The following is a 1153433-nucleotide window of genomic DNA, read 5'->3' as shown; positions in this document are numbered from 1 at the left end:
GTGAGCGCCGACCACAGGGTGGCGCTCACAGCGACGGGCTATCAGTAACCATAGAGGTCTCAAGGACCTCTATGGCTACAATGGAGACGCATCGCCGACCCCCGGACATGTGACGGGGGTCGGCGATGACGTCATTTCCGGCCGCCCGGCCGGAAGCGGTAGTTAAATGCCGCTGTCTGCGTTTGACAGCGGCATTTAACTAGTTAATAGGTGCGGGCAGATCGCGATTCTGCCCGCGCCTATTACGGGCACATGTCAGCTGTTCAAAACAGCTGACATGTCCCGGCTTTGGTGAGGGCTCACCGCGGAGCCCTGCATCAAAGCAGGGGAGCCGGCATCGGACGGTATAGTACGTACGATGCCGGTAAGGGGTTAAAATTGGTTCCAGGGGTACACGGGCAGCAGTGGTGTGGTCAGTGGAGGCCTAGTGGAAGGAGTGACCGCAGACAGGCATCGAAGGCCTAAAATAATAACACATGGCTGTAGGCAATTTTAAATTGGTTCCAGGGGTACACGGGCAGCAGTGGTGTGGTCAGTGGAGGCCTAGTGGAAGGAGTGACCGCAGACAGGCATCGAAGGCCTAAAATAATAACACATGGCTGTAGGCAATTTTAAATTGATTCCAGGGGTACACGGGCAGCAGTGGTGTGGTCAGTGGAGGCCTAGTGGAAGGAGTGACCGCAGACAGGCATCGAAGGCCTAAAATAATAACACATGGCTGTAGGCAATTTTAAATTGGTTCCAGGGGTACACGGGCAGCAGTGGTGTGGTCAGTGGAGGCCTAGTGGAAGGAGTGACCGCAGACAGGCATCGAAGGCCTAAAATAATAACACATGGCTGTAGGCAATTTTAAATTGGTTCCAGGGGTACACGGGCAGCAGTGGTGTGGTCAGTGGAGGCCTAGTGGAAGGAGTGACCGCAGACAGGCATCGAAGGCCTAAAATAATAACACATGGCTGTAGGCAATTTTAAATTGGTTCCAGGGGTACACGGGCAGCAGTGGTGTGGTCAGTGGAGGCCTAGTGGAAGGAGTGACCGCAGACAGGCATCGAAGGCCTAAAATAAAAAAATTGGGCTGGCTGTAGGCAATTTTAAATTGGTTCCAGGGGTACACGGGCAGCAGTGGTGTGGTCAGTGGAGGCCTAGTGGAAGGAGTGACCGCAGACAGGCATCGAAGGCCTAAAATAATAACACATGGCTGTAGGCAATTTTAAATTGGTTCCAGGGGTACACGGGCAGCAGTGGTGTGGTCAGTGGAGGCCTAGTGGAAGGAGTGACCGCAGACAGGCATCGAAGGCCTAAAATAAAAAAATTGGGCTGGCTGTAGGCAATTTTAAATTGGTTCCAGGGGTACACGGGCAGCAGTGGTGTGGTCAGTGGAGGCCTAGTTGAAGGAGTGACCGCAGACAGGCATCGAAGGCCTAAAATAATAACACATGGCTGTAGGCAATTTTAAATTGGTTCCAGGGGTACACGGGCAGCAGTGGTGTGGTCAGTGGAGGCATAGTGGAAGGAGTGACCGCAGACAGGCTTCGAAGGCCTAACATAACAAAAATGTCAATACAATGGTATTGTCAGTGGCAGGCATTGAAGGATGTCAGCGCATACACTAAACATTGGTGGAGCTGTGAGATAATTTTGCAAGTGGTAAAGCACTGTTTGAGCTGGGGGGGGGGGGAACTGTCTTGTGGCCGGCGGTACAGGCCCAGGGCCCCTCATATTACAACGGTGTGACTGACGTTGGGTGCGCACCACCACCGCCAGAGACACTTTATTGTACTAGGAGGGACCCAGTGGCAATGCCGTTGACCAAAAGCGGGCACACCCACCTCTTCAGACAAACAGCACTCTCACGGGTGCTGTCGCCAAGTGTCGATACCACGGCCCCGTGTGGGGAGTTTGGCCATTTAGTGAGGTGTAAACATGTCGTATGCTGGACAATCAGGTGCAGAAAATTACGAGATTGGAAAAGGCATTCAGAATAGTCCACAGGCAAGACCTTTTCATAGGAAAGCTAGGTGTCAGCCGGGCAAGGTGGGGCAAAAGATTTCGAAATCCAGTTGTGGTTCATTTTAATGTAGGTTAGATCATCTACATTTTGGGTAGCCAGACGAGTCCTTTTTTCTGTTAGTATTGAACCTGCAGCACTGAATACTCTTTCTGATAGGACACTAGCTGCCGGGCAAGCAAGCTCCTGCAATGCATATTCTGCCAATTCTGGCCAGGTGTCTAATTTTGATGCCCAGTAATCAAATGGGAATGACGGTTGAGGGAGAACATCGATAAGGGATGAAAAATAGTTTGTAACCATACTGGACAAATGTTGTCTCCTGTCACTTTGAATTGATGCTGCAGTACCTGTCCTGTCTGCGGTCATAGCAAAATCACTCCACAACCTGGTCAGAAAACCCCTCTGGCCAGCGCCACTTCTGATTTCTGCCCCTCTAACTCCTCTGGTCTGCTGGCCCCTGCAGCTCGTGTGAGAACGATCACGGGCGCTGTGTGCAGGGAATGCCAGAAGCAAACGGTCAACAAGAGTTGATTGTTTGGTAGCTAATATTAGTTCCAAGTTCTCATGTGGCATTATATTTTGCAATTTGCCTTTATAGCGAGGATCAAGGAGGCAGGCCAACCAATAATCGTCATCGTTCATCATTTTAGTTATGCATGTGTCCCTTTTGAGGATACGTAAGGCATAATCCGCCATGTGGGCCAAAGTTCCAGTTCTCAAATCTGCGGCTGTGCTTGGTTGAGGGGCAGTTTCAGGCAAATCCACGTCACTTGTGTCCCTCCAAAAACCAGAACCCGGCCTTGCCGCGCCACCAATTTCCAGTGGCCCCGGAAAAGCTTCCTCATTAAAAATATAATCATCCCCATCATCCTCCTCGTCCTCCTCCTCCTCTTTGCCCGCTAACTCGTCCTGTACACTGCCCTGGCCAGACAATGGCTGACTGTCATCAAGGCTTTCCTCTTCCTCAGCTGCAGACGCCTGATCCTTTATGTGCGTCAAACTTTGCATCAGCAGACGCATTAGGGGGATGTTCATGCTTATTATGGCGTTGTCTGCACTAACCAGCCGTGTGCATTCCTCAAAACACTGAAGGACTTGACACATGTCTTGAATCTTCGACCACTGCACACCTGACAACTCCATGTCTGCCATCCTACTGCCTGCCCGTGTATGTGTATCCTCCCACAAAAACATAACAGCCCGCCTCTGTTCGCACAGTCTCTGAAGCATGTGCAGTGTTGAGTTCCACCTTGTTGCAACGTCTATGATTAGGCGATGCTGGGGAAGGTTCAAAGAACGCTGATAGGTCTGCATACGGCTGGAGTGTACGGGCGAACGGCGGATATGTGAGCAAAGTTCACGCACTTTGAGGAGCAGGTCGGATAACCCCGGATAACTTTTCAGGAAGCACTGCACCACCAGGTTTAAGGTGTGAGCCAGGCAAGGAATGTGTTTCAGTTGGGAAAGGGAGATGGCAGCCATGAAATTCCTTCCGTTATCACTCACTACCTTGCCTGCCTCAAGATCTACAGTGCCCAGCCACGACTGCGTTTCTTTCTGCAAGAACTCGGACAGAACTTCCGCGGTGTGTCTGTTGTCGCCCAAACACTTCATAGCCAATACAGCCTGCTGACGTTTGCCAGTAGCTGCCCCATAATGGGAGACCTGGTGTGCAACAGTGGCAGCTGCGGATGGAGTGGTTGTGCGACTGCGGTCTGTGGACGAGCTCTCGCTTCTGCAGGAGGACGAAGAGGAGGAGGAGGGGGTGCGAACGGCTACAGCCAATTGTTTCCTAGACCGTGGGCTAGGCAGAACTGTCCCAAACTTGCTGTCCCCTGTGGACCCTGCATCCACAACATTCACCCAGTGTGCCGTGATGGACACGTAACGTCCCTGGCCATGCCTACTGGTCCATGCATCTGTTGTCAGGTGCACCTTTGTGCTCACAGATTGCCTGAGTGCATGGACGATGCGCTCTTTAACATGCTGGTGGAGGGCTGGGATGGCTTTTCTGGAAAAAAAGTGTCGACTGGGTAGCTCGTAGCGTGGTACAGCGTAGTCCATCAGGGCTTTGAAAGCTTCGCTTTCAACTAACCGGTAGGGCATCATCTCTAACGAGATTAGTCTAGCTATGTGGGCGTTCAAACCCTGTGTACGCGGATGCGAGGCTAAGTACTTCCTTTTTCTAACCATAGTCTAATGTAGGGTGAGCTGGACTGGAGAGCTGGAGATCGTGGAACTAGCGGGGGTGCCGGTGGACATGGCAGACTGAGAGACGGTGGGAGATGGTATTGTTGCCGCCGGTGCCCTAGATGCAGTGTTTCCTACTACAAAACTGGTGATTCCCTGACCGTGACTGCTTTGGCCTGGCAAAGAAACCTGCACAGATACTGCAGGTGGTGCGGAAAATGGTGGCCCTACACTGCCGGAAGGGATGTTGCGTTGCTGACTAGCTTCATTGGCCGAGGGTGCTACAACCTTAAGGGACGTTTGGTAGTTAGTCCAGGCTTGCAAATGCATGGTGGTTAAATGTCTATGCATGCAACTTGTATTGAGACTTTTCAGATTCTGTCCTCTGCTTAAGGTAGTTGAACATTTTTGACAGATGACTTTGCGCTGATCAATTGGATGTTGTTTAAAAAAATGCCAGACTGCACTCTTTCTAGCATCGGATACCTTTTCAGGCATTGCAGACTGAGCTTTAACCGGATGGCCACGCTGTCCTCCAACAGGTTTTGGCTTTGCCACGCGTTTTGGGCAAGATACGGGCCCGGCAGATGGAACCTGTTGCGATGTTGATGCCTGCTGCAGCCCCTCCTCCTCCGCTTCAGAACTGCTGCCGCCTGCATCCTGTTCCCCCAATGGCTGCCAATCGGGGTCAAGAACTGGGTCATCTATTACCTCTTCTTGTAGCTCGTGTGCAACTTCGTCTGTGTCACCGTGTCGGTCGGTGGTTTAGCGTTCGTGATGGGGCAACATAGTCTCATCAGGGTCTGATTCTTGATCATTACCCTGCGAGGGCAATGTTGTGGTCTGAGTCAAAGGACCAGCATAGTAGTCTGGCTGTGGCTGTGCATCAGTGCACTCCATGTCAGATTCAACTTGTAATGGGCATGGACTGTTAACTGCTTCACTTTCTAAGCCAGGGACGGTATGTGTAAAGAGCTCCATGGAGTAACCCGTTGTGTCGCCTGCTGCATTCTTCTCTGTTGTTGTTTTTGCTGAAGAGGACAAGGAAGCTACTTGTCCCTGACCGTGAACATCCACTAACGACGCGCTGCTTTGACATTTACCAGTTTCACGAGAGGAGGCAAAAGAGCTAGAGGCTGAGTCAGCAAGATAAGCCAAAACTTGCTCTTGCTGCTCCGGCTTTAAAAGCGGTTTTCCTACTCCCAGAAAAGGGAGCGTTCGAGGCCTTGTGTAGCCAGACGACGAACCTGGCTCCACAGCTCCAGACTTAGGTGCAATATTTTTTTTCCCACGACCAGCTGATGCTCCACCACTACCACTACCCTCATTACCAGCTGACAATGAACGCCCCCGGCCACGACCTCTTCCACCAGACTTCCTCATTGTTTTAAAAACGTAAACAAACTAACGGTATTTGTTGCTGTCACACAACTTACACGGTGAGCTATAACTTCAGTATGATTTAGCTACCCCTTTACAGGTGAGTGAGACCACAACGAAAATCAGGCACAATGTTACACACTCAGTTGTTGGTGGCAACAAATGAGAGAGATGCCACACACGCAGGACTGTCACTGAAGCACAAATGTAAATATTAATCTCCCACTGATTTGATTTTTTTTTTTTTTCAGGGAGACTTTAGGAAAAAAAAATAATAGAATAAAATGATTTTTTCTGGGAGAATTTAGAAAACAAATAAAACAAAAAAAGGCTTTCTATGGCCCACTGAGTGAGAGATGACGCACACAGGAGTCAGGAGTGGCACACAAGCCCAGAGGCCAATATTTATCTCCCACTGATTGATGTAGTGATTTTTTCAGGTAGATTTTGGAACCCAAATCAAGCAAAAAAAATAATAGGCTTTCTATGGCCCACAATTGGAGAGAGAGAGAGAGATGGCACACCCAGGAGTCAAGACTGGCACAGAAGCAGAAAGGGCAATATTAATCTCCCACTGATTAGTTTTTTTTTTTTTTTTCAGGGAGACTTTAGGCAAAAAAAATAATAGAATAAAATGATTTTTTCAGGAAGAATTTAGAAACCAAATAAAATAAAATGATTTTTTCAGGGAGAATTTAGAAAACAAATAAAACAAAAAAAGGCTTTCTATGGCCCACTGAGTGAGAGATGACACACACAGGAGTCAGGAGTGGCACACAAGCCCAGAGGCCAATATTTATCTCCCACTGATTGATGTAGTGATTTTTTCAGGTAGATTTTGGAACCCAAATCAAGCAAAAAAAATAATAGGCTTTCTATGGCCCACAATTGGAGAGAGAGAGAGAGATGGCACACCCAGGAGTCAAGACTGGCACACAAGCAGAAAGGGCAATATTAATCTCCCACTGATTAGTTTTTGTTTGTTTTTTCAGGGAGACTTTAGGAAAAAAAAATAATAGAATAAAATGATTTTTTCAGGAAGAATTTAGAAACCAAATAAAATAAAATGATTTTTTCAGGGAGAATTTAGAAAACAAATAAAACAAAAAAAGGCTTTCTATGGCCCACTGAGTGAGAGATGACGCACACAGGAGTCAGGAGTGGCACACAAGCCCAGAGGCCAATATTTATCTCCCACTGATTGATGTAGTGATTTTTTCAGGTAGATTTTGGAACCCAAATCAAGCTAAAAAAATAATAGGCTTACTATGGCCCACAATTGGAGAGAGAGAGAGAGAGATGGCACACCCAGGAGTCAAGACTGGCACACAAGCAGAAAGGGCAATATTAATCTCCCACTGATTTGATTTTTTTTTTTTTTTCAGGGAGACTTTAGGAAAAAAAAATAATAGAATAAAATGATTTTTTCAGGAAGAATTTAGAAACCAAATAAAATAAAATGATTTTTTCAGGGAGAATTTAGAAAACAAATAAAACAAAAAAAGGCTTTCTATGGCCCACTGAGTGAGAGATGACGCACACAGGAGTCAGGAGTGGCACACAAGCCCAGAGGCCAATATTTATCTCCCACTGATTGATGTAGTGATTTTTTCAGGTAGATTTTGGAACCCAATTCAAGCTAAAAAAATAATAGGCTTTCTATGGCCCACAATTGGAGAGAGAGAGAGAGATGGCACACCCAGGAGTCAAGACTGGCACACAAGCAGAAAGGGCAATATTAATCTCCCACTGATTTGATTATTTTTTTTTTTCAGGGAGACTTTAGGAAAAAAAAAATAGAATAAAATGATTTTTTCAGGAAGAATTTAGAAACCAAATAAAATAAAATGATTTTTTCAGGGAGAATTTAGAAAACAAATAAAAGAAAAAATAGGCTTTCTATGGCCCACGGAGTGAGAGATGACGCACACAGGAGTCAGGAGTGGCACACAAGCCCAGAGGCCAATATTGTTCTCCCAATGATTGATGTAGTGATTTTTTCAGGTAGATTTTGGAACCCAAATCAAGCTAAAAAAATAATAGGCTTTCTATGGCCCACAATTGGAGAGAGAGAGAGATGGCACACCCAGGAGTCAAGACTGGCACACAAGCAGAAAGGGCAATATTAATCTCCCACTGATTTGATTTTTTTTTTTTCCAGGGAGACTTTAGAAAAAAAAAAAAGAAAAAAAAAAAAGATTTTTTCAGGAAGAATTTAGAAACCAAATAAAATAAAATGATTTTTTCAGGGAGAATTTATAAAACAAATAAAACAAAAAATAGGCTTTCTATGGCCCACTGAGTGAGAGATGACGCACACAGGAGTCAGGAGTGGCACACAAGCCCAGAGGCCAATATTTATCTCCCACTGATTGATTTATTGATTTTTTCAGGTAGAATTTAGAACCCAAATCAACCAAAAACATAAATAGGCTTTCTATGGCCCACTATTTGTGAGAGAGATGGCACGCTCAGGACTGGCACACAAGCCCAGAGGCCAATATTAATCTCCCACTTTTTATTTTTTTTCAGGGAAAATTTATAAACCCAATAAAAAAAATAATAAATAGGCTTTCTATGGCCCACTATCTGAGAGAGAGAGATGGCACGCTTAGGACTGGCACACAAGCCCAAAGGCCAATATTAATCTCCCTTTTTTTTTTCAGGGAGAATTTATAAAACCAAAAAAAAAAAAATAAATAGGCTTTCTATGGCCCACTATTTGTGAGAGAGATGGCACGCTCAGGACTGGCACACAAGCCCAGAGGCCAATATTAATCTCCCACTTTTTTTTTTTTTGTTCCAGGGAAAATTCATAAACCCAATAAAAAAAATAATAAATAGGCTTTCTATGGCCCACTATCTGAGAGAGAGAGATGGCACGCTTAGGACTGGCACACAAGCCCAAAGGCCAATATTAATCTCCCACTGATTGATTTATTGATTTTTTCAGGTAGAATTTAGAACCCAAATAAAGCAAAAAAATAAATAGGCTTTCTATGGCCCACTGAGTGAGTGATGATGCACACAGGAGTCAGGAGTGGCACACAAGCCCTGAGGCCAATATTTTTCTCCCACTGATTGATGTAGTGATTTTTTCAGGTAGATTTTAGAACCCAAATCAAGCAAAAAAATAAATAGGCTTTCTATGGCCCACTGAGTGAGAGATGGCACACACAGGGATGGCACTCTAGCAGAAATGTGAATCTTAATCTCCCACAAAAAAAAAAAAAAAAAAAAAACAACAGGGAGTGTCCAACAATTACTATCTCCCTGCAGTAATCTCAGCCAGGTATGGCAGGCAGCAATAAGGAGTGGACTGATGCACAAATTAAATAAAAAGTGTGGACAAACAAAAAAGATAGCTGTGCAGAAAGGAAGGAACAAGAGGATTTGTGCTTTGAAAAAAGCAGTTGGTTTGCACAGCGGCGTACACACAGCAATGCAGCTATCAGGGAGCCTTCTAGGGCAGCCCAATGAGCTACAGCGCTGAGGGGGAAAAAAAAAAAAATGTAGCTTCCACTGTCCCTGCACACCGAAGGTGGTGTTGGGCAGTGGAAATCGCTACAGCACAAGCGGTTTGGTGGTTAATGGACCCTGCCTAACGCTATCCCTGCTTCTGACGAAGCGGCAGCAACCTCTCCCTAAGCTCAGATCAGCAGCAGTAACATGGCGGTCGGCGGGAACGCCCCTTTATAGCCCCTGTGACGCCGCAGACAGCAAGCCAATCACTGCAATGCCCTTCTCTAAGATGGTGGGGACCAGGACCTATGTCATCACGCTGCCCACACTCTGCGTTTACCTTCATTGGCTGAGAAATGGCGCTTTTCACGTCATTGAAACGCGACTTTGGCGCGAAAGTCGCGTACCGCATGGCCGACCCCGCACAGGGGTCGGATCGGGTTTCATGAAACCCGACTTTGCCAAAAGTCGGCGACTTTTGAAAATGAACGACCCGTTTCGCTCAACCCTAGTCACCACTTCTGGATTATTCACCCACTCCTGTATTGACTTATAAATACTGATATATGATACTTTCCAAGTATTGAACGTGTGAATGTGGTCTGAGATCTAATGTATATGTGGAGTCTCCACCAATATTTTTCTCGGACTAGGTGGTCAGCAAACAAAATCATGGAGACTTGTTGATATTGATCTGAGTGTCGGATCAAACTTGCCAAAGCAAATTTGTGGATCCATGAAAAAAATCGGACGGCATTCGGTTTCTATCCATTTGCTGTCCATGTTGCACCGACTGTTTGATAGGAGAAGAATGAGAAACCTCTGACCAAAATTTGATTGTAAAAATTGCCAAACTCTGATGACACTCTGATAAAAAAAACACTGATGACACCAACTGATTTCTGAACAAGAGAGAACACTGAGGTCTGAATGAGCCTTTAGGGTATCTGGTGATCAGGTATGTTAGAATGACAGCTATCTTACGGAAAACTTTAACCTGTTACTTTCCCACAGTTCAAGAACTGAGTCTTGAGTCAACGTCTTTTAAATGTTTCCCAACTTGGCACTGATGTCATAACCAACAAAAAATAAAAATCCAATGAATTTTGATAGCAGACCAGAAAAATTTGGGGGAATTTATCAAGACTGGTGTTTTATAGGCTAACCCTGAGCCAAAAGTCTGCTGAAGAATAAAACTGCTTGAACATTATTCCCTGAGAATGTCCCACATTAGAAAAAGCCATTTAAACAATACACTAAAGATCTGAACAATCTAGACAACAGGTAAGTACCAGGAAATGTATCAGCATCTGCGTAATCGCATATCACTATTTAAAGATGCATTCATGATGATAGATAAAAAGTACATAACAATAATACCTGTTTAATGACCAAAATGATTGCTGCATGACAAGTGTCTGCTATGCAGGGAACTGATTTACAATCCTCTGATCTGTGAAAGCTTTCACAGATACAGCACATTAAAGGCGACAGATGAAACGCGCTGCTTGCAATTGTGAAAAAAAAGGTCTCTTGGTCTAAAATAAATTCAGAATAAAATAGCTGAATAGGTTAAAAAATGATAGTCATCTACATTGTTGTAATGTAAATGAGCCAAAGTGCTGCTTATAAGACAAGGCGGCCCTGACCTTCCGGGCAACCTCATTACAACTCCATGATAATCTCATAACAACTTTATGACAATGTCCAAGACTGTGCCCGGAGAACAAAAAGATCCGGTAAAAAAAAATAAAATTGCCTGTTCCTCATCTCATATCATTTGTCTGGTTCAAGTAGGAAAGTTCCCATAAACACTAAATCTCCAAAATCGGTGGGTTCGACAAACCTTTACCTCAATTGTTTGGGGGCCCTTAGGTTTCATGAACACTGGGGCATTACAGATCAATGTTATATGGACAAACAGCCTGCTATGGACCCCTTTGTGTGCCTCAAAAGAGTTTTTTCTTCTTAAGAATTCTTGTTGAATATTCTTGAAGATAACATGGAGCCTTAAAGTGTCCACATAACTGCAGAGCACTTTTTTGACTATCAACAATCTCTCTTAATCCCTACATCCAATATAGCAGGTAGGGTAAAGCCCTTGTCAGGCACCACACCATCGGTTGGGAGTCCCCTATAAATATGACATGGTTGACTGGTGCCAATAAAATCAGCAGGACAGCCAACTTTAATGCATATAAGAGACTTTACAAAGACAAAAAATGGCAGCCCAGGTACTATCTATGGGTCCTCGATGCAGACTGTAGAGACTGTGTGCCATTGTTTAGTGTCCTTACATGTGCAGAGACCCTTATATTAAATCATGCATGTCTCCATTTTATGTTCATGAATTCATTGTATTATGACTATGGTCCATGTCTTCTCCTTTTTATCATTATTAATACTATTTATTATTTTCTACATAAAAAATGTAAACATTGCTATTCTAAAAATGTTCAGAGCATTTACTGTACATAATACTGCTTAGCTAATTTTGATAAGACATGCTCTCATCATCCTTTTTTGACAAGTGTCAGATCGACAGACCTTTGTCGTCTTCTTTCTGGTGTCTCCCGTCTTTCCTCTATTCTCGCCCCTCTCCACGGTCAGTGACCACTTTATTTTCCTTTCTATTGGAGTAAATTATTTCATTCTTTCAAATATTTGTCATTGATCAAAATGTTGACAAATGTAGTGGAGTGTCACCTATGGTCACGGAGCAGCGGTACGTAATGATAAATCTTGGCTTTAGCTCCACTTTATATAACTCGTGTCACACTAAATATTCCAATCCCATAATTCTTTTTCCAGTTCACTGAATATTCCCCAAATAATGGAAGTCATCCAAGTTGAAACCTAGCTATCCATTCTGTAGCATTATTCTATTATTCTATTAATCAGTTCAGGCTCCATCTAACCTGGACAGCGTTACAGTATAAGATGAAACAGAAGGGCGCTTATGGTAGGGTTTCCAATCACGCATTTCGATCTAAATGATTCCATAAGAGAGAAACACTTCTTCCTATTGCACATTCCAAAATGACATGAGAAATATTCCAGTAGCCAAAACCACCAATGTTGAAAATATGTCAGTGTCATCACCACATGGAGATACTTCTGAGGAAATGTGAAACTTTTCTCACAGCTAAATGATGAAGAAACAGAATAATGGCATAGAAATCAGAATCCTTCCATCTCCATTTATTTTATCAACAAATGTTCACCATCTGTAGAGTCAGAATAGACGGCAAAAGCGATCACTCACAAATGACCAGAAAAAAATCTATTGTTTTACTTGGTCTGTACATTTTCTTTGCAGATGGGCTTCATAGTTTGCACACGGGTGCAGTCAAACCTAATCAACATATGTTTTTCTACATGAACCGAAAAGACGGAATCCTCAGTCCTCTCTTTTGCTTCGGTATGATCAGACCATGTCCCTGCACGGCCAGACACAGCCATTACACAGTACACAGCAGGGGCACATTTATAGGATTATCTCAGCACAGGAACATTTTTTTTTAAACACATCCAATTGTGGAAATTATTATTATTCCAATATTTATTGATTCATGTTCTTTATTCAATGGAAAACCACTTGATTTTTGTTTGGTTTATTGTTAACAGCAGAAACAATAATTTTGATTGCAATGGTACGTAAGTGCATAATTTTACATAAGTGAAGGCTAGACCTTTCAGTTTGGTGGGTCTTAAAAAAATTCAGGAGATACATGTTCTATTAGCGCTTTAAATTGAGACAAACTGAGTCCACATGGAAATGGCAGGTGTGAAAGGCACCCATCACAATCCAGATATTGATCATGATGTGATCATCAGTAGAGATGAGCAAATCAATTCACGCGACTGCACTCTATTGGCCAGGTGAGTAATATCTGACTGTTGAATGAGGGGCTCGAAAATGTCTTACCTTCTGGTATCCCCAGCATGGCTTTGCATTAGCCGAGCTCACGAGAAGTCATCAGTGCCGCAGTGATGATGTCATGTCAGCCTGGCTAATCAAAAGCTGTGCTGGGTACCCTGGAAGACAAGAAATCCGCAAGCCCCCCTATCCAGACTATTGATGCAGGAACTACAGACCTGGCCAATGTATCGGGGTCCAGCGAATCGAGCCGCCTATGTCTAATCATCAGCCATGTTAACTGTAGTTACACAGCCAGCAAATGGTTTGTGAACTCAGTATCCTGTTTGGCTGATAATTCTTTGAATGTATCAGTTTTAGGTGACATTTTCTAGATAACAGTTGATTCCTTCAAGCAGACAATGCACCACGTCTTCCCTCTAAATTAATTACTTTTACATGCAGACATCTTATCTGTTCCTCTAGTTTTGCACATTAATATCAGCAAAATAACGCCAATTGTTCTAGGTAGTGTACGTTAGTTTAAGAGCGTGTGGAAGAACATGACTCGCGCCAAGGTTTTTGGAGAGTGTCGTAAACATCCTAACACATGACAGATGTAAAACTTCTCGTTATTTAGGATGTCATTTAGGAATAATGAAATATATGTGGAATTGATAACATTGTATTCCATGGTGAAAGCGAACATGCACATTCGTCTTGATGCGTGCAGATTGACAGAAGTTGTGCAACATAACACAACTCTTGGGAAGAAATAATAAGATCCCAAGACTCGGTGAAAATTAGTTTGTGATTGATTACTGTCACAGATGTTCACTGCAATTTTCCACAAAACATTTATTCAAACAGCGTAACCCAAGAGCCCGAATAATAAGCCTGCTGAGCATAGTTGCCGCTTTGTCTTTGCTCCGAAGTCAGTCTATGGTAAAAGATGAGAGGAACGCTGGCTACTCATAGCGGGCGAAGGGGAGCGATCTGTAACACGCCAGTCTGAGCACCTAAAGAGCTTCACTTGCCGCTCACAAGCTCGGCTGCTATTTATTTCGAGTGGTCTTGTGAGTGGCTGTCCCATGCAGTCAGCTTTCCAGCACATTACCTTCTGGATGTATTCCGGGCACTGATTCACATGTCAGAACAGGGGACACAAATTACACTGAGGAAACGGAGGATTTTATTTTCTGGCTCCTGAAGAATTGTAAAACGTTTAATTTCTGTACATATTGATCGATGCAGATCTATACCCTCCTAATAAATAAACCAGTGGACACATGACATGTCTAACTGCAATGTAAATCAAGACTGCGTAGAGGAATTATAGGCAGGGTTACCTTATGTTAATGAGGGTAATGACCACCATAAATAAGTATTGTCTGATGTATCTGCCATTCTACTAGGAGACCATATTGATCACAGGACCAGCAGGTGAATAGATAATCGCCCAGAGATATATAAATACATTTTGTATGACAGAGAGATAGATAGATAATAGATAGATAAATAGATAATAGATAATAGATGATAGATGGATAGATGATATATAGATAATTTATGATAGATAGATAGATAGATACATAGATAGAAATATAGATAGATACAGATAATAGATAGATACACAGACAGATAGTAGATAGATAGATAGATAGATAGATAGATAGATAGATAGATAGATAGATAGATCGATAGATAGACAGACAGAGCTTAGATGTGCAGTTTGAAGGACAGGGCAGAGTCGAAGGTTACTCCGAGGCAGCGGACTTCCGGTATGGGGGAAAGCATGATGTCGTTGATTGCGATAGATAGGTCAGGTAAGGAAGATCTATGGGATGGAGGAAAGATGATGAGTTCAGATTTGTCCACATTGAGTTTGAGGAAGCGAGAGGAGAAGAAGGAGGATATGGCTGATAGACACTCTGGGATTCTGGACAGCAGAGCGGTGACGTCTGGGCCAGAGAGGTAGATCTGAGTGTCATCAGCATAGAGGTGGTACTGGAATCCATGGGACTTTATGAGTTGTCCCAGGCCAAGTGTATAGATTGAGAAGAGTAGGGGTCCTAGAACAGAGCCTTGGGGGACTCCAACAGAGAGAGGGTGGGATGAGGAGGTAGTGTGGGAGTGGGAGACGCTAAATGTGCGGTTGGAAAGGTACGAGGAGATCCAGGATAAGGCAAGGTCTTTGATGCCAAAGGAGGAGAGGATCTGTAGTAGGAGGAAGTGGTCAACTGTGTCAAAAGCAGAGGACAGGTCTAGAAGGAGGAGTACAGAGTACTGTCTGTTAGCTTTGGCGGTAAGTAGGTCGTTAGTGATTTTGGTCAGGGCTGTCTCAGTTGAGTGATGGGGGCGAAAACCAGATTGTAGATTGTCAAAGAGCTAGATGAGATGTGGGAGGAAAGTTCAGAGTGGACATGCTGCTCCAGGAGTTTGGAAGCGAATGAGAGCAGCGATATTGGGCAATAGCTGGACATAGCAGTTGGATCGAGGGGTGGCTTTTTAAGGATAGGTGTGATTGTGGCATGTTTGAAAGCAGAAGGGAAGGTGCCAGAAGTTAGTGATAGGTTGAAGAGGTGGGTTAGGGATGGGATAAGTGTGGTGATGAGGTTGGGGAGGAGGTGGGATGGGATGGGGTCGAGCGCACAGGTGGTGAGGTGCGATTTGGAGAGGAGACAATTAAGCCCCCCTTCAGTGATGATGGATAGGGAGGTTATGGGGTTTGGGCATTGGTCTGGTATGCAAAGGGGTTGTGGTGGCTGAACAATGAAGACTTGCCTTGTCTGGTCGATCTTATTTTTAAAGTGTAAAAAAAAGAAAAAAGTAGGCGCGCACTTACCCTGTTGCGGTGAATATCACTTTATTAGGACATATAAATAAGCGGAAAGCAGGGAGGGATAGAGTCAGCTACGGCTTTCTTCTGCTGGATTCTGTGAATGTTTTTTCTGGCTGCAGAACCCCGTTGCTTCAGGTGTAGAGGATTTATACAGCCAGTATCATCTGTTTTTGGTGCCAGACCGATAATAATACACGGTCACTGAGTTTGACCCTCGAGCAGTGCGGATGTGGGTTTCTTTCACCATTGGACTTATTTTTAAAGTGTGTGGCAAAGTCCTCAGCAGAGATGAGGGAGTTTGGAGGGGGCAGTGGGGGGCGGAGGAGGGAGTTAAAGGTTTTGAATAACTGTTTGGGGTTGTAGGATAGGGAAGATACAAGGGTTGTGAAGTAGGCCTGTTTAGCATAGGTGAGAGCAGATTTAAAAGCGAGTGTTGCTTGTTTGAATACAGTGAAGTCATCTTGCGAGTGTGTTTTCTTCCTATGCCGCTCTGCAACCCTGGACACTTGCCGGAGATTTTTAGTGGTGTTATTGTGCCAAGGTTGTCTATTGATACGTCAGACTCTGCCATGGAGGAGAGGGGCAACTGTGTCAAAAGCTGATGTGAGAGTTGCATTGTAGAAAGCAGTGGCACTGTCTGTGTCGTGGAGTGAGGATATGGATGCCAGTTGTAGGATAGAGTCAGAGAGTGTGTGGGTGTTTAGGTGTGCAAGGTTTCTGCGGGGGTGTGCATGTTGCTCGACATGGGTGACCGGTGAGGAAGACAGGGATGAGAAGGTGAGCAAGTGGTGGTTGGATAGAGGGAGAGGAGAGGTGGTGAAATTAGAGAGCAGAGACGGGTGAAGACGAGGTTTAATGTATATCCGTCTGTGTGGGTGGCTGCGGAGGACCACTGAGTAAGTTCAAAGGATGAAGCAAGGGACAGAAATTTGGAAGCTGTTGGCTGAAGGGTATCAATGGGGATGTTGAAGTCACCGATGATGGTGGGAATGTTAGCAGAGAGAAAGTTAAGAAGCCAGGTGGTGAATTGGTCAATAAAGGCAGTGGCCGGGGCTGGAGATCGGTATACGACTGCCACTTAGATAGATAATAGATGATGGATAGATATAAAGATAATAGATAGATAATAGATAGATAGATAGATAGATGATGATAGATACAGTAGATACATGATAGAAGATAGATAGATAGATAGATAATAGATAGATGATAGATCGATAGATAATAGATAGATCTATAGATATATAAAAGATGGACAGATAAGTATAAGATAAATAGACAGCTAGATAGATTTTATCACCTGGAGATTAACATTGCTGTGATTAGCTGGTGGGCGGGCTCTCGTCCGACTCCACCCTTTCCTGTGATAAGCAGCTCACTGTCTACAGACTATGTACTTACAGACCTAGTGTGGGCAGGGTCACCTGTGGTGTGGGTGGGTCTAGCTTTTCAGCTCTGCTGCATTGCTAAATCCAAAAACTCTGATTGTGTCAGAACTGCTACTCCCAGTAAACTAAGTGATACATGGTTGGATTCAGGGCCTCTTTTCCTACATCGGGCTGCTCTCAGATGAAGAAGAAAAACCTTCAGACAGATTTCCTTTAAATGACAAGTGCTGGACTGTGTAATTGTGCATATAGTTTGCACAATATGTGATTTTTAGATGTTTCTTGCTCAGTGAGTGATTTACAAAAACCCAAAGATTAGACTTCCATAAAGCGCAGCTCATGCATTTCACAGCATTCGGTCACCTACGAGTGTGACAGGCATACAGGTAAATTGGAATATGTATTTCCATGAATGTCCTTCATGTTTGACACAAATATAAACATTTCACACGCTCTCACAAGCCTTGGTACATTCATCTGCTGAAAGAACACATTTCCGAAAACTTTCCAGCATTTATTACCGCTGACACGGAGGACAAATGACAAAACGTTGCTTCTAGAAAGTGCTGCATGATGTACAGCCTGCTTACTGTGTACTAATCCCTGGAGTATGCAAGACGGGCAAAGAAATGAACCCACCACCTTGCATAATGAGCGCCTTAAGTAGATCTCCGCACCTCCTCCATATGGTTTCTCTTCTCCCATTTATAACACAATGCCTTCTTGTATTTTTAAAACAGTGTGATAATTAGCTGTCCTGCCCGGGGCTATTTGCTCAAATGATGTGATGGGTTTTTGCAGGTTTTTTCTGGTAAAGTCTATAGGCCAAGCGTGTAGTATTGGAGACGGTTCCTGGAATGCAGAGAGCACAAATACTTCACTTATCATCTCTGAAAATGAAATAGGACAGCTGTTAGGAGGGATTATGGCGGGGCATTTCCAGCAGAATCCGTGTGCATTAGGCTGGTGTATCTATTAGCGAGATAGTCCTGGCGTGTGACGGCGCACAGCTCACGGTAACAGGAGCCACGCTCAGACGAGAAAGAGATGAAGCAGAGCTGAAATTGTTATGGCAAATAAATCTGTGCACCGTCTGCAGGATCTAACACAGGACTTGGGGTAAATTTGCTGCAGCATCGTCCTTTTACCAACACACTTAGCCTTGCAGCGCTGGGGTCCTGGGTTCAAATCCCACCAAGGACAACATCTGCAAGGAGTTTGTATGTTGTCCCCGTGTATTGCGTGGGTTTCCTCCGGGTTTTCCAGTTTCCTCTCACAATCCTAAGACATACTGATGGGGAATATATATTGTGAGTCCCAATGGGGACAGTGATAATGTATGTACAGCGCTGAGGAATATGGTAGTGCTGTATAAGCAGAACATAGTAAACTAAATTCCTGAACATTACAGAAAAATGAGGGACATTTTCCTGTGTTCATAAAAATTGTTTAAGTCATGGAATCGTGATTGTAGTTTTCAAAGTTCTACAGCTCCCAATAAACACCGTGCATATGTTGCATATTTGCTGCACCTTTTTCCGAAGCTAAATTTGCAGCAGAATCATGGAGAGTTCCATGTGGATTTTATACAGATCTGCGTTGAGGATTGACAGAAGGAAGCAAAAAAACAATTTCAGGCTATATTCCCACAATGAGTGAAAAACTCAGCAAAAACTCACTGTGGGAACTTAGCCTAAAATGACACATTGAGTGTTTGGTACTGATTTTACGTAGACATTTTACACATGAAAAGATCGGTATACTTTAAGGCTATATTCTCACAATGAGCATTTGGTGAGCCTTTGATATTGCAGATTTTTACACCTATTAGCTAAACCAAATTACTCGTGTTTTTGAATGCATTTTTCAGCGTGTTTTTTTTACATGAGTTTTATAGCGCTTTTGACGCACGCTGTGTTTTTAGTTCTTTTACGATATAGTGTGGATTTCAAACACGCACCAGAGGTCAATTTACGCAGCGTAGATAAGAAGCATGGATGGCATGAGATTTGACTTTGCTAGAATTTTAAGGCTTAGGCTTCTTTTACAGATACCATTGTTTTGCGGCCCGTTTTTGCGGCCCCAATAGATTTCTATGGGGCTGCAACAATTTCACGTTGCACCGTACGCCATATGGCCGTGAGGGCCATATTTACGGCCGTGAAAAAAGATCGAGCTTGCTTTGTTGTTGCGGTGCACCTTGACTTCCGATTTTGCGGAACACCATTTTTTTTTCCAATACTATTTCCATAGTATTGGAAACCTGAAAAACGGCAATCCACAAGTTTTTTGCAGTCCGTTATTGCGGCAGACCATGAAAATTGCGGCGATACAGCCCGCAAAAAAGGCCTGCAATAACGGGTCACAAAAAACACGGTATGTGTAAAAGAAGCCTAAGATCCCACAATGAGTTTTTGACACTGCGTGTTTTTGAAAAAATACAGTAAATGTAAGCCTTACTTAATGTAGAAATGGTGCAGAAAATTTGCCACATCAAAAAAGTCACCAAAAGCTCTATGTATTTTGGCTGTGCAAAAAAGCAAAGCATCTCCAGCAAAGTGCATGGGATTTATAAATGTCTCATGCCCACTGTGCTTTTTTTTTTAAACTGCATATGGGTTAGAAATCTGCAAGAAGTAATTTTTTCTTACAGGTATGCTAAGTTACAGTATATGTGCAGATTTTAACCATAAAATTGCTTTGGAACTGGAAAATCTACAGCTAATAAAATGTCAGCATGCGGAAATGCACTGAAAACACATGTGAAAGACAAATATCGAGAAGTATCAAAAACAAAGCTGCTTTAATTAAAGTGTGATATAGAGACAAAAATCACATTAAAAACTCACCAAATACTCATTGTAGGAACCACTGATGGACACAAACATAAATGGAATCCTGGAAAAGTAAAGTATATGGGCACTCAATCAAATAATTCTTCAGAATGTAGGTACCTTGAGTTCTGACTGCTGATGTGACTGCTCTCAAAGTCATCAGGATCGTCATGGGACACTATGGATTATCTCTTCACTTTGGACAGATGAGGAATATTGTTGTTTATTATTTTAATTCTTTTACAGGGGACACTGGCTTCAGTGGATTGAAAAATGTAGTGAATTCAGCTCACCCTTATGAAGGACTTCACATGGTCCATATGTGGAGCACAGGATTCCGTCTCTGCCAGACGTGGAGTAAATGCAGGAATGAAGGTAGAAAATCCAGCTCCAACAAGATCTGATAAAAAGTAAATCTTTAATTGCAATACAATAAAATAAGGGGCATTACTGCGAAGAGATGAAAATTAAGAAGAGAAGTGGGTGTCAATCATGGTAGAACGCGTTTCGAACACAATGTGTGTTCTTAGACTCGGTCTGATCAAATCTAAGAACACACATCGTGTTCGAAACACGTCCGGTTCTACCATGATTGACACCCACTTCTCTTTTTAAATTTCGGCTCTTCACAACAATGTCACTTATTTTATTGTATTGCAATTAAAAATTTACTTTTATCAGATCTTGTTGGAGCTGGATTTTCTACCTTCATTCCTGTAAGGTTTGTATAACTTTTTTTGGTTAATTTAGAGTCAATAAAGGAGTCTGTGTCATTTGTTCAAATAAAGAACTTTATTTGGGTGTTATTTTTTCACAATTTGACTATGGTTTTAGTAATGGGGGCGGCTTATAGATGCCTCTCCATTACTATCCTTTGGGCTTGATGTCACCTAACAATACTAATTAATGCAATCAACCCCAATACTATCATCCCACTTGCTACCGCACCAGGGCAAGTGGGAAGTGGCTAAGTGCCAGATTTGGCACATCTTATGGATGCGCCATTACTGGGGCGGCAGACAGCTGATGTTTTTAGTCTAGGAGGAGGCCAGTTACTGTCGCCCTTTCTAGGCTATTAATATCAGCCCACTGCTGTCTGCCTACCCTTTACTGGTTGCAATTTATAAGGGGACCCTAAGTAAAAAAAATTCTGGGATTCCCCTGTAAACTAGCCAGTAAAGGCTAAGCAAACAGCTGTGAGCTTATATTAGTAGCCTGGGAACTTTTATGGCTATTGGCTCCTTCCAAGAATATTAACATAATCCCTCAGCCGTTGGCTTTCACTCTGCTGGTTATGAAAATTACATGGGAGCCCACACCATTTTTTTCCATTTTTTTAATAAATAAAAAAATAAACAGGAATAATCACATGTGCTTCACCGCTGCCAGGTATCGAGGTGCGCTCTGAGTTCTGCCAGTTGGGCTCTGTGCCCACGGTTCGGAATAGCAGCGGTTTGGATGCAGCTCAACTATGGTGTGTCCAAATCTCTGTGCTCTACGATACAACCACAGTGGATGGGATTTATAGAAATCCTATGCCCATTGTGCTTCTACTTGACATTGTGTGAACTCACTGTGTGAGTTTGCGAGCTGCAACATGTCAATTTCTGTTGCAGAGATGCTACTTTCCGCAACAGAAATGTCCACAACAGAATGTATTGGATGCGGTAAATTCAGATGGTTCAGTGAGCACATGTGTATTTCACTGCGTGATTGAACACAGCGTTTTGGACACAGCGGAAATACGCTGCTTCCAAAGCGCTGCTATTTCCGGATCGTGGGCATGCACACTTGCTGTTTGGTTATAGCCTATGTTCGTTTGTTCTGTGAAAGCTCCCACATAGGCTGGTGGCAAGCGCTTTAACCCTTGGATTACCGTCGGACCTGGGATGAGCATATTGGGTTAATTCAATGATTAAAGAATAAAGCGTTTTATTCTTGGTGTGTGTTATTTAACTCTTTTACTTACAGGTTTAGTAATGAGGGTATCGGGCTGACACCTCTTCATTACTAAACCTAGAGGCCCCTTCACATTAAGCGACGCTGCAGCGATACCGACAACGATCCGGATCGCTGCAGCGTCGCTGTTTGGTCGCTGGAGAGCTGTCACACAGACCGCTCTCCAGCGACCAACTATGCCGGTAACCAGGGTAAACATCGGGTAACTAAGCGCAGGGCCGCGCTTAGTAACCCGATGTTTACCCTGGTTACCATCCTAAAAGTAAAAAAAACAAACGCTACATACTTACCTACCGCTGTCTGTCCCCGGCGCTCTGCTTCTCTGCACTCCTCCTGTACTGGCTGTGAGCACAGCGGCCGGAAAGCAGAGCGGTGACGTCACCGCTCTGCTTTCCGGCTGACCGACGCTCACAGCCAGTACAGGAGGAGAGCAGAGCACAGCGCTGGAGGACAGACAGCGGTAGGTAAGTATGTAATGTTTGTTTTTTTTACTTTTAGGATGGTAACCAGGGTAAACATCGGGTTACTAAGCGCGGCCCTGCGCTTAGTTACCCGATGTTTACCCTGGTTACCAGTGAAGACATCGCTGGATCGGTGTCACACACGCCGATCCAGCGATGTCAGCAGGGAGTCCAGCGACGAAATAAAGTTCTGGACTTTCTTCAGCGACCAACGATCTCCCAGCAGGGGCCTGATCGTTGGTCGCTGTCACACATAACGATTTTATTAACAATATCGTTGCTACGTCACAAAAAGCAACGATATCGTTAACAATATCGTTATGTGTGAAGGTACCTTAGGACTTGGTGTCAGCGACGGCTGCTGACACCAACCCCTAATCCCATTACCCCGATGTGACTGCACCAGCGCATGGGGAACAGCCAGGGGGCTAAGTGCCCAAACTCGTACTCCAAATATGACGTGCCATTTCTGGGGCAGCTGAGGACTGGTATTTTTAGCCTGGGACAGGGAAAATAACCATGAAAACGAGGGGGTTGAACAAGGAAATTATATCACTAAACTTTTTTTTTCATTTCTCAAATATCTCCATAAAGTATTCATTGCTGTACAAAAACTCACCAAAAACGCATAGAAATGCACATATTTTCCGTTTTTGCTGCCAACAAATTCCTAGAGGTGCAGAAATGTCGAAATGTTGCAGAAATTTCTGCAATCAAATACTCAACGTGTGCACAGAGCCTAAATGTAATTTAATTAAGACCTCATGTGTTTTCAGATCATTGTACATTTGCAGACCTGTTTTCACAGATAGCTGCCTAATGCTGTCATTATGTAGTAATCTGTGATGGAGACCCACGTGCTCTTCCTTAAATGAAGGCTGCTTTTTTTCACACTTACTCTTAAAACGCTGGCGCAGTTGCACGTTGCTGATACCGTCTGAGGAGGTGGTGCTGATTTATTCCGACGTGTCATTACAAGCAGACATGCCATCTAACATTCTTATTTATCTACTAATCAGGTCTTTGAAACCGTTTCCCTCTAACATCTACTACTAGAAATAGAAGTGCCAGCATAAGGATGCTAAAATATTATTATCCTCTGTAGCTCCTTAAAGGGATTGCCATCCTGGGGATGCTATTTTACTAAAAATACATTTATTTAGGGCTTAAAATCATTTCTTTAACTGGATTTATGAAAAACGTGCACTGTTTGCCTTCTATAGTCTCTGTGTAGCACCGTTTATTGCTGGCTGGAGGATGAGTTAACTGAGAATATGTTAGTGAGCTTCTTCTAGCGGTTTCACTGTTGAGTTTGGGACTTCTTTTTGCCTTATTTGATCTCTGCTCTGCTGATTCATGATCACAGACCACATCAGAGTTAAATTTACAAGGATACAAGAAGCCTGCAAAGGCCAAAAGGCGCAAAATATTTAGTAGAACCTTATGGAACCTTGTTGCAAAAAGTATTTTGAGCACCAAGTCCATGCATTTAGGCAAAAAAGCTAATTAATAGTTAACATCTTGGTTGGTGGTGCATTGAATTACCAAGTTGGAGAAACCTCTGAAATCACTGGACATCTAGTTTCCTATGGATCCTTATACAACTCTAAAGTTGACAGACATGCAGCTATAGAACAAAAACTTTCTGATTAAGGGGTTATGCAGATGAGTGTAAAAATCTGACGTGTGCTATCCGGACAGCTCATTGACCCATGTTGTTATTCAACAGGGCCAGTGTCCCACTAGGGTGCCATGGGCCCACCAGTAAAAAATTCCAGGACCCCACTTTTCAACTACATGCAAATGTGACATTATCCTCAATCACAAATTTATATAACAATGACCTGGGCAGATTGATAAATGAATAAGATGTTGCCTTTATCTGTACATAGTGATTCAAGTATAGTGTGCCAAGTACTGCTCACGTAAGAGGGTGGTGGCCCACCGGAGGATTCTCCTGTTCTCCAGTGGGCCAGTCCAACCCTGAATAGAGCTGTTCATATCAACTATTTTAGTCTTCTGCCCAACCGTCCATAACAACATTTCAGCATGCACTTTGGTTTAATTTATGAACCAGAATAGTGCATGTAAATGGCTGCCAGCTCCTGCACTGGTCCAATATGTAGAAGAGAACATGGAGCTGCACTCAGAGCCAGTCATATCTGCGATTTTCCCAGGTGACTGGCCCAAGCTTTCATTTGCTCATCTGCAGCCGGCTTTAACTTAATAAAAAGTGAATTTTTCGTCAGAAATAGTATGAAGTTAATCTTGAAACTCCTCATGTTTGTCAAGAATGTTCTTTCTTTGGGTCAGGTGTCTCTGACATGTTCACAATGTTTTTACATTAGCCATCCATTGCCATCATACTCTTCATTTTGTCTCCTAAGAATAATTGTTAGAATTCGAAGATTGCTAATTGTAATTGGAAAATAGTTATTATTTAAACAGTTAATATTAAAACAATTGTGCCCATACCCGTTTCACTGCATTTACTGTACTACATGTGGATGATATTTAATGTGGCTAGTTTGAGGCATTGACTATCAGTCTTGATTACAAGCTTACAGTGAACTATGTAGTGATGGAAGGTGTCTGCCCCATCATCACAGCCGAATGTGTAACATCTATGGTTCTAAAAAGCAGATGAAATAAATACTGATTCAGCTTATCTTCCTGCTTTTCTACATACACTGCAGTATTACTGTAGCTGGTATAACTGTAGTTATAATTTTACCTAAGGAAACACTGAACACAAAACATGTATAAGGAATTAAAAAAAAATACTCCAGGAATTCTCCCTTAATATCTTATTTTTCTTTGAACTTAATGTGTCTCATATCACTTTAGAAAAAAATGTGGGGCTCCACAATGTCCTCCTCACCATCCTCACAGTCCTGTATCTGGCTGTAAGACAACTGACTGCAGCAGAAGCTCAAAGCTCTGCCCATTCAACATAGAGGGGGAAGTTAGCAGGCCATCATACAAAGATGCAACTGACCAGCAAGTGATTAACCTGTCTTCTCTGCAGTATTTATGTGAGACTGAGTGTTTCTGGATCATGCAATAATGGGTTTGGCCAACATTCTAATGTGTATAGGGGCGCCTCCCAACTGATTGCATGGGGAGATTTCAATTCTTCATGTCCTTTGGATTGCCAATTTTCTCAGAGATAAACTTTTGGTAGAGAAGTCTGAGGGTAGTTTTCTCAAAGAGAACACGTAAGAGAGATCAACAGAACAAGCGCTCATGTATATGGGAGAGATGGCTATATGATGAATGATCAGTCAAGGCATCGTTCGGCCAAAAGCCATGTAATGTGCATGGAGGAATTAAAGGGAATCTGTCACCCCAAAAATCGTATATGAGCTAAGGCCACCGGCATCAGGGGCTTATCTACAGCACTCTGTAATGCTGTAAATAAGCCCCTGATGTAACCTGAAAGGTAAGAAAAACAGGATATATTATACTCACCCAGGGGCAGTCCGGGTCCGTTGGGCGTCGCGATCCGGGTCCGGCACCTCCTATCTTCATACGATGACGTCCTCTTCTTGTCTTCCTGCCACCGCTCCGGCGCAGGCGTACTTTGTCTGCCAACATGCCGACAAAGTACGCCTGCGCCGGAGCCGCAGCAGGAAGACAAGAAGGGGACGTCATCGTATGAAGATAGGAGGTGCCGGACCCCGACCACGACGCCCATCGGACCGGACCGAATCGGGACCGCCCCTGGGTGAGTATAATATAACCTGTTTTTCTTACCTTTCAGGTTACATCAGGGAATTATTTACAGCATTACAGAATGCTGTAGATAAGCCCCTGATGCCGGTGGCCTTAGCTCATATACGATTTTTGGGGTGACAGATTCCCTTTAACAAACAGCCTGTAATGAAAGCATTGTTCATGGTCACTTGGCAGCGCTAAAGAGGCTACCATGAACAAGCTTGTCGCTAGCTACTCCATTTTCCAGATCCCCGAGGTATCCCTGGCCTTCACCTTGAAACCCTTATACATAGATCTGGACCTAACTTGGACCCTCTAGGTTGGGGCAATGGAGTTAGTTGCTGTTAAGTGGTGTGAGCTATCAAGTAGAATAATTCAGTAGCCAGGTCTGAACCAAGAGGTCAGCAGAGTAGTTAAAAAAACAAGCTACAGTGAAAATCAGCAAAGTCTACAGGTACTGAGAAGTTCTCTTGGAGCAAGTGAAATATGAACCGGCAGTGGATTGCAGGCTTTCAGGAGCTTAGATTGTCTGCAGACCCACCAGGGACACTCAAAAGGAAGCAAACACAGAAAAGTCAACTCCTGATCTACCAGTAAGGACAAAACTACAAGTACCAGAAGACATGGCACTAGAGTTGTCACCTCACTATGCCCACAACAAGAGCGCAGTGCCATCAGCTGACAGAAGCAGAACAGGAAGGGCAGGCACCAACACAGATGTCACACGTGAGGACAATGAAAATGCTTACTTGATTTACACATTCATTTATAGATTTAATATTACTTTAACTCTCTTTTCAAAAGAACAACTTGTCAATAAACCTAAAATTAGGCAAGGTCAATCATTTTCCAGATCTATCCATGTGCATGAGGCCTTACAGCTAGAAACCTGCTTGTATGAATTTCTAGCACGTCACTTACTTGTACTGTTTGCCACCAATTTGTGACAATTCTACCACAACTACTGCAGGTGGGAAATGTCTGAGGGCAGACAGAGGTGAAATGTAATAAGATAATTATTAACTGCATGTAAAATTCATCAAACCACATGTACGTGGATGCTTCATTATTAGTGCTGGGGGACAAGACCTTTCAAATATAATGTCACTGCCTCGGTGCCTGTAGTTTTAATTATACACAATTTCATTATGTTTTCTAAGGGATGGAAAAATATTCCACATACATTAAAAGGCGGACGTAATGCGATTACCATATATAATAGGAGAGCTTTCTAGGGATTCCCTTTGGGCTTCTTCCTCTCCCACAGATTACAAACTTGACGAAAAAGTGCAGGTAAGAGTGGTAAATTTATATGGCGATCTATGCCAGAATCAGCGGAAAACTGAAGTAAGAAATCTGATACTCCGAGTCCTAACTGATAATGATATATTACATTTCTTCAGCCGAAACATTACACAGAATTTATTGCTTAAATTCAGTCACGAACCGGCCAAGCACATTGGCACATTTTGTCATGTCTTGGCATCTATTCTGAGGTGAGGCATTAAACTAGAAAAGTCACCTCACATTAACACCGACATGCATCTCTTTGCAGAGATTTGTACCAAAGCTGACGACAGTCTCTGCTTCCAATATTCACAAAAGTTGGATATCAAAGCACGCACGCACTCACATATATGTGTCCACGTACACAGAGCTTCGTGATATCCTGCCATTCCTTACACCAGACGGGCTATTCATCACAGTGTGATAGTGCCAAATCTGAGGAGAAACCTAGAAAGGCTCCTTCAATCACAATTTACTGAAGAACTCCCTCAGGATGATTTCATATTGTGCACACGAATTGTCTGACCGCTCTACCAAGATGACAAGGCCCCAAACACTAAGAACATTGTTTCCACATTCCATTAGTGTCATTTTACCTGATATGATACAGCATTCCTGAGCGGGGACTTTAACCCTTAGTAGTCAGGTATATCTTTGCCAGCTACACAGTAGTGTAGCTACAGGGGTGGCGGGGGAGTGGGGGCAGAGGGTTGCACGCTCTGAGGGGCCTACCCGGAGCTACGTTACTGTTAACTGTATCGGTGCTCTGTGCATGCCCATACACCTGCACAGCCACCTGGCCGCTATGGTGTATTATGCTGTATGAAGGCCTATGGGGAGTGCATTATACTATAAAGGCCTATGAGGAGTGCATTATACTGTATGGATGCCTATGAGAAGTTCATTATACTATAGAGGCCTATGGGGGTGCATTATACTATATAGAGTCTGCCTATGATTAGTGCCTTATACTATATATAGGCATATGTGGAGTGCATTATACTGTATGAAGGCCTATGGGGAGTGCATTATACTATAAAGGCCTATGAGGAGTGCATTATACTGTATTGAGGCCTATGTGGAGTTCATTATACTATAGAGGCCTATGGGGGTGAATTATACTATATAGAGTCTGCCTATGATTAGTGCCTTATACTATATATAGGCATATGTGGAGTGCATTATACTATAAAGAGGCATATCAGGAGTGCATTATACTATATAGATTCTGTCTATGGGGAGTGCATTGTAATATATAGAGGCCTATGGTGAGTGTATTATACTATATAGAGGCCCATGAGGAGTGCATTATACTGTATAGAATCTGCCTATGGGGAGTGCATAATACCATGCACAGGCATATGGGGAGTGCATTATACCACATAGAGGCCTATGGGGAGGGCATTATACTACATGGAGGCCTATAGGAAGTGCATTATACTATATATAGGTATATATGGAGTGCATTATACTATATAGATGCCTATGAAAAGTGCATTATACTATATGGAGGCTTATGGGGAATGCATTATACTATATTGAGGACTATTTTGTGCATTGTAATATATTGAGGCTATTTAAGGGGCCATTATAGAGTGTGGGGATTACAATGTGGGGTCCATCATAAGGTGTTGGATCCATCAGACAGTTTGGGGGCTACTAAGGGGTCAATATACTATGTGGGGGTACTATACGGTGAGAGGACATTATACTATGTATAACAGAGCATCATACTGTATGGGGGAGCAATATAGGGGAGACTTGGGACATTATTAAATGTTAAGTGGCCACTTATTGTTTTAGGGGAACTCAGGTTATTGTGACTGTCAAAGGGGCACACGGGATTATTACTTTCTAGGGGGCAAAATGTGGGCACTGTTTTCTAGGGCACTTGCACCCAGCATTACTATATTTCAGAGGGTTGCTTTAGAATTTAGAGGGCACAGAGAACCACACAGCTGGTGCAGTAATAAGGGCACATATGGCAGCAGTGGCTCAGCATTGGGGTATCAGCAGTATAAGGAGTATGTGCAGGTTAGGAATAGTCCCATTGGGGACAGTGAGTGAAATATAAGAAGTGAAATGTGTCTTTGTTGTAATCTCTTCATCCGAGTCCTGGCTGGAGAAGATGTCATGTCGGTCTGGGCAGATGGAAAAGATGTGAAAAGTTAACGACTCCATCAGAAAGAACATAAGCTATAAGCCACCATCCATAACTGTGCTGTAATCTCTTATATGTTCTGCAGGACTGGTATCTACCACTATATGGTCACCATATGGCGGTAATATCAGTGTTGGTCTTTGTATAGAGATTCTTTTCAGTAACAGCCTGGTTCTCCTACATCCACTATTAGGATGTGCTACCATAGTTGAATTCAGAATTACCTGGTTAGGAGCCCACTCAGAAGTTTTGCCCACCCTGAACCAAAACTCTATTTATACCTCAGGAAACAGGAACCAAACAGGACTCCCACTGCAGTAAACCATCCCAGTCTATGTGCACTGAGAGATCTATTACCGATTGTTCAGTAGTAGTGATGAGCGAATATACTCGTTACTCGAGTTTTCCCGAGCATGCTCGGGTGTCCTCTGAGTATTTTTTAGTGCTCGGAGATTTAGTTTTCATATCCTCAGCTGAATGATTTACAGCTATTAGCCAGGCTAAGTACATGTGGGGGTTGCCTGGTTGCTAGGGAATCCCCACATGTAATCAAGCTGGCTAGTAGCTGTAAATCATCCAGCTGAGGTGATGAAAACTAAATCTCCGAGCACTAAAAAAATACTCGGAGGACACTCGAGCGTGCTCGGGAAATCTTGAGTAACGAGTAATAGCTCGAGTAATAGCTCTGGCTGTGTAAACAGGACCTGCACTGCCCAGAACCATGACAGCATATGTGCACTGAGTGATCTATTTGCGATTGTTCAGTTTGCATCATTTACTCTGGTCTGGCTGTGCAAACAGGACTCGCACTGCAGAGATCCGTGACAGCTTATGTGCACTGAGTAATCCATTACCGATTGTTCAGTATGCATTCTTTATTGTGGCCTAGCTGTGTAAACAGGACTCGCCCTGCGCAGAACAATGGCAGCCTACATTCACTGAGCGATCTATTATTGATCGCTCTGTATGCATCGTTTATTGTGATCCTGCTGTGTTAACAGGACTCACAGTGCCAAGAACTATGGCAGCCTGTGTGCACTGAGAAATCTATTAATCCATTAATGATAGTTCAGTTCACATTGTATATTGTGGTCTGCATGTGTAAACAGGACTCGCACTGCCAAGAACCATTGCATCCTATGAGTGCTGAGTACTTCTATAGGTCCAATAAATCATACGATCACTGCGTGCATCTACAACATAGTAAAAAAAGTCCCAACAACAAAAAATTTGTAAAAATCTCATTATGCATAATATAAAATACATTTTATCACATTCATATAATAATAAAAACAAACACAAACAACCTACATATATAAGGTATCCAAACGACCACAATAAGCTGAGTAATTTATTCGACAAGTTACGGTATTTGCTTTGGACTGTGAAAAATAAAGCATGAACAATAAAATGTGAATAATACAACATCTAAACAGAAAAAAAAACTAAATCAAAAATTGCTTTATTCTCTAACATGTTGTAAAAAATACATATAAATTACATAGTGATATAAAGTGTATGTAGCCAAAAACAATGCTAGAAAAATAATTGTCCCACATAAATCAAAGCCTCAAAGAGCCTCAACATGCTCGTAACTGTTGAAAAGAGGGGAGGACATAACAAATAATATGGACAGCCTTAAACGGGTTAAAGGAAAAACAAAACAACCCAAAAGGATGTTAGGGGATGACATTTTCATAGAGCTCAATGGTTACTAACAATTTTGCATCCATATAAACTGTGCACCCAATTGGTCGTTTCCACCATGGGTATCTACTTTGGGCGAGGGTGGCGGAAGACAATACAACAGCCACCAAGGACCAAAAACAGACGTAATAATCCTACGGTGAAGTCAAATAACTGCACATTCCATCTAGGAGGTGTACTGCGTTTATTATGGGGTTGTTTAGTGCAAGTAATATATTTCGTAATATCGATATTTTTAATTAGATGGACCCATACAGGGGTTAGACGCAGACTATTAATTTTAGATATGGAAACTTATACAAGAGCAGTAACGCTTTTTTTTGGGATGTTATTTGTTGATCTGTGATGATTTGGCTCGGTAATTCTTTGTGACCGAAAGTTCAATTTAAAAGAGGATATTAACAGATGAGAATAATACATTAAGCTCTCTTTAGCCACATTAATTATACAATGTTATACAGCGGAACTTTAATAAAATGAAATGAAGTTTGATTATATAGTTTAATTAAGAACAATATTATTTTTTTCTTTAATTTCGAGTTTTGAATATTTTTCAAACTAATATAGAATTTTAAGATTAATGCCAATTTTAGACAGCTAGAGTGCGACCACATATTATTGACACTATCAAACCCAAACCAAACTTAGATCCTCATAACACACCAGGAGAATCTAGGTTACTTTTTTTTTCGATTTTTTCGAACCAGTGGAGTTTTGGGTATTCTGTTTATAATGAAGAAAATAGAGCATGGCAGCCTTGCCATTGCCACATGACCGTGGCCATTTTCCAGCAAAGGTCATAGAAGGAACGCCGATAGAGATATATAGGGCCTTTACTTCACATCTGTAAACCTCAGATTCTATACATAGGCAAAAGAAGACTTTTTAATTGTTGGATTCCACATTAATCCAACAGATCCAAAATGATGGCATGCTGCCTCTATGGAGGTATTCTCCCGTTAGTAGCACAGCTTCTCAAGGTCACCATACACATCATTATCTCTGGTGGTGGCTTATCTCTACTGGGAACAAGACCATCTGGTGCTGAAATTCAACAGGTCAAATTCTTATGTCCCACAACATTATCTATTGAGGGAAAGTCATGATGACTCCATTAGATGGTGGGCCAGTACTGTCGAAACCAGTGAGTTTAGCTGACATTGTTCTAATATGTATAACTTGGTACGGGGAGTATATCATAAAATATCTGGCACCTGATGAAGCCTGTACTGCAGGACTTAAAGGGAACCTGTCACCTGACTCATGCTTCCCAAACCACAGGCAACATGAATGAGATGGTATATTTTTCTTTGAGACGCTCCAGCATTTCAGAGAAAATATACTTTTTTTTGTGATGGAGGACACCAGTCAATCAAATGGAACGACGATGGAAAAGGCAAATGGGGAAGCACTGAACTAGTCTATATCTATGGTCCGCAGAAGGATTTTTAAAGTATATTTTCTATGAAATCCCAGTGTGCAGCCAGGATCTGATTCATGATGCTTCAGTTTGGGAAGCATGAATCAGGTGACAATTTCCCTTTAAGGACTGTATGAGGCATCATACTAGGGAGCCATACGGCCGGTCTTCTTACACCAGAGAATGCCTGCACATCACTGAATTATATCTTATTGTTCCTACACATTGCTCTATTATAATCTAGTATGTTTTTATTTTAGAGAAACATTTAATCAGAGGCAAATTTTAACAGAAGCAAAGAGATGTAACAAAGAAGGTTCTCCAACAGATATAAGCTTACATATAAATGTGCTAAAATTATTTTACGACTAAGGGGTTATACTTCCCTGTTGAATTTTTTATACATTTTCTTGTAATTTATTTTTTATTATTATTTTTATTTGTCTAGATATTACAGTAACATGTTTGGTAAGGCTTCTCTTAATTTTCTCCATATTCCCTCCCCACTTTGCTTTAAAAATCCTTTACTATATGAGTGGCATAGTCAATTATCATTCTTCCTATAAAACACTATTATAGATCTACAATCGAAATAAAATGATCCATATTTTGGATTTTTCAACTACTCATCTACTTGACATGAATGCTTATGGTATGTCACTCTCCACAAGGCGACATCTTACCCCTTAGACATCTATTCCTAGTCAATGGTGTAAAATAGAGATCCATGTCTTAAAGGGGATTTCTAGGACAGATAATAATTTTGCTTTGAGTAGGGAATGTAGTAATTTAAAAAAAACCTATACCTATAGTTCCCTGTTTTTTCACTGTCAATGTCCGTACCGTTCATTGCTTACTTCCTGCAGTGATCCTGTGTTATACTTCACTCATGTGACAGCTGCAGCCAATCACTGGCCTCAACGGTGATGCTGACATGTATGGAGTGTAACCGCTAACAGTAGTGATTGGCTGCCACAGTAATACGATTAGTATTGTCCATATAAAAGTCATGACAGTTTAGAGTTGGAAGGACCTCAAAGATCATCGTGTCCAACCCACAGTGCAACGCAATGCAGGAATCACTAAACCATCCCAGACAGATGTCTGTCCAGCCTCTGTTTGAAGACTTCCATTGAAAGAGAACTAATCACCTCTCGTGGCAGTCTGTTCCACTCATTGATCACCCTCACTGTCAAAAAGTTTTTTCTAATATCTAATCTGTATCTTCTCCCATTCAGTTTCATTCCATTGCTTCTCGTGTGCAAATGAGAATAAGGATTATCCCTCTACAATGTGACAGCCCTTGAGATATTTGTAGACAGCTATTAAGTCTCCTCTCAATCTTCTTTTTTGCATGCTAAATATTCTCAGATCCTTTAACTCGTAGGACATACTTTGCAGTCCGCTCACCTTCTTGGTAGCTCTTCTCTGTACTTGCTCCAGTTTTTCAATGTCATTTTTAAAATGTGGTGCCCAGAACTGGACACAATATTCCAGATGAGGCCTGATCAAGGAGGAGTATAGGGGGATAATTACTTCACGTGATCTAGACTTTATGCTTCTCTTAATACATCCTAGACCTGTGATTGCGTTTTTGCTGCTGCATCAGACTATTGACCCATGCTCAGTCTGTGATCTATTGATATACCCAAGTCTTTTTCACACGTGCCGTTGCTGAGTTCAATTCTTCCCATTCTGTAGATGTAATTTTCATTTTTCTTGCCCAGATGTTGAATCTTGAGTGGACAGGTATTTGGCTGCAGTATCTCATGGCAATAAAGGGCAATCACTGTGGTTTTCTAAAATAAGACTCATAAGACTCAGCTAATTGCAGAGATGGCTTCATTTGCAAAATGGGATTTCATTATGAGTCAATTTATTTTAAAACTAGTTTGCAGAAATTAATATTAAACCACTAGAGCACCAAATATTGACAATAACCAACAGTATAACAAGAGCTGGGCATGCCTGGATAACCAGAGTCTAGGACAGCACAAGAGGAATGATAGACATCACTGGGTACCTTCCTTGGATTTTAAGCTGGAGGGCTAAATCAAAAGTGTTGCCTTCATTGCCTTCATTCATTCATTCATTAGTCTACCAATTATGTCAACCAGTTTCTCAACTGAAAGTCTATGTATCTACAGTATCTATTATCTATCTATTATATCTCTATCTATCTTCTATCTATATAATCTTTCTATCTATCTTCTATCTATCTATCTATCTGTCTATCATCTATTATCTATCTATCATCTATCTATCATCTATGATCTATCATCTATCTATCTATCATCTATCTATCTATCTATCTATCTATCTATCTATCTATCTATCTATCTATCTATCTATCTATCTATCTATCTATCTATCATCTATCCATCTATCTAATATCTATCTGTCTATCTATTTAAGTATCTATCTATCTATCTATCTATCTATCTATCTTTGATCATTACATACCTGGGCTTTATGATAAGACTTGTGAGATGAGACATATTTTTATTTTTATATTATCAACGTAAGAATGTATGTTTGCACTTTTTTTTAAATTGATGAATTTATTATCTGCACTTTAGTACACATAGCACTTTATAAAATTAGATAATGTATTTTTGATGCATTTATGGATTTTTCATATTTATTAGTCTAACTGATTGTAATTGAGGACGTCTTATTATTGTGTTAGCAGCTGAAAGGGTGGGTTTACACTATGGGTTAATGAAAGAATCCTTTTCTTCATTTAAATGGATTTGAGAGCTGCTTTCTTCATTCTGGAATATAATTTTCGGACATTTTGGTAATTGTCATTGGTGTTTGTACCTTCATCTGTAGTGCATCAATGCTGCGTTAAAGGAAATCTGTCAGAAGGATTTACAATACCCCAAACTATTTATATGCACATGTAGCTCTTTCGATCTATTAAAGACAAATTTATCAATACTTGTACATAGCCATTCCGTGCATCAGTTACTGAGAAATCAGTGTTTGAATTTATATGTAAATGTACCTGAAGAGCTAATTGTAGATCTCAAACCTCTGTCACTCCAGCTCTATTCCCCATCCAGCGACGCCTCCTCTTGCTTGACTGACGACTCTTTTGCCTGAACTTACGCAGCATAGAGGCTGTCAGAAAAATAGCAAAAAGCGGTGCTTGATAGCTATAGAGCTGGAGTGACAGAGACTTCAGACCTACTGCCTCATTTGCATATAGATTAAAACGCTGAACGAACTGGACATGTAAAGGTTATGTTGGACTTGTCTTTGAAAGCGCCACATCTATCTATCTTCTATCTAATAAGACAACCTACAGTGGCGCTGATTTTGGCTCAGTAAAGTTACGACTGTGTAGTAGTGAAATTTTATAAATTAAAAAAAAAATATCTAAAAGTGAAATCAACTTTTCTTCCATTAAGGCTTTATAGCCTTTGTATCCATTGCACACCACGCTTTATCTTGTATCTACGTTTAATTGTCTAGACCAGACCACTTACCACAACTTTTTCTTTTCTTAATGCAGACATTTCCGACTTTCTACACCTGACTTAAGCCAGTGATATTATAACATTACTTTCCAGTGCACAATCTTGACAGGTTCACTACATTTAAAAAGGGCAGAGACATTTCATTTTTCGCTTCCACCACACGTCTGACTGCAAATAAAGCTAAAATAGCTCAGGTCACAGCACTGATAAAAGAAATTTACAAGAGCGTCTAATGTATTTAGCGAGCACTCCTGCGAATGAGTGGCAGTCGCACAGGATGTTCTCCTACACCACCAGCCTCGTTTGGAAAAAAAAAGGCATCTTTATGTGTTCTCGTGTGACGTCTTTGTGATTCTCAGCTGTGGCAATGTATCTGTCGCGGAATGACCACCTGGCTCATATCTGAGTTTATGCTGTGCAATCTGTGTCACTCCATTTTTTTCTCCCCCTTTTAACAACACCGTTAAAATTATAGGTGACTGATGTAAAACCTTCTGCAAGAAGGAAGAAAGGATTTTGGTGCACATTTCAATTATGCTGTGTTTAATGTAGGAGAGAAAACTCCATGAGTTATCGAGCCCACACAGCAGAAAGTCAGCAACGTAAACCACATTAACTAAAAATGGAACTTGTACGACTGGCGGAAAAATACATAAATAAATGTAGAGGGGAAAGAGAGAAATTCATCTGAAATCTACTTAGCACAACCCACTTGTAAGATCACCAAGGAATTGTGTTCATTTACCGCCAGCGCAGCAGACATTGCTTATATTACTGCTTAGATTGTTCGGCAAAAATAATGCAATGGAGGGTAAAGAAATTGCTTGTGAATAGAAGACGGGAGGAAGAAAGTTAGGTCTAGTCATCTGCTTTACTATTAATTGCTTATTGAACTTATGCACTTAATATTTGACCCAACTATTTTGTTGTCTTGTCCATGCTCCACTTGGAAGAAATAGACCAAAGCGACAACTAGGAGGACATTCTTAAATGTCCATCTACATTTTTCCAGTGTTATTAACATTGTATACTTTTCTATGTATTGTATTCTAGATAACGCAAGTTAAGGGCATCTCAGTAAAGTCCATCAAATGTATGAGGGTTACAAAAGGGTAAATAAAGAAGTATTCCATTTGTGTTCATTTATAGGATATTAATTAGGGTATTAAATAAATGTATAGAAGATGCAAGTTCCATCAATGGGGCCTACATTTATTTTCATAATGGGAACTTGATACACTGTGGTTTCAGTGGAGAGGTGGTTGAAATTCCCCTAAATTTGTATGGCAATGGCAACACTTCATCTATTATACGGTAAGTTTATGCTCAAAACACATAACTCTGGGCCCATCTCTCCAAACAAGCTTACTTCACCACCTTGATCAACTTAATATTCAACACACTTTCTTCTAGGTCATTAAGTGCAGGCCCTTATCGCTAACTTCATCAATGACAATTTATCTACTTATTTCAAAGAAAAAAAATGACAATATCTGACTGGTCATTTTCTCCCAACCCCCTAATATAATGGATCCTTTCTTCTTGCACTTCATCAAGAGCACTTTCCGTTTGGGAATTGGTCCCAGAATAAGAAGTTAACAGGATCCTTGCATCTTCTTGCCCTACTACCTGCACCAGCAAACCTATTCCCTTACACCTTCTCCAATCCCTTTCTCTGGCTGTCAATACCCACATAACTAAAGTATCTAACCTCTCTCTTTCATCCATTATCTTTCCCTTCTACTTCAAAAATGCCATGATAACCCCTTGACTAAAAAAATCCCTTGACCAGAACTGTTCTGCTAGCAATAAACCTGTTTCTAACCTCCACTTCATCTCAAAACTCGGAGCAGTTGGTCCTCTCTTTGTCTCATCTGCTATCTTTCAGATAATTCCCTTCTTGACCATTTAAAATCTAGTTTCGACTCTCTACCACAACTGCCTTTATAAAAGGCTTTAATGATCTACTAACAGCAAACTCTAATGGTCACTACTCTTTTCTGCTTCTCCTGTATCTCTTGGCAATATTTGACACTGTGGATCATCAGCAACTTCTCACTATGATCAATTCTATCGGTCTAAAGGATACTGTTCTCTCTTGGTTCTCCAGAGACCTCTCTGACCACTCATTCACTGTATCATTTGCTGGCTGTTCTTCACCTTACTATTAGGGTTCCTGAGGGTTCAGTCCTAGGTCCTCTCATATTTTCTCTATACAACGTCTGTATTTAAGAAATTATCAGCAGATTTGTTTTTTCAGTACCATCTATACGCTGATGACACCCTATTATACACATTGTTTTTGATGTCACCCCTACATTACTGGAAAATACCAGGATTGTCCCGTATCTCTAACATGATGTCCTCCATATATCTAAAACTGAATCTTTACAAAACTTAACTCCTTGTGTATCCCTGCCATACTAAACTACCTAAACACAATATTGCCATTTCCATCAAAGGTTCTGCTTTAACTACCAAGCGGCATGCTTACTGTTTTGGGGTTATACTGTACTTGACTCTTATCTTTTCTTCACTCATATTATATGATCACTTGCTCGCTCATGTCACCGACACCTCAAAAACGTCTGAAGAATTTGAACTTTTCTAATCTTTGTCTCTGCAAAGATAATTACTGTTGCTCTGATTCATTTCTGTTTGGACTACTGCAACTCTGTACTAATTGGTCTCCTTATTAACTCTCTACTCTCCAATCTATTCTGAATGCAGCAGCCATAGTCATGTTTCTGTCCAGCTACTACACTGGTGCCTTCAATTTGTGCCAATCATTGCACTGGTTTCCAATCCGCTGCATAGACTGATTATTCTCACCCACAAAGCGCTCCATAGTTTTCTACCACACTACAACTCCTCCACCATCTCTATTCACTACTCTACCCATGCTCTCTGTTCCCCTAATAACCTAAAACTAATCTTTTATAATCCAAATTTCCCAATCCTGTATCCAAGACTTCTCATGTGCAGCTCTCTGGAATGCACTAGTTCACACAATCTGGATAAATCCCAGTATCCATGTTTTAATCTTTCTCTAGAAATACATTACTTTAGACTGGCCCATCACCTCACATCACTAATCTGACAATTCTCTGCTCACCTTTCCTAACTTTTCCTCACAATCTTGTCTCTCCTATCATCTCCACATCCTCCATGGAGGGTTTCCACACTCTCCTTGCACTCAATACCACACTGAATCTAAAATTATACAGAGATTGGCTGATAACTGGTTCATGCAATGATATTTGAATGGCCTTCTTTATTATATTAATAACAGGTCAATGCAATACAACATTTTTTTTACCCATTTTCTCAACAGATTATAAGCTTTTAAGCAGAGCCTTATCATCTTAGTGTTTGCTGAATTGTGTGCTACTTTGTAATGTCTTACTTTGTTTGTCCCCTTTGAATTGTAAAGTGCTGCAGAATATATTGGCGCTAGAAAAAATATGAGTATTATTATTATGGGAAGAGACAGGGCTGCTTCTGCAATAAGGCAAAATGAGGATCTTGGTTTGGGCTGCGATCTAAGGTTTGTATTAGGGGGCTTAAAAAATGCTTCCCTTTGATATCCCCACCTAAAAACTAAGGGTACCGTCACACTATACGATTTACCTACGAACACGACCAGCGATACGACCTGGCCGTGATCGTAGGTAAATTGTAGTGTGGTCGCTGGGGAGCTGTCACACAGACAGCTCTCCAGCGACCAACGATGCCGAAGTCCCCGGGTAACCAGGGTAAACATCGGGTTACTAAGCGCTGGACCGCGCTTAGTAACCCGATGTTTACCCTGGTTACCAGCGTAAAAACAAACAAACAGCACATACTTACATTCCGGTGTCTGTCCCTTGCCGTCTGCTTCCCGCACTCAGTGACTGCCGGCCGTAAAGTGAAAGCACAGCACAGCGGTGACGTCACCGCTGTGCTCGGCTTTCACTTTACGGCCGGCAGTCACTGAATGCGGGAAGCAGACGGCAAGGGACATGACGGACACTGGAATGTAAGTATGTGCTGTTTTTTTTTTTTTACATTTACGCTGGTAACCAGGGTAAACATCGGGTTACTAAGCGCGGTCCTGCGCTTAGTAACCCGATGTTTATGTGGCACCCCTAGAGGTATTTGCCACAAATATAGTTACTGACACTGAATACAAATACTAAAATAGCAAGACTGCACTACCTCCTCCGGCCAGAAGGGGGAGCTCCAGAGACTTCCCTTGATCCATTCTGGTCTGAGAGAAGAACTGGCAGTTGGGCAGTTGGGCTAAGGAGCTGAAAGTGAGAGGTCATACAGCTGAATTTCTAACAGCCCTATGACGGTTTCCAGGCCCAAATCACCAGCCTGAGGAGAAGAGAGATAGAGAAAAAGGACATTGTGAGAACCGGGTAGCATTAATCACTACCCAGAACAGGCGCAAAGACGGATACCGGATCCGTGGCTGTATTCATTACATATAATACAGCAACCGGAAAAACGTGAGGTGATATCAGCTTCACTAGGGTCGGACGCAGCAACAGACACAGAGTTTAGCGGTACTCCCGGAAGGGGTAAGCCGATAAAAGGACTCGGGTTGCCCGTCGAACCAGGACCCGGAGGGGACAGATTGGGCCGGCAGCCAGTTCACATACAGCAGCAGGGCCACACAGATATTGCGTACAATAAGAGGCGAAGACCCCGGCAGGGTCAAAGTAACTCAGAGTTCCCATACAGACTCCGGTGACAGGACTGGTTGTAAATCCTTTTTTGTTAAAGTAAACTGGTTAAACGTTTCAGTGCCTCAGTCTTTCATTTGGACAATAGCCATCTATCCAGGATTGGGATCATCACCGCTGGGAGAACCTGCTGCTGATCAAGTAAGTGCCTGTTCCCTCACGATACCCTTTACACTGTGCATTGCCTGAGGCCACAGCACCGGGTCAAGCCACCCGTGACATCCCCCTCAAGAGACAGACCCCATTGGTCCGGTGCTGGGTACCCCGGTCTCTCGGGCGTCACAATTGGCGTCACAAACAGGATAGAGCCAGCCCATATACCGGGTATTGTGTGCCGTGATTGGAGCCCAAAACTTTGAAAACTTGGATGAAAAATCGTGAAAATTGACTTTATTAAAGAAAATTCCATTTCCCATTAAAAACTATTGAAAGTGACTTTTCCCCATTGGTTATAATGGAGTAAAGATGGCCGCCATCCCCTGAGGTAATCACCTCATAACCGTTAGGCGCGAGACTGTTAATTGAGCTACGCCATTACCTGAGCCCCAGTCTAACTGAAAAACTTCAGAATCCGCCATTACAGAGCGCGCGGCGGGCGGGAGCAGCAGGGGGCGTGTCATTGTGGGTGGCACCAAGCTGAGCGCTCTGACGTCAGAGCAAGGGGAAAACCAATCCTGCTGCACAGCAGAACGAATCTACACTATCCCGACGGAAGCGGAGGACCGGAAGGGTCCGGATTAACTAAGGGGGCACAGTATGTCGCAGCACGGAGACGCCGCAGCACCCGGCGGCGCTAATGCAGCTGAAAGACAGAGTGTCGATAGAGCATCTGGTAGCGCAGCGGTGCAAGGAGTGGCGCCCATCATGCCGGTGCTGATGCCATATACCCCAGGTGGCCCGTGGCTTCCAATGTATGAAGGTGAGCCTAATACCCTTGACGATTTCAGAGAAAAGATGCTGGCCCATTTTAATATGTTCCCCGTGGGTGAAGTTCAGTGTGTTAGTCTCCTGATGATGCAGTTAAGTGGCCATGCTAAGCGAGAAGTCACAGCATGGGCAGCTGATCTAAAAGGCACTGTTGAACGCATATTTGCTGGATTAAAAGCTACATTTGAAACCACTGCCAGCAGCAAAGCTAAAATACGATTCTTTAATTGCAAACAAAAAGTTAATGAGGGCGTGAGAGACTTTGCCTTAAACCTGCAGGAAGCCCTTAAATCACTTACACTGGCTGAACCCATTTTTAACACCGGAGCGGATAAACTGCTAAGAGATCAATTTATGGAGGGACTCTACACCCCTTCTCACCGGGGGCATGTGAGCATGCTTGTTTTTAAGAACCCTGAATTGACATTTGCTCAATTAAAGGAGAGCGCTATACGTCTCCAGCTGGCAGAGGCACCTCGGGATCAGGATCCTGCGCAACCTATGGCAGAGGCACCTCAACAACAGGGAGTGCCAGTGACATCAGCTATGTCCGGGGTCATTGCTAAGCCCCTGGGGCCCAGTACTAATGAGGCTCTTCAACAAAAGCTTGACTCTTTAACTGATGTTTTTGCTTCAATGGCTAAAACCATGCAGGAGATGAGAGGACCCAAGATAGAGTTCGCAAACCGTAGAGAGGATGTTCCATGGATGAGACCCCGGAGATACCCGACATGGAGAGGACGACCCCGCGACCGCTACCAACCGGATGGACAGCCCATTTGCCGCCATTGCCAGCAGCCAGGCCACTTTGCACGAGATTGTGATTTAAACGGGAATCCCCTGTGAATGCGGGCCGCTTCGCAGGAATTAACTTTCAAGGCCCAACACCCTGGCACGACAGGTACATCGGAGGACGACCCATTATCCCTATCGTGCTGGACGGAATTCCCCTCAACGCTTTGCTGGACACAGGTTCCCAGATTTCATCTATACCGTATATCATTTATAAGAGGTACTGGGCTGATGCAGATATTGATAAAGGGCCCTCTGATGTTGAACTAGATATATGGGCCAGTAATGGTAAGTTGGTACCGACACTAGGATTCAGGGAGATGACCATAAAGATTGGTAAAGTAGAATTGAAGAAACAGTGTATAATTGTTGTTGATGTTGACTGGCGGAACTGTGAACCAACTGTATTGATAGGAATGAATGTGTTAGAGAACTGCTTTTCCGAAGTTATTTCTGTCTTACAGCAAATTGCTGAAACTGCCCAATCCTGCCAGCAGAGAGTTCTCCAAAGGGAAATAAAAGTATTGATGTTAAGGCAACAGGTAGAAGTTGCAGGTGGAGAAATCGGCAGTGTGAGGGTAAGTGATCCAACATCTATTGTAATCCCACCAAAAACAGAAATGCTGGTATGGTGTAGAGCAGCCATTGGTACTAAGGGACGAGATTATCAAGCCTTAATAGAACCAGTGTACACCGACAGCAGGCCCACTATACTCACAGCACGAGGGGTAGTCGAGGTACACCGGGGACGAGTGCCGGTACGACTTTTGAACTGTGGAGAGGAAGAGGTCACTTTGCCAAGGTATGCTACAGTGGCAAAGCTATATACTGTTGATAACAATGCCATCACAACCATTGAGCCCTTAGAACCAACCTGTCAGGTGGAAGGCAACGGCTCAGACGGAGAATTGGAGGATTGGTGTCAACAGCTACACGTGGGCATAAATTCAACACCTACCCATCAAAAACAAGGGGTGTATAGGCTAGTGACGGAATATGAACAAGTCTTCAGTAAACACCCATTGGACTTCGGACGGATAGAAGGGGTAGAACACACAATCCCCACCAGTGACCATCCCCCAATAAAAGAAAGATATAGACCCATACCGCCCGCTCACTATCAATGTGCAAAAGATATGCTGAGGGAGATGAAACAGGCCGGGGTATTAAGAGACAGCTGTAGCCCCTGGGCGGCCCCTCTAGTGCTTGTCAAAAAAAAGGACGGAACCATGAGAATGTGCGTAGACTACCGGCGGATTAATAACATCACCCATAAAGACGCCTACCCCTTGCCTAGGATAGAAGAGTCCTTGACTGCTTTGAAATCTGCTAATTATTTTTCCACCTTAGACTTAACAAGCGGGTATTGGCAAGTCCCTGTGGCTGAGAGAGATAAAGAAAAGACGGCATTCACCACACCAATGGGTCTATGTGAATTTAATCGCATGCCATTCGGACTCTCCGGTACCTTCCAGCGGCTGATGGAATGCTGCCTCGGACACAAGAACTTCGAGACCGTCCACCTGTACCTAGATGATGTGATCGTCTACTCAAAGACTTACGAACAACACTTAATAGACCTGGCAGAAGTGTTCGAAGCCTTATCCAGGTATGGCATGAAAATCAAGCCATCCAAATGTCACCTTCTCAAGCCAAAGGTACAGTACCTGGGACACATCGTGAGTTCAGAGGGAGTAGCACCGGATCCCGAGAAAATAAGCGCCATAAGGGATTGGCCAAGACCTACCAACGCAAAAGAAGTGAGGCAATTCCTGGGATTGGTGGGTTACTATCACAGATTTATAAAAGGATTTACCAAATTGGCAGCACCCTTGCAAGACGCCTTGGTAGGGCAGACGAAGAAACCTTCAAACCGAAACCCTCCTTTTCAGTGGAACGATGAAAGGGAAGACTCCTTTGAACAACTAAAGAAGGCACTAACCGGAGAAGAGGTTCTGGCATACCCAGATTACCATCAACCTTTCATCCTCTACACCGATGCCAGTAATGTGGGACTAGGAGCGGTGCTGTCACAAAAGCAAGAAGGTCGGGAGAAAGTCATCGCCTTTGCAAGTAGAAAGCTCCGGCCTACTGAAAGAAATCCAGAAAATTATAGCTCCTTCAAATTGGAACTACTGGCAGTAGTTTGGGCTGTGACTGAACGTTTCAAACACTATCTGGCTGCTGCAGAATTTATTGTCTATACTGACAACAATCCGTTGACCCACCTGGACACAGCCAAATTAGGTGCGTTAGAACAGCGATGGATAGCCCGGTTATCTAATTACAACTTCAAGATCAAGTATCGAGCAGGTCGCAAGAATGGAAATGCCGATGCCCTATCCCGGATGCCACACTTGAGAGATGTAGAAGAAGAAACGGGGGAGCTTGAAGAAATTGAACTACCAGCCTTCCATCATCCCAAGGCAAAACATCATCAGTCAAGTACCTATCAGAAACAACAAGAGGTGAATTTTAATCCGTTAGCAGTAGCACACCATAGATGGGCTGACACCCAAGACAGCAATCCGGCTGTGAAGTTGGTGAAGGAACTGTTAACTGAGCAAAGTGCATATCCCGATGAGGATGCCCCAGAAGAGACGCATCAACTCTGGAAAGAGAGAGGCAAAATGTTCCTGTATCAAGGGAAGCTCTGTAGAAGGTACACCAATCCGAAAACACATGAATTGGTTTGGCAGATTATCGTGCCTAAACAAGATGTCAAGATGGTCCTCGAAGCTTACCATAATGGTGCTGGTCACTTCGGTTGGAAAAAGTTAGAAGTACTTCTAAGAGAAAGATTTTATTGGGTCAGGATGAGAAAATCAATCAAACAGTGGTGCAGAAATTGTGGCCCGTGCAACCTCAGAAGAAACGATCAAAAGAACCAAAGAGCACCACTGCAGCCCATAATCACCAAACAACCACTTGAACTTGTAGCCATGGACCACGTGAAGTTGACACCAAGCCGGTCCGGCTATGTCTATGCCTTGACCATCGTGGACCATTATTCACGCTTCTTGGTAGTAGTACCCGTAAAAGATCTGACAGCAAAAACAGCAGCCAAAGCGTTCCAAACGTACTTTTGTAGACCCCATGGATATCCGGAACAGGTTCTCACCGACCAAGGTACAGCCTTTGAATCAGAGATCTTCAGAGAATTCTGTAATATGTATGGTTGCAAAAAGATCCGGACGGCGGCCTATCATCCACAAACAAACGGCTTATGCGAGAAGATGAACCATATTGTAATAGAACTATTAAAGACTTTACCTGAGGCAGAAAGGAATCAATGGCCAGAGAAATTGCCTGACTTGGTGGATCTGTATAATCATGTCCCGGTGAGTTCCACCAATTGCACCCCAGCTTACCTTATGCGTGCAAGACCCGGCCAATTACCAATCGATCTAGAAATGGGAATTCTGAAACCAGACGCAGAAGTCCAAGACTCCAATTGGGATATCATACGGCAAAAGCAGTATCGCCAAGTGCAAGAGAGTGTGGAAAGAAGCCTTCAGCAAACTAGAGAAAGACAAGAGCTAACTTTCAACCAGAATGCTCTAGCGACCCCATTAAGACCGCGTGACCAAGTGCTCAAGAGAAATCGTCGAACCAATAAACTAGACAATCAGTGGGAAGCCGTACCCTACACAGTTTTACCAACAAGAATGGATAATCCTAAAATGTGTCTCATTAGCAAAAACTGGGGCTTATCATCTGTACTAGTGTCAAGAGACAATCTTAAATTATGTCCGGAAGCATTGAAAGAGACAGAAGTTGTCCAGCCAGAATCAGAAGTTATTCAACCCATACAGGTCCAACCAGTAAAGGAAAAAGAAGAGGAAATGTATCACACCTGTATAGGAGACTTTCCCAAAACCCTACTAACATACCATGGTGCAGTAGTGGTTCCCATGGTGGCCTTTTACCCAACACCGAACCCAATACCAGAAGTCCCAAGACAGGAAGAGGCTGACCCCGTACTACAGGAGATTCCAGGCCAGGAAGAACAGATTCCTGATCAGAGTGATCCCATTCACGGTGGACTTGCCAACTCCATAGTCGTGGAATTATCTTTAGCAGAGCGGCCAGATACTACATCCGCAGTAGACAGTAGTACACCACATGGAGAGATACCGCTGTTACGTAGATCACAGCGTAGTACCCAGGGTCAATTACCGGCCAGGTATGCAGATTACCAACTATAAAACTATAGTCATTGTTATCATTCTGCAACGTTTAAGCCCAGTACCTACAGAGACTTGTCTGTATGAACTTCTTGCATATTCTTGAACTTTTTATCAGCCCGGAGGCACTAAATCAAAGCTCCGGAAAGACTGCTTTTTGAACTTTGCTTTTTGCTCTTTTTGAACTTTCTTTAGACGTTATATTGATAACTCCGATGGAAAAATGGAACTAAATTCTTGGACACAAAGTGCAGTGCCTTTCCTAGTACCTTCAAGGATAGAACTGTATTAATGGACGCTATTTGAAGTGACTTTTTACAGAACTCTATTTTTGTTTCCTTGAGTGGTTTTTGTAACTTTTCATTTTTAAGACTCTGTACATATTAATTGTTATTTCAAAATGTTATCGTCCCACAGTCCCGGAGTACTGTTCTTAACTAAGGGGGAATGTGGCACCCCTAGTGGTATTTGCCACAAATATAGTTACTGACACTGAATACAAATACTAAAATAGCAAGACTGCACTACCTCCTCCGGCCAGAAGGGGGAGCTCCAGAGACTTCCCTTGATCCATTCTGGTCTGAGAGAAGAACTGGCAGTTGGGCAGTTGGGCTAAGGAGCTGAAAGTGAGAGGTCATACAGCTGAATTTCTAACAGCCCTATGACGGTTTCCAGGCCCAAATCACCGGCCTGAGGAGAAGAGAGATAGAGAAAAAGGACATTGTGAGAACCGGGTAGCATTAATCACTACCCAGAACAGGCGCAAAGACGGATACCGGATCCGTGGCTGTATTCATTACATATAATACAGCAACCGGAAAAACGTGAGGTGATATCAGCTTCACTAGGATTGGACGCAGCAACAGACACAGAGTTCAGCGGTACTCCCGAAGGGGGTAAGCCGATAAAAGGACTCGGGTTGCCCGTCGAACCAGGACCCGGAGGGGACAGATTGGGCCGGCAGCCAGTTCACATACAGCAGCAGGGCCACACAGATATTGCGTACAATAAGAGGCGAAGACCCCGGCAGGGTCAAAGTAACTCAGAGTTCCCATACAGACTCCGGTGACAGGACTGGTTGTAAATCCTTTTTTGTTAAAGTAAACTGGTTAAACGTTTCAGTGCCTCAGTCTTTCATTTGGACAATAGCCATCTATCCAGGATTGGGATCATCACCGCTGGGAGAACCTGCTGCTGATCAAGTAAGTGCCTGTTCCCTCACGATACCCTTTCCACTGTGCATTGCCTGAGGCCACAGCACCGGGTCAAGCCACCCGTGACATCCCCCTCAAGAGACAGACCCCATTGGTCCGGTGCTGGGTACCCCGGTCTCTCGGGCGTCACAATTACCCTGGTTACAAGCGAACGCATCGCTAGATCGGTGTCACACACACCGATCTAGCGATGACAGCGGGAGATCCAGCGACGAAAGAAAGTTCCAAACGATCTGCTACGACGTACGATTCGCAGCAGGATCCCTGATCGCTGCTTCGTGTCAGACACAGCGATATCGTATGGATATCGCTGGAACGTCACGAATTGTACCGTCGTAGCGATCGAAATGGCACTGTGTGACGGTACCCTAAGACTTGGTTCACAAAATGAAGCCGTTTGGAGTGTGAGGAGCTTATCCCACTCCACATGTGGTAGATGCAACCTCAGAAGAAACGATCAAAAGAACCAAAGAGCACCACTGCAGCCCATAATCACCAAACAACCACTTGAACTTGTAGCCATGGACCACGTGAAGTTGACACCAAGCCGGTCTGGCTATGTCTATGCCTTGACCATCGTGGACCATTATTCACGCTTCTTGGTAGTAGTACCCGTAAAAGATCTGACAGCAAAAACAGCAGCCAAAGCGTTCCAAACGTACTTTTGTAGACCCCATGGATATCCGGAACAGGTTCTCACCGACCAAGGTACAGCCTTTGAATCAGAGATCTTCAGAGAATTCTGTAATATGTATGGTTGCAAAAAGATCCGGACGGCGGCCTATCATCCACAAACAAACGGCTTATGCGAGAAGATGAACCATATTGTAATAGAACTATTAAAGACTTTACCTGAGGCAGAAAGGAATCAATGGCCAGAGAAATTGCCTGACTTGGTGGATCTGTATAATCATGTCCCGGTGAGTTCCACCAATTGCACCCCAGCTTACCTTATGCGTGCAAGACCCGGCCAATTACCAATCGATCTAGAAATGGGAATTCTGAAACCAGACGCAGAAGTCCAAGACTCCAATTGGGATATCATACGGCAAAAGCAGTATCGCCAAGTGCAAGAGAGTGTGGAAAGAAGCCTTCAGCAAACTAGAGAAAGACAAGAGCTAACTTTCAACCAGAATGCTCTAGCGACCCCATTAAGACCGCGTGACCAAGTGCTCAAGAGAAATCGTCGAACCAATAAACTAGACAATCAGTGGGAAGCCGTACCCTACACAGTTTTACCAACAAGAATGGATAATCCTAAAATGTGTCTCATTAGCAAAAACTGGGGCTTATCATCTGTACTAGTGTCAAGAGACAATCTTAAATTATGTCCGGAAGCATTGAAAGAGACAGAAGTTGTCCAGCCAGAATCAGAAGTTATTCAACCCATACAGGTCCAACCAGTAAAGGAAAAAGGAGAGGAAATGTATCACACCTGTATAGGAGACTTTCCCAAAACCCTACTAACATACCATGGTGCAGTAGTGGTTCCCATGGTGGCCTTTTACCCAACACCGAACCCAATACCAGAAGTCCCAAGACAGGAAGAGGCTGACCCCGTACTACAGGAGATTCCAGGCCAGGAAGAACAGATTCCTGATCAGAGTGATCCCATTCACGGTGGACTTGCCAACTCCATAGTCGTGGAATTATCTTTAGCAGAGCGGCCAGATACTACATCCGCAGTAGACAGTAGTACACCACATGGAGAGATACCGCTGTTACGTAGATCACAGCGTAGTACCCAGGGTCAATTACCGGCCAGGTATGCAGATTACCAACTATAAAACTATAGTCATTGTTATCATTCTGCAACGTTTAAGCCCAGTACCTACAGAGACTTGTCTGTATGAACTTCTTGCATATTCTTGAACTTTTTATCAGCCCGGAGGCACTAAATCAAAGCTCCGGAAAGACTGCTTTTTGAACTTTGCTTTTTGCTCTTTTTGAACTTTCTTTAGACGTTATATTGATAACTCCGATGGAAAAATGGAACTAAATTCTTGGACACAAAGTGCAGTGCCTTTCCTAGTACCTTCAAGGATAGAACTGTATTAATGGACGCTATTTGAAGTGACTTTTTACAGAACTCTATTTTTGTTTCCTTGAGTGGTTTTTGTAACTTTTCATTTTTAAGACTCTGTACATATTAATTGTTATTTCAAAATGTTATCGTCCCACAGTCCCGGAGTACTGTTCTTAACTAAGGGGGAATGTGGCACCCCTAGTGGTATTTGCCACAAATATAGTTACTGACACTGAATACAAATACTAAAATAGCAAGACTGCACTACCTCCTCCGGCCAGAAGGGGGAGCTCCAGAGACTTCCCTTGATCCATTCTGGTCTGAGAGAAGAACTGGCAGTTGGGCAGTTGGGCTAAGGAGCTGAAAGTGAGAGGTCATACAGCTGAATTTCTAACAGCCCTATGACGGTTTCCAGGCCCAAATCACCGGCCTGAGGAGAAGAGAGATAGAGAAAAAGGACATTGTGAGAACCGGGTAGCATTAATCACTACCCAGAACAGGCGCAAAGACGGATACCGGATCCGTGGCTGTATTCATTACATATAATACAGCAACCGGAAAAACGTGAGGTGATATCAGCTTCACTAGGATTGGACGCAGCAACAGACACAGAGTTCAGCGGTACTCCCGAAGGGGGTAAGCCGATAAAAGGACTCGGGTTGCCCGTCGAACCAGGACCCGGAGGGGACAGATTGGGCCGGCAGCCAGTTCACATACAGCAGCAGGGCCACACAGATATTGCGTACAATAAGAGGCGAAGACCCCGGCAGGGTCAAAGTAACTCAGAGTTCCCATACAGACTCCGGTGACAGGACTGGTTGTAAATCCTTTTTTGTTAAAGTAAACTGGTTAAACGTTTCAGTGCCTCAGTCTTTCATTTGGACAATAGCCATCTATCCAGGATTGGGATCATCACCGCTGGGAGAACCTGCTGCTGATCAAGTAAGTGCCTGTTCCCTCACGATACCCTTTCCACTGTGCATTGCCTGAGGCCACAGCACCGGGTCAAGCCACCCGTGACATCCCCCTCAAGAGACAGACCCCATTGGTCCGGTGCTGGGTACCCCGGTCTCTCGGGCGTCACAATTACCCTGGTTACAAGCGAACGCATCGCTAGATCGGTGTCACACACACCGATCTAGCGATGACAGCGGGAGATCCAGCGACGAAAGAAAGTTCCAAACGATCTGCTACGACGTACGATTCGCAGCAGGATCCCTGATCGCTGCTTCGTGTCAGACACAGCGATATCGTATGGATATCGCTGGAACGTCACGAATTGTACCGTCGTAGCGATCGAAATGGCACTGTGTGACGGTACCCTAAGACTTGGTTCACAAAATGAAGCCGTTTGGAGTGTGAGGAGCTTATCCCACTCCACATGTGGTAGATGCAACCTCAGAAGAAACGATCAAAAGAACCAAAGAGCACCACTGCAGCCCATAATCACCAAACAACCACTTGAACTTGTAGCCATGGACCACGTGAAGTTGACACCAAGCCGGTCCGGCTATGTCTATGCCTTGACCATCGTGGACCATTATTCACGCTTCTTGGTAGTAGTACCCGTAAAAGATCTGACAGCAAAAACAGCAGCCAAAGCGTTCCAAACGTACTTTTGTAGACCCCATGGATATCCGGAACAGGTTCTCACCGACCAAGGTACAGCCTTTGAATCAGAGATCTTCAGAGAATTCTGTAATATGTATGGTTGCAAAAAGATCCGGACGGCGGCCTATCATCCACAAACAAACGGCTTATGCGAGAAGATGAACCATATTGTAATAGAACTATTAAAGACTTTACCTGAGGCAGAAAGGAATCAATGGCCAGAGAAATTGCCTGACTTGGTGGATCTGTATAATCATGTCCCGGTGAGTTCCACCAATTGCACCCCAGCTTACCTTATGCGTGCAAGACCCGGCCAATTACCAATCGATCTAGAAATGGGAATTCTGAAACCAGACGCAGAAGTCCAAGACTCCAATTGGGATATCATACGGCAAAAGCAGTATCGCCAAGTGCAAGAGAGTGTGGAAAGAAGCCTTCAGCAAACTAGAGAAAGACAAGAGCTAACTTTCAACCAGAATGCTCTAGCGACCCCATTAAGACCGCGTGACCAAGTGCTCAAGAGAAATCGTCGAACCAATAAACTAGACAATCAGTGGGAAGCCGTACCCTACACAGTTTTACCAACAAGAATGGATAATCCTAAAATGTGTCTCATTAGCAAAAACTGGGGCTTATCATCTGTACTAGTGTCAAGAGACAATCTTAAATTATGTCCGGAAGCATTGAAAGAGACAGAAGTTGTCCAGCCAGAATCAGAAGTTATTCAACCCATACAGGTCCAACCAGTAAAGGAAAAAGAAGAGGAAATGTATCACACCTGTATAGGAGACTTTCCCAAAACCCTACTAACATACCATGGTGCAGTAGTGGTTCCCATGGTGGCCTTTTACCCAACACCGAACCCAATACCAGAAGTCCCAAGACAGGAAGAGGCTGACCCCGTACTACAGGAGATTCCAGGCCAGGAAGAACAGATTCCTGATCAGAGTGATCCCATTCACGGTGGACTTGCCAACTCCATAGTCGTGGAATTATCTTTAGCAGAGCGGCCAGATACTACATCCGCAGTAGACAGTAGTACACCACATGGAGAGATACCGCTGTTACGTAGATCACAGCGTAGTACCCAGGGTCAATTACCGGCCAGGTATGCAGATTACCAACTATAAAACTATAGTCATTGTTATCATTCTGCAACGTTTAAGCCCAGTACCTACAGAGACTTGTCTGTATGAACTTCTTGCATATTCTTGAACCTTTTATCAGCCCGGAGGCACTAAATCAAAGCTCCGGAAAGACTGCTTTTTGAACTTTGCTTTTTGCTCTTTTTGAACTTTCTTTAGACGTTATATTGATAACTCCGATGGAAAAATGGAACTAAATTCTTGGACACAAAGTGCAGTGCCTTTCCTAGTACCTTCAAGGATAGAACTGTATTAATGGACGCTATTTGAAGTGACTTTTTACAGAACTCTATTTTTGTTTCCTTGAGTGGTTTTTGTAACTTTTCATTTTTAAGACTCTGTACATATTAATTGTTATTTCAAAATGTTATCGTCCCACAGTCCCGGAGTACTGTTCTTAACTAAGGGGGAATGTGGCACCCCTAGTGGTATTTGCCACAAATATAGTTACTGACACTGAATACAAATACTAAAATAGCAAGACTGCACTACCTCCTCCGGCCAGAAGGGGGAGCTCCAGAGACTTCCCTTGATCCATTCTGGTCTGAGAGAAGAACTGGCAGTTGGGCAGTTGGGCTAAGGAGCTGAAAGTGAGAGGTCATACAGCTGAATTTCTAACAGCCCTATGACGGTTTCCAGGCCCAAATCACCGGCCTGAGGAGAAGAGAGATAGAGAAAAAGGACATTGTGAGAACCGGGTAGCATTAATCACTACCCAGAACAGGCGCAAAGACGGATACCGGATCCGTGGCTGTATTCATTACATATAATACAGCAACCGGAAAAACATGAGGTGATATCAGCTTCACTAGGGTTGGACGCAGCAACAGACACAGAGTTCAGCGGTACTCCCGAAGGGGGTAAGCCGATAAAAGGACTCGGGTTGCCCGTCGAACCAGGACCCGGAGGGGACAGATTGGGCCGGCAGCCAGTTCACATACAGCAGCAGGGCCACACAGATATTGCGTACAATAAGAGGCGAAGACCCCGGCAGGGTCAAAGTAACTCAGAGTTCCCATACAGACTCCGGTGACAGGACTGGTTGTAAATCCTTTTTTGTTAAAGTAAACTGGTTAAACGTTTCAGTGCCTCAGTCTTTCATTTGGACAATAGCCATCTATCCAGGATTGGGATCATCACCGCTGGGAGAACCTGCTGCTGATCAAGTAAGTGCCTGTTCCCTCACGATACCCTTTCCACTGTGCATTGCCTGAGGCCACAGCACCGGGTCAAGCCACCCGTGACATCCCCCTCAAGAGACAGACCCCATTGGTCCGGTGCTGGGTACCCCGGTCTCTCGGGCGTCACAATTACCCTGGTTACAAGCGAACGCATCGCTAGATCGGTGTCACACACACCGATCTAGCGATGACAGCGGGAGATCCAGCGACGAAAGAAAGTTCCAAACGATCTGCTACGACGTACGATTCGCAGCAGGATCCCTGATCGCTGCTTCGTGTCAGACACAGCGATATCGTATGGATATCGCTGGAACGTCACGAATTGTACCGTCGTAGCGATCGAAATGGCACTGTGTGACGGTACCCTAAGACTTGGTTCACAAAATGAAGCCGTTTGGAGTGTGAGGAGCTTATCCCACTCCACATGTGGTAGATGCATCTGGCAATAACTGACCTGTTAACAATGTAGATGTCGCTGGATATGCCATCAATGTATAGGATGGGAATACCACTGTAATGCCTAAGAATCGTTACAGAAATGCTGTCTAACATTGGCATGGATTCAAAGGATTAATGACCTAAGAAGTGTAATGTCAAAATACTTATATTAACCCCTTAGTGACAGAGCCAATTTGGTACTTAATGAACGAGCCAATTTTTACAATTCTGACCACTGTCCCTTTATGAGGTTATAACTCTGGAACGCTTTAACGGATCCCGCTGATTCTGAGATTGTTTTTTTCGTGACATATTGTACTTCATGATAGTGGTAAAAAACTTTTGATATTACTTGCGAATATTTATGAAAAAAACAGAAATATGGCAACAAAATTTAAACTTTTGCAATTGTCAAACTTTGTATTTTTATGCCCATAAATCAAAGAGATATGTCCACAAAAAATAGTTAATAAATAACATTTCCCACATGTCTACTTTACACCAGCACAATTTTGGAAACAAACTTTTTTTTGTTAGGGAGCTATAAGGGTTAAAAGATGACCTGCAATTTCTCATTTTTACAACATCATTTTTTTTTAGGGACCACATCACATTTGAAGTCATTTTGAGGGGTCTATATGATAGAAAATAACCATGTGTGACACCATTCTAAAAACTGCACCCCTCAAGGTGCTCAAAACCACATTCAATAAGTTTATTAACCCTTCACGTGCTTCACAGGAACTGAAACAATGTGGAAGGAAAAAATGAACATTTAACTTTTTTTTGCAAACATTTTACTTCAGAACCATTTTTTTTAATTTTCACAAGTGTAAAAACAGAAATTTAACCATAAATTGCGTTGCTGAATTTCTCCTGAATACGCCGATACCCCATATGTGAGGGTAAACCACTGTTTGGGCGCACCGCAGAGCTTTGAAGTGAAGGAGCGCTGTTTTACTTTTTTAATGTAGAATTGGCTGGAATTGAGATTGGACGCCATGTCACGTTTAGAGAGCCCCTGATGTGCCTAAACAGTGGAAACGCTCCACAAGTGACACCATTTTGGAAACTAAACCCCTTAAGGAACGTATCTAGATGTGTGCTGAGCACTTTGAGCCCCGAAGTGCTTCACAGAAGTTTATAACGTAGAACCGTGAAAATAAAAAATCGCATTTGTGTACACAAAAATGATCTTTTTGCCCACAAATTCTTATTTTCACAAGGGTAACAGGATAAATTAGACCACAAAAGTTGTTGTGCAATTTCTCCTGAGTACATCGATACCCTATATGTGGGGGTAAACCACTGTTTGGGTGCACCGCAGAGCTTGGAAGAGAAGGAGTGCCGTTTTACTTTTTCAATGTAGAATTGGCTGGAATTGAGATCGGACACTATGTCGCGTTTGGAGAGCCCCTGATGTGCCTAAACAGTGAAAACTCCCAACAAGTGACCCCATTTTGGAAACTAGACCCCTTAAGGAATTTATCTAGAAGTGTGGTGAGCACTTTAAACCCCCAAGTGCTTTACAGAAATTTATAAAGTAGGGCCGTGAAAATAAAAAATTCTTTTTTTTCCCTCAAAAATGATTTTTAGCCTGCAATTTTTTTATTTTCTCAAGGGTAACAGGAGACATTGGACCCCAAAATCTGTTGACCAGCTTGTCCTGAGTACGCTGATACCCATATGTCGGGGGGGGGGGGCACTGTTTGGGCACCCATCAGGGCTCGGAAGGGAAGGAGCGCCGCTGGGAATGCAGACTTTGATGGGATGGTCTGCGGGCGTCATGTTGCATTTGCAGAGCTCCTGATGTACCTAAACAGTAGAAACCCTCCACAAGTGACCCAATTTTGGAAACTAGACCCCCCAAAGAGTTTATCTAGATGTGTGGTGAGCAGTATGAACCCCCAACTGCTTCACAGAAGTTTATAATATAAAGCCATGAAAATAAAAAAAAATCATATTTTTTCCGCAAAAATGATCTTTTCACCCCCAAATTTTTACTTTCACAAGGGTAACAAGAGAAATTGGACCCCAAAATTTATTGTGCAATTTATGCTAAGTAGGCTGATACCCCATATGTAGGGGTAAACCACTGTTTGGCAGAGCTCGGAAGGGAAGGAGCGCCGTTTTGGAATGCAGACTTTGATAGAATGGTCTCTGGTCGTTATGTTGCATTTGCAGAACCCCTGATGTACTTGAACAGTAGAAACCCCCCACAAATGACCCCATTTTGGAAACTAGACCCCCACAAGCAACTTATCTAGATGTGTGTTGAGAACTTTGAATGCCCAAGTGCTTCACAGAAGTTTATAATGCAGAGTCGTGAAAATAAAAAATATTTTTTTTCCACAAAAAAGATTTTTAGCCTCAAAGTTTTTATTTTTACAAGGGTAACAAGAGAAATTGGACCCCAAAAGTTGTTGTCCAATTTGTATTGCGTATGCTGTTACCCCATGTGTGGGGGGACCACTGTTTGGGCGCACGGCAGAGCTCGGAAGGGAAGGAGCGCCATTTTGGAATGCAGACTTTGATAGAATGGTCTGCGGGTGTTATGTTGCATTTGCAGAGCCCCTGATGTACCTAAACAGTAGAAACCCCTCACAAGTGACCCCATTTTGGAAAATAGACACCCAAGGAACTTATCTAGATGTGTGGTGAGAACTTTGAATGTCCAAGTGCTTCACAGAAGTTTATAAAGCAGAGTTGTGAAAATAAAAAATATTTTTGTTTCCCACAAAAAAGATTTTTTAGCCCCCAAGTTTTTATTTTCACAAAGGTAACAGGAGAAATTGGACCCCAAAAGTTGTTGTCCAATTTATCCCGAGTACGCTGATGCTCCATATGTGGGGATAAACCACTGTTTGGGCGCACGGCAGAGCTCAGAAGGGAGGGAGTACCATTTGACTTTTTGAGCGCAAAATTGGCTGTCGTGTTTGGAGACCCCCTGATGTACCCAAACAGTGGAAACCCCCCAATTCTAACTCCAAACTCAACCCCAACACACCCCTAACCCTAATCCCAACCCGATCCGTAATCCTAATCACAACCCTAACCCCCAAACAATCCTAATCTCAACACTACCCATAACCCTAATCAAAATCCTAAATCCAACACACCCCTAATCCTAATCTCAACCCTAACCTCAAACCTAACCCTAATCCCAATACACCCCTAACCCTAATCTCAACCCTAACCTTAACCCTAATCTCAAACCTAACCCTAATCCTAAATGTAACCCTAATGCCAACCCTTCTCCAAACCCTAACCCTTATCCCAACTCTAACCCTAACTTAAGTCGCAACCCTAGCCCTAACTTTAGCCCCAACCCTAACCCTAACTTTAGCCCCAACCCTAACCGTAACCCTAGCCCTAACCCTAAATGTAGCCCTAACCCTAACTTTAGCCCCAATCCTAACCCTAGCCCTAACCCTAGCCCTAAGACTACTTTCACACTTGCGTCGTGTGGCATCCGTCGCAATCCATCGTTTTGGACAAAAAAACGGATCCTGCAAATGTGCCCGCAGGATGCGTTTTTTGCCCATAGACTTGTATTGCCGACGGATCGCGATGGATGGCCACACGTTGCGTCCGTCGTGCACTGGATCCGAAGTGTTTTGGCGGACTGTCGTCACAAAAAAGTTCAATGCAACGTTTTTTTGTACGTCGCGTCCGCTATTTCTGTCCGCACATGCGTGGCCATAACTTCACCCCTCCTCCCCAGGACATAGACACAATTTTCACAACGTGCGTTGGTACGTCGGGACAACGCATTGCGACGGCCCCATACCGATGCAAGTGTGAAAGAAGCCTAACCCTAGCCCTAACCCTAACCCTAAATTTAGCCCCAACCCCAACCCTACCCCCAGCAGCCGAGACCCCAAAGATCTTCCGGGTGTCGGCCGGCGGGCGCACTGTGCATGCGGCCGCCATTTTTTGGCCAGAACAAGATGGCGGCGCCCATCAGGAGCCACGAGGAGCACCGAGGAAGACAGGTGAGTATCGGGGGCGATCGGGGACCTCATTTCTCTGTTCTCTGATGTGCAATCACATCGCAGGACAGAGAAATTAAATGGGAAATCGCGGTTTTTTTTTCGACCGCCGATAAACGGTTAATTACCGGCGATCACAACCCGGGGGTCGGTAAATAAACCCCGAATCATGTTCACTGGGGTCTTTGCTACCCCCGGTAACCAAGACCCCAGAGAAAATCTGACTCTGGGGGGCACTATTCACTTTTTCCACAGCGCCGTTAATTAATTGTGGTTTATGTACCCTTAACTGCCACCGTTAAAAGGCGTATCAGCGGACGTTAAGGGGTTAAACCACTACGTTTTAACATTATGATATTTTTAGGTTCTTTGCTGGTGTTGTCTAACTTTTTAATATGAAGTGTCAGTTTATACTGGTCTAAGATCTATTTTCTATGTTCAAGAGGGAATGTATTGTTTACCAAATGTTAATACACTAACTTTTTCCAGGAAAACCCAACTTTGTGATTACAAATTGATATATTTTTGATGAATACTAATAAAACTTAGGACATTTACAAATGACGTGTACCATGAATGTTTTTTTTCCCCCTTCCACGCTTAATGCACTGTCACTGACGAATTTCCAAATTTGCACAAAGCACTTCTGTGCAAAATATCTACTATCTAACATTCCTAAAATGCATACAGGCCTCAAGTTGCAAGTATGACTCCAGATTGCCTTAAATTAATCATCTTATCATCTGTGTATATGAAGAGCTTTTCTGTACTTCTGGTTACAGTGTATGTCTCAAGCTCTGAACCATTTAAAGGGAATCTGTCAGCAGGCTTTTGCGATCTCATCTGAGAGCAGCATGATGTAGGGACAGAGACCCTGAATCCAATGAAGTATCACTTAGATTACTGGGTGCAGCCATTCTTATATAATCAGAGTTTATAGATTTAGCAATGCAGCAGAGCTGAGGAAACTAACCCCGCCCACACCAGACTTTCACTGTGCATAGCTATAGACAGTGAGCTGCTTATCACAAAAGGGGTGGAGTCGGACTTGGAAGCACATGGCCATCTAGACAAAGCACGGTTAATGACAAGATGATTAAAGCTTCAGTCTAAGCAAATAACAGCACACATGAGGCACATCGTTGAGTCCAGTGCTTCACAAACCTGCTGAAAGATTCCCTTTAACGTAAAGGGGTTGTCGCAATATCTTAAATGGGTACAATTGCAAAATGCTTGTAAAAAGAAGCAGCTTTGCAATTTACTTATTAAAGATTAAAGATTCTCTCTATTCCCAAGAAGGGAGTACGTTTTAATTTCAGAATTTACTGCTATTTGCCTAGGTAATTGCTCACCGCTGTCTCTCTACCAGCAGTGGGCGGCCTCCTAAGCAAGAAGTGCAGCGCTTTCACACTATTTCATTTAGAGCTTGTAAGTGCTGCTGGATCTAGTCAGCTTTAATGCCCCTGCACTCCTCTAATGATTCAGCACCAGATACAGGGCACAGCTCGGATTAGTGGCACAACTCTGACGTTGCCCTGAACTATTAATCAGGAGCATGATATTCCCCTGCAAGCTGAAAGCTGGGTGGCTGAGAAATAGAAGATGAGACAATCTGCTAACTGTCACCCAACAGGATTTAGATACTGGCATATGAAAGCATATTACGAGAGTAACTGAAGTTCACCTACAGTATTTAGATAAAACAGACAAAACTCAACACTGGTGTGAAAATGTCAAATGAAGACAAATCATTTTAACCATATGGGTAAAATCTAGCTTCAGAGGTGATTTTATACAGTTCAATAGACAAATGAGGACAAAATAACAAGAACTTATGCAAACTAAGGCCGTGACCATATCCCTCTAGTCATAGTCAAACTAAGGTCCTCCAGCAGGGCCAGTGTCACCACCGGGGCAAGTGCTGGGGCCCTGAAAAAGCATCGCCGTCGGGGCCCTAGCCCTGTGCAGGTCTACTGGAGCTGCTTGATGGCCGTCACTTTAACAGACATGGCCACACACAGTGCACTTTGTGGCTGTGTCTCCTAGTAAGGATGCTGACAAGCAAAATTAAGAGTGCAATGCCCGCCTGGCTGCATAATTACTAGCAGACAGAGCCACAAAATGCACTGTGCACGGCCATGTCAAAATGAAGGCCATCAAGCAGTGCGCCCTCCACAGCCACATGCCAGAGGAGCTGGATGGGAGACAAGCCGGGGGAGGGGAGTGAGGCTTGTTGGCAGCTTCCCCATATTAAAAATATTTCTAATGTGTCTGTATGTCTGTGTGTGCATGCATGATGTGTACAGCTATGTACAGTACATCAGTGTGTATGACTGTGTATATATTTATGTCTGTTTATATGTATTTTGAGACTTTGTCTTCAAATATGAATATGTACGTATGCCTGTATGTATCTTTGGGTATGTGAGTGTCTGCTTGTGCACGTCTGCGTATTGTTTATGTGCATATCTGCATATTCTATGAGTTCATGTCTGCATACTGTGTGCATGCATGTCTGTGTATTGTGTGTGCATGTCTGCGTATTGTGTGTGCATGTCTGTTTATTGGGTATGTGCATGTCTGTGTATTGTATGTATGCATCTCTGCGTATTGTGTGTGTATGTCTGTATATTGTGTGTGTGCATGTCTGCGTATTGCGTGTGTGCATGTCTGTGCATTCTGTGTTCATGTCTCTGTATTGTGTGTGCATTTCATCATATTGTATTTGTGCATGCGTATGTACTGTGTGTGTGCATGTCTGTGTACTGGGTGTGTGCATGTCTCTCTACTGTGTGTGTGCATGTCTGTGTATTGGTTGTGTGCATGTCTAGGTGCTGTGTGTGTGCGTATGTCTTTAAGTGTGTGTCACGATCCATTCCTGGATTTGTGGCAGCTCTGGTTCCACTTTGTTTAAATGTTTAAAGCTTTTTCCTTCCAGTCCATCGGGGGTTAATGTCCGTTTCCACCCCCTGCCAATCTGGAGTGTTGCTGGGTCAGCTGATGTGGTGGTGATCACTCCCACCAATCTTTCAATAGTCACCTGATGCATCAGCTGACTGTTGGTGATAGAGTTAATCTTTGGAGACCAGCCTAGCAGGAGCAGCTCTCTGGTATAAGTCACTTCTGGTGTTTGGAGTCCTGTTTCTGTGATGTATGTGGTGTGGAGCTTGGCAGTGGTGTCAGAAAGCTAAATGCTGTATTTTCACCTTGTCCCTTTGGTGTTTGTCACTGTCCCCTGTGTTGTGTTATCTCATGAGGCTGGTGCTCCTTGCCGGCCAGTGCACTAGCCAGGGCAGTATTAGGTGACAGTGAGGGACATAGGTTCGTGATGGCGGCGAGGGAAAGGACCCGCTTAGGGTGTTAGGTGAGTGCAGGGACAGGCTCAGGTTTGAGCTCAGGTGTTGACCATCCCCCATTTCCATATCTGTAGGGCTTCCTATCCCCATTACCATCGTGTTCTGTTTGTGTTGCGCTGTCTGCTGACCGACCACCCATTGGGTCGCATTAATTATTGTGACATTATCTCCACCACATTTTTCCTGTGAACCATGGCTCAATTGTAGGCCTTCTCCCAACTGATCCAGACCCTCACTGATGAGCTTAAGGAGCTGTGGTCTCAGGTGGTGCAGTAGCTTCAGCAGTTGTCAGGGTTCTGGGTCTCAGCTCATGTGCAGGCTCAACTGAAACCCAAGATATCTCTCCCTGACAGATTCTCTGGACGGAGAGATAAATTTTAGTTTTGTTGGGAGGCCTGTAAATTATATTTCAGGCTCCACCGTAGTTCTTCAGGGAGTGAGGAACAGCGTGTGGGGATAATAGTCTTCCTTCTCAAGGGTGATCCCCAATCCTGCGCCTTCTCCCTGCTGACCGATTCACCATCTTTGTGGTCGGTGGATGAGTTTTTCGCGGCATTGGCGCTGGTGTATGGGGATCCTGATGGCGGCTCACCATCAGTCTCAACTTCACAAAATCAAGCAGGGGGGAGAACCGGCTGAGGAGTACTGCTCAGAGCTCAGGAGGTGGGCCACTGACACCCAGTGGAATGACCCTGCCCTTACGAGCCATTTTTGTCAGGGTCTGTCACCTAGGCTGCAAGATACTCTGGTGCAGTATGATACTCCTGGGTCGCTGGTAGCCACCATGGCCTTTGCCATCTGGGTGGATAGACATCTCAGGGAGAGACATACACCAAATCTGCCCCCTGTTGTCCTTTCTGGGGAGGAGGACACATTGGTGCAGATGGACAAACCTCTGCAGGTGGGAGGAGTCTCATCTCAAACAGGGTTGCCTGTGGTTCACCGTGGTTTCGGGGGCATGTTTTTACTGTCGGCAGACTGGTCATTTCATCAATGTCTGCCCAGCTCGCGCCAAATTACCTTCACCATCTCAAAAGCCGAGTCCCCATGGTCATGTGGAGGGAGGCGACCAGGATGTGTATATTTCCTCCATCTTTTCATCTCAGTGCACCATCCTTGCTGAAGTGATGGTTGGCGGGGTATGTGAGACTATTCCGGTGCTTGTGGACAGTGGAGCTGGAGTCAATTTGGTGGATACTTGCTTTGTCCAGACCCATGATCTGAGGGGCTGGATGCTGGTGAGACCCCTAAGCATTCAGGCAATTGACTCTGTCCCACTCAGCCGGGGGAGGGTGACCCAAATCGTAGATAATATAATTCTGCACATAGGGACTTATCATGAAGAGTCCCTGTCTTGCTACAGTTGGTATGCCAACTCTCATCATCTTAGGCCTCCTTTGGTTAAAGAAACACAACCCGGTCATAGATTGCCTTTCCAGTGAAGTAGTCAGCTGGGGCCAGTCTGTAAGGACTTCTGCCCGGGAGCTACGATCTCTGTCATCCTTCTTCAATTTACCCCTTCTTCTCCGGTGGGGGCAGTGGAGGAGGTGCTGCTAGGGAGTATGGGCAAGACTCAACCCTCACCACCAGTAAACCCTGAGTTTCAGAGTCCTCTTAGGAGGAGGGGTCAGGGGAGGGTGGCGGTTCCCTCTGTATGTAGTGAGCGTAAGAGTTTGGTGACACAGGGGGACACCTCTGTTGTCAGTTCCTCAAAGAGTTCACCATCCATTGGCAAACACATGCGTGGAAATAAACTTTCAGGTCCGGACCTGTGTGTGAGTGTGGGTGTCCACCAAAAAAATCAAGTGGAAGTATGCTACTGGGAACTGGAGTTCTAGGGTGATCGGGCCACATCAGGTGCCAGCCATTCTCAGCCCGGGGACTTTCCAGTTGGAGTTACCCCCAGTAATGCACATACAAAAAACATTCCACAGGTTGACGCTCTGGAGATTTGTGGCGCCACCGGAGCCTACGTCATTGTCATCTCCATCGGGCTGCATTCGCAGTAAACCTGAGGATCAGGTGACTGCAGAGGTGAACTCTGCTAGATTGAGGCATCCTCACCATACATCGTTTTCTGGGGAGTTCCAGTGTTGAGGGTCCAGAGGCCCCTCATTGAAAGGGGGGTACTGTCACGATCCATTTTTGGATTTGTGGCAGCTCTGGTTCCACTTTTTTTAAATGTAACTTTTTTCCTTTCAGTCCATCTGGGTTTAATGTCAATTTCCTCCCCCGCTGGCAATCTGGTGTAACTGCAGTGTTGCTGGGTCAGCTGATATGGTGGTGACCCACTCCCACCATCCTTTCAATGGTCATCTGATGCATCAGCTGACTGTTGGTGGTAGAGTATATCTTTGGAGACCAGCCTAGCAGGAGCAGCTCTCTGGTATAAGTCACTTCTGGTGTTTGGAGTCCTGTTTCTGTGATGTATGTGGTGTGGAGCTTGGCAGTGGTGTCAGAAAGCTAAATGCTGTATTTTCACCTTGTCCCTTTGGTGTTTGTCACTGTCCCCTGTGTTGTATTATTTGCATTGGTGAGGTTGGTGCTCCTTGCCGGCCAGTGCACTAGCCAGGGAAGTGTTAGGTGACAGCGAGGGACTTAAGTTTGTGACAGTGGCGGGGGAAGGACCCGCTTAGGGCGTTGGGGAGTTCAGGGACAGGTTCAGGTTTGAGCTCAGGTGGTGACCATCCCCTATTTCCCTATCTGTAGGGCCTTCCTCTCCCCAATACCATCCCGTGGTGTGTGTGCTGTGCCGTCCGCTGTCCAACCACCCGTTGGGTAGCAATACATATCGTGACAATGTGCATTTCTGCATATTGTGTGTGCATGTATGCGTACTGTGTGTGCATGTCTTTAACCTGTATGAGTTTATATCTGTTTTCTGTATGAGTACATGTCTGTGTACTGTATGTGTGTGCATGTCTGTGTACTATATGAATGTATGTATATGTACTGCATGTCTGTGCATGTCTGTGTACTATATGAGTGCATGTCTGTGTACTGCATGTGTGTTCATGTCTTTGTACTTTATGAGTGCATGTTTGTGTACTGTATGTGTGTGCATGTTTGTGTACTGTATGATTGCATGTCTGTGTACTGTATGTGTGTGCTTGTCTGTGTACTGTATGAGTGCATGTCTGTGTACTGTGTGAGTGCATGTCTGTGTACTGTGTGTGTGCATGTCTGCATATTGTGTGCATGTCTGTGTACTGTATGTGTGTGCATGTCTGCGTACTGTATGATTGCATGTCTGTGTACTGTATGTGTGTGCTTGTCTGTATACTATATGTGTGTGCATGTCTGTGTACTGTGTGAGTGCATGTCTGAATACTGTGTGAGTGCATGTCTGTGTACTGTGTGTGTGCATGTCTGCGTATTGTGTGTGCATGTCTGTGTACTGCATGAGTGCATATCTTTGTACTGTGTATGTGCATGTCTGTGTATTGTATGTGTGTGCATGTCTGCATATTGTGCGTGTGTATGTCTGCATATTGTGTGTGTGCATGTCTGCATATTGTGCGTGTGTATGTATTGTGCGTGTGTATGTCTGTGTACTGTATGAGTGCATGTCTGTGTACTGTTGTGTGCATGTATGTGTACTGTATATATGTGCATGTCTGTGTACTGTTGTGTGCATGTCTGTGTACTGTATGTGTGTGCATGTCTGCACATGTGAACGATGTGTTGAATACCTATGTTTATCTGCTATATCTGTGCATCATGAATTGTGGTATGTCTTAAAGGAACCCACTAAGACTCGATCGCTCAGGGCCCACAAAAACCTGGAGCCGACCCTGTCCTCAGCCATAGTCTTGTCTGAGGTTTGCGGCTTTCGGGTATGTTTGGGTGGCATAATAGTCAGCTAGAAAAGGAAATGTTCACATTAGTATATTTCAAATATTTTGATACAGATTTGGAGCTCCGTGCTCCAGTGGTCTAAGGCACAAGTGCAGTAATCCGCAATTATCACATACTTTAGACATGGAAGGAATTTTTTTGTTCTGTCACCATAAGAATTGTGCAATATAAGATTACCTTGTGTTACTGCGGTACATTTCACTGATCTTCTCATTCTGTAACCAGTCTGAGTATCCAGGTCAGTTTGGGCCATATCATTCCATTTTGTAGTTATCTTGAGGTGTTCTGCCAGTCAGACAAATGGACATGATCAGCCCTCCTTACGTAATGTGGCAATGAATTTTGGGTGAGGTTAACAAGAAACTTCACCTTACACACATTTCACATGAATACATAAATGGGACATTCAATGTGATTCTAAATTAGCTAAAGAGGTTGGCCACTACTTGGACATTCCCTTTCTAAATAAAGCAGTCCCTCTTGAAAAAACAAAACAAGATACTCACCTCCTGCACATTCCAGCTTGTTGGTACTGGGCCTTTGAGGGTTGTTATGCACCATGAGCCCTGCAATCAATCAGTGACCGCTACTGGGCGGCTGAGCCCTCACTTCTTCAAGGTTTATCCAAAGGAAGTGAGAGTGCAGTAGCCCAATAGAGGCCTCTGATTGGTTGCAGGGCTCAAATGGCATAACAAGGTCACGAGTGCCCTGGGTGATCCGGTGCAAGAGTTGAGTGTTATTCGTATGTTACATAGGGGGACTACTTCATTTAAAAAGGGATTATCCAGGTAGTAGACAAACCCTTTAATATTTCTAGCAATGGTATTTTCTTGGACCTTAAGACTGTGCTGCTTTGGTGGATAAAGCAATTGTCAAATAAATATATGAGGGATAAAAAAAACTCTTTATGTTGATCTCATAGTTAAACATATACATACAGTAAAAAATGGAGTTATCCTTTAACCTCGCAAGTCAATTACTGGTATATTGTATTATATGAACTATCACACCTCAAACAGAAGTTTCTTTTTCACATCTACATTTACAGATATTTTGCCTTTCAGTAAAATTTCTTCTAGCAGCTGGCAGCTGCTGCTAGTCCATGACTTTCAGTTGGCATAGCAAGGCGGCAGCAAACAGTTGCTTGCACAACTGATGCCAACTCTACATCCACACTGGAGACTCGATGTCTCTTTCCTATCACATAAAGCGCCTGCGACCTACCCAATCAATGTCTCCTAGATTCCCCTTCATCTATACAGAAATTAACCTTTACACTTCAAGAGATTTGTACAAACTAGCTACCATGTGGATTGTGAAAAGCTAAGAATGTCCAAGCCACAATGGAAAGAGTTTACAGGCAGCATTTTCTACTGGGGCAGCCGACGGGCAGGTTTCGGCAGCAGTTTACTTGTGCTATGATGACACCCTTTTATTGCAGACATACAGGAACAGCAGGTGTTTTCTTTGCCAGTGAATGCCTTTGCTATATTGCACAGATATAAAACATATGTGTGTGTTATACCGACGTTTATATATATATTTTCCTTTCTAATCTTCCAGTTTTATCAGCAACGGCTGCCCCAGTATATCAGGCAGAAATCATCGTAAAGTTGGAGAGGAGCCTGGTTTTCTCGCATTTGTAGCTAAGCTGATTTTTTTTTCCTTTTTAACAAATTGCTAATGTGATTTTTCCAAGGACACAAACGGCTCACACGTAAGTCTCGGAGATGGATGTCTATTGTCTTGCGTGATGTTGTGGAGTGTTTCAGAGATACACAAGGTTAACGTGAAGCATATTTTCTTTTCTTGTAAAAAATGCAATTATTGGGAAAATAATTCTACCTACCATGATATTTATGTAATGATCGAAGAAAAGTGGGAAAGAGATACTGATATGTTCTAAAATATAGTTTATGAAAAATGTAATTGACAAGCTGGGTTTTAATAGCTTAAAGGGACTGGCCACTTCATCTGTATTTTCACAAATGTATTGGGGATGTGATTTATTGGTGCTTATACATACTGGAAGTATTGCAGGTTCTTGTCTAGTACTTTTTAGTACAGTGTTTCTCACATATTGCCCAGTTTTCCTATTCTTAAAATGGCTGCTCATGGAGGAGCATGTGACCAGACGTGTCCATCAGCCTCCTCCAATTGAGAAGCAGCTTTCTCATGTGCTGTGTTTTAATTGGAGGAGGCTGATGGACAGATCTGGTCACATGCTGCCTCATCACCAGCCATTTTGTTAGCAGGAGAACTGTGAAGTTACTGAGGATGGTTCTAATTCTATCTACAGTGCATATTTCAACCTTTTAACATTTAACTTAACGGGTTTATCAACTCAAGAGGAGAACCTGTATGTCATAGGTCCTTCTCTTGTATTCAGAAGGGGTCCTCCTTCTGCACTTTGTTATTTTACCCATTTCAGATGATGAGATAAACCCTTTAAGTTAAATGTTAAAAAATGTATAAACATTTATAGCGCTTGAGTATATTTATGTATATTTATAAGTGCTGTAAACCATATCCCCAACACATGTTAAAATAAAGCAACCCCTTAAACATAAAATATGAGAACTATTATTCATTGCCAGATGAGAACATGGTCCCCATATTCACTATATATTTAAATAATCAAAGCCCATTCCTTCATGCAGACACATATGATAAGTACTGAGAGTCCATGTGTAAATGCAATGGAATTGGAAGAACAGAGTGAACACAAAATTAGTGAAAAAGGGTCAATATTGGATAAAAGACCAGTTAAATCTCAAATCTCCAATGGTCTAGTGCATAAACAGATGTTGGACCTACCACCTACCTCACTACTTATGACACTAGTCACCTTATACACTTGACTAGGGCATTAAAGAACATCTAAGGCATTATCAAATTAGTCATATTCCCGAATATCCCCCATCCTCTAGAACTCCACACCTCAACATGTCCGATTATCCACCACCCTCAGATCCTTCAGATGGAACCTGAAAACCCATCACTTCAGGAAAGCCTACAGACTACAATAACCATTCTGCCACCTCACCACCACCCGAGCTGCCGCCTCACCAACCGTTGGAGCTGTCGCCTCACCACCGCCAGAGCTGCCGCTCCACCGACCTTCTGTCTCCTCCCCATTATCCCATAGAATGTAAGTCCGCAAGGACAGGGTCCTCTCCCCTCTGCACCAGTCTGTCATTGTAAATTTGTTTACTGTAAACGATATCTATAACCCTGTATGTAACCCCTTTTCTCATGTACAGCACCATGGAATTAATGGTGCTATATAAATAAATAATAATAATAATAATAACATAACGCTCTGTGCTGTTGGAAATACAGTATATGCCCACAGAAGCTTTTATTAATTACAACATACACATAAACTAACTTAAATACCATTTTTCCTGAGGAGATCCAGGGTGGCCCATCAACACTGGTGTGACCCCAACCCCATTAATCAAGGCCAACCCCGACCTCCTCACCTCCAGCTGCCATAATATAAATATTGCATAAAACAATAAACCTCCACCCACCACTGTATATTTGTGCATTGTAAACAAGAAAACATAAAAAAGTGGTGGGTGGTCCTGGATCCAGAACAGATCCTCCCCTTCATTACAAGGCACACTAAGAGTTTCCCACTTCCCTACATTGACTTACGAAAGTATTCACACCCCTTGACATTTAATGTGTTTTCTATCTCACAACCCGGAATTTCACGTTTTTTTTTTTTTTATGAGTGTTTGCATCAGTTCATGTAAAATACATGTCTAAAACTGTGAACATTTGTTTTTCTTTTTTTTGAGAGGCAAACAACAAATAGGACAAAATAACTGAAAACTTCAGTGTGTGCATAACTATTAACCCCCCTAAGGAAAGTAATTTGCAGAGCCTCCTTTTTCAGTTATTGCTGCTGCTCGTCGCTTTGGATACGTCTCTATGAACTTTCCACATTTTGCCACTGAGGTTTTTGCCCATTCATCAAGGCAAAATTGCTCCAGCTCCTTCAAGTTAGCTGACTTCCTCTGGTGAACAGCAATCTTCAAGTCTGACCACAGATTCTCAATTGGATTAAACTCTAGTCTTTGATTTAGCCACTCTAAAGCATTCATGTTTCTCCTTAAACCATTCCATTGTTGCTTTAGCAGTATGTTTTGGGCCATTGTCTTGTTGGAAGGTGAACCTCTGTCCCAGTCTCAAATCACAGACTGAAACAGAATTTGCTCAAGAATATCCCTGTATTTCGAACCATCTATCTTTCCCTCGACTTGGACCATTTGGACCATTTTCTCTGTCCCTGCTGCCAAAAAACATCCCCTCAGCATGCTTCACTGTGGACAAACTGTTTTTGGGGTGATGAACTGTGTTGGTTTGGTGCCATAGATAGGGAAAATGGTGTGCACTCAGGTCAGGGACAATGAGGTGCTGGTAAACCGACCATGTGGTCAAGTCAATAACAGAAAAAATTACCGCACACTCAATACTGGTATGATGCAAAAAAGGTATATGCCAATTTTATTCAAGGAAACAAAAAAACAAAAATGATAGTTGCCACATTGGTAAAGGTAGACAATGAACCCGACGTTTCGACCCTCCCGGGTCTTATTCATGGGGTTACTCTAGTCCTTTGATATATATGCATATAGGTGGCAGTAGTAGGGGATGAGCAAGCGATCCCTTTGTTTAGGGCATAACCTGATGGTGAGGCCAGTGAGGGCTGCTGTCCCAGGTAAAAGAAACCTATTTAAGGAGGGCCGTAATGTTCCCAGTGGGCCTGAAAAGGGTCCTGTGAGTGGTCAGCGGCGCATCCGGCGCCTTGCTGCGCTGTCCTGGAAGGAGGCTTGGAGAGCCACTGGGAACATTACGGCCCTCCTTAAATAAGTTTCTTTACCTGGGACAGCAGCCCTCACTGGCCTCACCCCCCCAGCACATGAGACGCAGTCACATGGGAATTCAAGGACAAACAAACCAGTACAAGCTGACAAAGCACCAGCACCACCGGAGGCGACAATGCTGTAAGGCTGTTAATAGCACACACCACCCCCATATTGTCACAATCTATCCCACACTTTGTCTCCCCACTGTCTACATGACTCCATTCAGCATTTTTGGACTGTTGGTATGAGGGTACATTGGCTTGGGGATTGGGTTCTTTTATTTTTCAGTTCCCTCTCCCCTGTCCCTCTCCACATGTCTAGCATATTTTTTTCATGTCTTTGATGCTCTGAATAGCTAAACATTTTTGCGCTAGAATTATGCACCTTATTTGGGGTCTGTATGGTATTGTGATATTGACATCATCATGCATATTGCATAATATGGCATAATATGGCTCTGATTATTTGCACTTTGTAGTAATATCATATTGACATCTCCACTGTGGGTGACATATGTTTTGTGGGTTGTCATTGCCCCCATATTAGGGCATGACATGTGTATAGGTATTCTTTGCATATTTGCAATTTTTAAGTGTTTTTAAATTATTTTTGTGTTTTGTTCTTCATATGCACTTTTTTGAAGTTTGCCAATAAAATATTGAAATTCCTATATGTGGAGGTGTTCCTATGTATGTGGGCATGATCTTTGTCTTGTCTTTTGTAATGTTTAATTTCAAGCCCACGGTGAACCCGCCTCGCTGGTAGTTATTTGCGGTGCCCTCCACCCCTTGCCTATTTATATTGTCACAATTGAAACGCATACGCCTATCCCGAAACTCTTCCTTCCACAAATGAACAGCCACCAAAATCGGAAAAATCTCCAACAAAGCGATATTCTGGACAAGACCTGAAGAAAACCAAGCCTCAGGCCAACGTGCCGCACACCACTGACCCTTTAAATAGGCACCGAAACCAATTCCCCCTGATGCATCAGTAAACAAATCTAAGACTCCATTAGACACAATCTCCTCCATGAGCATTGAACTACCATTGTATTGCTCCCAAAAAGTATTCCAAATCGCCAGATCCTCTCTGAGGTCAGTGGAAAGCCGAATAAAATGATGAGGAGCCGAAACACCAGCGGTAGCGCTAGCTAACCTTCGCGAAAAAACACGCCCCATGGGGATAATTCGACATGCAAATTTCAGTTTTCCTAAAAGCGACTGTAAATCACGAAGGGACAGCTTCTTCAAACGTTGTACGCTAGCAACTTCCTTCCTTAAATCAGTAACTTTTTCCTCAGGTAAACGACATTCCCATTCAACCGTGTCAAAAACAATACCCAAAAAACGCAGACAAGTTGAAGGACCCTCTGTCTTACCCAGGGCCAGTGGCACACCAAAACACCCTGCAACCCACTACAAGGTCCTCAAAAGCATCTGACAGCATAGTGACCCACCCGGGCCAACGAAGAAAAAGTCATCTAGATAATGGATAACAAAATCCAGAACGGAAACATCCCAAACCACCCATTCCAAAAAAGAACTGAAAGCCTCGAAACACGCACAAGACAGTGAACAGCCCATAGGCAAGCACCGATCCACGAAAAATCCCCCTTTCCAATAACAGCCCAACAACTTAGCACTTTCCGGATGCACTGGCAGCAAACGAAAAGCAGACTCAATGTCCGTCTTCACCAACAAAGCTCCTTTATCGCATTTTTTACCAACCAAACTGCTTCATCAAAAGAAGTGTAAACCACTGAACAGAGTTCCGCCATACGGCCTAAAGCAACCTCCTTACTCAATTTTTCCAAAATTCCCTGCCATAGATTTCAGCCGAACGAAGGTTCTTGAGGACCCAGGGGATCACAAAAGGAGGGGCGGGAATCGTAAAACCAACTTCAAAACCTCGCAACAACAACGCCGCTTTCTCCCTATCATGGTATCTATTTAGATAGGGGACCATCCTTTCCAACCTCACTGGAGAGTCCCCTTTGAGAATTACTGCCCCCTGTTCTGGGCTTTCCTTTCTTAAAGCATCTTGCGGCCCCATGTGAGGCACCATTGCAATGGAGCAGAGGTGCTTAAACTTACAATTGGCTCCAAACTTACACTGGCTATCGTTGAAATGCCAGCATAAACCCAATTATTTACTGTCAGCCTGACCCGTCTGTCTGCCAGCCCCTGCATTGCTGGGTTGGATGTTGGCGTGCCCGGCAGAACCAGCCCACCCCTGAAACGAAGTGCTCGATCTATTACCTGCCATAAGCCTCAGCCAAAGGCCTATATCTTTTTGATCCCACCTAATTGTAGGCCTAATCGCCTTCCTCTGATGAAATTGTTCATCATAACGGAGCCAACCTTGGCCCCCATAGGAACTATGTGCCTCCCCAATGGAATCCATGTAACAAAACGGGAGAGCAATTCTCCAGAGCTTTCGCCCCAATTACGCTTGCCAAAATGGCAAAATCCTATAACCAGTTCACAAAAGTATGCGGGATCAACAGCCACACCTCTTCTCTTCCTCCTTCTTCTTGCTGTCATCCTTCTTTCCCTTGTCTAAATTAAATTTCTCCAAAGGAAGCAGGGAAGAAATGTCCACATATTTGTCCTTCCAAATCTTTTCCCTGACTTCCTTTTTAAGGTGGGCCCTCAACGGCCTTTCAAAACACACACAGACTTCTCCGTGCACCATGTCGTCTAAGTGGATTCTACACTCCTTTTCCTTCTCAGTCTGCAATGACACTGACACTGGATCAGAAAGTCTACACACACCCTCAAACGACCTGTTCGGCCAAATGCAATCTCCACGATGCGGACCCACCCAGGCTGCTAAATGGCTGGGTGCCATGACACCCCTTTCTATTCGTGTAAGCAAATCCCTCACATTATCCAAAACCTCCCTTATGCTCCCACTACCAGGATCGACGGATCCCCCTCACCCCTCACAAGAGCCTACACCAACCCCCGAGCTATCCCTTTAACCTGGGCCAATACATTCTGTGGAGACGAACAAAACAGAGTCATACTCACCGGGCTGTGAGGGAGCTGTGATCCCTCCAGCCAGAAAAGGGGAATCCAGATGACTGTCCAATGCACGGTTCCCTCTCGCCGTGCCATCCATAGGCCCCGAATAGGATCCTGGCTTCCCAAGTCCTCCTGTTGTCCCGGGAAGATGATCCGGAAAGGAGGAAGATCCTGCCCGATGCCATGGATCAGCCAACTGAGCCTGCGCCGCCGGACCCTCCATGCACAGCTAGCTGTCTGAACCCCCAAGCAACAGCGAAGAAGGTGACACCCGAGATCCCCTATGTGCAGGAGAGCCCCCTACTGCTGGAACAGAATGAGCTGGCACTTCCAAACCCGAAAGGATGCCGCCCGCTGCGGACCCATCACCACACCACGAGGAGTCTATCCATTCATCAGGAGCAGGCCGTCCAGCACGTATGCGGTCCCTGCGATCCCCTGTGCTGGCACCTCTTCTGGAAGGCCCGGCGCGTGCTAGCTCTACCCCCTGACTGGCGAGTGTTACAGGCCTAGACGCCGCCGCCGGAACCAGTCTGGCATTCGGATTCCTCCCAGGCCGGGGCCTGCTGGCGCGGGATCTCGTCGGTGTACGGTCTGGAGGGTCCCCGGAGGGGCTCTTACGCCGTCGCTGGGACCTGGGAGCAGCATCCAGTGACAGCCTCTCTGGAGGCCTCACCCGATGAGGACGCCACTCAGAAGAGGAGGGTCCCCCCGCAGACCCCAATGTTCCTCCAATTATGTCTGCCACTTGCCTCTCAAGCCAGACGCGGGGCTGTGAAACTGCTACAGCCCTCAGGCTCTCCAGGATCCGTTCCACCTCGGCCATGGTGAGCAGATATTGCAGGGAGTACGATCGCAACCCCAGGAGAGTGGGAAGTGGCAGGCCCCTCCCCAAACCCTGCCATACAAACATTTCCCCCCACCAACCTTTTTAACATATTTGCTCCAGCCTTTAATTTTCAGAAATGGTGTGTATATACTGACAGACCATGTGACAGACTGCACACAGGTGGACTTCCTTTCACTAAGCATGTGACTTATGAAGGCAATTGCTTGCACCAGAAACTTTTAGGGGCTTCATAGGAAAATGAGTGAATACATATGCAGATGTCAATTTTTACTTATTTGCTGGTGTTCTGTTCTGCCACCATGCGGGGACGCGGGCTTACTCACTACCCTGGCCCGAGGCGCGATCCCTGACATGCTCCAGCTCCTGCCTTCTTCCTCCTTTGTGCACGCCACGCTCTGTCTCGGCGGCATTCCTTGGGTGTGGGTGTATACGTTCCCCTGTTCTTAAAGGGTCAGCGTGCGCCCATGGTAAATTCCCCCAGCAACCACTAGGAGGCATTTAGTTAAATGTACATTCACCTGTAAGGTGTCTCACAGTCAATAGCTGGGAGACATCTTGTATAAAAGGCACCCTCCCCTACTGAGAGGTGCCTGAGCAACCCCTATAGTTATGTTAGGTGGTTGGTGGTAACTGTATGATGACAGGTCCCCCTTCCCTACTCTGTTAGTGTCCCATATCACTTATTCTGTGTTCCCGTTAGTCCGCCATAGTTAGTCCTTGTTTCCTGTGACCACTTCAGTGGCGTTCATACCCCGTAGCTGCATTAGCAGTACCTGTCTTCTACCCTGGGAGCTGAACACCCAGGCCAGAACTGTGAACTTATCCCTGTGGCCGCCCTGTCTGCACAGGGAGAACCTGTCTCAGCAGCTGTCCTGTCTGCACAGTGTGAACTTGTCCCAAGTGACTGTCCTGTACGAACTTGTCCCACCTGGATGTCCCGTCCAAAGTTTTCCCAAGAGGCCGGCCTGTCTGAACTTGTTTCAAGTGGCCATCCTGATTTGTCTGAGAATCTGAGTTAATGTCTCTGTCCCTTTGAGGTCAGCAGCTACTGGAGTGGTACCTGCCGCACAAGTCTGACCTCACCACTAGAGGCTCCAGTGAGCATCTAGGTAGCTGCTTTGTCACGCCCCTCCAGTGTAAGTCTGGTCTGTGGCATATTGGGTCCACGAACCACGTGAGCCACCTAGGAGCATAACAGGGGTGAATACTTTCGCAAGCCACCGTATAACCTTCGTACCCAATCCTGAACTAAATCCCACCCCATATGATCTATTCTTCTACTTTTGCCCCTTTACCTTTATTACTCACCTTGTGAATGTACCATATTGTCATTTGACCATTTCCTGAATCCTACTATCAAAACCCCTGTCATGTCCAGGCCTACACTTTAGCTACACTTCTATGATTATGGTGTATTATTTTATATATTAAAATAGCTCCACTGAACTTGCAAAATACATTGTGCAATCAGCATTATCTGACATTGCTCTTCATGTCTCACTAGTAATGCTGCTGCTCTTTTAAACCGTGTGGGGTCTGCAGGACCCTAAAGTATTGTTTTCAGGATTGGAACCTTTGCATCTTATATAAAGTGTTACTGCCTTCATTCTAATCCCTGCATTATACAATTCTTTATATAATGGAATAAATAACTGATATTGACATGATTTCTGCAGGATTCAATATGTATCTTACTATATATTTTCTGTAAGGGATATTAGTTCAGCTTATAAACCATCTGCCTCCAGTCTGAGTATATAACAAAAGGATTAAATCTTGCTCAAAATGACGATCACATTGAAATGCATGAGGAGGTTACAAAAAAAAATTGAATCAAGAAATGAGAGAGTTAACTGCAAGTATAAAATACTACAGGATTTTTGAAGACCTGTCAGATGTCATTAATTCTCTGCGAATCCCACTGATTTGGAGTCTTTGTTTTACTGTCAGCAGTCTCAGACTACAGTGGAGTCTTGCTGATAAGAATCACCACTTTTCCATGACGATATATTTTTTTCTTCATCTGGAATGTTCAACTGCTATAGATTTCTGTCTTTTGGAGGTCATCTATATTTGACAATCAAGTCAATTCCCTAGGTGTAATATAAGACACAAGACACAAGAGAAATTTTGATTTCATGAAAATATTTTAAATATATTGAACGTTTGAGAAGAGTTGATTACGGTTTTGGATTATTGCAATTTTGCCAGATTAGATCTGTTATCCATAACTGTATATATTATATGTACCTTACAAAAAATCGAATTAGTCTTCTTGTATAACTTAAACCCTTCATATATTTTTATTTTTTAATTTAGTACTCATAGGCACGCTCCGAATGGCCAGCAATGGAACAAGGGAACGAACGAGTGAATCTCCTGGTGGGACACTGTGCAGACGTGTGCCTCCCTACATCCTAAATAGGCAGTAGTTGGAACAATACATTTCATTCTCTGTCTAGAGATAAAGGCAGCATGTCATCATTCATGTAACACACTACACAGCTTACTATTATATAGGTAATTTTGTGAATGAGGATAATATAATATTCGCATGAAGCTGAACATTGGCTTCCCCTACAGTCAATATTAATGGGGGACCTTGGCATCGCAGGCTGACAAGGCTCACAGGTGATAGGTAAAGGATTTGGATTAACGAGATAAAAGATATTAGGTCACGTGAACAGCAGTATTTTGGAAAATGCTTCAAAGAACTATATTCCTCCCACTCCAGTAGCACCCTACTGCATCTTCAGATACTGGGGAATCAGTCAATGACATTGATTGGAAAAGATAAATATTAGCCATGGCAACTGGATGTCTTTTACGTCCAAAATACTTTTTAAGCACTCAAGGGCCTCACGATCCCTGCTCGAGTGTTAACTCACACTGCAATTCCTGTTTCTTTCCCATCTAGTCTCAGCTACGTCGACTCTGCTTCAAGCTGCCTTATTACTTGTTCTCAGATTCTTGCTCCATGTTGTTCTTCTAGTCCAAACTTGTTCTTTTCCTATACTTTGTCTGTTTTTCAATGGTTCCTCACTGTACTTTCTGATTGGGTTCAGATGTGGTTTTGCCAGGTCTATCTAGTCTTCAATGACCATGTAGCAGTTCTATTCTTCTGGTTCTGATTTTGCTCCAACTGATTATGCTCCAGATGTGACGACTGAGTTTTTAACTTGTGCTCCTTCACACTCCAGCCCTATGATTTCTATCCCAACCTGGCTCAATGACTAGTCTTGTTGCCAAGTATCAGTTGTGTCTTCTCATTCCAGTATGTGCTCAATGTTTTATTCATGAAAACAACACAGCAAAACTCAGTGAAATAATTGGGACAATTGGTTCCATTTTTTGGAATGTTCAGGTTGTCAAAGGCGAAAGTGCAAATGCTACAGGAGAATTGGAGCTACCCCATAGCTCCCAGACAAAGCTATCCTATAGCCATCAGAAAGGTAGAGCTGCTGTACATTGTAGCATTGAGAGTAAATGTCAACTTGTAGGAACAAAAGATATCCTGTACAGTATAATAGAGAATAGCTATTAAAAGAAGTTCTATCTTGTAGTATGATCTTTTATGCAGCCATCAGAGAAGAGCTAACTTGTAGACACCATATGTACAGTACAGACCAAAAGTTTGGACACACCTTCTCATTTAAAGATTTTTCTGTATTTTCATGACTATGAAAATTGTACATTCACACTAAAGGCATCAAAACTTTGAATTAACACATGTGGAATTATATATTTAACAAAAAAGTGTGAAACAACTGAAAATTTATCTTATATTCTAGGTTCTTCAAAATAGCCACCTTTTGCTTTGATGACTGCTTTGCACACTCTTGGCATTCTCTTGATGAGCTTCAAGGGGTAGTCACCAGGAATGGTCTTTCAAAAATCTTGAAGGAGTTCCCAGAGATGCTTAACACTTGTTGGCCCTTTTGTCTTCACTCTGCGGTCCAGCTCACCCCAAACCATCTCGATTGGGTTCAGGTCTGGTGACTGTGGAGGCCAGGTCATCTGGCGTAGCACCACATCCCTCTCCTTCTTGGTCAAATAGCCCTTAAACAGCCTCGAGGTGTGTTTGGGGCCATTGTCCTGTTGAAAAATAAATGATGGTCCAACTAAACGCAAACCGGATGGAATAGCATGCCGCTGCAAGATGCTGTGGTAGCCATGCTGCTTCAGTATGCCTTCAATTTTGAATAAATCCCCAACAGTATCACTAGTAAAGCACCCCCACACCATCACACCTCCTCCTCCATGCTTCACGGTGGGAACCAGGCATGTAGAGTCCATTCGTTCACCTTTTTTGAATTGCACAAAGACACCGTTGTTGGAACCAAAGAACTCAAATTTGGACCAAAGCACAGATTTACACTGGTCTAATGTTCATTCCTTGTGTTCTTTAGCCCAAACAAGTCTCTTCTGCTTGTTGCCTGTCCTTAGCAGTGGTTTGCTAGCAGCTATTTTACCATGAAGGCCTGCTGCACAAAGTCTCCTCTTAATAGTTGTTGTAGAGATGTGTCTGCAGCTAGAACTCTGTGTGGCATTGACCTGGTCTCTAATCTGAGCTGCTGTTAACCTGCGATTTCTGAGGCTGGTGACTTGTATAAACTTATCCTCAGAAGCAGAGGTGACTCTTGGTCTTCCTTTCCTCGGGCGGTCCTCATGTGAGCCAGTTTCTTTGTAGCGCTTGAAGTTTTTTGCCACTGCACTTCGGGACACTTTCAAAGTTTGCCCAATTTTTCAGACTGACTGACCTTCATTTCTTAAAATAATGATGGCCACTCATTTTTCTTTACTTAGCTGCTTTTTTCTTGCCATAATACAAATTCTAACAGTCTATTCAGTAGAACTATCAGCTGTGTATCCACCAGACTTCTGCACAACACAACTGATGGTCCCAACCCCATTTATAAGGCAAGAAATCCCACTTATTAAACCTGACAGGGCACACCTGTGAAGTGAAAACCATTCCCGGTCACTACCTCTTGAAGCTCATCAAGAGAATGCCAAGAATCAAAGCAAAAGGTGGCTACTTTGAAGAACCTAGAATATAAGACATATTTTCAGTTGTTTCACACTTTATTGTTAAGTACCGTATATAATTCCACATGTGTTAATTCATAGTTGTGATGCATTCAGTGTGAAATTACATAGTCATGAAAATACAGAAAAATCTGTAAATGAGAAGGTGTGTCCAAACTTTTGGACTGTAATATATATATATATATATATATATACTGTGTATATATATATATTTGTCGGATCCTCATTTTCTCATTTTTCTGGCAATCTTTTTGGACCTCATCAATTGCCAGAACAATGGGTTTATATTCCCAGTTCTTACTTCGTTCTCCATGACTGTAAGATGGTGTCCAGAGGGTGTTAAATCAAGTTCCCCATAAGTCTCCAATTTTAGTGATCCATGGGACCCGCATTGATCTAATGATTATTGTCTAACCAGTGAACTGGTGATAATTTTAGAGATTTAAATACCCATTTAAACTTTTTTTCTACCGCTTTTAGGTGCTGGACCGAGTCATAAATGGATGGAGACTTTTCATAAAAGGGGAAGCATTTTTCAATACTTTTGCAGGGTACTAAGTTATTCAGCTACATAAAGCACACATTGCAGCCTTTCTATTGAACGCTACCATGTGTCCATAAGGAGCACCTGCAATACAATAAACCATAAAACAATAAGTAAACAGCATTACAAAAAGGAGAAAAGAATAAAAAAGAATTTAGAGCTAAGAGCCAAGTGTAAAGCTGTCAGGAAACATTTCCATATTGGATGCGTTCACAGTTACTCCTCAGAATAAGATAGTATAGCTGTCATAAGTGTGTGCTGTGGGTATAGTGTAGGAGAGCAAACACATGAATCACTGGAGGGTTAATAAGAACATTTATCATAACTCTACCTGACAAAAGATGTATAATGAAATAGCGATAAAATCCTCTTTACCTTCCCCATGTCTATACTCTAGTTCATGTTCACTGCCTGGTATCTATGCTCTCTTCTTAAGCAAGCTCTCATCCTGTCTCCTGCACTGAGGATAATGAATTACTGTACATAAGCTCAGGGAGCGGTGCTCGGATTCATCCCACCTGCTAATAATGATGACCTTGTCTTGATACTACTACGGGGAGACTCCCAAAAGGAGCAGCTATAAATATTACATTGTCTACTTTGTGCTAGCCCATTGTTGTGACACCAAATGCCCCCCAGCTCGCTGCGGAGAATTTTCTCAGCTGTAGAAATTGCCATTTTGAGCGTGGTTTTGAGGTTGACGGCTTCACACTGGATCTTCAACATTCATACTATTAAAATGCAAAATCAGAAAGGCTTTTTACGGCATTTGCTCCGATGCATCTCAGACAGTATTCTTTAGACTGAACACAATTAAATTCGTAGCTCCAGACGGTTCCGGTCATCTTTTGTAGGAGGCTTTACATAAAGTCATTAGATTCATGACCAATGTCAACGGAAAGGTTCACTACAGTCATATTTATTACATATAACTAAATAATAATGATAGAAAATAATAATATTCATCAGATTCTAATATTTACACAGTTTACACCAGGCTACCACTGCCTTTACGATAGTTCTGAACATTCGCTCCTGATTGCCCAATGTAAGCAAATGATTGACTAATGGATGAAAATTAATATTTCTTGTTGCTCGTTGCATCTTTGCACATCCCATAAAAAGCATTGCTTGAAAACAGCATGACAACAACATGAAGAAAGCAATGTAACTTTTATATGGTGGGGAAGAATGATAATTGCAGCAAAAATCTAAATAAATGAGCAATGATCGACTTGCAATGTGGTCAGTCGGCACTTTTATGGACTATTCATCTGCCTATATAAAAGTATTCTTATAAAGTGATTAGAAGGATTTATGTATTATCATTATTGTTATAAATAATAGTATTCTTATTAGTAATAATTAACTATCTTTCTTTTTTATTGTAATTAAGTACCTTCATTTTTTTTATATCCTCGAGCAATACAAAACTTCACAGAAATGTGTACAGACATTCCTTTTTATGAGACGCCGCAATCAATTTATAAAGGTTGATAATTTTGTTTAAAGTAAGGCTAGCCATAAACAGTGAGATGTCAAAGCAAGTCCTCCACGCCGGAGAGATATCTACCCCGTTCACAGACTCCTGCTGTGTCAGAAGCGCTGCTAGCACAGTGGGGCCGCACATCAATGCAACACGTTGTATTATAGCATTATAGCACTTTTGATCTTCCTCACTCATTGAACTGAAAACTCCTAGGATGTATGCGGAACCTTAATTTATTAAACTAGCTATTGTGGTATCAAAACAAACATGAAAACGTAACTATACTTTATAAAATGCTTCCGCAACTTGTGTCTAATTGTTATTTTGTTATTTGGCCCAAGAGTTATTCTTATAACATACATTTGCAGTTTTCTGATACTGTAACGTCTCTAACACCCGATTGTCCACTTTTCCGTACAGTAGTGTCGACACCTCACAGCACACTTACCGACATCCACCACTGATGTTAATGACATTGTAACAAAATATAAAGATAAAGAAAACATCAGCCTTCGCATGCCATACAAGCGACTAATTCATCGCCTTCGTTTCTCCAATAACCACCATGAAACACAGCGTGACACACCTAACAATTACATCCAGCGAGAAACTAACCACTTCAGACGCGAGAGGAATCCTTGTCCTGCAGAACGTCAGCCGTCACCTCACTAGAACCACACTGAGAAAACAGCAGAATTGTCCTCTTCTATTGCAAAATATTACTGCAATTTTATGTGTCTAGCCTGCAAATCAACCTCTAAAAGGGGCAATAGCGTGGAAATAATACCAAGGCAAAGAGAAATTGGGTCACAGTGATAGCTGGCTACACTATAGATGCATACAGTACTTCATATTGGCGAAGTCTTGGACCACCCATAATTTCATGCATAAAGGGTATATAGAGAGAGAAAAACCCTTTGGTGCCACTCAGAGGTTTTCTTTATCATATTTGAATCTTTTTTCCTTCGGGCACCACATTAGTGATTGAGTGCACCACTCTTGATCTGACTAGTCAGAGATTTCTGTTACTGCAAAATTCTAAGCAAAGGGCCATTTTGTAAATGCATCATTGTAAATACACACCGGTACTTTGTATCTCCCCCACCTCATTGTAGATTGTAAGCTCTCACGAGCAGGGTCGTCTTATTTCGCTTTAATTATTGTATTGTTAACATTGTTACTTAAGACTGTTGTGTTTGAAACTGTAAAGCGCTGCAGAATATGTTGGCGCTCTATAAATAAAGATTATTATTATAATCACCAACATAATGTATAAAGCAAACCTGCCCTTGCTATAAATACTAAAAGCTGCTGTACTCCTGTTTTTATTTTGTTTTAGATTTTTGTTCCTGATCTCACCATTCCAGAGGTCTATCCCTCTAGCCAGGGTTAAAGGGAATCTGTCACCCCAAAATTCGGATCTGAGCTAAGCCCACCGGCATCAGGGGCTTATCTACAGCATTCTGGAATGCTGTTGATAAGCCCCTGATGTAACCTGAAAGAGGAGAAATAAAGGTTAGATTATACTCACCCAGGGGCGGTCCCGCTGCAGTCCAGGTACGATGGGCGTCGCGGTGCGGTCCAGCACCTCCTAGCTTCATTTGATGACATCCTCTTCTTGTCTTCTTGCAGTGGCTCCAGCGCAGGCGTACTTTGTCTGCCCTGATGAAAGTCAGAGAGCCCCGGCGCCGGAGCCGCTGCAAGAAGACAAGAAGAGGACGTCATCGAATGAAGCTAGGAGGCGCTGGACCGGATCGCGACGCCCATTGGACCTGAACCGCAGCGGAACCGCCCCTGGGTGAGTATAATCTAACCTTTATTTCTCATCTTTCAGGTTACATCGGGGGCTTATCTACAGCATTACAGAATGCTGTAGATAAGCCCCTGATGCAGGTGACCTTAGCTCAGATATGATTTTTGGGGTGACAGGTTCCCTTTAACATCATCCTCAAGCTTGTGGGCATCTTCATTAGTATCCCACCCTCTTGGTTAACAAGGCTAAATTTGCATAAAAGGAAAGAGGGGATATATCTCAGTTACAGAGAGACATAGGAACAAAAAAAGAAACAATGTTAGATTCAGGAGAACTGTAGCATTTACACCTGGTAAAAGAGTTACATATGTATGGCAAGTGACAGGTCTGCTTTACAGTTTTCCCATGATACGCTGAAGGAAACAGCTATCCGTAAGTCATACAGACTTTGAAATGACCAGTAGCATACATGCTCGGCTCCTTTAAAGCTGGATACCCTCTTAAAGCCAATAGTGGGGTCTTCCGTGATAATACATTTATCACCTCTCCTGCAGAGAGGATACAAAAGTCTTTTAGGGGAACTTATTTACATAGCTATGGGCAAATCAATAATGAAGTCACTGGACAAGGTCTTTAAATCAAGGAACATTTCACTTGTAATTAAAGGCCCCTTCACATTAAGCGACGCTGCAGCGATACAGACAACGATCCGGATCGCTGCAGCGTCGCTGTTTGGTCGCTGGAGAGCTGTCACACAGACCGCTCTCCAGCGACCAACGATGCCGGTAACCAGGGTAAACATCGGGTAACTAAGCGCAGGGCCGCGCTTAGTAACCCGATGTTTACCCTGGATACCATGCTAAAAGTAAAAAAAAACAAACACTAGATACTTACCTACCGCTGTCTGTCCTCCAGCGCTGCGCTCTGCTTCTCTGCTCTCCTCCTGTACCGTCTGTGAGCCGGAAAGCAGAGCGGTGACGTCACCGCTCTGCTTTCCGGCTCACAGCCAGTGCAGGAGGAGAGCGGAGCACAGCGCTGGAGGACAGACAGCGTTAGGTAAGTATGTAGTGTTTGTTTTTTTTTACTTTTAGCATGGTAACCAGGGTAAACATCGGGTTACTAAGCGCGGCCCTGCGCTTAGTTACCCGATGTTTACCCTGGTTACCAGTGAAGACATCGCTGGATCGGTGTCACACACGCCGATCCAGCGATGTCTCCAGGGAGTCCAGCGACGAAATAAAGTTCTGGACTTTGTTCAGCGACCAACGATCTCCCAGCAGGGGACTGATCGTTGGTCGCTGTCACACATAACGATTTCATTAACGATATCGTTGCTACGTCACAAATAGCAACGATATCGTTAACAATATCGTTATGTGTGAAGGTACCTTAAGACACAGCTTGAACGTAGTTTGGTGTTTTCTCTGGTAACATACGGATGTGAAACCTGGATGATAAAGAAACAAGACAGAAGAAGAATTGATGCCTTCAAAATGTGGTGCTGAGAAGGATGTTATCAATACCATTTCTGCTGAAGACTTCGCCTCTTTCTTTAAACAGAAGATCGATACGATCAGAGAAAGCTTTGGCCCACAGCGCCCACTGCCCCTCTTAGCTGCTCAACCCTGCTCCTCCAAAACCAGCTTCTCCACCATGACAGAAGATCAGCTCTCCACCCTCCTGTCAAGATCACACCTCACCACCTGCACACTTGACCCGCTCCCATCCCACCTCATCCCTAACCTTTCCATGGTCTTCATCCCAACCCTAACGTACCTCTTCAACCTCTCACTCACAACAGGTGTCTTCCCCTCATCCTTCAAGCATGCCAAGATCACACCCATCCTCAAAAAGCCCTTTCTCGACCCATCCTCTGTGTCTAGCTATCGCCCGATATCTCTTCTCCCTTATGCCTCCAAATTGCTGGAGCAACACGTTCATCTTGAACTGTCCTCCCACCTCTCCTCCTGCTCCCTCTTTGATTGGTTACAAGCAGGCTTCCATTCCCATCACTCAACTGAAACTGCCCTAACTAAAGTCACCAATGACCTACTAACTGCCAGGAGCAAGCAACACTACTCTGTCCTCCTTCTCCTGGACCTGTCTTCTGCCTTTGACACTGTGGACCACTCCCTTTTGCTACAAATTCTCTCATCTGTTGGCATCACAGACTTGGCCCTTTCCTGGATCTCGTCATATCTGACAGACCGAACATTCAGTGTCTCCCTCCCCCACACCACGTCCTCACTTCACCCCTTGTCAGTCGGTGTTCCTCAAGGCTCTGTTCTAGGACCCCTACTCTTCTCCATCTACACTTTCAGCCTGGGACAGCTCATAGAATCCCACGGTATGCAGTACCATCTCTACGCTGATGACACGCAGATCTACCTATCCGGACCTGACCTCACCTCCTTACTTACCAAAATCCCGCACTGTCTGTCTGCTATTTCAGCCTTCTTTTCTGCTCGCTTTCTACAACTGAGCATGGACAAAACAGAATTCATCATCTTTCCCCCATCTCCCTCTACCCCTCCACCTGACCTATCCATCAATGTCAATGGCTGCTCACTTTCCCCAGTCCCACACGCCCGGTGCCTCGGGGTGATCCTCGACTCTGCCCTCTTTTTCAAGCCACATATCCATGCCCTTGCCTCCTCCTGCCATCTCAAACTCAAAAATATTTCCCGGATCCGTGCTTTCCTTGACCGCAACACCGCAAAAACGCTAGTGCATGCCCTTATCATCTCCTGCCTCGACTACTGCAACCTCCTACTCTCTGGACTCCCCTCTAGCACTCTGGCACTGCTCCAATCCATCCTACACTCTGCTGCCCGACTAATCTACCTGTCTCCCTGCTATTTCCCAGCCTCTCCCCTATGTCAAGCCCTTCACTGGCTTCCTATCGCCCAGAGACTCCAGTTCAAAACCCTCACAATGACATACAAAGCTATCCACAACCTGTCTCCTCCATACATCTGTGACATGGTCTCCCGGTACCTACCTACACGCAACCTCCGATCCACTCAAGACCTCCTTCTCTACTCCCCTCTCATCTCTTCTTCCCACAATCGCATCCAAGACTTCTCCCGTGCTTGCCCCATACTCTGGAACTCTCTACCCCAACACATCAGACTCTCACCTACCATAGAAACCTTCAAAAAGAACCTGAAGACCCACCTCTTCCGACAAGCCTACAGCCTGCAGTGATCCTGAAGTTACTGAACCGCCACGCAACCTGCCCTACCCTCTCCTAGTGTTTCATCACCCATCCCCTGCAGACTGTGAGCCCTCGCGGGCAAGGTCCTCCCTCCTTATGTACCCGTGTGCCTTGTTATCTGCTCATGTTTAATGTATTTGTCTATATTTGCCTCGTATTCACATGTAAAGCGCCATGGAATAAATGGCGCTATAAAAATGTATAATAATAATAATAATAGTGAGGCTACAACCAAATGCATTATGGTTGCAATGACCATTATTCTTAATTATGCTTAAATCTAGTAGTAACAGACGAACACAATAATGTACATGGAAAGAAGTAATGACAGGCTTGGAGAGCGATTCAAAGACTTTAACACTGTATCGTGCTGTGCTTATGATAATGACTTATTTATATTTATGCAAAGTAAAAGGATTCATGTCTTGAGTATGATGACTGGACCTAAATTGATACACCTGACTTCTAGGTGTTCAGCCCAGGTATTCACCACCATCTGTATCTGTCGTACGTTTGTAGGCTTATGTCCATGTCTATGAACAAGAAAAATGATGCCGAATTTTTAATTTAAAAATTTCAACATCAAAGACAGAATACATATTTAGACATAAAGGTTGCGATTCATCAAAAATTTTTTGCCAGATTTGTGATTAAAAAAACTTCAAAAAATTGCATTTTTTTTGCTCAACGCAAGATTGTGAAAAGAAATGTTGCATCTGGCGTTTTTACACCATTCTCAACTCAGCTCTGACAAAGTGGGTGGAGTTGGTGCGGGACGGGGCATGGAAACCCCCCACTAGTCAAATTCATTACGAACGGCAGCGTTTGCTACTCCACAAATCTTACTCCAACACAGACTGGAGAAAGATTTGTGGTAAGACACACATAGCTGTTGTGAATTCTGTGGTCGGGCTCCCTCCTGTGGTCATGAGTGGTACTTCGGCTGGTTCTGTCCATGAGCTTCCTTTGGTGGATGTGAGTGGGGCTGCGGCTTCTGATTTTCCTTCCTCAGATGATGAGGTTAAGTCATTAGGTGCTGCTCTATTTAACTCCACCTAGTTCTTTGTTCCTGGCCTCCAGTCAATGTTCCAGTATTGGTCTTGCTCTCTCCTGGATCGTTGTTGTGGCCTGTCTGCCCTGCATAAGCTAAGTTCTGCTTGTGTTACTTTTGTTTGCTATATTTTCTGTCCAGCTTGCTATATTGGTTTGTCTTGCTTGCTGGAAGCTCTGGGACGCAGAGGAAGCACCTCCGTACCGTTAGTCGGTGCGGAGGGTCTTTTTGCGCCCTCTGCGTGGTTGTTTGTAGGGTTTTGTGCTGACCGCAAAGCTATCTTTCCTATCCTCGGTCTATTCAGTAAGTCGGGCCTCACTTTGCTAAAATCTATTTCATCTCTGTGTTTGTATTTTCATCTTTACTCACAGTCATTATATGTGGGGGGCTGCCTTTTCCTTTGGGGAATTTCTCTGAGGCAAGGTAGGCTTATTTTTCTATCTTCAGGGCTAGCTAGTTTCTCAGGCTGTGCCCGAGGCGCCTAGGTCTGGTCAGGAGCGCTCCACGGCTACCTCTAGTGTGGTGTGATAGGATTAGGGATTGCGGTCAGCAGAGTTCCCACGTCTCAGAGCTCGTCCTATGTGATTAGCAACTATCAGGTCATTTTCTGTGCTCGTATTCACCAGGTCCATTGTGGTTCTGAATCACCAGTTCATAACAGTACTGGAGGACCCTGACACAACTGTTGTGAATTCTGTGGTCGGGCTCCCTCCTGTGGTCATGAGTGGTACTTCGGCTGGTTCTGTCCATGAGCTTCCTTTGGTGGATGTGAGTGGGGCTGCGGCTTCTGATTTTCCTTCCTCAGGTGACGAGGTTAAGTCGTTAGGTGCTGCTCTATTGGTACGGTACAGTCGAAATTTCTTTTGTCCGTTACTTTGATCTGCTCTTTGTCATCCTATTCTGTCATGGCATTTGTGGATTCAGGCGCTGCCCTGAATTTGATGGACTTGGAGTTTGCTAGGCGCTGTGGGTTTTTCTTGGAGCCCTTGCAGCATCCTATTCCATTGAGAGGAATTGATGCTACGTCGTTGGCCAAGAATAAGCCTCAGTATTGGACCCAACTGACCATGTGCATGGCTCCTGCGCATCAGGAGGATATTCGCTTTTTGGTGTTGCAGAATCTGCATGATGTGGTCGTGTTGGGGTTGCCATGGCTACAAGTCCATAACCCAGTATTGGATTGGAAATCAATGTCTGTGTCCAGCTGGGGTTGTCAGGGGGTACATGGTGATGTTCCATTTCTGTCTATTTCATCATCCACCCCTTCTGAGGTCCCAGAGTTCTTGTCAGATTACCGGGATGTATTTGATGAGCCCAAGTCCAATGCCCTACCTCCGCATAGGGATTGTGATTGTGCTATCGATTTGATTCCTGGTAGTAAGTTTCCTAAAGGTCGACTGTTTAATTTGTCTGTACCTGAGCACGCCGCTATGCGGAGTTACGTAAAGGAATCCTTGGAGAAGGGTCATATTCGCCCGTCGTCGTCGCCTTTGGGGGCAGGGTTCTTTTTTGTGGCCAAGAAGGATGGTTCATTGAGACCTTGTATTGATTACCGCCTTCTAAATAAAATCACAGTCAAATTTCAGTGCCCCTTGCCGCTGCTGTCTAATTTGTTTGCTCGGATTAAGGGGGCTAGTTGGTTCACCAAGATAGATCTTTGTGGTGCGTATAATCTTGTGCGTATTAAACAGGGCGATGAATGGAAAACAGCATTTAATACGCCCGAGGGCCATTTTGAGTACCTGGTTATGCCATTCGGGCTTTCCAATGCTCCATCAGTATTTCAGTCCTTTATGCATGACATCTTCCGAGAGTACCTGGATAAATTCCTGATTGTATACTTGGATGATATTTTGGTCTTCTCGGATGATTGGGAGTCGCACGTGAAGCAGGTTAGAATGGTGTTCCAGGTCCTGCGTGCGAATTCTTTGTTTGTGAAGGGGTCAAAGTGTCTCTTTGGTGTTCAGAAGGTTTCATTTTTGGGTTTCATTTTTTCCCCTTCTACTATCGAGATGGACCCTGTTAAAGTTCAGGCCATTTATGATTGGACTCAGCCGACATCTCTGAAGAGTCTGCAAAAGTTCCTGGGCCTTGCTAATTTTTATCGTCGCTTCATCAATAATTTTTCTAGTATTGCTAAACCGTTGACTGATTTAACCAAGAAGGGTGCTGATGTGGTCAATTGGTCTTCTGCTGTTGTGGAAGCTTTTCAGGAGTTGAAGCGTCGTTTTTCTTCTGCCCCTGTGTTGTGCCAGCCAGATGTTTCGCTCCCGTTCCAGGTCGAGGTGGATGCTTCTGAAATTGGAGCAGGGGCTGTTTTGTCGCAAAGAAGTTCTGATGGCTCGGTGATGAAACCATGTGCCTTCTTTTCCAGGAAGTTTTCGCCTGCTGCGCGTAATTATGATGTTGGCAATCGAGAGTTGCTGGCCATGAAGTGGGCATTCGAGGAGTGGCGTCATTGGCTTGAAGGAGCTAAGCATCGTGTGGTGGTCTTGACTGATCACAAGAACTTGACTTATCTCGAGTCTGCCAAACGGTTGAATCCTAGACAGGCTCGTTGGTCACTGTTTTTCTCCCGTTTTGACTTTGTGGTTTCGTACCTTCCGGGCTCTAAAAATGTGAAGGCGGATGCCCTGTCTAGGAGTTTTGTGCCCGACTCTCCGGGTTTGCCTGAGCCGGCGGGTATTCTCAAAGAGGGGGTAATTTTGTCTGCCATCTCCCCTGATTTGCGGCGGGTGCTGCAAAAATTTCAGGCTAATAGACCTGACCGTTGCCCAACGGAGAAACTGTTTGTCCCTGATAAATGGACGAGTAGAGTTATCTCTGAGGTTCATTGTTCGGTGTTGGCTGGTCATCCTGGAATCTTTGGTACCAGAGATTTGGTGGCTAGATCCTTTTGGTGGTCGTCTCTGTCGCGGGATGTGCGTTCGTTTGTGCAGTCCTGTGGGATTTGTGCTCGGGCTAAGCCCTGCTGTTCTCGTGCCAGTGGGTTGCTTTTGCCCTTGCCGGTCCCTAAGAGGCCTTGGACACATATCTCTATGGATTTTATTTCAGATCTCCCCATCTTTTAAAAGATGTCGGTCATTTGGGTGGTTTGTGATCGCTTCTCTAAGATGGTCCATTTGGTACCCTTGTCTAAATTGCCCTCCTCCTCTGATTTGGTGCCATTGTTTTTCCAGCATGTGGTTCGTTTACATTGCATTCCGGAGAACATCGTTTCTGACAGAGGTTCCCAGTTTGTTTCGAGGTTTTGGCGAGCCTTTTGTGCTAGGATGGGCATTGATTTGTCTTTTTCCTCAGCTTTCCATCCTCAGACAAATGGCCAAACTGAACGAACCAATCAGACCTTGGAAACATATCTGAGATGTTTTGTTTCTGCTGATCAGGATGATTGGGTGTCCTTTTTGCCTTTGGCTGAGTTCGCCCTTAATAATCGGGCCAGCTCGGCTACTTTGGTTTCGCTGTTTTTCTGCAATTCTGGTTTCCATCCTCATTTCTCTTCAGGGCAGGTTGAGTCTTCGGACTGTCCTGGTGTGGATACTGTGGTGGATAGGTTGCAGCAGATTTGGACTCATGGAGCGGACAATTTGACATTGTCCCAGGAGAAGGCTCAACGTTTCGTTAACCGCAGGCGCTGTGTGGGTCCCCGACTTCGTGTTGGGGATTTAGTTTGGTTGTCGTCTCGTTATATTCCTATGAAAGTTTCCTCTCCTAAGTTTAAGCCTCGTTTCATTGGTCCGTATAGGATTTCTGAGGTTCTTAATCCTGTGTCTTTTCGTTTGACCCTTCCAGCTTCTTTTTCCATCCATAATGTATTCCATAGGTCATTGTTGCGGAGATACGTGGCACCTGTGGTTCCATTCGTTGATCCTTCTGCTCCGGTCTTGGTTGAGGGGGAGTTGGAGTATATAGTGGAGAAGATTTTGGATTCTCGTATTTCGAGACGGAAACTCCAGTACCTGGTTAAGTGGAAGGGTTATGGTCAGGAAGATAATTCCTGGGTCTTTGCCTCTGATGTTCATGCTGCCGATCTGGTTCGTGCCTTTCATTTGGCTCATCCTGGTCGGCCTGGGGGCTCTGGTGAGGGTTCGGTGACCCCTCCTCAAGGGGGGGGTACTGTTGTGAATTCTGTGGCCAAGCTCCCTCCTGTGGTCGTGAGTGGTACTGCGGCTGGTTCTGTCTATAAGCTTCCTTTGGTGGATGAGAGTGGTACTGCGGCTTCTAAGTTTCCTTCCTCAGGTGATGAGGTTAAGTCGTTAGGTGCTGCTCTATTTAACTCCACCTGGTGCTTTGATCCTGGCTTCCAGTCAATGTTCTAGTATTGGTCTTGCTTCCTCCTGGATCGTTCCTGTGGCCTCTCTATCCTGCATAAGCTAAGTTCTGCTTGTGTTATTTTTGTTTGCTATATTTTCTGTCCAGCTTGCTATATTGGTTTTTTCTTGCTTGCTGAAAGCTCTGAGACGCAGAGGGAACACCTCCGTACCTTTAGTCGGTGCGGAGGGTCTTTTTGCCCCTCTGCGTGGTTGTTTGTAGGTTTTTGTGTTGACCGCAAAGCTATCTTTCCTATCCTCGGTCTATTCAGTAAGTCGGACCACACTTTGCTAAATCTATTTCATCTCTGTGTTTGTATTTTCATCTTACTCACAGTCATTATATGTGGGGGGCTGCCTTTTCCTTTGGGGAATTTCTCTGAGGCAAGGTAGGCTTATTTTTCTATCTTCAGGGCTAGCTAGTTTCTCAGGCTGTGCCCGAGGCGCCTAGGTCTGGTCAGGAGCGCTCCACGGCTACCTCTAGTGTGGTGTGATAGGATTAGGGATTGCGGTCAGCAGAGTTCCCACGTCTCAGAGCTCGTCCTATGTGATTAGCAACTATCAGGTCATTTTCTGTGCTCGTATTCACCAGGTCCATTGTGGTTCTGAATCACCAGTTCATAACACATAGCGGTGCATACCCCCATCACTACAAATTGCCCTCCTCATCAAGACCACCAGCGAGAGTATCACTGCACATGATGAATCACCTCAAGTTTATCATTTTAGGACATTTCCCAAAGTAGCTAAATTACAAAAAAGATAAACCCTCACTAAACCAGCTTTCGATCTAACTTGAATGTATCTCACCAATTCACGTAGTAGAAATATATGCCATAGGTATTTTTCCTATGGAGGCAGTATCTATAGAGGTTACAGGCTGGTGGAGCACAGGTCATTACACAGTTTGAATTTTTTTCAGTTGGTTGAATGACTATGCAAATACTACCCTTTCCACAAGCTCTACAGGGCAGCACTACAGTGCCACCCCTAAAAGAGGACAATTAAAAATATATTAAAGAGGTTGACCCTACTAGGACATCCCATGCTTAAATAATGTATTCCCCCTTGTGAAATAAAAATTTTCTATACTCACCTCTCATGCTGATGCCATTCCAGAATTGTTGGTGTGAATACTGCAGCCAATCAGTGATTGATATTGAGCTACTGGGTTCTCCCTTATTTCGGCCGACCCTGGAACGTTCGGGCCAGGTGTGATAAGCGGAATGGTGCTGGCATGAGAGGTGAGTATTAAGTTTTTTTTTCCAAGGAGGAATGAATTATTTAAGAAGGAGTGGTCAGAGTAGTGGACAAACCCTTTAACCCATGCTATATTGGGGTGGGTAAAACCTTTTAGATCCCTTTTTTCTATATAAGTCTCATAATTAATAACAGCAGTGAATCCCGGGTCCTATTGTTTTGATGCTTTCAGGTTGCTAGTGTTTTCTGGGTGAGTAATTTTAACCAGATCTTTTGCTGCACAGACCTTTTTTGGATTTATCAATTTCTAATCAAGAAACATAATTAACATTTGTGCACCTATTTTAATGTTGAATTGGAGACATATAATATATAATACATCATTTTGGTAAATTAATTTTGGCGTTGACCTGGACCAAACATGAAGCCATGAAATGCTGATATTCAGTATGTCCGTGAATATTATTCTAAGTTCACTAATCTTAATAAGCAGCTATAGAAAAATACGGTGTGACATCTTCTAATAATCAATACAATGACCCCTTATGTCTTCAATATCTTCTGACAGCAGGGCAGGCTTATCATTAGATTTGATGCTCCCTGCAGGCAGACAGTCGTGGGTCTTGCCTTTAATGAAATGCACATGGATTTGGATTTTACACAAGAGGCATCTTTGTAGATCATCTATGACTGGAGTTGTTTCAAGACGAAACAATTCCAAGGTGTTTGAAGTAAAGGCAACTCCACTCCCCCAGTGCTTCTGTCAATGTGTTCCCCACAGTGTGTCAGATGCATTGACAGCGTGAAAAGACCGCATTGAGCAGGAGGGATCAAGTTCTGTCCAAGACACAATAAGTAGGAATCAAGAATGGAGCTGGGCTGAGAGGTTGGGAAAAGTCAGTTGTTGGTAGCCTTTTGTAATTTCAATAATCACTGCTAATGCCAAAGAAAAATGAATTCTGAGTTTTGGATGCAGTCTGCTTATTGAGCTACTGTAAGGAATGCCTCTAGATTAATGGTAACTGCAGTCACAATATAGAAAATATTTTTTCACATTTTCTTGTGAAAAGAAGTGCTTTGAGGAAGACAATAGTAGGTGGTAATAAGCAGGACTTGAACAAGGCTCTGATCACATCATCATGCTTTTGGAAAGCAAGTTTGGTGTATGTGATAATAGAGCTGCTGATGTCGGCTTTAGGGAGAAAAGCACTGCATACCTTATTCCCTTGAATGTGACTAAGCTGCAAAACCAGACAGAGTCCACAGACAGTGATAAGGAAAGTCTTCTTTCGATTCCTAAACAACAGCTTTAAAAAACATTACTTGCACCAAAATGGGGTCCCGTCAGAGGATGGCCAAATACAACCTGGAGTGAAGAGACCACAAAGTTGTATCCAATGGGGGAAGGAGAAAAGAAAAGGCACAAAGGACCAGAGAGCATAGGGCAGGAACAGCGGGACTATTAGGGCTCATACTCATTTGCGTATAAATGGGACGATTACAATCCGATAAAAAAATCGGATTGCACTCTGACTATTGTTATTCACGAATTCAGTGTTCATCTGTGATTTTTTTCTCAGCACACATCTCATACAAGACCCGACATTTCATCAGCCAAGTAAAGTAAATTCACAACATGAACCGTCAGAATGGACAGATAGAAAGATGCCAGTGAGATATATCATTAGATATACCATTAGTGAAGTGCGTGTGTAGTTTACTGTACATGTATTTAGCTAATGAATATAAAATTAAATGAAAAAATGGCATGGGGTCCCCCTTATCCATATAAATAATTGTCTAAGGGTTTAATTGTCCATCTGTCCTGGAAATCCTGCATCGCTGATTGGTCGAGGCCGCCAGGCCTCGACCAATCAGCGACAGGCACAGTCTCTGATGGGTTGAGGCCAGCCGGCCTCGACCAATCAGTGATGGGCACAGTCTGCCGTGAATTCTGGAATCATCATTGTCCTCCACTGCTGTCAAGTGCCGCCATTGTGTTGTCTAAGGGTCTAGTTGCCTGTCTGTCTCGGAAATCCCGCCTTGCTGATTGGTCTAGGCCAGCCGGCATGGAGCTTTATATGGGCCATCTATGGGGCCATATAACTGCATGGAGCATTATATAGAGCATCTATGGGGCCATAACTGCATGGAGCAATATATGGGGCATCTATGGGGCCATAAAGAACTGCATGGAGCATTATATGGGGCATCTATGGAGCCATAACTGCATGGAGCATTATATGGGGCATCTATGGGGCCATAAAGAACTGCATGGAGCATTATATGGGGCATCTATGGGGCCATAACTGCATGGAGCATTATAATACGTGACTGGGCAAAATACTACGTGACTGGGCAATATACTACGTGGACATGCATATTCTAGAATACCCGATGCGTTAGAATCGGGCCACCATCTAGTCTACTATATAATTGTCTAAGGGTCACTTCTGTCTGTCTGTCTGTCTTTCTGTCTGTCTTTCTGTCTGTCACGGATATTCATTGGTCAAGCCTCTGTCTGTCATGGAAATCCAAGTCGCTGATTGGTCGCAGCAAAACAGCCACGACCAATCAGCGATGGGCACAGTTCGGAAGAAAATGGCCGCTCCTTACTCCTCGCAGTCACTGCCCGGTGCCCGCATACTCCCCTCCAGTACCAGCTCACACAGGGTTAATGCCAGCGGTAACGGACCACGTTATGCCACGGGTAACGCACTCCGTAACCACTGCTATTAACCCTGTGTGTCCCCAACTTTTTACTATTGATGCTGCCTATGCGGCATCAATAGTAAAAAAATGTAATGTTAAAAATAATAAAAAAAACAAAAAACCTGCCGCCTGCCGCCATCTTCCGTTCCCGGCGATGCATTGCAAAATTACCCAGAAGACTTAGCGGTCTCGAGAGACCGCTAAGTCATCTGGGTAATTTTGCAATGCATCCTGGGAAAGGAAGATGGCGGCAGCGGCGTGCGTATCACCGGAGCTTCGGTGCATCCCAGGGGGTGAACATATAACTATTTTTTATTTTAATTATTTTTTTAACATGGATATGGTGCCCACACTGCTGTATACTATGTGGGCTGGGTTAGATACCGCGTGGCTGCTATATACTACATAGGCAGTGTGATATCCTCTGTGGGCTGTGCTATATACTGCGTGGGCTGTGCTATATATTACATGGCCAGTGTTATATACTGCGTGGCCTGTGTTATATACTATGTCGCCTGTGTTATATACTGCGTGGCTGCTATATACTGCGTGGGCTGTGTTATATAGTACGTGGCTGTGTTATATACTGCGTGGCCACTGTTACTGTATATATTGCGTGGCCTGTATTAACACATCGAGTATTCTACAATATGTATGTATATAGCAGCTACATAGTATATAGCACATGCCACGTAGTATTTGTCTGCTATATACTACATGGCTCCTATATACTACGTGGCCTGTGCTATATACTATGTGGCTGCTATATACATACATAAATACATATTCTAGAATACCCAATGCGTTAGAATCGGGCCACCATCTAGTTTTTAATAACCAGCTGAGGAAAAGCAGACAGCTGTTAGCTGGTGTTATTATTCTAGGAAGGGGGTAATAAACTTGGATCTTCCTAGGCTGTGTTACTGGTCATTAAATAGGGGGGACACAAACATTATGTGGCCTCCCCTATTTTTATTGACCAGCAAATGTTAAGTAGACAGCTGCAGGCTGATATTTATAGGCTATAAAGGGGCCATGAATATTGACCCCCACCAAGACTGATAACATCAGATTAGATATGCCAATTATGGCGCTTAGCCACGGCTCTTCCCAATTGCTCTGGTTTGTTGGCAATCGGGGTAAAGATTATGGGGTTGTTGTCAGCTGTGTAGTGTCTGCTGACATCAAAACCAGTGGTTAGTAATGGAGAGGCATCTAACAGACACCCCATTACTAACCCCATAGTCAAAAGAAATAAACAAAAAGTGTAATTTAATTTAATTGTAAAAAGCACTCCCTGACCCTTTTTTTACCCAATAAATACCAATAAAAAATAAAATAGTCCAAAGGGGTCTGCTGTAAATCCATAACAAGGAGGACCCACAATAATCCCAGACTCTGCTATATCCAGAGGCTGTGTTGAGTGATGACATCAGTAATGTGACTGCACAGCATGGCTGCTAGTACACGCTGAGGGTAGAATGTGAATCTGGATGCTGTGATAAGCACTGATGGCAATAAGGTTATTACGGTTCACAGTCGATGAACTGCGGTAACCTTACTGACTTCACCACTTGCAGGGTGGGAAATTACTTCCGGTTCTCACACTGCAGTGTTATTAGTCTGGGAGGGGGCCAATATTCATGGACCCTTTCCAGCCTATTAATATCAGCATGCAGATGTCTGAATAGTCTTTGCTGGTTGTTAAAAATAGGGGAACCTCCTTTTAAAGAATCAGTAAAGGCTATGCAGACAGCTGTCAACTGTCATTAATGGGCTGGGAAGATCCATGGATATTGGCCCCTTCCCAGAAAAATAACACGAGTCCCTAGCTGTGTGCTGTTCCTCAGCTGGTTATTAAAAATAAGAGGGACCCCATGCCATTTTTTTGATAATTTATTTATTTGATTTAAAAAGGCTAAACACCCTTTAGTGCCATATGAAAGGCACTAAAGGGTGCTAGTTTGTTACGTGTGGGGGGCTTGTGACATTAAATATCTATGACATCTTCCATCTATCTACCTATCTATCTATCAAGCTATCTATCTAATCCGCATATAAGATTGCTTTATTACTTAGAAAAGTAACTTTAATGGGAATCTGTCACCACATTTGACCTATCTAAACCATTAATATGGCCATACAGATTATAAACTGCAGAAATAAGTCCTACCTGTAAGCCTCATATCAGATGCCTTGTTGGTGATAAATCATCTTTTATCACTTCACATAAATGACATCTTCAAGGCTTTGGGGAGGATGGTGCCTAGATGATAACTCTGCCCTCAAAGCTTATTTTACTTGTAGAGGGAGTTACCAGTGTGAGACAAGTAACTAACACAGAACAGGAGAAATTAAATTTGCATTCTTGTAAACACATTTTTTGCTTGTCTCTAAGCTGTGCTGTATTGCAACAATATTGCAGCCCTCTCTGCCTGTGAGATGAAAGCTGAAGCTGAGAGGAACCTGCAGACATGTCAGGTATAATCACACACAGCTCTGCAGTAAGATGAGGAGAGTACAGAGCAGCCATTACAAATCACACTGGTGACACTGGTAACAATCACATATCACGTTGGTACCTCCACCTTATATTTGAAACAAGCTCTGGAGGCAGAGTTATCTTCCAGGCAGTGTTCTTACTGGAACTTGGAAGAGGTCATTTATATGAAGTGATTAAGGATGATTTATCAGCAACAACACAATTGATATCACACACACAGGGAGGGCTGTTTTCAGCAGTTTATAACCTGTATGACTATATTAAAAGTTTAGATAGGTCTAATGTGACAGATTCCCTGAATTACTGTACATCATACGGATGTCATACAAATGCTACTTGATAAAAATCTCAAAGTACTCGCATGACACTCATCCTACTTTTCAGGAACAACGTCAACATTTACACAGATGAGTGCGAGCTCTTACTTTATTATGTTTTGTTTTGGAGACAGCACCTAAAAAGTGAGATCTCATAGCATAATAAGGAACATTCAACTTCCATTAAAAACTTTGTTGCAAATTGAATTTTTGTGTAAAATCACCGTGCTTCGCAAAGTGTGAATTCCGCTCAACTCACGTTAGAGCTACATTTGCATTTTTATCAATCAAAATCATTTTAGAGGAAAAAAAATCACAAAATATCATGGATAACGTAGTATAAAGTATAAAAAGAGCAATGCTGCCCTGTTCCATGTGTGCAGAGATTATCTGAATGACCAACGTTCAAAAAAGGATTAGCTGTAATAGAGTCACTTGTCTGTAAGTTGGGCACAAAAGCCATTCTCATCCAGACAGCTGTTTAATAGCACTCTGTCACTGGAGTATCAGCTATTTCTCACACTTTGTGTGGCCTTAAGACACTAAAACACTGCAAAGAGTCAAGTAAGTCATGTTCCAAATATTTGTTGATAGCCGGCCAGCAGCACCTTCCGTCATTCCTCATATCAGGGAATAAAGTGCTCGGTAATGATAGCCTAAGACCAGGGATTTAGAGGGATGCTTTCTAGTCTCAGCGCGGGCTGGCTGTCTAATCTAACCACACAGTGCACATTACATTCTCTCTTTTCCAATTATTAACGGCTGGTAAAAGAGGTGATTTTTCCACCAACATAAATGCATATTATAAACTATATTGATTTGCTCAGATATTAATACCATGCAAAACAATGAAAATATGGGTAAAATATTGACATTCTGGTAATATTAGATACAGAAATTATAAAAAGAAGAGACAGAAAACAGAACATTGCAGACTAATTTACAACTGTCTGGAGTCTAGATGCCACTGACTACAGACAACTATAAACTGCAGCCCGACAGTGTGCTCAAGGTTCCTAGGGCAAGCTCAGAGACACTCCAATCTCTACTGACACTCCTGCACAGTATGCCAATGTCGGACGGATTGGGTTGTGGGCAAAGACGGCAGAAGGCTCCTGTGCAAGAAAAGTACAGTATGTAGGATCTGTGATGCACAACAGTATATATTTCAACAATACCTATCAGAATGGTACCAGCACTTACCTTACAGTAATGACATATTCTAGTGCAGCCGTCAGCACTCTGCATGACTCCATTAGTGAAGCTACAACTTTAACAATGCTGGATGTCGTAGTTTCACACAAGGTGGAGTGCAGCAGACTGCAGACCCCCCTATGCTGTAATGAAGAAAAATGCTTGAAGGGTTAATATTCTGCACACCAGTGGTGGCCACTAGATGGAGTTTACTGCATATGGATTTGTACAGCTTAAATTGAATTTAAAGGGAACAAGTCACCGGAGTGGAGAGGTGAATAGCTAGTTATAGATAGCGCTGGACTAGTCACGTGTCTCCCTATGGTGGCGCTCATAACAGGGGTCTCCTGCAGACCCCAGGATGTCATGCAAACCCACCGGCGACCTGAGTTCATGTGACACGGGCGCCGATGGGCAGGGTTTGTGAAACGTTTCAGGTGCGATCATGTTACATGAGCTGTCAAAGATTGACAGCGGCATATAACATGTTAACAGCTGTGGGTAGATCACCATTCCCTCTGCGGCTGTTAACATGTAAGCAGCTGACCTGTGTCGGAAAAGGTTCAGGCTCATCGTTGGAGTCCACATCAAGCAGGGGGAGGCGACCTTGGACGTACCTATACGTCCAAGGTTGTAAACGGGTTAGAGAACATCAACAAAGGGAATTTATTCACCGACGGTATCAATGTAATCACTGTTACAGCCATGTATTTACTTTACATTACAAAATCGTGCTGACAGCTTCTCTTTAAGACAACTGCCAAGGTAAAGGGTAAAGACGGGGTTTGGCATGGTTTTATGCAGGGACATTGCTTAAACTGAGTAAGGGTATGAATGTACAAATATCTGTATTTGGAATATTGAAAATTTAAACAGATTTCTGTATTATCTTGTGCTAACCTCTGACTATTATATGTGATTCTTGTATGTTTAAAGCACACTATTACATCATGAAAGAGACGACTCAATTTAGTTTAGTTCACTTTAAAGCGGCAAAAAAAATAAAACCCCATTAGAGAGCATCAAGTCACTAATCCCTAATTCACACTTCATTATTGTTTTCTTTCTTCATCAGGATGGTGGATCCAATTTTTAGCCATTTTTGGCCTGTATATCCATTTTTGCCATCAGTGTGCTGGAAGTTTTTTAAAAGACCCATTGATTTAAATGGGGAAGTGTGACTCAGATAGAAAACAGACAACTTGTTTTTATTTGTATTTTTTCCATACACTTAGTCTACAAAAAAAAAAAACCAGAAATGTGAACAGTCCCATAAATTAGAATAGGTACATGTTCTATCCGTAAAAACTACAGATCACATTCAAATGAATAATTTCTTAAAATGACAAATATACCACAATGCAGAAAACTCACTCAGAAAAGTGTAACTCAGCACCAAACTATACAAGGTCAATGACTTTTGTCGTATTAAGAGTTAACATTGGGATTTCTATCTTGTGTATTTTAAGAAATGCGACATTTCTACGTGTCTGCGTGTCGGAATGAAGTCTAAGTAAGAGTAATCGATGGATACATAATAGATTACCTTGTGATATTGAGTAATGACATATAACAAAAGGTATCACACTGAATAAAGTAGATAAAACACTCATCTCCGACATCCTAGAAATAAAGCGCTCTCATTTTTATATTGGAGAGGTACAAAGACTTCTAAAGCCTCGTTTCTCCTCCAGTGTCTACTGCAATTGCACCTTAGGATTATTAAAATGGTAAAGAAGACAGATCACATAAATAAAAGGTTGCACGTAGGCCAGATATGCACAATGCAGAGGAAAATGACTGTTAAAAAAAGATTAGTTATAGTTTAACTGCTGTGCATCTTATGAATCCCGGCATCAGTTCAATGAGAAAATGTGCGAGTAATTTATATACATCCTGCAGGTAAATCAGTTTATGAGATTCTGAACTTTAATTTCCGTTCAATAATTCAAGCAGTCATACATAATGGTTCACATTTATGAAAGCTCCAAGCAATGTAAGGCAGGTAGAAAAAAATATCCAAACATGTATATCAACTTATATGTAAGAAGCATGTATGTAAGCGCCCAGGTGGTATAAAGAGGTATAAAAGCTTCCTCGATTCCAAATAATATGGATCTTGAATAGGACCTTTCACATGGGCTCATAATTGACTGAATGATAATTCACAACCATTCAACACATCTTTTATGCTGGACTAAAAGAATTATCTGTGCCTCGTACTTGTGAAATAGAATATATGAGGTAAGGGCAGACAATTAGTATTTGAAACTTCTAGTAATAATTGAAATATATATATTGGAGCACGTGATTTACAAGATTGATCAACATTGTTCACTGTGGACAATTGATCTGTCCATTGCAAAGGACTAAAGGGCTCTAATAATAACAATATACAGTATATATATATATATATATATATATATATATTCGAAAATAAAAATGTATCACTCTCACCCACAAAGCTCTCCATGGGTCAGCATCACCCTACATCTTCTCCCTCATCTCTGTCAACCACGCTACCCAAGCCCTTCGTTCCACTAACGACCTAAGACTAATGTCTACGATAACTCAAACCTCCCATTCCCGTCTTCAAGACTTCTCGAGAGCTGCACCAATTTTCTGGAATGCATTCCCCTGGCAACTTGAATAATTTCCAATACAGTTTTAAGCATGCCATAAAAATGCACTTCTTTAGACTGGCCTATCACCTCAACTCACTTATGTAACTATTCCAGTTTTCCCTTCCAAACTTTTCTTCTAAATCTGATCCCCCATAGCATCTGTTACATACCCTCCATGCACTTAATAGCACTGTGTATGTGTACTTATTCAGAAACTGGTTGGTGACCTGTTCATGTTGCGTTATGTGAATATGGAGCACCCCCATGGGGCCATGGGGTACTCGGTACCGGGTCCTGCGGTTCACAGGGGGATGTCACGGTGGCTGTCACGGTCCGTGGCCCTGGAAAGTCCGTGTAAAAGGGGAAGGTCTTTAAAGGGATAAAGTTTGTGTTCATGACGCCACCTGTGATATTCGGTTAGGGTGACCGATGCTGCTTTAAAGGGGTTCCGCTGGGGTGATATTATGGCAGCTAGATGGTATACCTTCCCACAGGTGAAGTATGTCCCCAGGGCTTCCCGTTGTGTAGATGGTGGATGGTGAGAGGAAAAGAGAAGAACGAGGACACAAGGTTGCAGTCTCTTTACCTTTACTGAAGACTTCAGCATCCACAGTCCAGAGCACCAGACCACAGGGCAGGCAGAGTGTGGCCGGTTTGGAAGCAAGTCCAGAGTCCGATTGTCCAGGTGAAAATCAGTAGACTTCCCTTGTGCTGCAGTGGTGTAGTTCCTTACTGCCTAAGGCTTCACATAAGGTCCTCACAGATGTAATGTCTCTCTCTCTGTCCCCCATATAGGATAGAACAAACCCGTATGACTGGTGGCTAGAGGCTGTTTATAAGGACTCTAGCACGCCCCGGCCTCCAAAGGTTGCCACCGTGCCTCCTGGGTGTAGGTTGGACAGGTAACTTGCAATTAGCTGTCTTGCCGGTCTCTGGAGCAAAGCATAAAGGTAATTACTCCCTCGGTGTTCCAGCTATCGGGATTCTGCACCTCAGAAGGAGGCAGCCTGTGTATGGCTGGTTCCCTTCTGGTATCCTATCCTTTGCTACGACTTCCTTCACGCTCGCTCCAATACAGTCCTGCTTTCTATTGTCTCTTCCTAGGAACTGCAACTCTGAGGGCATGCACAGCTCAGTGTCCTTCTCCTTCACTCACTGACAGGATCCCACCCCTGTCAGAGACCAACCAACTGAGCTGAGCTCAGCCAGCATCTAACTCACTTTCCCTACAGGCGACCAGTTTTACCTATGTGGGGAGTGACCTAATAAATAGGAGCAAGACCTCCCCCTGGTGGCCTGGAGTGTGAAATGAGTTGCATGTTTCTGATACCTGGATGCAGTTATCCTTCATTGCCTTCAAACGTAGCATCACTTTCCCCGAGAGGAAAGCAATACCACGGCGACGACCAGGACCCTGGGGCGCCGCCAATACCCTATTCATTTTATTGATGGCTGGACCATAAAATAGAAGCACTTTTCACCATTTAGCTTTCATGCCTCCTCTATTTCCTCACAGATTGAAAGCTTGCGAGCAGGGCCCTCACTCCTCTTGGTATCTGTTGAATTATGTGTTTAATCTGTAATGTCTTTGTCTGTACAACCCTCACAATTGGAAAGTACTGCAGAATATGTTGGTGTTATCGAAATAAAATTATTATTATTATAGGAAATAGAAAAAGGGGAGTGCATGCCATAAAGCTGTGAACATATTGTAAGATGAAGAACGATTACCATGCGATTATCCAAAGTCATATATATTTTAGGTCAGTTTGACACTAAGGCTTAAAGATGAATGAATTGATTGGTACAAATTGAATTTGAGTAAAATTTATGCAATTCTCAATTTCCGATGAATTTCAGAGGATTGCATCAGCCACAGACAGCGCACATGACCTTATGCTTCCCCAAAATAACTACCTAACATGTCATTTTTTGGAAGGGGTTGAATTTTGTTAACAAATGTAGGCATTTAACTGTATTTTTTCACATCTGTTTTATACTTTAAATTTGAGAACCATACATGCCACACCTATAATGTGGTTTCCATATTTTGCTTTCTGTACAACCGAGCATTTCTTATTAAGTCCTATTGGCAAGGCTTGAACTATTGAGGTTGAAAAGATTGTCTAAAAATAATTATAGTGTTGCACAAAATTTATGGTAAAATAAAAAGGGGCAATGGGTGGAGTAGTGTAAAATAAGAAAAAAATCTCACACCATGACTAAGACTGTAGAGCAGGTACCATCAGGAGAAGCACCACAAATGCCCCTGACATCAGCTGTCTTGGCACTGGTATTACAAAATACAGGTCACAATTGACCTCCCTTGCCTCTAGTAATCATATTAGTGGGAAGGGAGTGGAGAAATATATGGCGTTATAGAATATATGGCACATCACGTGTCTGAATCAAAGGAGGATTATGTTACCTCTGACAGCAACACGGTTAGTTTGAGTCAATATTCTGAGAGAATGATGTGTATGATCATAGATGACTAACAGGGATAATTTTTGGACCATCAATAAAGAAATAAAATCATGAAAATTCTGTTTGTGCTGCATTCTATTAAATACATCTGTATTGAGCTGTTGGTTACTACCGGCGGATACCACGTTCATTTCTACAGTGACTTCACTTTGACGGTGATGTCACCGTAAGCCTGTGTTTGCAGACTTTGTTTGTGTTTTCTAAGTCTGTGTTTGCATTAAAAAGCTTGAAAGGGATTGAAAGAAGTCCTAGAAGACCTCAGAAAGTTACAAATGTCTTTTCAGAGGAATTGGAGGCTTTGCAATATTACTATTTGCACCCAATTAATTCACTACAGATTAGTGTTGAGTAGTGTTGAGCGATACCGTCCGATACTTGAAAGTATCGGTATCGGATAGTATCAGCCGATACCCAAAATGTATCGGATATCGCCGATACCGATATCCGATACCAATACAAGTCAATGGGACACCAAGTACCGGAAGGTATCCTGATGGTTCCCAGGGTCTGAAGGAGAGAAAACTCTCCTTCAGGCCCTGGGATCCATATTAATGTGTAAAATAAAGAATTAAAATAAAAAATATTGATATGCTCACCTCTCCGGAGGCCCCTGGACATCACCGCTGGTAACCGGCAGCCTTCTTTGCTTAAAATGAGCGCGTTTAGGACCTGAGAATGACGTCGCGGCTTCTGATTGGTCGCGTGCCGCTCATGTGACCGCCACGCGACCAATCAGAAGCCGCGACGTCATTCTCAGGTCCTAAATTCCTAGAATGAGGAGTTTAGGGCCTGAGAATGACGTCGCGGCTTCTGATTGGTCGCGTGGCGGTCACATGAGCGGCACGCGACCAATCAGAAGTCGTGACGTCATGGAAGTCCCTAAACGCTCTCATTTTAAACAAAGAAGGCTGCCGGTTACCAGCGGTGATATCCAGGGGCCTCCGGAGAGGTAAGTATATCAATATTTTTTATTTTAATTCTTTATTTTACACCTTAATATGGATCCAATACCGATTCCCGATATCACAAAAATATCGGAACTCGGTATCTGAATTCCGATACCGCAAGTATCGGCCGATACCCGATACTTGCGGTATCGGAATGCTCAACACTACTACAGATTGATTTTTTGGGGAAAAATTAGACAAACCTGGCAAATTTCAAAAGATTCAATAACCTCTACTAAGGTGCCATGGGTTTTTGTATTGTGCAGCATATAGGCACTGAATACAGTCCTAGGAGACCTCAAAGTGATATACACATCTATTCAGCTAAATCAGGGCACTGGCAATTCTTGGCAACTCCATTTGCTGTGAATCAAGCTTTTTTGAAAAAAAAATAAAAATTGTCATTTCAAAAGATTTGTTCACCTACATTAATGTTGTCAATATATTTTTTTCAGCCTGATCAAATTAAACCTGGCCTTACGTTGTCTTTACAATGCTCTATGATGTGCTACGCTCCAGCCAATAACATATTTTTCTATGCCGAACACTCATTGCTTTTTTAATGTTATGTCAGATGTGACAACCTTGCTAATCAAGTGTCTCCCATATGACAGACATGTCTAACTTGCACATTGATTCTGCTTTAAACATGCCATATTTTTAAAGCTGCAAAAGGATTCAAACAGTGACAAACACTCAGTTTCTTACTATTAAAATGTCCGTGCTATTAAACGTCAGTTGACATTCGGAAGATTGCTACCTGACTAAAATGTCACCAACCCAAACACGCCACTCTTTTGTCTTATGCTCCTGCTCCATGAGTAACCTCAAGCTGAAACCACTAATTTCAGGCACTGCATTCCTCTTACAGCGCGATTTACACGGAGGGCAGAAAGTGTTTACTGTGGGATTCGAACACCTACAAATGCCAAATTATGGGAGAGGAACAGAACTCAGAGTCAATATTATCTGCCTGTCTGTATGATTTGCAGATGGAAAATATTTCAGACTCACTTCTCCAAAACATTTTTATGCTTTGTGCTGATTACCTTTTTTATCCTTTTTGCTTCAGTGGTAGTTTACTAGTGAAACATGGACGAGGGACAGCCACAAGACGAGGGGTAGAGCAGACACGCACAAAGATTAGATAACATAATATGAATATTTATAAACCAGTTTATAAAACAGTGGAAAGGATGGTAGGTAAACAGTGTATAAGTAACAAATACAATGACAGCAGTTACTCTCAATAACACCGACTGAGAGTATACACAGGCACACTTAAACAGAATTAACAGTTATATGTGAGCAAAATACAACACAATTAACCCTTTCTATGCATAAATCAATAAAATGACAGTGTTGAGCCAGTGCTTAGTAATTACCTACTTGGAGCAGTTTTCAAAGAGTCTCTTACAGAAGAGGCCTTTTCTCCTAACTAACTATACCTCTATAAGGCTATTTATATGTGCACATATACATTCAGATGTAAGATAGTACCGGTACATCCTGAAATTGGAGCAGAATGGTCTTTGCTGGGCTGAGTCATGAATAATTAGAAACACCATCTTAAAGCTCTTAGGGAATGCCGATCTCTCCAATGCAGGGCTTCCCTAAGTACTTAGAGATAGAAACGCTGTCTTGAAGCTCTTAGGGAATGCCGAACTCTCATTCACAAGGCTTCCTAAAGTCCATAGAAATAAAGCCTCACGTGACCTAGCCCAAGATGCTGTGCACTTGGTTATCGTCACTGAGTCAGGTCATATCAGATCAAACAATGCGTCCCAGAGTCACCAACAACAGATAGACAGATAAATTCTAAGATAGACCAAAATGTAAGTGCTGTGAACCTGTGAGTCGCCTGTGCTATCTGTGTGACTTTGCATCTCTTTAAGTAGTGGCATGACAGCAAGTCACAGACAAATTGCACACATATTTTGCTTGCATGACCTATTTGTGATATGCTGTCCTGCGACCAGAATCGCTGTGTAGCCCTTCATACTTACACAACTTTTACTTTGGATATCAATCTCTTTTGTATTGTGTAGTTTATTTTTTGTCTATTTTTTATTAATTGTATTTATAATTTATTTTTATTATTTTATATGTATTATAAAATCTCTGTTGGAATGACTTTTGCATTTCTTTTAGCAACAATGAGCTAAAAAAAGTGACATAATTGTCAATTACTGAGGTCTGTAGTGATATGCAATCTATGTCTGGTAAGCATTCCCTATTTTCTATTAAAACAACAACATTTGGAATTTGATGTTTTGTTTTGATAGAAAAGTTTTATTTTTGATCTATGAGACACAGATTGGTCATTTCAGGCATGTCCCCCCTCTGCCACTTCATTTGTGAATACTTAAACCTGTCAGAGAATTGATGATTTGGAACGTAACGGCATCATACCAAATATTGCAGCGGCAACCAAAGAGACTCTTTAACTCGGTTACACTGAGATAACATCACCAGGAGGAGCAATAATTCTTTCCTGTTAAATATTACCGGATGAAAACCGGTTTAATGCCTTTCGCTGGCTCTTTGAGCATCAATACCTTTTTGAAACGCGTGTCTGTTATATCTCCATTCCTCTAATTAAATGTCGCCATGTTTAAGCATTATTAGAAAGAAGAATTGGACACATCTGATTACTGCTGGAAAGGAAGAAGGTCTATGAATGCACCTCATCCGCCAACATCCAATTAGATATAACATTATTCTAGATGAATGTATAAAAAATTCACACTGTCCGTGCTCGACATACATTTTATACAGCGCTTAACATCACATCGGTTAAAGTGCTCTCACAGTGTATAGCGATTAATGTCCATTAAATAAGCATTGCCCAAGTTCGTGGAATATTATTACACATAACGTGCTGACAGGTTGTTATATAATATGTGAAAAAGAAAGTTTAATTGGACAACTAGGACAGCGGGGCCCAACTAACGTATTACAACATCTTCTCTTAACAGGCACTTGTACAAACATGGTGGGATGGGGGAACCACTCCCAAGGGCATAGCCAACAAGAAGAACTGAGACAAAGATATATTTATGTGCCACATGCCATAGTGGGCCTTCATCTAGCTGTCTCTTGGAATATGTGGCTTCTGACAGTCAAAATAAAGAAAATGGATCCAGCTTGTAGGCCAAGCTTCCTCCTTCAATGTAGTCTTGGGAGAAGGTAACTTCTCATTTTTAGTGGAGCCTTCTTGGGTCTCTACTGTATGGCTGGAAGTTTTCTTATCGTTTAGAAGTGTCACTGAAATCAATAGTAGGGTTACGTAACTATCAGGTGCCATTTCTAGCACAGATTCCTGTAATGTAGTAGACCGGCGGTTTGGCTGCTTTAGATAACATCATTTGGGTGCAAATAAAACCTCTACCACCTGGTAAAGTATTGTCCCTAGATAAATGTTTGTGGCATAGCTAAAAAATGACAAAAAGCCTACAATAGGGCATCACCCGGGCAATACATGTTGTTGATAGGATGATATTGCCAATCTGGCGGGTTGGGTCAGGCACAACTCTTATGTTAGTATAGATGTGGTGTAAGAAGGAAAAATATAGGAAATCGTTTGTGCCAACTGCCATGGGAATGTACAATAATAACATTAGGGTTAAACCACCAAGGTGAATGTCTACTTATTTCTCTACATTTCAGTTCACTTGTTGTGTATGTCCTATTCTAATGTATAATGTATAATGTTCTTCTGTCAACTCCACTGTCATGTCAACTATGTAATTCCTTTATGATTTTTATGATTTAAGTTGTGCTGCTGTGATACCATAATTTCCCACAGGATCAATAAAGTGTATCATATCGTATCGTATCGTATCGTAGATACTGGCTGCTGCTGCATATGCTGGAATAAAACCAGCAGTAAATGCCATTGTAAAAAGAGATATATGGATAATTGTGCTGCACTGTTGATCAAGAAGATATCCAACAGGGGTGATGGTGTTGAACACAGAGCAGTTTTATTAATCTATGCTTTTCAGAGTTGAACAAACTCCTTCATCAGGAGTAAAAGACATGCTTGTGTTTTTTTCATGATGGAGTTTCTTCAACTCTTAAATGCATAGATTAATGGAACATCATTTTGTCCAATGGATATCTTCTTAATCAGTAGCACAGCAGAATGATTCTTATACAGTACCACTTTCTACTATTGCCTGGATCAATATTGGCACTAGAGCCATCTTCTCTAAAGTATACCCTGTGAGAATGTAGCTCTGGATTCTAAGCAATGTCTACAGAGTTCTGTATAACTAGGTATTCTCCAGAGTTTTCTCATATTTTGATGTAAACTTGAAGATTTCATAAGAATAAATGAGAAATTAAAATATATACACATCTAACTATTGTATTCCATCTGATCTATTTATAATAACAGTGTCCTACTAGGAAGCTATTGAATAGGAACCTACTGATAGTATGGCCATCCTTTATCAATGAATATCCTCTTGAGAAAAATATAGCTCCACTCAAGTCTTCTGGGTTTAGTATTGCTGGATCTTTTTTTCATGCTATGACTTAAAATGGTTGGCATGATAAAAATCATCATTGGTGATGGGGTCAATCTAAATTGATAAAATCTTTTATTTGCAATATTTCATATAGGCCCTAATAAAGAGTGTATTAAACCTTGATTGCACTTTAAAAAATCACTAAATGATTTATTTTCATTTTGCCAAAGATTATTATTTACTTTTCATCCAGGATAAAGATGAGACAGCACATCCAATTAGAGAAGACAAGATAGTGATCCCATATTCACCCATACAAACTACGTTGCAGCTCTCTTTCTCTATGGAGCCTTTTTTCAAACCCAATAGGCTCCACAGAGAAAGCAGAAAAACAGCAACACATGCAACTTGCAACTCATTAGTATGAGTTGCATCTGAAAGGGGCCTTGATGCTACAAATTTCCATCCTGTGTCCGGGTAGGACCTCTTCTTTTTTGTGTAGCATGTTCTGTATCAGCACATGGCCAGTGCTGTTTGTGAAGGGGGTGGCTGATTGAGTAGCTCATCCTGCCCCCTTCTCTGTCTATGCATCAGCTGTGACAGCGAGGAGCGTGGTTGGTTTAGTTTTTGACGTAAGCAATCAGTCAGCCCCCTTTATACATAGCACTGGTCATGTGCTCACACTGGAAAATTTGTCCTGTGTTGGACATTTACCAAAAGAGAAATTGATAAATTGCAGAGCTGTGCAGTAAAGCAGGCATTCTGAAGTCTGGGCATGAAAACCAAGACTCATACACTAAAGGACCTTAGCTTGTAGCTGAAGATCAGGACACTTTTTAGACATTAAGTACATTGCACATCTTGATAATTTAAGTACTAGTGATGAAGAAATTAATTAGATGCAAATCAAATTCATGACAAATTATTGGTAAGTCGCTGAACCTGACAGATTAAAACAAGTTGCTATTTGCTTCCCGTGAATCGCCAAAAATGACCCCCACTATCTTGCACATTGGAGAAAATTGAATCAGCTGGAAATGGATCATATGATCTCAGGCACACTGGGGTAAGTTTCCTCAAGTTACCTTGCAGCTATCGCATCACATGGTACAGCACAGCTAATCTGGATTGACTGGAATAGCCTGTATAAAATCATAGAATCATAGAACGGTAGAGTTTGGAAGGGACCTCCTGGGTCATCTGGTCCAACCTCCTGCTCACAGCAGGATTCACTAAATCATCCCAGACAGATGTCTGTCCAGCCTCTATTTGAACACTTCCATTGAAGGAGAACTCACCACCTCTTGTGGCAGCCTGTTCCACTCATTGATCACCTAACTGTCAAAAAGTTTTTTTTCTAATATCTAATCTGTATCTTCTCCCATTCAGTTTCATCCCATTGTTCTAGTCTTTCCTTGTGCAAATGATGATAAAGATCATCCTACTACAATGTGACAGCCCTTGAGATATTTGTAGACAGCTATTAAGTCTCCTCTCTTCTTTTTTTGCAAGCTAAACATTCCCAAATCCTGTAACCGTTCCTCATAGGACACGGTTTGCAGACCGGTCAACATTCCAGTCGCTCTTCTCTGAATTTGCTCGTTTGTTGATGTATTTTTAAAAATGTGGTGCCCAAAACTGGACACAGTATTCCAGATGAGGTCTGACCAAAGAGGAGTAGAGGGCAATAGTGACTTCACGTGACCTAGACTGTATGCTTCTGTTAATACATCACAGAATTGCATTTGCCTTTTTTGCTGCTGTATCACACTATTGACTTATGTTCAGTCTGTGATCTACTAGTATACCCAAGTCCTTTTCACATGTGCTGTTGTTTAGCCCTATTCCTCTCATTCTGTATATGATTTTTTTCATTCATATTGTCCAGATGTGGTACTTTGCATTTTTCCAAGTCAAAAAAACATTCTGTTAGTTGCTGCCCACTGCTCCAGTTTATTTATATCTGTTTGAATCCTCTCTCTCTCTTCTCTAGTATTAGCTATCCCTCCTAACTTTGTATTATCAGCAAATTTAATCAGTTTACCCTCAATTCCTTCATCTAAATCATTGATAAAGACGTTGAACAATACAGGGCCCAGGACAGAGCACTGTGGTACCCCACTTGAGACATTCTTCCAACTGGATATGCAGCCATTTGCGACCACTCTTTGGGTCCGATCATTAAGCCAGTTATGAATCCACCTAACAGTTGCCTTTTCCATTCCATACTTAGTCATTTTTTCAATAAGGATTGTGTGAGATACTTTGTCAAATGCTTTGGTGAAGTCAAAATATACTATATCTACAGCATTTCCCTGATCCACCCAGTGAGTGATCCCTATCGTAGAAGGAAATTAAGTTAGTCTGACATTACTTAATAGTTACAAACCCATGCTGACTCTGTTTAATCGCTTCATTATTATCCAGGTACTTACATACATGTTGTTTAATAATTTGTTCAAAGTTCTTTCCTGAAATAGGCATCAGACTCACCAACCTATAGTTCCCTGTGTCCACATTCTTCCCCTTTTTGAAGATTGGAACAACATTTGCTCTTCTCCAGTCCTCTGGGACTTCTCCTGTTCTCCAAGAATTTTCAAAGATTATGGAGAGTGGTTAAAAAATGTTTTTTGCTATCTCCTTCAAGGGAGGGAATGTAGCAGCCATTTTGTGGTGAGTAAACTGCACATCCTGATAATTTAAGTACTAGTGATGATTTGATGCATATAAAGTTTTTCTGACAAATTAATAGTAAGTCGCTGAACATGACAGATTCAAACAATTTACTATTTGCTAAATGTGAATTACCAACAATGGCTACCACCATTTTAAACACTGCAGATTGCAAGTGTAAGGAGGTGGTAGTGATCCTCACGTGTTCCTCTCTCCTGAACACTGAGCACATGTGTCACGTGCGGCATCCTGACAGTTATTCATGTTCACTAATGTAATGTGCGGGTCCCTAATGTTCATTAATGTGTGCCATGTATTGTAATGTGATGTCTTTGTTATATACTGTGTGTAAGCTTAGGGACAGTATAGGAACATAGGGGGATTAGAATAGAGGGCGCACATTAGAGATATAGAATAGGATAGATAAGAGTATTAGTTTAGGCACAGGCAGCAAGGAGTTAAGTAGATGGGAGGGGCACAGAGCAGAGCAGCACAGAGCAGGGAGATATAGGACAGACACTTAGGCAGTCTGCCCAAGAGGCAGAACGCATACAGTGAGACAGTTACAGGCTGTGGGAGATTAGTCTGCAGATGGCAGTAAGGGGTCCCGCGGCTGAAGAATAGTGCAGTCGGGCACCAGCTCAACAGGACCATCCCCAAGAAGGATCCGAAGTCTATGTTCGGGGCAGGAGCAGCTAAGATGGCATTCCCAGCACCTTTCCCTATTGGAACTGGACAAGGGGCTGACAGGGAGCTGGTGATGCTGAAGGTACAGATGGGACACGAACTGTCCAAAGATGCTGCCCAGATGGCAGAGGAAAGAAAAGTGCAGACAGCACAGAGTCTAGCTAGTGGTATGGCCATGAACATCGATTAGTAAAGCAAGAAAAATGACAGAGATACTAGAGTCTGCCCGTATGGCAGAGGAAGGGACAGTACAGGAAATGTTGCCTTGTGTGAACTGTGCTGTTGATGTGAAGAAAGCAGATGAGAAGAACTGTGCTGTCTATTTGATGAATACGCTGCTGTCTAGTAAAGTTAAGCTGTGAGAAAAAGACCTCTTCTCTCAAGTGATTTGCGGAGCTCATGAATGTGGAGCTGACATGACAGCAGCTGAGGGCAGTCTGACAGAGCCTGTGAGTGTGCTGTGGTGCATGCTGCACATGCAGCACAAGGGACTTTATTTATCTTTTTATGTACAAGGTGCCGGGGTGCTCATTGACTGCTGCTTAGTAAACTCACCCACGACTGCCACCCTGTGCCACCTTGTTACACATCAGTCAGAGAAGGATCACAGTACCTCAGGCACAGCTAAGCAGGTTTCTTCATAATGCCTTGCCACTATTGCATCGCATGGTACAGCACAATAAATCTGAAGTGACTATCATAGCCTTTATAAAAGTTAAGGCAGAGAATGCAGCAGCCACTTTGGGGAGGGTCTGGACAGAGAGAGAACATCACAGGTAACAACTAAGGCATAGATTAACCATAAAACACTGAAGAAACTTCATATATTGTGTGTGTGTGTGTGACAGCGTATCAGTGAAGAAGATTAGTGTGTGTTGGTTACCACTGGTAACCATCCGTTAACTTATAGCCATATATGGTGAGGTAATTTTGACATTTATTAAAGTTGTTTTTGCTTTATATATTTTAAAAATGGTTGGATACAGCCTTAGGATGCCTCAAATGGTCCTAAATGTATTTTCAGGGCAATCAAGGATTTTGGAAGACCTATGATGTGCCACAAATTTAATTTCTAGTCAAAAATCATTGACGCTGGTGAATTTGAATTTCAAAAGATTCTCTCATCTCATCTCTATGAAGCATACTTATTTGCTTTCAATGTTGTAGTACATAAGCCTTCTAAGACCATTCTTCCTATGTAATGCCATGCAAATAATGACCCATCAGCTTGACATTACTGACCAGGGGTCACATTTTAACACATTTGATGATTGTATATGAAAAGTGTCATTTGTGTCCAAGTTCATTAAAACATGGCATCATATGTAATAAGTCTTTGCTCGGTCTGTATGGCAAATCTTAGTAATTGGATCACACAGTCATTATACAGGTCAGAGGTGTCACAACTTGATGGAAAACATGACATACTCCGTTAATAAATAGGGTACAGATTTCAATCACTGGCTTTTTCTGATTCCACAATATTTGACCTTTTTTGTAGAAAAAATTCTGAATAGTGATTAAAACATGAACGGCAGCATATATTGGGAAATAAAAGCCTGTCTGGCAGTGTATAATCTCAGCTGTATTTCTATGAAACCATAGAACCTTTCATATAAGAAAGCTCGTCCGCTGTGCACAGAATACAATGCGGCGTTCAGTGGGAGGAGAGGTGCCGCGTCTCCTGATAGACTGTGACATGCGAGCGGTAGGAGCTGAGGGATACTTCTCATATGCGCAGAATTGTTTGTGACAATAGCATAGACTTGAAAACAAACTGTCTTGGGTCAATCCAGGGATTTCTATACACTGTTAAACTGCGCTGTTTATTACAGTGTCTTTAGCCATTGATACAAGTGATTATCTCTGCTGGATGTGAGCATATGAATAACATAATAAAAAATGAGGCTGAAACGCAACAGAGACATTACACCGAACTGAAAGCCTATAATTCATTATTAACTAGAGGAAAGCAACATTTCCCAACATCCAGTTAATTCTTTAATAAACTACTTTGTCTTTTTTTTATTGTACTGCTACATTTACACAGTATGGATGCAAGTAATGGCCTTAGGTTTTTCCCAGTGCAGTTTTAAGAGCGCTCAGACTTCTCAAAAATGCGTTAGTCTTTTACAGTCATTTTTTGTGATGTTCAGCATTTATTGCAGTGAGAACAGGATGCCAACCTTAATTATACAATACAGGGGAAAGTGCGGAAGGTTTTTTAAATGAATTTTCTTGTTTTTTTTATTTTTGTTCTTTTTTGGTTATGGCTGCCTCATTAAGATTTGCTAAATTTTATGACTCTCTGGTGTTAATAAATTGCAATAAAAATTAAATAATAAAAAAGATCTGATACATAAGTAGCTGTTGCTAGTTGTTCAAAGAGTTTCAACCCTACTTTTTCACTGGTGAGCTATCCTTAGGATAGGTTATCAATGTCTGATCCGCCAAAACTGCTTGATTGGGAAGCTGTTCCATCTTCGGATAGTGGTCGCGGAAGGATACTGCACATCTGCCTATTATACAGATCAATATGAGGTGGATGTGCAGTACCCTGCCGCAGCCACTATCAGAAGATGGAGCAGCTCTAAAATCAAGACGTTCTTGCCAGTGACAGGACACCTAGAACAGCTGATAGGTCAGGGTGCAGGGTGTCGGACCCCAAACGATCAGACATTGATGACCTATCATTAGATGAAAAAGTTGTGGAAAATCTTTTTAAATATTTTTGCTACAACTTTTCTTGAAAGGGCTAACAAGAGATACAAATATTTTTAAAATAGTTCAGACTGAGCAAAAATTGTAGGAACGCTACTTTTATGTTCTCCTGCTGCTTCTGTTCGGTCTCTGTCTGGTTCTAGGATGGTCTCTACCTCTCGCTGCAGAGAGCATGTGACAGAGTCAGACACAAGCCACAGTGGTGATCAGCTACAGCCAGTGATTGGCTGCAAGCGTCACATGACTCAGTGTTAGAATGTCACCATTGCAGCAGCATGAAGTAAAGACAGGAGCCATGCAGACAAGGATTTGGATAAGGAGCCATGCAGACAAGGATGGGGATCAGGAGCCATGCAGACAAGGATGGGGATAAGGAGCCATGCAGACAAGGATGGGGATCAGGAGCCATGCAGACAAGGATGGGGATAAGGAGCCATGCAGACAAGGATGGGGATAAGGAGCCATGCAGACAAGGATGGGGATAAGGAGCCATACAGACAGAGGATGGGGATGAAGGGCCTTGGGGCTGAGGAGCCATGCAGACAAGGATGGGGATCAGGAGCCATGCAGACAAGGATGGGGATAAGGAGCCATGCAGACAAGGATGGGGATAAGGAGCCATGCAGACAAGGATGGGGATAAGGAGCCAGCCATACAAGGATGGGGATAAGGAGCCATACAGACAGAGGATGGGGATGAAGGGCCATGGGGCTGAGGAGCCATGCCGACAAGGATGGGGATCAGGAGCCATGCAGACAAGGATGGGGATCAGGAGCCACGCAGACAGGGCCGGACTGGCAATTCTGGCAAATGCCAGAAGGGCCTGTCTGGTTGTGGGCTGCCTTGTCTGCTACGTTGTTAGTAGAATCGGTGTTCTCAAGACGTCCATACTGTTAAGAGCTGTAACAGAGCACAAAGTTGCAGATTCCGTCACTTACCCCAGCAGGCCACAGGTATTGTTAGAAATATTGTTCTGGTGCTTGGGGACGGAGACAACATAGGCCTGTGTGATTTCAAATGCCCGGGCTGAATTTCAGCCCCAGTCCGTACCTGCATGCAGACAAGGATGTTGATGAGCAGCCATGCAGACAAGGAAGGGAATAAGGAGCCATGCATACCAGGATAGGGATGAGGAGGCCATGCATAACAGGATAGGGATGAAGGGACAATGCATACCTGGCTTATACTGGAGTCAATAAGTGTTCCCAGTTTTTTGTGGCAAAATTAGGTGATTCAGCTTATAATCTGGTCAGCTTATACACGAGTATATACTGTAGGTTAAAAAATTAACATACTTAATGCATAAATTGCAATGCACGGGGTAGAAAACAGGTGACCGCACCACCGCTCCACCAGACCTAGAACACGCCAGACTTTCAAACTGCAGCCAGTTAACATAACAGGTAAAAGGAGGAAATGGTTGACTGGAGTACGTTATTATTGACCATAGTAATATTCTGCACATTGGCATTGGGAGCATTGGAAGTTGGAAGAGATATCACAAAAAAAGTTAGGCAGGTGATCTGGAATATAAAGTGGAGCATTTGCATTAATGCACAGCAAAATTATATCTGGTACTTTATTCAACTAATTGGATCTCCTCGGAATCATCTGCTGTAATGTAATAAACCTAATAACAAGTCATGTTGTCAAAATGTGGTTAATTTCTTGTAAATAAACGTGCTTTATGTAGGGCACATAGTCCTGGTATATAAGAGTATAAGGATCCTAAGGTTATGTGCACACAGAGTTTTTTAAGATAATTTTTTAGCAGATTTGCTCCAAGACCACCTAAAAAACTTTTCCTATTTATTTTAATGTTAAGCCACTTTGTTCTTTACAGTATATGTAGTGTTTTATTACGCGCTTTTACCTCTTTCAGTTTTCCAAAAACCCATGGAAAAAAAGAAAGTACTTCCTTGAATCAAATCTTGGTGACATCGCCCCTAAACTAAGCACTGTCCAGTTAAAAGCCTGCAAGATTTGAACTGAATAAACGTTTGTAAAACACTTCAAAACCACTTCTGGAAATGATTCAGGAAAAAAGCAAAGCTCCTTCACAAACTCCACTAAAAAAGATAGCGGTTCCACATGAAAAACTTGGCCGTTTTTGACCTCCCGAAAAAGCATAATGCTGCTGTCTCTCTTCAGAGATGCACAAGCTGGATTTTTATTTTCTACTAATTTTATATATGTAATAGTCAAAGATGAATCATTCACACATTGACAGTGGACATTGCCACTCAAGATAATATACAGTATTGAAAGTATCATGAGTACCCAGCAGTGCTCTAAGCTTTTCTCACAATTACTATATCCTAATGTTCTGTGCTATGTTGTACATAAATATGTGATTCTTCAGAATTTGCTTTAGTCTGTGCCTGATGAAGAGACCTGAGTAGTCTCGAAAGCTTGCAATTTCTTACCATCTTTTCAGTTGGCCATTAAAAGGTATCAACCACTGAGGACTCTCAATTCTAAATATTTTTTTATCCTTATGAATATGAAAATGTTTCTGCTAAACAGATTTCTACCCGAAGAAGGCTGTGGAGGAAATATTAGTGTCCAGAAGTTACCATGCACCTAAGCTGTAACCCACAAGGCCGTGCATTATGACATATACAGAAGAAAATGAAGCACACATGGCACCGAAGAAAAAGAATATGGACTTGTTAATAAAAAAAAGATATGAAGTATGAACTGATTGGACTATGGTTTAGAGGTCGGTAATGGAACCTTGCGGCACTGCAATCTACATGTGGTTTGCATGTTCTCACTACGATTGCTTAGGTTTCCACCCAAACGCCATAAACATATTAACAGACTAATGGGCTTTCTATGAAATTGGTCCTAGTTGTATGTCAGAGATCAAGAAATTAGGTTGTGACCTAGGAACGACGGTTGTCAATCCATAAAAATAGGGCACTTTTTTTTCTGTCTGTAAAAAAAATTTGGCATGTTTGGAATTTTTGGAAACTAGAGAGGCTTGGTCAGGTTTTTAAAACTGTAATTATCATCAGTTTACAGTTCACATTGAGAGCAGCTAATTTCTTCATAACAGTTTTAGACATGGATCACTTATAACAAAAACGATTCACTATGGTTTTCCAATGTGTCCATAAAAATCAAGTTGGCAACCTTGCTGGGGAATGAATGGTGGCCATCTGTGTATTATGCTGTGGAATATGTTGATGCTATTTTTGCAAAGTAAAATGACTAAAAGATGTCCTCATATAGTCTTGCCTGCCATTTTATGTAATTGACAATGTAATATGCAGCATTATCTATACAGACATATTAAATGAAAGCATGCCTCCAATCTGTTGTCTTCTGCTGTGATCATTCCAATGATATTAATACTCTAGGAATTTATATTTCTACCAACTTCAGACCAGAATAGTCCAAGATTTAAGAAATACATTAAAATAATGCAAATAAGATCAGATCTTCTCTAAACTTAAAGCCTAAAATGATCATTAATGTTACTGGCCCATTAATTAACAAGACAAGTCTTCTTAAATTAAACAATGGAGGATAGAAAGTTAATAGACAGAAAAATGCCACTCAGCTCGGCTACATGCCCCATATAGAAAGGGGTGAACATTGATTGCTGTGCAGTAATGATGAGCGAGTATACTCGTTGCTCGGGTTTTCCCGAGTACACTCGGGTGGTCTCCGAGTATTTCTTAGTGTTCAGACATTTAGTTTTTCTCACCTCAGCTGAATGATTTACAGCTACTAGCCAGCCTGTGTACATGTTGCCTGGTTGCTAGGGAATCCCCACATGTGTTCAGCCTGTCTAGCAGCCGTAAATCATTCAGCTGAGGTGACGAAAACTAAATCTCCGATTAGTTACAAATACTCAGAGATCACCCGAGCGTGCTCGGGAAAACCCGAAAAAAAAAACTCGCTCATCACTGCTATGCATGCAAACACCAACCACTTAGAGTGTACTAACTTATTTATGGACATAATTGTCCCCATTTACCCCATCCTACCGGTGAGGAGAAAAACTAGTGTAGAGCCCCCATACACAGAGTAATGTCAGCTGCACTCACCGATATCTGCGGGTTCGATTGACACCCTAATTTGTATGGGTGTATCCACCAAATAATTGTCAGGGAAGAAGTCTATTTGGCACATCCAATTTCGTATTGCCGATCACTTTAATCTCCTGGAGATCAGCCACCATCAGAGATGTCTGTTGGTGACTTTCTCACAGAAAACACACAAGCACTTATTTGGGCTGAGCGCTCATATGTTTTCTATGAGAAAGTTATTGCCAGACATCGTTGCCAATAGCTGATCTCCGGGAAAACAAAGAGATAACCAAGATGGCTGTCGGCTGAACAACCGGTGAAAGCACTGTTCATCTGACAGCCATCTAAAGTGCATGGGGGTCTTTAAAGTCATGTAGTGCCTATTGTTACAATTGCCATCAAGATTTTTAAATTCCTATTCTATTTTTTCACTACATACATATAGTACATGTGATACGTGTGGCTTTCAGTGCACAGGGTGTGTAATTCCTGTATCTTTAGCAATAGAAAGCCCTGACAAATAATTTTCATTGGTTTATATGAACTCATTTTAGTAGTAGCGACCTTTAAAGCATGACACTTCTTACGGTGAAATAGGCAGATTTTGTGCATTAATATTTAGTAAGCGGCAACAAAACTCTTCAAGAAATGATATCCCAGTGCCTAGCATGTATTTACCACTAATTGGAGTAAAGTTCCTCCCATTCCTCATTGCTGGGATTTATGTGTTCAATTCGCACTACCTAGGTGACAAAGTAACACGTTTTGATGAAAGCAGCGCACTCCAGCGATAAATCAGCAATCAATAATTTGATTGCAGCTAATCATCTTTGCCATCTCCAAGAACAAAGATTGCTGCATCCATCTTTTATTAGAACATTTAGAAAATGCAGTTCTTGTCACAATGGATTAACTCTTTCCAGCGCTGCTCATTTTATGATATGTCAGTTGTGTGACAGAGTGTATTATATGTCTAAACAATTCTCCAATTTCTCTTACTGACCTGCCATCAGCAAGATTCAGAACAGACAAGCTGAACACAAATAAAAAGGTTCTCTCACGCTAGAAGTAAGCGAGCCTTGTAAACAGGAATCTCCATCCTTACACTGCTACCTGGGTGAAGTTTCCACACAGGGTTACAGTATGCACTTAACTCATGGGTTAATTCCCCTTTATTCTCCATAGGCGATAAGAAAGGGTTGTAAAGTGAACACCTAAATGTCTCACTTTCAACGCCTTTATGCCCATTGCTGGATCAGTCGTAGACATTCTTTTTCCTTGAGCATCCATTACTGCTTTGTTTCTACATTCTATCCTTAACACTAAAGATATATATCTTGGTACCGTGTTAGCCAGTAGATAGAAAAATATTTAGAATTGAGAGTCCTCAGTGGTAGATTCAACCACTGAGGACTCTCAATTCTAAATATTTTTCTATCCTTAACACTAGTGACCTTAATTCCATGTCCCGGCTTTGATGCGGTCTCACCGCTGGAGCCAACATCAAAGCAAGGGATTTGACCTCGGACGTACTATCCCGTCCGAGGTCAGAAAGCGGTTAAGGGACATGAGGAACAGAACACTGAGATTTGGTGAACAAGGCATGGAGAAGCAGTGAATGGTCATTCAGAAGACGTGGCATATTCATGAATGGAGCTGGTCAGAAATTTGCTTATGAAATTTGCCTCTTGCGCTCTTCCAATGAATACACCACCTGGATGTCTATCAAAATTTATTAAAGAACAGTGTATGGACCTCTTACTCTTAGCACCGTCATCATGGAGCAACCCTTCATGATTCAATGAACCAATTCATTTTTTCACCACTCACATTTAAACTGAATGACAGAAGGAAGATCATATTAAGATGTCAGTCGGTCCACCTACCTACTGGGTTCCTAGGCAAACGCACTAGTTTCACATATGGCACTTTTGCTTCTGGGGCTAGAATATGTTCTAAATTACAATCATATTTATGTTCCATATGGCTGTCCGTGTAAGAAAATTGAGAAATGTAATGAATATCCTAATCCTACTACTGTCTTTTGTATATTTTTGTTCATTTTTAATCTGAGACTTGACTATACTGTGTTCAGAGGCGCCTTTGTAGACATAGTTTCACTGCTGCCAATGCTTAGTGGTTTTGGAGCTGCATGGGACCTGGAAAGTATTACAATATTTCTTTCAGAAAGAGACTTTAGTTTTCTCAACAATGAACAGCCTGTGGACTTACAATGAACATGCAAAAATCTTCAGCTAAATGTCAATGCCCTGAATTATCTGCCAGTGAGAAATACCCAACAATATAAAATGTGTCAGGAGAGCATATGCTAGCGTTCTACACAGATGTAGACAATCCTGTTCCTCTGCAAAATGTTTAAGGAATGACTGTAACAAAAAATTAAGAAAAGGTTTTTTCACGTTCTGCCAATGCTTAGAATACTGAAATCTTCAGGATTATGTAATACCTAATTCGGGGAGAAATTATTCATACAGACAATAGGGTGAATCATTGCAATCTACATTCAGGCACTGGGGGTGTCAAGATCCAAAGCTAGTAAATGAAAAAGAAGAAGAAATGTTGATTTTCTCATCATTAAACTTAGGTCAGATTCACACATCTGGGTTTCATAGACTGTGTACAAACCGAAATGCATGAACTAAGGGTTTTCTGACCCGAATTCAACAGCCTAAAACATGTTTATTAGGCCAGGTTGATGTTATGAGACCTGTCGTTTAACAGACAGCAAAACAAGCATGTGTGAATTTGGCCTAAAGGAAAGACATGAGTGGGATTGTGACTAAAGGCAGCCTCAGAAATTACATAGTTGTATGTAGGTTAAATAACTGTTAAAAGAACATTCACCTGGTGGATATGATGTTGATTAAAGAAAGACTAAAGACCTTTTAAGCCAAGTTTATTCGTGCATTGAATAGGGATTTTTAACATGGCCAAGATTTTTCCTGATGATGACGATGTGTCATTGGTCGGCTAACATGATTGTTCTTGTTGCCTTTCACTCAACGAATGTACGAGTTATGGTTGATATTGTCCATTTTGATCAATTTAAGCTTAATTTAAGCTTAATTGTATGGGCACCTCAAGTCTTATAGAACAGGGGTGATTAAAAGATTATGTCTTCAATGTTCTACTTTAAAAAGTCTTCACAGTTAGAGGCATGCTCATCACTTCTGATTGGATAGTAGGTTTATATCTTCTTCATATTTTCACAGTGAACGCAGAAGGGCAAGACCAGTCTAAAAAAATATATTGAAGCTTGGGTTAAATTTATGAAGAAGGTTATTGCTTTCTCAATGAATCTAAGACTGACAGAAAGTCAGAAAATCAACTTTATATTGTGGCCACAATAACATTTTAATATGTTGATTGCGGCATAAAAAGTGAAATTTGGCACCAAAAATTGGCACCAATAAATATTGGCCACAACCTTTTGGTTGCTTGTAGGGTTGGGGGGTTGCTTGGGTCATACGTCGGTTACCCTTATATAACCATCATTCTTGTCTGAAGGCATCCTGTTACTCATTTTCTAGCTCCTAGATCTTATATAGCCTAGCTTGAAAGAAGATATAACAAAGCAGAAGGAAGACCAGCCAAGATGGACAGAACATTTACTCCAACTCAAACTCTTACCATGCAGTTCTGTCATTTTAGTTGATATTTTTACCCTAGGCGTAAGGCCATTTATTCAAATCATAAGGCTACCTTCATTTGTTGGCGCATATAGAGTCCAAACGTTTCTCAAAGAGGCAAATGTCATCTATTAGTTCAGTTTTACAAGCTAGTTGCTGATTTCATTAACATGAGGATATGCTATGACTAGTGATTTTCAAGCATTCCATTTGCCAGAGGCTTAGCTTGCAGCTCCTGAGCCCCTGTGCATAAGCTATACTGCCTAATTGCCAATTACATGATGCAGCATTATACATTTATAATGTCCTGCTGTATAGAAGCCATATACACCATAACATGGGTACTATTATGGGTAGTGTCGGATAGCTACTTCTGGTGCGATTACATCAATTATTTCATTGTATCCTTGCACTAACTACTTACAACATTGTTCTCTTATGTTGCAGGGGAGCCTGTGGGACCCCAGGTGTACTGTAGGTACACATGTATGATTACAACCTTTCTGCCCCCTATTGTTACTCTGCTGTCATTAGCAATGTGACATGCTGGGACTAGATTTATTGGCAGCTGGCAAGCTGGTGGTCTAAACCTGCTCTTTAAAGGAGCATCAAGGGGTAGAGTTTTCCTATGAAGTTGTGGAGAAAGCACTTTGGGCTATGTTGAACATAAAACACTTCATTTTGGCTCTTAGCTTTATTCTTTAAAAATGTTGACTTGCATATGAATCCAACACCATTTAATGCACCTTGGAACAAAAACAATCTGAGCAAGAGATATTTCTTTATTTCCCAAGAAAGACCCCAGTGCAAAAAAAATATGTAGTTACTGTATATCACCAAACCACATAATTGTAAGCCCTGGAATAAAAAAAAAGGGTTAACAAAAAAACACAGAAGAAAAAAGTAAAAAAGAAATGTAAAAGTATACCAATTGTGGAAATGTTAGTGGAGCTCCTACCTCTTGAGCTCTACATATACTTTATATACCACCTGGAAAGATCAATCGCTTACATTTCCCAGTGTATTCTCCTAAAACAGATTATAAACTAACTTATAAATAGTTAAATGCGTTCTCTGAATGAGCCCTAGCTGAAGCCGGGCTGCCAAGTTGGTTACCTAGAAATCAAAGTGCTGTTTGTGACAGAAGCACAGAATGTGGCAGGGTCCCGGAGGACGCATCATGTAAACTTGGGTTGTCGCAGATACACGCTTCAATATGCCGTTTTCTGTACGTCAAGTGACCCGTAAACAGCAATGAAGTGTAAGGGTTGCAATTCCTCTCACCTACTCTTTTAACTGGAGGATTGATAAGAAAAAGATACAGCGTTAAACCCAATCTACACCCTTATGGTTTACATAATTTTACGGAAAAATACGAAGGTCAGAGGAAGTGAGATGAACATCCTCTCTCTTTTCCAGCCTCCGAAATGAATCATCGCCTGTAACCTTATTTTCTATTCATAGCTTTCATTTTAAGAGACCCTTTTTTTATTTGATTTTAGAATAAAGATGTCTGACAACTAAAGGAAACATGGGCAGATTTGATGCAGTCAGGCATGTAAAACATACCGGAGCAAATATTGAAAGCTTTATTTATCTACAGGATTTTCACTTCTATTTCCATATGTTTTTCTTTTTGTTTTAGCACATGAATGCTTTTATAAATGGAAACCGGGAGAAAAAAAAAAAGTACATTGTTCTGGGTCATTGATAACTCCAACAATAATAGAACTTAGCTAGATAAGATGTGAAACGGGAATGTAGGATTCATGTTTAATGTATTCGACTGCGAGCAAAGGAGCTCTGTGTGCAAAGTAAGCATATTTATCCATGATATTCTTGAGGGCCATCTCAGAAAAACAAACGGGGGAATGAAAAGAAAAAAAAAAGATCTCTGTGTACCTTGTGGCTCTTTTTAGGCCATGGTAACAATTGCAAATATAGTTGCATCCACTGAGCTGATAATAGCAAAATGAATGTAGTAGAATTATGACTATAGCCCGGGATGCTAAGTCTTTTGAACACAAATTTATTATCATTTTCTATTCTGTACTCACCTTGAGAAACAAGCAAGTGCCTGCAAACAGCAAGGAGGAACTAATTATGTATGGCAAGGCTCTAGGCAACTACTGAGCTCAAATATTGAAGGAGACAGCTGGTTGGATGTTCCGAAATGTTGCAACAGGGTATCAAAGATCCATTACAAGCTCCATAAGACGAATGTTGCTCTTTTTTGTCTACAACAGATATGTTTAAGTCTGATATACTTCTATTATCATGGAAGCACTCTGGGAAGCAAATCTAAAAAATGCAAATCTACCAATCTGCATCGTTCCGGTTACAATGCCAACGGATCTGAAAGCTTTACATCCTGTATCTAGCACAAATGTTCAAATGTAAGAGGCTTTCTGTTGAATATTCACTGTCTACAATTGTGAACAAATTAAAGATGAGATAGATCAAATGTATAGGCTTGCACAAAAACACTACTTGTGTAGCTCAGGCTATGTTCACTTGCCCAGTAATCATCAGTTAGGACGGATCCAGCAGCAATCAGTTGGTAAGAAAGGTGTGCAGACACAACTTTTTCATCCGGCTGAAAAAAAAAAAAAAAATTAACTGGATCTGATTTTTGAAGTCTATGGAAATTAGATTGGATAAATAGCCATCTGTTTTCTTCCATTTCAAACTGAGCCAGTGAGCAAAAACTCTTCCTTTTCAAATGGGAGAAAAACTGGTGGCTAATTTAATGGATTCATTTTCCATAGACTTAGATATTAAAAAAACGGATCCAGTTGAAATCAGTATATTTTAGCTGGACAAAAACGTTGTGTCTGCACAACCTTTTAGTCAACGGATTGCTGCTGGATCCACTCTAATGGATGACTAGTGGACATGTGATCATAGCCTTACCTGTTAAAGATGTGGCTTACAGCATTCTGTACTCACATAGCCGAAGGCACAATAACTGGTCTGCAAAACCCATATCTGGAGACAGGTAACTGCATTCACAAAGCATTCATATATCAGTTTGGTCAGGTACATCAACAAAGTAGTGATATGTTTACCTGGTCCCTACTGATCTCTGCTTACTGGTACCATCTTGACACACTGGAAATGGCCGAAATGTCCACTTAGCCAATCTTTGATTATAGAGTCCCCAGCAATGGCTGAATAGGCATGTTGAGCCACTTCTTGTATGTTGACAAGTGAAAGGTAGTACAGTCCAGCAGGCATTGGGTAGACGTTAGCACAAAACCTGCAGGGCATCAGCGAGTATTACATGTTTCATTTTTGTATTCCATGAAAGTAATTTTTAATAACTAACAGGAGGAGTATCAACCTACAGATTTGATGCATCTCCCCTGCAAGGGAAAAAGGCAAAAAAATAATGAAAGATAAAAAAGGATAGTACCATGTGTAATAATTTTATAATGAGGACTAGTGATGAGCCAGTGTGCTCGTTACTCGAGAATTCCGAGCATGCTCGGGTGTTCTCCAAGTATCTTGGACGTGCTCATAGATTATGTTTGTGTCCCAACGGCTGCATGTTTTGCGGCTGTTAGACAACTGGAACACATGCAGGGATAGCCTGTTTGTTTGGGAATCCCCACATGTATTCAGGCTGTCTAGCAGCCGCAAATCATGCAGCTGCGAGGACATAAACATAATCTACGAGCACGCCCAAGATAGTTGGAGAACACCCGAGCATGCTTGGAAATCTGCAGTAACGAACACACTCGCTCATCACTAATGAGGACCCTTTACCTCACCAGTGTCAGCAATTAAAGTAGTCTCATGGCACAAATCCTACATATCTAGAACCAGTGGGGGGTTCCATTGCTTCTACCCAGTGTCCAAGTGTGAGATCACTAGTTGGAGATTTCTTGGACCATAAAATTATGGTTTTGGAGAAGATACACCTATTCGGCATGGCTGGAAAACCCAATGGATTATCAGCATTGTAAAAAATTCATTGTGAAGACATATTTTGTAATGAAAATGTTTTTTTTTGTTAGAATTTCCAGAGAAGTGTTTCAGGGATTTGTTCCCCATCATCACACTCTACATAAGAAGAGAAACCACTCCCTGAATGTACAATCTGAAACACTGTAAATTTAAATAAAGGAAAACTTTTTATTACAAAAGTATCTCCACACTCCACACTTTACAATGCTCATAATCACTTCATCCAGCAGTGCCCAAAAGGTGGCTATACCAGTAATCTTTTTCTCACTTTCAAAAGTTTGTAAGGCAAAGTGTAAGTGCTAGAACATCCTGTCCCAAGATGGTTGGGGGTCTACAATGCTTTTTTAAGCTGTCATTTTGGTCTTTGATATAGAGCTCACTATTCTCCATTACCTAGGCTGTGAACAATGAAATTAATGTTGTAAAATCTCTATATTTTTGTCACATTTTCAGGAATTATTTTTTGCTCTATATGGGCTAAAATTTTGTTCTTATTTAGACTAGTTTGTCCAAGCCTTGCCTCATCCAGGGTTTATGTGAGACATGTGTATAGGTAAAATACTTAAAGAAAGACTCAAATGGTGGAAAAAAAATCCCTTCCAGACATGGATGCTAGATGTTACCTGGGAAATGGAGCTGGCTCTCATCAGTGGTAATAGGCACTGACTCCAGAGAGATTAGAATAACTGCAGGGACTACAGTGCTGATCTTTCCCCAAATGTGCAGTAAACATTCATCTTAACGATAATTGATCACAATTTACATTGAATTATGAAGGAAAAATGAACTACTTGTGTTGATTATGATTTGTAAAACTAGCAAAACTAAGGCTGATTGAAGACAGGAAGGAATTTTATATTTCACCATGATGGGAATATAGTGTGCAACGTTGTGTAAAATTGTAAAAGTATGCCAAATTGTCAAATGTCACATGTTCATTAATTATATACAAATGACATATTTTCTACTATCCTTTTGTGTTATGCATGGTTTTAGATACTATATGTTATTATATGATATTATTATCACTATACGCAGCTGACAAAGCCTGACGGGGTTAAATGATTCCTTCGTTGTACGTCGTTACATAGCGTATTACTCAAGTATAAAGGAACAATAATGAAGAGCTGTGGTTATTTGTATACATCTGGAATACACAGACAAGAGGATGTATAGTAAAACAAGTAAATGAAAATCTCTAGCGGCTGCTGATCACAAGAAATGGCTTCTTGACTTGGTGATTAATCAGACGGCGGAATTTGCATCTAGACTTTGAAATCAGGAACAGAATGTAAAGTGATATTGAACCATTTAATTGACAAAAGAAAAATAAATATAAAAATGTTCAAACCTGCCCCCGGCAGTCTCAGATACCAAATTGGTATAAACCCTAAAATATTAAATTACAAAGTAATCCATGATTGGGGGTTGGATACTGGCTGCCATCTTTCTGTATCTAGCAAGGTATCAGGATGATGTATAAATAAATCACAAGTCTAAAACACAAAATGAAACACTCGGTATGAAAACTGGAGTGATCCACAAGATCGTGGATATCCAGCAAACTCCCGGAATTTCCTATTGTTATACATTTTTTTTTTAGATATTATTGGGTTAGACTCAGATGTGCATGAACCATAATAACTAGTTAGTGGGTCTCCTTTGATTGTACTTGTAAAGGGAACCTGACAGTTGGTACATGCTGCCCGATCTACCGGCAGCATGTATCAGGCACTGGCTGTATGATTTGAGCCTGGTACGTTGAAATCTGAAACACTGCACCATTTCAGAGAAAAACATAGTTTAACAGCGGTGGTGGGCTGACCCACATGGGAGACTAGTAGAACAGGAGGATCCTTGCTAGCTCCTCCCTACCCACTGCTAGTGATCGACATCTCTCTCCCTATGTTTGCTTGTAGGGAAGGGTCTGTCACTCCAGAAGACTGGGCACCTGCCTGCCAACTAGTCTCCCATGCAGCTCGGTCTCTGCCGGCTGTTACGCAAAGTTTTTTTGCCGAAGAGCTTCAAAGTCTAATGTACCAGTCTGAAAATTATGCAGACAGTGTCTGATACAAGCTGCCCGTAGATCAGACACCATGTACCAACTGTCCAGCTCCCTTTACAAATACAAATGAAGGACACCCACTAACTGGCCACTATGGTTCATACCACATATGTGTATAACTAAATATAATCTAAATAACAGAAGGAAATTCCAGTGGTGTGCTGGATATCCACCATCTTGTGGATCGCTCCAGTTTCCATTCTGTTGCAGACCAGCTTTAGGATTGTCTTTCATTGTGACCAGTCCAGAAGTTTGTATCTTATCCCAATTTTACTCTCATTTACTCTAATACCCAACCGGTAACTTGTTTAGATGTGAGAGCAGTAGAAAATAAGACCATGGATATGTTCATTGCTGATGACTCAGCTGTCTGTCAATGCCATGCCACTTCAGTAAAACAATATGGTGCCAATATAAAGGTAGGTGTATTAAGCAATTGATAGTCCACCTGTTCCCAGAAAGCAGAGACTAAAGGGCTAAAGAAAACCGGCAATATTAGAATAATAAATATGTCTAATAAAGTTGTTGCATCTCACACTTTTTCTTCCCTAAGCCCCTTCCTTATTGATTTGCTGTACAGTAATATTTTGAACCACAATTGGACCCCCTGTGTTATACATTGGCACTCATGTGGTTCGCACGCTGCCCCCTTTTCTAAGCCACTAGTTCTTTTTAGAACTCTATCTTTAGATGGTAACTGAAACATCATTTTAGCATCCTTCACTTAGTAAATCCCCTCCCAATGGCTAGCTGGTCATCCGTTGGTCCAATGCCCTCGGTTGATCGTTAGGCCAGCTTTAAATAAAAAGAGATTGTCTTAATGAGACATCCCCTTTAACGACTTTGCAGGGAAAGACAAACCAACGACTTATATGTATTGGGGATTTTTACAATTTATTTTCTGGAGAATCGCTATTTATTATGTTATACTATTTGTTACTTTCACCTGAGTATTTCTTATAATATAACTATAATATAACCATATTGGACACATTTAGCATTGATGTCTGTTTATGTACAATATGCAGGAAATGTGCAGAAAAGAGCAATCATGTTCCCTCTACAATGTCATTCTACCACAGCTTTAATTGCTAAAAATACCAGAGAAAACAAGGCTAATTAAAAATCTCATCATCTGTTTCTGGTATTATTATTTTGTGCCGTACAAAGCTCCCCTCACTCCTCATTGTAAAGCCTGTTTTCCACTTTTAATATGAAACCTGTCCTCGCCATTCTTTTCCTGACATGGTTTCAATTCGGGAGTGTTTTGAGGTCCCACAAAATCCTAGGGGGGTTTCTTAAATTGGTTTCCTGGGACTTGTTTTCCTACACAGTGGTGCCCTAATTTACACTTCATAATTTGCAGCACCGCATGTGAGGCATCTTGATCAGCCCGAACAAGAAAATCCGAACCATAATTAATTTCCAAGGCAGCGGGGACTTGGTTATGAAGTTTGCAGGGAGGAACAACAGAGAAAGGAGAAGTCAAGTGACAGCAGGTTAATACGGCTGTACTTTTCCTGCCTCCTTTACCTTGACAAATGGAAAGACAGAAGCAATTTTTTCATTTTTTGGAGACGCTGTTGCATTTTGCGATTTTTAAGAAGCTTGTTTAACTATTCACTCTAAATTTCGAGCTGCAGCCAAATGTGACAATCTCAGCTTATAACAAGTAGAACATGCCAGCTCTATTTTACCCAGACAGACAACAGCTGTTTGAACTGGTTATATTTCTGTCACTGTATACAGAGAGCTGAAAACATACACAGCTCACATGCGTTTTTGAGAGGGATTAGAGTTGTCTGGAATTTCCCCAAAATTACAAATATGGACTGTCATTTTACAAAATCCACCACTGCCATTAAAGCACTACTAGCCAGCAGAAAAGATTGACGCCTGTCATGTTTTCCAAGCCCATTAGATATATGCCGAAGGCAACTAAAGGTGGAAGTCTGCGTTTGCATGTATATGTGTGTGAATGTATGTGTATGTGTGTTTGTGTATGATTGTGCACATTGTGTATCTATAATATAACGCTGGGTGCTTCACTATGTCCGAAGCCTTTATAGACTGCGCAAGCGCAAGCGCCGGCGCAGTCTGGCCCCCACAGAGTGACGCTCCCAGGAGATCGCGGTATGCGTAAACACTGAACGCACACCGCGATCTCCAACAGAGAAGCAGGGACTGCCAGGAGGGTAAGTATATTCACCTGTCCCCCGTTCCAGCGCTGCGTGTGGCTCCGTCTCCGTGTCCCGGTCCTCTGCCTCTGACGTTCAGTTCAGAGGGTTCGATGACGCGCTTAATGCGCGCCAGCACCGCCCTCTGACTGACCAGTCACAGCCAGAGGACCCGGAAGATGGCAGCGCGCAGTGGTGGAACGGGGCCAGGTGAATATAGCAAGAGCTGGGGGGCCTGAGCTGGCGGCGATACCAGCACATGACCCCCACAGCGCACGGTGTCCCCGCCTGCTCAGGCCCCCCAGCACTCGGCGCCCAGCGACGATAGGTGAGTATGGTATTTTTTTTTAATATATTGCAGCAGCATACGGGGCATATATTATGGAGCATCTTATGGGGCCATAAACCATAATGGAGCAGTGTATGGGGGCATATACAATGGAGCATCTTATGGGGGCTATAAATCATAATGGAGCAGTGTATGGGGGCATATAGTATGGAGCATCTTATGGGGGCCAAAAACCATAATGGAGCAGTGTACGGTGGCCATAAACCATAATGGAGCAGTGTATGGGGGCATATACTATGGAGCATCTTATGGGGCCATCAACCATAATGGAGCAGTGTACAGGGGCATATATTATGGAGCATCTTATGGGGGTCATAAACCATAATGGAGCAGTGTACGGGGGCATATACCATGGAGCATCTTAGGGGGCCCATAAACCTTTATGGAGCAGTGTACGGGGGCATATACCATGGAGCATCTTATGGGGGCCATAAACCTTTATGGAGCAGTGTACGGGGGGCATATACCATGGAGCATCTTATGGGGCCATAAACCATAATGGAGCAGTGTACGGGGGCATATACCATGGAGCATCTTATGGGGGCCATAAACCTTTATGGAACAGTGTACGGGGCATACACTATGGAGCATCTTATAGGGGTCATAAACCTTTATGGAGCAGTGTATGGGGGCATATACTATGGAGCATCTTATGGGGGCCATCACCCTTTATGGAGCAGTGTACAGGGCATATACTATGGAGCATCTTATGGGGGCCATAAACCTTTACGGAGCAGCGTATGGGGCATATGGATGGGAGCAGCAAATTAAAGAATGGTGGCACAGGATGGGAGCAGCACATGACAGAACGGGGGCGCAGGATGGGAGCAGCACATGACAGGATGGGGGCGCAGGATGGGAGCAGCACATGACAGAATGGGGGTGCAGGATGGGAGCAGCACATGACAGAACGGGGGTGCAGGATGGAAGCAGCACATGACAGAACGGGGGCGCAGGATGGGAGCAGCACATGACAGGATGGGGGTGCAGGATGGGAGCAGCACATGACAGAACGGTGGCGCAGGATGGGAGCAGCACATGAGAGAACGGGGGCGCAGGATGGGAGCAGCACATGACAGAATAGGGCAGCACATGACAGAACGGGGCGCAGGATGGGAGCAGCACATGACAGAACGGGGCGCAGGATGGGAGCAGCACATGACAGAACGGCGGCGCAGGATGGCAGCAGCACATGACAGAACGGGGGCGCAGAATGGGAGCAGCACATGACAGGATGGGGGTGCAGGATGAGAGCAGCAAATGACAGAATGGAGGCGCAGGATGGGTGCAGCACATGTCAGAATGGAGGCGCAGGATGGGTGCAGCACAAGTCAGAATGGAGGCGCAGGATGGGTGCAGCACATGTCAGAATGGGGGCGCAGGATGGGAGCAGCACATGTCAGAATGGGGGCGCAGGATGGGAGCAGCACATGACAGGATGGGGACGCAGGATGGGTGCAGCACATGACAGGATGGGGCGCAGGATGGGTGCAGCACATGACAGGATGGGGGCACAGGATGGGAGCAGCACATGACAGGATGGGGACGCAGGATGGGTGCAGCACATGACAGGATGGGGCGCAGGATGGAGCAGCACATGACAGGATGGGGACTGTTATGTTTGCTAATGACAGGTGTTATGAAGGCAATCCAGAAACACAGTGTGCTTAGCGATCAGAGCGCACACAGTGATCTGACAAATACCCAAAAATACAAGAACGAGCTCTGAGACGTGGAAACTCTGTAGACTGCACACCTGATCCTATCCTAAACACAACTAAAAGCGGCTGTGGATTGCGCCTAACAACTACCTAGGCAACTCGGCACAGCCTAAGAAACTAGCTAGCCTGAAGATAGAAAAATAGGCCTGACTTGCCCCAGAGAAATTCCCCAAAGGAAAAGGCAGCCCCCCACATATAATGACTGTGAGTAAGATGAAAAGACAAAACGTAGGGATGAAATAGATTCAGCAAAGTGGGGCCCGATATTCTAGGACAGAGCGAGGACAGTAAAGCGAACTTTGCAGTCTACAAAAAACCCTAAAGCAAAACCATGCAAAGGGGGCAAAAAAAACCCACCGTGCCGAACTAACGGCACGGCGGTACACCCTTTGCGTCTCAGAGCTTCCAGCAAAACAAAAGACAAGCTGGACAGAAAAAAAGCAACAAAAAAGCAAAAAGCACTTAGCTATACAGAGCAGCAGGTCACAGGAACAATCAGGAGAAGCTCAGATCCAACACCGAAACATTGACAAGGAGCAAGGATAGCAGCATCAGGCGGAGTTAAGTAATGAAGCAGTTAACGAGCTCACCAGAACACCTGAGGGAGGAAGCTCAGAAGCTGCAGTACCACTTGTGACCACAGGAGTGAATTCAGCCACAGAATTCACAACAGGGGATGCAGGATGGAGCAGCACATATCAGGATGGAGACCATATACCAATATAAATGCTCGCCACCCGGGCGTAGAACGGGTTCAATAGCTAGTATGTATATAATGTGAATATGGGTGTAGAATTTTGCACATGTGTGTATTTAAGTGTGTGTATGAGTGTGCATATAGATTTGTGTGTATACTTGTGCACATGTATGTGTGTAAATGTGTGTATGTATATAAATGTGTACATGTATTTATTTAAGTGTGTATGTGTATATGAGTGTGCATTTATATGCATATAGGTTTGTGTGTATACTTGTGCACATGTATGTGTATAAGTGTGTGTATGTGTATGTATATAATTGTGTACATGTATTTATTTAAGCGTGTATGTGTAGATAAGTGTGTATGTATATGTGTTTGTAAGTGTGCATATGTATGTATGTGTGTTTGTCTGTATATGTATGTGTGTAGGATTTCGCACATGTACAGTATGTATTTAAGTGTGTATGTGTATATAAGTGTATGCATATATTTCTGCACATGTATGTACTTAGGTGTGTATGTATATAAGTATATGTGTATATGTGTGCGTAAGTGTGCATTTGTATGTATGTTTGTGAGTGTATGCGTTTGTGTGTGTATATGTATGTGTGTGTAGGATTGCGCACATGTACCTTATGTATTTAAGTGTGTATGTGTTTGTGTGTATGTGTGTATGAGTATGTGTGTGTATAATTGGGCACAAGTATGTATTTGTGTGTATGTGTATATAAATATGTGTATATGTATGTATGTGTATAATTGTGCACATGCATGTATTTGAGTGTACATGTGTATAAGTGTGTGTACATGTGTTTGTGTGTAATTATGCACATGTATGTACAGTATTTGTGTATATGTATATGTGTGTAAATGTGTTTGTGTGAGTATGTATGTAATTATTCACATGTATGTATTTGTGTGTACATGTATATAAGTGTGTGTATGTGTTTTTGTCTATTTGTGAATGTGTGTTCACCAACTTTTTTTTACAGACAGGTTTTGCCTACTTCACAGTGTCGAAAGTGACTCTATGTTTAATTCTGACTTTAATTTCAGATTGTGACTTGTGGTTGTCTGTGATCGGTTGGCTAAAATTATAATAATAATAATCTTTATATAGCGCTAACATATTACGCAGCACTTTACATTTTGCACACATTATCATCGCTGTCCCCGATGGGGCTCACAATTTAGAATCCCTATCAGTATGTCTTTGGAATGTGGGAGGAAACCGGAGTGCCCAGAGGAAACCCACGCAAACACAGGGAGAACATACAAACTCTTTGCAGATGTTGTCCTGGGTGGGATTAGAACCCAGGACCTCAGCGCTGCAAGGCTGCTGTGCTAACCACTGAGCCACCGTGCTGCCCACAGTTTAGTTTTATCTGATGAATTATCATTTTGTTAAAATCATTCTTTTTTATTAAGAGGAATCTAGCATGTATGGGCTCCTAAACACTAACTACATCAAACAGATTTCAGAACCTTTATGTATGGGGATCACTAGAGCCATAGCTTAGTAACTGGTTCCTCCAGTGTGCCAACGTTCAGATACAATAACAGATCCCTTATGTGAGAATCCAAAATCCTATGGAAGATAGCACATTTGGAGATGACCTTGATACAGTTATCCACCAAGTATATCTAATAAAATATACAAGGGGATCTATAAAATCAGTTTCCTTAACATTTTTTGATAATATTCATAAACCAAAATTTTAAGAGAGGGGGCAATTGTTCAAATATATTTGTCTTGTATGTATAACACATGAATACTGATCTACAGGACGCATGAATAATATTCCAAAATGCAAATTTTGTTAATTAAAAAAAGCCGTTTTGGCTGTTGTCATCAGTATTATAGACTGTGGGGTGACTCTAGGAATTCTGATCTGTGCCTCCATTCTTGTTCCTATTAGCTTCATCCATGGAGAAAAACGATTGACCGGTTCTTACAATTGGTTGGGATCCCAGTGATGTGACGTCTACCAATCTAACATTTTTCACCTATTCAGTGCATAGATGAAAAATTCTTCATGCTAGAATACATCTTCAATTTCCTACTAGACAATAATTTGAAGACAAAACTGATAACATTTCTTTAGGATCCAACACAATATACAATTGTTATATTACTATCTCTATGTTGTGTCTTACCGAATACATATACCCTCCACTCTTAGGTAATTCTTAAAGCCCTACTACACATAAAACAAAATGCAGTCGATTTGTTGGGTAGATAAGGATCAAGGGCTTTGAGTTTATTTGCTTGATCCTTTTGTTCTGAAAGCAGAAAAGCCACCACATTTCTAGACTTGGACAGCAAGGGCCCACCAGTAACACTGACTTGTTGCATTACCTTCTTTCACAAATGTTCTTTTACGTCTATGTAATAATACATTAGATAGTTTGTTGAATGATTGTTGAGATGCTTCTTTTGTCGGCACATAGTGAATCAAATGTATTGGTCCAACAAATACTCATGTTGGGGGTAAGTGGCTTAAGGTACCTTCACACAACGATTTTGTTAACGATATCGTTGCAAAGTCACACTTTTTGTGACGTAGCAACGATCCCACTAACGATCTCGTTATGTGTGACAGCGACCAACGATCAGGTCCCTGCTGGGAGATCGTTGGTCGTTGGGGAATGATCAGGACCTTTTTTTTGGTCGCTGATCACCCGCTGTCATCGCTGGATCGGCGTGTGTGACGCCGATCCAGCGATGTGTTCACTGGTAACCAGGGTAAATATCGGGTTACTAAGCGCAGGGCCGCGCTTAGCAACCCGATATTTACCCTGGTTACCCGGGGACTTCGGCATCGTTGAAGACAGTTTCAACGATGCCAAAGTCTTTCCCCTGATCGTTGGTCGCTGGAGAGAGCTGTCTGTGTGACAGCTCCTCAGCGACCACACAACGACTTACCAACGATCACGGCCAGGTCATATCGCTGGTCGTGATCGTTGGTAAGTCGTTTAGTGTAACGGTACCTTAACTCTTCCTCAAGGGCCCTCCGGGGAATTCACCTGCTCACCTGTGGGCCAGTCCGAGAATAATCCCATACACATCAATGTATTGCATTTCAGAAAAACAGAAAGTTTCTGGAAACAGGTTGATTTCATTTGTAATCTGTTTAATGACGAAGTTCGGCTGTTCCTTCTCATTATTGATGTATTATTCTATTGTCTCAGTTTTTAAACAATACAGGTGGCACCTGATCTGCGAAAAGGTGGCAATTCACCTCCAGCACATTGTGCAGATTGACAAAAGCAAACAAAGAGAAGGGTTAACAAGATTTACATATTTTCACATCAAAACATGTAATTTATATAGATGTCTGCATTATTTACACTGCGGGATATTAATCCCTGGCTAAGTCACATAAGCAAACCTGCTCTCCATGTGTAAGATAATGGCAACACAGCTGCAAGAAGCCTGTGTCCGACACATTGTGAAATATGTGTGGCTCAATGCGGTCACTATGGGAGAAATTTATCATGACGGGAAAGTCAGCAGCGCCAAATAATATAATAGTATATAATATAAAAATTGTGCATATGATATATCAAAATATGTAATATAAAAATCTTAGATTAGTGATAGCAAAAAGTTGCAATTTTTACGTAAGAACGATATGTAGCAAAAGTAAAAAAAAACTGTGCGAAATCTATAATATTATGCTTAAAGTCAATACCCATCCTGTATGCTCCATGATTCTGCTCCATTTATATTCACTGTATCTTGAGTTACTGAGTTTGTGCAAACCTTTTGTGCTGGGAATTAGGCTATATTCACATGTTGCGTTTTTGCTGCATTTTTTTTTGCAGGCAAATATAAAGGAGATTTTGCTGCAAATTTGCTGTTTGTTTTCTGCATTACTGCGGGATTTTTTGGTACTGATTATATGCATCATTTGTTTAAAGTACATCTTTAATAAAGCTAGTTTATTCAACAAAAAAGCAGCAAAAATGCAGAAAAAACGTGTGAACATAGGCTTATGGTGCAGACATCGTTATGTTGCAGGTGCCTGACATGGTTTAATCATAAGCGTTATATGCCCTTAACCCTGCCAGTGCTGAAAGTGCTCATGGTGGAGTCAGGCCCTATTCCAACTATGTTCTGGAGCCATTTAGTTATATGTTATGCCCCTGAGTCGGAGGTTTCTGTATATGTGTCATATAAAATTATAAAGATTATGCCATCCACCAGTTATGGCTTCTAATTATATAAGTGGACTACGCCATTTGATTATGAAAAGTTGCAAAATGTCTTTGCATCGTGAAGTTCCACAGAAATGTTGCTACTTTTGGCATTTTCATGCCAGTCTTGGCGGATATAGGATAGACGGGACAGGGCATAGTGGTGCTACTGCCTACCTTCCTAATTCATCAAAATTTACCCCACTTTCAGGCAAGGGTCACACAAAGCATATAAAAAAGTGGTCCGATTTTCATCCAGAAAAGTGGGATGACTTTTTCCTCACTTGTGCAGCTCGTATATAATCCGTTTTTTTTTTACAGTTTACAGAATTGTAATGTATCCATAAAAAATGGATGCTTTACGCTGGCTGTGTACGGCAGTTGATTTTTTTTTGCACCCATTTGATTTCGGAGCGAAAACGCAGAATTCTATAATTTTTTTGCAGACATTCTATTAGCGAAAAAAAAAACATCAGCAGTGCCCTACTGAATAACATGGGTCAGTGTGCTATCAGAAAGTAGATCAGTCACCCATACACCATTATGTAGTTTGGGATACATTCCCTGTGATTTATCAAACTGAAAAAAGGGTTAAAAATGTATCAGTCTTAAATTTTTCAGCCATACAGTCCAAAAAAGGTTAAAAAAAATGTCCAGACTACAGTTTTCATCCATACACTAATCATTAGTTGGGAGTAAATTTCTGTGATATTATCCAACACTACAAAAAAAAGCATAAAAAAAATTGGCTGGGCTACAGTTCTCATCCATACACTATTTTGTGGCCTGGGGGACATTTCCTGTGATCTATAAAACTCTTGGGTGCTTGTTGCTCGAACCGAGCAATTCCTAATGAACGAATGCTTATTTTGAGCAATAAGAACCTCTGAGCATTTTAGAGCTCACTCATCTTTACTAGTCATACTATAATCAATCCAGTCATTCTACTGTACTGTATATGATCAAATTCACAAGTAAGAAGACTATTTTTTGTAAAATTGCCACATATTACTTACAAATGCAACATTTTTTAGAGCAAAAATATAAATAATATTTCTACATACCGGTAATTGTATTACTGTATTACTGTATTATGTTGGTATATGGTTACCCCTAGAACACATATTGGGGACCTTTTAGGCCTCCATGCTTACATTTTTGCTATTATCTGCAAAATTACTTTAGTTAGAATTTTGAAACTCCAGGTATTCCTCAAGTATGTTGTTGTTGATAATATCCAGTTGTTCATATAATTTTTTTCATCAGCATTATGGTGTAACAATGCTTGTTTGGTGAAAACTACATCTGTACGAATTGGGGGCCTTTTAGGCCCCCGCTATTTTTATCATGTTCTCAGTAGTGTTTGTGTCTCAAGTTACTTTATTTGTACTCAGTAATGCTGGTGGAGGGGCCAGGGTGTGGATAATAACATGTGAGGATGTCATGTGATTTTTGGAGGGAGTGATAAGGCCATGACATCACCTCAGGTCCTTCGGAACACAGTAATGAGCTGTGTATAGAGTACTGAGGACAGTATACACTGTGAGCTAATTGCTGAAGGACCTGTGATAAGATAAGCTGTTGAGAGAAAATCTGATTCATTTTCAGTTTCTGTATCTAAGAAGCTTGCAAAGGCTAGAGCTTGTGAGCCACAAAAATCCAGAGAATTGTACACCACCTAAAAGTATAAAAGGTAAGAGCTGCTGAGGGTGAGAGGAAGAAGGGGGGACATTACACTTACAGTGTGTCACACACAAGCAAAGAGTGGATAACCCTGATTCTGTTCATTGTTTTTTCTTTTAGTTTGTTAATATCTAGTCAGCAATGGCACACTCTTCCTCCAAGTGTCTGACTGACCAAGAGATTGAAGCAATTATGTTTCAAAGCGATGATGAAAGTGAACTATCTTTGTCTGATGCAGAATATCTGCCACCAGCTAATCAAACATCCTCATCCAGTGATTCTTCTGATGATGAAGAAGTGAATCTAGTGGATCCTCAAGAAGTGATAAGCAGAACATCCAAAACAAATGTTTTTTGGGACAGTAATCCTACATTAGTCGGACGTACTCCAACACACAATATTGTGAGACAGGCTCAAGGAGCTGTGGGAACTACCAGTTACTTTACCCCTAAAGATGTATTCTGTACTTATTTTTCTGACAATATTGCAGAAGAGGTCCTATTATGTTCAAACCTAGAATGAAGACGTATCGCTTCTGCAAAAATAAGTCCTGGAAAAATATCTCAAAAGAGGAACTTTATGCATATATTGGACTTTTACTGCTGGCAGGGAGTCAAAAATCATATGATGTCCCAATACGAGAAGTATTTCTGGACCCATTTTCTGATCCACACTATAAGGCGACAATGTCAGTGGGCAGATATGAGGAAATTAGAAGAATCATTCGCTTTGATGATAAACAAACTCATGCAGCGAGGTTTGAAACAGACAAATTAGCCCCTATCAGTTATATCTGGAACATATTTATCAAAAATTGCACAAAACTTCTGAAAAAATAACATGTCAGAATTGTTTGGAAGACTAATATAATAGAAAAGAAAGTTAGAATAAAAATGTAGCTGCAGCTAGTTTGCTATAGATTTCTATGCGTTTTTGTGTGTTTTCATGTCTTTGTGTGAAATTTGGGAAAAAAAAGATTTTTTGGTGTTTTCTGTGAAAAATTATAATTAAAATTTTGTCCACTATTCATATTTTATTGAGCAATTTTGAAATAAACTTGTGAAAGTTATTTAAGTGTGTTTTTCTACATTATGTGCATGGGGGCCTAAAAGGCCCCCAGTACGTTAATATGTATATTTTTAACGTCATGCGTTCTAGGGTTACAGATATCAATATTTGATAAAAATTCTTAGAATGCACATCATGGGGTATTTGTTTTGGTTTTCATATTTTAACATAGTTGAATTCTTTTCTATACTTTTCACAAAAAATCTGCCGTCTGAAAATCGCATTGCACAGATGTTAGAATACATATTATTTCCATTTAGTGTATGGATAGGCGTGTTGGGAAATATTAGTAGTTGGGTAAAAGTGAATGTTGCTATTTTTTTTTTTAATTAGAAAATTGGTAAAATGTTGATATAAAATAAATGAGTTTCTTAAAAATTGATGTAAAAACAACATTACACAAAAGCTAAATTGTTAATTTATGCAATGTTCTTCATCGGATCGGAACGAGTCCCACAGATCACATTACTTTTGTGTATATTGCTGTACATGTGATGTTCTTAAAGACAATTGGGACATTTCATTTAAAATGCTATTACACATAAATATCACGTATAAAGAAAACTAGTTTTGTCGTTCACTGTGACTTCTTTAAATCGTTAAAGGGATAATGGGTGATCACTTTTATTGAAATTTAAACAAAAAATGCTATTAAGAAAAATTACCCAAAAAACTTTGAATAACAATAGAAAGTTATTAACTAATAATTCTATTTAAAGCACCAACCTGTGACCAAGAAGAAAAAATTAAGAATAATAATTTATGTGAATGTCCAGCACATAGTAACTTTCCAGGGTCCTGACTAGTGTTGAGCATTCCGATACCGCAAGTATCGGGTATCGGCCGATACTTGCGGTATCGGAATTCCGATACCGAGATCCGATATTTTTGTGATATCGGGTATCGGTATCGGAAGTGTAAAATAAAGAATTAAAATAAAAAATATTGTTATATTCACCTCTCCGGCGGCCCCTGGACATCAGCGGGAGGATCCGGCGTCCGGCACGGCTTCTTTCTTCAAAATGCGCGCCTTCAGGACCTGTGGAATGACGTCCCGGCTTCTGATTGGTCGCGTGCCGCCCATGTGACCGCCACGCGACCAATCAGAAGCCGCGACGTCATTCCTCAGCTAAAGTCCTAGAATGAGCGCCTTCTAGGACCTGAGGAATGACGTCGCGGCTTCTGATTGGTCGCGTGGCGGTCACATGGGCGGCACGCGACCAATCAGAAGCCGGGACGTCATTCCACAGGTCCTGAAGGCGCGCATTTTGAAGAAAGAAGCCGTGCCGGACGCCGGATCCTCCCGCTGATGTCCAGGGGCCGCCGGAGAGGTGAATATAACAATATTTTTTATTTTAATTCTTTATTTTACACTTTAATATGGATCCCAGGGCCTGAAGGAGAGTTTCCTCTCCTTCAGACCCTGGGATCCATGAGGATACATTCCGATACTTGATGTCCCATTGACTTGTATTGGTATCGGATATCGGTATCGGCGATATCCGATATTTTTCGGGTATCGGCCGATACTATCCGATACCGATACTTTCAAGTATCGGACGGTATCGCTCAACACTAGTCCTGACTGAAGTTCTACTGGGAGTGTTAGATGATTTTGTCAAGTATATCCTGCTGCTGTATTTTTGTTTGAGGCGTTTGTCAGCATCAGTTTTACACTACACCCCAAGGATCTTTAATGATTTGCTGAGTGATTACTGAAAACAAGCAAACCAGGTAGTTGAGCAAAGTTTTTTGCGTGTGATTTGCTTCTACATAGTTACACAGTGCATCCTTTGCCCGGTATGGTGCCTCTGCATAACGCTTTGATATAGCATACCACCGTTTCTTTAATGTCTGATCTATACTATATTCCTCTGTAAGGAAAAAATGAACAAGAAGGATCCAGCATTTCAAGTGGTTGTCCACCACTAGGACAACCCCTTCTCAATCTGAATTTTTCCTCCCGTTAAATTAAAAACACCTATACTCACCTCTGATGCCAGCGGTGTCGGCACTCACGTCCCCGGGGCTCATGTGAGGTTGTTTTGTCAAGTGAGCCCAGTCCCCAATCAGCGTTGGTGTCCCTGTCTCCTCCTTCAGACTCATAAGTAATCAAGAGGAACTTCCTGTTGATAACTTATACGTCTGAAGGAGGAGACAGGGACACCAATGCACCAATGCTCACGTAATGCAACAACCACACATGAGCCGCGTGAACGCAAGTGCCGACACCACCAGAATGGTGCCAGCACCGGAGATAAGTATTGCCGACACCTATCAGTTAAATCTCGGCTGTGATTAAATATTTATACACACTTCAAATTGTGCAAAGGATTGAGATTTTGAAATGTTGGTAGGTATGAATGTGGCTGTGTAAATTAGTCCTTACATACACTGGCAACAATTTTGCAGAAAGAGGTAATTCAGTCCTGGTCTCTGCAGGTGAGCTGGTTGTAATGCATGAAAGTTTTTTTTAGCCAGAAAACTGATATAAATTTTTGGTGCAACTCTGCGTTTGTGACTTTTGTCATTTTCAAAGTTTGAAGAAGCTCTGCCAAAGCAGGCAAGCAGAGGAGGAGCCGGGTGGGACAGTGGGACAGAGCATAGCTATGCCCTCACGTGAAATTCGTTTCTTATACCAGAAATACTACTAAAGTTCCACAGGAGAAGCATTTCTGCCTAGGCGCATGGATGCACACGCCACTGAGAAGATGTGCCGAACTAGTTAATTGGCATGCACATGTAATGAATTAATCGCATCGTACTCCAGTAAGTGCTTCATTAACACTGCTGTGCACAACACCAGTCTTACTGAATCAGCCCCTTTATATTGCGCCTAAATGAGCAGTGAGAAAGGGTTAGTACAGAGGGTATTGTAGGAAGGAGTCCAGTTTATTGTTTTAGCTCTCTCTAAACTATTAATGCCTCTGAAATGAAAGCAAAATTTGCAAAAACACGGAAACAATTCCTAATGCCGGTACTACCAGAGGATTGGAGTTCCACGATTGTATGATTGCAGTGTGCAGACTATTGAAGCCACAATGCAATGTAACTATTTTATAGCAAAGACATTGATATGGTATTTGCATTGACTTTCCGGTTGCAGGTCATTGTATACATATCAAGCTGCTATATGTTCATCTTGTATTAGGCACATCCAGCTCCGGTCTAGACCCCTTACGCATGTTAAAAATATATAATAACACTTATATTTACAATCAAAGTATCTCACTGCTTCTCAGTTGAATTGTAAAGTGCCTCACAAAGTCTATTATCACGTCTGTACACTTCTTTAGGAATTTTAGCCTATCTGCTCCCAAAATCATTTCTTGTTTTTTTTTCTCCTGTGTCAGCTAGAGACTTTGTCCCATTCCTTCTGGTTCAATCAACACTCACAGGTCAGTTCTCTCCAGCAGCAGAGAAAAACAGCGGCAGAACATTGTAGTGACATTGAGGGATGTGATCACCAGCAGTGCAACCGTGTAATGAAATCTGGAGAACCTGAGAGGCGACTTCAGGCCAAAAGAGGTTTAAAATGTTCTTGTGATGAGCACACGAAGAGTAACACTTAAAGACTTCTCGGCAGTCTGAGGTCAATCAGCAAGATGCAGAAAAATGGGGCTTCAAACCCGATGCCCTTGCTTTCACAGGTCACGAAGACTGCTACAATAAAAGAAAAATACAAAGCAAAATAGGACTCTCTAAGATCCCCTACAATCCACAGTCTTTTATAGATTTGCACTTTATTAATTTGCTTATGGAGCTATGTGAAGGAGATAAGTGACCAAAATGAACAAAACGGCTTCAGTTGTACAGAATGTAAGAAGTAACTGATGCCTTTTCACTGTAAAATCAGATTTTTATGTAACCAGTGATTCCATTTATTTATTTTTTTACTTTATTTTGAATTGGAAAAAAAGTATGTGTTTTTTTAGCATTTATGGAAACTTTTTTAATATTTTCTTTTGGGTCTCCCAATGTGGCTTAAAACTGAAATTGTTTGTACTAGAGTACTTCAATATATAATAAAAATCACATTCTCCTATGAAGTCCAGCCACAGGTTGAGTTTTATAGCAATACAAGAATGGCGGTGACGGGGAATCTTCAGTAGAGTTGAGCGAATTTGATTGGGTCAGGGCTTATTTGGCAAGCTGTAGCGCTTACCGAATAAGTTGCAGAGGGAACCTGAATACCTGGATCTCTCCGGCTGATCAGCTGTTCGGCTCCTCAGCTGCATGTGTCGCGGCTGTGTGACAATCACAACACATGCATGGAGAGCCCAACAAACAGGCTATACGGGCATGTGTTGTGACTGTCACATAGCCGTGACACATGCAACTGCGGAGCTGATCAGCTGATCAGCCGGCGCGATCAAGCAGGTCGGGTTCACTCTGCAGCTTATTTGGTAAGCGCTATAGCTGGCCAAATGAGCAGGGACCCGAGCAAATTCACTCAACTCTAGTCTTCCGTAGCCCACTGCTGCCATGGCAACCTGCAATCACATTGCATTGAGACCAGTGGACATTGGAACAGCCAACTCACCAATGTTGCACCACTTATATCCTGCTGTGAGAGACCTCAGCAATTCAGTGGCTAAAGAGCAGCAATAGGAGCTGACTGCTGCTGTTATGAGCAGGTCATGGCATTTGCCTTGTATGAAGTGAGCCCAATCCATGCATCTGCCCGCAATTTAGGATATACTCGTACGCCCAATGTTGCAAAGGGGTCAGTAGACAGGCAAGATAGATGTATTAAAAAAAAATCAGTATAGGAAAGAAGCAGTGCTAGTTCATGATAGCTAGTGAAGATGACAGTACCATGGACACAGACCTCGGAACAACCACATGAGAAAAACCTGAAACAATGAGAAGATTACAAATGGCATATCATGGGGATCTGAAAATGAAGAAAAGAATGAGGATTGCAATAATAGCATGGTGGCTCAATGGTCAGCACTGTAGACTTGCCGAGCTGGGGTCCTGGGTTCAAATCCCACCAAGGACAAAATCTACAAGGAGATTGTATGTTCTCTTCGAGTTTGCGTGGGTTTCCTCCATATTCTCTGGTTACCTCCCACTTGTCAAAGATATACTAATGGGAAACTAGATTGTGAGCCCCAATGGGGACAGCGATGATAATGTAAAGCACTGTGGAATTAATGGGGCTATATAAGTGAGGAAAATAATAATAATAATTTTTATTTATATAGCGCCAACATATTCTGCAGCGCTTTACATGGAAAATAAATATTTTAAACCATTAGCTTGTGTAAAAATCAGTTTGTTGGGATTTTTGTGCATTGCTGGCAAAGGATAAAATCAACATAATTTATCTTTAATCTCTTTTTTTCATAGTTGGAAGTAGAGGAATAACTGCTGAATCTACTACCAATAGTCAAAGGGGTAGAGGATACAAGAAGAATACAGCCTGTCTCTCTAACTAATAAATAAGGGATTTTGAGAAGGTGCTCCCTTTTCCAATCAAAGATTTTATAAAAGGTATTCAAAAGTGGTTTTGTTTAATCAGACTAACCTTTGAAAAAAAAAGTTATAAAGTACTTTTACACCAAGGAAAGGACACATGACAAGTTGCTTTCTGGAAGTCTATGAGAGGGTGAGTTGCCACCTACTGGTGTATAGCGCATTGCGGTTGCACATATGGTGATTGTTAACAAGCCACACATAAAAGTCATATGATGATGAAGCCAAGAAAGCTGATTTTGAATGCCATCCAGATTTTAGAGCAAATCTGTGATTAAAGAGACTACTTATCAAAGCAGAGGAAAGTATGCTTTGATGCACACGAGTTTTTACTTCAACTGTACATTTGCAGAGGTATTAAAATAATGCTAGTTACAATGGCACAAATATTTGGGCGCCGGCATTCCTTCCCACATATCATAGATGAGCCTGATTTAACTCATTCGCATTCGAAAACCACGATTTTGATTATAATGATAATAACTGATTTCATTATAAGAAGTCAGGAGATTTTGAATGTGTATGGGGATTTTTTTTAGCAAATATTATTCTGTGTGAAAAACATCCCGAAGCAGCGTGGTTACAGTCTGAGTCATGGCTCATTGTTCCTAGATCTGTCATTACTGGAAGAACATACCAATTTTAATGTCAAATCCAGTCAGAGTCTCTATACTGAGACCTAATAAACTAACTAAATTACACAGTGGTAGACATGTCTGTGATGTTGTTGGGGCCATTTTGGGTGATACATATGCTCATGCAAATAACTCTATTACAACTCTCTATAGCTCTTACTCTGGGGCTATATTATAGCCCTATAGAAGTCCATTTATTTTCTACTTCGGCCATTGGGCACCGCCATGCCTTTTATTGCGGGTGATGTGTGTCAGCATGGATCCTGTTTAATTCCTGGGACTCTTGGTGCAGCTAGATGAGAAACCTATGGAACTAATCAACCGAGAACCTTGAGTGGCACTGGTTACTATTTAAACACCTGAGTCTCTGACTTCCACTGCCAGTCAATTAGTTTTGCTACCTGACTTGTGCTCTAGTTCTTGCTTCTGCTGGTTTTCTGATTCCTCCTGTTTTCTGAGCTCAGCATCAATTTTGACCATCTTCTTGTATTACAAGTCTGACATGACCTCTTGGCTATGACCTTGCTTGGTGACCCTTCCTGCCTCTAGTTCTCTCTTTCCGATGGCAGCCCTTCTGTGGAACCAATCCACTGGACCCCATTGTTAGACTAGATCCTTATACAGGGTGTAAAGGGTGAAAATCGGAGTACCTCTGAAATCTACAGACGGAGTGGCTTGTGCCAAGTCTGTCCAAGGCAGTCTTTTTGAGCCTCTTAGTTGTGACAAGTGTAAACTAACGGTAGCATGTGAACTGTCTATGACTTCATAGTATTTAGCTGTAGGGGTCCACTGAAAAAAGACTTCATACAGATGCCTTTTTTTCGCATGCTAGGGGAAAAATAGATTGTTTTCATCTGATTTCCATACATTTTAATCCATGTACCATTTTTGCCATCACTGTGACATCTGTTTTTTTCATATGCAAAAGAAAATTAAATCTAAGCTTATCCTACCCATTAAACATCAAAAATTGTACTTCACCAGGATGACACATGGATTGCATCTGATTGTTGTTAACTCTTTCACAGACCCATTCATTTCATGATTTCAGTAAAAAACAGATGATTCCCTTTATATTTTTCTTGGGGGTGGGAAGGCACTCAGTCCACAAAAAAACATCAGCCCCAAAGACTATAAGACAATGTGTAAGTGAAAAACCCATGTCTGAATTGGGCCTAATGTGGATTAAGTTTATACTACCTATTTTTGTTGTGTATTTACCTTGCCCAAAGATGTTCTTGATGACATTTCCTCATTGTGAATATATATATATATATATATATATATATATATATATATATATATATATTGTAAGGATTTCACTCACTCAGCTGCGACGGCTGACACTCAGGAGACGTGTTCCTTTAAAGTTCACTGGGTTTATTGCTTCATAAACCATGTGGCAAATAACAGAAAGCAAAATGGGCCTTTGGTTCAGGCAAAGAAAAGCAAGTGTCCAGTTCATCCGGCTCAGTCCTGAAGCCGTAACACACTCAGGAGGGTTTCACCTCCACACATATCTGCTGTGTAAAGGATTAGCCAGTCTTATAAAGAGCTAACCCCACCCAGTAACCCATCACATGATTAGCCATGTGGTCTGACATTACCACAGGTCCTGAAACACATATACAAGATTATGTGCAAGAAAGGAATACTCCGGGCTACATTACAGCAACCAGGCACTTATGTGGCACATACCTCCCATCGACTACAAACCCTTTAGCCATGCTACATACCTCCCCCCTCTGCCTAAAGCCGTGGGGCTTGGCACTTTCCCCCACTAAACAAGGGATTCTCGATAGGGCATCCGCATTACCGTGCAGCTTTCCGGCCCTATGTTCCACATGGAAACTGAAGTCCTGCAGGGCTAAGAACCAACGGGTGACTCTAGCATTTCTTCCTTTCGTTTCTCTCATCCACCTAAGCGGGGCATGGTCAGATACCAGTCTAAATTTACGTCCCAGCAGATAGTACCGCAATGTGTCCACTGCCCATTTTATGGCCAAGCACTCCTTCTCAACGACTGAGTAGTTCTTTTCAGATGAGGACAGCTTCCTACTCAGATAGAGAACAGGATGCTCCTCCCCATGTAGTTCTTGGGAAAGGACTGCTCCCACCCCAACATCTGAGGCATCTGTCTGAAGAATAAACTCTTTCTTGAAGTTTGGGGCCATCAGAACGGGTTGCTTACACAAAGCGTTTTTCATTTCTTGGAAGGCTGACTCTGTTTCTTCGGACCACTTAACCATTACTGATTTTGTCCCTTTTAGCAGGTCAGTCAGAGGCGCAGCCATCGTGGCGAAGTTTGGGATGAACCTCCTGTAATATCCCACGATTCCCAGGAAGGCTTTAACTTGTTTCTTGGAAACTGGTTTTGGCCATGTTTGGATTGCCTCCACTTTATTGATTTGGGGTTTTATTTCTCCATGACCCACTATGTATCCAAGGTACTTAGCTTCTTCTTTACCCAAGGCGCACTTCTTCGGGTTTATAGTAAATCCGGCCTCTCTTATAGCATCCAACACCGCTTGGACTTTCTCCAGATGACTCTCCCAGTCCGGGCTAAAGATGACGATATCATCTAGGTACGCAGCAGCGTAGGCCTTATGGGGTGCAAGGACTCTATCCATAGCCCTCTGGAAGGTCGCCGGAGCTCCCTGTAGGCCAAACGGCATCCGGGCATATTGGAAGCATCCATCAGGTGTCGAAAAGGCCGTCTTCTCCTTGGCTTCCTGTGCCATGGGGATCTGCCAATACCCCTTTGTCAAATCCAAGGTGGATATATATCTGGCGTGCCCAAGCCTTTCGATGAGCTCATCAATACGGGGCATGGGATAAGCGTCGAACTTGGAGACTTCATTCAACTTCCGATAGTCGTTGCAAAACCTCCACTCTCCATCAGGTTTTGGGACCAGGACAATTGGGCTCGACCAACCGCTCTTGGATTCCTCAATGACCCCAAGCCTCAACATACGCTCCACTTCCTTGGAGATAACTTCTCGACGAGCCTCAGGAATACGATAAGGTTTCACATTCACCCGCACATGTGGCTCTGTTAGGACCTCGTGCTCTATGACCTTCGTGTATCCTGGCAATTCTGAAAACAGGTCCCTGTTTTTCTGGAGTAACTCCCGGCACTGCTGTTTCTGGGCCTTTGATAGCGTCTCTGCTATAGTAACCGCTCCAACCTCACCTTCTGGGTTGCTTAACAATGACGGAGTTGCTGTCGGCTCTCTATCATGCCATGGCTTGATGAGGTTGACATGGTACACTTGGAATGGTTTCCGTCTTCCTGGTTGGTGAATTTTATAATTTACCTCACCAAGTTTCTCGACAACCTCATATGGCCCTTGCCATTTGGCCAAGAACTTGCTTTCCACCGTTGGAACTAACACAAGAACTCGGTCTCCCGGATTGAACTGCCTCACTCTTGCAGACCGGTTGTAGACCCTGGCTTGAGCTTCTTGTGCTTGGAGAAGGTGTTCTTTCACGATAGGCATCACCTTTGCAATCCTCTGCTGCATCAGGGCCACATGCTCAATGACGCTTCTGTGGGGTGTGACTTCGGCCTCCCAGGTTTCCTTGGCTATATCCAGGAGTCCTCGTGGATGTCGGCCATATAGAAGCTCAAACGGTGAGAACCCTGTGGAGGCCTGTGGAACTTCACGAATGGAAAACATCAGATAGGGTAAGAGACAATCCCAGTCTCTACCGTCTTTCTCTATAGCTTTTCTCAGCATGCTCTTTAGTGTCTTGTTAAACCTCTCAACAAGGCCATCTGACTGGGGATGGTACACCGAGGTCCTCAACTGGGAGATCTTCAGGGCTTTGCATAACTCCCTCATCACCTTGCTCATGAAAGGTGTACCCTGGTCAGTCAGGATCTCCTTTGGCAGACCTGTCCGGGAAAAGACATGGACCAACTCGCGGGCTATGCTTTTTGAGGAAGAATTTCTCAAGGGAATTGCCTCAGGATAGCGTGTGGCATAGTCCAGGATGACTAATATATACTGATGGCCCCGAGCTGATTTAACTAAGGGAACGACCAAGTCCATGGCAATTCTATCGAACGGTACCTCAAAAATGGGCAGTGGCACAAGGGGGTTCCGGAAATGAGGAGTAGGAGCAGTTAGCTGACATGTAGGGCAGGACCTGCAATAGTTCACTATTTCCCGGTGACACCCAGGCCAATAGAACCTCTGCACAACCCGTTCCTGCGTTTTTTCCACCCCCAGGTGTCCACCCAAGATGTGTGAATGGGCCATGTCCAACACTTTCCGTCTATACGGACCCGGCACTATCAACTGCTCTACCAACTCCTCCCGTATTTTCGTGACACGGTACAACAACTCCCCCCTCAACAGAAAATGGGGAAATCTTGTGTCTGCCCCCGGCTCCTGTACCACCCCGTCAATAACTGTGACATTATTAAAGGCTTCCCTCAGAGTGGGGTCCCTATGTTGGGCAGTCCCAAAATTTTCACCGGTAACTTCTAACTCCAGAATGTCAGATGTAGGGGATACTTCCTCCTCATCCCCAACCAGAACACAAAAAGGAAAACTGTCTGCCTCTGGGTGTGGCGATACCCTTCCAGGGTTCACTGGTTCCCTGCCAGGGAGCTCAGAACCATTTCCCCACAAATCCCAAAACAAACAGAAATCCCGGCCAATAATTATAGGGTGCAACAAGTCCTGAACCACGCCGACTATGTGGGACTCAGTGCCACATGCCGTTTCAATGTCCACCCTGGCCATGGGGTAGTCCTTTGCATCACCATGTATGCACCGCACTCCGACCTTCTTTCCTGGGAGCAGGTGGAGAGGAAAAGTGGCCCTCACCAGGGTCACTAGGCTCCCCGAGTCTAACAGTGCCGTTACTGCTCGACCGTTCACCTTTACGGGACACGCTTGAGGTCCCTCGTTGGATGGAGAGTTCACACTACAGGCTGGATACGCATAGTATGAACAACGGCGTCCCATGCTGCAGTCCATCTGCTCAGTGGTTTGGGAACAACGGGCAGCTATATGTCCTGGCTTGTGGCACCTCCAACAAATAATATCACCCGTGGGGACCTTGGGCACCACCTCCCCCGCCCTTTGTGACCTTGGACGCACCACCCCTTTTTGGGACTCAGCTGCCTTCTGGGACCCCCAGTACGGCATGGGCTGCCTCCCGAAGGAGCCTTCCAACCCTTGGTATCTCTCAACCAGTCCGATCAGCTCGTCGGCATTCTGGGGATCACCCTGGGCAACCCAAGACTGTATAGGCCTCGGGAGGGAATGGACAAACCGATCCATCATCACCCGTTCTACCATCTGTGCAGGCGCAGAGGATTCTGGCTGCAGCCATATCTGGACCAGGTGCAACAGATCAAACATTTGGGAACGAGGTGGTTTGTCCCGGTGATAGCCCCAGGAGTGAACTCGCTGTGCCCTGACAGTCAGTGTCACCCCCAAACGTGCGAGAATCTCGGCTTTCAATTTGTGATACTCTTTGGCATCCTGCAAGGTCAAATCATAGTACGCCTTCTGGGGTTCTCCCGTCAGGTATGGCGCAAGTACCTCTGCCCACTGCTCTGGCGGAAGTTTTTCCCTCTCAGCGACCCTCTCAAACACCGTCAGGAAGGCCTCAACATCATCCCCGGGAGTCATTTTCTGCAATGCGCGTCTTACCGTCTTCCGGACGTGGGTGTCATCAGCCAAACCTGGGGTTGGGGCGCTCGCCTTGCCCTGGATGGCGGTTGCCAGAAGCTGCATCTGCTGCTGATGCTCCTGCTGGCTCTGCTGCATCTGCTGCCGTTGCTCCTGCTGACTCTGCCGTTGCTCCTGCTGGCTCTGTTGTATCTGCTGCATCAACAGCCTGTTGGTCTCTTGCTGCCTTTGCTCCTGCTGGCTCTGCCTTTTCTCCTGCTGTGACTGCATCTGGACCAAGTGTTTCAGCAGGTCCTCCATTTTCTCCGGCAATGCTTGCTGGCTTGCAACAGCCTTGACCCAGGACATTCAAAAATAAACTCACGTCTCCGCTGGGAATGCTGCCCGCATTCTCCACCAATTGTAAGGATTTCACTCACTCAGCTGCGACGGCTGACACTCAGGAGACGTGTTCCTTTAAAGTTCACTGGGTTTATTGCTTCATAAACCATGTGGCAAATAACAGAAAGCAAAATGGGCCTTTGGTTCAGGCAAAGAAAAGCAAGTGTCCAGTTCATCCGGCTCAGTCCTGAAGCCGTAACACACTCAGGAGGGTTTCACCTCCACACATATCTGCTGTGTAAAGGATTAGCCAGTCTTATAAAGAGCTAACCCCACCCAGTAACCCATCACATGATTAGCCATGTGGTCTGACATTACCACAGGTCCTGAAACACATATACAAGATTATGTGCAAGAAAGGAATACTCCGGGCTACATTACAGCAACCAGGCACTTATGTGGCACATACCTCCCATCGACTACAAACCCTTTAGCCATGCTACAATATATATATATATATATATATATATATATATATATATAAAAACTGTATATATATATATATATAGAGGTTGACTTCTCTGCTCCCCTGGGCCTTTTTAGAATTCTTATCTGTGGCTGAGTTATCCCATGACCTGTATCTCTCTCTTTTGGTTACTGTTCTTACAAGCTCTGGATGGCGATGTTTGCTTATTCAAGCTTCGCTCTACACTCAGCTACAGAAGTCCTTTATCTTACATTTCTCTAACTAGCAGGCCCGTATACTCTTGTAATAATTCTGGCAGAATCTACCAATTTTAGTGCAACTGACCAACCACCTACATCAACAGATAAGTTGAGGAAAAGAACAATCAGGCATATTGATTTCACTATGTGTTGACCAAGTGGTAGGAAGATGAGGGTAGTTGTCAGTGCCGCCGATATTGGATGCAAGACACCAAGGGACAGTGGTAAAATTCACTAAGTCATTTATTCTCTATGTGTTTCCAAGCTGGACCAACTTCTTCATCAGGAGAAACTCAGCTGTGTGTGATTGCTGTGTTTCTCCAAATGAAGAAGTTCATCCAATTACGAAACGGGTAGAGAATGAACCGTATAGTTAATTTCAACACTGTCCCTTGGTTTCTTGCATTCAATATTGGCAGCTGTCGTTCATCCTACTACCACTTGGACAAGACTATGGGAATTCTTAGTCTGAGGGTGCTGCAGCAGCTGATATACCTTGATTCCTTGTCTGGATCAAAACAACTCTGTAAGGTGAGCAGTTCCCTAAGGCTATGTTTCCACTGTCCGGAAAGGCAGCGCTTTGGATGCAGCGGACACCCTCCCCATCCAAAGCGCTGCCGGCTTTTTTATGCCACATTCCACATGTGTTCATTGAACTATGCGGAATCACTGCATCCTATACATAGAACAGTGCTATTAATCTTGCAGAGACTATGCGTCTCCTAAAGATAAATAATGTAAAGAAACTTGGCACACAACTTGCAGTGATATGCTGTGAGGAATTTAATGAAATCCAAAAGAGTACAACAGTACAACAGAACGTTTCGGTCAATCAATGACCTTCCTCAGCGTACTGACTGCTTGGAAAATAAAGTAGTATGACGTCTTAGGTATAAGTTTGTAATGTTCCTGCTCAGGAGATAGTTATCCTGACGGACAGCGGGCTACTCCAGGAGCTTTCCCCACTGCCACCACTGGCTACCTGCAAGATTACAGGTGGATACCGGATCTAGCTATCACATACCCTTGCCCTTAAGGGATCACATTACTTTACACTGGACATCCATATACCTGGTGTATGGTCCACTTAGGGCAGGATAACAATCTCCTGAGCAGGAACATAACAAACTTGTACCTAAGACATCATACTACTTTTTTTTTTCCAAGCAGTCGGTACGCTGAGGAAGGTCAGTGATTGACGGAAACATTCTGTTGTACTGTTGCACTCTTTTGGATTTCACTAAAGTCTTTGCAGCATATCACTGCAAGTTTAGTGCCAAGTTTCTTTACATTACTGTCACTTGTTTCTGACCCTGCTTGAGCACCTCATCAGTTGTGCCACGGTTTTTCTTCATTCCACAAGATAAATAGACATGCTGTGGTCTATAAAGACGCACCGCATGTGCGTATACGCAGGAATGCCGGGGGCGTCTTTGTACACATAGTGGAGATGGGATTTCATAAAATCCCATCCATTATGCTGTAACATCTGGACACTGTGGCTGTATGCAGCGTCCAATCCACAGCAAATATGCCACATGGAAACATACCCTAAGTCTCACCTAGCTAATTCCTCCCTTGTATAAAACCCTATAGCACTTGGTGCATTTGGTTTCCTTTAGCATTCATGTGTTTAAGATGGTTGGGAGGAATAGCTGTCAGCTAATTAAGTGTTCAGTTGACTGTTATAGAAGAAGCCTCTTTAACACGGAGACAATCTGACCTTTAGCATAAGACCTAGGCTACATTCTAAGAAGTACACAACTCAGAACTGTAGCTGTATATTTAGAGAATAAAGAATTGGATGCCATCCAAATAATCTAAAAATGATCTTTATTTTATTACAGTGTACTTTCGTGTTATTGTTGGTATAAGAAAGCTTTCTACAAATGAGTGTCCAAGATTCCCAATTGCGACAGGCACTGAAAGTCAATATTAACAATACTCATCATGTAGCAGAATCCCAGTAAATTGAAAAGTACTACCATGGTGTAGGAGACTGTGCACAATAAAAGAAGGAATAAAAATATGGTTCTTCGGTTCAATATCGTTTCTGTACGAGACACAGAGGACTTCAATAACTAGGGTAACTGAGAGGAGCTTCATGTGCAGTCAAGATGTTTGGCCAAGTGTAATATTGTGTGAGCCGGCCAGTGCAGAAAAGAATTCTCAGCTATTCTGTCATCTGGTCTTGATGGGGCCGAAATGCAATATTAAAGCTCAGGGGGCAAAACTCAATGAGATATGAGAAATGTGGACCCAAAAATGGCACCTTAATGAAAAAGCATTGTGTTTTATAAATTAGTCTTTAAGTTCAGCATGAAAGCACGGATGTTGGAAATGAGAGAGTGGTTTCAAAACCATTATAATTTGCTAAAAGTCATTCAGAGTTTATGGCTGTGTTCTCAGGGCCAAAATTGGGCATTTGTTCATGGGATGAGGATATAGAAAAATTACAGCATACAACTGCCTTTCGTCATAGAAAGGTTATTGCTTTTAGTTGTGCTTTTATTAAGTTTTACACATCACTAAATGATGCTGGGATGATTACTATGCACTAAAAGGGCTATCTGGAACTACATGCCTGCTCTTCTTAAAGTGATCACAGACCGCTCCTGCTGGCGATTCTGCTGCTCCATGTCAACAGAGCAGTTCTTGCTCATCCAGGCTGCTCTGTCAACAGGGCATGATTGTGCATGTCATGCAATCATAAAGGGGATTGCAATTCAAATGTTCTTACAAATTTTAATGAGATGTGGATACCAATGATCTGGCACCCCACACTAATTAATAGCAAGAGGCTTCCATGGCAGCTACCAAAGAATTTGTGCTTTTAAACCTCACCACACGTTGATTTCTGCACAGAAGTTTTCAGCAACCTTGATGACAATTGTGAAAATGTTATTTACTTTGCTAGCATTGTATTCAATTACAGATTTTTCCCACACAATTTAACTTAGGAAACCCATAGCATATACACAAGGAGTGAACATAACTGTCTACTGCAGATTTCAACCCTTTCGATGTAAGGGCTGAAGTGGGCCACAAGTCAGAAGTATATCTGCAATACAATGCATGGAGATTTTTGGCAGTTTTTTGGCTCTGGTAACTCTACATGCGATAAGTCTCATTTTAAACTACCCTAAAAATGAAGCAATTGCCTAAATGAACGTCTGACGTGCTACAGATTAGTCAATGCAAGGCAAATATATTTCTAATTAAATTTGTGATCCTGTTTTTAGTTCTTGAAGAAAGTCCACTTGCATAGATTTTTGGTTTTCAATAACTATAGCCCAGATCAGCTTCTCATATAAATAATACAAAATGTTTCTATCAATGAAAATACCAAGCCTAACAAGGGTGCCATAAAATAATCCAGACTAATTTCTCAGCTCTTCATGGAGTGAGCAATGTGCTAAGGACATGTAAGAAAGGGAATAGTCATGCCTTAAAAATATATTCATTACTACATACATTAAAAGACTTGCAGTGCATTGCGGGAATAAAGTCTCCAAAAGTCATATGTTTAGCTATAATAAAGTGCAATTACCATTTTTGCTCCAACCGTGAGCTAAGAAGTCCCGGTGATTCCACTAAATGAAGTAGAATATTTATATAACAGGTTGACATGGACAGTAATGGCAAATTGAGCTGTCAAGACTTTTATACTCTAACCATCATGTCAGGAATTTTACTATGATTCCCTGATTACCCTCAATGTGGTAAATTAGCTTTTTCTTCCAATTATTATTGGTCAGTAGGACAAGTGAAATCCTCCTGCTGAGGCTTAGCGGGTAATATTAAAGAATGGACATTTACTGTATTAACTTGTACAATATCTATTCACTCCTGCCACTTATGCATACCGATATAAGACCCTCTGGCTGAAATAAAGAGAACTCTGCAATTCTAATTAAGAACCAAGACATGAGTTCCAATTAAAGAACATCTTCAATCCTCCTGACTTGTATTGTGTAGTGTCGAATTTGCCTAATAACATTTCAAAATCAGACCTTTGAGCACGGTTTCCAAGAAATTATATATGTACTTTTCAGTAAAGTGAACTTGCTAGGATAACTGTTTTGTTTTTAGAACGTAGATCTACTTTTTGTCTATGTTTCCACTGCCTGAGGAAGACCAGCATTGCTCTTAGCATATACAGTGGGGCAAAAAAGTATTTAGTCAGTCAGCAATAGTGCAAGTTCCACCACTTAAAAAGATGAGAGGCGTCTGTAATTTACATCATAGGTAGACCTCAACTATGGGAGACAAACTGAGAAAAAAAAATCCAGAAAATCACATTGTCTGTTTTTTTATCATTTTATTTGCATATTATGGTGGAAAATAAGTATTTGGTCAGAAACAAAATTTCATCTCAATACTTTGTAATATATCATTTGTTGGCAATGACAGAGGTCAAACGTTTTCTGTAAGTCTTCACAAGGTTGCCACACACTGTTGTTGGTATGTTGGCCCATTCCTCCATGCAGATCTCCTCTAGAGCAGTGATGTTTTTGGCTTTTTGCTTGGCAACACGGACTTTCAACTCCCTCCAAAGGTTTTCTATAGGGTTGAGATCTGGCTAGGCCACTCTAGGACCTTGAAATGCTTCTTACGAAGCCACTCCTTCGTTGCCCTGGCGGTGTGCTTTGGATCATTGTCATGTTGAAAGACCCAGCCACGTTTCATCTTCAATGCTCTTGCTGATGGAAGGAGGTTTGCACTCAAAATCTCACGATACATGGCCCCATTCATTCTTTCATGTACCCGGATCAGTCGTCCTGGCCCCTTTGCAGAGAAACAGCTCCAAAGCATGATGTTTCCACCACCATGCTTTACAGTAGGTATGATGTTTGATGGATGCAACTCAGTATTCTTTTTCCTCCAAACACGACAAGTTGTGTTTCTACCAAACAGTTCCAGTTTAGTTTCATCAGACCATAGGACATTCTCCCAAAACTCCTCTGGATCATCCAAATGCTCTCTAGCAAACTTCAGACGGGCCCGGACATGTACTGGCTTAAGCAGTAGGACACGTCTGGCACTGCAGGATCTGAGTCCATGGTGGCGTAGTGTGTTACTCATGGTAGGCCTTGTTAAATTGGTCCCAGCTCTCTGCAGTTCATTCACTAGGTCCCCCCGCGTGGTTCTGGGATTTTTGCTCACCGTTCTTGTGATCATTCTGACCCCACGGGGTGGGATTTTGCGTGGAGCCCCAGATCGAGGGAGATTATCAGTGGTCTTGTATGTCTTCCATTTTCTAATTATTGCTCCCACTGTTGATTTCTTCACTCCAAGCTGGTTGGCTATTGCAGATTCAGTCTTCCCAGCCTGGTGCAGGGCTACAATTTTGTTTCTGGCGTCCTTTGACAGCTCTTTGGTCTTCACCATAGTGGAGTTTGGAGTCAGACTGTTTGAGGGTGTGCATAGGTGTCTTTTTATACTGATAACAAGTTTAAACAGGTGCCATTACTACAGGTAATGAGTGGAGGAAAGAGGAGACTCTTAAAGAAGAAGTTACAGGTCTGTGAGAGCCAGAAATCTTGATTGTTTGTTTCTGACCAAATACTTATTTTCCACCATAATATGCAAAAAAATGATAAAAAAACAGACAATGTGATTTTCTGGATTTTTTTTTCTCAGTTTGTCTCCCCTAGTTGAGGTCTACCTATGATGTAAATTACAGACGCCTCTCATCTTTTTAAGTGGTGGAACTTGCACTATTGCTGACTGACTAAATACTTTTTTGCCCCACTGTATTGATTTCTCTGTATCTTTTCCCAGGGAGTTTTTATAACAATTATAAAAAATGCGATAGATATTTCTCTCTCTAAATAGTTATAACATACCTCAATCCACTGTGAAACTGCTATGTTGTTGGGAGCGTCTAGTGCTTCTCTTCAATTGACTGCTGATGGAATAGCGGAAGTCACAACTGTATATCCACCAAAATATTGTCTGCTGTCAGGGAAGTATGCTGCTTAGAGGACCTTTCACCAGTTTGAGCATGTTAAATTGGCCACATGATGGAATAGTATCTATGAAGACCTTGGCACTGAGTTGATGTAGAAAAAATAATTATTTGAAATCCACAGTTTAGACCTTCTTCAGATAGAAGGATTGCCATATGCTAACTTCCATGGGTGCCATACCTTTAGTGGTGTTCCCTCTTTTTAGAAGCACTGTATCCTGTATATTGTTTCAGCATTGAGTCCTATATTCTTCTACGGCAATTCATATATATTTGAAGTCTAAAGTGAAATTGAAATGTCATATATGTTCACTGTGGATTGCAAATAAATCATATTTTTTTCTACATCATCTGAATGTCAAGTTATTCATAGATATTATACTATGGTAACTTCTGGGAGTTACTTACTGACATCAGCACGAGCGCCGTGGGAAAAGTTGTAACGGTGCTCGCGCTGATGTCAGTGAGTTGGTTGAACTGAGTTAATTGACTGTGAACTCCCAGGACCTCTCTGATGGCACCGTGAGTGTGAGAACTTTCTCATGCTCGCCGTGACGTCAGCCAGCTCATAGGAGTACACTGCGAGACACGGAGCAGCACTAGCACATGCTGCTCAGTGTCTCTGCTAGATGGCAGGCTGTATAGTCGCATCATGTAACCATGCAGCCTGCCATCTAAATGTAGCAGAGCTAGACCTGTCTCAGGACAAAAGAATTATTATCTTCTCTGCATACAGGTGAGAAATATTGTTTACTATTTTAATTCTGTTACAGGAGACATTGGCTTCTGTGGACTGGGCAATGACGTGAGCATGGTTTAATTTAGATTCACTAAAGGAATATATGTCATTTTTTCAATTAAAATACTTTATTTTGGGTGTGTATTTACAATATAACTATAATAATTAGTAATGGAGAGGTGTCTTATAAACACCTCTCCATTATTAACCCGTGGGCTTGATGTCACCGGACAATACAAAGGTGACATCAACCCCACAAATATGTACCCCACTGCCACAGGGCAAGTGGGCAGAGCTGGGTAAAGCACTAGAATTGGTACATCTAATAGATGCACGCTTTTTGGTGCTGCTATGGGTTGCTATTTTTAGGTTGGGGGGCCAATATCCATGGCCCCGTGCCAGCCTGGAAATACCAGCCCCCAGCTGTCTGCATTACCTTGGCTGGTTGTCAAAAATGGGGGGACCCCACGCCATTTTTATTAAAATTATTTACTTAAATAAAAATACGATGTGGGGACCCCTGTATTCTTGATAACCAGCCTTGCTCAAGCTGACAGTTGAGGGTTGCTGGCGGCTGAAGAACTTTACCATCAGCCGCCGATTGCTCTTTCTGTTAACAGTTGAATACAACTCTCAACATTGTTCCTTGCTAGCATTGATCGCAGCACAAGCAGGGGACCGTGATGTGAGCTGTCTTCACTTCAGAACCCGACACTGGGGAACAGAGCGAACAGTACTGCTGTTTCCCAGGCACCGGTACGTGTCACACTGATGACAAAGGGATTTCATATGTAGGTCATCAGTGTGCATGTGTGAGGGACATTTTGCAGCCTGTGCTGCTCCTGGAAACACTGACATCCGAAAGAGCCCGTAGTGAGTCATTTACCGAACTTTAGATGACTTTTGCCAATTTTTAGGAAAAATGCTAGGGAATCCGAACAAGTTACGCTTGTGCTGAATTTGAGATTGGCGAACATTTTCCGAATAAGTTCGCTCATCTCTATTACTAAGTACCCTATATTATTTTCATGCACTATTGCTGTTTATTTATTTGCTTCTTATGTTTTTATCTTGGGTTTTGTTTAATACATACTGTAATAGAAAAGTGGCTGCAGAGCTGAGCAAATTTAGCTATAGATTTTTTAATTTCTCCTCCGTGTTGCAGAGTTATTAGCTTGTAAAGTTTAGGATATAATTTATGTTGTAGCTCGCCTGGGCATTACAATAGATTTTGTCTCTGGGGTGTGTACTTCTTTCTCTGTATGAAGTTGACAATGATAAGCAGGTAGCATTATGCAAAGAAAGAAAGGACATGCCCCCTCTCCTCATTAATCTTTGCTGCTACTGTGTAGAGATACAACTGAGTTGACTTATGCATCATTATGAACACTTCCAGATCTCATCTCATCGCAGTCGATGTGCAGAGAGGCTAAGAGCTGACAGCACTGTGCGATGAGATCTGGAAGTGTTTATAGTGATACATAACTTTTCAGCTACTCAATGGCAAAACTATGTTTTTTAAGCAGATCTTTGACCAGATTACATAGTATAAAACTGCATAATTATTAATTAAATATCTTAGACCTGATGAAACTGATATACCTATTTTAAAGTGTGTGTGGAATTTGTACTTTGTATTTGGTATATTTTAAAGTGTCCATGACAGAATGACTGTATAATCCTGATATTAAGATGAAAATTTCAGTTATAGAAGCAAATAATTCATGAGTAGTGTTGAGCATTCCGATACCGCAAGTATCGGGTATCGGCCGATATTTGCGGTATCGGAATTCCGATACCGAATTCCGATACTTCCCGCGTATCGGATACCGGAATCGGAAGTTCCCAGAATTCAAACTGAACGCAGCAGCCAATGAGGAATGATTGGAAGTGTGGGCACATCCTGTTTAGCATGGTGGGCATGTAAGTACTGGCAAGGCTTGGATTGGCTGCTGAAATGATGTCACTCTGCACTATAAAAAACGCTGCCGCCATTTTGCGCTCACTCTGCTGTGATTTCAGTTAGGGACAGGACGCTGTGTTCTAACTGAGGGCCAGTCGAGCTAGCTAATTGCTTTATTTTCCTTTCCAAAGGCTAATTTAGCAAAACGCTGTGTGTTCTTCACTGTTCACCTTGCTCTTGCCTTGCAGCGCTGTTTTAACAGCGTTCTGCAAGGTCTCTGTGTGTGTGTGTGTGTGCAGCTCACTCTGTAGTCTGTGTGCAGCCATATACCCGGTTGTATTCAGCTCAGGGGGGGTTCACACTGCCTCACACAGTTGTCCTTTTTTGCTCTTAGTGCAGCCTGCTGCACATTTTTTCTCAAATTTCCTATTAGTGTTTTTCCACCAGTCTCCAGCTCTATTGTGGAAAAACACTACATAGGATAACCTAGAGGGGGTTTTTTGGGCCTTGCAGCGCCATTTACGGCTGTCTGCACGGTCTCCGTGTGAGCCCAGCTCGCCCTGTAGTCTGTGTGCAGCCATAGCCGGTTGGATTCAGCTCAGGGTTCGTTACTGGCTCATACCTTGAGAAAAATTTTCCTTTTTTTCAAATAGTGCAGCCTGTTTAAAATTTGAAAAAAAAAAATTCCTATTAGTGTCTTTCCACTCGTATCCAGCTAAATAGTGGAAAAACACTATATAGGATAACCTAGAGGAGGGTTTTTTGGCCTTGCAGCGCCGTTTACGGCTGTCTGCACGGTCTCCGTGTGAGCCCAGCTCGCCCTGTAGTCTGTGTGCAGCCATAGCCGGTTGGATTCAGCTCAGGGTTCGTTACTGGCTCATACCTAGAGAAAAATTTTACTTTTTTTCAAATAGTGCAGCCTGTTTAAAATTTGAAAAACAAAAATTCCTATTAGTGTCTTTCCACTCGTATCCAGCTAAATAGTGGAAAAACACTATATAGGATAACCTAGAGGAGGGTTTTTTGGCCTTGCAGTGCCGTTTACGGCTGTCTGCACGGTCTCTGTGTGAGCGCAGCTCGCCCTGTAGTCTGTGTGCAGCCATAGCCGGTTGGATTCAGCTCAGGGTGCGTTACTGCCTCATACCTTGAAAAACAATTTCCTTTTTTTCAAATAGTGCAGCCAGTTTAAAATTTGAAAAATAAAATTCCTATTAGTGTCTTTCCACTCGTATCCAGCTAAATAGTGGAAAAACACTATATAGGATAACCTAGAGGAGGTTTTTTTGGCCTTGCAGCGCCGTTTACGGCTGTCTGCACGGTCTCCATGTGAGCCCAGCTCGCCCTGTAGTCTGTGTGCAGCCATAGCCGGTTGGATTCAGCTCAGGGTTCGTTACTGCCTCATACCTTGAGAAAAATTTTACTTTTTTTCAAATAGTGCAGCCTGTTTAAAATTTGAAAAAAAAAATTCCTATTAGTGTCTTTCCACTCGTATCCAGCTAAATAGTGGAAAAACACTATATAGGATAACCTAGAGGAGGGTTTGTTGGCCTTGCAGCGCCGTTTACGGCTGTCTGCACGGTCTCTGTGTGAGCGCAGCTCGCCCTGTAGTCTGTGTGCAGCCATAGCCGGTTGGATTCAGCTCAGGGTGCGTTACTGCCTCATACCTTGAAAAACAATTTCCTTTTTTTCAAATAGTGCAGCCAGTTTAAAATTTGAAAAAAAAAATTCCTATTAGTGTCTTTCCACTCGTATCCAGCTAAATAGTGGAAAAACACTATATAGGATAACTGAGAGGAGGGTTTTTTGGCCTTGCAGCGCCGTTTACGGCTGTCTACACGGTCTCCGTGTGATTTAAACTAGCTCTGTAGCCCGATCTGCACCAAAAAAAAAGTTAAGTTCACCAAACACAACTTAACACTTGTGTAGGCCACATTTGAAAAATAATAAAGTTTAGTCCACAATTTACAACATTAGTGTTTCTTACACCTGTTAGGAGGAGCATTTCAGGAATAAGCACACTAAGGCCTTAGTACTTTTCTGCTTATCTTTATCTGTCAACCAAGATGAAGAGGGCAGGGAGTAAGGCACGTGGGCGTGGGCGCGGAGCAGGGAGAGGAGCAGGGAGAGGACGTGGTGATTCTGTGCCTGCTGCGGGCGCCGGTGACTCGTCGTCACTCAGTTTCAGCAGGGAACAGTCCTTCATGCGCAGCTTTGTCGGAGAGCGCCGTGCACCGCTGCTACGTGAAGACCAAATTGAAGCCGTTGTCGGGTGGATGGCAGCTAACGCCTCGGCATCGACTTCAGTTAGTGCCACATCCTCTCAGGCACAGAGCACTGGAGAGCAGCCATCTGTCTCTTCACCACCTGCCAAATTGGCCAGGCAGTAAGAGAGCCCAGGACAGGAGCCGTCTCTACTTCTGTTCTCTGAATCTCTTGGCTTGGAAACAGGGGGCCAGCCAAGCAGCATTGGAGAAATGGAAGAAGAGGCAGTGTGCAGTGATGCCCAAAAGCTTTATCTCTCTGACTCTGAAGAGGCAGGTGGGCCAGTGCCTCCGGTGACCACAGCGCAGTACGCATCTGATGATGAAACTCAGGTGCCGCTTTCTGATGCGTACTGTGCTGCCGAGACTACCCAGGAGGAGCAGTTGGTGGCAGAGGGTAGTGGAGATGATGAGGTCCTTGACCCATCGTGGCGTGAGGAACAGGAAGGTGGTGGGAGCAGCTCTGAGGAAGAGCTTCCCCTTACGGGCCAAAGAGGGAGAGGGAGGGGGAAGACTGCGGAGCCTGTAGCCTCCACTTTGGCACCCGTTAGGAGCCTGTCTCTTTCCAAAGCCAAAAAGGGCGCTCCCAAGACTTGCAGTGCCTGGTCCTTTTTTGACACAGTTGCAGATGACATTTGTTTTGTCAAATGCAAGCTGTGTCATCAGAAAGTAAAAAGAGGTAAAAGTGTCAGCAACCTCAATACCACAAATATGTGGAAACATGTGCGGAACAGGCACGCGGTGGAGTTACAGAAACACAGTGAAGACGTAGGCCAACCAACAGCGGCAGCTACCACCTCTTCATCTCGTGTTGCCTCTTCCTCCACTGTTGTCCAGAGACCTAGTGTAATTCCACCCACAGCACCACCTTCCCAGTCATCCTCACACTCCCAGTCTACTCTACAGCCATCGGTAGTCCAGGCATGGGAGAAAAGGCGGGCATTCTCGGCCAACCACCCCCGAGCACAGGCTCTGAATGCAGGCATTGCCAAACTGTTGTCCCTGGAAATGCTCTCGTTCAGGCTGGTGGAGACTGACAGCTTCTGTGACTTGATGGCATTGGCAGTCCCACAGTACAAGGTGCCCAGCCGCTTTTACTTCAGCAGGCAGGCTGTCCCTGCCCTGCACAGGCATGTTGAGGCAAACATAAAACATGCGCTACTGAACGCCGTCAGTAGCAAGGTCCACCTCACCACCGATGCGTGGACCAGTCAGCATGGACAGGGGCGATATGTTTCCCTCACTGCCCATTGGGTTAATGTTGTTGAGCCAGGTACAGATCGTGCGAGTGGCGCAGGACGTGTCCTGCCCACTCCAAGGATTGCAGGAATCCAGTCTGTACGCATCGACTCCTCCTCTTACACCAGTTCCTCTGATTCCTCTCTGCAGGATCCGTCACAGTCCACCTCCACATGGACCCGTGAACGTTTACCTATGACCGACATGAGCACAGCCGTGGCCAAACGTCAGCAGGCCGTCTTGAAACTAGTTTCATTGGGGCATCGAAGCCACACAGCGCAGGAGCTCTGGAATGCCATCAAGCAGGAGAGCGATGTGTGGTTACTGCCAGCGAATCTCCAGCCAGGCATGGTAGTGTGTGACAATGGCCGAAATCTGGTGGCAGCTTTGGCCCTTGGCAACCTCACTCACATCCCATGTCTGGCACATGTGCTCAATTTGGTTGTGCAGAGTTTTCTGAGGGACTATCCGGATCTTGATGCCCTGCTGCACAAGGTCCGCCTAGAGTGTGCTCACTTGCGGCGTTCCAGCTTGGCCAGATCCCGCATTGCTGCTCTGCAGCGCCGATTCCGCCTTCCGGAACACCGCATCATATGTGACCTACCTACCCGGTGGAATTCCACGTTACATATGTTGGAGCGGTTGTGTGAGCAGCAGCAAGCAGTTATGGAGTACCAGCTGCATCAGGCGCAAAGAAGTCGCAGTCAGCGCCGATCAGACTTCACAACCACAGAGTGGGCCACTATGAAGGACGTCTGCCAGGTTTTGCGTCCTTTTGATTATTCCACGCGGATGGCAAGTGCAGATGATGCACTAGTCAGCATGACTGTCCCCCTTATCTGCCTTCTTCAGCAAACTTTGCAAGGGTTAAGGGATGATGTGGTGGAAGAGGTGGAGGATGAGGAGTCACCTTTTCCATCAGCTTCTGGAGAGTCAGCGCCACGTGGTTCCTCACAAAGGGGTACGCAGGGGCCAATTTGTGAGGAGGATGAGGAGGAGTCAATGGAGGAGGAAGAGCTCCGTCCAGAGGAGGGAGCGACACAATTGTCCAGTGGTCAGTGTGTACAGCGAGGGTGGGGTGATGACGAGCGGGCAGAGATCATGTCTCAAGCAGGGGACAGCGTTTCTGGGCCAGTTAGCACTCTGCAGCACATGGTGGATTTCATGCTGCAGTGCCTGAGAAACGACCGCCGCATCGACCACATTCTCAACATGCCTGATTATTGGGTGTTCACCCTCCTCGATCCTCGCTACCGGGACAACGTCCAAAACCTCATCCCTGCGTTGACCCGGGAGCGTAAATTGCGGGAGTACCACGACACACTGGTGAATTCCATCATCTTCTCCTGTCCAACTGAGAGGAGTGCTGCTAGTGCTTTACAAAGCAGCTCAGTGCGTCGAGGCAGTGGGGGAGGCTCTGCCCAAAGAGGGAGCAGAAGCAGTGCCTCTGCCCAAGGCAAGCCCAGTATGGCACAACTCTGGCACACTTTTGTGTGCCCGCCCCAAATGTCTACACCATCACCGGCGGCTCCAGTCAGCAGGAGGCAACGGTTCCGTCAGATGGTGACAGACTACATGGCTTGCCCTCTTACTGTACTCCCAGACGGCTCTTCCCCGTTCAAGTTTTGGGTCTCTAAGCTGGATACATGGCCAGAGCTAAGCCAGTATGCATTGGAGGTGCTGGCTTGCCCTGCGGCTAGTGTCTTATCGGAACGTGTCTTTAGTGCCGCATGTGGTGTACTAACAGACCGTCGCATGCGACTATCCTCCGATAACGTTGACCGGCTTACTTTCCTGAAAATGAACCAGGCCTGGATCTCGCAGGAATTTGCCACTCCTCTGCCTGATTAAGTAATTGGGTGTCATCCAGGTCTCCTGCTGTGTTCATCTTTCTACCACCTGAACTGCTATTCCTGGGCTCCAACACCGCCAGTTGCGGCTCAGAAGTGCAGGCTGCACAGTAAAAACATACGACCCAGTGTTATTGGGTTTCAGTAACGTCAGCTGATCCCCAGCTGTGTAGCCGGCAATGTGTCCTGCGACCGCCACGCTGGCACAACAACCTAAATGTAAGGGAACCTGTCCCCCCCCCCCCGTCGTTTGTTACTGAAAGAGCCATCTTGTGCAGCAGTAATGCTGCACAAGGAAAAGGTAGCTCTTTTTTTTTAGCTCTTTGCACACGCAGAACTTAACACTTATAAAATGTGTTCACTGATACCGTTATACCGTCCCGGAGCTGGGACTTTCCTTTGTAATGTGACGCAGCACAGCCGTCATTCCTACCCCCTTGGTGCCATGCGCTGCCTCCTCAGCGTTGTTTTAAGCTGTCACGGAGCCTGCGCTGTTCTGTTATCCCTTGGGCATGCCCTATTTGCGCTGCCTGTCTTCTGACATAATTTGGTGTCAGGCTGGCTGCGCCTGTGCGGCCGCGCTGCCCGAGATCCCGCCTCGCAGTGTCTTCTGATTGAGTCACACTGCGGGCCTGGGATCCATGGGCATGCGCAGTGCATATCTTCCCCTCGGGCTCTCGCTCATTTCCCTCCGCCTTCTTTAGACTGTGCGCCGTCAGCTGATCCCTAGCATGCCACGGCCGTGACACCGCACAGTCTGAAGAAGAGGGAAGGAGGGGAGTGAGAGTCGAGGTTATGCACTGTGCATGCCCATGGTTCCAAGGCCCGCAGTGGGATTACGTTAGACGAGACTGCGAGGTGGGATCTGGAGCAGCGTGGACGCACAGGCACTGACAGCCTGACACCAAATTATGTCAGAAGACAGGCAGCGCTAATTGGGCATGGCCAAGGGCTAACAGAACAGCGCAGGCTCCGTGACAGCTTAAAACAACGCTGAGGAGGCAGCGCACGGCATCAAGGGGATAGGAATGACAGCTGTGCTGTGTCCCATTACAAAGGAAATTCGCACCTCCGGAACGGTTTAACGGTATAAAGGGACACATTTTTAGTGTTTACTTCGGTGTTTGCAAGGAGCATAATTAAAAGAGCAACCTTTTCCTTTTGCATCCTTAGTGCTGCACAAGATGGCTCTTTCAGCTACAAACGTCTTGGGGGGGGGGTTAAAGGTTTCCTTTCAACTTGCTCCAATCAGGCTTCGGCCTACACTCTGTTCCTCTGCTCCTCCTGCTGTCCCTGGGCTCTAACACCGCCAGTTGGTGCCTGGAAGTGCTGTGTGCACAGTCAACAGTCGCTCCTCTGTTATTGGGGTTCAGTAACGTCAGCTGATCCCCAGCTGTGTGTGCGGCAATACCTCCAATCTGCTCCTCCTGCTGTCCCTGGGCTCTAACACCGCCAGTTGGTGCCTGGAAGTGCTGTGTGCACAGTCAACAGTCGCTCCTCTGTTATTGGGGTTCAGTAACGTCAGCTGATCCCCAGCTGTGTGTGCGGCAATACCTCCAATCTGCTCCTCCTGCTGTCCCTGGGCTCTAACACCGCCAGTTGGTGCCTGGAAGTGCTGTGTGCACAGTCAACAGTCGCTCCTCTGTTATTGGGGTTCAGTAACGTCAGCTGATCCCCAGCTGTGTGTGCGGCAATACCTCCAATCTGCTCCTCCTGCTGTCCCTGGGCTCTAACACCGCCAGTTGGTGCCTGGAAGTGCTGTGTGCACAGTCAACAGTCGCTCCTCTGTTATTGGGGTTCAGTAACGTCAGCTGATCCCCAGCTGTGTATCCGGCAACGTGTCATGCGACCGCCACGCTGGCACAACTAAAATGTAAGGGGACCTGTCCCCCCCCCCCCTAGGCGTTTGTTACTGAAAGAGCCACCATGTGCAGCACTAATACTGCACAAGGGAAAGGTCGCTCTTGAAATTATGCTCCTTGCAAACGCTGAACTACACACTCATGTAATGTGTCCCCTCACACGGTCCAACCGTCCCGGAGGTGGGACTTTCCTTTGTAATGTGACGCAGCACAGCCGTCATTGCTACCCCCTTGGCACCGTGCGCTGCCTCCTTAGCGTTGTTTGATTCCGTCATGGACCCTGCGCTGTTATGTTATCCCTTGGCCATGCACAGTTTGCGCTGCCCGTCCTCTGACATCATTTGTTGTCGTCCTGGCTGCGCCTGTGCGTCCACGCTGCCCGAAATCACACCTCGCAGTGTCGTCTAATGTGATCCCACAGTGGGCCTGGTATCCATGGCCATGCGCAGTGCATATACTAGCCTCTCACTCCCCTTCTTCACGCTTCTTCAGACTAGGCGGCGTCAGCTGATCCCTAATAGCATGCCACGGCCGTGACGCCGCACAGTCTGAAGAAGCAGGAAGGAGGTGAGTGAGAGGCGATGATATGCACTGCGCATGCCCATGGATCCCTGGCCCGCAGTGGGACTACATTAGATGACACTGCAAGGTTGGATCTCGGGCAGCTTGGACGCACAGGCACTGCCAGCCTGACACCTACATGATGTCAGAAGACGGGCACCGCTAACTGTGCATGGCCAAGGGATAACATTACAGCGCGGGCTCCGTGACAGAACCAAACAACGTTGAGGAGGTGGCGCCCGGCACCAAGGGGGTTGGAATGATGGCTGTGCTGTGTCACATTACAAAGGAAAGTCCCACTTCCGGGATGATTTGACGGTGTGAGGGGACACATTATATGAGTGTGTACTTCAGCGTTTGCAAGGAGCATAATTTTCGGAGCCACCATTTTCCATGTGCAGTATTACTGCTGTACAAGATGGCTCTTTCAGCAACAAATGCCTGGGGGGGGGGGTTAAAGGTTGCCTTTCAACTTGCTCCACTGCAGGCTTCGGCCTACACTCTGCTCCTCTTTGATTCCCTGGGTTTCAACACTGTCAGTTGCCACCTGGAAGTGTTGTCTACACAGAAAAAACACTAGGTGATGTGTCAGTGGGGTTCAGCACCGCCAGCTGTTCCCCTGCTGTGTAGTCGGCAACGTGTCCAGCACAAGCCACGCTGGCACAACAGAACAAAAGCTGCCACCAGTGCAGGCTTCGGCCTACACTCTGCTCCTCTCCTCCTCCTGCTGACCCTGGGCTCAAACACCGCTAGTTTTTGCCCGGAAGTGCTAGCTGCACAGAGAAAAACACCAGCCAATGTGTTTGTGGGGTTCAGCAACGTCAGCTGTTCCCCTGCTGTGTAGCCGGCAAACGCCACGCAGGCACATGAACTGAAATTAAAGGGAACCTGGCCCCACCCCCCAGGTGTTTCTATGTATAACAGCCACCTAGTACAGCAGTACTGCTGCATTTGTACAAGGTGGCTGACTTTTTCTCCTTGCCCACGTGGAACTCAACACGTACAAAATGTGTCTCATTGAGACCATTCCACTGTCCCTGAGGTGTGACTTTCCTTTCTAATGATACGCAGCACCCCCCTTGGTAGCTTTTCCCGTCTTTTGTCATCATGGTTAGCTGGCTGCGCCTGTGCATCCGCCCTGCTAGAAACAACGCCCCTCGTTGTCATATTTATTTTGTCAGCGAGGGTGTGGTTTATGGGCACGAGCAGTGCATATGTTCGCCTGTCTTAACTCATCTCCTTCCGCCTTCTTCAGACTGTGCGGCCTCCTGGCCGTGGTAGGCGATAAGGGATCAGCTGAGGCCGCCCAGTCTGGAGCAGGTGTAAGGACATGTGTAAGCGGCAAACCTATTTACTGCACAAGGCCACGAATCCCAGCCACGCAGTGTGATTTTTTGAAAACACACTGTGGGTCTGGGATTCATGTCCATCGCTAACCGCAACGGCCGAAATGAAATGAGGTCAGAAGATAGGAAGCGCTCACAGCGCATGGCCAAGGGATCACAATAGCGCAGACTCCTGTACAGCAAATAACAACGCTCAGGAATCTGCGCCCAGTACCTAGGTGCAAATTTTGACACCTGTGCTGCGTCTCCTTAAAAAGACAAGTCACGCCTCCACAACTGTTTGAGAGTATAATGGGCTAAATAGTGTACGTGTTTTAGTCAGCGTGTGCAAGGAGCAAAACAAATAGAGCAACCTTTTACTTGTGCAGCATTAATGCTGCACAAGGTGTGGCTCTTGTACCTTGCAACACCTGAGGGGGGTTAAAGGTAACCTTTGAAATTGGTTCAACTAGGCTTCGGCCTACATTCTGCTCCTCTCCTGCTGACACTGGGCTCAAACACCGCTAGTTTTTGCCCGGAACTGCTAGCTGCACAGAGAAAAACACCAGTCAATGTGTTAGTGAGGTTCAGCACCGCCAGCTGTTCCCCTGCTGTGTAGTCGGCATCGTGTCCAGCACAAGCCACGCTGGCACAACTGACCAAAAGCTGCCACCAGTGCAGGCTTCGGCCTACACTCTGCTCCTCTCCTCCTCCTGCTGACCCTGGGCTCAAACACCGCCAGTTTCTGCCCGGAAGTGCTAGCTGCACAGAGAAAAACACCAGCCAATGTGTTAGTGGGGTTCAGCACCGCCAGCTGTTCCCCCGCTGTGTAGCCGGCATCGTGTCCAGCACAAGCCACGCTGGCACAACTGACCAAAAGCTGCCACCAGTGCAGGCTTCGGCCTACACATTGCTCCTCTCCTCCTCCTGCTGACCCTGGGCTCTAACACCGCCAGTTTTTGCCCGGAAATGCGAGCTGCACAGAGAAAAACACCAGTCAATGTGTCAGTGGGGTTCAGCACCGCCAGCTGTTCCCCTGCTGTGTAGCTGGCAACGTGACCTGCAAACTCCACGCAGGCACATGAACTGAAATTGAAGGGAGCCTGCCCCCCACCCCCAGGTGTTTCTATGTAAAACAGCCACCTTGTACAGCAGTACTGCTGCATTTGTACAAGGTGGCTGACTTTTTCTCCTTGCCCACGTGGAACTCAACACGTACAAAATGTGTCTCATTGAGACCATTCCACTGTCCCTGAGGTGTGACTTTCCTTTCTAATGATACGCAGCACCACCCTTGTTAGCGCTGCCCGTCTTTTGACATCATTGGTTAGCTGGCTGCGCCTGTGCATCTGCCCTGCTCGAAACAACGCCCCTCGGTGTCTTATTTTTTTGAACAGCGAGGGTGTGATTGATGGGCATGTGCAGTGCATATGTTTGCCTGTGTTCACTCATCTCCTTCCGCCTTATTCAGACTGGGTGTCCTCATGGCCGCGGCAGGCGATAAGGGATCAGATGAGGCCGCCCAGTCTGAAGCAGGTGTAAGGACATGTGTGAGCGTCAAACATATTTACTGAACAAGGCCACGAATCCCAGCCACGCAGTGTGATTTTTTGAAAACACACTGTGGGTCTGGGATTCATGTCCATCGCTAACCGTAACGGCCGACATTAAATGAGGTCAGAAGACAGGAAGCGCTCACAGCGCATGGCCAAGGGATCCCAATAGCGCAGACTCCTGTACAGCAAATAACAACGCTCAGGAATCTGCGCACAGCAGCTAGGTGTAAATTTTGACACCTGTGCTGCATCTCCTTAAAAAGACTAGTAGTCACGCCTCCACTACTGTTTGACAGTATAATGGGCTAAATAGTGTACGTGTTTTATTCAGCGTGTGCAAGGAGCAAAATTAAATAGAGCAACCTTTGACTTGTGCATCATTAATGCTGTTCAAGGTGTGGCTCTTGTACCTTGCAACACCTGAGGGGGGGGTTAAAGGTAACCTTTGAAATTGGTTCAACTAGGCTTCGGCCTACACTCTGCTCCTCTCCTCCTCCTGCTGACCCTGGGCTCAAACAACGCCAGTTTCTGCCCGGACATGCTAGCTGCACAGAGAAAAACACCAGCCAATGTGTTAGTGGGGTTCAGCACCGCCAGCTGTTCCCCTGCTGTGTAGTCGGCATCGTGTCCAGCACAAGCCACGCTGGCACAACTGACCAAAAGCTGCCACCAGTGCAGGCTTCGGCCTACACTTTGCTCCTCTCCTCCTCCTGCTGACCCTGGGCTCAAACAACGCCAGTTTCTGCCCGGACATGCTAGCTGCACAGAGAAAAACACCAGCCAATGTGTTAGTGGGGTTCAGCACCGCCAGCTGTTCCCCTGCTGTGTAGTCGGCATCGTGTCCAGCACAAGCCACGCTGGCACAACTGACCAAAAGCTGCCACCAGTGCAGGCTTCGGCCTACACTTTGCTCCTCTCCTCCTCCTGCTGACCCTGGGCTCAAACAACGGCAGTTTCTGCCCGGACATGCTAGCTGCACAGAGAAAAACACCAGCCAATGTGTTAGTGGGGTTCAGCACCGCCAGCTGTTCCCCTGCTGTGTAGCTGGCAATGTGTCCTGCAAACGCCACGCAGGCACATGAACTGAAATTGAAGGGAGCCTGCCCCCCACCCCCCCAGGTGTTTCTATGTATAACAGCCACCTTGTACAGCAGTACTGCTGCATTTGTACAAGGTGGCTGACTTTTTCTCCTTGCACACGTGGAACTCAACAAGTACAAAATGTGTCTCATTACAGACCATTACAATGTCCCTGAGGTGTGACTTTCCTTTTTAATGACACGCAGCACCCCCATTGTTAGCGCTGCCCGTCTCCTGACATCATTGGTTGGCTGGCTGTGCCTGTGCGTCCCCCCTGCCCGACACAACGCCCCCCGTTGTCTCATATATTTTGACTGCGAGGGTGTGATTGATGGGCACGAGCAGTGCATATGTTCCCCTGTCTTCACTCCCCTCCTTCCGCCTTCTTCTGACTGTGCGGCCTCATGGCCGCGGCATGCGATAAGGGATCAGCTGAGGCCGCCCAGTCTGAAGCAGGTGTAAGGACATGTGTGAGCGGTGAACATATTTACTGCACAAGGCCACGAATCCCAGCACCGCAGTGTGACTTTAGGAAAAGCCACTGTGGGTCTGGGATTTATGGCCATCGTTAACCGCAACGGCCAACATGAAATGAGGTCATGAGACGGCCTGCACTAACAGGGTATTGCCAAGGGATAACACAAGAGCGCAGTTTCCTGTACTGCAAATAACAACGGTAAGGAATCTGCGCACAGCACCTAGGTGTAAATTTGTACACCTGTGCTGCGTCTCCTTAAAAAGACTAGTAGTCACGCCTCCACTACTGTTTGACAGTATAATGGGCTAAATAGTGTACGTGTTTAATTCAGCGTGTGCAAGGAGCAAAATTAAATAGAGCAACCTTTGACTTGTGCATCATTAATGCTGTTCAAGGTGTGGCTCTTGTACCTTGCAACACCTGAGGGGGGGTTAAAGGTAACCTTTGAAATTGGTTCAACTAGGCATCGGCCTACAATCTGCTCCTCTACTCCTCCTGCTGACCCTGGGCTCAAACACCGCTAGTTTCTGCCCGGAACTGCTAGCTGCACAGAGAAAAACACCAGTCAATGTGTTCGTGGGGTTCAGCACCGCCAACTGTTCCCCTGCTGTGTAGTTGGCATCGTGTCCAGCACAAGCCACGCTGGCACAACCGACCAAAAGCTGCCACCAGTGCAGGCTTCGGCCTACACTATGCTCCTCTCCTCCTCCTGCTGACCCCGGGCTCAAACACCGCCAGTTTCTGCCCGGACATGCTAGCTGCACAGAGAAAAACACCAGTCAATGTGTTAGTGGGGTTCAGCACCGCCAGCTGTTCCCCTGCTGTGTAGTCGGCATCGTGTCCAGCACAAGCCACGCTGGCACAACTGACCAAAAGCTGCCACCAGTGCAGGCTTCGGCCTACACTTTGCTCCTCTCCTCCTCCTGCTGACCCTGGGCTCAAACAACGCCAGTTTCTGCCCGGACATGCTAGCTGCACAGAGAAAAACACCAGCCAATGTGTTAGTGGGGTTCAGCACCGCCAGCTGTTCCCCTGCTGTGTAGCTGGCAACGTTTCCTGCAAACGCCACGCAGGCACATGAACTGAAATTGAAGGGAGCCTGCCCCCCACCCCCCCAGGTGTTTCTATGTATAACAGCCACCTTGTACAGCAGTACTGCTGCATTTGTACAAGGTGGCTGACTTTTTCTCCTTGCACACGTGGAACTCAACAAGTACAAAATGTGTCTCATTACAGACCATTACAATGTCCCTGAGGTGTGACTTTCCTTTTTAATGACACGCAGCACCCCCATTGTTAGCGCTGCCCGTCTCCTGACATCATTGGTTGGCTGGCTGTGCCTGTTCGTCCCCCCTGCCCGACACAACGCCCCCCGTTGTCTCATATATTTTGACTGCGAGGGTGTGATTGATGGGCACGAGCAGTGCATATGTTCCCCTGTCTTCACTCCCCTCCTTCCGCCTTCTTCTGACTGTGCGGCCTCATGGCCGCGGCATGCGATAAGGGATCAGCTGAGGCCGCCCAGTCTGAAGCAGGTGTAAGGACATGTGTGAGCGGCGAACATATTTACTGCACAAGGCCACGAATCCCAGCACCGCAGTGTGACTTTAGGAAAAGCCACTGTGGGTCTGGGATTTATGGCCATCGTTAACCGCAACGGCCAACATGAAATGAGGTCATGAGACGGCCTGCACTAACAGGGTATTGCCAAGGGATAACACAAGAGCGCAGTTTCCTGTACTGCAAATAACAATGGTAAGGAATCTGCGCACAGCACCTAGGTGTAAATTTGTACACCTGTGCTGCGTCTCCTTAAAAAGACTAGTAGACTAGTCACGCCTCCACTTCTGTTTGACAGTATAATGGGCTAAATAGTGTACGTGTTTAATTCAGCGTGTGCAAGGAGCAAAATTAAATAGAGCAACCTTTGACTTGTGCATCATTAATGCTGTTCAAGGTGTGGCTCTTGTACCTTGCAACACCTGAGGGGGGGGGTTAAAGGTAACCTTTGAAATTGGTTCAACTAGGCTTCGGCCTACACTCTGCTCCTCTACTCCTCCTGCTGACCCTGGGCTCAAACACCGCTAGTTTTTGCCCGGACATGCTAGCTGCACAGAGAAAAACACCAGTCAATGTGTTAGTGGGGTTCAGCAACGCCAGCTGTTCCCCTGCTGTGTAGTCGGCAACGTGTCCAGCACAAGCCACGCTGGCACAACAGAACAAAAGCTGCCACCAGTGCAGGCTTCGGCCTACACTTTGCTCCTCTCCTCCTCCTGCTGACCCTGGGCTCAAACAACGCCAGTTTCTGCCCGGACATGCTAGCTGCACAGAGAAAAACACCAGCCAATGTGTTAGTGGGGTTCAGCACCGCCAGCTGTTCCCCTGCTGTGTAGTCGGCATCGTGTCCAGCACAAGCCACGCTGGCACAACTGAACAAAAGCTGCCACCAGTGCAGGCTTCGGCCTACACTTTGCTCCTCTCCTCCTCCTGCTGACCCTGGGCTCAAACAACGCCAGTTTCTGCCCGGACATGCTAGCTGCACAGAGAAAAACACCAACCAATGTGTTAGTGGGGTTCAGCACTGCCAGCTGTTCCCCTGCTGTGTAGCTGGCAACGTGTCCTGCAAACGCCACGCAGGCACATGAACTGAAATTGAAGGGAGCCTGCCCCCCACCCCCAGGTGTTTCTATGTATAACAGCCACCTTGTACAGCAGTACTGCTGCATTTGTACAAGGTGGCTGACTTTTTGTCCTTGCCCATGTGGAACTCAAAACGTACAAAATGTGTCTCATTGAGACCATTCCACTGTCCCTGAGGTGTGACTTTCCTTTCTAATGATACGCAGCACCCCCCTTGGTAGCGCTTCCCGTCTTCTGACATCATTGGTTGGCTTGTTGCGCCTGTGCGTCCGCCCTGCCTGAAACAATGCTCCTCGTTGTCTTATTTTGACTGCGAGGGTATGATTGATGGGCACGAACAGTGCATATCTTCACCTGTCTTAACTCATCTCCTTCCGCCTTCTTCAGACTGTGCAGCCTCATAGCCGCGGCATGCGAGAAGGGATCAGCAGAGGCCGCCCAGTCTGAAGCAGGTGTAAGGACGTGTGTGAGCGGCCAAAATATTTACTGCTCAAGGCCACGAATCACAGCACCACAGTGTGACTTTATGAAAAGGCACTGTGGGTCTGGGATTTATGGCCATCGTTAACCGCACCGGCCAACATGAAATGAGGTCATAAGACGGGCAGCTCTAACAGGGCATTGCCAAGGGATAACACAAGAGCGCAGACTCCTGTACAGCAAATAACAACGCTCAGGAAGCTGCGCCAAGCACCAAGGTGTTATTTGGGACACCTGTGCTGCGTCTCCTTAAAAAGCCAAGTCACGCATCCACTACAGTTTGACTGAAGAATGGGCTAAATTGTGTACGTCTTTCATTCAGCATGTGCAAGTAGACAAATTAATAGAGCAACCTTTCACTTGTGCAGCATTAATACTGCACAAGGTGTGTCTCTTGTACTTTGTAACACCTGAGGGGGGGTTAAAGGTTTCCTTTGAAATTGGTTCAAATAGGCTTCGGCCTACACTCTGCTCCTCTCCTCCTCCTCCTGCTTCAACACAGGCTCTAACATCGCTAGTTTTTGACCGCAAGTGCTAGCTGAACAGAGAAAAACACACGCCATTGTGTTAGTGGGGTTCAGCAACGCCAGCTGTTCCCCCACTGTGTAGCTGGCAAAGTGTCCTGCAAACGCAACGCAGACACAAAGCTGCCTCCAGTGCAGGCTTCGGCCTACACTCTGCTCCCCCTGCTTACCCTTAGCTCCAACACCGCTAGTTGGGGCTCTAGGAAGACAATCTTTAATAGGCCACGCATCTGGGTTCCAGCACCGCCAGCTGGTTCTCGGCAGTGTTCTTGTCACAGGTACTCCCTCGTGCCAAGCCTGGTTTCAGCACCGTCAGCTGTTTCCGGGTTGTGTCAAGCTCACTGAGACGCCTATGCTTGCCCCGTCGTGGTGCGGTCGGGTTAGCCAACTCCAGGGTGCCTCCAGTTTAGGAGCTTCCTATGTGGGCTGCGTGAACTGGTAGTCAAGGCTGGTTCGGTAGTGCCAGTAGGCCCAGCTCCCCCTGTAGGACTGTTGGGGTTCGGTAACTGCGGCTGCCTCGCGGCCTAGCTGTTCTCTCCTCTCCTGTGGGCCTTGGGGTCCACCACCTGGTTCCAGCACCGTCAGCTGGTTCCGGGCCGAGCCTTTGGCTTAGGTGCCTCATCCTGGGTATCCGAGTTCCGCCAACGTCAGGCGGTCCTTGGTAGTGCTTTTAAGCGCAGGCACCTACAGCTTAGTAACCGTGTTCCAGCACCGTCAGCTGGTCCTCGGTCGTGCCATTGGCTCTTGCACACTGGGGCAACGCATCTGGGTTCCAGCACCGCCAGCTGGTTCTCGGCAGTGTTCTTGACACAGGTACTCCCTCGTGCCAAGCCTGGTTTCAGCACCGCCAGCTGTTTCCGGGTTGTGTCAAGCTCACTGAGACGCCTATGCTTGCCCCGTCGTGGTGCGGTCGGGTTAGCCAACTCCAGGGTGCCTCCAGTTTAGGAGCTTCCTATGTGGGCTGCGTGAACTGGTAGTCAAGGCTGGTTCTGTAGTGCCAGTAGGCCCAGCTCCCCCTGTAGGACTGTTGGGGTTCGGTAACTGCGGCTGCCTCGCGGCCTAGCTGTTCTCTCCTCTCCTGTGGGCCTTGGGGTCCACCACCTGGTTCCAGCACCGTCAGCTGGTTCCGGGCCGAGCCTTTGGCTTAGGTGCCTCCTCCTGGGTATCCGAGTTCCGCCAACGTCAGGCGGTCCTTGGTAGTGCTTTTAAGCGCGGGCACCTACAGCTTAGTAACCGTGTTCCAGCACCGTCAGCTGGTCCTCGGTCGTGCCATTGGCTCTTGCACACTGGGGCAACGCATCTGGGTTCCAGCACCGCCAGCTGGTTCTCGGCAGTGTTTTTGTCACAGGTACTCCCTCGTGCCAAACCTGGTTTCAGCACCGTCAGCTGTTTCCGGGGTGTGTCAAACTCGCTGAGACGCCTATGTTTGCCCCGTCGTGTTGCAGTCGGGTTAGCCAACTCCAGGGTGCCTCCAGTTTAGGAGCTTCCTATGTGGGCTGCGTGAACTGGTAGTCAAGGCTGGTTCTGTAGTGCCAGTAGGCCCAGCTCCCCCTGTAGGACTGTTGGGGTTCGGTAACTGCGGCTGCCTCGCGGCCTAGCTGTTCTCTCCTGTGGGCCTTGGGGTCCACCACCTGGTTCCAGCACCGTCAGCTGGTTCCGGGCCGAGCCTTTGGCTTAGGTGCCTCCTCCTGGGTATCCGAGTTCCGCCAACGTCAGGCGGTCCTTGGTAGTGCTTTTAAGCGCGGGCACCTACAGCTTAGTAACCGTGTTCCAGCACCGTCAGCTGGTCCTCGGTCGTGCCATTGGCTCTTGCACACTGGGGCAACGCATCTGGGTTCCAGCACCGCCAGCTGGTTCTCGGCAGTGTTCTTGACACAGGTACTCCCTCGTGCCAAGCCTGGTTTCAGCACCGCCAGCTGTTTCCGGGTTGTGTCAAGCTCACTGAGACGCCTATGCTTGCCCCGTCGTGGTGCGGTCGGGTTAGCCAACTCCAGGGTGCCTCCAGTTTAGGAGCTTCCTATGTGGGCTGCGTGAACTGGTAGTCAAGGCTGGTTCTGTAGTGCCAGTAGGCCCAGCTCCCCCTGTAGGACTGTTGGGGTTCGGTAACTGCGGCTGCCTCGCGGCCTAGCTGTTCTCTCCTCTCCTGTGGGCCTTGGGGTCCACCACCTGGTTCCAGCACCGTCAGCTGGTTCCGGGCCGAGCCTTTGGCTTAGGTGCCTCCTCCTGGGTATCCGAGTTCCGCCAACGTCAGGCGGTCCTTGGTAGTGCTTTTAAGCGCGGGCACCTACAGCTTAGTAACCGTGTTCCTGCACCGTCAGCTGGTCCTCGGTCGTGCCATTGGCTCTTGCACACTGGGGCAACGCATCTGGGTTCCAGCACCGCCAGCTGGTTCTCAGCAGTGTTTTTGTCACAGGTACTCCCTCGTGCCAAACCTGGTTTCAGCACCGTCAGCTGTTTCCGGGGTGTGTCAAACTCGCTGAGACGCCTATGTTTGCCCCGTCGTGTTGCAGTCGGGTTAGCCAACTCCAGGGTGCCTCCAGTTTAGGAGCTTCCTATGTGGGCTGCGTGAACTGGTAGTCAAGGCTGGTTCTGTAGTGCCAGTAGGCCCAGCTCCCCCTGTAGGACTGTTGGGGTTCGGTAACTGCGGCTGCCTCGCGGCTTAGCTGTTCTCTCCTCTCCTGTGGGCCTTGGGGTCCACCACCTGGTTCCAGCACCGTCAGCTGGTTCCGGGCTGAGCCTTTGGCTTAGGTGCCTCCTCCTGGGTATCCGAGTTCCGCCAACGTCAGGCGGTCCTTGGTAGTGCTTTTAAGCGCGGGCACCTACAGCTTAGTAACCGTGTTCCAGCACCGTCAGCTGGTCCTCGGTCGTGCCATTGGCTCTTGCACACTGGGGCAACGCATCTGGGTTCCAGCACCGCCAGCTGGTTCTCGGCAGTGTTCTTGACACAGGTACTCCCTCGTGCCAAGCCTGGTTTCAGCACCGCCAGCTGTTTCCGGGTTGTGTCAAGCTCACTGAGACGCCTATGCTTGCCCCGTCGTGGTGCGGTCGGGTTAGCCAACTCCAGGGTGCCTCCAGTTTAGGAGCTTCCTATGTGGGCTGCGTGAACTGGTAGTCAAGGCTGGTTCTGTAGTGCCAGTAGGCCCAGCTCCCCCTGTAGGACTGTTGGGGTTCGGTAACTGCGGCTGCCTCGCGGCCTAGCTGTTCTCTCCTCTCCTGTGGACCTTCAGGTCCACCACCTGGTTCCAGCACCGTCAGCTGGTTCTCGGCAGTGTCTTTTGCTCTTGTACCTTCTGCTCCCCATCCTGGTTCCAGTACCGTCAGCTGGTTCCGGGCAGAGCCTTTGGCTTAGGTGCCTCCTCCTGGGTATCCGAGTTCCGCCAACGTCAGGCGGTCCTTGGTAGTGCTTTTAAGCGCGGGCACCTACAGCTTAGTAACCGGGTTCCAGCACCGCCAGCTGGTCTTCGGTCGTGCCATTGGCTCTTGCACACTGGGGCAACGCATCTGGGTTCCAGCACCGCCAGCTGGTTCTCGGCAGTGTTCTTGTCACAGGTACTCCCTCGTGCCAAGCCTGGTTTCAGCACCGTCAGCTGTTTCCGGGTTGTGTCAAGCTCACTGAGACGCCTATGCTTGCCCCGTCGTGGTGCGGTCGCGGCCTAGCTGTTCTCTCCTCTCCTGTGGACCTTCAGGTCCACCACCTGGTTCCAGCACCGTCAGCTGGTTCTCGGCAGTGTCTTTTGCTCTTGTACCTTCTGCTCCCCATCCTGGTTCCAGTACCGTCAGCTGGTTCCGGGCAGAGCCTTTGGCTTAGGTGCCTCCTTCTGGGTATTCAAGTTCCACCAACGTCAGGTGGTCCTTCGTAGTGCTTTCGGGCACGGGTACCTCCTGCTTAGTAACCGGGTTCCAGTAACGTCAGCTGGTCCTCGGTAGTTCCATTGGCTCTTGGACCTTCGGCTACCCATCCGGGTTCCAGTACCGTCAGCTGGTTCTCGGCAGTGTCTTTTGCTCTTGTACCTTCTGCTCCCCATCCTGGTTCCAGTACCGTCAGCTGGTTCCGGGCAGAGCCTTTGGCTTAGGTGCCTCCTTCTGGGTATCCGAGTTCCGCCAACGTCAGGCGGTCCTTGGTAGTGCTTTTTAGCACAGGTACCTCCTGCTTAGTAACCGGGTTCCAGTAACGTCAGCTGGTCCTCGGTAGTTCCATAGGCTCTTGAACCTTCGGGTAGCCATCCGAGTTCCAGTTCCATCAGCTGGTTCTTGGCATTTTCTCAGCCTTCTTGTACCTTCTGCTACATTTCCAAGTTGAAGACCCTAAAGTCGACGACCCGGAAGACCACCCCGATGACGACGACGACGACCCGGAAGACCACCCCGATGACGACGACGACGACAGCGGAGACGACGACGGCTGAGACGACGACGGCGGAGATGACGACACTGGAGACGACGACCCTGGAGACGACGACATGGAAGACCGCGAAGCAGAAGAACAAGAGGCTGCAGAACAAAGAGCAGAAGAACATTAAGCATAAGACTTAATATCAGAGCAAAAGATATTATCTAAATTATATGCAGAAGAAGACTAAGCAGTGTATGGGGGTGAGTCCGTTCCTCCTCGTGGTGCCCCTGGATAAAGCCTGATGCTGCAGGCCAAACTGAACGCGGACAAATGTAACTTTTGTGACTGGCAGAACGGAAGGTGTAATCTTCCAACTTTTATAGATAACAACTACGGGAATGCCTGTCACAAATGAGAATATGATGAAGAAGTAGAATAGGAAGAATAATAACAGTGGAATAAAAAGAATATGTAGAATAGGAAGAATAATAATAGTTGAATAAAATGAATATGAAGAATGTAATAAAAAAAAAAAATAGGTAGAAGATGAAGAAAAAGATGAATAAGGTGAAGAAGAAGTTGATGTCAAAGATGCTGATGATGATGAAGATGAAAGTGTGGGAAAAGTAAATAAAAAAAAGAAAAAAAAAGAAGGGGAAGGGCGTGGAATAGTGAAACATCAATATCTGACAAAATAAATAAAAATTTACATACTCAATATCTTTTTCACTCCGAACGTCTTAAAAAAAAAAAAAACATGCTATTCTATTTGATTGGGCTAAACCTCATTGCCTTTAATGTCTCCGCCACCTCCCACAATACATCCTACATTATTCTTAGTTGTTTTCCTTCATGTAGAATGAACCTACAAGGCAAGAAAGGGTTTATTTTAATTCCGATATTTTGGTCCCATTGACTTGCATTGGGATCGGGTATCGGTATCGGCGATATCCGATATTTTTTGAATATCGGCCGATCCTATCCGATACCGATACTTTCCGATATCGGAAGGTATCGCTCAACACTATTCATGAGTCCAAGTGTATTCAATCTACAACCACCCTAACTGACTAACAAATGAAGCTTGTGCTAAGCATTCTGCAATCTCAGCAGGGAGGAGAGACACTGAGGAGTTGTTAATCAGGCTAGGATGGTGGAGAATAAGTTTAACTTTCAGAAAGGATTACATAGCTATACTGACATGAAATATCCAAGTAAATACATCAGTCTCCTCAGGTCTACGAGATCTGTTTGTTAATGTATACAGTTTGTATTTTGAATTGAGGAGACCGAACTGCTTTAAGGGTTGCTGTTTTCTAGGAATAAAGAGTGTGAAATGCAATATTTGATCCAACCACTTTTTCAGAAGGTATAATTTACTGTATTATGCCGCTCTCCACATTACTGTCTTTTATCCTCTTTCTATTATGTAATGCTACATATAATAGCTAATCCACTTGCCACAATGATATGAAGAAAGCTTAAACCTGAAATCAAATTAATGTTTTGTACGTTGAGGTAAAGAAAGTGAACAGAATGTAGAACTTAGGATTTATAGAAATAGATTTTGAAGGCTTCACAATCAAGAACAGCACATTCACACTTCATCTGATGAAAACATGTTTACTGAGGCCTCAGAATCTGTGACCTTCCATTGTATGATTGATGAAAATGTTCTACTTAATGTAATTTTAATAATTCATTCTTTCATTGGCTGATAATTCTATAGTTTGCATTGTTTTGTTATGTATCTTTTTACAAACTAACATACACCAATATTTGGTAAGGTCATCTTCAGTTCTACAGCATATCTGATGTCGACAACTGACAAGCTATAAATTCTACATTTTGTAATCCATTTAAATCCATGTAAAACTAGGCAATTTGAACCAAGGATGTCAGTTGCATAAAAATGTATATCTATTTCTGTCAACATTTGCCTTTGGACCAAGCAACATCATAGTGAATTACTATTTTGGGCTTTGTCGGGACCTGATGACCACCTAATATCTATCGGGGCATTTCCATACATCACCATCACCTCTTCCCCTTTTACAGATGTTGTAGGAAGAACGATTGGGCTCTTCTATCCCAACACAATCAATCTCTCAATTCTCAGAGGAGATCAGTGACTGGAAAATGTGTCTGTCAGCGCCTTGCTCCACTGTTTCTTTTCCGAACACACGTTCAATCAATTGAGTTTCTCTGTGTTAATAGTGACTGGGGTAATTTAGTCGACATCTATCTAAAGTGTGTGGTCAACTTTAAGAGGTTATCCTGGCATCTAATATTGGTAAACTACACTTTGGATAAGTAATCAATGTCAGATCATTGGTGGTCTAACATCCAGCACCCCCATGATCATATGATATTAGCTTTGGTGATGGTCAGATATGAACATTGAGCACAACTCTCTGTTCAATGTGTAGTGGCCACTTTCAAGAACTGCACACCAGCTTCTATTCAAGCGGGTGCCAGGTGTCAGACCCCCACTGACCACCAGCAATATAAGGTGACCAAACTTTGTAGCTGCACACCATTTATGCTACTATAGCATCAGGGTGGTCTACCAGTTTCTTTAGATTTCCTTGCCTATAATATCTTTGGGCAATATAGTCAGCACCATGTATTTGCCATCATGAAGGATTTTAAACATTTTTTTAAACTATAAGACTACGGGCTATGATGGGTTCTATCATTTTTGGAGTTGTATAGCCTTTTCTTCTGTCAGTATCTAACCTCATTGAGAAGTCTGTGTGACTCTGATGTGCACAATTGCTTCATAAGAAGAAATGATTGCTATTTTTTATTTTATGAGGTCAATGCCTGCCCATTACCTCTACATTTGTTCTTGCTTGATCCAAAATTTCCAGAAGGAATAGATGTGTTCATCACTAAATAAATAATTAAATAGGAGCCTGAAGTATAACATTTGGGAAAACATTTCTAGTAATTAAAGGGGTGGTCCAAAACTAATATTTATTTTAATGATAAATGCCTGCCTATTTAATGTCATATTCTAATCTCTTTTCTTATACACCTTAATTAAAAAGTCCCCATAGTTTTCTCACTACGTTATCTAACTTCCTGTTTGATGACACTTTATTTAAGAGCCCCCAGTGCATGATTGGATACTCCAGCGAGTTGTCATCTTGATGTCACTATTGGGGGCAGAGCTGGTCTCTTATTTTGCTGTTCACCGGGGTTATCTTCTTACACTGACAGTGCACCCTCTTACCTCTTCACTTCTCAGCAGAGCAGGTGAGGGAGGGCACTGTCACTGTGCAAAAAAAAAAGAATATTGAACAGTTACAATATTCTATGGGGCATATGCTGGAAATGACAACCGATCCATCCTCAGTAGAGCAGGGACTAGCCCAGCCCCTGAAATGGACGTCATGTTTCACAGTGGGGGCAGAGGTTGCGGCAGTGATCACAGTCTCTGCCCCCTCGTTTCAGTATCCCAGGGTGCATCATCATCAAACGTCATTAAAGTAAGCAAAAATAATAATAATAAAATAAAGAAGCTAGATAGTGTAGTGAGGGAACGATAGGGACTTTTTAATTAAGAGATAATAGAAAAGAAATTAGATTATGACATTAAATATGCAGACATTTAGGATTAAAATAAGTGTTAGTTTTGGACCACCTCCTTAAGTACAGTTGTGTAGTCAAAATGTGAATCCTTTGTATATCATTTTATCTAATAGTCTGAGTGTTTAATATTCCCAAATATCAATCTGTAACATCTGGCATTGACTTATAAGTAAGATGTCTATTTCTGGCTCTCGCACTAACTTGTATAGGAGATACCTACCAGAGCAGAACCATAAAGTACAAAATGCTCCAGTAATGCAGACAGGCCTACAGGCTTTGATTTATTGATGTACAATTAGTTGCACTGAAATTGCTTTAATTTTATGGGCTTGAGAGCAGACTTCCTCTGATCCCCGTAGGAGCTATTGGCAGGGCCACGTGATTTGGAATTGATACTGCATTTTGTTTTTGAAGCAAAAACACGTCCAGTGATTGCTGCCTCACAGACTAATGCAGGGAAGGGAGTGGCGGAGAGATCCTTTATTCCACTTGACCCTGAATGGCTGACTCAATAGAAAGAATTCAAGCTTACAGCATCTTTGTAATATTTTGTTCAGACCTGTCATTTTACCACGAGTTAGCCCGTAATTAATGCTGATTGCCCAAACCCCTACTTTGTCACATGGCTTCAGAACAGTCTGGCCTTTCTACTTCTGTGGCAGCAAAGGGATTTAAAAAGGCCCAAATGGCTGCAGAATAATGCAGAGCGAGATAATAAGAGTGAATTGTGTTCAATCAAGAAAAAAAAACAGGCTCGGAGAACATTTAAAGGCCAGCTTCCTAAAGCTGGGAGAGAATGACATATACGCTCAGAGAAAATGTGCATTAAGTACACGTCTTTTCCTCTAATTATCTGACTTCACTTCTCATTTTTACAGCTGGCCAGCTCACATTACAGATCCTCTCATACTTCTCTACAGCGGAACCTGTTAACAACTGTTTGACAACACATTGGAAAGGCAGCAAACTGGAAATGTAAGGACCTACACGTGATTTACACCTTTCTTATTAGAAGCTAGGCCCTTCATTATAAGGCTTGATCGCAGAAGGACAAAGCTAATGGAACCAATTCATCCTTGATCATTTAAAGCTCTCTGCACCGACATACTGTACATGGGCAAATTCCATTTGCTTTCTTGTTGAATATAAAGATAATATTACTGTACAGATAATGGACAATTGAATGCGCAGATTTAATAAAAAAAGACTTTGCTAAAGAGTCAGTGGCAACAAGAATGCACTTGACATTTTTGGATATGGGAAGGACCTTCCCTTCCCAGTAAACTTACCTTAATGATAAAAAAAATTATAAAGCCCAAATCAAAACACTAATCGGGGTATTTTTCAAGGACATAAAAGCGTTGTACAATTTGGCCAAGCCACATTTGCAAACAAATGTGTAATTTTTGCAAATTTTGCACTTCCCTGACTCCTTTTAAAGGTTCACTCACACAAACGAATGCATTGGATAATACCTAACACCTGCTAAAGAGAAATTAATATTCCCTGCTCTCCAAGCCCATGGGAGTGGAGAGCAGTGAATATTCATCTCTCTTAAACAGCGGACACGCTGTTAGCTATCAAGAACTGCCATCCCACTCAGGTCACCCCTACTTTCTGCACATATAGAAATATACAGGCTATTAACACCCAGAAACTTATGAAGAACTTGCAGTCATCATTGGCCCCTATCTCAAAGTAACATAGTTATTAAGGTTGAAGGGAGACTTTAAGTCCATCTAGTTCAACCCATCGCCTAGCCTAACATGCCCTAACATGTTGATCCAGAGGAAGGCAAAAAAAAAACCCATGTGGCAAAGTGTAAGCTCCACACTGGGGAAAAAAAATTCCTTCCTGACTCCACATACGGCAATCAGACTAGTTCCCTGGATCAACACCCTAACAAGGAATCTAGTATATATACCCTGTAACATTATACTTTTCAAGAAAGGCATTCAGTCCCCTCTTAAATTTAAGTAATTAATCACTCATCTCCTCCCTCTCATGTCTTGATTCTGCCCTGAAGCATTATAATGAAACACTGCAACGTGCCCTGGATGATGCTGCACCTCCTATACATAGAAAAACACGGCACAGATGGCGACAGCCCTGGCACAAACATGTTTCCTGCAGGGATGCTCCAGGTGTGCCGAATGTCTGTGGAGAAAATCCAATCTACCCGAAGATTTAATCCATTATAAATTTATGCTTAAAGCATACAACTCTGCCCTTCACCTCTCCAAACAAACCTATTTCAACACCCTCATCACCTCACTATCCAATAACCCGAAACGTCTCTTTAACACATTTCATTCCCTATTCAACCAAAGAATGCAGGCTCCAATCACGGATCTCCATGCTGACGATCTGGCTAATTATTTCAAGGAAAAAATTGACCATAGCGGACAGGAAATTATCTTCCAATCCCCTCACACCATGCACTATCCTCCCTCCCCCACTGCATCTAGCTCACTCTCTGACTTTGAACACGTCACAGAAGAAGAAGTGATCAGGCTCCTTGCATATTTTCACCTTACCACTTGCACTAGTGACCCCATTCTGTCACATCTCCTCCAGTCCCTTTCCCCTGCTGTCACCACTCACCTAACAAAAATATTCAACCTCTCTCTCTTCTGGTATCTTTCCCTCCTCATTTAAGCATGCCATCATACATCCATTACTTTAAAAACCATCCCAAGACCAAAACTGTGCCACTAACTATAGATCTATCTCTAATCTTCCCTTCATCTCTAAACTCCTGGAATGCCTGGTCCACTCTCGTCTTATCCACTATCTCTCAGCTAACTCTCTTCTCAACCCTCTACAATCCGGTTTCTGCTATTTACACTCTACTGAAACTGCCCATACTAAAATCTCTAATGATCTACTAACAGCTAAATCTAATGGTCACTACTCCCTGCTAATTCTCTTGGATCTCTCTGCAGCATTTTACAATGCAGATCATCAGCTCCTCCTCACTATGCTCCACTCCATCGGCCTCAAGAACACCATTCTCTCCTGGTTCTCCTCCTATCTCTCTAACCACTCATTCACTGTATCTTTTGCTGGCTCCTCCTCCTCTCATCTTCCCCTTAGGGTTGGAGTTCCTCAAGGATCGGTTCTAGGCCCCCTCCTCTTCTCTTTGTTTCCAGTACCATCTCTATGCTGATGACACCCATTTATACACCTCTACTCCTGATATCTCACCTGCCTTTTTAGAAAATACTAGTGATTGTCTTACTGCTGTCTCTAACATCATGTCCTCCCTCTATCTGAAACTGAACCTGTCAAAAACTGAACTCCTTGTGTTTCTTCCCTCTACTAACCTACCTATGCCCAACATTGCCATTTCCATGTGTGGTTCCTCTATTACTCCCCAGCAACATGCCCACTGACTTGGGGTCATACTTGATGCAGAGCTTTCATTCTCCCCCAACATCCGATCACTGGCTCGCTCTTGTTATCTGCACCTCAAAAACATTTCTAGAGTTCGACCCTTTAATTCTTTCGATTCTGCAAAAACTCTTACTGTTTCTCTCATTCATTCTCGTCTGGACTATTGTAACTCTCTACTCATCGGTCTCTCTCTTACCAAACTTTCCCCGCTCCAATCTGTCCTGAATGCTGCAGCCAGGATCATATTCCTCATCAATCGTTACACCGATGCGTCTACCTTGTGCCAGTCATTACACTGGTTACCCATCCACTCCAGAATTCAGTATAAACTTATTACCCTCACCCACAAAGCTCTCCATGGCTCAGCAACACCCTACATCTCCTCCCTTGTCTCAATCTACCACCCTACCTGTGCCCTCCGTTCTGCTAATGACCTGAGGTTAGAATCCTCAATAATCAGAAACTCCCACTCCCGTCTCCAAGACTTTTCATGTGATGCGCCAATTCTTTGGAATGCACTACCCACATTAATATGATTAATCCCCAATCCACATAGTTTTAAGCGTGGCCTAAAAACGCTTTTGTTCAGACTGGCCTACCATCTCAATGCTTTAACCTAACTATTTATGTGTTGCCCATTCAAAATTTTTACTTCAACCAGGTTCCTCGCATCATGTTATCACACGCTTTATGCATTTAATAGCCCTCTGTGTCTGTACTGTTACATACTTAGGCTGATAACCGGTTCATGCAGCATTACATGAACACCCTATTGTTACACTTTGGCTGGTCGGAACAACTAAGCAATTGCTACCATCCACCTTTCGTGTCTCCCCTTTTCCTCATAGATTGTAAGCTTGTGAGTAGGGCCTCATTCCTCTTGGTATCTGTTTTGATTTATGTGCTTATTGTTACGCTGTAATGTCTTTTGTATGTACAAGTCCCCTCTAAAATGTGCTGTGGAATATGTCGGCACTATAGAAATAAAATTATAATTATTATAATTATTAGCCGCTGCAACCGGCTTCCTGCAGTGCTGGGCTCTGAAGTGTGCCTGCTACTTAAGGGAATGAATATTCACTGCTCTCCACTTTTTTTTTTTTTTTCTTCTCTCTCTCTCTCTCTCCCCTCCGTCCCTGAACAGAAAAGCTGGTGTTACACATTTCAAATCGCTACAGCGCACAAGCGACAAGATGACGATAGGCGTCAACGCCCCTAAGACCTATGTCATCACTCTGCCCACGCTCCTTCATTGGCTGACAAAATGGCACCAAGCGCATCATACGAAACGCGACTTTGGCGCGAAAGTCGCTTACCGCATGGCCGACCCCACACAGGGATTGGGTCGGGTTTCATGAAACCCGACTTTGCCAAAAGTCGGCGACTTTTGAAAATGAACGATCCGTTTCGCTCAACCCTACTCGACACCCATGGGAGTGGAGAGCAGTGAATATTCATTCCCTTAAGTAGCAGACACACTTCAGGTATGGTGATCTGTAAGCTCTTGCTCAAAGCAGGAGCTGAAACACATTTCCCTGTCTGCGATTGCAATACAAAAGCATTGCAGAGTGTTAGATCAGCGATCAGGCAGGGAAAGTTGACATCCCATGCTGGGACAAAGTGAAAAAACAAAAAAAGAAAATGTAAAAAAATTGTAAAAATATTAAAATATTTACAAAATCATAAAATAAAAATGAAAAAATATTAATCCGATAAATGCATATATTTAAAAATAAACAAATAATGCACACATATTTGGTATCGCTGCATCCGGAACGACTTGACGCATAAAACTGTCCCTCTGATTAACCGTTAAAAAAAAACTTGGCAAAAAACAATGTTTTTTCATCATACCGCTGAACAAAAAGTAAAATAAAATGCAACCAAAAAGTTGAATATAAAAATGGTAAAGCTGAAACCTCAACTCATTTAGTAAAAATCAAGGCCTCACATGACTTTGTCAGAACAAATATAGAAAAATTATAGCTCTTAAAATATGGCAATGAAAAAACTTTGTTTTGCAAAAAAAGCCTATTTTAGTGTGTGACAGCAGTCAAACTTAAAAAAAACTATTTGAATCTGGCATCACTATAATCGCAACAAACCGAAGAATAAAGTTGTCTAGTCACTTATACTGTATGAGAATATGGCATAAAAAAGAAATAAAACAAATTCTTCACTTGCTGTTGATTTGTTCATTCTTCCTCCCAAAGATCGCAGTAAGACTCAACACCAGGGTTTCCATGTAAATCTCTGAAATACTTGATTCAGATGGAACCTCTCTATAATGAGGCAGATGGTGCATGACCAGGCAGCGTTGGTCTATTTAATCATGCCTAAATGCGCGGTCAGCCACAGGTTTGTGCACCCTTGAAAAGAAGGATACCATTGAAAAGAGGCCAGACAGAGTACAGAATAATTCTGCTGCCTTATTATAGTGAATGGATCCCTGGGAGGTTTCATCTGAATCATGTTATTCAGAGATTTAGATGGAAACCCCAATGTAAATGCTCAGACTAGAGTGCAGAATAAATGTGATCCAAATGTTATGTAAAATGTTCCAATCAAAAGCTTCAACTCAGTCCACAAAAAAGCAAGTCCCCACACAGGTCCATCATCAGTTAATGGAAATATAGGGGAATTCCATGCCACAGGTTGTACAAAGGCTCTGGAAAAGCGCTATGGTTCCTTGCCTCCCAAAAGAGAACCACTGAATTCTGTGCTCCTAACTCCAATTGCCCCCTCCCTTCTGAGCCCCACAGCATGCCTAAACCACAGTTAGCAACCATGTTTGGCATTTGTGTAGCGATTTGAGCTTGCTTAATTTACGGTGTCCATGTCTCCGAGTCTCATAATGTGGCTAAGAAGCACTCTACAGCCACATATGGGGTATAGCCACGTTCAATAGAAAGTGTGCTACAAATTTTGGTGCCATTTTTACCCATTTCCCCATGTAGCAATGCAAAATCTGGGGCTAAAACAATTTTTTTGTGGTAAAAATATAATTATTTTATCTTCACTGCCCAATGGTATAAAATTCAGTGACACACATGTGGTGTCAATATGATCACTGCATCCCTAGATGGATTCATTGAAAGGCGTAGTTTGTAAAATGGGGTCACTTATGGGAAGGTTCTGCTGATCCGGCACCTGAGGGCAGGGGCTCTGCCAATGTGACATGGCCCCCTCAAACCATTCCAGCAAAATGTGCTCTACAATATGGTGCTTCTTCCCTTCTGAGCTTTGCACTGTGCCTCAAAAGTAGTGTTTGGACCACATATAAGGTTTTGGCGTACTCAGAATACATTTTGTAACATATTTTGTGGTCCATTTTCTAGTACTAACACTTTTGAAAATTGAACACTTGGGACAAAAGAAACATTTTAGTGGAAAAACTGTACTTTTCCATTGACTCAGCCCAATGTTATACAATTCTGTGAATCGTATAAGTTTTAGAAATACTCACTACACTCCTATATGAATTCTTCAGGAGGTGAAGTTTCCAAAATGGGGTTACTTGTGGGTGTTTCTGCTGTTTTGGCATGTCAGGGGCTCTTCAAATGTTACAATCTGCTGTCCAGAATTCAATTGGCCCTCCTTCCCTTCTGAGCCCTGCCATGTGCCCAAATAGTAGTTTTCCACCACATACTGTATGGGGTATCGTTCTACCCATGACAAGTTGCACAACCAATTGTAGGGTCCGTTTTGTCCTGTTACCCTTGTCATGTTATAAAATTCTGTGAAGCACCTGTGGGTTTAAGGTGCTCACAACACCTCTAGATTAGGTGTAGTTTTCAAAATAGGGTCACTTGTGGGGGTGTTTACACTGTTTAGGCACATCAGTAACTCCGCAAACGCGACATGTTTTCCGCCATCTTCCAGCCAAATTTGCACTCCAAATGTAAAATTGTGCTCCTTCTCTTCTGAGCCCTGCCGTAAGCCCAAACAGTAGTTTTCCACCACATAGGGAATATCTACGTACTTAGGAGACATTGAACAACAAATTGCATGGTTCCATTTTTCCTGTTACCCTTGTAAAAATGCAAATTTTTTGCCTAAATGAACAATTGCTTTGGGAAAAAATTAAAATGTTCATCTTTTCCTTCCATGTTGCTTTAATTCCTGTGGAATACCTAAAGGGTTAATAAACTTGAATGTGGTTTTTAGCACTTTGAAGGGTGCAGTTTTTAAAATGGTATCAATTTTGGGTATTTTCTGTCATATAGGGCCTTCAAAGCCACTTCAAACTTGATGTGGTCCCTAAAAAAAATGGTTGTGTAAATTTTATTGGTAAAATGACAAATTGCTGGTAAACTTTTAACCTTTTTGACTTTCTAGCAAAAAAAATGCTTCCAAAAGGATGTTAATGCAAAGTAGACATGTGGTAAATGTCATTTACAAATTATTTTGTACAGCATGACTAACTGGTTTAAGAAAAAAAAAAATAAAGTTTGAAAATTGCGAAATTTGCAAAATTTTCTCCAAAATTCCGATATTTTCAGAGATATAAAATTTCTACCTAAATCTACCACTAGCAAAGTACTTTGTGTCACGAGAAAATAATCTCAGGATCACTGGGATTTGTTCAAGCATTCCAGAGTTATTACCACATAAAGTGAGACTGGTCAGAATTGTAAATTTTGGTCTGGTGAGGAAGGGGAAAACAGGCTTCAGCATGAAGAGGTTAAAGCTATAGACTCGTGCACAGTTCCGAAGACAAAATGCATCATATCTGCATATTCTGCATCTGTATGTTAAAGCCTACTATCACCTGCCAAACCGTTTTCTGTAAGCTAAAAACAATAAAATACCTTGCAACGTGTTGTTGTGCGTTTTCCACTCATATCCTCCCTTCTGCATGTTCTGATGGCCTCCTTCTGCCCAGTTGTCAATGACTTCTTGTATCGTGACCACGCTTTCTATATATAACAGAAACAATAGCTGTGGTCATCAGTAAATATGCCATTCAACACTACCCATGAAATAAAGTAGCAAGAAGGTGCCTGGCCATCACATATGCTAGGTAGGTTGGAACCATCAATAGGCATAAAAGGGTCTGGTGGAAATGGTGGACTGATTATAGTGGATGAAGTTTAGGAAATTATTTGCAATGTCAATGCCGATGTATTAAATTTATCTTATTTTGGGAAGGCCTATTAAGGTAAACCACCATTATCTCTATATTTTGTCTTACATCCCAATACCGGGTCCAAAGTTAATTCTAATATTCATAATTGGCACTAACCCAAGGCGAAGAGTTTTAGGATAAATTGCAGCATCTCAACTTAGGGAAAAGTGCACTCTCTTATCGAAAACCTGCTGCAACATCCAGTACTGATTGTCAAAAAGAGAATAATTAATACTATTATCATATCCAAAATGCACCAAATGGGTGTAAATCTGCACACAGTGGAACCTATTAAATTTCTTGCATATCTCTGACTGTTCTAAAACCAACCACTTACCATTTAATTTAGAGAAATGTTGCGTGCCCCAGTTATGCCCTCAGGCTTCCAAACACACGTCCGAAACGTGTTTTTCAGTCCTCAGGAAAGTATTTGTAAATCATGAGTAATGAGTCTGTCTGGATTTGTTGTCAGGATGTTTCCTAATTGCTTCTGGGCTTTAGGCAAAACATTTGGACAGTTATTCGCACTCCCAGCTAAACCAGCAATATCTCTACATTTTCTATTCTCTTTTATCAGCAGACGATCGTGTCCACTAGGTATATCAGGAATAATTATATAAAGGAAATCTAGGAAATAAAATCCCTTTGCTGCCATAGGCAAATTTAAATACTGATTTGGTTCTGGTATTTAGGTAACTGAAGGGGGAGGGGGAGGGGGGAAGAGAACTGTGGGAACTATTTAACAAAATGTTGCGTAAAATACATAAATCACAGTTGTGTCTATAGTCCTTTACCTTCTTATTGAATTTGTCAGCAGGATTTCATACCCCAAAACTATTTATATGAGCATGAAGCTCTTTCAAAGAGAAGTCCAGCAAGACCTTTGCATGGCCAGTCCGTTCCTCTGTTATTGAGAAATCAGCGTTTGAATTGATATGTAGATGAGGGTGTAGATCTGAAGCCTCTGTCACTCCAACTCTACTCCTCACCCAATGTCGCCTCCTCCTGCTTGACTGACAGCCTCTATCCTGTGTGACTTCAGGCAAAGGAGCCATCAGTCAAGCAGGAGGAGGTGGTGCTGGGTGGGAAATAGAACTGAAATGATAGAGGCTTCAGATCTACAGGTTCATTGGTATATCCAATTAAATGCATTACTTTTCAGTAATGAAGGAACATTCTGGCCATGTAAAGGTATTTCTGGACTTCTCTTTGAAAAAGCTACATGCACATATAAATAGTTTTGGGGGGCGAAGTAATACTGACAGTGTCCCTTTAAGCATCACTTTCATTCTCCTCCTGATATGTAAATGCCCTTCTATGCTACAAAGAGTGAAGATCTGGCACGTTATACCTACAGTGTATTTGTACTTAATGTCTAATGAAAAAGTGGGAAACAAGACCATAGTGCATAACCATAAAGGTGGGCAGATTAGATAGACCTTATAGGAAATCAGGTATGGCATGAAGAACTTCCTGTACAATACCATAGTATATCATATTGCTCATTATATTATTAAATTGGGTCATTGATTGGTGGAGGTCTCATCCCATGCACCCCAACTAATGATCTGTTTGAAAGGACGCAAAACTTTATGCTGTGCACTATTGATAGTTTATCGGCACATCTTCACATATTTGGTATTGGCTTCATCAGGTACTTGAGATCTTCACAGCTCAGTCTCAATCAAGTGAATGTAAATGAGCTGAACTACAAGTCACATAACTGAAAATGCATAGAGCTTTCTGGGGTACCAAAGCCTCATCCTTTAGATAATTAAAGATGGTGCCAGAAGTCAGAACCCCAGCAATCTGATAATGAAAACCCATCGTTATCAGTCAAAGAAAAACCCTTTAAACCATTATTAACCCTCCGTCACATACAACTGATCTGACAGGCGCTTCTCTTTTACTTTCATTTCTCCTTCCTCACCAGATTGTGAGGAAACCCCCTCCCTCCAGGTAGTCTCCTGTCTCTTGAAGGTCTGTGAAACCTGATATCACAGTTGGATTTCAGAGCTTCAGGGGAGAGGATATAGCTGCACAGATCTCTCAGGCTCATTGTATGTGAATACGTCACATTCAGTAAGGTTGGTATTTTATGTTTTTATTCATCACAATAGTTTATTTAGCTTGTTTTATGAATGTATAGCACAAAATGTGAGGATATTTCATAGAAATAAGGGAGATTTTATAAAAGAAAGTGTGCTGCTCAGGCATATACAGTAGTTCCCTAACATATTCCTTCTCTTGCTTCAGATTATCTGCTCAAATGGAGAGGAAAATGTACAATTTATCCAAACAACTTGATGTTGAGGAAGTAACAAACATGCTGTTAGATGATAGAGACCTCACACTGAATGAGGATTTAGGAGAGGAAAGTGAGATTGATTCTCATGATGAGGTGGAAGAATGTGTCCTGGATTCTGAAACAGAGCAAGATGGTGACAGTGGTGAGGATGAAGAAGTTGGATCATATTATATTGGAAAAGATAAAAATACTAAATGGAACAAGAAGCCATTCCAGAAAAAACGTAGGGAACCTCTAAACATTATTACTCACCTTCCTGCAGTAATAGGAACTGCACGTAATGCAAAAACTGCAGTTGAATGCTGGAACAGTATATTTACAGATGACATTCTGGACTCTATTGTCACATATACCAACCAATATATAGACATTATAAAGGTTCAAGTTCAGCTCAAAAGGTTCCGCCCAGAAGATGATGGTGAAAAGTCACCAGCTGCACCACCTCACAAAAGAAGAAGATGCACCACCTGCCAAACGGAAAGCGGAACCAGGAGGCTTTCAAATTATGAATGTCTCAAATGTCAAAAAGCAATTTGCCTGACACATGCAAAAATGGTGTGTAATTTTTGCTATTTGCTCTGCAAGTGTGACTTTTCTGGGGAAACCTCAGCATCTACTTCTGATTGAATATGTTTTTAATAGTACTTAAGGTACCTTAAAATTAAGTTTGTGTTCAAAAATTTTCTTTGTACATTTTTTTGAGAGAGTCGAACTGGGGACTATTTGGCGGGAGTTTTGAAAAGTTTGTATTTCATAGTTATTAGTTTTATGTTAAGTAAATGTTTTTTTTTGCAACTGATTATGTGTAGTCTCTTTTATTACATCCCTATGAAGGTCACTGATCACTTTTAGAGCACTGAAATTGCAAACATTAGATATTATAGGTATTTTTCCAGCAGGCGCCTGACAGGCACATTGTATGTGAACTCGTTAGTCCGAATATCGTATGTGACGGAGGGTTAAATGAATATTTCTACTGAAAGAAGACCACAACATTTCCCCTTCCATGTAATAAAGTTAGCTAATGTGAAACGACATCTAGGAATCAATTGCCGCATAGACCAACTTAGGTCCACCAAATTTGTGTGAAGTAAACAAATTCATTAGCATATTCTAATAAATTGTAAAATTGTATGTGGAGATAACCAATAAAATGTATTTGTACTTGGGCATCTAGAAGACACCCTCTATGATCTCCTATATAACACATCATGCTGTTTTTTATAACTTTTAATTGCCCAAAAATATTCATCAATTATGACCAGATAAAGTACAATCAAAATTGTGGGGAACCCAGACTGCTGATTGAAGTCATCGTTAACAGAGCACCTTGTTTCTCTTCCACTGTGCTTTGTTGACTGGTGTAACTTCCGATGTCATGTTGATTGACAGCTGCAAAACCATCCGTAAATCATCATGACATGAGCAGACATGCCTCGCCGACACAGCTGTCCGGAAAAAGAAAAGCTGCTCTGTTGATGTGGAGCCGCTGAATCACCAGCAGGATTGGTCTGTGACTACTCTGAGCCAGCACCACATAGAACAGAAAGTTAGTTGCTAATTACCATAACTACCTGCCGGTTAGATTTTGGGCTCATATTAAAAAAATGTGGTCCTGGATAAACCCTTTAAGGAATAAATAGCAATTATGACAGTGGTTAGAACCCAAGATTCTACATACTGTGAAAGACATTCAATGTTATGGTATTGCTCTGCTTCCCTCATCTGTTGTCCTGCCTATGATACAGTCTTCGTTGAACTTCATTTTATGAACCAAGAAGATCAGGCAGTTATATGATATTGTAAGCAATGTGGATGTGCCCCCTACTAAATCTATGCTGACATAATTACTCACGTTTTATTTCCTGAAATTGGGACATCCAAGCCCCATTCTGGGGGATCACCCAGGAATGGTTGAGGTTTACCTGAACCCTGCCCTCTTTCACTCTGATCACAAGATTGGAACTGTTGGCAACTATGGGATAAGCATTAACAGTCATCCCTCCTTACTTTGGCTATCCACATAAAATTAAAGTCAGTCAATCTGCCAATTTCGACAGAACGAGTCAATAATCTAATATGAATAGGTACCTGATGGTCAGAAAAGGATCAGATAGATGGATTATAACTTGCCAGATCGTATTGTTCTCTTACCCACTTTCCTCACTGATAAAATGCATACGGACATTTGGACGAAATAGCTGTTGGCTGTAATAGTGTATGACTAGTCAAAAATAAATTAAAACTTCATTGCAACAAATTGCGGGGGCAAGAAATTACAGAAGAAGAATAAAAGGTTCTATGAAGCTTACTAAATTATACAGCAGAGATTTGATGGCATTGCAATATATTAAACATATTAGAAACCAGTCAAGGTAATATATTAAATATATGAGAAACCCGTCAAGGTAACGAAACCAAACACAAGGGCAAGGCTATGGAATGTAAATGATGTATTGATATTTCATTTATTCCAAGTGCACATCAATGGGGATTCGATGTGGTTGATTTTCTTTCCATATTTTCAGCACTAGGTAAAAATCCCAAACACCCTCTCGCTGACATGACGTGAGACATGAAGGCTCCCAGCAACCCAAAATACTGTGCTATGACATGTTCATGGCAGGTAACTCTCACACAGGGTAGGAACAAAAAAAATGTGTCTCCTGAAGACTTTTCCTTTATATAGAAATGCCTATAAGCTTGTCAATAAGCTCAGTTTAAGTGAGGTTTAGAAAGATTTATTGTCTGTTCAATAGATCTGTTCGAGCTTCCCAAGTGACCTTGAGAACGTTTAAAGCGCAGCTACTTGGACGCCAAGGATTTTGCTTGAGAAAATTATATTTCCTATGGCTAACACTAAAACATCCATACATCTTTTAAAGAGCAGCTGTGTAGCAATAAATGCCCACATACAAGGGTCATTTCCTGACAGCAGCTCTGTGGTGAGCTGAGTGGAGCACCGTGACTAAACTGTAATAGTATGCTACATACACCATTACCAAGATCACTTTAAAGAGACACCATACCTAGAAATGTATGAGACAAAAGACAAAGGCATTTACCTGTATCTTACTTAGCCCGACAGCCAAAGCAGATGGCCATGTAGACCATGAAGGACTATTGAGGTCTATTTTTTTCCTGTTCATCCCCATATCAGCTGAGAAAAAACTTGGGGGACTGTCCTTAACCCAAAGATTATTAAGGTTCACATTTGCATCAGGGTAACCAATGTGGGATGAATCCAGTTTCCACTTAATCCAAATGGACAGTGTATCATGGAAATTTGATTGGGTTTCCATCGGACTTTCAATTTGTATGACGACAACAACAGTGCTGGATATTGCATTATTCTTTCTACTAAAAATTTCAGAAATCCCATAGAAATCTTGAAAAACAAAAAACAGTGAGAACAGCCCTAACTTGCCACATTTTAGTTTCTGATAAACTTGGGAGAGGTTTCTGCTGTGACCTTGCCATGCACATGTTTGTTCATCAACTATTCTTCCCAAGAATGACCTCATTGGTCAGCGTTGTCATGGTTTGTACTGCAGATGATTTTCCTTTAAGGGGTTGTATCAAGTATTGAAGTTATCAATAGGATTGATATAACTTATTGATCACTGGAATTCCAATAGCTGAGACTCCACTAATCTAGAAAATGTATCTCTGCAGAGAGCTATCTGACTCCAATAGAGGTCGACATTTGCCCCTTTGCCCTATGAGGCTGCCAGATTCGGCTGAATACACACAGCAAATTCTAGCACAGCCATACAGAATGAGTGTAGCGCAGTTTCACAAACTTGACCTCCGCTCCATTCAGACAGAGATTTCAACATAGCCATCCCATTTTCTATGACATCTACTGTGATGACATACCACCAAACACATTAAATGATATCCAGCCCCCTGAACATGAGCATATTTATCCCTTATTATTTTATGGCCATCTATCTTTCTTACCTTTGAAAATCTTTTGGTTCACTATATATTAAGGAAGTATGAGTGTGAAATTAAAAGGGCAGCATGTTGCCTCAGTGACTTTAAGTGCTGGGGTCCAGGGGTTCAAATCCCACCAAGGACAATATACCGTATTTTTTGGATTATAAGATGCACTTTTTTCTCCCAAATTTGGGGGGGAAATGGGAGTGCATCTTATAATTCGTCTGTACCTTACAGGCTGTGGTGGAGCAGGGTCTCAGGGTCACTGCTGGAGGAGGCAAGAGAGGCACGTTGCTGCAGGCTGCAGGCTGTGATGAGGGGGTGTTTGGATGTGTGACACTGCGGGTGTTCGGTGGTGCGGGGGCCCCTTCAACATTTTGTGAAAGCCTCGGACCCCCGCACTTCCATGGTTTACATTGTGGTAGATTCCAGGAAAATGGCTGCAGAGGGCAGTGCATGCGCAGATGGAGATCTCGGCACCAAGATCTCGGGAGATGAGATCTCGGCGCCAAGATCTCCATGTGCACACGCATGGATTGTAAGAAGCGCCACCATTTTATTAAAGAAATGTTTTTTCCTATTTTTCTCCTCAAAATTTGGGGTGCGTCTTATAATGCGGTGCGCCTTATAAACCACAAAATATGGTGTATATATAGGAGTTTGTATTGTATGTTCTCCCTGTGTTTGTGAGGGCTTCCTGCAGGTTCTCCGGTTTCCTCCAAGTACTCACATTTCAGAGACACACTGATAGCGAATTTAGATATTAAGCCCCGGTGGGGACAGTGATGTACGTGAAGTGCTGTGGAATATGATGGCGCTATATAAGAAATGCATAATAAATTAGGATGATTCTTGGAGTAACCCCTAAAAGCTTTTTCTACCTATTAGCAGAATATTGTGTTTTTTTAGATGTTAGTGTCCCTTCCCTTCTTCTGGTGAGAACAGCAATTCCAAGGCAGCACCCGGTTGCCCATGAGGCAGCAATAGGTAATTGTTGTGTAGGGCATTTCTACACCTGTTTCTGCTTGGCTGTGACATCAAAGTACAAAACTGCTTCCCACAGGTTCCTGAAGTAAGCACGCTGGCATGACCTTACTAACATTACTAAATATTTGAAGGCAGTAATATGCCAGCCATGGTGCACTGTAAAGACTGGTGCAGTTGGCAAAAGCAGAATGGTTTCTAAATATTTTATCACGACTGCAAAAAGCTTAGAGTGTTAATGATTTCTGCATCAATGTCATCACCGTAGGAAGTCTAGACGGTTTGATCTTTATTCTTTATGTCAGAACCTGCCGCATCTCGTTTCACATGTAGCAGGACCCAGGCCTTTAAAAGAAATATGTGCTGGGCTATGTGTTAGCGAAATTCATGCTGTGATTTAGTGTGGCAGATTCATCAAAATGACTTTGACTGTGAGCCCTGACGGATGTCAGGCCTTCACTTCAGAACACACTCGCTATGCAATGATATTAGCTCTGCCACTGATTTGTACATTAATATGTTGCCCAAAAAGAGAGTCTGTTAAATAACATCACATTATGCTGCTTTTAAACAGTGACATTGGTGCACGCAGAGATAAAAGGGTACACGTAGCAGAAATATTGGATTTCATGGCCGGAAAAGGAATTTGCCTTGTTTAAAATATGCATTTGACCTATTTTTATGGCAAATGACCTTTTTCAGTTTCCTATTGTGGAACAGATAAATCTTAATGTTTGCTCCCCATTCAAACGCAATCACCAGCAAGTTAAAATGATACTAGGAGGTAGCTTAGGAGCTCCATAAATCCCAGAGCTACAAGATTATGGATTCCAGTAGCAAGAAGTCATTTTATAAGAATTTGTCCTTGTCCTTCCTGAGATACATTATAGGTATGGCACTGGCTTGAATGATAAAATGCGAGCATACAGAACCCCAAGGCTCAGTTATTACAAGCCCCGGAAGACCCATTATCCATTCTCCATTGTATATGTTATTCATATACAATAATATTAATAGATCTCAAAGAAGAAAACAAGGGAAGGTGTTCTCTAATTTTTCTACTGTTACTGGGGGCAATGAAGAACTCACTTTGGTCACCCGGATCACCCACCCTGTATATGTAAGCATAAATGAGTATATCATGATCTCCTCTCATACAGCTCTGAAAAGAGTTAAGAGACCACTGCGAAATGTTGTTTGCCTGTTTTTCTTTTTATAGGTATATTTTTGAGTAAAATTGTTCTTTTATTCTAGAAACTTCTGACAACATGTCCGAAATTCCAAGCAATACTTTTGTGTTTTTTTTCTGACAAAGAAAAATGGTCAAAATTTAAAAAAAAATCCAGTGCTTTCAGACCTCAAATAATGCAAAGAAAACAAGTTCATAATCATTTAGAAACAGCAATACTAATGTTTTAACTCAGGAACAGTTCAGAAATCAATATTTTGTGGAATAGCCATGATTTTTAATTATAGCTTTCATGTGTCTTGGCATGCTTTCCACCAGTGTTCACACAGCTTCTGGTGCAAAAATGTAAGCAGTTCTTCTTTGTTTGATGGCTTGTGACTATCCATCATCCTCTTGATTACATTCCAGAGGTTTTCAATGGGGCTCAGGTCTGGAGACTGGGCTGCCCATGACAGGGTTCGAATGTGGTGGTCTCTTAGCTTTTTCCAGAGCTGTATTTCTCCCTCTTTTCTGAGAAAACAAGGGAAGGTTTTTTGCTAACCTTTCTGCCAGCAGTGGGGACTATGAAGAACTTACATTGGTCATTCAAATCTCAGAGAAGACAGCCAAGTTTACTCCAATCTTTCTACTGTTAGTGGGAACTATGAAGACCTCACATTCATCATCTGAGTCTCAGAGAATAGACCAAAACGGTGTTCTTTAACCTTTCTCCTGATATGTGTGTTAGGGGTCGAGTTCCCGCCTCTGCACAGGGCGAATCTCGTGCCATCTCCGCTGCGATCTCCCATTCTTCTCCTGCCGCAGTGGAGCCTGCTCAGCAGAGACGTCGGTCCCAGCGTCTCGCTCAGTCTGACTCTGTGCAAAGATTTACTGCTGCATTTCCTGCTTCTGCCATTGAGGTCAGTGCTGGACAGCGGCGAGCAGACGCTTCTGGGACTAAGTCCTGCTTTTCAAGTTCTGAGCATGCCCAGAGTAAGATCTCTCAGTGGAGATCGAGGGTCACATGGTCAGATACTGCAGCTAAGTCCATTGGTCCTTTCAGGAAGGTCCTGTAGGTGCTAGGACTAAGTCCTGCTTTGCACACACTGAGCATGCCCAGGGCAAGAGCTCTCAGTGGAGATCTAGGGTCACATGCTCAGGTATGGCAGTCTCTTATTGGTCCTTCTAGGAAGGTCTTTTACTTGCTGCAGCTATTTAAGGCTCGCATGGCCATGCGCTAGTTATGTCTTTTGTTATGTGCTGTGCGCCAGTGTGGTCACATGAGAGTGTGTTCAGGGACCCGGCTGAAATAGCCCCTAGAATGCTGGCAGCTCCGGCGAGGAGTTTGTCTATGAAAGTATTCAGGGACCTGGCTGAAATAAGCCCCTAGAATGCTGACACCTCCGGCGAGGAGTTTTGTGTGCATGCGTGACCACTGACTGCTCTCTGTTTGGGCAGTTAGCCTGTGCCTCTGTGGAGTCTAACAGGGCACAGTGCTTTTCTTTCACAGCTACTCAGTGAATTAACTGATTTAGTCCATACCGCCATATAGTTCTGCCGTTTGCTAGCAGCAGGTACTCCTGCACGGTGGACCCGGGCTGTGAACGCACCAATATCAATAAAAACATCTCTATTTACTCAGTGCGTTCCGCTAGCCCTAACAATGTGGAACATTAAAAAACTTAATTTGGTCAATTGAGTCACCAAACCTATCTAAAATAAATATAAATAAGTATGTATTTACACTTTTTTTGCTCTCTTCTCATACATCTCTCCCTTTTCAGAGAAGAGAGGTTTTCTCAAAACTTTCTACTATCCGTGGGGACTATGAAGAACTCACAATGGTCAACCAAGTCTCAAAGAAGAGAACAAAGGAAGGTTTTCTCTAACTTTTCTACTGTGCGTGGAGACTATGAAGAACTCAAAATGATCATGCAAGTCTTAGAAAAGAGAGCAAAGGAAGGTGTTCTCTACCCTTTCTACTGTCCTTGGAGACAATGAAGAACTCACAATGATCATCGAGTTCTTAGAAAAGAGAGCAAAGGAAGGCATTCTCTAACCTTTCTACTGTCAGTGGGGACTAGAAAGAGCTCACAATGGTCATCTAAGTCTCAGAGAAGAGAGCAAAGAAAGTTGTTCTCTAACCTTTCTACTGTTAGTGGGAACTAAGAAGAACTCACTTTGATCATCCCAGTCACACAACCTGTATATGTAACTATATATATATATATATATATATATATATATATACTTCTCTGTTCTCCTCTCATGTATCTTCCTTTCGTCAGAGAATAGAACAAGGAAACGTTTATTCTACACTTCCTACTGTCAGTGGGGACTTTGGTCATCAAGGTCACATAACCTGTGTAGGTAAGTATAAACAAGAATGGTATGTACATTGTACACTTTTTCATTCCCCACTCATATACTCTATCTCTCTCCTCATTATTCCTGCCATCCTCCATAATCATGTTTGCTGCTTTAATTTGTACAAATGAGTTAAGCATTCCTATACATGCCGGCATATAACTAAAAATGTCCACATGACTGCGCAGTTAGACCCTGTTCATATCATGTTTTTTTCTTGATTATCAGCTGGTACACTGGAAAAACATTTCATTTTTAATTAATTTGTTATATTGAAAAGTGTTTCTTTCATGCGAAACCATACAAAACACCCATGCATATAAGAATAAAGTCCAGCTCCAATTATCAGAAACTCATATAGTCTTGTAACTATTACAATTTCTCCAAAATCTATCACAATTTACATTATAGGATTGCAAGTCTTCCTAGCTATCATTATTTTGATTATTTAGTTATGATTAGAACCCCTATCTCAAGAAGGAAAAACTCCAGATATACACACTAAATATGTCCATAGATTTTCATGTAAAGAGTGTCATTTTGGGCATCCATCTGTAAGTAGGGTGTAACAAAAGTGTTATGGAATAGGGGAGTTGACTATGTTATTTAATTCTGCCGAATACAGGAAATAACATAAAAGTGACGGTTACTTTGTGTGAAGAAAACGTGATGAGCTTCAATAACTTTTCATGATATAGACGTTTGTGACAACTTCTGTTTAATCTATACAGATGTAGCAAGTTCTACGCTAACTGCTGCAATGTGACTGGGATTCGGGAGGTGCTTGGCGTGGCTATACTTTATGCAGAAACTTGCTAGAAACGCATTTTTCACTAATCCCTTTGCATTTTGCTTTAAAAAATCAATGTAAATACTGTGATACTGCATAGCAAACTATATTAGTAGAGCCGTGTGTAAGCGGTCAAGTAAAAGAGAACCTGGCAACTGATACATGCGGACCGATCCACAGGCAGCATGTACCAGACACTGGCTGTTCGACCTCAGGCAGGAATGTTTGATACTCTACATCCGCCTAGGACCAAGACGCTCGGGAGACTAGTCGGACTGGCGAGACCCCGGTGGCTTCTCCCTGCCCACTGTCAGTAACTGATAAGTCTCTCCCAGGATGCTCATACTGGGAGAAATCTGTCGCTCTAAGGGAGCAAGCATGGACAAGTTGCCGGAGACCCACCAGTCTGTCTAGTCTCCTGACCAGCTCAATTCTCAGAACTTTCAAATTATATTTTTCTCTGGAACGCCGAAGCATTTCATAGTCAAACATACCTGGCTGAGATCAGGCAGCCGGTGCCCCTGGATTAGATGGCACGTATCAGCTGTCAGATTCTCTTTAAAGATTGTTACATCTGTAGATCATGAGCTACTTCTGGCCGATACTTTAAATGGAGTAAAAGAAAAAAGTGATGTGAACAGTGATTGAGAACCATGTAAGCTTCTAATAAATATTTTTGAGGATTTCAATAGACAATATATTTTGGAGAAAATGAATAAAAAATATACATTTTTCCTAAACCAAAGAATATAATAATCTTTAAATGAGAACGATCCATGCTATGGGTACACTAGGGCATCCATCCTGCTCAGCCGCGGCTATAGTCTTCTGCATCTGCACTTCTTCCATTGCACTTGAGTTATGATTTATCTTCTGTTTCTCTTCTTCTCCGTATTTCCAAAATTATAGTTTTCTGGAAAAATGTTTTTGAAAGCAACCTTTGAAATGTTATAAGGGCTCATTTAAGAACCTATAAATCTTCTGTCCTCCGAAAGATTTCTACGACACCTTCTCCCCGCTCAGCCTGACCCTCTTTTCCCACAACAGCAGGTGCTTGTTTCCAGCAAATGAAAAAGTTTCTACCTTGACAGTGCAGTAAATAGCAGATGCCTCCCATTCACAGTCAATACACTCTCACTTCCAGTATTCTGAAAGGAGTTAAAGTGTAGCCCTCGAGGAAGCTTTCAATAAAATCATCGCTACATTATACAAACATAAAGGCAGGAAAATAAAGGTTCTTATTATTATCACTCTTATTATCACCCACAGTCCTCCTTCCTCCAGACAGACACTTTCCGCTGCTAATTCAGTTTGGTGGATATAACGCATATTTCAATGTCAAGTATAGCATGGTTCACTTCGTTCTGAGACCTTGGATAATGAATTATTCAGCCTATAACGTGGAAATATTAGCCAAATGTTTATAATTACATCACAATGTATGGGTAATTAAAAAAAAGGATGCATGGTTCGTGTTAACTCATTGTACATGTTCAATGTCATACACAGCTCAATACAACAGCTGGCCAGTGGCCAGAGCTCATACTAGGATCAGCTACTGGGCTGGGCTTTCCCTTTAGATTTCTTTAAAAGTCATATTTTGAGTGAACCTATAATAAGAAACCTTTCCAGGCTTTAACCTAAGTACTACAGGGGCCTCTCATCCTATAATTAACTTTTAGCTTCCATCTTGTTCGCTAACTAAAATTATTATTATGGTATTAATGTCCAGTTAAGGAAATCCATTTTCATATATTCTGTAAGGGAATCTGAGTTAATAGAGGGGGAGGTCATGTGCTGAGGTTCCTCACGTCTTGGATAAAGTGGAGAAAGATTACAAAAAGCATCTCTTTATCTAGAGGACTTTCCTGTTCTGCAGTATACCGTTCTCTGTATAATAACTAATAAGCCCTTTCATGGCGGTGCAGGGAATCTGAACACTTAGGTCTCCCAACGGACTATAGGTCATGCCCACAGCTGTATTCGATATCCACATCCTTCTGAAAGGGAAATTATCATAAAAAATTAGCTTATTGTTTAAATAAGGTTTTTGTGTTACATGTATTTTCTTATATGCGACTAGCCTCTGAAGAAGGAAGAGGACTTTATCTCTGGCACCATCCATGGCAATCCTAAAAGTCAATATCAACCCTTTAATGAGCCTTGCCACATGACAGGATAAAATCCTAAAACACAACGCAAAACCTCCATTTGCAGACACATGTTTCGAGGTCTTGCCCGTCCTCAGTGCAAAGCATGCAATCTAAATTGGGTAGCTGAGAGGCTTCGGATTGGGGGTCTATAAGGGAACGCACCAAACCAGCATAAAGAGTCTTATAGGCCATGCAATGTTCACCCGGGAATTTAAATATGTAGATAACCTCTTCAAAATGAAGAGAATGTTATCTCTGGTGCCACTTATGGGCAACACCCCAAAACACGTGTTGACAAATGTAGTTTCTGGCTTGGCTTCTTATCCTAAGTAATATGGCAAGACTTGTTAGAGGGTTGATAATGACCTTTAGGATTGCTTCATCCAATAGGTGGCACTGAAGTCCTAGTCCTCATCTTCTCTGTAGAGGCAATTTGCATATTTAAATTGCCAGAGGAGCATTGCATGGTCTATAAGTCTCCTTATGCCAGCTTGGATCTCTTCATTAGGAGAAATGCCCCCCCTTTAAAACTCCATGTAGTTTATTACAAATGTTGGCAATGTTTTTTTCTTTAAGTTTTCATTAGACTTCTTATCACCAGAGGCAGGATGACAATGACAAGTAACACCAATATACAAATCTGATAACACATTACACATCATTCACAAAAGGTGATGTGACAGGTGACCCTTCTCCTCTTCTCTTCCCAATGACTTTTGTATACATTCATTAGATGCTTCAATACAAAAGATAGGGTCAGGATGTGACCATTGCGGATATGTACATGTGGATTTCTTGTGGAATGTAAATGGGGAAAACAAGATGTCAAAATCAAAGAAAGCCCCAGTGGACAGTGTTAAAATTGCAAGATTTCTTTTTACTCTGACAAGCAAAACGGTAACAATGTTTTCAGGCTCCAAATCTCTCCATCCACTACAGCTTCCAATGTGAGACTACCATCATTTTATAGACAACCATCTTTGCTTTCTCAACATAAATTTGACATCTCGACATATGCTTCTGGTCGTTGTATTACAGTAACAATACAGTGACATGAGAAGAGTCTGCATAACTAATCATGTGCTAAATATTTGCAAGTCAAATCGATGTATGAGATAGCCAAGATAATTGTCTATAAAGTGATGGCAGTCTCACGTTCAAAGCTGATGGTTAGATATGGAGCCTGAAAGTCAAAAGTAAAAAAAAAGTTATCCTTTTGCTCATCAGTGTACATTTTTAATGCAGACTATGATATGATAAAACATCTACTGCCAATATAAAAAAAAAATTTAACCCAAACCTTAAATTTAACAACCGGTCATTTTGTGATGATAACTTCCATTTAAGGAAGTGCCGGTGATCCCATCACATATATAATCCCGGAATTGTTTCTAAACATGTAATGCAATGTAGTGTAGCTGTAAAAATGCTTACTGATTTACATCTTTCTGGGTTTTCCAGTGCTGCTTCAGTCCTCTTCTGTGTCACGTGACTTTAAAATAGGTCTTAACAGGCATATATGGATTAGAAGTTGCTTTCACAATCTTAAGGTACCTTCACATTAAGCGACGCTGCAGCGATACCGACAACAATCTGGATCGCTGCAGCGTCGCTGTTTGGTCGCTGGAGAGCTGTCACACAGACCGCTCTCCAGCGACCAACGATGCCGGTAACCAGGGTAAACATCGGGTTACTAAGCGCAGGGCCGCGCTTAGTAACCCGATGTTTACCCTGGTTACCATCGTTAAAGTAAAAAAACAAACACTACATACTTACCTACCGCTGTCTGTCCTCGGCGCTCTGTTTCTCTGGTCTGGCTGTGAGCACAGCGGCCGGAAAGCAGAGCGGTGACATCACCGCTCTGCTTTCCAGCTGCCCGGCGCTCACAGCCAGAGCAGAGAAGCAGAGCGCCGAGGACAGACAGCGGTAGGTAAGTATGTAGTGTTTGTTTTTTTACTTTAACGATGGTAACCAGGGTAAACATCGGGTTACTAAGCGCGGCCCTGCGCTTAGTAACCCGATGTTTACCCTGGTTACCAGCGAAGACATCGCTGAATCGGTGTCACACACACCGATTCAGCGATGTCAGCAGGAGAGCCAGCGACGAAATAAAGTTCTGGCCTTTCTTCCCCGACCAGCGACATCACAGCAGGGGCCTGATCGCTGCTGCCTGTCACACTGGACGATATCGCTAGCCAGGACGCTGCAACGTCACGGATCGCTAGCGATATCGTCTAGTGTGACGGTACCTTTAGACTATGGAGCCTCAAAGTGAAGCTCTATAAAAAGGTTTTCTTGATCTCAACGGACAAGTTCCTTGTTGTACTAACAAGGCTTCTTGTACTAATCCTATTTTAACATTTCTCTTTAAAGGGGTTTTCTGCTGCTTAGGATACATCATCAATGTCTGGTCAGTGAGGGCACCCACGATGGTCAGCTTTTCCCAGTGTCAATGGCATTTGTAATTGTTCAGTTGCTGAGATGTACTGTATAGGACTGTCAATGGTATAGTGACCGCTGATATTGCACTTAATGCCCTTACTGAAATCAACAGAGTAGCAGATGTGCAGAACCTGGCCATGGCCACTATATTATTGACAGAGTTGTGCTGAGCACACCCCGCTAATCAGATATTGCTGTCCATTCCTCAAGATAGGCCATCAATTTCACTGTTGCGACCTCTGCCCCCACCCTGAAATGAAGCATCCTGAGCGATGCTCATTTCAGGGGCTGGGCTAGTCCATGCACACTGTGCACTGCACGATGTGCACAATGACATTGCACTCTCTCCGACACAGATCAGTAATAACGAGCTGGCAACAGAGCGCACTGTCACTGCGCGGTGTCAGAATACCTATTGCACAGAGACCAGCTCTTCCCCAACAAGTACAACATAGTGTAGATAGGGAATGATAGGGATTTTTTTATTCACGTATATTAGAAAATAGTTTACATTATTAACTTTAAACAGATAGGGATTTAGGATGAAAATTAATTTGCATTTTAGACAAACCTTCTAATCAAGCCAAATGGGCGTTAAAAAAAGTATATTGAAGGGTAGCTATAATTGAGAAAGATAACCCCAATTTATTGCTAAAAGTAATTATGCCATTAGGGTCTCATGCAAACACATGGAACATTTAGATGTTTCCTAAATATAATGGACATATTTACATTTTCATTTTTGCATTCACATCAGATCTTGGCTTAAAAATCTTTGAACATGTTAAACAATTTATGGGAGTGTGTATGATGCCTAACCCCATTTTTTATTTCTGCTCACTACAATGATTATTATAATTTTAGAATCTCAGTAACACAGGTTTTGAGAAAATCCACTCTACTGTTATAGTAACTGTTATACTATACTGGCTATACTCTGATGAGAATCTTGTTCATGGGTAAAAACACCACAGTATGGAGAATCAGCAGTGCTATAACAGGAAGCTTGTGGGCCCCAAAGCAGAGTATCCATCTAGGGCCTCAATCAGCACAGGTCTTTAATAAAATGATTGTTCTTATATGGGCCAAACCAACCTTTTGGTACTAACTAGGCTCCAAGGTTCGGCCTGCAACCGTGCACCCACTACATTTATGCCCCTGTTTATTAGCTCTCTTGAATGTATTGGAATGTCCATTTGCATAATCCAGAAGTTACTTTTACTAACTTTTTGTGCAAGGGGATTGCTTTTCTTTAGGAGGTAGGTGGTGTCAGGGGAGTGAACTTGTTAGCATTATCTTGGATATAGAGGTCTTACTTTGTATTAATTTGATGAAATGTATTATGTATGAACAGAGTCCAGAGCATTTACTTAAGTATGCATAAGATAAATTAAAAAAATACATATGTATAGAGAAATAAGACTATTACAAATGAACTGAATGTGATTTACAACAAAGTAGGTATCATAAACGGCCTGTCAAGGACTTTCTATGCGCTGAACGCGATGCCAGACCCAGATGGGTGAAGCCGTTTAAGTGTCCCTCTCAGTTTTTATTGATTGCTCTGATATATGAATTAAATCCTTATTCCATTAGAGGGCTCTAAGGCTGTTAAAATGTAAATCAGTACTTCCAAAAGAATATAATATTTTGTTTACATACGCCATAAAAAATGGAAATTGATCAACTCATTTGGAGAGTTCAGCTGGGAACACGGAGACGGAGAGCCTTTTCAAATGTTTAGGAAAATGCATTTTGCTCCTTGTACAGTTAGGACAGACACACAAAGTGTGACCTTGATGGTGTCGGCAGCAAGGACGGATATTAATCACACTGACCAAGTGTCTGGACTTATGAGAGACACCAATAGACATTCTCCTCTCATCTTAATGGAAGTTATTGGGATATGAGGGCATTGCTCACCTGCAAGTACAAATCTGTCACACAGTGCCCACAAATACAATATGGAAGCACGGCATCACTTATTGACTAGAGTACCACGTCCTGGTTTATAGAAACGTTAATAAAGTCTGCATGATTTATCTTCATCAGGAGAAAACTGTTTTGGAAAGTGTCCATTAATAATTTTGCTTTCCCAACAGACTAAGACATGAGCAAAATATTAGTATGCAGGATCAAATAATGCATTAAAGGGGTCATCCCATGCCCAAAATCCTATCCCAATATATAGAAAGTGTAATAATATTAGCAAATACCTCCAATTAGAAATGTAGTATAGTTCTTCTGATTCGCTATGTCACTATCCATAGGTATCCATAGTTACAACCATTAACAACTGGTCATAACCATGGATAACTGAGCTACTGTAATTCCCTGCACATGGGGTAAGTGACTTAGGCTGGTTTCACACTTGCGTTTCAAAACGCATGGTGAAAAAACGCATGTAAACGCGTGAAAACGCATGCGTTTTTGCATGTGGTGAAAAAAACGCGGCGTTTTGACGCGTTTACATGCGGTTTTTCATGCGTTTGCGTTTTTTAAACGCATGCAGATAAATGTGTGACAGCTGCCAATCATCAAAATAAAGTAAAAAACCCACTTTAAACAGAAAGAGCTAGGGTTGGGGTTAGGGGTAGGGATCCTAAGCCTAACCCTACCCCTACCCCTACCCCTAACCCTAACCCTACCCCTACCCCTAACCCTACCCCCAACCCTACCCTTAAAGGGTTTAGGGTTAGGGTTAGGGGTAGGGTTAGGGGTAGGGTCAGGGTTAGCGGTAGGGTTAGGGTTAGGGGTAGGGTTAGGGTTAGGGGTATTATCCCTTTATCAATTTTATGGTGTCGGGTTGTTTATCAGTGTTTTTTTTTTTAACGCATGCGTTTTTAACGCATGCAAATGCATGTGGTTAAAAACGCATGCGTTTACATAGACAGCAATGCATTTTTTTGCGGCAAAAAAAATGCCGCTAAAAATACTACATGTCGCATTTCTGCAACACAACGCATGCAGAAAAAAAAACACATACAAAAAAACGCATGCGTTTTTAATGTTAAATATAGGGAAAAAACGCATGTTTTTTGCGTTTTTTACCGCAAAAGCGCAAAAAAAAAACAAAACCACAAATATGAAACCACCCTTAGTGAATCAGAAGAATTATACAACATTTTTAATTGGAGGTATTTGCTAATATTATTATAAGTACTATATATTGGGATAGGATGATGGAGATAAGAAGACCCCTTTAATGAGGATGACGTCACACTATAAAGGAACTGAAGCCACCATAATGTACATGATAAGCAGTTATTACTATGCCCCTGCACACAAGTATATATAGCTGTGAGATTAAGATTGTAGCAAAAAAAAAACAAACAAGAAAATAACTTTTTATCTTTATCTTGATTTTTAAGGGATAAATGCAAAATTAATAACTACAGAGAATATATGTCAAAGGTCATATTACACCACTGAGGTCCAGAGTTCAAATCTGACAAAAACCAACATTTCCGTGGAGCTTTCTTGTTCCCCTGCACTGGTTTCTTGTATTGTATTTTTTGTATTCCCTCCACACCCAATTATCACACAGATGGGTTACTTGGCTCCTATACACTTGTGTGTGTCACAGATACACTAGATTGCATGTCTCCTTGTGGACAAGGAATGAAGTAAATGACAGTCTCTGTACAGGGCATTGGAATAAGTTAGCGCTATATAAGCTACACAACTAAATAGAGTATGTTAGGCAAAACACTATGGACTGTGCCTTATGCAATATTGTGTGCATGGAGCCATTCGGTGGTGCATGGGCTGTACTGCAGTTACAAAATTTGGGCCTATAGTTCAAGACAATGTGTTCCATTAGAGAACACCACTAATAAAGAATGCTACTATTAATATTAAGGAGAAACAATAATTAATCTGCGAGAAATAGGATTTGTGAATATTCAAAAGGAAGGCAAACATAGGTAAAGAACGGAACCGTAGAATTCTGTAACACCATACTTCAGATCCATGTGACACCAGAACCACAGATCCATATGTCTCAAGGGTTTCTTCTACATACGGCAAAGGTTCAGGGTGCTGTCCTAGCCACAGACGCTGCCCATGGCAAAGTGGCTTGTTGGTGAAGAGTTCTTTGTGGCACTCCTTTCCTGTGGTTTATTCCCCAGTTACTGCCCCGGCTAAACCCTCGATGTCTGAAATAGCTTAGAAGAAAATCTCAATTTGTATAACTGGACCTCAATAAGGGTATGTGCACACGTTCAGGTTTTTCTGAGTTTTTTCGCGATAAAAACGCATTAAAAACGCATACATATGCATCTTACCATGTAGAATGCATTCTGTAATTTTTGTGCACATAATACGTTTTTTTTCCGTGAAAAAAAACGCATCGCGGTAAAAAAAGCAGCATGTTCATTAATTTTGCGGATTTTTTGCGTTTTTCCTGCTATTCTATGCATTTGAAAAACACGCAAAAAAAGCGCACAAAAAAAGTACATAAAACGTGAAAAAAACTCATGCGGATTTCTGGCAGAAATGTCCGTTTTTGTCAGGAGATTTCTGCAAGAAATCCTGACGTGTGCACATACCGTCAAAGTCGTCTTGTAGTGCATTTATTGACCACTGAAACTTTTTGGAATGGTCAGTAAGACATTTTATTAATGTATAGTGCGACATACTTAAGCTATGTTGATACTTTCCCATTATTGAGATTTTAAACTTCATGAACATCTTATCTTAGCCTTATATTACTTTAAAAATATTACATTAAGAAATTAGTAAGAATTAGAGATGAGCGAATTTATTTGAGTGAAATTGAATTCTCTTAGAATTTTACAAAAATTCTTATTCTCCAGGAAACAGATTTTTTTTTTCAATTTTATGCATACCAATTAACCAAAATACTAACCAGCTGGCTGCCATTCTGCTGAATCAGAGAGAGCTTGCAAAAAAATATTTTAAAAAATGAAAAATAATACTCTTCTCAATGTTCACCGGTCCCAGAGGCTCCCCAGTATGCGTTCCGGTCCTCCATGCCTCTTCTTTTCACCTTCCAAGGTCACATTCATCTTCTTTGTCCTGCTTAACTTTGGTCAACGGCTTCCGTCTGACTAGGTTTCTGTAAATTGTGCTCTCACCGATTAGACCATGGGCGACGCACATCAAAACGTCGCAAAGTCACGGCATGTACCAAAATGGCACAACGTGCAGGGACTTCAGAGGCATAGTTGGCCCAGAAGACAGTGCCCAGAATATAGAAGGCCAAAGAAGGTGTGTGTGACAGAGAAAGCGGTATAGAAGAGGCATGAAAGACTGAGAGCCAGGCTGCGGGAATGATGACATAGGTGACTGTTGAGGTGAGTAATCGTTAATTTTTTAATGTTCTACGTTTTTTATGAAAATCATTCAATTTGCACTGAATTTTCTTGATAAATTTGCTTGATTTGCACCTGTTTTTATAGATATAATAAAATTAAATTTCACCTATAACGTACATAGCCACAAAAAAGAGCAACTAAAATCCTTCTCGACTTCTAAAACCTTCTTGTAACCTTGACCTATAACAAGACACAAGGACCCAGACGTCAACTCAAATGCATGCTGATGGAAAGCGTGGCAGACGGCACACCCGGAGGACCAGCTGTCTTTGGACTTTAAACCCTTAGTGACAGAGCCAATTTGGTACTTAATGACCAGGCCAATTTTTGCAATTCTGACCACTGTCACTTTATGAGGTTATAACTCTGCAACGCTTCAACGGATCCCGCTGATTCTGAGAATGTTTTTTCGTGACATATTGTACTTCATGTTAGTGGTAACATTTCTTCGATATTACTTGCGATTATTTATGAAAAAAACGGAAATATGGCGAAAATTTTTAAAATTTTGCAATTTTCAAACTTTGTATTTTTATGCCCTTAAATCAGAGAGATATGTCACGAAAAATAGTTAATAAATAACATTTCCCACATGTCTACTTTACATCAGCACAATTTTGGAAACAAAACTTTTTTTTGTTAGGGAGTTATAAGGGTTAAAAGTTGACCAGCAATTTCTCATTTTTACAACACCATTTTTTTTGAGGGACCACATCACATTTGAAGTCATTTTGAGGGGTCTATATGATAGAAAATAATGAAGTGTGACACCATTCTAAAAACTACACCCCTCAAGGTTCTCAAAACCACATTCAAGAAGTTTATTAACCCTTTACGTGCTTCACAGGAACTGAAACAATGTGGAAGGAAAAAATGAACATTTAACTTTTTTTTGCAAACATCTTAATTCAGAACCATTTTTTTTATTTTCACAAGGGTAAAAACAGAAATGTAACCATAAATTTTGTTATGCAATTTCTCCTGAATACGCCAATACCCCATATGTGGGGGTAAACCACTGTTAGGGCGCACCGCAGAACTTAGAATTGAAGGAGCGCCGTTTGACTTTTTCAATGCAGAATTGGCTGGAATTGAGATTGGACGCCATGTCACGTTTAGAGAGCCCCTGATGTGCCTAAACAGTGGAAACTCCCCACAAGTTACACCATTTTGGAAACTAGACCCCTTAAGGAACTTATCTAGATGTGTGGTGAGCACTTTGAACCCCCAAGTGCTTCACAGAAGTTTATAACGTAGAGCCGTGAAAATAAAAAATCGCTTTTGTTTACACAAAAATGATCTTTTCGCCCACAAATTCTTATTTTCACAAGGGTAACAGGAGAAATTAGACCACAAAAGTTGTTGTGCGATTTTTCCTGAATATGTCGATACCCATATGTGAGGGTAAACCACTGTTTGGGCGCACCGCAGAGCTTGGAAGTGAAGGAGCGCCGTTTTACTTTTTCAATGTAGAATTGGCTGGAATTGAGATTGGACGCCATGTCGCGTTTGGAGAGCCCCTGATGTGCCTAAACAGTGGAAACCCCCCACAAGTGACACCATTTTGGAAACTAGACCCCTTAAGGAACTTATCTAGATGTGTGGCGAGCACTTTGAACCCCCATGTGCTTCACAGAAGTTTATAACGTAGAGCCGTGAAAAAAAAAATCGCATTTTTTCTACAAAAATGATCTTTTTGCCCACAAATTTTTATTTTCACAAGGGTAACAGGAGAAATTAGACCACAAAAGTTGTTGTGCAATTTCTCCTGAGTACGCTGATACCCAATATGTGGGGGTAAACCACTGTTAGGGCGCACCGCAGAGCTTGGAAGAGAAGGAGTGCCGTTTTACTTTTTCAATGTAGAATTGGCTGGAATTGAGATTGGACGCCATGTCGCGTTTGGAGAGCCCCTGATGTCCCTAAACAGTGAAAAACCCCCACAAGTGACACCATTTTGGAAACTAGACCCCTTAAGGAACTTATCTAGATGTGTGGCGAGCACTTTGAACCCCCATGTGCTTCACAGAAGTTAATAACGTGGAGCCGTGAAAAAAAAATTTGCATTTTTTCTACAAAAATGATCTTTTTGCCCACAAATTTTTATTTTCACAAGGGTAACAGGAGAAATTAGACCACTAAAGTTGTTGTGCAATTTCTCCTGAGTACGTCGATACCCAATATGTGGGGGTAAACCACTGTTTGGGCGCACCGCAGAGCTTGGAAGAGAAAGAGTGCCGTTTTACTTTTTCAATATAGAATTGGCTGGAATTGAGATCGGACGCCATGTCGCGTTTGGAGAGCCCCTGATGTGCCTAAACAGTAGAAATCCCCCACAAGTGACCCCATTTTGGAAACTAGACCCCCCATGGAACTTATCTAGATGTGTGGTGAGAACCTTGAATGCCCAAGTGCTTCATAGAAGTTTATAATGCAGAGCCGTGAAAATAAAAAATATTTTTTTTTCCACAAAAAAGATTTTTTAGCCCCCAAGTTTTTATTTTCACAAGGGTAACAAGAGAAACTGGACCCCAAAATTTGTTGTCCAATTTGTCCTGAGTATGCTGGTACCCCATATGTGGGGGTAAACCACTGTTTGGGCGCACGGCAGAGCTCGGAAGGGAAGGAGCGCCTTTTTGGAATGCAGACTTTGATAGAATGGTCTGTGGGCATTATGTTGCGATTGCAGAGCCCCTGATATACCTAAACTGTAGTAACCCCCCACAAGTGACCCCATTTTGGAAACTAGACCCCCCATGGAACTTATCTAGATGTGTGGTGAGAACCTTGAATGCCCAAGTGCTTCATAGAAGTTTATAATGCAGAGCCGTGAAAATAAAAAATATTTTTTTTTCCACAAAAAAGATTTTTAGCCCCCAAGTTTTTATTTTCACAAGGGTAACAAGAGAAACTGGACCCCAAAATTTGTTGTCCAATTTGTCCTGAGTATGCTGGTACCCCATATGTGGGGGTAAACCACTGTTTGGGCGCACGGCAGAGCTCGGAAGGGAAGGAGCGCCTTTTTGGAATGCAGACTTTGATAGAATGGTCTGTGGGCATTATGTTGCGATTGCAGAGCCCCTGATATACCTAAACTGTAGTAACCCCCCACAAGTGACCCCATTTTGGAAACTAGACCCCCCAAGGAACTTATATAGATGTGTGGTGAGAACTTTGAATGCCCAAGTGCTTCACAGAAGTTTAGAATGCAGAGTCGTGAAAATAAAAAATATTTTTTTTTTCACAAAAAAGATTGTGTAGCCCCCAAGTTTTTATTTTCACAAGGGTAACAAGAGAAATTGGACCGCAGAAGTTGTTGTCCAATTTATCCCGAGTACGCTGATGCCCCATATGTGGGGGTAACCCACTGTTTGGGCGCACGGCAGAGCTCAGAAGGGAGGGAGCACCATTTGACTTTTTGAGCGCAAAATTGGCTGTCGTGTTTGGAGACCCCCTGATGTACCTAAACAGTGGAAACCCCCTAATTCTAGCTCCAACCCTAACCCCAACACACCCCTAACCCTAATCCCAACCTGATCCATAATCCTAATCACTAACCCTAACCATAATCACAACCCTTACCCCAAAACAACCCTAATGTCAACCCTAACCATAACCCTAATCAAAACCCTAAATCCAACACTAATCCAATTCTAATCTCAACCCTAACCTCAAACCTAACCCTAATCCCAATACACCCCTAATCACAACCCTAACCTTAACCCTAACCCCAAACCTAACCCTAATCCCAAGCGTAACCCTAATGCCAACCCTAACCCTAATACCAACCCTAATCCAAACCCTAACCCTAATCCCAGCTCTAACCCTAACTTTAGCCCCAACCCTATCCCTAACTTTAGCCCCAACCCTAACTCTAGCCCTAAGGCTACTTTCACACTTGCGTCGTTTGGCATTCCGTCGCAATCCGTCGTTTTGGACAAGAAACGGATCCTGCAAATGTGCCCGCAGGATGCGTTTTTTGCCCATAGACTTGTATTGCCGACGGATCGTAACGGATGGCCACACGTCGCGTCCGTCGTGCACTGGATCAGTTGTGTTTTGGCGGAGCGTCGGCACAAAAAAACGTTCAATGAAACGTTTTTTGTACGTCGCATCCGCCATTTCTGACCGCACATGCGTGGCCGAAACTCCGCCCCCTCCTCCCCAGGACATAGATTGGGCAGCGGATGCGTTGAAAAACTACAGCTGCTGCCCACGTTGTGCACAATTTTCACAACGTGCGTCGGTATGTCGGGCCGACGCATTGTGACGGCCCCGTACCGACGTAAGTGTGAAAGAAGCCTAACCCTAAATTTAGCCCCAACCCTAACCCTAAATTTAGCCCCAACCCTAACCCTAAATTTAGCCCCAACCCTAGCCCTAACCCTAGCCCTAGCCCTAACCCTACCCCTAACCCTAACCCTAACCCTACCCCTACCCCTAAACCCTACCCCTAACCCTACCCCTAACCCTACCCCTAACCCTACCCCTAACCCTAACCCTAACCCTACCCCTACCCCTAACCCTACCCCTAACCCTACCCCTAAGCCTAACCCTACCCCTAACCCTACCCCTAACCCTAACCCTACCCCTAACCCTAATTTTAGCCCCAACTGCTGTTCTCCTGCCGGCCGGCAGATGGAGACAGATGGCGGGAGCACTGGGCATGCGTCCGCCATGTTCTTCTGCCGGCGGCCAGGAGGAGCAGCAAGAGGATCCAGGGACCTATGTGAGTATGCTAGGGTCCCCGAATCCCCCTATTTCTCTGTCCTCTGATGTGCGATCACATCAGAGGACAGAGAATTACACTTTACTTTTTTTTTTTTTTGCGGTCGCCGGTAAACAGTTAATTACCGGCGATCGCAAAACAGGGGTCGGTAATACCGACCCCGATCATGCTCTTTGGGGTCTCGGCTACCCCCGGCAGCCGAGACCCCAAAGATTCTCCCGGTGCTGGCCGGCGGGCGCACTGCGCATACGCCCGCCATTTTGAAGATGGCGGCGCCCACCGGGAGACACGAGGAGCATCGGGGGAGCTAGGTGAGTATTGGGGGGCCACCTGGGACCCCTTTTCTCTGTCCTCCGATGTGCGATCACATCGGAGGACAGAGAAATTAAAAAGAGATCGCTTTTTTTTTTTTGCGGTCGCCGGTAAACGGTTAATTACCGGCGATCGCAAATGCGGGGTGGGTTAAAAACCCCCCGAATCATGTTCTCTGGGGTCTCGGCTACCCTCGGCAGCCGAGACCCCGGAGAAAATCGGCCTCTGGGGGGCGCTATTGACTTTTTCCACAGCTGTTGTTTAAGTACCCTTAGCGGCCGCCGTTAAAAGGCGTATCGGCGGTCGCTAAGGGGTTAAACTTCAAACACCTCTAATCATTTGGAATCCTCTCACTAGCACTCCTTTGCTGACACAATAGTTTTGCTGAGAAGGTTCCAAAAATTCCCCCCATAAACTTAGATCAAGGCATGATATGAGATCATGGGAGCAGATGGAGAGGGTGCGAAATATAAAAATGTGTCGGGAAAACAGTAAACAACGCTGAAAAATAAAAGAGGTAGTAAAGAGCTGTCAGTAGGAGAAAAATGACTTCGCTAGACAGAAAAAATAATGTAAAGCTTTTAGATAAATGGATATTGCATACCCATTTGGCCAATAGAAAGACTGACTGTAGTGCTCATTATATTGTTGTCTTGCTGCTGCCTTAAACAAATGACAAGATTCTCAAGAACAATCCTTTAAAAGTGGCAAATTATGACATGCATAGTTATCTGTGCAAATGTAATCCTTTTATCTCTGATGCCATGTTAAAAATAACAGCTTCAGGAACAAAGTACATTTAGGATTGCAGAAAACTCAAAACAAAGTTAATAGCTAGAGCAGAATCTTAGCACTTGTGATGAGTACAGAAATTCCTCCTTTTTAGTGAGATACAAACCTCCTTTTGTGTACAGGTGCCTATACGCATTAGACCTTATTCTTACAGTGTCCAATTTTCAGTGATAGATTAGTCTCATCAGTGATTTTCTGATATGGAAAAAAAAACATAGATAGCAAAGCTTTTCCCATCCACTGCAATCTTAAAAACAGACAGCAGATGGAAGCCAATCTAATCAATGTGCCATTTCCGGGGGAAGCTGAGGGCTGGTGTTATTAGTCTGGGTAGGGGCCAATATCCATGGTCCCATACCAGCCTATTTATATCAACTTAGCTTTTGCTGGTTAATAAAAAATATGGGGGACCCACATCTTTTTTGGGTCCCCCTTTTTAAGAATCAGTAAATGCTAAGCAGATAGCTCTGAGCTGATATTAATAGGCTGGGAAGATGAATAGATATTTGCCCCTTCCCATATTATTAAGACCAGCTCACAGCTGTTTGCCTCCTCATAACATTGTTTTCATTTATTTTTATATTTATTAGCTAAATACATATACAGTAAACTAAACATGCACTGTATTAAAGATATATCTCATTGACATATTTCCATCTATCAATTATATTCTGTACTTACTGCACTTGGCTGATGAAATGTCAGGTTTCCCTTGAGATGGGTGCATAAAAATCGGACTTGACATGCATGGTCCATGTACAGTGTGATTTTTTACTCACATCCATTGACTTGTATTGAGTCTCACATGTCCACTAAGAAGATAATAATCCATTTGTCCTGCAACACGTCTAGCTCTGCTACATCCTTATAGCAGGCTGCATTGTTGCATAATGCGACTATACAGCCTGCCATCAGGAGAGACACAGAGCTGTTTGTGCTTGCTCAGCTCAGAGCCTCACGGTGAACTCCTTTCACCTCAATGACAGCATGAGAAAGTTCTCATGCTTGCGATGCTGTCAGAAAGGTCCTGGGAGTTCACAGCCAATGAACTAATTTCAACTCACGTCAGCGCGAGCGCCATTAGAACTTTTTATGTTATGATGTGCCATTTCTGGGATAAGTGAAAGCTGATGTTTTTAGCCTGGGAGGGCGTCAATATCTATGAGCCATTTCTAGGTTATTAATATCAGTCCGCAGCGGTCTGCCAAGCCTTTGCTGGTTATTAATTATAGGAGGATCAAATATCATTTTTTAGGGGAGTCCCCCATTTTTATAATCAGTAAAGGCTAAGCATACAGCTGTGAGCTGAGCCTGGGAAGCTCCATTAGTATAACCCCCTTCCCAGGCTATAAACATCTGCCCCCAGCTGTCCACTTTCCCTCTGCTGTTTAACCCCTTCCCGACCTTTGACGCATACGCTGCGTCATGAAAGTCGGTGCCATTCCGACCCATGACGCAGCGTATGCGTCATGGTTTGATCGCGTTCCTGCGGGTCGGGTGACCGGGGTCAATGAAATGTCACCCGACCCGCAGGTACGTGAGGACCTCTAGTTGACCCCAGGGGGGGTGGCTTTGCCCCCCCGTGGCCACGATCGCTCCTGTGCCCTCTGTTTCACCCCCCTCCAGCTCTGATTGGAGAAAGCGTCCATGTGACGCTTTCACTCCAATCAGCGGTGGAGGGGCGGAGTGAAACATGTCTCACATCACTCTCCAGCTTCATCCCTTCCGTGGAAGCTGGAGAGTGAGGTCCCTGTGTGCCGCACCCGCCGCCGCCACTGCCTGATCGCCGCCGCCCGCTGCCAGATCGCCGCCGCCCGCTGCCAGATCGCCGCCGCCGCCGCTGCTAGATCGCCCCCTGCTGCCTGATCTCCGCTGCTGCCGCCTTCCGGTACTCCCCCCTCTGCCTCCCTCTCCCCCCACCATCCGATACCCCCCCGCCATCCGTTAACCCCTGCACTCCCTCCCACGCCCCAGAAATCAGCCCCCTGCCCAGTGATCACCCAGGCTCCTACATCTCCCCTGCCCCCTCCTTCCCCCCCTCCCGCTCCTGACAGCCACCTTCTGACCCCCCCCCCCCGTGATCACCCACCCCAGTGATCACTCTGATCACCCCCTGCCCCCCTGATCACCCCCTGCTGCTGCTGGCTCCTGCATTACCTCAGGCCCCTTCGCTTGACTGCTCCCCCGTGCCCCACTGATCGCCGCCTGTCCGCCTTCCCATCCACTGATCGCCACCTGTCCGCCTTCTGGTACTCCCCCCTCTGCCTCCCGCTCCCCCAACCGTCCGATCCCCCCCTGCCATCCGTTAACCCCTCCACTCCCTCCCACACCCCAGAAATCAGCCCCCTGCCCAGTGATCACCCTTCCTTGCTGCAGGCTCCTACATCTCCCCTGCCCCCTCCTTCCCCCCCGCTCCTGACATCCACCTTCTGCCCCCCCCGTGATCACCCGCCCCAGTGATCACTCTGATCACCCCCTGCCCCCCTGATCACCCCCCCCCCACTGTTGCTGCCGCCTCCTGCATCCCCTCAGGCCCCTTCACCTGACAGCTCTCCCGTGCCCCGCTGATCGTCGCCTGTCCTCCTTCCGGTCGGCTGATCGCCGCCTGTCCGCCTTCCAGTACTCCCCCTCTCTGCCTCCCGCTCCCCCCGCCGTCCGATCCCCCCTCCCGACCGCCACTCCCTCCCACGCCCCGGAAATCACCCCCCTGCCCAGTGATCACCCTTCCCTGCTGCAGGCTCCTACATCTCCCCTGCCCCCACATTTCCTCCGCACCTGACAACCACCTCCTGCCCCCCCCCGGTGATCACCCGCCCCAGTGATCACCCTGATCACCCCCCCTCCCCCCCGCGCTGCTGCTGCCGGCTCCTGCGTCTCCTCAGGCCCCTTCGCCTGACAGCTCCCCCGCGCCCCACTTACCGCTCCCGCGTGATCGCTCCCGCGCCCTGCTGATCGCTCCCGTGCCCTGCTGATCGCTCCCCTTACTGCTGCTGCCGGCTCCTGCATCTCCTCAGCCCCCCACTCCTGAAAGCCCCCTCCTGCAGTAAAGTTTCACTAAACACTCACACATACACACACGCACACTAATAAAGCTTAGTTTTTTTACACGCACGCACACACAATGTCCCGCTCGTCCCAGTCACAAAGGCTGTACTCGGCAGAGGAGGCATATTCTTTTATTGCCTCCGAAGCTGATAGTGAGGGAGAGGACCCTACCTTTCTCTATTCCTCCCACTCTTCCTCCTCCAGTGACACGGACTCGCCACCACCACGAAGTCGCAGGACGAGAAATCGTCCGCAGCCCAGGGAAGAAGAGCCGGAGCCCAGGGAAGAAGAGTCGGAGGCCGGGGGAGAAGACCCACAACCAAGTGTGAGTAACCCCCAACCTAGTGCTAGTCACGCCCAACCTAGCACTAGTACCCCCACCTGGACCCCCGTCCCTGAAAATTTTGCTCCACGGATTCCTGATTTCATTCCCCAATCAGGAATCCAATTTGAGACTGCCAACCTCAGGGAAATAGACTTTTTCAAAGTCTATTTCTCGGAGTCAATCGTCAGTCTCATGGTGGAGCAAACAAACTTATATGCCCTGCAATTTTTTGCCCAAAACCCAGTTTCATCATTTTCTGCTTGGAGTCCCGTTGACTCTGCAGAAATGTTGAAATATTGGGGACTGGTCCTTCACATGGGAATTATGAAGAAACCAGAACTTCGCCAATACTGGAGTACTGATATTTTATATCAAACTCCAGTATTTGGCATGGTTATGATTCGCAAGCGTTTTGAGGCGATTCATAAATTTCTCCACTTTAGGGACAACACGGACATCCTTCCCCGCGATGACCCGAATTTTGATAGACTGTTCAAAATTCGGCCGGTCATCGAACACTTCAGCAACAAGTTTGCTGAAGTGTACATTCCCCAAAGGGAAATTTGTGTGGATGAATCCCTCATCCACTTCAAAGGGAGGCTTCAGTTCCGTCAGTACCTGCCCAGCAAGAGGGCGAGGTACGGGATTAAGCTCTATAAGATCTGCGAGAGTACCTCAGGGTACACTCTCAGCTTTAGAGTTTATCAAGGAAAGGACACCAGGATCCAGCCCCCAGAATGTCCACCTGCTCTGGGGGTGAGTGGGAAAATAGTGTGGGATTTGGTCCACCCACTGCTTGATAAAGGTTACCATCTGTACGTTGATAACTTTTATACAAGCATCCCACTCTTTCAATCCCTCTCTGCCAGAGCTACCGTTGCTTGCGGTACCGTGCGCAGAAACCAGAGGGGTCTCCCTTTGTCACTAATTGAGCAGGTTCTCCCAAAGGGTGAGACCCGGGCCCAATGTAGTGACAACATGCTTGTGGTCAAGTTCAAAGACAAAAGGGACGTCTTTTTCTTGACAACAATCCATGGTCCCGGCACCACGGCCACCACCGTTCGAGGTACCACAGCACAGGTCCACAAACCGGACTGTGTGCTGGGGTACAACAAACACATGGGGGGAGTTGATCTTTCTGATCAAGTCCTCCAGCCCTATAGTGCCATGCGGAAGACAAAGGTGTGGTATAAAAAACTGGCTGTGCACATCGTACAAATGGCATTGTATAACGCATACGTGCTATCACGATGTGCAGGTCAGACCAACAACACCTTCCTTCAGTTCCAGGAGGCGGTGATAAAGGCCCTGATGTTTGGAGACGAGGAAGGAGCGGGCCCCAGCACTGCTGGAACTCAAGGTTCCCGTATGGTACCAGGGCAACATTTTCCCGGTGAGGGGCAAAAAAGAAAAAGGTGCCGGGTATGTTATAAAAGGGGGATAAGAAGGGAAACTCGTTTCCAATGTGAAACGTGTCCCGACAAACCTGGACTGTGTTTGGATGAATGCTTCAGAATTCATCACACGTCCGTGGACTAGCCACATCCTGATATTCCACTACAGAACTCACCCACACCAGGCTGATATACACAATACACCACACACACCAACCTGACGTACACTACACCACACACCAACCTGACATACACTACACCACACACACCAACCTGACCCTACGTCAGGTTGGTATGTGTGGTGTAGTGTATGTCAGGTTGGTGTGTGGTGTGGTGTACGTCAGGTTGGTGTGTAGTGTGGTGTAATATACACCACACACACACCAACCGGACGTACACTACACCACATGTACACTACCCACCAACCTGATGTGCACTACTCCACACTCGCCAACCTGACCCTACGTCAAGTTGGTGTATGTGTGTGTTGTAGTGTATGTCCGGTTGGTGTGTGGTGTGGTGTACGTCAGGTTGGTGTGTGTGTGGTGTATACTACACCACACACACCAACCTGACGTACACTACACCACATCCTGATGTACACGACGTACATTACACACCAACCTGATGTACACTACTCCACACTCGCCAACCTAACCCTACGTCAGGTTGGTGTGTGTGTTGTAATGTATGTCAGGTTAGTGCGTGGTGTAGTGTACGTCAGGTTGGTGTGTGTGGTGTAGTATCCAACACACACACACCAACCTGACGTACACTACACACCAACCTGATGTACACTACTCCACACTCGCCAACCTGACCCTACGTCAAGTTGGTGTATGTGTGTGTTGTAGTGTATGTCCGGTTGGTGTGTGGTGTGGTGTACGTCAGGTTGGTGTGTGTGTGGTGTATACTACACACACACCAACCTGACGTACACTACACCACATCCTGATGTACACGACGTACACTACACACCAACCTGATGTACACTACTCCACACTCGCCAACCTAACCCTACGTCAGGTTGGTGTGTGTGTTGTAATGTATGTCAGGTTAGTGCGTGGTGTAGTGTACGTCAGGTTGGTGTGTGTGGTGTAGTATCCAACACACACACACACCAACCTGACGTACACTACACACCACCCTGATGTACACTACTCCACACTCGCCAACCTGACCCTACGTCAGGTTGGTGTGTGTGTTGTAGTGTATGTCAGGTTGGTGTGTGGTGTACATCAGGTTGGTGTGTGTGGTGCAGTATACACCACACACACCAACCTGACGTACACTACAACACACACACACCAACCTGATGTACACTATGTATGTCAAAAAGTCAAATGGCGCTCCTTCCCTTCTGAGCTCTGCTGTGCGCCCAAACAGTGGTTTACCCCCACATATGAGGTATCAGTGTACTCAGGAGAAATTGCTCAACACATTTTAGGATCCACTTTATCCTGTTACCCATGTGAAAATGAAAAAAATTGAGGCTAAAAGAAAATTTTTGTGAAAAAAAAGTACTTTTTCATTTTTACGGATCAATTTGTGAAGCACCTGGGGGTACAAAATGCTCACTATGCATCTAGATAAGTTCCTTGGGGGGTCTAGTTTCCAAAATGGGGTCACTTGTGGGGGTGCTCCAATGTTTAGGCACACAGAGGCTCTCCAAACGCGACATGGTGTCCACTAAAGATTGGAGCTAATTTTTCATTCAAAAAGTCAAATGGTGCTCCTTCCCTTCTGAGCTCTGCCGTGCGCCCAAACAGTGGTTTACCCCCAAATATGAGGTATCAGTGTACTCAGGAGAAATTGCTCAACACATTTTAGGATCCACTTTATCCTGTTGCCCATGTGAAAATGAAAAAAATTGAGGCTAAAAGAAAATTTTTGTGAAAAAAAAGTACTTTTTCATTTTTACGGATCAATTTGTGAAGCACCTGGGGGTACAAAATGCTCACTATGCATCTAGATAAGTTCCTTGGGGGGTCTAGTTTCCAAAATGGGGTCACTTGTGGGGGTGCTCCAATGTTTAGGCACGCAGAGGCTCTCCAAACGCGACATGGTGTCCACTAAAGATTGGAGCTAATTTTTCATTCAAAAAGTCAAATGGTGCTCCTTCCCTTCTGAGCTCTGCCGTGCGCCCAAACAGTGGTTTATCCCCACATATGAGGTATCAGTGTACTCAGGAGAAATTGCTCAACACATTTTAGGATCCACTTTATCCTGTTGCCCATGTGAAAATGAAAAAAAATTGAGGCTAAAAGAAAATTTTTGTGAAAAAAAAGTACTTTTTCATTTTTACGGATCAATTTGTGAAGCACCTGGGGGTACAAAATGCTCACTATGCATCTAGATAAGTTCCTTGGGGGGTCTAGTTTCCAAAATGGGGTCACTTGTGGGGGTGCTCCAATGTTTAGGCACACAGAGGCTCTCCAAACGCGACATGATGTCCACTAAAGATTGGAGCTAATTTTTCATTCAAAAAGTCAAATGGTGCTCCTTCCCTTCTAAGCTCTGCCGTGCGCCCAAACAGTGGTTTACCCCCACATATGAGGTATCAGTGTACTCAGGAGAAATTGCTCAACACATTTTAGGATCCACTTTATCCTGTTACCCATGTGAAAATGAAAAAAATTGAGGCTAAAAGAAAATTTTTGTGAAAAAAAAGTACTTTTTCATTTTTACGGATCAATTTGTGAAGCACCTGGGGGTACAAAATGCTCACTATGCATCTAGATAAGTTCCTTGGGGGGTCTAGTTTCCAAAATGGGGTCACTTGTGGGGGTGCTCCAATGTTTAGGCACACAGAGGCTCTCCAAACGCGACATGGTGTCCACTAAAGATTGGAGCTAATTTTTCATTCAAAAAGTCAAATGGTGCTCCTTCCCTTCTGAGCTCTGCCGTGCGCCCAAACAGTGGTTTACCCCCAAATATGAGGTATCAGTGTACTCAGGAGAAATTGCTCAACACATTTTAGGATCCACTTTATCCTGTTGCCCATGTGAAAATGAAAAAAATTGAGGCTAAAAGAAAATTTTTGTGAAAAAAAAGTACTTTTTCATTTTTACGGATCAATTTGTGAAGCACCTGGGGGTACAAAATGCTCACTATGCATCTAGATAAGTTCCTTGGGGGGTCTAGTTTCCAAAATGGGGTCACTTGTGGGGGTGCTCCAATGTTTAGGCACGCAGAGGCTCTCCAAACGCGACATGGTGTCCACTAAAGATTGGAGCTAATTTTTCATTCAAAAAGTCAAATGGTGCTCCTTCCCTTCTGAGCTCTGCCGTGCGCCCAAACAGTGGTTTATCCCCACATATGAGGTATCAGTGTACTCAGGAGAAATTGCTCAACACATTTTAGGATCCACTTTATCCTGTTGCCCATGTGAAAATGAAAAAAATTGAGGCTAAAAGAAAATTTTTGTGAAAAAAAAGTACTTTTTCATTTTTACGGATCAATTTGTGAAGCACCTGGGGGTACAAAATGCTCACTATGCATCTAGATAAGTTCCTTGGGGGCTCTAGTTTCCAAAATGGGGTCACTTGTGGGGGTGCTCCAATGTTTAGGCACACAGATGCTCTCCAAACGCGACATGGTGTCCACTAAAGATTGGAGCTAATTTTTCATTCAAAAAGTCAAATGGTGCTCCTTCCCTTCTAAGCTCTGCCGTGCGCCCAAACAGTGGTTTACCCCCACATATGAGGTATCAGTGTACTCAGGAGAAATTGCTCAACACATTTTAGGATCCACTTTATCCTGTTGCCCATGTGAAAATGAAAAAAATTGAGGCTAAAAGAAAATTTTTGTGAAAAAAAAGTACTTTTTCATTTTTACGGATCAATTTGTGAAGCACCTGGGGGTACAAAATGCTCACTATGCATCTAGATAAGTTCCTTGGGGGGGTCTAGTTTCCAAAATGGGGTCACTTGTGGGGGTGCTCCAATGTTTAGGCACGCAGAGGCTCTCCAAACGCGACACGGTGTCCACTAAAGATTGGAGCTAATTTTCATTCAAAAAGTCAAATGGTGCTCCTTCCCTTCTGAGCTCTGCCGTGCGCCCAAACAGTGGTTTACCCCCACATATGAGGTATCAGTGTACTCAGGAGAAATTGCTCAACACATTTTAGGATCCACTTTATCCTGTTGCCCATGTGAAAATGAAAAAAATTGAGGCTAAAAGAAAATTTTTGTGAAAAAAAAGTACTTTTTCATTTTTACGGATCAATTTGTGAAGCACCTGGGGGTACAAAATGCTCACTATGCATCTAGATAAGTTCCTTGGGGGGTCTAGTTTCCAAAATGGGGTCACTTGTGGGGGTGCTCCAATGTTTAGGCACACAGAGGCTCTCCAGACGCGACATGGTGTCCACTAAAGATTGGAGCTAATTTTGTCATTCAAAAAGTCAAATGGCGCTCCTTCCCTTCCGAGCCCTGCCATGCGCCCAAACAGTGGTTCCCCCCCATATATGGGGTATCAGCGTACTCAGGACAAATTGGTCAACAAGTTTTGTGGTGCAGTTTCTCCTTTTACCCTTGGGAAAATAAAAAAAATGTTGCTAAAAAATCATTTTTGTGACTAAAAAGTGAAATGTTCATTTTTTTCTTCTATGTTGCTTCTGCTGCTGTGAAACACCTGAAGGGTTAATAAACTTCGTGAATGTGGTTTTGAGCACCTTGAGGGGTGCAGTTTTTAGAATGGTGTCACTTTTGGGTATATTCAGCCATATAGACCCCTCAAACTGACTTCAAATGTGAGGTGGTCCTTAAAAAAAATGGTTTTGTAAATTTTGTTGTAAAAATGAGAAATCGCTGATCAACTTTTAACCCTTATAACTTCCTAGAAAAAAAAAATTTTTTTTCCAAAATTGTGCTGATGTAAAGTAGACATGTGGGAAATGTTATTTATTAACTATTTTGTGTCACATATCTCTCTGGTTTATCAGAATAAAAATTCAAAATTTGAAAATTGCTAAATTTTCAAAATTTTCGCCAAATTTCCAATTTTTTCACACATAAACGCAAAAATTATCGACCTAAATTTACCACTAACATGAAGCCCAATATGTCACGAGAAAACAATCTCAGAATCGCTAGGATCCGTTGAAGCGTTCCCGAGTTATTACCTCATAAAGGGACACTGGTCAGAATTGCAAAAAATGGCAAGGTCTTTAAGGTCAAAATAGGCTGGGTCATGAAGGGGTTAAAAAAAATGTTGAGGGATCCCACATCATTATTTTTCGGAAAGGAATTTATTTACTAAAAAAATACATGTACAGTAAACTAAACAAACAAAGCACTCATATATCTCACTCACATATTTATATTTATTTTTTGCATCTAATCCCTCTCTCTCTCTGTATATATATCTTGAAGAAAATTTCCTTGCAAAACTAATTCACATGTAAATTAGATGCTAGGTGTTCAAAATGTGATTGTACTTGCATAAAAATCGCATGACACTCGTCCCACTTTTCTGGCCCAAAATCAGACTTTTTTTTCATGGTGATAGGTATGAGACCTAATACTATAGTTCTGCTGCTCTACAGAGCTGCCATTCAAGAAGCAGAACCAACACTGCCAGAAACCATGAAGTAAGGAAGCTAAAGAGACTACAAAGCACTGAACTGCTTGAGAGACAACTTGTCATGGGGTTACCGCAACAGAGAGGAGCCAGAAGACCACAGTGTTTGATTGCTCCTACTCCGGCGCTGAGAAGAAGCACTTCTCTGTCATATTAAATTTGTGTATTTCTTTTGGCAGAACAGGGGTTAATTGGCCATGTTGGTAATCCCTGTGCTAAGCTGTGCTCGGATAACCACTCCTTTCCCCTATATAATCTGGGCTCTGCTACTAAACCTCATCAGAGCTAGCTTTTGCTGCATGGCTAACAGAGGGAAAGGAGTTGGTATGAGAAGGAGAGCTAGAGGCATTATAAGCGACTATTGTTTGGTTTGTACACGTTGTAATTCCTTATCCATCTATTTTTTGTTTTGTCTCCTTCCTGCACACCCCGGTGGATTCCTCTGTAACATCTGAGTGGTTATTTTGTGTGTCTGGAGTTTTCAGTTAAACCTTGTCTGTGTTGCACTGTTTGTAGGGTTGGTGTACTGTGATGCATTGCAGCCCCCTCTTCCCTGGTGGGGGAAGGGAACAGATAGAGGGTTAACTTAGGAGATAAGGCAAGATGGAGGCCTTGGCATCTTTGCCATCTGAAGTATCCAGGGGAGCAGGGCGAGCTAGGGTGTCCCCTAGTGTTAGGGCCAGGAAAGGAGCTCCTGGTCCCGGGTCACCCCACAGCTGTGTCATGATACAACTTGAAAATACCCCTTTATGGCTCAGTTTCCTTGATGGATATTTGCTGTGTTTTTATTGTTGCAGACTTTCTGTAGCACTTCTGCACCAATTGGCTAAATTAGTTTTTTTCATTGCATTTGTGAGTGCCTTTTTTTACATGCTTTTTCACTGTGTTTTTTTCTGCTGCATTTTTGTCTCTTTTTCAAAATATTATGATTTACAGAAAGATGCTTTGTTTTGCATATGTCCTGCTACTGAGTGTTAATAAAACTTTATTGGAGTCATGTGCGGATTTCATGCACTTCCGAAGCGGAAATATTTTCCTAATTTTATTTGAGTCCATGGGAAAAATCCCAAATAAATGAAATGCATATTTAGAGAAATAGAGAAATTAACATGTTGCAAATTTTAAAATTGCACCGTAGGTCCATTTATTGAGAGTAAAATAAATAATAGAGGGCGTGAGATTTCTATAAATCCAATGCACTTTGCTGTAACTGTGATATGCTTTGTTTATTGCACAACAGAACTACAGAGGAAAAAAAGCTACCAAATACTGATGGTGGGAACTTAGCCTACAAGAGACAGAGCTAGGTGAGCCGCTGAACCCAACTTCCCGCAATGTAACACTATGCTTCTTTTCCGCGATATGTGGTAAAGCTCTATTTATGAATGTATTCCCATTATACCTATAGTTAGCAATGAAAAAATGAGGTCATTTGTTTAATATAGTGGATTTGGCAGCCCCAAATCAATATTACAATATACTTGTTTTTTTCTGCCTGAGGCAAAAAATTCAACACTATGCCCCATCACCTCCAGTTAATTAACGATACACGAATTGTGTGGGCTGCCAGGTTGCATTGCAAAAGCAGCTGTAACCACCACATATGTTTTTAATATTTTAACTAATGACTTGATGTTGGTTCCACTTATTCCTTTAAATTCCTCCTGCTATATTCAAGGCATGAAAACAAGATGTTTGTGCAGAAAGCTAATTTCGCTCTGAGCCTCTGCATCCAGCCATATTGTTATATTAATAACAGATACATCAGCTGTTCGGCAGGAATGCCTTGGAACAGGATTATTGATTTATGGCTTGTTACACATCATGGGGTTAAACAGATGCAATAATTCCTTGCCACCATCAGCCTGGAGAAAAGACCTCTCTCGTTTTGATCGAGCCACGGTGTAATTAAAACATGATGAGCCCTGGAATTAAGCACTAAGTATTGAATTCAAGTGATCTGATCTCTAACATATGCCGTGAATACAGTAGAAAAAAGTGAGGTAGGCGTAGATAGCACAAACGGTGTGAAATATTTACATATGGATATGGTTTATTAACCTAGAATATATGCAGAGAATATCTTATTTTTCTAATCCATCTTAAAACAGTAACAGGGGATAAGAAGTTAAAAGATATTCACTTTTTCTTACCTGTTGAATTTTATAAAAGAAGGAAAGGTGGAGAGAATTATTACCATATGAGCAGCTGGCAATATGATTTATGATAACGAAATGTTATTTGGGAAGTGACAAATACTGTAACAGTGGAGGAAAGGTCTAAAAATAATCCGAGGAACATCTAAGGGCGTATTAATGAACATACAAATGGAATTGTAGGACGATTGGACTTGGTTTCAGTTTGGTATGCTTGTCACGAGAAGTCCACAATAAAATGTGTCTACATGGTTGGGTTATCGAGGTCACCTTAAAGAAGTTGTCTAGGACATTACAATTGATGACCTATTCTTATTAATGACCACTGGTCAACTGGTAACTGCTCCAAAAGTGGCCAGACATTACCGGTGCCTGGGACGGAGCGCAGCAGCCTCAAACAAACTTGGATGGACCTAATGCTTGTTTTAATGGAAAAATATTTTAAACTAATCTACCATCCAATAACATTGTGAAGGGATTACGTTAGTTTATTGCATTTTATTAGACCACCAAGAATTAAAATCTATTGACTGACAAAATGTTTGGAAAGTCATTTCTAAATTTTTGCTTATCTGAAGCCTTATAAAACAGGACGTGTATTTGATTTGTTCATCCATGCACATTAGATTAAAAATGGCCAAACCTGCCAGTTTTGACCTGACCACAAGTCATCTAATGTGTTTGGGACTTACCACCTCTTCTCCAAAATAGCGTATGTTGGGTGGAGAGACATTTCAGGCATTTTAGTTTTCAACCCCCCAATCGTTTGTTCTCCCTTGAGTTTATTCACCATCATACACATCTGGCAGGGGTTTATTCTATTTGTATGTAGAAGCATAAGTACACAAAGTGCTATATGTATTGACATAAGTGGAATTATGAGCTTTACAGATAAAAGGCTGGGGCATTGGGCCTGCTCTTCCTGTTGTGAATAGGTAAGTGAGCAGGTTATCTGATGAAAAGCAGACATGAACTCTCATAGATCCAATTCGTAAGATGTATCTGTATTTTATCCCTTATATTTTATACTGGTTTGGCCTGTATGTATGTCTTTTTTGTTATTTCATCTTTTCTCCCCTTTGAGAAAGCAACTTGGCGAAACGCGCGTCAGGGGTTGTGGCAAGGTCACACAGGAGTCCGGACTTATTATGGGTAGGTGATATTTTCCTCTACGTTATGCAGTTATATGACTCCCATGAGGATATGAGGTTGTGGTCCCTTGGGACTGATCCCCTATTGTGGGATTAGGTGTATTTAGGAATATTGCGCTACTTACCTAGGTTGTCTTATGGACATGTGCCTTGCCATTTAGTGTACTGGTTGGTTTTTCCTCCTCTCCACATGTTGGATTTTTATATATTCTGTCATGTGCATATTTATATGTATTTTATTTGTTCCTCTTTTCGAATGTGAAATAAAATATTTATATTTTTTCATATATGCTTTGGTGTCTAAGCTCCCTTTTTCGCTGGTATACTACTTTAAGCTAGGAAGTGACACTTCTTTATGAACATTTTTTGCTCATATTTGGGAGAGCTTTTTCATTGAATATGCTCTCGGCCATTTTTATTGTGTGCTTATCGATTATTGTATTTATTTCACCTTTTGTAACTTTTTAAAGTGTGGTACTTCCTTTTGTCTATTAAATAAAAAATGTAATACGTTTGTCCCTTTGTTGCTCCTTGTTGTGATGCTGTGAACATAGATTGTGAGCCCTCGCGGGCAGGGTTCTCTCTCATCCTGTACCAGTTGTGACTTGTATTGTTCAAGATTATTGTACTTGTTTTTATTACGGTATGTATACCCCTCCTCACATGTAAAGCGCCATGGAATAAATGGCGCTATAATAATAATAATGATAATATAGTCTTCAAGATACAGTAGTGAAAGAAAAGGAAAGACATAGACTTCCTATATTGACCCTAAAAAATATTTGTCTAGTAATCAGTATGTATAGATAGGGCTGGCAGCGGCAGAGGTAGCCAGCAAACAGGTGAAGTGGACGGAAAGCAGAAGGGAGCAAAAAAAAAGAGCATATTTTATCCAGCATGCTATCCTTGTCTATTCATTACCTAGACAGGTTTATGACTGCCATGGATATCACAGCCTAAAAGATTCTTATGATGGATGGAGAGGCGAAGTTCAGAGATTCCATGGAGTAGCACTGAATATCCCAAGCCCCGAACTCAGTCATTCATGCCCATGGCATTTTAGCTGTGATTGATATACAAAGTAAACATCTGAGGAAGCGAGAGACGAGATAATATTTTCCAGAGAAGAACAGAGGGGGTGGGTGGGCTTAGTAAATTACCCGCCACAATTCCCTCTGACTTGTGGTAACAGTAAAAACTAATAAATGGAAACAAACCCAATCCTGCTGTTTTATTGTTGCGGTAGCCTTCTAGAACTGGTATTCTTCTGGCTGCCAGAGGAACAAAGTGATGCAGATCGCATTGCAGCTACCAGTAGTGTTCCCGGGATGTATTATCAAGACATTTTCTTAGGGTACCGTCACACACTGCCATTTCGATCGCTACGACGGTACGATTCATGACGTTCCAGCGATATCGTTACGATATCGCTGTGTCTGACACGCAGCAGCGATCAGGGATCCTGCTGAGAATCGTACGTCATAGCAGATCGTTTGGAACTTTGTTTCATCGCTGGATCTCCCGCTGTCATCGCTAGATCGGTGTGTGTGACACCGATCTAGCGATGCGATCCAGCGATGCGTTCGCTTGTAACCAGGGTAAACATCGGGTTACTAAGCGCAGGGCCGCGCTTAGTAACCCGATGTTTACCCTGGTTGCAAGCGTAAAACTAATAAAAAACAAACAGCACATACTTACATTCTGGTGTCCGTCAGGTCCCTTGCCGTCTGCTTCCTGCACTGTGACTGCTGGCCGTAAAGTGAAAGCAGAGCACAGCGGCTGTGCTTTCACTTTCACTTTACGGCCGGCAGTCAGTCAGTGCGGGAAGCATACGGCAAGGGACCTGACGGACACCAGAAGGTAAGTATGTAGTGTTTTTTTTTTTTTAGTTTTACGCTTGTAACCAGGGTAAACATCGGGTTACTAAGCGCGGCCCTGCGCTTAGTAACCCGATGTTTACCCTGGTTACCCGGGGACCTCGGCATCGTTGGTCGCTGGAGAACTGTCTGTGTGACAGCTCCCAGCGACCACACTACGATTTACCTACGATCACGGCCAGGTCGTATCGCTGGTCGTGATCGTAGGTAAATCGTATAGTGTGACGGTACCCTTAGTCTAGCCCGAAAAAGCTGTTCAATTTAAGCTATGAGGACATTTCAAGACTAAAGCAGGTAAGTGCCCATATAGAATAATGAAAGAAATAGGTTCCCTCTGCAGACACAATGCTTTGTGAGGCAAGGAAAGCACACTGTCTAGGCAGGAGAGAGCTTATACCACACAATGATTGCCTGGATAGTCGGTAACAACAAATGACATAACTAACTTGTATATTGCAGGCTTTATTTTCAGTAAAGAATATAAGAATCAAGGACAAAGGAGGAATTTGACAAATTTGAAAAAAAAAAAAAAGTTATTGAATTGTGAAAACGACAGTGAAGGCCACTGGGTTAAAGAACATATAAACAGTATAGTGAAATAAAAAAGCACTTACTAGAAAGCACAAGAACATATTCCAACTTTTCTGCAAAGAACATTACATAGTCAGCAGAATCATTCATAGCAACAATCCTGGCCAACAAATGTCAAAGAGTTTTGAAGCGTTTAAAAGTATATCAGTCAGCGTTCCCAACATACAAAGGGAGTAGCTGCTTTATAGAATGGCGTGAAGACGATCAACGGAGACAGCTCTCTGATTTCTCTAAACCCTACCATACTGACTCCTGCATCGACATGAAGATTTGCTTAGAAAGGGGCATCATACACCATAAAATGAATTTGACAACAGACACTACGTCCTTTATACTGTGCAAATTGTAGTAGGAAAAAAAAATTGGTATGCTTTCCATTGGCTAGTAAAATGTATTGTCAAACCTCGTCACTGGAAGACGGTGATCTCCGAATCAACTGCTGGTGTAAGGCAAGGTGATCCTGCCCATACCGCTATGTAATTTTAGGTGTCTGTATACTTTTAAAGGGAATCTGTGAGCAGGTTTTTGCTGTTTAATCTAAGGATAGCAGGAAATAGGGGCAGATACACAGATTTCAGGGATGTGTCACTTATTAGGCTGTGTGCTATCGTTTACTTACAATGAAGGTTTTAGCATCAGTGCCTGGACTACAGCTCACATGAGCCATGGTCTGACCACACCCCTTTCCTCTGATAAGCATCTCACTGTCACTAGACAATGCACACAGAAAGCTGTAGTGTGGGCGGGGTCAGCTTTATGAAATCTGCTAAGAACTCTAATTGTGTGACAACTGCTCCACCCAGTGAACGAAGGAAAGCCTTGCTGGAATCAGGGCCTCTTTTCCTACATTATGCTGCTTTCAGATGAGATAGCAAAATCTTTGTCCAGATTCCCTTTAATAACTGTCAGTCAAACACCCATTCAGCTGACAACTCTCCCTTCTGTGCCTTTTATTGGGGAGAGAGAAGTGAGCCCCTGACAACGCTAAAATGCACAGCAATATGCTAAAGAAGGGGAATAAATTATAACAGAAATGTACTCAAGGTTTCGACTGGGGTACATCATTTCTTGTGGTGGTACATGGCAGCTGAAAGAGCACCACATCCATTAAGGAGCACACTCCTCTTAATCTCCTGAAAACTCTTCACTGAGGCTGGCAATGTCAGTTTTGATAAATTTTGGGACTATGTTTTTTGACCTGGTTTTGGGCATGTGTTATCGGTTGCCCGTAGCATATGTGCGGTATAACTGCTTCTTTTCTCTTTTAAGTGTTCTAACCTTGCCATGTTGCAGCATGTGTTCTCTCTGGTATTTACAAACTTTTTTGCTTATTCTTGATGTGCAATTTGATTAGAAAATTGGAAATTCTTGGCAAGGTAGAGAGATTTAACAATTGTTATTCAAAAAATCTATTTTCTTCCTAAGTAGATTAATAGTTATAGAGGGTCTCTGTATTATCGATAAAGAGATCAGTTCAGTGTTATATTCCCATATATCTAGAAGGAAAATACGATTTGAAGCAGTAATATTTATTACCGAGGGCTGTGAGGAGCTCTGATCAAGATACCTATTATATTAATTGTATTTCCCTCACTATCTCTATACAATTAAGATTACAATCTGTACCCTGTGAAACTGGCAGCGTTTTTGCTCCATCAGTTCTTGCTCTAGTAGGACATGGGTGGCGAAGAGGAGGATTTAATACATAGCTGGTTGGGAATATAGTAACATTAGACAGTTTTTGTTAGCTATATTCATTGGACTTTCAAGAATTGATAATAGGCGAATTATGCCAATTCTAGGACTACCTCTGTTCCAAACTTAAAGGGGTTGTCCTCCTTTGGGCACTTGTGTTTCATTGACCATTGTGCACTGTTTCTCTTCTATATCCTATGTGTTGCACTGTTTATTGCTGACTGCAGAATGAGTTAACTGAGAGTCTGTCAGCGAGTTTGTGGCTCTCTTATCTGCCTTTTCCTGAGCTCATCTCAGCTGATTTATTACTACATCAAAGTTGAATGTGCAAGTAAATAAAGAGCCTGTATGAGTCAAAAAGTGCAACATAATTAAGGAAACCCAATTGCAAAAATGCTTTTAGCCCAAAATACTTGCCGTTAAGTAATAAAAAGACAAAGACCTTTTTTTTGCCTTTTCGACGCCTTTGATAAATGAGTCTAACAGAGTTTTTTTTTCCTTAAAACACTTAGTGTGATACCACCCTAGGCATCACTTTTTGTCTATATGGGTGCGTCACATTGCCCCTGATGGCAATCATCCAACTCAATTATCAAGGCATTATTGAATGGAAATTCAAAAGACAAAACCCTAGAGCGATCGCTGTTTTTAGGAAGCTTCAAGTGAATTGCTTGATGATTATCGCGTACAACAATGCCAAAAACATTTCACATCCCTAAAATATGAAGTGCTGGTTCAAGAAACCATATAAAAGAGACTTCTTGAATCGAAGCCGAGGCCGGCTATGAATCACCGGCGAATTAGTGCTATGCAAATCTGAAATAATCACATCATGATCAACTATCTGCTTCCTGAGTTGTTCTGTAAACCTAGCAGAAATGGCTGCAACGAAACTGACCCTGATGTCACCATCAATAAACAAGATAAGTGCAGAAATGGAAGGCACCGCGACGCGTCTGGATTTTAGAACAGGCACAGGACGCGCTTAAAGCTGCACTCTCAATCCACACATCTGTTTACTGCCGGCAAATTACTGCTCCAGCTAAATTGCCAAATACTTTGCTAGTTATCGAGAATCCTTTTTCTATTTCAAATGAATCTCATTGTGACAGATATGGTAGACGCTAAAGACATTTTAGTAGAACTACTCTCAAAATGATCGTGAATCTTACCGTATTCCCAATGTTTGGCTACGGTAACGTGTGAATAATTTGTACAGAAAGAAACATTTTAGGATGTCATGAAAGGCATAATTTAATGAAAACCTCCCAATAAATCTATAGAACAGTGCATTCAGCGTAACCTGTTACAGGTCTACTCGGAGAAAACTCCTTAGTCTGCCCCTCCCGCCCTGACAACACTTCCTGCCCCTTTACCCTGTTAGTTCAATGTTTTTCAAGGGAAACTAGCCAGACAATATCAATCAAAAGCGAGTTTTGTTTTATATACTGTAATTAAGAAATTAAAGGAATAATTTTTTTTGGTTGCCATTATAATCAATGACACTGATCTGCCAGGAGTTGTTGATGGGACTTATTATTAATTTTACTTCCCTTTTATGGCACCACTAATTCCACAGTGATCAACAGATGTCATTACTGTCCCCATTGGGGCACACATTCTAAATTCCCCAAAAGTATGTCTTTGGGGAGTGGGAGGAAACGGGAGAACCCAGAAGAAATCCACACAAAAGTAGATACAGTAGAACATACAAACTCCTTGCAGATGTTGTCCCCGGTGGGATTTGACCCCAGGACGCAAGTGCTGAGAGGCAACAACATTATCCACAGAGCCATCGGGCTGCCCAAAATATTGGGACAAATCATGCATAATGCATGTAATTGAAACCTATTAGAACATAGAAAAAATATTTTACCAAAATTGCATATTAAAGGTGCAAAAAAGAATCTTTGATATTTCTATAATGCATTACCTCCTACTTCCATGCTCACGTGGCTACACTTTCCAGTACTTGTGAATGCCAGGAAAGTGTTGTATGTCCCATTAATTAGAATAGGACAGGTGTGCATGATACCTAGTAAAGAAGCCAACTCCACAGTGACTCTTACTTGTTAGATCACTTGTGCCCTCGACTCAAACCATCACAGATAATTAGTAGGCTCTATACGAATTCTATAAAAGTTACAGGCCCTGCCAAGTTTTAATAAATTGTTCATAGACATACTTGGGCACTTCCTCTGCACCAGTACGGAGTTTGCATGGAGCATTGGTTGAGCAGGAACACTAATGCTTAAGTGAAACTGACCAGTCTCAATACTCTCATAGAGGATTTACAGATGCACGGTGTGCTTAAAGCCAACAGGAGTTGCAGTAAGGCCTCATGCACACATTGAGTATTTGGTGAGTTTTTTACCTCAGTATTTGTAAACCAAAACCAGGAGTGGGTGATAAATCCAGAAGTGGTGATGTGTTTCTATTATAACTTTTCCTCTGATTGTTCCACTCCTGGTTTTGGTTTACAAATACTGATTTGTCGTACCCTGTCCATGACCAACACATGCAACAGTATAAAACTACCTATGTGTAAAGGAAAGTGACCCCAATCCTAATCAATATCCAAATTAATGCTCGGACCACAAGCACACGCTGAGTATTTGGTGAGTGTTTTTACTTCAGTATTTGTAAGCCAAATCCAGGAGTGGAACAATCAGAGGAAAAGTATAATAGAAACACGCCCACTCCTGGTTTTGGCTTACATACTGTATACTGATATCCAGCATGTAAGCATATACTGATATCCAACTGACAGCTGTCAGTTTTGCCATGCTGGTTATCAAAAATACCACAGACCCCACATAATTTTTTTAAATTATTTATTTATTTATTTATTTATAGTGCAGGTGCCAGCTGATAGTAACTCCCATCAGCGGCGCCTGCTATCGCTGTTAATAGGGCAGTAGGCATAAGCTGATGGGAGTAGTACTCTTTGACCAGTGGTAAACATTTTACTGCTGACTCACGCTGTCATTTGAGAGCATGGGGTTTGCAGCTCTTTGGCCACCAGTAATAATCTTACCGCCGATCTGCCGCACTGTCATTCACATGACAGTGTGGCAAACAACGAATGTTCGGGTCCGGTTCAGGTTTGGGTATTATTCTGGTACCCGAACCAAATTTTTAAAAATGTTCAGCCGAACCCGCCAGACCTGAACATCTAGGGGTTCACCCATCACTACTCCTCGTTAGTCCTGACTAGAGATCAGCAAATCAGGCAATAGTCGAATTTGTCTGTTTGCACAGATTTTCAGGGGAAATTCAATTTGAATAAATTATCCTCAAATTTAATGTCCCTTATCATGCTCTGGGGTTTTTCCAGTCCCTAAAGCAAAATAAACGTAATATATAAAAAATAAAGAAAATACATTCACCTCACCTCTCCGGTCCCTCCGCTCCTCAACATCACCTATCCTGTCCTTGTCGCATCATCAGATTGCCAGTGCTCATGTTAAATTTACCCTCCACTTCCCATCATCGCCTGTCACATCTTCAGATCACTGTCACTTCACTGTCACTTGCCTTGAATTTCCCATACTGTGCCTCTCATGTCGGGTGCGATGAGGCCTGGGAGGTTTTTTGGAAGTCCAGAGTGGAGGAGTCGGAAAGGTAAGATGAGTATAAGAATTTGTATTTTACAGTTTTGATGGCCTTTTACAGTTCAGAAAAATGGTGGCTGACAGATACCATTTTGATGAACCCAAAAAGTGAATTACCAAAAAAATCTGTATTTTGGCAAATGCAAAATTTTATAAAGTTTGGATAAAATTCAATTCCACTTGAATTTAGTCCTGACCTCTGCTTTGCATGCATCTCTGCTGCATTTGCATGATTTTTGGAATTGCTTGTCTATTGCTACAGCCATCAGTCTATTCTAATCTTCTGAATCGCGGTAAAGATTTCCTACTAATATTTCATGTTGCACTTCATGCTTTTATCTTGGCTGCCTTCAAAAGAGAAGACATCAGGAATAGTTAGAGTTGGTGTGACCTTATTTCTTGGCGGCTTCTAAGAAACAAAAATCATTGGGTAAACAAGCTGGATAATATCTAGTTAAATATGCAAGAACCTCTGTAGAATTAAACATGATAACTCTATGTTAGACTACATAGAAAACTGTATTTTACCTCTTGTCAAAAACATGAATTTTCCAGTATGTTTTCATTGCAACAAAATGACATTATAATTAAAGATGTCAAAATTTTGAAGTAACTGCCTCTGTTTGAACCCAAAACTCTACCTTAAAAAGGACTGGCTGTTAGGAATCATGAGAAGTGATGCAGAGCGGAATAACTTTTATTTTTTCTCTCCATTGCAGAAATATTAGCAATTAAAATATATTGCACCTAATGAATTAACTTTTTTAATTGTAAGTGGAAGTTAGCAGACAGTTTTCACTTGAGGCTAGCATTTTGCCCCATGTACAATGCTGACCAATCACAAACAGGCACAAACACTCAAAGGAAAGAAAAACATGCATCCACTATAGATTAGAAAAAGTTTCTCAATGTGTAAGATGTAATGATACAGCTTTGATCTCATAGTCTAACCTCCTGCATGATAAGAAATCACAGATAACTAACATCTTTCAAATAAGGGGATAGGGATAGCACAGCTGAGTTCAGCTATGTCACATTACTAACCCTTCTATCTGCTCTCCTAGCATTGTCAACTCTATTATACTGGCCTTCCCACCACATTAATGTCTGTTGTGCTCAACTTGTAATCACTCTGCAGTGAGAGCACAGCAGGGGCTCATTACTTCTCACACAGGGGCAGTACAGAACAAATACATAGTGACAGCCTTGATCTCACTGCAGACCAATCAGAAGTGACCTCCACCCAGCAGACATAAATGCAATTACTGACACACTCAGTAATCATGAGAGCCGGAAGAAGGGTTTGTAATGTGACACAGCTGAGATCAGCTGTACTATCCACCTCTGCCCAACCACACACACACAGACTCATGCACAAAGTTTCACCAGGAGACCAGAGTTGTATCATTACATCTCACAATCTGTGAAATCTGCTATAAGCTATGATAGGGCATATTTTTTGTTCCTTTGCATGTTACTCCCTGCTTATGATTAGTCGGCATCACACAAGGAGAAGTACATGTCTCCAGTAAAGACAAGTTAAGTCATTGTGGTGTCAAATTCTTTGATTGCTAATATCTCTTAGCAGAGAGGCAAAAAAGTTTTATTCCTCTCTGCAGCCACTAGTACCTCCTGTGTCTAGCTCAAAGTGAAAACTTTGGTGAAAGGTCTCTTTAAAAGGACATTTAGCACTTGCTACTTGCTCCATGAACTTATTGATGGCATTCTGTTTGTAAAAGTATCTAAGCCATACCATTACTCTGTTATACCTAGTAAATAGCCAGTGTCATGCATCACACAGTCCGACCTTGCATTAGAATAGTGCATCAGTTTCCACAGAGTACTCTTTCAAAGGGGCAATCTGATCGATGACATTTATGGCCATTCACAGGGTAGGCTATTAATGTCTGATAGATGGGGCTCCATACAGGTCCTTCTCAAAAAATTAGCATATAGTGTTAAATTTCATTATTTACCATAATGTAATGATTACAATTAAACTTTCATATATTATAGATTCATTATCCACCAACTGAAATTTGTCAGGTCTTTTATTGTTTTAATACTGATGATTTTGGCATACAACTCCTGATAACCCAAAAAACCTGTCTCAATAAATTAGCATATCAAGAAAAGGTTCTCTAAACGACCCATTACCCTAATCTTCTGAATCAACTAATTAACTCTAAACACATGCAAAAGATACCTGAGGCTTTTATAAACTCACTGCCTGGTTCATTACTCAAAACCCCCATCATGGGTAAGACTAGCGACCTGACAGATGTCAAGAAGGCCATCATTGACACCCTCAAGCAAGAGGGTAAGACCCAGAAAGAAATTTCTCAACAAATAGGCTGTTCCCAGAGTGCTGTATCAAGGCACCTCAATGGTAAGTCTGTTGGAAGGAAACAATGTGGCAGAAAACGCTGTACAACGAGAAGAGGAGACCGGACCCTGAGGAAGATTGTGGAGAAGGACCGATTCCAGACCTTGGGGAACCTGAGGAAGCAGTGGACTGAGTCTGGTGTGGAAACATCCAGAGCCACCGTGCACAGGCGTGTGCAGGAAATGGGCTACAGGTGCCGCATTCCCCAGGTAAAGCCACTTTTGAACCATAAACAGCGGCAGAGGCGCCTGACCTGGGCTACAGAGAAGCAGCACTGGACTGTTGCTAAGTGGTCCCAAGTACTTTTTTCTGATGAAAGCAAATTTTGCATGTCATTCGGAAATCAAGGTGCCAGAGTCTGGAGGAAGACTGGGGAGAAGGAAATGCCAAAATGCCTGAAGTCCAGTGTCAAGTACCCACAGTCAGTGATGGTGTGGGGTGCCATGTCAGCTGCTGGTGTTGGTCCACTGTGTTTCATCAAGGGCAGGGTCAATGCAGCTAGCTATCAGGAGATTTTGGAGCACTTCATGCTTCCATCGGCTGAAATGCTTTATGGAGATGAAGATTTCATTTTTCAGCACTGACCATGGTATTACTGTGCTCAATTGGCCTGCCAACTCTCCTGACCTGAACCCCATAGAGAATCTGTGGGATATTGTGAAGAGAAAGTTGAGAGACGCAAGACCCAACACTCTGGATGAGCTTAAGGCCGCTATTGAAGCATCCTGGGCCTCCATAACATCTCAGCAGTGTCACAGGCTGATTGCCTCCATGCCACGCCGCATTGAAGCAGTCATTTCTGCCAAAGGATTCCCGACCAAGTATTGAGTGCATAACTGAACATTATTATTTGTTGTTTTTTTTGTTTGTTATTAAAAAACACTTTTATTTGATTGGATGGGTGAAATATGCTAATTTATTGAGACAGGTTTTTTGGGTTATCAAGAGTTGTATGCCAAAATCATCAGTATTAAAACAATAAAAGACCTGACAAATTTCAGTTGGTGGATAATGAATCTATAATATATGAAAGTTTAATTGTAATCATTACATTATGGTAAATAATGAAATTTAACACTATATGCTAATTTTTTGAGAAGGACCTGTATATGAAATTTTCATTCATGGGAGTTGTAAAAAAACATGGCTGTTTACAGAGCTCCTTCAGGTCACAACAGACGGAGAGACGCACAAAATCTATTGACATGTACTCTCAATAAGTTGAGGTCCCAAAAATGGCCCCAGCACATATCATCCATCTTCTAGTTTTATTGCAGCTGTTGGAAGGATCATTTAACGATAAAGTGGTCCTCTGAACAAAAAGAACATGATCCCTTCCAGTCACTCCCATTTTTATTATTGGAAATCTGTACCTCCCAGTGACAGATAGACATTAGAAATAACTTTATCATTTTAATTGCACTGGGAAACATTTATGAAACTGATTAAAAAAAAGAGAAACTTTTTTTCCCATTGCAACCTTTTTGGAAGTGCATTTGAACAGCAAGGTTGATTGCTGTTGAGGGGAACTAGAAAAAAAAAAAAAAATCTATAAATCTTCAGCAGAGCGAGTGTGAGCGAGCTGAGTGTGTCCTGAGCGTAAGTGTGGACGGCGGTAAGTGTGACTTGTGATTCAGTGAAGAGGTATTTGGAAAGCCTTTAACAAATACCTGTGTGAATTGGTGTGAGTTGCTGAATTGGGGGTAGGTATATTCATAAGGGTTAACTTAGGGTGGGGGCTCATAGTTAAGTTAACTTTTCCTCATAGTTTGTAAGCTTACGAGCAGGGCCCTCACTCCTCTTGGTATCTGTTTTGAACTGTATTTCTGTTATGCTGTAATGTCTATTGTATGTACAAGTCCCCTCTATAATTTGTAAAGCGCTGCGGAATATGTTGGCGCTATATAAATAAAAATTATTATTATTATTATATAAGGGTTCATAAGGGGCAGCTGTTTGGGGCTCAAGTCCTTTTTGGAAGTGCATTTGAACAGCAAGGTTGATTGCTGTTGAGGGGAACTAGAAAAAAAAAAAAAAAAATCTATAAATCTTCAGCAGAGCGAGTGTGAGCGAGCTGAGTGTGTCCTGAGTGTAAGTGTGGACGGCGGTAAGTGTGACTTGTGATTCAGTGACTTTGGATTCAGGGAGTTTCCAGGGGAGGAATTGCTGTCTGATTTTTATTAATACTTTGTATTTATTTATTTATTTATTTTTTAATTGAACTGTTCTGTCTGGTGCAATCCCCATTAGGAAATGTGCTCCACGATTGTTAATGCCATCCAGTGCACATCTTGCCACATGTATGCAGTCCTTGAGCAGCCGATCGAGGGTGCATACTGCTGTGCGAGATGTGAGCACGTTGTGCATTTGGAAAACCAGATTCTGACTCTAAATGTGCAGCTGGCAACACTGAGATCCATAGACAATATGGAGAGGAGTCTTCTGCTCACGGAGCAGACGCTCAATGGGACAGATGAGGGGGGTGATGGTGGGATGGAGCTGCAGGACAATGAAGTAGCAAGCTGGGTGACAGTTAGGAAGCGGGGTAGAGGGAAGAGTGCCAGGGAGGCTAGTCCTGATCTGGAACACCCCAATAAGTTTGCTAAGTTGGCAGATGAGGGGGGTGCCAGTACAGGGGTAGCACTGCTGCAGCCAGGCATGTCCTCTGAAAGCCGGAGGAGTGACTGCTCCAGTAAGGAGGGAAATAGGAGAGCAGGGCAGGCCAGACAGGTGCTGGTAGTGGGGGACTCAATTATTAGGGGAACAGATAGGGCAATCTGTCACAAAGACAGGGATCGTCGAACGGTGTGCTGCCTACCTGGCACTCGAGTCCGACACATCGCTGATCGGGTGGACAGATTATTGGGAGGGGCTGGTGAGGACCCAGCGGTCATGGTTCACATTGGCACTAATGACAAAGTTAGAGGTAGGTGGAAGGTCCTTAAAGATGATTTCAGGGAATTAGGCTGCAAGCTGAAAGCAAGGACCTCCAACGTGGTATTTTCCGAAATACTGCCGGTACCACGTGCCACGCCAGAGAGGCAACGGGAGATTAGGGAGGTTAATAAGTGGCTCAAGAATTGGTGTAGGAAAGAGGGGTTTGGGTTCCTGCAGAACTGGGCCGACTTCTCAGTTGGCTACAGGCTCTACGCTAGGGACGGGCTGCACCTCAATGGGGAGGGTGCAGCTGTGCTGGGGGAGAGAATGGCTAGAAGGTTGGAGGAGTGTTTAAACTAGGAATGGGGGGGAGGGTATTCATTTTATAGGAGGGGAAGATAGTGCAGACAGAGACCTGGGCACAAATAAGGAAGTTGGGGGTGGCGGTGGCATGGGGGTTGGGGTTAGAACAGTTAATAATTTAAGAAATAGAAGTACAGAGAGGAACATAAAGTGCATGTATACTAATGCCAGAAGCCTCGCCAACAAAATGGACGAATTAGAACTAATGTTGTTGGAGCATAATTATGACATGGTGGGGATATCTGAAACGTGGCTGGATGAGAGCCATGACTGGGCTGTTAACTTGCAGGGCTATAGCCTGTTCAGAAATCACCGTACAGATAAGCGAGGGGGAGGGGTGTGTCTATATGTAAAATCATCCTTAAAACCCATCCTGCGCGATAATATAGGTGAATTTAATGAAAATGTAGAATCCCTGTGGGTGGAGATAAGGGGAGGGGGAAAAAATAATAAATTACTGATAGGGGTTTGTTATAAATCTCCAAAAATAATGGAAGCAATGGAGAATATCCTCGTAAAGCAAATAGATGAAGCTGCGACTCAAGGAGAAGTCATTATTATGGGGGACTTCAACTACCCTGAAATAGATTGGGGAATAGAAACCTGCAGTTCCAGCAAAGGTAATCGGTTTTTGACAATTATGAGAGACAATTACCTTTCACAACTGGTTCAGGACCCAACAAGAAGGGGGGCACTGCTAGACCTAATATTAACCAACAGGCCAGACCGCATAGCAAATATAAGGGTTGGGGGTCACTTGGGAAATAGCGATCACAAAATAATAAGTTTTCAAGTATCCTTTAAAAAGATGTGTAGTAGAGGGGTTACAAGGACACTAAACTTCAGGAGGGCAAATTTCCAACGGATGAGAGAGGATCTTGGTGCAATTAACTGGGACGATATCCTGAGACACAAAAATACACAAAGAAAATGGGAGACGTTTATTAGCATCCTGGATAGGACCTGTGCACAGTATATACCGTATGGGAATAAACATACTAGAAATAGGAGGAAACCAATATGGCTAAATAGAGCTGTAAGGGGCGCAATAAGTGACAAAAAGAAAGCATTTAGAGAATTAAAGGAAGTAGGTAGTGAGGAGGCATTAAATAAATACAGAAAATTAAATAAATTCTGTAAAAAGCAAATCAAGGCAGCAAAGATTGAGACAGAGAGACTCATTGCCAGAGAGAGTAAAAATAATCCTAAAATATTCTTTAACTACATAAATAGTAAGAAACTAAAAAATGATAGTGTTGGCCCCCTTAAAAATAGTCTGGGTGAGATGGTGGATGAGGATGAGGAAAAAGCCAATATGCTAAATGACTTTTTTTCATCAGTATTTACACAAGAAAATCCCATGGCAGACAAAATGTCTAGTGATAAAAATTCCCAATTAAATGTCACCTGCTTAACCCAGCAGGAAGTGCGGCGGCGTCTAAAAATCACTAAAATTGACAAATCTCCGGGCCCGGATGGGATACACCCTCGAGTACTGCAGGAATTAAGTACAGTCATTGATAGACCATTATTTTTAATCTTTAAAGACTCTATAATAACAGGGTCTGTGCCACAGGACTGGCGTATAGCAAATGTGGTGCCAATATTCAAAAAGGGGACAAAAACTGAACTCGGAAATTATAGGCCAGTAAGCTTAACCTCTACTGTGGGTAAAATACTGGAGGGCATTCTAAGGGATGCTATACTGGAGTATCTGAAGAGGAATAACCTCATGACCCAGTATCAGCACGGGTTTACTAGGGACCGTTCATGTCAGACTAATTTGATCAGTTTCTATGAAGAGGTAAGTTCCAGATTGGACCAAGGGAACCCAGTGGATGTAGTGTATATGGACTTTTCAAAAGCTTTTGATACGGTGCCACACAAAAGGTTGATACATAAAATGAGAATAATGGGGATAGGGGAAAATATGTGCAAGTGGGTTGAGAGCTGGCTCAGGGATAGGAAACAAAGGGTGGTTATTAATGGAGCACACTCGGACTGGGTAGCGGTTAGCAGTGGGGTACCACAGGGGTCAGTATTGGGCCCTCTTCTTTTTAACATATTTATTAATGACCTTGTAGGGGGCATTCAGAGTAGAATTTCAATATTTGCAGATGACACTAAACTCTGCAGGGTAATCAATACAGAGGAGGACAATTTTATATTACAGGATGATTTATGTAAACTAGAAGCTTGGGCTGATAAATGGCAAATGAGCTTTAATGGGGATAAATGTAAGGTCATGCACTTGGGTAGAAGTAATAAGATGTATAATTATGTGCTTAATTCTAAAACTCTGGGCAAAACCGTCAATGAAAAAGACCTGGGTGTATGGGTGGATGACAAACTTAAATTCAGTGGCCAGTGTCAGGCAGCTGCTACAAAGGCAAATAAAATAATGGGATGCATTAAAAGAGGCATAGATGCTCATGAGGAGAACATAATTTTACCTCTATACAAGTCACTAGTTCGACCACACTTAGAATACTGTGCACAGTTCTGGTCTCCGGTGTTTAAGAAAGACATAGCTGAACTAGAGCGGGTGCAGAGAAGAGCGACCAAGGTTATTAGAGGACTGGGGGGTCTGCAATACCAAGATAGGTTATTACACTTGGGGCTATTTAGTTTGGAAAAACGAAGACTAAGGGGTGATCTTATTTTAATGTATAAATATATGAGGGGACAGTACAAAGACCTTTCTGATGATCTTTTTAATCATAGACCTGAAACAGGGACAAGGGGGCATCCTCTGCGGTTGGAGGAAAAAAGGTTTAAGCATAATAACAGACGCGGATTCTTTACTGTAAGAGCAGTGAGACTATGGAACTCTCTGCCGTATGATGTTGTAATGATGGATTCATTACTTAAATTTAAGAGGGGACTGGATACCTTTCTGGAAAAGTATAATGTTACAGGGTATATACACTAGATTCCTTGATAGGGCGTTGATCCAGGGAACTAGTCTGATTGCCGTATGTGGAGTCGGGAAGGAATTTTTTTCCCCAATGTGGAGCTTACTCTTTGCACATGGGTTTTTTTTGCCTTCCTCTGGATCAACATGTTAGGTTAGGCTATGGGTTGAACTAGATGGACATATAGTCTTCCTTCAACCTTAATAACTATGTAACTATGTAACTATGTAACCAGTCACAGTGTAACTTTGTCTTCTAAATCATTTTTGCAAATCTCCCCAGTTGTGTATTGGCAACATCAGCACCATGGGCTTCAGAGGACATTATCATTTTTGAGATTGTGAGCGGTAACGGTCATCGTGAGCTACATTTCTTTTAATGCATCTAAAGCATTAGGTGCACTACCCCTTTATATTAAAGATATCTTAATATATCGACACCATCTGCTGTAAATTCTTAAGACTGCGTACAGTGGTAAAAACAAAGTATCCGCCAGGAAACGTGAGAAGTGATTACAAAAAGAAATGCAGCCATTTCTGGAACAAATCACAACTGTGATATTCAGCATTTAGCGAGTAGCACGCAGACTCGTATATTTTAATTATATGCAGATGTTAAGCAAATAAAAGGAAAAGCAAAAAATCGACAATTTGCAAAGTATAAAACACAGAAATGTTAAGTTCTGTGATCAAGTGTTACATCTTTATTGCGATCTCCAGCATGCTGTTATATCGGCCTTTCGCTCCATGCCCCATTTATGGTTACGGGAATAAGCGCTGGATCTGCATCTTAAATGCTGAAAACAGGCTCACATCTCCGAGCCAAGATCCTACACGGCCAATCATTTCTCTCTGAAGTAAATCAATATCATCCCCAAAATGAAAATAAAACATTGCTTAGAATTCACTGACAAAGCTCGCAGCCAATTCCAATCTTTCATGTAAATTAGACCAATATGGCTCTTGATGATGAGCTCATATATGAAAAAAAAAATCATCTGGAGATAGAAGTGGCAGAGATGGCTCAGACAAGTGGAGTCTTTTATAGAACATAAACAAAGAACGGTTAGTGCCGGAGTGTTCCAGCGGTAAACCTCCATGGCCTTTACTGCTTAGTGAATTACTCCTGCAGTCATTATGAGCTTCCACATAAAGTAAAAAGTGCACAAATAAACCCTTCACTGCCTCCAAGGTGTCTAAACAAATGAGAGGTGAACTAAACTAAGCGATGTACTGGAAATCTGAAAGGACAAGATCTCCATCCAACCGTACGGGTTCGCTGGCAGACACGATACAAGAATTAGACATTGAGCTCCATAAAAATAAAAGGACAAAAGCCACTAACGCCGAGTAACAAAAGGACATGTAGATGCGGAGAACACAGTATGTGGCCGCAGAGAACATATTGTCCAGTGATAAAAATGTCACAAGATGATGAGAGTGCGGATGAAAGGTTGACCGGCCAATTAATCATGTCAGCAAAGCACAATATTAATATGTTGCTGAAAAATTAAAGGGATTTTCCTTTATAAAAGTAGTTCCCAAATGATTGCAGAGTTTTCTAACAACAAACACAGATAATACTCAACCATCTAATGAAGGCTCTCTGCTCCTCCCATCTGTGCATTGGTGACGTCACAACTACAGTGCAGATCATAACTGCAGCCAATCACTGAGAACAGTGGATTTGCAGATGTAGACAGGACAGTTTACTGAGCTCAGTGATTGACTGCAGTCATGAAGTGCAATGTCCTCCTAACGTTGCCGCTGCAGACAATGGACATAGCCCAGAGCAGAGCCAGTGAGCAGATACTGAACCCAAGTAGGGCGAGTACTTATCTGTATTTACTGTTTTAGATGTCTGTAATCATTTGTGGCTCACTTTTTTGAAAATGTAAAATCCCTTTAAATTGTTAGTTGCAGGATTTTAATAAGCACCCTATTGGAACAGAGAGATTAGTCAGGGTAGGTTCACAGAGGCAGATTTTGATTAACAGATTTCTGATTAACAATATGACGAAGCAATTGTCACTTATTTAAACCCCATCTTGAATATTAGATTAAAGAGACCCAGTCATCTCGGAAAATATTTCCTCCTGGGTTCTGCCAGCTTTCAGTCATAGGGGCGGCGCAGGGAGCAATTACAGCCATAACTGACAGCATCTCCCACTACGCTGTGAGTGGTGACTGTAACCGCTCTGTGCACGCCCCTTTCACTAAAGGTCCGCAGCTCCCGGTAGGAAATAAGTTCATATTTACCCAGAAGTCACACTTTTAGTAACGTGCCAAGGCAGCATTGTAACACTATTTACCTCCAGATTGTCCCCCTATTTACAGGTAAACATGTTTTCCAAGGTGAAAGCTTCCCTTTAAAGTTGGCTGAATACCTAGACGTCATCTGGATTGGCTAACCATCTAATGTGCACGGTGGCATCTTGATTCTCTCCACGACAGATAAGATTTAAGATGAGAATTGGGTGGTTTAAGATCAATCTTCAGCCAGATTATTCTCCTACCAGAAGTTCTGACGGGATCTTAAAGGTTTTCTTTTCATGAAAATTTCTGACCACATAGTATCTGTGTGCAGATAGCTGAATCACAACAGTGCGGAACACTGTCAAGATCCCCCTCTATTATCAGCATGGGTGGGCAGTCACGAGACTACAGGTATAACATTTTCTCTCAATATTTTATTGAAAGAGGCTGATGAATATATAGATGTCATGTTACTGCAAGTATGTAAATTAAAATAAATCCAGACAGTGTGCACACTGTCACAACTCAGTAATCTGCAGTCATCGAGTAAGTGCAAGAATGTTATTTGAGCCTGTAAAGCCCCTTTATACTGGCATTACACATTGGAACGATCACGCGAGAGGAGAGAGAATCAGAATCTGCCAGAATTATCCGGCTCAACAAAAGAATAAGGCAGTTGAATTTTGACTTCCCAATTCTTAGGTTCCCAACATAATCTGCCGGGCAGCCATACACATTAGATGTCTGGCCTATGCTGTTGGAATCAAAGGTTTGGACCAACTTTTCATGGGGACCTTTACTCTGCTCTTCATATAAAGAACATGCGCGCACCTAGCTGAGCTTACATGACTTTTACATTGGCTGCTGTGAACTGTATAAGCACAAATGACCAATATTACTGTTGCTTGGTCCTGATTCACATTACCTATTTACACAATATAAATGATCCTTTACTCTGCATAAAAGCTGGTGAATGAGTGTCAGCCTTGTCTCACTGTGGCCAATGTTCGTTAACGACTGTTCTTACGAATGCTCATTGGAGCACAATGCAGTGACGCACCGGTATAGGTGTATCTGTGTGGATCACTATGTATGATGGCTGTCCGGGAGCCGCTGTTGGGTGGTGTGATTGCAGACACCCATTCATGTTTGCATTTGCATTCTGTGCTATTTCTGACAACATCCTACCGGAGACGGCAACAAGACGCTCCTGGTATTTATTCTCTAACAGATTGCAAGTCCATCTGAGCACAGATCTCCTCAGCTGCTATCTTATAATCTTCGCTGCTAATTGTACTATAAATACATTCTTCTAATTTAGCAACGCAAGGAAAAATATCCCGGCAAATACTAATCCTTCAGTAGCTGAAGAGTGATAATTCTGCACACGGCTCTGCAGGATGCAACTCTAGTATTATTTATTATCACTTTACGCTTATTATCATACAAGTGTAATTTAGGAAAATATTTCATGCAGCGAACATCACATAGGCTTAAGTGGAGTAAGTGCGCTGTATTCCTGGTGTTTATCTCACAATACTTACATTACAGCCAATATACAATCATTCCAGATTCAACAAAGATAGATTTTGGCCACCGGCAAGATAGATTTTGGTTGTAACTAGGCATGTTTCTGATAACATAGAGCTTGGTCACATTTTATGATGGTCATTTCTGGCAGCTGCAGTATACATCTGATAGCATGAATTATTATATTCCTACCTAAAAGGATCAGAAGTTTTCTTAAAAGCGATTCTGATACATGCAGCCTAATACATGGTACATAATACATCTAATACATAATATATAATACATCTATCAAGCACTGGTTCTCAGGTATATTTGTCTCTTAAACATTGCAGTATTTAAGAGAAAATATTCTTTAATAGTCACTGGGGACTAAGGCGATGTTGTAGAATCCACCCTGATCAAGCATCAGCGAAACGCGCGTTGAAGTAGGTGGAGGGGTAATGTAGCGTGTTCCTTTGGTTAGTATGTGCAATCCCTGATGAATTAGATACTACATACTTGGGCTTGTTCCTTATATATATTCACCTAATCCTCGTGATTGTATTCTATCAATGCTTTGAGATCTACTTTTCCTCCGCACATTAATTTGGGCTTCTGCAATATTGAATTTTCCATGTGTACCTTCCTTTGGTTTGCATACTTGCATTACCTCTTTTGGGATATTTTATTGAGCACTTGCTGGATTAAAAATTGTCTTTATGCAAGTGTATATGTATTACTCATCATTCATTGCACTTAGCACTTTTTCTTATAATCCTGACATTGTTTTTTCATCATATGACGTTTGATTTCTGTACATTTGTATAAGGATTTTCATAAAATTTCCCGACAAGTCTCCAGTGATTAATAATTGTATTTCCTTAATATTGTTGTCTGGATATATCATATATACGTTTATGGAACATGTTCATGTATTCAAAGGTGAACATCCATCCAGCTCCCTCATTTTAAACTTCCCTATCCCCCTTTTTTCTTAGGCTGCGTGTCCACAATCAGGATGGCCGGCGGTTTAGTCGGAGCGGCAAACCCGCTCTGCGCTAAGCCCCGCCCCCTTCTGGGACGCGATGATGCCGGATGTGTTCATAGCACACATCCGGGATCATCGCACCCCACACATAGGGCCCTGTGCTATATCTTGCGGCGGCGCAGCGTCGCCGCAAGATATACGGACATGCTGCGATCTTAAAAGACGCGCTGCATGTCCGTAGTCGCAGGGCCACCGCGTGCGTGTTACCACGCATGGTGGAGATGGGATTTCATTAAATCCCCTCTACTATGCTGTAACATCTGGACGCTGCGTGTTTGACGCTGCGTCTCTATGCAGCGTCAAACACGCAGCGTTTCCTGCACGTGGACACACAGCCTTACTTTATGGTATTTTGGGCATTGTATTTTGTATATGGTCTATTGAAGTAATTATTCTTACAAAATATTCTTGCCTAATTTTGAATAATGTGTATAGGATTAACATGTTGTTGGCGAGTCAGACTGGCGGGTCCCCGGCAGCTTCTCCCTGCCTGCTGCCCTGGTATTCTGCATATATGCGCACATAGACAGCAGGATCATTTTCCCCGCCCACTACCCTGGATTGACAGGTCTCTGCCTACATGTGAGTGTATGTAACGACCTGTCACTCCAGGGAAGAAGCCACCAGAAACCTGTCCATCCAACTAAGTTGAGAGCACGGAATATATAAATATATTCTTTTTTAGCTTTTAGCCAACTGGAAGTGGTCCAAAAGAAAACTACATAAAAAGTTAAGGACCCCAGCCATTTGGCTAAAGAGACGAGATTTGAAAACAGAGTGCCAAAAGGAACACTGAGGAATACAGTATCTCAGGGATGGAGAGACACTAAAAAAATAAAAAACACACCAGATTCAGGAGAGGCGATATTTATAGTAGGTTTGAAAAAAAAAAAATATATATATATAGTGTTTATGGCGAGTTAAAGATCTTTTTTACTTTCCCATCTAATAATTAGGAAAATCTGCACTTATTTTCAGCACAGAATTACAATATAATGTGGGGTTTAACACCAGAACTATAATGAAAGAAAAAACTTAGCAACTTATTTTTACAGAAGTGTTCTTAAGTTTGAAAGTTATCGCCAAAGGATAGGGGATCATTTTCCAATCACTTGGGGGTTCGACAGCTGTGGCCCCCACCAATCCCAAAAACCAAGGCTCTGAAGAGCCCCGGCTGAAAGAAGCGGAGGTCGCGTGTACACACTGTCTACCCATCCACTGTAATAGGAGCACAGAGGATCAGCAGAACGATGCTCCTGATCACTCCTTTCTCGGGATCGGGTGGAGCCACGGTGGACAGTCTCCCCCATCTTAAAGGATAGGGGATAACATTTAAAGTTGAGAACACCCCTTTATTATATTATTTGTGCTTTCTTTTATTTCTATATTCTTTGGGTACTTGTGGCTGTTGAAACTATGGGGGATGCATAGACAGTAGTCTCACCCATGCCTGGGGGCTGAAAGGAGGGAGAAGGGGGTATACTCTGCGACAAAGGGGAATAATAGATTTATAAATGCCACACTCTGAATGGGAGACTATGGTACAAAGCTTGAATTGGTGCTCAGCAGTTTTTAAAGAGAATTTCACCATTTTTTTGTATTGTAAACTGGTCACAACATAGAATACTGGCTGCAAAACTGAAGAAAACGTCTTTTATTTCTTCATTTACGATCTCCATTCTGGAGATTTTTGCTTATAATGTTTAGGTTATTGTTTGTGCTATTAAAGGACTGCTGCAAAAACTCCCTGAAAACATCTGTAATCCACACCTGATTGTATCAAAAGAGTTACACTCCCTGACAGAAGTTATGTCACTTATCCATGTTATGTAAATAAAAGCTTATAACCTGACTTTAAATTCATCCATTGGTTAAATAAATTATTCATTTGAAAGCTGAAACCCTCCGAAATGTGGTTCAGGTTAGGAAAATAAATTGGCATCAATGCAGAAATATTGATCAGTTAATGGACACAGAAAGGTCAGATTTTGGCAAGACAAAAGTTTTGTTCGCCAACAGAAAGTAATGTGATATTCAAACAAATAATTAACTTAAAATACAAATATATGTTGCATAACATGGGTGAATTAAGTTGTGGTGCTATTAGAGTCATATTTAATATTTTGTGTGAATTCCATGAGCTTGAAGGACTGCATCCATGCGGTTCAACAATGATTCATACAATTTATCAATGAAGTCATCATGAATAGCAAAGAATGCAGTCTTACATGCCTCCCAGAGTTCATCTAGATTCTTTGGTTTTGTCTTCCAACCTTCCTCTTTCATCCTACCCCAAACATGCTCAATGATGTTCATGTCTAGTGACTGGGCTGGCCAGTCCTTGAGCACCTTCATTTTTTTTGCCTGGAGGAACTTTGTTGTAGAGATGGATGTGTGACGCCCAAGAGACCGGGGTACCCAGCACCGGACCAATGGGGTCTGTCTCTTGAGGGGGGTGTCACGGGTGGCTTGACCCGGTGCTGTGGCCTCAGGCAATGCACAGTGTAAAGGGTATCGTGAGGGAACAGGCACTTACTTGATCAGCAGCAGGTTCTCCCAGCGGTGATGATCCCAATCCTGGATAGATGGCTATTGTCCAAATGAAAGACTGAGGCACTGAAACGTTTAACCAGTTTACTTTAACAAAAAAGGATTTACAACCAGTCCTGTCACCGGAGTCTGTATGGGAACTCTGAGTTACTTTGACCCTGCCGGGGTCTTCGCCTCTTATTGTACGCAATATCTGTGTGGCCCTGCTGCTGTATGTGAACTGGCTGCCGGCCCAATCTGTCCCCTCCGGGTCCTGGTTCGACGGGCAACCCGAGTCCTTTTATCGGCTTACCCCCTCCAGGAGTACCGCTGAACTCTGTGTCTGTTGCTGCGTCCGACCCTAGTGAAGCTGATATCACCTCACGTTTTTCCGGTTGCTGTATTATATGTAATGAATACAGCCACGGATCCGGTATCCGTCTTTGCGCCTGTTCTGGGTAGTGATTAATGCTACCCGGTTCTCACAATGTCCTTTTTCTCTATCCCTCTTCTCCTCAGGCCGGTGATTTAGGCCTGGTAACAGTCACAGGGCTGTTAGAGATTCAACTGTATGACCTCTCAATTTCAGCTCCTTAGCCCAACTGCCAGTTCTTCTCTCAGACCAGAATGGATCAAGGGGAGTCTCTGGAGCTCCCCCTTCTGGCCGGAGGTGGTAGTGCAGTCTTGCTATTTTAGTATTTGCATTTACTGTCAGTAACTATTTTTGTGGCAAATACCCCTAGGGGTGCCACATTCCCCCTTAGTTAAGAACAGTACTCCGGGACTGTGGGACAATAACATTTTGAAATAACAATTAATATGTACAGAGTCTTAAAAATGAAAAGTTACAAAAACCACTCGAGGAAACAAAAATATAGTTCTGTACAAAGTCACTTCAAATAGCGTCCATTAATACAGTTCTATCCTTGAAGGTATTAGGAAAGGCACTGTACTTAGTGTCCAGGAATTTAGTTCCATTTTTCCAACGGAGTTATCAATATAAAGTCTAAAGAAAGTTCAAAAAGAGCGAGGAGCAAAGTTCAAAAAGCAGTCTTTCCGGAGCTTTGATTTAGTGCCTCCGGGCTGATAAAAAGTTCAAGAATATGCAAGAAGTTCATACAGACAAGTCTCTGTAGGCACTGGGCTTAAACGTTGCAGACTGATAACAATGACTATACTACATTTTCTGTTTAACTATATACGGCATAACATATATACAATTCACATTATGAGCTTTATAGTTGGTAATCTGCATACCTGGCCGGTAATTGACCCTGGGTACTACGCTGTGATCTACGTAATAGCGGTGTCTCTTCATGTGGTGTACTACTGTCTACTGCGGATGTAGTATCTGCCCGCTCTGCTAAAGATAATTCCACGACTATGGAGTTGGCAAGTCCACCGTGAATGGGATTACTCTGACCAGGAATCTGTTCTTCCTGGCCTGGAACCTCCTGTAGTACGGGGTCAGCCTCTTCCTGTCTTGGGACTTCTGGTATTGGGTTTGGTGTTGGGTAAAAGGCCACCATGGGAACCACTACTGCACCATGGTATGTTAGTAGGGTTTTGGGAAAGTCTCCTATACAGGTGTGATACACTTCCTCTTCTTTTTCCTTTACTGGTTGAACCTGTATGGGTTGAATAACTTCTGGTTCTGGCTGGACAACGTCTGGCTCTTTCAATGCTTCCGGACATAATTTAAGATTGTCTCTTGACACTAGTACAGATGTTAAGCATTTTAGGATTATCCACTCTTGTTGGTAAAACTGTGTAGGGTACGGCTTCCCACTGATTGTCCAGTTTATTGGTTCGACGATTTCTCTTGAGCACTTGGTCACCTGGTCTTAATGGGGTCGCTAGAGCATTCTGGTTGAAAGTTCGCTCTTGTCTTTCTCTAGTTTGCTGAAGGCTTCTTTCCACACTCTCTTGCACTTGGCGATACTGCTTTTGCCGTATGATATCCCAATTGGAGTCTTGGACTTCTGCGTCTGGTTTCAGAATTCCCATTTCTAGATCGATTGGTAATTGGCCGGGTCTTGCACGCATAAGGTAAGCTGGGGTGCAATTGGTGGAACTCACCGGGACATGATTATACAGATCCACCAAGTCAGGCAATTTCTCTGGCCATTGATTCCTTTCTGCCTCAGGTAAAGTCTTTAGTAGTTCTATTACAATATGGTTCATCTTCTCGCATAAGCCGTTTGTTTGTGGATGATAGGCCGTCGTCCGGATCTTTTTGCAACCATACATATTACAGAATTCTCTGAAGATCTCTGATTCAAAGGCTGTACCTTGGTCGGTGAGAACCTGTTCCGGATATCCATGGGGTCTACAAAAGTACGTTTGGAACGCTTTGGCTGCTGTTTTTGCTGTCAGATCTTTTACGGGTACTACTACCAAGAAGCGTGAATAATGGTCCACGATGGTCAAGGCATAGACATAGCCAGACCGGCTTGGTGTCAACTTCACGTGGTCCATGGCTACAAGTTCAAGTGGTTGTTTGGTGATTATGGGCTGCAGTGGTGCTCTTTGGTTCTTTTGATCGTTTCTTCTGAGGTTGCACGGGCCACAATTTCTGCACCACTGTTCGATTTTCTCATCCCGACCCAATAAAATCTTTCTCTTAGAAGTACTTCTAACTTTTTCCAACCGAAGTGACCAGCACCATTATGGTAAGCTTCGAGGACCATCTTGACATCTTGTTTAGGCACGATAATCTGCCAAACCAATTCATGTGTTTTCGGATTGGTGTACCTTCTACAGAGCTTCCCTCGATACAGGAACATTTTGCCTCTCTCTTTCCAGAGTTGATGCGTCTCTTCTGGGGCATCCTCATCGGGATATGCACTTTGCTCAGTTAACAGTTCCTTCACCAACTTCACAGCCGGATTGCTGTCTTGGGTGTCAGCCCATCTATGGTGTGCTAACGGATTTAAATTCACCTCTTGTTGTTTCTGATAGGTACTTGACTGATGATGTTTTGCCTTGGGATGATGGAAGGCTGGTAGTTCAATTTCTTCAAGCTCCCCCATTTCTTCTTCTACATCTCTCAAGTGTGGCATCTGGGATAGGGCATCGGCATTTCCATTCTTGCGACCTGCTCGATACTTGATCTTGAAGTTGTAATTAGATAACCGGGCTATCCATCGCTGTTCTAACGCACCTAATTTGGCTGTGTCCAGGTGGGTCAACGGATTGTTGTCAGTATAGACAATAAATTCTGCAGCGGCCAGATAGTGTTTGAAACGTTCAGTCACAGCCCAAACTACTGCCAGTAGTTCCAATTTGAAGGAGCTGTAATTTTCTGAATTTCTTTCAGTAGGCCGGAGCTTTCTACTTGCAAAGGCGATGACTTTCTCCCGACCTTCTTGCTTTTGTGACAGCACCGCTCCTAGTCCCACATTACTGGCATCGGTGTAGAGGATGAAAGGTTGATGGTAATCTGGGTATGCCGGAACCTCTTCTCCGGTTAGTGCCTTCTTTAGTTGTTCAAAGGAGTCTTCCCTTTCGTCGTTCCACTGAAAAGGAGGGTTTCGGTTTGAAGGTTTCTTCGTCTGCCCTACCAAGGTGTCTTGCAAGGGTGCTGCCAACTTGGTAAATCCTTTTATAAATCTGCGATAGTAACCCACCAATCCCAGGAATTGTCTCACTTCTTTTGCGCTGGTAGGTCTTGGCCAATCCCTTATGGCGCTTATTTTCTCGGGATCTGGTGCTACTCCCTCCGAACTCACGATGTGTCCCAGGTACTGTACCTTTGGCTTGAGAAGGTGACATTTGGATGGCTTGACTTTCATGCCATACCTGGATAAGGCTTCGAACACTTCTGCCAGGTCTATTAAGTGTTGTTCGTAAGTCTTTGAGTAGACGATCACATCATCTAGGTACAGGAGGACGGTCTCGAAGTTCTTGTGTCCGAGGCAGCATTCCATCAGCCGCTGGAAGGTACCGGATGCGTTGCAGAGTCCGAACGGCATGCGATTAAATTCACATAGACCCATTGGTGTGGTGAATGCCGTCTTTTCCTTATCTCGCTCAGCCACAGGGACTTGCCAATACCCGCTTGTTAAGTCTAAGGTGGAAAAATAATTAGCAGATTTCAAAGCAGTTAAGGACTCTTCTATCCTAGGCAAGGGGTAGGCGTCTTTATGGGTGATGTTATTAATCTTCCGGTAGTCTACGCACATTCTCATGGTTCCGTCCTTTTTTTTGACAATCACTAGAGGGGCCGCCCAGGGGCTACAGCTGTCTCTTATTACCCCGGCCTGTTTCATCTCCCTCAGCATATCTTTTGCACATTGATAGTGAGCGGGCGGTATGGGTCTATATCTTTCTTTTATTGGGGGATGGTCACTGGTGGGGATTGTGTGTTCTACCCCTTCTATCCGTCCGAAGTCCAATGGGTGTTTACTGAAGACTTGATCATATTCCGTCACTAGCCTATACACCCCTTGTTTTTGATGGGTAGGTGTTGAATTTATGCCCACGTGTAGCTGTTGGCACCAATCCTCCATTTCTCCATCTGAGCCATTGCCTTCCACCTGACAGGTTGGTTCTAAGGGCTCAATGGTTGTGATGGCATTGTTGTCAACAGTATATAGCTTTGCCATTGTAGCATACCTTGGCAAAGTGACCTCTTCCTCTCCACAGTTCAAAAGTCGTACCGGCACTCGTCCCCGGTGTACCTCGACTATCCCTCGTGCTGTGAGTATAGTGGGCCTGCTGTCGGTGTACACTGGTTCTATTAAGGCTTGATAATCTCGTCCCTTAGTACCAATGGCTGCTCTACACCATACCAGCATTTCTGTTTTTGGTGGGATTACAATAGATGTTGGATCACTTACCCTCACACTGCCGATTTCTCCACCTGCAACTTCTACCTGTTGCCTTAACATCAATACTTTTATTTCCCTCCGGAGAACTCTCTGCTGGCAGGATTGGGCAGTTTCAGCAATTTGCTGTAAGACAGAAATGACTTCGGAAAAGCAGTTCTCTAACACATTCATTCCCATCAATACAGTTGGTTCACAGTTCCGCCGGTCAACATCAACAACAATTATACCCTGTTTCTTCAATTCTACTTTACCAATCTTTATGGTCATCTCCCTGAATCCTAGTTTCGGTACCAACTTACCATTACTGGCCCATATATCTAGTTCAACATCAGAGGGCCCTTTATCAATATCTGCATCAGCCCAGTACCTCTTATAAAGGATATACGGTATAGATGAAATCTGGGAACCTGTGTCCAGCAAAGCGTTGAGGGGCATTCCGTCCAGCACGATAGGGATAATGGGTCGTCCTCCGATGTACCTGTCGTGCCAGGGTGTTGGGCCTTGAAAGTTCATTCCTGCGAAGCGGCCCGCATTCCCAGGGGATTCCCGTTTAAATCACAATCTCATGCAAAGTGGCCTGGCTGCTGGCAACTGCGGCAAATGGGCTGTCCATCCGGTTGGTAGCGGTCGCGGGGTCGTCCTCTCCATGTCGGGTATCTCCGGGGTCTCATCCATGGAACACCTTCTCTACGGTTTGACAACTCCATCTTGGGTCCTCTCATCTCCTGCATGGTTTTAGCCATTGAAGCAACAACATCAGTTAAAGAGTCAAGCTTTTGTTGAAGAGCCTCATTAGTACTGGGCCCCAGGGGCTTAGCAATGGCCCCGGACATAGCTGATGTCACTGGTACTCCATGTTGTTGAGGAGCCTCTGCCATGAGTTGCGCAGGATCCTGATCCCGAGGTGCCTCTGCCAGCTGGAGACGTATAACGCTCTCCTTTAATTGGGCAAATGTCAATTCAGGGTTCTTAAAAACAAGCATGCTCACATGCCCCCGGTGAGAAGGGGTGTAGAGTCCCTCAATAAATTGATCTCTTAGCAGTTTATCCGCTCCGGTGTTAAAAATGGGTTCAGCCAGTGTAAGTGATTTAAGGGCTTCCTGCAGGTTTAAGGCAAAGTCTCTCACGCCCTCATTAACTTTTTGTTTGCAATTAAAGAATCATACTTTAGCTTTGCTGCTGGCAGTGGTTTCAAATGTAGCTTTTAATCCAGCAAATATGCGTTCAACAGTGCCTTTTAGATCAGCTGCCCATGCTGTGACTTCTCGCTTAGCATGGCCACTTAACTGCATCATCAGGAGACTAACACGCTGAACTTCACCCACAGGGAACATGTCAAAATGGGCCAGCATCTTTTCTCTGAAATCGTCAAGGGTATTAGGCTCACCTTCATACATTGGAAGCCATGGGCCACCCGGGGTATATGGCATCAGCACCGGCATGATGGGCGCCACTCCTTGCACCGCTGCGCTACCGGACTCTCTATCGACACTCTGTCTTTCAGCTGCATTAGCGTCGCCGGGTGCTGCGGCGTCTCCGTGCTGCGACATACTGTGCCCCCTTAGTTAATCCGGACCCTTCCGGTCCTCCGCTTCCGTCGGGATAGTGTAGATTCGTTCCGCTGTGCAGCAGGATCGATTTTCCCCTTGCTCTGATGTCAGAGCGCTCAGCTTGGTGCCGCCCACAATGACACGCCCCCTGCTGCTCCCACCCACCGCGCTCTGTAATGGCGGATTCTGAAGTTTTTCAGTTAGACTGGGGCTCAGGTGATGGCGTAGCTCAATTAACAGTCTCGTGCCTAACGGTTATGAAGTGATTACCTCAGGGGATGGCGGCCATCTTTACTCCATTATAACCAATGGGGAAAAGTCACTTTCAATAGTTTTCAATGGAGAATGGATTTTTCTTTAATAAAGTCAATTTTCAAGATTTTTCATCCAAGTTTTCACAGTTTTGGGCTCCAATCACGGCACACAATACCCGGTATACGGGCTGGCTAGATCCTGTTCGTGACGCCAATTGTGACGCCCAAGAGACCGGGGTACCCAGCACCGGACCAATGGGGTCTGTCTCTTGAGGGGGGTGTCACGGGTGGCTTGACCCGGTGCTGTGGCCTCAGGCAATGCACAGTGTAAAGGGTATCGTGAGGGAACAGGCACTTACTTGATCAGCAGCAGGTTCTCCCAGCGGTGATGATCCCAATCCTGGATAGATGGCTATTGTCCAAATGAAAGACTGAGGCACTGAAACGTTTAACCAGTTTACTTTAACAAAAAAGGATTTACAACCAGTCCTGTCACCGGAGTCTGTATGGGAACTCTGAGTTACTTTGACCCTGCCGGGGTCTTTGCCTCTTATTGTACGCAATATCTGTGTGGCCCTGCTGCTGTATGTGAACTGGCTGCCGGCCCAATCTGTCCCCTCCGGGTCCTGGTTCGACGGGCAACCCGAGTCCTTTTATCGGCTTACCCCCTCCAGGAGTACCGCTGAACTCTGTGTCTGTTGCTGCGTCCGACCCTAGTGAAGCTGATATCACCTCACGTTTTTCCGGTTGCTGTATTATATGTAATGAATACAGCCACGGATCCGGTATCCGTCTTTGCGCCTGTTCTGGGTAGTGATTAATGCTACCCGGTTCTCACAATGTCCTTTTTCTCTATCCCTCTTCTCCTCAGGCCGGTGATTTAGGCCTGGTAACAGTCACAGGGCTGTTAGAGATTCAACTGTATGACCTCTCACTTTCAGCTCCTTAGCCCAACTGCCAGTTCTTCTCTCAGACCAGAATGGATCAAGGGGAGTCTCTGGAGCTCCCCCTTCTGGCCGGAGGTGGTAGTGCAGTCTTGCTATTTTAGTATTTGCATTTACTGTCAGTAACTATTTTTGTGGCAAATACCCCTAGGGGTGCCACAGATGTATGAGATGGAGCACCATCCTGCTGCAGAATGTGACCCCTTTTACGATTTGGAATATAAGAGGTAGCTAATACGTCTTGATATTTTAGGCTATTGATATTGCACCTTCCACCTTGCAAATGTTTTGCACACCCCCATACTGAATGTAACCCCAGACCATGATTTTTCCATCACAAAATTTAACTGTTTTCTGGGTGTATTTTAGATCCATACGGGCTCCAGTAGGTCTCCTGCAGTATTTGCGGCTGCTGTGGTGTAATTCTACTGAAGATTCATCAGAGAAATCCACCTTCTGCCACTTTTCCAGCGCTCATCTATTTAGCAGGCTATGTGACTTTGCAAATGCCACACGGTTTATTATTTGCCTTTTTGTTTAGTGATGGCTTCTGGGCACTGATTTGACCATGGAGGCCATTTTAAGACACAATCCTACAAACTGTACCAGTTGACACAGGGACTTGAGGTGACCAGGCCTGTTGGAGCTCTGCTGCAGTGGAAGAGGCGCTTGCTTTAGATTTTCTAACCAACAAACGTTCCTCCTGAGCAGTTGTCTTGCGGGATCTGCTGGACCTGGGCTTGTCAAACACATCTCCAGTCTCTTCAAATGTTTTTTTTAATTCTTTGTACTTGACGCTGAGACACATTAAAGGTGCCTGCCACCTCTGCAGTGGATCTGGTCTTCAGCCTCTTGATAATCCAGGCTTTGGTCACAGGGTGGATTTTTGGCATGTTGTCAAAGCTCATGTTGCAGTTCAAGTGAAGGTCTGGGGTGCTGGAGTTCTTTTTATACACACTAATTAACCGATCATTTACTGAGCACAGGTGTCGTTCTAAATTAGGACTGGGTGCATTATATGACCAGGCGACAAAACTTTTGTCTTGCCAAAATCTGACCATTCTGTGTCCATTAACTGATCAATATTTCTGCATTGATGGAAATTTATTTTCCTAACCTAAACCACATTTTGGAGGGTTTCAGCTTTCAAATGAATAATTTATTTAACCAATGGATGAATTTAAAGTCAGGTTATAAGCTTTTATTTACATAACATGGATAAGTGACATAACTTCTGTCAGGGAGTGTAACTCTTTTGATACAATCAGGTGTGGATTACAGATGTCTTCAGGGAGTTTTTGCAGCACAGACACCCAACAAACACATGTGCATTTTTTAACTGCGGATTTTCCACATCTAATTCAATTTTAGGGGGAAAATCCACATATTAAACTCAGTCGCATGTTGTAGATGTAAAACACGCACCACAGGTCAGTTTACTCTACATTAAAAGAAGCACAATGCGCATAATGTTTCTACAATCCCATCCACTTGGGAACATGTAAGAAAATTGCGCACATAGAACTCCAATTCAAAATTTAGATACAATTATGCAACATAGAAAGAATTAAAAGGGTCGTTGGGTGATGCATGGTATCTAGCCAATTGGTGGCACCAAAGTTCAACCAGATCTACAAAAATCATACAGCATACAAAATCTAAAATAGTAACAATGATAAAAAAAAAGCTTCTTTCACAATAGTAGAGACATAAATCTACATAGTCAAGTACACTCAACAGAAAGTGATCTATTGCAGACAATAGTGGTCAACCTAGAACATAGGGCATAATGCCCAAGCTCAAAGTACTTAGGTGATTAACCCATAGCATACAAAACAAGTTAAGGGGTCAAATACTTAGGATGAAGAGAGGTGCCACTTCCCCAACCCAACAACGTTTTGGTGTAAGTGCCTACTTCCGAGGGAGTCTGTGTGTGCAATTTTCTTATATGTTCCTATGATACTTCATGCGCTGAACTGTCTGTTTACTGCCCTACCTATAGGTACTACATAGGTGTTAATCCTTTAATTTCATATTGGTACCTTAGACTGTTGCTGTACTTTTGCTTTATCCCATCCACTTTGTTGGAACTCTAAGATGCTGCATTTTTTTGAGCAGGAAAAATAAGCAGCATCAAAAACCTACATGACCTTTTTGCAATTTTGATAAAATTTGTCTTTTATTGAGATACAAATTAGGCTCACAAACGCACAAGTGAGCAAATGAGTGCACGTGCAGTCTATGGTTCTCCTATGCTTCTTTCCACCAGTGTCACTTCATCCATTTCTTGATTGACAGTGGAGACAGAGGCTCTGTGGAATACTGTCAATTCTGCTCTCCACTATCAATCAAGAAACAGAGGCAGCACCATCGGAGAGAAGCATAGAGGAATTGAGGGCTGCAAGTTCACTGATATGCCTACTGATGCACTTGCAGCCCAATATAACACAACGGCGCAGCGGATGACATAATAATAGATATCTTTCATAATATTTTACACTGTCCTGATCCTGTTCTACATCTGCTTTCAAAAGTAGTATTACTTCTAGGTTACCTTTAAATATGCCCAGTAGTTAACTACATAATAGTTTGTAGATTCAATCTTAATAAACCAGAGATACATTGTTTCAAAGTTATTGTAAATAAAGTAAAACAAGCCATCAAATATTCTTCATGGGAATTTGGCCTGAGGGCAGTGTCTCATTGTGCTATTCAAATTATATTTCATGCTACCTTGCTGTAACAAGTGCTATTGGCAGATACCACTTCCATTAGTGAATAAATAAAATGTTAAAAAATGTTGTACACCTGAGGGAATATTAAAATAGGTTCGCAAAATAAAATAGTTCTAAAATCTTATTGTAGAAGTTTACCTGTGTTTAAACATTTCCCAGTTATGTATCACAATAATTTGAAATGACTTTTTAGCATGTTCTCATTGTGATGGTTAGTAATGTTGTGCTCACTTATTATGTGATAGTTAGCTTTGGCAGATGTGTTATATAGCTATATATATAGTAATGGATGTCCATGTATCAGTGAATGTCTTTATATTCATGATTAGAACGCTTTCAGTCAAATAATAGTGTGACTTCCGAAAGTTTTATGCATTTAATATCCATAACTGCATTCTGAGTGTATTGGGCACCCTGCATATCTGTACCTTTTGTACTCACTAACTTAAACAAGTAACCTAACAGTTTAACTCTATGGTTCCCCTGGAGTATATATGTAGTATATGCAGTACTTTGCTCTGCCCTCAACAGGGCAGACAAAGTACACCTGCGCCGGAGCCGCGGCATGAAGACCAGAAGAGGACGTCATGGAATGAAGGTAGGAGGCGCCGGAGCGGACCTGAGATACCCATTTGACCGGACCGCAGCGGGACCGCCCCTGGGTGAGTATAATCTAACCTCTTTTTCTCCTCTTTCAGGTTACATTGGGGGCTTATCTACAGCATTACAGAATGCTGTAGATAAGCCCCTGATGACGGTAAGCTTACCTCACCATCGATTTTGGGGGTGACAGGTTCCCTTTAAGTCAGCTGAACCTGCCAATATTGACAGGCTCAGCCAATGGTCTGATGTGTATGGGAGCATTGACTGACTGATGGCCAGGAGTGATGATGATCGTACATATCAGATTTTGGGCTGCCGATTTCATTGTTCTCCCTGAGGAAAGCCGATGGTTGACGTAACACTCGGTTTTCTTATAGAGAACACAGGAGACCTCGGCCAAGTCAGATCTCCTGTGTATGGGAAAGTTAACTTGAGATGGCTGTTGGCCGATGGACCAAAGCGTCTTTCGGCTGACAGTTATCTAGTACGTATCACTGGCTTAACCCGAGTGTCTTCGCTGCAGATATAATGGATTGAACTTTGGATGATTTTAGAAGAAAATCCATCTCCAAATAAAAACAATTTAGGTGAAAAAAACATTCAACATGTTCTACAGATGTCAACAGCAAAAAGTTGTAGAACAGTTTTTCAAAACTGGATTTTTCTTGAAAAAAAAAATCTTGTACCTGATGGATAAAAATGTAAATGGTTTTCTGCCCAGTTACAGTAGGTTTACTACATATGTACATACATGATTTCAGCAAAGTAGCAACAATGGGTGGGGTAAAAAGTAATGGACTGCACTTTAAGCAATTAGACTGTTGGGAGAAGCCTATGTAATGGGATGTTGAGGTAAACGAACGAAAACTAATTAAAACCACCAGTTAAAATGAATATTTTATTAAGCAGAACAAGGCTCCATTGTGGCTGAGAACGCTTATCATTAAACTGAAACAATCAAGAGCGTCTGACTATTCTGCAGAGTCCCTCTTGTTTTGGTTCAATATTACTAGTATTGTAAGTGTGATAATTATTGAACGTAAAAATGATGTGCTAGTTGTGTGCGGAGCTTTTATTGGTCTTTTGGTGCCTACTTAATCAAAATTTTGTGATAAAAGAAAATTAGGTTCTAGCAGCACACCTTTATTTAATAAATTCTACAAAGTAAAGCAAATGGGTGGAAAATACATGATTTTTTTTATTGGTCCCAATTGTATACTATGGGAACCAAAGCAGATGGGCTCAGACTTATTCCTTTATTTGGCAGGTTAAAGTTCATTGGTCTCCAATGTAATTAAATGTTCAGGCCTAAATACTTCTCGGATATGTTTGTTGCCATTAATACTGACTGTGAAGTTTTCAGAGGGATTTGTACAGTGTTCACATTCCTAAACAGCAGAACATTAATAAGCGCTATCATCAAGTGCTATATTATGAAATCCCTCTAAGGATACACTTATGCTGCAACATGTGCATATAACTTATGCTAAGGAGCAAGTCAAGACACTTTTGGACATTAATATACATCAAAACCACTGCACAGTCAAGCTAAATAACCCTTATATGTCTGTACTGTATAGACCTCTATCTGTATCATATGCAACACAGTCTAATAGGACAATTACTGGTAAAGGACAGTTAGCCTGATTACAAAAAATACTAATATACTGTCTGTATATATATATATATATATATATGTATATATATATATATATATATATATATATATATATATATACTGCTAAAAAAAGGAACACTTAAACAACAGAATATAACTCTAAGTAAATCAAACTTCTGTGTAATCAAACTGTCCACTTAGGAAGCAACACTGTTTAACAATCAATGTCACATGCTGTTGTGCAAATGGAATAGACAACAGATGGAAATTATTGGCAATTATCAAGACACACTCAATAAAGGAGTGGTTCTGCAGGTGAGGAACATAGACCACATCTCGGTACCAATGCTTTCTGGCTGATGTTTTCGTCACTTTTGAATGTTGGTTGTGCTTTCATACTCGTGGTAGCATGAGATGGACTCTACAACCCACACAAGTGGCCCAGGTGGTGCAGCTCATCCAGGATGGCACATCAATGCGAGCTGTGTCAAGAAGGATTGCTGTGTCTGTCAGCGTAGTGTCCAGAGGCTGGACGGGCTACCAGGAGACAGGCCAGTACACCAGGAGACGTGAAGGGGGCTGTAGGAGGGAAAAAAAAACAGCAGTAGGACCGCTACCTCAGCCTTTGTGCAAGGAGGAACAGGAGAAGCACTGCCAGAGCCCTGCAAAATGACCTCCAGCAGGCCACAAATGTGCATGTGTCTGCACAAACGGTTAGAAACTGACTCCATGAGGATGGTCTGAGTGCCCGACGTCCACAGATGAGGGTTGTGCTCACAGCCCAACACCGCGCAGGACAACTGGCATCTTCCACAGTACACCAGGATTGGCAAATTCGCCACTGGCGCCCTGTGCTCTTCACAGATGAAAGCAGGTTCACACTGAGCATTTGTTACAGACGTGAAAGAGTCTGGTGATGCCGTGGAGAGTGATCTGCTGCCTGCAACATTGCTCATCATGACCGCTTTGGCAGTGGCTCATTAATGGTGTGGGGTGGCATTTCTTTGGAGGGCCGCACAGCCCTCCATGTGCTCACCAGAGGTAGCCTGACTGCCATTAGGTACCGAGATGAGATCCTCAAACCCCTTGTGAGACCATATGCTGATGGGTTTCTCCTAATGCAGGACAATGCCAGACCTCGTGTGGCTGGAGTGTGTCAGCAGTTTCTGCAAGATGAAGGCATTGAAGCTATGGACTGGCCCGCCTGTTCCCCAGACCTGAATCTGATTGAATACATCTGGACATCATGTCTCGCACCATCCACCAATGTCACTTTGCACCAGAGACTGTCCAAGACTTGGTGGATGCTTTAGTCCTGGCCTGGGAGGAGATCCCTCAGGAGACCATCCGCCGCCTCATCAGGAGCACACCAAGGCATTGTAGGGAGCTCATACAGACACATTGAGGCAACACACACACAACTGAACATCATTTCCTTGACTTGAGGCATTTCCACTGAAATTGGATCAGCCTGTAATTTGATTTTCCACTTTGAATTTGAGTATCATTCCAAATCCAGACCTCCATGGGATATTCATTTTGATTTACACATTCCACTATGTAATGAATAAAGATTTGCAACTGAAATAATTCAGTAATATCTATGATTTGGTATTTTAGTGTTCTCTTTATTTTTTTGAGCAGTGTATATACAGTATATATATATATATATATATATATATATATATATAAATATATATATATATATATATATATATATATATATATCTATATATATATATATATATATATACTGTTCACTGCACTGATTGCCGTTGCTGCTGCTAAGGGTGGCACAACCATTTATTAGGTTTAGGGGGCAATTACTTTTTCACACAGAGCCCTGTAGGTTTGTATTTCATTTTCCCTTAACAATAAAGACCTTCATTTAAACACTGCATTTTGTGTTTATTTGCATTTTCTTTGTCTAATATTTAAATTTGTTTGGTGACCGGAAACATTTAAGTTTGACAAACATGAAAAAGAATAGGAAATCTGGAAGGGGGCAAACACTTTTTTCGCAGAAAAGTATAAATGATCCTGGAAATCCTAGACCTAGGATATGAGGCATAATATGATGATTGTCTGACAGACATGTTCCTAATCATATTCATTTTGAAAATGCCTTGTACTTGCCAGTAATGGTTTAAAGGGTCAATAAATTGAATTCAATAGCTCTGTTAATAGAGATTAAATATATATGGTTTGGAGAGATGACAATCCTCTATTTGAATGCCTTTGGTACTTAAAGGGAACCTGTCACGTAGAAAAATGCTATTAACCTGCATATATGAGGTTAATCTGCAGGTTAATAGGGTTCTGAAGCTGTCCGGATCTAGAACTGACAGCCCCGTTGCTAGGAGGAAATTAACTTTATTCCTCCCTGCAGCCTGGGGCTTTTAGTCATAGGGGTGCGCTAATACTGATCCAGCTATCAGTCAGTGCTGGTGCGCTGTTACAGTCATCACTCACTATGTGACTGAAGCCACACCCCTATTACTGAAAGGTAGAGGCTGCCCTGAGAAATAAAGTTCATTTTCTCCCAGCAGAGGGGTTCTCAGTGCAGGTGTCAGGCAGCTCCATACCAGCTTCATACCTACAAGTTAATGGCACTTTTTGACATGAGAGGTTCCCCTTTAAATCTCATTTTTTTTTACAATTGGCATTTTTAGGGGCAGCTCAACATCACCTAAATGTGGTTATGATAATGACTGTTTGGCTAAAAGGTTACTGACATATTGATTTGCTATCACATGTCATCTTTGACTAATTTTAGATAGTATAAGGCCTCCTAAGAAGGTCGGTCCCCATTATTTTACCCATGATAGAACATAGAGGAGAGCGAGGTAATGCATGGAGGACATCACAACCCTGGCTCCTTTCCTGTGGCCCATATCTTTTTTTATGAAGTCTCTGGCACAGTAGAGTCTTGCTCTACTTGACATGTGCAGATTTCAAGCCAAGGATATGATTAGTAAGGATTCCTTTAAGTATTTTATGGTAGAAATAATTGTAAATTGCCCTATAGAGCATTTATGTGATAATCTGCGTAGAAGACCTCTATATACTTCTAGATCAGTTGTAAGCTTTCCTATGGAGCAATTTATCCAATAAACCCCTAGGGTTCTTAAGAAGTCCCTAAGGCCTCATGAATATGGCTGCATTACGGCCTTCTATGACTTCCATGTTGCACCCAGCCGTGATCCGGCACGTCTATGGAACTCCTAGACGTAATGCTTCTAAAAAAACATAATCCCAAAATATGTCATTATATTGGGCCCTATTTGCAGTTCCTTCAGCTCTATAGTATGTGCCATAGAGATTTTGCCATTTAGTGTCCTGCACACAGATCTGCGTGATCTTCTAGTCTTTAACCCCTTAAGCCCCGAGGGTGGTTTGCACGTTAATGACCGGGCCAATTTTTACAATTCTGACCACTGTCCCTTTATGAGGTTATAACTCTGGAACGCTTCAACGGATCTTGGCGATTCTGACATTGTTTTCTCGTGACATATTGTACTTCATTTTAGTAGTAACATTTATTCGATATAACTTGCGTTTATTTGTGAAAAAAACGGAAATTTGGCGAAAATTTTGAAAATTTCGCAATTTTCCAACTTTAAATTTTTATGCCCTTAAATCACAGAGATATGTCACGCAAAATACTTAATAAGTAACATTTCCCACATGTCTCCTTTACATCAGCACAATTTTGGAACCAAAATTTTTTTTTGTTAGGGAGTTATAAGGGTTCAAAGTTGACCAGCAATTTCTCATTTTTACAACACCATTTTTTTTTAGGGACCACATCTCATTTGATGTCATTTTGAGGGGTCTATATGATAGAAAATACCCAAGTGTGACACCATTCTAAAAACTGCACCCCTCAAGGTGCTCAAAACCACATTCAAGAAGTTTATTAACCCTTCAGGGGTTTCACAGGAATTTTTGGAATGTTTAAATAAAAATGAATATTTAACTTTTTTTCACACAAAATTTATTTCAGCTCCAATTTGTTTTATTTTACCAAGGGTAACAGGATAAAATGGATGCCAAACATTGTTGTACAATCTGTACTGAGTACGCTGATACCCCATATGTGGGGGTAAACCACTGTTTGGGCGCATGGCAGAGCTCGGAAGGGAAGGAGCGCCATTTGACTTTTAAATGCAAAATTGACAGGAATTGAGATGGGACACCATGTTGCGTTTGGAGAGCCACTGATGTGCCTAAACATTGAAACCCCCCACAAGTGACACCATTTTGGAAAGTAGACACCCTAAGGAACTTATCTAGATGTGTGGTGACCACTTTGACCCACCAATTGCTTCACAGAAGTTTATAATGCAGAGCCGTAAAAATAAAAAATCATATTTTTTCACAAAAATGATCTTTTCGCCCCCAATTTTTTATTTTCCCAAGAGTAAGAGAAGAAATTGAACCTCAAAAATTGTTGGCCAATTTGTCCTGAGTACGCTGATACCCCGTATATGGGTGTAAACCATTGTTTGGGCGTATGGCAGAGCTCGGAAGGGAAGGAGCGCCATTTTACTTTTCAATGCAAAATTGACTGGAATTGAGATGGGATGCCATGTTGCGTTTGGAGAGCCCCTGATGTGCCTAAACATTGAAATCCCCACAAGTGACACCATTTTGGAAAGTAGACCCCTTAAGGAACTTATCTAGAGGTGTGGTGAGCACTTTGACCCAACAAGTGCTTCACAGAAGTTTATAATGCAGAGCCGTAAAAATAAAAAATCATATTTTTTCACAAAAATAATCTTTTCGCCACCAATTTTTTATTTTCCCAAGGGTAAGAGAAGAAATTAGACCACAAAAGTTGTTGTGCAATTTGTCCTGAGTGCGACGATACCCCATATGTGGGGGTAAACCACTGTTTGGGCGCATGGCAGAGCTCGGAAGGAAAGGAGCGCCATTTGACTTTTCAATGCAAAATTGACTGGAATTGAGATGGGACGCCATGTTGCGTTTGGAGAGCCCCTGATGTGCCTAAACATTGGAACCCCTCACAAGTGACACCATTTTGAAAAGTAGACCCCTTAAGGAACTTATCTAGATGTGTGGTGAGCACTTTGACCCAACAAGTGCTTCACAGAAGTTTATAATGCAGAGCCGTAAAAATAAAAAATCTTATTTTTTCACAAAAATGATCTTTTCGCCCCCAATTTTTTATTTTCCCAAGGGTAAGAGAAGAAATTAGACCACAAAAGTTGTTGTGCAATTTGTCCTGAGTGCGACGATACCCCATATGTGGGGGTAAACCACTTTTTGGGTGCATAGCAGAGCTCGGAAGGGAAGGAGCGCCATTTGACTTTTCAATGCAAAATTGACTGGAATTAAGATGGGACGCCATGTTGGTTTGGAGAGCCCCTGATGTGCCTAAACATTAAAAACCCCCACAAGTGACACCATTTTGGAAACTAGACCCTCTAAGGAACTTATCTAGATGTGTTTTGAGAGCTTTGAACCCCCAAGTGTTTCACTACAGTTTATAACGCAGAGCCGTTAAAATAAATTTATTTTTTTTTCGCAAAAATTTTTTAGCCCCCAGTTTTGTATTTTCACAAGGGTAACATAATAAATTGGACCCCAAAAGTTGTTGTCCAATTTGTCCTGAGTACGCTGATACCCCATATGTGGGGGGGAACCACTGTTTGGGCGCATGGCAGAGCTCGGAAGGGAAGGAGCGCCATTTGGAATGCAGACTTAGATGGATTGGTCTGCAGGAGTCACGTTGCATTTGCAGAGCCCCTGATGTACCCAAACAGTACAAACCCCCCACAAGTGACCCCATATTAGAAACTAGACCTCCCATGGAACTTATCTAGATGTGTTGTGAGAACTTTGAACCCCTAAGTGTTTCACTACAGTTTATAACGCAGACCCGTGAAAATAAAAATTCTTTTTTTTTTCACAAAAATGATTTTTTAGCCCCCAGCTTTGTATTTTTACAAGGGTAACAGAATAAATTGGACCCCAAAAGTTGTTGTTCAATTTGTCCTGAGTACGCTGATACCCCATATGTGGGGGGGAACCACTGTTTGGGCTCATGGCAGAGCTCGGAAGGGAAGGAGCGCCATTTGGAATGCAGACTTAGATGGATTGGTCTGCAGGCGTCACGTTGCATTTGCAGAGCCCCTGATGTACCCAAACAGTAGAAACCACCCACAAGTGACCCCATATTGGAAACTAGACCTCCCATGGAACTTATCTAGATGTGTTGTGAAAACTTTGAACCCCCAAGTGTTTCACTACAGTTTACAACGCAGAGCCGTGAAAATAAAAATCCTTTTTTTTCCCACAAAAATGATTTTTAGCCCCCCAAATTTTTATTTTCCCAAGGATAACAAGAGAACTTGGACCCAAAAAGTTGTTGTCCAATTTGTCTCGAGTACGCTGATACCCCATATGTTGGGGTAAACCCCTGTTTGGGCGCACGGGAGAGCTCGGAAGTGAAGGAGCACTGTTTTACTTTTTCAATGCAGAATTGGCTGGAATTGAGATCGGACGCCATGTCTCGTTTGGAGAGCCCCTGATGTGTCTAAACAGTGGAAACCCCCCAATTATAAATGAAACCCTAATCCAAACGCACCACTAACCCTAATCCCAACTGTAACCCTAACCACACACCTAACCCAGACACACCCCTAATTCTAATCCCAACCCTAATCCCAACCGTAAATGTAATCCAAACCCTAACCCTAGCCCCAACCCTAGCCCTAACCCTAACCCTAACCCTAACCGGAAAATGGAAATAAATACATTTTTTTTAATTTTATTATTTTTCCCTAAGGCTAGGTTCACATTGCGTTAGGGAAATCCGTTTAGCACTAGCGGATTGCGCTAACGCAATGTCTTTTTAGGTGTCGTGTTTAGTGGTCGCGTTAACGTCCCCGCTCTGGAAGATCGGGGATCGGACCTCGGGCGCGCCGCGGACGCTGCAAGCAGCGTCTGAGGCGCGCCACAAAAGAATGGCACCTTGCTAGCGCGAGCCGAAAATGGCACGCTCTAGCGATGCGCTACACCTGAAAATCACATTGCTGTCAATGGTTGTGCTAACGGACCCGTTGCACGGCGTTAATTGTGACATTTTCGCCGTGCAACGCTGTCCGTTAGCGTTAACCCATTAACGCAATGTGAACCTAGCCTAACTAAGGGGGTGATGAAGGGGGGTTTGATTTACTTTTATAGCGAGTTTTTTAGCGGATTTTTATGATTGGCAGCCGTCACACACTAAAAGACGCTTTTTATAGCAAAAAAGTTTTTGCGTCTCCACATTTTGAGACCTATAATTTTTCTATATTTTGGTCCACAGAGTCATGTGAGGTCTTGTTTTTTGCGGGACGAGTTGACGTTTTTATCGGTTACATTTTCGGACACGTGACAGTTTTTGATCGCTTTTTATTCCGATTTTTTTGTGAGGCAGAATGACCAAAAACCAGCTATTCATGAATTTCTTTTGGGGGAGGCGTTTATACCGTTCCGCATTTGGTAAAATTGATGAAGCAGTTTTATTCTTCGGGTCAGTACGATTACAGCGACACCTCATTTATATCATTTTTTTTATGTTTTGGCGCTTTTATACGATAAAAGCTATTTTATAGAAAAAATAATTATTTTGGCATCGCTTTATTCAGAGGACTATAACTTTTTTATTTTTTTGGTTATGATGCTATATGGCGGCTCGTTTTTTGCGGGACAAGATGACGTTTTCAGTGGTAACATGGTTATTTATATCCGTCTTTTTGATCGCGTGTTATTCCACTCTTTGTTCAGCGTTATGATAATAAAGCGTTGTTTTTTGGCTCGTTTTTTTTTTTTTTTTCTTACGGTGTTCACTGAAGGGGTTAACTAGTGGGCCAGTTTTATAGGTCGGGTCGTTACGGACGCGGCGATACTAAATATGTGTACTTTTATTGTTTTTTTGTTTTTTTTTTTATGTAAAGAAATGTATTTATGGGAATAATATTTTTTTTTTCTGCTTTATTTAGGAATTTTTTTTTTATTTTTTTTTTTACAAGTGTGGAAATTTTTTTTTTTACTTTTTCACTTTGTCCCAGGGGGGGACATCACAGATCACCGATCTGACAGTGTGCACAGCACTCTATCAGATCGGTGATCTGACATACAGCCGGGCAGGATTAGAGCTGCAGCTGCAGCCTGATCCTGACCCGGAAGTGCTCCCTGCAGGACCCGGATGCAGCCCGGCGGCCATTTTGGATCCGGGGACTGCAGGGAGAAGACGCTCGGTACACGGTGAGCACATCACCGTGTACCGATCGTCTCAGGGAAGCCCGCAGGGAGCCCCCTCCCTGCGCGATGCTTCCCTGCACCGCCGGCACACCGCGATCATCTTTGATCGCGGTGTGCCGGGGGTTAATGTGCCGGGAGCGGTCCGTGACCGCTCCTGGCACATAGTGCCGGATGTCAGCTGCGATAGGCAGCTGACACCCGGCCGCGATCGGCCGCGCTCCCCCCGTGAGCGCGGCCGATCGCATATGACGTACTATCCCGTCCATGGGAATTAAGTCCCAGGTCACCTGGACGGGATAGTACGTCATATGGGATTAAGGGGTTAAAGGAATATTCTTGTTATCCCAGCCTAGAATTGAAATTATTTCATTTTACTTTTCTTCAACAACACCAGTAACTTAAATGGTGCCCCCCTCCTTATTACACAGAAGGGTAAAGGAGTGGGAGGTAAAAGCTGCTATAAAATCTATTAGCACGATTTTCTTTACCACAGACTTCTCCTTGGAATGGTGATTTTTATTCAAGAAGAACTGTTATGAAAAATAATCTTCTTTCATATTTTGGACATATGTTGATCCATATTTGCTACGACTTTCCTAAATACTAAGTTCATCTATCGGCTCTTCTAGTGTCACATCGGGGATGAGCCGATGTGCTGAGAATTGCCTGATAATACTGTGGCTGGATTAATCCTACGAACAGATCATCAGTAAGATTACTTTTGGCATCGTATGTGTGCACCATTCCCCTCTCAGCTCAAAAAGCCTGACACTGCCAAAGCGAGAAGACCCATATATTGAATGATCTGCCACCATTCAATATTTAATCCTGCAATTGAAGCCACTAAAGGGATAGAGCAAAGTTAACAAGATGAATGAATTGTGACCTCAAACTTGCAAAAAGACATCCTAAATGATTTATCTTGCTGGCCTCTACTGTATCCTGGAGCCAATATTTCTCTCTCTTCTACCTCAGTTTTGGATTTGTAGATAGATCAATGCCACATTAGCAAAGTACCTTGGATGACAGCTCGAGAATTCAGACAATCCACTGAATAGGTTTGAAGAATGTTGTAAGTCAATAAAGATTATAACCCGGCTAAAGTGACAAAGTGATTCCAAACTTCGATAGCGAGCCGAGACATTTTATGTAGGCGTTTTATACACAGATAAAGAAAGACGGGTCGATTTTATAGCAATCAGCTCTATTGTCCCAATATGTATAGGAAAGAACTGGGGCACAATAATATTGACTAATGTTTGCTTTTCTGTAAGAAAATAGTGTAACTCTACCTATCTGTCATCTATCTACAGTATTTATCTTTTATCTGTCTGTCTATTGATCTATTTGTATCTATCTATCATCTCTATCCATCTACCTCTATCTATCTATCTATCTATCTATCTATCTATTATCTATCTATTTATCTATCTATCTATCTATCTATCTATCTATTATCTATCTATCTATCTATCTACAGCATCTATTATCTCTCTCTCTCAATCTATCTATCACCTATCTATGTTTTATCTATCTGTATACAGTATCTATTATCTATATCTCTCTCAATCTATCTTCTATTCATCTATCATCTATTATCTATCTATCTATCTATCTACCTATCTATCATCTATTATTTGTCTATCTATTATCTATCTTTCTATTGCTATCTATCTATTATCTATCTATCTATTATCTATTTATCACCAATCTAACTACGGTATATATTATCTATCTGCTAAATATTATCTACCTACAGTATTTATCTGTCTCTCTAGATTGTTATGTATTTCTTTATTCATAGGTTAATTAGTATACTACTGAAAATGTTAAATCTAAATTAAAATAATAATAAAATCTATATATATAATTGTCTAAGGGTTTTTCCGTCTGTCTGTCTGTCCTGGAAATCCCGCGTCTCTGATTGGTCGAGGCCGCCAGGCCTCGACCAATCAGCAACAGGCACAGTATCGACGTAGAAATCCAGCGTCTCTGATTGGTCGAGGCCAGCGACCGACGGGCACAGCGATGATGATGTCATAAAGGACGTAGACATCCCGCGTCTCTGATTGGTCGAGGCCGCCAGGCCTCGACCAATCAGCAACGGGCACAGCGACGATGATGTCATAAAGGACGTAGAAATCCCACGTAGAAATCCCAATTGCCTCGACCAATCAGCGACAGGCACAGTCTGCCGCTAATTCTGGAATCATCATTGTCCATATACTACGGGGACATGCATATTCTAGAATACCCGATGCGTTAGAATCGGGCCACAATCTAGTTATTTTATAATTATCTTGACTAAAAAAACAGAAATGTAGAAATTTTTGCAAATTTAATAAAAAAGAAAAACTGAAAAATCATATGGTCAAAAGTATTCAGTCCCTTTGCTCAGACACTCATATGTAAGTCACATGCTGTCCATTTCCTTGTGATCCTCCTTGAGATGGTTCTACTCCTTCATTGGATTCCAGCTGTGTTTAATTAAACTGATAGGACTTGATTTGGAAAGGCGCACACCTGTCTATATAAGACCTCACAGCTCACAGTACGTCAGACCAAATGAGAATCATGAGGTCAAAGGAACTGGCAAAGGAGCTCAGAGACAGAATTGTGGCAAGGCACAGATCTGGCCAAGGTCACAACAGAATTAATGCAGTGCTCAAGGTTCCTAAGAGCACAGTGGCCCCCATAATGCTTAAATGGAAGACGTTTGGGATCACCAGAAGTCTTCCTATACCTGGCCATCCAGCCAAACTGAGCAATCGTGGGAGAAGACCCTTGGTTAGAGAGGTAAAGAAGAACCCCAATATCACTGTGGCTGAGCTCCAGAGATGAAGTAGGGAGATGGGAGAAAATTCCACAAAGGCAACTATCACTGCAGCCTTCCACCAGTCAGGCCTTTATGGCAGAGTGGCCAAACCCAAGCCTTTCCTCAGTGTAACAAGCTGTGATGGCTAGCACTTGACTGAGATAGGAGTGACGGTGCTAGTGAAAGGAACTGAACGTTCCGAAGTCACTGAATATAGAGATCACTGCACACGTACAAGAGAAAAATATGCTTCAAGTGGAAATTTATTTATAGTGGTTTCAAGACAAAGCGACTGGTAAGTGTTGACGTTTCGGCTAGCACATAGCCTTGGTCACAACGTCGCCTGACGGTTTCGTTGGTTGCTCCGGGATGTACTGTGCCTCTTAGGGTAAAATAGGTAGATATGGAGGTCGTGTACGAGGAGCCTGCGGGTGCGCTTAACGTCAATAAGCCATGGAGACTTCTATATCATTGGTTACAGGGTCCAGATGCCAATAGGCATGCTTAATAAATGCTCCGTAAGGTAAGGTGTGAGTACTAGTGCGATCAGCGTATATGCAGCACTGAGTCCATGGATGGCGCAGGGGTATGGGGCTGACACACTCGTGTCTGAGCTAGAGCTGGCGCTCCTTTGTCTAACCGGCGCTGACACTCCCGTGTCTAAGCTGTGACCGGCGCTGCGAGATAGTGTCTGGCAGCGCTGGTCACAGCTTAGACACGGGAGTGTCAGCGCCGGTTAGACAAAGGAGCGCCAGCACCAGCTCTAGCTCAGACACGGGTGTGTCAGCCCCATACCCCTGCGCCATCCATGGACTCAGTGCTGCATATACGCTGATCGCACTAGTACCCACACCTTAACTTACGGAGCATTTATTAAGCATGCCTATTGGCATCTGGACCCTGTAACCAATGATATAGAAGTCTCCATGGCTTATTGCCGTTAAGCGCACCCGCAGGCTCCTGGTACACGACCTCCATATCTACCTATTTTACCCTAAGAGGCACAGTACATCCCGGAGCAACCAACGAAACCGTCAGGCGACGTTGTGACCAAGGCTATGTATTAGCCGAAACGTCAACACTTACCAGTCGCTTTGTCTTGAAACCACTATAAATAAATTTCCACTTGAAGCATATTTTTCTCTTGTACATGTGCAGTGATCTCTATATTCAGTTTCCTCAGTGTAAGACATGTAAAAGCCGGCATAGAGTTTGCTAAAAAACACATGAAGGACTCCCAGACTAAGAGAAATAAGATTCTCAGGTCTGACGAGACGAAGATAGACCTTTTTTGTGATAATTCTAAGCAGTATGTGTGGAGAAAACCAGGCACTGCTCATCACCTGCCCAATACAATCCCAACAGTGAAACATGGTGGTGGCAGCATCATACTATGGGGGTGTTTTTCAGCTGCAGGGACAGAACGACTGGTTGTCCCTGAAGAAAACATGAATGCGACCAAGTACAAAGATATCTTGTATGAAAACCTCTTCCAGAGTGCTCTGGACCTCACACTTGGCCGAAGGTTTATCCTCCAACAACACAATGACCCTAAGCACACAGCTAGAATAACAAAGGAGTGGCTTCAGAACAACTCTGTGATCATTCTTGACTGGCCCAGCCAGAACCCTGACCTAAACCCAATTGAGCATCTCTGGAGAGACCTGGAAATGGCCGTCCACCAACGTTCACTATCCAACCTGACGGAACTGGAGAGGATCTGCAAAGAATAATGGCAGACGATCCCCAAATCCAGGTGGGAAAAACTTGTTGCATCATTACCAAGAAGACTCATGGCTGTACTAGCTCAAAAGGTGCTTCTACTCAATACTGAGCAAAGGGTCTGAATACTTATGACCATGTGATATTTCAGTTTTTCTTTTTTAATAAATTTGCAAAAATTACTACATTTCTGTTTTTTCAGCCAAGATGAGGCGACGGGTGTGTACATTAATGAGAAAAAAATGAACTTATCTGAATTTACCAAATGGCTGCAAAGAAACAAAGAGTAAAAAATTTAAAGGGATATGAATACTTTTCATACCCACTGTATATATCCAATAATTATTTATCAACATTTGAAATACCATAACTAGATTTATATTATGGAAACCTGTGGTGCTATCTATGGAAAACATAATAAAGATCACAAGATATTGGACAGATTGAGATATAGGTTTTTGGGAAAATATTCAGTCTAACTTGTATTCTGTCCTTTAAAAGTACTGCTCATTCTAAGCTTAGTAGTCCAGTGGGCGGTCCTACTCAATGATTAACAGTTCTATGTGTATGCACACTTAAAGAGAAAGTAATCGAACCTGAATAGGACTGCCCACCGGACTGCTGGGCCCAGAATGAGGAACAATTTCAATGAATAAAATGAATATTTTAAACCAATATATCAATATGACCAACTTCTCCCGCCTTCATTTGCAAAGAGAAACACAATCAGGTATAAATCAATTTTAGAGGTAATATCTTTTTGTGAGAAAAAAAAAACAACAAAACAAAAGGAAATATTTCTTGCAGTTTAATTCTATCTCTGATCCCGTGAAATGTACTATCATCCGGCAGTGTTTACATTTGCATTGGAGGCTATGTCGCAGATTCTATCATCTGTGACAGGAATAATGGACCTTTATCCAGCGCAATTTATCCTGTCAAAATGAGACATTTTGATGGAGCTAGATAGACTTATTATAAGTCAATGGGGTCCACTGGGCGATGGATCCAGCCGCGCAAAAACTTTTGGTAATAAAAAGTAGATGTGAATAAAGAATTATTATTTTACTCTTTTTTTATTAACAGTAATATTATGTCTTGCAATTTAGTGCCTTTAGAATGTAAAAAAGTTATGGTGAAAGCAAAGTTTAGTTGTAAAACTTGGTCAATAAATTAGATTTTGATATAATTCTTGAAATTTCTGAGATAAGTAAGTAAGAATAATTACATAGTTTGCTTAGATCTTAGATTTGGAATTAATAAATAAATATTATATTAATCTCATCTGTTGTATTTATAATACATTAACACCTATCAGCACTGATCATAGTGGGAGATAAAAGGGGAATCTGATGTGTTCTTAGAAGATTTACCAAGTGAAGGAGATCTCAAACTCTGTTTTATAAAAGCTGTCAAAAAAATCCAAAAGTTAATCTTCCGGACCACAGCTGAGTTTCATAGTTTCATAGCTTTTAAGTTTGGAGGTAGAGAAGAGTGGATCAGGAATAGTTCGCATCCACCTTTTCGTGCGTTTTCTTCCCTTGGAAATATGATATTTGTAAATGTAATGTCCCTTATTATGTTCTGAGGTATCTCCAGTCGCCAGAGTGTAAGAAACAGAACATGTAAAACATGTTTAAAAAAATTGTTATACTCAACTCACCCCTCACCTGTCTGCGTGTCATGGTGTTTGGGAGGGTTCTATGCATGCGCATGGAAGGTCATCGGTGCCATGACGTATGATGTGACCTCCTGCGTGTGTGCAGAACTCCTCTAGGCACCACGTCACCCAGACGTCACAACACAGTCAGGAGACATGAAGATTCGCAAGCAGTAGAGGAGGTGAATGGTGCTGGTGAGTAGCGGAGGGGCCGGACAGGTCACCGGAGGGGTGAGTATAATGATTTTTTTCAACCTTTGGACGGTGCATTATGGTTCAGAAGCCAATTAGAGAAAATCTACCTTTTGACAAATGTGGATGTTTGTAAAATTTGAGTAGCGTTCGATTCCACTTGAATTTATTTGCTCATCCCAAGTTGAGCAAATAGTTTTTTAATTGGCAGAATGCAATGCCCCACTCTCAACATTAAAAACGTCACATCTCATGTGAACGCTTATTGAGCTGCAGTGCTGTCTTTCAAATGGGAGACATATAGTCACGTGGCATCACTGTGGCTGCTGCACATCTGGTTTACTGCAGCCAGAAATAATGCATGGTGTGCACTGGACAGTGACTCTTGACAGCAGTGAATAGGGCCAGAATCCTAGTGAGGATATTTGGGCATGTACGTACATTTTTTGATGTGTTATGATTACAAGAAAAACCATTTAAACACATCTCTTATTAAAAAGTAATCAAAAGCTTTGACAGCTACTGGTAGAAAAACAATTATAATAAAGAGCTGTCTCTAGTTTACACCGTAATATTAGAGTTTTATTATGATACGCAGCATATAAAACAAAGCTGATATTTATACCATTCATAGACATATGAAAGAGTTCTCCGATGGTCTGTACTGAAGACGTGATGATAAATGGGATAGGAACAATCTATTGTCATGCTTTTGAATGGGAAAGCAATGTCAGAGTATTCAGAAAATGAGCTCGTAATACGTTTTGTGGGCTCTGAAGTTGAGACTCATGAGAGTTTATTCTCTGAATTCAATAGTCAGAAAGGAATTTGGTATCGGTGAAAGATGAGGATATACGGCATTGACCACAGATAAAGATAAGCAATCTTATCTAATAATAGATGCTCAATATCTCATTGCCTAAGATAACCTATAAGCCAGAATGATAGCAAAACCAGCCAAAAAGTGAGCCACTGGTTTGAGCGCCAGCTACTCACTGTTGTTGGAAATGAGGGTGTATCTAAAGTCTGGCATCAAGAACAAAGCGAGAAAACTAATAAGCAAGTTGAGTCCACACTGCATCTAATTCCAACCATACACATAAAGCAGCTGTCAGATGGATTCACGCTCAGCCAACAGCTATTTCCTCCAAACTTCCCAGAAACATGCATGCTCTGCTCAGCCAAGCATGCATGTTTATTTCAGTGGGAAGATGGAAATAAGCTTCTGCCAGACGTTTCTGAGGTTTGGTAATCCCAACAGGAATTAGCAGCATAGATCAACAACAGATCCTTTGCACATTGAATGGATTGTCCCAAACAACATATATCACTTATCTTGAAAAAGACGATAAATCTATGATTTCATAGAGTCATTGAATGTTAGTGATAGAAGGGACCTCCAGAGTCATTGTGTCCAACACCCTGCTCAATGCAGGATTCACTAAACCATCTCAGACAGATGTCTGTCCAGCCTCAGTTTGAAGACTTCCATTGAAGGAGAACTCACTATCTCTCTTGGCAGCCTGTTCCACTCATTGATCACCCTCACTACAGATTTAACCATTGTGACCAAAACCAATAATAAAAACAGGAGCTCCAAAGAGCTTGGTGTGAATGAATCAGCATAGGGTAGTGTGACCACTAGGGATGAGCGACCTTTACTTTTATAGGATCGGGTCGGGTTTCACGAAACCCGACTTTTTCAAAAGTCGGGTCAAGTGAAATCGGCCGATCCTATAAAAAAGTCGGGGTCGGGGTCGGCCGAAACTCGAAACCCAATGCAGTGCATTGGGTTTCCATGGTTCTCAGGGTCTGAAGGAGCGGAAACTCTCCAAGTATTGCGATATTTTTTATTTTAATTCTTTATTTTACACTTTAATCTGAATTCCGATACCAATTCCCGATATCTTAAACATATCGGGAATCGGTATCGGAATTCCGATTCCAGATTCAAAAGATCGCCGACTTCATGGCCGACCCCACACTGGGGTCGGGTCGGGTTTCATGAAACCCGACCTTGCCAAAAGTCGGCGACTTTTGAAAAATCTCGACCCGTTTCGCTCAACCCTAGTGACCACTACTCCACTCACAGCCAATAGCAGTGATGGTCACACATGCTACTCCATTAGAAATTGAGAAATTGTGCCCCTTATACTTTGGAGCTGTGAAGAACCCTCAGCTACATTTATCCTGTGGAAAGGAGATGAATCTTATGGGACAACACTTTAATTCTAATGTGGATGTGCAGTTTGAGCATAACCCTATCCATTGAAGTAAATGAGTTGTCCTCAATTAGGAAATGGGGGTCGAAGGACCTTGGATCTTCATTAAGTTTCTAATATTCTGTGAATATGCTCTACATTTTTAGAATAGGAATAATCCCTTTAGCGCTGACTGTCAGTCCTCTCCAGTCTCTCTGACAATGTCCTTTGAATATATTTCTTGAAATCCCATCCACTATGCTGTAACACGTGCACAAGTACGCAGTGTCCAACACGCAGTGTTCACTGATGGTCTGCACATAGCCTAAGATGTTGTTTGAACAAACACTTATATTCACTGGTGATGGAGCCAAGGATCATCCAGGACACTGGACCGAGCAGCCTACCGTGACCATGACCCCTGAATAAGAGGCACATTTGTTGAACCTACAAGTTGAGCCTCCCCTGTTGCTATCTCTATATCGTTCATATTCAACCATTTGTTTGTAGGTATTATACAGGGTGCGGAACACTTGATCTTTTCTTTTTACTTATCTGCATGGAGGGCGAAGACACTAATGGAATTTGTGCTTTTTTTAACGGTTGTGTTAGTCTTTTCAGAAGATCTCATATTCTTTACAAGATCCATGCTGGATATTACAGATCAGTTATGATCTACGTCTATTTCACCAACCAGCTTAGATCCTTTTTTTCCCTTTATGACTTATCATGGACTTCACCCTCTAATCTTGTTTGCATTACTTCATTTCCATTAAAGTTGAATCTGTTTCTGATGATCAGAGTTCTTCCCAATATATAAAAAGAATTAAATCTACCGAACCCATTATAGGTTAGGACTGTTCCCCCATAGACCTAACAGACCCATCAAATGTGTCATAAATGATTACAACACAGTATAATGGAGCAGAACCTAAAATAAATGGCTAGACATTTCCTAATAAATAAAAATTTGCTCCGCTGCCGTTTTACAGAATTGACTGAAAAAATCCTTTTTGCACCGATTAGTGAAGAAATGGATGGTAATAATGAGAATGACACAGAGGTTATTCCAATTATGGTATTTTATCTTTCAGTTGTCCCCTTGCTGAGTCTTTCAGCATGGGGACATCAGGGAATGCTGTGGTGGCCTTTGATCGGTCTAATACATTTAGTGGCCTTAAGGACAAATGATAAAAAAAATCCTATATCCAGGTAGGTTTATATTGTATTAAGCCATGAATCTTCTTAAATTAAAAATAAAAGCATGAATTGACATGAATATAGATTATGCTGAGTAGCACATGGAAGACCTCGTAGCATTAATTAATTATAGTCCTTTTAAACCGTGCAGGGTGCACATGTTCCTATTCATAACACAGGCATCCTATCAATAAGCATGCAAAATGCAACACAAGAAACATAAGTCAGCTTGAAAGCACAGGAGGAAAGCACTCCGTTATTCTTCATCTCTCAGGCAGCTTTCTGTGGGAGGACTAGTAGGCAAAACATATTTGCTGCCGTAGGAAAACATATTTTCTCAATGCGAAATGATCATATTTCAGCCCATTTTCGAGATTCTTGCTTCCCGCACAATGTTTACTGAGCTATTATTGTTGTACTTTCTCTTTGAACTCTTATTCATGCACGATGCAATCTAATTCTTTATAAAAAAGCATTTAAACAGAAAAAATTGTCACTATAAAATCTGTCTCTGCAAAATTGCCGCCATAATCTGAAATTATTATAAGTTATGGAGAAATTTGCCCGTAATATATAAAGTGCATCCTATGATAACGAACCGTGAACAGATCAGTGTGGATACAATTTTGCCAACAGATTTCCTTTTTTCTTACAGAACTGCTGCTGATGTCTCTTTTGGGAGGGCAAAAAGATGAGAAGTTTAGGGCATTGTTGGACAGCATCATACTGACGAACTCCAAAGAATACGTAGTTGTTAATAATGTATTGCTTTCTTCTGTTTTAGAACATCATCACTGGTCAGTACAAAGGTTTGGCATGACCCATGAAACAAAAAAAGGACTGTAGATTAAATAAGAAGAACTTGAGGCTCACTTGAGACTCCCCATCTCTCACCTACTAAACAGTATTTAGTGTGGTCAGTGGAAAGAATAAGGAAAAATGTACTGGAAAAGAAGCTACATTACAGAAACACTGATCAGAAAATACACAAACAAAAGAAAAAAACATCAGAGCAATTCCTTCCATAATTACAGATAAAGTATAGAAAAATATAAAGAAATTTCCTCTGTGTGTTTCAGAAAATCAGCTACCTCCCCATCCTCACAGTTCGTGCCTGGCTGTAAGACAACTGTCTGCAGCAGAAACCTCCATACTTGAACTTTTTGCAGTAGGAGAAAAGATAGCTAAGTCCAAGTAAATTGACTAAGGGGCATCACTTTGGCTAAATCCCAGGCAACAATTCCTTCCTTAATTACAGATAAAGTTGAGAAAAATATAAAGAAATGTCCTCTGCGTGTCTCAGAAAATCAGCCATCACCCCACCTTCACAGTCCGTGTCTGGCTGTAAGGCAACTGGCTGCAGCAGAAACCTCCATGTTTGAACTTTTTGCAGTAGGAGAAAAGATAGCTAAGTCCAAGTAAATTGACTAAGGGGCATCACTTTGGCTAATTCCCAGGAAAATATGTAAATATTCTGCACTAGATTACAAGATTGTTTCAGGATCATATAGAAAATGTAACTGACTAACACACTGTGAGGTCAACTAAATTTTTTGTTTAGTTTATTCAACCATCTCCATGTTCAGTGACCCTCTTTGTTGGTGCTATTACAAGAATAATGAAATATTACTTCTGACAATTAGTATGTAACATAGCCTTTTAGAATCATATGTTATTCATATTTACACACAGAAAAAAAGCAATTATGCTAATTGATAAAAACAATCACTTTATATAGGCTGTTGAAAATTCTCTGCATTATTTAATGTGCCCTTTATAAACAACACTGCAACCTTTATGCAGGGCTAACCCCTGCCAACTAAAGGAACAGCCTCCCAAATCAATAGTGAGTTCCTACGTATTGTAACCACAACTTTCTTGAAGAGAACAATGTATGTTGACTGGATAGGCTGTTGTACTTGCTGCAAGGCTGCTGACTGGGATTGAGTGTAATTGCCATAGGTCCTTGACTTCTGGGCAGGACTTTCTTGTTTGGTTGTTTGCCATAAATAGTTGAATGGATATGTGAGGCTGTTGTTTGCCTTACTCCATTACCACCCTAAAGACAATCCCTATGTAATATGTTATGGTAATGTGTAGAATAGCACAGTGGATCAGTGATTAGCACCGCAGCCTTGCAGTGCTGGGGTCCTGGGTTCAGATCAAAGCAAGGACATCTGCAAGGACTTTGTATGTTCTCCCTGTGTCTGCGTGGTTTCCTCCGGGTTCTCCGGTTTCTTCCCACACTCCAAAGGCATTCTGATAGGGAATCTAGATTGTGAGCCCCAATGGAAACAGTGATGATAATGTCTGTGAAATCAATTGTGCTATATACTGTAAGTTAGTAAAATAAATAATAATGGGTCAAATGCAGAAACCCCATGATAGTGTATAATAAGATAAGTGTTTATAGATAAAAGGAAGCAAGGATGATTATTAATACACGGTAGGATATAGGAAATAGATAAGGAATAGTTAATGTTAGGTACAAGTCCACCGGTGGGAGGGTAATAGTGTTGTTAAAAGGAGAGGTACTCCGTGGTTATGAGTGGTTAGGAGTAGTGGAAGCTTTAAGCAAGTTCTTAGCTGAGTTTAAGTGCAGTGAGCTGCCAGGGCCAACATGGGCCTATCACTCGGGGCAGTGGATTGTCATACAACTCCTCCTTGCAGATCCATTTGTCTGGCCCGGAACCTCGAGATTGGCAATCGGGCACATCGTGCCTGTAAGTAAAGATGTACATGGATCCTCAAAGGCTGAGGATGATGGAATCAGTGGAGAGGGATCCCTAGCTGTAGTGGACACAGCAGGAAAAGGGATGCTCTGTCAGTAACAAGTGCTAGGGCTGAAGTTATGTTCGGTACCTGACGGAAAGAATGTAACCTGTTGTGCCCTATCCCATATGCTCCACGGTAATTACTGTAAACTGTTCAGTAAAAATTTGACTGTTGAAAAGCACCTGGTGTCCCCTGGATTGTTTGCAGCTGTTTACGAAGATGGAAGCATGGAGTCAGTGGAGGCCTATGGCCCCAAGTGAGTGTGATGCACCGCACAACTAACAGCACACTGGGAATGGGACACTATTTTTCCTGTAGAGTGCCAGGGCATGCAGGAGTTACAGCTCGTCCACAACTACCTCGCTTGGGCACCTTACAGATATAAAAGTATTCTTATTTGCCAATAGCCAGCAGCCACTTTCCTTTTGCAGTGGAAATGGCTACCTGTTCACAAGAAGCATGCTCAACACATATTGGTTTCACTCGGAGAGCATAATACTCCATGAACAATGCAAACTCAAAGGGTATAATCATAACAAAGAGAATGAGGCTTTTTTATTTTAGAAATAACCAACTCTATGCTAATAAAAAGCTGCAGCATAACTTGACCAGAGTTGCAGACTTTAAACCTGCAGAATGTCAGATTACCTTGTGGGATTTCCCTGCATTTTCCCTTTTGCATTTCAAAAAGGTGAATATGTGGGAAACCCGCTGGAATTATGCTTTAACATATGCAAAAGAAACTGTATCATGTGGTTCACTTTTATTGGTGTGGGTAGAGTTAAATAACGTTTCTGAGAACCCTGATCCACCTTCTATTCGGGTATGGGCTCACGATCCGGAACTGGAAGCACTTTGGACACAGCACATGTTCGCTGCGTCCAAAGCGCTGCCGTCTATTGAACACAAGTGAAGCCGCATGTGATCACTGAACTGTGCTGATTCATTGCGTCCAATACATTCTATGTGTGAAGTTTCTCTTTATCGTCTCCACAAGAGAAATTGACATGCTGCGGTCTGGAGAGACGTGCCACATGGCCGTCTCCACAGGTGAACCGCGGGTGTCTGTGGATACATAGTAGACATGGGTTTTCTTGAAATCTCATCCACTATGTTGTAACATCTGGACGATGCAGGTTGGACGCTGCACAAGCAGTCCATGGCCAAAGGAACAGAGAACGGTTAACCTTCTACTATCTGCTGCCTCTCCTAAAGGGTAGGATCCATGATGTTATTACTTTGAGGCACGATACACACATGATGTAGGATCTACTAATTCTAAGAGTGTCCAGAGATGGCAGCAAGTAATAGGAGGATTGTCTGGTTGACAGTGACTACATACATGGCCTTCGGACCAGGGTATTATGAATCTGTTTGCTCAACTAGCTACTGCCATCTTCCTCACCTCCCCTTATGATGGCTGGCATTGCTTGCTTTGGATAGCTGCCTGATCTGAATCCTCAGCTATGCATGTACTGACACTGCAGGATCACAAGGCAGCGGGCAGCCTGTGCTAACAGGAGAAGGAGATGGGAGCATGGGTTTATGAGAAATCGCTCCTGTCAAACCAATCTACCGTATATACTCGAGTATAAGCCGACCCCCCTAATTTTGCCACAAAAAACTGGGAAAACTTATTGACTCGAGTATAAGCCTAGGGTGGAAATGCAGCAGCTACCGGTGAATTTCAATAATAATAATAGATCATTATTTCTCCATAGCTGTGCCATATAGTGCTCTGCGCCGTTCATTATTGCCCTATAGCTCTGCCCCATATAGTGCTCTGCGCCGTTCATTATTGCCCTATAGCTGTGCCCCATATAGTGCTCTGCACCGTTCATTATTGCCCTATAGCTGTGCCCCATATAGTGCTCTGCACCGTTCATTATTGCCCTATAGCTCTGCCCCATATAGTGCTCTGCTCCGTTCATATTGCCCCATAGAAAGCTCTGCCCCATATAGTGCTGCTCTTGCACCGTTCATATTGCCCCATAGAAAGCTCTGCCCCATATAGTGCTCTTGCACCGTTCATATTGCCCCATAGAAAGCTCTGCCCCATATAGTGCTCTTGCGCCGTTCATATTGCCCCATAGAAAGCTCTGCCCCATATAGTGCTCTTGCACCGTTCATATTGCCCCGTAGAAAGCTCTGCCCCATATAGTGCTCTTGCACCATTCATATTGCCCCATAGAAAGCTCTGCCCCATATAGTGCTGCTCTTGCACCGTTCATATTGCCCCATAGAAAGCTCTGCCCCATATAGTGCTCTTGCACCGTTCATATTGCCCCATAGAAAGCTCTGCCCCATATAGTGCTCTTGCGCCGTTCATATTGCCCCATAGAAAGCTCTGCCCCATATAGTGCTCTTGCACCGTTCATATTGCCCCGTAGGAAGCTCTGCCCCATATAGTGCTCTTGCACCATTCATATTGCCCCATAGAAAGCTCTGCCCCATATAGTGCTCTTGCACCGTTCATATTGCCCCATAGAAAGCTCTGCCCCATATAGTGCTCTTGCACCGTTCATATTGCCCCATAGAAAGCTCTGCCCCATATAGTGCTCTTGCACCATTCATATTGCCCCATAGAAAGCTCTGCCCCATATAGTGCTCTTGCACCGTTCATATTGCCCCATAGAAAGCTCTGCCCCATATAGTGCTCTTGCACCGTTCATATTGCCCCATAGAAAGCTCTGCCCCATATAGTGCTCTTGCACCATTCATATTGCCCCATAGAAAGCTCTGCCCCATATAGTGCTCTTGCACCGTTCATATTGCCCCATAGAAAGCTCTGCCCCATATAGTGCTCTTGCACCGTTCATATTGCCCCATAGAAAGCTCTGCCATTGTCGCTGCTGCTGCTGCAGTAAAAAAAACAAAAAAAAACACATACTCACCTCTCTTGCTTGCAGCTCCCGCTGTCTCGTTCCGGCGTCTCGTCCCGGCGTCTCCGCTCTGACTGATCAGGCAGAGGGCACCGCGCACACTATATGCGTCATCGCGCCCTCTGACCTGAACAGTCAGAGCGAGAGACGCCGGGAAGATGGAGCAACGCCGGGAAGATGGAGCGACGCCAGGAAGATGGAGCGGCGCCCGGCGGCTGGAACGCGGACAGGTGAATATTACATACTTACCTGGTCCTGGCGTCCGGCTCCTTCTCCCGCACAGATGTCTTCGGTGCCGCAGCTTCTTCCTCTATCAGCGGTCACCGTTACCGCTGATTAGAGAAATTAATAGGCGGCTCCACCCCTATGGAAGGTGGAGCCGCCTATTCATTTCTCTAATGAGCGGTCCCACGTGACCGCTGATAGAGGAAGAACTGCAGCACCGAAGACCGTGGGACGGCAGGGGGAGCGCCAGGATCGCTGGGACTAGGTAAGTATGCCTAAGCGCCCTCTCCCCCTCACCCGCCGACCCCACCGCCCACCGTGACTCAAGTATAAGCCGGGAGGGGCACTTTCAGCCTAAAAATTTGGGCTGAAAATCTCGGCTTATACTCGAGTATATACGGTAATCAGTTTTTATGAAGAGGTAAGCTATAGGCTGGACAACGGTGAGTCATTGGACGTGGTATATCTCGATTTTTCCAAAGCGTTTGATACCGTGCCGCACAAGAGGTTGGTACACAAAATGGGAATGCTTGGCCTGGGGGAAAATATGTGTAAATGGGTTAGTAAATGGCTTAGTGATAGAAAGCAGAGGGTGGTTATAAATGGTATAGTCTCTAACTGGGTCGCTGTGACCAGTGGGGTACCGCAGGGGTCAGTATTGGGACCTGTTCTCTTCAACATATTCATTAATGATCTGGTAGAAGGTTTACACAGTAAAATATCGATATTTGCAGATGGTACAAAACTATGTAAAGCAGTTAATACAAGAGAAGATAGTATTCTGCTACAGATGGATCTGGATAGGTTGGAAACTTGGGCTGAAAGGTGGCAGATGAGGTTTAACAATGATAAATGTAAGGTTATACACATGGGAAGAAGGAATCAATATCACCATTACACACTGAACGGGAAACCACTGGGTAAATCTGACAGGGAGAAGGACTTGGGGATCCTAGTTAATGATAAACTTACCTGGAGCAGCCAGTGCCAAGCAGCAGCTGCCAAGGCAAACAGGATCATGGGGTGCATTAAAAGAGGTCTGGCTACACATGATGAGAGCATTATACTGCCTCTGTACAAATCCCTAGTTAGACCGCACATGGAGTACTGTGTCCAGTTTTGGGCACCGGTGCTCAGGAAGGATATAATGGAACTAGAGAGAGTACAAAGGAGGGCAACAAAATTAATAAAGGGGATGGGAGAACTACAATACCTAGATAGATTAGCGAAATTAGGATTATTTAGTCTAGAAAAAAGACGACTGAGGGGCGATCTAATAACCATGTATAAGTATATAAGGGGACAATACAAATATCTCGCTGAGGATTTGTTTATACCAAGGAAGGTGACGGGCACAAGGGGGCATTCTTTGCGTCTGGAGGAGAGAAGGTTTTTCCACCAACATAGAAGAGGATTCTTTACTGTTAGGGCAGTGAGAATCTGGAATTGCTTGCCTGAGGAGGTGGTGATGGCGAACTCAGTCGAGGGGTTCAAGAGAGGCCTGGATGTCTTCCTGGAGCAGAACAATATTGTATCATACAATTATTAGGTTCTGTAAAAGGACGTAAATCTGGGGATTTATTATGATGGAATATAGGCTGAACTGGATGGACAAATGTCTTTTGTCGGCCTTACTAACTATGTTACTATGTTACTATGAACCCCTCATTTACCCCTAATGAATCGACGCCCCCTCATTCACCTATCCAATATAACTGTTTTTGTATAAAACTAAATGAGTACAATCTACGGTACAAGAAGAGGAAAAATATATCTTTGTACCATGCTTGCCAATAGATAGAAAAATATTAAAAATTTACAGCCCTCAGTGGTTGATACCTTTTAATGGCTAACTGAAATGAGGGTAACAAAGAGCGAGCTTTCAAAGAGACCTGAGTAGTATGGAAAGCTTGCTAAATGTTACATCTTTTCAGCTAGCCATTAAAGGGATTATCCAGGACATTAATGTCTGAGTGTGACACCCGACACCCATGCCAATAGCTCTGGTGGTGGAACTGCTCGGTTATGGAACTGCACAGCTCCATACATAAAATCAACAAACCGCTATTCGTGGACACAGCTGCGCAGTTCCGTAACTGAGCAGTTCCATCCACCGCCAACACCGGGAACAGCTGATCAGCAGGGGTGCCAGGTGTCGCACCCACACCAATCAGATTTATGACCTATCATAAGAATGGGCCACCAATGTTAAAGTCACCGACAACCCCTTTAAAAGGGATCAACCACTGAAACCTCTCAATTTTTAGTATTTTACAGTACAAGTAGAATTAGTTTTTTTTATAGTGATTAGGTCCCCTAATTGAATGTGTAAATGGTTAAATAAATGTTTTGCTGGTGACAGACACCCTTTCCGTCTTAGTTTTACTTTTCTATTCTAAATGTACCTGTTGTATTTTAATACGTCAAGTGTAGAGCTGGAATTGCATGGCTCCCGGCGGTGTAGTGTAACAGGTATAATGATCATTTTCCCTGGAACACAATGCCTGAACTAAACAGCAGATGCACACATACAGAACCTGCAAACTTTCCTGATTTCCCAACTTCTGGCAACTGAAGTGGGTCAGGACTTCTGGGTAAAATACATGGTCTCGTCCAAAATGGAGACGGTTTGAGAAGGACGATATGAAAACAGATGGGAGGGTAGACAGGTGTAATCTCCAGGGTTTATGTGCCTGGCACTGTTACACAATGTGTTTTCTGCTATTGTATGTCTTACACATGAGGTTTCTTCTAAACTTATTTCACCTTATCTTATCCCAGAACGTCTACTCTGTGCCATTAAAATGATATAGTATCTTGATAAATATGGGATATTGGTAATGCAATAAAACATGGAAATGTCAAGGAAATATAGCCTTTGCGTTCTTATCTTCTTTTCTCTTTGTTCCTATATGCATATCTTAAATGAAGACCATATGAGAATGTGCAGACTTGGTAAAATCTATTGCACCTCTGTGAATTGCATCTACATTCCGGTTGGGTTTGTAATATCTTCTATTCTATTAAAAGGAGATTGTTCCAACTTGATGAAAAATACATAAGCTAGCCATGATGTCCTGCTATCAGGATTCAGGCATGCATAGCATGTTGCAAATGTATATACAAAAACCATTAACGCCTTCCCTTCTTTATTGAAATGCCCGTGCTGCGTAGGACGATTCAAGGTGTAAGTGTGTGCAACATAGATTCAGGCGAAAGGAGCGTGAGAGGTTCGCGGCTGCATATATCAGTGAACGTCTAATAATCAAGGCCATTAGAAAATTGCAGCTTATTCAATTTTCTGAGCCTGGCAAGCTTACTGTATAAATGTATATTTGGGATTTAGCCAAAACTATCTCCTCCACCAAACAAATAGATGCTGCTGGAAACCTTGCACATCTCACGGACCGCTCTCCCAGAGGCTTAGAAGCAGGATGACTGGTATAAAGCTACGAAATAAGTACTGATTATATTCGCCTCTGTTAGAGTTCTTTTCCATTAACCCCTTAGTGCCAATTTTTCAAATTCTGACCAATGTCACTTTATGTGGCGATAACTCTGGAACGCTCTAACAAATCCTATTGATTTTGAGACTGTTTTTTCGTGGCACGTTCTAATTTATGATAATGGTACATTTAGGTCGATATGTTTTGTGTTTATTTATAAAAAATATCAGAAACTTGACAAAAATGGAAACAAAATTGCAATTTTCAAACTTTGAATGATTATCCCTTTAAACCAGATAGTTATACCACAGAAAAACATTAATAAATAACATTTCCTTCACGTCTGATTTACATCAGCATCATTTGTAAAACGCGAGTTTATTTTGTTAGCGTTTTAGGAGGTTTAAAAAAGTACAAGAAATTTTTCATGTTTACAAGGAAATTTACTAAATGCATTTTTTGAGGGACTTACCCAGGTTTGAAGTGACTTTGGGGGTCCTATATATTGGAAAACCCCAAATATGATACTATTTTAAAAACAGCACCATCTATCATATTGAAAACTTTTATCAGATAGTTTATTAACCCTTCAAGTGATTTTCAGGAATTAATGAAAAGTGGTATAGCAGGAATGAAACAGTCTTTGTTTACCACCTAAATCTCGCTAACTTCTGAACTGACCGCTATAGCCGGGAGACTCTGAGGCCGCTATTTGGCCATGAACTGCTATGGCAAACATCAGGACCACACAATCATGATCTCGGTGTATCAATTAGATTAAAGCGTAAGCCCCCACAATCTATTAACCATTTATTTGATGTAGTCACTTTTGACAGCAGCAACTAAGGGGTTAAACAGATTTGGACGGTGCCAACACTGATCATTTGTGATACAGCAAGTTGTCAGCTATAGTGCACAGTTGACAGCTGCTGGATTGTCACTGGTATGGGGCTGACATTCTCTTATATAAAAGAACAGTAAAGCTATCTGCTGACAGTCAAGATTTTCTATAGATTTTCTTTGTTTTTCTGTTGCCATATAGGTCTGCATTCGTAATAAGTAGTGTCTTTGCGCCAATAACAGGGGTACTTTCCAACGGCACCCAACTCTCTAAATAATAAGGGTTATGCATGCAAAAATATAAAGAACAACTAGATATCACCTCGAAGTTCTATTCCAGTGTTCCTTTTAAAATTGTGTGCCTTGGAAAGGAAAGAGTTAAAACAATCTTGTAATGAGGTCAGTAAGCCCAATAACATCATTAGGGATAGACATGTTTTGCACATAAAGGTTGCTGCTGTAGATATTTTTGCGAATTCCTTTTCCACATTCCCCCATATTCACATTATAGCCACTTAATACACTTCTAAGCCATATTTTCTTCATACATCACATTGCTGCTCCTTATCAGAGATGGTCAAACCTATTACATAACAGGGCGCTCTGTAAAAAAGGGGAGATGACAGACACCCTGAAATAATCCGTGAGATGGCAGTTTTCACACACCTATGTAAAAACCAGCAAAAAGAAAAGTCCAGTCGATTTTTTTTTCATGCCAAAGAAAGTTTGTGAGGACACATTTATAAAGTCGTTCCAAAGTTAGTGGTAACACTGAGGTTTTTCAAGCAAATTATCATTTCACCCCTCACATGGGTGTGGTTTCGGGCCACATGGGACTTTTTGGTCACGGGACTATACCGTAAAGCAGTGGTCCCCAACTCCGATCCTCAAGAGCCACCAACAGGTCATGTTTTCAGGATTTTCTTAGTATTGCGCAGGTGATGGAATTATTGCCTGTGCAGGTGATGCAATTATCACCTGGGCAATACTAAGGACATCCTGAAAATAAGACCTGTTGGTGGCTCTTGAGGACCGGAGTTGGGGAACACTGCCATAAAGGTTTCAGGAAAACTGGCGGAGTACAGAAACAGATCCAACTGTTTTAGCTGTTTTTGCTACAGAAAAGTATCTGGCATTGATGGAGGATGCTTTTCAAAGTCATCAGTACTGCCTGAAAGAAGACTACAACCTGCTTGTTTTCACGTGGGACCATAAAGTCAATAATTTAGGAAGATTCAACTTTTGGGACTATTTTACCCATCTGCCTGGTGTACAACTGCTGTTTGTGGTCGCCTGAAAATAATCCTTCATTTTATAGTATTATAACTCTGCAGTAAATCATTCATGTGTTCCCCACTGGACATGTAAGAATAAACTGACGACTGTTTCTGGTTTTGTGGTGTGTCGCTGATCTGTCTGATATATTGTCCAATCAGTGCGGTCTGTGTAGGGACACACCCCTTTGGTGAAACTCACATGTTAATTTATTACCGGTAATCTATTCGCACGAGGAATAACAGAGGAAGAGCACAAGTAGAATTAAAATAAAATAAAAATATACTGTGTACCAAAATACCATGTGCTGAGAATGCAAAACACAGTACAAGGGAAACAGAAAAGCTGCATGGGAAAAATGCAAGTGGGCATTGAAATAATTATCATAAAAGTCTCTCTCCGGAGGAAGCCACAGCATGCGGTGATACACGTGGGGCATCTTTTGTTCCTTCCTCTACCTATCCTGCATCATTATCGGTGATATCCCCAGTGGTGTCTCTTGATCTGTACCAGCTGGCGTTTTACAATACATTTTGTGCTACAGTATTTGTGCACACATTTTTGCAAACATCAATTTACTAATTTTTCTTAAGCGTAACTGGATTTACTCACCGAGGTATTACAATATGATAACTGGCTTAACAATTCGTTAAACTTTTATTCTTACATTGCTTTATGCTATTTATATTGTCTCACCTTTTACACTATTGTATTTATTATGTTGTTGTATACAGTTTTGAAAAGAGATCTATTCTTTATGCTTTTATGTTTTGGTGTTCTGCCGCATTATTTTCATACGGTTATCTCACGGAGATATTGGTTTTTGTATTCTACGTCTCCAAGTGTGTATGCTTTGTACCATCGGGGTGCATCATATTTTAACTTTTTTTGCATTTTTTTCCTATGCGATATTATTTAGCCATTTTTGATAACTTGTTTACTGCTCATTTTCATCTCTCCCACCCCTTTTTTCCTCTTTACTTGTGTATTACTGTACTTGGTATGTGGCCTTTATGTTATTTTTAGTCGTACCAACATTTTATATTGTTTGTGGCTCAAGGGAAATGTAAGTATTTACTAAAATATTCAAGTCAAGGGTGATAATCTTTACAAAAAAAGTCAGCAATTCTTTAAATATTATTTTACTTACTTGTAGAAGACTTATGTGAATGCTAAAATGGAACGATTTTTCAGAAAACAAAACCCTTTGTGTTGAAAAATATAAAAAGCAAGAGACTGTTCCACATGGCGGGATACCATTACTTTTTAATAATCATATGGCTGGCTTGGATTTTCAAGAAGCAAAGTTATATCACCTAAGAGAATCAATTTTAAGTCTGTTCTGAGTTTTGTCTAATAACCAGAAGATCTAAGGATTTGCTAACATGGGCAATGATTTGAAAGACTATCCCTCGATACTAATAAAAGAGCGCAGTTGTTTGGAATTGAAGTTTAGAAAAAGACATTTTTACTTCGTTACGAGCCTTAAATATATGCGTCTTGGTCATGTCTTAATATGGATGACTGCGCAAAGAAAATATTTTCCTTCCGAGTACAAGGAATATAGCGCAGCATCGTTTAAGAAATGCATAAAGCATGGGGAAATTTATTAGATAAAGCTATATTGAAGGATGTGTATGGAGAGAGGGCTACAATGACAGCATTAATAAAATCCCACACTAATAAAATCTGCTCCGATCTCTTTGTTCTATAAGTTTTCTAAAAAAAAATTCACAAGGACTAATTCCCATATTCCTTGATTTTATGCTGTTTTACAGTAAAAAAAAGCTGGTGTGGGGCCTAAAGTAAGAAAAGGGAAGGGAAAAAATAACCTTAATGGATCCATTGCTACTTTTGTCTACATAATCTTGCACTCGATAATGGCACCAACGTCCAAAGTCTAATGGGTTAATTAGGTATTTATGGAATTGGCTCTAATGTATCTGAGATGGGGAAATTAGCTTAAGGATAGGGACTGAATGACCATAATCTTTGTACAGTGCTGAATTATATGTTGGTGCTATATGTAGTTAATAATAAATAATAAAGTAAACTGGTTCTTACCGTACTCTTCAACATTGTAATATTTAACGCTGCACTAGTCTTTCCTTGAGCAAATGAGAATAAAGATGATCCTTCTACAATGTGACAGCCCTTGAGATATTTGCAGACAGCTATTAAGGGTATGTGCACACGTTGCGGATTCCATTGCAGAATTTTCCGCAGCGGATTTGCAAAATCCACAGTGAAAAACCACTGCATTTTTTACTGCGGATTTACCGCGGTTTTTAATGTGGATTCTGCTGCGGTTTTCCATCTGCAGTTTTCTATTGGAGCAGATGGAAAACCGCTGCAGATTCCACACAAAGAATTGACATGCTGCGGAAAATAAACCGCTGCGTTTCCGCGCGTTTATTTCCGCAGCATGTGCACAACGGTTTTTGTTTTCCATAGGTTAACATGGTACTGTAAACCACATGGAAAACTGCTGCGGATCCGCAGCGTCAAAAATGCTGCGGATCCGCAGTAAAAACCGCAACGTGTGCACATAGCCTAAAAGTCTCCTCTCAGTCTTCTTTTTTGCAAACTAAACATTCTCAAATCCTGTAACCGTTCCTCATGGGACATGGTTTGCAGACCGGTCACCATTCTGGTCGTTCTTCTCTGAACTTGCACCTGAATCATGCTTCTTGTAGTCACAACTTTCCAGCCTAATATCTGTAGGTATACCGGGAATGGGAATGTTGGTGCTATATGTAGTTATTAATAAATAATAAAGTAAACTGGTTCTTACAACTTACTCAACTAATAAATACACTAATGGGAAAATGACAATGTATTACAAAAGAAAAAAAAAAAAACCCCCATAAAAAGTTAGATACTTTATTAGATAACAATAATTAAGGACATAAAGGTAAAAACCTCAAAAAACCCTATCTACTCCATCCGTTAGTCCTACAAGGAAGAGGAAGTAATCCCCTAAAATACACCCTAATATATACTGGTAGAATACCCCTATTAAGCCAAATATATATGTGTAATTCGTGATACCAAATAGCAGCTATAAGGGTGTATTGATGTAAGTGAAAATATCCCTCACAGCTACAAAAAATAATAAATATTAAACCTAAAAGCTGATGCTACCTAGATGCGAAGGTTGGCACCCTAAAAGAAATAGCGAGAATGGCGCCCCCGCTCGTACGATGACTATCCCTGGTCTCCTAACTACTCCCTATAAGAGATAGGTATGATGACTGGGCAAATAACACCTCCAGACAACCTCTCGACGCGTTTCCCCCACAAAGTTGGGTTCATCAGGAGAGACTAGATGACGGCATGGCAGTAGCAAGTTGCAAAGATAGGGCTGCATATATATCTATCCTTGGGTCTCACATCACATTGTGGGGGAGGGCCAGTTGTGCTGGATTATTGGTATCACATACTTGTACAAGTTATTCTCAGCCATCTGGCCTTCTGTTTCTGTACCTATCTCTTATAGGGAGTAGTTAGGAGACCAGGGATAGTCATCGTACGAGCGGGGGCGCCATTCTCGCTATTTCTTTTAGGGTGCCAACCTCCGCATCTAGGTAGCATCAGCTTTTAGGTTTATTATTTATTATTTTTTGTAGCTGTGAGGGATATTTTCACTTACATCAATACACCCTTATAGCTGCTATTTGGTATCACGAATTACACATATATATTTGGCTTAATAGGGGTATTCTACCAGTATATATTAGGGTGTATTTTAGGGGATTACTTCCTCTTCCTTGTAGGACTAACGGATGGAGTAGATAGGGTTTTTTGAGGTTTTTACCTTTATGTCCTTAATTATTGTTATCTAATAAAGTATCTAACTTTTTATGGGTTTTTTTTTTTTTTTTCTTTTGTAATACATTGTCATTTCCCCCTAAACTGGTTCTTACCATACCCTTCAAAATTGTAATATTTAACACTGCACTTTCTCTCATACTCTGCACCACATTATTATACTTCTATTATATTCATGAAGCTGGACGATGATAATGAACCCAAAGGCAACATCCTTTAATTGTGTTTCTACAGAAAATACAACTGCAGGACAAAGAAGGGTTCTAAAGAGTGTTTTATTGCAGATATGTCCCCTGATTTCACTATACAAAATGCATATATTATTCTGTAGTCCAAGATCTGATGAGATTAGAGTACTTACTGACACTGAACTTACACTTTCAAAAGAAAAAGATCTCTCTAACATGGATTCTTAAAGTAAGTACTCCAACCTTGTCTGGTGAAAGAGATATCTTTAATAATATATGCAATTTGTATTGTAAAATTTGGTGACAAAACCCCTTTAAGTGGTTGCAATTAAAAGTTGTGTAAAACATGAACTTATCAATATCAAGCAGTGATGCACCAATAACCACAATAGGCAAAATCTGAGGTGTAAAATTGGTCTTTTCAGCATTTTTGTTTCTTTTCAGCTACTTATAAAGAAACAGGGTTTACCTTAGGGGTATGCAACCTGTACAAACCTACTAAATATGGCACTACAGGTCATCTGTCACCCAAAGCTTGGGACCATCATTAGCTCAGCTGGGCCCCATGTTGTACCGCACTGCATGATGTGGTCTTCTGTATACTGGATGACAGTACATTATATTGTCAAGGGCAAAAAGAGTACAGCACAGTGCATCTTCCAATGTGAGGGTGACACACTATCCTACTCCAAAATGATGAAATGAGGACTGGATGGTAGCACAAGGAAGAGGGGAATATTTCCTTCGGAAACATGTGCAACTATGTACTGTGATAGGATCATCAAAGATGAACAGGAAAATGTATATGAAGAACACAACATGTAAGGTCCGTACCTAGAATCATAGATTCATAGAATGGTAGAGTTGGAAGTGACCTCCTGGGTCATCTGGTCCAACCCCCTGCTCAAACAGGATTCACTAAATCATCCCAGACAGATGTCTGTCTAGCCTCTGTTTGAAGACTTCCATGGAAGGAGAACTCACCACCTCTCATGGCAGCCTGTTTCACTCATTGATCACCCTAACTGTCAAAAAGTTTTTTCTAATATCTAATCTGTGTCTCCTCCCATTCAGTTTCATCTCATTGCTTCTAGTCTTTCCTTGTGCAAATGAGATTAAGGATTATCCCTCTACATTGTGACAGTCCTTGAGATATTTGCAGACAGCTATTAAGTCTCCTCTCAGTCTTCTTCTGTGCAAACTAAACATTCCCAAATCCTGTAACCGTTCCTCATGGGACATGGTTTGCAGACCGGTCACCATTCTGGTCGTTCTTCGCTGAACTTGCACCTGAATCATGCTTCTTGTAGTCACAACTTTCCAGCCTAATATCTGTATGTATACCGGGAATGGGAATATGTCTGACGGATGGTGTACCGGAAGGGATCCTAAACCATCAGATGCCCAACTAAAATCAAATAGAAACCTATAAATAACTGACCAAAATTTCTGATAATAAAAATAGACTACTAGTATGTAAACTCAATTTCATGTATGTATTAAAACAGTTCTGGGTTCTTCATCTAAGAAAATTGTCAATGCCAAAGTAACTTTAGTCACTAGATGGATTCTAATTATTGTTCCTAATGTAGACAAAAATGTTAAACTGGAGTTTGAGGAAATTACTGTAACAATAATGATTAACTTGCAACACTTAGCTAAAAGACAGAGTAGACCTTGCTGCAAAATGAGTCCCTAGGAGACCAAAAAATTAAAATTCAATTATACTCTGTTTATTACATACTTGCATTTGCAATTTCCACATTATTGAGACCCTACTATACAAAATAACTATAATGTACACCGGGGAATAATTTTCTTTGCTTCCCTAGCTCGGGTAACGTGTTCCCTCCAAGAAGCTTCTGATTAAAATCCCAATAATTTCTTTCACACTGTACCTAGCGTATCTATCTGAAATGTACCCATTAAGCACAAATCCATCTGTTTAATTGCCTATAATACCTAAAGTGGTTCCACTGCTAAATATAAACTGGAAATTTCTGTTGAAATCTAATAAAACATGATTCTAGAGAATGTACTCCCCAACGCTCGTTGAGTATAGTTATTCCTTAACAATAAAACAATTGACCTTCACGAAATTTCAAGGACAAATTTCTTTTTAATTGCATTAATAAATCTGCAGTCTTTGAATATGTGGACCACCAGCCCCTCATCATAGGCTTCGCTCCCCTGATATTTGGAACAAAGCCTTCTTTTGACTTTCCTCTTCTGTCAACAATCTTTTAAGGCATCTGTTGTTGCGTCCTCTCCTTCCACTGTTGAAAATGTATTTTATCTTCATGCCTTATAAACTGGTCTATATTCTTATTTTATAGCACTAACAACCCCAGCTACACTACTGCTGAATATAGAGACTACTCCTTATTTAAGGTTAACACCTTTTCTTGAGTGGTCTTCCAATTCTATCCTCAGCATTTCACCTATTTGTAGTAGTTAATAAATACACTAAAAACTATGGATGACCTAAAACATCATCACAATATTGTTCATTTTAACTTTATCTTTCAGGACCTAACATGTTCCATGTGATTCTTTATTTTTAATGCAGGTGCATGACAGCTCCATGCCAGGCAGTGGTGTAACATAAAGCTACTGGACCCCCATGGAAAATGTATAATAGTCCACCTTCCTACTATGTGCAATATTTTAAACTAATGTATTTTTATGAGGCACAGGTGTTTTTGTCTTCAATGGGAGAAAAATGCCCGTGTGTTATTGCTCCCTCTGCTCCCTCATTGTTAAGTCCCCGAAGACAGTGAACCCTATATATGCAGCCAACTCACCCTCTTATTGGTACTAGCAGCTAACTCATCCTGTTATCTGTAATTAACTGGTCACAATGAGAAAACCGCTTCAAATTACTTTGGAACTAAAAAGACCACCCTCATTTAGACACGATGTTCTTGTGCCAAATATTTAATCCTCATATATACCTAACCTGACACTATTCTTCCCTGCAATCTATGGTGCTCTTAAATACAGAAATAACTTGATGTGATGCCCCTTCCAAACAGTCAGATCACTGAGACCTGTGCTACTTCAGACATGTCTAGAATTTTTTCACTCTTCCAAAGCCCATATGTGCATCTTATTTTTTTATCTGTGCTGTGTCCTCCATACATCTGTGACCTAGGCTCCCGGTACTTACCTACACACAACCACCAATCCTCATAAGATCTCCTCTACTCTTCTCTTCCCACAATCGCATACTAAAATTTTCCTGTGCATTCCCCTAATCTGGAAATCTCTACCCCAACATCAGACTCTCGCCTGCCATGGAAACCTTCAAAAGGAATCTGAAGACCAACCTCTTCTGACAAGCCTACAACCTACGGTAACCACCGATCCACCAAACCGCTGCACGACCAGCTCTGCCCTCACCTACTGTATCCTCACCCATCCCTTTTATACTGTTAGCCCTCACTGTCAGGGTTCTCTCTCCTCCTGTACCAGTCGGTCACTTGTATTGATTCATGATTTTTGTACTTGTTTTTATTGTCTACACAACTTTTCATGTGTAAAGCATCATAGAATAAATGGTGCTATAATAATAATAAATAATAATACAGAGATTTGCCAAATTAATAATTTTCATACTTACATTTCAGGAAGGATGGTAATCAATGATTTGCTTAGGTAATTTGAATTGTTTGTAGCATAAAAATTACCTTTTTTAATAGGTTTTTGCTTCCATTGTGTTACTGCTAATCCATGATTCTAGTGGGCTCTAGATAGATATGAGTGCTATCCGTAAACGTATACATTCCTTTTCTAAACTGAGAAATAAAAGCAAGCTACAATAAGACCTGTTATGGCCGTATTGAGGAAAGAACGATATACACCATATCATAGAATCATAGAATGATAGTGTTGGAAGGGACCTCCAGGGTCATCTGGTCCAACCCCCTGTTCAATGCAGGATTCACCTAAGCCATCTCAGACAGGTGTCTGTCCGGCCTCTGTTTGAAGACTTCTATTGAAGGAGAACTCACCACCTCTCGTGGCAGCCTGTTCCACTCATTGATCACCCTAACGGTCAAGACGTTTTTTCTACTATCTAATCTGTATCTTCTCCCATTCCGTTTCATCCCATTGCTTCTCGTGTTTCCATATATACACCATATACAGAACGGTGTACCGCTTGGCAACCTACTAGTATTAGAAAATATGCCCTAGTGTGTTTCCTTTGTTGTTCATGAACTAAGTAAGCCAGGAGTGAAGAACTTAAAAAACATCCAAGAAGAACAGATACTGTGACTCATTACAGGTCATGGCAGCTATGATGAGATACCTGTCAACGCTTTTTCCTCCAAAGCCATGATATAATGACTGAAGGATAATAAAGATTATATACAGCAGATTACTCATTGCCGTTTATACAAGTAGGCAATTTATATATGTATGACTTATAAAACTAGTAATCAGCAGTTTATCAGTCCGAACGCCGGACTCCTTTTAATTGAGAATTGTGTTTATAAACACACGCAGAGCCTCCATCTTCAGCGCAGAACAGCATTTATCAAACTTAGCATGAAGGCTTCCTAATTTTCCTCTTCTATGAGTCTTCTGACTGTGGCAGGATTCCAGAGGGGGAACTTTGTAGAATGAAAACCTGGCGCTCAGCCTGAGGGCACGGGGAACAAATGATATTTTCAAAGCTTCCTCTTACACAGACTAAATCTAAATCTTTTAATTTTGAAACAGAAGGAAAAAAAAAAAGACAGAACAGCAGAAAGATCGGAGAGCGTTGGACAAATCATGTTTCTTAATCAAAACAACAAGCTTAACCGCCAAAACTGTTTCTGCTAAGAAGGGCTTAATTCAGCATTCACTGCCTATTAAATATTTTACAAAGATAACATTAATGGTAATCATGATAAAAATAATAGAAGAAAGAAAAAGAAGAAAGTGAAGAAAAAAAAATGAACTTAGGGTTTTTTTTAAATTTATTCTGGGTTTTTTTTGTAATTTTTCAACTTTTTTTAATAACTCGGCAATTAAAGGCATGTGGCCGGAAATTCCTAATAAACCAATCTCTGGCTGCAATTGTGACCAGCCTCAGACAGTGATTGGCTTAGAAGGAATTTCCTGCTATTTCAGGCCCGGTAAGTAGAGACCAGTAAGCGTTGGTCTGGGGATCGGGGGGATCACTCACGGTACGTTGCTTTTTTTTTTAAACCAGTCTAAATCCTTTGGGAAAACATTTCTCTTCTCGACAACCCTTTTAAATACACTAACTTTGTCTAGTATTGACAGCTAAGTAAAATTGTACAGTTAAAAAAAATGATCAACACGTAAACCAAGGTATGCTAATATTAATGACTCATGTGCCTGAGGGGCCAGAAGTTATTGCTTTTTTCCCCTTTTGATGACTTTTCTGCTATTTAAAGGGCACTTTCGGCCTTCCTCAGGATTTTAAAAGATGCTCTGTGTTCAATTTGTCTTCCATGTACGCTATAGCACCCAGTGGATCAGCGTTCCTCAAATGGATAAGAAACACTTACCGGTATTTACACAGTTACATAGTGTTAGGAGTCGAGTTTCCTCTGCTGCACAGGGGGAATCTCGATCCGTGTCTGCTGCGGTCTCCCATTCTGCTTCGGCCGCAGTGGGCTCTGCTCAGCGGAGGCGTCGCTCCCAGCGTCTTGCTGGGACTGATTCTGTGGAAAGGGTTACTGTTGCCTTTTCTGGCTCTCCTGTTGCACCCTGCACTGATCTGCGGCGAGCGGGCTTCTCTGGGACTAAGTCCTTATTTGTACACACTGAGCATGCCCAGGGCAAGATCTCCCGTTGGAGATCGAGGGTCACATGCTCAGGTACTGCAGCACATCCCATTGGTCCTCTTGGCAGGTCCTGAAGGGGCAAAACTTTTGGAGCTGCTTCCTGTGCTGCAGCTATATAAACTGCGCATGACCGCACGGCCATGCGCTACTATTGTCTTGATATAATGTGTGTGTGTAGATGGATGTATGTCGATGGATGAAAGCTCCTAAGTATCCCTTCCTAGTGTTGTTGACTGCTCGCGGATGATGGTAGCTATCTAGCGCCCGACTAGCCATCTGCACGTAACACACATCACAGCGTCCAGTTGCTGTGTCCGCCAGTACGGCGCCGTGCGCTTCCTCTGCGCTTTCCTTACCCAAGCCTGGGTGGTTAGTGGCGTCCGTCAGTGCGGCACCGCATGCACTCTCGTGCCTTTATACACTATTTATTAGTTTCCTTACACACCCAGTTGCGGTGTTGTGCCAGCAAGTGGTCTAATCGGACTTCAATCCTGAGTTGGGGTTGTGTTCGCTGACTTCTTGCTCGCGCTCTATGTGCGGTACCGCGGTCCTGTGACTCAACAGGATCGCTTCCTTCACGCAGGGTGAAGTTAACCCGTGCGTGTATACTTATAGTACCGCCATATAGTCCGTCTTACTAGCAGCAGGGTTTTTACCTGCACGGTGGACCTCGGACTGTGAACGCACCTAGTTTCATATCATCTATAATTGGTGCGTTCCGCCAGTCCATAACACATAGGTTGTAAAAAGACCTAGGTCCATCAAGTTGAACCTTTCTCCACCAATTGTACATTTTGTCACTACTTTAATTTTTTCCCCACAATGTAATGTGTATTGAGGAAATCATCCAGCCCTTTCTAAAGCTGTCATAGTATCTGCCCTTACTTCCTCTTGTGGTTGGCAATCCACAGTCTGACTGCTCTAACTGTAAAGAACCCTTTCCTCTTTAGCTGTTGGAACAATGGTACTGCCCCGGCACAACGGTACTTCTTATAATATTGTATATTCGGGGGGAACAATATATTAATTGTATACTCAGGGGGCACATTATATTACATATTCAATGGGCGCAGCATTTTAATTCTTTTTTCAAGTGTTATAATATATTATATATACAGGTGGAACAATATAATAATTGTATATTTAGGAGGTAAATTATATTCCATATTCAGGGGGTCATGGTACGTTCTGTGTATACTCAGGGGTTACAGTATATTATATATCTAGTGGGCATAGTAAATTGATTATACATTCAGGTGGCAGAGTACATTCATGTTAGATTTAACTGGCACAATATATATAAAATGATATATTCAGGGGCACTATATGTTGCAGAAGCCATGTGATAATCTGGGACCTATGAATACGTCAAGCCTTTATATAACACATATTTCATCATCCTCTCTACATGTTACATGCTGAGATAAAGACGGAGCATAGAGCTCCAAGCGCTGCCAAGAACATCTGACAATAGCCAAAGCAGCGACATTGTGCTTGTGCCTTATCAATGTGTTATTTTAGGAACAAAATTGGCTTTTAGCTGTATTGTGCTTCATTTTGAAATAAAGATGTTTTAGGAATTTAAAGGGGTTCTTTGGAGATAAGATATGAAATATGAGCTGTTCTGCAGTGCTCGACAGCGGCTGCTACATATTGAATACAGGTTTTGTGCATAAATATATGATTCTCCAGAATTTCTTTTAGTCTTTGCCTGATGAAGAGACCTGAGTAGTTTTGAAAGTTTGCAATTTGTTACCATCTTTTCAGTTAGCCATTAAAAGGTATCAACCACTGAGGACTCTCAATTCTATATATTGAATGGAGCTTTTCAATAGAACATCGATATTATAGGATTGGACAACTCCTCCTTTAATAAACTCATCACAGTATTAAGCTATACTTAATATATAATATTCCTTATATCTCACCTGTCAGCTACCTCTTCTCAGGTTAGTAATGCTATGTGCCAGATATCTCAGGTAGGAATTGACAATTGCACTAGACACATAAGAGTCGAATTTTTTTCCCTGTTGGAGACAGACACTATACTGTGGACATAATGGTGGTATAAGAAGGCTGCCATGAGTCATTTGGGGAACCACCAACATAGAGATGAACTTCAATTTCAATTAAAAAGTTTAAAGTTGATTTAAAGTTTTTTAAGCATTATTTAAAAAAAGTGCCAGATGTCTATGGGAATAGCTAAAGGTCTAGGGACCTGCTACAAAAATTGATTTTGTCTATTCCCTCCCCTTGCAACTTTTGTACACATCAGCTGTCCATCACCTGCTCATAATATTCAGAACCACCAATGGATCATCTAATTGAACCATCAATGCAGCGTCAGGTGCCAGAAGCATTGCTGGGGTATTAACAAATCAGGGACATAAGCCCCAAAACATATGCTTTGCCTTGCCCCTCCCACTACCCTCCAAAATAATATGTCTGTGTTTTTTTAGGCCTAAGGGATAGGGTTTCTCCTTGTGGAGAATGACATACCAGCTCTGGCATGCCTATGTAAGGAGGCTTATTTACCGTGCAATGCTCTTCTGGGTAATGTTATCCTAAGTCATATTGCAGGACTTGTTAAAGGGTCAAAAATGACTTGTAGGATTTCTGCTTCCAACAGGTTGCTCTATAGAGTTCAAGTCCTCTTCCTCTCTGAAGAGACAATTTGCACATGTATTTTTATATACTTGTATTAATACTTATAAGACAACTTTTTAGAACACAGCAGACTGAGATGCAGCAGCACAAAGCTGTGTATGTGCCAAACAAACATTGACCAATCAAAGAAATATTTCTCTTTGTGTCTCCAACAAGGTACTAGTGCTTTTTAATATCCTTAAAAAGTAATAATATATCCTATTTTTTATTGAAGTATTAATCCCCTTTATACACCATAAAAAGTAACAATGCCCTCCTGCGGTCTACAGAACTAGACTTTGGGTTTGCAGCTGCCGACACATATTAATAAAGAAATGAAAAGTGGGGCCACACACAGACTGCACCAATTAAAAAGAGGACAGTGGTCACCTGGCAGCTCTAAAATGGCTACCACATACAGGCTTAGCGCCATCCCCTCCACCATGTACAGGGATCCAGAATTAAACAGGGGCCCCTGTGCTGGGAACATGGAGCAAGCTGCTGTCCGGTGGCGCATGCCGGCAGGAGTGGTCAGGTAGCTGGGTCAGAATCAAGAGAGCAGTACAAAATCAGAAGACAAAAGAATAGTCAGTAAAAAAGCAGAAGACCAAACATTAAATACACTACACAGGAGGCAGGACTAAGCAAGAGGTGCACAAGGCTATATCTGGCAGGTTCCAGCAGGAAGATGGAAGCTTAAGTAGGGTGTGGTGCTCTACATTCGCCTGTAGCAGGAGCTGATAACTCCATCTGGACATCACATACACCCATAATGTCAGACTGGACAGCACTGATGGTCCCAGCCACCCTAATCTTAGTGGCTAAACAGAGCTTGTGCCGTCCAGAGCCTCTAGTTCCAAGGTCTCTTCATTCACCAACCCCGGCCACGGTAGGAATGCAGCAGTGACTGGTGACAGAAGACGTCACAGGAACAGGTCCTGTGGAGACCCCGACACAGTGGTACCTCAACTCATCTGTCTTCTGCTCTATGTTTCTTAGAGGGGGAGGAGCAGAGGAGTTGGGGTACTAACGCTGGCACATGCTGTTCTTTGTCCGACAGCAGAGCGCTAATTCTTAACTGAAGTATCAAGGGCTCAATCAGCGACCCAATAAGAATTACTGCACTGGGGGCTCCTGTGATTTTCCTTGACTCTGGGGCCTGCTGTGACGCCTGTAGCCATAACTTTGTGCATGGCTGTGTTTTGGGGGGTATAAAGTATGGTCCTTTTAGCTCACATTGACGCTATCCTTTTTTTCTATTGTCACAATATTGTCTATAGATTTAGGGTATTTTATTTTAGTAGTGAGGGGTTAGCAGAATGTTAAAGGCTTTATCTATGATAAAACATGGATCTAAGATTAAGTTCCATTCCACTAGGCATATTAGAAGAAGGCACGCAGGATGCTTCCAGTCTCGGCTCTATTTTTTCTATTTGTAATATAGATTTTCAGAAGTTTTCACTTAACATTTACGTAATGATCTCATCTAAAATTTTGTAATTTAGTTCTGGAAAGAATTTTGCTTTCATATATAATAATAAGGAAGCGGTGCCTGCCGACGTCTAATTGCTGGATATTATTCCCTGCATTACCTGAGACTCCCCTTTAACCTGCGAAACCCACTCAGATCCCTGAACTTTCACTGACATTTCAAAGCCTTGAGTAACAATTGCTCGTCTGTGACTCTGAAACATAAGATCAGCTTTTTCATTTCCGTATATGCCAATTTTAGTTTCAGTTTCACTGGGAAAGCGCACATCTCCGTTAACCATTGTCAGGCCAGACTACTGGCAGAGAGGGATCAGAAAAGTAATCCGGCCCGACTCTGAAGACGTACGACTTCTTGGACTATTGCTCTTTGTGCGATGCACTGCATGATTAACCCCCTCTGGGTCAATGATAGGGATGCTGTAGAGAGGGATGGTGCAGGCCAGGATCATGAGGTTTGATGTACAGAGAGAACAAGATGGACTGCCCTCTGCGTTCCTCGCTCTTGAAGAACTGTATCTATCAGTAATTTCTCTGTTGCTCACACTTTTTAAAAAACGACGCTACGAAGTCTTTTATGGTTTCAGAACTTCCTGGTAGACACTTAACCTCCAACATCTCCTGCCAGGATTTTACAGATTCCACGCACAATGAGCAGAGACAGAAAATATTTTTCATCTGCTCCATTGTATATGACACAAAGGTAATTTATCAAAAGTGCGAGCTTACGTGCTAGTTCAACTTTATCTTCTTTCTGGGATTTAAGACTTTCTTTTCTTCCCCACTTCACCGTGTGTTGCATTTTTAATTTGCTTTATGCAAATATTGGAACAAACTCTATAAACTCTTAGACATGCATATATATATTTACGTACAGTTAGGTCCAGAAATATTTGGACAGTTTAGCTGTTTACTAAAACATATTCAATACAGTTATATAATCAATACAGATTTAAAGTACAGACACTCAGCTTTAATTTGTATGTATTTACATCCTAATTAGAATAAGGGTTTAGGAATTACAGCTATTTAATATGAAGCTGCCTCTTCATGACCAGAGGTATTTTCGTTTTTGCATTTTTTGATTTCGCTTTCCTTCTACCCAGAGCCATAACTTTTTTATTTTTCTGTCAATATGGCCATGTGAGGGCTTGTTGGGATTAGTTGTACTTTTGACCGACACCATTGGTTTTAACATATTGTGTACTGGAAAACAGGAAAAAAATACCAAGTGCGGAGAAATTGCAAAAAAAAGTGCAATCCCACAGTTGTTTTTTGATTTGCTTTTATACTACCTTCACTAAATGCTAAAACTAACCTGCAATTATGATTCTTCAGGTCATTACGAGTTCATAGACACCAAACATGTCTAGGTTTTTTTTAATCTAAGTGATGAAAAAAATCCAAAATTTATTTTTTTAAAAAGGCACCATTTTCCGAGACCTGTAGCGTCTCCATTTTTTGTGATCTCGGGTTGGGTGAGGGCTTATTTTTTCGTGCCAAACTGATGTTTTAAATGATTACATTTTCGTGCAGATACAATAATTGATCGCCCGTTATTGCATTTTAATGCATGGGTGTGGTGACAAAAAAAAAGCGTAATTCTGGCGTTTTGACTTTTTATCTCGCTACGCTATTTAGCGATCAGGTTAATCCTTTTTATGATTGATAGATCGGGTGATTTTGAAAGCAGGCGATACCAAATATGTGTATGTTAGATTTTTTTTATTGTTGTATTTTGAATGGGGTGAAAGGAGGGTGATGTGAACTTTTATATTTTTTTAATATATTTAAAAACATTTTTTTTTACTTTTGGCATGCTTCAAGGGGCCATAACCCGATCGGTTCTGCTACATACAGGCGATGATCAGTTTGTCTTTATGTAGCAGAATTACTCACTTGCTATGAGCGCCTACCACCTGAATCCGTCAGTGACAGTCATAAAGGTCTGCAGGAGACCTCTGGTTGTCATACCAACCCATCGGTGACTCATGATCATGTGTCGAGAGTCACCGACAGGCGGATTTCAGGCATGCTTGCTGGAAGCGCGTGTTAAATGCTGCTGTCAGAGTTTGACAGTGGCATTTAACGAGTTAACAGCTGCGGAAGGATCGCAATTCCTCCCGCTGCTGTCAGCGGCACATGTTCAAAACAGCTGACGCCACCTGACGAAGCCAACGCGAAACGCGCGTTGGGGCTGTGCTGTGTGACCATCTGCTGCCTGCTATATGGGTAAGGAAGAGTGCCAGGAATTACATTACATTTGATGTTAGATAGACATAATATTTGGTCCTGGGGGTCTTTTTTGTCCCATTAAAAATGATAGTAGCACTAAGCACTTTATTTATGTTATGTCAGTGAGTGGTCTGGTACCGTTGTTGTTTTCCCTTGCTGAGCATGTAATGTTAGAGATATGGTATTTTTATTATGATTGTTATTGATATTGAAGATTAATAAAATTGATATATTTTTATATACTAAATTGGACTTGAACTCCGTTTGTGTATATGGTTAAATGCTCTGAGTATGGAGTGTCCTATTGTAACTTTGTGGCCCAGTGTGCATGGTTCATCTATGGTAAGATGAACGAACATAGGAGCAGGATTGTATCCATTATGGGATTTAGTTATACGTATGAGCCTTTAGCATGCAGGAAATAAAATGACAAAGTTTAATGTAGAAAACAAGGATTAGAACAAAATGAGCAGAAATGGATTGGGGAGTGGGGAAGTACATCGGGCTCTCCAGGATCCAGAGCTAATGATATATAGATATATAGAAATAGCTGAAGTATTAGGCTATGTTCACACTGGGCGTTTTTGCGGCATTTTTTATGCTAATTTTCACTTTTTACAGTACCAGCAAAGTTAAGAGATTTCAGAAATCTCATACACACACATTGGTTTTTTGTGTCATCCGGATTTTGTGCTTTGCGGCTTTTTTTAGACATAGGGCATGTCACTTCTTTCAGTGTTTTTCCAGTGTTTTTCACCCATTGGCTTGAATGGGAGTTGAAAAACGCAGGTACTATTATTTGCAGCATTTTTTCTGCATAAAAGTCATGGACATTAGCATGGACAAAGAGACACAAGTCAGCCCAAAAAACGCACCAAAAAATGCACCTAAACCTGTGTTTTTGCCGCAGCTTCTTTCCTGCCAAGCAATCAGGCTTTGTTGCAGAAAAAAAAAGCAGCAAAAACGCTGTGTGAACTTTCCCTTACACCTGATGAAGCGGTATGATCACCTCGAAACGCATTGACAAATAAATCCGCATCCGTACCGCATCTTGGATCCTCGGCAGCGCAGGTTTCTTATCCGCTTCCATCTCCAAGATTGTATAGACTCAGAAAGGAGGACATCCGGAGTGCTGCAGTCATCTGCCTAATTCAGGCGCTCTACCACCCAGGATATATATGTATTCTGGCAATATACTGACAAATAACAATGCGATTATTTCTCGAGTGTCACTATGATTCTGCCATCATCAAGTGTTCAGTTTATTTATTTTATGTAAAAATCCCCAGTATCAAATAATAAGTTGTCTACTGAGATAAGTTTAATTACGATGAAATCTGAAAGGCAGATGCAATCTGCAGAAATCCGTTACTTTGTGCGTGCAAGTGCAGTTATTATTCAGATTTCACTGCTGCTAGCACCAGACCGATCAAATATTAATAACTTTTTTAGCTCCACATAAAGAGATACTTCAAGGTGTGGAGTTTGACTAGCACTGAGCCTCACGTAGGAGGAGGCAGATTTTCTTTCAGACTTTCCACTAATCTTTTTGTTTTATCAATACGTCTGATTCAGCGTATTAACTTTTATTCAACTCAATAATTAAAATAGTTCTGGATTGTGCAGTGACCCCTGAGAAACCCGAAAACAATGATTAAAAATACCCTAGATCTGTAGGATACATGCAAAAATAACAGTATTAATGCAGAAGTGCTCAGGGCCTATGAGAAGAGTTTCTCCAAAGATGTCTGAACACACACAAACAAGAACATCTGACACTGACTTCCATTAATTATTTGGAGCATCACGTCGATATAAAATCAAAATTGAAGCTATACACATTTATACTTGTCTCCTCTACTGAATAGACGTACATTTGGTTAAAGGGATCTGTCACCAGTTTTTGCCAACTAATCTGAGAACAGCTTAATATAGAGACTGAGACACTGATTCCAGCAAAGTGTTACTTACTGGGCTGCTTGCTGTAGTTTTGATAAACTCGCAGTTTTTTTTAAGCAGGAGATTATCACTAAAGAATTAATAGACCTGCTGGTAGTCCTCCATATTCATAAGCTTTGTATAACCTCAGCCGCACAACTGATTGCCAGCTTTCTGCCTATGCACAGTATACACAGAGAGCTGCCAATTAATTACTGGTGTGGGCGGGGTTTTATATAGAGCTCAGCATTTAGAGAAACAGTAGATCCACAACATTGAAAACAGGGATTTTAGCAAAACTACAGAAAGCAGCTCAGTAAATGATATATTGCTGGAATTGGGGTCTCGGTCCTTACAGATGGGGTAGTAAAAACCTGGTGATAGATTCTCTTTAATCAAGGTCAATGGTTATGTTTTCCCATAAAGTGGGAAGCGTTTTCATCATATACATGGAAGACGCCATATTGCGATATCAGCTTAAATGGCACAAATACATAAAAATGATAAATGCCACTGATACTATCATTTATCTACAAGCTATTTATACAACTAGTAGACCACACAAAATCGTCAGTTTTAGCAATGGTCATACAGTATCACTATGAATTGTACGAGGAGGAGTAATTTATACCAAAGAAAATCTGCTTTTCGATGGCAGTCAGTATCCACATCGGCAGAATGCAGGGACACAGCTCCTGTATTCATATGACAATGGAATAGGAATATTACCGGAGAGATACATGACGGTAGATCTGAGTGCGCTTCTTGTTGAGTCTTTGGTGTTTCATTCCTTATTTTTTGTTTGCACCAAATTCATCTTTCCATTTTTGCCTTTTTTAAGTTTATCTTATATGTTCTCCTTTATTCTCTAGCTCGCCATTGTGAACATGGTTTAGTGTTTTCTGATATTTTCATCCGGTTCATCATTTGCAACTTTTCAAAAAGTCACAAAATTTAAAAAAGAAACACCATTTTTTTTTGCAACGTTTTGAAAAAAATGTAACTTTTTGTTTGCAATAATGGTTCAGGACTAAAAAAAAGACCATTTTTGATCACGCAAAATTCATGAACCTTGTGCCCAATATTGATTCATTTGGTGCGAAAAACGTCAATGAATACCACCAGATAAAAAAAAGAAAAACCCCACAAATGAAGCTTTTCTGTTTAAAAAGTGAACAATTCTAATCAAATGTTGTACAGTTGTGCTTAAAAGTTTACATACCCAGAGAGAATTTTTGCTTTCTTGGCCTTTTTTCAGAGAATATGAATGGTAAAACCAAAACTTTTCTCCACTCATGGTTAGTGGTTGGGTGAAGCCATTTATTGTCAAACTACTGTGTTTTCTCTTTTTAAATCATAATGACAACGTTCACATACCCCATCTCTTAATGCCGTGTATTGCCCCCTCTAACATTAATGACAGATTGAAGTCTTTTGTGGTAGTTGAGGTTCTTTATTTTCTCAGATGGTAAAGCTGCCCACTCTTCTTGGCAAAAAGCCTCCAGGTTCTGTAAATTCCTGGGCTGTCTAGCATGAACTGCGCGCTTTAGTTTTCCCAGATGATAAGCCACCATTACAGGTGTTTGATAATAGTTTACAACCCTCTTCACATTGAAGACACATGCACACACAGCCGAATCGAGCATGAATGTGCATAGAAAGCTTAGAGTGATAGCTAACAATTGAAGTAGAGTTTGGTTGACAGTTCTTTAAAGCCTTGTGGCTTGTAGGCCCATGATGTGTGGCTAGTGGCGGTCAGCCAGTTGGTACATTAGCCCCAAGTCTAACAAACAGCTATGATAAAGAGGTCTCCAGATGGAGACTTTTGTGAGTAGCCCCATACAGAACAGCAGATCTGGCCTTGAGGGTTTCGAGATAAACTAAGAGTCGTAATCTGGAGACGGGGTGATGCTGCCAGGCGGTGGAGTGCTGAAAGCTGGATGTGATAGTATGGTCGGACTGCCTGATGTGAGAATACTGAATTGGAGTTAGTGGGGATCTCTGGATGTAAGAATACATGATCAGTGAGATTTCTTTTGGGAAGCTTTGGCTGTCATTATACCGGTAATGAGGGCTTTGGGTGTCACCACTTTTGAGGGGCGTGGGAGCTGGATACCACGACTCCAGGGGGAGGTCTGGATGTGACTCATGACTCGCTCTCAGAGTTGATTATGGCTCTTCAGTTGAAAAGTTTGGGAATCACTGCAATAAGATGCCTGGATGCCTAATACATAAAGTTTCCGATTCACCAAAGGTGAACGTATGCTTTAGGACGCACGTTCTTGTGCTCCACATTGTGCATACAGTATTTATCACTTCAGCAAGTGACCGTACATTCCCAAAAGAAATCAGTTATTGAACAATGCTGTTGCCTCAGCCAAGTGCCGATAGCTAAGAGCATCATTTGTCTGATGCCAAGCAACAACACCTGGTTTTAGTGGGTTTCTGGCATCATACCTGTGCAATTGATCTGTACAACGATGAATGTTCATGCTGGAGGTATGTGTCTCAATCCATTGAAGTAAAAAAGTGATAAAAAAAAGAGAAAAGTTGCCTAGAGCTACTAAAATGAAAAATCAGGTTGCCACATAAAAGAAAACAGATGACGTGATTTGTTCTGAAATGTATTTACAGACAAATCATAAAGGAGTATTGATCACGCATGGACAATCTGAGGCTCCCCGGCTACTAAAATGTTTCTCTTTATCACCTCCATTAACTAGAGGACATGGAAGCTCGGAATAAAGACATCACTCACACAAGGCTTGTCCTTCTGACAAATATCTAGGTAACAAGATATGTTCAGATTAAACAAATGAATGCAAGTCCCTCGAAGGCTTCAGTATTCAGAGTCTTCTGTTCTTCCATACATACACACGCAGTTTTATCATGTCAGCTCCTGTAGAGCACATGTTCACCATGCAACTGACAACCGGCTGACAATGAAGAGATTTATAGTGACAGGATTCTGGTATATAAAGAGCAGGATTGCAGTAGTACATGGTAAAATGAAGTTATTTGCTGAAATATAACTGTTTTAAGACAGTATGAAAGGTTCCAATGATTAAAGATTTATTAATTTTCTTTTTTGTTTTGAAATGCATGAGCTCTTTGTTTTTATAATATGTTCATTATATCTTGAGGTGGCACACTTTACCTCAATCCATTAAAGATGTGCAGCACTGACATAATTTTATTTTTATGTACTTTTTTGATCTCAAGATTGTAGGTAAAGAGATTGTCTCCTTCCAGGAAATTTTCATCCCCAGGAGCAGTTTGGTATAAGATACAAACTGTATTCATCATCGCCAGGATTCACTGGTGAGTCTCTGCCACTGCTCCCGGTGAGTCTCTGCCACTGCTCCCGATATCTGGCATAGGCTATGGTGTTGAAGTCACGTTGATTGCATGGCAGCCAATCAGTGAGCTCAGCTGCTTTGCCAGTGTAGATGCTGATCAATTGGCTGTCATAATGTCAACGTGACGTCAGCACCGCCGCCAAGGCCAGACTCGTGGAACAGTGTCAGAAACGTACTAGTGGACGCAGAGGTGGTGAATAGAGTGCAATTTTTTTTATGCAAAATTGTGCCCAAGGATGACGATTTTCTGAAAGGGGACAACTCCTTTAAAGTGATAATAAGTTATTCAGACCTCCACACCATTCACCTCAGGAAAATATGTTAGACTAGCGATGGGTAAACTCGAACAGTAAAGTTCTGAACACTTACTGTTCGAGCATGGACCCCGAACATGGACTTCTCCAGGATGTCCGAGTTAATGTTAAGATTTGGCCCACCGAACACTGGGTTTTTCCCAAGCTGTCATTTTCATGACAGTGCAAGAAACACCGGCAGCTCTGATTGACGGTAACATCATTACCACAGGTCAGAGAGCTGCAGCTCATCGGACAGCCAGCAGCTATGATGGCAGTAAAAAATTTACCTTTGGTCACAGAGGTGTCGGCTGACGTGAGTACTACTACCATCAGCCTACGACTGCTGCCACTAATAACAGTGAGAGCAGATGCGGCTGACGGGAGTATTCAATAACAAAACTGTTGTTAGCGGCAGCAGGCATATCCTGATGGTGGTAGTACTCTCTCATCAGCTGAGGCCTCTGTGTACCCTGAGGTAAACTCTTTAACGCTGTTATCTGGGAACTGCAGCTCTATGACCGAGAGAAATAATCTTATCTGATGATCAGAGGCAGTGTTTGCACCGCTGTCATGCAGATGAGAGTGTGGCAAACAACAGATGTTCGGGCCCCGCATTCATTTGAATGGGGTCCGGGTTAGGATACTGTTCTGGTACCCGAACCAAACTGTTCAGCTGAACCCGCCAGACCCGAACAACCAGGGGTTCGCCCATCACTAGTTAAGACAAATAATTATCATACGTGATCCATCAATAGCAACATGTTGAAGATTTCCTGGTATTGCACAATTAGAAAATGAATCAAAGCAGGACAAAAGGTAATAAATATATAATTAAAAGATGCTAGAATTTATTACGAGCACTATTTATATTCTGATTACCTTAGTGCCTGAATGTATAGCAATTGTTAATGAAAGGTGGAGATTTATAACAAAAGAGTTGTCTGACTTTAAAAAAAAATCTGAAGGAAACAAAGGTAATTAAAAAATATATACTACTCAGATCTAAACTCAGGGCTTGCGATGTGCTCTGGTGCAGCAAGAAGCAATGACATGCCGCTTTTTGACCACAGAGGCCTGTGATTGGCTGCAACAATCAGGTAACTGGAATGGGATGTTATCAAAGGCATAGCCAGTGATGTGTTATTCTTTGATCACCTGGCTGCTGTGGCAGTGGCATCATGTGGGGAGGGATACACGGGGGCAGTTGCCCTGGGTGCTGAATTCTATAGGTGTGCAAAATTTGGCACCCATCTCAATGTTGCTTCCTCTTGGAGCACCCCAGAAACAGATTGGAGGATCGTTGCTACCTGCGAGATGCATTAAATGTTTTTTGTTTTTATTTTATGTCGCATGCTGATGCTGAATTGTCCAGAAGTGGACAACTTCTTTTATTACAGAATGTAAGTAGCAAAATACACTAAGTGCAGGAGCATCTGAAACCTCAAATTACACATAAGGTTATAAAAAAAATTATAATTTAAGAGTACTCAGTGGTTGATATCTTTTTTTAGTCCTGACCGCAGCATCATGGATATGAAATTACTGGTGTTGAAAGGTAACTTCACATCTCAGAGAGATAGAAGAATGTGAGAATAAAAATTTTGATGACGTTTGAGGCATTCAGAGCAGGAATGAAAGTTTCGTCTGGATTTCTGTCTTTTTACATCAAATAAGGAATGTGCTCTCCAGACCATTTGGGGGCATCACAACCCTGGACCAGACCTCAATCCGAGCACAATAAAACTTTCACACTCCTTATCTATAAACTCCTCCAATATTTACTGCATTATTCCCTGATCTTCTTTTGTAAAAATATGTGACTCTTGAGATATGGTGTTATACTGAGCCTGATGAAGAGACCTGAGTAGTCTGGAAAGTTTGATATTTGATACCATCTTTTATCACTGCATTTTGGCACTCGTTTATTGGTCACGTTGGGGCTTACGTCCGAACCCCCCACGCAAAATGGGATTGAAACTTATGCGCTGGCAGGGCCATAGACTATAATGGCGCTGGCAGAGTGAACAACGCCTGCCAGAGACAGACAACAAGACTCAGTCTACTATATCTGGGTGTCCACCTTCAGTAAGCGTTCAAACCCAAAAATGATACATGACAGAGCGCACGTTCGCTCTATTGGCACCATTATAGTCTATGGCCTCGTTGGCGCATTTACCCAAATCCCGTTTGCAAGAGGGTCCAAACATAAGCCCCAACAGGGCCAATGAACGGGTGCCAAAACGCAGTGTGAAAGCACCCTTAGCCATTAAAAGGTATCAAGCACTGAGGAAACTCACGTTTTAATATTTTTCTATCTACTGTCTAACACGGTCCAAAGATATATTTTTCCTATATAATGTTATATTAATTATTAACTTAGTCCTTAGCATGAACCAAGCAGCATAGAAACAGTATATCTTATAACAGACTGGATCAGTGGTTAAGTGTCCCTGGAATTTGTTTGAAAACGTTACACCTATGGATATTAAATCTTCATGGTACAGTGCGTGTCCCTATAATGCCCAGGGCTTGCCCTGTGTGTTTTATTCATGTTTCAGCAGACAGTACATCTTTTGTCTAGCACAAGAGTGCAACTCAGATGTAAAAACACTTTTGTGTCCCTCCGGTTTATGTATCATTCTGTATAACATGAAGCCAGAAAGGAAATGTATTCAGCTACGGTTCCCCATCCAAGGAATATATACAAGAACATTCATTTTCTGCTTCTGTTTGCACATTAAGGATTTGGCTGACATTGTGTTTAGTAAAGAGTCCGTCCCATCCTTCCAGGGTTAGTATGTCTTTATTCAGTGCAGCAGCCGCTGTCTGTAAATAAACGCAGGACTGTATATATTATCAGGCTGTACCTTTCCGGTAGCAGATGCATTCCAAATTGCCAGCATATGTCACCCAAGCCTGCACTAGATGCTTAATCGCAGCCCTGTAAGCACAAGTAGGAAACTGACCGTATTATAGCTTCCAACTCAAGCTGAGCAAATTAAATTGCAGCAGCTGTACCCATAGTAAAGACGTTCAATTGTAAGTGAAACTTTCTTGATATTAAATATGTAATATCACATTAGGACACATCTCAATCTTATTTTTTTTGCCCATCCTTGGATCAGACCCTTGTCTTGAATGTAATGGAGGTGGCACATGCTCGACCTCCACTCCACTCGTTGTTCCTGGGACTTACAAAACTCCGAGGACAGCACTCACCTGCCTCTAAGCCAAGTGAAGGCCTGAAAACAAAGAAATGAGTGAAGGCTAAGCATGTGCACTAGTGATGAACAAGTATACTCGTTGCTCGGGTTTTCCCGAACATGCTCGGGTGACCTCCAGGTATTTGTTAGTGTTCGGAGAATTAGTTTTCATTGCGACAGCTGAATGATTTACAGCTACTAGCCAGGCTAAGTACATGTGGGGCTTGCCTGGTTGCTAGGGAATCCCCACATGTAATCAAGCTGTCTAGTAGCTGTAAATCATTCAGCTGCTGGGATGAAAACTAAATCTCCAAACACTAACAAATACTCGGAGGTCACCCAAGCGTGCTCAGGAAAACCCGAGCAACGAGTACACTTGCTCACCACTAATGTGCATCTTCACTCAATGCAAGATGGGGCCTTGAAGACCATGTTCAACAGTCCTGTTTTCAAGAATGATGGGGGTCCTAGTGGTTGGTGCCCAGTGATCATTAAGCTATCTGTTATCCTATAGTTAGGATAGTGGATAACTTACTACCTTGGGAATAAACTACAGAGATGGGCAAATTCATTCAAATAGAATTGAAATCTCCTCAAGGTTTACAAAAATTTACATTCTCCAGTATACATATTTTTTCAACTCACTTTACATGAATTCAATTTGCAGCTGTCAATTTGCTGAACTGAAGGATGCAAGGCAAAGAGATAAAAAATAAAAACAATACTCAACCTCACCCTGCAGCCCACCATCCATTTTTCTTAATTGCTAAAACTCACGTCATGCGCATTCTCTTCAGCCTCTCCACTCTAGGCTATTGCTTCCGGTTGGACAAAGCCCCTAAAGTCACTGTGCTCTGTTGCGACCCAAATTGTGACATCATGACACTACAAAGCACGTCGCCCGAGTTATGGTACAGTGCGCATTGACATCAGAGGCCCAGTTGAGCTGGAAACTATGGCCTACTGAGAAGAGGCCAAAGAAGGTCAACTTAATGATGGGAAAGTGAAAAAATGAGCGGAGCAGAACCTTGGGGGCAGTGGGTTAGGTGAGCAGTGAGGTGATTATTATTATTTTTTTATTATGTTCTGGGATCTGTGTCAGCAATTCTATTCTCTTCTGTTTTCCAATTGTGTGTCCCTCATTAATCCAGTCCATTTATGCAATCTTATCTAGTGTCTTTGATGATATGTGATTGGATGTAGTCAGACAATTGCATGTACATTTCAGACATAACATACCCATCTCTACTGTATGCATGTAAACTATCATGAATCATCAACAATTTTTAAAATATCAGGAATAGGTCAATCTGGGCCAGGTCACAGTGTGACATTTGAAGACCACCATTTATTCATCATCAATAGTAACAGCTCTATACTTTCAAGGCAGCGCTTTGCAATGTATCAATTTCAGCAGAATGATGGAAGAGTTATTCTTTATTTCCCCAAAATATTTATTTTTAAAAAAGTCTTTAAAGATTTGATGATCCCTGGATGCTAACAAATATAAGAGGTCTCCTCTATGGTCTGTGGCAGACTTGCACAACTTGAGTCCCAGAGGACCACATGTGGTCCATGATGCCAATTTAAATGTGAAAAAGAGAAAAAAATAAATGAGGGGTTCAAATTGATGAATAGCTAACATAAAGGTCCCCAAAAGCCAAAAGTTTAATGAAACCAACTTTAAATAGACATACAATGTCCAAACAACAAAAACACAGCACAATTTAAAAAGTGCACTCTATGTTCACCCTACGATAAGGGCTCTTGTCTGAACACCTGCCTACCAGCAGAGGATGGCACCGCAGGTATATTTACACGAAAAATGGCACCCTTGCTCCTTGGCGTCCACTCCTCTCTTCCCTGGAGAACCCTATGATTAGGTGAAGACGGTCATCCTTTCCCACCACGCTGGGAATTGATGAAGGTACATATTCCAGATCCGCGGGCAGCAATAACTGGGGGTGCAGGTAGACAGAATGATGGAAAAATTTATTGGGGGGTGAGCCAGCATGCATCACAGAGATATTAATAGATTATATAAAATTAAAATGTCCCCTCTAAGCTGTCTCCTATCAGAAATGCCTGCCTAGCCTGCAGAGGTTGGCACGCTACTTGACAGTTGATATGGTGCTCCGATTCAACTATGGCTGACCCTGGGAGTCCTTATGGTAAATATTCCACCCCTAGAAGAGTGAGCCTAGATGAAGTCAAAAAGACATACAAAGTTCCACAGTAAACGGAGCAGATCCCAGAGGTCAGTAACAATACATGTGAGGGGACAGCATGTGATAAAGCAAATCAATAAGGACAGACAGCATGAGGGAGTACTTATCAGATCAGTGACTTGTAACAGTGACACCCGCTAGGGCTGTAGGGTAATCGGAACCAGGTCAGACGGTTCTTAAAGGGGTGTTCAGGGCAGCGATAACCCGGTCCGTGGCCCTGGGTGCGCAATAAAAGTAGAAGACTGATGTTAGGGAATAAAATTTATATAGGAAAGGGGATTGTTCGTGACGATGAGTTCTTACAGCTCTCCTCAGGTAGAGCTTGGTCTCCAGGGATGTTTAAGGTATATGGTAAAGTTGCTGGTGGGTGGTAGTGGTGCAGGGCAAGCGACGCAGGAAAGAATTGAGAGGACACGGCAGGGTGCAGTCTTCATGTTTTACTCACAGCTCTCAGAGTACGGTACCCAGCTGGGTGCTGTGTCCTCTGGGTCAGTGGTCCAGCAAATTTTCCTGTAGCATGGGGCACCTGTCCAAAACCCCTTTCCTGTGTGCCTTTTCCTGGCTGACTCACTGCACTGGCTTCTTCCTCTCCTGCCCTGTGCTTCACACCCAGTGTCCCAAGCTGGCAGTCACGGGTCCTGACGGGCAACGTCTTCAATGTCCCCTTGACCCTCTGTATCTACCTTTTTAGCTAAATAGATGTACATGTGGCTGTCGCACTTGCAGACATGACAGCCCCCGGGTTCCTAGCTGGGACTTGTAGTTCCTCCACTAGATCAGGGGCCGGTTTCCCTACTGAGACCTGGTCCCTCCACCTGGCGATGGTCAGACTGGATGCAGGCCCCATGGGTGGTTTCCATACTTCCCGTGCTCCTAGGACCCCTTTGCTCCTTCTGGGAGCTGCTCTTCCTTATCTCTTCTCCTGTTCTCTCTCTCGTGCTGAGACAAGCTCCTACCAGCTCCAGTCCCCAGCTCCAACAATCTCGCCCGTCAGCTCTTTTCTCTTCCTTCCCACAGACTAACTGACTTTCTATCTCTCTCCTCCCCTTGTCCACTCTTTCCACCCACATCTTCTACCTAATCCCTCCTTGGTCTAGTGATGGGTGCAAGTGTTAGGGTTCTGTACAGTGTCCCCTCCTTACCAGAGAGTTGGGGCACCACACCTCTGGCTGAGATGCAGTACCTCTGTGGCGACTGGACCCTCAGGGGCACAACATAACCTCTACGCTTTTCACCACATAAAGCTCATCAGGAGGTAAGATGAATTGATGATGGTGCTAGTACATCCGCATATATTTATACATGGGTATGGCCCCTATCTCCTCTACCAACAAGAGTGCACACTCTGAAATATAGAGCATGAAATAGAATATAATGTACAGAGTGAATTTTTGCCCTATATGTGGATCCATCTGCATTGATATGCATCTAGCAGGCTCCAGAAAAAAGGCGCTGATACAAAGCAATACCCGGTGGGACCGCATGCTAAACATGTTGCCTACTACCTCTAGGTGCCATGGCACGGAACTGGAAATGATGAAGTTATGCCTCCAACCTTTTGGTCATAGACAGGTTTGTGTGTGTCTGGTGGCTTCTGACCTGTACATTCTTTGTCAGAGAGAATAGGTGTGGTGTAGTGCTGAGCAAGGTTAGAGAAGTCCCATAGGTTCACTATGAGCCCCTCTTTGAAAACATAAAATATTAGCACAATGGAGGACTCCAGACATCAGTGTAGCACCCCAAAAATGAGCAGATGAAGTTGAGAGGTGGCCACTCAAGAATGAGGCTTCTTTCAATGTAGTTTTATGGGAGTAATGAAAACACACTTTAGCAATTCACTAAGTACAGTAGAGGTAACAATACAAGGTCTCTTCCTTTCTAGAATGCAAACAGACAAGAAGATAGCTTCTCATTTTTGTAATAGGTGGGAGCCCTGGATCATGCATATTTCTGACACTTATTGGAATTTAATTACAATATTTTATAAATGTCCTAGATCATAATAGCGCTTTAGGTTTTATTGCTGCCATTGGAATTGATTTGATGTGACAATATGGCCCTTAGACCAGAAAAGGCTTTGCACCCGTTGTCTAGGGCGTAATAAAGAAAGCAATTTTGCCCTTTTCCACTAATGCAAACTAAAGTATAGCATGTTACATTCTATATAATACAGGCAAAGAGCAAATAATCACAGGGCAGATGGCTTATGTAGAGCCATAAATCAATTCAATTGTGCCACAGTATGTGATTTAGTAAGCGAAGCATTCTTAAATTCATTAAGGCGGTAACAGTTTTCTATTACCCGGCATCCTCTTCCACTGTTGTAAGTCTATAACCATACACTGCACTTTATTTAAGCTAACAGTATCCATGCACTATACGACATCCATTTCCTTGCCTACAGCATTTCCTTCTTGTTATCCTTCCCAGACTTCATCTTTCTCATTTTAAAATCTCAACTCAAGAAGACCTATCTTTGCAAACTTTTCCGTAACCTCTCCACTGAGACCAACTATTACATTACCCTCTCTGCCACACTAAATGCACTTACACCTACTCTGATCACTCTCATCACTGTACGTAATGCACTTAACTCTGATATGGAAAATGCACTCAGTAGGTTTATCCCTATTGTTTCTGCTTGTCTGTTGCTTACACTCTAGACTGTTTACGTAAGGGATTCCCTTCTTAGAATGGAAAAAAAAGTAAACATTTTAACCATGAGTTTACTTTGTCTACTATAGTTTATTCTTGAATTTTTCAGATGAAAAAATAACACAAAATGCTGAATATAATACATGTAATGAGAATAGTATCTAATAGCTGCATTAGTACTGAAGTATATCAGTGTATCTATGCCAATACAGATGCATTGTACTCATGGGACTATCAATCTACCAAGAACGAGGAAAATAGCTCTGATATTTTAGCTTTCATGATGTGTTAGGTTCTAAGCAATTGATTCCCACACACCAAATTTTTTATGACATGCCAAATTGAGATGCTATAAATGTTTATGTAAGGTTCTTAGACAATTTGCCATATCTGCTGTTATTTTCAATAGAACCTAGTTTTTCCTGTCGGCCATTTTGCTTTTTGTCCTGCGGTATCTACCTTGCCCTTATCCAGCATGGAGTTCTCAGTTTCTATGTTTCCGCCCTGTTCTCTGCCACTTGCCCTTCTAAGGAGCATCAGCTGTTTAATCAGTGCTTCAGAATCAAGTCTGCAGTTTACCTGTTATCTTGCTCCTGGAAGTCTTGGACCTGTTATCGTAACCACCTTCTACTTTGGATCCTTGGACATGTATGGACTACTCAGGAATCCCTCAGCTTACCCTCAACATTGGCAAGGGAAGTAAAGAGAGAGACTTAACCTATTTCTGGGATTAGATGAACTTAAGGTTTATTCCTGCCTGTCTTGTCTCCTGCCTGCAACTGTGTGTTAACCCTTACTTGTATGAAGTAATACAAGAACTACTTAAACAAGCCTGTGTCTTCTGTGTTTCCTCGCACCCAAGCACAAGACTCTATACAGATTGTATTTTATATTTGACAGTTTATAGCACAAACCTCTTTAGGTGAAAACTGGTAGTGGTTCATACAATCTAATAAAGATGTTGTTCTTTGCCCTCTTGACCTAAAAGAGGTGAGAATTCTTAAACTTTTCATTAGTGTTGATTAAGTTCTAGATGACTTTTTCCAGAGGCATATGCCGTGCAAAACTGGAGTTAGCAATACATTGCACTTCTCAAATATATCTTTTTAAAAACATTTTCAGAGAATATTCGAGTCCCCAACCTGTGGATTGGGAGCCACGTGGCTCACGGGCCCATGAGGTGCATTAGCACTAAGTCTAGCAAACAACTATGAAGAGCAGGCCTCCAGATGGTGAATCTTGGAGGTAGCCCTGCACAAAAGAATCTGAATGTGTATATTGTGGCTTCGGGGGTTTGGAGATTCTCTCTTAGTCCTAAATGTGGCTCGCGGTCCTCTCTCAAAGCTGTGGAGATGCCTGAGTGAGTTTTGGGTGAGCTGTTGCTTCTGCACACTCTGGCACCCTACAGGAAAATCGTGTCCTAGTCGACTTACTTGTGGCCCATAGGCCTTCACTAGCTTCAGGCTTTCATCTTCCAGAACGTACGAGGCACACAATCCAGGGCACAATGAATTTGTTAAAGCAGTCAAATCTTTATTTTGCAACTTACGATCATTACAATGAAGCATAAATGATAAGGCCCAATGGGTTACAGTCTTTCCCACAGGTAATGGACATAGCAATAGGCATGCTCTACAAATACCGAGAACTAGGGCTCAAGTTAACTCCCCTAGCACTAGGAATTCTTCTCCACCAAGAGCAGTGTACCCAGATAACATTACCTCCCGCCTCTGAGAGTTTGAGTCCATCTTTCCCTGCAGCTTCACAGGCTTAGTGCGCCCAAGGGCCCCAACATCCAACTTGAGATTCCCAGGCCGACAGATGGATGGCACTCCACTACCCACAAGTAACAGGCTCACATTGTCCCTAGCAGTCTAATGCTGATCACTACTGCAACTTCACCACAATTTCTTTCACTCCACTTGGCATTTCTTGAACTTTCGACTAGCTCTCAATTACACCTCTCCAATCTGAGTTAGCCATTTCAGTTAACCCTGTCTAGGCTATAATGCAGCCCCATGGGGTATTGCCTTCAGATAACACACATTACAATCAAATACATTTAACCACTTGGGGTGCAAGAGAGTAGAACATCATCTCTACCACTCCTACAGCTGAATGTGGTCAGAAAGGTTGGGAACCACTGCTCTAGAGCAAGGCTAAACTTTTTTTAGAGGGAGTCTAGCCTTTAATTGTTCCTATACTGCAAGCAGGCTCGGACTGGCCCACCGGAGAACCGGAGGATTCTCCGGTGGGCCCAGTCCCTCACACTGGGCCCCCACTGCTCCAGGCCCCTCTGCGCTTGCCCGCTCCCCTACCACCCACCCTCCTTGAAGACGATACTCACCTGACCCTGCTCCAGCAATGCCTGGTCTCGGCGTCTGCAGCTCCTCCTGAATGAACGGTCACGTGGTACCGCTCATTAAGGTCATGAATATGCGCATATTCATGACCTTAATGAGCGGTATCACATGACCGCTCACACAGGAAGAAGGTGCTGTGCCGGGAGTCGGGACAGAGGCAGAGGGATGTTGGCGTGGCCGCGCAGTGTGTGGGACAGGTGACGCCGGTCAGGTGAGTATGAGGGACGGGGGGACGGGGGGATGAAGGAGGACATAAGCCGGCGCACCATGCAGGAGCGGGAGTGGGGAGGGGGTGGTGGTGGAGAGAAGGAGGGGGGAATATGAGCCAGAGCCATGCATTCAGGAGGGGGAATATGAGCCATGCATTCGGGGGGGGGATATGAGCCAGAGCCATGCATTCAGGAGGGGGAATATGAGCCATGCATTGGGGGGGAATATGAGCCAGAGCCATGCATACAGGAGGGGGAATATGAGCCATGCATACAGGAGGGGGGCATAGGAGCTACCATGCATACAGGAGGGGGGGGTCATTATACAGTATTGAGCATCATGTGGGATCATTATTATACAGTATGGAGAACTGTGTGTGGCCATTATACAGTATTGAGCATCATGTGTGGCCATTATACAGTGTGGAACATCATGTGTGGCCATTATACAGTATGGAGCATCATGTGTGGCCTTTATACAGTATGGAGCATCATGTGTGGCCATTATACAGTATGGAGCATCATGTGTGGCCGTTATACAGTATGGAGCATCATGTGTGGCCGTTATACAGTATGGAGCATCATTTGTGGCCATTATACAGTATTGCCAGACCTGAAATAACAAGCAGTTTTCACCTATTGTGTCCCCCCATTTCCTTGTAGATTGTAAGCTTGCGAGCAGAGACCTTACCCCTAATGTCACTGTTTAAATTGTCTTAACTTGTACTGAATTTATTGTCTGTACATGTCCCCGCTTAATTGTAAAGTGCTGCGGAATTTGTTGGCGCTATATAAATAAAAATTATTATTATTATTGAGCATCATGTTGGATCATTGTACAGTATGGAGCACTGTGTGGCCATTATACAATATGGAGCGCTATGTGTGGCCATTATACAGTATGGAGCACTGTGTGGCCATTATACATTATGGAGCATCATGTGTGGCCATTATACACTATGGAGCATCATGTGTGGCCATTATACAGTATTGAGCATCATGTGTGGCCATTATACAGTATGGAGAACTGTGTGTGGCCATTATACAGTATTGAGCATCATGTGTGGCCATTATACAGTGTGGAACATCATGTGTGGCCATTATACAGTATGGAGCATCATGTGTGGCCTTTATACAGTATGGAGCATCATGTGTGGCCATTATACAGTATGGAGCATCATGTGTGGCCGTTATACAGTATGGAGCATCATGTGTGGCCGTTATACAGTATGGAGCATCATTTGTGGCCATTATACAGTATTGCCAGACCTGAAATAACAAGCAGTTTTCACCTATTGTGTCCCCCCATTTCCTTGTAGATTGTAAGCTTGCGAGCAGAGACCTTACCCCTAATGTCACTGTTTAAATTGTCTTAACTTGTACTGAATTTATTGTCTGTACATGTCCCCGCTTAATTGTAAAGTGCTGCGGAATTTGTTGGCGCTATATAAATAAAAATTATTATTATTATTGAGCATCATGTTGGATCATTGTACAGTATGGAGCACTGTGTGGCCATTATACAATATGGAGCGCTATGTGTGGCCATTATACAGTATGGAGCACTGTGTGGCCATTATACATTATGGAGCATCATGTGTGGCCATTATACACTATGGAGCATCATGTGTGGCCATTATACAGTATTGAGCATCATGTGTGGCCATTATACAGTATGGAGAACTGTGTGTGGCCATTATACAGTATGGAGCATCATGTGTGGCTATTATGTGTGGCCATATTTCTTTTTGTTTATAATTATTGTATATAAAACAGTGTGATCAGTAGTGCTAAATGGCTGTGGTTGGGACATGGATATGGGTGTGACTAGTTGTAAAATGGGTGTGGTCAGAGGCGTGCCCTAATATTTGCCCGGGCGCACCACGCGCACCACAAACTTTATACCTCCTTCCCTTCTTCAAAAGTTGGGAGGTATGGTACCACATTTGCCAGATCACGGCAAGTGCCGCAAATCCCATAGGGAATGAATGAGACCGAATGCAGTGTTGCTGTAAGTGATCTGTTACACGGCAGATGGAGAAAAACTGCCCGATCTGCTGCAAAAGGCAACTTTCACATCAGCGATTCTTGCCATAGTCACTGCCGATGGTGTCATACTCTCCAAAGGGGGAGGCACCACTAAAAGTGCCTAGGGCAGCAGAAAATCTAAATACGGCCCTGGGGGGCTACATTATATTCTGTGGGGGGACTGCATTATACTCAGGGTACTACATTATATTATGGGGGGCTACAGTATACTTTATGGGGGGGCTGCATAATATTCTGTGGTGGAACTGCATTCTCTCAGGGGACTACATTATAGTCTGTGAGGGGGCTACCCCAACCCTTGCTACATTATTAAGACGTGAACTACCTTATATTATACCCTGATATTAGCACTTTTTACCGCACAATTGGTGGTCTTGAATCTATTTCTATGTAGCTACATAGTGGGCCCCAAGAATGATTTTCTCAGGTGGGCCCAAGGTGCTCTAGTCCGACGCTGACTGCAAAGCTAGACTTTACTTCATGATGATGAATCTAGCCTTTGCTTGTTCTTCTAGGGCAAAGCAAGACTTTATTTTAGAGGGATTCTAGCCTTTACTTGTTCCTCTAGGGCAAGGTTAGACTTTACTCAGAGGGAGTTGATGCAGGAGCATCTATTCAATACTTAAATCATGCAATATTTCTCTACAATGTAAACTATGATGGAGATCAATTGCTGAACTACTCTTCTCTGTCTCTGGTAAAAATTGAAACCTTGGTGTGTTTCCCTTGTTTCTGTTATATTTATAAGGGTCAATCAAAATCTTATCAATCAGGCTCTTGAGATTTAAATTTTGTATTGATCAGATTTCATTTGAGACATAGAAAAAATTGCTTTGTTCTCTACACAATTGTCATGGAGTGGGAGTTGAGATGGTGCGAATCGATTTGCAGAAACAGGTCTAGTAGTCACATCAGTAATTGTGGCTACTGGATAGAGCCTGACGAACTGTCTCCCACATGCCGGCATTCACAGCTCTTCTTTTGATTAACTTGTCTAGCATCCATCACATTGCAATTATGACACCATGTCAGGCCGACTAATCAGAAAAAGGAGCCAGTGATGCCATCAGGTAAACGGCAGCTTGTTGGGCTCCTATCCAGCAGTCACAGATAGCTAATATGGACACTTGACCAGCTCCTGTGAACAGAGATTCACACCATTTTGCTTTTGTTTCCATCATTTAGCAATCATACTAAGACAAGAAATAAAAGAGGTAGAATTCTATCAATATACCTACAAATTAATGTCAGTGAACATCTAGGAACATATTTTGGAGAGGCTGGTAAATCGAGCCTTGCTGTATACTTGAGCTTTAGACTCATCAACTTCCCAAATCTCATTAAAACCTCAACAGAAATGAAGTAATGGGAAATCTTAGGGTTAAATCAAATACATAATTAGAATATGAAACTAAAGGAGTGCAGCGTACACTACAGACACCATTAAACAATAAAATCACACGGTTCAACCTAATGTTTCAGTTTATGGCTTGCTTTAATTATTTATAAATTGGTATGCGGAGATCCGGTGCATCAACTCTACAAATGCTGCTAGACTGTGGAGGCGAAACCATTTAAGAAACCCACAAACTCTAGGAGCCATCTTCTACTTTCTAATAAAAGGCAGAGGGAAAATGTGATATAGTTAGTGAGATCAGAAATGCTCGAATCTACCGCTACCGCACAGACAAACAGAAAAAATACTATCCATCTATGAAAGAAACCAATAATCAATTGTCTGTGAAATCCTCAGGTCCTAGGTATTACTGCCCGAATAATGTCATTGAATTCCATCTGTTTATAGAGAAGTCCCAATAACTATCATTGTATGCCAGCTCTATATCAACAAATGGCGTAATTCACTCTCTTTATGCAAAGTGTCTGTTCAGAGAGGAGGAGGACTAGAACTCTAGTGCCACCTATAGGAAGTATGAATCCTAAAAGTCGATGTTGACCCTTTAATGAGCCTCGCCACATGACTTAGGATACAATTTCATCCCAAGTCATGGGAAAAATGGTCGTGGTTTGAGTTTTAACTTTTTTTATTATGTACTTTTTTTTGGACTTTGTTAGTCTCATTAGGGGACTTTGAACCTGCGATTGTTCGATTGCTGATACCATATATTGCAATGCCACAGTATTGAAGTTGTAAGTTAAAATCTTTGTCTTCTATCGAGCTCAGCCTATAGTTGAGCTTCACAGGAGGATCGGTAAGACAGCGACGGCGGTCTTCGGCAGATATTTGGCTGTCATTGTAACCCATTTATCACCTATACTGATGAGCGAGTATACTCGGGTGGTTTCCGAGTATTTCGGTGTGCTCGGAGATTTAGTTTAGGTTGACAGAGCTCCATGATTTGTGGCTGCCAGACAGCCTGAATACATGTATGGGGTTGCCTGTTTGTTAGGGAATCCGCACATATGTTCAGGCTGTCTAGCAGCCACAAATCATGCAGCTGCGGGGACATAAACTAAAACTCCGAGCATGCCGAAATACTCGGAGACCACCCAAGCGTGCTCGGAGAAACTCGAGTAACAAGCACACTCGCTCATCACTAGTCACCTGCGATCGCATCCACCAGTGTACAATCCACAGTCAGAGATCGTCAGCGGCATTTAATATCAAACAGACAGATCCGTAACTCAGCATCAGCCCCAGTTGTTAGAGACATTTGCCATGTATGCAATATCTGCGCCGTGTTGAGCACCTGAGCCCCCTTCACATGTGAGGACCCCTTCCCACTATGTGAATACAACATCCTTTTTCTGGAAGGGTTTATCTTTGCATTTAGGAAAAAAATGAATGATGAAAAAAGTGTGTCAAGGTGCACATAGCCAATGTCACGATGTGCCAATGTGTCTCAAAAATACTATTCAGTGATTATATTCAACTTTAGTGCAAAGAACCACAAACCTGTAAATCTATTCAGAAAAATTAATTTAAGAAGTTATTAACCAAACACAATCTGTTAATGGGCCTACTCCATCAACAAATTAAAGCTTTCAAGCAAATTAGAACTCCAAAATGTTATCAATGCTCCATAAAAAGGTGGTAAAATTCTTCCCTAAGACTGTAATATTGAATTATGGAGCCCTGTCTGCCTTTGCATTCTAGATGCCACATCCGATCTTTCATTTCAGCACTGAATACCTCTGACATAAAGAATATACTGAAATTGAAAATGCCACTTTGAGGTACACAAAGTTAAAAGGAATCTGTCTCCGGGTTTTTCCCACTTAGGATGGCGTCACACTAGCGAGTTTTACGGTCTTATGAGAGGTGCAGAAAATACGGATTGCACACGGTACAATGCTTCTCTATGCCCCTGCTCCTATCTGCCGTATTTTACTGATCCGTATTATACGGTCTTCTACGGCCGTAGAAAATAGCAGCATGCTGCGTTTGTCAGCGTATTGCGCAAAAAAATTGCCAATGAAAGTCTATGGGGGTGAGAAAAATATGATTTACACACGAACCAACAGTGTGACTTGCGAGAAATACGCAGCGGTGTTCTATAGAAAAGCCGGCAATTCAGTGCGGTGTACAGTAAAATCACACTGCCAGCTTACAATAGAATAGGTAGAATAAATGTGTACACATAGAATAGGGGTATATATATATATATATATATATATATATATCTACTATATAAAGCTGAATGTGTGTGTGTGTGTGTGTGTGTGTGTGTGTGTGTGTATGTCCGGGATTGGCATCTGCACCGTCGCAGCTACAGCCACAAAATTTTGCACAGTGACACGTCTGGACCCCGAGAGCGTCATAGGCTACGTTGTGAGGTGAAATTTTAACTCCGCGCTTTCCAATTCACCAAACTATTTTTCCCCTATCTACATAATGGGGAAAAAAGTGAAAGGAAAAGTGTTGGAAGCGTCGCAGCTACAGCAACAAAATTTTGCACAGTCACACGTCTGGACCCTGAGAGCGTCATAGGCTATGTTGTGAGGTGAAATTTTAACTCCGCGCTTTCCAATTCACCAAACTGTTTTTCCCCTATCTACATAATGGGGAAAAAATGAAAGGACAAGTGTTGGAGGCAAATTGACAGCTGCTAGATGTGAACAAGGGGGACTTAAAGAATGAGAGCAATGGCGCAAAAAAGTATATACCGTACAGTTGCTAAGGTGGGGCCCCGACATGAGATACTCACCACACACGGGGATATGAACACACACACAAAATACGCCACACACTACCACGTGCTTGAACCACCCTCAGCACACATTTCACCACACATACACCAACCTCGCCACATAAAAGTCGAAACACAAAAGTCGCCGCTCAAAACTCGCCACGCGCAAAACTCGCCACATGCAAAAACTAGGCTCACGCAAAACTCGCCACAAGTGCAAAACTCACCTCATGGAAAACTCGCCACACGCAAGACTTGCACACGCGGAAAAATTGCCACATGCACAAAATTTGCAACACATGCAAAAGTTGCCTCACACAAAACTTGCACATACTCAAAAAGCACCACACATAAAACTCGCCACGCGCAAAACTCGCCATGCGCAAAACTTGCTGCACACAACTTGCTACACTAACCTGTCACATGCAACTCAACACACAAAAAGTTGCTACACGCATGTTGCCACACAAAACTCAACTCACAAAAGTCGCTACATGCATGTCGCCACACACAACTCAACACACACAACTTGACAAACGAAACTCGCCCTAAAACACACACAAGTCTGGTATTATCCTTCAAAAATAAAAATCTGATTAATAAGCAGACAACTACAAGAGCAACAAATGTACCATATAGGAAATACGGCAGCTGTCAGTCACATGACCTGTCTATTATGTGTATGTGCGCTAATATATACTGCCAGGGGGAGGGCTTCCTGTTGGCTGGGGATTTATCAGGCTGCCAATTTATCTTACAAATACTGAGGTAAAAATACTGAGCAAATAACATGTGAATGAGGTCTAATACAGGAGATCACACAGGTATATACTATATACAGGGGAGATGACACACAGATATATACTATATACAGGAGAGATGACACACAGGTATATACTATATAGAGGAGGAGATGACATACAGGTACATACTATATACAGGAGGAGACGACATACAGGTATATACTATATACAGGAGGAGATGACACACAGGTATATACTATATACAGGAGCAGATTACCTACAGGTATATACTATATACAGGAGGAGATGACATACAGGTATATGCTATATATAGAAGATGACATACAGGTATATACTATATACAGGAGGAGATGACACACAGATATATACTATATACAGGGGAGATAACACACATGTATATACTATATAAAGGAGGAGATGACATACAGGTATATACTATATATAGAAGATGACATACAGGTATATACTATATATAGGAGGAGATGACATACAGGTATATACTATATACAGGGGAGATGACACACAGCAGGTATATACTATATACAGGGGAGATGACATACATGTATATACAGGAGATGAAATACAGGTGTATACTATATATAAGGGAGATGACAAACATGTATATACTGAGGTGAAAATGAGAGGTGTGAGGTGAAAATGAAAAGGTGTGAGTGCAAAATGAGAGGAGTGAGGGAAAATAGTGTAGTGATCGGAAAATGACAGATGTGAGGTCGAAATAACAAGTGTTAGGGGGGAATGAGAGGAGTGAGGGAGAAAATGAGAGATGTGAGGGGGAAAATTAAAGATGTGATTGGGAAAATGAGAGGTGTGATGGGAAAATAAGAGAAGTGAGGTGCTATAACTAACCACAGATATTTACTATGCCCAGGCAACGCCGGGCTCTTCAGCTAGTATATATATATATTTCATACAGCGCTAGATAGCAGAAAAGCCGGTAGTTCAATTGCCGGCTTTTCCTATCTCCTTCTCAAACCCGACAGGATATTAGACATGGCTTACATACAGTAAACCATCTCATATCCCTTCTTTTATTACATATTCCTCTTTAGTAATGTAAGACGTGTCTTGATGTCAAATTTGGGGTCTCTAGCTATTAAATTAAAAGGTTACATTGCGGAAAACATTGGTGTGGGCTCCCGCGCAATTTTCTCCGCCAGAGTGGTAATGCCAGTGACTGAGGGCAGATATTAATAGCCTGGAGAGGGTCCATGGTTATTGGCTCCCCCCTGGCTAAAAACATCTGCCTACAGCCACCCCAGAAAAGGCACATCTGGAAGATGCGCCTATTCTGGCACTTGGCCACTCTCTTCCCATTCCCGTGTAGCGGTGGGATATGGGGTAATGAAGGGCTAATGTCACCTTGCTATTGTAAGGTGACATTAAGCCAGATTAATAATGGAGAGGCGTTATATATATATATATATATACACCTATATATATATATATATATATATAGACAGTATATATGTTTTAACAAATATTTGAGCCCATGGATCCATTGTATGACCGTTTTGCAAGCCTGCGAGAAAATCTCGCAGTACGGTTGACATACGGATTATATACGGAGGATGACTTAGGCTGCTTACTGTAGTTTTGATAACAATCACTCTTTTATCAGCTGGACAGTCAGAGGACTAGTAACCTGCTGCCATGTAGTCCTTCATATTCATGAGCTCTGTATAACCCTGCCCCTACCACTGATTGCCTATGCACAGTGTACACAGTAATCTGCCAATCAATGGTGTGGGCGGGGTTATACAGAGCTCAGCATTCAGAGAACTAGTACATCTGCAGCAAATAAAACAGGAATTTTATTAAAATGGCAATAAGCAGCCAAGTAAATGACCTCGCTGGAATCAGCTCTTATATAATGCTTATATAACGCTTTCAGATGGGGTTGCAAAAAGCTTGTGATTGATTCCCTTTAAAGGGACTCCATCAGCAGTGTTTAGATATGTAATTTGAAGATAGGAGGAGGTAGGGGCTGAGACACATATTTCAATGATGTGTTGTTTATTAGGCTGTGTGCTGTTTTTGCTTACAATGAAGATTTTATCACCTGGGGATTATCACTGCTTGGACTAGGTGTCATATCACATGTCTTCTGGACTGGACACGCCCCCAGTACTGATAAGAGGCTCACTGACAATACACAATGTACACAGGAAGCTGTGATGAGTGCGGGGACAGCTTGCTAAGCTCTGCTACATACTACTTCTAAAACCCTGATTGTGTCAGAAGGGCTGCAGCCAGTAAACTACAGTAAGTGATATAATGTTCAATTCAGGGTCCCTTTTCCTACATTGTGTTGCGCTCAAAATATGTAGCAAAATAATGGGAAAATATTCCCTTTAAAGTGAGGACATGGCCTGAAGAAGACTGACCGGAGCGGAGCTGAGAACAGAAGAAGAAAATATATCACCAGGGGCAGGGAACTTACATTACAGACACCACTGCAGCTGTTAAATAAAGAAAATAATGCCGGAGTGGCGCTTTAATCAGCTAGATCCCTTTGTCTTATATTTTACTACATAACTTTAAAAAAATAATAATATTAATTTATAATACATTACACGTGTCTCAGCGCTGGGTTTGTAATTTGCACAGTTCACTGCAGGTGACATTCATCATGCCATCTAGATAGATATACATTGGTGACGATGGTGCATGTGATACCCCTGATGTCAGTTCAGCTCCATGATAACATGCTTCCTGAGCTATATCAGCTCTATGATTACATGCTTCCTGAGCTATATCAGCTCTATGATAACATGCTTCCTGAGCTATATCAGCTCTATGATAACATGCTTCCTGAGCTATATCAGCTCCATGATAACATGCTTCCTGAGCTATATCAGCCCTATGATAACATGCTTCCTGAGCTATATCAGCTCTATGATTACATGCTTCCTGAGCTATATCAGCTCTATGATTACATGCTTCCTGAGCTATATCAGCTCTATGATAACATGCTTCCTGAGCTATATCAGCTCCATGATAACATGCTTCCTGAGCTATATCAGCCCTATGATAACATGCTTCCTGAGCTATATCAGCTATATGATAACATGCTTCCTGATCTATATCAGCTCTATGATAACATGCTTCCTGAGCTATATCAGCTCTATGATTACATGCTTCCTGAGCTATATCAGCTCTATGATAACATGCTTCCTGAGCTATATCAGCTCTATGATAACATGCTTCCTGAGCTATATCAGCTCCATGATAACATGCTTCCTGAGCTATATCAGCTCCATGATAACATGCTTCCTGAGCTATATCAGCTCCATGATAACATGCTTCCTGAGCTATATCAGCTCTATGATTACATGCTTCCTGAGCTATATCAGCTCCATGATAACATGCTTCCTGAGCTATATCAGCTCCATGATAACATGCTTCCTGAGCTATATCAGCTCCATGATAACATGCTTCCTGAGCTATATCAGCTCCATGATAACATGCTTCCTGAGCTATATCAGCTCTATGATAACATGCTTCCTGAGCTATATCAGCTCTATGATAACATGCTTCCTGAGCTATATCAGCTCTATGATAACATGCTTCCTGAGCTATATCAGCTCCATGATAACATGCTTCCTGAGCTATATCAGCTCTATGATAACATGCTTCCTGAGCTATATCAGCTCTATGATAACATGCTTCCTGAGCTATATCAGCTCCATGATAACATGCTTCCTGAGCTATATCAGCTCCATGATAACATGCTTCCTGAGCTATATCAGCTCTATGATAACATGCTTCCTGAGCTATATCAGCTCTATGATAACATGCTTCCTGAGCTATATCAGCTCCATGATAACATGCTTCCTGAGCTATATCAGCTCTATGATAACATGCTTCCTGAGCTATATCAGCTCTATGATAACATGCTTCCTGAGCTATATCAGCTCCATGATAACATGCTTCCTGAGCTATATCAGCTCCATGATAACATGCTTCCTGAGCTATATCAGCTCTATGATAACATGCTTCCTGAGCTATATCAGCTCTATGATAACATGCTTCCTGAGCTATATCAGCTCTATGATAACATGCTTCCTGAGCTATATCAGCTCCATGATAACATGCTTCCTGAGCTATATCAGCTCTATGATAACATGCTTCCTGAGCTATATCAGCTCTATGATAACATGCTTCCTGAGCTATATCAGCTCCATGATAACATGCTTCCTGAGCTATATCAGCTCCATGATAACATGCTTCCTGAGCTATATCAGCTCTATGATTACATGCTTCCTGAGCTATATCAGCTCCATGATAACATGCTTCCTGAGCTATATCAGCTCCATGATAACATGCTTCCTGAGCTATATCAGCTCCATGATAACATGCTTCCTGAGCTATATCAGCTCTATGATAACATGCTTCCTGAGCTATATCAGCTCTATGATAACATGCTTCCTGAGCTATATCAGCTCCATGATAACATGCTTCCTGAGCTATATCAGCTCCATGATAACATGCTTCCTGAGCTATATCAGCTCTATGATAACATGCTTCCTGAGCTATATCAGCTCTATGATAACATGCTTCCTGAGCCATATCAGCTCTATGATAACATGCTTCCTGAGCTATATCAGCTCTATGATAACATGCTTCCTGAGCTATATCAGCTCTATGATTACATGCTTCCTGAGCTATATCAGCTCCATGATAACATGCTTCCTGAGCTATATCAGCTCCATGATAACATGCTTCCTGAGCTATATCAGCTCCATGATAACATGCTTCCTGAGCTATATCAGCTCCATGATAACATGCTTCCTGAGCTATATCAGCTCTATGATAACATGCTTCCTGAGCTATATCAGCTCTATGATAACATGCTTCCTGAGCTATATCAGCTCCATGATAACATGCTTCCTGAGCTATATCAGCTCTATGATAACATGCTTCCTGAGCCATATCAGCTCCATGATTACATGCTTCCTGAGCTATATCAGCTCCATGATAACATGCTTCCTGAGCTATATCAGCTCCATGATAACATGCTTCCTGAGCTATATCAGCTCCATGATAACATGCTTCCTGAGCTATATTAGCTCTATGATTACATGCTTCCTGAGCTATATCAGCTCCATGATTACATGCTTCCTGAGCTATATCAGCTCCATGATAACATGCTTCCTGAGCTATATCAGCTCCATGATAACATGCTTCCTGATCTATATCAGCTCTATGATAACATGCTTCCTGAGCTATATCAGCTCCATGATTACATGCTTCCTGAGCTATATCAGCTCTATGATAACATGCTTCCTGATCTATATCAGCTCTATGATAACATGCTTCCTGAGCTATATCAGCTCCATGATTACATGCTTCCTGAGCTATATCAGCTCTATGATAACATGCTTCCTGAGCTATATCAGCTCTATGATAACATGCTTCCTGAGCTATATCAGCTCCATGATAACATGCTTCCTGAGCTATATCAGCTCTATGATAACATGCTTCCTGAGCTATATCAGCTCTATGATAACATGCTTCCTGAGCTATATCAGCTCCATGATAACATGCTTCCTGAGCTATATCAGCTCCATGATAACATGCTTCCTGAGCTATATCAGCTCTATGATAACATGCTTCCTGAGCTATATCAGCTCCATGATAACATGCTTCCTGAGCTATATCAGCTCCATGATAACATGCTTCCTGATCTATATCAGCTCTATGATAACATGCTTCCTGAGCTATATCAGCCCTATGATAACATGCTTCCTGATCTATATCATCTCTATGATAACATGCTTCCTGAGCTATATCAGCTCCATGATAACATGCTTCCTGAGCTATATCAGCTCCATGATAACATGCTTCCTGAGCTATATCAGCTCTATGATAACATGCTTCCTGAGCTATATAAGCTCTATGATAACATGCTTCCTGAGCTATATCAGCTCTATGATAACATGCTTCCTGAGCTATATCAGCTCCATGATAACATGCTTCCTGAGCTATATCAGCCCTATGATAACATGCTTCCTGATCTATATCAGCTCTATGATAACATGCTTTCTAAGCTATATCAGCTCTATGATAACATGCTTCCTGAGCTATATCAGCTCTATGATAACATGCTTCCTGAGCTATATCAGCCCTATGATAACATGCTTTCTAAGCTATATCAGCTCTATGATAACATGCTTCCTGAGCTATATCAGCTCCATGATAACATGCTTCCTGAGCTATATCAGCTCTATGATAACATGCTTCCTGAGCTATATCAGCTCTATGATAACATGCTTCCTGAGCTATATCAGCTCCATGATAACATGCTTCCTGAGCTATATCAGCCCTATGATAACATGCTTTCTAAGCTATATCAGCTCTATGATAACATGCTTCCTGAGCTATATCAGCTCCATGATAACATGCTTCCTGAGCTATATCAGCTCTATGATAACATGCTTCCTGAGCTATATCAGCTCTATGATAACATGCTTCCTGAGCTATATCAGCTCTATGATAACATGCTTCCTGAGCTATGTCAGCTCCATGATAACATGCTTCCTGAGCTATATCAGCTCCATGATAACATGCTTCCTGAGCTATATCAGCTCTATGATAACATGCTTCCTGAGCTATATCAGCTCCATGATAACATGCTTCCTGAGCTATATCAGCTCTATGATAACATGCTTCCTGAGCTATGTCAGCTCCATGATAACATGCTTCCTGAGCTATATCAGCTCTATGATAACATGCTTCCTGAGCTATGTCAGCTCCATGATAACATGCTTCCTGAGCTATATCAGCTCCATGATAACATGCTTCCTGAGCTATATCAGCTCCATGATAACATGCTTCCTGAGCTATATCAGCCCTATGATAACATGCTTTCTAAGCTATATCAGCTCTATGATAACATGCTTCCTGAGCTATATCAGCTCTATGATAACATGCTTCCTGAGCTATATCAGCTCTATGATAACATGCTTCCTGAGCTATATCAGCTCTATGATAACATGCTTCCTGAGCTATATCAGCTCCATGATAACATGCTTCCTGAGCTATATCAGCTCTATGATAACATGCTTCCTGAGCTATGTCAGCTCCATGATAACATGCTTCCTGAGCTATGTCAGCTCCATGATAACATGCTTCCTGAGCTATATCAGCTCTATGATAACATGCTTCCTGAGCTATATCAGCTCTATGATAACATGCTTCCTGAGCTATATCAGCTCTATGATAACATGCTTCCTGAGCTATATCAGCTCCATGATAACATGCTTCCTGAGCTATATCAGCTCTATGATAACATGCTTCCTGAGCTATATCAGCTCTATGATAACATGCTTCCTGAGCTATATCAGCTCCATGATAACATGCTTCCTGAGCTATATCAGCTCCATGATAACATGCTTCCTGAGCTATATCAGCTCCATGATAACATGCTTCCTGAGCTATATTAGCTCCATGATAACATGCTTCCTGAGCTATATCAGCTCCATGATAACATGCTTCCTGAGCTATATTAGCTCCATGATAACATGCTTCCTGAGCTATATCAGCTCTATGATAACATGCTTCCTGAGCTATATCAGCTCTATGATAACATGCTTCCTGAGCTATATCAGCTCTATGATAACATGCTTCCTGAGCTATATCAGCTCCATGATAACATGCTTCCTGAGCTATATCAGCTCTATGATAACATGCTTCCTGAGTTATATCAGCTCTATGATAACATGCTTCCTGAGCTATATCAGCTCTATGATAACATGCTTCCTGAGCTATATCAGCTCTATGATAACATGCTTCCTGAGCTATATCAGCTCTATGATAACATGCTTCCTGAGCTATATCAGCTCTATGATAACATGCTTCCTGAGCTATATCAGCTCCATGATAACATGCTTCCTGAGCTATATCAGCTCTATGATAACATGCTTCCTGAGCTATATCAGCTCTATGATAACATGCTTCCTGAGTTATATCAGCTCTATGATAACATGCTTCCTGAGCTATATCAGCTCAATGATAACATGCTTCCTGAGCTATATCAGCTCTATGATAACATGCTTCCTGAGCTATATCAGCTCCATGATAACATGCTTCCTGAGCTATATCAGCTCCATGATAACATGCTTCCTGAGCTATATTAGCTCTATGATAACATGCTTCCTGAGCTATATCAGCTCTATGATAACATGCTTCCTGAGCTATATCAGCTCAATGATAACATGCTTCATGAGCTATATCAGCTCCTTGATAACATGCTTCCTGATCTATATCAGCTCTATGATAACATGCTTCCTGAGCTATATCAGCTCTTTGATAACATGCTTCCTGAGCTATATTAGCTCTATGATAACATGCTTCCTGAGCTATATCAGCTCTATGATAACATGCTTCCTGAGCTATATCAGCTCTATGATAACATGCTTCCTGAGCTATATCAGCTCTATGATAACATGCTTCCTGAGCTATATCAGCTCAATGATAACATGCTTCCTGAGCTATATCAGCTCTATGATAACATGCTTCCTGATCTATATCAGCTCTATGATAACATGCTTCCTGAGCTATATCAGCTCTATGATAACATGCTTCCTGAGCTATATCAGCTCTTTGATAACATGCTTCCTGAGCTATATTAGCTCTATGATAACATGCTTCCTGAGCTATATCAGCTCTATGATAACATGCTTCCTGAGCTATATCAGCTCTATGATAACATGCTTCCTGAGCTATATCAGCTCAATGATAACATGCTTCCTGAGCTATATCAGCTCTATGATAACATGCTTCCTGATCTATATCAGCACCATGATAACATGCTTCCTGAGCTATATCAGCTCTATGATAACATGCTTCCTGAGCTATATCAGCTCTATGATAACATGCTTCCTGAGCTATATCAGCTCAATGATAACATGCTTCCTGAGCTATATCAGCTCTATGATAACATGCTTCCTGAGCTATATTAGCTCTATGATAACATGCTTCCTGAGCTATATCAGCTCAATGATAACATGCTTCCTGAGCTATATCAGCTCTATGATAACATGCTTCCTGAGCTATATCAGCTCTATGATAACATGCTTCCTGAGCTATATCAGCTCAATGATAACATGCTTCCTGAGCTATATCAGCTCTATGATAACATGCTTCCTGAGCTATATCAGCTCAATGATAACATGCTTCCTGAGCTATATCAGCTCTATGATAACATGCTTCCTGAGCTATATCAGCTCTATGATAACATGCTTCCTGAGCTATATCAGCTCCATGATAACATGCTTCCTGATCTATATCAGCACCATGATAACATGCTTCCTGAGCTATATCAGCTATATGATAACATGCTTCCTGATCTATATCAGCTCTATGATAACATGCTTCCTGAGCTATATTAGCTCCATGATAACATGCTTCCTGAGCTATATCAGCTCTATGATAACATGCTTCCTGATCTATATCAGCTCTATGATTACATGCTTCCTGATCTATATCAGCTCTATGATAACATGCTTCCTGAGCTATATCAGCTCTATGATTACATGCTTCCTGATCTATATCAGCTCTATGATAACATGCTTCCTGAGCTATATCAGCTCTATGATTACATGCTTCCTGATCTATATCAGCACCATGATAACATGCTTCCTGAGCTATATCAGCTATATGATAACATGCTTCCTGAGCTATATCAGCTCTATGATAACATGCTTCCTGAGCTATATCAGCTCTATGATTACATGCTTCCTGATCTATATCAGCTCTATGATAACATGCTTCCTGAGCTATATCAGCTCTATGATTACATGCTTCCTGATCTATATCAGCACCATGATAACATGCTTTCTGAGCTATATCAGCTCTATGATTACATGCTTCCTGAGCTATATCAGCTCCATGATAACATGCTTCCTGAGCTATATCAGCTATATGATAACATGCTTCCTGAGCTATATCAGCTCTATGATAACATGCTTCCTGAGCTATATCAGCTCTATGATAACATGCTTCCTGAGCTATATCAGCTATATGATAACATGCTTCCTGAGCTATATCAGCTCTATGATTACATGCTTCCTGATCTATATCAGCTCTATGATTACATGCTTCCTGATCTATATCAGCACCATGATAACATGCTTCCTGAGCTATATCAGCACCATGATAACATGCTTCCTGAGCTATATCAGCTCTATGATAACATGCTTCCTGATCTATATCAGCTCTATGATAACATGCTTCCTGAGCTATATCAGCTCTATGATTACATGCTTCCTGATCTATATCAGCTCCATGATAACATGCTTCCTGAGCTATATCAGCTCCATGATAACATGCTTCCTGAGCTATATCAGCTCTATGATTACATGCTTCCTGATCTATATCAGCACCATGATAACATGCTTCCTGATCTATATCAGCACCATGATAACATGCTTCCTGATCTATATCAGCTCTATGATTACATGCTTCCTGATCTATATCAGCTCCATGATAACATGCTTCCTGATCTATATCAGCTCTATGATAACATGCTTCCTGATCTATATCAGCACCATGATAACATGCTTCCTGAGCTATATCAGCTCCATGATAACATGCTTCCTGAGCTATATCAGCTCCATGATAACATGCTTCCTGAGCTATATCAGCTCCATGATAACATGCTTCCTGAGCTATATTAGCTCCATGATAACATGCTTCCTGATCTATATCAGCTCCATGATAACATGCTTCCTGAGCTATATCAGCTCCATGATAACATGCTTCCTGATCTATATCAGCTCTATGATAACATGCTTCCTGATCTATATCAGCACCATGATAACATGCTTCCTGAGCTATATCAGCTCCATGATAACATGCTTCCTGAGCTATATCAGCTCTATGATAACATGCTTCCTGAGCTATATCAGCTCTATGATTACATGCTTCCTGAGCTATATCAGCTCTATGATAACATGCTTCCTGATCTATATCAGCACCATGATTACATGCTTCCTGATCTATATCAGCTCCATGATAACATGCTTCCTGAGCTATATCAGCTCCATGATAACATGCTTCCTGATCTATATCAGCTCTATGATAACATGCTTCCTGATCTATATCAGCTCTATGATAACATGCTTCCTGATCTATATCAGCACCATGATAACATGCTTCCTGAGCTATATCAGCTCTATGATAACATGCTTCCTGAGCTATATCAGCTCCATGATAACATGCTTCCTGAGCTATATCAGCTCTATGATAACATGCTTCCTGAGCTATATCAGCTCTATGATTACATGCTTCCTGAGCTATATCAGCTCTATGATAACATGCTTCCTGAGCTATATCAGCTCTATGATAACATGCTTCCTGAGCTATATCAGCTCTATGATAACATGCTTCCTGATCTATATCAGCTCTATGATAACATGCTTTCTGAGCTATATCAGCTCTATGATAACATGCTTCCTGATCTATATCAGCACCATGATAACATGCTTCCTGAGCTATATCAGCTCCATGATAACATGCTTCCTGAGCTATATCAGCTCTATGATAACATGCTTCCTGAGCTATATCAGCTCTATGATAACATGCTTCCTGAGCTATATCAGCTCTATGATAACATGCTTTCTGAGCTATATCAGCTCTATGATAACATGCTTTCTGAGCTATATCAGCTCTATGATAACATGCTTTCTGAGCTATGTGCACATCACCCTGTCTGGAAGGTCTTACCTTTGCATCTATAAGACATCTGACTCGGAGACGTCCCGTGCTTAGACACCGCACCTCTATGGATTTTAATTGCACTGTAATCCATTTTCCCAAAGTACATGAAAGGCCGCACTCCTCTCTTTATTGTGATTTCAATTACTCTCATCAGCCAGAAAGTTTAAAGCGTGATCAAATTTGTTCTTCAATCACTTGAGCGGTGTTAATAAACTATTCTGTATGCTCACTCATCCATCCTAGGATTTTGTAACTTCTTAGAGATGTCTTCAAGAGGAGCACAGAAAGACATCTTTGATTGCGAACAGGCCCTGGGGATAAACTTTATCACCACTTGCTTTAAACCTCCGCAGAGGATAACAGGTGACATGTGCAATCCCCTCCGGCCCACCCTGTTTCCCCACAAAGAGAACTTTGAAACAACAGACAAACAAAATCCTACTAATTCTCACCGCGTTTTAAGTCTCTCCTGGTGGAGTTACGGCTCTGGCTTCCTCTATTGAAGCACGGCGCAGGCCTCCATTCACCGACTCCTGGATTAGTTTGGAAAGCGTTCTTTCTGCTATGTCAATAGAGACCATGGCACAGCTAGAATTGATGGGGTACTTAGGAATAAACCCCTTCACTGTCTGGAATTCCATTAAGGAACAAATGAATAAGAGGACTAAGTGGCTCTTAACAAAGGGTGATCTTGAAGCAGGAATTTGGCTACTATTCCTTTCTCAGAGAGATTTTTCTCTTTTTATACAGCACTTACACCTGGGCATGCTTTGAACGGTGGCATTATGAGCTGTACAGACCTCCTGGATGCTGAAGTACTTGCTAGTTCAGTTACCAGCAGTTATATTCCCTGAAAATAGCTGCTAAGTCTCCGAGTTCCCACGGGTCATGGGGACGATGAGGTGATTTCCCATTGGATAACTGATCAAACATCTGTGAGCAATAAGCGGAAATCATACTGGAGTATAGAAAGAATAGTGCGAGGGGCACAGGAGGACTCCTCCATCCAGGCTATACAAGCGATGGGAACGCCACGCTAAGCCTATAATAGAGGCGCACTCACGTGCTGCATGGGGCGAGGGAGCTGCCCGCTGTGAAAGGCTTAATATGGATCAGAAAAGAAGATCTGTGTATGTATATGTGTGAGAATAAAATTATGTACACAAATAAAGATTATTATTATTATGGTGCTTTATCTATTATCTATCTATCTATCTATCTATCTATCTATCTATCTATCTATCTATCTATCTATCTATCTTTCATCTATCTATCTAATTAACAAAAAATGGAACATCACAACATCAAGTCACGGGTGCACAAGCCTCCACAGCAATCTATCCAGTTTGCCAAAATCCAGCTATAAATGAAAAAGGAAGGCAGCACTCCATAAATAAAGTTAAACAATGTGGTTTAATTCAGACCCACATTGCAGGCGACAAAAGGCTCAGCACGAGCCGAAAAGTTTCCTGCCATGTGGGTTTCAATTAAACCACATTTTTTCACTTTATTTATGGAGTGCTGCCTTCCTTTTTTCATCTATCTATCTATCCATCTATCTATCTATTTATCTGTCTATTTATCTATTATCTATCTGTCTAAACAGAAAAAAAGCAAAAGCAGCAACAGCAATGCCCCCCAGGAAAATAACAAATCTTCAATATATGAGAAAAAAATGGAGACTGCCTCCAATTTTCTCTAATACCTATATACCTAACTAGAAACAAAAAGAAAAAAGTAAGTGCTCCCATACTGTATATACCAAAAATAAAGAGTTTAATCAGTCCTTATTGGTAAATATTGCAGTGCTGATTTTTTTTTTTTTTTTCTGTATATTTATACAAAACTGGATTCTTTGCATGGGAGGCACTGCACCCACTATTTATAGCATATGTTGTGTGCTGCACTATTTTTTCACTATATTTATCTGTCTATCTGTCTATCTATTTATCCATCCATCTATCCATAGTATATATCTACAGTATCTATCTAATCTGTGTCTCTCATTATCTTTTTATCTTTATCTAGTATCTATGCATCTATTATCTCTCTCCTATCTATCTATCTATCTATCTATCTATCTATCTATCTATCTATCTATCTATCAATCATATATCTATCTATCTATTCATTATCTACATATCATCTATCTATCATCTATCTACCATCTATATATCTATCTATTATCTATCTATCTCTCTCTTTCTATTACACTGGTCAACGCAATTTTTCTGGCAAAATGTTTTAAAACATATTTTAAGTCAATTTTGGCTGCTGATTACGAATATGAACTCCGTTTTTGGCTATCACATCAGGATTTTGAGATATTTTCAATTTTTGATGAAAATTACTCCTAATGTTTTATGATAAAAACACATTTTGTATATTTTTAATCAAGGAATAACAAAGATTACAAAGTCTATGTACAGCAAATCAAATATACTTACAGAATTAAACTAGAAAATATAAAAACACATACAGTTGTGGGGAAAAGTATTGACATCCCTGCAATTCTGTCAGATGATACTCAGTTTCTTCCTGAAAATGATTGCAATCACACATTATTTGGTATTATCTTCATTTAATTTGTCTTAAATGAAAAAAACATAAAAGAGAATGAAGCAAAAAGCAAAACATTGATCATTTCACACAAAACTCCAAAAATGGTCCAGACAAAAGTATTGGCACCCTCAGCCTAATACTTGGTTACACAACCTTTAGCCAAAATAACTGCGACCAACTGCTTCCGGTAACCATCTCAGTGTTTTGGGTCATTGTCCTGCTGGAAGACCCATGACCTCTGAGGGAGACACAGCTTTCTCACACTGGGCCCTACATTATGCTGCAAAATTTGTTGGTAGTTTTCAGACTTCATAATGCCATGCACACGGTCAAGCAGTCCAGTGCCAGAGGCAGCAAAGCAACCCCAAAACATCAGGGAACCTCCGCCATGTTTGACTATAGGCACCGTGTTCTTTTCTTTGAATGCCTCTTTTTTTCTCCTGTAAACTCTGTGTTGACGTTGATGTTTTTGTCTCATCTGACCAGAGAACATTCTTCCAAAACGTTTTAGGCTTTTTCAGGTAAGTTTTGGGAAACTCCAGGCTTGCTTTTTTATGTCTCGGGGTAAGAAGTGGGGTCTTCCTGGGTCTCCTACCATACAGTCATTTTTCATTCAGACGCTGACGGATAGTACAGGTTGACACTGTTGTACCCTCGGACTGCAGGGCAGCTTGAACTTGTTTGGATGTTAGTCGAGGTTCTTTATCCAACATCCGCACAATCTTGCATTGAAATCTCTTGTCAATTTTTCTTTTCCGTCCACATCTAGGGAGGTTAGCCACAGTGCCATGGGTTTTAAACTTCTTGATGACACTGCGCACGGTAGACACAGGAACATTCAGGTCTTTGGAGATGGACTTGTAGTTTTGAGATTGCTCATGCTTCCTCACAATATGGTTTCTCAAGTCCTCAGACAGTTCTTTGGTCTTCTTTCTTTTCTCCATGCTCAATGTGGTACACACAAGGACACAGGACAGAGGTTGAGTCAACTTTAATCCATGTCAACTGGCTGCAAGTGTGATTTAGTCATTGCCAACACCTGTTAGGTGCCACAGGTAAGTTACAGGTGCTGTTAATTACACAAATTAGAGAAGCATCACACAATTTTCGAACAGTGCCAATACTTTTGTCCACCCCGTTTTTTATGTTTGGTGTGGAATTATATCCAATTTGGCTTCAGGACAATTCTTTTTGTGTTTTTTCATTGAAGACAAATTAAATAAAGATAATAATAACAAAGAATTTGTGTTTGCAATAATTTTCAGGAAGAAACTGAGTATTATCTGACAGAATTGCAGGGGTGTCAATACTTTTGGCCACAACTGTATATATGGCACACAGATGAATGACAAATGGCAGTTATTTGAACTTTCTTTTCTTGGCCGATCTGTGATGTACAGCTTCTGGGTTGTCTCTCATCAAGCTCCAGCTATACTCAGCCATCATATGTGAGTCCCACCGGCCTTGATACCGATCTTCCATTGTTTTAATGTCCTGATGAAAACGCTCCCCTTGTTCCTCCCTCACATCCCCAAGGTTCTCTGGAAAAAAGTCCAAATGGCTGTGTAAAGAGTGAATCTTGATACTCATTCTACATCCAAGATTTCGCAGACTCATTAGTAGCTCGTCCACAATCTCTTCATAGTTGTCTGCTTTCTTATTCCCTAGAAAATTCTGCATCACATTACAAAATGCATTCCAAGCTCTTTCTTCTGTCTCATTCATTGTTGTGATAATATTTGGGTCTCTCATAAGTGCTCTTATTTGAGGTCCATCAAATATTCCAGCCTTTTTCTTCTCTTCACTAAGACCAGGAAAAGTTGAACATATATAGTTAAAGCATTCTCCACTGTGATTGAGAGCTTTGACGAACTGCTTCATCAATCCAAGTTTTATGTGTAAGGGAGGAAAGGCAATGTCCTTCCTATCCACTAGAGGATCATGGATGACATTCTTATCGCCAGATGTCAAACTCTGTCGCTGAGGCCATTCAGTTTTCACCCAATGCTCTGCTGTAGCTCTACTGTCCCAGTAGCACAGAAAACAAGGGTGTTATCATAACAACTTGGAATTATGCATGTTCAAAGAAAACAAAGATATTCTCACATTTATTGGGAGACTAAATGAAAACTAAATTTAACTTATTGAACCGTATAAACTGGCACCTTTCATACACTACTTATATTTATCATGGAATTCATGAAAATGGGCTATATAGCTGTAGCGCAAAAACGTGATGTGATAGGGAAATTATAAGATCAGATTTGAATTCAGCACCCTCAAATTAGTCTAAAACTAAAGTCCATGCCAGAATTTTTTTTTTGTAGACAAGTGTTATCTATCTATCCATCTATCAATCATCTATCTATTTATTATCTATCATCTATTTATTATCTATCATCTATCTACCTAATCTATCAACTATCAACTATCTATCTACAGTATCTGATATATATATGTTTATCTATCTATAGTATCTATAATATCTCTCTCTCTACACAGCCTGGAGTGTCTGTGACTCGTCTGCACTGCAGCATCAGAGTGATCACAAGCTGCAGACGAGTCGTATAACACTGGAGGAAAGAGGCAAAGGAAGATGGGGACAGCCGCAGAGACTAACTGCGCATGTGCCAGATTCCCAGCCCTGCAGTGTGAATAATTCATAACACACTGTGGGGAGGGATCTCGGGCATCCGCTACTCTCAGATGCGATATCAGTAGATCAGCTGGTGTGAGTTCCAGGGCCGTGCGCACGGCACATGCCCGAAAAATGAGAGCACAGTTATGTGAATACAAACAGAGGAGGTGGCACCCGGTGCACTGAGGGGATGCTGACGACTTGGAGGCGGTTGAGTCTGGGGGGAAAAATGTACCCCCCGGACTTAATACAGGTATGGAGCGCAATTTATAAAACTGAATATTTCAGCATTATTAGGGAGTAAAAACATAAGAGCCACCTTCACAGAATGCAGGCTTAGTGCTGCAGAAGGTGGCTCTTTTACTTAAAAACGCCCCGGGGGGGACAGATTCCCTTTAAGTTCTGAGAAGTTTGTGGGTATTCTTTCACTTACAGCTCTCCCACGGTAATGTCACTCCATTTCAGTTGGGTTGAGGTCTAGTTTTTGACGAGGCCAATGTAACACTTCGATTCTCTTCTTTTCCAGTCTTTCTGATATAGATTGTTGTCTTGGCATCATGGTCTTGCTCCATGATTCAGCTTTCACATACATGGCCTCCCCTTTTTCCTCCAGAATACTATGATATAGAGAGGAGCTGATCATTGACTACAAGGTGCCCAGATCCTGTGACTGCAAAATAAGCCTAAATCTGTACCCTTCCACCATGGACCTTGACCACTGGCATGCGGTTTTGTGCTGATATACAGCATTTTACTTTTGCCAAGCATAGCACACGGCATTGTGGCCAAACATCTCCACTTGGGTCTCATTTGTCCAGAGAACGTTGGTCTGAACGGTTGTTCAGATGCTACGTTACAAAGTTTTGCTCCCATGTTCTTTTTAAAAGGAACAAGCTTTCTCCTGGTAACCCTTCCAAACAATCCATGCCTGCTCAGTCTTTTTCTAGCTATAGAGCCATGCACATGAACATTTACCATGCTAAGTGAGGCTGTAGCGCTTACGTTTTTTGGAATTTCTCTGAGCATTGCATTGTCTGACCTATTTGCTTGTACATCCAGTACTGTAAAGAAGTCAATTATCGTGAATGTTTGTGAATAATCTTTTTGTTTCTAGAAAGATGGACTCCAATTTTTTTTTCAAAATAGCCTTGTAACTCTTCCTGGATTGATGGGTAGATTCAATTGATTCTCCAAGCTCATTGATGTGGAGTCGGGAAGGAATTTTTTCCCCAATATGGAGCTTACTCTTTGCCATATGGGTTTTTTTTTGCCTTCCTCTGGATCAACATGTTAGGGCATGTTAGGTTAGGCTATGGGTTGAACTAGATGGACTTATAGTCTTCCTTCAACCTTAATAACTATGTAACTATGTAACTATGTTGTCTTTCCTTGGCCATTGTGTTAAGACCAGCAAACTGACAAAACTTCTGCTTTTATAGAGATGGTCATACTTACTGATGAACAATTAATCTAGGGTATTTAATTAGTAGCATCTGGTTGCTACTTACAAGTCTAACTCCTATGGAAGCAAAGATACTTCTACAAGCTATTGATTCATTGGGTGTACTTCATTTTCTCACACACAGCTTCTATGTTATGTGTTGTTCATCTGATGTTGCATTTACACAATTGTAAGACCTTCTAAGGACAAGATGTTATTTCATTATTTCCTGATACATAAAACCATAGAATCCAAAGACGCTGTACTTAGTTTTGCTCATGACTCTACAGATACCCACCAAACAGCTATTAAAGAGGTTGTCCACTACTCGGTCAACCTCTTATCTCACCTTCAGCGACATTGAAGGTTTTCCCGGGCTTGCGTGATATTGTTATGTCACATGAGCCCTGCAGCCAATCAGTGGCCAGTAATTGGCCACATTACTCTTATCTCCTTCAGACTAAACTGACATCTAGAAGAAGTGAGAACTGTTGCTGCTCCCTGACTTTCTCCGGATATCAGTTACGTCCAAGTGAGAATGAAGTGGCCCACACAATCCTCGGGAGAGTCGGCACCGGAGATGAGTACAGGCTGGTACTATGTTACGTGAGGGAATATGGTGACTGAGAAGGGAGGGGACAAGTAAAAACCAACTTGCATCATGATGAGTTCCAAAACCAAGTAGTAAACAACTGACTTCCACAATGACACATTTACATGTGATCACAGGTACAGTCAGATCCCACCATTTTATTTCACAAAAATGGTGCAGATCAGAAAACAAAAATCGGTTTGTGCTTCCTCTGAAGCAGAGCTGCGTCTCACAACTAGCACAACATAAGATGGAGCTACCAGGGGGAAGAGAAGGAAATGAAAACAATGTTGTGGCTGTATTGTGATGACTTAGTCCACCAGGTAGAGGGCAGTGTAACCCATTTGCTGCCATGTGTGCTAGCTGGAAGGGTTGGAGAGTCCTGTGCTCACCGTCTCATGCTCTACACATTGGTAACAATAGACACAAGCAATGTTCCTATATACTTCTATAGCTTTAATACGTGGAGGACGGAATAACTTGGTCCGGGTAAGTTAGAATTAGACGCACACGCTGTGTAATACATTGATCAGTACAATCTGTGCATCTCAGTGTAATTATAACATCAGATTTCATCAAACTTGTTAATGATCTTCATAATTTGTGCCACAAAAGCGATGTAAAATACGCCAGAAATGTACCACAGCCCCAAGGTGGAGTAATATTTCTGACAGAGGTGCCTGGCAGGTGTAAGACGTGGCCAAAAAATTAGGGGCCGTGTGCTTCTTAATGAATATGACGAGTCTTATTCCAGTGCATCTTTTATTAATCCTGGCAGGATAAATGCCAGTCTGATGAATTGGGAGCTAAGAGTTATGCAAGAGTTGCAATTCAGTAGTTAAAGTGGCCAAAGTTGTCTTGTAATAGCTGCCTAACTTAGAAAAATTAAAGGGAATCTGTCAGCTGGTTCCTGCTATGTAATCCGACAGCAGCATGATGTAGGGGCTGAGACCCTGATTCCACTGATGTGTCACCTACTGGGCTGTAAAGACAAAATACACCAATTCAAACCAAGTCTAAGAACGCAGTGTGGTCACAGCATGATGTTTCCCCACCTCCGCCTCCCGCACACCTAGATTGGCAGTGTGTACCGTCACCTAGATTTCCTACCTTTTTTAATCATCTATAGTAAAGGATACTTTATGTGCTACCTGGATTGGAGGCTGGATCATTCTTGTCCTTTTTACTTACTGGCTGTGTTTTGTTTCAATGAAATCAGTTTTTTATCAGCAGGAGATTTTCACTACAGGACTAGGTGTCTGGTGCCATGTAGTCCTCCTGCTCTGATTGGCAGCTGTCACTGTACACTGTGCACAGAAAGCTGCCAATCATTGCTGTGGGCAGATTTATACAGAGCTCAGCATTCTGAGCACTGCTAGATCAGCAAAGAAAACAGTGATTGCATCAAAATGACAGCAAGCAGCCCATCAACAGACACATTGCTGGAATCAGTGTTTTAGCCCCTACATCATGATGCTGTAAGATTACATAGCACAAATCTTGTGACAGATTCCCTTTAAAGGCCAAAAATATTTCCATTTGAAAATCAGATACATGGATGCAGGTACCCATACAGTATGTAATAAAGAAAAGAGACCGACAGGCTTCATGACATATGGAATTGGTCAGGTTATCGCAACCACTCAGGTAACTGGGACACATTGGTCTAATTTAAGAAGGTTTAAAAGCAAGACTGTCTTTGTTGCCCATAGCGACCACTCACACTGGTTGATATGGGCAGTTTTGGGCAGTTTCAGAACTCTTGCCCATCATTTTACATCTGTTTAAGGGGGTTTAATGGTCATTTGGTGAAAGTCTGCAGTCAGTCTATATCACTGCAGTGTTCTGAATCCTTACAGAGTGCACAATGCGACCTCTCAGGATTCTCTGATGTGGCTGCTGAGACTGGGCGGTCACATGACCACAAGTATGAGATTTGCATACATGAAGTCACATGCCAACTAGACATGCACAGCCTCGCTCGACACAAGAAAATTGAGAGAGGCTGAGCACTTCTGGTCAGAATGTGGCTGGAAGAATGCGAACCACCCGGCCTCAGCAGCAACACCAGAGAATCCTGACAGCATGCGGTGTGCGCTCTGTAATGATCGTTTCATATACAGTCCTGTAACTAAGAAAGTAGGTTTCCTGATAATCACAGATTGGATTTATTTTCCTTAGGCTGGCGTCACACTAGGCGTAAGTAAATACTGTCTGTTTTTTACGGCCGTAATATGCAGTAATTGTTCCAAAACACTGTTCCGTATTCAATGCGAGGATGCGATTTTTACACACAAATTTATCCGTGTGTCATTCGTATGGCATCCGTATGGCTTCCAAACGTGATTTTTTTCTCGCAGGCTTGCAAAATGGACATATCATGGATCAATCGGCTCAAATATTCTTAAAAACATATATACAGTCTATATATATATATATATATATATATATATCAGTGAGACGAATATATATATATATATATATATATATATATATATACTAGATGGCAGCCCGATTCTAAAGAATCGGGAGTCTAGAATCCATATATACTTTATTTATTCAAATGTAAGAATAATACAATTAATAAATAATAGTAAGAAAGAACAAAAATAATAGGCAGTATATGGAGAAAACACCAAACAAAAGTTCAAAATTGGTGTGAAAATGTCACTGAACCACTTCACAACTAAATATATATAGTTTTGGTAAATGGTATTATCATTTTTTTGACGAAATTCGGCAGGAGCTTGAAGAGCAACGTCACTGGGTCCGCCTCCACGCAGTAGAAACTTGCTGTGAGGTAAAAATTCAAAAATCACACCAAAATGGCGGGCGGAGTGTGTCACAGTACGGCACGTTTCTGATTGGTCGCTCGCAGCAAGCGGCAACCAATCAGACACTGGACACTGTTGACGTCACTTATCTCCGGACATTAGCTCCGGACATTAGCTCCGGACATTAGCTCCGGACATTATCTCCACACATTAGCTCCGGACATTAGCTCCGGACATTAGCTCCGGACATTGGCTCCGGACATTAGCTCCGGACATTATCTCCACACATTAGCTCCGGACATTAGCTCCGGACATTAGCTCCGGACAAAGCCACGGAAGTTGGCACAAATTGCAGGAAGTAGTATTCTAGGCAATTATATATTAGATATATATATATATATATATATACATATATATATATATATTTATATATATTTAATTCAGCGCTAGATAGCAGAAATGCCAGTAATTCAATTACCGGCTTTTCATTTCTCCTTCACAAACCCGACAGGATATCAGACCTGGTTTACATACAGTAAACCATCTCATATTCCTTATTTTATTACATATTCCTCTTTAGTAATGTAAGAAGCGTCTTTGTGTCAAATTTGGGCGCTCTAGCTATTAAATTAAAGGGTTAAATTCCGGAAAAAACTGGCGTGGGCTCCCGCACAATTTTTTCCGCCAGAGTAGTAAAGCCAGTGACTGAGGGCAGATATTAATAGCCTGGAGAGGGTCCATGGTTATTGGCCCCCCCGGCTAAAAACATCTGCCCCCAGCCACCCCAGAACAGGCACATCTGGAAGATGCGCCTATTCTGGCACTTGGCCACTCTCTTCCCATTCCCGTGTAGCGGTGGGATATGGGGTAATGAAGGGTTAATGCCACCTTGCTATTGTAAGGTGACATTAAGCCAAATTAATAATGGAGAGGCGTCAATTGCGCGGGAGCCCACGCCAATTTTTTTCCGGGATTTAACCCTTTAATTTAATAGCTAGAGACCCCAAATTTGACACAAAGACACTTCTTACATTACTAAAGAGGAATATGTAATAAAAGAAGGGATATGAGATGGTTTACTGTATGTAAACCATGTCTCATATCCTGTCGGGTTTGTGAAGGAGATAGTAAAAGCCGGCAATTGAATTATCAGTTTTTCTGCCATCTAGCGCTGAATTAAATATAAATATATATATATGTGTGTGTCTCACTGACATATATATATATACCTATACTATGTGTACACATTTATTCTACCTATTCTATTGTAAGCTGTCAGTGTGATTTTACTGTACACCGCACTGAATTGCCGGCTTTTCTATAGAACACCGCTGCGTATTTCTCACAAGTCACACGCATGGTCCGTGTGTAATCCGTAATTTTCTCGCCCCCATTGACTTTCATTGGCGTATTTTCTGCGCCCGTAACATACCGTATATTACGGATGCCTACTATATGGCAGATAGGAGTTGCCCCATAGAGAATCATTGGGCCGTGTGCAATGCGTATTTTCTGGACGTATTTTCTGCGCGCTCATATGTCCGTAAAACTCGCTAGTGTGACACTGGCCTTAAAGGAAATGTTTAACTAGAGAATAACCTGTAGTTTGAATCAGAAACTTTTTTTCAATATATATTTAAAAAAAAAAAATTTGATGAAAATGTCCAAACAAATTAATTTATGTTTCGGTAATAATTTACATGTTTGCTGTATAAAAACATAGCAATCACTTGGCATATATTTTCAATAAATACATATAGTAGTAGCAGAGGCAAATGTAATATTGCTATTTGCAACTGGTAAACTCAGCCCATGTTAGAGACATTATGGGCATCACTATGAGAGGTCCAAAGGGTCCTTCTCCCTGGGTAGTTGGTAGCCATGATAGACTTTTTGCTCTGGGGTTTAGGAGCTTCAAATTCTGTCTCGGAGAATGATGCAAAATGTAACTCCAGAACATAAAGTAACATAGCTCTGCTACATATCCCACATGTATGTAGTCTAAGTATCTACTGTCTAACCATCCATCCAGATATATATGTCTCAATGACTTACCAGTTTCGCTGTCAGACTTGTTCTCGTGCTCGGTGTCAGTCAGTGTCAGAGCAGAGTTGGAACGACTGGATAGGCAGGAACTGCGGCCGGATTTCACCCCCCTTCCCCAAAGTCTCATTGCATGTTCTGGAGACATGACCCCTTCATTTTCCGTCTCAGCATCTGAACCTGCACTGATAGAGTAACCTCTGTGTGGAAGCCCCATGTCTGCACAAAACGCCAGTCCGCGGCGAGATGCTGGTTCACAGATGCCTAGCTGCCTCAGGGTGAAGTTCTGCCCTGAGAGGGGATAGAAGAAGCAAATAGAGAAAGGGAAGAAAAAAAAAAGAAAGAGAAAAACGTTAGTTACTTTTTCCTAAAACCTCTGAGTTACTCATTGCCTTTAAAGCTGAACTTTCTCAGGTATCAAATGTGGTATTTTGAGTAAGTTTCATCTGTTACGGTCAAGTAGATCCTTTTGTCGCAGGCACTTTGCAGGCTTTGCGTTGCATTCTTTCTGATGTCAACCACTTAAAGAATTTAAGAATGTCTCTCAGGTGTCAAGAGAGAGAAAAATCACAAACAAGTAATGCGCGGTCAATGCAACACATGAAAAGGAATCAAATTGACAGGACACTGCCTTCTAGGCGCGCAGAAGAAGAAAGGGAGATGGAAGTGCTGTGCCAGAACACAGCAATAAACTATTCTATTATTATTTATTATTATAGAATTGTACATTATTATTATTAGACAAAATGAGTATTAGATAGGAGGGAGCATACACAGATATACTATATATGTAAGCAGGGCAAAATGGTCAATTATTAACGTCATCATCGCACAATATCTACTCCGAGTATTAGGATACTATAGAAATATAGGAATATTACTGTGATGCCACACTCTGATGACGTATGCATTATATGCATTGTTAAGTTTTTGAAAATGGCTTTTATATTCACCTTTTTGCACACGTGGTAAGAAATATTCATTTACTTGTGTTTATTTTTTACATCTAAATCAAATCTGATGTCAGAACATAGCGAAGGAGAACAAATGGAGTGACTGAATCTCTCGGGTAATGGTAGAAATTAGTGGAATTCTGCACAAAACACAAAAGAGTTCCCACAATGGCGCATTGGATAGCCTAAAATGCCCCCTGCACATTAGATAGCTGACGGCCAAACGATTGCTCAGTTAGCAGCGGTCACTCCCGACTGTGCTTCTTCAGACTGCAACCCATCCTGACATGTGACTTAAATTACGAGATGTGTGCCTTTTTATTCCATTCTTGGAGAACCCCTTTAAATTATGTCACAGCAGAATTTAGTACTATAGGTAGTGATGAGCGAGTGTGCTCGTTACTTAAGATTTCTGAGCATGCTCGGGTGTTCTCCGAGTATTTTGGGCGTGCTCATAGATTATGTTTGAGTCCCCGCAGCTGCATAATTTGCGGCTGCTAGACAGCCTGAATACATTTGGGGATTCCCTAACAAACAGGCAATCCCTGCATGTGTTTAGGATGTATAACAGCCGCAAATCATGCAGCTGCGGCGACAAAAATATAATTTCCGAGCACGCCTAAAATACTTGGAGATCACCTGAGCATGCTCGGAAAACTCGAGTAACGAGCACACTCGCTCATCACTATAAGACATAGGTAATAAATAGATAGACCTCCATGAAAAGACCTTCTTCAGGAAAGTCACACCGGTCCTATTCTTGGGATTATGGGTGGCATAATGTGCTGCAGCCCAACCACTTTATTCTTTATTTCAGGTACATTAATAGCTTGATCCTGAAACCAGTGGCATGTACATTTCTCCAAAGAGTCCCATGAGCCATTTTCAACACAACCACATAATGCTCATGCTTCTGCGAGCAGCCTATGTGGCCTAAACTTGCTACCATGGCCTGCCCCATCTCCAGATTCCCAATGAGAACATCTGGGACATTATTGCCTGGCAACTGCAAAGGGAGCTGCCAGCAGTGGATGTTGATGATTTGTGCTCTCAATTGCATTCAGAGTGGCAGAGCGTTCCTCAGACAGGCATTAATAGACTTAATTAATAGCATGTCAAGATGTGTAAGTCCATGTATTTCTGCACATAGAGCTCACACTCGATACTAAATAAGTTGAGATATTTGTTACATTTTCTTTCCATTTTTTCATCATTTGCATATCATTAATTTGGCCCTGCTCCTTTCATTTCCAGAATCCAATTTCTTATTGATGCTGTAATGTTAATATTAAGGAGTGAATATAAATAAAGGAAACAGACAGCTAGATGACTGATACATTTTAAGACCGTAGGTAAATTCGCTTGGACTTGTCATACAAGTCTGGATTGTAAAAAAAATGTTGCATTTGGTGGTAAAATCTGAATATCTGCATAGATTAGATAGGAAAAACCAGTCCAAACACTTTGGCGTTGGTGTTTCATTTACTTTCGTGACACTTTCTGAATTTTCAGCTTTCAGATCAACTGATCAACATTTAGCACTTGTGATGAATTCTCACATATACATGCAATATGCTGACTTTTGCTGGCAAATGTTACGCCATTTTTGCATTATTACATTATAGATTTTTTTCATTTATGTATGTATGCGTTTATTATACATTTACCTTTAAATCTTCAGACCGTATAGTACGAAGCGAGATATATCTTTATTATTTGTCAATCTACTTAAATAGAATTGTATAATAAACCGTGTGCAGAAATAGCGAGATAAATCTGCATTGCTCTAGTGTCACCATAATCCTTTAAACCATTCTGCCAGCATGCTGTAAAAAACCATACATGGTGGAAATAAATAGAGAAATGTGTTGATTCAACAGATATTCATCTTTCTCATTTGTGTTATTTTAATCAACCACATAATCCTGCCAGACGTTATCTGTTTTGTTAAAGAAAACTTTATGTTAATGTATGAGCGGGAGAGCGGTGATGCATCCGGTTGGCACCAGAGTCAATCTCTGCTTGTGTTGTGTCATATGGTGCTTGTAATGGAAAAGGCACACACCTATATTTATTTAACATGGCGAAACGACATAGGCTGCACAATCCTCTATGTACCGGGCGGTATAACTGTGTGCAGTCGCCTCAACACTGGATTCCAACTCTCCTTAACTAATTCACACTCACATCCTCCATCCAGATTGTGACTCGCACCATATCCACTACGGGCTCCTGATTATCTTCGAAAACTATCAACATCTCTATCAATATGGAAAGTAATACACAGGCGGGATCGTGAGTGACAGCTCCTCTCTATGCAGTAGTCAGAGTTCCTATTATCCACTACATCTGACGTTTATCACTTCGCCTTGTCTCCTCGGTTTTAACCGGTGTCATGTCATAATCTGACAGGCGTGCGAATCTAGCCAACTCTCTTCTGCAATGCTTTAAAAATTCAACTTTTCACTCCTACAAAAAAATAAAAATCTTTTATTCTATTTTTGTACTTTAATCTTATGCTATAAATTAACAATTAAGGGTCTCCAGCTTCCTATACACATAACAATAAGTTAATGAGATGTCTAATTTTCAGCTCCTGCTCAGAATATTCTAATGTCTTCCCGAAACCTCCAACAGGCAGATGCAGGAGAGTTGGGTTTGGGAAGGTAACACAGTACACTATGAAATCGCGATGGGACCTCAGGCGAGGCTACTACATTATCACAAGAAAGAATAACTAATTGACAAATACACCTTCACAAAATTGTCAGATTTTTGTTCAGATGATAGTCATCCATATTACCATCCTTGTGTCCACATTTTACGTCCGTATTGCATCTATGTGGTGTCTGTATTTATACATGAATATTTTAAAATGTGTACAATCAAAATACAGAGTTTAAGGCCGGGGTCACACTTGCGAGTGTGATACGTGAAACTCCCGCGAGTCTCTCGCATCAATACCCGGCACTCGGGACCGGAGCGTGCGGTTGCATGTATTTCTATGCAGCTGCACACACCGGTCCCAAGAGGCGGCGACGGCAATGCTGGATATTGATGTGAGCGACTCGGCGATATTCTCGCATCACACTAGCAAGTGTGACCCCGGTCTAAGGTTAATAATGGCAATGTATTCATGTCGGATGCTATAGGGAATCAGAATTAGAAGTCAATGGATCCAATTTTCTTGTGCACCCACTGACTTGTATAGGCGAGTTTAATCTGAAATATTCAGAAGAATAGGTGTGAGTGGTCTCGTGGATGGAAGTTCAGGCTCTGGTACACGACCCAAACTTTATTCCAAAGCTCAGTTCGGGTACCTGAATTGTTCCCAACCTTGAGCCAGAACCCGAACCCCATTGAACACAATGAGGTCCCGAACTTTTGAGCTGGAAGATATCTCTCCCTCTCCCCGGAACTCCGAACATTGCAATAAATGTCCAAGAAAAGCCTGTGTTTGGCGTTTAGTACCGGGCACTAACCGTCAGGTATGAACCCCGAATGTTTAAGTTCAGGATCGCTCATGTCTAGAGAAGAAGCGTACATGCTGAAATTTTTTCACATGAGTTGGATGTCTGTGTGAAAAAAAAAGTTGTCATCTGAACAGACCTACTGAATTACATTGATCAGTTTGCTGTCCGATTTTATTTTGGACAGCAAACATCCATATAATACTCGCTATTTCTTGGCTTGAAATATTTCAAGATGAATGGCGTGAGATGAGCAGCTCTGAAAAAAATTATGTTGCTCTGCTTGCTGTTATTCATGCTCCTTTTGAATGGTGCATAAAGTTCAAACCTGTCCTGTCTACGTCCTGATAAGACGGATGTGCCTGCAATGGCAAGTCATTGGCTTCAGCAGTCACACATCCATCCGCACAGAACAAGAAGTAGGTTCATCTGGCAGGATTAGAAGAGAAAAGGGATCATAGATTTTACTATATTACAGAAAGCAGATTTTTGCTTTACGTCAGTGGTGGACAACTCCTTTAAAGAGTAATAAAACATTTTTTTTTAATTTATTTATCCTCCAGACATTGTAAAGCAATGCATTTTTGTTTTACAGTTCATGATTTTGCCTCTTTCTCTTCCAAATACTATGCAGCAGTGCTGTTTTGATACCTACTTCATGCACCTTTAGAAGCTACTTTTACTTGCCAATGAACACAAATCTGTACATTATATGCAGTCTGTATACGGGACTTTGCAGTTTGACACGCTCTGCTCTTCACGTCAGAATTCAGACAAAAAAAATGTATACATTGAATATAAGGTGCAGATCTTTGCTGAGCAGCAGTTGAAAGGAGCTTCTAAATGAGCACTGACAAGACATTGAAAAAACTCTGCAGCATAGTGTTTGGGAGAGAAGGGATCAAAATAGGATATTGGAATATATTACAAAAATTAATAGCTATGCAATACAATAAGTATAATTAAATTAAAAAAAAAGGTTCAACTACTCTTTATGTAAGTCCGGTAAAAAAAATTTCTTTTGAATATACAGATATTGACATTTTATTATTTAGTATTAGCAAACTAACAACTGTACACAATGTGTAGAGATGAGCGAATCAGTCCAATGCAAATAAAATTTTTGATGAAATTTTAGGAATTCACTTTGAATGGTGAACTCAAACTATCTGTGATTTCCTTTCCACAAATCACCTAAAATGAACGCTGCCATTTTACACATTGCATAAAATTGCGTCAGCCAGAGCCACCTCATATGATCTCAGGCACAGTCGGGTGGTCTTCACACAGCTATGAGATCATATGGTGTCGCACAGCCCATTAGGAGCGACTATCTTAGCCTATAAAGGAGCAAAAGCAGGGAATGCAGCAGCCATATATGGATGAATCTGGATAGGGAGAGAATGTCACAGCTCACAACTTAGCCATAGAGAGAGAGAGAGAGAGAGAGAGAGAGAGAGAGAAAGTCTTAAAACACTATACAAATTGTAGAGATGATGTGTGTGACAGCACAGCAGTGAAGAAGAAGAAAAGAGATTCATTTGAAAGAGAGAGAGATGAGAGCTGGAAATGATTCAAAAGATTTTAAAAGGCATAAAAGTAGCCAAAGAGTGCAATGCAGGCTCGGACTGGCCCACAGGGGAACAGGGGAATCCCCTGGTGGGCCCCCAACCCCATTGTATGGGCAGTGCTTGGCATAATTCACTTAATTCACTTGATTCACTCTGTGCAGAAAAAAGCAGCGTATCATCATTCATTCACCAGACTACCCAGTTCATTATTATATAGAGATGTAGGTACATTTGTGAAAGAGGGCAATGTAATATTTGTATGCAGGTGAAAAGTGGGCCCCCAAAGTCAATGTTACTCGGTGGGCTGCTGGTACTACCTGTTACCATTCGTTCACCCATAGCCCTGCATGTTGAGTTCCATCTGATATTAATAAGGCTGCATTTGCTGTAAAGCGTTTGAAAGGGGTTGGAAACAGTTCTAAGAGACCTCAGAGCGTTATACACGTCTTCAGGATTTTTGGAAGTTTAGCAATACTTTTGATTAGCGGAGAATTGATTTCCCACAAAGTGAACTTTTGGAAAAATTATGTGAAGCAAGCAAATTAAAATTTGAAAAGATTCTTTTTTCTCTGATACTCTATGGAAAATACTTGTAAGGAGTAAAGTTTAGAAGGCTGAGGTGGGATTAGATCAGACCTCTACCAATGTGTCACTGCTACCCCTTTCAGGAGTATTTATTTAAAGAAAATGCCAAACTGTGGACATAAGAGGGATTAGCGGGGAAGACCCTGGTGGACCTATCTAGGCCTACACAAGATCAATCTTCATACATATTGTTCATCCATCAAGCCATCATAGCTTGAGATCAAGCCAAAGGCAGTTAAAAAAGTCTAGGACTATTTTTTTTTATAATGGCTTAAGAACTCACGGGCAGGTAGTAGATAACTATCACTAACAGTCATGGACTGCTCCTGCTGGTGTTTCTGCAGCTTACAGAGATGTCACGTCGACAGAGCAGCTGCTTCTCTTCCGCTGTGCCCTGTTGACGAGGTGTGACTACTGATGTCTTGATGATTGACAATCGGCTCCCACTACATAACTGTCCACAAAACCCCATCTACCTAGCAGCCTGTTGACGTGAAGCATGAGAATCACCTAAAGGTGCGGTCTATGATTGCTCTGGGCCGGCGCTCAGCAGAACTGGCAGGTGGTTAACAACTACGTGCCTGTCAGTTCTTAGCCCCATGAGAAAAAAATGTAAAAAGCCCCAGACAACCCCTTTAAGAAAAAGAATGAAACATGAGGAAAGTACAAATCAAAAAAATTACCAAAGGACCAACAAAATTTCACACCTATCAAGAGGCTTTATGATCAAAGAGACCCCTCTCAAAAGAATGCAAGTGAGACACCAAAGTCAATAAAAAATGGAACACATGAGTGGCCACCTCTCTCTTGTCTATAGGAAAGGCAATCTAGCATGTGCACTACTACTCCCAAAGCCGCATAGAAGTGTACAGAGCAGGGTCAAGCCTGTGCGCTCCCATTACACATTCATACAAAGGCACTGGGCAGGTTTTTAGGATTATGCAGATCCAAGTGTCACCTTTATTGCAGATGGTTGATAAATGGTGAAGATAGGTAACCCCTTTTTGAGGATGTAATGAATGAAGGTTCAGAATATGATAGTAACAGCCATTTTTTTGTCCATATATTATAACAAAATGGCTACCTCTTTTGTTAGCCAACATGTCCACTTTAAGGAGCCCATTAATTATGACTGTACTCTGTATAGATGCGGCCTTCATGTACTACAAGACACTAACATGAGGCAATTAGGCATTGAAAGAAAGCCGCCATATGAAATATCAGCTATTATTGATTTTGTGCAACTTGTGAGTGATCAGGACGGCTCTGTGCCAAGTAACCAACTTGTTAAATCCTCTCATCCGTCATAATAGACCAGTGCCCGCCAATGTGTGGTCTGATTCACAGACTAGACGGATCATGGCATGCTTTTATCCTCTAAAATAAGACTTAGGAACGGAAGATGTATGGCAGACCGCTCCCTCCTCGTAATTACACTGGGTCATTGTACCAGCTCCAGACAAATGTGCACAATTGAAGCATCTCCATTTGTCATTAGCAGCCATTTTCAGTCAGAGATAGAAGGCAAAATGCACTTTGAACAGGAGCAGTTTTAAGCTGCCTGTTAATTACTTTAGTGTCTTGATATCCTCAGTGGTTGCATTTCGATTTACAATTGTAAATGGATTACATTAATGAGGCACAAACATTTTTTTTTCTAAAAGTCTATGATTAACACAGAATCAAACACTACTTATCAACAGGTTTCTTGGAAGTGAGACCATTCATCTATAGCAATTGGTTGCATTTGCCCATTAGTGCCTGATATCTCAATCCATCAAACATTCACTTAGTAGACTTTCTGCTTCTAAATACTGTGCATTGGCTCTCTACTCTGCGGGGTGGTGGACATTATTTCCTTCTATGATATCACCTAGTTTCTGTAGGATGCACAGTCAGCACAGATTGACCGCAACACTCAATCAACAAAATGTTGGTTTAAGTCTCGGGAGCCTCTGCGGCACTGACCTTACAGGACATTGTACTTGATAATTGCCATATATTGTAATCAATAACCAGACATTACTTATTTCTGCATTTATGCTTCTCCGGTATATGAAAAATCCATTGAAATAATTACAGTCTCATGTTTTTTGATGGCAAATGTGACATTCTGCAAGTCAGCATAATCCATTGCAAGCACAGTCAGGCATTCTTGTCTCCAACCCAGTATTGCACTCTCTGTCACATGTAAAAGATAGAGCTTAGCAGAAGAACAGCTCCGACGTAGAAATATAGACCCTGATTCAGCTTTAATAAAGCACTTTGAAAAGTCGAAAAAAATTTTGCATGACATGAGGTTGCACAAAATGTTTACCAATTTTAGAATTTTCACGTCAGTTTTAGCCAGCTGTGCCAAAATGGGAGGGACGGCCGACACCCACTCGTGTAATTCATGGAAACCTGTGGCATACATTACACCAAAAGTCTTACTCCAGTTCCAGACTGGAGTAAGATTTGTAGCGAGATGCATAGAAGAGCATGTCACTTTTAAGATCTACATAAGCCATTGCGTGGTGTCTCTGAACAAAGCACGTCTGGATGATTCAGGCGCCATAGTTTCTGATCTTATGATAATTTTTGACCCTCAGGCTGTGTGCACACGTTGCTGATTTTTCGCTTTTTTTCACTTTTTTTCACAATAAAAACGCTATAAAACCACAAAAAAAAAGCATACAATATGCATCCCATCATCTAGAATGAATTCCGCATATTTTATGCACATGATGCATTTTTTTCCGCGAAAAAAACGCATCGCGGTAAAAAACGCATCGTGTTCATTAACTTTGCATTTTTTTGTGAATTTCCCACTATAAAATGCATTGGGAAATGTCCGGAAAAAAACGCATCAAAAACGCGGTAAAACGCGGCAAAAACGCATGCAGATTTCTTGCAGAAAATTTCAGGTTTTTCTCAGGAATTTTCTGCAAGAAATCCTGAACGTGTGCACATAGCCTCACATTGTGCAGATTTCTCGATTCACTTCAACAGGAGTCATGAAAATAAGAGACACACTTTATGCTGGCAAGTAAAGGAGAAGAATGTTCCTGTGCCTACAGTGCTGGCAAAAAGCTGATAAAGGAGAACCCTCCCCCTACACAGAAAAAGAGCAAATAGCATATTATAGAGATTAGGAATCAAGACAGTTACTGGACATATTACACTGCTCTGGGTCTGGGCTTTGCTCCCTTCATCTTGGTCTGTTGCCCTCTGTTGTGCTCCACATCGGGCTTTGCAGGTTGCCCAGCATGTGAAATCATCTCACTAGGACTTGTAAGGTCCTTTTGGACACACCCTGGTGGCTTTGGATTGCTATTCGAGACTCCAGTATGGTGTACTCCACATCCTGTGCACATACTTCACTGTATCCACCCTGCTCCTTCCAAGACTCTTGTGTGTGCCACATCCTCTCTCCCCATGTGCCATCCTGCCACCTGCACCGGGGTTCGTGTACCCACCCAGACCTGGGGATTAGTGGGTCATCTTCACAAGGTAAGCCTTACACTGATATATATATATATATATATATATATATATATATATATAGTAGAGACCAAAAGTTTGGACACACCTTCTCTAGTGTTGAGCATTCCGATACCGCAAGTATCGGGTATCGGCCGATACTTGCGGTATCGGAATTCCGATACCGAGATCCGATACTTTTGTGGTATCGGGTATCGGTATCGGATCAATAGGGATGTGTAAAATAAAGAATTAAAATAAAAAATATTGATATGCTCACCTCTCCTGCGGCCCCTGGACATCACGCTGATAACCGGCCGGCTTCTTTGTTTAAAATGAGCGCCTTCAGGACCTACGAATGACGCCGCGGGATCTGATTGGTCGCGTGCCGCCCATGTGACCGGCACGCGACCAATCAGAAGCCGCGACGTCATTCTTATTCACAATACTCCTAATTCTCGGAATTAAGGACCTGCGAATTATGTCACGGCTTCTGATTGGTCGCGTGCCGGTCACATGGGCGGCACGCGACCAATCAGAACCCGCGACGTCATTCGCAGGTCCTGAAGGCGCTCATTTTAAACAAAGAAGCCGGCCGGTTACCAGCGTGATGTCCAGGGGCCGCTGGAGAGGTGAGCATATCAATATTTTTTATTTTAATTCTTTATTTTACACATCCCTATGGATCCCAGGGCCTGAAGGAGAGTTTCCTTTCCTTCAGACCCTGGGAACCATGAGAATACCTTCCGATACTTGATGTCCCATTGACTTGTATTGGTATCGGATATCGGTATCGGCGATATCCGATATTTTTCAGGTATCGGCCGATACTATCCGATACCGATACTTTCAAGTATCGGACAGTATCGCTCAACACTAACCTTCTCATTTAAAGATTTTTCTGTATTTTCATGACTATGAAAATTGTAAATTCACACTGAAGGCATCAAAACTATGAATTAACACATGTGGAATTATATACTTAACTAAAAAGTTTGAAACAACTGAAATCATGTCTTATATTCTAGGTTCTTCAAAGTAGCCATCTATTGCTTTGATGACTGCTTTGCACACTCTTGGCATTCTCTTGATGAGCTTCAAGAGGTAGTCTCTATGGAATTTGCATAATGCCCTTGTGTTCTAGCCGAGCCTAATGTCCTCAGTGCTGTAGATTTGTGTTGTAGAAGAAGTAATGGCTGACGTTAGGAGAAAAAGGTGGTTAAACGTAAAGAAGGGTTGGTATGGAGCTTGTATGCCAAGTAAAATCTTAAGGCCAGGAAGTAATTGCCTGAAAACAATATTTAAAAATGCGATGACAATGTGAAAATAGGTGGAACATGGTAGTGCTATACAACAGAAATAAGTGCTATATAACTGAAACTTTTTTTTGTAAATTATATACTGCATCTCTAACATTTATTAGCCTGACCCTAGTGGGCCAGGAGAGCAAAGACAGACAGCAGAGGAGAGGTTGACTGCAATATTGACTAGTAAACTGTAGTTATCTATTTCAAGACAACTGAACATTCAAAGAACATTGTTTTAGTCTTTTAAGGCCGATAAGTAGTTTGGCAGACATAGGGAGTAAAGTTGCATTAAAACTGAAAGATTATCCTGAACGAGCATATTTTAGTGTAAATAGGCTGCTGATCACTCAAAAAAATGAGCAAAATGCTTTTCTTCAGGCAAAATAATGTTTTGGTTTTCACAAAAGATTATCATTCTTGGTGGCACATTGGAGCGTGGAAAGAGGACCTGTGCCGTCAAAAACATTGGCAGCACTATGCGCACTGAGCAATCTGTATTGTGCAACCGATGGCTGTTTACTGTCACCGGTCGATCTGTGAACAGACTTTAACTAATAGACTATTAACAAGACATTTAATTGCCAAAATGTTAAAATCATTGTAATGAAACAGGATCTTTTTATTTCAATACTGAAGAAAGCAGATACATGTTCACTGCTGATTGGGGACTATAATGCAGTTGATACAAAAGAAGTTTTCTTCCAGTCTCCAGCCAAGTAAAAACGGTAAAAATAGTCAGAAATCAGAATAAAAGCGAATAGAAGAATTTTGAACGCTTTATTGCATGTTGGAATATTGTTTATTTCTAATACAAGTCTCTCAATATATTTGTTTACTTGCAAAATTCAGTTATTAAAAAAGTCTGACAGACGCCAGTAATTCATCACCTTACCGAGGTTATGAAAACAAATGATAAACACAAAGGGTAACATTCAAGGCTCGTCTACAATGGCTGACAGTGAAATATGAAATCTAAAACAAATCAATCTTTCAAGAGCAGCTTTTTCCTCACCTAAGAACATCACACATGCTTCAGGGTAAAGATTAAAGTAACCTGAAAACCAGTCCGGCCTCCCATCATTCTGGGAATGCTCCTAAATCCTAACATTGATGCGGTGATTCTGACTACAATGAAGTTCATACACTGTACACCCTTATAATGATACCAATGGAGATATTCTCTAAGGTAGGGACTTCTCAAATCTCTTTTCTACTGAATCTCATCAGACTGACCAAGAAAATGCCCAGGCCTCATCATTTGTGGTAAAAGTAAATACAAAAAAATGTTAACAATTTATACATTTTCCTATTTCTGTCTCTTACACCCAATATGACATTACAATCAGGGCTGGGACGAGGATTAGGCAAGGTAGGCACCTGCCTAGGGCCCTACCTCCTGCGTACCCAAGGTGGGCAGATTTCAAAGAAAAGAAACCCCTGACATTGCTGAATGCCTATGGCCACCCATCACCTTCTTCCAACCGCAGGCATTCAGCATTGTGATGACTACTGTAGCAGTGTCAGTCACTGACAACATTCACCCCTCTCTCTGTTTCCACCCTGGCCATTGCTCCTTCCCCGTACTCAATAGTATTCACTTCTGTAAGATGAGAATAAAATTGATGTTAGTGCCATCCAGCACAGGAGCTAAGGAGCTGTAATCAGCTCACTTCTCTGCTGGAAACTCCAGTGCACACATAGCACATTGAATATCGCAATGCAGTGAGGTCATCACTGCAGCTATTAAAAAAAAAAAGCTTATGCTCACCAAATGCAAAATCCCAGTCCAGCGCAACTCTGTCTCCTCTTCCATTTGGTCCAGGGCCCACTGCTGCACCAAATTTAAGAGGAGACAGAGTTGCGCTGGACTGGGATTTTGGATTAGGTGAGTGTAAGCTTTTTTTTTTATATTTTCATTCTACTATTTTCCTAATGAGTGGAGGCTATCATACTTAAGACGTGTGGGGACATTTCAAGAGGGGCTGGCTATGGGGACATAAGCATAAGGGTCTGGCTATGGGGACATAAGAGGGGCTGTATGGTCATCACAAGAGGAGCTGGCAATTTGGCAAAAGGGCCATTTAATGCAGACATTATAAGTGGGTGTCTGGCTATGTGGACATAAGGAGTTGACTATGGTGACATTAGAACAGGGGCTGGCTATGTGGACATAAGGGGCTGCTATGGAAACATTAAGAGGCTGTCTATGGGGATATTACAAGAGGGGGCTGGCTATGTGGACGTAAGGAGCTGGCTATGGGGATATTACAAGAGAGGCTTGCTGTAGTAACATAAGGAGCTGGCTACGGGGAATTTATAAGAGGGGATGGCTATTGGAACATAAGGAGATGGCTATGGGGACATTACAAGAGGGGCTAGCTATGGGTACATTAAAAGAGGGTCTGGTTATAGGGACATAAGTGGCTGGCTATTGGAACATAAGGAGCTGGCTGTTGGAGCATTACAAGAGGTACTGGCTTTTGGGACAAAAGGAGCTGGCTATGGGGGCATTACAAGAGGGGCTGACTATAGGGACATAAGGGGCAGGCAATGGGGACATTACAAGAGGGGTTAGCTGTGGGGGACATAAGGGGCTGGCTATGGAGATATTACAAGAGAATGCTGGCTATGTGGACATAAGACTGTGACTATGGGCAAATTGCAATAGGAACAAGCTATGTTACATAGTTACATAGTTACATAGTTATTAAGGTTGAAGGAAGACTATAAGTCCATCTAGTTCAACCCATAGCCTAACCTAACATGCCCTAACATGTTGATCCAGAGGAAGGCAAAAAAAAACCATGTGGCAAAGAGTAAGCTCCACATTGGGGAAAAAAAATCCTTCCCGACTCCACATACAGCAATCAGAGTAGTTCCCTGGATCAACGCCCTATCGAGGAATCTAGTGTATACTGTATATACCCTGTAACATTATACTTTTCCCTTGAGAAAGGCTGCACCGCCGAAACGCGCGTCGGGAAGGACGCCCACAGTCAGACCTCCGGCCCTATCGGTAACTATAACAGCCTTTTTGGCTATGGTTTTATTTAATATATAAGGGTGCCGTACTTCCTTTTAAGGCTATATGGGCTAATGTGCAATAATGGCCAGTTTACTCTGTAATAGTTTAAACACATGTAACCTTTTTTGATATGGCATATTTTTCTGTGGGTGTCTTACTCTGACATGTGTGAGAGGGTGTACTTCTCTCTCTTCCTCCCCCTCCTTCTTTTTTCCTCTGTACCTGGTCACCTTAATAAAATGATTGTTTGATTATTATTATCTGAACTGGAATTTTTTGTCGTTGTTTTCTTCCTTTGTTGCTCATTCTATGTTCAACATTTTTCCAATTTATGTCCATTAACATCACAGGATACTTTTATCCTTTAGATTTACTATTGTGATGTTTGTTTACATAAGGTTTGTTGAAATTATATTTTTCCAGAAAGGTGTCCAGTCCCCTCTTAAATTTAAGCAATGAATCACTCATTACAACATCATACGGCAGAGAGTTCCATAGTCTCACTGCTCTTACAGTAAAGAATCCGCGTCTGTTATTATGCTTAAACCTTCTTTGCTCCAGACGTAGAGGATGCCCCCTTGTCCCTGTTTCAGGTCTATGATTAAAAAAATCATCAGAAAGGTCTTTGTACTGTCCACTCATATATTTATACATTAAAATAAGATCACCCCTTAGTCTTCGTTTTTCCAAACTAAATAGCCCCAAGTGTAATAACCTATCTTGGTATTGCAGACCCCCCAGTCCGGTAATAACCTTGGTCGCTCTTCTCTGCACCCGCTCCAGTTCAGCTATGTCTTTCTTATACATCGGAGACCAGAACTGTGCACAGTATTCTAAGTGTGGTCGAACTAGTGACTTGTATAGAGGTAAAATTATGTTCTCCTCATGAGCATCTATGCCTCTTTTAATGCATCCCATTATTTTATTTGCCTTTGTAGCAGCTGCCTGACACTGGCCACTGAATATGAGTTTGTCATCCACCCATACACCCAGGTCTTTTTCATTGACGGTTTTGCCCAGAGTTTTAGAATTAAGCACATAATTATAAATCTTATTACTTCTACCCAAGTGCATGACCTTACATTTATCCCCATTAAAGCTTATTTGCCATTTATCAGCCCAAGCTTCTAGTTTACATAAATCATCCTGTAATATAAAATTGTCCTCCTCTGTATTGATTACCCTGCAGAGTTTAGTGTCATCTGCAAATATTGAAATTCTACTATGAATGCCCCTACAAGGTCATTAATAAATATGTTAAAAAGAAGAGGGCCCAATACTGACCCCTGTGGTACCCCACTGCTAACCGCTACCCAGTCCGAGTGTGCTCCATTAATAACCACCCTTTGTTTCCTGTCCCTGAGCCAGCTCTCAACCCACTTGTACTTATTTTCCCCTATCCCCATTATTCTCATTTTATGCATCAACCTTTTGTGCGGCACCGTATCAAAAGCTTTTGAAAAGTCCATATACACTACGTCCACTGGGTTCCCTTGGTCCAATCCGGAACTTACCTCTTCATAGAAACTGATCAAATTAGTCTGACATGAACGGTCTCTAGTAAACCCGTGCTGATACTGGGTCATGAGGTTATTCCTCTTCAGATACTCCAGTACAGCATCCCTTAGAATGCCCTCCAGGATTTTACCCACAGTAGAGGTTAAGCTTACTGGCCTATAATTTCCGAGTTCAGTTTTTGTCCCCCTTTTGAATATTGGCACCACATTTGCTATACGCCAGTCCTGTGGTACAGACCCTGTTATTATGGAGTCTTTAAAGATTAAAAATAATGGTGTATCAATGACTGTACTTAATTCCTGCAGTACTCGAGGGTGTATCCCATCCGGGCCCAGAGATTTGTAAGTTTTAGTGATTTTTAGACGCCGCCGCACTTCCTGCTGGGTTAAGCAGGTGACATTTAATGGGGAATTTATATCACTAGTCATTTTGTCTGCCATGGGATTTTCTTGTGTAAATACTGATGAAAAAAAGTCATTTAGCATATTGGCTTTTTCCTCATCCTCATCCACCATTTCACCCAGACTATTTTTAAGGAGGCCAACACTATCATTTTTTAGTTTCTTACTATTTATGTAGTTAAAGAATATTTTAAGATTATGTTTGCTCTCTCTGGCAATGAGTCTCTCTGTCTCAATCTTTGCTGCCTTGATTTGCTTTTTACAGAATTAATTTAATTTTTTTGTATTTATTTAATGCCTCATCACTACCTACTTCCTTTAATTCTCTAAATGCTTCCTTTTTGTCCCTTATTGCGCACCTTACAGCTCTATTTAGCCATATTGGTTTCCTCCTATTTCTAGTATGTTTATTCCCATATGGTATATACTGTGCACAGGTCCTATCCAGGATGCTAATAAATGTCTCCCATTTTCTTTGTGTATTTTTATGTCTCAGGATATTGTCCCAGTTAATTGCACCAAGATCCTCTCTCATCCATTGGAAATTTGCCCTCCTGAAGTTTAGTGTCCTTGTAACCCCTCTATTACACATCTTTTTAAAGGATACATGAAAACTTATTATTTTGTGATCGCTATTTCCCAAGTGACCCCCATAAGGATGATTTTACATATAGACACACCCCTCCCACTCGCTTATCTGTACGGTCATTTCTGAACAGGCTATAGCCCTGCAAGTTAACAGCCCAGTCATGGCTCTCATCCAGCCATGTTTCAGATATCCCCACCATGTCATAATTATGCTCCAACAACATTAGTTCTAATTCGTCCATTTTGTTGGCGAGGCTTCTGGCATTAGTATACATGCACTTGATGTTCCTCTCTGTACCTCTATTTCTTAAATTATTAACTGTTCTAACCCCACCACCCATGCCACTGTCACCCCCAACTTCTTTATTTGTGCCCAGGTCAGTATCTGCACTATCTTCCCCTCCTATAAATTGAATACCCTCCCCCCCAATCCCTAGTTTAAACACTCCTCCAACCTTCTAGCCATTTTCTCCCCCAGCACAGCTGCACCTTCCCCATTGAGCTGCAGCCCGTCCCTATCGTAGAGCCTGTAGCCAACTGAGAAGTCGGCCCAGTTCTGAAGGAATCCAAACCCCTCCTTCCTACACCAAATGTGGACATAAGGAGCTGGTTATGGGGACATTACAAGAGGGGGCTGGCAATGCAAACATAAGGATCTGGCTATGGGGACATAAGGGGTTGGCTATGAGGACATCACAAGAGGGGACTGACTATATGGACATAAGGAGCTGGTTATGGGGATATTACAAAAGGGGCTTGCTAAGGGGATATAAGGGGTTGGCTATGGGGACATTACAAGAGGGGCTGGCTGTGGGGACATTACAAGAGGGGACTAGCTATGAGGACCTATGGGCACATAAGAGGGGCTGTGGGGACATAAGGGGTGGGCCATGGAAATATTACAAGAGAGGTCTGGCTATGTAGACATAAGGAGCTGACTATGGGGACATTACAGGGGGATGGCTATGGGGTCATAAGGGGCTGGCTATGGGTATAATACAAGAGGGGCTGGCTATGAGGACATAATTGGCTGGCTATGGGGACATTACAATAGGGTTGGACTATGAGGACATAATTGGCGGGCTATGGGGACATTACAAGAGGGGGCTGTCTATGTAGACATGAGAAGCTTACTGTGGGGACATTACAAGGGGGCTGGCTATGGGGACACAGGGGGCTAGCTATGGGGACATTATAAGAGGGGTTGGATGTGGGGATATTATAAGAGCGGCTGGATGTGGGGACATGACAAGATGGGTTTGACTATGGGGACACTACAAGAGGGGCTGGCTATGAGGACATTGGAGGTTGGCTTTAGGGACATAAGAGCCTAGCTATAGGGACATTGGAGGTTGGCTGTGGACATATTACAAGAGACAATGGCTGTGGGGACATTACAAGAGGCAAGAAGGAATGTAGATACATAATAAGAGGGTGACCATACTGTATTGGATACCGTTAGGGACCTTACATTGGGGACTGTGGTCACCATACCATATACAGGGCTGTGCGGGACATTCTACTCTTTATTGAAGGGTTGTTGTGGCTATCATACTGTGTAGGGTGCTATGGGGACATTATACTGTATATAACAGGCTGTGGGGCCATTATACTGTATTGGTGGGGATGAGGGCCATCATACTATATGGGGTGCTGTGGGGGCTATCATATTTTATAATGGGAAGCTATGGTGGACATCATACGGTATAAGGGGCTGAGATAGTCATCATAGTGCATATTAGGGGCTGTTGTGGATATTATACTGTTTATTGGGGGTCTATGGTAGATATACTGTGTGGGGTGCTGTGGGGGACATTATACTGTATATAAGGGGCAGTGGTACCATTATACCATATCACTGATTGGAGGGCCAGAATAATGTATGGAGTGCTGTGGTGGACATCATAGTATTCATTGCAGGCTGTTGTCGATATAATACTGTATGGGTGGCTGCGGTGATCATCAAACTATGTAGGAGGAAAAGGTGAGGAGGGGGTACAGTTTGTAGAGGACAAAGTGGAAGGCAGGATGAGGACATAATGTGAAAAAGGAGCACAGTATGAATATGGAGAGGGGGCAGTGTGCAATGTGGGCACATTATGGAGAGAGGTTAGAATGGAGAGGGGAAAGTGTACAGCTATAGAGAGTGTAAGGGAAAACAGTGGAGAGGGGACAGATATAGTATAAGCCATGGTTCTTAGGGGCAGACAGCGTGGCAGTTATAGCTGATAATGTCAGACAGTGGGGCGGTGATACATCATTAAGGCAGACAGCGGATGTAACCCATAAACACAGACACTGTGGAGGCCATATACCATAGGGGGCTTATTTAGATCATAATAAGGACAGATATCTTTATTCAGAGGGCATTTAAATAACACTCTTATTTTTAAGTGCACCGTGTCTGGATGTGCTGCAGAAGAAACGGGAAGTCTGCAGAGAAGAGCTATGGATGTGAAAAGTCACCTTGGCATTTGGACAAGATGAAGATGAAAAGAAAGAAACTAGTTAATCAGAGAAGATGTCATCTATAAGGTACCTAGATGCAAATGTTTACTTGTTGATAATACCTACGTCAAATCAGTAGTGGTTCATGTATAGTCCACAGTCTGATAATGACTGATAACAACCACTCTCAGCATCTCTTTACTATTGTTAAGGACATATTGGGAGTTGTAGGTTCATGAGATACAACTGTATATGGGCCTATCTTGACGTTACATTTGATTGATGCATACTGATGAGCGAGCGTGCTCACCACTTCTCGATACTCTATTGAGCATTGGGGTGATCTTGCACGCTCTTTATTATTATTATTTATTTATATAGCACCATTAATTCCATGGTGCTGTACATGAGAAAGGGGTTACATACAGGGTTATAGATATCGTTTACAGTAAACGGGTTTATGGTGACAGACTGGTACAGAGGGGAGAGGACCCTGTCCTTGCGGACTTACATTCTATGGGATAGTGGGGAAGAGACAGAATGTCGCTGTGGCGGCGGCTCTGGTGGCAGTGAGGCGGCGGCTCTGGCGGCGGTGAGGCTTTACTCAATCGGGTATCGCGAGTGCTCGAGCACCATGCTCAATACCCCGGCCCATATGTTTCAAGGCTGTTAGCCAATAAACATGCAGGGATTTACCGCTATATACAGTTATGCTGTAGCCATGTTGATTGCTGGCATTACTGCGATTGGCCGGCAGCATTGCGTCATTGGGTGTTATAGAAGACTCGATGACCTAAAGCTTGGCACACTGTGCTCTGGAAGCAATTCAGGACGAGTTGTTATATGAGGGAGCACTTAGATTAATGTCCAACCCCCCATAAATATTATAAAGTGGCACCCTTTTGTGCCTTTCATATGGCACTAAACATGTTTTTAACCTTTTTTAAACCTATTAAATAATTAATTTTAAAAAACTTACTTGTGGTCCACCCTATTTTTGATAACCAGCCAAGGAAAAGCAAACAGCTGGGAGCTGATATTATCAGGCTGGGAAGGTCCAAATTTTTTTTTTTTGACTGATGTCAGCTGTGTAATGTCAGGTGTCATCATGCCCAGTGATTAGTAATGAATAGATGTCTATCAAACACCCTATTTCTAACACAGTAATCCCCCAAAATTTCACACACACAGAAAAAAATGCTTTATTTGAATTAAGACTCCCCCACACTATCTTTCGTTCACCAATTTATTATCAAAAATGTCATCCACATTCCCAGATGTCTCTGGCATCAGTGAATAGCTGTAAAGTATTGCTGTTCACAGGCGTCGGGTAATGACAACTCAACTCCTGGGCTTGATGCCAGCTGACATAACACAGCTGACATTAAACCCCCAAAATAATACTACGATTGCCACCACACCAGGGTAATCGGGAAGAGCAGGGCAAAGCATGAGAATTGGAGCATCTAATGTGATGCGCTAATTTTGGGCGGCTGCAGTCTGGTATTTTTAGATTGGGAAGTGAAAAAATAACCATGGACCTTCCTAGCCTGATAATATCAGCTGCCAACTGTCTGCTTTACCTGGCTGGTTATTATTGAATTCATGTACTGATGAAGGTTCTGGCAATGAATACAGCACCAGAACTATATCACTACATGAAGATGCTCATCACAACCACCATCAATTCAGGAATATGAGACCAGAACTACCATAAGTACATGAATTCATCACCAGAACCACTATCCATACAGGAATATGGCGCCAGAACCACCATCAGTTTTGCTGCAAAGTGTATTTTTGCATGACGGATATAAAAACAATCATATGTATCCCTTTATAATGGGGTATGTTTAGCTTCCATTGGGGTATCCACCAAATGCTGCACACCTTAACCGAATCAAAATGGCCCCAAACATAGTTAAGTAACGTTAGTTAATATGATTGTGGGTTTGACATTTTAAATATAGGATGCAAGTTATGAATATCGTCATATTTTCCTGGTATCGTGTAAATGGTCTGTAAGTAGTGATGAGCGAGTGTGCTCGTTACTCGAGATTTCCGAGCATGCTCGGGTGTTCTCTGAGTATCTTGGGCGTACTCATAGATTATGTTTGTGTCCCCACAGCTGCATGATTTGAGACTGCTAGACAACCTGAACACATGCAGGGATTGCCTGTTTGTTAGGGAATCCTCACATGTATTCAGGCTGTCTAGCAGCCGCAAATCATGCAGCTCCGGCGGCACAAACATAATCTACGAGCACGCCCAAGATACTCGGAGAACACCCGAGCATGCTCAGAAATCTTGAGTAATGAGCACGCTCACTCATCACTATCTGTGAGCAATGAATGATTCAATATCTTACTATGAAAACACACTCCCGGTTGAGTCTCACCTCTAAAGTACACCACTTTTTTACTTTTGCAAATAATTTTTTGTGAAACAGGTAGCAATTTTAGTGGAAGTGGTCATCATAGATTGTTACTTGACTCATCAGGAAAGGGGAGGGTGGATGTGTTAGGGGTCCTGTTACCTTGGTCTCATACCCATTCCTTTACATTGGGGCTGAGGGTTCATGTGAGGGGGGAGCTCCATTGGCTTCATCTGCCTAGGGAAGCAAACTACCTAGTCCTGGCCCCAATTACAATCACTATGTATTGAGTTACTTGAGTCATTATGTAAGATTTTGTAGCAGCCACAGACAGGACTGGGCAACAAATAACCGCTAGAGTTTAGGTAACCTACTGTAATTCTGGCAGATTCTCTCAGTTCGTATGGGCGGATTTGATTCTCACTGAATAAATTTGGTGTGAATCAAATCTGCAAGGGAAAGGATTAAAAGACAATAAAATATTAAACTCACCTCTCCTTGGCCCTCTCACCTGTCCGGCTCCTGCAGTACATTGCCCAGTTCTCAGCTTGCTTTATTTTGCCTTTTGTTTGATCCAGGAATCTTCTGCAGCTGACTAGGGTCTGCGCAGTCATTGATGTGAAAGATGTGCTTTGATCTCGACGTTATCATGTGGGGCCAATTCAGTGCCGGAAAATTGTACTCTAATCTCCACTCAAGTGAATTTGAGTATGTCAAATATTCTGGCGCAACTTTTAACATTTAACCAGAACATGTGATTTACATTACAATAAAAAGTCACAAAACAGATTAAAGGCAAAATCAAATAGCATTTTCAATTTTTCACAAATTGATTAACTATGTGCGCCAATGAGGTTGAGCAGCAAAAAAATCTACCACAAAACGCATAAAAAAGCATCAATTAAAAATGTTGCCGGAGTCTAGCAATTCCAGATGTTTTAGCCTGATTTATCAGCTGCGAGTTTTTAAAAGTCAGAAAATTTGATGGAACGCCACTCCGGTCCTCCTATAGTGAATTTCTGAGCACGTCAAAATTTTAGTGCAATTTTTGCAACATTTGCCACCAATAAAAGAAGAAAGAAGGAAGAAACACTTTGACTTTGCATAAAATGAATCGTGTGTGCCATTTTGATCAATTTGGTGCCATGATAATACCACAAGACAAAAAAGGAACGCGACTTAGAAAAAGACAAATGATAAATTGGGGTCAATATGCCTTGATTTTGTTTTGTGTTCTCTATGGTTTTATATAAGACTACCAATAAAATCCAGGGCAGTTATCCGCTACATCGGATGCAAAAGTCAAATAAAGAAGATTCCAATCTTGTGGCTGATTAATTTTTGTTGCACTACAACGCCTAGCATGCTCACACACTGACAGCTGTTTTATACTGTGAGCAATTAATGCGACCTGGCATCGTCAGCATTGAGCACATCATTAGACAACTCACCAAACAACCACAGTGTTCGCCTTCTATTACTGCAGCGGCGGCTCTGGCCTTAATCCTTTAATTCTACCTTTTGAGTCAGCCAATTTAATGGATGCTTAAACGAGTACAATGTAAAACACAAATGCTTAATCAATAAAAATGTAAAACTAATTGACTGCTTAAATTTAAGTCGAGCACAAAGATGATAAAAGTGCCGGTGACAATTATGAATGATGTAAACGCCGTAAGAATGACTTATGTTTACAAGCAGGGGAAGGAGAACATATATATCCTTTGCTGAGGACACAGATGTATTGGGATCTTCTGACGGGTGACAATCCACGGCGGTCACGTCTTCTAGCGAATGGAACGTCGAAATAAAAAATATTAACATAAAAAAAGGAAAATAGAAAATGTTTGGCATATGGTTTATCACACTATTCAGGCTTTAATCCGCTTCTATACTGGCTCCTAATTTATCAAATGTCCATGAACAAAGGAACACTGACATGTCTGAACTGCAGACTTGTATAAAGTTATTCCCACTATTTTTGGAAATTTCTCTCTGTGCCTTTCCCAAGCTATCAGATCCTCAAAGCCTCCACAACCTAATACTAAGCGTTTTTTTTTTCTGAATAGAAGCTCAAAAGTCACCAGATTGAGTTTTCCAAAAACTGGCAACTAAACAAAGATGAATCGGGTTTCCGACTTCACATTTTATTTTTAATTCTTTGCATTAGGCTGTTTTGTGGAGCGTGAATTGTAGGAGAACTGTATTAGACCCTTATTATTGTTTTGTAGAAAAAAAAATCATGTTTCAATGAACAGTGAGGCCCATGAAACATTACGGTTATTAATAAAATAGTCCATATCTTGTGCTTCCCTTACATTTAAGCCTCAATTCATCATGGTTTTTATGACAGAAAACTGACAAAAAAAACTTTGAACAGTAGCACACATTTTTGTGCAGCATGAGGGTGTGCAAATGTTCAACGTCATTGCACATTTTTCATCTGGCTACAACAAATAGGGCATAGCTAGGGTGGGACGGGTGTGGCGACCTCCACCATCATCAAATACGTAATGAGCGTAGTTATTCTTTACACAAGAAACCTTGCTCCAGTCTTTGCTCCAGTAAGATTTATGGCAAGGTGCACATACAGGTGCATGCCACTACGCCCCCCGCAAGCCTTGTTAAATCAGGGCCTTAGGCCATGTGCACACGTTGAGCATTTGGTGAGTTTTTTCCTCTGTATTTGAAAACCAAAACCAAGAGTGCGTGTAAAATATAGAAGTGGTGACATATTTCTATTATACTTTTCCTCTTATAGTTTCACTCCTGGTTTTGGCTTACAAATATTGAGGTAAAATGCTGGCCAAATACTGATGGTGTGAACGAGGCCTTAGAGGGGTAGTCACATCTCCATAGGACATGTCATAAATGTATAAAAGATTCAGATTCCACCAATGAAAACTGCTTCTATTTTGACAATGGGATCCTTCTCCCACGGCTGTCAGTGATGAGGTGCTCAGAATTCCTATACAACTGAAGGGTAATTCAGACCACCTCTCCTCTGACAGTGGTGGGTATCAGATAGATTCAGGCCCCTTTGTTGAGACTCTCATCTACAATATGGCAAACCCTGTACAAATGTGTGAGATCTGAATCTCACATTAGCTTTTTTATGGGTGTCAGATGTCTGTGACAGATGCCAGTGGCCAACCTCACCTATAACCTAAGATGGCATTCAGATATATCATGAAAATCTCATAAACAACTCATCACATGTATGTTAAATGGAGGCAGTTATATTTTATAGATTGACTGACACTGTCAGACATCTGCTATAGCCTCAACTTCATGTATTCATTGGGAGCAGAAAACTTGGTGTGAATGAAGCTTACGCTATACCATTTTTTTGAATAAATTTTATGAAACCTAAACAGTCGGTGATAATAACTGCAAGATTAGTGAGGGCTGGCTGTCTCTGGCAATCCGACAAAGAGTAAATGGGGAGTAGTGCACATATGTTATCACTAGTGATGAGCGAGTGTGCTCGTTACTCGAAGTTTCTGAGCACACTTCTTGGGCGTGCTCGTAGATTATGCTTGAGTCGCTGCAGCTGCATGATTTGTGACTGCTTGACAGCCTGAAAACATGTGGTAATTATCTAACAAACAGGCAATCCCCACATGTATTCAGGCTATCTAGCAGTCATGAATCATACAGCTGCGGCGACTCAAACAAAATCTACGAGCACGCCCAAGATACTCGGAGAACACCCAAGCATGCTCCGAAATCTCAAGTAAGGCCGGATCACACATACGCGAGATATGGCCGAGTCTCGCAGGTGAAATCCCTCCTCTGGTGCCGGCACTCTAGAGCAGAGTGTGCAGCCACAAAGCAAAACATGGAGCTGCACGCTCTGCTCTAAAGTTCCGGCGCCAGTGGAGGGATTTCACCTGCGAGACTCGGCCATATCTTGCGTATGTGTGATCCTAGCCTAAAGAGCACACTCACTCATCAGTGATCACTAGTCATCACCCCACTATTCAAAGAACGGACACAGCTCTCCCATATTAGCATTTGGTGCTGCTGTCAGCAGTCAGTACCACCATATCTGCAATGTTTTAACTGAAATACCCCTATCAGCATCCAGAGTTTGCAGACCAACTTTCCCATCTGCATAGTGAAACTGTACATTAAAGGGATTGTCATTGGAAAAGAAGTTATCTTTTATTTGAAAAAGTGCAAGATTGTAACTTTTGGTGTTTTCATGTCCTTTTTGCCCAACTCCGACAAAGTGGGTGGAATGGAGTTGTGGCATGACAACCTCTGCTCATCAACTTTATGACAAGTGGTATCATTCCTTACAAATCTTTGCCCACACCTCCACCGCCACTTTACCCAGACATCCACCGATCATCCGAGAAGTACACTTTTAATACTGGTGGGATGGAGCAGCAATGAGCAGGCTCGACCGCTTCTTCATTCATTTTCTATAGACTACTAAATGTTGAGTTATGTCCTGAAGTCCCCATAGATCAGTGTCCCTCCAACTCCAGTTCTTAAGAGCCACCAAGAGCTCAGGTTTTCAGGATTTTCTTAGTATTGCACAGGTTATGCAGTTATGACCAGGACAATACTAAGGAAATCCTGAAAAATGACCTGTTGTTGATTCTTGAGGACTGGAGTTGGGGAACACTGCCATAGACTATGATAGAAGTGGCAATCGAGCATGTGCACAGAAATTTGATTCTAATAAAAGTGCCCTGTTTTGACAATCAGTGGGAGGTCTATTATATGGACCCCCACAAATCTATAAATTATCACTTATCCAATGGATAGGTGATTAGTGATGACGAGTGAACGTGCTAGGATAACGTGTTTACCGCGCATGCACGGGTGTCATCAGAGTATCTTGGACGCGCTCGGATACTACGTTCCAGTCCCGCAGCTGCATGTTTTGCATCTCTTGGACAGTCTCAACATGTGAGGATTGTATAACAAACAGGAAATCCCACCTTGTGTTGCGGTTGTCTAACAGCCGCGAATCATTCATCTGTGAGACTCCAACATAGTATTCGAGCATGTCTAAGATACTCGGATAACACCCGAACATGCTTGGATAACACATCATCGGAGCACGTTCGCTTATGATTATTAATGATGTTAACATCCTTTCACTGGATAGTCCCTTTAACACCCGAGGCACAGCTCCTCATATTCCCAATAAATACCTTTTTACAAATAGACCAAGTCCGACGATTTGCTATAACTCCCATAGAGAACAATTAAATGAATATGTATATTACAGCAAAACTAGTTCATAGTTTTCTCTTACATTAAATAAGGGGAAAAACAGCCTTGCTTCAATAAACATATTCAGTAAATGCGACATCCTCTGACACGTTGACTGACAACGTGTATTATCAATAGTACAAATAAGCTTGTATAATAATTCAATGAGGCCTGCACTTAGCAGGAACAGAGGCTATGATTTCCTTCAATGAGCGGCTTAACATCAATTATATACAGCTCATTCTGGTAACAAGAGGTTTAAGGGTTTTAATAGCAGGTAATGAGCATGCATTGTTCTCAATGCAGCTAATCAAAATGTTTTATATGTATAAATATTTATTCCCACAATATCCAATGATTCGATCAGCGCACTTTCTTCTCGGGAACAACAATAACATTCGAGCAGTTCTGAGATTCAATTAACCTTCAAGGTCACATTTTTCATAAACCGAACATCGAGTGCACTACATATACAGCTCATGCCATAACACTGCGCCATCCAGGACGGGAGGGTCATTGAGCGTGGTGGCATCACGGCCCTCTAGTCATTTGTCCTCATTGCCCACAGGAATGAGGAATGGAAATACATGCCGCCTGCTCCATGGCATGCATGCAGGTGAAGCAGTGCTGTATTTGTTAGGCCGGCTTCACACTTGCGAGTTTTACGGACGTAAGAGTGCAGAAACTACGTCCGTAAAACTCGCAAAAAATACGGCACAATTATTCTCTATTCCCCTGCTCCTATCTGCCGTATTTTACTGATCAGTATTATACGGCTTTCTACGGCCGTACAAAATCGCAGCATGCTGCGTTTGTCACCGTACTGCGCAAGAAATACGCCAATGAAAGTCTATGGAAGCGTGAAAAATACGGATTACACACGGACAAGCAGTGTGACTTGCGAGAAATACGCAGCGCTGTTAGAGAGAAAAGCCGGTAATTCAGTGCGGTGTACAGTAAAATCACACTGACAGCTTACAGTAGAATAGGTAGAATAAATGTGTACACATAGAATAGGTATATATATATATATATATATATATATGTCAGTGAGACACATATATGTATATATATTAATATTTATTCCAGCGCTATACAGCTTGAAAGCCGGTAATTCAATTACCGGCTTTTTCTTTCTCCTTCCTAAAACCCGACATGATTTGAGACATGGTTTACATACAGTAAACCATGTCTTATCTCCATTTTTTTTGCATATTCCACACTACTAATGTCAGTGGTGTGTATCCGCAAAATTTGGCCGTTCTAGCTCTTAAAATAAATGGTTAAATGGCGGAAAAAATTGGCGTGGGCTCCCGCGCAATTTTCTCCGCCAGAGTAGTAAAGCCAGTGACTGAGGGCAGATATTAATAGCCTGGAGAGGGTCCATGGTTATTGGCCCCCCCCTGGCTAAAAATATCTGCCCCCAGCCACCCCAGAAAAGGCACATCTGGAAGATGCGCCTATTCTGGCACTTGGCCACTCTCTTCCCATTCCCGTGTAGCGGTGGGATATTGGGTAATGAAGGGTTAATGCCACCTTGCTATTGTAAGGTGACATTAAGCCTAATTAATAATGGAGAGGCGTCAATTATGACACCTATCCATTATTAATCCAATTGTAGGAAAGTTCCCACGATCTATGAACATCCAGCAGAGGGCGCCTCACCGCAAATGAAGCTAAATATAGCTCATTGATCTATATTTAGACTCATTCCCTGGGGTTTTGCAGCAAGGAGCAGCCTGCATTAGCAAAGCTCCTTGCTGCAAAAGGTTTTAACCCCTTCAGAAGGATTTACATCGTTGGACGTTACAGATCTGCGGAGGGTAAGTATATTGTTGGTTTATTATGTTTTTTCTTTCACAGAACGAGGGTCTTCAGTGACTGGATTGGGCGTAGAATAAAATACTCCAACAACCATTGTTTTTATTTCATTAACATAATTTTAAATAATGTGTTTGTGTTTTATTTAACCCTTTACTACAATTGGATTAATAATGGATAATTAAATATAAATAATAATAATGTAAAATGCCCTCAGTCACTGGCTTTACTACTCTGGCGGAGAAAATTGCGCGGGAGCCCACGCCAATTTTTTCCGCCATTTAACTCTTTATTTTAAGAGCTAGAACGGCAAAATTTTGCAGATACACTCTACTGACATTAGTAGTGTGGAATCTGCAAAAAAAATGGAGAGAAGACATGGTTTACTGTATGTAAACCATGTCTCAAATCATGTCGGGTTTTAGGAAGGAGAAAGAAAAAGCCGGTAATTGAATTACCGGCTTTCAAGCTGTATAGTGCTGGAAAAAAATATTAATATATATATACATATATGTGTCTAATGACATATATATATATATATATATATATATATATATATATATATATATAGACAGTATATATATATTTTTTTTTCTTTTTGGGACACATGGATCACTTCTATAGCGGTATGTTGATTTTGCAAGCCTGCGAGAAAACCACGCAGTACGGATGCCATACGGATTACATACGGAGGATGCCACGTGCAAAAAACGCTGACACACCCTGCCTACGGAGGAGCTACGGACCACTATTTTCGGGACATTTCAGCGTATTACGGCCGTAATATACGGACCGTATTTTCATACGCTGAGTGTGAAGCCGGCCTTATGGTGTAGGCACATCTGCGTTGGATCCTTCATGGCAGGTTAGGACTGACATTGCCTAGTAAAATGGCAGACAATATGATAGAAACCCCATGTCAATGGAGTGAGACGGACACCCTGACATGGTGTTAGATGACTCTCGCACTGTAGTTATGGAGAATCTGTCACCAGATTTCACAATATGATCTGTATAAAGTATTAAATCGATCTCGACTGGATAAGGCCGATGTATTTATTTTGAAAATTTATTTCAAAGTGAATGCATTGCCCTTTTTCAGAAGGTTTCCTACCTATATTGAAATGGGCGCTTCAAGAGTAGAGTTCTTAAATCTAAAATGCGCCTTTTTATAATAGGTTTATACAATTATCCCGTTATGGATTTTCAAAGTAAGTACAATAGCATCATCGGGTCTAACAGACCTATTTATTAATATTTGCTGTTTCTATTGTGATATCTGGTGATAGAGTCACTTTAATTTGGTTATTCTTCTTCAATAATGATCAGATTAATGGAATTAACAGAAACAGATTTGCAGAGAACCTTATTGGGCAAAATATCGATATTTGCAGATGATACAAAACTATGTAAAGCAGTCAATACAAAAGAAGATAGTATTCTGCTACAGATGGATCTGGATAAGTTGGAAACTTGGGCTGAAAGGTGGCAGATGCGGTTTAATAATGATAAATGTAAGGTTATACACATGGGAAGAAGGAATCAATATCACCATTACACACTGAACGGGAAACCACTGGGTAAATCTGACATGGAGAAGGACTTGGGGATCCTAGTTAATGATAAACTTACCTGGAGCAGCCAGTGCCAGGCAGCAGCTGCCAAGGCAAACAGGATCATGGGGTGCATTAAAAGAGGTCTGGGTACTAGAGTTGAGCGACCTTGACCTTTTTAGAGTCGAGCCGGGTTTTGCGAAACCCGACTATGTCCAAAGTCGGGTCGAGTGAAATCGGCCGATTATGACGTAAAGTCGGGATCGACCGAAACACGAAACCCAATGCAAGTCAATGGGGCAGCATAGTCGGCAGTGAGTGGGGGCCAGGAAAACACCTAGAGTGGCCATTTTAATGTCAAAACCATCCATTCTTCTTAATGAAGCTTGTCAAGCGTAATTTACCTTATAATAATTGGAAGGCATTTGAAATTGGGGGTCATTTGGCTAAAGTTGTGGGGGGTAGGGCTGGTTCAAGTAATTAGTGGGCCCAGGAAATCTGGACCACGTCACGGCAGTGGAGCAGGGAGAGGTAAGTATTTCAACTTTGCAAGTGCTGTGAACCTGAGCAAGCAGGGGGGGCCCACTCGTTGGCATTGGCACTGGCACAGGGCCCCTCAAAGTACAGCGGTGTGTTTGCACGGCGGGGGCGCCTCCCACCGGCAGCAACACTTTTGCGTACTATGAGAGGCCCTGTGCCAGTGACGTCGCCAACTAGTATTCCTCCCCCCACCTGATGAAGGAACCTGCACTTTCATCTGCACCTTCCTCTTTGTCCCCGTGTAAGGTGGTATGGTATGCGGGAAGAGCAACCTGACTTTCAGCAGGGTCACAATGTTGTTGTGTAGCGTGCACGGGGAATGTTGCGTTATGGGTCAATGTACCAGCAGACTCATCTATCACTGGCTGGGCAATGGGCACGATGAAGTGGAAACACAGATATAGGCCCAAAGAAGAAAGTGGGCTAAATGCAGTTCAAAATTGGTAACACAGGAATAACCAGGGGGCATTGCAGTGGAGGACAACTGGAATGAGAGGCTGACACAGAGAGTAGGGCCAAATCAGTAAGTAGTCGAAATGCAGTTCAAAATTGGCAACCGTAGTAAACAGGCGGCACAGCTTTGTTCAGTGGAGGAGAACAGCAAGGAGTGGCAGACACCGATAGTAGGCCCCAAACCAACTAGTACGCCAAATGCAGTTGTTCCATTTAACCACAATTTAATGAGAGCCTGAAGATAGAAGCTCAGGAAAGGCAACCTGGGGAACACCTTGGAGTGTAACACACCATCTCTCTCCACCCCATACCCATTTTGTATGGCCTAATGCAGTGTACTTTTCTACAACTACTAAACGAGAGTCGGAAGACCGAAGCAATGGCAAGGAAACCTGGGGAACACCTTAGAGTGTAACACACCCTCTCTCTACACCCCATACCCAATTTGAAGGCCTAATGCAGTGTAGTTTCCAAGAACTACTAAACGAGAGCCGGAAGATCGAAGCTCAGGAAAGGCAACCTGGGGAACACCTTGGAGTGTAACACACCCTCTCGCTACACCCCATACCCAATTTGAAGGCCTAATGCAGCGTAGTTTCCAACAACTACTAAACGAGAGCCGGAAGATCGAAGCTCAGGAAAGGCAACCTGGGGAACACCTTGGAGTGTAACAAACCCTCTCTCTACACCCCATACCCAATTTGTAGGCCTAATGCAGCGTAGTTTCCGACAACTACTAAACGAGAGCATGAAGATCGAAGCTCAGGAAAGGCAACCTGGGGAACACCTTGGAGTGTAACACACCCTCTCTCTACACCCCATACCCAATTTGTAGGCCTAATGCAGCGTAGTTTCCGACAACTACTAAACGAGAGCCGGAATATCGAAGCTCAGGAAAGGCAACCTGGGGAACACCTTGGAGTGTAACACACCCTCTCTCTACGCCCCATACCCAATTTGTAGGCCTAATGCAGCGTAGTTTCCGACAACTACTAAACGAGAGCCGGAATATCGAAGCTCAGGAAAGGCAACCTGGGGAACACCTTGGAGTGTAACACACCCTCTCTCTACACCCCATACCCAATTTGAAGGCCTAATGCAGTGTAGTTTCCAAGAACTACTAAACGAGAGCCGGAAGATCGAAGCTCAGGAAAGGCAACCTGGGGAACACCTTGGAGTGTAACACACCCTCTCGCTACACCCCATACCCAATTTGAAGGCCTAATGCAGCGTAGTTTCCAACAACTACTAAACGAGAGCCGGAAGATCGAAGCTCAGGAAAGGCAACCTGGGGAACACCTTGGAGTGGAACACACCATCTCTCTACACCCCATACCCAATTTGAAGGCCTAATGCAGAGTAGTTTCCAAGAACTACTAAACGAGAGCCGGAAGATCGAAGCTCAGGAAAGGCAACCTGGGGAACACCTTGGAGTGTAACACAACGTCTCTCTACACGACGGAAGGGCTGATTCTTAGGAAGGAAGGCTGTTGGAAATAAGCATTGCGCGTCCGAGGGTGATTATATTCTTATTAGGTATATACTCACCCTCGGACGCGCCCTGCTTCTTTATTTGGAATGAATGTTTATTTGCAATGTGGTGTTGACTTTCTCTATTATTTTGGTAATTAATGATTTTATTATTTTCATTATTTTGCATCTTCTCGGCAATAATATAAAGAAGACGCGACAGGACAACACTCGGTGGATGCCATATGTGTGTTTTCAATTTAAAAAAACTTTCAGTTAACTACTTGCAGGAGAAAGTAATTGTAGCTGGTGGCCATTTTTAGTACTGTACCAGATTAGAGTTGTGTGTTTGTTTTTAATGTTAAAATGTCTGCATTTGATATCTCACCAGTATTTTCTTTTTTATAAGCAAAATACTTATTTTTATATTTTCTGATGTTGGTTCCAGGGGTACACGGCCAGCAGTGCCCTGGTCAGTGTAGTAGTAGTTGAAAGAATGGACCGCAGACAGGCATCGAAGGCCTAAAATAATAACACATGGCTGTAGGCAATTTTAAATTGGTTCCAGGGGTACACGGACAGCAGTGGTGTGGTCAGTGGAGGCCTAGTGGAAGGAGTGACCGCAGACAGGCATCGAAGGCCTAAAATAATAACACATGGCTGTAGGCAATTTTAAATTGGTTCCAGGGGTACACGGACAGCAGTGGTGTGGTCAGTGGAGGCCTAGTGGAAGGAGTGACCGCAGACAGGCATCGAAGGCCTAAAATAATAACACATGGCTGTAGGCAATTTTAAATTGGTTCCAGGGGTACACGGACAGCAGTGACCTGGTCAGTGTAGTAGTAGTTGAAAGAATGGACCGCAGACAGGCATCGAAGGCCTAAAATAAAAAAATTGGGCTGGCTGTAGGCAATTTTAAATTGGTTCCAGGGGTACACGGGCAGCAGTGGTGTGGTCAGTGGAGGCCTAGTGGAAGGAGTGACCGCAGACAGGCATCGAAGGCCTAAAATAATAACACATGGCTGTAGGCAATTTTAAATTGGTTCCAGGGGTACACGGACAGCAGTGGTGTGGTCAGTGGAGGCCTAGTGGAAGGAGTGACCGCAGACAGGCATCGAAGGCCTAAAATAATAACACATGGCTGTAGGCAATTTTAAATTGGTTCCAGGGGTACACGGACAGCAGTGACCTGGTCAGTGTAGTAGTAGTTGAAAGAATGGACCGCAGACAGGCATCGAAGGCCTAAAATAAAAAAATTGGGCTGGCTGTAGGCAATTTTAAATTGGTTCCAGGGGTACACGGGCAGCAGTGGTGTGGTCAGTGGAGGCCTAGTGGAAGGAGTGACCGCAGACAGGCATCGAAGGCCTAAAATAATAACACATGGCTGTAGGCAATTTTAAATTGGTTCCAGGGGTACACGGACAGCAGTGGTGTGGTCAGTGGAGGCCTAGTGGAAGGAGTGACCGCAGACAGGCATCGAAGGCCTAAAATAATAACACATGGCTGTAGGCAATTTTAAATTGGTTCCAGGGGTACACGGACAGCAGTGACCTGGTCAGTGTAGTAGTAGTTGAAAGAATGGACCGCAGACAGGCATCGAAGGCCTAAAATAAAAAAATTGGGCTGGCTGTAGGCAATTTTAAATTGGTTCCAGGGGTACACGGACAGCAGTGGTGTGGTCAGTGGAGGCCTAGTGGAAGGAGTGACCGCAGACAGGCATCGAAGGCCTAAAATAATAACACATGGCTGTAGGCAATTTTAAATTGGTTCCAGGGGTACACGGACAGCAGTGGTGTGGTCAGTGGAGGCCTAGTGGAAGGAGTGACCGCAGACAGGCATCGAAGGCCTAAAATAATAACACATGGCTGTAGGCAATTTTAAATTGGTTCCAGGGGTACACGGACAGCAGTGACCTGGTCAGTGTAGTAGTAGTTGAAAGAATGGACCGCAGACAGGCATCGAAGGCCTAAAATAAAAAAATTGGGCTGGCTGTAGGCAATTTTAAATTGGTTCCAGGGGTACACGGGCAGCAGTGGTGTGGTCAGTGGAGGCCTAGTGGAAGGAGTGACCGCAGACAGGCATCGAAGGCCTAAAATAATAACACATGGCTGTAGGCAATTTTAAATTGGTTCCAGGGGTACACGGACAGCAGTGGTGTGGTCAGTGGAGGCCTAGTGGAAGGAGTGACCGCAGACAGGCATCGAAGGCCTAAAATAATAACACATGGCTGTAGGCAATTTTAAATTGGTTCCAGGGGTACACGGGCAGCAGTGACCTGGTCAGTGTAGTAGTAGTTGAAAAAATGGACCGCAGACAGGCATCGAATGCCTAAAATAATAACACATGGCTGTAGGCAATTTTAAATTGGTTCCAGGGGTACACGGGCAGCAGTGACCTGGTCAGTGTAGTAGTAGTTGAAAGAATGGACCGCAGACAGGCATCGAAGGCCTAAAATAAAAAAATTGGGCTGGCTGTAGGCAATTTTAAATTGGTTCCAGGGGTACACGGACAGCAGTGGTGTGGTCAGTGGAGGCCTAGTGGAAGGAGTGACCGCAGACAGGCATCGAAGGCCTAAAATAATAACACATGGCTGTAGGCAATTTTAAATTGGTTCCAGGGGTACACGGACAGCAGTGGTGTGGTCAGTGGAGGCCTAGTGGAAGGAGTGACCGCAGACAGGCATCGAAGGCCTAAAATAATAACACATGGCTGTAGGCAATTTTAAATTGGTTCCAGGGGTACACGGACAGCAGTGGTGTGGTCAGTGGAGGCCTAGTGGAAGGAGTGACCGCAGACAGGCATCGAAGGCCTAAAATAATAACACATGGCTGTAGGCAATTTTAAATTGGTTCCAGGGGTACACGGGCAGCAGTGACCTGGTCAGTGTAGTAGTAGTTGAAAGAATGGACCGCAGACAGGCATCGAAGGCCTAAAATAAAAAAATTGGGCTGGCTGTAGGCAATTTTAAATTGGTTCCAGGGGTACACGGGCAGCAGTGGTGTGGTCAGTGGAGGCCTAGTGGAAGGAGTGACCGCAGACAGGCATCGAAGGCCTAAAATAATAACACATGGCTGTAGGCAATTTTAAATTGGTTCCAGGGGTACACGGGCAGCAGTGACCTGGTCAGTGTAGTAGTAGTTGAAAAAATGGACCGCAGACAGGCATCGAATGCCTAAAATAATAACACATGGCTGTAGGCAATTTTAAATTGGTTACAGGGGTACACGGACAGCAGTGACCTGGTCAGTGTAGTAGTAGTTGAAAGAATGGACCGCAGACAGGCATCGAAGGCCTAAAATAAAAAAATTGGGCTGGCTGTAGGCAATTTTAAATTGGTTCCAGGGGTACACGGACAGCAGTGGTGTGGTCAGTGGAGGCCTAGTGGAAGGAGTGACCGCAGACAGGCATCGAAGGCCTAAAATAATAACACATGGCTGTAGGCAATTTTAAATTGGTTCCAGGGGTACACGGACAGCAGTGACCTGGTCAGTGTAGTAGTAGTTGAAAGAATGGACCGCAGACAGGCATCGAAGGCCTAAAATAAAAAAATTGGGCTGGCTGTAGGCAATTTTAAATTGGTTCCAGGGGTACACGGGCAGCAGTGACCTGGTCAGTGTAGTAGTAGTTGAAAGAATGGACCGCAGACAGGCTTAGAAGGCCTAACATAACAAACTTGGGCTGGCTGTAGGCACTTTTAAATTGGTTCCAGGGGTACACGGGCAGCAGTGGTCTGGTCAGTGGAAGTCTAGTGGAAGGAGTGACCGCAGACAGGCTTCCAAGGCCTAACATAACAAACTTGGGCTGGCTGTAGGCACTTTTAAATTGGTTCCAGGGGTACACGGGCAGCAGTGGTCTGGTCAGTGGAAGTCTAGTGGAAGGAGTGACCGCAGACAGGCTTCCAAGGCCTAACATAACAAACTTGGGCTGGCTGTAGGCACTTTTAAATTGGTTCCAGGGGTACACGGGCAGCAGTGGTCTGGTCAGTGGAAGTCTAGTGGAAGGAGTGACCGCAGACAGGCTTCCAAGGCCTAACATAACAAACTTGGGCTGGCTGTAGGCACTTTTAAATTGGTTCCAGGGGTACACGGGCAGCAGTGGTCTGGTCAGTGGAAGTCTATTGGAAGGAGTGACCGCAGACAGGCTTCCAAGGCCTAACATAACAAACTTGGGCTGGCTGTAGGCACTTTTAAATTGGTTCCAGGGGTACACGGGCAGCAGTGGTCTGGTCAGTGGAAGTCTAGTGGAAGGAGTGACCGCAGACAGGCTTCCAAGGCCTAACATAACAAACTTGGGCTGGCTGTAGGCACTTTTAAATTGGTTCCAGGGGTACACGGGCAGCAGTGGTCTGGTCAGTGGAAGTCTAGTGGAAGGAGTGACCGCAGACAGGCTTCCAAGGCCTAACATAACAAACTTGGGCTGGCTGTAGGCACTTTTAAATTGGTTCCAGGGGTACACGGGCAGCAGTGGTCTGGTCAGTGGAAGTCTAGTGGAAGGAGTGACCGCAGACAGGCTTCCAAGGCCTAACATAACAAACTTGGGCTGGCTGTAGGCACTTTTAAATTGGTTCCAGGGGTACACGGGCAGCAGTGGTCTGGTCAGTGGAAGTCTATTGGAAGGAGTGACCGCAGACAGGCTTCCAAGGCCTAACATAACAAACTTGGGCTGGCTGTAGGCACTTTTAAATTGGTTCCAGGGGTACACGGGCAGCAGTGGTCTGGTCAGTGGAAGTCTAGTGGAAGGAGTGACCGCAGACAGGCTTCGAAGGCCTAACATAACAAAATTGGGCTGGCTGTAGGCACTTTAAATTGGTTCCAGGGGTACATGGGCAGCAGTGTATGGTCAGTGGAAGTCTAGTGGAAGGAGTGACGGCAGACAGTCTTCGAAGGCCTAACATAACAAAATTGGGCTGACTGTAGGCACTTTTAAATTGGTTCCAGGGTAACACGGCCAGCAGTGGCCTGGTCAGTGTAGTAGTTGTAGAAAGAAGGGACCGCAGACAGGCTTCGAAGGCCTAACATAACAAAAATGTCAAAACAATGGTATTGTCAGTGCCAGGCATTGAAGGATGTCAGCGGCTAGACTACACATTGGTGAAGCTGTGAGAGATAATTTTGCTAGTGGTAGAGCACTGTTTGAGCTGGGGGGGGGAACTGTCTTGTGGCCGGCGGTACAGGCACAGGGCCCCTCATATTACAACGGTGTGTCTGACGTTGGGTGCGCACCACCACCGCCAGAGACACTTTATTGTACTATGAGGGACCCAGTGGCAGTGCCGTCGACCAAAAGCGGCCACACCCACCTCTTCAGACAAACAGCACTCTCAAGGGTCCAAGAGCAAAGTGGCGATAGCACGGCCCCGTGTGGGGAGTTTGGCCATTTCGTGAGGTGGAAACATGTCGTATGCTGGACAATCAGGTGAAGAAAATTACGAGATTGGAAAAGTCATTCAGAATAGTCCACAGGCAAGACCTTTTCATAGGAAAGCTAGGTGTCAGCCGGGCAGGGTGGGGCAAAAGATTTTGAAATCCAGTTGTGGTTCATTTTAATGAAGGTTAGATCATCTACATTTTGGGTAGCCAGACGAGTCCTTTTTTCTGTTAGTATTGAACCTGCAGCACTGAATACTCTTTCTGATAGGACACTAGCTGCCGGGCAAGCAAGCTCCTGCAATGCATATTCTGCCAATTCTGGCCAGGTGTCTAATTTGGATGCCCAGTAATCAAATGGGAATGACGGTTGAGGGAGAACGTCGATAAGGGATGAAAAATAGTTTGTAACCATACTGGACAAATGTTGTCTCCTGTCACTTTGAATTGATGCTGCAGTACCTGTCCTGTCTGCGGTCATAGAAAAATCACTCCACAACCTGGTCAGAAAACCCCTCTGTCCAACGCCACTTCTGATTTCTGCCCCTCTAACACCTCTGGTCTGCTGGCCCCTGGAGCTCGTGTGAGAACGATCACGGGCGCTGTGTGCAGGGAATGCCAGAAGCAAACGGTCAACAAGAGTTGATTGTTTTGTTGCTAATATTAGTTCCAAGTTCTCATGTGGCATAATATTTTGCAATTTGCCTTTATAGCGAGGATCAAGGAGGCAGGCCAACCAGTAATCGTCATCGTTCATCATTTTTGTAATGCGTGTGTCCCTTTTGAGGATACGCAAGGCATAATCCGCCATGTGGGCCAAAGTTCCCGTTGTCAAATCTGCGGTTGTGCTTGGTTGAGGGGCAGTTGCAGGCAAATCTACGTCACTTGTGTCCCTCAAAAAACCAGAACCTGGCCTTGCCACGCCACCAATTTCCCGTGCCCCCGGGAAAGCTTCCTCATTAAAAATATACTCATCCCCATCATCCTCCTCATCCTCCACCTCCTCTTCGCCCGGTACCTCGTCATGTACACTGCCCTGACCAGACAATCGCTGACTGTCATCAAGGCTTTCCTCTTCCTCTGGTGCAGACGCCTGATCCTTTATGTGCGTCAAACTTTGCATCAGCAGACGCATTAGGGGGATGCTCATGCTTATTATGGCGTTGTCTGCACTAACCAGCCGTGTGCATTCCTCAAAACACTGAAGGACTTGACACATGTCTTGAATCTTCGACCACTGCACACCTGACAACTCCATGTCTGCCATCCTACTGCCTGCCCGTGTATGTGTATCCTCCCACAAAAACATAACAGCCCGCCTCTGTTCGCACAGTCTCTGAAGCATGTGCAGTGTTGAGTTCCACCTTGTTGCAACGTCTATGATTAGGCGATGCTGGGGAAGGTTCAAAGAACGCTGATAGGTCTGCATACGGCTGGAGTGTACAGGCGAACGGCGGATATGTGCGCAAAGTCCACGCACTTTGAGGAGCAGGTCGGATAACCCCGGATAACTTTTCAGGAAGCACTGCACCACCAGGTTTAAGGTGTGAGCCAGGCAAGGAATGTGTTTCAGTTGGGAAAGGGAGATGGCAGCCATGAAATTCCTTCCGTTATCACTCACTACCTTGCCTGCCTCAAGATCTACAGTGCCCAGCCACGACTGCGTTTCTTGCTGCAAGAACTCGGACAGAACTTCCGCGGTGTGTCTATTGTCGCCCAAACACTTCATAGCCAATACAGCCTGCTGACGTATGCCAGTAGCTGCCCCATAATGGGAGACCTGGTGTGCAACAGTGGCAGGTGCGGATGGAGTGTTTGTGCGACTGCGGTCTGTGGACGAGCTCTTGCTTCTGCAGGAGGACGAGGAGGAGGAGGAGGAGGGGGTGCGAACGGCTACAGACAACTGTTTACTAGACCGTGGGCTAGGCAGAACTGTCCCAAACTTGCTGTCCCCTGTGGACCCTGAATCCACCACATTTACCCAGTGTGCCGTGATGGACACGTAACGTCCCTGGCCATGCCTACTGGTCCATGCATCTGTTGTCAGGTGCACCTTTGTGCTCACAGATTGCCTGAGTGCATGGACGATGCGCTCTTTAACATGCTGGTGGAGGGCTGGGATGGCTTTTCTGGAAAAAAAGTGTCGACTGGGTAGCTCGTAGCGTGGTACAGCGTAGTCCATCAGGTCTTTGAAAGCTTCGCTTTCAACTAACCGGTAGGGCATCATCTCTAACGAGATTAGTCTAGCTATGTGGGCGTTCAAACCCTGTGTACGCGGATGCGAGGCTAAGTATTTCCTTTTTCTAACCATAGTCTCATGTAGGGTGAGCTGGACTGGAGAGCTGGAGATCGTGGAACTAGCGGGGGTGCCGGTGGACATGGCAGACTGAGAGACGGTGGGAGATGGTATTGTTGCCGCCGGTGCCCTAGATGCAGTGTTTCCTACTACGAAACTGGTGATTCCCTGACCCTGACTGCTTTGGCCTGGCAAAGATACCTGCACAGATACAGCAGGTGGTGTGCTAAATGGTGGTCCTACACTGCCGGAAGGGATGTTGCGTTGATGACTAGCTTCATTGGCCGAGGGTGCAACAACCTTAAGGGACGTTTGGTAGTTAGTCCAAGCTTTCAAATGCATGGTGGTTAAATGTCTATGCATGCAACTAGTATTGAGACTTTTCAGATTCTGACCTCTGCTTAAGGAAGTAGAACATTTTTGACAGATGACTTTGCGCTGATCAATTGGATGTTGTTTAAAAAAATGCCAGACTGCACTCTTTCTAGCATCGGATACCTTTTCAGGCATTGCAGACTGAGCTTTAACCGGATGGCCACGCTGTCCTCCACCAGGTTTTGGCTTTGCCACGCGTTTTGGGCAAGATACGGGCCCGGCAGATGGAACCTGTGGCGATGTTGATGCCTGCTGCGGCCCCTCCTCCTCCTCTGCTTCAGAACTGCTGCCGCCTGCACCCTGTTCCCCCAATGGCTGCCAATCGGGGTCAAGAACTGGGTCATCTAATAACTCTTCTTGTACCTCCTGCGCAACTTCGTCTGTGTCACCGTGTCGTTCGGTGGTATAGCGTTCGTGATGGGGCAACATAGTCTCATCAGGGTCTGATTCTTGATCAGCACCCTGCGAGGGCAATGTTGTGGTCTGAGTCAAAGGACCAGCATAGTAGTCTGGCTGTGGCTGTGCGTCAGTGCACTCCATGTCAGATTCAATTTGTAATGGGCATGGACTGTTAACTGCTTCACTTTCTAAGCCAGGGACGGTATGTGTAAAGAGCTCCATGGAGTAACCCGTTGTGTCGCCTGCTGCATTCTTCTCTGTTGTTGTTTTTGCTGAAGAGGACAAGGAAGTGACTTGTCCCTGACCGTGAACATCCACTAACGACGCGCTGCTTTTACTTTTACCAGTTTCACGAGATGAGGCAAAAGAGCTAGAGGCTGAGTCAGCAAGATAAGCCAAAACTTGCTCTTGCTGCTCCGGCTTTAAAAGCGGTTTTCCTAATCCCAGAAAAGGGAGCGTTCGAGGCCTTGTGTAGCCGGACGACGAACCTGGCTCCACAGCTCCAGACTTAGGTGCAATATTTTTTCCCCCACGACCACCTGATGCTCCACCACTACCACTACCCTCATTACCAGCTGACAATGAACGCCCCCGGCCACGACCTCTTCCACTAGACTTCCTCATTGTTTTAAAAACGTAACCAAACTAACGTTATTTGTTGCAGTCACACAACTTACACGGTGAGCTATAACTTCAGTATGATTTAGCTACCCCTTTACAGGTTGGTGAGACCACAGCGAAAATCAGGCCCAATGTTACACACTCTTTTTTTGGTGGCTGCAAATTAGAGAGATGCCCCACACGCAGGACTGTCACTGAAGCACAAATGTTAATATTAATGTCACACTATTATTTTTTTTTTATTTTTATTTTTTTCAGGAACACTTTAGAAACCCCCCAAAAAAAAAAAATAGATTTTTGCAGGGAGAATTTAGAAAACAAATGTAACAAACTATATGCTTTCTATGGGCCACTGAGTGAGAGATGACGCACACAGGAATCAGGAGTGGCACACAAGCCCAGAGGCCAATATTTTTCTACCAATGATTGATGGAGTTATTTTCTCTGGTAGATTTTGGAACCCAAATCAAGGAAAAAAAATGTAGGCTTTCTATGGACCACAATTGGAGAGAGAGAGAGAGAGAGATGGCACACCCAGGAGTCAAGACTGGCACACAAGCAGAAAGGCCAATATTAATCTCCCACTGTTTTTTTTTTTTTTTTTTTTTTTTTTTTTTTTTTTTCAGGGAGACTTTAGAAAAAAAAATAATAAAAAAAATATGATTTTATCAGGAAGAATTTAGAAACCAAATAAAATAAAATGATTTTTTCAGGGAGAATTTATAAAACAAATAAAACCAAAAATAGGCGTTCTATGGCCCACTGACTGAGAGATGACGCACCCAGGAGTCAAGACTGGCACACAAGCAGAAAGGCCAATATTAATCTCCCACTGTTTTTTTTTTTTTTTTTCAGGGAGACTTTAGAAAAAAAAATAATAAAAAAAATATGATTTTATCAGGAAGAATTTAGAAACCAAATAAAATAAAATGATTTTTTCAGGGAGAATTTAGAAAACAAATAAAACCAAAAATAGGCGTTCTATGGCCCACTGACTGAGAGATGACGCACACAGGAGTCAGGAGTGGCACACAAACCCAGAGGCCAATATTTTTCTACCAATGATTGATGTAGTTATTTTCTCTGGTAGATTTTAGAACCCAAATCAAGGAAAAAAAATATAGGCTTTCTATGGACCACAATTGGAGAGAGAGAGAGAGAGAGAGAGAGAGAGAGAGAGAGAGATGGCACACCCAGGAGTCAAGACTGGCACACAAGCAGAAAGGCCAATATTAATCTCCCACTGTTTTTTTGGTTGTTTTTTTTTTTTTTTTTTCAGGGAGACTTTAGAAATAAAAATAATAAAAAAAATATGATTTTATCAGGAAGAATTTAGAAACCAAATAAAATAAAATGATTTTTTCAGGGAGAATTTAGAAAACAAATAAAACCAAAAATATGCGTTCTATGGCCCACTGACTGAGAGAGAGAGAGAGATGGAACGCTTAGTACTGGCACACAAGCCCAAAGGGCAATATTAATCTCCCTTTTTTTTTCCAGGGAGAATTTCTGAAACCCAAAAAAAAAATAAAATAGGCTTTCTATGGCCCACTATTTGTGAGAGAGATGGGACGCTCAGGACTGGCACAGATGGCACGCTCAGGACTGGCACAGAAGCCCAGAGGCCAATATTAATCTCCCTTTTTTTCTGGGAGAATTTATAAAACCAAAAAAATATTTAAATAGGCTTTCTATGGCCCACTATTTGTGAGAGAGATGGCACGCTCAGGACTGGCACAGATGGCACGCTCACAACTGGCACACAAGCCCAGAGGCCAATATTAATCTCCCTTTTTTCAGGGAGAATTTCTAAAACCCAAAAAAAAAATAAAATAGGCTTTCTATGGCCCACTATTTGTGAGAGAGATGGGACGCTCAGGACTGGCACAGATGGCACGCTCAGGACTGGCACAGAAGCCCAGAGGCCAATATTAATCTCCCTTTTTTTCTGGGAGAATTTATAAAACCAAAAAAATATTTAAATAGGCTTTCTATGGCCCACTATTTGTGAGAGAGATGGCACGCTCAGGACTGGCACAGATGGCACGCTCACAACTGGCACACAAGCCCAGAGGCCAATATTAATCTCCCTTTTTTCAGGGAAAATTGATAAAACAAAAAAAAAAATTAAATAGGCTTTCTATGGCCCACTATTTGTGAGAGAGATGGCACGCTCAGGGCTGGCTGGCACAGATGGCACGCTCAGGACTGGCACACAAGCCCAGAGGCCAATATTAATCTCCCTTTTTTTCTGGGAGAATTTATAAAACCAAAAAAATATTTAAATAGGCTTTCTATGGCCCACTATTTGTGAGAGAGATGGCACGCTCAGGACTGGCACAGATGGCACGCTCACAACTGGCACACAAGCCCAGAGGCCAATATTAATCTCCCTTTTTTCAGGGAAAATTGATAAAACAAAAAAAAAAATTAAATAGGCTTTCTATGGCCCACTATTTGTGAGAGAGATGGCACGCTCAGGGCTGGCTGGCACAGATGGCACGCTCAGGACTGGCACACAAGCCCAGAGGCCAATATTAATCTCCCTTTTTTTCTGGGAGAATTTATAAAACCAAAAAAATATTTAAATAGGCTTTCTATGGCCCACTATTTGTGAGAGAGATGGCACGCTCAGGACTGGCACAGATGGCACGCTCACAACTGGCACACAAGCCCAGAGGCCAATATTAATCTCCCTTTTTTCAGGGAAAATTTATAAAACAAAAAAAAAAATTAAATAGGCTTTCTATGGCCCACTATTTGTGAGAGAGATGGCACGCTCAGGGCTGGCACAGATGGCACGCTCAGGACTGGCACACAAGCCCAGAGGCCAATATTAATCTCCCTTTTTTTCAGGGAGAATTTATAAAACCAAAAAAAAAAATAAATAGGCTTTCTATGGCCCACTATTTGTGAGAGAGATGGCACACTCAGGACTGGCACACAAGCCCAAAGGCCAATATTAATCTCCCACTGTATTTTTATCAGGGAGAATTTATACACCCCACAAAAAAAAATACAGAAAAATGAAAAGGCTTTCTATGGCCCACTATGTGAGAGAGATGGCACACACAGGGATGGCACTCTAGCAGAAATGCCAAATTGCCAATCTTAATCTCCCACCAAAAAAAAAAAAAAAAAAAAAACAGGGAATGTCCTACAATTACTATCTCCCTGCCTGCAGTAATCTCAGCCAGGTATGGCAGGCAGCTACTATCTCCCTGCCTGCAGTAATCTCAGCCAGGTATGGCAGGCAGCAATAAGGAGTGGACTGATGCACAAATGAAATAAAAAGTGTGGACAAACAAAAAAGATAGCTGTGCAGAAAGGAAGGAACAAGAGGATTTGTGCTTTGAAAAAAGCAGTTGGTTTGCACAGCGGCGTACACACAGCAATGCAGCTATCAGGGAGCCTTCTAGGGCAGCCCAATGAGCTACAGCGCTGAGGGGAAAAAAAAAAAAAAAAAAACTTCCACTGTCCCTGCACACCGAGGGTGGTGTTGGACAGTGCAAATCGCTGCAGCACAAGCGGTTTTGTGGTTAATGGACCCTGCCTAACGCTATCCCTGCTTCTGACAAAGCGGCAGCAACCTCTCCCTAAGCTCAGATCAGCAGCAGTAAGATGGCGGTCGGCGGGAACGCCTCTTTATAGCCCCTGTGACGTCGCAGACAGCAAGCCAATCACTGCAATGCCCTTCTCTAAGATGGTGGGGACCAGGACCTATGTCATCACGCTGCCCACACTCTGCGTTTACCTTCATTGGCTGAGAAATGGCGCTTTTCGCGTCATTGAAACGCGACTTTGGCGCGAAAGTCGCGTACCGCATGGCCGACCCCGCACAGGGGTCGGATCGGGTTTCATGAAACCCCGACTTAGCCAAAAGTCGGCGACTTTTGAAAATGTTCGACCCGTTTCGCTCAACCCTACTGGGTACACATGATGAGAGCATTATACTGCCTCTGTACAAATCTCTAGTTAGACCGCACATCGAGTACTGTGTACAGTTTTGGGCACTGGTGCTCAGGAAGGATAAAATGGAACTAGAGTGAGAACAAGAGGGCAACAAAATTAATAAAGGGGATGGGGAACTACAATACCCAGATTTAGGATTATTTAGTCTAGAAAAAAGACGACTGAGGGGCTACCTAATAACTATGTATAAGTATATAAGGGGACAACACAAATATCTCTCTGAGGATCTGTTTGTATCAAGGAAGGTGACGGGCACAAGGGGGCATTCTCTGCATCTGGAGGAGAGAATGTTTTTCCACCAACATGGAAGAGGATTCTTTACTGTTAGGGCAGTGAGAATCTGGAATTGCTTGCCTGAGGAGGTGGTGATGGCGAACTCAGTCGAGGGGTTCAAGAGAGGCCTGGATGTCTTCCTGGAGCAGAACAATATTGTATCTTCCAGTGATTAGGATCTTTAGAAGGACGTAGATCTGGGGATTTATTCTGACGGAATATAGGGTATTCCATAAGTTAGGGTCACACAAGCGTATTTTTGTCTTGTCCGAGAGAATGGGGTCAATTATGCTACTCACATTCAGAGTTTGATCAGTGTGAGCATAGTGTGCTCTTATTTTCTTGGATTAGGAGAAGATGAAAAAAATGTCTCCATCTTCTCCATTCTATCATGCTGGGGAAATCAGAGTGCTGTGGAGTCGGAATCAGTATAAAATGGACCGACTCCTAAAATATATAATAAATTGGGTACAGTAGTTCAATGCAGGATGCAATGTACATGTTTTCATAAACATTTGGGAAAGTCATGACACGTCCTATAAATGTCTGTTCTGTTCCTGATCTAAGGATCTCGGCTTTTAGTTAAGATGAATCTGTGCTGCACTTTATGTGCATGCTCAGTCGTGAGGCAGTGCTGTGCAGTCAGAGTCAGGGAAATTGAGGAGTTGGAGGTCTGGCTTACCGTTGCCACAGCCCTGAGAAATAGGACTGCACTCAAATGTAATCTGAGTGCAGTCCGATATTTTCCTTGGAGTCATTGACTTGCATGGCAGAGTACAATGAGAAAATTGTATCCAACTCGGACATGCAGTGAAATTTTCCTTGAACTCAGCTGGTCGAAGGAAAAAACTGGACATGTGCACGGCCCCACAGAATAACATTGGTCCGAGTGTAATCCGATGTTTTCCGTTTTGCACTTAGATTGAAAATTTGGTATGTGCCTTACACTTTTATATAAATTTAGAATGTTTATGGGTGTGGGCGATGGATATTTGTATGCCAACTGTTACAGACATGAGCTTTTATTGATGTAGGAACTAAATAGAATCCATTCTACACATTAAAGATGGTTTAATCATATGCCAAACTGTCATCCATAGACTACCATGTCATCCGCAAAGCAGATACATAATGTCAAGATAATTGCCTGCATTTTGGCATGGTTAATAATGCTACACCTGTAGTTTAAGGCAGCTCATTCTCATTACACTCCATAATAGAACAAAACAACTTTTCCAACTTAAATAATTACTAGCAAGCCAGTTTGCTTGTAGGTTAAAAATGCAAAGTCACTGCAAATAAATGATGATTTCCATATTCTGTAGGTTAATTGGCACTATACCTGCTGTAGACTCTTATGCTGTCGTCATTCTAAATTTCTGCTTCAACTTAACAGCTCAAACTGTGTCCAGATAGCAGATAACACTTCATAATTAAACTCTGCCTAAATTATGCCTCTAATTCACAGCAGTCAGCACCCAATTATCTCAGTTTACATACTATATGACATAAATTATGATTCCTCGTTTCAAATTCCCATTAATTTGTGTGTTTTAACAAGGGCTCTAATACCCAGACTTTGAGCAGTAAGGATTAAAAGGAACACTTCACAATTTTTTTTCTTTTTAGAAAATATTCACTAATTTTATTAATCTTGTCTTGAAAGTTTTATAATTTATTATATAAAGGATGTGTTGAAATTAAAATAAAAACTTTACTGTATTTCCTGATAGGCCAAGACATCTGCCAGAAAATGGTGGGAGATATAGCCAGAAGGAAAGGTGGTACGTTCCCTACTCCAGTAGAAAAGTAAAGCTTCGCCTGCCTTTATTTTTCAGAGCAACATTTTATTTTATTTTCTATTTCTAACACCAGTCACCTATTTAGAGTTTAGTGTTGGACTAAAGTTGGTGAAGACCGAGTATTTAAAAAAAAAAAATATATATATATATAGGGCTCTGTAGCTTCCAATAGGGTAAGCACTACCGCCACCTCAGGTGTACTGTTATAGCAAACAGTGACTAGAAAGTCGAATGACAACATTCCTTAGGCCTCATTCAGACATATTTCTCTTTATTTTGTATTCACATACGTTAATGGACCGATTTTCCTCAGTATTCTGCATTCACTTGCGCAGGGGGCGCATGTGCAGATTTTATCGAAGTGCCAGGGCAATTAAACATGGCATGAATCTAACACTCATCTCTCTTCTCTTCATACAGGTGTATATTTAATTCATCTGCTGCATTAATCCCTTTGAAGCCTGCACCCTCACTTCCATCTTTGTAAGCCTATATTAATGATATATATTTCATTAAGCTGAGATTGTTCCCTGAAGTTGTAAGGTCATTCTGATCCATGTTGGTCTGCAAGCTTGATTGTATCTGCATTTTATTGTCTCTTGTGCTGCAAAATGTATTTATATTTTGTATTTGTAGTATATAATTTATATTCTAGCTGCTGCATTCACTCATATCTACCGCCCTTTCACACACTCTGTGCACACCATCCATATCAGCCCGTCTCCTCCCTTCACCTATGTATGGTTCTCCTGCTCTTTCCACTGTCTTATACCACATAGATCCATTTAATTTCACCATACAACACAAGAGACAATCTCACAAAACACTTAAACATCAGCTTCTTTTCCTAGTTGAAGGAGATATCTCAACAAACCCATGCCCTTCTTGTAGTGGTAATTTTAACTCCTTCCCTGCTACACTCAGAAACCCTTTGAATCTCATTAATATTCCTTGCATGCCTTCTGTACCATTTTACTGTGTCCTTTAGAACTCCCTGTCAGTGTGTAACAAACTCTCTTACATTCTTGATTTTTTCCTTCCAAACCCCCAGAATCTTTTTGCTCTTACTGAAACCTGGATCCGGCATTCGGACACCAATTCTTCTGATGCTCTCTCATATAGTGGACTACATTTTTCTCATACCCCCAGACCTGAGAGCAGACAAGGTGGAGTTGTTGGGTTGCTCCTTTCAAGATGTACTTTTCAGGTCATCCTCCAGTACCCTCACTTCCCTTCTTTTGAGGTCCACACTTTCAGACTTTTCAGGCTCCCCTACATGCGAGTAGTGGTTGCTCAACGCCCTCTGAACCCCTCTTGTCAGTTGCTCAATCAATTTGCCACCTGGCTTCTAAACTTTCTAAACTTTCTATCCTGTGACATCACCACTCTCCTCATGGGGGACTTTAATATCCCTATTGATGATTCCTTCTCCCAAACTATCACTCGTCTTCTATCTCTAACCTGCTTGCAACCTTTCACATCTTACTAACTCTCCTATGAATGATGACTGGAATACACTGGACCAGATATTCTCCCGGCTCTGCTCAGTGCAGTATTTTACTAACTCTCTTTTCCCACTCTCTGACCACAACCGATTTTCATTCTCTGTCAAGAACTGTGACCCCACTCAGGACAACCCCTTTATTATTATTAATTTATATAGCACCATTGCTTCCATGGTGCTCTATATGAGGGCTTACATGGAAAATACAAATATCACTTACAGTAAACAAACTAACAATGATAAACTGGTACAGAGGAAAGAGGACCCTGCCCTTGTAGCCTTACATTATACAGAATAATGAGGAAGGAGACAGTAGGTTGGGGGTTGCAGTGGCTCCCGTGGTGTTGAGGTGGCAGCGTGGTCATTGCAGGTTGTAGGAATATTCATGTCATTAATACCCAGAAATGTATGAAGAATTTGCAGTCCTCATTGGCCCAAATCATCTCCTTCTCATGCTGTGAAACATTATAATGAAACACTGCCAAGTGCCCTAGATGAAGCTGCATCTCCTACTCATAGAACAACTTGGCACAGATGGCAGCAACCCTGATACACGCTGCAAACATGTTTTCTCCAGCGGTATCCAGGTGCAACAAATGTCGACGGAGAAAATCCAATCTAGCTTAAAACATAAAACTCTGCCCTTCACCTATCCAAACAAATGTAAAGTACTTTAACTCCATTATCACTTCACTATCCAGTAATCCTAAGTGACTCTTTGACACTTTTCAATCACTTCTCAGTTCTAGAGCTCAGGCCTTAACAACCAACCTCAGTGCTGTCAGTATGGCCAATTATTTAAAAGAAGAAACTGACCATATCCGATAAGAAATTTTCTCCCAATCCCCTAACATCAGGCATTCTCTTCCCTCCTGCACTTCATCTAGCTCATTTTCTGTCTTTGAACCAGTCATGGATGAAGAGGTTACACAGCTCCTTGCATCATCTCGCCCTACTACCTGCAATAGTGACCCTATTCTCCCACATCTCCTTCAGTCCCTCTCCCCGGCTGTCACCACTCACCCAACTAAAATATTTAACAGCTCTCTCAAATTTAGCATCATCCTCTCCTCTGTCAAACACACCAGCATACACACATCAATTTAAAAAATCTTGATCTGAACTGTGCTAACTACAGACCTGTGTCTAATCTCTTTATTTCTAAATTTTCTGGATTGTTTGGTCCATTCCCATCCAATTTGCTATCTCTCAGACAACGCTCTTCTTGACCCTGTACAATCTGGTTTCTACTCTTTAAACTCTAATGAAACTGCCCTTACTAAAGTCTCTAATGATCTACTAACAGCTAAATATAATGTTAGCCCTCCCCCGACCATAATAATAAAAATTATAGGGGGGTCTCATGGCCTCACAGGCCCTGAAGGAAAATACAGTATGCTTGTTTAACGGTGACTTTAGGGTTAATTGTTAGGTTAGCTTTGGCTGTAATGCCAAGAGCGGTTTGAACAGGATATTTGCAGTTTGTTGGCGCCTAAAATAACGGCTTTTCATTGGCTGTTGTGGCGATTGGCGGGCTTTTGAGAGGTTATAAAAAACCCTGTTGTTTGAATTTTACCTCATTCGACGGTTGGTCTGAAGAAACTGAAGATCCCGTGCTCCCTTTTGCGAGGAAAATCGCCCTTATGGGTGGATTGGTTTTTATGGTGGTTAAACTTCCGGTTATTTAGAGTTAATTTTAAGGTTAAAATGTGTGTTATTGAATTTTCAAGTAACTCAAAAATAAATGATACGGCTATTCATTCCATCTATTGTTTGTTGTGTCTATTTATTGTATGAATGGGCCTTGTGTGGCCATGATCACTACTCCCTGCTGATTCTCCTGGATCTCTCTGCAGCATTTATGTGGTATCTTTGGGCTTAAGGATACTGTCCTCTTTTGGTGCTCCTCCTACCTTTCTGACCACTCCTTCACTATATCTTGTGCTGGCTCTTCTTTCTCTAACTGATGGGGTTCCTCAGGGTTCAGTTCTAGATCTCCTTCATTTCTCCCTATATACTGCCCCTATACAACAAACCATCAGTAGATGTGGTTTTCAGGACCATCTATATGATGATGACACCTAATTATAAACATCACCTCCTGACATCACCCCTGCATTGCTACAAATTACCAGCGATTGTCTTTCTGTTGTTTCTAACATCATATCCTCATTTTATCTAAAACTAAATGTGTCCAAAACTGAATTCCTTGTGTTTTCTTCCTCTACTCACAGTTTTAAGCATGCCCTAAAAGCACACTTCTTTAGACTGGCCTATCACTTCTTCTCGCCTATGTATCTATTCCAGTTCTACATTCCAAAATTTTATTCCAAGTCTGATCCCTCATGCCGTCTGTTACACACCCTCCATGCATTTAATAGCACTTTGTATCTGTACTTATTCAGACACTGGCTGGTGGCTGGTTCATGCAGCGTTAATCTAATACCCTATTTATTTTATGGATGGCTGGATCGCACAATACAAGCACTTTTCACCATTTTGTGTCTCCCCTACTTAATCATACTGTAGATTGTAAGCTTGCGAGCCGGGCCCTCACTCTTCTTGGTATCTTTTGAATTATGTGTTAAGCTGCCGTCACACTAGCAGTATTTGGTCAGTATTTTACATTATTATTATTATTATTATTATTATTATACATTTTTATAGCGCCATTTATTCCATGGCGCTTTACATGTGAATACGGGGCAAATATAGACAAATACATTAAACATGAGCAGATAACAAGGCACACGAGTACATAAGGAGGGAGGACCCTGCCCGTGAGGGCTCACAGTCTGCAGGGGGTGGGTGAGGATACATGAGGAGAGGGAAGAGCTGGCTGTGCGGCTGTTCAGTAGGTTGAGGATCACTGCACGCTGTAGGCTTGTCGGAAGAGATGAGTCTTCAGGTTCTTTTTGAAGGTTTCTATGGTAGGCGAGAGTCTGATGTGTTGGGGTAGAGAGTTCCAGAGTATGGGGGAAGCACGGGAAAAGTCATGGATGCGGTTATGGGAAGAAGAGATGAGAGGGGAGTAGAGAAGGAGGTCTTGGGAGGATCGGAGGTTGCGTGTAGGTAGGTACCGAGAGACCATGTCACAGATGTATGGAGGAGACAGGTTGTGGATGGCTTTGTATGTCAGTGTGAGGGTTTTGAACTGGAGTCATTGGGCGATAGGAAGCCAGTGAAGGGCTTGACACAGGGGAGAGGCTGGGGAATAGCGGGGGGACAGGTGGATTAGTCAGGCAGCAGAGTGTAGGATGGATTGGAGTGGTGCCAGAGTGCTAGAGGGGAGTCCAGAGAGTAGGAGGTTGCAGTAGTCGAGGTGGGAGATGATAAGGGCATGCACTATCGTTTTTGCAGTGTTGCGGTCAAGGAAAGCACGGATCCGGGAAATATTTTTGAGTTTGAGACGACAGGAGGAGGCAAGGGCTTGGATATGTGGCTTGAAAGAGAGGGCAGAGTCGAGGATCACCCCGAGGCACCGGGCGTGTGGGACTGGGGATAGTGAGCAGCCATAGTGGGTGATAAATACAGAAGTGGTGCATATGTTTCTATTATACTTTTCCTCTAATTGTTCCACTCCTGGTTTTGGCTTACAGATACTGATGTAAAATACTTACCAAATACTGCCAGTGTGACGGCAGCCTTACTCTGTAATGTTTTTATTGCCTGTACAAGTTCCCTATATAAAGTAAGATGCTGCGGAATATGTTGGTGCTATAGAAATACAAATATTATTACAAAATTATTATTATTATTATTATGGGATTTTCATCAGTGTTTTCTTGTGCTACCCGTGACTTTCACGGACAGATACCTTTGCATGTCTAGGTCTTCCGAGAAAATCGGTCCACTGATGATATTCACACTCTGATCAGACTCTGATTTGAGTTTAACCAGCGTGTGATCCAATTTTCTCAGATGTCGAGAATAAAACAGTTTCTCCTTTCAATCTGTCCAAATTTAGTAATGTTATCAGAGTGTGGTCCAAATTTTTAAAGGACCATAGATTTGAACGGCCAAGTGCATTCTGATTCTTGAATGCAAATTGTGCATGCAGACGTGTGCACAGTCTCATTGAATAATATGGGGATGAGTGCTATCCATCAAATCTACAAATTACACTTGCACGATTTTTACGGTTGTGTGTACGAGCCCTCTGTGTGATTTTGATCCTTAACTTTTATTAAAAATATATCCTCATGATTTTTTGGCAGATGTGCAGTCCACAAAAAGCATGGAACACCACCATAGACAATAATGGGTACGTGTTTTATCCATGAAAAATGCAGATAGAACACGGACATGCAAAACGGACTTCTGAATGAGGCCTAATAATTTGCTCACATGTGAAACCGCCTCTTTATACATTTCTCCGGTTAGCGAACACCAACTGATGATATAACGAGTTGTTCGATGCACTTGGGCAGGATTCAGATGTCCGTGACACATGGATTGTGTACAGCCAAGGTGTGTGGACTGGCTGGAGGTTTCCCAACCCGAACTCAACATCCTTTGAGGTTATTGAGGTACATCATGGTCTGTACACAGTCTGAATTTGGCCTTACATTGGGACCGAGCAGTGGGGTTAGTGTGAAGGTAAGTCCACTCAGTTTCATTATTATTAGCTGTGCCTAGCTTTTCACTTGGGGCAATTTACTGCCAACAAACAATGTTAATTTCCTAGTTTGACGTTTCATCAACGGAAATGTTTTCTTTCAATGCATGAGAAAGTTTTTCTACAGAATCACTGGCCCATGTAGAAGGGCCCATAGTCAGAACTAAAGCTTTCTGGCAATGGCTTTTCTTCTTCTCCCAATGCCATTCAAAATGCCTGAATTTCTTCTTGTTAGCAGACTGGGGTGATGTGATATCATTGCACAAGCAAAAGTTAGAACTCTGTACTTTGGTAATAAAAGCTGCACAATAGGCTTCTTTGCCGCACTTTTATTTTATTGGGGATACACATTAAATAGTTTCAAACTTCTGTGCATTTCTTCCCCAAGGGACATTTTGGAAATAGGTGCAAAATGCCTGCAGGGAAAATAGGTGTCAATTTCTTATTTTGGCCATCCCTGTAGTATAGCCGTGCTTGCATCTCCTACTAATCAAAGTCTTTTTTTTCTTTAAACCACATGGCCTCAATTGATCAAAGCTTTTACATGAAAAAAGTGTAGTAAAAGCTTTGAAAATCACAACATTTTGGCACATTTTATATTCGTGCCAAAATTTAGCAACTTTTTTACAACACTTTCTCCCAGCTCCTCCAAAATGGGTGGACCTGGGGCAAGATGGAGGGGTGCTAGGGGCATGAGGCCACAGCTTGTCTAATTTATGATGAGTTGTGGCATTCCATATGCCAGAAATCTGACTCCAGTCCCAGTCTGGAGTAAGAATTCAGGTGTAGCGCACAGAGGCACACGCCACTTGTCAGATGCCCCTGATTCATGTAGAAAAAAAAGTTATACTTTAGGCACCGTTGGAGATTTGTGTGCTCAGATAACTTTGCCTGACATTTCAGAATTTAGTCTTTTAGGGTTACAGCTTGTTCACTATCATCGTTAGGAAAGGCCAGATGATGCACGTTTCCCAGCTTCATAAAAACCCATCCTCCTCCAACCTTGTGAATAAAAACTGTAGTCATGGGTCCTTCTAAGCAGCTGCCTAGCACTCTGAAGTGAGAAGAGAAGTAAGAACAGAAGTCCCTCTCACTCTCCCTTTCCTGGTCTTCAAGTAAAAGTCCACCGGAAGAATGCTCGACTTCATCATTGACTTGCATTATGCTCAGTACTCGAATCGAGCACCCGAGCAGTCCAAAATGCTTAATTCGAGTACCGAGCACCCAAACAGTTTCCTGCTCGCTCATCACTAGTAACTAAGAAATGGTACATAACAGGAACAGTGGAGAGCAAGATAAGCTCTGAAAGACCAAGCAAAATTTCAGTGAGAACTGCTCGTAGGATTGCAATAGAGGCCAATCCGAACCCCCGCTGGACTGCAAAAGACCTTCAGAAAGATTTTGCAGACTCTGGAGTAGTGACACCTTGTTCTACTATTCAGAGACACCTGCACAAATATGGTCTTCATGGAAGAGTCATCAAAAGAAAACTTCTCTTGCATCCTCACCATAAAATTCAGCATCAGAAGAATGCAAAAGAACATCTAAACAAGCCTGATGCATTTTGGAAATAAGTCCTGTGGACCGATGAGGTAAAAATAGAACTCTTTGGCCACAATGATCAAAGGAATGTGTGGAGAATTAGCAGCACAGAATTTCACAAAAAGAACATCTTGCCAACCATTAAGCATGGAGGTGGATCAATCATGCATTGGGATTGTGTTGCAGCCAATGGCACTGGGAACATTTCACTGATGGAGGAAGTAATGGATATAATGAAATTTCAACAAATGCTTGATGCAAACATAACACTCTGTAAAAAAACTGAAGTTGAAAAGAGGATGGCTTCTGCAATTGGATAATGATCCTAAGCATACGTCAAAAGCCACAATAGACTGCCTCAAAAGGCACAAGCTGAAGGTTTTACAATGTCCCTTACAGTCCCCTGATCTGAACATAATTGAAAATACGTGACCAGACTTCAAAATATCAGTGCATGTAGGATGACCCAGGAATCTCACAGAACTGGAAGAATTTTCCAAGGAAGAATGAATGAAAATCCCTCAAACAAGATTTGACAGACTCTTGGCTGGCTACAAAAAGCATTCACAAGCTGTGATACTTGAAAAAGGGTGCAACATTAGGTACTAACCATGCAGGGGGCCCAAACTTTTGCACTGGCCCATTTTCCTTTTTGCAATTTTATATAATGTAAAAGATTACAATATATTTTCTTCTGCCTAAAATAAAAAGGAAATGTGTCATCTTTAGGCCTTTTAGACATCATTTCACCTTCAACTTGCTTAACTGTTCACAATAACAGTAATTTTGATCAGAGGTGCCCAGACTTTTATATGCTACTGTATGCAAGTGTGACACCCCAGGATCCTGGTTGTCACAGTGGCATTGCTTTCCTCACGGGGAGAGTGATGCCATGCTTGGAAGCAATATAGGATTCCTTTTTGACAGGTAATCAGCACATACAACACCGCTCTGTCTCAGGCAAGAAGGGGGAGCTCTACACCAGACTTCAGGGGAGCTGCCCTCTCTGGTTGCGAGGAGAAGTTAGTTGCTTGGCAGTTGGGGAGAGTTAGTCAGTTGGTGAGAGGAGAGCGAGGAGTGAGGAAGGAAAGCTGGGGCCATGCAGACAAGTGATTCTGCAGCTCCTGGGAAGAAAAAGAGAGCAGAGCAACTTGTAAAGAGACTGAAGCGAAGTGAAGAGCTGGAGAGAGAAGTTGCGACTGAACTTCCTCCACGCTGAGCGCAAATACTGGTAGCCGGAAGACCGAGGTTGTGGGGGTAACTTCATGCCCCACGGCAGAAATCGGCGGACAGCTAGATTTCAAGTTACCTGTCCACCATTAACACCAGAGGACACTCTAACAGATAGAGCCCGGGTCGTGATAGAGACCCTGTAAAAAGGCTCGAGTCACCTGTCATACGGGGTTGTGTCTCACTTCGCTAAAGGACAGAGAGAACTGAGAGGACCTTGCTACAAAGCCATAGGCACTAAGGGACTATAACAACACAGCACTATAAGGAAGGCTTTTAACTCCACCTGGTAAAGCTGGACTCTGAACTCACTTCCAAGCCGGCCAGACCCTGCCTGTACCTGTGATCTGGTGCCCTGGACTGTGGCTGTCTGCTACCATCAGTAAACCAGGTAAAAAAGACTGTACCCCTGTGTCCTCTGTTCTTTACTACACCACTCACCATCTTCCATCTATTCACCGGGAGCCCTGGGGACCTACTTCACCTGTGGGAAGTTATTCCATCTGGCTGCCATAACACCCCAGAGGACCCCTTTAAGCAGCATTGGTCATCCCTGACCGAATACCACAGGTGGCATCACGAACTTTCTTTATATCAAAAAACCCCTTAAACGACCTTCCCTTTTACTTGGGCGCCCAGGGCCACGGACCGGGTCGCCACGGCGACACATCCCTTTAGGTACCGGACCCGATACCGAGTGCCCCAGGCCCTGGCGGGCAACTCATTTTGGCGTCACAAACAGGATGGACCGACCCAGCAAACATGTCTTGTGCGCCAAAGAGACTGTGCTTAAAAGAGAGACTTTATTAAGTTGTATGCCAGAGACTTTAATGGGTTTCTAAAACATTGTCACACCATAACTGCCACCATAACTGCATCACACGGTGCACGCACTTTGTTTTCAAAATAGCCACCAACAGCCACCAGAAAGAGCACTGCGAGGAGCGCAGGAAAAGAGGGGTGTGCCATTGTGGGCAGAGCCTGAAGTGAGGACACCATGCAGGAGAACCGCAAGTGAAGATGCTGCAAAGCCCTGGATGGCGGACCAGAAAGAGTGACTAACCATGTACAGGAGGAACTGCTGCAGACTCCGGAGGAGAGACGTCAGCCAATCTGAAGGTTAGCATGGGGGAATGGAAATGTCGGACCTGGGAGAACTAGCGGCGGTCGCAGCCGCATGTTCCATGATGCCCCCAGGCCCAGCGGTGGTCGCAGCCGCAGGTCCCATAATGCCCCCAGACCCAGCAATGGATGCAGGCGCAGGTCCCATAATGCCACAATTCCATCAGTGCCTGCAGCTCCTGCAAATAGGCCAGACCCCACCGCAGTAACCGCTCCAATAATGCCGCTATCCATGCCCTATATACCAGGAGCGGCCTGGCTGCCACAATATTCAGGGGAGTCCCACATCCTCAATGACTTTAAAGAAAAACTCTGCAGATTATTTCAGGTGTATCCCCTGTTGGAACAACAAAAAGTCAACATCCTAACTGGCCAATTAATTGGTGCAGCACAAAAAGATGTAAAATCCTGGCCAGATATTGGAAAAGGAACTGTTGAGCAAATAATAGCCAAACTGAAAGACACTTTTGACACTCGCACTGTAGCAATAGTAAAAATGAAATTCTTTGGATGTAAACAGAGGGTGCAGGATAGTATATGGGACTATGCCCTTAACTAAAATTGTGCAGTCCATGCAAGTGCTCTCAAAGGAGAAGATCCAGCTGACCTCCAGTCCAGGAGAATGCAGAGCTGAGGACTTTCCCTAGAACAAGAAGCAAGAATGTTACTAATGTAATGTTGTGCACCTGAAAAATGTTTGCACTTGTTTTATGTAAAGTTTAAGAAATTACCTCCCATAAAGGGAAGCTCAAGTTTACATATGTTCAACCTGTTTATCAGCATTTACAAAAATTTTGCATGTCTTTTAATAACCTATAACTGTTGTTTTCTTTTCCCAGTCCGGGAGTACTGGATTTAATGGAGTGGAGTGTGACGCTGCAGGGTCCTGATTGTTACAGTGGCATTGCCTTCCTCACGGGGAGAGTGATGTCACGCTTGAAAGCAATGGTGGATTCCTATTTGACAGGTAATCAGCACATACAACACTGTTCTGACTCCAGGCCTGACTTCAGGGGAGCTGCTCTCTGGTCGGGAGGAGGAGTTAGTTGCTAGGCAATCAGGAAGATTTAGACAGTTGATGCCAGACAACCGATTGCAGCAACACTCCACAGAATAGTAGTCCAGCCGCACCCTAAACATGTGCTATCTTTATGGATAATATGGTGCACGTCCTTACCAGGGGATCCATCCCGGTATCCAAATCCAAGTCCAAATGTAAAAAAGAGGGACAGCACCACAGCAGTTGTGAAAAAAGAACCACTTGTTTATTCCACCACCGATTGCAGCAGTCTGAGGCAGAAGGACGGGTGAGGGGTCATACAGCCTGAGGTGCTGTAGTTCCTAGACAGCGAGATACAGAAGGAAGAACAGCTTGTAGTGATTGTGCCAGAGAGCGATGCACAGGAGTGTGATAACAAGGGAGAATAGCTGCGAGAGGGCTACCTCCCTGACAGAGCGCAGATACCGGTAACCGGAAGACCAAGGTTGTGTCATACTCTAGGAGGCACAGCAGGAACTGGTAGGATAGCTAGACTACACATAACCTGTCTGCCCTAACACCCAGGAGACACAGTGACACGTAGAGCCTGGGTCATGATAGAGATCCTGTAAAAAGGCTCGAGTCACCTGTCAAACGGGTTTGTGTCCCACTTCAATAAAGGACAGATATAACTGAGAGGACCTTGCTAAGAGGCCATTGGGCAGTAAGGGACTACAATAACACAGCGCTAGAAGGAAGGCTTTTAACTCCTCCTGGTAAAGCTGGACTCTGAACTTGCTTCCAAGCCGGCCGGACCCTGCCTGTACCTGTGATCTGGTGCCCTGGACTGGGGCTCTCTGCTACCATCAGTAAAACCAGGTAAAAAGACTGCACAACTGGAGCTTTGTTCTTTACTGCACCACTCACCATCCTCCATCTATTCACTGGGAGCCCTGGGGACCTATTTCACCTGTGGGAAGTTATACCATCTGGCTGCCATAACATCACCCCAGAGGACCACTTTTAGCAGCGTTGGTCACCTCTGACCGAATACCACAGGTGGCATCACAAACTTTCTTTTTTTCAAAAACCCCTTAAAGACTTTTCCTTTAACATGGGCGCCCATGGCCACTGACCGGGTCACCACCGTGACACGTCCCTTCAAGTACCGGACCCGGTACCGAGTACCCTACGGCCCTGGCGGGCGATTCACATACATATTGAAAATTCTGAAGGGTTCATTAACTTTCTAGCACCATTGTATGAATGGTACTTGCTAGAGTTGAGCGACCTTGACCTTTTTAGAGTCGAGCCGGGTTTTGCGAAACCCGACTATGTCCAAAGTCGGGTCGAGTGAAATCGGCCGATTATGACGTAAAGTCGGGATCGACCGAAACACGAAACCCAATGCAAGTCAATGGGGCAGCATAGTCGGCAGTGAGTGGGGGCCAGGAAAACACCTAGAGTGCCCATTTTAATGTCAAAACCATCCATTCTTCTTAATGAAGCTTGTCAAGCGTAATTTACCTTATAATTAGTGTTGAGCGATACCGTCCGATACTTGAAAGTATCGGTATCGGATAGTATCGGCCGATACCCGAAAAATATCGGATATCGCCGATACCGATATCCGATACCAATACAAGTCAATGGGACATCAAGTATCGGAAGGTATCCTCATGGATCCCAGGGTCTGAAGGAGAGGAAACTCTCCTTCAGGCCCTGGGATCCATATTAAAGTGTAAAATAAAGAATTAAAATAAAAAATATTGTTATATTCACCTCTCCGGCGGCCCCTGGACATCAGCGGGAGGATCCGGCGTCCGGCACGGCTTCTTTCTTCAAAATGCGCGCCTTCAGGACCTGTGGAATGACGTCCCGGCTTCTGATTGGTCGCGTGCCGCCCATGTGACCGCCACGCGACCAATCAGAAGCCGCGACGTCATTCCTCAGGTCCTAGAAGGCGCTCATTCTAGGACTTTAGCTGAGGAATGACGTCGCGGCTTCTGATTGGTCGCGTGGCGGTCACATGGGCGGCACGCGACCAATCAGAAGCCGGGACGTCATTCCACAGGTCCTGAAGGCGCGCATTTTGAAGAAAGAAGCCGTGCCGGACGCCGGATCCTCCCGCTGATGTCCAGGGGCCGCCGGAGAGGTGAATATAACAATATTTTTTATTTTAATTCTTTATTTTACACTTCCGATACCGATACCCGATATCACAAAAATATCGGATCTCGGTATCGGAATTCCGATACCGCAAGTATCGGCCGATACCCGATACTTGCGGTATCGGAATGCTCAACACTACTTATAATAATTGGAAGGCATTTGAAATTGGGGGTCATTTGGCTAAAGTTGTGGGGGGTAGGGCTGGTTCAAGTAATTAGTGGGCCCAGGAAATCTGGACCACGTCACGGCAGTGGAGCAGGGAGAGGTAAGTATTTCAACTTTGCAAGTGCTGTGAACCTGAGCAAGCAGGGGGGGCCCACTCGTTGGCATTGGCACTGGCACAGGGCCCCTCAAAGTACAGCGGTGTGTTTGCACGGCGGGGGCGCCTCCCACCGGCAGCAACACTTTTGCGTACTATGAGAGGCCCTGTGCCAGTGACGTCGCCAACTAGTATTCCTCCCCCCACCTGATGAAGGAACCTGCACTTTCATCTGCACCTTCCTCTTTGTCCCCGTGTAAGGTGGTATGGTATGCGGGAAGAGCAACCTGACTTTCAGCAGGGTCACAATGTTGTTGTGTAGCGTGCACGGGGAATGTTGCGTTATGGGTCAATGTACCAGCAGACTCATCTATCACTGGCTGGGCAATGGGCACGATGAAGTGGAAACACAGATATAGGCCCAAAGAAGAAAGTGGGCTAAATGCAGTTCAAAATTGGTAACACAGGAATAACCAGGGGGCATTGCAGTGGAGGACAACTGGAATGAGAGGCTGACACAGAGAGTAGGGCCAAATCAGTAAGTAGTCGAAATGCAGTTCAAAATTGGCAACCGTAGTAAACAGGCGGCACAGCTTTGTTCAGTGGAGGAGAACAGCAAGGAGTGGCAGACACCGATAGTAGGCCCCAAACCAACTAGTACGCCAAATGCAGTTGTTCCATTTAACCACAATTTAATGAGAGCCTGAAGATAGAAGCTCAGGAAAGGCAACCTGGGGAACACCTTGGAGTGTAACACACCATCTCTCTCCACCCCATACCCATTTTGTATGGCCTAATGCAGTGTACTTTTCTACAACTACTAAACGAGAGTCGGAAGACCGAAGCAATGGCAAGGAAACCTGGGGAACACCTTAGAGTGTAACACACCCTCTCTCTACACCCCATACCCAATTTGAAGGTCTAATGCAGTGTAGTTTCCAAGAACTACTAAACGAGAGCCGGAAGATCGAAGCTCAGGAAAGGCAACCTGGGGAACACCTTGGAGTGTAACACAACGTCTCTCTACACGACGGAAGGGCTGAATCTTAGGAAGGAAGGCTGTTGGAAATAAGCATTGCGCGTCCGAGGGTGATTAGATTCTTATTAGGTATATACTCACCCTCGGACGCGCCCTGCTTCTTTATTTGGAATGAATGTTTATTTGCAATGTGGTGTTGACTTTCTCTATTATTTTGGTAATTAATGATTTTATTATTTTCATTATTTTGCATCTTCTCGGCAATAATATAAAGAAGACGCGACAGGACAACACTCGGTGGATGCCATATGTGTGTTTTCAATTTAAAAAACCTTTCAGTTAACTACTTGCAGGAGAAAGTAATTGTAGCTGGTGGCCATTTTTAGTACTGTACCAGATTTTAGCTGTTTGTTTGTTTTTAATGTCAAAATGTCTGCATTTGATATCTCACCAGTATTTTCTTTTTTATAAGCAAAATCCTTTTTTTTTTATTTTATGATGTTGGTTCAAGGGGTACACGGGCAGCAGTAGACAGGTCAGTGGAGGCCTAGTGGAAGGAGGGACCGCAGACAGGCTTCGAAGCCCTAACATAATAAATTGGGCTGCCTGTAGGCAATTTAAAATTGGTTCCAGGGGAACACGGGCAGCAGTAGACAGGTCAGTGGAGGCCTAGAGGAAGGAGGGACCGCAGATGCGCCAATGTTTCCCCCATACCAAATTTGTAGGCCTAATGCAGTGTAGTTTCCAACAACTACTAAACGAGAGCCGGAATTTCGAAGCTCAGGAAAGGCAACCTGGGGAACACCTTGGAGTGTAACACACCCTCTCTCTACACCCCATACCCAATTTGAAGGTCTAATGCAGTGTAGTTTCCAAGAACTACTAAACGAGAGCCGGAAGATCGAAGCTCAGGAAAGGCAACCTGGGGAACACCTTGGAGTGTAACACACCCTCTCGCTACACCCCATACCCAATTTGAAGGCCTAATGCAGCGTAGTTTCCAACAACTACTAAACGAGAGCCGGAAGATCGAAGCTCAGGAAAGGCAACCTGGGGAACACCTTGGAGTGTAACAAACCCTCTCTCTACACCCCATACCCAATTTGTAGGCCTAATGCAGCGTAGTTTCCGACAACTACTAAACGAGAGCCGGAATATCGAAGCTCAGGAAAGGCAACCTGGGGAACACCTTGGAGTGTAACACACCCTCTCTCTACACCCCATACCCAATTTGTAGGCCTAATGCAGCGTAGTTTCCGATAACTACTAAACGAGAGCCGGAATATCGAAGCTCAGGAAAGGCAACCTGGGGAACACCTTGGAGTGTAACACACCCTCTCTCTACACCCCATACCCAATTTGAAGGCCTAATGCAGTGTAGTTTCCAACAACTACTAAACGAGAGCCGGAATTTCGAAGCTCAGGAAAGGCAACCTGGGGAACACCTTGGAGTGTAACACACCCTCTCTCTACACCCCATACCCAATTTGAAGGTCTAATGCAGTGTAGTTTCCAAGAACTACTAAACGAGAGCCGGAAGATCGAAGCTCAGGAAAGGCAACCTGGGGAACACCTTGGAGTGTAACACACCCTCTCGCTACACCCCATACCCAATTTGAAGGCCTAATGCAGCGTAGTTTCCAACAACTACTAAACGAGAGCCGGAAGATCGAAGCTCAGGAAAGGCAACCTGGGGAACACCTTGGAGTGTAACAAACCCTCTCTCTACACCCCATACCCAATTTGTAGGCCTAATGCAGCGTAGTTTCCGACAACTACTAAACGAGAGCCGGAATATCGAAGCTCAGGAAAGGCAACCTGGGGAACACCTTGGAGTGTAACACACCCTCTCTCTACACCCCATACCCAATTTGTAGGCCTAATGCAGCGTAGTTTCCGATAACTACTAAACGAGAGCCGGAATATCGAAGCTCAGGAAAGGCAACCTGGGGAACACCTTGGAGTGTAACACACCCTCTCTCTACACCCCATACCCAATTTGAAGGCCTAATGCAGTGTAGTTTCCAAGAACTACTAAACGAGAGCCGGAAGATCGAAGCTCAGGAAAGGCAACCTGGGGAACACCTTGGAGTGGAACACACCATCTCTCTACACCCCATACCCAATTTGAAGGCCTAATGCAGCGTAGTATCCAACAACTACTAAACGAGAGCCGGTAGATCGAAGCTCAGGAAAGGCAACCTGGGGAACACCTTGGAGTGTAACACAACGTCTCTCTACACCACGGAAGGGATGATTCTTAGGAAGGAAGGCTGTTGGAAATAAGCATTGCGCGTCCGAGGGTGATTAGATTCTTATTAGGTATATACTCACCCTCGGACGCGCCCTGCTTCTTTATTTGGAATGAATGTTTATTTGCAATGTGGTGTTGACTTTCTCTATTATTTTGGTAATTAATGATTTTATTATTTTCATTATTTTGCATCTTCTCGGCAATAATATAAAGAAGACGCGACAGGACAACACTCGGTGGATGCCATATGTGTGTTTTCAATTTAAAAAACCTTTCAGTTAACTACTTGCAGGAGAAAGTAATTGTAGCTGGTGGCCATTTTTAGTACTGTACCAGATTTTAGCTGTTTGTTTGTTTTTAATGTCAAAATGTCTGCATTTGATATCTCACCAGTATTTTCTTTTTTATAAGCAAAATCCTTTTTTTTTTATTTTATGATGTTGGTTCAAGGGGTACACGGGCAGCAGTAGACAGGTCAGTGGAGGCCTAGTGGAAGGAGGGACCGCAGACAGGCTTCGAAGCCCTAACATAATAAATTGGGCTGCCTGTAGGCAATTTAAAATTGGTTCCAGGGGAACACGGGCAGCAGTAGACAGGTCAGTGGAGGCCTAGAGGAAGGAGGGACCGCAGATGCGCCAATGTTTCCCCCATACCAAATTTGTAGGCCTAATGCAGTGTAGTTTCCAACAACTACTAAACGAGAGCCGGAATTTCGAAGCTCAGGAAAGGCAACCTGGGGAACACCTTGGAGTGTAACACACCCTCTCTCTACACCCCATACCCAATTTGAAGGTCTAATGCAGTGTAGTTTCCAAGAACTACTAAACGAGAGCCGGAAGATCGAAGCTCAGGAAAGGCAACCTGGGGAACACCTTGGAGTGTAACACACCCTCTCGCTACACCCCATACCCAATTTGAAGGCCTAATGCAGCGTAGTTTCCAACAACTACTAAACGAGAGCCGGAAGATCGAAGCTCAGGAAAGGCAACCTGGGGAACACCTTGGAGTGTAACAAACCCTCTCTCTACACCCCATACCCAATTTGTAGGCCTAATGCAGCGTAGTTTCCGACAACTACTAAACGAGAGCCGGAATATCGAAGCTCAGGAAAGGCAACCTGGGGAACACCTTGGAGTGTAACACACCCTCTCTCTACACCCCATACCCAATTTGAAGGCCTAATGCAGTGTAGTATCCAAGAACTACTAAACGAGAGCCGGAAGATCGAAGCTCAGGAAAGGCAACCTGGGGAACACCTTGGAGTGTAACACAACGTCTCTCTACACGACGGAAGGGCTGATTCTTAGGAAGGAAGGCTGTTGGAAATAAGCATTGCGCGTCCGAGGGTGATTAGATTCTTATTAGGTATATACTCACCCTCGGACGCGCCCTGCTTCTTTATTTGGAATGAATGTTTATTTGCAATGTGGTGTTGACTTTCTCTATAATTTTGGTAATTAATGATTTTATTATTTTCATTATTTTGCATCTTCTCGGCAATAATATAAAGAAGACGCGACAGGACAACACTCGGTGGATGCCATATGTGTGTTTTCAATTTAAAAAAACTTTCAGTTAACTACTTGCAGGAGAAAGTAATTGTAGCTGGTGGCCATTTTTAGTACTGTACCAGATTTTAGTTGTGTGTTTGTTTTTAATGTTAAAATGTCTGCATTTGATATCTCACCAGTATTTTCTTTTTTATAAGCAAAATACTTATTTTTATATTTTCTGATGTTGGTTCCAGGGGTACACGGCCAGCAGTGCCCTGGTCAGTGTAGTAGTAGTTGAAAGAATGGACCGCAGACAGGCATCGAAGGCCTAAAATAAAAACACATGGCTGTAGGCAATTTTAAATTGGTTCCAGGGGTACACGGACAGCAGTGGTGTGGTCAGTGGAGGCCTAGTGGAAGGAGTGACCGCAGACAGGCATCGAAGGCCTAAAATAATAACACATGGCTGTAGGCAATTTTAAATTGGTTCCAGGGGTACACGGGCAGCAGTGACCTGGTCAGTGTAGTAGTAGTTGAAAGAATGGACCGCAGACAGGCATCGAAGGCCTAAAATAAAAAAATTGGGCTGGCTGTAGGCACTTTTAAATTGGTTCCAGGGGTACACGGGCAGCAGTGGTCTGGTCAGTGGAAGTCTAGTGGAAGGAGTGACCGCAGACAGGCTTCCAAGGCCTAACATAACAAACTTGGGCTGGCTGTAGGCACTTTTAAATTGGTTCCAGGGGTACACGGGCAGCAGTGACCTGGTCAGTGTAGTAGTAGTTGAAAGAATGGACCGCAGACAGGCTTCGAAGGCCTAACATAACAAACTTGGGCTGGCTGTAGGCACTTTTAAATTGGTTCCAGGGGTACACGGGCAGCAGTGGTCTGGTCAGTGGAAGTCTAGTGGAAGGAGTGACCGCAGACAGGCTTCCAAGGCCTAACATAACAAACTTGGGCTGGCTGTAGGCACTTTTAAATTGGTTCCAGGGGTACACGGGCAGCAGTGGTCTGGTCAGTGGAGGCCTAGTGGAAGGAGTGACCGCAGACAGGCATCGAAGGCCTAAAATAATAACACATGGCTGTAGGCAATTTTACATTGGTTCCAGGGGTACACGGGCAGCAGTGACCTGGTCAGTGTAGTAGTAGTTGAAAGAATGGACCGCAGACAGGCATCGAAGGCCTAAAATAAAAAAATTGGGCTGGCTGTAGGCAATTTTAAATTGGTTCCAGGGGTACACGGACAGCAGTGGTGTGGTCAGTGGAGGCCTAGTGGAAGGAGTGACCGCAGACAGGCATCGAAGGCCTAAAATAATAACACATGGCTGTAGGCAATTTTAAATTGGTTCCAGGGGTACACGGGCAGCAGTGACCTGGTCAGTGTAGTAGTAGTTGAAAGAATGGACCGCAGACAGGCATCGAAGGCCTAAAATAAAAAAATTGGGCTGGCTGTAGGCAATTTTAAATTGGTTCCAGGGGTACACGGACAGCAGTGGTGTGGTCAGTGGAGGCCTAGTGGAAGGAGTGACCGCAGACAGGCATCGAAGGCCTAAAATAATAACACATGGCTGTAGGCAATTTTAAATTGGTTCCAGGGGTACACGGACAGCAGTGGTGTGGTCAGTGGAGGCCTAGTGGAAGGAGTGACCGCAGACAGGCTTCCAAGGCCTAACATAACAAACTTGGGCTGGCTGTAGGCACTTTTAAATTGGTTCCAGGGGTACACGGGCAGCAGTGGTCTGGTCAGTGGAAGTCTAGTGGAAGGAGTGACCGCAGACAGGCTTCGAAGGCCTAACATAACAAAATTGGGCTGGCTGTAGGCACTTTAAATTGGTTCCAGGGGTACATGGGCAGCAGTGTATGGTCAGTGGAAGTCTAGTGGAAGGAGTGACGGCAGACAGTCTTCTAAGGCCTAACATAACAAAATTGGGCTGACTGTAGGCACTTTTAAATTGGTTCCAGGGTAACACGGCCAGCAGTGGCCTGGTCAGTGTAGTAGTTGTAGAAAGAAGGGACCGCAGACAGGCTTCGAAGGCCTAACATAACAAAAATGTCAAAACAATGGTATTGTCAGTGCCAGGCATTGAAGGATGTCAGCGCCTAGACTACACATTGGTGAAGCTGTGAGAGATAATTTTGCTAGTGGTAGAGCACTGTTTGAGCTGGGGGGGGGGAACTGTCTTGTGGCCGGCGTTACAGGCACAGGGCCCCTCATATTACAACGGTGTGTCTGACGTTGGGTGCGCACCACCACCGCCAGAGACACTTTATTGTACTATGAGGGACCCAGTGGCAGTGCCGTCGACCAAAAGCGGCCACACCCACCTCTTCAGACAAACAGCACTCTCAAGGGTCCAAGCGCAAAGTGGCGATAGCACGGCCCCGTGTGGGGAGTTTGGCCATTTCGTGAGGTGGAAACATGTCGTATGCTGGACAATCAGGTGAAGAAAATTACGAGATTGGAAAAGTCATTCAGAATAGTCCACAGGCAAGACCTTTTCATAGGAAAGCTAGGTGTCAGCCGGGCAGGGTGGGGCAAAAGATTTTGAAATCCAGTTGTGGTTCATTTTAATGAAGGTTAGATCATCTACATTTTGGGTAGCCAGACGAGTCCTTTTTTCTGTTAGTATTGAACCTGCAGCACTGAATACTCTTTCTGATAGGACACTAGCTGCCGGGCAAGCAAGCTCCTGCAATGCATATTCTGCCAATTCTGGCCAGGTGTCTAATTTGGATGCCCAGTAATCAAATGGGAATGACGGTTGAGGGAGAACGTCGATAAGGGATGAAAAATAGTTTGTAACCATACTGGACAAATGTTGTCTCCTGTCACTTTGAATTGATGCTGCAGTACCTGTCCTGTCTGCGGTCATAGCAAAATCACTCCACAACCTGGTCAGAAAACCCCTCTGGCCAACGCCACTTCTGATTTCTGCCCCTCTAACACCTCTGGTCTGCTGGCCCCTGGAGCTCGTGTGAGAACGATCACGGGCGCTGTGTGCAGGGAATGCCAGAAGCAAACGGTCAACAAGAGTTGATTGTTTTGTTGCTAATATTAGTTCCAAGTTCTCATGTGGCATAATATTTTGCAATTTGCCTTTATAGCGAGGATCAAGGAGGCAGGCCAACCAGTAATCGTCATCGTTCATCATTTTTGTAATGCGTGTGTCCCTTTTGAGGATACGCAAGGCATAATCCGCCATGTGGGCCAAAGTTCCCGTTGTCAAATCTGCGGTTGTGCTTGGTTGAGGGGCAGTTGCAGGCAAATCTACGTCACTTGTGTCCCTCAAAAAACCAGAACCCGGCCTTGCCACGCCACCAATTTCCCGTGCCCCCGGGAAAGCTTCCTCATTAAAAATATACTCATCCCCATCATCCTCCTCATCCTCCACCTCCTCTTCGCCCGGTACCTCGTCATGTACACTGCCCTGACCAGACAATCGCTGACTGTCATCAAGGCTTTCCTCTTCCTCTGGTGCAGACGCCTGATCCTTTATGTGCGTCAAACTTTGCATCAGCAGACGCATTAGGGGGATGCTCATGCTTATTATGGCGTTGTCTGCACTAACCAGCCGTGTGCATTCCTCAAAACACTGAAGGACTTGACACATGTCTTGAATCTTCGACCACTGCACACCTGACAACTCCATGTCTGCCATCCTACTGCCTGCCCGTGTATGTGTATCCTCCCACAAAAACATAACAGCCCGCCTCTGTTCGCACAGTCTCTGAAGCATGTGCAGTGTTGAGTTCCACCTTGTTGCAACGTCTATGATTAGGCGATGCTGGGGAAGGTTCAAAGAACGCTGATAGGTCTGCATACGGCTGGAGTGTACAGGCGAACGGCGGATATGTGCGCAAAGTCCACGCACTTTGAGGAGCAGGTCGGATAACCCCGGATAACTTTTCAGGAAGCACTGCACCACCAGGTTTAAGGTGTGAGCCAGGCAAGGAATGTGTTTCAGTTGGGAAAGGGAGATGGCAGCCATGAAATTCCTTCCGTTATCACTCACTACCTTGCCTGCCTCAAGATCTACAGTGCCCAGCCACGACTGCGTTTCTTGCTGCAAGAACTCGGACAGAACTTCCGCGGTGTGTCTATTGTCGCCCAAACACTTCATAGCCAATACAGCCTGCTGACGTATGCCAGTAGCTGCCCCATAATGGGAGACCTGGTGTGCAACAGTGGCAGGTGCGGATGGAGTGTTTGTGCGACTGCGGTCTGTGGACGAGCTCTTGCTTCTGCAGGAGGACGAGGAGGAGGAGGAGGAGGGGGTGCGAACGGCTACAGACAACTGTTTACTAGACCGTGGGCTAGGCAGAACTGTCCCAAACTTGCTGTCCCCTGTGGACCCTGAATCCACCACATTTACCCAGTGTGCCGTGATGGACACGTAACGTCCCTGGCCATGCCTACTGGTCCATGCATCTGTTGTCAGGTGCACCTTTGTGCTCACAGATTGCCTGAGTGCATGGACGATGCGCTCTTTAACATGCTGGTGGAGGGCTGGGATGGCTTTTCTGGAAAAAAAGTGTCGACTGGGTAGCTCGTAGCGTGGTACAGCGTAGTCCATCAGGTCTTTGAAAGCTTCGCTTTCAACTAACCGGTAGGGCATCATCTCTAACGAGATTAGTCTAGCTATGTGGGCGTTCAAACCCTGTGTACGCGGATGCGAGGCTAAGTATTTCCTTTTTCTAACCATAGTCTCATGTAGGGTGAGCTGGACTGGAGAGCTGGAGATCGTGGAACTAGCGGGGGTGCCGGTGGACATGGCAGACTGAGAGACGGTGGGAGATGGTATTGTTGCCGCCGGTGCCCTAGATGCAGTGTTTCCTACTACGAAACTGGTGATTCCCTGACCCTGACTGCTTTGGCCTGGCAAAGATACCTGCACAGATACAGCAGGTGGTGCGCTAAATGGTGGTCCTACACTGCCGGAAGGGATGTTGCGTTGATGACTAGCTTCATTGGCCGAGGGTGCAACAACCTTAAGGGACGTTTGGTAGTTAGTCCAAGCTTTCAAATGCATGGTGGTTAAATGTCTATGCATGCAACTAGTATTGAGACTTTTCAGATTCTGACCTCTGCTTAAGGAAGTAGAACATTTTTGACAGATGACTTTGCGCTGATCAATTGGATGTTGTTTAAAAAAATGCCAGACTGCACTCTTTCTAGCATCGGATACCTTTTCAGGCATTGCAGACTGAGCTTTAACCGGATGGCCACGCTGTCCTCCACCAGGTTTTGGCTTTGCCACGCGTTTTGGGCAAGATACGGGCCCGGCAGATGGAACCTGTGGCGATGTTGATGCCTGCTGCGGCCCCTCCTCCTCCTCTGCTTCAGAACTGCTGCCGCCTGCACCCTGTTCCCCCAATGGCTGCCAATCGGGGTCAAGAACTGGGTCATCTAATAACTCTTCTTGTACCTCCTGCGCAACTTCGTCTGTGTCACCGTGTCGTTCGGTGGTATAGCGTTCGTGATGGGGCAACATAGTCTCATCAGGGTCTGATTCTTGATCAGCACCCTGCGAGGGCAATGTTGTGGTCTGAGTCAAAGGACCAGCATAGTAGTCTGGCTGTGGCTGTGCGTCAGTGCACTCCATGTCAGATTCAATTTGTAATGGGCATGGACTGTTAACTGCTTCACTTTCTAAGCCAGGGACGGTATGTGTAAAGAGCTCCATGGAGTAACCCGTTGTGTCGCCTGCTGCATTCTTCTCTGTTGTTGTTTTTGCTGAAGAGGACAAGGAAGTGACTTGTCCCTGACCGTGAACATCCACTAACGACGCGCTGCTTTTACTTTTACCAGTTTCACGAGATGAGGCAAAAGAGCTAGAGGCTGAGTCAGCAAGATAAGCCAAAACTTGCTCTTGCTGCTCCGGCTTTAAAAGCGGTTTTCCTAATCCCAGAAAAGGGAGCGTTCGAGGCCTTGTGTAGCCGGACGACGAACCTGGCTCCACAGCTCCAGACTTAGGTGCAATATTTTTTCCCCCACGACCACCTGATGCTCCACCACTACCACTACCCTCATTACCAGCTGACAATGAACGCCCCCGGCCACGACCTCTTCCACTAGACTTCCTCATTGTTTTAAAAACGTAACCAAACTAACGTTATTTGTTGCAGTCACACAACTTACACGGTGAGCTATAACTTCAGTATGATTTAGCTACCCCTTTACAGGTTGGTGAGACCACAGCGAAAATCAGGCCCAATGTTACACACTCTTTTTTTGGTGGCTGCAAATTAGAGAGATGCCCCACACGCAGGACTGTCACTGAAGCACAAATGTTAATATTAATGTCACACTATTATTTTTTTTTTATTTTTATTTTTTTCAGGAACACTTTAGAAACCCCCCCAAAAAAAAAAAAAAGATTTTTGCAGGGAGAATTTAGAAAACAAATGTAACAAACTATATGCTTTCTATGGGCCACTGAGTGAGAGATGACGCACACAGGAATCAGGAGTGGCACACAAGCCCAGAGGCCAATATTTTTCTACCAATGATTGATGGAGTTATTTTCTCTGGTAGATTTTGGAACCCAAATCAAGGAAAAAAAATGTAGGCTTTCTATGGACCACAATTGGAGAGAGAGAGAGAGAGAGAGAGAGAGAGAGAGAGAGAGATGGCACACCCAGGAGTCAAGACTGGCACACAAGCAGAAAGGCCAATATTAATCTCCCACTGTTTTTTTTGGTTGTTTTTTTTTTTTTTTTTTCAGGGAGACTTTAGAAAAAAAAATAATAAAAAAAATATGATTTTATCAGGAAGAATTTAGAAACCAAATAAAATAAAATGATTTTTTCAGGGAGAATTTAGAAAACAAATAAAACCAAAAATAGGCGTTCTATAGCCCACTGACTGAGAGATGACGCACCCAGGAGTCAAGACTGGCACACAAGCAGAAAGGCCAATATTAATCTCCCACTGTTTTTTTTTTTTTTTTTCAGGGAGACTTTAGAAAAAAAATTAATAAAAAAAATGTGATTTTATCAGGAAGAATTTAGAAACCAAATAAAATAAAATGATTTTTTCTGGGAGAATTTATAAAACAAATAAAACCAAAAATAGGCGTTCTATGGCCCACTGACTGAGAGATGACGCACCCAGGAGTCAAGACTGGCACACAAGCAGAAAGGCCAATATTAATCTCCCACTGTTTTTTTTTTTTTTTTTCAGGGAGACTTTAGAAAAAAAAATAATAAAAAAAATGTGATTTTATCAGGAAGAATTTAGAAACCAAATAAAATAAAATGATTTTTTCAGGGAGAATTTAGAAAACAAATAAAACCAAAAATAGGCGTTCTATGGCCCACTGACTGAGAGAGAGAGAGAGAGAGATGGAACGCTTAGTACTGGCACACAAGCCCAAAGGGCAATATTAATCTCCCTTTTTTTTTCCAGGGAGAATTTCTAAAACCCAAAAAAAAAAAAAAATAGGCTTTCTATGGCCCACTATTTGTGAGAGAGATGGGACGCTCAGGACTGGCACAGATGGCACGCTCAGGACTGGCACAGAAGCCCAGAGGCCAATATTAATCTCCCTTTTTTTCTGGTAGAATTTATAAAACCAAAAAAAAATTTAAATAGGCTTTCTATGGCCCACTATTTGTGAGAGAGATGGCACGCTCAGGACTGGCACAGATGGCACGCTCACAACTGGCACACAAGCCCAGAGGCCAATATTAATCTCCCTTTTTTCAGGGAAAATTTATAAAACAAAAAAAATAAATAAATAGGCTTTCTATGGCCCACTATTTGTGAGAGAGATGGCACGCTCAGGGCTGGCACAGATGGCACGCTCAGGACTGGCACACAAGCCCAGAGGCCAATATTAATCTCCCTTTTTTTCAGGGAGAATTTATAAAACCCCCAAAAAAAATAAAATAGGCTTTCTATGGCCCACTATTTGTGAGAGAGATGGGACGCTCAGGACTGGCACAGATGGCACGCTCAGGACTGGCACAGAAGCCCAGAGGCCAATATTAATCTCCCTTTTTTTCTGGGAGAATTTATAAAACCAAAAAAAAATTTAAATAGGCTTTCTATGGCCCACTATTTGTGAGAGAGATGGCACGCTCAGGACTGGCACAGATGGCACGCTCACAACTGGCACACAAGCCCAGAGGCCAATATTAATCTCCCTTTTTTCAGGGAAAATTTATAAAACAAAAAAAAAAAATAAATAGGCTTTCTATGGCCCACTATTTGTGAGAGAGATGGCACGCTCAGGGCTGGCACAGATGGCACGCTCAGGACTGGCACACAAGCCCAGAGGCCAATATTAATCTCCCTTTTTTTCAGGGAGAATTTATAAAACCCCCAAAAAAAATAAAATAGGCTTTCTATGGCCCACTATTTGTGAGAGAGATGGGACGCTCAGGACTGGCACAGATGGCACGCTCAGGACTGGCACAGAAGCCCAGAGGCCAATATTAATCTCCCTTTTTTTCTGGGAGAATTTATAAAACCAAAAAAAAATTTAAATAGGCTTTCTATGGCCCACTATTTGTGAGAGAGATGGCACGCTCAGGACTGGCACAGATGGCACGCTCACAACTGGCACACAAGCCCAGAGGCCAATATTAATCTCCCTTTTTTCAGGGATAATTTATAAAACAAAAAAAAAAAATAAATAGGCTTTCTATGGCCCACTATTTGTGAGAGAGATGGCACGCTCAGGACTGGCACAGATGGCACGCTCACAACTGGCACACAAGCCCAGAGGCCAATATTAATCTCCCTTTTTTCAGGGAAAATTTATAAAACAAAAAAAAAAAATAAATAGGCTTTCTATGGCCCACTATTTGTGAGAGAGATGGCACGCTCAGGGCTGGCACAGATGGCACGCTCAGGACTGGCACACAAGCCCAGAGGCCAATATTAATCTCCCTTTTTTTCAGGGAGAATTTATAAAACCCCAAAAAAAATAAAATAGGCTTTCTATGGCCCACTATTTGTGAGAGAGATGGCACACTCAGGACTGGCACACAAGCCCAAAGGCCAATATTAATCTCCCACTGTATTTTTATCAGGGAGAATTTATACACCCCACAAAAAAAAATACAGAAAAATGAAAAGGCTTTCTATGGCCCACTATGTGAGAGAGATGGCACACACAGGGATGGCACTCTAGCAGAAATGCCAAATTGCCAATCTTAATCTCCCACCAAAAAAAAAACAAAAAAAAAAACAGGGAATGTCCTACAATTACTATCTCCCTGCCTGCAGTAATCTCAGCCAGGTATGGCAGGCAGCTACTATCTCCCTGCCTGCAGTAATCTCAGCCAGGTATGGCAGGCAGCTACTATCTCCCTGCCTGCAGTAATCTCAGCCAGGTATGGCAGGCAGCAATAAGGAGTGGACTGATGCACAAATGAAATAAAAAGTGTGGACAAACAAAAAAGATAGCTGTGCAGAAAGGAAGGAACAAGAGGATTTGTGCTTTGAAAAAAGCAGTTGGTTTGCACAGCGGCGTACACACAGCAATGCAGCTATCAGGGAGCCTTCTAGGGCAGCCCAATGAGCTACAGCGCTGAGGGGAAAAAAAAAAAAAAAAAAACTTCCACTGTCCCTGCACACCGAGGGTGGTGTTGGACAGTGCAAATCGCTGCAGCACAAGCGGTTTTGTGGTTAATGGACCCTGCCTAACGCTATCCCTGCTTCTGACAAAGCGGCAGCAACCTCTCCCTAAGCTCAGATCAGCAGCAGTAAGATGGCGGTCGGCGGGAACGCCTCTTTATAGCCCCTGTGACGTCGCAGACAGCAAGCCAATCACTGCAATGCCCTTCTCTAAGATGGTGGGGACCAGGACCTATGTCATCACGCTGCCCACACTCTGCGTTTACCTTCATTGGCTGAGAAATGGCGCTTTTCGCGTCATTGAAACGCGACTTTGGCGCGAAAGTCGCGTACCGCATGGCCGACCCCGCACAGGGGTCGGATCGGGTTTCATGAAACCCCGACTTAGCCAAAAGTCGGCGACTTTTGAAAATGTTCGACCCGTTTCGCTCAACCCTAGTACTTGCTACATATCAGAATTTCATCTTGCCAAATGTTCCACCATTGTCTCTCCACACCCATAGTGAAATCAGGCCAAAGAGAGATACACGCCACTACACCTTTAAAGACATTTGCTCTGTTTTCTCTTTTATAATACATTTCTGTGATTGCCATATTTGTTGGGTACATGTTTTAATCAGTGCGCAGTGTGACTCATAAATACATCTAATGACTACTCAGTGGATCTATTATATTCCTTCTTTGTGGTGTATTGTACCTCAGTTCATGAAAGTCTTAGATAAAGGCAATGACCAGGCATAAAGACAGCTAAAATAGACGGCATATTGAATTATAATGGTATCTGGATGCATTTCCAAATTCATCTCCAACTGCGGAAAGAGAATACATCACTAAGAAGCAATAAAAAATGCAATCTATGACAAAATGCTACTAAACAGAAAATAACCACCACCCTAGCTCATTGTTCGGGGATCTGTACGATATATTTGCCACCGGCAGTAGTCAATGCTTTTACATCTTTTATTATAGTCAATTGGGGAGTACATTATAGTAATAATATAATACATTTATCTTGGTTCCATGTAACCTTATTTTTTTCATATGCATCGTTGTCTCTGGAGTCCAATGTGTGTCTTTTGTTATTTGCTTTATAGACATTATTCTTCTTTTCTTCCCATTATTTTCTTGTTCTCTGGGGAATTTACCTTCCGTTTATTATTTAGTGGATAACAACCATGGTTGTGCAGTTTTCAGCGCAGGAAGATTCCTTTATGGGTTATAGAACTTATTATTCAACAAGAAATTTAGTTTTTATGACACCGTGATATCAGAGAATATAGAGAGACCGTCGCATCCTTCCCAATCATATGCACCAAGTGTGCTTGTATTTACAGTAACATGAAATCTGCACTCATCCCGCATTGTAACGCAAGTCATCCATTGCTTTGAAAAGAAAACAGATCATTTTTTATTTATGCCAAAAATGGAGGCCCATTTCTTGAACTATCTCTTAACTGTGAGGGAATTTATATTATATTACTCTTTGCTAGGTAATACGATGATTGCTAATTCTTTATATCCAGGAAAAATTATCTGTGCCTATCTAGTATTTGCCTATACTAGGTTTTATGATTCATTTGGTATACAATAAAAATCCAGTATTCAGTTGTGTATCACCAATGGCTGCAGGCCAATCGATTCCTAAAGGGTCTATGAACAGGGATGGCTGGGGTTGAAAGGCCATGGCTCCGGTGGCATGCATTGAAGTTCATAGGCCCCAGTACAAAAACTCAAACAGGGCCCCCAATTATTGCAAATCATTATTCGTCTTTTCATATAGGCAAAATGTACTTTTTAGGGTGCCTTAGGCTCCAGGGCCTGGGTGTGATTGCAACCTCTGTAGTTACGCCCCTGCATGGCTCCTACCTGGGGTTTGTCCACTTCTACAGACATGCACTCTAAGGGAATATAAGGAGTCTGGTTTTGTATGGACTGGGCTCACATATTTATCCGATAGGTACCAGCTGTTCTACACAGAGGCCGACTGTGCTGGTTACTGCTTCAATTGGAGGTAGCGCTGATCTCATCAGGTTAATCCTTTAGATGACAAGTGGTTATAAAGGCTGGTGGTATTCAGACCTTTCCGTGGTAATATATACATCAGTAAAGACGTATGTCTGTCCCTATGCTACACACGTGGTCAAAATTGTTGGTACCCCTCGTTTAATGACAGAAAAAGCCACAATGGTCACAGTAATAACTTGAATATGACAAAAGTAATAATAAATAGACGATCTATGAAAATGAACAAATGAAAGTCAGACATTGCTTTTCAACCATGCTTCCACAGAATTTTTAAATAAATAACTTAATATTTTGTTGCACAACCTTTTGAGGCAATCCCTGCAATCAAACGATTCCTGTAACTGTCAATTAGACTTCTGCACCTCTCGACAGGTATTTTGGTCCACTCCTCAAGAGCAGACTGCTCCAGTTGTCTCGTGTTTGAAGGCTGCCTTTTCCAGACTACAGGTTTCAGCTCTTTCCAAAGATGCTCAATAGGATTTAAGTCAGGGTTCATAGATGGCCACTTCAGAATAGTCCAATGTTTTCTTGGGTGTTTTTAGCTGTGTGCTTTGGGTCATTATCCTGTTGCAAGACACATGATCTGCCACTGAGACCAAGCTTTCTTACACTGGGCAGCACATTTCTCTCTAGAATCAATTGATAGCCTTGAGATTTCATTGTACCCTGCACAGATTTTAGACACCCTCTGCCAGATGCAGCAAAGCAGCCCCAGAACATAACAGAGCCTCCTCCATGTTTCACAGTAGGGACAGTGTTCTTTTCTTGATATGCTTCATTTGTCGATAGGACATTCTCCCAGAAGCTTTGTGGTTTGTCATCATGTAGTTTGGCAAAGTCTGGCTTTTTTATGAACAACAATGGTGTCCTCCTTGGTCGTCTCCCATTAAGTCCACTTTGGCTCATACAACAATGGATGGTGCGATCTGACACAGATGTTCCTTCACCTTTAATCTGTTTAGAAGTTTTTCTGGGCTCTGTTGTTATCACTCGTATTATCCATCTGTTTGATTTGTCATCAATTTTCCTCCTGCTGCAACATCCAGGGATGTTGGGTACAGTCCCATGGATCTTAGCTTTCTGAATAATATGTGCAACTGTACAGTAGTCACAGGAACATCAAGCTGCTTGGAGATGGTCTTATAACTTTTACCTTTTACCATGTTTGTCTATCATTTTCTTTCTAATCTCCTGAGACAACTTTTTCCTTCGCTTCCTCTGGCTCATGTTGAGTGTGATACACACCATGTCACCAAACAGCACAGTGAGTATCTGTAGCCCTATATACAGGCCCATTCACTGATTCCAAGATTGTAGACACCTGTGATGCTAATTAGTGGACACATCGTGATTTAACATTTCCTTTTTGTCACATTATTTTCAGGGGTACCATCAGTTCTTATTTCATGAGTTTTATTTTATTAAAAATTCTGTGGAAGCATGATCTTTTATTATTTATTAGATTCAGCAGATTCAAGTTATTTCTGTGATCGTTGTGGGATTTTCTGTCATTAAACGAAGGGTACCAACAATTTTGACCGTGTGTGTTTATGTAATCATAAATTATTCCAATTTACAGACAATACAGTCAGCATTATATTTTAATTTCAGATTTTTGATGATTTCCATAAAAAATTAGGCTATCTTCACCTTGTGGTCTTCTAGGTACTGCTGCGACTACCAAGGCATTAGGAAGCTAGGCATACACATTATATATTTCTTGGCTGAATCCACTGATTTCAGTGGTCTCCGAGTATTTGTGACTGCTCGGTGATTTAGTTTTCCTTGCCGCAGCTGCATGATTTGCAGCTACTAGACAGCTTGATTACATGTGGGGATTCCCTAGAAACCAGGCAACCCCAACATGTACTCAGGCTGGCTAACCGCTGTAAATCATGCAGCTGAGGCAAGGAAAACTAAATCTCTGAGCAGTCACAAATACTCGGAGGCCACCCAAGTGTGCTCGGGAAAACCCGAGCAATGAGTATACTCGCTCATCACTAGTTATTAGTGGATTACAACTGTCTGTCCTCAGGTAATATAAACTTCCAACAGAGCTGTCTAGTTTCTTCCCCCTGAAAACACATGAATCTAGGCTGACTATATATGTGTATGGGGTTGGGGAGGTGGGTTGGGAGAGAAAGCTGTTTGCCAAACAAGCCTTCAGCCACCAGCTATGGAACATGTATGGCCATCTTTAGATATAATAATGCATAAATGTGTATGATTCATTTGGCATTCAATAAAATATGTAGTAAATACATCATCAAATAAGAGAGTCTATTCCATTTATGCATCTGCTGGAACTGGTCAGCCATCTAATGCATTAGATGGATTTCAACTAGCCATCCCCTTTGTTGTCAGGGAAGATAACATAAGATGCCATAAGCTGTCTGACTTCTTGCTACCAAGAACATATATATGAAAGAGAGCGTATCGAAGCATGTTGGCCAAACAGTCTTCTAATGTGGTCAGCGTTGGATGTAATCTTAGCTATGGAGATAGTATAGAAACACTGCTATGGGGTCCACAGAGAGATGGGACCCAGCATTTATTGGTCCGATCCCCTTTCGTCACTGTTGATAAGAACTTGTTCAGCATTTCCATTTCCTTCATTATTAGAAAACAAAAAAGTAGGAAAATGGACGAAGGATGATGGAATGGTCCTGGGTGGTGAAACCCAACTCCATACTAGAGGGCATCTTTTAATGCCTGATATAGCGCTATTATATTATATATTATATTGAATTTGTTCACTAGTTATGAGACTGATGATTACATTTGTTGAGTTGAATATATTGTGCCTACAATTGCTCTAAAGAGTTTATTGTAAAACAAAACATAACCATCTGGAAATCATGTCTGACTAATAAGCCGTACTGTACAGTCCCGTACAACAGGATTCATAATCGAAGAATAAATCTAGGAAATGCCATTTCAAAGTGTTAACTTAATGACTGCTTGAGAAAGATTTCAAGGAATTTGAGCAATAAACAGCCAGCCACATGGCAGTGAATACCTGACTGCAATAGTGCACGGTGAAAAGTTGTATCCGTAGTAATAAAAAGAAAAACACTTCATACTTCCAGCATCTTAATTGCAGCTATAACAACTACTACTGCCCCATGCTTCTGAAAACACAGAGGATAGCAAAAAAACTAAAAAAGACAATTGTCTGAATGATTTAAATAGAAATTGATAAGAAAACGGCAGCGAGCAGAAAACAAGTCAGAAAGAAGAGGCACAAAAGATACTTCAAATACTGTCAAAACAAATCTTTCCACTTGATTTATGGAGTAAAGAATTTGGGGTGGATAACCTGATCTTCTGAAATCCCTTACACATAGCAAAGATATTTATTATGACAGATTAAATGCTCAGCTTCTGAAATGACTTGAGTGGCTAATATTTAGAAAGCAATAAACTTGGGAATTATGGTAATTAGTACAACATCACCAATTAATTTATTTTCTTTCATTTAAAAACCATTGGAACAATGGCGAAGCATACTAAATAGTCCTGATCTCTTCCATTGTAATTCATCAATGCTGAGAATGTAACGAGCTGCGGAAAGAAAGCGCAGCTTTTATCACAGATGTAGCATTTCTAACCTTGACATTTCATGCAATATGGCTGCCTATATAGCATGCATTATTTAAGTTGCACACAAAAGAGCAGGATGCCAAACAGACGTTTGTAGAACACATATTTTTCATTTTAGGAATGCTTTATCTGTACATGTTGCAATATATTTGGTTTCTCGCAAGTTAAAGTGGCCATACAAATAAAGTATGTTCACATGGGACTGTTTTGCTGTTATGGAAAATCAGTAGTGACTTAAAATTGTACCAAATTGTGCCTTTATATTTGCAAATATTTTGATGATTTCACCCTATGAATTGAAAATATTAAACTCTTCAGGATAAAGTGACATACAGTGGGTACGGAAAGTATTCAGACCCCTTTAAATGTTTCACTCTGATTCATTGCAGCCATTTGGTAAATTCAGAAAAGTTCAATTTTTTATTATTAATGTACACTCTGCACCCCATCTTGATTGAAAAAAAACAGAAATGTAGAAATTTTTTCAAATTTATTAAAAAAGAAAAACTTAAAAATCACATGGTCATAAGTATTCAGACCCTTTGCTCAGACTCTCATATTTAAGTAATATGCTGTCCATTTCCTTGTGATCCTCCTTATGAGGGTTCTATTCCTTCATTGGAGTTCAGCTTTGTTTAAATAAACTGATAGGACTTGATTTGGAAAGGCGCACACCTGCCTATATAAGACCTCACAGCTCACAGTGCATGTCAGACCAAATGAGACTCATGAGGTCAAAGGAACTGGCCAAGGAGCTCAGACAGAGAATTGTGGCAAGGCACAGATCTGGCCAAGGTTACAAAAGAATTTCTGCAGTAAGAGCACAGTGGCTTCCATAATCCTTAAATGGAAGAAGTTTGGGACCACCAGAAGTCTTCCTAGACCTGACCAACCTTTCAATGCAGCCCTCAACCAGTCGGGCCTTTATGGGAGAGTGGACCAATGGAAGTCTCTCCAGTGCAAGACATATGAAAGCGCGCACATAGAGTTTGCTAAAAAAACACATGAACGAAGATAGACCTTTTTGGTGATGATTCAAAGAGGTATGTGTGGAGAAAACCATTCAGTGCTCATCACCTGCCCAATACAATCCCAACAGTGAAACATGGTGGTGGCAGCATCAGCTATGGGGGGGTTTCAACTGCAGGGACAGGATGAATGGTTGCCATTTATGGAAACATGAATGCATCAAGTACAGAGATATCCTGGATGAAAACGTCTTCCAGACCTCAGATTTGGCAGAAGTTTCACCATCCAACAAAACAGTGACCCTAAGCACACAGCTAAAATAACAAAGAAGTTGTTAGGGCTAGCGGAACGCACCAAATACTAAGACAGATAGAGTATGGTGCGTTCGCAGCCCGGGGTCCACCGTGCAGAGATGGAACCTGCTGCCAAGTAATGACGGACTATATGGCGGTACTCATAAGTATACACACGTGGGTTAAACTTCACCCAGCGTGAAGGAAGCGATCCTGTTGCGTCACAGGATCGCGGTACCGCACATAGAGCGCGAGCAAGTAGTCAGCGAACTCAACCCCAACTAGGATTGAAGTCCGATTAGACCCTTGCTGGCACAACACCGCAACTGGGTGTGTAAGGAAGCTAAATAACAATATTAGGGCACAAGAGTGCATGCGGTGCCGCACTGACGAACGCCACTAACCACCCAGGCTTGGGTAAGGAAAGCACAGAGGAAGTGCACGGCGCCATACTGGCGGCCACAGCAACTGGACGCTGCAATGTGTGATTCGTGCTGTAGGATAAGTCGGGCGCTAGATATCAAACATACACCTTCCGCGAACAGACATTCAATAGGGAAGGGGTATCCAAGGACGACTTGCACTCACAACAAACACACGTATGCAAATGTACACTAGCGCATGGCCGTGCGGTCATGCGCAGTTTATATAGTTGCAGCACAGGAAGTGGCCACAGAATCTTTGCCCTTCCAAGACCTGCCAAGAGGACCAATGGAATGTGCTGCAGGGCCTGAGCACATGACCCTCGATCTCCAATGGGAGATCTTGCCCTGGGCATGCTCAGTGTGTGCAGACAAGGACTTAGTCCCAGAGAAATCTGCTCGCTGCTGACCAGCACTGGCTTTAATGGCAGAAGCTGAAGAAGCAGCAGTAACTCTCTGTACAGAGTGAGACTGAGAAAGACGCTGGGACCGACGTCCCTGCTGAGCAGACTCCGCTGAGGCTGGATAAGAATGGGAGACCGCAGCGGAGATGGCTCGAGATTCCCCCTGTGCAGAAGCGGGAACTCGAGACCTAACAGAAGTGGCTTCAGAACAACTCTGTGACCATTCTTGACTGGCCCAGCCAGAGCCCTGACCTAAACCCAATTGAGCATCTCTGGAGAGTCCTGAAAATGGCTGTCCACCAACCTTCACCATTCAACCTGATGGAGCTAGAGAGGATCTGCAAGGAAGAATGGCAGAGGATCCCCAAATCCAGGTGTGAACAATTTGTTGCATTATTCCCAAGAAGACTCATGGCTGTACTAGCTCAAAAGGTGCTTCTACTCAATACTGAGAAAAGGGTCTGAATTCTTATGACCATGTCAAAAATATTTAGAATTGAGAGTCAATAGACTTGTCTCAATTCTAAATAAATATTTTTCTATCTACTGGCTAACACGGTACCAAGATATATATCTTTCCTGTGTGGCCATGTGATACTTCAGTTTTTCTTTTTCAATAAATTTGCAAAAATTACTACATTTCTCTTTTTTCAGTCAAGATGTGGTGCAGAGTGTACATTAATGAGAAAAAATGAACTTTTCTGAAATTACCAAATGGCTGCAATGGATCAAAGAGTGAAAAATTAAAGGGGTCTGAATTGCGTACCCACTGTAGGCGGAAATTAAATTCTTATTTTAGAACAATTTATACTTTGGATTTCAGAGGTGTGAGGATAAGATTTAGTTAACGTAAATCTCACTTAGGCCGGCTTCACACTCAGCGTATGAAAATACGGTCCGTATATTACGGCCGTAATACGCTGAAATGTCCCGAAAATAGTGGTCCGTAGCTCCTCCGTAGGCAGGGTGTGTCAGCGTTTTTTGCGCATGGCATCCTCCGTATGTAATCCGTATGGCATCCGTACTGCGTGGTTTTCTCGCAGGCTTGCAAAACCAACATACCGCTATAGAAATGATCCATGTGTCCCAAAAAGAAAAATATATATATATATATGTTGTCTATATATATATATATATGTATATATATATATATATATGTCATTAGACACATATATGTATATATATTAATATTTTTTCCAGCGCTATACAGCTTGAAAGCCGGTAATTCAATTACCGGCTTTTTCTTTCTCAACCCGACATGATTTGAGACATGGTTTACATACAGTAAACCATGTCTTCTCTCCATTTTTTTTGCAGATTCCACACTACTAATGTCAGTAGTGTGTATCTGCAAAATTTGGCCGTTCTAGCTCTTAAAATAAAGGGTTAAATGGCGGAAAAAATTGGCGTGGGCTCCCGCGCAATTTTCTCCGCCAGAGTAGTAAAGCCAGTGACTGAGGGCAGATATTAATAGCCTGGAGAGGGTCCACGGTTATTGGCCCCCCCCTGGCTAAAAATATCTGCCCCCAGCCACCCCAGAACAGGCACATCTGGAAGATGCGCCTATTCTGGCACTTGGCCACTCTCTTCCCATTCCCGTGTAGCGGTGGGATATGGGGTAATGAAGGGTTAATGCCACCTTGCTATTGTAAGGTGACATTAAGCCTAATTAATAATGGAGAGGCGTCAATTATGACACCTATCCATTATTAATCCAATTGAATGAAAGGGTTAAATAAAACACAAACACATTATTTAAAATTATTTTAATGAAATAAAAACAATGGTTGTTGGAGTATTTTATTCTACGCCCAATCCAGTCACTGAAGACCCTCGTTCTGTGAAAGAAAAAACATAATAAACCAACAATATACTTACCCTCCGCAGATCTGTAACGTCCAACGATGTAAATCCTTCTGAAGGGGTTAAAACATTTTGCAGCAAGGAGCTTTGCTAATGCAGGCTGCTCCTCGCTGCAAAACCCCTGGGAATGAGTCTAAATATAGATCAATGAGCTATATTTAGCTTCATTTGCGGTGAGGCGCCCTCTGCTGGATGTTCATAGATCGTGGGAAATTTCCTAGAAAGCTCCCAGGCTTTCTAGGCAAGTTCCCACGATCTATAAACAGCCAGCAGAGGGCGCCTCACCGCAAATGAAGCTAAATATAGCTCATTGATCTATATTTAGACTCATTCCCAGGGGTTTTGCAGCGAGGAGTAGCCTGCATTAGCAAAGCTCCTTGCTGCAAAATGTTTTAACCCCTTCAGAAGGATTTACATCGTTGGACGTTACAGATCTGCGGAGGGTAAGTATATTGTTGGTTTATTATGTTTTTTCTTTCACAGAACGAGGGTCTTCAGTGACTGGATTGGGCGTAGAATAAAATACTCCAACAACCATTGTTTTTATTTCATTAAAATAATTTTAAATAATGTGTTTGTGTTTTATTTAACCCTTTCATTCAATTGGATTAATAATGGATAGGTGTCATAATTGACGCCTCTCCATTATTAATTAGGCTTAATGTCACCTTACAATAGCAAGGTGGCATTAACCCTTCATTACCCCATATCCCACCGCTACACGGGAATGGGAAGAGAGTGGCCAAGTGCCAGAATAGGCGCATCTTCCAGATGTGCCTGTTCTGGGGTGGCTGGGGGCAGATATTTTTAGCCAGGGGGGGGCCAATAACCGTGGACCCTCTCCAGGCTATTAATATCTGCCCTCAGTCACTGGCTTTACTACTCTGGCGGAGAAAATTGCGCGGGAGCCCACGCCAATTTTTTCCGCCATTTAACCCTTTATTTTAAGAGCTAGAACGGCCAAATTTTGCAGATACACACTACTGACATTAGTAGTGTGGAATCTGCAAAAAAAATGGAGAGAAGACATGGTTTACTGTATGTAAACCATGTCTCAAATCATGTCGGGTTTTAGGAAGGAGAAAGAAAAAGCCGGTAATTGAATTACCGGCTTTCAAGCTGTATAGCGCTGGAATAAATATTAATATATATACATATATGTGTCTCACTGACATATATATATATATATATATATATATATATATATATATATACAGTGGGGCAAAAAAGTATTTAGTCAGTCAGCAATAGTGCAAGTTCCACCACTTAAAAAGATGAGAGGCGTCTGTAATTTACATCATAGGTAGACCTCAACTATGGGAGACAAACTGAGAAAAAAAAATCCAGAAAATCACATTGTCTGTTTTTTTATCATTTTTTTTGCATATTATGGTGGAAAATAAGTATTTGGTCAGAAACAAACAATCAAGATTTCTGGCTCTCACAGACCTGTAACTACTTCTTTAAGAGTCTCCTCTTTCCTCCACTCATTACCTGTAGTAATGGCACCTGTTTAAACTTGTTATCAGTATAAAAAGACACCTGTGCACACCCTCAAACGGTCTGACTCCAAACTCCACTATGGTGAAGACCAAAGAGCTGTCAAAAGACACCAGAAACAAAATTGTAGCCCTGCACCAGGCTGGGAAGACTGAATCTGCAATAGCCAACCAGCTTGGAGTGAAGAAATCAACAGTGGGAGCAATAATTAGAAAATGGAAGACATACAAGACCACTGATAATCTCCCGCGATCTGGGGCTCCACGCAAAATCCCACCCCGTGGGGTCAGAATGATCACAAGAACGGTGAGCAAAAATCCCAGAACCACGCGGGGGGACCTAGTGAATGAACTGCAGAGAGCTGGGACCAATGTAACAAGGCCTACCATAAGTAACACACTACGCCACCATGGACTCAGATCCTGCAGTGCCAGACGTGTCCCACTGCTTAAGCCAGTACATGTCCAGGCCCGTCTGAAGTTTGCTAGAGAGCATTTGGATGATCCAGAGGAGTTTTGGGAGAATGTCCTATGGTCTGATGAAACCAAACTGGAACTGTTTGGTAGAAACACAACTTGTTGTGTTTGGAGGAAAAAGAATACTGAGTTGCATCCATCAAACACCATACCTACTGTAAAGCATGGTGGTGGAAACATCATGCTTTGGGGCTGTTTCTCTGCAAAGGGGCCAGGACGACTGATCCGGGTACATGAAAGAATGAATGGGGCCATGTATCGTGAGATTTTGAGTGCAAACCTCCTTCCATCAGCAAGGGCATTGAAGATGAAACATGGCTGGGTCTTTTAACATGACAATGATCCAAAGCACACCACCAGGGCAACGAAGGAGTGGCTTCGTAAGAAGCATTTCAAGGTCCTGGAGTGGCCTAGCCAGTCTCCAGATCTCAACCCTATAGAAAACCTTTGGAGGGAGTTGAAAGTCCGTGTTGCCAAGCGAAAAGCCAAAAACATCACTGCTCTAGAGGAGATCTGCATGGAGGAATGGGCCAACATACCAACAACAGTGTGTGGCAACCTTGTGAAGACTTACAGAAAACGTTTGACCTCTGTCATTGTCAACAAAGGATATATTACAAAGTATTGAGATTAAATTTTGTTTCTGACCAAATACTTATTTTCCACCATAATAGGCAAATAAAATGTTAAAAAAACAGATAATGTGATTTTCTGGATTTTTTTTCTCAGTTTGTCTCCTATAGTTGAGGTCTACCTATGATGTAAATTACAGGCGCCTCTCATCTTTTTAAGTGGTGGAACTTGCACTATTGCTGACTGACTAAATACTTTTTTGCCCCACTGTATATACCTATTCTATGTGTACACATTTATTCTACTGTAAGCTGTCAGTGTGATTTTACTGTACACTGCACTGAATTACCGGCTTTTCTCTCTAACAGCGCTGCGTATTTCTCGCAAGTCACACTGCTTGTCCGTGTGAAATCCGTATTTTTCACGCTTCCATAGACTTTCATTGGCGTATTTCTTGCGCAGTACGGTGACAAACGCAGCATGCTGCGATTTTGTACGGCCGTAGAAAGCCGTATAATACTGATCAGTAAAATACGGCAGATAGGAGCAGGGGCATAGAGAATAATTGTGCCGTATTTTTTGCGAGTTTTACGGACGTAGTTTCTGCGCTCTTACGTCCGTAAAACTCGCAAGTGTGAAGCCGGCCTTATAATGGATTTTTCCCTCCCGCAAGTCTGCAGCTGAAAATCTACAACATATTTGCTACGTGGGAACATAATTTTAGTCTCAAGTTCACTGATCTTAATTTGCTTGAAACAGCTTTTGTTCGTAAGAACTCATGCAAGCATCTGTGGATCTTGATCAAATTTTGGATTGCAGTGCACAGACTACCAGCAGGTCTCCTAACCCGAGCATGACAGCCTAATAGAAATACATGAAGCTGTCAGGTTGGAAGATCCTCGGCCAGTCCATGCAAAAAGTGGCCCATACATCTAAGTGAGCTCTTAGAAAGATGATTGGTCAAGCTGAATTTCAACATGCTAAATCCTTTGGCTCCAGTTCATCATATTATTTTTACCTGTAGTCTGACTTAAAACTTTGAAAAGTCGTGAAAATTTTGCGCAACTCGGAAGTCGTTCAAAAAATTTGTGACTTTTGGAGTCCAGTCCAGATCTGCCAAAGTGGTCTGAGAATGGGAGGGGGTTTGGCAATGCCCGCATGTCAAATTCTTCAAAAGTTACACCACTTTATTTCTGATGAGACATACAGTGCGGAAAATAAGATTTGATACACTGCCGATTTTGCAAGTTTTTCCACCTACAAAGAATGGAGAGGTCTGTCATTTTTATTGTACACTTCAATGGTGGGAGACAGAATTTAAGTATAAAAACAAAAAAATAACATTCTTATTTAAGTGCTGAAATGCAATCAAAGTATTTTATGGGGGGCTCCATTTAAAATAAAGGAAAAATAAATAAATACACACATAACTGGATAAATAACAGGAAAATATAAGTAAATGTAAAAAAACTGCTGCCAATCCAAGTCACTGTTACTAGACCCGCCACCGTTGAAGAAAAAGTGTCTGATATCTACTATATAATTGTCTAAGGGTCACTTCTGTCTGTCTTTCTGTCTGTCACGTATATTCATTGGTCGTGGCCTCTGTCTATCATGGAAATCCAAGTCGCTGATTGGTCGCCGCAAAACAGCCATGACCAATCAGCGACAGGCACAGTCCGGAAGAAAATGGCCGCTCCTTACTCCCCGCAGTCACTGCCCGGTGCCCGCATACTCCCCTCCAGTCACCGCTAATCGCTAACACAGGGTTAATGCTGGCGGTAACGGACCGCGTTATGCCGCGGGTAACGCACTCCGTTACTGCCGCTATTAACCCTGTGTGTCCACAACTTTTTACTATTGATGCTGCCTATGAGGCATCAATAGTAAAAAATGTAATGTTAACAATAATAAAAAAAACAAAAAACCTGCTATACTCACCCTCCGTTGTCCGCAGAGCCGGCTGCCATCTTCCGTTCCCGGCGATGCATTGCGAAATTACCCAGAAGACTTAGCGGTCTCGGGAGACTGCTAAGTCATCTGGGTAATTTTGCAATGCACCCTGGGAACGGAAGATGGTGGCAGCCCCACGCCTATCGCCGGAGCTCCGCTGGACCCCACGAGGTGAGTATATAACTTTTTTTTATTTTACTCATTTTTTTTAACAGGGATATGGTGCCCACACTGTGCTGTATACCACAAAGGCAGTGTTATATACTGTGTGGGCTGTGTGATATACTCCGTGGGCTGTGCTATATACTACGTGACTGGGCAATATACAACGTGGCTGGGCAATATACTACGTGGCTCTGTGCTGTATACTACGTGACTGGGCAATATACTACGTAACTGGGCAATATACTATGTGACTGGGCAATATACTACGTGGCTGTGCTGTATACTACATGGCTCTGTGCTATATACTATGTGACTGGGCAATATACTACGTGACTGGGCAATATACTACGTCACTGGGCAATATACTACGTAGCTGGGCAATATACTACGTGACTGGGCAATATACTATGTGGCTCTGTGCTGTATACTACATGACTGGGCAATATACTACGTGGCTCTGTGCTGTATACTACGTGGCTCTGTGCTGTATACTACGTCGCTGGGCAATATACTATGTGGCTGGGCAGTATGCTACGTGGCTCTGTGCTGTATACTACATGGGTCTATGCTGTATACTACGTGGCTCTGTGCTGTATACTACGTGGCTCTGTGCTGTATACTACGTGACTGGGCAATATAATACATGGCTGGGCAATATACTATGTGGCTGGGCAATATACTATGTGGCTCTGTGCTGAATACTACGTGGCTCTGTGCTGTATACTATTTTGCTGGGCAATATACTACGTGACTGGGCAATATACTATGTCGCTGTTCAACATACTACGTCGCTGGGCAATATACTACATGACTGGGCAATATACTACGTGGCTGTGCTGTATACTACGTGGCTCTGTGCTGTATACTATGTGACTGGGCAATATACTACATGACTGGGCAATATACTACGTCGCTAGGCAATATACTACGTAGCTGGGCAATATACTATGTGACTGGGCAATATACTGCGTGGCTCTGTGCTGTATACTACATGGGTCTGTGCTCTATACTACGTGGCTCTGTGCTGTATACTACGTGGCTGGGCAATATAATACGTGGCTGGGCAGTATACTACGTGGCTCTGTGCTGTATACTACATGGGTCTGTGCTGTATACTACGTGGCTTTGTGCTGTATACTACGTGGCTGGGCAATATAATACGTGGCTGGGAAATATACTATATCACTGTGCAACATACTACGTCACTGGGGAATGTACTACGTAACTGGGCAATATACTACGTGGCTGTGCTGTATACTACGTGGCTCTGTGCTGTATACTATGTGACTGAGCAATATACTACGTGACTGGGCAATATACTACGTCGCTGGGCAATATACTACGTAGCTGAGCAATATACTATGTGACTGGGCAATATACTACGCGGCTCTGTGCTGTATACTACGTGGCTCTGTGCTGTATACTATGTCGCTGGGCAATATACTATGTGGCTGGGCAGTATGCTACGTGGCTCTGTGCTGTATACTACATGGGTCTATGCTGTATACTACGTGGCTCTGTGCTGTATACTACGTGGCTCTGTGCTGTATACTACGTGACTGGGCAATATAATACATGGCTGGGCAATATACTATGTGGCTGGGCAATATACTATGTGGCTCTGTGCTGTATACTATTTTGCTGGGCAATATACTACGGTCAGTTGGATAGCCAATAATACTTCCAGCAGGCTTGGCAGTACCACATAGTTTTTCCACATAGTCCAGTCTCACCAGTCTAAAGTCTGTATCACTTATTCCTCTCTCTGATCCTCCCTCCTTCAACTATGTTGAGTCTCAGGAGACTAGTGATACCACACTAGGACACTCTGAGGAGCTTGATTGATTTCTTGATTGTGGCCTCTCAACCTGCATGCTTCAAGAGGGACTGGACAATATGCTGTTTAGCGATGCCCAAGACTTAGAGTAGTCACGTGTTATGGACCTGTTGGTTAGGAGCACCCGGAACGACCTGATGGTTAAACTCACACAGGACAAGCTCTGGGAAGTGGGAGCTCTGCTGACCGCAACCCCTAATCCTATCACACAACTAGAAATAGCCATGGAGCGTACCTAACTCGGCCTAGACGCCTCTTCACAGCCTAAGAGCTAACTAGACCTAGAGACAGAAAATAAAGCCTACCTTGCCTCAGAGAAATTCCCCAAAGGAAAAGGCAGCCCCCCACATATATTGACTGTGAGTAGAGATGAAAGTCACAAACACAGAAATGAAACAGGTTTCAGCAAAGGGAGGCCAGACTTACTAAACAGACTGAGGATAGGAAAGGTATCTTTGCGATCAGCACAAAAAACTACAAAAAGACCACGCAGAGAGTGCAAAAAGACCTCCGCACCGACTCAAGGTGCGGAGGTGCCACTCTGCATCCCAGAGCTTCCAGCTAGCGAGACAAAATCATGATAGCAAGCTGGACAAGAAAACAATGAACAAATAATTAACTAGCAGGGACTTAGCTTCTGCTGGAGTAGACAGGTCACCAGAAAGATCCAAGAGCGAACTGAACCAGTACAAGAACATTCACAGCTGGCATGGAGTAACGATCTGAGTGGAGTTAAATAGAGCAGCCAGCCAAAGAATAAACTACGTCACCTGTGGAAGGAACCTCAGAAGCAGCAGCTCCATTCACAGTCACCAGAGGGAGTCCATGGACAGAACTCGCCGAAGTACCATTCATGACCACAGGAGGGAGTTCGATAACAGAATTCACAACAGTCACGGCCACAAGAAGATGACCGTGGGGAAAGGCAAATTTGGTATAAGGAGGAGGATGATGATAATGAGACACAGTTGCCGCTAAGTCTTGTTGTTAAGTCACAAAGTCAGGAGGACAAGAGTGCATTGGTGGAAGACAATGTGGTGGATGATTAAGTCACTAACCTACCCTGGGAAGCTGGCATGCAGAGCGAGGTTAGCAGTGCTGAGGGGGAGACATCGGAAGCACTGAAAAAGACAGGAGGAGGCAGTGGTGTGACCAGAGGGAGAAGGTGGGCAACTATTGCACAGAGCACCAACACTCTTTAATTTCTCCGCCAAAGAGTTAGGTGTTCCCCAGTCTGGGACTTTTTGAAAGAGTGTTCTAAGACAAGCAAAATGGCCATGCAAAGATCAGCACGGATCTGACCACTAAGAATCTAACAACCACAAGCATGAGCAGGCACATGTCATCTAAGCACCTGACTCAGTGGGCAGAAAGTCTGGGTACACGATTGTTGCCATCAGGTGACACTAATGTCTCTTCCCCTGTGATAGCTGCTTTACAATCCCCTGTCTAAAACACTGGTGCATATATCTTTGCACATTCTGACTTACCATCATCAGGGTCTTCCAAATGCTTGTCCCAACCCAGCATTCAGCTGTCCCTACTACAGGCCTTGGAACGGAAAAGAAAACTCCCAGCCACCCACCCACAGGCCCAAATGCTAAACGGGCACATTTCCAGGCTGCTTGCCATGGAAATGTTGTAATTTAAGCTGACAGACACGGAGGACTTCTGCCAACTCATGGTGGCAGCTGTCCTTTGGCACAGCTCCCAGGCGCCTCTTTTTCTATTGGTGCAGCATCCCCGCCTTGTACCAGCATGTGTCCAGAAACATCACCTGCGCCCTTACCAACGTATTTACTGGCATTGTTCACTTAACGACCGATACGTGGATAAGTGCTTTTGGCCTGGGAGGTTGCATTTCCCTAATGGCACACTGGTGAATATTAGCTGGATACTGGAAGATCTGCGGCATTGACTCAGCGATGCGGCAACAGGCTCTGCTGAAGCTCATTTGTCTAGGAGACAAACCACATACCGTGGCAGAGTTATTTAACACTAGAAGTCCCAGAGAGGGGTCATTTAACATGTCTACCTTTGGAACCTTTGGAACTCAAAATTTCTGGGACTTCTAGTGTTAAAGGAATAACAGACATGACAAGACTTGCCATTGAGCCTACAACCTGGCATAGTCATATTTGATGATGGACGTAACCTGTTGTTGACTGTGAAACTTGGCAAGCTCACACACATGCCATGCATTCTACATTTGGTCAACTTGGTATTTCAGCAGTTTCTGAAAACATACCCAGATTTGCCAGAGCTTCTGGTCAAGGCATGCCACGTCAGCGCCCATTTCTGCAAGTCGGCTACTGCTACTACAACTCTGGCAGTGCTGCAGCAGCACATGCAAGTGCCAGCTCACCGACTGGTGTGTGATATCAACTCACATTGTAACTCCATACTGCACATGCTGGCAAGGCTTTGTGAGCAGAAGAGGTGAGTGATTGGGTACCAGTTCCTACATGCACATTCTGATCAGCCTCCACACATAACAACTGAAAAGTGGGCATAGATATCCGAGATTTGCTTTTTTTCTGCAAACCTTTGAGGACTCCACAAAGATGGTGAGCGGTGATAATGCTATAGTTAGCACAACTATCCCACTTCTATGCCTACTTTAACAGTAGCTGCTCACAATTAAACATAAAGCTTTGCATGTGGAACCAGTGGGGATGGAGGAAGACATAACACAGAGATATTGTAGCCAGCTCAGCCTCATCTCATCTGTTCGGCGTGGATTGGGTAACAATGAGGAGGTGGACGCTGAGGAGGAGGAAGAGGAACAGGAGCTGGTGGCTTACCCAACTGAGGCTAGTAGCCACACACCCGTCATCCTGTCTCTCCTACGTGGATGGGCTGAAGATGGGAATGAGAAGGAAGAGAGGGAGGAGATGGAGAGTCGTCATCATTGTTGAAACAGGGAAATGTCTGTATTGAGCTTGGCACTTATGGCCGAATTTATGCAATGCTGCCTTTCCTATGACCATCACGTTACACTCATCTAGGTAAAAAAAGATTTTGATTGTTCAGCATGCTAAACCCACACTACAAGGAGAACTTTGTGTCTCTTCTTCCCAAGGCAGAGAGGTCTTCTAAAATGGTGCTATTCCAGAAGGTCATTGGGAAAAAATGATGAAAAAATTCCCATCATACAATCATATAATGCTAGTGGCAAGGGGCAAACTTCCTTGTCCAACCAAGGAGGAGAGGCCCAGGAGACACACAGTAAAGGCAAAGGTACACAGTTGAAAGCGTGAATCAGTTTCTTGACACCAGCCCATAGCCCAGGGCCTGATGACTGGGTATTTTTGACAAGGAGGGAAAAGTTTTTAAAGATGTTAAAGCAACACTTGGCCGACCAATCCAGGGAACTCCATAATTCCGCTGTGATTTTCAACTATTGGGTCTCAAAACTGGACACCTGACATGAGCTGTCATTCTATGCCTTGAGGGGTGTTATGCTGCCCTGCCGCTAGCCTCTTGTCTGAGCAGATTTTTAATGCCGCCGGGGGGGCATAACAGACAGGTGCGTTCGCCTGTCAACAAAAAATGCAGACAGGCTCACTCTTATAAAATGAACAAAGATTGGATTAGCCCACACTTTTCCACATCACCAGATGACTGCAGCACATAAAGTGTTTGTAATATTCAATATTTTAATGAGACCCACTACTTGTTGCCTTTTTAGGGGTCTATGGATTACCTTAATCACATTTTTTGCTTGGATTTGCACTTTCTGCAAAGCCTTTATGACTTTATAAGTACATCAACTACACTTTAAAAATATTTTCGTTAAAAATGTTGTTATGGATTCAATGACTCATCCATACAGTTTAACACTTATTGTTGCATTACGGTGCTATGTAAAATGTATAAAAAGCGTAGAAAAATAGTTCAGGATTAGATTACTCATCCATACAGTATTGCATGCTTCACATTTTTTGTGGTATATAACAGAAGGAAAAAAGCTTATGAAAATTTAGCTTGTTTCTTCACATTTTTTATCCATAGACTATTCTGTATTCTGGGGTACATTTTTGTGATATATAAGACTGAAAAAAAAGGTTTAAAAATTTTGCTGAGCTACATTTCTCTGCCATACAGTATTACATGTTCTTGGGTATTTTTTGTTGGTATATAACCCTCAAAAACTTCTTCAAAATGTTATCGTTATTATACTGATCACACAAAGACTATTCCTTGGTCTGGAGTACATTTCGTTGTTGTATAAGCCTCTAAAAACTAAAAACCTCAAAATTTATCAGTATTACATTGCTCACTTATAGGGTATTACATCTTCTTTGGTACATTTTGTTGCTATAAAAGCATCAAAAAACTTGTTCAAAATCTATTGGTATTATATTGCTCACCTATACAGTATTCTGTAGTCTGGAGTCCATTTCGTATAAAAGCCTCAAAAAATGTATTAAAAAATTTATCGGTATAATATTGCTCACACATAGGGTATTACTTCTTTTTGGGTACATTTTGTCTCTTTTGTAATAACATTTTTTTTTAGTTTGCTTAAATTATATTATTTACATCCTTGTTAAATTTTGCCTTATATGCAAGTCATTAAACATGAAAAAATATTTCTTAACATTTTTTTTCCTGTAAAATGAAATTCTTGTTTGGAATGTTTTATTGTTACTCTTTAAGGCCTCTTTCACACGTCAGTGTGTCCAGGTCTGAATGGTCTGTGCACATGTCAGTGTGTTTCCATGGACCATGTGTCTGTGGGCAAAATGTGCTGACATGTCTGTTTTTTAACAACAGCACGGGCACAAAACATCCCGCACATGTGCACATGGATGACACACAGGGATGGCACCTGAGAAGCAGCGGTACATTTACTGTGCCTAATGCTGTCCTTAGGTTACATAGCAAAAACCTGCAGGCAGATTCCCCGTAAAGATTACCCTTTGAAGGAATAAGCCAATAGCTATGACTGTCTAAATACAAATATGTTACTTATTACTCTCTAAATAGGATATTCCCATCCATTCACAGATTTGGCTGTTTAGTTATATGCGAGTATCACTAAAGTTTAAAGTACATTGTATTACTCTAGATTTTATAAAGTTGCTTTCTAGGAATGAGAGAGCACTAAAATGCTTAGGTGCTCGCTGCTTGAACAGAGCAATTCTCCTAATGCTCGCATGGTTGTTTCAAGTAACGAGTATAATAGAAGTCAATGAGAAAACCGAGCCTTTCTCCCGCAGACCCTACAAAAAGGTCTGGGGGGCAGTGAGGATGTTCAAACGGATGGGAAAAGTGCTGAATGGAAGGAGAACAGCATGTGGGAGACCCCTGGAAGCATCTCTGACTCGCAGATTGTTGATGATAACAATGGTGTCACACTTTTACTCCACTTTAGGCAGGTTTCATATGTCCTGATATTTCCTGTACCGGAAAAAACAATTCCGGAGATATCAGTGTCTGTTTGTGTAATACTTGTGGCATATGTGTGGCAACCATGTGCCGCCAGTATGCCACATCAGTACCACATGTACCAGCACCTGTGAAGCAGCGGTATAGTTAGTGCTGTTCCCCGGCGCTGGGTGCTGAACATGGCTAGCGTCATTTTCCCTTGCTCTACCGGCGATCAGTGCGAGCAGGGGAGAATGTTTAAAGTTACACTCAACTGATATTAGTGAAAGCAGGCAGCGGTTGATGGGACTATTACTCACATCAGCCTACACCTGCTGCCGCTAATAACAGTGAGAGCAGGCATTGGCTGATGGGAGTTTTCATCACCCACTACCTGCGCTATAAATAAATAAAATTTAAAAATGGCATGGTTCTCCTGTATTTTTGATAACCAAGGGTAGATAAGGGTAGATAAGGGTAGAATGATGAGAGCCGTCATATGTCATCTGAGTGCAGTCCGATGTTTTCCACCCACTAACTGACTTGCATGGCCGAGCGCAATCCAAAGATCAGATTGCACTTGGACCCATAATACTGTTGTCTGCACGTGCCCAGATATTGGATATTTCATGGCACATACACATATCAGACGCTACATTGACATCAGCATGCCTCAAGGAGGGGAGCATAAAAGTTGAGGCAGATTGTCTTTAATTTTCTTTTTTTCATTCCTTTGGATAACCTAGGGTTCACGCAGATTCCCTTTTTTCCTTTTCCTCCTTTCGTGGCCCTATTATATCGGATATCTTCTTTTTCAGCTGTTATGACAATGTTACTCTAGCTGTATGTATTATGTGGCGCTAATACAGCAGCTATATAAGCAGCAAACTATACCAGCAGGAAAAGATCATTGAAATGTTTGGCCAAGCGGCTTATTTATTGGATATTTAACGTTTTATGAATATCATATAAATAATTTGATATCCCCGATAAAATGAGAAGTAATGAGGAATCATGTTTATTTGGTTTTCCTTTACATTGTCATTCACCTTAGTGGAGTAAAGTAGCCTGTTAAAATATTCAGGAAATACTGATTTTTGCCACTGTAAATTCTAGGTCATTGTGATTGGCGATAAGGCTCCGCAGCTCTCCATGAGCAGGAAAGTCTTTAAAAATGCAGAATTTTGTGATATCTTATCACCACCTTTTAGACTCATCTGGATGAAATGAAAGCTTATTCTGGGATATAAAGCCAAATATATACCAGTATAATACTGAAGGATTGGCTTTCAATTACGTCAGCGGCACCCATTACTAATTTTTATTGGTAAGGCTATGGAGTGTGCAAGTCCAGTGGCATTTCCGCATCATTTTCTAAATGTAGTGAAAACTTGGAGAACATTAAACAAAGGGAAAAAAGCAGTAATCTATCATCTGCGATATCTTAAAGGTTAGAAAAGCAATATTAGCCACATATGTAATTGGCAATTTAGCCTGAACATGTATAGGCTAACATTATTTTCATTTTCACTCTACTGTAAATTCCAGTTTTAAAGGCCAGTTATGTTCCAGTTGCTGTAGTTTAGACACTGAGCATGCATAAACAATGTATAAACACGCTTTTCTCGTATCCTTCTTAAAGAGTACAATATATAAAGCAAACACAGTTATGCAGGCTTCAGACTTGTATGCACAATAGTATTCCCCAGTTTTTTTCGAGGTTGTGTATAACACAACTTGCATAAACTAAAAAAAAATATTTAGTCCTTTTCTTCACTCAAAATTTTACATATGAAATACTCCCTCTGCTGGATAAGGAAAGAAGAATGTCTCATGCAGAGTTCAAGGCAGTTTTTGGCGTTGAGTCTCAGTGATCCACAGGGGAACACGTAGGCTGTTTGCAATGTAGGGAGCACACGCGAAACGGCTATCCTCCACACGCATCCCGCTAGCTCCTGGGCAATGTGTTTTTTAACGATGGTTTAATAAAAGCATTTTTTATGGATGGTGAGTGCCACTTTTCTACATTCAATGGAATTTTGGAACTATTATATTTAAGTAGAGCACTGCAAAGTCAACAATAGTCATATGAAGAGTCCTGAATTTCTTTTAGCCCTCAGTAATTTGACTGTACCATATGCTTTTCTGATCAATTTCCTAGTTCAGGAAGGAAGTAGATGTCATGCAGACTCCAAAGCCGTTTTTGGCATTGAGTGTCAATGCACTAATAGGAGAACACCTGGGTACCTTGCAACGAAAGACCAGAATTCAGTAAAATTTTTGAAGATTAAGATCTTGTAACATCGCCACCAGGACCTACTCCTGCAACGTCTTCTTCTGTTGTTGTATTCCTTCTGCGGGCAGCGCTGGAGATAGAAGAAACGTTGAGACCAGATGCTCTGGACAGCGCAGGCACTGTCCAGCCATGTAGATTAGCTGGCTTGGACCTTTCAGTGCTATCTGGCAGTATAGATGTGTGTGCTGTCCTGCTGGAATCATCAGTCACTTCCTCCTGTTAATTGGAGTATACAGACCCTACTAAAGCTTCCAGCTTAGTGCTGGAAGCTGCGCGATGTAGTCTTGTGCTTCTCTAGTTTGGTCCTGTCTGCTTAACTTCTTGTTGTTATCATTGTTACTTGATTTGACTTCGGCTTGTGTTTCTGGCTATACTGACAGATTCTGATTTTGTATTTTTCCTGCGCTCTTAGTTCTGATCCAGCTACTATACCACTCCTGCTAGATTATATCATCAAGCAGCAGCTTATTCCATGGCTCCAGCCCAGAAGCCCCTGTTTAAGTACAGATCCCTGCACAGGGGTTAAAGAGTCAAGGCCAGAGAAATCTCTGGCATCTGGTAAGCGAATGGCTTCTTCTAAGCCTGTCCATGGAAGCCAATTTTAGAGCTGCAAGGCCACCAATGACAGAACATCTTTACAGAGCTAGGTTTCCCTCACTCCATATTTTGCCGTGTTTGTTCACCCTAGGCAGAGCTCCCAGTGCATACATTTAACAAATCCATAAACTTCAGCAGATGAAAGCCATTTTGGCCTTCATTCAGCAATTTACTTTAAGTTCTACTTCTTTTTAGCTGTATGGGATGCAGAAGTCGACTTGCACTATTCCCTACTACATCCAAGTGTATCTTTTTTTACAACAGAATTCTAGGACAGATGCCACACAGTGTCTGACTTCCAACAGCTCTGGCTTGTCAAGTTAAGGAGGGCTATGCGCCGTGCAATGCTCCTCTGGGGAATTTTATATGTGAATGGCCTCTTTTGAGAAAAGGGTTGATTGTGACTTGTAGGATCATTACTTCCAACAGGTGGCGCTATAGAGTTCAAGTTTCTCTGAAGAGTCATTTTCCATATAAAATTTCCCAGAGGAGCATTGTGGTTGTGTCTTGAGGAAGAAGTCAGCTGAACTTCAAAATGCGTTGAATAAAACCACTATTCTTCATTGTGAATATATCTGATCTTGCATCGTAATCAGCAACGCGGATTACATCCACAAATCTCCCATTTTATTTACTCTCCACAAGGAGAAACCTTACCTCTTAGACCTCAATCCAGAGCCTCTCACCTAGCCAAATCAGTTCCTATACTTTGCAATGATGAGGGCCAATAGCCCAAAACACCATGTCTGCAAATTGAGATGCTGATTTGGCTTTTATCCTAGGTCATATTGCAAGACTTGTTAAAGGGTTGATTGTGACTTGTAGGATCGCTACTTCCAACAGGTGGCGCTATAGAGTTCAAGTCCTCTTTTCTCTGAAGAGGCAATTTGCATATAAAATTTCCCAGAGGAGCATTGCACGGCGAATAAGCCTCTTTACTTTAGAAGCCAGAGCTGATATGTCACTCTCCACAAGGAGAAACCTTATCCCTTAGACCTCAGTCCAGAGCCTCTCACCTAGCCAAATCAGTTTTCATACTTTGCAATGATGAGGGCCAATAGCCCGAAACACCATATCTGCAAATTGAGATGCTGATTTCGCTTTTATCCTAGGTCATATTGCAAGACTTGTTAAAGGGTTGATTGTGACTTGTAGGATTGCTATTTCCAACAGGTGGTGCTATAGAGTTTAAGTCCTCTTTTCTCTAAAGAGGCAATTTGCATATAAAATGACTTCCAACATGCATTTACATTGGACGCTTTCACAGTGTATGCATTTAGCAGAAGGAAAAAAATCAGTATGAAAAGAGATTTGTGCAAAATTACTATTTCCAGCATATATATATATATATATATATTGTAATAAATGGTAATTTAATTGATTGTTCTTGTCCCTTGTGTCTTCCATATAACTTCTCACCCCCTTGAAGACCCTTCAAGACTGGAGAATTTCTATATATAGTAGCTGTAGCTCTAGAGGGCCTCTTCAGTTGGCAACCCATTGATTTCTGTGGGCACTGTCTAATGCTTATTTCTCCTGCAGTGATGAATTGAGCACTTGCTAGACTTTCCAGCTAATTGATGGGGTTTGAGAAGCAGAACCCCCTGCTAATATCTTATTGTCAGGGATTTAACAGCTAAAAATGGATAAACCCTTCAAGTCCAAGCAATGAACATTTTCTAGCAATAGAAATCTTAACAGGATCCTAATGAGATAAGAGGTTTACCGTTTTCAGTATACTTTTCACATTTCTTTTTGCTCACATTACAGGGATACCAGAGCTAAAGAAACTTTGAAATCCACAGTATTGAGAAAAATCTAATTTTTAGGTAGATTCAAACAATACGTAATATAGACATTATTAAAACTGGCATATCCCTTAACAGTAGCTTGTTGGTGGAATCCAGGCATCAATATATCATTAGAAAGGTGCTTCACTTTACACCTCAAACTAATGCCATGGGTGTATAGGAGCTTTTGTGCTGATTATATCTATACCTTCATTGTTTTTCCATTTTTGAGAAATCCAGTGTTTAAATAATTTGCAATTGAGCTGCAAGTTCTTTGGGGTTGGACGTTGCACTTGCAGCTCTCCTGTCCTCCTTACCTTTTCCCTGTCCCTGCTTGCCTCATGTTGCTAACAGGCCACTTTTCTTTTAATGATCTGCCTGTCCTAACCCGTCTGTCAGATACAAGAGGCAGGTGGCAGGCAGGGAACAGAGAGGGAAGGCAGGAGGGCTGCAAGTGCAATATTCTACCCAAAGCACTTGCAGCTCATTTGCATATGAATTCTACTCTGGATTCTCAGGAAAGTATGGATTTAATGAGAATGGAGGCGCTTGTACATTCATGCCATTAGGATGAGGTATTAAATTCACAGGTTCCCTTTAAAGTTGCTGACTATATAGAGAATATTATTATTCCCTTTAACAATATAGATATATGACGTATGCAGGAGAACGGGCTGTGTGTGCTGATACTACTCTGTAATCACAGAGACATAAAACAAGCTTAAATACTAGGAACCTCTTCTTGTGCACATTATGCTCTTGTTTTGCTAAAATGCAATCAGCGCTTTAATACAGCAAAGCGTCTGGCTCCTGACATAATTCTCTGGACGTCTCTTGTTACTCTCATTTTGGTGTAGCCTCGAGTGCATAACGGAGATAGCCATTAGTGTTTTACACAATTAACAGAGCAATAAATGCTTGTAAAAGTAACATTTCAGCAACCACGCACCACCTTACATGTAATCCTGCTACTTTCTCTAGAGTCCCAATTACATAACAGAAATCACTTTGTATGTTCCACTATTGAACAATGTGTCTACGTGGCAGCTTTGAGCAGTCAACCTCTAAAGCAATTATTACATGTCATTATTATTGCTGCATTAATCATAAATGTAGAATTGTAAATGGGGTGTAAAATGGCAGTGCGAACCGGTCATATGTTCAGTCTTATACTTATCCCATTTGCTTCAGATATCGGAATTGGAGTCAGACACATCATAACTTTAGGCCCATCAGAAGGTTACATACAAAGATGAGGTGGTTGTCTTCTAGGACAGCCAACGACGTATTTATTAAATGGGGATCTACTCTAGGCAAATTGTCTTCATTGACTAGCCATATTCACATGGCCCCATGGTTGATCTATTTCTGCAGACCGTTGATCTTGTGCTAGGATTGTATCGCTGTTGGAAAGTTAGGTATGTAAGAAGATTATACAGCTGGGGATTATGATTTTTTCTTCGAATTTTGTCTTGGTTAAACTAGTCTTAAGGCCCCATAAACACTACGCTAAAGTCAGTCAAACCCATCGATATGTCTTACATTCGCAAAAGGTGCACACCTCTTATTTTTATGGCATCATAAAGGTCCTGTATGGGCATATAATGTTCTTTTGGTGTACAATGTTTTTCATTGGCCGGGGTCACACTTGCGAGTGTAATGCAAGAAACTCAGATGAGTCTCTCGCATCAATACCCGGCACTGCCGCTGGCACTCGGGACCGGAGTATGCAGCTGCATGTATTTCTATGCAGCTGCACGCTCCGGTTCCGAGTGCCAGCGGCAGTGCCGCTCCTTGATGCGAGAGACAATTTGAACTCGCAAGTGTGACCCCGGCCATAAAGTGATCATCTGAAGGAGATATTCAGGTGCCTTGATTCCTGGATCTTTATGTTGCTACACCATCGATACAGTATGCCTTGCTAGAAAGGGTCTCTACACTAGGCAAATTGACTACATTGACTAGCCTTGTATAGATATTTTTGGGGGGTTGTTGACCATGTGCTAGGAGTCTGGACCACATTACTGGTGGAAGGGTAGACATGTAAGTACATTATACAGCGGGGGATTGTGAGCCTAGACTTCCAATGTTGTCTTGAATAAAGTAGTCATTATTGGACTAAAGTAAGCCAAACCCATTAATATTGGTGGGTTCTGCTGACAGTCTGATTTGTATGTGGAGCTTCCGACTCTCCGTGTGACAGAAGATGTTGAGGAAGAGAAGGATCCAGCAAGTTAGATTTCCAACAGTCGACTCTTTTGCTCTCTATGAAATAAGCCGCTGATAGAGAAGTCTGGCAGCTGCTCTCATAGTGGACACCAGAACTTTCAGCTGAATTTTACATCATATTGCTGATTCGGAGGACACCATTCGACCAACTGCTTTCTAATGTATATGGGAGCTTTTTGTACCGACTGCACAGTAGTAAAGGCCAGTGTAAAGGAAATGAAGGTTTGGCATAGCAGAGATTAAAATGGGCCGTTCATTATATTTCTGGGTTTTACCATCCGAGTCAGAAGGCTATTTGTTTCTCCCATTTTCATGACATTCAAGTTGTTAGGCTCTTGTTTTCTGGCCTGTTTACACAAACTAAATAGTAATTATAGGGGCAGAATGATCATTTATGCAATGAATTAATTATGCTTGTTCTTTGGTTGATTATCAGCATGTTGACCCTGACAGTAAGTTGGGAACCAATTAATGTCTATTCCATAATTATTGCCACATGCAAAAGGGCCATAACAAACAGATGACCAGAAAATAAGAGGGAGGAGAACTCTTAAATTTAAATACATTTGTACTTTTATACACATATACTTATATTTGGAAATGTTCTACACTTTTTCTGATATCATACTGAGTGACCGGATTTTTGTGCTACCCACAACGCCCAAAACAGATTTTTCTTCTAAGCTTGTCATCTTGTGTGGATGCTATAAACCAACAGGAAACATTACAGAGGCTATTTCTCTAGATTCCCCGGCATAATTTGCTCTTTAATTTGATCTTGACATGCTCATGATCATCATCACGATCTATGAGAGCGCTGGAGAGCGCTGAACGCAGGTTTCATTACCATAAGACATGGCTGGCAGTGCTTAAGATGCCGACACAAGTACTCAGCGCTGTTACAGACATAAGTAAAATACAAACAAAAGAGCCAGGTAATGGTTGAGAAACCTGACAAATATTTAGAGTTTAGAAGTAAAAAAGAAAACCTCTTTTGTCAAACTGGATGTAATGAGATGGTAATCTTCTAGGAGACAGAGAAACTGCTGAGCAACAAAAGTGTGGATTTTCTTGTCACATTCCTAAGTGAAACAAGAAGCATACTGTACAAATAAAAAGCAGAACATGCCCCAACCAAATCTACTATCTATGAGAATAATGTCATTGTCTGCTATACCAAATGTGCTATCTTCATGATTGAACTTGTAAATGTGTTAAACTGACAGTGAATGATGATGAAAAATGACTATATACTTCTATGACGCTATTGTATGCACTCCAGACATTTAAGAGTTACATTTCATTAGCCAAACACAGCAAAACATACAGTTACCACACAATAAAAAATAAAGAAAAGTAAGGGACTACTGTATATTTCTCGCTGTTGATATTTTAAGCAAAAAAGATAGATACACTTTGGTCCTAGTGAAGTCATGACTACAACGTATGTGACCGCTGCAGCCAATCATCAGAGTCACTAAACCGAGTGATTAGTTGCAGTGGCATGCTGTAGTTGTGATATTACTTCTGCCAACAAAGACCAAGGAAGTGGTGAAGAGGCATCAATGGACCTGAGAAGAGTGAGTTACAGTTTGTTAGCTAAGATGTCATCAAGCCTGTGCTGATAATTCTTTTTCTAGAAAACCCTTTAAGGTCTATCACCATTAGAATCTTTTTTATAGTGTGCACTCAATTTGAAGACAGGATGTATGCCCTTCTGCTGAATGTGAAACTATCAATCATCCGAGTGCGGTCTGATGTTTTCCAAAGGCTAACAGTAATGGAAGGGCAAGTGCCTTCTGACCGGAGGCAACTCTTGCATGCTGCAATTTTTTTCCTCAAACCATTTGACCACTGAAAAAATTGGACATGTGCACTGCCTCATTGAATAACATTGGACAGAGTGTGATCCGATGTTTCGACAGATCCCACGTAGATGGTAACTATGGTCTTCTGCACCGGCCTTCAGAGCTACGATCCCCAGAATGGGTGTGCCAAGCACCTACTTTAGGCTGGTCCTACAGGCACCATCTATTATAGTTAACCCCTTCCCGACCCATGACGCCACGTAGGCGTCATGAAAGTCGGTGCCAATCCGACCCATGACGCCTATGTGGCGTCATGGAAAGATCGCGTCCCTGCAGATCGGGTGAAAGGGTTAACTCCCATTTCACCCGATCTGCAGGGACAGGGGGAGTGGTAGTTTAGCCCAGGGGGGGTGGCTTCACCCCCCCGTGGCTACGATCGCTCTGATTGGCTGTTGAAAGTGAAACTGCCAATCAGAGCGATTTGTAATATTTCACCTATTATAACGGGTGAAATATTACAATCCAGCCATGGCCGATGCTGCAATATCATCGGCCATGGCTGGAAATACTAATGTGCCCCCACCCCACCCCACCGATCGCCCCCCCAGCCCTCCGATCTGCCCGGTACACTGCCCAGCTCCCCTCTGTCCTGTGCTCCGCTCTCCCCCGTGCTCTTGTCCGCTCACCCACGTGCTCCAATCACCCCCCCCGTGCTCCAATCACCCCCCCCGCACTCCAATCCACCCCCCCGTGCTCCGTTCCACCCCCCATGCTCCATTCCACCCCCCATGCTCCGTTCCACCCCCCGTGCTCCGTTCCACCCCTCCCGCATTCCGATCCACCCCCCCATACTCCGATCCCCCCCCGTGCGCCCCCCTCACCCCATCATACTTACCGATCTTGCCGGGGTCTGTCTGTCTTCTCCCTGGGCGCCGCCATCTTCCAAAATGGCGGGCGCATACGCAGTGCGCCCGCCGAATCTGCCAGGCGGCAGATTCGTTCAAAGTGCATTTTGATCACTGAGATATAATCTATCCCAGTGATCAAAATAAAAAAAATGATAAATGACCCCCCCCCTTTGTCACCCCCATAGGTAGGGACAATAAAAAAATATAGAATTTTTTTTTTCCACTAATGTTAGAATAGGGTTATGGGTAGGGTTAGGGGTAGGGTTAGGGCTGGGGGTAGGGTTAGGGGTAGGGGTAGGGTTAGGGCTAGGGTTAGGGTTAGGGCTAGGGTTAGGGCTAGGGTTAGGGTTAGGGCTAGGGTTAGGGCTAGGGTTAGGGCTAGGGTTAGGGCTAGGGTTAGGGTTAGGGTTAGGGCTAGGGTTAGGGTTAGGGCTAGGGCTAGGGGTAGGGATAGGGGTAGGGGTATGGTTAGGGCTAGGGTTAGGGCTAGGGTTAGGGCTAGGGTTAGGGTTAGGTTTAGGGCTAGGGTTAGGGTTAGGGCTAGGGTTAGAGCTAGGGTTAGGGCTAGGGTTAGGGCTAGGGTTAGGGTTCGAGCTAGGGTTAGGGCTAGAGTTAGGGTTTTGGTATGTGCACACGTATTCTGGTCCTCTGCGGATTTTTCCGCTGCGGATTTGATAAATCCGCAGTGCTAAACCGCTGCGGATTTACCATGTTTTTTCTGCGCATTTCATTGCGGTTTTACAACTGCGGTTTTCTATTGGAGCAGTTGTAAAACCGCTGCGGAATCCGCAGAAAGAGACATGCTGCGGAATGTAAACCGCTGCGTTTCTGTGCAGTTTTTCTGCAGCATGTGTACAGCGATTTTTGTTTCCCATAGGTTTACATTGAACTGTAAACTCATGGGAAACTGCTGCGGATCCGCAGCGTTTTCCGCAGCGTGTGCACATACCTTTAGAATTAGGCCATGTGCACACGGTGCGGATTTGGCTGCGGATCCGTAGCGGATTGCCCGCTGCGGATTCGCAGCAGTGTTCCATCAGGTTTACAGTACCAAGTAAACCTATGGAAAACCAAATCCGCCCATGGTGCGGAAAATACCGTGCGGAATCCGCAGATGAAATCCGCACAAAAAACACTGGAAATCCGCGGAAAATCCGCAGGTAAAATGCAGTGCCTTTTACCCGCGGATTTTTCAAAAATGATGCTGAAAAATCTCACACGAATCCGCAACGTGGGCACAAAGCCTTAGGGTTAGGGTTGGGGTTAGGGTTGTGATTAGGGTTATGGCTACAGTTGGGATTAGGGTTACGGGTGTGGGGGGTTAGTGTTGGAGTTAGAATTGAGGGGTTTCCACTGTTTAGGCACATCAGGGGTCTCCAAACGCAACATGGCGCCACCATTGATTCCAGCCAATCTTGTATTCAAAAAGTCAAATGGTGCTCCCTCAATTCCGAGCCCCGACATGTGCCCAAACAGTGGTTTACCCCCACATATGGGGTACCAGCATACTCAGGACAAACTGCGCAACAATTACTGGGGTCCAATTTCTCCTGTTACCCTTGTGAAAATAAAAAAATGCTTGCTAAAACATCATTTTTGAGGAAAGAAAAATGATTTTTTATTTTCACGACTCTGCGTTGTAAACGTCTGTGAAGGGGCTCTGCAAACGCAACGTGACGCCCGCAGACCATTCCATCAAAGTCTGCATTTGAAAAGTCACTACTTCCCTTCTGAGCCCCGACGTGCGCCCAAACAGTGGTTTACCCCCACACTTGGGGTACCAGCGTACTCAGGAGAAACTGGACAACAACTTTTGGGGTCCAATTTCTCCTGTAACCCTTGGGAAAATAAAAAATTCTGGGCTAAATAATTATTTTTGAGGAAAAAAAACATATTTATTATTTTCACGGCTCTGCGTTATAAACTTCTGTGAAGCACTTGGGGGTTCAAAGTGCTCACCACACATCTAGATAAGTTCCTTTCAGGGTATAGTTTCCAAAATGGGGTCACTTGTGGGGGATTTCTACTGTTTAGCCACATCAGGGGCTCTGCAAACGCAACGTGACGCCCACAGAGCATTCCATCAAAGTCTGCATTTCAAAACATCACTACTTCACTTCCGAGCCCCGGCATGTGCCCAAACAGTGGTTTACCCCCACATATGGGGTATCAGCGTACTCAGGAGAAACTGGACAACAACTTTTTGGGTCAAATTTGTCCTGTTACCCTTGGGAAAATAAAAAATTGCAGGCTAAAAGATCATTTTTGAGAAAATATATATATTTTTTCATGGCTCTGCGTTATAAACTTCTGTGAAGCACTTGGGGGTTCAAAGTCCTCACCACACATCTAGATTAGTTCCTTTGGGGGTCTAGTTTCCAAAATGGGGTCATTTGTGGGGGATCTCTAATGTTTAGGCATACAGGGGCTCTCCAAACGTGACATGGTGTCCGCTAATGATTGGAGCTAATTTTCCATTTAAAAAGCCAAATGGCGTGCCTTCCCTTCCGAGCCCTGCCGTGTGCCCAAACAGTGGTTTACCCCCACATATGGGGTATCAGCATACTCAGGACAAACTGGACAAGAACATTTGGGGTCCAATTTCTCCTATTACCCTTGGCAAAATAGGAAATTCCAGGCTAAAAAATCATTTTTGAGTAAAGAAAAATTATTTTTTATTTTCATGGCTCTGCGTTATAAACTTCTGTGAAGCACCTGGGGGTTTAAAGTGCTCAATATGCATCTAGATAAGTTCCTTGGGGGGGTCTAGTTTCCAAAATGGGGTCACATGTGGGGGAGCTCCAATGTTTAGGCACACAGGGGCTCTCCAAACGCGACATGGTGTCCGCTAACAACTGGAGCTAATTTTCCATTCAAAAAGTCAAATGGCGCGCCTTCCCTTCCGAGCCCTGCCGTGTGCCCAAACAGTGGTTTACCCCCACATATGAGGTATCGGCGTACTCGGGAGAAATTGCCCAACAAATTTTATGATCCATTTTATCCCATTGCCCATGTGAAAATGAAAAAATTGAGGCGAAAAAATTTTTTTTGTGAAAAAAAAGTACTTTTTCATTTTTACAGATCAATTTGTGAAGCACCTGGGGGTTTAAAGTGCTCACTAGGCATCTAGATAAGTTCCTTGGGGGGTCTAGTTTCCAAAATGGGGTCACTTGTGGGGGGTTTCTACTGTTTAGCCACATCAGGGGCTCTGCAAACGCAACGTGACGCCCACAGAGCATTCCATCAAAGTCTGCATTTCAAAACATCACTACTTCACTTCCGAGCCCCGGCATGTGCCCAAACAGTGGTTTACCCCCTCATATGGGGTATCAGCGTACTCAGGAGAAACTGGACAACAACTTTTGGGGTCAAATTTCTCCTGTTACCCTTGGGAAAATAAAAAATTGCAGGCTAAAAGATCATTTTTGAGAAAATATTATTTTTTTTTCATGGCTCTGCGTTATAAACTTCTGTGAAGCACTTGGGGGATCAAAGTCCTCACCACACATCTAGATTAGTTCCTTTGGGGGTCTAGTTTCCAAAATGGGGTTATTTGTGGGGGATCTCCAATGTTTAGGCATACAGGGGCTCTCCAAACGTGACATGGTGTCCGCTAATGATTGGAGCTAATTTTCCATTTAAAAAGCCAAATGGCGTGCCTTGCCTTCCGAGCCCTGCCGTGTGCCCAAACAGTGGTTTACCCCCACATATGGGGTATCAGCATACTCAGGACAAACTGGACAAGAACATTTGGGGTCCAATTTCTCCTATTACCCTTGGCAAAATAGGAAATTCCAGGCTAAAAAATCATTTTTGAGGAAAGAAAAATAATTTTTTATTTTCATGGCTCTGCGTTATAAACCTCTGTGAAGCACCTGGGGGTTTAAAGTGCTCAATATGCATCTAGATAAGTTCCTTGGGGGGTCTAGTTTCCAAAATGGGGTCACTTGTGGGGGAGCTCCAATGTTTAGGCACACAGGGGCTCTCCAAACGCGACATGGTGTCCGCTAACAATTGGAGCTAATTTTCCATTCAAAAAGTCAAATGGCGCGCCTTCCCTTCCGAGCCCTGCCGTGTGCCCAAACAGTGGTTTACCCCCACATATAGGAAATCGGCGTACTCGGGAGAAATTGCCCAACAAATTTTATGATCCATTTTATCCCATTGCCCATGTGAAAATGAAAAAATTGAGGCGAAAAGAATTTTTTTGTGAAAAAAAAGTACTTTTTCATTTTTACAGATCAATTTGTGAAGCACCTGGGGGTTTAAAGTGCTCACTAGGCATCTAGATAAGTTCCTTGGGGGATCTAGTTTCCAAAATGGGGTCACTTGTGGGGGAGCTCCAATGTTTAGGCACACAGGGGCTCTCCAAACGCGACATGGTGTCCGCTAACGATGGAGATAATTTTTCATTCAAAAATTCAAATGGCACTCCTTCCCTTCCGAGCCTTACCATGTGCCCAAACAGTGGTTTACCCCCACATGTGAGGTATTGGTGTACTCAGGAGAAATTGCCCAACAAATTTTAGGATCCATTTTATCCTGTTGCCCATGTGAAAATGAAAAAATTGAGGGTAAAAGAATTTTTTGGTGAAAAAAAAGTACTTTTTCATTTTTACGGATCAATTTGTGAAGCACCTGGGGGTTCAAAGTGCTCACTATGCATCTAGATAAGTTCCTTGGGGCGTCTAGTTTCCAAAATGGGGTCACTTGTGGGGGAGCTCCAATTTTTAGGCACACGGGGGCTCTCCAAGTGCGACATGGTGTCCGCTAAAGAGTGGAGCCAATTTTTCATTCAAAAAGTCAAATGGCGCTCCTTCCCTTCCAAGCCCTGCCGTGCACCCAAACAGTGGTTTACCCCAACATATGAGGTATCAGTGTACTCAGGACAAATTGGACAACAACTTTCGTGGTTCAGTTTCTCCTTTTACCATTGGGAAAATAAAAAAATTGTTGCTAAAAGATAATTTTTGTGACTAAAAAGTTAAATGTGCATTTTTTCCTTCCATGTTGCTTCTGCTGCTGTGAAGTAGCTGAAGGGTTAATAAACTTCTTGAATGTGGTTTTGAGTACCTTGAGGGGTGCATTTTTTAGAATGGTGTCACTTTTGGGTATTTTCAGCCATATACACCCCTCAAACTGACTTCAAATGTGAGGTGGTCCCTAAAAAAAATGGTTTTGTAAATTTCGTTGTAAAAATGAGAAAGCGCTGGTCAAATTTTAACCCTTATAACTTCCTAGCAAAAAAAAATTTTGTTTCCAAAATTGTGCTGATGTAAAGTATACATGTGGGAAATGTTATTTATTAACTATTTTGTGTCACATAACTCTCTGGTTTAACAGAATAAAAATTCAAAATGTGAAAATTGCAAAATTTTCACAATTTTCGCCAAATTTCCGTTTTTATCACAAATAAACACAGAATTTATTGACCTAAATTTACCACTAACATGAAGCCTAATATGTCATGAAAAAACAATCTCAGAACCGCTAGGATCCGTTGAAGCGTTCCTGAGTTATTACCTCATAAAGGGACACTGGTCAGAATTGCAAAAAACGGCAAGGTCTTTAAGGTCAAAATAGGCTGGGTCATGAAGGGGTTAAAGAGAAAAGTCAAGTGTGCAAAAACTTTAGACGGTAACATGCCATGTATGTTGTAAATATGAAAGGGTATACCGTTCATTTTATTTCAATTTATTTCATATCTATACACTATTTCTTGCTCCATTTTAAAGTACTTAAAATCAGGATTACAAAATAATTTTTTTTTCTTTTGCAATTGTTGAAAAGTTGATTTCAAGTGTTAATATTCCCATGGCCTTCATTCAGTTCTGGTCATGCATCAGAAAATTCTCCGATTAATATTCAAAACAGAAAGTTAATGCGATCTGAGCTGATTGCTCAAATAACGCATTAAAATATTTGCTGCATTAAAAAACATTGACAACATTTTCAACAATATGATAGAAACATTCACATATTTTTATCGATTATTCTTAGAAATCAGCAACAAAAATGTGAAAATGGATTGAACCAGGAAGACTCAAGGTAACTTTTCTAAAAATATTTATCTTTTTGACGCACTGAAACACAGGTATGGAGCCAAAAATGCAATATTTTCTAGATACAAAGCTTGGAGGTTGTTTAGCGCATACAATAAAAAAGAAAAGATTGCTGAAAGCCGTTGTATGCATAGTAACCACTTACAATAACCAAGTCCTTGACAAGCATTTAGTAGGCCTAGGGCCTTTGGAGAAATATGAACTTTCATTAGGGAAAAATCACTTAAAGCATGTATTAACCCCTTCCCGACCCATGACGCCACGTAGGCATCATGAAAGTCGGTGCCAATCCGACCCATGACGCCTATGTGGCGTCATGGAAAGATCGCGTCCCTGCAGGACGGGTGAAAGGGTTAACTCCCATTTCACCCGATCTGCAGGGACAGGGGGAGTGGTAGTTTAGCCCAGGGGGGGTGGCTTCACCCCCTCGTGGCTACGATCGCTCTGATTGGCTGTTGAAAGTGAAACTGCCAATCAGAGCGATTTGTAATATTTCACCTATTATAACGGGTGAAATATTACAATCCAGCCATGGCCGATGCTGCAATATCATCGGCCATGGCTGGAAATACTAATGTGCCCCCACCCCACCCCTCCGATCGCCCCCCCAGCCCCCCGATCTGGCCGGTACACTGCTCCGGCTTACCTCAGTACAGGGCTCCGCTCCCCCCGTGCTCTTGTCCGCTCCCCCCGTGCTCCAATCACCCCCCCGTGCTCCAATCACCCCCCTTGCACTCCGATCCACCCCCCCGGTGCTCCGTTCCACCCCCCGTGCTCCATTCCAGCCCCCCCGTGCTCCGTTCCACGCCCCCCGTGCTCCGTTCCACCCCTCCCGCGCTCCAATTCCCCCCCCGTGCTCCGATCCCCCCCCCCCGTGGTCCCCCCCACCCCATCATACTTACCGATCCAGCCGGGGTCCCGTCCGTCTTCTCCCTGGGCGCCGCCATCTTCCAAAATGGCGGGCGCATGCGCATTGCGCCCGCCGAATCTGCCGGCCGGCAGATTCGTTCCAAAGTGCATTTTGATCACTGAGATAGATTATATCTCAGTGATCAAAATAAAAAAATAATAAATGATCCCCCCCCCCTTTGTCACCCCCATAGGTAGGGACAATAAAAAAATAAAGAAATTTTTTTTTCCACTAATGTTAGAATAGGGTTAGGGTTAGGGGTAGGGTTAGGGGTAGGGTTAGGGGTAGGGTTAGGGCTAGGGGTAGGGGTAGGGTTAGGGGTATGGGTAGGGGTAGGGTTAGGGGTATGGGTAGGGTTAGGGCTAGGGTTAGGGTTAGGGTTAGAGCTAGGGTTAGGGGTAGGGTTAGGGTTAGGGCTAGGGTTAGGGCTAGGGTTAGGGGTAGGGTTAGGGGTAGGGTTAGGGCTAGGGTTAGGGTTTCGGTATGTGCACACGTATTCTGGTCCTCTGCGGATTTTTCCGCTGCGGATTTGATAAATCCGCAGTGCTAAACCGCTGCGGATTTATGGCGGATTTACCGCGTTTTTTCTGCGCATTTCACTGCGGTTTTACAACTGCGATTTTCTATTGGAGCAGTTGTAAAACCGCTGTGGAATCCGCACAAAGAAGTGACATGCTGCGGAATGTAAACCGCTGCGTTTCCGTGCAGTTTTTCCGCAGCATGTGTACAGCGATTTTTGTTTCCCGTAGGTTTACATTGAACTGTAAACTCATGGGAAACTGCTGCGGAACCGCAGCGTTTTCCGCAGCGTGTGCACATACCTTTAGAATTAGGCTATGTGCACACGGTGCGGATTTGGCTGCGGATCCGCAGTGGATTGGCCGCTGCGGATTCGCAGCAGTGTTCCATCAGGTTTACAGTACCATGTAAACATATGAAAAACCAAATCCGCTGTGCCCATGATGCGGAAAATACCGCGCGGAAACGCTGCGTTGTATTTTCCGCAGCATGTCAATTCTTTGTGCGGATTCCGCAGCGTTTTACACCTGTTCTTCAATAGGAATCCGCAGGTGAAATCCGCACAAAAAACACTGGAAATCCGCGGAAAATCCGCAGGTAAAACGCAGTGCCTTTTACCCGCGGATTTTTCAAAAATGGTGCGGAAATATCTCACACGAATCCGCAACGTGGGCACATAGCCTTAGGGTTAGGGTTGGAATTAGGGTTGTGGTTAGGGTTGGAATTAGGGTTGTGGCTACAGTTGGGATTAGGGTTAGGGGTGTGGGGGGGTTAGTGTTGGAGTTAGAATTGAGGGGTTACCACTGTTTAGGCACATCAGGGGTCTCCAAACGCAACATGGCGCCACCATTGATTCCAGCCAATCTCGTATTCAAAAAGTCAAATGGTGCTCCCTCACTTCCGAGCCCTGACGTGTGCCCAAACAGTGGTTTACCCCCACATATGGGGTACCAGCATACTCAGGACAAACTGCGCAACAATGACTGGGGTCCAATTTCTCCTGTTACCCTTGTGAATCTAAAAAAATGCTTGCTAAAACATAATTTTTGAGGAAAGAAAAATGATTTTTTATTTTCACGGCTCTGCGTTGTAAACGTCTGTGAAGCACTTGGGGGTTCAAAGTGCTCACCACATATCTAGATAAGTTCCTTGGGGGGTCTAGTTTCCAAAATGGGGTCACTTGTGGGGGTTTCTACTGTTTAGGCACATCAGGGGCTCTGCAAACGCAACGTGACACCCGCAGACCATTCCATCAAAGTCTGCATTTCAAAAGTCACTACTTCCCTTCTGAGCCCCGACGTGTGCCCAAACAGTGGTTTACCCCCACTCATGGGGTATCGGCGTACTCAGGAGAAACTGGACAACAACTTTTGGGATCCAATTTCTCCTGTAGCCCTTGGGAAAATAAAAAATTCTGTGCTAAATAATTATTTTTGAGGAAAGAAAACGTATTTATTATTTTCACGGCTCTGCATTATAAACTTCTATGAAGCACTTGGGGGTTCAAAGTGCTCACCACACATCTAGATAAGTTCCTTTCGGGGTCTAGTTTCCAAAATGGGGTCACTTGTGGGGGGTTTCTACTGTTTAGGCACATCAGGGGCCCTGCAAACGCAACGTGACGCCCGCAGAGCATTCCATCAAAGTCTGCATTTCAAAACGTCACTACTTCAATTCCAAGCCCCGGCATGTGCCCAAACAGTAGTTTACCCCCACATATGGGGTATCACCGTACTCAGGAGAAACTGGACAACAAATATTGGGGTCAAATTTCACCTGTTACCCTTGGGAAAATTAAAAAATTCTGGGCTAAATAATTATTTTTGAGGAAAGAAAACGTATTTATTATTTTCACGGCTCTGCATTATAAATTTCTATGAAGCGCTTGGGGGTTCAAAGTGCTCACCACACATCTAGATAAGTTCCTTTCGGGGTCTAGTTTCCAAAATGGGGTCACTTGTGGGGGGTTTCTACTGTTAAGCCACATCAGGGGCTCTGCAAACGCAACGTGACGCCCACAGAGCATTCCATCAAAGTCTGCATTTCAAAACGTCACTACTTCACTTCCGAGCCCCGGCATGTGCCCAAACAGTGATTTACCCCCACATATGGGATATCAGCGTACTCAGGAGAAACTGGACAACAACTTTTGTGGTCAAATTTCTCCTGTTACCCTTGGGAAAATAAAAAATTGCAGGCTAAAAGATCATTTTTGAGAAAATATTATTTTTTATTTTTATTTTCATGGCTCTGCGTTATAAACTTCTGTGAAGCACTTGGGGGTTCAAAGTCCTCACCACACATCTAGATTAGTTCCTTTGGGGGTCTAGTTTCCAAAATGGTGTCATTTCTGGGGGATCTCCAATGTTTAGGCACACAGGGGCTCTCCAAACGTGACATGGTGTCTGCTAATGATTGGAGCTAATTTTCCATTTAAAAAGCCAAATGGCGTGCCATCCCTTCCGAGCCCTGCCATGCGCCCAAACAGTGGTTTACCCCCACATATGGGGTATCAGCGTACTCAGGACAAACTGTACAACAATATTTGGGGTCCAATTTCTCCTATTATCCTTGGCAAAATAGGAAATTCCAGGCTAAAAATCATTTTTGAGGAAAGAAAAATTATTTTTTATTTTCATGGCTCTGCGTTATAAACATCTGTGAAGCACCTGGGGGTTTAAAGTGCTCAATATGTATCTAGATAAGTTCCTTGGGGGGTCTAGTTTCCAAAATGAGGTCACTTGTGGGGTTGCTCCAATGTTTAGGCACACAGGGGCTCTCCAAACGCGACATGGTGTCCGCTAACAATTGGAGCTAATTTTCCATTCAAAAAGTCAAATGGCGCGCCTTCCCTTCCGAGCCCTGCCGAGTGCCCAAACAGTGGTTTACCCCCACATATGAGGTATCGACGTACTCGGGAGAAATTGCCCAACAAATTTTATGATCCATTTTATCCTACTGCCTATGTGAAAATGAAAAAATTGAGGCGAAAAGAATTTTTTTGTGAAAAAAAAGTACTTTTTCATTTTTACAGATCAATTTGTGAAGCACCTGAGGGTTTAAAGTGCTCACTAGGCATCTAAATAAGTTCCTTGGGGGGTCTAGTTTCCAAAATGGGGTCACTTGTGGGGGAGCGCCAATGTTTAGGCACGCAGGAGCTATCCAAACGCGACATGGTGTCCGCTAACGATGGAAATAATTTTTCATTCAAAAAGTCAAATGGCGCTCCTTCTCTTCCGAGCCTTACCATGTGCCCAAACAGTGGTTTACCCCCACATGTGAGGTATTGGTGTACTCAGGAGAAATTGCCCAACACATTTTAAGATCCATTTTATCCTGTTGCCCATGTGAAAATGAAAAAATTGAGGCAAAAAGAATTTTTTTGTGAAAAAAAAGTACTTTTTCATTTTTACGGATCAATTTGTGAAGCACCTGGGGGTTCAAAGTGCTCACTATGCATCTAGATAAGTTCTTTGGGGCGTCTAGTTTCCAAAATGGGGTCACTTGTGGGGGAGCTCCAATTTTTAGGCACACGGGGGCTCTCCAAACGTGACATGGTGTCCGCTAAAGAGTGGAGCCAATTTTTGATTCAAAAAGTCAAATGGCGCTCCTTCCCTTCCAAGCCCTGCCGTGCGCCCAAACAGTGGTTTACCCCCACATATGAGGTATCAGCGTACTCAGGACAAATTGGACAACAACTTTCGTGGTTCAGTTTCTCCTTTTACCATTGGGAAAATAAAAAAATTGTTGCTAAAACATAATTTTTGTGACTAAAAAGTTAAATGTTCATTTTTTCCTTCCATGTTGCTTCTGCTGCTGTGAAGCACCTGAAGGGTTAATAAACTTCTTGAATGTGGTTTTGTGCACCTTGAGGGGTGCAGTTTTTAGAATGGTGTCACTTTTGGGTATTTTCAGCCATATAGACCCCTCAAACTGACTTCAAATGTGAGGTCATCTCTAAAAAAAATGGTTTTGTAAATTTCGTTGTAAAAATGAGAAATCGCTGGTCAAATTTTAACCCTTATAACATCCTAACAAAAAAAAATTTTGTTTCCAAAATTGTGCTGATGTAAAGTAAACATGTGGGAAATGTTATTTATTAACTATTTTGTGTCACATATCTCTCTGGTTTAACAGAATAAAAATTCAAAATGTGAAAATTGCGAAATTTTCAAAATTTTCGCCAAATTTCCGTTTTTATCACAAATAAACGCAGAATTTATTGACCTAAATTTACCACTAACATGAAGCCCCATATGTCACGAAAAAACAATCTCAGAACCGCTAGGATCCGTTGAAGCGTTCCTGAGTTATTACCTCATAAAAGGACACTGGTCAGAATTGCAAAAAACGGCAAGGTCTTTAAGGTCAAAATAGGCTGGGTCATGAAGGGGTTAAACAAACATGTTTAGAAGAGTAACATTAAGCTTCTGAAAATTTCTTATACATTGCTGGCAACACTGACACATGATCTAAGATATAGCATATAAAATATTGTGACCTTGAGAAAAACTGCATAACTTTGGATCATGTGCAAGATTCTTTATTAGCCACGTGTTTAATGGAAAACTAGAAAAAAGGACTTGTACACATGGCCATATTATACCTTGTGACAGGATCACTGGCACTGTATGTGAGGGGAGATATGTGTCACGAAGATTGCTGATGCGAAACCCATATGTTTCTCCCCTGCATGCTATGTGCTGAAGGGGTTATCCAGCCATTATAAGGGTTGGGCTTTTAGTGAGTAGGTGAGAAATGGGTGGGATGCCTACTCACCATATCTTCACCTCAAGGGTGTGGCTGGGGAGTTAAATGTGCAGCCACTGTTTTATTTTTCTCTGTGTTGTGTGTTTGGAGAGGAAAGTCTCCAGATGTGGCTCCAAGAGGAGCTGAAGATATATGGTGGTCTGAGCTTTTGAACCCCTCAGAGATAAGGACTTTGCTGTGATTTATCTTTTGTTTTGCAGTTATCCAGAAAGGCCATGTTTATTTTGTTAAACACTTGTATAGTTTATGCTGTCTTATACTCAACCAGCAGGCAACTTACCTAAGAAGCATTGCTGTGTTCATCCCCTCACAACCTCTATACAAGCTTCGAATTGTACAGTGCCACAATACAGAATTCATAGAGCTCCAGAATGTTTTCTGTTTTGTTGGGCAATGTTCTGAAGTCTCCTCAAAAGCATTCTTCTAGGATAGAATACTTTGGTAATATGACAGCACAGGAAGAATCAGTATCATGGGACATAGAACATAGTTGGACATGGGACATAGAGTCTGATACATTTTAAGTGTTTCTTTTAAAAATTCCAAAATGTTTGCACTATGCAGAGATCTTCAGTATTCATGCCAGTTTCAAGCAGCTCCAACAAAATGGCTGGAGTCTGGCAGGATACGGGGTTGATGGTACGTGGCTAGGCTGGCCCATCAAATCTATGGAAAGTGCTGGCGTTTCTTATCCAAGGAATATTACTCCAGTTTATGATTGGAGTAAGAGTTCTCTAAAGGCAAATTCAATAAGTGGTGTGTGCCACCTAATAAATTTGGCGCATCTTATTCTTTTATGCCCCTCATTAAAGTGTAATGTACTAAGGAGCCATAGAAATTCTTTGCGCCACTGTATAGCTTTGTCTATGCATGCAAGTCTTAACACTTGCGCTTTATCATCATTTTCTCTTTTATGTTAATTTTAGGGGGATTCTAATTTAGCTCTTAAAATACAATCCACTCATCCATTGTCATTACGAAGCTCAAAGGCTTCTGGGAGAGACTTTGACTTTCCTTTTCAGTGACCTGTGACACCACCCTATAGTTTGACATGCCCCCTGACAATGCTCAGGTGAAACACCTGTGTGGCACCCCAGAGTCCGGTTGCCACGGTGACATTGTCTCCCTCTGAGGGGTGATGTCATGCCTGGAGGCAGGAAGGGGTCCGCATGCCAGGTAATACACAGCATGCATCACGATTCCTGCTCCAGACCAGAGGGGGGAGCTCTAGATCAGGGAAGCTGTTCTCTCTGGTCATGAGGAGGAGTCAGTTGAGCAGTTAGTCTGAGGAGAGCGAAGGGACAGGAATGGAGACAAGGGCTCTTGGAAATTGAAGCTGCGTCAAAGCTGACCGCGGAGCGCTGACAAAAAGGATGCCATAGTCCTTGACTGTGCGGGAGCTGTATGTTCCGACATCTGAATCTGGAGGGCAGGGGACTGCAAGCTCCCTGGCCACACCAAACACCCGGAGGCATCGCAGCAGACCAAGAGTCCGGGGCTGCCAGTGAACAGGCAGTGCCCATGATAGGTTTGTGCTGTCTACCATACATGTTAATGCCAACATGCAGGAGAGGGATGCAGCTTAGCTACAGGCAGCAGGGACCTGAAAAAGAGAGAGCAGCAGGAAGATCCCCAACCCCACCTGGCAGGGTGGACCCCTGAATGCCTCCAGGCTAGCCGGACTCCTTCTGTCATCTGTAACTGGTTCCCGGATTGCATTTTCATCTACCAAGAAGTTAACGGTAAAGAAAACTGCTCTTCTCTGTGTCCCTTACTTATTCTCTGAACCGCAATGTTCACCACCACCTGACTAGCCAAAAATATTTGCCATGGGGCCCTGCTCTACCCATGGAGTGCTGTACCATCTTTGCTGCGTCACCATCGGTCCCAGTGGACCTGAACCGCAACGTCGACCACCCATTGCCGAACACCACGGGTGGCGTCATGACTCAATCCCATATAATTATCCCCCATTTTATGACATGGCCAGGGCCACAAAGATGTATTACGGCCCCATGACCTCCCCCAAAGAACTGTCCGGTCCGGTACCGAGTACCCCCTGGCCCTGGCAGGCGTGTCACATGTAGGAGCACCAGGACCACATCAAACAGTCTTTTTCATCACAAGATGTAAGTGATAATTTATTGTCTACCTTACAGGGGTATTACCATTTTCAAGATCCTATCCCCATATGTAGTAGGTTTAATAATAATATTAGAAAATACCTCCAATTAAAAATGTAGTGTAGTTTTTCCAATTCTATGTCTCTTTCCTCGTGTGCAGGGCATTGCAGGACCTTAGGTATCCATAGTTATGACCACTGATATAGTGATAGTTAGTTGGCTAGTTGCTAGTGGTCGTAACCATGGTTACCTAAGTGTTATGAATTGGTGGTTTAGGAGCAACATGGGACAAGCTCTGAAGGAGGTGGTACCTGTACTGACCGCAGTCCCTAAGCTCAACACAACACTAGAAGTAGCCGTGGGATGCTCCTGTCACTCCCTAGGCACCTCGTCACAGCCTGAGAACTAACTACCCCTAAAGATAGAAACAGGAAAACTATCTTGCCTCAGAAAAAATCCCCAAAGGAAAGATAGCCCCCCACAAGTAATGACTGTGAGTGGAGAGGGAAAAGACATACAGAGAATGAAACCAGGATGTAGCACAGGAGGCCAGTCTAGCTAGATAGATAAGACAGGATAGATTACTGTGCGGTCAGTATTAAAAAACTACAAAAATCCACACAGAGTTTACAAAAATCTCCACACCTGACTAAAGGTGTGGAGGGTAAATCTGCTTCCCAGAGCTTCCAGCCTAACTGAATTAATCAATACTAACAAGCTGGACAAAACATAGAATGCACAGAACGAATAAGTCCACAACATGTGGACAGAAAAGAGCAAAGCAAGGACTTAACTTTGCAGGACTGGTCAGGATATCAGGGAAATCCAAGAGAGATGTGAATCCAACCAGGAACCATTGACAAGTGGCACTGGCTGAAGGGAAAAGCCAGGCATAAATAGCCGAGCAGAAAGACAATCAGTGGAAGCAGCTGCAGACTGCTAAATTCAAGGAGCAGCCATACCACTTAAAACCACCAGAGGGAGCCCAAGAGCAGAACTCACAAAAGTGCCACTTACAACCACCGGAGGGAGCCCAAGAGCGGAATTCACAACAGTACCCCCCCCCCTTGAGGAGGGGTCACCGAACCCTCACCAGAGCCCCCAGGCCGATCAGGACGAGCCAAGTGAAAAGCACGAACCAAATCGACGGCATGGACATCGGAGGTAACAACCCAAGAATTATCCTCCTGGCCATAACCCTTCCACTTGACAAGATACTGAAGTCTCCGCCTCGAAAAACGAGAATCCAAAATTTTCTCAACCTCATATTCCAACTCTCCCTCAACCAACACCGGGGCAGGAGGATCAACCGAGGGAACAAAGGGCACCACATATCTCCGCAACAAAGATCTATGGAAAACATTATGAATGGCAAAAGAGGCTGGAAGAGCCAAACGAAAAGACACAGGATTGATAATTTCAGAAATCTTATAAGGACCAATAAACCGAGCCTTAAACTTAGGGGAAGAAACCTTCATAGGAACATGACGAGAAGACAACAAAACCAAATCCCCCACACGAAGTCGGGGATCAACACACCGACGGCGGTTAGCAAAACGTTGAGCCTTTTCCTGAGACAACGTCAAATTGTCCACCACATGAGTCCAAATCTGCTGCAGCCTGTCCACCACAGAATCCACACCAGGACAATCAGAAGGCTCAACCTGCCCTGAAGAAAAACGAGGATGAAAACCAAAATTAAAAAAGAAAGGTGAAACCAAAAGTAGCCGAACTAGCCCTATTATTAAGGGCAAACTCGGCCACCGGCAAGAAAGCCACCCAATCATCCAGATCAGCAGACACAAAGCATCTCAAATAGGTTTTCAAGGTCTGATTAGTTCGCTCAGTTCGGCCATTAGTCTGAGGATGAAACGCCGAAGAAAAAGACAAATCAATGCCCATCCTAACACAAAAGGCCCGCCAAAACCTAGACAAAAACTGGGAACCTCTATCAGACACAATATTCTCCGGAATACCATGCAAACGAACCACATGCTGAAAAAACAATGGAACCAAATCTGAGGAGGAAGGCAACTTAGGCAAAGGTACCAGATGGACCATTTTAGAGAACCGGTCACAAACAACCCAGATAACAGACATCTTCTGGGAAACCGGAAGATCCGAAATAAAATCCATGGAAATATGCGTCCAGGGCCTCTCAGGGACTGGCAAAGGCAAAAGCAACCCACTAGCGCGGGAACAGCAAGGCTTGGCCCGGGCGCAAGTCCCACAGGACTGCACAAAAGCACGCACATCGAGCGACAAGGAAGGCCACCAAAAGGACCTAGCAACCAAATCTCTGGTACCAAAAATCCCAGGATGGCCAGCCAACACTGAACAATGAACCTCAGAAATTACCTTGTCCATCTATCAGGAACAAACAGCTTCCCCACTGGACAGCGGTCAGGCTTATCAGCCAGAAATTCCCGAAGCACCCACCGCAAATCAGGGGAGATGGCAGAAAGAATCACCCCTTCCTTAAGAATGCCAACCGGCTTAAGGACTCCAGGAGAATCAGGCAAAAAACTCCTAGAGAGGGCATCAGCCTTAACATTCTTAGATCCCGGAAGATACGAGATCACAAAATCAAAACGGGAGAAAAACAGGGACCATCGAGCCTGTCTAGGATTCAGCCGCTTGGCCGACTCGAGGTAAATCAGATTCTTATGATCGGTCAAGACCACAATACGGTGCTTAGCTCCCTCAAGCCAATGTCGCCACTCCTCAAACGCCCACTTCATAGCCAACAACTCCCAATTGCCGACATCATAATTGCATTCCGCAGGCAAAAACTTTCTGGAAAAAAAAGCACACGGTTTCATCAAAGAACCATCAGAATCCCTCTGAGACAAAACGGCCCCTGCCCCAATCTCAGAAGCGTCAACCTCAACCTGAAAAGGAAGAGAAACATCCGGCTGACGCAACACAGGGGCAGAAGTAAATCAGCGTTTAAGCTCCTGAAAGGCCTCAACAGCCGCAGAGGACCAATTCGCCACATCAGCGCCTTTCTTAGTCAAATCAGTAAGGGGCTTAACCACACTGGAAAAGTTGGCAATGAAACGGCGATAGAAATTAGCAAAGCCCAAAAATTTTTGAAGGCTCTTCACAGATGTGGGTTGAATCCAGTCATGAATAGCTTGGACCTTAACAGGATCCATTTCCATAGACGAGGGAGAAAAAATAAACCCAAAAAAGAGACCTTCTGAACTCCGAATAGGCACTTAGACCCCTTCACAAATAAAGCATTATTATGAAGGATCTGGAATACCATCCTGACCTGCTTCACATGAGACTCCCAATCATCGGAAAAAATCAAAATATCATCCAAATATACAACCATGAATTTATCAAGATAATTGCGGAAAATATCATGCATAAAAGATTGGAACACAGATGGAGCATTAGAGAGCTCGAATGGCATCACGAGGTATTCAAAATGGCCTTCGGGCGTATTAAATGCAGTTTTCCATTCGTCACCCTGTTTAATACGAACAAGATTATATGCCCCTCGGAGGTCAATCTTAGTAAACCAACTATCCCCCTTAATCTGAGCAAACAAATCAGAAAGCAAAGGCAAGGGGTATTGGAATTTGAACGTGATCTTATTAAGAAGACGATAATCCATACAGGGTCTCAAGGAGCCATCCTTCTTAGCAACAAAAAAGAAACCCGCTCCCAATGGTGACGAAGACGGCCGAATATGCCCCTTCTCCAAAGATTCCTTAACATAACTCCGCATGGCGGCATGCTCTGGCACAGACAGATTGAAAAGTCGGCCATTAGGGAATTTACAACCTGGAATCAAGTTAATAGCACAATCACAGTCCCTATGTGGAGGAAGGGAACTGGACTTGGGCTCATCAAATACATCCTGGAAATCCGACAAAAACTCAGGGACCTCAGAAGAGGGGGAAGAGGAAATTGACATCAAAGGAACGTCACTATGTACCCCTTGACAACCCCAACTAGTCACAGACATAGATTTCCAATCCAGCACCGGATTATGTTCCTGTAACCATGGAAAACCCAGTACAACCACATCATGCAGGTTATGCAACACCAGAAAATGGCAATCTTCCTGATGTGCTGGAGCCATGTACATGGTCATCTGCGTCCAGTACTGAGGTTTATCCTTGGCCAATGGTGTAGCATCAATGCCCCTCAAAGGAATAGGGCTCTGCAAAGGCTGCAAGGAAAAACCACAGCGCCTGGCGAATTCTACGTCCATTTAGTTCAGGGCAGCGACTGAATCCACAAACGCCATGACAGAAAAGGACGACAATGAGCAAATCAGGGTCACAGATAAAAGAAATTTAGGCTGTACAGTACTGATGGTAACAGACCTAGCGACCCTCCTAATACGCTTAGGGCAATCAGAAATAATATGAGCAGAATCACCACAGTAAAAACACAGCCTATTCTGACGTCTGAATTCCTGCCGTTCTGTTCTAGTCAAAATCCTATCACATTGCATAGGCTCAGGACTCTGCCCAGAGGACACTGCCATATGGTGCACAGCTTTGCGCTCGCGCAGACGCTGATCAATCTGAATGGCTAGAGACATAGATTCACTCAAACCAGCAGGCGTAGGGAAGCCCACCATAACATCTTTAAGGGCTTCAGAAAGACCTTTTCTGAAAATAGCAGCCAGAGCATCCTCATTCCATTTAGTGAGCACAGACCATTTTCTAAATTTCTGGCAGTATAATTCTGCCGCTTCCTGACCTTGACACAGAATTAGGTTCATGATGTGCATGATCCACAGAATTAGGTTCGTCATACAATAATCCGAGCGCTTGAAAAAATGCGTCTACATTCAGCAATGCCAGATCCCCTGATTCAAGGGAGAATGCCCAGTCCTGAGGGTTACCACGCAGCAAGGATATGATGATTTTAACTTGCTGAATGGGATCACCAGAAGAACGGGGTTTCAAAGCAAAAAACAATTTGCAGTTATTTTTAAAGTTCAAAAACTTGCATCTGTCCCCAAAAAACAAATCAGGAGTAGGAATTTTAGGCTCCAAAGCCAGAGTCTGGATAACATAATCTTGGATACTCTGTACTCTTGCAGCAAGTTGATCCACACGAGAAAATAAACCCTGAACATCCATGCCAGAGCATAAATCCTGAACCACCCAGAGATCAAGAGGAAAAAAAAAAGACAAAACAGAGCACAGAAAAAAAAATGGCTCAGAATTTTTTTTTCCTTCTTTTGAGATGCATTTAATTCATTTTTGGCCACTTGTACTTTTATGAACTGGTGGTTTAGGAGCAACATGGGACAAGCTCTGAAGGAGGTGGTACCTGTACTGACCGCAGTCCCTAAGCTCAACACAACACTAGAAGTAGCCGTGGGATGCTCCTGTCACTCCCTAGGCACCTCGTCACAGCCTGAGAACTAACTACCCCTAAAGAAAGAAACAGGAAAACTATCTTGCCTCAGAGAAAATCCCCAAAGGATAGATAGCCCCCCACAAGTAATGATTGTGAGTGGAGAGGGAAAAGACATACACACAATGAAACCAGGATGTAGCACAGGAGGCCAGTCTAGCTAGATAGATAAGACAGGATAGATTACTGTGCGGTCAGTATTAAAAAACTACAAAAATCCACCCAGAGTTTACAAAAATCTCCACACCTGACTAAAGGTGTGGAGGGTAAATCTGCTTCCCAGAGCTTCCAGCTTAACTGAATTAATCAATACTAACAAGCTGGACAAAACATAGAATGCACAGAACGAATAAGTCCACAACATGTGGACAGAAAAGAGCAAAGCAAGGACTTAACTTTGCAGGACTGGTCAGGATATCAGGGAAATCCAAGAGAGATGTGAATCCAACCAGGAACCATTGACAAGTGGCACTGGCTGAAGGGAAAAGCCAGGCATAAATAGCCGAGCAGAAAGACAATCAGTGGAAGCAGCTGCAGACTGCTAAATCCAAGGAGCAGCCATACCACTTAAAACCACCGGAGGGAGCCCAAGAGCAGAACTCACAAAAGTGCCACTTACAACCACCGGAGGGAGCCCAAGAGCGGAATTCACAACACCTAAGGTCCTGTGATGCCAGCACATGAGGAAAGAGACATAATCAGAAAATCTATACTACTTTTCTAATTATACTACACTGCTCAAAAAAATAAAGGGAACACTTAAACAACAGAATATAACTCCAAGTAAATCAAACGTCTGTGAAATCAAACTGTCCACTTAGGAAGTAACACTGTTTGACAATCAATTTCACATGCTGTTGTGCAAACGGAATAGACAACAGATGGAAATTATTGGCAATCATCAAGACACACTCAATAAAGGAGTGGTTCTGCAGGTGGGGACCACAGACCACATCTCAGTACCAATACTTTCTGGCTGATGTTTTGGTCAATTTTGAATGTTGGTTGTGCTTTCTCACTCGTGGTAGCATGAGACAGACTCTACAACCCACACACGTGGCTCAGGTACTGCAGCTGATCCAGGATGCCACATCAATGCGAGCTGTGGCAAGAAGGTTTGCTGTGTCTGTCAGCGTAGTGTCCAGAGGCTGGCGGTGCTATCAGAAGACAGGTCAGTACACCAGGAGATGTGGAGGGGGCTGTAGGAGGGCAACAACCCAACATCAGGACTACCTCAGCCTTTGTGCAAGGAGGAGCAGGAGGAGCACTGCCAGAGCCCTGCAAAATGACCTTCAGCAGGCCACAAATGTGCATGTGTCTGCACAAATGGTTAGAAACTGACTCCATGAGGATGGCCTGAGGACCCGACATCCACAGATGGGGGCTGTGCCCACAGCCCAAAACCGTGCAGGACGCTTGGCATTTGCCACCGAACACCAGGATTGGCAAATTCGCCACTGGTGCCCTGTGCTCTTCACAGATGAAAGCAGGTTCACACTGAGCACATTTGACAGACGTGACAGAGTCTGGAGATGCCATGGAGAGCGATCTACTGCCTGCAACATCCTTCAGCATTACCGGTTTGGCAGTGGGTCAGTAATGGTGTGGAGTCGCATTTCTTTGGAGGGCCGCACAGCCCTCCATGTGCTCGACAGAGGTAGCCTGACTTCCATTAGGTACCGAGCTGAGATCCTCAGACCACTTGTGAGACCATATGCTGATGCGGTTGGCCCTGGGTTCCTCCTATTGTAGGACAATGCCAGACCTCATGTGGCTGGAGTGTGTCAGCAGTTCTTGCTAGATGAAGGCATTGAAGCTATGGACTGGCCTACCCTTTCTCCAGATCTGAATCCGATTGAACATACAGTATCTGGGACATCATGTCTTGCACCATCCACCAATGTCACATTGCACCACAGACTGTCCAGGTGTTGGCTGATGCTTTAGTCCAGGTCTGGCAGGAGATCCCTCAGGAGACAATCCGCCGCCTCATCAGGAGCATGACCAGGCATTGTAGGGAGGTCATACAGGCACATGGAGGCAACAAACACACAACTGAACATCATTTTCTTGTCTTGAAGCATTTACACTGAAGTTGGATCAGCCTGAAATTTGATTTTCCATTTTGATTTTGAGTATCATTCAAAATCCAGACCTGCATGGGATATTCATTTTGATTTACATCGATCATTTTTATGTTTTATTGCTCTCAACACATTTCACTATGTAATGAATAAAGATTTGCAACTGAAATATTTCATTCAGTGATATCTAGGATGTGGTATTTTAGTTTTCTCATTATTTATTTGAGCAGTGTATATAAACACTGGAAAGCATACTCTGCATATTTAACACTAGATATCTTACAGGGTGTTTACTTAATAATATATGTAGTCCACCATTATGCTACTCTGCTTTTTTTCTGTAATTGTTTTTTGCTTGAAATTTTTCAATAAAGGCTATAGTTTTATGAGGCTCTGGTGCACCATCCTTATATATTATTTCTAAACACTCTTTTTTGGTATTTACTTTGTATCTCCGTTCTTACTGCACCCACACGCTCAAATGATACACAATTTGAAAGGTAAACTTGCCCCTTCAGCAAGCCAAATAGCCAAACAAACCACACATCCATGACGTGATCACAAAACACAATTTAAACATTAATTTTTATAAACCTGCATAAGGAAAAATGACCTGCAGGTGCCACCACACTACCTCAAAGCTCAATACCACAAATCTGCTTACATACATCACAAACAAATACTAACATTTGCCTTGGGGGCTATCCAGCTTGCCAAACTCCTTGCCCTGCCAATTTCAGGCACATTGGAGGATTGCACACTTCACTGCAGGCGAGTCACATATGCAAACACATTTGTAAACATGCACTGCTTTTTCGGTGATTACTTCGCCCCACACACAAAAGTAATACACCATTTGAAAAGTAAACTTGCCCCTTCAGCAAGAAAAGACACAAACAAACCACACATTCACGATTTGATTAATAAATACAGTTTAAACATTCATTTTCAGAAATCTGCAGTAAAAAACAACCTGCAGGTGGCATCACAACCTCAATTTGCTCGGTTTACACTACACCGACACACAAATGACACACCATTTCAAAGGTTAAATTACCTGCAGGTGGTATTTTGCTTTTGGGTCTTTTCAGCTTGCTGAAGTGCTTGCCCAGCCTATTTCAGGCAAATTTGAGGATTGCAGGTGAGTCATATATGTGTTAGGGCTGGCGGAACGCACCGAGTAAATAGTGAAATATTTCGCAGCCCGGGGTCCACCGTGCAGGAGATAACCTGCTGCTGGCAAATGGCGGCACTATATGGCGGTAGAAGCAAACTCTGTTACTTCACAGAGTCGCCTATAAAGAAAGCACTGTGTCCTGTTTAGCTCACAGGAGTACACAGCAACTGCTGAGCAGATAGCAGTTTGTGGTCATGCAGTCAAAGAGGCAATCATACAATCTCCTTACCGGAGGAGCCAGTATTCTAGTGGCTTATTTCAGCCGGGGCCATGAATACACACATGAATGACCACATTGGCGCAAAACTCATGACATGAATTGATACTAGCGCATGGCCGTGCGGTCATGCGCACCTGTTATAGCTGCAGCAAGTACAGGACCTTCCCAGAAGGACCAATGGGGGCTGCCACAGAAGTTGAGCACCTTCAGGTCCTTCCTAGAGGACCAATGGGGTTTGCTGCAGTATCTAAGCATGTGACCCTTGATCTTACCCTGGGCATGCTCAGAAGGGGAAAAGTAGGACTTAGTCCCAAAGACGTCTGCTCGCCGCTGCCCAGTACTGACTACAATGGCAGAAGCTGGAAAGGCTGCAGTAACCCTTTGCACAGAGTCAGACTGAGTGAGACGCTGGGACCGACGTCTCCACCGAGCAGGCTCCACTGTGGCAGGAGAAGAATGGGAGACCACATCGGAGATGGCCTGAGATTTCCCCCTGCGCAGAGGTGGGAACTCGACCCCTAACAATGTGCAAACACATTTGTAAGCATGCACTGCTTTTTCAGTGATTACTTTTCCCCACACACACAAATGGTGAGTCACATATTCAAACACATTTGTAAACATGCACTGCTTTTTCAGTGATTACTTTGCCCCACACACACAAATAACACACCATTTGAAAGCTAAACTTGCCCCCTTCAGCAAGAAAAGACACAAACCACACATTCACGATTTGTTCAATAAATGTGGTTTAAACATTCATTTTCAGAAACCTGCAGAAAAAAACAATAACCTGCAGGTGGCACCACAACCTCAAGAAATTTTTTTAGCTTCTACTTATCAAGCCAATTTATTGTATTACCAATCTACATATATAAATACCGCTCTGTGTTCATCATCTCATTAAATACATTATTTGACCAGCTTGATTTTCCTGTAATTGCCTGCACTCCCGACAACCAATGTGGGAAAATTTCGCCCTGCCAACTAGTCTATTCGTTATTGCTATTTAGGATACAAACTATGGAGTAAAAACAGTGATAGGGAATTTCAGCCAATATTGCCATGCTGCTATTGAAAAGTTCTTGCCATATCTGTTGATAATGGCATGCTATGGAAAGAAATGTATGGAAAACCATTATATTTATGTTTTACATCAAACTTATATATTTTTATTTGTGATGTCCTATTTTTCCCAGTGCCTGTACAAATGTACTAATGTTATCTAAGAATTAATGAGTCAGTGAAGACTTAATAAGAGAGCAGCTGTCTGCCACCAGGATATACTGTACAGAAGGAAACATTTACAGTATATTATACCTACAGTGCAAATGGCAACATATGGCTCTCAAGTCATTCTAAAACTAAAAAGTGCTAAATTAATTGCTATTGTTTTCTAAAAAAAGCAAAGCGATATATACCTAAGCATGCACTGACACACATTCATACGCATATCCATAAACACAATCATACACCTGCTTACATACATGCTCATTTGCAGAAACAAATACACACACTTTCTTACAGACATAGGCAGCACAAAGGCTCAGTGATTAACATTGCAGCACTGGGGTCCTGGGTTCAAATCCCATCACAGAGCACAGGTGTATCTAGTTTTTTCAGCACAAGGGTAATTCAGTTCGGCTCCCCCCTCTTCTGAAGCACATATGCAATTTGCACACTTAGTCATGTGCCGACGGGCTTCTCTTCCTAATTCTTTCAATGTTCAGTGAAAAATAGAGAGCCAGGAGGAAAAGCTAGCTGTTACTTGACCGTAAATATGATTGAACCAGCAAGCAGAGGTGAATCTTGACAGTGAGTATATTACATGCTACAAGGCTTCATTTTATAATTAAAGGGTGCGTTCAGGTTTGTGATGAAAGTCTGCAGTCATTCTAGGTGACCACAAAATGACTGCAGTCTCCGGCCTTCTGCAGATTATCCCCGTACGATGCCCTTAAAAATAAGAGTGTTATTATAATAATCCTGAATAAAAATATCTGCCCTAAGCTGAGCCCCTGAATAAATAATTGTCTCTCACTATATTCCCTGCACAAAATATGACCCACACACTGGCCCTCTAATGGCACATGCCCTCCACAGGACCCCTCCTTTCCATACTGGGACCCCTCTTCATGTTGTTCTCTCACACTATGTCCTCCCTATAGGGCCCAATCTCTATACTGTACCCCCTCATCATATTCCCTATCCTTTATCACTGTCCACTCCTGTCTGTGCTCTCACATTGTCCCCCTATGCTAACACCCCACTACTCAGTCTCTATTCTGTGCGTGCCTACTCACATTTTTCTCTCCCCATACTTTCTCCTCACAATATTCAGCTCAATAGACTCTTAACACAGTTCCACCTCCGTACTCATACTGTCTCCTCTCATATCCCCCACTAATCATACCTTTTTTCACATATTTACCCCCTCTTTCTCCATACTGCCTCCTCACACATCCCTATACTGTGTCTGCACCCATCCCCCCACTCACCATACTGTGTCTGCACCCATCTCCCACTCACCATACTATATTTTCACCAATATCCCCAACCCTTTCCATGTCTGCATACATTCCCCCACTCATCATACTGTGTCTGCATCCATCTACCCCAATTGCTCATCATACTGTGTCATAAAATTCCTCCAGCTTCCCCTTCCCATATTGTATACAGACCCATCCCTACCTTGTTACCCAAACTGTGTCCTTAAATCCTATTTCTTCTCACCCCCAAACTGTGTCCTTAAATCCTAATTGTTATCCCCCCCACCCCTCAAACTGTGTCCTTAATTCCTATTTCTTGTACCCCCACCTCTGTTACAACAAATATTTGGTGTCTTCAGCTTCACTGGGGCACTTACCACAGTTTGTGGCTTTGCAGTGCCAGCGAGAGGCGCAAGTACAATTGATCACTGGAAGCAGGCGTGCTGCATCTTCTGTGAGCCGGCTCTCACTTTGACAGCAGGATCAAAGAAAGGCTGACTTTAAGTACGGCAGGTGGAAAAATGCCGCCTTCGGGAAGACACTTTGGATCCCCATGTCAGGTGGCCCGACAGCGACTCCCTGCTAGCTGCACCCAGGGCCGATACCCCCCTGTTGTGCCAAGGACAACATCTGTATGGAGTCTGTATGTTCTTCCAATGTTTGTGTGAGTTTTCTCCAAGTTCCTCATACACGCCAAAGATATATTGATAGGAAATTCAGATTGTGAGCCCCAATGTGGACAGTGATGTCTGTAAAGCGCTGAGGAATTAATGGCGCAATATAAGGGAGTAAAATAAATACATACACAAACACATGCCAACTCTTGCCTACATATAAGTACATACACACTTGATTACGCCTGGATATGGATCTCTTTTTTTAGTGAAGTCTCTGACTCGAGACTAAATTGTTTGTTCTATGAATGAAACATTTTCCCAATGGAAGATGTAAAATTTTAACCAAGTGTGATGGGTTATGCTGGCAAAGTTTGTACAATATGCTTTCCTCCATCAATAAAAGAAAATATATAAAATCATATTTACCTCCATAACAAAAATGGATATTGTGACACAGGTGCCAACTGAGATGATGTCTACGGTGTGTTATTGTGACACTGTGGTGTGCTACTCATTCATAATGAGTGAGAAGTGCAAATAGAGTAAAGCGCTGTAGCGCACTATGATAGTATATCGCTCCAACCGTCATGATGGTGGCTGCTACATCTTTATGCAAAAAATAGGATGAATTTTAACCCCTTCAGGACCTTGGGATTTTCCGTTGTTCCGTGTTCGTTTTTCGCTCCCCTCCTTCCCAGAGCCATAATTTTTTTTTTCTGTCAATATGGCCATGTGAGGGTTTATTTTTTGCAAAACAAGTTGTACTTTTGAAAAACATCATTGGTTTTAGCAAGTTGTGTACTAGAAAATGGGAAAAAAATTCCAAGTGCGGTGAAATTGCAAAAAAAGTGCAATCCCACCCTTGTTTTTTGTTTGGCTTTTTTGCTACATTCACTAAATGCTAAAACTGACCTGCCATTATGATTCTCCAGGTCAGTACGAGTTCATAGACACCTAAATGACTAGGTTATTTTTTATCTAAGTGGTGAAAAAAAATTCCAAACTTTGCTAAAAAAAATAAAATTGCGCCATTTTCCGATACCCGTAGCGTCTCCATTTTTCATGATCTGGGGTCGGTTGAGGGCTTATTTTTTGTGAGCCAAGCTGGCGTTCTTAATGATACCATGTTGGTGCAGATGCATGCTTTTGATCGCCCGTTATTGCATTTTAATGCAATGTCGCGGTGACCAAAAAAACGTAATTCTGGCGTTTCTAGTTTATTTCTCGCTACGCTGTTTAGCGATCAGGTTAATGCTTTTTTATTGATAGATCGGGCGATTCTGAAGGCGGCGATACCAAATATGTGTAGGTTTGATTTTTCTTTTATTGATTTATTTTGAATGGGGCAAAAGGGGGGTGATTTAAACTTTTATATTTTTTTATTTTTTTTCACATTTGTTTTAACTTTTTTTTTTACTTTTGCCATGCTTCAATAGCCTCCATAGGAGGCCACAAGCTGGCACAACACGATCGCCTCTGCTACATAGCAGCGATCATCAGATCGCTGCTATGCAGCAGAAATGCAGGTATGCTATGAGCACCACAGGGTGGCGCTCACAGCTAGCCGGGATCAGTAACCATAGAGGTCTCAAGGACCTCTATGGTTACTATGCAGAAGCATCGCTGACCCCCAATCACGTGACGGGGGTCAGCGATGCGCTCATTTCCGGCCGTATGGCCGGAAGCGCCGGTTAAATGCTGCTGTCAGCGTTTGACAGTGGCATTTAAGTAGTTAATAGCGGCGGGTGAATCGTGATTTCACCCCCGCTATTGCGGGCACATGTCAGCTGTTCAAAACAGCTGACATGTCCCGGCTTTGATGCGGGCTCACCGCCGGAGCCCTGCATCAAAGTGTGGTATCTGACCTCGGATGTACTATCCCGTCCGAGGTCAGAAAGGGGTTAAAGCACTGTACAAACCTACCCATTTGTATCTGCAGAAAGACATATTTACACACATACTTACCTATACACACACATACTTTATTAGATACATACATTAAATACATGTGTAGACATGCATGCTTACATATCTGAAGTCATATATTTACATACACCCAACTTATGTATATACGGCATATACACATACAGTTGATTATACATGCTTATATATGTAACAGATACACATTCTTATACATACACACCTACTTACGTGCGCACACATTTGCAGACATTTTCAATATTTGGTATGCCAGGCCTATAAACATGCATTAGTTAACAGGAAGCTTCAATCTAAAAAGTGACTTACATCTCTGCCTAAGAAAAATCTCCATTAGGGCAGCACTAATTAAAGTGAATGTGCTTTATCAAGTAGATCTTCATCTCACTTTCATTATACTTACTCATCACCACCCATTAGTTGGCAGTGATAAAGTATCTTGTAGGTGTAGAAGGATTATTTTCCCAGTGGTGTCTGAAGGAAGATTTTTTTTTGCCTAAAGGAAGATACTGAATTAAACAAGTATCAGCGGGCAGGTTTTTAAAATCCCATTATAAACCCCAAAATGTATTGTTTAGAAATCACTAAGCTTTACTCTAATTCCAACATCGTGAACTAATGAGATCATGATAACATGATACATCTGAGAGCAAAAGTAACAAAGAGAGGAGAGAAGAATGAACGCACTTATATCTGATGTGTAGCTATTAAAGTGAAGCACTACTTTGTAACCATTTAATATATTGTACTGGGGAACTGCATTATAAGGCAAGCATGCCTGCACGGGAAGTCGAAAGCCTAACATCTATATTTTACTATTCGAACGACGGTGAGTATATATTTTTTGAGTTTTTAAATCTCTTCCCTGTGGTTTTTAACCTCTTAGTGACAGAGCCAATTTGCTGCTTAATGACCAAGTCAATTTTTACAATTGTGCCCACTGTCAGTTTATGTGGTAATAACTCTGGAACGCTTCAACAGATCCCACTGATTTTGTGACTGTTTTTCATGACATATGGTAATTCATGCTAGTGTTAACATTTCTTTTATATGACCTGCATTTATTTATGAAAAAAACGGAAATATGGCAAAATTTTGCAATTTTCAAATTTTTGAATTTTTATGCACTCAAATCAAAGAGTGGTGTCACACAAAATACTTAATAAATAACATTTCTCACATGTCTACTTTACATCAGCACAATTTTGGAAACAAATTTTTTTTTTTGCTAGGACGTTATAAGGGTTAAAAGTTGACCAGCGATTTCTCATTTTTCCTACAAAATGTACAAAACCATTTTTTTTGGATAATAATAATAATAATAATTTTTATTTATATAGCGCCAACATATTCCGCAGCGCTTTACAAATTATAGAGGGGACTTGTACAGACAATAGACATTACAGCATAACAGAAATACAGTTCAAAACAGATACCAGGAGGAATGAGGGCCCTGCTCGCAAGCTTACAAACTATGGGGAAAAGGGGAGACACGAGAGGTGGATGGTAACAATTGCTTTAGTTATTCGGACCAGCTATAGTGTAAGGCTCAGGTGTTCATGTAAAGCTGCATGAACCAGTTAACTGCCTCAGTATGTAGCAGTACAGACACAGAGGGCTAATACTGCATAAAGTGTATGAGAACATGATGCGAGGAACCTTTTTTTTTTTTTTTTTTTATTATAAATAGGCCACACAGGGATCGTTAGGTTAATGCATTGAGGCGGTAGGCCAGTCTGAACAAATGAGTTTTTAGGGCACGCTTAAAACTGTGGGGATTGGGGATTAATCGTATTAACCTAGGTAGTGCATTCCAAAGAATCGGCGCAGCACGTGTAAAGTCTTGGAGACGGGAGTGGGAGGTTCTGATTATTGAGGATGCTAACCTGAGGTCATTAGCGGAGCGGAGGGCACGGGTAGGGTGGTAGACTGATACCAGAGAGGAGATGTAGGGTGGTGCTGAGCCATGGAGTGCTTTGTGGATGAGGGTAGTAGTTTTGTACTGGAGTCTGGAGTGGATGGGTAGCCAGTGTAATGACTGGCACAGGGTAGAGGCATCGGTGTAACGGTTGGTGAGGAATATGATCCTGGCTGCAGCATTCAGGACAGATTGGAGCGGGGAGAGTTTTGGATCACCTCATATTTGAAGTGACTTTGGGGGGGGGGTCAAAATAACAGAAAATACCCAAAAGTGACACCATTCTAAAAACTGCACCCCTCAAGGTGCGGAAATCCACATTCAAGAAGTTTATTAATCCTTCATGTGCTTCACGAGAAAAAAGCAATGTGGAAAGAAAAAATGAACATTTTATTTTCACAAAAAATTTATTTTGGAACTTTTTTTTTACTTTTCACAAGAGTATATGGAGAAAATGGACCACAAAATTTGTTGTGCAATTTCTCCTGAGTACGCCCATACCCCATATGTGGTGGAAAGCCACTGTTTGGGTGCATGGCAGGGCTCAGAAGGGAGGGAGCGCTGTTTGACTTTTTGAATGCAAAAATTGGCTGGAATCAAAGATGGCGCCATGTCATGTTTGGAGACTCCCTAATGTACCTAATCAGTGGAAATCCCCAAATCTAACTCCAAACCTAACCCCAACACACCCCTAACTCTAATCCCAACCCTAACCACAACCCTAACCCCAACACACCCCTAACACTAATCCCAACCCCAACCACAACCCTAACCACTACACACCCCAAACCCTAATCCCAACCCTAACTACAACCCTAACCACAAAACACCGCTAACTATAATTCCAACCCTAACCATAACCCTAACCAAAAACCTAACCCTAACACACCCCTAACTCTTATCCCAATTCTAACCCTAACCTTAATCCTAACCCTAGCCCTAACTTTAGCCCAACTCACTTTAGCCCAACTCTAACCCACAAGGATCAGTCCTAGGGCCCCTGCCTTCGGCCTGGGACAGCTCATAGAATCTCACGGCTTTCAGTATCACCTCTGTGCTGATGACACACAGATCTATACCTCAATGCCTGTCCGCTATTTCATCTTTCTTCTCCGCTACATTTCTAAAATGTAACATGGACAAAACAGAATTAATCATCTCATGCGACCCCCCATACGGACCTATCCATTAAAGTAAACGGCTGCCCACTTTCCCTAGTCCCACAAGCTCATTGCATTGTGGTAATCCTTAACACTGATCTCTCTTTCAAACCACATATACAAGCACTTTCCACTTGCTGCTGACTTCAACTCAAAAATATTTCAGGGATCCATACATTCCTAAACCAAGAATTTGCAAAAACCCTAGTCCATGCCCTCATCATCTCCCTCCTTGACTACTTCAACCTCCTGCTCTGTGGCCTCCCTCAAACACTTTCGCACCCCTTCAATCTATTCTAAACTCTGCTGCCCGAATAATCCACCTGTCCCCCCGCTATTCCCTGGCCCCTCCCCTTTGTCAATCCCTTCACTGGATTCCCATTGCCCAGAGACTTCAGTACAAAACCCTACCCATGTCATACAAAGCCATCCACAACCTGTGTCCTCCGTATATCTGTGACCTCATCTCCCGGTACTTACCTGCACGCAACCTCCGATTCTCACAAGATCTCCTTTTCTACTCCCCTCTTATCTCCTCTTCCCACAATCGCATACAAGATTTCTCTTGCGCATCACCTTTACTCTTGAACTCTCTAACACAACATATCAGACTCTCACCTACCATTGAAACCTTCAAAAAGAACCTGAAGACCTACTTCTTCTTACAAGCCTACAACCTGCAGTAACCACCGATTGACCAAACTGCTGCACAACCAGTTCTACCCTCACCTACTGTTTCCTCACCCATCCTTTGTAGATTGTGAGCTTGTGAGAAATGGACACATAGATGACACACTGATGATGAAAACGGACACATTGATGATACACAGATGGTAAAAACGGACACATCGATGACACACCAATGACAAAAATGGACACATCGATGATACACTGATGATAAAAATGGACACATCGATTATACACTGATGGTAAAAACGGACACATCGATGATACACTGATGATATAATTGGACACATCAATGACACAATGACGGTAAAAATGGACACATTGATGACACACTGACGTAAGAACGGACATATCGATGACACACTGATGATAAGAACGGACAAATCGATGACACACTGATGGTAAAAACGGACATATCGATGACACACTGATGGTAAGAATGGACACATCGATGACACACTGATGGTAAAACTGGACACATTGATGATACACTGATGGCAAAAACAGATACATCGATGACACACTGATGGTAAAATTGGACACATTGATGATACACTGATGGTAAGAACGGACATATCAATGACACACGGAAGGTAAGAATGGACACATCGCTGACACACTGACTGCAAGAACGGACACATCGATGACACACTGATGGTAAAAATGGACACATCGATGATACAGTGATGGTAAAAATGGACACATTGATGACACACTGATGTAAGAATGGACACATTGATGACAAAGTGATGGTAAAACGGACACTGGAATTGTACTGATGCACAACATTGATGACACTGTTACCATTTTATCATGTATGTGTTTAAACTGACCTTTCCCGGCGCCTGTGCACTGCAGTACTTTGCTCTGCCCTCAACAGGGCAGACAAAGGACGCCTGCGCTGGAGCCACAGCATGAAGACAAGAAGAGGTCATCATCCTATGAAGATGGGAGGCCCCAGACCACAACTCCCATCAGACCCGAACAGAACCAGGATCGCCCCTGGGTGAGTGTAATCTAACCTCTTTTTCTTACCTTTCAGGTTACATCGGGGGGTTCTCTACAGCATTCCAGAATGCTGTAGATAAGCCCCTGATGCTGGTGGGCTTAGCTCATCTTCCATTTTGGGGGTGACAGGTTCCCTTTAACTTATAACATTAAAACAGCTTTTCTCCACATCTACACTGCAGCTATGAGGCCTTCTGGTAAGACTGGTTAAGCCATTCTATTAACTCTGTGCCCATAATAATAATTTTAATTCGTCCAGGGGGTGACAGATTTCCTTTAAGTTTATTCCTTTTTCATATTAATGAACCAATTTAGAATAAATTGTTGAATACGGTGGCTCAGTGGTTAGCACTGCAGCCTTGCAGTGTCGGAGTCCTGGTCCAAATCCTACCAAGAATAACATCTGCAAGGAGTGTGTATGTTCTCCCCGTGTTTGCATGGGTTTTCTCCCACAAGCTAAAGAAAAACTGATGGGGAATCGATGCTGTGAGCCCCAATGGGGAAAGTGATGATGATGTCTATAAAATGCTGTGAAATTAATGGCGCTAAATAAGTGGGTAAAATAAGTAAATTAGACAATAGTTCTTCCATTTTGCAAATGGAGCAAAACTTAATAAATGAGGAGTAGCTGAAGGTTTAATTCAATGTGCTTGAAATCTCGTATTTATGGGAACATTTGGTGTTTATACGGTGATAAATTGCTACTACCACATGCAGAAACAAGTCCTTATGCTGAAAATATCATCATTTTTGCTTAAGTATTCTTTTTTTCTTACTTTTATTAAAAAAAAGAAATGAAATAAATCATAAGTAATGTGTGGCATGTGTACATAAATAAACAGCACTTGTGCTCCTAATTTTTTTTTGTTCTATTGGTTGCCATGTGTAGTGGTGCAGCAATTGTGTGTTTATTAAGATAGCAATAAGAAAATCCATCATATGGTGGGAGTCAGCACTGGGTTAGGATTTACTGAAACACATACATCACATATTTGCTGGTGTTTATTGATGCAGCCATTGCTTGAGTCTTATAGCTGTAATGGATTGGTCATATATTATGGAGCTCTAGTAATACATATGTCGCCATATGTTGCTTTAGTATGACAGGAATGGATAATAGCCCCTTAATATAGGATTATAAGGTATACGGCATGACCGTATGGCACTGTAGGCATACAGAGATACAGTAAAGCTCCAAGGAAACATAAGTGCCGCTTTATGGCTGTGCACAATCAAAAAGATTTGCCCTGCCATGTTCTATCAGGCATTCAGACTGGTCTTGGCAGCTGGACAAGGGCTGTCCTCACTTCTGTGGCCGGCATTAATGACACAGCATCTTAGGAGGTTCTTGCATTTACTGATGGCATGATGTTCTATGAGCCATGCTCTGTGGTATCATGACATTGCATGATTGGTTTACTTTAAAAATGACACTAGTGCTGAACTGTGGCTGCGACAAGAGAACAATGTCCCGGTTTGGCTGCCATGGGGGACCAGACTGGATGCTAGATCAAAGCGATAGGAAACAACAACAAAAAAAAAACTCTATTGAAGCTCTTCAAAATGGACTCTTGACACATAAAAATCGGGATGTTGGTAACAAGAACGAGACTTATACTCTGTGAGTGGCAGATCTGCCACTCGCATCAATCCAATTGAACTTTTTGGTCAGCCTACTGCTACCACTAGCCGGTGGTCCACGCTCTGAACCCCATATGGGCAAAAACAAACTGTATAAAAAACAGGAGCACCAGCCGACAAAGCAGGAATGGGTTTTTGAAAGTGCAAATCAAGACAAGACAGTACTTACACCGTGAGGAATCAGAAAGTGTGCTCGGCTGGGCATTAGAAGGCGCATTGGGAAGAGAGGGGGGATATTGGGATCCATCTTTCCACATGGAGTAAGTACTGTCTTGTTTAAGATTGCACATCTAAAAATCCATTCCTGCTTTGTCGGCTGTCGCTCCTGTTTTTTCATTAAAGTTCATGGATGATACATTGGAATCGAGAATCTTTTTTGTACAACTTTTCCCTTCCGAATTGACGGTAGATATGAAAAGAGTGTACTTTTCCACACAGTGTCACAATTTTAACTTTGTACTCAAGTCAAGTGCAAGAATGAAGCATTTCAAATAAATGTATTAACTACGGAAAGTTTAAAATCTAATATAAATGCTTCCCTGTAAAGCTAGAGAAATGTGACATTATCTATGCTCCATAGTGAGAAGTGTTTGGAGCTCCAAGGATAGATGAAATCATACTACAGACAGATCTAAGTGCCAAATATAGAGAAATTCCGTGAAGTAGATGGGACACGATATTGCTGATATATAGTGATGAATAATGATGGTGTGAATTGGTCAAGGTTTCATTGCTGAAAAGCTATAACACAAAAAATAAAGTTATACTACATTTGTAGTCTATTCACATTTGTCCAAATTCACTTTTTATATCTTGGCCTTCACCCTTAAATATTTTCCATTCAGACCAATTTTCAGTCTTTAATCAATCAGCTTCTCTTTTTATGATTTTCATTACCCTTCCAAACCTCTGATTCAGCCACATTTTTATTTCATATTCCTGTAATTTCTAAACTTGACTGCTTCAGCTGTTATTTTCCAGGTTATACTTTTTTCCTATTTTATTTTTTACCTAACTCTGGGCAGATTTATAATTTCTTTAGCTACATTTTTTTGCTCACCTGCAGAATACATATAAATTGTATAGACAAAACTATTGGGATGTCACTAACACATATCAAACCTCAGGAACTTTAATGACATCCCATTCTAAATTCATAGGTATTATGACGGAGTCTCTCCCTATAACCCAATTCCCTCACCTTTGCAGCTATAATGGCTTCTACTTTGTTGGCAAGGCTTTCTACAAGATTTTGGAGTGTCTGCAGGAATTTTAGCCCATTTATCAAAAAGAGTATTTTATGAGGTGTTGGATGAAAGGACCTAGCTCACAATCTTCTAGTTCATCCTAAAGTTGTTCAATGAGGTTAAGGTTAGGTCTCTCTGTACAGGCCAGTCAAACTCTTCCACACTCAACTCACCCAACCATGCCTTTATGGGCCTTACTTTGTGTACTGGGGACCAGTCATGATGGAGCAAAAAAAAACCCAGTTCCCACAATGTTGGAAGCATAAAATTGTTCATAATCTCTTGGTATGCTGAAGCATTAAGATTTCCCTTCATTGGAACCAAGGGTGCTAGGCTAAACCTGTAAATATAACTCCACGCTGTCATTCTTCTTCCACCAAACTTCACAGCTGGTGCAGTGTAGGTAAATTTCTGGTAGAAAAAAGTAATAAGCCAGCTCACCAGTAACCACCGCAGGTGCACGGAACTCCGCTGCTGAAACACGAGTAGAATCCAAGAAAAAAAAAGAAGGTTGAGTTCCAGCTCCTTAAAATGAAACAAGTTTAATGAAATCCAAAAGTAAAAATACACGCAAATGACTGTGCTCCCTCCGGTGTGTGCCCCTGAAGCAAGAGGGATTAATGGCGACGCGTTTCGATCTGAAGATCTTTCTCAAAGCCATAATTAAATGTGAATTGTGCTGCTCTATATACAGAGATCCACCAATCAAATTCACATGGTAAGTCACATGACATATCTAAAGGTCCTGATAAAAACAATACAATACATACATGTAAAATGCAATAAAATAAAATATTCACTTCTTGATTAACAATAATGCAGCATAGTTTCAGTGCGTTTGTTCAGTCCCATTGGAGATCTAGTATTTAGATGAAATATCCAATACGCCTCTCGTGTGAGGAGACGCCTCCTAGTGTCTCCACCCCGAAGAGGCATATTCACTCGTTCTATTCATTGAATCTGGAAACTTGCAGTGCTACATGCATGGCAGATGGCAAAATGTCTAGAGGCCGCTGATGTATTTCTATTACCACCCTGCATATTAGTTATGTCATATAGATGTTCCCGGACATGGGTCTTAAGTTTCCTCGTCGTGCAACCCACATATGATAAATTGCACTCCGTACAATTGATTCTATATACTACATTGGTGGAATTGCAATTGATATATTGCTTTATATTAAAGTTTATCGTACCCTCCGCATTCTGAAACATCTTGGCTACCATGGCATATTTACAAGAACTACAATTGTTCTTACCGCATTTAAAAAAAACCTGGATAATCCAACCATGTCTTTTTGCATTTAGCTATATTTGATTGAAATAAGCTGGGAGATATATGGCTCCCTATAGTTGGAGCTCTTCTGGATACTACATTGATACCTGATTTTAATATAGCATTTAATTGTTGATCTTCATAAAGAATAGGCAGATATTTGTAAATAATGTTTTTAATTTTATTAAATTGGGGGCTATATTGAAAGCATATATATGGCTTCCTCCCTTCACTTCGATCTATAGTCTTTTCTGATATTATCAGATCTTTGCGATCTTTTCCCTCTACTATTTTTTTTGCTCGATTTTTTATCCATTTGGGGTATTTGCGGTTTTTTAATTTGTTTTCTATTAGCCCAAATTCTCCTTTGAGATCTCCCTCCAAAGTGCAATTTCTCTTAATCCTGGTGAACTCTCCCACCGGGATTGCTTTGATAGTATGTTTACTGTGGCTGCTATCTGCATGTAGAATAGTATTACCACTAACTGGTTTATGATGGGTTCTAGTGATAATATTCTGATCAGTAAATCCGCTAAGTTCCAAATCTAGAAAAGAAATAGTTGCACCATCAAATTTATATGTAAACCTGATATTGTATTGGTTATCATTAAGATAATCCTCGAAGGATGGTATGTCAGATACATCCCCCTCCCAAATTATGAGGGTATCATCTATGTATCTGCCATACCATACCACCCGATCCAAATACGGGTTAGCCACTGAAAAGACATGTTCCATCTCCCAGAATGACATGACCAAATTTGCCAGGGAGGGTAAGTATTTAGCACCCATGGCCACTCCCGTTTTATGCAAGTACCATTGTCCATCAAAAGAAAAAAAATTACTAGTTAGAAGAAATTGAATTACCATCAACAGATAATTAATCAAATCCATAGAATAATTACTGAATTTGTCAAGATGATATTGTATTGCTTTCAGTGCCACACTGTGGGGAATGCACGTATATAGGGAAATTACATCGCAGCTTAGCCATGAGTGGCCAGCCTGCCATATTTTATTATTCATGACCCGCAAAACCTCTTTAGAGTCTTTAATATAGCCTGGAGTTCGTTTCACCAGAGCCTGAAGGAGAGAGTCCACCCACTGACAAAGTTTCTCTTTGCACGAACCGACTCCAGATACTATTGGTCTCATGGGAGGAATGCCCTCTTTTTTATGAATTTAGGGTACCCCATATATGATAGGAAGAGTTGGATTCCCTACCATAATATAGTCTATTTGTTTTTTAGTTAGTACTCCCAAATTTTGTCCCTCCTTAATGATCAGATCCCTTTTTTTCATAATTTCACTTGATGGATTTAGTTTCAATTTTTCATATGTATTTTGGTCGGACAGTAACTCAATCATTTAATTGTGGTAATCTGATGTATTTAACACTACCACTACCCCTACTTTATCCGACATTTTAATAGTGAGATCTGTCATACTTTTAAGTTCTTTTAATGCAATTTGAAGTTTCCTGGGTATATTTTTTTGATTGTTTTTACCATTATTTATGTTATCATTATACAATTGTCTGAGTTCCCTCTCTACACCTTCCTGGAAACGATCCATACACAACGATCTATCTTGAACTGGATAATAATAAGGGTTTCTGGTGTCAAAAGCCTGAGAAAAATTCACTTTATCTGAATCTGACACTGTTTCAGAATTAAGATCCTGCAAAACAATCAATGTCATTTGTTCTTTGAAATCCATGTCTGAGAATTCGTTCACTGCTTCATATGAGGTTATATTATCCTCATGATATTGTTCATCTTCTGGAATCTCCCCTTGTCAAAAGTGCTTTTTAATAGTCAAATTTCTAATAAATTTATTTGTATCCATGATGGCTGTAAATAGATCAAAGTCCTGATCTGGGACGAAATTTAAACCCAATGATAATACTTGGGTCTGGTCCTGAGTCAAAGATTTAGATGATAAATTCAGCACATTTACATGATTATTTATTTCTTCTGTGATTTTTTTGTTGCGTGTTGTCTTTCGTCTGTTGGCGTCTCTTGAGCGTGCAACCTCGGCGGTGGATGTTACCGCAATAGCTGTTCAGGCTGCTAGCGTGGCTGCAGCAGCTTTACCCACTGCCACCTCTGTTCCGACCCTATCTCACCTTCCTTTGCCTGAGAGATACTCTGGGGACTAGGGTTGAGCGAAACGGGTCGTTCATTTTCAAAAGTCGCCGACTTTTGGCAAAGTCGGGTTTCATGAAACCCGATCCGACCCCTGTGCGGGGTCGGCCATGCGGTACGCGACTTTCGCGCCAAAGTCGCGTTTCAATGACGCGAAAAGCGCCATTTCTCAGCCAATGAAGGTAAACGCAGAGTGTGGGCAGCGTGATGACATAGACCCTGGTCCCCACCATCTTAGAGAAGGGCATTGCAGTGATTGGCTTGCTGTCTGCGGCGTCACAGGGGCTATAAAGGGGAGTTCCCGCCGACCGCCATGTTACTGCTGCTGATCTGAGCTTAGGGAGAGGTTGCTGCCGCTTCGTCAGAAGCAGGGATAGCGTTAGGCAGGGTCCATTAACCCCCAAACCGCTTGTGCTGTAGCGATTTCCACTGCCCAACACCACCTTCGGTGTGCAGGGACAGTGGAAGCTACATTTTTTTTTTTCCCCTCAGCGCTGTAGCTCATTGGGCTGCCCTAGAAGGCTCCCTGATAGCTGCATTGCTGTGTGTACGCCGCTGTGCAAACCAACTGCTTTTTTCAAAGCACAAATCCTCTTGTTCCTTCCTTTCTGCACAGCTATCTTTTTGGTTTGTACACACTTTTTATTTAATTTGTGCATCAGTCCACTCCTTATTGCTGCCTGCCATACCTGGCTGAGATTACTGCAGGGAGATAGTAATTGAAGGACACTCCCTGTTTTTGTTTTTGTTTTTGTGGGAGATTAAGATTGACATTTCTGCTAGAGTGCCATCCCTGTGTGTGCCATCTCTCACTCAGTGGGCCATAGAAAGCCTATTTATTTTTTTGCTTGATTTGGGTTATAAAATCTACCTGAAAAAATCACTACATCAATCAGTGGGAGAAAAATATTGGCCTCAGGGCTTGTGTGCCACTCTGACTCCTGTGTGCATCATCACTCACTCAGTGGGCCATAGAAAGCCTATTTATTTTTTTGCTTGATTTTGGTTCTAAAATCTACCTGAAAAAATCACTACATCAATCAGTGGGAGAAAAATATTGGCCTCAGGGCTTGTGTGCCACTCCTGACTCCTGTGTGCATCATCACTCACTCAGTGGGCCATAGAAAGCCCATTTTTTTTTTTTTGCTTTATTTGGGTTCTAAATTCTACCTGAAAAAATCAATAAATCAATCAGTGGGAGATTAATATTGGCCTTTGGGCTTGTGTGCCAGTCCTAAGCGTGCCATCTCTCTCTCTCAGATAGTGGGCCATAGAAAGCCTATTTATTTTTTTTTTTTTTGATTGGGTTTATAAATTTTCCCTGGAAAAAAAAAAAAAAGTGGGAGATTAATATTGGCCTCTGGGCTTGTGTGCCAGTCCTGAGCGTGCCATCTCTCTCACAAATAGTGGGCCATAGAAAGCCTATTTATTTATTTTTTTTTGGTTTTATAAATTCTCCCTTAAAAAAAAAAGGGAGATTAATATTGGCCTTTGGGCTTGTGTGCCAGTCCTAAGCGTGCCATCTCTCTCTGTCTCTCAGATAGTGGGCCATAGAAAGCCTATTTATTATTTTTTTTATTGGGTTTATAAATTTTCCCTGGAACAAAAAAAAAAAAGTGGGAGATAAATATTGGCCTCTGGGCTTGTGTGCCACTCCTGACTCCTGTGTGCGTCATCTCTCACTCAGTGGGCCATAGAAAGCCTTTTTTTGTTTTATTTGTTTTCTAAATTCTCCCTGAAAAAATCATTTTATTTTCTTTGGTTTCTAAATTCTTCCTGAAAAAATCATTTTATTCTTTTTTTTTTTTTTTTCCTAAAGTCTCCCTGAAAAAAAAAACAAAAAAAAACAAATCAGTGGGAGATTAATATTGCCCTTTCTGCTTGTGTGCCAGTCTTGACTCCTGGGTGTGCCATCTCTCTCTCTCTCTCCAATTGTGGGCCATAGAAAGCCTATTATTTTTTTTAGCTTGATTTGGGTTCCAAAATTTACCTGAAAAAATCACTACATCAATCAGTGGGAGATAAATATTGGCCTCTGGGCTTGTGTGCCACTCCTGACTCCTGTGTGCGTCATCTCTCACTCAGTGGGCCATAGAAAGCCTTTTTTTGTTTTATTTGTTTTCTAAATTCTCCCTGAAAAAATCATTTTATTTTCTTTGGTTTCTAAATTCTTCCTGAAAAAATCATTTTATTCTATTTTTTTTTCCTAAAGTCTCCCTGAAAAAAAAAACAAAAAAAAACAAATCAGTGGGAGATTAATATTGCCCTTTCTGCTTGTATGCCAGTCTTGACTCCTGGGTGTGCCATCTCTCTCTCTCTCTCCAATTGTGGGCCATAGAAAGCCTATTATTTTTTTTAGCTTGATTTGGGTTCCAAAATCTACCTGAAAAAATCACTACATCAATCAGTGGGAGATAAATATTGGCCTCTGGGCTTGTGTGCCACTCCTGACTCCTGTGTGCGTCATCTCTCACTCAGTGGGCCATAGAAAGCCTTTTTTTGTTTTATTTGTTTTCTAAATTCTCCCTGAAAAAATCATTTTATTTTCTTTGGTTTCTAAATTCTTCCTGAAAAAATCATTTTATTCTTTTTTTTTTTTTTTTCCTAAAGTCTCCCTGAAAAAAAAAACAAAAAAAAACAAATCAGTGGGAGATTAATATTGCCCTTTCTGCTTGTGTGCCAGTCTTGACTCCTGGGTGTGCCATCTCTCTCTCTCTCTCCAATTGTGGGCCATAGAAAGCCTATTATTTTTTTTAGCTTGATTTGGGTTCCAAAATTTACCTGAAAAAATCACTACATCAATCAGTGGGAGATAAATATTGGCCTCTGGGCTTGTGTGCCACTCCTGACTCCTGTGTGCGTCATCTCTCACTCAGTGGGCCATAGAAAGCCTTTTTTTGTTTTATTTGTTTTCTAAATTCTCCCTGAAAAAATCATTTTATTTTCTTTGGTTTCTAAATTCTTCCTGAAAAAATCATTTTATTCTATTTTTTTTTTCCTAAAGTCTCCCTGAAAAAAAAAACAAAAAAAAACAAATCAATGGGAGATTAATATTGCCCTTTCTGCTTGTGTGCCAGTCTTGACTCCTGGGTGTGCCATCTCTCTCTCTCTCTCCAATTGTGGGCCATAGAAAGCCTATTATTTTTTTTAGCTTGATTTGGGTTCCAAAATTTACCTGAAAAAATCACTACATCAATCAGTGGGAGATAAATATTGGCCTCTGGGCTTGTGTGCCACTCCTGACTCCTGTGTGCGTCATCTCTCACTCAGTGGGCCATAGAAAGCCTTTTTTTGTTTTATTTGTTTTCTAAATTCTCCCTGAAAAAATCATTTTATTTTATTTGGTTTCTAAATTCTTCCTGAAAAAATCATTTTATTCTATTATTTTTTTTTCCTAAAGTCTCCCTTAAAAAAAAAAAAAATCAAATCAGTGGGAGATTAATATTTACATTTGTGCTTCAGTGACAGTCCTGCATGTGTGGCATCTCTCTCATTTGTTGCCACCAACAACAGAGTGTGTAACATTGTGCCTGATTTTCGTTGTGGTCTCACTCACCTGTAAAGGGGTAGCTAAATCATACTGAAGTTATAGCTCACCGTGTAATTTGTGTGACAGCAACAAATACCGTTAGTTTGTTTACGTTTTTAAAACAATGAGGAAGTATGGTGGAAGAGGTCGTGGCCGGGGGCGTTCATTGTCAGCTGGTAATGAGGGTAGTGGTAGTGGTGGAGCATCAGCTGGTCGTGGGAAAAAAAATATTGCACCTAAGTCTGGAGCTGTGGAGCCAGGTTCGTCGTCTGGCTACACAAGGCCTCGAACGCTCCCTTTTCTGGGAGTAGGAAAACCGCTTTTAAAGCCGGAGCAGCAAGAGCAAGTTTTGGCTTATCTTGCTGACTCAGCCTCTAGCTCTTTTGCCTCCTCTCGTGAAACTGGTAAATGTCAAAGCAGCGCGTCGTTAGTGGATGTTCACGGTCAGGGACAAGTCGCTTCCTTGTCCTCTTCAGCAAAAACAACAGAGAAGAATGCAGCAGGCGACACAACGGGTTACTCCATGGAGCTCTTTACACATACCGTCCCTGGCTTAGAAAGTGAAGCAGTTAACAGTCCATGCCCATTACAAGTTGAATCTGACATGGAGTGCACTGATGCACAGCCACAGCCAGACTACTATGCTGGTCCTTTGACTCAGACCACAACATTGCCCTCGCAGGGTGCTGATCAAGAATCAGACCCTGATGAGACTATGTTGCCCCATCACGAACGCTATACCACCGACCGACACGGTGACACAGACAAAGTTGCACACGAGCTACAAGAAGAGGTAATAGATGACCCAGTTCTTGACCCCGATTGGCAGCCATTGGGGGAACAGGGTGCAGGCGGCAGCAGTTCTGAAGCGGAGGAGGAGGGGCCGCAGCAGGCATCAACATCGCAACAGGTTCCATCTGCCGGGCCCGTATCTTGCCCAAAACGCGTGGCAAAGCCAAAACCTGTTGGAGGACAGCGTGGCCATGCGGTTAAAGCTCAGTCTGCAATGCCTGAAAAGGTATCCGATGCTAGAAAGAGTGCAGTCTGGCATTTTTTTAAACAACATCCAATTGATCAGCGCAAAGTCATCTGTCAAAAATGTTCAACTACCTTAAGCAGAGGACAGAATCTGAAAAGTCTCAATACAAGTTGCATGCATAGACATTTAACCACCATGCATTTGCAAGCCTGGACTAACTACCAAACGTCCCTTAAGGTTGTAGCTCCCTCGGCCAATGAAGCTAGTCAGCAATGCAACATCCCTTCCGGCAGTGTAGGGCCACCATTTTCCGCACCACCTGCAGTATCTGTGCAGGTTTCTTTGCCAGGCCAAAGCAGTCAGGGTCAGGGAATCACCAGTTTCATAGTAGGAAACACTGCATCTAGGGCACCGGCGGCAACAATACCATCTCCCACCGTCTCTCAGTCTGCCATGTCCACCGGCACCCCCGCTAGTTCCACGATCTCCAGCTCTCCAGTCCAGCTCACCCTACATGAGACTATGGTTAGAAAAAGGAAGTACTTAGCCTCGCATCCGCGTACACAGGGTTTGAACGCACACATAGCTAGACTAATCTCGTTAGAGATGATGCCCTACCGGTTAGTTGAAAGCGAAGCTTTCAAAGCCCTGATGGACTACGCTGTACCACGTTACGAGCTACCCAGTCGACACTTTTTTTCCAGAAAAGCCATCCCAGCCCTCCACCAGCATGTTAAAGAGCGCATCGTCCATGCACTCAGGCAATCTGTGAGCACAAAGGTGCACCTGACAACAGATGCATGGACCAGTAGGCATGGCCAGGGACGTTACGTGTCCATCACGGCACACTGGGTAAATGTGGTGGATGCAGGGTCCACAGGGGACAGCAAGTTTGGGACAGTTCTGCCTAGCCCACGGTCTAGGAAACAATTGGCTGTAGCCGTTCGCACCCCCTCCTCCTCCTCTTCGTCCTCCTGCAGAAGCGAGAGCTCGTCCACAGACCGCAGTCGCACAACCACTCCATCCGCAGCTGCCACTGTTGCACACCAGGTCTCCCATTATGGGGCAGCTACTGGCAAACGTCAGCAGGCTGTATTGGCTATGAAGTGTTTGGGCGACAACAGACACACCGCGGAAGTTCTGTCCGAGTTCTTGCAGAAAGAAACGCAGTCGTGGCTGGGCACTGTAGATCTTGAGGCAGGCAAGGTAGTGAGTGATAACGGAAGGAATTTCATGGCTGCCATCTCCCTTTCCCAACTGAAACACATTCCTTGCCTGGCTCACACCTTAAACCTGGTGGTGCAGTGCTTCCTGAAAAGTTATCCGGGGTTATCCGACCTGCTCCTCAAAGTGCGTGGACTTTGCTCACATATCCGCCGTTCGCCCGTACACTCCAGCCGTATGCAGACCTATCAGCGTTCTTTGAACCTTCCCCAGCATCGCCTAATCATAGACGTTGCAACAAGGTGGAACTCAACACTGCACATGCTTCAGAGACTGTGTGAACAGAGGCGGGCTGTTATGTTTTTGTGGGAGGATACACATACACGGGCAGGCAGTAGGATGGCAGACATGGAGTTGTCAGGTGTGCAGTGGTCGAAGATTCAAGACATGTGTCAAGTCCTTCAGTGTTTTGAGGAATGCACACGGCTGGTTAGTGCAGACAACGCCATAATAAGCATGAGCATCCCCCTAATGCGTCTGCTGATGCAAAGTTTGACGCACATAAAGGATCAGGCGTCTGCAGCTGAGGAAGAGGAAAGCCTTGATGACAGTCAGCCATTGTCTGGCCAGGGCAGTGTACAGGACGAGGTAGCGGGCGAACAGGAGGAGGAGGACGAGGAGGATGATGGGGATGATTATATTTTTAATGAGGAAGCTTTTCCGGGGCCACTGGAAATTGGTGGCGCGGCAAGGCCGGGTTCTGGTTTTTTGAGGGACACAAGTGACGTGGATTTGCCTGAAACTGCCCCTCAACCAAGCACAACCGCAGATTTGAGAACTGGAACTTTGGCCCACATGGCGGATTATGCCTTACGTATCCTCAAAAGGGACACACGCATAACTAAAATGATGAATGATGACGATTACTGGTTGGCCTGCCTCCTTGATCCTCGCTATAAAGGCAAATTGCAAAATATAATGCCACATGAGAACTTGGAACTAATATTAGCAACCAAACAATCAACTCATGTTGACCGTTTGCTTCTGGCATTCCCTGCACACAGCGCCCGTGATCGTTCTCACACGAGCTGCAGGGGCCAGCAGACCAGAGGAGTTAGAGGGGCAGAAATCAAAAGTGGCGTTGGCCAGAGGGGTTTTCTGACCAGGTTGTGGAGTGATTTTGCTATGACCGCAGACAGGACAGGTACTGCAGCATCAATTCAAAGTGACAGGAGACAACATTTGTCCAGTATGGTTACAAACTATTTTTCATCCCTTATCAATGTTCTCCCTCAACCGTCATTCCCATTTGATTACTGGGCATCAAAATTAGACACCTGGCCAGAATTGGCAGAATATGCATTGCAGGAGCTTGCTTGCCCGGCAGCTAGTGTCCTATCAGAAAGAGTATTCAGTGCTGCAGGTTCAATACTAACAGAAAAAAGGACTCGTCTGGCTACCCAAAATGTAGATGATCTAACCTTCATTAAAATGAACCACAACTGGATTTCGAAATCTTTTGCCCCCCCCCTTGCCCGGCTGACACCTAGCTTTCCTATGAAAAGGTCTTGCCTGTGGACTATTCTGAATGCCTTTTCCAATCTCGTAATTTTCTGCACCTGATTGTCCAGCATACGACATGTTTACACCTCACTAAATGGCCAAACTCCCCACACGGGGCCGTGGTATCGACACTTGGCGACAGCACCCGTGAGAGTGCAGTTTGTCTGAAGAGGTGGGTGAGCCCGATTTTTGTCGACGGCACTGCCACTGGGTCCCTCCTAGTACAATAAAGTGTCTCTGGCGGTGGTGGTGCGCACCCAGCGTCAGACACACCGTTGTAATATGAGGGGCCCTGGGCCTGTACCGCCGGCCACAAGACAGTTTCCCCCCACCCCAGCTCAAACAGTGCTCTACCACTTGCAAAATTATCTCACAGCTCCACCAATGTTTAGTCTATGCGCTGACATCCTTCAATGCCTGCCACTGACAATACCATTGTATTGACATTTTTGTTATGTTAGACCTTCGATGCCTGTCTGTGGTCACTCCTTCCACTAGGCCTCCACTGACCACACCACTGCTGCCCGTGTACCCCTGTAACCAATTTAAAATTGCCTACAGCCATGTGTTATTATTTTAGGCCTTCGATGCCTGTCTGCGGTGACTCCTTCCACTAGGCCTCCACTGACCACACCACTGCTGCCCGGGTACCCCTGGAACCAATTTAAAATTGCCTACAGCCATGTGTTATTATTTTAGGCCTTCGATGCCTGTCTGCGGTCACTCCTTCCACTAGGCCTCCACTGACCACACCACTGCTGCCCGTGTACCCCTGGAACCAATTTAGAATTGCCTACAGCCATGTGTTATTATTTTAGGCCTTCGATGCCTGTCTGCGGTCACTCCTTCCACTAGGCCTCCACTGACCACACCACTGCTGCCCGTGTACCCCTGGAACCAATTTAAAATTGCCTACAGCCATGTGTTATTATTTTAGGCCTTCGATGCCTGTCTGCGGTCACTCCTTCCACTAGGCCTCCACTGACCACACCACTGCTGCCCGTGTACCCCTGGAACCAATTTAAAATTGCCTACAGCCATGTGTTATTATTTTAGGCCTTCGATGCCTGTCTGCGGTCACTCCTTCCACTAGGCCTCCACTGACCACACCACTGCTGCCCGTGTACCTCTGGAACCAATTTAAAATTGCCTACAGCCAGCCCAATTTTTTTATTTTAGGCCTTCGATGCCTGTCTGCGGTCCATTCTTTCTACTACTACTACACTGACCAGGGCACTGCTGCCCGTGTACCCCTGGAACCAATTTAAAATTGCCTACAGCCATGTGTTATTATTTTAGGCCTTCGATGCCTGTCTGTGGTCACTCCTTCCACTAGGCCTCCACTGACCACACCACTGCTGCCCGTGTACCCCTGGAACCAATTTAAAATTGCCTACAGCCATGTGTTATTATTTTAGGCCTTCGATGCCTGTCTGCGGTGACTCCTTCCACTAGGCCTCCACTGACCACACCACTGCTGCCCGTGTACCCCTGTAACCAATTTAAAATTGCCTACAGCCATGTGTTATTATTTTAGGCCTTCGATGCCTGTCTGCGGTCACTCCTTCCACTAGGCCTCCACTGACCACACCACTGCTGCCCGTGTACCCCTGGAACCAATTTTAAATTGCCTACAGCCATGTGTTATTATTTTAGGCCTTCGATGCCTGTCTGCGGTCACTCCTTCCACTAGGCCTCCACTGACCACACCACTGCTGCCCGTGTACCCCTGGAACCAATTTAAAATTGCCTACAGCCATGTGTTATTATTTTAGGCCTTCGATGCCTGTCTGCGGTCACTCCTTCCACTAGGCCTCCACTGACCACACCACTGCTGCCCGTGTACCCCTGGAACCAATTTAAAATTGCCTACAGCCATGTGTTATTATTTTAGGCCTTCGATGCCTGTCTGCGGTCACTCCTTCCACTAGGCCTCCACTGACCACACCACTGCTGCCCGTGTACCCTTGGAACCAATTTAAAATTGCCTACAGCCATGTGTTATTATTTTAGGCCTTCGATGCCTGTCTGCGGTCACTCCTTCCACTAGGCCTCCACTGACCACACCACTGCTGCCCGTGTACCCCTGGAACCAATTTAAAATTGCCTACAGCCATGTGTTATTATTTTAGGCCTTCGATGCCTGTCTGCGGTCACTCCTTCCACTAGGCCTCCACTGACCACACCACTGCTGCCCGTGTACCCCTGGAACCAATTTAAAATTGCCTACAGCCAGCCCAATTTTTTTATTTTAGGCCTTCGATGCCTGTCTGCGGTCCATTCTTTCTACTACTACTACTACACTGACCAGGGCACTGCTGCCCGTGTACCCCTGGAACCAATTTAAAATTGCCTACAGCCATGTGTTATTATTTTAGGCCTTCGATGCCTGTCTGTGGTCACTCCTTCCACTAGGCCTCCACTGACCACACCACTGCTGCCCGTGTACCCCTGGAACCAATTTAAAATTGCCTACAGCCATGTGTTATTATTTTAGGCCTTCGATGCCTGTCTGCGGTCACTCCTTCCACTAGGCCTCCACTGACCACACCACTGCTGCCCGTGTACCCCTGGAACCAATTTAAAATTGCCTACAGCCATGTGTTATTATTTTAGGCCTTCGATGCCTGTCTGCGGTCACTCCTTCCACTAGGCCTCCACTGACCACACCACTGCTGCCCGTGTACCCCTGGAACCAATTTAAAATTGCCTACAGCCATGTGTTATTATTTTAGGCCTTCGATGCCTGTCTGCGGTCACTCCTTCCACTAGGCCTCCACTGACCACACCACTGCTGCCCGTGTACCCTTGGAACCAATTTAAAATTGCCTACAGCCATGTGTTATTATTTTAGGCCTTCGATGCCTGTCTGCGGTCACTCCTTCCACTAGGCCTCCACTGACCACACCACTGCTGCCCGTGTACCCCTGGAACCAATTTAAAATTGCCTACAGCCATGTGTTATTATTTTAGGCCTTCGATGCCTGTCTGCGGTCACTCCTTCCACTAGGCCTCCACTGACCACACCACTGCTGCCCGTGTACCCCTGGAACCAATTTAAAATTGCCTACAGCCAGCCCAATTTTTTTATTTTAGGCCTTCGATGCCTGTCTGCGGTCCATTCTTTCTACTACTACTACTACACTGACCAGGGCACTGCTGCCCGTGTACCCCTGGAACCAATTTAAAATTGCCTACAGCCATGTGTTATTATTTTAGGCCTTCGATGCCTGTCTGCGGTCACTCCTTCCACTAGGCCTCCACTGACCACACCACTGCTGCCCGTGTACCCCTGGAACCAATTTAAAATTGCCTACAGCCATGTGTTATTATTTTAGGCCTTCGATGCCTGTCTGCGGTGACTCCTTCCACTAGGCCTCCACTGACCACACCACTGCTGCCCGTGTACCCCTGGAACCAATTTAAAATTGCCTACAGCCATGTGTTATTATTTTAGGCCTTCGATGCCTGTCTGCGGTCACTCCTTCCACTAGGCCTCCACTGACCACACCACTGCTGCCCGTGTACCCCTGGAACCAATTTAAAATTGCCTACAGCCATGTGTTATTATTTTAGGCCTTCGATGCCTGTCTGCGGTCACTCCTTCCACTAGGCCTCCACTGACCACACCACTGCTGCCCGTGTACCCCTGGAACCAATTTAAAATTGCCTACAGCCATGTGTTATTATTTTAGGCCTTCGATGCCTGTCTGCGGTCACTCCTTCCACTAGGCCTCCACTGACCACACCACTGCTGCCCGTGTACCCCTGGAACCAACATCAGAAAATATAAAAATAAGTATTTTGCTTATAAAAAAGAAAATACTGGAGAGATATCAAATGCAGACATTTTAACATTAAAAACAAACACATACAACAAAAATCTGGTACAGTACTAAAAATGGCCACCAGCTACAATAACTTTCTCCTGCAAGCAGTTAACTGAAAGGTTTTTTCAATTTTAAACACAGATATGGCATCCACCGAGTGTTGTCCTGTCGCGTCTTCTTTATATTATTGCCAAGAAGATGCAAAACAATGAAAATAATAAAATCATTATTTACCAAAAAAATAGAGTAAGTCACAACCACATTGCAAATAAACATTCATTACAAATAAAGAAGCAGGGCGCGTCCGAGGGTGAGTATATACCTAATAAGAATATAATCACCCTCGGACGCGCCCTGCTTCTTTCCGACAGCCTTCCTTCCTAAGAATCAGCCCTTCCATGGTGTAGAGAGAGGGTTTGTTACACTCCAAGGTGTTCCCCAGGTTGCCTTTCCTGAGCTTTGATCTTCCGGCTCTCGTTTAGTAGTTGTTGGAAACTACGCTGCATTGGGCCTACAAATTGGGTATGGGGTGTAGAGAGATGGTGTGTTCCACTCCAAGGTGTTCCCCAGGTTGCCTTTCCTGAGCTTCGATCTTCCGGCTCTCGTTTAGTAGTTGTTGGAAACTACGCTGCATTAGGCCTACAAATTGGGTATGGGGTGTAGAGAGATGGTGTGTTCCACTGTAGAGAGATGGTGTGTTCCACTCCAAGGTGTTCCCCAGGTTTCCTCGTCAATGCTTCGATCATCATGCTCTCGTTTAGTAGTTGTTGGAAACTACGCTGCATTAGGCCTACAAATTGGGTATGGGGTGTAGAGAGATGGTGTGTTCCACTCCAAGGTGTTCCCCAGGTTTCCTCTCCATTGCTTCGATCTTCATGCTCTCGTTTAGTAGTTGTTGGAAACTACGCTGCATTAGGCCTACAAATTGGGTATGGGGTGTAGAGAGATGGTGTGTTACACTCCAAGGTGTTCCCCAGGTTTCCTCTCCATTGCTTCGATCTTCCGGCTCTCGTTTAGTAGTTGTTGGAAACTAAGCTGCATTAGGCCTACAAATTGGGTATGGGGTGTAGAGAGATGGTGTGTTACACTCCAAGGTGTTCCCCAGGTTTCCTCTCCATTGCTTCGATCTTCCGGCTCTCGTTTAGTAGTTGTTGGAAACTACGCTGCATTAGGCCTACAAATTGGGTATGGGGTGTAGAGAGATGGTGTGTTACACTCCAAGGTGTTCCCCAGGTTTCCTCTCCATTGCTTCGATCTTCCGGCTCTCGTTTAGTAGTTGTTGGAAACTACGCTGCATTAGGCCTACAAATTGGGTATGGGGTGTAGAGAGATGGTGTGTTACACTCCAAGGTGTTCCCCAGGTTTCCTCTCCATTGCTTCGATCTTCCGGCTCTCGTTTAGTAGTTGTTGGAAACTACGCTGCATTAGGCCTACAAATTGGGTATGGGGTGTAGGGAGATGGTGTGTTACACTCCAAGGTGTTCCCCAGGTTTCCTCTCCATTGCTTCGATCTTCCGGCTCTCGTTTAGTAGTTGTTGGAAACTACGCTGCATTAGGCCTACAAATTGGGTATGGGGTGTAGAGAGATGGTGTGTTACACTCCAAGGTGTTCCCCAGGTTTCCTCTCCATTGCTTCGATCTTCCGGCTCTCGTTTAGTAGTTGTTGGAAACTACGCTGCATTGGGCCTACAAATTGGGTATGGGGTGTAGAGAGATGGTGTGTTCCACTCCAAGGTGTTCTCCAGGTTGTCTTTCCTGAGCTTCGATCTTCCGGCTCTCGTTTAGTAGTTGTTGGAAACTACGCTGCATTAGGCCTACAAATTGGGTATGGGGTGTAGAGAGATGGTGTGTTCCACTGTAGAGAGATGGTGTGTTCCACTCCAAGGTGTTCCCCAGGTTTCCTCGCCAATGCTTCGATCATCATGCTCTCGTTTAGTAGTTGTTGGAAACTACGCTGCATTAGGCCTACAAATTGGGTATGGGGTGTAGAGAGATGGTGTGTTCCACTCCAAGGTGTTCCCCAGGTTTCCTCGCCAATGCTTCGATCATCATGCTCTCGTTTAGTAGTTGTTGGAAACTACGCTGCATTAGACCTACAAATTGGGTATGGGGTGTAGAGAGATGGTGTGTTCCACTCCAAGGTGTTCTCCAGGTTCCCTTTCCTGAACTTCTATCTTCAGGCTCTCATTAAATTGTGGTTAAACGGAACAACTGCATTTGGCGTACTAGTTGGTTTGGGGCCTACTATCGGTGTCTGCCGCTCCTTGCTGTTCTCCTGGTTTCCTGTCCTGAAATTCCGTTTTCAGGCGCTCGTTAAGTAGTTGTTAATGTTAGACTGCATTTGGCCTACTAGTTGGGTTGGGGCCTACTATCGGTGTCTGCCACTCCTTGCTGTTCTCCTCCACTGAACAAAGCTGTGCCGCCTGTTTACTACTGTTGCCAATTTTGAACTGCATTTCGACTACTTACTGATTTGGGCCTACTCTCTGTGTCAGCCTCTCATTCCAGTTGTCCTCCACTGCAATGCCCCCTGATTAGTCCTGTGTTACCAATTTTGAACTGCATTTAGCCCACTTTATTCTTTGGGCCTATATCTGTGTTTCCTCCTCATCCTGCCCATTGCCCAGCCAGTGATAGATGAGTCTGCTGGTACATTGACCCATAACGCAACATTTCCCGTGCACGCTACACTGCAAGATTGTGACCCTGCTGAAAGTCAGGTTGCTCTTCCCGCATACCATACCACCTTACACGGGGACAAAGAGGAAGGTGCAGATGAAAGTGCAGGTTCCTTCATCAGGTGGGGGGAGGAATACTAGTTGGCGACGTCACTGGCACAGGGCCTCTCATAGTACGCAAAAGTGTTGCTGCCGGTGGGAGGCGCCCCCGCCGTGCAAACACACCGCTGTACTTTGAGGGGCCCTGTGCCAGTGCCAATGCCAACGAGTGGGCCCCCCCTGCTTGCTCAGGTTCACAGCACTTGCAAAGTTGAAATACTTACCTCTCCCTGCTCCACTGCCGTGACGTGGTCCAGATTTCCTGGGCCCACTAATTACTTGAACCAGCCCTACCCACCACAACTTTAGCCAAATGACCCCCAATTTCAAATGCCTTCCAATTATTATAAGGTAAATTACGCTTGACAAGCTTCATTAAGAAGAATGGATGGTTTTGACATTAAAATGGGCACTCTAGGTGTTTTCCTGGCCCCCACTCACTGCCGACTATGCTGCCCCATTGACTTGCATTGGGTTTCGTGTTTCGGTCGATCCCGACTTTACGTCATAATCGGCCGATTTCACTCGACCCGACTTTTGAGATAGTCGGGTTTCGCGAAACCCGGCTCGACTCTAAAAAGGTCAAGGTCGCTCAACTCTACTGGGGACAGTAAGTCCTGTAGGGGTTTCGTGAGTTAATGTGGTATATACCTCGAGCTCCTGGCTGCACGTTTCCCTACTGAGCGGGCAAAGGTGGGATTCATAATCTCCCTCTTGTCAGACAGAGCGTTAGAATGGGCTACGCCGCTGTGGGAGCGCAACGATCATGTGGTGCGGAGTGTTCCTCGGTTTCTGGACTCTCTGAAACAGGTCTTTTTAGGACCTCAAGTCACCCATGATACAGCGCTCCAGCTGCTGGCTTTGACTCAGGGTTCAACCATGGTCAGCCATTTTGCTGTTCTCTTCCGGACATTAGCGTCTGAGTTGGAATGGTCAGATAAAACCCTCATTCCCGTATTTTGGAGGGGGCTGGCTGACCATGTGAAAGACGCTTTGGCCACTAGGGAGATTCCCGCCACACTGGAGGAGCTCATAGCCATATCTACTCGCATAGACCTTCGTTTTCTTGAGCGAAGGTTGGAGCGAGACCAGTGTAGGCAGAGGTTTCGGCTGGCTCCCACCTTCGCCAAACCTTTGGAATCTCCAGTCCAGGCGTCCGAGTCACATGAGGCCTTAGTGGTGACACGAGCGAGATCCAAGTCTCAGTCCGCCCGTGCACATAAGGTCTGTCATGTTTACCGGCAGTCAGGACATCTTGCCTCCAAGGGTCCTCAGCGGTCGGGGAAACGTCAGCGTTTAGTGGCAGTTGGAGGAGGTACACTAGACACGGCGACGTTTGCCTCAAAGTTGTCCTTCAAGGGGACAATTACCATAGGCCCATCCACTCTTATGGTCGAGCTATGCGTGGATTCTGGGGCAGAGGGTAATTTTATGTCTTCCTCTTTTGCCCAGCGTCACGCAATACCCTTGGTGATGCTCGCCAAGCCTGTGATTGTTCGAGTGGTAAATGGGTCAACACTACCCTCACAGATTACCCACCAAACCATTCCATCCACGCTTTCTGTGTCTCCATCACATGAGGAGATAATCTCCCTATTAGTCATTCCTGAGGGAATTGATGAGGTCCTGTTGGGGATACCATGGCTTCGCTACCATTCTCCTCATATTGAGTGGTCCTCTGGGAGAATTTTGGGATGGAGTAAATCCTGCGAGGGTAGATGTCAGAGGGAGTGCGTTCAGGTTGCTACTACACAGGTACCCGCAGATCTTTCCTCTCTCCCCAAGCACTATTGGCCCTATGCAGACGTGTTCACCAAAAGAGCTGCGGAGACCCTTCCGCCTCACCGCCCCTATGACTGTCCTATTGACCTCTTGCCTGGTGCTGAGCCTCCCCGGGGTCGAGTCTATCCGTTATCTCTCCCGGAGACGGAGGCAATGTCTCAGTACATCCAAGAGAATCTGGCAAGAGGATTCATTAGGAAGTCAGTGTCACCGGCAGGGGCTGGGTTCTTCTTCGTACAGAAGAAGACTGGAGACTTACGTCCATGCATAGACTACAGGGGTCTTAACGCCATCACCGTTAAGAACAAGTACCCATTACCCCTGATATCTGAGCTGTTTGATAGGCTACGGGGAGCGAGGGTATTTACGAAGTTAGATCTGCGGGGTGCCTACAACCTGATTCGCATCCGTGAGGGGGATGAATGGAAGACGGCTTTTAACACCAGGGATGGGCACTATGAATATCTGGTGATGCCCTTTGGGCTCTGTAATGCCCCAGCCGTTTTCCAAGACTTTGTGAACGACATCTTCCGGGATATGCTCTCCACCTCGGTTGTAGTCTATCTGGATGATATTCTCATCTTCTCTCCAGATATTGACTCCCATTGGAGAGATGTTCGCAAAGTCTTCGACCTCTTACGGGCAAACTCCCTCTACGCCAAGTTGGAGAAGTGTGTGTTTGAGCAGGAGTCCTTGCCTTTCCTTGGTTATATCATCTCTGCCCAGGGTTTGGCTATGGATCCTGCCAAGCTACAGGCTGCAATGGACTGGCAGGAACCCCATTCTCTTAATGCAGTGCAGCGCTTTATGGGGTTCATTAATTATTATCGCCAGTTCATTCCACACTTCTCAACTTTGGTAGCTCCCTTGGTTGCCCTCACCAAGAAGGGAGCAAATCCCAAGTTGTGGTCAGAGGAGGTCTCCGAAGCCTTTCTCTCGATCAAGTCACACTTCGCTAGCGCTCCCATCCTACATCGCCCCGATGTTGATAAGCCATTTATCTTGGAGGTGGATGCCTCATCCATTGGTGCTGGAGCAGTCCTTTTCCAAAAGGATGCTCAAGGTCGGAAGCATCCTTGCTTCTTCTTCTCCAAGACCTTCACACCAGCGGAGAGGAATTATTCCATCGGGGACAGGGAGTTGCTGGCCATGAAGTTGGCTTTTTCGGAGTGGAGACATCTCTTGGAGGGAGCTCGCTTTCCCTTCCAAGTCTTCACTGACCACAAGAACTTGGTGTATCTGCAAACGGCCCAGCGGCTGAATTCTCGCCAGGCTAGATGGTCCCTGTTCTTCTCCCGGTTCCATTTTACTCTCCATTTCCTCTCCGGGGAGAAGAACGTTCGTGCTGACGCTCTCTCCCGCTCCGTAGTGTCATCGGAGGAGGAGGAGGAGCCTCGGCTTATTGTCCCTTCTGAGAGCCTGAGAACTGTAGCTCCGGTTTCGCTAGAGTCTGTGCCCCCGGGTAAGACTTTCGTACCTGCTAACTTGCGACCGGAGGTTCTCTCTTGGGCTCACTCCTCCAGAGTGGGTGGGCATTTTGGGACCAAGAGGACATCTGAGCTTTTGGCGAGAACATACTGGTGGCCGCATATGGCCCGAGATGTCAGGGACTATATTCAGGCGTGTGTTTCCTGCGCCCAGAATCGGTCTCCTCGGCAACGGCCTGCTGGGTTGCTTTACCCTCTACCGGTGGCAGACAGGCCCTGGGAGATGGTCGGGATGGACTTTGTGGTGGGCTTACCCAAGTCACGTGGCTGCTCCATTATTTGGGTTGTCACCGACCATTTCTCTAAGATGGTGCATTTGGTGCCGCTTCCTCGGTTACCTTCAGCACGGGCCAGCAGACCAGAGGAGTTAGAGGGGCAGAAATCAAAAGTGGCGTTGGCCAGAGGGGTTTTCTGACCAGGTTGTGGAGTGATTTTGCTATGACCGCAGACAGGACAGGTACTGCAGCATCAATTCAAAGTGACAGGAGACAACATTTGTCCAGTATGGTTACAAACTATTTTTCATCCCTTATCAATGTTCTCCCTCAACCGTCATTCCCATTTGATTACTGGGCATCAAAATTAGACACCTGGCCAGAATTGGCAGAATATGCATTGCAGGAGCTTGCTTGCCCGGCAGCTAGTGTCCTATCAGAAAGAGTATTCAGTGCTGCAGGTTCAATACTAACAGAAAAAAGGACTCGTCTGGCTACCCAAAATGTAGATGATCTAACCTTCATTAAAATGAACCACAACTGGATTTCGAAATCTTTTGCCCCCCCCTTGCCCGGCTGACACCTAGCTTTCCTATGAAAAGGTCTTGCCTGTGGACTATTCTGAATGCCTTTTCCAATCTCGTAATTTTCTGCACCTGATTGTCCAGCATACGACATGTTTACACCTCACTAAATGGCCAAACTCCCCACACGGGGCCGTGGTATCGACACTTGGCGACAGCACCCGTGAGAGTGCAGTTTGTCTGAAGAGGTGGGTGAGCCCGATTTTTGTCGACGGCACTGCCACTGGGTCCCTCCTAGTACAATAAAGTGTCTCTGGCGGTGGTGGTGCGCACCCAACGTCAGACACACCGTTGTAATATGAGGGGCCCTGGGCCTGTACCGCCGGCCACAAGACAGTTTCCCCCCACCCCAGCTCAAACAGTGCTCTACCACTTGCAAAATTATCTCACAGCTCCACCAATGTTTAGTCTATGCGCTGACATCCTTCAATGCCTGCCACTGACAATACCATTGTATTGACATTTTTGTTATGTTAGACCTTCGATGCCTGTCTGTGGTCACTCCTTCCACTAGGCCTCCACTGACCACACCACTGCTGCCCGTGTACCCCTGTAACCAATTTAAAATTGCCTACAGCCATGTGTTATTATTTTAGGCCTTCGATGCCTGTCTGCGGTGACTCCTTCCACTAGGCCTCCAAGGTGTTCCCCAGGTTTCCTCTCCATTGCTTCGATCTTCCGGCTCTCGTTTAGTAGTTGTTGGAAACTAAGCTGCATTAGGCCTACAAATTGGGTATGGGGTGTAGAGAGATGGTGTGTTACACTCCAAGGTGTTCCCCAGGTTTCCTCTCCATTGCTTCGATCTTCCGGCTCTCGTTTAGTAGTTGTTGGAAACTACGCTGCATTAGGCCTACAAATTGGGTATGGGGTGTAGAGAGATGGTGTGTTACACTCCAAGGTGTTCCCCAGGTTTCCTCTCCATTGCTTCGATCTTCCGGCTCTCGTTTAGTAGTTGTTGGAAACTACGCTGCATTAGGCCTACAAATTGGGTATGGGGTGTAGAGAGATGGTGTGTTACACTCCAAGGTGTTCCCCAGGTTTCCTCTCCATTGCTTCGATCTTCCGGCTCTCGTTTAGTAGTTGTTGGAAACTACGCTGCATTGGGCCTACAAATTGGGTATGGGGTGTAGAGAGATGGTGTGTTCCACTCCAAGGTGTTCTCCAGGTTGTCTTTCCTGAGCTTCGATCTTCCGGCTCTCGTTTAGTAGTTGTTGGAAACTACGCTGCATTAGGCCTACAAATTGGGTATGGGGTGTAGAGAGATGGTGTGTTCCACTGTAGAGAGATGGTGTGTTCCACTCCAAGGTGTTCCCCAGGTTTCCTCGCCAATGCTTCGATCATCATGCTCTCGTTTAGTAGTTGTTGGAAACTACGCTGCATTAGGCCTACAAATTGGGTATGGGGTGTAGAGAGATGGTGTGTTCCACTCCAAGGTGTTCCCCAGGTTTCCTCGCCAATGCTTCGATCATCATGCTCTCGTTTAGTAGTTGTTGGAAACTACGCTGCATTAGACCTACAAATTGGGTATGGGGTGTAGAGAGATGGTGTGTTCCACTCCAAGGTGTTCTCCAGGTTCCCTTTCCTGAACTTCTATCTTCAGGCTCTCATTAAATTGTGGTTAAACGGAACAACTGCATTTGGCGTACTAGTTGGTTTGGGGCCTACTATCGGTGTCTGCCGCTCCTTGCTGTTCTCCTGGTTTCCTGTCCTGAAATTCCGTTTTCAGGCGCTCGTTAAGTAGTTGTTAATGTTAGACTGCATTTGGCCTACTAGTTGGGTTGGGGCCTACTATCGGTGTCTGCCACTCCTTGCTGTTCTCCTCCACTGAACAAAGCTGTGCCGCCTGTTTACTACTGTTGCCAATTTTGAACTGCATTTCGACTACTTACTGATTTGGGCCTACTCTCTGTGTCAGCCTCTCATTCCAGTTGTCCTCCACTGCAATGCCCCCTGATTAGTCCTGTGTTACCAATTTTGAACTGCATTTAGCCCACTTTATTCTTTGGGCCTATATCTGTGTTTCCTCCTCATCCTGCCCATTGCCCAGCCAGTGATAGATGAGTCTGCTGGTACATTGACCCATAACGCAACATTTCCCGTGCACGCTACACTGCAAGATTGTGACCCTGCTGAAAGTCAGGTTGCTCTTCCCGCATACCATACCACCTTACACGGGGACAAAGAGGAAGGTGCAGATGAAAGTGCAGGTTCCTTCATCAGGTGGGGGGAGGAATACTAGTTGGCGACGTCACTGGCACAGGGCCTCTCATAGTACGCAAAAGTGTTGCTGCCGGTGGGAGGCGCCCCCGCCGTGCAAACACACCGCTGTACTTTGAGGGGCCCTGTGCCAGTGCCAATGCCAACGAGTGGGCCCCCCCTGCTTGCTCAGGTTCACAGCACTTGCAAAGTTGAAATACTTACCTCTCCCTGCTCCACTGCCGTGACGTGGTCCAGATTTCCTGGGCCCACTAATTACTTGAACCAGCCCTACCCACCACAACTTTAGCCAAATGACCCCCAATTTCAAATGCCTTCCAATTATTATAAGGTAAATTACGCTTGACAAGCTTCATTAAGAAGAATGGATGGTTTTGACATTAAAATGGGCACTCTAGGTGTTTTCCTGGCCCCCACTCACTGCCGACTATGCTGCCCCATTGACTTGCATTGGGTTTCGTGTTTCGGTCGATCCCGACTTTACGTCATAATCGGCCGATTTCACTCGACCCGACTTTTGAGATAGTCGGGTTTCGCGAAACCCGGCTCGACTCTAAAAAGGTCAAGGTCGCTCAACTCTACTGGGGACAGTAAGTCCTGTAGGGGTTTCGTGAGTTAATGTGGTATATACCTCGAGCTCCTGGCTGCACGTTTCCCTACTGAGCGGGCAAAGGTGGGATTCATAATCTCCCTCTTGTCAGACAGAGCGTTAGAGTGGGCTACGCCGCTGTGGGAGCGCAACGATCATGTGGTGCGGAGTGTTCCTCGGTTTCTGGACTCTCTGAAACAGGTCTTTTTAGGACCTCAAGTCACCCATGATACAGCGCTCCAGCTGCTGGCTTTGACTCAGGGTTCAACCATGGTCAGCCATTTTGCTGTTCTCTTCCGGACATTAGCGTCTGAGTTGGAATGGTCAGATAAAACCCTCATTCCCGTATTTTGGAGGGGGCTGGCTGACCATGTGAAAGACGCTTTGGCCACTAGGGAGATTCCCGCCACACTGGAGGAGCTCATAGCCATATCTACTCGCATAGACCTTCGTTTTCTTGAGCGAAGGTTGGAGCGAGACCAGTGTAGGCAGAGGTTTCGGCTGGCTCCCACCTTCACCAAACCTTTGGAATCTCCAGTCCAGGCGTCCGAGTCACATGAGGCCTTAGTGGTGACACGAGCGAGATCCAAGTCTCAGTCCGCCCGTGCACATAAGGTCTGTCATGTTTACCGGCAGTCAGGACATCTTGCCTCCAAGGGTCCTCAGCGGTCGGGGAAACGTCAGCGTTTAGTGGCAGTTGGAGGAGGTACACTAGACACGGCGACGTTTGCCTCAAAGTTGTCCTTCAAGGGGACAATTACCATAGGCCCATCCACTCTTATGGTCGAGCTATGCGTGGATTCTGGGGCAGAGGGTAATTTTATGTCTTCCTCTTTTGCCCAGCGTCACGCAATACCCTTGGTGATGCTCGCCAAGCCTGTGATTGTTCGAGTGGTAAATGGGTCAACACTACCCTCACAGATTACCCACCAAACCATTCCATCCACGCTTTCTGTGTCTCCATCACATGAGGAGATAATCTCCCTATTAGTCATTCCTGAGGGAATTGATGAGGTCCTGTTGGGGATACCATGGCTTCGCTACCATTCTCCTCATATTGAGTGGTCCTCTGGGAGAATTTTGGGATGGAGTAAATCCTGCGAGGGTAGATGTCAGAGGGAGTGCGTTCAGGTTGCTACTACACAGGTACCCGCAGATCTTTCCTCTCTCCCCAAGCACTATTGGCCCTATGCAGACGTGTTCACCAAAAGAGCTGCGGAGACCCTTCCGCCTCACCGCCCCTATGACTGTCCTATTGACCTCTTGCCTGGTGCTGAGCCTCCCCGGGGTCGAGTCTATCCGTTATCTCTCCCGGAGACGGAGGCAATGTCTCAGTACATCCAAGAGAATCTGGCAAGAGGATTCATTAGGAAGTCAGTGTCACCGGCAGGGGCTGGGTTCTTCTTCGTACAGAAGAAGACTGGAGACTTACGTCCATGCATAGACTACAGGGGTCTTAACGCCATCACCGTTAAGAACAAGTACCCATTACCCCTGATATCTGAGCTGTTTGATAGGCTACGGGGAGCGAGGGTATTTACGAAGTTAGATCTGCGGGGTGCCTACAACCTGATTCGCATCCGTGAGGGGGATGAATGGAGGACGGCTTTTAACACCAGGGATGGGCACTATGAATATCTGGTGATGCCCTTTGGGCTCTGTAATGCCCCAGCCGTTTTCCAAGACTTTGTGAACGACATCTTCCGGGATATGCTCTCCACCTCGGTTGTAGTCTATCTGGATGATATTCTCATCTTCTCTCCAGATATTGACTCCCATTGGAGAGATGTTCGCAAAGTCTTCGACCTCTTACGGGCAAACTCCCTCTACGCCAAGTTGGAGAAGTGTGTGTTTGAGCAGGAGTCCTTGCCTTTCCTTGGTTATATCATCTCTGCCCAGGGTTTGGCTATGGATCCTGCCAAGCTACAGGCTGCAATGGACTGGCAGGAACCCCATTCTCTTAATGCAGTGCAGCGCTTTATGGGGTTCATTAATTATTATCGCCAGTTCATTCCACACTTCTCAACTTTGGTAGCTCCCTTGGTTGCCCTCACCAAGAAGGGAGCAAATCCCAAGTTGTGGTCAGAGGAGGTCTCCGAAGCCTTTCTCTCGATCAAGTCACACTTCGCTAGCGCTCCCATCCTACATCGCCCCGATGTTGATAAGCCATTTATCTTGGAGGTGGATGCCTCATCCATTGGTGCTGGAGCAGTCCTTTTCCAAAAGGATGCTCAAGGTCGGAAGCATCCTTGCTTCTTCTTCTCCAAGACCTTCACACCAGCGGAGAGGAATTATTCCATCGGGGACAGGGAGTTGCTGGCCATGAAGTTGGCTTTTTCGGAGTGGAGACATCTCTTGGAGGGAGCTCGCTTTCCCTTCCAAGTCTTCACTGACCACAAGAACTTGGTGTATCTGCAAACGGCCCAGCGGCTGAATTCTCGCCAGGCTAGATGGTCCCTGTTCTTCTCCCGGTTCCATTTTACTCTCCATTTCCTCTCCGGGGAGAAGAACGTTCGTGCTGACGCTCTCTCCCGCTCCGTAGTGTCATCGGAGGAGGAGGAGGAGCCTCGGCTTATTGTCCCTTCTGAGAGCCTGAGAACTGTAGCTCCGGTTTCGCTAGAGTCTGTGCCCCCGGGTAAGACTTTCGTACCTGCTAACTTGCGACCGGAGGTTCTCTCTTGGGCTCACTCCTCCAGAGTGGGTGGGCATTTTGGGACCAAGAGGACATCTGAGCTTTTGGCGAGAACATACTGGTGGCCGCATATGGCCCGAGATGTCAGGGACTATATTCAGGCGTGTGTTTCCTGCGCCCAGAATCGGTCTCCTCGGCAACGGCCTGCTGGGTTGCTTTACCCTCTACCGGTGGCAGACAGGCCCTGGGAGATGGTCGGGATGGACTTTGTGGTGGGCTTACCCAAGTCACGTGGCTGCTCCATTATTTGGGTTGTCACCGACCATTTCTCTAAGATGGTGCATTTGGTGCCGCTTCCTCGGTTACCTTCAGCACGGGCCTTGGCGGTGTTGTTCATTAAGCACGTTTTCCGATTGCATGGTATGCCTGATAAGATTGTCAGCGATCGGGGTCCCCAGTTCGCGTCTCGGTTTTGGAGAGAGCTCTGCCGTTTACTCAACATAGAGTTAAACCTCTCCTCTGCATACCATCCCGAGACGAATGGGTTGGTGGAGAGAACCAACCAGACTCTGGTGACATATTTGCGTCATTTCGTCTCTGCTAGGCAGGACGACTGGGCATTTTTGCTACCTTGGACGGAATTTGCCTTGAACAACGCCGTAGCCGATTCCACTGGTCAGACTCCTTTTCTCCTTAATTACGGCCAGCATCCGCGTGTCCCTGTGCCCATGCCCGTGTCATCCACCGATTCTAGGGTGGCAGACTGGGCGGTGGAGGCACGTGACATCTGGGACCGCACACAGGATGCCATCCGGGCCTCCAAGGAGAGAATGAGGGTTTCGGCTGATACACACCGGCGCCCCGCTCCGGTCTTTGCTCCTGGCGACTTAGTGTGGCTCTCCGCCCGTAACATCAGGCTGCGAGTTGAGTCCACTAAGTTTTCTCCTCGCTACATTGGCCCGTTTAAGGTTCTGGAACAGGTCAACCTGTGGTCTACCGTTTGGCTATTCCTCCACGCCTTGGTATCACCGATACTTTTCACATTTCCCTCTTAAAGCCCGTTCGTTTGTACCGGTTTTCTGAGTCATCTGCTGGGACATTGGGTTCATCCACGGATGAGTTTGAGGTGAATGCTATTGTGGGGTGCAAGGTGGTACGTGGCAAGAAATTTTATCTGGTGGACTGGAAGGGTCACGGCCCAGAGGATAGAACCTGGGAGCCTGTAGAGCACATTCGGGCTCCGCTGCTTATTGCAGCTTTTGAGCGTAGTGAGGCTCAAGGAGGGGGGGCCCTAGGAGGGGGGGTAATGTTAGGAGTCGAGTTTCCTCTGCTGCACAGGAGGAATCTTGATCCGTGTCTGCTGCGGTCTCCCATTCTGCATCGGCCGCAGTGGGGTCTGCTCAGCGGAGGCGTCGCTCCCAGCGTCTTGCTGGGACTGATTCTGTGCAGAGGGTTACTACTGCCTTTTCTGGCTCTCCTGTTGTACCCTGCACTGATCTGCGGTGAGCAGGCTTCTCTGGGACTAAGTCCTTATTTTCACACACTGAGCATGCCCAGGGCAAGATCTCCCGTTGGAGATCAAGGGTCACATGCTCAGGTACTGCAGCACATTCCATTGGTCCTCCAGGAGGGTCCTGAAAGGGCAAAACTTCGGTAGCAGCTTCCTGTGCTGCAGCTATATAAACTGCGCATGACCGCATGGCCATGCGCTAGTATTGTCTTTGATATATGTGTGTGTGTAGATGGATGTATGTCGAAGGATGAAAGCTCCTAAATCTCCCTCCCTAGTGTTGTTGACTGCTCGCGGATGATGGTAGCTATCTAGCGCCCGACAAGCCATCTGCACGTAACACACATCACAGCGTCCAGTTGCTGTGTCCGCTAGTGCGGCGCCGTGCGCTTCCTCTGCGCTTTCCTTACCCAAGCCTGGGTGGTTAGTGGCGTCCGTCTGTGCGGCACCGCACGCACTCTCGTGCCTTTATTTACTATTTCAATAGTGTCCTTACACACCCAGTTGCGGTGTTGTGCCAGCAGTGGTCTAATCGGACTTCAATCCTAGTTGGGGTTGTGTCCGCTGACTTATTGCTCGCGCTATATGTGCGGTACCGCGGTCCTGTGACGCAACAGGATCGCTTCCTTCACACAGGGTGAAGTTAACCCTTGCATGTATACTTATAGTACCGCCATATAGTCCGTCTTACTTAGCAGCAGGTACTTTCCTGCACGGTGGATCCCGGGTTGCGAACGCACCAATTCCATTTAATAAACTATATATTTGGTGCGTTCCACCAACCCTAACAGTAACCATCCTGTTTTTATTGACTGAAGCATCCGATATATTACTTTGATTATCAGACGAGTCCGGGTCTGAGGACGTAAAGTAGACGTGCGGTTTGGTTACTCTTTTTCTATAGTTCTTGCGTTTTTGAATAGACTGGCTCTGTTTAAGTATGGATTTAGGGGTTTTGTTTTCATTAATCCATTTTCCCCAGTTGTAAACCATATTGGCTTGATAATCATTAGAGTCTCTGGTAAATTTTCTCTTTTAACGTTCCATAATTTGATCTTCCAGATTTGCCACTTTTTCTTTAATTTTTACCATTGACATATCATATTGTGTATCTGATTTGTACACTGCCAACACGGAATTCACCTCTTCCATTTCTTGCTGGATGTTCTGTAATTTTGTTTCCTCATATTTAATAATGAGTTTCATGAGATTATATGAACAAATGCTTAAAACAGAGTTCCATTCCTCAGTAAACTCCTCCGAGTAAACGGTTGTGGGAAGTTTTTTAATCCGCAATCCCCTCGGGATCATTTCTTTGGCCACATAGTTATTCAAAGTGGTCTGATCCCACCACACTTTAGTTTCCTGCATCATTAGGGTTTCCATTTTACTCAAATTCTCATTTAAGACATTATTACTTGTATCGTCTTTTTGTTGAGTGGAAAACACCTGTGCAGCTTTTCGTACTTTGTCTCTGGACAAGTCCGTGGCCATGCTGCTATAAGAAGTGAATAAAAACTCTCACGTTTCTGGGGCTTTAACCGGTTGAATATAATGTAGACAAATCTATTGTTTGTCAGGGAGCAGTATTGGGAGCGCGGCAATCCAGCAATAAATATAGTAGAAAAAAGTAATAAGCCAGCTCACCAGTAACCACCGCAGGTGCACGGAACTCCGCTGCCGAAACACGAGTAGAATCCAAGAAAAAAATATGAGGGTTGAGTTCCAGCTCCTTAGAATGAAACAAGTTTAATGAAATCCAAAAGTAAAAATACACGCAAATGACTGTGCTCCCTCCGATGTGTGCCCCTGAAGCAAGAGGATTGGATTGTCAAACCAATCTAATCAGTTTTTATGAAGAGGTAAGCTATAGGCTGGACCACGGTGAGTCATTGGACGTGGTATATCTCGATTTTTCCAAAGCGTTTGATACCGTGCCGCACAAGAGGTTGGTACACAAAATGAGAATGCTTGGTCTGGGGGAAAATGTGTGTAAATGGGTTAGTAACTGGCTTAGTGATAGAAAGCAGAGGGTGGTTATAAATGGTATAGTCTCTAACTGGGTCGCTGTGACCAGTGGGGTACCGCAGGGGTCAGTATTGGGACCTGTTCTCTTCAACATATTCATTAATGATCTGGTAGAAGGTTTACACAGTAAAATATCGATATTTGCAGATGATACAAAACTATGTAAAGCAGTTAATACAAGAGAAGATAGTATTCTGCTACAGATGGATCTGGATAAGTTGGAAACTTGGGCTGAAAGGTGGCAGATGAGGTTTAACAATGATAAATGTAAGGTTATACACATGGGAAAAGGGAATCAATATCACCATTACACACTGAACGGGAAACCACTGGGTAAATCTGACAGGGAGAAGGACTTGGGGATCCTAGTTAATGATAAACTTACCTGGAGCAGCCAGTGCCAGGCAGCAGCTGCCAAGGCAAACAGGATCATGGGGTGTATTAAAAGAGGTCTGGATACACATGATGAGAGCATTATACTGCCTCTGTACAAATCCCTAGTTAGACCGCACATGGAGTACTGTGTCCAGTTTTGGGCACCGGTGCTCAGGAAGGATATAATGGAACTAGAGAGAGTACAAAGGAGGGTAACAAAATTAATAAAGGGGATGGGAGAACTACAATACCCAGATAGATTAGCGAAATTAGGATTATTTAGTCTAGAAAAAAGACGACTGAGGGGCGATCTAATAACCATGTATAAGTATATAAGGGGACAATACAAATATCTCGCTGAGGATCTGTTTATACCAAGGAAGGTGACGGGCACAAGGGGGCATTCTTTGCGTCTGGAGGAGAGAAGGTTTTTCCACCAACATAGAAGAGGATTCTTTACTGTTAGGGCAGTGAGAATCTGGAATTGCTTGCCTGAGGAGGTGGTGATGGCGAACTCAGTCGAGGGGTTCAAGAGAGGCCTGGATGTCTTCCTGGAGCAGAAGAATATTGTATCATACAATTATTAGGTTCTGTAGAAGGACGTAGATCTGGGTATTTATTATGATGGAATATAGGCTGAACTGGATGGACAAATGTCTTTTTTCGGCCTTACTAACTATGTTACTATGTTACTAAGAGGGACTAATCGCGACGCGTTTCGATCCGAAGATCTTTCTCAAAGCCATAATTAAATGTGAATTGTGCTGCTCTATATACAGAGATCCACCAATCAAATTCACATGGTAAGTCTATATAAGTATATAGGGAGAGAGTCCACCCACTGACAAATGGGACTGAACAAACGCACTGAAACTATGCTGCATTATTGTTAATCAAGAAGTGAATATTTTATTTTATTGCATTTTACATGTATGTATTGTATTGTTTTTATCAGGACCTTTAGATATGTCATGTGACTTACCATGTGAATTTGATTGGTAGATCTCTGTATATACAGTTAGGTCCATACATATTTGGACAGAGACAACATTTTTCTAATTTTGGTTCTAGACATTACCAGAATTAATTTTAAACAAAACAATTCAGATTCAGTTGAAGTTCAGACTTTCAGCTTTCATTTGAGGGAATCCACATTAAAATTGGATGCAGGGTTTAGGAGTTTCAGCTCCTTAACATGTGCCACCCTGTTTTTAAAGGGACCAAAAGTAATTGGACAGATTAAATAATTTTAAATAAAATGTTCATTTTTAGTACTTGGTTGAAAACCCTTTGTTGGCAATGACTGCCTGAAGTCTTAAACTTACGGACATCACCAGACGCTGTGTTTCCTCCTTTTTGATTCTCTGCCAGGCCTTCACTGTGGTGGTTTTCAGTTGCTGTTTGTTTGTGGGCCTTTCTGTCTGAAGTGAAGTCTTTAACAAGTGAAATGCATGCTCAATTGGGTTGGGTTCAGGTGACTGACTTGGCCATTCAAGAATATTCCACTTCTTTGCTTTAATAAACTCCTGGGTTGCTTTGGCTTTATGTTTTGGGTCACTGTCCATCTGTAGTATGAAACGACGACCAATCAGTTTGGCTGCATTTGGCTGGATCTGAGCACACAGTATGGCTCTGAATGCCTCAGAATCCATTCAGCTGCTTCTGTCCTGTGTCACATCATCAATATACACTAGTGACCCAGTGCCACTGGCAGCCATGCATGCCCAAGCCATCACACTGCCCTGCCGGGTTTTACAGATGATGTGGTATGCTTTGGATCATGAGCTGTACCACGCCTTCGCCATACTTTTCTCTTTCCATCATTCTGGTATTGGTTGATCTTGGTTTCATCTGTCCAAAGAATGTTCTTCCAGAACTGTGCTGACTTTTTTAGATGTTGTTTAGCAAAGTCCAGTCTAGCCTTTTTATTCTTGATGCTTATGAGTGGCTTGCACCGTGCAGTGAACCCTCTGTATTTACTTTCATGCAGTCTTCTCTTCATGGTAGATTTGGATATTGATACGCCGACCTCCTGGAGAGTGTTGTTCACTTGGTTGGCTGTTGTGAAGGGGTTTCTCTTCACCATGGAGATTATTCTGCGATCATCCACCACTGTTGTCTTCTTTGGGTGCCCAGGTCTGTTTGCATTGATGAGTTCACCAGTGCTTTCTTTCTTTCTCGGGATGTACCAAACTGTAGATTTTGCCACTCCTAATATTGTAGCAATTTCTCGGATGGGTTTTTTCTGTTTTCGCAGCTTAAGGATGGCTTGTTTCACCTGCATGGAGAGCTCCTTTGACCGCATGTTTACTTCACAGCAAAACCTTCCAAATGCAAGCACCACACCTCAAATCAACTCCAGGCCTTTTATCTGCTTAATTGAGAATGACATAACGAAGGGATTGCCAACACCTCTCCATAAAATAGCCTTGGAGTCAATTGTCAAATTACTTTTGGTCTCTTTAAAAACAGGGTGGCCCATGTTAAGGAGCTGAAACTCCTAAACCCTTCATCCAATTGTAATGTGGATACCCTCAAATGAAAGCTGAAAGTCTGAACTTCAACTGTATCTGAATTGTTTTGTTTAAAATTCATTGTGGTATTATCTAGAAACAAAATTAGAAAAATGTTGTCTCTGTCCAAATATATATGGACCTAACTGTAGAGCAGCACAATTCACATTTAATTATGGCTTTGAGAAAGATCTTCGGATCGAAACATGTCGCCATTAATCCCTCTTGCTTCAGGGGCACACACCGGAGGGAGCACAGTCATTTGCGTGTATTTTTACTTTTGGATTTCATTAAACTTGTTTCATTTTAAGGAACTGGAACTCAACCCTCTTTCTTTTTCTTAGGTAAATTTCTCCTGGAAATTGTCAAACCCAGACTCATCCATCAGACTGTCAGACAGAGAGGTGCGCACACAATTTGGTTCCACAAGAGAATCACAGACTGGATTCATTGATATAGCAGGTCTAGAACCGATTGCCCTCTGAAATTGTTATGCAGATCTAACTCTTTTGGTACTGCCTAATTGTTATGCACATAAATATATAATGTATATAGATGGAGCTGTTTCCTTGAAATAATGAAGACAGCTCTCTCCATGGTTCTAGTCAATTGTATATGAAAAGTGCCCCCTGAATATGGCTACTAGTTCTGACTGCCCAATAATAGGAAGAGTCATCAAAAACATTAAGAAAATAAATGGCCAACATCTTTGTCTAATTGGTTCATTTTTGTAAAATAGCTTTCAATAAAGCAGCTTCTCTCCACTATTTTTATGAAACACTTGCCAGTGTAAATTGACCTAGAGGTTTGCCCAATTTTTGATTGCCATTTTCTTATTCTGCAGTATCCATATGTGCAAAAGGGACTTCGAAAGATTTACTGTATTTTTTTTTTAGCTTTCAATAAACTGAAGGCCAACAATTATCTTGTCAATATGCTCTATCAATAGAAAAAGTTTTATAATTGCTGAGAAGCTAAATCAGAGATGACATTAGAATCAATGGGCTGTCACTGTAATGCATGGGTGTACTGGTGAGAGACGCACTATGTAGTGACTGTATATTCTGGCTAATATATGATAGCCCTGGATGAGGGACACTCCTCGATAAACTTTGAATACCCTGGGTGTAGTTTCACATACAGGGATTGATTCCTCAAAGCTTTTAGGTGCATAAAAATGTTACAACTTTTATAATTTTCACACTAGCGGAGCTGGGCAGGAGGCAGGGCAGGACGGAGCGTGATCACATTCACCCATCCAGTTCATCAAAAGTGATGGCATTTTGTGAGCTAGAAATTCTGGAGTAGCATTTCTGGAACAATGTATGGAAGTGGATGTTACTCTGAAAATATGTCAAGTTCATTGCCTTGCGCCTCTTAATGAATAACACTGGCATAGTGACCATGCGCTATGCCAGTCTTACTGAATCGGCTCCAACATGTTTTGAGCCAGTGACAGAAGTACAGTCATGGCCAAAATTTTTGAGAATGACACCAAAATTATATTTTCACATGATCTGCTGCCCTCTGGTTTTTATTAGTGTTTGTCTGATGTTTATATCACATACAGAAACATAATTGCAATCATATTATGAGTACCAATAGGTTATATTGACAGTTAGAATGAGTTAATGCAGCAAGTCAATATTTGCAGTGTTGACCCTTCTTTTTCAAGACCTCTGCAATTCTCCCTGGCATGCTCTCAATCAACTTCTGGACCAAATCCTGACTGATAGCAGTCCATTCTTGCATAATCAATGCTTGCATTTTGCCAGAATTTGTTGGTTTTTGTTTGTCCACCCGTCTCTTGATGATTGATCACAAGTTCTCAATGGGATTAAGATATGGGGAGTTTCCAGGCCATGGACCCAAAATCTCTATGTTTTGTTCCATGAGCCATTTAGTTATCACCTTTGCTTTATGGCAAGGTGCTCCATCATGCTGGAAAAGGCGTTGTTGGGCGCCAAACTGCTCTTGGACGGTTGGGAGAAGTTGCTCTTGGAGGACATTCTGGTACCATTCTTTATTCATGGCTGTGTTTTTAGGCAAGACTGTGAGTGAGCCGATTCCCTTGGCTGAGAAGCAACCCCACACATGAATGGTTTCAGGATGCTTTACAGTTGGCATGAGACAAGAATGGTGGTAGCGCTCACCTCTGTTTCTCCGAATAAGCTGTTTTCCAGATGTCCCAAACAATCGAAAAGGGGATTCATCAGAGAAAATGACTTTGCCCCCGTCCTCAGCAGTCCACTCCCTGTACCTTTGGCAGAATATCAGTCGGTCCCTGATGTTTTTTCTGGAGAGAAGTGGCTTCTTTGCTGCCCTCCTTGAAACCAGGCCTTGCTGAATGAGTCTCCGCCTCACAGTGCGTGCAGAAGCACTCACACCAGCCTGCTGCCATTCCTGAGCAAGCTCAGCACTGCTGGTAGTCCGATCCAGCAACTGAAACAGTTTTAAGATACGGTCCTGGTGCTTGCTGGTCTTTATTCGGCGCCCTGGAGCCTTTTTGACAACAATGGAAGCTCTCTCCTTGAAGTTCTTGATGATGCGATAGATTGTTGACTGAGGTGCAATCTTTGTAGATGCGATACTCTTCCCTGTTAGGCCATTTTTGTGCAGTGCAATGATAGCTGCAAGTGTTTCTTTAGAGATAACCATGGCTAACTGAAGAGAAACAATGATACCAAGCACCAGCCTCCTTTTAAAGTGTCCAGTGATGTCATTCTTACTTAATCATGACTGATTGATCGCCAGCCCTGTCCTCATCAACACCCACACCTGTGTTAATGGATCAATCACTAAAACAATGTTACCTGCTCCTTTTAAGGCAGGACTGCAATGATGTTGAAATGTGTTTTGGGGGTTAAAGTTCATTTTCTGGGCAAATATTGACTTTGCAAGTACAGTAATTGCTGTTAAGCTGATCACTCAGACATTGTTAGGGGTCGAGTTCCCGCTTCTGCACAGGGGGAATCTCGAGCCACCTCCGCTGCGGTCTCGCATTCTTGTCCAGCCGCAGTGGAGTCTGCTCAGCAAAGACGTCGGTCCCAGCGTCTTGCTCATTCTCACTCTGTTCTGAGAGTTACTGCTGCTTCTCCAGTCTCTGCCATTAAAGTCAGTGCTGGTCAGCAGCGAGCGGACTTCTCTGGGACTAAGTCCTTGTCTGCACGTACTGAGCATGTCCAGGGTAAGATCTCCCGTTGGAGATCGAGGGTCATGTGCTCAGGCTCTGCAGCACATTCCATTGGTCCTTTTGGCAGGTCTTGGAAGGGCAAAGGTACTGTAGCCACTTCCTGTGCTGCTGCTATATAAACTGCGCATGACCGCACGGCCATGCGCTAGTATTGTCTTACAATTGAATACGTGTGTTTGTTGTGAGTGCAAGTCGTTCATTAAATACCCCTACCCTATTGTATGACTGTTCGCGTATGGAGTATGGCTGCTATCTAGCGCCCGACTAATCACTCAACGTGTCACACACGTATCAGCGTCTATTGCTGTGACCGCCAGTGCGGCGCCACGCGCCAGTAGTGCGCTTCCTGACCCACGTCTGGGTGCTTAGTGGTGCCTGCCAGCACGGCACAGTTCGCACTTCGGTGCTCTAATTATAAGAGTTGCCTAACACACCCTGTTGCGGTGTTGTGTCAGCAAGTGGTCTAATCGGACTTCAATCCTGTGTCTTGGGGTTGTGTTCACTGACTCCTTGCTTGCACTCTTTAGTGCGGTATTGCGGACCTGTGGTTTTACCGGGTTCGCTTCCACCGCCATTTTACGCTGCCACTTACTAGCAGCAGGTTTTTACCTGCACGGTGGACCCCGGACTGCGAACACATCTATTACATCTTTCTTGGTGCGTTCCGCCAGTCCTAACAGAATACTAGTGCCAGGGTCTGGCTAGTAAATGGCAAACGATCAGCGTTTACAGCGGTACATCCAGCAGCTGGAGGGAAGGTTGGCGGCTCTAGAGCGTTCAACCTCAGCTGTGGATGTCACTGCTGTCGCTGTTCAGGCTGCAAGTGTAGCCACAGCCAGTTTGTCCGCTGCCACCTCTGCCCTGACTTTATCCCGTCTCCCGCTTCCTGACAAGTTTGCTGGTGACAGTAAACAATGTCGCGGATTCGTAAGCCAGTGCTCCATACACCTTGAGCTCCTGGCGGCGCGTTTCCCTACGGAACGGGCGAAAGTGGGATTTATTTTATCTCTCTTGTCGGGCAGGGCGTTGGAGTGGGCAACGCCACTTTGGGAGCGTGATGACCGTGTGGTACAGAGTGCTCCGCTCTTTCTGGACGCTCTGAAGCAGGTCTTTTTGTGACCCCGTATTACACACGATACTGCGCTCCAGTTATTGACAATCACTCAGGGTTCGTCCGTGGTCAGTCAGTTTGCCATCCAGTTCCGGACTCTAGCCTCAGAGTTAGAGTGGTCAGATAAAGTTCTAATTCCGGTGTTCTGGAGGGGACTGGCAGACCACGTGAAGGACGCCTTAGCCACCAGGGAGATACCCGCCACACTGGAGGAGCTTATTTCTCTATCTACCCGCATCGACCTCCGTTTTCACGAACAAAGGTTAGAGCAGACCCAGTGTAGGCAGAGGTTTAAACTGGCTCCCACCTTCGCCAGACCTCTTGAATCTTCCGTTTTGGCGTCCGACTCCCATGAGCCCATGGAGGTTTCTCGAGCGGGACCTAAGTCTCAGGCCGCTCGAGTACCCATGGTTTGTAAAAATTGTCACCAACGAGGACATTACACTAATAAATGTCCACGGCGGTCGGGAAAACGATCGCGTCTAGTAACCTTAGGGGGAGGTTCACTAGACACAGCGGCTTTTTCCTCCAAACTGTCCTTTAAAGGGACAATCCTGTTTGACTCATCCACTCTACCAGTCGAGCTTTGTGTGGATTCAGGAGCAGAGGGAAATTTCATGTCCTCTGCTTTTGCTCTGCGCCACGCTGTACCACTTGTTATGCTCGCCAAACCTGTAACTGTTAGAGTTGTGAATGGGTCGACACTTCCACAACAAATCACACACCAGACTGTTCCATTCTCGTTGTCCATGTCCCCTTCCCACCAGGAGATTATTTCCCTTCTAGTCCTACCCGAGGGAATGGATGAGATTTTACTGGGAATACCCTGGCTCCGTTACCACTCCCCACATATTGAGTGGTCCTCTGGGAGAATATTAGGTTGGAGTAAGTCCTGTATGGGCAGGTGTGTGAGTGAGTGTGTACAGGTCTCTACTACCGAGGTACCCGCAGACCTTTCATCTCTTCCAAGGTACTATTGGTGCTATGCAGATGTATTCTCTAAAAAGGCAGCAGAGACTCTACCGCCTCATCGCCCCTATGACTGTCCTATTGACCTCTTGCCTGGAGCTGAACCTCCTCGGGGAAGGGTATATCCCCTCTCTCTCCCTGAGACGGAGGCTATGTCTCAATACATCCAGGAGAATTTGGCAAGAGGATTCATTAGGAAGTCAGTGTCTCCTGCAGGGGCGGGATTCTTCTTCGTACAGAAGAAGAACGGGGAATTACGTCCTTGCATTGATTACAGGGGTCTCAATGCTATCACTAGAGTTGAGCGACCTTGACCTTTTTAGAGTCGAGCCGGGTTTCGCGAAACCCGACTATCTCAAAAGTCGGGTCGAGTGAAATCGGCCGATTATGACGTAAAGTCGGGATCGACCGAAACACGAAACCCAATGCAAGTCAATGGGGCAGCATAGTCGGCAGTGAGTGGGGGCCAGGAAAACACCTAGAGTGCCCATTTTAATGTCAAAACCATCCATTCTTCTTAATGAAGCTTGTCAAGCGTAATTTACCTTATAATAATTGGAAGGCATTTGAAATTGGGGGTCATTTGGCTAAAGTTGTGGTGGGTAGGGCTGGTTCAAGTAATTAGTGGGCCCAGGAAATCTGGACCACGTCACGGCAGTGGAGCAGGGAGAGGTAAGTATTTCAACTTTGCAAGTGCTGTGAACCTGAGCAAGCAGGGGGGGCCCACTCGTTGGCATTGGCACTGGCACAGGGCCCCTCAAAGTACAGCGGTGTGTTTGCACGGCGGGGGCGCCTCCCACCGGCAGCAACACTTTTGCGTACTATGAGAGGCCCTGTGCCAGTGACGTCGCCAACTAGTATTCCTCCCCCCACCTGATGAAGGAACCTGCACTTTCATCTGCACCTTCCTCTTTGTCCCCGTGTAAGGTGGTATGGTATGCGGGAAGAGCAACCTGACTTTCAGCAGGGTCACAATGTTGTTGTGTAGCGTGCACGGGGAATGTTGCGTTATGGGTCAATGTACCAGCAGACTCATCTATCACTGGCTGGGCAATGGGCAGGATGAGGAGGAAACACAGATATAGGCCCAAAGAATAAAGTTGGCTAAATGCAGTTCAAAATTGGTAACACAGGAATAACCAGGGGGCATTGCAGTGGAGGACAACTGGAATGAGAGGCAGACACCGATAGTAGGCCCCAACCCAACTAGTAGGCCAAATGCAGTCTAACATTAACAACTACTTAACGAGCGCCTGAAAACGGAATTTCAGGACAGGAAACCAGGAGAACAGCAAGGAGCGGCAGACACTGTTAGTAGTCCCCAAACCAACTAGTACGCCAAATGCAGTTGTTCCATTTAACCACAATTTAACGAGAGCCTGAAGATAGAAGCTCAGGAAAGGCAACCTGGAGAACACCTTGGAGTGTAACACACCATCTCTCTCCACCCGATACCCAATTTGTAGGCCTAATGCAGTGTAGTTTTCTACAACTACTAAACGAGAGTCGGGAGACCGAAGCAATGGCAAGGAAACCTGGGGAACACCTTGGAGTGTAACACACCATCTCTCTCCACCCGATACCCATTTTGTAGGCCTAATGCAGTGTAGTTTTCTACAACTACTAAACGAGAGTCGGAAGACCAAAGCAATGGCAAGGAAACCTGGGGAACACCTTGGAGTGTAACACACCATCTCTCTCCACCCAATACCCATTTTGTAGGCCTAATGCAGTGTAGTTTTCTACAACTACTAAACGAGAGTTGGAAGACCGAAGCAATGGCAAGGAAACCTGGGGAACACCTTGGAGTGTAACACACCATCTCTCTCCACCCCATACCCAATTTGTAGGCCTAATGCAGCCTACTTTCCGACAACTACTAAACGAGAGCATGAAGATCGAAGCTCAGGAAAGGCAACCTGGGGAACACCTTGGAGTGTAACACACCCTCTCTCTACACCACGGAAGGGCTGATTCTTAGGAAGGAAGGCTGTCGGAAAGAAGCAGGGCGCGTCCGAGGGTGATTATATTCTTATTAGGTATATACTCACCCTCGGACGCGCCCTGCTTCTTTATTTGTAATGAATGTTTATTTGCAATGTGGTTTTGACTTACTCTATTTTTTTGGTTAATAATGATTTTATTATTTTCATTGTTTTGCATCTTCTTGGCAATAATATAAAGAAGACGCGACAGGACAACACTCGGTGGATGCCATATCTGTGTTTTAAATTGAAAAAAACTTTCAGTTAACTACTTGCAGGAGAAAGTTATTGTAGCTGGTGGCCATTTTTAGTACTGTACCAGATTTTTGTTGTATGTGTTTGTTTTTAATGTTAAAATGTCTGCATTTGATATCTCTCCAGTATTTTCTTTTTTATAAGCAAAATACTTATTTTTATATTTTTTGATGTTGGTTCAAGGGGTACCCGGGCAGCAGTAGACAGGTCAGTGGAGGCCTAGTGGAAGGAGGGACCGCAGACAGGCTTCGAAGCCCTAACATAATAAATTGGGCTGGCTGTAGGCAATTTAAAATTGGTTCCAGGGGAACCCGGGAAGCAGTAGACAGGTCAGTGGAGGCCTAGTGGAAGGAGGGACCGCAGACAGGCTTCGAAGCCCTAACATAATAAATTGGGCTGGCTGTAGGCAATTTAAAATTGGTTCCAGGGGAACACGGGCGGCAGTAGACAGGTCAGTGGAGGCCTAGTGGAAGGAGGGACCGCAGACAGGCTTCGAAGCCCTAACATAATAAATTGGGCTGGCTGTAGGCAATTTAAAATTGGTTCCAGGGGAACACGGGCGGCAGTAGACAGGTCAGTGGAGGCCTAGTGGAAGGAGGGACCGCAGACAGGCTTCGAAGCCCTAACATAATAAATTGGGCTGGCTGTAGGCAATTTAAAATTGGTTCCAGGGGAACACGGGCGGCAGTAGACAGGTCAGTGGAGGCCTAGTGGAAAGAGGGACCGCAGACAGGCTTCGAAGCCCTAACATACTAAATTGGGCTGGCTGTAGGCAATTTAAAATTGGTTCCAGGGGAACACGGACAGCAGTAGACAGGTCAGTGGAGGCCTAGTGGAAGGAGGGACCGCAGACAGGCTTCGAAGCCCTAACATAATAAATTGGGCTGGCTGTAGGCAATTTAAAATTGGTTCCAGGGGTACCCGGGCAGCAGTAGACAGGTCAGTGGAGGCCTAGTGGAAGGAGGGACCGCAGACAGGCTTCGAAGCCCTAACATAATAAATTGGGCTGGCTGTAGGCAATTTAAAATTGGTTCCAGGGGAACACGGGCAGCAGTAGCCAGGTCAGTGTAGTAGTAGTGGAAAGAACGGGCCGCAGACAGGCTTCGAAGGCCTAACATAACAAAAATTGGGCTGTAGGCAATTTAAAATTGGTTCCAGGGGAACACGGGCGGCAGTAGACAGGTCAGTGGAGGCCTAGTGGAAGGAGGGACCGCAGACAGGCTTCGAAGCCCTAACATAATAAATTGGGCTGGCTGTAGGCAATTTAAAATTGGTTCCAGGGGAACACGGGCAGCAGTAGACAGGTCAGTGGAGGCCTAGTGGAAGGAGTGACCGCAGACAGGCTTCGAAGGCCTAACATAAGAAAAATGTCAATACAATGGTATTGACAGTGCCAGGCATTGAAGGATGTCAGCGCATAGACTAAACATTGGTGGAGCTGTGAGAGAAAATTTTGCAAGTGGTAGAGCACTGTTTGACCTGGGGGGGGGACTGTCTTGTGGCCGGCGGTACAGGCCCAGGGCCCCTCATATTACAACGGTGTGTCTGACGTTGGGTGCGCACCACCACCGCTAGACACTTTATTGTACTATGAGGGACCTAGTGGCAGTGCCGTCGACCAAAAGCGGGCACACCCACCTCTTCAGACAAACAGTACTCTCACGGGTGCTGGCGCCAAGTGGCGATACCACGGCCCCGTGTGGGGACTTTGGCCATTTAGGGAGGTGTTAACATGTCGGATGCTGGACAATCGGGTGCTGCAAATTACGAGATTGGAAAAGTCGTTCAGAATAGTCCACAGGCAAGACCTTTACATAGGAAAGCTAGGTGTCAGCCGGGCAAGGTGGGGCAAAAGATTTCGAAATCCAGTTGTGGTTCATTTTAATGAAGGTTAGATCATCTACATTTTGGGTAGCCAGACGAGTCCTTTTTTCTGTTAGTATTGAACCTGCAGCACTGAATACTCTTTCTGATAGGACACTAGCTGCCGGGCAAGCAAGCTCCTGCAATGCATATTCTGCCAATTCTGGCCAGGTGTCTAATTTTGATGCCCAGTAATCAAATGGGAATGACGGTTGAGGGAGAACGTCGATAAGGGATGAAAAATAGTTAGTAACCATACTGGACAAATGTTGTCTCCTGTCACTTTGAATTGATGCTGCAGTACCTGTCCTGTCTGCGGTCATAGCAAAATCACTCCACAACCTGGTCAGAAAACCCCTCTGGCCAACGCCACTTCTGATTTCTGCCCCTCTAACACCTCTGGTCTGCTGGCCCCTGCAGCTCGTGTTAGAACGATCACGGGCGCTGTGTGCAGGGAATGCCAGAAGCAAACGGTCAATAAGAGTTGATTGTTTGGTTGCTAATATTAGTTCCAAGTTCTCATGTGGCATTATATTTTGCAATTTGCCTTTATAGCGAGGATCAAGGAGGCAGGCCAACCAGTAATCGTCATCGTTCATCATTTTTGTTATGCGTGTGTCCCTTTTGAGGATACGTAAGGCATAATCCGCCATGTGGCCCAAAGTTCCAGTTCTCAAATCTGTGGTTGTGCTTGGTTGAGGGGCAGTTTCAGGCAAATCCACGTCACTTGTGTCCCTCCAAAAACCAGAACCCGGCCTTGCCGCGCCAACAATTTCCACTGGCCCCGGAAAAGCTTCCTCATTAAAAATATAATCATCCCCATCATCCTCCTCGTCCTCCTCCTCCTGTTCGCCCGCTACCTCGTCCTGTACACTGCCCTGGCCAGACAATGGCTGACTGTCATCAAGGCTTTCCTCTTCCTCAGCTGCAGACGCCTGATCCTTTAAGTGCGTCAAACTTTGCATCAGCAGACGCATTAGGGGGATGCTCATGCTTATTATGGCGTTGTCTGCACTAACCAGCCGTGTGCATTCCTCAAAACACTGAAGGACTTGACACATGTCTTGAATCTTCGACCACTGCACACCTGACAACTCCATGTCTGCCATCCTACTGCCTGCCCGTGTATGTGTATCCTCCCACAAAAACATAACAGCCCGCCTCTGTTCACACAGTCTCTGAAGCATGTGCAGTGTTGAGTTCCACCTTGTTGCAACGTCTATGATTAGGTGATGCTGGGGAAGGTTCAAAGAACGCTGATAGGTCTGCATACGGCTGGAGTGTAGGGCGAACGGCGGATATGTGTGCAAAGTCCACGCACTTTGAGGAGCAGGTCGGATAACCCCGGATAACTTTTCAGGAAGCACTGCACCACCAGGTTTAAGGTGTGAGCCAGGCAAGGAATGTGTTTCAGTTGGGAAAGGGAGATGGCAGCCATGAAATTCCTTCCGTTATCACTCACTACCTTGCCTGCCTCAAGATCTACAGTGCCCAGCCACGACTGCGTTTCTTTCTGCAAGAACTCGGACAGAACTTCAGCGGTGTGTCTGTTGTCGCCCAAACACTTCATAGCCAATACAGCCTGCTGACGTTTGCCAGTAGCTGCCCCATAATGGGAGACCTGGTGTGCAACAGTGGCAGCTGCGGATGGAGTGGTTGTGCGACTGCGGTCTGTGGACGAGGTCTCGCTTCTGCAGGAGGACGAGGAGGAGGAGGAGGGGGTGCGAACGGCTACAGCCAACTGTTTCCTAGACCGTGGGCTAGGCAGAACTGTCCCAAACTTGCTGTCCCCTGTGGACCCTGCATCCACCACATTTACCCAGTGTGCCGTGATGGACACGTAACGTCCCTGGCCATGCCTACTGGTCCATGCATCTGTTGTCAGGTGCACCTTTGTGCTCACACATTGCCTGAGTGCATGGACGATGCGCTCTTTAACATGCTGGTGGAGGGCTGGGATGGCTTTTCTGGAAAAAAAGTGTCGACTGGGTAGCTCGTAGCGTGGTACAGCGTAGTCCATCAGGGCTTTGAAAGCTTCGCTTTCAACTAACCGGTAGGGCATCATCTCTAACGAGATTAGTCTAGCTATGTGGGCGTTCAAACCCTGTGTACGCGGATGCGAGGCTAAGTACTTCCTTTTTCTAACCATAGTCTCATGTAGGGTGAGCTGGACTGGAGAGCTGGAGATCGTGGAACTAGCGGGGGTGCCGGTGGACATGGCAGACTGAGAGACGGTGGGAGATGGTATTGTTGCCGCCGGTGCCCTAGATGCAGTGTTTCCTACTACGAAACTGGTGATTCCCTGACCCTGACTGCTTTGGCCTGGCAAAGAAACCTGCACAGAAACTGCAGGTGGTGCAGAAAATGGTGGCCCTACACTGCCGGAAGGGATGTTGCGTTGATGACTAGCTTCATTGGCCGAGGGTGCTACAACCTTAAGGGACGTTTGGTAGTTAGTCCAAGCTTGCAAATGCATGGTGGTTAAATGTCTATGCATGCAACTTGTATTGAGACTTTTCAGATTCTGCCCTCTGCTTAAGGTAGTTGAACATTTTTGACAGATGACTTTGCGCTGATCAATTTGATGTTGTTTAAAAAAATGCCAGACTGCACTCTTTCTAGCATCGGATACCTTTTCAGGCATTGCAGACTGAGCTTTAACCGGATGGCCACGCTGTCCTCCAACAGGTTTTGACTTTGCCACGCGTTTTGGGCAAGATACGGGCCCGGCAGATGGAACCTGTTGCGATGTTGATGCCTGCTGCGGCCCCTCCTCCTCCGCTTCAGAACTGCTGCCGCCTGCACCCTGTTCCCCCAATGGCTGCCAATCGGGGTCAAGAACTGGGTCATCTATTACCTCTTCTTGTAGCTCGTGTGCAACTTCGTCTGTGTCACCGTGTCGGTCGGTGGTATAGCGTTCGTGATGGGGCAACATAGTCTCATCAGGATCTGATTCTTGATCAGCACCCTGCGAGGGCAATGTTGTGGTCTGAGTCAAAGGACCAGCATAGTAGTCTGGCTGTGGCTGTGCATCAGTGCACTCCATGTCAGATTCAACTTGTAATGGGCATGGACTGTTAACTGCTTCACTTTCTAAGCCAGGGACGGTATGTGTAAAGAGCTCCATGGAGTAACCCGTTGTGTTGCCTGCTGCATTCTTCTCTGTTGTTGTTTTTGCTGAAGAGGACAAGGAAGCGACTTGTCCCTGACCGTGAACATCCACTAACGACGCGCTGCTTTTACTTTTACCAGTTTCACGAGAGGAGGCAAAAGAGCTAGAGGCTGAGTCAGCAAGATAAGCCAAAACTTGCTCTTGCTGCTCCGGCTTTAAAAGCGGTTTTCCTACTCCCAGAAAAGGGAGCATTCGAGGCCTTGTGTAGCCAGACGACGAACCTGGCTCCACAGCTCCAGACTTAGGTGCAATATTTTTTTTCCCACGACCACCTGATGCTCCACCACTACCACTACCCTCATTACCAGCTGACAATGAACGCCCCTGGCAACGACCTCTTCCACCAGACTTCCTCATTTTTTTAAAAACGTTACCAAGCTAACGGTATTTGTTGCTGTCACACAACTTACACGGTGAGCTATAACTTCAGTATGATTTAGCTACCCCTTTACAGGTGGGTGAGACCACAACGAAAATCAGGCACAATGTTACACACTCTGTTGTTGGTGGCAACAAATGAGAGAGATGCCACACACGCAGGACTGTCACTGAAGCGCAAATGTAAGTATTAATCTCCCACTGATTTGTTTTTTTTTTTTAACAGGGAGACTTTAGAAAAAAAAAATAATTAAAAAAAATGATTTTTTAAGGAAGAATTTATAAACCAAATAAAATGAAATGATTGTTTCAGGGAGAATTTAGAAAACAAATAAAAAAAAAATAGGCTTTCTATGGCCCACTGAGTGAGAGAGGACGCACACAGGAGTCAGGAGTGGCACACAAGCCCAGAGGCCAATATTTATCTCCCACTGATTGATTTAGTGATTTTTTCAGGTAGATTTTGGAACCCAAATCAAGCAAAAAAATTAATAGGCTTTCTATGGCCCACAATTGGAGAGAGAGAGATGGCACACCCAGGAGTCAAGACTGGCACACAAGCAGAAAGGGCAATATTAATCTCCCACTGATTTGATTTTTTTTTTTTTTTTTCAGGGAGACTTTAGAAAAAAAAATACAAAAAAAATGATTTTTTCAGGAATAATTTAGAAACCAAATAAAATAAAATGATTTTTTCAGGGAGAATTTAGAAAACAAATAAAACAAAAAATAGGCTTTCTAGGGCCCACTGAGTGAGAGATGACGCACACAGGAGTCAGGAGTGGCACACAAGCCCAGAGGCCAATATTTATCTCCCACTGATTGATTTAGTGATTTTTTCAGGTAGATTTTGGAACCCAAATCAAGCAAAAAAGTAAATAGGCTTTCTATGGCCCACAATTGGAGAGAGAGAGAGAGAGAGATGGCACACCCAGGAGTCAAGACTGGCACACAAGCAGAAAGGGCAAAATTAATCTCCCACTGATTTGATTTTTTTTTTTTTTTTTTCAGGGAGACTTTAGAAAAAAAAATACAAAAAAAATGATTTTTTCAGGAATAATTTAGAAACCAAATAAAATAAAATGATTTTTTCAGGGAGAATTTAGGAAACAAATAAAACAAAAAATAGGCTTTCTAGGGCCCACTGAGTGAGAGATGACGCACACAGGAGTCAGGAGTGGCACACAAGCCCAGAGGCCAATATTTATCTCCCACTGATTGATTTAGTGATTTTTTCAGGTAGATTTTGGAACCCAAATCAAGCAAAAAAATAAATAGGCTTTCTATGGCCCACAATTGGAGAGAGAGAGAGAGATGGCACACCCAGGAATCAAGACTGGCACACAAGCAGAAAGGGCAATATTAATCTCCCACTGATTTGATTTTTTTTTTTTTTTTCAGGGAGACATTAGAAAAAAAAAATACAAAAAAAAGAATTTTTCAGGAAGAATTTAGAAACAAAATAAAATAAAATGATTGTTTCAGGGAGAATTTAGAAAAAAAAATAGGCTTTGTAGGGCCCACTGAGTGAGAGAGGACGCACACAGGAGTCAGGAGTGGCACACAAGCCCAGAGGCCAATATTTATCTCCCACTGATTGATTTAGTGATTTTTTCAGGTAGATTTTGGAACCCAAATCAAGCAAAAAAATTAATAGGCTTTCTATGGCCCACAATTGGAGAGAGAGAGATGGCACACCCAGGAGTCAAGACTGGCACACAAGCAGAAAGGGCAATATTAATCTCCCACTGATTTGATTTTTTTTTTTTTTGTTTCAGGGAGACTTTAGAAAAAAAAATACAAAAAAAATGATTTTTTCAGGAATAATTTAGAAACCAAATAAAATAAAATGATTTTTTCAGGGAGAATTTAGAAAACAAATAAAACAAAAAATAGGCTTTCTAGGGCCCACTGAGTGAGAGATGACGCACACAGGAGTCAGGAGTGGCACACAAGCCCAGAGGCCAATATGTATGTCCCACTGATTGATTTAGTGATTTTTTCAGGTAGATTTTGGAACCCAAATCAAGCAAAAAAATAAATAGGCTTTCTATGGCCCACAATTGGAGAGAGAGAGAGAGATGGCACACCCAGGAGTCAAGACTGGCACACAAGCAGAAAGGGCAATATTAATCTCCCACTGATTTGATTTTTTTTTTTTTTGTTTCAGGGAGACTTTAGAAAAAAAAATACAAAAAAAATGATTTTTTCAGGAATAATTTAGAAACCAAATAAAATAAAATGATTTTTTCAGGGAGAATTTAGAAAACAAATAAAACAAAAAATAGGCTTTCTAGGGCCCACTGAGTGAGAGATGACGCACACAGGAGTCAGGAGTGGCACACAAGCCCAGAGGCCAATATGTATGTCCCACTGATTGATTTAGTGATTTTTTCAGGTAGATTTTGGAACCTAAATCAAGCAAAAAAATAAATAGGCTTTCTATGGTCCACAATTGGAGAGAGAGAGAGAGATGGCACACCCAGGAGTCAAGACTGGCACACAAGCAGAAAGGGCAAAATTAATCTCCCACTGATTTGATTTTTTTTTTTCTTTTTTTCAGGGAGACTTTAGAAAAAAAATACAAAAAAAATGATTTTTTCAGGAATAATTTAGAAACCAAATAAAATAAAATGATTTTTTTCAGGGAGAATTTAGAAAACAAATAAAACAAAAAATAGGCTTTCTAGGGCCCACTGAGTGAGAGATGACGCACACAGGAGTCAGGAGTGGCACACAAGCCCAGAGGCCAATATTTATCTCCCACTGATTGATTTAGTGATTTTTTCAGGTAGATTTTGGAACCCAAATCAAGCAAAAAAATAAATAGGCTTTCTATGGCCCACAATTGGAGAGAGAGAGAGAGAGATGGCACACCCAGGAGTCAAGACTGGCACACAAGCAGAAAGGGCAAAATTAATCTCCCACTGATTTGATTTTTTTTTTTTTTTTCAAGGAGACTTTAGAAAAAAAAATACAAAAAAAATGATTTTTTCAGGAATAATTTAGAAACCAAATAAAATAAAATGATTTTTTCAGGGAGAATTTAGGAAACAAATAAAACAAAAAATAGGCTTTCTAGGGCCCACTGAGTGAGAGATGACGCACACAGGAGTCAGGAGTGGCACACAAGCCCAGAGGCCAATATTTATCTCCCACTGATTGATTTAGTGATTTTTTCAGGTAGATTTTGGAACCCAAATCAAGCAAAAAAATAAATAGGCTTTCTATGGCCCACAATTGGAGAGAGAGAGAGAGATGGCACACCCAGGAGTCAAGACTGGCACACAAGCAGAAAGGGCAATATTAATCTCCCACTGATTTGATTTTTTTTTTTTTTCAGGGAGACTTTAGAAAAAAAAAATACAAAAAAAAGAATTTTTCAGGAAGAATTTAGAAACAAAATAAAATAAAATGATTGTTTCAGGGAGAATTTAGAAAAAAAAAAAAATAGGCTTTGTAGGGCCCACTGAGTGAGAGAGGACGCACACAGGAGTCAGGAGTGGCACACAAGCCCAGAGGCCAATATTTATCTCCCACTGATTGATTTAGTGATTTTTTCAGGTAGATTTTGGAACCCAAATCAAGCAAAAAAATTAATAGGCTTTCTATGGCCCACAATTGGAGAGAGAGAGAGAGATGGCACACCCAGGAGTCAAGACTGGCACACAAGCAGAAAGGGCAATATTAATCTCCCACTGATTTGATTTTTTTTTTTTGTTTCAAGGAGACTTTAGAAAAAAAAATACAAAAAAAATGATTTTTTCAGGAATAATTTAGAAACCAAATAAAATAAAATGATTTTTTTCAGGGAGAATTTAGAAAACAAATAAAACAAAAAATAGGCTTTCTAGGGCCCACTGAGTGAGAGATGACGCACACAGGAGTCAGGAGTGGCACACAAGCCCAGAGGCCAATATGTATGTCCCACTGATTGATTTAGTGATTTTTTCAGGTAGATTTTGGAACCCAAATCAAGCAAAAAAATAAATAGGCTTTCTATGGCCCACAATTGGAGAGAGAGAGAGAGATGGCACACCCAGGAGTCAAGACTGGCACACAAGCAGAAAGGGCAATATTAATCTCCCACTGATTTGATTTTTTTTTTTTTTTCAGGGAGACTTTAGAAAAAAAAATATAAAAAAATGAATTTTTCAGGAAGAATTTAGAAACAAAATAAAATAAAATGATTGTTTCAGGGAGAATTTAGAAAACAAAAAAAAAAAAAATAGGCTTTGTAGGGCCCACTGAGTGAGAGAGGACGCACACAGGAGTCAGGAGTGGCACACAAGCCCAGAGGCCAATATTTATCTCCCACTGATTGATTTAGTGATTTTTTCAGGTAGATTTTGGAACCCAAATCAAGCAAAAAAATTAATAGGCTTTCTATGGCCCACAATTGGAGAGAGAGAGATGGCATACCCAGGAGTCAAGACTGGCACACAAGCAGAAAGGGCAATATTAATCTCCCACTGATTTGATTTTTTTTTTTGTTTCAGGGAGACTTTAGAAAAAAAAAATACAAAAAAAAATGATTTTTTCAGGAATAATTTAGAAACCAAATAAAATAAAATGATTTTTTCAGGGAGAATTTAGAAAACAAATAAAACAAAAAATAGGCTTTCTAGGGCCCACTGAGTGAGAGATGACGCACACAGGAGTCAAGAGTGGCACACAAGCCCAGAGGCCAATATTTATCTCCCACTGATTGATTTAGTGATTTTTTCAGGTAGATTTTGGAACCCAAATCAAGCAAAAAAATAAATAGGCTTTCTATGGCCCACAATTGGAGAGAGAGAGAGAGAGATGGCACACCCAGGAGTCAAGACTGGCACACAAGCAGAAAGGGCAATATTAATCTCCCACTGATTTGATTTTTTTTTTTTTTTGTTTCAGGGAGACTTTAGAAAAAAAAAATACAAAAAAAATGATTTTTTCAGGAATAATTTAGAAACCAAATAAAATAAAATGATTTTTTCAGGGAGAATTTAGAAAACAAATAAAACAAAAAAAAGGCTTTCTAGGGCCCACTGAGTGAGAGATGACGCACACAGGAGTCAGGAGTGGCACACAAGCCCAGAGGCCAATATGTATGTCCCACTGATTGATTTATTGATTTTTTCAGGTAGAATTTAGAACCCAAATCAACCCAAAAAATAAATAGGCTTTCTATGGCCCACTATTTGTGAGAGAGATGGCACGCTCAGGACTGGCACACAAGCCCAGAGGCCAATATTTATCTCCCAGTTTTTTTTTTTTTTTTCCAGGGAAAATTTATAAACCCAATAAAAAAATAATAAATAGGCTTTCTATGGCCCACTATCTGAGAGAGAGAGATGGCACGCTTAGGACTGGCACACAAGCCCAAAGGCCAATATTAATCTCCCACTGATTGATTTATTGATTTTTTCAGGTAGAATTTAGAACCCAAATCAACCCAAAAAATAAATAGGCTTTCTATGGCCCACTATTTGTGAGAGAGATGGCACGCTTAGGACTGGCACACAAGCCCAAAGGCCAATATTAATCTCCCACTGATTGATTTATTGATTTTTTCAGGTAGAATTTAGAACCCAAATCAAGCAAAAAAATTAATATGCTTTCTATGGCCCACTGAGTGAGAGATGGCACACACAGGAGTCAGGAGTGGCACACAAGCCCTGAGGCCAATATTTTTCTCTCACTGATTGATGTTGTGATTTTTTCAGGTAGATTTTGGAACCCAAATCAAGCAAAAAAATAAATAGGCTTTCTATGGCCCACTGACTGAGAGATGGCACACACAGGAGTAAGGAGTGGCACACAAGCCCTGAGGCCAATATTTTTCTCCCACTGATTGATGTAGTGATTTTTTCAGGTAGATTTTAGAACCCAAATCAAGCAAAAAGATAAATAGGCTTTCTATGGCCCACTGAGTGAGAGATGACACAGACAGGGATGGCACTCTAGCAGAAATGCCAATCTTAATCTCCCACAAAAAAAAAAAAAAAAAAAAAGGAACTGTCCTTCAATTACTATCTCCCTGCAGTAATCTCAGCCAGGTATGGCAGGCAGCAATAAGGAGTGGACTGATGCACAAATTAAATAAAAAGTGTGGACAAACAAACAAGATAGCTGTGCAGAAAGGAAGGAACAAGAGGATTTGTGCTTTGAAAAAAGCAGTTGGTTTGCACAGCGGCGTACACACAGCAATGCAGCTATCAGGGAGCCTTCTAGGGCAGCCCAATGAGCTACAGCGCTGAGGAAAAAAAAAAATGTAGCTTCCACTATCCCTGCACACCGAAGGTGGTGTTGGGCAGTGGAAATCGCTACAGCACAAGCGGTTTGGTGGTTAATGGACCCTGCCTAACGCTATCGCTGCTTCTGACGAAGCGGCAGCAACCTCTCCCTAAGCTCAGATCAGCAGCAGTAACATGGCGGTCGGCGGGAACGCCCCTTTATAGCCCCTGTGACGCCGCGGACAGCAAGCCAATCACTGCAATGCCCTTCTCTAAGATGGTGGGGACCAGGACCTATGTCATCACGCTGCCCACACTCTGCGTTTACCTTCATTGGCTGAGAAATGGTGATTTTCGCGTCATTGAAACGCGACTTTCAAAGTCGCGTACCGCATGGCCGACCCCACACAGGGGTCGGATCGGGTTTCATGAAACCCGACTTTGCCAAAAGTCGGCGACTTTTGAAAATGAACGACCCGTTTCGCTCAACCCTAGCTATCACCATTAAAAATAAGTACCCGTTGCCCTTGATATCGGAGCTCTTTGACAGGCTAAGGGGAGCAAAGATATTCACCAAACTAGATCTGCGGGGTGCCTACAACTTAATTCGCATCCGTGAGGGGGACGAATGGAAAACGGCTTTCAATACCAGGGATGGGCACTATGAGTACCTGGTGATGCCCTTCGGGCTCTGTAATGCCCCAGCCGTTTTTCAGGACTTTGTCAACGATATCTTCCGGGATATGCTTTCCACCTCGGTTGTAGTCTATCTGGATGATATTCTCATCTTCTCTCCAGATATTGACTCCCACCGGAGAGATGTTGGCAGAGTCTTCGAACTCTTACGGGTGAATTCCTTATATGCAAAGTTGGAGAAGTGTGTGTTTGAACAGGAGTCCTTGCCTTTCCTGGGCTATATCATCTCGGCCCAGGGATTGGCTATGGATCCTGCCAAACTACAAGCAGTGATGGACTGGCAGGAACCCCATTCTCTTAAAGCGGTGCAGCGCTTTATGGGGTTCATAAATTACTATCGCCAGTTCATACCCCACTTCTCAACTTTGGTAGCTCCCTTGGTATCCCTCACCAAGAAGGGAGCGAATCCCAAATCGTGGTCCGAAGGGGTCTCCAAGGCCTTGTCTTCTATAAAGTCCCATTTTGCCAGTGCTCCTATCTTACATCGTCCCGATGTGGGTAAGCCATTCCTTTTGGAAGTGGATGCCTCATCCGTTGGTGCTGGAGCAGTCCTCTATCAAAAGGATGCTCAGGGTCGGAAGCACCCATGCTTCTTTTTCTCAAAGACCTTCACACCAGCGGAGAGAAATTACTCCATCAGGGATAGAGAGTTGCTGGCAATGAAGTTGACCTTTTCAGAGTGGAGACATCTCTTGGAGGGTGCTCGGTTCCCATTCCAAGTTTTCACGGATCACAAGAATTTGGTCTGTTTACAAACAGCCCAGCGGCTGAATTCTCGTCAGGCCAGATGGTCCTTGTTTTTCTCCCGGTTCCACTTTACCCTACATTATCTCGCCGGGGAGAAGAACATTCATGCTGACGCTCTCTCTCGCTCCTTCGTGTCAGCTGAGGAGGAGGAGGACGAGCCTTGGCTCATTGTCCCTTCGGAGAGTCTGAGAACTGTAGCTCTGGTTTCGCTGGAGTCTGTGCCCCCGGGCAAGACTTTTGTTCCCATCAATTTGCGTCCGGAGGTTCTCGCTTGGGCTCATTCATCCAGAGTGGGTGGACACTTTGGGGCAAAAAGGACATCTGAGCTACTGGCGAGGACGTACTGGTGGCCACATATGGTTCGTGACGTCGGAGACTACGTTCAGGCATGTGTCTCTTGTGCCAAGAATAAGTCTTCCCGACAATGGCCAGCTGGTTTGTTATACCCTCTGCCGGTGGCAGACAGGCCCTGGGAGATGGTCGGGATGGATTTTGTTGTGGGTCTGCCCAAGTCTCGTGGCTGTACCATTATTTGGGTAATCACCAACCATTTTTCTAAAATGGTGCATTTGGTGACGCTTCCCCGGTTACCTTCTGCACGGGCCTTGGCAGCGTTGTTTGTCAAACACATCTTTCATCTTCACGGTATGCCAGACAAAATTGTCAGTGACCGAGGTCCCAGTTTGCGTCTCGGTTCTGGAGAGAGCTTTGTCGTCTTCTCAGTATCGAGTTGAATCTCTCTTCGGCTTATCATCCCGAGACGAATGGGTTGGTAGAGAGAGCCAACCAGACCTTGGTCACATATCTGCGACATTTTCTTTCGGCTAAGCAGGATGACTGGGCATCTTTGCTACCGTGGGCGGAGTTTGCTCTTAACAATGCCGTCGCTGATTCCACTGGACAGACTCCATTCCTCCTTAACTATGGTCAGCATCCGCGGGTACCTGTGCCCATGCCCATGTCTTCCGCCGATTCCAGGGTGGCAGACTGGGCTGTGGAGGCACGGGACATTTGGGATTGCTCTCAGGATGCCATTCAGGCTTCCAAGGAGAGAATGAGGTCCTCCGCCGACGCACATCGGCGCCCCGCTCCAACCTTTGCTCCTGGCGACTTAGTGTGGCTCTCCGCCCGTAACATCAGGCTGCGAGTTGAGTCTACCAAGTTTGCACCTCGCTACTTAGGTCCTTTTAAGGTCCTCGAACAGGTTAATCCTGTGGTTTACCGTCTGGCCCTTCCTCCACGCCTAGGTATCACCGACACCTTTCACGTGTCCCTCCTTAAGCCCGTCTACATGTCCCGGTTTTCTGAGTCATCTACTGGGACGTCGGGTTCGTCTACGGACGATTACGAGGTGAACGCTATCTTGGGGTACAAGGTGGTTCGTGGCAAAAAATTTTATTTGGTGGATTGGAGGGGTTACGGTCCTGAGGATAGATCCTTGGAGCCTGCTGAGCACATTCAGGCTCCGCAGCTCATTGCTGCCTTCGAACGTAGCGAGGCCCAAGGAGGGGGGGCCCTAGGAGGGGGGGTAATGTTAGGGGTCGAGTTCCCGCTTCTGCACAGGGGGAATCTCGAGCCACCTCCGCTGCGGTCTCCCATTCTTGTCCAGCCGCAGTGGAGTCTGCTCAGCAAATACGTCGGTCCCAGCGTCTTGCTCATTCTCACTCTGTTCTGAGAGTTACTGCTGCTTCTCCAGTCTCTGCCATTAAAGTCAGTGCTGGTCAGCAGCGAGCGGACTTCTCTGGGACTAAGTCCTTGTCTGCACGTACTGAGCATGTCCAGGGTAAGATCTCCCGTTGGAGATCGAGGGTCATGTGCTCAGGCTCTGCAGCACATTCCATTGGTCCTTTTGGCAGGTCTTGGAAGGGCAAAGGTACTGTAGCCACTTCCTGTGCTGCTGCTATATAAACTGCGCCTGACCGCACGGCCATGCGCTAGTATTGTCTTACAATTGAATACGTGTGTTTGTTGTGAGTGCAAGTCGTTCATTAAATACCCCTACCCTATTGTATGACTGTTCGCGTATGGAGTATGGCTGCTATCTAGCGCCTGACTAATCACTCAACGTGTCACACACGTATCAGCGTCTATTGCTGTGACCGGCAGTGCGGCGCCACGTGCCAGTAGTGCGCTTCCTGAACCACGTCTGGGTGCTTAGTGGTGCCTGCCAGCACGGCACAGTTCGCACTTCGGTGCTCTAATTATAAGAGTTGCCTAACACACCCTGTTGCGGTGTTGTGTCAGCAAGTGGTCTAATCGGACTTCAATCCTGTGTCTTGGGGTTGTGTTCGCTGACTCCTTGCTTGCACTCTTTAGTGCGGTATTGCGGACCTGTGGTTTTACCGAGTTCGCTTCCACCGCCATTTTACGCTGCCACTTACTAGCAGCAGGTTTTTACCTGCACGGTGGACCCCGGACTGCGAACACATCTATTACATCTTTCTTGGTGCGTTCCGCCAGTCCTAACAGACATTCAGGAGTATATGCAAATTGCCATTAGAAAAAATGAAGCAGTAGACTTTGGAAAAATTAATATTTGTCTCATTCTCAAAATTTTTGTCCATGACTGTAGATCACACAAGACTGAGAAGTATTACCTATAAGTTTCCAAATATTTTTTGTTCATCTACTGGTTGTGGATCAAACACTAAGAAATCTAAAAAACTTAAAAATGTCTACGAAAACTGTAGAATTTGAAAGAAAAAAAAACAATGTGTGTAGTGGATATGGAATCAGTTCCTTACCACATTGAGATGATATCTGAAATATGAATACATAGAATACAGAGAAGACAAACACAGGATGAAACAACTAGGACAAATTTAAGAGTTAATTTGTAAAAATCTGAGTGTAAAGGCATCCATACATATTATTATACAGTTTACATACATGGATAATCATAGCAAAAGTTTATTGGGTCATCCTAAGAATAGTTTGACAACCAATGTAGCTATAGTATCCTATCATCCTATCCATCGGCAGCATGTGCCAGACACTGGCTGTATGATTTCGGCCATTTATGTTTTACTCTGAAACACGGTGGCGCTTTACTAGGCACCAATTCCCAGCGGCTTCTCACCATCTCCTTCCAGTGATTCACAGGTCTCTTCCTATACACACGCACAGAGAGACCTGTCGGTCAAGGGCAGTGGTTGTGAAGGTGCCTCTGGGCACCTGTCTTTTCGACTAGTCGAGATTGCGGCTTTGTCCCTGGCGACTTTTAATTTATGTTCTTCTTTGAAAAGCTGCAGTGTTTGAGAGTTAGACAATGGCTTTATGATTTCAGCCGTATGCAGTGGGTACGAAAAGTATTCAGACCCCTTTACATTTTTCACTCTTTGTTTCATTGCAGCCATTTGGTAAATTCAAAAAAGTTCATTTCATTTTTTTCTTATTACTGTACACTCTGCACCCCATCTTGACTGAAAAAAACTGAAATGTAGTAATTTTTGCATATTTATTAAAAAAGAAAAACTGAAATATCACATGGTCATAAGTATTCCGACCCTTTTTTCAGTATTGTGTAGAAGAACCCTTTAATTATTATTACTATACATTTATATAGCGCCATTTATTCCATGGCGCTTTACATGTGAGAAGGGGCAAATATAGACAAGCACAATAAACATGAGCAATACAAGGCACACACAAGTACAGAAGGAGAGAGGACCCTGCCCGCGAGGGCTCACAGTCTACAGGGGATGGGTGAGGATACAGTAGGAGAGGGTAGAGCTGGTCATGCGGCAGATCAGCAGACTAAGGATCACTGCATCTTGTAGGCTCGTCGGAAGAGGTGGGTCTTCAGATTCACCCTTTTGAGCTAGTACGGCCATGAGTTTTCTTGGGAATGATGCAACAAGTTTTCACACCTGGATTTGAGGATCCTCTGCCATTCTTCCTTGCAGATCCTCTCCAGTTCCGTCAGGTTAGATGGTGAACGTTGGTGGACAGCCATTTTCAGGTCTCTCCAGAGATGCTTAATTGGGTTTAGGTCAGGGCTCTGGATGGGCCAGTCAAGAATGGTCACAGAGTTGTTCTGAAGCCACTCCTTTGTTATTTTAGCTGTGTATCTCTGAGCTCCTTGGCCAGTTCCTTTGACTTCATGATTCTCATTTGCTCTGACATGCACTGTGAGCTGTGAGGTCTTATATAGACAGGTGTGCGCCTTTCCAAATCAAGTCCTATCAGTTTAATTAAGCACAGCTGGACTCCAGTGAAGGAAATGGACAGCATGTGACTTAAATATGAGTGTCTGAGCAAAGGGTCTGAATACTTATGACCATGCTATATTTCAGTTGTTCTTTTTTATTAAATTTGCAAAAATTTCCACATTTCATTTTTTTTTCAGTCAAGATGGAGTGCAGAGTGTACATTAATGTGAAAAAAATTATCTTTTTTGAATTTACCAAATGGTTGCAACAAAACAAAGAGTGAAAAATGTAAAGGGGTCTGAATACTTTCCATACCCACTATATGTTTGATACATGTTCCCCATGAATGAGCTAGTGTATCAGCTGTCAGGTTCCCTTTAAGAAGACCATTTCACGTATAACAAATACTTAGTTACAATAATGCACTGTAGAAAATAAATTATAATATCACATATTGCAGTACTATGGTGGTGTGAAAAAGTGTTTGCACCCTTCCTGATTTCCTATTCTTTTGCATGTTTGCCACACTTAAATGTTGAAGATCACAAACAAATTTAAGTATTAGACAAAGATAACAAAAGTAAACACAAAAATCAATTTTTAAATGACTGTCTTTATTATTAAGGGAAAAAATAAATCCAAGCCTACAGGTAACTGTGTAAAAAAAGTGAGTCTTCCCCCTTAAAACAGAAATTAACTGTGGTTTATTACATCTTTGGGAAGCTGAGTTCAAATTTCCTAGCCACACCCAGGCCTGATTACTGCCACACCTGTTCTCAATCAAGAAATCATTTATAATAGAACCTGCCTGGTAAAGTGAAATAGTCCATAAGTTCCTCAAAAGCCAAACATCATGCCGCGTTTCAAAGAAATTCTGGAAAAAATTAGAAACAAACTAATTGAGATCTATCAGTCTTGAAAAGGTTATAAACCATTTCTAAAGGTTTGGGACTCCTGCAAACCACAGTGAGATCCATTATCCACAAATGGCAAAATCATGGAAAAATGGTGAACCTTCCCAGAAGTGACTGGCCGACAAAAATTACCCCAAGAGCGCAATGATGACTCTTCCAAGAATTCACAAAAGACCCCACAACAAAATCCAAATAACTGCAGTCCTCACTTGTCTCAGTTAAGGTCAGTGCTCATGACTCCACCATAAGAAAGAGACTGGGCAAAAATGGCCTGCATGGCAGAGTTCCAAGACGAATATCACTTCTGAGCAACAGCAGAACATAAAAACTCGTCTCAGTTTTGCCAGAAAACATCTTGATGATCCCCAAGACTTTTAAGAGAATACCCTATGGACTGAACTACACAAAAATTGAACTTTTTCAAACGTGTAAGTCCCATTACATCTGGCGTAAAAGTAACACAGAATTTCAGAAAAGGAACTTCATACCAACAGTAAAATATGGTTGTGGTAGTTTGATGGTCTGGGACTGTTTTACTGCTTCAGGACCTGGAAGACTTGCTGTGGTAAATGAAACCATGAATTCTGCTGTTTACCAAAAAATTCTGAAGAAAAATGTCCGGCCATCTGTTCATGACCTCAAGCTGAAGCGCACTTGAGTTATGCAGCAGGGCAATGATCCAAAACACACAAGGAAGTCCACCTCTGAATGGCTTACGAAAAACAAAATTAAGACTTTGCAGTGGCCTAGTCAAATGTTGTGAATTCTGTGGCTGAGTTCACTTCTGTGGTCACAAGTGGTATTGCAGTCTCTGGGCTTCCTCCCTCAGGTGTTTTGGTGAGCTCGTTGGCTGCCTTGCTATTTAGCTCCACCTGAGTCTGTCTTCCTTGCTCCTTGTCAATGTTCCAGTGTTGGATCTGAGCTACTGCATCTTTCCTTGGGCCTGCTGCTCTGCTAGATAAGTGCTTCTAGTTTGTTTTCTGTTTTTTCTGTCCAGCTTGTTATTATCTTTTGCTGGAAGCTCTGAGAAGCAAAGGGGTGCACCGCCGTGCTGTTAGTTCGGCACGGTGGGTCTTTTTGCCCCTTTGCGTGGTTTTCGTTTTAGGGTTTTTTGTAGACTGCATAGTTCTCTTTGCTATCCTCGCTCTGTCTAGAATATCGGGCCTCACTTTGCTGAATCTATTTCATTCCTACGTTTGTCTTTTCATCTTGCTAACAGTCATTATATGTGGGGGCTGCCTATTCCTTTGGGGTATTTCTCTGAGGTAAGTCAGGCTTGTATTTCTATCTTCAGGCTAGTCAGCTCCTCAGGCAGTGCCGAGTTGCATAGGTAGTGGATAGGCGCAATCCACTGCTGCTTCCAGTTGTGTGAGGATAGATCAGGTACTGCAGTCTACAGAGATTCCACGTCTCAGAGCTTGTCCTATTGTTTTGGGTTATTGCCAGATCTCTGTATGTGCGCTGATTACTGCACGCTGTGTGGCCTGATTGCCAGCGATAACAGTACAAGGAGCCACCAATGATTTCCAATAGAGGGAAAAAAGAAATCCTGACATCATTTTTTTTTCTTAGCTCTGTCTTCAGTCTTTTTTTTCCCCTAGACATTAGAGTGCTTCAGGACACAGCTGTGGACATGGATATTCAGGCTCTGTGCTCCTCAATGGATAATCTCGTTGTAAATGTACAAAAGATTCAAGATACTATTGATCAGAAATCGATGCTAGAACCAAGAATTCCGATTCCTGATTTGTTTTTTGGTGACAGAACTAAATTCCTGAGCTTCAGAAATAATTGTAAGCTATTTTTGGCCTTGAAACCTCATTCTTCTGGTAATCCTATTCAACAGGTTTTGATTATTATTTCTTTTTTGCGCGGCGACCCACAGGACTGGGCGTTTTCTCTTGCACCAGGAGATTCTGCATTGAGTAATGTTGATGCATTTTTCCTGGCGCTCGGATTGCTTTACGATGAGCCTAATTCAGTGGATCAAGCTGAGAAAAATCTGCTGGCTTTATGCCAGGGTCAGGATGATGTAGAAGTATATTGTCAGAAATTTAGAAAATGGTCAGTACTCACTCTGTGGAATGAATCTGCACTAGCGGCTTTGTTCAGAAAGGGTCTCTCTGAAGCTCTTAAGGATGTAATGGTGGGATTTCCTATGCCTGCTGGTTTGAATGAGTCTATGTCCTTGGCCATTCAGATCGGTCGTCGCTTGCGCGAGCGTAAATCTGTGCACCATCTGGCGGTATTGTCTGAGAGTAAACCTGAGCCTATGCAGTGCGACAGGACTATGACTAAAGTAGAACGGCACGAACACAGACGTCTGAACAGACTGTGTTTCTATTGTGGTGATTCTACTCATGCTATTTCTAATTGTCCTAAACGCACTAGGCGGTTCGATAGCTCTGCCGTTATTGGTACTGTACAGTCCAAATTCCTTTTGTCCATTACCTTAATGTGCTCTTTGTCATCATATTCTGTCATGGCGTTTGTGGATTCAGGCGCTGCCCTGAATCTGATGGATTTGGATTATGCTAAACGTTGTGGATTTTTCTTGGAGCCTTTGCGGTGTCCTATTCCGTTGAGAGGAATTGATGCTACACCTCTGGCCAAGAATAAGCCTCAGTACTGGGCCCAGCTGACCATGTGCATGGCTCCTGCACATCAGGAAGTTATTCGCTTTTTGGTACTGCATAATTTGCATGATGTGGTCGTGTTGGGGTTGCCATGGCTACAAACCCATAATCCAGTATTGGATTGGAACTCTATGTCGGTAACCAGCTGGGGTTGTCAGGGAGTACATGGTGATGTTCCATTTTTGTCTATTTCGTCATCCATTCCTTCTGACATCCCAGAGTTCTTGTCGGACTTTTAGGATGTATTTGAAGAGTCCAAGTCTGATGCCCTTCCTCCGCATAGGAATTGTGATTGTGCTATCGATTTGATTCCTGGTAGTAAATTCCCTAAGGGTCGTTTATTTAATTTGTCCGTACCTGAACACACCGCTATGCGCAGTTATGTGAAGGAGTCCCTGGAGAAGGGACATATTCGCCCATCGTCGTCACCATTGGGAGCAGGGTTCTTTTTTGTAGCCAAGAAGGATGGTTCGCTAAGACCGTGTATTGATTACCGCCTTCTTAATAAGATCACTGTTAAGTTTCAGTATCCCTTGCCATTGATTTCTGACTTGTTTGCTCGGATTAAGGGGGCTAGTTGGTTTACTAAGATTGATCTTCGTGGTGCGTATAATCTGGTGAGAATCAGGCAGGGAGATGAATGGAAAACGGCATTTAATACGCCCGAGGGTCATTTTGAGTATCTGGTGATGCCGTTCGGACTTGCCAATGCTCCATCTGTTTTTCAGTCTTTTATGCATGACATTTTCCGTGAGTATCTGGATAAATTCTTGATTGTTTACTTGGATGACATTTTGATCTTCTCAGATGATTGGGAGTCTCATGTGAAGCAAGTCAGAATGGTTTTCCAGGTACTGCGTGCTAATTCCTTGTTCGTGAAGGGATCAAAGTGTCTCTTCGGTGTGCAGAAAGTTTCATTTTTGGGGTTCATCTTTTCCCCTTCTACTATCGAGATGGATCCGGTTAAGGTTCAGGCCATCCAGGATTGGACTCAGCCGACATCTCTAAAAAGTTTGCAGAAATTCCTGGGCTTTGCTAATTTTTATCGTCGCTTCATCTGTAATTTTTCTAGCATTGCCAGACCATTGACCGATTTGACCAAGAAGGGTGCTGATTTGGTTAATTGGTCTTCTGCTGCCGTGGAAGCTTTTCAGGAGTTGAAGCGTCGTTTTTGCTGTGCCCCTGTGTTGTGTCAACCTGATGTTTCTCTTCCGTTTCAGGTCGAGGTTGATGCTTCTGAGATTGGTGCAGGGGCGGTTTTGTCACAGAGAGGTTCTGGTTGCTCAGTGTTCAAACCATGTGCTTTCTTTTCCAGGAAATTTTCTGCTGCTGAGCGTAATTATGATGTGGGCAACCGAGAGTTGCTGGCCATGAAGTGGGCATTCGAGGAGTGGCGTCATTGGCTTGAGGGTGCTAAGCATCGCGTGGTGGTTTTGACTGATCATAAGAACCTTACTTATCTTGAGTCTGCCAAGCGCTTGAATCCTAGACAGGCCCGTTGGTCGTTGTTTTTTGCTCGTTTTGATTTTGTGATTTCATACCTTCCGGGCTCTAAAAATGTGAAGGCGGATGCTCTGTCTAGGAGTTTTGTGCCCGACTCTCTGGGGTTATCTGAGCCGGCGAGTATCCTCAAGGAAGGAGTCATTGTGTCTGCCATCTCCCCTGATTTGCGGAGAGTGTTGCAGAAATTTCAGGCTAATAAACCTGATCGTTGTCCGGCCGAGAAACTGTTCGTCCCTGATAGGTGGACTAGTAAAGTTATCTCTGAACTTCATTGTTCGGTGCTGGCCGGTCATCCAGGAATCTTTGGTACCAGGGAGTTGGTTGCTAGATCCTTCTGGTGGCCATCTCTGTCACGGGATGTGCGTGCTTTTGTGCAGTCCTGTGGAATTTGTGCTAGGGCTAAGCCCTGCTGTTCACGTGCCAGTGGGTTGCTTTTGCCCTTGCCGGTCCCGAAGAGGCCTTGGACACATATTTCGATGGATTTCATTTCTGACCTTCCCGTTTCTCAAAAGATGTCTGTCATTTGGGTGGTCTGTGATCGCTTTTCTAAAATGGTCCATCTGGTGCCCTTGGTTAAATTGCCTTCCTCCTCTGATTTGGTGCCTTTGTTCTTCCAGCATGTGGTTCGTTTACATGGCATTCCTGAGAATATTGTTTCTGACAGAGGTTCCCAGTTTGTCTCGAGGTTCTGGCGAGCCTTTTGTGGTAGGATGGGCATTGACCTATCTTTTTCCTCGGCCTTCCATCCTCAGACTAATGGCCAGACCGAACGAACCAATCAGACCTTGGAAACATATCTGAGATGTTTTGTTTCCGCTGACCAGGATGATTGGGTGTCATTTTTGCCGTTGGCTGAGTTCGCCCTTAATAATCGGGCCAGCTCGGCTACCTTGGTCTCTCCATTTTTCTGCAATTCTGGGTTCCATCCTCGTTTCTCTTCAGGACAGGTTGAGTCTTCGGACTGTCCTGGTGTGGATAATGTGGTGGACAGGTTGCAGCAGATCTGGACTCAGGTAGTGGACAATTTGACCTTGTCCCAGGAGAAGGCTCAGCTTTTCGCTAATCGCAGACGCCGTGTGGGACCCCGACTTCGTGTTGGGGATCTGGTTTGGTTATCTTCTCGTCATATACCTATGAAGGTTTCCTCTCCTAAATTTAAACCTCGTTTTATTGGTCCGTATAGGATTTCTGAGATTCTCAATCCGGTGTCTTTTCGTCTGACCCTCCCAGACTCCTTTTCCATACATAATGTATTCCATAGGTCGTTGTTGAGGAGATACGTGGCACCTATGGTTCCATCTGTGGAGCCTCCTGCCCCTGTTTTGGTGGAGGGGGAATTGGAGTATATTGTGGAGAAGATTTTGGATTCTCGTGTCTCTAGACGGAAACTCCAGTATCTGGTCAAATGGAAGGGTTATGCTCAGGAAGATAATTCCTGGGTTTTTGCCTCTGATGTCCATGCCCCAGATCTTGTTCGTGCCTTTCATGTGGCTCATCCTGGTCGGCCTGGGGGTTCTGGTGAGGGTTCGGTGACCCCTCCTCAAGGGGGGGGTACTGTTGTGAATTCTGTGGCTGAGTTCACTTCTGTGGTCACAAGTGGTATTGCAGTCTCTGGGCTTCCTCCCTCAGGTGTTTTGGTGAGCTCGTTGGCTGCCTTGCTATTTAGCTCCACCTGAGTCTGTCTTCCTTGCTCCTTGTCAATGTTCCAGTGTTGGATCTGAGCTACTGCATCTTTCCTTGGGCCTGCTGCTCTGCTAGATAAGTGCTTCTAGTTTGTTTTCTGTTTTTTCTGTCCAGCTTGTTATTATCTTTTGCTGGAAGCTCTGAGAAGCAAAGGGGTGCACCGCCGTGCTGTTAGTTCGGCACGGTGGGTCTTTTTGCCCCTTTGCGTGGTTTTCGTTTTAGGGTTTTTTGTAGACTGCATAGTTCTCTTTGCTATCCTCGCTCTGTCTAGAATATCGGGCCTCACTTTGCTGAATCTATTTCATTCCTACGTTTGTCTTTTCATCTTGCTAACAGTCATTATATGTGGGGGCTGCCTATTCCTTTGGGGTATTTCTCTGAGGTAAGTCAGGCTTGTATTTCTATCTTCAGGCTAGTCAGCTCCTCAGGCAGTGCCGAGTTGCATAGGTAGTGGATAGGCGCAATCCACTGCTGCTTCCAGTTGTGTGAGGATAGATCAGGTACTGCAGTCTACAGAGATTCCACGTCTCAGAGCTCGTCCTATTGTTTTGGGTTATTGCCAGATCTCTGTATGTGCGCTGATTACTGCACGCTGTGTGGCCTGATTGCCAGCGATAACAGTCAAAGTCCTGACCTTAATCTGATTGAGATGCTGTGGAACGACCTTAAAAAGGCTGCTCATGTTTGGAAATCCTCCAATGTGGCTGAATTACAGCAATTCTGCAAAGATCAGTAGGCCAAAATTCCTCCAGAGCGTTGTAAAAGACTCATTGCTAGTTATTGCAAATGCTTGATTGCAGTTGTTGCTGCTAAGGGTGGCCCAACCAGTTATTAGGTTTAAGGGACAATCGCTTTTTCACACCGGGCCATGTAGGTTTGGATTTATTTTTTCCATAATAATAACGACCTTCATTTAAGGGCAGCATGGTGGCGTAGTGGATAGCACAGCAGCCTTGCAGCGCTGGAGTCCTGGGTTCAAGCCCCACTAAGGACAACATCTGCAAAGAGTTGGTATGTTCTTTCCGTGTTTGCGTGGGTTTCCTCCCACATTCCAAAGACATACTGATAGGGAATTTAGATTGTAAGCCCCAACGGGGACAGCGATGATAATGTGTGCAAACTGTAAAGCGCGGCGGAATATGATAGCGCTATATAAAAATAAAGATTATTATTATTTAAAGACTCCATTTTGTGTTTACTTGTGTTATGTTTGTCGAATATTCAAATTTGTTTGGCGATCTGAAACATTTAATTGTGACAAACCTGCTAAGGAATCGGAAATCAAGAAGGGGAAACACATTGTCACACAACTGCATATGCTTATATTTGGCACCTAGTAAGTCATACATTTTATTTTTTTTTGCAGAACATTTTCTTTAGTGACATTCGAAAAGTTTTAAAGAACTTCCTTCTTTTTGCAGTCATCTAGGGTTTTATGAAAAGCCAAATATATTTTCTATGATTTTTCACAATGGTCAAGGTTGATTCTCAGTTGCTAAATTAATAGTGTATAAATATACATGACACATATAAGAACGTACCTTGTCTGGTATATTCATCTGCTTCTCTGTGAACCAGGTCTTTCACCCGGTTTCCATAGAGCAACCGTGAAGAATCATGATCAAAAGCTTTCAGGGTTTCACTCGAGCTGTACGATTTTTGTGTAGGCACTCTACAGTCATCATTGTCCACCGAAGAATTTGTGTAACGTCTTTCTTTGTCTCGTCGGCTCTTTGTCAAGGAACAATAAGGCCTACGTTCTTTTACATCCATATTAAGTTCATTCTGTGCCAACAACAGTCCAGCTTAGTTGAAAATTGCTTCACACACTTGATTTTTTCTACACAGGAGACACAAAAGCAAATGGTTACTCAATAAAGTAACAAATCCAGTGACCATGCCTGCCATATACAAACTGTTGTGATGTTTTGGGGATTTCGTAGAACATTATTTGCAGCTATATTGAGTTTGACATTATACATAGGGCTTACAATTGGTACATGAAAAGACGCTCTGGGCTTTGTGGGACTTTAAAAAAGAAAAAAATAAGCATTGTGGACTGTAACCAATACGTAAAAGTTCAGGAATATAAAAGGTTAAAGACGATATGAGTACATAGATAGAAAAACATATTTTAGGATGGCATGGTGTACATTTGCTGTGTATGACAAGGTTGATGTGTTCGAATTTTTTCTAACGGGATAATTTATAGGTTCTCACTAAGTATAAATATTACTATCTAACATAAGCTTTAGATATATTCAGAGTATGCAACGATGAAACTGTGTTCCTGTTTCCATAATTGTTCTCTTGTGTCTACAAGACTGGGGAGTTCCACCACTCCTCTTGGGCTATCTGCACAAAAGCTGTTCTACCCTGTATGCACACATGGATTTTTCCTCTCTGAACCCTGTTCACACAGGTAATATAGTAACATAGTAACATAGTAACATAGTAACATAGTTAGTAAGGCCGAAAAAAGACATTTGTCCATCCAGTTCAGCCTATATTCCATCATAATAAATCCCCAGATCTACGTCCTTCTACAGAACCTAATTGTATGATACAATATTGTTCTGCTCCAGGAAGACATCCAGGCCTCTCTTGAACCCCCCGACTGAGTTCGCCATCACCACCTCCTCAGGCAAGCAATTCCAGATTCTCACTGCCCTAACAGTAAAGAATCCTCTTCTATGTTGGTGGAAAAACCTTCTCTCCAGACGCAAAGAATGCTCCCTTGTGCCCGTCACCTTCCTTGGTATAAACAGATCCTCAGCGAGATATTTGTATTGTCCCCTTATATACTTATACATGGTTATTAGATCGCCCCTCAGTCGTCTTTTTTCTAGACTAAATAATCCTAATTTCGCTAATCTATCTGGGTATTGTAGTTCTCCCATCCCCTTTATTAATTTTGTTGCCCTCCTTTGTACTCTCTCTAGTTCCATTATATCCTTCCTGAGCACCGGTGCCCAAAACTGGACACAGTACTCCATGTGCGGTCTAACTAGGGATTTGTACAGAGGCAGTATAATGCTCTCATCATGTGTATCCAGACCTCTTTTAATGCACCCCATGATCCTGTTTGCCTTGGCAGCTGCTGCCTGGCACTGGCTGCTCCAGGTAAGTTTATCATTAACTAGGATCCCCAAGTCCTTCTCCCTGTCAGATTTACCCAGTGGTTTCCCATTCAGTGTGTAATGGTGACATTGATTCCTTCTTCCCATGTGTATAACCTTACATTTATCATTGTTAAACCTCATCTGCCACCTTTCAGCCCAAGTTTCCAACTTATCCAGATCCATCTGTAGCAGAATACTATCTTCTCTTGTATTAACTGCTTTACATAGTTTTGTATCATCTGCAAATATCGATATTTTACTGTGTAAACCTTCTACCAGATCATTAATGAATATGTTGAAGAGAACAGGTCCCAATACTGACCCCTGCGGTACCCCACTGGTCACAGCGACCCAGTTAGAGACTATACCATTTATAACCACCCTCTGCTTTCTATCACTAAGCCAGATATACAGATGATCAGGTTTTTAAATACATCAGATAGGGATTGCATACATTAGTTAGGACTGCTCTGATAAGGGTATACCGTGAAGTTTGGTAGAGCAGCTTAGTATACATTTTTTGCAAAAAACGTATCAACCAAATACCCTGTTTTTTTACATCTTTTACTAGCACTTGCGGATTACTGCAACATTTTTTCAAACTGAGTGTTTTTGGTTTTACTATTCTCTTTTGTGTCTTCAGGTTTCTTGGTGGTGTGTGAACATGATCATACAGACTTGTTCACTGTGCAAGTAGCCCATGTGTTCCTGTTTCCATAATTGCTCTCTTGTGTCTACAAGACTGCGGAGTTCCACCACTCCTCTTGGGCTATCTGCACAAAAGCTGTTCTACCCTGTATGCACACATGGATTTTTCCTCTCTGAACCCTGTTCACACAGGTAATATACAGATGATCAGGTTTTTAAATACATCAGATAGGGATTGCATACATTAGTTAGGACTGCTCTGATAAGGGTATACCGTGAAGTTTGGTAGAGCAGCTTAGTATACATTTTTTGCAAAAAACGTATCAACCAAATACCCTGTTCTTTTACATCTTTTACTAGCACTTGCGGATTACTGCAACATTTTTTCAAACTGAGTGTTTTTGGTTTTAGTATTCTCTTTTGTGTCTTCAGGTTTCTTGGTGGTGTGTGAACATGATCATACAGACTTGTTCACTGTGCAAGTAGCCCATGTGTTCCTGTTTCCATAATTGTTCTCTTGTGTCTACAAGACTGGGGAGTTCCACCACTCCTCTTGGGCTATCTGCACAAAAGCTGTTCTACCCTGTATGCACACATGGATTTTTCCTCTCTGAACCCTGTTCACACAGGTAATATACAGATGATCAGGTTTTTAAATACATCAGATAGGGATTGCATACATTAGTTAGGACTGCTCTGATAAGGGTGAAGTTTGGTAGAGCAGCTTAGTATACATTTTTTGCAAAAAACGTATCAACCAAATACCCTGTTTTTTTACATCTTTTACTAGCACTTGCGGATTACTGCAACATTTTTTCAAACTGAGTGTTTTTGGTTTTACTATTCTCTTTTGTGTCTTCTGGTTACTCAATAAAGTAACAAATCCAGTGACCATGCCTGCCATGTACAAACTGTTGTGATGTTTTGGGGATTTCGTAGAACATTATTTGCAGCTATATTGAGTTTGACATTATACATAGGGCTTACAATTGGTACATGAAAAGACGCTCCGGGCTTTGTGGGACTTTAAAAAAAGAAAATAACAAGCATTGTGGACTGTAACCAATACGTAAAAGTTCAGGAATATAAAAGGTTAAAGACGATATGAGTACATAGATAGAAAAACATATTTTAGGATGGCATGGTGTACATTTGCTGTGTATGACAAGGTTGATGTGTTCGAATTTTTTCTAACGGGATAATTTATAGGTTCTCACTAAGTATAAATATTACTATCTAACATAAGCTTTAGATATATTCAGAGTATGCAACGATGAAACTGATCCCAGGAATCAAAGCTCAGGAATTCCACGTATACATAAATCCACAATGGGATCCACTGGTTATATGGATACTTCTTATAATATCATCCCTGAAACCAGATTATATCCTGAGATTATGTTACCTATCTTTATCCATAGATTCCCTCAATGTTGAAAATGATTGAACAGGGCTATATTAACATTAAAATGCTTATAAGAAAATATAAACATTGTGCTGGTGTGAAAAAATCAATCTTGAGAATGCTTTTTTTCTGATCTTTTGTTTAGATTGCACATTTTTTATTTTAATTTCTTTAACATGAAAAGCAGAAGTAGAGATTTGCTTTACAGCAGACACCTAGAGAAAAATAAGAAAATGACACATAGAGGCAGATTAATCAATACTGGCATAGCGTACGCTTGTGTTATGCCAGCCTTGCTGGAGAACAAGGTGCCGACCTCATTGACAGGTACCCATCACTTAATGAATTTGGTACTTTTTATGAGAGTCATGCACAAGAAATGTTACTCCTTTTGATGACTTTGACAGGTGTCCATGTCCATGGCTATTTCCCGCTCGGTTCCTCCCAGCTACAACCTTTTTGGCAGAGCTATCATAATCTGCCATATAAACACCAAAAGGCGTAACATTTTGGTGCAACTCTCCATTGTGCAAAAATGTTGTGATATATCAAAGCTGTTATGCCACTTTTCTGGTCCCATTGACGTCTATGAGAGGGTCATGAGCTTCCTCTGTGTAATGTGCATGGAGATGTTGCTTACGCCGGTCTTGATAATAAGAAGGGCTGGAGTTGGACGCTCCAGAGTCATGAACAGGAGCAAGCCTCTTCATGAATCATGAACATGAGATGAGTAGCGCACACTTTAGTGTGTGTCTCACCACAAATCCAACTGAAATCCCTGCTAGAGTAAGATTTGTGGCACTGTGAGTGCCGCCACCTATCATGAATTTGATGAACAATAGCCGCTATGCCCCCCGTGTCACTCCAGTTCTACCCACTTTGTCAGATTTGAACAAAAATGGCAAAAAATGCTAAAAGTCATAAAATTTTAGAGCAGCCTCAAATTGTGACAAAATTATACAACTTTTCAAAGCTTTTTATGCCAGAAAGCTTTGATGAACCGGGTCTTAAGTGTATTGTTCATTTATTTGGAGTGATTGGCAGCCTGTTTACAACAGATAATTATTGGGAATTTTCTACAAATGCTCATTCATGATAAATCTAGTCTGAATACACCTTAAATCGCTCGGCCACTATTTCATAAATCACGTTCATGTGAACTAACTGCGATAGATGGGCTCTTTTCTACTTTACTTTCCCAAATCTTTCTGTAACCTGAGACACTTTCCTGTTCATGTGATTTCTGGCTGACAATCCTTTGACTTCCTGTGATGTCACATCAGATTCTCCTTAAAACCTTGCATTTGGAAATTGACATGACATTACAATGATGTGACTTTTCACGCTGTGCGGTGGGTAGCGCTCCATTCTCCAGAGCTCACTGCTTCTGTGCAAGCTGCATGTGTCCCATCCTCTCTGACACATTCGCCCCTCCGGAGCTCTCCATTGAAGCTGTACATATACAGCACAGTGTAGTAGGTGTGGAAAAATGCTGCAATGTAAGAATGTTTTAAAAAAATAGAAGTGTTAATATTTTGTTCTTATCAATTAAGAAAATGAAAAGTGAAGAAATAAAAGGGAAATCTAAATCAAATCAGGATTTGGTGTGAACACCCTTTACCTTTAAAACTACTTCACAGCATCAATTCTTCTAGGTTCACTTGCACACAATTTTTGAAGAAACTCGTCAGGGTGGTTGCTCCAAACATCTTTAAGAACTACCACAGATCCTCTGGATTGAGAAAATCCTTCTGTCTCTTGTTGTAGTCCCAGACAGACTTGATGATGTTGATATTAGGGCTCTGCACTAGATATGAGCTGATTACACAAAAGTCTAAAGGTACCGTCACACTAAGCGACGCTGCAGCGATACCGACAACGATCCGGATCGCTGCAGCGTCGCTGTTTGGTCGCTGGAGAGCTGTCACACAGACAGCTCTCCAGCGACCAACGATCCCGAGGTCCCCGGTAACCAGGGTAAACATCGGGTTACTAAGCGCAGGGCTGCGCTTAGTAACCCAATGTTTACCCTGGTTACCATCCTAAAAGTAAAAAAACAAACGCTACATACTTACCTACCGCTGTCTGTCCTCGGCGCTCTGCTTCTCTGGTCTGGCTGTGATCGCCGGGCAGCCGGAAAGCAGAGCGGTGACGTCACCGCTCTGCTTTCCGGCCGCTGTGCTCACAGCCAGACCAGAGAAGCAGAGCGCCGGGGACAGACAGCGGTAGGTAAGTATGTAGCGGTTGTTTTTTTTACTTTAACGATGGTAACCAGGGTAAACATCGGGTTACTAAGCGCGGCCCTGCGCTTAGTAACCCGATGTTTACCCTGGTTACCAGCGAAGACATCGCTGAATCGGTGTCACACACGCCGATTCAGCGATGTCTACGGGGAGTCCAGCGACCAAATAAAGTTCTGGACTTTCTTCCCCGACCAGCGACAGCACAGCAGGGGCCTGATCGCTGCTGCCTGTCACACTGGACGATATCGTCTAGTGTGACGGTACCTTAATTTGCTTGTTCTCAATCTCACCCGTCTGGTCTTTGCTGCAACTTCTCGTCCCTGCTGTGAATACTGAAACACCCAGGACTCAACAGAGCTGTAAGTCCCGGCTTAGGAGGGTGCGTGGAAGGTCACAACATTATGATGTCCCTACATGAGCTGGATGTCCTGACTCAGTGTTAGAGGCCCAGGCATTTCAGCATTTGTGGTGGGGATGAGACGATGTCATGAATACGGAACAGGTGATGATGAGAAGTGGAGGGGCTGGAGAGGTAAGGTGATATAAGGATTTTAACATTTTTTAACCTTTCCATGGACCTATACAATTCCAAAAAATGGCAACTAGTGGCTACCATTTTGCTGGATTCATTTACAATCGAGTGACAAAAAATGAATTTTGGAGAATGTGGATCTTTGTAAAGTTCAAGTATAATTCAATTCCACTCAAATATATTTGCTCATATCCACTCTGTAGGGGCCATATCATTACTTCCAGGATTTATTGACCTTCTTTTCTCTGAATATAGTTCTTAATGCCATTAGCTGTATGCTTGTGCTCGTTATCCATCAGCTCAGAACTAGAAAAACTCAATGAGAGCCAGGTACGCTCTACTACTTTTTGGAGAAAAGTTCTCTTCCCAGAAATATTAAGATCAAAAATCACATCTTTGACATGTAAACAAGGCCAAGAGACTTATCATTCTATGCAAGAACTCATAGGAACTGGATTGCAGAAAAATGTCAGGAGGTGCTCTGGACTGATAAGTCAAAATTAGAAATATTTGGCTGCCAGAAAAGGCAGTTTATTCACCAATGGGCTGGAGAATGGTACAATAATGAGTGCCGGAAAGGCAGCAGTGGAACATGCTGGACGTTCCTTGAGGCTGCAATTGAGCAAATGGAGTTAAGAATTTAGTCAAGAGTAATGCTAATACTGGCAAATACATATCCTTCATGTAAGATCATCAAGAAAGCATCTGATTGGCTGAAAATGTATTCTGCAAGAACACATACAACCAGCCAATGTCATTATGAACTACCTTCAATATAAAGAAGAACAAGGAGTCCTGGAAGTGATGATTTTGTCCCCACAGAGCCCTGATCTGAACATCATCGAGTCTGCCTGGGTTTATAAAAAGAAACAAGTTCTCCAGGGTGTTTAGAGTAACCTTTTTGTCTCCAAATTTATTCTGCAACAAAACTTTCAAAAACAGTGTGCACACGTACCTAGAATTGATGCTTTGATGCTGGATTGAAAACAATAGTTGGTCACACCAAATATTTATTTCATTTATATTTCTCTCTTGTTTATTCACTTTGCATTTTATTAATTAACCCCTTTACCCCCAAGGGTGGTTTGCATGTTAATGACCAGGAACAGGCCAGGCCAAATTTTTACAATTCTGACCACTGTCACTTTATGAGGTTATAACTCTGCAACGTTTCAACGGATCCTGGTGATTCTGACATTGTTTTCTCATGACATATTGTTCTTCATGACAGTGGTAAAATTTGTTTGCTATGACTTGTGCTTATTTGTGAAAAAAATGGAAATTTGGCAAAAAATTTTTAAATTACGCAATTTCCCAACTTTGTATTTTTCATGCCCTTAAATCACACAGATATGTCACACAAAGGGGGTTCTGAAAGGAAAACCTCAGGCTAACGCGATCACATCACATTGTTCTGAGGGAAGTACGCAGGGATCCCCCTCCCTGCACTATGCTTCTCTATGCCTCTGCCGGTACCGGAACACTGCGATCTTGATTGATCGCAGTGTTCTAGGGATTAAAGTGCTGGGAGCCATCCATGACCACTCCGGGCACTTAGTGTCGGGTGTCAGCTGTGAGAATCAGCTGACACCCGGCCCCGATTGGCCGCACATCAACCGTGCACGCGGCTGATCAGCTTCAACGTACTATCCATGGTCAGATGGGCCCAGCCCATACATCAGTACATCAGATGTGAGAAAGGGGTTAATCAAAAATGATCTATTAACTTGTATTTTTATACTTTTGAAAGCATTCCTGTAGTACAATATACTACTAGCTTACAGCACAGCACTATGGCGGATGTGAAGTGTAGTCAGAAAGGAGTAACGCTGCGCATTACTCTCCGGATTTTTCACTGCGGATTTCCTGTGGAATTACCGCAGATTTACCGCCATTTTTTTGTGGATTTTGTGCGGATTCCACCTGCAGTTTTACACCTGCATATTCCTTTTATGGAGCAGGTGTAAACTACTGCGGAATCCACACAGCATTGACATGCTGTGGAATAAATAACGCTACGTTTCAGCATGTTTTTTTCCGCAGCATGTGCACTGTGGATTTTGTTTTCCATAGGTTTACATGGTACTGTAAACTCAGGGAAAACTGCTGCGGATCCGCAGCAAAATCTGCAACATGTGCATATACCCTCAAGGATCCTGAAATGGACGATGGCCGTTTTGCGCGACTGCGCTCCTATGGGTCCTGAAGTACAGTCACGAGAAACGGCCATCGTCCATTGCACTCCACATGTGATTTCCCTGCCGAAGATGTTTTAAGTGTTTCAATGAACTGGATTTTATGGGACGGTGAGTGCCACAATCATTTTTTCTTTTTGTACAGAAGAGTCATTGGGTGTTTTGGATTTCAATGTCTAGCAGCAGTTTATTCCACTGTCCTTTGGAAATAAGGTGATGGTGGAAGAAGAAATAACTGCAACAACAGCTATCTCATGCCTATACCCGGCTTTAGACATTATGGCTTCTAAGATTTCCATATCTTTCCAGTGAGCACTAATGCTGTAAAATAAGGTTCCTGTATAAAGTTTTCCGATGTAATTTTTCAGTATGGAAAATAACCTAAATCTAGGTATCTAGGGTGATAAAGTGCAAATTAGAGCAATTTTCCATGAAAAATTCAGCTGGAAATATATAATATGCTATAGATACCTTACTCAAGCGAGTTCCTGAATATCATATAATATAAATGATGTTACCAGGTCAGCTGGATGCATATAAAATCAACATGCCTCAAAGCAGTGAATTCAAGGCAATGGATTTTCTGCGCACTTGTAATCATTATTGTTCAGAGTGCACTCTAACTTCAAGACCAACTTGTAACACTTAGCACATTAAATAAGTCATGCTATGCCAATCACAGATATCTACCAAGGCAAGATTAAAAATTAGCCAAACTTTATGAGATATTAATATAAATGCTATGTGCATAATATGAGCAGCGACTGGTAAAACCTCGCTCTTCTGTTTTGACTTCTTGTCTTAAAGGGGTTATCTGGGACTAATTTCTTTTTTTTTCTATGATTCACTTCTGAATGTCAGATTCTTATTTCCTTCATATTATTCAGGGAATGTTTGGAAGGCCTCATACACATTAGATGGTCATCTCTTCCACCATGGTGGGTTCAGCAACGTTTTATCCACTGTTATTGGTGCCTTAAATGGATTTTATAGGTAATTCTTATCTTAAAGGGAACCTGTCACCTGAATTTGGCGGCACCGGTTTTCGGTCATATGGGTGGAGTTTTTCAGGTGTTTGATTCACCCTTTCCTTACCCGCTGGCTGCATGCTGGCTGCAATATTGGATTCTCTGTCCTCCGTAGTACATGCCTGCGCAAGGCAATCTTGCGGCCAGCATCCAGCCAGCGTGTAAGGAAAGGGTGAATCAAACACCTGAAAACTCCGCCCATATGACCGAAAACCGGTCCCACCAAATTCAGGTGACAGGTTCCCTTTAAGCTGCTGTTGTGAATTCTGTGGCTGAGTTCACTTCTGTGGTCACAAGTGGTATTGCAGTCTCTGGGCTTCCTCCCTCAGGTGTTTTGGTGAGCTCGTTGGCTGCCTTGCTATTTAGCTCCTCCTGAGTCTGTCTTCCTTGCTCCTTGTCAATGTTCCAGTGTTGGATCTGAGCTACTGCATCTTTCCTTGGGCCTGCTGCTCTGCTAGATAAGTGCTTCTAGTTTGTTTTCTGTTTTTTCTGTCCAGCTTGCTATTAACTTTTGCTGGAAGCTCTGAGAAGCAAAGGGGTGCACCGCCGTGCTGTTAGTTCGGCACGGTGGGTCTTTTTGCCCCTTTGCGTGGTTTTCGTTTTAGGGTTTTTTGTAGACTGCATAGTTCTCTTTGCTATCCTCGCTCTGTCTAGAATATCGGGCCTCACTTTGCTGAATCTATTTCATTCCTACGTTTGTCTTTTCATCTTGCTAACAGTCATTATATGTGGGGGGCTGCCTATTCCTTTGGGGTATTTCTCTGAGGTAAGTCAGGCTTGTATTTCTATCTTCAGGCTAGTCAGCTCCTCAGGCAGTGCCGAGTTGCATAGGTAGTGATAGGCGCAATCCACTGCTGCTTATAGTTGTGTGAGGATAGATCAGGTACTGCAGTCTACAGAGATTCCACGTCTCAGAGCTCGTCCTATTGTTTTTGGTTATTGCCAGATCTCTGTATGTGCGCTGATTACTGCACGCTGTGTTGCCTGATTGCCAGCCATAACAGTACAAGGAGCCACACCAATGATTCCCAATAGAGGGAAAAAAGAAATCCTGACATCATTTTTTTTTCTTAGCTCTGTCTTCAGTCTTTTTTTTCCCCTAGACATTAGAGTGCTTCAGGACACAGCTGTGGACATGGATATTCAGGCTCTGTGCTCCTCAATGGATAATCTCGTTGTAAATGTACAAAAGATTCAAGATACTATTGATCAGAAATCGATGCTAGAACCAAGAATTCCGATTCCTGATTTGTTTTTTGGTGACAGAACTAAGTTCCTGAGCTTCAGAAATAATCGTAAGCTATTTTTGGCCTTGAAACCTCATTCTTCTGGTAATCCTATTCAACAGGTTTTGATTATTATTTCTTTTTTGCGCGGCGACCCACAGGACTGGGCGTTTTCTCTTGCACCAGGAGATTCTGCATTGAGTAATGTTGATGCATTTTTCCAGGCGCTGGGATTGCTTTACGATGAGCCTAATTCAGTGGATCAGGCTGAGAAAAATCTGCTGGCTTTATGCCAGGGTCAGGATGATGTAGAAGTATATTGTCAGAAATTTAGAAAGTGGTCAGTACTCACTCTGTGGAATGAATCTGCACTAGCGGCTTTGTTCAGAAAGGGTCTCTCTGAAGCTCTTAAGGATGTAATGGTGGGATTTCCTATGCCTGCTGGTTTGAATGAGTCTATGTCCTTGGCCATTCAGATCGGTCGTCGCTTGCGCGAGCGTAAATCTGTGCACCATCTGGCGGTATTGTCTGAGAGTAAACCTGAGCCTATGCAGTGCGACAGGACTATGACTAAAGTAGAACGGCAAGAACACAGACGTCTGAACAGACTGTGTTTCTATTGTGGTGATTCTACTCATGCTATTTCTAATTGTCCTAAACGCACTAGGCGGTTCGATAGCTCTGCCGTTATTGGTACTGTACAGTCCAAATTCCTTTTGTCCATTACCTTAATGTGCTCTTTGTCATCGTATTCTGTCATGGCGTTTGTGGATTCAGGCGCTGCCCTGAATCTGATGGATTTGGATTATGCTAAACGTTGTGGATTTTTCTTGGAGCCTTTGCGGTGTCCTATTCCGTTGAGAGGAATTGATGCTACACCTTTGGCCAAGAATAAGCCTCAGTACTGGGCCCAGCTGACCATGTGCATGGCTCCTGCACATCAGGAAGTTATTCGCTTTCTGGTACTGCATAATTTGCATGATGTGGTCGTGTTGGGGTTGCCATGGCTACAAACCCATAATCCAGTATTGGATTGGAACTCTATGTCGGTAACCAGCTGGGGTTGTCAGGGAGTACATGGTGATGTTCCATTTTTGTCTATTTCGTCATCCATTCCTTCTGACATCCCAGAGTTCTTGTCGGACTTTCAGGATGTATTTGAAGAGTCCAAGTCTGATGCCCTACCTCCGCATAGGAATTGTGATTGTGCTATCGATTTGATTCCTGGTAGTAAATTCCCTAAGGGTCGTTTATTTAATTTGTCCGTACCTGAACACACCGCTATGCGCAGTTATGTGAAGGAGTCCCTGGAGAAGGGACATATTCGCCCATCGTCGTCACCATTGGGAGCAGGGTTCTTTTTTGTAGCCAAGAAGGATGGTTCGCTAAGACCGTGTATTGATTACCGCCTTCTTAATAAGATCACTGTTAAGTTTCAGTATCCCTTGCCATTGATTTCTGACTTGTTTGCTCGGATTAAGGGGGCTAGTTGGTTCACCAAGATAGATCTTCGTGGTGCGTATAATCTGGTGAGAATCAGGCAGGGAGATGAATGGAAAACTGCATTTAATACGCCCGAGGGTCATTTTGAGTATCTGGTGATGCCGTTCGGACTTGCCAATGCTCCATCTGTTTTTCAGTCTTTTATGCATGACATTTTCCGTGAGTATCTGGATAAATTCTTGATTGTTTACTTGGATGACATTTTGATCTTCTCAGATGATTGGGAGTCTCATGTGAAGCAAGTCAGAATGGTTTTCCAGGTACTGCGTGCTAATTCCTTGTTCGTGAAGGGATCAAAGTGTCTCTTCGGTGTGCAGAAAGTTTCATTTTTGGGGTTCATCTTTTCCCCTTCTACTATCGAGATGGATCCGGTTAAGGTTCAGGCCATCCAGGATTGGACTCAGCCGACATCTCTAAAAAGTCTGCAGAAATTCCTGGGGTTTGCTAATTTTTATCGTCGCTTCATCTGTAATTTTTCTAGCATTGCCAGACCATTGACCGATTTGACCAAGAAGGGTGCTGATTTGGTTAATTGGTCTTATGCTGCCGTGGAAGCTTTTCAGGAGTTGAAGCGTCGTTTTTGCTGTGCCCCTGTGTTGTGTCAACCTGATGTTTCTCTTCCGTTCCAGGTCGAGGTTGATGCTTCTGAGATTGGTGCAGGGGCGGTTTTGTCACAGAGAGGTTCTGGTTGCTCAGTGTTCAAACCATGTGCTTTCTTTTCCAGGAAATTTTCTGCTGCTGAGCGTAATTATGATGTGGGCAACCGAGAGTTGCTGGCCATGAAGTGGGCATTCGAGGAGTGGCGTCATTGGCTTGAGGGTGCTAAGCATCGCGTGGTGGTTTTGACTGATCATAAGAACCTTACTTATCTTGAGTCTGCCAAGCGCTTGAATCCTAGACAGGCCCGTTGGTCGTTATTTTTTGCTCGTTTTGATTTTGTGATTTCATACCTTCCGGGCTCTAAAAATGTGAAGGCGGATGCTCTGTCTAGGAGTTTTGTGCCCGACTCTCCGGGGTTATCTGAGCCGGCGAGTATCCTCAAGGAAGGAGTCATTGTGTCTGCCATCTCCCCTGATTTGCGGAGAGTGTTGCAGAAATTTCAGGCTAATAAACCTGATCGTTGTCCGGCCGAGAAACTGTTCGTCCCTGATAGGTGGACTAGTAAAGTTATCTCTGAACTTCATTGTTCGGTGCTGGCCGGTCATCCAGGAATCTTTGGTACCAGGGAGTTGGTTGCTAGATCCTTCTGGTGGCCATCTCTGTCACGGGATGTGCGTGCTTTTGTGCAGTCCTGTGGAATTTGTGCTAGGGCTAAGCCCTGCTGTTCACGTGCCAGTGGGTTGCTTTTGCCCTTGCCGGTCCCGAAGAGGCCTTGGACACATATTTCGATGGATTTCATTTCTGACCTTCCCGTTTCTCAAAAAATGTCGGTCATTTGGGTGGTCTGTGATCGCTTTTCTAAAATGGTCCATCTGGTGCCCTTGGTTAAATTGCCTTCCTCCTCTGATTTGGTGCCTTTGTTCTTCCAGCATGTGGTTCGTTTACATGGCATTCCTGAGAATATTGTTTCTGACAGAGGTTCCCAGTTTGTCTCGAGGTTCTGGCGAGCCTTTTGTGGTAGGATGGGCATTGACCTATCTTTCTCCTCGGCCTTCCATCCTCAGACTAATGGCCAGACCGAACGAACCAATCAGACCTTGGAAACATATCTGAGATGTTTTGTTTCCGCTGACCACGATGATTGGGTGTCATTTTTGCCATTGGCTGAGTTCGCCCTTAATAATCGGGCCAGCTCGGCTACCTTGGTCTCTCCATTTTTCTGCAATTCTGGGTTCCATCCTCGTTTCTCTTCAGGACAGGTTGAGTCTTCGGACTGTCCTGGTGTGGATTCTGTGGTGGACAGGTTGCAGCAGATCTGGACTCAGGTGGTGGACAATTTGACCTTGTCCCAGGAGAAGGCTCAGCTTTTCGCTAATCGCAGACGCCGTGTGGGACCCCGACTTCGTGTTGGGGATCTGGTTTGGTTATCTTCTCGTCATATTCCTATGAAGGTATCCTCTCCTAAATTTAAACCTCGTTTTATTGGTCCGTATAGGATTTCTGAGATTCTCAATCCGGTGTCTTTTCGTCTGACCCTCCCAGACTCCTTTTCCATACATAATGTATTCCATAGGTCGTTGTTGAGGAGATACGTGGCACCTATGGTTCCATCTGTGGAGCCTCCTGCCCCTGTTTTGGTGGAGGGGGAATTGGAGTATATTGTGGAGAAGATTTTGGATTCTCGTGTCTCTAGACGGAAACTCCAGTATCTGGTCAAATGGAAGGGTTATGCTCAGGAAGATAATTCCTGGGTTTTTGCCTCTGATGTCCATGCCCCAGATCTTGTTCGTGCCTTTCATGTGGCTCATCCTGGTCGGCCTGGGGGTTCTGGTGAGGGTTCGGTGACCCCTCCTCAAGGGGGGGGTACTGTTGTGAATTCTGTGGCTGAGTTCACTTCTGTGGTCACAAGTGGTATTGCAGTCTCTGGGCTTCCTCCCTCAGGTGTTTTGGTGAGCTCGTTGGCTGCCTTGCTATTTAGCTCCACCTGAGTCTGTCTTCCTTGCTCCTTGTCAATGTTCCAGTGTTGGATCTGAGCTACTGCATCTTTCCTTGGGCCTGCTGCTCTGCTAGATAAGTGCTTCTAGTTTGTTTTCTGTTTTTTCTGTCCAGCTTGCTATTAACTTTTGCTGGAAGCTCTGAGAAGCAAAGGGGTGCACCGCCGTGCTGTTAGTTCGGCACGGTGGGTCTTTTTGCCCCTTTGCGTGGTTTTCGTTTTAGGGTTTTTTGTAGACTGCATAGTTCTCTTTGCTATCCTCGCTCTGTCTAGAATATCGGGCCTCACTTTGCTGAATCTATTTCATTCCTACGTTTGTCTTTTCATCTTGCTAACAGTCATTATATGTGGGGGGCTGCCTATTCCTTTGGGGTATTTCTCTGAGGTAAGTCAGGCTTGTATTTCTATCTTCAGGCTAGTCAGCTCCTCAGGCAGTGCCGAGTTGCATAGGTAGTGATAGGCGCAATCCACTGCTGCTTATAGTTGTGTGAGGATAGATCAGGTACTGCAGTCTACAGAGATTCCACGTCTCAGAGCTCGTCCTATTGTTTTTGGTTATTGCCAGATCTCTGTATGTGCGCTGATTACTGCACGCTGTGTTGCCTGATTGCCAGCCATAACAAGCTGCACTCTATAGCCTAACTGGAATCAGGGGACGCTATGCTAACAAGGACAGCATCAGAGTGCTGCCATAATATATTGCAAAAACTAAACGCTTCATTTTTATGTCCGTGTCATTCTCTACAGGTACTAATCTTGACTAAAGATACAAATGATCATGCAAGCGCTGAACAAACACTGCTCAGGCAGGGCATTTTAGAAATGTAAGGCCAGAGATGGCTAGATTGCAGCACAGTATAAGCTTTTACTATGTAATCTGAAAGCAGCATGATGCAGGGACAGAGACCCTAATTCCAGCAATGTATCAATTACTGGACTGCTTGGAGAAATTTTGATAAAATCACTGATTTCTCTGCTTCAGATCTAGCAGTACTTAGAATGCTGAGCTTTATTTATCCCTGCCCACACCGCTGATTGGCAGATTTTTGTGTACATTGTGAGTGGTGGGGTGAGGTTACACAGAGCGGGGGACTACATGGTATGAGACAACTAGTCCTGTAGTGATAATCTCCTGCAGAAAAACACTGAATATGCAGTTGTGGTTATTGTGTAATCAGTGTTAGAAGTTTTCAGTTAATGATATACCTGTGCTCCAGGGTGGGACTGTAGGCAGAGTCTTATCTTCCTGCTCTAAGCCAGAGAAACCAAGGAAAGACCTGCCCACAGGCCCGCCCCGAAGCACAAACTGTCTCTCTCTCTTTATCATGAGGAACATGTTTGTGCTTCGGAGCGGCCTGAGGTCAGGTCTTTCCTTGGTTTCTTTGACCTAGAGCACCAAGATAAGACTCTGTCTACAGTCCCACCCAAGGACTACGAGAATCTCATTAACTGAAAACTTCTAACACTGATTACACAAGAACCACAAGACTGATTTCTTCACCCCAGGGATCATTTTAATCAGTTTAACACTGCCAACCTGACAATTCCTATAGTTTACTTAGCAAAATACTGCTGACAGGTTTGTTTTAAAGCTGAGATAGAGTATGGACATTATGTCTCAAAACAATCACACTAGATGATAAGATAATGTGCTGTAAAGACCCCTAAAAAGTCACACTGTTGTTAATATCCAACTGATATAGATAAGCCACCACAAATAGCTGACATAAAATGTCTTGGGGAGAAATGAAGACTGGAGTTTCATACAGTTTCGAAAGTAAGTTGCGCCATATTTATCAAGTCGTGAAGGCTTCTTAATATATTGGCATATGTTTTGGACTGTGTGCGGCAGAAGATCTGTTGTAGATTTCAGTTAGTTTTCTGATGAACATAATGATATATTTATGGTCCGTCCATTTAGCTAAGCTCTGATCACATAAAAAAATAAATATGAGCGATGGCACAAAATGGCAAAAAGTCACAAATTTGATGGCTAAAAAAAGAACTGGTCTAGAGGGAATAACATTAATTACAAAGGGAATTTTCCTTTTTAGAATGTCCATACGTTTTTCCTAATATTATTCTTAATAATAGTAGTGATGGTAGTATTTGTTTTGCCATTAATTACCATTACATTCCCTTTATGTATACAAGTCGTGAAGTTCTATTACAATAACTGACATTTTTAAGCAGTGAAAGCTACGGGCAAACTGTTGAACGCGCACAGTGGTATACACTAAGTAATCATTATTTACAGCATATCCATATAAAACCACCTTTCACGACCAGGAGCCGCTATATAACATATCCCAGGCTTGCGCTAATGATTTTAAACATTATTTTACAGCCATGTCATTAATGCAGTGTTTACGTTCCCAATGTATTCCTTTTAATACATCCACACTGTGCTAAATTTATGTTACACTATTTCACCAGTATTTATTTCATTTACATTCATTTACAAAATATGTCGGACTGTTCTTTAGAAACCACTTAACACGTATTAAATCTTTTAATCGCTGGTTGTTATCCTCCTCCAGATTCAATTGAAAGGCTAATTGCTCAATTTATTGCACACAAATGCACACGTAGCCCCAGGTGTTCTTTACACAAATGCCAATGCGGAGTTAACCCCTTCGTTACCGCGCGCAGCTGCCACGGGGGCATGCTTGCTAGCATGACCCATTTAATTTAGTAGTATATCATGAACTGTTCCTATATTTACGATTTTCCCAAAGCAATGTCATGAATGATGTGAATGAATAGCCTGATTTAAAGAACGAGCGTGGCTATTTGTAGCACATAAAGTGTTTGAACGCAAATGTAATCCAATTTTATTAATACAAGCAAAAAATTAAATCTAGCTACGTACCGCTCCCATTTGTAGATGGGATGGCAAATTGCATATGACACATCCACGCTAAATTGACATCAAGACTATACTGTCCCGCACAATATAATCAATTATGCTTTTGATGGCGTGCGCTTAGATTACGGGACTGTACAAGAGATAGACAGTAATCCCATAAAGATATACAGCTAGGTCAGATGAACCAAATGTAATGACAATCACGTCTGACTCAGTAGAATTCCTTGTGCAATTCCCTTTAGATGATAGAAAAAAAAAGAAAAACAAATGGTGTAGACTCATATTGGTAATGGGTTGTGGTTTTTATCCAGTAGTGAGATTAGTAAACATGTCAGAGAAACATTGCACTCTGTCAGGGGTTCAGGTTCATTTTCCGGTTTTATTGAGGACAATGATAGAGCGGTCTACATGGGTCCATCAGTGAAATCGTGATGTTAGCATGAACATGGTTTATGGTTTTGCTGTAGTTTCTTGTACTTTGTATAAACAGGAGTGTGACTCCCCCTTTCTGAGCTCGGCATGTATATAGCTTCCTGTGGACGGGTGTCCGAACAGTCGCGCCTGGGTCCTGCTCTGCAGTTATTCACATTGAGGTCGGTTGACTAAAGTTGAGGATTTAATACTAGAGTAAGGATAGGACCATCCCGATGGGTACAAAATGTCGCGGTGAGATGGTTTTTATGCTTTTATTTATCAAACTAATGTTAACCAAGTACCCAATGTTATTTACATGTGCTATTACTATTTACTTACTTTATGTTCATTTTGTTTTTTTTCTTGGGTTCTGTTTTTTAGAGTATAACATGGTTGATCTGGTTGTAAAATCCGCCCATGGGTCATATTTTACATGGCACAACTGAATGAATTTGAGGGCAAGAAAAAAGTTAAAAGGCATAATTTAAAAGTAACAGTAGTCATTAACTAAAGATGTAGCGTTTCTTAAAATGACAAGCATACCATGATTAAAGTTGGCTAAAAATGTGTTAACAGGCTGCGCTGCCGGAAGAAACTTCAGAAGGTTTTTATTGTGAGATAAAAACCTTCTGATTAAACCACAGAAAGAGAAGTTTTTTTTTTCCAGTGGCTCAGACTGTTTTTTAACATGTTTTTTATGTACCATCAAGTTCTTTTCGTAGATTTAATCCCCCAGCCACGGAGCAGCTGCTGCTATTCTCAACTCATGCAGTGGTTGTGTCTCACACATCCTCCTAAGGTGAACACCACCGATGGTCTATCTGCCCTCCTCCATTAGGGTTTTACTCCATGTGTCACTCTCTTCCCTCTACAGCTTTTACTTCCCTCAAACAAACCATGATGAAGCAAAATATCCTGATGCTGAAGTGTGTAACTCAACACCTAACTCTACAAGTTCAATGGTTGCACTACCCCTTCAAATTACATTTATTGAAGCTGTGATCCCCCCAAAAAAACCTTTTCCAACTAAGGTACATTGTAGTTGATTCTTTTGTTTTGCAGTCATTATCACGTGCTACTTCTAACTTAGAGGGAACTTTTACTTTTTTCTTACATTTTATGCTCAGATAATTATAAATTCTGAGCAGAAAGTTTCCTTTAATTGACAACTTTATACACAGAATAAATGGGCCCATTCAAGAAAATGATTCTGTGGACTCCCAACTTACACTTGCACAGAACTTGTACACAGCCAATTTTAATAGTGTGATAAATGTATCATTGCACACATAAGGCAGATCAATAATAGCAGATAAGCTGTAAAATAACTATAACAGACCCTTGTGGCAAGCCATTGGCTACAAAATTTGCTCCTGAGAGTTGGTGTCTCATGGACCACCGGAGGATCGTTTTTACTCTGGAGGGACAGTCCAGTGCTGCTAATTCACTCATTTAATAATTTGTGTTTGATCATAAACCACTAAAATTTTAGGAGGATCATTGGGAATGTTGGAATGTACAATTGTCAAAAATTACTAACACTTATAATTTTATTTGCTTACAAGAAAAGTTTCATACAAGCTGCTGTTTCCTTTTATTTTTGGGACCTAACACATGAATCGTAAAATCCATCTAATCATTAAAAAAAGGAAGTTTTGATCCACTTTGATCATGGAAGATGAAGTAGTACATATTATTCTATACTTATCTAAATGCAAACATATTCTACTCTACATCCTATCTTCCATGACAAGATCCATGTATAAATATTTAAATATTTTAAATCTACTGCAATGGAGTGAAAAGTATTGAATGGAAGTCAAGTGAAAACTAAAGGACTGCAGGGTTACTGCAGAGGGATCTCAATCCACTTCTAAAATTGTTCCCTTTGAAATTGTGCACACAGTTTTTCCAAGACGTTTTTAAAGGGAATCTGTCAGGAGGATTTTGCTATGTAATCTGAAGACAGCATAAGGTAGGGGTTGAGACACAGATTTCAGGGATGCCTCTCTTATTAAGCTCTGCAGTTTTGTTTGCTTACAATGATTGTTTTAGCACCAGTCGCTTATCATTGCTGTGACTAGCTGGTCATGTGACCCCTATTCTGACACTCCCCCTCCTGTGACAAGCAGCTCACTGTCTATGGACATTGCATGTAGAGTTTGGTGTGGGCGGGGGCAGCTTCCTCAGCTCTGCCTCAACTCTGATTGTGTCAGGACCACTGCACACAGTAAACTAAGTGATACATTATTGGATTCAGGGTCTCTTTGCCTACATCAGGCTGCTCTCAGATGAGGTAGCAAAAACAAGCCGATAGATCCCCTTAAAGCACAAATTAGCAGGATTTCTTCAAATCCTCCTTTAAATTTCAAAACAGCTCAAAAACTTTATTTCTGCTGTTTTAGCAGAAACAAATTTGGAGTGCTTCAAAATCCTCCAGAAAAATTGTTTGTATGGACTTAGCATAGAGGCTGTATTTCAAAAAGTTTCTGTGCAATCCCTCTGGTCATAAATGGCTGTTCTCAATTTTTCAGGCAACATTTATTTGAAAGCTAAAATGTTGCACGTCTGCAGGTATAACATTAATCATTATACTTTACTGTCATTTTGGGGGTAAATTGAAAAGAGTATTTTTTTGTCTGGAATTTATGCAATATTTTATCAACAGAGCTTCAAAAACATCAGGACCAATGCCCGTTCAAAAGTGATACGATATGAAAAACTTCACTGAAAATATATTTTAGAATTAAATCGTTACTTAACTTTTTGTAGGCTCAACTTATTATGGTAGATTTTACTAGCCGTCATTTGCAAAATCATGGTGAACATAAGATATATAGATGACTAGGGTCGCAATTGAGGGAATATTCATGACATACAGTTTTCTGGTTCATTCGTACATTTTCTGAATTTTCAGCCCCAGCCACCTCTCATTCTTTTATGCATACCTTGATACCTTATTTAGTCGGTTATTCTTTGTGGATTTCTCATAGTTTCGAAATGCAGTACTGCATTTTATGTTATCATATTTACCATTATTGCTGTGAGAAAGCTACATTAAACTAATTGGTTTCACACGCATATCTCTGCAGAGACAAATTCCATTCATATAGTAAAATTATAGCACAATTATACATCTCATTTTACGTGCTCTGATTCATCACTGCTGCCTTGCTAAATAATGCAGAGGGTCTGTAAATTAGTTTATTTATTTTAATCCCCTGCATTTTACCTCATTTATGCGCAGAGAGCTGGGTAGTACGTTAAAGAAAAGAGCATTAAGCAAATTGGTTGCCTTCACATTTACATAGGGCTATGTTATATATTGCTGGTTGTGATGGAAGCGCAGCGCAAATAATTAGTCAGGACTTCATATTTTAATAGATTAACCTTTTATGTAATGCACAAACTTTGCACTATGCGCTGTGTATAATGTACTATATGGATAAAAATATCAACCTTTCCCCTTTAATATCAAGGCAAATTTTAACAATGATTTTTTTAATGAAGTTCTAGAACTATTTTAAGGTCACTTAAAGAGAACCTTTCATGTAAAATAACCCTATTACCTGCAGATACGGGGTTAATTTTACAGATTATTGGCATCCTGAACCTGCCCAATGCCCAGTATTAGATTCCTACTGCTGGGAGGAAATGAACTTTATTCCTGTCAGCTGCATTCGTCTACCAGTTGTAGGAGCGCACGGCGCAATTTCAGTCACCGCTGAGTGTAACCGCTCCCACGGCACTGACTGACAGCAGGCTCAGCTCCCCCTGCTCCTGTCTACATAGAATTGTATCCATAGCAACTGCCATCTCCTATTTCCGTAATGGAAAAATCTGTCTTCACCGAGTACAGATTTTACCTCAGAATTGAGAATTCTGATAATGACTGATGAATTCTGGCAGAGAAGAAGCAGATTTCTCTGATAAGATATATCACAAAGTTGCTTATTTTCATGTGTACTATTGATTTATGAAATCAAATTTGAAACAACGGTTAGGCTTTAAGATACCTAAGGTCAACCATACACATAAGATGAATGAAGCTTCAGACCATCCGACAACCCATAGACAGGAACACTTGTTCAGCCAAAAGCCTCCGTGTTCTCTATGAGAAAGCTGTAACCAGACATGTGTGGGGGCGACTTAGCCTCGGGAGACAATACAATCGGCAGTCTGAAATAAGACCTGCTCAATTGACATCTCCCCCAACAATTAATTGTCTGGTGCCTTCATAAACTTTAGACTGTTGGCCAAACCCATCGATATCAGCTGTTTTGCCCAATTTTAATCTAATGTGTATTAGGGTCTTTATGGACTTATCCTTTTGCTCAGGCAGATGAAATGCCCATTATTAAGTGGCAATAAATATATTTAATTGCAACTCTTTTACTTCATTTTACACTGTGGATGTAAAAATATACAATGAAACTTCAAATTTGTGCTGATCTATCCCTTGTTGGCAATATATAGATGGAGAAATGATCTATAACGATTGTTCGGGCAATCTTCCTGCCATGTCAAAGGCCTTTAAAAGGAACCTGTCAGGTGTGATCACGTTATTAACCTGCAGTGTTATAAATTTGTCCTGCCACAGTACTGATGTTGTGGAGAAACTAATCTTTATTTTCCTCAGGAGCGGCCAGCTTTCAGTCATGCCAGCGCGCCTGGAGCAATTACAGTTATTCCTCCCAGCTATGATAACTGTGGCTGTAGGCATGACCCGGCACTGACTGCAGTGCATCATTGTTGAGCCGGCTGTCAGTCAGTGGCAGGCTGTGCTTACAGCCACTGTTTTCTGTGCTTTGAGCAATGACTGCATGTGCTTTGGGCATGCCTGCATGACTGAAAGCTGACGGCTCCTGGGAGAAATAAAATCCCCTTTCTCCTAGGTGCAGTACTTTCAGTATAGCGGACGGCACCTTCGTTACACTATTAACCTGCATGCTATTAGCATAATCAGACATGACAAGTTTCCTTTAAGCCTTAAAACATACCAGTGCTCCTCATACCAACCATTCAGATTACAGTTTTTACTGTTTAGTCAGCATTGATTGTTTCCACTTTGTGGGTCTTTTTAGAACATGGCTCTGCAAAGATCCCAAGGTGCTCTGACATCCTACAATGCTGGGTGATTTAATTTTGTGACAGCTAGTAGCCATTAGTATATTTTAAAGGGGTTGTTTTGGAGTACACTTTTAATTTATAGGCTTGCACATTGTTTAAACCAATGAGCACATTGGTGCCACCATGATCTTATTCATAGGCCACATTGGTTACATTATGCCTACTGAGAACATCAATGCAGCCAATTGCTGACCTCAGTGGGTCCATTGTTGGAGTTGGCATGAACTGCTGAGCTAAGTGATTGGCTGCAGCCAGTAAATAAACATCAGAGCAGTGGTAGGAAGTCAGTGCTGGACCTGGGGAGTATGAGTATCGGTATGTTTATTTGTTAAAAATATGTGCAAGTTTTGGATAAAAAAAAGGGTATTCCTGAGAAACCTCTTTAAAGGGAACCTGTCATGTAAAATAATAATATTAACCTGCAAATATGGGGTTAATCTGCAGAGCTCCACCACAAAGTTTCTTATTTTCATGCAAAAACAACAATTCATTTATTATTCTGCTAATTATGACCCATTGAGGCGTCAACATCAAAAATTTGCAATGAAAACCACTAAAGATATTCGTATACAGAGTTTATTTAAGGAGGTCAAAAACACGTTTTCTAGCAGAAAGAAGTGCTCCTTTTATGAGGAACCTTTTTTTTATCAGGATTGGATGCTGGATCACAGTAGAAAATAGAAACTGGTTTGCCATCTTCTGCATAGAATTAGTATAATAAATAAAAATGGTGAGAATCTCTCACGTTTTACACTAGAATGAACAAAATGTCAAAGAACTTTAGAGGCAAGTGTAATATTTCTATTAATGAATTCCAGCATATATTTATATTTTAAAAGCAGAAATGATATCTTTCTTACAATAATTTTTTTTATATGTATGTGATTTAGCTTTTTTCGCAACATACATATTTAAGTAAAATTAATGCTTAAAATACATATCAATAATTGCAATAAGAAATATATCACATTTCCATGTGGAATATTAATATACACAGTGATTTTAAATATAAATCTATAATTTATACATATGAAATAAACATAAAATGAACTGCCTGATGATACTATTAACACTTATCTACTATATAATTGTCTAAGGGTCACATAAGTCTTTCTGTCTGTCCTTCTGTCTGTCTTCCTGTCACGGATATTCATTGGTCATGGCCTCTGTCTCTCATGGAATCCAAGTCGCTGATTGGTCGTGGCAAAACAGCCACAACCAATCAGCGACGGGCACAGTCCTGTGGCAACATGGCCACTTCTTCCTCCTTGCAGTCAGTTCCCGCTCCGTACTCCCCTCCAGTTAGTGCTCACACAGGGTTGATGGCAGCATTGACCGCGGTGTAACACACTCGGTTAATGCTGCTATTAACCCTGTGTGACCAAGTTTTTACTATTGATGCGGCCTATGCAGCATCAATAGTAAAAAGATCTAATGTTAAAAATAATTAAAAAAATAGTTATATACTCATCTTCTGGCGCCTTTCCCGCTACTCGCGACGCCCCGGTGACCGCTCCATGTATTGCGGTCTCGCGAGATGATGACGTAGACCGGAGCGCGTGAGGAGCATCGGTAACCGCTTCAATCTGGGGGCCAACGTAGGGTGAGTATATAACTATTTTTTATTTTAATTCTTTTTTTAACAGGGATATGGTGCCCACATTGCTATATATTGCATGGGCGGTGTAATATACTACGCGGGCTGGGCAATATATTACACGGGCTGTGCAATGTACTGCGCGGGCTGTGCAATATACTGCGCGGGCTGTGCAATATAATACGCGAGTTGTGCAATATAGTACGCGGGCTGTGCCATATACTGCGTGGGCTGTGCAATATAGTACGCGGGCTGTGCAATATAGTACGGGGGCTATGCAATATAGTACGCAGGCTGTGCAATATAGTACGCGAGCTGTGCAATATAGTACGCGGGCTATGCAATATAGTACGCGGGCTGTGCAATATAGTACGCGAGCTGTGCAATATAGTACGCGGGCTGTGCAACATAGTATGCGGGCTGTGCAATATAGTACGTGACTGGGCAATACACTACGTGACTGGGCAATATACTATGTGACTGGGCAATATACTATGTGACTGGGCAATATACTATGTGACTGGGCAATATACTACGTGACTGGGCAATATACTACGTGGCTGGGCAATATACTATGTGACTGGGCAATATACTATGTGACTGGGCAATATACTACGTGACTGGGAAATATACTACGTGACTGGGCAATATACTGTAGTATGTGACTGGGCAATATACTACATGGCTGGGCAATATACTTTGTGGCTGGCAATATACTACGTGGCTGGGCAATATACTAGGTGGCTGGGCAATATACTACGTGGCTGGGCAATATACTATGTGACTGGGCAATATACTATGTGACTGGGCAATATACTACGTGACTGGGAAATATACTACGTGACTGGGCAATATACTGTAGTATGTGACTGGACAATATACTACGTGGCTGGGCAATATACTATGTGGCTGGGCAATATACTACGTGGCTGGGCAATATACTAGGTGGCTGGGCAATATACTACGTAGCTGGGCAATATACTACATGACTGGGCAATATAGAACGTGACTGGGCAATATACTACGTGGTTGGGCCATATGCTACGTGGCTGGGCAATATACTACATGGGCTGTGCAATATACTACGTGGCTGGGCAATATACTACGTGGGCTGTGCAATATACTACGTGGCTGGGCAATATACTACGTGGACATGCATATTCTGGAATACCCAATGCGTTAGAATCGGGCCACCATCTAGTTATATATAAGTATATGAATACCCAATGATTGTGTCTGGAGTTTTAAATGTAGTGCATGTCCAATAAAGAAAGTAATTAGTCCAATGATTACCGTAATTTTGGCTCATTATGTGTAATGTTTGGACGGCAACCGATTAGCTTTTGAGTTTTGATTTATTTATGAGGATTTTTCTGTACAGAAAGTCATTGAACAATTATACACTTTTTTAAAAGCAGGTGTACAATACAATATGCAATGATAGCGAATGATTAAAACCATCTGTGTGCTTACTTTGCTTTCTAAGAAAGATGTAGCAGAAAAATGGATAGCTTATGTTAAGGGCTTCCTTCCACCCCGCTGCTTGAACCAATGGGTTAAACACTGCTGTGACCTTAGCGTCTTGTGATTCCTTCTCTTTGTTCCCCCAGCGTGCTTTGGCTCGATGATTAGTTGGAGCAGGTGTGCACAAGCAATATGGAGTCAGCACAAACCTATCTGTTTAGAGGATACAGTAAATGGCAATAGTGGCTGAGTTTCAATAAACGCATTGCCTCAGAGCTCCAGGGAGAGGGATTTGCACATGGACTAGAAGAAAATATACCCCCTTTCTCCCCAAAGTGGGCTCTTTCATATGCATCACGCCAAGCTCTCATTGCGAATTATAATAAAATTAGCTGTTTGCCCTGATTTTAATGCCAGCTGCTACCTGACAGTAACAACCTAGGGAAAGCACTGATTAACTCGCACTCTATTTACTGTATTTCCTATTTCATAGTTGTGGCCCGTAAAGAATTAATTAAATCATAATGACAATTTCGACTCATGTTCATGAATTGAAAGAACCATTGTAAATGTTGTCATGAAGTTGTATGTTACAGTTGAATTTAATAACAAAGAGTATGTAAATGTAACTTGTTTTCCCTCTATCTCTACCTATCTATGGCCCTATGAAGCCAGAGCTATCAATCAAAGAAGTTAGAGTTGGAGAAAACAAGTAGGTGGGAAGGTGTATAGAAATGATTGGCCCCGCCTTGAAGCACCGAGCGGCGATACTTAGTTTAGAAAGTCATTCTGTGCTGACAGAGTCGCTTTAAGTAAAGACGTTTGGGCAATAGTAAGTAGAGTTAGGGATTGAGAAGAGGGAGCTGAATCTTTAGTGGATTTGTATTATCTTATTAAATGGTTAAAGTATGCAAAGTGCCGGTAAAAAACAAACAACTTTGCAATTTATTCCATATGATTAAAAATCCTCTCCGTTTTGAAGAAGAGGGATTTTATAATTTAGCCTAGTTTAGTGGCCACCTCTGCAGTCTCAGAGTTTACTATGTGAGGAGCGGGCCACTTCCAGGTTCTCATCTTTAGAATTTGCAAGTGCTGCTCTGATTCTGGCTGGATTGGTGGATCTGGACATCTTAAGTGTACATGTGCTTCTCCATGATGCAGAGGCAAAACTGCCTCTGCTTGAAGCAGCGGAGAGCGCTCAGTTTGCACCAGCAGATCAACTATGATGGTCTGTCAATCTTCAGTAAATCACTACCGAAATAGCAAGCAACTGGCCGGAAGGTAAGATCCTAAAGGGAGGACATGAGAACACTCTTTTAAAACGGTTGTCCAATGAAAATAATTTATCACTTGTCCCCAGAAAATGTGATATCTTATAGATCTGTGGGAGGACTGACCACTATGACCTACATCAATAAGAACAACAAGGTATTTTTATCCTTAGAATGAAGGGACAGTGCAGATATTCGACCGTCACACCTTCCATTCTCTATAGGACTCCTGGAAAAAGACTGCTGCCCTATATAGAATGGAGTGATGCTCAGACATGCTCACTACTGCTGTATTTTAAAGGGGATAAAAGTGCCCGATTCTGCTGATCGGTGCGGGTCCCAGAGGTGAGATCACCAGTGATCTATGAATTATCATATATCACGTGGATGGGTGATAGCTTATTTTCAAAACCCTGTAACTATGAGTCTCAAGAAGACATTTCAATTTTGAAAATCTACTATATAATTGTCTAAGGGTCACTTTAGTCTTTCTGTCTGTGCTTCTGTCTGTCTGTCACAGAAATCCCAAGTCGCTGATTGGTCGTGGCAAAACAGCTACGGTCAATCAGCGACGGGCTCAGTCCAGCGGCAAAATGGCCACTCCTTACTCCCCCGCAGTCAGTGCCCGCTTCATACTCCCTTCCAGTCAGCGCTCACACAGGGTTAATGGCAGCGTTAATGGACCGCGATATGCCGCGGTGTAACGCAGTCCTTTAACGCTGCTATTAACCCTGTGTGACCAACTTTTTACTATTGATGCTGCCTATGCAGCATTAATAGTAAAACGATCTAATGTTAAAAATAATAATAATAAAAAAAAAATAGTTATATACTCACTGTCTGTCGGCCCCTCGGATCCAGAGATGGCCTTTCCCGCTCCTCGTGATGCTCCGGTGACCGCTCTATGCATTGCGATCTCGCGAGATGATGACGTAGCGGTCTCACGAGACCGCTACATTATCATCTCGCGAGACTGCAATGCACTCTTGGGACCAGAGCGCGCGAGGAGCATCGGTAAACGCTTCGCCTGGATCCGGGGGCTAACGGAGGGTGCGTATATAATTTTTTTTATTTTAATTCTTTTTTTAACAGGGATATGATGCCCACACTGCTATATACTATGTAGGCTGTGCAATATACTATGTGGGCTGTGCAATATACTGCATGGGCTGTGCTATATAATACATGGGCTGTGCAATATACTACGTGGGCTGTGCAATATACTACGTGGGCTGTGCAATATACTACATGGGCTGTGCAATGTACTACATGGGCTGTGCAATATACTGCGTGGGCTGTGTTATATACTATGTGGGCTGTGCAATATACTACGTGGGCTGTGCAATATACTTCGTGGGCTGTGTTATACACTACGTGGGCTATGTTATACACTACGTTGGCTGTGTTATACACTACATGGGCTGTGCTATACACTACGTGGGCTGTGTTATATACTGCGTGCTTGGGCTGTTATATACTACGTTAGCTGTGTTATATGCTACGTGGGCTGTTATAAACTGCGTGGCTGTGTTATATGCTATGTGGGCTGTTATACACTCAGTGGACTGTGCTATATACTATGTAGCTGTGCTATATACTCCATGGGCTGTGTTATATATTACGTGGCTGTGCTATATACTCTGTGTGCTGTGCTATAAACTACGTGGCTATGCTATATACTACGTGGCTGTGCAATATACTACGTGGCTGTGCAATGTACTACGGGGCTGTGCTATTTACTACGTGGGCTGTTATATACTACGTGGCTGTGCTATATACTACGTGGCCGGCCGCGAACAATCAGCGACAGGCGCAGTCCGAATCCTGTGTATTCAATATATTATTCTAAAATCTTCATAAATAAACTACATACATATTCTAGAATACCATCTAGTATTAAATAAAAGCTTTAAAAGAGGATCTATCACATTTTTTGGTGATTGCTGGTCCAGCTTCATAAAAAAAACAGGTTGCCTTCATGAAACAACCATTTAAATACCTAATTACCATGTAGGTATTTAAGGAAAAAAATATAGTAAAGCCAAAGTGTTGCCGGCCTGGTTGCCTGTTTTTGAAATTCATATTTTGCTTTGCCAAAATTTTTAAAATGTTATCAAGATAGCTAAAAGCTTTTTAATTTAGTTGAACATTGATGCTCTATTTGCAAAGCAACGATTTCCACTGAAAAGTCAAACATGATAAAATGTTCACAATTTTCATATTGCAGAATGAAATAATTTCTACCCAGTTGTAGACTAATACCTGCTCTGGGTGTCCTATTTATTCTGGAATGCATCTATGCCCTTTTCTATTCATCTTGTTTTGTCTTTTATTAATTGATTCCAAAGTGAAATCTGTCCTTGGCCCATTTGTAGGGGACATTGGTCCAAGAAAGAAAGCAGTGGGAATTGTAGCCTTCTGCAGAGAATATATGGTGCAATGTATCGTTTCATAAGCTCCAGACACAATGATCTGGTCATTGTTCATTGCGGTACGCTTAATATTATAAAGACATTTAATACTTTGAGAGTGAAAACAATCACTTTAGATCTTGGGAACAGAGGGATAGGGTGAAAAGGTGGGCAAAACCATTGTGACCTTGGGTCATGTCCTTTTATGTATTGAGGATTTAAAGGCTGGTGCCTCATTATTACTGACAAGGATTTAACTTGGTTTTGCATGAGAGTGGCACTGTAAAAGCTTTCATCTCTGCCACCGAAGAGGGAAAAAGGTTTTCTGAAGGAGAAAAGTCATGGCTCTGGAGAGAAAGGAGAAGAAAACAGAAAGGCACATGACAAAGCTGGAATAATATCATTTTCCATTATCTCCTGGTTCAAAGGTTTATAGGGGCACACATGATATACAGTATGGTGCATTTTTGAACTGTGTAATCTAACTTTATACCACCTATTAGTCAGAATATTCAAAGTTTGGCTTATTTTTCATCCATGGGTTTCACACTAGGCCATGACAAATTCTGTCAAGCCATAGCCCCTTGATAGACAAGGAGAACAAAACATCAACATACATAATAAATACAATGTAAGTCATGAAAGTGGTTTCGTGATACAGATTGTTTTAGAATTTTGGCACAGCTAGCTCGATAAATCTCTCTTTGATGTTAGAATTTTGCATAAAGAGGTTTTGGCATGTCCCATTGCATGCTATGTTGTGGTGGTATAATGTCCTTTATGAGGACATCATATGCTGGTATATGGGGTGCCTAAGGATTCATGATACAATTCTGGAGAATCATCAGAGAATGATCACATGGCACCCTGTAAGGAAGGCTCTGGCATTGAAGTAGGGTCCCATCCCTTCCAATAAGATAGAAAGAACTTGGCACTCAATTATCACTTTTGAATTAGAAGAGTTTCTTGTGACCTTCAATATCTATATTAGAGAAACAAACTGCAGTGTATACATTCCTATATTAAGTCTTCATTTTCTATGAGACCAATGTAATCTATCTCATAAGATGCGCACTGTGTATTCCCTGGCTGAAAGAGCAGAAAGTGAGCACAATCAAGAAAGAAAAAAAGAGAAAGTGAAAGCATAAGGAGAAAGAAAAAGAAGGGGAGATTGACATAGAGTGAGAGCACATAAGGGAATATGAGAGAACAGAAACGCAAGTAGGAGATATATGGGTATAATACACTCAGACACACAGCACATAATACCTAAACATCCTCAGCATAAAAATGCATAATCATTGGTAGGTACAAAATAGGGTGCAAACAGCTGTATAAATCTGAGTGAGATGAGAACGCAGTGCACGGATTGGCCAGCGGCTCTCCCAACCCGAGTGTAACAACTATCATGCTCACGTTGGGAGAGCCGCCGGCTAACCTGTGCACCACGTCTCAATCTGGCCCCAATTTATACGGCCATCTAACTGTGCCTTTATAGTAATACATTGGCAATAATCTCATTCCTTTTATGTGCTCTCCCTTTTTCTGACATGTCTCTTTCACTCTAGGGAACATACACTGAGCATTTAATGAGATAGTTAGAACATCATTTTCATTGTATATACTGACAATACATGAATGTATGATTGTTTTATTTATACTTACTTATACAGCACCATCATATTCCGCAGCGCTCTATAGACATCATCATCGCTGTTCCCATTGGGATTCACAATCTAAGTTCCCTATCATTATGTCTTAAAGTGTGGGAGGAAATCATGGAACCTGGAGCAAAACCTTGGGAAACAGATGTTGTACTTTGTCGCATTTGAAGCCAGGACTCCCGTGTTCCAAAGTAACAGTGTTGTCCACTGAGCCACCGTGCTGCCCATAATACTGAACACTATTGTTTATCTCTCCGATATAAATGTCTGATGGAGGTCATGTGAGATGACTAAATGTCACATCTTTTATCTTTGGGTTGTGTAACAATAAACTAATCTAACTCATGAGTGATAATTCCGTTCCAAACTCTTTCCATAATCCTTTTGAATCTCCACCTGTCATTGCCATTTTACAATAATGTTTTGAGATTCAAATAAAAGAACCATTCAAAGATATTGGAACACTAGGGATGATCCTTTTAAATGGACAATATAAGATTTCAAAAAATACATTTTATAGGGACAATAAGAGTTCCAGGTAAGACAAAGCAACAATAGATGAATTGTAGACACTTTCAATAAACCTATGAAAATATTTCATTGACTTTTCCAATGACTTCTGATTCACCCTAACATTTTTATTAACATTTCCAGTGTCCAGGAGAATACCTTTTGTCATCCCATTTGCGAATAAATGCTCTGTAGAATCTATAATTAACACATTCAGTACTCAACAGAACGGGTTAGCCCAAAGAAACATCAAAGCAAACCAATGAACTATGAACATACGTATGCACTGTAGGGGTTTCTATTCTAAGAAAAGGAAGCGATTTAGCACATCTTTCCTCAATGCTGTTAGTGCAGTAGGTTACATTGCCAATGAATCCTTTCAACTTTTGAAATCCTCAGCACGTTCAAATGACCTCCCGGTCACCCAATTTCAAAAGTGTTTTACATTTCCCCCAAATTTTATTCCTTAACATGAGAGCAACGTCCCAGAGGGAGTTACTAGAGGGCAACGATGAACACAGAGTGTCCTTTTCCCTTCACTACGCCTTGTAAAAGCTCACACGAAATAACAAGTACAACACAAAAGCCCAGAGGGAAAGTAGTGACTCATTTGACACATGAGTAGCTTCCCTGACAAATCACATAAAACATTTACACATAATAGAATTAGAACCTTTAATGCAATATTACATAAACACTTCTACCCCAAAAAAGCTTCTAGAAATGATGAAACTTTCGTCTGCATCTCAGAATATGTAAAATCACATGTGCTATAAAGTCTTCAGCCTTATGTGGAAGATATTGTCATCATTGCCGAAAAAGAGTTTGATTTAAGAAGGATTGGAGATCCAAAGTGTAACAATTGTGATGGATGGAGCAGTTTAAAGGTAATGTGTCCTTAAGCACGGATCTAAAGCAAAATGTATTCACAGCTTTAGACAATAATTTTGTTACTGACCTTTTTACAGTCTAGCAGAACTTGAAAGGTTTTGTCTGAGTACCAGAGACATCACATTTCATTTCACTCTGCAACACTGGTCACTGCTTTCTCTATATATCAAACACACAAAAAAGTGCACATGTTCTCCTTTCCATTATCCCCGGGATTCAAATTCAGATACTGTACATTTTATGGATATTGTACAATAGTGGTAAAATATAGTTTCCTTTAAGAGATGATTATTACTATCTGTAACAGGTCTGGAACCTCATTTACACTGGAGAGTAGAGAATCTTTCATGTAGTCTTTAGAATAAACAAAATATTTTAATTTTTTAATAAAGTATTTTAAAAAAGCACACATTTTTAATCTATTTTTAATACAACCGATAATAGAATAATGGATCATAAATAATTAATCTTTTCTGTTAGTATTTTATGGATTTTTTTTAGTTGTTTAAGCTTATTTATTTTATAGAATAGTCAAAAAATATATATTTTTGGGGTACATTTATATTTTCCGTTAGCAGTCTATTTTCATCCCTTATAGACAAAACATTTTCATTTTTTCTTTTCATTAAATCTCTATGTAAAGAAGTTGGGAGTTTAGAAGAATAGGGGAGGGTGTTACTGTCGCCGTCAAACTGAGTATATCTCTCCTGATGGTTTTCAACATAATTACTTCTTAACAGGTACCTGATGTGGTCATTATGAATTCCAAGATTGGCAGTGATTTTAATTCTGTATAATTTGTTGCTTCTTGATTTACCACACAAGCCGACCCGCGTCCAGCCTTCCTCCCATCAATCTCTGCTCCAGACTTTCTACTTTTGTTAATTGCTCTCATTATTTATCTATACATGGTTCACTTTTTTTCCTCAAACAATAAAACGTGGTTTGTATTAAAAAATATATATATATATACATACGGGAGTGTTAAAATCTCTCTCTTTTGTTACAAAAGCAGCATCAACCCAACAGTTTTAATGGCAATGGTGGGCTTCCTGGGAATTGTAAAAAAAAATGTAAATATTACAAATGTTCTAACATATTTACTTAAGTGATTTTTCTCTGGCTTGGTACTACTGCCCTCTTTCTGCATCTCTATGAAAAAAAGTATTTCTTCAATCAGTAATTGCATTGATGACATTTGGCCTTTGGTGGTGCAGAAGTCCAACGTGGACGATCACTAGAGAGCAACTATTAAGATGACAATATTGCAAAAATAATATTATTTAGTGCTAGGCAAGTCTGCCGAAACTCAAATCCTTTGGAGTTTGCTTGAATTTGGCAAGTAAAAGGTATTCAATGCTAATCGAGTGTTCCTTATTATGCCTTGGGGTCTGTGTGGTCCACCTAACATTGTGGCGCACTCAGCTTCAGGTGATGACTAGACCAGGGGCAATGTATGTCATGATGTCATGGGCCTACAAAAGCTCCAAAATGCAGTGAAGGTGCCTGAACGGGACATCATGTGCCAAACAAAAGAAAAGACCAAATGGAGCAGAGGGCCATACTACGGGCCTCAACAAGATAAGTGAGTGGTGCCGTATCATTTTTAACCCCTTCCCTGACCCCATTAAATACAGTAAATGATAGCTAAATGGCCAACATTTTGTTGAATTTGCATGATGTGGAGTGGAGCAAGAGGATGTAATTTTTTTATTAATGGAATTAGTTTCTAACTGACTGCCTGTTGTGCCTGGTGGTAATCTCTGTCGGCACAGAGCAGTCACTGCTTCCATAGACATCACATCAACAAAGCAACGGTTTCTTTCTTTTCCTCTCTGCTCTGTTGATAGGATGTGATTGCTGATGTCATGCTGATTGACAGCCAGCATCCCACTGTTTAACTGTGGATAGCCGGCGGTTAATCAGCACGACAACAGCAGTCATGTCCCATTGATAGAGCACCCGTAAGAGGAAAAGATGCTCTATTGACATGGAGCAACTGAATCACCGCAGAAGCGGTTGGTGACCGATCTGAGTTGGCGCCAGGTACAACAGGCAGGTAGTTGCCTCTGTTAGTTTTTCATTACATAGTTAAAAAAATGCTGGATAACCTCTTTAAATTCGAGGCAAATTTGTTGATATCTAATATTATTGCTTGTGTAGCTAAAATAATACGCTGCAAAAATCTCAATATTATGGAAGTCATATTTATTACTAATACACATTTAATTATTCCATGCTGGTGTGGGTGAAAGAAAATAAATTTGTGGATCCTTTTGATTTGAAAGTTTGAAAATATATAGACTAAAAAGAAAATAAAAAATAATGAAAACGTAGTTAAAAAAATACATCTGCAAAAATACTGGAAAGAAATAATAAGTAAAAAGTTTTGCATTCTTTATAAATCCTTATGTAAAAACTTACACACAAACACAAATCGTATAAAAATGTCAAAACATAAAAATGCCTTAATTTGGGAGTTACTCAGGGATATATGCGGCAATAAATCTTGTGTGTGAACCTTTTCTTCCTTTTATAACCCTTTCTACACATTTCTAATAAATAATAGCCTGTTTTATTGCTTTAGGTCTTTATACTATAAGACAGAAGACTGTTGAACAATATCAATTCATAAAATCATACAATCTTTAGGAGGCAGAGGAAAAACACATTTAATAATGTGTTGTAAGCACAATAGCAAGGTCATCGGGGCCACCACCACAAGTACTTGTATCATGTCACTTTGTACTCCTACCTTTTACCTGTTTGATGTTTAGAAAATAATAAGCGGAATAAATCTTTGCAGGTTGAATTATTGTGACTGAAAAATCTAATTATATTACACTTCAATCATCCACAACATTAAAACCACAGCTGTGATATGATCAGGTGTGGACTCCATAAGATCTCTGATGGTCCCCTCGCACCCTGACATAAACATGCAGGTACTATAAGCCTTGTTGGGTAGTAAAGACCCCATGAATTAACCCTTTCTGACCTTAGACAGGATAGTATGTCCGAGGTCAGAACCCCCGCTTTGATGCAAGCTCCGGCGGGGAGCCCGCATCAAAGCCGGGACATGTCAGTTATTTTGTACAGCTGACATGTGCCTGCAATAGCGGTGGGTGGAATCGCAATCCTCCAGCTGCTATTAACCAGTTAAATGCCGCTTTCAAATGCTGACAGCGGCATTTAACTAGCACTTCCGACCATCAGGCTTGAAATGCACGCATCGCTGTCCCCCGTCATGTGATCGTGGGTCAGTGATGCATCGGCATGACAACCAGAGGTTTATTGAAGACCTCTATGGTTGTTGATGCTGGATTGCTGTGAGTGCCACTCTGTGGTCGGCGCTCATAGCAATCCTGCAATTCTATTACATAGGAGCGATCTGAGCATCGCTCCTATGTGGCAGAGCTGATCAGGCTATACCAGCTTCTAGCCTCCCATATATAAAAGTTTAAATCACCCCCCTTTCGCCCCATTCAAAATTAAAAAAATAAATAAATATACACATATTTGGTATCGCCGCATTCAGAATTGCCCGATCTATCAATAAAAAAGGATTAACCTGATTGGTAAATGGCGTAGTGAGAAAAAAATTTAAACACCAGAATTAAGTTTTTTTGGTCACCACGATATTGCATTAAAATGCAATAACGGGCGATCAAAAGAACGTATCTGCACCAAAACATTATCATTAACATCATAAGCTCGGCACGCAAGAAATAAGCCCTCACCCAACCCCAGATCAAGAAAAATGGAGACGCTACAGGTCTCGGAAATTTTATTTTTTTTATCAGGTATGGAATTTTTTTTCACCACTTAGATAAAAAAAGAACCTAGACATGTTTGGTGTCTGTGAACTTGTAATGACCTGAAGAATTAAACTGGCAGGTCAGTTTGAGCATTTAATGAACCTAACAAAAAAAGCCAAACAAAAAACAAGTGTTCGATTGCACTTTTTTTTGCAATTTCACAGCACTTGGAATTTTTTTCCCATTTTCTAGTACCTGACATGCTAAAACCAATGATGTCATTCAAAAGTACAACTTTTCTGCAAGAAAGACGCCCTCACATGGCCATATTGATGGAAAAATAAAAAAGTTATGTCTCTGGGAATGAGGGAAGCGAAAAATGAAAACGCAAAACTGAAAAAAGCTGGGGTCATGAAGGTGCTAAACTTGTTTTTCCATCGCATACTACTAGTGCTAACTCAAATAGAAATCTTTGAAATTTGGAGGTCAAGTTTTTTTAAATGTTCCTCAAACTACAGTATCTTTATGCAATTTTTGCAATGTGGTAGGGTGTAATACTGTACATAGCTACATATTTACATAGTTTATACGGTTGAAAAAAAAAATAAATGTTCATCACGTTCAACCGATAAATGGGATGGATAAAAGGTATAGAGTACAGACCAAAAGTTTGGATACACCTTCTCATTTAAAGATTTTTCTGTATTTTCATGACTATCAAAATTGTACATTCACACTGAAGGCATCAAAACTATGAATTAACACATGCGGAATTATATACTTAACAAAAAAGTGTGAAACAACTGAAAATATGTCTTATGTTCTAGGTTCTTCAAAGTAGCCACCTTTTGCTTTGATGACTGCTTTGCACACTCTTGGCACTGTATATACAACCACAATGCAACCTTTTTCACTTCACATAGCAGTGGTTTTAATACCAAAGTTCCACTGATTGACAGAGATGAGAGGATCAAGCAAAATTTAAATTCGCTTGTTTGCACATTTTTTCCAAGGAAATTTGATTAGCAGAGAGGTTCTTCTCAGTAAATTTAACATCTGGGATCTCTGGTGGGATACATATATATCATACATTTATAGCTGATATGATGGATTTGCTATCAATGTCTACGATGAATATACTGCATTAACTACAAATCAAACTTTTCTACCTTGTTTGATAGCTTAAGGTTTTTTTCTGCTAATATGTGAAAAAGTTTAAAGTCAACATATGTATAAAACTACAACAAAATTTATATGTGATATAAACATTTATTAAAGAAAATGTATTAATGTTCTGATTATGAAAGCTTTGAGTAAAGATGAAAAAAAAATCTTATTGTCCACCGTAGTCAATCACATTGCAACTCAGCTACAGAAATATCAGATTAATGTATAGATGAAAGATGGTTTTGATAACCTTGAGCTATATTTCTGACTAGTCCTAAGATTATATTTCATACCATGAACCTGACAACTGTGGCGACAATCTATTAGAAGCAGCAAAAATTTAGCATTCTGTGAATAGTCCATGTCATTCAAAATGCCCATTGAACAACTATCATATTAAGAAGGAAAAGGAATAAAATCATTGGGAAAGTATTTTAACCACTTCCTGACATGCGCCATACTAATACTGCTCTGCGGGAACTGAGTTCCCGCAAACCGCAGTACTAGTACAGCGGCACGATCACGTGGCCTCACAGTGAGCGCAGCGGCCTGTATATGATAGCGGACACCCCGCAGCAATGCCCATGATTGGTGCTAGCGCCGATCGTGGGCATTTAACCACTCTGATGTCGCTGTCAGAAGTGAAAGCCACAGAGGGGCATCGTGGAGGGACGGGGGCTCCCTGCGCTCCCCACTGGAACAATGCAATGCGATTGCGTTGCTTTGGTGTTCCGGAAGTCCCCGGATCCAAGATGGCCGTGGGGCTCCTTATGGGTCCTGAAGTGAAGTGGCTAGCTGGCGCCTGCTCAGAGCAGGCGCCGGAAAACCTCCTGCACTGCCTGTCAGATCGCTGATCTGACAGTGCTATGATCATTTTGTGGAAAGAAAAAAATATTTTTTAATTTTCACAGCTCTACATTCTAAACTTTAGTGAAACAATTGGGGGTTAAAAGTGCTCACCACACATCTAGATAAGTTCATTAGGGGGTCTTCTTTCCAAAATGGGGTCACTTGTGGAAGGTTTCCACTGTTTAGGCACATCAGGGGCTCTCCAAACGTGAAATGGGTTCCGATCTCAATTCCAGCCAATTTTTGCATTGAAAAGTCAAATGGCGCTCCTTCCCTTCCGAGCTCTGCGATGTGCCCAAACAATGGTTTAACCCAACATATGAGGTATCGGCATACTCAGGACAAATTGTACAATGACTTTTCTGGTCCAATTTCTCCTGATACCCTTGGTAAAATAAAACAAATTGGATCTGAAGTAAAAATTTTGTGAAAAAAAGTTAAATGTTCAATTTTTTTTAAACATTCCAAAAATTCCTGTGAAGCACCTGAAGGGTTAATAAACTTTTTGAATGTGGTTTTGAGTACCTTGAGGGGTGCAGTTTTTAGAATGGTGTTACTTTTGGGCATTATCTGTCATATAGACCCCTCAAATTCACTTCAAGTGTGAGGTGGTCCCTAAAAAAAATGGTTTTGCAAATTCGGTTGTAAAAATGAGAAATTGATGGTCAATTTTTAACCCTTATAATTTCCTAACAAAAAAATTATGTTTCCAAAATTGTGGTAATGTAAAGCAGACATGTGGGTAATGTTATTTATTAACTACTTTCTATGATATAGCTCTCTAATTTAAGGACATAAAAACTTAAAGTTTAAAAATTGCAAAATTTTCAAAATGTTCATCAAATTTCCATTTTTTCACAAATAAACGTAAGTCAAATCGAAGAAATGTTACAACTGGCATAAAGTACAATATGTCACAAGAAAACAAACTCAGAATCACCAGGATCCGCTGAAGCGTTTCAGAGTTATGACCTCATAAAATGACAGTGGTCAGAATTGAAAAAAATGGCCTGGTCAGGAAGTTGAAAACAGGCTTCGGGGTGAAGGGGTTAAGCTGTGACTATTACATGCAAACACAACAACCCCAATTCATCAAAGCAATTTTTCCAAAACTTAGGTGAAAATTGCTTAAAAAGTTATAAAATTTTGATGCCACTCAGTGTTGAGCAAAAATGTAGCTACTTTTGACATTTTTATGCTAATTTCTCCCAGTTCTGCAAAAATAGACAGAGCTGGGGCGGGACAGGGGCATGACGCTTGTATAATTCATGATGATCTGTGGGATTCCCCACACCAGAAATCTTACTTCGGTCGCAAAGTTGCTCTACATTTGTCAGATTCATGCACTTCTTCATGAATCAGAAGAGTCTGACCACATCATGCCTCACCATCAAAATCAGCAGTCTTTATGAAATGGGACCAATAGTTTCCCTTCCCCAGTTCAGTAATACACATATTTAAGAGCAAAAATTCCAATAGCCTAGTAACTGAAAAAAAATAAGTCCCAGTTCAAGTAACATGCCAAAACCTTGTGATTAAAGGGGATGTCCACTTCTAGGACAACTCCTTCTTGATCTAAATGTTTGGCCCAGGTAAAATAAAAAATGTATACTCACCTTCCGTGCTGGCGACATTCCTGTTGCGTCAGCACTCGCTCTCCCCTGGGCTCCCATGCTGTTGGTGTGATACGTGAGCCCAGTGCAGGCATCACTGTGCCTGCCTGTGTAGGAATTGAACATGAAAAGGAAGTCCGGACTACAGCTGATCTCTGACTTCCTTTTCATGTTTATTCAATTTGACACAAGGCAGAGAGAGTGATGCCAGCACTAATTGGGCACTGAGGTCATGTGTCACAACAACACAGGAGCACCAGGGAAAGCGAGGGACGACACCGTGAGAACGACACCATCACGGAAGGTGAGGATAAGCTTTATTATTTTATCGGGGCTAAGTGTGGGGTATGACAAAAAGTTGTCCAAGTAGTGGACAATTTCTTTAACTTTGGGATTGAGATCTGGCACTAAAACTAATTTTTAAAATAAGTTATAAAAAATGTGGGCACAGTGCTGTGCATGTATAACTATATAATAACTTTATTTAACGTGTCCAGAGAGAAAATGGATTCTGAGTTAAATAATAATAGAAAACTCACCTCTCACCATTTCCCTTTACACTAAGTGATCAATGTTGACAAATGCTCTGCTGTAGATTCAAGCTGTCAAACAATTTTAAACTTTGACCTTGAAATATATTTACAGCCCTTAGGGGATATATGCATGATTACAAAGTGAATAATACAGAGAACAAATGAGTGAGATTATACACAGCTTTCAGTTTTTATCTCACTGCAGTTAGTCTTGGAGGAGAAGGATATATCAGAGCTGACAGTGCTGTGAAAGGAGAGCTGCAGCTTCAGATGTGTTTCTAATTGGACAAAGCTCTACTGTACTGTCCCTCTCCCTACACTGACTGCCATGAACTCAAAGCTAAGACGTATTTGTATTCACACTCATCTATGCTCTACTCCAACCACTACTTGTAATCACACACAGCTCTGCAGTGACATCAGTGAGAGCAGGGCTGTGTGCTATTACATGTGTCACACTGTAGAAAGCCTGCTCTAAGTTATTGTGAAGGGGCATTCTTTATTTCCCCTGTATATTGCTGCTTGCTTCTGATTGGTCTATGTCTTATAGGGGAAGAAGTACATACCCCAGAGAAAAAAAATCTCTGCTAACACTACTGGACTTAAAAAATATTATAACCTAATCTTTATCTGCTAAAATACATTTTATTCAGCTCTGCAGCCACCATTTCATGATATGGTGAGTTTAATATGTGCTGTCTGATGTATGTTATGTTCCTAAGTAATCCTCGTGGCCATTTTATAGCTCTACACAACCTCTGATTCAAATGGTACCAAAATTGCACAGTCATAGACTTCTCTCTAGGCCACATGCACATGTTCAGTGTTTGGTCAGCATTTTCCCTCAGTATTTGTAACTCAAAACCAGGAGTGGGTGATAAATACAGAAGCGGTGACGTGTTTCTATTATACTTTTCCTCTGATTGTTCCACTCCTGATTTTGGCTAACAAATACTCGAGTAAAATACTGACCAAATAGTGAACTTGTGAATGTGGCCTAAACAAAAATGTACCTCTTTATGCATGCAATTCTACACAAATGAACATGGAGGAAGTTTTGGGTCGCGTTTTACAGAAATTGGACCGAAAAAAAGTGTGCCCTGCTCTACTGAATGGCAGTTTTTGGAGGTATTTTTACCTAGAAACATTATTTCTAAAATATGGCCCTGTGTGAACAGCACAAAGAGCGAGTACCTATGTTGCACATTACAGAGCCGCAAACATAGACAATGCCACACATCCATGTACAGTATATACTAACATGAACTGGCCTAAATTGAAAAAAACTTTACTTCTGTAATTTTGTAATAGTCAATTATTATGGCATCTGCAAGGGCTCTCAATCTGCCTCCGAAAAAAAGTTACAGGCCAAATGAGGTTTTCTTTATCAGAATGCAGAGCAATAACATGGCCGAGTGTCAGTAACGGCTCGCTCCTGAAAATAATTCATTGCAGGATTGTAGAAGAGGATTTGGGGTCACGTTGCAGACTGTTAAATGTAACATCCAGCAATGACTTCAGCGTGCCTGCAGGCCCCTCATATTGTGATGAAAATACTGGAGCTGCATTCAATTCAGTAACTTTTACACTGAGCTCCCCTTAGGCTTATTGCAGCTGGGCAATCTGATGGCGACTTTAACTAATATGGATAATGTTATGAAGACTGTAATAAGAAATAACGTTTTCATTCCCTAGTAACTTTTGTAAAATTAGAAAAAAAAATTACTTGTAGGCACCTGTTCTGTGCATCTTATATGAGTTTATAAGCTAAAACAAAAAAGTTTGTGATGAGGTTAAAGGAAAATTTCAATTTTTCAAAATTGCATACATGTAGTGTTATAAATAAATGACACATAATAGTAATTTATTAATGGAGGTGTCCACTGCCTGGACAACACCATTTATAATGAAGTAATGTGTCTTGCAGAATAAAAATAACATCTACTTACCCCCCATTGGCACTGGATCTTCCGGGGCTCGCGTGAACAACCTAATCAGCGGCTGCTATCAGCCTGCAGCGCTCACACTAATTTCATTTGTCCACTGTTCGGATGAAGGAAGTCAGTGTGCAGGAGGCTATTAGCGGTTGCTTGTACTTAAATACCTAAAAACGCATATTAAAAAAGGAGTTGTCTAGGTAGTAGACTACCTCTTTAAAGGGACGCTGTCACCTGAATTTGGAGGGAACAATCTTCAGCCATAGGGGCGGGGTTTTGGGGTGTTTGATTCACCCTTTCCTTACCCGCCGGCTGCATGCTGACTGCAATATTGGATTGAAGTTCATTCTCTGTCCTCCATAGTACACGCCTGCGCAAGGACAACTACTTTAATTGTGTCCATACGGGTCCACCGTGCAGGAGGGGAACCTGCTGCTGGCAAATGGCAGTGCTATATGCAGTATAAGCAAACTCTGTTAACTCCACAGAGTCGCTGGAAATAAGATGCTGTGCCCTGTTAGCGTCACAGGGGAACACAGCTAACTGCTGAGCTGATGGCAGTCAGTGGTCACGCACCCAGAAAAGCACACAAACACTCCTCACCGGAGGTGTCGGTATTCTAGGGGCTTATTTCAGCCGCTTCCCTGAACACATACATGCAAACTCCTCACCGGAGGTGCCGGTATTCTAGGGGCTTATTTCAGCCGGGTCCCTGAATACACACATACAGGCGCGACCACAAATAACAAGCTCATATCATGAGGTGATACCAGCGCATGGCCGTGCGGCCATGCAAACCTTTTATAGCTGCAGCAGCTTCAGGACCTTCCTAGGGAACCAATGGAAGATGCTTTAGCACCTGAGCAACTTCAGGACCTTCCTAGAGGACCAATGATAGCTGCTGCAGTACCTGAGCATGCGACCCCTGACCTCCAATGAGAGGTCTTACCTTGGGCATAATCAGTGTGTGCAAGGCAGGACTTAGTCCCAGAAAAGCCTGCTTGCCGCTGACCAGTGCAGGCTACAACAGCAGAGCCTGGAAAGGTAGCAGTATCCCTTTGCACAGTATCAGACTGAGCGAGACGCTGGGACCGACGTGTCCACTGAGCAGGCTCCACTGCGGTCGATGTAGAATGGGAGACTGCAGCAGACATGGCTCAAGATTCCCCCTGTGCAGCGGAGGGAACTCGACTCCTAACAGCTTCACTTATACCAAACTTATGAAAAACTATAATCCATGGAAGTACCAATTGCAATTTTTCCTTACAATATTGTCCCATCAGTCTCCTACTGCCAAAAATTGTACTGTGCTGCGAGGGTGATGTTCTATCAGTGGCTGGAGAACAGTGGGACCACATAAAATGTTCGAATTATGGCCCTCTACTGCCTGTGCTCATCATTGTTAAATTAATATTAGCTTATCAAGAGTGTTTCCAGTGCCTAAATGGGACCAATGCCTCCCAACCCCAACCCAATTTTAACCTAGCTCCCCATTTTTTCTCTTCCTTTCCTTTATGTTTTTCCTATTGTTCTTTTCTTTTAGATTAGATTCTTTATTCTTGTCCTGCCTCATGTCCTGATTTTTAATATCCAATATTATATATAGATGGCACTCTCATCTGCCTTGTGAGATATGCAATGCATGAGTGGACATAGACAGAAGAGGGCCCCTGTGTAAGAACAATATATGGGCCCTGTACAGTCCAATGACTCTTCGTAATTCACAATTCCACCTGTTTTGGAGGTAGATGTGGACCATCCTTATCTCTTGAGACATGGTTTCACTGGTTGCATCAATGGTATGTCTCCCCTCATGTAATGATTATGAAGATGGAAGAGTGGGTTGCGGTTAAACCAAGGGATGTTTTGTACAATGTAGGTCATTGTTTCTTTTCAAAATTTCAATAAAATTGATTAAAGAAGCCTTCCTCCAATCACAGTTTCTATCCTCATAATATACTGCAGCCATCATACTATATAGCACTGGATACTTACGTCAGCTCATTTTGCTTTTCTACTCATTTAATCCTTCTCAACGTAGAAATAGGAAGTCACTTTTCCCTGCATGAGTCATCCCCCCCTTCAACTCCTGAACCAACTGATCCAATACTTCCCCCTGCCAGGGACTTTGTAGTGATGACTCAGAGCGAAAAATTAAAAATTAACTTGGTAAAAAAGCAAAATGAGCAATTGTAAGAACACAGTGCTATATAATTTGATGACTGCAATAAATTAAGAGGATAAAAATGTTGATGTGAGCGACTCTTTAAACATAATTGGAATCAGTGTGGGTAGATTTACCCAAAGGGGCATAAAAAATATCAATTTCTTCATCATATTTTCTTTCAACTCATGATAGCATATCCGAAACAGTAACTGTTATATAGAGTAACTCATTTACCTATTTATTGCCTACAGTTTATTTCCAAGAAATTGATAAGTAAGAAGGGCTGGGAAGCATAGGTCAATGGATGAAGTTAACATCTTCTCTATCTAAAAGAAAGGTATCAGCCTTCTGAAAAGAAAGATAAGATGCGGGAGATAGAACATGTAGTGGCTTTATCCTAAATCTTGGGAAGTAGGCCCTGAACATTTTTTGTTTCTAGTTCCTGTTTAGATATAGGCTAGACAACAAATTGTAATAGATCCACATCTAAGCCATAAATGTACATAGATAAGGAAGCTTCCACAGGCTCCTTCTTCCCTTGCTCACCCAGGCCTACCATACAAGACCCAGTATAATCATTTTACTATGAAAGTTTCCTGCTTCAATGTAAAATAGGAGTCAACATCCTGCCAGCCATGTAATTTATCAAGCTTTCCAGGTGTTAACTATAAGGGCAATGTGGCGCCAAACAAAAGCAGATAAGTGACAACCCAATTTATTACGCACTCTGCACAGTGTTACCTCGGTTTATTTCACTGTTAATTCACTGCCGGCATGAAAACTGAATAGAAGCAACAAACCTGGGCATAGGCTATTCTAGTATCTAGTGAGGAAGGACAAGACCTGTTCATTACTCAATAAAGGGCATGTGTATTATAGGGGAAATGTGCTATTTATTTTAGCTTTTTATTTTTTATTTTTAAAAAGATGATGGATCTGTAGGAACATAAAAATGGAAGACAGAATATCGTATTACGAAGATTTTACGAGACGGCATCAAAGTAAAACATGACAATGGTTTTATCCCCTGTTAAGCCTATATGACTGTAAATTGAACAGATCTTCATTTGTGTGTTAGAATCATACGGTTTATGAAATGATCCCAGCCTAAAATGTTTTGTGTTTCCTGTCATAATATTTACAGAGACGCCTCTAAAATTCTTTTTTATTGCTCTTGTTACAGAAGAACGCTTCGTTAAATCTCCTTGAAATGATTCCGTGCCAAATAAGTGACCTTACAGACAGAGCAATCCTGTCGAGCTTTCAGACCTTCTCCTATTGCTTCTAATTAAAAATTAATTAATGCAATAATTCAAAATGTAACTAACGCTAATTATGAATAATGTAGATTTATTGTCCAGCTGTTGAACCAGAAAGAAAAGTTATTTGGGTTAGTGATTGTTAACTCCAATGTTTCTCAATAGCCTGGCGATGCCTTGCTTCCTCCAGATGTTAAAGAAGTGAGAATTAATAATGCACAATTCCGTGGTTATACATTTTGCGCTTCAGCACTACACACCTTCCCAGCTTGTATTGTCCCAGGAGCGATAATTTCATCAAGATGAAAATTTTACAAAAACAAGTAATTATAGCTTTTTACATGCAAACCAAAGTTAACGACATTGAATCAATTAACAAAGGATTTCAGAACGAACAATAATCACCCATAAAATCTGGTGTACACACATATTAAGAAAAATAAACATTAAAAGAAAAACTGGAGAAGTGATAGAATTTCCAAGCCGCTGACTAATGAAGTGAAACATATCAGAAGTCAACCGAGCCGGAAAAATGACACTTTGCGAAGAGATGCTCGGAATGATCTGCAGTCCTGATTTACTAGGAATCAAAGCAAGGGCTGCAAATATACAATGATTTCAAGTCATCAAATATAGAAAATCACTTTTTTCGACGGACTGTGGCTCTTTTTTTCTTTTCGTTCAAGAGTCTGTTACTATGGAGCATTGAAGAAAAAAAATCCTACCTGCTAAGTATTTAGAAGGTTAAGGAAGTAGAATGAACCAATTAAAACATCAATTTGTGTTCAGAGCTAACGGCTTGTTAATAGACTCCGCTCCACAATGAAGTAGAAGGTTTTGACGAGAGAACAACGCTGGATGCTGAACACGCTTAATTATTGGAAGGAGGAAGCTGGCTTTAATACACAAACAGAACATTTGCAGACAGAAAATATTTAATATTAATAACGAGATAAATCATAGCAATGCTAAGTGTGGTAAATAGCTTTTTGGGCTGATGGAATAAAGGCTGCATTTCAAGCTAGTGACTCTCCGCCATAATAAATTCACTGTCATTACTTTAGCGTTCAACTTCCATTATAGTACTATTCCGCATCCACATTTCAGACTGCAAGAAGTCCAACAATTAAAACCTTTCTCTAGTGGATTTCTTAATTCTATCTCAAGTTTCTTAATCAAATCCAATACAGAGAGCACATCGTTTCGGCTGCTACCCATTCCTTCCATAGCATGGTATCCTTTCCGAGCACCCACCTATACAGGGTGACTATATCCTTGTTCTTAATCTCCATATCCAACTCATTGGTAAGTATTACATTTAAGATACCCCCCAAAATAATTAAATGATCACATTACTATGCAAAAAATATTCCCCTGATGTGATAAATTGACTTTGGGGAATAAAATCGATCACTTATGTAGCAGCATTATTTTGTATTTCCCTCTTTTACTTATGGCGGATGGTGTGGGAAAAAGTTTATATTGTGATTTCAGAAGTTTCTACTCCAAAATATTGGCAATTTTGTAGAAGAATTTTTCGAAAAGTTGAAATGTCACTCAGTAGCATTGTACGATTTGCAACATTTCATTTATTTAGCAATTTGTCACTTATTTTTTTTTGCCAGAGGAATATATTTTGCTTTGATAACTATGGTGGAAAATAAAGTGCAAACACCTGTCATACTTGCTGAAACCTTTATTTGATAGTTTCATAGGTTACGACTGCACTCCTCCTCCTCAGTGATTGATTTTTGGCAAATCAATTCTTGTATAAAATTCCTATATGCCATTTCTGTGTCTTATAACATTTGTCCCCAGAATGCCTTAGATTCAATAGAAGTATATAATTAGGCAATACTGATAAGAAGGTTACAGCTGCAATTATATGGGTAGCATTGACACTGTGACATATTATTATTTCAATATCTGAGGTGTATCCGGCACAGTACACTATGTACAGAAGAGGTCAACATAAATCAGAAATGTTCTACAAACTATAATACTTTGCATCTCCCTGTAATAAAGTATTGGCTAATTGAACATTTTATGAAATCCTTAAATGTTGCAGCATACGTCTTCAAACAGCTATACATTGCAATCAGCCAGAATTGATGCAAAAATACACTTTTTGTAACCAGCAGGATTCCCAGTCACGTGGCAGACCAGCAACATGAGCAACAATCTTCTCAAGAAAATAGTACAGGCTGCTCTTTCTTTCAGAGCGAGGTGCGGCACCACTTTGTAGGGAGAAGGAGACCCATGTCCCAGAGGTTTAAAAAACATACAGATAATAAAGCGATGAAATTTTCTTAGAGAAGCACTCCTCCAATCAAAGTTTTTATCCACTTAACCCCTTCATGACGGAGCCCTTTTTCGTTTTTGCGTTTCTGTTTATTCGCTCCCCTTCTTCCCAGAAACATAATGTTAGGACTGGCGGAATGCACCGAGTAAAAAATGAGATGTTATTAGGTGCGTTCACAGTCCGGGGTCCACTGTGCAGGAGAGAACCTGCTGCTGGCAAATGGCAGCACTATATGGCGGTGGAAACAAACTCTCTTACGTCACAGAGCCGAAGTACCGCACCAAGAGCGCAAGCAAGAGGTCACAGAACTCTGTTCCAACGCTCGGGATTGGGTTCATCTAAACCACTTGCGCTCGACACCACAACTGGGTGTCAGACTAAAGAAAAGTAATTTGAAGCACAAGAGTGCGAGCAGTGCCACACTGGCGGACGCCACTAACCACCCGGACTAGGGTTGGAAAGCGCTTTAATAATGCACGGCGCTGCACTGGTGATCAAAGCAATAGACGCAGTAATGTATGTTTAGTGCTGAGATGCTGTAACGTTTTCTTAATGCTGATAGCTCAGCCGGGCGCTAGATAGCATACATCCACCTTTTGCCAACAGTCATACAAAAGGGAGGGGATGCTTAAAGAATGACTTGCACTCATCAACACACACACGTTTTCAAATGTACACTAGCGCATGGCTGTATGGTCATGCAAACCTTTTATAGCTGCAGCAAGTACAGGACCTTCCCAGAAGAACCAATGGTAGGCTGCCACAGAAGTTGAGCACCTTCAGGACTTTCCTAGAGGACCAATGGGATTTGCTGCAGTATCTAAGCATGTGACCCTTGATCTCCAATGGGAGATCTTGCCCTGAGCATGCTCAGAAGGGAAAAAGCAGGACTTAGTCCCATAAACGTCTGCTCGCCGCTGCCCAGTACTGGCTACAATGGTAGAAGCTGGAAAGGCAGCAGTAACCCTTTGCACAGAGTCAGACTGAGCAAGACGTAGAGACCGACGTCTCCACTGAACAGCTTCCACTGCGGCAGGAGAAGAAGGGGAGACCGCAGCAGAGGTGGACCGAGATTCCCCCTGTGCAGAGGCGGGAACTTGACCCCTAACACATAACTTTTATATCTCAATTAATATGGCCATGTGAGGGCTTGTTTTTTGTGGGGCAAGTTGTACTTTTGAATGACACCATTGCTTTTACCATATCATGTACTCGAAAATGGAAAAAAATCCAAGTGGGGTGAAATTGCAAAAAAGTGCAATTCCACAACTGTTTTTTCATTTTTTTTACCATGTTCACTAAATTCTAAAACTGACCTGCCATTATGATTCTCTAGGTCATTATTAGTTCATAGATACCAAAAATGTCTAGGTTCTTTTTTATTTAAGTGGTGAAAAAAAATCCACAGTTTGTTAAAAAAAAATGCACCATTTTCCGAGGCCTGTAGGGTCTCCATTTTTCGTGATCTGGTGCCCGGCTTAGCATTTTTTTTGTTTTGCGTGCTGAGCTGACGTTTTTAATTATTCCATTTTGTTCTGTATATGATCTTTTGATCACCCATTATGGCATTTTAATGCAATGTTGCGGCGACCAAAAAAAACGTAATTCTAGGGTTTTGACTTTTTTTCGCTGCACCATTTACTGATTGGATTAATTCTTTTTAAATCTTGATACATCGGGCAATTCTGAACGTGGCGATACCAAATATGTGGATGTTGGAATTTTTTTCATAGTTTTATTTTGAATGGGGCGAAACGGGGGTGATTAAAACTTTTATATATTTTTTTATTTTTTTAACATTTAAAAAAAAAATTTTTCACTCAGCATGCCTCAATAGTCTCCATGGGATACTAGAAGTTACAGTTGTCCGATTGGCTCTATTACACACAGGTGATGATTAGATTGCCTGTATGTGGCAGAAGTGCCAACCACTGGGTGGTGCTCATAACAATCCGGCTATGACAACCATAGAGGTCTGCTGGAGACCTCTGGTTGTCATGCCAACCCATCAGTGACCCACAATTATGAGAACTGGGTCACCGATGGAGGGATTTCCGGCATGCTTGCCAGAAGAGCGCTTTAAATGCTGTTGTCAGAGATTGATAGCAGCATTTAACTAGTTAACAGCCACAGGTGGATCACAGTTCCACCCGTGGCTATTGGAAGCACATGTCAGCTGTTCAAAACACAGTGCTATGTAATATGTATGTCCTCCTAATATTTCTTTGTATATGCTCTTGTATTCTCTTAATATATATCAATTTATTTAGAGGATATAAATTTTGATGGGAGTGCTCCTCCAATAATGCAATATCACTATGTGAGATTGGTATACTCAATTAACTTGTAAAACAGCTTCTAAGCAAATATCTTTTTCTAACAACCCATCTAGATAGACTGATCCAGGCCATTAGGTGACAATACTATGCAAGCCGATCAGCAGTTGTTTATTGGCCTGTTCAGAGAGATCAATGAACATTATAAGTGAATTGTACAATGAATAACGGAAATATTCCATAGAAAATCATACTATGGTAGCACATGTTCTGTTTACACATGGCGATGTGCTGCCAATATCGATGATCATCTCCCACAATAAATGAGCATTTTTCTCATTCATCAGGTCATTGCCTGCCTGTATAGATGGGTAGACAGTTGGGAATGAGCATTGCTACAAACTATTTTTTCCCCGATTATTGGGTTGCCTAGATGGGTCATTAGACACGTATCACACTGAAGGCACAGAAAAACCTGAAGTGGCTCTTGAACGTCTAACTAGTTATCACTAGGAGGAATGTGAACGAAAATGGCACTGGAGGAATGCAGGATAGGAAGAGCACAAATGAGAAAACTAATGAGAGAAACAAATAAATAGAAAAGTTTGATCCAATATAAAAAACTGGGCTGAGAAACAGAAGACAGAAAAGGTTAGGCATAATAATACTTGATGTCAATTCAAAAATGTGGTAGGTCATTCTGCTTTTATGTGGCTTATGGCTTGTTTTGCATTGCATCAAACTGAGGATTTAGACTAGAGAGATAACTTTGACACTTCAAAGGAATCTGTCACGTGCCAGCTAATGCTATTGACATTTGGATATAGGGTCAATCTGTGGGTTAATAGCATTAGAAAAGGTCCTCAGTCAACATACTGAAAGTGTAGCACTCTGGAGAAAATAAGCTGCCGGCTTTCAGTCATAGAGATATGCCAGTTTGACTACAGTCACCACGTACAGCACTGTGAGCGGTCGCTAGAAGTACACCTTGACACTTTGACAGTCAGTTCTGCATTGAGGCACTGCTGAGCCAGATATCAGTCAAAGTGGTGGGTTGTGCGTATAGTTGTGACAGTGCTGTAAGTAGTGACTGTGGTGATGCACCGGCCCGCCTCTATGACTGAAAGTCGGCAGCTCCAGGAGGAATAAAGTTTATATTCTCTCATGTGACATATGAGTACAGTGGTCCAACGCCTTCATAACGCTATTAACCTGCAGAGTAACCCTACATTATACCTGCAGGTTAATAGTACTAGCCAAAATGACAGGTTCCCGTTAAAGAAGCAGTTTCCATATAAATCATTTCTGATATGAGTTGCTAGTGAAAGATGGACACCTTGTTACCACCTACATGATTGTACAATACATCCCAGGCTATGACCGGTTTTAAATTCTCACGTTCTGCACTTGTGAACTCCGGCATAAACAGGCTAGAGGCAATATGATTTCTTATTTATTTTCATGGGCTTGTTGAAAAGATGATATAAGACAATGAATGCAATGACAAACACAGAGCATGGTCTTCTACAGTCAATGCTGCAATTTCATCCATACATACACATCAGCTTGTATTCATATTTTTAGTAATAAATATTCTTATTTTGTGCAAAAAACCCTCAATAAAACTATCAGTTTCGAACATGATAAATCTCTATGAAATAGAAAAAAAATCAGCAAATATATACAAAAAACAGCCAAAGGTAACTCATTAATAAATGCAGTAAACTTAGGTGAGGTGGTATGCACTGGTTATTCCTTATACAAAACATAATAGAAAAATAATATGAAATACAATTCCCCCTCTCAAGGCACCAAAAAATCAGTGTGCAAAAATAGGCAATAATTAAAATATATGTAAACAATACTTCACAACATGGAGTGCTATAAAAATACCACTGACATAAAATATTATAAATTCCGTCCATGCCACATATCACTGAAAACCAGTAGTGACACAGAAAAGCACAACCATCATAATTCAGCCCAATAAAATCAATTTTATTAATAAATAAAATACATAAAAAATAATACAAAAACACAGTATCTCAAATGTGAGGGACCTATAGACTACTACAACTCTTAAGAGCATCCGGCATATAATGGTACAAGAATGAATTAATCTATGGAAGGGAGACTCCGAAGCAGCGCCGATGACATCAGGCAGCAGAGGTCCACATGATCGGTCGCACACATAGATTATTGGCTATAGCGCAGAAATAAAAGCCGGGTTATCCCTCTGCCCCGACACGCCCCCTGAAGAAGTGTGGACGAAACGCGCGTCGGGTAGAGGGACCGGACACCTACTCTTTTCATTTGGCAGTAAGTATAGCGCCTTGGCACTGCCACCTGGCAATAGATTGTTATTTTAGTTATTAAGGTTATCGATATTCTGAATTCCGGATGATAGTGTTCTGGCGGTGGTTACTTCAGTACTGGATACTTAGATTATAAGGGTGAAATGCACTCCACCATTTTGTGGATATATTGGTAGTTCTTTCCTTGAATACTCTAGTGAGTGATTTTTTCTAGTGCCCAGCTGAGTCACCTATTAATTCATTCTTGTACCATTATATGCCGGATGCGCTTAAGAGTTGTAGTAGTCTATAGGTCCCTCACATTTGAGATACTGTGTTTTTGTATTATTTTTTATGTATGTTTATTTATTAATAAAATTGATTTTATTGGGCTGAATTATGATGGTTGTGCTTTTCTGTGTCACTACTGGTTTTCAGTGATATGTGGCATGGACGGAATTTATAGTTATTTGGCAGCACAAATTTAAGTTGGATCACATTTTGGATAAATGACATAAAATATTGTAGCAAAGTAAAAACTAAAATGTACCGTATATACTCGAGTATAAGCCAAGAATTTCAGCCCATTTTTTTAGGCTGAAATTGCCACTCTCAGCTTATACTCGAGTCATTCCCAGGGATCGGCAGGGGAGGGGGAGCGACAGCAGTCTAATCATACTCACCTGCCCCTGGCACGACCCCTGCCGTCCCTGGTTCTCTGGGCGCTCACAGCTTCTTCCTGTATTGAATATGGACCCGACTCGACTCCCATAGGGGTGGAGCCACATATTCATTACTGTAATAAGCGGTACCATGTGACCACTCAATACAGGAAGAAGCTGTCAGCGCCCAGAGAACCAGCGACGGCAGGGACCGCGCCAGGAGCAGGTGAGTATGAGGGGGGCAGTGCGCGATATTCACCTGTCCCCCGATCCACCGTCTGTGCATCCTCTGCAGTGACGCTCAGGTCAGAGGGTGCAATGACGCGATTAGTGTGCACCCTCTACCTGAACATCAGTGCAGAGGACGCGGAAGACACAGCGGCGCCGATGGTGGAATGGAGGACTGGTAAATATAGTAAGTGCTGGGGGCCTGAGCGACAAGAGGTCATTATGCGATTTTTTATTTTTAATCGCAGCAACAGCATATGGGGCATAATAGTCTATGTAGCATCTTATGGGGCCATCATCAGCATTTGTGCAGCATTATATGGGGCAAATATCTCTATGGAGCATCTTATGGGGCCATGTGCAGCATTATATGGGGCAAATATCTCTATGGAGCATCTGATGGGGCCATGTGCAACATTATATGGGGCAAATATCTCTATGGAGCATTTTATGGGGCCATAATCAGCATTTGTGGAGCATTATATGGGGCATATTTTAATATGGAGCATCTTATGGGGCCCATCATAAACTTAATGGAGCATTATATGGGGCATATTTTAATATGGAGCATCTTATGGAGCCCATCATAAACTTTATGGAGCATTATATGGGGCTCCTGATTCAATATGGATATTCAAAAACACTTAGCCTAATGATGTCTCAATTAATTTAACATTTATTGGTATCTATTTTTATTTTTGACATTTACCGGTAGCTGCCGCATTTTCCACTGTAGGCTTATATGCGAGTTATTAAGTTTTCCCTGTTTTTTTGGGCAAAATTAGGGGTCTCGGCTTATATTCTGGTTGGCTTATACTCGAGTATATACGGTAATTCAGCACTAATGTGATCAATAGCCTAAAGCGTGTAACCTGAGAAACTAAAGGCATACAACTGATTGTTCTTGAGATGTTATCAGCTCAAGCTTTGCTGGCTGTGCATGTACACTCTTAGGCCACATTCACACATTCAGTATTTTACATCAGTATTTGTAAGCCAAAATCAGGAGTGGGTGATAAATACAGAAGTGGTGCATATGTTTCTATTACACTTTTACTCTGATTGTTCCACTCCTGGTATTGGCTTACAAATACTGATGTAAAATACTGAACAAATATTTGTTTCATTTCAAATAAAAGACTTTATACTTGCCGTGTGTTTATTTACCATACACCTATAAGATTAGTAATGAATAGGTGTCTTACAGACTGCTCTGCAAGAATAAGCCATGGGCTTGATGTCACCCGACAATACAAAGGTGACATCAACCAACAAATATAAATCCCACTTCCACCGCTAAAGAGCAAGTGGGAAGAGCTGAGCAAAGCACTAGAATTGGCACATCTAATAGATGTGTCATTTCTGAGCAGCTGCAGAATGCTATTTTTACGCTGGAGGGTCAATATGTATGGCCGCTTACCAGCCTGAGTATACAATCTCAGGGCCGTATTTAGAGTTTTTGCTGCCCTAGGCACTTTTAGTGCTGCCTCCCCCTTTGGTGAGTATGACACTATCGGCAGTGACTTTGGCAAGAATCGCTGATGTGAAAGTCGCCTTTTGCAGCAGATCCGGCAGTTTTTCTGCATCTGCCGCATAACGGATCACTTACGGCAACACTGCATTCAGCCTCATTCATTCCCTATGGGATTTGCAACACTTGCCGTGATCTGGCAAATGCGGTATCATACCTCCCCAACTTTTGAAGAAGGGAAAAAGGTATAAAGTTTGTGGCGCGCGTAGTGCCACACCCATTTCATAACTAGTCACACCCATATCCACATCCCAAACACACCCATTTAGCACTGCTGATCACACTGTTTCATATACAATAATTATAACCAAAAACAAATGTGGCCACACAGTGCTCCATACTGTATAATGGCCACACATGATGCTCAATACTGTATTAACAGCCACACATGATGCTCAATACTGTATAATGGCCACACATGATGTTCCATACTGTATAAAGGCCACACATGATGCTCAATACTGTATAACAGCCACACATGATGCTCAATACTGTATAATGGCCACACATGATGCTCAATACTGTATAACGGCCACACATGATGTTCCATACTGTATAATGGCCCCACATGATGCTCAATACTGTATAATGGCCACACATGATGCTCAATACTGTATAACGGCCACACATGATGCTCCATACTGTATAATGGCCCCACATGATGATCAATACTGTATAATGGCCACACATGATGCTCAATACTGTATAACGGCCACACATGATGCTCCATACTGTATACTGGCCCCACATTATGCGCCATACTGTATAATGACCCCACATGATGCTCAATACTGTATAATGCCCCCTCCCTGTTGTGAATTCTGTGGCAGAGTTCACTCCTGTGGTCACAAGTGGTACTTCGGCTGATTCTCTGTGGGATCTTCCGTTTGTGGAGGAAAGTGGTACTGCAGCTTCTGAGTTTCCTCCCTCAGGTGATCTGGTGAGCTCGTTAGCTTCTTCTCTACTTAACTCCACTTGATGCTTTGATCTATGCTTCCTGTCAATGTTTCAGTGTGGGACTTGTTTTTTCGCTGGATCATTCCTGTGGCCTGCTGCTCTGCAAAGCTAAGTTTTGCTTATGTTATTTTGTTGCTATTTTTCTGTCCAGCTTGCTTTATTGGTTTTTCTCGCCTGCTGGAAGCTCTGAGACGCAGAGGGACCACCTCCGTACCGTTAGTCGGTGCGGAGGGTCTTTTTGTCCCCTCTGCGTGGTTTTTTATAGGTTTTTGTGCAAAGTTATCTTCCCTATCCTCGTTCTGTTCAGCTAGTCGGGCCTCACTTTGCTAAATCTGTTTCATCTCTATGTTTGTGTTTTCATCTTACTCACAGTCATTATATGTGGGGGGCTGCCTTTTCCTTTGGGGAATTTCTCTGAGGCAAGGTAGGCTTATTTTTCTATCTTCAGGATTAGCTAGTTTCTCAGGCTGTGACGAGGCGCCTAGGTTCTGGTCAGGAGCGCTCCACGGCTACCTTTAGTGTGGTTTGATAGGCTTAGGGATTGCGGTCTGCAGAGTTCCCACGTCTCAGAGCTCGTTCTATTATTTTGGGTTATTGTCAGTTCACTGTATGTGCTCTGACCTCCATGTCCATTGTGATTCTGATTTGCCTTTCATAACACCTCCCATCCTGTATGCATGGCTCATTTCCCCCCTCCTGTATGCATGGCTCATATTCCCCCTTCCTGTATGCATGGATCATATTCCCCCCTCCTGTATGCATGGCTCCCCCATCCTGTGTGTATGGGGGTGTCACTCCGTGGTGCCCGACAGCAGCAGACGGCCCTGTGTGGCAGGAGCTGCAAGTAACCACAGGTCACGTGATGATGGGTGTCCACCCCTGTGGCGGGGGTTATAGATCCTATGTGGGCTGCACCCAGATATAGGGAAGCTACCATGTTCTCAGGTATAGGGGTGACACGGGAGAGCTGCCTGTATGTGGTGGGCGCAATAACCCCAAAGAGGTGTCCGTTGGTCACCATGTACACTTCTCAGATGGGCAAAGTGGACCCTAAATGCTGTGTATACCAGTAACTGCTGTGGGTACTCGACCTCCAGTGACACTCGTCACTGCTGCATCGGTCTCTTTAACATCACCACTGCAGCCAATCACTGAGCTCAGCGTCTCAGCTGTTAGTAGCACAAGCCTCTAATGTCAGTGATTGACTGCAGTGTTGATGTCATTGAGACCGGCACAGTGGCAGAGAGCTGGACCTGCTTGAGCCTGGACTTTATAAAAAAAAAAACGAAAAAAAAACCTTGCTCAAGTGCGCCCCCCCCCCGCATCCTGCCTCCCTAGGCACGTGCCCGCAAGTGCCTGGTGGCAAATACGGCCCTGAACTATCTCCTAGCTGTCTCCTTTAGCAAGGCTGGTTATCAAAAATGGTGGGGACCCCACATCATTTTTTTTTAATTATTTATTTAAATAAAAAAACAATGAGGACCCCTCTATTCTTGATTACCTGCCTTGCTAACATTGACAGCTGAGGGTTGCAGCCCCCAGCTTTCAGTTTTGCCTGGCTGGTTAACAAAAATACAAGGAAACCTATGATGGATTTTTCATTTATTTATTTATTTATAGAGCATGCGGCGGCTGATGAATACTCCCATCAGGCAGCGCTTGCTCTCACTGTTATTAGTAGCAGCAGGCGCAGGCTGATGGGAGTAGTAGTCCGATTAGCCTCCGCCTGCTCTCGCTGCTATCAGTTGAATATAACTTTCAACGTTCTCCCCTGCTTGTGCTGATCTCAGCGTGAGCAGGGGAGAATGATGGGAGTGGTCTTCAGCACCTGGCGCAAGGGAACAGCGCTAACAGTACCGCTTCTTTCCAGACACCGATACGTGTCACAGTGATGATACACGAATGTCATCCGAGTGTCATCAGTGTGCATGTGTGTGGCAAATGCTACTGTTACAAAACAGAAATGTCAGCTAATTTTGCCAAAGGACACACGGTCCATGGAACCCCACTGACATGTGCACAGACCCTTTGACTTGAATGGATCTACCTGTGTAAGTGTCTCTGATATGTGTGAAATCTGTCACCACACATACCAGACATACTGATGTGGGAAAGAGCCCTAAGAGCATATACTCTACATGAGAGAGAGAGGACCCAGTGGACTATAAGAGCTTACATTCTACAGGAAAGAATCTTAAGACTTGATCACATGAGTCATAATTCTCTCATCTCATCAATCAGATCGATTATGGAAATAACACTTGGCTCAAACTCTCATTACAGTTTGAGCCGAGCGTCAGTTAACTGTGATCTGCTTATTTCCCATTATTTTGCAGGAGAGAATCATACCACAGATGCAAAGAAGACTGAGAACTTAATTGGCTGTGTCTGTGGAAATCGGACTGCAATCAGATGACATCCGAGTGCAGTCCAATGATATACATGTACCCACAGACTCGATGGGTGCGCATGATTCGATTCTTGGAGCCACCCGCAGAATGCTGAGTATTTTTTCTCATGCCGAATTGGTCTGTAGAAAAGAATAGCAGATCTGCCCTGCCCTATAGCATAACATTGGCCTGAGAGCTATCCAATAAAACATCGGAAAGCACTCATCTGAGTTATACAAGTATATATCCAGTGACTATGGAGATTGAACATGACTCTGCCGTACAAACTGTGCTCCACGTGGACCCGCTGATCTGTGATGGTCCATGTACTGACCAACACTATTCACTGTATGATAATCAGTAAGATGTCATAGCTGCAGGGCATTATGGGGAGGCCTGCGCTGCAACGGAAAATAACGTTGATCTTTGCTCTTTGATGCTTAAGCAATGTGAGAAATGCAACTTTTTTTTGTAAACCTGTGAATTGAATTGGAAAATGATCGAATTCACGTGATAACATGAATTTCAGGAAATTCAACTCAAACTTGATCCTTCGCAGATCGATCAACTCATCTCTAGCCAGTAGGTATGCAGAACTTTAGGATTGATTTTAGACTACTAGTTTAACAAGGTTCTGAATGCAGATTGCATCCGCCCCGCAGCCATGACTATATTGCTACTATAACAAAAAACAAGACATTATGTAGACATGTTGATGGAAAGATAGACAAAAAATATGATTGCTGAAATGGTGAGAACTAAAAAAAACATTTTTTTCTGGACCTTAAGGTCAAATTAGGCTATATTAAAGGGTTAATATTAATAAGTGCCTTTACAATTTTGCTTATATAGTCTTTTGATTTGCTTGCTTCTTTGGAGGTAGCTCAGAAAGGTCATAGGCTACTGCAAACACTGCTGATTAGCCAAAGCTTCATTATTTAGTTTACATATCAGCTCCGGGTTGGAATGGCTCTCAGGAGAAATGTGAAGGCAAATTCCAATATAACATAGTTCCCTGACGTGGTCATAAACTGTTAAATAATAAAGTAAATTGTAATTTAGTTCTGCGACATATTATAGATGCAAAGTGGATTAGATAAATTAAAAAAAAAGTAGTATAAGACTATGTGCACACATTGAGTATTAGCAGCAGATTTTGTATGTGTTTTAATGGCGTCTTTGTACATTCATTTGAATTGGTGCAGAACGCTGCAAAAATGCCGAAAGAATGGACACGCTGAAGATTTGAAAAAATGCTTTAATGGTTCAAGTCTGCTGACAAAAAATAAAACTTTATTAATTAATTAATTAATTAATTTACTTTGCTGTTGTGGAAAAAAAATGCAGAAAAAGTACAAAGTGCGAACAAGCACTAAATTGTACTTTTCATTCATGGCATGACCTAAAATTGAATAAAATTTTATGGTATAACATGAGAAGCACCAATACCAGCTTCACATCTGTATTTGTAAAGATTTTCTTATTCTAATGAAGATGGGCCACCAGAGCCACCCAATCGTAATTTTGTAAATTCAAAAACAATTCTTATGATTGTATAATACTGTGTGGAAAAGAAGAAAAACATAGGAAATAAGAATTAGCATTACAGGTGATATAGGAATAGCAGACACATTGCTGGCTCAAATTGGCATTAACACGCTCGTGCGTCAGTCAGGAATATAAAAATATCACAGAATATGTGAATACTAGATGGTGGCCCGATACTAACGCATCGGGTATTCTAGAATATGTATGTATGTTTGTATGTATATATATAGCAGCCACATTGCATATAGCAGAGGCCACGTAACACAGACAGCCACGTAGTATATAACACAGCTCACGTAGCATATAACACTGCCCATGTAGTATATAACACAGCTCACGTACTATATAACACTGCCCACGTAGTATATAACACTGACACGTAGTATATAACACTCCCCACGTAGTATATAACACTGCCACATAGTATATAACACTGCCACGTAGTATATAACATTGCCCATGTAGTATATAACACTGCCACGTAGTATATAACACTGCCCATGTAGTATATAACACAGCCCACGTAGTATATAACACAGCCCATGTAGTATATAACACTGCCACGTAGTATATAACACAGCCAACGCAGTATATAACACAGCCCACATAGTATATAACACTGCCCATGTAGTATATAACATAGCCCACGTAGTATATAACACTGCACACGTAGTACATAACACAGCCCACGTAGTATATAACACTGCCACGTAGTATATAGCATCCACACAGTATATAACACAGCCCACGTAGTATATAACACTGCCCACATAGTATATAACACTGCCCACATAGTATATAACACTGCCCACATAGTATATAACACTGCCACATAGTATATAACATTGCCCATGTAGTATATAACACTGCCACGTAGTATATAACACTGCCCATGTAGTATATAACACAGCCCACGTAGTATATAACACAGCCCATGTAGTATATAACACTGCCACGTAGTATATAACACAGCCAACGCAGTATATAACACAGCCCACATAGTATATAACACTGCCCATGTAGTATATAACATAGCCCATGTAGTATATAACACTGCGCACGTAGTACATAACACAGCTCACATAGTATATAACACTGCCCACGTAATATATAGCATCCACGCAGTATATAACACAGCCCACGTAGTATATAACACTGCCCACGTAGTATATAACACTGCCCACGTAGTATATAACACTGCCCACATAGTATATAACACTGCCACATAGTATATAACACAGCTGACATAATATATAGCATCCACACAGTATATAACACAGCCCACTTACTATATAACACTGCCCACGTAGTACATAACACGGCCCACGTAGTATATAACACTGCCACGTAGTATATAACACTGCCCACGTAATATATAGCATCCACGCAGTATATAACACAGCCCACGTAGTATATAACACTGCCCACGTAGTATATAACACTGCCCACGTAGTATATAACACTGCCTACGTAGTATATAATACAGCCCACGTAGTATATAACAAAAACAAAGGAAAAAGTGAGCTGCACAGCCTTCCTTCTTCCGGCAGATCAGCAGCAGTGAGTGGTGACGGACTGACTTCAGTATAGGGGGTGCTCGCATGGAAGATAGATGCAAACATGTAGATCAGAACAGAAAATGCGGCAGCACTCACCCATCTGTGGTCCAATTCTTTATTCAAAACATGAAAAAGTACAGCCTTGCGATCCGAGGGAGTGCAGGTGGACGGGAGGTGAGCAGGTGAATGACGACAGCTGTTTCGCGCTGATCCAAGCGCTTCTACAGGTCTGGCTATCCACGTAGTATATAACACTGCCCACGTAGTATATAACACTGCCCACATAGTATATAACACTGCCACATAGTATATAACACAGCTGACATAATATATAGCATCCACACAGTATATAACACAGCCCACTTAGTATATAACACTGCCCACGTAGTACATAACACGGCCCACGTAGTATATAACACAGCCCATGTAGTATATAACACTGCCCACGTAGTATATAACACAGCTCACGTAGTATATAACACTGCACATGTGGTATATAACCCAGCCCATGTAATATATAACATCCACGCAGTATATACACAGCCCATGTAGTATTTAACATCGCGAGACCGCTACGTCATCATCTCGTGAGACCGCAATGCATGGCCCAGAGCATCGCGATAAGCGGGAAAGGTGCCGGAAGGTGAGAATATAATGATTTTTAATTTTTTTTATTATTTTTAACATTAGATCTTTTTACTATTGAAAAAATAGTAAAAAGGTGATCACAAAGGGTTAATAGCAGTGTTAATGAAGTGCGTTACACCGTGGCATAATGTGGTGTAATGCAGCCATTAACCCTGTCTTAGCGTTGACTGGAGGGGAGTATGGAGGGGGCACTAACAGAGTAGGAAGGGGCGAATTCGCGGCTGGCCGCGACCACTCAGCAATGCGGGATTTCCGTGACAGACAAACAGACAAACAGACAGAAGTGCCCCTTAGACGATTATATATAAAGATGTGCTCAAACTGAAAAACACAACATGTAAAAATGTAGACACTACAAAGAAAAAGTAAAAAAGGAAATAGAAAAGAGATGCGGGGGAACGGAGAGAGGGGATTCCTAACATGGCACCAATACATCAATTACGTCAAATTCACGGAAAGCACCAACTGATAACCATCTGCCCACTGGAAGAGTACATAGAATCAAAACGATTGGTGTTACTTTGGCAAATAGTCATCATAACAGCTTGGTCACAAAAGCGTATAACTCGGACTAGTGCCATCTGATGTTTTAGCGAATAGCACTAAACCAATGTTATATTATGAGGCAGTGCTGCTCTGTGTTTTTCTCTACTGCCCGAATCAGTCTGTGGAAAAGATTGCAGCATGCTGTGAGTGGCTCCATAAGTCGAATCACATACACGCATTCAATTCAATGGATGCATGTAAAACATTGGACTGCACTTGGATGTCATTGGAGTGCAGTCTGACATTCACGGACTCAGACAATGGAGAAGATGAGGAATTAGTTTCTCCCTCTTCTTACCTGTGCTGCGATTCTCTCATGTGAGAGAATCGGATCACAGTAATCTGACACTTGGATCAAAATTGGATCAGAGTTTGATAAAAGTGTCATTAGCATAATCCAGCCAAAAGAATCAAAGCTCTTGTGACCCCGGTCTAATTGTTATTGTACCCGATAGGCTGGAATATAAGCAGATAGGGATAATCAGGCTAACGATTTGCTCATTTCTAAATATTTTAGTGGGGCAAAATATATCTATGAACAAATTTCCGTAAACGACTACAAAACAATATACATATTTTGCTATGTATAGATTAAAAAAATGATATACATGTATAAGGCTTGAGAATGGCTCACGCCTTGAGCCGAAAAGCCGCAAGAGCCCCTATGGACTAATAAACCACTATATTTTTTAACAAGGAGTGCTGTCTTCATCTTTTTTGTACTATACTGAGGATCGGTATATTCCCTGGAAGGTCTGGCACCAATACTCACATACTGCTTGCTAGTGCTCCATTTCAATATTCTTTTAAATATATAAAAGAAAAATAAAGGGAACACTTAACACAATATAACTTCAAGTCAATCATATTTCTCTGAAATCAACCTGTCCAGTTATGAAGCAACACCAATTGTGAATCAATTTCTTCTGCTGATTTGAAAATTGGAACAGACAACAGACAGAAATTATATGCAATTAGCAAGACAACCGCTATAAAGGTGTGGTTTTGCAGGGGGCTACCACAGACCATTTCTCTGTTCTCATCCCTTCTGGCTGTTTTTTTGGTCTCTTTTGCATTTTGTCATTGCTCTCACCCCTAGAGGTACAGTAGCATGAGGCATATTACATCCCACAGAAGTTGTTCAGGTAGTGCAGCTCATCCACGATGGCACATCAAAGCAAGCTGTGGCTAAAAGGGTAGCTGTGTCTGTCAGCACAGTATCCAGGACATGGAGCAGATACCAGGAGACAGGCCAGTACACCAGGAGATGAGGATGGGCGGTAGGAGGGCAACAATCCAGCAACAGGACTGCCATTCTCCTCCTTTGTGCAAGAAGGAAGAGGAGCAATGCCAGAGCCCTGCAAAATGACCTCCAGCTGACCACTAACATCCATATATCTGTTCAAACTCTCATAAATAGTCTACAAGAGGGTGGTATGAGGGTCCAACATCTACAAGTGGGTGTTGAGCTCACAACCCAATACTGTGCAGGGCGATTGGCATTGACCACAGAACACCAAGATTGGCATATTCGGCATTGTCACCATGTGCTCTTCACAGATGAGAGCAGGTTCACACAGAGCACATGTGACAGAAGCGACAGAGCATGGAGATGCAGTAGAGAACGTTCTGTGGCTGAAAGATCATACAGCATGACCAGATTGGCAGTGGGTCAGTAATGGTGTGGGGAGGCATTTCTTTAGAGGGCCATACAGCCCTCCATGTGCTCGCCAGAGGTACCCTGACTTCTATTACTTATAGTGATGAGATCCTGAGACCCATTGTGAGACCACATGCAGGTGCATTGGGCCCTGGGTTCCTTCTGATGCATGACAATGCTAGGCTTCATGTGGCTGAAGTGTGTAAGCAGTTCCTGCATGATGAAAGCATTGAAGGTATGGATGGACCTGCCCATTCCCCAGACCTGAATCCAATCGAGGATATCTGGTACACCATGTCTGATTCCATTCAGGAACGCCACATTGCAAAACAGACTGTCTCAGGTCTGGGAGGAGATCCATCAGGAGAACATCTGCTATCTCATCAAGACCATGCCCAGGCATTGTAGGGAGGTCATACAGGCATGTGAAGGCCACATATCATTTCCTTGTATTGAGGCATTTCCACTGAAGTTGGATCAGCCTGTATTTTGATAGTTTGATTTTGAGTATCATTCCAAATCCAGACCTCCATGGGATATTAATTTTGATTTACATTGATCCTTCTTATGTTTTATTGTTCTCAATGCATTCTACTATGTAATGAATAAAGATTTACAACTGGAATATTTCATTCAGTGATATCTAGGATCTAGGATGTGGTATTTTAGTGTTCCTTTTATTTTGTTGAGCAGTGTATATATATTTTTTAATTTCAGTGAATATATATGTATAAGGGTGTACATGTCCACATCTATATATATAATTGTCTAAGGGTTTTTCCGTCTGTCTGTCTGTCTGTCTGTCTGTCTGTCCTGGAAATCGCGTGTCTCTGATTGGTCGAGGCCGCCAGGCCTCGACCAATCAGCAACAGGCACAGCGACGATGATGTCATAAAGGACGTAGACATCTCACGTTTCTGATTCAGCGACGGGCACAGTATCGACGTAGATGTCATAATGGTTGCCATGGCGACGATGATGTCATAAAGGTTGCCTCGACCAATCAGTGACGGGCACAGTCTGCCGCGAATTCTGGAATCATCATTGTCCATATACTACGGGGACATGCATATTCTAGAATACCCGATGCGTTAGAATCGGGCCACAATCTAGTATTATATATATATATATATAATATATATACTGTTTATATATATATGTATATATATATATATAAACAGTATATATATATATATATATATATATATATATATATATATATACAGAGAGAGGGATTTAAATATACATTTACAGTTATATATATTTATATATACAAACACGTTTAATGTTTTACTTCAGTGGATATATATATATGTATATATATATATATATACATATATATATTTAGAGAGAGATTTATATATATATATATATATGCTTCATTTCTGTGAACATATATATTTAAGTGGGAGAGAATTGAATATATATTTTAAAAAAATATTAAGAAAAAAAAATATATATATTTGCTGAATTAAGACAAATCATTTTGATTCTGTATCTCTTCGGTGGGCAGATATATATCTTTTATCCTTTTATAAAAATCAATTTGAAAGAAGGATACGGCTGCATGACTTAGAATGTGCACATGTACTGATATCAGATCAAATCATTGCTTGAGTTATCTCTTTCATGGAAATGAACTATTCCAGGTCTGCTACTGCCCCAAACAAGAAACCGTTAAAACAACACAGAATTCTGAGAAGGAATTTCCTGCAACTGAATCCTTAATCACAGCCGACTATATGATGGTCTAGTGCTTAACACAGATCTAATCAAAATCAGCATATGGGATGCATTTAAGGAAAAAACCTACATGCAGAATGAGCGTTTATTAATCTAAACAAGAAAAAGACTGAAAAATTACTGCTGCTAAATTTAATTAACTTTAGTCACCAGCGCACGTCTCTGCTATGCTGCTTGTCAGAACAATTTTTCTTGTTGCTGTCTAACATTGTGAATTTTACAATGCCAGACAGCCTGTGTAAGCATTCTCAAATATATGTTTGACAATAGTCAGACCTCATCAAATCCAGAAGGTGCTGCGAACGCTGGTGGGAGAGGGGGACTGGAAAAACACTGAGTGGGAAAATTTTGATTAAGTTCCCACTTCACCAAATATGATTTGAACAGAATCTGAATCAAATGGAGAAAAAAATTGACCAGTTACAAACATTTCTTATTGGAAAGAATGCTATATACTACAAATGTATGATATTCCTACACAAACACACACTCACAAAACAGAAACCCAAAGCAGTGAAAGTCTATATGAAGGTCTCATGCAGTCGTCAGTGATTTTTTTGGTACACAAAAACAGTGCAAGTTTCATCAATATTCTTGATCCAGGTTTCATCATTGTTTGATCAGTTTTTACTATCAGTGTTTCATCAGTTACAAAGCTTCACCTGTACATTACAATGTTAATACATCACATAGATTGCAAAAAGATTACAAAAAGATCTGTGACTTTTATTCCTCGCGGTCTCGGATATGTTAGTAAAACCACACAACATATCTAAGACCGTATCACAAATTCATCATTACATGAAAAAAGTATACCACCGATCCTTGTCCACTTCAATTCGGCATCACATAAAATATCCCAACTGAGATTTCAGGTTTTGGAAAGTATACCCAATGCTAGATGAGGGGGGTAACATAGTAACATAGTAACATAGTAACATAGTTAGTAAGGCCGAAAAAAGACATTTGTCCATCCAGTTCAGCCTATATTCCATCATAATAAATACCCAGATCTACGTCCTTCTACAGAACCTAATAATTGTATGATACAATATTGTTCTGCTCCAGGAAGACATCCAGGCCTCTCTTGAACCCCTCGACTGAGTTCGCCATCACCACCTCCTCAGGCAAGCAATTCCAGATTCTCACTGCCCTAACAGTAAAGAATCCTCTTCTATGTTGGTGGAAAAACCTTCTCTCCTCCAGACGCAAAGAATGCCCCCTTGTGCCCGTCACCTTCCTTGGTATAAACAGATCCTCAGCGAGATATTTGTATTGTCCCCTTATATACTTATACATGGTTATTAGATCGCCCCTCAGTCGTCTTTTTTCTAGACTAAATAATCCTAATTTCGCTAATCTATCTGGGTATTGTAGTTCTCCCATCCCCTTTATTAATTTTGTTGCCCTCCTTTGTACTCTCTCTAGTTCCATTATATCCTTCCTGAGCACCGGTGCCCAAAACTGGACACAGTACTCCATGTGCGGTCTAACTAGGGATTTGTACAGAGGCAGTATAATGCTCTCATCATGTGTATCCAGACCTCTTTTAATGCACCCCATGATCCTGTTTGCCTTGGCAGCTGCTGCCTGGCACTGGCTGCTCCAGGTAAGTTTATCATTAACTAGGATCCCCAAGTCCTTCTCCCTGTCAGATTTACCCAGTGGTTTCCCGTTCAGTGTGTAATGGTGATATTGATTCCCTCTTCCCATGTGTATAACCTTACATTTATCATTGTTAAACCTCATCTGCCACCTTTCAGCCCAAGTTTCCAACTTATCCAGATCCATCTGTAGCAGAATACTATCTTCTCTTGTATTAACTGCTTTACATAGTTTTGTATCATCTGCAAATATCGATATTTTACTGTGTAAACCTTCTACCAGATCATTAATGAATATGTTGAAGAGAACAGGTCCCAATACTGACCCCTGCGGTACCCCACTGGTCACAGCGACCCAGTTAGAGACTATACCATTTATAACCACCCTCTGCTTTCTATCACTAAGCCAGTTACTAACCCATTTACACACATTTTCCCCCAGACCAAGCATTCTCATTTTGTGTACCAACCTCTTGTGCGGCACGGTATCAAACGCTTTGGAAAAATCGAGATATACCACGTCCAATGACTCACCGTGGTCCAGCCTATAGCTTACCTCTTCATAAAAACTGATTAGATTGGTTTGACAGGAGCGATTTCTCATAAACCCATGCTGATATGGAGTTAAACAGTTATTCTCATTAATCCAGAATAACATCCCTCAGAAACCCTTCAAATATTTTACCAACAATAGAGGTTAGACTTACTGGCCTATAATTTCCAGGTTCACTTTTAGAGCCCTTTTTGAATATTGGCACCACATTTGCTATGCGCCAGTCCTGCGGAACAGACCCTGTCGCTATAGAGTCACTAAAAATAAGAAATAATGGTTTATCTATTACATTACTTAGTTCTCTTAGTACTCATGGGTGTATGCCATCCGGACCCGGAGATTTATCTATTTTAATCTTATTTAGCCGGTTTCGCACCTCTTCTTGGGTTAGATTGGTGACCCTTAATATAGGGTTTTCATTGTTTCTTGGGATTTCACCTAGCATTTCATTTTCCACCGTGAATACCGTGGAGAAGAAGGTGTTTAACCCCTTTCTGCCATTAGACATACTATTGCGTCCATGTGGGGTGGGCTTTACTTCCCAAGGACGCAATAGTACGTCATATGCGATCGGCAGCGCTCACGGAGGGAGCGCCGCCGATCGCGGCCGGGTGTCAGCTGTTTATCGCAGCTGACATCCGGCACTATGTGCCAGGAGCGGTCACGGACCGCCCCCGGCACATTAACCCCCGGCACACCGCGATCAAAGATGATCGCGATGTGCCGGCAGTACAGGGAAGCACCGCGCAGGGAGGGGGCTCCCTGCGGGCTTCCCTGAGCCCCCCGCAGCAACGCGATGTGATCGCGTTGCTGCGAGGGTCTCACCTCCCTCCCTGCTCCCTCCAGCCCCGGATCCAAGATGGCCGCGGATCCGGGTCCTGCAGGGAGGGAGGTGTCTTCACAGAGCCTGCTCAGAGCAGGCACTGTGAAGGCTGCAGCGCTGCATGTCAGATCAGTGATCTGACAGAGTGCTGTGCAAACTGTCAGATCACTGATCTGTGATGTCCCCCCCTGGGACAAAGTAAAAAAGTAAAAAAAAAAAATTTCAAATGTGTAAAAAAAAATAAAAAAAAATATTCCAAAATAATGAAAAAAAAAAAAAATATTATTCCCATAAATACATTTCTTTATCTAAATAATAAAAAAAAAACAATAAAAGTACACATATTTAGTATCGCCGCGTCCGTAACGGCCCGACCTATAAAACTGGCCCACTAGTTAACCCCTTCAGTAAACACCGTAAGAAAAAAAAAAAAAAAACGAGGCAAAAAACAACGCTTTATTATCATACCGCCGAACAAAAAGTGGAATAACACACGATCAAAAAGACAGATATAACTAACCATGGTACCGCTGAAAGCGTCATATTGTCCCGCAAAAAACTAGCTGCCATACAGCATCATCAGCAAAAAAATAAAAAAGTTATAGTCCTGAGAATAAAGCGATGCAAAAATAATTATTTTTTCTATAAAATAGTTTTTATCGTATAAAAGCGCCAAAACATAAAAAAATGATATAAATGAGGTGTCGCTGTAATCGTACTGACCCGAAGAATAAAACTGCTTCATCAATTTTACCAAACGCGGAACGGTATAAACGCCTCCCCCAAAAGAAATTCATGAATAGCTGGCTTTTGGTCATTCTGCCTCACAAAAATCGGAATAAAAAGCGATCAAAAAATGTCACGTGCCCGAAAATGTTACCAATAAAAACATCAACTCGTCCCGCAAAAAACAAGACCTCACATGACTCTGTGGACCAAAATATAGAAAAATTATAGCTCTCAAAATGTGGTAACGCAAAAAATATTTTTTGCAATAAAAAGCGTCTTTCAGTGTGTGACGGCTGCCAATCATAAAAATCCGCTAAAAAACCCGCTATAAAAGTAAATCAAACCCCCCTTCATCACCCCCTTAGTTAGGGAAAAATTAAAAAAATGTATTTATTTCCATTTTCCCATTAGGGCTAGGGTTAGAGTTAGAGTTAGGGCTAGGGTTAGGGCTAGGGTTAGGGCTAGGGCTAGGGCTAGGGTTAGGGCTAGGGTTAGGGCTAGGGTTAGGGTTAGGGTTAGGGCTAGGGTTAGGGCTAGGGTTAGGGTTAGGGCTAGGGTTAGGGTTAGGGCTAGGGTTAGGGCTAGGGTTAGGGCTAGGGTTAGGGCTAGGGTTAGGGATAGGGTTAGGGATAGGGTTAGGGCTAGGGTTAGGATTAGGGTTAGGGCTAGGGTTAGGGCTAGGGCTACAGTTTGGGTTGGGGCTAAAGTTACAGTTAGGGTTTAGATTACATTTACGGTTGGGAATAGGGTTGGGATTAGGGTTAGGGGTGTGTCAGGGTTAGAGGTGTGGTTAGGGTTACTGTTGGGATTAGGGTTAGGGATGTGTTTGGATTAGGGTTTCAGTTATAATTGGGGGGTTTCCACTGTTTAGGCACATCAGGGGCTCTCCAAACGCGACATGGAGTCCGATCTCAATTCCAGCCAATTCTGCGTTGAAAAAGTAAAACAGTGCTTCTTCCCTTCCGAGCTCTCCCGTGTGCCCAAACAGGGGTTTACCCCAACATATGGGGTATCAGCGTACTCAGGACAAATAGGACAACAACTTTTGGGGTCCAATTTCTCCTGCTACCCTTGGGAAAATACAAAACTCGGGGCTAAAACATATTTTTTGTGGGAAAAAAAAAGATTTTTTATTTTCACGGCTCTGCGTTATAAACTGTAGTGAAACACTTGGGGGTTCAAAGTTCTCACAACACATCTAGATTAGTTCCCTGGGGGGTCTAGTTTCCAAAATGGTGTCACTTGTGGGAGGTTTCTACTGTTTAGGTACATTAGGGGCTCTGCAAACGCAATGTGACACCTGCAGACCATTCCATCTAAGTCTGCATTCAAATGGCACTCCTTCCCTTCTGAGCCCTCCCATGTGCCCAAACAGTGGTTCCCCCCACATATGGTGTATCATCGCACTCAGGACAAATTGGGCAACAAATTTTGGGGTCCAATTTCTCCTGTTACCCTCAGGAAAATACAAAACTGGGGGCTAAAAAAATAATTTTTGTGGGAAAAAAATTTTGTTTTATTTTTACGGCTCTGCATTATAAACTTCTGTGAAGCACTTGGTGGGTCAAAGTGCTCACCACACCTCTAGATAAGTTCCTTAGGGGGTCTACTTTCCAAAATGGTGTCACTTGTGGGGGGTTTCAATGTTTAGGCACATCAGTGGCTCTTCAAACGCAACATGACGTCCCATCTCAATTCCTGTCAATTTTGCATTGAAAAGTCAAACGGCGCTCCTTCCCTTCCGAGCTCTCCCATCCGCCCAAACAGTGGTTTACCCCCACATATGGGCTATCAGCGTACTCAGGACAAATTGTACAACAACTTTTGGGGTCCAATTTCTTCTCTTACCCTTGGGAAAATAAAAAATTGGGGGCGAAAAGATAATTTTTGTGAAAAAATATGATTTTTTATTTTTACGGTTCTACATTATAAACTTCTGTGAAGCACTTGTTGGGTCAAAGTACTCACCACACCTCTAGATAAGCTCCTTAGGGGGTCTACTTTCCAAAATGGTGTCACTTGTGGGGGGTTTCAATGTTTAGCCACATCAGGGGCTCTCCAAACGAAACATGGCGTCCCATCTCAATTCCAGTCAATTTTGCATTGAAAAGTCAAATGGCACTCCTTCGCTTCCGAGCTCTGCCATGTGCCCAAACAGTGGTTTACCCCCACATGTGGGGTATTGGCATAATCAAGATAAATTGTACAACAATGTTTGGGGTCCATTTTCTCCTGTTACCCTTGGTAAAATAAAACAAATTGGAGCTGAATTAAATTTTTTGTGAAAAAAAGTTAAATGTTCATTTTTATTTAAACATTCAAAAAATTCCTGTGAAGCACCAGAAGGGTTAATAAACTTCTTGAATATGGTTTTGAGCACCTTGAGGGGTGTAGTTTTTAGAATGGTGTCACACTTGGGTATTTTCTATCATATAGACCCCTCAAAATGACTTCAAATGAGATGTGGTCCCTAAAATAAAATGGTGTTGTAGAAATGAGAAATTGCTGGTCAACTTTTAACCCTTATAACTCCCTAACAAAAAAAATTTTGGTTCCAAAATTGTGCTGATGTAAAGTAGACATGTGGGAAATGTTACTTATTAAGTATTTTGTGTGACATATCTCTGTGATTTAATTGCATAAAAATTCAAAGTTGGAAAATTGCGAAATTTTCATAATTTTCGCCAAATTTCCGTTTTTTTCACAAATAAACGCAGGTACTATCAAATAATTTTTACCATTGTCATGAAGTACAATGTGTCATGAGAAAATAATGTCAGAATCACCAGGATCCATTGAAGCGTTCCAGAGTTATAACCTCATAAAGGGACAGTGGTCAGAATTGTAAAAATTGGCCCGGTCATTAACGTGCAAACCACCCTTGGGGGTAAAGGGGTTAATATGTTAGCTTTTTCCTCGTCATCTACAACCATTCTTTCCTCACTATTTTTTAAGGGGCCTACATTTTCAGTTTTTATTCTTTTACTATTGATATAGTTGAAGAACAGTTTGGGATTAGTTTTACTCTCCTTAGCAATGTGCTTCTCTGTTTCCTTTTTGGCAGCTTTAATTAGTTTTTTAGATAAAGTATTTTTCTCCCTATAGTTTTTTAGAGCTTCAATGGTGCCATCCTGCTTTAGTAGTGCAAATGCTTTCTTTTTACTGTTAATTAAAACAGGTGAAACAGGGTGAAAGGGTTAAAAATACTTAAAGGGAACCTGTCACCTGAATTTGGCGGGACTGGTTTTGGGTCATAAGGGCGGAGTTTTCTGGTGTTTGATTCACCCTTTCCTTACTCGCTGGCTGCATGCTGGCTGCAATATTGGATTGAAGTTCATTCTCTGTCCTCCATAGTACACGCCTGCACAAGGCAAGATTGTTTTGCGCAGGCGTGTACTATGGAGGACAGAGAATGAACTTCAATCCAATATTGCAGCCAGCATGCAGCCAGCGGGTAAGGAAAGGGTGAATCAAACACCAGAAAACTCCGCTAGGGTTGAGCGAAATGGGTCTTTCATTTTCAAAAGTCGCCGACTTTTGGCAAAGTCGGGTTTCATGAAACCCGATCCGACCCCTGTGCGGGGTCGGCCATGCGGTACGCGACTTTCGCGCCAAAGTCGCGTTTCAATGACGCGAAAAGCGCCATTTCTCAGCCAATGAAGGTAAACGCAGAGTGTGGGCAGCGTGATGACATAGGTCCTGGTCCCCACCATCTTAGAGAAGGGCATTGCAGTCCTAAGCATGCCATCTCTCTCTCTCAGATAGTGGGCCATAGAAAGCCTATTTATTATTTTTTTTATTGGGTTTATAAATTTTCCCTGGAACAAAAAAAAAAAAGTGGGAGATTAATATTGGCCTCTGGGCTTGTGTGCCAGTCCTGAGCGTGCCATCTCTCTCACAAATAGTGGGCCATAGAAAGCCTATTTATTTATTTTTTTTTGGTTTTATAAATTCTCCCTGAAAAAAAAAAGGGAGATTAATATTGGCCTTTGGGCTTGTGTGCCAGTCCTAAGCGTGCCATCTCTCTCTCTCAGATAGTGGGCCATAGAAAGCCTATTTATTATTTTTTTTATTGGGTTTATAAATTTTCCCTGAAAAAAAATAAAAAGTGGGAGATTAATATTGGCCTCTGGGCTTGTGTGCCAGTCCTGAGCGTGCCATCTCTCTCACAAATAGTGGGCCATAGAAAGCCTATTTATGTTTTTGGTTGATTTGGGTTCTAAATTCTACCTGAAAAAATCAATAAATCAATCAGTGGGAGATAAATATTGGCCTCTGGGCTTGTGTGCCACTCCTGACTCCTGTGTGCGTCATCTCTCACTCAGTGGGCCATAGAAAGCCTATTTTTTGTTTTATTTGTTTTATAAATTCTCCCTGAAAAAATCATTTTTATTTTATTTGTTTTCTAAATTTTTCCTGAAAAAAAATCATTTTTTTTTTATTATTTTTTTTTTCTAAAGTCTCCCTGGGAAAAAAAAAAAAATCAAATCAGTGGGAGATTAATATTGCCCTTTCTGCTTGTGTGCCAGTCTTGACTCCTGGGTGTGCCATCTCTCTCTCTCTCTCCAATTGTGGGCCATAGAAAGCCTATTATTTTTTTAGCTTGATTTGGGTTCCAAAATCTACCTGAAAAAATCACTACATCAATCATTGGGAGAACAGTATTGGCCTCTGGGCTTGTGTGCCACTCCTGACTCCTGTGTGAGTCATCTCTCACTCCGTGGGCCATAGAAAGCCTATTTTTTCTTTTATTTGTTTTCTAAATTCTCCCTGAAAAAATCATTTTATTTTATTTGGTTTCTAAATTCTTCCTGAAAAAATCATTTTATTCTATTATTTTTTTTTCCTAAAGTCTCCCTGAAAAAAAAAAAAATCAAATCAGTGGGAGATTAATATTGCCCTTTCTGCTTGTGTGCCAGTCTTGACTCCTGGGTGTGCCATCTCTCTCTCTCTCTCCAATTGTGGGCCATAGAAAGCCTATTATTTTTTTAGCTTGATTTGGGTTCCAAAATCTACCTGAAAAAATCACTACATCAATCAGTGGGAGATAAATATTGGCCTCTGGGCTTGTGTGCCACTCCTGACTCCTGTGTGCGTCATCTCTCACTCAGTGGGCCATAGAAAGCCTATTTTTTGTTTTATTTGTTTTCTAAATTCTCCCTGAAAAAATCATTTTATTTTATTTGGTTTCAAATTCTTCCTGAAAAAATCATTTTATTCTATTATTTTTTTTTCCTAAAGTCTCCCTGAAAAAAAAAAAAAAATCAAATCAGTGGGAGATTAATATTTACATTTGACAGTCCTGCATGTGTGACATCTCTCTCATTTGTTGCCACCAACAACAGAGTGTGTAACATTGTGCCTGATTTTCGTTGTGGTCTCACTCACCTGTAAAGGGGTAGCTAAATCATACTGAAGTTATAGCTCACCGTGTAAGTTGTGTGACAGCAACAAATACCGTTAGTTTGGTTACGTTTTTAAAACAATGAGGAAGTCTGGTGGAAGAGGTCGTGGCCGGGGGCGTTCATTGTCAGCTGGTAATGAGGGTAGTGGTAGTGGTGGAGCATCAGCTGGTCGTGGGAAAAAAAATATTGCACCTAAGTCTGGAGCTGTGGAGCCAGGTTCGTCGTCTGGCTACACATGGCCTCGAACGCTCCCTTTTCTGGGAGTAGGAAAACCGCTTTTAAAGCGGTTTGAAGGGTTTCTGAGGGATGTTATTCTGGATTATCTCAATGAGAATAACTGTTTAACTCCATATCAGCATGGGTTTATGAGAAATCGCTCCTGTCAAACCAATCTAATCAGTTTTTATGAAGAGGTAAGCTATAGACTGGACCACGGTGAGTCATTGGACGTGGTATATCTCGATTTTTCCAAAGCGTTTGATACCGTGCCGCACAAGAGGTTGGTACACAAAATGAGAATGCTTGGTCTGGGGGAAAATGTGTGTAAATGGGTTAGTAACTGGCTTAGTGATAGAAAGCAGAGGGTGGTTATAAATGGTATAGTCTCTAACTGGGTCGCTGTGACCAGTGGGGTACCGCAGGGGTCAGTATTGGGACCTGTTCTCTTCAACATATTCATTAATGATCTGGTAGAAGGTTTACACAGTAAAATATCGATATTTGCAGATGATACAAAACTATGTAAAGCAGTTAATACAAGAGAAGATAGTATTCTGCTACAGATGGATCTGGATAAGTTGGAAACTTGGGCTGAAAGGTGGCAGATGAGGTTTAACAATGATAAATGTAAGGTTATACACATGGGAAGAGGGAATCAATATCACCATTACACACTGAACGGGAAACCACTGGGTAAATCTGACAGGGAGAAGGACTTGGGGATCCTAGTTAATGATAAACTTACCTGGAGCAGCCAGTGCCAGGCAGCAGCTGCCAAGGCAAACAGGATCATGGGGTGCATTAAAAGAGGTCTGGATACACATGATGAGAGCATTATACTGCCTCTGTACAAATCCCTAGTTAGACCGCACATGGAGTACTGTGTCCAGTTTTGGGCACCGGTGCTCAGGAAGGATATAATGGAACTAGAGAGAGTACAAAGGAGGGCAACAAAATTAATAAAGGGGATGGGAGAACTACAATACCCAGATAGATTAGCGAAATTAGGATTATTTAGTCTAGAAAAAAGACGACTGAGGGGCGATCTAATAACCATGTATAAGTATATAAGGGGACAATACAAATATCTCGCTGAGGATCTGTTTATACCAAGGAAGGTGACGGGCACAAGGGGGCATTCTTTGCGTCTGGAGGAGAGAAGGTTTTTCCACCAACATAGAAGAGGATTCTTTACTGTTAGGGCAGTGAGAATCTGGAATTGCTTGCCTGAGGAGGTGGTGATGGCGAACTCAGTCGAGGGGTTCAAGAGAGGCCTGGATGTCTTCCTGGAGCAGAACAATATTGTATCATACAATTATTAGGTTCTGTAGAAGGACGTAGATCTGGGTATTTATTATGATGGAATATAGGCTGAACTGGATGGACAAATGTCTTTTTTCGGCCTTACTAACTATGTTACTATGTTACTATGTAAAGCCGGAGCAGCAAGAGCAAGTTTTGGCTTATCTTGCTGACTCAGCCTCTAGCTCTTTTGCCTCCTCTCGTGAAACTGGTAAATGTCAAAGCAGCGCGTCGTTAGTGGATGTTCACGGTCAGGGACAAGTCGCTTCCTTGTCCTCTTCAGCAAAAACAACAACAGAGAAGAATGCAGCAGGCGACACAACGGGTTACTCCATGGAGCTCTTTACACATACCGTCCCTGGCTTAGAAAGTGAAGCAGTTAACAGTCCATGCCCATTACAAGTTGAATCTGACATGGAGTGCACTGATGCACAGCCACAGCCAGACTACTATGCTGGTCCTTTGACTCAGACCACAACATTGCCCTCGCAGGGTAATGATCAAGAATCAGACCCTGATGAGACTATGTTGCCCCATCACGAACGCTATACCACCGACCGACACGGTGACACAGACGAAGTTGCACACGAGCTACAAGAAGAGGTAATAGATGACCCAGTTCTTGACCCCGATTGGCAGCCATTGGGGGAACAGGGTGCAGGCGGCAGCAGTTCTGAAGCGGAGGAGGAGGGGCCGCAGCAGGCATCAACATCGCAACAGGTTCCATCTGCCGGGCCCGTATCTTGCCCAAAACGCGTGGCAAAGCCAAAACCTGTTGGAGGACAGCGTGGTCATCCGGTTAAAGCTCAGTCTGCAATGCCTGAAAAGGTATCCGATGCTAGAAAGAGTGCAGTCTGGCATTTTTTTAAACAACATCCAATTGATCAGCGCAAAGTCATCTGTCAAAAATGTTCAACTACCTTAAGCAGAGGACAGAATCTGAAAAGTCTCAATACAAGTTGCATGCATAGACATTTAACCACCATGCATTTGCAAGCCTGGACTAACTACCAAACGTCCCTTAAGGTTGTAGCACCCTCGGCCAATGAATCTAGTCAGCAACGCAACATCCCTTCCGGCAGTGTAGGGCCACCATTTTCCGCACCACCTGCAGTATCTGTGCAGGTTTCTTTGCCAGGCCAAAGCAGTCAGGGTCAGGGAATCACCAGTTTCGTAGTAGGAAACACTGCATCTAGGGCACCGGCGGCAACAATACCATCTCCCACCGTCTCTCAGTCTGCCATGTCCACCGGCACCCCCGCTAGTTCCACGATCTCCAGCTCTCCAGTCCAGCTCACCCTACATGAGACTATGGTTAGAAAAAGGAAGTACTTAGCCTCGCATCCGCGTACACAGGGTTTGAATGCCCACATAGCTAGACTAATCTCGTTAGAGATGATGCCCTACCGGTTAGTTGAAAGCGAAGCTTTCAAAGCCCTGATGGATTACGCTGTACCACGCTACGAGCTACCCAGTCGACACTTTTTTTCCAGAAAAGCCATCCCAGCCCTCCACCAGCATGTTAAAGAGCGCATCGTCCATGCACTCAGGCAATCTGTGAGCACAAAGGTGCACCTGACAACAGATGCATGGATCAGTAGGCATGGCCAGGGACGTTACGTGTCCATCACGGCACACTGGGTGAATGTTGTGGATGCAGGGTCCACAGGGGACAGCAAGTTTGGGACAGTTCTGCCTAGCCCACGGTCTAGGAAACAGTTGGCTGTAGCCATTCGCACCCCCTCCTCCTCCTCTTCATCCTCCTGCAGAAGCGAGAGCTCGTCCACAGACCGCAGTCGCACAACCACTCCATCCGCAGCTGCCACTGTTGCACACCAGGTCTCCCATTATGGGGCAGCTACTGGCAAACGTCAGCAGGCTGTATTGGCTATGAAGTGTTTGGGCGACAACAGACACACCGCGGAAGTTCTGTCCGAGTTCTTGCAGAAAGAAACGCAGTCGTGGCTGGGCACTGTAGATCTTGAGCCAGGCAAGGTAGTGAGTTATAACGGAAGGAATTTCATGGCTGCCATCTCCCTTTCCCAACTGAAACACATTCCTTGCCTGGCTCACACCTTAAACCTGGTGGTGCAGTGCTTCCTGAAAAGTTATCCGGGGTTATCCGACCTGCTCCTCAAAGTGTGCGGACTTTGCTCACATATCTGCCGTTCGCCCGTACACTCCAGCCATATGCAGACCTATCAGCGGTCTTTGAACCTTCCCCAGCATCGCCTAATCATAGACGTTGCAACAAGGTGGAACTCAACACTGCACATGCTTCAGAGACTGTGCGAACAGAGGCGGGCTGTTATGTTTTTGTGGGAGGATACACATACACGGGCAGGCAGTAGGATGGCAGACATGGAGTTGTCAGGTGTGCAGTGGTCGAAGATTCAAGACATGTGTCAAGTCCTTCAGTGTTTTGAGGAATGCACACGGCTGGTTAGTGCAGACAACGCCATAATAAGCATGAGCATCCCCCTAATGCGTCTGCTGATGCAAAGTTTGACGCACATAAAGGATCAGGCGTCTGCAGCTGAGGAAGAGGAAAGCCTTGATGACAGTCAGCCATTGTCTGGCCAGGGCAGTGTACAGGACGAGTTAGCGGGCGAACAGGAGGAGGAGGACGAGGAGGATGATGGGGATGATTATATTTTTAATGAGGAAGCTTTTCCGGGGCCACTGGAAATTGGTGGCGCGGCAAGGCCGGGTTCTGGTTTTTGGAGGGACACAAGTGACGTGGATTTGCCTGAAACTGCCCCTCAACCAAGCACAACCTTAGATTTGAGAACTGGAACTTTGGCCCACATGGCGGATTATGCCTTACGTATCCTCAAAAGGGACACACGCATAACTAAAATGATGAACGATGACGATTACTGGTTGGCCTGCCTCCTTGATCCTCGCTGTAAAGGCAAATTGCAAAATATAATGCCACATGAGAACTTGGAACTAATATTAGCAACCAAACAATCAACTCTTGTTGACCGTTTGCTTCTGGCATTCCCTGCACACAGCGCCCGTGATCGTTCTCACACGAGCTGCAGGGGCCAGCAGACCAGAGGAGTTAGAGGGGCAGAAATCAGAAGTGGCGTTGGCCAGAGGGGTTTTCTGACCAGGTTGTGGAGTGATTTTGCTATGACCGCAGACAGGACAGGTACTGCAGCATCAATTCAAAGTGACAGGAGACAACATTTGTCCAGTATGGTTACAAACTATTTTTCATCCCTTATCGATGTTCTCCCTCAACCGTCATTCCCATTTGATTACTGGGCATCAAAATTAGACACCTGGCCAGAATTGGCAGAATATGCATTGCAGGAGCTTGCTTGCCCGGCAACTAGTGTCCTATCAGAAAGAGTATTCAGTGCTGCAGGTTCAATACTAACAGAAAAAAGGACTCGTCTGGCTACCCAAAATGTAGATGATCTAACCTTCATTAAAATGAACCACAACTGGATTTCGAAATCTTTTGCCCCACCTTGCCGGCTGACACCTAGCTTTCCTATGAAAAGGTCTTGCCTGTGGACTATTCTGAATGCCTTTTCCAATCTCGTAATTTTCTGCACCTGATTGTCCAGCATACGACATGTTTACACCTCACTAAATGGCCAAACTCCCCACACGGGGCCGTGGTATCGACACTTGGCGACAGCACCCGTGAGAGTGCTGTTTGTCTGAAGAGGTGGGTGTGCCCGCTTTTGGTCGACGGCACTGCCACTGGGTCCCTCCTAGTACAATAAAGTGTCTCTGGCGGTGGTGGTGGGCACCCAACGTCAGACTCACCGTTGTAATATGAGGGGCCCTGGGCCTGTACCGCCGGCCACAAGACAGTTCCCCCCCCCAGCTCAAACAGTGCTCTATCACTTGCAAAATTATCTCACAGCTCCACCAATGTTTAGTCTATGCGCTGACATCCTTCAATGCCTGCCACTGACAATACCATTGTATTGACATTTTTGTTATGTTAGGCCTTCGAAGCCTGTCTGCGGTCACTCCTTCCACTAGGCCTCCACTGACCACACCACTGCTACCCATGTACCCCTGGAACCAATTTAAAATTGCCTACAGCCAGCCCAATTTTTTTATTTTAGGCCTTCGATGCCTGTCTGCGGTCCGTTCTTTCTACTACTACTACAGTGACCAGGCCACTGCTGCCCGTGTACCCCTGGAACCAATTTAAAATTGCCTACAGCCATGTGTTATTATTTTAGGCCTTCGATGCCTGTCTGCGGTCACTCCTTCCACTAGGCCTCCACTGACCACACCACTGCTGCCCGTGTACCCCTGGAACCAATTTAAAATTGCCTACAGCCAGCCCAATTTTTTTATTTTAGGCCTTCGATGCCTGTCTGCGGTCCGTTCTTTCTACTACTACTACACTGACCAGGCCACTGCTGCCCGTGTACCCCTGGAACCAATTTAAAATTGCCTACAGCCATGTGTTATTATTTTAGGCCTTCGATGCCTGTCTGCGGTCACTACTTCCACTAGGCCTCCACTGACCACACCACTGCTGCCCGTGTACCCCTGGAACCAATTTAAAATTGCCTACAGCCAGCCCAATGTTTTTATTTTAGGCCTTCGATGCCTGTCTGCGGTCACTCCTTCCACTAGGCCTCCACTGACCACACCACTGCTGCCCGTGTACCCCTGGAACCAATTTAAAATTGCCTACAGCCAGCCCAATTTTTTTATTTTAGGCCTTCGATGCCTGTCTGCGGTCCGTTCTTTCTACTACTACTACACTGACCAGGCCACTGCTGCCCGTGTACCCCTGGAACCAATTTAAAATTGCCTACAGCCATGTGTTATTATTTTAGGCCTTCGATGCCTGTCTGCGGTCACTACTTCCACTAGGCCTCCACTGACCACACCACTGCTGCCCGTGTACCCCTGGAACCAATTTAAAATTGCCTACAGCCAGCCCAATGTTTTTATTTTAGGCCTTCGATGCCTGTCTGCGGTCACTCCTTCCACTAGGCCTCCACTGACCACACCACTGCTGCCCGTGTACCCCTGGAACCAATTCAAAATTGCCTACAGCCATGTGTTATTATTTTAGGCCTTCGATGCCTGTCTGCGGTCACTCCTTACAATATGCCTCCACTGACCACACCACTGCTGCCCGTGTACCCCTGGAACCAATTTAAAATTGCCTACAGCCAGCCCAATTTTTTTATTTTAGGCCTTCGATGCCTGTCTGCGGTCACTCCTTCCACTAGGCCTCCACTGACCACACCACTGCTGCCCGTGTACCCCTGGAACCAATTTAAAATTGCCTACAGCCATGTGTTATTATTTTAGGCCTTCGATGCCTGTCTGCGGTCACTCCTTACAATATGCCTCCACTGACCACACCACTGCTGCCCGTGTACCCCTGGAACCAATTTAAAATTGCCTACAGCCAGCCCAATTTTTTTATTTTAGGCCTTCGATGCCTGTCTGCGGTCCGTTCTTTCTACTACTACTACACTGACCAGGCCACTGCTGCCCGTGTACCCCTGGAACCAATTTAAAATTGCCTACAGCCATGTGTTATTATTTTAGGCCTTCGATGCCTGTCTGCGGTCACTCCTTCCACTAGGCCTCCACTGACCACACCACTGCTGCCCGTGTACCCCTGGAACCAATTTAAAATTGCCTACAGCCAGCCCAATTTTTTTATTTTAGGCCTTCGATGCCTGTCTGCGGTCACTCCTTCCACTAGGCCTCCACTGACCACACCACTGCTGCCCGTGTACCCCTGGAACCAATTTAAAATTGCCTACAGCCATGTGTTATTATTTTAGGCCTTCGATGCCTGTCTGCGGTCACTCCTTCCACTAGGCCTCCACTGACCACACCACTGCTGCCCGTGTACCCCTGGAACCAATTTAAAATTGCCTACAGCCATGTGTTATTATTTTAGGCCTTCGCTGCCTGTCTGCGGTCACTCCTTACAATATGCCTCCACTGACCACACCACTGCTGCCCGTGTACCCCTGGAACCAATTTAAAATTGCCTACAGCCAGCCCAATTTTTTTATTTTAGGTCTTCGATGCCTGTCTGCGGTCACTCCTTCCACTAGGCCTCCACTGACCACACCACTGCTGCCCGTGTACCCCTGGAACCAATTTAAAATTGCCTACAGCCATGTGTTATTATTTTAGGCCTTCGATGCCTGTCTGCGGTCACTCCTTACAATATGCCTCCACTGACCACACCACTGCTGCCCGTGTACCCCTGGAACCAATTTAAAATTGCCTACAGCCAGCCCAATTTTTTTATTTTAGGCCTTCGATGCCTGTCTGCGGTCCGTTCTTTCTACTACTACTACACTGACCAGGCAACTGCTGCCCGTGTACCCCTGGAACCAATTTAAAATTGCCTACAGCCATGTGTTATTATTTTAGGCCTTCGATGCCTGTCTGCGGTCACTCCTTCCACTAGGCCTCCACTGACCACACCACTGCTGCCCGTGTACCCCTGGAACCAATTTAAAATTGCCTACAGCCAGCCCAATTTTTTTATTTTAGGCCTTCGATGCCTGTCTGCGGTCACTCCTTCCACTAGGCCTCCACTGACCACACCACTGCTGCCCGTGTACCCCTGGAACCAATTTAAAATTGCCTACAGCCATGTGTTATTATTTTAGGCCTTCGATGCCTGTCTGCGGTCACTCCTTCCACTAGGCCTCCACTGACCACACCACTGCTGCCCGTGTACCCCTGGAACCAATTTTAAATTGCCTACAGCCATGTGTTATTATTTTAGGCCTTCGATGCCTGTCTGCGGTCACTCCTTACAATATGCCTCCACTGACCACACCACTGCTGCCCGTGTACCCCTGGAACCAATTTAAAATTGCCTACAGCCAGCCCAATTTTTTTATTTTAGGCCTTCGATGCCTGTCTGCGGTCCGTTCTTTCTACTACTACTACACTGACCAGGCCACTGCTGCCCGTGTACCCCTGGAACCAATTTAAAATTGCCTACAGCCATGTGTTATTATTTTAGGCCTTCGATGCCTGTCTGCGGTCACTCCTTCCACTAGGCCTCCACTGACCACACCACTGCTGCCCGTGTACCCCTGGAACCAATTTAAAATTGCCTACAGCCAGCCCAATTTTTTTATTTTAGGCCTTCGATGCCTGTCTGCGGTCCGTTCTTTCTACTACTACTACACTGACCAGGCCACTGCTGCCCGTGTACCCCTGGAACCAATTTAAAATTGCCTACAGCCATGTGTTATTATTTTAGGCCTTCGATGCCTGTCTGCGGTCACTCCTTCCACTAGGCCTCCACTGACCACACCACTGCTGCCCGTGTACCCCTGGAACCAATTTAAAATTGCCTACAGCCATGTGTTATTATTTTAGGCCTTCGATGCCTGTCTGCGGTCACTCCATACAATATGCCTCCACTGACCACACCACTGCTGCCCGTGTACCCCTGGAACCAATTTAAAATTGCCTACAGCCAGCCCAATTTTTTTATTTTTGGCCTTCGATGCCTGTCTGCGGTCCGTTCTTTCTACTACTACTACACTGACCAGGCCACTGCTGCCCGTGTACCCCTGGAACCAATTTAAAATTGCCTACAGCCATGTGTTATTATTTTAGGCCTTCGATGACTGTCTGCGGTCACTCCTTCCACTAGGCCTCCACTGACCACACCACTGCTGCCCGTGCACCCCTAGAATCTATTTATAATTGCATAGAGCATCCTTTTTTTAATAGTAGGCGTACAAAGTCTGTCTGCGGTTCACTATTGAAATTGTCCTCCACTGCCCAGAGCACTGCAGCTTGTGTACCCCTGTAACTTTTTTCTGCTGCAGTGAGCCACATTTTTGGTTTGAGGCCTACTACCTGTGTCTGTCTGCGCCACTCAATTCAGCTGTGTTCCTTTGAAAAAAGCTGAGCGTCAATAGTCTTGTTTTCAGCCTCTAGGAATTTTTAAACTGCATTGGGTGTACAAATTTGGTAGGGCCTACTAACGGAGTCTGCCTCCCCAAGGTGTTCCCCAGGTTTCCTCTCCATTGCTTCAATCTTCATGCTCTCGTTTAGTAGTTGTTGGAAACTACGCTGCATTAGGCCTACAAATTGGGTATGGGGTGTAGAGAGATGGTGTGTTCCACTCCAAGGTGTACTCCAGGTTGCCTTTCCTGAGCTTCAATCTTCATGCTCTCGTTTAGTAGTTGTTGGAAACTACGCTGCATTAGGCCTACAAATTGGGTATGGGGTGTAGAGAGATGGTGTGTTCCACTCCAAGGTGTTCTCCAGGTTGCCTTTCCTGAGCTTCAATCTTCATGCTCTCGTTTAGTAGTTGTTGGAAACTACGCTGCATTAGGCCTACAAATTGGGTATGGGGTGTAGAGAGATGGTGTGTTCCACTCCAAGGTGTTCTCCAGGTTGCCTTTCCTGAGCTTCAATCTTCATGCTCTCGTTTAGTAGTTGTTGGAAACTACGCTGCATTAGGCCTACAAATTGGGTATGGGGTGTAGAGAGATGGTGTGTTCCACTCCAAGGTGTTCTCCAGGTTGCCTTTCCTGAGCTTCAATCTTCATGCTCTCGTTTAGTAGTTGTTGGAAACTACGCTGCATTAGGCCTACAAATTGGGTATGGGGTGTAGAGAGATGGTGTGTTCCACTCCAAGGTGTTCCCAAGGTTTCCTCTCCATTGCTTCGATCTTCATGCTCTCGTTTAGTAGTTGTTGGAAACTACGCTCCATTAGGCCTACAAATTGGGTGTGGGGTGTAGAGAGATGGTGTGTTCCACTCCAAGGTGTTCCCCAGGTTTCCTCTCCATTTCTTCGATCTTCATGCTCTCGTTTAGTAGTTGTTGGAAACTACGCTGCATTAGGCCTACAAATTGGGTATGGGGTGTAGAGAGATGGTGTGTTCCACTCCAAGGTGTTCCCCAGGTTTCCTCGCCATTGCTTCGATCTTAATGCTCTCGTTTAGTAGTTGTTGAAAACTACACTGCATTAGGCCTACAAATTGGGTATGGGGTGTAGAGAGATGGTGTGTTCCACTCCAAGGTGTTCTCCAGGTTGCCTTTCCTGAACTTCTATTTTCAGGCTCTCATTAAATTGTAGTTAAATGGAACAACTGCATTTGGCGTTCTAGTTGGTTTGGGGCCTACTATCGGTGTCTGCCACTCCTTGCTGTTCTCCTGGTTTCCTGTCCTGAAATTCCATTTTCAGGCTCTTGTTAAGTAGTTGTTAATGTTAGACTGCATTTGGCCTACTAGTTGGGTTGGGGCCTACTATCGGTGTCTGCCACTCCTTGCTGTTCTCCTCAACTGAACAAAGCTGGGCCGCCTGTTTACTACGGTTGCCAATTTTGAACTGCATGTCGACTACTTACTGATTTGGGCCTACTCTCTGTGTCAGCCTCTCATTCCAGTTGTCCTCCACTGCAATGCCCCCTGGTTAGTCCTGTGTTACCAATTTTGAACTGCATTTAGCCCACTTTATTCTTTGGGCCTATATCTGTGTTTCCTCCTCATCCTGCCCATTGCCCAGCCAGTGATAGATGAGTCTGCTGGTACATTGACCCATAACGCAAAATTCCCCGTACACGCTACACAGCAAGATTGTGACCCTGCTGAAAGTCAGGTTCCTCTTCCCGCATACCATACCACCTTACACGGGGACAAAGAGGAAGGTGCAGATGAAAGTGCAGGTTCCTTCATCAGGTGGGGGGAGGAATACTAGTTGGCGACGTCACTGGCACAGGGCCTCTCATAGTACGTAAAAGTGTTGCTGCCGGTGGGAGGCGCCCCCGCCATGCAAACACACCGCTGTACTTTGAGGGGCCCTGTGCCAGTGCCAATGCCAACGAGTGGGCCCCCCCTGCTTGCTCAGGATCACAGCACTTGCAAAGTTTAAATACTTACCTCTCCCTGCTCCACTGCCGTGACGTGGTCCAGATTTACTGGGCCCACTAATTACTTGAACCAGCCCTACCCCCCACAACTTTAGCCAAATGACCCCCAATTTCAAATGCCTTCCAATTATTATAAGGTAAATTACGATTGGCAAGCTTCTTTAACAAGAATGGATGTTTTTGCCATTAAAATGGGCAGTGTAGGTGTTTTCCTGGCCTCCACTCACTGCCGACTATGCTCCCCCATTGACTTGCATTGGGTTTCGTGTTTCGGGCGATACCCGACTTTTCGCGATAATCGGCCGATTCCACTCGACTCGACTTCTAAGATAGTCGGGTTTCGCGAAACACGGCTCGACTCTAAAAAGGTCAAGGTCGCTCAACCCTAAACTCCGCCCATATGACCCAAAACCAGTCCCGCCAAATTCAGGTGACAGAGTCCCTTTAAAGAAAGGGAAGCATATTAGATTTACACCCTACAAACACTTGAGCCACATGGGCTCAACACAGAATGTAAAATATTGTAGAATTGACAGGATGATTATACACTGCTCAAAAAATAAAGGGAACACTAAAATCCCACATCCTAGATATCACTGAATGAAATAGTTGTAAATCTCTATTCATTGCATAGTGGAATGTGTTGAGAACAATAAAACCTATAAATGATCAATGTAAACCACAACTAAAGGTACCGTCACACTCAACAACTTTGCAACAAGAACGACAACAATCTGTGACGTTGCAGCATTCTGGATTGCGATTTCGTTGTGTTTGACACGCAGCAGCAATCTGGATCCTGCTGTTATATCGCTGGTTAGAGCTAGAAGTCCAGAACTTTATTTGGTCGCTAGATCGGCATGTATCGTCATGTTTGACATCAAAAGCAATGATGCCAGCAACGTTTTTACATGGAGCGAGAACGATAAGTGAGTCGCCGTTATGTCACTGGATCGCTCCTGCATCGTTCTGGAGTTGCTGTGTTTGACGTCTCTACAGCGACCTAAACAGCGACGCTCCAGCGATCTAGTTTAGGTCGGATCGTTGTCTATATCGCTGCAGCGTCGCTGAGTGTGACGGTATCTTAATATCCCACGGAGGTCTACAGTTGGAATGATGCTCAAAATCAAAGTGGAGAATAAAGTTGCAGGCTGATCGAACTTCAGTGGTAATGCCTCAAGACAAGGAAATGATGTTCAGTAGTGTGTGGCCTCCACATGCCTGTATGATCTCCCTATAATGCCTGGGCATGCTCCTGATGAGGCAGCGGATGGTCTCCAGAGGGATCTCCTCCCAGACCTGGACTAATGCATCTGCCAACTCCTAGACAGTCTGTGGTGCAACGTGACATTGGTGGATGGTGCGAGACATGATGTCCCAGATGTGTTCAATCGGATTCAGGTCAGGGGAACGGACTGGCCAGTCCATAGCTTCAATTCCTTCATCTTGCAGGAACTGCTGACACACTCCAGCCACATGAGGTCTGGCATTGTCCTGCATTAGGAGGAACCCAGGGCCAAGTGCACCAGCATATGGTCTCATAAGGGGTCTGAGGATCTCATCTCGGTACCTAGTGGCAGTCAGGCAACCTCTGGCGAGCACATGGAGGGCTGTGTGGCCCTCCAAAGAAATGCCACCCCACAACATTACTGACTCACTGCCAAACCGGTCATGCTGAAGAATGTTGCAGGCAGCAGATTGCTCTCCACAGCATCTCCAGATTATGTCACATCTGTCACATGTGCTCAGTGTGAACCTGCTTTCATCTGTGAAGAGCACAGGGCGCCAGTGGTGAATTTGCCAATCCTGGAGTTCTGTGGCAAATGCCAAGCGTCCTGCATGGTGTTGGGCTGTGAATAGTGTTGAGCGATACTTTCCGATATTTGAAAGTATCGGTATCGGATGGTATCGGCCGATACCGGCAAAATATTGGATCTCGCCGATACCGAGTTCCGATACCAATACAAGTCAATGGGACACAAATATCGGAATGTATCCTCGATGGTACCCAGGGTCTGAAGGAGAGGAAACTCTCCTTCAGGCCCTGGGATCCATATTAATGTAATAAATAAAGAATAAAAAAAAAATGGCTATACTCACCCCTCCGAAGAACCCTGGCTGTCACCGCTGCAAGCGTCCGCCTCCATTCCTGAGAATTGCAGAGAGTGAAGGACCTTCGATGACGTCGCGGTCAGGTGACCGGTCACCTGACGGTGACGTCACCAAAGGTCCTTCACTCACTACAGTCTCAGGAACGGAGGCGGACGCTCATAGCGGTGACAGCCAGGGTTCGCCGGAGGGGTGAGTATAGCTATATTTTTTATTTTTATTCTTTATTTTTTACATTAATATGGATCCCAGGGCCTGAAGGAAAGTTTCCTCTCCTTCAGACCCTTGGAACCACACGCACCGCACACTCCAATACCGATTTCCGATATCACAAAAATATCGGAACTCGGTATCGGAATTCCGATACAGCAAGTATCGGCCGATACCCGATACTTGCAGTATCGGAATGCTCAACACTAGCTGTGAACACAACCCCCATCTGTGGACGTCGGGCACTCAGACCATCCTCATGGAGTCGGTTTCTAACCATTTGGACAGACACATGCACATTTGTGGCCTGCTGGAGGTCATTTTGCAGGGCTCTGGCAGTGCTCCTCCTGTTCTTCTTGCTCAAAGGCTGAGGTAGCGGTCTTGCTGTTGGGTTGTTGCCCTCCTACAGTCCCCTCCATGTCTCCTGGTGTACTGGCCTGTCTCCTGGTAGCGCCTCCAGCCTCTGACAGACACAGCAAACCTTCTTGCCACAGCTCGCATTGATGTGCCATCCTGTATGAGCTGCACTACCTGAGCCACTTGTGTGGGTTGTAGAGTCCGTCTCATGCTACCACGAGTGTGAAAACACAACCAACATTCAAAAGTGACCAAAACATCAGCCAGAAAGCATTGGTATTGAGATGTGGTCACCTGCAGAACCACTCCATTATTGAGTGTGTCTTGATAATTGCCAATAATTTCCATCTGTTGACTATTCCATTTGCACAACAGCATGTGAAATTGATTGTCAAACAGTGTTGCTTCCTAAGTGAACAGTTTGATTTCACAGAAGTTTGATTTACTTGGAGTTATATTCTGTTGTTTAAGTGTTCCCTTTTTTTAGCAGTGTACATGCACAATACTACTCTAGTGTATAATCAACTCCCTTTCATTCATTTTCAGATGCCGATATACAAGTTACTCGCCTTATTCGCGTTCTTCTCTGCGCCAGCTTTCTGTATACTTTATTCCTGTCATTATTTTCCTTCAGTGTGTTTATGTATCCTAAACTCCTTTTAACCCAGATTGCTTTATGTTTGATCTTTAATCTTTTAACCTTTATTTTATGTCCCTTCATCCTTAGTGCATGATTTATCCTGTCCATGTCTTTCTCTATTACCTTTAAATTTGGCCATGTTCACTGTTCTCTGGAGCTAACACATGGGCACTACTCATCTCTCACAACTTCGTCTTCCTACTAAATTCGGGAATCTCTGACGCATCATCTTGCCCCATGCATGCGTAGTAATTCAATTCAACCTTGAACATACACACATTCGGAAGTCACGTCATCTCTAAACTCATATAAACCAGAAAGTAGTGTGGTTCACGGTGCAGCCTCTCATGAACGCCAGTCAACGCCATTACATGTACAGCTTACACTAAAATTTTACCTTCTTGTTCTTTTAACCAATCATGGTATTAGGGATTATGCTTTACCTTACTGCTTCTTACATCTTTCAGTCTTTAAAAATTAGAAACTAAATGCAGCTCACAGCACAGCATCATATGTGGGTCTTATAATTGCCAACAGGCACTCTAAAGGTATTTTTTTTACCCTGATCCTATTGGACGATATCCTTTTATTTTCTTCTTTTTTCTCTCTCTCTTTTTATAACTTTTTCTCTTTTTCCTTTTTTATCTTTTCTTCATCATCCCTTTTTTTTCTCTTTTATGGGATGAATTTTGGTACATTTTGATATACTCTTACTATAGCTATATAAAATTCACAAGTCATATGTGATGATCTTTTTCTATTCATATGTTTGAGTATATTCATGTACCTTTTGTTTCTGCAAACCTTTGTATATATATATATATATATATATATATATATGTCATATATTAGCTTTAGGAATTATATATCTTCATGTCTCTGCGCAACGGATTTCTTTCATTGTCATAAGATGTCTATACTCTGTCTAGTATGTTTCATATGTTTATTATTGGCTTTATATGCATATCTTATGTTTGTACTTGTATATACAGATATCCTTGAGAAAGGCTGTGTATCCAAAACGTCTAAATACAAATCTGTTTTTCGTGTGTTGGTTAAATGAATTACTTCTTGGATTCACCTTATCCTATGTATTCTCACTTCTCTCAGGTTCTTTTCTTAGCAGTGATTTTTATGGCCCCGTAGATTTGTGTGGTAAATTTTGATCAGTGACTCGGATAAAAAAATGACATTTACATGTTTTTTTGCAGACTACTTGATCCACAAAAACCCAGAAATGTGAATAGACACAGACTATAATGGGTATGTGTTCTATCTGTGAAAAACACTGATAAAATTTGTATGGAGTTTATAGATGTCTGAATGAGGTTTAAAGCCAATCTAACAAAACGCCTAGATTTTTTTTTTTACAGATTTAACCCCTTCCCGACCTGTGACACAGCGTATGCGTCATGAAAGTCGGTGCCAATCCGACCTGTGACGCATATGCTGTGTCACAGAAAGATCGCGTCCCTGCAGATCGGGTGAAAGGGTTAACTCCCATTTCACCCGATCTGCAGGGACAGGGGGAGTGGTAGTTTAGCCCAGGGGGGGTGGCTTCACCCCCTCGTGGCTACGATCGATCTGATTGGCTGTTGAAAGTGAAACTGCCAATCAGAGCGATTTGTAATATTTCACCCATTATAACGGGTGAAATATTACAATCCAGCCATGGCCGATGCTGCAATATCATCGGCCATGGCTGGAAATACTAGTGTGCCCCCACCCCACCCCACCGATTGCCCCCCCAGCCCCCCGATCTGGCCGGTACACTGCTCCGGCTCCCCTCCATCCAGTGCTCCGCTCCCCCCGTGCTCTTGTCCGCTCCCCCCATGCTCCAATCACCCCCCCGTGCTCCAATCACCCCCCCTGCATTCAGATCCACCCCCCGTGCTCCGTTCCACCCCCCCATGCTCCGTTCCAGCCCCCCCGTGCTCCGTTCCACGCCCCCCGTGCTCCGTTCCACGCCTGCCGCGCTCCGATTCCCACCCCCCGTGCTCCGATCCTCCCCCCGTGCTCCGATCCCCCCCCCCGTGCTCCGATCCCCCCCCGTGGTCCCTCCCCACCCCATCATACTTACCGATCCAGCCGGGGTCCCGTCCGTCTTCTCCCTGGGCGCCGCCATCTTCCAAAATGGCGGGCGCATGCGCAGTGCGCACGCCGAATCTGCCGGCCGGCAGATTCGTTCCAAAGTGCATTTTGATCACTGAGATAGATTATATCTCAGTGATCAAAATAAAAAAAATAATACATGACCCCCCCCCTTTGTCACCCCCATAGGTAGGGACAATAAAAAAATAAAGAAAATTTTTTTTCCCACTAATGTTAGAATAGGGTTAGGGTTAGGGGTAGGGTTAGGGTTAGGGGTAGGGTTAGGGTTAGGGTTAGGGCTAGGGTTAGGGTTAGCGTTAGGGTTAGGGGTAGGGTTAGGGGTAGGGCTAGGGTTAGGGTTAGGGTTAGGGTTAGGGCTAGGGTTAGGGCTAGGGTTAGGGGTAGGGCTAGGGTTAGGGGTAGGGTTAGGGTTTCGGTATGTGCACACGTATTCTGGTCCTCTGCGGATTTTTCCGCTGCGGATTTGATAAATCCGCAGTGCTAAACCACTGCGGATTTATGGCGGATTTACCGCGTTTTTTTCTGCGCATTTCACTGCGGTTTTACAATTGCGATTTTCTATTTGAGCAGTTGTAAAACCGCTGCGGAATCCGCACAAAGAAGTGACATGCTGCGGAATGTAAACCGCTGCGTTTCCGTGCAGTTTTTCCGCAGCATGTGTACAGCGATTTTTGTTTCCTGTAGGTTTACATTGAACTGTAAACTCATGGGAAACTGCTGCGGATCTGCAGCGTTTTCCGCAGCGTGTGCACATACCTTTAGAATTAGGCTATGTTCACACGGTGCGGATTTGGCTGCGGATTGGCCGCTGCGGATTCACAGCAGTATTCCATCAGGTTTACAGTACCATGTAAACATATGAAAAACCAAATCCGCTGTGCCCATGGTGCAGAAAATACCGCGCGAAAACGCTGCGTTGTATTTTCCGCAGCATGTCAATTCTTTGTGCGGATTCCGCGGCTTTTTACACCTGTTCCTCAATAGGAATCCGCAGGTGAAATCCGCACAAAAAACACTGGAAATCCGCGGAAAATCCACAGGTAAAACGCAGTGCCTTTTACCCACGGATTTTTCAAAAATGGTGCGGAAATATCTCACACGAATCCGCAACGTGGGCACATAGCCTTAGGGTTAGGGTTGGAATTAGGGTTGTGGTTAGGGTTGTGATTAGGGTTATGGCTACAGTTGGGATTAGGGTTAGGGGTGTGGGGGGGTTAGTATTGGAGGTAGAATTGAGGGGTTACCACTGTTTAGGCACATCAGGGGTCTCCAAACGCAACATGGCGCCACCATTGATTCCAGCCAATCTCGTATTCAAAAAGTCAAATGGTGCTCCCTCACTTCCGAGCCCTGAAGTGTGCCCAAACAGTGGTTTACCCCCACATATGGGGTATCAGTGTACTCAGGATAAACTGCGCAACAATTACTGGGGTCCAATTTCTCCTGTTACCCTTGTGAATCTAAAAAAATGCTTGCTAAAACATCATTTTTGAGGAAAGAAAAATGATTTTTTATTTTCACGGCTCTGCGTTGTAAACGTCTGTGAAGCACTTGGGGGTTCAAAGTGCTCACCACATATCTAGATAAGTTCCTTGGGGGGTCTAGTTTCTAAAATGGGGTCACTTGTGGGGGGTTTCTACAGTTTAGGCACACCAGGGGCTCTGCAAACGCAATGTGACGCCCGCAGACAATTCCATCAAAGTCTGCATTTCAAAAGTCACTACTTCCCTTCTGAGCCCCGACGTGTGCCCAAACAGTGGTTTACCCCCACACATGGGGTATCAGCGTACTCAGGAGAAACTGGACAACAATATTTGTGGTCCAATTTCTCCTATTATCCTTGGCAAAATAGGAAATTCCAGGCTAAAAAATCATTTTTGAGGAAAGAAAAATTATTTTTTATTTTCATGGCTCTGCGTTAAAAACTCCTGTGAAGCACCTGGGGGTTTAAAGTGCTCAATGTGCATCTAGATAAGTTCCTTGGGGGGTCTAGTTTCCAAAATGGGGTCACTTGTGGGGGAGCTCCAATGTTTAGGCACACAGGGGCTCTCCAAACGCGACATGGTGTCCGCTAACAATTGGAGCTAATTTTCCATTCAAAAAGTCAAATGGCGCGCCTTCCCTTCCGAGCCCTGCCGAGTGCCCAAACAGTGGTTTACCCCCACATATGAGGTATCGGCGTACTCGGGAGAAATTGCCCAACAAATTTTATGATCCATTTTATCCTACTGCCCATGTGAAAATGAAAAAATTGAGGCGAAAACATTTTTTTGTGAAAAAAAAGTACTTTTTCATTTTTACAGATCAATTTGTGAAGCATCTGAGGGTTTAAAGTGCTCAGTAGGCATCTAAATAAGTTCCTTGGGGGGTCTAGTTTCCAAAATGGGGTCACTTGTGGGGGAGCGCCAATGTTTAGGCACACAGGAGCTATCCAAACGCGACATGGTGTCCGCTAACGATGGAAATAATTTTTCATTCAAAAAGTCAAATGGCGCTCCTTCCCTTCCGAGCCTTACCATGTGCCCAAACAGTGGTTTACCCCCACATGTGAGGTATTGGTGTACTCAGGAGAAATTGCCCAACACATTTTAGGATCCATTTTATCCTGTTGCCCATGTGAAAATGAAAAAATTGAGGCTAAAAGAATTTTTTTGTGAAAAAAAAGTACTTTTTCATTTTTACGGATCAATTTGTGAAGCACCTGGGGGTTCAAAGTGCTCACTATGCATCTAGATAAGTTCCTTGGGGCGTCTAGTTTCCAAAATGGGGTCACTTGTGGGGGAGCTCCAATTTTTAGGCACACGGGTGCTCTCCAAACGTGACATGGTGTCCGCTAAAGAGTGGAGCCAATTTTTGATTCAAAAAGTCAAATGGCGCTCCTTCCCTTCCAAGCCCTGCCGTGCGCCCAAACAGTGGTTTACCCCCACATATGAGGTATCAGCGTACTCAGGACAAATTGGACAACAACTTTCGTGGTTCAGTTTCTCCTTTTACCATTGGGAAAATAAAAAAATTGTTGCTAAAAGATAATTTTTGTGACTAAAAAGTTAAATGTTCATTTTTTCCTTCCTTGTTGCTTCTGCTGCTGTGAAGCACCTGAAGGGTTAATAAACTTCTTGAATGTGGTTTTGAGTACCTTGAGGGGTGCATTTTTTAGAATGGTGTCACTTTTGGGTATTTTCAGCCATATAGACCCCTCAAACTGACTTCAAATGTGAGGTGGTCCCTAAAAAAAATGGTTTTGTAAATTTCGTTGTAAAAATGACAAATCGCTGGTCAAATTTTAACCCTTATAACTTCCTAACAAAAAAAAATTTTGTTTCCAAAATTGAGCTGATGTAAAGTAAACATGTGGGAAATGTTATTTATTAACTATTTTGTGTCACATATCTCTCTGGTTTAACAGAATAAAAATTCAAAATGTGAAAATTGCGAAATTTTCAAAATTTTCGCCAAATTTCCGTTTTTATCACAAATAAACGCAGAATTTATTGACCTAAATTTACCACTAACATGAAGCCCAATATGTCACGAAAAAACAATCTCAGAACCGCTAGGATCCGTTGAAGCGTTCCTGAGTTATTACCTCATAAAGGGACACTGGTCAGAATTGCAAAAAACGGCAAGGTCTTTAAGGTCAAAATAGGCTGGGTCATGAAGGGGTTAAAAAAGGAATCTGCAACTTAATCCATATGAAATCCACCCAATAAACATTTTCTACTGTATTCAATGGGCATCTGTGTTACTGTTCATATTGCTAATCCACGTAGGAGAACAAAAAAAACCCCACAAAAAAAGTGCCATTCATTGAAGCAATTTTCATGTAAAAAAAACCCACTATTTTTGAAACTGTGTCAGAAATCAGAGGTTCAGTGTTGGATTTTGCTCAGCAAATTCCACTGCATTTACGTACAGGAAAAATCGTCATATGAATGTACTCATTGCAGAGGTAGGTCTGTAAATTTAAGAGATTAGGCTTTCAAGAGATTCCAGACACCTCAAATAGCAGTCAGCACAATGCTTGTTCGACTGACAGCTTTTCTTCATGAACCATCTATACTCATGCTCAACTGAGCGTACATGTATTTTGCATGAAAACGGGAAGTTAGCAGCTGCTAGACATCTTTGGCAGTGGCTCGTCCACCCTAAGAACAAAAGAATTGGGCATATTGAAATTCAATCGTCATTTGCCTTTTGGATGTTTTTCAGGAGGCTACCCCCCCATACACATTAGATGGACAGCATGTCCCACCAAAATCACTGGCTTTTCCTGTCATTAATCTTATGTGCATTGATAGAAGATACTTGGCATGTCAGAGATTATATGCACTTATGATTTCATCTCTGGAGTGCTGAGTACCTTCTTTTGTGAATTGAGGGCTAGGGTCCTCCTTGCTCAACAAAGCATACAGTAGCTTCATAGCTTATTAATGGTAAATGCTGTGAAGATGTAGGAATAGGCTACTTCAGAAACAGGTTTCAGCTGAAACAGATGATCGCTTCCATAAAGCTCAGATAATAATTTCTAGAAGCAAATAACATAAAAGATTATTTCAATGAATCTTGTTTTCTATCATTGGGTATGGAAAGAATTATTTTTCTTTTCGAGACAGACTTGCTACTGTTTCAACATTAGCGATGAGCGAGTGTGCTCATTACTCGAGTTTTCTGAGCATGCTCAGGTGTTCTCTGAGTATCTTGGGCGTGCTCGTAGATTGTGTTTGTGTCCCCGCAGCTGCATGATTTGCAGCTGCTAGACAGCCTAAATACATGTGAGGATTCCCTAACAAACAATCAATCCCTGCATGTGTTCAGGTTGTCTAACAGCTGCAAATCATGCAGCTGCGGGGACACAAACATAATCTACAAGCACACCCAAAATATTCGGAGAGCACCAGAGCATGCTCGGAAAACTCGAGAAACGAGCACACTCACTCACCACTACTCGCCATTTATTTCAACCTTAGTGGCTTACATAAGTACGCTTCAAAGATAATTGACTAAATTTGGTACCTCAATAGATTAGAGATGGCAATAAAATCAATAGCTGAGTAAATCAGAAAATAAATAAATGTCAAGCCCGATAATTATTTTAAACAGTTTAAAGGAATCTATTATGTGAAAAAAACACTTTTTACCTGCAGATATTGTGTTAATAATGTTCTGAAACTGCCCGGCGCCTGCACTGAAAACCCCACTGCCAGAAGGAAATTTACATATTCCTCCCAGCAGTCACGGGCTTTCAGTCAAAGAGGCGTGGTCAGTAAAGCTTCAGTCATCGATCAGTACATACGGTAGTGAATAGAAGATAAAACCACCCCCTGCACTGACTTACAGCCATCTCTGTGTTGACCCACTGTAGAGCCAACTGTCCATCAGTGCTGGGGTATGGATACAGCTGCCTAACACTATATACTGAGCGGTAAATGAAGCCATGTTGGTTGTTACTCTATAACTGAAAACTTGAGGCTGCAGGGAGGAACAAATTTCATTCCTCCCTGCAGCGGGGCTCTCAGTGCAGGCCTTAGAATGCTATTAATTTGCATATGAACCCTATATATGCAGGATAATAGCATTAATCCACATGATAGGTTCCCTTTAAGTGGATACTGCCCAAACCACTGGCAGCATGAATTAGAGCCCTGCTGTACAAGTGCAGCCAGGTACATTTTTATCTGAATTGCTGCTTCATTTCAGAAAAATAATAGTTTGCAGATTCAGCCAGGTATCAGAGGCTAAGGCAAGATTAGCCTCTGGCCCCAGCTGACTTTTCAAAGAGCCGCTCTACATGATTGAAAGGTCTCTCTTAATGTACACACATGAAAGAAACGGATAGCTTTGTTCAGCATGGGGAAAAGGTTCTTCAAACTACTATTTCTCTTTGATTGATGCTGCCTGTGGTTTCGGCAGCATGAATCAACTAACAGGTTCCCTTTAATGTAGATCCTCGCTAGGCCCAGGTGGTAATGTAGTGCAGACAACCAACTGCACGTCAACATCATGTAATACAACATGTATAAAACAAATGGCAAATAATAATAATGTAGCATTTTGATGGTGGTGTATGGAAAATGAGAGTATAAGAATATCATCATTGTTCTTCAATGAGAAGGTATTTCACACTACGACAGTCTAACCTGTCATCTTCAGATACACACATAAATATGGTAGAAGCCAACTACTGTATATAATTCATACTGTGTGAAGAACTATTAAAAAAAATCTGAATCTAGAATTTGAAGGTTAGAGAGGGGTAGTGTACACACTACGATATTGTGTGCAATCTAATTAATTCTGAGAGCATCCAATGATAAGTTCAACATGTAAATGACCTTGTAATTGTTTACAAATGACACTAATTAGTGCCACCATAATTGAAATTAATTGTGTTAATTGCCCTGTATGCATGAGTATTTTTTAGTCATTAGCTTGGGATGAATGGTCTCCTATTGTCAAACTGTGATCAATGTTTAAAACTAATCCTTCCCGGTAAGTAGGAAAATGCTGGTGTTGGTGGGATAACATTTTTACACACTTGTTTGTGATCCAGATATTTGTAAAATTATAGCAAAAAAAAAAAAATACCAGACACTCAGACAGTAATAGAAATAATTATTGAGCTTCCACAGTATGATGCGCTCCAGGCTGGATAATTCTATTGTTTGGATGACTAGTGACAAAATCTATGTGTTATAAAAATATTCATTTAAAAAAAAAAAATCAATCAATATAATCTAAAATCTTTTATGGAGGTGAGCATCTATCTGACCCAAAGTTCACAAAGTACAACTATTTTTGCTGTCTGCAAAAAAAAAGAAAAGGTTTTAATGTAGCAGCTAAAGCCTGTTGCTCCCAAAAGCACAGTAGCACTTACATAGCCCTATCAGTCATTCAAGTGAATAACTCGGTTCAAGTGCATGTGGCAAGCACACACGCATTAGGTTAAGTGAATACGGTTGGTAAAGACAAGGGAGGACAATATTGTGACACGGCTCATATGTACGCAGATGCAATCTGGAATTGCTTGGGAGTCATTTAAATCACAGCACAAATGTCTACAATGTCCAACAGCCCTAACCCAAGTGGTTGCAGAAGCTTAATGAATGATAATAACCCCTATCTTAGTGTTGTGAAGTGCTTGTTAGATCCACTAGTACAAACTCTGACAACTCAGATGACCTGGAATGGCAGAGAAAGAGAACAGTTGAAGGAAGGAAGCTTCTGGTGATCTATTTTGAAAGGAGATGCACTAGCCTTCGAGCAGTGTTATGCAATTATCAAGGGCAGATAAGGCTCAATAATACATTTACATTTCATTTCACTTGTGCAAAAAGCATTGAGCTTGAAAAGACAAAGGAATTTTACCCTTTATTGATATAATGCATTCTGATTGATCACCCCTCAGCACAACGAAGTGAGTAAATTCTTTGCAACCGTTACCCATATTTAGGGCAAAAAAGGTATAGCAGGACATATGCATTTATTTATTTTACTCACTTATATAGCGCCATTGATTCCACAGCCATTATCATCCCTGTCCCCATTGGGCTCAAAATCTAAATTCCCTATCAGTATACCTTCAGAGGGGCTAAAACAATAATCAAAAAGCACAATTTCTGTAGTGGGGCATAGAGCGTGTTAGGGTATTGCTCTCCCAATGTACAATGAGGATATACTAATAATACAAGCGGAGTACTCCCAAAAATGTTGCAAAAGTAGAAAAATGAAGTAAGCCATAAACCACTGAAAATTATATGCTAGACAAATTTTGTTAATACAAAAATGACAGACATATTAAAATAGAAAACACATACCAAAATATGATGAAAACACATGGAGGAGACATGGAAGTAGGTTAAGAGTGGGAACAGACAGAAGTCAAAAAGTAGGACCAAGGGAAGCAGAACTACAGAGTCACTGTGGCACACGCCAATACAGCATCAGCGGCAGGAAGTAGGTAAGCTCAATAGTAAAGTGCATCAACAATAAAGGCTGCCATAAGAGAGTTGTGTCTGCTTACCCATTATAGGTCTGGACCCTCCTTACAGCCCCTGACGTGCATTTTGCGTAGCTGCTTTATCGAAGGGGGTAAGCGGGCTACCCACAGGAAACCCATGCACAAACACAATAAAAACATGCAAATTCCTTGCAGATATTGTCGTGAGAGGTGAACACAGGACCCCAATGCTGCAAAGCAACAGTGCTAACCAATGAGCCACCATGCTGCCTAGTCACATCATCAGCTCCTATTTGAAACTGAGTCTTAGAAAGTACCAAGTAACCTTCTAAACCAGGGATCCCCAACCTGGGGGCATGGGAACCACATGTGACTCGAGGGGGATGTGTGGCTCTCCTCTGTCTGCAAGCTTAGTACAGGTCAAGCACACAGCTATGAAGAGTGGGCTAACAAATGGTGACTTTTGTGAGTAGCTCTGCACAGAAGAGCAGATTTGGAGGTATATATGAGCTTAGAGAGTAAATTTAGTAAGTGCTAAACTGGAGATAGCTTTATACTGTAAGATAGATGAGATTCATGTAGCTGGAATGCCATAGAGTGGTGGGAGTACTCAATTACTACCGAATAGGGGTACGTTGGGAACCCCTGGGTTATCTGTGGTGAGCCTTAGGCTGGCATTATACCAATAAAGTGAGTGTTGGGTATCACTACTGTGAGTGAAGTGGGAGCAGGATGTTAGGATTCTGGATGTGGATCGCAATCCTCTCTGAGCTGAATGTGGCTCTTAAGCTAAGAAAAGTTGGGGACCAACGTAAAGTTTAAACCATTCCTCAAGAACTCCACTGGCTGCTTGTTTTGGGCCATCAAATTAGAGAGGTGTATCTCCATGTTAGATGCTTTTTTAAATAAGAAAAAAAACCTTTCTGCTGCTAGTTTATAAGTTCTGACTTCATTTTTCTCCACCAGTACAAATAAGTTAATGTACACAACACATCAACTTGGAACAATTAGATAAATATTCATAACTGAATTTTAATTACAATACCAGAAAATCCCCACCACTTTTACACTGAAGTCATTCACATTATGTCATATTCCTGCTTGGCTTTGTCCAAGTACCGTGTAGGAATAAAATAAAAATACATGATGTAAAAATACAGCAGCCTCTAGATGACCACTTTTGCTTATGTGATGACGAGTAAGGATTTGGAAATATCATAATCTTAAAAAATCCTCTTCCTACTCATTTGATTTTGAAGTATTTTACACAAATCACTTATAACAACTAGACATTTTCTATTTGTCTAGTTTAAATGAGTCTGATAAATGTTTCAAATACAATAATGGCAATTTTATAGGCGTTGTCATGGACTATTTTTTTCTTACTATGGGCATAAGTACTAATAGGTAGGTAGATGCCACCTACCTGCCAGTGTGCCCAGCGTTGATCTCCACCAGCAGAGAACGGCTTCTCTTTCCCTCTGTTATGTTGACGGGGCAAGTCTGCTGACATCATACTGATTGACAGCTGGCTCCCCGGAAGAACTAGTCTGTTGAAGTGGAGCAGCTGAATCGCCAGCAGGAGCTGTCAATGACCGCTCAATGCTGGCGCTGGGTAGAGCAGGCAGGTACTTAGCAACTACCTACCTGTTTTTTTTTAACAATTGGCGCTAAATCTAAGTCCTGGATAAACCCTTTCATAGACTACACTACACTCTGTTCCAGGTGGCCCAATATGAGCAATAAACTTTACTTTAGTTTCTGGAACACTTATCAAAGATATTAAAAAATATTGGATGTTTTCCTTAAGGACACCTTCGTCTGGATAAAAAAGTGTTGCCTAGGGCATTTCAATAGAAATGGGCCTCTTAACAGACCTATGTAATTACATATAGTATTTCTCCTGCTACAAATAACATCTTTATCAATGTTACAGTGCTTCCTTAGCTTTATTAAGTCTAGTTCCCGTAAAACTGTTCCAGGTGCCTCTGGAAATCATGTCTTATGCCTTAAATTCAACCGAGCAGGAACAAGAACGGAAGTTCTAACCATCCTAAAGCATTCAGAAGAAGTTTGCTTACTCAGCATTAGACCTGGTTGTCAGCTCTAGTAAATGACTTCTTTTACTGACAGCCTCATTAATTTTACTGACCAGGTTACAAGTAAAAAAAAAACCTAGGCCTGAAACAGTATGAAAACAACTATACCTAATGAAAAAATGGCTCTCTATTACTGAGATATATAGTTATTACAGTTTATCGTTCGTAATGAATGAGGTAACTGCTTGGAGAGCAATTAATAATGTTATTATTGGAACTGCTGATTTGTAGGAGTGCTTGTCCTATAAAATCATTATATATAGGAGTTTATACTTACTTTTGGTTTTGTTTTGTTTCACCAAATATAATTATCAAAAAGAATTTGCACTCTAAGATGGATAAATATAGTATATATAAATATGAATAGACCAAGGTAGACTAATTACTCCAATATGAGAAACTTTGCGTTAGATGGCTGGATTTTCCGGGATTAGCCACAGGCTATATTATTCAGACAAGGACATATACATTGTTTAAGAAGAACGTGTTATACACCAATTTACGCTGTCATTTACACGTTATATGCTTGTTCAACTGTCAAACATCTTAATAAGGATAAGCCAAGACTAGCTTGTAGAGACAACAGTCTTAATACAAACATTTCTAAATATTATTACTAGAAATACTATTTGTCCCGGGGGTAAAACCTGTTTGTCCTTTTTAAAGCAATGCTTTGTTATATTGCTTGGTACCATGGTCAACCCTATCAATGCTTGCACAGAGCCCCATGCCATTGTAAGTCAGGGTGCTCATCTATCCATCGGGCAGGCTCAGGTTTTGAGCCTGACGCAACTCAACTGGATCACAAATGGCTGCAAAGCAGATGCAAAATGTTTAATTTTTCATCATTTTACTCAAAGGTGCTGTTTTCAGGCCAGGTTACATGAAAGGTTGAAATCCGCTCCCTGGAGCAGCTCCTGCCTCTGTCCAGGGCAACAATTGAAGAGCCGGACAAGTAGAAACAATCCCATTGCAAAAATTAGTATCGGTTCCTCCATTAGTTTCCATTTGGTGTTTTAGAACCGGAGAAAACGAAATCTGTGGATATTATCCACACTGCTGAATAAGACATATATCCAGATGTGATGAAATGATGGACGGTGGTTTATTCAATTTATTAGACATCCATCAGGTAAGACCCTGTTTTGTACTGATTTCACCTACAGCTTTATAGTTGGTCCTTTGTTGTTTTAGTTATATGCTATGTCTCTTACCCCATGTTCCAGGCATTGCAGTAGCTTAAGTATCCATGGTGACAACTACTCATATAGTGACAGCTGCTAGTGGTTGTAACAATGGATATTTAAGCTACTTCAATGTCCTGCACATGGGGGTAAGTGACATAGTGAATCGGAGGAACTAAACAACATTTCTAATTGGATGTATTTGCCAACATTATTATTATTATTATTATTATTATTACATTTACAACATACTGGAATAGGATCTTGGAGATGAAAATACGCCTTTAAGCCAAAAAGGTGCACCACAATTCTCTTTGGGTAATGCCCTCTTTATGAAATGCCACACCCATGAAATGCCACACTCATTTAGTGAGATCAAGTTCCGCGTCATCCAAAACATAGAACATGTCTAGATCAGATGATTAGTATGGTGTGAGTTACAAAAGACAAGCTTTTGGCACACATTACACCAGAATTCTTGCTTTAGCTTGATAAATTGATTTTATTGCTTTAAATCTCAGTAAAGGCCCATTAACATGGACCTATCGGTAGCATGATACACATAATGTAAACTATCATTTAAACTTTCAAAAAAATTCCCTGGTCATTTAAATGCCTGTTTACAAGGGCACACCAAAGTAAGTGATGCACACTGAGCGGTTGGTAATAGATCGTTCAGTGTGCATAGGCTGCCATAGCTCTCAGCAGTGAATGTCCTGTTTAGGCTGCCATCACACTATCAGTATTTGGTCAGTATCTTACATCAGTATTTGTAAGCCAAAACCAGGAGTGGGACAATTAGAGGAAAAGTATAATAGAAACATATGCACCACTTCTGCATTTATCACCCACTCCTGGTTTTGGCTTACAAATACTGATGTAAAATACTGACCAAATACTGCTAGTGTGACGGCAGCCTTACACAGGAGGATGCACGGCCAAGAACGATAATTTTTTTACGCTGTGTTTTGCTTGTTCATTTGAGTGATCTGCAGTCTGTTTACTAAATAATTGTGAAACGAGCATTTTATATAGTTTTCATTCACGATTATCTTGCAGTGTAAATGCAGCTTTACAATGCAGTAAATTCAGAACAGTAGAGTAGGCTGTGGTCCCACGACCCATTTTTACTCATCTGAGAAAATCGGGTCAATTATGCCAATTACACTCTGATCAGAGTGTGAGCAGATTTTGTCGGATAAAAAAATAATAATAAAATAAAAAATTGCCTTCTCCATTCTGTCACTTCATGTCTTCCGAGTGCGGTCCCATTTTTTCCATGGATTGTTGAGAGCGATATGATGATTGGATGCAACTCGTGCATGACTCAGTCTGAGGAACAAATTGGACATGTGCACAGCCCCATAGAAGAAAGGACCAATCAAAACGATGAATAGCACTTGTCAGATTATTACGGTCGTGCGCAAGCGCCTTAATTCAGTATGATAAGAAAAAGGTTTTCTAGCAGTTACATTACGTTCATAAATCGATTTCTTGTGCCTTCATTTGTCACTATATAATAAATACACAGATACACAATAAAACATGTACAAATAATAATTAAAAAAAGGAACACAACGTGCAGCTGTACAGTATTTTACAAGGAATGGGATCTAGAGCTTGATATACGAAGCACACTTGGAGTCACTGAGTGTCAAGATATATTGCAAACTTCTGCTCCCTTTTCCAGCTGAGTCTGGAGAGTTAAGCAGATTTGTACTTCCAGTGTCTCAGGATGAATACATTACAGAAGTACTTTACGGGCCTTGCCTATAGCATGCGTCAGGCATAGGAGTCAATCCATAATGTGTCTGAGCGAGAAACACTTCAACTATTTCAAAATCTCTCAGTTAAAAGTAAATAGATGACAGCTTCTTATTGAATATTGCAGAGCTAGAGGGATAGGCAGCTACAGAAAGAACACGTCTTTTCACGAAATCTATCATTCACATCTGTACTAAACAAACATTAACAGAAGAACTGAGCCGGGCCAAGACAATGCATTTGTGAGCACTTATTGCTAAACCCCTGGCAGAGCGTGGAAAACGCAGCCGCTTCCCCAGGTCTGTGTACAATGCACTTATCAGGACCTTTAGCACATAAATGCCTATAATACTAAAGTATCTTGCTAGAGAGTTCAAAGGTGGCTGCACAACGCACATTTATAATTAAATACGACTGAATAATTAAACAGTGCAACATTCACTATGTCACTGGAAGTATTTAATATGTCTAGAGTATCCTCCGCTTTATGCGGTCCAAAATTAATTTTTAAAAGGAGGTCTACAATAAGATGTCAAAATATATCAGTTGTGCTTCAGTGATTGCAAGTTATCCACTGGAATCAGCCTGTGCATGTGGATGAGCAGGGATGGCAAGTACAGTTATCGCAGCGCACAGAAATGATTGTCTTTACCTCTATTACTCTCATAGCAAATAATGCTCAGTAATTTTTAATTTCAGCCAGGATTTAACCCCTTAGTGACCAAGCCAATTTTTTTCTACAAAACTGACATGCATCACTTTATGTGGCAACAACGATGCAATGTTTAAAAACATCCTAGTGATTTTCAGATATTTTTTCTGTGACACATTATACTTTGTTAATAGTAAATTTAGGTTGATATGTTTTGCGTTTATGAAAATTATCAGAAATTTGACAAAAATGTTAAAAAATAGCAATTTTTAAACTTTGAATGATTATCCCTTTAAGAGCTCATACCCAACACCGTGGGAAAAAAAAGTTCAGATTACGGACCAGGAAAGTTGGACGAGTGTCGTGCAAATGTCATGCGGTTTTAATGCTAGTACAATCCAATTTTTAACAGCTACCACCCGATTTACATGCAAATGTGATCCGATGGCAATGCGATTTCAATATGAGCAATTCTCTATGAAATGTATACATAGTTTTCAAAGGAAATATTCGTCAATATATATTGAAAGAGATAGAGAGAGATTAGATAGATACGTAATAGATATATAATCAGTGCTTTACTTTTTTTTTTTGTAAATAAATTCTTTTCGGAAAAAAATTGGGTGAGAGCCCCCAACATTTTATTAAACATTAGACACTGGTTCAAATGTTTATAGCCTCCCAGGCTAAAACATCAGCTCTTAGCGGCTCCAGAAAAGGTGCATGCGTAAGATTCACCAATTCTTGCACTTTGCCTCACTCTTCCCACTTGCCCTTGTGTGGTGGCAACTGGGGTGATAGTTGGGGGGTTGACGTTACCTTTGTATTGTCAGGTGACATCAAGCCCTGAGGATAGTAATGGAGAGGCATCTAAAAGACAACCCCATTACTAACCCCATAGTATAAAAAAACACATACCCAGAATAAAGTCCTTTAATTAAAATAATGACACAGACTCCTTTAATAAATCTACAATTACTATACAATTACTAAAAACATGTATACTTACACCCAAGCCCAATCCACTGAAGCCAATATCTCCTGTAACAAGTAGCAATATAATTATTTAAACATCTGCTCATTCTGACTTTAGGAGTCCAAGGGGCAGTTCCACTTAGTAACATAGTTAGCAAAGCCAAAAAAAGACATTTGTCCATCCAGTTCAGCCTATATTCTGTTATATTCTGTCAGAATAAATCCCCAGATCTACGTCCTTCTAAAGATCCTAATCACTGTAAGATACAATATTGTTCTGCTCCAGGAAGACATCCAGGCCTCTCTTGAACCCCTCGACTGAGTTCGCCATCACCACCTCCTCAGGCAAGGAATTCAAGATTCTCACTGCCTTAACAGTAAAGAATCCTCTTCTATGTTGGTGGAAAAACCTTCTCTCCTCCAGACTCAGAGAATGCCCCTTGTGACGTCACCTTCCTTGGTATAAACAGATCCATGGAGAGATATTTGTATTGCCCACTTATATACTTATACATGGTTATTGGATCACCCCTCAGTCATCTTTTTTTCTAGACTAAATAATCCTAATTTTGCTAATATCTCTGGGTATTGTAGTTCCCCCATACCTTTATTCATTTTGTTGCCCTCCTTTGTACTCACTCTAGTTCTATTATATCCTTCCTGAGCACCGGTGCCCAAAACTGGACACAGTACTCCATGTGTGGTCTAACCAGGGATTTCTACAGAGGCAGTATAATGCTCTCATCATGTGTATCCAGACCTCTCTTAATGCACCCCATGATCCTGTTTGCCTTGGCAGCCGCTGCCTGGCACTGGCTGCTCCAGGTAAGTTTATCATTTTCTAGGATCCCCAAGTTCTTCTCCATGCCTTCTATAAATGTGATTGGCTGAGATAAGAGAGTCACCGTGGACAAAGCAAAATGTGTATCAGGTCATGGGTGGGTGCCCGTTCCTATCACCACTCTGGTAACTATGTGCTGCATTGAGTATTTCTTACATTGTATTGTGTTTAAATGTGGTCCGTGCCTTATCGTGATTATACATATAATGTACACGATGTGCCTTGCTGTTTTTCACATTTTTATGTCTCAATAAAGATTGTTTCTACATCTGTGGTATTTTTTTGTCTTGCATTTTGTACACTAATAGTTTTGATATAATTTATTACATCTTTGCAGTTATTGAAATTTTTTGAAACTTTATCTATGATGGCGTCTGTATAGTTCCATCAGGGTATCCACCAAAAGCTGGACACCTTAATTAAAACCAAACAGCCCACATTATAGTTAAACTATATTAGTGTCCATAAATGTCCTTGGTTCTGACCTTTAAAATATAGGTCAGTGATGAGTATTGCTATTTGACTCTTGTATTGTGTAAATGGCCCACAAGCAATAATTAATTCTATATCTAACTTTGAAAATGCACTTGCGTTGAGTCTCATACCTAAAGTACACCATTTTTTAAATTTTTTCTTATGTTGTTTTGGTAAGTTTTGGGGGTGTTAGTAGTCCTGTTACCTTATCCTCTGACCCATTATTATTTATTTGGGGCTGAGTTTTCACCACGGGAAAAGGGATGTGGGAGTTCACCATTGGCTTCATCTACTTTATTAAATGGATTTCTGTGTCAATCTGTCCATGTAATCCTTATTAACCAGAATCCCCATGCACCTAGCCTGATTCCCAACCTAGCCTACTGACAACCAACTCAGTGCCTCTCCTACTTGCTGCTGTTGGACTTCCACCCCAGTAACCTGACAAGCTCATTGGTATCCCAACTCCCTAATCTCTACAAATCTAGCACAACTGGCAATATTATCAATGTCACTTATCCCTGCTGCTGCTGCTAAATATCTACCCATCTAGCCTGACTGACAAGCTACTCAGCATCCCTCCTCCCTGCAGATGCTGATCCTCCACCCACCTAACCTGATTAACAAGCTTCTCAGTCCCTCTCCTCCTGCTGCTAAATCTCCGCTCACCTAGCTTGTCTGTAAAGCTCCTCATAGTCCCTCAACCTGCTGCTGTCAAAAGCTCACACTGAATATACTTGAAAACTAACATTTTCATTCTTTAGCTGAACTAGTAAAATACTAATTTTGATTTTAGGATTATATGACCATTTTCAAGGTAAATACAGCATTCTCACAGAATCATACAATGCTAGAGTTAGAAGGGACCTCAATTGTCTTGGTGTCCAACCCCCTGCTCAATGCAGGATTCACTAAATCATCTCAGGTAGATATCTGTCCGGCCTCTGTTTTGAAGATTTCCATTGAAGGAGAACTCACCATCTCTCATGGCAGCCTGTTCCACTCATTGATCACCCTCACTGTCAAAAAGTTTTTTCTAATATCTAATCTGGATCTTCTCCTTTTCAGTTTAATTCCATTACTTCTCGTGTTTCCATGTGCAAATTAGAATAATGATGACCCCTCTACACTATGACATCCCTTCAGAGATTTGTAGACAGCTGTTAAGTCTCCTCTTAGCCTTTTTTGCAAGCTCAGATCCTTTAACCGTTCCTTGTAGAACATCCTGACAGTTCTTATATGAACTTGCTTCAGTTTTTAAATCTCTTTTTTAAACTGTGGTGCTCAGAACTGGACACGGTATTCCAGATGAGACCTGACTTAGGCTTCTTTCACACTTCCATCAGTACGGGGCCGTCGTAATTCTTCGGCCCGACGTACCGACGCACATTGTGAAAATTGTGCACAACGTGGGCAGCGGATGCAGTTTTTCAACGCATCCGCTGCCCATTCTATGTCCCAGGGAAGAGGGGGCAGAGTTCCGGCCGCGCATGCGTGGTAGGAAATGGCGGACACGACGTACAAAAAAACGTTACATAGAACGTTTTTTCATGCCAACGGTCTGCCAAAAAACAAGACGCATCCAGTGCACGACGGACGTGACGGATAGCCATCCGTCACAATAAGTCGCTAATACAAGTCAATGGGAAAATGCAGGATCCTGCAAATTTTTTTGCAGGATCCTGCATTCTCAAAAAGCGACGGATTGTGATGGAAGCTAAAAAACACAAGTGTGAAAGTAGCCTAAGGAGGAGCAGAGGGGAAAATTACTTCATGTGATCTAAACTCTATGCTTGTCTTAATACATCCTAGAACTGTGTTTGCCTTTTTGCTGCTGCATCACACTGTTGACTCATGCGCAGTCTGTGATCTATTAGTATACCAAAGTCTTTTTCACACACACTGTTGCTTAGTTCTATTTCTCCCAATCTATAGATGTAATTTTCATTTTTCTTGCCTAGATGTAGAATCTTGCATTTCTCTTTGTTAAATACCATTCTATTAGTTGCTGCCCATTGTTCAAGCTTATCTAGATCCTTTTGAACCCTTTCTTTCTTTGTCTTCTCTAGTGTTAGCTATCTCTGCTAGGTTTCGATTGTCTGTGAATTTAATTAGATTAACTTCAGTTCCCTTATTTAGATCATTTAGAAAAATGTTGAACAACACTGAGGCCAGGACAAAGACTTGTCGTACCCCACTTGAAACACTTTTCCACTTGGATGTGCAACCATCTATTACCACTCTTTGAGGATGCTCACTGAGCCAGTTATGAATTTACCTAACTGTAGCTTTGTCAATAACATACTTGGTCATTTTTTCAATAACGTTAGTATGAGATACTTTATCAAATGTGTTATTGAAGTCGAGATATACTATATCCACTGCATTTCCCTGATCCACCCAGTCAGTGATTTCATCATTGAAGGTAATTAGATAAGTATGGCATTATTCTGGCTAGTTGTTCTGCAATTTCCACTGCTACCTCTTTCAGTACCCAAGGATGTAATTCATCTGGACCAGGAGATTTAAATTCATTTGAATTACCTAAGTGTTCTCTCACCATCTCTCTGTTTATGGATATGGTGGATTCTCTTATTCCTTCGATGGCACCATGAAGTTCAGTTGATGTTACAATTGCTTTTTTAGAGAACACAGATGCAAAATACAAATTTAAAAGTTCAGCCTCAAAATGATTTTTGACCACTTCATCCTTTGCATCCTGTAAAAATCCTATAGCATCTTTAACTTTTCTTATATTATCATATTTAATTTTTCTTATGCATTTGACATACCCACAAAATCCTTTTTTTACTGCTTTTGGTCTCCCTTGCAAGCCTTACTTCATTACTTCTAACTATTGCCCTGCATTCCCTGCAAACAGCATTGTATTTTTAGATAATATTTATTATTTTAACAAGTGACTAAGTTCTGTATTCGTCCACCCTGATCTCTTTGAACGCTTCCAATTCTTCCATCTTTTCAGGATTGTAACCAATTGTTAAGTCAGAATTTCATTTAGCAAAATCTCTCATCCTTCTTCGAGTTTTCTGTCCTTTAGAACATCCAGCCATTGAACCTTTCCTACCTTCTTTCTGAGTCCATTAAAATCTGCCTTTCTGAAGTCCAACCTTAAAGTCTGAGCCCTCGCTGGTCTTCCTTCTCTTGTAATCCAAAATTCGAGGATAGCATGTCAAAACTTTTGTGACTTTTCTGATGCAGTCGTTTTTGGAAGCCAAGTCAAGCTCCATGGCTAATTTAGTTATTGAGAATGTAATAATGTGTTCTATTGTTGAGAAACGTATTTCAATGCATCTATATCTTGACCGTGGACTTACTGCAAAGGAAAACATAAAGGAACATGGATGTTTTGATATTAGTAATTTCCATGTGACGGAGGCTCTGCACTGAATATAAATCAGGGAGACAGATGGGAGTGATATGTATTTCTGCTTTATACACAGCACGAGCAATTGTCAGTCTGACCTGTGATACAGATGGAGGACAGCGGAATTAGCTAATTAACGGTTTTGAAAAAAACTGTGAAAGTTTATCACTGCGTTTCTATTATTACTTAGTAATATTACGAAGCATGATTTTACGAAGAAAACAGTCTCATTTGCCTATTCTATTTTATGGACCGACAGATACAGTAACACTGATGTTAATATATTTCTCCATAGCCAAATTGTCAAGTTTTAGCTGGTGACAAATATCTGACAAGCAGTGAAGCTCCCTCTAGTGAATAATTCCTAAAGTGCATCATAACAAAACTATAATTAGGTGATCAGTGCACGCGATACTACAGGAGCCAGCAGAATATATTAAAAGTGAAATTCACAATACTACTGCTTCTCTCTCATTAATCTCTGGCCCTCTCCATGCTGTTTAGCTGTGCAGCCAAAGCCAGAAGCACATGCTCTCAATAGAAAAGTGCCAATTGTTCTCTAGGTATTTGGCCTTACTCAGTAACATGGGGAAATCCTAATAATTCCCCTGGAGTGACCTGTGGCCTTCATCTTCCAAATAGTGATCCCAGGAAGGAAGCAGGAGAGAATATAAAGGAAAAATCTCCTGGTCATCACCTTACAATAACAGTCAGAGAGAAATAAAGGCATAGAAGGGATTTCTAGTCTATAACGATATATGGATGGGCAATTGAATTACATCTGACAATGTTTGATAAGATAATATATCAAAAATATAAATGTAGCAGATACCAAAATGTATTTTAACCCATTTAACATAATGTGCTGCCTCTACATCAAAATATCTGAGAGTTCTTTTTAAATTTTTTAAAAAGAGACAAAAAATAAAATGATATAATAAAAGGTGGAAATAGACATTACTGAAAGAAAATAGTTTCTTCTCACTTGTATTAGATGGGCACTATAGGTGCTGGAGCTTCCTTTCTCGCATTACCTGGGATGAACTCTGCTGTTAATGTCCTTGCCTAACTGCAACTGGAAATCCACCTTCTGATTAAGCCTATATGGTATTTAATAGGTGGGAGAAGAGAGGCAAAGATCTGCCCCCATTTATCATAATCAAACTCAGTTTTTCTGTTCCTAGAGGTGGATTACACTTGACAACAGGCAGCGGACAGCACGTTACATACAAGGTCGACAACTAGTGACCAACAAACTATAATGACTTTTTTATACAAAGTGGTTTGCAGATTAACTATTTATTACATTATCTATCAAAGCAGATCCAGTTGCCTGAAGGTAAAATGAACATTTTAAAGACTTCATGCAAATAGTTTTTTTTTTGTTTTGCAAAATTTAGATTCTAGTGCTTAGTTTTGCCTTTTATACACCATAAAGCAACACAGAGACAATGTCTCTACTCAACAGATACCCAAACTTCTATTAGACTAGGCTCTGTATAGTGTTTCCATGAGTAGTATGAAACTTATATCACTGATGTATTGATGATCATCACATGTATATTATTATGATAACAATATTAAATACCCCAGCACTAGTTTCCATTGTTAGACCTATAATCAAATACTGAATGAAAAAAGCAAGCTTTCTTTCACATCGTGTCAACCATATGCACTTACATCATAAGCACAGACATCTATCATAATAGAATATCGGCCATGTGCACTAGACTAGTTGAAATACAAGTAGATGGAGAATATCGAAAAGCATTTAAACTTTGTTTTCTCGTACAGTTCAAATCCAATTATGCAACCCACATCAAAAATGAGAACGTAAATGTCGAACTCACTCACCAAGCTGAAGTTGGTTGGAGCACAGGACAATGGAACCAAAGATCTTCAGCACCAAAATGTTGGTTGAAATCTTGACATGGCTTTACTAACTTTTCACAAATCAAATATGATCTGAACAAAGACACAGAAGTATATTAACTGACGCATTTGGGATCGCAGTTGATCCTCTGATCAATTGGTCCCAAAAATTCCAAGTTTTGTTTCATCACTCTAGCAAACCTAATCACAAAACTGTTGTGGTTTATTTATATGGTTTTGAGCATACTAGAGAAAATGCCTTGTTCTGTTGGGTCCGTACAGGTGCCTGTCTGTAGTTTGACGATGGAGACCTTTACCGTCTAGTTTGAAAACAGAATCCTAATCTGCTACCAAATCTTACTGCGTTTTTTTTTATAGCCACGCCAAGGTTTTTAATCATTTGTCACCAGACATTGCTTGCTTTCTCTTTGTGCCATGTCCAAATATAGTAGCTTGTGATCCAAGAGTTGTCCAGGCAAAATAATTTTTTTTTCCCTTTGGCTTGGTAAATAAAAAAAAACAACAAAGCTAGACTAAAATACCAGCACTTGCCGAGATTTAGAATGGGCAACTCTATTGTCTGCAACGACAAACTGGCAGGAAGCCGACATTGTATAAAGTGGCTACAGAACCAATGAAAACTATGACTGGATGCAGTAAGGTGTCTTTAGCAGCATGTCATTGCTGATGTGACTGATGACATGTTGATGAGGACATCTGATCACAGCCAATCACAGTCGGTGTGGATTTGAATGGTGACAACTCCCCGCCAGTTAAATACAGACCATGGAGTGTCCTGCGCATGATCTCAGTAAGAGCTTGTAGGCGAGTATAGCTTTGCCCTTTTCAATTAACCAGAAAACAACTTTACCTTTGACAATGCAAACAATGCTTCCTAGTGCATTTCTAGAAACATTAAATGCCATTTCCTTGTTTGAGCCAGGCAATGATCTCTTCTCTTAACTTTTAGATCCAATTTCTTAACAACTCAGGAACACTGCCAGAAGCTGGTGTCTGGGTATGCATCTCTGCAGCAGGTCATGGCCACTAAAGGAGCTCTACTAAGCACTAAAAACACTTGTGATGAAGGGGTTGAATAATTCTAAGACTACAGCAGTCATTAAAAGAGGCATTCTGTGTGTGATTTGGAGAAACCATTTCTTATATTCGATGTGTTGAACTAGTTATATTATTGATAGAATGAAAGTCTGGAAGCACAGGGTCCTCTTCCCTCTGTACCAGTCTGTCATTGTAAATTTGTTTACTGGAAACGATATCTATAACTCTGTATGTAACCCCTTTCTCATGTACAGCACCATGGAATTAATGGTGCTATATAAATAAATAATAATAATAATTATTGTGGTTCCTTTAATTTATTGCAAAATGCAGAAAGTTTGTACATTTTTCCTAATAAACCTAATTTTTAACGGGGATTTAATAATTTTCAATACAACTGTATGTGATTCTTTTCTTGGCCCTTTATTCTATTGGAAAGGCAAGTGTCAAACTTTTAACGGCCTTAAACATGAAGAAAACATCATTATCTGGTAAATGAGTATGCAAAATGTATTAGGGATTATGTGGACATCTTTGTCTAGCTCTACTTTGTGTTACAAAATCGTAAAGACTGTATTCACACACTCATTATAAGAGAACATGTCACGAGACCTTTGGTTAATGGCTTTGTGTGACCTAATGTATTCAACCTAATGTCAACCTCCATAGTGAAAAAAACGTATAATAATGAAATAAGTTTCTCAACTTCAATAGCATCAGGCTGTCCCATCATAGCTTAAAGCTAATAAACAAATTCGACCCATCTTATTAATATCAAACGTTGTTTATAATGCGGTGCTGCTAGTGAGAAAGATCTCTAATGAGAAAATCAAGGAATGGAGCATCATTCATAATTAATGTAGTGTTGAAGTATCTAGTGACCATCCGGTTATCTAAATATGATGATATAGTCCAGGCCACCCGCAGTTCCGGGACTAATCATTCAGCCTTGTTATGGGTATTATAGATGAAATAAGGAACTCAATGTAATAGCCTAATGAGATACCCCATAATTACGCTTCCTCTATAGGTAAACCCCATGCTGCTTCCATATAAATTATCTAGCTTCTTTATGACTCCGACCCTGTGGAAGTAACTTCAAATGATCTCTTTTATTGGCGGCTAAATCATGTAATCTCCATTCATACTGCTACCGCTCACAACAGTATCCACTGTTGTGCTTCCTGCTCCACGTGAAGCCACTTTACATGTTGAAGTTTATATACTCTCCAATGAAATGCTTACAGCTTCCTTGAATATTTAATAATAAATCAATATATTTCAATGAAATTCCTTCTAGTAGGAAGTGAAACAGAATTTAAAATAAGTAACTATCCTTTTTATAAACTTCTAAACATATATTCACGGCATAGGCTGAAATTCAAAGAACTTGTGGTTTACAGTCTGCAATTTTTTGCGTCTAAGTTTGGGAGGAAGTTATCGCTCTGGGACATTTCCTTTACAATGCTCGCGCTACACTTAGATGTTCTTCTGGGCCTGTAGGAGTTCTTCTTCTTTGATTTAAAAGAGATATTTCTTCTGCAATACATATGTTTTGTCTAAAACAAATGGCTGAAAACTAATCAATGATTTAGAAAAAGTGTTATTAAAGTGAGTCTAAGGCAATTTTTTACACGGAGTAAAAGCTGATATCTCTTATTTCAAAGCTGGCCATGTTCATTACATATTTGTTGGCAATAGTCATCATTGATGAGGTCTGACAGCAAATTAATAACCCACTGTAGACATAAGATTATCTTTAGGTCCAGCACAAAAAGGAGTTTTCCCAGCAATATAAACTATAGCTGCCTACATTAATAAAAGAATCAATGAACACACACAGCCATCAGCAGCATTTATTCTGGGGAACTTACTCAATCTCTGCATGTTTGAGCCTCCTGGCCCCATTTTTGACAAGTAGGAAATAGCTGGAATTGCCTGCTTAATCATTGGCTGACACATGTCACTATTATGGCCTGTAATCAGCTGAGCGGGCAAGTGTGGTGTGTCGAGGACTGGACCAGGAAAGACAAACCAGCAGTGACTGGGTGCATGCCCTGGAAGACAACCTGCGGTGGGATAACTGCAAATGAGTCATTATTATTTTACTTATTTACTTTTTACAAATTCTTTATTTTAACAAATATCACTTTGGACACAGTTTGTTCAGCAATGGGACACTATCCCAAGAAAAAAGATGCAAAGCAAAAATCAGAGATTGCAAAGAAAAACACAAAAGGTTAAATTAGTGTTATGTAGTAAAGATAACATTTCTAACTGAGCAGAAGTGAGCACCAGATAGATTATTTTATGGTTGTAAGAAAACTTGGGCATTTTTGCAATCATTGTTATTCCCTTGATAACCCTTTATGAGTAAGAGGTAGTAGCTGAGACACAGAATTCAGTGGTGTGTCACTTTTTCTTTAGCTGTGTGTTGTTGCTTACTTACAATGAAGATTTGTATCACTAGGAGATAAATAGTGCTGGACTACAGCTCACATGAGTGTTAGTCCAACCACACCCCCTTCTCTGATAAGCAGCTTACTGTCTATAGAGAATGTACATACGGAGCCTCCTGTGGGTGGAATTAGCTTTCCCAGCTTTGCTACTTGATACATCTAAAACCTCTGGTTTGGTCACAACTGATGCATAAAGTAAACTAAGCGATATATCATTGGAATCACGCTCACTTGCCCTATATTATGCTGCTCTCAGATTAAATAATACAAAAAACCTGACAGATTCTCTTTTAGTGACCTGTCAAATTACATTGAATCTATGGCCAGTCTAAATTATTTTTTAAGCATCCCCTGGATAAACCAATCAATCAAGAGGGATATAATCATTGCCAAATTTATAAAACGTAAATAGCACTCTGATTCTCACTACCTATAAAATAATTTACATGCAGTATACATTGGACTTTTTATATTGGTATTTATAGTTGTATTTATAGTTTCTAGTGCACTACCCTGTGTAGGTATGTTTCCAAGTGCCCGATTACATCCGGATTAGCTGCGGATTGAACGCTGCGGTTGAACCGCAGCATCCATATTTTACAGCATAGTGGAGGGGATTTTATGAAATCCTATCTCCACTATGTGTGCGAACACGCATCTGGTGGCCCTACGTTTACGGACATGCGGCGCGTCTTTTTAGAATTCAGCATGTCTGTTTACCTTGCGGCGATGCTCCATCGCTTCAAGGTAAATAGCAGGGCCCTATGTATAGGGTGTGGAGAATCCGGATGTGTGCAATTTACACATCTGGAATCAACATGCGTACAGAAGGGGGTGGTGCTTTGGGCGGAGCGGGGTTTCCGCTCCGTCCAAAGCGCCGTCATTACGGACCATGGACACGCACTCTTACATTCTCCAATAAATTATGACGTCAATTTTCCAATTAATCATCTAGATCAGTGTTCATTTGCTCTCCTAAGCCAAAAAACTCCTACTCAAATGACAGCAAAGTTCCTCAAGGCTATGAATATACTATTTTCTGCACTTAAAACCTCTAGAGTGTAGTATGGCAAACTGTGCCAGAATTTGGATGGAGACAATGACAAGTTTCCTTTTTCTTTGTTTCCTCAACATCTTTGAAAAGGTGATAAGAAAAAGGAAGACTCCAAACTGCAAAGTGCCATAAACCTATTAATACTGTGTACATTTTGGCCAAAAAATATTGTCCAACCATGAGTTGGATTAAGGAAGAGTAAACTAAGATGCCTAGAGAGTTGGTTAACACATATTCACTTGGATTAAATTGGTATATTTTACAAGATTGTGGCATCTCTTAAAATGATTAATTTTAGGACACTAGTGACACATTTGTGAACCCCTGTGGTTCACATATCTCAGGGAACTAAAAAATAGAATAAATGTGTATATTCTTTTCTTGGTTGGAAAAGTGACATAAACGGGGAAAGATCCAAGATAAACATAACTGATTTAATCATATAAAATTTACTAATTTCGTAAATGCTTTGTATAAAATGATGGCCTTAAATCTTGAAGAGATTTTTCTTCATGTCAGGTGTTTTCCATCTTCTCTTTGTCCATGTATAATTCAGATCAGAAGATGAAATCACAAAGAAACAGTAAGATTACAGCCCATTTATATGATGGATTAAAATGGGTAAAGGTTGGGTTATTTTTATTGTAGTCTGATCTTTTTTTTACTTTTTGATTAAAAGATTCACTTTTTTCTTGAAAGAAGAATATATTCTGATATTGTACTTAATCACCTTTAACTACAAAATAAGAGCTAGTATTTGACATGTGTCACCTGTCACCACATTATCTTTCACAGATGAGATGAAAAAAAGGCTTTTATGCATCACTCAGGCAGGAGCTGTGAGCTTTGTGCAAGGTTAGGTGTATGAACATTTAAAGTGGGGCAGGACTCACTTTGCAGGTTTGGCAATGTGGCACATTTTAAAAGATTTCATTACCAACTGCAATAAAAAGACTTAATGTGTAAGACGAATCGGCCTTGAAGACTCCTATTCCATTTATGCCAAGTAAATATTTTACAAAAAAAAGCAAAAAACAAGTCAATATGAATTTAACTGTTAACATAACAGCAATACAAACCTTGCAAAATAAATCAGTACAGGAAGGATGTCTGGAAATAGCTACATTTAGAGTAATAACATGGCTGTCCACTTAAAAAAAACTATAATTTTAGATATGTTCATAATATTTTAATTCAATTTTTTAATGCAAATATGGCTTTATTTTCAAAGATTCCCCAATCTCAACTATCAGCTTCAGTTTCAAGTTTGGCAGCTTAACTTCCGACCTTGTGCTCAACATAGTCATACATATTGTATAGGGCTATATGTGAGGGTGCTCCTCTGGCTGTCACACGCTCCATTTACCTCCTTACACTTCACGCTCCTTTGGCTGCCACACAAGTTCCATTTACCTCCTTCCATTATACACCAATTTTATTTAATTTTCCTTATTTACCGCCTATATCTATCTTATCTATCTTAATGCAGGGTTATGCTCATATTGTCTTTGTATCTTTACCCTCACTTTGATTCTTATTTATTATTTCTCATTTATTATTTTGAGCACTGAACTCTGCTACTAGGACATAGGATATCCATCCTATGTCTGAAGGTTCATTTGTCCATTGTGTATTATCTTATTGAACCAGTGACCATACTCCTGTGGCTATTGCACACCCCTTTAACCAACAAACATTTGTCTTTTTGATAATTCTTTACCCTTACACTGAAAACTTTTTCAGTAACATCTTAGGTGAAATTTTTGTATCTACTAATTGTTAGGTGTCGAGTTCCTACCGCTGCACAGGGGGAATCTTGAACCATGTCTGCTTTAGTCTCCCATTCTTCTCCAGCCGCAGTGGAACCTGCTCAGCGGAGATGTCAGTCCCAGCGCCTGGCTCGGACAGATACTGCACGTTTAGTTACTGCTGCCTTTCCAGGTTTAGCCATTATAACCAGTACTGTTCAGCGGTGAGCGGGCACTCCTGGGACTAAGTCCTGCTTTTCTCCTTCTGAGCATGCCCAAGGGAAGACCTCTCATTGGAGGTCGGGGGTCACACGCTCAGGTCCTGTAGCTGCTCCTATTGGTCCACTAGGAAGGTCCTGGAGAGCTATAACTATAAAATGTTCCCATGGCCGCACAGTCATGCGCTAGTATCATTTGTGTTTGGCTGTTGCCAGTGGATACTCTACCACTCTGTCTATATGTGGTGTGAGTCTGTTTAGCTCTGGGGCTGTACACTCAGGCAGGCAGCTAGCATCAGTGGGGGCAATAGCCTTGGCTTAGCATCTGGTTCCTTCATGTGTGTGGTTAGCACAGAAGAGTTCCAGAGCAATCACAACCCTAGTTAGGGTTTTATTCAAGCGCAACTCTGTGAGGCAACAAAGCTCGCTTTTATTTCACACTGGGTGAAGTTTAACCCATGTGTGAGCTGAGTGTCCATCCACCATTACTTTGCAGCAGGTATCTCTGCACGGTGCACCCCGGGCTGCGAACACACCTTATATCAATCTCTCTATTACTTATATTAATACACTAATATTCTATGTTTATGATTTTATTCCACAATGTATTCTGATAAATTTCTCTGGAGATTAATTATTGACCCCCCCTTTTTTTTAATGCCAATGTCATAAATACATTTTTGGTGTGTATCTAATATTTATTGCGAATGTGTCGGGGCCTCTTTCACCTTTCCTGGCCCTGCACACTACAGAACTCTGGGCTTTCTTCATCAGGGTTGAGAAGTATGCCTGCACAGGAGCATGTTGCGGGGACTCTGCGTAGATGATGAAGGGATGAGTCATCAACATGAAGCAAGAAGGAGGATGGCATCGCATGAAGAAAGGAGGCGCTGGACCAAGACCAGCGACACTCCTTGCACCGAACCACCCCACAGCTGATAATAATAAAAGTTATTTTCTTGTCTTACAGGTCGAGCTGGGGGCAGATATACAGCATTATTGAACGCTGCACATTAGGCCTGTAGGTGGTGGAAGTATCTCATATCGTAATACCTGCTGATGATCATTTTATTGCAGGTTTTCTTTATGCCTGTTTTCAGTCTAGTGAGGTAGAATTTCTTGTACATGTACTCTTCATTTTATTATTAAGAACTATCAATAATAAATAATAATAATTTTTTTACTAATATCTAAAAGCCTAAATATGTCATATAAGGTCAGTAGTGTATCAGCAAAAAGTCCCCCAAATTACATTCTTTGATTATATTATAATATTGTTATATTACATATACACAGCAGCAAGAGTGTACTCTTTATAATACTTGTATAAAACAATATTTTCACATGAAAAAGATTGTGGATTGTTGGAAAAGCACAAAGGACATAGGAAGTAATTTTAAAAATTGCAATGGTAAGCAGAAGACAGCTCCAAAAATTACCGCACATTGTGCATTTTACAGCAGAGGCATTTTTAGTGCTTTGATGGCATAATTATCTTTAACCCTGCTGTTCTGTTCGGTCTGGGGAGACCTATTTTGAACTTTGGTATTTTTTGGGGTGTTCAAGATGCGGTTCTGAAACTTGTGGTTGATTGACTTAAATGAGGATGGGTCGGTCGGCCACGGGTTTCAGATCCGCATCTTGAATATTTTAAAGAATATTGAAGTTCAAAGTCGGTCATTTTTGACCAACAGAACAGCAGGGTTAAGATAATCTCTCTGTTCACTAACCAGAACATTTTAACAATATTTCTACTTCCTGAGTTCACCGTGTGACTAGACCTTAAGTCATAGCCCCATTAACCTTGTCAGCATCACACGGGTCTGCATATTATAAATGTGTTCAGGGATGTCAGGTGGATAAACCAAGCACAGCAGCTCTGGCAGGAACATCCAGACTAACTGTAGAGCATCACTGCTTCATATATACATACAATCTGTTGGTCACGTTTGCAGTTTTGACTATTAGAGTCATAAAAAACGATAATGCCGTTATTACATTTCAAAATAAAGTAGTTAACGATAAAAATAAAATAAGAAAATAAGAAAAATCTAAAATATGATAAATATCCAGCCACATGGTTAGGAGGCACAGGGATCACTGAAAAGAGGAGAATATAATTTTTTTTAACCCATTCATAGCCCTGTAGAATCCAGCAAAATAGTTCCTTGCTGACATTTTAATAACATATTCGGATTCTAGAGAATTCTAATTTTTTATGGAATTTGAGAATCAATTCGCTAATCTCAGATAGATAGATAGATAGAATGAGATGTCACAATTTGCACTGATGAGGGGCAGTACCCTGAAACACCGTATCTACAAATTGAGGTTTTGGTTTTGGTTTTTATCCTAAGTCATGTGGCAAGGCTCGATAGAGGATCGATATTAACTTTTAGGATGGCTACTTCCAATAGGTGGTACCAGTTTCTGACATCCATCAAAAGAATTTTGTCCCACTCTTCTTTACAGTGTTGCTTAAGTTCATTGTGGCTTGTGGTATTATTTTATGAACAACTCTACTAAGGTCCCACTACAGAATTTCAATTGGGTGAAGACCTAGACTTTGATTGGGCAATTCCCACACCTTGATTCTTTTATTTTTCAGTAATTCTCACAAATTTTCTGGTGTGCTTGGGATATTTGTCCTGTTCATGATGTCTAACCTTCAGCTTTTTTGGATACATGGCATGACATTTTACTCTAAAATACTTTGATATACAGATAAATTCATGGTCAACTCAATGAATGCAAAGTGCTCACGTTCTGTGGCAACAAAACAAGCACAAATCATCTTCACTGCAGCATCGTGCTTGACAGATGACTTAAAGTGTTTGTGGTGATATGCTGTATTTCCTTTCTGTCTGTCCTGAGGACATTATTCCAGAAGTTTTGTAGTTTGTTCAGATGCAATTTTCCAAGATTTAGCCATGTTGCCATGTTTGTTTAGAAAGCAAATGTTTCTCCCGGCTGCCTTTACAAACAAAACATTCTTGGCCAGTCTTTTTCTAACTGTACTGTAATGAACTCCTAAATTTTAAGTACCATACTAATTTAGGCCTTTTGAGTCTAAACTGTAGCTCTAGGGTTTTATAAAATTTCTCTGGGAATTGTACGTTCTGATCTTGGGGTTAATTTACTTGGACATCCAATTTTGGCAAAATTTTCAACTGTCTTAAATGTTATAATTTTTCAAACCCAAGAATGATGGACTCCAAATTTTTGGAAATAGTCATTACTTTTTCCAGAATGATAGGCAACAGCAATAGTTTCTCTAAGATCATTGGTGATGTCTTTCCTCCTTGGCATTTTGTTAACAAACATCTGAAATGCTTCAGACCAGAAAACTGCCAACATATTTGGTTTTATAGAGATGGTCGCACTTGCTGATGAACCAGTAATCAAGAGCACTTGAGTAGCAATATCTGGCTGCTACTTAGAATCTAGATCCCTATGTAAGCTGTAAGGGTGTACTTAATTTTTAACACACTGCTTCTGTATTTTGGACTACTTTTTATTTAATATATAATTATTTAATATAATTTTTCACGTACTATTCATTTGTGGAAGTAATTACTCAATTTTAAGACTTTCGAAAGAACTTTTTAAAAATCATAGGATTCAAAAAGGGTATACATAGATTTTGTCATGACTGTAGATATATATCTATATACATACATATGTGTATATATATATATATATATATATATATATATATATATATATATATACTTACAGATAGATAGACCTGTATTGAATTGTATAGAATTCACCATAAAATACAAACCATGACGTGATAATGATAGAAGCACACCAAGGATATAAGTCCATATGTTCTATAACTCTTTTCACAATATTTATATCAAGAAGAGCAATCAATATTGTATAAATATATAAAAGATCATCAAGCTATTATCACAGGATTGATTATACTTATGTGTACAGTAAATTACTGTGTATAGTACTTTAGAATGTGTTCACATTTTACAAAGAGTACAATCATTACTACCGGCGAAAAAGCTTCAGCAACCCAAATCTATTTTCCGTGATGTTGATTTAAACTTTTGACCTGATCCACTAGGAAATGAAGACACTACAGTGTCACATTAAAAATGTAATGTAAATCTGGACAGAGTTCATGAACTTACTTGTTGGCACAAAGAATAATAATAGAAAACTAGCTTGTTCTCCAATATTTAAGGTTGAAGAATCACATTTTCTTTATTAACCTGGGGAACTTACGTGAGAGCCTGGATAGCAAAGGCTAACCATGTTACCTTACTGTCTGTCCAACTATATAGTGCTGGAAATGTATTGTAATTTAAAGATATAAAAAGTAACCAACCCTTACGTTAATTAGATTCGTCTTGTTGGCAGACCACTTAGGTGCAGTGGTATCTCCTTACAAAGTATGCGTTTCATTAAAAAAAAGAAAAGGGTCACACCTGATTGTTACTATATTGGTGACGCTCTCAATACACGTTACTGTTATTATTGCTTATATTCATACAGATACTGCAATTCTATCACATTCTGTAAAGCTTTATAATATATTGCTGTGCTCAAAGTAAAAAAACATCCAGTCACTTTGCAGTTATAAGAATGACCCTTGTTCTTGTGATCCATCAGGAACCCAGAAGTCGGACCCCGGGCTATCATATATCCATCTAATGAACAGATATCAGCATATGTGCATGCATACATTTGCACTGATAATGCAATCTTCTTTTAACTTGTAAAATATCTTTCATAAAACATGAAAGGGGTTTGTGCAAGATTTTTCAAAAATGTTCAATAAGCAGAAAATGACATAAAATATAAAATTTCTCTTCATCTCTCGGATTGCTGCTCCATTAGTCCTTCTTGACATTATTGGCTTCTTGCATGTGACTGCTGCAACCAATCAATGTTCATAGGTGACAAATGAAGCCAATAATGTGGGAAGTTTGAAAGCCATCCCTACAAGATGGCTGACATGGACTGGTAGGACTACCACACTAGTATCACTGAAGTGACATAGGATTTACAAGGTGAGTTTGTTAAGTTGCACTACTGTACAAATTTCCTTAATTTTGAAAGAAACGCAGTTTTTTCCAATGAAGTTAACATTGAATGATTCGGAAATACACTCTATACACTGTTAATGTGGTAAATGACTATTGTAGCTGCAAACGTCTGGCTTGTAATACAATATCTTCATAGGTGCATAGAGGCCCATTTCCAACAACCATCACTCTAGTGTTCTTATGGTACTTTGTGTTTGTTAACTGTGTAAGAAGGCTAATGGATGGTTAGAATACCCTTGAAAACGCTTCTGCAAGTATGTTAGCACAGCTGAAAACAGTTTGGCTGATTAGAGAACCTATAAACCTGACCTTCCTTTGAGCTAGTTGAAAATCTGGAGCATTACATTTATTGGTTCCATTAAACTCTCAAAATGGCCAGAAAAAAAAAGAACTTTCATGTGAAACTCGACAGTCTATTCTTGTTCTTAGAAATTAAGGCTATTCCATACAAGAAATTGCCAAGAAACTGAAGATTTCCTACAACGGTGTGTACTACTCCCTTCAGAGAGCACAAACAGGATCTAACCAGAGTAGAAAGAGAAGTGTGAGGCCCCACTGCACAACTGAGCAACAAGACAAGTACATTTGAGTCTGTAGTTTGAGAAATTAATGCCTCACAGGTCCTCAACTGGCAGCTTCATTAAATAGTACATGCAAAATGACAGTGTCAATGTCTACAGTGAAGAGGGGACTCAGGGATGCTGGTCTTCAGGGCAGAGTGGCATAGAAAAAGATATATCTGAGACTGGCTAATAAAAGGAAAAGTTTAATATGGGCAAAAGAACACAGACATTGGACAGAGGAAGATTGGAAAAAAGTGTTACAGACTGACGAATCCAAGTTTGAGGTGTTTGGATCACACAGAAGAACATTTGTGAGACGCAAAAAAACTAAAAAGATGCTGGAAGAGTGCCTGACGCCATGTGTCAAGAATGGTGGAGGTAATGTGATGGTCTGGGGTTGCTTTGGTGCTGGTAAAGTGGGAGATTTGTACAAGGTCAAAGGGATATTGAATAAGGAAGGCTATCGCTCCATTTGCAACATCATACCATACCCTGTGGACAGCGCTTGATTGGAGGCAATTTCATCCTATAACAGGACAATGACCCAAAGCGCACCTCCAAATTACGCAATAACTATTTAGGGAAGAAGCAGGCAGCTGATATTCTATCTGTAATGGAGTGACCAGCGCAGTCACCAGATCTCAACCCCATTGAGCGGTTGTGGGAGCAGCTTGACCGTATGATACGCAAAAAGTGCCCATCAAGCCAAACGAACTTGTGGGAGGGGCTTCTCGAAGTATGGGGTGAAATTTCTCCAGATTACCTCAGCAAATTAACTGCTAGAATGCCAAAGGTCTGCAATGCTGTATTTGCTGCAAAGGGAGCATTGTTTGACGAAGCAAAGTTTGAAGGAGAAAATTATTATTTCAAATAAAAAAATTTTTAGAACCTTGTCAATGTCTGGACTAGATTTTAAATTCACTTAGCAACTTATTTGATTAATAAAAGTATGAGTTTTCATGGAAAACACGTACTGTAATTGTCTGGGTGACCCTAAACTTTTGAACGGTAGTGTATGTCATGATTTTATCATGCAATATTTAAGAAGCCTTTTAAACCCCTTCAATGATGATAAATTATATTGTCTGTAGAGTAGCAATATGTCCTTCCAATTCTATATCCAAAGCCTTTTGAAAAAAATACAAAGTAAGGGTATATTTTCTTAAGCACAAATTCATGATTATATTTCCTGCATCCCCTTGAAGACTAACTCTATGTCTATTCCCACATGGGTGAACTGATAATCAAAAGCCAGGCAACTTATCTGATGGTTGGCTGTTTATAGTTGGTAGTGACCATGTCAAGACAATGCTTTAAGCCTGATCTTCTTGTTAGCTTTTATTCACTCTTGGCCGACAAGCCGTAGAACCAATATTACAATTTCTAATATTACATAGTTAAAAGAAAGAAGCTAGGTTTGTCTGAACCTCAACCAAGATATTATCAAAGCACCCAGAATCAAGAACATCTTCATATCTTGCAATGAAAATTCATGACTTGCTTATTGGACACCTGAAATCAAGGGAACACTTCCCCATGTGCGAGATATAGCACATCAATGTCCTGAGGGAGCTTTGGTGGCTTGTCAGGGTCAGTAGAGCGCAGCATATGAAATGCCAGCTGTCTTGCCTTAAACGCTGGAGGCAAGGGACTTGCATCATACAGACGAGATGTGTTCTGTGTTCGTGAGAGGGGCAGAAAGGTCTGGCCAGAAGACAGGATAAGAGAGAAAGAAACATGCCACAAGCAGCTCAGGACATCAACAAGGAAATCAACAAATGGCATCCATACAGTCTGCAAAAACGTCCTCTGAAAGTAGTCATGTGAGACAAATGTCTTGTGCGTTTGTTTTATTAAAAAAAAATGTACACAACATGACAAATAACACATGTGAAATGTAGTACAATGAAGCTATCCAATCATGAACACTGTGCCTTAATCATGGCCAGTTGTTCCTTACCTCGCTTGCAGTGCATTGCCCTCCATGCCTTCATCTTACTTATTAGAACCTTCTTTCTGGTAGCAGAGATGTAAAATCCTCTTTACCAAGACACAAACTGAACAAGCTCTTGACGTAAAATAAGGGTCAGTTTACATGTACTGACCGGTGACACTAAATGATCAGCGGCACTAAACATTTACAGATTGATGGTTGTTTAATAGCATTTTTACATCAGCAGAGCAGGCAAAACTATGTGCACTGAACGATCTCTAACAGTTTGCTAAGTGTGCATAGGCTGCAATAGGTCTTGCGAGTGTGGGTCCTGTTTATGCAATATGTTGTGCTGCCGATAACAATGTTTTTTTGTGCTACACAAAAGATCATTTCATCCGAAGGCTGGAGTAACACTAGCTTATGAAAAAATCGGTCTGATGTTGATCCAGAAAACTACGACGAGTGTCACGCGAGTTTCATGCAAGCGTCATGTGAGAGCAATGCAATTTTTCTCACCTAGCATCCATATATGCATATGGCGTGCATGTGCAATCCATTTTTAACATCCAAGGTTACATACAGTAATTATATATATTATTTAAAGCTAGTTTAGAAGCTAACAAAGCAATTTAATATACAGAGATAGATAGAATAAATAGGATAGATGTCCTGTAGATTTTTAATGTCACAAGCCCCTACATATAACAATCTAGCAGCTTTTAGTGCCTTTCTTGTGGCACTAAACGGTGTTTAGTCTTATTAAACCTATTAATTAAATAATTAATTGGGAAAAAATGTGTGGGATCCCCCTTACATTTAATAACCAAGTGAGGGAAAGCAGACAGCTGGGGGCTGGTGATATTATTCTGAGAAGGGGCCACTACCCATGGATCTTTCCAGCCTATTAATATAAGATCACAGCTGTCTACACAGCCTTTACTGGTTATACAAATGGAGAGAACCCCACAAAAATGACATGTGGTCCCCCCTATTTTTAATAACCAGCAAAGCCTAAGCAGACTGCTATGGGCAGTTCATATTAAAAAGGCTATAAAGGAGCCATGGATATTGGGCCCCTCCCAGACTTATAACACCGGCCTTCAGCTGCCCGAGAAATGGCATATCCATTTGATGAACCAATTCTGGCGCCAAGTCTCAGCTCATCTAGATTGCTCTGGTGCGTTGGCAATCGGATTAATGATTTTGGGTCAGTCGTAAATCCATAACAAGGATGTCACGACGATCCTGCCTTTTCTATATCCGGAGGCTGTGCTAGGCGGTGACATCAGTAATGTGAATTCTCAGCACGGCTGACACACTGAGAGTAGCGTGTGAATCTGGCTGCTGTGATGAGTGCTGATTTCAGTAAGGTTATCCCAGTTCACAGCCAATAACCTGTGGTGACCCTACTGATGTCATCGCTTGCAGTGTGTGAACTTACTGCTGGTTCTCATATCATAAAAAATACATATCATACAAAGCATATCAGGAACCCTCTATCAAAAAGAACACTGGAGCTTTGAACATAGCCAGTGCTGCTGTGTATAGAGGAATTGGAACAGATAGCTGTCACTTGAACCATCATTTGGTCAACAGCTATCTATTGTGTATTGGGCTCCAAAAGCACCGCATATACCTTATACGTCTGTCATCTGACAGTTATCTCAGCTATCACTTCCACGTACTCATGTGTGCTCTATAAGGCTTAGGGTGCATGTATTAAGTACTTGCAGCAAAGTTTTCTAGAGCAAAAACTGTTGGTAGGAAAAATGCAGCGAAAAACTTGTGGTTTTGATGCATTTTGACACGTTTTTGGTTGTGTTTTGCTTGACCTTTTTCCCCAGTAATTTGAATGGGTGAAAAATAAAGCAAAATTGTTAAAAGAATTGACATGCTGCAGATATTTAAATTCCTTTCATCGTTCAAATACGCATGGAAAAAATTTGCAGCATGCGCACAAATTTCAGAAATCTCATTCACTTTGCTGGGAAAGTAAAATGCTATTGAAAAAATGCAGCATTTGAACAAGCCCTGAACAAGTACTGCATTTTTGTCACTTTTTCTATGTGATTTTGCTGTGAAAAATAAACAGTATTCTACAGAACCAGCAAAATAAATTGCTTGCAGCCAAATCACATAAAAAATGCAGCACTTTAACTGCAAATACTCCACTTCTGCACATATAACTTAAGAGAGCCACTGTTAGGCTCCTCTGGTGGTGACTTATCTGAGGGACAGAAAAGGATTGGCAGTAGTGATGAGTAGAGTTGAGTGACTTTTACTTTTTTCGGATCAAGTCTGGTTTTGCGAAACCCGACTTTGTCAAAAGTCGGGTCAGGTGAAAACGGCCGATTATTGCGAAAAGTCGGGGGCCGACTGAAACACGAAACCCAATACAAGTCAATGGGGAATCAAAGTCGGCAGTGAGTGGAGGACAGGAAAACACCTACAGTGCCCATTTTTATGCCAAACACATCAATTCTTATTACTTAAGCTTGTCAATCTTAATTTACTTTATAATAATAGGCATTGAAAACTGGGGGTCATTTGGCTAAATTTGTTGGGGGGTAGGGCTGGCTCAAGATTTTCATGGGCCCAGGAAATGCGGAATACATCACGGCGGTGGAGCAGGGAGAGGTAAGTATTTAAACTTTGCAAGTGCTGTGATCCTGAGCAAGCAGGGGGGGCCCACCTGTTGGTACTGGCACAGGGCCCCTCATAGTATGGCGGTGTGTTTGACGGCAGGTGGCACCTCCCACTGGCAGAGACACTTTTGCATACTATGGGGGGCCCTGTGCCAGTGAGTATGCCCCCCCACCTGATGAAGGAACCTGCACTTTCATCTGCACCTTCCTTTTTGTCGCCGTGTAAGGTGGTATAGTATGCGGGAAGGGGAACCTGACTTTCAGCAGGGTCAGACTCTGGCTGTGTAGAGTGCAAGGGGATTGTAATGGTCTGGGTCAATGTACCAGCAGACTCATCTAGCAGTGGCTGGGCAATGGGCAGGATGAGGAGGAAACACAGTTATAGGCCCAAATAATAAAGTAGGCTAAATGCAGTTCACAATTGGTAATAGGACTAAACAGGCAGCATTGCTTTGTTCAGTGGAGGAAAACTGTGATGATTGGCAGAAACAGTTAGTAGGCCCAAATAATAAAGTTGGCTAAATGTCTGCCAAAAAATTGTTCATAAATAAACAGGCGACATCGCTTTGCTCAATGTCAGAAAATTGTAATGAGTAGCAGACTAAGTTAGTAGGCCCAAATAATAAAGTGGGCTAAATGTCTGCCAAAAAATTGTTCATAAATAAACAAGTGGCATAGCTAGGTACAGGGGTGAGCTCCTCTGCTGAGTAGCATACAGTGGTAGTAGGTGCAAAGTATTAACTGGTCTAAATGGAGGCCAGGGCCCCTGTATATTTTAACTATCATCTATCATTTCAAAAAATTTGTATTGGCAGTACCATTGAAGGATTTAACAGCACAGACTACACAGTGGTGGAGCAGAGAGAGGTAAGTATTGCAAGTGGTATTACATGTGAGGAACAGGCATTCCTCACATGTATTCAGTGAATCTGGAAGCTGTAAATCATGCAACTGGGAAAACCCGAGCAACGAAGAACATAGTAACATAGTTATTAAGGTTGAAGGAAGACTTTAAGTCCATCTAGGTCAACTGATAGCCTAACCTAACATGCCCTAACATGTTGATCCAGAGGAAGGCAAAAAAATCCATGTGGCAATGAGTAAGCTCCACATTGGGGAAAAAAATTACTTTCTGACTCCACATACGGCAATCAGACTGGTTCCCTGGATCAACGCCCTATCAAGGAATCTAATATATATAACCTGTAACATTATAAGGCATTCAGTCCCCTCTTAGTAACATAGTTAGTAAGTAACATAGTTAGTAAGGCCGAAAAAAGACATTTGTCCATCCAGTTCAGCCTATATTCCATCATAATAAATCCCCAGATCTACGTCCTTCTACAGAACCTAATAATTGTATGATACAATATTGTTCTGCTCCAGGAAGACATCCAGGCCTCTCTTGAACCCCTCGACTGAGTTCGCCATCACCACCTCCTCAGGCAAGCAATTCCAGATTCTCACTGCCCTAACAGTAAAGAATCCTCTTCTATGTTGGTGGAAAAACATACAGGGGGCATTCGGAGTTGAACCAAGGACCTCTTGATCTGCAGTCAAATGCTCTACCACTGAGCTATACAACCTATATATACAACCTATACTCTTAAATTTAAGTAATAAATCACTCGTTACAACATCATACGGCAGAGAGTTCCATAGTCTCACTGCTCTTACAGTAAAAAATCTGTGTCTGCTATTATGCTTAAACCTTCTTTCCTCCAGACGTAGAGGATGCCCCCTTGTCCCTGTCTCAGGTCTATGATTAAAAAGATCATCAGAAAGGTCTTTGTACTGTCCAATCATATATTTACACATTAAAATAACATCACCCCTTAGCCTTCGTTTTTCCAAACTAAATAGCCCCAAGTGTAATAACTATCTTGGTATTGCAGATTCCCCAGTCCTCTAATAACCTTGGTCGCTCTTCTCTGCACCCACTCTAGTTCAGCTATGTCTTTCTTATACACCGGAGACCAGAAATGTACACAGTATTCTAAGTGTGGTCGAACTAGTGACTGTATAGAGGTAAAATTATGTTCTCCTCAGGAGCATCTATGCCTCTTTTAATGCATCCCATTATCTTATTTGCCTTTGTAGCAGCTGCCTGACACTGGCTACTAAATGTGAGATTGTCATCCACCCATGTACCCAGGTCTTTTTCATTGATGGTTTTGCCCAGAGTTTTAGAATTAAGCACATAGTTATACATCTTATTACTTCTACCCAAGTGCATTACCTTACATTTATCCCCATTAACCCCTTCCCGACCTTTGACGCATACGCTGCGTCATGAAAGTCGGTGCCATTCCGACCCATGACACAGCATATGCGTCATGGAAAGATCGCGTCCCTGCAGATCGGGTGAAAGGGTTAACTCCCATTTCACCCAATCTGCAGGGACAGGAGGAGTGGTAGTTTAGCCCAGGGGGGGTGGCTTCACCCCCTCGTGGCTACGATCGCTCTGATTGGCTGTTGAAAGTGAAACTGCCAATCAGAGCAATTTGTAATATTTCACCTAAAAAAATGATGAAATATTACAATCCAGCCATGGCCGATGCTGCAATATCATCAGCCATGGCTGGACACACTAATGTGCACCCACCCCACGCCTCCGATCGCCTCCCAGCCCCCCGATCTGTGGTCCGCTCCCCTCGGTCCTGTGCTCCGCTACCCCGTCCTCCTGCCCGCTCCCCCCGTGCTCCAATCACACCCCCCGTGCTCCAATCAAACCCCCCCGCACTCCGATCCCCCCCCCGCACAGCGATCCCCCCCTGCACAGCGATCCCCCCCCGTGCTCCGATCCACCCGCCCGCATAGCGATCCCCCACTCCGTGCTCCAATCCACCCCCCCGTGTTCTGATCCACTCCCCCGTGCTCCGACGCCCCCCCCCGTGCCCTGATCTCCCCCCCCTTATACTTACCTGGCCTCCCGGGGACCGTCCGTCTTCTTTCCTGGGCGCCGCCATCTTCCAAAATGGCGGGCGCATATTCAGTGCGCCCGCCGAATCTGCCGGCCGGCAGATTCGTTCCAGAGTGAATTTTGATCACTGAGATAGGTTATATCTCAGTGATCAAAATAAAAAAAAGTAAATGACCCCCCCCTTTGTCACCCCCATAGGTAGGGACAATAAAAAAAATATATATTTTTTTCCACTAAGGTTGGGGTAAAAACTAGGGTTAGGGTTAGGGGTAGGGTTAGGGTTAGGGATAGGGTTAGGGTTAGGGGTAGGGTTAGGGGTAGGGTTAGGGGTAGGGTTAGGGGTAGGGTTAGGGTTAGGGTTTCGGTATGTGCACACGTATTCTGGTCCTCTGCGGATTTTTCCGCTGCGGATTTGATAAATCCGCAGTGCTAAACCGCTGCAAATTTATGGTGGATTTACCGCGTTTTTTCTGCGCATTTCAATGCGGTTTTACAACAGCGATTTTCTATTTGAGCAGTTGTAAAACCGCTGCGGAATCCGCACAAAGAAGTGACATGCTGCGGAATGTAAACCGCTGCGTTTCCGTGCAGTTTTTCTGCAGCATGTGTACAGCGATTTTTGTTTCCCATAGGTTTGCATTGAACTGTAAACTCATGGGAAACTGCTGCAGATCCGCAGCGTTTTCCGCAGCGTGTGCACATACCTTTAGAATTAGGCTATGTGCACACGGTGCGGATTGGCCGCTGCGGATTCGCAGCAGTGTTCCATCAGGTTTACAGTACCATGTAAACATATGGAAAGCCAAATCCGCTGTGCCCATGGTTCGGAAAATACCGCGCGGGAACGCTGCGTTGTATTTTCCGCAGCATGTCAATTCTTTGTGCGGATTCCGCAGCGTTTTACACCTGTTCCTCAATAGGAATCCGCAGGTGAAATCCGGACAAAAAACACTGGAAATCCGCGGTAAATCCGCAGGTAAAAAGCAGTGCCTTTTACCCGTGGATTTTTCAAAAATGGTGCTGAAAAATCTCATACGAATCCGCAACGTGGGCACATAACCTTAGGGTTAGGGTTGGAATTAGGGTTGTGGTTAGGGTTAGGGGTGTGTTGGGGTTACGGGTGTGTTGGGGTTAGGGTTGTGATTAGGGTTATGGCTACAGTTGGGATTAGGGTTAGGGGTGTGTTGGGGTTAGTGTTGGAGTTAGAATTGAGGGGTTTCCACTGTTTAAGCACATCATGGGGTCTCCAAACGCAACATGGCGCCACCATTGATTCCAGCCAATCTTGTATTCAAAAAGTCAAATGGTGCTCCCTCACTTCCGAGCCCCGACGTGTGCCCAAACAGTGGTTTACCCCCACATATGGGGTACCAGCATACTCAGGACAAACTGCGCAACAATTACTGGGGTCCAATTTCTCCTGTTACCCTTGAGAAAATAAAAAATTGCTTGCTAAAACATCATTTTTGAGGAAAGAAAAATGATTTTTTATTTTCACGGCTCTGCGTTGTAAACGTCTGTGAAGCACTTGGGGGTTCAAAGTGCTCACCACATATCTAGATAAGTTCCTTGAGGGGTCTAGTTTCCAAAATGGGGTCACTTGTGGGGGGTTTCTACTGTTTAGGCACACCAGGGGCTCTGCAAACGCAACATGACGTCCGCAGACCATTCCATCAAAGTCTGCATTTCAAAAGTCACTACTTCCCTTCTAAGCCCCGACGTGTGCCCAAACAGTGGTTTACCCCCACACATGGGGTATCAGCGTACTCAGGAGAAACTGGACAACAACTTTTGGGGTCCAATTTCTCCTGTAACCCTTGGGAAAATAAAAAATTCTGGGCTAAAAACTATTTTTGAGGAAAGAAAACGTATTTATTATTTTCACGGCTCTGTGTTATAAACTTCTGTAAAGCACTTGGGGGTTGAAAGTGCTCACCACATATCTAGATAAGTTCCTTTGGGGGTCTAGTTTCCAAAATGGGGTCACTTGTGTGGGGTTTCTACTGTTTAGCCACACCAGGGGCTCTGCAAACGCAACGTGACGCCCGCAGACCATTCCATCAAAGTCTGCATTTCAAAAGTCACTACTTCCCTTCTGAGCCCCGACGTGTGCCCAAACAGTGGTTTACCCCCACACATGGGGTATCAGCGTACTCAGGAGAAACTGGACAACAACTTTTGGGGTCCAATTTCTCCTGTAACCCTTGGTAAAATAAAAAATTTTGGGCTAAAAAATTATTTTTGAGGAAAGAAAACGTATTTATTATTTTCACGGCTCTGTGTTATAAACTTCTGTAAAGCACTTGGGGGTTGAAAGTGCTCACCACATATCTAGATAAGTTCCTTTGGGGGTCTAGTTTCCAAAATGGGGTCACTTGTGGTGGGTTTCTACTGTTTAGCCACATCAGGGGCTCTGCAAATGCAATGTGACGCCCGCAGAGCATTCCATCAAAGTCTGCATTTCAAAACGTCACTACTTCACTTCCGAGCCCCAGCATGTGCCTAAACAGTGGTTTACCCCACATATTGGGTATCAACGTACTCAAGAGAAACTGGACAACAACTTTTGGGGTCAAATTTCTCCTGTTACCCTTGGGAAAATAAAAAATTGCGGGCTAAAAAATCATTTTTGAGAAAAGAATTTTTATTTTTTATTTTCATGGCTCTGCGTTATAAACTTCTGTGAAGCACTTGAGGGTTCAAAGTGCTCACCACACATCTAGATTAGTTCCTTTGGGGGTCTAGTTTCCAAAATGGGGTCATTTGTGGGGGATCTCTAATGTTTAGGCACACAGGGGCTCTCCAAACGCGACATGGTGTCCGCTAATGATTGGAGCTAATTTTCCATTTAAAAAGCCAAATGGCGTGCCTTCCCTTTTGAGCCCTGCCGTGCGCCCAAACAGTGGTTTACCCCCACATATGGGGTATCTGCGTACTCAGGACAAACTGGACAACAACATTTGTGGTCCAATTTCTCCTATTACCATTGGCAAAATAGGAAATTCCAGGCTAAAAAATCATTTTTGAGAAAAGAAAAATTATTTTTTATTTTCATGGCCCTGCATTATAAACTTCTGTGAAGCACCTTGGGGCTTAAAGTGCTCAGTATGCATCTAGATAAGTTCCTTGGGGGGTCTAGTTTCCAAAATGGGGTCACTTGTGGGGGAGCTCCATTGCATAGGCACACAGGGGCTCTCCAAATGCGACATGCTGTCCGCTACCAAATAGAGCTAATTTTCCATTCAAAAAGTCAAAAGGCGCGCCTTCCCTTCTGAGCCCTGCCGTGTGCCCAAACAGTGGTTTACCCCCACATATGAGGTATCGGCGTACTCGGGAGAAATTGCTCAACAAATTTTAGGATCCATTTTATCCTATTGCCCATGTGAAAATGAAAAAATTGAGGCTAAAAGAATTTTTTGTTAAAAAAAAGTGCTTTTTCATTTTTACGGATCAATTTGTGAAGCACCTGAGGGTTTAAAGTGCTCACTAGGCATCTAGATAAGTTCCTTGGGGGGTCCAGTTTCCAAAATGGGGTCACTTGTTGGGGAGCTCCAATGTTTAAGCACACAGGGTCTCTCCAAACGCGACATGGTGTCCGCTAACGATGGAGATAATTTTTCATTCAAAAAGTCAAATGGCGCTCCTTCCTTTCCGAGCCTTACCATGTGCCCAAACAGTGGTTTACCCCCACATGTGAGGTATCGGTGTGCTCAGGAGAAATTGCCAAACAAATTTTAGGATCCATTTTATCCTGTTGCCCATGTGAAAATGAAAAAATTGAGGCTAAAAGAATTTTTTTTGTGACAAAATAGTACTTTTTCATTTTTACGGATCAATTTGTGAAGCAGCTGGGGGTTTAAAGGGCTCACTATGCATCTAGATAAGTTCCTTGGGGCGTTTAGTTTCCAAAATGGGGTCACTTGTGGGGGAGCTCCAATTTTTAGGCACACGGGGGCTCTCCAAACTTGACATGGTGTCCGCTAAAGAGTGCAGCCAATTTTTCATTCAAAAAGTCAAATGGCGCTCCTTCCCTTCCAAGCCCTGCCGTGCGCCCAAACAGTGGTTTACCCCCACATATGAGGTATCAGCGTACTCAGGACAAATTGTACAACAACTTTCGTGGTTCAGTTTCTCCTTTTACCATTGGGAAAATACAAAAATTGTTGCTGAAAAATCATTTTTGTGACTAAAAAGTTAAATGTTCATTTTTTCCTTCCATGTTGCTTCTGCTGCTGTGAAGCACCTGAAGGGTTAATAAACTTCTTGAATGTGGTTTTGAGTACCTTGAGGGGTGCAGTTTTTAGAATGGTGTCACTTTTGGGTATTTTCAGCCATATAGACCCCTCAAACTGACTTCAAATGTGAGGTGGTCCTTAAAAAAAATGGTTTTGTAAATTTCGTTGTAAAAATGAGAAATCGCTGGTCAAATTTTAACCCTTATAACTTCCTAGCAAAAAAAAATTTTGTTTCCAAAATTGTGCTGATGTAAAGTAGACGTGTGGGAAATGTTATTTATTAACTATTTTGTGTCACATACCTCTCTGGTTTAACAGAATAAAAATTCAAAATGTGAAAATTGCGAAATTTTCAAAATTTTCGCCAAATTTCCGTTTTTATCACAAATAAACACAGAATTTATTGACCTAAATTTACCACTAACATGAAGCCCAATATGTCACGAAAAAACAATCTCAGAACCGCTAGGATCCATTGAAGCGTTTTTGAGTTATTACCTCATAATGGGACACTGGTCAGAATTGCAAAAAACGGCAAGGTCTTTAAGGTCAAAATAGGCTGGGTCATGAAGGGGTTAAAGCTCATTTGCTATTTGTCAGCCCAAGCTTCCAGTTTACATAAATCATCCTGTAATATAAAATTGTCCTCCTCTGTATTGATTACCCTGCAGAGTTTAGTGTCATCTGCAAATATTGAAATTCTGCTCTGTATGCCCCCTACAAAGGTCATTAATAAATATGTTAAAAAGAAGAGGGCCCAATACTGACCCCTGTGGTACCCCACTGCTAACTGCGACCCAGTCCGAGAGTGCTCCATTAATAACCACTCATATTTTCCCCTATCCCCATTATTCTCATTTTACGTATCAACCTTTTGTGTGGCACCGTATCAAAAGCTTTTGAAAAGTCCATATACACTATGTCCACTGTGTTCCCTGTGTCCAGTCCGAAACTTACCTCTTCATAGAAATTGATCAGATTTGTCTGACAGGAACGGTCCTTAGTAAACCCATGTTGATATGTTGAGTACACTCACTAATCACTAGGGTTGAGCGAAACGGGTCGGCCAGATTCAGAAGTTGCCGACTTTTGGCAAAGTTGGGTTTCATGAAACCCGACCCGACCCCTGTGTGGGGTCGGCCATGAGGTCGGCGATCTTCTGATCTGGAATCGGAATTCCTATACCGAGTTCCGATATGTTTAAGATATCGGGAATCGGTATTGGAATTCAAATTTAAGTGTAAAATAAAGAATAAAAATAAAAAAATATTGATATACTCACCCTCGGATGCGCCCTGGTTCTCACCGGCAGCCTTCCTTCCTAAGAATCAGCGCCTGAAGGGCCTTCGATGACATCGCGGCTTGTGATTGGTCGCGTGAGCGGTCACATGGGCGTCACGCGACCAATCACAAGCCGCGACATCATCTAAGGCCCTTCAGGCGCTAATTCTTAGGAAGGAAGCATCCGAGGGCGCGTCCGAGGGTGAGTATATTCCTAATAGGTATATACTCACCCTCGGACATGCCCTGGTTCAAACCCGCAGCCTTCCTTCCTAAGAATCAGCGCCTGAAGGACCTTAGATGACGTCGCGGCTTGTGATTGGTCGTGTGACGCCCATGTGACCGCTCACGCGAACAATCACAAGCTGCGACGTCATCGAAGGTCCTTCAGGCGCTAATTCTTAGGAAGGAAGTGTCCGAGGGCTCGTCCGAGGGTGAGTATATTCCTAATAGGTATATACTCACCCTCGGACGCGCCCTGGTTCTAACCCGCAGCCTTCCTTCCTAAGAATCAGCGCCTGAAGGACCTTAGATGATGTTGCGGCTTGTGATTGGTCGCGTGACGCCCATGTGACCGCTCACGCAACCAATCACAAGCCGCGACGTCATCGAAGGTCCTTCAGGCGCTGATTCTTAGGAAGGAAGGCAGCCGGTGAGAACCAGGGCGCGTACGAGGGTAGGTATATCAATATTTTTTATTTTGATTCTTTATTTTACACTTAAATATGGATCCCAGGGCCTGAAGGAGAGTTTCCTCTCCTTCAGACCCTAGGAACCATTAGAAACCCAATGCACTGCATTGGGTTTCGTGTTTCGGCCGACCCCGACCCCGACTTTTCTATAGGATCGGCCAATTTCACTTGACCCGACTTTTGAAAAAGTCGGGTTTCGTGAAACCTGACCCGATCCTATAAAAAGAAAAGTCGCTCAACCCTACTCATCACTAATTGGCAGCCTAAAATCAGACATACCAGATTGCTAGACCCTCCGACAATCTGTCAGGGGTACTCATATACACATTAGATTATATTGGCTGGTTCGGCCAATGTTAATGTGTATGGGGTTTAAGCCTCCTTGTTCTAGCTTGACACTCTTCAGAGGGAAAAACTTTGCCCCTTAAACATCCATATGAATATCCTTAAAATTGGGGAAAACACTAGCCCTCCAAACAGCTCCTAGTGGAGGGATAAGTGCTTATTGTAGAATGCTGCTGGCGATTACAACAGGTTCTGTGTGGACCTGTTAAATGTATGTTACTAATAAAGAATAGAATTCACCTGCGCTGTCTACAAAGAATGAGCAATATGGAATAGATAAAAAAATAAAAGGAAATATAAATTCAAAGACACTATTTGGTATCGTGGGTGATAACGCGTGGATCCTGTTTGGGTTGTAGTGAGGTTTGGGTGATTTGTGACGATGCACATTCACAGTTATTGTTGTGATAGCTGGGAATGGTTGTTCCCCTGGGATCTGACGGTTTCCCCTGTGGTGATGTAGTAGGAAATATGGATAATATGAAACTTTACAAGAGTAGAGTCCTGCTGGCTGTGAGTGGTTTGATTGCCAGCAGCTGGCAAATGATCCTACAATCAGAGTCGGTGTTTCATATGTTCAGGCTTGAATGGAGCTGTTTCCCTTAATTGTAAGTCAAAGAGGTCCCGGGATGGCGAGTGTGCCGCTGGTACCACCGCCGTAATTGTGTGGTGAGCTGAGAAAAGGTTTGTGGCAGGGGCCACAAGACCGGCGAACACCTTGTGTGCCCCGGCTGGAAGCAATGCCGAAGTGGTGGTCGGGGTGGGCAGAGCTATAGGTGTCGTCACCGAGCTATGGAGCTAAGAGAGGCAGGTGCGCTGAGGGCAGTGTAACCAACGCGCTTCAAGGGCTCTAGCCTTCTTCGTCAGGGTAATCTGTGCCCACGTCTAATCCTGCCCTTATGATGCTTATTGAATTAGAGGACCTAATTGGGATTGCTAAAGTAGTTAATTGCATGCCAATTAAGCATAAGTGCTGATATGTAATTGTGTACTTAGATATAAGTGCTAATCGGGTTACCTACTGATTGGGACAAAAAATATACACTTTGAATAATTTATAAAACAGAAAATTGTTAAAAATGCATACTTTGTTAATAATTCCTAAATAAAAACGTGTGGATATCATTAAGATAAAGTTTCGTTTCTCAATCAAAAACTTGTATAATCAGCTAAAATGGCTGAGAGATAAAAAGTGGATTGTGCCACAATATTATTGCCCAAAGTCATAAAAAATAAAATTTCCTATTACATCACCACAGGGAAAACTGTCAGATCCCAGGGGAACAACTATTCCCAGCTATCACGACAATAACTGTGAATGTGCATCGTCACAAATCACCCAAACCTCACTACAACCCAAACAGGATCCACACGTTATCACCCACGATACCAAATAGTGTCTTTGAATTTAGATCCATATGAATATGTTCATGTACATTATAAACATAAAAAAGGGGATCATATGTTTTCATAATGAAGAATTGGTATAAGTGGATGTGCTATGTGAAGTGCCGTTTAACCCAAATTACAACTTTGTTATTTTGCAGCTGTGGCAGCCTAAATCCTAGTGGCTTGGCTCTATGCCTCACTATTCCTGCCCATGTTAACTACCTTTAGACTGTCCATAGATGTTCAACATTCATACACGTTCTATTCTGTGGTGATATTCTAAAACAACACTGCACAATAGAGAAGTTGTGTTTGTGCCGCTGCGGAAGCAGAGAGCTGGCTGTTAAACACAGCTTGCTTCCCATAGAAAAGACAAGATTGGCTTGCAGTCTCTGCTTTCATGATCGATGTGCAGTCCGCAATAAACACTGCGTATTCAGTAAAAGGAGATGCTAACTGCATTTCTTCCTTCTGATTCAGAGGTCATGGTATTGCTCTCTATTATGAAAAAAATACTTGTATATCTGAGCAAGAAAAAATATTACAGCTGTCATGGCTCGACTCCGGGACTCATTCTGGTGATCTCTGACTGTGGGTTGGAAACACTCTGTGTTGAATCACAGCCTGTGTTGTCTCTGTCCAACTGCTGATAATGCTCTTGACTTTGCTTTGCTATTTTGCTTCTGTGCAGGTGTTTTCACTTCCTCATTTTGGTTTGTCCTATCACATCTTGGGAGGGACTAATTATACAATCCTCGCTCACGCAGTCTTTGCTGGCTACATTCCAAGTTAGATGGTTGTTTGGAGTTCAAGCTCCCCAGTGAAGGATTATCTTGCTGATGGTTTCCTTATTGCTTCTCCTGTGGTTTGTTTCCCTACTCGTCTTCTTAGCTCTTTTCCTATTTTATTACATTCATGGTCTGGGGGTTCTCATGCATACCATGGGTTTCTTTCTTTTCCTACCATCTTTCATCCATGACAATGTGAACATGTCTTTAACACGTCTTTTGGGTTACACTGTGTTTATAGTTAAGGGTGCACTTAAAGATACTTAGAGTCAGCTGACGTTGAACGGGGTAAGGTAGGAACAAATCAGGTTCAGGTTAGGGATTGCGTATTCTGCATACAAGCATTTGGTGTGAAAGTTTAAAATCTCTCCAGGTTTGTTCATCTCCATGTGAGTATTAAGCTTCATCATAACAATAGCTCTTTAAATTGCATGTAAGAAAAAACCCAACTGCGTCTGATCAGGAACAGAGGTGAATGGCCTGGTTCTGAACTGGTTAAAATCTAATTTGCTTTGCCATTTCCCCATGCTAATCCAAATATATATGTCTATGAACTAACCCTAAGAAGACATCTGCATATAGCTGAGCTCATCTGTTTATCACATCTAGCTGATTCATGCAGACCAAAAACCACTTAAAATAAACATGTCCAAAATATCTAAATTTAATTGCAACTGTGCGCTTCAATGGAATGCATAAGGTTTCTTAAATCTAAATCTCCCTACTTTCATCAGCACTCTCATTATGCAAACAGGAGAAAACAATGGTCTTGGTAGAGTAAACTGCTGGAAACAAAGTCTGAAGAAAGATACTTTAATTGATTTGTGATTGTTTGCTGAGAAACTTATTTATGTCTACACTGAAGAAATTGATGTATCTGTAAGTGGTCCTGACCGGAGGATATTCATTTCACAGCTTCTATACTTCTGATGGCTACAGCTAAATGTTCTTGTGATATAATTTGACTGATGATAGCTGTGATAACAATCACGTCCAATTAACAGAAAATAAATCACTCTAAAACTTGCTTAAAAAGCACTTATCTCAGCCTTGAGCCCTATTTCATTGCTAAATGCTTCTCAGCAGGAGAAACAGCTGCCTAAAGCTTGGCTTACATCAACAAACATTTTACAACACAATTTAAAGGTGACCCCCTTTAATTCATAGATGACTGTGATGAATATTAATATTCACTTATTGAAGATAGCGCTATTTATTGAAAGGTAACACGGCTGCATTTTTTACACAGTGTAGACATGGTCTTCTCAGAAAACCTGTTAAAGACTGTAAATCAATATTAAGTTTCCTACAAGTATGTAAAGCATATAAAATATTAACGAGGTGGTCAAACAAGAGAATCCCAGTCCCTTTATCCTACTATGGGGTTACGGCTGTCATAGAGGCTATCCCCAGCTTTTGACTTTTACAGTATCAGACCCAAGCAATCCATATAACATGCAGACCTTTATCACTTCTAGCATGTTGTTCTCACTGGCTATTTTCAGGAGGTCTGAGAAGCTGGACTAACCACAGAGGAATCCATCTGGTGAAGTTTTACAATATAGTGTGTTACCCCTTCATGACCCAGCCTATTTTGACCTTAAAGACCTTGCCGTTTTTTGCAATTCTGACCAGTGTCCCTTTATGAGGTAATAACTCAGGAACACTTTAACGGATCCTTTGCTAGGAAGTTATAAGGGTTAAAATTTGACCAGTGATTTCTCATTTTTACAACGAAATTTACAAAACCATTTTTTTTAGGGACCACCTCACATTTGAAGTCAGTTTGAGGGGTGTATATGGCTGAAAATACCAAAAAGTGACACCATTCTAAAAACTGCACCCTCAAGGTGCACAAAACCGCATTCAAGAAGTTTATTAAGCAATTTTTTATTTTCTCAAGGGTAACAGGAGAAATTGGACCCCAGTAATTGTTGCGCAGTTTGTCCTGAGTATGCTGATGCCTCATATGTGGGGGTAAACCACTGTTTGGGCGCACGGCAGGGCTTGGAAGGTAAGGAGCGCCATTTGATTTTTTGAATGAAAAATTGGCTCCACTCTTTAGCGGACACCATGTCGCATTTGGAGAGCCCCCGTGTGCCTAAAAATTGGAGCTCCCCCACAAGTGACCCCATTTTGGAAACTAGACACCCCAAGGAACTTATCTAGATGCATAGTGAGCACTTTCAACCCTCAGGTGCTTCACAAATTGATCCGTAAAAATGAAAAAGTACTTTTTTTTTCACAAAAAAATCTTTTAGCCTCAATTTTTTTATTTTCACATGGGCAACAAGGATAAAATGGATCCTAAAATTTGTTGGGCAATTTCTCGTGAGTACAAAGATACCTCACATGTTGGGGTAAACCACTATTTGGGCACATGGTAAAGTTCGGAAGGGAAGGAGCGCCATTTGACTTTTTGAATGAAAAATTATCTCCATCGTTAGCGGACACCATGTCACATTTGGAGAGCCCCTGTGTGCCTAAACATTGGAGCTCCCCCACAAGTGACCCATTTTTGGAAACTGGACCCCCCAAGGAACTTATCTAGATGCCTAGTGAGCACTTTAAACCCTCAGGTGCTTCACAAGTTGATCCGTAAAAATGAAAAAGTACTTTTTTTTCACAAAAAAATTATTTTCTCCTCAATTTTTTCATTTTCACATGGGCAAAGGATAAAATGGATCGTAAAATTTGTTGGGCAATTTCTCCCGAGTACGCCGATACCTCACATGTGGGGGTAAACCACTGTTTGGGCACATGGCAGGGCTCGGAAGGGAAGGAGCGCCATTTGACTTTTTGAATGGAAAATTAGCTCCAATTGTTTGCGGACACCATGTCGCGTTTGGAGAGCCCCTGTGTGCCTAAACATTGGAGCTCCCCCACAAGTGACCCTATTTTGGAAACTTGACCCCCCAAGGAACTTATCTAGATGCATATTGAGCACTTTAAACCCCCAGGTGCTTCACAGAAGTTTATAACGCAGAGCCATGAAAATAAAAAATAATTTTTCTTTCCTCAAAAATGATTTTTAGCCTGGAATTTCCTATTTTGCCAAGGGTATTAGGAGAAATTGGACTCCAAATGTTGTTGTCCAGTTTGTTTTGAGTACGCTGATACCCCATATGTGGGGGTAAACCACTGTTTGGGCGCACGGCAGGGCTCGGAAGGTAAGGCACGCCATTTGACTTTTTAAATGGAAAATTAGCTCCAATCATTAGCGGACACCATGTCGCGTTTGGAGAGCCCCTGTGTGACTAAACATTGCAGATCCCCCACAAATGACCCCATTTTGGAAACTAGACCCCCAAAGGAACTAATCTAGATGTGACGTGAGCACTTTGAACCCCCAAGTGCTTCACAGAAGTTTATAATGCAGAACCATGAAAATAAAAAAACAAAATTCTTTTCTCAAAAATGATTTTTTTAGCCCGCAATTTTTTATTTTCCCAAGCGTAACAGGAAAAATTTTACCGCAAAAGTTGTTGTCCAGTTTCTCCTGAGTACGCTGATACCCCATATGTGGGGGTAAACCACTGTTTGGGCACACATCGGGGTTTGGAAGGGAAGTAGTGATGTTTTGAAATGCAGACTTTGATGGAATGCTCTCCGGGTGTCATGTTGCGTTTGCAGAGCCCCTGGTGTGCCTAAACAGTAGAAACCCCCCACAAGTGACCCCATTTTAGAAACTAGACCCCGAAAGGAACTTATCTAGATGTGTGGTGAGCACTTTGAACCCCCAAGTGCTGCACAGAAGTTTATAACGCAGAGCCGTGAAAATAATAAATACGTTTTCTTTCCTCAAAAATAATTTTTTAGCCCAGAATTTTTTATTTTCCCAAGGGTTACAGGAGAAATTGGACCCCTCCTGAGTACGCTGATACCCCATGTGTGGGGGTAAACCATTGTTTGGGCACACGTCGGGGCTAAGAAGTGAAGTAGTGACTTTTGAAATGCAGACTTTGATGGAATGGTCTGCGGGAGTCACGTTGCGTTTGCAGAGCCCCTGGTGTGCCTAAACAGTAGAAACCCCCAACAAGTGACCCCATTTTGGAAACTAGACTCCCCAAGGAACTTATCTAGATATGTGGTGAGCACTTTGAACCCCCAAGTGCTTCACAGACGTTTACAACGCAGAGCCGTGAAAATAATAAATACGTTTTCTTTCCTCAAAAATAATTTTTTAGCCCAGAATTTTTTATTTTCCCAAGGGTTACAGGAGAAATTGGACCCCTCCTGAGTACGCTGATACCCCATGTGTGGGGGTAAACCATTGTTTGGGCACACGTCGGGGCTAAGAAGTGAAGTAGTGACTTTTGAAATGCAGACTTTGATGGAATGGTCTGCGGGAGTCACGTTGCGTTTGCAGAGCCCCTGGTGTGCCTAAACAGTAGAAACCCCCAACAAGTGACCCCATTTTGGAAACTAGACTCCCCAAGGAACTTATCTAGATATGTGTTGAGCACTTTGAACCCCCAAATGCTTCACAGACGTTTACAACGCAGAGCCGTGAAAATAAAAAATCATTTTTCTTTCCTCAAAAATGATGTTTTAGCAAGCAATTTTTTATTTTCACAAGGGTAACAGAAGAAATTGGACCCCAATAATTGTTGCGCAGTTTTATCCTGAGTACTCATATGTGGTGGTAAACCACTGTTTGGGCACACGTCGGGGCTCGGAAATGAGGGAGCACCATTTGACTTTTTGAATACAAGATTGGCTGGAATCAATGGTGGCGCCATATTGCGTTTGGAGACCCCTGATGTGCCTAAACAGTGGAAACCCCTCAATTCTACCTCCAACACTAACCCCAACACACCCCTATCCCTTATCCCAACTGTAGCCATAACCCTAATCACAACCCTAACCCCAACCCACCCCTAACCCTAATCCCAACTGTAGTCATAACCCTAATCACAACCCTAACCACAACCCTAATTCCAACCCTAACCCTAAGGCTATGTGCCCACGTTGCGGATTCGTGTGAGATTTTTCCGCACCATTTTTGAAAAATCCGTGTGTAAAAGGCACTGCGTTTTACCTGTGGATTTACCACGGATTTCCAGTGTTTTTTGTGCGGATTTCACCTGCGGATTCCTATTGAGGAAGAGGTGTAAAACGCTGCGGAATCCGCACAAAGAATTGACATGCTGCGGAAAATAAAACGCAGCGTTTCCGCGCTGTATTTTCCGCACCATGGGCACAGCGGATTTGGTTTTCCATAGGTTTACTTGGTACTGTAAACCTGATGGAACTCTGCTGCGCATCCGCAGCGGCCAATCTGCTGCGGATCCGCAGCCAAATCCGCACCGTGTGCACATGGCCTAATTCTAAAGGTATGTGCACACACTGCGGAAAACGCTGCAGATCCGCAGCAGTTTCCCATGACTTTACAGTACCATGTTAACCTATGGGAAACAAAAATCGCTGTACACATGCTGCGGAAAAACTGCACGGAAACGCACGGGTTGACATTCCGCAGCATGTCACTTCTTTCTGCAGATTCCGCAGCAGTTTTACAACTGCTCCAATAGTAAACCGCAGTTGTAAAACCGCAGTGAAATGTGCAGAAAAACCACAGTAAATCCGCAATAAATCCGCAGCGGTTTAGCACTGCGGATTTATGAAATCCGCTGCGGAAAAATCCGCAGAGGACCAGAATACGTGTGCACATACCGAAACCCTAACCATAACCCTAGTTCTAATCCCAACCTTAGTGGAAGAAAAAAAAAAATATTTATTTTATTATTGTCCCTACCTATGGGGGTGACAAAGGGGGGGGTCATTTAGTATTTTTTGTATTTTCATCACTGTGAGGTATTATCACAGTGATCAAAATGCACTTGAAATGAATCTGCCAGCCGGCAGATTCGGCGGGCGCACTGCGCATGCGCCCGCCATTTTGAAAGATGGCGGCGCCCAGGAAAGAAGATGGACGGACCCCGGGAAGCTCGGTAAGTATGATGGGGTGGGGGGGAGCACGGGGGTGGATCGGAGCATGGGGAGGTGGATCGGAACACGGGGGGGTGGATTGGAGCACGGGGGGGTGGATCGCAGTGCCGGGGGTTGATCGCAGTGCGGGGGGGTGGATCGGAGTGTGGGGGGGTGGATCGGAGTGCGGGGGGTTGGATTGGAGCATGGGGGGTGGGATTGGAGCACGGGGGGTGCAGACAGGAGGATGGGGGAGCGGAGCACAGGACGGAGGGGAGCGGACCACAAATCGGAGGGCTGGTGGGGCGATCGGTGGGGTGGGGGCACATCAGTGTTTCCAGCCATGGCCGATGATATTGCAGCATCGGCCATGGCTGGATTGTAATATTTCACCAGTTTTTTAGGTGAAATATTACAAATCGCTCTGATTGGCAGTTTCACTTTCAACAGCCAATCAGAGCGATCGTAGCCACGGGGGGGGGGGGGTGAAGCCACCCCCCTGGGCTGTACTACCACTCCCCCTGTCCCTGCAGATTGGGTGAAATTGGAGTTAACACGTTCACCCGATCTGCAGGGACGCGATCATTCTGTGATACAGCATATGCGTCACAGGTCGGATTGGCACCGACTTTCATGACGCATACGCTGTGTCACAGGTCGGGAAGGGGTTAACAGAATTAGAGATGAGCCAATCTTAACAAAACCATTTTGAAAGATTTCCTCTGTTTTTCCAGCAGATTTAAATGGATAAAAAAAAATTCAGTCAGAATTAAATCTGCCCAGAGAAGATGTTTAATCTGCTCCAGATCTCAAACCATAATAAATGAAAAGGTTAATGAAAAAGCTAAAGTAAACCTGAGATCTGATACATGCAGCCAAATCAGTGGACAGCATGTATCAGTCGCTGGCTGTATAAACTCAACCGGACATGTTAGAATCTGAAACAATGCAGAGTTTTAGACAAAAATATACTTTTAAAAACTGCCGGGGACAGAGCAGAAGAAAAATTAGAAAGGTGAGTCCTCTGTGGCTCCTCCCCACCTGCTGCCCTACAGAGATAGGTCTTTCCCTACGTGCACATATAAGCAGAGACCTATCAGCCATTGTCAGCGGCTGAGGAGAAGCAGCGGGGTACCCGCCTGTCCGATTGGTCTGCATCTCTATCCCAGTAAACTATTAGAAGTATGTAAATCATACCTGGCTGATATCAGGCAGCCAGTGTCTGATACATAGATTAGGCAGCATGTATCACATGTACCGCCACTACATCAGTCTTTCTTGGATTTCGGTCTTCAGTCTGGATCTTGACCAATGGGAAAAAAGGACCGATCGGAAGATCATTCTGAAGAAAGCAAGGGTGAAGACATATGATGGCAGGACAGGGTGGACCAAATAGAGATGAGTATAAAAGTTTATTATTTCTTAACCCCTCCCCCATAAAGAATCCAGAAAACAGTTGCCGGCTGGCTGTCATCTTCCTAGGATCATTGAAATGGAATATTGTGGACATGATCCGCGCTACTGAATAAGATGTAGGTTCAGACATATTAATATAAAAGATGGTGGTTTTATTCTACGCATTTCGGAGTCGAATGACTCCTTCCTCATGATATTACCACAAATATCTAGATATAGATATTTGTGGTAATGTTCTGAGGAAGGAGTTACTGTATTTGACTCCAAAACGCGTAGAATAAAACCACCATCTTTTATATTATTACGTCCAGACCTACATCTTATTCCTTAGCGTGGATCATGTCCACAATATTCCATTTCAATGAATTCTAACATGGTCACTTGTTGACCCGTGGATCTGCTGCAGTTGACATCTCTAAGATATCTTCATGCTTCGTTAAAAGGATCATCAGGTTTGTATAATCTGAATACATGTTTTAATTGTCCATCAGATAAGACCCTATTTGCGCTGATCTCCCCTGCAGTTTTATCGCTTCCTAGAATCATATGACACTTGCAAATTTGGAATCTGGCAAATAAAACATTTTTGGGAAAGTATTAATACATTTTATTCCTTAAAAATAAATGAGCACGTTTTCAATTAGAATAATACTTTTGGAGTTTCCACTAATATCTTTCTATACGTGATTTTAGAAATTTAGATTCAGAAATCATGTAACACAATCAGGTCTGAACTTGTCTTATGCAGTCCGGTCTTATTAGTGCCTATGTACTGATATTTTGCAGAGCAATGAACTAACTCTAAGACTACGTTCCCAAGATGAGCTTTTGGTTTTCAATCATTTTGGGAGCTTTTTAAAGCCATATATAAATGGGTTGGGAGAGGAGGAAGGAAAAATTAGGAATGGGAATTAAGGAAATATTTATTAGGAGAAACAAGGTAAAAAGAGGAAACTGAACAGAACAAAGGGAGAACATTTATTTATACAATCTACTATATAATTGTCTAAGGGTCACTTCCGTCTTTCTGTATGTCTGTCCTTCTGTCTTTCTGTCACAGATATTCATTGGTCGCGGCCTCTGTCTGTCATGGAATCCAAGTTGCTGATTGGTTGCGGCAAAACAGCCCCGACCAATCAGCAACGGGCACAGTCCGGAAGAAAATGGTCGCTCCTTACTCCCCGCAGTCAGTGCCTGGCGCCCGCATACTCCCCTCCGGTCACTGCTCACACAGGGTTAATGTCGGCGGTAACGGACCACGTTATGCCACGGGTAACGCACTCCGTAACCGCTGCTATTAACCATGTGTGTCTCCAACTTTTTACTATTGATGCTGCCTATGCGGCATCAATAGTAAAAAATGTAATGTTAAAAATAATAAAAAAACAAAAAACCTGCTATTCTCACCCTCCGTAGTTCGCCGAGCCGCTCGCGCCTGCCACCATCTTCTCCCAGCGATGCATTTCAAAATTTCCTAGAAGACTTAGCGGTCTCGCGAGACCGCTAAGTCATCTGGGTAATTTCGCAATGCATCCTGGGAATGGAAAATGGCGGCAGCCGCGCGCGTATTGCCGGAGCTTCGGTGGATTTTAATTATTGTTTTAACAGGGATATGGTGCCCACACTGCTGTATACTACGTGGGCTGTGTTAGATACCGCTTGGCTGCTATATACTATATAGGCAGTGTTATATACTATGTGGGCTGTGTGATATACTCCGTAGGCTGTGCAATATATTACGTGGCCACTGTTATATACTGTGCGGGCAGTGTTATATACTACATGGCTGCAATATACTGCGTGGGATGTGCTATATATTATGTGGCCAGTAGTGTTGAGCATTCCGATACCGCAAGTATCGGGTATCGGCCGATACTTGCGGTATCGGAATTCCGATACCGAGATCCGATACTTTTGTGGTATCGGGTATCGGTATCGGATCCATAGGGATGTGTAAAATAAAGAATTAAAATAAAAAATATTGATATATTCACCTGTCCGGCGGCCCCTGGACATCACGCTGGTAACCGGCAGGCTTCTTTTTTTTAAAATGCGCGCGTTTAGGACCTGCGAATGACGTCCTGGCTTCTGATTGGTCGCGTGCCGCCCATGTGACCGCCACGCGACCAATCAGAAGCCGCGACGTCATTCTCATTCACTAAACTCCTAATTCTAGGAATTGAGGACCTGCGAATGACGTCACGTCTTCTGATTGGTCGCGTGGCGGTCACATGGGCGGCACGCGACCAATCAGAAGCCGGGACGTCATTCGCAGGTCCTAAACGCGCGCATTTTAAACAAAGAAGCCTGCCGGTTACCAGCGTGATGTCCAGGGGCCGCCGGACAGGTGAATATATCAATATTTTTTATTTTAATTCTTTATTTTACACATTAATATGGATCCCAGGGCCTGAAGGAGAGTTTCCTCTCCTTCAGACCCTGGGAACCATCAGCATACCTTCCGATACTTGGTGTCCCATTGACTTGTATTGGTATCGGATATCGGTATCGGCGATATCCGATATTTTTCGGGTATCGGCCGATACTATCCGATAGGGTTGAGCGAAACGGGTCGTTCATTTTCAAAAGTCGCCGACTTTTGGCAAAGTCGGGTTTCATGAAACCCGATCTAACCCCTGTGCGGGGTCGGCCATGCGGTACGCGACTTTCGCGCCAAAGTCACGTTTCAATGACGCGAAAAGCGCCATTTCTCAGCCAATGAAGGTAAACGCAGAGTGTGGGCAGCGTGATGACATAGGTCGTGGTCCCCACCATCTTAGAGAAGGGCATTGCAGTGATTGGCTTGCTGTCTGCGGCGTCACAGGGGTTATAAAGGGGCGTTCCCGCCGACCGCCATCTTACTGCTGCTGATCTGAGCTTAGGGAGAGGTTGCTGCCGCTTCGTCAGAAGCAGGGATAGCGTTAGGCAGGGTCCATTAACCACCAAACCGCTTGTGCTGTAGCGATTTGCACTGTCCAACACCACCTTCGGTGTGCAGGGATAGTGGAAGCTACATTTTTTTTTTTTCTCAGCGCTGTAGCTCATTGGGCTGCCCTAGAAGGCTCCCTGAGAGCTGCATTGCTGTGTGTATGCCGCTGTGCAAACCAACTGCTTTTTTCAAAGCACAAATCCTCTTGTTCCTTCCTTTCTGCACAGCTATCTTGTTTGTTTGTCCACACTTTTTATTTAATTTGTGCATCAGTCCACTCCTTATTGCTGCCTGCCATACCTGGCTGAGATTACTGCAGGGAGATAGTAATTGAAGGACAGTTCCTTTTTTTTTTTTTTTTTTTTTTTGTGGGAGATTAAGATTGGCATTTCTGCTAGAGTGCCTGTGTAATCTCTCACTCAGTGGGCCATAGAAAGCCTATTTATTTTTTTGCTTGATTTGGGTTCTAAAATCTACCTGAAAAAATGACTACATCAATCAGTGGGAGAAAAATATTGGCCTCAGGGCTTGTGTGCCACTCCTGACTCCTGTGTGTGCCATCTCTCAGTCAGTGGGCCATAGAAAGCCTATTTATTTTTTTGCTTGATTTGGGTTCCAAAATCTACCTGAAAAAATCACTACATCAATCAGTGGGAGAAAAATATTGGCCTCAGGGCTTGTGTGCCACTCCTGACTCCTGTGTGCATCATCACTCACTCAGTGGGCCATAGAAAGCCTATTTTTTTTTTGCTTTATTTGGGTTCTAAATTCTACCTGAAAAAATCAATAAATCAATCAGTGGGAGATTAATATTGGCCTTTCGGCTTGTGTGCCAGTCCTAAGCGTGCCATCTCTCTCACAAATAGTGGGCCATAGAAAGCCTATTTATTTTTTATTTTTTGGTTTTATAAATTCTCCCTGAAAAAAAAAAGAGAGATTAATATTGGCCTTTGGGCTTGTGTGCCAGTCCTAAGCGTGCCATCTCTCTCTCTCAGATAGTGGGCCATAGAAAGCCTATTTATTATTTTTTTTATTGGGTTTATAAATTTTCCCTGAAAAAAAAAAAAAATGGGAGATTAATATTGGCCTCTGGGCTTGTGTGCCAGTCCTGAGCGTGCCATCTCTCTCACAAATAGTGGGCCATAGAAAGCCTATTTATTTATTTTTTTTGGTTTTATAAATTCTCCCTGAAAAAAAAGGGAGATTAATATTGGCCTTTGGGCTTGTGTGCCAGTCCTAAGCGTGCCATCTCTCTCTCTCAGATAGTGGGCCATAGAAAGCCTATTTATTATTTTTTTTATTGGGTTTATAAATTTTCCCTGAAAAAAAAAAAAAAAAAGTGGGAGATTAATATTGGCCTCTGGGCTTGTGTGCCAGTCCTGAGCGTGCCATCTCTCTCACAAATAGTGGGCCATAGAAAGCCTATTTATTTTTTATTTTTTGGTTTTATAAATTCTCCCTGAAAAAAAAAGAGAGATTAATATTGGCCTTTGGGCTTGTGTGCCAGTCCTAAGCGTGCCATCTCTCTCTCTCAGATAGTGGGCCATAGAAAGCCTATTTATTATTTTTTTTATTGGGTTTATAAATTTTCCCTGAAAAAAAAAAAAAAAAGTGGGAGATTAATATTGGCCTCTGGGCTTGTGTGCCAGTCCTGAGCGTGCCATCTCTCTCACAAATAGTGGGCCATAGAAAGCCTATTTATTTATTTTTTTTTGTTTTATAAATTCTCCCTGAAAAATAAAGGGAGATTAATATTGGCCTTTGGGCTTGTGTGCCAGTCCTAAGCGTGCCATCTCTCTCTCTCAGATAGTGGGCCATAGAAAGCCTATTTATTATTTTTTTGATTGGGTTTATAAATTTTCCCTGAAAAAAAAAAAAAAAAAAGTGGGAGATTAATATTGGCCTCTGGGCTTGTGTGAAAGTCCTGAGCGTGCCATCTCTCTCACAAATAGTGGGCCATAGAAAGCCTATTTTTTTTTTTTTTGTTTTATCAATTCTCCCTGAAAAAAAAAAGGGAGATTAATATTGGCCTTTGGGCTTGTGTGCCAGTCCTAAGCGTGCCATCTCTCTCTCTCAGATAGTGAGCCATAGAAAGCCTATTTATTTTTTTGGTTGATTTGGGTTCTAAATTCTACCTGAAAAAATCAATAAATCAATCAGTGGGAGATAAATATTGGCCTCTGGGCTTGTGTGCCACTCCTGACTCCTATGTGCGTCATCTCTCACACAGTGGGCCATAGAAAGCCTATTTTTTGTTTTATTTGTTTTCTAAATTCTCCCTGAAAAAATAATTTTATTTTATTTGGTTTCTAAATTCTTCCTGAAAAAATCATTTTTTTTTATTATTTTTTTTTTCTAAAGTCTCCCTGAAAAAAAAAAAAAAATCAAATCAGTGGGAGATTAATATTGCCCTTTCTGCTTGTGTGCCAGTCTTGACTCCTGGGTGTGCCATCTCTCTCTCTCTCTCTCTCTCTCTCTCTCCAATTGTGGGCCATAGAAAGCCTATTATTTTTTTAGCTTGATTTGGGTTCCAAAAGCTACCTGAAAAAATCACTACATCAATCAGTGGGAGAAAAATATTGGCCTCTGGGCTTGTGTGCCACTCCTGACTCCTGTGTGTGGCATCTCTCACTCAGTGGGGCATAGAAAGCCTTTTTTTTTTATTTGGTTTCTAAATTGTCATTGGAAAAATCATTTTATGTTATTTGGTTTCTAAATTCTTCCTGAAAAAATCATTTTATTTTATTTTGTTTCTAAAGTCTCCCTGAAAAAAAAAAAAAAACAGTGGGAGATTAATATTTACATTTGTGCTTCAGTGACAGTCCTGCGTGTGTGGCATCTCTCTCATTTGTTGCCACCAAAAACAGAGTGTGTAACATTGTGCCTGATTTTATAATAATAATTTTTTTTTTTTTTCCTCCTGTTTTCCTGCTCTTTTCTCCCCCTGCCTATCCTCCCCTGGCCTGCATTTTGCAATTTTTTTCTGTTTGGCTCTATGTGTACACAGTTTGCTTCAACCCCCGAACTGTGGCTGTCCGGGATTATTTCCCGGACATGCGCAGAACGGTGGTTTTCTATATTGTGTTTGATATCATTGTGCTCCTGTAGTCCAGTTGCGGACGCGCGCTGGTTCAGGCTGCTCTCCTTATGTACGTGGCCTCTGGTATTATAGCATATATTTGCGCGGTCATAGTTTGGTGGTGACCACTTTTTAGTCCTGAGGGGGCGCATTGTGCTCTTGTCAGATGTGGTATAGTGTGCGCCCTGGGTGATCATGATGATTGATCTGTGTATGCGCACTGTCTCTTGGAGACACAAGTGTTTTGGTAGGGGCGCATGCGCCCTTGGAGGATGTGGTGCGGCTCCTGCGTAGTGTCCTGGGGTCAGATTTGCGCACGCGCATGAGCTATCTGACTATGTGCGCAGGTGCTATGCAGCCCTGGTCTTATGACACTTGGATGGGCGTCATTTCCGGGTGAGGGGCATGGATGTTTATCACGCTCCTATGGTAGGACTCCGGACACACCAGTGAGAGCTTAAAACAATTATCTGGGACATATAAACACTGGTTTATTTGGCTACTGCATATTTCCCCTGACGAAGCCTCATTAAGGAGGCGATACGCGTGGGGTTAGGGTCCACTGTCTCTCCCCCTGGACACCTCAGCTTATCGGACATAGGTTGGTACAGGTTTGGGTTGGGGATATCTTGCCCTCACTGCTTAGGCTCTTTTTTTTTTTTTTTTTTCCCTTCATATGGGCAGGTGGGTGGTCATTATTTGACACACTTGCCTGTGGGTTCTGCGGGATATATATCCCTTTTATAATAGGCTTGTATTCAGAGTCCTCATGAGCCATTAGGTAGGTGTTTACCAGCATACAGGTCCATATAGGGTGTATATTCCCTATGGACATATTGATAGGCTGTATAATTATTGCTATGTATATACACATGTATTTATGTCCAGGTGGTTTACAGTGGTTCTATGTTTTTAATTGTTTTTATTGTCTATGCCAATAAAGTGTTTTTTGCATGTTCATATACCGGGTGGTGTGCAATTTTTGTAGCAGCGTCTTTCTTCTCCCTTTTTGTCATTTACTATGCTGCTACTTGCACCCCCCTTTTATGTATATAGTTTATAGCTGTGCGCCAGTTCTTTTGGTATGTTTTGATTTTCGTTGTGGTCTCACCCACCTGTAAAGGGGTAGCTAAATCATACTGAAGTTATAGCTCACCGTGTAAGTTGTGTGACAGCAACAAATACCGTTAGTTTGGTTACGTTTTTAAAACAATGAGGAAGTCTGGTGGAAGAGGTCGTGGCCGGGGGCGTTCATTGTCAGCTGGTAATGAGGGTAGTGGTAGTGGTGGAGCATCAGGTGGTCGTGGGAAAAAAAATATTGCACCTAAGTCTGGAGCTGTGGAGCCAGGTTCGTCGTCTGGCTACACAAGGCCTCGAATGCTCCCTTTTCTGGGAGTAGGAAAACTGCTTTTAAAGCCGGAGCAGCAAGAGCAAGTTTTGGCTTATCTTGCTGACTCAGCCTCTAGCTCTTTTGCCTCCTCTCATGAAACTGGTAAATGTAAAAGCAGCGCGTCCTTAGCGGATGTTCACGGTCAGGGACAAGTCGCTTCCTTGTCCTCTTCAGCAAAAACAACAACAGAGAAGAATGCAGCAGGCGACACAACGGGTTACTCCATGGAGCTCTTTACACATACCGTCCCTGGCTTAGAAAGTGAAGCAGTTAACAGTCCATGCCCATTACAAGTTGAATCTGACATGGAGTGCACTGACGCACAGCCACAGCCAGACTACTATGCTGGTCCTTTGACTCAGACCACAACATTGCCCTCGCAGGGTAATGATCAAGAATCAGACCCTGATGAGACTATGTTGCCCCATCACGAACGCTATACCACCGACCGACACGGTGACACAGACGAAGTTGCACACGAGCTACAAAAAGAGGTAATAGATGACCCAGTTGTTGACCCCGATTGGCAGCCATTGGGGGAACAGGGTGCAGGCGGCAGCAGTTCTGAAGCGGAGGAGGAGGGGCCGCAGCAGGCATCAACATTGCAACAGGTTCCATCTGCCGGGCCCGTATCTTGCCCAAAACGCGTGGCAAAGCCAAAACCTGTTGGAGGACAGCGTGGCCATTCGGTTAAAGCTCAGTCTGCAATGCCTGAAAAGGTATCCGATGCTAGAAAGAGTGCAGTCTGGCATTTTTTTAAACAACATCCAATTGATCAGCGCAAAGTCATCTGTCAAAAATGTTCAACTACCTTAAGCAGAGGGCAGAATCTGAAAAGTCTCAATACAAGTTGCATGCATAGACATTTAACCACCATGCATTTGCAAGCTTGGACTAACTACCAAACGTCCCTTAAGGTTGTAGCACCCTCGGCCAATGAAGCTAGTCATCAACGCAACATCCCTTCCGGCAGTGTAGGGCCACCATTTTCCGCACCACCTGCAGTATCTGTGCAGGTTTCTTTGCCAGGCCAAAGCAGTCAGGATCAGGGAATCACCAGTTTCGTAGTAGGAAACACTGCATCTAGGGCACCGGCGGCAACAATACCATCTCCCACCGTCTCTCAGTCTGCCATGTCCACCGGCACCCCCGCTAGTTCCACGATCTCCAGCTCTCCAGTCCAGCTCACCCTACATGAGACTATGGTTAGAAAAAGGAAGTACTTAGCCTCGCATCCGCGTACACAGGGTTTGAACGCCCACATAGCTAGACTAATCTCGTTAGAGATGATGCCCTACCGGTTAGTTGAAAGCGAAGCTTTCAAAGCCCTGATGGACTACGCTGTACCACGCTACGAGCTACCCAGTCGACACTTTTTTTCCAGAAAAGCCATCCCAGCCCTCCACCAGCATGTTAAAGAGCGCATCGTCCATGCACTCAGGCAATCTGTGAGCACAAAGGTGCACCTGACAACAGATGCATGGACCAGTAGGCATGGCCAGGGACGTTACGTGTCCATCACGGCACACTGGGTGAATGTTGTGGATGCAGGGTCCACAGGTGACAGCAATTTTGGGACAATTCTGCCTAGCCCACGGTCTAGGAAACAGTTGGCTGTAGCCGTTCGCACCCCCTCCTCCTCCTCCTCGTCCTCCTGCAGAAGCGAGAGCTCGTCCACAGACCGCAGTCGCACAACCACTCCATCCGCAGCTGCCACTGTTGCACACCAGGTCTCCCATTATGGGGCAGCTACTGGCAAACGTCAGCAGGCTGTATTGGCTATGAAGTGTTTGGGCGACAACAGACACACCGCGGAAGTTGTGTCCGAGTTCTTGCAGAAAGAAACGCAGTCGTGGCTGGGCACTGTAGATCTTGAGGCAGGCAAGGTAGTGAGTGATAACGGAAGGAATTTAATGGCTGCCATCTCCCTTTCCCAACTGAAACACATTCCTTGCCTGGCTCACACCTTAAACCTGGTGGTGCAGTGCTTCCTGAAAAGTTATCCGGGGTTATCCGACCTGCTCCTCAAAGTGCGTGGACTTTGCTCACATATCCGCCGTTCGCCCGTACACTCCAGCCGTATGCAGACCTATCAGCGTTCTTTGAACCTTCCCCAGCATCGCCTAATCATAGACGTTGCAACAAGGTGGAACTCAACACTGCACATGCTTCAGAGACTGTGCGAACAGAGGCGGGCTGTTATGTTTTTGTGGGAGGATACACATACACGGGCAGGCAGTAGGATGGCAGACATGGAGTTGTCAGGTGTGCAGTGGTCGAAGATTCAAGACATGTGTCAAGTCCTTCAGTGTTTTGAGGAATGCACACGGCTGGTTAGTGCAGACAACGCCATAATAAGCATGAGCATCCCCCTAATGCGTCTGCTGATGCAAAGTTTGACGCACATAAAGGATCAGGCGTCTGCAGCTGAGGAAGAGGAAAGCCTTGATGACAGTCAGCCATTGTCTGGCCAGGGCAGTGTACAGGACGAGGTAGCGGGCGAAGAGGAGGAGGAGGACGAGGAGGATGATGGGGATGATTATATTTTTAATGAGGAAGCTTTTCCGGGGCCACTGGAAATTGTTGGCGCGGCAAGGCCGGGTTCTGGTTTTTGAAGGGACACAAGTGACGTGGATTTGCCTGAAACTGCCCCTCAACCAAGCACAACCGCAGATTTGAGAACTGGAACTTTGGCCCACATGGCGGATTATGCCTTACGTATCCTCAAAAGGGACACACGCATTAGTAAAATGATGAACGATGACGATTACTGGTTGGCCTGCCTCCTTGATCCTCGCTGTAAAGGCAAATTGCAAAATATAATGCCATATGAGAACTTGGAAATAATATTAGCAACCAAACAATCAACTCTTGTTGACCGTTTGCTTCTGGCATTCCCTGCACACAGCGCCCATGATCGTTCTCACACGAGCTGCAGGGGCCAGCAGACCAGAGGTGTTAGAGGGGCAGAAATCAGAAGTGGCGTTGGTCAGAGGGGTTTTCTGACCAGGTTGTGGAGTGATTTTGCTATGACCGCAGACAGGACAGGTACTGCAGCATCAATTCAAAGTGACAGGAGACAACATTTGTCCAGTATGGTTACAAACTATTTTTCATCCCTTATCGACGTTCTCCCTCAACCGTCATTCCCATTTGATTACTGGGCATCCAAATTAGACACCTGGCCAGAATTGGCAGAATATGCATTGCAGGAGCTTGCTTGCCCGGCAGCTAGTGTCCTATCAGAAAGAGTATTCAGTGCTGCCTGTTCAATACTAACAGAAAAAAGGACTCGTCTGGCTACCCAAAATGTAGATGATCTAACCTTCATTAAAATGAACCACAACTGGATTTCGAAATCTTTTGCCCCACCTTGCCCGGCTGACACCTAGCTTTCCTATGAAAAGGTCTTGCCTGTGGACTATTATGAATGACTTTTCCAATATCGTAATTTGCTGCACCTGATTGTCCAGCATACGACATGTTTACACCTCCCTAAATGGCCAAACTCCCCACACGGGGCCGTGGTATCGCCACTTGGCGCCAGCACCCGTGAGAGTGCTGTTTTTTTTCTGAAGAGGTGGGTGTGCCCGCTTTTGGTCGACGGCACTGCCACTGGGTCCCTCATAGTACAATAAAGTGTCTCTGGCGGTGGTGGTGCGCACCCAACGTCAGACACACCGTTGTAATATGAGGGGCCCTGGGCCTGTACCGCCAGCCACAAGACAGTTCCCCCCCAGCTCAAACAGTGCTCTACCACTTGCAAAATTATCTCTCACAGCTCCACCAATGTTTAGTCTATGCGCTGACATCCTTCAATGCCTGGCACTGACAATACCATTGTATTGACATTTTTGTTATGTTAGGCCTTCGAAGCCTGTCTGCGGTCCCTCCTTCCACTAGGCCTCCACTGACCATTGTACTGCTGCCCGTGTACCCCTGGAACCAATTTTAAATTGCCAACAGCCCAATTTTGTTATGTTAGGCCTTTGAAGCCTGTCTGCAGTCCCTTCTTTCTACTACTACTACACTGACCAGACCACTGCTGCCCGTGTACCCCTGGAACCAATGTTAAATTGCCTGCACCCCTATTTTTGTTATGTTAGGCCTTCGAAGCCTGTCTGCGGTCCCTCCTTCCACTAGGCCTCCACTGACCATTGTACTGCTGCCCGTGTACCCCTGGAACCAATTTTAAATTGCCAACAGCCCAATTTTGTTATGTTAGGCCTTCGAAGTCTGTCTGCAGTCCCTTCTTTCTACTACTACTACACTGACCAGATCACTGCTGCCCGTGTACCCCTGGAACCAATGTTAAATTGCCTGCACCCCTATTTTTGTTATGTTAGGCCTTTGAAGCCTGTCTGCGGTCCCTCCTTCCACTAGGCCTCCACTGACCATTGTACTGCTGCCCGTGTACCCCTGGAACCAATTTTAAATTGCCAACAGCCCAATTTTGTTATGTTAGGCCTTCGAAGCCTGTCTGCAGTCCCTTCTTTCTACTACTACTACACTGACCAGACCACTGCTGCCCGTGTACCCCTGGAACCAATGTTAAATTGCCTGCACCCCTATTTTTGTTATGTTAGGCCTTCGAAGCCTGTCTGCGGTCCCTCCTTCCACTAGGCTTCCACTGACCATTGTACTGCTGCCCGTGTACCCCTGGAACCAATTTTAAATTGACAACAGCCCTATTTTTTTATGTTAGGCCTTCGAAGCCTGTCTGCGGTCCCTCCTTCAACTTGGCCTCCACTGACCATTGTACTGCTGCCCGTGTACCCCTGGAACCAATGTAAAAATGCCTACAGCCTGTCCAATTTGTTATGTTAGGCCTTCGAAGCCTGTCTGCGGTCCCTTCTTTCTACTACAACTACACTGACCAGACCACTGCCGGCCGTGTACCCCTGTAACCTATTTTAAAGTGCATACAGCCAATTTTTTTTCTCTATTTTACAATTATAAAGCCCAGATGGACTACGCTGTACCACGGTAAGAGCTACCCAGTCGTCACTTCTTTTGCGAGAAAAGCCATCCCAGCACTACAGCATCATGTAAAAATCTGCATTGTCCATGCTCTCTGGCTATCTAATAGTAGAAAGGTGCACCTGACAACAGATGCATGGACCAGTAGGCATGTCCACGAAAGGTTAGATGTCCATTACGGCGCACTGGGTTAATGTTGTGGATGCATGGTCCACAGGGGACAGCCTACAAAGTCTGTCTGCAGTCCCAAATATAAATTGTCCTCCGCTTACCACACCAATGCTGCCTGTGTACCCCTGGAACATTTCATAAACTCCATTGACCAAAATTTGAGGTTTACAGCCTACTACCAGTGTCTGCCGCTTCAAGGTGTTCCCCGGGTTGCCTTTTCTGAGCTTTGATCTTCAGCTTCTTCTTAAGTAGTTGTTGAAAACAACACTGCATTCGGCCTACAAGTTGGGTCTGGGGTGTAGAGATGGTGTGTTCCACTCCAAGGTGTTCCCCAGGTTTCCTCGCCATTGCTGCGATCTTAATGTTCTCGTTTAGTAGTTGTTGGAAACTACAGTGCATTAGGCCTACAAATTGGGTATGGGGTGTAGAGAGATGGTGTGTTCCACTCCAAGGTGTTCCCCAGGTTTACTCTCCATTGCTTCGATCTTCCTGCTCTCGTTTAGTAGTTGTTGGAAACTACACTGCATTAGGCCTACAAGTTGGGTATGGGGTGTAGAGAGATGGTGTGTTCCACTCCAAGGTGTTCCCCAGGTTTCCTCGCCATTGCTGCGATCTTAATGCTCTCGTTTAGTAGTTGTTGGAAACTACAGTGCATTAGGCCTACAAATTGGGTATGGGGTGTAGAGAGATGGTGTGTTCCACTCCAAGGTGTTCCCCAGGTTTCCTCTCCATTGCTTCGATCTTCCTGCTCTCGTTAAGTAGTTGTTGGAAACTACACTGCATTAGGCCTACAAATTGGGTATGGGGTGTAGAGAGATGGTGTGTTCCACTCCAAGGTGTTCCCCAGGTTTCCTCGCCATTGCTGCGATCTTAATGCTCTCGTTTAGTAGTTGTTGGAAACTACAGTGCATTAGGCCCACAAATTGGGTATGGGGTGTAGAGAGATGGTGTGTTCCACTCCAAGGTGTTCCCCAGGTTTCCTCTCCATTGCTTCGATCTTCCTGCTCTCGTTTAGTAGTTGTTGGAAACTACACTGCATTAGGCCTACAAATTGGGTATGGGGTGTAGAGAGATGGTGTGTTCCACTCCAAGGTGTTCCCCAGGTTTCCTCGCCATTGCTGCGATCTTAATGCTCTCGTTTAGTAGTTGTTGGAAACTACAGTGCATTAGGCCTACAAATTGGGTATGGGGTGTAGAGAGATGGTGTGTTCCACTCCAAGGTGTTCCACAGGTTTCCTCGCCATTGCTGCGATCTTAATGCACTCGTTTAGTAGTTGTTGGAAACTACACTGAATTAGGCCTACAAATTGGGTATGGGGTGTAGAGAGACGGTGTGTTACACTCCAAGGTGTTCCCCAGGTTTCCTCTCCATTGCTTCGATCTTCCTGCTCTCGTTTAGTAGTTGTTGGAAACTACACTGAATTAGGCCTACAAATTGGGTATGGGGTGTAGAGAGACGGTGTGTTACACTCCAAGGTGTTCCCCAGGTTTCCTCTCCATTGCTTCGATCTTCCTGCTCTCGTTTAGTAGTTGTTGGAAACTACAGTGCATTAGGCCTACAAATTGGGTATGGGGTGCAGAGAGATGGTGTGTTCCACTCCAAGGTGTTCCCCAGGTATCCTCGCCATTGCTGCGATCTTAATGCTCTCGTTTAGTAGTTGTTGGAAACTACAGTGCATTAGGCCTACAAATTGGGTATGGGGTGTAGAGAGATGGTGTGTTCCACTCCAAGGTGTTCCCCAGGTTTCCTCGCCATTGCTGCGATCTTAATGCACTCGTTTAGTAGTTGTTGGAAACTACAGTGCATTAGGTCTACAAATTGGGTATGGGGTGTAGAGAGATGGTGTGTTCCACTCCAAGGTGTTCCCCAGGTTTCCTCGCCATTGCTTCGATCTCCCTGCTCTCGTTTAGTAGTTGTTGGAAACTACACTGAATTAGGCCTACAAATTGGGTATGGGGTGTAGAGAGACGGTGTGTTACACTCCAAGGTGTTCCTCAGGTTTCCTCTCCATTGCTTCGATCTTCCTGCTCTCGTTTAGTAGTTGTTGGAAACTACAGTGCATTAGGCCTACAAATTGGGTATGGGGTGCAGAGAGATGGTGTGTTCCACTCCAAGGTGTTCCCCAGGTATCCTCGCCATTGCTGCGATCTTAATGCTCTCGTTTAGTAGTTGTTGGAAACTACAGTGCATTAGGCCTACAAATTGGGTATGGGGTGTAGAGAGATGGTGTGTTCCACTCCAAGATGTTCCCCAGGTTTCCTCGCCATTGCTGCGATCTTAATGCTCTCGTTTAGTAGTTGTTGGAAACTACAGTGCATTAGGCCTACAAATTGGGTATGGGGTGTAGAGAGATGGTGTGTTCCACTCCAAGGTGTTCCCCAGGTTTCCTCGCCATTGCTTCGATCTTCCTGCTCTCGTTTAGTAGTTGTTGGAAACTACACTGCATTAGGCCTACAAATTGGGTATGGGGTGTAGAGAGATGGTGTGTTACACTACAAGGTGTTCTTCAGGTTGCCTTTCCTGAGCTTCTATCTTCAGGCTCTCATTAAATTGTGGTTAAATGGTACAACTGCATTTGGCGTACTAGTTGGGTTGGGGCCTACTATCGGTGTCTGCCACTCCTTGCTGTTCTCCTGGTTTCCTGTCCTGAAATTCCATTTTCAGGCTCTCGTTAAGTAGTTGTTAATGTTAGACTGCATTTGGCCTACTAGTTGGGTTGGGGCCTTCTATCGGTGTCTGCCACTCCTTGCTGTTCTCCTCCACTGAACAAAGCTGTGCCGCCTGTTTACTACGGTTGCCAATTTTGAACTGCATGTCGACTACTTACTGATTTGGGCCTACTCTCTGTGTCAGCCTCTCATTCCAGTTGTCCTCCACTGCAATGCCCCCTGGTTAGTCCTGTGTTACCAATTTTGAACTGCATTTAGCCCACTTTATTCTTTGGGCCTATATCTGTGTTTCCTCCTCATCCTGCCCATTGCCCAGCCAGTGATAGATGAGTCTGCTGGTACATTGACCGATAACGCTAAATTCCCCGTGCACGCTACACAGCAAGATTGTGACCCTGCTGAAAGTCAGGTTCCTCTTCCCGCATACCATACCACCTTACACGGGGACAAAGAGGAAGGTGCAGATGAAAGTGCAGGTTCCTTCATCAGGTGGGGGGAGGAATACTAGTTGGCAACGTCACTGGCACAGGGCCTCTCATAGTACGCAAAAGTGTTGCTGCCGGTGGGAGGCGCCCCCGCCGTGCAAACACATCGCTGTACTTTGAGGGGCCCTGTGCCAGTGCCAGTGCCAACGAGTGGGCCCCCCCTGCTTGCTCAGGATCACAGCACTTGCAAAGTTGAAATACTTTCCTCTCCCCGCTCCACTGCCGTGACGCGTTCCAGATTTCCTGGGCCCACTAATTACTTGAACCAGCCCTACCCCCCACAACTTTAGCCAAATGACCCCCAATTTCAAATGCCTTCCAATTATTATAAGCTAAATTACGATTGACAAGCTTCAGTAAAAAGAATGGATGTTTTTGCCATTAAAATGGGCAGTGTAGGTGTTTTCCTGGCCTCCACTCACTGCCGACTATGCTCCCCCATTGACTTGCATTGGGTTTCGTGTTTCGGGCGATACCCGACTTTTTGCGATATTCGGCCGATTCCACTCGACTCGACTTCTAAGATAGTCGGGTTTCGCGAAACACGACTCGACTCTAAAAAGGTCAAGGTCGCTCAACCCTACTATCCGATACTGATACTTTCAAGTATCGGACGGTATCGCTCAACACTAGTGGCCAGTGATATATACTGCGTGGCCTGTGTTATAGGTACTGTTATATACTATGTGGGCTGCGTTCTGTACTGCATGAGCTGTGCTATATATTACGTGGCCACTGTTATATACTGCTTGGGCAGTGTTATATACTACGTGGCTGCTATATACTGCGTGGGCAGTGTATTATACTACGTGGCTGCTATATACTGCATGGGCTGTGCTATATATTATGTGGCCAGTGTTATATACTGCGTGGCTGTTATATACTGCATGGGCTGTGTTATATAGTATGTGGCTGTGTTATATACTACATAGGCACTGTTATATACTATGTGGGCTGTGTTATGTACTGCATGAGCTGTGCTATATATTACGTGGCCACTGTTATATACTGCATGGGCAGTGTTATATACTACGTGGCAGCTATATACTGCGTGGGCTGTGCTATATATTACGTGGCCAGTGTTATATACTGCGTGGCCTCTGTTATATACTACATTGCCTGTGTTATATACTGCATGGCTGCTATATACTGCGTGGGCTGTGTTATATAGTACGTGGCTGTGTTATATACTGCGTGGCCACTGTTATATATTGCGTGGCCTGTATTAACGCATCAGGTATTCTACAGTATGTATGTATATAGCAGCCACATAGTATACAGCACAGGCCACGTAGTATTTGTCTGCTATATACTACATGGCTCCTATATACTACGTGGCCTGTGCTCTATACTATGTGGCTGCTATATACAGTACAGACCAAAAGTTTGGACACACCTTCTCATTTAAAGATTTTTCTGTATTTTCATGACTATAAAAATTGTAAATTCTCACTGAAGGCATCAAAACTATGAATTAACACATGTGGAATTATATACTTAACAAAAAAGTGTGAAACAACTGAAAATATGTCTTATATTCTAGGTTCTTCAAAGTAGCTACCTACTACTTTGAAGAACCTAGAATGTAAGACATATTTTCAGTTGTTTCACACTTTTTTGTTAAGTATATAATTCCACATGTGTTAATTCATAGTTTTGATGCCTTCAGTGAGAATTTACAATTTTTATAGTCATGAAAATACAGAAAAATCTTTAAATGAGAAGGTGTGTCCAAACTTTTGGTCTGTACTGTACATACATAAATACATATTCTAGAATATCCGATGCGTTAGAATCGGGCCACCATCTAGTAAGATATAAACATTATTATCTGTTATGTAAGTATAATAGCTTAAGGAAATATGTAACATATTTTCACAGTAATGCAATCAAAAATATACATAGATCATAAATGTCCAAGCCAATGACTAACATAAAATGTTTCCAAGTATTGAAATCCAAAATCAATTTGTTCCAATAAAACTTTCCCTCAGGGATATAAACACAACCAAGCTTCCCATTTATTTTTACATTTTTCACACCTATTATTTGCTATGGCATATTTGTATTATAAAACCTATGAGAAGAAACCGTCTTAATAATTTCAGAAAATTGGGAACATACATTTAAAAAATAAGTTATAGAATTATTGAAATATGTGGCTCAATATAGATTTCAGAGCAGGATCAAATGTTTCCAAATTAAGTATGAGTAGGGGTATTTGTGGACTAATAGTCACTTTGTTTTTTGATAAATTATTAACTAAGCGAGATACCTTATACCAGAAAGATTTAATTTTGGGCATTCCCAATATAAAGTGTGGGCCATTTATATGGATACACCTAAATAAAATGGGAATGGTTGGTGATATCAACTTCCTGTTTGTGGCACATTAGTATATGGGAGGGGGAAAACTTTTCAAGATGGGTGGTGACCATGGTGGCCATTTTGAAGTTAGCCTGTGCTAGCATTTCTTCTGCGGTGTTGCTATCAGTGTGTCAACAGTGGGAGCAGAGGGCTGCATTGACAATCTAACAGAATGGGCAGCACTTTGAAGACATTTTATAAGTGGTCATAAACTTGTAAATAACTCATGAAAGAATAAAGTTACGTTAAAACCAAGCACACCATTGTTTTTCTTGTGAAATTCTCAATAAGTTTGATGTGTCACATGACCCTCTTCCCATTGGGAAAAATAAAGTTGGATCCAAAATGGCCAACTTCAAAATGGCCACCATGGTCACCACCCATCTTGAAAAGTTTTCCCCTCCCATATACTAATGTGCCACAAACAGGATGTTGATATCACCAACCATTCCCATTTTATTTAGGTGTATACATATAAATGGCCCACCCTGTATGTGGATCAGATCGCCAATGTGACCACATTTTTTCCAGCACTTAGGAGACTGATTAGGAGATAGATATTAGAGCTAGTTTTAATGGGGTATACTACAATCTAGTAAGAATTTTATAAAATGATTCATGTAATGCCATGCAAATATTTGTATTCATTTTTTACATTGTTTAGAGTTTGATATATATTTCTGGTTTTGCATAGGGTTTTGTTATTGATATTTGTCAAAAGCAATCTGACCGGTACAGAAAGAATGAATTTACCATTCAAAATTGTTTTGATCGCATGTTTAAATAGCATATGATATATTTCTGAGACAATATTTACTTTGAAAAATTAGATTTGTATAATAGTGGCACATTAAATGAGGGAATCTTAAACCTCCTTGAAACTTACTTTTCAAAAGTATCTTTTGGGACATTCTCACCATTTTGTTATTACCAATAAAAGTATTAAGCATAATCTGAAGTTTACTAATAGATTTAAAAGTTATTGGAATAGGTAAGGCCCTGAAAATATTTAAAATGTTTGGAAAAGAAAGCATTTTAAAAGATATAATTCTTCCCATCCAGGTAAGGTCAGATTTTCCCAAATTATATAGTTCTTTTGAAATATTGCTACATAGTAAATCCAAATTGGACTACATAATTGTTTTAAAATTTGTAGTCAATAAAATCCCCTAATATCGGATTGAATTGTTCTCCCAGTCGAACGCTGAAATATCCTTAATTTTATTTACTAAGTGATCGTAAATATTGAACCATAATATTTCAGATTTCCCTAGATTAATTTTAAAATAGGATGCTCTAGTGAAACAGTCCAATAATTTCCTGAACTGCTTTTATTGAGTTATAAGTGTCAGTTAGAAAAAGGAATCTGTTTTCCGCGAATAGATACATTTTGAAGATTCGATTAATAGTACTGACCCCTTTTATATATGGGTTACATCTATTTTTTCTGCTAGTGGCTCTAATGCTAATGTGAACAACAAATGTGACAAGGGACATCCCTGTGTTGATGAGCTTTTGTTGACTTTTTGATGTTGAGGATTTGCTGCACCATTAAGTAAAATAGGTGTTAGGTCTCGAGTTCCCGCTTCTGCACAGGGGGAATCTCGGGCCGTCTCCGCTGCGGTCTCCCATTCCTATCCAGCCGCAGTGGAGTCTGCTCAGCAGGGACGTCGGTCCCAGTGTCTTGCTTGGTCTCGCTCTGTACAGAGAGTTACTGCTGCTTCTTCAGCTCCTGCCATTAAAGTCAGTGCTGGTCAGCAGCGAGCGGACTTCTCTGGGACTAAGTCCTTATTTGCGCACACTGAGCATGCAAAGGGCAAGATCTCCCGTTGGAGATCGAGGGTCATGTGCTCAGGCTCTGCAGCGCATTCCATTGGTCCTCTTGGCAGGCCCTGGAAGGGCAAAGTTTCTGTGGCCACTTCCTGTCCTGCAACTATATAAACTGTGCATGACCGCACGGCCATGCGCTAGTGTACAATTATTATGTGTGTGTGTAGATGGATGTATGTCGATGGATGAAAGCTCCTAAGTATCCCTCCCTAGAGTTGTTGATTGCTCGCGGATGATGGTAGCTCTCTAGCGCCCGACTATCCATCTGTATGTTACACACATCACAGCGTCCTTTAGCTGTGCCTGCCAGTACAGCGCCGTGCGCTTGCCTTGCGCTTTCCATACCCAAGCCTGGGTGGTTAGTGGCGTCCGTCAGTGCGGCATCGCACGCACTCTTGTGCTCATATATTACTAATAAGGTTCTTTTCACACCCAGTTGCGGTGTTGTGCCAGCAAGGGTCTAATCGGACTTCAATCCCTTTTGGGGTTAAGTTCGCTGACTACTTGCTCGCGCTCTATGTGCGGTACCGCGGTCCTGTGACTTAAGAGGATCGCTTTCTTCATGTTGGGTGAGGTTTAACCCACGTGTTTATACTTTTAAGTACCGCCATATAGTCTGTCATTTACTAGCAGCGGGTTTCGCCTGCACGGTGGACCCCAGACTGCGAACGCATCTATATCATCTTTCCTGGTGCGTTCCGCCAGTCCTAACAATAGGTGACTTCCATTTTTGTTTCATAAATAAGCAGCATAAAAAACTCACCAAACGCTCATCGTGGGAATGTAGCCTAAAGGGGTTTCGAGAATTTCTAATTTTCCGCTAAACACTGTTCCTTCTGCCCATGGGATATATCAAGCCCTGCATCGTTTCCATGAGAATAAGACGGGAGTACAATACTTGACAGTCTATTGACCAGAGTGGCGCTGCCTTCTTGCTGACTATCTAGTGTTCACTAAAGCTGAGACCTCACTATACGTTAAAAAAATGGGTTCAGCTGAGAATCATTTGACAAAGGAGGTTAATGTGAATGAATAAGATAAGATTGTACTAATGAATTGCCATTAATGGATTTGTATCTAATAGAAACATTAACGTGACTTCATATTTCTTCTTGTAATGATTATTAGGAAGGCTGCATTTACTGTCCAATTATGAAGACAAATCTGAAGGAAAAAGGACTCTCTTTCTGATCTGAGGAATTTGGTATAATCAGTAGTGGAAGGGTTACTGAGAAACAGATGTTGCCGCCTGCCTTGTGGTATTTTCAGACATGATAACCTCATACTACACGGATTTATGTCACTCAGGCTTCTGTAAACAGACAACTTATCTGGAAATAGTTCATCACAAATGACTTGTAAGAAAGCTGGAAACAGCTCGATACAGAGGATGCAATCACCATTTCCAAGGCTTGGGTTTGTTAGACAAATTGTAACTGACTCCACCAAAGATTACCGGCTGCAAAAAGTGAATCCTCTGAACACAGGCTCCCTTGTTCTCAGAGCATCACGTGAAATATTAACCCAGAGTCCTGAAGCTGGGATTCATCGCATTAACTAAAAAAAGCACAAAATAAAATAAACAGTTACACATCTCACAGTATGGAAAGGTGATGCCGTGATAAAATATAGGAAGTCGGCATCTATCTATCTATCTATCTATCTATCTATCTATCTGAAAGCAGTACTCCAGCAATATAGTTTTGGTTCAAGACACTGAAACTTTCTCAAGCAGTGTTATAGTGCATACTACTTATGTTATGCTATTATATATGATACTATATATATTATAAACAGGGGCGTACATAGAAGTAATGGTGCCCCATAGCAGATGTTCTAATTGACCCACCCAAAATAAATAAATAAATAATATTCAGCAGGGGTCACATAAGAGCATATCTCACAACTTTTCAGCCTTTACAAACTAATTTTTCTCCTGCTGAAGCCCTAGATTTCCCCCTCATTACAACCATGAAGTATGATGTCAACAAGTGTCACACAAACACTAGATGATTCCCCCACAGTGAATTCTTCCACATTACCCTACACATGCACAATATGATGATCCTACTGTATCCCTCCTCAACTCTCCTGGCAAAGTATGGTGACCCCAACAAAGTATGATCCCCCAACTGTGACCACAACACAGCCCTCCATGCAGTATAATGGGCATACATACAGTTATAATGTTCCACACCTCAGCACACTGTCTAATGGTCCCCACTAGCCCTCCAAACAGTATAATGACCCCCACAGTATGATAGACCGTACACAAAACTTCACATTGAATAATTGCTTGCATACATTATAATGCATAGCCCTACATAAAGAATAAAGGCTCTTACATAGCCCTCCAAATGTTATAATGGACCCCACATACTGTAGCTCTTCAAATATTATAATGGCCCCCACATAACCCTCCACATATTATAATGGCCTCCCATATAGTATTTTGGGCCCCATAGTCCTTCACATAGTATACGATCCCCCATAATCCTCTATATAGTATTATGCACTCGTCATAGTACTTCATATAGTATAATGCACTCTCCTTTGTCTGCCATTCAGTATAACGCACTCCCCATATTCATCCATAAAGTATAATGCACTACCCATAGTCATTCATACAGTATAACATACCCCATAGTCCTCCATATAGGATAATGCACGCCTCATAGTCCTCTACATAGTATAATGCACTCCCCATTGTCCTTCATACAGTACAATGCACCTCATAGGCCTACATATAGTATAATGCACCCCATAGTACTTCAGTCCTCCATATAGGATAATGCACTCACATAGTCGTTAATACAGTACAATGCACCTCATGCACCCACCATAGTCCTATATATAGTATAAGGCACCCCATAGCTCTCCAAATAGTATAATGTACTCTATATAGTCCCATTTATAGTATAATGCACTTCTCATAGTCTTATATATAGTAGAAAGCACCCTATAGCCCTCCATAGAGTATAATGCACTCCACAGTCCTCCATGTAGTATTATAGCCACCACAAATCCAGTGTAAATGCATCAAAAACACATGTAAACTACATCTATGAATGTCAAATACCTGAAAGAAATATATCTTGGTACCCTGTTAGCCAGTGGATAGAAAAATATTTAGAATTGAGAGTCCTCAGTGGTTGATACCTTTTAATCAGTTAGCCATTAAAAGGTATCAACCACTGAGGACTCTCAATTCTAAATATTTTTCTGTCAAATACCTGGAAATTTCAAAACCAAAGCAGCTTTATTTAAAGCATGACACACCAAACAGTGTCAAAAACGCTATAAAATAGTGTGTTTAAGAGGCATAGAAAAATGCAATGAAAAAGTAACCTAATTTATGGAATAGGTGCAAAAATGGTGCACTGTCAAAAACTCATCAAATGCTGATTGTAGGAATGCAGCCTCATACTTCTTAGAAATTAATAAATTAATAGATTTGTTTTACTGGTGAGGGAATATGTCCGTTTAGAATTAGACAAGATCCAATCAGTGCTGACAGTATCAGACTGAGAAAGGTATTTTGACAAGTATTCAAAAGGGTTAGATATGGTTTTAAAGAAGGAGATAAATTTTATTATAATTAAAAGATTACAGAAAATAGAATGTAGTGTGATATTGCGTATACTTTTGCATAATATAAATCGCAAAAGTAAAGTACTTACATTGCACACTACACAGGAAAAACTTCATCAGGAGTAGCATATCATCAGCGGATCATTGTCCGGGAACATCAGCTGTGAGAAGCAGAACAGTGAAGACATAGAAATTCCTGGGATCCTCACTGTGGCATCACGCGCATCCCCTTTATAGTCCACAGGTTAACAGGGCTTCTGTCTTAGGCTGCTTTCACACATCAGGTTTTTTGTTTCAGGCACAATCCGGCAGTTTCAGGCACAATCTGGATCAGTTTTTTTCTTACGCCTGATCCGGTTTTTCCCCATAGAGTTGTATTACTGCCGGATTGTGCCTGAAGGACATGCGTTTCATCAGTTTTGTGCCGGATCCGTCTCTTCAGGCTTTTTTGCCGGACACAAAAAACGTCTCCTGCAACGTTTTTTGTGTCCGGCGAAAAAGCCTGAAGGGACGTTTCCGGCAATAAACGCATGGAACTGATGTGTGAAAGAGCATTTCCGGCGACCAAATCCATTTTTAACACACTGAGCATGCCCAGAAGCTTTGTTTTTTTGTGTGTGTGTCTCTCTTTCTCTCTCTCTCTCCCCCCCAGGAACACAAAAAACATGCGCAGTACATAGAGCCAGATCCAGCTAAAAAACGGATCCGGTGCACCAGTTTGCATCCGTTTTTTCACTATGTACATCGGATCCGTTTTTTACCAAATTTGCCGAATTGTGCCTGAAACCAAAAACCTGATGTGTGAAAGTAGCCTTAGCTGAAGTCTTACCAAACTTATATCGTGTTTAGAAACAAATGCTTGCCTAACCAAGTATTACACAAGCCCTACCAAGTTTTATTTGTCCGATATAGTATCCCTCTGGCAGAGTGGCTAACTCTTCAGACGTCAATCGACATCGGACAAATACATCACCGGATAAAATATGCAAAAGGCTCTCCTGGTACCAAATGTTTTACCATACTATAAACATGACATTTCTCACTAAACATGGATTGAGAAACTATGCAGTAATTGGGTGATACTATCAACATACGCTTTCCCACTAAAGATTGATAAAGGTGCTATGTGGTCCTGGTGTTGGGAAAATTACAGAAAATACAAGGCTAATATAAGCTGAACTGCTACTGTCTTGATATCTTAAAGGTTCCTTAAAGACAGACTACCAATATGGATTCCTGATGGCCACAAACATCTTAGCACTACAAAAGGACACACCTATTAAGCAAAGGTGAACTCTAAGGTTATATTCATATGTTGTATTTTTGATCCGTCTTTTTTTCCGCAGCCAAAACCTGCACTTGTAGCAGTAAAAATGCCAGTTTTACAGCATTTTTGTTGAATTTTTCGCTGTGTTCTTGCTGTATTTTTTACAGCTTTTTTAGGTGCAGATCATTTGTGAGATTTGTCTACAGTACATGTTTAATAAAGTTAATTTCATTTACCAAAAACACTGCAAAAATGTTTTTTTTTTTCACATTTCCCAATACTTTCTGTGAGTATAAAAATGCTGAAGAAACGCTGCAAAAGTGTTGAAAGAACTGACATGCGGTAGATTTACAAAACAGTGAAGTTTTCCGATTCAGTCAGGAAAATAAAAAACAAGTGCAGCTTTTAATTTGCATAAAAAACATAAAGAAATAAACTACTGGGTTGAATAAATGAGGAATGACATAATTCAAAGTTCTAAGAAATATGCTCTAGAATTGTCATTTTAGGGAACTTCAAGTATTTACTAAAATAGACTTATCTCATATATACTTATCTTCAAAAATAAAATGTAGAGAATAATTGATTATAATTTAACACAAACTACAGAAGATGAGATATTTTTCCTTAATATGACTACATTCAAAATGGCTAACATTTTTGGAGCATAGCTAAAAGACCATCTTGGGACAATTTTTTTTAAAATATTAAAAATTTGTAATCTAATGTACTTTGGGCTCAGATCATCATTTTTTCAAGTCACTTTTCTTTTTTTCCTTGTGGTATTTGTTAGTATTTTCTCTGCCAAACTCTTCAATTTGTTGTGAATTGCCCAGGAATTTTTCACAAAATCAAAAATGATATATTTTTGTCTAACTTTTACTGTGACTTTTTATTGCTTTTTCTTCTAAAATGTCAGAGCTTGGTCAAAAATGTGGGTGTACATAGAATCATTCCAGAGGAAACTGGAGTTCAGTTGCATAAAAAAATTCCAATTAATGTTGCAATTAATAAATCAGCTGAAAACATCAGGAAACCCCCAAACCACAACCACTATGGCAAAAAAAATAAAAAAAAAAATAAAACAGGGAAATACATATATAATAGACTTAAAAGGGCACAAATAAAAAAGAAACCAAGAAGGCTTTAATAGATGAAAAATACCAAAAACGGACAAGTCAATAAATAAAGCCACTCACTGGTGAGGGTCCATCATATATAAAATTGAGAAGTGTCTTCTCTGTGTCAGGCAGATGTCTGTTGAATGGTATTTACGGTATGTGCACATGACATTTTTTGATGATATGCTCCATAACCCACCTGAAAAAGCGCTAAACACTAAAAAGAATGAACATATGCATTGCATTGAAAAAATGACTTGCTGTGCATATGTTCTTTTGTGCTTCAGGTTTCCAAAGAGATTAAATGGTTAAAAAATGTGACCTGACCATTCTTTGGGTGGCGTCTTCTTGGAAACTGTTCACTAGTTTATTCAGTACAGATTTTTAAAAAATGGTGGCAAACAGTGTAGCAAATACCAACGAAAAAGATAACAAAAAAGATGTATAAAAGACATACACTTGTCACAATATTGATCAATATTTGAAGTCGGGAACACACAATGAGGCCTATAAAAAAAATGTTCATGTGCGTTTTCACGCAATTTTATTTAAATCCATTACAGTTTAATTCAAGAAATTTTGTTTCAGATGTCTAACAATTTTATAATTGAGAAGGTAGTAAAGAAATGAAAGATGTAAAAACAAAACAAATTATATGAAGTATAGTAATGGGAAATTGTTAATGAATACTGAAGTCTAAATATATAATAAAAAAGCATCAAAATTTTGAAAGACAGTCCAGTAAAGTGTACACTTTGATGATTTACGAGATCAGACATTTTCATAAAAAAAACTCCGGAACAACACTGCCTCTATATGCTGCTGCTGCCACCACTGTTAACAATTATAAGCTTTCAGAGTTGTAAATAATTCAGGAACTCATCTGTTCCTTTCAGTGTAAAGACAGAATGTTGAGAGAACAAGGTCACTGCACCCATCCCCCTAACCAGTGACTTTTCCACCCCAACACCAGTCTGAATGCATGATACACCTAGTGTTTGACATGCATCCCTAGACACCTTCTTAGGCAGCCATTAGTCTGTTTGCTTAGGCAAGACAAATAATAATGGCGCACTCACTGTGACAAATACAATTCTGAAACAACAGCCCCGCCTGAGCGTTGTTTGTTATGTGTACTTATCCTTGCCATAATTAAACAGTCAGTTATTATTTTCTGACATTGCCAGTGCTTATATTTCATAGTGTTGAGACTGGTTGCATAGTAATTGTGAAAAGTTCCCAGTAAAGCAAAATTAAAAATATACATCAAATGCTCATCTTCAAAAACAAATAGAAAATAAATGAAGCTGTTCCATCTGATTAATGAAAGAAAACTTTATTACTGTTCTCCTACCTCCCAATTTTCCAGATTATTCTATGCACTAAGCTTCAGGGTAGCAAATACTCTCAAATGTTTCTGATTTGTCTTAAGGAGAAAGGCATGCAAATTGTCGTCTTGAAAAGTACAGGGTGATTCAGAAATGATTAAACAAAGTTATAGTCACAGTATTCATAGTCGAGAGAACGTTACGCAAATTTATTTACATGAAAAGATGGAGTAGCCAACTTTTATCTATGTAAAACCAATGTATAAAGTGAGGTTCATTGGTGCCAGGTCAGATGTCTAGGTGGTACTTCAGTTCTGTCCAGATGCTTGCCATCATTTCCTTGGATATGATTCTGCTGCTGAGGAATTGTGTTGTCTCAGGTCATTCAGATCCTGTCACTGGAATGGCAGATACACTGAGAGCCTCACAGAAAGAAGTTGCAGAGTGTTAGATCTGGCAATTCAGGAGGCCAGTGCAACATTGGTGACTCCTCTTCAGACAACAAATCATTGAAATGGTGGATACCATATCTGAGGATATGCTTGCACGCATCTACATGGACCTATTGTGACGCTTGTCAATACTGAATGACAAATCATGAGGCAGGGTAATCAAATGTTCTGGGGTCAGATGCCAAGAGAGCAAGTTGTACACTAATTGGAAAAGACAAAGGCGCAGTTAGGTTATGGTCTAAGGTAAGAATACCAGGAGTATAGAGGATGAGAATAAAGGGGCTAAGCAAGCAGATGGTCAGAAGAAAGTCCATTGTCATGCAGAAATAGTTCAACAAATAGAGCACAGGAATACAAAGCAAACATGCACCACAGAGCAAATGCTACTACTGGCAGAGTTCTGACACTAACAACATCGGACACAGTCACACAGTGGCATTTTGATCGCTACGACGGCACGATTCGTGACGTTCCAGCAATATAGTTACGATCTCGCAGTGTCTGACACGCTCCTGCGATCAGGGACCCCGCTGAGAATCGTACGTCGTAGCAGATCGTTTGAAACTTTCTTTCGTCGTCTAGTGTCCCGCTGTGGCGTAATGATCGCATGGTGTAACAAAGGTGTGCACGATATTGTATACGATGTGCGCATAGTAACCATCGGCTTCTACATCGCACATACGTCATGAAATTATCGCTCCAGCGTCGTACATTGCAAAGTGTGACAGCAGTCTACGACGCTGGAGCGATATTGTTACGATGCTGGAGCGTCATGGATCGTGCCGTCGTAGCGATCAAAATGCCACTGTGTGACGGTACCCTTAGCTAATTAGCTGGTTAATCATTTAGAACAGGGAACACCTGAAGGAAGCTCAGCACTTCCCAGTCTCAGATTGGATAGCTGAGCAGTCTATCAAAATACAGACAACTCAGCACACCCTTGCATTAGATTGAAAGACTGAGCTATCAAAATACTGACAGCTCAGCATACCCTTGCACTAGATTAGATGACTGAGCTGTCACTCATTGCGTCCAAGTCACACTGAGTGGAATACTAGATGGAAAACTGCCTAGGCATCGGTCCTGTCACCAATGGAAATCACATTGAACATGTGTAGGTAATGTACAGATACACCTTGGGATGAATACTGTGTCTTAAAAAAAATTGTGTTAGGTACTCTAGGGTTTATGAAAATTTTGTCTATAATATTGCACTGTCCTGTTTGGATCACTATATCAAATAAAAAGTAGGAATTGAGTTGTCATTAGAGATGAGCAAATAAATTAGAGTGGAATTGAATTCTACTTTAATTTTGGAAAAAAATCTGCATATTATTCACCAAAATTGTGAGTTTTTGAAATTGGCAGGTGCATACACAGAAGCATCCTGGACCTAGCAAACCTAAAATCCTCAGCCTAGAGAGTTATGGTTGGGATTTCAAAGCAGCAAACAGCAATCTGAAGACGTGATGAGGATCGGATGGGTGGTGGTGAGGAGTGGAGGGGCAAGAGAGGTGAGCGGTGAGGTGAGTGTAAGGGTTTTATTTTTACTTATTACATTTATTATGCTCTGGGGTAAGGAGAGACTTCAGGTCATAATAAGGAACATTACATTTTCAGTGAATAACTTCTCCATAAACAAATTTGGTGGGAAAAAAACATGCGAACAGGTGAATTCAAATTTGCCTGATCAGCTGATGTCTAATTGTTGGTTGACATATCACCTCATTTAAAATGGGAGAACAATTCATAAACTTATGTTCAAATCATGACAATCTCCTTGCAAGCTGTGTGAACCATAACAACCAATTTCAATGCTTTTTTACCAAAAAAGAAACAAAATTTCCTGTTGTGGTGAATCAGCCATTAGTGATGAGCAAGTGTGCTCGTTACTCGAGTTTTCCAAGCATGCTTAGGTGTTGTCCGAGTATCTTGGGCATGCTCATATATTATATTTGAGTCCTTGCAGCTGCAGGATTTGCGACTGATAGACAACCTGAGCACATGCAGGGATTGCTTGTTTGTTAGGAAATTCAGTTCAGGTTACCTAACAGCGGCAAATCATGCAGCTGCGGAGACTCAAACATAATATACGAGCATGCCCAAAATACTCGGAGAACACCCGATCATGCTCAGAAAACTCGAGTAATGAGCACACTTGCTCATCACTATCAGCCATCACAAAGCAGGCGAGAGTTTGAACAACACACTCAGACTCGTGAAGACTGAATTCTGAAGAGATCCATTGAACTATCTTTATTAATTTGTATAGAACAAGTTAAAAAGTGTTACAAAAGCACAAATGTCCCACAAGGGATGGTAGTGTGTCCACAATACTTAAAGTAAATTACCAAAATACATAAGAAAAAATTATAATATTCCAAGACAAATATCATCCTTGTTGTTAAAGGCTTAATTAACAAATATAATAAATGTTGGTGTTTAGTGTAATGACTCTACAAAAAGGATAAAAAAATGGGTATTTTATAAATTATGAGATGAAAAAATGACAAGAAAGTTCCGAGGAGCATATTCCTCAGACCTTTTTGCATCAACTTCATCTACAGACATGTTGTTTTACATCAACTAATGAATGTGCTCCTCACACCTTTTGGGGGCATCACAACCCTGGACCAGACCTCAATCACAGGACAATAAAACTTTCACACTCTTTATCTATGAACTGTTCCAATATTTACAGCCACAACTGCTTCTCCCTCTCCCATACTGATAGTTCTGCTTCACATGTGTGTAAATGGGTTAGTAACTGGCTTAGTGATAGAAAGCAGAGGGTGGTTATAAATGGTATAGTCTCTAACTGGGTCGCTGTGACCAGTGGGGTACCGCAGGGGTCAGTATTGGGACCTGTTCTCTTCAACATATTCATTAATGATCTGGTAGAAGGTTTACACAGTAAAATATCGATATTTGCAGATGATACAAAACTATGTAAAGCAGTTAATACAAGAGAAGATAGTATTCTGCTACAGATGGATCTGGATAAGTTGGAAACTTGGGCTGAAAGGTGGCAGATGAGGTTTAACAATGATAAATGTAAGGTTATACACATGGGAAGAGGGAATCAATATCACCATTACACACTGAACGGGAAACCACTGGGTAAATCTGACAGGGAAAAGGACTTGGGGATCCTAGTTAATGATAAACTTACCTGGAGCAGCCAGTGCCAGGCAGCAGCTGCCAAGGCAAACAGGATCATGGGGTGCATTAAAAGAGGTCTGGATACACATGATGAGAGCATTATACTGCCTCTGTACAAATCCCTAGTTAGACCGCACATGGAGTACTGTGTCCAGTTTTGGGCACCGGTGCTCAGGAAGGATATAATGGAACTAGAGAGAGTACAAAGGAGGGCAACAAAATTAATAAAGGGGATGGGAGAACTACAATACCCAGATAGATTAGCGAAATTAGGATTATTTAGTCTAGAAAAAAGACGACTGAGGGGCGATCTAATAACCATGTATAAGTATATAAGGGGACAATACAAATATCTCGCTGAGGATCTGTTTATACCAAGGAAGGTGACGGGCACAAGGGGGCATTCTTTGCGTCTGGAGGAGAGAAGGTTTTTCCACCAACATAGAAGAGGATTCTTTACTGTTAGGGCAGTGAGAATCTGGAATTGCTTGCCTGAGGAGGTGGTGATGGCGAACTCAGTCGAGGGGTTCAAGAGAGGCCTGGATGTCTTCCTGGAGCAGAACAATATTGTATCATACAATTATTAGGTTCTGTAGAAGGACGTAGATCTGGGTATTTATTATGATGGAATATAGGCTGAACTGGATGGACAAATGTCTTTTTTCGGCCTTACTAACTATGTTACTATGTTACTATGTTACATCACTTGTGTTATCTATTGCATTATTCCTCGACCCTTGTTGTGTATAAATATGTGACTCTTCAGATTTTGTGCTATTCTATGCCTGATGAAGAGACTTGAGTAGTCTCAAAAGTTTGTTTGTTACCATTTTTTCAGTTAGCCATTAAAAAGTATCAACTAATGAGGAATCTCAAATTTAATTTTTTTTTGTCTCTAACTGAAAACTTCCAGTTGTAGCTACTGCTTATGGTAAATAATGACTCCAAAATAGCCATAGCTGCATGTCAAAAAAGAATAAAACTAGTAATGTAACTTTATCAGTAATGTAATAATGTAAATCTCACATTTTTTCAGTACTGCTTTCCAGTGTAGTGATATATCTCTGTGACAACAAAATCTACTTCTGCAGATTGATAGTGACAAGGCAAATCTCAGTGCAACCTAAGCCAAGGCTATATAACTAAACAATGGCCCACTGTGGTCATTATGTGAGCGCACAGACCCTGGTGGATACATTCTGTATGCCAGTCTTCGAATACTGCAAACAAACAAGACATAGACTGTCCACTGCGCAGATATCCTCTCTAGTTAGAGAGACATGTGAAAGTCTAAATACACTTTAATTACGTGTCAAAAAATGGAACAGCACAAAGAAACCGGTAATTAAGATTCTTTAACAGGAAGGTTAAGTAAAGGTAAACATGTTCAAATACAATGAAATCTCATCATAATTTGTAAGAGTTCCAAAATGTTATTTTCTAGTCTAAATATGAAAAAAAAGTTTCAAAAATTGAGCTGCAGTTTGAACCAAAAGTAAATCAGTTCTTTGAGCAAGTGTTGCCCCCTTTTTCAGAACAATGCCCCTTTCTTATGAAGCTACACCCTTTCCACTTAGTCCACACATTTTTGTCAAGTGTGGCAGGAAAACAGATTTTCCTACCATTCCCACATGTGTCATTTATAACATCATGGTTTCTGGCCTTATCAGTTAAAGGGATTATCCAGGACTATTTTTTTCCTATAAAAAACCCAAAAGATAGTCAGCTCACCTGAATATCAGCTATTCCACACCTGTTCCTGCACGGAAAAGTTGAGCACTCAGTCCACAGAAAAATTGATGAATCCAGCAGTAATGTAGTAAAATCACTAAATTTATTTCTTCATTTTTATTTAAAAAAAGGAAAGGGTTGTATCCTATGGTACACCACTTGTAAATAAGTATAATTTCTTACAGCATTATGCACACATGGTAGCGTTCTTCCGACGCGTTTTGACTAACGTCTTAATCATCATATTTTTTTCCTATGGGCCTAAAAACTAACATCCAAATTGCTGCTGCTCCTGCCAGCGATTCAGAGGCTTCCACTGACATCACGTCGGCAGAACTAGGGCTTCTCTTCTGCTCTAGTGACAGGGTGGCGTGACTGCCAATGTTTTGCTGATTAACAGCTGGCTCTTTGCAGACTTAACTGGATAAAGCAGACTGGAAAAGGAAGATCTGCTCTGTTGATGTTGAATATCAGAATCATTGGTGACTGTTCTGTGTTGGCAATGGGTGGAACAGGCAGGTAGTTCGCAACTACCTGCCTGTTAGTTTTAAGGTCCACAGTTAAAAAAAGTTCTCGATAAGCTCTTTAAGTACTTAAAGTAATCAGCCATATTTTTATGGACTGTTGTGGTTGGTGTCGATCTCTGTAGTCACAGAGCCGTTTCAGGAGATTCAATGGCTTCTGCTGACATCACATTCACAGAGCAGTGCCTACTATACCGCCCTGTTCTGTGGACAGGATGTGACTGTCAACGTCATTCTGATTGACAGTTGGCTCTCTACTGCCTAACTGCGGGAAGCCAGCTGTCAATCAGCATGACGTCAGCAGTCACGAACCACTGACAGAACATCAAAGGAAAACTAGAGCTGCTCGGTTGATGTGCAGCAACTGAATTGCCTGCAGGAGTGGTCAGTGAATGCTCTGAGCTATCGTCAGATAAAGTAGGAAGGTAGTTGCCTCTATTAGCAACTACTTGCCTGTTAGATTTTAGGCCATAGTAAAATAAAGTAGTCCTGAATAAACCTTTTACGCACAAGAATCGGCCATAGCTTTAAAGACTGAGAATTCACTTCTCCTATATCCAGCACTGAAATGGTTCAATAAACTGTACGTGCCTGTTTGAAAAAAAAATGTACTTAACTATTATGAGCTTCCTGCACATAACTACAAGATTATTAAGGTACCCTTGCAAATATGAGGCTATAAAAATACTGTCTGCTTTTCAGAAACTTTGAATGTCACAGTATAATTTAACATACTGGACTAATATTTAATTAGGAGTAATGTACTACATACAAATGTCAGGACAGTATATCTGCACTCAGTAACTTAACTCTTAGTGCATTTCATGTATGCTTTAAGGAAATTGCTTAACCCCTTCATGACCTTGGGATTTTTCGTTTTTCGTTTTTCCGTGTTCGTTTTTCACTCCCCTCCTTCTCAGAGCAATAACTTTTTTATTTTTCCGTCAATTTGGCCATGTGAGGGCTTATTTTTTGCGGGACGAGTTGTACTTTTGAATGACATCATTGGTTTTAGCATGTCGTGTACTAGAAAGCAGGAAAAAAATTCCAAGTGCGGTGAAATTGCAAAAAAAGTGCAGTCCCACACTTGTTTTTTGTTTGGCTTTTTTGCTAGGTTCACTAAATGCTGACCTGACATTATGATTCTCCAGGTCAGTACGAGTTCATAGACACCTAACATGACTAGGTTATTTATTACCTAAGTGGTGAAAAAAAATTCCAAACTTTGCTAAAAAAAAAAAAATTGTGCCATATTCCGATACTCGTAGTGTCTCCATTTTTCATGATCTGGGGTCGGTAGAGGGCTTATTTTTTGGGTGCTGAGATGATGTTTTTAATGATAGCATTTTGGTGCAGATACGTTCTTTTGATCACCCGTTATTGCATTTTAATGCAATGTCATGGTGACCAAAAAAACGTAATTCTGGCATTTCGAATTTTTTTCTCGCTACGCCGTTTAGCGATCAGGTTAATGCTTTTTTTTACTTGATAGATCGGGTGATTCTGAATGCGGCGATACCAAATATGTGTAGATTTTTTTTTTATTTATTTATTTTGATTGGGGCGTAAGGGGGGTGATTTAAACTTTTATAGTTTTTTTTATTTTTTTCACATTTTTTTTTATTTTTTTTTTAACTTTTGCCATGCTTCAATAGCCTCCATGGGAGGCTAGAAGCAGGCACAGCACGATCGGCTCTGCTACATAGCAGCGAACAGCAGAAAATCAGGTGTGCTATGAGCGCAGGTCTCAAGGACCTCTATGGTTACAATACTGAAGCATCGCCAACCTCCGATCATGTGACGGGGGTCGGCGATGCCGTCATTTCCAGCCGCCCTGCCGGATGCGGTAGTTGACAGCAGCATTTAACTAGTTAATAGGCTATTCTGCCCGCGCCTATTATGGGCACATGTCAGCTGTTCAAAACAGCTGACATGTCCCGGCTTTGATGCGGGCTCACCGCCGGAGCCCGCATCAAAGCAGGGCTTCTGACCTCAGACCTACTATCCTGTCCAAGGTCAGAAAGGGGTTAAACTCTCATCATGTTAGGCAAAGTGACCAATGCCTCAAAAAAAGGAAAAATATTAGAAAACCTAGGATACAAGTAAATGGTAGCCTTTATCATTTACATTAATCTAAACATCAGCTGAAAAGAGTTGTTTTTGCCAATGCTCATAGAGAGGAGATCAAAGACTGGACTCAGAGGTAACATACAGGCTGAACTAGAGAAAGGCATTGTCCACATTAGTATCAAGAAAATCTATTTTTTCTTTTTACCTATAACCTCCTCCTCCCCTCATAAGTGGATCTATGAAAAGGAACATACAGTTGTGTGAAAAAGTGTTTGCACCCTTGATTTTCTATTTTTTTGCATGTTTGTCACACTTAAAGGGACACTGTCACCTGAATTTGGAGGGAACAATCTTCAGCCATGGAGGCGGGGTTTTGGGGTTTTTGATTCACCCTTTCCTTACCTCTGGCTGCATGCTGGCTGTAATATTGGATTGAAGTTCATTCTCTGTCCTCCGTAGTACATGCCTGCACAAGGCAATCTTGCCTTGCGCAGGCGTGTACTATGGAGGACAGAGAATGAACTTCAATCCAATATTGCAGCCAGCATGCAGCCAGCGGGTAAGGAAAGGGTGAATCAAAAACCCCAAAACCCCGCCTCCATGGCTGAAGATTGTTCCCTCCAAATTCAGGTGACAGTGTCCCTTTAAGTGTTTCAGATCACCAAACAAATTTAAATATTAGACAAAGATAACACAAGTAAGCACAAATTACAGTTTTTAAGTGAAGGTCTTTATTATTAAAGGAAAAAATAAATCCAAACCTGCAGGACCCTGTATGAAGTCATTGTTCCCCTTAAAACATAAATCTACTGTGGTCTATCACATCTTTGGGAGTTCAAATTCACTAGCCACACCTAGGCCTGATTACTGCCACACCTGTTGTGAAGGTTAGTGTTCATGATGCCACCATAAGGCCAGGGTCACACTAACGAGTGTGATGTGAGTCTCTTGCATCAACACCCGGCATTGACCGGACCGGAACATGAGGCTGCATGTTTAGGGGGCAATCACGTTTTCACACAGGGCCCTGTAGGTTTGGATTTCTTTTTCTCATAAAAATAAAGACCTGCATTTTGTGTACTTCTGTTATTTTTGTCTAATAATTACATTTGTTTGGTGATCTTTAACATTTAAGTGTGACAAGCATGCAATAGAATGGGAAATCACCTTTTCACACAAATATAGAAACCCACGTTCTGGAAATTTCAAACTCAAAATGTAAGAATACAGAATAATTGGCAACATTTGGTAATTATGTTTCCTTTACTTAGATAAATATTTACATTTTACAGTATTTTCAGGGACTATGACCATCTTAGTAAAAGACAACAGGAAATACAATCATTTTGGTTAACACATTATTGCTACAAAATGATGAGCTGAGCAACATAATATTTTAGGTGCTATGTCCATAAATGAAAGAAACCCAACTATATACAGTATATCTATATAGATATGTATGCATATATATAATATATAGATATGTATTTAATTCAGGCAAATTCCACCAGAAAGGTGTCTCAAAATTTCTGATTGGCAGGAGTGCCGAGTGTCGGGCCCCGACCGATCAGACATTAGTGGCCTATCCTAACTATAGATCAACAATGACAAAGATGTGGATAACCTCATTAATCTGCAGCTTAACAGTGTTCTGACACCAGGCAGCACCAGCACTGAGAGCACCAATGCCAGGAGGAAATTAACATATTTTCTCCTGGCAGGTTCAGTCTTCCAGTCATAGGGGTGGTGCTGGAACAGTTTCAGCCACTGCTCTGTGCATAGACAGAAGAGGCTGTATTCGCACCCCTAGCACTGACTGGCAGCAGGCTCAAAATTCGAGTTGGCTGTCAGTGCCAATGGGCAGTTACAGCTGGAGCTCACTATACACAGAGCGATGATTGAAACAATGGTGGCATCACCCATATGACTGAAAGACCGAGTCTGCTGGGAGGAATAACGTTAATTTCCTCCCAGCAGCGGAGCTCTCAGTGCAGGTGCCACACAGTGTCAGAATGTTATTGACCTACAGATTAACCCCATATCTGAAGGTTAGTAGCATTATTAAACAGGACAGGTTCCCTTTAAAGACAAGTTGAGCAATTCCATTATATGGCCAGTCCTTTCCTCCATTACTGAGAAATTAGAATGAAAGTTTGAACTGAAATGCAAATGAGGCTGTAGATCTGAAGCCTCTGTCACTCCAGCTTTATTTCATGCCCAGCGCTGCCTCCTCCTGCTTGACTGATCACTCCTTTGCTTGAAGTCACACAGCATAGAGGCTGGCAGTCAAGCAGTAGGAGGCGGCACTGGGTGGGAAATAGAGCTGGAGTGACAGAGGCTTCAGATCAACACCCTCATTTATGGTACATATCAATTCAAATCTATTTTAATTCTTTTTTATGGAGGAACGGACTGGCCATATAATGGCATTGCTAGACTTGTCTTTGAAAGAGCTACATGCATATATTAATAGTTTGGCTTGTGAAATCCTGTTGGCTGGTTCTGTTTAAGGCTAACAAAGCTGTGAAGCATTAAAGATGTGGCCTGACCTTTTTTTCAGATGGCTTCTGTGCCGAAGCTGCTTCCTAGTTTATAAATATGGTTAAAAAAAGATGCCGGCAGCAAAGCCAGGGCAGAATTGACCAACAAGATGCCAAACAAAATGCTTAAGGAAAAACATGGCTTCTGTCTTCTAAAAGATGCTGTGTATAAATCCCCTAAGAATTATTGTTTCTTGTAAAGAAAATGAAATGTTTTTTTAATCTAATATATAATTGCCTAGAATACTACTTCCTGCAATTTGTGCCAACTTCCGTGGCTTTGTCCGGAGCTAATGTCCGGAGCTAATGTCCGGAGCTAATGTCCGGAGCTAATGTCCGGAGATTGATTGCCTAGAATACTACTTCCTGCAATTTGTGCCAACTTCCGTGGCTTTGTCCGGAGCTAATGTCCGGAGCTAATGTCCGGAGCTAATGTCCGGAGCTAATGTGCGGAGATAATGTCCGGAGCTAATGTCCGGAGCTAATGTCCGGAGCTAATGTCCAGAGATAAGTGACGTCAACAGTGTCCAGTGTCTGATTGGTTGCCGCCTGCTGCGAGCGACCAATCAGAAACGTGCCGTACTGTGACACACTCCGCCCGCCATTTTGGTGTGATTTTTGAATTTTTACCTCACAGCAAGTTTCTACTGCGTGGAGGCGGGCCCAGTGACGTTGCTCTTCAAGCTCCTGCCGAATTTCGTAAAAAAAATGATAATACCATTTACCAAAACTATATATATTTAGTTGTGAAGTGGTTCAGTGACATTTTCACGCCAATTTTGAACTTTTGTTTGGTGTTTTCTCCATATACTGCCTATTATTTTTGTTCTTTCTTACTATTATTTATTAATTGTATTATTCTTACATTTGAATAAATAAAGTATATATGGATTCTAGACTCCCGATTCTTTAGAATCGGGCTGCCATCTAGTATATTATAACAGGGCAACATTTAAGACCTTATCACCAACACATTAGCTCCCGAGAAACAAATGTTTCCAAGAATGGATGTCTGACAATATATGAGAGCGGTCTTTCTAAAGGCTCTACATTTAAAACACCAAATCGGGCTTATCACTTCAAGATTTTTGCATTTGATACATAATATTCAGTATATACCGTATATACTCGAGTATAAGCCGAGATTTTCAGCCCAAATTTTTGGGCTGAAAGTGCCCCCCTCGGCTTATAGTCGAGTCACGGTAGCGGTGGGGTCGGCGGGTGAGGGCGCTGAGGTATACTTACCTAGTCCCAGCGATCCTCGCGCTGTCCCTGCCGTCCCACGGGCTTCGGCGCTGCAGTTTCTTCCTCTCTTCAGCGGTCACGTGGGACCGCTCATTACAGAAATGAATAAGCGGCTCCACCTCCCATAGGGGCGGAGCCGCTTATTCATTTCTCTAATCAGCGGTGCCGGTGACCGCTGATAGAGAAAGAAGCTGCGGCACCGAAGACCAGGCAGAGGGACAGCGCGAGGATCGCCAGGACTAGGTGAGTATAGCATATTCACCTGTCCTCGTTCCAGCCGCCGGGCGCCGATCCATCTTCCCGGCCGGCGCCTCCATCTTCCCGGCGTCTCTGCTCTCTGACTGTTCAGGCAGAGGGCGCGATGACGCATATAGTGTGCGCGGCGTCCTCTGCCTGATCAGTCAGAGCAGAGACGCCGGGAAGATGGAGGCGCCGGAACGAGACGCCGGGAGCTGCAATCAAGGGAGGTGAGTATGTGTTTTTTTTTCTTTATTGCGGCAGCGGCGGCACAAATTTATGTGGAACATCTATGGGGCACAATGAACGGTGCAGAGCACCGTATATGGCACAGCACAGCTATGGGGCACAGTGAACGGTGCAGAGCACCGTATATGGCACAGCACAGCTATGGGGCACAGTGAACGGTGCAGAGCACCGTATATGGCACAGCACAGCTATGTATGGGGCACAGTGAACGGTGCAGAGCACCGTATATGGCACAGCACAGCTATGGGGCACAGTGAACGGTGCAGAGCACCGTATATGGCACAGCACAGCTATGGGGCACAGTGAACGGTGCAGAGCACCGTATATGGCACAGCACAGCTATGTATGGGGCACAGTGAACGGTGCAGAGCACCGTATATGGCACAGCACAGCTATGGGGTACAGTGAACGGTGCAGAGCACCATATATGGCACAGCACAGCTATGTATGGGGCACAGTGAACGGTGCAGAGCACCGTATATGGCACAGCACAGCTATGTATGGGGCACAGTGAACGGTGCAGAGCACCGTATATGGCACAGCACAGCTATGGGGTACAGTGAACGGTGCAGAGCACCGTATATGGCACAGCACAGCTATGGGGTACAGTGAACGGTGCAGAGCACCGTATATGGCACAGCACAGCTATGGGGCACAGTGAACGGTGCAGAGCACCGTATATGGCACAGCACAGCTATGTATGGGGCACAGTGAACGGTGCAGAGCACCGTATATGGCACAGCACAGCTATGGGGCACAGTGAACGGTGCAGAGCACCGTATATGGCACAGCACAGCTATGGGGCACAATGAACGGTGCAGAGCACCGTATATGGCACAGCACAGCTATGGGGCACAGTGAACGGTGCAGATCACCGTATATGGCACAGCACAGCTATGGGGCACAGTGAACGGTGCAGAGCACCGTATATGGCACAGCACAGCTATGGGGCACAGTGAACGGTGCAGAGCACCGTATATGGCACAGCACAGCTATGGGGCACAGTGAACGGTGCAGAGCACCGTATATGGCACAGCACAGCTATGGGGCACAGTGAACGGTGCAGAGCACCGTATATGGCACAGCACAGCTATGTATGGGGCACAGTGAACGGTGCAGAGCACCGTATATGGGACAGCTATGGGGCACAGTGAACGGTGCAGAGCACTATATGGTTCACACCTATGGGGAAATATGAACGGTGCAGAGCACTATATGGCACAGCTATGGGGAAATAATGATCTATTTTTATTTTTGAAATTCACCGGTAAATGCTGCATTTCCACCCTAGGCTTATACTCGAGTCAATAAGTTTTCCCAGTTTTTTGTGGCAAAATTAGGGGGGTCGGCTTATACTCGGGTCGGCTTATACTCGAGTATATACGGTACATATATCCCTTACTGTCTGACATAACTAAATGGCTACAAATCATTACTTCCCAATAGTTTCACTGTATTTATCCATAGAGACATTACATCAAGATAAAGTCCTCAATGAAGTTTACATATAACTCGACTTTGTGAAACCTACAGACTTTTTCATTATATAAGGATGCTCAAGATAGCACACGTATCAATCTTTGTATGGATTATTACATCAAAAGTCTGCTCCCTAAATGAAATTCTATCCCTTGCTTTTATCAAGAGCGTATACCTTTAGGCCGTCACATTAATTTCTAGCATGCATTCTTTGATTTTTTTTTTTCAACTATGCAAACTCTTGAATCAAGTTATGGATGATCTGCTGGAGATAGACATTTTGTATTGCACTTGCCTATTGCTTTATAATCTTTTAACAGAATTTGTAAGGCATGAGCCGCTACAGTAAAGTCATGTAACTTTGGGTGCAGGTCGCTGCCTTGAGGTTAAGAGTTGAAAAGAATTAGGAATATTTTCATGTAATGACATTTCAGATAGAGAAAGAAAACATTACATATGTGTGAAAAAGTTTTAAGAAAGTGTGAAAATAAATTTGCCAACTAAGAATGCTTTCAAAGATAGAAATGTTAATACTTTTTTATTTTGATCATTTGAAGTACATGTAGTGGCTGGTGGGCTCTCATGAATTGGCCAATTTGTGTGCCAAGTACCTTCATTTTAAAACTACAGCTGCAACTCTGTATACTCAGAGCAGTGACTTAACTCGCAGTGGTGCTGCCACCGTAACTGAAACCAGAACGCTTCCGGGGGGAATAAAGTTCATTTTCTTCTCGCAGTGTTCGGCCAAGTGCGGGCTCCAGGCAGGTTAATAACACTATTAACCTGCAAATTAACCCTATAGATCTGCAGGTTATGGTTTTTCTGGTGACAGGTTCCCTTTAAAAGACAAGACAAAATATTAAATATGTGCAGCGCAATGTCATTTTGACATTGCTATGCATTATGTTCACTTTATTGGGTGCTTTTGTGGTGCTTTTTCAGGCTGATTCTGTGCGGAAGAATATGTGTGCACTAGAAATGAGCGAATATGTTCGGGTCCCTACTTATTCGGTAAGCTATAGCGCTTACCAAACAAGCTGCTGCGAGAACCTGGATACCTGGATTGCTCCTGCTGATCAGCTGTTCAGCGCCACAGCTGCATATGTCGCGGCTGTATGACAGTCACAACACATGAATGAGAGCCTGTTGGATTCTCCATCTATGTGTTGTGACTGTCATACAGCCGCAACACATGCAGCTGTGGCGCTGAACAGCTGATCAGCAGGAGTGATCCAGGTATCTGCGGTCCCATGGCAGCTTGTTCGGTAAGCGCTATAGCTTGCCGAATAATGAAGGAGCCGAAGATATTTGTTCATCTCTAGTGTGCACATACTTAAGGCTGTTTTAATTAGCATTGAATACTTCATGCTGTTCAAATGTGTAGGTTTTTACCCAGGAGAGGCATATCTTATAGAAATTGTCACGGTCCTTCTAGAGAAAGTGTCGTAACTCTGTTTTTGAGTGTTCTGAGACCAGGGGCTCCTTCCCTGTCCCTAACACTAGGGAGCACCATAGCTCACCCTGTTCCCTGGGTTACTTCTGAAGGTGAAGATACCGGAGCCACATACCTTGCCTTAGCTCCTGAATCCGCCCTCAGTCTGTACCCTTCCCCTACTCAGAGAAGAGGGGAGTAGTAACAAGTAGTAACCAGTCTAAAAAGGTAATGCAAACAGGGGTAACAGAAAATACCAAGCATACAAATATACACGCGAGTGAAGGATGGGGTTAAATTAAAGTAGGAGAAGAAAGGGATTATCACACTCATAAAACCAACAAACAGTCATAGATAAATCCACCAACTGACTACTGAAATAACTACCAACACTTATCCTCCTAATCATGGAGCATAAGCTAACTCTGACGATGTATGTTAGTCAGGACCCAGAACACAGCTGAGAGCCTTAGGTCCAACAGCTCTCAACAGAGCAGATTAACTCCTACACTGCCCAAAGAAATTGATACAGTTTAATAAGAAGGTGAAGTGCTTCTATTCAGCTTAGGAGTAGGAGAACTCAGACGCTGCGGACTTCTGGCTCCTTTCTGTCATGGTAAACCCGTGACAGAAAGGTTAATGTGTCATGTTGGTAAGCACAAAAAAATGGAGACATTTGTGTGCTAAGTGACTTCATTATATATGTATATTCTTTAGAAGATTAATGCAGTTTAACTGTCAAATTTTCAATGTTTGCATATATTTTAGTGCACTTTGCTGCTACTGCGCGCTTTGGTTAGGAGATAAATATATCATATGTATATACAGGGACAGCAGAAATGAGTAAACCCTCTTTGAAAAGATTTTGGTCAATATTTTACTGAATACAAGAACAGTTTCCAAATTTTGCCAAGACTGAGTTTCATAAAACATATTTTTAACCCATAGCATGAAAGTAAAATTAATAATATGTTTAATTACAAAATCTTCAGTTTTCCTCAAATTAGTTGATGCAAAAATGAATACATCCCACATCAAAAATTACCACATCTACTATTTTGTATGACCTCCATAATTTTTAAGTACAGCACCGAGCCTGCTTGTAATAGAATGGACAAACTGGTGATATATTACTATCTTTTTCCATTTTTCAAGAAGATCCTCTGTCAGAGCCTGGATGCAGGATGGAGAATGATACTCGACTTGTTTTATTGGGATTAGATCATAAGCCATACTTGGCCGCTGAATCACTTTTAGCCTACTCCTCTTAAGAAATGCAACTGCAACAGATGTGTGTTTTTGATTATTGATATGTTGGAAAACTGCACGTTCACTAAGAATATTGATATCATCAATAAAATTTAGCTATCCCAAACCAGCAGCAGTCTTGGAGGTCCACATAAGGACAGTGCTACCACCATGTTTAACTGTAGGCCAAAGTGTTTGAGAAGACATTTTTCAACACAGCTCGTGTGGCCTAAATGTGCTACCATTGCCTGCAGCATCTCCAAACATCTCTCCCATAGAATAAATTTGGGATGATATAGGTCTGCAATTGCAATGCAAGCTACCAGCAGTGGATCTTAATGATTTAGTACTCAAGTGCAGTCAGAACCATTATTAACTTCATTGAAAGCAGCCAAATCAAGAAATTAAATGAGCATTTCTGCAACTCATACTTACAACTCTTTAGATTGCGATGTTTTGAATATTTTTCTTTAATTTTATTCACCATGTGCGTATAATTAACCAACCTATCTCTCATAATGTATTCACATAATCTATTCGCCATGTGCATATAAATAACAACCTATCCATCACCTAGTGTTAATTATTATTATTATTATTTATTGCTATAGCGCCATTTATTCCGTGGCGCTTTACATGTAAGGAGGGGTATACATAATAAAAACAAGTACAATAATCTTAAACAATACAAGTCATAACTGGTACAGGAGGAGAGAGGACCCTGCCCGCGAAGGCTCACAATCTACAAGGGATGGGTGAATTCAAACCAAACATAAAAGGTTTTGCAGTTTGAATAATTAAAAAAATAATTCCCATGTCGGCATATTGCTATTAAACACATCACACCCCGAGTTGGACTTTTGATTCCAACTCATCCATTTTATAAGTTGAATGCCAGAGAGAAGAAGTCCGGTCTAGAACACCAATTATTACAGGCTAGTCTGTACAATAGAAATAGGAATAATCATTATGTGGCCTTTGTGTAAAAGGGTATGAGAGATGGGACTGAACTGCTGAATATGTGAGACCACCAGCATTTGACACATTAGGTGGACGTTCAGAAAGAAAATCAAAAGAATTCCAATGGGCACCATGACAAGTAACCATAAAATCTAGACTCGAGAAAACTTTTTTTATTAATTCCAATTGAAAACTTGAGAAGTTTTACAAGATCAAACAGAATAAATGAATATTTATTTGTAGACGGACCCCTTTAATGTTTTATTCTATGGTTTTCAGGAACTTAAAAGCATGAAACTATTTTTTTTACATTATTGAAGATCAAGTCGTTGCTTGTGTCTAAATCAAACAGAGCTTTCCGTTTTAAAGAGAGCTTGGCAAACAAACCAGATGTCAATATAACCAATGAATCCATCTTAATATTTCAGAGGACATCAAGCTTTTTCCCTGATACTGAATAGGACCCTGGCATTCCACTACGAGAAGAATCCATGCCGAAAAGGCCTGAGGCTTCATATTAATTATGTGTTACAGAAAGTGAAAACAGCACCTATGTTTTATGAGCCAAGGACCCAAAATGATATATGGCGCTAGTGTTGTTTTTAGGTTGGAAGGTTATTTTAGCAGACATTCACTGCCAAAATCATTATAAGGGTAATATCACTTATTTTAAGCACCTGGCATTGCCAAGTGATTCATTTTTTCTAAGATGCTCTATATTGCTTTTAACAAGTCAAAAGTATCTACAATAGTATCTATCTAGTCCTGCATTTGTCATGTCATGTATTGCATATGAAATGTTAACATCTTTCATGGGTGTCTCAAACTTTCAAAAGTGCCTAAACTGAAAAGTGATATTCATAACTAACATATAATTCTATGCCCAATGTCTTGCTGTAGTTGAAAATGTCAAACTCAGCAGTTACTCACACTTTGCTCCAGCAATGACTCTCCCATGCTGATCCTGTCTATGCTGATATGCTAAAACAGTGAAAACATGACGAATGTGCAAGTGACCACTGCAGTCAATTAAAGGGCTCTATATCAATATGGGTTCCCATGATTGGCTATATTGGTCACATGACAAAAGGTATAGTAACTTTCAAAACATAGAAAAAGTGGCACTCACCATCCACTAAAAAAGTGTCCTTCATTAGGTATTCAATAAAAACAGGGTTGCAGGAGGACACGGGTTACACTGTGGACAAGGATAGATTGGGACCTATTAAAGCGTTGCTAAATGCAAAATGGCCATTTTACTCAGTGCTAGCAGCATCCTCCTGCATCAGTGTTTTTATTGAATACCTAATAAAGGACACTTTTTTTTTTAGAGTTGAGCATCATGATTTTCTGACAGTCATAAGGTGTTTCCTCTTATTTTTAATTGGGGAGATCTGATTGTGCTGAATCACTTCTTTTTGTATACCATAGGTTTAGCCTGCTAAAAAAATTCTGGAGCAGGGGAAGTTGTTAAACACTGAGTCTTTTTCAATTTTTCTTCAATAAATACATGGTGATTGTTAAAATTATTACTTCTATTATCATTTATTCCCAAAGAACTCCAACAACCCCTTACCGACATCAGATGACATGTGCCCGCAATAGCCACGGGTGGAATCGCAATCCACCAGCAGCTATTAACCAGTTAAATGCCGCTGTCAAACTCTAACAGCGGCATTTAAATCACACTTCAGGCCATCTCAATGTGATCGCGGGTCACCGGTGTAGTGGCATGACAACCTGAAGTCTCCTGGAGACCTCTATGGTTGTCAGTGCCGTCTTGCTGTGGGCTTTCTGTGAGCGATACCCAGTGGATGGCGCTCATAGCAAGTCAGTAAATCTGTTATATAGAGGTGATCAGAACATCGCTTCTATGTAGCAGAGCCGATTGGGCTATGGCAGCTTCTAGTCTCCTATGCAGACTATTGAAGCATGCCAAAAGTAAAAATAAATGTTTTTAAAGATATTAAAAAAAATTAAAAATATAAAAGTTCAAATCATCCCCCTTTCACCCCATTCAAAATAAACAATAAAAATTAAATTCAACATGCACATACCGTATATACTCAAGTATAAGCCGACCCGAGTATAAGCCGACCCCCCTAATTTTGCCACAAAAAACTGGGAAAACCTATTGACTCGAGTATAAGTCTAGGGTGGAAATGCAGCAGCTACCGGTGAATTTCAAAAATAAAAATAGATGCTCCATACCGTTCATTATTTCCCCATAGCTGTGCCATATAGTGCTCTGCAGCGTTCATATCTCCCCATAGCTGTGCCCCATATAGTGATCTGCACTGTTCATATTCCCCCTTGGCTGTGCCATATAGTGCTCTGCAGCGTTCATATCTCCCCATAGCTGTGCCCCATACAGTGCTCTGCAGCGTTCATATCTCCCCATAGCTGTGCCCCATATAGTGCTCTGCAGTGTTCATATCTCCCCATAGCTGTGCCCCATACAGTGCTCTGCAGCGTTCATATCTCCCCATAGCTGTGCCCCATACAGTGCTCTGCAGCGTTCATATCTCCCCATAGCTGTGCCCCATACAGTGCTCTGCAGCGTTCATATCTCCCCATAGCTGTGCCATATAGTGCTCTGCAGCGTTCATATCTCCCCATAGCTGTGCCCCATAGAGTGCTCTGCAGCGTTCATATCTCCCCATAGCTGTGCCCCATACAATGCTCTGCAGCGTTCATATCTCCCCATAGCTGTGCCCCATACAGTGCTCTGCAGCGTTCATATCTCCCCATAGCTGTGCCCCATATAGTGCTCTGCAGCGTTCATATCTCCCCATAGCTGTGCCCAATATAGTGCTCTGCAGCGTTCATATATCCCCATAGATGGTCCACATAAATCTGTGCCATGGCCGCTGCTGCTGCAATAAAAAAAAAAGCCATACTCATCTTTCTTGCTTGCAGCTCCCAGCGTCCGATCCTGGCGTCTCTGCACTGACTGATCAGGCAGAGGGCGCAGCGCACACTATATGCGTCATCGCGCCCTCTGACCTGAACAGTCAGAGCGGAGAGACGCCGGGAAGATGGAGCGGCACCTGGCGGCTGGAACGCGGACAGGTGAATATGCGATACTTACCTAGTCCCAGCGATCCTGGCGCTCCCCGCCTGTCACAGCTGTCTTCGGTGCCGCAGCTTCTTTCTCTATCAGCGGTCACCGTTACCGCTGATTAGAGAAATGAATACGCGGCTCCACCCCTATGGGAGGTGGAGCCGCCTATTCATTTCTCTAATGAGTGGTCCCACGTGACCACTGAAGAGGGAAAGAAGCTGCAGCACAGAAGACCGTGGGACGGCAGGGACAGCGCGAGGATCGCTGGGACTAGGTAAGTATACCTCAGCGCCCTCTCCCCCTCACCCGCCAACCCCACCGCTACCGTGACTCGAGTATAAGCCGAGAGGGGCACTTTCAGCCCAAAAATTTGGGCTGAAAATCTCAGCTTATACTCGAGTATATACGGTATTTGGTATCGCTGTGTTCAGAATCACCTGATCTATCAACAGAAAAAAGGATTAACTTGTTTGCTTAAAAACGTAGCGAAGAAAAAGTCAAAATTATGTTTTCTTGGTCATCGCGACATTGCATTAAAATGCAATAACGGGCGATCGAAAGATTGCATCTGCAACAAAACGATATAATTAAAAACGTCAGATCAGCACACAAAAAATAAGCCCTCACCCAACCACAGATCACAAAAAATGGAGACGATACGGATATCGGAAAATGGAGCAATTTTTTTATTATTTTTAACAAAGTTTGGAATTTTTTTCACCACTTAGATAAAAAGAACCTAGACATGTTTGGTGTTTTAGCATTTAGTGAACCTAGTAAAAAGCCAAACAAAAAACAAGTGTGTGATTGCACTTTTTTTTGTAATTTCACCACACTTGGATTTTTTTTTCCCATTTTATAGTACACGACATGGTAAAACCAATGGTGTTGTTCAAAAGTACAACTCATTCCCCAAAAAACAACCCCTCACATGGCCAAATTGACAGAAAAATATAAAAAGTTATGGCTCTGGGAAGAAGGGGAGCGAAAAACGAAAACGCAAAACCGAAGAAAGCTCTGTGGGTTAAGGGGTTAAAATCTTCTTTAAAAGGTTGTCTTTTAGACTGGGCTAGCTGACGTGCAATGCAATACAATATTTAATCACCTGTCTCATTTCTTCTTGAAGTAAAGTTTCCACATTGGCATTCATTTTGGCAAAAAAAATGGCCCAAAAAATCTACCATAGTAAATCTGCAATGACAATGACAGAGCCACTTGCGGCAAAATGAAAGATTAATCTTTAAGTTATTGATCTCTTACATAAAAGCATACTTGAAACCTTGGCATGCACAACTGCAAATGGTGAATAACATATCTGGTCATGTGCCTCTCCATCAGAAGCCATCTAGTGGAAGACGTGTGTCACACGACAGGGTTGTGGTCGTCAGATTGCTAAATTTACCATCGTTTCTTGGACTAAAATATTTTGACAGCAATGCCTATTCTAATGAGAGAATGCAAAATTAACAATTTCAGTTTCGTTGTACTAGTATGTATGTTGGCTGCATACTTTACAACCTAACAAATGGGAACAGAGCGCTGGCATATAATATCATCTCACAGCATGCAGAGACAGAATAGCCTTCCATAAGCCCATGAAGTGAGCTAACAGTAAATTAAAATATATAAATAAGACCATAAAAAATTGATTAATCATTCTTTTCAAATCAATTTTCTATGATGCAAATCCATAAATTCTTTATGGAACATTGAAGTCACTTCACTCAGTTACGACATATGTTGTGGTTGTCATTTTTGAACCGTATTCTGTGGAAACCATAAACAATTCTCTATTAGATTTTATTATACCTTAGAAATAAGAACAAATAACCACAGTAACACAAATGAAAATCTACACTACAAATAGGTCGGACAATGTCTATTTGTAGAAGCTTTGTGCAAAGAAGCTTTGTATACTGTTTACTTTCCTTTTGGATAGTCACCCGATGATGAAGCTTCAGTTAAGAGGGCTTGTTATCTTTCCTGACATGTCTGTATGAGTAAATACATGCATGCATTCTACATGAAATGAAAAATCAATTTCAATAATTTTTCTTAGAACTCTACATTGTGTATTCTTCCTTCTATGCATTTAGATTATAAATGAAGAGACCAACAAATAGATGTTACCTTTTTCCTTGTTAACCCATTACTTGCCAAATTAAAATTTTTACAAGTACGGATTTTTCAGACAAGGGCATCCCAATATTCAATTAAAAAAGACAATGACATGATTTCCTATTTTGATAACATTCATTTTACAAACACAACACAAAAATGTGGACCTAATTATAAAAATTATAAAATCTTAGTTGCTAGAAGCTAAAGATTAGGCGTCCCAAAAAAGGACATTGGTAGATAATGGGTTAAGGGGATATGTGCCTATAAAGTCTGATACTGCCAGCATCAGATGGTAAAGAGACACCCCCCTAACTAGTAACACCCAGTTATCCATTTAATCATGAATGTCTGAGATGAAGAGGGGAATGGGTCAGCACAGATATTATACTATACACAGGCACTATAAGTGTTATATCTGGAATGATAACAAAGATATAAAGAAACTTCTATTCTTTAGGGATGAGAAGACCAGTGGAAGTTCGGATTCATCTGGATCGACCGGTTTGGGTCGCAGAACTGTCCCCAAACTTGAAGCTGAACACTATAGAAATCAATGAGGACCCGAATCTCTCTCAAATTGTAAAACGGACTTCCGGAAGAAGTCCGTGTTCGGGGTTCAGCACTGGACACTAGGACTAACTTTAAAGTTCGGGCTCCCTCATCTCTACTAGTGATGATTAAATATTTTAAAAAGTAAACTTACCAGGTTTGGCAAACAGATTCATCACAAATCACAACCATTTCAATTGCCATGAAAAGATGTGTATAATACCGTGAGGTCTCACAGGATGGCATCAATTTTGAACAACACTATTTTAATCTATTAACAATCTTTTTAACCCTGATTATTAAATCCTTGCTAAAAAGGAAACAGGTAGACATGTTGCATATGTAGGCACAGGCACAGAAAACAAAATTTGACAGAAGGCTGTAGTATATTGTAAGGCTATGTGCACACGTTGCGGATTAGCCTTAGGAATTTCTGGTGCGGATTCTGCCTCTCCTGGCAGAAAACGCACCTGCGGATTTGTTGCGTTTTCTGTGCAGTTCTGCAGCGCTTTTTGTGTGGTCTTTTTTGCGGTTTTCTTGTGGATTTGCTGTGTTTTTTACCCCTGCGGTTTTCTATAATGGAATGGGTGCAAAAACGCTGCAGATTCACAAAAAAGAAGTGACATGATACTTCTTTTAAACCGCAGCGGATTTTCAACAAAGTGTGCACAGCATTTTTTTTTCTCATTGATTTACATTGTACTGTAAATCATTTGCGGATCTGCAGCGTTTCTGCACCTCAAAAAATGCTGCGGATCCACAGAGAAACCGCAACGTGTGCACATACCCTCAGTGTGGCGTGTACGGTTATCACATTGGTCTAGTGAAACAGATATGCAAAAACAGACATGTAAAAATTAAATGTCTATCTTTTTTTGTTTGTTTTCTATTTTATTTTCAACAAAATTCAACTCCCTTTGCAAATATTACAAAACAAAAAATGCAAGGTAAGTGTATGACCAAAAAGCCAGCATCTGCAGCAGAGCTCTGTATTGATATGGAATGTATGGATGTTAAATTTGACTAGGAAATCAGATATACAAAAAAATTGCTTGGGGCATGCAGACTTTGTGACATAGACTGTCACAGCTAAAATTAACCTGACAACTGATACTTGCTGTCCACCCACAGGAAGCATGCAGGCACTGGCTGTATTATTCTAGCTAGGTATATTTGACTCTAAAATGCTGCAGTGTTTTAGACAAAAACATACCTTAAAAACCACCAGGGACCAAGCTGCACTAGAGAATAGGTGGGTCCCGGTCGGCTTCTGGCCGCCCACTGCCCTGGATTGACAGGTGTCTGCCTCAATCCATGGCAGACGGCGAGGGGAAGCCACCAGGGACTAGCCTGTCGGACTAGCCTCCAACTTGGCTCAGTACCCTGTAGCTTTTAAAGTATGTTTTTCTCTGAAAAATGTTGGTGTTTCAGAGTCAAACGTACCTGGCTGTGATTATAAAGACAGAGCGTGGAACATGCTGCACGTGGATTGGCCAGCATGTATCAGCTGTCAGGTCCACTTTAAATCTTCAGATACTAGGGAATTTTCTTTAAAAAAAGAGAAAAAAATGTTTTTCTTCCTTCACAAAAACAATTGCTATAGAAACGTAAAAGTCCATTATAGTCTTTTGTTTTAGCACTGATTTCAGATTTTTTTCTATTTAAAAATATTGTGTTGTGTTGCTCCTGCTTTCTAGCACATTATTAATGAAGAAAATAATGTAAATTTTTATTCAAAAACATTACAGTAGATTGCAGGTATATTGTACCACTGCTCATTCACACTATTGCCTTGTATCGATTTAATCATCTCTATTAACCACCTAAACATGTCAAAGTGACACGCTACAAATTTTGATCCACAAGGGGTTGTTGCTAAGACCATCCCTTTTCATTAAAATCTAGAGCCAGAGGTGCTCAGCAGAGTATTGTTCTTCCCACAGAGACAAAAACGCTATAGAAGTCTTCAGCTAACTCCGTTCACCTGAGAGCAATTTTCAATTGAGCTTTTCTTTTTCTTTGTTTCAGTGATCTGTGACAAGTTAAGAACCTGGACCCCTACAGATAAAAACTTCTGACATGCCAAAGGTTTTTTGAAAGTGCAATTACTCTTTAAAATGCAACAATGTTATGTCAACTAGCACCTTAGATGTTAAATCGAGTCTTAGCCCTAGCAAGTTAATTCCTAAAATTGCCATAGCCATGAGATCAATGTTGGCTTAAAATGAACCTGTCCTGCTTAAAAATGGTATCTTTTCTGCAGGCAAGATGTTATAAGCAGGAACAGATGATCAGATTAATATATATTTTTGTGGCAAAAGTTACAGTAAATCTTGCATTTTTTTAATTGAAATCATTTTTTCTTGCCTGAATGAGTCCAGTGGACTGTCCTATTCAGGGAATGACAGCCTTCCTCGTAGATCTCTGTATATGGAGACAGCTGTCAATCACTGAAAAAGACCACCCACTCAACTTATATGCATACAAACTACAGGGGTTTTAATGAAAAAATTACAAGTTATACTGAACTTGTGCAAGAAACCTACTGTATGCATCATTCTGCTCAGCTTTTCTTTCTTAATATCATACTCTCCAAATATTGGACTATTCCTGTAATGCAACACGTTCACTTTATGTACTTGATTTCTAGATTGTTGTCCACTTATTCATTGCATTCTACTGTGTAAAGAATCAATACCCAACCATATATACATCGTTAATTCATTTAATCTTGTAGTTGTCCATAATCTGATCTTTAATTTGTGATCTATGAACCTCTCATTATGATTGGTCAATGGTTATTATTGCCTATGATTGTGCTTGGCTTTAAAAATGTGTAATGGTATGGGTCCAAAGTATAGTTTGACAAGCAAACCATCATCCATCTGTCAACTAGTTGAACTGTTTGGTATTTGATGTCAAGTTTTAGCTTTTTGCCAATCCCTAAGATCTAGGAGTTAGAATAAAGGAGCTACTTTCGGAATGCATGCCAGTGTCCTCAGGGATTTTTTATGTGTCCCACTTCAATAGAGCTGAATTAAAGTCAAATTTTCAGCAGAGCTGGGTGACCCAGAGTCCTGCTGAGCAAATAAATTCTATGGATGGGTCAAAGGATTAGGATGGCAAATCTTAGAAATTTTCCATAATTACACAGATGGGGATACAATGCTACTCCTTCTATAAACTATACATATTAGTGATGAACAAATTATACTCACCTTGATCTCACCTATGCTGTCTCACAGCCCCACTCCAGTCCGGTTTTCTTTTTTTGATCATTCAACAGCGTGGGCTCCACTGGACAAATATTCGGTCATACCAAGGTCCCTGCTTTTTCAGTGCCTTGAAAGAACCAACATCTTTAGCATTTCCTTGGCTGACTAGACGCAGGAGAGTTCAAAGATGATAGGCTCTAGAAGACTCTGAAAATGTTCCAGCTTAAAGACGATGGTGAGCAGACAAAAGAGGACAGGTGAGGGTCGGGTGAGTATAATTTTTTTCTTAACCCATCCCTAAACCTTTTGAATTCAGAAATATAGTGGGCATAGACCATGGTTTTGAATTTGGGCAAACAAAAATCTTTTTAAAAAATCCGATTTGTATGAATTTTTTTATAGAACTTGGGACAAATTCAGTTTGTCTCAAAGAGATTCACTTATTTCTAATAGATATATATATGCATAGAATTTATCAAAAATTTGTAAAAAGTGAACACATATTTTTCTTATTTTCTCTTTCAAACAACAAGTTGAGATTGGTAAGTCAAGCCTAGATTTCATACTAGTATAGACAATCAATGCTACTCATTCTGTAAACTATAGATAAGCAATACAAGACAATGATTACTAATAGTGTTGCTGATAATGATGATGAAGATGATGATGATGATGATGATGATAAGATTTCCATTTGACCTAGGTTAAGCATCACTTATTGAAAATGAATAGTGGTGAATTATTCATGCCCCACACAAACGATGACATCATCAACCAACTTTCAATTACACTTCCACCATTTTTTTCTTTTTATATTTCCTCAAAATGCTATGAAAGTTAAACGTAAATTGAATAAGGTATTCAGCTTATTCTAAGCAGTCATGAATAGTGCATTGGAAATCTAAACGTATTTAATCACATTTTCCATGTTTGAGAAAACAATATTATTCAAATATATGTGCATAGCCTTTCTGTCATGTTAGGAATGTCGATCCCATAGAAAATTAAAATCTAGCATGGACATATAATACAGAAGCAAATATTATGTATGTATGCGTGCATGCATGTACGTTGAAATAATGGGAAACCTTCACAGAAAAGTAATCAGTATTTGTATTAAAACAAAACAATCAAGCAAGAGGCTTCATGAGCCTTTTACCTCTATATCTATATGAAATACATCTCACAGAAGAATAAATCTTTTCACAACTCTGCCTTATCCTTTATATATACAGTATATATATGTTAAATTATTATTAGCAAAAGAAAGCTAAGTTTTTTTTTTAAAGAGATAATAACATATTTTAGTACATGTCATCAAGATGGTCAATACATGTTTTTACTTGCTGTAGAGTTTTTTTGGTGGGATGTGTCAACTTATAACATTCATAAACACTGTAACAAAATGTAAGGAAATTGATTTTCTGTAAATCAAATATTTACTTATTTATTATTTATTTTATTAATTGTATTACAATATAATTGCATCATTTATATTAATATCATGTAAAAGAAATATTTGCATCATCTGTCACACATTATTAACCCCTTTCTGACCTTGGACAGGATAGTACGTCCGAGGTCAGAATCCCCGCTTTGATTCTGATACATGGGACATGTCAGCTGACAGCGGCATTTAACTAGCGCTTCCGGCCATCAGGCCGGAAATGAGCGTATCGCTGAACCCGTCAAGTGATCGGGGGTCAGCGTTGCATAGGCATGACAACCAGAGGTCTACTGGTTGCATCATCTGTCACACATTATTCACCCGGATGGTGAGCCCGCATGAAAGCTGGGACATGTCAGCTGTTTTGCACAGCTGACATGTGCCCGCAATAGCGGCTGGTGGAATTGTGATCCTCCCACCGCCATTAACTAGTTAAATGCCGCTGTCAAACACTGAGAGCGGCATTTAACTAACCATCGGGCCAGAAATGAGCTCATCACTTACCCCATCACGTGATCGGGGGTCAACAATGCATCAGCATGATGAACAGAGGTCTACTGAAGACCTCTATGGTTGTTGATGCCGGATTGCTATGAGCGCCACCCTGTGGTCGGCGCTCATAGCAATGCAGTAATTCAGCTACATAGGAGTGATCTGAGCATCGCTCCTATGTAGGAGAGCCAATTGAGCTGTACCAGCTTCTAGCCTCCCATGAAGGCTATTAAAGCATGGCACAAGTAAAAATTTAAAAAATAAAATATGAAAAAATTCAAAAATATACAAGTCTAAATCACCCCCTTTTGCACCATTCAAAATAAAACAATAAAAAATCAAATATACACATATTTAGTATCGGCGCTTTCAGAATCGCCCGATCTATCAATAAAAAAACCTGGTCGCTAAATGGCGTAGCGATAAAAAAAAAATTTAAACACCAGAATTATGTTTTTTTGGTCAATAACAGGTGATCAAAAGAACATATCTGCACCAAAATGGTATCATTAAAAACATCAGCTTGGCATGCAAAAAAATAAGCCCTCACCCAACCCAGATCACAAAAAACATAGACGCTACTGGCATAGGAAAATTGAGCAATTTTTTTTTGTTGTCTATGAACTCGTAATGACCTGGAGAATCATAATGGCAGGTCAGTTTTAGCATTTAGTGAACCTAGAAAAAGAGCCAAACAAAAAATAAGTGTGAGATTGCACTTTTTTTGCAATTTCACCGCACTTGGAATTTTTTTTCCCGTTTTCGAGTATGCGACATGCTGAAACCAATGATTTCATTCAAAAGTACAACTTGTCCCACAAAAAATAAGCCCTCACATGGCCATATTGATGGAAAAAAAAGTTATTGCTCTGGGATGGAGGGGAGTGAAAAACAAAAACTGGGTTAATATAAAAGTAAAAATATACAGTAACAATAAAAATTATTTAACCCCCATTGCCAATTAAGTTAATTAGCTACATTTATAAACATTCTGCTGTTTGTAATAAACTAATGAAACAAGAACAACTCAACTGACCTAAAAGCACAATATTATCAAACCCATAGAAATAAGCCACTGCACCTTTGGGATAATTTTGAGCAATGAAACAAAACTGTTTATTTGGGGCTGATGGATCAACAGCACACCTTGAGGAGATAGAATGAATCATATGTTGAAAAGAACACCCTACCTACAATGAAGCATGCCAGTGGCTCAGTGATGATCTGGGGCTGCATTGCTTCTTCTGCCACTGGAAACTGTTGTGAGTTCTGTTTTTGGGCTCCCTCTGGTGGTTACTGATGGTACTGGGTGACTTGTGTTCTCTGCAGTCTCTGGTGTCCACCTGTTCCATCAGGTTATGGGTATTTCCTATTTAACCTGGCTTTTTTGTCATTTCCTCGCCGGCTATCAATGTAATCAGCGTGTCTGTTTACCTCTGCTCCCTGCGTCTCTGATCTTCTGGACAAGCTAAGTTTTGATTTTCCGGTTCTATGTTTTGTTTTCATTGTGTCTTAGTCCAGCTTGCAGTTATGTGATTCTTTTCTGCTGGTTGCTCTAGTGGGCTGAAATTACTCCTCATGTTCCATGAGTTGACACATGAGTTCAAGTAATTTCAGGATGGTTTTTTGAAGGGTTTTTCGCTGACCGCGCAGTTCACTTTTGTATCCTCTGCTATCTAGCTTTAGCGGGCCTCATTTTTGCTGATTCTGTTTTCATCTCTACGTTTGTGATTTCCTCTCATTTCACCGTTATTACATGTGGGGGGCTGCTATTTCTGTGGGGTGTATCTCTGGAGGCAAGTGAGGTCTGTGTTTCTTCTTATAGGGGAAGTTAGTCCTTCGGCTGGAGCGAGACGTCTAGGATCATCGTAGGCACGTTCCCCGGCTACTGTTAGTTGTGTGGTTAGGTTCAGGAGCGCGGTCAGCTCAGTTTCCATCACCCTAGAGCTTGTTTTGTTTTTGTGCTTGTCCTTTTGTGATCCCCTGCCATTGGGATCATGACAGTATAGCCGGACATAAAATATAAATTGGTCTTCGTTTTGGCTGAAGTAGGAGGAAAAGTAGTCTGAGGATATTTTTTTTTATTTTTTTTTTTTCCTCCTTCTCTTAATCTTTGAATGGCTCTGACTTCAGCTGTTTATCATGGACGTCCAGAGTTTGGCTTCTAGCCTGAATAATCTTGCTGCTAAGGTTCAAAATATACAAGATTTTGTTGTACATACGCCTATCTCTGAACCTAGAATTCCTGTCCCAGAGTTTTTTTCTGGAGATAGATCTAGTTTTTTGAATTTTAGGAATAATTGCAAGTTGTTTCTTTCCTTGAAATCTCGCTCCTCTGGAGACCCTGCTCAGCAGGTCAAGATTGTTATATCTTTCCTGCGGGGGGATCCTCAGAATTGGGCATTTGCATTGGCACCAGGGGATCCTGCGTTGCTCAATGTGGATGCGTTTTTTCTGGCATTGGGTTTGCTCTATGAGGAACCTAACCTTGAGATTCAGGCTGAAAAAGCTTTATTAGCTCTCTCTCAGGGGCAAGATGAAGCAGAAATATATTGTCAGAAATTTCGGAAATGGTCGGTACTTACTCAGTGGAATGAGTGCGCTCTGGCTGCAAAATTCAGAGATGGTCTTTCTGAAGCCATTAAAGATGTTATGGTGGGGTTCCCGGCGCCTACAGGTCTGAATGAGTCCATGACTATGGCTATTCAGATTGATCGGCGTTTGCGGGAGCGCAAACCTGTGCACCATTTGGCGGTGTCTTTTGAACAGGCACCTGAGATAATGCAATGTGATACAATTCAGTCCAGAAGTGAACGGCAAAATTATAGGCGGAAAAATGGATTGTGTTTTTATTGTGGTGAATCAGCTCATGTTATATCAGCATGCTCTAAACGCACAAAAAAGGTTGATAAGTCTGTTGCCATTGGTACTTTACAGTCTAAGTTCATTCTGTCTGTGACGCTGATTTGTTCATTATCATCCATTTCCGTCGATGCCTATGTGGATTCAGGCGCTGCCCTGAGTCTTATGGATTGGTCATTCGCCAAACGCTGTGGGTTTAGTCTAGAACCTCTGGAAGTTCCTATTCCTTTGAAAGGAATTGATTCTACACCTTTGGCTATGAATAAACCTCAGTACTGGACACAAGTGACCATGCGTATGACTCCCGCTCATCAGGAGGTGATTCGCTTTCTGGTACTGTATAATTTACATGATGTCTTAGTGCTTGGTCTGCCATGGTTACAAACTCATAACCCTGTCCTGGACTGGAAAACAATGTCTGTGTTAAGCTGGGGATGTCAGGGGGTTCATGATGATGCATCTCCGATTTCTATTGCTTCATCTACTCCTTCTGAGGTTCCGGTATTTTTGTCTGATTATTGGGAGCTTTTTGAGGAGCCTAAGCTCAGTTCGCTTCCTCCTCACAGGGATTGCGATTGTGCTATAGATTTGATTCCTGGCAGTAAGTTCCCTAAAGGTCGTTTGTTCAATCTGTCAGTGCCAGAGCATGCTGCTATGCAGAATTATATTAAGGAGTCCTTGGAAAAGGGGCATATCCGTCCATCTTCATCCCCTTTGGGAGCAGGTTTCTTTTTTGTGGCTAAGAAAGATGGTTCCTTGAGGCCTTGCATAGATTATCGTCTTTTGAATAAGATTACAGTCAAATATCAGTATCCTTTGCCATTGTTGACTGATTTGTTTGCTCGCATTAAGGGGGCTAAATGGTTCACTAAGATTGATCTTAGGGGTGCGTATAATCTTGTGCGGATAAGGCAGGGTGATGAGTGGAAAACCGCATTTAATACGCCTGAGGGCCATTTCGAGTATTTGGTGATGCCTTTTGGACTTTCTAATGCTCCTTCTGTCTTCCAGTCTTTTATGCATGATATTTTCCGTGAATATCTGGATAAATTTATTATCGTGTATTTGGATGATGTTTTGGTTTTTTCTGATGACTGGGAGACTCATGTTCAGCAGGTCAGGAAGGTGTTTCAGGTCCTGCGGGCCAATTCTTTGTTTTAAAGGGTTCTAAATGTATCTTTGGAGTCCAGAATATTTCTTTTTTGGGGTATATTTTTTCCCCTTCCACTATTGAGATGGATCCCGTCAAGGTTCAGGCTATTTGTGACTGGACGCAGCCTAAATCTCTTAAGAGTCTACAGAAGTTCTTGGGCTTTGCTAATTTTTATCGTCGCTTCATAACTATTTTTTCTAGTGTGGTTAAGTCTTTGACGGATTTGACTAAAAAGGGTGCTGATGTTACTGATTGGTCTCCTATGGCTGTGGAGGCCTTTCAGGAACTTAAGCGCCGGTTTTCTTCTGCTCCTGTGTTGCGTCAGCCAGATACGTCGCTTCCTTTTCAGGTTGAGGTTGATGCTTCCGAGATCGGAGCGGGGGCGGTTTTGTCACAGAGAAGTTCCGATGGCTCAGTGATGAAGCCATGTGCGTTCTTTTCTAGAAAATTTTCGCCCACTGAACGAAATTATGATGTTGGTAATCGGGAGCTTTTGGCCATGAAATGGGCATTTGAGGAGTGGCGTCATTGGCTTGAGGGTGCCAGACATCGTGTGGTGGTCTTGACTGATCACAAAAATCTGATGTACCTTGAGTCTGCCAAGCGTCTGAATCCTAGACAGGCTCGTTGGTCACTGTTTTTCTCTCGTTTCAATTTTGTGGTTTCATACCTGCCAGGTTCAAAGAATGTGAAGGCGGATGCTTTGTCTAGGAGTTTTGTGCCTGACTCCCCTGGAAATTCTGAGCCTACTGGTATCCTTAGGGATGGAGTGATTTTGTCGGCGGTCTCCCCAGACTTGCGACGTGCTTTGCAGGAGTTTCAGGCGGATAAACATGATCGTTGTCCGCTGGAAAGACTGTTTGTTCCGGATAATTGGACCAGTAGAGTCATCTCCGAGGTTCATTCTTCTGTGTTGGCAGGTCATCCTGGAATATTTGGTACTAGAGACTTGGTGGCCAGGTCTTTTTGGTGGCCTTCCTTGTCGAGGGATGTGCGTTCTTTCGTGCAGTCTTGTGGAGTTTGCGCTCGGGCTAAGCCTTGCTGTTCTCGGGCCAGTGGATTGTTGTCTCCTTTGCCTATTCCAAAGAGGCCTTGGACGCACATTTCCATGGACTTTATTTCGGATCTCCCTGTCTCTCAAAAAATGTCCGTCATTTGGGTTGTGTGTGACCGATTCTCTAAGATGGTTCATCTGGTACCCTTGCCTAAGTTACCTTCCTCCTCTGAGTTGGTCCCTCTGTTTTTTCAAAACGTGGTTCGTTTGCATGGCATTCCGGAGAACATCGTTTCTGACAGGGGATCCCAGTTTGTGTCTAGATTTTGGCGTACGTTTTGTGCTAAGATGGGCATTGATTTGTCCTTTTCGTTTGCATTTCATCCCCAGACGAATGGCCAGACGGAACGAACTAATCAGACTTTAGAAACTTATTTAAGGTGTTTTGTTTCTGCTGATCAGGATGACTGGGTTTCCTTTTTGCCGCTTGCCGAGTTTGCCCTTAATAATCGGGCTAGTTCTGCTACCTTGGTTTCTCCTTTCTTTTGTAATTCGGGGTTTCATCCTCGTTTTTCCTCTGGTCAGGTTGAGCCTTCTGATTGTCCTGGAGTGGACATGGTGGTGGATATGTTGCATCGGATTTGGAGTTATGTGGTGGACAATTTGAAGTTGTCCCAGGAGAAGGCTCAGCAGTTTGCTAATCGCCGTCGCCGCGTGGGTCCTCGACTTCTTGTTGGGGACTTGGTGTGGTTGTCTTCTCGTTTTGTTCCTATGAAGGTCTCTTCTCCTAAGTTCAAGCCTCGGTTCATCGGTCCCTATAAGATCTTGGAAATTCTTAACCCTGTGTCGTTTCGTTTGGATCTCCCAGTATCGTTTGCTATTCATAATGTGTTCCATCGGTCGTTGTTGCGGAAGTATGAGGTACCTGTCGTTCCTTCTCTTGAGCCTCCTGATCCGGTGCTGGTGGAGGGTGAATTGGAGTATGTTGTTGAGAAGATCTTGGATTCTCGTGTTTCCAGATGGAAACTCCAGTATTTGGTCAAGTGGAAGGGTTATGGTCAGGAGGATAATTCTTGGGTGATTGCCTCTGATGTTCATGCTGCCGATTTGGTCCGTGCTTTTCATAGGGCTCATCCTGGTCGCCCTGGTGGTTCTCGTGAGGGTTCGGTGACCCCTCCTCAAGGGGGGGATACTGTTGTGAGTTCTGTTTTTGGGCTCCCTCTGGTGGTTACTGATGGTACTGGGTGACTTGTGTTCTCTGCAGTCTCTGGTGTCCACCTGTTCCATCAGGTTATGGGTGTTTCCTATTTAACCTGGCTTTTTTGTCATTTCCTCGCCGGCTATCAATGTAATCAGCGTGTCTGTTTACCTCTGCTCCCTGCGTCTGTGATCTTCTGGACAAGCTAAGTTTTGATTTTCCGGTTCTATGTTTTGTTTTCATTGTGTCTTAGTCCAGCTTGCAGTTATGTGATTCTTTTCTGCTGGTTGCTCTAGTGGGCTGAAATTACTCCTCATGTTCCATGAGTTGGCACATGAGTTCAAGTAATTTCAGGATGGTTTTTTGAAGGGTTTTTCGCTGACCGCGCAGTTCACTTTTGTATCCTCTGCTATCTAGCTTTAGCGGGCCTCATTTTTGCTGATTCTGTTTTCATCTCTACGTTTGTGATTTCCTCTTATTTCACCGTTATTACATGTGGGGGGCTGCTATTTCTGTGGGGTGTATCTCTGGAGGCAAGTGAGGTCTGTGTTTCTTCTTATAGGGGAAGTTAGTCCTTCGGCTGGAGCGAGACGTCTAGGATCATCGTAGGCACGTTCCCCGGCTACTGTTAGTTGTGTGGTTAGGTTCAGGAGCGCGGTCAGCTTAGTTTCCATCACCCTAGAGCTTGTTTTGTTTTTGTGCTTGTCCTTTTGTGATCCCCTGCCATTGGGATCATGACAGGAAACCTTCAGTGAGTGGAGGGTAAGATGGATTCAATCAAGTATCAGTAAATGCTAGAAAATGTTATACCTTCTGTAAGGAAGCTGAAGCATGAGCATCATTGGACTGTCTGATAGGGCAATGATGACAAACATACATCAAAATCCCCCAAAGTTTGGTTTCAGAAGAAGTCCTGGAAGATGCTGCAGTGGCCACAGTCACCTCCATAGAATATCTTTGGTGGATTTTGAAGAAGGCAGTTGCAGTGGCGTAGAAAAGATGGGTCAATTATGTTTTATATGTGGAGGTAGCTCACAAAATAACCTATACTATACACATTTTTAAACATGGGAGCCTACGACTTCTGTTCTCCATCATTTGCCTATAAGATAGAACATATCAAAGTCCAACTCAAGTAAAAGTTAAAAAAATCTTTATATACTATACATCAGGCAAGAGGCTCAAAAAAGAGAATGTTATAAAACCTAAAGGTGATTTTGCAACACTGATGGAAACATTTAGATGTTGGCAATGGCATCTAATTTTACCTCGCATATATTAAGATGTGTTCATTACTATATCGCTTTTAAAGAAAAAAAATGTTGGTTGTCAACGAGTGATGAAATTTAAGTAGTAATTAGCATCAAACTTCAATCAGAAAAAAAGGCGGCCAAGAAATCTTCATCATGAAAAAACTAATAGTTATTTAAACAAATCAAGGAAAGTTAATAATACATATGACCCCTTAGCCAGAGCATTCCACGCTGATAAGAAATGGTCTAATGAACCTTCTTAATTAAAGACTTCATAACAGCATCATGTAAGTGTTAACAATCACCATAAACTCATTATATTATCAGGTACACCACCTAATTGCTTAAAAAAATTACAGCTCCCCATTATCCATCTTCATGAGCACCGACTGCCAGGAAGTGAACGACACTGAGGGCACACTGGCCTAGTTCAGAAGAAATGTATCACCGTGGGGGAGATCGGGGATGGCAACATGGACACCACCAGATGGATGTAAGTGTTTCTGCTTCACCAGTGAATTCACTGATTGAGTAATGTGGCTCTTGTAAGATAAAAAGGATGACTACAGAATTAACTTGTGTGGCTACAGTGGAAGTACACTCATTTTTCTTTTTAGGTCCTCCTTAAAAAGAGAATCGTGTTAAAATGATCCCTTGCTATGAGAACCATTTAGATTTGGTGATATGTGGTGTATTGTGGGCTTTTTTTCTGCATTTTTTTACATTTGAACACCCAAGCCTTACACTATGGCTGGTCCGAATAACTATAGCAATTGTTACCATCCACCTCTCGTGTCTCCCCTTTTCCTCATAGTTTGTAAGCTTACGAGCAGGGCCCTCACTCCTCTTGGTATCTGTTTTGAACTGTATTTCTGTTATGCTGTAATGTCTATTGTATGTACAAGTCCCCTCTATAATTTGTAAAGCGCTGCGGAATATGTTGGCGCTATATAAATAAAAATTATTATTATTATTAGTATTTTACAAAGGATGTATTGATTTCAAGATAATAACAGGTGGCAGGCCGGCGTATTTGGCAGGTTTCCTCCCGAAAGTGGATCAAGTGATAATGCAATGTTGTAATTCTTAAAGGCCACAGCTTGGATTCTTAAATCAATCTGTGTGACATTTGTAAACTTCAAGGTTTACATATGAAAAAATACTTGTTTTTATCGGAACATGGTTACGCTGGAAAACAAAACAGTAACTTAACAAGCGTGATATTTCATAGGTGTAAAGGGCAATTCAGGGCAAGGAACCTTCTAAGGCTTCGTTCACACCTCAGTTTCCACTTTAACATCCATGTAAAATGGACCACTTTTCTCTCTGTGTCCTCTGCTTTGCATGTGTTTTACATCCACATTGCTTATGTACGTTTTTTTCTCATCTGTTTTTAAAACATGAAAAGTGTAACCTATCTAAACTTTTATTATCCATTCACTCATAGCAATAGAGCAGTAATAAATGCATAAACGCGGATGGAATACTAAAGCACAAAGTATGTCTTTGTTTTCATTAGTGATGAGCGAATATACTCGTTACTCGAGATTTCCTGAGCACGCTCAGGTGTCCTCCGAGTATTTTTTAGTGCTCGGAGATTTAGTTTTCTTCGCCTGAATGATTTACATCTGTTAGCCAGGCTGAGTACATGTGGGGGTTGCCTGGTTGCTAGGGAATCCCCACATGTAATCAAACTGGCTAGTAGCTGTAAATCATCCAGCTGCAGGAAAAAAAACTAAATCTCCGAGCACTAAAAAAATACTCAGAGGACACCCAAGCGTGCTCGAGAAATCTCGAGTAACGAGTATATTCGCTCATCACTATTTTTCATCCTTTTGTAATGTATCCCCGTAGACCTTAACTCCTTGCCAACCTGGCCAATTTCCATGTTTGCACTTTCATTTACCTCCCCTTCTTCCAAGAGCCATGCATTTTTTATTTTTTGTGTGCACATAGACTATAGTGGGGTGATTTATACATTTTATCACACCATATATTTTATCACACAGTGTACTGAAAAAAGGGGAAAAAATTCCAAGTGGGGTAAAACTGAAAAAAAATTGTTTTTACAGCGTACTTTGTATGGTAAAAATGATCCAACATCATGGTTTTCCAGAGCTGTAAGTAGCAGTAAGCTTATGGTGATACCAAACTTGTAATTTTTTTAAATTATTTTAGTGGTGAAAACAAAATGTGAAATTTCAGTCAATAAAGCTGTGTACGGGCTTATTTTGTGCTGGGCAAGACACTTTTAATGATACCATTTTGGGATAGATATCACCTATAACTGTCTGATCGTTTGTAATAAATCCAGCAATGCTTCGATATTGTTGGATATAGTAAAGTCTTGGTGTCCTTTGAAGCCCAGCCATGATGGTAGGTACGGGAGTCTGACCACATCATGGAGAGGCAAATGGGTACCGCCATGCCAACACTCTGTTCATGCCGCTCTACACAAGGCTGTTAGAGGCAGATGCCGACTATGAAAATCAACTATTATCTGTAGGCTCAGCCTATGAGCCAGCCACATAGACCCACTCCCGACCTGTGCCTGACATATACGGTGGATGTCAGGAAGACATTATTGACCATAAAATAGTTAAGAATTTAACTTGCTATGAGTCCCCATGGACCTGACAGATGAGCAGATTAATGTTCAGCAGAAATAGAAATAGGACCCTCGTACACATTAAACAGTTGTCTATGCACCTACCCTCATACATTGAATGCAATCAATCATTGAGATGGACAACACATTGGCTTACATGCCCAAACTAAGCAGAAATGGATTTAAATAATCTTGCTTTAAAACTTAAGGACTGCAGATGGGACTGCATTTTCAACTTGGGAGTTCCTTTAAAAGATAATCTGGAAGCAGGATTTGCTATGTAATCTGAAGTCAGCATGATGCAAGGGTTAAAACAAATTTAACAATGTGTCACCTGCCACGCTGTGTGCTGAAGGTTTTATCACTGGTGATTATCAATGCTCACACTACAGAAGCTACAGCAGTGCCTGCATGCCAGTCCAACTCCCCCCTTTTTGTGATAAGCATCTCACTGTCTATAGACAATGCATATAGACAGCCTGGTGTGGGGCAGGGGTTAGCTTTCTCAGCTCTGCTGCATTACTAAATCTAAAAACTGAGGTGTTCGAACAGCTGCACCCAGTAAACTAAGTGATACACCGTTGGATTCAGTGTCTGTTTGCCTACATTATGCTGCTCTCAGATGAGATAGCAAAAATCTACTGATAGATTCCCTTTAAGCTGGAATAATCATTGTGTGTTATATTTCAATAAAAAAACAGAAAAACAGCCATTCATTTGTAAATCATACAGTGCCTACAAGTAGTATTCAACCGCCTGCAGATTTAGCAGGTTTACACATTTGGAATTAACTTGGCATTGTGACATTTGGACTGTAGATCAGCCTGGAAGTGTGAAATGCACTGCAGCAAAAAAGAATGTTATTTCTTTGTTTATTTTTTTTTTTAAATTGTGAAAAGTCTTTTCAGATGGTCATTTATTATTCAACCCCTCAACCCACCAGAATTCTGTTTGGTTCCCCTAAAGTATTAAGAAGTAGTTCAGGCACAAAGAACAATGAGCTTCACATGTTTGGATTAATTATCTCTTTTTCCAGCCTTTTCTGACTATTTAAGACCCTCCCCAAACTTGTGAACAGCACTCATACATGGTCAACATGGGAAATACAAAGGAGCATTCCAAAACCATCAGAGACAAGATCGTGGAGGGTCACAAGGCTGGCAAGGGGTACAAAACTCTTTCCAAGGAGTTGGGCCTACCTGTCTCCACTGTTGGGAGCATCATCCGGAAGTGGAAGGCTTATGGAACTACTGTTAGCCTTCCACGGCCTGGACAGCCTTTGAAAGTTTCCTCCCGTGCCGAAGCCAGGCTTGTCCGAAGAGTCAAGGCTAACCCAAGGACAACAAGGAAGGAGCTCCGGGAAGATCTCATGGCAGTGGGGACATTGGTTTCAGTCAATACCATAAGTAACGTACTCCACCGCAATGGTCTCCGTTCCAGACGAGCCCGTAAGGTACCTTTACTTTCAAAGCGTCATGTCAAGGCTCGTCTACAGTTTGCTCATGATCACTTGGAGGACTCTGAGACTGACTGGTTCAAGGTTCTCTGGTCTGATGAGACCAAGATCGAGATCTTTGGTGCCAACCACACACGTGACGTTTGGAGACTGGATGGCACTGCATACGACCCCAAGAATACCATCCCTACAGTCAAGCATGGTGGTGGCAGCATCATGCTGTGGGGCTGTTTCTCAGCCAAGGGGCCTGGCCATCTGGTCCGCATCCATGGGAAGATGGATAGCACAGTCTACCTGGAGATTTTGGCCAAGAACCTCCGCTCCTCCATCAAGGATCTTAAGATGGGTCGTCATTTCATCTTCCAACAAGACAACGACCCAAAGCACATAGCCAAGAAAACCAAGGCCTGGTTCAAGAGGCAAAAAATCAAGGTGTTGCAGTGGCCTAGTCAGTCTCCTGACCTTAACCCAATTGAAAACTTGTGTCAGGAGCTCAAGATTAAAGTCCACATGAGACACCCAAAGAACCTAGATAACTTGGAGATCTGCATGGAGAAGTGGGCCAAGATAACTCCAGAGACCTGTGCCGGCCTGATCAGGTCTTATAAAAGACGATTATTAGCTGTAATTGCAAACAAAGGTTATTCCACAAAATATTAAACCTAGGGGTTGAATAATAATTGACCCACACTTTTATGTTTAAAATTTATAAAAATTTAACTGAGCAACAAAACTTTTTGGTTTGTAAGATTTATGCATCTGTTAATAAATCCTGCTCTTGTTTGAAGTTTGAAGGCTCTAACTTATTTGCATCTTATTAAACCTGCTAAATCTGCAGGGGGTTGAATACTACTTGTAGGCACTGTATATATCTTCTCCTATATATTATGTGTACAATGAAAAATGGCCTTACACAATGGCAGCACACTGGCCAAGGAACATCTTAAAGTAACGGGTGCAAAGTCACAAAGTTCATGCTCAGTACTTCCACAAACTGAACAACACTTTTGTTATTTTCTGTTAATATATGCAGGAGTTTTTAGTTTTATCCAGACAGTTTTTTTTGACTCTGTCTTTGGTTCACTAGCTGACCTATACCTCTTTATGTGGTTCCATAAGAGCTTTTTACCCTAAGGAAGGAGTCACACTAGCGTATTGTATCCAATGCGAGATCATCGGATGCGATATGCTAACGACACTCGGCTCCTGCTCTGCTGCGAGTGGGAGCCAAGTGTTAAGCGTCTGTGCTCCGAGCCTCTCGCACAGAGCGGATCGGAGTACAGCTGCGGAGGAGGCGGAGAAATAAATTTCTCCATCTCCTCCATTGCCGGGGTCATCATATAACGCACATCACTCCGATGATATCCGAGTGCTGTGCGCTGTCTCACTCGCACCCATAGGTTTATATGGGTGCGACTGAGCCGACAGTCGGTCGATTGTCCATGACAATCGCAGCATGCTGCAATTGTCTCAGACCAAGAAAAACGGCCAACAAAAAATTGGCTGCTGGGAGCTGCCCTCTAGCTTAACATTGGTCCGAGTGCAATGTGATTTTTAATCGCATCGCACTCGTCCGTTTAAGTCGCCAGTGTGACTCTGGCCTAACCTTGGATTTTTGTGACCATGCATCTGATAATTGCTTCTGGTACCTGGCTTAAAAAATGCAGTATAATCTGCAAAGGGGACTTCTGTGTGAAGTCAACCAGAGGAGTTCCTGTGGAGAATTATCCGAAAGAGCAATTCTATATGTCCTGTACAGCAACTATTTCAGGTGAAAATGTCTACAAAGATATGGCTTCCCTGATAAACATAGTGGATCAACTGCAGATAAGAAAGATGGACCATGGCTCAATCATTATGGTTCAATGTTTTTAATCCCTTAACCCTCTGAGCTCTTTTCGGTTTTATGTTTTCGTTTTTTGCTCCCCTACTTACCAAGCCATAACTTTTTTATATTTCAGTCAATATGGCCATGTGAGGGCTTATTTTTTACAGGACGAGTTGTACTTTTGAACTGGGGTCACCGGTGCCCACATTTCCGGCCGGATGGTGGGAAGCGCTTGCTAAATTCAGGGCCGGCATCAGCACCTGGCGCGCCCAGGCAAGTGCCGGGGCCCTGGTGAGACCGGGGCCCATTTATGGTATGACACTGATGATCCTGGGGGCCCCTGCAGCCGGATTACATCCCCTGCGTATTACAGTACAACTCCCAGGACTCAAAGGCGGAGCAGATCCCCGGCAGGAGGCAGCACAGAGCTCTGTTCAAAACAGCTGACATGTCCCGGCTTTGATGTGTGCTCACCGCCGGAGCCCACATAAAAGTGGGGGTTCTGCCATCGGATGTACTATTCCGTCGGATGGCAGTGAGGGGTTAATATATCTGCCTTTCTTTTATCTTTTATATTTAAATATAGACTAAATAAGTCTATGTACAGACAGCTTTACGCTGGTGGGTATAGTTAGGATGTAAACTTGAAGATGCTGTCAAAATTAAAAACAAGAAGAGGAAATTAAAATATTGCCTGTGTAGTTTATCTGTGTGGTGTATACTGCCACAATTTCATATGTCTTGCATTACTAGCAGGTGTTTTGTCATATCATTCATATACAGTAATATCATGATATGGTTATTACATGTCTTCTGTGACACATTTTGTCTGATTCTGTATTCAGTAGGTTGACGTCTTTCTGCATGTGATACATGAATGTCATAGTTAACAATCATTCCTGTATGTGTGAATACACAGCAGCTGATTCAAAGTATCAACCTCTTGGCCTTTATCACAGATTTTTTTTTTATGCTCACTTCTTTACTATCGCATTCCAGGACCCATAACTTTTTCTTTCTCTTTAGTCAAATGAAGGCTTGTTTTTTTAGGATGACTTGTGTTTTTTCAGTGATATAATTTAGGAGAACATATAACTTATTAGCAAACTTTTATTAGCTCTTTTGGGAAGAAAAATAAAGAAAACAGCAATTCTGTCACTGTATCTTTTGCATTTTACATTTTACACTGATTGCCATGCTGCACAAATAAAGTGCTGACTTTATTCTGAGTGTCAGGAAGAATATGTCAATGCATTATGATTTTATTTTATTTTTTTACTTTTGTACTTATAATAATAATTTTATTTTGATAGCACCAACATATTCTGCAGCACGCTACAATTCAGTGGGTTGTACAGACAATAAAGACACTACAGACGATAGGCCCAGTCTAAAGAAGTGCGTTTTTAAGACACGCTTCAAACTATGGGTATTGGCAATTTAATTGTCCGGGGTAGTGCATTGCAGATAATTAGCCCAGATCTCGAGATAGTTCTTGGAGATAGAAGTGGGAGATTCATATTATTATGTTAGTCTTAGGTCATTAGCATAATGGAGGGCAGGGGTAGGGCATAGATAGACAGATGAGGGAGGAGATGTAGGGTGGTGCAGAATTGTGGAGAGCTTTGTACCGGGTGAACAACCAGTGCAATGACTAGCACAGGGTAGAGGCATCTGTGTAGCGGTTGGACAGGAATATAATCCTGGCTGCTGTATTCAGGATGAATTGAAATAGGGAAAGTTTAGCAAGTGGTAGACTGATTAATAGAGTTGTAATAGTCCAGATGAGAATAAATTAGAGCTCCAGTAAAAGTTTTTGAAAATTCAAAGGTAAGAAGAGTCAAGTATAACCCCAAGACAGCAGGTGTTATGGTAGAATTGCACATGGAAATGTCAAAATTGGATTTAGGAAGATTAATAGAGGGGTGACACACAAGGAGTTCCATTTTTCACTGGTTCAGTTTTAAATAGAGGGAGGACGTGATGTTAGAGACAGTGAACAGACAATCACTAGTATTTTGTAATAAAATAAAAATCTACTGATTGTTTGCCCAATAGCGGCAGTGTATATAGAAAAGAGGTCTAAACCCTGAGAAACCCTGACAATAAGGGAAAGAGCAGAGGAAGAGGAGCTGGCAAAAGTTATATGAAGTGAAGGAGAGGCTAAAAAGGTAGGAAGAGAGCCAAGAGAGAGCAGAATCCTTGATCCCGATAGAGTGGAGCATAGTGAGGAAGAGTTGGTTATCCACAAGCTCAAATGCTGCAGAGAGATCCAGGAGAATCAGCAGTTAATAATAACCATTAGATTTACCTGTTAGTAGATCATTAGACACTTTAGTATGGGCAATTTCAGCAGAGTGTAGGGAGTGGAAACTGGATTGTAAAGTGTCGAGAGGAGAGTTATTGGATTTAATGAAAGAAGACCAAATGTTTCAGTAGTTTAGAGATGAAGAGTAGACTAGAGGCAGTCGAAGGACTGGTTTATAAGTAATGGGTGTGTAAGAGGAGGGAAAAACACCAGATGAAAGAGAGGGTAAATATTTTAGTTAGGTGAGTGGCGACAGTCGGGGAGAGGGACTGAGGGAGAAGTGAGGGAATAAGAAAAGTGGTGCAGGCAGTAAGTCGAGAAGATGCAATGAGTCTGATAACATTTTCTGCCATGACCGGTTCAAAGTCAGAAAGTGAGAAAAAGTGTGGGCGGGAACATAATATATGATATTGAGGGATTGGGAGAAAATTTCCTGTTGGATATGGTCATTTTTTTCTTTGAAATAATTGGCCAGATCATCAGTGCTGAGAATGGTTATTGGGGACAGCACTTTTGGACTGAATAGAAAATAAAAATAATAATAATTTAGGATTCATGGATGGTGAGGTGAAGAGGGCGGAGAAGTCAGCTTGTTTGGAGAGGGCCGAGTTGTATGTTTTAGGTATAAACTTAAAATAAAATTGATGAAATTATTTGTATAATAGATAACTACCGTATATACTCGAGTATAAGTCGACCCGAGTATAAGCCGAGACACCTTATTTAGTCGCAAAAATCTGGGAAAACTTATTGACTCGAGTATAAGCCTAGGGTGAGAAATGCAGCAGCTACTGATAAATTATAAAAAATAGATACCAATAAAAGTAAAATTAATTGAGACATCAGTTGGTTAAATGTTTTTGAATATCCATATTGAATCAGGAGCCCCATAAGATGCTCCATACAAAATACGGCCCATATAACACTCCATAAAGTTCATGATGGGCCCCATAAGATGCTCCATAAAGTTGATGATGGGCCCCATAAAATGGTCCATACAAAAAATATGCCCCATATAATGCTGCATGAAGGTTAATCATGGCCCCATAAGACGCTCCATACAAAAATATGCCCCATATAATGCTGAACAAAGGAAAATTATGGCCCCATAAGATGCTTCATATTTAAATATACTCCATATAATGCTGCATAAAGTTTATGGCCTCATAAGATGTTTCATATTAAAATATGCCCCATATAATGCTGCCCGCTGCTCCTCAGCATCACCGACTCTCTGCAGTGACTGATCGGCAGCGGGCGTGCACTAACCACATCATTGCACCCTCTGATCAGAACATCACAGCCAGAGGACCCGGAAGACACAGTGCGGCGGTAGAACAGGAACAGGTGAATATCGCATGGCTCACCCTCCCCAATCCCACTTGCCCTCCTGGCTCTGCATATCAGTCTCTGCATCTTGGGTGCTGACATCTCTCTTCTTGTCTTCCTTCCTGTGTTGAGCAGTCAGTGATACCGTTTATTAAAGTAATGAATATGCACACCACGCCTATGGGAATGGAGACGCGTGCATATTCATTACTTTAATGAGCGGTACCATGTGACTGCTGAGCACAGGAAGGAAGACAGGAAGAGAGATGCAGGGACTGATATGCAGTGATGACACCAGGAGGGTGAGTATGATGTCTTCTTCTTCCCCACTTCCCCTCCCCTGCCGGCCATGATTCGTGTATAAGCTGAGAGGGGCGTTTTCAGCACAAAAAATGTACTGAAAATCTCGGCTTATACCCGAGTATACAAGGTAATTTGTTTTTGGGTTGCCATATTCAAAGATTCATAATCTATAATTTTCCATCAGAAGAGCTGTATGAATAGATTTTGTAAAGTGCTGCTGCAGTGTAGTATAGTGCAACCTCCACCAGGGGGTGCTGGTTAAGGAAAATAGGTTGTACACACAGCGCAGCAACACTGAACAACAACACAGGTGTCACAGGTAATGAAAGAGACGTTAGACAAGCCAAGGTCATACACGGAGATAGCAGTGCGGTACAGAAGGGGCGAGCAGAGAATAGTCGGGGACAAACAAGAAGTCAGAGCCTACCGGGAACATGGTAACCAAAATGTGAGACATAAGACAGAGTTGGGGTACAAGCCAAAGGTCAGAACAAGTCATAAACGGGTGCAGGCAGACAGAGGCAAAAGAAATACTATTACAAGTATCCAGGTCAGGTGCTCAAACCGTGCAGCATGAACTATAGCTGACACTGGCCCACATTGTTAGGGCTAGAGGAACGCACCAAATAATTAGAGAAAAGGAATAAGGTGCATTCGCAGCCCGGGGTTCACCGTGCAGAGATGGAACCTGCTGCTAAGCAATGACGGACTATATGGTGGTACAATGAGGATACACACATGGGTTAGCTTCACCCTGTGTGAAAGAAGCGAACCCTGTTGCATCACAGGGCCGCAGTACCGCACATAACAGAAATAATAATATAGTAGCACGAGAGTGCATGCGGTGCCGCACTGGCGGACACCACTAACCACCCAGACTTGGGTTTGGAAAGCGCGGTGATAGTGCATGGCGCCTCACTGGCGGTCACAGCAATAGACGCTGTTTGTGTGCTTGTGTTGGGAAGCAGTCGGGCGCTAGATTAGAATCATCCTCTCTCACCCACAAAGCTCTCCACAGTTCTGCACCGCCTTATATCTCCTCTCTCATCTCCGTCTATCGCCCTGCACGTGCCCTCCGTTCTACAAATGACCTAAGACTAACATCCCCCGTAATCCGAACCTCGCACCTCCGTCTCCAAGACTTCTCTCGTGCTGCGCCAGCTCTCTGGAATGCACTTCCCCAGACGATCAGACTGATACCTAGCCCCGACCTATTCAAGCGAGCTTTAAAAACCCATCTCTTCAAACAAGCCTACCAAATCAACTACTCGGAAAACTAAGTTTGTCCTGTTCCCTCCTTCCAAATATTATCTGCATGTGAATCTGCACCCTACTACTTATCTGTCTCCACACCCTCCATGCACATGATAACTGCACTTGATACTTGACTATTGCAGTTAAACACACGGGCTGATGAGCGGATCATGCAGCTTTAAATGAAAATCCCTATTTATTATAATTGCTAGACCTGAAATAACAAGCACTTTTCACCTATTGTGTCCCCACATTTCCTTGTAGATTGTAAGCTTGCGAGCAGGGACCTCACCCCTAATGTCAGTTTAAATTGTCTTAACTTGTACTGAATTTATTGTCTGTACATGTCCCCGCTTATTGTAAAGTGCTGCGGAATTTGTTGGCGCTATATAAATAAAAATTATTATTATATTATTATTATCATCCTTACACGAGCATTCAAACACAAGGGAAGGGATGATTAAAGAGCGACTTTCACTCACAACACACACATAACAAGAGTATGCAAACCTTTTATAGCTGCAGCCAGTTAAGGGCCTTCCTAGAGGACCAATGAGAACTGCTACAGTAACTGAGCAACTTCAGGACCTTCCTAGAGGACCAACTCCCACAGAGGATTAACTCCCACATGACCAGTCCAGAGATAAGACAGCTGAACAAAAACTCAAAACTGGATCATGACAGATTTTTTTTTGTTTGACAATCTGTAGTTTTTTATATTAGTGCCCTTTAGGCTGCCGTCACACTAGCAGTATTTGGTCAGTATTTTACATCAGTATTTGTAAGCCAAAACCAGGAGTGGAACAATTAGAGAAAAAGCATAATAGAAACACGTCACCACCTCTGCATTTATCACCCACTCCTGGTTTTTTGCTTACAAATACTGATGTAAAATACTAACCAAATACTGCTAGTGTGACAGCAGCCTTAGGGATAGATGTGACTTTTTGATAACTTTTCAGTACTTTTTTGGAGGCGAAATAAGCAAAAAAAATCACTTTTTAATTCTTTTCAATTTTGGTATTGGGCATGAAGAAAAGACAAATAAATCAATTTGGAATTGTTCTTTTTTTATTTTTTTTTTTACACAGATTGAAGTACAGTATACTATAATTGACTTTTTTGTGTTTTATTTAAAAAAAAAAAATCACTTTTTTTGGTTGTCACATCGTAAGAGTCCTAACGTTTTATTTTTCTGTTTCAGAACTGTATGAGGGCTTGTTTATTGTTAGAACGATCCAGTTTTTACTGGTACCATATTGTAAAGCCTACAGGTAAGTTTTTTTAAAGCTGAGATCAACAAAAACTACAACTATGGCATACTAGTTCATGTTTTAATTTTAAAGCTGTTCACTGTATAGAGTGAAAAATAACAAAATTTAGAGTACGGGTCATTATGAAACCAAGAATAATAAAAAAATATGTATTGTTTTCATTGGGGGATTGATTTTCTTTTCACTAATAAACTAATTTTTATTATTAAAACTGTGCTTTTGGTTTTAACTTTTTCCATGTTTTAGCACTTAAAAGCTTTTTCGTTTTAATTTCACAAGGGAATTTGAACATGCAATCCTATGATTTAATAACTAATTGTACTACTTATGTAGTGCAGTGCATTATCTAATCTGTCAGTGTTTGACTGACAGGTAGCCTATTAGAAATCTGCATCCAACGTGATGTTATAGACTGAGGATATGGCAGACATTGAGGCCATTGTTAGGCTACTTTCACACATCCGTCCCGCGCTGTCACGCATAATCCGGCGGCGGGACGGCTTGCTGGATCTGGCGCAATTTGTGTAAAAACTGATTGTGCCGGATCAGCTTTTCTTCCGGATCCAGGAAAAAGAAATAATGTAAAAAAATATTAAACAAAAATAAAAAATGGTGATATGCTCACCTTCTGGTGGCCCCGGCAGCCTTCCTGCTCCTCGCCATGGTCCCGATGCTCCCGGTTCCAGTAATGCATCGTGGCAATGACCTGTGATGACGTAGCGGGCTCGCGAGACGGTTCCGGCGTCATCAGGTTTTTTGCCGCAACAAAAAAGTTCCTCTGGACGTTTTCTCTGGCCACCGGACCGACAATTTTTGAAATGTTGAATTTTTGAAACGAATGAAAAGTTGGGACATCAGGCACAATCCAGCGCTAATACAACTGTATGAGAAAAAAAGGATCCGGAGCAAAGAAAAGATCCGTTTTTATTAAAATTTGCCAGATTGTGCCTGATGCAAAAAACCTGATGTGTGAAAGTAGCCTTAGGCCTCCAGTTGCCAAAGCCACCCTTTTTCTCTCCAACCTACTGTGTTGTGGGGATGCCGATGGGCTGACAGGAGAAGCTATCTGTTTCAGTGACGCTAAACACATGTCGCTGTTATTAGCATGTAAGGGTCTAAAGTGCTGGGTTCGGAGATAGATCCAGTTCAAGCAACTGCAGCAGGAGTCTAGCCGTGTAGTACAGCTGGCTCCTGTTGCGAATTGCATAGTCACAACTCCTGTGCCAGGAACAAAAACATCCTTTGACGTGGATGTGGGAAAACACTTGAAATCTGGATGTACAATTATGCCAACCTGCAGGAATGGGATAAAAGAAACCATTGCAGGCATCTAATATAACAAAACGCACAGTATCGAAAATATGAAAAATAGAAACATGGTGATAGAACACACTTCTGTGTCTAGTAAATTGCCAGAATTGAAACAAAATCTGATCTCTAGTATGTCTGCAGCGTATTTCTGTTTCTCCCATCTTTACTTTGCTAATAATTCTGTTTCTTTCTCTCAGCAGGTTTATAACAATTCTCATATAACTATGATTTAGACCACAAGAAAACGCTCCTCCCGTCTCAGAGGGGCCTATTTATCATGCACACTGGGAGAGAGCACAGTCTCGCTAGTCCAACTAGCAAAACTGTAATGGATTCCAGGGGCCGCGTACATTTATCAGGCTGTATTTGACTTGATATGTTGCAGAATAAGCCGCGCAGTTAGATTGCACCGGTATATATTCCTCGGTTGTTACTGCACTCATTAAATATTGATAGACTAGTTAAGGTAATACGACCCATGCTAATATTGTTATGGAGAATAAATCATGATATTTCCAAATGCAGATCACATGCGCTGACTTGTAATAACAGTCCGATGGCTTACTGCAGAAGTTACCAAATAATTTGTGACAGGACGGCTGTGCACTGCATTTGGCGGTAATGTAAGGGAAATAGCTATGCAAATGATGCCATGCAATATCTCAGCAGTCACAAGTGTACTCAGTAATCATGTTTTCCTGCAAACAGCAAGTAATCTATTTCCCTTCAGTGCAATAAAGGGTAATTCCTCACAACACTGGATAGTTAAAACTCAATTTTACTGAAATGATAGATTCCTGGGGTCCGTATTTTTTTTAGTTCAGAGGGTCAGGGACCTGTTTCACTAGAGTCCTCCTGCCAAAATCTCATGTAGCTCTGAGAAGCCCCTGTGCTGTCAGGTTATAACCCAGGTACCTGTTGCCGAGTAACAAATGTGAGAGTTTACTGGAGAAAAGACAAGAAAACATCAAAGGACTGTCCTCGTGTGACCCAGTAGGTCATTTTTTTTATCTTTTCATGAGACTGGAAAAATCAGATAGAAGTAACTAATAGGCTGAAAGACATGTGCACTAATATAGTACATGTAACTGTGTGACTGCTGCTGTAAAAAACTGTGCATCATAATGCTAAATATGCTAATTGCCTTTTCAGAGAGGAAGAGGACTCTATCGCCACCTATTGGCAGTAGCAAGCCTATGACTGTGTGCACTCTTTGCGTTTTTGTCAAGAATGATCAAACACCAGGAATTTAGGAACTGTTTTTTTTTTTTTTAAACGACGTTCCGTGTGTAGTAAAATGAATAAGGCAGCTTTATTGTTCGGGTCAGTACGATTACAGCTGTACCACATTTATAATTTTTTTTACGTTTTGCTGCTTTATTCACAATAAAAACTATTTTATAGAAAAAATAATTGTTTTTGTGTCGCTTAATTTTCCACTGTTGGAGCTGTATGGTGGCTTGTTTTTTGTGGGACAAGATGATGTTTTCATCACTACCATTTTTATTTTCATATGACTTTTTGATCGCGTTTTATTCTACTTTTGGTTGATGAAAACACAAAGGTTTTTGCTCTTTTTTTTATTTACAATGTGCACTGATGGAGTGAATAAGTGTGGCCATTTGTAGGTTGGCTTGTTCCAGACACGACGATACCAAATATGTGTTCTTTTTTAAATCAGGTCCTGATGATGTGACCTGGCAAAGCAACAGCTCTGCACAGGAATCGCAGAGCTTGCAGGAACCTGGGGGTCCTGAGTGCTGCGAGACCACCAACCATAGAGAAACGTCGGCACTGCACAAAGCCCTGCTAGTGCTGATGTTTATCTACCGTTGGCGGTCATGAAGCGGTTAAAAATGTAGCAGTAAATTTTCATTTTTTCAAGGAAATTTACAAAATGTATTTTTAGGGACCTATCCAGGTTTGAAATGACTTTGGGTGACCTATATACTGGAAAAACCCTAAAAGTGAGACCATTTTAAAGACTGCACCCCTTGACACATTGAAAACTGCTGTCAGGTAGTTTCTTAACCCTTCAGGTGACTTTCAGGAATTAATGCAAAGTGGCATGACAGGAATGAAAAAGTGTATTTTTACCACCTAAATGTCGCTAACTTCTCAACAGGTTACAACAGCCGGCAGATTGTAAGGCCGCTTTTTGGTCATGAATTGCCATGGCAAACATCAGGACCACACAATCATGATCTCAGGGTGCCGATGGGGTTTAAAGAGGAAGAAGCCATATTCTGTTACCCATTTACATGATATAGTCACTACTGACTGCAGCAGCTAAGGGGTTATACAGATTTGGATGGTGCCGACACTGATCGTGGTTGATACAGCAAGTTGTCAGCTGTAGTGTACAGCCGACAGCTGCTGGATTGTCCAATGTATGGGGATGCTAATTTCTCATATCTCAGGTCAGTAAAAAGACGTATTGGTGGTCATTAATGGGTTAAAGAGTACTTTTAATGAAGATTCTGATGCTGGAATTTCTTTCCTTTTCCCATTTGGCTTTCCTACGGCTCTGCAAGTTTCCCCTGCATTGACTTTTCCTATTTGCGTGAGCTGACCTTTTGTCCTTGATAATGATCCAACTGTAGGTTCTAAGCAAACAAGCAGCAAGAAGTATGATCATTCTTGAAAATTTTCTCTGAATATCCAAAAGGGTCCTAGACAGTGAGGAGACTTTCAGAACTCCCACAAGACTTGGCAAAGCAACTGGTTACATGATAAAGCATCCTATAAACCAGCGCTTCTGGAAAGTTTCCTAATAAAAAACTCCAGGATACTGTATCCCCTTTTGGAGCACAGGACCAAAGACACATTCACTGGGCAGAAAACAGAGAAGAGAAGAACTATGGTAGGAGCACGGAGTGTAAGGTTGGCATTAAAAAAAAGTCTGGACCTTCTAGGAGGCTAACTATAAAACTTGAAAAATATGAGTATGGCCTATTTATGTGATATTAAGCTTGACACAAGTGTTTTGCATGTCTATCATTTGGTTTAAGCCTTGACTGTAACTTACCTCAAGATCAGAATACTGAAATACAGATATAAGTGTCAGAAGTCCTCCTCACAACTACGCAGAATCTTGTACCTTTTTTGGCAGTCCTGTAAAGGCTCTCTTAAAATGGAACGTGCACATTTTTCCTAAAAGTCAATATTGACCCTTTACCAAGCCTTGTCCCATGACTTAGCATTAAAGTCAAAACCAATGAAATACGGTTGTATTACGAAGTATTTTATGAGGTAGAATTACTGGTATTTGTGACAACCTTCTGGGACATTACTGTATACTGTAAAAAGATAGAAGAGTAAGACCCCTACTTAATCCCCTAAACACACACACATCACTGGAGTGAGATACTGTACTCCTCTTCCCCAGATCCAGTTGTCAGGTAGAGCATATAGTTAGTGCTGAGGTTAGCTTCCAGTTCACAGGATGTAATTATAAAAATGAGCGGCAGAACACATTTGATATTTAATAAAGTTCAAAATAGAATTCATAAAAACACTAACTTCTAATTAAATGATGCCATTGTGCTAATTTATTGAATGTTAAGACATTTTAAATGCAAGGTCTCGTAAAAATGACATTAAGAGACATTCTAAAAATAATGATTAAATTACTGCAGGAAAAAGGAAACGAATTTTCAATAAAAGGTTGCTTTTAATGTCACTTTAACAATCTTACTTAAGAAGCTGTACTGGTCGAGTAAAAGCTGAGTCAAGTTTTCAGTGCAAGAGTGCTTTTAAGCTCTCACGAATGTGGAAAACTTGGGCCAAAAATCACAGTATGGAGGTAAGTCTGCACTTAAACTTTCTGTAGGCTGCATTGACCATGACTAGATGCTCGGCTATGGATATAGCATAATATAGCTGAGCTACTCTGTCTCCAATCATTTCTATAGGAGTGATGAAAATAGCCTAGATCAGGGGTAAGAGCTGCTTTTGAAGTCCCACCTTCAATGGTCAGAGTCTGGATGGAGTTAGTCTCACCTCAGCCATGAAAGACTGAAACACCAAGGTAGGTAGATTCTCTAAAGTAAAGATCATCCTCAATTAAAAGTCCTGATATTAAGAAAAGGGTGAAAAGAGCAAAGTATTCCCAAATCAGGGGCCAGGGCACCTGCACATAGGCACTGAGCCGGAATGGCGTTGCATGGAGTTAAAGAGTCTTTGTGCGGTGCTGTGCAGGCTCCTTCAGGTACTGCATGTATGGAGATATTTCCCCTTAGATTTAGTGCTTCTGTACATGCTGAATCCAATGGAAAATGCCACACTTAGTTTGGAATCCGACAGAACAGCCATATACAGAGAGGACCTAAATGTCAGCCCAATTGTGACATACGTACCAACATTTTAATGGCCCAAAACAGGCACTTAAAGGGAACCTGTCACCAGGTATGGCCGATATAAGATACGGACATCATCTTTCAGGGCTTATCTACAGCATTCTATAATGCTGTAGATAAACCCCCAATCCGAGCTGCAAGACAAGAAAAATAAGTTTCATTATACTCACCTGCAAGGCGGTCCGCTCCAATGGGTGTCGCAGGTCCTGGTCTAGCGCCTTCCATCTTCTCGTGATGCCGCCCTCCTGCTTGTCTCATAGCTCCCGGCATCGCGCTCCTGCGCAGGCGTACTTATCGGCCTTGTTGAGGGCAGAGTAAAGTGCTGCAGTGTACAGGCGCCGGGCCTCTCTGACCTTTCCCGGCACTGTAACTCGTATTGGCCAAACCCGGGGACAGGTTTACTTTAAAGTGTAACCGTCGTTTTATTATTTATTTTTTTTCACAGATCAATATTACACATGCAAGTAAGCAACTTTGTAACATTTCTTTATAGAGAAATCTGTTTTTTTTTGCCCTCCTGAATTGATCTTGTACTTTCAATTCGTGAGAAAAATCAGTTAAATCTGTATTCAGTGAAGACCATTTTGCCATCAATAAGGATTGAGATGACAGTTGGTGCTCATAAGACTCTATGTTGAGGGGAAGGGAGGAGCTTTAGGCAGACACAAATATTCTGCTGCCAGTTCTAATGAAGCAAAAATTACACTTTAAACCTTTTTTTTCTGAAAGAAATGTTGGTGCTTTAATATTTAGACAGCCAAAGTATTTTATTGTTTTTACTTTCACACATGCATCAGTAGCCATAACTTTTTTATTTTTGCATACATAATGCTGCATGAGGTCTTGGTAATTTTTTCAGGTGTCATTTTCCCACACATATAAGTAACCACTACATTTGTATTTAGTTTTATTTGGTGGCAAGTACAGAAAAAGCAACTACGCCATTTTTACTTAACCCCTTTCTGACATATGATGTACTATCTGGTCAAGGTGGTATGGGCCCGTATGACCACCAACTGGAGAGTACGTCATTACCGATCAGCCGCGCTCACGGGGAACCGTGGCCGATCGCCACCGGGTGTCAGCTGATTATTACAGCTGACATCCGGCACTATGTGCCAGGAGCTGTCATGGACCGCTCCTGGCACATTAACCCCCAGCACACTGCTATCAAAGATGATTGCAGCGTTCCGGCGGCACAGGGATGCATCGCACAGGGAGGGGGCTCCCTGCGTGCTTCCTTGAGACCCTCAGAGCAACACAATGTGATCACAATGCTCCAAGGGTCTCCTACCTCCTACTCCCTGAAGGCCTGAATCCAAAATGACCGCGGGGGGCCTTCCGGGTCCTGCAGGGAGGTGGCTTGCAAACGCCTCCTGCAGTGCCTGTGTGATTGCTGATCTGACACAGTGCACTGCAAAGTGTCAGATCAGCGATCTGTCTCTATAGCATAATGTCCCCCCTGGGGCAATGTAAAAAAGTAAAAAAAAAAAATATTTACATGTGTAAAAAAAAAAATTCCTAAATAAAGAAAAAAAATATTGTTCCAATAAATACATTTCTTTATCTAAATAATAAAAAATCAATAAAAGTACACATATTTAGCATCACCAAGTCCGTAATGACCTGACTTATAAAACTGTTCCACTAGTTAACCCCTTCAGTGAATGCGGTAAAAAAAGAGGCAAAAACTACGCTTTATTATCATACCGCCAAACAAAAAGTGGAATAACACGCGATCAAAAAGACGGATATAAATAACCATGGTACCGCTGAAGACGGCATCTTGTCCCACAAAAACGAGCTGCCATACAACATCATCAACGTAAAAATAAAAAAGTTATAGTCCTCAGAATAAAGGGATGCAAAAATAATTATTTTTTATATAAAATAGTTTTTATCGTATAAAAGCGCCAAAACATTAAAAAAAAATAAGTGAGGCATCGCTGTAATCGTTCTGACCCAAAGAATATAACTGCTTTATCAATTTTACCAAATGTGGAACGGTATAAGTGCCCACTCAAAAGAAATTCATGAATAGCTGTTTTTTGTTCATTCTACCTCACAAAAATCAGAATAAAAAGTGATCAAAAAATATTACATGCCCGAAAATGGTACCAATAAAAACGTCAACTCGTCCCGCAAAAGACAAGACCTCACATGACTCTGTGGACCAAAATATGGAAAAATTGTAGCTCTCAAAATGTGGAGATGCAAAAACTATTTTTTGCAATAAAAAGCTTTTTTTAGTGTGTGACGGCTGCCAATCATAAAAATCTGCTATAAAGCCTGCTATAAAAGTAAATCAAACCCCATCATCACCCCCTTAGTTAGGGAAAAATAATAAAATTTAAAAAAATGTATTTATTTCCATTTTCCCATTAGGGTTACGGTTAGGGTTAGGGTGGGGGTTAGGATTGGGGCTATAGTTAGGGTTGGGGCTATAGTTAGGGCTAAGGTTGGGGCTAAAGTTAGGGTTGGAGTTAGGGTTGGGGCTAGGGTTGGGGCTAAAGTTAGGGTTAGGGTTGGGGTTTGGGTTGGGGCTAAACTTATGGTTAGGGTTGTTGCTAAAGTTAGGGTTATGGATGGGGCTAAAGTTAGGGTTAGGGTTGGGGTTAGGGTTGGGGCTACAGTTAGGGTTGGGGCTAAAGTGAAGTTAGGGTTGGGGCTAAAGTTAGGGTTTGGATTACATTTATGGTTGGGATTAGGGTTGGGATTAGGGTTAGGGGTGTGGTTAGGGTTGTGTTTGGGATTAGGGTTAGGGGTGTGTTTGGGTTAGGGTTTCATTTAGAATTGGTGGGTTTCCACTGTTTAGACACATCAGGGGCTCTCCAAACGCGACATGGCGTCCAATCTCAATTCCAGCCAATTCTGCGTTGAAAAGGTAAAACAGTGCTTCTTCCTTTCCAAGCTCTCCCGTGAGCCCAAGCAGTGGTTTACCCCAACATATGGGGTATCAGCGTACTGAGGACAAATTGGACAACAACTTTTGGGGTCCAATTTCTCCTGCTACCCTTGGAAAAATACAAAACCAGGGGCTACAAAATAATTTTTGTGGAAAAAAAAGATTTTTTGTTTTCACGGCTCTGTGTTATAAACTGTAGTGAAACACTTGGGGGTTCAAAGTTCTCACAACACATCTTGATAAATTTCTTGGGGGGTCTAGTTTCCAATATGGGGTCACTTGTGGGAGTTTCTACTGTTTAGGTACATCAGGGGCTCTGCAAATATAACATGATGCCTGCAGACCAATCCATCTAAGTCTGCATTCCAAAAGGCGCTCCTTCCCTTCCGAGCTCTGCCATGCACCCAAACGGTGGTTCCCCCCACATATGGAGTATCAGCGCACTCGGGACAAATTGGAAAACAACTTTTAGGGACCAATTTCTCCTGTTACCCTTGGAAAAATACAAAACTGGGTGTTATAAAATAATTTGCGTGGAAAAAAAGAATTATTATTTTCACGGCTCTGCGTTATAAACTGTAGTGAAACACTTGGGGGTGCAAAGTTCTCACAACACATAGATAAGTTCCTTGGGAGGTCTAATTTCCAATATGGGGTCACTTGTGGGAGGTTTCTACTGTTTAGGTACATTAGGGGCTCTGCAAATGCAACGTGACGCCTGCAGACCAATCCATCTAAGTCTGCATTCCAAATGGCACGCCTTCCCTTCCGAGCTCTGCCATGCACCCACACGGTGGTTCCCCCCACATATGGGGTATCAGCGTACACAAGACAAATTGGACAACAACTTTTGTAGTCCAATTTCTCCTGTTACCTTTGGGAGAATACAAAACTGGGGGCTTAAAAATAATTTTTGTGGGGAAAAAATAATTTTTATTTTCACGGCTCTGCGTTATAAACTGTAGTGAAACATTTGGAGGTTCAAAGATTTCACAACACATCTAGATACATTCTAGATCATGGGGTGCATTAAAAGAGGTCTGGATACACATGATGAGAGCATTATACTGCCTCTGTACAAATCCCTAGTTAGACCGCACATGGAGTACTGTGTCCAGTTTTGGGCACCGGTGCTCAGGAAGGATATAATGGAACTAGAGAGAGTACAAAGGAGGGCAACAAAATTAATAAAGGGGATGGGAGAACTACAATACCCAGATAGATTAGCGAAATTAGGATTATTTAGTCTAGAAAAAAGACGACTGAGGGGCGATCTAATAACCATGTATAAGTATATAAGGGGACAATACAAATATCTCGCTGAGGATCTGTTTATACCAAGGAAGGTGACGGGCACAAGGGGGCATTCTTTGCGTCTGGAGGAGAGAAGGTTTTTCCACCAACATAGAAGAGGATTCTTTACTGTTAGGGCAGTGAGAATCTGGAATTGCTTGCCTGAGGAGGTGGTGATGGCGAACTCAGTCGAGGGGTTCAAGAGAGGCCTGGATGTCTTCCTGGAGCAGAACAATATTGTATCATACAATTATTAGGTTCTGTAGAAGGACGTAGATCTGGGGATTTATTATGATGGAATATAGGCTGAATTGGATGGACAAATGTCTTTTTTTGGCCTTACTAACTATGTTACTATGTTACTATGTTCCTTAGGGGGTCTTCTTTCCAAAATGGTGTCACTTGTGGGGGTTTCAATGTTTAGGCACATCAGGGTCTCTCCAAACGCGACATGGCATCCAATCTCAATTCCAGTCAATTTTGCATTGAAAAGTCAAATGGCGCTCCTTCCCTTCCGAGCTCTGCTATGCGCCCAAACAGTGGTTTACCCCCACATATGGGGTATCAGCATACTCAGGAAAAATTGAAAAAACAACTTTTGGGGTCCAATTTCTCCTGTTACCCTTGGTAAAATAAAACAAATTGGAGCTGATATAAATTTTTTTGTGAATAAAAGTTAAATGTTGATTTTTTTTAAACATTCCAAAAATTCCTGTGAAACACCTGAAGGGTAAATAAACTTCTTGAATGTGGTTTTGAGTACCTTGTGATGTGCAGTTTTTAGAATGGTGTCACACTTGGGTATTTTCTATCATATAGACCACTGAAAGTGACTTCAAATGTGATGTGGTCCCTAAAAAAAATGGTGTTTTAAAAATGAGAAATTGCTAGTCAATTTTAACACTTATAACTCCATAACAAAAAAAAAAACGTTGGTTCCAAAATTGTGCTGATGTAAAGTAGACATGTGGGAAATGTTACTTATTAAGTATTTTGTGTGACATATCTCTGTGATTTAAGGGCATAAAAATTCAAAGTTGGAAAATTGCGAAATTTTCAAAATTTTCGCCAAATTTCCATTTTTTTCACAAATAAATGCAGGTAATATCAAATAAATGTTACTATTATCATGAAGTACAATACGTCATGAGAAAACATTGTCAGAATCATCAGGATCTGTTGAAGCATTCAAGAGTTATAACCTCATAGAGGGACAGTGGTCACAATTGCAAAAATTGGCCCGGTCATTAATGTGCAAACCACCCTTGGGGGTAAAGGGGTTAAAATGTAAACGTCATTTCAGTAGAACTTGTGTCTGCCTCTAAATCCTAGCTCCTCTCCTCCCCTTTCCACAGAGATTTATGAGCACCAGCTGCCATGTCCTGTCTTATGCATCGGTAATTACTGTGATACCACTTTATGAGACTGCAGACTTGTGAATCCTCACATCTAAAGCACAGAGCGCTGTGAGGATTCTCCAGTCCCAGTTCCAATAGTTCCTGGTTCCAACCAGTCCTGGTTCCAATAGATAATGGAACAGAAACTCCAGTTTTCACAGACTATAATACGTTTATTGAAGACAATCTAGTGAAAAAGAATAACATGCAAAATTCCAAGTCTGATAAATCCACAAGTGGGTAAGTTTAAAGACAAAACATCTGTAGATCTATGCGTTTTGGGTGTGGGACACCCTTTGTCATGAGGGGTGAAACCAGCACACTCAATGCTACCAGCACCATTTTACTGAAGCCCATTATGAGATTAATCCGTGCAAGCAGGTGGAAGATAAAGATACCAGATACAATGGAGGGGCAGGAACCCAAGACCCTTCCCACAGTCCCACCCAGATGCACAAAGATATGATTAATAGAAAACTTCAAATGCAGATTAATTAAAATTCACAAAATAGATTTCTTCACAGCAGGTATCATTTTAATCAGTTAAATATAGCCAATATGGATGGCAATGTCTGTACGTTACTTAGCAAAATCCTGTTGACAGGTTCTCTTTAAGAAGTGTGGTATCCACACTGGAATCTGAAGAGCATCTACATCTACATTATGTGATGTTTTAAAAATGTATTTACTATATTGCTTTTGATTTTTGCACTTTACATAAGTGTATGGATTTTGAAATATTTTAGAAATATATTCACCGTAAAAACCTTCAATAGCAATGGGCTAAATTACCAAGTTATTTCTTGCCCTATATACAAAGTAAAGAAAAAAACAACAATGATATAATAATGCATTTCTGTGCCTTGAGATGAATGGTGCTTCTAAAAGCTGCAATAATGTAGTAAGACTGATTTCACCGGGTGATGCGCTTGTGGGAAGATGAACGGAGGTTACTCTGACTCGACAAGCATTGCTTGCTTCACACATATGTTTCATTTACCCTGGAAGTACGATAATCAGGGTTATGCAACATTACAAGCCCATTCTGGTGTGTCAGATTAAATTCTCAAACCCACACAAATGAGAAAGAACAAATGTCTGCGAGACGACATGAGACCAGCTGATAAAGAATGAATGTAAAAGGAGCTGATCTTAGACAGACACCACTCTGAAACGGCTTCCAGGAGTAAGACTGCTGGTCCTTTATTCTTCCTTATTCTACATTAACTGTTATCTATCTACAGTACATTGCAATATATCTATCTACAGTTACAATCAAAACTATTCACCCTCGCAATATAAATTAAGTTTATTAGCAAAATTTATAAACAGTCTACTGTTTGTAATAAACTAAACAAAAACTATTTAAATAGCTCAATGCAACTAATATAAAAAGTATTTTTTCCAAATTCAACATTAAATGTCACTTTAACTCACTGCTGCAGATACAGAATTATTCAACCCCGTCATGACATGAGTCTTTAGTACTTAGCAGAGCTTCTTTGACTGCTATAACCTCCTGCAAATGGGATATGTAGCCAGACAACAGCTTCTGGCAGTGTTCCTAAGGAGTCATACCCCATTCATCTTGGGCAATGGCCTCCATGTCAAAAATGTTCTTGTGTTTGTGTGCTTCAATTGTCTTCTTCAAATCCCACCAAAAATTATCTAAGGGGTTCAAGTTAGTAGATTGCGATGGCCACTCCAGAATCTTCCAGGATCTCTTTTGAAACCAAATTTTGGTAGACTTTGACCAGCTTGGATCATTGCCCTGTTGGAAGGGTCAATGTCACGAAGCTTCGGCCTCCTCATCAAAGCCATTTTCTCATAAGAATTCCTGATATTTGACTGAATCCATTTTGACCTCCACCCACTGCAGATTTCCAGTGTCAAAGACAGCAATGCAGAGAATCAACGAGCCACTGCCATGTTTCACTGTGGTTGTTCTTTTCAGCATGTGGTTCATTCCTACTTCTTCAGTTTTGCTTCATTGCTGCTCAGAGCAGAATCCCCAAACATCAGTGGCCTATGTATGTCATGTATATCATTTTGAACATATTGTAGCTGACTTTTCTTGTGTTTTTGGTCAGTAAAGTTTTATGTCTTGGAGTTTGGGTACGGTGACCTTAGGTATTTAGTATACTTACTATGTAAATTACTATGCAAATTGAAACCTCAGTGCCTGCTGCCACTAAATCACAATGCAGGTCTTTTGTAGTCACTGGAGTGTTTTTTTTACCATCTACCTTCTCGGAATACTGGTGGTTGGCGATGACCTCCTCTTTCTGCCACGTCCATGTCGAGCATTCATTGTGCATCTAACCTTGAACTTGTAAAGTATGCTATCACCTGTACTTCTAGGACCATTCAAAGCCTTTTAAATATTTTTGTATCAATTTCCTTCTTTTGCAAGGCAATGATCTCTTGTCTTAACTTTTTAGATCACTTTTTTCTCTTTACCATATTTCTAGGAATTCAATGTGTTTTATCCTAAGCACACCTTGTGGAATTCATGAAACTCTTAGTTACACCAGTGATGCCTTGTTGGTATGAAGTGTAGGTCGACTTTATAAACCCCTTCTCTATTCTTTCTTAATTGGAGTGCTGGAACAGCAGCGATCGGCTATGTCCAGCGGTTCCAATAAGAATAAATGGAGCCCAATTGCACAAACTTTGCCTCACTAGATTCATACAAGGCTCTTCAGATCCCTATTTTCAGGATCAGTGGATGTCCCAACAGTCAGACCCCAGAAATTATTTTCTATGGATAAAGGGTAACTTCAAATCTTGCTATTTACCTTTGATGTATAGCCTTTAACCCCCTGATTACACGGTACACACTGATGCCCATATCATACTTTGCATGTAATCCTCAGATCAAACTGTATGAACTATATCACCATGTTATATACACATTGTACTTATTCCCCAATTTAAAATGTATGTTCTGCTCTCCACATTATACTTTGTAGTTAGCATGGAGATTACACTTTATGCACTGAACCATTTTTATACGTTGCAGTTAACCTCTAGATTTTACTGTATGCACTAAACCCTACATTATAATTTGCACTCAAACCCCAGAGTACACTGTATGAATGGAATTACCATAATATCTTTGTACTTTATCCTTACATTACACTGTAAGCGCTGCACTTCTATATCATTTCCAGCTTGAGTGGACAGTCGCGTGACCACAAGGATGCAACTTGCATATTTGTGGACAATTGTGGACACTAAATTCCCAACAGCCTCTGTCATTTGAACATTGAAGTGGCAGAAATGTTAACTAGTTAGCATTTTACCATCTACTCAAGCTGGAAATATAGGGGAATCGTGACAGAGCGTTTATTGCACAAACAGAATTGAGAAATCTGCAGTCACAATGAGTGTACGCTGAACCTAGGAAGACTATCAACCCCACAGATCACACAGCATGCATTGAATCCTCCAACATTAGATATTATGTATTGGACCTCAGATATTCTCTTACTACATACTGCTCCCCATCTTATGCTGATTTAAGAGCACCATCATCATGGCATACTGTGTAGGCTCCACCCTCACATTAATATGTTCACGCTTCACCTGCTGTATGCACTACATCTTGCATAATCAATTATACCTTATACTGCAACCACAATTAATCTTTGTGTATATTTTGTCCACACATTTTACAAAATTTACGGCATTCAATATTATATTTTAGAATTTATCCCTCATGTTACACTATAGTGTACTTTACTATCATTACTATAAAGCTGTATGCAGTGCACTCAAGATCCATAGGTACTAGGTTACACTGTGTTGATGCCAAGCTATTGGTCAATGCACACAATGCATTTTTTATGCTTTTTTTCTGACTAAAATCACATCCTTCAGTAAATTCTGCATTACTTATTTATTTTGTACACTTTTTTGTTGTTTGCAGATTTGTTCTTGCGTTTTTGATGCATTTTGGTTTTGATTTTTATTGCAGTTTTTGTCCTGTTTAATCTTCGCTTCTGTAACATCACATCTTCTTCCTTTAAACAGTCACATATGCCATTTTGTGCAGAAGCACATGGAAAATGTATCAAAATACACGACCATATGTGTACATTAATCTCCTTGATGCAGAAAATGAGCTCCCTATTATAAAACATATCAAAAACATTTTAAAACAACATCAAAAACACAGAAACAACTGACATGCTGCAGAATTTAAAATCCGGCATACGTTTTCAGAGAAATAGGGCCTTTTATTGAGTGCTAATTTTTATGGTCATTGCCAAGGGGTTGGCTCTAGGGGACACATTTTTAGGCGGTGTTACATAATTACTCTGGGAGCCACGCCACCTTGTAATGAGGAAAAATAATAAATTAGTACTGTATACAAAGGTACATAACTCTGGAACCTTATGCTAGACTTTAAAAAGAAAAAGAGGACTACTGAGGAGAAAAATGGAAATAAAATAGATAAAAACTGGTCACTTTTGACCTGGTGAAATATTCTCTTTATGCAATACCATAAACCATGCCCCTTTTAAAATAAGCCAGTATCTGTGAATGAAAAAAAGTGAAAACCCTACTTGGGCCTTATACTGTATCACTCTCTACAACTCTTTGGGCCTACTACAGCTTAGTGCTTAGCACCTCATAAACAACATCATAGCCTTAGCATTACCTCATGGTGATAACGACTCCTACAGGCCTTGGCATGGATTTTTTTTGCTACGTCTGATTACACAAGTAGCCCTCAAAACTCACAACTTTTCACTAAAGAAGCTAATTAGACAGCCCAAACCAATCTATCCACCCATAAAACTGTATACAGGACTATAAATGTGTATAGTGTGTAGGATCACCATTAGCTTCGTCCTAACAATTTATTGAAGCCTGTTATCTGGGTAGCCTATGTATTGCGATCTCCACCATTAGACAGAATGAAGAGCCGTTTAGGCTCTATCGATATATCTTTGATATATAGAATGTCACAGGCCATTTCATTCCAGTAGGAGTCAAAGCTCACTGATCCAACCAAGGCTTTCTTCTCTCGTGCCTTTATGACATTTCAAGAGATAGCTATGGGTAAACTTGTACAATAACCTGTGAAAACACTGGAGACTGATTCCTCCAGAAGGGTGACCAATGTGTATACACCTGTGCACTGCTCATACTTGGGTCAAAAAGGGATGGATGTCTTCTCCATAACAAAGAAATGGATAACTATTGCCATATCATGCAAATAATTCCCAATATGAAACCATGTAAACTTGAAAGTGTTTACTACCCGCTATAATAAAAAGTGGAGAATATAATAGTGGCCCATGTGCAACATGCTGACAATCTAGTGATTTTTTTCTAATTATTTGGTAAAATAAGAGACTTCAATAAGTGTTTGGTCAGACACATGGCTTGTCTCTGATCTATTTATTTTAAATTCCATCTAATCCACTGTTTTATCAGATTAGGACACAATCTCATGGCAGTGGGTAAATTCTGCAGCTTAGAAAGTATTTTACAGTACACTGATTAACCAGTCATGTGTATCAGTGTTTTCTGAGCTGAATTCTTTGCCGCATATGACTAGAACTATGAATGTAGGAAATGTCTACCTATTTATCTATATATCTATTAGAGATGATCAGATCTGCCAAGATTCAAATTTGCCAAATTGAACAGAATTTACAGGGAAGTTTGATTCACAGTGAAGTTTTTGGAGTGATGCTCCATATTATGCTTACCAGACCCCAGAGCATAATAAATGTTACATTTAAAAAAAAAAAAAATTCACTTCACCACTAACCAGTGGCATATCTTGAAGCTTATGAGCGTCAATGCAAAACAGGTACAGCATCTATCACAAGTCTTTAATAGACTTTTCCTATGGGGCAGAGGGAGATTTTGGGCCTCCTAAGCTACATGACCCGGTGTAATTGCAACCACGGCACCTATTATAATTATGTTCCTGACACTCACCTTTCCAATCACCTCTGCATGCGTATTCTCTTTGGCATTTTTACTAGTGATGAGCGAGTGTACTCGTTGCTTGGGTTTTCTCGAGCACCCTTGGGTGATCTCCGAGCATTTGTTAGTGTTCAGAGATTTAGTTTTCATCGCCACAGCTGAATGATTTACAGCTGCTAGCCAGGCTGAGTACATATGGGGTTTGCTTGGTTGCTAGGGAATCCCCACATGTAATCAAGTTGTCTAGTAGCTGTAAATCATTCAGCTGCGGCAATGAAAACTTAATCTCTGAACACTAACAAATTCTCGGAGATCTGAGCATGCTTGGGAAAACCCGAGCAATGAGTACACTTGCTCATCATTAATGTTTGCGCAAATATGTGGCTTCCTGCTCAACTAGGCCTCTGATGTCACTGCGTGCTGTGCCGCCATTTGGCCGATATGTGTCGTAATGTTATGTGCCTTGATGGCATTGCACACAGTGAAGTCAGAGGCCTGGTGAAGCTAGAAGCCATGAGTGAAGAGACCAAAGAGGAAGCATGTGACTGGAGAAGAGGAAAAACAAAAAGCAGGGGACCAGATGGCATACTACAAGGGCAACGGGACAGGTAAGTAGTGAGTTGGGTATTATTATGTTTTTAACCATATGCATGGCCTTCTATGGTTCAACCTTTTAATTTAATTCTCAAAATTAATTAGAAAAATCTAAGTTTTGGAAAATATGAATTTTCTTAAAATTTCTAACTATCAAGCCAAAACAAATGAAGGCAGCACTCCAAAAGTCCAAAATATATTGGTATATTGACCCAACATGTCAGGGCGACGTTTTGTTTATCAAGCCTAGAGATCAAGCCTTCAAGATAGATATTTATTTATCTATGGGTTTAATTTGGGGACTTAAGAAGAAGGTTTTTCTTTATATAAATACCAAATTGAGAGGATTAATTTTAAAAAAACAACTGCCGCAAATTGAACAGAACAAAAAGGTAGCAATGTTTTGAACTTTTGACTTTCAGGCTCCATATCTCACCATCCACTACTGCTTTGAACTTGAGACTGCCATCATTTTATAGACAATCATCTTGGATTGTCTTGGATTCAGGCAGTTTTGAAAGCCAAAGGTGGATTTAAAAAATACTAACAAAATAATAAAAATGTAAATTTAGATTTTTAGGGACAAAACAGTAACAACAATCCGCATAAGTCAAGATGATTGTCTAGAAAATGATGGTAGTCTCACGATCAAAGCAGTAGTACATTCTCAGATATGGAGCTTGAAAGTCAAAAGTTCAAACCATTGTTACCCTTTTGCTCTTCACTGTATATCCTGATGCAGAAAGCTATAACTAAACAGTGAGCTTGACATTTCATGGCTTTTTCTGTGTTAGGGGTCCATTTATAACTTTTTTCATGATGTTGTTTTTCTATAACATTATATGGTTAGTGTGTTGTCTTTTAGTCATTTGTTTCACCTGTAACAGACAATATGGATACTGTTTCTGCTTAGAAATAGATGTTTTTCTAAAATTAAGTGATTTTTCCCTACTACTTTAGCCATACATGCAGTTTTATGATGCGTATGAGTACCTTTGAGGAGGGTCATTCACTAGTTCTCGCTGTCTTCCTACCATATCCCCCTGAACTAGACGAAGACTAGAGAAAAAGTAGAATTCTTCTTGATCCGACCTCTCAGCTGACATTCCCTGGTACGCCCTATATGAAGCTGTGTTTTCTAGTTCCTTCTCTCCTTCATTATATAGCAGGTCATATTTCTCTTACCATATTATTAGTTCATTAGTGGAGACATAACACAAGGCTAATAACTAAAAACATATTTGATTGCATTTTGTTCCGGCATTTTCTTTCTTTTAATATAAAATCCATATGATTTAGTTAATTGCGGAGCGCATCCTCTGTCTGAGCTTTATGGCAGCATCAATCCTTCCGGTTTCATTTTATAATGCACACTTTGGTGTTAATGAACTCTCTTTAACAAGTCTTCGGTATGTGTTGTGGGGTGATTTACAACTTTGTTTTATATTATGTCACATTTCAGATATATCTTTGGTTCTAATTTGGACTTTTGGGGATTGCACAAAATATCTGCCTGTCACTTCCTTCATTATGTTATTAAACTTCATCGGAAATGGCGCACGCTTATTTATGCCGCAATAATGCAAAACGTCAAAGAATAGGAAGGCATACATTAGGACGGATTGCCGGATGTAAGGCTTAAATACTGAGGAAACAGTGATTCGGGCTACACTTTATGATCTCTGGGGCCCATGTATCAACAGAACTTGTCATTGCTCAGAAAGTGTTTTAGTTTTACCAGTGAAACAGTATCAGTCATTAGTTTTCACAAAGAATATAACGAATTTATTTTCTACAAAAGAAAATATATCTAAGTAGGTTGTAAGTAAGAACTAGCTTCTCATGACACAATGCTGATATCACACTCTATACCTATTCTATCTCAAGGTCTATTGTTCATTACTGTTGTACGATGTGGGGGTGACGGAGAAAATTCAAATATAATGGCCAGCAGGGATGTAATAATCATGTGCAGATACGTCAATATATAATATATATAATATCGGACAACTAGAATTCAGCAATCCCTTCACATTCTACAGGAAAAAAGATAACTGGCTGTAACGCTACTATACATTATATAGCATTGTTTAATGAGGGCCTGCCACTTTCCAATAAATATGAATGTTTTATACCTGATCAAAATGCTGATGTTCTCCTGAATTTGGCATTTTTTTTTTGTTTGTTCCTAAGCCTCTTAATTCCTAACATATGGCCCCATTTTCCTATGTATAAATCTTGAATTTTAGCCAACTAGGCATGGTCCTCAAGAAGACTCCCATGGAAAAGATCTGAGGACCACACCCATTTGCTAAAAACACTAGATTAACATGTAGGGAGTAAGGGACCTGATCAACAAAAAAAAAAACACTTCCAGTCAGGAGAACAATGACATTTACTTAAAAGATTACATAAGTATGGCGTCAGGACCTCTTTAAACCAAAGAAATGTTTACCTATATCTCCTAAACTACAGAGGTGATTGATTGAGAATGATTTCTTTAAAGGGAACCTGTCACCAGTTTTTGAGCCACCACCTTTAACTGCTCCTGTGCTGCATTTCGCAGACGTGTCTACCAGTTCCTGACTCCCCCTGTATGCTCCGGTGCTGTATGTAAATGAGGGTGGTTCGGTCCTATGGGCGTCCTCATTGTGACGTCTGTTCCTCCTCTCTGCTTCTAATCCTGTTCTGCTTTGATTGATGCATCCTGCGTCATCTACATGGTGAACAGAGATCTCGCGCCTGCACAGTAGCCTCATTCCGATGATGTTGCTTTGTGCAGTGCTGTTTAATGCTCTGTTCACAGTATGGCAATGCGCCTGCGCGATCCTGTGAGGCTACTGCTTAACCATGAGATCTCACTTCGCCATGTAAATGACGCAGGATGTGTCACCCACATCAAGAAAAATAGGAATACGCAATTAGAAGCAGATAGGAGGATCAGACGCTGAAAGGAGGACCCCCATGGGACCGGACAACCCTCATTTACATACAGCGAGGGAGCATATCAAATGGTATTTATTGGGGTTTACATGGGAGTCAGGAGCTGAAAGACACAATTGTGGAAGCCAGTACAGGAGCAGTTAAAGATGGTGGCATTTATTCATAGGCTCAAAAGCTGCTGACAGGTCCCCTTTAAGAATGAACACATGTCACATGTCTATGCTGCCCATTTGTATCATTCCTATTATAGGAAAAAATGCAGGCAGCACTCCATAGCTTAAAGGTGGAAAAAATGTGGTTTTATTTCAAACCCACATTCTGTGGCCAAAAATGGCCGCCAGTACCTGCTCGCGTGTACTCGCGTGTGACGTCACAAAGTTACAGAGCAGCGTTAGGTCCAAAACACGCGAGCAGGTACTGGCAGCCATTTTTTCAGCTGTATCCAGGGACGCCACCGGCCGGGGCTCCTCTGGTGCGGCACAGCTGTTTTGCTCCCCGCCACCTTACCATCCGCTTCTCAGCAACTTCACGCTCCAAGTTGCACAGCCAGGCGTAGCTGCATGCAATCCATGACACAGACGTTGGTACACCATCACTAGTGTAAGTGCCATATCGTATACAGTATGCCTGTGTCTATTGAGTTACAGAAACCCCTTAGTTAGTTTGTTGAGTTGGCCTTAGCAATCAGGAGATAGATCGATACTAAGGGATTCTATAAGGATTATTGTAATATTTAGTGACGTTTTGCCCCATGTGTTTTGTATATATCCAGCAATATGCAGATTACCTTGCATACAACACCTAGCTTTACTTTATTCACCGAGGTAGTAGGTGACTATTTTTACCTGCCGATTCTATACATCGGCACCTCTGGCCATAGTCCTTTAAGCACGGCATCATATACTGAGGTTACAATTTATACTTGCAAAGAATTGTCACATATTCTGTTTAGATTCCAGCAGCTGGGGGACTGACCTCGCTCATTCACTTCTGACTGGACAGTCATTAAGTGGTGAGCGCCAGTGTGATTTAATAATAATCTCCAGGGGATAACTTTTTTAGGCTAAAATACCTCTTTATGCAGGGGTAGATTTTGTCCTATAATTCACACCAATTGCCATTTATACTCGAGTATAAGCCGACCCGTGTATAAGCCAAGGCCTCTAATTTTGCCACGGAAAGCTTATTGACTCAAGTATAAGCCGGGTATGCATTGTTCCCTTATCCCTGTCCTGCTATGCATGGCTCCCCTGTCCTGCCATGTGTGGCTCCTTCATCCTGTCCTGCTATGTGTGGCTCCCCCTGTCCTGTTCTGCTATATGTGGCTCCCCCTGTTGTATGCTCGGCTCTCCCAGTCCCACATGGCTTGGCTTGGCTCCCCTGGTCCCGCATGGCTCGGCTCCCCCGATCCCACTTGGCTTGGCTTTCCCCGTCCCGCATGGCTCACACCCCCCTTGTCCTACTTACCCTCCTCGTGCCATTGTTGCATCTCCATTGTTCTGGCGCAGCAGCTCTTTCTGTGCTCAGCGGTTAAGTGATACTGCTCATTAAGGTAATGAATATGCGCTCCACATCTATGGGAGTGGAGATGCATGCATATTCATTACCTTAATGAGCGGTACCACATGACCGCTGAGCACAGGAAGAGCTGCCGGAGCCAGGACTGAGATGCAGCGAGGGCACAAGGAGGGTGAGTATGAAGTCTTCTGTTAGCCAGCAGCTGCAGCTGTCACTGTGCCACAGCTGCCGGCTTCTGCCGCTGCTCCGCGTTCCCACTCCCCTGCCAGCTTTCTGGACAATGACTCGAGTATAAGCCAAGGATGGCATTTTCAGCACAAAGAAATGTACTTAAAATCTCGGCTTATACACGAGTATATACCATACGTCAATTTCTTGGATCAAATTAATAATTCCCCTGTTTTGAAAAGTGGTGAGATTGGTAAAAAGCTGCAAATTTTTACATGAAAATAGCATGCTCCAAAATGTGCGCCTTTTCCTATTAATGGGTGAAGATCAGATTGATCACTTTATCTGCTGCGGTGAGGCTTATAGAAAAAGCATAATCATTTCCCAGTATCTAAGATAACATGTGTACTATTTATCTGAGAAAATTCATTTCATTTGCAATTTATTTTTGAAGAAAGATAATGAAAGCTTAGCATGCAAAGACAGCATGCAGTATAGTCAGTGGAAGTCGCTGCCCATGTAAGAGACTTGCCGGCAGATTGCTTACCTTTGATGCAGGTTCTTTCCACTGACGGTTTACGCAGTCACAGGAATTAAATCATCACTTTGATTCTAAATAAAGAAAACACAAAAGACATTTTAGCATAATCCACATTGATATTCGTGTATTGACACACAAAAGACATAGCAAACTGCAATGTAATATTCAAATTTCTTTTTTGTTTTATATGTAAACAGCAACTTCAGTTATAAATTATAGATCACAACAGCTAAAATAATCATTGAGGGGTTAAATGATAAAGTGCAGAGGACATAGAGATGGCTAAACACTGTATCCTACTATTCCAAATTTCTATTACAATGGAGAGAGCTCTGAACAATTTATATTTTAGAATCCGCCTATGGGGCAGGGTGGCTCTTATGGCCCCAGGAACAAGGGCCTGTGTGTAGCTGTCAACTAAGCGCCTCTGAACCTTTACCTACAGCTCTGGCAAAAAGTAAGAGACCGCTGCAAAATGTTCAGTTTGTCTGATTTTGTTCTGTATAGGTATATTTTTGAGTAAAATGTAAATTGTTCTTTTAGTCTATAAACTATTGACAAAATGTCTCCGAATTTCCAAGCAATACATTTTTTTTCTGACAAAGAAAAATGGTAAAAAACAAAAAAAACACACAACCTAGTGCTTTCAGACCTCAAATAATGCAAAGAAAACAAGTTCATAATCAGTTAAAAACAACAATACTAATGTTTTAACGCAGGAAGAGTTCAGAAATCAATATTTTGTGGAATAACCATGATTTTTAATCACAGCTTTCATGCGTCTTGGCATGCTTTCCACCGGCCTTTCACACTGCTCCTGGTGCAAAAATTAATGTAAGCAGTTCCTCTTTGTTTGATGGCTTGTGACCATCCATCATCCTCCTGATTACATTCCAGAGGTTCTCAATGGGGTTCAGGTCTGGAGATTGGGCTGCCAATGACAGGGTTTTGATGTGGTGGTCTCTTAATTTTTGCCAGAGCTGTATATGATCTCTGTTGCTATGGTATATCAACTGCATCTTACACACTGCTCCTGTATATTTAAAAATGCTTGTTACATAATCTGAGATCAGCATAATATAGGTGTAAAGGCCCTTGATTCCAGTGATGTGTCACTAACTGGGCTGCTTGCTGCAGTTCTGGTAAAATCAGTTTTATCTGCTGCAGATCTACCAATTCTCTGAATCCTGAGCTCTGTATATCCCTGCCCACATCACAGATTGGCAGCTTTCCATGTACACTGTGCATAGGCAGAAAGCTGCTAATCAGTGGTTAGAGTGAGCTTACGCAGAGCAAGAGGAATACATGGCATGAGACACTTAGTCCTCTAGTAATAATCTCCTTCTGATAAAGCACTGATTTTATTGTAACTAGAACAAGCAGCTCTGTAAGTGACACATCACTGGAATTAGGGTCTCAGTCCCTACATCATTCTGCTTTCAGATAACATACAAAAAAAACTTGCTGATGGATTCTAGTGACCGGGTCACATTTTTGAATTCTGACTAATGTCACTTTATGTGGTAATAACATTAGAACTCTTCAACAAATCCCAGTGATTTTGAGACTGATATTTCGTGACACATTACACTTTATAATAGTGGTAAATTTATGTCGATAGTTTCTGTGTTTATTTATAAAAATATTCGAAATTTTACAAAAATTTCCAAAACGTTGCGATTTTTGAACTTTGTATGATTATCACTTTAATCCAGATAGTCATACCACAGAAAAACCTTAATAAATAGCATTTCCCTCATGTCTGCTTTACATCGGCACCATTTGTAAATTGTTCTTTAATTTTGTTAGCATTTTAGAAGATTTAAAAATGTATCAGTATTTTTTCATTTTTTCAAGGAAATTTACAAAACTTATTTTTTGGGGGAACTATTACATTTTGAAGTGCCTTTAGGGGTCCTACATATTGGAAACCCCCCCAAACTGATACCATTTTAAAATCCACACCCCTCAAGGCATTCAATATTGCTTTCAGGTAGTTCATTAACCCTTCAGGTGCTTTTCAGGAATTAATACAAAGTGGCATAACAGGAATGAAGAAATGAATTTTTACCATCAAAATGTTAATAACTTCTGAACAGGCCGCTGTAGCCAGAACACCTTAGGGCTGTTATTTGGCCATGAAGTGCCATGGCAAACATCAGGACGACATAATCAAAATCTCAGGGTGGGGATGGGGTTAAAGAGAGAGCCCCCCACACTCTTTTAATCATCTAGATTGTGTAGTCATTATTGACAACAGCATTTAAGGGGTTAAACAACTATAGTCGGTGCCAACATTAATCATGGCTGATGCAGCAAGTTGTCAGCTATATTGTACAGCCGACAGCTACAGGATTGTCACCTGTATGGGGATGTTAGTCTATTTTATCGCAGGTCAGTAAAAAGACATATTGGTGGTCACTGAGGGGTTAAAACAAACGGCAAAAATTACAATCGAACTGAACTAACATTGTGTCGTATCCACAGACCAAAGAAAACAGTTTTATTTAAGGGACAATAGTGCAGCCATAAGATCCATTTACATAATCATACACATCATCATCATCATCATCATCATCATCATCATCAAATTCCTGTGTAAAGGAGGGATGTACTGCTCACAATAATAAAACTCTATCAGGACAAACGATTGCAGAGACGATCATGAATTCAGACTCCTACGTTGCATTATTGCTTCACGGGAGGAAAAGTGTACATTAAAATATCAGTATAAATTGCTCAAAAATTGAGTTTTCCTTTAAATATTAACAGACTGCATGATTGCTAGTATGGCTTTCAATGATAGTAATAATAATAAAAAAAAACTATTATGAATATTATTCTTATTATTTTTATAGTTTGTTATCTACAAATATAATGCGTGAAATACAGGCCGGGCCTTTCCTATATCACGGTCAGACTCTCCTCGCTTTCCTTTTGTCGCAGACCGTGCCTCCTTTACCACCACTTACCATAACTGACAGCAAAGTTACATTTACTCCGGTGATTTGAGTGAAAAGTTAACACTGTGTCGTTGCACAAATCCGAGGAACAAAGGAAAGTTTGTGCTAATAAACGCCATTTAGAAGAACAAAGATCATGGAATAACTCATGTGTGTAGATAGAGGAGGACAGGCTGATTAACCTTTCCAGCTACGGTATGCTATGTAGCTGCAGAATCACAGTCTTTACCTGAAGGAAGTTTTTTTTCTAATTATCCTGTTATTTAGTCCTTTAAAACCTTATTAAACACATCAGATATGCATAGTGTAAATGTTCCTTCCATGATGTGTTTTCTTAAGAACCTGTAAAGTTTCACACACCAATTAGGAACAAATGACAAATTATTCCAGTATAAATGACTTCTCTTGTCCTCGGCCTTTAGTCCTGTAAAAACATAGCGAACCTGATTTAGTCAGAAATTCCCAGCATACTGCCTGTTAGAGATGAATCCTTGAGTTAAAGGATTGGTCTAGTGTCCAAAATATCTATAGATATAATTGTCTAAGGGTTTTTCCGTCTGTCTGTCTTTTTGTCTGTCTGTCCTGGAAATCCCGCGTCTCTGATTGGTCGAGGCCGCCAGGCCTCGACCAATCAGCGACGGGCACAGCGACGATGATGTCATAAAGGACGTAGAAATCCCACGTTTCTGATTCAGCGACGGGCACAGTATCGACATAGATGTCATAATGGTTTCCATGGCGACGATGATGTCATAAAGGTTGCCTCGAGCGACGGGCACAATCTGCCGCAAATTCTGGAATCATCATTGTCCATATACTATGGGGACATGCATATTCTAGAATACCCGATGCGTTAGAATTGGGCCACAATCTAGTACTTTATAAATATCTATTTTTACACGCTAACCATTTTTGTAATTAGCTTTATTATAAAATATCCTACACTTTTTCCTATCTATTCCCTAAATGTGTTTTTACTTCCCTTCCTGTGAGGTTTCACTTCAGAGTCTCGAACAGGAAGTCACTCCTCCCGGAACAGGACGGCATCAGGGGCCAGCGCTGCAGTCACTTACTACAGTTCTTGCATCTTGGATCTTAGAGGGCCACACTAGGGTGTGATCTTCTTCATTGTTTGGGGCCAAATCATATTTCTCGGGGAGATTTTATGTGCACACGATTGAAGACACTTAGTCACTAGTGGCGAATCTGTTTTAGGCTGCCGTCACACTAGCAGTATTTGGTCAGTATTTTACCTCAGTATTTGTAAGCCAAAACCAGGAGTGGAACAATTAGAGGAAAAGTATAATAGAAACATATGCACCACTTCTGCTTTTATCACCCACACCTGGTTTTGGCTACAAATACTGAGGTAAAATACTGACCAAATACTGCTAGTGTGACGGCAGCCTTATTGATCAGAAGGCACAGCCTTTTATAGGTTATCAGTTATCAATGTAATCTGTGGTTAAACCCCTAAGTACTCCTCCTTCAGGAGGACTTTAATCAATATTCATTATTTTTGTGATTCTGTTTTTCTCCCAAGTATTTTCTCATTCTTGATTACCTCAGTGGATATGTTGTCAAAGTCCACCTAAGTGTTCTAAAACCTGCAGACAGGTATCTGTGATGCTTATATACAGGTGCCTCTCACAAAATTAAAATATCATCAAAAATTAAATTTATTTCAGTTCTTCAATACAAAAAGTGAAACTCGTGTATTATATAGAGTCATTACAGAGTGATCTATTTCAAGTGTTTATTTCCATTAAGTGAAAAATATGAGTTTCATTTTTTTTGTATTGAACTGAAATAAATTAACTTTCTTATTTTGTGAGATGCACCTGTATATTCAGCAAAGAGTTCATTTTGTCCGCAAGCGTCCATTTTGGATATCTTCAATCAGGATACATAGCCTTAACAGATCCATGGTGAAAGAAGCTGTGGAGAAGTGAGTGCAAGACCAGCGTTCTGCTTCTATCTCTGCTGCTACTTCTAACTGTAAAAGAAGATGAAGTCAAGGGCAGAGATAGAAGCCATGAGTGACATCAGCACCACCCTACAGCTACTTACACTGCCATCAAACGAATCATCATGAGATGGCGGTGCTGGTGTCACTCACTGCTTCCATCACTGCCCTCTGACAACATCATATTTCACAGATAGAAGTACAGCGCTGGAGCTGCACTCACCTCTCCTACAGCGTCTATCACCATTGATCCAGGATATCTCCAATAGGGGCAGTGATGTAAAAAACTGAAGTGCAGTGTTGATCAATGACAGCCCCGAAACCTTAAAGATCTGGAGAAGATCTGTATGGAGGAGTGTGCAAAATCCCAGCTGCAGTGTGTGCAAATTTGATCAATAACTACTGGAAACGTCTGACCTCTGTAATTGCAAACAAAGATTTCTGTACCAAATATTAAGTTCTGTTTTTCTAGTAAAATGCAAATTATGTAAAAACCATACAATGTGATTTTCTAGATTTTTTTTTTAGATTCTGTCTCTCACAGTTGAAATGTATCTATGATTAAGATAAAAATTACAGACCTCTCTATTTTTTGTAGGTGGGAAAGAAAACTTGCAAAATGTGTATCAAATACTTATTTTCACCACTGTATCTGTTCACTAACAACTTTACCACTGTGACCCAACAAGTCTCTAGAGCAGGAATCCTGAGTATAGATGAGCGAATTTGATCGGGTCATGGCTTATTCGGCAAGCTATAGCGCTTACCAAATAAGCTGCAGGGAGACCCGGCTTTCTGGATCGCTCCAGCTGATCAGCTGTTCGGCTCTACAACTGCATGTGTCGCGGCTGGGTCACTGTCACAGCACATGCATGGAGAGCTCAACAAACAGGCTCTCAATGCATGTGTCATGACTGTCGCACAGCAGCAACACATGGGGCAGCACGGTGGCTCAGTGGTTAGTATTGCAGCCTTGCAGTGCTGGAGTTTTGGGTTCCAATCCCACCAAAGACAACATCTGCAAAGGATTTTGTATGTTCTACCCTCATCCACAAAGCACTCCATGGCTCAGCACCACCCTACATCTCCTCCCTGGTATCAGTCTACCACCCTACCCGTGCCCTCCGCTCCGCTAATGACCTCAGGTTAGCATCCTCAATAATCAGAACCTCCCACTCCCGTCTCCAAGACTTTACACGTGCTGCGCCGATTCTTTGGAATGCACTACCTAGGTTAATACAATTAATCCCCAATCCCCACAGTTTTAAGCGTACCCTAAAAACTCATTTGTTCAGACTGGCCTACCGCCTCAATGCATTAACCTAACTATCCCTGTGTGGCCTATTTATAAAAAAAAAAAAAAAACTATCAGGTTCCTCGCATCATGTTCTCATTCACTTTATGCAGTATTAGCCCTCTGTGTCTGTACTGCTACATACTTTGGCTGATAACTGGTTCATGCAGCTTTACATGAACACCTGAGCCTTACACTATGGCCGGTCCGAATAACTAAAGCAATTGTTACCATCCACCTCTCGTGTCTCCCCTTTTCCTCATAGTTTGTAAGCTTGCGAGCAGGGCCCTCATTCCTCCTGGTATCTGTTTTGAACTGTATTTCTGTTATGCTGTAATGTCTATTGTCTATAATTTGTAAAGTGCTGCGGAATATGTTGGCGCTATATAAATAAAAATTATTATTATTATTATTATTATTGTGTTCTCCCCGTGTTTGCGTGGGTGTCCTCTGGGTACTCCGGTTTTCTCCAAAATTCAAAAGACATACTGATGGGTAAATTAGATTGTGAGGCCAATCGGGGACAGCGATGATAATGTATGCAAAAACAGTAAAGCGCCTCGGAATATGTTGATGCTATATAAAAAAAGAGATTATTATTATAGATGATGATGTCAAAGATACCAAAGATCCATTCTTCATTACCAATGAACAAAAAACTATTTTCAGAATCAGCTGGAGATCTTCATCAGAGAAGTCATAGGGGAAGAGTTTCATTTCTTTATTAGGCAGCATTATGGCTTCCTAGCAATAGTTCTTGGTAGACCATTGTACTGAGCAGACACAGATACTATCACTGTAAGGCTGGAGTCACACTAAATGTATGGAAAAGTGGTGTTCTCCGTATGGTCTTCCGTGTGTAATGCGTTTGCAATGCGATTTTCTCGCACCTATGTATCCGTATGACATCCGTATGACCTGTGTATGGCTTTACATTTCATTAACAGTGGTCCGGGTGCTATGTGATGTTTTCTCGCGTAGCACTCGTCCGTATTCTACGGTAGTGTGACCCTGGCCTAATTTGCACTATGAGCACCATTTATTTCTACCGCTACCTCAATCAACAATGTTTTCACAGTATGCACAATCCATTTAGATGAAGAATAATTTTATAATTTATCATCTTCTTGTTCCTTAACACTCGCTAATTATTGTTATCATCATTCGGAAATGATAATTACCCATTGTGAAAGGGCATTAACTAAAGACAACTTGCACTCAGATGAACTTTTATACAAAGCGGAGATTTATATGGTATCATTTGTGAGAAATAACATATTCAGACTCTCATGTATTACAGGAATGTTTCTACGCACAAACTGATAACATTACGTGTACTTTTTATGATTGTAATAAAATATTTGATAACAGGTGAACATCTGAGTATGGGTACTCGGCAATTTATCTTATCTGGCTCCTGGCCAGACCAACTCCGCTCCCTACAGCACCACATAATATAGCAATATTCGCTTCTGGCACCCAGGGTTGTTGTAAGTGTTTCATTCTTTGTTCTTATTGAGAGAAAATAAGACTGACAGGATGCCCTGGGGTTTGAAAAGGGGATTCTACTACAGAAAAAAAAAATAAACACAGCCCTATGGGTGAGATAGAAGACTTCAAGCACATGACTAAAATGAATTGAGTGAGAAATAAAAATAAAAATATACAATCATTCATTGCATTTAATAAACTAAAAAATAATACACTTAAATGTCCTTAATTAGAATTTAATTAATATATCTTACTTTAATTGTGGGGTTTGATAAAATGTATCGACATTTTACACATTGTTTACAAAAGTAAAATAATAATAATAATAATCTGACCATCGTTGCCTCTTTTGTACTAATCCTCTTTGGTTGATCATTGAAATAAAATAGAAATAAAGAGCATGCTCCGAGTACAGAGCTATCTATAGAAGAAAGAGCAGATGTTCTTAGATTTTGCAACAGCTTTAAAATCCAATTCTGAACTGTTGGAACAATTTTCCTACTGGGAAGGAAACTTCATGAAAAAGAACATATTTGGGTTATCTATGTTACTTTTATTTGCTTAACAGAGTCTGTTCGGCAACTTTATTTAGAATACGACGCAAAAATCAATAAACCTTAAATTTAAATACCTATAAGTTGGTCCCATAAATGTAAGCTGGTGGGTACAATAGCCATCACGACAGCACAGCCATCATAGTACAATGCAAAAACAAGAACATTAGCTGCTATGATGTCTCTTATATACTACATACAGAGTGAGAGAGATTTCTGCTCTTTTTACCTTTGGTAGCAAACAGATGAGGCATACATGACATGAAGTTACTTAGCATTGTAGCTGTGAATCCCACACTGGCATAAGCTAGAGATAATCTCAACTATTTGTTTTTCTGCAGCTCACTCTGCTCCTATCTCCCACTCCCCTCCTCAACTTGCTATGTAACCTGGGGGAGTGGGGAGGGAGTGACTCATAAGTAAAAAAAAAAAGATTTCTTTGATAAGTAATATTACATAGTTTATTTTTTTACCCATGTTTAGTAATTATTTAAATAAAGTTTGTTGAAAGAAGCAATTCTATAAGATAACAATATTTCATACTGATAGTTTTGTGTGTACTGATAGTTTAGATTATACGAGTCAGTGATATAAATATGGGTTCATAAAAAAATGATTAAAACTGCTGAAGGTATCCAGCTAAAGACTGAATTTAATGCTATTGATAGTTCACCTATAGAAACGGGAAGAATTTAGTCGAGTGGAATTGAATTCTACTCAAATTTTTCAAAAATCTGTATTCTGGAGAATACTGTGCCTGCCATCTTGCTGAACAGTAGAGGGCTGACAAAAGATTAAAATAAAAAAACACATGCTTATGTCAGTGCTCTCTGGCCGCCCCCGCTGCTTCCTGCCCACTGTCTAGTATTCCACGCCTCTGTTGCATTGCATCTATGGCTCAGTCTTTGCTATTCATCAGGGCTTCTGGCCATGAACAAGCCTTGGAATTGTGCATTCTCAAGTGCCTACTCAGGACCAGATGTCCTGGCATAGAATGAACACCGGGCTGACTTTTGACCACAGCCCCCAGAGGTCACTTAGCATGAGATGTGATTAGTAATGAGCGAGTGTGCTCGTTACTCGAGTTTTCCGAGCATGCTCGCGTGATCGCCGAGTATCTTGGGTGTGCTCGTAGATTATGTTTGTGTGCCCACAGCTGCATGATTTGCGCCTGCTAGACAGCCTGAATACATGTGGGGATTCCCTAGTAGGCAATCCCTGCATGTATTCAGGTTGCCTAACAGCCGCAAATCATGCAGCTGCAGGGACGCAAACATAATCTACGAGCACACCCAAGATACTCGGCGATCACCCGAGCATGCTCGGAAAACTCGAGTAACGAGCACACTCGCTCCTCACTAGATGTGATCTATGCCAGAGGTCCCCAACTCCAGTCCTCAAGGCCCACCAACAGGTCATGTTTTCAGGATTTCCTTTGCATTGCACAGGTGATGCAATTATTACCTGGGCAAGACTAAGGAAATCCTGAAAACATGACATGTTGGTGGGCCTTGAGGACTGGAGTTGGGGACCTCTGATCTATGCGGCCTGCTCTTGACCATAAGGCTCAGCCTAAATTTAGATGTGTTAAGACAGAGGGGAGGAGGAGAGGAGGATAGGCTGGGAACAATGGGAAAAAAACAGGGAGGTAAGCGGTAAGGTAAATGTAAGGATTTTTTTTGCCATTTTTTACATACCACATTTAGTATGCTTTGAGATCTGAAGAGACCCCAGAACCATAGAATTTACAGAAAAACATGTTCTGCAAATCAAGTTTTTCTGCAAAATCCATGCAAATAGGCAAATTTGAATTTTGCCTCTTCGGCTCATCTAGTCTTGCAACAATGTAACATGCTTTAGTAAGACTTCCAGTAATGAAACCTGCACATCAGAATAGCTCATTAACAGGACCCCCTGGACTTCATAGAGAACAGATGAAAGAAAATATATACCGTAGGTGTGGTTCCTACATACATGAAACTCTATCATGGTCGTTGTAATTGAAAAACATGGATTATTTTGCAGTTTACATGTTTGTTTCAAGTATCACTGAATAACACTGCTTTTTTATGCTGCCCATGAACACAGACAGAATCGGGAAGTCAGTATAATGGTCTAAACAACATCATAAATATTATTTTATTTTTCTATCCCATTACATGGTTACTATAAATCATCCATTACACAACTATGAACACTGCTGTCAGTGCAGAGCTTCTCAGGAGCCGTTAAAAAACAAGTAAAAGATATCCTTTTTTCAAACTCTGTATGAGTGCTAGACATCCTCTTTGATTTTAGCCATTGCCTAATACAAACTTACATTTTTATTTTACTGAGGCATAGACTTTTACATAAAGGCTCCTTTCTGCCGTCTTTTATTTTATATACTATTTAAACTAGACAGATTTTGTTGGACTGGTCTGCAAAACTTGTGGGAAAAATACAACTCTTTGTCAAACATACTAGAAAACTTTTGGAATATTAATTCCATCCATGTAGACATGATATGGCACATGTAACAAACTGTCAAAGGCAGGTTGTAAGAGAGCGGCACTTCATGGTGCAGAAACTAATTTGCATATTTTGGCTATATTCTGAGAAAGTCAGATATAGATAGTGCACCTTACATAACAGAAACTTGATACTGAATTAAATAATAATCTTTATATAGCACTAACATATTCCGCAGCGCTTTACAGTTTTGCACACATTATCATCACTGTCCCCGATGGGGCTCACAATCTAGAATCCCTATCAGTATGTCTTTGGAATGTGGGAGGAAACCGGAGTACCCGGAGGAAACCCACGCAAACACGGAGAGAACATACAAACTCTTTTGCAGATGTTGTCCTGGGTGGGATTAGAACCCAGGACACCAGCGCTGCAAGGCTGAAGTGCTAACCACTGCGCCACCGTGCTGACAGTGCTCTACAAAGTGTCAGATCAGCGATCTCTCACTATGCAGTGATGTCCGCCCTGGGACAAAGTAAAAAAAGTTAAAAAAAATTTTTTAGATGTGTAAAAAAAAATCCTAAATAAAGAAAAAAAATATTGTTCCCATAAATACATTTCTTTATCTAAATAAAAAAAACAATAAAAGTACACATATTTAGTATCGCCATGTCTGTAACGACCCGACCTATAAAACTGTTCCACTAGTTAACCCCTTCAGTGAACACCGTAAAAAAAAAAAAAAAAAAAACAGGCAAAAAACAATGCTTTATTATCATACCGCCGAACAAAAAGTGGAATAACACGCGATCAAAAAGACAGATATAAATAACCATGGTACCGCTCAAAACATCATCTTGTCCGCAAAAAACGAGCCGCCATACAGCATCATCAGCGAAAAAATAAAAAAGTTACAGTCCTCAGAATAAAGCGATGCAAAATTATTATTTTTTTCTATAAAATAGTTTTTATCGTATAAAAGCGCCAAAACATAAAATAAATGTAAATGAGATATCATTGTAATCATACTGACCCAAAGATTAAAACTGCTTTATCCATTTTACCAAACGTGGAACGGTATAAATGCCCCCCCCCTAAAGAAATTCATGAATAGCTGGTTTTTGATCATTCTACCTCACAAAAATTGGAATAAAAAGCGAGCAAAAAATGTCACGTGCCCGAAAATGTTACCAATAAAAAGTCAACTCGTCCCACAAAAAACAAGACCTCACATGACTCTGTGGACCAAAATAAAATAAAAAATTATAGGTCTCAAAATGTGGTAATGCAAAAAATATTTTGTTGCAATAAAAAGCCTCTTTTAGTGTGTGACAGCTGCCAATCATAAAATCCGCTAAAAAACCCATTATAAAAGTAAATCAAACCCCCCTTCATCACACCCTTAATTAGGAAAAAACAAAAAATTAAAAAATGTATTTATTTTCATTTTCCCATTAGGGTTAGGGCTAGGGTTAGGGTTAGGTTTAGGGCTAGGGTTAGGGCTAGGGTTAGAGTTAGGGCTAGGGTTAGGGCTAGGGTTAGGGTTGGGGCTAGGGTTAGGGCTAGGGTTGGGGCTAGGGTTGGGGTTTGGGTTGGGTCTAGGGTTAGGGTTAGGGTTGGGGCTTTGGTTAAGCTTTACAGATAGGGTTGGGGCTAAAGTTAGGGCTAGGGCTGGGGCTAAAGTTAGGGTTAGGGCTGGGGCTAAAGTTAGGGTTGGGGTTAGTGCTAGGGTTAGGGCTACAGTTAGGGTTGGGGTTAAAGTTAGAGTTGGGGCTAAATTTAGTTAGGGTTGGGGTTAACGTTAGAGTTAGGGTTGGGGCTAAAGTTAGAGTTAGGGTTGGGGCTAAATTTAGGGTTAGGGTTGGGGCTAAAGTTAGGGTTGGGGCTAAAGTTTGGATTACATTTATGGTTGGGATTAGGGTTAGAGGTGTGTCAGGGTTAGGGGTGTGGTTAGGGTTATGGTTGGGATTAGGGTTAGGGGTTTGTTTGGGATAGGGTTTCAGTTAGAATTGGGGGGTTTCCACTGTTTAGCACATCAGGGCTCTCCAAACACGACAAGGCGTCCGATCTCAATTCCAGCCAATTCTGCGTTGAAAAAGTAAAACAGTGGTCCTTCCCTTCCAAGCTCTCCCGTGCGCCCAAACAGGGGTTTACCCCAACATATGGGGTATCAGCATACTCAGGGCAAATTGGACAACAACTTTTGGGGTCCAAATTCTCTTGTTACCCTTGGGAAAATAAAAATTTGGCGGGCTAAAAAAACATTTTTGTGGGAAAAAAAATTAATTTTCATTTTCACGACGTTATAAACTGTAGTGAAGCACTTTGGGGTTCAAAGCTGTCAAAACACATCTAGATAAGTTCCTTGGGGGGGTCTAGTTTCAAAAATGGTGGGGGTTGTGGGGGTTTCTACTGTTTAGGTGCATCAGAGGCTCTGCAAATGCAACGTGATGCCTGAAGACCTATCCATCTAAGTCTGCATTCCAAATGGCGCTCCTTCCCTTCCGAGCTCTGCCATGCGCCCAAACGGTGGTTTCCCCCATATATTGGTTATCAGTGTACTCAGGACATATTGGACAACAACTTTTGTGGTCCAATTTCTCCTGTTACCCTTGGGAAAATACAAAACTGGGGGCTAAAAATAATTTTTGTGAAAAATAAAAGAATTTTTATTTTCACGGCTCTGTATTATAAACTGTAGTGAAACACTTGGGGGGTCAAAGCTGTCAAAACACAGCTAGATAAGTTCCTTAAGGGGGTCTACTTTCCAAAATGGTGTCACTTGTGGGGGGTTTCAATGTTTAGGCCCATCAGGGGCTCTCCAAACGTGACATGTGTCCCATCTCAATTATAGTCAATTTTGCATTGAAAAGTCAAACGGCGCTCCTTCCCTTCCGAGCTCTGCCATGTGCCCAGTGGTTTACCCCCACATATGAGGTATCAGTGTACTCAGAATACCCTTGGGAAAATAAAAAATTGGGGGTGAAAAGATCATATTTGTGAAAAAATATGATTTTTTATTTTTACGGCTCTGCATTATAATCTTCTGTGAAGCACTTGGTGGGTCAAAGTGCTCACAACACATCTAGATAAGTTCCTTAGGGGGTCTACGTTACAAAATGGTGTCACTTGTGGGGGGTTTCAATGTTTAGGCACATCAGGGGCTCTCCAAATGCAACATGGCGTCCCATCTCAATTCCAGTCAATTCTCCTTCTCTTCTGAGCTCTGCCATGCATGGCAGATGATTGATGATAAAGGCACAGATGATTGGCCTGAATCACTGCGTTGAGAAACACGTGATGGTGTCTCTGCGGTGTTGGATGTTTTGGTCTCCCCGAGGCCAATCATCTGTGCCTTTATAGCCTTTTTACTAGGCACTGCTCCTAATAGCCAGATTCCTACTCCACACTGAGGAGGGGCAAAAACCCCGAAACAGCTGTCTGTGGATGGATACCATGCTTGGCATAGGTGGCTTTCCTTCATAGGATGCTACCCTTCCCGTGGTTGTTCCTTCCCGGGGAAAGGCCTGGCTATTCATTGCTTGCGTCGAGAAACACGTGATGGTGTCTCCGCAGCTTCTTTACATGCATCTGCATATTTCCCATAAGGGATGGGGGCAGTGTTCTGGAATCACTGCGTTGAGAAACACGTGATGGTGTCTCCGCGGTGTTGGATGTTTTGGTCTCCCCGAGGCCAATCATCTGTGCCTTTATAGCCTTTTTACTAGGCACTGCTCCTAATAGCCAGATTCCTACTCCACACTGATGAGGGGCAAAAACCCCGAAACAGCTGTCTGTGGATGGATACCATGCTTGGCATAGGTGGCTTTCCTTCATAGGATGCTGCCCTTCCCGTGGTTGTTCCTTCCCGGGGAAAGGCCTGGCTATTCACTGCTTGCGTTGAGAAACACGTGATGGTGTCTCCGCAGCTTCTTTACATGCATCTGCATATTTCCCATAAGGGATGGGGGCAGTGTTCTGGAATCACTGCGTTGAGAAACACGTGATGGTGTCTCCGCGGTGTTGGATGTTTTGGTCTCCCCGAGGCCAATCATCTGTGCCTTTATAGCCTTTTTACTAGGCACTGCTCCTAATAGCTAGATTCCTACTCCACACTGATGAGGGGCAAAAACCCCGAAACAGCTGTCTGTGGATGGATACCATGCTTGGCATAGGTGGCTTTCCTTCATAGGATGCTGCCCTTCCCGTGGTTGTTCCTTCCCGGGGAAAGGCCTGGCTATTCACTGCTTGCGTCGAGAAACACGTGATGGTGTCTCCGCAGCTTCTTTACATGCATCTGCATATTTCCCATAAGGGATGGGGGCAGTGTTCTGGAATCACTGCGTTGAGAAACACGTGATGGTGTCTCCGCGGTGTTGGATGTTTTGGTCTCCCCGAGGCCAATCATCTGTGCCTTTATAGCCTTTTTACTAGGCACTGCTCCTAATAGCCAGATTCCTACTCCACACTGATGAGGGGCAAAAACCCCAAAACAGCTGTCTGTGGATGGATACCATGCTTGGCATAGGTGGCTTTCCTTCATAGGATGCTGCCCTTCCCATGGTTGTTCCTTCCCGGGGAAAGGCCTGGCTATTCACTGCTTGCGTCGAGAAACACGTGATGGTGTCTCCGCAGCTTCTTTACATGCATCTGCATATTTCCCATAAGGGATGGGGGCAGTGTTCTGGAATCACTGCGTTGAGAAACACGTGATGGTGTCTCCGCGGTGTTGGATGTTTTGGTCTCCCCGAGGCCAATCATCTGTGCCTTGATAGCCTTTTTACTAGGCACTGCTCCTAATAGCCAGATTCCTACTCCACACTGATGAGGGGCAAAAACCCCAAAACAGCTGTCTGTGGATGGATACTATGCTTGGCATAGGTGGCTTTCCTTCATAGGATGCTGCCCTTCCCGTGGTTGTTCCTTCCCGGGGAAAGGCCTGGCTATTCACTGCTTGCGTCGAGAAACACGTGATGGTGTCTCCGCAGCTTCTTTACATGCATATGAACATCTCTTAGTCCTATACAGAGTGCCCATTTGATAGAAGGTGAGAAAAGCCAGCTGTAGTTTGTCCATCAGCTAATTCTGCAGAATCTGTTCCATTAGTCTTTTCAGCAATTCTTTATTTTTAGCATGGTAGAAAAATAAGATGCTTCTTTCAGCAAACGCAGATGGTCATTTTAACCAGATACATTACAGTCTGTCATTTCTTATCAACAGACCTGAGTTAGTACTAATGAGGGTAAATATAGACATCTTATGGAGACAGCATACAGTTGCTTCTCACAACTTTAGAATATCATCAAAAAGATAATTTATTTCGGTTCTTCTGCACAAAATGTGAAACTCATATATAGAGTCATTACAAACACAGTGATCTATTTCAAGTGTTATTTCTGTTAATGTTGATGATTATGGCTTACAGCCAATGAGAACCCAAAAGTAATTATCTCAGTAAATTAGAATACTTTATAACACCAACCTTAAAATTGATTTTTAAATCCAAAATGTTGGCCTACTGAAATGTATGTTCAGTAAATGCACTCAATTCTTGCGCGGGGCTCCTTTTGCATCAATTACTGCATCAATGCCGTGTGGCATGGAGGTGATCAGCCTGTGGCACTGCTGAGGTGTTATAGAAGCCCAGTTTGCTTTGATAGCAGCCTTCAGCTCATCTGCATTGTTGTGTCTAGTGTCTCCCATCTTCCTCTTGACAATACACCACAGATTCTCTATGGGGTTAAGGTTAGGCGAGTTTGCTGGCCAATCAAGCACAGTGATTCTGTTATTTTTAAACCAGGTATTGGTACTTTTGGCAGTGTGGACAGATGCCAAGTCCTGCTGGAGAATGAAATGTCCATCTCCAAAAAGCTTGTTGGCAGATGGAAGCATGAAGTGCTGTAAAATTTCTTGGCAGATGGCTACGCTGACTTTGGTCTTGATTAAGCACAGTGGATCTACACCAAAAGATGCCATGGCTCCACAAACCATTACGGATTGTGGAAACATAACACTAGACCTCAAGCAGCTTGGATTGTGTGCCTCTCCACTCTTCCTCCAGACTCTGGGACCTTGATTTCCATATGAAATGCAAAATTTACTTTTATCTGAAAACAACTCCTTGGACCACTGAGCAACACTCCAGTTCTTTTTCTCCTTGACTCAGGTAAGATGCTTCTGGCGTTGTCTATTGGTCATAAGTGGTTGACACAAGGAATGCGGCACTTGTACCCCATGTCCTGGATATATCTGTGTGTTGTAGCTGTTGAAGCAATGACTTCAGCAGCAGTCCACTCCTTGTGAATCTCCCCCACATCTTTGAATGGCCTTTTCTTAACAATCCTTTCAAGGCTGCGGTAATCCCAGTTGCTTGTGCACCTTTTTCTACAACACTTTTTCCTTCCACTTAACTTTCCATTAGTATGCTTGGATACAGCGGTCTGTCAACAGCTAGCTTCTTTAGCATTTACCTTTTGTGGCTTACCCTCCTTGTGGAGAGTATCAATGACTGTCTTCTGGACATCTGTAAAGTCAGCAGTCTTCCCTATGATTGTGGAGCCTACTGAAACAGACTATGGGACATTTTGAAACACTTAGGAAGCCTTTGCAGGTGTTTATTTTTTTGTTAATTATTCTAATTTACTGAGATAATGACTTTTGGGTTTTATTTGATCATCAACATTAACCCATTTTTTACCTCGGACGGGATAGTACGTCCGAGGTCAGAACACCCACTTTGATGCAGGCTCCGGGGGTGAGCAGTTTTGAACAGCTGAAATGTGCCTGCAATAGCGGCGGGTGGAATTGTGATTCACCTGCCGCTATTAACTAGATAAATGCCGCTGTCAAACGCTGACAGTGGCATTTAACTAGCGCTTCCAGCCATTGGGTCAGAAATGAGAGCATCACTGACCCCTGTCACGTGATCATGGGTAAGCGATGCATCAGCATGACAACCAGAGGTCTAATGAAGACCTCTGTTTTTTGATGCCGGCATGCTGTGAGCGCCACCCTGTGGTCAGCGCTCAAAGCAATGCAGTAAATCTACTACATAGGAGCTATCTATGCTTCACTCCTATGTGGCAGAGCTGATCGAGTTGTGCCAGCTGCTATCCTCCCATAGATGCTATTGAAGCAAAGCAAAAGTAAAAAAAAATGTTTTAAAAAATATGAAAAATATAAAAAATATATAAAAGTTTAAATCACCTCCCTTTCGCACCATTTAAAATAGAACAATAAAAAAATCAAACCTACACATATTTGGTATCGCTGTGTTCAGAATCGCCTGATCTATCAATAAAAAAGGATTAACCTGATCGCTAAATGGCGTAGCGAGAAAAAAATTTGAAACTCCAGAATTACGTAGTATTGGTCACTGGGACATTGCATTAAAATGCAATAATGGGCAATCAAAATAACGTATCTGCATCAAAACGGTATAATTAAAAACGTCAGCTCAGCACACAAAAAAATAAGCCCTCACCCGACCCCAGATCACAAAAAATGGAGATGCTATGGGTATCAGTAAATTGCACCATTTTTTTTTTTTTTTTTAAAAAGTTTGGAATTTTTTTACCACTTATATAAAAAAGAACCTAGACATGTTTGGTGTCTATGAACTCGTAATGACCTGGAGAATCATAATCGCAGGTCAGTTTGAGCATTTATTTAACCTAGCAAAAAAGTCAAACAAAAAACCAGTGTAGGATTGCACTTTTTTTTGCAATTTCACCGCACTTGGAATTTTTTCCCTGTTTTCTAGTAAACGACATGCTAAAACCAATGATGTCATTTTTTGAGGGACAAGTTCTACTTTTGAATAAGCCCTCACATGGCCATATTGACAGAAAATTAAAAAAACTTATGGCTCTGGGAAGGAGGGGAGCGAAAAACGAAAACGCAAAACCGAAAAAAGCTAGGGTCATGAAGGGGTTAACAGAAATAAACACTTGAAATAGATCACTCTGTTTGTAATGACTCTATAAAATGAGTTTTACTTTTTGTATTGAAGAACTGAAATAAATAAACTTTTTGATGATATTCTAATTTTGTGAGAAGCACCTGTATATTTAAAGTCTGTTTTGTGACCTGATAAAACGGGATTAACCCTTCACTGCTTAGTGGATACTAATTTAGTTAGTACAATACTTTAGAAGATCAATCTGCGTTTCTTGGCCATATACTGTGTACATTATATAGTAAAATATGCTTTAAATATAAGGAGCTTTCATAATTATAATCCATACATAAACATCAATTTCGTTTTTAGATTAACATAATTATTCATGCATTTTTATTACATGTTGTTTTGACTATATAAGACTTTTCTACATAACAAAATATGCAGAGGGAACAACAATGAACTTAAAATAGTTTTAAGAAAGCCAAAAATAATGGGGCAGCCTAAAGGTCCCCCATGTTGTACTTCAATGGTTGCAATTTAGCCCTGAGCAATTTTTCATTTTTAGGCCATTATTTTTCCTTCTCCTTATTACAAGAGCAAAAATGTTTTTATTTTGCAGTTGATAAAGAAATGAGAGGATTTATACTTTTGAATGACAGCATCCATTTTATCATAAGTAGGGTTGAGCGAAACGGGTCGAACATTTTCAAAAGTCGCCGACTTTTGGCTAAGTCGGGGTTTCATGAAACCCGATCCGACCCCTGTGCGGGGTCGGCCATGCGGTACGCGACTTTCGCGCCAAAGTCGCGTTTCAATGACGCGAAAAGCGCCATTTCTCAGCCAATGAAGGTAAACGCAGAGTGTGGGCAGCGTGATGACATAGGTCCTGGTCCCCACCATCTTAGAGAAGGGCATTGCAGTGATTGGCTTGCTGTCTGCGACGTCACAGGGGCTATAAAGAGGCGTTCCCGCCGACCGCCATCTTACTGCTGCTGATCTGAGCTTAGGGAGAGGTTGCTGCCGCTTTGTCAGAAGCAGGGATAGCGTTAGGCAGGGTCCATTAACCACAAAACCGCTTGTGCTGCAGCGATTTGCACTGTCCAACACCACCCTCGGTGTGCAGGGACAGTGGAAGTTTTTTTTTTTTTTTTTTTCCCCTCAGCGCTGTAGCTCATTGGGCTGCCCTAGAAGGCTCCCTGATAGCTGCATTGCTGTGTGTACGCCGCTGTGCAAACCAACTGCTTTTTTCAAAGCACAAATCCTCTTGTTCCTTCCTTTCTGCACAGCTATCTTTTTTGTTTGTCCACACTTTTTATTTCATTTGTGCATCAGTCCACTCCTTATTGCTGCCTGCCATACCTGGCTGAGATTACTGCAGGCAGGGAGATAGTAGCTGCCTGCCATACCTGGCTGAGATTACTGCAGGCAGGGAGATAGTAATTGTAGGACATTCCCTGTTTTTTTTTTTTTTTTTTTTTTGGTGGGAGATTAAGATTGGCAATTTGGCATTTCTGCTAGAGTGCCATCCCTGTGTGTGCCATCTCTCTCACATAGTGGGCCATAGAAAGCCTTTTCATTTTTCTGTATTTTTTTTTGTGGGGTGTATAAATTCTCCCTGATAAAAATACAGTGGGAGATTAATATTGGCCTTTGGGCTTGTGTGCCAGTCCTGAGTGTGCCATCTCTCTCACAAATAGTGGGCCATAGAAAGCCTATTTATTTTTTTTTTTGGTTTTATAAATTCTCCCTGAAAAAAAGGGAGATTAATATTGGCCTCTGGGCTTGTGTGCCAGTCCTGAGCGTGCCATCTGTGCCAGCCCTGAGCGTGCCATCTCTCTCACAAATAGTGGGCCATAGAAAGCCTATTTAATTTTTTTTTTTGTTTTATAAATTTTCCCTGAAAAAAGGGAGATTAATATTGGCCTCTGGGCTTGTGTGCCAGTTGTGAGCGTGCCATCTGTGCCAGTCCTGAGCGTGCCATCTCTCTCACAAATAGTGGGCCATAGAAAGCCTATTTAAATATTTTTTTGGTTTTATAAATTCTCCCAGAAAAAAAGGGAGATTAATATTGGCCTCTGGGCTTGTGTGCCAGTCCTGAGCGTGCCATCTGTGCCAGCCAGCCCTGAGCGTGCCATCTCTCTCACAAATAGTGGGCCATAGAAAGCCTATTTAATTTTTTTTTTTGTTTTATCAATTTTCCCTGAAAAAAGGGAGATTAATATTGGCCTCTGGGCTTGTGTGCCAGTTGTGAGCGTGCCATCTGTGCCAGTCCTGAGCGTGCCATCTCTCTCACAAATAGTGGGCCATAGAAAGCCTATTTAAATATTTTTTTGGTTTTATAAATTCTCCCAGAAAAAAAGGGAGATTAATATTGGCCTCTGGGCTTGTGTGCCAGTCCTGAGCGTGCCATCTGTGCCAGCCAGCCCTGAGCGTGCCATCTCTCTCACAAATAGTGGGCCATAGAAAGCCTATTTAATTTTTTTTTTTGTTTTATCAATTTTCCCTGAAAAAAGGGAGATTAATATTGGCCTCTGGGCTTGTGTGCCAGTTGTGAGCGTGCCATCTGTGCCAGTCCTGAGCGTGCCATCTCTCTCACAAATAGTGGGCCATAGAAAGCCTATTTAAATATTTTTTTGGTTTTATAAATTCTCCCAGAAAAAAAGGGAGATTAATATTGGCCTCTGGGCTTCTGTGCCAGTCCTGAGCGTGCCATCTGTGCCAGTCCTGAGCGTCCCATCTCTCTCACAAATAGTGGGCCATAGAAAGCCTATTTTATTTTTTTTTTGGGTTTCAGAAATTCTCCCTGGAAAAAAAAAGGGAGATTAATATTGCCCTTTGGGCTTGTGTGCCAGTACTAAGCGTTCCATCTCTCTCTCTCTCTCAGTCAGTGGGCCATAGAACGCATATTTTTGGTTTTATTTGTTTTCTAAATTCTCCCTGAAAAAATCATTTTATTTTATTTGGTTTCTAAATTCTTCCTGATAAAATCATATTTTTTTTATTATTTTTTTTTCTAAAGTCTCCCTGAAAAAAAAAAAAAAAAAAACAACCAAAAAAAACAGTGGGAGATTAATATTGGCCTTTCTGCTTGTGTGCCAGTCTTGACTCCTGGGTGTGCCATCTCTCTCTCTCTCTCTCTCTCTCTCTCTCTCTCTCTCTCTCTCCAATTGTGGTCCATAGAAAGCCTATATTTTTTTTCCTTGATTTGGGTTCTAAAATCTACCAGAGAAAATAACTACATCAATCATTGGTAGAAAAATATTGGCCTCTGGGTTTGTGTGCCACTCCTGACTCCTGTGTGCGTCATCTCTCAGTCAGTGGGCCATAGAACGCCTATTTTTGTTTTTATTTGTTTTATAAATTCTCCCTGAAAAAATCATTTTATTTTATTTGGTTTCTAAATTCTTCCTGATAAAATCATATTTTTTTTATTATTTTTTTTTCTAAAGTCTCCCTGAAAAAAACAAAAAAAAAAAAAAACAAAAAAAAAACAGTGGGAGATTAATATTGGCCTTTCTGCTTGTGTGCCAGTCTTGACTCCTGGGTGTGCCATCTCTCTCTCTCTCTCTCTCCAATTGTGGTCCATAGAAAGCCTACATTTTTTTTCCTTGATTTGGGTTCCAAAATCTACCAGAGAAAATAACTCCATCAATCATTGGTAGAAAAATATTGGCCTCTGGGCTTGTGTGCCACTCCTGATTCCTGTGTGCGTCATCTCTCACTCAGTGGCCCATAGAAAGCATATAGTTTGTTACATTTGTTTTCTAAATTCTCCCTGCAAAAATCTATTTTTTTTTTTTTGGGGGGTTTCTAAAGTGTTCCTGAAAAAAATAAAAATAAAAAAAAAATAATAGTGTGACATTAATATTAACATTTGTGCTTCAGTGACAGTCCTGCGTGTGGGGCATCTCTCTAATTTGCAGCCACCAAAAAAAGAGTGTGTAACATTGGGCCTGATTTTCGCTGTGGTCTCACCAACCTGTAAAGGGGTAGCTAAATCATACTGAAGTTATAGCTCACCGTGTAAGTTGTGTGACTGCAACAAATAACGTTAGTTTGGTTACGTTTTTAAAACAATGAGGAAGTCTAGTGGAAGAGGTCGTGGCCGGGGGCGTTCATTGTCAGCTGGTAATGAGGGTAGTGGTAGTGGTGGAGCATCAGGTGGTCGTGGGGGAAAAAATATTGCACCTAAGTCTGGAGCTGTGGAGCCAGGTTCGTCGTCCGGCTACACAAGGCCTCGAACGCTCCCTTTTCTGGGATTAGGAAAACCGCTTTTAAAGCCGGAGCAGCAAGAGCAAGTTTTGGCTTATCTTGCTGACTCAGCCTCTAGCTCTTTTGCCTCATCTCGTGAAACTGGTAAAAGTAAAAGCAGCGCGTCGTTAGTGGATGTTCACGGTCAGGGACAAGTCACTTCCTTGTCCTCTTCAGCAAAAACAACAACAGAGAAGAATGCAGCAGGCGACACAACGGGTTACTCCATGGAGCTCTTTACACATACCGTCCCTGGCTTAGAAAGTGAAGCAGTTAACAGTCCATGCCCATTACAAATTGAATCTGACATGGAGTGCACTGACGCACAGCCACAGCCAGACTACTATGCTGGTCCTTTGACTCAGACCACAACATTGCCCTCGCAGGGTGCTGATCAAGAATCAGACCCTGATGAGACTATGTTGCCCCATCACGAACGCTATACCACCGAACGACACGGTGACACAGACGAAGTTGCGCAGGAGGTACAAGAAGAGTTATTAGATGACCCAGTTCTTGACCCCGATTGGCAGCCATTGGGGGAACAGGGTGCAGGCGGCAGCAGTTCTGAAGCAGAGGAGGAGGAGGGGCCGCAGCAGGCATCAACATCGCCACAGGTTCCATCTGCCGGGCCCGTATCTTGCCCAAAACGCGTGGCAAAGCCAAAACCTGGTGGAGGACAGCGTGGCCATCCGGTTAAAGCTCAGTCTGCAATGCCTGAAAAGGTATCCGATGCTAGAAAGAGTGCAGTCTGGCATTTTTTTAAACAACATCCAATTGATCAGCGCAAAGTCATCTGTCAAAAATGTTCTACTTCCTTAAGCAGAGGTCAGAATCTGAAAAGTCTCAATACTAGTTGCATGCATAGACATTTAACCACCATGCATTTGAAAGCTTGGACTAACTACCAAACGTCCCTTAAGGTTGTTGCACCCTCGGCCAATGAAGCTAGTCATCAACGCAACATCCCTTCCGGCAGTGTAGGACCACCATTTAGCGCACCACCTGCTGTATCTGTGCAGGTATCTTTGCCAGGCCAAAGCAGTCAGGGTCAGGGAATCACCAGTTTCGTAGTAGGAAACACTGCATCTAGGGCACCGGCGGCAACAATACCATCTCCCACCGTCTCTCAGTCTGCCATGTCCACCGGCACCCCCGCTAGTTCCACGATCTCCAGCTCTCCAGTCCAGCTCACCCTACATGAGACTATGGTTAGAAAAAGGAAATACTTAGCCTCGCATCCGCGTACACAGGGTTTGAACGCCCACATAGCTAGACTAATCTCGTTAGAGATGATGCCCTACCGGTTAGTTGAAAGCGAAGCTTTCAAAGACCTGATGGACTACGCTGTACCACGCTACGAGCTACCCAGTCGACACTTTTTTTCCAGAAAAGCCATCCCAGCCCTCCACCAGCATGTTAAAGAGCGCATCGTCCATGCACTCAGGCAATCTGTGAGCACAAAGGTGCACCTGACAACAGATGCATGGACCAGTAGGCATGGCCAGGGACGTTACGTGTCCATCACGGCACACTGGGTAAATGTGGTGGATTCAGGGTCCACAGGGGACAGCAAGTTTGGGACAGTTCTGCCTAGCCTACGGTCTAGTAAACAGTTGTCTGTAGCCGTTCGCACCCCCTCCTCCTCCTCCTCCTCGTCCTCCTGCAGAAGCAAGAGCTCGTCCACAGACCGCAGTCGCACAAACACTCCATCCGCACCTGCCACTGTTGCACACCAGGTCTCCCATTATGGGGCAGCTACTGGCATACGTCAGCAGGCTGTATTGGCTATGAAGTGTTTGGGCGACAATAGACACACCGCGGAAGTTCTGTCCGAGTTCTTGCAGCAAGAAACGCAGTCGTGGCTGGGCACTGTAGATCTTGAGGCAGGCAAGGTAGTGAGTGATAACGGAAGGAATTTCATGGCTGCCATCTCCCTTTCCCAACTGAAACACATTCCTTGCCTGGCTCACACCTTAAACCTGGTGGTGCAGTGCTTCCTGAAAAGTTATCCGGGGTTATCCGACCTGCTCCTCAAAGTGCGTGGACTTTGCGCACATATCCGCCGTTCGCCTGTACACTCCAGCCGTATGCAGACCTATCAGCGTTCTTTGAACCTTCCCCAGCATCGCCTAATCATAGACGTTGCAACAAGGTGGAACTCAACACTGCACATGCTTCAGAGACTGTGCGAACAGAGGCGGGCTGTTATGTTTTTGTGGGAGGATACACATACACGGGCAGGCAGGAGGATGGCAGACATGGAGTTGTCAGGTGTGCAGTGGTCGAAGATTCAAGACATGTGTCAAGTCCTTCAGTGTTTTGAGGAATGCACACGGCTGGTTAGTGCAGACAACGCCATAATAAGCATGAGCATCCCCCTAATGCGTCTGCTGATGCAAAGTTTGACGCACATAAAGGATCAGGCGTCTGCACCAGAGGAAGAGGAAAGCCTTGATGACAGTCAGCGATTGTCTGGTCAGGGCAGTGTACATGACGAGGTACCGGGCGAAGAGGAGGTGGAGGATGAGGAGGATGATGGGGATGAGTATATTTTTAATGAGGAAGCTTTCCCGGGGGCACGGGAAATTGGTGGCGTGGCAAGGCCGGGTTCTGGTTTTTTGAGGGACACAAGTGACGTAGATTTGCCTGCAACTGCCCCTCAACCAAGCACAACCGCAGATTTGACAACGGGAACTTTGGCCCACATGGCGGATTATGCCTTGCGTATCCTCAAAAGGGACACACGCATTACAAAAATGATGAACGATGACGATTACTGGTTGGCCTGCCTCCTTGATCCTCGCTATAAAGGCAAATTGCAAAATATTATGCCACATGAGAACTTGGAACTAATATTAGCAACAAAACAATCAACTCTTGTTGACCGTTTGCTTCTGGCATTCCCTGCACACAGCGCCCGTGATCGTTCTCACACGAGCTCCAGGGGCCAGCAGACCAGAGGTGTTAGAGGGGCAGAAATCAGAAGTGGCGTTGGACAGAGGGGTTTTCTGACCAGGTTGTGGAGTGATTTTTCTATGACCGCAGACAGGACAGGTACTGCAGCATCAATTCAAAGTGACAGGAGACAACATTTGTCCAGTATGGTTACAAACTATTTTTCATCCCTTATCGACGTTCTCCCTCAACCGTCATTCCCATTTGATTACTGGGCATCCAAATTAGACACCTGGCCAGAATTGGCAGAATATGCATTGCAGGAGCTTGCTTGCCCGGCAGCTAGTGTCCTATCAGAAAGAGTATTCAGTGCTGCAGGTTCAATACTAACAGAAAAAAGGACTCGTCTGGCTACCCAAAATGTAGATGATCTAACCTTCATTAAAATGAACCACAACTGGATTTCAAAATCTTTTGCCCCACCCTGCCCGGCTGACACCTAGCTTTCCTATGAAAAGGTCTTGCCTGTGGACTATTCTGAATGACTTTTCCAATCTCGTAATTTTCTTCACCTGATTGTCCAGCATACGACATGTTTCCACCTCACGAAATGGCCAAACTCCCCACACGGGGCCGTGCTATCGCCACTTTGCGCTTGGACCCTTGAGAGTGCTGTTTGTCTGAAGAGGTGGGTGTGGCCGCTTTTGGTCGACGGCACTGCCACTGGGTCCCTCATAGTACAATAAAGTGTCTCTGGCGGTGGTGGTGCGCACCCAACGTCAGACACACCGTTGTAATATGAGGGGCCCTGTGCCTGTACCGCCGGCCACAAGACAGTTCCCCCCCCCAGCTCAAACAGTGCTCTACCACTAGCAAAATTATCTCTCACAGCTTCACCAATGTGTAGTCTAGCCGCTGACATCCTTCAATGCCTGGCACTGACAATACCATTGTTTTGACATTTTTGTTATGTTAGGCCTTCGAAGCCTGTCTGCGGTCCCTTCTTTCTACAACTACTACACTGACCAGGCCACTGCTGGCCGTGTTACCCTGGAACCAATTTAAAAGTGCCTACAGTCAGCCCAATTTTGTTATGTTAGGCCTTCGAAGACTGTCTGCCGTCACTCCTTCCACTAGACTTCCACTGACCATACACTGCTGCCCATGTACCCCTGGAACCAATTTAAAGTGCCTACAGCCAGCCCAATTTTGTTATGTTAGGCCTTCGAAGCCTGTCTGCGGTCACTCCTTCCACTAGACTTCCACTGACCAGACCACTGCTGCCCGTGTACCCCTGGAACCAATTTAAAAGTGCCTACAGCCAGCCCAAGTTTGTTATGTTAGGCCTTGGAAGCCTGTCTGCGGTCACTCCTTCCACTAGACTTCCACTGACCAGACCACTGCTGCCCGTGTACCCCTGGAACCAATTTAAAAGTGCCTACAGCCAGCCCAAGTTTGTTATGTTAGGCCTTGGAAGCCTGTCTGCGGTCACTCCTTCCACTAGACTTCCACTGACCAGACCACTGCTGCCCGTGTACCCCTGGAACCAATTTAAAAGTGCCTACAGCCAGCCCAAGTTTGTTATGTTAGGCCTTGGAAGCCTGTCTGCGGTCACTCCTTCCACTAGACTTCCACTGACCAGACCACTGCTGCCCGTGTACCCCTGGAACCAATTTAAAAGTGCCTACAGCCAGCCCAAGTTTGTTATGTTAGGCCTTGGAAGCCTGTCTGCGGTCACTCCTTCCACTAGACTTCCACTGACCAGACCACTGCTGCCCGTGTACCCCTGGAACCAATTTAAAAGTGCCTACAGCCAGCCCAAGTTTGTTATGTTAGGCCTTCTAAGCCTGTCTGCGGTCCATTCTTTCAACTACTACTACACTGACCAGGTCACTGCTGCCCGTGTACCCCTGGAACCAATTTAAAATTGCCTACAGCCAGCCCAATTTTTTTATTTTAGGCCTTCGATGCCTGTCTGCGGTCCATTCTTTCAACTACTACTACACTGACCAGGTCACTGCTGTCCGTGTACCCCTGGAACCAATTTAAAATTGCCTACAGCCATGTGTTATTATTTTAGGCCTTCGATGCCTGTCTGCGGTCACTCCTTCCACTAGGCCTCCACTGACCACACCACTGCTGTCCGTGTACCCCTGGAACCAATTTAAAATTGCCTACAGCCAGCCCAATTTTTTTATTTTAGGCCTTCGATGCCTGTCTGCGGTCCATTCTTTCAACTACTACTACACTGACCAGGTCACTGCTGTCCGTGTACCCCTGTAACCAATTTAAAATTGCCTACAGCCATGTGTTATTATTTTAGGCATTCGATGCCTGTCTGCGGTCCATTTTTTCAACTACTACTACACTGACCAGGTCACTGCTGCCCGTGTACCCCTGGAACCAATTTAAAATTGCCTACAGCCATGTGTTATTATTTTAGGCCTTCGATGCCTGTCTGCGGTCACTCCTTCCACTAGGCCTCCACTGACCACACCACTGCTGCCCGTGTACCCCTGGAACCAATTTAAAATTGCCTACAGCCAGCCCAATTTTTTTATTTTAGGCCTTCGATGCCTGTCTGCGGTCCATTCTTTCAACTACTACTACACTGACCAGGTCACTGCTGTCCGTGTACCCCTGGAACCAATTTAAAATTGCCTACAGCCATGTGTTATTATTTTAGGCCTTCGATGCCTGTCTGCGGTCACTCCTTCCACTAGGCCTCCACTGACCACACCACTGCTGTCCGTGTACCCCTGGAACCAATTTAAAATTGCCTACAGCCATGTGTTATTATTTTAGGCCTTCGATGCCTGTCTGCGGTCACTCCTTCCACTAGGCCTCCACTGACCACACCACTGCTGTCCGTGTACCCCTGGAACCAATTTAAAATTGCCTACAGCCAGCCCAATTTTTTTATTTTAGGCCTTCGATGCCTGTCTGCGGTCCATTCTTTCAACTACTACTACACTGACCAGGTCACTGCTGTCCGTGTACCCCTGGAACCAATTTAAAATTGCCTACAGCCATGTGTTATTATTTTAGGCCTTCGATGCCTGTCTGCGGTCACTCCTTCCACTAGGCCTCCACTGACCACACCACTGCTGTCCGTGTACCCCTGGAACCAATTTAAAATTGCCTACAGCCATGTGTTATTATTTTAGGCCTTCGATGCCTGTCTGCGGTCACTCCTTCCACTAGGCCTCCACTGACCACACCACTGCTGCCCGTGTACCCCTGGAACCAATTTAAAATTGCCTACAGCCAGCCCAATTTTTTTATTTTAGGCCTTCGATGCCTGTCTGCGGTCCATTCTTTCAACTACTACTACACTGACCAGGTCACTGCTGTCCGTGTACCCCTGGAACCAATTTAAAATTGCCTACAGCCATGTGTTATTATTTTAGGCCTTCGATGCCTGTCTGCGGTCACTCCTTCCACTAGGCCTCCACTGACCACACCACTGCTGTCCGTGTACCCCTGGAACCAATTTAAAATTGCCTACAGCCATGTGTTATTATTTTAGGCCTTCGATGCCTGTCTGCGGTCACTCCTTCCACTAGGCCTCCACTGACCACACCACTGCTGTCCGTGTACCCCTGGAACCAATTTAAAATTGCCTACAGCCAGCCCAATTTTTTTATTTTAGGCCTTCGATGCCTGTCTGCGGTCCATTCTTTCAACTACTACTACACTGACCAGGTCACTGCTGTCCGTGTACCCCTGTAACCAATTTAAAATTGCCTACAGCCATGTGTTATTATTTTAGGCATTCGATGCCTGTCTGCGGTCCATTTTTTCAACTACTACTACACTGACCAGGTCACTGCTGCCCGTGTACCCCTGGAACCAATTTAAAATTGCCTACAGCCATGTGTTATTATTTTAGGCCTTCGATGCCTGTCTGCGGTCACTCCTTCCACTAGGCCTCCACTGACCACACCACTGCTGCCCGTGTACCCCTGGAACCAATTTAAAATTGCCTACAGCCAGCCCAATTTTTTTATTTTAGGCCTTCGATGCCTGTCTGCGGTCCATTCTTTCAACTACTACTACACTGACCAGGTCACTGCTGTCCGTGTACCCCTGGAACCAATTTAAAATTGCCTACAGCCATGTGTTATTATTTTAGGCCTTCGATGCCTGTCTGCGGTCACTCCTTCCACTAGGCCTCCACTGACCACACCACTGCTGTCCGTGTACCCCTGGAACCAATTTAAAATTGCCTACAGCCATGTGTTATTATTTTAGGCCTTCGATGCCTGTCTGCGGTCACTCCTTCCACTAGGCCTCCACTGACCACACCACTGCTGTCCGTGTACCCCTGGAACCAATTTAAAATTGCCTACAGCCAGCCCAATTTTTTTATTTTAGGCCTTCGATGCCTGTCTGCGGTCCATTCTTTCAACTACTACTACACTGACCAGGTCACTGCTGTCCGTGTACCCCTGTAACCAATTTAAAATTGCCTACAGCCATGTGTTATTATTTTAGGCATTCGATGCCTGTCTGCGGTCCATTTTTTCAACTACTACTACACTGACCAGGTCACTGCTGCCCGTGTACCCCTGGAACCAATTTAAAATTGCCTACAGCCATGTGTTATTATTTTAGGCCTTCGATGCCTGTCTGCGGTCACTCCTTCCACTAGGCCTCCACTGACCACACCACTGCTGCCCGTGTACCCCTGGAACCAATTTAAAATTGCCTACAGCCAGCCCAATTTTTTTATTTTAGGCCTTCGATGCCTGTCTGCGGTCCATTCTTTCAACTACTACTACACTGACCAGGTCACTGCTGTCCGTGTACCCCTGGAACCAATTTAAAATTGCCTACAGCCATGTGTTATTATTTTAGGCCTTCGATGCCTGTCTGCGGTCACTCCTTCCACTAGGCCTCCACTGACCACACCACTGCTGTCCGTGTACCCCTGGAACCAATTTAAAATTGCCTACAGCCATGTGTTATTATTTTAGGCCTTCGATGCCTGTCTGCGGTCACTCCTTCCACTAGGCCTCCACTGACCACACCACTGCTGTCCGTGTACCCCTGGAACCAATTTAAAATTGCCTACAGCCAGCCCAATTTTTTTATTTTAGGCCTTCGATGCCTGTCTGCGGTCCATTCTTTCAACTACTACTACACTGACCAGGTCACTGCTGTCCGTGTACCCCTGTAACCAATTTAAAATTGCCTACAGCCATGTGTTATTATTTTAGGCATTCGATGCCTGTCTGCGGTCCATTTTTTCAACTACTACTACACTGACCAGGTCACTGCTGCCCGTGTACCCCTGGAACCAATTTAAAATTGCCTACAGCCATGTGTTATTATTTTAGGCCTTCGATGCCTGTCTGCGGTCACTCCTTCCACTAGGCCTCCACTGACCACACCACTGCTGCCCGTGTACCCCTGGAACCAATTTAAAATTGCCTACAGCCAGCCCAATTTTTTTATTTTAGGCCTTCGATGCCTGTCTGCGGTCCATTCTTTCAACTACTACTACACTGACCAGGTCACTGCTGCCCGTGTACCCCTGGAACCAATTTAAAATTGCCTACAGCCATGTGTTATTATTTTAGGCCTTCGATGCCTGTCTGCGGTCCATTCTTTCAACTACTACTACACTGACCAGGGCACTGCTGGCCGTGTACCCCTGGAACCAACATCAGAAAATATAAAAATAAGTATTTTGCTTATAAAAAAGAAAATACTGGTGAGATATCAAATGCAGACATTTTAACATTAAAAACAAACACACAACTCTAATCTGGTACAGTACTAAAAATGGCCACCAGCTACAATTACTTTCTCCTGCAAGTAGTTAACTGAAAGTTTTTTTAAATTGAAAACACACATATGGCATCCACCGAGTGTTGTCCTGTCGCGTCTTCTTTATATTATTGCCGAGAAGATGCAAAATAATGAAAATAATAAAATCATTAATTACCAAAATAATAGAGAAAGTCAACACCACATTGCAAATAAACATTCATTCCAAATAAAGAAGCAGGGCGCGTCCGAGGGTGAGTATATACCTAATAAGAATATAATCACCCTCGGACGCGCAATGCTTATTTCCAACAGCCTTCCTTCCTAAGAATCAGCCCTTCCGTCGTGTAGAGAGACGTTGTGTTACACTCCAAGGTGTTCCCCAGGTTGCCTTTCCTGAGCTTCGATCTTCCGGCTCTCGTTTAGTAGTTCTTGGAAACTACTCTGCATTAGGCCTTCAAATTGGGTATGGGGTGTAGAGAGATGGTGTGTTCCACTCCAAGGTGTTCCCCAGGTTGCCTTTCCTGAGCTTCGATCTTCCGGCTCTCGTTTAGTAGTTGTTGGAAACTACGCTGCATTAGGCCTTCAAATTGGGTATGGGGTGTAGCGAGAGGGTGTGTTACACTCCAAGGTGTTCCCCAGGTTGCCTTTCCTGAGCTTCGATCTTCCGGCTCTCGTTTAGTAGTTCTTGGAAACTACACTGCATTAGGCCTTCAAATTGGGTATGGGGTGTAGAGAGAGGGTGTGTTACACTCCAAGGTGTTCCCCAGGTTGCCTTTCCTGAGCTTCGATATTCCGGCTCTCGTTTAGTAGTTGTCGGAAACTACGCTGCATTAGGCCTACAAATTGGGTATGGGGCGTAGAGAGAGGGTGTGTTACACTCCAAGGTGTTCCCCAGGTTGCCTTTCCTGAGCTTCGATCTTCATGCTCTCGTTTAGTAGTTGTCGGAAACTACGCTGCATTAGGCCTACAAATTGGGTATGGGGTGTAGAGAGAGGGTTTGTTACACTCCAAGGTGTTCCCCAGGTTGCCTTTCCTGAGCTTCGATCTTCCGGCTCTCGTTTAGTAGTTGTTGGAAACTACGCTGCATTAGGCCTTCAAATTGGGTATGGGGTGTAGCGAGAGGGTGTGTTACACTCCAAGGTGTTCCCCAGGTTGCCTTTCCTGAGCTTCGATCTTCCGGCTCTCGTTTAGTAGTTCTTGGAAACTACACTGCATTAGGCCTTCAAATTGGGTATGGGGTGTAGAGAGAGGGTGTGTTACACTCTAAGGTGTTCCCCAGGTTTCCTTGCCATTGCTTCGGTCTTCCGACTCTCGTTTAGTAGTTGTAGAAAAGTACACTGCATTAGGCCATACAAAATGGGTATGGGGTGGAGAGAGATGGTGTGTTACACTCCAAGGTGTTCCCCAGGTTGCCTTTCCTGAGCTTCTATCTTCAGGCTCTCATTAAATTGTGGTTAAATGGAACAACTGCATTTGGCGTACTAGTTGGTTTGGGGCCTACTATCGGTGTCTGCCACTCCTTGCTGTTCTCCTCCACTGAACAAAGCTGTGCTGCCTGTTTACTACGGTTGCCAATTTTGAACTGCATTTCGACTACTTACTGATTTGGCCCTACTCTCTGTGTCAGCCTCTCATTCCAGTTGTCCTCCACTGCAATGCCCCCTGGTTATTCCTGTGTTACCAATTTTGAACTGCATTTAGCCCACTTTCTTCTTTGGGCCTATATCTGTGTTTCCACTTCATCGTGCCCATTGCCCAGCCAGTGATAGATGAGTCTGCTGGTACATTGACCCATAACGCAACATTCCCCGTGCACGCTACACAACAACATTGTGACCCTGCTGAAAGTCAGGTTGCTCTTCCCGCATACCATACCACCTTACACGGGGACAAAGAGGAAGGTGCAGATGAAAGTGCAGGTTCCTTCATCAGGTGGGGGAAGGAATACTAGTTGGCGACGTCACTGGCACAGGGCCTCTCATAGTACGCAAAAGTGTTGCTGCCGGTGGGAGGCACCCCCGCCGTGCAAACACACCGCTGTACTTTGAGGGGCCCTGTGCCAGTGCCAATGCCAACAAGTGGGCCCCCCCTGCTTGCTCAGGTTCACAGCACTTGCAAAGTTGAAATACTTACCTCTCCCTGCTCCACTGCCGTGACGTGGTCCAGATTTCCTGGGCCCACTAATTACTTGAACCAGCCCTACCCCCCACAACTTTAGCCAAATGACCCCCAATTTCAAATGCCTTCCAATTATTATAAGGTAAATTACGCTTGACAAGCTTCATTAAGAAGAATGGATGGTTTTGACATTAAAATGGGCACTCTAGGTGTTTTCCTGGCCCCCACTCACTGCCGACTATGCTGCCCCATTGACTTGCATTGGGTTTCGTGTTTCGGTCGATCCCGACTTTACGTCATAATCGGCCGATTTCACTCGACCCGACTTTGGACATAGTCGGGTTTCGCAAAACCCGGCTCGACTCTAAAAAGGTCAAGGTCGCTCAACTCTAATCATAAGGTTTACTTGGAAAAAAAATCTTTTTTTACTTTTTAATTGATTTGTTAGTCCTCTTGAGGGACCTGAACCTGCCATCATCTAATTGTTTGTGCTATATTCAACAATACCACAGTACGGCTGTATACTGTAAAAATTACAATCTTCTATAATGCCAAAAAAACACTTGCCCAGCACGATTTCCCACACTGTTGAAGCATCAGAGGGAAGGCTAATGTCATTTTTCATCGCACTGTGGGCCTCCCCATGATGCCTTCAGCTGTGACATCTAGTGGATTATCATATCTTGTACAGTTGTGGTCAGTACCCAGGCCATCACAGATCAGCAGTTCCCAGGGGTGAACAGTTTTTTGGCAAAGTCATTTTCCATATCCAAAGTCACTGAGTAAGTCACTCTTTTTGTCTCTCCTGTAGAGTGTAAGCTCATATGGTCAGCAGGGTGCTCTCTCTCTTGCCTGTAAAGTGTAAATTTTTAAAGAACGAAAGAACCTTGCTGACAATATCTCTTGGAGAGTTTAAGCTCTTATTATCATCAGGTTTCTCTCTTAGCGATTGATGAACCTGTGGGGTACCAGACGTGTTCCCGAACCCAGACCCCATTTCATTTGCTTATTGCACAGACCCCAGTCGGTGAATACTCCAATGAATGTACACCTGCTCTTGCTGCTTTCAAAGAGAGCAGGAGTACAATGATAATAGTAGTACTCTCTACAGCTGATGCCTGTGACCGGCGGTAACCTTTTTACTGCCGGACAGAACGCGCTGTCATCTGTGTCAATGTGGCAACTACAGCGCTCTGACCACCGACCATTGACCATCTCATTGTCATGCAGATGACAGCATGGGAAACACCTAATGTTTGGGCTGCCGAACCTGAAAAGTAACATGGACTTCCTGGAGGTGTTCGGTATGAACCCTCAACTTTACTGTTCGGGTTCACCAATCTCTACTCTCTCTTCCTCTTTCTCTCTCCTGTAGTGTATATGCCCTTATCATCAGTGAGGTCCTTCCTTTTATGTAGAGTGTAAGCTCTTATGGTCCAAAAGGTTCTCTCCCTCCCTCTATATCATTCCTGTATAGTATGTAAGCTATTACAGTCAGCTGGGTATTATCTCTTTCTGCTTTCCCCAAGTGTATTTTCCGAGCAATTACAAGCCTTCTAGTATTTGTTCATCCACAACAAATATCTACATTTCTAACATTATCATATAACACCACAATTTAAAAATAATATACAATTCCATTGACCAAACAAATCGGTGTATATTTTCAGTACAGCAAAATGAGACAATTTACGATTCTTAGTCTTACAACATTATGGCTCACTCACATGTCAGTGATATTCTTGTATGAGAAAATTGGTCTGAGTTTCATCAGATTTTCTGTGAAACGAAAAAAGTTTCCTCATGTTTTCCTATCTACTGTATCAGTCCGTGAAAAATAGAAAGCCCACAGATGGTATCCGAGTATTATCTTATTTTTTCATGGACCTATAGACCTGCATTGTCATTTTTGATCCAACATGCAGATAAATAACAGACATGTCTCTGTGATGTTTTTCCCTCAGTTTGCAAAAAATCATGGACAGATGAATGGCCCCATTCAGTATTATATGTATGTTATCTGTGAAAAACGTTCATCGTTGTTTGTATTTGGTCCAGATTTTAGACACAGCTGACTGTGAACAACCAACATCTTTTGCAACATTGTGTGATGATTTACCCTCTTTTAAGAGTTCGATAATCATCTCCTTTGTTTCAATTGACATCTCTCGTGTTGGAGCCATGATTCATGTCAGTCCACTTGGTGCAACAGCTCTCCAAGGTGTGATCACTCCTTTTTAGATGCAGACTAACGAGCAGATCTAATTTGATGCAGGTGTTAGTTTTGGGAATTGAAATTTAGAGGGTGAGTCCATTATTATTTCCCTCTGCTTGTTCTAAACAAAGTAACCATTACTGACTACAACATTTCTTGTTCTTGATTTTTTTTTAGTGTTTCTTAAAGCCAGAACGTTGCCATTTGAAATGACTTTAGTTTTGTGCCATTTCTGTGATCTGCTTTTTTTTCTACAAAATTAAACAACTGTATGAACATCCTCCAAGGCCGGTGATTCCATAATTTTTGACAGGTGTTGTATAACGGATGTATGAATGAGCCCTTAGATGAACACAAATGATTAAAGCAACATAAAATAAAGATTTTGTTGTCCTAAACATTTAGTTATTTTTTAAAAGTCTATTGAAGGTTCTTAAAGGGAATCTGTCATCAAGATTTTGCTATTTAATCTTAAAGCAGCATAAAGTTGGGGCTAAGAGCCTGATTCCAGGTAGTTTTCACTAGGTTGTGTGTTACAGGTTCAATACAATTAGCTTTTCATCAGCATGAGATTATTACTGCCTGACTAGGTCTCATGTGCAAGACAGTCAGGCTATTTTGTGTAACCCTGCCTCCACCCCTGATTGGCAGCTAGCAGACAATACAGAGTGTACACAGGTAGCTGCCAATCAGTGGTGTGGGCAGGGTTATACACAGCTCAGCATTCTGACCACTGCTTCATCTACAAAAGAAAAAAACAAGAAATCTGCTCTCAGATAACATAGCAAAATCCTGCTGACAGATCCCCTTTAATATTATAAATTAAATACTCCTTTATTCTATTGATGCATTAACATTTGTGGAAATGCTGGGTTAATTATTGGTACTGTTATTTACAGAAGTACATCACTCCATTCTCATTCTGCTTCATTAAAATGTCCAGCTAAAAATGCTAAACAAACAATATACCTGAGTCACGCTGTTCGACTAACACACATTTATATGAGCACGAAAAAACAGAGGGGATAGCAGGATTCTAGAAATAGACACCATAGTTTGTGGAGACAGGACGCGGAGCATAATCACTGGCATTTAAGGTAGACTGATTCAAAGTAACAGTACCCTGTGGTTATTCCTGAACCACCTGCTACCCAATACGATTATTTAGAAGAGTTTGGATAGCGGATTGTGGAATGGAAAGCACCTGGCTCCTTATGCAAACAATGTTACATTTATCACATTCATTAAAACATTAAAAGATCCATATATTGACAATCAGATAAAGCTGCAAACACAAAAAACATATCATTGCTGAAATCAGCCGGTATTTCCTCATGCTCTCAAAAGCACAGTTTATTTTTTTTTTCGACTCTCAAACACAAAAGTAAGAAATGTCCAGCGATACAAAATGTATTTAGTGAGTGGCTGTAAATTCTGGAAAGCGTTCAAGGATTTACAGCAGTGTGGCAGCTGAATTTGCTGACTCTATTCATAGTAGAAAACAAGCCGACAGATTGCTACATCTACATGGCAGGGATTCCCTTTCATGCAAAACAGAGTATTAGTTAGAGGTGATTGAAGCAAAGGAGACTGGCACGGGAAAAAAAGGAAATGAGTGGGAAAAAGTTATGAGAGTTCGAAAACCAGCATGGACAAATGAACCAGTGGGAGTCCTGCCACTGTAGATTACAGGGTCTAGAAAAAAGAGAAAGCCCTGAAAACAGAGATTTTATAGTCTTTTCTACATACAGGAAAAGTACTGTAACAATAGGATCTATGAAGCTCCCAGGCAATGCTTTAAAGATGATTGGGTATACTCAACGCTATAGCTGTGAAGGATCTACCTGGGATTGATGCAGTTGGCTTATATTCTCTATCTGCCAATCCTCCAGATGCCATCCTTTAGTAAAAAAAAATGTCAGTATACTTAGATCTATAAATGTAAATATTATATCAAATCTCCAGATTTTGTTTTCTTTTTAACGGCTTTCGAGCCATGGCAACATGGTGGATGAATAAGAAGATCGATCTTGGGCATGTCTAGATAGGTCCACCAGGGTCTTCTCTGCCATTATCTTTATATTGTCAACCCATCGGGTTGCTGGTCTTCCTCTTCTCTTTGTTCCTTCAGACCATGATGTCCTTTTCCAGTGATTGGTCTCTTCATATGATGTGTCCAAAAAATAGGCAAGTCATAGCTTGATGATCCTCGCATTGAGTGACATGTCTGGCTTGATTTCTTCCAAAATTGATTTGCTTGTTCTTGTTGTCATAAATGGTAATGATTAGGGTTGAGCAACTTTTCTTTTTATAGGATCGGGTCGGGTTTCACGAAACCCGACTTTTTCAAAAGTCGGGTCGAGTGAAATCGGCCGATCCTATAGAAAAGTCAGGGTCGGGGTCGGCCGAGACACGAGTCCCAATGCAGTGCATTGGGTTTCTAATGGTTCCCAGGGTCTGAAGGAGAGGAAACTCTCCTTCAGGCCCTGGGATCCATATTTAAGTGTAAAATAAAGAATCAAAATAAAAAATATTGATATACTTACCCTCGGACGTGCCCTGGTTCTCACCGGCAGCCTTCCTAAGAATGAGCGCCTGAAGGACCTTCGATGACGTCGCGGCTTGTGATTGGTCGCATGAGTGGTCACATGGGCGTCACGCGACCAATCACAAGCCACGACGTCATCTAAGGTCCTTCAGGCGCTGATTCTTAGGAAGGAAGGCTGTGGGTTAGAACCAGGGCGCGTCCGAGGGTGAGTATATACCTATTAGGAATATACTCACCCTCGGACATGCCCTCGGACGCTTCCTTCCTAAGAATTAGCGCCTGAAGGACCTTAGATGACGTCGCGGCTTGTGATTGGTCGCGTGACCACCCATGTGACTGCTCACGCGACCAATCACAAGCCGCGATGTCATCGAAGGCCCTTCAGGCGCTTATTCTTAGGAAGGAAGGCTGCCGGTGAGAACCAGGGCGCGTCCGAGGGTGAGTATATCAATATTTTTTTATTTTTATTCTTTATTTTACACTTAAATATGAATTCCGATACTGATTCCCGATATCTTAAACATATCGGAACTCGGTTTCGGAATTCCGATTCTAGATCAGAAGATCGCCGACCACACAGGGGTCGGGTCGGGTTTCATAAAACCCGAATTTGCCAAAAGTCAGCGACTTCTGAATCTGGCCGACCCGTTTCGCTCAACCCTAGTAATGATAATATCCTTCTCCAGCGCCACATTTCAAAGGCATCTATTCTTTTTCTGTTTTTTTTTGCAAATGTTACCACAAAAAAGATCAAACTGTATGAACCATATCTTCATCACCAGTGAAATGTTCTTTTATTTAAAGAACTTTTCCAGTGACTTCATTGTTGGTTTGCTCACAGCTCCTATTGACATCCCGTGTCGTCGTTACATCTTCAGAGGTCATTGATCTGAGTAGCTTGAAGTCCATTACAACTTCCAGTTCATCTCCATACATCTCAAAAGTGTCCTGGTGATACCTGATTAGTCAATATCTATGTCTTCTTTGTGTTGAATAGCAGGCCAATGTTCGAGCTTTGCCTCTTGACAATCCGTCATAAGTCCTTCTTTCCATCCACGCTTGTTGCTTTAATGTTGTATTGTCTGTTTATGTAAAGGAGAAGGTGAAGAAAATCCTGGCTCTTAAGGACTTGCCTAACAGTTGTGGATTTTGCAAAGGGCATCTGTGACTGTACTTTTGCTAGTCCGATGTGAGCCGAATTGACTAGTTATTCCTGCGCATAGCACATATCAGACACAACTCTTGGATATGAATGATGTTGTTTCTTCTAAAAGAGAAGGCCTATATTTTTTAAATCCTTTTCAAATCTATTTCAAACTTTCATCTAAGCTTGTCATACACAATTTGGGCAACATGCCCTAACTGCATAGGATTAAGGGAAATCTATTTCTCAAGTATTGCCATTAACTTGTTTAAGGTTTTATTTTATTTTTTTTTAAAAAGGGTTCACATGACTTTCTTACTTTTTATACTTGTCTGGGTAGAAGCTCTGGGTGAATACTACAAGGGTTTCCCATACTATATCATCTGAAGACAAGCTATAACACAAGATTACTATAACATATTAGGGCATGTTATAGTGTATCAGGGAATCCTGTGTCACACTTTGCATCCTGTCAACAGTTCTTATGCTAAGCTAAAATTAAAAAAAATGCCCTGTAAGGGACAAGATCTTGTAGCAAAGAGTTCTATACAGATTGAATGGCATGATTTGTATCATTTTGGTACAATTGCTTGTCTTAGACCATTAAATCATCAACTGTATATTAATTCCTTTTTTGTCATCTAATGGTATATGTATATTTATAATATCAGACATATTAATCTTAACAATCTGGACGGACGTAAAATTTCCACTTTGATTGGTGGATATTCTCTTTGTGTTTGTGTTCCTAGCACAACACCAATACCAATCTTCACATCTCTCCTTATTTTTATATTTATTTATATCTACATGATCATTACTTCACACTCTAACAAAAATTTTGATATACTTTTATTCAAATTGATACCCTTGTTTTATATCTTTTTACACATTTTAGTGTTTCACATCACTGTCATTTTAATTAGGAGATATCTTCCTCTTTGCATTTTTGCACATTTTCTTGCATTATTGCAATGGCTTCTATTGCACTGTCACGTTTATTGTACTTGCTTTTTTGCAGTATATAATGATTCTCTCTAATGATTTTCTCTTTTTCTATTACTTGTCCCTTTAAAATGATATAAGGGCTTCATTTGCACTGCTAATTTATTTTATATTTATTACTTTTCCTTTTGTGCTCATATGATTAGTATTTTACCATCACTTTAATGTTTTCTCTATATAATAATATACAGTGTCTTTAATGAACAAATATTTGCATCATCAAAAACCCTTTTGTTGTTACTATTGTATTCTGTGCAATTTCCTTTTAAATTCATTAGGTTCACGACCTATGAGGCTTTTATGCACATATCTAGATAGATCCGATATCTATTCATTTGTATAACACATCGACTTCATTCCTGACACACTTTTCTCTTTGGTGAGTGGAGCGCATGCCAACGTGATTCCCGCTCATTTATATGCTCAGTCGCATCTGCTCCCATGACGACGCAGCGATTGCCTGACTGGGAGACTTACTCATGTCAATAAGTGCTAATGGCACAAGGTCATGTGATCGTGATGTTGCCATGACGCCTCTGATGAAGCGACTGATGTGCGGGACACGGCAGTCACATGCGCCAATCAACACTGGAGTTCCATTAGAATGGTATTGTTATGTGAAATCTCATAGGTTACCAATTGACATTTATGGATGCTGGGTAAATATTACTTGGCCACTCCTGCGAAAGAAGGCACTGGTGACGAAACGCACGTTTCTCAGCTTGGGTAATATTACATGTTATTTACTTTTGTACACCTTTGATTTGTTTCCTCTTACTTTAACTTCTGATGTTGAATCTTCCTCGTATAGTGCATTATCTATACTAGTTACCTTGTGTTATTGTATATTACTACTTATAAGATTATTCTCCTATAGACTGCACTATATAGTAACACTTCTTGACTTTACATTGAACTACATCATTTATCCATATTATATCTTGTAACCAAATATTTGCTCATTATGTATTGATATTTTGACCTTAGCTGGCTATTGGTTTCACTATTAGCTAGCTGTGTATGTACCTTTTTAATAATTTTTCATAATTCCTAATAGTTTGTTATTTAATCGTAACTTTGATTATGTGGTTTCATCTACACCTGTTTCCTGTATGAGATACATAACTCAATATCATTACAACATATTAGCTCTAGTGTTGAGCGATACCGTCCGATACTTGAAAGTATCGGTATCGGATAGTATCGGCCGATACCTGAAAAATATCGGATATCGCCGATACCGATATCCGATACCAATACAAGTCAATGGGACATCAAGTATCGGAAGGTATGCTGATGGTTCCCAGGGTCTGAAGGAGAGGAAACTCTCCTTCAGGCCCTGGGATCCATAGTGAGGTGTAAAATAAAGAATTAAAATAAAAAATATTGATATACATAGTAACATAGTAACATAGTTAGTAAGGCCGAAAAAAGACATTTGTCCATCCAGTTCAGCCTATATTCCATCATAATAAATACCCAGATCTACGTCCTTCTACAGAACCTAATAATTGTATGATACAATATTGTTCTGCTCCAGGAAGACATCCAGGCCTCTCTTGAACCCCTCGACTGAGTTCGCCATCACCACCTCCTCAGGCAAGCAATTCCAGATTCTCACTGCCCTAACAGTAAAGAATCCTCTTCTATGTTGGTGGAAAAACCTTCTCTCCTCCAGACGCAAAGAATGCCCCCTTGTGCCCGTCACCTTCCTTGGTATAAACAGATCCTCAGCGAGATATTTGTATTGTCCTCTTATATACTTATGCATGGTTATTAGATCGCCCCTCAGTCGTCTTTTTTCTAGACTAAATAATCCTAATTTCGCTAATCTATCTGGGTATTGTAGTTCTCCCATCCCCTTTATTAATTTTGTTGCCCTCCTTTGTACTCTCTCTAGTTCCATTATATCCTTCCTGAGCACTGGTGCCCAAAACTGGACACAGTACTCCATGTGCGGTCTAACTAGGGATTTGTACAGAGGCAGTATAATGCTCTCATCATGTGTATCCAGACCTCTTTTAATGCACCCCATGATCCTGTTTGCCTTGGCAGCTGCTGCCTGGCACTGGCTGCTCCAGGTAAGTTTATCATTAACTAGGATCCCCAAGTCCTTCTCCCTGTCAGATTTACCCAGTGGTTTCCCATTCAGTGTGTAATGGTGATATTGATTCCCTCTTCCCATGTGTATAACCTTACATTTATCATTGTTAAACCTCATCTGCCACCTTTCAGCCCAAGTTTCCAACTTATCCAGATCCATCTGTAGCAGAATACTATCTTCTCTTGTATTAACTGCTTTACATAGTTTTGTATCATCTGCAAATATCGATATTTTACTGTGTAAACCTTCTACCAGATCATTAATGAATATGTTGAAGAGAACAGGTCCCAATACCGACCCCTGCGGTACCCCACTGGTCACAGCGACCCAGTTAGAGACTATACCATTTATAACCACCCTCTGCTTTCTATCACTAAGCCAGTTACTAACCCATTTACACACATTTTCCCCCAGACCAAGCATTCTCATTTTGTGTACCAACCTCTTGTGCGGCACGGTATCAAACGCTTTGGAAAAATCGAGATATACCACGTCCAATGACTCACCGTGGTCCAGCCTATAGCTTACCTCTTCATAAAAACTGATTAGATTGGTTTGACAGGAGCGATTTCTCATAAACCCATGCTGATATGGAGTTAAACAGTTATTCTCATTGAGATAATCCAGAATAACATCCCTCAGAAACCCTTCAAATATTTTACCAACAATAGAGGTTAGACTTACTGGCCTATAATTTCCAGGGTCACTTTTAGAGCCCTTTTTGAATATTGGCACCACATTTGCTATGCGCCAGTCCTGCGGAACAGACCCTGTCGCTATAGAGTCACTAAAAATAAGAAATAATGGTTTATCTATTACATTACTTAGTTCTCTTAGTACTCGTGGGTGTATGCCATCCGGACCCGGAGATTTATCTATTTTAATCTTATTTAGCCGGTTTCGCACCTCTTCTTGGGTTAGATTGGTGACCCTTAATATAGGGTTTTCATTGTTTCTTGGGATTTCACCTAGCATTTCATTTTCCACCGTGAATACCGTGGAGAAGAAGGTGTTTAATATGTTAGCTTTTTCCTCGTCATCTACAACCATTCTTTCCTCACTATTTTTTAAGGGGCCTACATTTTCAGTTTTTATTCTTTTACTATTGATATAGTTGAAGAACAGTTTGGGATTAGTTTTACTCTCCTTAGCAATGTGCTTCTCTGTTTCCTTTTTGGCAGCTTTAATTAGTTTTTTAGATAAAGTATTTTTCTCCCTATAGTTTTTTAGAGCTTCAATGGTGCCATCCTGCTTTAGTAGTGCAAATGCTTTCTTTTTACTGTTAATTGCCTGTCTTACTTCTTTGTTTAGCCACATTGGGTTTTTCCTATTTCTAGTCCTTTTATTCCCACAAGGTATAAACCGCTTACACTGCCTATTTAGGATGTTCTTAAACATTTCCCATTTATTATCTGTATTCTTATTTCTGAGGATATTGTCCCAGTCTACCAGATTAAGGGCATCTCTAAGCTGGTCAAACTTTGCCTTCCTAAAGTTCAATGTTTTTGTGACTCCCTGACAAGTCCCTCTAGTGAAAGACAGGTGAAACTGCACAATATTGTGGTCGCTATTTCCTAAATGCCCAACCACCTGCAGATTTGTTATTCTGTCAGGTCTATTAGATAGTATTAGGTCTAAAAGTGCTGCTCCTCTGGTTGGATTCTGCACCAATTGTGAAAGATAATTTTTCTTGGTTATTAGCAGAAACCTGTTGCCTTTATGGGTTTCACAGGTTTCTGTTTCCCAGTTAATATCCGGGTAGTTAAAGTCCCCCATAACCAGGACCTCATTATGGGTTGCAGCTTCATCTATCTGCTTTAGAAGTAGACTTTCCATGGTTTCTGTTATATTTGGGGGTTTGTAACAGACCCCAATGAGAATTTTGTTACCATTTTTCCCTCCATGAATTTCAACCCATATGGACTCGACATCCTCATTCCCTTCGCTAATATCCTCCCTTAAAGTGGACTTTAGACAAGACTTTACATAGAGACAAACCCCTCCTCCTCTCCGATTTTTACGATCGTTTCTAAACAGACTGTAACCCTGTAAGTTAACTGCCCAGTCATAGCTTTCATCTAACCATGTCTCGGTTATTCCCACTATGTCAAAGTTACCTGTAGATATTTCTGCTTCTAGTTCTTCCATCTTGTTTGTCAGGCTTCTGGCGTTTGCAAGCATGCAGTTTAGAGGATTTTGTTTTGTTCCAATCTCCTCACTGTGGATTGTTTTAGAAATGTTCTTACCTCCCTTCTGAGTATGTTTTCCTGGGTCGTCTTTGTTCGAGTCTAATGTTTTTCTTCCCGTCCCCTCTTCTTCTAGTTTAACGCCCGCCTGATGAGTGTAGCGAGTCTTCTGGCGAATGTGTGTTTCCCAGGTTTGTTGAGGTGTAGTCCGTCTCTGGCGAGGAGTCCATCATACCAGTAATTCACACCGTGGTCCAGGAATCCAAATCCTTGTTGTCTGCACCATCGTCTTAGCCAGTTGTTTGCATCAAGGATCCTGTTCCATCTCCTGGTGCCATGCCCGTCTACTGGAAGGATAGAAGAAAAAACTACCTGTGCATCCAGTTCCTTTACTTTCTTCCCCAACTCTTCAAAGTCCTTGCAGATTGTCGGTAGGTCCTTCCTTGCCGTGTCATTGGTGCCAACATGTATCAGAAGAAATGGGTGGACGTCCTTGGAGCTGAAGAGCTTTGGTATCCTATCGGTCACATCCTTGATCATCGCACCTGGAAGGCAGCATACTTCTCTTGCAGTTATGTCCGGTCTGCAGATGGCTGCTTCTGTGCCTCTCAGTAGTGAGTCTCCCACCACCACCACTCTTCGTTGCTTCTTGGCTGTACTTTTTGCTGTCACTTGTTGCTGTGTGCCCTTTTCTTTTTTTGCTTGCTGGTATTGCTTCATTCTTAGGTGTGCCATCTTCATCCTCTACAAAGATTTGATATCGGTTCTTCAGTTGTGTGGTTGGTGATTTCTCCATGGTCTTCTTGCTTCTTTTGGTCACATGCTTCCACTCATCTGCTTTTGGAGGTTCTCTGACACTTTTTTCACCTTCTGTGACCAGTAGAGATGCTTCTGTTCTGTCTAGAAAGTCTTCATTCTCTTTGATGAGTTTCAAAGTTGTTATTCTTTCTTCCAGACCCCGCACCTTTTCTTCTAAAAGGGCCACTAGTCTACACTTCTGACAGGTGAAATTGGATTCTTCTTCTGGTCGATCTGTGAACATGTAGCACATGCTGCAGCTCACCATGTAGGTTGTCACATCTGCCATGTTGCTCCTAGATCCTGCTGACTTGCTGTGTGTTTTCCTTCTTGTGTAATCTACTCAGCCAAGCTCTCTTGCAATAATGTCCTACAGGCAAAAATTCGCGCGCCGTAAGGCGCGCGGTTTGGTGATGCTTTCGAAGCAGCTGGTCCCGGCTGTACCCAACGATCTTCTAGCTTAGGGAGACTTCGCTTCTCCCAGAAGGCACCTGGAATATGCAAATTAGCCTCCTGAAGCTTGAATCCCTGGTTTGGTGATGCTCACCTCTCCAGCGGCCCCTGGACATCACGCTGGTAACCGGCCGGCTTCTTTGTTTAAAATGAGCGCCTTTAGGACCTGCGAATGACGTCGCGGCTTCTGATTGGTTGCGTGCCGCTCATGTGACCGCCACACGACCAATCAGAAGCCGCGACGTCATTCGCAGGTCCTCAATTCCTAGAATTAGGAGTTTAGTGAATGAGAATGTCGTCGTGGCTTCTGATTGGTCGCGTGGCGGTCACATGGGCGGCACGCGACCAATCAGAAGCAGCGACATCATTCTCAGGTCCTAAAGGCGCTCATTTTAAACAAAGAAGCTGGCCGGCTACCAGCGTGATGTCCAGGGGCCGCCGGAGAGGTGAATATATCAATATTTTTTATTTTAATTCTTTATTTTACACATCCCTATGGTTCCGATACCGATACCCGATATCACAAAAGTATCGGATCTCGGTATCGGAATTCCGATACAGCAAGTATCGGCCGATACCCAATACTTGCGGTATCGGAATGCTCAACACTAATTAGCGCATGTTATAGTGTTTCAGGGAATCCTGTGTCACTCTTTGCATTCTGACAACAGTTCTTATACTAAGCTAATATGGAAAATACCCGTCAAGGACAGTAAAAAGTTCTCGGGTTACAAACCTGTTCATGGCTTCTCACAACTGATGTTCTGCCAAGCTCCTGTTGTCTTGACAAGTGTCCACCCTTAACTTTTCATGACTTTCGCCGAGGATTTCAACTTCTTATTATACAAATTCAATAATCAGAATATACTATTGAAATATATCAATGTCACTTGGTGGACACATATATCTTATGCATCTCCTGATAGAGAATTACGTAATTATGTTTTCTTTCTTTTCCCATAGAAGACCACTCCAGGGTGTATGTTGAGGAAAGAGGGAAAGTAAAGAGGAATGTGCTATTTTTGCATTCACAAATATACTTGGAACTCCTAAGGTCTTCCGATAGAAGCATAATTACATTGCAAGCTACCATTTAACTTTACTGTTGTGTTGATTGCATGTTGTCCAGCAGAGAAACTTGTCAGACCTACACAGTTAATGGACAATTAACTACCCATTTACTAATGATCAGATATCCTGCAAACAAACAACCATATTAACCTTACAGTGGTGGGCAGTATTGCTTAAGAAAAAAAAGTGTATGTAAGGACAGCATGAGTACTTGTCTACATTAGCTTCATCCTGATTTCTAATTAATCAGAGAACCATTTAAACCATTTTATATCTCCATAGCAACAGTTTTATATTTACCAGATGAATTTTCTCTTAGGAGTTTTGGTAATGTGTTACTGAGTATTTTGCATTTTTACTATGCTTGCATTAAAAAGAGTGCTGGAAAATTAGAACATTGCAGTCGTATAGGCAAAGTGAACTATTAAGCTGAAAGGGATTCCCAAGAGAGAGTCTTTAATCTTATCACATGTTGTCACCAGTCACCATACTTACGATGCAAGCTGATAAAAACAGCTACAAATTTATGAACAGTTGGAAATGGAGGTGGAACGATGAAGATTTTTGTCACCAATAATAACTCAAGTTGGAGTCTGAGTATTTTTTCAAAAGACTTTTTATCATAACGGTGTAATATTCTCTGTTTTAAAGCACTACAGAATATATTAGCAATAATATCCAAATATATTTATTCTTTATATTTGGCATCATATTTTCATACAGAGACTATTTGGCTCATTACAATACGATAGTGCTCAGTCAAAAATGAGCATAAAGAATAAGATATCAGCTATTCCATTACAGATGCAGAAAGCTACATCTCTAAGGTGGTGTACCTTAATTTCATAAAGGACAAGAAAAACACCTATTTTCACCTTAGTCTCAAGACCCCATTTTCATAGGATGATAATCGAGTTTGTAATGCTATTGTGTAAAAGGAAATTTCTACTCTATACTTTGTGATCCAGTTTTGTCATTTTTTGATTATACTTATCCGTATTGTTTCACAAAAATTCTCAATTACCCCAAAAATGTAAGCCTTGGTCAAATAAGCAAAAATATTTACAACCATAGCGAGAGGAGGTAAGCGACTGCCAGACTCCTTTGGCACCACTAATCTTCTCAGGTATGATGAAATACAACAGTTGTGAGGTCCAATACTCATTAGACTCTTAAGGAGCATTTACCCTGCCAGATAATTGTGAATGAGTGCTGTTTTGAGATACGTGAACCAGAACTGTAAAGGTTGGGGTTTGTACCGGTGCTGAACTCCAAACACAGACTTCTACCAAAAGTCTCTTTTAGTGCTCGGAATTGTGGGGAGAGAGAGAGACTGTGACTCATCTTCCTCTGGCAGCCCCCTTGCCATTGCTACAATCATTTTACATCATCAAAGTTCGGTTCCCCATAATCTTCTATGGGGTTAGGGTCCTGGTTCAAGTTCAGGTAGAGTTCTGGTAGCCGAAATCTATTTTGGTACTGAACCCAACGAACTCGAATATCCATGGGTCCGCTTATCCTTAGTGTTCTTAAAAACGCTCATTTTCATGATTGTCTTCCATGTAAACTGGCTGCTGATCACCAGATGAATGAGCAACATGCTCGTTCACTGGGTGAAATGATTTTCTGTGCAGCGTAAAAAATAACTTTTGCCGGTGGCGCATAGCCCTGTGTAAAAATGACTTACACTGTGGAGAAGCCTGGCAGGCTATGTGCACTGAGCAATCTACTATAGCTATGTATAGATCTAGTATAGATTTAGTATAGATTGCTAAGTGTGTCTAGTTTGCTTTGGTGTTTGTATGTAAACAGGCAGTCAAACTACCACGGATCCATGTGAAAGCATGTTTAGTGGATACCGATGAATTTGATGAGATCAGCTGTCATTTGGCTAGATTAAGTTAACAGCTTCTGTGTCATACAAGTGGTCCATCCAAAAACAGCTTTTCATGTAGGACTAACAACCAGAACACGAATATAGGGATCTTATAGAAGCCGTGGAGCTCAGTGAGCTGAAAACTAAAATACTGCCAGTATGCAATTAAAAAAAGATCTTTCACCAGGTTTGTGCACCCCAATGTGAGAGCAGCATAAAGTAGCAAAAGTAAGCCTGATTTCCATTCTGGGTCACTTTCATATTTGCCATACTTTTTCTAAAAATCAATGTCGCTACACTCATCAGGAGGGCGTTAAACTAGAAGAAGAGGGGACGGGAAGAAAAACATTAGACTCGAACAAAGACGACCCAGGAAAACATACTCAGAAGGGAGGTAAGAACATTTCTAAAACAATCCACAGTGAGGAGATTGGAACAAAACAAAATCCTCTGAACTGCATGCTCGCAAACGCCAGAAGCCTGACAAACAAGATGGAAGAACTAGAAGCAGAAATATCTACAGGTAACTTTGACATAGTGGGAATAACCGAGACATGGTTAGATGAAAGCTATGACTGGGCAGTTAACTTACAGGGTTACAGTCTGTTTAGAAAGGATCGTAAAAATCGGAGAGGAGGAGGGGTTTGTCTCTATGTAAAGTCTTGTCTAAAGTCCACTTTAAGGGAGGATATTAGCGAAGGGAATGAGGATGTCGAGTCCATATGGGTTGAAATTCATGGAGGGAAAAATGGTAACAAAATTCTCATTGGGGTCTGTTACAAACCCCCAAATATAACAGAAACCATGGAAAGTCTACTTCTAAAGCAGATAGATGAAGCTGCAACCCATAATGAGGTCCTGGTTATGGGGGACTTTAACTACCCGGATATTAACTGGGAAACAGAAACCTGTGAAACCCATAAAGGCAACAGGTTTCTGCTAATAACCAAGAAAAATTATCTTTCACAATTGGTGCAGAATCCAACCAGAGGAGCAGCACTTTTAGACCTAATACTATCTAATAGACCTGACAGAATAACAAATCTGCAGGTGGTTGGGCATTTAGGAAATAGCGACCACAATATTGTGCAGTTTCACCTGTCTTTCACTAGGGGGACTTGTCAGGGAGTCACAAAAACATTGAACTTTAGGAAGGCAAAGTTTGAACATCTTAGAGATGCCCTTAATCTGGTAGACTGGGACAATATCCTCAGAAATGAGAATACAGATAATAAATGGGAAATGTTTAAGAACATCCTAAATAGGCAGTGTAAGCGGTTTATACCTTGTGGGAATAAAAGAACTAGAAATAGGAAAAACCCAATGTGGCTAAACAAAGAAGTAAAACAGGCAATTAACAGTAAAAAGAAAGCATTTGCACTACTAAAGCAGGATGGCACCATTGAAGCTCTAAAAAACTATAGGGAGAAAAATACTTTATCTAAAAAACTAATTAAAGCTGCCAAAAAGGAAACAGAGAAGCACATTGCTAAGGAGAGTAAAACTAATCCCAAACTGTTCTTCAACTATATCAATAGTAAAAGAATAAAAACTGAAAATGTAGGCCCCTTAAAAAATAGTGAGGAAAGAATGGTTGTAGATGACGAGGAAAAAGCTAACATATTAAACACCTTCTTCTCCACGGTATTCACGGTGGAAAATGAAATGCTAGGTGAAATCCCAAGAAACAATGAAAACCCTATATTAAGGGTCACCAATCTAACCCAAGAAGAGGTGCGAAACCGGCTAAATAAGATTAAAATAGATAAATCTCCGGGTCCGGATGGCATACACCCACGAGTACTAAGAGAACTAAGTAATGTAATAGATAAACCATTATTTCTTATTTTTAGTGACTCTATAGCGACAGGGTCTGTTCCGCAGGACTGGCGCATAGCAAATGTGGTGCCAATATTCAAAAAGGGCTCTAAAAGTGAACCTGGAAATTATAGGCCAGTAAGTCTAACCTCTATTGTTGGTAAAATATTTGAAGGGTTTCTGAGGGATGTTATTCTGGATTATCTCAATGAGAATAACTATTTAACTCCATATCAGCATGGGTTTATGAGAAATCGCTCCTGTCAAACCAATCTAATCAGTTTTTATGAAGAGGTAAGCTATAGGCTGGACCACGGTGAGTCATTGGACGTGGTATATCTCGATTTTTCCAAAGCGTTTGATACCGTGCCGCACAAGAGGTTGGTACACAAAATGAGAATGCTTGGTCTGGGGGAAAATGTGTGTAAATGGGTTAGTAACTGGCTTAGTGATAGAAAGCAGAGGGTGGTTATAAATGGTATAGTCTCTAACTGGGTCGCTGTGACCAGTGGGGTACCGCAGGGGTCAGTATTGGGACCTGTTCTCTTCAACATATTCATTAATGATCTGGTAGAAGGTTTACACAGTAAAATATCGATATTTGCAGATGATACAAAACTATGTAAAGCAGTTAATACAAGAGAAGATAGTATTCTGCTACAGATGGATCTGGATAAGTTGGAAACTTGGGCTGAAAGGTGGCAGATGAGGTTTAACAATGATAAATGTAAGGTTATACACATGGGAAGAGGGAATCAATATCACCATTACACACTGAACGGGAAACCACTGGGTAAATCTGACAGGGAGAAGGACTTGGGGATCCTAGTTAATGATAAACTTACCTGGAGCAGCCAGTGCCAGGCAGCAGCTGCCAAGGCAAACAGGATCATGGGGTGCATTAAAAGAGGTCTGGATACACATGATGAGAGCATTATACTGCCTCTGTACAAATCCCTAGTTAGACCGCACATGGAGTACTGTGTCCAGTTTTGGGCACCGGTGCTCAGGAAGGATATAATGGAACTAGAGAGAGTACAAAGGAGGGCAACAAAATTAATAAAGGGGATGGGAGAACTACAATACCCAGATAGATTAGCGAAATTAGGATTATTTAGTCTAGAAAAAAGACGACTGAGGGGCGATCTAATAACCATGTATAAGTATATAAGGGGACAATACAAATATCTCGCTGAGGATCTGTTTATACCAAGGAAGGTGACGGGCACAAGGGGGCATTCTTTGCGTCTGGAGGAGAGAAGGTTTTTCCACCAACATAGAAGAGGATTCTTTACTGTTAGGGCAGTGAGAATCTGGAATTGCTTGCCTGAGGAGGTGGTGATGGCGAACTCAGTCGAGGGGTTCAAGAGAGGCCTGGATGTCTTCCTGGAGCAGAACAATATTGTATCATACAATTATTAGGTTCTGTAGAAGGACGTAGATCTGGGTATTTATTATAATGGAATATAGGCTGAACTGGATGGACAAATGTCTTTTTTCAGCCTTACTAACTATGTTACTATGTTACTATGTTACTATGTCTAAGTAAGCCAAGTTCTGGAGTGTTCCCCATATGCACATGCTGTGGAGTGGTCAAGTCATATCCGCCACTGACTGACAGCTTTGAAAGCTGTCATACCAAGAGGAGATCCCTATTTATGAAAACAAAGAGTCAGTGCTTGGCTCATAGCAGCAAATATATTTTGATTTTATGAAAACTATAGCAGAAAATACCCCAGTGGTAGAATTGCCATCTCTACCATACGCTGCCTTCTGGATTGACGGGTTAAATCTGGTTACTGATTCCTTTTAATGATGATGTCCAGGACATATACATTGTTGAGATATCCTACAGATAGGTCACCAATATCAGATCAGTGGGGGTCTGACACTGGGCACCTCTATTCTGTTCTGGTCAGATACACACAGTATATAGAGCTAGAACAGCAAGGGTTTGCTCTCTGTGTAGTGGTCATTGTCAGGTACTGCAGCTCAGATATCTTTGTCTTCAACAGATGAGCTGTAGTAGCCATTACACAGTATACAAAACCACATTGTTATGTTTCTGTGCACTGTGTATGTTTGACTTTATCTGGAGCCACAAGGGGTTGTGATGTCTGTTGGGACTCCATAGATCTGTTATTACTGACATATCCAATGGATATGCCATTAATATCCCAATCCTGGACAAACACGTTAACTTTAGAGGGTTACTTTTGGAAGGACTGACATTTTGATTTGCTTCACGCAAGATCTGAGGTGTAGCTGCATGAGATAAAAATCCAAAGAGCACCAAATTACTAGCCATAACACCATGTGTGGACATTTCCATGTATCTATGAAACTCAAGGAGAAACTCTAATATAAGGAAAATTCTAATACAGTTGTGTGAAAAAGTGTTTGCCCCTTCCTGATTTCCTATTCTTTTGCATGTTTGTCACATTTAACCCCTTAAGCCCCGAGGGTGGTTTGCACGTTAATGACCGGGCCAATTTTTACAATTCTGACCACTGTCCCTTTATGAGGTTATAACTCTGGAACGCTTCAACGGATCTTGGCGATTCTGACATTGTTTTCTCGTGACATATTGTACTTCATTTTAGTAGTAACATTTATTCGATATAACTTGCGTTTATTTGTGAAAAAAACGGAAATTTGGCGAAAATTTTGAAAATTTCGCAATTTTCCAACTTTAAATTTTTATGCCCTTAAATCACAGAGATATGTCACGCAAAATACTTAATAAGTAACATTTCCCACATGTCTCCTTTACATCAGCACAATTTTGGAACCAAAATTTTTTTTTGTTAGGGAGTTATAAGGGTTCAAAGTTGACCAGCAATTTCTCATTTTTACAACACCATTTTTTTTTAGGGACCACATCTCATTTGATGTCATTTTGAGGGGTCTATATGATAGAAAATACCCAAGTGTGACACCATTCTAAAAACTGCACCCCTCAAGGTGCTCAAAACCACATTCAAGAAGTTTATTAACCCTTCAGGGGTTTCACAGGAATTTTTGGAATGTTTAAATAAAAATGAATATTTAACTTTTTTTCACACAAAATTTATTTCAGCTCCAATTTGTTTTATTTTACCAAGGGTAACAGGATAAAATGGATGCCAAACATTGTTGTACAATCTGTACTGAGTACGCTGATACCCCATATGTGGGGGTAAACCACTGTTTGGGCGCATGGCAGAGCTCGGAAGGGAAGGAGCGCCATTTGACTTTTAAATGCAAAATTGACAGGAATTGAGATGGGACACCATGTTGCGTTTGGAGAGCCACTGATGTGCCTAAACATTGAAACCCCCCACAAGTGACACCATTTTGGAAAGTAGACACCCTAAGGAACTTATCTAGATGTGTGGTGACCACTTTGACCCACCAATTGCTTCACAGAAGTTTATAATGCAGAGCCGTAAAAATAAAAAATCATATTTTTTCACAAAAATGATCTTTTCGCCCCCAATTTTTTATTTTCCCAAGAGTAAGAGAAGAAATTGAACCTCAAAAATTGTTGGCCAATTTGTCCTGAGTACGCTGATACCCCGTATATGGGTGTAAACCATTGTTTGGGCGTATGACAGAGCTCGGAAGGGAAGGAGCGCCATTTTACTTTTCAATGCCAAATTGACTGGAATTGAGATGGGATGCCATGTTGCGTTTGGAGAGCCCCTGATGTGCCTAAACATTGAAATCCCCACAAGTGACACCATTTTGGAAAGTAGACCCCTTAAGGAACTTATCTAGAGGTGTGGTGAGCACTTTGACCCAACAAGTGCTTCACAGAAGTTTATAATGCAGAGCCGTAAAAATAAAAAATCATATTTTTTCACAAAAATAATCTTTTCGCCACCAATTTTTTATTTTCCCAAGGGTAAGAGAAGAAATTAGACCACAAAAGTTGTTGTGCAATTTGTCCTGAGTGCGACGATACCCCATATGTGGGGGTAAACCACTGTTTGGGCGCATGGCAGAGCTCGGAAGGAAAGGAGCGCCATTTGACTTTTCAATGCAAAATTGACTGGAATTGAGATGGGACGCCATGTTGCGTTTGGAGAGCCCCTGATGTGCCTAAACATTGGAACCCCTCACAAGTGACACCATTTTGAAAAGTAGACCCCTTAAGGAACTTATCTAGATGTGTGGTGAGCACTTTGACCCAACAAGTGCTTCACAGAAGTTTATAATGCAGAGCCGTAAAAATAAAAAATCTTATTTTTTCACAAAAATGATCTTTTCGCCCCCAATTTTTTATTTTCCCACGGGTAAGAGAAGAAATTAGACCACAAAAGTTGTTGTGCAATTTGTCCTGAGTGCGACGATACCCCATATGTGGGGGTAAACCACTTTTTGGGTGCATAGCAGAGCTCGGAAGGGAAGGAGCGCCATTTGACTTTTCAATGCAAAATTGACTGGAATTAAGATGGGACGCCATGTTGGTTTGGAGAGCCCCTGATGTGCCTAAACATTAAAAACCCCCACAAGTGACACCATTTTGGAAACTAGACCCTCTAAGGAACTTATCTAGATGTGTTTTGAGAGCTTTGAACCCCCAAGTGTTTCACTACAGTTTATAACGCAGAGCCGTTAAAATAAATTTATTTTTTTTTCGCAAAAATTTTTTAGCCCCCAGTTTTGTATTTTCACAAGGGTAACATAATAAATTGGACCCCAAAAGTTGTTGTCCAATTTGTCCTGAGTACGCTGATACCCCATATGTGGGGGGAACCACTGTTTGGGCGCATGGCAGAGCTCGGAAGGGAAGGAGCGCCATTTGGAATGCAGACTTAGATGGATTGGTCTGCAGGAGTCACGTTGCATTTGCAGAGCCCCTGATGTACCCAAACAGTACAAACTCCCCACAAGTGACCCCATATTAGAAACTAGACCTCCCATGGAACTTATCTAGATGTGTTGTGAGAACTTTGAACCCCTAAGTGTTTCACTACAGTTTATAACGCAGACCCGTGAAAATAAAAATTCTTTTTTTTTTCACAAAAATGATTTTTTAGCCCCCAGCTTTGTATTTTTACAAGGGTAACAGAATAAATTGGACCCCAAAAGTTGTTGTTCAATTTGTCCTGAGTACGCTGATACCCCATATGTGGGGGGGAACCACTGTTTGGGCTCATGGCAGAGCTCGGAAGGGAAGGAGCGCCATTTGGAATGCAGACTTAGATGGATTGGTCTGCAGGCGTCACGTTGCATTTGCAGAGCCCCTGATGTACCCAAACAGTAGAAACCACCCACAAGTGACCCCATATTGGAAACTAGACCTCCCATGGAACTTATCTAGATGTGTTGTGAAAACTTTGAACCCCCAAGTGTTTCACTACAGTTTACAACGCAGAGCCGTGAAAATAAAAATCCTTTTTTTTCCCACAAAAATGATTTTTAGCCCCCCAAATTTTTATTTTCCCAAGGATAACAAGAGAACTTGGACCCAAAAAGTTGTTGTCCAATTTGTCTCGAGTACGCTGATACCCCATATGTTGGGGTAAACCCCTGTTTGGGCGCACGGGAGAGCTCGGAAGTGAAGGAGCACTGTTTTACTTTTTCAATGCAGAATTGGCTGGAATTGAGATCGGACGCCATGTCGCGTTTGGAGAGCCCCTGATGTGTCTAAACAGTGGAAACCCCCCAATTATAAATGAAACCCTAATCCAAACGCACCACTAACCCTAATCCCAACTGTAACCCTAACCACACACCTAACCCTGACACACCCCTAATTCTAATCCCAACCCTAATCCCAACCGTAAATGTAATCCAAACCCTAACCCTAGCCCCAACCTTAGCCCTAACCCTAACCCTAACCCTAACCGGAAAATGGAAATAAATACATTTTTTTTAATTTTATTATTTTTCCCTAAGGCTAGGTTCACATTGCGTTAGGGAAATCCGTTTAGCACTAGCGGATTGCGCTAACACAATGTCTTTTTAGGTGTCGTGTTTAGTGGTCGCGTTAACGTCCCCGCTCTGGAAGATCGGGGATCGGACCTCGGGCGCGCCGCGGACGCTGCAAGCAGCGTCTGAGGCGCGCCACAAAAGAATGGCACCTTGCTAGCGCGAGCCGAAAATGGCACGCTCTAGCGATGCGCTACACCTGAAAATCACATTGCTGTCAATGGTTGTGCTAACGGACCCGTTGCACGGCGTTAATTGTGACATTTTCGCCGTGCAACGCTGTCCGTTAGCGTTAACCCATTAACGCAATGTGAACCTAGCCTAACTAAGGGGGTGATGAAGGGGGGTTTGATTTACTTTTATAGCGAGTTTTTTAGCGGATTTTTATGATTGGCAGCCGTCACACACTAAAAGACGCTTTTTATAGCAAAAAAGTTTTTGCGTCTCCACATTTTGAGACCTATAATTTTTCCATATTTTGGTCCACAGAGTCATGTGAGGTCTTGTTTTTTGCGGGACGAGTTGACGTTTTTATCGGTTACATTTTCGGACACGTGACAGTTTTTGATCGCTTTTTATTCCGATTTTTTTGTGAGGCAGAATGACCAAAAACCAGCTATTCATGAATTTCTTTTGGGGGAGGCGTTTATACCGTTCCGCGTTTGGTAAAATTGATGAAGCAGTTTTATTCTTCGGGTCAGTACGATTACAGCGACACCTCATTTATATCATTTTTTTTATGTTTTGGCGCTTTTATACGATAAAAGCTATTTTATAGAAAAAATAATTATTTTGGCATCGCTTTATTCAGAGGACTATAACTTTTTTATTTTTTTGGTTATGATGCTATATGGCGGCTCGTTTTTTGCGGGACAAGATGACGTTTTCAGAGGTAACATGGTTATTTATATCCGTCTTTTTGATCGCGTGTTATTCCACTCTTTGTTCAGCGTTATGATAATAAAGCGGTTTTTTGGCTCGTTTTTTTTTTTTTTTTCTTACGTGTTCACTGAAGGGGTTAACTAGTGGGCCAGTTTTATAGGTCGGGTCGTTACGGACGCGGCGATACTAAATATGTGTACTTTTATTGTTTTTTTGTTTTTTTTTTATGTAAAGAAATGTATTTATGGGAATAATATTTTTTTTTTTCTGCTTTATTTAGGAATTTTTTTTTTATTTTTTTTTTTACAAGTGTGGAAATTTTTTTTTTTACTTTTTCACTTTGTCCCAGGGGGGTACATCACAGATCACCGATCTGACAGTGTGCACAGCACTCTGTTAGATCGGTGATCTGACATACAGCCGGGCAGGATTAGAGCTGCAGCTGCAGCCTGATCCTGACCCGGAAGTGCTCCCTGCAGGACCCGGATGCAGCCCGGCGGCCATTTTGGATCCGGGGATGCAGGGAGAAGACGCTCGGTACACGGTGAGCACATCACCGTGTACCGATCGTCTCAGGGAAGCCCGCAGGGAGCCCCCTCCCTGCGCGATGCTTCCCTGCACCGCCGGCACACCGCGATCATCTTTGATCGCGGTGTGCCGGGGGTTAATGTGCCGGGAGCGGTCCGTGACCGCTCCTGGCACATAGTGCCGGATGTCAGCTGCGATAGGCAGCTGACACCCGGCCGCGATCGGCCGCGCTCCCCCCGTGAGCGCGGCCGATCGCATATGACGTACTATCCCGTCCATGGGAATTAAGTCCCAGGTCACCTGGACGGGATAGTACGTCATATGGGATTAAGGGGTTAAATCTTTCAGATCACCAAACAAATTTAAATATTAGACAAAGATAGAAAGTAAACGCAAAATGCAGTTTTTAAATGAAGGTCTTTATTATTAATGGAAAAGACATCCAAACCTACATGGCCCTGTGTGAAAAAGTGTTTGCCCCCTAAGCATAATACCTGGTTGGGCCACTCTTAGCAGCAACAACTGCAATCAAGCGTTTGCAATAACTAGCAATGAGTCTTTTATAATGCTCTGGAGATTTTTTTTGCCCACTCATCTTTGCAGAATTGTTGTTATTCACACACACTTCAGGGTTTCCGAGCATGACCCTCCTTTTAAAGGTCATGCCACAGCATCTCAATAAGATTAAGGTAGGACTTTGAATAGGACGCTCCAAAGTTTTAATTTTATTTTACTTAAGCCATTCGAAGTTGGATTTGCTGGTGTTTTGAATCATTGTCCTGCTGCATGACCCAAGTGCGCTTCAGCTTGAGGTCATGAACAGATGGCCGGACATTCTCCTTCTGGATTTTTTGAAAGACAGCAGAATTCATAGGTTTATTTACCACAGCAAGTCTTCTGGGTCCTGAAACAACAAAACTTCCCCAGACCATCAGACTACTACCACCATATTTTAATGTTGGTATGATGTTCCTTTTCTGAAATGCTGTGTTACTTCTACACCAGATGTAATGGGACATACAGCTTCCAAAAAGTTCAAGTTTTGTCTCGACAGTCCACAAAGTATTCTCCCAAATGTCTTGGGGATCATCAAAATGTTTTCTGGCAAAACTGAGATGAGCCTTTATGTTCTTATTACTTAGCAGGGGTTTTCATCTCAGAACTCTGCCACGCAGGCCATTTTTGCCCAGTCTCTTTCTTATGGCGGAGTCAAGAATACTGACCATAACTGAGGCAAGTCAGCAGTTCTTTGGTTGTTGTTGTGGGGTCTTTTGTGTCTTCTTGGATGCATTGGTGCTGCGCTCTTGGGGTAATTTTGATCGCCCGGCCACTCCTGGGAAGGTTCACCACTTTTCCATGTTTTTACCATTTGTGGATAATGGCTCTCACTGTGGTTCGCTTGAGTCCCGAAGCTTGAGAAATGGCCTTATAACCTTTTCCAGACAGATAGATCTCAATTACCTTGTTTCTCATTTATTCCAGAATTTCTTTGTATTGCGGCAGGATGTTTAGCTTTTGACTATCTTTTGGTCTACTTCACTTTGTCAAGTAGGTCCTAGTTAAGTGATTTCTTGATTGAGAACAGGTGTGGATAGTGAATTTGAACTCAGCTTCCAAAAGATGGGATAAAACACAGTTAATTTATGTTTTAAGGATTGGGGCAAGGATTTTTCACACAGGGCCCTGTAGGTTATCTTTATCTGTAGTTATCTTTGTCTAATATTTACATTTGTTTTCTGACCTTAAACATTTAATAGTGACAAGCATGCAAAAGAATAGAAAATCAGGACGGGGCAAACACCTTTTCACACAACTGTATATGCCTTTGCTTCTTGGAGGCAGTCAGGCTCTGAGATAATCTTTGTCAATACTACTTTTTGACATTGTCTGAAATGATTGAACATGATTTAAGCAGGTGCTCTACTTTAAGAACAGGTGTCTGCTTATAACCTAGAGACATTTTATAGTAACATTGAAGAAAAATCCATAGGAGAATGAAGTTCACAATTCAAGTGAGCTCGCAGTTCAAATAAAGACAACTCTGATTTCTTACAAATCCTCTTTGCTGCGAATGCTAAAGATCTGAAATATTACTATAAATGTGTGTTTGGTCACTGGAAACAAGTACTACTGAGAGATGGTTCTTGTCTGCTCTACAGTAATAAAAATTCAGTTTGCTTGGCTATTGCCAAAGGCAATTTAATTTTCTTGGAATAACATCAAAAGAAAGATAAGCTGTGTGAAGAACAAGAACTGTTTCATCGTAAGCTGAACAAACATATTTTAAACTTTTTTGGAATAAAAACACAGATAGGTTCCTTAAAGAACAAAACACAGAAAGCAGGATGATGTCTATATACTTGTAGGGAAAGATAGAATGGACGATGCTGAGCTAAGAAGCAGAAACTGTTCATGCTTCTTTTATAAGAAAAGGTAAAGAAAGGAAACTATCATCTTCATATTAGCCATATAGAGGATCTTCTTTATAGAGCAGTATTACCTCATGCATTCTACACCTGGCCTGTTTACCAAGCAGAGATGACAACAGTGTAGACTACTATTATTTTGTATCTCAGTAAATTGAAGGGGATGTCTCGTGCAAAAAACTCAAAATGTTACAAAATAAAAAGAAGCCATATTCTTTACAAGGATCTACCTACCTCCGCTCCAGCTCCAACATTTTGAGACTAGGTTCCTAAACACGTTGGGTTCCAACACACACACACTGTTAGGGCTAGCGGAACGCACCAAATAATAAGACTGATAGTGTACGGTGCGTTCGTAGCCCGGGGTCCACCGTGCAGAGATGGAATCTGCTGCTGAGTAATGACGTACTATATGGCGGTACTCATAAGTATACTCGCGTGGGTTAAACTTCACCCAACGTGAAGGAAGCGATCCTGTTGCGTCACAGGATCGCGGTACCGCACATAGAAGGCGAGCAAGCAGTCAGCGAACTTAACCGCAACTAGGATTGAAGTCCGATTAGACCACTTGCTGACACAACACCGCAACAGGGTGTGTTAGGCAACTCTTATAATTAGAGCACCGAAGTGCGAACTGTGCCGTGCTGGCAGGCACCACTAAGCACCCAGATGTGGGTCAGGAAGCGCACTACTGGCGCGTGGCGCCGCACTGGTGGTCACAGCAATAGACGCTGATACGTGTGTGACACGTTGAGTGATTTGTCAGGCGCTAGATAGCAGCCATACTCCATACGCGAACAGTCATACAATAGGGTAGGGGTATTTAATGAACGACTTGCACTCACAACAAACACACGTATTCAATTGTACACTAACGCATGGCCGTGCGGTCATGCGCAGTTTATATAATTGCAGGACAGGAAGTGGCCACAGAAACTTTGCCCTTCCAGGGCCTGCCAAGAGGACCAATGGAATGCGCTGCAGAGCCAGACCACATGACCCTCGATCTCCAACGGGAGATCTTGCTCTGGGCATGCTCAGTGTGCGCAAACAAGGACTTAGTCCCAGGGAAGTCCGCTCGCCGCTGACCAGCACTGACTTTAATGGCAGGAGCTGAAGAAGCAGCAGTAACTCTCTGGACAGAGTGAGAGCGAGCAAGACACTGGGAGCGACATCCCTGCTGAGCAGACTCCACTGCGGCTGGAGGAGAATGGGAGACTGCAGCGGAGACGGATCGAGATTCCCCCTGTGCAGCAGAGGAAACTCGACTCCTAACACTACCCCCCCTCCTAGGGCCCCCCCTCCTTGGGCCTCGCTACGCTCGAAGGCAGCAATGAGCTGTGGGGCCCGAATGTTTTCAGCAGGCTCCCAAGACCTGTCCTCTGGACCATAACCCTTCCAATCCACCAAATAAAACTTTTTGCCACGTACCACCTTGCACCCCAAAATAGCGTTCACCTCGTAATCGTCCGTAGACGAACCCGATGTCCCGGCAGATGACTCGGAAAACCGGGACATGTATACGGGTTTCAAGAGGGACACATGAAAGGTGTCGGTGATACCCAAGCGTGGAGGAAGAGCCAGGCGGTAGACCACAGGATTAACCTGTTCGAGAACCTTGAAGGGACCCAAGTAGCGAGGAGCAAACTTAGTGCACTCAACTCGCAGCCTGATGTTACGGGCGGAGAGCCACACCAAGTCGCCAGGGGCAAAAGTCGGAGCTGGGCGCCGATGAACATCGGCGGAGGACCTCATTCTTTCCTTGGAGGCCCGAATGGCATCCTGCGTGCGATCCCAAATGTCCCGTGCCTCCAGAGCCCAGTCTGCCACCCTGGGATCAGCGGAAGACACAGGCATGGGCACAGGAACACGCGGATGCTGGCCGTAATTTAAGAGGAATGGAGTTTGACCGGTAGAGTCGGCTACGGCATTGTTACGTGCAAACTCTGCCCACGGTAGCAAGGATGCCCAGTCATCCTGTCTGGCAGAAACAAAATGTCGCAGATACGTGACCAAGGTCTGGTTGGCCCTTTCTACCAACCCATTCGTCTCGGGATGATATGCCGAAGAGAGATTTAACTCAATACTGAGTAGACGACATAGCTCCCTCCAGAATCGAGACGCAAACTGGGGACCCCGGTCACTAACAATTTTGTCTGGCATACCGTGTAAGCGAAAGATATGCTTGATAAACAAGACAGCCAATGCCCGTGCAGATGGTAGCCGTGGAAGAGGCACCAAATGCACCATTTTGGAAAAATGATCGGTGATCAGCCAGATAATGGTGCAATTACGAGACTTGGGTAAGCCAACCACAAAGTCCATCCCGACCATCTCCCAGGGCCTGTCAGCCACGGGCAGAGGATAAAGCAACCCAGCTGGCCGTTGCTGAGGAGTCTTGTTCCTGGCGCAAGAGACACACGCCTGAACGTACTCCGCGACATCACGAGCCATATGCGGCCACCAGTATGTCCTCGCCAGTAACTCTGATGTCCTTTTAGTACCAAAATGTCCACCCACCCTGGACGAGTGCGCCCAAGAGAGAACCTCCGGTCGCAAACTAGATGGAACAAAAGTCTTGCCCGGGGGCACAGACTCCAGCGAAACCGGGGCCACGGTTCTCAAACTCTCGGTGGGGACAATAAGCCGAGGCTCCTCCTCCTCCTCCTCCGCAGATGACACAACGGAGCGAGAGAGAGCGTCGGCCCGAATGTTCTTCTCCTCAGAAAGGAAATGGAGGGTGAAATGAAACCGGGAGAAGAACAAGGACCATCTGGCCTGGCGAGAATTCAACCGCTGAGCTGTCTGCAGATACACCAAATTTTTGTGATCTGTGAAGACTTGGAAGGAAAACGTGCTCCCTCCAAGAGATGTCTCCACTCCGAGAAAGCTAACTTCATGGCTAGCAACTCCCTGTCCCCGATGGAATAATTCCTCTCTGCTGGTGAGAAGGTCTTAGAGAAAAAGAAGCAAGGATGCTTCCGACCTTGAGCATCCTTCTGGAAGAGGACTGCTCCAGCACCAACAGAAGAGGCATCCACCTCCATGATAAATGGCTTATCAACATCGGGGCGATGAAGAATGGGAGCGCTAGCAAAGCGTGACGTTATAGAGATAAAAGCCTTGGAGACCTCCTCAGACCACAATTTGGGATTCGCGCCCTTCTTGGTGAGGGCAACCAAGGGAGCTACCAAAGTTGAGAAATGCGGGATGAACTGGCGATAATAATTGATGAACCCCATAAAGCGCTGCACCGCTTTAAGAGAATGGGGTTCCTGCCAGTCCATCACAGCCTGTAGTTTGGCAGGATCCATAGCCAATCCCTGGGCTGAGATGATGTAGCCTAGGAAAGGTAAGGACTCCTGCTCAAACATACACTTCTCCAACTTGGCATAGAGGGAGTTTGCCCGTAGGAGGTTGAAGACTTTGCAAACATCTCTCCGGTGGGAGTCAATATCTGGAGAGTAGATGAGAATATCATCCAGATAGACTACGACCGAGGTGGAAAGCATATCCTGGAAGATATCGTTCACAAAGTCTTGGAAAATGGCTGGGGCATTACAGAGCCCAAAGGGCATCACCAGATATTCATAGTGCCCATCCCTGGTGTTAAAAGCCGTCTTCCATTCGTCCCCCTCACGGATGCGAATCAGGTTGTAAGCACCCCGCAGATCTAATTTAGTAAATACCCTTGCTCCCCGAAGCCTATCGAACAGTTCAGATATCAAAGGCAAAGGGTATTTATTCTTAACGGTGATGGCGTTAAGACCCCTGTAGTCTATGCATGGACGCAATTCCCCACTCTTCTTCTGCACGAAGAAGAACCCTGCCCCAGCAGGTGACACTGACTTCCTGATGAACCCTCTTGCCAGATTTTCCTGGATGTACTGTGACATTGCCTCCGTCTCCGGGAGAGATAGCGGATAGACTCGACCCCGGGGAGGCTCAGCACCAGGCAAGAGGTCAATAGGACAGTCATAGGGGCGATGGGGCGGAAGGGTCTCCGCCGCCTTTTTGGAGAATACGTCTGCATACGACCAATACTGCTTGGGGAGAGAGGAAAGATCTGCGGGTACCTCAGTTGTAGCTACTTGAACGCACTCCCTCTGACACCTACCCCCACAAGATTCACCCCATCCCAGAATTCTGCCTGAGGACCACTCGATATGAGGAGAGTGGTACCGTAGCCAAGGTATTCCCAACAGGACTTCATCAATTCCCTCTGGAATGACGAGCAGAGAAATAATCTCCTGATGAGATGGCGACATGGACAGAGTAAAAGGGATGGTCTGCTGAGTTATCTGTGAGGGCAGAGTCGATCCATTCATCACTCGTACCGTTACAGGTTGAACTAGCATAACCAGAGGTATTGCGTGGCGTTGGGCGAAGGCAGAAGACATAAAATTGCCCTCCGCCCCAGAATCCACGCAGAGCTCTACTGAGTGGGAGAATGAGCCTATAGTAATTGTCCCCTTAAAGGACAATTTAGAGGCAAACGTCGCCGTGTCTAGTGTACCTCCACCTACGACCACTAGTCGCTGACGTTTCCTCGACCGCTGAGGACATCTGGTGGCTAAATGTCCAGACTGCTGGCAAACATGACAGACCCTGAGTGCACAAGCGGTCCGGGACTTAGGTCCCGCTTGTGACACTTCCCTGGCCTCATGTGACTCAGGAACCAGGACCGGAGATTCCAGAGGTTTGGCGAAAGTAGGAGCCAGCCGAAACCTCTGCCTACACTGGGCTCGCTCTAACCTCCGCTCGTTAAAACGGAGGTCAATTCGAGTGGAGACTGTTATTAACTCCTCCAGTGTGGCAGGAATCTCCCTAGTGGCCAGAGCGTCCTTTACATGGTCAGCCAAGCCCCTCCAAAATATGGGGATAAGAGCTTTATCCGACCATTCCAGCTCAGATGCTAAAGTGCGGAATTGGACGGCAAAATGACTGACCAAGGACTCACCCTGAGTTAATGCCAGTAGTTGGAGCGCAGTGTCATGGGTGACTTGAGGTCCTAAAAAGACCTGTTCTAAAGTGCTCAAAAACAGAGGAGCACTCTGCACCACATGATCGCCACGCTCCAACAGCGGCGTAGCCCATTCCAACACCCTGTCCGACAATAGAGACACAATAAATCCCACCTTAGCCCGCTCTGTGGGGAAACGTGCAGCCAGAAGCTCGAGATGAATAGAGCACTGACTCACGAATCCCCTGCAAAATTTGCTATTACCAGAAAATTTTTCTGGCAGCGGGAGGCGAGAAAATGTCGGAACAGGGGTGGCAATGGAAAAAGTTGCTGCAGCCACGCTGGCAGCCTGTACAGCAACTGCGGTAACATCCACAGCTGAGGTTGCGCTCTCGAGAGCCGCCAACCTACCCTCCAGCTGCTGTATATACCGCAGGGATTGCTGTTTGTCCGTCATCACTAGCCAGACCCTGGCACTAGTGTAATGTTAGGGCTAGCGGAACGCACCAAATAATAAGACTGATATTGTACGGTGCGTTCGTAGCCCGGGGTCCACCGTGCAGAGATGGAACCTGCTGCTGAGTAATGACGGTACTCATAAGTATACTCGCGTGGGTTAAACTTCACCCAACGTGAAGGAAGCGATCCTGTTGCATCACAGGATCACGGTACCGCACATAGAAGGCGAGCAAGCAGTCAGCGAACTTAACCCCAACTAGGATTGAAGTCCGATTAGACCACTTGCTGACACAACACCGCAACAGGGTGTGTTAGGCAACTCTTACAATTAGAGCACCGAAGTGCGAACTGTGCCGTGCTGGCAGGCACCACTAAGCACCCAGAAGTGGGTCAGGAAGCGCACTACTGGCACGTGGCGCCGCACTGGCGGTCACAGCAATAGACGCTGATACGTGTGTGACACGTTGAGTGATTTGTCGGGCGCTAGATAGCAGCCATACTCCATACGCGAACAGTCATACAATAGGGTAGGGGTATTTAATGAACGACTTGCACTCACAACAAACACACATATTCAATTGTACACTAGTGCATGGCCGTGCGGTCATGCGCAGTTTATATAATTGCAGGACAGGAAGTGGCCACAGAAACTTTGCCCTTCCAGGGCCTGCCAAGAGGACCAATGGAATGCGTTGCAGAGCCAGAGCACATGACCCTCGATCTCCAACGGGAGATCTTGCTCTGGGCATGCTCAGTGTGCGCAAACAAGGACTTAGTCTCAGGGAAGTCCGCTCGCCGCTGACCAGCACTGACTTTAATGGCAGGAGCTGAAGAAGCAGCAGTAACTCTCTGGACAGAGTGAGAGCGAGCAAGACACTGGGAGCGACGTCCCTGCTGAGCAGACTCCACTGCGGCTGGAGGAGAATGGGAGACCGCAGTGGAGACGGATCGAGATTCCCCCTGTGCAGCAGAGGAAACTCGACTCCTAACACACACACACACAATGCAGCACAAACTGCTAACCACGTCATTTTGTATTACTCATCCTGCCAGATTTTTCCGTGTATTTTAGTTAAGGCATGCAGTACTTCTATATCATATCTGAAATCTGGGACCCTCTAGCATGACTACAACCTGGACTGGAATATGTCACAACCAAGGCACAGGCCAATCGGCAGGAAGATAACCAGACTGATAATAGATTTGCTGGAAAATATTTAGTATTAAGACCAACCTACTGCAATAAATATGTGGACATATAAATGATATCCTGTTTATAGCTGTGGGAGGTTTCTTGTTAGCCTTCCATTGACCGGCCAATAAGTATATAGGTCCTTGACTGCTAAGCCAGGGATTTCATAGAATAAAATGCAAGATACATTGAATATTTTCCAATGATCCTAATAATCGATCTTCTAATTTTTCCTTTTTTCCCCATATGCAGTAGCTCTCCTCCATATAGTTAACTATATAGTGCCTCAATAAAATAATCATACATGCCTCAAATAACCCTGACTGCCCGGTGCCGTAACTAATTAGCATCTTTCAATCAATAAACGATTGATTGTAACTGCATCTTACTTTCCAAGTTTTATAAGACATTTGGAATCAGGGGGTAGAAGCTTATGCTGTTCATGATGAGCACTGGACCTGCACCCCTTGGGTTACACCTTGAGAACAACACAATAATGCAGTGGCCCTTTCCCATTTTCCTTGTGCGTCACCTCTTATTTCTGCTGTTCTGTTTTATCATAGGAACATTCAAGAATATGATAGAAAAATGAAATCAGGTTCTGATTATTTGCTATCAGGTCTCTCGGCTTTTTATTGTATAGATTACACAAGTCTGCAAAAAAATGTTTTTCAAGAGCTGTTTTAGTTATTCCACATAGTCTTTATGCTTTTAAGTGTGCTGAATCCAAAAATGACCTCTGTTTTTTCATAGGACATCATGTTTTCTGACAATTTAAGTAACTATGTTAAATAAGAAAATACCTCAAAATAAATGAAAATAGACTCATAAAATTAATTTTTTATTACAAATGTTTCATGAAAATCATTTTTTAACTGCAATGAGCTTACTAACACACACTAAAATCGATTCTTCTTCCTTGTGAGGCTTCTCTTGGTACATTTACGCTTGTGAGTAGCATCTGGAATGTCTCTCTGAAGCGTCCAACAATAGTCTGCCATCATTGTAATGCTCCATCTTCCCTGGTATCTTCTTTCCATCTCTTTAATGTCCTGGTGGAATCGTTCACCTTGCTCTTCACTCACAGCTCCCAAATTTTCAGGAAAGTTGTCAAGGTGGGAATGGAGGAAATGCACTTTCAAAATCATCAGGCATCCTAAAGCTTGAAATGCTTTCAGCATTCGTCCGACGATTTTTTCGTAGTCAGGGTCTTTGTTATTGCCTAAAAATTTGTCTACGACCTCTTTAAATGCAAACCACTCTTCTTTTTGAGGATGCGTCATGGTATTGATAAACTCTTGATCAGCTATAAGCCTTCTAATGTCTGATCCGACGAAAACACCTTCCTGCAATTTTGCCTCCGAGAGGCCTGGAAACTTGGTGACCAAGTATTTGAAGCATTCTCCATCTTTTGGAAGTGATTTTACGAATTGCTTCATCAATCCCAATTTTATGTGGAGAGGTGATAGAAGAACTTTATGGGGAGGAACCAAAGTTTCTCGGAGGACATTTTTTTCACCAACTGTGAGTACCCTCGGCTGCCAATTCTTCTTGGTCCAGTGATTTTGTCGGTCTCGACTGTCCCATAGACACAGAAAACAAGGGTATTTGGTATACCCAGCTTGTTGCCCGAGCAGCATGCACAAGACTTTCAAATCCCCGCACACTTGCCAACCGTGGTCTTCATATTTAAGTTTATGAAGAACCAATTCCAAGTTCTCATAGGTTTCCTTGAGGTGTACAGAATGTCCTACAGGGATGGAAGCATAAAAACCGCTGTTGTGTAGTAAAACTGCTTTGAGACTTCTTTTTGAAGAATCTATAAAAAGACGCCATTGCGATGAATCATATTGGATTTTGAATTGACCCATCAAACCTTCGACATCGATGCAATAAACCAACTTATCTTCCTAGGCAAAGTAAGGAACAAACTCGTTTTCACAATGACTGAACCATGAAAAAGTCACTCCTGGCAACAATAAATTCTTGCTTTTGAGCCTTGATCTGAGTAACTCAGCGGCAACTTTGGGAACATTCAAGTCTCTTACCAAATCATTCATCTCCTCCTGGGAAAACAGTTTTGGTCTTGTATCATCTTCAAAGTCAGAACTTGATTCATCATCTGGTTAAGGTATGACTCCCTAAAAAACCAAATCACAATAATGCGGAATCCCAGAAAAACATATACACCAACTTAGAAAAAACAGAGATCCCTAAAAAATAACCTTTATTAATATAATTAAAAAAGACTATATTTATCCACAATCAATAAAAAAGTATTAAATGTACCTAGTGGACCCTAGACCGAGCTACAATGCACCCTGCCTAACAGTGGAGGTTGGCACCCTACTTTACCGCGGTAGGCGCCCCCACTCCTCGGCGGCTAGCCCTTACAAGCCCTATAAGGACCTATAGTTAGAGAAAGACTAATTAGCCCTACTGAGATCTATACTAATACCCTACCTAACAGTGGAGGTTGGCACCCTAATTTACTGCGGTAGGCGCCCCCACTCAACGACGGCTAGCCCTAGGGTCCCTAACAGTCCCTAAGGTTCGGGATAGACAAAGAGATATGTCCCACAAACACCACTGATACCCGTAATGGAGAAAAAAAAAACAAAAATAGAAAAAATATTCAAAACAAAGAATAAATGTATATCACAAAAATATATATATATACTAGCACCTTATAATACTAGTGTAGAAAGATGCTATGATGGAAGAAACATATACCACAGGTGCTGTATAATAAAGATACCTTAACCCAAATACGGGTATACTGGATGCAATAATATGTCCAAACAAGATAATACACAGCACTTAGATGAAGTCCATTTTCTGTTACACTTCAATGGTGCAAATGTTTGATGTAAAATAACCAGTAGTGCATGTCCATAAAATATGGCACAATTACAATGACAGAAAAATGGACCAAAAGACAAAAAAAGAGGAAAATACCTCTAAAAGGCACACAGTCAGAACCACAACCACCACTCGATAATAATATTACGAGAACTCTCCAAAGTACTTATAATGAGGGTAAAAGGGCTCAATCGTCCTTTTTATGCACATAGACAATCAGATCCATATTATAACCAATATACTCATCTATTTGCTGAAATCTCATGGTGTGGGTCCGACTGTAGCCAAAATGACACAGGGCGATTATGTGTAGATGAACATCACCAGCGTCTGTCAGATACTTCCCCAGTAATGCCCAACGCGTTTCCCCCCCATAGGGAATGGCGGGGGTTCATCAGGGGTAATGCAGTCACACATACAGTGACAACAGCATCTTCACTGTATGTGTGACTGCATTACCCCTGATGAACCCCCGCCATTCCCTATGGGGGGGAAACGCGTTGGGCATTGCTGGGGAAGTATCTGACAGACGCTGGTGATGTTCATCTACACATAATCGCCCTGTGTCATTTTGGCTACAGTCGGACCCACACCATGAGATTTCAGCAAATAGATGAGTATATTGGTTATAATATGGATCTGATTGTCTATGTGCATAAAAAGGACGATTGAGCCCTTTTACCCTCATTATAAGTACTTTGGAGAGTTCTCGTAATATTATTATCGAGTGGTGGTTGTGGTTCTGACTGTGTGCCTTTTAGAGGTATTTTCCTCTTTTTTTGTCTTTTGGTCCATTTTTCTGTCATTGTAATTGTGCCATATTTTATGGACATGCACTACTGGTTATTTTACATCAAACATTTGCACCATTGAAGTGTAACAGAAAATGGACTTCATCTAAGTGCTGTGTATTATCTTGTTTGGACATATTATTGCATCCAGTATACCCGTATTTGGGTTAAGGTATCTTTATTATACAGCACCTGTGGTATATGTTTCTTCCATCATAGCATCTTTCTACACTAGTATTATAAGGTGCTAGTATATATATATATTTTTGTGATATACATTTATTCTTTGTTTTGAATATTTTTTCTATTTTTGTTTTTTTTTTTCTCCATTACGGGTATCAGTGGTGTTTGTGGGACATATCTCTTTGTCTATCCCGAACCTTAGGGACTGTTAGGGACCCTAGGGCTAGCCGTCGTTGAGTGGGGGCGCCTACCGCAGTAAATTAGGGTGCCAACCTCCACTGTTAGGTAGGGTATTAGTATAGATCTCAGTAGGGCTAATTAGTCTTTCTCTAACTATAGGTCCTTATAGGGCTTGTAAGGGCTAGCCGCCGAGGAGTGGGGGCGCCTACCGCGGTAAAGTAGGGTGCCAACCTCCACTGTTAGGCAGGGTGCATTGTAGCTCGGTCTAGGGTCCACTAGGTACATTTAATACTTTTTTATTGATTGTGGATAAATATAGTCTTTTTTAATTATATTAATAAAGGTTATTTTTTAGGGATCTCTGTTTTTTCTAAGTTGGTGTATAAGGTATGACTCCACCTTCATCGGAGCTAGTTATCTCTTCCAAGGTGGCAGGGGCTTTTGGTACAGGTATATCTGTGCCATGGGGGATGGGACTAATATAGAAAGGAAGGAGACAAAAAAGCGCAAATAGGGTCTTATCCCCAAGATTGTTTCCAATCAATTATGAAAGAACTGCTCACCTGGTGGTACAAAGTAAAAGCGTGTAGTTGTCATTTGCTGCAGATCCACAGGTCGGCGTTGCAACCTCTCATAACCGTTATAATAGATGAATGTGGATAAAATCCACGCTGCTGCGACAAATAATGGATCCAGATATAGTTATAAGATGTTCGGGTGGTTTATTCAACACGTTTCGAAGCTCATGGCTTCTTCTTCAGGAAGTTTCCACAGAAATATAAGCCATGAGCTTCAAAACACGTTGAATAAACCACTCGAACATCTTATAACTATATCTGGATTCATCATTTGTCACAGCAGCGCAGATTTTAATCCACATTCCTCCATTATAATGGGAGATGGGACAAATTGCTGAGTGAATATTGGGGTATGAAATGGAATGCTTCAATTTTGAATTATACCCTTTCACATCGCATGAACAAAAGTAACAATCGTCACTATGGTTCTTTTGCTCTCGACATACCATAGGAATCCCATAACGTATAGATTTTTTCTTACCCTTGAACCAATTTCGGAGGTCCTCAACACATCGTTTGCACACTTTATGCACACTTTATGAGGCGCCCAAGCTTTATCTTGATCTCCAAACTTTAGTCCGAAATAAGCGAAGTATACTTTTTTCACAAAGTTTGTAATATTCAGCTGTTGCTTCAACACTGTATTTCACCACAAATGTAACAGAAACTGTCAGGCGAATTAATATACTTCCGCTGAGCCATAATGCTAATTTTGGGAAAGATGGTTGAATATGATGAGCTAACACGAACTGAGTGTGAACAGGCGAGAACCAAGATAAAACAATTGAATCAAGCCTGAGCATGTCAGAGCCTGCTCGTTCAGCTTGCAACATGTTGATGCTGGTTTCATTAGCTCACTCTGAAAGCTCTTTTCTTTGAAAGTTATATTTTTTGGCATTGTATATCTTCAATGCATTGATGTGAATTAATTAATAGTAATTTTGACTTTCAAAACCCTAATATAAAAAAATACCAAAAATTCAGAAAAATATACTAAATTTGAAGAGAATTTTGCATTTTATGGCAAATCCTGACATCAAGGATTCTTTTCAACATTTTTTTCGTTTTCAGCACACCAAAATACATGGAAATTAGATGAAAATAATCAAACAGCTTTTCAGTCGCAGACCTGTGTTATCCTTGTAGTTCTCCTTTTTAGTGCATAATATCATCATGTATCTTACACATGTGATGACACTGTGATGTAGCATCAGGCTGCTATATGCATCTAGAAGCACAAAGTTTTACTGCCCCAATAATTTAAAATCACAGTGGAATAATTGATTAGGTTTTTGCTGAATGTTAAGAAAATAAATCTCCACATGGAGAAAACGATTGCCTTTTTGATTTGTAGAACACAGTCACGTTAATGTGCAACTCAAGGGAATTCTATTGATTATCTTCTTAGTTTTACAGGGACCATCAAAGCTTTGAAGGATAAGGAATGCTGTGCTCCTATTCCACTGAAGGTGCTATAACCAATCAATGGCAAAAATGAAGGTAACTGATTGAATCCTATAGAAACTAATTTACGAAGGAGCAGCCATATCCAATAACATGTTACACCAGCAAGACAGCATACGGTGGATGCCAAACTACAGAGGCAAACGATTTTATAGTAAACATTTTCCATAAATGTAATATAAAATATTCTACCTATGAAGAAAATTGTGCAAACAGTACTGACATTAATGCAATATCATACCACTATTTTAACATTTGCATTCCCTTCCCTAGTCCAAGCATGTAAGACGGGGCTCCCCTTTCAATGATGCAGTCTAATGTAGTTAATGTAGGTTAAACTATTCTCAGCACTCCTTCACTGGAGGTTGTATCAAAATGACTGCTGGCATTCACCTTATCCTACTGGGCCACTGAGTGTCTTAAAGAGGTGGTCCTCTCTACAGTTTTACCACCATTCACCTGGATATGTTCTGTAGCTTCACAGGTTCTCGAGGCGGTTACACCATTACCCTTCACTAATATCAGACTACCGAATCTTACACTCTGTGCAGGTCCCTGTGATACTATATCTGGTTATTCAGGACTCTTAGGTTCTGGATCCAAACTTTCTCCTTATAATACAACTCTTACCCTATCCTAACAACATTCTGATGTACTGCGAAGAGCAACAATGCTTACCAGGACATCGGTATCAGGCTGTGAGTGGGCTTGTACGAGCTTGACTTTTTATTTTTTCTGGACCGCTTATCAAAAAATCATGGTCAGAAAATATTTTTTAATAAACCATTATTATGATGAGTGACATATGTCTAAAGCCTACAATTCTGACATTTGCTGTAAACTGTTAAATTATGAAATTTACAGTCAAAGTAATCTATATAATAAGTTTATTCAACTTCAAAAAACTCGTGGACGCTTTAAAATTTTTTAATAAGCAGTGCAAAACAGTGCCCAATTTTTACGGACTGTCCTGGAATTTCTGGATGGTTGGCAATCCTTCTGTGCTGATGTCCAGAATGTCTGATCCAGCAGGAAACAATGTTTCATGTTGCTCAGTGATATTGACAAGGTTTGGTGATATGGACCTGTCATCTGGTTAGAACACAAGGGCTAAAAAGTGTGAGGCAACACAAAGGCACACTAATGGGGCAACAATAACATTTAGAAAGATACATATTGTGAATATGACATTACATATCCCTAGAATGGGAGTACTATGCTTTTCATGCTTCAGGCTTCATTCGGAGCGTCACTTCTCTTTCTTACCACTAGCTGACTTATTGTTAGGGCAACTGCACTTTGGTGAGCTAGGAAATTTGACTTTGTGGTCATCTCAACAGAAAGAATTGTAAGAACTGCAGAGAAGAAAAACCTACATGGTGCTGAAGAGTGTATAAAATTGTACAATCACGTTATATGGCATACATACCGTACATTACACATGTTGAAAACTTTATTCCAAAAGCCGACATGCTGCACTATTACTGTAGCACACCATACGGCTCTACGTTGTCTGTATATGTTGTTTATCACTAAACATTGTCTTTCAGAGGTTGTGCAAATGCACATAGGGTTAACTCTGATTAGCAGAATACATTCAAAGAAAAGAGAGCTACAGCTTAAACCTAGAGAACAGGGCTTCACATCAGCCTTGCCATGGGATCCATAAGAGGATTAAGTTCTCCTGTGATAAAGCATATTACAGCTCATTCCTGTGACACCTTGACCAGTGGAGGAGAGGAGAGCATATCTGGGTATCTGGGCTGTGCTTGCTCAAGCTCAGTGGTATAACGGTATACATTAAACTGCCGTTGTGTTTAATATTAATATTACTGAATGGAAGGGTGAGTTTTTTCCTTTTATTTTGGTTGATGACACAGGAGAGTGATTGAATGCTAGGTTTGCCAACCAGAAAAATGCAAAGTTATGAAGCTGTGCATTCAGCATTTCCAGGGTTGAAGCACGCTATTGTGTCACAGACGGAGACTATAATGTGCCGTTAGTGGAGTCCTTTGCATTTGAGAACACCATGCTTTTGTCTGGAAAAAGACACAGTTCAATTACTACAATGTCATGCCTGTTAGAAACCTCTGAAAATGTCAGTATAAGCCTCAGTAACACCATTCTGCATGATATAACAAGAGCTATGTACGGTAAGAGGACATAATATAATAATTCCCCAAACCAAGTGGAGTACTAAAACCGGACGGTTCTATGAAGAATTAGATCTTTTATAACTTTTTTCCTATCAGCTCTGTGTTCATTTGAACCTGATCAATACTAGCCAACATTTCAGTCTAGTGCAGCTTTTCAATCCCAGACAAGACTTTATGAAGTGAAAGAGGTCAACTTATAATTCGGCTGTCCTCTGAGGGTCAAAAGCCTTTAGAGCCTCCAGACTGCCTGCTTGTAGCTGAAGAAACTGAAAATCAAACACATTTTTTTATTTTATTTTCGCCACAAAACTGAGTCAATGAGAAATTGTTCAATCGGGCTTCCAGCCAAACTGTAGATCAATGAGCCACTATCAAAGAAGATTGCAAAAAATAAATGGACTTATTAAAATGCATGTAATAAAATGTTTCCTTTTCATGTAACTACAAGTGAGGCATTATTTGTCATAAAGGGGCATATGGGATGATCTGTAACTACTTCATAAACATGTCATCTTCATATAACAGGATCTTTGTGTAACAATTAAGTAGTTATATTATCTACAGTAAGAAGTAAGTAAAAATAAAACAAGGACACATTGTATCTATTGATACCACTGGATTAAAACAATTTATAAATTCACATGTAAGATGACAAAGTATCGCCTTCTGTCGGTTGAGGTTGCATTATACCGCACAAGCACCATACTAGACTTAATAATGAAATATACAATTGTTAGGTGTCGAGTTCCCACCTCTGCACAGGGGGAATCTCGAACCATCTCCGCTGCGGTCTCCCATTCTTCTCCAGCCGCAGTGGAGCCTGCTCAGCAGAGACGTTTGTCTCAGCGTCTAGCTCAGGTTGATACTGTGCAACTGGTTACTACTGCCCTTCCAGGCTCTGTCTTTGTAGCTAGCACTGATAAGCAGCGAGCAGGTCTTTCTGGGACTAAGTCCTGCGTTTCCCATACTGAGCATGCCCACGGGACGACCTCCCATTGGGGGTCAGGGGTCACATGCTCAGGTCCTGTTGCGGCTCCTATTGGACCATCTGGAAGGTCTTGTAGCATTGCTGCTATAAAAGGTTTGCATGGCCGCTCGGCCATGCGCTAGTGTATACTTGAAAATGTGAGTGTGTTGATGTTTGGAAGTCGGTCATTAATCATCCCGTCCCCTGTGTATGACTGCTCATGTAAGGAGGATGATTGCGCCCGACAGAGCCATCAGTACTTTATACACGATACAGCATCTATTGCTGTGACCGCCAGTGCGGTGCCGTGCGCTATTAGTGCGCTTTCCTGACCCAAGTCTGGGTGGTTAGTGGCGTCCGCCAGAGTGGCACTGCACGCACTCTTGTGCATAAAAATTATTATTTAAGTTATACTCTGACATCCACTAGCATTGTCGAGCGCAAGTGTTCTAGACAAACTCTAATCCTGAGCCTTGAGATTGAGTTCTGTGACTACCTGCTTGCGCTCTTTGTGCGGTACCACGGCCCTGTGACGCAACAGGGTTCGCTTCTTTCATACAGGGTGAAGCTAACTCGTGTGTGTATCCTCATTGTGACGCCTTATAGTCCGTCATTACTCAGCAGCAGGTTCCATCTCTGTACGGTGGACCTCAGCTGTGAATGCACCTTATGCCATCTCTCTAATTATTTGGTGCGTTCCACTAGCCATAACATACAATATCCATAATAATCTGAATAGGACCGTATAGAGAATGGATAGATTTCTCACAACAACCAGAGAAAGAAGTGGCTCAAGGAATCCCAAGGGAGGTCATACCACTGGTGCCCCATACCTTGCAGTCAAATAGTTGATGCTGCCAATTGAAAAATGATCAGTTTTTATTATATTTTTATGTATCTTTTTGCTGAAAGTGTAAGGACAAGTAGAAGCATTCACAGGGTAAATGGAAAAACTCATTGATTTAAGGATGTAATAGCTCAATCATTTAGAAATAAAAATCATATTCCTTACTACAGTAATGAGAAATAATAACTTTCAATCATTGTCCATCAAGACCTTCATTATAGTCCAGGTTATGGCTCATCCAGCCATGCTATCATAATAAACTAAGGTAGGAAGCCTTGAAGATGTTGTAAGGCTTGTTTCAGTGCAGAATGTAGAGGATGGGGGGTGATAATATAAGATAACCAGCTCCTAGAGCTGCCGAGACCACCACCACACTCCTAAGGGACACGCTAGTGCTTTCAGACCATTTTTATTACTCAGTACTATACAGATGTGTCCTTTCTTACCGGTAGGCAGGGGTCTGATGAGTGGATGGAAAATCATCCGATTTTGATCCAGAAAACTCAGATGATTTTCATTTATATTGTCATGTGTGTTCTTATTTTACAACCATGTGTCCGTAGTTTACTTATGTGTGCCATCCATTTTTATCCATCAACATTTTAAAATGTACATGATTAAATTCAGATTCCTCAGCGACTAATGGTAAGGTATCTGCAAAAAGTGAATATAACACAGATGTTCTGTATGGGATTTGAACTTTTTTGCACATCCATAGACTATTGCATATCCAGAGAGTGTTGTATGACCTTTAGAAAAAACAAGCCAAGACTTTGCGATACTCTACTAGGAGATGTTTATGCTATTTGTGTCTATGTGTTACCCACAGTGATTTGATGTGATGTATTATTACCTGCATCATTATTATTAAAACTTATATTGTAAGAATTTGTAGTCTGTGACAAAATTGGGCAAATGTTAATGGGTATTTATGCAAACTGACTGGTGGCACTAAACATTTTGTGCATGGGTGGTTGTTTCAAAGGCAGACGATGGGTGATGCAAGTTCTTTGATAGATCATTCAGTACACATTGGCTGACAATATTATATTATATAATATTTAGGTTTACACAGCGCAAAATATTTCACCCAATGAATGAGCATTTTGGTCTTTCATCAGGTGATCGTCAGCCTGTTTACACTGAAAGATTATCGTGAACGAGTGTTTGTAGGAATCATTCACAATATACTTTCACTAAAAGTAAATGCACCTTTACGGTGGACACATCTGTACATTTTCAACTACAGTTTTTACAACAAGTCATCCCTACCCTTTAAATTGTAGATGACACCAACCTGAAATAGATTTACTTTCTCTAGGGGTCATAAGGTGGTCACAATGGACACTATGCTTAAGCTCATCGCACATTGAGACAATATGGCACTTCTTACAGTATATGGACGCTATACGAAATTATCAACTTATAATAAATCTATGGAGGTAAATGAATGCATCTATAGACACATATTTAGCAGAACTGAATTTGTCATAAAGCTATTTCTTTAGAATAAAATGTCAACCTCATAGCTGATGAAGCATCAGCTGGTTTGGTCACAACACAACACATACAGTATAACAAAATCAATTGTGTCACACAGAAAAGTTAAAAAAATTAGGTAAAAAATGATTATATATTCTTCACATAAAGTCTAATAAATATATTTTCTACAGCTGGTTGGTGCATTTTTGTCTCACTGTTCAGCAGTAAAGCAATGGTTGGGAAACAGTGAAAGCGAGAAATAAAGGGCACTCTTGCCAACTTCAGAACTCGAACTTGTGTCTTTTCTTGATAAAATTCTTCTCATTCTTTAATATTGGTGAATGATGCTCCAGTAATGGACCGTGGTATCATTTTTCCTACTTGGCAAATTAAAAGTAATGAAGGAGGTAAAGATTAAATGTAACTATCAGAGGACCCTAATAATTCAGATTTTTCCTGCTTCATAAATACTTAAAATCCATTTCAGTGATGTATCGAATATGCATGGACAACCTGCTGGAACAGCAGGAAAAGGGTTACGTAAGAGATTTGGCATTAACTTTTGAGTGGCAACTTGCTTCTTAAAAAGATAAATTCATTAAATTATAAGCTTTAAAACTTGGGTATCTTACTTAGTCTTGTGCGTAGACTTTCCATATTTATTTTTTAATGTTGTATATATATATATATATATATATATATACACACTATACATCACTGTATACATTATGAATGTGTCAGAAAACACTGGACTGCAATACAAAGGGTAATGTGTTGACGAACACCTTATAATCTTCTATTGGTGCTCCCTATACATTGGATAGACTAGATTTAAACAATGATAGAATTAATGCCCATGATTTGAGTTAGAATTCTTGTGTACGTTTCCAAATTATTTTTTGCCTTTTTTGTTCGGCTCTGCTCAATAATAACTATTATTACATTAATTAAAGTGATTGTTTGTGATTTTTTAAAAAAATAGGTAACAGCTGGAAATAAAATTAACTTATTTTTTTTAAAAACCTATTTAAATCGGCACAACGCTAGCAAAATAGCTCTGGTGGCACCCGTCTGTCCTTCAGTAATGACAATATTTACATCGCTCAATGATTTAAATGGTCATCTGATGTACCAATCAGCCAGACCACTTTGATAAATGATTGGCCATTTGCCATTTTTAAAACACCATTTCTATATATCGGACCTGTCAGCAATAGGTTGGCTTTAAGTCTACTAAAAGAGCTGATAGAAAAAGTTTACCTGCACTGTACACTGCAGCTCGCATCTGCCAACTAAGCGTCATCGCTGATCCCTAATATAATATGCTGAAATTCATTTCAAGATTTAATTCAAATCTTTCTGTTCTCTGCAGAACGCAGGAAGCAGACTCAGCAAATTTACTCTTAAGGAATTTTGATCAAGAAGCAAGAAGACAAAGCAGGAGTGCAAAATAAAGAATTTATCCAATCTGAACCTTAATGTGTGTTTTCCTTGGGAGAACACAGCACAACCTTTCTAGACTACAAGGCTGACTACTGAATAGTAATTGAGAGAGTATTTTTCAGCTCATGATGAAGTTGTCTTGGACTTGAGTAATCTGATATTTGTAGTTAATAAAGTTAAACAATTGTTAAAATTGCAGCAGAGGTTATCAAAGTTAAGCCTGAGACTGGCACAAGTATTTTGCTTGCAAGATAACAGAATACCTCTTTACTTAAATCATCCTGCATTCCAGTACAAGGCACATCCTGCTTCATCAGAGAGCAGCAATGATTACAGATTAGTGATTTATTTAAAGTGACATATTTCATTGCATATATATTCATCATTACCTTGTGCTGTGCTCTATTATAGAAAACAAAAAGAAAATTCCCACCAGGTCCCCACAACAAATTTGTTATCTAGTATCTTCTTATGTGTTTGAGGGGCTTTAAGTCCCAATTTAAGTTGCACACCAGCTTGAGTGACTGGGTAGTAATACTAAAGTTGAATCCTATTTGTTCTCAGAAAGCTTTCTGTTTCTCACTGGTGCTTTGGATGCAATTTACTTTATTTTAAAACTGCAAGGACTTCTTATTAGGGCATCTAAACAGTAGAGGGGGCTGTTTGCTGAAGGTGTCAGAAAAAGAACATGAGATTATTATTATTATACATTTATACAGCATAATTTATTCCATAGTGCTTTACATGTGAAAAGGGGCAAATATAGACAAGCACAATAAACATGAGCAATGCAAGGCACACACAAGTACAGAAGGAGAGAAGACCCTGCCTCACAGTCTACAGGGGATGGGTGAGGATACACTAAGAGAGGGTAGAGCTGTTCATGTGGCAGTTCAGCAAGACTAAGGATCACTGCAGATTGTAGGCTTGTCAGAAGAGGTGGGTCTTGAGGTTCTTTTTAAAGAATTCCGTGGTAGGCGAGAGTCTGATGAGTTGGGGTAAAGTTCCAGTTTACGGGGTAAGCACAGGAAAAGTCTTGTATGGGGTTGTGGGAAGAAAAGATAAGGGGGTAGTAGAGAAGAGATCTTGAGAGGATCGAAGGTTGCATGTGGGTAAGTATCAGGAGACCATGTCACAGATGTATGGAGGAGACAGGTTGTGGATGGCTTTGTATGTCACAGTAAGGGTTTTGAACTGGAGCCTCTGGACAATAGGAAGCCAATGAAAGGCTTGGCAGAGAGGAGAGGCTGGGGAATAATGGGGAGACAGGAGGATTAGTCGGCCAGCAGAGTGTAGGATGGATTGGAGTGGTGCCAGAGTGCTGGAGGGGAGGCCAGAGAGTAGGAGTTTGAAATAATCGAGGCGGGAGATGATAAGGGTGTGCACTAGCGTTTTTGTGGTTTCATAGTCAAGGAATACACGGATCTGGGAAATATTTTTGAGTTTGAGTTGGCAGGAGGAGGCAAGGGCTTGGATATGAGGCTTGAAAGAGAGGGCAGAGTCGAGGATCACCCTGAGGCACCGAGCATGCGGGACTGGGGAGCAGCCACTGACATTGATGGATAGTTTTGGAGTAGAGGTAGAGTGAGAAGGGGGAAAAATGATGAATTCTGTTTTGTCCATGTTCAATTTTAGAAAGCAAGCTGAAATAGCAGACAGACATTGTGGGACTTTGGTAAGGAGGTGAGGTCGGGTCCAGATAGGTAGATATGCATGTCATCGATGTAGAGATGATACTGCAAATGGTGGGATTCTATGAGCTGTCCCAGGTGGAAGGTGTAGATGGAGAAGAGCAGGGGCCCTAGAACTGAGACTTGGGGAACACCGACAGACAGGGGGCGAGGTAAGGAGGAGGTGTGGGAGAGGGAGACCATGAATGTTTGGTCTGTTAGATATGATGAGATCCAGGATAGTCTGCGATGCCAAGAGATGACAGATTCTGTAGCAGGAGGGATTGTTACACAGTGTCAAAGGCAGAAGACAGCTCCAAGAGAAGGAGGGCAGAGTAGTTTTGCTTGCAGACTACATTTGGAGAAGGTAGGAGTTATGTTGCCTGAAGTAAAGAGGGATTGTTTGCCACTGAGATCATGAAGTATGTACGTGTTGACGAGTTTGTCACCAAGATCATGAAATGGTGAGGAGATTCCACGAAGATCTTGAGGTTGGTAAGAATGTGTTAGCAAATCTGCTGAAGACTCTTGAGCAGGAAGCATAGCAAGCAGAAGCATCTCTCAGGAAGAGAGTGAAAAAGTGACCAAGAAGTGGACAAACGCAGAAGCATGACTGAAAAAAAGAGAGCAAGAAGCCGCACCAACAGCTGTTTTTTGTCACCTGCACACACGCTTTCTATGTTCTCATGATGCATGAATGCCCATGCAGATATCGGGTGCTCACAATGAAAAAATCAAAACATGAAGTGCAACAGTCTTATAGAAAATGCGAGCACTCACCATCCGCTAAAATCCACTTCTTTATTATGACATGTAGTCAAAAGGCAGGACGAATCAGGGGAAAAATGTGATTCCGCAAGACAACGGCCGTTTCGCAATGCCACGCTTCCACGGGTCTTAATCAAGACCCGTTGAAGCGCGGCAGAGTGAAACTGCCGTCGTCTTGTGGAATCACGTTTTTTCCCTGATTTGTCCTGCCTTTTGACTACATGTCATAATAAAAAATGCAGAAGCATACCCTCTTATTGTGTGGTTAAGAGAGAGACTGAGTTTTTGAGGTAACTTACTATTAGGGCTAGCGGAAGGCACCAAATAAATATATGTATTGTTCAAGATTATTGTACCTGTTTTTATTATGCATACCCCTCCTCACATGTAAAGCTCCATGGAATAAATGGCGCTATAATAATAAATAATAATAATATTAGATAGCAATAAGCTGCGTTCCCAGCCTGAGGTCCACCATGCAGAGATGGAACCTGCTGCTAGGTAATGGCGGAACAAGATGGCAGGTGAATGCCGAACATCACAGCCTGTAGCTTGGCAGGATCCATGGCCAATCCCTGGGTGGAGATGATATAGCCCAGGAAAGGAAAGGACTGCAGCTAAAGCACACACTTCTCCAACTTGGCCATAGGAGGTCGAAGACTTTGCAAACATCTCTCCTGTGGGAGTCTATATCTGGAGAGTAGATGAGAATATCATCCATATAGACTATGACCAAGGTGGTGAGCATATCCCGGGGCACTACAGAGCTTGAACGGCATCATCAAGTATTCATAGTGCCCATCCCTGGTGTTAAATGCTATCTTCCATTCGTCCCCCTCACGGATGTGAATCAGGTTGTAAGCACCCCACAGATCATGCTTAGTAAATACTCTTGTTCCTCGGAACCTATGAAAGAGCTCAGATATCAGGGGCAGAGGGTACTTGTTCTTAATGGTGATGGTGTTAAGACCCCTGCAATCTATGCATGGACGTAGCTCCTGCAGGTGACACTAACTTTCTAATGAATCCTCTTGCCAGATTCTCCTGCATATATTGGGTCATCACCTCTGTCTCCGGGAGAGATAGGGGATAGACTCGACCCTGGAGATGCTCTGCACCAGGCAGGAAGTCAATAGGACAGACATAGGGGCGGTGAGGTGGAAGGGTCTCTGCAGCTTTCTTGGAGAACACGTCCGCATAAGGCCAATAGTGCTTGGGGAGAGAGGAAAGATCTTCAGGTACCTCCCTCTGTAGTAGCAACCTGAATGCACTCCCTCAGACATCTGCCCTCACAGGATTAACTCCATCACAAAATTTTCCCTGTGGACCACTCTATATGGGAGGAGTGGTAACGTAGCCAAGGTATCCCTAACAGGACCTCATCTATTCCCTAAGGAATAACAAGCAGGGACATAATTTCCTCATAGGATGGCGACATAGAAAGGGTAAATGGAATGGTTTGATGTGTAATCTGTCAGGGCAATGTTGACCCATTTATCACTCATACGGTCACTGGTTTGGAGAACATCACCAGGGGTATTGCGAGCCGTTGGGCGAAGGCAGATGGCATGAAATTGCCCTCTGCACCGGAATCCACACAAAGCTCTACCATATCAGTGGTTGGGCCTATGTTAATTATCCCCTTAAAGGACAGTTTGGAGGAAAACACCGCTGTGTCTATTGAACCACCTCCTATGGTCACTACATAAATGGGGACGTTTTCAGGACCGCTGAGGATATCTGGAGGCAAGATCTCCTGACTGCTGGCAGACATGACAGATCTTGAGTGCCTGAGCGGTCTGGGACTTAGATCCCGCTCATGATACCTCCATGGCCATTGGCCACATGTGGGTTGAATGCCTGGACCAGAGATTCCAGAGGTTTGACGAAGGGGAGAGCCAGCCGAAACCTCTGCCTACACTGGACTTGCTCCAACCTTCACTCATTAAAAACGAAGGTCAATGCGAGTTGATACCACTATTAGCTCCTCCAGTGTGGCAGGAATCTCCCTAAAGGCCAAAGCGTCCTTCACATGGTCAGCCAGCCCCTCTAAAATACTGGGATAAGGACTTTATCCAGCCACTCCAGCTCTGATGCTAAAGTCTGGAAGTGGATGGCAAAATTGCTGACCATGGATGAGCCCTGTGTCCATGCTAGCAGTTGGAGCGCCACATCATGGTTGACTCGAGATCCCAAAAAGACCTGTTTTAGAGTGCTTACAAACCGCAGAGCACTCTGCACCACATGATTGTCACACTTCCACAGCGGAGTAGCCCACTCCAACGCCCTGTCCAGCAGGAGGGATATTATGAATCCCACCTTTGCCCGCTCTATGGGAAAACATGCAGCCAGGAGCTCAAGGTGTATTGCACACTGGCTGACAAATCCCCTACACAGCTTACTGTCGCCAGTAAACTTATATGGCAATGGAAGGTGGGATAAGTTTGGAACTGATCAGACCGGTAGAAGCGCAGCAGCGCGAAACGGCCGTCGTCTCCTGACACTACTGTTCTCCCTGTGGGACCCTGCTGTTATTTTAATGCCACAATAAAGACTAAGAATTCATTTGGATGGTGAGTGCTTTTTTTTGCTTTTTGTTTTTGCATATCGTGTTGGACTTTGGCTTTTTTCAATGAGCACCCGAATCCTATGAACTGGCTTGTTTAACGCATAGCAAGCTTTGTATACCCTATACCAGTGTTTCAGCAGCTGTTCAGTGTGGATTTTTTTCCTTTTGGTTGGGGTGGCAGTGGACAAACTACCAGCTGCAGCCACGATAGCAGCTTGAACAGCTACTGTGGTAACATTCACAGCTGAGGATGTCCGCTCGAGTGCCACCAACCTGCCCTCCAGCTGCTGGATGTACCGCTGCAGTCGCTGTTCGTCCACCATTACTAGCCAGATCCTTGCGCTAGTATAACATTGGGGCAGGCAGAACATACCAAATAAATATATAGATAGATAGCAATAAGGTGCGTTGGCAGCCCAGGGTCCACTGTGCAGAGATGGAACCTGCTGCTAGGTAATGGCGGAACAAGATGGTGGGTGAACTCCAAACACACGTGGGTTAACTATCACCCGGTGTGAAGTAAAGCGAACTGCTTCTTCACAGTCACAATGGAAATGTTGTACCCTGTTAGCAGTCACAGGGCGCAGCAGCTGGACGCTAATGGGATCCCAAGAACTCACCCCCACTACACTGATGGTTGAACCCACTCTGTTACTTAATGTCTTTTAAGCCCGCGCCTGGGGATGCCTGGAGTTGCTGAGTTCAAATGGGAACTCCCACTCTACTCTGACAAGAGGTGTGAACGCAGCTGTGGAAACACTATCAGGCATTGACTATTTGCTCCACTCACCCTAATACCCAGACATTAACCAGAGGGAAGGGAATCATTAAGGATCATTAATCAGAGTCATCCTCACAGCACAAAAATACATTGTCAGGTCTATGCTAGCGCATGGCCGAGCAGCCATGCAAATATTTTATTATCACAGCCTTTCGGGACCTTCCTGGTGGTCCAATCAGATTCGCTACAGGACCTGAGCATGTGACCTCCAACCTCCAATGAGATGTTGTCCCATGGGAATGCTCAGTAGACAAAAAGCAGTGTCTGCTTGCCACTGATTAATGCTGGTTACAATAACTGGACCTGGAACTGTAGCAGTAGCCAGATGTACAGCATCACCCTGAGCAAGATACTGGGACCAACGTCTCTGGGGAAAAATGGGAGACCGCATGGTTCAAGATTCCCCTTGTGCAGCGGCGGAAACTTGACACCTAACACCTACAGTACTTTCTTTTAAATAAGTTAACATTAAAGATAAGTAACTGATCTGAGTAAAGTTTTTTGTTAGGCTAGGTTCACATTGCGTTAATGGGTTAACGCTAACGAACTGCGTTTCATGGCGAAAAATGTCACAATTAACGCCGTGCAACGGGTCCATTAGCGCACCCATTGACAGCAATGTGATTTTTAGCTGAAGCGCATCGCTAACGCATGCCATTTTCGGCACGTGCTAATGATGTGCCGTTCTTTTGTGACAGACCTCGGACACTGCTTGCTGAGTTCAAATGGGAACTCCCACTCTACTCTGACAAGAGGTGTGAACGCAGCTGTGGAAACACTATCAGGCATTGACTATTTGCTCCACTCACCCTAATACCCAGACATTAACCAGAGGGAAGGGAATCATTAAGGATCATTAATCAGAGTCATCCTCACAGCACAAAAATACATTGTCAGGTCTATGCTAGCGCATGGCCGAGCAGCCATGCAAATATTTTATTATCACAGCCTTTCGGGACCTTCCTGGTGGTCCAATCAGATTCGCTACAGGACCTGAGCATGTGACCTCCAACCTCCAATGAGATGTTGTCCCATGGGAATGCTCAGTAGACAAAAAGCAGTGTCTGCTTGCCACTGATTAATGCTGGTTACAATAACTGGACCTGGAACAGTAGCAGTAGCCAGATGTACAGCATCACCCTGAGCAAGATACTGGGACCAACGTCTCTGGGGAAAAATGGGAGACCGCATGGTTCAAGATTCCCCTTGTGCAGCGGCGGAAACTTGACACCTAACACCTACAGTACTTTCTTTTAAATAAGTTAACATTAAAGATAAGTAACTGATCTGAGTAAAGTTTTTTGTTAGGCTAGGTTCACATTGCGTTAATGGGTTAACGCTAACGAACTGCGTTGCATGGCGAAAAATGTCACAATTAACGCCGTGCAACGGGTCCATTAGCGCACCCATTGACAGCAATGTGATTTTTAGCTGAAGCGCATCGCTAACGCATGCCATTTTCGGCACGTGCTAATGATGTGCCGTTCTTTTGTGACAGACCTCGGACACTGCTTGCTGAGTTCAAATGGGAACTCCCACTCTACTCTGACAAGAGGTGTGAACGCAGCTGTGGAAACACTATCAGGCATTGACTATTTGCTCCACTCACCCTAATACCCAGACATTAACCAGAGGGAAGGGAATCATTAAGGATCATTAATCAGAGTCATCCTCACAGCACAAAAATACATTGTCAGGTCTATGCTAGCGCATGGCCGAGCAGCCATGCAAATATTTTATTATCACAGCCTTTCGGGACCTTCCTGGTGGTCCAATCAGATTCGCTACAGGACCTGAGCATGTGACCTCCAACCTCCAATGAGATGTTGTCCCATGGGAATGCTCAGTAGACAAAAAGCAGTGTCTGCTTGCCACTGATTAATGCTGGTTACAATAACTGGACCTGGAACAGTAGCAGTAGCCAGATGTACAGCATCACCCTGAGCAAGATACTGGGACCAACGTCTCTGGGGAAAAATGGGAGACCGCATGGTTCAAGATTCCCCTTGTGCAGCGGCGGAAACTTGACACCTAACACCTACAGTACTTTCTTTTAAATAAGTTAACATTAAAGATAAGTAACTGATCTGAGTAAAGTTTTTTGTTAGGCTAGGTTCACATTGCGTTAATGGGTTAACGCTAACGAACTGCGTTGCATGGCGAAAAATGTCACAATTAACGCCGTGCAACGGGTCCATTAGCGCACCCATTGACAGCAATGTGATTTTTAGCTGAAGCGCATCGCTAACGCATGCCATTTTCGGCACGTGCTAATGATGTGCCGTTCTTTTGTGACAGACCTCGGACACTGCTTGCAGCATCCGAGGTGCGTCCGAGGCCCGTTCCTCACATCTACGCTAGCGGGGAGGGTGAACGCCGACCCTCTAGAAACATTGCGTTAGCGCAATCCGCTAGCGATATGCGATTAACAGATTGCCCTAACGCAATGTGAACCTAGCCTTACTGCTTTTTTAAAGAAGATGTGTTGTGTCAGTGCTTCTGTGCAGCCCCAAGAGGAGAATCCCCAGTCAGAGCCTTCAAGTAAGTTATCCTGAGATTGTCGTCTATCCCACTAGTTCGATGCATCTCTCAAAGGTAGCTGAAAACATGTAGAATTTCCCATCATAAATCTGGGGACGAATCTGTGGCAAATTCTGCATGTGATCACACTATGCATTGTGAAAGGACGAAACCTGCAACAATATTCACAGAAATAATGGCCATGTTGTGTATTTAAAAATCTGGTCAGTTTTTGTGTGGAAAATCTCCATGAGGTATAGATGAGAACTGATGTAATTTCATCTACATGGCATGTAGCTTAAAATAGATTTTCTGTGGGAAACAACACAGCATTTACTAATGAAATGTCTGTAAGCATGGAGTGTAAGGTATAGGAGGTGCTCAGATTGAAGCAGGAACAGGGCCTTGATGTTTGAAAAGGTCCGTAGCCCATTTCTTCCGGGAAGAAGACACCAGTATAAGAAGTGACACATGGTTAGCAGGGGCCCACTCCCAAATTTTGCTTAGTGGTTCTGGATCTGCAGTGGTATATGGGCCTTTCTTTTTGGATAAGTTAATAAATCTAAGCACTGCAATATTTTACTTTTTAGTTAATTGATTGTTAGACAGTTGTTATTGTTGAGATCAGCTCTGAATAACAAAGAAATACAGTTCATTTCTCTTTGGACTGCTGTGGGAATTTTTTCCGTTTGCAAACTCATTTATTATACTTTTTATCTGCTCGAGATTGCAGAAGTGTTTGATGTAACCTGAAACGGGTTAACTTGGATTTTAAGTAGTTTGCTAAAACAGATTGTGCTTGCTTATTGGCCAGATACAAGTAGCAGTAGAGGATGAATCTCAAGGATGTTTCCACAACAATACCGTACACTACATTTCAGTCTTGTGAACATGGTTAAAGCAGGGGCTAAGCCTGTGCTCAAGGAAGAAAGCAGCTGACAAATAACAGAAGATGGCATTTGGCAATATAAGAACTCCTAAAATCATAATTAACGCGACCTTGTCTCTCAGATTGCAAACCACTGACCTCATTTTGTTCTCTTTCTTGCTTGTTTGAATGGCTTAAGCACCAGGTTGCTACAGCACTGGGAGTAGAACTTTGGTCATGACAAGATTTAATGAACTTGACCATTTATCTAAGATAGAACTTCACACACATTAAATCTGTAATTGATAATAAATTGACTTGTAAATTATCCATACCTAATTTTCTGCTGCCTTGGAAAAATAACTGCTTCCATTCGCTAATCCATTTGTGTGCTCCATACTTTAATAAGCAGGTATTAAGTATAAAAAGATAGTAAGATTAGTTTTTAAGCTGGACATGATCATTATGACTTTATGTGAAGAAAAAATAAAAGATAAAATTCAAGAAAAATTATACATAAATAAAATCCCTCTACTGTGTTGCAAGATGAAGTCTAATCACTTTTCCTGCTCCTTCACTCCTTCCTCTTCTTGTTTTTTTTTTTGTTTCTTTTGTGAATTTGATCTTCTCTTTCAGGCAATATTTTTTTCCATTACTATCTCATTTGTATGACTATGAACACAATTCTATTTCTAAAGAATGTCTGACACAATGTTGGTATTAATCTGGGGTGACTGAATACTATGCCATTCACAAGTTTGTTAATCACTCCAGTACTTCAAAATGAAATAATTCATCAAAGCACTACAAAAAATACCTTAACTCACTTAACCTCTTTGTGACCACATCAGGTAAAATGATGTCATATGGTCACGATGGATGTATGAAAATGGCTGAGTTCCTGAGCCTGCACCACACTAGGAAGATGATGACTTTGCTGCATAGCCAGTGTCTACCTGTAATAGAAGTGGCCTCCAATCACTGCTGTCTAACCATTCAAATGCAGCTGTTAATCACAGCATTTAAATGTTTTTTTTGCACCTCTTTTTTTTTCATTTGTTCAAAACTTTGTCCCTGAGTAGTTTCTCATTATTACACATAACTTAATTTATGGTCATCTATGGTTTAATTTCTTTACCTGCGTGAATCTTTACATTACATCTGGTGAAAATATCAAGTCAATAGCACCTTTAGGAATATAGTTACTTATATATATATATATATATATATATATATATATATATATATATATATAAAGTAGCAAAGTAGCACCTATAATAAACGAGAGTGCATTGCAGACCTTCCAGATTTAAAAAACTGGAGGCAACACAGCAAAATAATGTACTAAAGATGATTGTTTATGAACAAGACCATTGTGACGACATTTGGGTTTCAATATGTGCACTTGCCTGAAATAGCTTTATATATAACTAAATATATATTCAAAAAATAAAGAAATTAAATATATATATTTTGGTATTCCCAAATTCATAGAAGTCTATTTGATCAAGAGTTAAAATTATTTACCATAAATTTAACACTAAAAAAGAAAATAAAACAGTCGGAGCACAAGAACAGCGTTTCATTGTTTGCTGCAATTATCAAAATGTCTTACTTAACCCAAAATGCTATCAATGAAAATGTAAGCTCACCAAGAAAAAAAAAAACACATCTCTATCAATGAAAACATTAAAAAGTTACAGGTCTCAAAAACTGTCAATACATGCGAAATTGGTTTAGTTCTTAATTTTTTTTTTGACTGTCAAGATATAATGAAAACCCTTATATGTTAAGTGTTGTCATAATTGTACTGACCTGGGGAATCATTTTAGCAGATTATTTGTACTACATAATGATAACTGTAAAAAAAAACACTTAAAATATTATGTTGGAACTGTGTTTTTTTTCACCATTTTCCCAGACTTTTTTCCTGCTTTTCAGTGCACAAAGTGTTAGGTGTCGAGATCCCGCCTCTGCACAGGGGGAATCGCGAACCATCTAAGCTGTGGTCTCCCATTCTTCTCCAGCCACAGTGGAGTCTGCTCAGCGGAGACGTCGGTCCCAGCATCTAGCTCAGGCTGATACTGGACGACTGATTACTGCTGCCTTTCCAGCTTCTGCCATTGTAGCCAGTACTGGGCAGCGGTGAGCAGACGTGTTTGGGACTAAGTCCCGCTCTTCCCTTTCTGAGCATGCCCAGGGCAAGATCTCTCGTTGGAGATCAAGGGTCACATGCTTAGATACTGCAGCAAATCCCATTGGTCCTTTAGGAAGGTCCTGAAAGTGTTCTTCTGTGGCTGACTCCCATTGGTCCTTCTGGGAAGGTCCTGTTCTTGCAGCTATAAAAGTTTCACACGGCCATGCGCTAGTGTACATTTGGAATCGTGTGTGTGTTGATGAGTGCAAGTCGTTCTTTAAAATCCCCTCCCTTGTGTATGACTGTTCGCAAAAGATGGATGTCTGCTGTCTAGCGCCCGACTAAGCTGTCAACCTAAAGACACGATACAGCGTCTATTGCTGTAACCGCCAGTGCGGCGCCATGCGCTAATAGAGCGCTTTGCTATCCCAAGTCTGGGTGGTTAGTGGCGTCCGCCAAAGCAGCACAGCGCGCACTCTTGTGCTTTAAGTTATATTTTCTGTTACTTTGACACCCCGGTTGCGGTGTCGAGCGCAAGTGGTCTGAACGTACTCTAACCCTGTTTCTTGGGATAGAGTCCTGAGACTCCTTGCTTGCGCTCTTGGTGCAGTACCGCAGCCCTGTGATGCAGCAGGGTTTGCGTCCTTCACGCAGGGTGAAGTTAACCCGTGTGTGTATCCACATTGTACCGCCATATAGTCCATCATTACTCAGCAGCAGGTTCCATCTCTGCACGTGGACCCCGGGCTGCGAACGCACCTTATACCATCTCTCTTATAATTTGGTGCGTTGCGCTAGCCCTAACATAAAGTAAATGGCGTTTTCCAAAACTACTCATCCCACAAAAGTTATTGCTTTTGGAAGAAGGGAAGTAGAAAAGGGAAATGCAAATATGTAAAATTTATTGGCCATGAATGGGTTAACTTTATTAGAAAAGTGCACAACAACAATCTGCTCACTACAACCTGATTTAAATGTATTGCCTGTAAAACCATTTTCATACCCATGTATCCCTTAAATTTATCAGCTATCCAAAGGACTGGTGGGAAACAGTGGGGGTCCAACCTTCAAGCTCTGAAATACCCTGTTAGAGTGGAGCATCCATGGCTATATTTGGGGTCCATGGAGGACAAATGCAATGGTGGCTCCAAATTGATGTTGTAGCCCTGTTCTTTGGATTGTGGTGATCCCAACAGTCAGGCACTCACTGACCTGAAATTTTCCATCTATCTTTTGGATTGATTGCGTGATTAAATGATTTTAGCAATCTATTCACAAATGTCCTATATTGAAAAATTATGCAATGCTTAGTTACAGAAAAGAGCAAATAAAGGGGGGGGGGGGAGACGTTCCACATTAACAGATACCCACTAACACCTGAAAAATTATTTGTGCCCTATTATATTCCTCCTTCTTTTGAGCAAAAAGTACAGAGAAGTAACAGCTGACAATTTACGGTACATTAGGGTATTATTAGAAATCATTTACCCCATGGCAATTTCTTTTTTCAGACCTTCTGCCCTCAGAAACTTTTAATGTATAAAGTTATGTACTGCTTTGCATCGCACTAATTACTGCACATCCCGGTATCTCTCGCCATCTGATACAGTTGCATAAACCAATTAATTAGTACAAAAATGTCTACTGTTCCAGCTTAGCTATCAGGTTGCCAAAGGCACAATAAGGACAGACTGACACATTTTCACAATATCAAAAATAATTACGTCTGTGTACCTTTCTTCAGATTTGAATGTATGAAGAATAAAGAGTGGAAAATGTAATTATACTATGAAACACAAAAAGTTTTGAAGAGTCCGAGCTGTCTTTTGTTTTATGGAACACATATTTCTATACCCTGCGCCCCCTTGTGCAATGTAGACATGAGAAAAACTGTCTGGAACTCAAAGTGCAGGGAAATTTTTGCATTATGTTTTACTTATAGTGTATCTTTGTGAATTTCTGAAACAACGCATATTGTAGGTTACTAAAGTTTGAGGAGAGAAACAGAAGTTACTAATTGCAATAGATCATTAGTGTAGAAACATCTTTTCTCCCGAGCCCCTTATTATGTGCAAAATCTCCATCTTGTACTGTTACACTTCTTCTCACGTACAGCAATTCACTCCTCCACTTAAAATTAAATATTAAAAATGTGATTTTTGGACATCCTTTCAAGACCATTCAATATACAGTATGTAGTAGTGGATGCATGAAGAACAATTATTAATTAAAGTCTTAGGGTACCGTCACACTATACGATTTACCTACGATCACGACCAGCGATATGACCTGGCCGTGATCGTAGGTAAATCGTAGTGTGGTCGCTGGGGAGCTGTCACACAGACCGCTCTCCAGCGACCAACGATGCCGAGGTCCCCGGGTAACCAGGGTAAACATCGGGTTACTAAGCGCAGGACCGCGCTTAGTAACCCGATGTTTACCCTGGTTACCAGCGTAAAAAAAACCAAACAGCACATACTTACATTCCGGTGTCCGTCAGGTCCCTTGCCGTCTGCTTCCCGCACTCTGACTGCCGGCCGTAAAGTGAAAGTGAAAGCACAGCACAGCGGTGACGTCACCGCTGTGCTCTGCTTTCACTTTACGGCCGGCAGTCACTGAGTGCGGGAAGCAGACGGCAAGGGACCTGACGGACACCAGAATGTAAGTATGTGCTGGTTTTTTTTTTTTAGTTTTACGCTTGTAACCAGGGTAAACATTGGGTTACTATGCGCGGCCCTGCGCTTAGTAACCCGATGTTTACCCTGGTTACAAGCGAACGCATCGCTAGATCGCATCGCTAGATCGCTAGATCGGTGTCACACACACCGATCTAGCGATGACAGCGTGAGATCCAGCGATGAAAGAAAGTTCTAAACGATCTGCTACGACGTACGATTCTCAGCAGGATCCCTGATCGCTGCTGCGTGTCAGACACAGCGATATCGTAACGATATCGCTGGAACGTCACGAATTGTACCGTCGTAGCGATCGAAATGGCAGTGTGTGACGGTACCCTTACACTTATGTAAGACTTTGGCTCTGATTCATTAACATCACGTAAAATACTATGAAAAGTTGTAAACACAATGTTGCTCACAAATTTTGCAACTTTTGGCGTTTCCATGCTAGGTTTGGCCAGCTATGCCAAAATTAGCAGAGCTGGGTAGGACAAGGGAAGAATGGGGTCTGGCGATGTCCTCTTGTCTAATTTAGGATTGTGGCAAATCTTAAGCCAAAACCTTTACTCTAGTTTTTGACTGGAGTAAGATTTGTGTTGAGAAGAACAGAGGTGCACACTATTTTTAAGATTTGCTTGACTCATTGCTGGCCTCTTACTCCACCCTGCTTTTTTATCAAGACTGGCATGAATAATGTTAATCTTCATGAATGGGGGGGGCATATATCTGATGGGTAGCAGCTAATGGCAGCCTATTTTAACTTGTCCCCATGATAGCAATTCAAACTTCATTTCTCTGATGGCAGCTACAGTATGATCTAGACAAGCACAGTAGAAGACCCAATCCTCAATTTGGCTGTTACAGAGATATACATACATGATTGGGTCACACTTGTGGAAAACGTGTCATCAGGCAGAGAAAACCTCTCAGAATACCTCATGTACTGTACCTATAGCTGTATGCAAAAAAGTGACCTTTAGGTAAACATCTGTACAGTATGTGCACGTACAGTACAGACCAAAAGTTTGGACACACCTTCTCATTTAAAGATTTTTCTGTATTTTCATGACTATGAAAATTGTACATTCACACTGAAGGCATCAAAACTATGAATTAACACATGTGGAATTATATACTTAACAAAAAAGTGTGAAACAACTGAAATTATGTCTTATACTCTAGGTTATTCAAAGTAGCCACCTTTTGCTTTGATGACTACTTTGCACACTCTTGGCATTCTCTTGATGAGCTTCAAGAGGTAGTCACCGGGAATGGTTTTCACTTCACAGGTGTGCCCTGTCAGGTTTAATTAGTGGGATTTCATAGCAATAACCACTTTTTGAAGGAAAGTCCAACAATAACCTCCTCTCTAAAAATCCAAAATGATTGATCCATCTTTCTCCGACATCATCCATACACATTCAAAAATCAGTTATAAATGGTGAGTTATGGTGACTGACATTTATGGGCTACTTAATGATATGGTCTAGGACTGAATCCTTCATGATTTAGTCTTAATATATACTTACCTTGTAATGTCTTCACATCCTATTCCATCCAGATGTGTCCGGATCCCAGAATTCCAAGTGGCGGAATTTCCCCGACCTCCATATTGGGACACCCAAGTGATGGGTGTCTCACTATGGAAACTGCTGGTGGTACCAGCCTCTTGCGCAGTACCACCAGCGGAACACTGTCACACCACACACACTGTATACACCGTACACCCCACACACAAACACACACTGTATACGCTGTATGCACCACACACACTGTATATGCTGTATGCACCACACGCACTCACACAAACACACACTGTATACGTCGTATGCACCACAAACACACACACACTGTATATGCCATACGCAGCATCTTGCACGGTACCACCAGCAGAACACCATCGCGAAAACGCCACCGCCGCAGCCAAGTGATCGTCGCCATCTTTGTACAGGAAGAGCGCATGTGCAATTTTAATGTGACCGCGGCTATCTGTCTGCACAAAGATGGCGGCGGTCTGATTTACTGTGCCTGCGCGAATTCTGTGCAGGCGCAGTGAATCATTCTGTTGATCCTGGTGTCAGATGCGCGTGTAGATGTGTCTACAGGCAGAGGAAGCAGGTCACATTAAAGGGGTTTTCCTACGAATGAAAGTTCATTTTAAAAATTGTCTGTGGCTGACCGTGTACGGAGCACACCACATCTCCTGGGCAGGGATGGAAGCAAGAGACAATACTGACATTACAGTAGGTAACATAGTAACATAGTAACATAGTTAGTAAGGCCGAAAAAAGACATTTGTCCATCCAGTTCAGCCTATATTCCATCATAATAAATCCCCAGATCTACGTCCTTCTACAGAACCTAATTGTATGATACAATATTGTTCTGCTCCAGGAAGATATCCAGGCCTCTCTTGAACCCCTCGACTGAGTTCGCCATCACCACCTCCTCAGGCAAGCAATTCCAGATTCTCACTGCCCTAACAGTAAAGAATCCTCTTCTATGTTGGTGGAAAAACCTTCTCTCCTCCAGACGCAAAGAATGCCCCCTTGTGCCCGTCACCTTCCTTGGTATAAACAGATCCTCAGCGAGATATTTGTATTGTCCCCTTATATACTTATACATGGTTATTAGATCGCCCCTCAGTCGTCTTTTTTCTAGACTAAATAATCCTAATTTCGCTAATCTATCTGGGTATTGTAGTTCTCCCATCCCCTTTATTAATTTTGTTGCCCTCCTTTGTACTCACTCTAGTTCCATTATATCCTTCCTAAGCACCGGTGCCCAAAACTGGACACAGTACTCCATGTGCGGTCTAACTAGGGATTTGTACAGAGGCAGTATAATGCTCTCATCATGTGTATCCAGACCTCTTTTAATGCACCCCATGATCCTGTTTGCCTTGGCAGCTGCTGCCTGGCACTGGCTGCTCCAGGTAAGTTTATCATTAACTAGGATCCCCAAGTCCTTCTCCCTGTCAGATTTACCCAGTGGTTTCCCATTCAGTGTGTAATGGTGACATTGATTCCTTCTTCCCATGTGTATAACCTTACATTTATCATTGTTAAACCTCATCTGCCACCTTTCAGCCCAAGTTTCCAACTTATCCAGATCCATCTGTAGCAGAATACTCTCTTCTCTTGTATTAACTGCTTTACATAGTTTTGTATCATCTGCAAATATCGATATTTTACTGTGTAAACCTTCTACCAGATCATTAATGAATATGTTGAAGAGAACAGGTCCCAATACTGACCCCTGCGGTACCCCACTGGTCACAGCGACCCAGTTAGAGACTATACCATTTATAACCACCCTCTGCTTTCTATCACTAAGCCAGTTACTAACCCATTTACACACATTTTCCCCCAGACCAAGCATTCTCATTTTGTGTACCAACCTCTTGTGCGGCACGGTATCAAACGCTTTGGAAAAATCGAGATATACCACGTCCAATGACTCACCGTGGTCCAGCCTATAGCTTACCTCTTCATAAAAACTGATTAGATTGGTTTGACAGGAGCGATTTCTCATAAACCCATGCTGATATGGAGTTAAACAGTTATTCTCATTGAGATAATCCAGAATAAAATCCCTCAGAAACCCTTCAAATATTTTACCAACAATAGAGGTTAGACTTACTGGCCTATAATTTCCAGGTTCACTTTTAGAGCCCTTTTTGAATATTGGCACCACATTTGCTATGCGCCAATCCTGCGGAACAGACCCCGTCGCTATAGAGTCCCTAAAAATAAGAAATAATGGTTTATCTATTACATTACTTAGTTCTCTTAGTACTCGTGGGTGTATGCCATCCGGACCCGGAGATTTATCTATTTTAATCTTATTTAGCCGGTTTCGCACCTCTTCTTGGGTTAGATTGGTGACCCTTAATATAGGGTTTTCATTGTTTCTTGGGATTTCACCTAGCATTTCATTTTCCACCGTGAATACCGTGGAGAAGAAGGTGTTTAATATGTTAGCTTTTTCCTCGTCATCTACAACCATTCTTTCCTCACTATTTTTTAAGGGGCCTACATTTTCAGTTTTTATTCTTTTACTATTGATATAGTTGAAGAACGGTTTGGGATTAGTTTTACTCTCCTTAGCAATGTGCTTCTCTGTTTCCTTTTTGGCAGCTTTAATTAGTTTTTTAGATAAAGTATTTTTCTCCCTATAGTTTTTTAGAGCTTCAATGGTGCCATCCTGCTTTAGTAGTGCAAATGCTTTCTTTTTACTGTTAATTGCCTGTCTTACTTCTTTGTTTAGCCACATTGGGTTTTTCCTATTTCTAGTCCTTTTATTCCCACAAGGTATAAACCGCTTACACTGCCTATTTAGGATGTTCTTAAACATTTCCCATTTATTATCTGTATTCTTATTTCTGAGGATATTGTCCCAGTCTACCAGATTAAGGGCATCTCTAAGCTGGTCAAACTTTGCCTTCCTAAAGTTCAGTGTTTTTGTGACTCCCTGACAAGTCCCCCTAGTGAAAGACAGGTGAAACTGCACAATATTGTGGTCGTTATTTCCTAGATGCCCGACCACCTGCAGATTTGTTATTCTGTCAGGTCTATTAGATAGTATTAGGTCTAAAAGTGCTGCTCCTCTGGTTGGATTCTGCACCAATTGTGAAAGATAATTTTTCACAATTGGTGGTGATCACATAGGATTTCTTGTGTCAGGTAAAATATTTCACTGAATATCAATGTATCTGCGATCTACTGCTGTAATGTCATTATTGTCTTTTGCTTCCTCACCTGCCCAAGAGCTGTAGTATGCACATGGGGAAAGAGAGAGTGGATAAGTGGGTGAGCACGTGGAGGGGAAAGATTATTAATGCTGCAAAGCCTGTCCCAATCATGACATTACCGCCCTTCCGATGCGAGTACATAGATAATCAATAAAAATAAGTGGTGGTCTGACACATGATACTGTCACCAATTAGCTCAAATCTGTTCTGGATGACGAGTCCTACTATTTATCTTTCATTACACTGCATTTATCTCCCATTTATATGAATGGGAGATCAATTCATATGAATGGGAGATAAACAGCAGTTCTCAGCAGCGGCCACTGGGCTCTTTAGTTCCGCCTTGTACAGAGCTTAGTTCTGTCTGTTGTAGGAGTAGATTTTAGTTGATTGATGGGAGTGTTGGCTGTTGGACACACACACATTCAATATTGATAACCCATTCATTGATAAGTCATCCATAGTCCTGTCCTGGATAACCCCTTTAACTTATATCTAATTTAACACACTCATGAACATCAGTGCAATACTACAAGTCTTTTGGGAAAACCTCATATATGTGAATGAGAGCAAATTTGTTTAAAAGTCTCAGAATTCTCAAGATAATTTGTTAAAGTTTGCTTCAAATGAAAATCAATGAATGTTGTATATAAGTTATAGAAATCTTAAACCTATAAGAAAGAAGATAGCAATGTTGTTTAAAATGTAGCCTAAAATAATATTAATTCCATTTTTGTTTTTCTTTATTCATCATGGTACTTTCTGAGTTTTATGTTTGTATTGTCCTAATTGCACTACTTTTAGTTTTACAGTCAATTTTCAAAAGTCTTTTCAAAAGCTCAATACAAGATATATCAGTGAAAATAATTTATGGCTGTCTGGGCAAGTGGATGGCAAGTAGATGGTCTGGAACTAGTATTCTTTGTACTTACTGCATGTGATCTTTTAACAATGAACCTACTATACGGTACATGCAAGCTCCCAATAACAGGAATTAATTACATTTTTACTGAATCTCATTTGAAGTGAAGTTTTAGCACATTTATTAGAAAAAAATGGACTGTAGTTTAATTAAAGTAAATAAAAAATGACAGATTAGAAGTCAACATTAGTAGGTGGTCATACTAAAAATAGAGTTGATATCTCACAACGCTGGAAATGAGTTTTTAACATTGAAAAAAGCATAGACAATACATGCTTCAGAACATTCAAGGAAAGAAAGTGATCGAAAAAAAAGATAATTTATGAGGCCTACATTGCTGTTTGGACTGGAAAATTATCATTTGCTTCTATTTTTATTTATTGTTTATTTCTTGTTTTTAATTACAGAAAACACTAGTACTTAAAAAAATATTTTTCATTTGCTTCTCCAAATGGTTACAAAAGATTAAAACAATGTCCAGTCAATACATTTGCATGTTCCTTCATTCTTAAATTAAAAGACATATGGTTTAATAGAGAACATGGAAGAATATGTTGCATCAGTTCTTCAATTTTCCTTGAGTTTTAATTCCAAGGAATATTAAGTCAATAATATATATAAATATATTAGTCCTCAACTTACGGACATCCAACTTACATAAAACCTCTAGACTCAAACTTCGAATGCTAAAAAACTCCTAAACTTACCTCACCGCTATCCTCTCTGTCTGCCACTTGGTCCTCTTCTTTCCACTCTTGTGTGCTGCATCTATGGCCTCTTTACTATTGACCAGGACTCACAGCTGCGAAGCTCACTGCATGTCATAAGGAAGATGTGTAATTCCAACCTTGTAATGCTGTAAGATCTGACCTGGACATAGCAGTAAGTCTTAGTCTATAGTGAAGACATGACAGAAAGAAGAGGTCCAGATGGTGAAGTAAACGTTGGTTAAAAAAATATAAAAAATAATATTCAGCTCTCTGGCTGCCCTGCTGCTTGCTGTCTGGTCCTCTTCTTGACATCTTGCATTGCATCTCCAAAACGTCCTGCCAGACCCGAGATCAATGTGCAATATAAGGTTGCAATGTCGATATTGAATCCTTTTGATGCACAGTAATTTTCTAGGCCTGGACACGGCTTGAAGTCCTGGACTATTGTTAAGTGATTGGAGATGCGGTGTGCTCAATGAAATGAAAAGGAGCATACAGTGAGCAATAGGGTGGCTTGAGAGGTGAATATTGGTGAAATAATACTCTTCTCTCCAGCCGCCCCACTGCTTGCAGTCCAGTCCTCTTCTTTTGACTATCGTATGCCACATCTCCAAGACTTCTAGCCACATCCAGGCTCCACAGGTCACAATAGTGAAGCAGCCAGGGATGTAGCACACAAAAGTAGAAAGAAGAGGACCAGAGTAGCCAGTAGTGGGTTGGCCAGAGGTGTCAGCAAGGAGAATTAGCTTCTTTCCTTCCCAGCCATGTTCCAACTTACTTACCAGGTAATGAACCTGCAGAACACATCTAGACGACTAGTTAATAGCTAGGGGGCTGCCTATACAAAAATACATACATTATACAGTATGTATATCTATATATATAATTGCCTAAGGGTTTTTCCGTCTGTCTGTCTTTCTGTCTGTATGTCTGTCTGTCTGTCTTTCTGTCTGTCTGTCTGTCCTGGAAATCCCGCCTCTCTGAGACCGGCACAGCATCGACGTAGAAATCCCGCGTCTCTGATTTGTCGAGGCCGCCAGGCCTCGACCAATCAGCGATGAGCACAGCGACGATGATGTCATAAAGGACGTAGACATCTCACGTTTCTGATTCAGCGACTGGCACAGTATCGACGTAGATGTCATAATGGTTGCCATGGCGACGATGATGTCATAAAGGTTGCCTCGACCAATCAGCGACGGGCACAGTCTGCCGCGAATTCTGGAATCATCATTGTCCATATACTACGGGGACATGCATATTCTAGAATACCCGATGTGTTAGAATCGGGCCACAATCTAGTATATATATATATATATATATATATATATACACTGCTCAAAAAAATAAAGGGAACACTTAAACAACAGAATATACCTCCAAGTAAATCAAACTTCTGTGAAATCAAACTGTCCACTTAGGAAGCAACACTGTTTGACAATCAATTTCACTTGCTGATCTTGCTGATGGAATAGACAACAGATGGAAATTATAGGTGGGGACCTCAGACCACATCTCAGTACCAATGCTTTCTGGCTGATGTTTTGGTCACTTTTGAATGTTGGTTGTGCTTTCACACTCATGCTAGCATGAGAAGGACTCTACAACCCACACAAGTGGCTCAGGTAGTGCAGATCATCCAGGATGGCACATCATTGTGAACTGTGGCAAGAACGATTGCTTTGTCTGTCAGCATAGTGTCCAGAGGCTAAAGGCACTACCAGGAGATAGGCCAGTACACCAGATGTGGAGGGGGCCGTAGGAGGGCAACAACCCAGCAGCAGGGCCGCTACCTCAGCCTTTGTGCAAGGAGAAACAGGAGGAGCACTGCCAGAGCCCTGAAAAATGACCTCCAGCAGGCCACAAATGTGCATGTGTCTGCACAAATGGATAGAAGTCGACTCTATGAGGATGGTCTGAGTGCCCGACAACCACAGATGGGGGCTGTGCTCACAGCTCAACACCATGCAGGATGCTTGGCATTTGCCACAGAACACCAGGATTGGCAAATTCGCCACTGACGCCCTGTGCTCTTCACAGATGAAAGCAGGTTCACACTGAGCACATGTTACAGACATGACAGAGTCTGGAGATGCCATTGAGAGCAATCTGCTGGCTGCAACATCCTTCAGCATGACTGGTTTGGCAGTGGGTCAGTAATGGTGTGGGGTGGCATTTCTTTGGAGGGCTCCACAGCCCTCCATGTGCTCGCCAGAGGTAGCCTGACTGCCATTAGGTACCGAGATGAGATCCTCAGACCCCTTGTGAGACCATATGCGGGTGCGTTTGGCCCTGGGTTCCTCCTAATGCAGAACAATGCCAGTCCTCATGTGGCTGGAGTGTGTCAGCAGTTTCTGCAAGATGAAGACATTGAAGCTATGGACTGGCCCGCCCGTTCCCCAGACCTGAATCCGATTGAACACATCTGGGACATCATGTCTCACACCATCCACCAACGTCACATTGCACCACAGACTGTCCAGGAGTTGGCGGATGCTTTAATCCAGGTCTAGGAGAAGATCCCTTAGTAGAACATCTGCTGCCTCATCAGGAGCATACTCAGGCATTGTAGGGAGCTTATACAGGCATATGGAGGCAACACACTGCTGAGCATCATCTGTTGGTGGATGGAACAAGATATGATGTCCCAGATGTGCTCGATTGGATTCAGGTTTGGGGAACAGGCAGGCCAGTCCATAGCATCAATGTCTTCATCATGAAGAAACTGCTTACACACTTCAGCCACATGAGGCCTAGCTTTGCCATGCATCAGAGCAGGCAGCTGAGTGTTGCAGGCAGTGGAGATTTCTCCACGGCATCTCCAGATTCTGCCACGTCTGTCACATGTGCTCAATGTGAACTTGCTCTCATCCATGAAGAGCACAAAGCATCGATGTTGAATCTACTAATCTTGTTGTTCTCTGGCAAATACCAATCACCCAGCACGGTGTTGGGAAGTAAGCGCAACACCCAATTGTGGGTGGCGGGCCCTCATACCGTGTCCATGGAGTCTGTTTCTGACAGTTTGAGCAGACACATGGATGTTAGTACCCTGCTGGAGGTCATTTTGCAGGGCTGTGGCATTGCTCCTCCTGTTCCTCCTTGCACAAAGGTATTGGTTCTGCTGCTGGGTTTTGATCCCTCCATGTCTCCTGGTGTACTGGTGTAGTGGCCTGTCTCCTGGTATCTGCTACATGCTCTGGACACTGTACTGGCAGGCATAGCTACCCTTCTTCCCACAGCTCACATTAATGTGCCATTCTGGATGAGCTGCACTACCAAAGCAACTTCTGTGGGTAGTAGACACCACCTCATGCTACTGTAGGGGTGAGAGCAATGACGAAATGTAAAAGTGACCAAAATAGCTGCCAAAAAGGATGAGAACAAAAAAATGGTCTGTGGACACCACCTGCAGAACTACTTCTTTATAGGGGTATCTTGATAATTGTCTATCATTTCTAGCTGTTGTCTGTTCCATTTGCACAACAGCAGGAGAAATTGATTCACAATCATTGTTGCTGGACAAGTTGATTTCACTTAAGTGTGATTGACTTGGAGTTATGTTTTGGTATTTCAGTGTTTCCTTTATTTTTTGAGCAGTGTATATATACAGGTCCTTCTCAAAAAATTAGCATATAGTGTTAAATTTCATTATTTACCATAATGTAATGATTACAATTAAACTTTCACATATTATAGATTCATTATCCACCAACTGAAATTTGTCAGGTCTTTTATTGTTTTAATACTGATGATTTTGGCATACAACTCCTGATAACCCAAAAAACCTGTCTCAATAAATTAGCATATGAAGAAAAGGTTCTCTAAACGACCTATTACCCTAATCTTCTGAATCAACTAATTAACTCTAAACACATGCAAAAGATACCTGAGGCTTTTATAAACTCCCTGCCTGGTTCATTACTCAAAAGCCCCATCATGGGTAAGACTAGCGACCTGACAGATGTCAAGAAGGTCATCATTGACACCCTCAAGCAAGAGGGTAAGACCCAGAAAGAAATTTCTCAACAAATAGGCTGTTCCCAGAGTGCTGTATCAAGGCACCTCAATGGTAAGTCTGTTGGAAGGAAACAATGTGGCAGAAAACGCTGTACAACGAGAAGAGGAGACCGGACCCTGAGGAAGATTGTGGAGAAGGACCGATTCCAGACCTTGGGGAACCTCAGGAAGCAGTGGACTGAGTCTGGTGTGGAAACATCCAGAGCCACCGTGCACAGGCGTGTGCAGGAAATGGGCTACAGGTGCCGCATTCCCCAGGTAAAGCCACTTTTGAACCATAAACAGCGGCAGAGGCGCCTGACCTGGGCTACAGAGAAGCAGCACTGGACTGTTGCTAAGTGGTCCCAAGTACTTTTTTCTGATGAAAGCAAATTTTGCATGTCATTCGGAAATCAAGGTGCCAGAGTCTGGAGGAAGACTGGGGAGAAGGAAATGCCAAAATGCCTGAAGTCCAGTGTCAAGTACCCACAGTCAGTGATGGTGTGGGGTGCCATGTCAGCTGCTGGTGTTGGTCCACTGTGTTTCATCAAGGGCAGGGTCAATGCAGCTAGCTATCAGGAGATTTTGGAGCACTTCATGCTTCCATCGGCTGAAATGCTTTATGGAGATGAAGATTTCATTTTTCAGCACGACCTGGCACCTGCTCACAGTGCCAAAACCACTGGTAAATGGTTTACTGACCATGGTATTACTGTGCTCAATTGGCCTGCCAACTCTCCTGACCTGAACCCCATAGAGAATCTGTGGGATATTGTGAAGAGAAAGTTGAGAGACGCAAGACCCAACACTCTGGATGAGCTTAAGGCCGCTATTGAAGCATCCTGGGCCTCCATAACATCTCAGCAGTGTCACAGGCTGATTGCCTCCATGCCACGCCGCATTGAAGCAGTCATTTCTGCCAAAGGATTGCCGACCAAGTATTGAGTGCATAACTGAACATTATTATTTGATGGTTTTTTTGTTTGTTATTAAAAAACACTTTTATTTGATTGGATGGGTGAAATATGCTAATTTATTGAGACAGGTTTTTTGGGTTATCAGGAGTTGTATGCCAAAATCATCAGTATTAAAACAATAAAAGACCTGACAAATTTCAGTTGGTGGATAATGAATCTATAATATATGAAAGTTTAATTGTAATCATTACATTATGGTAAATAATGAAATTTAACACTATATGCTAATTTTTTGAGAAGGACCTGTAGATGTACAGTGCTGTGCAAAAATTTTGGAAAGATGTGGTTGAAAGAGGTGGAAAAAATATTTATAGGTATTATGTGGATGTAGGGTTGCATAAATCCTCCTGAATCTTCATGTTGTCCCAGACTCCATGATGTTGAGATCAGGACTGTTTTCATCCAGAGCACCATGCCTGGTGCTTGATTTTTCTTTTTGATGAATATAGTTCTTTATGACAATGACTGTATGTTTTGGGTAGTTGTTCTGCTGCTAAACAGATTTAGAGCTTATCAGATGCCTTCTTGATGGTTTTGCTTGATGAATACATACTGTATATACCAGTACTTCTCAGCATTGAGGACTCCAAGAAATGGGAAAAATTTAGAACTATAGAAACAATTGTCTACAAAAGAAAGTGAAACAAAGACAGATCATGCTTACTTAACATTCAAAAATACAAGATGTCCAGCAATCTGGTGGGGTTTTCATGGTGATGTACAGTGTAGGTTTTCTGTGACACACAGCATTTTGTATTTAGCCCATAAAGTTCTAATATGGTCTAATTTGACTAGAGTACCTTCTTACACATTATTCTGTGTCCCCTACATGTCACGTGGAAAATATCAAATATTCTCTGATAAGATGAGACCAAAGTAGAACTTTTTGGGCTGTACAGCGACTTAATTTGCGCTGGTGTCCGCTTCTATATTGCAGCTAGTTTTCACTTCTGCATTTAGCCGGCACCTCAGTAGCTTACTACCCAATAATATGTATACTGTATAATGTATGTATACTGTATGTATATATATGTATGTATATATATATATGTATATATATATATATATATAAATATATATATATATATATGTATATATATATATATATATATACATATATATATAATCTTTTGTAATATTCCTATGAGCTGCATTATCCTGTACAGATTCTGGTGGGTGGGTAAAACAACAAATTGCCATTTATTTATTTAAGGGTGTGGAATGTACTTTCGTGTTACTGCTTCTGAAGACACCAATCGCATCATGTGAATAGTGTGATTCAGCTTTTATAGATTTATTTTTGTCATGTCAAGTGCAAACCAAGACCTGCGGTTTTGGAATGTATTGTGTATGTGGTATAATGTGAATTGCCATGTATTATGATATTGTAATGTATAGGTAATGTAAATGTTATGCATAATGCGGGTAATGTACAGTGCAGAATAAGTGTAGGGTAAGACATAGATTAGGTGTAGTATAGGACATAAGATAGTGACTGTAGTTATATGATGACAATAGGATAAGATATTGTTAATTGTTAGGCCAAGTAAAAAGGGACTGCTTCCTGATTTTTAGGGAGTATGTTATTTGGAGAGACAATAACAAAATCAAGGGCAGTGAGGGCTGAGAGCAAGGTCTAGCACATATTGTTCTGGGAGGTAAAAGGCATTACAAAATTCTTTGCAGAGATTCCTGCAAAGTCCAGTGCTTAAGGCTTGATTTGGGTGATATGGTTAATACCTTAACCCCTTCCATACAGAGGAAGATGGATGTGGAACCACGTGTGGAGAAGGTAAAGGATCTCGGGTGTACTGAGGAACGGGACTGGGAATCCCTCAGGCTGACAGGATCAGTGAACTTAGGGATAGTCTAGGTAGAATGGAAAGAAAAGCTGGAGATGGACAGGAAACAAGAAACAGAGGGTGTTATGCCCGAAACTGCGTATTACAATCTGATGCACCTGAACTGTGAAGTAAACTATTGTCTGTTGAAACAAACTGGGGGTCCCCTGATTTATGTGCGGCATCTCCTGTAACTGAAGAATTGGAGACTGCTGAGGTCTGTGGCCTTGCAAGTAAAGCTGGTTTCACATTTGCGTGTTTGCCGCTGTGTTTTAGCGAAAAAAAAGCATGCGTTTTTTTCTATACTTAACATTAAAAACGCATGCGTTTTTTTGCATGCATTTTGCCGCGTTTTGCCGACGCATGCGTTTCAATAGAAAAACACCAGAATACACACTGATTAGCCACCCCCAAACCTAACCCTAACCCTAACCCTAGCGATCCTAACCCTAACCCTAACCCTAACACTAGGGTTAGGGTTAGGATCCCTAGTAACCCTAGGGATCCTAACCCTAACCATAACCCTAACCCTAACCCTAGGGATCCTAACCCTAACCCTTTGGATCCTAACCCTAACCCTAGGGTTAGGGTTAGGATCCAAAGGGTTAGGGTTAGGGTTAGGATCCCTAGGGTTAGGGTTAGGGTCCCTAGGGTTAGGGTTAGGATCCCCAGGGTTAGGGTTAGGGTTAGGATCCCTAGGGTTAGGGCTGGTGTTAGGGTTAGGATCCCTAGGGATAGGGTTAGGGTTAGAGTTAGGGTTAGGGTTAGGATCCCTAGGGTTAGGGTTAGGATCCCTAGGGTTAGGGTTAGGGTTAGGATCCCTAGGGTTACTAGGGATCCTAAACCTAACCCTAACCCTGTCCCTAAGGATCCTAACCCTAACCCTCACCCTAACCCTAGCTATTTCTGTTTATAGTGGGTTTTCTAGTTGTCTTTGATGATTGGCATCTGTCACACACTACTCATCATGCGTTTCAAAAATGCAAACGCGTTAAAAAATGCATGTAAACGCGTCAAAACGCCGCGATTTTTTTTACCACATGCAAAAACGCATGCGTCTAAAAAACGCAGCGTTTTAACGTGTTTACATGCGTTTTTTGCACCACATGCTTTTGCGTTAAAAACGCTGCATTTTTTAATGCAAATGTGAAACTAGCCTTAGTGTAATGCACCACACACATGACAGCACATTTGAACGGGAACACAATTTTTTTGTAAAGTGACAGAGCGACATGGAGCAGCAGCTTGCCCTTGACTACTGCTCTCTGGCTCCTTACATTTACCGTATTTTCTGGCGTATAAGACTACTGGGAGTATAAGATGACCCCTCAATTTTTCCAGTTAAAATATAAAATCTTCTTAAAAGTCTGGGGTCTTCTTATATGCCGTGTATCATCTTATAGGGCAGTTGCAGTCCAATCTGCATACGGTAGGGGGAGTGATCCCAATGACGAAGGGAGGGGGTGTCTCATAGGGAAGGTGTAAGTGGAGTATCCCCCTATTACCTCATTGTGGCAGCGATGCTCTCTTCATGTCTCTGTGCTGGGTGGTGGCGGCTCCTCTTTGTGCAGCGTGAAGGCTCTGTGCTGAAGGGCGGTGGCTCCTCTTTCAGCAGCATGGGGGATTTGTGCTGGGGGCGGTGGTGGCCCTATGTGCAGTGTCAGGGCTCCGCCGGTATTATCTCAAAGCCTGGAGGCGCCGGCAGCTCCATTTTAGTGATGCAGTGGCCTCTGGGAAAATGGCTGCTGGGGCGGCGCATGCTCAGGTTCAGATCTTGTCTCCCGAGATCTCAGGACGAGATCTGAATCTGAGCATGTGCCGTCACCCGGGGCCATTTTCCCAGAGGCCACCGCATCGCAGCAATGGAGCTGCCTGGGCCTCCGGGCTTTGAGGAAATGCCGGTGGAGCCTTTACGCTGCAAAAAGAGATGCCGCCACCAAGCACAGAGCCCCCACGCTGCACAAAGAGGAGCTGCTGACGCCGCCCCCAGCACAGAGACCCGAAGAGAGCACCTCTGCCTGTTATGATCAGGTAGCCTTGGAGCAGCATGAAATGACCTTCGCTGGAGCAGTGGTAACTATACTGACCGCAAACCCTGATCTTATCACCGCAACTAGAAGTAGCCGTGGGGTGTGCCTAACAGACCTAGACACCTCGACACAGCCGGAGAACTAAATATCCCTAAAGATGGAAATAGGAAAACTCTCTTGCCTCAGAGTAGACCCCCAAAGGATAGACAGCCCCCCACAAATAATGACTGTGAGTAGGAGAGGAAAAGACACGCAGACTGAAAACAGGGATAAGCAAAGGAGGCCACTTCTACCTAGAAAGGAAAGGAAAGTACAGGATACTATGCGGTCAGCATAAAACACTACAAAATATCCACAGCAGAAAAATACAAAAACTCCACCACCTAACTAAAGATGTGGAGAGTATATCTGCGACTCCAGCGAATCCAACTAGACTGAGAAAAACATCAGGCACAGTCTAGCAGGAACAAAATAGAAACAAGATAGCACAGAAAATAAACACACAGCAGTGTGTCTAAAACAAAATGAAGCAAACACTTAACTATGCTGAATTGGCAGCAAGCAGGAGAGGCCAGGCAGGACCAACACTTCCAAAGGAACAATGGACAACTGGCAGGGACTAAAGAGTCCTGCAAAGCTATATACCCCAGTCAGCTTTGCAATTAGCAGATACACCTGTCCAATCCTGCAGTCCAGGCACAAATGCATTACCCTCTACAACCACCGGAGGGAGCCCAAAAGCAGAATTCACAACACTGCCACAATGAGGTATCAGGGGGACACTCCGTTTACATCTTCCCTGTGAGACGCCTCCTCTCTTCATCATCGGGACCACTCCCCCAACACCATATGCACATTGGTCCGCACCCTCCCTATAAGACGACACCTGGCGTATAAGACAACGCCCGACTTTTAAGAAGATTTTTAGGGGTTAAAAGGTCGTCTTATATGCCGGAAAATACGGTGCATACATCTATACATTTTGTTCAGTCCACTTTTTAATAATATTGCTAACCTTAGATATCAATATATTAAAAATAGCTCTGATAAGATAACTATAATAATATTGAATTGGCATGATATATACCAGCAGCTGCCTTATTGTCAATGGCATAACCAAATTAAGTGTTTCCTCTAATTTGCTGGAAAAGTCAATTATATCACCGAACAGAGAGGAAAGATTTATAGATTCTAAAACCATTTTCTTAAATTACAATTTTGCGCTCTTCCCTGCTGGACAAAGTAATTGCCTAGTAAGGTGCTATCCCCCCTCCTTTGAACCATTGAAAGGCCAGAAGTTTCTCCAATAAAGTGTAAATAATCATTTTATTAGAACCTGTCACTGTAGCTTTTTATTGGCTAACCCCAGCAAAGACATTGGATTAATTTCTCATCTGTCCTGGAGAAATAATACTGTGGATATCAAGAGATCTATAAAGCTAAAAATAGCTTGGTAAAGGCTAACAAAAAATCATTACTTTACAGATAATGAAAGAGAAAAGGATGCTCACATTTCGATAGATTTGTGCATTTAACAAAAAGTGCTTATGCCGAAAACAAGGGCACTTTGTTTTTGCATCATGTGATGTGTTTTTAGGGTTCCCAATGAAATCTAATTTCAGCAATTAATGGTTTTATGGCTATGTATCCTAAAGACGAATGTATATTTTTATACAGCCTTTACATGATTAACTATACTGTCATTTCTAACAACACCAATTACAGAGTTTATCTTCCATGGCTGGGACAGGCAGGGAAGCTCCGGGAACACAACAAGCACTTGTAGAAATCTATGCCAAAATGTTCTTTTTCAACAAGAATATGGCTAATTGGATCAGAATATTACCCCAGGTATCGTATAAAAGGAAGATTTCGTAATGATGCATTAATCAATGTGGCAGTACAATAACATAGAACATTATGTCTTATGAGCAGTCGGTAACACGGCACCAAGTTTATTCCTGTTATTTTCCATTTCCACAGTTTGATTTCACGGGTCTGACATAAATAGACAGATACATGCACTTCTCACCACAGCAGCAACATAATATTACAATAAAATGCACAGTCACCTGTCCTCTGTCCTGTGGTTTACCATTGATTAAATTGGAGAAATTATTTGAGATCTGTTAGTCTAGAGATGTAATAATGCTCAGGGGAAAAATGGATTTAATGTGATTTTGCTAAAGAAAAGAGATGGGGATTTCAGTTCATTCCACCCATTCTGAGAGTAAGGGTGTTTAAGGAGAGCTTAAAGGAGTAAGCTTAGAAAGGCCGCAGGCCACCAAAGAGAACATTGCATTATCGTTTGCCGATGTGTGTGAAACTTTAGAGCGCAATAAATTGTACATTTTGCATCCTTTTTATATTTTCCTAAATAAAGCACTCTATGGGGGAAAATAAGTATGGATTTTGAACCAAAATTCTAATTTTGCCCCATATTTTGTGAAATAATTTATATATATATTTATAATTATATTACTCAAAATCGGAAATAAATTTAGTAACCTTTTACTTTATTACCACTTTTTAAAAGTGAAAAAAGTGGGTAGAGCTAAGCGAGTAAGGGGAGGCTGATGATGGAATCAAGAAGAGCAATCATGTTTGCTACAATTGAGCAAAAATATTTCAAGCACCCTGTCCAGCAGCCACATCAGTAGTCTGTGACCACTGACTGGACCAGAGAACTGTAAACCTCCGTTTACTTGCCAGCATCCAAGGCATCTTTTTTGATTACTGGGTTTGGCTTGTCATCAACTTTGTGGTGTGATCCATGTATAACACTGTGCCAGACTTACTAATCGGAATAAGCAAACACTTGGGGGTGCAAGCAGGTAAAAGGAGGTACACAGGGTTTCAGTTCAGTGGCTACAGACTAGGGTTGAGCGACCTTGACCTTTTAAGAGTTGAGCTGTGTTTCGCGAAACCCGACTATCTTAGAAGTCGAGTCGAGTGGAATCGGCCGATTATCGCGAAAAGTCGGGTATCGACCGAAACACGAAACCCAATACAAGTCAATGGGGGAGCATAGTCGGCAGTGAGTGGAGGCCAGGAAAACACCTACACTGCCCATTTTAATGGCAAAAACATCCATTCTTGTTACAGAAGCTTGTCAATCGTAACTTACCGTATAATAATTGGAAGGCATTTGAAATTGGGGGTCATTTGGCTAAAGTTGTGGGGGGTAGGGCTGGTTCAAGTAATTAGTGGGCCCAGGAAATCTGGCCACGTCAGTAAGTATTTCAACTTTGCAAGTGCTGTGATCCTGAGCAAGCAGGGGGGGCCCACTCGTTGGCATTGGCACTGGCACAGGGCCCCTCAAAGTACAGCGGTGTGTTTGCACGGCGGGGGCGCCTCCCACCGGCAGCAACACTTTTGCGTACTATGAGAGGCCCTGTGCCAGTGACGTCGCCAACTAGTATTCCTCCCCCCACCTGATGAAGGAACCTGCACTTTCATCTGCACCTTCCTCTTTGTCCCCGTGTAAGGTGGTATGGTATGCGGGAAGAGGAACCTGACTTTCAGCAGGGTCACAATCTTGTTGTGTAGCGTGCACGGGGAATGTTGCGTTATGGGTCAATGTACCAGCAGACTCATCTATCACTGGCTGGGCAATGGGCAGGATGAGGAGGAAACACAGATATAGGCCCAAAGAATAAAGTTGGCTAAATGCAGTTCAAAATTGGTAACACAGGACTAACCAGGGGGCATTGCAATGGAGGACAACTGGAATGAGAGGCTGACACAGAGAGTAGGCCCAAATCAGTAAGTAGTCGAAATGCAGTTCAAAATTGGCAACCGTAGTCAACAGGCGGCACAGCTTTGTTCAGTGGAGGAGAACAGCAAGGAGTGGCAGACACCGATAGTAGGCCCCAACCCAACTAGTAGGCCAAATGCAGTCTAACATTAACAACTACTTAACGAGAGCCTGAAAATGGAATTTCAGGACAGGAAACCAGGAGAACAGCAAGGAGCGGCAGACACTGTTAGTAGGCCCCAAACCAACTAGTACGCCAAATGCAGTTGTTCCATTTAACCACTATTTAACAAGAGCCTGAAGATAGAAGCTCAGGAAAGGCAACCTGGAGAACACCTTGGAGTTTAACACACCGTCTCTCTACACCCCATACCCAATTTGTAGGCCTAATGCAGCGTAGTTTCCAACAAATACTAAACGAGAGCATTAAGATTGAATCAATGGAGAGGAAACCTGGGGAACACCTTGGAGTGGAACACACCGTCTCTACACCCCAGACCAAATTTGTAGGCCTAATGCAGTGTAGTTTCCAACAACTACTAAACGAGAGCATTAAGATTGAAGCAATGGAGAGGAAACCTGGGGAACACCTTGGAGTGTAACACACCGTCTCTCTACACCCCATACCCAATTTGTAGGCCTAATGCAGTGTAGTTTCCAACAACTACTAAACGAGAGCATTAAGATTGAAGCAATGGAGAGGAAACCTGGGGAACACCTTGGAGTGGAACACACCGTCTCTACACCCCATACCAAATTTGTAGGCCTAATGCAGTGTAGTTTCCAACAACTACTAAACGAGAGCATTAAGATTGAAGCAATGGAGAGGAAACCTGGGGAACACCTTGTAGTGGAACACACCGTCTCTACACCCCATACCAAATTTGTACGCCTAATGCAGTGTAGTTTCCAACAACTACTAATCGAGAGCATTAAGATTGAAGCAATGGAGAGGAAACCTGGGGAACACCTTGGAGTGGAACACACCGTCTCTACACCCCATACCAAATTTGTAGGCCTAATGCAGTGTAGTTTCCAACAACTACTAAACGAGAGCATTAAGATTGAAGCAATGGAGAGGAAACCTGGGGAACACCTTGGAGTGTAACACACCGTCTCTCTACACCCCATACCCAATTTGTAGGCCTAATGCAGTGTAGTTTCCAACAACTACTAAACGAGAGCATTAAGATTGAAGCAATGGAGAGGAAACCTGGGGAACACCTTAGAGTGGAACACACCGTCTCTACACCCCAGACCAAATTTGTAGGTCTAATGCAGTGTAGTTTCCAACAACTACTAAACGAGAGCATTAAGATTGAAGCAATGGAGAGGAAACCTGGGGAACACCTTGTAGTGGTACACACCGTCTCTACACCCCATACCAAATTTGTAGGCTTAATGCAGTGTAGTTTCCAACAACTACTAAACGAGAGCATTAAGATTGAAGCAATGGAGAGGAAACCTGGGGAACACCTTGGAGTGGAACACACCATCTCTACACCCCATACCAAATTTGTAGGCCTAATGCAGTGTAGTTTCCAACAACTACTAAACGAGAGCATTAAGATTGAAGCAATGGAGAGGAAACCTGGGGAACACCTTGGAGTGGAACACACCGTCTATACACCCCAGAGGAAATTTGTAGGCCTAATGCAGTGTAGTTTCCAACAACAACTAAACGAGAGCATTAAGATTGAATCAATGGAGAGGAAACCTGGGGAACACCTTGTAGTGGAACACACCGTCTCTACACCCCAGACTAAATTTGTAGGCCTAATGCAGTGTAGTTTCCAACAACTGCTAAACGAGAGCATTAAGATTGAAGCAATAGAGAGGAAACCTGGGGAACACCTTGTAGTGAAACACACCGTCTCTACACCCCATACCAAATTTGTAGGCCTAATGCAGTGTAGTTTCCAACAACTACTAAACGAGAGCATTAAGATTGAAGCAATGGAGAGGAAACCTGGGGAACACCTTGGAGTGGAACACACCGTCTCTACACCCCATACCAAATTTGTAGTCCTAATGCAGTGTAGTTTCCAACAATTACTAAACGAGAGCATTAAGATTGAAGCAATGGAGAGGAAACCTGGGGAACACCTTGGAGTGGAACACACCGTCTCTACACCCCATACCCAATTTGTAGGCCTAATGCAGTGTAGTTTCCAACAACTACTAAACGAGAGCATTAAGATTGAAGCAATGGAGAGGAAACCTGGGGAACACCTTGGAGTGTAACACACAGTCTCTCTACACCCCATACCCAATTTGTAGGCCTAATGCAGTGTAGTTTCCAACAACTACTAAACGAGAGCAATAAGATTGAAGCAATGGAGAGGAAACCTGGGGAACACCTTGGAGTTGAACACACCGTCTCTCCACCCCAGACCAAATTTGTAGGCCTTATATAGTGTAGTTTCCAACAACTACTAAACGAGAGCATTAAGATTGAAGCAATGGAGAGGAAACCTGGGGAACACCTTGGAGTGGAACACACCGTCTCTACACCCCATACCAAATTTGTAGGCCTAATGCAGTGTAGTTTCCAACAACTACTAAACGAGAGCATTAAGATTGAAGCAATGGAGAGGAAACCTGGGGAACACCTTGGAGTGTAACACACCGTCTCTCTACACCCCATACCCAATTTGTAGGCCTAATACAGTGTAGTTTCCAACAACTACTAAACGAGAGCATTAAGATTGAAGCAATGGAGAGGAAACCTGGGGAACACCTTGGAGTGGAACACACCGTCTCTACACCCCATACCAAATTTGTAGGCCTAATGCAGTGTAGCTTCCAACAACTACTAAACGAGAGCATTAAGATTGAAGCAATGGAGAGGAAACCTGGGGAACACCTTGGAGTGGAACACACCGTCTCTACACCCCATACCCAATTTGTAGGCCTAATGCAGTGTAGTTTCCAACAACTACTAAACGAGAGCATTAAGATTGAAGCAATGGAGAGGAAACCTGGGGAACACCTTGGAGTGGAACACACCGTCTCTACACCCCATACCCAATTTGTAGGCCTAATGCAGTGTAGTTTCCAACAACTACTAAACGAGAGCATTAAGATTGAAGCAATGGAGAGGAAACCTGGGGAACACCTTGGAGTGGAACACACCGTCTCTACTCCCCATACCCAATTTGTAGGCCTAATGCAGTGTAGTTTCCAACAACTACTAAACGAGAGCATTAAGATTGAAGCAATGGAGAGGAAACCTGGGGAACACCTTGGAGTGGAACACACCGTCTCTACACCCCATACCCAATTTGTAGGCCTAATGCAGTGTAGTTTCCAACAACTACTAAACAAGAGCATTAAGATTGAAGCAATGGAGAGGAAACCTGGGGAACACCTTGGAGTGGAACACACCGTCTCTCTACACCCCATACCCAATTTGTAGGCCTAATGCAGTGTAGTTTGCAACAACTACTAAACGAGAGTAGGAAGATCGAAGCAATGTGGACGAAACCTGGGGCACACCTTGGGGCGGCAGGCACCGTTAGTAGGCCCTACCAAAGTTGTAGCCCCAATGCAGTTTTAAAATTCCTAGAGGCTGAAAACAAGACTATTGATGCTCAGCTTTTTTCAAAGGAACACAGCTGTATTGAGTGGCGCAGACAGACACAGGTAGTAGGCCTTAAACCAAAAATGTGGCTCACTGCAGCTTAAAGAAGGTTACAGGCATAGACAGGCAGCATTGCTCTGGGCAGTGGAGGACAATTTCAATAGTGGACCGCAGACAGACTTTGTACGCCTACTATTAAAAAAAGGATGCTCTATGCAATTAAAAATAGGTTCCAGGGGTACACGTGCAGCAGTGGTCTGGTCAGTGTAGTAGTAGTAGAAAGAACGGGCCGCAGACAGGCTTCGAAGGCCTAACATAAAAAGATATTGGGCTGTAGGCACTTTAACATTGGTTCCAGGGGTACACGGGCAGCAGTAGACTGGTCAGTGTAGTAGTAGTAGAAAGAACGGGCCGCAGACAGGCTTCGAAGGCCTAACATAAAAAAATATTGGGCTGTAGGCACTTTTAAATAGGTTCCAGGGGTACACAGGCAGCAGTGGTCTGGTCAGTGTAGTAGTAGTAGAAAGAACGGGCCGCAGACAGGCTTCGAAGGCCTAATATAATAAAATTGGACAGGCTTTAGGCACTTTATAATTGGTTCCAGGGGTACATGGGCAGCAGTAGACAGGTCAGTGGAGGCCTAGTGGAAGGAGGGACCGCAGACAGGCTTTGAAGGCCTAACATAATAATAATAATAATAATAATAATTTTTATTTATATAGCGCCAACATATTCCGCAGCGCTTTACAAATTATAGAGGGGACTTGTACAGACAATAGACATTACAGCATAGCAGAAATACAGTTCAAAATAGATACCAAGAGGAGTGAGGGCCCTGCTGCTCGCAAGCTTACAAACTATGGGGAAAAGGGGAGACACGAGAGGTGGATGGTAACAATTGCTTTAGTTATTCGGACCAGCTATAGTGTAAGGCTCAGGTGTTCATGTAAAGCTGCATGAACCAGTTACCTGCCTAAGTATGTAGCAGTACAGACACAGAGGGCTAATACTGCATAAACATAATAAATTGGGCTGGCTGTAGGCAATTTAAAATTTGTTCCAGGGGTACACGGGCAGCAGTGGTCTGGTCAGTGGAGGCCTAGTGGAAGGAGGGACCGCAGACAGGCTTCGAAGGCCTAACATAATAAAATTGGACAGGCTGTAGGCACTTTATAATTGGTTCCAGGGGTACACGGGCAGCAGTACACAGGTCAGTGGAGGCCTAGTGGAAGGAGGGACCGCAGACAGGCTTCGAAGGCCTAACATAATAAAATTGGGCTGGCTGTAGGCAATTTAAAATTGGTTCCAGGGGTACACGGGCAGCAGTGGTCTGGTCAGCGGAGGCCGATTGTAATGAGTGTCTGCCAGTTAGTAGTACAAAACAATAAATAAATGTGAGTGTCTCTCATTAAAACAAAACGAAAACACTAAAGGGTGCAATCATTAGGTACAGGGGTGGGATCCTCTGCGTAGTTTCAGACCTACTAATTTAGCGCAAAGTATTTACTGTGTTAAATAGAGGACACTGCCCCTGACTATGTTAAGTACCATCATACATGTCAACACAATGGTATTGTCAGTGGCAGAAATGGAAGGATGTCAGCGCATAGACTAAACATTGGTGGAAGTGTGAGAGATAACTGTGGAAGTGGTAGAGCAATGTTTGACCTGAGGGTGGGTGAACTCTCTTGTGGCCGGCGGTACAGTCCCAGGGCCCCTCATGTTACAACAGTGTGTCTGACGTTGGGTGCGCACCACCACCGCCAGAGACACTTTATTGTACTATGAGGGACCCAGTGGCAGTGCTGTCGACCAAAAGCGGGCACACCCACCTCGTCAGACAAACAGCACTCTCACGGGTGCTTGCGCCAAGTCGCGATACCACGGCCCCGTGTGGGGAGTTTGGCCATTTAGGGAGGTGTAAACATGTCGTATGCTGGACAATCAGCTGCAGCAAATTAGACATTAGAAAAGTAATTCACAGTAGTCCACAGGTTGGAGCTTTTCATAGGAAAGCTAGGTGTCGGCCGGGCAAGGTGGGGCAAAAGAATTCGAAATCCAGTTGTGGTTCATTTTAATGAATGTTAGATCATCAACATTTTGGGTAGCCAGACGAGTCCTTTTTTCGGTTAATATTGAACCTGCAGCACTGAATACTCTTTCTGATAGGACACTAGCTGCCGGGCAAGCAAGCTTCTGCAATGCATATTCTGCTAATTCTGGCCAGGTGTCTAATTTGGATGCCCAGTAATCAAATGGGAATGATGGTTGAGGGAGAACATCGATAAGGGATGAAAAATAGTTTGTAACCATACTGGACAAATGTTGTCTCCTGTCACTTTCAATTGATGCAGCAGTCCTGTCCTGTCTGCGGTCATAGCAAAATCGCTCCACAACCTGGTCAGAAAACCCCTCTGTCCAACGCCACTTCTGATGTGTGCACCCCTAACACTCCTGGTCTGCTGCCCCCTGGAGCTCGTGTGAGAACGATCACGGGCGTTGTGTGCTGGGAATGCCTGAAGCAAACGGTTAACAAGAGTTGATTGTTTGGTTGCTAATATTAGTTCCAAGTTCTCATGTGGCATAATATTTTGCAATTTGCCTTTATAGCGAGGATCAAGGAGGCAGGCCAACCAGTAATCGTCATCGTTCATCATTTTCGTAATGCGTGTGTCCCTTTTGAGGATACGTAAGGCATAATCCGCCATGTGGGCCAAAGTTCCAGTTGTCAAATCTGCGGTTGTGATTGGTTGAGGGGCAATTTCAGGCAAATCTACGTCACTTGTGTCCCTCAAAAAACCAGAACCGGCCTTGCCACGCAACCAATTTCCAGTGCCCCCGGGAAAGCTTCCTCATTAAAAATATACTCATCCCCATCATCCTCCTCGTCCTCCACCTCCTCTTCGCCCGCTACCTCGTCTAGTACACTGCCCTGACCAGACAATGGCTGACTGTCATCAAGGCTTTCCTCTTCCTCTGGTGCAGACGCCTGATCCTTTATGTGCGTCAAACTTTGCATCAGCAGACACATTAGGGGGATGCTCATGCTTATTATGGCGTTGTCTGCACTAACCAGCCATGTGCATTCCTCAAAACACTGAAGGACTTGACACATGTCTTGTATCTTCGACCACTGCACACCTGACAACTCCATGTCTGCCATCCTACTGCCTGCCCGTGTATGTGTATCCTCCCACAAAAACATAACAGCCCATCTCTGTTCGCACAGTCTCTGAAGCATGTGCAGTGTTGAGTTCCACCTTGTTGCAACGTCTATGATTAGGCGATGCTGGGGAAGGTTCAAAGACCGCTGATAGGTCTGCATACGGCTGGAGTGTACAGGCGAACGGCGGATATGTGAGCAAAGTCCACGCACTTTGAGGAGCAGGTCGGAGAACCCAGGATAAGTTTTCAATAAGCACTGCACCACCAGGTTTAAGGTGTGAGCCAGGCAAGGAATGTGTTTCAGTTGGGAAAGGGAGATGGCAGACATAAAATTCCTTCCGTTATCACTCACTACCTTGCCTGCCTCAAGATCTACTGTGCCCAGCCATGACTGCGTTTCTTGCTGCAAGAACTCGGACAGAACTTCCGTGGTGTGTCTGTTGTCGCCCAAACACTTCATAGCCAATACAGCCTGCTGACGCTTGCCAGTAGCTGGCCCATAATGGGACAACTGGTGTGCAACAGTGTCAGCTGCCGATGGAGTGGTTGGGCGACTGCGGTCTGTGGAAGAGCTCTTGCTTCTGCAGGAGAATGAGGAGGAGGAGGAGGGGGTGCGAACGCCTACCGCCAACTGTTTCCTAGACTGTGGGCTAGGCACAACTGTCCCAAAATTGATGTCCCCTGTGGACCCTGCATCCACCACATTCAACCAGTGTGCCGTGATGGACACGTAACGTCCCTGGCCATGCCTACTGGTCCATGCATCTGTAGTCAGTTGCACCTTTGTACTCACAGATTGCCTGAGTGCATGGACGATGCGCTGTTTAACATGCTGGTGCAGGGCTGGGATGGCTTTTCTGGAAAAAAAGTGTCGACTGGGTAGCTCGTAGCGTGGTTCAGCGTACTCCATCAGGGCTTTGAAAGCTTCGCTTTCAACTAACCGGTAGGGCATCATCTCTTACGAGATTAGTCTAGCTATGTGGGCGTTAAAACCCTGTGTACGCGGATGCGAGGATAAGTACTTCCTTTTTCTAACCAGAGTCTCATGTAGGGTGAGCTGGACTGGAGAGCTGGAGATCGTGGAACTAGCGGGTGTGCCGTGTTGTGAGTTCTGTTTTTGGGCTCCCTCTGGTGGTTACTGATGGTACTGGGTGACTTGTCTTTCCTGGGTCTCTGGGTTCCACCTGTTCCATCAGGATATGGGAGTTTCCTATTTAACCTGGCTTTGCTGGCATTTCCTCGCCGGTTATCAATGTATCCAGTGTGTCTTGTTACCTCTGCTCCCTGCTCCTAGAATCTTCTGGTCAAGCTAAGTTTGGATTTTCCTGTTTTGGTGTTTTGCTTTATTTGGTTTTTAGTCCAGCCTGCAGATATGTGATTATTGCTGCTGGTTGCTCTAGTGGGCTGAAATTGCTCCTCATGTACCATGAGTTGGCACATGAGTTCAAGTAATTTCAGGATGGTTTTTTGAAGGGTTTTTCGCTGACCGCGCAGTTCACTTTTGTATCCTCTGCTATCTAGCTTTAGCGGGCCTCATTTTGCTGAAACTGTTTTCATATTGCGTATGTGCTTTCCTCTCATTTCACCGTCATTATATGTGGGGGGCTGCTATTTCTGTGGGGTATTTCTCTGGAGGCAAGAGAGGTCTGTGTTTCTTTTAATAGGGGAAGTTAGATCTTCGGCTGGAGCGAGACGTCTAGGATCATCGTAGGCACGTTCCCCGGCTACTTTTATTTGTGTGTTAGGTTCAGGGTCGCGGTCAGCTCAGGTTCCATCGCCCTAGAGCTTGTTTGTATCTGTGCTTGTCCTTTAGTGATCCCCTGCCATTGGGATCATGACAGTATAACCGGCCCACAAAGTGTTAATTGTATTGGCTGAAGTAGGAGGATAAGTAGTCTGAGGAAGTTTTTTTTTTTTTTTTTCCCTCAGAGTTTGCTGCCTAGCCTTATTGCAGCCTGGCTACTTCCTCCTCCTCTTAATCTTTGAATGGCTCTGATCCCAGCTGTTTATCATGGACGTCCAGAGTTTGGCTTCCAGCCTGAATAATCTTGCCGCTAAGGTTCAAAATATACAGGATTTTGTTGTACATGCTCCTATGTCTGAACCTAGAATTCCTGTCCCAGAGTTTTTTTCTGGAGATAGATCTCGTTTTCTGAATTTTAGGAACAATTGCAAGTTGTTTCTTTCTTTGAAATCTCGCTCCTCTGGAGACCCTGCTCAGCAAGTAAAGATTATTATATCTTTCCTGCGGGGTGACCCTCAGGATTGGGCATTTGCATTGGCACCAGGGGACCCTGCGTTGCTTAATGCGGATGCGTTTTTTCTGGCATTGGGTTTGCTCTATGAGGAACCTAACCAAGAGATTCAGGCTGAAAAAGCTTTGTTGGCCCTCTCTCAGGGGCAAGATGAAGCAGAAATTTATTGTCAAAAATTTCGGAAGTGGTCGGTGCTTACTCAGTGGAATGAGTGCGCCCTGGCTGCAAGGTTCAGAGATGGCCTTTCTGAGGCCATTAAAGATGTTATGGTTGGGTTCCCTGCGCCTACTGGTCTGTATGAGTCTATGACTATGGCTATTCAGATTGATCGGCGTTTACGGGAGCGCAAACCTGTGCACCATTTGGCGGTGTCGTCTGAACCGTCACCTGAGATAATGCAATGTGATAAAATTCAGTCCAGAAGTGAACGGCAAAATTATAGGCGGAAAAAAAGGTTGTGCTTTTATTGTGGTGATTCAGCTCATGTTATATCAGCATGCTCTAAACGCACAAAAAAGGTTGATAAGTCTGTTGCCATTAGTACTTTACAGTCTAAGTTCATTCTGTCTGTGACTCTGATTTGTTCATTATCATCCATTTCCGTCGATGCCTATGTGGATTCAGGCGCTGCCCTGAGTCTTATGGATTGGTCATTTGCCAATCGCTGTGGGTTTAGTCTGGAGCCTCTGGAAGTCCCTATTCCTTTGAAGGGAATTGACTCTACACCTTTGGCTATGAATAAACCTCAGTACTGGACACAAGTGACCATGCGTATGACTCCTGTTCATCAGGAGGTGATTCGCTTCCTGGTACTGTATAATTTGCATGATGTCCTAGTGCTTGGTCTGCCATGGTTACAAACTCATAATCCAGTCCTTGACTGGAAATCGATGTCTGTGTTAAGCTGGGGTTGTCAGGGGGTTCATGATGATGCACCTCCGATTTCTATCGCTTCATCTACTCCTTCTGAGATTCCTGTGTTTTTGTCTGACTATCGGGATGTTTTTGAGGAGCCTAAGCTCAGTTCGCTTCCTCCTCACAGGGATTGCGATTGTGCTATAAATTTAATTCCAGGCAGTAAATTTCCTAAAGGTCGTTTGTTCAATCTGTCAGTGCCAGAGCATACTGCTATGCGGGATTATGTTAAGGAGTCCTTGGAAAAGGGACATATCCGTCCATCTTTGTCCCCTTTGGGAGCAGGTTTGTTTTTCGTGGCCAAAAAAGATGGTTCCTTGAGGCCTTGTATAGATTATCGTCTTTTGAATAAGATTACCGTAAAATATCAGTATCCTTTGCCATTGTTGACTGATTTGTTTGCTCGCATTAAGGGGGCTAGGTGGTTCACTAAGATTGATCTTCGGGGTGCGTATAATCTTATACGAATAAAGCAAGGTGATGAGTGGAAAACCGCATTTAATACGCCTGAGGGCCATTTTGAGTATTTGGTAATGCCTTTCGGACTTTCTAATGCTCCTTCAGTCTTCCAGTCCTTTATGCACGATATTTTCCGTGAATATCTGGATAAATTTATGATTGTGTATTTGGATGATATTTTGGTTTTTTCTGATGACTGGGAGTCTCATGTTCAGCAGGTCAGGAAGGTGTTTCAGGTCCTGCGGGCCAATTCCTTGTTTGTAAAAGGCTCAAAGTGTCTCTTTGGAGTCCAGAAGATTTCTTTCTTGGGGTATATTTTTTCCCCTTCTACTATTGAGATGGATCCCGTCAAGGTTCAGGCTATTTGTGACTGGACGCAGCCTACATCTCTTAAGAGTCTACAGAAGTTCTTGGGCTTTGCTAATTTCTATCGTCGTTTTATAACTAATTTTTCTAGTGTTGTTAAGCCTTTGACGGATTTGACTAAGAAGGGTGCTGATGTTGCTAATTGGTCTCCTGCGGCTGTGGAGGCCTTTCAGGAACTTAAGCGCCGGTTTTCTTCTGCTCCTGTGTTGCGTCAGCCAGATGTTTCGCTCCCTTTTCAGGTTGAGGTTGATGCTTCCGAGATTGGAGCGGGGGCGGTTTTGTCACAGAGAAGCTCCGATGGCTCAGTGATGAAGCCATGCGCGTTTTTTTCTAGAAAGTTTTCGCCGGCTGAGCGGAATTATGATGTTGGTAATCGGGAACTTTTGGCCATGAAGTGGGCATTTGAGGAGTGGCGTCATTGGCTGGAGGGTGCTAGACATCGTGTGGTGGTCTTGACTGATCACAAAAATTTGATTTACCTTGAGTCTGCCAGGCGTCTGAATCCTAGACAGGCTCGTTGGTCACTGTTTTTCTCTCGTTTCAATTTTGTGGTTTCATACCTGCCAGGTTCAAAGAATGTGAAGGCGGATGCTCTTTCTAGGAGTTTTGTGCCTGACTCCCTTGGAAATTCTGAGCCCTCTGGTATCCTTAGGGATGGGCATTGATTTGTCCTTTTCGTCTGCATTCCATCCTCAGACGAATGGCCAGACTGAACGAACTAATCAGACCTTGGAAACTTATTTAAGGTGTTTTGTTTCTGCTGATCAGGATGACTGGGTTACCTTTTTGCCGCTGGCCGAGTTTGCCCTTAATAATCGGGCTAGTTCTGCTACCTTGGTTTCTCCTTTCTTTTGTAATTCGGGGTTTCCTCCTCGTTTTTCCTCTGGTCAGGTGGAACCTTCTGATTGTCCTGGAGTGGACATGGTGGTGGATAGGTTGCATCGGATTTGGAGTCATGTGGTGGACAATTTGAAGTTGTCCCAGGAGAAGGCTCAGCAGTTTGCTAATCGCCGTCGCCGCGTGGGTCCTCGACTTCTTGTTGGGGACTTGGTGTGGTTGTCTTCTCGTTTTGTTCCTATGAAGGTCTCTTCTCCTAAGTTCAAGCCTCGGTTCATCGGTCCCTATAGGATCTTGGAAATTCTTAACCCTGTGTCGTTTCGTTTGGATCTCCCGGCATCGTTTGCTATTCATAATGTATTCCATCGGTCGTTGTTGCGGAAGTATGAGGTACCTGTTGTTCCTTCGCTTGAGCCTCCTGCTCCAGTGCTGGTGGAGGGAGAATTGGAGTATGTTGTGGAGAAGATCTTGGATTCTCGTGTTTCCAGACGGAAACTCCAGTATTTGGTCAAGTGGAAGGGTTATGGTCAGGAGGATAATTCTTGGGTGGTTGCCTCGGATGTTCATGCTGATGATTTGGTTCGCGCTTTTCATAGGGCTCATCCTGGTCGCCCTGGTGGTTCTCGTGAGGGTTCGGTGACCCCTCCTCAAGGGGGGGGTACTGTTGTGAGATCTGTTTTTGGGCTCCCTCTGGTGGTTACTGATGGTACTGGGTGACTTGTCTTTCCTGGGTCTCTGGGTTCCACCTGTTCCATCAGGATATGGGAGTTTCCTATTTAACCTGGCTTTGCTGGCATTTCCTCGCCGGTTATCAATGTATCCAGTGTGTCTTGTTACCTCTGCTCCCTGCTCCTAGAATCTTCTGGTCAAGCTAAGTTTGGATTTTCCTGTTTTGGTGTTTTGCTTTATTTGGTTTTTAGTCCAGCCTGCAGATATGTGATTATTGCTGCTGGTTGCTCTAGTGGGCTGAAATTGCTCCTCATGTACCATGAGTTGGCACATGAGTTCAAGTAATTTCAGGATGGTTTTTTGAAGGGTTTTTCGCTGACCGCGCAGTTCACTTTTGTATCCTCTGCTATCTAGCTTTAGCGGGCCTCATTTTGCTGAAACTGTTTTCATATTGCGTATGTGCTTTCCTCTCATTTCACCGTCATTATATGTGGGGGGCTGCTATTTCTGTGGGGTATTTCTCTGGAGGCAAGAGAGGTCTGTGTTTCTTCTAATAGGGGAAGTTAGATCTTCGGCTGGAGCGAGACGTCTAGGATCATCGTAGGCACGTTCCCCGGCTACTTTTATTTGTGTGTTAGGTTCAGGGTCGCGGTCAGCTCAGGTTCCATCGCCCTAGAGCTTGTTTGTATCTGTGCTTGTCCTTTAGTGATCCCCTGCCATTGGGATCATGACAGTGCCGGTGGACATGGCAGACTGAGAGACGGTTGGAGACGGTATTGTTTCCGCCGGTGCCCTAGATGCAATATTTCCTCCTACAAAACTGGTGATTCCCTGACCCTGACTGCTTTTGGCTGGCAAAGAAACCTGCACAGATACTGCCGGTGGTGCGGAAAATGGTGGCCTTACAGTGACGGAAGGGATGTTGCGTTGCTGACTAGCTTCATTGGCCGAGGGTGCTACAACCTTAAGGGACGTTTGGTAGTTAGTCCAGGCTTGAAAATGCATGGTGGTTAAATGTCTATGCATGCAACTTGTATTGAGACTTTTCAGATTCTGACCTCTGCTTAAGCTAGTTGAACATTTTTGACAGATGACTTTGCGCTGATCAATTGGATGTTGTTTAAAAAAATGCCAGACTGCACTCTTCCTAGCATCGGATCCCTTTTCAGGGATTGCAGACTGAGCTTTAACCGGATGGCCACGCTGCCCTCCAACAGGTTTTGGCTTTGCCACGCGTTTTGGGCCAGATACGGGCCCGGCAGATGGAACCTTTTGCAATGTTGATGCCTGCTGCGGCCCCTCCTCCACCTCCGCTTCAGAACTACTGCCGCCTGCACCCTGTTCCCCCAATGGCTGCCAATCGGGGTCAACAACTGGGTCATCTATTACCTCCTCTTCTAGATCGTGTGCAACTTCGTCTGTGTCACCGTGTCGGTTGGTGGTATAGCGTTCGTGACGGGGCAACATAGTCTCATCAGGGTCTGATTGTGGATCAGTACCCTGAGAGGGTAATGTTGTGGTCTGAGTCAAAGGACCAGCATAGTAGTCTGGCTGTGGCTGTGCATCAGTGCACTCCATGTCAGAATCTACTTGTAATGGGCATGGCCTGTTAACTGTTTCACTTTCTAAGCCAGGGACGGTATGTGTAAAGAGCTCCATGGAGTAACCCGTTGTGTCGCCTGCTGCATCCTTCTCTCTTGTTGTTGTTTTTGCTGAAGAGGACAAGGAAGCGACTTGTCCCTGACCGTGAACATCCACAAACGATGCGCTGCTTTTACATTTACCAGTTTCAGAAGAGGAGGCAAAAGAGCTAGAGGCTGAGTCTGCAAGGTAAGCCAAAACTTGCTGTTGCTGCTCCGGCTTTAAAAGCGGTTTTCCTACTCCCAGAAAAGAGAGCGTTCAAGGCCTTGTGTAGCCAGACGACGAACCTGGCTCCACAGCAACAGACTTAGGTGGAATATTTTTTTTTCCACGACCACCTGATGCTCCACTACCACTACCATCATTACCAGCTGACAATGAACGCCCACGGCCACGACCTCTTGCACCAGACTTCCTCATTGTTTTAAAAACTTAACCAAAGTAACTTTATTTGTTGCTGTCAAACAACTTACACGGTGAGCTATAACTTCAGTATGATTTCGATATCCCTTTACAGGTTGGTGAGACCGCAAGGGAAATCAGGCACAATGTTACACACTCTGTTTTCTGTGGCACCAAATCACAGAGATGCCACACACGCAGGACTGTCACTCAAGCACAAATGTCAATATTAATCTCCCATTTTTTTTTATATATTTTTTTCAGGGAGACTTTAGAAACAAAATAAAATAAAATGATTTTTTCAAAAAGAATTTAGAAACCAAATAAAATAAAATGATTTTTTCAGGGAGAATTTAGAAACCAAATAAAAAAAAAAAAATAGGCTTTCTATGGCCCACTGAGTGAGAGATGGCACACACAGGAGTCAGGAGTGGCACACAAGCCCAGAGGCCAATATTTATCTCCCACTGATTGATTTAGTGATTTTTTCAGGTAGAATTTAGAACCCAAATCAAGCAAAAAAGTAAATAGGCTTTCTATGGCCCACTATTTGAGAGAGAGAGAGAGAGATGGCACACCCAGGAGTCAAGACTGGCACACAGGCAGAAAGGGCAATATTAATCTCCCCCTGATTTTTTTTATTTTTTTTTTTCAGGGAGACTTTAGAAACAAAATAAAATAATATGATTTTTTCAGGAAGAATTTAGAAACCAAATAAAATAAAATGATTTTTTTCAGGGAGAATTTAGAAACCAAATAAAAAAAAAAAATAGGCTTTCTATGATCCACTGAGTGAGAGATGGCACACACAGGAGTCAGGAGTGGCACACAAGCCCAGAGGCCAATATTTATCTCCCACTGATTGATTTAGTGATTTTTTCAGGTAGAATTTAGAACCCAAATCAAGCAAAAAAAAAAAATAGGCTTTCTATGGCCCACTGAGTGAGAGATGGCACACACAGGAGTCAGGAGTGGCACACAAGCCCAGAGGCCAATATTTATCTCCCACTGATTGATTTAGTGATTTTTTCAGGTAGAATTTAGAACCCAAAACAAGCAAAAAAATAAATAGGCTTTCTATGGCCCACTGAGTGGGAGATGGCACACACAGGAGTCAGGAGTGGCACACAAGCCCAGAGGCCAATATTTTTCTCCCACTGATTGATTTATTGATTTTTTCAGGTAGAATTTAGAACCCAAATCAAGCAAAAAATAAATAGGCTTTCTATGGCCCACTGAGTGAGAGATGGCACACACAGGAGTCAGGAGTGGCACACAAGCTCAGAGGCCAATATTTATCTCCGACTGATTGATTTAGTGATTTTTTCACGTAGATTTTAGAACCCAAATCAAGCAAAAAAATAAATAGGCTTTCTATGGCCCACTGAGTGAGAGATGGCACACACAGGAGTCAGGAATGGAACACAAGCCCAGAGGCCAATATTTATCTCCCACTGATTGATTTAGTGATTTTTTCAGGTAGAATTTAGAACCCAAATCAACCAAAAAAATAAATAGGCTTTCTATGGCCCACTGAGTGAGAGATGGCACACACAGGGATGGCACTCTAGCAGAAATGCCAATCTTAATCTCCCACAAAAAAAAAAAAACAGGGACTGTCCTACAATTACTATCTCCCTGCAGTAATCTCAGCCAGGTATGGCAGGCAGCAATAAGGAGTGGAATGATGCACAAATTAAATAAAAAGTGTGGACAAATAAAAAAGATAGCTGTGCAGAAAGGAAGGAACAATAGGATTTGTGCTTTGAAAAAAGCAGTTGGTTTGCACAGCGGCGTACACACAGCAATGCAGCTATCAGGGAGCCTTCTAGGGCAGCCCAATGAGCTACAGCGCTGAGGAAAAAAAAATGTAGCTTCCACTATCCCTGCACACCGAAGGTGGTGTTGGACAGTGGAAATCGCTACAGCACAAGCGATTTGGGGGTTTATGGACCCTGCCTAACGCTATCCCTGCTTCTGACGAAGCGGCAGCAACCTCTCCCTAAGCTCAGATCAGCAGCAGTAAGATGGCGGTCGGCAGGAACGCTCCTTTATAGCCCCTGTGATGCCGCAGACAGCAAGCCAATCACTGCAATGCCCTTCTCTAAGATGGTGGGGACCATGACCTATGTCATCACGCTGCCCACACTCTGCGTTCATCTTCATTGGTTGAGAAATGGCGCTTTTCGCATCATTGAAACGCGACTTTGGCGCGAAAGTCGCGTACCGCATGGCCGACCCCGCACAAGGGTCGGATCGGGTTTCATGAAACCCGACTTTGCCAGAAGTCGGCGACTTTTGAAAATGAACGACCCGTTTCGCTCAACCCTACTACAGACCATTGACATGGCTGCTGGACTAGGGTTCGTCAAATATTTTAGATAGATATAGATAGATGTACAGTGTGTGTTAGGGTTGGTGGATTGCGCTAAATATAATAAATAATAAAGCGCATTCGCAACCCAGGGACCACCGTGCAGATATGGAAAACTGCTGCTAGTAAGCAATGACGGAACACATGGCGAGCGATTGCCTGTACACACTGGGTTAACGCCATTCAGTGTGAACAGAACGCTGAGTTTCAAACTCTGTTAATCCACAGAGAGGAAAAGTGCAGAAATGAAAGAGATGCTCTGCTACAGAGCTGGGTTACTCGCACGCAGAAACAAAAGAGCTGCTCTGCAACTGAGCTGTGTCATCCACACAGAAATGAAAGAGCTTCCCTGCAACTGAGCTGTGTCACTTGCATACAGAAACAAAAGAGATGCTCTAAGTTTAACACCCTGACCAGGGTTGTGCTTGCTCTGTAACTCTGCTGTGCTAACCACACATGTAGAAACCAAATGCTAAGCCAATGGCAAATTGCCCCCACAGACGCTAGCTGCCTCTCTACGTGCACAGTCCCAAGCTAGACAGAGTGGTAGAGACTACACTCACATAGCCGTACATAAAATGATACTAGCGCACCCACAGGTGCCATTGGAAGCCCTTTAAACCCAAAGCTCCACCCCAAACACCCAGATGACTGTGACATCACCCAAGGGCCAATCTGGAGCTGCCACTTTCACCAGAGCCGGAGACGTCCGATCACCAATAGGAAAACACCACATCACGGACATGCTCAGTAAGGTGATTTCTGGACTTAGGCTCCAGAGTGTCAGGTCGCTACTGCCTATTGCTGGTTACCATAGGATTGGCTGGAGAGCCAGCAGTAACAAAATGAACACCACAAGCCTGAGCAAGACGCTGGGACTGACATCTATGCGCAGCAGCACCCACAGCGGCTGAACCTTAATAGGAGACCGCAGAGGCACATAAAGCTTGGGATCTATCTCGTACAGAGAAAGAATCCTGATGCCTAACCGTGTAAGAGGTAGAGAGAGGCGAAGTGAAATATGGAGAGACAAGATATATTGATTGCCAACATTCCTGTTAGGATTTTTTATCTGAAAACATTCATTATAGTATGACCTAAATCTAGAAATGTAATAAAGTAGACATCAATTATAGAAGTTCAGCTAAAACGATAATTACTTCAAGAATCCCAAATTTTATTGAATTAGTTGAGTAATCTATTGACAAAGAGACCTCCTTAATTAGAATTAGGGCCTTTTTATTAGATGCTTTGACCCATAGTGATGGAGATCAGGTGGTATTCATAAGCCCATAACAGGGGAAAATGCTTGGTAAGACCACATTTTCTCAGTAGTAGACTGCAAGATTCCAAGGATCTTATATTGCTCTACAGGTCATTACATTTTACCATTGGCACTGTCAGTGATTGCTAAACGTCATTTATTGTGTTGAGCAACGATTGACTTGTTTCATCATGACAGCCATTATACAGGCATGAAAATGCTAAAATGACCAGTGAGTGGCATCTTGACTGCACAGAATACACATGAAGATTCCAAATTGTCTTGAAAAGCAATGGTCCATTATTTTCAGCACATACCAGTATTTTGCCATACATAGGTGTTCGCAACTATGACACCTATTAAAAAAGCCTCGCCTGTAAATTCCATAAATGTTAATAAACCACACATTATTATTGGCTTTTCTGTATTTTGTGATCTTGTCATATTTATTTGATAAATAAAATATGCCTAAGAGATTATTCTCCAACCTGTTATATCATTGAGCAAATTACAAGGAAAAATGAACACAATTACAAGCTAGATGATGTCCTGAAATGAGTATATAACTTATGTGGATATGTGACTGGAAATGACCATTAGACTAAACGTTTGGAAGAAAAATTGACCCATATCTTCCTCAGTACAGAGGTTCATACATCCACTTAACACGAAGGCCCTGAGTATGATGGAGGCAAGCGGAAAAATTAAATCAAAGTTCCTCAGAGTAGCCTTGAAAGCTATTAACAATGCGGAATGGATATAAATGTGTCTGTTTTTAGCTCTAAGGATCTGGAAACAGCTTAGAACCATAAGAATGAATTTTACAAACAGATTTTTTAAAATGGTTCTCTATTGTGTAGAAGTCCGCTTTACTTCTTACACAACTCATTTTACAGGTAAGTTATATTAGTAGTAACAAAATATCCCTGTTTGTAAAATTATTCTGCTTCCGAAAACTCCACTTTTAAAGATGACTGGTAAAATCATGTAGAATTTCAAACATTAAACAGTTCATTAGGAAATAATAAGTTACCTTTTTGCTGAAATGCCTGGTTTGCTGGTCACATTTTTATACGAGAATGAGCAGTGCTCATCCAAAGAAAAAATGATATATGTTTTTGCATTCTTTATTGTGCTTTTTTTTTATAATGCATCCCTATTTTGGAAGTGGATTTGAAATATCCCTCCAGGATGGACCAGCAACAACAAATCTGTTAGTAAAGATGAATACTAGAGTTGAGCGACCTTGACCTTTTTAGAGTCGAGCCGGGTTTCGCGAAACCCGACTATCTCAAAAGTCGGGTCGAGTGAAATCGGCCGATTATGACGTAAAGTCAGGATCGACCGAAACACGAAACCCAATGCAAGTCAATGGGGCAGCATAGTCGGCAGTGAGTGGGGGCCAGGAAAACACCTAGAGTGCCCATTTTAATGTCAAAACCATCCATTCTTCTTAATGAAGCTTGTCAAGCGTAATTTACCTTATAATAATTGGAAGGCATATGAAATTGGGGGTCATTTGGCTAAAGTTGTGGTGGGTAGGGCTGGTTCAAGTAATTAGTGGGCCCAGGAAATCTGGACCACGTCACGGCAGTGGAGCAGGGAGAGGTAAGTATTTCAACTTTGCAAGTGCTGTGAACCTGAGCAAGCAGGGGGGGCCCACTCGTTGGCATTGGCACTGGCACAGGGCCCCTCAAAGTACAGCGGTGTGTTTGCACGGCGGGGGCGCCTCCCACCGGCAGCAACACTTTTGCGTACTATGAGAGGCCCTGTGCCAGTGACGTCGCCAACTAGCATTCCTCCCCCCACCTGATGAAGGAACCTGCACTTTCATCTGCACCTTCCTCTTTGTCCCCGTGTAAGGTGGTATGGTATGCGGGAAGAGCAACCTGACTTTCAGCAGGGTCACAATGTTGTTGTGTAGCGTGCACGGGGAATGTTGCGTTATGGGTCAATGTACCAGCAGACTCATCTATCACTGGCTGGGCAATGGGCAGGATGAGGAGGAAACACAGATATACGCCCAAAGAATACAGTTGGCTAAATGCAGTTCAAAATTGGTAACACAGGAATAACCAGGGGGCATTGCAGTGGAGGACAACTGGAATGAGAGGCTGACACAGAGAGTAGGCCCAAATCAGTAAGTAGTCGAAATGCAGTTCAAAATTGGCAACCGTAGTAAACAGGCGGCACAGCTTTGTTCAGTGGAGGAGAACAGCAAGGAGTGGCAGACACCGATAGTAGGCCCCAACCCAACTAGTAGGCCAAATGCAGTCTAACATTAACAACTACTTAACGAGCGCCTGAAAACGGAATTTCAGGACAGGAAACCAGGAGAACAGCAAGGAGTGGCAGACACCGATAGTAGGCCCCAAACCAACTAGTACGCCAAATGCAGTTGTTCCGTTTAACCACAATTTAATGAGAGCCTGAAGATAGAAGTTCAGGAAAGGCAACCTGGAGAATACCTTGGAGTGGAACACACCATCTCTCTACACCCCATACCCAATTTGTAGGCCTAATGCAGTGTAGTTTCCAAGAACTACTAAACGAGAGCCGGAAGATCGAAGCTCAGGAAAGGCAACCTGGAGAACACCTTGGAGTGGAACACACCATCTCTCTACACCCCATACCCAATTTGTAGGCCTAATGCAGTGTAGTTTCCAAGAACTACTAAACGAGAGCCGGAAGATCGAAGCTCAGGAAAGGCAACCTGGAGAACACCTTGGAGTGGAGCACACCATCTCTCTACACCCCATACCCAATTTGTAGGCCTAATGCAGCGTAGTTTCCAACAACTACTAAACGAGAGCATGAAGATCGAAGCATTGGCGAGGAAACCTGGGGAACACCTTGGAGTGGAACACACCATCTCTCTACACCCCATACCCAATTTGTAGGCCTAATGCAGCGTAGTTTCCAACAACTACTAAACGAGAGCCGGAAGATCGAAGCTCAGGAAAGGCAACCTGGAGAACACCTTGGAGTGGAACACACCATCTCTCTACACCCCATACCCAATTTGTAGGCCTAATGCAGTGTAGTTTCCAAGAACTACTAAACGAGAGCTGGAAGATCGAAGCTCAGGAAAGGAAACCTGGAGAACACCTTGGAGTGGAACACACCATCTCTCTACACCCCATACCCAATTTGTAGGCCTAATGCAGTGTAGTTTCCAACAACTACTAAACGAGAGCCGGAAGATCGAAGCTCAGGAAAGGCAACCTGGAGAACACCTTGGAGTGGAACACACCATCTCTCTACACCCCATACCCAATTTGTAGGCCTAATGCAGTGTAGTTTCCAACAACTACTAAACGAGAGCCGGAAGATCGAAGCTCAGGAAAGGCAACCTGGAGAACACCTTGGAGTGGAACACACCATCTCTCTACACCCCATACCCAATTTGTAGGCCTAATGTAGTGTAGTTTCCAAGAACTACTAAACGAGAGCCGGAAGATCGAAGCTCAGGAAAGGCAACCTGGAGAACACCTTGGAGTGGAACACACCATCTCTCTACACCCCATACCCAATTTGTAGGCCTAATGCAGTGTAGTTTCCAAGAACTACTAAACGAGAGCTGGAAGATCGAAGCTCAGGAAAGGCAACCTGGAGAACACCTTGGAGTGGAACACACCATCTCTCTACACCCCATACCCAATTTGTAGGCCTAATGCAGTGTAGTTTCCAACAACTACTAAACGAGAGCCGGAAGATCGAAGCTCAGGAAAGGCAACCTGGAGAACACCTTGGAGTGGAACACACCATCTCTCTACACCCCATACCCAATTTGTAGGCCTAATGCAGCGTAGTTTCCAACAACTACTAAACGAGAGCATGAAGATCGAAGCATTGGCGAGGAAACCTGGGGAACACCTTGGAGTGGAACACACCATCTCTCTACACCCCATACCCAATTTGTAGGCCTAATGCAGCGTAGTTTCCAACAACTACTAAACGAGAGCCGGAAGATCGAAGCTCAGGAAAGGAAACCTGGAGAACACCTTGGAGTGGAACACACCATCTCTCTACACCCCATACCCAATTTGTAGGCCTAATGCAGTGTAGTTTCCAAGAACTACTAAACGAGAGCCGGAAGATCGAAGCTCAGGAAAGGCAACCTGGAGAACACCTTGGAGTGGAACACACCATCTCTCTACACCCCATACCCAATTTGTAGGCCTAATGCAGCGTAGTTTCCAACAACTACTAAACGAGAGCCGGAAGATCGAAGCTCAGGAAAGGCAACCTGTTGAACACCTTGGAGTGGAACACACCATCTCTCTACACCCCATACCCAATTTGTAGGCCTAATGCAGTGTAGTTTCCAAGAACTACTAAACGAGAGCCGGAAGATCGAAGCTCAGGAAAGGCAACCTGGAGAACACCTTGGAGTGGAACACACCATCTCTCTACACCCCATACCCAATTTGTAGGCCTAATGCAGTGTAGTTTCCAAGAACTACTAAACGAGAGCCGGAAGATCGAAGCTCAGGAAAGGCAACCTGGAGAACACCTTGGAGTGGAACACACCATCTCTCTACACCCCATACCCAATTTGTAGGCCTAATGCAGTGTAGCTTCCAACAACTACTAAACGAGAGCCGGAAGATCGAAGCTCAGGAAAGGCAACCTGGGGAACACCTTGGAGTGTAACACACCATCTCTCTCCACCCGATACCCATTTTTTAGGCCTAATGCAGTGTAGTTTTCTACAACTACTAAACGAGAGTCGGAAGACCGAAGCAATGGCAAGGAAACCTGGGGAACACCTTGGAGTGTAACACACCATCTCTCTCCACCCCATACCCAATTTATAGGCCTAATGCAGCCTAATTTCCGACAACTACTAAACGAGAGCATGAAGATCGAAGCTTAGGAAAGGCAACCTGGGGAACACCTTGGAGTGTAACAAACCCTCTCTCTACACCATGGAAGGGCTGATTCTTAGGAAGGAAGGCTGTCGGAAAGAAGCAGGGCGCGTCCGAGGGTGATTATATTCTTATTAGGTATATACTCACCCTCGGACGCGCCCTGCTTCTTTATTTGTAATGAATGTTTATTTGCAATGTGGTTTTGACTTACTCTATTTTTTTGGTAAATAATGATTTTATTATTTTCATTGTTTTGCATCTTCTTGGCAATAATATAAAGAAGACGCGACAGGACAACACTCGGTGGATGCCATATCTGTGTTTTAAATTGAAAAAAACTTTCAGTTAACTACTTGCAGGAGAAAGTTATTGTAGCTGGTGGCCATTTTTAGTACTGTACCAGATTTTTGTTGTATGTGTTTGTTTTAATGTTAAAATGTCTGCATTTGATATCTCTCCAGTATTTTCTTTTTTATAAGCAAAATACTTATTTTTATATTTTCTGATGTTGGTTCCAGGGGTACACGGGCAGCAGTGGTGTGGTCAGTGGAGGCCTAGTGGAAGGAGTGACCGCAGACAGGCATGGAAGGCCTAAAATAATAACACATGGCTGTAGGCAATTTTAAATTGGTTCCAGGGGTACACGGGCAGCAGTGGTGTGGTCAGTGGAGGCATATTGTAAGGAGTGACCGCAGACAGGCATCGAAGGCCTAAAATAATAACACATGGCTGTAGGCAATTTTAAATTGGTTCCAGGGGTACACGGGCAGCAGTGGCCTGGTCAGTGTAGTAGTAGTGGAAAGAATGGACCGCAAACAGGCATCGAAGGCCTAGAATAAAAAAATTGGGCTGGCTGTAGGCAATTTTAAATTGGTTCCAGGGGTACACGGGCAGCAGTGGTGTGGTCAGTGGAGGCATATTGTAAGGAGTGACCGCAGACAGGCATCGAAGGCCTAAAATAATAACACATGGCTGTAGGCAATTTTAAATTGGTTCCAGGGGTACACGGGCAGCAGTGGCCTGGTCAGTGTAGTAGTAGTAGAAAGAACGGACCGCAGACGGGCATCGAAGGCCTAAAATAAAAAAATTGGGCTGGCTGTAGGCAATTTTAAATTGGTTCCAGGAGTACACGGGCAGCAGTGGTGTGGTCAGTGGAGGCATAGTGGAAGGAGTGACCGCAGACAGGCTTCGAAGGCCTAACATAACAAAAATGTCAATACAATGGTATTGTCAGTGGCAGGCATTGAAGGATGTCAGCGCATAGACTAAACATTGGTGGAGCTGTGAGATAATTTTGCAAGTGGTAGAGCACTGTTTGAGCTGGGGGGGGGGGAACTGTCTTGTGGCCGGCGGTACAGGCCCAGGGCCCCTCATATTACAACGGTGTGTCTGACGTTGGGTGCGCACCACCACCGCCAGAGACACTTTATTGTACTAGGAGGGACCCAGTGGCAGTGCCGTCGACCAAAAGCGGGCACACCCACCTCTTCAGACAAACAGCACTCTCACGGGTGCTGTCGCCAAGTGTCGATACCACGGCCCCGTGTGGGGAGTTTGGCCATTTAGTGAGGTGTAAACATGTCGTATGCTGGACAATCAGGTGCAGAAAATTACGAGATTGGAAAAGGCATTCAGAATAGTCCACAGGCAAGACCTTTTCATAGGAAAGCTAGGTGTCAGCCGGGCAAGGTGGGGCAAAAGATTTCGAAATCCAGTTGTGGTTCATTTTAATGAAGGTTAGATCATCTACATTTTGGGTAGCCAGACGAGTCCTTTTTTCTGCTAGTATTGAACCTGCAGCACTGAATACTCTTTCTGATAGGACACTAGCTGCCGGGCAAGCAAGCTCCTGCAATGCATATTCTGCCAATTCTGGCCAGGTGTCTAATTTTGATGCCCAGTAATCAAATGGGAATGACGGTTGAGGGAGAACATCGATAAGGGATGAAAAATAGTTTGTAACCATACTGGACAAATGTTGTCTCCTGTCACTTTGAATTGATGCTGCAGTACCTGTCCTGTCTGCGGTCATAGCAAAATCACTCCACAACCTGGTCAGAAAACCCCTCTGGCCAACGCCACTTCTGATTTCTGCCCCTCTAACTCCTCTGGTCTGCTGGCCCCTGCAGCTCGTGTGAGAACGATCACGGGCGCTGTGTGCAGGGAATGCCAGAAGCAAACGGTCAACAAGAGTTGATTGTTTGGTTGCTAATATTAGTTCCAAGTTCTCATGTGGCATTATATTTTGCAATTTGCCTTTATAGCGAGGATCAAGGAGGCAGGCCAACCAGTAATCGTCATCGTTCATCATTTTAGTTATGCGTGTGTCCCTTTTGAGGATACGTAAGGCATAATCCGCCATGTGGGCCAAAGTTCCAGTTCTCAAATCTGCGGTTGTGCTTGGTTGAGGGGCAGTTTCAGGCAAATCCACGTCACTTGTGTCCCTCCAAAAACCAGAACCCGGCCTTGCCGCGCCACCAATTTCCAGTGGCCCCGGAAAAGCTTCCTCATTAAAAATATAATCATCCCCATCATCCTCCTCGTCCTCCTCCTCCTCTTCGCCCGCTAACTCGTCCTGTACACTGCCCTGGCCAGACAATGGCTGACTGTCATCAAGGCTTTCCTCTTCCTCAGCTGCAGACGCCTGATCCTTTATGTGCGTCAAACTTTGCATCAGCAGACGCATTAGGGGGATGCTCATGCTTATTATGGCATTGTCTGCACTAACCAGCCGTGTGCATTCCTCAAAACACTGAAGGACTTGACACATGTCTTGAATCTTCGACCACTGCACACCTGACAACTCCATGTCTGCCATCCTACTGCCTGCCCGTGTATGTGTATCCTCCCACAAAAACATAACAGCCCGCCTCTGTTCGCACAGTCTCTGAAGCATGTGCAGTGTTGAGTTCCACCTTGTTGCAACGTCTATGATTAGGCGATGCTGGGGAAGGTTCAAAGAACGCTGATAGGTCTGCATACGGGTGGAGTGTACGGGCGAACGGCGGATATGTGAGCAAAGTCCACGCACTTTGAGGAGCAGGTCGGATAACCCCGGATAACTTTTCAGGAAGCACTGCACCACCAGGTTTAAGGTGTGAGCCAGGCAAGGAATGTGTTTCAGTTGGGAAAGGGAGATGGCAGCCATGAAATTCCTTCCGTTATCACTCACTACCTTGCCTGCCTCAAGATCTACAGTGCCCAGCCACGACTGCGTTTCTTTCTGCAAGAACTCGGAAAGAACTTCCGCGGTGTGTCTGTTGTTGCCCAAACACTTCATAGCCAATACAGCCTGCTGACGTTTGCCAGTAGCTGCCCCATAATGGGAGACCTGGTGTGCAACAGTGGCAGCTGCGGATGGAGTGGTTGTGCGACTGCGGTCTGTGGACGAGCTCTCGCTTCTGCAGGAGGACGAAGAGGAGGAGGAGGGGGTGCGAACGGCTACAGCCAACTGTTTCCTAGACCGTGGGCTAGGCAGAACTGTCCCAAACTTGCTGTCCCCTGTGGACCCTGCATCCACAACATTCACCCAGTGTGCCGTGATGGACACGTAACGTCCCTGGCCATGCCTACTGGTCCATGCATCTGTTGTCAGGTGCACCTTTGTGCTCACAGATTGCCTGAGTGCATGGACGATGCGCTCTTTAACATGCTGGTGGAGGGCTGGGATGGCTTTTCTGGAAAAAAAGTGTCGACTGGGTAGCTCGTAGCATGGTACAGCGTAGTCCATCAGGGCTTTGAAAGCTTCGCTTTCAACTAAACGGTAGGGCATCATCTCTAACGAGATTAGTCTAGCTATGTGGGCGTTCAAACCCTGTGTACGCGGATGCGAGGCTAAGTACTTCCTTTTTCTAACCATAGTCTCATGTAGGGTGAGCTGGACTGGAGATCTGGAGATCGTGGAACTAGCGGGGGTGCCGGTGGACATGGCAGACTGAGAGACGGTGGGAGATGGTATTGTTGCCGCCGGTGCCCTAGATGCAGTGTTTCCTACTACAAAACTGGTGATTCCCTGACCCTGACTGCTTTGGCCTGGCAAAGAAACCTGCACAGATACTGCAGGTGGTGCGGAAAATGGTGGCCCTACACTGCCGGAAGGGATGTTGCGTTGCTGACTAGCTTCATTGGCCGAGGGTGCTACAACCTTAAGGGACGTTTGGTAGTTAGTCCAGGCTTGCAAATGCATGGTGGTTAAATGTCTATGCATGCAACTTGTATTGAGACTTTTCAGATTCTGTCCTCTGCTTAAGGTAGTTGAACATTTTTGACAGATGACTTTGCGCTGATCAATTGGATGTTGTTTAAAAAAATGCCAGACTGCACTCTTTCTAGCATCGGATACCTTTTCAGGCATTGCAGACTGAGCTTTAACCGGATGGCCACGCTGTCCTCCAACAGGTTTTGGCTTTGCCACGCGTTTTGGGCAAGATACGGGCCCGGCAGATGGAACCTGTTGTGATGTTGATGCCTGCTGCGGCCCCTCCTCCTCCGCTTCAGAACTGCTGCCTGCACCCTGTTCCCCCAATGGCTGCCAATCGGGGTCAAGAACTGGGTCATCTATTACCTCTTCATGTAGCTCGTGTGCAACTTCGTCTGTGTCACCGTGTCGGTCGGTGGTATAGCGTTCGTGATGGGGCAACATAGTCTCATCAGGGTCTGATTCTTGATCATTACCCTGCGAGGGCAATGTTGTGGTCTGAGTCAAAGGACCAGCATAGTAGTCTGGCTGTGGCTGTGCATCAGTGCACTCCATGTCAGATTCGACTTGTAATGGGCATGGACTGTTAACTGCTTCACTTTCTAAGCCAGGGATGGTATGTGTAAAGAGCTCCATGGAGTAACCCGTTGTGTCGCCTGCTGCATTCTTCTCTGTTGTTGTTTTTGCTGAAGAGGACAAGGAAGCGACTTGTCCCTGACCGTGAACATCCACTAACGACGCGCTGCTTTGACATTTACCAGTTTCACGAGAGGAGGCAAAAGAGCTAGAGGCTGAGTCAGCAAGATAAGCCAAGACTTGCTCTTGCTGCTCCGGCTTTAAAAGCGGTTTTCCTACTCCCAGAAAAGGGAGCGTTCGAGGCCTTGTGTAGCCAGATGACGAACCTGGCTCCACAGCTCCAGACTTAGGTGCAATATTTTTTTTTCCACGACCAGCTGATGCTCCACCACTACCACTACCCTCATTACCAGCTGACAATGAACGCCCCCGGCCACGACCTCTTCCACCAGACTTCCTCATTGTTTTAAAAACATAAACAAACTAACGGTATTTGTTGCTGTCACACAAATTACACGGTGAGCTATAACTTCAGTATGATTTAGCTACCCCTTTACAGGTGAGTGAGACCACAACGAAAATCAGGCACAATGTTACACACTCTGTTGTTGGTGGCAACAAATGAGAGAGATGCCACACACGCAGGACTGTCACTGAAGCACAAATGTAAATATTAATCTCCCACTGTTTTTTTTTTTTTTTTTTTCAGGGAGACTTTAGGAAAAAAAAATAATAGAATAAAATGATTTTTTCAGGAAGAATTTAGAAACCAAATAAAATAAAATGATTTTTTCAGGGAGAATTTAGAAAACAAATAAAACAAAAAAAGGCTTTCTATGGCCCACTGAGTGAGAGATGACGCACACAGGAGTCAGGAGTGGCACACAAGCCCAGAGGCCAATATTTATCTCCCACTGATTGATGTAGTGATTTTTTCAGGTAGATTTTGGAACCCAAATCAAGCTAAAAAAAATAATAGGCTTTCTATGGCCCACAATTGGAGAGAGAGAGAGAGATGGCACACCCAGGAGTCAAGACTGGCACACAAGCAGAAAGGGCAATATTAATCTCCCACTGTTTTTTTTTTTTTTTTTTTTTCAGGGAGACTTTAGGAAAAAAAAATAATAGAATAAAATTATTTTTTCAGGAAGAATTTAGAAACCAAATAAAATAAAATGATTTTTTCAGGGAGAATTTAGAAAACAAATAAAACAAAAAAAGGCTTTCTATGGCCCACTGAGTGAGAGATGACGCACACAGGAGTCAGGAGTGGCACACAAGCCCAGAGGCCAATATTTATCTCCCACTGATTGATGTAGTGATTTTTTCAGGTAGATTTTGGAACCCAAATCAAGCTAAAAAAATAATAGGCTTTCTATGGCCCACAATTGGAGAGAGAGAGATGGCACACCCAGGAGTCAAAACTGGCACACAAGCAGAAAGGGCAATATTAATCTCCCACTGATTTGTTTTTTTTGTTTTTTTTTCAGGGAGACTTTAGGAAAAAAAATAATAGAATAAAATGATTTTTTCAGGAAGAATTTAGAAATCAAATAAAATAAAATGATTTTTTCAGGGAGAATTTAGAAAACAAATAAAACAAAAAAAGGCTTTCTATGGCCCACTGAGTGAGAGATGACGCACACAGGAGTCAGGAGTGGCACACAAGCCCAGAGGCCAATATTTATCTCCCACTGATTGATGTAGTGATTTTTTCAGGTAGATTTTGGAACCCAAATCAAGCTAAAAAAATAATAGGCTTTCTATGGCCCACAATTGGAGAGAGAGAGAGAGATGGCACACCCAGGAGTCAAGACTGGCACACAAGCAGAAAGGGCAATATTAATCTCCCACTGATTTGTTTTTTTTGTTTTTTTTCAGGGAGACTTTAGGAAAAAAAATAATAGAATAAAATGATTTTTTCAGGAAGAATTTAGAAGCCAAATAAAATTAAAAGATTTTTTCAGTGAGAATTTAGAAAACAAATAAAACAAAAAAAGGCTTTCTATGGCCCACTGAGTGAGAGATGACGCACACAGGAGTCAGGAGTGGCACACAAGCCCAGAGGCCAATATTTATCTCCCACTGATTGATGTAGTGACTTTTTTCAGGTAGATTTTGGAACTCAAATCAAGCTAAAAAAATAATAGGCTTTCTATGGCCCACAATTGGAGAGAGAGAGAGAGATGGCACACCCAGGAGTCAAGACTGGCACACAAGCAGAAAGGGCAATATTAATCTCCCACTGATTGATTTATTGATTTTTTCAGGTAGAATTTAGAACCCAAATAAAGCAAAAAAAAATAAAAAATGGGCTTTCTATGGCCCACTGAGTGAGTGATGATGCACACAGGAGTCAGGAGTGGCACACAAGCCCTGAGGCCAATATTTTTCTCCCACTGATTGATGTAGTGATTTTTTCAGGTACATTTTAGAACCCAAATCAAGCAAAAAAATAAATAGGCTTTCTATGGCCCACTATTTGTGAGAGAGATGGCACGCTCAGGACTGGCACACAAGCCCAGAGGCCAATATTAATCTCCCACTTTTTTTTTTTTTGTTCCAGGGAAAATTTATAAACCCAATAAAAAAAATAATAAATAGGCTTTCTATGGCCCACTATCTGAGAGAGAGAGATGGCACGCTTAGGACTGGCACACAAGCCCAAAGGCCAATATTAATCTCCCACTGATTGATTTATTGATTTTTTCAGGTAGAATTTAGAACCCAAATAAAGCAACAAAAAAAAAAAAGGGCTTTCTATGGCCCACTGAGTGAGTGATGATGCACACAGAAGTCAGGAGTGGCACACAAGCCCTGAGGCCAATATTTTTCTCCCACTGATTGATGTAGTGATTTTTTCAGGTAGATTTTAGAACCAAAATCAAGCAAAAAAATAAATAGGCTTTCTATGGCCCACTGACTGAGAGATGGCACACACAGGAGTCAAGAGTGGCACACAAGCCCTGAGGCCAATATTTTTCTCCCACTGATTGATGTAGTGATTTTTTCAGGTAGATTTTATAACCCAAATCAAGCAAAAAAATAAATAGGCTTTCTATGGCCCACTATTTGTGAGAGAGATGGCACGCTCAGGACTGGCACACAAGCCCAGAGGCCAATATTAATCTCCCACTTTTTTTTTTTTTGTTCCAGGGAAAATTTATAAACCCAATAAAAAAAATAATAAATAGGCTTTCTATGGCCCACTATCTGAGAGAGAGAGATGGCACGCTTAGGACTGGCACACAAGCCCAAAGGCCAATATTAATCTCCCACTGATTGATTTATTGATTTTTTTCAGGTAGAATTTAGAACCCAAATAAAGCAAAAAAAAAAAAAATGGGTTTCTATGGCCCACTGAGTGAGTGATGATGCACACAGGAGTCAGGAGTGGCACACAAGCCCTGAGGCCAATATTTTTCTCCCACTGATTGATGTAGTGATTTTTTCAGGTAGATTTTATAACCCAAATCAAGCAAAAAAATTAATAGGCTTTCTATGGCCCACTGACTGAGAGATGGCACACACAGGGATGGCACTCTAGCAGAAATGTCAATCTTAATCTCCCACAAAAAACAAAAAAAACAAAAAAAAAAAAAACAGGGAGTGTCCTACAATTACTATCTCCCTGCAGTAATCTCAGCCAGGTATGGCAGGCAGCAATAAGGAGTGGACTGATGCACAAATTAAATAAAAAGTGTGTACAAACAAAAAAGATAGCTGTGCAGAAAGGAAGGAACAAGAGGATTTGTGCTTTGAAAAAAGCAGTTGGTTTGCACAGCGGCGTACACACAGCAATGCAGCTATCAGGGAGCCTTCTAGGGCAGCCCAATGAGCTACAGCGCTGAGGGAAAAAAAAAAATGTAGCTTCCACTGTCCCTGCACACCGAAGGTGGTGTTGGGCAGTGGAAATCGCTACAGCACAAGCGGTTTGGTGGTTAATGGACCCTGCCTAACGCTATCCCTGCTTCTGACGAAGCGGCAGCAACCTCTCCCTAAGCTCAGATCAGCAGCAGTAAGATGGCGGTCGGCGGGAACGCCCCTTTATAGCCCCTGTGACGCCGCAGACAGCAAGCCAATCACTGCAATGCCCTTCTCTAAGATGGTGGGGACCAGGACCTATGTCATCACGCTGCCCACACTCTGCGTTTACCTTCATTGGCTGAGAAATGGCGCTTTTCGCGTCATTGAAACGCGACTTTGGCGCGAAAGTCGCGTACCGCATGGCCGACCCCGCACAGGGGTCGGATCGGGTTTCATGAAACCCGACTTTGCCAAAAGTCGGCGACTTTTGAAAATGAACGACCCGTTTCGCTCAACCCTAATGAATACTAGAGGTGAGCGAATAAATTGAATTCCACTCAAATAACATAAAAAAAATACATTTGCCAAAATGAAGACTATTTTTAAATTAGCTTTTGCACAGGTTCAGCTAATTGGCAGTCGCTAGTCACCATTTTTCTGAACCTGAAAAAGGCCATCAAATATAAAAAAATATATATCCTCAGGGTATGTTTCCACAGTCAGGAAATGCTGCGGATTGGATGCCGCTGCGACCAATCCCCAGCGTCCAGATGTAACAGCATAATGGAGGGGATTTTATAAAATCCCATCTCCACTATGCATTCAAAGATGCAGGTGGCAGACCTGCGTAACCAGAAAAGCGGCACGTCTTTATAGACCGCAGCACTTTTGACGGAGGGGGTATCTGCTGCAACCAAAGCACTGCCATTCTGAACCGTGGAAACATACCCTTATACTCATCTCAGCAGCCCCTCCGCTCCTCACCCCTACTCATGTGGTACTTGTCTCTGGAACATCATCAGATGAACTGAAATCCATGGGCCTTACTCGCTAGGATGAGATTAACAGGTTTGCTAGACCCGGGTGGGTTTTGTGCATGCATCTGCAAAAGTTGTGGCCCAGGCCAAGACAAATAACACCACAGTGTATGCTGTAAACATTGTAAGAGCACGCTCATTACCCTACAATGGCGATCCAATGGGACGAGGAGCAGAAAGTTGGCAGAGAACAGGAGAGAGGCCGGAGAGGTGAACGGTGAAGTATAAAGATTTTTTAACATGTTAAGTTTATTATACTTTGGGGTCAAAACAAATTAAGGGACATTAAATTCATGGGGAATAACTCCTCAAATTTTTTCAGGAAAAAAACATGCTAACAGACAAATTTTAATTTTGCCAGATCTGCTCCTCTCTATGTGTAAAACAGTGGCTCCATGGTTACCACTGTAGCGCTGGAGTCCAGGGTTTAAATCTATCAGGGAAAACATAACATCTGGTTTTCTTTCACACTCCAAAGACAAACGGATAGGGAGTTTAGATTCTGGGGATAGAGATGATAATGCCTGTAAAGCGCTGTGGCAAATGATGGTGCTATATAAGCGATTGATAACTAAACAAATATTGCATAACTCCATCACTTGAGTGAATCTTAACCTCCGGCACTGAGCCAGCACCTTTCCGGGAACATGACAGCTGATATATACAGCTGATATGTGCCCACAACAGCCGTGGGTGGAATCGCAATCCACCTATGGCTGTTAGCTAGTTAAGTGCTGCTGTCAATCTCTGACAGTGGCATTTAACTTGCGCTTCCGGCATGCGAACCGGAAATACTGCCCATCGGTGACTTCATCGATTGGCATGAAAAACAGAGGCCTCCAGCAGACCTCTTGGTTGTCATAGCCAGACTGCTATGAGCTCTGCCAGGTGGTCGGCACTAATAGCAAGTGAGCATTTCTGCTACATACAGTGAATCTGATCATCACCTGTATGTAGCAGAGCCCATCAGACAACTGCAGCTTCTAGTCTCCCATGGAGACTATTGAAGCATGCAAAAAGTACAAAAACAATTTCTAAAATTATTAAGAAACAACAAAAAAATAACTGAATAAATGAATAAAGTTTTGTACAACTCTTAAAATAGGGCTTACAATAGAAACATACTCAAGGGTGGTGCTAGAGGAGTGGCTACTAATTAATAATGTAAATATATTAACCAGTACTCCTGGAGTGGATTTATTAGTATGACGCTAGTACAACGTCCTTACAGGGAACCTGTCAAGATTTTCAATGTTATCAAAGTGATTACTTTCCTGGCCACAAATGGATATTTCATCTGTGAGAAAGTAAACTGAGAATGCGAGAAACTCGCGCATCAATTCCCGGCACTGCCTCCGGCACTCGGGAAAGGAGCGTGCGGTTGCATGTATTTCTATGCAGATGAATGCTCCGGTTCGAACTGCCAGCGGCAGTGCCAGGAATTAATGCGAGAGAATTGTGCTAGTTTCTCGCATTGCACTCGCAAGTATGACACCGGCCTAACACTTACACTTACTTACACTTACCTCAGATGGCTCGATTCCTGTTCTAGTGCACCAATCCTTTTACAATATGTGAGCCGCAGGAACAGCGATGGCACCAAAGTTAGGTTTAAGTATTTTTATTTCAATAGGGGCAAACATTCAGATTGAGGAGGGTTTGTCCTAGTAGTGGCCAACCCATTTAATGGTAACCAGTAGACGATCTTGCTTGCACTACATAGTCTAGAATGCATCCATCATGAACTTAATAATAACACCAATCATCTCTTCTGTATGCTATGTGTTTATATCCTACATTTATAGAAGGAAAAAACTAAATGTCATTTAAGACTATACTTTCCTACAGGGACTACGGCATTTCTCGGACTGTTTGGAAGGAAAGAGCTGTTAGAGCACATGGTTTATGGCGACTGATGTAGGTTTAATGTTACACAGGAAAGACTACAAAACTCGTGTTCTATGGGCATTGTAGGGCTCTCTGGGGTTGTAATGTGTACAGTAATATTGCTTTTTACCTTGCAGAAATTTGGACTTGACTGCATTAGTTACTCAACCTTGTGATGCTATTAGATAGAACAGAGATTGAATGGAGGTGCATTTACATAAAAGTAATAAAATATTATTCATGCATTTTTGATAGCACATCCTCTTTACATTCCCATATAAAAGTAGAATTTGTTTTACCTGACAGGGCTGCCAGGATATTGAAAGTAATACTTTTCATCACTTGCACTAAACCCTTCTATTTCATTGTATAAAAGACTTGCTTATTCATTGCTCGTGATGTTTTATAAATGCGTGTTTACAGGATCTTTAGTACATACATTAAAAATACATCTCCCAGCTAAGCATCCTCCATTGGAAACTACAGAGCAAAAATAGGCGCAATAAATTCATTGTAATACAAAAACACTCACCCCCCTGTAAAAAATGTGCCGCCACTATGACATACTATCTTCCTGAAAAAATTGAATATTTGAACATTTTAGGATAATAGTAAAGAAAACATCGAGGCACCGGTTTAAATTCCTCCTGCCCCGTAACATGCACCGGGCAGGTCATTTAGGACTTGGTGCAAAGCACCATTTCGAGGAAACTTAAACTTTACATGATTGGAGTAAACATTCAGTTCAGTCATATGAGGGGATAACGCACCTTAGAGAACGAGCTTTAAGCTCCTAAGTAACAGATTTAGCAAATTTCACACAAAGAGTGGTTAAGCTCAAAATGGCCAAATTTAAAATAAAATGGGGATAAACTCAGAATCCAGTAATAAAGACAATTTACAGCTTGGGAATGCAGCGCTTACATGTATACACATTGACTGTATAGTAAAATATCATAAATTGATAGATTCATGGTGCAGTGATTTACTATTTGTACATAGGTTTGTGCTATACATAAAATGCTTTTAGGGTACGTTGGCATGACCATATTATCGATCCAAGTGATGTCTGTGAACAAAATTGACAGCACTCAGATCAATGTTATTTAATAGGGATGTTCAGATTTTTTTGTATGGATTCATTGTAAAAAATAATCTATGCATGCACTCGTGCCTCCCGTATTTTGGATTAAGCTTGCAATTCAAGTCTATGGGTGAGCCAAAAAAAAAAAATCACATACCACAATGATCAAGCGTATAGCATCTGATTTTTACGGATACATTGCAATTATTGGAAATATATAGAAACCACAGAAATGTTCACGGCTGTTGTGCTCACTACATCTCACATTTGCCTCCGGATGTGTCTTTTCAAGGGCCCAATAGTACAGCCTACATATTGTATTTGGCAAGCCGTACGCTCTATTATAGATTATATATATATATATATATATAACCCAGGCAGTGTTACAATTTATAAAGCTACTTATGTTAGGACTCCGACCTGTAGCATATGAAGAGAAACTTGTACATTTTTGAGAATGTTCACAAGAAACGCAACTCGAATGGCCACATTTGTCAAAGCCCTTCAAGGTCAACCAGGTGTCTGTGTGTTGCCTTACATCTTTCGTTAAGAGACTGGAAGAAAGGATGGATCCTAAATGGGAGGTTTTTTTGTCTACATATTGTATATTCATGTTACTAATGATGCTGGACAAACAATAAATCTATCCTCAAAAATAGAGGGGGGATAATTCCACAGGGAACAAAGGAGAGTCACATGTTATATATATTTTTTTTCCATGTCATCATGTGTACTAATTATACGCACTTTAACCGCCATACTTTTAATGTGCCGATAAAGATGAAGCTTTATTATACTTTTCTGTTTCATCACTGGGGGATCTTTTTTTGTTCTCATACTATAACATTGGGCAGAGTGGTATTCGATAAAACATTTGCCGTGTTCTATGGTAGTATGGCCCCTGCCTTATAGGAAGTTTGTTATTAGTCCCTGAGAATATCACACACTTTGTTTTTCTGCAAAAAACAGAAATGGACATAAAGTGTGTTTTTCTGTAACTACAAACATACGCGTAAAACTGATGAAATGGATCTCAGGAATCATGTTTTTGTTCATACTTACATTTTGGAAGCTTCATGAAAACTAATTATTCCCCTTTATCCTCATTCTTCTAAAAGTAGGAAGGGTTTTGATGTTTGCTCTATAAAATGTGCCAAAAAAATAACTTGATTTGCATTGTTTAATGCGTGATTTATAGAACTTGTGAACTAATGCCTAGTCTCTGCATACAGGTGTGAGATAAGGCGAAACAAACACGGCTGGCACCACAGACACATTTAGGCTACTTGTTATTTAATGGGAAACCTCATGATAGCTAGTCTATTTGTACTTTTGTGAAAGTAATTTGCAGTCACTGCATTGGTCACTTGCATGGGCACTAAAGATGGTGTAAAACTTGCCCGAGGGGAGATTTTTCAAGATAGTCAATTGTGATGAGAAGATTCCAGTCTCTTTCTGATAATGAATAAATAAAAGTAATTTTGCATTACTTATGGCACAGACATACAACATGACACAGAACTGCCAGTACAACCGAGGCCAAATTCAAAGATCTGTGTCTCAACAGTCTGAGTATGAAGTCAACGCAGCTGTCAAGTCCTGTTCAGGAGACTCACGGCTAGTCCGTTCATAACAGTCCATACTCAGACCATGATACATGGACATCTGACTTGAGCCTTAGAAGTGTCAGCTATATATATAGCTTCATCTCCAGCTACACATTGTAAAGAATTACACCAGTTCCACCCCAGTGCAGCTTGGTTATTGGCCTCCTGCGACTGATTCTTTTACTTTCCAGTATTAGATATTTACTTTGAAAACATCTTCAGTGAAAACACACTCTCTCCAATTTTGATGACTATAGTGTTAACAATGAAAGATCTTTGCTTTTCACATAATTTCTTAGATGGAGGAAACAAAGTGATTACTCCTCTCTACCAACAATAGACCACAAGCCAGAATACTGTAAGAAATCCACATTAGTTAAGGTAAACCAGTCAACACATGTTTACCTATAGAAGTACCGGTAGGGCTGTGTATATGCTTGTCCCCCAACAAAAATCATTCCCTTTTTATATAAACACCATTTATCAGCCACAAAGCAATATGCAAATCAGGCTGTAAATGTGCTGGGGGAGTGTCAGCTTCATCCAGGTGCACTGCCACATCCCAAGTGCACTTCCAGTCTAATTTACATATGGCTTCTACGTTAGATATCTCATGACTGGAAAGCATCTACACAGCCATACCACTACTTCCATATGTTAAAGGTGATTTCAGGTTCTCTTTAATTAGTTTTTTTAATTTTTTTACTGTGTGGCTATTTTCCTGATCTCTGCTTGCAGGCAAAGGATAGAAATATTTTTCTTTACTCTAAGACTGAAAACTTGTCCTGCTTACATATGATTAACACAGGTTTAAGGCTTTTAGCTGTTATGTCTCATGACTACATCCTCTTTTAAAGAATAAGCCAGTGTAGTAATCAGTTGATCACGGCATGTTGGGCTTCCCTCAATCTGGATAAAAGTTTGGGCTAATCACACTCTTTCCATTCAATGCTGTCTATTCAAATTATTACATTGCATGGATACAGAGGTCCTGACAAATCAAACGTTCTTGTTATGGAGCGGGCTCCATTCTAGGAAATATAGGTGGATCTAAAATGGATCCCTACTATATATGAACGGGGATTGTTCTGATGGGGGAACCTCCATAAGTGTATTAGAGTAAAAAGTTAAAGAGGTTTTACCACAAATAAAGTTAATTTGAATCAATGGATTATGGAATAATAATAATTTCCACATCATGTTCCTGTGCTGAGATAATCTTATAAATGTGCCCCTGCTGTGTACTGTGTAATGGCTGTGTCTGCAGGGTCATGCTCTGATCATAGCACACCTCCTGGGCAGGGGAGATAACGTTTACAGATATTACAGAATGGGATTGCAAATGATTCTTTCTTTGAGATAAAATATTGTTTTTATACAGAAGCAGTGAAATTTTTTGCCTCACAAAAAGAATCAGCTAGGATCCCCTGTTGTAATGTCTGTATGCTAATTTGCTTCCTTCCCTGGGCAGGAGCTGTGGTATGATCAGACCATGTTCCATCATGGTCAGACACAGCTGTGAAGTGATGGGGAATATGATGCTGACCGTCACCTACCATTAACCGTTTGCATGTAATTTGAAGCTAATGTTTTATTTTATTAGTGATGTATATTGACATTGAGAATATTCTTGCCTGCAGTACTATCACCAGCCACATTAGGCCACTGTTTCCCCTGTAACTCCTCTATGACTCTGGCTTAAACTAGTTTGAGCAGGATTCTTATTCAGAGAGACACCCACTTCTACGAGGAGACATAGAAACAGCAATTCTGTTGGCAGAGACTTTTGTTATGTTGAATGGACTCTTTTCTACTGGCTTGAACTCTTGAACTTCAATTTGGACAGAACCAGATGCAGTCCCAGGCTGGGGGGCAGTTCAAGCAATTGGGAGAAAGTGCCTGACAGGAAGGGGTTGGATCGGTGGCCATCTTGAGAGAGTGATGTGAGAGCTGGAAGAAGGTGAGCACCAACAGCAGAGCTGGGTGTTCCAGGGGGACAAAGACCACACTGGGTAGCAGACGATACCATCCACTTTCACTGGCAGGGGAGGAGATTTGGAGTGATGGCTTCCACAGAAAGTAGCAGAGCCGAAATCCCCAGGATCCGACAACCATGACTCATCCGGAGGATCCTCCAGCAAGTCAGCTGTGGTACAACACACAGGTTAGAGCCTCAGCATCCCTTGGCCAAACAGCCATCATCCAGACAGGCTGATCTCTGCAGCTACACAGCAATCAGACACAGTTCAGTAAGTCCTGAGCTCAGGCCCACCGCGGGGATTACAGTGGGAGTGTGCACGTACACAGTTAGTCTGGCACCAAACTCAGTCAGGCAGATACAGGCACATGAATGCATCAGTGCCCATCAGACCCAGCTCACTGAGCCACTAGTGATTTACAGAGACTACTGCACTAAAGAGGAATCTACTGAAGTATACGGAGGTGATCCAATGAGCGGTCCATTGCACTCACATGGACCTTAAAGTGAACATGACGGTGTATAGTTTGACAAATAGGTTCTACTAAGTGGATTTAGAGTTGTTTTGTTAAGTTTGGAAGATGCTGTACTGCATCGCCAATAGGCCACCCCTGGCAGGCATTCATTTGATTGTTCCAGTAATCCAGCTAAATGCTCAGTAGCCGCACTAGGTAAATAGTAAGGTAGTCAACGTTTCCATGCCTACTGAGTGACTCAGCACAGTGGACCTGGTCAGTTCTGACTGGGTGTATGCAAATTAACCTGTCACATTTAGTTGGTTGCTGGAACACAATCAGTCTGAGTTTAACAGTAAAAGTTAATTTGGCAAGTCTAGTGTCTTATTGCTTTCCTTATCCACAGCTTCGCTGTATCTTTAAGAGCCCACCCCGCTCCACTGCTTCCACAGCCATTACACAGTACATGGCAGGGGCACATTTATTAAATTATCTCAGCACAGGAGCATTTTTAATACATCCAATAGTGAAATTTATTTAAATTACAAGATCTATTGATTAAAATGTATCATATTTTTCAGACTATAAGACGCACTTTTTTCCTCCAAAATTTTGGAGAAAAGTGGGGGATGCTACATTAAGACACACTTTTTTCCTCCAAAATTTTGGAGAAAAGTGAGGGATGCTACTTGTAGTCTGGATGTACTTTATCTTATAGTCTGGCTGTGGATGGGGGTGGTGTGGGGGCCAGCAGTGGGTCACTGGAGGCAGGTGCAGCTGCTCCAGCTAACAACTGTGCCCGATGCTAAAGAAATTGAATATTCACTGCTCCCTACGCCCATAGTCCCTCCCACTTCAATGAACTGAAACTGGCAGGGAGAGGTGGGAGGAGCTATTGGCATGGGGAGCAATGAATATTCATTCTGTTTAATAGTGGGCACACTGTTAGCTGCTGCCACCGGCTTCCTGCAGCAGCTGGGAGATCATGTGTGCCTACCATTAAACACGATGAATATTCAGTGCTCCCCATGCCCATAGTCCCAGGCGTGAGGAGCAGTGAATATTCTGGCAGCTAATCTCAGCATGTGAGGGCACATGGCAGTGACGTCTTGCACTGTTACAGCTGAAATCAGCTGCTGGCGTCAGCACAGGACACAGCTCTGTGAGCAAGAAGAACGATGACTTTAATCATTTTTTTGTATGTGTGCACTAATATGGGGGCCATGGATACCAGAATGGGGATATGGAGGCCATGGATAACAGGATGGGGATATAGTGGCCATGGATACCAGGATGGGGATATGGTGGCCATGCATACCTGGATGGTGATATGGGGGCCATGGATACCAGGATGAGGATATGGGGGCCAATGATACCAGGATAGGGATATGGTGGCCAAGGATACCCGGCTAGGGATATGGGGCCAATGGATACCAGAATGGGGATTAGGAGGCAGTGGATACCAGGATGGAGATCCTATATATACTAGCATGGGGAATATTAGTACAGAATTGGGGGAAATTATCCCTATAACTATGTCAACACAAGATTCTCCCCCATAACAGTGCGTCATGACCACATTTATTGCTTACATTTTTTTCCTCCTCTAAAATCTAGGTGCATCTTATGGTCCGGTGCGTCTTATACTCAGAAAAATATGGTACTTTTCTTGTGGGACAACCCCTTTAAGTTGTACATATGCACCCTGTACAGATTAAAGTCAGCAAAACCAGATGATTTTAGTGGGACAGGCAACAGCCAATCCTTTCGATCTCATAGAGATAAACATCCGCCAGAGAGCAACTTTCTCCTATCTTTCCACCTAAAAGCACATACGCACTCAGCCAAACGCTCATGTACGTGAGAGTGAGAAGAAATAGCTTTAGCGGAACAATGTATGGACGACTGTTATCAAAGGCATTTGTGCATTTTAAAGGAAGATTACTATATTTTTTAGGAGGTGGGCAGAAAAACTGATGTGTGTACATTCACAGGCAGCAAACAGATATATTGAAAATTGTGAGAAATTGAAAACGACCTGGCGTCATCAATTTTCATTATAAATTTCATTAAGAAAGCAGAAATCCTCTGACGAATTGGAGCGTGGTTTACAATATCTGTCCTAATTGCCGCCTCCTGGAGATAGATGAGATATTGCTAAAGAAGAACAGAACAAGTTAAACAAAACAAAATGAATCAGACCCATTTACACTTCTGATAACAAAAAAGCCTAAACATGCGGAGAAACGAATCTAACAGCCTAACACTCCCAATCAGCAGCGTACCAATAAGAATAAATTAACAGATGCTAATTTGTAGAGAAATTGACAAGTGTCCCCCTCAGGCACATATCAAGTACATCTGTAACATCATTTACATGTCCACGAGGATGAAGACCAATGTTTCAAACCACATAGGAAAATGTCTAAATATCCTCGGTTCATCCATCCTTGACCTGCAGCTTCCACTGGCAGCTCATCTGTCACCGCAGTGCTCAGAATTACTGCATTGCTAACATGTACAGATGGTCCTGCACCACTTACCCAGCTCCCAGCTACATCCTGTCACTCAGCTGTGAACTCCCAATACTTCTAGGGGAAAAAAAAGCGTAAAACTATTTCATGTATATTTGATCACAAATTCTCTCTGTACTTTCATTAACTCAATTGAAGGACAAATAACTTAAATGTCATTTCCACACCGGGGTGTAAATCATGTCCAGTCACACTTATCTGATCCAGAATTTACATTTATAAGACAGTGTATTTTTAGGAGATATAGGCTGCAGATCTGCTAAAATAAAAGGCTACAGATCTATTGTCTTCTTTCGTGCACAGGAGCTATCATATAGGAAATATAGCCTACAGGAACAGATAAAAGCCTTTCCCTACCTACCTTGTTTTGCCCTTATGACTAGGGTTGAGCGAAACGGATCGTTCATTTTCAAAAGTCGCCGACTTTTGGCAATGTCGGGTTTCATGAAACCTGACCCGATCCTTGTGTGGGGTCAGCCATGCGGTACGCGACTTTCGTGCCAAAGTCGCGTTTCGTATGACGCGCTTGGTGCCATTTTTTCAGCCAATGAAGGAGTGTGGGCAGAGTGATGACATAGGTCTTAGGGGCATGGACGCCTATCATCATCTTGTCGCTTGTGCGCTGTAGCGATTTGCAATGTGTAACACCAGCTTTTCTGTTCAGGGACGGAGGGGAGAGAGAGAGAGAAAGAGAGAGAGAGAGAGAAAAATAAATAAATAAAAAATTCCAATTGACTTTGCATTGGGTTTCGTGTTTCGGTCGATCCCTGACTTTTCGCCATAACCGGCCCATTTCACTCGACTCGACTTTAGAGATAGTCGGGTTTCGTGAAACCCGACTCGACCCTAAAAAAGTAAAAGTCGCTCAACCCTACTTATGACTCCTTACCAAGCATGATTCAGAGCATAATGGTATTACAGAAGAATAGCACAACATAATGTTCTCTCATAGCACCATTGTCTTTGCGTCAAATACAACTCTCACAATTAAAACTGTTAATAAAGCTTTTTATTCCGTTGTACGTGCCTAAAATGAATGAATAAGAACTGCTTGTTATGAATAAATGATAAATTCTATCACTTTCCCCAGTCGTCCAGTAGTCGCTCCATCCAGGGCTCCCTAGACCTGTGGTCAACATACTGTAGGACACAGTTTCCTGTGCCAAAAGCAAGACTGAATCAGCGTGTAAAGGGGGCTGGCTGATTTCATTCTTCAATGGCTAAGCAAGGCCCCTTCTATGTTTCCATTTCTGAGAAGAGGGCAGGCTTAGGTATTGAAATAAGCAGTAAGCCCCCTTCACACACTGCTCCAGTCACATGACAAAGCAGGAAACAATGAGGCATATTTAGCAAGCTAAATGTATCTGAAATGTGGCATAACTTGCAAAAAAACTGTGTTTTGTGATCCATATTTATTATGTTTTAGACACTTTTTAGGACATGGCCATCAAGTGAGTATGGCTTGCTGAGAAGTGGTGCAAGTTGTCAGAAAAGTGATACTTTGAGCCAAAAAATGCACCAAAATATTAGTGCATATTTCTGGCAAAAAAAAAGTAAACTAACTTATAGTTGGTGTAGACTTAGACTGTGCAGTCTTAAAATGAGCGAGAAGAAAAAAGGAAAAAATGTCAGAGCACCATCTAGGAATTACATATCCAATATAGTTCATGCAACGTAATAGTCTCATGGACGGTGCACAGTAGATGGATCCCAGCTGGCCAGTGGATCTCACACTGCAGTTGTATAGTAAGGTTAAAAAGCAGGCTTCAGAACTCGTCTTAAAAAGTAAAAAAATCTGAATTCTTTATTTCATAAAGTTGAAATCCAATGAGATAAAATGATAAAATCATCCAAGTTGAAAAAAGTCATATTGATCCTACACTTTTTGAAAAAATATTATAAGATGGTTCTTAATCATAGCTAAATTTCATCTTATAATATCTGTTTGAAACGCGTAGGCGCAACAGGATTATATGTTTTGCTTACTACAGTCTTAAAATTAGTTGGATCGAACAGCCTGAATTACTATGTTAACATTTGCACATTTTAGTCCTGTCGATCTAAGCTTGCACCTTCTATGAATTAGTCAGTGTAAATAAATTTGTCCCGATGTCTTGCATCAAGCACAGAACAAAATGTCGACTAGCCGGATGAATCAGGGCACCTGGCCTATTATAACTATATTGGAAAGTTGTATAACTTACTGTTTTTACAGCTAATTTGCACTCACAGTGGCTGCCACTCCATACTTCCATCTAGGACCAGGAGCTACTATACAAGCAATTTATAAAACAATTATTGTTCACACCCCTGACCTACAAACTTTTTTCTATATAAAAGGAACTAATAAATGATAAATAAAAACTGAAACTTAAAAGGGTTGTTGATAATTTTCCAAGATTCAGAAAATATCAATATAATCATTTTCTCAGGACATTTACAAAGGGAGAACACTGAGAAGAGGAGGAATAGAGGACTTAGTATAGGTGTCCTATGTAGCAGTGTACAGTGAGGATAACAGTGCTGGGGCAATTCAGCAGTCATAGTGTCTGCAAATTGCTGAGGAATTAATGGTGCTCTAAAGAAAAGTAAGATAAATACCGGTAGTTATAAAATATAGTAGTAGCCTGCAACATCACAGCATGTGTTGCATGTATCTCATACACGAGGTGTATGTATGTGGCATGTCAACTGCAGAGTGTAAGGAGTTTGTGTGCAGATGAGTGGAATGTGCGCGGTATGTGCTCTATGTGCGGTTGGAGTCCTTTGTGTGAGTGGAATGTTTGAGTAGTGTATATGTCCCACATGTCATGAGTGAGAAGTGTTGTCATAGATGAACTTGTAAAAGATATCTCTGGGGAGGGAACATATCACCCCCACATTGAACATATGGAATTAATTATAGCTGGGGAAGTGAAAAAGAGTGGACACTTTAACCTCCATTGAACGATGACCTTCTGCCATGAACATGTAACTACAGTAGGGGATCTGCTGAGAGCAGGTCATCAAATCTAGAATTCATATACTCAGAGGTGGAGAAGTACACTTCCCTAGGCAAGGGCATCCTGTGTTCAAAGGAATTGTCTCAGAAACTCTGTAGCCAGTGGTCAGGGATGAATATTGGGGTTTGTATCGATCCAATATTTATGAAAGATATATTGTGTTATATATAGTGTTGTGGCAAAGTGCCAAAAATAAAGCATCCACTCACATCACCGTAAGGCCGGCCTAACACCTCTAACTTAATCATGGACAGATGAATGATGCTATCCGTGCCATGTTTATTCTCTATTGAAAGATAAAATCGTGATAGTAAACATGACAACAATATCTCCCGCCTAAGACCTCCAGGGGCGAAGATATCCTGATAGTTGGGGATATCATAATCTTCAAAAGACCTAGCATATCCCTTGACCATATGCGTTCGCTAAAAGAAGGTATGTAGGCGAATCCTTGATCTAATAAAAATCAAATGTTGTTTTTTTGTCGTTTGTCAGTCCTGGAAGACACAGTGCTTTGTGGTTCTGGCCTTTGCTCTGAGTGCTTACCTCCATTAAGCTCTGAGCCATTTCCGTGACACGGTTTAGTATTTTTCTTCTGTTATCCTTTTCACTGCCTGTGATTGTATATACCATATTGTTTGGTTCCTATTTTGTAACATCTTTAGTATATTTTTTATAAACACAACCTGTTTTGCTGATTACATATATAAAATGTAATAGCTCTGTCCCTCTGGCTCTATAAACCATACCCCTGAAGCTAGACGCTACCTGACGGGTGTCTAATCGGCCTGTATTAACGATTGGTGGTGGCAGCTAGTTTTGTGGGTTATCGGGAAGCTTGGTGGTTACTGTCCAAAGTATATATGTTCCATGGATTGGAATCGGATGTGTAAATATTATACCGTTCACTATGATCTCTTAATTTCCGGCCTAGTAGTGAATAGTACCGCGGCCTCGACTATCAATTGTCAGCCAAATGCATATTTGTCCTTTTGGTTGGAGGGGTTTTTTGTTTGCTTGTTTTATCTTCCCCATTGAAAACATGGGGATCCCAGCACATTTTTTCCAGAGGGTTCTTTGCTGACAATGATATTAATTGCATGATTTCACCTTTGTCCCATCTCCACAAAGATTTCCCAAAGAGTATAATTACACATCATTAAGGTGACTTCCTATTAGCGAAACAGCTAAAATACAAAGGAAGAAGTCTTTAAAACTTCAGGCAGAAGAATTTGTGTCCCTGACAGCTAGAGCAGCTTGGTATGCAGTCGCACCGCAGGAAAGCTTTTACTATGTTATTACTTACTGAATGTGCCACAGGTCAGATGTGGTAAAGTTCACATTTTAACTGGTTATAGTTATTACAGATTGAATGAAACAGGTCTACAAAAGAATCAATACATGTAAAGACTGGAAGGAATTAGGAGAAAGAATTATTGTCTGGGGGAATTAAATGTCAGTTTGAGTATTATAACTCTGACAAAGGTTCTCTCACTTTAATTTACTCGAACACATAATGGGTGACGGAGAAGCTGGGAAACACTACTTAATCTAAATACATTATTTAACAAACAATTTAATGAAGGCAGCATACATAGCCAAGACAAACTTTCCAACTGCCTCGAACAATGACTTATTTATATGGAGCATTTTGCAATCATGCCTCATTTGTGCAGACACTTGAGCTGAGGAATCTAAACCACAAATGATTAATGTTTTATTCCATGCTTCTGTGCGTATTTGTCATTGTATATATGTGCGTGACAAGATAACTATATCTATGCACAGAAAGTCTGCCTCTGTGTCAGTGTGTGTGTGTCTGTGAACCTACAGTATGTGTGTATCATTTAGGGTCTCACTTTTTTGATAATACGCATCCCACCCATATGAATGGGGTTTCAAAAATCCCAATACAATGATGCAGAGTATTTCTATGCAGACTCGTGTCCATTCCCTCTGCTGATTTTCAATGGAAAAGCCCAAAATTAGCTTCTTTGAAATCATCAACTAAAAATCCTCTCCATCCGAGAAGACTCACTATCTGCATGTGTCACTGTACATGTGTGGATAAGTGTGAATGTTTATATATGTATTGTGTATATGTGTATAGGTCTTTGTGTGTATGTAATATGTATTTTTGGGAGGGTGTTGTGTAAGTTTGCATGTGTATGTGTTGTGTATGTGTGTGTATAATGTGCATGGGTGTTGTGTATGTTTGTATTATGTATGTGTTTGTTTATACAGTGGCATGTAAAAGTTTGGGCATCCCTGATCAAAACTACAGATATTGTGAACAGTTAAGCAAGTTGAAGATGAAATGATCTCTAAAAGGCCTACAGTTAACAATAACACATTTCCTTTGCATTTTAGGCAAAAAATATATATATATTTTCATCTTTTACATTTTAAAAATTACAAAAAAGAAAATAAGCAAATTCAAAAGTTTGGGCACCTTGCATATTTAGTAACACCCCCTTTTCAAAGTACCACAGCTTGTAAACACTTTTTGTAGCCAGCCAAGAGTCTTTCTTTCAATTCTTGGTTGACTGATTTTCATCCATTCTTCCTTGTAAAATTCTCCAGGGCCTGTGAGATTCCTTGGTCGTCTTGCATGTGCTGCTATCTTGACGTCCAGCCACAGATTTTCAATGATGCTCAGAACAGGGGTCTGTGAGGGCCATTGTAAAACCTTCAGCTTGCGCCTTTTGAGGTAGTCTGTTGTGGATTTTGATGTGCATTTAGGATTTTTTACAGATGGTGTTATGTTTTCCTCAAGAATTTGCTGAAATTTCATTGAATAGATTCTTCCCTCTACCCGTTAAAAATTCCCCGTGCCATTGGCTGCAACACAACCCCAAAGCATGATTGGTTCACCCCCATGCTTAATGGTTGTCGAGATGTTCTTTTCCTGAAATTCTGGGCCCTTTTTTCTCTTCAAACACCTTTGATCATTGTTGGCAAAGAGTTCTTGTTTCCAAAATGTATCAGGCTTGTTTAGATGTTCTATTGCATACTTCTGACGCTGAATTTTAGTGTGAGGAAGCAAAAGTTTTCTTATGAGGACTCTTCTATGAATTACATATTTGCGCAGGTGTCTCTGAACAGTAAAACATTGTACCATAACTCCAGAGTCTGCTAAATCTTTCTGAAGGTCTTTTGCAGTCAAGCGGGGGTTCTGATTTGCCTCTCTAGCAATCCTACGAGCAGCTCACACTGAAATGTTGCTTGGTCTTTCAGACCTTATCTTGACCTCTACTGTTTCTGTTAACTGTCATTTCTTAATTACATTTCGAACTGAGGAACGGACAACTTGAAAAACACTTTGCTATCTTCTTATAGCCTTCTCCTTCTTTGTGGGCCTCCATCATTTTCATTTTCAGAGTGATAGGCAGCTGCTTAGAAGAGCCTATGGCTGCTGTTTTTTTGCACAAAGTTAGAGTAGGCTTGGTTTTTATAAAGCTGGGAAATTTGAATCGCCTGACCCTTCCTAATAATAATAGTGAACGAGCCATAACCCTAAATAATTAAGGACTGAAACCTTGGTCAAAGTTATTCGAGCACACAAATCCCCAAGGGTGCCAAAACTTTTGCATTGGTCCAGTTCCCATTTTGTAATTTCAAACATGCAAAAAAAATGACAATATACAGGTCCTTCTCAAAAAATTAGCATATAGTGTTAAATTTCATTATTTACCATAATGTAATGATTACAATTAAACTTTCATATATTATAGATTCATTATCCACCAACTGAAATTTGTCAGGTCTTTTATTGTTTTAATACTGATGATTTTGGCATACAACTCCTGATAACCCAAAAAACCTGTCTCAATAAATTAGCATATCAAGAAAAGGTTCTCTAAACGACCTATTACCCTAATCTTCTGAATCAACTAATTAACTCTAAACACATGCAAAAGATACCTGAGGCTTTTATATACTCCCTGCCTGGTTCATTACTCAAAACCGCCATCATGGGTAAGACTAGCGACCTGACAGATGTCAAGAAGGCCATCATTGACACCCTCAAGCAAGAGGGTAAGACCCAGAAAGAAATTTCTCAACAAATAGGCTGTTCCCAGAGTGCTGTATCAAGGCACCTCAATGGTAAGTCTGTTGGAAGGAAACAATGTGGCAGAAAACGCTGTACAACGAGAAGAGGAGACCGGACCCTGAGGAAGATTGTGGAGAAGGACCGATTCCAGACCTTGGGGAACCTGAGGAAGCAGTGGACTGAGTCTGGTGTGGAAACATCCAGAGCCACCGTGCACAGGCGTGTGCAGGAAATGGGCTACAGGTGCCGCATTCCCCAGGTAAAGCCACTTTTGAGCTACAGAGAAGCAGCACTGGACTGTTGCTAAGTGGTCCCAAGTACTTTTTTCTGATGAAAGCAAATTTTGCATGTCATTCGGAAATCAAGGTGCCAGAGTCTGGAGGAAGACTGGGGAGAAGGAAATGCCAAAATGCCTGAAGTCCAGTGTCAATTACCGACAGTCAGTGATGGTGTGGGGTGCCATGTCAGCTGCTGGTGTTGGTCCACTGTGTTTCATCAAGGGCAGGGTCAATGCAGCTAGGTATCAGGAGATTTTGGAGCACTTCATGCTTCCATCGGCTGAAATGCTTTATGGAGATGAAAATTTCATTTTTCAGCACGACCTGGCACCTGCTCACAGTGCCAAAACCACTGGTAAATGGTTTACTGACCATGGTATTACTGTGCTCAATTGGCCTGCCAACTCTCCTGACCTGAACCCCATAGAGAATCTGTGGGATATTGTGAAGAGAAAGTTGAGAGACGCAAGACCCAACACTCTGTATGAGCTTAAGGCCGCTATTGAAGCATCCTGGGCCTCCATAACATCTCAGCAGTGTCACAGGCTGATTGCCTCCATGCCACGCCGCATTGAAGCAGTCATTTCTGCCAAAGGATTCCCGACCAAGTATTGAGTGCATAACTGAACATTATTATTTGTTGGTTTTTTTGTTTGTTATTAAAAAACACTTTTATTTGATTGGATGGGTGAAATATGCTAATTTATTGAGACAGGTTTTTTGGGTTATCAGGAGTTGTATGCCAAAATCATTAGTATTAAAACAATAAAAGACCTGACAAATTTCAGTTGGTGGATAATGAATCTATAATATATGAAAGTTTAATTGTAATCATTACATTATGGTAAATAATGAAATTTAACACTATATGCTAATTTTTTGAGAAGGACCTGTATATATTTTGGTGTCTAACGTACAAAGGAAATGCGTAATCTTTAACGTTATGCCTTTTAGAGGTAATTTCTTCTTCAACTTGCTTACATGCCACTGTATGTGAGATTTCAAGAGAAGTTGAGACCCGTACTAAACTAAATTATATAACAAATATATGCCAGCTCATAACTAGTGTAAGCAGTGTAGGCTGCCCAAGATATGTTAAATTCATTAATGTCTTAATACATCTGATGCATCCTACACCGGAAGGCTTTTGTGTATTGAAGAAGCCAGACAATGTGGTTAAATACACATTCTAAAACCAAGCCACCCATGGCACAATTTCCAATTAAATTCCAGCAATTTGATAAATTTTTATCCAGATATTCAGTTAGTGGTGAATTAATTTGCTGCTAATCTGAATACTGTAAAGCCTGTAAAGGCATGTGTAACAACACTCTGAGGCTTGTCTAGGACTGTATTGAACACAGTTTGAGCTCATAAATACATCCTTAGTAATATCCAAGTAACATATCTGGCGAGGAGGAAATGGATGGCAGCCTTGAGAATGTGCTCATTTCGTAAAACGTCGTTCATAGGCTGCTTGCTCCATATTCTCTTTGTCCTGTGCCTGTATTTGCACTAAATAAAGCAACATTTATCATCCAAAGGTTGGACTAGTGAGTGACATATACTTTTACTTTTTATTTTTGTGAAAAAAATAACCTACCTGCATATCTTTACATTGAGCATCACTGGCTGAATAATACCACCTGTAATCTAAAATTGATGTTTCCATGAAAACAAATGGCTAACAGCAGTAACCAATGGCCAATTGAACAACACTGCAGTAATAAACTTTTTAGACTACGTAAGCTGTAAAAACAGTTCAGGTCCAAAAATTATCTATTTTTGAAAGCAGATGCCTGTCTTGCTTATTTTTATACACATGCCATGCAAACATAAGAAGCCAAGGTGCAAAAATAAACTTTTTGGGGGATGGCAGGTTGTGTTCTACTATTGCACTATTACAACAAGTGTGCAAAAATAATCATTTGTATTTACAACACGCACAGTTTTTGAGGTAGACAGTTGTGCTTCTATTTGTGGATTATGGAGATTTTTCTTTTGCTTTTAAACATAAAAAATAAAAAGAAATGTAAAAAATATGGCTTAATTGTCTTAAAAGCCAGAAAGCACACTTACTCTGAAATAAGAATTGGTTTCAGAATTTTTTTTTTTGTAGCAAAATTAGAACGAAGGGATAATAAAGTACCCTCCTTGTGTGCAGTGATTCAAGAATAAAAAAATTGTGTTATTAAAGGAAAAGGAAATATGTCGCCAGGTATTTGCTGAGAGCAGCATAATGTAAGAAAACAGACCCTGATTCTAACGATGTATGACTTACCGTATTTTCTGGTGTATAAGATGACTGGGCATATAAAAGACGACCCCCAACTATTCCATATAAAATACGGAGTTTGGGATATACTCGCCGCATAAGACGGGGGTCATCTTATTTGCCGTGTGTCATCCTTATACGGCGTGGGCGTTCCAGATGGTTCCCAGGGTCTGGAGGAGACTCTCCTTCAGGCCCTTGGATCCATATTCATGTTAAAAAAAGAATAAAAATAAAAAATATGGATATACTTACCCTCCGACGGCCCTTGGCTCTCAGCGGTGCAAGCGGCGGCCTCCGTTCCCAAGGATGCATTGCGCGAAGGGCCGGAGATGACGTCGTGGTCATGACTTTTGAGACGATTTTCAGGGGTCAAAAAGTCGTCTTATACGCCAGAAAATACGGTAGTTTACTGATTGCTTTCTTAGCTGTAGGATGTAGCAGAGTTGAGAAAACTAACCATGCCCCCACCAGGCTCTATGTGTAAATTTGACATTAAGCTGCACATCAGTGGTTGGACCTGTGCTCACGTGCACTGTGGTCAGGGCAATGATAATCTCCTAGTGATAAAACCTTCAATGTAAGTAAGCAGCACACAGCCTAATAAATGACACATTGCTGAATTCAGTGTCTCAGCTGCTACCTCATGCTGTCCTCAGATTACGCAAAAAAAAAACTTGCTGACAGATTTCTTTTAAGGCGCTGTAGCTTGAGTATATCACAGATCAATCAATTCACAGTAACACTGACTCTGAGACTACCACTTCAGCTTTTCAATGATTTTCAGAGTTGCGAGTTGCAGTACAGGAGTACTCCTCTTATTTGGAGGAGGAGATGGGGCTGGGATGGGAATAGAGCTGGATAGTGATGAGCGAGTGCACTCGTTGCTCGGGTTTGCCGAGCATGCTTGGGTGGTCTCCGAGTATTTTGGTGTGCTTGGAGATTCAGTTTTTGTTGACGCAGCTGCATGATTTGTGGCTGCTAGACAGCTTTAATACATGTGGGGGTTGCCTGTTCCTGTTTGTTAGGGAATCCCCACATGTATTCAAGCTGTCTGACAGCTGCAGATCATGCAGCTGCATCACCATAAACTAAATCTTGAGCACGCTGAAATACTCGGAGACCACCCAAGCATGCCCGGAAAACCAGAGTAACGAGCACACTCGCTTATCACTAGAGCTGGAGTGATTTAAACTTCAGAGGGGGAGGCTGCGCTGGGTGTGAAATAAAGCTGGACTAACAGATTTCAGAGGAGGAGGCTGTGCTGGCTGCGGCCTAAAGCTGGAGTTACACGTTTCACAGGAGGAGGCTGCGCTGGGTGTTGATTAGAGCTGGAGTGACAAAGGCTTCAGATCTATACATTCATTTGTACATCAGTTCAAGCACTGAGTTCTCAGTAAATGGACTTTATAACTAAAGATATTGCTGGGCCTATCCTTGAAAGGGCTCCATGTGAATATAAACAGTTTGGGAAGGAGAATCCTGCTGACAGATTCCCTTTAAATCACTTTTTGAATATTCAGTTGCAAAATAAAACATTTTAATAGAGGATGCGTTTTGAATTTTCCTCCAGAATATCAAACAGAAATGTAATTTTAAACAAGTAATGAGCGCACATCAGTATTCTTTCATTTCATTGCATGCAGATATATTCCTATTGCTCAGTTCCTAAAGCAGTCCAAACTCCCTCAGTACCAGAGCAGGGTAAACGAAAAGATAGAAAAAAAAACACAAAGCAAAAGACAAACAGAAGGTCTGAAACAGCTGTAATGTTGAGAACAGTGGCAAGGTTGATGTAAGTAAAAGCTGGAAACAAAAGCAGAAGAAAAATCATTCTTGGGCATCAAAAACATGTTTGCATTTTGCTTTTAGCTCCCTGAAACCTAGACAAATTGTGTTAAATGCGTCTAGCGTCCTAAGCGCTTTTAGAATCTTATCGTTCTCAGCAACTGATTTATTAGCGGTCAGGAATAAATGGACAAAAAACAGAATGACTGATTTACCACTCAGTTAATACGCCAACAGTACAAAGCCAGTAAAATGCACTCCAACTATTTCCTATGCCATAAAAAGAATGAAGATATCTCAGAGCTGGAGCACTTGTTACAAAGTCTGATGTGGAAGTGAAAGCCTCAAGACGGGAAGAAGAGTTTTCAGTCAAAAAAGACAGCAGATGTTCTTCTATATTCAACATTTTACTGCAGATATAAGGGGCTGTTCGAGCAGATGCTGCTTTGCATTAACACTAGGTCATGTCAATGTGAAATTCGTTGCTGGAAAGTATGGTATAAGGAGACAGCAATGGCTTTAAGATATCTTTCTATGTGACTCAAATGGAAAATTCTTAAACATGTTTCTGGAAAATAATACATTTGGGAAGTGCTACACAGTAAACAGAAGATGGGGTGTCAGAATTTAAAGAGTCAAATAAGTTACAGTAATCACCGGAAACAAGAAGAGATCCAGAATGAATAAAAAGATTCAATGTTTATTAATAGTCAATTTTAAAAAATTACCATTAAAGTCAACCATAAAAAAACAGAAATGCCTCACAGAGAGAGACGCCACAAAATTAAATTTACATAGTATCACAGGACCTTAAACCAGTTACACAAGACTATTAGTCAAAAGGTTATTTGTATAAAGATAATAATAAATGGCATAAACAGTCCCTGGAAGAAGCCAGCGGTGAAACGTGCGTCGGGTGGGGAGTCTCTAGTCTTTTGATCTCCAGGTAGCTATCAAGCTTTTAAATGCACATGCAATATTAGTGGACTGTTTGATATAACTTGCATTTATTTGTGAAAAAAAAAAGAAATTTGGTGAAAATTTAGAAAATTTCGCAATTTTCAAATTTTGAATTTTCATGCCCTTAAAGGGACTCTGTCACCTGAATTTGGAGGGAACAATTTTCAGCCATCGGGGCGGGGTTTTCCGGTGTTTGATTCACCCTTTCCTTACCCGTTGGCTGCATGCTGGCTGCAATATTGGATTGAAGTTCATTCTCTGTCCTCCGTAGTACATGCCTGCACAAACCCTAACCCAAACCCTAACCTTAACTTTAGCCACAACCCGAACCCTAACTTTAGCAACAACCCTAACCCTAACTTTAGCAGCAACCCTAACCCTAACCTTAACTTTAGCCCCAATCCTAACCCTAACCCTAACTTTAGCCCTAACTCTAACCCTAACTTTAGCCCCAAACCTAACCCTAACGGGAAAAGGGAAATGATTTTTTTTTAAATTTTATTATTTTTCCCTAACTAATGGGGTGATAAAGGAGGATTTGATTTACTATTAATAGTGGGTTTTTATACAGGGTTTTTATGTTTGGCATCTGTCACACACTAAAATACACTTTTTATTGCAAAAAATAGTTTTTGTATCACCACATTTCGAGAGCTATAATTTTTTTCCATATTTTGGCACACAGAGTCATGTGAGGTCTTGTTTTTTGCGGGATCAGTTGATGTTTTTATTTGTACCATTTTCGGGCACATGACATTTTTTGACCACTTATTATTACGATTATTCTGAGGCAGAAGGAACAAAAACCAGCAATTCATGAATTTCTTTTGTGTGGGGCATTTATACCGTTCTGCATGTGGTAAAATTGATAAAGCAGTATTATTCTTCGGGTCAGTATGATTACATTGATACCTCATTTATATCATTTTTTTATGTTTTGGCGCATTTATACAATAAAAACTATTTTATATAAAAATTATTATTTTTGCATTGCTTTATTCTGAGGGCTATAACTTTTTTATTTTTTTTCTGATGATGCTGCATGGTGGCTTGTTTTTTGCGGGACAAGATACCATTTTCAGTGGTATCATGTTTATTTATATCCGTCTTTTTGTTTGCATGTTATTCCACTTTTTGCTTGGCAGTATGATGATAAAGCATAGTTTTTTTGCCCTGTTTTTCATTTTTTTTACGGTGTTCACTGAAGGGGTTAACTATTGTGACAGTTTTATAGGTCAGGTTGTTACGGACAGGGCGATAGTTAATATGTGTACATTTATTTTTTATTTACATAAAGAAATGCATTTATTGGAACATTATTTTTTTTCTTTATTTAGGAATTCTTACAAAAATATTTTTACATGGTATAATTTTTTTTTAACTTTTTTACATTGTCCCAGGGTGGGACATCGCTGTATAAAGTCAGATTGCTGATCTGACACTTTGCACAGCATTGTATCAGATCAGTGATCTGACAGGCAGTGAAGGAGGCTTGACGGTGCCTGCTCTCAGCAGGCACTGGGAAGCCACCTACCTGCAGAACCCAGAAGGACCCCGCGATCAACTTGGATCCGGGGGTCTGCAGGCAGGGAGAACCTCAGAACGCGATCACATTGTGTTGTTCTGAGGGTCTGAGGGAAGCATGCAGAGAGCCTCCTCCCTGCACGATGCTCCTCTATGCCACTGGAATGTTGCGAATGTTGTTAAAGTCCCGGGAGTGGTCCGTGACTGGCACTTAGCCCCAATCCTAAGCTGCGAGACTCAGCTGACACCCAGCCACGGTCAGCAGCGCTGCCCCGGTGAGCGCAGCTGATCGCCTATGACGTACTATTCCATCCATGGGAATTAAATCCCAGGTTACATGAATGGAATAGTACATCGGATGGCAGAAAAAAGGTTAATAAAAAAAAGGTAAAATGGCTCCATTTTCCGAGACCTATAACATTTCCATTTTTGGGGATTTGGGGCTTATTTTTTTGTGCGCCGAGCTGATGTTTTTTTTTATACCATTATGGTGCAGATACGATCTTTTGACCGCCCCTTACTGCATTTTATTGCAATGTGACGGAGACCAAAAAATCTTAATTCTGGCGTTTTGAATTTTTTTCTCATTACACCATTTACCAATCGGGTAGATTTTTTTTTATATTGATAAATTGGGCGATTCTGAACATGGCGATACCAAATGTGCATGTGTTTGATTTTTTTATTGTTTTACTTTGATTTGGGTGAAAGGGGGGTGATTTGAACTTGTACTGTGGATACGGAAAGTATTCATACACCTTTAATTTTTTCACTCTTTGTTTCATTGCAGCCATTTGGCAAATTTAAAAAAGTTTATTTTTTTCTCATTAATTTACACTCTGCACCCCATCTTGTTTGAAAAAAAACCAGAAATATAGTAATTTTTGCAAATTTATTAAAAAAGAAAAACTGAAAAATCACATGGTCATAAGTATTCAGACCCTTTGCTCAGTATTGAGTAGAAGCACTCTTTTGACCTAGTATTATTATTAATATTAGTTAATTATATAGCACCATTTAGGGTTGAGCGACCTTTACTTTTATAGGATCGGGTCGGGTTTCACAAAACCCGACTTTCTCAAAAGTTGGGTCGAGTGAAATCGGCCGATCCTATAAAAAAGTCGGGGTCGGGGTCGGCCGAAACCCGAAACCCAATGCATTGCAATAGGTTACTATGGTTCCCAGGGTCTGAAGGAGAGGAAACTCTCCTTCAGGCCCTGGGATCCATATTTAAGTGTAAAAGAAAGAATTAAAATAAAAAATATTGTTATACTCACCCTCTGACGCGCCCTGGTACTAACCGGCAGTCTTCCTTCCTTAGAATCAGTGCTTGAAAGACGTTTGGTGACGTCGCGGCTTGTGATTGGTTGCGCGACGGCCCATGTGACCGCTCACGCGACCAATCACAAGCCGCGACGTCATCGAAGGTCCTTCAAGCGCTGATTCTTTGGAAGGAAGGCTGCCGGAAAGAAGCAGGGCGCGTCCGAGGGTGAGTATATACCTAATAAGAATATACTCACCCTCGGACGCGCCCTGCTTCTTTCCGGCAGCCTTCCTTCCTAAGAATCAGTGCTTGAAGGACCTTCGGTGACGTCGCGGCTTGTGATTGGTCGCATGAGCGGTCACATGGGCCGTTGCGCGACCAATCGCAAGCCGCGACGTCACCGAAGGTCTTTCAAGCGCTGATTCTAAGGAAGGAAGACCGCCGGTTAGTACCAGGGCGCGTCAGAGGGTGAGTATAGCAATATTTTTTATTTTAATTCTTTCTTTTACACTTAAATATGGATTCCGATACCGATTTCCGATATTGCAAACATATCGGAACTCGGGATCGGAATTCCGATACCAGATTCAGAAGATCGCCGACCTCATGGCCGACACCACACAGGGGTCGGGTTTCATGAAACCCGACCTTGCCAAAAGTTGGCGACTTCTGAAAATGACAGACCCGTTTCGCTCAACCCTAGCACTATTGATTCCGTGGTGCTGTACATGAGAAGGGGTTACATACAAGTTACAGATATCACTTACAGTAAACAAACTAACAATGACGGACTGATACAGAGGGGCGAGGACCCTGCCCTAGCGGGCTTACATTCTACAGGATTATGGGGAAGGAGACAGTAGGTTGGGGGTTGCAGGAGCTCCGGTGTTGGTGAGGCGGTAGCTTCGATAGTGATGAGGCGGCAGCAGTGTCAGTGCAGGCTGTAGGCTTTCCTGAAGAGATGAGTTTTCAGGTTCCGTCTGAAGGATCCGACTGTGGTTGATAATCGGACGTGTTGGGGCAGAGAGTTCCAGAGGATGGGGGATATTCGGGAGAAGTCTTGGAGGCGATTGGATGAGGAGCGAATAAGTGTGGAGGAAAGAAGGAGGTCTTGGGAGGACCAGAGATTGCGTGAGGGAAGATATCGGGAGATTAGTTCAGAGATATATGGAGGAGACAGGTTATGGATGGCTTTGTAGGTCAGTATTAGTAATTTGAACTGGATACGCTGAGGGAATGGGAGCCAGTGAAGAGATTTGCAGAGGGGAGAAGTGGAAGAGTAGCGAGTAGACAGATGGATTAGTCGGGCAGCAGAGTTAAGGATGGACTGGAGAGGTGCAAGGGTGTTAGCAGGGAGGCCACAGAAAAGGATGTTGCAGTAGTCAAGGCGGGAGATGATGAGGGCATGCACAGTATAGCCATGAGTCTTCTTGGGAATGATGCAACAAGTTTTTCACACCTAGATTTGGGGATCCTCTGCCATTATTCCTTGCAGATCCTCTCCAGTTCCATCAGGTTGGATGGTGAACGTTGGTGGACAGCCATTTTTCAGGTCTCTCCAGAGATGCTCAATTGGGTTTAGGTCAGGGCTCTTGCTGGGCCAGTCAAGAATGGTCACAAAGTTGTTCTGAAGCCACTCCTTTGTTATTTTAGCTGTGTGCTTAGGTCATTGTCTTGTTGGAAGGTGAACCCAAGTTAAAAGCCATGGGTGGATCGCGATTCCACCTGCAGCTGTTAGAGGCACATGTCTGCTGTTTGAAAACAGCTAACATGTGCCGGGAAAGATGTGGGCTCAGTACCGGAGCCCACATCAAAGGGATGGAGCCCGTCGTGGGTGCATTATTATGCTCAATGTCGGAAAGGGGTTAAAACATGACAAACCAAATAGAGATAAAAACCGCAGGAACACCGGTGATGGAGTAGCATTAGAAAACTCACAATGCCTGATTTTCTGATAAACCCCATAATGAAGATGAAATATCACTATCTGATTTTGCAATGCAACATAATCTACTATATAATTGTCTAAGGGTCACTTCCGTCTTTCTGGCCTTCTGCCTGTCTGTCTGACACGGATATTCATTGGTTGTGGCCTCTGTCAGTCATGGAAGTCCAAGTCGCTGATTGGTCACGGCAAAACAGCCATGACCAATCAGCGACGGGCACAGTCTGGAACAAAATGGACGCTCCTTACTCCCCGCAGTCTGTGTCCGGCGCCCGCATACTCCCCTCCCGTCACCACTCACACAGGGTTAATGCCAGCGGTAACGGGTAACGCACTCCGTAACCGCTGCTATTAACCCTGTGCGACCAACTTTTTACTATTGATGCTGCATCTGCGGCATCAATAGTAAAAAGTTCTAATGTTAAAAATATTTTAAAAAAATAAAAATCGTTATATACTCACCATCCATCGGCCCCATCTCGTGCGTTCTGGTCTCAAGAGTGCATTGCGATCTCGCGAGATGATGACGTAGCAGTCTCGCGAGACCACTATGTCATCATCTCGCGAGACTGCAATGCACTCTTGAGACCGGAGCGCACGAGAAGTATCGGTAACCGCTTCCTGGATTCCGTGGCCAATGGAAGGTGAGTATAAAACTATATTTTACTTTAATTCTTTTTTTTTTAACAGGGATATGATGCCCTCATTGCTATATACTACATGGGCTGTGCAATATACTACATGGACTGTGCAATATACTACGTGGGCTGAGCAATGTACTCCGTGGGCTGCGCAATATACTCCGTTGGCTGCGCTATATACTACGTGGGCTGTGCAAAGTACTGCGTGCGCTGGGCAATGTACTATGTGGGCTGCACAATGTAATACATGGGCTGCGCAATGTACTATGTGGGCTGCGCAATGTACTACGTGGGCTGCACAATATACTACGTGGGCTGCGCAATGTACTACATGGGCTGCGCAATGTACTACGTGGGCTGTGCAATGTACTGCGTGGGCTGCGCAATGTACTGCGTGGGCTGCGCAATGTACTGTGTGGGCTGCGCAATGTACAACGTGGGCTGCGCAATGTACTACATGGGCTGCACAATGTACTATGTGGGCTGCGCAATGTACTACATGGGCTGCACAATGTATTACATGGGCTGCGCAATGTACTATGTGGGCTACGCAATGTAGTACGTGGGCTGCGCAATGTACTACGTGGGCTGGGCAATGTACTACGTGGCCTGTGCAATAGTAATATACTACATGGGCTGTGCAATATACTACGTGGGCTGTGCAATATACTACGTGGCTGTGCAGCATACTATGTGGGCTGTTCAATGTACTACGTGGGCTCTGCAATGTACTATGTGGGCTGGGCAATGTACTACGTGGCCTGTGCAATAGTAATATACTACATGGGCTGTGCAATATACTACGTGGGCTGTGCAATATACTATGTGGCTGTGCAGCATACTATGTGGGCTGTTCAATGTACTACGTGGGCTGTGCAATGTACTACGTGGGCTGTGCAATGTACTACATGGGCTGTGCAATGTACTATGTGTGCTGGGCAATGCACTGTGTGGGCTGTGCAATATACTACGTGGGCTGTGCAATATACTACGTGGGCTGAGCAATGTACTCCGTGGGCTGCGCAATATACTCCGTTGGCTGCGCTATATACTACGTGGGCTGTGCAAAGTACTGCGTGCGCTGGGCAATGTACTATGTGGGCTGCACAATGTAATACATGGGCTGCGCAATGTACTATGTGGGCTGCGCAATGTACTACGTGGGCTGCACAATATACTACGTGGGCTGCGCAATGTACTACGTGGGCTGCGCAATGTACTACGTGGGCTGTGCAATGTACTGCGTGGGCTGCGCAATGTACTGCGTGGGCTGCGCAATGTACTGTGTGGGCTGCGCAATGTACAACGTGGGCTGCGCAATGTACTACATGGGCTGCACAATGTACTATGTGGGCTGCGCAATGTACTACATGGGCTGCACAATGTATTACATGGGCTGCGCAATGTACTATGTGGGCTACGCAATGTAGTACGTGGGCTGCGCAATGTACTACGTGGGCTGGGCAATGTACTACGTGGCCTGTGCAATAGTAATATACTACATGGGCTGTGCAATATACTACGTGGGCTGTGCAATATACTACGTGGCTGTGCAGCATACTATGTGGGCTGTTCAATGTACTACGTGGGCTCTGCAATGTACTATGTGGGCTGGGCAATGTACTACGTGGCCTGTGCAATAGTAATATACTACATGGGCTGTGCAATATACTACGTGGGCTGTGCAATATACTATGTGGCTGTGCAGCATACTATGTGGGCTGTTCAATGTACTACGTGGGCTCTGCAATGTACTACGTGGGCTGTGCAATGTACTACATGGGCTGTGCAATGTATTATGTGTGCTGGGCAATGCACTGTGTGGGCTGTGCAATATACTACGTGGGCTGTGCAATATACTACGTGGGCTGTGCAATATACTACGTGGGCTGTGCAATATACTACGTGGGCTGTGCAATATACTACGTGGCTGTGCTAGAGTTAAATAAATCACTAATTACCCATGTATTGTGCATGCAATATTCACCTAAATCATGTTAGTGCCATATACAGTGTGAATATTCCCAACCATTTAAAAATTACACAAATAAATTCAGTCAAAATGCACAAAAAAAATCAGCAAATAATTAAACTGAAATGTTAATGCAACAATTTGGTTAGCCTTTAAACCACTCATCTGCTTAACATTCCAAAATGCATAATAATGTTTTATTCATATTTACTTGCATAAAAGAATAATATCTTTAATAGAGCTTGCTTTGCTAAACAAGTGACAATGGTCTTTCTTCACCTTTTTGGATATGCACGTTTTCATAATTAATAATGGGCTGCTACTGTTTCTATGTTTGTAAACGGTGATTTCAGGTATCTTTGCAAAAGTTATCACGGAAACAAAAGAATTGCAAGAATATCTTCATTAGCATCATGCAAGCTGACAAGTATGAAAGGTGTTGTTTTAATTCTGAGAAAAGATCCTTATTACACCTAATTTTATATCATGTGCGAGCAATAAAACCTCTTATTAAGTGCAACAATTTCATTAACAATTCTGTAAACTTAAGTAGATCATTTTCTTATTAATTAATTTAGTAAAACAAAAGACAATTGCATGATTGCTGTTAATTTCTTCTTATTCATGAGTTCACGCATCTCCGCCTCTTTCTTCATTGTACCCTTTTACTCCCATAATTATATACACAGACATTCCCACTCTGTCAAATAAACGTTATTCATTCACAATGGCTCAACGCATAATATCAGATTACTATTACACTATGACACAGACGTTTATTGCCACTATATAATCACTTCACTAAAGACTGGATTATATTCATTATAATATCAGTATCTTTGCGATGACCTGATTCGAAAGTCTAGATCTTATGATCAGATCAGGCTGCATAAAGAAAAAAAAACGAGAGCTTCTCATGACAGAAGACAGATGAAGTTCAATATGTGAGCGCCTTACCCTCCTACTGCTAATCTGATGAGAGGGGCTTGTCAATGAGCACCTGAGTCATCGCAGGCTCACATAACAGAATCAGAAAAACATGGCTACTTTCTTCCAGAAACTGAGCTACTCTCATTCATGGGTTGTCTTTTGTTTACAGTTTAGCATCATTTTTTACATGAAAAGGTTTTTACTGCAATACCATACATGTATGGAACTATATTTTTCAAAGTGGTCATTGATATTTTGCACACCTTCCAAATGCGTGATATATGTATGCCATAACTTAAGTGCGCGGGCTCAGGTGCTGAGCCTGCTCCATACATGGTGCTAGCTGTGATATATAGCAAGCACCCAGTCCAAACTGATTGCTGCTTTTTAAAAAGCAGTTATCAAACAGATACATACTGCAATATATCTACTACTGTATATAATTGTCTAAGGGTCACTACCGTCTGTCTGTCCTTCTGTCTTTCTTTCTGTCACAGATGTTCATTGGTCGCGGCCTCTGTCTGTCATGGAATCCAAGTCGCTGATTGGTTGTGGCAAAACGCCCACGACCATTGCCACGACCAATCAGCGACGGCCACAGTCCGGCGGCAATATGGACGCTCTTTCCTCCCCGCAGTCAGTGCCCGCTCCATACTCCCCTCCATACTCCCCTCCAGTCATCCAGTCAGCCCTCACACAGGGTTAATGCCAGCCTTACCGGAGCGCGGTGTAATGCACTCTGGTTACGCAGCTATTAACCCTGTGTGACCAACTTTTTACTATTGATGCTGCGTATGCAGCATCAATAGTAAAACGATCTAATGTTAAAAATAATAATAATTAAAAAAAAAGGTTATTCTCACCCTCCAACGTGCGTCCTGTCCTCGGCAGTGCAAGTGGCAGGTTTTGATTCCAAAGATGCTATGCGAGAAGGACCTGCCATGATGTCACGGTCATGTGACCGCGACGACATCACAGGTCCTGCACTCATACCAATCCTGGGACTGGAAGCTGCCGCGTGCACCGCACACAGGCGACAGGACTACAAGGGGCCCTCGGAGGGTGAGTATATATTTTTTTATTTTTTAACCTGTTACATACATTGGCTGGGCAATATACTACGTAGCTGGGCAATATACTACGTGACTGGGCAATATACTACGTGACTGGCAGTATACTATGTGGCTGAGCAATATACTACGTCACTGGGCAATATACTATGTGGCTGGGCAATATACTACATGGGCTGTGCAATATACTACATTGACATGCATATTCTAGAACACCCGATGCGTTAGAATCGGGCCACCATCTAGTGTATATATATATATATATATATATATATATATATATATATATAGTGAAAAAAACAGAACAGCATCAAAATACTACCTTAAAAAATGTGCAAAGCTCCCCAAGCCACTGTTCATGGCGGCTCAAAATATAAAAGGCAAATATACATGTTCTTATATCATATATATATATATATATATATATATATATATATATATATATATAGCAAAAAAGGAAAACAGCACTACAAAAAATGAAAAAAATGTGGACTTTATTGCCCGAATGGCGTGGCGACGTTTCGGATATAGTATCTTGAGAAAGGATACTATATCCGAAACGTCGCCACGCCATTCGGGCAATAAAGTCCACATTCTTTTCATTTTTTGTAGTGCTGTTTTCCTTTTTTGCTATATATATATATATATATATATATATATATATATATATATATATATATATGATATAAGAACATGTATACATACATACCTATTTAAATGTGTATATATATATTTGCATTTTTTTACATGTTGATATTTGTATATATGTCACATCTAAGGAAATATTACATTAAAATATCCCAATGGCAAATGCCATAAGGAGGAAAAAATTCCAAAATTGCCACTTTTGGCCTATGTCCCTTCCCCTAAAAATGCAATACCAAGAGATACAGACTTTTTATGTATCCCCAAATGATATCAATAAAAATGTCTACAAAGTTCACAATTTTTCTAAATCATTATAATATAACAAAGCTATACAAATTAGATATTGTTGGAATCTCAATTTGCCAGGCAAAATAAAATTTATAAAACAGAAACAAAACAAACAAAACATTGTCAGTCATGCATTGTTTTCACCATTGTCATTATATTATTATTATTTATTATTTATATAGCACCATTAATTCCATGGTGTTGTACAGAGTTATAGATTTCGTTTAGAGTAAGCAAATTTACAATGACAGACTGGTACAGAAGGGAGAGGACCCTGTGCTTGCGGACTTACATTCTACGGGCAAAGTGAATGGTGCTATTCAAAATTCAAACTCCTCTAGCAAGAAAAACAAGCACTCAAATGGCTGTGTTCATAGAACAAATAAAAAGTTATGGCTCTTGAAAGAACAAAAGAGCAAAATCAACAATTGTTCAGTCAGAAAGGAGGTAATTAAGCTAACATGATGGTAATGTCCTTTTTTATTAACAGTAAAAAGTACCAATACTTCATGTTTAGACACAGTCCCAAAAAGTCTTCACGATAAATATTGAAAGATAGCTACCTATCAAACTAGTGCCCATTATCTCTGCCCACTCTGGATCCATGTACGTATTATTCCTCAGCTGTAAAGTCTCTAATGTCCTTATTTCACTTTAAAGGGTTCTCTCAAGTTTGAACGTTATCTTCCATCCAAAGATTAGGGCATAACTTTCCAATCACTGGCGGTCAGACCACCATGCCTCCATTCATCCCAAGATCCCTGGCTGAACAGAGCAAAAGTTGGTCATGTGCACTGCCTTTCTATTGATAACTGCTGAATTCAGCCAGTGCTCAGCCGGGGTTCTTCAAAGCCCCAGTACTCGGAATCTGTCAGTGCCAAGACTATTGGACACCAAGAAATCAGAAAGTTATCCCCTATACAATGAACAGGGGATAACTTTTAATCTTTAGAGCACCCTTTACAGCAGGCAAGGTGACCTTTCAGCAAGTATTTGCATTTAGCAAATGCATTATTTTTCCTTAGGGTACCGTCACACAGTGGCATTTTGATCGCTACGACGGCACGATTTGTGACGTTCCAGCGATATATACCGTGACGTTCCAGCGATCTCGCTGTGTCTGACACGCTCCTGCAATCAGGGACCCCGCTGAGAATCGTACGTCGTAGCAGATCGTTTGAAACTTTCTTTCGTCGTCTAGTGTCCCGCTGTGGCGGCATGATCGCATGATTTAACAAAGGTGTGCACGATATTGTATACGATGTGCGCATAGTAATCAACGGTTTCTACATCGCACATACGTCATGAAATTATCGCTCCAGCGTCGTACATTGCAAAGTGTGACAGCAGTCTACGACGCTGGAGCGATATTGTTACGATGCTGGAGCGTCACGGATCGTGCCGTCGTAGCGATCAAAATGCCACTGTGTGACGGTACCTTTAGTGAACCTGAAAATGAAATAGAACTTTACTATCTAAGAAAAGAAATGCTGTGCAACACATTTGCATAAACTGGACAGTATGATTGTCACCTGCCCTATATATTCCTCTACGAAATACCTAGGAGACACAGCGTAGGGCTCTGTCTCCTGCTGGAGCTTAACAGTCAGTAACCTCACAGTTCAGATATCACTGCTACCAGAGCCCAAGAAGAATAAGGACTTTATCAATCATCCACAATGCAGAGATAAAACCTATAGTGAGTGCTGTAGAAATTAACCGTTAATTTACACCCAAAGGCGCAGTTTAACAGCAGCATTGTATAACATGCTAGACATCACACAAAAACTTTTCAGACTATTTTTGGCAAAATATTTATTATTATTATTATTATTATTTATTATTAGAACGCCATTTATTCCATGGCGCTTTACATGTGAGGAGGGGTATACGTAATAAAAACAGGTAAAATAATCTTGAACAATGCAAGTCACACCTGGTACAGGAGGAGAGAGGATCCTGCCCGCGAGGGCTCACAATCTACAAGGGATGGGTGAGAATACAGTAGGTGAGGATATAGCTGGTCGTGAAGTGGTTTGGTCGATCGGTGGTTACTGCAGGTTGTAGGCTTGCCGGAAGAGGTAAGTCTTCAGGTTCTTTTTGAAGGTTTCGATGGTAGGTGAGAGTCTGATATGTTGTGGTAGAGAGTTCCAGAGTAGGGGTGATGCGCGAAAGAAATCTTGTAAGCGATTGCGGGAAGAGGAGATAAGAGGGGAGTAGAGAAGGAGATCTTGTGAGGATCGGAGGTTGCGTGCAGGAAAGTACCGGGAGATGAGATCACAGATGAATGGAGGAGACAGGTTGTGGATGGCTTTGTATGTCATGGTTAGGGTTTTGTACTGGAGTCTCTGGGTAATGGGGAGCCAGTGAAGGGATTGACAGAGAGGTAGGCCGGGAAATAGCGGGGGGACATGTGCATTTGTCAGGCAGCAGAGTTTAGAATAGATTGGAGGGGTGCGAGAGTGTTACAGGGGAGGCCACAGAGCAGGACGTTACAGTAGTCGAGGCGGGAGATGATGAGGGCATCATCAAGTTAATTATTTAACTTTTTCTGGAAATAGAAGTCAATTGTTTCATGCTACGTATGGGAAATTCTTGTTTGGTCAAAGTTGATCTTGCCACCTCACTTCTAGGAAAGGTGAAAGAATATAGGTGATCACTCTCCACCTAAATTTCTGACTTTTTTCTGTCTGCCAGAAAGCAGCAGGTGAAATTTTGATTGTGACCCCGCAAGTTATTTTTAAACTGTTATCCAGAAAGTAATGCCAACAATAAAATGTATCATTGTTATTATTAGTATTAACAACATTCATGTTTATTATATATTGATATGTTATAACATTTTAAATAATACTCAGCTATATAAGACCTTTTGCTTTGCACTAATGAAGGGCAATCACCCCGAAACATGTGTCTGCAAATGGAGTGTCTGGTTTACCTTTTAATCTAAGTCATGTTGGCTTGATAAAGAGTCATTATTGACTTTTAGGATTGCTACTTCCAATATGTGGCACTAGAGTTCATGTCTTCTTCCTCTCCGAAGACGCAATTTATACATTTAAATTCCTAGAAGCACACATGGCCTATACGTCTTCTTATACTGGCTTGGCACTCTCTCCAAGGAAAAATATTATCCTTTAGACTTAGCTAAAGATTTTTCCTGTTACTTGCACCAATTTCTAGCATCTGTAGTAATACATTTGATAGCCTGATTGTGATCTGCCCCCTCCTCGTAAACACCACCTACTTTTGCAGCCACTTAACAAGAGTCGAGAGGAGTACAGTCACATATTTTGCGTAAATATAGCGAATTTCAAAATGTTCAAGTTTTTTTTTTACCTTGGAGAACCAGCACAAAGTCAATATTAAATCTCCCTTAATCTCTGTTTTTTCATTTACAGTAAAATTGCAGTTAGAGCTTATTGTAATAAGATTAAAATAAAAGCAAACTAGATGTCCTAGATCCTCATCATCAACCTGCAGTAACTGCATCACAATTAATGTTGCAAAATAAAAAATAATATATAATATACTTTACCTTAATAACTTTCAGGACAAACCCAAATGAAAAAATATTTATCATGGAGGAACTATTATTAAAAAAACTAAATAATTAGGATTTTAATATCCTACCTATGAGTGTCCTACATACTATGAAAGCACACAATATGCATTTTTCACCTCTTTAATAAGTGCAGAAAATGTGCTGGGACTTAAAAGGGTCAACTCACTCCCCACTGCTCTGATAGTCTGTTAATCGGCACAGGAACCGAGGTAGAAATTATTTGCTAATGCATTGGTAGAAGTTTTATACAAACCAGCCCATACAAAATTACAAAATGACTCATAGCAAATGTATTGTAAAGAGCCTGTATCCTCATTCTTAATTAACAGGGCAATTTTGCACCTCATTTTTATGTGCATTAGCAGAACACTGTAGTGAGTCTTAAAATGCCCTTGTTAGATTTGATATTGTTCTTCCCCACTGAAATGATCTCGGCACACGACAGAAATGTGTTTGCCATAATAATCGTGCCTCTGTTGACGAACAGTTTTCTGCACCCAGGGTCAGCTTAAGCAGAAGACATTTAGTGATTGTATGCTTTTAGACATCTTTAGTTTTCTATTTAATATGCAAGTAAAAAAATATATATTAACCCCTGTGGTATAAAGACAGCCGAGCTTAAATGCACAGGAAGAACCCCAGGTAGAAATGCTTTGGAGATTTCATTTTAGAACTTGCCATTCTGATTTATTTCAGTCATAAATTTAATTATTTGGGTGAGTGAAAAATAGAGGAATATCCCAGAGGTAGAAACTTTTTTCACTTTTTTTGTGAAGTCAATATCTTTTGCTAAATCAAAACTAAAGAAACTTCACTGAAAGTTCAAAAGCTTCGGAATTTATTAGATTAACTAGATGGTTGCCCGATTCTAACGCATCGGGTATTCTAGAATATGTATGTCCACGTAGTATATTGCCCAGCCATGTAGTATATTGCCCATCGACGTAGTATATTGCCCAGCCATGTAGTATATTGCCCATCGACGTAGTATATTGCCCAGTGACGTAGTATATTGCCCGGTGACGTAGTATATTGCCCAGTGACGTAGTATATTGCCCAGTGACGTAGTATACAGCACAAAGCCACATAGCATATTGCACAGCCCATGTAGTATATTGCCCAGCTATGTAGTATATTGCCCAGCCACGTATAACACAGGTTAAAAAAATAAAAAATAAACATATACTCACCTTCCGCAGGCGCGTTGTAGCACTGTTGCCTGTGTGGGGTGCAGGCGGCATCTTTCGGTCCCAGGGTGTGCTGACGTTGCGGTCACGTGACCGTGTCGCAGTCACATGACCATGATGTCACGGCAGGTCCTTGTCGTACAAGACCTGTCATGACGTCGCGGTCACATGACCGTGACGTCATGGCAGGTCCTTTCCACGCAGGCGCACAGGACTTGTGATGACGTCACGGTCACATGACCGTGATGTCACGGCAGGTCCTTCTGCCAGACCATCCGTGCGACCGGAACGTGCCGGTTGCATCGCGAGGAGCGGGAAAGGCGGCATAGGTGAGTATATAATCATTTTTTTTTTTTAATGATTTTTAACATTAAATGTTTTTACTATTGGCGCTGCATAGGCTGCGTCAATAGTAAAAAACTTGGTCACACAGGGTTAATAGCAGCGGTAACGGACTGCATTACACCGCGGCATAATGCGGTCCGTTACAGCTGCCATTAACCCTGTGTGAGGGCAGACTGGAGGGGTGTATGCGGGCGCCGGGCATTGAGTGCGGGGAGTAAGGAGCAGCCATTTTCTTCCGGACTGTGCGCGTCGCTGATTGGTCGCGGCAGCCATGACAGGCAGCTGCCGAGACCAATCCGCGAACGAATAACCGTTACAGAAGGACAGACAGACAGACGGAAGTACCCCTTAGATAATTATATAGTAGATATTCACTACTCAACACTTACCGTATATAGCCGTGTATAAGCCGAGTTTTTCAGCACATTTTTTTTGTGCTGAAAACACCCCCTCGACTTATACACGAGTCATGATTAAGGGAGCTTAGTCTCCAGAAACGCATTGAGATTCTTACCTTTATGGTTTGTGCTGAAGTTTGTATCCTCCATGTTTAAGTTTGTGAATAAAGAAAACTTTTTTTCACGGATTCGGTGAAGCTGGACATTTTCTTCTCTTGGATTCTACACGCCCAGTCACAGCGGGTCCGTGCTCCCAAAACTTGGCATATGCATCACGGGTGAGCTGGTTTATATTCCTTCTTTCATGAGAGGCCAATGCATACCCGCCTTATACTCGAGTCAATAAGCTTACCTAGCTTTCCGTGGCAAAATTTGGTGCCTCGGCTTATAATCGAGTCGGCTTATACTCGAGTATATATAGTACATTTTCACTCTAAGAATGAAAAGTCGTGGAATTAGGATAATCGAATGATCAATAGATATGAGGATAAGTGAATGATGAAAAAATGGAAACAACATTTTCAAACATATCAATTTATGCAATAGTGAGTATGAGTGTTACATGCAGAAAAACAAATGGTTACATGCCTTGGCATGCTATTAATGAGGTTATTAATGGCTGCCCAAGGAATGTTCTAACACCATAAGGGTATTTTTCCACGTTCAGGAAACGTTGCGTGTTTGATGCTGCATAGAGACGCAGCGTCAAACACGCAGCATCCAGATGTTACAGCATAGTGGAGGGGATTTAATGAAATCCTATCTCCTGTATGCATGGTAACACGCATCTGGCGGCCCTGTGATTCCCGACATGCGGTGCATCTTTTTAGATCGCAGCATGTCTGTTTACCTTGCGATGACGCTGTGCCGCCGCAAGGTATAACACCGGGACCTATGTGTGGGGTGCGATGATTCCGGATGTGTGCAATGAACACATCCGGCATCATTGCGTCTCCAGAAGGGGCGGAGCTTTGGGCGGAGCGAGTTTGCCACTCCGTCAAAACTGCCGACCATCCTGAACGTGGACACGTACCCTAAATGTACTTGGCCACGTCAATCATCAAGATCCTCTCCTGACAGTTCCTTTTCCAATAGCCTACCAATAATGTCAGAGATATGCTTAATGGGAGACATGTCCAGAGATGCTGCAGGCCATGGTAGCATGTTTAGGAAATGCAAGCCAGCAGTGGATTTTCATGCACTCAGCATGACAGAACTAGTAACCTAACTGACAAGTCATAAAAGTACATGCATTCTCATACTTGATACCAAATCAAGGTGCTTTTAAAATTTTGTTCCCAATTTCTCATCATTTACACATCATTATTATGTCTACTGAAAACACAGGGAAATGGGTTAAAATAACATCAATATTTGTTACACAATTTCTCCTGAAAGTAGAAATACCCCATATGTGGCAGTACAGTACTGCTTAGCCATACAGCGAGACTCGGGAGAGATGGAGCCCTATTTTTCTCCTGAAGCACAGATTATCCTAAAATAGTTTGCAGACCTCATATACAGAACCCCTAAGCTCTAGCAAAAACAGAATTTCCCCATTAAGTGACCCCATTTTGGAAATAATACCCCTTTGGTAATTTATTTACAGGTGTAGTGATGATTTTGACTCTATGGGTGTTTTCCAGAAGCAAGCCGCAGGGGGGCATTTTGATTTGGTTGGCCAGAATTTGCTGGATTTCTTTTGGGGGGCAAAGGGCCATTTTGCTTTTCTAGAGCCTTTGTGCTACCAGTAACGTGGAAGTCCCCTATATTGCTGTTAACAGATGGCGGACTGGCTTTTTTTGTTTACTGAGTTGAAGCTTTTGTTGGGAAGTTTTCATCACATTTGGGATCACAAATATCTAGCGCTTTATACGGAGCACTTACTTTGGGGCTTTCATCTGCAAGTGACGTGATTCAGATGAAACCCCTGAGGGAACTATTCACTATAATGAGACAGCAGAATTATTCTGAAGTCTGTCTGGCTTCTGTTCAGTCATGTCCTTTTCAGACAAGCACAAAGTTATATCCGACCGCACTTTTGTGCACGCTTAAAAAACCAGACACCGCCAGATCATAGCCACACAACTTCCAAAGTGACTCCATCTGCCTCATTATAGGTAATTTTCCACCAGGGGTTCCTCCTGAATCATGTATTTCAGAGATTTACAAGGAAACCCCAGTGTAGAGCTCAGGATAAATGTGAGCCGAGCCTTCCTGCGATCTTTGGGAGGTAGAATGAACAAATAAACATTAGGGGAAAATTGGTTTTATTTAGTTTTTATGCCGTTCCTCATGCTTATATGTGATTAGACTACTTTATTCTTCGGGTCGGTGCGACTGATACCATATTTATATCATTTTTTTCATATTTGGTTGCTGTCACATGGTAAAAGACGCTTTTTATTGCAAAAAGTAGATTTTGCATAACCATATTTTGAGAGCTATAATTTTTCCCTATTTCTGCTGACAGTCACATGAGGGCTTGTTTTTGCTGGACAAGATTAAGTTTTTAGTGATTTTTATTAACATTCATCTTTTTGATCGCATTCTATTCCACTTTTTAAATATAAACAGTATATATATATATATATATATATATTTCTTTTTATTATTTTCTGATTTATTTTCAATTTTTTTTTACTTTTTCCCACTATGTGACCTTCACTTGTAGAACTCTGATCACTGTTATAAACCTTTGCAATGGCTTTACAATGGCTTATAAATGTAAGTTTTGCACTGACACAAGTTAGTTAGATCATGCACTGAGCATGATCTATCTTGCTAGAGCATGGTGACCCGGGTGTCGTCATGATGACGACCATGGCATTGATCAGGCTCCCGTGAAAATTTTGTGGGTGCACCGATCAGATGGAAGAGAGGGCCCCCTACCCTCTACCAGGATTCTAAATGTTGCAATCAATATCAATCACAACATTTAGGAAATTAAACTGCCGGGAGCGGTGAGGGCACTGCTCCTGGCAGTGAGTATTGGGTGTCAGCTGTCAGTAACAGCTGACACCCAACAATGATGTGCGCGTCCAGCTTCTGTGCGTGCAAAATTACCTGGATGTAGAAATTTCCTTATTTTTGAAAGAAAAACACATTTTTTTCCAAAGAAGCTAACATTAAATGACTCAGAAATACACTCTATACATTGTTATTGTGGTAAATGACTATTCTAGCTGCAAATGTCTAGTTTGTAATGCAATATCTTCATAGGTGTATAGAGGCCCATCTCCTACAACCATCACTCCAGTGTTCTTATGGTATTTTGAGTTTGCTCACTGTGTAAGAAGACTAATGGATGGATAGAATACCATTGAAAACCCTTGTGCAAGTATATTAGCACAGCTGAAAACAGTTTGGCTGATTAGAGAACCTATAAACCTAACCTTCCTTTGAGCTACTTGAGAATCTGGAGCATTACATTTGTTGGTTCCATTAAACTCTCAAAATGGCCAGAAAAATATAACTTTCATGTGAATCTCGACAGTCTGTTCTTGTTCTTAGAAATGAAGGCTATTCCATGTGAGAAATTACCAAGAAATTTAAGATTTCCTACAACGGTGTGTACTACTCCCTTCAGAGGAGAGCACAAACAGGCTCTAACCAGAGTAGAAAGAGAATTGGGAGGCCCCGCTGCACAACTGATCAACAAAAGAAGTACATTAGAGTCTGTAGTTTGAGAAATCGACGCCTCACAGGTCTTCAACTGTCAACTTCATTAAATAGTACATGTAAAATGCCAGTGTCAACGTCTACAGTGAAGAGGTGACTCTGGGATGCTGGCCTTCAGTGCAGCGTGGCAAAGAAAAAGCCATATCTGAGACTGGCTGATAAAAGGAAAAGATTAATATGGGCAAAATAACACTGACATTGGACAGAGGAAGATTGGAAAAAAGTGTTATGGACAGATGAATCCAAGTTTGAGGTGTTTGTATCACACAGAAGAACATATGTGAGACACAGAACAACTGAAAAGATGCTGGAAGAGTGCCTGATGCCATTTGTAAAACAAGGTGGAGGTAATGTGATGGTCTGGGGTTGCTTTGGTGCTGGTAAAGTGGGAGATTTGTACAAGGTAAAAGGGATTGTGAATACGGAAGGCTATCACTCCATTTTGCAACATCATGCCATACCCTGTGGACAGCGGTTGATTAGAGCCAATTTCATCCTACAACAGGACAATGACCCAAAGCGCACCTCCAAATTATCCAAGAACTATTCAGGGAAGAAGCAGGCAACTGGTATTCTATCTGTAATGGAGTGGCCAGCGCAGTCATCAGATCTCAACCCCATTGAGCTGTTCCTGGAGCAGCTTGACCGTATGGTATGCCAAAAGTGCCCATCAAGCCAAACCAACTGAGAGGGGCTTCTGGAAATATGGGGTGAAATTTCTCCAGATTACCTCAGCAAATTAACTGCTAGAATGCCAAAGGTCTGCAATGCTGTAAATGCTGCAAAGGGAGCATTCTTTGACAAAAGCAAAGTTTGAAGGAAAAAATTATTATTTCATATAAAAATCTATATTTTTCAAACCTTGCCAATGTCTGGACTAGATTTTCAATTCATTTGGCAACTCATATGATTAATAAAAGTATGAGTTTTCATGGAAAACACAAAATTGTCTGAGTGACTCTAAACTTTTGAACGGTAGTGTAAACAGTACATTTAAGGTCGGGAAGCACTTCCCAACTATGACGTACTCAGTACATCTATGGTTGAGAAGGGGTTAAATAAACCATATTCCTTCAAAAAACACATATAAACACAAATCATGTGTCAGTAACACATAGCTGATGAAGAAATACATCATTTTCTGGAACAATTTCAAGGGTGTGAACACTTTCGGCCATGAATGTATATATACATACATATATATATATATATATATATATATATATATATATATATATATATATATATATACATATATATATTGCATAGATCACCTTTTAATAAAAGTAGCAGTTCTACATCAAAACTGTAAAAGAAATATTGACGTTTCTGCTGGTAGCAACCAATTGTATCTCAGCTTTCATTTTAACGCAGGTTCCTTAACCCCTTCATGACCTTGGGATTTTTCGTTTTTCCGTGTTCGTTTTTCACTCCTCTCCTTCCCAGAGCCATAACTTTTTTATTTTTCCATCAATTTGGCCATGTGAGGGCTTATTTATTGCGGGACGAGTTGTACTTTTGAATGGCATCATTGGTTTTAGCATGTCGTGTACTAGAAAACGGGAAAAAAATTCCAAGTGCGGTGAAATTGCAAAAAAAGTGCAATCCCACACTGGTTTTTTGTTTGGCTTTTTTGCTAGGTTCACTAAATGCTAAAACTGACCTGCGATTATGATTCTCCAGGTCAGTACGAGTTCATAGACACCTAACATGACTAGGTTATTTTTTACCTAAGTAGTGAAAAAAAATTCCAAACTTTGCTAAAAAAAAAAATAAAAAAAAAAAATTGCGCCATTTTCCGATACCCGTAGCATCTCCATTTTTCATGACCTGGGGTCGGTTGAGGGCTTATTTTTTGTGTGCCGAGATGACGTTTTTAATGATAGCATTTTGGTGCAGATACGTTCTTTTAATCGCCCGTTATTGCATTTTAATGAAATGTCGCGGCGACCAAAAAAACATAATTCTGGCATTTCGAATTTTTTTCTCGCTACACTGTTTAGCGATCAGGTTAATTTTTTTTACTTGATAGATCGGGCGATTCTGAGCGCGGCGATACCAAATATGCATAGATTTGATATTTTTTTATTGATTTATTTTGATTGGGGCGAAAGGGGGGTGATTTAAACTTTTATACTTTTTTAATTTTTTTCACATTTTTTTAAACTTTTTCTTTTTACTTTTGCCATGCTTCAATAGCCTCCATGGGAGGCTAGAAGCAGGCACAGCACGATCGCCTCTTCTACATAGCAGCAATCTGCTGTTCGCTGCTATGTAGCTGAAAATCAGGTGTGCTGTGAGCGCCGACCACAGGGTGGCGCTCACAGCTGCCGGCGATCAGTAACCATAGTGGTCTCAAGGCCCTCTATGGTTACAATTCTGAAGCATCGCCGACCCCCGATCATGTGACGGGGTCGGCGATGACGTCATTTCCGGCCGCCCGGCCGGAAGCGGTAGTTAAATGCTGCTGTCTGCGTTTGACAGCGGCATTTAACAAGTTAATAGGCGCGGGCAGATCGCGATTCTGCTCGCGCCCATTATGGGCACATGTCAGCTGTTCAAAACAGCTGACATGTCCCAGCTTTGATGCGGGCTCAACGCCGGATCCCGCATCAAAGCAGGGGATCTGACCTCGGACGTACTATCCCGTCCGAGGTCAGAAAGGGGTTAAATGATAACTTTAATTTCAACAAACATTGCGTAAATCAATCTTCTTAGAGAAATCTGCTTTTTTCTCAATTGATAATCCACTTTTTCCATTCCTCTCTGCATTTTGAAATCATCATCCATATAGATAAAACGCTAAAATTAGTCTTGGTCAAAGCAAAACTGACTGCCAAAACTGTGAAGTGTCAGGTTACACCTCTTATGAAGAGGGGTGAAGGAGTGAGGAGCTCTCAGCAGATTGAGACACCAAGGAGAAACAGACAGATTACTGTACAGCTTCAAACAACTGTTTTACCTCACTCCAGTGCCGAATTCACAGCTACATTGCTCAGCACTGCTGTATTAAGTCTTCCATGGTGCTTTTGCTGCTGAATGTGTGCTACAAAGTAAAAAAAAGCTTGTCTTCTTCCACTAGCTCTGATTAGTTCTGTGAAACCTGCAAATGAGAGATACAACCTGCAGAGAGGAAAAGCAGTGAAAAATTTAGGATATACTGTCACGGCCACTTCTTCTGCAGCTGTGCCTGCTGCTGGGACCACCGCCACTACCCCCGCTCATACTTACCCGCTGCGGTGTGCTCCTTCTGCAGGCGCGCGTCCTCTCCTTCATTCTTCTCCACTCCCTGGTTCTTGTAGGGTGCGTGTGCGCACCGCCCACTCCAGCACTTCCTCTTTCTGATTTACAGGCACTCTGTATCTCCTCTCTGTGATCCTGGAGGACCATGACCCGGAAGTCCTTCAGCACTCCATGTATTTAAGGCGATTCCTTTCCTTCCTCTGCTCCTTGCCTGTCTGTCATTTGTGCTTCTGTGACTCAGGTCCACCTTTGTCTTTGCTCTGCCTGTTCTGAGTCTCCACTCTGTCCAACCGGTTCAGCTTCTCTGCCTTTCCCAGGCTTCTTTTTCTCCTCATCCAGTTCAGCCTTCCCAGTGTCCGCTCCGTACTCTGTTAGTCTGGTGTCTCTGTCTTGTCCTGCTTCCTTTGTGTCTTCCCCTTCCCAGTGTTCCTTTGGTCTCGCCTGTATTCCGCTCTTACCAAACTGTACTTCATCTTACCCTGCTCTGTTCGTCATACGCCCAGCTTCTCTATTCTGCACCTCCTACTACCTGTCTCTGGGTTCCAGGTTCTGTGGCAATAGTCTCCCTTGGGTCTGCCCCTAACGCTCCCTGTATAGGGGGTGGTCTACCTGGTCAGCTCACCCTTGGGAGGTTCGTTATCGTGGATCTGCGGGTCCACTCCAGGTGTTCCAAAAGATCTCACATATACCATATATACTCGAGTATAAGCCGAGTTTTTCAGCACATTTTTTATAAGCCCCCTCGGCTTATACTTCAATAAGGGTCCAGAAAATGGAGGGGGAGTGGCAGCAGTGGAGCAGCAGGTCACAGGAGGCATGAGCCGGCTGCTATTGCTAAAGCCTGTGCCCCTCTTCTAAAGAGAAATGAATATTCACTGTGCTGGCAATGAATATTTATTTCTCTGTAACAGCGCGCATAGTGTAAGCAGCAGCAGCCGGCTCCTGCAGTTGTTGGGCTGTCATGTGTGCACACTACTTAAGAAACATGAATATTCACATATACACATGGGCGTGGAGAGAGGTGAATATTAATTTCTCTTAAGTAGCAGCACACATGACTGCCTGGCAAGAGCAAGCAATGAATTCTGACTGCACTCCACGCACATAGATCAAGAGTGGGGAGTATTCCGGCAGCTGTGCTCTGCTTGTGCGCTCTGCCATGCGCTGCTTACAAGCATATAGCAGCAGCTGGCACCGGAACAAGAGGCTGCGAGGGAGCGCAAGAATTTAAGTATAATGGTTTATTTTTTTAATGGGGCCAATCATAAAAAAGATAAGGATTGGGTCATTCATACACGGTTAGCGATGGAGCCATGCATATAAGGATAGGGATGGGTCCACGCATACAATGATACGGATGGGGCCACGCATACAAGAATAGGGATGAGGCCAAGCATACAATGATAGGGATGGAGCCATGCATACATTGACTGTGATGGGGAGCCATGCATACCAGGATAGGAATGGAGCCATGCATACAAGGATAGGAATGTAGCCATGCATAAAAAGATAGGGATGGGGCCATGCATACAAGGATAGTGATGGAGCCATGCATACATGGATAGGGATGGAGCCATGCATACAATGATAGGAATGGAGCCACACATACAAGAATAAGGATAGATCCACGCATGCAAGGATAGGGGTGGGGCCATGCATACAAGGATAGGGAAGGAGCCATGCATACAATGATAGGGATGGGGCCATACATACAAGGATAGGGATGGGGCCATACATACAAGGATAGAGAAGGAGCCATGCATACAAGGATATGGATGAGGAGCCATGTATACCAGGATAGGGATGAGGAGCCATGTATACAAGGATAGGGAAGAGGAGACAATGCATACCAGGATGGTGATGAGGAGCCATGCATACCAGGATGGAGATGAGGCCATGCATAACAGGATAGGGATGAGGGGACAATGCATACCTGACTTATACTTGAGTCAATAAGTTTTCCCAGTTTTTTGTGGTAAAATTAGATGCCTCGGCTTATACTCGGGTCGGCTTATACTCAAGTATATACAGTAAGTCATAAAGTGGGCAGCAATAGCCATAGTGTTATTTTTCATCTATACACACATAACTTATTCTGAAAAGTTATCTTGTTTTTATTTTAGTTTTGATAAATGACAACTAATGAATAGTGTTGAGCATTCCGATACCGCAAGTATCGGGTATCGGCCGATATTTGCGGTATCGGAATTCCGATACTGAATTCCGATACTTCCCGCGTATCGGATACCGGAATCGGAAGTTCCCAGAATTCAAATTGAACGCAGCAGCCAATGAGGAATGAATGAAAGTGTGGGCACATCCTGTTTAGCATGGTGGGCATGTAAGTACTGGCAAGGCTTGGATTGGCTGCTGAAATGATGTCACTCTGCACTATAAAAAAGCGCTGCCGCCATTTTGCGCTCACTCTGCTGTGATTTCAGTTAGGGACAGGACGCTGTGTTCTAACTGAGGGCCAGTTGAGCTAGCTAATTGCTTTATTTTCCTTTCCAAAGGCTAATTTAGCAAAACGCTGTGTGTTCTTCACTGTTCACCTTGCTCTTGCCTTGCAGCGCTGTTTTAACAGCGTTCTGCAAGGTCTCTGTGTGTGTGTGTGTGCAGCTCACTCTGTAGTCTGTGTGCAGCCATATACCCGGTTGTATTCAGCTCAGGGGGGGTTCACACTGCCTCACACAGTTGTTCTTTTTTGCTCTTAGTGCAGCCTGCTGCACATTTTTTCTCAAATTTCCTATTAGTGTTTTTCCACCAGTCTCCAGCTCTATTGTGGAAAAACACTACATAGGATAACCTAGAGGGGGGTTTTTGGGCCTTGCAGCGCCGTTTACGGCTGTCTGCACGGTCTCCGTGTGAGCCCAGCTCGCCCTGTAGTCTGTGTGCAGCCATAGCCGGTTGGATTCAGCTCAGGGTTCGTTACTGGCTCATACCTTGAGAAAAATTTTCCTTTTTTTCAAATAGTGCAGCCTGTTTAAAATTTGAAAAAAAAAATTCCTATTAGTGTCTTTCCACTCGTATCCAGCTAAATAGTGGAAAAACACTATATAGGATAACCTAGAGGAGGGTTTTTTGGCCTTGCAGCGCCGTTTACGGCTGTCTGCACGGTCTCCGTGTGAGCCCAGCTCGCCCTGTAGTCTGTGTGCAGCCATAGCCGGTTGGATTCAGCTCAGGGTTCGTTACTGGCTCATACCTTGAGAAAAATTTTCCTTTTTTTCAAATAGTGCAGCCTGTTTAAAATTTAAAAAAAAAAATTCCTATTAGTGTCTTTCCACTCGTATCCAGCTAAATAGTGGAAAAACACTATATAGGATAACCTAGAGGAGGGTTTTTTGGCCTTGCAGCGCCGTTTACGGCTGTCTGCACGGTCTCCGTGTGAGCCCAGCTCGCCCTGTAGTCTGTGTGCAGCCATAGCCGGTTGGATTCAGCTCAGGGTTCGTTACTGGCTCATACCTTGAGAAAAATTTTCCTTTTTTTCAAATAGTGCAGCCTGTTTAAAATTTAAAAAAAAAAATTCCTATTAGTGTCTTTCCACTCGTATCCAGCTAAATAGTGGAAAAACACTATATAGGATAACCTAGAGGAGGGTTTTTTGGCCTTGCAGCGCCGTTTACGGCTGTCTGCACGGTCTCCGTGTGAGCCCAGCTCGCCCTGTAGTCTGTGTGCAGCCATAGCCGGTTGGATTCAGCTCAGGGTGCGTTACTGCCTCATACCTTGAAAAACAATTTCCTTTTTTTCAAATAGTGCAGCCAGTTTAAAATTTGAAAAAAAAAATTCCTATTAGTGTCTTTCCACTTGTATCCAGCTAAATAGTGGAAAAACACTATATAGGATAACCTAGAGGAGGGTTTCTTGGCCTTGCAGCGCCGTTTACGGCTGTCTGCACGGTCTCCGTGTGATTTAAACTAGCTCTGTAGCCCGATCTGCACCAAAAAAAAGGTTAAGTTCACCAAACACAACTTACACTTGTGTAGGCCACATTTGAAAAATAATAAAGTTTAGTCCACAATTTACAACATTAGTGTTTCTTACACCTGTTAGGAGGAGCATTACAGGAATAAGCACACTAAGGCCTTAGTACTTTTCTGCTTATCTTTATCTGTCAACCAAGATGAAGAGGGCAGGGAGTAAGGCACGTGGGCGTGGGCGCGGAGCAGGGAGAGGAGCAGGGAGAGGACGTGGTGATTCTGTGCCTGCTGCGGGCGCCGGTGACTCGTCGTCACTCAGTTTCAGCAGGGAACAGTCCTTCATGCGCAGCTTTGTCGGAGAGCGCCGTGCACCGCTGCTGCGTGAAGACCAAATTGAAGCCGTTGTCGGGTGGATGGCAGCTAACGCCTCGGCATCGACTTCAGTTAGTGCCACATCCTCTCAGGCACAGAGCACTGGAGAGCAGCCATCTGTCTCTTCACCACCTGCCAAATTGGCCAGGCAGTCAGAGAGCCCAGGACAGGAGCCGTCTCTACTTCTGTTCTCTGAATCTCTTGGCTTGGAAACAGGGGGCCAGCCAAGCAGCATTGGAGAAATGGAAGAAGAGGCAGTGTGCAGTGATGCCCAACACCTTTTTCTCTCTGACTCTGAAGAGGCAGGTGGGCCAGTGCCTCCGGTGACCACAGCGCAGTACGCATCTGATGATGAAACTCAGGTGCCGCTTTCTCGTGCGTACTGTGCTGCTGAGACTACCCAGGAGGAGCAGTTGGTGGCAGAGGGTAGTGGAGATGATGAGGTCCTTGACCCATCGTGGCGTGAGGAACAGGAAGGTGGTGGGAGCAGCTCAGAGGAAGAGCTTCCTCTTACGGGCCAAAGAGGGAGAGGGAGGGGGAAGACTGCGGAGCCTGTAGCCTCCACTTTGGCACCCGTTAGGAGCCTGTCTCTTTCCAAAGCCAAAAAGGGCGCTCCCAAGACTTGCAGTGCCTGGTCCTTTTTTGACACAGTTGCAGATGACATTTGTTTTGTCAAATGCAAGCTGTGTCATCATAAAGTAAAAAGAGGGAAAAATGTCAGCAACCTCAATACCACAAATATGTGGAAACATGTGCGGACCAGGCACGCGGTGGAGTTACAGAAACACACTGAAGATGTAGGCCAACCAACAGCGGCAGCTACCACCTCTTCAGCTCGTGTTGCCTCTTCCTCCAGCTCACGCACAGCTGGTTTGGCTTCCTCCCAGAGACCTTGTGTAATTCCACCCACAGCACCACCTTCCCAGTCATCCTCACACTCCCAGTCTACTCTACAGCCATCGGTAGTACAGGCATGGGAGAAAAGGCGGGCATTCTCGGCCAACCACCCCCGAGCACAGGCTCTGAATGCAGGCATTGCCAAACTGTTGTCCCTGGAAATGCTCTCGTTCAGGCTGGTGGAGACTGACAGCTTCCGTGACTTGATGGCATTGGCAGTCCCACAGTACAAGGTGCCCAGCCGCTTTTACTTCAGCAGGCAGGCTGTCCCTGCCCTGCACAGGCATGTTGAGGCAAACATAAAACATGCGCTACTGAACGCCGTCAGTAGCAAGGTCCACCTCACCACCGATGCGTGGACCAGTCAGCATGGACAGGGGCGATATGTTTCCCTCACTGCCCATTGGGTTAATGTTGTTGAGCCAGGTACAGATCGTGCGAGTGGCGCAGGACGTGTCCTGCCCACTCCAAGGATTGCAGGAATCCAGTCTGTACGCATCGACTCCTCCTCTTACACCAGTTCCTCTGATTCCTCTCTGCAGGATCCGTCACAGTCCACCCCCACATGGACCCGTGAACGTTTACCTATGACCGACATGAGCACAGCCGTGGCCAAACGTCAGCAGGCCGTCTTGAAACTAGTTTCATTGGGGCATCGAAGCCACACAGCGCAGGAGCTCTGGAATGCCATCAAGCAGGAGAGCGATGTGTGGTTACTGCCAGCGAATCTCCAGCCAGGCATGGTAGTGTGTGACAATGGCCGAAATCTGGTGGCAGCTTTGGCCCTTGGCAACCTCACTCACATCCCATGTCTGGCACATGTGCTCAATTTGGTTGTGCAGAGTTTTCTGAGGGACTATCCGGATCTTGATGCCCTGCTGCACAAGGTCCGCCTAGAGTGTGCTCACTTGCGGCGTTCCAGCTTGGCCAGATCCCGCATTGCTGCTCTGCAGCGCCGATTCCGCCTTCCGGAACACCGCATCATATGTGACCTACCTACCCGGTGGAATTCCACGTTACATATGTTGGAGCGGTTGTGTGAGCAGCAGCAAGCAGTTATGGAGTACCAGCTGCATCAGGCGCAAAGAAGTCGCAGTCAGCGCCGATCAGACTTCACAACCACAGAGTGGGCCACTATGAAGGACGTCTGCCAGGTTTTGCGTCCTTTTGATTATTCCACGCGGATGGCAAGTGCAGATGATGCACTAGTCAGCATGACTGTCCCCATTATCTGCCTGCTTCAGCAAACTTTGCAAGGGTTAAGGGATGATGTGGTGGAAGAGGTGGAGGATGAGGAGTCACCTTTTCCATCAGCTTCTGGAGAGTCAGCGCCACGTGGTTCCTCACAAAGGGGTACGCAGGGGCCAATTTGTGAGGAGGATGAGGAGGAGTCAATGGAGGAGGAAGAGCTCCGTCCAGAGGAGGGAGCGACACAATTGTCCAGTGGTCAGTGTGTACAGCGAGGGTGGGGTGATGACGAGCGGGCAGAGATCATGTCTCAAGCAGGGGACAGCGTTTCTGGGCCGGTTGGCACTCTGCAGCACATGGTGGATTTCATGCTGCAGTGCCTGAGAAACGACCGCCGCATCGACCACATTCTCAACATGCCTGATTATTGGGTGTTCACCCTCCTCGATCCTCGCTACCGGGACAACGTCCAAAACCTCATCCCTGCGTTGACCCGGGAGCGTAAATTGCGGGAGTACCACGACACACTGGTGAATTCCATCATCTTCTCCTGTCCAACTGAGAGGAGTGCTGCTAGTGCTTTACAAAGCAGCTCAGTGCGTCGAGGCAGTGGGGGAGGCTCTGCCCAAAGAGGGAGCAGAAGCAGTGCCTCTGCCCAAGGCAAGCCCAGTATGGCACAACTCTGGCACACTTTTGTGTGCCCGCCCCAAATGTCTACACCATCACCGGCGGCTCCAGTCAGCAGGAGGCAACGGTTCCGTCAGATGGTGACAGACTACATGGCTTGCCCTCTTACTGTACTCCCAGACGGCTCTTCCCCGTTCAAGTTTTGGGTCTCTAAGCTGGATACATGGCCAGAGCTAAGCCAGTATGCATTGGAGGTGCTGGCTTGCCCTGCGGCTAGTGTCTTATCGGAACGTGTCTTTAGTGCCGCAGGTGGTGTACTAACAGACCGTCGCATGCGACTATCCTCCGATAACGTTGACCGGCTTACTTTCCTGAAAATGAACCAGGCCTGGATCTCGCAGGAATTTGCCACTCCTCTGCCTGATTAAGTAATTGGGTGTCATCCAGGTCTCCTGCTGTGTTCATCTTTCTACCACCTGAACTGCTATTCCTGGGCTCCAACACCGCCAGTTGCGGCTCAGAAGTGCAGGCTGCACAGTAAAAACATACGACCCAGTGTTATTGGGTTTCAGTAACGTCAGCTGATCCCCAGCTGTGTAGCCGGCAATGTGTCCTGCGACCGCCACGCTGGCACAACAACCTAAATGTAAGGGAACCTGTCCCCCCCCCCCCCCGTCGTTTGTTACTGAAAGAGCCATCTTGTGCAGCAGTAATGCTGCACAAGGAAAAGGTAGCTCTTTTTTTTTAGCTCTTTGCACACGCAGAACTTAACACTTATAAAATGTGTTCACTGATACCGTTATACCGTCCCGGAGCTGGGACTTTCCTTCGTAATGTGACGCAGCACAGCCGTCATTCCTACCCCCTTGGTGCCATGCGCTGCCTCCTCAGCGTTGTTTTAAGCTGTCACGGAGCCTGCGCTGTTCTGTTATCCCTTGGGCATGCCCTATTTGCGCTGCCTGTCTTCTGACATAATTTGGTGTCAGGCTGGCTGCGCCTGTGCGGCCGCGGTGCCCGAGATCCCGCCTCGCAGTGTCTTCTGATTGAGTCACACTGCGGGCCTGGGATCCATGGGCATGCGCAGTGCATATCTTCCCCTCGGGCTCTCGCTCATTTCCCTCCGCCTTCTTTAGACTGTGCGCCGTCAGCTGATCCCTAGCATGCCACGGCCGTGACACCGCACAGTCTGAAGAAGAGGGAAGGAGGGGAGTGAGAGTCGAGGTTATGCACTGTGCATGCCCATGGTTCCAAGGCCCGCAGTGGGATTACGTTAGATGAGACTGCGAGGTGGGATCTGGAGCAGCGTGGACGCACAGGCACTGACAGCCTGACACCAAATTATGTCAGAAGACAGGCAGCGCTAATTGGGCATGGCCAAGGGCTAACAGAACAGCGCAGGCTCCGTGGCAGCTTAAAACAACGCTGAGGAGGCAGCGCACGGCATCAAGGGGATAGGAATGACAGCTGTGCTGTGTCCCATTACGAAGGAAATTCGCACCTCCGGAACGGTTTAACGGTATAAAGGGACACATTTTTAGTGTTTACTTCGGTGTTTGCAAGGAGCATAATTAAAAGAGCAACCTTTTCCTTTTGCATCCTTAGTGCTGCACAACATGGCTCTTTCAGCTACAAACGTCTTGGGGGGGGGGGGTTAAAGGTTTCCTTTCAACTTGCTCCAATCAGGCTTCGGCCTACACTCTGTTCCTCTGCTCCTCCTGCTGTCCCTGGGCTCTAACACCGCCAGTTGGTGCCTGGAAGTGCTGTGTGCACAGTCAACAGTCGCTCCTCTGTTATTGGGGTTCAGTAACGTCAGCTGATCCCCAGCTGTGTGTGCGGCAATACCTCCAATCTGCTCCTCCTGCTGTCCCTGGGCTCTAACACCGCCAGTTGGTGCCTGGAAGTGCTGTGTGCACAGTCAACAGTCGCTCCTCTGTTATTGGGGTTCAGTAACGTCAGCTGATCCCCAGCTGTGTATCCGGCAACGTGTCATGCGACCGCCACGCTGGCACAACTAAAATGTAAGGGGACCTGTCCCCCCCCCCCCTAGGCGTTTGTTACTGAAAGAGCCACCATGTGCAGCACTAATACTGCACAAGGGAAAGGTCGCTCTTGAAATTATGCTCCTTGCAAACGCTGAACTACACACTCATGTAATGTGTCCCCTCACACCGTCCAACCGTCCCGGAGGTGGGACTTTCCTTTGTAATGTGACACAGCACAGCCGTCATTGCTACCCCCTTGGCACCGTGCGCTGCCTCCTTAGCGTTGTTTGATTCCGTCATGGACCCTGCGCTGTTATGTTATCCCTTGGCCATGCACAGTTTGCGCTGCCCGTCCTCTGACATCATTTGTTGTCGTCCTGGCTGCGCCTGTGCGTCCACGCTGCCCGAAATCACACCTCGCAGTGTCGTCTAATGTGATCCCACAGTGGGCCTGGTATCCATGGCCATGCGCAGTGCATATACTAGCCTCTCACTCCCCTTCTTCACGCTTCTTCAGACTAGGCGGCGTCAGCTGATCCCTAATAGCATGCCACGGCCGTGACGCCGCACAGTCTGAAGAAGCAGGAAGGAGGTGAGTGAGAGGCGATGATATGCACTGCGCATGCCCATGGATCCCTGGCCCGCAGTGGGACTACATTAGATGACACTGCAAGGTTGGATCTCGGGCAGCTTGGACGCACAGGCACTGCCAGCCTGACACCTACATGATGTCAGAAGACGGGCACCGCTAACTGTGCATGGCCAAGGGATAACATTACAGTGCGGGCTCCGTGACAGAACCAAACAACGTTGAGGAGGTGGTGCCCGGCACCAAGGGGGTTGGAATGACGGCTGTGCTGTGTCACATTACAAAGGAAAGTCCCACTTCCGGGATGGTTTGACGGTGTGAGGGGACACATTATATGAGTGTGTACTTCAGCGTTTGCAAGGAGCATAATTTTCGGAGCCACCATTTTCCATGTGCAGTATTACTGCTGTACAAGATGGCTCTTTCAGCAACAAATGCCTGGGGGGGGGGGGTTAAAGGTTCCCTTTCAACTTGCTCCACTGCAGGCTTCGGCCTACACTCTGCTCCTCTTTGATTCCCTGGGTTTCAACACTGTCAGTTGCCACCTGGAAGTGTTGTCTACACAGAAAAAAACACTAGGTGATGTGTCAGTGGGGTTCAGCACCGCCAGCTGTTCCCCTGCTGTGTAGTCGGCAACGTGTCCAGCACAAGCCACGCTGGCACAACAGAACAAAAGCTGCCACCAGTGCAGGCTTCGGCCTACACTCTGCTCCTCTCCTCCTCCTGCTGACCCTGGGCTCAAACACCGCTAGTTTTTGCCCGGAAGTGCTAGCTGCACAGAGAAAAACACCAGCCAATGTGTTAGTGGGGTTCAGCAACGCCAGCTGTTCCCCTGCTGTGTAGCCGGCAACGTGACCTGCAAACGCCATGCAGGCACAGGAACTGAAATTAAAAGGGAACCTGGCCCCACCCCCCCAGGTGTTTCTATGTATAACAGCCACCTAGTACAGCAGTACTGCTGCATTTGTACAAGGTGGCTGACTTTTTCTCCTTGCCCACGTGGAACTCAACACGTACAAAATGTGTCTCATTGAGACCATTCCACTGTCCCTGAGGTGTGACTTTCCTTTGTAATGATACGCAGCACCCCCCTTGGTAGCGTTTCCCGTCTTTTGTCATCATGGTTAGCTGGCTGCGCCTGTGCATCCGCCCTGCTAGAAACAACGCCCCTCGTTGTCATATTTATTTTGTCAGCGAGGGTGTGGTTTATGGGCACGAGCAGTGCATATGTTCGCCTGTCTTAACTCATCTCCTTCCGCCTTCTTCAGACTGTGCGGCCTCCTGGCCGTGGTAGGCGATAAGGGATCAGCTGAGGCCGCCCAGTCTGGAGCAGGTGTAAGGACATGTGTAAGCGGCAAACCTATTTACTGCACAAGGCCACGAATCCCAGCCACGCAGTGTGATTTTTTGAAAACACACTGTGGGTCTGGGATTCATGTCCATCGCTAACCGCAACGGCCGACATGAAATGAGGTCAGAAGACAGGAAGCGCTCACAGCGCATGGCCAAGGGATCACAATAGCGCAGACTCCTGTACAGCAAATAACAACGCTCAGGAATCTGCGCCCAGTACCTAGGTGCAAATTTTGACACCTGTGCTGCGTCTCGTTAAAAAGACAAGTCACGCCTCCACAACTGTTTGACAGTATAATGGGCTAAATAGTGTACGTGTTTTAGTCAGCGTGTGCAAGGAGCAAAACAAATAGAGCAACCTTTCACTTGTGCAGCATTAATGCTGCACAAGGTGTGGCTCTTGTACCTTGCAACACCTGAGGGGGGGGTTAAAGGTAACCTTTGAAATTGGTTCAACTAGGCTTCGGCCTACACTCTGCTCCTCTACTCCTCCTGCTGACCCTGGGCTCAAACACCGCTAGTTTTTGCCAGGAAATGCTAGCTGCACAGAGAAAAACACCAGCCAATGTGTTAGTGGGGTTCAGCACCGCCAGCTGTTCCCCTGCTGTGTAGTCGGCAACGTGTCCAGCACAAGCCACGCTGGCACAACAGAACAAAAGCTGCCACCAGTGCAGGCTTCGGCCTACACTTTGCTCCTCTCCTCCTCCTGCTGACCCTGGGCTCTAACAACGCCAGTTTCTGCCCGGACATGCTAGCTGCACAGAGAAAAACACCAGCCAATGTGTTAGTGGGGTTCAGCACCGCCTGCTGTTCCCCCGCTGTGTAGCCGGCATCGTGTCCAGCACAAGCCACGCTGGCACAACCGACCAAAAGCTGCCACCAGTGCAGGCTTCGGCCTACACTTTGCTCCTCTCCTCCTCCTGCTGACCCTGGGCTCTAACAACGCCAGTTTCTGCCCGGACATGCTAGCTGCACAGAGAAAAACACCAGCCAATGTGTTAGTGGGGTTCAGCACCGCCTGCTGTTCCCCCGCTGTGTAGCCGGCATCGTGTCCAGCACAAGCCACGCTGGCACAACCGACCAAAAGCTGCCACCAGTGCAGGCTTCGGCCTACACTTTGCTCCTCTCCTCCTCCTCCTGCTGACCCTGGGCTCTAACACCGCTAGTTTTTGCCCGGACATGCAATCTGCACAGAGAAAAACACCAGTCAATGTGTCAGTGGGGTTCAGCAACGCCAGCTGTTCCCCTGCTGTGTAGCTTGCAACGTGACCTGCAAACGCCACGCAGGCACATGAACTGAAATTGAAGGGAGCCTGCCCCCCACCCACAGGTGTTTCTATGTATATCAGCCACCTTGTACAGCAGTACTGCTGCATTTGTACAAGGTGGCTGACTTTTTCTCCTTGCCCACGTGGAACTCAACACGTACAAAATGTGTCTCATTACAGACCATTACAATGTCCCTGAGGTGTGACTTTCCTTTTTAATGACACGCAGCACCCCCATTGTTAGCGCTGCCCGTCTCCTGACATCATTGGTTGGCTGGCTGTGCCTGTGCGTCCCCCCTGCCCGACACAACGCCCCCCGTTGTCTCATATATTTTGACTGCGAGGGTGTGATTGATGGGCACGAGCAGTGCATATGTTCCCCTGTTTTCACTCCCCTCCTTCCGCCTTCTTCTGACTGTGCGGCCTCATGGCCGCGGCATGCGATAAGGGATCAGCTGAGGCCGCCCAGTCTGAAGCAGGTGTAAGGACATGTGTGAGCGGCGAACATATTTACTGCACAAGGCCACGAATCCCAGCACCGCAGTGTGACTTTAGGAAAAGCCACTGTGGGTCTGGGATTTATGGCCATCGTTAACCGCACCGGCCAACATGAAATGAGGTCATGAGACGGCCTGCACTAACAGGGTATTGCCAAGGGATAACACAAGAGCGCAGTTTCCTGTACTGCAAATAACAACGGTAAGGAATCTGCGCACAGCACCTAGGTGTAAATTTGTACACCTGTGCTGCGTCTCCTTAAAAAGACTAGTAGTCACGCCTCCACTACTGTTTGACAGTATAATGGGCTAAATAGTGTACGTGTTTAATTCAGCGTGTGCAAGGAGCAAAATTAAATAGAGCAACCTTTGACTTGTGCATCATTAATGCTGTTCAAGGTGTGGCTCTTGTACCTTGCAACACCTGAGGGGGGGGGTTAAAGGTAACCTTTGAAATTGGTTCAACTAGGCTTCGGCCTACACTCTGCTCCTCTACTCCTCCTGCTGACCCTGGGCTCAAACACCGCTAGTTTTTGCCCGGAACGTCTAGCTGCACAGAGAAAAACACCAGCCAATGTGTTAGTGGGGTTCAGCAACGCCAGCTGTTCCCCTGCTGTGTAGTCGGCAACGTGTCCAGCACAAGCCACGCTGGCACAACTGACCAAAAGCTGCCACCAGTGCAGGCTTCGGCCTACACTTTGCTCCTCTCCTCCTCCTGCTGACCCTGGGCTCAAACAACGCCAGTTTCTGCCCGGACATGCTAGCTGCACAGAGATAAACACCAGCCAATGTGTTAGTGGGGTTCAGCACCGCCAGCTGTTCCCCTGCTGTGTAGCTGGCAACGTGTCCTGCAAACGCCACGCAGGCACATGAACTGAAATTGAAGGGAGCCTGCCCCCCACCCCCCCAGGTGTTTCTATGTATAACAGCCACCTTGTACAGCAGTACTGCTGCATTTGTACAAGGTGGCTGACTTTTTCTCCTTGCACACGTGGAACTCAACAAGTACAAAATGTGTCTCATTACAGACCATTACAATGTCCCTGAGGTGTGACTTTCCTTTTTAATGACACGCAGCACCCCCATTGTTAGCGCTGCCCGTCTCCTGACATCATTGGTTGGCTGGCTGTGCCTGTGCGTCCCCCTGCCCGACACAACGCCCCCCGTTGTCTCATATATTTTGACTGCGAGGGTGTGATTGATGGGCACGAGCAGTGCATATGTTCCCCTGTCTTCACTCCCCTCCTTCCGCCTTCTTCTGACTGTGCGGCCTCATGGCCGCGGCATGCGATAAGGGATCAGCTGAGGCCGCCCAGTCTGAAGCAGGTGTAAGGACATGTGTGAGCGGCGAACATATTTACTGCACAAGGCCACGAATCCCAGCACCGCAGTGTGACTTTAGGAAAAGCCACTGTGGGTCTGGGATTTATGGCCATCGTTAACCGCAGCGGCCAACATGAAATGAGGTCATGAGACGGCCTGCACTAACAGGGTATTGCCAAGGGATAACACAAGAGCGCAGTTTCCTGTACTGCAAATAACAACGGTAAGGAATCTGCGCACAGCACCTAGGTGTAAATTTGTACACCTGTGCTGCGTCACCTTAAAAAGACTAGTAGTCACGCCTCCACTACTGTTTGACAGTATAATGGGCTAAATAGTGTACGTGTTTAATTCAGCGTGTGCAAGGAGCAAAATTAAATAGAGCAACCTTTGACTTGTGCATCATTAATGCTGTTCAAGGTGTGGCTCTTGTACCTTGCAACACCTGAGGGGGGGGGTTAAAGGTAACCTTTGAAATTGGTTCAACTAGGCTTCGGCCTACACTCTGCTCCTCTACTCCTCCTGCTGACCCTGGGCTCAAACACCGCTAGTTTTTGCCCGGAAATGCTAGCTGCACAGAGAAAAACACCAGCCAATGTGTTAGTGGGGTTCAGCACCGCCAGCTGTTCCCCCGCTGTGTAGCCGGCATCGTGTCCAGCACAAGCCACGCTGGCACAACCGACCAAAAGCTGCCACCAGTGCAGGCTTCGGCCTACACTTTGCTCCTCTCCTCCTCCTCCTGCTGACCCTGGGCTCAAACACCGCTAGTTTTTGCCCGGAAATGCTAGCTGCACAGAGAAAAACACCAGCCAATGTGTTAGTGGGGTTCAGCACCGCCAGCTGTTCCCCTGCTGTGCAGCTTGCAACGTGACCTGCAAACGCCACGCAGGCACATGAACTGAAATTGAAGGGAGCCTGGCCCCCACCCCCAGGTGTTTCTATGTATAACAGCCACCTTGTACAGCAGTACTGCTGCATTTGTACAAGGTGGCTGATGTTTTCTCCTTGCCCACGTGGAACTCAACACGTACAAAATGTGTCTCTTTGAGACCATTCCACTGTCCCTGAGGTGTGACTTTCCTTTCTAATGATACGCAGCACCCCCCTTGGTAGCGCTTCCCGTCTTCTGACATCATTGGTTGGCTACTTGCGCCTGTTCGTCCGCCCTGCCTGAATAAAATGCTCCTCGTTGTCTTAATTATTTTGACTGCGAGGGTGTGATTGATGGGCACGAGCAGTGCATATCTTCGCCTGTCTTAACTCATCTCCTTCAGCCTTCTTCAGACTGTGCAGCCTCATGGCCGCGGCATGCGAGAAGGGATCAGCAGAGGCCGCCCAGTCTGAAGCAGGTGTAAGGACGTGTGTGAGCGGCCAAAATATTTACTGCTCAAGGCCACGAATCCCAGCACCGCAGTGTGGCTTTATGAAAAGACACTGTGGGTCTGGGATTTATGGCCATCGTTAACCGCACCGGCCAACATGAAATGATGTCATAAGATGGGCAGCGCTAACAGGGCATTGCCAAGGGATAACACAAGAGCGCAGACTCCTGTACAGCAAATAACAACGCTCAGGAAGCTGCTCCAAGCACCAAGGCGTTATTTTGGACACCTGTGCTGCGTCTCATCAAAAAACCAAGTCACGCATCCACTACAGTTTGACTGTAGAATGGGGTAAATTGTGTATGTCTTTCATTCAGCGTGTGCAAGTAGACAAATTAATAGAGCAACCTTTCACTTGTGCAGCATTAATACTGCACAAGGTGTGTCTCTTGTACTTTGTAACACCTGAGGGGGGGGTTAAAGGTTTCCTTTGAAATTGGTTCAACTAAGCTTCGGCCTACACTCTGCTCCTCTCCTCCTCCTCCTGCTTCAACACGGGCTCTAACATCGCTAGTTTTTGCCCGCAAGTGCTAGCTGCACAGAGAAAAACACACGCCATTGTGTTAGTGGGGTTCAGCAACGCCAGCTGTTCCCCCAGTGTGTAGCCGGCAAAGTGTCCTGCAAACGCAACGCAGACACAAAGCTGCCTCCAGTGCAGGCTTCGGCCTACACTCATCTCCCCCTGCTTACCCTTTGCTCCAACACCGCTAGTTGGGGCTCTAGGAAGACAATCTTTAATAGGCAAGGCAACGCATCCGTGTTCCAGCACCGCCAGCTGGTTCTCGGCAGTGTTCTTGTCACATGTACTCCCTCGTGCCAAGCCTGGTTTCAGCACCGTCAGCTGTTTCCGGGTTGTGTCAAGCTCACTGAGACACCTATGCTTGCCTCGTCGTGGTGCGGTCGGGTTAGCCAACTCCAGGGTGCCTCCAGTTTAGGAGCTTCCTATGTGGGCTGCGTGAACTGGTAGTCAAGGCTGGTTCTGTAGTGCCAGTAGGCCCAGCTCCCCCTGTAGGACTGTTGGGGTTCGGTAACTGCGGCTGCCTCGCGGCCTAGCTGTTCTCTCCTCTCCTGTGGACCTTCGGGTCCACCACCTGGTTCCAGCACCGTCAGCTGGTTCCGGGCCGAGCCTTTGGCTTAGGTGCCTCCTCCTGGGTATCCGAGTTCCGCCAACGCCAGGCGGTCCTTGGTAGTGCTTTTAAGCGCGGGCACCTACAGCTTAGTAACCGGGTTCCAGCACCGTCAGCTGGTCCTCGGTCGTGCCATTGGCTCTTGCACACTGGGGCAACGCATCCGGGTTCCAGCACCGCCAGCTGGTTCTCGGCAGTGTTCTTGTCACAGGTACTCCCTCGTGCCAAGCCTGGTTTCAGCACCGTCAGCTGTTTCCGGGTTGTGTCAACTTCACTGAGACGCCTATGCTTGCCCCGTCGTGGTGCGGTCGAGTTAGCCAACTCCAGGGTGCCTCCAGTTTAGGAGCTTCCTATGTGGGCTGCGTGAACTGGTAGTCAAGGCTGGTTATGTAGTGCCAGTAGGCCCAGCTCCCCCTGTAGGACTGTTGGGGTTCGGTAACTGCGGCTGCCTCGCGGCCTAGCTGTTCTCTCCTCTCCTGTGGACCTTCGGGTCCACCACCTGGTTCCAGCACCGTCAGCTGGTTCCGGGCCGAGCCTTTGGCTTAGGTGCCTCCTCCTGGGTATCCGAGTTCCGCCAACGCCAGGCGGTCCTTGGTAGTGCTTTTAAGCGCGGGCACCTACAGCTTAGTAACCGGGTTCCAGCACCGTCAGCTGGTCCTCGGTCGTGCCATTGGCTCTTGCACACTGGGGCAACGCATCCGGGTTCCAGCACCGCCAGCTGGTTCTCGGCAGTGTTCTTGTCACAGGTACTCCCTCGTGCCAAGCCTGGTTTCAGCACCGTCAGCTGTTTCCGGGTTGTGTCAACTTCACTGAGACGCCTATGCTTGCCCCGTCGTGGTGCGGTCGAGTTAGCCAACTCCAGGGTGCCTCCAGTTTAGGAGCTTCCTATGTGGGCTGCGTGAACTGGTAGTCAAGGCTGGTTATGTAGTGCCAGTAGGCCCAGCTCCCCCTGTAGGACTGTTGGGGTTCGGTAACTGCGGCTGCCTCGCGGCCTAGCTGTTCTCTCCTCTCCTGTGGACCTTCGGGTCCACCACCTGGTTCCAGCACCGTCAGCTGGTTCCGGGCCGAGCCTTTGGCTTAGGTGCCTCCTCCTGGGTATCCGAGTTCCGCCAACGCCAGGCGGTCCTTGGTAGTGCTTTTAAGCGCGGGCACCTACAGCTTAGTAACCGGGTTCCAGCACCGTCAGCTGGTCCTCGGTCGTGCCATTGGCTCTTGCACACTGGGGCAACGCATCCGGGTTCCAGCACCGCCAGCTGGTTCTCGGCAGTGTTCTTGTCACAGGTACTCCCTCGTGCCAAGCCTGGTTTCAGCACCGTCAGCTGTTTCCGGGTTGTGTCAAGCTCACTGAGACACCTATGCTTGCCTCGTCGTGGTGCGGTCGGGTTAGCCAACTCCAGGGTGCCTCCAGTTTAGGAGCTTCCTATGTGGGCTGCGTGAACTGGTAGTCAAGGCTGGTTCTGTAGTGCCAGTAGGCCCAGCTCCCCCTGTAGGACTGTTGGGGTTCGGTAACTGCGGCTGCCTCGCGGCCTAGCTGTTCTCTCCTCTCCTGTGGGCCTTGGGGTCCACCACCTGGTTCCAGCACCGTCAGCTGGTTCCGGGCCGAGCCTTTGGCTTAGGTGCCTCCTCCTGGGTATCCGAGTTCCGCCAACGCCAGGCGGTCCTTGGTAGTGCTTTTAAGCGCGGGCACCTACAGCTTAGTAACCGGGTTCCAGCACCGTCAGCTGGTCCTCGGTCGTGCCATTGGCTCTTGCACACTGGGGCAACGCATCCGGGTTCCAGCACCGCCAGCTGGTTCTCGGCAGTGTTTTTGTCACAGGTACTCCCTCGTGCCAAGCCTGGTTTCAGCACCGTCAGCTGTTTCCGGGTTGTGTCAAGCTCACTGAGACACCTATGCTTGCCTCGTCGTGGTGCGGTCGGGTTAGCCAACTCCAGGGTGCCTCCAGTTTAGGAGCTTCCTATGTGGGCTGCGTGAACTGGTAGTCAAGGCTGGTTCTGTAGTGCCAGTAGGCCCAGCTCCCCCTGTAGGACTGTTGGGGTTCGGTAACTGCGGCTGCCTCGCGGCCTAGCTGTTCTCTCCTCTCCTGTGGACCTTCGGGTCCACCACCTGGTTCCAGCACCGTCAGCTGGTTCCGGGCCGAGCCTTTGGCTTAGGTGCCTCCTCCTGGGTATCCGAGTTCCGCCAACGCCAGGCGGTCCTTGGTAGTGCTTTTAAGCGCGGGCACCTACAGCTTAGTAACCGGGTTCCAGCACCGTCAGCTGGTCCTCGGTCGTGCCATTGGCTCTTGCACACTGGGGCAACGCATCCGGGTTCCAGCACCGCCAGCTGGTTCTCGGCAGTGTTTTTGTCACAGGTACTCCCTCGTGCCAAGCCTGGTTTCAGCACCGTCAGCTGTTTCCGGGTTGTGTCAAGCTCACTGAGACACCTATGCTTGCCTCGTCGTGGTGCGGTCGGGTTAGCCAACTCCAGGGTGCCTCCAGTTTAGGAGCTTCCTATGTGGGCTGCGTGAACTGGTAGTCAAGGCTGGTTCTGTAGTGCCAGTAGGCCCAGCTCCCCCTGTAGGACTGTTGGGGTTCGGTAACTGCGGCTGCCTCGCGGCCTAGCTGTTCTCTCCTCTCCTGTGGACCTTCGGGTCCACCACCTGGTTCCAGCACCGTCAGCTGGTTCCGGGCCGAGCCTTTGGCTTAGGTGCCTCCTCCTGGGTATCCGAGTTCCGCCAACGCCAGGCGGTCCTTGGTAGTGCTTTTAAGCGCGGGCACCTACAGCTTAGTAACCGGGTTCCAGCACCGTCAGCTGGTCCTCGGTCGTGCCATTGGCTCTTGCACACTGGGACAACGCATCCGGGTTCCAGCACCGCCAGCTGGTTCTCGGCAGTGTTTTTGTCACAGGTACTCCCTCGTGCCAAGCCTGGTTTCAGCACCGTCAGCTGTTTCCGGGTTGTGTCAAGCTCACTGAGACACCTATGCTTGCCTCGTCGTGGTGCGGTCGGGTTAGCCAACTCCAGGGTGCCTCCAGTTTAGGAGCTTCCTATGTGGGCTGCGTGAACTGGTAGTCAAGGCTGGTTCTGTAGTGCCAGTAGGCCCAGCTCCCCCTGTAGGACTGTTGGGGTTCGGTAACTGCGGCTGCCTCGCGGCCTAGCTGTTCTCTCCTCTCCTGTGGACCTTCGGGTCCACCACCTGGTTCCAGCACCGTCAGCTGGTTCCGGGCCGAGCCTTTGGCTTAGGTGCCTCCTCCTGGGTATCCGAGTTCCGCCAACGCCAGGCGGTCCTTGGTAGTGCTTTTAAGCGCGGGCACCTACAGCTTAGTAACCGGGTTCCAGCACCGTCAGCTGGTCCTCGGTCGTGCCATTGGCTCTTGCACACTGGGGCAACGCATCCGGGTTCCAGCACCGCCAGCTGGTTCTCGGCAGTGTTTTTGTCACAGGTACTCCCTCGTGCCAAGCCTGGTTTCAGCACCGTCAGCTGTTTCCGGGTTGTGTCAAGCTCACTGAGACACCTATGCTTGCCTCGTCGTGGTGCGGTCGGGTTAGCCAACTCCAGGGTGCCTCCAGTTTAGGAGCTTCCTATGTGGGCTGCGTGAACTGGTAGTCAAGGCTGGTTCTGTAGTGCCAGTAGGCCCAGCTCCCCCTGTAGGACTGTTGGGGTTCGGTAACTGCGGCTGCCTCGCGGCCTAGCTGTTCTCTCCTCTCCTGTGGACCTTCGGGTCCACCACCTGGTTCCAGCACCGTCAGCTGGTTCCGGGCCGAGCCTTTGGCTTAGGTGCCTCCTCCTGGGTATCCGAGTTCCGCCAACGCCAGGCGGTCCTTGGTAGTGCTTTTAAGCGCGGGCACCTACAGCTTAGTAACCGGGTTCCAGCACCGTCAGCTGGTCCTCGGTCGTGCCATTGGCTCTTGCACACTGGGGCAACGCATCCGGGTTCCAGCACCGCCAGCTGGTTCTCGGCAGTGTTCTTGTCACAGGTACTCCCTCGTGCCAAGCCTGGTTTCAGCACCGTCAGCTGTTTCCGGGTTGTGTCAACTTCACTGAGACGCCTATGCTTGCCCCGTCGTGGTGCGGTCGAGTTAGCCAACTCCAGGGTGCCTCCAGTTTAGGAGCTTCCTATGTGGGCTGCGTGAACTGGTAGTCAAGGCTGGTTATGTAGTGCCAGTAGGCCCAGCTCCCCCTGTAGGACTGTTGGGGTTCGGTAACTGCGGCTGCCTCGCGGCCTAGCTGTTCTCTCCTCTCCTGTGGGCCTTCGGGTCCACCACCTGGTTCCAGCACCGTCAGCTGGTTCTCGGCAGTGTCTTTTGCTCTTGTACCTTCTGCTCCCCATCCTGGTTCCAGTACCGTCAGCTGGTTCCGGGCAGAGCCTTTGGCTTAGGTGCCTCCTTCTGGGTATCCAAGTTCCACCAACGTCAGGTGGTCCTTGGTAGTGCTTTCAGGCACGGGTACCTCCTGCTTAGTAACCGGGTTCCAGTAACGTCAGCTGGTCCTCGGTAGTTCCATTGGCTCTTGGACCTTCGGCTACCCATCCGGGTTCCAGTACCGTCAGCTGGTTCTCGGCAGTGTCTTTTGCTCTTGTACCTTCTGCTCCCCATCCTGGTTCCAGTAACGTCAGCTGGTTCCGGGCAGAGCCTTTGGCTTAGGTGCCTCCTTCTGGGTATCCGAGTTCCGTCAACGTCAGGCGGTCCTTGGTAGTGCTTTTTAGCACGGGTACCTCCTGCTTAGTAACCGGGTTCCAGTAACGTCAGCTGGTCCTCGGTAGTTCCATAGGCTCTTGAACCTTCGGGTAGCCATCCGAGTTCCAGTTCCATCAGCTGGTTCTTGGCATTTTCTCAGCCTTCTTGTACCTTCTGCTACATTTCCAAGTTGAAGACCCTAACGTCGACGACCCGGAAGACCACCACGATGACGACGACACGGAAGACCACCCCGATGACGACGACGACGACGGCGGAGACGACGACGGCGGAGATGACGACACTGGAGACGACGACCCTGGAGACGACAACATGGAAGACCGAGAAGCAGAAGAACAAGAGGCTGCAGAACAAAGAGCAGAAGAACATTAAGCATAAGACTTAATATCAGAGCAAAAGATATTATCTAAATTATATGCAGAAGAAGACTAAGCAGTGTATGGGGGTGAGTCCGTTCCTCCTCGTGGTGCCCCTGGATAAAGCCTGATGCTGCAGGCCAAACTGAACGCGGACAAATGTAACTTTTGTGACTGGCAGAACGGAAGGTGTAATCTTCAAACTTTTATAGATAACAACTACGGGAATGCCTGTCACAAATGAGAATATGATGAAGAAGTAGAATAGGAAGAATAATAACAGTGGAATAAAAAGAATATGTAGAATAAGAAGAATAATAATAGTTGAATAAAATGAATATGAAGAATGTAATAAAAAAAAAAAAATAGGTAGAAGATGAAGAAGAAGATGAATAAGGTGAAGAAGTTGATGTCAAAGATGCTGATGATGATGAAGATGAAAGTGTGGGAAAAGAAAAAAAAAAAGAAAAAAAAGAAGGGGAAGGGCGTGGAATAGTGAAACATCAATATCTGACAAAATAAAAAAAAAATTTACATAGTCAATATCTTTGTCACTCCGAACGTCTTAAAAAAAAACAAAAAACATGCTATTCTATTTGATTGGGATAAACCTCTATGACTTTAATGTCTCCGCCACCTCCCCAAATACATCCGGCATTATTCTTAGTTGTTTTCCTTCATGTAGAATGAACCTACAAGGAAAGAAAGGGTTTATTTTAATTCCGATATTTTGGTCCCATTGACTTGCATTGGGATCGGGTATCGGTATCGGCGATATCCGATATTTTTTGAATATCGGCCGATCCAAACCGATACCGATACTTTCCGATATCGGAAGGTATCGCTCAACACTACTAATGAATTAATCATTATGTTTGGAAGTGTAGTATTGTCATTTTTGTATGCTGATTTATATCTGTCCGCAGGATTTATAAGCTGTTGTATTACTTATTTTTATATGAATGTAAAGTTTTTTTTTGAGCATTTTACATATTTTTGTTGCATTCATTATAAAATAACTAACAATCCTACAGTATTTTTCTCAACAGCTTTAGCACACAAACTACAGCTACCTATACCGCTATATGCTAACGTGTGACCACTTATATCCTAACATAGATTTTGCCCAAAGCTTACTAATGGAATAGATTTTCTTTTTACTAATAGATCACTAAAGGTATTCAGCATGACTTCCCTTTCATGTGAAAAAGTAGACAGACAGCAAGGCTTAATGTCATGGTGTCATTCGTAAGAAGACTAAAGGGCTTCAATGAAGGGCAATGCTGAAATGATAACTGACAAGCACTCAGTCTTGTCAAAATTTCCTGAAAAGACTAACTCCGGAGTAATGACCAGAAAGCTATTGTGTAGATACACACAGAAGATGTGTGTTTGTTTTGTGTGTAAATATCTTGTTAGAAAGTGTGACCTTGTCCCTTTTATGGCAAAGATCGAGTGTGAATGACTGTCACAGCCACTGATGAAATCTATGAAAGTGCAAATCCCATTATAAATGTTACATGTACAGGTTTTTCAGATGTTTCAGGCTCTGGAGCATAAAATCTCTAATGTTAACGGAAGAGCTGCAAACAATACGTTAAAAGCAGTATGGTCCAAAAGATTAGAACTAATGATGTATTTGCCATGCACTAATAATGACGTGCAATGTACTTCTGTATTCCTTTTCCATGTTTTCATATTTGATAACCTATACATGAATTTACTTGTACCTTTCTTTAAACTTTTATTAAGGACTCTAATTCCTCATTATTCAAATTTGATCACAGTGGATGTGATATGAGTTGACAGGCTGCAAGACACATAACCATTATTTTGGCCGAATATAGGCACATATGGCAAAAACACCTCCCTACAGAGTATCACAAAATCATTTTCTTTGTAGTTTTAGATATGTTTCAAAATTAGTCATCTTGTCAAACAGTTTGGGGAATGCTGAGCCAATAGAAAATGAAAGCAACAAATCATGCATAGAGAATGGTAGACAGTTACTGCCTGTAAGGAAATTATAATTAATGGATTTATGCAGTGTTGCAATATTATCTGTAGAAATAGAGGTAGGGGAGAACCGATTGACAGTTCCCACAAAAACACGCAGCAGTTCAAAGCTTGATACATCCATGATATGTGAATTCTTGCAGGCGTGCTTCGGAGGTTTATCAATTACCAAGAGTAATCGAAAACTTGGTCGGACCCACCCCTAAATTCACGTTTAGAAAAAAATCTATCGATTAAGGATGGGATCATACACAGTCAATTTGTAGCACCACTTCCAACAGAAACATGGCTGCCAAAGAGAGCAAAAGGCTGCCATAAATGTCATGGCTATGTGGCCTGCCCCTTCATAAACACGGGAAATACATTTAAGAGGGAGGTCACTCATAAGGAATTTACCATCAATGTGTTCATATACTGCAAAAGTAAGGAGATGATTTATAAGTGTCACGCACGCGCTCAGACTGGTTGGCGCGGGCATACAGGGGTGTGGCCCCACTGGACCACAGACCAAACTTCCCTGGAAGGGGCGTAACTAAGTAGCTTCCTAGGTGTTCGCTGGAGCCTCTGATGGTGAGGTCAGACTTGTGCAATAGGAAGCTACCAGGTGCCACTCCAGGGTGATGTCTGGCTGTGGCTGCTGATCCCACTAAGGAACGGAGCGGGCACGGCTGGCACTCTGGCTGACAGGCGGGCACGGCTGGGACACAGGCAGGCAGACGGGTACAACAGAGACACTGGCGGGCAGGCGGACACGGCTGGCTCTCTGGTAGGCAGGCGGGTACGGCTGGAACATAGGAAGAACCGGTAGGGACCGGTCTGCAGGCAAGTATGTGAAACAGGTTGGAACCTGTTCAGACAGGAGGACTAAGTAACAAGTAGAAGGTGGAACTAAGAGAAGAGAAGGCAGAGCCAAGGGCGGAGCCGCAAGAGGCGGAGCCAAGGGCGGAGATGCTGGAGGCGGAGCCAAGAGCAGAGATGCTGGAGGCGGAGCCAAGAGCGGAGACGCTGGAGGCGGAGCCAAGAGCGGAGACGCTAGAGGCGGAGCCAAGAGCGGAGACGCTGGAGGCGGAGCCAAGAGCAGAGATGCTGGAGGCGGAGCCAAGAGGGGAGACGCTGGAGGCGGAGCCAAGAGCGGAGACGCTAGAGGCGGAGCCAAGAGCGGAGACGCTGGAGGCGGAGCCAAGAGCGGAGATGCTGGAGGCGGAGCCAAGAGCGGAAATGCTGGAGGCGGAGCCAAGAGCGGAGACGCTGGAGGCGGAGCCAAGAGCAGAGACGCTGGAGGCGGAGCCATGAGCGGAGACGCTGGAGGCGGAGCCAAGAGCGGAGAGGCTGGAGGTAACGCCAAGAGCGGAGACGCTGGAGGTAACGCCAAGAGCAGAGACAGAGCCAAGTGCAGAAACACAGGAGGCGGAGCCAGATAGAACCGCAAAGAGCGGAGCCAGAGAGCAAAGCCAGAGAGTGCGAAGCAAGGACTGAGTGCAGAGCCGCAAGAGTGCGGAGTGAAAGCAGACTGAGAACACAAGGAAAGACAAAGCAGGGAAGGAAGCCACAGACAAGGAGACCGAGAAAAGACAAAGTACAGACAAGGCAATGGGACAAGACACAGGGACAAAGACACAGGGACCAGGATATTCTGCCTCCTGGAGGGCGGACTACAAGATCAAGGCAATAGCACAGAGAAAAGCCTCCAGAGAGGGAGAAACTCAGAGCAAGGCCAGGCAAACTCAGCAGCTAAACACTAACTGAGCTAACACATTGCACAGGCCCAGACCACAGGGTGGAGCTGCACTATATACAGGAGGCCTCTTGATAATTGGTCAGGAACTGATTAGACAGATGCACCTGATTCCTATAAGAACCAGAGAGTTCAGGCGCCAGCCCCCTATACACATAGCCATGAGGCATGCAGAGAGCAGAGACACAGAACATGAAGCTGGCATTAAACAGAAACCACATCATGGCCTGGAGCAGTGGGTAAGATTGTGTGAGAGATGTGAGGACATGCTGTGATGCCAGCAGAGTTGTTACAGTACCCCCCTTTACGGCCCCTCTTCTTCAAGCCCGCCAGAATAACTTGTAGAAGAAGGATAGGAGCACACATAGTCCAGGCCAACATGACATCTTCAGGGTAGAATAAGGCAGGCGGGTCACCAGGAATCTCATAAAACAAAGTCTCTTGGTGCTCAACAGGGTTAGCTTCCACAATGAGCTGGACCACCTCCTTCAGGTAGACAGGTAACAGGGAATTAAATGCTGCTGTCTTAACATCTTCACCAGCCGGACACATGGAAACTGGAAGCCTTCTCATAGGATTCAACTTTTGCCCGACAGGTAGCAGAGATGTTCTTAGATACGGAACACAAGAAAAGTCATTAGAGATGAGAGAGGAGAACAACAGCTCCACCGGGTCAGAGAAAAATTGAGGTGAACAAACTTCTGTTTTGAAATCTTCACCAGCCGGCCACAAGGACGCTGAAGGTATCCACATAGGAACCATCTTCTGCCCGTTATCCAGAAGAAATCGTCCAAACGGCGGGGATGTTCCTAGGAACAGATTACAGGAATAGTCGTGGGAGATGTGTGGAGAGGTAGTCACCGCTTCCCCATCTTCAGTGACGTTAGCACACCTTGACTCGACGACTAACTGTTTACTGGTATAGTCGCTGGAGATGTGTGGAGACATCGTCACCGTTTCCCCATCTTCAGTGACGTCAGCACACCTTGACTCGACGACTAACTGTTTACTGGTATAGTCATTGGAGATGTGTGGAGACCTCGTCACCGTTTCCCCATCTTCAGTGACGTCAGCACACCTTGACTCGACGACTAGCAGACCAGCTGAAGAAGATGACACTGCTGAGTGTCTTTGACGCATGGGAGCCAGACACTTCTCAAGACTGGGTAAGTTCAAACGAAGCACTTTACTGGAACTCTTGACCAGAGCGGGTGGTAGAGTCCTTGGCTCAGAATGACCCATGGGCATAACAGACAGCATACGGAAAACAAACTTCTTTGTGCATAAGGCTTCAACTTGGAGCTGTAGTTGTCCTTGCAGGACTAGACTGCTCTTTAGCAGGGCTCGGCCATTATCAGGCAACGCCCACACCGGGTTCTGGAGTTGTAGAACGGAGACCATACACTGACTCCGAAAGATAGGCAGCTTAAACACACCAAAGCTCCCAGAAGGCAGAGAAACAGTCATTAACTTTGACAGAGAGGAAGTACTCTTGCCAGGGGCAGCCTCTCCTACTGGCCCAGGGTTTTGGAGTACAGGCTTCACAGGGCAAAGACCATCTGAATGTTCTTTACAACCACAGGGATACCGTATTTCAATCTCAGCACCAGATTCAGGCTGCAGATTTGCCAGACCCCTTTTATTAGACCTCTTGGATCTTGCTCGGGTGGCCGTTTTGGCGGGTTGTGGAACAGATGAGTCTTGGACGGTCATGGACGAAAGTGACGGTTTACCTACAGGTTTCTTTCATCTGGACCGTCTCTGTGAGCTTGAAGGGGAAGACTTTTCAGGAGATGCAGTAATTGGCTCATCGAAAGCTTTACTTAAGGCCACCAGGAAGGCCGGCAGATTCGAGATGATGGGGTCCCCTGCTTCCCAAAGGGGGTCGCACCACATCAAAGCGTCTCCTCTAAAGTAGGCCATTAAGAAACCTACTTTCAACCAGTCAGTGGGGAATTGGGGAGCATGCCACTTGAAATAACGCAAGCACCGCTCCAGGAACACACGACATTGCTTTGGGTCCCCATAGTAGCATGGAGGATCTGCTGGCTTGGATTCGTCATTAGGAGCGCAGGCTTGAAGTCGATCAAACAGCTCATTAGAGATGACAATTGGGGATGGAGCAGTGAAGGACTGGCTTTCAGACTGGGTAAACATTTTCCTCGGAGGCCAATACTGGCAAGAAGAGAGTTCATCTTGCTCCGAGAGCGAAGGTACATGGGACTCAGCGGGGACCATAGCCTGTGCAAACTGTCACGCACGCGCCCAGACTGGTTGGCGCGGGCATACGGGGGTGTGGCCCCACTGGACCACAGACCAAACTTCCCTGGAAGGGGTGTAACTAAGTAGCTTCCTAGGTTTTCGCTGGAGCCTCTGATGGTGAGGTCAGACTTGTGCAATAGGAAGCTACCAGGTGCCACTCCAGGGTGATGTCTGGCTGTGGCTGCTGATCCCACTAAGGAACGGAGCGGGCACGGCTGGCACTCTGGCTGACAGGCGGGCACGGCTGGGACACAGGCAGGCAGACGGGTACAACAGAGACACTGGCGGGCAGGCGGACACGGCTGGCTCTCTGGTAGGCAGGCGGGTACGGCTGGAACATAGGAAGAACCAGTAGGGACCGGTCTGCAGGCAGGTATGTAAAACAGGTTGGAACCTGTTCAGACAGGAGGACTAAGTAACAAGTAGAAGGTGGAACTAAGAGAAGAGAAGGAGAAGGCAGAGCCAAGGGCGGAGACGCTGGAGGCGGAGCCAAGAGCGGAAACGCTGGAGGCGGAGCCAAGAGCGGAGACGCTGGAGGCGGAGCCAAGAGCGGAGGCGGAGCCAAGAGCGGAGACGCTGGAGGCGGAGCTAAGAGCGGAGATGCTGGAGGCGGAGCCAAGAGCTGAGACGCTGGAGGTAACGCCAAGAGCGGAGACGCTGGAGGTAACGCCAAGAGCAGAGACGGAGCCAAGTGCAGAAACACAGGAGGCGGAGCCAGATAGAACCGCAAAGAGCAGAGCCAGAGAGCAAAGCCAGAGAGTGTGAAGCAAGGACTGAGTGCAGAGCCGCAAGAGTGCGGAGTGAAAGCAGACTGAGAACACAAGGAAAGACAAAGCAGGGAAGGAAGCCACAGACAAGGAGACCGAGAAAAGACAAAGTACAGACAAGGCAATGGGACAAGACACAGGGACAAAGACACAGGGACCAGGATATTCTGCCTCCTGGAGGGCGGACTTCAAGATCAAGGCAATAGCACAGAGAAAAGCCTCCAGAGAGGGAGAAACTCAGAGCAAGGCCAGGCAAACTCAGCAGCTAAACACTAACTGAGCTAACACATTGCACAGGCCCAGACCACAGGGTGGAGCTGCACTATATACAGGAGGCCTCTTGGTAATTGGTCAGGAACTGATTAGACAGATGCACCTGATTCCTATAAGAACCAGAGAGTTCAGGAGCCGGCCCCCTATACACATAGCCATGAGGCATGCAGAGAGCAGAGACACAGAACATGGAGCTGGCATTAAACAGAAACCACATCATGGCCTGGAGCAGTGGGTAAGATTGTGTGAGAGATGTGAGGCCATACTGTGATGCCAGTAGAGTTGTTACAATAAGGCCATATGTGGATGTGGAAACTGTGGAAAATAGTATGTGGGAAAGACCTTATGCAAATTTAGAAGAAGGGTGGGTTAACACCTCGGTGATATATCTAACTGTAGAGATACCTCCCTCGCCAGGCATATTAATATTATACACAGATGAGATACATCAAATTTGTGGTTTATGGGAATTGAATTGATACGACCAGCCAAGATGGGAGGCATCTTTGATAGAATGTTGTTGCAGAGGAAGTCAAAATGGATTTTTCAACTGCAGACCTCAGTCCCCAATGGACTAAATGAGCAAGTAAAAAAATTGTATGATCCCTTCGTGATGCTCAAGTGGTTAATGTTTAATGAATTCTATGGACATATAATGGAATCTGTGTTGGTTCTTCTCTTATTGGTTGACGTATCCTGCCAAAAATACCCAAGGTCAATTGTGGCAGTGGTTATGACGTTGGATAAATGACGTTAAACTGTGTACTGTTATTTCATCTGGTCATATTCCCACAGTAGGTTTTTAACTTCTTGACCATCCATACAGAGAACCTTAGATATTTCTCTGAAAGATAAGCTTTCTTGTGTAAATAGTTATCTTGCATAGTTTCCTGTCAGTCTAATAACTGACGTAGTTGTTAAAATGATGTAATACAAGTGTGTGAACAAGAGGCCCTCCCCTCCCCACGATGTGTTTGACAAGTCTGCTAAACTATGGGCCCAATATCATAAGACGGTTGTAATATAAAACAATTGGAAACATGCAGCTTCTCCCCGTTCTATGAGGGAATTGAGAAGTTTGCTAAACTATGGGTCTGATATCGTAAAAGTAGAATGAAAGTCCACAGGGGTAGGGTCCTCTCCTATCATTATCTGTCTGTTACTATGTTACTATTAGTTTCACTATAATTTGTATTTGTGTATTGTATGTTACCCCTTCTCATGTACAACACCATGGAATCAATGGTACGCTAAATATAAATACCATATATACTCGAGTATAAGCTGACCTGAGTATAAGCTGAGGCACCTAATTTTGCCATGGAAAACTGGGTAATCTTATTGACTTGAGTATAAGCTGGATATGTATTGTCCCTTCATCCCTGTCCTGCTATGTGTGGCTCCCCCTGTTGTATGCATGGCTCCCCTGTACTCCCGTGTATGCATGGCTCCCCCATAATCCCCAGTGTATGAATGGCTCCACTGTACTCCCGCAAGTATGCATGGCTCCCCCATAATCCCCAGTGTATGCATGGCTCCATTGTACTCCCGCATGTATGCATGGCTCGCCCATAATCCCCATGTATGCATGGCTTCTCCATATTCCCCTGTGTATGCATGGCTCCCCCGTAATCCCCCGTGTATGCATGGCTCCTCCGTACTCCTCTGTGTATGCATGGCTCCTCGGTAATCCCCATGTATGCATGATTCCCCGGTAATCCCCCGTATATGCATGGCTACTCCATACTTCCTCATGTATGAATGGCTCCCCCGTGTATGCAGGGCATAACATGACATGGCATGGCTCGTCTCGGCTCCCCTGTCATACCCACCCCCTCCTGGCGTGGTCTTTGCACTTCCTGCTTCTCCGTTATCCCGGGAGGCCGGCAGTTTCTTCCTGTGCAGAGCGTTCACGTGGTACCGCTCATTAAGGTCATGAATAAGTGCTCCACGCCTATGCGTCCATATTCATTACCTTAATGAGTGGTACCATGTGACCACTCTGCACAGGAAGTAGCTGCTGGTGCCCGGACAACAGAGATGCAGGGATGGAGATCCAGCGACGGAGGGTGAGTATTGATGTCTGATTCGTATATAAGCCGAGAGGGGCGTTTTCAGCACAAAAAAGGGCTGAAAATCTCGGCTTATACACGAGTATATACGGTAATAATAATATTGCAGTATATGATCTAAAGGACTAAGTTTTAATGTGCATGGTCATTACTAAGGAGTTTGTGTGTGTATATATAATGAAATATAATGAACTTTGGCACTCTAATTGCAAGTAAATGAAAGTTTATGTATAAACTTGAATCACAGACATTCAAAGTAAGCCAATGTTTCAGCCCATATGTGGCCTTTTTCAAGGTATGTTTATAAGATTTGTATGTTCTCCCCGTGTTTGCGTGGGTTTCCTCTGGGTATTCCGATTTCCTCCCACATTCCAAAGACATACTGATAGAGAATTTAGATTGTGAGCCCCATCTTGGACAGTGATGTTAATATGTGCAAACTGTAAAGCGCTGTGGAATATGTTAGAGCTATATAAAAATAAAGATTATTATTATTAATATGAGATGCAAACATAAAACATAAAGTCAAAACAGTGAGAAATAAAAAAAACAACACATCAAATAACAGCAGTTTCCATGTAAACATGGAAGCTGTTAGACATCATATCTAAATCAGCTCTTTGTTTAACTATACTGGACTGTTGATTGAGTCAAAATGACTATAAGGTAGCTCAAGGAGGGAGGTACAGGAGGATATCTTGTGGGCTACAAATAGAAGATATGTAAATCCAATATTCTATGCATAAAAGTAGAAAAATGTATTAGTATAAAGAAAACTGAGCAGATAATAAATAAGTACATATATAGAATGGATATGAGAAACAAAAATGGAGAAAAAAAATTATATATATAATATGAACACTAAGGGTAAGTATTGGACTCCGTTAGGGAACAGGTCCATGAACTGGCATACAAACACAACTGGAGAAATGGTAAGTTTCAGACATGTAGGTTAAAGTGAAGTCCTTACATATATAGTGTGCATCATTTACTCTATCTCTAGCGCTTTACTCACTTTCTTTTCATCCACTGGTTTCAAAAAGGCTCATCAAACGGTGATATTCATGGAAGCATCTGATGAGGAGTGATATAATTAATGGGACCCATACACTATAAATAACTCAGACAAATAATGAATCATTTTGCGGATGCTATCTCTGCGGATTCCTCCATAAACAGGAGCGCTTATTCTGCCACATGCTTCTGTGCACAAGAGAGCCGCTGCCAGGCTACTTTATGGCAGTTTATCTTACTGAGAGCAAAAAGATCAGCAGACCAAAATTGAACATGCCTAATCCTTATCTTCCCCAACATCATCGGTTGGATAATAGAATCAGGAAGCTCCCACACGTTAGACTGTTGGTCGCACCCTTCAATATTGACATATTTGCCCTACATTAGTCTTATGTGTATGGCAGCCACCTCTACCCCTGAAGTCACACTGGGTGGTGATAAATATGGGGTCTTCATTTCTCAAACGTATCTTGACCCAATGTTCAGGTCCCTCCTATTTATCATTTTTTTTCACAGACCATGACCGCAGGTTCCATTTGGGAAGCTTATACTTACCTTTCACTCTGGTATTTTCCAGGTGAAGCATTCTTTTGTACAGCACAGGTGATATAGCTTATTTTTCTTGGTTTAATTTGATCACTTCCATGGATCTTGGGTATTGGTTGCTTTGTGGGCATATTTCTTTTTGTGTGCACTTCACTTACAGATTTATTTACATCATTATAAATTTACCTATATTTGTTTCACCTATCATTCATTCTTATTATTCTCTCAGTATTCTTCATCATCTTATGTTAACATTGCTTTGACTGATATTTGTTGCTCAGGGGGTTCTCTGCTTTTTTGCTACCATTTGCACATTTGAGGATACCTGTTAGCGCACACATTGACACACCTTGTGTTTAATTGTATAGCCTTTTTGGCTGTTTTAAGTCATGCATAATAATTTATTCATGTATGTAAATAAAGATTTTTTTTCTATTTGGTGATCCTAGAATTTATGAATACTTTTATCTTAATTACATGTTCTACAAGAGAGCTGACTCCTCTTGTTGCAGCTTAACTTACTGAGAGCAATGAGATCAGTAGACCAAAATTGGACATGCCTGATCCTTATCTACCCCAACATCTTCTGTCAGGGTAGAATCACAAGGCCCCCATGCTCTTTAGACTGTTGGTCGCACCCTTCAATATTGACGTTTGCCTGACATTAGTCTAATGTGTATGGCGAACTGTACCTTCCAAATCCCCAAAATATTCCAGTTGTTTGATGATTTTAAAGCTTCAGATAGCACCTTCATCTAGTTCACAAGTCATTTAGGGCTTGGACTAAATTAACTTACTTTCTTCCAGTAACATCCACCAAAATGTAGCACTTTGCGAAGGTGGCATGTTATGGAGCAAATAGATGGAAATGCAAGCAAGAGAAAAGAGGAGTTCATTCTATTTGCCTATTGATCTTCTTAAATATTCATGTATCAACTTTAAAATATCACCATTTATCAATCCCTCGTAACATAGGCATATTAGTGTTCCACTGCTGGGACTACCTGTGATTAACTTGACAACTACAGTTCTACCACTACAGGGAAATAGGAGCCTTTCAAGGTCACAAGACTGTTGAATTATTTCATTGATTTGCTTTGCAATAAAACATTCTTTGCAGCCACTCTGGCTGTTAACTCAAAATTGCCTACTAGAAAATATTAATAATGGTAACGCGAACTCAATCAGCCCCATTAAGTTCGAATTCAGCATTGTATTTAAATGCCCGACCTGCTAAAATATTGTTATCAGAGTCTAAAAATCCCCTGTAGACAATGTGCAAATGGTAAGATTTCAAGTTTTTACTTTTAATAAAGATTGCGATATGGAAAAGAGAACAAAGTCAAATAAAAAAAATAAATAACTAAATTTAACATAAACACTTGATTTAAACTAATGGGTTATTTTTTCATGACACTTTCCCTTTAAAGAGGACTTATCACCAACTAGGAAACATCATAAAGTAAAAGAAGACCACATATAAACTCTCACATGTAAATTATTAGAAAAATGAAAACCTCACTAATTTAATGATGAGACAGAAGTAGGCTCACTATTTGACAACTGTGTGAGGGTTCCTGCTTCTGCGCTGGTATTGTAGAGAAGCCAGGGAGTGTGCAGCATGCAAACAGCACAGGATAATCTCCGTACTTCATGCAGTAGTTATATACATGGCAAAATCATATTGATCCCTGTATGTTATGGAGCAGCTGCAAGAGGAGGAGGATCAATGCTGCAGTACAGGTAAATCCTACAGGCTTCTCTTGGTAGTCTGGCTGCTACTGTTTCTGTGCAGTATGTAGTAATAGACTCAGATTAACTCTTTACAAGCAGCTCTGTCTTCCAATTAACATTTTAACCCTTTATAAACAGCTATGTCCTCTTCTTGTAGCTGGTTTGCAGAATACACAGGACTATAGATGGGAATTTAATTAAGTGGAATTGAATTCAACTTGAATTTTACAAAAATGCATACCACATGTCCAAGGCTCCATTTACAGATGTTGTATAGAATCAGCCTTCCTAACACAGACGGCGTCACAAGATTTTGATATCATTGTCGAAAAGTAAAAAAAAGAAAACTCCATCTAAGGCCACGTTCACACATTTAGAATGTGGTCAGTATTTTACCTCAGTTTTTGTAAGCCAAAATCAGAAGTGGAACAATCAGAGGAAAAGTATAATAGAAACATGTCACCGCTTCTGTATTTTTCATCCATTTATGGTCTTGGCTTACAACTACTGATGTAAAATACTGATAAAATACTGAATACTGTGTGAACGTGGCTTAATGCAGAGAGAAATCAAATGCTCTTCAGAAGACATATCTGAGAAAAATCTTATAATATAATCTATTGTCACTTTTTGAATTTTTCTCCCAACTGATAGGTTCTTTTTAAGTATAGTAGTTTTTATGTAGGTGGAAAAGAGTGGGCGACAGTGCTTATGTGTATACTAGATGGTGGCCCGATTCTAACGCATCGGGTATTCTAGAATATGCATATCCACGTAGTATATTGCCCAGCCACGTAGTATATTGCCCAGCCACGTACTATATTGCCCAGCCATGTAGTATATTGCCCAGTGACGTAGTATATTGCCCAGCCACGTAGTATATTGCCCAGCTACGTAGTATATTGCCCAGTGACATAGTATATTGCTCAGCGACGTAGTATACAGCACAGAGCCACGTAGTATATTGCCCAGCCACATAGTATATTGCCCAGTGACGTAGTATATTGCCCAGCCACGTAGTATATTGCCCAGTCACGTAGTATATTGCCCAGTCACGTAGTATATTGCCCAGCTACGTAGTATATTGCACAGCAACGTAGTATACAGCACAGAGCCACGTAGTATATTGCCCAGTCATGTAGTATATTGCCCAGTCATGTAGTATATTGCCCACCTATGTAGTATATTGCACAGCAACATAGTATACAGCACAGAGCCACTTAGTATACAGCACAGAGCCACGTAGTATATTGCCCAGTCACGTAGTTTATTGTCCAGTCATGTAGTATATAACACTGCCCACACAGTATATAACAGTGGCCACGTAATATCTAGCACAGCCCACGGAGTATATCACACAGCCCACATAGTATACACACTATATATAGTGTATATAACACTGCCTATGTAGTATACAGCACAGAGCCACGCGGCATCTAACACAGCCCACGTAGTATATAGCAGTGTGGGCACCATATCCCTGTTAAAAAAATAATTAAAATAAAAAATAGTTATATACTCACCCCCTGGGATCCAGCGAAGCTCCGGCGATACACGCGCGGCTGTTCACAGGATGCATTGCGAAATTACCCAGATGACTTAGTGGTCTCGCGAGACCGCTAAGTCTTCTGGGTAATTTTGCAATGCATTGCCGGGAACGGAAGATGGCGGCAGGCGCTAGCAACTCAGTGGACTACGGAGGGTGAATATAGCAGTTTTTTTTTTTTTTTAATTATTTTTAACATTACATTTTTTACTATTGATGCCGCATAGGCAGCATCAATAGTAAAAAGTTGGGGACACACAAGGTTATTAGCGGCGGTAACGGAGTGCGTTACCCGTGACATAACACGGTCCGTTACCGCTGCCATTAACCCTGTGTTAGCGGTGGCTGGAGGGGAGTATGCGGGAGCCGGGCAGTGACTGCAGGGAGTAAGGAGCGGCCATTTTCTTCCGGACTGTGCCCATCACTGATTGGTCATGGCTGTTTTGCCACAACCAATCAGCGACTTGGATTTCCTTGACAGACAGAGGCCGTGACCAATGAATATCCGTGATAGAAAGACAGAAGGACAGAAAGACGGAAGTGACCCTTAGAAAATTATATAGTAGATGGTCTTCTATAGGCCCCAGATGTACACTCATTCCTTGCTTTTTGATCCCTACTGTGGGTTAATGCATGCTTTTACCACCTATACCAGCTGTTAGTATTGTGTTGATGAACAATGTGCGAAGCAATAAAAGCCAGGCTAAAGCTTCACACGTTAGTAGAATACAAATATGCAACTTCCATATGATTAAGAATTGTGTATGGAATTATAGAAGTATGTGTATATTTTGGCAGACGGATGAATTAGGTCAATTTGAAATCCCCCTCAGATAATTCCCTGGCTACTGTTACCTTGCCATTTTGTCAAGCTCTCTTTAGCCATTAATATGATGTGAATAGTGTGCATGAATTAGCAGAGTGGGGTCAAGTTTGCCACAAGCGCAAAGTATGCAAGTAAGTATGAAAATGAATGCTTCTAGGGGTTTCTGCTGGCAACTAAAAGATCCAAACCACAAAAAAAGCAAGAGATTAATTCATTGAGTTGCACTTCTATCAGTAAAATATCTGTTTTGGCAAAATTCTTCTGTACAGAATAGAGAATTTCATTTCCCTTTGTGTGAAATAGAATCCCACTGTAAGTACCGTGAGATGATGGATTATTTTAGCTAGAAGACAGAATCATTTATGCTACACTGCAAATTTATGGGATCAAAGGAAACAGAGACCCACACATCAAGCACTAACATCTGTAACATTAGGTTTTATACACGTCAGCAAATATAAACAGGAAGCATCATATATTTAAAGCGATAGTCAAACAAATAAATAGAGACCTCCATCAATCCCAAGAATGGGACTGTGATCAGGTAAGTGAACCACTATTCCTTTCATTCGCAGTGGGACTGCCAGAGATAGCTAATAAGTACATCTGTAGTAAAGCTCCACCATTGCTCCAGATGGATCTCTGATGAGCCCCATTTTCCAGATCAGTGTGGGGCTCAGTGGTCAAATCCCTAATGATCAGTTAAATATCTACTGCATTCTGTTTCCATTGATCAAACTCAAGATGCTTATGCAATTGTATTGAAGTCTAGAAAAAAATTGTAAATTTAAGTACCGTATTTGACATTATTTAGAAAGACCCAGCTAAATATACAACCAAAAACACTGCCATAATGTCAAAAAAATTGTCTGTAGACCTTCAAGACAGGATTGTGTTGAGGTACAAATATGGGGAAAGGCATAGGCTTTCATGGTCACTCTGATAGAGTTTCACATTTTAACTTTAGAGATGGGAAATATGAACTAAATAGGTTTTATGGTAGAGTTGCAAGACAGAAGACACTCCTTAGTTAAAGGTTCATGGAGTTTGGAGTCTGTCAAAGACATTTAATGGACTACCAGACCGGGATAAGCAAGATGCTCTGGTCTTGTGAACTCGAAAATGAAATGTTTGGTTTAAGTGCCAAAAATCACATCTGGCAGAAGATATGTACTGGTTACCAGGTAGCCAAAATAATCACAATATTGAAGCACAGTATACCAAATGGAAAAGCCTTACATTAGTAATGTTTAGACATAAAATGTTTCTCCTTCTTTCAAGTATGTAGGCAATGTAGGTTGGGCCTGGCATTTAAAGTAAACTTGCCAGCTGATTCATGCTGCTCAAACCCAAGCTTTATTCTAAAATGCTGTGGCATTAAAATAAAACAGCATTTGTTGAACAAGCAGACACGGAGGAGGCGACTAGTCCTAGAGGCATGTCCTTGTTGGCTTCTCCCTGCTCACTTGCCTACACTGACAGGTCTGTCCCCATATGGCTTCAGTTGCGATATTTACCTTTGCAACTCCTAGATTTTCTCCACAGAACACATGGATACTTTTCCAGCAGTAGGGATAACAAATTTAAGCGTACACAACTATTTATTGCTATTTTCTGTGCTAATAACACCGGAGATTCATAATGATCAAATCTTTTGAAACTCATATTCTCCAGCTTCTTTTCTAGATGATTCAATTTGCAACCAAAAAATTCACCGTGAATCACAGGTAAACCATTAGCCCTGTAAAGACGTGTATAACGCTGTGAAGTCTTCTAGGACTTCATTGAACCATTTTCAAACTATTTAATGCCAACACAGCCATAGTAATGTCAAAGTAACCTCCACATATATGGCTATGAGTAAACAGATGGCAATCATTTTTCACTGCATTTTTGTCACACACACACTATCTTTAGTGTATTCAGACTTTTTGACTTTTTCTCCCTATTTTTATTGTCAAGTTGTGAGCTGTGACATCCACGCACTAAACACATGCACTTCAGATTGGATGCTGTCCTGCATTCTCTGCCTTGGCTTTTATACAGACTGTAATACACTGTGCTATACTATGTGAATTGCTCTACTATTTACATTTTTGCTCTATAGTATGTGAAGTGCTGTACAATGTGATGGCTATACTATATAATGTGGCCTGTTGTGCCTGAAGTAATGTGAGCCTACTCTGGCTAATGCAATCATCTCCATAGAATAACACAACAATTGATATGTTTGGCGATTCATGCAATTCAATTTGCAAAATGTTCAAATTCAAGGCGACCAGCGATTATTCCAAAAAATTCCAGAGAAATTTGATTTGGATTGAATCATTTCACTTCTCCTTTCCAGTAATTGGTGCACTGTTTTTTGGAGATAAATAAAGTGCTCAAAAAATAAAGGGAACACTTAACCAACACAATGTAACTCCAAGTCAATCACACTTCTGTGAAATCAGCCTGTCCAGTTATGACGTAACACCGATTGTGAATCAATTTTACCTGCTGTCTAAACGGAACAGACAACAGGTAGAAATTATAGGCAATTAGCAAGACAATCCTATAAAGAAGTGGTTCTGCAGGGGGTGTTTTGCTCACTTTTGCAGTCTGTCATTGCTCTCACCCCTAAGGGTACTGTATAGTAGCATGTGGTGGTTTCTACAATGAAAATAAGTTTCTCAGGTAGTGCATCTCATCCAGGATGGCATATCAATGCGAGATATTGCAATACGGGTAGCTGTGTCTGTCACCACATTCTCCAGAGCATAAAGCAGATACCAGGAGACAGGCCACTACACCAAAAGACATGGAATTGGCCATAGGAGGGCAACAACCCAGCAGAAGGACCGTTACATCTTCCTTTGTGCAAGGAAGAACAGGAAGAGCAATGCCAGATCCTTGCAAAATGACCTCCAGCAGGCCACTAACATCCATGTGTCTGCTCAAACTGTCAGAAACAGACTCCATGAGGGTGGATTGAGGGTCCGCCATCTACAAGTGGGTGTTGTGCTGACAGCCCAACACCCAGCAGGGCGATTTGCATTTGCAGAGAACACCAAGATTGGCAAATTCAAAATTGCCACCCTGTGCTGTTCACAGATGAGAGAAGGTTCCCACTGAGCACATGTGACAGACGTGACAGAATCTGGAGATGCCATGGACAACGTTCTGCTGCCTGCAACATCTTGCAGCATAACAGGTTTGGCAGTGGGTCAGTAATAGTGAAGGGAGGCATTTCTTTGGAGGGACGCACAGCCTTCCATGGGCTAGCCAGCGGTACATTGACTGCCATTATGTACCTTCATGAGATCCTCAAACCCATTGTGAGTCCATATACAGGTACAGTGGGTCCTGAGTTCCTTCTGATGCATAACAATGCTAGGCCTCATTTGGCTGAAGTGTGTCATAAGTCCTGCATGAGGAAGGCATTGATGCTATAAACTGATCTGCCCATTCTCCAGACGTGAATCCAATCAAATACATCTGTGACATCATGTCTCGTTCCATCCACCAACACTACAGACTGTCCAGGAGTTTACTAATGCTTTAATTCAGGTCTGGAAGGAGGCCATACACACTACTAAGCATCATTTCCTTGTATTGATGCATTTTATCTGAAGTTGGATAAGCCTGCAATTTGATTTTCCACTTTGATTTTGAGTACCATTCCAAAGCCAGTCCTCCATGGGATATTAATTTAGATTCACATTGATCATTTTTAAGTTTTATTATTCTCAACGCATTCCACTATGTAATGAATAGAGATTTGCAACTGGAATACTTCATTCACTGATATCTAGGATGTGGGATTTTAGTGTTCCCTTCAATTTTTGGCGTATATATATATATATATATACAGTGGGGCAAAAAAGTATTTAGTCAGTCAGCAATAGTGCAAGTTCCACCACTTAAAAAGATGAGAGGCGTCTGTAATTTACATCATAGGTAGACCTCAACTATGGGAGACAAACTGAGAAAAAAAAATCCAGAAAATCACATTGTCTGTTTTTTTTAACAATTTATTTGCATATTATGGTGGAAAATAAGTATTTGGTCAGAAACAAACAATCAAGATTTCTGGCTCTCACAGACCTGTATCTTCTTCTTTAAGAGTCTCCTCTTTCCTCCACTCATTACCTGTAGTAATGGCACCTGTTTAAACTTGTTATCAGTATAAAAAGACACCTGTGCACACCCTCAAACAGTCTGACTCCAAACTCCACTATGGTGAAGACCAAAGAGCTGTCAAAGGACACCAGAAATAAAATTGTAGCCCTGCACCAGGCTGGGAAGACTGAATCTGCAATAGCCAACCAGCTTGGAGTGAAGAAATCAACAGTGGGAGCAATAATTAGAAAATGGAAGACATACAAGACCACTGATAATCTCCCTCGATTTGGGGCTCCACGCAAAATCCCACCCCGTGGGGTCAGAATGATCACAAGAACGGTGAGCAAAAATCCCAGAACCACGCGGGGGGACCTAGTGAATGAACTGCAGAGAGCTGGGACCAATGTAACAAGGCCTACCATAAGTAACACACTACGCCACCATGGACTCAGATCCTGCAGTGCCAGACGTGTCCCACTGCTTAAGCCAGTACATGTCCGGGCCCGTCTGAAGTTTGCTAGAGAGCATTTGGATGATCCAGAGGAGTTTTGGGAGAATGTCCTATGGTCTGATGAAACCAAACTGGAACTGTTTGGTAGAAACACAACTTGTCGTGTTTGGAGGAAAAAGAATACTGAGTTGCATCCATCAAACATCATACCTACTGTAAAGCATGGTGGTGGAAACATCATGCTTTGGGGCTGTTTCTCTGCAAAGGGGCCAGGACGACTGATCCGGGTACATGAAAGAATGAATGGGGCCATGTATCGTGAGATTTTGAGTGCAAACCTCCTTCCATCAGCAAGGGCATTGAAGATGAAATGTGGCTGGGTCTTTCAACATGACAATGATCCAAAGCACACTGCCAGGGCAACGAAGGAGTGGCTTCGTAAGAAGCATTTCAAGGTCCTGGAGTGGCCTAGCCAGTCTCCAGATCTCAACCCTATAGAAAACCTTTGGAAGGAGTTGAAAGTCCGTGTTGCCAAGCGAAAAGCCAAAAACATCACTGCTCTAGAGAGGAGATCTGCATGGAGGAATGGGCCGACATACCAACAACAGTGTGTGGCAACCTTGTGAAGACTTACAGAAACCGTTTGACCTCTGTCATTGCCAACAAAGGATATATTACAAAGTATTGAGATGAAATTTTGTTTCTGACCAAATACTTATTTTCCACCATAATATGCAAATAAAATGTTAAAAAAACAGACAATGTGATTTTCTGGATTTTTTTTTCTCAGTTTGTCTCCCATAGTTGAGGTCTACCTATGATGTAAATTACAGACGCCTCTCATCTTTTTAAGTGGTGGAACTTGCACTATTGCTGACTGACTAAATACTTTTTTGCCCCACTGTATGTATATATATATATATATATATAGATATATATATATCTATATATATATATATATATATATACTTTTTAATTATAAATACCACCCTATACAGCTCTATTTGTGTGTCATTCACTAGTGTAATATCGGATTATTAAAACTGTGCAAATTCAAAACTTTTTTAAAGCATACACATTTTGTGAGCTGCGTTTATATTTCTTCAATGTTTGGAATTATCTCACATCTTAACATAAATAAGTAAATACAAATCTTTAGAATAAAAGTAAACTGATGTTGTTTTTAGATTTTCTGTCTCAAATACCAATAAGTACACTTCCTCTGATAGATTAGCTTTTGTTCCAGTATTTTTCTTCAGTAGGAAAATTATCACTAGGGGACTTAAACTGTCCTCCATGTTTATAGTGTGCCAAGTGGTGTAATTAAGGTGCTGTACTACAGTATATGAAGGATCAGTCAATTCACAGTTACACAGACTCTGCAAATCCTGCACTTCCTAATCAGTTGAATTCATGTAGTATTAACTGACCAATAATCCTACTCCCATTTTCTATGTTCTTCAGCTGTACAGTCCTATACCACATTCTGCAATAGGCCTTTCTATCGTCTTTTTAATGATGACCTGTGCTCTCTGAACTCCGAGCCCTAGGCTGTAATACAATAAAATGGTCACAGCTTTCTTATGATTTATTATAGCTGTGATAGTCCTTCCTGATTGACTGCACTAGACCATGTGATGTAAGAACTTGAGGTCATTACCGGGAAGTTTGTGCTGCTGTGCGTGATGTCTTGTGACTCTCCGACTGATGAAATCTTCAGCAATGTGTGAAATGGGGCTAGGCATTTTTTAAACTGTTTGAATCCATTGGAACCTACACATTTTAAGAAATTCAACTAAAAGTCATTTATCAGTGGATTGTTTGATCATCTCTAGCTTTGATTTGTCCAGGGGATTCTAAACACTGGATAAAACAGACAGCAGAAGATCCTTGGGCCAGAACAGTTTAAACACCCATTTCTCTAGACTAGATCAGCATAGAGTATCCTCAGCGCAATGTCTGCATTGGATACGGAGCATGGGACCACTATGAAATATCTCTACAACAAAATGCATGCCGAGAAACTTGTCTTAATTGTTTTCAAGAGTCAATAGCTTTAAAGATTAATAGTTACTGAAAAAGGGCAACAACTAATCTTCCAATCATATGCTATGAGAGCTCCAAACTTAATGGGAAAATTCTATATTTCTACAGAAGTGAAAATATTAAAAGCAATTTTATCTAATTTAAAGATATTGTCAAGAAAAAAACACATAGGCTACAGTGTGAAATTAATGGTTAATTAATATACGTTAATTCTCATCAGGTTGAAAAAGCACACACAGCACACAATCAATTACTGTATCATGTAAGAGTCCAGCCGGTTGAATATTCCCAGAAACTCGGTAGAACAAGTAACCTTCATTCAATGCCAGGCAGGAAGGTCTTTCACAGGGCAGATTTATTGTAAGGTAGAACTGGGCATGGTAAAGTGTAGCACTGGCTCATTTTATATGTTGTATACATAGACTGTACTAGAAAATGAAAGCTGCAAATTTTTCACATCTAAAAAAACAGGTATGTAGAAATATCTAAATATAATGGAGGCTTCACGGTCCTCACGTTACTTGGTGTCCAATGATAGATTGGCTTTTGTCATTATTTGACCTATCACTTCCACAATGTGGGTCCAATAAAGGCAGACAAAGAACATCTCATCGCATATAGGCTGCACTGATGTCCCCAATCAATCTTAAAGTAAATCTTATAAAGACAAGACATCTTAAGTGTGGTAAAATCAATGTGAGGTGGCATTTTAAATCCATTTTACTTTGTTTGCATAGACATCCGATTAGAAGATCGGTTTTATCAAGGACTAAAAGGACAAATTTCTGAGTGTGATGAAATGCGGTAGTTCCTATTTTACTGCTTGTTCACAGCTTCCAGAATTGGAATAGAGTAAGAGACGTGGCTGATTCTTAACGATAAACCATTTAAACAAGTGGCCTAAAATAAAATTCTTCATTGCTTTTGGTTGCCGTATATCATGATGTGTAGATATGACATGGAAATCATCGTACAAATCAATTTAATTTTCTATAACAGATGTAAAAACTTAGACCTGAAACCAGAAAACATCAAGAGTGGGTAATAATGTAATTACTGGGTAATGTCATGAAAATAATAATAATTAAGGAACAATTCAATAAAAGATTAGTGTATACCTGCATAGAAGATGCAGTTACCACCTCTACAACCTGCACTGATGTGAAGAATAAGAATTCTTTGACCCTTAATCTGCCTGGTGAGACAAATACCACATCTAATTAAAAAATAAATTGGAAAGTGACATTACACGAGTCATAAAATCAGCCAAACTACTCATTGTCCACAAAGAAACTCTTCCTATGGATGCAAGCCCTAGAGGTAGGACCCACATCTGTTAACCTTTCAAACATATATGGCATATGCTATGGATATGATATGGATGTCTAATTTGGAAGAAGAAGAAGTTGAAGGTGGAGAACATGAAGAAGAAGAAGACGAAGAAGAAAGAGGAGGAGGAGAAGGCCATAATTATTATATTCCACCACCTTAGCTTACACCCCTTTTCCATAATTTATACTATGGATGTTGCAAATTAAAGAAGTGTCTAGAAAAAAAAAAAGATACTGGACCTAATTGTTCCCTTTTACCATTAAACCTAAAAATGGCCAACCTCAGCGGTACACATAAGCACATGAACGCATACAACCTTTCTAGTCATGTATTTACAATATATTATGACTCTTCAGAGCTCAGAGTTTGTATAAAGCCATCACAAGTATCTGTTGATGAGGCTACAGCCACCAATGTTTGATCCCGACCATACCATGGGATTAAAAAGAAAATTATTTGTATAGTTCTTTCAAAACTAAAAATGTTTTCAGAGTTATCTCAGTACCATTACTGGCCTTCATCTATAGCTCAGCTTGTCAGCGACACTATATGACGACTGTACGAAAAGTATCATTGTGACAAACATTTCTAAACAAATCCATTCAAACAGTGTTAAACTGTAAAATAATTTAGTCTACTCGACAAAAGTTTTAATGACTTGAAGTTGAGCGTGCCGTCTGTGACAGTCAGAAACCGCGGCAGTTTAACTTTTAGAAGTTATATTTCTCAAAATTGTTTACCTTATTCCAGATGGTAAAATTAAATTCCACAAACACAGTCAGCAAAGTTGAATCCTCCGATGGATTCATTTCCAGCACAGAAGCTTCAAAATCCCGTCCATAATTCTGTTAGTGATGTTTGCAAGCAGCTGTACCTGACATGACTGCATGTTGTATGTGTCAGCATTATAGGATTAAATATTCTTAAACCCCGATGGAAAGGGCCCGGCTTTGTTAGTAAAATGTGGTCAAACATAATGTCAGATGATGTATGTATGTATCACAATTGAAATGACCCAAGCAGCAGCTCAAACAATCCCAATTAACATTTACTGTGAAGAAAAATCCATTTTTACCACTCATACCTCATAAAATATGGGTGTTTTTTATATTGATTGCCATTTATAACAGAAGGAATGCCAGTCTGACAGATTATATAATAAAAATAAAGTCAATATAAGTGGCTCCAGCTTCACTACACTCATGAATGGTCAACCTACCTAGTCGATCCAAGGAGAAATATCAGCATTATAATTTAGATGTAGCTGAATTTAGAGAATGAACAATGATAAGCAGGAAAAAATATCTAAAAGACACTTTAATAATGAGTCACGCAAAGGCTATGTTCACACACAGCATTTATATTGCGTTTTTGTCTACAGCAAAAACCTGCTTTCATGGCTGTAAAAATGCTGCATTAATTTTTGTGGCGTTTTCGCAGGGTTTTTCCGTGGCATTTTCTTTGCATTTTTGCAGCTTTTTTTGGGGTGCAGATTACATGTGTGCTTTGTCTATAGTACATGTTTATTACATTTAGTTTTAGTCACCAGCAATGGTGATAAAATGCTTGAAGCAGTTTTTTGAAGCATTTTTTCATGGGTGAAAAAACACTGCAAAAAGGCTGAAAGAATTGACAAGATTTTCAAAAACGCTACACACAGTTCCTAAGTCAGAAAAAGGAAAGTGTGTGCATCAGATTTGAGATATCTCATAGCTTTTGCTGGTTCAGTAAAAATAAACTTTTAATTTGCATTAAATAAAATTATGCAAAAAAGAAAAACTGCAAAAATGCTGCTTCGGAACAAAGAATTACCCCTCAGTTTATAGGTCAAAAGATATAGTTTATTAATGTCAAAGGTAAAGATAAAAAACAAACAAAAAAAAGCCTTACAGATTCTGCATTAAGGGTTATGTGCACATAATGTCTTTTTCTGGTTTGTCCAGAAAAAGCACTTTGTAAAAGTACACAGAAAAATAATCAAAACAATGAATATATGCATTTCTTTGTAAAAAAATATATATATTTGCTTTGCAAATGTTCAGTCTTTTGAGTGTCTTTTAGCCTCATCATGTTTTTAGAGACACCAAGTGGTTAAAATGAGTGATCTGACCATTCTTCATATGATTTATGCTCTGAAGATGCTCTATATTGTACAGTACAATGTAATGGGATAGCTAAAAAAACAAACTTGCAGTGACCAAAAACAAGGAAAGAATGTACAGGAAACGGCCCAAAAACCCCCCACAAAAAGATGATTTAGGGTATGTTCCCACGGTCAAAAAAGGCTGCGGGTTGGACGCTGGGTACATCCGCAGCGTCCAACCCGCAGTGGCCAGATGTTACAGCATAGTGGATGGGATTTCAAGAAATCCAATCTCCACTATGCGTGCACAGGTGCCTCCGGCTTCCCTGCGGAGACGGACTTGCGGCGCGTCTTTCCAGACCGCAGCATGTCTATTTATCTTGCGGAGATGCTCAATCTCCACAAGATAAATGTCACCTGTACAACGTATTGTAAGCGGTGATCAAGCATGGTTCAATGAACACATGCAGAATAACCTGCGTTCAAAAGCCGACAGCGCTTTGCATGGAGCGGACATGTGCTGCGTCCAAAGCGCTGCCGGTAACTGACCATGGGGACGTAGCCTTAGGGGGAAAAAGCTAGCATTTCCGGAAGCTTCTCCCTATTGGAAATCAATAGCTTAATTACTAAGATGTAACAGACATTGTGTGCATGTGTGCATATAAATTACACATATAGTCCTCTGAGCACTCCAGATAGAATATTTGGGTAAAATTGGTCCTTTGCTTTCTTGACATACATCTCCAGCTTTCATAATAGACACATCCATTCGAATGCTTGACGTTGCTTTGTAGAGTAGAATTTTCAAATTCCTGCTATTTTCCTTGGAGAATCCATCGCTGAAAATATCAGGCAAAATATTACAACTTGCTGCGAAATTCTGTCTGGTATAATGCTGGACACTATGCCAGGAAACTCAACAGATTTGATTAAGGTCAGTCAGGTGCTAGTGGTTTATTTCATGTGGTTCTACTGCTAAGGCCAGGGTTCAACTTGCGAGTGTAATGCGAGAAACTCTCACGAGTCTCTCACCTCAATAGCCGGCAATGCCGCCGGCACTCGGGACCAGAGTGTGCAGCTGCATAGAAATAAATGCAGCCACACGCTCCGGTCCCGAGTGCCGGGTATTGAGAGACTCACGTGAGTTTCTCACATTGCACTCGCAAGTGTGACCTTGTCCTAACTTAGGGATGCATGTGTGAATCCTGCCTGAGGCTATATTAGGGTTCAAATACAAACACATATCTGGGGTACATATACAAAGGTCATATGATCCATTATTCCCTACTGCCTGGCATTGCTTGAGTGTTACACAGAGTTATAGCCACGACCATATTTTCGGTCCATTAAAAAGATGGATCACATTTGGACCAATGTTATTCTATGGGGCAGTGCAGATTAGGGTTGAGCGAAACGGGTCGTTCATTTTCAAAAGTCGCCGACTTTTTGCAAAGTCGGGTTTCATGAAACCCGATCCGACCCCTGTGCGGGTTCGGCCATGCGGTACGCGACTTTCGCACCAAAGTCGCATTTCAATGACGCGAAAAGCGCCACTTCTCAGCCAATGAAGGTAAACGCAGAGTGTGGGCAGCGTGATGACATAGGTCCTGGTCCCCACCATCTTAGAGAAGGGCATTGCAGTGATTGGCTTGCTGTCTGCGGCGTCACAGGGGCTATAAAGGGGTGTTCCCGCCGACCGCCATGTTACTGCTGCTGATCTGAGCTTAGGAAGCGGTTGCTGTCGCTTCGTCAGAAGCAGGGATAGCGTTAGGCAGGGTCCATTAACCACCAAACCGCTTGTGCTGTAGCGATTTCCACTGCCCAACACCACCTTCGGTGTGCAGGGACAGTGGAAGCTACATTTTTTTTTTCCCCTCAGCGCTGTAGCTCATTGGGCTGCCCTAGAAGGCTCCCTGATAGCTGCATTGCTGTGTGTACGCCGCTGTGCAAACCAACTGCTTTTTTCAAAGCACAAATCCTCTTGTTCCTTCCTTTCTGCACAGCTATCTTTTTTGTTTGTCCACACTTTTTATTTAATTTGTGCATCAGTCCACTCCTTATTGCTGCCTGCCATACCTGGCTGAGATTACTGCAGGGAGATAGTAGTTGTTGGACACTCCCTGTTTTTTTTTTTTTTTTTTTTTTTTTTGTGGGAGATTAAGATTGACATTTCTGCTAGAGTGCCATCCCTGTGTGTGCCATCTCTCACTCAGTGGGCCATAGAAAGCCTATTTATTTTTTTGCTTGATTTGGGTTCTAAAATCTACCTGAAAAAATCACTACATCAATCAGTGGGAGAAAAATATTGGCCTCAGGGCTTGTGTGCCACTCCTGACTCCTGTGTGCATCATCACGCACTCAGTGGGCCATAGAAAGCCCATTTTTTTTTTTTTTGCTTTATTTGGGTTCTAAATTCTACCTGAAAAAATCAATAAATCAATCAGTGGGAGATTAATATTGGCCTTTGGGCTTGTGTGCCAGTCCTAAGCGTGCCATCTCTCTCTCTCAGATAGTGGGCCATAGAAAGCCTATTTATTATTTTTTTTATTGGGTTTATAAATTTTCCCTGGAACAAAAAAAAAAAAGTGGGAGATTAATATTGGCCTCTGGGCTTGTGTGCCAGTCCTGAGCGTGCCATATCTCTCACAAATAGTGGGCCATAGAAAGCCTATTTATTTTTTTTTTTTGGTTTTATAAATTCTCCCTGAAAAAAAAAGGGAGATTAATATTGGCCTTTGGGCTTGTGTGCCAGTCCTAAGCGTGCCATCTCTCTCTCTCAGATAGTGGGCCATAGAAAGCCTATTTATTATTTTTTTTATTGGGTTTATAAATTTTCCCTGGAACAAAAAAAAAAAGTGGGAGATTAATATTGGCCTCTGGGCTTGTGTGCCAGTCCTGAGTGTGCCATCTCTCTCACAAATAGTGGGCCATAGAAAGCCTATTTATTTTATTTTTTTTGGTTTTATAAATTCTCCCTGAAAAAAAAAAGGGAGATTAATATTGGCCTTTGGGCTTGTGTGCCAGTCCTAAGCGTGCCATCTCTCTCTCTCAGATAGTGGGCCATAGAAAGCCTATTTATTTATTTTTTTTATTGGGTTTATAAATTTTCCCTGAAAAAAAAAAGGGAGATTAATATTGGCCTCTGGGCTTGTGTGCCACTCCTGACTCCTGTGTGCGTCATCTCTCACTCAGTGGGCCATAGAAAGCCTTTTTTTGTTTTATTTGTTTTCTAAATTCTCCCTGAAAAAATCATTTTATTTTATTTGGTTTCTAAATTCTTCCTGAAAAAATCATTTTATTCTATTATTTTTTTTTCCTAAAGTCTCCCTAAAAAAAAAAAAAAAAAAAACAAATCAGTGGGAGATTAATATTGCCCTTTCTGCTTGTGTGCCAGTCTTGACTCCAGGGTGTGCCATCTCTCTCTCTCTCTCTCTCTCCAATTGTGGGCCATAGAAAGCCTATTATTTTTTTAGCTTGATTTGGGTTCCAAAATCTACCTGAAAAAATCACTACATCAATCAGTGGGAGATAAATATTGGCCTCTGGGCTTGTGTGCCACTCCTGACTCCTGTGTGCGTCATCTCTCACTCAGTGGGCCATAGAAAGCCTTTTTTTGTTTTATTTGTTTTCTAAATTCTCCCTGAAAAAATAATTTTATTTTATTTGGTTTCTAAATTCTTCCTGAAAAAATCATTTTATTCTATTATTTTTTTTCCTAAAGTCTCCCTGAAAAAAAAAAAAAAAACAAATCAGTGGGAGATTAATATTGCCCTTTCTGCTTGTGTGCCAGTCTTGACTCCTGGGTGTGCCATCTCTCTCTCTCTCTCTCCAATTGTGGGTCATAGAAAGCCTATTATTTTTTTAGCTTGATTTGGGTTCCAAAATCTACCTGAAAAAATCACTACATCAATCAGTGGGAGATAAATATTGGCCTCTGGGCTTGTGTGCCACTCCTGACTCCTGTGTGCGTCATCTCTCACTCAGTGGGCCATAGAAAGCCTTTTTTTGTTTTATTTGTTTTCTAAATTCTCCCTGAAAAAATCATTTTATTTTATTTGGTTTCTAAATTCTTCCTGAAAAAATCATTTTATTCTATTTTTTTTTTTCCTAAAGTCTCCCTGAAAAAAAAAAAACAACAAATCAGTGGGAGATTAATATTGCCCTTTCTGCTTGTGTGCCAGTCTTGACTCCTGGGTGTGCCATCTCTCTCTCTCTCTCCAATTGTGGGCCATAGAAAGCCTATTATTTTTTTAGCTTGATTTGGGTTCCAAAATCTACCTGAAAAAATCACTACATCAATCAGTGGGAGATAAATATTGGCCTCTGGGCTTGTGTGCCACTCCTGACTCCTGTGTGCGTCATCTCTCACTCAGTGGGCCATAGAAAGCCTTTTTTTGTTTTATTTGTTTTCTAAATTCTCCCTGAAAAAATCATTTTATTTTATTTGGTTTCTAAATTCTTCCTGAAAAAATCATTTTATTCTATTATTTTTTTTTCCTAAAGTCTCCCTGAAAAAAAAAAAAATCAAATCAGTGGGAGATTAATATTTACATTTGTGCTTCAGTGACAGTCCTGCGTGTGTGGCATCTCTCTCATTTGTTGCCACCAACAACAGAGTGTGTAACATTGTGCCTGATTTTCGTTGTGGTCTCACTCACCTGTAAAGGGGTAGCTAAATCATACTGAAGTTATAGCTCACCGTGTAAGTTGTGTGACAGCAACAAATACCGTTAGTTTGTTTGCGTTTTTAAAACAATGAGGAAGTCTGGTGGAAGAGGTCGTGGCCGGGGGCGTTCATTGTCAGCTGGTAATGAGGGTAGTGGTAGTGGTGGAGCATCAGCTGGTCGTGGGAAAAAAAATATTGCACCTAAGTCTGGAGCTGTGGAGCCAGGTTCGTCGTCTGGCTACACAAGGCCTCGAACGCTCCCTTTTCTGGGAGTAGGAAAACCGCTTTTAAAGCCGGAGCAGCAAGAGCAAGTTTTGGCTTATCTTGCTGACTCAGCCTCTAGCTCTTTTGCCTCCTCTCGTGAAACTGGTAAATGTCAAAGCAGCGCGTCGTTAGTGGATGTTCACGGTCAGGGACAAGTCGCTTCCTTGTCCTCTTCAGCAAAAACAACAACAGAGAAGAATGCAGCAGGCGACACAACGGGTTACTCCATGGAGCTCTTTACACATACCGTCCCTGGCTTACAAAGTGAAGCAGTTAACAGTCCATGCCCATTACAAGTTGAATCTGACATGGAGTGCACTGATGCACAGCCACAGCCAGACTACTATGCTGGCCCTTTGACTCAGACCACAACATTGCCCTCGCAGGGTAATGATCAAGAATCAGACCCTGATGAGACTATGTTGCCCCATCACGAACGCTATACCACCGACCGACACGGTGACACAGACGAAGTTGCACACGAGCTACAAGAAGAGGTAATAGATGACCCAGTTCTTGACCCCGATTGGCAGCCATTGGGGGAACAGGGTGCAGGCGGCAGCAGTTCTGAAGCGGAGGAGGAGGGGCCACAGCAGGCATCAACATCGCAACAGGTTCCATCTGCCGGGCCCGTATCTTGCCCAAAACGCGTGGCAAAGCCAAAACCTGTTGGAGGACAGCGTGGCCATCCGGTTAAAGCTCAGTCTGCAATGCCTGAAAAGGTATCCGATGCTAGAAAGAGTGCAGTCTGGCATTTTTTTAAACAACATCCAATTGATCAGCGCAAAGTCATCTGTCAAAAATGTTCAACTACCTTAAGCAGAGGACAGAATCTGAAAAGTCTCAATACAAGTTGCATGCATAGACATTTAACCACCATGCATTTGCAAGCCTGGACTAACTACCAAACGTCCCTTAAGGTTGTAGCACCCTCGGCCAATGAAGCTAGTCAGCAACGCAACATCCCTTCCGGCAGTGTAGGGCCACCATTTTCCACACCACCTGCAGTATCTGTGCAGGTTTCTTTGCCAGGCCAAAGCAGTCAGGGTCAGGAAATCACCAGTTTCGTAGTAGGAAACACTGCATCTAGGGCACCGGCGGCAACAATACCATCTCCCACCGTCTCTCAGTCTGCCATGTCCACCGGCACCCCCGCTAGTTCCACGATCTCCAGCTCTCCAGTCCAGCTCACCCTACATGAGACTATGGTTGGAAAAAGGAAGTACTTAGCCTCGCATCCGCGTACACAGGGTTTGAACGCCCACATAGCTAGACTAATCTCATTAGAGATGATGCCCTACCGGTTAGTTGAAAGCGAAGCTTTCAAAGCCCTGATGGACTACGCTGTACCACGCTACGAGCTACCCAGTCGACACTTTTTTTCCAGAAAAGCCATCCCAGCCCTCCACCAGCATGTTAAAGAGCGCATCGTCCATGCACTCAGGCAATCTGTGAGCACAAAGGTGCACCTGACAACAGATGCATGGACCAGTAGGCATGGCCAGGGATGTTACGTGTCCATCACGGCACACTGGGTGAATGTTGTGGATGCAGGGTCCACAGGGGACAGCAAGTTTGGGACAGTTCTGCCTAGCCCACGGTCTAGGAAACAGTTGGCTGTAGCCGTTCGCACCCCCTCCTCCTCCTCTTCGTCCTCCTGCAGAAGCGAGAGCTCGTCCACAGACCGCAGTCGCACAACCACTCCATCCGCAGCTGCCACTGTTGCACACCAGGTCTCCCATTATGGGGCAGCTACTGGCAAACGTCAGCAGGCTGTATTGGCTATGAAGTGTTTGGGCGACAACAGACACACCGCGGAAGTTCTGTCCGAGTTCTTGCAGAAAGAAACGCAGTCGTGGCTGGGCACTGTAGATCTTGAGGCAGGCAAGGTAGTGAGTGATAACGGAAGGAATTTCATGGCTGCCATCTCCCTTTCCCAACTGAAACACATTCCTTGCCTGGCTCACACCTTAAACCTGGTGGTGCAGTGCTTCCTGAAAAGTTATCCGGGGTTATCCGACCTGCTCCTCAAAGTGCGTGGACTTTGCTCACATATCTGCCGTTCGCCCGTACACTCCAGCCGTATGCAGACCTATCAGCGTTCTTTGAACCTTCCCCAGCATCGCCTAATCATAGACGTTGCAACAAGGTGGAACTCAACACTGCACATGCTTCAGAGACTGTGCGAACAGAGGCGGGCTGTTATGTTTTTGTGGGAGGATACACATACACGGGCAGGCAGTAGGATGGCAGACATGGAGTTGTCAGGTGTGCAGTGGTCGAAGATTCAAGACATGTGTCAAGTCCTTCAGTGTTTTGAGGAATGCACATGGCTGGTTAGTGCAGACAACGCCATAATAAGCATGAGCATCCCCCTAATGCGTCTGCTGATGCAAAGTTTGACGCACATAAAGGATCAGGCGTCTGCAGCTGAGGAAGAGGAAAGCCTTGATGACAGTCAGCCATTGTCTGGCCAGGGCAGTGTACAGGACAAGTTAGCGGGCGAAGAGGAGGAGGAGGACTAGGAGGATGATGGGGATGATTATATTTTTAATGAGGAAGCTTTTCCGGGGCCACTGGAAATTGGTGGCGCGGCAATGCCAGGTTCTGGTTTTTGGAGGGACACAAGTGACGTGGATTTGCCTGAAACTGCCCCTCAACCAAGCACAACCGCAGATTTGAGAACTGGAACTTTGGCCCACATGGCGGATTATGCCTTGCGTATCCTCAAAAGGGACACACGCATAACTAAAATGATGAACGATGACGATTACTGGTTAGTCTGCCTCCTTGATCCTCGCTATAAAGGCAAATTGCAAAATATAATGCCACATGAGAACTTGGAACTAATATTAGCAACCAAACAATCAACTCTTGTTGACCGTTTGCTTCTGGCATTCCCTGCACACAGCGCCCGTGATCGTTCTCACACGAGCTGCAGGGGCCAGCAGACCAGAGGAGTTAGAGGGGCAGAAATCAGAAGTGGCGTTGGCCAGAGGGGTTTTCTGACCAGGTTGTGGAGTGATTTTGCTATGACCGCAGACAGGACAGGTACTGCAGCATCAATTCAAAGTGACAGGAGACAACATTTGTCCAGTATGGTTACAAACTATTTTTCATCCCTTATCGATGTTCTCCCTCAACCGTCATTCCCATTTGATTACTGGGCATCAAAATTAGACACCTGGCCAGAATTGGCAGAATATGCATTGCAGGAGCTTGCTTGCCCGGCAGCTAGTGTCCTATCAGAAAGAGTATTCAGTGCTGCAGGTTCAATACTAACAGAAAAAAGGACTCGTCTGGCTACCCAAAATGTAGATGATCTAACCTTCATTAAAATGAACCACAACTGGATTTCGAAATCTTTTGCCCCACCTTGCCCGGCTGACACCTAGCTTTCCTATGAAAAGGTCTTGCCTGTGGACTATTCTGAATGCCTTTTCCAATCTCGTAATGTTTACACCTCACTAAATGGCCAAACTCCCCACACGGGGCCGTGGTATCGACACTTGGCGACAGCACCCGTGAGAGTGCTGTTTGTCTGAAGAGGTGGGTGTGCCCGCTTTTGGTCGACGGCACTGCCACTGGGTCCCTCCTAGTACAATAAAGTGTCTCTGGCGGTGGTGGTGCGCACCCAACGTCAGACACACCGTTGTAATATAAGGGGCCCTGGGCCTGTACCGCCGGCCACAAGACAGTTCCCCCCCCCAGCTCAAACAGTGCTCTACCACTTGCAAAATTATCTCACAGCTCCACCAATGTTTAGTCTATGCGCTGACATCCTTCAATGCCTGCCACTGACAATACCATTGTATTGACATTTTTGTTATGTTAGGCCTTCGAAGCCTGTCTGCGGTCACTCCTTCCACTATGCCTCCACTGACCACACCACTGCTGCCCATGTACCCCTGGAACCAATTTAAAATTGCCTACAGCCATGTGTTATTATTTTAGGCCTTCGATGCCTGTCTGCGGTCACTCCTTACAATATGCCTCCACTGACCACACCACTGCTGCCCGTGTACCCCTGGAACCAATTTAAAATTGCCTACAGCCAGCCCAATTTTTTTATTTTAGGCCTTCGATGCCTGTCTGCGGTCCGTTCTTTCTACTACTACTACACTGACCAGGCCACTGCTGCCCGTGTACCCCTGGAACCAATTTAAAATTGCCTACAGCCATGTGTTATTATTTTAGGCCTTCGATGCCTGTCTGCGGTCACTCCTTCCACTAGGCCTCCACTGACCACACCACTGCTGCCCGTGTACCCCTGGAACCAATTTAAAATTGCCTACAGCCAGCCCAATTTTTTTATTTTAGGCCTTCGATGCCTGTCTGCTGTCACTCCTTCCACTAGGCCTCCACTGACCACACCACTGCTGCCCGTGTAACCCTGGAACCAATTTAAAATTGCCTACAGCCATGTGTTATTATTTTAGGCCTTCGATGCCTGTCTGCGGTCACTCCTTCCTCTAGGCCTCCACTGACCACACCACTGCTGCCCGTGTAACCCTGGAACCAATTTAAAATTGCCTACAGCCATGTGTTATTATTTTAAGCCTTCGATGCCTGTCTGCGGTCACTCGTTACAATATGCCTCCACTGACCACACCACTGCTGCCCGTGTACCCCTGGAACCAATTTAAAATTGCCTACAGCCATGTGTTATTATTTTAGGCCTTCGATGCCTGTCTGCGGTCACTCCTTCCACTAGGCCTCCACTGACCACACCACTGCTGCCCGTGTACCCCTGGAACCAATTTAAAATTGCCTACAGCCATGTGTTATTATTTTAGGCCTTCGATGCCTGTCTGCGGTCACTCCTTACAATATGCCTCCACTGACCACACCACTGCTGCCCGTGTATCCCTGGAACCAATTTAAAATTGCCTACAGCCAGCCCAATTTTTTTATTTTAGGCCTTCGATGCCTGTCTGCGGTCCGTTCTTTCTACTACTACTACACTGACCAGGCCACTGCTGCCCGTGTTCCCCTGGAACCAATTTAAAATTGCCAACAGCAATGTGTTATTATTGTTAGGCCTTCGATGCCTGTCTGCGGTCACTCCTTCCACTAGGCCTCCACTGACCACACCACTGCTGCCCGTATACCCCTGGAACCAATTTAAAATTGCCTACAGCCAGCCCAATTTTTTTATTTTAGGCCTTCGATGCCTGTCTGCGGTCCGTTCTTTCTACTACTACTACACTGACCAGGCCACTGCTGCCCGTGTTCCCCTGGAACCAATTTAAAATTGCCAACAGCAATGTGTTATTATGTTAGGCCTTCGATGCCTGTCTGCGGTCACTCCTTTCCCTAGGCCTCCACTGACTACACTACTGCTGCCCGTATACCCCTGGAACCAATTTAAAATTGCCTACAGCCAGCCCAATTTTTTTATTTTAGGCCTTCGATGCCTGTCTGCGGTCCGTTCTTTCTACTACTACTACACTGACCAGGCCACTGCTGCCCGTGTTCCCCTGGAACCAATTTAAAATTGCCAACAGCAATGTGTTATTATGTTAGGCCTTCGAAGCCTGTCTGCGGTCACTCCTTCCACTATGCCTCCACTGACCACACCACTGCTGCCCGTGTACCCCTGGAACCAATTTAAAATTGCCTACAGCCATGTGTTATTATTTTAGGCCTTCGATGCCTGTCTGCGGTCACTCCTTACAATATGCCTCCACTGACCACACCACTGCTGCCCGTGTACCCCTGGAACCAATTTAAAATTGCCTACAGCCAGCCCAATTTTTTTATTTTAGGCCTTCGATGCCTGTCTGCGGTCCGTTCTTTCTACTACTACTACACTGACCAGGCCACTGCTGCCCGTGTTCCCCTGGAACCAATTTAAAATTGCCTACAGCCATGTGTTATTATTTTAGGCCTTCGATGCCTGTCTGCGGTCACTCCTTACAATATGCCTCCACTGACCACACCACTGCTGCCCGTGTACCCCTGGAACCAATTTAAAATTGCCTACAGCCAGCCCAATTTTTTTATTTTAGGCCTTCGATGCCTGTCTGCGGTCCGTTCTTTCTACTACTACTACACTGACCAGGCAACTGCTGCCCGTGTACCCCTGGAACCAATTTAAAATTGCCTACAGCCATTTGTTATTATTTTAGGCCTTCGATGCCTGTCTGCGGTCACTCCTTCCACTAGGCCTCCACTGACCACACCACTGCTGCCCGTGTACCCCTGGAACCAATTTAAAATTGCCTACAGCCAGCCCAATTTTTTTATTTTAGGCCTTCGATGCCTGTCTGCGGTCACTCCTTCCACTAGGCCTCCACTGACCACACCACTGCTGCCCGTGTACCCCTGGAACCAATTTAAAATTGCCTACAGCCATGTGTTATTATTTTAGGCCTTCGATGCCTGTCTGCAGTCACTCCTTCCACTAGGCCTCCACTGACCACACCACTGCTGCCCGTGTACCCCTGGAACCAATTTAAAATTGCCTACAGCCAGCCCAATTTTTTTATTTTAGGCCTTCGATGCCTGTCTGCGGTCACTCCTTCCACTAGGCCTCCACTGACCACACCACTGCTGCCCGTGTACCCCTGGAACCAATTTAAAATTGCCTACAGCCATGTGTTATTATTTTAGGCCTTCGATGCCTGTCTGCAGTCACTCCTTCCACTAGGCCTCCACTGACCACACCACTGCTGCCCGTGTACCCCTGGAACCAATTTAAAATTGCCTACAGCCAGCCCAATTTTTTTTTTTTAGGCCTTCGATGCCTGTCTGCGGTCACTCCTTCCACTAGGCCTCCACTGACCACACCACTGCTGCCCGTGTACCCCTGGAACCAATTTTACAGTGTCTACAGCCTAATTTTGTTATGTTAGGCCTACTACGCCTGTCTGCGGTCCCTCCTTCCAATACTCGTCCACTGACCACACCACTGCTGCCCGTGGACCCCTGGAACCTATTTTTAATTGCATAGAGCATCCTTTTTTTAATAGTAGGCGTACAAAGTCTGTCTGCGGTCCACTATTGAAATTGTCCTCCACTGCCCAGAGCACTGCTGCTTGTGTACCCCTGTAACTTTTTTAAGCTGCAGTGAGCCACATTTTTGGGTTAAGTCCTACTACCTGTGTCTGTCTGCACCACTCAATTCAGCTGTGTTCCTTTAAAAAAAGCTGAGCGTCAATAGTCTTGTTTTCAGCCTCTAGGAATTTTAAAACTGCATTGGGGGTACAACTTTGGTAGGGCCTACTAACGGTGTCTGCCTACCCAAGGTGTGCCCCAGGTTTCCTCGCCATTGCTTCGATCTTAATGCTCTCGTTTAGTAGTTGTTGGAAACTACACTGCATTAGGCCTACAAATTGGGTATGGGGTGTAGAGAGATGGTGTGTTCCACTCCAAGGTGTTCTCCAGGTTGCCTTTACTGAGCTTCGATCTTCCGGCTCTCGTTTAGTAGTTCTTGGAAACTACGCTGCATTAGGCCTACAAATTGGGTATGGGGTGTAGAGAGATGGTGTGTTCCACTCCAAGGTGTTCTCCAGGTTGCCTTTCCTGAGCTTCGATCTTCCGGCTCTCGTTTAGTAGTTGTTGGAAACTACGCTGCATTAGGCCTACAAATTGGGTATGGGGTGTAGAGAGATGGTGTGTTCCACTCCAAGGTGTTCCCCAGGTTTCGTCCACATTGCTTCGGTCTTCCGACTCTCGTTTAGTAGTTGTAGAAAACTACACTGCATTAGGCCTACAAATTGGGTATGGGGTGTAGAGAGATGGTGTGTTCCACTCCAAGGTGTTCTCCAGGTTGCCTTTCCTGAGCTTCGATCTTCCGGCTCTCGTTTAGTAGTTGTTGGAAACTACGCTGCATTAGGGCTACAAATTGGGTATGGGGTGTAGAGAGATGGTGTGTTACACTCCAAGGTGTTCTCCAGGTTGCCTTTCCTGAACTTCTATCTTCAGGCTCTCATTAAATTGTGGTTAAACGGAACAACTGCATTTGGCGTACTAGTTGGTTTGGGGCCTACTATCGGTGTCTGCCACTCCTTGCTGTTCTCCTGGTTTCCTGTCCTGAAATTCCATTTTCAGGCTCTCGTTAAGTAGTTGTTAATGTTAGACTGCATTTAACCTACTAGTTGGGTTGGGGCCTACTATCGGTGTCTGCCACTCCTTGCTGCTCTCCTCCACTGAACAAAGCTGTGCCGCCTGTTTACTACGGTTGCCAATTTTGAACTGCATTTCGACGACTTACTGATTTGGGCCTACTCTCTGTGTCAGCCTCTCATTCCAGTTGTCCTCCACTGCAATGCCCCCTGGTTAGTCCTGTGTTACCAATTTTGAACTGCATTTAGCCAACTTTATTCTTTGGGCCTATATCTGTGTTTCCTCCTCATCCTGCCCATTGCCCAGCCAGTGATAGATGAGTCTGCTGGTACATTGACCCATAACGCAAAATTCCCCGTGCATGCTACACAGCAAGATTGTGACCCTGCTGAAAGTCAGGTTCCTCTTCCCGCATACCATACCACCTTACACGGGGACAAAGAGGAAGGTGCAGATGAAAGTGCAGGTTCCTTCATCAGGTGGGGGGAGGAATACTAGTTGGCGACGTCACTGGCACAGGGCCTCTCATAGTACGCAAAAGTGTTGCTGCCGATGGGAGGCGCCCCCGCCGTGCAAACACACCGCTGTACTTTGAGGGGCCCTGTGCCTGTGCCAATGCCAACGAGTGGGCCCCCCCTGCTTGCTCAGGATCACAGCACTTGCAAAGTTGAAATACTTACCTCTCCCTGCTCCACTGCCGTGACGTGGTCCAGATTTACTGGGCCCACTAATTACTTGAACCAGCCCTACCCCCCACAACTTTAGTCAAATGACCCCCAATTTCAAATGCCTTCCAATTATTATAAGGTAAATTACGATTGACAGGCTTCTTTAACAAGAATGGATGTTTTTGCCATTAAAATGGGCAGTGTAGGTGTTTTCCTGGCCTCCACTCACTGCCGACTATGCTCCCCCATTGACTTGCATTGGGTTTCGTGTTTCGGGCGATACCCGACTTTTCGCGATAATCGGCCGATTCCACTCGACTCGACTTCTAAGATAGTCGGGTTTCGCGAAACACGGCTCGACTCTAAAAAGGTCAAGGTCGCTCAACCCTAGTGCAGATGAACAATTTTTTTTCCCTGCCTCAACCTGCATGTAAAAAAATTATAGCATGCATGATTTTCCCACCAAAAATTGGATGAGACTCACTCATTCAAGTCTATGAGTGTGAGAGAAAAAAAATCGGATGCTATACGGAGCCACAATATAGCATCCAATTTTTATGGATACAGTGCAATTCTGTAACATAGGAAACTAAATGGTCTTGTAAATGATTAATAGCTGCTAAATAGAAAAATGGATTGTATATGGACAGCGCATAGATGATGGCCACGCTTACATGTTCAGCATTTGGTCAGTATTTTACATCAGTATTTGTGAGCCAGATCCAATGTAGAGCGGGTATCAGTCCGGGTCGGGGGCACTTTTACAGCCGCTCTCTGTATACTCAGAGTGATGAATGAACCTGCCCCAGCGCTTCCCATGTGACTGAAACCTGAACGCTACCTGGGAGAATAATGTTTATTTTCTACCCAAGTCGCTTGGCTAAGTGCAGGTGCCAGGCAGGTTAATAACGCTATTAACCTGCAGATTAATCCTATATATTCAGGATAATAGCGTTTTTTCTTGTGAATGGCTCCCTTTAAATGCGCCAAAAAAAGAACAGATGTTTGCACTGCATTCAAAACTTGCAAAAGTGTCTAAAGATGGAGCTAGGTAATGTCGAATCAGAAAATGAACCAATGTGTGATGCCTAAATAATAGACAGCAGTCATAAATATGCCCCAATGACACATAATAAAATACAACTTTTAGAGCAGATTTGGTTCATTTTTACCATGCAAACTTGCTGGCAAAACCTGACGCAATCGTGATGACAGCAAAGTGAATGAGAATCCTGGCGTGTCATGCACACATTTTTGATTTGAAGATTTGGTGCAGAAACTAGAAAAAGAAAAGATGGCTGACAGCACTCACAGACTGGAGCGCCCGTCTAGGTCCAGGGAACCCACTAGGACCATCGAAGACTTAAGCAGTGAAATGACAGCGCTCCATCCAGGTGTATAGTGCAAAACAAATAAATTTATTTAAGCCATAAAACAGCAATGTTTCGACCCTGAGGGTCTTTGTCAAGCATACCCTGCAGTGCACAGGTCCGGCTTTAAATAGCATATGTGCCACACAGGGCACCAATCACCAACAAGCCGCCCACCACCACATAATTAGTACAATACAAAATAAAACAGACATCAAACATATATATGTTAAAAGTCCCCCATAGCCAGTATTAGTCTTATATATATCGGGTAAATATTCCCCACTAATATACATAAATAAATCTTGATCGTAGAGGCTCCTGCTGTCAAGTTCCGGCAACAAGGTCATCCTGGCCGCGTCCTCCAATCACCATACATCCACATGGTTCACTGTAAACACAGCGCAGCCAATAGATTCTGAGCTTTCACTTGCACCATGAATCTTAATACCGCCAATCACAGGACCCCATTTACCCGGAAGCTTCCTCCCAGCCAATCGGAGAACCTATAACAAAATCAGATATCTCCTACGTCATTACCCGGGTGCCTGTAGCCACTATCTGGATCCCCGCACCGCAGCACTCGGGGAGCGCATGCGCACCACTGTCCAGACCAGCCCCCTTCATGTGACTGTGCCAGGAACCAACCAGGAACAGAGCGCGTCATACGCCCACCTCACACAGCGCACGGGGCAAACCAGAAGCGTTGCCAAGACAACCGCATCGCTAACAATATGCTTAAAGCACCGGATTCATTCTAACCAGGTAACGCGTTCAACTGTATATGGGTACATAGAAGCATAGACTAAACAGGGGAGAGATCCAGCAGATAATTGTATATGGGTACATAGAGAGCATAGACTGTAAGGGGGAGAGATCCAACAAATAAATGGTCAATAAGTACATCTAACTCATCATTATATATCTCTCAAACCCACTAATACAGTAATCATACCTCCCAGATATAAACTACCCATATTACAAAACAGAGAGCAGAAAACTTATAAGGGTGGTTGTCCAACTATACAAACGACAAAAATAACATAACCTCATCAATATGCAACAGTCGAGGGACACAAGGAAGGGAGCCCGATGTGATCCCACATCACGCATGAGCATATATAAAATTCGAAAGACGTCCCATCCTCTTGACAGCCGACTGTAGCAGAAACCACCTATAACAAAAAATCAGAAAGCAAAAAAATCAGAGAATATATAACCAAAGAATATATACCATGACCTCACTAAGCGACAGAGACACTAAAAACCAATACCCATGACAATTATCCCACGGTCCTAGCGAACACAAGTATGTAAATTAAAATCAATATTTAAACCCTTAGGTTGTAAGGACCCCAAAGTTTAAATCCACCGAAGTTCCTTTGTTTTGAGAATTTGTAACCTATTCCCCCCTCTCCTGAGTACCGGGACACTATCAATCACCCTGAACATAAGTTGGTTAACTGAATGTCTATTTTCCAAAAAATGTTTGGGGACCGGCAGTTCTGTTAGCCCCGTTCTCACCGTGCTCTTGTGTTTGTTAATGCGTGCCCTCACTTCCATGGTTGTTTCACCAACATAGGTGAGTCCACAAGGGCACACAATCATGTACACAACATAGCTTGAAGCACAGGTGTATCTCTCTGGTGCAGAAACTAATCTGCAGTGTGTCACTCCTCTGTGTTTTTCACCATTGATTTCACTCAAATCAGTCAAAAACCGCAGGACAAAAACATATCAAAAACACATGTTTTTGCAGCTGCGTTATTCCTGCCAAGTGATACAGAAATGGTTCAGAAATGTCTGTGTCCATTTACTCAACGTGTGCACATAGACTTATGAGCTTGTCATGCGACTGTCATATATATATATACAGTTATATGAAAAAGTTTGGGCACCCCTATTAATCTTAAGCTTAATGTTTTATAAACATTGTTTTTTTGCAACAGCTATTTCAGTTTCATATATCTAATAACTGTTGGACACAGTAATGTTTCTGCCTTGAAATGAGGTTTGTTGTACTAACAGAAAATGTGCAATCTGCATTCAAACAAAATTTGACAGGTGCATAAGTATGGGCACCCCACCAGAAAAGTGACATTAATATTTAGAAGATCCTCCTTTTGCAAAAATAACAACCTCTAGTCGCTTCTTGTAGCTTTTAATGAGTTCCTGGATCATGGATGAAGTTATTTTTGACCATTCCTCTTTACAAAACAATTCCAGTTCAGTTAAGTTTGATGGTCGCCGAGCATGGACAGCCCTCTTCAAATGATCCCACAGATGTTCAATGATATTCACGTCTGGGGACTGGGATGGCCATTCCAGAACAGTGTAATTGTTCCTCTGCATGAATGCCTGAGTAGATTTGGAGCGATGTTTTGGATCATTGTCTTGCTGAAAGGTCCATTCCCTACGTAACTTCAACTTTGTCACTGATTCATGAACATTATTGTCAAGAATCTGCTTGTCATGCCCTCAGCCGCAGGTTCGGTCTCCGCTGTGCAGGGAGACCGGCACCTATCACACAGCCTTACTCACCCTGTCCGTGGCTCCAGACGATCTGCGGCTTCTTTCTCTGCTAAGAACCTGCATCCTCTTGGCAGGTCTCCTGGAAATGCTCTTAGGAGCCGCGCCCCGCTTCCTGCACATACTTGAAACAGCAAGACACCTGTTCGCTATTAGGGCCGTCTGTGTTATGATGCTCTGTGCATAAAAAGCACCCTCCCCTTTAGGGAGGTGCCTGGGCTATGTGTTCATTCTTTGGATTGTTGCCGCAGCTTCAGGCCACGCTCTGCTGTGCTCTGCACTTTACTTATGTCTCTATTTTCACAGAGTCCTCTTCTGGTGAATCCCATTCTGGACTTCTCTGGTCTCTCCGGTTCTCACTCCAGGTTGTCTTGCCTCTCCTCACGGAATCCTCCAGACCCTGCTACCAGTGGAAACTACCTTGCTGGATTTCATGGAGCTTCTAGGATTGTCCCCAACAGCTGGCCCAAGTATTCTACTGTGTTGCTAGTTTGTCAGTATGGGTCGTCCTCTGGTCCTGGATTCGTAGCATTCAGGCCACCTGGTGTTGTGACGGGGGAATCCCTGTATAGGGGTACACCTTGCCCGGTGCTCCACTACGTGGTACAGTGCTGTGATCCAGAGGTTCTCTCCCTCTGACACCTGTTTCCTTTTTGTTAATAAATATCTTTTGGTTTATGAGATCTACTCTCCTGTCTTTTGAGTATCGGGTATACAGCCGCCACTGCACCATCAGTGGTCTAGTGAGTCCACTTTACCTTGTCACACCCTGTGGGCGTAACACTGCTGATACTGAGAGGAATCCATGCGTCCCTCAACTTTAACAAGATTCCCGGTGCTGGCCTTGGCCACATAGCCCCAAAGCATGATGGAACCTTCACCAAATTTTACTGTGGGTAGCAAGTGTTTTTCTTGGAATGCTGTGTTTTTTGGCCGCCATGCATAACACTTTTTTGTATGACCAAACACCCCAATCTTGGTTTCATCAGTCCACAGGACCTTCTTCCAAAATGAAATTGGCTTCTCCAAATGTGCTTTTGCCAGCTCTGTTTGTGGCGTGTTTGCAGAAACGGCTTCTTTCGCATCACTCTCCCATACAGCTTCTCCTTGTGCAAAGTGTGTTGTATAGTTGACCGATGCACAGTGACACCATCTGCAGCAAGTTGATGCTTCAGCTCTCTGGAGGTGGTCTGAGGATTTCCATGACTGATCTCATCATTCTTCTTCTCTGCCTTTCTGATGTTTTTCTTGGCCTGCCACTTCTGGCCTTAGCAAGAACTGTACCTGTGTTCTTCCATTTCCTTACTATGTTCCTCACAGTGGAAATTGATAGGTTAAATCTCTGAGACAGCTTTTTTTATCCTTCCCCTGAACAACTATGTTGAATAATATTTGTTTTCAGATCATTAGACAGCTGTTTTGATGAGCCCACGATGCCACTCTTCAGAGGAGATTCAAACAGGAGAACAACTTGTAAGTGGCCACTTTAAGTAGCTTTTCTCTCTAGATTGCATACACCAGGCTATGAAGTTCAAAGCTCAATGAGGTTAGAAAACCAAAAAAAGTGCCCTAGTAAGTCAGTGAAAAATAGGTAGGAGTATTTAAAACAAGAAAATGATAAGGGTGCCCATACTTATGCACCTGTCAAATTTTGTTTGAATGCAGATTGCACATTTTCTGTTAGTACAATAAACCTCATTTCAAAGCAGAAACATTACTGTCTCCAACAGTTATTAGATATATGAAACTGAAATAGCTGTTGCAAAAAAAAACAATTTATATAAAACATTAAGCTTAAGATTAATAGGGGTGCCCAAACTTTTTTATATAACTGTATATATATACACACTGTATATTGGTAAGAAAATGTGAAAAAAATTCATGTGCACCAAACTGTGTTCATGTAGTGAGAAAGTCACTGTTGAAGCTGTCGTATGGCATAATTCTGTGTGCAGCCCCGAACTTACTGTTCCAGTGCAAGAAAATGTTCTAGAATAATTAATTTGTCTTATAAAATCATCCTTTTGTCTTAGGTATTCATTGATTCAGTCAGAAAAGATTACTGCAGCTGGAAAATAAGTGGATCCGCTGGGAAGAGATTGTTGTGAACAAGACAATATAGTTTATGCTGGCAGGTATGCTGTAAAAGTTTATAATGTTCAGAAACCCATACATCAAAACACCGCGCAGACCAGGCAGAGACGGCCACGAGTCTGATGGAATTCTGCTCAATTGTATTATTTGCTATGCAAATATAACTGTTTTTTTACTAACTATAGAGCTCAATAATAACCTAATTGCAAAGGTCTTACCAATATGTCCACTAAGGGCAGATGCACTCGATCAGTAAACACTGCGGGTTGGACGCTGAGTATTTATGCAGCATCAAACCCGCATCATCCAGATGTTAAAGCGAAATGGATGGGATTTCAAGAAATCCCAGGTCCACTATGCATCCACAAACGCCTGCGGATCACTCGAAATGCAGTGTCTTTCCATACCGCAGCATGTCAATTTCTCCTGCGGAGACGCTAGCTTCCGCAAAAGAAATTTCACCAGTAGAATGTATTGTAAGTAGTGTTGAGTGATACCGTCCGATACATGAAAGTATCGGTATCGGATAGTATCGGCCGATACCCGAAAAATATCGGATATCGCCGATACCGATATCCGATACCAATACAAGTCAATGGGACACCAAGTATCGGAAGGTATCCTGATGGTTCCCAGGGTCTGAAGGAGAGGAAACTCTCCTTCAGGCCTTGGGATCCATATTAATGTGTAAAATAAAGAATTAAAATAAAAAATATTGATATATTCACCTCTCCGGCGGCCCCTGTACATCACGCTGGTAACCGGCAGGCTTCTTTGTTTAAAATGCGCGCGTTTAGGACCTGCGAATGACGTCACGGCTTCTGATTGGTCGCGTGCCGCCCATGTGACCGCCACGCGACCAATCAGAAGCCGTGACGTCATTCGCAGGTCCTAAATTCCTAGAATTAGATCCATGTGGTGCCCCCTGTACTTCAGTATCCTGTACAGTTAGTAAAACAATATGCTGGTTCAAGATTTCTTTCCTTGAGGTACATTGTGGGTAAAACATTTCTTACGTGTGCCCGTGTGAAAACTGGAGGCCCATGGAGGTACCGTAAGGGCCCTTAGGATAATACAGACTGTGGATTAGATTGATGTAGTATGACATTTCAACAGGAATGACATGTCACATTTATTAAGAAGCGTGCACCGCTTGGTAAATTTGGCATCTCTTCTGTCTTAAAGAGAAAAAATGAAATATATGGCAACTGTGAGCAGGCAAAGATTTGTGCTGCTTTTTAAATCATTTATTGGCTTTAAAGTTTTTGGACTTATGTTGTCCATGAAACCGGTGCGAAACACCACCCCCTTCCCTTGCCATTTTTCAGAAGTTCTTTATGAACCATTTAAAATGAATCCATCTTCAGAATTTTTTTTTCATGTAACAGTTTTTATTAAAAAGTAGAATCTTGTAGTAGAAATCTTGTAAATCTTGATCTGATCAGCTGTCATGTGCCCCTAACAGCCATGGGAGGAATCGACATTCACCTGCGGCTGTTAACTAGTTAAATATCAGAGACTGACAGTGGCATTTATCTCGTGCAACCAGATGCGTGTCTTAACTATGCCCATCGGTGCTCCTGTCACATGATCTCGGGGCACCGATGGGTTGGCATTACAACCCAGGGTCTGCAGGAGACCCCTGTAGTTATCATTGCTGACTTGCTATGATCGCCACCCAGTGGTCAGAGCTCATAGCAGATATTTTAAAAAATATTAAAAAAATAAAAAAATAAAAAAATTCAAATCACCCCCCTTTTGCCCCATTAAAAACAAAACAATTTACAAAATAAAAATTGCACATATTTGCTATCGTCACAGTCAGAAATTACTGTAAACGGCGTAACGAGAAAAAAATCTAAATGACAAAATTACACTTTTTTGGTCGCTTCAACATTGCAATAAAATGCAATAACGGGTGATCAAAACAACGTATCTATCCCAAAATAGTATCAATAAAAACGTCAACTCGGCACCCAGACCTAGATCCCGAAAAATTTAGACGCTACGGTTGTCAGAAAATGGCATCATTTTTTTTCCAAACGTTGAATTATTTCACCGCTTAAATAAAAAAAAAAAATGTTTCGGAACTATGAACTCGTAATGACCCGGGGAATCATAATAGCAGGTCAGTTTACGCATTTAGTGAACATGGTAAAAAAAATGGGGAATTGCACCTTTTTTGGCAATTTCACCACACTTAGAATTTTTTTCCCCATTTTCCAGTACATTATGTGGTAAAAGCAATGGTACTGTTCAAAAGTAAAACTTGTCCTGCCAAAAACAAGCCCTCACATGGCCATGCACTGAAGAGTGTCATTGCACCAATTCAAAAGCCTATTTTAGTGTCAAGATGCCCCATAAAGCTATTTCTCTACCTCATAATCAGACCTCTTCATGGTTATATTGACGGAAAAATAAAAAAGTTTTGGCTCTGTGAAGAAGGGGAGCACAAAACTAAAATGCAAAAAGGGAAATACCCCTGGTGGTTAAAAGGTTAAGCAACTGCAGTAAAAATTAAGGCGCTTACAAGCAAAAACAGGTATTGTTGACAAACGTGTCTTCTTAGGCTACGTTCACATAAGCATTGTGCGGGGCAGCGTCGTCGATGCAAAGCACAACGCATGCAAAAACGCATGCACAACGCAGCTTTTTGTGACGCATGCGTTCACTTTTGCATGATTTTTGGCGCAGAAAAAACTGCATCATGCAGCGTCCTCTGCGCCCTGACAGTTGCGCCACAGTGACGCATGCGTCACAAAACGCAAGAGCAACGCATGTCCATGCGCCCCCATGTTAAATATAGGGGCGCATGATGCATGCGTGAGCCGTGGCTGCCCCAGACGTAACGCTAATGTGAACGTAGCCTTAGAGGGGATGTCTCAAAAACAAAGTAATTTTAAAAATTAGATATTGAAACAATAATAGGTTCCACAATTAAGTGTGTTAAAAATGTTCCTGTGCTGAGATATTCTTGCTAAGGATTGTGGCAATACTCCTTGAAAGGGAATCGATCTCATTCATTCTGAGACCGCCTCCCTCTTTACAAACATGCTTATGGAAATCTGAACTGTGACAATGATTTACAGAAAAATCATGAAAATGGGGCAAGGACAAGGTAAGTAGTCACTTAGTATGTCCCCACTAGCGTCTTACCCCCCTGCTTAGCTAGTTTGACATGGTTTTGCTTTTACACACATGCGAAGAGACCCATCAGTCCACCTGGATGGGTGGGAAGAGGCTGGAGGGGACATATGGTATCTCCGTCCCTTTGACCTTGCCCCATTTTTATCTACCATATGCATATTTCTAAAAAGCTGTCAAACATTTTTGTTTTCAATGATAAATTATTTTTTCATTAGTGTTGAGCGATACCGTCCGATACTTGAAAGTATCGGTATCGGATAGTATCGGCCGATACCCGAAAAATATCGGATATCGCCGATACCGATATCCGATACCAATACAAGTCAATGGGACATCAAGTATCGGAAGGTATTCTCATGGTTCCCAGGGTCTGAAGGAGAGGAAACTCTCCTTCAGGCCCTGGGATCCATAGGGATGTGTAAAATAAAGTATTAAAATAAAAAATATTGATATGCTCACCTCTCCGGCGGCCCCTGGACTTCACACTGCTAACCGGGAGGCTTCTTTGTTTAAAAAGCGCGCCTTTCGGACCTGTGACTGACGTCCCGGCTTCTGATTGGTCGCGTGCCGCCCATGTGACCGGCACACGACCAATCAGAGGCTGCGACGTCATTCGCAGGTCCTCAATTCCTATAATTAGCAGTTTTGTGAATGAGAATGACGTCGCGGCTTCTGATTGGCCGCGTGCCGGTCACATGGGCGGCACGCGGCCAATCAGAAGCCGCGACGTCATTCTCATTCACAAAACTGCTAATTCTAGGAATTGAGGACCTGCGAATGACGTCGCGGCCTCTGATTGGTCGCGTGCCGGTCACATGGGCGGCACGCGACCAATCAGAAGCCGGGACATCATTCACCGGTCCGAAAGGCGCGCTTTTTAAACAAAGAAGCCTCCCAGATAGCAGCGTGAAGTCCAGGGGCCGCCGGAGAGGTGAGCATATCAATATTTTTTATTTTAATTCTTTATTTTCCACATCCCTATTGATTCGATACCGATACCCGATATCACAAAAATATCGGATCTCGGTATCGGAATTCCGATACCGCAAATATCGGCCGATACCCGATACTTGCGGTATCGGAATGCTCAACACTATTTTTCATTCATTGTGCCCATGTTTAAAGATCCATGAGTCATGTAACTGGTACCGTTTAAATAAGTGTGAACCGGCCCCTCGGTCTTCCTAAATTTCCTAGCTGTAGGATTAAAGCTGGGTTGTTTAGGGAGTAGAAAAGTAAAGCAAGTCATTTTTATTTGGAATGGGTAAATGTCATGTACAAATTAAAAAGGTAATTTTCCACTTACAGATTATACCAATACAGACACCCTTGGTTCAGTAGTTAAATATTAAAGCGATCAGCCATGTTATTATCGTTTATGTGCCATTTATTTTTAGTTTGTTGCTCTATGGAAATGTTTTAATGAATCTGGCACAAGGATATTCATAATAATATTGAAAATGTAGATAAAATGTAAACTTCAGCAATAAAGAATTTAATCTAATCAGTAACAAGATGAGCTGGGAGTAGGCAGCGGAGAGGGCGTCCTTAAATCAAGCGTTTGATAGGAAGGAATGCGAATTACAAAGAATTATTTATGGTAAATAGCGTGTCTAACGGAGGAAGATTTCACGATTAACCCTTTAATTTGCGGAATGGTGTGTAAGGGAATAGATAAGCCAGATTCTCGGCCATTTACTAATGACTGCTAGAATGACTAGAGCAACAGTATGAAGGCAATGGTTATAGGGAGCCTGTCATGTCAGATAACGCTATTTATCTGCAGATTTGGGGTTAATCAGCAGGTAAGGAGCATTAGAAAGGTGTCCTTAGCCGCAGCAATGAAAGTGTGGCACCTGGGATAAAATGAAATATATTCGTCCTGAGAGCCGCCAGCTTTCAGTCATACAGCTTCAATGATCGCCCACAGCACAGGGAGCGATGGCTGTGAGCAGGGACCGGCACTTTGACTGACAGCCGGCTATGCAGTGCACCAGTGCAGAGCAATAAATAAGAGGAACAAAGTTAATTTTCTCCCGAGAGCCAGCGGCGGCAGGTATCTTTCTTATTCCATTTGCCTGCAAATTAACCCTATATCTGCAGGTACATAGCATTATACGACAAGAGCAGTGGCCAGGTATCTTTATAACGCTATTTGCTTGCAGATTAATTTTATATCTGCCGGTAAATAGCATTTTCTGACGTGACAGGTTCTCAGCATATTTTTTTTTAAGCAGGATTAAAAATGTCACCGGGGTAAGTATTAAAATCAATTTTGCACTATAGTAATTTGTGAAAATGTCTAATTCTACATCTACTTTAGTTAATCCTGAATATTTCATATTATCCAAATTTTACATGAAAATTATTAAAGGTCACGTGTAGAAAATTCCAATCAACAAACAATGGCACAGACATCAGTAAATGTGTTATTATGACTTATATACAATAAATATATACTATAACAGAGCGTACTTTGGGATGCGTACAACGTATGGAACCATCCAAACGACGCCCCCTAGATGCTGCCTTGAGGAACACATTAGAGTTAGGCGCATATTGAGCGTAAATGCCTATAAAGACTTTACAAGATGCAGTAAAGCATAAGGAGAAATACATATAAATATAAAAATGTTGGCAGTCGGGGCCACAGTCAGTGAGTCTTTCTGCAGCTTTATTTGGTCATAAACTAAGAAAAGCAGATTGGATGTAGATATTACAAGCCATGTGTTCACGGCACAGCTAGCTCATGCTGCTGAGGAGAAGGAGAATTTGATGTTACTGGCTATCTATGAAGGGACAGTTCCATTATTGAACAAGTTATTATTAATGATAAAACAACTCAGACTGAATCATACAAGAGTTAAAAACCGCGTTTCAGAGCTACTGTATGTCCTTAAATACGTACATTAAAAACGTGTTTGTGACTTAACTCTTGTATGATTGATTCTGAGTTGTTTTACTGATCTACAATAAAGAAGCTGCATTTTAGCGAGGCATGGGTCCTACTGCTGGATCTCATCTCTTCCTACAATCATCTCGCTGTCCTCCAACTGTTCTGTGCATGAGATGTGCCTGACCGACACGATATGGAAATATAGGGGAGCTGACTTTGTTTCCAAATTTACATTTTTATTAACGTTTGTCTCTAAAGAAAAGAAGACGTGGCGTCCTGTTTATTGCTGTCATGATACAAATAGTAAACTTTACATTATACCGCATTGCCTTAGAGGGAACCTGATAGGTGACACATGTGCCCAAACCGTGTGCAGTATGTATCAGCTACTGGCAGTATGATCATAGCCATGAATATTTAACTCTGAAATACTATGGCGTTTCAGAGAAAAACATACTTTTAATGGCAGCCAGAGACCAAATTGCGCTGTGCACTAGTTGTATTGGCGGGTTCCCGGAGGCTTCTCCCCACCCGCTGACAATGACTGACAAGTCTCTGCCTTTAAGCATACTTGTAATAGCTGCCAAGTATCTGCCAATATGTGCACATAGGCAGAGGCTTGTCAGTCTCTGTCAATGGGTGGAAAGAAGCCACTGGGGGCCCACGTGAATGACTAGTGAACAGCATGACTTGGTCCCCAGCTGTCATTAAAAATGTTTTTCTCTGAAAACATCACAGTATTTCAGAGTCAAGCATGCCTGGCTGTGATCATACAGTCTGTGGCTGATACCTGCTGCCCACGGTTTGGGCACATGTATCACCTGTCAGGTTCCCTTTAATAAGCATTCCTTTATAAGTATTAAATTGCATATTTTCCAACTGGTCGCCCTGTCAGGATGAGTATAGTCTATTGTGTTAAATCTAAAGGTCAAAATGCAACAAATTTTACTAAAAATGCTTTAAGTCTTACATGCTAAAACTCTTAAAGTGTCAAATACCATACATCGAATATGGACACACACAAATGCCTCTACTACGTCTTAGATAGGTGACATCTAAGTCTGATGACATAATAAGAACATACCTTATTGTTTCTCTGTACCAGTTGCATTATTAAACTTGTATAATTCTTGGTATTTCAGCCTAAGACTTTGTTTAGCGATTTTGTGGCACTCTGCTGTCCATTAGATGGTGGAAGGACAACGCACACGTGTGACTATTGTTCTATTTAAACATCTCCTCACAATGGATGAATAGTGAAACTGAATGAGATCCTTATTGTATTGGGGTCCCAGTGATTAGACATTATTTACTTTTCTTGTGAATTGTAAGGTATTGATTAATCTTCCTTCCCATCAGTCTGTATAGAAAGGGGCACTAATAGTGCAAGATAATAGTGAACAAGCGTAGTTAAGGAATATTGTTTCACGATTATCTTGCAGTGTGAACAGGCTGCTAATCACCAGCTGAATGAGCAAAATGCTCATTGATTGGGTGAAATGATCTTCTATATAGCACAAAAAAATTACCATTCTCAGTGGTGCATTGGCCTGTGTAAACCATGAACCATGGTAGCCTATGTGCATTGACGATATATTATCTTGTTACCGTGTGTTGTCTACTTTGGTCTGTCTATGTAAAGAGGCACCTAAATGACCGCCAGTTCAGCAAAAGTTTACTCATCGGTGGTGGTATCATGCCGCCGGTGAGTTCATGTAAACGGATTTTTAAGTTTATTTGACCAATAAATTACAGTAAACCTTTGTGATTGTGAAAAAGCGATGTTAAGCTTGACTCGTCAATTTTTGGTTTTATAGCTTTCAACTTGTAAAGGAAGTGTCTACACTGATACAAAATATAGGTTCTACATTATTTCTAAGCGTACTTTTACAAATTTTGGGAAGCTTTTTTATGTTTCATATATTAAATCAAGGTTTGAAATACAAGGTTACTGATATTGCTACTGTTCACTTCCGGACAACACCTTCTTAACCCCTATCTGACCTCGGACGGGATAGTACGTCCGAGGTCAGATCCCATGCTTTGATGCAGGGCCCCGCGGTGAGCCCGCATCGAAGCCGGGACATGTCAGCTGTTTTGAACAGCTGACATGTGCCCGTAATAGGCGCGGGCAGAATCGCGATCTGCCCGCACCTATTAACTAGTTAAATGCCGCTGTCAAACGCAGACAGCGGCATTTAACTACCGCTTCCGGCCGGGCGGCCGGAAATGACGTCATCGCCGACCCCCGTCACATGATCGGGGGTCGGCGATGCGTCTCCATTGTAACCATAGAGGTCCTTGAGACCTCTATGGTTACTGATCGCCGGTGGCTGTGAGCGCCACCCTGTGGTCGGCGCTCACGGCACACCTGCAATTCTGCTACATAGCAGCGATCTGATGATCGCTGCTATGTAGCAGAGGCGATCGAGTTGTGCCTGCTTCTAGCCTCCCATGGAGGCTTTTGAAGCATGGCAAAAGTAAAAAAAAAAAGTTGAAAAAAATGTTAAAAAAATAAAAAAAATATATCATAGACCTGAAACAGGGACAAGGGGCATCCTCTGCGGTTGGAGGAAAAAAGGTTTAAGCATAATAACAGACGCGGATTCTTTACTGTAAGAGCAGTGAGACTATGGAACTCTCTGCCGTATGATGTTGTAATGAGTGATTCATTACTTAAATTTAAGAGGGGACTGGATACCTTTCTGGAAAAGTATAATGTTACAGGGTATATACACTAGATTCCTTGATAGGGCGTTGATCCAGGGAACTAGTCTGATTGCCGTATGTGGAGTCGGGAAGGAATTATTTTCCCCAATGTGGAGCTTACTCTTTGCCACATGTTTTTTTTTTGCCTTCCTCTGGATCAACATGTTAGGGCATGTTAGGTTAGGCTATGGGTTGAACTAGATGGACATACAGTCTTCCTTCAACCTTAATAACTATATATATGTAAAAGTTTAAATCACCCCCCTTTCGCCCCAATCAAAATAAATCAATAAAAAAAATATAAAATCTATGCATATTTGGTATCGCCGTGCTCAGAATCGCCCGATCTATCAACTAAAAAAAAGCATTAACCTGATCGCCAAACAGCGTAGCGGGAAAAAAATTCAAAACGCCAGAATTACGTTTTTTTGGTCGCCGCGACATTGCATTAAAATGCAATAATGGGCGATCAAAAGAACGTATCTGCACTGAAATTCTATCATTAATAACATCATCTCGGCACGCAAAAAATAAGCCCTCAACCGACCCCAGATCACGAAAAATGGAGACGCTACGAGTATCGGAAAATAGCGCAATTTTTTTTTTTTTTTTTTTTTTAGCAAAGTTTGGAATTTTTTTTCACCACTTAGATAAAAAATAACCTAGTCATGTTAGGTGTCTATGAACTCGTACTGACCTGGAGAATCATAATGGCAGGTCATTTTTAGCATTTAGTGAACCTAGCAAAAAAGCCAAACAAAAAACAAGTGTGGGATTGCACTTTTTTTGCAATTTCACCGCACTTGGAATTTTTTTCCCATTTTCTAGTACACGACATGCTAAAACCAATGATGTTGTTCAAAAGTACAACTCGTCCCGCAAAAAATAAGCCCTCACATGGCCAAATTGACGGAAAAATAAAAAAGTTATGGCTCTGGGAAGGAGGGGAGTGAAAAACGAACACGGAAAAACGAATAATCCCAAGGTCATGAAGGGGTTAACACTAGAACTACTGATGGAGTCATTTTAACTCCTTTCGTTTTTTATTTCTCTTCTGTGACTACATTTTTTCAGAATTCCAGCTTGAAACTCAGTGACTTTTCCTCAAATATGATGTGAAAAAAGATTTTGTGAGAATAAATAATTTTGGTAAAAAATTTGCGCGTTTTTCAAAATTTACCAAGAACTACTGAAGGGAGTCATTTTGACTCCCTACTATATTTTGAGGTCCTTTTGTCACTAAATGTTGCTATAAAGTTTTGTGCATAATTTTTTCACTCTGTCTTATTTACCCTGATGTTCATATAGATGTAGTTCAATTTACATGTCAACTTTTCACATTTTCCTTGTGTTTTACCTGCTTGTATTACTGTGTAATGCTGAACAAAATAGCTTGTTTACTCTAGGCTCTTATCTTATGCTAATGAAGGGTGGTGTTTTTCTAAGGTCCTAGCAGGAGACAGTATTCTGGATAGTAACTTTACTTTCAGTTCAGCTGAAGAGACAAAGAGAACAGACGCAGACATACGAGCTCTGAAGACTCATACAGGTATGAATTGTTATGAAATAGTTTAGCTGTCTGTCAACTACTACTTTTGAAGGTGGCAGAACAGTTATTATTTCTTTTAGTTTTCATTTCATTTCTATTTTTCAGCAGGGAACTATATAGAATTATGGAATTTGTGAGGAATATGGAGAGAAGACGTTTGATAAAGCCTCAGGATATTCTGGCTACTTTGCAATCCATACCGGAGGATGAATCGGAATCCGAATTGCAGGAACATGTATTTGATTCTGACAGTGATGAAGATTTCATTCCTCAGAACATATCAAGTGAATCTGAAGACTCAGAAGGAACAAATCCAGAAGGTAAGTAGTTATGTGTATTTATTTGTTCTTCCACACACTGAGTTAGGGCCTGTGCACACTAGCAGAATTCTGGCTGAATAGCCATCTGGATATTCTTGCCGCAATACAGGCCGTACCTGCCCGCTCATGCCTGAAGCTCCGCTCCGAACCCCGGGCTGGAGCCGCTGTCAGGGACAGAGCAGCGCTTGCTTACGCGCGAGCACGGCTCCGTCCCAGACAGCGGCTCCAGCCCGGGGTTCGGAGCGGAGCTTCAGGTATGAAACTCCGCTCTGTACCTGAGCGGGCAGGTACGGGCCGTATTGTGGTGAGAATATCCGGTCGGATATTCCGCCGCTAATCCAGCCAGTGTGCACGGACCCTTACAAAACAAAAATTCTAAATATTCATCAACTTTTTTCCAGATATTCCAAGCACATCAACTGGGGATCGGGCTCATGCAGTTATGTTGCCTCGTGACCATCCTCCTGGTCGTGGACAGAAAAAATCAGCAAAACATCCCAGAAATGAAAGAACAACAGATAACGATGGTGGCGAAGGTAATGCAACAACAAACACCAGAGAAGGCGAATCTGAAGGAATACTAGTTTCAGCGGATGGTATTCAATGGAAACCTGTTGAAATTGGACAATACTTGCCTGGTAGGCGTGACAGCCAAAATACTCTTCGAGAAGCACCTGGCCCTACAGGATACGCCAGAAGAAATATCATTATCGATAGTCCTTTGAGCGCATGGCGTTTATTTTTTGATTCATATATATTGACACATATAAAGAACTGTACGCTTGCAGAAGCATGCAGGAACAATAATTTACAGTTTACTCTATCTGATGAGGAGCTAGATGCATTCATTGTGATATTCTATGCTCGTGGAATATCTGGCACGAACCGTCACTCAATTAGCAGTATTTGGTGTAATGACTGGGGAATACCGTTTTGCAAAGCGACAATGTCTAGGGACCACTTTGTTGAAATTATGAGGTTTCTCAGATTTGATGAGAAATCTACTCGATCGGAGAGACTGCAAACGGACAAGTTTGCTCTATTTTCTACTGTGTGGGACAGGTTTATTGAAAATTGTATTGCGTGTTACAAACCTGGCCCATACATAACGGTGGATGAGCAACTTTTCCCAAGCAAAACTAGGTGTCCATTCACGCAGTACATGCCTTCCAAACCAGATAAATATGGCCACAAATATTGGCTAGCTGTTGATAAGGAGAGCAAATATCTGGCAAATGGCTTCCCTTTTCTAGGCAAAGATGACACACGCCGTGCTGAGGACCGTTTAGCTGACCATGTGGTAATGAAGTTATTGGACCCGTTTTTGAAAAAAGGTCGCAATGTTACAACCGATAATTATTTTACTTCATTAAAATTAGCTAAACAGCTAAAAAGCAAAGGAACAACCATCGTGGGAACACTGAATAAGATAAGGCGAGAAGTGCCTAAAGAAATAAAATCCATGAAAGAGGAATTGTACAACACTAAAGTGTTTAGAAATGAAGACAATTTTACACTTACAGTATATCAAGGAAAGCCCAACAAAAATGTTGTCATTTTGAGTTCCGTCCATCCAGATGTTGTTGTTGCGTCTGATTCCGCTAAAAAAACTCCAGAAACGGTAAAGTTTTACAATGAAACAAAATATGGAGTAGATGTAGTGGATCAGATGGCACGAAAATATACCACACGAACATCCACAAGGAGATGGCCTGTTCATGCATTTGAAAATGCCTTAGACTTTGCGGGTATAAATGCATGTATAATATTCAAGGAGATTACCCACCAAAAAATGTCACGCAAGGCATTTTTGCAAACGCTTGTGAGAGAGTTGAGTGGTCCTTATGTCACAGATAGGGAAAAGGGTTCCACGTCCCAAGTTTTTACATGTTCAGAAGTGATGGTTCAAACAAAATTTTGCCAGATCAAAGAAAAGTGCATCTGTCGGCAATTGTAAGACTTGTGGTAAGTCTTTGTGTGGGCAATGTACTGCCATAAATCAAAGGCAATGCCTAAAATGCGAAACACCAAATGTTTAGAAGGTGAATTCTGCGCCATATTTTCATTTTTATGCTCCTCCACCTACATTTTCTTTGCTTTTTGTTCTTCAGTTGTTGTTTATATGTGTGCACTTGAATAAAAAAAAAATGTTTGAAAAACGTCTATTATAATTATTGTTATTTTCTGTAGAAAAATAAGAAAAGCAGAAAAAAAACAATCAAAAGCATTACTGTTGGATCTCACAATAATAATACATTACAAAAAATATAATTATTAATAAATAACCACAAATGAAACTCTAAAAATAAACGAAAACAAGCAAGGAGTCAAAATGACTCCTTTCAGTAGTTCTAGGCCGGGTCACGAGTCCAGTAGTCCTAGTGTTAATAGATCAAAAGAACAGTGAAAAATTAAAAAAGGATCATCATACTTGCCTCCAGGACCTGCAGAGGTCCTACAATGTAACCTCTGCGATACCCATTATTACGTCACATGCTCACTGCAACTTTCACTAATTTCTCACAGCTATGATAGTAGTATACTGAAACATCATGAGTAAGACTGCCTAGTACAGTCGAAATGCGTCGACTGGGTCATGTTGATCATGTAAATTTTTCTTTTGTAGGCACCATATTTTCTTTTGAAATATAAAAAGAAAAGGAAAATCCAGTCCTGTTGAGCCAGACTCCAATTATTTCCATTTTCCTTGATGTGAGGCCAGGGCGAAGCTGGTGTCTGAGCCCCAGGTGGATGGGCATGGAGCGACTGGGTGAGCAACCAAATTGCATTTCTAATCACAAATGATTGAAAGAAGATGAAGAATGCTAAAATAAATGGAATAACAAACATTTATCCACGTGAGACTCTTGTCTACAGAACTACTCAAGTTCCCTAGTTTTTGGCACAAAGGGTTTAGCAAGGCTACTTTGGCATCAATGATTGTCTATGAATTCATCTATGCTGTTTAATCTCTGTTGGGATAAAAAACAAGAGATAAATAAACCTTGCTCTTCACTGATTACAGGATGTGCCAAGACATATAATAAGATCATTTAACAAGGATTAAGTAAGACAGTAAGAGAAATGAAGATTTCTAGCTTAGTTACAAGCAAGCCACCTTTGTGTTCATTTACTTGGAATAAAATTGAAGACTTGAGCGGCATGCTGAGAAATACACAATGCAGGTTAGCACAACTCCACCATTACCATTTGTCACAGAGCCCTACGAGCTCCACACAACAATTATTCACTCTACATATTCGCTCTCACAGTCTGGGTGGAAAAACAAGACTCCTGCCAAATGACCTTGCAAACAGTTCATTTTACATAATTAGGTCATATACAGCTTAACCCCAGCTGTGCCACAGAGTAGGCCTCTAGGGCAAAAATAACGCTAAGATTGAGGATGGCCATAACCATCTATTCATCTATCCATATATCTATCTATCATCTATTATCTATCTATCTACAGTATCTATCTATCCATCTACCTATGTACCGATTTATCTATATATTCATCTCATTGAACAAATATTTAGAAATATGCCAATAGGCAATAATATTTTCGAACACAGACAATAGAGTCTTGGCAATCAACACGGATGCACAGAAGGGCCTCATAGTATGCTGCATTCAATAAAAGTAGAAAAACCTCAGGCCAATGAATAGCGGATATATTTATACTGTTGGACACTTTATTGCACTACAGTATCTATATTAGAGACAACACTATTCCTCTTCATGAAATGTGCAATACGAAAAAATATAGGAAGCTATGGCACAATAAAAAAGAGAAAAATTATATATATACAGTGGGGCAAAAAAGTATTTAGTCAGTCAGCAATAGTGCAAGTTCCACCACTTAAAAAGATGAGAGGCGTCTGTAATTTACATTATAGGTAGACCTCAACTATGGGAGACAAACTGAGAAAAAAAAATCCAGAAAATCACATTGTCTGTTTTTTTAACATTTTACTTGCATATTATGGTGGAAAATAAGTATTTGGTCAGAAACAAACAATCAAGATTTCAGGCTCTCACAGACCTGTAACTTCTTCTTTAAGAGACTCCTCTTTCCTCCACTCATTACCTGTAGTAATGGCACCTGTTTAAACTTGTTATCAGTATAAAAAGACACCTGTGCACACCCTCAAACAGTCTGACTCCAAACTCCACTATGGTGAAGACCAAAGAGCTGTCAAAGGACACCAGAAACAAAATTGTAGCCCTGCACCAGGCTGGGAAGACTGAATCTGCAATAGCCAACCAGCTTGGAGTGAAGAAATCAACAGTGGGAGCAATAATTAGAAAATGGAAGACATACAAGACCACTGATAATCTCCCTCGATCTGGGGCTCCACGCAAAATCCCACCCCGTGGGGTCAGAATGATCACATGAACGGTGAGCAAAAATCCCAGAACCACTCGGGGGGACCTAGTGAATGAACTGCAGAGAGCTGGGACCAATGTAACAAGGCCTACCATAAGTAACACACTACGCCACCATGGACTCAGATCCTGCAGTGCCAGACGTGTCCCACTGCTTAAGCCAGTACATGTCCGGGCCCGTCTGAAGTTTGCTAGAGAGCATTTGGATGATCCAGAGGAGTTTTGGGAGAATGTCCTATGGTCTGATGAAACCAAACTGGAACTGTGTGGTAGAAACACAACTTGTCGTGTTTGGAGGAAAAAGAATACGGAGTTGCATCCATCAAACACTATACCTACTGTAAAGCATGGTGGTGGAAACATCAGGCTTTGGGGCTGTTTCTCTGCAAAGGGGCCAGGACGACTGATCCGGGTACATGAAAGAATGAATGGGGCCATGTATCGTGAGATTTTGAGTGCAAACCTCATTCCATCAGCAAGGGCATTGAAGATGAAACGTGGCTGGGTCTTTCAACATGACAATTATCCAAAGCACACCGCCAGGGCAACGAAGGAGTGGCTTCGTAAGAAGCATTTCAAGGTCCTGGAGTGGCCTAGCCAGTCTCCAGATCTCAACCCTATAGAAAACCTTTGGAGGGAGTTGAAAGTCCGTGTTGCCAAGCGAAAAGCCAAAAACATCACTGCTCTAGAGGAGATCTGCATGGAGGAATGGGCCAACATACCAACAACAGTGTGTGGCAACCTTGTGAAGACTTACAGAAAACGTTTGACCTCTGTCATTGCCAACAAAGGATATATTACAAAGTATTGAGATGATATTTTGTTTCTGACCAAATACTTATTTTCCACCATAATATGCAAATAAAATGTTAAAAAAAAACAACAATGTGATTTTCTGGATTGTTTTTTTTCAGTTTGTCTCTCATAGTTGAGGTCTACCTATGATGTAAATTACAGACGCCTCTCATCTTTTTAAGTGGTGGAACTTGCACTATTGCTGACTGACTAAATACTTTTTTGCCCCACTGTATATATATATATATATATATATATACACACACACACACACACACGGATATAATGTATATATTTATTAATTTATAATATTACAAACATTAAATTATAAAAAGATATAAATTGTCATCAAACCATATATATATAGATATATTGCATAATGTAGTATAATAATATCAATTTTTATTAGTGTTTTTAATAATGTTATTATTATGCAGATTTCAACCATAATAGCATTAAGCAATAAGGCTTGAATGACAGTGAAAGAGATTAAAAAATGATAATGTTGATGATCAGGATCTCTTCTAGCTATCTGATACGCTTAAAATTAGTTGATGGCAGTTCAGCGGAAAAATCACTCTTTCATCCCTTTCAGGCCTGTCATTTGTCACACTGTACATAACAGAGTTAATGTATTTTCCATCATAAAGTAGATATTTATGCAAAGCACAGAAATGATATTACACTCCACGCTCACAGTTGCAAAGGCAGAAAACAAGGATTAGAACACAGATGCATTTACTGATCAACCCTTGCAAACTGCTAATAGCTATGCTCCAGTGCTATAAGTGTCTACACAATGAGACAGTTTTAGAAACGAATCTTATGCCAAATCTGGCAGCAGCCAAGTATTTATTTTCCACTGTCACCATGAACATTTTTTCATCTACTCGGGTCAGAAAAAATACACATTTTGTTGGAGTACAGAATGATGGTTGGTGTAATTTTATTATACATCTGTCTGTATTATGTTTCCATCTTCTCCCATTGTGACAGTCTAATCAAGATCATTCTTCACTCGAATGGTGCACAAATGGCTAAATTATACTTCACCGGAAAGTTTATATTCTTTTTTTATCTGCTGGTTATAGAGTAGACTATCATTTTTTCTTTCCATTACGGCACAATCCAGTCTGCACTCTGTATATTTTAGGCTGCATTAGAATAAATGGATCACCTGCTCAGATGTAACCCCGTGACTTGTACATATGTCTGCCCATAAGATCTAGATGTACAAAGGACAAGTGGTGGTAAGCATTGACAGGACAGACAGCTGTGCTGGAGAAGAATATGACAGCAGACTCCGGCAATTCTTGCAGCTTATGACCAGATAATAATGCATTGCTCAGTACAGGAACATGAAAACCACTTGTGTAAGTGTTAGATGCACAATCTTTGAATTTCAGACCTTCTGCCACATAACAAGCCTCCATCAGATGCCTCCAAATTCACTGGACACTGACAAACTGATCACGCCCGTTCCTTTGCCAACTCTGGACAAAGTACAAGGCCGCAGCTGTTCCTTCATGCTAATAGAGTTTCAAGTTCTTGCTGCTACATCATTTCTCGAGTAGTTTGACTTTGTAAAAAACCACCTGGATCAACAGTACTTGCATTCACATGTTCAGAGACAATTGCTGCTATCTTGGTGTGCAACTACAAGTTCTGCACCCCCATTAGAGATGTCACTGACCTTCAAAACTGTGTTGTTTTCATAAATCTTACATCCCAAGATGTTCCTTGCATTTCTTATTTTTCTAGCTATCAAAGCTTATGAATGGAAAGAAAAATTGTCAGTTATTAACCCCTCTGTGACCCTAGACGTACTATCCCGTCGAGGTGCCCTGGGCTTATCTGACCCTGGACGGGATAGTACGTCATAGCGATCGGCAGTGCTCACGGGGGGAGCGCCGCCGATCGCGGCCGGGTGTCAGCTGCTTATCGCAGCTGACATCCGGCACTATGTGCCAGGAGCGGTCACGGACCGCCCCCGGCACATTAACCCCCGGCACACCACGATCAAAGATGATCGCGATGTGCCGGCGGTACAGGGAAGCACCGCGCAGGGAGGGGGCTCCCTGCGGGCTTCCCTGAGACCCCCGCAGCAACGCGATCTGATTGCGTTGCTGCGGGGGTCTTACCTCCCTCCCTGCCTGCTCGAGCCCCGGATCCAAGATGGCCGCGGATCCGGGTCCTGCAGGGAGGGAGGTGGCTTCACAGAGCCTGCTCAGAGCAGGCACTGTGAAGGCTGCAGCGCTGCACGTCAGATCAGTAATCTGACAGAGTGCTGTGCAAACTGTCAGATCACTGATCTGTGATGTCCCCCCCTGGGACTAAGTAAAAAAGTTCCAAATGTGTAAAAAAAAAATAAAAAAAAATATTCCTAAATAATGAAAAAAAAAATATATATTATTCCCATAAATAAATTTCTTCATCTAAATAAAAAAAAAACAATAAAAGTGCACATATTTAGAATCGCCGCGTCCGTAACGACCCGACCTATAAAACTGCCCCACTAGTTAACCCCTTCAGTAAACACCGTAAGAAAAAAAAAAAAAAACGAGGCAAAAAACAACGCTTTATTATCATACCGCCGAACAAAAAGTGGAATAACATGCGATCAAAAAGACAGATATAAATAACCATGGTACCGCTAAAAACGTCATCTTGTCCCGCAAAAAATGAACTGCCATACAGCATCATCAGCAAAAAAATAAAAAAGTTATAGTCCTCAGAATAAAGCGATGCAAATATAATTATTTTTTCTGTAAAATAGTTTTTATCGTATAAAAGCACCAAAACATAAAAAATGATATAAATGAGGTGTCGCTGTAATCGTACTGACCCAAAGAATAAAACTGCTTTATCAATGTTACCAAACGCGGAACAGTATAAACGCCTCCCCCAAAAGAAATTCATGAATAGCTGGTTTTTGTTCATTCTTCCTCACAAAAATCGGAATAAAAAGCGATCAAAAAATGTCATGTGCCCGAAAATGTTACCAATAAAAACGTCAACTCGTCCCGCAAAAAAGAAGACCTCACATGACTCTGTGGACCAAAATATGGAAAAATTATAGCTCTCAAAATGTGGTAACGCAAAAAATATTTTTTGCAATAAAAAGCGTCTTTCAGTGTGTGACGGCTGCCAATCATAAAAATCCGCTAAAAAACCCGCTATAAAAGTAAATCAAACCCCCCTTCATCACCCCCTTAGTTATGGAAAAATAAAAAAAATGTATTTATTTCCATTTTCCCATTAGGGCTAGGGTTAGGGCTAGGGTTAGGGCTAGGGTTAGGGTTAGGGCTAGGGTTAGGGCTAGGGTTAGGGCTAGGGTTAGGGTTAGGGCTAGGGTTAGGGTTAGGGCTAGGGTTAGGGCTAGGGTTAGGGTTGGGGCTACAGTTAGGGTTGGGGCTAAAGTTAGGGTTAGGGTTTAGATTACATTTACAGTTGGGAATAGGGCTAGGGTTAGGGCAAGGGTTAGGGTTAGGGCTAGTGTTAGGGTTAGGGTTATGGTCAGGGCTAGGGTTAGGGCTAGGGTTAGGGCTAGGGTTAGGGTTGGGGCTACAGTTAGGGTTGGAGCTAAAGTTAGGTTTAGGGTTTAGATTACATTTACAGTTGGGAATAGGGTTGGGATTAGGCTTAGGGGTGTGTCAGGGTTAGAGGTGTGGTTAAGGTTACCGTTGGAATTAGGGTTAGGGGTGTGTTTGGATTAGGGTTTCAGTTATAATTGGGGGGTTTCCACTATTTAGGCACATCAGGGGCTCTCCAAACACGACATGGCGTCCGATCTCAATTCCAGCCAATTCTGCGTTGAAAAAGTAAAACAGTGCTCCTTCCCTTCCGAGCTCTCACATGCGCCCAAACAGGGGTTTACCCCAACATATGCGGTATCAGCGTACTCAGGACAAATAGGACAACAACTTTTGTGGTCCAATTTCTCCTGTTACCCTTGGGAAAATACAAAACTGGGGGCTAAAAAATAATTTTTGGGGGTTCAAAGTTCTCACAACACATCTAAATAAGTTCATTGAGGGGTCTAGTTTCCAATATGGGGTCACTTGTGGGGGGTTTCTACTGTTTAGGTACATTAGGGGCTCTGCAAACGCAATGTGACGCCTGCAGACCAATCCATCTAAGTCTGCATTCCAAATGATGCTCCTTCTCTTCCGAGCCCTCCCATGCGCCCAAACAGTGGTTCCCCCCCACATATCGGGTATCAGCGTACTCAGGACAAATTGGACAACAACATTTAGGGTCCAATTTCTCCTGCTACCCTTGGAAAAATACAAAACTGGGGGCTAAAATATAATTTTTGTGGAAAAAAAATATTTTTTATTTGCACGGCTCTGCGTTATAGACTGTAGTGAAATACTTGGGGTTTCAAAGCTCTCACAACACATCTAGATGAGTTCCTTAGGGGTCTACTTTCCAAAATGGTGTCACTTGTGGGGGGTTTCTACTGTTTAGGTACATTAGGGGCTCTGCAAACGCAATGTGACGCCTGCAGACCATTCCATCTAAGTCTGCATTCCAAATGGCGCTCCTTCCCTTCCGAGCCCTTCCATGCGCCCAAATGGTGGTTCCCCCGCCACATATGGGGTATCAGCGTACTCAGGACAAATTGGACAACAACTTTTGGGGTCCAATTTCTCCTGTTACCCTAGGGAAAATACAAAACTGGGGGCTGAAAAATAATTTTTGTGGGAAAAAACTTTTGTTTTATTTTTATGGCTCTGCATTATAAACTTCTGTGAAGCCCTTGGTGGGTCAAAGTGCTCACCACACATCCAGATAAGTTCCTTAGGGGGTCTACTTTCCAAAATGGTGTCACTTGTGGGGGGTTTCAATGTTTAGGCACATCAGTGGCTCTCCAAATGCAACATGGCGTCCCATCTCAATTCCTGTCAATTTTGGCATGAAAAGTCAAACGGTGCTCCTTCCCTTCCGAGCTCTACCATGTGCCCAAACAGTGGTTTACCCCCACATATGGGGTATCAGCGTACTCAGGACAAATTGTACAACAAGTTTTGAGGTCCAATTTCTTCTCTAACCTTTGGAAAAATAAAAAATTGGGGGCAAATATAATTTTTGTGAAAAAATATGATTTTTTATTTTTACGGTTCTGCATTATAAACTTCTGTGAAGCATTTGGTGGGTCAAAGTGCTCACCACACCTCTAGATAAGTTCCTTAGGGGGTCTACTTTCCAAAATGGTGTCACTTGTGGGGGGTTTCAATGTTTAGGCACATCAGGGGCTCTCCAAACGCAACATGGCGTCCCATCTTAATTCCTGTCAATTTTGCATTGAAAAGTCAAACGGCGCTCCTTCCCTTCCGAGCTCTCCCATGCGCACAAACAGTAGTTTACTGTCACATATGGGGTATCAGCGTACTCAGGACAAATTGGATAACAACTTTTGGGGTCCATTTTCTCCTGTTACCCTTGGTAAAATAAAACAAATTGGAGCTGAAGTAAATTTTTTGTGAAAAAAAGTTAAATGTTCATTTTTATTTAAACATTCCAAAAATTCCTATTAAGCACCTGAAGGGTTAATAAACTTCTTGAATGTGGTTTTGAGCACCTTGAGGGGTGCAGTTTTTAGAATGGTTTCACACTTGGGTATTTTCTATCATATAGACCCCTCAAAATGACTTCAAATGAGATGTGGTCCCTAAAAAAGAAATGGTGTTGTAAAAATGAGAAATTGCTGGTCAAATTTAACCCTTATAACTCCCTAACAAAAAAAAAAATTGGTTCCAAAATTATGCTGATGTAAAGTAGACATGTGGGAAATGTTACTTATTAAGTATTTTGTGTGACATATCTCTGTGATTTAAGGGCATAAAAATTCAAAGTTTGAAAATTGCGAAATTTTCATAATTTTTGCCAAATTTCCATTTTTTTCACAAATAAACGCAGGTACTATCAAATAAATTTTACCACTAACATGAAGTACAATATGTCACGAGAAAACAGTGTCAGAATCACCAGGATCCGTTGAAGCGTTCCAGAGTTATAACCTCATAAAGGGACAGTGGTCAGAATTGTAAAAATTGGCCTTTGACATTGGTCATTGACGTGCAAACCACCCTTGGGGTAAAGGGTTAAGCTTCATCTCATGGCTAATGTGTATGGCTGTATTATGGATCTGTTTTGTACAGAACCAAAATATGATACCCATAGACTGTCGTGAGCAAATGCGCCTAAACTTTTTCTCCATATTCTTCGAATTTTACATGGGAATACACACAGATATAAATAATGCATATATAGAGTAAGAAGTGGGTATTCTAAACACGGACGGTAATACACAAAAAAGAAAATTCATGACTCACACATCAAGTGTGGGTATAATATAAGAAGTCAGTGTTATTTTTTCTAATGATTAAAATGTATTTTTTTTTCGAAAAAAGGAAAAATGGTCAAAATAAAAAAACAGTGCTTTCAGACCTCAAATAATCAAAGAAAACAAGTTAATACTCATTTAGAAGCAACAATACTAATGTTTAAACTCAGGAAGAGTTCAGAAATCAATATTTTGTGGAATAACCATGATTGTTAATCACAGCTTTCATGCGTCTTGGCATGCTTTCCACCAGTCTTTCACACTGCTTCTGGTACAAAAATGTAAGCAGTCCTTCTTTGTTTGATGGCTTGTGACTATCCATCATCCTCTTGATTACATTCCAGAGGTTTTCAATGGGTTCAGGTCCAGAGATTGGGCTGCCCATGACAGCGTTTTGATGTGGTGGTCTCTTAATTTTTGCCAGAGCTGTATATATATATATATATATATATATATATATATATATATATATATTTCCACCAAATGGATAGCATAACTGAATAATACACTAAAGATTCAATGCAACTGTCAGATGACAAATGAGCTATGAGTGAAAAGTAGACTAACCCAGTAATCATGATCCCAGAGGAAGACAAGGCAAAACATACGTTGGATTCCTGGGGTCTTAATTGGGGTCTTGTATTTCTATTATTATACTGTGCTATTTCAAAGCTATATTTTATGTACAGCCATATCAGTTACTAAAAAATGCAGCACTAACTACTTATATCATGCTGCTAACTGGTGTGTTTGTCATGAACTTTCTTTTTGTGTATTGACCCCCAAGTTTTTAATGCAGATTTTAATATTTGTGTGTATCAATAGAATTACATTTTTAGATATCTTTTTTGTGGATATTCACTTTTTGGAGATTTATGCAATTTTACATGGGAACTTAGTTTTTTCCATGAGAAATACAATGGTAGACTATTCCAACTGCTGTAAAAAGTCATGTACAAGACCTCCTATGTGGGTAGTATAAAGGCAAATTAATTACATATAAGGACTAGCAGAAGACTGAAAAGTATTTGTTGTATGCCTCATATACATATGTATTTTCTAGCCAGCAATACAGGACTTGACCATAAGCATAAAGGTTAAGTGGCTACATTCTGTATCTTTGTGTCCTAAGGTACCGTCACACTCAGCGACGCTGCAGCGATATAGACAACGAGCCGACCTAAACTAGATTGCTGCAGCGTCGCTGTTTAGGTCGCTGTAGAGACGTCAAACACAGCAACTCCAGAACGATGCAGGAGCGATCCAGTGACGTAACGGCGACTCACTTCTCGTTCTCACTGTTGTTAGCTCCATGTCAAACAGCCGGAGTGTACAGATCCGACACACATCTAGGGGCCCTATGCTCGTTGCTGGCATCATTGCTTTTGATGTCAAACATGACGATACACGCCGACCTGGCGACGAAATAAAGTTCTGGACTTCTAGCTCCGACCAGCGATGGCACAGCGGGATCCAGATCGCTGCTGCGTGTCAAACACAACGAGATCGCTATCCAGGACGCTGCAACGTCACGGATTGTTGTCGTTCTCTTTGCAAAGTTGCTGAGTGTGACGGTACCTTAAGTGAATGCTTACCTAATAGGTGGACAGAATAATGAAAAGCAGATAAGGAGAGAAGAAAAGTGGCTCCTGTTTCAGTGAAGCACAGCATGGAGCTCACAACTCTATTTGTTTATGGCTAAGAGTATATCAGGAGGGCGCTGGAGCGGCGGCTTTGAAGAAATCAGTGTTCAATGTATGTAGGGCACATCAAAGAAAGGTTTGAGCACATTATGAAAAAAGTATTAACGTTGGTTATTATTGAAATACAAGCTTTGATAAATGGACGAATCTGTCCTGAGAAAACAAAATAATAGAAATACTCTTATTTCAATATCTCTGTAAAGAAGGTCTCCTTAATATTTCCAGCTGAAACATCTGAATACAATGATAATGTCTGTGAAGCATTGCGGAATATGTTGATATGAATTGTTCATCTTTGTAAAGGGCTGCTGATGACCAAACCAGTATTTCCAGATGAACACTAACAACATTTAGATCTATCGAATCTTGAAGAACATCTTGATGTCCTCCTGTGATTCAAGGCTCTCTGGTTTTGATACTGTTCTCGCCCTGGTCTGAAGATTGAAACCTTTTGCTTTTTCTATGCTAATGACTGCCAGCTTATATCCGTCTTGTATGCCGTTGGTCTTTTGCTCCAGTGAACCTGAGCACAAGTCTGGGGCACTCAAGAAAATGACCAGAACCTTTCAGGAATAACAAGACATTGGTTGGTCCTTTGTGTCCAGTCCAGATTTAAAGAATTTCTAATTGACCATATGAAAACCAAAGTTCAACTGCAGGCTTCTATAGTGTTTGTGGATGCAATGCATGGGGTGCATTAAAAGAGGTCTGGATACACATGATGAGAGCATTATACTGCCTCTGTACAAATCCCTAGTTAGACCGCACATGGAGTACTGTGTCCAGTTTTGGGCACCGGTGCTCAGGAAGGATATAATGGAACTAGAGAGAGTACAAAGGAGGGCAACAAAATTAATAAAGGGGATGGGAGAACTACAATACCCAGATAGATTAGCGAAATTAGGATTATTTAGTCTAGAAAAAAGACGACTGAGGGGCGATCTAATAACCATGTATAAGTATATAAGGGGACAATACAAATATCTCGCTGAGGATCTGTTTATACCAAGGAAGGTGACGGGCACAAGGGGGCATTCTTTGCGTCTGGAGGAGAGAAGGTTTTTCCACCAACATAGAAGAGGATTCTTTACTGTTAGGGCAGTGAGAATCTGGAATTGCTTGCCTGAGGAGGTGGTGATGGCGAACTCAGTCGAGGGGTTCAAGAGAGGCCTGGATGTCTTCCTGGAGCAGAACAATATTGTATCATACAATTATTAGGTTCTGTAGAAGGACGTAGATCTGGGTATTTATTATAATGGAATATAGGCTGAACTGGATGGACAAATGTCTTTTTTCGGCCTTACTAACTATGTTACTATGTTACTATGTAAAGTTCAGAAGAGTACCAGTTTTCAGCTTCAGAGTTCAAGTTCACCATGCCTGACAATTGTTCTGCTCAGGACACGGATGGGCAATATTAAACTGACAAATAGCAGATTGAGTCACTTATTTAGGTAACATTTCTCCTAAGATTCCAACATGGACGTATTCACTCAATATGGAAAATTTTCTTCCCCATTAACCAAGTGACAAAACAGGACTTCTCATAACCCTATCATACATATTGGCAAATATTCCATATATCCTATGATATAAAAACATAGTGCTCATGACATCTGAGGAACCAAAATGCCAAAGAGCTGTTACTGCCATTAGAAACCCCAAAAAGATTATAGAGCACTGATTCAATGGTGGTCATAACATCTTGTTAAAGCTTATATAACACTTTTCTGTACTCTTTCATATTTAGGAAACATGTAGAATATTCTGAACTCTTAATTTTATACTATATAAATAAATATATACATATATATATATATAGTATATATATGTATATATATGTATATATATATATATATATATATATATATATAGTTCTTTTATTCTATAAACTTCTGACATGTCTCCGAATTTCCAAGCAATACATTTTGTATTTTTTTTCTAAAACGGAGAAATGGTCAAAATAAAAAAAACCCCAGTGCTTTCAGACCTCAAATAATTCAAAGAAAACAAGTTCATAATCATTTAGAAACAATAATACTAATGTTTTAACTCAGGAAGAGTTGAGAAATCAATATTTTGTGGAATAACCATGATTTTCAATCACAGCTTTCATGCGTCTTGGCATGCTTTCCACCAGTCTTTCACACTGCTTCTAGCGCAAAAATTTAAGCAGTTCTTCTTTGTTTGATGGCTTGTGACTATCCATCATCATCTTGATTATTACATTCCAGAGATTTTCAATGGGTTTCAGATCTGAAGATTGGGCTGCCCACGACAGGGTTTTGATGCGGTGGTCGCTTAATTTTTGCCAGAGCTGTATGTATATATATATATATATATATATATATATATATATAAATATACAATATTACATTTCAGAGGAAAATGTAAATATATATTACTATTATTATTATTATTATTATTACATTTCAGAGGAAAATTTGAATTTAGGTAAAGAAGAGGTGAATGATCCACTCTGTATAAATGCCACCAACAATCTGTGCATATTCTGTGTTTATATGTATTTAATAATCAGATATCCAAACAAAAGGAAAGATGGAAAAAGACTAGAAAGAATATTGTATTTTTTGTGAGCTGGTATTTGGCACCTTACTCTTCACAGCTAAGATTCAATGAAAATTACATGTTATAGTTATTTTAAATGATATTGAGCTGCACATGTATTGACTGTTTTGCTTTCGCAGACAAACCAAGAGGTCTTGGAAAACACATCAATGCTTTTCAGCAACAGAAAAACTAGAATGAAGCACAGAAGGCAAAATGAGGATGCGGACAAAATAAGGAATTATTGATGTGTGCCTTATTTGTGGTAAAAGGACATCCGTGTAACCACAATAATAAATCATGGAAGTCAAGAGCAATCATCGAAATGGTCAATTATGACATCAATGCCATCCTATACAATCTATTCCTACACTATTGCTTTATTTTATACTTGGTCGCCCTGGGACTACCTTATCTTTAAATGAACCTGAGTTTTACTAATGACCAAGCAGGAAACCGTGGACTATAGATACAGCACTAGTCTGGTTTACGCCAACATGATTTTACAATAGTCATGGTATATAATTGTCTGCCGCCATCAAATAATCTTCCTTTTTTTAACACTTAACGGGAATACGTTTGACTTATTACTTAATATTAATGTGTTTTCAAGTCTACCAATCGGCAGGTGTTATTATATTACATCTGCTACGTACATTGGTAATTATTTGCATTAACTTTAATGAAATTGTTGATGGAAGAGTAGAGAGGATAATAACGTTTCGCTCTAAGATCAGGTGTATAATAGTCTGACTTAACCTACTTCTGTCGGCAGTAGCTCTAATGTGCGGCACAAGAGACTGCCCAGTGAGGGGTGCAGCGTCTCCATTGTGAATACCCATACACAGGGAACAGCAGAAAGTATAGCCAGTTGACTCAAACTGTTCAATAAATGCCTGTTCTTTTGAAATCTAGAACAGACTCTTACATCCAGCTGTGCAGAATACACGTTTGAAGTGGAGATAATTAAACACTCCTCTTTTTTAGTGTAGGTTGGGAAAAAGAAGCTTCACTGGGTTTTTAAGAGGGAATTCAGATTTATCTAATCCTACTGCTGCATGACCCGGCTTTATTCAAACATTTGAAATGAAGAGAGTAGCATGCAATTTTAGGACTGGATATCGCGGTCTCCTGGGAAATATGGAATAAATTCGCTCAGTGAAAACTCCTGAAACAACTCAAACTTCCCTTTTATCATACAGATGCCAAGTAGCAGAGCGGACTAATTCTTATGAAAACTCAATGGGTTTACCCACAGTCCTATAACAAAAAAAAACCCCATCATTATGTGACAAAGAGCTGCGCCAAATGACAAGCACAGGCCTTCTCCTATACAAGTAGTGCATTAAAATATTTACAGGCCTTATTATACAAGGACAAACATAACAATATAGCAAATAGCTGTAACCTATATTGAGTTATCATGGAAAATGTCCTTTATCCGCTATCTAGTAGATCGCATTAAACATCTAACCGGGATAACATAATACTACAGGATTAGCCACGAACAGGGTTATTTATAATGAAAAACCTGCATCCTAAGAACGACATCCAATTGCCAATTCTTTAACTTTTTCACCCTTCTTCCAAACAGGGCCAGGAAGACTCACAAAAGACTGGACAGATTTATGAGATTCGCATCTATTCAGGGCTTCTAGCCTCCAAGAATAATGTCTTGTTCACACTGGGCTGTGCAAGGTTCCCTTTAAAGACAGTCAATGTGTGTGTCTATTTCATTTCCCTCTCTGAGAGGGGCAATGCTGCCCTGCACAGTTCTGCTTCACTGGTTGCTGAATATGCAGTTACACAGCTTTTATTTAACAGGCATACATTTAGGATAGAGCAAGAACCTCTAATCCATTATGTATAGCACTCTGCATATGCACCTACACATCCAGCAACAGATCGCCCCTATATATATATATATATATATATATATATATATATATATATATATATATATATATATAGGTAAGTATATGCACACACACAGATATACAGTATACTATGTTTTACATTACTTAGAAACATATATATATATATATATATATATATATATATATATATATATATATATATATATATATATACTAGATGGTGGCCCGATTCTAACACATCGGGTTTTCTAGAATATGTATTTATGTATGTATATAGCAGTCACATAGTATATAGCACAGGCCACATAGTATATAGGAGCCATGTAGTATATAGCAGACAAATACTACGTGGCCTGTGCTATATACTATATTGCTGCTATATACATACATATTGTAGAATACCCGATGCGTTAATACAGGACACACAATATATAACAGTGGCCACGCAGTATATAACACAGTCATGTACTATATAACACAGCCCATGCAGTATATAGCAGCCACGCAGTATATAACACAGGCGACATAGTATATAACACAGGCCACGCAGTATATAACACTGGCCACGTAACGTATAGCACAGCCCACGCAGTATATAGCAGCCACGTAGTATATAACACTGCCCACACAGTATATAGCAGCCACGTAGTATATAACACAGCCCACGCAGTATATAACAGTGACCACGTAATATATAGCACAGCCCACGGAGTATATCACACAGCCCGCTCAGTATATAACACTGCCTATGTAGTATATAGCAGCCATGCGGTATCTAACACAGCCCACATAGTATACAGCAGTGTGGGCTCCATATCCCTGTTAAAAAAATAATTAAAATAAAAAGATAGTTATATACTCACCCCCTGGGATCCACCGAAGCACCGGCGATACGCATGCGGCTGCCACCATCTTCCGTTCCCAGGATGCATTGCAAAATTACCCAGATGACTTAGCGGTCTCGCTATGCACACACGCTAACAGTAACACTACGCACACACGCTAACAGTAACACTATGCACACACGCTAACAGTAACACTATGCGCACACACACTAACAGTAACACTATGCGCACACACACTAATAGTAACACTATGCACACACACTAACAGTAACACTATGCACACACACTAACAGTAACACTATGCACACACACTAACAGTAACACTATGCACACACACTAACAATAACACTATGCACACACACTAACAGTAACACTATGCAAACACACTAACAGTAACACTATTCAAACACTAACAGTAACACTATGCACACACACTAACAGTAACACTATGCACACACACTAACAGTAACACTATGCACACACATTAACAGTAACACTATGCACACACACTAACAGTAACACTATGCACACACACTAACAGTAACACTATGCACACACACTAACAATAACACTATGCACACACACTAACAGTAACACTATGCAAACACACTAACAGTAACACTATTCAAACACTAACAGTAACACTATGCACACACACTAACAGTAACACTATGCACACACACTAACAGTAACACTATGCACACACACTAACAGTAACACTATGCACAAACACTAACTGTAACACTATGCACACACACTAACAGTCACACTATGCGCACACACACTAACAGTAACACTATGCACACACGCTAACAGTAACAATATGCACACACACTAACAGTAACACTATGCACACACACTAACAGTAACACTATGCACACACACTAACAGCAACACTATGCGCACACACACTAACAGTAACACTATGCGCACACACACTAACAGTAACACTATGCACACACACTAACAGTAACACTATGCACACACACTAACAGTAACACTACGCACACACACTAACAATAACACTATGAACACACACTAACAGTAACACTATGCACACACACTAACAGTAACACTATGCACACACACTGGCAGTAACACTATGCACACACACTAACAGTAACACTGTGCACACACTAACAGTAACACTATGCACACACACTAACAGTAACACTATGCACACACACTAACAGTAACACTATGCACACACACTAACAGTAACAGTATGCACACACACTAACAGTAACACTATGCACACACACTAACAGTAACACTATGCACACACACTAACAGTAACACTATGCAAACACACTAACAGTAACACTATGCACACACTAACAGTAACACTATGCAAACACACTAACAGTAACACTATGCACACACTAACAGTAACACTATGCAAACACACTAGCAGTAACACTATGCACACACACTAACAGTAGCACTATGCACACACACTAACAGTAACACTATGCACACACACTAACAGTCACACTATGCACACACACTAACAGTCACACTATGCGCACACACACTAACAGTAACACTATGCACACACGCTAACAGTAACACTATGCACACACGCTAACAGTAACACTACGCACACACGCTAACAGTAACACTACGCACACACGCTAACAGTAACACTATGCACACACGCTAACAGTAACACTATGCACACACGCTAACAGTAACACTATGCACACACACTAACAATAACACTATGCACACACACTAACAGTAACACTATGCACACACACTAACAGTAACACTATGCACACACACTAACAGTAACACTATGCACACACACTAACAGTCACACTATGCGCACACACACTAACAGTAACACTATGCACACACACTAACAGTAACACTATGCACACACACTAACAGTCACACTATGCGCACACACACTAACAGTAACACTATGCACACACGCTAACAGTAACACTATGCACACACGCTAACAGTAACAATATGCACACACGCTAACAGTAACACTATGCACACACACTAACAGTAACACTATGCGCACACACACTAACAGTAACACTATGCGCACACACACTAACAGTAACACTATGCACACACACTAACAGTAACACTATGCACACACACTAACAGTAACACTATGCACACACACTAACAGTAACACTATGCACACACACTAACAATAACACTATGCACACACACTAACAGTAACACTATGCAAACACACTAACAGTAACACTATTCAAACACTAACAGTAACACTATGCACACACACTAACAGTAACACTATGCACACACACTAACAGTAACACTATGCACACACATTAACAGTAACACTATGCACACACACTAACAGTAACACTATGCACACACACTAACAGTAACACTATGCACACACACTAACAATAACACTATGCACACACACTAACAGTAACACTATGCAAACACACTAACAGTAACACTATTCAAACACTAACAGTAACACTATGCACACACACTAACAGTAACACTATGCACACACACTAACAGTAACACTATGCACACACACTAACAGTAACACTATGCACACACACTAACTGTAACACTATGCACACACACTAACAGTCACACTATGCGCACACACACTAACAGTAACACTATGCACACACGCTAACAGTAACAATATGCACACACACTAACAGTAACACTATGCACACACACTAACAGTAACACTATGCACACACACTAACAGCAACACTATGCGCGCACACACTAACAGTAACACTATGCGCACACACACTAACAGTAACACTATGCACACACACCAACAGTAACACTATGCACACACACTAACAGTAACACTATGCACACACACTAACAATAACACTATGCACACACACTAACAGTAACACTATGCACACACACTAACAGTCACACTATGCGCACACACACTAACAGTAACACTATGCACACACGCTAACAGTAACACTATGCACACACACTAACAGTAACTCTATGCACACACACTAACAGTAACACTATGCACACACACTAACAGTAACACTATGCACACACACTAACAGTAACACTATGCAAACACACTAACAGTAACACTATGCACACACACTAACAGTAACACTATGCAAACACACTAACAGTAACACTGTGCACACACTAACAGTAACACTATGCACACACACTAACAGTAACACTATGCACACACATTAACAGTAACACTATGCACACACACTAACAATAACACTATGCACACACACTAACAGTAACACTATGCAAACACACTAACAGTAACACTATTCAAACACTAACAGTAACACTATGCACACACACTAACAGTAACACTATGCACACACACTAACAGTAACACTATGCACACACATTAACAGTAACACTATGCACACACACTAACAGTAACACTATGCACACACACTAACAGTAACACTATGCACACACACTAACAGTAACACTATGCAAACACACTAACAGTAACACTACGCACACACACTAACAATAACACTATGAACACACACTAACAGTAACACTATGCACACACACTAACAGTAACACTATGCACACACACTGGCAGTAACAATATGCACACACACTAACAGTAACACTGTGCACACACTAACAGTAACACTATGCAAACACACTAACAGTAACACTGTGCACACACTAACAGTAACAATATGCACACACACGAACAGTAACACTATGCACACACACTAACAGTAACACTATGCACACACACTAACAGTAACACCATGCAAACACACTAACAGTAACACTATGCACACACACTAACAGTAACACTATGCAAACACACTAACAGTAACACTGTGCACACACTAACAGTAACACTATGCACACACATTAACAGTAACACTATGCACACACACTAACAATAACACTATGCACACACACTAACAGTAACACTATGCAAACACACTAACAGTAACACTATTCAAACACTAACAGTAACACTATGCACACACACTAACAGTAACACTATGCACACACACTAACAGTAACACTATGCACACACATTAACAGTAACACTATGCACACACACTAACAGTAACACTATGCACACACATTAACAGTAACACTATGCACACACACTAACAGTAACACTATGCACACACACTAACAGTAACACTATGCAAACACACTAACAGTAACACTACGCACACACACTAACAATAACACTATGCACACACACTAACAGTAACACTACGCACACACACTAACAGTAACACTATGCACACACACTAACAGTAACACTATGCACACACACTAGCAGTAACACTATGCACACACACACTAACAGTAACACTGTGCACACACTAACAGTAACACTATGCACACACACTAACAGTAACACTATGCACACACACTAACAGTAACACTATGCACACACACTAACAGTAACACTATGCACACACACTAACAGTAACACTGTGCACACACTAACAGTAACACTATGCGCACACACACTAACAGTAACACTATGCACACACACTAACAGTAACACTATGCAAACACACTAACAGTAACACTGTGCACACACTAACAGTAACACTATGCACACACACGAACAGTAACACTATGCACACACACTAACAGTAACACTATGCACACACACTAGCAGTAACACTATGCACACACACTAACAGTAACACTGTGCACACACTAACAGTAACACTATGCGCACACACACTAACAGTAACATTATGCACACACACTAACAGTAACACTATGCAAACACACTAACAGTAACACTGTGCACACACACTAACAGTAACACTATGCACACACACGAACAGTAACACTATGCACACACACGAACAGTAACACTATGCAAACACACTAACAGTAACACTGTGCACACACACTAACAGTAACACTATGCACACACACTAACAGTAACACTATGCACACACACTAACAGTAACACTATGCACACACACTAATAATAACACTATGCACACACACTAACAGTAACACTATGCAAACACACTAACAGTAACACTATTCAAACACTAACAGTAACACTATGCACACACACTAACAGTAACACTATGCACACACACTAACAGTAACACTATGCACACACATTAACAGTAACACTATGCACACACACTAACAGTAACACTATGCACACACACTAACAGTAACACTATGCACACACACTAACAATAACACTATGCACACACACTAACAGTAACACTATGCAAACACACTAACAGTAACACTATGCACACACACTAACAGTAACACTATGCACACACACTAACAGTAACACTATGCACACACACTAACAGTAACACTGTGCACACACTAACAGTAACACTATGCACACACACTAACAGTAACACTATGCACACACACTAACAGTAACACTATGCACACACACTAACAGTAACACTATGCAAACACACTAACAGTAACACTGTGCACACACTAACAGTAACACTATGCACACACACTAACAGTAACACTATGCACACACACTAACAGTAACACTATGCACACACATTAACAGTAACACTATGCACACACTAACAGTAACACTATGCACACACTAACAGTAACACTATGCAAACACACTAACAGTAACACTATGCACACACACTAGCAGTAACACTATGCACACACACTAACAGTAGCACTATGCACACACACTAACAGTAACACTATGCAAACACACTAACAGTAACACTATGCACACACTAACAGTAACACTATGCAAACACACTAACAGTAACACTATGCACACACACTAGCAGTAACACTATACACACACACAAACAGTAACACTATGCACACACATTAACAGTAACACTATGCACACACTAACAGTAACACTATGCACACACTAACAGTAACACTATGCAAACACACTAACAGTAACACTATGCACACACACTAGCAGTAACACTATGCACACACACTAACAGTAGCACTATGCACACACACTAACAGTAACACTATGCAAACACACTAACAGTAACACTATGCACACACTAACAGTAACACTATGCAAACACACTAACAGTAACACTATGCACACACACTAGCAGTAACACTATACACACACAAACAGTAACACTATGCAAACACACTAACAGTAACACTACGCACACACTAACAGTAACACTATGCACACACACGAACAGTAACACTATGCACACACACTAACAGTAACACTATGCACACACACTAACAGTAACACCATGCAAACACACTAACAGTAACACTATGCACACACACTAACAGTAACACTATGCAAACACACTAACAGTAACACTGTGCACACACTAACAGTAACACTATGCTCACACACTAACAGTAACACTATGCACACACATTAACAGTAACACTATGCACACACACTAACAATAACACTATGCACACACACTAACAGTAACACTATGCAAACACACTAACAGTAACACTATTCAAACACTAACAGTAACACTATGCACACACACTAACAGTAACACTATGCACACACACTAACAGTAACACTATGCACACACATTAACAGTAACACTATGCACACACTAACAGTAACACTATGCACACACATTAACAGTAACACTATGCACACACACTAACAGTAACACTATGCACACACACTAACAGTAACACTATGCAAACACACTAACAGTAACACTACGCACACACACTAACAATAACACTATGCACACACACTAACAGTAACACTACGCACACACACTAACAGTAACACTATGCACACACACTAACAGTAACACTATGCACACACACTAGCAGTAACACTATGCACACACACTAACAGTAACACTGTGCACACACTAACAGTAACACTATGCACACACACTAACAGTAACACTATGCACACACACTAACAGAAACACTATGCACACACACTAACAGTAACACTATGCACACACACTAACAGTAACACTGTGCACACACTAACAGTAACACTATGCGCACACACACTAACAGTAACACTATGCACACACACTAACAGTAACACTATGCAAACACACTAACAGTAACACTGTGCACACACTAACAGTAACACTATGCACACACACGAACAGTAACACTATGCACACACACTAACAGTAACACTATGCACACACACTAGCAGTAACACTATGCACACACACTAACAGTAACACTGTGCACACACTAACAGTAACACTATGCGCACACACACTAACAGTAACATTATGCACACACACTAACAGTAACACTATGCAAACACACTAACAGTAACACTGTGCACACACACTAACAGTAACACTATGCACACACACGAACAGTAACACTATGCACACACACGAACAGTAACACTATGCAAACACACTAACAGTAACACTGTGCACACACACTAACAGTAACACTATGCACACACACTAACAGTAACACTATGCACACACACTAATAATAACACTATGCACACACACTAACAGTAACACTATGCAAACACACTAACAGTAACACTATTCAAACACTAACAGTAACACAATGCACACACACTAACAGTAACACTATGCACACACACTAACAGTAACACTATGCACACACATTAACAGTAACACTATGCACACACACTAACAGTAACACTATGCACACACACTAACAGTAACACTATGCACACACACTAACAATAACACTATGCACACACACTAACAGTAACACTATGCAAACACACTAACAGTAACACTATTCAAACACTAACAGTAACACTATGCACACACACTAACAGTAACACTATGCACACACACTAACAGTAACACTATGCACACACACTAACAGTAACACTATGCACACACACTAACAGTAACACTATGCACACACACTAACAGTAACACTGTGCACACACACTAACAGTAACACTATGCACACACACTAACAGTAACACTATGCACACACACTAACAGTAACACTATGCAAACACACTAACAGTAACACTATTCAAACACTAACAGTAACACTATGCACACACACTAACAGTAACACTATGCACACACACTAACAGTAACACTATGCACACACACTAACAGTAACACTATGCACACACACTAACAGTAACACTGTGCACACACACTAACAGTAACACTATGCACACACACTAACAGTAACACTATGCACACACACTAACAGTAACACTATGCAAACACACTAACAGTAACACTATTCAAACACTAACAGTAACACTATGCACACACACTAACAGTAACACTATGCACACACACTAACAGTAACACTATGCAAACACACTAACAGTAACACTATTCAAACACTAACAGTAACACTATGCACACACACTAGCAGTAACACTATGCACACACACTAACAGTAGCACTATACACACACACAAACAGTAACACTATGCACACACATTAACAGTAACACTATGCACACACTAACAGTAACACTATGCACACACTAACAGTAACACTATGCAAACACACTAACAGTAACACTATGCACACACACTAGCAGTAACACTATGCACACACACTAACAGTAGCACTATGCACACACACTAACAGTAACACTATGCAAACACACTAACAGTAACACTATGCACACACTAACAGTAACACTATGCAAACACACTAACAGTAACACTATGCACACACACTAGCAGTAACACTATGCACACACACTAACAGTAGCACTATGCACACACACTAACAGTAACACTGTGCACACACTAACAGTAGCACTATGCACACACACTAACAGTAACACTATGCACACACACTAACAGTAACACTATGCAAACACACTAACAGTAACACTATGCACACACACTAACAGTAACACTATGCAAACACACTAACAGTAACACTATGCACACACACTAGCAGTAACACTATGCACACACACTAACAGTAACACTATGCACACACACTAACAGTAACACTATGCAAACACACTAACAGTAACACTATGCACACACACTAGCAGTAACACTATGCACACACACTAACAGTAGCACTATGCACACACACTAACAGTAACACTATGCAAACACACTAACAGTAACACTATGCACACACTAACAGTAACACTATGCAAACACACTAACAGTAACACTATGCACACACACTAGCAGTAACACTATGCACACACACTAACAGTAGCACTATGCACACACACTAACAGTAACACTGTGCACACACTAACAGTAGCACTATGCACACACACTAACAGTAACACTATGCACACACACTAACAGTAACACTATGCAAACACACTAACAGTAACACTATGCACACACACTAACAGTAACACTATGCAAACACACTAACAGTAACACTATGCACACACACTAGCAGTAACACTATGCACACACACTAACAGTAGCACTATACACACACACAAACAGTAACACTATGCACACACATTAACAGTAACACTATGCACACACTAACAGTAACACTATGCACACACTAACAGTAACACTATGCAAACACACTAACAGTAACACTATGCACACACACTAGCAGTAACACTATGCACACACACTAACAGTAGCACTATGCACACACACTAACAGTAACACTATGCAAACACACTAACAGTAACACTATGCACACACTAACAGTAACACTATGCGCACACACACTAACAGTAACACTATGCGCACACACACTAACAGTAACACTATGCACACACACTAACAGTAGCACTATGCACACACACTAACAGTAACACTGTGCACACACTAACAGTAGCACTATGCACACACACTAACAGTAACACTATGCACACACACTAACAGTAACACTATGCACACACACTAACAGTAACACTATGAAAACACATAATTGATGGTGCAAAGTAAACATTTGATAAGATAAATGATATACCAAGCAGCGGAATAAGTTATACAATCAATAGGACACAAGTAAAGTTAGAAATCGGCATACCACAGAGAAGTGGTGAAGCACCTGCCAGCCTCGTCTCTTCTGCTATTGCCATATTGTCGTTATAAAGGAAGCAGAGGAGGAGGACGGTTCGGGCACACTACGGAGATACTCAGGGGGTACTAAAACAAGATGCTCAGGAGGGGAAACAAAACATTGGTGATGTGCTGCCAAGCATATGTGAAAGGAAATCGCCACTTAACTCTTTCACAGTTGGGAAGGTAGCTCAGGTAAAATAGAGGGCAGCAACACAGGGCAGCAAAATTGTAAGATCTAAACTGCACATACGGTATATATTTTTAAAACCTTGGTCTTTTCAAGTTTTATACTACCATGGAGTGCGCCAGAAAATACATCAGTTAGTCTGCTATACAGCAATTGAAAGGTTTTGGAAAATAAAAAGTAGATAGATAGATAGATAGATAGATGATAGAGACATAGAAGATAGATAGATAGATAGATAGATAGATAGATAGATAGATAGAAAATTTCATAAAAACTTACAATATAATTCTGAAAGGATTCTAAAAAAAACTATAAAGGAATATTTTGAATCTGAACTTGAAATAAAATTTGAAAAATAACATAAATTGCAGTAAAAGTCATGCAAAATGAGTCATTTAGTTAAAATGACTTTATCCATATGATCAAATCTATTGGTCGCTCTGAATGATATATAATATTAATTCTGAATTTGACTTTGGATAAGGGTAAGAATAAAAACTTAGCAGTGTGAGAAAAAAAAGATATAATTAGTGTATTGCTTGCAAAATAACTAATGTAATAATGCGGTACATTGAATGAAATACTGATAAAGATGTTAGCATTGTCACTAGACTGTATGAGTGGGTCTGGGAGTGTATAATATATTAACGCTGGCTCTTTAATGGTCTATAAAATTACATTATGACGCCTACATAATGGTCTCTAGAATTCCAGATTAACAGTATCAAATTCAATATGTGAGAATGATATATTTGTCTTTTTTATGGACACAATAGAACTTGATGTATTCAGTATGTAATATTCATAATTTCTGTGCTAGTCCTCAGCGGCAAAAATAGTCAAAGAAAAATAAATGTATACAAAGCTACATAGACAACCAGATAGATAAATAATAGATAGATAAATAGATAGATATCAGATAATGTTTAGATAGATAAATAGATAGATAGATAGATAGATAGATAGATAGATAGATAGATAGATAGATAGATAGACAGAGCTAGTAAAATATCCATTGGATGAAGTAACACACTGGCTTGTCTTAGACTCATCTGTTTGTCTTCTTTAAGAAGCTTTTAAGGGATTAAGTCCAACACTTTCCATTTTATACAGTAGAAATAGTACTTAGAGGACCCTGTGTATTGTCATATAATTATTACAAGTATAGAAAGAACACAACTCTGACTATATAATATTCACTAATGTGACATAGAAGATACTATTCTTCACATGCTAATCATGGGTTTACAAAGAGAACTACAGTATATAGACACTAAAATGACCATGTATTAATGTAGAAGATCAAATGGTGATAATTTAATAGCACAAATGAAAGCCCGGGCAGCGTGCTGGCACTAGCTGGTCATATTATAATTGAAATGTTGGTACTTTTTAGATTTGTGGTGTTAGACCTCATTCAACACTTATTAACAAAAGAAGGGTCTCTGTGCTATTCACATGGTACAACAGATGCCTTCTAGAAGGAATGAAAGGATATGGGCTAGCTTCTCCTCTATTAGACGTTCACGCACACACAAAACTATACATTGGCACGCACCCATGTACACACTTACACACACATAGTGGAGGTTACATACCCATGTACACACATAGTAGAGGATGCACACCCATGTACACACATACACACATAGTAGAGGTTGCACACCCATGTACACACATAGTATTGGTTACACACCCATGTACACACATAGTACAGGTTACACACCCATGTACACATGTACACACATAGTATAGGTTACATACCCATGTGTGTACATACACGCAAAGTAGAGGTTGCACACCGATGTACACACATAGTAGAGGTTGCACACCCATGTACACACATAGTACAGGTTACATACCCATGTAAACAGTACACACATAGCATAGGTTACATACCCATGTGTGCACATACACGCAAAGTAGAGGTTGCACACCCATGTACACACATTGTAGAGCTTACACACCCATGTACACACATACACATATAGTAGAGGTTACATACTAATGGACACACATACACATAAAGGTTACACACCTATGTATACAGATAGTAGAGGCTACATACCCATGTACACACATACACACATAGTAGAGGTAAAACACCCATGTACACACATAGTAGTGGTTACACACCCATGTACACACATAGTAGAGGCTACATACCCATGTACACACATACACACATAGTAGAGGCTACACACCCATGTACACACATAGTAGTGGTTACACACCCATGTACACACATAGTAGAGGTTGCACACCCATGTACACACATAGTACAGGTTACATACCCATGTGCACAGGTACACACATAGTATAGGTTACATACCCATGTGTGCACATACATGCAAAGTAGAGGTTGCACACCCATGTACACACATTGTAGAGCTTGCACACCCATGTACACACATACACACATTGTTGAGTTTACACACCCATGTACACCCATACATACATAGAAGAGGTAGCACACCCATGTACACACATATACGCACATAGTAGAGGTTACATATCCATGTACACACATTGTAGAGGTTACACACCCATGCACACACATAGTAGAGGTTGCACACCCATGTACACACATACACACATAGTACAGCTTACATACCCATGTACACACATTGTAGAGGTAACACACCCATGCATACACATACACACATAGTAGAGGTTGCACACCCATGTACACACATAGTAGAGGTTACACACCCATGCACACACATACACACATAGTAGAGGTTACACACCCATGTACACACATTGTAGAGGTTACATACCCATGCACACACATACACACATAGTAGAGGTTACACACCCATGTGCACACATAGTAGAGGTTACACACCCATATACACACATACACACATAGTAGAGGTTACACACTCATGTACACACATTGTAGAGGTTACATACCCATGCACACACACACACACATAGTGGAGGTTACATACCCATGTGCACACATAGTAGAGGTTACAGACCCATATACACACATACACACATAGTAGAGGTTACACACCCATGTACACATATACACACATAGTGGAGGTTGTGCGCCCACGTACACACATACACACTTACTAGAGATTACAGACCCATGTACACACTTAGTAAACATTACACCCCCATGTACACACATACACACATAGTAGAGGTTTTCTATAGTAAGCATACATCCACTGGTGTAATATCATTGAATATTGTAGGCAGACTGTAATAGCATAGAATCCATTATTACAATGGTGTTCAGTAATGGCGGGGAATGATACCAATGCTTTCTGGGGAAAAAAGACATTAAAAAGCAAACTATATTTCATGCTGGACAATGACTTATTGAAATAAAAAAATGAAAGAGCAAAATGGCATTTAATTGTTCTTCTAGAAAGGGCAGCCCAAGTGGGAGATGACATTCTGTTCCAGAACACGATGAGTCTATCTCTATTAGAAAACTCTTGGTAAGATGTAATGGCGGCTGTTTGCATTTGCAGTAAAGTAAAACATTATGATTAATATTAATGAAATGCAGTGACTGTGATTTATCAAGTAATTTTTTGACATCTATTCTGCTATATTACAGAAAGGAAGCAGAACTAAACAGCTAAACTCTACTGCAGCCAAAACCATCCATTGACCCTCAAGTATGAGAGATGGCTTGATTCATTTGCATACAGGTATTTGTATTTTTTTCGGAAGCGGTGTTCAGATATAGTGGTAATGTCGCAGATTATTACTGAATCTACTTCTCAACCACGGCCAAAATACTACTTGTGATATTTTGCTACTCTTTTGTACTAGGCGTGGCAAAAAAAAGTGACATGATTGATGTGTCAAAATATACTATAAATATTGTAAAAAAAAAAAAACTGTCTTTCTAGTTGAAGTAAATGACCCCTAAGAATAGAAAATGTTTCTGAGCTATGTTTGCAACAGGTATAATAAAAATGTGTTATAAGTGGTTCTATATGGGGTTCCTGGATCATTAAACCTTCGGCATCATCTTTGTATAAACCAGAGAAATACAGTGGTATACATAAGCAGGTGGATGAGAACCTCAGCTCAGCTATGTCCAGATCAGCCAAAGAGCATTGTGTCCTATGGAAAGTGGCACGCTAGATACAACAGCTTCAGAGTCGGAAAATTGATGTGGATGACATAAGTCTGTGAACAATACTCCAGTATAGTGCGATAAAGCGTAAAAGTATATATATATATATATATATATATATCTGCGTTGTGTGATTTATCAACAGAATTCATCTATCACATTTTATTCCGTAAATTAAGGACTTCCTCTGTTCAATAGTTTAATGGGAAGTAAAAAGGTCTCGTATATATATATATTATATATATATATATACAGGCACACACATACATATATATATATATATATATATATACTCCTTAGAAATGCGCCCAGCTATGACCTAATAAGATGAAATGTAAGATTAGAGAAATGAATGACTTTCCTGACAATGTCAAATTGCCTATGCATTCCAGATTTGGACAATGGCAGCATATTAATACCTATTGCGAGGAGGTGGGAGGTTTTTCAATATTCTTAAAGTTACCAGCTTTCTGACAGCGCTTCGTATTTAATATAAGTCGACTTACATGAAATCACTTTCACGAAGAGTAGTAAAGGGACATTACATCAAGGTGGTATTGCCGCTCTAGATATCATATATATACAGTGTCTGGGCTGAGGGGCTAGTGCCAGGTGTTATCAATGGAAGAGTCTAGATTCATTATTCTAGGGTGATTTACATGGAAATACTTATCATCGGCTTCTTGTACTGTGTATAGATCGGTTAGTAATGGCGTGTCGTCTAATTGGGGACACGGATTGGGATATGAATGCGCCGCACCCTCATACTCACGGGCGGGTATAGGCGCACACTGAAATAGCGCAGATTTGAATAGTGTGTCCAAATCCTGTGCGATTGGCAATGAATTGTACATGAAGCTAGGTCACAGGGAAAGCTTTCTTCGCAATACTTATGGCTAGGTTTGGCTTCCCTTTTAAAAAGGTTCAGACTGTGATCATCAATAATATATCTGCACACTTTCAGAGGAAAAGGGGAAAAAAAAACAAATGAGGCATTGCCGTTCTCCGGATACCTTCTATGTGTGACAAATCAAGGCCTCCTCTAAATGCAATTAGAGTCTGGAGTTTCCACACCGAGGCTGAGAAGCCATAACACTTATTTGGAAACAAATGGCGTTATCAAGATGGAGAAATATTGCTATCAATCACAACGCGAGTTAATTCTCTATAATAAGGCAGGTTTGGATGCAGGCAGATCCATTGTGGAATGCTTGGGTCGAAAATTGATTACAAAGGCACTGGAAATGTATGCAGCCCTCCAAACCACTTATATGCTCCGATGCATTAATCTCAATTGTAAAGAGAGCTTCATAAAGCCTGCGACGAAACGAGACGAAATAAATCAGACGTTAAAAGGGGCATCAATTAATCAATGTTTGATCACGTTTGTTACATAAGGTAACTTTAAAGCATCACCGTGCTTATTGGGAAAGTTGCCGAAAACAATCAAACTACAAAACTTACACAAATTGCGAACTCGCAAAAATTAGAATTTCCTTCCCGTTTCTCTACGAAAGCGTTAAAAAATAATGATAGTTCTTAATGACCGCCCTCTTAAAATCATTTAAAAAAAATGCGTAATCGTGCGTATTTATAGATATATAAAACATACTATATGCATTATTTGCCATATTATAGACCTAGGTGTAATTCAAGAGGAAACAGCTATCTAATACGATTAAGATGATGCAAATAAAACAACAACAATCATAATAATAAAATAGAATTATTTTGATGATTAATACAGTCGGCGGTGGGTAATGGTCTTATAATTTTGCGATCTATTAAATTAAACTCTGGATGAACTGTCTGGAGGGATCTGGTCTACAATCAGTGCTTGTACATAGAGTGGGGATAAGAAAAGGCTGACTAATGTGTGGTGGCAGAGCTGTACCATTTCCTTCTCTTTTCAGATGAATATGTGTTATTACAACTTACAATGCGAGCCTGACTCTTGTTCTCTGTATGATACCTCCTAAGTTATTACTATGAAATATAATTACTGTAGCTCAGTGGGGCTTAACAGAAGTACTAGCCTCAACTGGCTAAATGGATTATACATGTTAGGCTAAGTTTCACTTTCCCGGAGATATAAGCAGAACAGGACAAGAAAACAGAGCTGCCAGAAAAAAAGTAAAATAATATTCTGTACATATATATTACACACGTATAAATTACACAAGTATATACACACGTATTACATATGTATATATCGTATTTTTTAACTTTTAGGGTAATAGATTGCTAAGTGGCTATTTTAGATATTAGGAGACCTTTGGAAAAGTGCCGGTGATGTAAATTCCCATTTAACCAGTTTTAATTACTAGGTGAAATTTAGCCTAAGAACAATGTATGGTAGACGCTGTAAAGTCTTCTCCTATAACTAAGTGTAAATCCAATGCAGCCCCCGATATTAACAGTTCATGAAGATGGAATCTGAAGGGTTCAATGACTGGAGCTTCTATAGTGACCAAGGGAAAAAGTATCAAAATAAACCATTAAGTAAAAATGAGCGGGGCCTGTAGTGGTAAGTACTCTAGTAATGATTGTTTGGTACCTAAGAAGAGGAACAGGTAGATTGTGAAGTTTCCATCATTAGAAGATGACGCAGAAACTACGTACAGTAATGTACTTTCATAACTGGGCAAATTTCGGGGACAGTGGTTCTTCTTACGGAGGTCCAGTTGGTGTAAGGAGTCTTATTACTGTTTGCAAAGTTTAGGTGGCAACACGTATTTAGCTATGCTTCAAACTTCTGAGCTGATCATTAAGATGCACGCAGGATTTTGGAGTGCAGAGAAAAATAAAAAAATATAAGATGTTGTGGATGATGCCCTTGAATTCTGCGTTATGCAGTGATAAATAGATACGTAAAGTCAATAATTCATTTGAATGAACCCCTTATCTGAGTTTTCTCTATGGCGACACTTGTGATTAGCTGTATTCCTGATCCTGACCACGCTCTCCAGCATTTTAGAAAGTTTCTTATGAGTTGAGCCTTACAAGAGGACACACCAAGTACAAATACATCCATATCCCCATGCCAAGAATAAAAAGACCACCCACTGAATTCTTTCCCTGGCTTCCAAATCTCTAGCACATGCTCCACGCACAAGTCAGAACAGACACTCAGATGCTGCTACAGAGATTACGACGGGCGCTAATGCTACGCTGGATGCAAGCACGCCAAAGAAATGTTTTAAGGTCAAGTGCAAGAAGGGGGAAAAAAAAGCTGGTGGCAGATTTAGATATATTATGTGTGAAAGGGGCTGCTGTGACCTTTGAGGGAGATAGGTAAGCTAATGGAAGTTTTTATCTGGGGCTTCACTTTTATGGTGTCTAGCTGGGACCTTTCAGGAAGCACAGAAGATGCAAGAGACGTTGGAGCATGGCTTACCCTAGATCAAATGCTAAGTGGTGCGGCATTACATATAATACTACACAGAGGCGTGCTGACTGCTGTCATGCACATGTGACCCGACTAATGGTATGGCACTATACATCCCTTCTGTAATAATGCTGCCAGGTTAAGCCTGGTTGTATTAACACTGCATGCGCTCCCAACTGATTGATTTGTTCCCTTCTTCCAGAACAAAAACAAGTAAGACTTCTCTCCCCCACCAATCATCCTACCAGCGCTGTGTTGACAAAATACACTAGTTCTTTCTAAATCAGTGCGGTTTTACTGCAATTAGCAGAAATCAAGCGGCGATGTCAGGGCCGCTTTCACAATAAAATCCCCCTTTGTCCTACATAGAAGGAAATGAACTTTCTGGCAAGAAAGCAGCAGCTGTGGTGATATTGACACATCTCTTCCCAGCAGGGTTAAGGTCGGGATGATCACACGCTGACATCCACTCCTTGCAGTCTCTTATTGACAAGAATGCCAGTTAACAGCTACGTTAACCATTTCTTAGCGGCCACATGGAAAAAAAAAAACATGGTTATGTTTGTCTGCTATGTAGATGCAGAACATCATACCTGTTATGGGTTTTTTTTCTATCAGGTTGGTGGTCGAAATGGCAGAAATTGTTCGCCGGGGTCAAAAATTACAGCGAATCGGACAATTTTGCATCTTGGAGAATCAATGGTTAAACTAATTTTATAGCATTTGCTCAGATACAATATATGAGAGAAGCAGCTTGCTAGATATTTGATGTATTATTGTCTGATGTGCCTCTTGGACAAGACAATTGTTGATTTGCTCTTTCTACTGGCTGGGGTTAGGTACCATGTGGTTATTGTGTACTGAGCTGGTCCAGCAGGTTGTCTTCACTCCCTTTCCCAGAGTTGCTGAAAGCCATAACCAACATGAGGAGGTTACAGGTTTCTACTTTCTTTTTTTATTAATAATTCTCAAACATACGGATCACAGTCCCTTTTCTTTTCTTTTTTATCAAGACACTCGGGTCATCTGGCATCCTTCCTGCCCTTTGGTTTGGAAATGTCAGAAAGATCAATGGCACCATCTGTCCCCACAATCCAGCCTACTCCTGAACTTACAGAGAGGAGATGGAGAAAGAGTCTGGAAGAAGATGTAATAGAAAAAAAAACCCAATGATCACCCTTCCTGTATCTCATCACAAGAGCAAGAACTCCACTGACAGCCACACTGTCATCTGGGGATGGTTACAACTCCGCATGTGCTACAATGTCACTGAGATGTAAACAATGTGCACTTCCAAAAGTAAATATGTCACTTACCTTCCCTTGTCTCTTACTGGGGGAATCCAAACATCTGGCAAGTTTTTTTTGGATGCTGAATGGAAGATCAATACAAACAGGAATAAATTGAAGGGGTGCAACTGAGTTCCTGCAGCCACCTATCCTGCAGAGGCTAGTCCACACTTGTTCTGGTCCTGCATGGGAGTTGTCTCCTCCAGCCTGGGGACCCCCACACACCCCTCTGTCCCCTAGGTCATACAAGGAGCTGATTGAGCAATGTGGCACTGATGCTGAGAGTAGTTGTCCAGGCTGGGAGCTGCTCCAGCAGCCACTGCCAGGCATACACGTGAAGCAGCTGCTGCTTGTGCTCCTACCCAGCAGCCTACCATGCTCCTCCCCAGTACAGAGCAAGGAGGGAGCCCAGCATCCTCTAAACACTGCAACCACCAGCCTGCAGATTTATAATCTTCCTCTGCTGCTCAGCAGGAATGCTACTTTTATACGTCCTTATCAAAGAGGGAGGAAATATGTGTGCCTATATATGTGGCAGGAGAAAAGGTTGTATTTGTGCTGCTGCTTGCAGGATTTCCCCATGGCTTGCCTATCCCTTTCTCACTCCCCCTGTCTGAGTCTGCTAATGCAAAGTACCAATGCTCCCATGCTGTGTCCAATCAGTGCATCTACTACTAGTGCAATGATTTAGGGGTCATCCATGAATAACACTTCATGCTGATGAATGGCTCTTTGCAGCCTCCTGCCCTGATGAGGGTGTCTGCTTGCTGCTGATTGCAAACACTAATGAACTTACAGCTTCATTAGTTGGGCTTTCTTGCCAAGCAATCTTGTGGTCTTAGCCGTATGGGACTCCTGTAAATAATAGGAAAGAAAATCCACGTAAAAAAATATATAAAAGTATATATTCTTACTATCTCGGGGGCAAAGAGTCCGTTTTATTCTCTTTGTAAAGGTGGTGAGTCAGAAAGGTGTGACCGCTATCAAAGGATCTTGGTAATTTTTCAGAGAATCAGATGTAAAAATTGAAGGAAAGACCAGCTCGCAGCATCGGCAGGCAATTAGCTGTGGGTTTGTACTGTAAGCCTGCTCTCTACTGTACCAAAAAGGAAATAGACATTTTCTCTCCAGGGGAGGCTGCAATATGTTGCAAACCCATGGATACTACAGTAATAGCCTAAGCTAGTTGACAAATCTCAGATAAACTGCAAAAAAAAAAAGAAACAAAACGCCTGGCAATAACAGCAAAGGGGCTTTATACCATTTAATAAAGTGGGTTTCAATGACAATCATGTTAAATGTTTTCTTTTGACCGTACGTGCAGTCTTAAAGTGCGATATCGCCTTCGATATATACACTGGACAATAAATGTGGAAAACTGATTTTATAAGAACTGCACAATTAACATTTATTAACAGAAAATGTTGATAAAAGAAATATGCGATTTTAAAGTGAATACTTTTGCAATTTCAGTATATTAGTACAGTACAGTACTGGACACAATTTACTAAGAATTACCAAAATCTAGACCCACGCAGAGGCTTCTCATGCACATAAGATGCATGTTCACTATTTTATAGGATGAGGGAGACAAGTCACATATAAACAGTTCTCATTATTATCACAGACCGGACAACGGTAGCATCATTAGACCACTTACCGATCGGTAACAGCTTACTAGGTTATGTGGCAGTTCTCGGCTAATGCAAACAAAGAGACATTGCAAAATCTCGAGACGTTGTGAAAGTCAGGGCTTTTCAAGAGTCATTAGTGATACCTAAGAGCGGTTTTTATTGCTAGGTAATATTTAGAAAAATCACCAATATCGGGTTGCTCCCTCTTTAATTAGAGATAAGTAGCTACAGTAATGGCCAAATGAGTTTCCACCCTTGAAATTATTCCAGAAAATTAAATATTTCTCCTTGAAAATTACTGCAATTTCAAATGTTTTACAATACACATGTTTATTTCCTTTGTGTGTATTGGATCGACACAAAAAACAGAGAAAAAAAAGGCAAATTAGACATAATTTTACACAAAATAAGTTGGACAAAATTATTGGCAACTCTCAAAAATTGTTTTCCACTTTGTTTCAAGCATGTGATGCTCAATCAAACTCACATGTGCCAAGTAAAATGTGTGGGCAATATGAAAATCACACCTGAAACCAGATAAAAAGGGGAGAAGTTGAGTAAATCTGTGGATCTGTGTGCCACATTAAGCATGAACAGAAAAAGGAGAAGAGAACTGTCTGAGGACTTGGGATCCAAAATTATTGAACAACATCAACAATGTCAAGATTACATGACATTGAAAAGTTGATGAAAATTTGCAAAGCAGGGTAGTCCAGATGATGGAAAATAAGCCACATTCAAGTTCCAAAGAAATTAAAACTATCCTGAAGACTCAAGGTGCATCAGTTTCAGCACTAACTATCCATCAACATTTCAATGAAATGAAATGCTATTGATTGCAGGAGACACATTAGAACCCCACTGCTAGCACAACAGCATAAAAAAAGCTAGACTGCAGTTTGCAAAATGTACATGATTAAGCCAAAATTATTCTGGGAAAGAGTCTCATGGACAGATGATTTAGATATAAAGCTTTTTGGTAAAGCACATCATTATACTGTTTATCGAAAATGGAAAGAGGCCTACAAAGAGAAGAACACATCACTTACAGTCAAATATGGTGAAGGTTCAAATATGTTTTAGGATTATTTTGCTTCCTTTGGGTGCCTTGACTGTGTGTAAGGCATCATGAAATTTGAATATTACCAATGGATTTTGGGTCACAGTGTAGTGCCCAGTGTCAGAAAGCGGGATGTGCATCCAATGTCAGGACAATGACCCCAAATATGCTTCTAGAATCACCCAGAAATTGATGGAAACAAAACGCTGAAGAGTGGCCAGCAATGAGTCCAGATCTAAATCCCATTAAACAGAGTGGTACCGTAGCCAAGGTATCCCTAACAGGACCTCATCAATTTCGTCAGGAATGACGAGCAGAGATATAATTTCCTGATGAGATGGCGACATGGACAGAGAAAAAGAGATGGTCTGGTGTGTTATCTGTGAGGGCAGTGTTGACCCATTTACCACACGTACGGTTACTGGTTGAGCCAACATTACCAGGGGAATTGCGTAACGTTGGGCGATGGTGGAAGACATAAAATTGCCCTCCGCCCCAGAATCCACGCAGAGCTCTTCCGAGTGGGTAAATGAGCCTATAGTAATTGTCCCCTTAAAGGACAATTTGGAGGCAAACGTCGCCATGTCTAGTGTACCTCCACCTACTGCCACTAGACGCTGATGTTTCCTCGACCGCTGGGAACATCTGGTGGCAAGATGTCCTGACTGCTGGCAAACATGACAAACCTGGAGTGCACGACCGGTCCGGGACTTAGATCAGGCTCATGACTCTACCATGGCCTCATGTGACTCAGGGGCCTGGACTGTAGATTTAAAACGTTTGGTGAAGGTGGGAGCCAGCCGAAACCTCTGCCTACACTGGGCTCGCTCTAACCTCCGCTCATAAAAACGGAGGTCAATACGAGTGGACACAGCTATTAACTCCTCCAGTGTGATGGGAATCTCCCTAGAGGCCAGAGCGTCCTTCACTTGGTCAGCCAGCCCCCTCCAAAATATCGGAATAAGGGCTTTATCCGACCACTCCAGCTCAGATGCTAGGGTGCGAAAGTGGACGGCAAAATGGCTGACAAAGGACGAGCCCTGAGTCAATGCCAACAGTTGGAGCGCCGTATCATGGGTGACACGAGGTCCTAAAAAAAGACCTGTTTCAGAGTGCTCAGGAACAACGGAGCACTCTGCAACATATGATCGCCACACTCCCACAGCGGCGTAGCCCACTCCAACGCCCTGTCCGACAGGAGAGACACAATAAATCCCACCTTAGCCCGCTCGGTGGGGAAACGTGCAGCCAGAAGCTCGAAATGGATAGAGCACTGGCTCACGAAACCCCTACAAGATTTACAATCACCAGAAATTTTTTCTGGCAGCAAGTGTCGGAACAGGGGTAGCAGTGGACAAGGTTGCTGCAGCCACACTAGCAGCCTGAACAGCAACTGCAGTTACATCTACAGCTGAGGTTGTGCGCTCGAGAGCCACCAACCTACTCTCCAGCTGCTGATGTATCGCATGGATTGCTGTGTGTCTGCCATTGCTAGCCAGACCCTGGCGCTAGTATGTTAGGGCTGGCGGAAGGCACCAAGTATATTTAGATATTATTATTGGTGCGTTCGCAGCCCAGGGTCCACCGTGCAGGAGACCAACCTGCTGCTAGCAAATGGTGACACAATATGGCGGTAGAAGCGAACTCTGTTACTTCACAGAGTCGCGCAGAAGGGAAAACGCTGTGCCCTTTTAGCGTCACAGGGGAACACATCTGCCTAACAGAGCAAAAGCAATCAGTGGTCAGGGAGTAGCAAGCACACAAACACCTCCTCTCCGGTGGAGCTGGAATTCTAATGGCTTTACGCCAGCCCTGAATTCACCATACAAACTCCTCACCGGAGGTGCCGGTATTCTAGTGGCTTATTTCAGCCGGACCCTGACCACAAGCAGATAAGACCACTGAGTAGCTAAAGCTCATAACATAGGCTGATACTAGTGCATGGCCGAGCGGCCATGCAAACCTTTTATAGCTGCAGCAACTTCAGGACCTTCCTAGAGGACCAATGGGAGCTGCTACAGTATCTGAGCAACTTCAGGACCTTCCTAGAGGACCAATGGGAGCTGCCACAGTACCTGAGCCATGTGACCCACGACCTCCAATGAGAGGTCTCACCCCAGGCATGCTCAGAAGGTGAAAAGCAGGACTTAGTCCCAGAGACATCTGCTCGCCGCTGACCAGTACTGGCTACAATGGCTGAGCCTGGAAACGCAGCAGTAAGCATCCGCACAGTATCAGGCTGAGCCAGACGCTGGGACCGACATCTCCGCTGAGCAGGCTCCACTGCGGCTGGAGAAGAATGGGAGACCGCAGAGGAGATGGTTCGAGATTCCCCCTGTGCAGAAGCGAGAGCTCGACCCCTAACAGATGATGCCAACAATTTTGTCCAGTCCATTTTTAGTGTTTTGTGTGAAATGATTTTCAATTTGCCTTTTTTATCATTTTTTTTAAACTGTGCAGATGAAATATAAATAAATATATACCTTCTGCATGTGACCAAATTTTTTTTGGGGGTGAAAAAATTGTCAATATTGTCATCTGCACAGTTTAATGTGCTTTATGTAAAATTCCACTGGTTTAAATTTTTTTTAAAAAATGCTTGGCCTGCTACAGTTTGGAAAATGTTTTGTTCCCAAAATAAACTACTGTCATCTATACAATTGAACATGCTTTGTATAAAATTCCAGTGGTTTAAAATTTGAAAAAAACGCTTGTTTTTTTTTGCTACAGTTCACAAAATCTTTTGTTCCAAAAATTTACTTTTGTCATCCATGAAGCATAATGTGCTTCGTGTGAAATTCCGGTGGTTTAACATCTATAAAAACAGCTTTGCTGCTACAGTTTATAACATTTTATTGTTTCAAAAATTGACTATTGTCATCCATACAGTTGAACGTGCTTTGTGTAAAATTACGGTGATTTGAAATAAAAAAAAAACCAAAAAGGCTTGTACATTGTACTCTTACAGGTCACCAATTTTTTTCTCATTTAACCCCTTAGTGACAAACCCAATTTTCAGCTTAATGAAAAACCAATTTTTACATTTCTGACCACTGTACCTTTATGTGGTTATAACTCTGGAACGCTTCAACGCATCCCACTGATTCTGAGATTGTTTTTTTGCGACATATTGTACTTCATGTTAGTGGTAATATTTCTTCGATATGACTTGCATTTATTTATGAAAAAAAGAAAATATGGTGAAAATTTTGCAATTTTCAAACTTTATGCCCTTAACTCAGAAAGTGGTGTCACACAAAATACTTAATAAATAACATTCCCACATATGTACTTTACATCAGCACAATTTTGGAAACAAATTTTTTTATGTTAGGACGTTATAACGGTTAACATTTGACCAGCGATTTCTCATTTTTCCAACAAAATTTACAAAACTATTTTTTTAGGAACCACCTCACATTTGAAGTGACTTTGGGGGGGTCAATATAACTGAAAATACCCAAAAGTGACACCATTCTAAAAATTGCACCCCTCAAGGTGCGCAAAACCACATTTAAGAAGTTTGTTAACCCTTCAGGTGCTTCATGAGAACTAAAGCAATGTGGAAGGAAAAAAATGAACATTTTACTTTTTTCACAAAAAAATTACTTTGGAAGTATTTTTTTAATTTTCCAAGGGTATCTGTGTTAGGGGTCGAGTTCCCGCTTCTGCACAGGGGGAATCTCGAGCCACTTCCGCTGCGGTCTCCCATTCTTGTCCAGCCGCAGTGGAGCCTGCTCAGCAAGGACGTCGGTCCCAGCGTCTTGCTCATTCTCACTCTGTTCTGAGAGTTAGTGCTGCTTCTCCAGTCTCTGCCTTTAAAGTCAGTGCTGGTCAGCAGCGAGCGGACTTCTCTGGGACTAAGTCCTTGTCTGCATGTACTGAGCATGCCCAGCGTAAGGTCTCCCGTTGGAGATCGAGGGTCATGTGCTCAGTCTCTGCAGCACATTCCATTGGTCCTCTTGGCAGGTCCTAGAAGGGCAAAAGTGCTGTGGCCACTTCCTGTGCTGCTGCTATATAAACTGCGCATGACCGCACGGCCATGCGCTAGTATTTTCTTTCAATTGCTTATGTGTGTATGTTGTGAGTGCAAGTCGTCCTTGGAAACCCCTACCCTATTGAATGTCTGTTCGCGGAAGGTGTATGGCTGCTACCTAGCGCCCGACTTAGCCTACAGCACTAACACACATCACAGCGTCCTGTAGCTGTGCCTGCCAGTACGGCGCCGTGCGCCTGCCTTGCGCTTTCCATACCCGAGTCTGGGTGGTTAGTGGCGTCCGTTAGTGCGGCATCGCTCGCACTCTTGTGCACATAAGATTGCTTAAGGTTCTCTACACACCCAGTTGCGGTGTTACGCCAGCAAGGGTCTAATCGGGCTCCAATCCCTTCTGGGGTTAAGTCCGCTGACCACTTGCTCGCGCACTAGTGCGGTACTGCGGTCCTGTGAATTAACAGGATCGCTTTCTTCACGCTGGGTGAGGTTTAACCCACGCGTGTATACCACCATATTGTCTGCTAATTGCTAGCAGCAGGTTCTCACCTGCACGGTGGACCCCGGACTGCGAACGCACCTTTATCATCTGTCTTGGTGCGTTCCGCCAGTCCTAACATAATACTAGCGCCAGGGTCTGGCTAGTAAAATGGCGGACGATCAGCGTTTACAGCGGTACATCCAGCAGCTGGAGGGAAGGTTGGCGGCTTTTGAGCGTTCAACCTCAGCTGTGGATGTTACTGCTGTCGCTGTTCAGGCTGCAAGTGTGGCTGCAGCTACCTTGTCCACTGCCGCTCCTGTACCGACGCTATCTCGCCTCCCGCTACCAGAGAAATTTTCTGGTGACAGTAAGTCCTGTAGGGGTTTCGTGAGTCAGTGCTCAATACATCTCGAGCTTCTGGCCTCTCGTTTCCCTACAGAGCGGGCTAAGGTGGGCTTTATAATTTCCTTATTGTCGGACAGGGCGTTGCAGTGGGCTACGCCGCTGTGGGAGCGTGGCGATCATGTGGTGCAGAGTGCTCCGTTATTCCTGAGCACTCTGAAACAGGTCTTTCTAGGACCTCGTGTCACCCATGACACGGCGCTCCAACTGTTGGCACTGACTCAGGGCTCGTCCTTGGTCAGCCTTTTTGCCGTCCATTTCCGCACTCTGGCATCTGAGCTGGAGTGGACGGATAAAGCCCTTATCCCTATATTTTGGAGGGGGCTGGCTGACCACGTTAAGGACGCTCTGGCCACTAGGGAGATTCCCGCCACACTGGAGGAGTTAATAGCAGTATCTACTCGCATTGACCTCCGTTTTCACGAGCGGAGGTTAGAGCGAGCCCAGTGTAGGCAGAGGTTTCGGCTGGCTCCCACCTTCGCCAAACCTTTGGAATCTCCAGTTCAGGCTCCTGAGTTCCAGGAACCTAAGGTGGTGTCACGAGCGGGATCTAAGTCCCAGACTGCTCGTGCACTCCAGGGTTGCCAGGTTTGCCAACAGTCAGGACATCTTGCCACCAGATGTCATCAGCGGTCGAGGAAACGTCAGCGTCTAGTGGTAGTAGGTGGAGGTGCACTAGACACTGCGACGTTTGCCTCCAAATTGTCCTTTAAGGGGACAATTACCTTTGGCTCATCCTCCCACTCGGTAGACCTCTGCGTGGATTCTGGGGCGGAGGGCAATTTTATGTCTTCTGCCTTCGCCCAACGTCACGCAATACCCCTGGTTATGCTATCCCAACCAGTAACGGTACGAGTGGTGAATGGGTCGACACTCCCCGCACAGATAACACATCAGACCATCCCTATTACTCTGTCCCTGTCGCCATCCCATCAGGAGATTATTTCTCTGCTCGTCATTCCTGAGGGTATTGATGAGGTCCTGTTGGGGATACCTTGGCTACGGTACCACTCTCCTCACATCGAGTGGTCCTCAGGCAGAATTCTGGGATGGGGTGGATCATGTGGGGGTAGGTGTCACCGAGAGTGCGTTCAGGTTGCTACTACTGAGGTACCAGCAGATCTATCCTCTCTTCCCAAGCAATATTGGTCTTATGCAGACGTATTCTCCAAGAAGGCGGCGGAGACCCTTCCGCCCCATCGCCCCTATGACTGTCCTATCGATCTCTTGCCTGGTGCTGAGCCTCCCCGGGGTCGAGTCTATCCATTATCTCTCCCGGAAACGGAGGCAATGTCTCAGTACATACAAGAGAATCTGGCAAGAGGGTTCATTAGGAAGTCAGTGTCACCTGCTGGGGCAGGGTTCTTCTTCGTGCAGAAGAAGAATGGAGAACTACGTCCATGCATAGACTACAGGGGTCTTAATGCTATCACAGTTAAGAACAAGTACCCTTTGCCGTTGATTTCTGAGCTTTTCGATAGGCTTCGGGGAGCTAGAGTGTTTACGAAACTAGATCTGCGGGGTGCTTACAACCTGATTCGCATCCGTGAGGGGGACGAGTGGAAAACGGCATTTAACACCAGAGATGGGCACTATGAGTATCTGGTGATGCCCTTCGGGCTCTGTAATGCACCTGCCGTTTTTCAAGACTTTGTCAATGACATCTTCCGGGATATGCTTTCCACCTCGGTTGTAGTCTATCTGGATGATATTCTCATCTTTTCTCCAGATATTGACTCCCACCGGAGAGATGTTGGCAGAGTCTTCGACCTCCTACGGGCAAACTCTCTTTACGCAAAGTTGGAGAAGTGTGTGTTTGAGCAGGAGTCCTTACCTTTCCTGGGCTATATCATCTCCGCCCAGGGATTGGCTATGGATCCTGCCAAACTACAGGCTGTGATGGACTGGCAAGAGCCCCATTCTCTTAAAGCGGTGCAGCGCTTTATGGGGTTCATAAACTATTACCGCCAGTTCATTCCCCACTTCTCAACTCTGGTAGCTCCCTTGGTAGCCCTCACCAAGAAGGGAGCGAATCCCAAATTGTGGTCGGAAGAGGTCTCCAAGGCCTTCACTTCTATTAAGTCCCACTTTGCTAGCGCTCCCATCTTACATCGTCCCGATGTGGATAAGCCATTCCTACTGGAGGTGGATGCCTCGTCCGTTGGTGCTGGAGCAGTCCTCTACCAAAAGGATGCTCAAGGTCGGAAGCATCCATGCTTCTTCTTCTCCAAGACCTTCACGCCAGCGGAGAGGAACTACTCCATCGGGGACAGGGAGTTGCTAGCAATGAAGTTGGCCTTTTCGGAGTGGAGACATCTTCTGGAAGGTGCGCGGTTTCCCTTCCAAGTTTACACGGACCACAAAAATTTGGTCTATTTGCAGACAGCCCAGCGGCTAAATTCTCGCCAGGCCAGATGGTCCCTGTTCTTCTCCCGGTTCCACTTTTCCCTTCATTATCTCGCCGGGGAGAAGAACATCCGTGCTGACGCTCTCTCTCGCTCCCTTATGTCAACTGAGGAGGAGGAAGAGGAGCCTCGGCTTATTGTCCCTTCCGAGAGCCTGAGAACCGTGGCGCCGGTTTCGCTAGAGTCTGTGCCTCCGGGCAAGACTTTTGTGCCCATTAATTTGCGACCGGAGGTTCTCTCTTGGGCTCATTCGTCCAGGGTGGGTGGACACTTTGGGACAAAGAGGACATCTGAGCTACTGGCGAGGACGTACTGGTGGCCGCATATGGTCCGGGATGTCAGGGATTATGTTCTGGCGTGTGTCTCCTGCGCCAAAAATAAATCTCCGCGTCAAAGGCCAGCTGGTTTGCTCTATCCCTTGCCGGTGGCAGATAGGCCCTGGGAGATGGTCGGGATGGACTTTGTTGTGGGTTTGCCCAAGTCTCGCGGCTGTACCATCATTTGGGTCATCACCGATCATTTCTCAAAAATGGTGCATTTGGTGCCGCTGCCTCGGTTACCTTCTGCACGGGCCTTGGCAGCGTTGTTCATCAGACATATCTTCCGCCTACATGGTATGCCAGACAAAATTGTCAGTGACCGGGGTCCCCAGTTTGCGTCTCGGTTCTGGAGAGAGCTCTGTCGTCTTCTCAGTATTGAGTTGAATCTCTCTTCCGCTTATCATCCCGAGACGAATGGGTTGGTAGAGAGGGCCAACCAGACCTTGGTCACATACCTGCGACATTTTGTTTCAGCCAGGCAGGATGACTGGGCATCCTTGCTATCATGGGCAGAGTTTGCACTGAACAACGCCGTTGCCGACTCCACTGGACAAACCCCATTCCTCCTCAACTATGGTCAGCATCCACGGGTACCTGTGCCTATGCCCGTGTCTTCCGCCGACTCCAGGGTGGCAGACTGGGCTGTGGAGGCACGGGATATTTGGGACCGCACTCAGGATGCCATTCGGGCCTCTAAGGAGAGAATGAGGTCCTCCGCTGATGCTCATCGGCGCCCCGCCCCGACCTTTGCTCCTGGCGACTTGGTGTGGCTCTCCGCCCGTAACATCAGGCTGCGAGTTGAGTCCACTAAATTTGCTCCTCGCTACTTGGGTCCATTCAAGGTCCTCGAGCAGGTTAATCCTGTGGTCTATCGTTTGGCCCTTCCGCCACGCCTGGGTATCACCGACACCTTTCATGTGTCCCTCTTGAAACCCGTGTATATGTCCCGCTTTTCCGAGTCATCTGCTGGGACATCGGGTTCGTCTACGGACGATTATGAGGTGAACGCTATTTTGGGGTGCAAGGTGGTGCGTGGTAAAAAATTTTATTTGGTGGACTGGAAGGGTTATGGCCCCGAGGACAGGTCCTGGGAGCCTGTTGAGCACATTCGGGCTCCGCAGCTCATTGCTGCCTTCGAACGTAGCGAGGCCCAAGGAGGGGGGGGCCCTAGGAGGGGGGGTAATGTTAGGGGTTGAGTTACCGCTTCTGCACAGGGGGAATCTCGAGCCACTTCCGCTGCGGTCTCCCATTCTTGTCCAGCCGCAGTGGAGCCTGCTCAGCAAGGACGTCGGTCCCAGCGTCTTGCTCATTCTCACTCTGTTCTGAGAGTTAGTGCTGCTTCTCCAGTCTCTGCCTTTAAAGTCAGTGCTGGTCAGCAGCGAGCGGACTTCTCTGGGACTAAGTCCTTGTCTGCATGTACTGAGCATGCCCAGCGTAAGGTCTCCCGTTGGAGATCGAGGGTCATGTGCTCAGTCTCTGCAGCACATTCCATTGGTCCTCTTGGCAGGTCCTAGAAGGGCAAAAGTGCTGTGGCCACTTCCTGTGCTGCTGCTATATAAACTGCGCATGACCGCACGGCCATGCGCTAGTATTTTCTTTCAATTGCTTATGTGTGTATGTTGTGAGTGCAAGTCGTCCTTGGAAACCCCTACCCTATTGAATGTCTGTTCGCGGAAGGTGTATGGCTGCTACCTAGCGCCCGACTTAGCCTACAGCACTAACACACATCACAGCGTCCTGTAGCTGTGCCTGCCAGTACGGCGCCGTGCGCCTGCCTTGCGCTTTCCATACCCGAGTCTGGGTGGTTAGTGGCGTCCGTTAGTGCGGCATCGCTCGCACTCTTGTGCACATAAGATTGCTTAAGGTTCTCTACACACCCAGTTGCGGTGTTACGCCAGCAAGGGTCTAATCGGGCTCCAATCCCTTCTGGGGTTAAGTCCGCTGACCACTTGCTCGCGCACTAGTGCGGTACTGCGGTCCTGTGAATTAACAGGATCGCTTTCTTCACGCTGGGTGAGGTTTAACCCACGCGTGTATACCACCATATTGTCTGCTAATTGCTAGCAGCAGGTTCTCACCTGCACGGTGGACCCCGGACTGCGAACGCACCTTTATCATCTGTCTTGGTGCGTTCCGCCAGTCCTAACAATCTGAAGGACCAAATTTGTTGTGCAATTTCGCCTGAGTATGCCGATACCCCATATGTGGGGAAAAGCCACTGTTTGGTTGCATGGCAGGGCTCAGAAGGGAGGGAGGACCATTTGACTTTCTGAATGCAAAATTGGCTGGAATCAATTAAGGGGCCATGTCACATTTGGAGACCCCCTGATGTACCTAAAGAGTGGAAACACCACACTTCTAACTCCAACCCTTAGCCCAATACACCCCTGAACCTAATCCCAACCATAACCACAACCCTCACCCCAACACACCCCTAACACTAATCCCAACCCTAACCACAACCTTAGCTACAACACACCCCTAACTAGAGTTGAGCGACTTTCACTTTTTTCGGATCGAGTCGGGTTTCGCGAAACCCAACTTTGTCAAAAGTCGGGTCGGGTGAAATCGGCCGATTATTGCGAAAAGTCAGGGGCCGACTGAAACACGAAACCCATTGCAAGTCAATGGGAAATCAAAATCGGCAGTGAGTGGAGAACAGGAAAACACCTACAGTGCCCATTTTAATGCCAAAAACATCACTTCTTATTACTTAAGCTTGTCAATCTTAATTAACTTTATAATAATAGTTAGGTATTGAAAACTGGGGGTCATTTGGCTAAAGTTGTGGGGTGGTAGGGCTGGCTCAAGATTTTCGTGGGACCAGGAAACGCGGAATACGTCATGGCGGTGGAGCAGGGAGAGGTAAATATTTCAACTTTGCAAGCGCTGTGATCCTGAGCAAGCAGGGGGGGCCCACTCGTTGGCACTGGCACAGGGCCCCTCATAGTACGGTGGTGTGTTTGACGGCGGGTGGCGCCTCCTACTGGCAGAGACACTTTTGCATACTATGAGGGGCCCTGTGCCAGTGACGTCGCCAACGAGTGTGCCCCCCCCACCTGAAAAAAGAACCTGCTCTTTCATCTGCACCTTCCTCTTTGTCCCCGTGTAAGGTGGTATAGTATGCGGGAAGGGGAACCTGACTTTCAGCAGGGTCAGATTCTGGTTGTGTAGAGTGCAAGGGGAATGTAGTGGTCTGGGTCAATGTACCAGCAGACTCATCTAGCAGTGGCTGGCCAATGGGCAGGATGAGGAGGAAACACAGATATAGGCCCAAATAATAAAGTAGGCTAAATGCAGTTCAAAATTGGTAACAGGACTAAACAGGCAGCATTGCTTTGTTCAGTGGAGGAAAACTGTAATGAGTGGCAGACACAGTTAGTAGGAACAAATAATAAAGTAGGGTAAATGCGGTTCAAAATTGGTAACAGGACTAAACAGGCGGCATTGCTTTGTTCAGTGGAGGAAAACTGTAATGAGTGGCAGACACAGTTAGTAGGCCCAAATAATAAAGTAGGCTAAATGAAGTGTTCAAAATTGGTAACAGGACTAAACAGGCGGCATTGCTTTGTTCAGTGGAGGAAAACTGTAATCATTGGCAGACACAGTTAGTAGGCCCAAATAATAAAGTAGGCTAAATGCAGTTCAAAATTGGTAACAGGACTAAACAGGCGGCATTGCTTTGTTCAGTGGAGGAAAACTGTAATGAGTGGCAGACACAGTTAGTAGGAACAAATAATAAAGTAGGGTAAATGCGGTTCAAAATTGGTAACAAGACTAAACAGGCGGCATTGCTTTGTTCAGTGGAGGAAAACTGTAATGAGTGGCAGACACAGTTAGTAGGCCCAAATAATAAAGTAGGCTAAATGCAGTTCAAAATTGGTAACAGGACTAAACAGGCGGCATTGCTTTGTTCAGTGGAGGAAAATTGTAATCAGTGGCAGACACAGTTAGTAGGCCCAAATAATAAAGTAGGCTAAATGTCTGCCAAAAAATTGTTCATAAATAAACAAGTGGCATAACTAGGTACAGGGGTGGGCTCATCTGCTGAGTAGCAGACAGTGGTAGTAGGCGCAAAGTATTAACTGGTCTAAATGGAAGCCAGGGCCCCTGTATATTTTAACTATCATCTATCATTTCAGCAAATTTGTATTGGCAGTGCCATTGAAGGATTTAACAGTACAGACTACACAGTGGTGGAACAGGGAGAGGTAAGTATTGCAAGTGGTAGAGCACTGTTCGAGCTGGGGGGAACACTCTCTCATGGGCAGCGGTACTGGCACAGGGCCCCTCATATTACGACTGTGTGCCTGACGTTAGTTGTGCACCACCACCATCAGAAACACTTCATTGTACTATGAGGGACCCTGTGCCAGTGCGGTCACCCAAGAGTGGGCCCGCCCACCTGTCCAGGCAAACGTCACTCGCATGGGTGCTTGCGCCAGGTGGTGACCACGGCCCTGTGGGGGAGTCAGCCCATTTAGGGAGGTATAAAAATGGCCTATGGTGGACATTCAGCAGCTGCAAATGGAGGAATTGGAGAAGTCAGAAAGAGGAGGCCAAAAGCAAGACATTTTTCAGGCAATCTACGTGTCAGCAGGGGAAGGTGGGGCAAAATAATTAGAAATCCATGATTGGTTCATTTTACTGAAGGTTAGATCATCCGGCTTTAAAAGCTGTTTTCCTACTCCCAGATAAGGGAGCCTTCGAGGCCTTGTGTAGCTAGACGATGACGCTGGCTCAACACCTCCAGCCTTAGGTGCTATTGTGCTTTTGCCACTACCACCAGATGCACCACCATCCGTGCCAGTTGGCAACCACCAGACTTCCTCATTTTTTGGAAAATCTAACCAAAATAACAACTGTTATATGGTACTGTAAAACAAGGTAGAAGGTGTATATAAACTTGTTGATAATTTAAATCTTCCTTTTTTTGGGAGACTGAACCAAAACTCAGGCCCTGTGCATAAAACAGCACAATGTAAGTGGCAGAAAGTGGCTGGCTGATATATATGACAAACTAACAGGACTGAAGTATATCCACTTTGTGAGAATTTGATTCTCCCTTTTTTATGGGGGAGACTGAACCAAAACTCAGGCCCACTGTATATAACAACGCAATCTAAGTGGCAGAAAGTGGCTGGCTGACATACGACAAACTAACAGGACAGAAGTATATCCACTTTGTGAGAATTTGAATCTCCCTTTTTTATTGGGAGACTGAACCAAAACTCAGGCCCAGTATATATAACAACGCAATCTAAGTGACAGAAAGTGGCTGGCTGATATACGACAAACTAACAGGACTGAAGTATATCCACTTTATGAGAATTTGAATCTCCCTTTTTTTGGGGGAGACTGAACCAAAACTCAGGCCCAGTGTATATAACAACACAATGTAAGTGGCAGAAAGTGGCTGGCTGATATACGACAAACTAACAGGACTGAAATATATCCACTTTGTAAGAATTTGAATCTCCCTTTTTTTGGGGATACTGAACCAAAACTCAGGCCCAGTGTATATAACAACGCAATCTAAGTGGCAGAAAGTGGCTGGCTGATATACGACAAACTAACAGGACTGAAGTATATCCACTTTGTAAGAATTTGAATCTCCCTTTTTTTGGGGAATCTGAACCAAAACTCAGGCCCAGTGTATATAACAACGCAATCTAAGTGACAGAAAGTGGCTGGCTGATATACGACAAACTAACAGGACTGAAGTATATCCACTTTATGAGAATTTGAATCTCCCCTTTTTTGGGGGAGACTGAACCAAAACTCAGGCCCAGTGTATATAAAAACGCAATCTAAGTGGCAGAAAGTGGCTGGCTGATATACGACAAACTAACAGGACTGAAGTATATCCACTTTGTAAGAATTTGAATCTCCCTTTTGTTTTGGGGAGACTGAACCAAAACTCAGGCCCAGTGTATATAACAACGCAATCTAAGTGGCAGAAAGTGGCTGGCTGACATACGACAAACTAACAGGACTGAAGTATATCCACTTTATGAGAATTTGAATCTCTTTTTTTGGGGATACTGAACCAAAACTCAGGCCCAGTGCATAAAACAACACAATGTAAGTGGCAGAAAGTGGCCGGCTGATATACGACAAACTAACAGGACTGAAGTATATCCACTTTATGAGAATTTGAATCTCTTTTTTTGGGGATACTGAACCAAAACTCAGGCCCAGTGCATAAAACAACACAATCTAAGTGACAGAAAGTGGCTGGCTGATATACGACAAACTAACAGGACTGAAGTATATCCACTTTATAAGAATTTGAATCTCCCCTTTTTTGGGGGAGACTGAACCAAAACTCAGGCCCAGTGTATATAAAAACGCAATCTAAGTGGCAGAAAGTGGCTGGCTGATATACGACAAACTAACAGGACTGAAGTATATCCACTTTGTAAGAATTTGAATCTCCCTTTTGTTTTGGGGAGACTGAACCAAAACTCAGGCCCAGTGTATATAAAAACGCAATCTAAGTGGCAGAAAGTGGCTGGCTGACATACGACAAACTAACAGGACTGAAGTATATCCACTTTATGAGAATTTGAATCTCCCTTTTTTATGGGGGAGACTGAACCAAAACTCAGGCCCACTGTATATAACAACGCAATCTAAGTGGCAGAAAGTGGCTGGCTGACATACGACAAACTGACAGGACAGAAGTATATCCACTTTATGAGAATTTGAATCTCCCTTTTTTATTGGGAGACTGAACCAAAACTCAGGCCCAGTATATATAACAACGCAATCTAAGTGACAGAAAGTGGCTGGCTGATATACAACAAACTAACAGGACTGAAGTATATCCACCTTGTGAGAATTTGAATCTCCCTTTTTTTTGGGGGGGAGACTGAACTAAAACTCCGGCCCAGTGCATAAAACAACACAATGCAAGTGGCAGAAGGTGGCTGGCTGATAAACGACAAACTAACAGGACTGAAGTATATCCACTTTGTGAGAATTTGAATCTCCCTTTTTTTGGGGGGGAGACTGAACCAAAACTCAGGCCCAGTGCATAAAACAACACAATGTAAGAGGCAGAAGGTGGCTGGCTGATAAACGACAAACTAACAGGACTCAAGCATATCCACTTTGTGAGAATTTGAATCTCCCTTTTTTTGGGGGGGGAGACTGAACCAAAACTCAGGCCCAGTGCATAAAACAACACAATGTAAGAGGCAGAAGGTGGCTGGCTGACATGCGACAAACTAACAGGACTGAATTATTTCCACTTCGTGAGAATTTGAATCTCACTTTTTTGAGAGGAGATTTACCAAAACTTAGGCCCAGTGCATAAAAAAAACAAAATGTAAGTGGCAGAAAGTGGCTGGCTGATATACGGCAAACTAACAGGACTGAAGCATATCCACTTTGTGAGAATTTGAATCTCACTTTTTTTTGGAAGACTGAACCAAAACTCAGACCCAGTGTATATAACAACACAATGTAAGTGGCAGAAAGTGGCTGGAAGATATATGAAAAAATACAAGGACTGTAGTACAATTTCAATCTCCCTACAATGATCTCAGGACAAGTATGGCAGCAATAAAAAGGACTGCTGCACACAAAAGTGTGGACAAATAAACAAGATAACTGTGCAGAAAGGAGCAACAGGATTTTTGCTTTTAAAAAAGCAGTTGGTTTGCACAGCAACGTGCAAACAGCAATGCAGCTATCAGGGAGCCTTATAAGGCAGCCTAATAAGCTACAGAGCTGATGCACAAAAATATAGCCTCCACTGTCCCTGCAAAAAAAATGGTGGTGTTGGACAGTTAAAATCGCTACAGCACAAGCAGTTTGGGGGTTATCTTCCCTCCCTAACTATATCCCTTCTTCTAATGAAGCTGCAGCAACCTCTCCCTATGCTAATGATCAGCAGAAGTAAGATGGCGGTCGGCGTGCAAGCCAATCACTGTCATGCCCTTCTCTAAGATGGTTGGGACAGAGACCTATGTCATCACGCTGCCCACACTCTGCGTCCTCCTTCATTGGCTGAAAAATGGCACTGAAAGTGTCATATGAAATGAGACTTTTGTGCGCAGATCGCCGACCTTATGGCCGATCCCACACTAGGATCAGGTCAGGTTTCATGAAACCCGACTTTGCCGAAAGTCGGCAATTTTTGAATTTGTCTGATCCGTTTCGCTCAACCCTACCCCTAACCATAGTGCCAACCCTAACCATAACCACAAACCTAACCATAACACACCCCTAACCCTAATCCCAATCCTAAACATATCCCTAACCCTATCCCTAACCTAAGCCATAGCCATAACCCTAGTCCTAACCCTAACTATAACCCTAGTGCTAGCCCTAACTTTTTCCCAACTCACTTTAGCCCAACTCTAACCCCAATGGAAAAATGGAAATATATATTTTTTTTATTTCATTTTTTTCCCTATCTGATAGGGTGATAAAAGGGGGTTTAATTTACTATTTTTATTATTTTTATCACTGTGATAGTGTCTATCACAGTGATCAAAATGAACCAATAGGAACATTTTCCTATTGATGCCGGCGAGCAGATCTCGGCGGACGCACTGCGCATTCGCCCACCATTTTCTCCTTGAAGAAGGTGCTGGGGGACATCACGGTTGGAATCCTGGACACCAGATGTACGGGGGGCGATCACAGGACCCTATTTCTCTCTCCTCTGATGTGCGATCACATCAGTGGAGAGAGAAATTAAATGGAAAATCTGATTTTTTCTTGCGGTCGCCGTTATACCGTTAATAACGGCGATCGCAACACCCCGGTTCGTAAAAAAATTACCTCAATCATTTTCTCTTGGGTCTCAGCTACCCCTAGTATCCAAGACCCCGGAGAAATGTGGACTCTGGAGGCGCTATACACTTTGTCCACAGCGCCGTTGATTAACATCACTGTGATTTAAGTGGCCTTAATTGCTGCCATGAAAAGGCATATTGGCGGTCGCTAAGGGGTTAAAAAATGTAGTTTCATTCTATCAAGGAAACTTGATTTCTAGAGACCTAGCAATTACAAAATGCATAAGGTGTTTGGTAAGAGATGAGAAAGTGGAAGTACTAATGATGGTACATGCAGACAGCGAGGATGTGGGGCAGGAGCGACTGCACCCATTGTTGGAGCACAAACAACATGCCCAACCACGACACATAGCTTCCTGTCCCATGTTGTAGGTAGGCACAGGACACTACTTCTTAAGCCACACCAGTGGGAACAGGTGGTTGGTTGGATAGTAGATAATGCTTCCAGCATGATTGTCAGCTCCACCCAGTTTTTCACACGTTTCTGTCTCACCTCCCAAGAGTCTGTATCACTTAATCCTCACGCTGATTGTCCTTTCTCCCACCATGCCACTTCCCAGAAGACCATCGATATCACACTATGACACTCCAAGGAGCTCTTTACATCATCATATCTTGATTGTGGCCTCTCACCCTGCATGTTCCAAGAGGAACAGGAGGACATGCTGTTTCTGAAAACCTACTCAGATTTGCCAGAGCTTCTGGTCAAGTTATGCCACGTCAGTACCCATTTCCGCAATTCGGCTACAGCTGCAGCCACTCTAGCAGTGCTGCAGCAGTGCATGAAAGTGCCAGCTCATTGACTGGTGTGCATTGTGACCAAGCGCAGGAACTCCCCACTGCACATGCTGGCAAAGCTTTGTGAGCAGCAGAGGCCAGTTGTCAAATACAAGCTCCAACCCGCCCATCGGTATTCTGGTCAGCCTCCACGCATAACTACTGGAGAGTGGGCATGGATGTCTGACATTTGTGTGGTTCTCTGTTGTGAATTCTGTGGCTGAATTCACTTCTGTGGTCACAAGTGGTATTGCAGTCTCTGGGCTTCCTCCCTCAGGTGTTTTGGTGAGCTCGTTGGCTGCCTTGCTATTTAGCTCCACCTGAGTCTGTCTTCCTTGCTCCTTGTCAATGTTCCAGTGTTGGATCTGAGCTACTGCATCTTTCCTTGGGCCTGCTGCTCTGCTAGATAAGTGCTTCTAGTTTGTTTTCTGTTTTTTCTGTCCAGCTTGCTATTAACTTTTGCTGGAAGCTCTGAGAAGCAAAGGAGTGCACCGCCGTGCTGTTAGTTCGGCACGGTGGGTCTTTTTGCCCCTTTGCGTGGTTTTCGTTTTAGGGTTTTTTGTAGACTGCATAGTTCTCTTTGCTATCCTCGCTCTGTCTAGAATATCGGGCCTCACTTTGCTGAATCTATTTCATTCCTACGTTTGTCTTTTCATCTTGCTAACAGTCATTATATGTGGGGGGCTGCCTATTCCTTTGGGGTATTTCTCTGAGGTAAGTCAGGCTTGTATTTCTATCTTCAGGCTAGTCAGCTCCTCAGGCAGTGTCGAGTTGCATAGGTAGTGATAGGCGCAATCCACTGCTGCTTATAGTTGTGTGAGGATAGATCAGGTACTGCAGTCTACAGAGATTCCACGTCTCAGAGCTCGTCCTATTGTTTTTGGTTATTGCCAGATCTCTGTATGTGCGCTGATTACTGCACGCTGTGTTGCCTGATTGCCAGCCATAACAGTACAAGGAGCCAAAACCAATGATTCCCAATAGAGGGAAAAAAGAAATCCTGACAGCATTTTTTTTTCTTAGCTCTGTCTTCAGTCTTTTTTTTCCCCTAGACATTAGAGTGCTTCAGGACACAGCTGTGGACATGGATATTCAGGCTCTGTGCTCCTCAATGGATAATCTCGTTGTAAATGTACAAAAGATTCAAGATACTATTGATCAGAAATCGATGCTAGAACCAAGAATTCCGATTCCTGATTTGTTTTTTGGTGACAGAACTAAGTTCCTGAGCTTCAGAAATAATTGTAAGCTATTTTTGGCCTTGAAACCTCATTCTTCTGGTAATCCTATTCAACAGGTTTTGATTATTATTTCTTTTTTGCGCGGCGACCCACAGGACTGGGCGTTTTCTCTTGCACCAGGAGATTCTGCATTGAGTAATGTTGATGCATTTTTCCAGGCGCTGGGATTGCTTTACGATGAGCCTAATTCAGTGGATCAGGCTGAGAAAAATCTGCTGGCTTTATGCCAGGGTCAGGATGATGTAGAAGTATATTGTCAGAAATTTAGGAAGTGGTCAGTACTCACTCTGTGGAATGAATCTGCACTAGCGGCTTTGTTCAGAAAGGGTCTCTCTGAAGCTCTTAAGGATGTAATGGTGGGATTTCCTATGCCTGCTGGTTTGAATGAGTCTATGTCCTTGGCCATTCAGATCGGTCGTCGCTTGCGCGAGCGTAAATCTGTGCACCATCTGGCGGTATTGTCTGAGAGTAAACCTGAGCCTATGCAGTGCGACAGGACTATGACTAAAGTAGAACGGCAAGAACACAGACGTCTGAACAGACTGTGTTTCTATTGTGGTGATTCTACTCATGCTATTTCTAATTGTCCTAAACGCACTAGGCGGTTCGATAGCTCTGCCGTTATTGGTACTGTACAGTCCAAATTCCTTTTGTCCATTACCTTAATGTGCTCTTTGTCATCGTATTCTGTCATGGCGTTTGTGGATTCAGGCGCTGCCCTGAATCTGATGGATTTGGATTATGCTAAACGTTGTGGATTTTTCTTGGAGCCTTTGCGGTGTCCTATTCCGTTGAGAGGAATTGATGCTACACCTTTGGCCAAGAATAAGCCTCAGTACTGGGCCCAGCTGACCATGTGCATTGCTCCTGCACATCAGGAAGTTATTCGCTTTCTGGTACTGCATAATTTGCATGATGTGGTCGTGTTGGGGTTGCCATGGCTACAAACCCATAATCCAGTATTGGATTGGAACTCTATGTCGGTAACCAGCTGGGGTTGTCAGGGAGTACATGGTGATGTTCCATTTTTGTCTATTTCGTCATCCATTCCTTCTGACATCCCAGAGTTCTTGTCGGACTTTCAGGATGTATTTGAAGAGTCCAAGTCTGATGCCCTACCTCCGCATAGGAATTGTGATTGTGCTATCGATTTGATTCCTGGTAGTAAATTCCCTAAGGGTCGTTTATTTAATTTGTCCGTACCTGAACACACCGCTATGCGCAGTTATGTGAAGGAGTCCCTGGAGAAGGGACATATTCGCCCATCGTCGTCACCATTGGGAGCAGGGTTCTTTTTTGTAGCCAAGAAGGATGGTTCGCTAAGACCGTGTATTGATTACCGCCTTCTTAATAAGATCACTGTTAAGTTTCAGTATCCCTTGCCATTGATTTCTGACTTGTTTGCTCGGATTAAGGGGGCTAGTTGGTTTACTAAGATTGATCTTCGTGGTGCGTATAATCTGGTGAGAATCAGGCAGGGAGATGAATGGAAAACGGCATTTAATACGCCCGAGGGTCATTTTGAGTATCTGGTGATGCCGTTCGGACTTGCCAATGCTCCATCTGTTTTTCAGTCTTTTATGCATGACATTTTCCGTGAGTATCTGGATAAATTCTTGATTGTTTACTTGGATGACATTTTGATCTTCTCAGATGATTGGGAGTCTCATGTGAAGCAAGTCAGAATGGTTTTCCAGGTACTGCGTGCTAATTCCTTGTTCGTGAAGGGATCAAAGTGTCTCTTCGGTGTGCAGAAAGTTTCATTTTTGGGGTTCATCTTTTCCCCTTCTACTATCGAGATGGATCCGGTTAAGGTTCAGGCCATCCAGGATTGGACTCAGCCGACATCTCTAAAAAGTCTGCAGAAATTCCTGGGCTTTGCTAATTTTTATCGTCGCTTCATCTGTAATTTTTCTAGCATTGCCAGACCATTGACCGATTTGACCAAGAAGGGTGCTGATTTGGTTAATTGGTCTTCTGCTGCCGTGGAAGCTTTTCAGGAGTTGAAGCGTCGTTTTTGCTGTGCCCCTGTGTTGTGTCAACCTGATGTTTCTCTTCCGTTCCAGGTCGAGGTTGATGCTTCTGAGATTGGTGCAGGGGCGGTTTTGTCACAGAGAGGTTCTGGTTGCTCAGTGTTCAAACCATGTGCTTTCTTTTCCAGGAAATTTTCTGCTGCTGAGCGTAATTATGATGTGGGCAACCGAGAGTTGCTGGCCATGAAGTGGGCATTCGAGGAGTGGCGTCATTGGCTTGAGGGTGCTAAGCATCGCGTGGTGGTTTTGACTGATCATAAGAACCTTACTTATCTTGAGTCTGCCAAGCGCTTGAATCCTAGACAGGCCCGTTGGTCGTTATTTTTTGCTCGTTTTGATTTTGTGATTTCATACCTTCCGGGCTCTAAAAATGTGAAGGCGGATGCTCTGTCTAGGAGTTTTGTGCCCGACTCTCCGGGGTTATCTGAGCCGGCGAGTATCCTCAAGGAAGGAGTCATTGTGTCTGCCATCTCCCCTGATTTGCGGAGAGTGTTGCAGAAATTTCAGGCTAATAAACCTGATCGTTGTCCGGCCGAGAAACTGTTCGTCCCTGATAGGTGGACTAGTAAAGTTATCTCTGAACTTCATTGTTCGGTGCTGGCCGGTCATCCAGGAATCTTTGGTACCAGGGAGTTGGTTGCTAGATCCTTCTGGTGGCCATCTCTGTCGCAGGATGTGCGTGCTTTTGTGCAGTCCTGTGGAATTTGTGCTAGGGCTAAGCCCTGCTGTTCACGTGCCAGTGGGTTGCTTTTGCCCTTGCCGGTCCCAAAGAGGCCTTGGACACATATTTCGATGGATTTCATTTCTGACCTTCCCGTTTCTCAAAAAATGTCGGTCATTTGGGTGGTCTGTGATCGCTTTTCTAAAATGGTCCATCTGGTGCCCTTGGTTAAATTGCCTTCCTCCTCTGATTTGGTGCCTTTGTTCTTCCAGCATGTGGTTCGTTTACATGGCATTCCTGAGAATATTGTTTCTGACAGAGGTTCCCAGTTTGTCTCGAGGTTCTGGCGAGCCTTTTGTGGTAGGATGGGCATTGACCTATCTTTCTCCTCGGCCTTCCATCCTCAGACTAATGGCCAGACCGAACGAACCAATCAGACCTTGGAAACATATCTGAGATGTTTTGTTTCCGCTGACCAGGATGATTGGGTGTCATTTTTGCCGTTGGCTGAGTTCGCCCTTAATAATCGGGCCAGCTCGGCTACCTTGGTCTCTCCATTTTTCTGCAATTCTGGGTTCCATCCTCGTTTCTCTTCAGGACAGGTTGAGTCTTCGGACTGTCCTGGTGTGGATTCTGTGGTGGACAGGTTGCAGCAGATCTGGACTCAGGTAGTGGACAATTTGACCTTGTCCCAGGAGAAGGCTCAGCTTTTCGCTAATCGCAGACGCCGTGTGGGACCCCGACTTCGTGTTGGGGATCTGGTTTGGTTATCTTCTCGTCATATTCCTATGAAGGTTTCCTCTCCTAAATTTAAACCTCGTTTTATTGGTCCGTATAGGATTTCTGAGATTCTCAATCCGGTGTCTTTTCGTCTGATCCTCCCAGACTCCTTTTCCATACATAATGTATTCCATAGGTCGTTGTTGAGGAGATACGTGGCACCTATGGTTCCATCTGTGGAGCCTCCTGGCCCTGTTTTGGTGGAGGGGGAATTGGAGTATATTGTGGAGAAGATTTTGGATTCTCGTGTTTCTAGACGGAAACTCCAGTATCTGGTCAAATGGAAGGGTTATGCTCAGGAAGATAATTCCTGGGTTTTTGCCTCTGATGTCCATGCCCCAGATCTTGTTCGTGCCTTTCATGTGGCTCATCCTGGTCGGCCTGGGGGTTCTGGTGAGGGTTCGGTGACCCCTCCTCAAGGGGGGGGTACTGTTGTGAATTCTGTGGCTGAATTCACTTCTGTGGTCACAAGTGGTATTGCAGTCTCTGGGCTTCCTCCCTCAGGTGTTTTGGTGAGCTCGTTGGCTGCCTTGCTATTTAGCTCCACCTGAGTCTGTCTTCCTTGCTCCTTGTCAATGTTCCAGTGTTGGATCTGAGCTACTGCATCTTTCCTTGGGCCTGCTGCTCTGCTAGATAAGTGCTTCTAGTTTGTTTTCTGTTTTTTCTGTCCAGCTTGCTATTAACTTTTGCTGGAAGCTCTGAGAAGCAAAGGAGTGCACCGCCGTGCTGTTAGTTCGGCACGGTGGGTCTTTTTGCCCCTTTGCGTGGTTTTCGTTTTAGGGTTTTTTGTAGACTGCATAGTTCTCTTTGCTATCCTCGCTCTGTCTAGAATATCGGGCCTCACTTTGCTGAATCTATTTCATTCCTACGTTTGTCTTTTCATCTTGCTAACAGTCATTATATGTGGGGGGCTGCCTATTCCTTTGGGGTATTTCTCTGAGGTAAGTCAGGCTTGTATTTCTATCTTCAGGCTAGTCAGCTCCTCAGGCAGTGTCGAGTTGCATAGGCGCAATCCACTGCTGCTTATAGTTGTGTGAGGATAGATCAGGTACTGCAGTCTACAGAGATTCCACGTCTCAGAGCTCGTCCTATTGTTTTTGGTTATTGCCAGATCTCTGTATGTGCGCTGATTACTGCACGCTGTGTTGCCTGATTGCCAGCCATAACAGTTCTCCAAGACTGAGGGCTCCACAAAGTGATCAACTATCCCACTTCTGTGCATACTTAAAAAGTTGCTGCTCACAATTAAACATAGAGCTTTGTTTAGGGACCAGGTGGAGAAGGAGGAAGATATGAGACAGGGAGATACTACCCAGCCCAACCTCATCTCAGCTGCTCAGCACAGATTGAGTAACAATGAGGAGGTGGAGGCTGAGGAGCAGGAACAGGAGCATAAATGCTAGCAAAACAGAGGCTAGTGCCCATGCAATCTTCATCCTGTCTCTCCTACGTGGAAGGACTGAGGATTGAAATGAGGTGGAAGAGAGGGAGGAGGAGGAGGAGACAGAGAGTTGTCATCATGGTGGTGACAGGAGCAGACAATGTTTGCTGTAAGGAGCTTGACCCATATAACTGACTTTATGTACCGCTATCTTTCCAATGATCCTGCAGTTCTATTCATCTTGGCCAAAAAGAGTACAGGATACCATTGTGGAAAATATGTTGAAAGAAATTCCAAAAAGACAATGCTAGCGGCAGGGGCAAGCTTCCTTGCCCAACCAAGGAGGAGAGGCGAGGGAGAGACACACCAGGTACTGCATGGGCACACTGTTAAAAGCCTGGGCCAATTTCATGACACCCTCCTAGCATCCAAGCCCTGATGACAGGGTATTTTTGACAAGGAGGGAAAAGTTTTTAAAGCTGGTCAAGCAATACATGGCTGACAAAACGAGCATACTCCCAAATTCCTCTATGACCTTCAACTATACAACAGCTACACTTTGTTCACAATATTTGAATGAGATACTACAGTTGGTGCCTTCAAGGGTGTTCTGATGACCCTGCTAGTCATTTTTAGCAGGCTTTGCACAGTGGGCAGACCTTTTATGAGTTTGAGAGTAACACAACTACACTTTGTTCACAATATTTTAATGAGATACTACAGTTGGTGTCTTGAAGGGTGTATGGATGACCGTGGTTCTAAATTTTTGACAGAATTTACACTTACTGCATAGCCTT

The 1153433-nt window shown here is 42.8% G+C and overlaps 1 protein-coding gene across 1 annotated transcript; it reads right to left on the bottom strand.

Annotated features, from left to right (window-relative positions):
- Positions 1–365312: 365312 nt before the first annotated feature.
- Positions 365313–1126771, bottom strand: LOC138656804 (teneurin-3-like). The gene is made up of 4 exons (XM_069744062.1): positions 1126688–1126771; positions 822353–822417; positions 574437–574735; positions 365313–365860 (listed from the first exon to the last, which is right to left on the bottom strand). Exons 3-4 carry the CDS (start codon positions 574666–574668, stop codon positions 365313–365315), a joined length of 780 nt encoding a protein of 259 aa, XP_069600163.1. The 5' UTR covers positions 574669–574735; positions 822353–822417; positions 1126688–1126771.
- Between the last annotated feature and the right edge of the window lie 26662 nt (positions 1126772–1153433).

This window comes from Ranitomeya imitator, chromosome 1 (genome assembly GCF_032444005.1).
Source record: "Ranitomeya imitator isolate aRanImi1 chromosome 1, aRanImi1.pri, whole genome shotgun sequence".
Lineage (NCBI taxonomy): Eukaryota > Metazoa > Chordata > Amphibia > Anura > Dendrobatidae > Ranitomeya > Ranitomeya imitator.
The sequence above is the reverse complement of the archived record's forward strand: the minus strand, read 5'-3'. Positions and strand labels throughout refer to the sequence as shown.

What these genes read in the sequence shown, in the direction of transcription:
- LOC138656804 (XM_069744062.1), bottom strand. Translation starts at nt 574,668, where the DNA reads ATGGATGTAAAAGAACGTAGGCCTTATTGTTCCTTGACAAAGAGCCGA. An exon ending in AGATGAATATACCAGACAAG is followed by an intron (nt 365,861 to 574,436) that starts GTACGTTCTTAT and finishes ATCCCCTCTCAG; the next exon opens with GGCAGAACTTCACCCTGAGG.